Source organism: Dunckerocampus dactyliophorus, chromosome 2 (assembly GCF_027744805.1).
Source record: "Dunckerocampus dactyliophorus isolate RoL2022-P2 chromosome 2, RoL_Ddac_1.1, whole genome shotgun sequence".
Lineage (NCBI taxonomy): Eukaryota > Metazoa > Chordata > Actinopteri > Syngnathiformes > Syngnathidae > Dunckerocampus > Dunckerocampus dactyliophorus.
The window spans coordinates 22,954,603-24,105,000 of NC_072820.1; the positions used below are offsets into that span (position 1 = coordinate 22,954,603).

At 39.8% G+C, this 1,150,398-nt stretch overlaps 20 protein-coding genes and 1 pseudogene across 45 annotated transcripts in view; 9 read left to right on the top strand and 12 right to left on the bottom strand.

The window, feature by feature from the left end:
* The first annotated feature begins 12,031 nt into the window (after positions 1 to 12,031).
* cacnb2b (calcium channel, voltage-dependent, beta 2b) lies at positions 12,032 to 27,781 on the top strand. Its single transcript, XM_054767727.1, has 14 exons — positions 12,032 to 12,400; positions 18,799 to 18,864; positions 18,958 to 19,080; positions 19,162 to 19,301; positions 20,291 to 20,352; positions 20,446 to 20,471; positions 21,427 to 21,507; positions 21,599 to 21,657; positions 21,751 to 21,860; positions 22,018 to 22,026; positions 24,221 to 24,372; positions 24,807 to 24,902; positions 25,384 to 25,557; positions 26,688 to 27,781. Exons 1-14 carry the CDS (start codon positions 12,383 to 12,385, stop codon positions 27,237 to 27,239), a joined length of 1,668 nt encoding a protein of 555 aa, XP_054623702.1. The 5' UTR covers positions 12,032 to 12,382; the 3' UTR covers positions 27,240 to 27,781.
* Positions 27,782 to 31,273: 3,492 nt separating this feature from the next.
* On the bottom strand, positions 31,274 to 53,626 carry mrc1b (mannose receptor, C type 1b). The gene is made up of 31 exons (XM_054767726.1): positions 53,428 to 53,626; positions 51,754 to 52,110; positions 50,087 to 50,257; positions 49,850 to 50,005; positions 48,179 to 48,289; positions 47,950 to 48,087; positions 47,693 to 47,869; positions 47,236 to 47,390; positions 47,024 to 47,137; positions 46,808 to 46,923; positions 46,008 to 46,156; positions 45,733 to 45,932; positions 44,886 to 45,001; positions 43,876 to 43,948; positions 41,291 to 41,444; positions 41,155 to 41,193; positions 40,911 to 41,074; positions 40,778 to 40,839; positions 39,620 to 39,720; positions 39,417 to 39,559; positions 37,931 to 38,036; positions 37,641 to 37,765; positions 37,481 to 37,525; positions 37,273 to 37,375; positions 35,021 to 35,253; positions 34,770 to 34,935; positions 34,527 to 34,691; positions 33,065 to 33,181; positions 32,832 to 32,987; positions 32,722 to 32,751; positions 31,274 to 32,425 (listed from the first exon to the last, which is right to left on the bottom strand). The coding sequence occupies exons 1-31, from the start codon at positions 53,528 to 53,530 to the stop codon at positions 32,178 to 32,180; spliced, it is 4,293 nt and encodes a 1,430-aa protein (XP_054623701.1). The 5' UTR covers positions 53,531 to 53,626; the 3' UTR covers positions 31,274 to 32,177.
* Positions 53,627 to 64,154: 10,528 nt separating this feature from the next.
* On the top strand, positions 64,155 to 96,854 carry si:ch211-106h4.4 (MAM and LDL-receptor class A domain-containing protein 1). Its single transcript, XM_054768918.1, has 47 exons — positions 64,155 to 64,265; positions 64,731 to 64,911; positions 65,022 to 65,147; positions 65,204 to 65,214; positions 65,588 to 65,825; positions 65,900 to 66,198; positions 66,240 to 66,330; positions 66,410 to 66,550; positions 66,646 to 66,777; positions 66,843 to 66,976; positions 67,910 to 68,081; positions 68,151 to 68,270; positions 68,348 to 68,502; positions 68,605 to 68,703; positions 68,848 to 68,938; positions 70,514 to 70,636; positions 73,274 to 73,376; positions 73,448 to 73,565; positions 73,684 to 73,897; positions 74,770 to 74,887; positions 75,617 to 75,749; positions 75,832 to 75,910; positions 75,977 to 76,138; positions 76,271 to 76,396; positions 78,533 to 78,748; positions 78,818 to 78,937; positions 81,717 to 81,878; positions 83,482 to 83,573; positions 83,679 to 83,846; positions 83,982 to 84,185; positions 84,270 to 84,378; positions 86,454 to 86,576; positions 86,691 to 86,790; positions 86,930 to 87,089; positions 88,845 to 88,959; positions 89,032 to 89,175; positions 89,273 to 89,454; positions 90,219 to 90,384; positions 90,901 to 91,128; positions 91,207 to 91,385; positions 92,450 to 92,687; positions 95,617 to 95,776; positions 95,847 to 95,961; positions 96,047 to 96,170; positions 96,254 to 96,350; positions 96,411 to 96,486; positions 96,561 to 96,854. Exons 1-47 carry the CDS (start codon positions 64,155 to 64,157, stop codon positions 96,636 to 96,638), a joined length of 6,633 nt encoding a protein of 2,210 aa, XP_054624893.1. The 3' UTR covers positions 96,639 to 96,854.
* Positions 96,855 to 98,127: 1,273 nt separating this feature from the next.
* Positions 98,128 to 99,782, top strand: LOC129176782 (uncharacterized). Its single transcript, XM_054767178.1, has 4 exons — positions 98,128 to 98,247; positions 98,335 to 98,382; positions 98,846 to 98,958; positions 99,128 to 99,782. The coding sequence occupies exons 1-4, from the start codon at positions 98,211 to 98,213 to the stop codon at positions 99,254 to 99,256; spliced, it is 327 nt and encodes a 108-aa protein (XP_054623153.1). The 5' UTR covers positions 98,128 to 98,210; the 3' UTR covers positions 99,257 to 99,782.
* A 291-nt stretch (positions 99,783 to 100,073) lies between these two features.
* Positions 100,074 to 117,527, top strand: plxdc2a (plexin domain containing 2a). Of its 4 annotated transcripts, none has more exons than XM_054767173.1 (13): positions 100,074 to 100,552; positions 104,032 to 104,282; positions 104,439 to 104,582; positions 104,674 to 104,743; positions 104,876 to 104,998; positions 106,203 to 106,321; positions 106,977 to 107,076; positions 107,183 to 107,278; positions 109,826 to 109,907; positions 110,836 to 110,896; positions 110,956 to 111,187; positions 115,507 to 115,655; positions 116,658 to 117,527. In XM_054767173.1, exons 1-13 carry the CDS (start codon positions 100,390 to 100,392, stop codon positions 116,874 to 116,876), a joined length of 1,809 nt encoding a protein of 602 aa, XP_054623148.1. In that variant the 5' UTR covers positions 100,074 to 100,389; the 3' UTR covers positions 116,877 to 117,527. The 4 variants fall into 4 exon arrangements, with proteins under 4 accessions (XP_054623148.1, XP_054623150.1, XP_054623152.1 ...); XM_054767175.1 differs by having other exon boundaries at positions 115,510 to 115,655; XM_054767176.1 differs by lacking the exon at positions 100,074 to 100,552 and adding an exon at positions 102,132 to 102,416.
* On the bottom strand, positions 112,275 to 144,227 carry myripa (myosin VIIA and Rab interacting protein a). 6 transcript variants are annotated; one of them, XM_054767168.1, is made up of 16 exons: positions 143,979 to 144,227; positions 143,213 to 143,363; positions 140,406 to 140,627; positions 139,078 to 139,214; positions 137,082 to 137,162; positions 135,983 to 136,080; positions 135,543 to 135,623; positions 135,299 to 135,430; positions 134,041 to 134,179; positions 131,488 to 131,984; positions 122,584 to 124,950; positions 119,950 to 120,129; positions 119,710 to 119,871; positions 119,441 to 119,539; positions 119,292 to 119,352; positions 112,275 to 112,937 (listed from the first exon to the last, which is right to left on the bottom strand). In XM_054767168.1, exons 2-16 carry the CDS (start codon positions 143,320 to 143,322, stop codon positions 112,747 to 112,749), a joined length of 4,557 nt encoding a protein of 1,518 aa, XP_054623143.1. In that variant the 5' UTR covers positions 143,323 to 143,363; positions 143,979 to 144,227; the 3' UTR covers positions 112,275 to 112,746. The 6 variants fall into 6 exon arrangements, with proteins under 6 accessions (XP_054623143.1, XP_054623142.1, XP_054623147.1 ...); XM_054767167.1 differs by having other exon boundaries at positions 135,980 to 136,080; XM_054767169.1 differs by having other exon boundaries at positions 112,783 to 112,937; positions 119,254 to 119,352; positions 135,980 to 136,080; positions 143,979 to 144,226.
* A 59,722-nt stretch (positions 144,228 to 203,949) lies between these two features.
* brinp2 (bone morphogenetic protein/retinoic acid inducible neural-specific 2) lies at positions 203,950 to 410,527 on the bottom strand. Its single transcript, XM_054769147.1, has 9 exons — positions 410,028 to 410,527; positions 314,162 to 314,599; positions 280,786 to 280,976; positions 276,247 to 276,428; positions 270,352 to 270,457; positions 235,849 to 236,085; positions 220,540 to 220,762; positions 211,998 to 212,304; positions 203,950 to 210,503 (listed from the first exon to the last, which is right to left on the bottom strand). The coding sequence occupies exons 2-9, from the start codon at positions 314,530 to 314,532 to the stop codon at positions 209,682 to 209,684; spliced, it is 2,439 nt and encodes an 812-aa protein (XP_054625122.1). The 5' UTR covers positions 314,533 to 314,599; positions 410,028 to 410,527; the 3' UTR covers positions 203,950 to 209,681.
* Positions 345,942 to 352,497, bottom strand: LOC129177613 (uncharacterized; annotated as a pseudogene).
* A 27,635-nt stretch (positions 410,528 to 438,162) lies between the features above and the next one.
* Positions 438,163 to 806,999, top strand: astn1 (astrotactin 1). Of its 4 annotated transcripts, none has more exons than XM_054764852.1 (24): positions 438,163 to 438,531; positions 489,524 to 489,705; positions 514,161 to 514,411; positions 514,525 to 514,667; positions 518,022 to 518,171; positions 531,317 to 531,466; positions 540,039 to 540,191; positions 548,675 to 548,842; positions 565,276 to 565,360; positions 566,743 to 566,817; positions 576,522 to 576,659; positions 594,652 to 594,802; positions 611,066 to 611,232; positions 616,284 to 616,478; positions 624,243 to 624,370; positions 650,568 to 650,672; positions 659,137 to 659,325; positions 761,615 to 761,892; positions 764,835 to 764,968; positions 770,132 to 770,283; positions 789,765 to 789,900; positions 794,818 to 794,918; positions 797,892 to 798,075; positions 804,031 to 806,999. In XM_054764852.1, exons 1-24 carry the CDS (start codon positions 438,234 to 438,236, stop codon positions 804,266 to 804,268), a joined length of 3,951 nt encoding a protein of 1,316 aa, XP_054620827.1. In that variant the 5' UTR covers positions 438,163 to 438,233; the 3' UTR covers positions 804,269 to 806,999. The 4 variants fall into 4 exon arrangements, with proteins under 4 accessions (XP_054620827.1, XP_054620836.1, XP_054620844.1 ...); XM_054764861.1 differs by having other exon boundaries at positions 540,042 to 540,191; XM_054764869.1 differs by having other exon boundaries at positions 531,317 to 531,424; positions 540,042 to 540,191.
* Positions 807,000 to 807,624: 625 nt separating this feature from the next.
* On the bottom strand, positions 807,625 to 887,038 carry pappa2 (pappalysin 2). 4 transcript variants are annotated; one of them, XM_054769084.1, is made up of 27 exons: positions 885,764 to 887,038; positions 877,167 to 877,399; positions 875,399 to 875,620; positions 874,701 to 875,299; positions 866,582 to 866,730; positions 863,941 to 864,044; positions 861,433 to 861,586; positions 858,213 to 858,405; positions 855,974 to 856,107; positions 852,222 to 852,404; positions 849,249 to 849,552; positions 847,199 to 847,327; positions 847,031 to 847,116; positions 844,292 to 844,488; positions 843,941 to 844,054; positions 842,696 to 842,831; positions 842,347 to 842,521; positions 841,086 to 841,151; positions 840,901 to 840,997; positions 839,123 to 839,300; positions 834,159 to 834,372; positions 831,928 to 832,096; positions 830,769 to 830,901; positions 828,067 to 828,188; positions 820,911 to 820,982; positions 814,138 to 814,236; positions 807,625 to 808,989 (listed from the first exon to the last, which is right to left on the bottom strand). In XM_054769084.1, exons 1-27 carry the CDS (start codon positions 886,497 to 886,499, stop codon positions 808,885 to 808,887), a joined length of 5,103 nt encoding a protein of 1,700 aa, XP_054625059.1. In that variant the 5' UTR covers positions 886,500 to 887,038; the 3' UTR covers positions 807,625 to 808,884. The 4 variants fall into 4 exon arrangements, with proteins under 4 accessions (XP_054625059.1, XP_054625061.1, XP_054625058.1 ...); XM_054769086.1 differs by having other exon boundaries at positions 842,333 to 842,456; positions 863,905 to 864,044; XM_054769083.1 differs by having other exon boundaries at positions 863,905 to 864,044.
* A 10,972-nt stretch (positions 887,039 to 898,010) lies between these two features.
* cop1 (COP1 E3 ubiquitin ligase) lies at positions 898,011 to 927,879 on the top strand. The gene is made up of 20 exons (XM_054767960.1): positions 898,011 to 898,721; positions 899,362 to 899,421; positions 901,116 to 901,213; positions 903,919 to 903,983; positions 904,070 to 904,189; positions 907,881 to 907,949; positions 908,045 to 908,104; positions 908,981 to 909,060; positions 910,238 to 910,301; positions 910,401 to 910,515; positions 912,097 to 912,232; positions 915,387 to 915,530; positions 917,321 to 917,429; positions 918,701 to 918,782; positions 918,925 to 919,041; positions 920,337 to 920,454; positions 922,527 to 922,651; positions 922,738 to 922,898; positions 924,347 to 924,391; positions 927,353 to 927,879. Exons 1-20 carry the CDS (start codon positions 898,369 to 898,371, stop codon positions 927,368 to 927,370), a joined length of 2,139 nt encoding a protein of 712 aa, XP_054623935.1. The 5' UTR covers positions 898,011 to 898,368; the 3' UTR covers positions 927,371 to 927,879.
* Positions 927,880 to 933,081: 5,202 nt separating this feature from the next.
* On the top strand, positions 933,082 to 976,271 carry xrn1 (5'-3' exoribonuclease 1). 2 transcript variants are annotated; one of them, XM_054767052.1, is made up of 40 exons: positions 933,082 to 933,287; positions 936,509 to 936,741; positions 939,725 to 939,822; positions 941,555 to 941,664; positions 941,895 to 942,005; positions 942,079 to 942,164; positions 943,044 to 943,131; positions 944,414 to 944,582; positions 946,770 to 946,837; positions 947,064 to 947,201; positions 947,275 to 947,444; positions 947,530 to 947,619; positions 947,945 to 948,101; positions 948,544 to 948,663; positions 949,901 to 950,070; positions 950,195 to 950,312; positions 952,742 to 952,837; positions 952,957 to 953,060; positions 953,766 to 953,900; positions 953,991 to 954,153; positions 957,056 to 957,169; positions 957,247 to 957,345; positions 958,914 to 959,029; positions 959,154 to 959,300; positions 959,377 to 959,466; positions 960,485 to 960,620; positions 960,714 to 960,770; positions 962,446 to 962,578; positions 964,746 to 964,815; positions 964,896 to 965,091; positions 965,159 to 965,230; positions 965,327 to 965,410; positions 968,901 to 968,996; positions 969,078 to 969,218; positions 970,448 to 970,577; positions 971,266 to 971,438; positions 971,853 to 971,966; positions 972,060 to 972,165; positions 973,700 to 973,878; positions 975,239 to 976,271. In XM_054767052.1, exons 1-40 carry the CDS (start codon positions 933,213 to 933,215, stop codon positions 975,527 to 975,529), a joined length of 5,043 nt encoding a protein of 1,680 aa, XP_054623027.1. In that variant the 5' UTR covers positions 933,082 to 933,212; the 3' UTR covers positions 975,530 to 976,271. The 2 variants fall into 2 exon arrangements, with proteins under 2 accessions (XP_054623027.1, XP_054623028.1); XM_054767053.1 differs by lacking the exons at positions 933,082 to 933,287; positions 936,509 to 936,741; positions 939,725 to 939,822 and adding exons at positions 939,831 to 941,212; positions 941,340 to 941,482.
* Positions 976,272 to 982,449: 6,178 nt separating this feature from the next.
* On the top strand, positions 982,450 to 990,887 carry LOC129177901 (zinc finger protein 79-like). Of its 2 annotated transcripts, XM_054769509.1 has the most exons (3): positions 982,450 to 982,917; positions 986,640 to 986,745; positions 988,376 to 990,887. In XM_054769509.1, the coding sequence occupies exons 2-3, from the start codon at positions 986,676 to 986,678 to the stop codon at positions 989,329 to 989,331; spliced, it is 1,026 nt and encodes a 341-aa protein (XP_054625484.1). In that variant the 5' UTR covers positions 982,450 to 982,917; positions 986,640 to 986,675; the 3' UTR covers positions 989,332 to 990,887. The 2 variants fall into 2 exon arrangements, with proteins under 2 accessions (XP_054625484.1, XP_054625483.1); XM_054769508.1 differs by lacking the exon at positions 986,640 to 986,745 and having other exon boundaries at positions 988,376 to 990,884.
* Positions 990,888 to 992,851: 1,964 nt separating this feature from the next.
* On the bottom strand, positions 992,852 to 1,035,432 carry cntnap2b (contactin associated protein 2b). Its single transcript, XM_054766791.1, has 25 exons — positions 1,035,131 to 1,035,432; positions 1,028,548 to 1,028,658; positions 1,026,261 to 1,026,454; positions 1,023,418 to 1,023,565; positions 1,021,830 to 1,022,033; positions 1,021,562 to 1,021,746; positions 1,021,222 to 1,021,365; positions 1,018,243 to 1,018,501; positions 1,016,950 to 1,017,099; positions 1,014,902 to 1,015,064; positions 1,014,686 to 1,014,792; positions 1,014,474 to 1,014,593; positions 1,013,778 to 1,013,893; positions 1,012,052 to 1,012,136; positions 1,009,164 to 1,009,320; positions 1,008,089 to 1,008,216; positions 1,007,811 to 1,007,981; positions 1,007,446 to 1,007,664; positions 1,004,411 to 1,004,647; positions 1,004,097 to 1,004,330; positions 1,001,595 to 1,001,728; positions 1,000,958 to 1,001,051; positions 1,000,139 to 1,000,366; positions 999,990 to 1,000,064; positions 992,852 to 996,947 (listed from the first exon to the last, which is right to left on the bottom strand). The coding sequence occupies exons 1-25, from the start codon at positions 1,035,201 to 1,035,203 to the stop codon at positions 996,748 to 996,750; spliced, it is 3,936 nt and encodes a 1,311-aa protein (XP_054622766.1). The 5' UTR covers positions 1,035,204 to 1,035,432; the 3' UTR covers positions 992,852 to 996,747.
* Positions 1,035,433 to 1,041,664: 6,232 nt separating this feature from the next.
* Positions 1,041,665 to 1,048,616, bottom strand: ccr12a (chemokine (C-C motif) receptor 12a). 2 transcript variants are annotated; one of them, XM_054769451.1, is made up of 2 exons: positions 1,048,528 to 1,048,616; positions 1,041,665 to 1,045,017 (listed from the first exon to the last, which is right to left on the bottom strand). In XM_054769451.1, exon 2 carries the CDS (start codon positions 1,045,002 to 1,045,004, stop codon positions 1,043,922 to 1,043,924), a length of 1,083 nt encoding a protein of 360 aa, XP_054625426.1. In that variant the 5' UTR covers positions 1,045,005 to 1,045,017; positions 1,048,528 to 1,048,616; the 3' UTR covers positions 1,041,665 to 1,043,921. The 2 variants fall into 2 exon arrangements, with proteins under 2 accessions (XP_054625426.1, XP_054625425.1); XM_054769450.1 differs by lacking the exon at positions 1,048,528 to 1,048,616 and adding an exon at positions 1,045,120 to 1,045,858.
* A 3,003-nt stretch (positions 1,048,617 to 1,051,619) lies between these two features.
* LOC129177611 (cytochrome c oxidase assembly factor 1 homolog) lies at positions 1,051,620 to 1,058,276 on the bottom strand. 4 transcript variants are annotated; one of them, XM_054768923.1, is made up of 6 exons: positions 1,058,186 to 1,058,200; positions 1,056,543 to 1,056,619; positions 1,055,649 to 1,055,771; positions 1,054,734 to 1,054,885; positions 1,054,589 to 1,054,665; positions 1,051,620 to 1,052,351 (listed from the first exon to the last, which is right to left on the bottom strand). In XM_054768923.1, the coding sequence occupies exons 3-6, from the start codon at positions 1,055,740 to 1,055,742 to the stop codon at positions 1,052,255 to 1,052,257; spliced, it is 420 nt and encodes a 139-aa protein (XP_054624898.1). In that variant the 5' UTR covers positions 1,055,743 to 1,055,771; positions 1,056,543 to 1,056,619; positions 1,058,186 to 1,058,200; the 3' UTR covers positions 1,051,620 to 1,052,254. The 4 variants fall into 4 exon arrangements, with proteins under 4 accessions (XP_054624898.1, XP_054624897.1, XP_054624899.1 ...); XM_054768922.1 differs by lacking the exon at positions 1,058,186 to 1,058,200 and adding an exon at positions 1,058,027 to 1,058,179; XM_054768924.1 differs by lacking the exon at positions 1,056,543 to 1,056,619 and having other exon boundaries at positions 1,058,186 to 1,058,276.
* A 1,563-nt stretch (positions 1,058,277 to 1,059,839) lies between these two features.
* On the bottom strand, positions 1,059,840 to 1,068,976 carry blvra (biliverdin reductase A). Its single transcript, XM_054768920.1, has 7 exons — positions 1,068,789 to 1,068,976; positions 1,067,442 to 1,067,562; positions 1,067,230 to 1,067,349; positions 1,066,804 to 1,066,901; positions 1,065,120 to 1,065,227; positions 1,064,539 to 1,064,707; positions 1,059,840 to 1,062,602 (listed from the first exon to the last, which is right to left on the bottom strand). Exons 2-7 carry the CDS (start codon positions 1,067,558 to 1,067,560, stop codon positions 1,062,347 to 1,062,349), a joined length of 870 nt encoding a protein of 289 aa, XP_054624895.1. The 5' UTR covers positions 1,067,561 to 1,067,562; positions 1,068,789 to 1,068,976; the 3' UTR covers positions 1,059,840 to 1,062,346.
* Positions 1,068,977 to 1,070,055: 1,079 nt separating this feature from the next.
* On the bottom strand, positions 1,070,056 to 1,084,743 carry tgs1 (trimethylguanosine synthase 1). Its single transcript, XM_054769327.1, has 15 exons — positions 1,084,521 to 1,084,743; positions 1,084,335 to 1,084,402; positions 1,081,902 to 1,082,023; positions 1,081,695 to 1,081,779; positions 1,081,233 to 1,081,325; positions 1,080,642 to 1,081,118; positions 1,079,183 to 1,079,306; positions 1,077,283 to 1,077,369; positions 1,077,039 to 1,077,177; positions 1,076,557 to 1,076,860; positions 1,073,362 to 1,073,508; positions 1,073,125 to 1,073,271; positions 1,072,141 to 1,072,357; positions 1,071,662 to 1,071,740; positions 1,070,056 to 1,070,878 (listed from the first exon to the last, which is right to left on the bottom strand). Exons 1-15 carry the CDS (start codon positions 1,084,625 to 1,084,627, stop codon positions 1,070,765 to 1,070,767), a joined length of 2,310 nt encoding a protein of 769 aa, XP_054625302.1. The 5' UTR covers positions 1,084,628 to 1,084,743; the 3' UTR covers positions 1,070,056 to 1,070,764.
* A 258-nt stretch (positions 1,084,744 to 1,085,001) lies between these two features.
* Positions 1,085,002 to 1,100,665, top strand: tmem68 (transmembrane protein 68). Of its 2 annotated transcripts, XR_008569659.1 has the most exons (10): positions 1,085,002 to 1,085,114; positions 1,085,474 to 1,085,630; positions 1,087,823 to 1,087,996; positions 1,088,621 to 1,088,720; positions 1,092,750 to 1,092,917; positions 1,093,473 to 1,093,666; positions 1,094,536 to 1,094,596; positions 1,095,188 to 1,095,327; positions 1,097,478 to 1,097,704; positions 1,097,803 to 1,100,665. XR_008569659.1 is itself a non-coding variant. In XM_054769265.1 (9 exons), exons 2-9 carry the CDS (start codon positions 1,085,571 to 1,085,573, stop codon positions 1,097,580 to 1,097,582), a joined length of 1,002 nt encoding a protein of 333 aa, XP_054625240.1. In that variant the 5' UTR covers positions 1,085,002 to 1,085,114; positions 1,085,474 to 1,085,570; the 3' UTR covers positions 1,097,583 to 1,100,665. The 2 variants fall into 2 exon arrangements, 1 of the variants encoding a protein (XP_054625240.1); XM_054769265.1 differs by having other exon boundaries at positions 1,097,478 to 1,100,665.
* A 2,003-nt stretch (positions 1,100,666 to 1,102,668) lies between these two features.
* On the bottom strand, positions 1,102,669 to 1,131,120 carry xkr4 (XK related 4). 2 transcript variants are annotated; one of them, XR_008569604.1, is made up of 5 exons: positions 1,130,128 to 1,131,120; positions 1,120,670 to 1,120,869; positions 1,117,920 to 1,118,274; positions 1,112,084 to 1,113,207; positions 1,102,669 to 1,102,892 (listed from the first exon to the last, which is right to left on the bottom strand). XR_008569604.1 is itself a non-coding variant. In XM_054768185.1 (4 exons), the coding sequence occupies exons 1-4, from the start codon at positions 1,130,925 to 1,130,927 to the stop codon at positions 1,112,610 to 1,112,612; spliced, it is 1,953 nt and encodes a 650-aa protein (XP_054624160.1). In that variant the 5' UTR covers positions 1,130,928 to 1,131,120; the 3' UTR covers positions 1,103,236 to 1,112,609. The 2 variants fall into 2 exon arrangements, 1 of the variants encoding a protein (XP_054624160.1); XM_054768185.1 differs by lacking the exon at positions 1,102,669 to 1,102,892 and having other exon boundaries at positions 1,103,236 to 1,113,207.
* A 2,145-nt stretch (positions 1,131,121 to 1,133,265) lies between these two features.
* The window catches only part of LOC129177639 (E3 ubiquitin-protein ligase RNF31), a 32,925-nt gene continuing 15,792 nt past the window's right edge, over positions 1,133,266 to 1,150,398 (bottom strand). For all 4 annotated transcript variants that reach the window (XM_054768978.1, XM_054768979.1, XM_054768982.1 and 1 more), the window contains 15 exons: positions 1,149,096 to 1,149,329; positions 1,148,867 to 1,149,022; positions 1,148,607 to 1,148,771; positions 1,148,330 to 1,148,515; positions 1,146,106 to 1,146,312; positions 1,145,819 to 1,145,992; positions 1,144,869 to 1,144,967; positions 1,144,711 to 1,144,800; positions 1,141,913 to 1,142,027; positions 1,138,992 to 1,139,104; positions 1,138,601 to 1,138,711; positions 1,138,396 to 1,138,444; positions 1,136,964 to 1,137,060; positions 1,135,575 to 1,135,740; positions 1,133,266 to 1,134,885 (listed from right to left, as the gene is read on the bottom strand). In XM_054768978.1, the coding sequence (XP_054624953.1) occupies positions 1,134,835 to 1,134,885; positions 1,135,575 to 1,135,740; positions 1,136,964 to 1,137,060; positions 1,138,396 to 1,138,444; positions 1,138,601 to 1,138,711; positions 1,138,992 to 1,139,104; positions 1,141,913 to 1,142,027; positions 1,144,711 to 1,144,800; positions 1,144,869 to 1,144,967; positions 1,145,819 to 1,145,992; positions 1,146,106 to 1,146,312; positions 1,148,330 to 1,148,515; positions 1,148,607 to 1,148,771; positions 1,148,867 to 1,149,022; positions 1,149,096 to 1,149,329 (2,013 nt within the window). In that variant the 3' untranslated portion in view covers positions 1,133,266 to 1,134,834. The remainder of the gene's footprint in view (positions 1,134,886 to 1,135,574; positions 1,135,741 to 1,136,963; positions 1,137,061 to 1,138,395; positions 1,138,445 to 1,138,600; positions 1,138,712 to 1,138,991; positions 1,139,105 to 1,141,912; positions 1,142,028 to 1,144,710; positions 1,144,801 to 1,144,868; positions 1,144,968 to 1,145,818; positions 1,145,993 to 1,146,105; positions 1,146,313 to 1,148,329; positions 1,148,516 to 1,148,606; positions 1,148,772 to 1,148,866; positions 1,149,023 to 1,149,095; positions 1,149,330 to 1,150,398) is intronic.

Genomic DNA, 1,150,398 nt, shown 5'->3' on the forward strand with positions numbered 1-1,150,398 from the left:
CGTTGCGTTGGACCCCGTGTCCAGGAGAGCTGTGCATCTCTTGCCTGTCACTGGGGTGTGGCAAAAGTCTCCGCCAAAAGTCTCCCTCTCTCTTCATGACTCAACATGAGCAGATATTCAACAGCTTCATCCGACAGGCAAAGAGCTAAATGCAGTGCTTTGTGTTTATAGATCCAATTGATTGAGCTTTGAACACCTCCCATGCAGACTTGCCGTTAAATTTGAGCGGATTTATGTTCATGGGCGCCGTCATCTTTGTGTACATCATTTGCCACTGATGTCGATCCAGCTCTGCCTCGGCAGCCGTCATGGTGCCCAAAGTTGCCTGGCCACACAAAAGCTGACACGAACAAAAAATCCTCTCCTCCACCTCCTTTTTCACCTTGACCACGACATCCCTTCTTTAGCACCGCTAGCCTTTGGCTCCTGGCGTCTGGTTGTAGTTCCTTTTGGGACACCAGTGTAACACGCTGTGCACGGCACAACCATCAGCCTGGATCGGTGAAATAACAGGCTTTTATTGCCGTATTGAAAATTCTCATGACTGGCACAATAATTCCTAACATGGGCTACTACTGCAGCCGCAACCCATGCCCAAACTAATTAGAATCAAAGACTTGGAGATCACACTAACCAACATCACTTCCTGTCCGCCACCCTTTTTAGCTCCCCCAAACCTGGAATGCATTTCATGGCAACACATTTGTGGTGGTAAACTCGAATCTTTTTACTTAGTCAAGTTTTCTCGCTAAAGTGAATTGAGTACAGGTCCCTCGCTGCATCGCGGTTCAGCGTTCGCAGACTCGCTGTTTCGCAGATTTTTTTGCAATTTTTTTTTCTTTTTTTTTTTTACAGCGTATGAATGCTGGTACAGACCGAGCCTGGCCCTCTAAGAAGAATTGCATTGTGGGAAGTTGAGTGTTGTAGTTCTGTGCTTTAGCAGGCGGTGGTGTCTCTGTAGTCTCTCTCATCTGTCTGCACCGCCCATTGTCTTCTGCCTCCTGATTGGCTGTAAACCATTGTCAATCAATCTCCTTCGTGCTGTCTCTTGTTGTGGTCATGGCTAGCAAACGAGCTAACCGTGTGAGCTGCTTGCTAACCGCCATTATTGTAAGCAATGGAAGAAACAGAAGAAGCAACCACGTGTGACTCTGAACTCTGTACGGTTGCAAGTTTTCTCCCAGACAAAACGCACAATGTCAACAAAACGTTCTTCACCCCAAAGGCAGAGGAAACAAAAAGTTGGACTACTGTACATGCTGAAGGAATACGGTATAGGAGTCAGAAGAGTGAAATACGTGTTTCCCTTCCTGTGTGAAAGTGGTACGTTTTTGGCTTCTTAAAAAAAAACTGCACTTTTTGGGGAATTTTGACCATCATCCACAATCCTTATGTGAAAAATGAACACATTTCCCTTTTCTGTGCGTTCTAACGAGAGAAAACGAATTGGTATGAGCCAGCCAACATTGCACATCATGGGAAGTACATATTTCGACGATGAAGCCCTCTAAAAAAAGCGTTTTATCGTTTTATATACATGCTGTGATCATGCATGGACAAGTACATTGATGAGAACATTTAACACTTACAGTATCTTGCTGTATTTTGATGATTTAAAACATTACCAAAACTTCTTTCCTTGGTGCATTGATTTGACATAGCCCATAGGAGCTAACGCGACTTCCGTCAGCAACAGCAGCATAGAAACAGCGACGACACTTACAATGTCCGCTCTGATTGGGATGACTGTGTCTTCCAGCACAAGACTTGTGTTCCAGTCCTCAGGTTAAAAAAGCTGACAGCAAACGAGCATCTTGTTGAGTCTTCGCAGCGGAATTGAGAGACAGTAGTATCCACTCTTACGTCTGTCCCGTTGCAGTGGCTAGCGAGGCGTTGTGTTACTATGCCAGATAAATTTAGTTTTTTGTGTTAGTTGCTACAATAACAATATCTGTAGCTTGGTTAATATACGGGTCAATTATGTAAATGGAACACTGTTTTAGGGTTTTTTGGTATGGCTTTAGTGTCAAAATAGGTACCTCCCATGACGTGCATTGTTAGCTGGCTCATACTAACTTGTTTTCTTTCGTTAGAACGCACAAAAAAGGGAAAGAAAAATGTGTTCATGTTCGTATAATGATTGTGGATGTTGGGCAAAATTACAAAAAAAGTGCAGTTTTCCTTTAAGTTTAGCTCGCTAGAGTCCCTGCTGCATAAGACTTGCACTGTCGTGTAAACAATAAATAATAGGGGTGTAAAGGTGACTAAAGGGGTGTTATTTCATGTCTACAGGGCTCTAATAATGTTAAAAAACATATTTAGAAAGTCAGAAACAGGTTTTCTATGCTCTAACAACTAAAATATTCAATTTATTAACATCGAATCCTATATCGTGGAAAATCGAGGTCGAGTCTGGAACCAATTTACCGCTGTACGACAGTACTTATTGTAAGTACTTATTGTACTGTACTTAAATATAATGAGTTATTAAGTTTGGGAATAACAACCTCTCTCCAGTTATCGCCTGCGTCCAATTCATGCCCTGCTTTCTTTACATTTAAGTTAAATAAAGACCTCAGCTATAATCAGTGCATTATTGTTATAAATACAGTGACTGTGCTGTCCTCACAATACGTGTGCTATGTTGCTACACTGCTAGGAAACCAATAAAGGAAACTCCGTACACAAGGCTTACTTTTCTTGTTTTAGTGAAGTTTTCTTTGAAGTGCATGTTTGGTGTGGTCACCGTAACACAGACAAAAAATGCAATCACTATCTATATAAATGTACACGTGAAAAGATAAACACAAGTAGCTAGCCAAAACACATGTGATACATGACTAACTGCGAATAGCACACCATCATTGAGTTTACTATCAAATTCAAAGTAGTAATTCAGGAACATTTGTGACTTCTATTTAAATGCATCGTGCACATAGATACTCACAAAGACGAAAGTTTCCCAAGGCTTACATTTTTTAGAGCAAATACAGTGTGTTTATGAGCTTTTTCAGACCTGTTTCTGCCATAGCTAGCTTATACAGGGTCGGGAAAAATGATCTGACACATTTGTAGGTTAAATAAAAGGCAAATAAAGTAAAGAAACAAGAAAGTGTTTTTATTTTCACAAAGTACATATAATGCCATTCTGTTTCATTATGTTTTAAAAATTAAATCAGTCAAATGGGATCCATTATTGTCCACACACTCAATGCAGATCCAGTAGCTCTGAAGTTGGTAACCCATAACAAGATGGTGTTTGGCGCTGGTACGGGATCATGTCTACCAAGATTGAAGTGCAAACGGAACGCTCGTTGTGTTGCAGTTACAGATTCCTTTGTTTTGATAAACGTTTCCACAATGAAAGCGCGATGCTCACCAGTCCAATTCATGGCAGCAACTGAAAAAGAAACGAAAAACAATGGCATTATAAAGAAACAAAGCAAAACAGCATTATATGAAAAAAATGGCATTATATGTACTTTTCGAAAATAAAAACACTTTTTCGTTTCTTTACTTTATTTGCCTTTAATTTAACAATTTTACAAATGTGTCAGATCATTTTGCCTGACCCTGTACTTCACCAAGAGAGAGAAAAAAGGCCAAAAATTGTCTAATGCCGAAAAGAGCACTCACTCTTGCTATCACTAAAACAATCTTTTTTAGAGAAGATGCCTCGGTTTAACTTTTTAACCATAGATAGATTTTTAACCATTTTTTTACTATCAATTTTGACTTGATTTTAATTTACTTGCCAACTATGAACGTATTTACACTTTTTAAAGCAACCCACAGTCACATGAAACCACTGCCTTTGAGCCAAAGACTTGACAATGACACTGACTTGAAAGTTTTTAAAATAAGGCTTCTGGGTTTAAATGTTTGAATACCCTGTAGACACACCCTGCACAGCTCCTTGGTGGAGATATTTCAAGCCAACAGAGTCTGTTTGTGTCCATTTGATGGATGAGCACAGGCGGCAGCACAGCAACGATATTTGAAGTAAATTACTACATACGTGGGGAAATGTGGTTCTCATTGTGTGAAGGAATGGGAAGGAGATAGCTGGGAAGAGGAGAAAGAAGAGAAAGAAGGCAACAGGGCAGCAGACATTGAGGACACAGATGAGATGGAGGGAGTGTGATGATGCTGTTGTTGGGAGAGGAAAGGGGGGCGTGTCTTTGTAAAAGTGAAGGAGTGGAGGCGCATTTGAATTCAGACTGTGTCTCCTGCAGTGCTAGCCCAATGTTACCTGCTACGGCATGGCAACAGAAGGTGTGTGTGTGTGTGTGTGTGTGTGTGTGTGTGGGTGGGGGGGGCAGGCTTCAGCAACAACAGCATCAGCCACACACACATATAAACACACACACACAGTCACACAGCAGTGACTCAGGTAAGCTGTGACGTCCCACAGAATGAGGACCCTTGAAGGAGGGATGGAAGCAAGCATGGCGAGGGGAGGAGGAGGAAGCGAAGGAGGCGGAGCTACAGAGTCGCGTTTGTGAGGAGGGAGACAAGCACCCCTCCCAAAAAAATATCTCAGATCAATGTGGACTCCCGGGCGAGGGAGAGGATGCGGAGTGACATGGCATGAGACTGCAGAGACACAGGCGGGGACGAATATATTGAAGATACCAGTGGTGCTGGTGGTGGTAGTGAGGTGTGGCTGGAAGATGAATGAAGGAAGGATGGCAGAGCATCAGGACTGCATTTTCCACTTCCTGCTTCTTGTACAGAACTTAGAAACTCACACTTGAGGACAACTTCCCTGTGAGAACCTGTGGAGACACTGACGGCGCCATGAGGACCCCGGTGTGAAAGGACCTGTACCTACCATCCTCACCTGCAGGCCCCTCCTCTTCCTCCAAACGGATGTCTTCATGTATTGCTGTGGGCTGGGAAACTGGCGGAGAGTGCAGTCCACCTATGTAAGTGAGCGCCGCAGCATCACCATGATCCCATAGCAACAGGGCGGGGGCGGGGGCATCGGAGCATCATGCAAGAGTGAAAATGAAGTATGTTCCAGCACAGTATGAACAAACTATATATATATATATATATATATATATATATATATATATACACAGTATATAGTGTATATACTGTATATATATACATACAGACACACACACACACATATTTAATGTTATAAGGCCAGGAACCATATTTGGGAAACATTTCAAGATTCAAGAGTTTTATTGTCATATGCACAGTAAAACAGGCAGTTATACTATGCAATAAAATTCTTATTCTGTTCATTCTCCCAAGAAAAGAAAGAAAACACAAGAAAAAGAATAAGAACATAAGAAACATAAATACCATCATAAGAAACATAAATACCAATAAATTAAGCAACAACAACAGAAGAGACATTAATACAGATAAATAATACAAATAAATGAATAAATAAATAAGTAAATAAATAAAGTGCTATGAGTGTGTGCGTGTGTTGCGTGCGGCGTATGTGAGTGCTTCGTTGAGAAGCCTGATGGCCTGTGGATAAAAGCTGTTCGCCAGTGTTGTGGTCATAACATATATTTTGTATTTTTATTTTTCAAAAATGTATATATATATGACACATTCATATATATATATATACATATACACATACATATGTACTGTACATACCATATGTGTATACCAGGCCACTCCAATGTCTTCATTTTGGTTTCCTTCAGCCATTCAGAGGTGGACTTGCTGGTGTGTTTTGGATCATTGTGCTGCTGCAGAGCCCAAGTTTGTTTTAGCTTGAGGTCACAAACAGTTGGCTAGACATTCTCCTTCAGGATTTTTTGGTAGACAGCAGAATTCATGGTTTCATTTATAACAGCAAGTCTTCCAGGTCCTGAAGCAGCAAAACAGCACCAGTCTATCACACTACCACCACCACATTTTACTGTTGGTATGATGTTCTTTTCCTGAAATGCGGTATTACTTTGGCGCCAGATGTAATGGGACACACACCTTCCAAAAAGTTCAACTTTTGTCTCATCAGACCACAGAGTATTTTCCCAAAGGTCTTGGGGGATCATCAAGATGTTTTCTGGCAAAATTGAGACGAGCCCTTAATGTTCTTTTTGTTCAGCAGTGGTTTTCATCTTGGAACTCTGCTATGCAGGCCGTTTCTGCCCAGTGTCTTTTGTTATGGTGAATTCATGAACACTGACCTTAACTGAGGCAAGTGAGGCCTGCAGTTCTTTGGATGCTGTTGTGGGGTCTTTTGTGACCTCTTGGATGAGTCATCGCTGCGCTCTTGGCGTAATTTTGGTTGGCCAGTCCACCACTGTTCTATGTTTTCCCTGTTTGTGGATAATGGTTGTCACTGTGGTTCGCTGGAGTTCCAAATTTTTAGAAATGGCTTTAATAACCTTTTCCATACTGATATATCTCAATTACTTTCATTCTGGGGGCAAGGGGGAATCACTTTTTCAGGTGAAGTAGGTTTGGAACCAGTAAAACACCACCGATGTTGTACAATTTGCGATTCACTCCTATAAAGTTGTACAAAACTTCCCAATGCCTGCAAGAATGAAAAAGAATTAACTCTGCATGGGTGTTTTGCTTTTTCTTTGGATTTTTGTGGCTTATTTTGTTAGGGTTCCCAAATAATTCCAAAAGAAGTATGTCCTCTTTATTAGAAGTGGTTAACTGCTTTTTCACTTTAGGAATAAAAAAAAAATGTGAGACGACAACATTGGAATTGTAACTTTTCATCAAAGAGTGAATATTTTATGATTTTCACATTGTAGCTGGATGTATAACACTTGTATGCATTACTTCAAAATGCCATTGCAGTGACTCAAGATTTTCTGATGGCCACAGTTTAACCCTGCTACAGATGATTCCTATTTACATCATTTCTGGCTGTTGTATAGCTGGTGTAAATAAATTATAACTGCGTAATTTTGAGCCTGAATTCTGCCCAGCAACAAGTAAAACTGCTAGCGGGCATTTGGATTTGTTTAAAATCCTATTATAGGACAGGTGTCCTCTTAGAGAGGACAGTCCCACTCTTCCACCTGTTTTTCCCTGCTCTGTTGGAATCATTATGCAACCGTCTGTGAGGGCCAGCGCCCGCTGCAGCAGCTCTGACAGTGTAGGATTCCTACACAAGATTACACTTTGAGTTTTGGCAGATTAGTGCGCAGGATGTGGGCCCACCTCAGAGGCCATTTTACGAAAGGAGGTTATAGCATAAAATGCAAAAAGCAGAGTGGGACCTGTGGCGAGAAAAAGGTCACTCTCTGCCGCTCTCTCTCTCCTCCCACATCCATCTTTTGTGCCTTTCCTGTCCTCACTGTCTCCCAGATGTTACTTTTGCCAAGCCTGGCCTCGGGAGTCCCAGGGGAGGGGCATAAGACAGATGTTTGGTAGCGTATTCATACGCCATTTATGAGTCTGACGAGAGGAGATTTTATATTCATGTGGACGTTTTCTTGAGTGTTTTGGGCCATGTGTGATAAGAAGGTGGTGACGTGGGCAGATGCAAAAGCAGTTGCTTGCTATAACTGCAGGACATTAAATGACCATTTGGGAGAAGGAAGAGGAGTAGGCCATGAGTCATGTCCAAAATGCTCAAGAGCAAGAACGTCCCCTGGGTGAGTACGGAGGTTGGTTCCACTCTCTCTTGGATGGAGACAGAGGTCTGCTGGTGCTCTGTTAGCCATATCTGCTTAGGTGCTGCAGAAAGACTTTCAAGGTCCCTGATTGGTGGTGTGAATGGTGGTGACTACCAGAGAAGTATGTCCAATTAACCTGATTGAATTCCAGGTGAAGTCCGTAATCTTGTATGAACTGGAGGGACAAAGTTTTATAGGGGACCTACTACTACTACTACTACCTACTACTTTTCGGGTCTTTGAGTTCTGGACTCCGATAGAGCAGCTACACACGATAACCTGCACAGAAAGCTTTGTAGATCTTTCAGACTCTGCACCTCTTCCTGCACTGTTTCCTGCCTGCCGCCTGTGTAATTTACTCCACCCCCAGCCCTCCTCCAGGTACGCCTCCCGCCAAGCTCACTCCACCCTTATTGGTCACACTCCCAAGCAGTCCCGAGGACTTCCGGACAGCTGCCGAACCCCTTTTGTCCGATTACTTACACAAAATAAACACAGATAGGACACTGATAAATTGTAACTTACAGCTTGCTCTTCTCCATTCCATTCCGTCTGCGGCTAATTCATTCCGGAGTTTTTATGCGGGCCAGATGTGTTTTCTGGCTGCATAGAGGTTGGAGGAGTCAAGTGTGTGTCATCTATGCCAATGCCAAGCTCTCGCTCTCACACACACACACACTAAACAGACTTGTAAGAGGCTTAGGGACAGATGTTTATTTATGTTTGACAGCACATGTGCATGGGAACACGTGCTTAACAAGATCATGTGATCAAACTCCCAACGGATGCCATCCAGAGTGGCTGCACAAGTGTATGTTGGTACACGTTGACAGTCCGGGCTTTTGGCCCAGCGGTCAGCGCTCTCGACTCCCATTCCTAAGGTGGTGGTTAGTTGCCTTTCCAGCCTATCACAGCTCCTGTCAGCAACCTTACGTAAGAACTTCTTTGTACTTGCAGGAAGTGGAGAGTTAGAACTGAGCTCTGCATGTTCTTCTACATCAGGGGTGTCCAAACCTTTTCCACCAAGGGCCACATACTAAAAAAATGAAAGGATGCAAGGGCCACTCTGATATTTTATAAATCCACAAATGTAAATATACACAGAAGTTTAAGAAAAAATTGCATCTCAGGTGTGTGGTATAGGTGAAAAAGCATATTATTAGTATGAAGTCTTAGCTCTTTTTTCCCATTTTTACTGTTGTATTTTTACAAATTTTCAAAATTTTTCATCTTTCTTAATAATATTCTTCATAAATTTTCTTTTTGTCATATTATGACTTTATTAACAACATATTTTGACTTTATTCCCTTAATATTATAACTTTTTTCCTCAACTTAATTTTCCAAAAATGACGACTTTATTTTGCTTTTGTTTGTTTGTCATCGTCGGTGCCTGTCGTGGCGGTAATCCCAAGACCCGTTGGTGGACAAGCTGAAAAGGGAATCCTATCGCCCTTTTTTGGCGCGTGGGACTCCAGAGGCAGTTGGCAGGTGCTGGCAGGCCAAGCGGTTTGAGGCTCTGGCGGTTGCAAAGGCAAAAACTCGTGGGAGGAGTTTGAGGAAGCAATGGAGAACTTCCAGATGGCTTTGAAGAGATTCTGGACCACCATCCACCATCTTTCATCTGTAATATATAACTAGAAAAGCACTTGGAGAGCACAGACCATGGCCAAGCGCAATAGTTTCCCCAATATTGTGATTTACACAATACATATTAGTCCTAAATCTATTTTATCTTAATATTTAGATTGCTAATGTTAGCACGCTTGCACGCTAGCAATGCTAACATACTAATGTTAGCATTCTAACACATAGTATAATAGTGCTAAGTGTTTATATATGGGCCTAGCTATGAAAATGGCTAAAATGCTACTATGCTGATGTTAGCATGCTAGCAATGCTAACAAATAGCATCATAGTTCTAAGTCTTTATATCAGTGTCTACCTATGAAAATGGCTAAAAATTATACTATGCTTATGTTGACATGCTAGCAATACTAACATACTAACATTAGCATGCTAACACCTATATAAACACAAGTGTTTATATATGTGTCTACCCATGAAAATAGCTAAAAATGCTAGCATGCTAAGATTAGCATGTTACGTTGAAATGCTAACACCTAGCATGATAGCGCAATGTACCCAATGAGTTGATCGTTTTGACTTTGGAACGGTCTGAATCGGCTGAGAAATGTGTAAGTAGTTAGAAGTCTTTACATCAAAGGCATTTTGCATTCCGAAAAATGGGAATGTAAAAAAAAAGTGTGAATTCTGGGTATGTGGAAAATGACATGAATGTCCTTAATTACTTTTGGAACGGTCTGAATGTTGAGAAATGTGGACGCAGCTAGAACTCTTTTGCATTTTGCATTCCGGAAGAAAAAATGTGGGAATTTTTGTGCTATGGCTAATAGCATGAATGTCCTGACTTTGTTGAATGAGTTGATGTTGGAATGTGGTGAATCGGTTGACAAATGTGGAAGTAGTAGTAGGTAATAGCAATTTTACAGGAAAGTGTGAATAATTTTTTTTTCAGTATAAATATAGGTAGCCTGAATGACCTGAACGTGTTGAACAATTTAATCTTGGAATGGCATAAATCGGTTGAGAAATGTGGCAGTTGTAGCAGGTAATAATGATTAGTTGTAGAAAAATGGTGAATTTTGGGAAATTTGATCAGTTCTTCCATATCCCATTTCCGACAATTCCTGAAAATGTCATCAAAATCCATCCTGAACTTTTCAAGTTATTTCGAACACAGACAAACAGACAGATAAGCGCCGGCAAAAACATAACAGCTGCGCTTGCGTTTTGCGCTGCGCTTGGCGGAGGTAATAATTAATTCATATTACGACTTTTAAAAAATAACCAAATTTTTCTTTAATATTTGCTACTGAAATTACGTTATTTTTCCTCATAATATTACATTATGCATGTCAAATTACGACTTTTTGTTGTTACATGACAACTTTTTTCTGTTAATACTTTGACTTCATTCTGATAAAATTACAGCTGTTTTTTTTTTGTTTTTTTTAGTTTCTCTTGTTAAATTTTTAAAATGTGCCGTGGGTCAATAAAAACACAAAATGGGCCACCAGCAGCACTTTAGACATCCCTGTTTACCGACATTGTAAATTGAAGGAGCACACTGATCTGGGTTCCTCAGGTGCCTCGCCTACTGATGTGCGACGCTCTACTTTCAGAATTTAGGAATCCACTTTAAAGGTCCCATATTAAATAGTAGAGTGGCGTATCATTTAGCGTATGTCCCGTTTTGTGTATTTTTCAGTCTAAATAAAAAATTCCACAAAAATTTTGCAGACTCCGCATCACTGCAGATCCGCCAGTTGATCTCAAGACCCCAAGGTACTTAAACTCCTCGACTTGGGGCAGGAGCTCATCCCCGACCCAGAGATGGCATGCATTGCAATGTCGATTGTACACTTCCTTTCTCTCAACTTGAACTGCGTACCAGGTGGGACATCAGCAACAGAGCTGTCAGTTTAATCCAGCTGTGTACCGCTTCCATCTAAATACATGTACAGTCGTCCCTTGTTTATCCCGGTTAATTGGTTCCATGCCCGACCGTGTTAAGTGAATTTCTGCAAGGTAGGATTTTATATTAATAAACTGAATTTATTTTAGTGGTTAGAGCATCAAAAACCTTCACTGTAGGGACACACGAGAGGGCCACAGCCTTAAAGATAGCAAGCTAATGAGTTAGCCTCCAATTAATTTATTCTAAACGTAAGAAAGGCTTTCAAACGGAGTGGGGAAGAAGGACAAAGTAAGATGTCAAAAAGGTACCACTTTCACACTGTGCCATTTTTCACTCTGTCATGCCATGGCTCACTACATGCAGTGTTAAGGCAATGTAATGCAAGGTAATGTCTCATGAATGTAACATTACTGACCAAAATACTACATATGACTTGTCTTGTATTTTTTGAGCAATAGCGTGCCGTAATCAACCACAACAGTGATCATTTATTAATTAATTAATATTTGAAAAACCACGATAGAGTGAGGGAGCAATGTTTGACCCAAGAAGTGGCGAGAGACGACTGCATGTGTTGCATCCCTATGCTGTAAGTGGTTGATACTCCAGCATTTTCCCCCATACTGTGATGAATTAGGGAAACAGTAAGGTGACTGTTGCGATAATATTATGGGTGAGGATTAGATAAGAAATGAATCCTTTTTAATTTCATTGCCCTACTCTGGTCTGTAGTCTGGCACTTCCCTGAACACTGCTGTCATTGTAGTGCAGCCAAAACACGCATGTACACCCACAAACACACACGCGCGTGTGCGTGGTGAGTGAGCCGAGGCCGGCCAACACATCGCGCATGCACTGGCGGGCTTATTTAACCGGCGTGCACTGCGCGGTTCTACTCAGTGCTGCTCAGAGGTCAGGATGCGTGCAACAGATGCGCACTGGGGAATAAGCCGTTAATACCCAGAGGACTCAGAGACTTATTAAGAGAAAACCCTCAACCGTGTGTAGAATAACCTTTTTTTTTTAAATAATTGAGAGACTTTTTTCAATTTGTGCACTTTCTTGAAACACTTTGACGCGCATCACTGTGGACTCTTTGTGGAAGTTTCCTGGGCCGAGCCTGGACATATCCAACATGGTGGTCCATGGTGTGTCACCCAAACGCAGGTGCCGCAGCAGCAGCAGCAGCAGCAGCAGGTGAAGCTTAATCTCTGCCGCCTGGACACGCGTGGAATGAAAGCGTGGATTTTTACTAGGGAGCATGCCGCCCAAGAAAAAGGTAAAAACATTCCATGTAATTGTTGTGCCGTGTGTGTACTTGTGTGCGGGACAGGAAGTGTCACAGGACGCACCATCTGTTGCGTTGGGCATTAATCCTTGTGTGGGGCCTTTCCACTTGACTTAACCTGCAGTCGGCGTGCGTGTGCTCATATATCACTATCACTGTCATGAGGATGGAGCAGGAGTTACATAATCTCAAGTGCTGTAGTCTCTAACGATTACATGATGGAAGACTCCAAGAGTTACTGGTTTTCATGTGCAGTTGTCCCTCGCTACATCTCGGTTAGAACATCGCACCCTCACTCTGTCGCGGTTTTTCACGAAGTAATTAATTCATAAATGATCGCTGTTTTGTGGTTGAATATGGCCTATTATGAGTAAAAAAAATATGCACATTTAAGCAAATTGAACTTATTCGTGGCCTAAATTAAGCATTTTTAAGCATAAAAATAGCAAAATGAACTAAATAAAAGAAGTAAAATACAAAAATACAAGGCAGAAGAAGCATTCTAATTGTAAATGTAGTATTAATAGATTGGCCACTAGGTGTAGTTCGGTGTGACAAGGGCCCTGATCCCCAGAAAAGGCATTTATTGCAACTTTAAATTATCTCGCAACAGGCACAATAATAATAACATAATAATCATATTAATAACACGGGCTACTGTTGGGTCCATAACCCAAGACAAGCTAAAACTCAACTCTGAACAGCCAATGACACTTCCTGTCCTCCATATCTGTCCGCCCCCCACTTTTACTGTGTGTCACATTTACTGTGACACACACGAAAAGGAGTTTCATTTATGTCTTAAATGGCTTATTCACACTTATTATATCTATTATATTAGGTAATATGAGTGTAAAGCCATTTAAAGCCACCATTGCAATACATTGACCATTAGTCACCGCAGGAAGCATGCTGAAAAAACAACAAGGAACTGCTAGCGTGTGAGTCTTATTTATGTCTAATATGGCTTATTTTTTCTGATTATATCTACTATATGGTAAATGGTAGACCATATCCACTATAGTGTATAATACAACTGTAAAGGTGACTATATGGGTGTTATTTTGCCAATTGCCACAGCCCCGTGTGGGAGTATTAATAATGAGCAAGGTGAGCCCATCAACATGAACGGGCCATATGCCAAATTTGTTCAAAAGTGGTAGTGGCTCATAAAAGGCAACACAATAAACTTGCCCACCTCAAACTTATGTGCCCGACCCTGTCAACCCATCTGGGAAAAAAAACTACACATCAAGATTCAGAGCCTTTGTTCTGATAGTCAACACTCACTGAAACGTTTGGTCAGCAAAGTAAACACAAACAGAACGACGTAGAATGGTGTGTGTTCACAGGAAGTCATTGCAAAAGTCACACATAAACATGCCACTACCCGTGGCGGCGTAGAGAGCAAATAGCACACATAAGAACACGAGGTGCATTCACAGACATCGGGTCTTTCCTTTTTATTTTTCGCCTAGGCATAGACCTGCGACCCATTTTTGGGTCCCAACCCACCAGTTGAGAATGACCGCTGTAGACATTTTTTTACCTAAACTACAAAGAGAAGGCTTAAACGCAACGCTTTTGTTTTTGCTCCCGTTTTTCATGAGCTGAACTCAATTGGAGAAAGCAAGCAGCCACTGAATAGGCGCATGTCACAACACAGACAGGCGAACTCTTCAAGTCAAGACTCTGTGGTCTACCTGCACCTCAAAGAGAAAGACTCTTTTGAGGACAAAAATGTGCACATTGTGGAAGCCATCTACGTTAAGGTTGAGAAGCTATCTCTGAACAGAGGGGGAGGTCTACGACACCACCTTTCTCCCACATGTAATGCTGTCCTTTCATCCCTTCCTAAAAGATTCTGAAGATTCACCTTGGTGTCAGGTGGGTCCATGACCATAATTACATCTCAATGGAATGTTAACTGGATGGAGGTCTTACTCCATTGTATCCCAATTTGACACCACAAAAGAGAGAAACCATTCCTACTTTAGAGGATAAATACACTGCATCTTGCACCAAGTTGAGAGTAGAGCCGTCCTATCTAGTCTGACTGGTGTTTGTCCCACCTAGTCTGAACTGATGAAGCCTGCCCGGATAAGAGGCGAAACGTCTTCTAAGACAACCTGAACAGTCCGGTTGTGATGGATTAAATGCCCTGTGAATACAGTGACCTGGATGAATGAGAATATTCACAGTCATACAGTCACCACTGACACAGGATGGTCATCTTTTCTCTTATAGAGTTTCCCATGTAACGCTGCTTCTAATGCACAGTGAGTTTGGTCGTATTAAACTACCCCGGTTCTGTGCCACTACGGGAATCTGCATGACAAGGGTTGCACTCAACTGCAACGTCTTTTTCGGACTTTAACAAAAAAAAAAAAACAGGGCCGACATCACTGCTATTCCATGCTTAACACGTTAGCACAAGTTGTTGTTGTGATCACGTGGGCTCTACCTAGCCGCTGCTTGTATTGGACTGCCAATATCGGTGATTTTAGATGCAAGCCGATATAATCCGATTCTTGTTTTTTTGCTGGCCCCGATATCAATATCATGTCAATACATTCCTTTTTGGAACGTTATGTGTAATAGTAGCTTCTTCTTTTGCCTCAGAGTTATAACAATAAATCTGACATGTCTCCCAATTTGCCTTTTATACCGTATATTGCAGCAATAGAACCAATGTTGTAATAATGGTAAGGGGCAAACTGGTCAGCCAGCATTAACAGGACTGATGAGTTCATTGTAAACAACAGTAGAACAAGTGTAACACAGCATGAGTCTCACACCAATACCTGAGGAGCGCAACCAACATTTTTAAGCGCATGCAGAGGTACATACAGTAACTCTGCTGGATGCTGACCACTCAAAATCAATTCACTGCTAAAAACAGACCAGCGCTGTGATTAGAACATGGCATAGCAAAAAGAAGACAGAATTTGCCAGTTGGGGCGGTTTGTGCTGCTGACCCATTGCTTGTGATCTAAGCCTCTTAGTACCTTTCCATCCAGATACCTGCTCTCCTTCCGTCATGTAAATGGAGCAACAGGGTACGTTGAGCTTTCTGGAAAGTTCTAGAAGGGATACCGTATGTGGCATATAGCCATGGCATATAACTCTATTTATAGACTATAAACGTAACATCTCAATTGCACATGCCAAGGCAGTCAGACTTTAAGATAATATTAATGCAGCTATTGTTTGTCTTATCTGAAGACTGCTACGGAGTCCTCGCACCGCTGCCGTCTCTCTCTTTCTCTCTCTCTCCCTTTAAATCCCGGATTGACTGACGCATGCTATCTTAATCTTCTTACTCAGAGACAATCATGACCCAGAGAAGCGACAGAGGTGGTTCATCTGTGACACACATTGATTTTACCTCCCATAAAATGTGTCTATTTATTGCACATATTGATGATCAAGATTTATAGTGAATCGATGCATGCATGTATTTCAGTTTTGCTGCCACTTCCAATATATAACTGGGTTTTAAAGTGTTGGGAAAGCCGACTTTACCCACCACAGCCGTGCCAAAGTTTAAAAGAGCTAAGGGAGCTAATGACGGTAAATTAAGACGAGAGAGGAATGATTTATGTGGCAAATCATTCAAGTGAATGAGCCACAGAATTTTTAGGTTTTTCAGTTAGTTTTTCAGCTAGTTATGATAGCTGCTCCAGCAATTGAAGCATGGAAGAGTGTGTTTTTGAAGCATGACACATCAATTTCCCATTTATGAATGGACATATATGTATATGTCCACAATTACATATATGTGAATATGTAATTGTTTGGTACCAATTTCTGATAATAACACATCCTATAAGCTAATAGGAAGCTTATTCTCAATTTAGCAAGATTTAGCATAAGAATAATGCACTGTAAAATGCAGAAATCATTCATTTCAAATAATATGCCGTAACCATGTTAAAAATTCTACTGTTTTCATGGCAACCTAGTATTGTCAGTGCATCGTTACTAAGGATCTCCAATAATATCGGCGTGCCAGTGAGAAATTGCACAAATCTCTCAGTATGTCCGTGATCAGTCAATTATTTCCAAGTTTTGCCTTCAGCTTGCAATGGCTGTAAAGCACTATTTATGCAAAGGGGGAATAATACCTTCAATACTTCTAATCTCATATCACACCTGAGGAAGAATCACTCAGTCACTCTCAGAGCTATACTGCAAAATAATGACAAGAAGCGATATTTATATGTTGTTTATAACAGGGGTAGGGAACCTATAAACACTATTATAAACACGATAAAGTTCATTTATTTAATTTTTTTTTCGCAGAGGTTTTAAAGTAAAATATTACGAAAATCGGGCCGCACGGTGGCCTAATGGTTAGCATGTTGACCACACAGTCAGGAGATCCGGAAGATTTGGGTTCAAATCTCCATTGGGCATCTCTTTGTGGAGTTTGTAAGTTCTCCCCGTGAGTGTGTGGGTTTTTTCCGGGTACTCCGGTTTCTTGCCACATTCCAAAAACATGCATGTTAGCTTAATTGGAGACTCTTAAATTGTCCATAGGTATGAATGCGAATGGGAATGGTTGTTTGTCTACATGTGCCCTGCAATACTCATACCCACGACCCTCGTGAGCATATGCGGCATAGAAGAAGGATGGCATTACAAAAATCACAGTGTTAAAAACAACATTCAAAATATAACTCTTTCTTATGCATTTTAATCCATTCATCCATTTTCTAACGCAGTGCGGGTGGCCAGAGCGAATGGCAGATGTCCTTCCAATATTTTCCGACACCACGTCAGACACCAAAACTTAATTATTACTGGTTAATGCAGGTCCACTGAGATGTCAAGAAGAACTTCCCTCCTTGCAGCACCAGAAGTTGCATGGTAGTATTTTATTTATTATTGGAGAGCTTCAGTATAACAATATTAATAAAAATAATACATTCACAGATTTATTATATTCTAAAATTGTTGGTCTTGCTTAAAAATGCACACATTTAGTTGTCGTCAATGTTAAAAAATATTATATGGCTCTCAGGGAAATACATTATAAAACATGTGACTTTCATTGCTCTCTTAGCCAAAAAAGCTCCTGACCCCTGGTTTATAATTTCACTGAGTCCAGAGTTTCATGCTTTGCACTTTACTTTGCTCTTCTACAGATGTGTGTGCCACACAGAAATGTGCAGCTTTCCAAATTGTAGTATCGCAATAAGCATTCCAAAACTGGTTACTTTCTAATTTATGTTATTTTTGAACCCACCAACCACCAGTACAAGCCTAGACTTTGCTTTTCAGAGAGGTTGGGTACCAAACAAATGTGGACATTAGCACTCAGTAAGGTCATCAAATCTTACCTTTACGCATTCCCACATAGTATCAGCATTTGGAACCAAATATGAGGTGAAAGAAAAAGAGTAAAAATACAGTAGTAGTCTATCTATGCAGCATGGGACAAAGTTAGAAAGTGCATTCAGGGACTGTCAAACACAGTTTAAACATGCAAAAACTGTGGGATTTGTAATTTTATGTTATTTTTTTAATAAAACAATGGCCCATATTTCCAAAATGTATATCCCTTTACGTGAAAATTGATGTAGTTATCGTTGTAGTTGCGTATCAAATCGTTTATCACAAATAGATTTACATCCCTACTTATTACAGATGTGCGATTAAATGTTATTAATTATGAGTTAACTATGGCCAAAGATGCGGAGAGTTTGTACACCGATTTTGAGCAAATGTAATATAGTGTTTAATTTTTATGTTATCGTAATATGAGTGAAACACAAAGGAAACTCCTGAAGCCCTCAATAGGGCAAGACAAAATTTGGAACCTAACTTTTCCATAAGTATTGTTTGACATTGGAGGAAGAATCTTATTCATTGGCCATATGTACGACACAAGATGGCCACCGTAGCTAGGGGCAAAGTTCAAATCAGTGAATTTTTACACTCAGTCTGGTGCTCCAGGTCTACTGGCAGGCCTCTGATGTCTGCCGCGCCACCAATTAATAACTATACATTACAGTACTATTAATAACACAAGTACACAACAATGGCTTCTGATTGGAGACCTTGAATACCTTCTACAGCTCTGTTTTCTACTTCTACAATGATCACCACGTGATAATCACAAGTGAACAATCTCATCTCTAAAAGTCATCAGCCAGCGCTGCATTGTTGAATAATTCATGGATGTGTGTGTGTGTATGTGTTAGTGGGTGGGTGACATTGGCGTATACTGCGAGAATGCTGTGTTGACCAGATGTCTATGCCAGCCTTAAGTAAACAGCCGTGCCCTGAAGGTACCTTGTTCGGGGGTACTTTTTGACTTTGGTCAGTGTTAATGAAAGCAGAGGAATAATAAATAAACTAAGGTCTCTCTTGTCCTCTATCAGGGAGAGCGTCAGGACTCAGACGCTTTTGAGGAGAGGAATGCCCAGGTTCAGTTGGAGAAAGCAAAGGTAATTTTGTTCCTAGTTGTTCAGGTATTTGCAGTCGTTAATAACAATAACTGAGGACGTCATGTTAGCCAACTGTGGTTGTTGTGTCCTCAGTACAAGGCTGTGGCCTTTGCCGTACGCTGCAACTTCTCCTACATGCCGGCCGATGATGACAACGTACCAGTGCCCGGCCAGGCGGTCACCTTTGAGGCCAGAGACTTCCTCCACGTCAAAGAGGTCTTCAAACACACTGCATTCCGAGTGTGAACCCCACATGTTACAGGTTACATATGGTCTTTTCTTCTCTGGTGATCACAGAAATTCAACAATGAATGGTGGATTGGCCGGCCAGTGAAGGAGGATGGTGTGGTGGGCTTCATCCCCAGTCCAGTCAACCTAGAAACCATCCTGATCCGACGAGAAGTACAGGCCAGGAAGGCTGCCAAGGCCTTAGCCAAGTATGTCAACATGTTTTCCACATGGACAGCGGCATAATATAAGCTTACTATGGATCATTCATTATCTTTCAATCCCTCAATCATTTTATCTTCATTAACTGCAGTAACATGCAAACTACCCCATAAACACACAATCAATGGCTGACGTCGGGCCGAAGCATGTTACAAGGTTGGGCAGACGACTTTTATTGCGGTCCGGCCGACGGAGTTTTGACCGGCGTCACAACCATTGGGCTGACGAACCAAAGAAAAAAAAAAGTATTGTTTTCGACAACCAGCCCATCTCTGTTGTGGATTGTGGGGTTTTGCCGCCTTTTGAATGTATGGATTCACTCTCAGTCCTGCCATGATTACACTGCATTGCCGACACTACTTACCGCAGTTGTACAGAAATGTACAGAAAAACACACGTGATTTTGAACACCACCTGACACCTGTAGGTCTGCCCCATCTCATTACTGTCATTACATTTTACAATACTGCACCAAGTCCATATGTGTTTTGACTATTTTTCTAAAATATTAAAGTGAAGCTGACCGCTGACTGAATTCTCTGTAAGAGTTTTATTTCATGGGATTTACAACAATACTAGCAAATTCCAAATTTAATGACATAAGGTTTGGTAAAAATGTGTTATTGTATTTACCTTAGTTACTTTCTAAAAACATTTTCGGTCCCATAATCTATAATAACATTACCAAAGCATCGTAATGGGAATCGAAATCGGATCAGATCTGAGGCCCGAAAATTGTGTATTGCGTTCTGTGCACATTTAGGTTCTTTTTAGATTCAATTTAGGTATAGGGTCGACTTACATCAAAACTGGACTTACGGTACATCACAGTCTAGGAACGGAACTCGTACGTTACCTGAAGATTGCCTGAGTACGATGTCAAAGAAAACTGGACTGTACAGCTTGGTAGAGCGGTGGGCACATGGAGGGTTACATTCCGTCTGCTGATCAGTCTTTCCTTTTGTCCCGTTCTCAGCAAAGCAGCATCACAAGTGGCTCAAGATATGAACACCAAAAAGTACACGCCTCCTTCACAAGGTCAGAGCGGGTGGACCAGAATGCAAGTTCACACAGTATGTTGGTGATGTCACGGTACCTAACACAGAGTGTGTCTACTGTCTCATGAAACAGCCAACCAGCAGGTGAAAAAGAAGCCGGTAAGTGACTCCTTGCTCACGTTCTTTTTTTCCGCCCCATGGACTGGATAAAATTGACTACAATGTTGGCCTTTTTTTCTACTTTTTTGCTCCTAACATACTGTATAGTACACACTATCGGTCAAACGTTTTAGAACACCCCCATTTTCCAGTTATTGATTGAAATTGAAGTCGTTCAAGTCTGATGAATAGCTTGAAATGGTACAAAGGTAAGTGGTGAAGTGCCAGAGGTTAAAAAAAGGTTACCCAAAACTGAAAAATAATGTGTATGTCAGAATTATGCGAAAAAGGACACAAAATGGGTCAACAATTTAAAGCTGTTCTGCAGAAATGGAGGTTGATCAGTTGGTGCAAGCAATTCCTACAGGTGTTCCATGTTCTTGAGTGCTTACTACCTCCTCTGTCTGCATAAAAACAGTGTTTGGAACACACTGTGGTACTATACCCTCGTGAACATAAGTTGAACAGCATTGTACTGGAGAAAGTAATTTTTTGCTACAAAAATGACAAGAAACAGGGAATTAACAATGGAAGAGAGACAGACCATCTTAACACTTAAAAATGGAGGTTTTTCCTCCAGAGAAATTGGAATGTTCTAAAACCTTTGACAGGTAGTACAAATGGTCATTTATTCAGTATGATATTTTGCAGCACAGCAGCAACAGAACCAATGTTCTAATAGCAGTTGTAATAGCATTGTAAAAAATCCTACACGAGTGTAACAACAATGCACATGCAGAGGTACAGAAGATAAAGCTCGCCTTATGATACTTCAAAGAGACCCCAGTGGTTATCTTCTTTCATTGACCATGCACCCGGAAACTATAGGAGATTAGCGGTTAGCTGAATAGATTTGTTACTTATGGTGCAAATGTGTTTAATGGATGTTTAACTATTTTTTTCCAACTTGTCAAAGTGAGGTGCAATTGAAAATGTATCTTCTTCATCGGTATAGGGCGAGCAGGTTTCCATGTATGACGTTGTGCCTACCATGCGTCCTGTGGTTCTCATGGGACCATCGCTGAAGGGCTTAGAGGTGAGCCTGGTCTCTTTAATTCCCAATTTAATCTGCTTTTTTTTTTTTTTTTTTTAAAGATTGTTTTGCTTGAAACCCTGTTCCATTTCAGGTGACAGACATGATGCAGAAAGCTCTATTTGACTTTTTGAAACATAGATTTGAAGGCAGGTCAGTTCTCAGTTGATGTTCATTGTTCATACCATTCGTGCTAGAATGAAATATATTTTCTAATCACATATTTTGCTTGTTCTCCTTCTACAGGATCACTATCACACGGGTCACAGCAGACATCTCTCTGGCCAAGCGCTCCATACTCAACAACCCTGGAAAAAAAGCCTTAATCGACCGTTCCAACACCCGCTCCAATTTAGGTACCATTCATACAGGCTGACGTTCAACTCATGAATTATGCAGTCACCGGCCACAACATCAAGTACTTGAATGAAAATTACTGTTTTGTTTAAGTATGTAACTTTTTACTTTGCTTTCTTTACATTTTGTCTCCACGGTCGCTCTTTCACCCCCAAGATACTGCTGGTACGTATGACTGCTCCACTCAGGGTTTTATGCTGCCAAATCCGATACCGATCATCCATGAGCGAGACTGATACTGATCACATGGATTAACTGTACATTTTTCAGTTTATTTATGAGTGCTATTGGTCAGGGGCGCCATTAGAGGAGCACGTGTAGGGCCCCAATGACTAGGTTTGTCTTGGGCCCCCCAAATGACTAAATACACCCCTGGACGAGGGAGTAATCAAACACGCTGGCATCGATTGTCGTAGCCTGTGTCAAGTTGTCAACGTGAAACCATTGAGGTTTTACAGACTAGTGTTAATTCTCACTGCAATACGGGACGAAGTGAGTTCCTTGTCGGCTCAATACAGGTGTTGGCAACCCTGCATAACACAGCACACATGCACGTTCATGTCATGTTTGTGTTGTCATGACGCCGCCGCATGGCAACGGGCTTTTGTGATCGGCTTTGAAAGACATTAATCGGCCTATACCGATCACATGGTTTTTACGGAAATCGGCCAATACTAGTCGTGGCCGATCGATCAGAGCATCCCTAATATATAGAGAATATACACAGTGGTGTGAAAAAGTGTTTGCCCCCTTACTGATTTCTTTTTTTTTTTTTTTTTTACATGTTTGCCACACTTAAATGTTTCAGATCATCAAGCTAATTTAAATATACTTGTACTACTTAGTGTTATTTATTATGTATTATTACTGTGATTATCATAGAAAACATGACATGGAATGCAGGAAGTGAACAACAGGTGTTGTACTAGTTGTGGAATGGATGAGGGGTAGGAATAAATAAGCTTTGCTTCTTCCTACTCCTTTTGGACATGTGGAACTGTGAAAGGATGATTCATGAGATGTATTCCATTGTAACCTTCATGTTCTAATAAACTAAACCAAACCAAACCAAAACCAATATTAGTCATTGACAACACAACTGAACACGAAATGGTGTTTTTTAAAGTTAAACCTGTTATTATTAAGGGAGAAAAAACCCAAACCTACATGGCCTTGTGTGAAACAGTGATTATTATTAGGTTAGGGATTATTGCACCTGCTGTGAGGTCATTCAAACCTGCAATAAAAGCCTGTTGTTCCAGTGATCAAGTCTGCCTCACAGAACACTACAGTAACACTACTGACACCTAGAGACCAGTGTAGAATATTACATATCATCACAACATATTTGACTGTGTCTTCTGAATGCCCTATACATTTGAACCTTGGTTAGCATCATTAATTTGTTCCAGATGGTCTGACTCTAACCGAATTGAACGCTAACTGAATACATTTTTCTCATAAGAAATAATGTAAATCCAATTCATTTGTTCCAGAAAGCCAAACATTTGAACACAAAACATGTTTTTATAGTTTTACATGCATAACATGATTAGAAATGCATATAAATACATATAAATGATGAATAAAAGGGATAAATAAACATTTAAGGTTACTTTTACCTTCACTGAAGAAGTGGTTCTTGATGAGACTGTTCCGAAAGACAGCGAGCTCAACACATTCTTCAACACCACCTTCCTGTTTTGCGCGAGTTATTTCTTGAATTCAATAGTGTTTCTCACCTCAATAACCCAAAATGTAGCCAAAGAAAGTTGCAAGTGCCTGCATTTTGATAAAAAAAAAAGGTGAGAAACACTATTGAACTAAAAAAATAACTCATGACAAAACAGGAACTTGGTGGTTGTTGATCTCTGTCTTTGGGAACAGTCACGTTTTCAGTGAAGGTCAAAGTAACCGTAAATGTTCATTTATTCCTTACATTCATCGTTTATATGCATTTATAATTGGTTTTTGTGTGTAAAAGTATAATTTTAAAATGACAAAAATATGTTTTGTGTGAACATTTTTCAGAGCCAACCGCAGCTGACATTAGACACCGATATCTGACTTCCGGTTCCGGTTGCCATTTTGTTAGTAGGCTAAGGATGCTAACAAGGACATTTGTGATAAAAATACATTAAGGCAGTTGGACTCATGCAGTGTATTAATAACACAACAAGACGCTTGCCATATTGTGCCATATGGCACGTTAACTGGGGCAAAACACGCTAATAAAAGCTTCCACTGTTTGTATTTTAGTTAATTATGCTAGAAAATGCTTAGATTTAGGCTACAAACACTTGCAATTTTCAACAAAAAGCATAAATGACCTGCAAGGTGTGTGGTTCTGCTGTTGCAGCCCAGATCCAGGGTGAAGTGGAGCGCATATTTGAACTTGCGCGCAGCCTGCAGTTGGTTGTTCTGGATGCAGACACCGTCAACCACCCTATACAGGTTTCCAAGACCTCCCTGGCTCCGATCCTTGTTTATGTCAAGATATCTTCTCCAAAGGTAAGCTTCAGCTGGGCCAAACTGTGATGAGAAATTTGATGTACTTACCAGTAAAAGACATACTGTACAAACTACTAATGAAAAGTTTAAGAACACCCTGAACCAAACGGGCTACCAAAGCACCCTGCAGCGCCATGTAGATGAACTGGACAGACAAACAAAGTTCTACGTATTTATGGGTGCTCCTGCAACTGAAACAACTTTCTGAAGATTATTTGATTTCCATTGTATAAAGGTCCCATAAATGTGCATCGCAAACCAGCTTAACTCTGGACTCTGGAGACTGTCTTGTGCACCTCATGTGTTTGTTATCTTGCCCACTTAAGACGCGTGCCAGAAAGCACTGCAGAATGCTGTGGTAGCCATTTTGGTTCAGTAGTGTATATTTACAGAAATTCACATCATTACCCCCCCATACCTTCATTTTTGCACAGGTTTTGACCAGGCTGATCAAGACCAGAGGCAAGTCTCAGACCAAACATCTCAATGTTCAGCTCGTGGCTGCAGACAAGCTGGCCCAGTGTCCGCCGGTGAGGACCTCCTAGTGGCTAAATAGGGGCATAGCTCAAACCGGAAGTTCGTAGAGTTGGGTGAAAGAAATACGTTAAAAAAAGACTTTAAGTTTAAGCCAAGCAATAAATATTGAAGCAACTACGTTCAAAAGCTAACCTTACTCCACTACCGAACAGGACGGTCCGGGCTGCAGTGTGAGGTCGACCTTTGAGTTAGCATTGAAAGCTCGTTAAAGAGTTTGTTGTCGACAATAAATCGCATAATTGTTGTAAAATTACATTACTTGTTTTATAGTTTAACATACTGATCCCAGTAGTGATATTAAGTGTTTAAAAACATGTTTCATTTGGCCACAGAGTGTTAGCTAGCTTGTGTCACCCAGACATACAGTATTATTGGGTGGGACCTTAATTAACCATTTAATTAATATACTACTTCATTATTATACATATATTTTTTGATTAATACGAAATGTTATTTTTTTCCTCCACCCTGAAGGAGATGTTTGACGTCATCCTAGACGAGAACCAACTAACGGATGCCTGCGAGCACATTGCAGATTATTTGGAGTCCTACTGGAGAGCCACCCATCCTCCAGAGATGGAGCCCGCCAACGCGCTGGTGGCCCAGCTGGCTGAGAACACTCTGCCCACTGGTCCCACAATCATGCCGGTAGGGGGGGGCCTGTGATGTCATGGTCTCATCCCACTCATCCAGTCTGGTCAGAGAGTCTGTGCCATATCGGGAAAAAGTCATTGTAAAAAAAAAGAACGCAGGGAAGCTTCTTTTTATTGACTACAACATCACCTTTTGTGCTTTTTTGCATTTTTGGTGGTTGGTGTTTTGGTTTCCATTCATTCATTTGTCATTTCATGTCTCTCCATTCGAACCTTCTACTGGAAAGATGCACAAGTGAAATATGCTGGTGAGTGACAAACCATCAAAGTCCACCATAGCAGGGTTGCATCATTTCACTCGTATGTTTGTCTTTGCACGATTCTCATGTCCTGTTGCTACCATACACCGCAGTTCAGTCTTTTTTAAATCAAATGTTAAAGTCCAAGACTTCTATCTTTCAGTATCAGTACAAAAAAATGTGATGGTAATGATAATAGTTTAATTTCTTTTGAACATGCATATATATTACATTGGGATAAATCACATATTACAGTTCGCTATTCCACATGTCCAAAAAGGAGTGGGAAGAAGCTTGATGACACGCAACATTTGGAGATCCACTACATGTTTTTTTTAATGGACTTATATATTATATAACTTATATATATTATAATATTGTATCAAAAATATTTGCATGTTTTTTAATATTATTTAAAAAATATCATTTTAATCCTCATTATTTTGTAATGTCATTAATGTATTTATAAATTTGTATTCATATTTAATACAATATATTGTGATTATTTTTATTTTAAAAACAACAATCCTAATCATTTCCTAATGTGCTTAATGCATTTCCATATTTAGAAATGTGTCTAATGGTATTAAAAAAACAATATTTTTTACACATAATTATTATCTAAAAAATGAAAAATGTATAATGAAAATAAGTGCATCATATATATATTTTTTTTGTAACATATTTGCTCTTTTCAGTGTGGCCTTAATCATTTTAAATACAAATAATATAATATTGTGGGTATTCTTGATAAAGACACTGCTGAGAAATGTATTAAAATAATGCTAATAGTGCTTTTTTCCTCATATTTTGTTATGCATTTCGCCACATTATGATATCGTATAAATGATATTGTGGCTCTTTGTGTTTGCTTTGTGTTTCCCAGGACGAGCAGAAGAACAAGAAGCCAACAGCCCCCAAGAGAAAGGGTTCCCACGACAACCCCCCCACCCAGGACACCCCCTCAGCCCGGGAGCAGGGGGCCCACGAGGGTCAAAGAGAGGACGAGGACGACGAGCACCTCCCGAGGACGGAAGCGAAGAGAGCCCAGCACTCGCGTCATCACCATCACCACCACCACCACCACCACCACCGCAAGACGGAGCCCCAGCGCCAGGCTCCGTCAACAGGACACACCCACAGGCTTCCTCACGGGGTTCTCCCTGAGGAGGAGGAGGAGGCAGTGGAGGAGGATGTCCGCTATAAACACAGAGATCGCCACCATAACCACCACCACCATCGTCATCACCGTGGTAGCAGCCAGCCGCACGGCGAGGAGGACTACGAGCAGGACCACAATGAACACAACCGGCAGCACAGGCCTCAGCATCCGGACCAAAACCCTGCATACAACTACCACCATGGCCACAGCCGAAACAGGGAGAGGATGAAGGTCAGGGAAAGAGACGTGAGGCTGAGGGACTCACACTTCCACTAGTTTCTTCTCCAGCTTTGGCTCCACCTGTGCATATACAGTATGTATGTACTGGATGTGCACTGGTTCCACAGCAAGATGAAAAACATCACTTCTTAGGTTTAACTTCTCACTAACATGGTCATGGTTTTTTTTGCTGTGTCAGCTGAATTTATCGCTCAGGTTGTCCTGAATCCCCACGCATTTACATTTATTGGTGTAGGAACCATATTTGCCAACTTGTTGGTTATAGAAAGTGATCACATTCCTGTTCATGCACCATCTTTGTCGGATTTCCAATTGGATTCAGGTCTGGGCTCTTTTACTAATTTCCTTTTCTTCTGGCGAAGCCATTCTGTTGTTAATGTGGGTGTCACACTAAAAGGTGAAATTAAATAGTCACTCTTATTCTTCTTTTCTTACTTTTGCGTGATTTCTCCCAGCCTACCAATTTGTCACCGTCCCCTAAAAGACATGCATCTTCCAATTATGGGAAATTGTCTGTTTTTCTCTGAAAAACTACACATATTTCTTTCACTTTTAAAATAAAGTAAAGTAAAATTTTACATTTGTTATTTTTCTGTCCAAACACTACAAACATGATTTTTCTTAATTTTTCAGATGATAGAGGTTTTTTAGGGGAGACGAGCATTATAATGTTGACCGAAAATTTTTGTTGTTGTTGTTTTGGGGTTTTTTTGGGGGTGGGGTGGGGGGAGGGGGGGTGTATCAGAACAAAACCCCCACAAAATTAATTAATTTAATAAAATATATTTATACATTTATTTTTAAATTTGATATATTCATTTTACTTTATTTTAATCTAATAAATCAAATTAAAAAATAGGGATGATCCGATCCAACAGCCACTGATCAAAATCGGCCAATTTCCGAGAAAAATCACTTGATGGGCAGATGCCAATAAATGCCTTTCAACGCCGATCACAAAGGCCGATCCCCTCTGGCTCGTACTATTGCAGCACGCAGCCTGTAGCGAGCATCTCCCGCTCACTTTCCTTTCCTTCACACCACGCTGGCGTGCCAAACCCAAAACAATCATGTCTGCCGTGTGGGACTTACCTGACGTTTGTGACAGTGATATAAATTTTGCAAATGCAAATGCATATGTGCGTCAAAAGTCTGCAGCAAATAACCCCCAAAATAATTGAATTATCCTTCGTCGGCGGTGGAAGACACCAGGTTTGCTGGCTGCTCTCTCACGTGGAACCCACCTACGTGCTCCTGGAAGTCCTGCTAGCTCCACCAATGTACTTGATCTCATATTCAACGTCTCCTTAAAGAAGGCGTCTCATTCACCAGTCATATACTGTATGTTCTCTCAAAAGAATATGTTTTCTCTAAGTGAAGGTAATTTTATAGTTCCCTTTTTTGTATCATGTAAACAATAGTCAATTTAAAAAAATGACACACTTGTCATCGGTATCAGAATTGGTATCAGCTGATTTCACTCAAGGATGATCGGTATCAGAGTTGGCAGCATAAAACCCTGACTGGAGCATCCTTTAAAAAACCTTTTGGGGATACATGTTTTTTAATGGACAGCAGCATTATAATAATTTATGAAAAATATTTGCATGATTTTTGATGAGGTTTTATCCAGAAAAGAACCCCACAAACATGATTAATCTTAATTTTTCAGATATCAAAATTGCAACATTTGGCAATACTTTTTTTTGTTGTGGATAGCAGAATTGTAATGATTTATCAAAAATATCGGCAACATTTTTTGCGGGGTTTTTATCTGAAACCAACACCTGTGTATTTACCTTAATTTCCAATTATTTTAATGGTTTATCAAAAATATTTGCATCATTTTTTTGCCAGGGTTATTAAAAAAAAACAGGCAAAAGTAATTCATCTTAATTGTTCAGCTACAAGTGTAGTGATGCTCTCCAGTAATTGTCCTAGGACTTTAATCATATCTAATAAAATGTTTTTATGGAGGCTTTTCTCATTTATTATTTTTACTGTGAAGCATTTCGTGCTCCTAAATCGATTGTTAACTATAAGATATGATGTAAAATGCTTGAATGATTAAACTATTTCATTCCAAAATGGGACCAGAGAAAATGATTGTAGTATTGTACGTTACAATACTTATAATCAGCAATAATATAATCAAATATTCAGCCATCATTATTATATTGCTTATAAAGCTGCTGTATTGAACGTATTCTACTGAGATGTGCGTGATGTCCATTTGAACTCAAGTTACCAAATATGGTACCGAAGTTATTGCCACAGATTTCGGACAACAAATGCAATTTTACTAGAAGGTGAAAATTCAGCATTTCATCATCTGATGTCACTCTGCTCCTGTAAATCTGTCACGTGTGTTAATATCCACGCATCCATTTTCTATGCCACTTGTCCTCAGTAGGGTCACGTGGTGTGTTTATATGAAAACATAGTTATAGTCTATTTTTCTACATGGTTCTCTTACTTTTGTGTGGAAGCATGAATCTTTTGTGTTTCGTGCTGGATACGCTATGCATCTACCTGTGATGAAATATACAGCTTGAGTACAATCTCGATACATTTGTAAGATATTGTCATAGCTGCCTTGTGACTGATTTCAAGGAGAACCAGACAGCTTGTTTGATAGAACGAAGTATATTCAGTGTGTGTTTGCGCTGACTTGACTGGATGAGTTGGCTCTTTTTTGCAGTTAATTATTTGTGTTTTGTACAGCATTTTAAAGTTTGCAAGGATGCTTTAGATCAGGGGTGTCCAAAGTGTGGCTGGTGGCCATTTGCGGACCTCAACTGTCTTTTTATTGGCCCGCAGCACATTGTAAAAATAGAATTTAACAAGAAAACTAAAAAAAAAACACCAACAAACTAACAACACCCAGCAAAAATGTAAAATCGGTGGTAATTTTACAAAAATAAACTCAAAATGTTAAGAGAAAAAAGTTTTAACTTTATATGAATTACATCAGGAAAACTGTGATAATTTTAGTAGTTGAAATATTAAAGAATAAAGATGTTATTTTAAAAAAACAATCATAATATTATGAGAAACAAACAAAACATCAGGAAATTAGGTAGCGGAAAAAGTTCTAATGCTACGAGAATAAAGTGAAAATATGATGGGAATAAAGTCATAATTATATGACCAAATGAAAAAAAGTAGAAATGAAAAAAACAGCTGTAATTTTATGAGAATAAAGTCAAAATATTATGAAAGAAAAGTAGCATTCTAACAAGAAAAAAAAGTTAACATTTTATGAGAATAAACTCGTAGTATTATGAGGGAATTTTAGTTGAAATATTCAATAAAAAATAATTTTAAAAACTCATAATATGAGAAACAACACAAAATAAAATTGTAATTTTTGGTTAATTAGTTTGGGGGAAAAGTTTCTATATTACCAGAAAAAGTTATCGCATTACGAGAATGAAGTCAAACTATTACAAAAAGCAAATTTACAAAGATTATTTAAGAAAAAAGTATTGGAAAATGAAAGACATCCTTGCATCCTTTCCGTTTTTGGTATGTGGACCTCACTGGAAAAAATGTGGGCACCCCTGCTTTAGGTGGTTGAACAATATTAAAATTGAAAAACCCTGAAATGTGTTGCCTTTCATTCATGTTATGCTGCATAAGCAGTTGGGGTGTAACGGTACATGTATACCGTAATAAGATTTTTCAGTACATTCGTACCGCGTCGTACCGAGTTCCCACACGGAATACATCGAGTGAGGGAAAGGAAGTGTAACGCCCTCACTATATAGTCACGTGCCTACTCTGTAAATAAATACTGTGCACTCCAGTTTTTGGTGAGTTATCGATGGAGTCGGGAGAGGATGTGTTGCCACGGTGACCCAGGCCAAATGGAGACATCATAACGCTCCTTTCCTTGATCCAAGGAGGGGTGGACAGTATAAGGATGATTCTAAGCTGAAAGTGAGCAGACATGAGAAGACCCATGAGAAGTTGAGATGTTTGGGACGGCCGCCTGAAATTTGCTCTTTTTGTTTCCATCAATCACACTGTAAAATAAATCTAGGACAGTGAATCTGAAATTGACAGATGTTTGGTGAGTTTTATTTGGCAATGAAAAAAACACGATTGGGTCTACGAGAACGAGACGAGACAAGATTTTAACACTGCTAATGTAACATTGTAACTTTAATTACAATGAAAAAATATAATAAATATATGACAATATATTGCAGTCTACTAATTTAATTTCTATTACGTTACTTTGCATTGCTCCTCACGAGGCTACACTCTTGTGCACTGTATATGTATGCTAGCGGCCTCGCCTCCACCCACCGAGGCAAAGAAATGCTGAAACCAACACACAAGAGTGAATCCTCTTCCTGCTTGTTTGGAGGCGAGTGATGAAGAAAACAGACACGCATGCACATGTCCATATAGCGAGGCTGGCAAAATTACATAAGCGGCGTAGAAGATGGATGGATGGATGGATGGATGGATGGATGGATGGATGGATGGATGGATGGATGGATGGGTGTGTTTTTTTTCTGAACGAGAAATCTTGTCATGCTTTAATCTCGTGTGGCACCTCTAGTTGACATGTATGAAAGAGTTATTCTGTTACTTTTTCAATGACTTTTAACGGAAAAGTAAGATGTAACTATAGTTAATTGGCCCAACACTGGACATCAACCCCCCAAAAAATTCCCTGGTAGAGTTTTATTGCAAACCGTGTACACAAGCAATGAATGGCATGGCGCTGGCATGGTGTTCATTATTTACATCCACATACATGACAATCTTGTCCAAATGGGTTCCAGTGAGACGTCGTAAATAGTTCAGTTCCACAAGGTCGGACGCGGACGACTACACGGAAACAGGCGCTTATTCTTAAATAAGTGACAATATCACATATACAGCAGAAAACAAAGACATGGAGGGTGTGATACGTTTGCCTGAGATGCACGTCCCACTGGGACTCTGCCACCCTCTGGATCACAGAGCAATAATGGGTTCCGGGGTATCCTCCTCCGCCTTCTCTATTAGTTTATTGGTGTCCACCACATCGGGCTGCGTTCGCTCCCGCCCGAAGTAGAGCGGGTTGTCAAAGGTGGGAAGGGACCGCGGGGACTTCTTGTAGAGGAAGAAGGCGAGGACAATCAGAGAGGACGTGAGGGTGATGACCAGCACCACGATCAAGCTGGTGTGTGCACGAGAGCTGGAATTTCCCCCTCCTTGTGGCTCTGCACAGTCAACAATAGTTGAAGTTAGGGTCTGTCAAAGATGGGACAGGAGCGCTCTGCTTTGTTTACGAACCTGCTGCAAAAATTCTAGTCAAAGATCCAGTATATATGATCCAGATCCAGTATATATGTATACAGTATATATGAAAGGAGAGCTTTGCTGCTTTTAGGAATATGTTTCAAAAAAGGCTCTGCCGTATTGAACGATGTAGTGCAAAAATGCTAGATTCATCGAGATTCTTCTAGATGATGGACACTGAAAGGTTAGCGTAAGAAGACAAGGAGGAAGGACTTACGAGATTCTGGGTCGGATTCTTTGGGCATCACTGTTGGAAAAATCATAAATAAACTTCAACATCTTTGTCTTCATGTGGTTGAACATTTTCTAAACTTGATCAAACGCTACCTTTGGGTGTTTCACAGATGTACGCTCGATCGTGCCACCTGAGGCCAGACACCCACGTCCCATCCGAGGTTCTGATCTCTCCGTAGTCTTTTTCTGTCTCTTCCGGAGACCAGTTAGTGTAGTCTACTGTGGTTTTATCCAACCACATCCACGTGCCTGGTAGCAACCGTCCATTAGGTTCACTCTTGTAATAAACTGCTTGCACATTTTGTGTTGTTGTGCAAGTTGTGTACCTTTGTGGGTTTTGTACAAGCCGATCCAGAATGAGCTGTGGCTGTCCTGAAATACTTCGATGTTGCTTTGAATGAACGCTTGCTCCTCCGGGTCTTCAATGCTGGCCAAAAGTCCACCTTGACAACAGGAAGCACGATTGGTTTAGTTGACAACAAGCTCACATTACAGCCACAGCTACGATCAACTGCCTCAACAATGGAGGCATGGAACATGGTCCACTCGACGTCCACTGCCTCCCTCGGGACATGGTCGAAGCTCAGTGGTTATGTATCAGGAAAATAAAAACATAGTGTGAGCGTTACCATTTTTATGCCATTTATTAGCATTACTTCAGTTCATTTTATTGCTACAAATGTACATACATTTTAATTAATTGTACAGTGGTACCTCAGTTTTCATGCGCCCTGGTTTTCATAGGATTTACAGTAGTTTGCGATGAAAAGTATTGCCAAAAATCCTGGATGTCTCCTTGATTATTGTACGGCCAAACAGTGCCCCTAACAAACTAGCCCATTTGCCTCATTCAGAATCGAGTGCCCAAACAAAGCACTCACACCTTGGTGACTCAACCTCTGTGAAGAATGGATATTGGTTGTTTTAGAGTTGGGACACTATAGATACTGTAGATTTCAGCCAAGGAACCCTTAATCATCTTTAATATGTGTGTGTGTGTGTCTGCTTTATTTATTCATTCATTCATAGAATGCACACAGAACGATGAACAACTCCGTTCCTGTCTGTCTCCTTTATTCCTTTATTCTAAAGGACTGTGCACACTGCGCTGATAAGGCATTCATGCGCACTGCGTATTTTTGAGTGTAAGATGAATCTGTTTATTTTTTTTCTTTGAATATGGCTGCAAAAAAAGTTGCTAATGCCAGAACTTGAATAAAGTAGGTGAGAAAAACAAGTGAATTCAAGAAAGAAGTCATACAAAGGTATGCAGGTAGCATCTGTTACACTAGGATTGTAGTGCAAAGGTTCTTAGTTGACACAGATTTCGGGGGGAATGGTTTAAGGGAGAAACATAACAGAAAGTGAAGCATTTCAGTGTGTGTCAGGATGGTTGTACCTGCTGCTGAAGTTTACAATAAAGTTCAAGTGAGCGAGTATATACTGTAGCTCTACCCGTTCATCAACAAGTCTTGAATAAAGGTGAAGTTCATTTATCCATTTCATTCCTCAATTATATGTATTTCGCTTTGTTTTCTGCATGTACAATTATAATTATTTTCGATAAAATGTGTTTTGTGTTCATATTTTTGGGTGTCTGGAACAGATTAATTGGATTTACATTACTGTATTTCGCATGAGAAAAACTGATTGGATTTTTGTATGTTTCGGTTTTGGTCGGCCCATTTGGAATGGATTAATGAGGAATTCGTTCCAATGTAATTGTTTGTACCATGACCCCGAGTGCTTCAAAATAAAATGTATTATTATTATTTTCACGCTTCTTACCATGTCTCACACAGCTTGTGGCCGCGTCCGCCCATTCGATTTCGTCGGTGGCAAACAAATAACAGTGACCCTTAAACGGCAGCCAAGTGTAAGTCTGGTGGTAATCCACTATTGCCTCTTCGGGGCAAACTCCAGGGTAGCTGGAAGACTGTGTTGGCGGCACATCTGCAATTAGATAAATACAGATTGGTGATGTTGAAACAAGATTACAAAGCCCTGCAAAATCACGTCAATGGCTCGCACCTGTTGACTGCAAGCAAACGCTGTTCATAGTCTGATTGCAGAAGGCTGTTTTAAACTGTCCATTCAAGTCCAGGTACACACAAGGTCGGTCCTGACTCGGTTCCCCTTCTGCCCAGCTGGCAAAAGGCATGTGCCAGCCGTCGATGTACCTAAAATAACCCCCAGTCTGACAGCCACATATACATTTTATGCTTTACGTACACTGTCAGCAGCGGTTTACATCTTATTTGTCACTTTTGGTCGCGTCGTACCTCCTTTTTGTTCAGTCCGATCCAAAGAGGGCTTTTGAGATTTAAGGCCAAAAGTTCCACGTAGGCCTGCGTCCACTCATTCCTCAGGCTCGCCAGTTTGGCTTTATCGCCTTCACAGTGCTTCTTGGCCTCGTCCCAAGTGAGAAGCTGAGTCACAGCCTTGATGCTGTCATTTCCCAGTGTCACATAGATGTTGGGAACCGCCGGTTCCGACTGGGACGGGATTCCTGTGTCTGTGAAGGAGCGGAAACTAAAGTGAACATCATGTGGACTTGTGGTTTAACGATATACAGTACAGTCATCCGTCGGCACTTTGCAAGTTGAATTTCATGGCTTCACTTCATCATGTTTTAAAAAAAAAATATTAATGAATAAATCATGCTGTTTTGGGGTTTCATATTAGTAAAAAAAATATGCATATTAAATTATTGTATTTTTGAAGTATAAATGAAGCATTTTCAAGCATAAAAATAGCTAAATTAACTAAAAGACAAATATAAGACATTCAGCAGACGCATTCAAAGACTTGATGTTATGTAGTATTCTACAATGGTCACCAGGTGTCAGTAATGTTACTGCAATGTTCCGTGAGACACACAAGCATCAGATTTGATCGCCCAAACAACTGGCATTTATTGCTGGTTTGAATTATCTCACCACAGGCACAATCATCCCCAACATGGGCTACTATTGCGTCCGTAACCCAGGGCAAGCTAAAACTCAACTCCTGCCATCACTTCTTTTCTGTGCCACCAGAACACATTCACAGCAACACACACAAGTGCGAGTCTTATTTATGTGTTAAATGGCTTATCTTCTCTTATTATACTACACTCTACTACATCTCTAGAGGGCTCTAATAATGTTGAAAAGCACATTTTGAAGGTTGTAACCAGGTTTTACATGCTCTAAACATGCCATTGGCTGGTGACCAGTCCAGAGTGCACCCCGCCTCTCACCCAAAGTCAGATGGGATAGGCTCCTGCATACCCCGCGACCCGAGTGAGAACAAGCGGCATAGAAAATGGATGGATGGATGGATGGATACTTTGCGGAAATTCACTTATCACGGTCAGGTCTGGAAACGCAATAAAGAAGGGATTACTGTATTCATAAGCATTTTTTATTCGAGAATTGTGGTTTATTGGAATTACCTGCTAGCAGTTTGCAGTTTATTGTGTTTCATTTTAAAAATCATCAATCAAATGATCATTTTAGAGCATTAAGAACAGGAAATTTTGGACACCCCCGGTTTACGGAAAAAATCACAAGACCATTCTCTTTTCTTCAGTTTCTTGCCTGGTACAACTAAAGGTGCATTTGCTTGGACAAAAATAATGAAACCATCAAAAATAGTGCATAAGAGTGTCATTTTTTTTGCAGTATGGGGACAGGGGTGTGCAAAGTGCAGCCATGAAGGGGCTTATTTTTTCATTGGCCCACAGTATATTATAAAAGTTTTATTTAACAAGAAAACAAAAAAACAAAACAAAAAAAAAAACAACAGCAGCAACAATGAAAAAAATAAACAGTTATTTTACAAAAATAAAGTAAAAATATTAAGAGAAAAGAGTTATAACCGAATGACAAAAACTTAAAATAATAATAAAATAAAATAAAATAATTACAAAACTAATGTTTTAATATCAGGAAAAATTATTTAATTTCAGCAGCATAAAGTTGAAATATTCACTGATTGATTTATTGATTCATTAATTTATTCACGAGTGAAGCTGAAATACTAAACAAAAAAAGACGTTTGTTTTACAGCGAAAAACAAACTTCTGAACAATTTTTGGAAAATGAGGTTGAGGAAAAAGGTATAATATTACAAAACATTATTTAAGAAGAAAGTTTAAAGAATTTACTACTAATAATGAACAAATGAACACAAATTTGGAAAATTAACAGAAAACATCAAAAATGGTAAAAAGCAAAGACTGAAGTTCATAATAATACTACTATTTTTCACCTATATCACATACTTCTTAGCATATCTACTGTAGTAGTGGTATGCAGTCAGGGCCAGCAAAGCCTTCTGTGCTGGCCTAACCACTACCAGAAGCACTGACCTACATTTACAACTTAAATTATATTAATATATTACATTATATGAATTTATTCCCAACATTCTATTCTATTTTCTTTATTTGGTGGTGTGTTTCTTGGCTGCACTGCTTCCAGTAGTGGAAGGAAGGGCAAAAAAGTTTCCCTGGAGAAAAGGGGAGGGTTGATGGGTATGCTCAACTTACCGAGACTCCTGGTACAGATAAAGCCATTGCTGTCATTGCAAGACTTGATCATCCATTTTCCAATTCCAAGAGTGGGATTGTTGGTCATTATAACACAACTTTCCTGGTGGAGGGCAAGAAGTTAGGATTGTTTTAGTGCTTGGTGTATATCATTAATTACATAAGCAATGATATAATGAAAGCATTTGTTAGAAGTCTAGCAATTTACCTCATTCCATCTTTGATAAAAACTCCCTGGCCGACGTTTGTGTACCTAAAAATGTAAATCATTCAATTCATTATATTCTATAGCTATCTCCAGCCCAGTCCACCATTGTGAAATAGATGTTTAGATTGTCATATTTCATATATACAATAGATGCACTTACAGAATAGACCCAGTTGGTGTAGTGCCTTGGTTTCCCATCGCTCCAAAAAAACGCATCTTGATTCAAACTATTCAAGCCGATCCACAGGTCTGCAGCCACCTCGGCCATTTTGGTGGTCAGGAATGCTGCAAGAAGAAGGATGTCGTTCACTGAATAGCTCTTCTACTTTCATATGGTTTTCTGACCTCGCGATTGCGAAGGTTGACTTTCACACACATTGAGACATTCTTTTTCTGATGTTTTGTATACTTATGTTTATGTAGAGAAACACGAATAACAGTAGCGCAAACCTTGTACACGCCTGGTGGGTATCGAGACGAGATTCCCTCCCATGGTGATGCACTGTTTGCTTGCTTCTTCCCAGGTGGTCTTCCGGTTGCTATTGATGCTGTAACACTATGCATATACCAGAGGAGTACTGTTAAACATCCTGCTTTTGCAGATTTTTCTAAACTTTTCTCCCACAGGGGTGTCCAAACGTCATCCACCGAGGGCCACATGCTTCCACTGGGGGCTATTACATACTGTACATTGATTTAGTATTTTTTTTTAAGATGGTAAAAGCAATCCCAGTGTGGGTAAATATATGCCCACATCTTAGCTTTGTGTTATAAGTGACAAAGCTAATTAGTGTAATATTGAATTATATAATCATTATTTTATTTTTACAATATACAGAGAAACAATACCAAACAAGCTGCAGGATGAAAATGTGCATGCTGCACTTTGGACATCCCTTGCCAAAAGCATCCTTCAGCAAACATCCAAAGGACAGTGGAACTTGCACTTTTTCCAGATGAAAATAATTTTGCCGTCATAAAACCTTCATTAAAAGTTTTGAGAGACATTTTAACATTCGTATCAATTAAGACGTAAAAATGCTCAATTTTCAACATTAATTCATTCATTGTCTATGTCGCTTGGCCTCATTAGAGTCGCAGGGGTGTGTTAGAGAAAATCAAAGTTCGGGCGAGAGACGGGGTAGACCCTGGACTGGGCACCAGCCAATCAGAGGGCACCGATTTTCAACATTAAAGCGTCAAAATAAGTTAACAGCCGTAAGCATTACGATGTTAATAATATGACGTAAAAATGATCAGTTTTTAACATTCGAGTGTAAAAATAATTCAACCGCCTTTAATAATACAATATGAAAATGGTGAGTTTTTAACATTCAAGTATAAAAATAAGTTAATCACTTCAAAACATAAAAACAATACAACACTCCATAAATAATAAGATGTAAAAATGCTCAATTTTCACCATTCAAGTGTCAAAATACGTTCACCGCCGTTAGCGTTAAGACGTACAAATGCCCACTTTTAACATGCAAGTGTAAAAATAAGTCAACCTCTGTTAACAATGATTCAAATAATAATTCAACCGCCTTTAATAATACGATATGAAAATGGTGAGTTTTTAACATTCAAGTGTAAAAATAAGTTAACCACTTCAAAACATAAAAACAATACAACACTGTACTCCACTCCACAAAAGTATTATAGTCATAGTCATGAAAAGCCAAAGAAAAAGCATAGTGCATGCAGAGTCAAACTTTTGATTTTCGCTGAACTGCACTGGGGTGAGGTACCCTCTCATGATTTGATGCATGACGGAGGTTCATCTTTAGGAAGAAGTGTTGCAACAAAGCTCCAGAAAGAAAAAGCAAAACACACCCAGTGTTGTTCTTTTGATGCTTACTAAAGTGAGGAATGCTCAGGTACACAAACATTGTTTAAGAGTAAAGTACGTTGAGGTTCCACTGTTATGACTTACCCTGGAGTCAAATTTGGTCCATTTGATCGGGCAGCCCCCTTTGGGAGGAACTGTCGGGGGGGCAGTGGTGTTGACGGGTACCAACGTTCCACGCTTACAAATAGACTGGTGCTCTTCGCCGCAGTTGGAACCGCGCCACAAGCCTGAGAGAAGAAAAGTTGATTTACGATGCTCGGATTGATATCATTCTCCAAAGGACTCACCCATAAAGTAGGACATGGAGACACACGTCTGATCGTAGGAATTTCGGTCGGGTTGGTTTTCATCCCATCTTTGATATCCCACTGAAGTACCATCCATCCACCTTTGAAGAACACATGCAGTATTGTATTGTATTGTATGTACTTTATTTATCCCACAGCGGGGAAATTTACTTGTTACAGCAGCAAGACAAGTAAAGAGAACAGTGTAAAGAAAGCATAGTGTCTACAACATGGTAGATGATAGAGAGATGTTAGATAGATGATACAGAAGTCAGCTCCGTTGCCCATTTATGATGTCATCAGAAGTTGACTCTCAAAAATGTTAACACAAAACATGTTTTTATATTTTTACATTCTTAAAACAATTTTAAATGCATATAAGTGGAGAATGAAAGGGATAAATGAACATTCTAAGTTACTTTCACCTTCATGGAAGACGGGACTGTTCCCAAAGACAGGAAGCAAGACAGCGTGCGGACACCACTTTCCTGTTTTGCCATGAGTTATTTTCTTGAATTCAATAGTGTTTCTCACCATCTTTATCGAAATGCTGGCACTCGCAACTTTCTTTGGGTTTCATTTTGGGTTATTGAGGTGAGAAACACTGTTGATTAACTCATGGCAAAACAAGAAGGTCGTGACCATGTGGTGTCTCGCTGCCACATCATGTCTCTGGGAACAGTTACATCAAGAATCACGTCTTCAATAAAGGTAAAAGTAACCTTAAATGTTCATTTGTTATCCCTTTCATTCATCATGTAAAGTACAAATACAAATCATTTATGTGTATCGGTGTGCATTTCAAATTGTTTACTGCGTGTAAAACTACAATTATTTGTTTTGTGTTAACATTTTTGGCTTTCTGCAAAGGATTAATTTAAAATCTATTTGGTCAGAGACCTTCTGGAACGAATCAATGATGCTAACCAAGGTACCAATGTACTTGTATCAACAAGTATGTTGCATAATGTGATACTTCAAATGCCACAACTGACATCTTTTGGAGTTAATTCAAAAAACTCAAGACCTCTGTGGTTAATTGCGTTTGTAAACCACACACCCAGTGACTGTAGAATTGGTTGAACAGAGCCGTTAATTGGAGCATTTACCATATCTGCATCACTGTCCCGGTACTGTATTTTGGGCATTTATACTCACCAAAACGAGCCATCAAGGTCCACTGACAAACCAATGTAGTACACCCCATAGCTTCTGGACACCTTTATTAACGCATACAGACAAAAAATCATGTAAGCTTTTATTGTTTGTGATTTAGTGACAGGGTCCATACCTGTTTCCATAAAAAGATGCTTTCGGCTTCACTGCTGATGGACACCAAATCTCCGTGTCTCTGCTGGCAGTAATGGCGAGCGTCTTCCATGGCCATGGAGACTCTGTTTATGTAGTACTGACTCCCTCTCCACTCCAACCAACCATCTGACGTCTGGTTAAACTCTGGGAGGTGCGGGTCAGAAATATTGATCACCTGACCATTACATGTGTATATGCTGGTCTGTAGTAGAGTGTCTACTAACCTACTGCAGTATCATTTGGAGGTGGCTTTGGAGTGACTCCTGGTTTAAAAAGACGTTAAGATTAAAACATTAAAAAGCGTTAGCATAGACATCTTATAGTCTTGCAAACTAAAACCACAATAACAAACAATCTGACCTGCACGGATCTGGCAAAGCCAGTCGTTGTAGCTCTCACAGTGAACGTCATTCCAGGACCCGCTGTCATCGGCTCGATATATCCGGAACTCAGTGCAGGATTCTGAATTCTGAAAATTGTTTGGCTCTCCTTCCTGCCAGTGTTGGAAGTTTACCTGTGGGAAAAAAAAACATGCGAATTTGTGTGAATTCAGTGGAATGTCCAAAGTCAAACGTCCTAAATGTTTAACCAGTTCAACCAACATCAAAAAGCATGTCGCAGTTGGCTAATAACTAGCATGAAAGAAACCAACAAATTACATATTTTACCATTTGTGAAAACATGTCACTTTTTATTTCTTTTTAATAACCAACCACATTGACCACTCTCCAGTATCCATCAAGAAGATGCGTAGTTATACTTTATTTTAGCTTTATTTCGTTTTATTTTACAGGGGAGCCAATTTGAGCCTGGAACGGATTAATTCACTTTACATTATTTGCTATGGGAACATTTGTTATGAAGTTAGATGTTGGAAGTGGTGGTGTTGAAAATCGAACAAGTCATGTCAAATCAAGTCAAATCACGTCACGTCACGTTCATTTTCTATGCCGCTTGCCGCACTAGTGTCACGGGGGTAAGCTGGAGCCTATCCCAGCTGATTTTGGGCAAGAGGCGGAGTACACCCTGGACTGGTCGCCAGCCAATGGCAGGGCACATACAGTGGTATGAAAAAGTGTTTGCCTCTTTCCTGATTTCTTATTTTAGGGTTACAATATAATACAATACAATACAATATATATACAGTATACATATACTGTATATATATATATATATATACATATATATATATATATATATATACTGTATATATATATATATATATACTTTCATTGTAGGGAAAAAAACTATGCCGATGTTGGCCGATATCACATTTTTATGTCAATAAATAATTATCAGTGGCCGAGCAATAAGTGAAATCCAACCAAGCCAACTTCTTTATTTTTTTACAGTGACTACTGTATACATGTTTTAAGGCTGTAAAACCCCTCACCATACACTTTTCTCAGACATGCAATAACATTTTGTCACATTTCTCTCTTGTTTAAACACCTCAAAAAAGTTGAAGCCTTTTTTTTTATTTTAATGATCAACCTACAGGTTGGACAAAAGAAATCATCAAGTCACTCACGCGTATTTCACTTCTGTGACCGTGCCTTTTCGCCTTTCCGCTGTACTGCAGCGTTTTTGTATCCTTGTTAAAACATATTGCTGCAGTACTCCTCCTGTTGCAGAACCGAAGATTCATTTACAAGATAGCAAGCAAGGAGCTAGGATGACACAGGAGACACGGCAGGGCGGCATGAAGGAGATTGATTGACAATAGTTTACAGCCAATCAGGACGCAGAAAACAATGGGCGGTGCAGACAGACCAGCGAAGGACGAGAGAGACACTCAACTTTCTACAATGCAGTTCTTCTTAAATGGCCAGGCTCAGCCTGTAAGAGCGTTCACACGGCATAATAATAAAAAAAGAAGCACTAACGAGGGAAGCGAGGGAACATTCCCTTTTTTCTTGTCATTTTTGTAGCAACAAATTACTTTGTCCAGTACAATGCTGTTCAACTCATATTCATGAGGGTATAGTACCACAGTGTGTTTCAAACACTGTTTTTATGCAGACAGAGGAAGTAGTAAGTACTCCCTCCAGAACTGGGAACACCTGTAGGAATTAGTTGCACCAACTGCCAAGGCTTGAACCTCCGTTGTATAATTCTGAAATAAATATTATTTTTCAGTTTTGGGTAACCTTACCTTTTTTTTAACCTCCGGCACTTCACTTACCTTTGTTCCATTTCAAGCTACTCATTGGTCTTGAACGACTTGAATTTCAATAAATAACTGGAAAAATTGGGGTGTTCTAAAACCTTTGACCGGTAGAGTCTATATGTTATTTTTTTGCATGTTTATCACACTTAAATGTTTCAGATCATCGAACAAATTTAAATATTAGTCAATGACAACACAACTTTTCATTTTCCTATTTTTTTAAAACTGACAAAGTGTACATTTGGAATACAGGAAGTGAACAAATGTATTGCAGTTGATGGGGAACGGATGGGCGTAGGAATAAATAAACTTTGCTTCTTCCTGCCCCTGTTTAGACATGTAGAACTGTGAATTGTATCATGTGTAGTATTCACAAGTGACTTGTATACATGTTCAAAATAAAGTAAACCATGACCATTTCCATTACCATTTAAGTGTGACAAACATGTAAACAAATACGATATCAGGAAGGGGGCAAACACTTTTTCACACCACTGTATACAAACCATTCACACTCACATTCATACCTATCGACAATTTAGATCTGCCAGTTAACCTAGCATGCATGTTTTTGGAATATGGAAGGAAGCCCGACTACCCGGAGAAAACCGACCAAATCAAGCCAAGCCAAGCCAAGCCATATCATAAATAAGTAAATAACTATACATATAAATAAATAAATACTCAAGAACAAATCAAAATCACGCCAAGCCAAGTCATATCAAAATCCGAATCCAAATCCAAGTAATAAAATAAAATAAAATGGCTCACTCACTGAGGTTCCATCACTCCACACATAGCCAGCACTTGGGTCAGCAATATGAAGTCCAATCCAGGCCTTTCCATAGCTGTGACAAATAACATCACAAAATGTCAATCACTACACCAGTCTAAACCTATGGAATGAAAATAATTACATGTTTTTTTAAAATTTGCAAACACAGAGTGCGTATTTACAGCAGTGATGAACATATAACGTGCTTATTTACAGCAGTGATGAACATATAACGTGCCTATTTACATACGTGGGGGGGTTAAAGCCACAATACATAAAACATAGGACAAGTAACAATGTTGTACAAGAGGAAGTGAGGGTTTTGCAATGTTGGGAGGTTTGTCACTAAATGAGACGTGGTCTGTGTACTGGCAAAAACTATTAATCAAATATAATAGTAAAGCAAGCATGATAGTGATAAACAATAGTAGTCACTACATGTGTATAATGATGGATGGATGGATGGATGGATGGATGGATGGATGGATAGATGGATGGATGGATGGATGGATGGATAGATAGATAGATAGATAGATAGATAGATAGATAGATAGATAGATAGATAGATGGATAGATAGATAGATAGATAGATAGATAGATAGATAGATAGATAGATAGATAGATAGATAGATAGATAGATAGATAGATAGATAGATAGATAGATAAATAGATAGATAGATAAATAGATAGATAGATAGATAGATAGATAGATAGATAGATAGATAGATAGATAGATAGATAGATAGATAGATAGATAAATAGATAGATAGATAGATAGATAGATAGATAGATAGATAGAGAGCAAACACACCCCCACCCCACAGCAAAGCCAGACACACGTTGTCCCCTTTCCCATGGTTAACCCTGCACTGGTGTGTTGTGCATCAAAATAAGCATTGGGTTTATAGTATAATTGCGCTTAATCCTAATGATTACATGCTACTTTATTAGTAGTGTGAAATAACGTCCTTTTTTCTTTCATTGCATTATGCTGTTCGAAGGCAGCCTACCGTCCGACAAAGAGCTCAGAGCTACTGTGGATGCTGAGAAGATCTCCTCCAATGGCCATGCAGTAATCTCGGGCCTCATACCAAGTCTTCTCAAAGTCACGGGGCCCTGTGAAGAACTGGAGTGCAGGACACCACACATTACTGATGATACACCAGAGAAAGGCCATGTGTACCAGAGAAAATGTGCTCAAGTGCGAGTGTGAGTGTGCCATAACAGTCAATGAACAGACAAAATAAATGGTAAATAATAGGGGTGTCACGAGAAAGTCAATTCACGAGACGAGACGATACACAAGATTGGGTCGTGGAGAGCGGGACAAGACAAGATTTTATCATGGTTTTAAGAAAAGTACAATAAAAAATCTTGTAAAAACTGTATGACAATATATTGCAATCCACTAAAATAATTTCTACCACGTTACACTCTGCTTCTGTGCGTATGCTAGCGGCCCACCTCCACCCACCGAGACAAACAGACTATATTGGGCTCACTCCGTTCATGACATTGTTCTATGGAACAAATGTGCCATGGTGCTGAAAGCAATGCACAGACTGAACTTCCTGCCTGTTTGGAGGCGAGAAACGAGGAAAACAGATATGCACGCACATGGTAATATATTGTATTGAGGCGGACAAAATGACAGAGTTCATTTTCATTTATTGTGTGATCCATTAATTATTATCGTCCCAGGCCTATTGCCCATGAGTTGTTTTTTTGAATGAGAAATCTTGTCACGTTTTAATCTCGCAAGATCTTGTGAAATGAGATTATGAGACACCCCTAGAAAATAATGAATAAAATAGCCCAAAATAGACACGATTGTTAGGCTGTGACCTCCAGCAGTACCTTGGAGCAGATGTTTCTTGTTCCCACTCGGATCCAACCTTCCGCACACTGTGGGGGGCTAACAGTAGGCGGTGAAGGCGTTAACACAGCCCCTTCAGCCAGATGCTTGCAGATGTATTTCTCCTTGTTGGTGCAGGGCAGAAGATCCCACAGCCCGGCCAAAATACCGGTTGTCATGGCAACACAGCCTTGTGTACTACCTTTAGGGGAGCAGAGTTAGAAGCTGTCCTGTCTCTGCCTCCACTTGGGGATGGAACTAAAAAAAACACACTTACCAGGCATTTCATTGTTCCAGTGTGTAAATCTGACTGCATTGTCGTTGGTCCACACAAACTCATGAGAGTTCTTCTGATTTGAGAGGCCCAGCCAGAAGTACTTCTCAGGTCTCGCTCCCACTAAGCTGACCAAGAATGCGTTGTCCACCCTGGAAATGGTCACACAACATCATAGAGGTCTTGTTGACTCAACAGCACATGTTTTTATCAGTTCCCTGCCACATCCAGCAGATCTAAAAACTTGTTTCTCCATTCAAATACTACTTTCACATTTAATACATTATCGTCTGCAAATAAACAGAATTTCCTGTCATTTCTCATTTTTTTGTGTTTCACCATCTCTCCCTGTCCCTTTTCTGCTGTGTGGGGCAGGGGACTCATTTGCCTTGAAGGTCAGTGTTGGTTGAGCTACTGAGCTGTTGGTGTGAAAATTACGTGTCTTACATTTGCTGTGCTGTTTGCATCAACTCATCAGTGCCATTAATGTTGGCTGAGCAGTTTGCTCCTGGCCGTTATTATGACTGCTGTTGTCAATAAATGAATGAATAAATAAAGAGAGCTAGTGTTTCCTTTTCATTTTCTCAAATCTTCAAATCTTTATTAACGTTAATACACAACCTTCTTACGTATGCAAGTTGTTTTCGCATTTCTGAAAGTACAGCCTTGTTTTTTTCCTGGTACACAAACAAATGCTGCAGTTTTTCTAGCATGAAGTCTACCCAACAGGCAGGTAGCCCACCATCTTATATATAAAACACAAATGCACAAAGGTGATAAACTGCAAGTATCCCATTCCTTACCCATTAGACACATCAGCCAAGTAGGAGTCTGATGTCTTGCAGCCGTCTTTGGCCTCATCAAATGTTTTGGTCTCCGTCCCCACAAAGTAACAGTAGGAGCCATGTCTTTTCCACCCCTGGATCATGGGAAACCACACATATGTAAGGTAAAATGTGCATGTATTCGATGAAGCCCCCATCTTGAGAGCTTGCATATTATATGTAAAGTTGACTCACAGCTTTGCAGCCAATATCCAAATGAATTTCATCTTTCGTGTGCTCTGCGCTGCTTTGCTTCATGCAGACAAAGCCGTGTTTTTCATCACAGGAGCGATCTGCCCAGTTGCCATTCTGTCACATTTCACAAACACAACTGTAACACACTTGCAAGCAGAATTGCCATTGCTGAGTGCCTTTATTCAGCTAATGCTGGTGTTTGGCTGCTTTACCTCGCCCCTCATGAGAACACAGTCCTCGTCATCTGTGGAGATAGTGGGTTCTCCATACTCCCAGCTGGTGAATGTGACGGGAGTGAGGTCACTCCACTCAAACAGGCCCTCTGTCCGCCTGTCGTTCAGGCCGATCCAAAGCTCATCGGTGGAGGCTGTGGACAGTCAACATTTTACCAAGCACTTAGCTTGTTGACAATAAAAATAATTTATTACATTAGCAGTTGCTGGACGCTAAGTTCATTTGACTTCTGAACTTAATTGTTTGTACTTTAAGAATGATCGAGAATGCATGAGAAAGAAGAAAGAAAACATAGCTTGCTTTGAAGTGCCTTGCACTACACAGCAACCAGAGAGCCAATATATTTGCTGTGAAGAACAGTACGGCAAGTGTAGCACGCGTGACTGTCACCACACCAAATTATCTCAAATTATCACAAACATTGCGTTCACTGACCATATCCAAGTTGAGAGATGACAAAACTGTAGTCCTCCACGTTGCGCAAGCTCACAAGCTCACCCTCCTCTTTGCGGCAATCCTTCTGAGCGTCCGTCCACGTCTGTGGGGTTCGGAGGAGGTGGAAGCAGTGGCCGTTGTAGGGAATCCACGGGCTTGAACAGAACCCTTGCTCCACTGAAGACAAGAAAAGAAGAGAAGACACTCAGTGAGAGCATAACAAAAGGGATCACGATATTTAGAGGATGATTCTGTACCCTGCGGAGGGACAGGTGGGGCTCCAGCTTTGTAGCAGATGTAGCCGATTTTCTTTGAACAGGATAACGTTTGCCATTTGTGCTGCCCGGCCGAGTCCAAAAGTGCGCAGTTGTGGCCTGGATTAGGAAGCGGAAATCCTAAAAGGAGAACATCCTACTTGTTAAAACTTCTAACTACACGTATCGCTTCTTTAGAATACTGTATTGCCAAGCTTATCGACCTACTTACCACTACTCCATCTCAGGTATCGCATTGGCATCCCGTCTGACCACTGCCAGCCGTGCTCGGGATTGAGGACCAGCCCGATCCAAAACCTATTTTTCCCATTTCCTAATAGTGCTGTGTGGTGGAAGAGACAAAAGACAGAAAAAGGACAGGGTGAAGAAGAGAGTGTTCCTCTTTTCCAAAAGTGTTCCTTATTTGTACTGCTTAATCCGTGTCGCACAAAGGCAGAACTCACACAAACTCCTTCGAGACATTCCCATAAAAGTAGTACACTAATCCCTCGTTTATTGCAGTTCCAGACCTGACCGTGACAGGTGAATTTACACAAAGTATGATTCCTTATTTATAAATAGAATATTTTTGTTGTTAGAGCATAGAAAACCTGCTTACAACCTCTAAATATGGGTTTTAATATTATTAGAGCTCTCTAGACATGAAATAGCATCCCTATAGACACCTTGACACTCCTATTACCCAACATGACATGATCGGAGAAAATAAGCCATGTAAGACTGAAATAAGACTCGTGCTCATGTGTGTTGCTATGAATGTGTCCCGGACGTGTGCACAGGAACTAACGTTCAGACTTCAATTTTAGCTGGACTACGGCCACAACAGCAGCCCGTGTTATTGATATGATTATTATTATTATGGCCTGCAATAACCTGCAATAAAAGCCTGTTGTTCCAGTGATCAAGTCTGGTGCTTGTGTGTCTCACCAACCATTACAGTGACATTACTGACACTTAGTGGCCAGTGTAGAATACATACAATAATACATTACATCAACGTCTTTGAATGCATCTTTTGAATGCCTTATATATTTGTATTTTAATAGTCAAAATATTATTATACAGCTTTATTCATTGTTTTGTTTGTTTTTCATAATATTACGATGTTTAAAAAATAACCATCCATCCATCCATCTTCTACCGCTTATCCGAGATCGGGTCGCGGGGGCAACAGCCTAAGCAGGGAGGCCCAGATTTTCCTCTCCCCGGCCACTTCGTCCAGCTCCTCCCGGCGGATCCCGAGGCGTTCCCAGGCCAGTTGGGAAACATAGTCTCTCCAACGTGTCCTGGGTCTTCCCCGAGGCCTTCTACCGGTCGGACTTGCCCTGAACACCTCCCCAGATCTTTCTTTAATATTTCAAATTTATGCTATTAAAATGACATGATTTTTCCTCATAATATGACGTTATTCTTGTAAAATTACAACATTTTCTCATTAAATTACAACTTTTTTCTTAATATTTTGACTTTATGACAGCTGATTTTTCTATTTTGCCTGTTGCTGCTGTTTTTCTTGTTAAATTATACTTTCGACACCCCTGCAATAAAGAGATTAGCGATTCATTAATTTCTTATTTTTATTATGCAGCATATATGTGTGTTTGTTTAGTAGTAGCAGTGTAGGCCACAAACAAAATCTTGTTTAGAGCCACAAAGAGCCAAGCAACAATATGGATGTAAGTACTAGTTTGATATTAAACTTTTTATACTTTTTATACTTTTTATACCATTTTTATACCATTTTTATATGACATGGCGGTAAATATGTTTTTTTCGGATTGTTGTTACAATGCAGAACCTTTGGAAAAATAATTTTTTATATGTGCTCTTTGCAGCAGTAAGTTCTGTACCAGCGGCAAAGTTCCACCGGGGGGCGTCTTACCCGAGATGAAAGCCTGCTCGTTGGTATCAGTGACGCTGACAAGATTGGCACCCTGCTGCTTGCAGCTCTCGTCAGCCTGCGGCCAACTAAGCACCGACTGAGCATTGACCTGGTAATACGCTCCTGTCATGTGGTTCTTCTGCCAGTGTTCCGTAGCTGGGCGTGGACACAGAAACAAGACCAAAAACATACTTAGAATTGTCCAAAAAACAAGACAGTGGCATTTTGTGTGCTTACATGAAGTGGGGCAGTATCCCCACTGCTCATGTTCGTATTTGGTCCCAATGGCACACCACAGACGCTTTATGGAGGAGTCAAAGGTAGTACAATCTCCATACCACCGATCTTTATACAGGAAGGGAAACATGCACGGCTTTCCGTATGCATTTCCGTCAATGGTGTAATAAACTGAAACAGAGACAAAAGACATCGATGTGAAATGTAAGCACGCTGCCGCCTTTCTCACACAGAAACCCTGCAAAAATGACCCGAGTCATCACTGCATATCCGGCCTTTCAACACCACAAAAGTGAGTCTCGGGTGTGAAACTTCCCAAGCCCTGTCCTGGAATTCAGGACTGGCTGGCCCAGTTGGCAATACAGTAATCCCTTGTTAAACATAATTAATTGGTTCCAGACTCGACCCTGGTAAGTGAATTTCTGCAAAGTACAATTCATTCTTTATAAATTGAATATTTTCGTAGTTATGGCATAGAAAATCTGTTTACGATCTTCTAAATACATTTTTGTAACATTATTAGAGGCCTGTAAACATGAAATAATGTGCATATAGTCACCTTTACATTCATATTACCCAATATAGTCTAAATAATCAGGAGAAAGAAGACATTTAAGACAATTCATTTAGCCATTTTTATGCTTGAAATCAGAATCTGAAAATTGATAATTTGGGCAAAAAATATACTGCTAAAAAAAATTAAGTGTCACTAAAATGACAATCCTAATGTAGATCTGAGTGCAGTGTAGACACACTTTGCTGAAATATGCATATTTTTGACAACTACTAGGCCATAGTCAACCATGAAAAAGCAATAATTTATTTATAAATTTGTTTTTGAATATAGTTTTGGACATAGTTTTGTGGTAATGGCATTTATATTAAGTTTAGGATTTTTGGGGTATTTTTTTGTAATTTTTTAACCATCTAAATCCCGCCATCGACATCCCGCCTCTGTTATGGCTCTGATGCTATACCCCTGCTGCTGAAAAAACGACTTTGTCCCTCGCCAATCCCTTGTCCTTGCCCAAGTTGTGAAAAAAAGTGCGAATCTATTTTTGGAAAAATATTTTTGAATACAAACACTGAGTAAAAAAAACCCAAAATCATATTATCACATTCCAAATCCTAAAAAATAAGGATATCATTAGCTTTTTCGAGTGAGTCACAGCATCTCTCCATGTCACTGGTGTGTGTGCGTGTGAGTGGCAGGAAAAAAAGTTCTTGACTTGCTTAGGGAGCAGGCGCCACCTGCTGGTTTTGCATGTACAATTCTCTTGACCGTGAATATAAGATGACTGTCGAACTGATTTCCAGAGAAAAAAAATACTGTCTTATATTTGCATGAATGTGCACTTTGCACACTTTATGGACACAAATAAATCTGCTTAGTCTTTTTAACTTCACTAATACTCGTTTCAAATACTGTGCATGTGGAGTCAATAGACGAGAAACGACCACACGCAGCTAGAGAATCCCAGTTCATGATCCAGTATACATTAGATTTATAGTATAGTTGTTCGTCTAACATGGGTCACAATTGTGGCAAAAATGGCATCTCCGTCTTGAATATTTTTGAAACTGGTCAACAAGGCAGCAATTGACCAACTCCAGTCCTTTTATCTAAAGGTGTTACTGAGCAATATCGACCTCAATGTGTGCTTTACCTCTGTGTGTTCTAGAGCACGCGCCATTGGCCGTCCCCATGATGGTGAAGTGGTTATTGGGCCCAGTATTTTTGGAGAGCCTGATCCCTCCGTCCGACGTTAGCTCGATGTAAAGCTGCTGTCCTTTCAGCACCAGCAGCGTACCGTTCCTGCATTCCCACTTCTGGAGGTCGCTCCTGTCATCGCAGTCATACAGGTTGACTTCGCTGCCCACGCTCTTTCCCTGCGCCCCCAGGCACTTCTTGGTGGAGGTGGCGAAAATGCGGTCGCCGGTCGTCCAGCGCACGTCGAAGCAGCGAGACGACTTTTTCAGTAGACAGCTGCCCGTGGCTTTGTTGACAAGTGAGAATGAAGAATCTGTAAAAGGAAGCGAAACAACAACAGGCTATCACATGCATGTACTTCCTGTAGACCTGGGGTGTCCAAACTTTTTCCACGGAAGGCCACATACTGAAAAATGAAAGGATGCAGCGGACACTTTGACATTTGGCAAAGCAACACATGTAGATATGCTCAGAAGTTATATATATATTTGAAGAAAAAAGTGCACTATGCTTTGCGATATAGGTTTTCCCATTTTTGTTTTTTTTTCAAATTTTCCAAATATTTCAACTTTCTTCTAAAATAAATTTCTAAATGTTCTTTCTGTAAAATTATGACTTTATTCCCATAATATTTATATTTATATTTACATACTTTTTCCCAAACATGATTTTCCAAAAACTACAACTTTATTTTGTTTGTTTCTCATAATATTACAAACTTTTAAAAAAATCCTTTCTTTTTATTATCGTAAAATTGTGCCTTTTTTTCCAATAGTAGACAACTTTCTTCTCTTCATATTTTACTTAATTCTTGTAAAATTACAGCTGCTTTTTCTATTTCTGCTGCTTTTTTGTTTTACACTTTCCAACTATTTCAACATTCTTCTTGTAAATTTTCTTCTTATAATCATGACTTTATTCCCATAAAATTTTGACTTTATTCTTTATTCTCGTAACACAACTTTTTCTGCAGCCTAATTAAAACAAAACAACTTTTTTTTTTGTTTGTTTCTCATAATAATATGACTTTAAGAAAAGAAAGCATTTTTCTTTAATATTTTTGAACTTTATGCTACTAAAATGAAATAACATTTTCTTTATAACATTACGTTATTCTTGTAGAATTAAGACTTTTTCTCGTTAGATTACGATTTTTGTTCTTAATATTTTGATACTACTCTTGTAACATAATTGCTGATTTTTCCATTTTTGCTGTTTTAACATTTTTTTAAATTTAGTTTTCACATTAAATTATCGTTTTAGAATGTGCTACGGCCAATAAAAACCCAGCCGCAGGCCGCACTTTGGTCACCTCTGCTGTAGACTGTTTAACAAAACAACACAATAAATTATTTGATGATTCTGAACCACGATTTTTGACAGATTTGGTCGAAACTTTTTACCTAATAACTCACGAAAATCGGCATAATCTTTTTTGTGCATGAAGTTTTTAATTAATCTGGCCTATCAACTAGCGAACTATTGGTAAAAATTGAGGAGGAGTCCATAGTCCCCTCAAGGATAATAACCTCCATCTGTGTACTGGAATACACACACTGCATCGGCATCTACCTGCAACCTCAAGGAAAGTATACATGTGAAAAAGAGAATAGAAATATAAATACCATACCATCAGATGACGAGCACAAACATATGAGTGAGAGGAGCCCAAACGCCGCCAGCGTTATCCATGTGGATGACATTCTCCCGATAAGTCTCAGAGCGGCAGACATCGCCCGTGCGTTGCAAGCGTCGGACTTATGAGCATGAACATGAAAAGGAGGACTTCTTAACAGAACTGACCCTTTCTTCTTCTTTTTTTTTTTGCGGGGCCCGGCTTCATTGAGAAAGTGTCCCCATTCACTTCCTGTCCTGGAGGGAAAAAAAATTGATGTGTAAGACATATGTTAAACGTGATTCATCAGTCGCTATTCGGTGCAGAGTGTGCCCCAGGACCCTCCTCACTGACGCACAGAATTGTGTCCCGTGCGGCGGTTCTGTTGCGTAAATGTTTTTTTCACAAGTTTTTTGCGCATGGTGCAAGGTTTCTGTTGAGCGCACACAGTAACGAGAAAAATACATTCCTTCAGGGCTGCAACTCCCTACATGCAGAGCACACACTGGGCATAGAGCCCCATGATCTATGAGGGGACAGATTTTGCACAGGGGTGCGCATTCTCTGCAAATATACAAAGGATGGGCGTTGTTGCCATGAGGCATAGCGCACCAAGTTGGCTTCATTAGAGTAAGACAATAAAATGGCAAAATTCTGCCACCGATCTGTCACTCCCTGCTGGTGTAATGGTACAGCTGCTGCCATTTAAGGTAGAGGGAGCAAGGACAATCCCACCCTTTTTGTTTAAAAAAATGGTGTTAATTTATTTAAAAATATTTACAGTGAAATCTTTGTTAGCATCTGCCCAGGTTAACTTCAAAAGTTTCTGCCAACATTTTTCCTAGGTCTGCGTATATTTTCCGCTTAGCTTGCAATGTGGTATGTCTTGTCGTGTTATTAATACATAACATGAGTTCAACTGTGTTCTCAATATATTTTTATCACAAACGTCCCTAATAGCATCCTTAGTATGCTAATGAAATGGCAACCAGATGTCAACTAAGGCATCAGTGGTTGACTCTCAAAAATGTTAAACACAAAACATGTCTTTACAGTTTTGCATGCACAAAACAAATCTAAATGTATATAATCAGCGAATGAAAAGGATAAATGAGCATTTTAGGTTACTTTTACGTTCGTTGAAGACACAATGGCGTGTTGACAAAGACACGATGTGGCAGCAAGATAAACACGGACACCACTTTGCTGATTTGTCATGAGTTATTTCTTGAATTCAATAGTGTTTTTCACCTTCTTTATCAAAATGTTGGCTCTTGCAACTTTCTTTGGCTCCATTTTGGGTTACTGAGTTGAGAAACAATATTGAATTCAATAAATAACTCATGGCAAAACAGGAAGGTGGTATTGAAGAAGCATGTGTTGATCTTGCTGCCACATTGCCTCTATGCAAACAGTTAAGTCTTGAAAGAAAAGTAACCTAAAATGGCCAATTATCCCTTTCATTCATCATTTACTGTATATATACTGTATGTGTATGTGTGTGTGTCTAATTATCTAATTATCTAATTATCTAATTGTTTTCTGCATGTCAAACTATAATTGTGAAAGTATAAAAACTGTATATATTTATTTAACTATTTATTCAGTATTTGGGGCCTGAGCACAAAGATCCAGCCTGTGCAAGAGTCCTATTGTAATCATTGTGTTTATTATTATTATTATTATTATTGTTATATATATATGCATTAAAGGGATAGATGACATCCCCATCAGCATTGTAGTCCAATAACAGTGACTTATCCCCCACTTGGTTGCCTAAGTCCAGTTCTAGTCAGATTTCTGTGATGAGGAACATAGTTCAACTTGGTTGCTGGGGACAATTAAGTAAAAAGTTTGGCTTCTCAAAACAATATGCATTCAAAAGTTTAAAACATTTGCATCACAAAAATGCCTTCTTAAAAAACTCGGCGTTATATCTGTCTACCGCCGTATTCCTGTGAACTGTCGCCTGTGCGTTCATGTGAATTGTCACACTCTACGGTGACACAGGTTTGTTACCTTTTTAAGTTTGTCTGCTTTATGCTTATTCACAATATTGTCTTGTCTCCTCATGCCTTGTGTGCTTGTGTGCAGAAGCAGACACCTGAGCTGGGCGGAGCTACTGGTTTCCTGCAGCTATTCATCATTAAGCACCCTTTGTTATCCTCTCAGCTGCTCCTGGCCAGTGCTGGATTATTGCCTCTGTTAGCTACTGCTACCGCATGTGTGTTTCATGTTCTGGACTCACCTCCGTTCAGGTCCTCCAGCTGCCGTTCTGCAGCCCAGTAGCCCGTCCAGCTCCTACAGTAGAAGTAGCCGAAGATTTGTGCCTCTTGAGTACCCACGGTGCTTTTCTTGTTTTTTTGCGCCGTCGCCTTTAGTTGCTGTTTTTGTCTCACTTATTTGGACTAATTATTAAACCATTCTCACTGCTGGAACTCTCCTGTGTCTGCATCCTGGGATTCACCCACATCGCCTTTCCAAGGCGTGACATGAATGTGACGAAGACACTCGCATCTTCTTCCGCTGTGGAACAGATACGTAAACAACATGGCCGCGGTGCTCCGTCGTTGATCCGTTGATCATTTTGAAGATTATTTAAGAATAAAGTTTAAATATTTGAAAATTTTGGGGAAAAAACAGCAAAGAGTGAAGTTCATACTAAAAATAGGTTTTTTCACTTATATCACAAAGCTGAGATGCAATTTTTTCTTGAAATACAGTATATATATAACTACTGTATAACATATCTACAGTGCAAAATATCTATCAAAGTGACCCTTGCTTCCTTTCATTTTTTCAGTATGTGGCCTTTGGCAAAAAACGTTTGGACACCCCTGATTTATCCCATTCATTCATATGGATTGATATGTGCGTTCTGCATGTAAAACTACAGTATAAAAACGTGTTTTGTGTTAGCATTTTCGGCTTTCTGGAACAGATTAATTGTATTTACGTGATTGCTTATGGGAAAAAATGATTTGGTTAGCGTCCGTTTTGGTCAGAGTCGGACCTTCTGGAACGAATTAATGACGCTAACCAAGGTTCCAATGTAGGTAGGTTCTTGCCATGTGCACGTGCCACCTATCTACAAAGTTTCCTGGAAATCGGTGGTGTATTTCTTGTGTAATCCTGCTTACTAGCAAGCCAGCAAATAAAAAAGACAAAGCCTAATGGCAGTCAGTCTATCTAGATCTACAATCTATCTAATCCTCAAATTGCATTTGCCAACATCTCTTCGTATCTTATCAAAGCAACATTTCAATGCTTTGGTTGCTGATAAGAAGAACATGTGCATCCAGAGTGTAGCAACACAATATCCTGTTTTGGGTCATTCAGAAGTTGAGGTTTGCACTCCCAAACATCCATCATAGCATTTTGTATTTTCACTTCCTCACTTTACAGCATAGTGCTGCTGAAATATTACCACTTGTTCCTGCTGTGCTTGTGCATTTTAGTGTGTGTGTGTGTGTGTGTGTGTGTATGTGTGTGCGTGTGTTTGCAGCTCCTAATGCATAAATTAAAAGCAGTTTCTTCTCTTGGCTGTTATCACTGCTTGTGTTCTTTGATACGTGACTGGACCAAGACATGCAAACTTTGATCAGGACTATTCGTGACGTCACTGGTAGCTTTATGGGCCAGATGCTTGTGTGCTGTACGTGACCTGACACGTGATTGTGGCTACTATCCAACTGCAGTACTAAAAAGAAAGGAAGCTGAATGCTTATTGGTCAAATAACACATTAAACCACTACTTTCAGTCATGTGTCGCCATTGGATATAATGGAAACTGATATAGTATACTAGTAATAATTATACCAGTGTAAAATGTAAGTGTAAAAATAGTGTAAAAATAATTTAAGCAGTAAGTAGCAATCCACGAGTCAAGCAAGTGTAAAAAGACGTTAACCACTGTTAATAGTAAAAGGTACAATTAACAAAACAAGCTACCTCTATCTTAACAGTGAGTCTTACTGCTTTGAAAGAAGGTTCTTCTCTTAAAAGGCCTTGCTGAATCTGCTCCTTCATGAAAAGTCAAGAAAAAGCAAAAACAAAGTGAATCTTGTGAGATCTTGAACGTTTCAATGGTGATGATTTTTACGGAAAACGACACACCCATGACAGGTTCCGCTCTAAGGGCTGACACAAATTTATGTTTTAAACGAGGGCTGTCAAAGTTAACGCATTAATAACGAGTTAATGGAAATTAAATTGGAAATTTAACGCCACCATTTTGACCCTCGGCCCACACCGTAGTTTGAGGAAACGCAGTGTTGTAGTTAATGTTGAGTCACAAGCGGGAACAAATATTTAGCAGTAATGGACAGAGAAAAGGGTATTTTCAAGGGCAGGTTTAGCTTGAAAGCCCTGGCAGATGGCTCTCTTGACAAGACCAAAGTTATTTTTATCAAATGCCACTTACTGGACCAAGATGGAGAAACTGCTGGAGCACTTTTTTTTTACTGTCATTTATACATTGTGCCTTGGCATACGAGTGGCCCAACTAACAAATGTTTTTTATTTACTAGCTATCTCTCCTCTGCGAGCTAAAATTTGGGTTACGAGCTGCTAATTACGAGCAGGCATAGTCGAAGGCAGCTATTTGGGGGGCTTGTGTCACAAAAGCTGAAGTGAGGGGGCACACACAAAGTGCTCAATGAGATAGCGGTAAAGGCTCACAAGAGAATTTATTAGCAGTATTATTATTAGTTATTAGCGATTTATTATGCTTGAACTTCTGTGTTTGTCAAAGAGGACAGAAGAAGACTTGAATTTTGCAAAACCCGAGTTGTCATATTTCATACTTCGCGTGAAAAGTGTGACAAAGTGTGCGTAAAAGATGGTTTGTGTGTGTGTGCGCATGTCTCTGTAAAAGCGTGTCTGGAAGTGAATATAAGCTATAGCCTGACTGCATAACAGTATATGGTCCTAGTTCTGGAAAATACTGACTGTTCTGTTCTTTGTAAGTTGCCAATATTTATTTTTCTAACACCCTGTTTTCATTTCACTAAATTGGTGGGGTTTTTGCAAACCTTTATTTGTAACGTTAGTCACAATTATATTTTGTGACATTAATTGCTTGAAGAGAATGATATTTGAGTAATGGACAGTTTACCTTGCCAATATCTGCTTGTGGTACATTGTGTTTGTTTTTTTAAACATTGAAGTCCATTTTGTGTTGAGTTGTTTAACAAAACAGAATGTTAAATAAACAAAAATTTGCATTAAGCAAATGTATTATCCACTGTCATGTTGATAGGTGTATTAAAAACTTTAAAATAATCTTTCAAAGGTACAATTATTATCGAGAAAAACGTATTTTTATCGATGGTTAATTGTGATTAATTACAAGATAACTATGGGCAAAATCATGATGAACTATTTTAATCTATTGTCAGTCCTAGTTTTAACCCTTAAAAAACACTTTTAACCTAGTTTGCTAACATAGCGCCACTCTTTTTTTAATGAAAACAAAGACAATAATAAAATGATATCACACAAATAATAACACACAAATCCTAGGATTGCATTAGTTTAAGGTAAGCTAAATGGGGGGGGGGTCAAAAATTTTATTTTCAATGGGCCATTATGGTTGCAAGGAACAAAAGTGTCAGTTTTTGTTTTTTTATGACAGTCCTCTGGACCTACATTAATTGAACCCATCTAAAATGGCCTGAAAACAAAAAATGAATGACACAAAATGTGAAGTGTTTAAATGTTTACGAGCAAGGGTCATTTGAATGAAGTCACTATCAAAACCTTTTCTGTGCCAAGAAGAAAGTTGCGATGGATGCACTTAAAGGGCCATAAAATCCAGCAACAGGACTGTAACTAACGCCTTCTCACGCCCTGGACTTTACGCCCGGGTCTGCCAATATGGACTTACTTACTTTGTGGTAATAAAGGTTGCACTTAAGGGGCGCAAACTGAAATCAGAAGCTTTTGTTTACTCCTAGTGTCAATGTGTCGCCATCTCTTTGGATGAAACCCTGCGTTGTGATTCTTTACACAATGAGGCGATTGATGGTCCTGCTCTCAGGTAAGATTTCTGCATATACAGTGGTGTGAAAAAGTGTTTGCCCCCTGCCCAATTTCTTATTTTTTTACATGTTTGTCAGATCATCAAAAAAAATGTGTTAATGACAACACAACTGAACAAAATGCAGTTTTTAAATGAAAGTTTTTATTATTACGGGAGAAAAAAATCCAAACCTGCATGGCCCTGTGTGAAAGAGTGATTGCCCCTTCCTCTGGCATAAAAGCAACGCCCCATTTCATAAAAAGAACATCATACCAACAGTAAAATATGGTGGTGGTAGTGTGATGGTCTGGGGCTGTTTTGCTGCTTCAGGACATGGAAGACTTGATGTGATAAATGGAACCATGAATTCTGCTGTCTACCAAAAAATCCTGAAGGAGAATGTCTGGCCATCTGTTTGTGACCTCCCGCTGAAACGAACTTGGGTTCTGCCACAGGACAATGATCCAAAACACACCAGCAAGTCCACCTCTGAATGGCTGAAGAAAAAAATTTTTTGGAGTGGACTAGTTAAAGTCCTGACCTGAATCCTATTGAGATGCTGTGGCATGTCCTTAAAAAGGCGGTTCATGCTGGAAAACCCTCCAATGTGACTGAATTACAACAATTCTGCAAAGATGAATGGGCCAAAATTCCTCCACAGCACTGTAAGAGACTCATTGCAAGTTATCACAAACGCTTGATTGCAGTTGTTGCTGCTAAGGGTGGCCCAACCAGTTATTAGCTTTAGAGGGCAATCACTTTTTCACACAGGGCCATGTAGGTTTGGATTTTATCTCCCTTAATAATAAAAAGTTTCATTTAAAAACTGCATTTTGTGTTCAATTGTGTTGTCATTGACCAATATTTAAATTTCTTTGGTGATCTAAAACATTTAAGTGTGGCAAACATGTAATAGAGCACAACTACATGACAACTATTATTCATCACTATTACGGTTTTCTTCTTCACATTTGATTTGATTTGTACTCTTGTACAAAATTGTTGCTTGTCCTATGTTTTATGTATTGTGTTCTATAACCCCCTCACGTATGTAAGTAAGCACTTTATATATTCATCACTGCTGTGAATACACACTTTTGTCACATAGGCTATCTCTGACTTGTGTATTTTTGCAATAGAACCTTAAAAAGAGTAGAGCGCTCCTGTCATATAGAGGATCTTAGAGTAGCAATGTTGCAGTAGCTCCTTAAAAAGAGCAATGGTCATACACCCTTTTTGTTATGTCTGTGTAATTCCAAAAATGCCTTGCAGTGTATTTTGTCACTGTGTCGATGACTGGACAATGTCTTCCTCCTCGAATGGTGTGCGATTTCAAGGAAGACTGCCAGGACGGATCTAACCAAGTTTTTTGTGGTAAGGTTGCAGATCTTAATCTAATTCTAAAGTGCTCAGCTAGAACACCTACTGCATGTGTTCTCCTCATTTAAGGTTCTTGTGGGTTTGAACATGACTCCTGTGGTTGGAACAGCACCAGCAGCACCGATTACACTTGGAGGCGGCAGTGGGCAAACGTCACCTCGATACCTGGACAGGACCATACCACAGGAAGCCCATGGGGTAAACACGTCAACCAACTGGTTTAGGGACATCTTTCATGTAACATTTACAGCATCTCCACCTGTCAGTAAACATTTTATTACTGTGTACCTTCTTAAGGGACAATGCTATAGAAAGTAAACTTGGATATACACTAGGGATGTCCCGATCCACATTTTTTGGCTTCCGATCTAATCAAATTTTAAAAATAATAATAATAATGAGCGTTTGTTGCAAACATGAATTTGTGGAATTGAATATGGTTATGAAAATAGCTCTTCAAAGCATTAAAAATAATGCAACCAAAGTATTGCTGAATTTGCTTTTTTATTACCCAGCTTGACCAACAATATTGTTTGGCTTTTGTAACAAACTTCTGTGGGTCAGGTCCCTAATTCAATAAAAGATCCAATAAAAAGTCCATGCAATAAAAGATAAAGTGGCCATGCAAAATACTTTTAGGGTAGGACTAATCAGTTGACATGGTTATAGATCATAGAATAGATGTTTGTTTTTAAACAAACTCTCTTTGTGCCCTATGAAATCCGTTTGATTTTTTCCCAAATTCCTTCTTTTTTTTTTACCTTTTCCACTTATTTTACCAGCATAGAGCATGTGCTATTTGGGTTAGTGAATAAAATATCCATGAATGGAATAGAAAAATACTTTTTAATTTTCATTTTAATTTGTTGATGCAATACATCATTGGCCCATTTTGTCCAGTAATTGAGAAAGGGATGTAGCTTAGCTAACTTTTCCAGTCCACATAGTCCACATATTGCTATAAAATCTTCAACAAACTGTAATGGCCATGCTTGTGATTTAGGAAAATGTACTCACAGATGTAGTTCCAATCACTTTATTAATGTAAGATATTTTTATTTTGTTTGCACAATGAGACAAATATGACAAAGAGTGCTATTTTTTTTAAGGCTGAAAGTGTGTTGAGAATGGCAATTGACGGTTGATACGAGCTACGTGCAAGAATAAACGTGCCTCCCGTCTTTTTTCACTCAGAACCTGCACGTCGTCAGTATACATTATAAAATGGCCCTTACATTAAAGCAGTAAAACACAACAAGGTGAAAATATACTCATCCAGCCTGTGTCACGCGCACACACACACACACACACACACACACACACACACACACATACAGCTGCATTAGCACGCTCTGCTAAACTAAGCTAACCCTGCTAGCTTGCATTCCCACTCCGTAACAGAGGAGTTTCCAAGATTTTTCGCAGCCGTTTCGACATGTTTAGTAGTGTTTGTGATGAGATTTCGCCGCGATTGCGTTTTCTTCTTCTTGTGGTGGCAGAAGTCGAGTGGCAACCAGCTTTGAGGCACATTACCGCACCTGCCATGTTGGAGTGTGGCCCAGATTTACGAATGTGATACGGTAACTGGTTCGGCCTGATCTCATGACGGATCGGCAGAAGATCGGATCGGGACATCCCTAATAAACACTCCTGATCAAAATTTTAAGACCAGTTAAAAAATTGCAAAAATTTGAATTGTGCATTGTTGGATCTTAAGGAGGTTATTAAGTAAAGCTTCAAAATGCAAAAAGAAGAAATGAGAGTGAGACATTTTTTTATTAAGCAATTTATTGCAAACAAGCAAAGTGAAATAGGCTGTTTGTCAGCAGATCAAAAGTTTAAGACCATAGCCTTTAAAAGCCCAAATCTTGGCGAAAATGGGGATTCAATATCATTTTCTGTCAGGTATTCACACTGTCATGATCTTTTGATGGCAAAGGTAAAAGCTTTCTCTCTTTAAACGTGGTCAGATTGTGGAGCTGCATAAGCAAGGCCCCTCACAGCGTGCCATTGCTGCTGAGGCTGGACGCAGTACGATAGTCATTTGAAACTTCTTAAAAGATCCTGACGTTTATGGAACAAACACTTCAAGTCTTAGACCAAAAAAAATGTCAACAGCCCTGAGCCGTAGGATTTGATTTGCTGTCCGTCAAGACACAGAATGATTCTCGGCCCAAATGAAAGTTGTCACTGGTGCAGTCCAATAACCATCAGACGGCATCTATGAGAGAAGGGTTTTAAAACCAAAAACCTTTTTCAAAGGCCTCAAACTCCACAAAATTGCCCGCTTGGAATTTGCACGAGAGCACCTAACATGGGACAGGTGGAAGAAAGTTTTACTCTCTAGTGACTGATGGCTTCCAGTGTTACTGGCATAACAAGGAGATCCCACCTGAGATGTTTTCCACACGGCACAGTGGACGGGGTGCCATCATGATATGCTTTCTTTCAATGGAACAATGGGGATTCAGGTTGTGCAGGGGCGTTAAACGGCAGATGGCTATGTGGAGATGTTGCAGGGGGCATCCGTCATGACTGAAGGCCCTCGTCTGTGTGGTAACGACTGGGATTTTCAACAGGACAACACTGCAGTTCACAATGCCCACCTGACAAAAAACTTCTTCCAGTTGAAAAACCTCACTCTTTTGGACCATCCTGCATATTCCCCTGATCTAAATCCAGTTGACAACATTTGGGGATGGATGGTAAGGGACGTTTACAAGAATGGACGTCAATTCCAGACAGCGGATGCCCTCCGTGAAGCCATTTTCACCACCTGGAGCAACATTCCCACTAGCCTCCTGGAAACACTGGCATCAAGCATGTCCAAACCAATTTTTCAGGTGATTAAGAAGAGTGGCACAGCTACTCATTACTGAGTCCCTTTTCTGACGTTTTATTTTTATTTTATTTTATTTTTAATGCTATGGTCTTAAACTTTTGGTCAGCTGATGAGCAGCCTATTTCAGTTTAATGGTTGTTTGTAATAAATTGCTGATGAATTTTTTTTTGTCTCACTTACTTGTACTCACTTGTATTGCTCGATACTTAAACTGTACTCACTTTTGTATGATATGTTCTTGTTTGCTGTGAACAGGACATGTCATGCATATTGATGGAAAGCAAGACTGTGGTTTGATGTCAAAGGCAGTTTTGGAATATTCTGTTGACAGAACGGCTGCTGTGGGATGCCACCTTAGGTACTACTGCGACTTGCATTCCAACAACTGATTAAGCCAGTCGGTTAGAATTTCTCAGTTTCAATGATTGCTCTTTCAGCTTCTGGTACCATATTCATGCAGAAAAGCCCCTCCTAACATCCTCATCCATTCATGTAATCATGGTTAGCGGGACAGCAATGAAGAATGAACTACTGAAAACTCCCGGGAGTTTGACAGATGGATGGCAGAATGCCCAAACTGTTATCGGGAATCGTCCCGGAGGGTACAAGGTTGGTTAAAAAAATCCACACAAAACTAAGCTAAATGTAAGATTTGGAAGTAGTGTCAATAATGTTCCCCTACAGACCTATGGGTGGCAGTAATATGCATTACATACTGATTGACAAATACCAAAAGACAGAAGGACTTACTTTATCCAGTAATCAGGAGGTTGCCTACAACCCCAGCTGTTATTGTCAATGGTTTTTCATCTAACTAGAGAGCCTGGAAAGACCATGTAGCCAGCGACTATAGAAAACCTGATGGTTAATTCGATAATTAATTGTTAATTGGAGCATTTACGGCAAATCAGTTTTCGTTATGCTGGTAAAAATCAGGCAAGGTAAAAAACATTTTCCTACATCTATTGTTTTTTTGGTACTCGAGTGATTTGCTTTCAAGTGATTTGTTTGTAAAGCTACATACTATATCTCTTCCAGCTCCAGTTTTTATTCAGCTGTCCGTTTTGGCATCAGATCGACGTGATGCTAGATGACATCAGTTTTGAGAACTGTGCAGAGGGAGACATCCCTGCCAGCCCACAGCAGCTCTCCTGCGATTTTGAGGAGGACACTTGTTCCTGGTACCACGACTACACTGCCAGCATCCTTTGGGAGCGGAAAAAAGGAGGATTTGGATACTACCCCATGGGCAATGGTTTGTATTGGTCGCAGGCTTAACCAAACAATTGCGATAGATTCATTAAGAGTTTTACCTTATAAATATATATTTTTCAGAAATAACATGTTTTCTCCTGTCTCCCACAGGCTATTATATGCTCATATCAAGCAAAAGTAGTCTCAACATCTCATCTGCAGCGAGACTTGTCGGTTTCGCTGTGGGTCAAGTCATTTGCGTCAGCTTCCGCTACCACATTTATGGCAATAACATTGGTAGGCACCCTTTCCAATATTAATTGGAATCCTCTTAACGCTAGTCCCTATTCCAGCCTATTCAAGGGTGAGAACGCTTCCTGCTAAAAAACAAATGGACTATAATGATATGTCTTTATTATCAGGTTCATTGAGGTTCATTGTAAGGTGTGCTGGTGAAGCAGAGACAATTGTGTGGATGAGGAGTGGCACTCAGGGAAACAAATGGAGATTTGCTGATCTTACATTCTCCGGTGACAAACCAATACAGGTTAATGTGCTTAGAGCATCTATAATAATAACTGTAATGATAATTTATCTAATTAGATATAGCAGGGTGCTCAAGAGAGAGCCCTGGGCTACACCAAGGTTAAGTAAATCATACTTACTATACTCACAGGTCTATGACACACCTCACGACACACATCTAATGTCATTTTGGTCTTTGTGCTGGCCTCCAGTTCATCATAGAAGCAGTGGTGGGCGGCAAGCAAGGCACCATTTCCATAGATGACCTCGTTGTGTACAGCAGAGATAATGGTTCCTGTCCAGCAGAGCGTGAGTGTACCTTCCAGGGGTCCCTCTGTGGTATGCAGCCCATTCTATCTTCAGATGTCAGCTGGAACCGAACAACAGGGGTGTCCCAGCCTTCCAACTCCTCAGGCCCACACACAGATCACACCCTGGAAACAGACCATGGTTAGAACATTGTTGCTTTGTTGTTTTTTCTAAACCTGCTTGTATAAGAAGCAGTAATGTCAGCTCTTGTGTAGGTTATTATCTGAGTGCCCAGTTGTGGCGACAACCGTCGGGGTCCAGAAGTCAAATAGTGACTACGCTGATGGAGTCCACCCCACCTCACGGGGAATGCTTAATGTTCTGGTTCTACATGGAAGGAAGAGCTGTGGGTGAACTCAACGTATACCTTAAAACCTCTGACGCCCTCGTAAAGCTGTGGAGCAGAAGTGGAGATCAGGGAAGCCGCTGGAGGCACGGAAGAGTGTCACTCTTTAACCCCGATACCTCATATCAGGTCCGAATACGTTGTGGCAGCTTACGCCAGCTTGCCATGGTATGATCTGCTAGATCTCACATTTCATCATGCTGCTACAGGTGATATTTGAAGCAGTGGCAGGGGAGGCTCCAAGGAGAGATATCGCCATCGATGACCTGACGGTTCTTAATGGAGCATGTCCTCCAGAAGGTTAGAGCAAGTCACGCCATGCAAACTTTAAACTGCAATAACATAAAGAAGAATATCTATAATGGTGTATGTTCTTTAGGTTTTTGTGATTTTGAAATGGATTTATGTGGCTGGGTGAACAGCCCTCCAGCAGAGTCTGGAGTAGACTGGGACTGGCTTTCTGGGAGCACTGGAAGCTCTCTTGTCCCAGATAGGGACCACTCTACCAAGTCCTCTCTTGGTAACATAATCAATGTATTTTGTGTTTATAAACATAAATTGGGATAAAAAAAAAACATTTTAAAAGAATCATTGTTGTTCTACTTCTGGCTTGAGGCCACTTTGTCTTCTACAGGTCATTTAATTCACGCAGAAGCCAAATAGCTCATCTGGAGAGTGAGTTCATGAAGGCTGTGGACGAAGCTTGTCTGGTGTTCTGGCACTTTGCTGAAGGCTGGACATCAAACAGTAAGACCAACATGTGACAGAATCACATAAACGAGTCATTTTCATGATGAATGTGTTGCTTTCAGATCCTTCAGGTGTTACATTGACGGTATTTGTCAACGAGACCTCTGGACTGCGTCCGGTTTGGACCATGAATGGATATCTCAATGGTACCTGGATCCAATGCAAGGTTGACTACAGTGCATCAGGGCCTCACCAGGTAGTTATGTCAAGGCACTTCACACATGGAGCAGGTCTACAACCATGTGGCTCATACAATAAAGAACACCAATTGAACCCCACATTAACAAGCACTTGGTGACAGAGGCAAGGAAAAAACTCTCTCTGTGGAAGAAACTTTGAACAGATGGCATAGTTTGTCTCAATAGGATTATTGCTGACAATAGTTACTCCTCAAACAAATGTGATAGCAGCGTTGGTATTTGCATTGGCTATCCCTACTTCAGGGGGATGAGAGAGAGAAGGCTAGTCAAGTAAAAGGAAAATTGCACTTTTTTTGGAATTGTGCCCATCATCCACAATCCTTATGTAAGACATGTACACACATCATTCTCTTTTCTGTGCATTCTAAGGATATAAAAACAGATAAAAAGAGACAGCTCATTACTACACATAACGGGATACACCTATGCCGCCTAGAAAAAACGCTATTAAAACACCTCCAACAAGGTTTTATAGTTTTATATACATGCTGTGACCATTATTTATATAGTGCCAGTTCACAACAGAAGTTGTCTCAAGGACTTTACACATTGACCAGGTTTGGAACCATGCTCCTCATACATTAAAGAAAACCAACTGAACCCCACTTGAGCAAGCACTTAGGAAGGAGGCAAGGAAAAACTCCTTCTAAGGAAGAAACCTTAAAAAAAGACTCAGACTTTTGCTGACTAATTACTTACACTACTAAGATAATGAATGTTTTAGCAGTGTTGGCGTTTGCAGCTCTGCAAGCCCCGAGTACCTACTAAAGGGGGGGTAGAGAGATGGATAGGTTAGTAACATGTAAGGACATGTAAACAGGTAGCGGAGTTAGCAACAAACACAGACAGCATATGAATGTGAACATGTTCTGTAATGTAAAGGTTCTGATTAGTTGGTCGCTCGAATAAACTATTGCCCTTCATAACAGATTATCCTGCAAGCCAGCAATCTGCCCTGGGAGGACTCAAGTTTTTCCCTCGATGATGTTCACATTATAACGAACAAGTCTTGTCGGGATACAGTCCCGACGACCACCCCAAATCCTGCCACCACCACCACCGCTACTCCAGACTCTGGCGTGCACTGCACATTTGAACAAGGTCTCCATCAATCATAGACCTTCATAATTCTGCATCCCTACTGAATGTGAACATGTTTCTTTAAAATAGATCTGTGCAACTGGGTCCAGGAGGTCGATGACGATTTTAACTGGACCCTCAGAAGGGGACTTCAAATGGACGAGCCTTGGGACGGACCTCTTTATGATCACACAATAGACAATAACCAAGGTAGGTACAGCTAGGTTCTGAGTGAGGCTTAGTTGATTAATCTGGGATTAATCAGGCTTTGTTTTGCGGTTCCAAAGGTTTTTATTTACTTCTCAGTGGATCTGGATTCAGGGACAAGGAGAGAGCAAGCATCTCTCTTCCCGTCAACAATGGGACATCACAAATCTGTGTTGGATTCTGGTATTACATGATGGGGTCTTCAGTGTCAGCCATTGATCTGTTGGTTGAGACTGTAAGTCACCTGTGACCAACCTTCTATCTGCCTAATACTGTCATATTACAGATGGTCCTTGGTTTATGCCTGTATAAATATTTGGGATTTTTTTGTCAATAGAATTTTTCAAAAACACGGATCTGGACACGGAAAGGGACCCAGAATGCAGAATGGATGAACGCACAAGTCACCATCGACGTAGAGGATGAAATTAGACGGGTACATTTTTGTTCATTTAACTGTCAAGTGTGCACAATGTAACATTATTGACCAATTTGACTATTGCATTTATGACATTTAAATGGGATAACGTATTAAACATACAACCACCACTGAAAAGAATTAATGCATTTGTTTCCTTAGGTGATGTTCACTGGCCACAGAAACAGCAACAGTGAGGGATTCATTGCACTTGATGACATCACAGTGAGCATTGGGGCCTGCAGTAAACACAGTATGTAGACACTGCCTGCTTGGCACAATAATGCTATTTTTTCAGCTATGCAGGAATAGGTTTAACATATAAAAACAACTATACTGTGTCCACAATTATTAGGTAATTTGCATTATTGATTATTAGTTTTATTATTTAACAATAGCAGTGCTCTTGGCCAATCCAAAATGTTAATTAACCTCAAACTTGAATATTTAAGGAAGTGAGAGTGAGGTTTTGGCTTTTGTTGAGAATATCTCTGTGTGCAGAATTATTAGGCAACTCAAAGAAAAAGAAAAATATTCCCATCGCACTATTTTATTTTAATTTTTTTAAGTCTGAATGATAAACAACACAAACTTCACAAATAAATATGTCTGACATTTCCAAAAAATAAATCAGTGACCAAATACAGCCACCCTTCTTTTAAATAACACGGAAAAGTCTTCTATCCATGGAGTCTGTCAGTTTCTTGATCATTTTAACATCAACTTTGTGTGCAGCAGCAACCAAAGCCTCCCAGACACTGTTCAGAGAGGTGTACATTTTTTCTTTACTGTAAATCTTACGTGTAAGGGCCCACCAGTACTGAATAGTGTTTGTTTTTTTTAAAAACCTTTTTGAGGCCTTTACTAGCTAGCCACACAGTGGAGTGCCTGCATACATGACATGGAGCATTGTCCTGCATAAAAGTCATGGTCTTCTTGAAAGATGCACTCAACAAGCTCATCTTTCAATAATTCCAGCCCTTACCGGTACCCCACCTCCACCTTGCTGGCGTCTGAGTTGGAGTAGAGCACTCCAACTCTGCTCATTGCTGATGCAGCCATGGGCCCATCCATCTGGTCCATAAAGAGTCATTCTCATCTCATCAGTCCATAAAACATTTGAAAAAATTGTCTTTAGATATTTCTTGGCCAAGTCATAGCCTTTCAACTTGTGTATCTTGTTCAGTGATTGTCGGGTTTCAGCCTTGCTTACCTTGGCCATGTCTCTGAGCACTGAACACCATGTACCGTACTTCTGGACACTCCAGGCAGATTACAATTCTTGAATATGACAGCACGAGAGGATAATGGGTTCCTGGGAGCTTCATGTTTGATTTTTCTCAAATATTTGGCAGTTAATTTGCATGTTTTTCTCTCTCCACACGTCTGTTGCAAACCTTTTGTGCACTTGCAACAAAACGTTTATTGCTTCTGTGGTCAAGTCGTAATATCTTGGCAATTTCAGCAATATCAAGAGTGCTGCATCCCTATGAAAGATGTTTTACATTTCCTGCTTTTCAGAGTCTGTTAAATCTTTTTTCCCATTTTGCCAGAGGAAAAGAAGCTGCCTAATAATTGTGCACACCTAATAAAGGGTGTTGATCTCCTAAGGCCACACCCTCCCTCAGTACACACATGCACATCACCTGGTATGCTTAAACCCAATAGGCATTCAGGTTTATTCAGCTTGAGGTTGGAAAATATGCATAAAAATGAAAACATGGTCAAAATACTGACTTGCTTAATAATTGTGCACACAGTGTAGAGAGCAACAGAAGAAGTTAAAGAAGTTTACCACAGCTTTGTTTGTTGTTCCTGATGATGTCAGGCCCCGTCTGCGACTTTGAGTCCAGCTGGTGTGGCTTTGAGAGGGATGTCAGCCATGTGGGACAATGGGGACGCAAAAGAGGCACAAAAAACAACTTGGATCACACATATGGAACAGAAAATGGTGAGTGAAATCAGAAAGGCATAAAGAGTGAATATATAATTACCTTTAAGGTAAAAGACCAAATCAAGCCATCAGTTTAGGCCTGACAAATGTTTGTGGTGCCCCCATGAGTTGTGGTCAAAATGTTTGGGAAGACATGCTAGTATAAATGTAATAAAGATACAGTAGATCCATGGCTTTTTGTGAGAGTTATGTTCCGGGACCACCTGTTGGTGAAAAACGAGTGATTGATATGCCCATAAAAATGTCTGAACGCACACAGCTCGCTCCTCCCCCTCCAAACCTTCCTGCTAGCTTGACGTTGACATTCTCCTTCGATTTTGGATCAACATTTGCAATAAAAGTGACTGTTGTATTTATTAGATTAAATTCAGCTCCTTGTTTGAATTGCTATTGTTCAGGTACAACACAATCCATATTTAAACACTAATATAAAAATATCTAAATGTTAAACACATTTAAAGTGTAAAATGTACAGATACTCACTACCAATGAATGATAATGTACAGTAAGCTGATCAGCAGAACAGATGGTATCAGAGTCACGGTCTAGCTTTTAGCCTGGTCGTGTGTCTACATAATCCACACTGCTTGCCTGTTGTAATTCCAGTAATGACGTACCATTATACTTGTATACACAGTTGATCAAAATGTTAAGACCAGTTGAAAAATCGCGAACATTTACATTTTGCATTGTTGGATCTTAAGGAGGTTATTAAGTAGAGCTTCAAAATGCAAAAAGAATAAATGAGAGTGAGACGTTTTTTTTTTATTAAGTAATTTATTGCAAACAAGCATTAAAGTGAAATAGGCTGTTCATCAACTCATTAACAGTTAAAGACCATAGCCTTTAAAAGCCAAAATCTTGGCAAAAATTTGGATTAAATGTCATTTTCTGTCAGGTATTCACACTATGATGATCTTTTGATGGCAAAGGCAAAAAAGCCTTCTCTCTTTGAACGCGGTCGGATTGTTGAGCTGCATATGAAAGGCCTCTCGCAGCGCACCATTGCTGCTGAGGTTGTACACAGTAAGACAGTCATTTGAAACTTCTTCAAAGATCCTGGGGGTTATGGAACACAAAGGTCAAGTGGTAGAACCAAAAAACTTCACTGGTCCTGAGCTGGAGGATCCAATTGGCTGTCTGTCAAGACATGGGAAGATCCTCCGTTCTGGTGCCGAGTGTAGTCCAATAATCATCAGATGGCAAAAGGACGAAAAAGGTTTAAAGAACAAAAGACGACTTAAAAGGCCTCGTCTCCTTCAACACCGTTTGGAATTTGCACAAGAACACCAAACATGGGACACTGAGACCAGTTGACCATGTGATCTTTTTAAAGAGATTAGAAAACTGGGTGGGACTGCAATGTGTCCTACCACAACTATGCAGACGACACTCAGATCTATGTGTCTTACGGCAGATGAACATGGTCCTACAGATTTACTGCATCGCATTGATCAGTGTGTGGGTGCAAAACCAGCTAAACTGAAATCATTGTCTTTGGCCCACAGAAACAAAGACAAAGCCATCTTGAGATGCTTTCTCTAAAACCTAATCATCAGGTTTAGAAATCTAGGGGTAATAATGGACTCAGATCTGAACTTTAACAGCCTTTCAGTTTTGTGTTGCCAAAATCTGTAACAGTCTTCCAGAAGATGTGCAACAATCCTGAACTCTGGCAATGTTCAAATCCAGGCTGAAAACACTTCTATTCAACTGTGCATATGACAACTGAAAGTATTTTATCTGCACTCTTCACTTTTGATTCATTTTACATGTTTTTGTAAATGTAAAAAAAATGTAACCCTGATGGTCCAGATGGCTTCCAAAGTTATTGGCATGACAAGGACATCCCACCTGAGATGTTTTCCACACGGCACAGTGGAGGGGTGCCATGAAGATCTGCGGTGCTTTTTCCTTCAATGGAACAATGGAGCTCCAGGTTGTGCAGGGGCGTCAAATGGCAAATGGCTACGTGGAGATGTTGTAGGGGCCATCTCTCATGACTGAAAGCCCTCGTCTGTGTGATAATGACTGGGTTTTTCAACAGGACAACACTGCAGTTCACAATGCTCACCTGAACTTCTTCCAGAGGAAAAACCTCACTTTTTTGGACCATCCTGCGTGTTCTAAATCCAATTGAAAACATTTGGGGATGGACGGCAAGGGAAGTTTACAAAAATGGACATCAGTTCCAGACAGTGGATGCCCTCTGGGAAGCCATCTTCAGCACCTGGAGCAACATTCCCACTAGCCTCCTGGAAACACTGGCACCAAGAATGAATAATGTTGCCAAAATTAATTAACAAGAATGGCACAGCTACTCATCACAGAGTCCTTTTTTGAACATTTTATTTCTGTTTTTGGGAAATTTCGTTTTTTGTTTTTTACCTATGGTCTTAAACTTTTGATCAGCTGATGAACAGCCTATTTCACTTTAATACTTTTTTGCAATAAATTGCTTACTCAAAACTTTTTTAGTTTCACACCCATTTCTTCTTTTTGCATTTTGAAGCTGTACTTAGAACCTCCTTAAGATCCAACAGTGCAAAATCTAATTTCTTGCCATTGTTGAACTGACCTTTTTTTCAGGAGTGTATTAACGTGTGTTCACCTCAACCTGTGTCTTTTCTACAGGTTACTACATGACTGTCATCAACTCAAATCCCACACAACAGGAAACTGCTCAGCTGCTGTCACCTGACTTCAGCTCACCCACCGAGATGTGTGTTCGCTTCTGGTGAGTCCAGATCTGCTATGGCGCACCTGTAAACATCTAATAGATTTAAATTTAAAATGTATTTATTGTAGGTATCGGCTGCCTGCAGGGTCGGCCAACATGCTATCTGTGCATGTGCGGAGCGGGGAAGTGGGTGATGCCATTTGGCAACGTTCTGGTGCACCCTCTTCAGACTGGGAGGTGGCAGAGGTAACAGTGTTCTGGCCAACAAAGTTCAACGTAAGGCATTTTTCATTAGTCCATACTGTGAACTTCAGTCATTCCTGGTGAACCAACATGTCCTCCCTGTGCCACTTCCCTAATCCAGGTGGTGTTCAGGGCATTCCATGAGCCAGGCATGAATTCCACAGTACAACTCGATGATTTCTCCATAAGGAATGGGGCCTGCTCTCCCTCAGCAAGCTGTGACTTTGATTCTGGACACTGCAACTGGCTCAACATACCCACAGAAAATGGACATGACTGGGTGCTTGCCAATGGGGGTTTCCAGGGTCTACCTGTGACCCAAACCACCCCAGAAGGTAGAGCCAATACACTACGTATATAATAGCAAACATCTGTTTTCCATACTGCTTGTCCTCGTTAGGGTCGGGGGTAAGCTGGTGCCTATCTCAACTGACTTTGGGGGTAATAGGCGAGGTACACCCTGGGTTGGTCACCTGTTAACCACAGGACACATATACACAAACAAACATTCAAATTCACATTCACACATATGGACAATTTAGACCAGGGGTGTCCAAACTTTTTCTATTGGGGGCCACATACTGAAAAAGTATACTGAAAAAGTTGCTCTTTTCTTCCCATGTTCCCTGTTCCAACTTTATTCTTGTAAATTGTCTTCTTGTATTTATTCATTTATTCCCATGATGGCTTTATTCCCATGTAAAATTACTGCAGATTTTTAAATTTTTGCTGTTGTTGATATTTTTTTATGTCTTATATTTTTATGTCTATTATATTTTTAGAATGTGCCACGGGTCAATAAAAACAACAGGGGCCGCACTTTGGACACCCCTGATTTACATTATACAAGTAGCCTAACATGCATGTTTTTGGGATGTGGGAGGAAGCCGGAGAAAACCCACACAAGCAAGGGGAGAACATGCAAACTGCTGCCCATCCCAGCACACTGAATGACAAAATGTTAAGCCAGACAAGAATCATTGCTAGCGGAGGTAGCAAAAACTGGGAATGTGCTAATCGATGATTAATAGCCATCACGCTCTCCTAATTCCTAAGTTACTGTAAGTCCTGAGGTCACCTTCTCCAAATAAAATCTCTGCTCATTGAGTGAGAATCCATCAAATTCCAGTCAAATGTTCATGCACTCAATTCCGTCATAACATGTAAAAAAGGACATATACTACAATTGTTGTGTGTTTGCTTTCAGGTTGGTTCCTGTTGAGCTTATCACACAGAAGCATCAGTGTGGCTCAGATAGCCTCCGAATGGGTCCATCTCAAAGACTCCACAGGCTGCCTCACCCTACGGTACCATGTTGATAGCAGGTCAGCACACATACACACACAGACTCACAACTATATTTTTTTGTGACATTTCAAAGAATGCACTTTACCAGCCTTGTTTCCTCATGGACTTCCTCAAAAAAGTGTGCAGTCACCTGCTTCACTTTGTGTAAGACTACACATACTCTGGGTCAGAGTTCAGTGATACAGGAAATGACCTTTGCAAACACACACACACTCAAAACACCCAAGCTCGAAAGACTAACTGACAATTATCTAACAAAACACTTCTATGGAGAGAAATGTGTGTTTTTTTATTAAATCAAAATGAATTAGAAATGAAAAAAAAAAATTGCAAAAAAAAATTATGTATTACAAATAAAAAAAACAACTTTTTTTTTACCAAAATATTTTAAAATGCTGGTTAGTTTACAAATCCCCCAAAATGTTCTCATGAAACTACAAATTTTGTTTGTAGATTCATGAGAAAGTTTTGTTTGCGTTCCCACTTCAATCTTGTGGGCGGGGCCTCCTCTGAACGATATTAGATGCCCTTTTATTGATGCTTTGAATCTTTAATCTTTGAAAAAAATCTTGTTTCAAAATTTCAATTACATCATTTTTGTTTTAAAATCATTTGTTTTGTTTGCAAATATATATTTTTAAAATTTGAAATCCATTTTTCAATAAAGTTCTTGCTAAAATGCGAGGGCTTGTGCTTCTTTTCTGAGTGTGCTTGGATAAACTGCTCACCAGTGTGATTGAATACAGCAAGCGTGGGACCTTGCATGTCCACATTCGCTCGAGCCTATCGGAGGATGAGCTGATATTCCAAAGCAACAGAAGCAGTGGACACAGCTGGGACATCTTTTCTCACACTCTGGAGCGGAGCAAACCTTTCCAGGTACAGAGAGATAGCTGTAGTCTAATCGTGAGAGGGACTGGATGTGTACATTATAGAGCTGTCACATTGGTATCTTGTTTAGTTGATGATCCAAGCAGAAAGCAGCCATGGAGGCTTTATCGCCATTGATGATATCACTCTCACACCCACTCCATGTCAAGGTACTCTTTGTCCTGTAGTTGTTTATTACTACAAATCAGTGTATTTGAAAGGACCTTGTCTTGCAGTGAATGAAACAAGTTCCGGTTTTGCGGGCTGCACTTTTGAAAATGGCACATGCAGCTGGAAGGATGTCAGTGTTGGTCAGAGTCAGTGGGAGCGCATGGAAGGCAGGACTGCGACTGGGAACACTGGACCTTCTGTTGACCACACACTGGGCACTGAACTTGGTGAGGCCACCTCAAATACTAGCATTCCTTTATTATCGTGAATAAAAGTATGTGTTGATGAAGCATATCAGACACAACCAATCACACAACTTCACACGGCAACACTATTAAGTCACTTTCTGTGTCCTCCAGGTTGGTACATGGCGGTGACCCCTGACATTGGTGAGACCATAAGCTTGGCCACCTTGCAGAGTCCCGTCATGACACAGGCTAGCACTAACTGCACGCTCCACTTCTACTACAACATTTATGGAGAAGGTAACGTCTTCCTGGTCCATACCACCAATTTAGCACTTTCTACTTGGGATCTTTGGCTCCTATTGTTGAGGACATTAAAAGTCCCACTTTTTGAATGATATTCTAACAGTAAAAGAAAAAAACTGTAAAATAGGTTCAGTTTGTCTTCTTATTCAATATATGTTTCTTTCATATACTCCATTTAATACAGGGGTCACCAACGTGGTGCACGCGGGCACCAGGTAGCCCCCCACGACCACATGAGGCACCCGCAGGCCTGCTTTTCATTCAGGTTTTCAATTAATAATGTGAGAACACTAGAAAGAAAAGTATTCTGAAACATAAAATGTGAGTTGTGGATACCAGCATTTTGTGAATGTTTTGGTAAAACAAGCATATTTGACTTGTTTGGGTTGAAATAAGGTACGAAAATCATTTCTACAAAAATGAGTAGCTCTTGGCCATTTTCATTTTCTAAAAGTAGCTCTCACAAGAAAAAACATTGGTGACCCCTGGTCTAATATATTTGTTGTGTCCTTGATGTTACGTTGTTGTACAGTATGTGATATATGGCATCTATTATGTTGGAAGTGCAGAGTTACTGTGTGCAGTATATGTACAACGTAGATAAAGTACAAAACAGCGTAATGTGACTAAACGTCCTGTTTTCTCTGGACCTGTCCTGTTTTCACATCCTGTCCTGGCCGTGCTGTTTTTTGGGGGTTTTTTTTAGAAAGTGATGAAAATGTCCTGGTTTTCATTGTTTTTTATTAGTTTTTTTAATTGAGCACAATTCTGTAACTCTGCTGCATGTGACGTAATCCCTGAGAGGCTGCCGTGTGGGCGGCTTTTTCAGTTGGTGTTGCCAAAAAGTTGCAAAAAGCCAAATAAAAAGCAAAACACGCACATAGTTTAATCCTCTGATGCTTGCCGAAGTGTTTACTTGAAGTCTCATGAAACTGGGGACATCATGCGCAACCGCGGTGGAAGTTCCCAAATATTTTCCCGAGTTTTTTAACTGTCTTCCTTTGGAATTTGTGTCCTTTGTTATAGCTAGTATTTTGTAATATAGCAATTGTCTGTCCATACAGTGGAACCTCGGTTAGCGCACACCCCGGTTTGTGTACATTTTCCGATTAGCGTACAATAGGGCACGCGACTTAATACACTGCGTGAGTCCAATTCTGCTCTTCAAGTATTTTAGCTTTAGCTTGCTAATACATGGAAGTCAACCCCATCGTCTATGATGTCATCAACGGTTGACGCAAAACACATTTTTATAGTTTTACAATTATAGTTTTACGTGCATAAAACAATTCTAAATGCATATAAATGACAAATGAAAGGTATAAATGAACATTTAAGGTTACTTTTACCTTCATTGAGAACGTGATTGTTCCCAAAGCGAGATCAACACGGACACCTCCTTTGTGTTTTATAAAGATTATTATTCTTATTATTTTTTGAATTCAGTAGTGTTACTCATCTTCTTTATTAAAATGCTGGCACTTGGAACTTTCTTTGACTCCATTTTAGGTTATTGAGGTGAGAAACACTATTGAATTCAAGACATAACTCATGGCAAAATAGGAAGGTGGCATCTGTGTTGATCTCGCTGCCACATTGTGTCTTTGGGAACAGTCAAGAATCGCGTCTTCAATGAAGGTAAAAGTAATCTTAAAAGTTCATTTATCCCTTTCATTCATCATTTATATGTAGTCATATGTATTTGGAATTATAATTGTAAAAAATATAAAAATGTGTTTTGTGTGAACATTTTTGGCTTTCTGGAACGGATCAATTGGATTTACATTATTTGTCATGTGAAAAAATGTTTTGGTTATCGTCCGTTTTAGTTAGTCAGATGTTCTGGAACGGATTAATGACGCTAACCAACTTTCCACTATACTTTGAAATTATAAAGCATCTTTGAGTAAACTTTTTTTTACTCAAAGACTATTTTTTATCATTTCTATTTCGATACCGTTACAATCAGTTGTTGATTTTTCGTTAGATTTATTATTATTCTCCATTGCTCTGAGACTTATTCCAAAGTGGTGACAAATATTCTAATATGAGACATTTAAGAAGCACGTGTTTCTAAAGTGTTTGTGAGAATGAAAAAGGTCTATGACCTTTCTTTCTACCTTGTTGCAGACATCCAAGAGTTGAGGGTTCTGCTCGATGAGAGCTCTCGGACCACTGTCCTTTGGTGGCAGTCGGTTGGAGGTGAAGATATGTGGCTACATGGCGAAGTCGAGGTCGGTAGAACCCACCGGGACTTCATCATCCTGTTTGAGGCAACCCGGACCTTCAGCAAGCTGGGCCACATTGCCCTTGACGACATTAACTTCACCAGCTGCTCGCTGCCAGGTAGGAAGGCACAGACACCCGCTGATGTTTCATGCAAGATTTACTCAAACTCTTGTGTTTTTCTTTCAGAGCCTCAACCTGTCTGTCCTGACAATATGTTTACATGCAATAACAGCATATGCGTGGAGAAGAAGCGAGTGTGCGACTTCACCGATGACTGCGGCGACTGGAGTGATGAGATCAACTGTGGTGAGATGTCATAAATGCTTGGAGTCGCTTCGATTAAGTAAACCTACTCTCCAATTAACACCGCTATTAAATTAAGTCTCTACAGGGTCTCTAAACCTATAAAACAACATTGAAATTAACATCTGTGGCTGTAGGCAACATCCCAATGTAGCAATTTTATTAACACCATAAGTTGGCAGTAGCTGCAGTTGAAGTATCATGAGTGGTCAGCATCCAGCAGCTTTATTTACCTCTGCATGCGCTTTAAAATAGTTGTAGGTGTGAAAGTGTTACATTTGCCATACTACTGTTGATAGTGTAGCAGGTAAGTGAACATCCATCATTCCATTTTCTATTCCACTTATCTTGACTAGGGTTGTGGGGAGCTGGAGCCTAGGTTGGGTGTGGTAGTAGAGGTAGTACTTTTGTTTCAGAAGTCAGCCACATCAGCCACATCCTCTGGATGGACTCTGGCACTAGTCCTCACTATTAACTTGACTCTCACCTATGGCTCCAAGTAGTTGTAAGTAAACCGCGTTAGCTCGTGGCCTAAACCACGTGACGGTAGCATGCAGAGGATCTCTGTATGTGGTGGAGTTTGTCTGTTTCTAATCCAATGTGCACGAAGACACCAACAGATTAACAAGAGCAGGTGGAGTTGAGTGCAGACCACACGGCAATATTGACTAAAAACATTTGGAGGGTTCATGTCTGCATGCAGGAGTCAAACCCAAAACAGTGGAACACAAGCGGAGTGCTCAGCATACTAACTATCTGCCATCTGAACGAGCCCCATCACCACCACCTAGAGAAGATGAATGATCCCAGGGAAGAGGGAAGAAATCTGAATGGCAAACCTGGAATGTATGCACAAAGGCCTCTGATGTCTTCACCAAACTTCACCAAAGGTTCAAGAAGATGATCTGAGAATCCTGGAAAAGTTTGTAGTCACAATGTATGACAGGTCCAGTTCGGTTGCTGGTGTTGATGATGCATGCTCAACATGTCAAGCAGCTCTTCTTCAGCATATCAAGCAAGATATATGGAGATATATGGAGTCAGTGAACAGTGTGCCAACCAGAGACCCGAAGGCCTGCAGACTGGGGATGGACAAAGAATGGTGATCGGTGGCAACCCTGCCACCCATTGCACACACTTGTCAGCAGCTGACCAGTGTGGATGCCAAAAGGAATGTTGTGTAAGGTGCACATGCTATCGCTGAGGTCTCACCTGTGCAGCACTCTGCAGTTGTAGATGCCAGAATTAGCTCATCTGTGACTCTCGGAGTGCAGTAGATGCAAAGAAATACATTGACAACTCGGCAAACACAGGCAAGAAGACAGGAGAAGTTCATATTTTAATGTTATGTGAACACAAAGTTAAAGTGTTAAATGTGCAAAGACAATTAAAAACGGACAAACAAGTGCATGTTTCAGGACACTTTCAAGTCATACACAAATTTAGACTTATCAGTCAATTACTTATACCAGGGGTCACCAACGTGGTGCCCACGGGCACCAGGTAGCCCCCCCATGACCACATGAGGTGCCCGCAAGCCTGCTTTTCATTCAGGTTTTCAGTTAATAATGAAAGAACAGTAGAAAGAAATGCATTCTGAAATACAAAATGTGAGTTGTGGACACCAGCATTTTGTTAATGTTCTGGTAAAACAAGCATATTCGCTTTGTTTGGGTTTAAAATAAGCTCTGAAAATAAATGTTACAAAAATGAGTAGCTCTTGGCCATTTTCATTTTGTAAAAGTAGCTCTCACAAGGAAAAACGTTGGTGACCTCTGACTTATACTATCGCACATGTGGCAAACATGTGATCCAAGTGACTCGCAGCTATTTTTCTGATGATGCAGTAACATGGACGCAGAGAAATGTGGGATGTTCCATTGATTTGAAATCCTAAAGGTACATCAGATGTCCCTCAATGAATAGCAGTAAAATGCTTTTTTATAACCTGACATTCATCTTATAAAATCTAACTGCACCCAAGCCTTTTTTCATAGATTCTGCAGAAAATTCTAGATAGCTGCATGTAGGAGGCTTTACAAGTGGAAATTCAGCTTGTGTGTGGTCAGAAACATTTAATTTGACTTAACAGAAGCAGTGATTTAACATCATTCAAATCCAACAATTCTGTCAAATCTTGTGGTGAAAATGGTATTTTACTGTGTGCATACAATGCTATGTCTAGCCACTCTTACAATGACTACTAACTCTTCATTTCTAATGAGTACATTGTATGAACTCACTCTTTATCAAACTGTGTCCCTGTCAACTATTTAATCAGCTATTATGACTTTATTACTATCATTAAGTCTGTTGTATAGTTCTTTAAAGGAGGTATAAACCTTGACTATCATTGCACTCTATGGCTATTTTGCCTTATCACTTTCCTAGATGCTTACAATAGGCAATAAGTACATTTGGAATACAGGAGGTGAACAAATGCATTGCAACGGATGTGAAACGGATGAAGGTTTGGATTAAATAAGCTTTGCTTCCTACTACTCCCTTTTGGACATGTGAAACTGTGAATTGTGTTATCTGATGTGCTCCAGTGTAATTTGTGTGCATGTTAATTAATTACCATTTTTACCATTACCATTTTTATGTCGGAAAGTGGCGACCACCTTGAAATTTTGGCTGGCTAACAGGCTTTTTACGAAAAATTGTCCCTTATGACTATTCATGTTCGTGTTCATTTATGCTTCATAATTCCAGCATTTATGGCATTTACAAGCACAAATCTAACGTTCCCCCTCTGTGCCTGATGATGATGTCAACCTAGAGCTACAAGGCAAGATGCAGCGTTGCAGCTTTGAACAAGGTCTGTGCTCTTGGGCTCAAGACCAATTGGATGAACCCGGAGCGAGATGGACACGACAAAGAGGACAGGACGCCTGGCCTTACGGTGGACCTCCGCGAGATCACACCCTAAACAGTGCTGCAGGTATGAAGTTGTCAAAAAAGGACACTAAACATAATATAAGTAAGGCTAATATTATCACGTTAAAATAATTAAATTAATTAATTAATTAATTAATTAATTAATTAATTGAAAAGAGATATTGGTTTGTATCAGCCAACAATGATATCAGCATGCAAGTAATGACGTGCTCCACACATCAACAAGCTTGCTAGCTCAGTATGGACGCGGTGTGCAAGTATATCCAAAAATTGTGACCTTTGGATTGTAAATATGCGTTTTTCAATGAAAGCACAACTTATACGAGGGGGGAGTAAGGCGTCTTTCTTTAATACTTCTAATCTAATATGTTTACTCCGTGCTGCGCGTATGCATGACGTGCTGAATGAGCCGAGTTTATTGTGTCCCTTATTTTATTCTTCCAGAATTCATACTTTGCACTTTGCTCCTATTCAGATGTTTGTGCCACATATAAATGTGCAGCTTTCCAAATTGTATACAGTAATCTCTTGTTTATCACGATTAATCGGTTCAAGACTCAGCCGTGATTAGTGAATTTTCATAAAGTAGAATTCCTTATTTATAAATCAAATACTTCTGTAGTTAGAGCATAGAAAACTGTTTCCTGCGATTGACTGGCGACCAGTCTAGGCTGTACTCCGCCCTCTCGCCCCTAGTGAGGATAAGCGGCATATAAAATGGATGGATGGATGGAAAACTGTTTACGATACGTTTTTTTCACCATTATAGAGACCTCTATAACACCCCTATAGTTACAGTACCTTTACACTCTTTGCTACCCAGTGTAGTAGACATAATCATAGAATATAAGCCATTTAAAACATAAATGAGAGAAATAATTCAAACCTACAATAAAAGCCTGTTGTTCCGGCGATAAAGTCTGGAGCTTGTGTGCCTCACCGAACATTACAGTCACATTACTAACGCCTAGTGACCTGCGTAGAATATCGCATTTCACCAACATATTTGACTGCGTATTTTTAATGCCTTATATTTGTATTTTTGTTCATTTAGCCATTTTCATGCTTGAAAATGCTTAATTTAGGCAAAAACTACATATTATTGTTTTAAATATTAATTTTCCTTTACTATTAGGCCATATTCAACCACGAAACAGCATGATTTATCAATTAATATATATTTGAAAAACCATGATAGAGTGAAGCAATGAAATTTGATGTGGCGAGGGATGACTGTATTTGCCGGCATTATTTAATGGGATTCTTATTTGTGAATTTATTAAAACTAATCTGTATTACTTGTTGATAGTAAGAGAACGTGTTATTTTATTTGACAATTGTTCATGATTTTTGTAATGAATTTTATTGACACAAAATGTTCAAAATAAATAAGGCACTTTTTCTATAACAGTGAATATTGTAGTACTTTTGTCTTATTTTGCACAGTGTTTATGTGTGAAATGCCTCCAAAGGCATCACAGTAAAGGAAGCATTACATGACATTAGTTGGAGGGAAGAGCTGCTGCCTATATCAGTATCAGTAATGAAGTGCTGGACAATATCGGTATATCGGTATATCGTGAGAAAGCCAGTATCGAGCAGCTTTCAATATAACATTCTGTAATGCGTACCATGTCATTACTCAGGTCACTATATAACTCCTGGGAATCACCTCACTGAGAAGGGGCAGATATCTGAGATTCTCTCCAACACGTTACTTCCCAGCTCAAATTGCACGGTGGGTTCAGGACAAATTTCTGTTCAATGAAAGGAAACATGAGAAAAAAAGCTTCAAGGTACTGTATGCATGGACTTAGTGTGTCTTTGTGTTGTGTCCACACAGATCAGATTCTTCTACTACAGCCTGGGAGACGTCACAGGAAGACTTACGATACAGTACAGGACGCTCCGCTTTGGTGCCAACGACACCATGTTGTGGCTCAGGATGCAAACGGGAAGCTACAGCTGGCAGAGGGTCGACGTCACCTTCTCCTCCTATATAAAGTCCAAGGTGAGTTCTGTATAAGTCTGTGCCTTGCTAATGCTTACGCTCGCTGTAAACATTGGCACATATTGTTGATGTCCGCAAAGGCTTGACTGTTCATTTGTGCAGCTAAGAATGTTTCTGGGGTGCTTCCGTCCCTAGATTGTCTTTCGGTATGAACGAGGTGATGCTCACAGAGAACACGTTGCCCTGGATGACGTGTCCTTCTCCCAGGAGTGTGAATTTGACCCTGCCAACAGCCAACTGCCTGACATAACACCCACCTCAGCCCCGACTACATCCACTCAGGCCCCCACCATGCCAGACACCCCTGTAACCTCCCCCTCACCAACCAACCCATGCCAGGTACTTCATTTATGTCTGGTGACTGCAAATCCTTTACAAAGAAAGTGTGCAATTGTTGGATTGCTTCTTCTCTTTGTGCTGCAGGATGATGAGTTCTTTTGTTGGCGCTCATCTGGTGAACCATGCATTCTGGCTACTCTTAAGTGCAATTATCATCCCGACTGTCCCCAAGGGGAGGACGAGGATGGCTGCGGTGAGCTGCATATTGCACTCTCTTAGCTTTTGTTCTTATTTCAATCGTCAACCTATTCAAAATAAGAGATTAATCAACTAAGACTGTTGTTGGCTGGCAGAGGCTTCACTCCGTTACATAACGACACGTTTTCCACCACAAAAGAGTGAAACTGTTGTTGTCTTGGCATGCCTCTATCTTAAGAGGACAAATACTTTACTTTACTTTACTTTCTTCTTTTTTCTTTTCTTCTCATTATTATGTTGTTATTACATTACTCTTACTTACTATTCTTGTAACGTTAGAACTTATTCCACAATCTAATTTTCCAAAAATACCAACTTTATTTGTTGTTTTGTTTATTTGTTCTCACAATAATTTCACCTTAGAATTTTTTTTTGAGTAACATTTTATGCTACTGAAATGATGTTATTTTTACTCATAATTTTACGGCGGTTATACTTACGGAGTTTTCTTGTCAGATTACAACTTTTTTATCTTAATATTTTGACATTTTTCTTGTTAACTAGTGCTGATATTTCCATTTTTGCTGTTGTTGTTGTTGTTGTTGTTTTTTTCTTGTTAAATTACATTTTTAGAATGCGTCACTGAATTTTTATAATGGCACCCAGGCTGCACTTTGGACAACCCTGCTCTAAAGCAAAACAGTCTTAATTTAGATCAGTAGATTAGTAATCATAGATTGAAGGGATATTATAGAAACAAAAATGGGCTGGGCGCATTTGGGGAAGAATATTGACACGTTTGTCCTTTAAGACACATCCTGACTCCATATACAGGTACCTCTAAGCAGCTCAGCAGCGCTTGCACCTGCTGAGGGAGCTCAGGTCATTCAAGGTCTGTAAGGACACCATCGCGTTGGTTTATAAATCTCAAATAGAATCCATACTTATCTTCAACGTGGCTTCCTGGTACAACTTACGCACAACAAAATATAAAACAAAACTTTCCAGAATAATAAAACAGTCCAGTAAAATAGAGTGGTGTGAAAAAGTGTTTGCCCCTTTCCTGATTTCTTATTTGTTGCAGATCATCAAACAAATGTAAATATTAGTCAATGACAACACAAAAATGCAATTTTTAAATGAAACTTGGTATTATTAAGGGAGAAAAAAAATCAATCCTACATGGCCCTGTGTGAAAAAGTATTTGCCCCCTAAACCTAATAACTGATTGGGCCACCCTTAGCAGTAACAGCTGCAATCAAGCGTTTGCAATAACTTGCAGTGAGTCTCTTACAGCGCTGTGGAGGAATTTTGGCCCACTCATCTTTGCAGAATTGTTGTAATTCAGCCACATTGGAGGGTTTTCGAGCATGAAGCGCCTTTTTAAGGTCATGCCACAGCATCTCAAAAGTATTCAGGCCAGGACTTTGACTACACCACTCCAAAGTCTTCATTTTGTTTTTCTTCTTCCAGTGGTGGACTTGCTGGTGTGTTTTGGATCATTGTCCTGCAGGTCTTTGGATGTTGTTACGGGGTCTTTGTGAGCTCTTGGATGAGTTGCCGCTGCTCTCTTGGGGTCATTTTGGTTTGGAAGGTTCAGCACTGTTCCATGTTTTCGCCATTTGTGGCTAATGGCTCTCACTGTGGTTCGCTGGAGTCCCAAATGTCTTTACAAACTTTACAAACCCACACACCCCCAGCACCAGTCATTCCAGCTGTTACTATCAGGTCATCACTTTAAAGTACCGCTTGCCCGAACAAGTATTTTTAAAAAAATGCTTATATTTGGTGTCAATGTTATTGTTGTTGTGTTATGTCGATATATTTCATATTGTTCTGTCCTGTAAATCGTTACAGCCTGTCAGAGATTCATTTCATCTATCTATCTATCTATCTATCTATCTATCTGATGCAACAAGTGACATGAACGCACTAAAGGATTGAAATCTTGAGTAAAAAAAAACAACATGTCATCAATACAGTGAATCACAGTCAACTGCTGCGGGAAAGAAGCTGCAGTTGTTGTTGACGTCGTCCCTTTTGTTTGGTTTTTGTTCTGGAAAAACGTGTGATTCAGTTGCGTGTCTTGTTCCCAGCATGGTTACTCATGCCTGGCCTCACGCCTTTTAGGTCCGTGCACGTTTGAGAGTGGCCAGTGTGGCTGGACAGACGCAGGCCTAGGGCAGAGGACGTGGTACAGACAGAAAGCAGATGGCAACACGCAACCTCCCAGCGATCACACCACGCAATCAGGTGTGACATCTTTGGGCGTCTTTGTTAGACAACCTGTTGAATGTGCGACAGTTTTTAGATGACACTCTGAGTCACAGGTCCTCAGCTGAGAATGTTTTTTTACTTGCTTCTCAGGCTTCTTCATGATCACCAACTCCAGTCAGACATCCCAGCCGAGTGAGGCCGGACTCCAGAGCCCCCTCCTCCCTCCCTCGTCCCCCTTCTGCCAGATTCAGTACATGTCGTCCATGTTGTTGCAGAAAGTTTGACAGCCAGCTCAACATGTAGGCCTGTCAGTTGCTCAACCCCCACCTCTCCCCTCCCCTTCCCAAATCCAACACCCCCCCACCCCCTTCCTTCTTTCTTCCAAACAGGTTTCACTTCCACATTAGCTCCGAGTGTGCTGGCTCGCTTAGAGTGCTGATGCAGCGAGATGATGGAAGTGAAGCAATCCTGTGGTCACGCAACCGCCGCACCGTCCACCATTGGACGCCTGAATATTTGCCCTTGTGGACGCACCTGCAGCCTCACAAGGTGCCCACTAACAAATTCATACATGTAAACACGGGTGCTCCTTTGAAGAAGGCTTAAAATTCCCGTAAATGCTCCAATTAATGCGTATATTCAATTGAAAATCTAAAATAGTTCAGCAATAGCGGCATGGTGCAGATGTCAAAAAGACAGCAGCAGTTTTAGCAGAACAGGGAAACCGGCAAAAAAAGTGTTGCTAAGTAAAATAAGAATTTTAAAAAAGGTTAATCTAAGTGGAATCTGGAAAAATAGATCTGTGCATACGTCACAGTTTATCATAGCAATTCCCAGATACCCTGTATGTATGCCTCCTAGTGGCTGTGAGCAGCGTAGGGGATGACTTCAAGAAATCTACCTTTGGTAGACAAAGTCCAAAGTTTTGGCGCAGAAAGAAAATAGCTGAATAACAATACAGTTGTCCACTGCCACTTTGCGCTTCACATTTTACTGTTTCACTATATAACGGCTTTTCAAAAATATATTAATTAATAAATCATGCTGTTTTGTGGGTGAATAAGGCCTATTATGAGTCAAAGCATTTGCTTTTTTTTAAGTAAATATTAAATGGACTAAAATACAATTATAAAGCATTCAAAAGACACATTCAGACATTGCTAAAATGTAGTATTCTACACTGATCACTAGGTGTCAGTAATGTTATTGTAATTGTAACATGTGATCCACCTAAGCAAATAACCGCCGGGGTCTAAAAAAACCCGCTGGTTCAAAAACATTGGCATTAACAGCTGTGGCAACTTAATTATGTTTTTTTTTTTTTTTTAGATGAAGATGGCAGTAGCTGCATTTGAAGTACCAACAGTGGTCAGCAACCAGCAGCTTTGTCTACCTCTGCAAGCGTTTTAAAATATTCCTACTCAGCTGCTGGTCATGCGTATTGTTTACAATCAACTCATCAGCACTACTAATGCTGTCTGAGCAGTTTGCTTCTTACCGCTATTACAACATTGGTTGCGTTGTGCAATGTAGTTGTCCATAAATCACCATGGGTTCAGCTTCTCATCCACTCCAAATCAATATTGAAGTTAAAACATTTACTTGTTATATATCATGATCCCTCCAATTATCATCAGTCAGACCTCAGTTTTCCAATGCCCCAGTTTTCATATGATTTGGTTTTCGTCAAACATATTCACTACGATTCTGCCTCGGTTTTCATAAAGCATTGCACGTAACAGCATTGCCCTGCTCTGTATCATTCCGCAAAATCAAGCGCCCAGACAAAGCACCCTGCACGTTGCTGAATCATTGTCCATTTAATTTTTTAATTGAGTATGGCTGCTAAATATCCCGCCATGGTGCCAAAGAAAGTTGTGAGTGCCAGCAATTTGATAAAGAAGGTGAAGAACATTTCTGAATTAAATCTTGCCAGGATGTATGAGAAGTCCGCATCAATGAGTTCCATCCATTCCTCATTTAGAATTATTTGGCGGTGTGTCCTGCATGTAAAACTATAATTATTTTCAATATAATGTATTTTTTGTTAACATTTTTGGGTTTCTGGAAAGGATTAATTCAATTTACGTTATTTCCTACGGGAAAAATTGCCTTTCGGTCTTACCTTTTGGAACTAATTAATGACATGATGGAGTTGGTTGCAGTTTATGTATAACCCCATGCACATATGAGCATTCATTCATTATGCATTGTGCATCACATTGAAAAGGAGTAGGATATTGCATTACAATGTGTGTTTGTTCCGTTTGGGAGTAATTCCTGTGAAAACATTGTTTTTCTCAGGTGTGGTTCAGCAGTTGGACTGAAGCCTACCAGGGAGACGCCACCAATGAAGCTTGTGTTGTCGCTGTGGACGATGTCTCTTTCCTCAACTGTGAGAACTCCTTCCACCCGCCAGGTAAATGAGATTCTCATAGTCGCTGCTTCCAGTTAAAGACATTTGACTCCTGTTTGCCACCTCTCCCTGCAGCTCTCTCTGCCTTGGGGTGCACTTTTGAAGACGACCTAGGCGTTTGGGTGCAGGGGGCCGAGGATGACCTGGACTGGATCAGTTGGTCGGGCCCAACAGACACACCCAACACCGGGCCTGCTGGTGACCACACGACGGGAGAAGGTAATTATGACACTGTAAGATGGGGAGCCTTGCACAATATGCAGAGTCTCTCTTTCCCTCAACATGCTGCATTTCATTGATGCTTGTTTTTCCACAGGAAAATACCTCTTTATCGAGAGCTCCCCTCGAAGCGCCAAGAGTCATGTTGCCCAGCTGAAGTCAGCGTTGCTGCCACCTGCTGGTGAAAATGGGTACTGTTTAACATTCTGGTACCACATGTTTGGAGCCACTGTGGGTTCTTTGAGCATGTTCCTACACACCGCCGTGGGCAAAACACTGGTAAGACACAAAGTAAACTACTACTTTTGCACATGTCTATGCGCATTGTGTTCTTTGTGATACTATTTGTTGTTATGAATCTGAGGTGTTGAATAACAAACACTGTGCAGACATGTCAATCAAAAATTAGGAAATCCAAAGTCATGCGACTATGCATGACTTTGGTCGTGCCTCCTATTGGTTGTGGTCAAAATACTTTGTAAGAAATTGTAGTGTACATGTATTTAGCATTTTAGCATTATTAGACAAACTGTCAATGACTTGAGAACAATTAGTTGCTAAGTCCCGCCTGTTCCCCTGCAAAAACGTTTTGCTTGATGGCGGTCATGTTTTTCAACTAATCTTGCTCGAATTGTGCTTTTCAGTCCCAGAAAGGTGTGTACCAAATATTGTGGTGATTCTGGTAAACGCTCTAACGTGCTTTGTTTAGATGTGTAAGAAATTTAAAGTCAATCCGATTTATCAGGTTTAGTATCAGCGCCACCATGTGGTGTGTTTGTCAGAAAAATAACATCACAGGTACCACGGCAGGGCTGTATGTTTTGACACATTTTCACCCTTTTGTGTGCAGCGTTTCAGGAGGAGAAGCGCTCCATCATGGTGCCATAGACTTTCCCTGTATGATACTTTTATCACAGTTGTGAAATTGCAGTTACAAAACAACTGTGTTCTGTGCAGTTTCGGTGTATGCTGCAGTGTTGCACAAACCTCCTCACATCCTCATTGCGTGGCATGAATCACCCGCCCCTCCGTCCTTCCTGTAGGTGTGGCAAAAATCAGGAAACCAAGGAGATGAGTGGCAGCTAGCACAGAGTCACGTGACCTTGCAGAAGGCCCATCAAGTGATTGTGGAGGCCAGCGTGGGAGGCGAGGCGGGTGACATCGCCGTCGATGACATCTTACTCGTTCCCGGTGCATGCAGTGCCTCTGGTAAAAAAAAACACAAAGATGTTTCACTATTGCTGCGTGAAAATACCATTTTAAGATAGATGGACAATACATACACGCAACAAAAATATCAACGCAACACTTGTTTTTGATCCCATTTTTCATGAGCTGAACTCAAAAGATGTCAAACTTTTTCTATGTATACAAAAGGCTTGTCTCTCTGAAATATTTTTTACAAATTTGTCTAAATCTGTTAGTGAGCATTCATAATTCATCCACTTTACAGGTGTGGCATATTAAGATGCTGATGAGACAGCACGATTACTGAACAGGTGCGCCATAGGCTGGCCACAAAAAAAGTCCACTGTAAAATGTGCAGTTTTCAGACCCCCCGGTCCTCCTCAATACAGTTCAACTGTGCATTTTACAATGGCCTATTATTGTGGCCAACTGAGGGCACACTTGTGCATTAATCAATAATACCATATGCCACACCTGTGAGGCGGATGATTGAGGAATTATATATAGATTATTCATCTTGCCTCCAAATATCTTTAGCAGACGTGTGTGATTTTGAAGAGGGGAGCTGTAACTGGAAACAGGACACCAACGATGACACCGACTGGATTCGACAGTCGGGCCCCACCCTGAACCCCAACACGGGCCCCGACAGCGACCACACCACCAATGCGCCCATCGGCCACTACTACTACCTGCCCTCCTCCAACCACGACACCATTGGCCAGACCGCCGCTATGATGTCACCTTTGTACACCCCGAGTACACGTGAGTCCCTCGGTGTCAAGTAAAAGCTGGATAGAACTGGATATATAATACCTGAAAGAGTCACTTTGCTTCTTTTAGGAAAAGGAGCATGTGTGCAGATTTGGTACCACATGTATGGCAGAGGCATGGGGACATTCAACATTTATCAGCAGAGCCAAGACGGCGACCGGCATCTGATTTTCTCCCAGAGCGGAGACCAGCTCCGGCTGTGGAGGTTGGCACAGGCTTCACTTCTGCCTTCACTTCAGCCATACCGGGTGAGTTGCACGGCATCATCCAAACCCTGGAGTACACCAAACAAGCGGGCCCAGACCGCTTAAGAGATGGTCTCTGTCTGTCTATGCTATACGGTGCTCTTTAAAAGTATATTTCAGAAGCATTTTACTCGGGATGCTCCGATAGATCGGCCACCGATTAATATTGGCTGATTTCCGTAAAAAGCATGTGATCTGCCTAGGATTGACAACACCTGTATTGAGCTGACAAGGAACGCACTTTGTCCCGTATTGCCGCCAGAGTCAACACTAGCCTATAAAACCTCTAATGGTTTCAGTTTGACACAGGCTACACCAATCAATGCCAGTGTGTTTGATCACTCCCTTTTCAAACCTAATGGTGTTCGACTTCTCTTGCTACACACGCTTTGCCTAGCTGTCTGCAGCTAGCTGTCTACCTAGAATTATCTGCCCAGCTTCTCGTCTTCAGCCTCCAAATGTGACCTTTTACCACAGTGACATTTTGTTTTGAAAACAAGTAATGTAGTTAGTTTGGAGCTCGTTACGTCCTTCTGGTACGTACCAACTTTTTCAAGTGTCTATTGTTGTCATTATACTCTGTCTTGTCCTCCAAACACTATTTGTGTGTTGTTGTTTAATGACCATTACCTATTGGCCATGGGCCCTTGGAATTGTCTAATGGCGGCCCTGGCCAATAGCACTCATCGTAAATAAATTAATACAAGTTAATCCATGTGATCGATATCTGCATCGGCTGATCTCAATCATGGATGATCGGTATTGGAATCCGTAGCATAAAACCCTGATCGGAGCGTCCCTACTTTTTACAAAATCTAATCCAGTAGCAGCATATAAAAATAAACCACGTATTCAACCCAGCAGACAGCACTTTGGTGTGGAATATTTGAAAGCTGTCCAATCAAGTACTTACTTTATTTTGTTGGAGTTTGCTGCCTCACACAATGCCCAACAACACAACAACACAATGTCCATCATCTCTGACCTGCAGCAGGACTCAAATGTCCAAGCCAAGTCCTTCATCTGAATATGAAGTTTAGCAGGATGCTACTATCTCTCTGTTTCAGCTCATGGTGGAAGGCGTGAAGGCCGGTCCCACCCTGGAGGGCGACATGGCTTTTGACGATGTCCACCTGTTAGACACGAATTGCCCCCCTCGCGCCACCTGCGACTTTGAGATCAACATGTGCAGCTGGACCAACGTGAGGGGATCATTGGACCAGGGCGACTGGCTCCGAGGCATGGGAGCCTCCCCGAACCCTAACACTGGACCCAGCGTGGATCACACCACAAACACGCCACACGGTTGGTCGTCCTGTTAGAGGCAATGTATTGTTAAAGGTCCCATATTTTTGTATTTCACAGTTTAAAAGTGTTTTTAGTAAGCCCTACTGGGAAAACATGCCATTTTGGGTGTCTGTAGCTTTAATGCTAATGAGCTGTGTTTGCCAACACCCACTGTTGTGCACATTACCCACTGTTAACATATACAGTTGTCTCTTGCCAAATCGCGTTTCAAATTTTGCAGCTTCGCTCTGTCACGGTTTTTCAAAAAAATATAAATTAATTAGTCATGCTTTTTTTCTGCTTGAATACAGCCTATTAAATAAAAATATGCATAGTTAAGCAAACAGTATGTAGTTTTTGCCTAAATGAAGCATTTTCAAGCATAAAAATGGCTAAATTAACTAAAATACAAATAGAAGGCATTCAAAAGGCGCATGCAAAGACGTTAATGAAATGTAGTATTCCACACTGGTCACTAAGCACGAGTTTTAGGCCATATCCACACAAACACAAATATTTTCAAAAACAAACATTTGCCCCTCTCCGGTGTCAAAAAAAAATCTCCATCCACTCGGTGACATTTCAACTATTTCTGTCCCCACACCAATACGCATTCACAGGCTGTCATGCACATGCCAAAACAATGACGGCGCTAAATTCAGAAGCGTCGATGATGTCATTTCCGTAGACGCACAACAACAAACATGGAGAAGGTACATGTGGACTGCACTGATCTGTATAATATATCTGGATAGCTCATTGGCGATGACTTGTGAAGCCACGCGGCCGCCATATTACCACTCACAAGAAACTCAGACTAACCTCACACAACAGGTGTGCTTGAGCTTAGTCATAAGGACTCAGGTATGATCATTTTTTAAAATTCTGTCGATATCATACCATACCTGAGTCATAACGGCTTTACATAGGGGGCCGTGGGGGATATGTAAACAAACAACCGCGACAAGACTACTAAATAATTTGCGGTTGCTTGCAAATATAAAAAAATACGTTGTTTTTTTTTACCCGAATTTCAAATGAACCCCCATATGGAGACAATGTTTAAATATTATTACATATTATATTACATATTATTCCTGTGGTTTTTCTTAAAATGTATTTCTATATCAGAAAAGAGGTTAATTTCTATTTCATAACACAAACAAAAAAAAAATCAGAAAAATGTTAAATGATTTTAAAACTTGTCCAAAGTCACTCTCTTTTATGATTCATATTTTGTACAGATGAGAGCATAGTGAATTGTATGAAAGTAAGAAAAAAAAGTAAAGGATCATGACCATGGATTTTAGTGGAAAAAAGGATGGGATATGCAGTTAAAATTAAAATCTCTTTCTAGAGGAGTAAAACTATGCATTGCTATAGGGGAGTGCTGAGCCAGGGTGCAGAGTAGAATTTTTGTCCCAAAGGCAATGAGAATTGGAAGGGGAAAAAGTACATTTAAAATAGCCAAAGATAGAAAATAACATATCAAATCGTTTTTAAGGGACGAAGGTTGCGTTACTTGAAGGAATTGGAGATTCTCCCCGCTTTTTAATTTAAAATATAGATGTTCTGCGAGCCTCTTCATCTGCTTTGTACACTATGTACGCTGTGCCAATGTAGTCGAGATGTGAGTGGTAAGATGGCGTCTCTTTGGCTTCAGCAGCTTGCACTGCGCCGTGCGACGTATGAGCTATCCAGATATATAATACAGATCAGTGGTGGACTGCTCGCGAAGTAGCGTTACTTTTCAGTAGTTTAATCCACATTTGTCAGCAAAACCTATTGAACATAAAACTGAAAATGTATGAAACATATGTTTATTAAATGACAGAACTCCATCGGCTGTCAGCTATCATTGCTGAAATAATTCTGTGCCTGGGAAATTGCCCTTGTTTAATTGCCTCCACGACAGTAGTTACGTCGCACGAAACGGGCATATATACAGGAAAGATTTCAATGTGCGGGTGAAGAAGCAATCACAAGGTCCTTGCCATGCCAACATTCTCACGCCATTCTTCCGAAATAACGTCATCCTTGTGAAGGTTGTCCCACCAGCGAGAGATCCGATCGGGTCTTTTCCCAAATCGCTGTTGTTGGCAGGAGCGATTGTTGTGTTTGTTGTGCGATGTTTTAGTTTGCAAAAGCAAAACAGCAGCAGCAGCAGCGTCCTCTGAAGCCCATAATGGCTCCTTGTTCGTCAGTGTAAATGGAAAGTAGGAGTGTGTTTACTTTTAAACGCACAAGTCATTTCAGTATGTTTCAATCCAGCAATGTAATGTTTGCCATTGCATTTAATTACACATTACACACATTAAATTATACTCATCCAATGGAGAAATGACGGCACATAATTGTTATGCCATCTGTTGACAACAAGCCAAAAGCTCAGTTTTCGCCATCCACATGCATATACTAAAGCCGGAGATTTCCAAAACCTCAGTTTTCAAGGACAAAAGCCTGCTACCTGTTTGCATGTGGATAAGAGGCCAAAAAGCATATAGATTTTGATTGACTGGGGACCAGTCCGGGATGTATCCCGCCTCTTGCCCGCAGTTAGCTGGGATAGGCTCCAGCATAGTGAGGATAAGCAGCATAGAAGATGGATGGGTGGATCGGATCGGAAACAAAATTACAGGTAGTTAGGCTGTTTTTTGTGTTTTAAAACCAATCTGTCCTGTGGGTGGGCGTATACACGTGGTGGGCTCATCTCACCAAGGGCGGGTCAGAGGCGGTATCATGCCCCCCTTGAGGAAGGCGTCATGCAAAGTGAGCCTTTGAGCACCTCTTCTTTCAAAAGTAGTGGAGAGGATACATTTTCTTCACATTTGGTGCTTATAAACAGGCTCCAGGGACACATTTTACTGTTAGAACATCATTAGAAAGCCCAGATTCCAATTTGACTATTTTACTCTTGTATCACAACAATTCCGCCATCTTCTATCAGGTTACTACCTCTACGTGGACAGCTCAGCGGGTCAGTGGCCTGACGCATCCTTCCTAATCAGCGATGTGCTCCAACCAGGCACGAGAGGGCACTGTCTTGTATTCTGGTACCACATGTTTGGCTCGCACATTGGGACGCTGCGAGTTTACATAAATGACAGGTAGCCGTTGGTCAGCAGTCACGGATGTGTTCATTCATAATGAATTTCAATTATTTGTCTTGTCTTACAGAAAAACACACATCAGTGGTAACGAGGCTGGTGCTGAGAAGTGGGTTGAGATTGGAGACAAGGGAGACAAGTGGCTGAAGGCCAGTGTTTTTGTTGAAGCAGACGAGGCATTCTGGGTAATGCAGATCTTTACATTTACGACATTTAAGAGCTATATCATGAATTCTAACTACCTTCTAAAACTTCACTTTCGTGCACCAGTTTGTGTTTGTGTATCAGAGGGGTGAGGATGCAGGCGGCGACATTGCCCTGGATGATATCAGCATCCTTCGTGGACCGTGCCACCCAGAACCTACCACTGACCCTGCTGTTGATGACAACACCGGTGACTCATAGCACACACTTTTAATTCTTATACTCTTTTTTTTTTATTTTATTTTAAGAGCTCACGTTGTGCTCTTTCTGCAGATATGTTGTTTGTCGGCCTTGCGGTGGGTCTGACTCTCCTCGCAGGAGTCGTCATCATCATCTACCTCTTTATACTGAACAGGAATCACTGTGCAAAGTAGGGGATAATAAAAATACAGCAATAATATGCAGGATTTATATGACTGATGTTTTTCAGAAGGCAGACAGCTACGACAGGCAGAAACATGCTTGATCAGAATGCTGTGTTTGACCTCTATGATTGCCAAATAGATGTAAGCGGGATCATACAATCTCATTGGATTCTGTAGAGGAACAATAATAATAAAAACATGTTTTTTTTTTACAGGGCACACAACATGGAACCGTATCCAACATGTCCATCAAGCTGTATAATGCAACCAGCACACATTCATCCAGCGCCTAGCTCAGAAATCCCTTTATTTTGATTTTTATAGTTGTTTTTAATGTTATCGCAAACATGTGGAATGAAAAGAACATATGTATAATTGATATAATGGACATATGGAAGTATCAAAATATGTTATGCCTTTTTTTCTAATATGCAAATACTGCTACACAGTCAAAGCTCATGACTGAGAACACATTATCACATGTTCTTTTTTTAAAAAATGAAAGAAGATTGAGACAACCCTTGGTGTGTTTTCCTTTATAATGGTGTTAAAATGCATAAAGGTCACATCGATCATACAACATACAGTAATGAGATTCAAAATTATTTTTAAAAACATAATGTTCAGTTTAGATTAGGGGTGGTGGTGGGGAGGGGCACTTGGATATATATTTTTTTATTTAGTAAAAAGCCGAAACAAAGGTTTTATATACAACATATGTACACTAAGTCCCCTATCCGACGTGCGAACACTCGTAGATACGAACACAAGCCGACTGGTCTATATTTTCATGTGTTTTGCCTTATAAGCCCATAATTATTTATATTTAAGTCCATATTTCACATGCTTGACCAGTAGAGGGCACTGTGACACTGCTAATGGGACCAACAGGCGATTAAGACCAGTGGGAGGAGACTGAAGAAAAGCTAAATTGGAGCTGTGCATGCAACCCGGCACAGTTTGTGATTAAAGTTTATGAAGAGTTAATAGCCCTTCTTAATTATACACCACCCACGGAACACGACCTCTTTTGGAAGAGTCTAACGACGACGATTTGTCCTTTTTTCAATATCTCTGCCTCCTCCTCCACCACCAACGACGTATGCTCGACCACTCCTCTTCAAAGGTAAATAACATTTATCATTACGTTTTTGTTTTTTTCATTAATTATCCTCGTTTAATATTACTACTACATCCAAACTCATATTTACATACATACACATATACTGTATATGTATCCACGTACATGTAGTACCTATATCATTGGTAATATTACCTTTTCCCCTACTTAAGAACGATTCGACTAGCGAACGGTCGTCTGGAACCAATTGTGTTCGTTAGTTGGGGACTTAGTGTATTTTTATAGACTAAGCTTTGTATATTAGTAGTTATTAGTATTAGTTATTAGTAGTTATTAGTTCTCTTGGTGTTTTTTTCCCTATTTTTCCATTTTTTTGCTGTTTTTTTTTTGTTCTTTAATTTTATTTCTAAAATGTACACTTTAGACACCCCGGTTCAGTTGAACACTAAGAGATTTCATAATTTAACATTGTTTATTAGTGTGGCTGTAGTTTTCAATGGTATGGGCTGTTACTAATATTTTACTTTATTTATTATTATTTATATTCTTTTATTGACGCTGTAATCAAGCTAAATAAGGGAAGTGTTTTTATCTCAATGGAAAAAACGAGTGTTCTTTCAGGAAAAGGGGCATGAAATTCCTACTCCAAACACTAGATGTCAGTAGTGGCTTAAATGCTTTTTATGGCAGTGCAGTCAAAAACGTGAAGGAGTCAGCATACCGGAAGCGCAGCAGACGGCCACCGCCCCGGTAAAAGCGTGACAGGGCCCCACCTTCGCGAACAATGGGTGTTACCGTTCAAAGCCTGAAGCCCGGCGACGGTATAGATTATTTTATTAATAACATGTATGTTTTCTGCAGTGTGTAGAACGCCATTAACGCTTTTCCCACGGCTTCTCCCTATGTAGATAAAACGTTCGCCAAGAAAGGCCAGCAAGTCAGCGTGCACTACGTCGGTGAGATCCTATTGTTTTCCTCCACTCCACTACTACGCTTATGAAAATAAAAAAATGCTATTTTTAAAGTCAAGATTACGCTATTCGTTTTGGGTCTACTTTTTGAGATTATACTTTTACTTTATTTTGGCGTTATTTTGTTTAGCATTGAGTGGCGGTACCCGAGCTACCGAGATGCCTCTAGGCATTTTCATTTAGGAACTGTATATAATCTCTATATGTATATATCTACATTTAGACTGTGCTGATAATATACAAGCATATTGAATGTGCTTTAGGGTGGATTTTAATGCGTAGTATAAGTAGCTTGCATATTAGCTCAACCACATAATCACCGCCCACCCCCTGAGGCTAACGTTAGCTAGCTGCTGCTAATGCTAGCCGGCTACTACCGCTGCTTGCTTCAGATACAGCAGATAAATATGTAATCTAATCGTTAATTTCGTTGTTTCCACTTGCACAGGGACGCTGACAAACGGCGCTAAATTTGACTCATCCCGGGACCGAGGCCAGCCCTTTAAATTCAAACTGGGTTGTGGTGACGTCATCCGAGGCTGGGATGAGGGGGTCGCTCAGGTAAGAGTAATTCCTTTTTAATGGGAAATAAACACATCACAAAGTATCCAATGGTATATTGTCAATACACTAGTGTACAGTAATAGCACATAGTAACTATTTTGGCCTCTGCTATATGTAAAATCCAATGAATTAGCACCTCCAAAATATATTCTTACACTGCATGCAGATGAGCCTTGGCCAGACGGCCCGTTTGACCTGCACGCCGGATTACGCTTACGGCAGCCGAGGCTTCCCTCCCGTCATCCCAGCCAACGCCACTCTCATCTTTGAAGTGGAACTCCTCGGAATTCTTTGACTTGTTCTTTTTGGGGGTTTTGTAGTTCATCAGAACCTGTCATTCCAACCTCATCTGTCACAAATGAAAATGCTTTGTGTTTACATAATTGGCCATCTTGGATTCCCCTCCTTTTTTTTTCCTCCAATCCAACACATCCCGTCCAATTTTTTTTGATCGGTAATGTAGTGGATTCGTTTTTAATTTGGCTTGTAAATGTTTGACTTGACACTCAGGTGCCCATTGAAGCAGAATGCTTTCCATGCACTGTAACATAGCAACTCACGTGCCATCCAATTAGTGATTAACGCCAAATGTATTTGATGCATTCATATGACAGCTTTGGCACGACGATTAAAACATGTCACCTCATACAAATAGAAATATCAGTGAAGGCCTCTGATTTAATCACCGCTTATTGTGTAGAAGCCGAAAGTGAAGTGTCCTTGTATCACGTCATTGTGCTTTGTAAGCTTTTTTTTCCTCTATCAAACCACTAGAAATAGTCTCTCAGTTGTGTTCTTGCATTAAAAACCAGTACACCACATTTTTGTTGGCCTCTTTTCTTGTCATTAAGAATTTTAGCATAAAACACGCAACTGTTGCTTAGGTAAGAAACCTTTTGATATTTGCCACTGAGGAATGAACTTGTAAGACATGGTTAACTGGTCCCATTTAAAGCAAAGTCATCAAACTTGCTTCTGCTCGAAGGGAATTGTATGGTTAACCTTAACACAACTGCTTAAACTTGGGGGGGGGAATTGCTCTAGTTTTCCTCCGTTCACTTTAACTATAAACTATAAAGCATGTGTGGTTTACAGACATCTACTGGTCAACGTTGGGACTGCAATGAAAAGCACAACCTCTTCTGCCGTCAGGAAGACTTGGAATGTTGAGGATCACTCCGTGTGGGCACCAAAAAGAAAGTAACCAGTTTTCCTGGCTAAACGTGTTGTTGTAATGTATTTTTACAAAACAGTCAAACACTCTCCAAAGATAAATAACAGATTTGCCGTTTAGTGAGAGACTTGGTGTCTTGTTAGTATGTGTCACAATTCCGACGGCCCCTGAAGGCAGCGTGCGACTCTCCTCACCCGGCTTGATAAAGAGACGCTCAGCTGGTCTGAGGCCAGTTTGGAAGTCTGTTTTAACTTATGGTGAAGCTCACAACGCTTCCACCTCTTTCAATTGATTTGCCAAAAAAACTTTGTCAGTCTATTCACGAGGAAATAATGAAGAGGTTTGGTGTCATAAGTGGATTGTTGCTGATTGTTTTGCAGCTTCAGATCAGCTTCGTCAAGCCAGAGTCTGCTTTTGGTAAGTCACACAAATCATCTTTTACATGCAATTTTGAATGCAATTTTGTTCTTTATATTTGCACCATTTCTTCACGCACTGCACATTTAAAAACAACTGGAAACATACACTTTTTCAAAATGCCAGTAACATTATAGAATTTACTGTATGTGTAAGACTTCAATGGGAAATTTAGGGGGAATATAAACCGCTCACAAATATGTGGAAATTCAACATTTTAACTTTTAGTTTACCATTAGTAACTTAAAATATGTACCATAATCAGACACAATATAACAAATTTCTTTTACGTGCTGATTGGTTGGGTGAAGTCACCTAGTTCCACTACCTTATAGTGAGATGTACCGTATGTCATCCATATGGATTGAGATGACCAAATATGGTTCCTCGCTCCCAAAAAAAGCAACAATAAAAGTGAACATGTCACTATAATGCAGCTGTCACGGTCTATTTTTGTACTGTTCCTGACTGTATTAGAGTATATGCACATATATAAACACAGTAGGTCAGTGACAAACAACGCACCTACACACACCAAAAACACCCGTGTGTGCCCGTCAGCCTCACATGCCCGCTGTCTGGTGTGAAGAATGTGGGGGCTGCCTTCACCCTCTCCTGTGAAGAGCAAAGTGAGTCACCAGCATGACGGCCATGAGCAAAGCATGTTTGCCACATGGCCCTTCAAGCACAATGAGGCCTTCGGGGACTGGCTCTCTCTTTTCTCTGCATGTCAGCTACGGAGCTACGGGTTGGCCACCCCTGGCCACTCTCCGGCCACCCCGCTGGCCATCTAGACATTTCAGGTATCAACTTATCGCCACCCTTATGTGAGTAATGGTCTCACCTTGGCCACCCCAATGAAAAATTTCTGTCTCTGCCACAGTCAACACACACACACACAACTTGGTGCACTGATGGAGCATGTAGGAAAGTTTGAAATGCAAGCCCCCTCAAACTGGTTACTAATGCACAAAACACAATATAAATTCTTCGAAGTTGCTTTGTAATAAAAAAAATTACAAATAAAAGTCAGTGTTTTAAACAGAATATTCTAATATTTTCACTAGTGACAACTATCAAATCCCTTTTTCTGAAGGTGTTAAATATTTTTGTATGTATGATGTTATGTGTATCTCATTGATTTGGGAGGGGGGTGTAAAGGCTAAAAATTGTTATACATATATTTAATGACAAATTCTTGTATTATATTATATATTATATATCAGTTATTGCTATCAGCATTTCACCTTTTTCTCATTACATTATGCCACCGGCGAGAAAGTTGGGACAATTTCAAGGAAGTTTTTTTTTTTTTTTTTCATGTGGCATAGAATTCATTGTGGTGCCCCTCATGTTTTGATTATTTCTGCATCTGAGAATGGCTTCTTGGGTATACTCAAAATCCTAAAAAAAAGTGAGCACTCTTGCTTTTTGTTGTGTGTCATAATGTCACAAGAATAGAATAGTTTGAAACTTGATTTGACGAGTCAGTGCATTTAGTTGAGTGGACATGTCCATCACAGCGATTGTGTCCTGGCATATTGAGTAGGACCATTCCAAGGGACCCTGACTGACAGGGGCCCCAGTAAATAGTTAAAATAATTTTGCTTTCTGGTTGTGATTTTTTAAAAGTATAGTCAGAAAACGATAAACAATCTTTTGTATTCTGCAGTAACCATTAAATATCCACATTGACCAAAAGTAAACTTCCATGCTGACTGACCACTCCCCCACTACGACCTTCACTATGCTCTGCAGCTGCAGTGTGTTGCCTGTCAGTCGGCAGTTGCGGCAGAGCAGAGTAAAACAATGCTGCCAGTGCCTAGTGAAATAAAGCCTGGGAGTCAAAAATGGAAAGAGAAAGGTGAGTTAAGAGAGGCAAACAAAAAGGGTGTCAATATGTGACCTGTTTTTATTTTTGTTAGTAGCCTAGCCAGTCTGTGTCATGGAAGTTAACCTGTTAGCTTAATGTCCACAAGGTAAATATTTAGCATGTAATATTAAATCAGTTGTCAATCCCTATTTACCAGATTTAACAACATAACAGTCAGCAGCAGCCATGTCCTTAGTTACGTTTAGAACTACAAATAAACGTTGCTAATTTGAAATTGTCCATCCCTTCATTAAATACAATAATTTAAATATTTTATCTCGGCCAGCGCCTCTCAAAGTCTAGACAGCGTAATAATTACACCTGGACTCGCCTCCAGCCTCCACACTTTATCTTGCACTTAGGACAAACTTGTTTCTTCCATCACACGTTCTGACAAACTGACAGGTAAGTGACCGAGTCTGAATGAGGCTTGAGTGTAATGAGTAGTAATTTAATGAAGATTAAGAAACATTTTACGTCATAGCATCACTGTTTCTTTTACTTTTTAAAAATGTTATCTAATTTTATATGTGTTTGTATTTTAATTTCATTATAAACGTCACACAATTGTCATCTATCTATTTAGATTATTTTAAATGTCACATAATTGTGTTTGGCTGGGAGAACCATTCTAGAGCAACATTTAATCACTTTTCATTTTTTATTTAATTTTAATGTCACATAATTGTTATTATTTCTCCGGGTACTCCGGTTGGAGAGTCTAAATTGTCCATAGGTATGAATGTGAGTGTGAATGGTTGTTTGTCTATATGTGCCCTGCGATTGGCTGGCGACCAGTTTAGGGTGTACCCTGCCTCGCTCCCAAAAGTCAACTGGGATAGGCCCCAGCATACGCCCGCGACCCTAATGAGGCTAAGCGGCATAGAAAATTGATGAATGTCATTATTTCTGTTGGCTGACTCCTCAGTTCTGCAGTATGTTGAGCATTCAATCACTTTTATCTTATTTTTTGTAATTTAATTTAATTTTAAACGTCACATAATTGTCATTATTTTTGTTGGCTAGAAGACCTGTTCTACAGTATGTTCAACATTCCATCACTATTTTATTTTATTTTATTTTATTTTAATTGTCATCGGCCGGGACACCCATGCTACAGAATGTTCAACATTCCATCCATTCCTTCCTATTTTATTTTATTTTATTTTATTTTATTTTATTTTATTTTATTTTATTTTATTTTATTTTATTTATCCTTGGCTGAGACACCCATTCTGTTCAACATTCCATCACTTTTCATTTTTGTTTTATTTTATTTGTTTTTTTTAAATGTAATTCTAAGTGTCACATAATTGTCATTATTTTAGTTTGCTGAGAAAAAACAGGGTCTACTTTTAAAATGACGTTAACCAAAATTCCTAGGTTGATACCTGGTTAAAATTAATTTTGAAGATTGCAAAAAATATTTTTCTTAGCTCTTTTGAGTTAAGGTAAGTTAAGATCTTAATCCGTGTATATTTTTTTTTTATTATTTTGAGAGTTTTACCGTGAAATGTCACTAGTTATTCTCAACATGCACTTTAAAATATGCATGCCTGCAATGAGGTGTTGCTGTAAAACAATATTTTTTATGTTTTCCTGCAAGACTTTGTGTCTGGACTCTCAGATTTGAGGCACCCTGACACGCAGACACAATCTACTGCTGAGAAAACACCACATGGACTCCCCAAGAGGAAGACCAGGGGGAGGAGGTGGCCATCCAGGCCCAGGTCCGATGCCCACGGCTGGACTGCGTCCCAGGATCCCAGAGGCCTCTACAGAGACCAGCACTGGCCTGAGGACTTGGACCCTGACCTGATGTTGGAGGAGGGACATGACAACTCCACGCAGATTGTGGTGAGGCTGCAGAGCACATTAGTTGCTTATTAGTCCCATAAAACAGCAAATAAATTGGAAAAAAAAACTTTCTCCACAAGACTCTTGCATGCATGTGTGTAATTGCTGTCCATAGAAAGTACTTAGAAAGTACGTAACTCCCCATATTTGGGACAGAACATGGATCACGCTTACTACACGTCTAAAATTTTGGGCCTGGAAGAAGCAGGTGGCACAGACGTGTGGGTCAACACAGAGGAGAAGGACGAGGACATGTGGAAAGCTCACGGCTTCCTATCCAGCACGCACCGCCAAGCCGAGGTCAGCCAGTGTGCAAAGATGATATTTGATATATATTTCTTATCTTTAAAATTTGATGTGAGCATTAACGGATCTTTGTCTTTGCTTCCAGAGAGTCAGTCTTTCCTTTGACTTTCCTTTCTATGGTCACGCGCTGAAGGAAGTCACCGTGGCAAGTGGAGGCAAGTCCAGACTACTAAGTCTAAACTACTAACTTTATAAGGAACCATATGTTACCGTATGTTGGTGTTGACGTACACTGCATTGTGCAGAGGTGGCAATATTGTGACTTGTGCATGTTTTTCCCTCCCCAGGCTTTATTTATACTGGAGACATAATCCACCGCATGCTGACAGCCACTCAGTACATCGCTCCTCTCATGGCGAACTTTGACCCCAGCGTCTCCAAGAACTCTTCTGTCTTTTACTTTGACAATGGTGAGAAACTTCCTTGTCTTTTTGTTGTGTGTGCGAAGATAAACAGAGGAGATTTTAATATGGATTCATACATACAGTATATTATTAATTGTACAGTGTATACTGTATACATTAGGGCTGTCAAACTGCGTTAACAGCGGTAACTAATTTATTTCATTAATTTTTTAGTGTAATTAACGCACACGCATCATGCCAAGCCACGGCTCTCTATTACGACGACAGACGGCGGCACAGTGTAGCTCCCCACAGAGTCGCACAGCGTGTGACGCTCTTTTATAACTTTATTCTGACCTGTACACGTCAACAGCAGACCGTGGGATGCATTCAAGAACACTCCGAACATCACAACGTCTTTATTATGTGTGTATGTGCGGTCTAAATAAACAAAAATGCAAAGAAAAACAATAAGTGGGTATTTGTATCACTTACTTTGTAACTCTTAATGCGGAAATACAATTTGCTGCATTTTAGTAGCATTGAATTATGCCAAAAAAATGTACGGAATTAATGAAGTGGATTAGTTACCTCTATTAACGCTCTATTTTTATCTTGCTATAATTACCGGTGGCCAATAATATTTGACAGCCCTAATTGTCCAATATTATTGGCCAACGATAATTAAATATAAATGTGATATCGGCCAACATCAAAAAAACATCACACAGCATATACATCCACACACGCACTAATATACTTGGGAAACAGTTAAGCACCAAAAGCAATGTATTTGATCTTCTCAGATGGCTAAGATAACAACTTTATTGCTCCCACAGTCACATTAAATCATCTATAAAGTACAAAGTAGTAGTAGTAGTAGTTTTAATGTAATAAAATAAGAATATCAAATAAGAACATGAAAGAACATGAAAATCCAAAAATAATTACAAAAAATAATGTACATACAGTTATAATGTACATACAACATACTGTATGTTCTGATTTATCAGAATATAATATTATTTATTGTTTTATGGAAAAGTTAAAAAAAATGTTTCGTAGTCTATATTATATCATTTTATTCTTATAAAAACATCTTTATATATATACACATTAATTTCCCAGTTGAAGCAGGACTGTATTAATTGTTAAACCCACCCTGGATAGGAAGAAATGTAACCAGCTGTTTTCACCTCAGTGCCACCTTGTGGATGTGGTGGTGTATTGGTAAATATTGTGTTACTGCTTTTGTGTTTGTTTGTGTCAGGCACTGCTCTGGTGGTCCAGTGGACCCGCCTCCACCTGCAGGATGACATCCAATCAGGAACGTTCACCTTCCAAGCTGCCCTGCACAGCGACGGACGCATCGTGTTCGCCTACAAAGAGGTTCCTTTGTTTCCTTTACTTTTTAAATTATTTTTATTTTATCTTCTTCTTCTTCTTCTCCTTTCGGCTTTTCCCTTCAGGGGTTGCCACAGCGAATCAATTGCCTCCATCTAACCCTGTCTTCTGCATCCTCTTCTCTCCCACCAACTACCTTCATGTCCTCTTTCACTACATCCATAAACTTCCTCTTTGGTCTTCCTCTGGGCCTCCTGCCTGGCAGTTCAAAACTCAGCATCCTTCTACCTATATATTCCCTATCTCTCCTCTTGACATGTCCAAACCATCTCAGTCTGGCCTCTCTGACTTTATCTCCAAAACCTCCCAGAGAAAACTTCAGCATCTTCATCTCTGCTACCTCCAGCTCTGTCTCCTGTCTTTTCCTCCTTGACACTGTCTCTAGACCAAACAACATCACTGGTCTAACCACAGTTTTGTACACCTTTCCTTTCATTTTAGCTGAAACTCTTCTATCACACATCACACCTGACACTTTTCTCCACTCGTGCCATCCTGCCTGTACACGCTTCTTCACCTCTTTTCCAGACTCTCCATTGCTCTGGACTGTTGACCCTAAGTACTTAAAATCCTCCACCTTCTTGATCTCTTCTCCCTGTAACCTCACTCATATATTTTAATTGGTTGTTTTCTGCTACAGATTCCTATTGACATCAGTGACATCAGCAGTGAGAATCATCCTGTCAAAGTCGGCCTGTCGGACGCTTTTGTGGTGCTTCACAAGATTGAGCAGATCCCCAGTGAGTGGAGCTTACCGTACTATAGCTTTACCACATTTTTATTTTGTTTATTGCTAATTGAGCTGGACCACAATTCGAATGAACAGCATCTTCTGTACCCTGGCAGATGTCCGAAGGAGGACCATCTATGAGTACCACAAAGTGGACATTCTAAAGTCCAAAATCTGCAATTCTACCACTGTAGAGATGCTACCTCTCCCAAGTAAGTCACTGCACTTGGCTAATGCTGCTAAAATGTCATTTTTTTTGTCACTTTTGTTGACAAATACCTCATACCTCAGGGATGGATGCTTGTTATTATTTTTGCTTGTGCAGGTATATGCAAAAAAATGGTATACAGCAGGGGTGTCCAAAGTGTGGCCCGAAAGCCATTTGCGGCCTGCGGCTTTTTTTTTGTTGGCCCGTGGCACATTCGGAAAGTATAATTTAACAACAAAACTGAAAAAAAACTAAAAACAACAGCAAAAACTAACAGCAAAAATGAAAATAAAACAGCAGTAATTTGACAAAAATAAAGTCAAAATATTAAGAGAAAAAAGTTGTAATCTAAAGAGAAAAAGAAATAATAAAAAAAATAAATAATAAAAAAATAATTGCAAAAATGGAAAAGCAGCAGTAATCTTACAAGAATAATGGTGAAATATTAGAGAAAAAAGTTGTAATCTAACGAGAAAAGGCAGTGTCCAAATGGCGGCCTGGGGGTCCATTTGCAGCCCACGGTTGTTTTTTTATTGGCCCACGGCACATTCTAAAAGTATAATTAAACAAGAAAACTGAAAACAAACGGCAATAATGGAAAAATCAGCAGTGATTTTACAAAAATTACATCCAAATATTTAAAAAGTTGTATTCTAATGAGGAAAAAGTCATAATTTTATAAGCATAAAGTCATAGGGAAAATTAGGTTGGGGAAAAGTTATAATGTGAGAATAAAGTCAAAATTATGTGAAGAAAATTTACAAGAACCAACTTGAAATTGATTGAATTGAATGATTGTATACATATATACTTCTACATGTGTTGCTTTACAAAATATCAAAGTGACCCTTGCATCCTTTCATTTTTCGCTATTTGGAAAAAGTTTGGACACCCATGGTATTCAGGAATCCCTTGCCACTTCACACTTACTGTATTCGCATGAAATCATGCTGTTTCGTGGTTGAATACGTCGTACTATTAGTCCAAAAATATGCATATTTTAACAAAGTTTACATATTTTTGGCCTAAACTATGCACTTTCAAGCATGAAAATGGCTAAATGAACTAAAATACAATTATAAAGCATTCAGAAGACCTTTTGATTATATGTAGTATTCTACACTGGTCACTATAGGTATCAGTAATGTTACTGTAACGTTTGGCGAGACACTCAAGCGCCAGACTTGATCACCGGAACAACAGGCTTTTATTGCAGGTTTGAATGATCTCACAACAGACACAAAAGTCTTTCACACAGCTACTGTTGCGGCCGTAACCCAAGTCAGCCCCCCACTGAGCTCCCCTTGCACAGGAACAACAGCAACACACACAAGCATGAGCCTTATTTATGTCTTATATGTCTTATTTACTTTTATTATGTCTTCTATATTGGGTAACATGAGTCTGAAGGTGACTATACGGGTGTTATTTCATGTCTAGACGGCTCTACTAATGTTAAAAACTGTATTTAGTAGGTTGTAAGCAAGTTTTCTATGCTCTCACTACAAAAATATTTGATTTATAAATAAAGAATCCTACTTTGAGGGAATTTATTTACATTAAGAACACAGTTGCACTCACACAGCTATTAACTACCCGACAAGACACACGCCATATTGTAAGCAAACCGAAAAATGCTCACTACAAAAATATTTGATTTATAAATAAAGAATCCTACTTTGAGGGAATTTATTTACATTAAGAACACAGTTGCACTCACACAGTTATTAACTACCCGACAAGACACACGCCATATTGTAAGCAAACCGAAAAATGCACTAAAGCCAAGGCAAAATTCTGGTGGAAATTTTCGGTGTTAACCAAAAAATATGCTAACCGAGCTGTACGCTAACCGAGGTTCCACTGTATAAGAGCTTCACTTTTTTAATTGATCTACTGAAATAAATAATATCCATCCATTTTCCATAAAGTTTGTCCTCATTAGGCTCACAGGTATGCTGGAGCCTATCCCAGCTGACTTTGGGCGAGAGGCGGGGTACACCATGGACTGGTTGCCAGCCAATCCCAGGGCACATACTCTATACACAAAGAACCATTCACATTCACACCTATGGACAATTTAGACCAGTCATTCTCAACTGGCGAGTTGTGACTCAAAAGTGGGTCGCGGGTCTTTGCCTGGGCAAAAAAAATAAAAAATGTAATGACCCGCGTTCTTTTCTATAAGCTCTGTAACAACGTTACAATCAGGAGTAAACGCATGCATGCACTGCAGAGATGCCCAGGCGGCGATTCAAACCGTCAATCTCCATTACAGCCAATACAACCGTTGAGTCTGAGGCCAACATGCTAACCACCCGCCCACCATGTAACCCTATTAAAATAGATATTCTAATTAATTGAGATGCACCTGTACATGCACAATCAATCCAGACAATATTCACCTGCTCAACATGACATGACTGCATGGAAACAGGAGTTCAGAACATTCAGAGGGTTTGTCTTTGGTCTTGGCTTGTCGTGTCATTTTGAGTGTTGAAATGTAAAAAGTAAAAGTTCAGATAAAGAGTGCTACCTGGTTTGTCCTCAGCGTGTCTGCAGTTCTCCAGCTGTGCTCCGTGTGTCACTTCTCAGATTGCCTTCAACTGCAGCTGGTGCTCCCGTCTGCAGAGGTCAGCCGGAAAAGCACACACAGCACGACCTACAGAATGTGTAGCACTGAGGTGCCCAAAATGCAGCCCGCGACTGTTTTTCTACCAGCAAAAATAGAAAAATCAGCTGTAATTTTACAAGGATAAAGTTCAAATATTAAGATAAAAAAGTTGTCATTTAACAAGAAAAAGTTGTAATTTTACAAAAACAGCATTATATTATGAGGAAAAATAACAGCATTTTAGTAGCATAAAGTTGAAGTATTACAGAAGTTTTTTTTTTTTTTAAGTTGAAATATGAGAAACAAAAAAAACAACAGTTGTAATTTTTGGAAAATGAAGTTGCGGAAAAAGTTATAATGTTATGAGAATAAAGTCATAATTACGAGATGAAAATTTACAAGAAAAAAGTTGAAATACCGGTAGTTGTGATTTTACGAGGATAAACTCGTAATAGTATGAGGGAAAATAATGATTAATTATCAATTTTAAATATTAAGGGAAAAATTTATATTTTGTAGAAGTCGTAATATGAAAATACAAAGTAAAGTTGTAATTTTTGGAAAATTAGGTTTGGGGAAAAGTTATAATATGGGAATAAAGTCAAAATATTGTGGGAGTAAAATCCTAATATTATAAGAAGAAAATTTACAAAAATTATTTAAGAAGAAAGTTGAAATATTTGGAAATGTAGAATACAAAACAACAGCAAAAATGGGAAAAACAAGCGCAAAGACTGACAATCATACTAATAATACGCCAAAGCTGAGATGCAGTTTTTTCTTGAACTTCTTAGCATACCTATGTGTACATGTGATGCTTTACAAAATATCCAAGTGGCCCTTACATCCTTTCATTTTTCAGTATGTGGCCCTTGGTGGAAAAAGTTTGGACACCCCTGGTGTAGCAGTCCTTCAAATTTGGATCACAACTTCCATTTGTTTTCCAGATGCTCCAGTGGCTTTGACCGGAAACGGCAGGACTGGGTGGACCAGGGCTGCCAGGAGGAGGTTTGTGTTTGCTGTATTCATTGACTTGCAGTGTAAACATGCCCGTGTTGCTCCTCCAGAGACGAGACCCACGTTGTTTACGAGAACCCGAAGCCACAGATGGAACACCGCGCCTCCTCCTCGCGGCCACGCCCACTCCAGCTGCTGGGACCTCATCCCAGAGGACCTCCAGTGTGACCTCCATCTTTCCCAGCAGGAAGTCCACCACTGAGAACAAGCCGACACACCGTAGCAGCTGCAGCAGCAAGGAAGAGACGTCCACTCCTTGGTCTTCCATCAGCCAACCTGCAGGTCACTTTTCCTCCCAATCTCATCATCAGTCAGAACAACACTCACAGTATTGTATTTTTATTACAAAACATCCTTGTTAGCAGCTTGCTACATGGAAACAGGAAGCAGAAGTCAGCTTGGTTACCCGTCTATGATGTCATCAGCGGGTGACTCTGTAGTTCTTTGCTAACTAACACAGTTACACCACAAGTCAAAACTAAATAAGTTTTTATAGTTTTACAATTTTAGTTTTACATGCATAAAATTATTTTAAATACACATAAATGATGAATGAAAGGGTTATATGAACATTAAAAGTGACTTGTACCTTCATTGAAGACGTAACTGCTGACAAAGACATGAGGTAGCAAAATCAACATGAAAACCACATTCCTGTTTTGCTATGAGTTATTTCTTGAATTCAGTAGTGTTTCTCACCTTCCTTATCAAAATGCTGGCACTTTCATTGGCTCCATTTTGGGTTAATTTTCAGCTGTGATCAAAAGAAAAGCAGAGACTTGAGATGAGAAACAATGAATTCAAGAAATAACTCACGACAAAACAGGAAAGTAATGTCCGTGTTGATCTCATTGCCACAGCATGTCTTTGCCGACGTTTTAGATGAAGGTAAAAGTAACCTTAAATGTTCATTCATCCCTTTCATTCATTCATGTTTTTATATGCATTTTGAACTATTTGTAAACCACTGTAAGGATACTGTATTTAAAACTATAATTGTAAAACTATAAACATATGTTTTGTGTTAACATTTTTGGCTTTGGGGAACAGATTAATTGGATTTACATTATTTGTTATGGAAACATGGATTGGTTAGAGTATGTTTCGGTTAGAGTCAGAGCTTCTGGAATGGATTAATGACACTAACCAAGGTTCCACTGTATTATTATATTAATGTTCAAGATTCAAGAGTTTTATTGTCATATGCACAGTAAAACAGGTAGTTATACTATGCAATGAAATTGTTGTTCTGTTCATTCTCCCAAAAAAAGAAAGAAACACAACAAAATGAATAAGAACATAAGAAACATTAATACCAATAAATTAAGCAACAACAACAGAAGAGACATGAATACCAATGAATGAATGTATGTACTTTATTTATCCCACAGCGGGGAAATTTACTATGAATGAATGAATAAATAAATAAAGAAAGTGTTATGAGTGTGTGCGTGTGTTACGTGTGGCGTGTGTGAGTGCTTCGTTGAGGAGTGTGATGGCCTGTGGGTAAAAGCTGTTCGCCAGTCTTGTCCTGGACTTCAAACTCCTGTAGCGTCTGCCTGACGGTAGGAGTGTGAATAATAAGTGTTGTGGATGTGTGCTGTCCTTGATGAGGTTGTTTGTTCTTCGTAGGACGTGAGATGTATAAATGTCTTGCAGTGAGGGGAGGACTGCCCGAACAATGTTCTGTGAGGTCTTGATCACCAACTGGAGTGCCTTCCTATCACGTGTTGTACAGTTACCGTACCAAACAGTGATGGAGGCGGTAAGGACACTTTCGATAGTGCATCTGTAGAAGTAACTCGGGATTTTGGTGGGCATGCCAAATTTCCTCAGTCTTCTCAGGAAGTCCTCCTTTGGGACTTCTTGATAACTTGTTGGGTGTTGTGAGACCAGGTGAGGTCCTCGCTGATGTGTGTGCCAAGGAACTTGAAGGTTTTCACCCTCTCCACTTCAGTCTCATCAATAAACAGGGGTTTATGCGGCTCCTTTTCCCTTGTTCTTGGGTCGATGATCATCTCTTTAGTGTTATCTGTATTGAGAAGGAGATTGTTATCATGACACCAAGCTATGAGGTACGCCACCTCTCTTCTGTATGACGTTTCAACACCACCAGTGATCAGGCCGATGACTGTAGTGGCATCCGCAAATTTAATGATGCTGGTGTTGTTCTGGGAGGCCACGCAATCGTAGGTGAAGAGCGTGTAGAGGAGCGGACTCAGCACACACCCCTGTGGGGTCCCAGTGCTCACAATTCTTGAGCTGGATGTGCGGTTGTGGACTCTGACTGACTGGGACCTGCCTGTTATAATAATGTTATTAGAATGTACAATCTTCCATATGATAAAAAGTGTATTAACTTAGTAGAAAAATACTGTTTTTATAGTATATGTTTTTATATTATATTATTGTCACAATGTGGACAAACTGACTTAATGAGAAAAAGTGAAATATCCTTGGAAGAATACCTACCCAGCCTACCCAATAGGAACAATACATTTAAAATAAATACGTAATTACAAAATGTTAAAACATATACTGCATTGGATAGCCAATAAATGGTGTCGGCCACCTCCAGCCTTCCGCGTTATCATCACTTACTTGTTGCCATGTTTTCATGTACAGTGTGTCCATTGTGGTCAAGCCCAGCTGGGGGGAGCAGGGAGATGGTGGTGGGTGGTCAAGTCATCAGCTATTTGACAGTCCTCTGTTAGCACATAGCTGAGTGTATACAGTGCCATGTTAAATACTACATAGTATCCTCAATGTATGCGTGCGGTTGGCCTGTGGTGCTTGGTCTTTGGCCTCAGAGGCCACTGTTGGTCGTCTGAGCCACGATGGTGAAGTGCTGCTAGGTGATGGAAATATGTCTTGTTGTGCTTGTTTACAGCAAATGGTGAAAATGTCACATCTATGCAATAATAACTGTTGTTTAAATGTACGCTCTCCTTTGTAGATGACGCCAAATTTGCTGTTTTTTTTGCAATGCCATATGACAACTGCACTTTATGCAATTTAAAGTAATATGTCCATACCAGTTTACAAACCTCAACTTCAGTGCTACACATTTATATATTGCTTTGTCAGAACTGGCAAAGCGAACACGTTGAATGGCAAATGAACAAATGTATCAGTAATTGAGGTGAAATGTACAGTATAAGCAAATTGATGTGAAACAAAGGGGGTAGCATTGAATAAGCTCTGCTTCGTCCTACTCCTTTTGGACATGTTGAATTGTGATATGTGATGTATACTTATATGACAAGAATGTTCAAATAAATCAAGTCATCATCATCATCATTATCATCAAAAATGGCGTTTTACATCAATGAGAAACATGAGTAATGAAATCCTAGAACATTAGATACACCTATATTATCTAAAGCAGGGGTGTCCAAACCTTTCCCACCGAGGGCCACATACGGAAGAATGAAATGATACAAGGGCCACTTTGATATCTTGTAAATATGCTAAAATACATATACTGTATATCAAGAAAAAACTGCATGTCAGCTTTGTGATGTAAATGAAAGAGTGTATTATTAGTATGACCTACGCTCTTTTTTCACATTTTTGCTTTTGTTTTTTTTTTCTAAATATTTCAACTTTATTCTTAAATAATTTTCATCATTTTTTTTTGGTAATATTACTTTATTCCCATAATATTTTTGCTTTATTTCCATTATTATATACCTTTTCCCCAACCTAATTTTCCAAAATTTACAACTTTATTTTATTTTATTTTTTTCTCATAATATTACAACTTGGAAAATAATTTATTTTTTAATATTTCAATTTTATGCTACTAAAATAATATTATTTTTCCTCATAATATTGCGAGTTTATCCTTATAAAGTTGCAAAATTTCTCACATTATAATATGATCTTTTACTTTAAATATTTTCATTTTAAATAGATTAATTGTTATAAAATTACAGCTGTTTTTTCAATTTATGCTGTTTTTGTTTTATTTTCCAACTATTTCAACTTTTTTTGTGTAAATTTTTGGATTAGAATTATAACTTTAGTCCCATAATAGTTTGACTTTATACACCTAACATTATAACTTTTTCCACAACCTAATTTTCCAAATTGTTTCTCATAATATTAAACTTAAAAAAAAGGTCATTTTTCTTTAATATTTAAACTTTATGCTACTAAAATGACATTATTTTTCCTCATAATATTACGCCATAATTCTCGTAAAATTGGGACTTTTTTTCTCACTAGAATAAAACTTTTTTCAGCTAATATTTTGACTTCATTCTTTAAAGTTATTGCTGTTTTTTCATTTTTGCTGTTGTTGTCTTTTTTAGTTTTCTTTTTAAATTCTATTTTTAGAATGTGCCGTGGGCTAATTAAAAAAACACCCGACCGCTGCATGTGGCCCCCGGGCCACACTTTGGACACCACTGATCTAAGGTGAGCCAATAAAATAAAATCAGCCTTTTCAACACTATGGCTAGCCACACGATCTTTGGAATGACTGCCACCTACAGGACTAGAGTGGAACAGTATAATCTGGAACATCATAATTTTGTCTTTTCGGCCTTGGTGGAGATCGTAACAAAACGTTTCTGACGCCTGTCCTCTTTGTATAGCAGACGACGACGACAACATGAGCCAGCGAGAACAGGTTGGGCTGCTGGCGGCCATTGTTACAGTGACGGTGGTCATGGCGGCGGTCGTCCTTGTGTCCGTCTACATGTACAACCACCCCACGTCCAGTGCCAGCCTCTTCTTCATGGAGGTCAGTCATCGGAAAAACTGTGAAAGGTTTTTTTTTTGTGCCAAAATGATATAAATACATTAAACCAATTAAAGATAATTAATCTACTTAACAATTGTCCATTAATTGTAGTGTAAAATATAATCCTAAACTATATTAATAATTATCAATAATAATATAATAATACTATATTAGTAATACAGTAATCCCTCGTTTATTACAGTTAATCGGTTCCAGACCAGATAAGTGAATTTCCGCTAGGTAGGATTCCTTAATTATAAATGGAATATTTTCGTAGTTAGAGAAAACCTGTTTACGACCCTCTAAATACGTTTTTTAACATTATTAGAGCCCTCTAGACATGAAATAATACCCCTATAGTCACAATTCATATACTTGATGAACTTTTTAATTACTTAATGATATTTATATGAATGAATGAATGACTACCTCTTTAATGGCCATTTATGGGACTATGGAGTTCGGATGTGCCAAAATTAAATAAACAGCAATAATTATTCAGTATACTATATATACAAAATAGAGGGTAACATATTGAAAAATGAAAGGATGCAATGGCCACTTTGACATTTTGTAAAGCAACACATTGATATGCTAAGAAGTTATATATAGTTAAAGAAAAACTGCATCTCACTCGCTCGGCTTTGTGATATTGGTGAAAAAGCATATTCGCTCTGCGCTTTTTTTCCCCAGTTTTGCAGTTGTTTTTGTTTTTTAAATATTTCAACTTTCTTTTTAAATAAGCATTGTAAATTTTCTTTTTGTAATATTATGACTTTTACCCATAATATTTTGACTTTATTCCCATTATATTATATCTATATGTTATCATGAATGTGCCTGTTACTACATGGTCACAGCATGTATCTAAAAACATAAAATCTTGTTGGAGGTTTTTGGAGGTGTTTTAATAGCGGGCTTTATAGGCGGAAAAGGTGTGTCCCATTACGTGCATTAATTACCTGCCAGGATTCAATGCAATTTTCACGTACTTGTTCACAGCACCGCCCGGCCCGTTGGCCCACCATGAAGTTCCGACGGGGTTCGGGTCACCCGTCCTACGCCGAGGTGGAGACTCCCGGACAACAGGACAAAGACAGCGTGGCGGTCATCGACCCCAAACAATCTTTTGTCATGTTGATCAGGCGAGAGAGCGACCAAAAGGAAGGATTCATCGTTCCTGACCCGAGGGAGTGCTTCCTCGGCCAGGAGAACTCCTGACCAAGACTACATCTCCTAGAATGCATTGGGACTTTTCTCTCCTTATGCCAAACGTGAGTGTGCAGAGAGGAAATCATTGATGCCTCCATGAGGAAACCGGTGGATTTTTATGCGACTTCATGTTGGTGTTTGCTCGGGAAGCCAGTGGACTGCTTTAACGTGTTTGTCAAGGCAAACACTGCGAGAGAAAAACATCTTGTTTTGACTGTGCTCAGGTTGTTTGCTCATGTTTACGGCAGCGAGAGTCCACGACGCTGCTGCTGCTGCTGCACGGAGGCTATTTTCTCGCCAAGATCGCTGTTATGTGTCAGTGGCCAGAAAATTTCCTTACAAGGCGGAATGTCTTCGCCGGGTGCCATTTCCTCTTTTCAAAAATACAGACTAAATTCCTCAGTGATGCCCCCCGCCATTCATGTGCAGGGCAAATACGGTTCACAAGGTCATGAGCGGCAATCATCCTCATGCTTTCATTCTTTATTTTCTGTACCTCATACAAGCAACAACATATCTATTGATTACGTTGCTGTATAAATACTGTATGTAAACTACTGTATTATAAATGGTCAAGAATATATTATTCATACAATAATGTATCGTTTTGGTAGGATTTGTCTGGCTGCACTGCGATTTTTTTCCCCAGAAAGTTGTCGTTATTAAACCATATGACAATTATAACATTTATAGTATTTTTATGTTGCATGCTAGACTAAACCTGTCACTGACCTACAATAGCAGAAATTAAGGCACGTTTAAAACCGCTCAAGGCACTCCAAAGTTCCTTCAAGATTTGCTCTTCTTGTCTTCTGAAACATAATGAAAAAATATTTAGTTTAAAAGTGTCTTAATTAAAACTAGATGAGATTTTAAAGGTGCAATTATGCAAAACAAGCTAGTGTCATGCAGTACCTCTGTGAGCCTCAAAAGGCAACACCGTGTCACGAAAGATGCTTCAGATGCACTGCAGTGCTACAATTTTCACATTTGGTGTGATTCCCTGTTATTGCTATTGCACAAGATAGCAGTTATCAATAATAACTGTAATGCTTTCAGTGATCTCACTGCTTAAACGACGAGTCCAGGTAGCACCACCTGTTCTCATGCATGAGCAAGCACACTGTAAGCTTTGACTCTGCATTTTTCCAGTTTTGGTTCACTTTTGCAAGGTGGTGGTTATCTTTGATAACTGATGAGAGGAATGACTGCATTAGGTCCACTGTAAAGATGAGGAATGCAAAGAGCACTACATTGGGGAAACTAAGCAAATGCTCCAAAAAAGGCTTTATCAACATCGCAGGGACAATTCTAGTGGTCCTCAATCAGCAGTACATCAACACCTGAAAGCTACCAATCACTCTTTTCAGGACAGCGAGGTAAAGATTTTGGCCAAAGAAAACAGATGGTTTGAAAGAGGAGTAAAGGAAGCCATTTTTGTCAAACAACAGAACCCATCATTGAATCGGAATGGTGGTTTGAGGTTTAATTTGGACCCTGTGTTCAGCAGGTTACTGAGACCAAAACCCACAGCTCTTAGTCTTGCAAATGAGGTGAAGCCAGGGCCGAGCCAGAACAATAGATGCTAACGAGCCAGGATCAGAGTCGTTCATACCCTTTTCAGGGAGCGACACTTCCCCTTTTATCGGAGGTGTTAATAACAGGATAGGATTATACCACTACTCCGCCCAGGCTTAGTGTAACGAACCAATAGGAGGAGGGTGTTGGCACACCAATTCCGCCCACTCTTACGGTATTTAAGGCCTAAGCTACCAGCACTTATTAGTTCGCTGACGAAGCTCTTCGGATGAGGAGCGAAACGTCCGACACTTTCTTCACAGAAGTACAGATGACGCCTCAAGAAGCCTTTTCCTCGATGCATTAGGTCAAGTACAAGTAAAGTATAAAGTACGTCCCGGTTGCACCACTTGTACTCGTGCATGAGCACACACACCGTGGGCTTTGACTCCAGGATTTTTCGAGTTTCGTTTCTATTATGCAAAGTGGGGTTGTCGTTGATAACTGGCGGGAAGAACTATCATGAACACATCCATGTTACACATCTGTGTGTGCACTAGCATGAGTAAGTGCGTCTTAGGTGTGTGGATTTTTTTCCACCTACTTTGTTTCTATTATGCAAGGTGACTGTTATTATTGATAACTGTTGGAAGGAATAATTGCACTGAGTAAACGACATGTCCACGTTATGCTTCTGCATGTGTACTTGTGCATGAGCAAGCACACTCTGGATTTTTTTTCCAATTGTGTTTCTATTATGCAAGGTGGCGGTCATCATTGATAACTGGCAGGAGAAACGATTGTATTGATTAAAAAAACAAAAGCAGTAGGTTGGAGTTGAAGTCGAAAGCAGTGTTACATAAGGCACCTTTAAAAGTGGGAATGAAAGCATCGTTTGCGTTTCACCTCGACGTGGGAGCGCAGGCAGTCGTCTCCTCAGCTGTCTGGATGAGCTCAGGGTGAGAGGCTGGAAAAGACAACGGCGTCTTGTATGAGGGCTATGACATCATGTTGGTTGGCTGCATCGCGTGTGTGTGTGAACGCCAACACGCTACCATGACTGGGACCGTCCTGGTCTTGGCAACGCGGGACTGTGGGTCCACGTTGAGACCGGCACTCTGCAGGGCGGCGATCCTGGCTGAGATGTCATTGACCTGCAACGATATGTACAAATGTGTAGATTTGTACATTGCTCTCAATCAAAATTACAGAATTATTAAGACCATTAAGTGTGCATGCAATTCTAGTTAGCATACATAAACACCATCCTTTTGCCCATATAAGGACATGAAAGTGTATATAAATGAACCTAACAGGGGCTAACCTGTAGCTCAGATTGATGAACTCTAGCGGCGGCCGATGCCACCTGCTCCTCCAGGAAGGACAGCTCCATATTGGACGTGGCGCTGGAGACATCCCTGGCACGCTCCTCCAATTCGCTAAGTTCCGCCTCCACGCCGTAGACTGACCCCGCTGCCACGTACACCTGCAGATGCACAGACCAAATAAATAAATTAACTAAAAAGATCATGAACCACCCCACACTTTAGAAAATAAAACCTACTTTCTCTTCCAGGCTGGAGAAGTGTTGATCCAGTTTCTTTGGGTCAGCATTGGCAGGCAAAAAAGAAGTGGAAGGTCGGCGGCTATCCCGGCCCTCTACCCCCTGTAGGAGCTCCTCGGTGGCATTGAGCACCTTCAGAACCTCAGTGGTGATGCTGCATAGGGACGCTGCTGAGTATTTCTACAACACACACAGTAAATGTAAACTTATACACCCCTGAAACTGCAAGTAAAATTAGAAAAGTAAACTAGTTTACAAATCAGGGCGTCATTACATGCAAGACACGTCAGGGGAAGCATTAGAACTTGTTGCGCATGTGCAAGTTTCCGTGCATGAGTACTGTGAAGGGTAACTAGAGTGTAATAAGTACCCTACTCACGCAAGTGTCTGCGCATGCACTCTGTGATGGGTGACAGCATAGAAAACGGCATAGACCAGTTACCTTCATGAGCAGCATATGTTGTGTTTTTGTGCTGGTATGCTGGTGACTGGTCCACCAGCATAGACCAGCACTGACCAGCATAGAGCAGCACTGACCAGCATATATCAGCATAATTTCCATGCTGGTCTATGCTGTTTTTTTTTTAGCAGCGACTACAATACGGTTGGGTTCAGTTGACCTAGTCTGGTGATGTGTGTCCCTAGATCAGGGGTCACCAACGTTTTTTCTTGTGAGAGCTAAAATGAAAATGGCCAAGAGCTACTAATTTTTGTAGAAATGATTTTCATACCTTATTTCAACCCAAACAGATGAAATATGCTTGTTTTACCAAAACATTCACAAAATGCTGGTATCCACAACTCACATTTTATGTTTCAGAATGCATTTCTTTCTAGTGTTCTCATATTATTAACTGAAAAACTGAATGAAAAGCAGGCGTGCGGGCGCCCTGTGTGGTCGTGGGGGGCTACCTGGTTCCCGCGGGCACTGTGTTGGTGACCCCTGCCCTAGAGCCTGTTTATTAGCACCGAATTTGAGAACAATAGATCATCTCCCTCACTTGTTTGCACCACTTTTGAGAGAAAAGGTGTTCAAGTGGTTGCTTTTGAAGTTGTACCTGAACATGATAGCACATTTGAAACTACCCCGAGCTACATGAGCACGCCTTGTGTATACGCCCACCACTCAACCTCAAAAAATAAATAAATAACACAGCTTTAAAAAGTCTTGCGCTCTGACAGCTATCTGTCAGTCAGCTATAGATGCTGGAGCTGTAAGTTTGATCATTATGTTTTTCTTCAGTGACTCAGACAAACCTAGCATGACTAGTGTTAAATTGTGAGTGTGATGTTAGCATTGTAGATCACATAGCTATGCTAATGTAATCATTCTTAACAGTGACCGTGACTCTGAAGAAAACATCCAAAAACGCCCAACAACGCTCTATTTACATGACCTGCATATTAACCATGCTTTAGCGACATTGTTATTGTAGGAGCTAACACAGAGAATCTACCTTTTCTGGCTTAGTGACACAGCGCCTCGCTCACAGTGCCCAGGACCACTACTGACAGGTAATGGTAGCTATTGGAGATGCTGCTGCTGTTGTAGTGCCTTTGAGTTTGGAAAAGTTAATGCTAGGTTATAAATCATGCCTTGCACATGTATAGTAGCAATAGTTTGTAATTCCACATGCAACCAACTACAAATCCTGACCATTACTTTTCTATCACTGCAGGGTTTGTTAGCGCTCACAATTCTTGGTTGGTTGTGATGCAGTCTCCTCGCCAGATACACAAAGCCTTTCGATCAATGGTGTTGGGATGGAATATTTTCCACTCTATTTTGGGTAAGTAATGCAACATGTTTGTGCCTGTTCATAACAGGAAGATGTCACAAGCAAAAGGCACCCTGCACCTTTTAATTAGTCTCACACACACACACGCACACACACACACACCCCCACACACAGTTTTATCATGAGTCATAACAAGACAGTGTTTTACAAGTCTCCACTCTTTAACCTCAAGTGTCAAGGTAAGAAAGGTCGAGTCAAGTCTGCAGTCATAAGCTTGAAATTTTCAAGTCCTTACAAGTCATAAGCGCTGATCAGTGTCTCCCAAATAAAATGCAATTTTAACATTGTAACAATCTATTACATTTGACAAATGCAATGAATGCATTTTTAAGTGTTTTATTTTTGAGTAAGACTGGTGTGACAAGACTTAGTCACAGAAAAAGAGTGCTGTCATAGCAATGAGGAATTATGTAATCCACACATTCATTGTTTGTTCTTAAAGCTGATATTCAGAACATTAGTAGATACATTTAATGAGGCAGATTCAAAGTATTTTTTCTGGAAATTACATAATAATGATCACATTAGTTAACTACTTTCAATGGGGACACATTTTACTCAACACTGAAAATTTCAAGCGTTTTCAAGTCATCCAACTAAAGTCTGAGTCTAGCCCCGAGTCATTGACACCATAGTCCAAGGTGAGTTGCAAGTCTTTGATAACATTGCCAAGTCGACTCCAAAGTCATGAAAATTGTGACTCGAGTCCAAGTCACATGACTCGAGTCCATACCTCTGCTAGCCTACATTCTAAGCCGGAAGAAGAAGTTAGTAAAGTTAGTAAAGATGTTTCTAGAACAAGAAGGTTTGTGTTGTTAATAAAAAGTCCCCTCACATTTCTGATGTCCTCTGGTGACAGGAATCCCTCCTCGACGTCCTCAATGTCCTCTTTGTCCTCGACTGTTGGACAATCAGGGGACATTTTGCTGTCGACCTGGCCTGTGTCTTTATTATCAGTTAAAGGACTCGATGGACGACTGAGTGAAAGATCAGCACTTTCATGTGCTTTACAATAATCTCCAAAAGTTTGCGCGTTTGGATCTTCAAGCAGGCTCGTGTGGTCCACTTGGACCTCTTTTGCATCTTGTGTCTCGTCTGTCTTTCTGTCCTCATTGTTGGACTTTTCATCCATGCTCCTGTCCATATCGGTCTTTATGTCTTCTTTCTTCTTATTCTCTGTCTTTGCATTGTCTAGCTTCTCCTTGTCTTGTCTGTCAGCAAGTCCTTTGTGCTCCTTGTCTGTCTTTGGGTCCGTGTGTCTGTCCTTCTCCGCCTTCACATCCTCGTTCTTCCTCTCACTTGTCTTTGTGTCTTCTTTCCTTTCATCATCTTTCTTCTTATCCTTGTTCCCGTCCTTGCATGTTTTGGTATTGTCTTTCCTCTCTGTGTTGATTTTTGCATCCTTATGCTTTTCTATGTCTGTCTGCTTGTCCTCATCAACTGTCTTTGAATGCTCTTCCTTCTCAGCATCTGTCTTCATATCCTTGTTCCTTCCTTTACTTGTCTCATCCTCATTCTTCTCCTCTCCCTTTGCAATCTTGTTGCTGTCACTATCCGTCTTGACATTTTCTTTCCACTCCTGTGTCTCGGCATTCTTGTTCCTGTCCTGCTCCATCTTTGGATACTCATTTCTGCTTTGTTCTGTCTTTGTGTCTCCTTTCCTCTCGTCGTCTGTCTTTAGATCGCCCTTTGTCTTCATGTCTGTGTCTGTGTCTTCTTTCCTCTCTTCATTTGCATTTGTATCGTATTCCTTCTCATCGGCCATCCTTGCATCACCATTGCTGTCCTTATCTGTCTTCATGTCCTCATCCCTCTTCTTGGTTGTCTCACTTGTGTCCTTGTTCCACTCCTTGTCTGTCTTTGCATCCTTGCTTTGCTGGTCTAGTTTCTGCATGTCCTCCAGTGTCATCATCAACATGCTGTTGATGATTCTGTCAAACTCGGCGTCTTCGTCCCCACTGGCCGAGGCCATCTCCCACTGTGTCTCAAGACTGTTCTCTCCTCCTCCAAGGATATCCTGTTCCTCCTCCTGTCCTTCTTCTCCTCTTTGGTCTGACATCTTCACCTCTGGCGGATGTTCTTGCCCAATTACTGTCTGCTCTGACCATCTCGCATCCTTGTGTGATGCAAAAACCATCTCATCTTTGTCCTCAAACATCCTGTCATCAGATTCCTCTATGTCTACTTCACCGTGCTGGTCCTGACAATCTTGAACGTTCTCAGTCATTCTTTCTGGAGCATGCTCCTCATTTTGTTTCCTTAAATCAAACATCTCTGCCTCTACGTCTCCCATGGATTCCCAACTTTCCCAACATTCTAGATCCTCAGACAGTTCTTCACTTGCACTCTCCTGTCCTTCTCCTCCCTGCTTCATCTCTGCTTCATCTTCACCAACTCGATCCAGTTCGTCCTCAGTGGAGGAGAACTGGGAAGCACTGACCAGACTGGCCAGGTGGCGTACCTGTGCTGCCTGTGCCGCCTTGTCCTCCTGCAGCCTCCACAGCGTCTCCTCGTGAATCACATCCTCCCGATCCAGCTCATCCTCGGTGGATGAAAATTGGGCGGCGCCGACTTCGGTGGCCAACCTGCACACTTTCACCGCCAGCTCCTCCTCCTCCTCTTCTTCCGCTTCCTTCTTCTCTTCATCTGTGACTCTGTCCAGCTCGTCCTCGGTGGAGGACAACATGCTGGCTTGGACTTCCTCCTCCAGCTGGCAGATTTTGTGGGTTAGTCCTCCTGTCTTTTCCTCGCTCTCCTCTTCCTCCTGACCTTCATCATACCCTCCATCATCTTCACTTCTCCCTGCTCGGTCCAGCTCATCATCAGTGGACGAGAAGTAGGATAGTCTTGACTGTGCTACCAGCTTGTACAACCTGGATTTGACCTCCTCTTCCTCTACCTCCTCTGCTCTCACTCCATCCACAGCCATACTCCCATCTTCCTCTTCTTTATTTCTCATTTCCACCTCCTGTGCTTCATCGTCATCATCATCTTTTGCTTCATCTCTGAGTAAGGAATCTGACACGTGTCCCTCATCTTGGTGCCCATCTATCGTCAACTCCTGGTCCACTTGATGCGTTCCATGTTCAAGGGTGTCACTTTTTTGGTCTAACGGATTAGGAGTGATGGCTTCAGGTGTTAAAGTGTCAGGACTCTCGGCATCAGAGGGAGAACGGGACTGGCCATCCCTCCTGTTGTGATCCTGTTAATGGAGAAGAAAATGGGATTTGATTTAAATGTTACCTCCCATTCCCTCCAGGCACTACAATGATGAAAGTCTTGGGACACATACTGTAGCTGTTACACCCTCAGAAAACTGAAAGTTAAAAAATCTGCTTGCACTTGTCACAACTTCCACTCCTGATTGGTTAATAAATTAATGAAGAGGTGTGTCCCAATACTTTTTGCACATGGCAAAGTTGTATTTATGAAAACACATTTTAGGAGCCAATATTAGTGTATAAATCATATTCTATTATTGCAGGATATTTTCACTTTCCGCTTTTCCGTATCAGGGTTTTGGCTTTGTTTTTACGCTGAATACCCTTCCTGATGCAAGCCTGGCTGAGAATCAAATCCATGCCCTCTGCCATGAAAGGGCAAAAGTAGCATTACACCACCAGGAATAGCCCTTCCTATTAAGTGAGTGAGAGCCCAGTTCAACTAAATCGCCCAGTTTAACTAATCCCAAACATGCTGTACTCAATGTTAGATCTTTACGTAACAATTCATTTTTAATTACTATTTATATTTCCTTTTACAATCTCGATTTTATATTTTTAACTGAGACGTGGCTCGACAAAAACACAGCTAATGCTGTGCTGAGTCCAGTCCAACTCATTTCAACTTTCTGTCTGAAACACGACAAAACCAGAGGGGTGAGGGTGTTTGTGCTATATCCAGGGACAATATAATCATCCAAAAATTATCATTGTGCTTTTTTCTTCTTCTGAGGATGTGTCATTCAAAATGGCGTTAAAACATACTTCCATGCGTTATATTACCATTACGTAAATGAATTACTTTCAGTTGTGTGCACTGATTTTGACTGTTCGGTCATTTCACAGGAATTTCAAGATTCAAGAATTTTATTGTCATATGCACAGTAAAACAGGTAGTTATACTACGCAATGAATTTAATGTGCATGTGGATGTAACTAATGACAGGCATGCTAAAGAACTCATTGCTGTCGTTGAAATGTTTGGTCTAATTCAAAAAGCGGCGTTTACACCTGCATGCATTGAATCTTTGCTGTGGCAATACAGTACATGTCAGTTACTTATTTATGGCTATGACTAGTTTGCGTTCTGTTTATGCATAAATTATGCACTTGGCACGCAATTCGTGACTGAAAATAGTGCACATTGGCACGAAATGACCAGGCTCCCACACGACTTATTTACACCTTGTCAAGTACTGTTTACGTGCACGAAAATAGTCGGCGTGATGCGCATTGCTCCCGCATGGGTGTGCATTGTCACCATCAATTCCCGCATCCGTGAAGCAGTCGTGGCATTATTTGGTCCCGCTGTGTCCCGCTGCGTCCACGCACCAGCAGGCATCACCCCTAGCTTTATTAATTCCTCTATTTACAAGGAACCTACAAAATGTTGAACTCCAGAGAAGAAGCTCATGCAATAAAGAAAGGCAAGTCTACATGTTCTCACAGGGGGTAAGGTGGCTCACGCATAGAGACACGCGACAGGATGGCCTCCCCCCACGCGACGGGGCGGGCTAAGCTAGGCAAAAGGACATCTGACCTGGAGTGCCTCGGACTTGCTCCTGCATTTGTGTGGAAGACGAGTCCCCTCAGCTGTGTATCATTCTTCCTGGTATATTAAACTGCTCTAATTGAGCTATCGTTTCTGAGACTTATTTGGAGGCGTTAACGATAACAAACTAAAAGTGACAAAAACTTTCAATTGGTCCTTTGAGCCGGATCTTGCGCTTCCTGCTCGATCTGCCTATGACACTCGACACTTCCAGCAATTTAAGTGGGCCCAAATAACAAGGTAAGCAGAAAACCTTTCTTTTGAGAGAACTACAGTAATTTCTGCCTGTTCTATTATAGGGCAGATTGCTGGAATTGATGAGAAAAGAAAGCCAAAAACATTCTTACCAAATGTTGCATAATTTAATTGCAATAATTACATTTGAGAGTGTCAGTAGGAGTGATTTCACCCCTTTTTTCATAACAAAATCAAAAAAAAGAATAAAAAGTTTTGAGACTGTTCTAGCCGGATGCCCTAGTTTTGAGACTGTGTTGGCTGGGATGCCCTGTTTTTGAGTCTGTACTGGACAGGAATCCTGATTTCGATACTGTTCTGGTCAGGATAAATACAGGAAGTGCTGTGTCTGCCCAGTTTCGATACTGTTCTGGCTCGGATATCTCTGCTGGTTAGAAAACCTGTATTTGTGGGGTAAGTGAGTCCTTGCGAAGTGACTGTGGTCTGCTGAGGAAAAGCACCATTGCGACTAGTCCACTGAGGTTCATTTGGTCTATCATTCATACATTCTAAACAGTTGTTTTTACGGACCAGAGTTGGGTAGTTTTTCAAACCTGACAGTTTCGAATGCTCATGTGCAATGTTCTTCAGAGTGGTCACGTGACGTTCCTGGGAAGTCTAGTTTTGAACAAGGAAGTTGCGGTAGTGAGATTCAAAAGGTGTTGTGAAAAATGTTTGAAAGACATCCTGCTTCATTGCTGGAAGGATATGAGAAGAAATGTGATTGGCTTAAACAAGTGCAAAAATTGGGAGGAATAAGGCCATTAGATGGTTCTTTGCCAAGTAAATGCCTTTGTGAATTTGTTGAGAGTGCAGCAAGAGACTGCTTGTGCTGAATATGAAGGGGCAGGAAAACTCGCCAAAACTAAGAAAATGAAACAATTGGAAGCCATTCAAGATCTGTTAAAATTCCATCTTCCATTCCATCAATGTGTGTGTGACTGAGCAAGCCACATCCAAGTTTGCAGCTGTCACAGCTGAGAAAAAAAGAAGGGACTGTTTTGTGGTAATGACTTATATGCTCTACAGTCCCAAACATTATCCCCATATGCGAGTGACTGTGCGTTTGGATCAGACACACAGCATGTTATCAACAAATGTTATCAACAATCCACACAAACACGCTCATGATGAGTTGGCTTCACACAAAATGTTGTGCTCTCCTTCCATGCCTAAGAAAACTGATGAGCCAAAGGGGATTCAGGCGCACATTATCCACATTCGATCTGGATCCATTTTGCGTGATATCAATGCGGATCTGACCATCGCCAAGACTCATGTGGGTGAGTTGTCTGCCCTCACTGCCAGAATAAATGCTTTAAAGGAGAAAATTTAAGAGACATTGGCAATCAGAGACCCTGACGCTTCATCTGCCATCTCCAATAACACCACGCCCCTTCCTAGTGACGTACACACAAACGTACACAGCCAAACTGACTCGACAGCGACCTACAGCGAACACTATATTCAAACTGACACAGCTTACTCCTCTGCAGCTGCACTATATGACTTCTTTTGGAAACTAAATGATGACTCGTGGTACGCCCATTAAACACAGACTTCTCATGATGAGACTTGATACTGCTCTCTCATGCCCCAAGAAGGTAGCTATCATTAAATGCACAGGTCACTAAAAGGCTGGCTCTCTGATTGCTGATGGAAACAATGCAGTTGATTTAGCTGCCAAGAAAGTTGCTGGATATGGCGTGGGGGACGACAGCCAACTCAGGTGAATGAAAAATCCACTGATTCATGCTCCAAATTCTCTGTTAAGACTATGCTCTCGCTAAAGGCAAAGGCTGGACCCTACGAGATACAGAGGAGGGTTTCGGCCTGAGTCTCCAAGGACTTGGAAGGGCTTTATCGATCACACTCAGGGAAAGTGGCTGTGCCATCGTCCCTCGTTTTCCTCCTGTGTGAAGAGCTTCATTCAATTGGACACGGTTCAAGTCGCATTCTCACTGACTCAATTAAGGCCATTCAAACAGGGGTTTACTGGCACATGTTTGATAGCGTGACCAGAGCAGACTTGTCTATTCGCTGTATCTGTATCACTTGCTTTTGGCCCTGCATCTTATTCTTTATCACAACTTTTCAAACTTAGTGTTGACCGGCTCCAACCAGCTAAAACCACTGGGTCACACATATAGATGGGATGGCCTCCCCCTTGCCTAAGGAGAGTATCAGAGCTTTTCCCGGAGAAGGACGGGTTGCATGTACTTCATATACAAATAAAAGGTAAGACCACAAATGTTATTCAGCTAAAAAAAAATAACTGTGACTAAGAAGTATTAGGAAACAAAATTTTTAACAAAAGTGAATTATTCGCTTCTTTTTCTTGTTAACTTCTTAGAGCCGTATTCTCCGAGCCGTGTTTTTCAAGGCTTGGAGGTAAACACGTTTCCCTTATTCAAATTCTCCCAACCACACTCGCGTAGGGTGTGAATGAGGGCGGGATTATGTGATTCATTGACAAAGGAGGCGGACTTTGCCATGAAGTAATTTTTTTGGGCCAGACAACACATGGAGTTTTCCATCCATCCATTTTCTATGCCACTTCTCCTCATTAGGGTCGCAGGGGTATGCTGTGGGCCTATCCCAGCTGACTTCGGGCGACAGGCGGGGTACACCCTGCACATATAGACAAACAACCATTCACACTCACATTCATACCTATGGACAATTTAGAGTCGAATATGGGAGGAAACCGGAGTACCCGGAGAAAACCCACGCACGGGGAGAACATGCAAACTCCACACAGAAAATGCCCAAGGGAGAATCAAACCCATGTCTTCCCGATCTTCAGACTGTGACTGTGTTGGCCAACATGCTAACCACTAGACCAACGTGCGGCCCACATGGAGTTTTAATAATATATATATATATATATTTTTTTTTCCTAATATGTCCACTTTCTTTTTAAACAATCTTCGTGATTTTTTTGTAATATTACAAAAAATTTTCCCAAACCTACTTTTCCAAAAATTACCTCTTTATTTTGTTTTGTTTATTTCTTATTTTATGACTTTTAAAAAATTATATATATATATTTTTTGTATTTTAACTTTATGCTACTGAAATGACATTATTTTTCCTCTTAACATTGAGTTTATTCTCTAATTTGTAACTTCTTTTCTAATTAGAATAATATAATAGAATATTTTTCTGCTAATATTTTGACTTTATTCTCGTAAAATTACAGCTGTTTTTTCCATTTCTGCTGTTATTTGAACTTTCTTCTTGTAAATTTTCTTCTCATGATTATGACTTTATTCCCATAAAATTTTGACTTTATTCTTGTAACAATATAACTTTTTACGCAACCTCATTTAAAAAAAATTATAACTTTATTTTGTTTTGTTTGTTTCTCATATGTGCCCTGCGATTGCCTGGCGAGCAGTCCAGGGTATACCCTGCCTTTCGCCCATAGCCAGCTGGGATAGGCTGCAGAATACCCGCCCAACCCTAATGAGGATTAAGCGGCACAGGAAATAATTGAATGAATTTAATGTTTCTCATAATATTACACCTTTAAAAAAGTAGCATCTTTTTTCTTTAAAATGTTATTTTTCATCATTTTTTTTTTTTTTAGTTTTCTTGTTACATCATATTTTTAGAATGTGCTGCTGGGCCAAAGGACCTTAAAAATTATTCTATATATTTTTTTAATAATATACCGGCATTTTGATTGAGCAATGTTTTTATTAAGTTATGGTGGTGGTGTGCAGTCAAGGCCAGCAATTCCAAACTTAAATTGTAGTATTTGTTTCATTAAATTTTTATTAATTTATTCCCAACCGCCTATTATATTGTAGAGCGTTTCTTGGTTGCAGTGCCTCCAGTAGTGTATGTGAATGGCCTTTTTTTGTCCAATCAGATTTTAGCTTCTGTGTTTCCATATCAATGTTAATATGCCCAGGGCCTTCAGAATCAGGAGTGCCAGGAGTGTCAGGAGTGACACATACATACTATTGGCAATGTTGTTTTTTTAGCCAATCAGACTTCTGATTCGACAGCTTGCCAACCCCAGTTCAGAACAAAGAGGCGGACTGGTCGATCAGAGCAAAACTGTTCAACAAGCTACGTTACGGCCACAATGGGTGACTGAGGAGGAAGAAATTGTCTGGTTAGTGGGTGTATTTTACTGAAAATGTTTTATATTTTTGTCATGTTATCAGATAAACATTGATTGTGGACCGCTTCAGATCATGTTGTAGTGTAGACGTTTGGAGTTGTCTGAACTTTTAATCACAGAGCCGTTCAATTTGAGCCCCAACCTAATCCGAAGATAATGGGATTTATATTATTCTTGATAGTGCGGCAATTTTACGGCAGTCACGACTATCTTACTTAGTGTCTTTGAGTTCTCTGCATTCTAAATCCTTATATGGTTCTGACTATATGTCTATGGGGATCGAACATGGGTGACGCTGGTTCAAACCCTGCCATGGCACATATGTTACTATCATTATTGTTTAATTTTTTATACTGACTATCACAGTCTCTGGCCACAAAAAATTTGGCCGGCCCACTGAGGGCCCAGGTACGAAATGCCACCGAGTAATAGGATACATTTGTCCATTTTGATCGAATGTAATCTAGTAAGAATTGAATTAAGTAATTCATGTAAAAAAAAAATAAATCTTGTTTTCTTCTATTATTTCTGGAAAGTAAAAAGAGCTGAAATTACATCTAATAAATTCAATGTGTTTTACTGCAAAGTACTTCTTACTAGCAGAGGTCCAGGAAGAGTTGCCCTTCTTTTACTTCTTTTCTTCCGTGATCTCTTCGCTTTTCCGGCCAAAACCTCACTTGCCGCTCCGCTCTCCTCCGCCTTCATGTTGAAGTTAACGTCGATGACGGTGGTCCGACAGGACAATGGTGGCCGCTTCATCTCAGTGGGTGCCTGCTTCCTAAACACATCCAGTGGGGACTTTTTAAGTTGCCCCTCAGAATCTGAGCGAGCTCTGTTGTCGGGTTCATGCTTGACTTTAGAGCCTGTGAGCTTCCTGTGGAATTCCTGCAGGATGGCTCCCCAGGAGGTGTCCAACTCAGGTTTGGCTTCGTTGTCAGAGTCCATGCCCTCGTAAGCGGACACCGCTCCAGACTCCCTCTCCAGAGCGCTGTAGACCAGACTCTTCCTCTTGGCCAGCAGGCTAGGCCGTGACAACTGGCCGCTCTGCAGGGCGATCCAGTTCCCATCCGGGCTCTTCAGCACTGAGGACACACCTCCATAGGCAGGTGTGTACAGACAAACATGCAGATTAGAACATAAAACAACGGATTTCAACTCCCTCACGGTGAAATGTGAAAGAAAGAACACATCGCACAGGGGTGTCCAAACCTTTCGAACCGAGGGCCACATACTGAAAAGGAAAGGATGCGAACGCCATTTTCATATTTTGTAAATATGCTAAGACGTCTTTTTGATTTTTTAAAATCTTTTTTTGATCTTTTTGTTTTTTTCATGTTGAAAATATTTAATTATTATATATTTCATTGAAATCCCAATTCCAATGACTGCCCCCAAAATATTTTATTTCAAATATTTAATTATCCAACTTTTTTCCTACTTAAAATTACATAATTTTTCTTCATAAAATTACGACTTTTTCTCGTTAGATTACAACTTCTTCCTGCCACAAGATGCAGGGACGGTAACCCAGTGCAGGAAAAAGGGATCCAAACAGAGCTCGTAGCAAAAACACACAAAGAATGCGTCTGTGTAGGCTCTCAGTCGTACAGGAGTTGTCCATCGAGGGAAAGGCTTCTTGAGACGTCATCTGTACTTCTGTGAAGAAGGTGTCGGACGTTTCCCCCCCTAATCCGAAGAGCTTCGTCAGCGAACTAATAAGTGCTGGTACCTTAGGCCTTAAATACAGTAAGAGTGGGCGGAATTGGTGTGCCAACACCCTCCTTCTATTGGTTCCTTACACTAAGCCTGGGCGGAGTAGTGGTATAATCCTCTCCTGCTATTAGCACCTCCGATCAAAGGGAAGTGTCGCTCCCTGAGTTGGGTATGAACGACTCTGATACTGGCTCGTTAGCATCTATTGTTCTGGCTGGCTCCACCTCATTTGCATGACTAAGAGCTGTGGGTTTTGGTCTCAGTAACCTGCTGAACACAGGGTCCAAATTAAACCTCAAACCACCATTCCAATTCAATGATGGGTTCTGTTGTTTGACGAAAATAGCATCCTTTACTCCTCTTTCAAACCATCTGTTCTCTTTGGCCAAAATCTTTACCTCGCTGTCCTGAAAAGAGTGATTGGTTGCTTTAAGGTGTAGATGTACTGCTGATTGAGGACCACGAGAATTGTCCCTTGTGAAACGTCCGACACCTTCTTCACAGAAGTACAGATGACGTCTCAAGAAGCCTTTCCCTCGAAACACACAAAGAAGCACAAGACATTCACAATGCTCCAACAAAGGATGACACTACCAGCTGAACTGAATAAAGCAAACACAAATTAGCGGCAGAACAGGAAAGTACAGGCAGAAGAGAGCAAGGCGGAACAAATCAGGAAGAATTACGAGCATGAAAACTGAGACTAAGGAAATAAACTGTCGCTGTCACGTAGGCAGTCATGCAAGGCGTGACAGTACCCCCCCCTTTGGGAACGGATCCCAGATGTTTCCAAATCCAAAGTCACACAAGGTGTGGGCGGAGGGAGGCAGGTGGTGGGTCACCAGCAGGAGCCCTCTGGGGAACGACCGGGATGGCATGCCCAACGGAATCAGCAGGACCCCTCTAGGTTACGGCCGGGACGGTACAGTATGCCCGGCGGACCCAGCAGGAGCCCTCCGGGGGAAGGCCAAGTCGTCGAGACACCCCTAGGCAACTGAACAAGGGGGAATTTGAGCCAGGCGGCCGCAAGACATGCAGCACTGCTGCAGGAGAGCAGGCGAGCGTCTTGGGCTGGTGTGGAGCCAGTAGAGGAACTGATGGCAGCTCGCGCATGGACTGAGCCGGCACAGGAACTTGAGGTGGAACAGGCTGGTGTGTCAGTGACGCTAGCACAGGAATTGCAGACGGTGGCTGGTGCGTAGGCTGAGCTAGGACAGGAGCTGAAGACAGCGGCTGGCACGTGGGCTGAGCCGGGACAGGAACTGAAGACAGTTCCTGTTTTCTTGTTAAATCATATTTTTAGAATGTGTCACGGGCCAAAATAGCTGTGGGTCGCAAATGGCCCCCAGGCCACACTTTGGACACCCCTGACATAGTATATCATAGTAGCCCCCAGTACTATGCTCCCTAGTGGATATAAAAAGCAACTTGATCTACCAGAGTTTTCAAGACGGTCTACACTTGTCCAAGACGTCACAGCTGAGCCGCTTGATTCCTTAGGTAACGTCTGATGAGCATCTTGAGTGAGACCTTTTGGAATGTTGTCATCCATCAGCGAGAAGGCAGACTGTGACCTCTGCAAAGAAGAGAAGAGTGCAACAGTTGGCCACTTGAGGTCAGAGTCACCATTTAGAGCAGGGGTGCCCATTATGTCAATCACAAGCTACCGGTCAATCACGGAGGTAGTGTGGGTCGAGCGTATGTTATATGTTTTATAGTAAGCGATAGATCAAGTTGACTTGCAACTTGCATGCTGAAAAAGTGTGTGCACACCTGATATACATGTACAACGTATATAAATACTCATATTTATAAATATAGTAAATATATGTAAATATATATATTTGCTACTGTATGCTTATAGTAGACCTTTGGGACTTGGTCATTTTAAAAGTAGCTTGCAGGCTAAAAGAGTGCAATCATCACTGGACTATAAGACACATCAGTCAATGAACTGCTCCGCTAGGAATAATGCATTATGGGAAGAACTTAAAATAGTTGCTGTTTTTTATTTTAAACTTGTATTGGTACTTATCTTGTATATTTTTAGCTACCTTTTGAGTGTTAAGTTGCTGTGTGATGATTTTAGCCTTTTATTTTAGATGACACCGTGAGTCAGACTGTTATATTGAGTAACGACCTCCTGTGATTTCCGATGGGTTGACAAGCTTGTTGTGAGTTCCCTTATAGCTATTGACTCGCGAGCGGCACAATATTTAAACGATTAGTAGTAGTTCTGAAGTGTAGGAGATGTCATGAGATTAAAACATTGCCATAAAGTAGCCGCACCGCGGTATAAAGTACAAAGTATAAAGTGCAGGGTTTAAAGTTTAAAAAAGTACACCGGAAATTACGGTAGTGTTCAAATGAAACAACACTGCTGTTTAAAATAATACATTTCTCTATCCACACAGGTATCACATCATTATAGTTGCACATGTCACAAGGCTGAAGTGTATTAGAAAGTATTCCGCAACAAAAAAATGTTTCATGAACTCAACTCAAATAATTGTAGTGGATGTTGCCAAATAACCAACCACTACCCCACTTTAGTTTAAAAGCAGCACATTAAGTTAAATGATATATAATTTTTGGCATATACAGTAAGTCACACCTGACTAGAAGTGGCAAGACCAGGCAAACTATGAAAAAAGTGCCATTTATGCTTTGGAAAATGCGATGTATGATCTTTCACCCAGAGGCCTTTGAGGTGATTAAAGGTGATGCTGGCCTGGTCGCCACGGTGATGGAGGCCGAGGTGCTCAAGCTCTCTGTCGTGCTCGTACTCGTCCCTCATGTCAGTCAAGGTCTTCCTCCTAGAGATGATCTTACACGATGAAAAACACCAGATTAGAACATCAACTGGTGTTCATGTGAGGTTACAAAGTAATCTCATCACACAACACCAAATATGCGAAAAAAAAAATCTTCTTTTTTACTTTTTGCATGATTGTCTTGGCCAGTTCCTCAATGAGCTCTCCTCTGTGCTCACGCAGGTAGTGTGCTTCATTCTCATTCTCCTGATTAGACGAACACATTACACACAAGCAAACAAACACAAAACATAAACTGATTATCTGCTAAATACATGTTTGAGGTCAAAGGATTGGAGTTACTTCAACAGATTAGAAACAGTGAAAATCTTAATTTACAAAGTGTGGCATGCAGGAGCACAGGATATTATATTACAGAATGTAATATAATCTTTGTCACCAATAACACTAGCATATCTTAGCATATGTTGACCTACATTGGATTGCTTTTAGCATTTTTAATGCACAAAATGTTCCAAAGTGGCTCGCCGCATCCTTCAATTTTTCTGTATTCAGTGGAAAAAGTTTGAACACCCCAGCAATAAGAATGAACAGGAACATACAACCTGACTTGCAATGTCAAACTCAGCGTTGCAAATGGCCTCGTCTATGGCCTCCTCGGCCACCCGAAAGGCCACAGTGAGTGTCTCGGCCATGCTGTGCTCTGCGCACACAAGAATAAACCTGTATTTATACAAATAATACACAAAGTAGTACTGTGGACTGACATGTTATTGCAGTGAACTGTCATTTGAGTGAAGTGGCAAGTTAGTACAGTTACATGGAAGTAAACTGGCAATGAAGTAGTAGACACTGGATTGGCCAATTAGTGACATGACTAGTGACTTGCATGAAAACCACATATGTTAAAATGTATTTCTATGAAAGCCATATCATATTTTTTTATAGGGCTGTCAAAAATAACACGTTAACGGCAGTAACTAATTTAATTCTTTAATTACGTAATTTTTGGTGTGTAATTAACACATGCGCACCATTTACTATTATTTATTATACATTTTGCCCTGCGATTGGCTGGCGACCAGTCCATGGTGTACCCTGCCTCTCGCCTAAAGTCAGTTGAGATAGGCTCCAGCATACCACCGCAACCGTAGTGACGATTAGCGGCATAGAAAATAGATGGACAGACAGATATTTTCAATTTTTCCAATTAGTATTTTTGTCTGATTTAGTCGTATTTTCATTCGCCCTATTGTGTTTTCATTTACCCTTTCTTATTGTTATACATATACAATTTCTTTTATTTTCCCTCTCTCTCGCCAATAAAGCACAACCACAGCGGTATGAGAAAGAGAAGTGTTTGTTAAGTGCAGTTTGTGGTAGTGAATTGATAAATGAATGCAGTGAACTGGTAGGCTGCAGGGAAGGGTCACATCAGTGCAGTTTACTTGCATGATGGCAGTGATCTGGCACATTAGTGTGTAATGTTAGTGTAGAGAAGAATCGGTAGTTAAGTTACCTGGCATGTTAGCGCAGTGTACTGGTATAATTGCAGTGAACTGGCAGATTAGTGCGGATAACCGACGGTTATGTGCAGTGAACTGGCAGGTTAGTACAAAGAATAGACAGGTTAGTCCAGTAAACAGGCGTGAATTGCAGGTGCATGTATTGAATTTCAAGGGCTGAATATTTTGACATGTTCACCTTCAGTTTGTCTGTAGAAGGTGGCATCGCTGCCACAGACGCTGCCTTCATTGCAGATGCTCTCCTCGTAGGTGCTGCCCTCTGCAAGACACACACCAATAGACTTAGCTTGTGCGCAATGGTTGACAGAAAGTACTAAACCAGTGGTGTCCAAAGTGCAACCCGGGGGCCATTTGCGGCCAGCGGCTATTTTTTTTTATTGGTCTGCAGCACATTGTAAAAATATAATTTAACAAGAAAACAAATTCCCCCCCAGCAAAAATGGAAAACTCAGCAGAACAAAAAAAAGTTGTAATGTAACTAGAAGTCGTAATTTGACAAGAATGTAACATAATATTTTTAGAAAAAAATAACGCCATTTTAGTAGCATGAAGTTGACGTATAAAAGAAAAAAAGTTATTTTTGAAAAGTCATAGTATTATGAAAAACAAACAAAATAATGAATAAAGTTGTAATTTTTTTTTAATTAGGTTGCGCAAAAAGTCAAAATATTATGGAATAAAGTCATAATTACGAGAAGAACATTTACAAGAAGAAAGCTCAAAGTTCAGAACAAATGGCAAAAAAAACAAAAAACAGCTAATATTTTACAAGAATAAAATCAAAATATTACGAGAAAAAAGTCTTATTCTAACGAGAAAAAAGTTGCAATTTGACGAGAATACACTTGTAATATCATGAGGAAAAATAATGTCGTTTTGGTAGCAGAGAGTTCAAAAATTAAACAACAAATATTATATTTTCTAAATATATATAATATTATGAAAAACAAACAAAACAGTATAAAGTGAAAATTAGGTTGGGGAAAATGTCATAATATTGTGAGAAGAAAATGTACAAAGATTATGTAACAAAAACCTTAAATATTTCTGGAAAATAAAAAAAAACAAAAGCAAAAATGGGGAAAAAAGAGCAAAAGAGCGCAGTTCATACTAATAATAAGCTTTTCACCTATATCACAAAGCTGAGATGCAGCTCTTTATATAACTTCTTAGAATATCTACATTGTGTTGCTTTCCAAAATATCAACGTGGCCCTTGCTTCCTTTCATTTTTCACTATGTGATCCTCCAGGGGAAAAGGTTTGGACACCCCTGCACTAAAAGTGCAGAGAGATGCTGGATTGAATATGTATTTTACATGCTAACTATTCTGCTACTGGGTTTTTCATTTGAAAAAATGTGACGGAAGTTGTGTTGTATCATGACTGTACCTGTGCCATGAGGAGTGAGCTGAAGCCTCAGGACGGAGGGGAGGGCTGGGGTTGAGGGTGTGGGGGTCAAGAGAAAAAACACGCTGGGTCCAAAGCAGGCAGTCTCCCCTTACAACTGAGCTTTGAGCTCTTTCCACGCCATGTCAATGTTCATGCAACAATGCGCCGTTTGTGGTTACGTAAGTGCATTAGCGAGGCCGGACCTCGTGTGTGGTATTATCGGTCCCCGGGTCACCACAGCGTGCACGTTCGGGTGGGCCCCAAGAAGACCTCCAACAAGCCTTCTGTAATATATACTTACGGTGCATGAATACAAAAGCGCCACACTGTTTGTGCAGTGATTCTCCCTTGTTGCATGAAATGCCATGAGGCTGTTGGTGCTCATGTATATGGACAACATTCCTTCTTTGTCATGCATGTAAAGCGGAACTAAATTTCTCCCTGCGAAAAAAAAATTAGCAAGGTCCTCCATGAGATAATGCAGAGTGGATTTAACAGTTGAACAAATTTCCTCTGCTACGCATTCATGCACAAACGATAGTGTGTGCAAAGGAACAGAAATTTGCTGCATATTCCTTCAGCATTTCCAAAAGCCTTCAACTCTCAGGGATTTATGTCATATATCACATATAACACATTGATTTGCAAACAAAGAAACAAACAATCAGAAGTCTGGCAGCGGTTCGGGTAATCTGCTGAAGTTACGTGAGTTTAATCCCATTTTGCTCCTGTCCGAACTCCCGCCTCCTCTGATATAGCCCCGTGTTCCCATGGAGAAAAATACCTGTGAGCTCTGAAAGAGCGCTGTGCTCCACCAAGTGTCTCCTGTAAATGGTTTTCAGCACTTTGGCGCTGCCGAACCTCTTGAAGCGTCCCTTGACATGGGCGTAGAACCACTCCAGCGATTGCTGCTTTAACAGCCTGCAAGTAACACCGGCATTTGTAAACAATCTGAGACAAAACTTTTATGAGCTGATGACTTTTTGAGGCTCACCTGTGTACTTTTTGGCAAATTCCAGCCTGACTATCCTATTCTTCTTGCTAATGAGTTGTTAGCATTTTCTGGTGTAGCCATTGTACTTTTGTTCATGAAGTCTTCTATGAACAGGATACAATCATCCCCACTTTGAATTTCATGGCTTCATTCTATCACGCTTCCTCAAAAATATAGTAATTAATAAATCACCTTGTTGAATATTATTTGTTATTTGTATTTGTAAAAAAATATCCATATTCAAGCAATTTTTACATATTATAGCATAAAAAGCATAAAAAGCATTTTAGCGTGAAAATGGCTAAATGAACTAAAACACAAATATGTAAGGCATTCGCAAGACACATTCAAAGATGTGATGATATTCTACACTGGTCACTAGGTGTCAGTAATGTTTCTGTAAGGTTCGCTGAGGCACACACGCACCAGACTTGATCGCCGGAACAACAGACTTTTATTGCAGGTTTGAATTATCTCACAACAGGCACAATGATCCCTAATAAAAACACGGGCTACTGTTATGGGCGTTACCCATGCCAGGCTAAAACTCAACTCTGAACCCCCGTCTCTTCCTGTTTGGTCCCCCACACACATTAACAGCAACACACACGAGCACAAATCTTATTTATGTCTAAAAAGGATTATTTTCTGTTATACCTACTACGGAGAGTCAAAACCAGATCTTCCAGAGCTCCTGACTCTGTGGCCAACATGCCACCGTGCGGCCCCTACAAAAATATTCTATTTATAAATAAGGAATCGTACTTTGCGGAAATTCACTTATTCTCACAGTGGGGTCTGGAACCAATTCACCGCGATAAACGAGGGATTACCGTATAGTGATACTTGACTTAAGAAACACACATAAAATGCAAATATGCACAAAATTCATTTACCAACTAAAAAAACGGAGCCGTCTGCTGACTTATTAAAACCGTATTTAAATATCAAAATTGAGCATTATTATCTTTAATATCCTCATTCAATTCTGTGGCATGTTGCAGGCAGTGACATATTCAATCTAATAAATCTTAAATCCACCTCTGACGTCAGCATGAGCCTTGCATCCTTCCTCAAATGCACACCACATCATGCCAGTCATCAGTGCGCCGCCTTACCTGCTCTTCTGGCAGGCGCAGCAGAGCCAGGCTTTGTCGTGCTTGCTGTAGAGCCTGCAGGCCTTGCACACGTTGTACAGGCAGTCGTGACACTGGCGCTTGGGGTTGAGCAGAAAGCTGAAGGGGGCGCAGCAGCGGATGCAGCAGCGCTGGTTGAAGCAACGCTGCCGTGACAGCAGTAGGCAGCGACTGCCCTCCTCGTCCAGCTCCTGCTTCAGTTCGCTGGGGGTGGAAATAGGAAGGCGGGGGAGCGGGGGGGGGATGAGGGAGAGGATGAAAACAAAACACATGCAAGTAAATTTTATTGGGTTAAAGCGAAAACACAAACACACACAACAAAGGAGACACATGATTTAAATGAAATGCTCGCATTCTAGCCCGGGCGTTACTTTACCTTTGAAATAGGAAAACTCATGATATATAACAACCAATATACCTGTACAACGTATATTATATATAATTAGGGCTGGGCGATATGTCGATATTTTAAAAATATCGATATTTACTTTAAGCACGATATCAAAACCACATCGTTGATATCGATATAGACTAGATTTGCACTGTATCTCCTTCATCCCTGCATGCAGGAGGAGGGGGCAGAAGCCTGACGGCTCTAGTCGCAGCGACAGTGACTGCGGTGGAAGAATTAGTGAGCAAGGAATAAGTGCTATAGTAATGTGGAGGTACTTCAAATTCAAAGCATTAAAAAAAACATTTCACCACCTTAAAACTTGGCACAAATTCCAATACGAGGAATGTGTGAAGCTGGGCTCTATCTGCTGCGTTCCTGTTGCGTTCCTCATGAAAGGAAAGGCAAAGTGGTGTGCTACTATATTACTAAGATATGGTCCCCATTGCAAGAGTGGAAAAAGCGGCTTTAAAAACCTGCTGAAACTGATGGACCCGCAATGTCAAGCGTGATTCGCAGTCACAATTATTTAGCACGACAAGCTCTACCACAAGCGTACAAGGAAGTTACACAGACAGTTACTAAGCCTGATGGAGTTGACAGGTTGGTGTTCCTGGCACAGGAACACCATGCTTGTGTCCTAAAAAATACTAGTGTTCAATTGAAAGTATTTTTGAGTTACTGACATTTTAAAATTTCCTCTTAAGCAGGGCACTCCTTCATATTTTGTTTTTGCTTTTTTTATTAGCTGAGGATTTGAGCATAGCTAAAAGGTTTATTATAAAAAAGATTGTATTTGACTTTTTCTATATTTATTTCAAAAAGAGAATGCCATCCATCCATCCATTTTCTACACCGCTTCTCCTCTTGAGGGTCGCGGGGGCATGCTGGAGCCTATCCCAGCTGACTTCAGGCGACAGGCGGTGTACACCCTGGCCTACTTTATTTTAGAGGCTATTTTTAGATACAATTTTTTCATGTGCATCTTGCATGAAGCTTAAAAATTTCCGAAAACATGTTAAGTATTTATTGGCTTTGATTTTGTCTAAGCTTAAAAAAATTGATATTCACCCTGAATATATCAGGATATGAGTTTTGGACCATATCGCCCAGCCTATGTGTAATGTTTCCATATAACAACCAGCACTGGGCGGACTGACACTGTGCTGTGTTTTTTTTTACCTATTTACACTAATAGTTTTTCTTTACAAAAAATATTTTTTGTAACTATATTAAGTTATACCTTTATCTTTGGAACACAGGGGCTTAAGTCCTTCGTCTTCAGCTTGTTTAGACTAACGGCAAAGTGGAATTACTTCTGTGAGTCATTTTGGAGTATAAGACAACAAAATATCAAGAGAATGTCGACTGGGTGAGTCATGCCAGTTTAAATATTCGGAAGTGATGCTGGCGTGTCGGCTTGTCACTTCTGGTCAAGGGACAGTGACGTCATCGTTTTCACTCTGGAATGAATGAATGAATGAAATGGATGTGTTTATTTACAGAGTGTATGTGAACTAATCTTCCATCTTGGCAGTCAAACATATTCATCCATTCATCACAGCATAAAAATATATTTCATGCATTTGACTTGCTGCTCTCCATCTGCTGCTGTCAATTTAAAAAAAAAAACAGTGTCTTTTCCTCTTTATAGAATGACGGCAGTGACAAGCACCTTCCAACTAACAGACGCCGCCACCCCTGCAGGATGAGGCGAATACTGCAGTGCCTCCTGTATGACATTTCTGTCTATTTTATTGTTCTATTAGCACAAATAATGATGTGACAAGTCATAGTGGACAACTGCAACATTATATTATTGGCCACATGCTGACAAACACAAACCGGCAGGCGCCATGATTGAACTCAATAGGCAGGGCTTGCGAGAAGGAAATGTCAGGAAATGTGTAAATTCAGCCATTTTTAGGAAAATGTTTAAAAATGATTGGAATCATACGGGAAATACATTGAGACATTGACAAATGTTACTATTTGTTTCATGTTATCATTATGTCTTTTTATTTTTCAGCATGCCTCCCTTGACTGCACATCAATGCTATTTTTTTTATTTGAATAATGCTATGGAGAGCAAGAGAAAGTGGAATGTAAAAATAGAATGTGTGATTAAAGGCTTGAGCTTAATATACTTGATGCCTGAGGAACATTGACAATAATATGCAGTTGTACTTGTTGGCATTGTTTCTGGGCTCTGCAGGCTACACGTCTTTTGAGGAAGCTTTGTCGGAGCACAACAGGAAGGGACCGTCGCTTCCTGTTAAGACGAGCTCACTTAATCTCCGACAACAGAAAGAGGTCTGGAACGCAAACAATAGTCTGATACGAAGAACAGCAATGGAGGGTAAACATGCTTTTAGTTAGCCATTGTGGTGTCGCTCACCTGAGCCGCTCCTCCTCTTTCTTGCGCAACCTCATGTCGCGCTGCACTACCTGTAGCACATGCTCAGCCTCGTTGTCGCTGAGGCCTGACAGATCCAACTTGCGGCCCATGGCTGACACACACGTGCTGGGCCCACTCAGCCAGCTGTCATCTAACAGGAAAGAGGAATAAACAGTAAAGCATAAAGTATGTCACATACATAATATATTGTATTAGAATTTCAAAAATAATTCATATTTTTGGATTAATGGATACAAAAATAAGTGTATGTTCACATACACATTGTATTACAAATATACACTGATTACAACAACAAAAATATGTCACATACTAAACTATATTAGAATAATAAAAAAAAGAAATTAAAAAACAAAATCATTTAAGTAAAACAAAAATAATTTCACTTTTCACATACAAAAATATATCTTAAATTGGTTAATAAACAATTAAATAAAATGGAAAAGTAACTGTCACACACACCTGGTACGAGAATCAAAAATAAATTAAAATAAAGAAACAATACAACCAATGAATGAATAAATATATAGATAGTTATCTGGTGCATACACATTGTATGAGAAAAATGAAAATACAAAAATAAATGAATTGAAAAAAATGTTTAAAAATGTTTTTAAAAGTTAAAAAATGTAACATAAGAGTGGATAATAACATTGATAATAATTTGTCACATTGTTAACCCAAATCACTACATTTTGGGAAAATATTAACAAACATGAATTCAAAATTTAAATGTATGGTGACTCACCAAGTTGCTGGTCAGAAAATAGTCACCAAGAAGATGGGAAAGTGTTTTTCATGTATTTTAAATAGCCTCTAATGGAAAATCAAAATACAAATCCCAGAAAATGACAAATCGTCGCCCCCGAAAGCATTTGAACACTTATGAGAAAGTACAGTGTGAGTTCAGGACTGCCCTGTTTCCCTAATCCGTTTCCAGAAAAGAAAAAAAGTCAGGATAAGCCTCCTCCACATAAAGTACTTTGCCCAGTAAAGTAGCAGGCATGAGGTGATGATGTAAACTGAAACAAAATAGAAGCCTTAGGAATACACAATAGCCTTTACATAACCACTGGCGTGTTGATCTTCCTCTGAAAAAAACGTTTTAATGGGTTTCTGTAGCAGAAAAACAGCAATATACTGTAATGGCATGGGAGATAAAATCGAGTTTACTTGGTCTACTCCTTTCATAAAATGGGATTAAGGCAGAAAAGAAAAACACCAAAAAAAATGGCAACAAAGATTTGAACACAAATTGTTTTTATAACAGATGAGCTCATTGAACGTACAGGTGGAGAGTCTCAAAAACACGTAAGTCACAGTCAAATCAGCAAGCTTTATACAACTCATTCAGAACGCGTTCAGGTCACCTCCTCCACCTATTTCATATAATTTGCAATTTGATGTAACATATTAATTCATTCCAGTTCTAATAACTCTCAGTCTCTCCATAAAAACCATTGATCGCTCCAGCAAGTAAATAGTTAACGAGTGTCGGGGCTGCTCTTTCACTGACTTTGCAGAAAACACCACCCCGAGTCCTAAGAGACCGATCTGGAATATCTACAGTTCAAATACCTCAAGTCAAGATGTGTATGAAAAGAAGTCAAGTTTATCGAAAATTGTGTTTTTTAGTACAGTAGATGAGGGAATTGCACCAAATGACCAGCAAGTGGAGCCAAACACCAGCCAAGCCACAGATAGCGTTGGAACAATTGCAGACTGGCTCAAAGACCGACCAACAACAGTCTGCATACGTCAATCGACTTGATATCGCCACATACTGAAAATTGAAAGTATGCAAGGGCCATTTTGATATTTTATAAAGCAACACATGTAGATATGCTCAGAAGTTATATAAAATTCAAGAAAAAGCTGCATCTCAGCTTTGTGATATAGGTGAAAAAGCCTATTATTATGTAGTATGAACTTTGCTCTTTTTTATTCCCGGAATATTTTAACTTTTTTCCCCCAACTAATTTTTCCAAAAATGTAAACTTTATTTTGTTATATTACGAGTTTATTCCCGAAAATTTTTGACCTTTTTCCTTGTTAGAATATGACTTTAATCTCTTAATATTTTGACTTTGTTCGTGTAAAATTACTGCAGATTTTTTAATTTTTGCTGTTATTTTGCGGGCCAATGGCTTTCTTCTCTTAATATTTTGACTTCCAGCACATTTTAGCTCATCATCGTCATTTTTGGCAATCAAATTTGTCCCTTAGCAGTAGGGTTGGGCATCATTTAAATTTGAGTGATTCCGCTTCCGATTCCTTGTTTCCATTCTGGTTCCTAATGATTCTCGATTCCGATTCTTTTTGGAGGTAGAGCCATAAAAGTTTGCATGGTTTAAATGAGGGTGCTGACCAAAGTTCTTGGATGATATGTCTGAATGTCTCCATGACTTTTTTAAATTATATGAACTTTTTATGAATTGCTTTACTATGAATTTCAGTATACAAATATTAAAGTATTTAATTTGAACATAAATGTTTTGAAGACTCTTTACATAGGCGTACACATTCACAATTACACATATCCTGTTCTCAAAAAAATCACACCTCACAAAACGCTTGCCATTAAATCTGTCTCCCGCCGTATCCCTGCGCACTGTCGCCTGTGCGTTCATGTGTATGTGGCGAAGATGCTTGCATCTACTTCCGCAACAGAGCGCCACGGCCATCTTTTTTACGTATGTGTTCCACAGTGGAAGACGATGCGAGTGTCTTCGTCACATTCACATGAATGCACCAGCGACAGTGCGCAGGGATACGGCGGAAGACAGATATAACGCCTAGTGTTTTTTTTGATTTTTTTCTAGAAGTCGTTGTCTCCATGTTTACCTCATTGGCATGCTCATTAAAAGCATCAGCATATTCATGAGCTATTTAGCATTGAGCATTCATAGTTCATTGTCGTGGGATGACACCAGGCTGGAGCTATCGTATGCGCAATTCACTGCAGCTAGGATTTATAATGGGAAGACTCCATTCAAGTATGATCCACATGCTTTGATTGATCCAAATTTTTTCTTGCTTATGCAGATTTTGAGGTTTGTGAGTATGCAGTGTTTTGGGCACAGTTTTATAAATGAGGCCCCTGATCTGATTATTTTTCGACAGAACTATTTATTCTATATATTAAGAACTATATATTCATCCAAATGCAGTTAGAGTAACAGTTGCAAAAGTAGTGTAAACTTGATAAGATGCCTTGGGAGGACTTTCTGAACAGAGCAGCATGTTGATGACTGGTTGAGGTGGATCGACCAGCATGGTCTGCTACCAAGGCTGATGTGGTCGCTGACAATCTATGAGGTAGATGCCAGTGACCACCGTGGAAGGAATGGAGAGGTGAAAATAATAAACATCTCCTCAAGTGGCATGGAATCCCATCAAGCGTCACATCAGTAGGGCTGTACATCAGGTCTGGGTCAGTGGCAACTATCCCTATTCCTTGTGGTGGAGGAGCAGGTCTGTGATGATGTTTGGAGAGTCCGCTGATGAGAAGGTCAGACGTGCAGGTGTCACTTTAAGATCAGGACGCAAGTGGGCAGTTGTCTCATCTGTGGCACAGGGTAAATGTTAAATTACACCATCGGGAAACCATGCATGGACTGGGATTCACCCACTTTCATCAAAGGAAAAAAAGCAGCCAAGAGGCAGAGGAAAGCCATACTCCAAGCCGGAATCCCAGTCCTAGACGAGTAAGGGTAAAAGTTGAGGGCTGTGAGGCTTAGTTCACAAGGAGCCTGAACAAAGTGGGACCTACCAAAGCAGAAAATCTCATGGTCCAAATTCAGGAGGCCGGAGCCTTTTCGCATCTCTTTCATGCTCCGATCAATGTATGACACCTTTCCAACACTGACACACCTACACCAGTGGGGACTGAGGGAGGACCCCTTCTGCAGGTTATGTGACAAAAGAGAATCAATGGCACACATACCAGCAGGGTGCAAGACGGCGCTCTGCCACGGGACATACAGCTAGCGTCATGATAAGGTTCTCTGCACTAGCTTTCATCTTGGCGCAAGTGAGACGAAGAAAGAGGCAATCTCTCGTGAGTCCAAAGCTATCCCACCAGTTCATCACAGAGAAGGAGAAACCAAGATCCTCCATGAAGAGCACGAAAGGCCTCTTGCAGGCAGAGGCAGGCAGTTGAGACTTCACTTTTCACAGGTTGTCCAAACATCCCTGGGGCCTGATGTAGTGTTGTGGTTGGAGGATGCCAAGGAGATCATTCTGACAGAGCTGTGTGAAGACAGGTGCGAAGAGGTCTCAGAGAGGAAAGCCGCTAAATACCAGGAACTGGTCCAATCATGTAGGGACAAAGGCTGTCAGACCTAATTGTTCCCAGCAGAGGTTGCATGCAGAGGCTTTTCGGCCCGGTCTGTGAGGAAGGTGCTCACAGCATTGGGGATATCAGGGAGAGAGAGGAAGTCGGCAGCTTTGTCGTTTAAGGTTGGTCACCACCTGACGTCTTCTCCTGGCCCTCGGCTACAGTCCCAGCTACAGTGACTGTAGTGTAGAGAGCATCTCGATGTATTAAATACTGACACGTTAACTGCCTTCCTTTGTTAACACTCAACAAAAATAAACACAACACTTTTGTTTTTTCATGAGCTGAACTCCATCCATCCATTTTCTATGCCACTTATCCTCACTAGGGTCGCGGGCATGCTGAAACCTATCCCAGCTGACTTCGGCTGAGAGCCGGGGTACATCCTGGACTGGTCGCCAGCCAATCGCAGGGCACATATAGACAAACAACCATTCACACTCACATTCATACCTATGGACAATTTAGAGTCACCAAATAACCTAACATGCATGTTTTTGGAATGTGGGAGGAAACCGGAGTACCTGGAGAAAACCCACACACACACGGGAGAACATGCAAACTCCACACAGAAATGCCCAAGGGTGAATCGAACCCAGATCTTCCCGCTCTCCTGACTAAGGTGCTGTACTACAAAGCCTCCAATGTGTTTATTCGAGACTTAAGAAAGGGTTAGAAACGCAGTGGTGAAGAAGGACAAAGTTCATCCAACCATCTTCTTTCGCTTATCCGAGGTCAGGTCGTGGGGGCTTCCCAGCCCAAGCAGGGAAGCCCAGACTTCCCTCACCCCAGCTACTTCGTCCAGCGGATCCTGAGGCGTTCCCAGGCCAACTGAGGGACATGGTCTCTCCAATGTGAGAAGAAGGACAAAGTAAGAAGTCAAAAACTTACTAATGCAACACTGTGTGGACACAATTTTTTTTTCCAAAAAAACAAACAAACAGGAGTGTTTTGCAGAGGGAAAGAGTCCCATAATTTAGGACCCGTGACTGCAAAAGCTCTGTCTACTCATGTTTTTAATCAAGACTTGGTACAGTGTAAGAGACACTGGTCACATGACCTCAGTGCAGGGGTGTACAAAGAGAGCTAATCAGATAAATAAGAGGGGATTAACTCATTTAGGCATTTAAAAACAAGATGTAAAATCTTTAAATGAATCCTTAAAGCAACAGGCAGCCAGTGAAGTGGCGCAAGCACAGGAGTAAAGCGCTCATAGCGTTTTTTACCCGTCAGAAGGCGAGCAGGTGTGTTTTGGACCAGTTGAAGTCTGTGAATGTAAGACTGGTTAAGGCCAAAATAAAAGGAGTTGCAATCGTCCAAACATGAGGAAATCAGCATATGTAAAACTCTTTCAAATTGTTTTCTGGGGAGATATGGCATCACCTTAGCAGAATTATGAGTTGGAAGAAGCTTACTTTAATATATCAAATTTAAAAGAGCTGTAAACAAAAACACCAAGATTTTTAAGGCAGGGGTGGCAAAAAGATGCTATGGGGCCTAGGTCACTGTTGACACCAGTGATGACTGTGTCCCCTGAAATCTCAGTTTTCCTTTCTTTTAACTTCAGAAAATTGATTGACAGCCAGGTTTTTACATTGTGGATACCGTTTTTCAGGGCTATAAAAGAATCAGTTTATAATTTTAAAGGAAGGTATATTTGAACATTGGCGAAACAATGTAAGAAAATTAGCTTTTTAAAAATTGAACCCAGTGGCAGCAAGTACAATAAAAACAAGACAAAAAACAAGAACTGATATAGAACCTTGGGGCACCAAGGGGGAGGTCTTGGATGTAAATGGTCCAAGACTGACACAAGAAAGACCGTTCAGTCACATACGACTGAGACCATTGAAGGACAATGCCTTCAAGTCCTACATAGGTCTATAGGCAGGACAGAAGTATGTTGTGACCAACTGTGTCCAGTATGGCTCAGCCACCACAGTCTGCTATTAAAAACAAATCATACAAAAATTAAAAGTGCAGTTTCTGTACTATGACAGGATTTAAAAGCAGATTTAATTTTTTCAGCAATATTTGTTGAGTTGAGATGCAATTCCAGTTAGGCATAAACCAATTTCTCCAAAACTTTGGGCAAAAATGGGAAATTTGAAATGGGCCTGTAGTTGGACAGGACATACGGCTCTAGGTTGTGCTTTTTAAGGAGAGGTGGCACAACAGCATGATTAAAAGCACTTGGAACACAGCCAGAAGAAATAGAAGCATTTATCACCTTTAGGATAAAAGGGAAGAGCTTCTTGAGACGTCATCTGTACTTCTGTGAAGAAAGTGTCGAACGTTTCGCTCCTCATCCGAAGAGCTTCGTCAGCGATGGACAGATGGACAACTCCTGTACGACTGAGAGCCTACACAGACGCTTTAGGATAAAAGGCCCAACAGTATGAAACACATCTTTGAAGAGTTTTGCAGGAAGACTGTCTACAGGACAGTTAATGGGTCTTAATCTTTGAACTACCTGAGACAGCTCAGACAAAATAGGGGTCTAAAGTCTTAGAGTACAGCTGGGCACACAAAAACATCAGATGGATCTGGCGCTGTGCAAGAAATGGTTACAGAAATCTACAATAAAAAAAAAAAAGCAAAACAGGGAACCACTCCAATGGATTCAGATGGATTTACAATCCTATTTCTACTGTATATAAAAAGAACCTGAGGTCTAACTATTATTAGACATAAGTTTGGACATAAATTGAGTCTTTGCAGACTTGACAGCTTTCTGATAAGAATTTGATTAGCATTCTCTTAAATACCCTGGAGACACTTTGAAATTGTCCTTCTTCCATTGCTGTGGGCGAGGTTTTACAGTGCTGCTCTTGGACTGCCCCAGGCTGTGGGTACTGATGCCCTGCTGAGGCTGGCTTTCCTGCGTCTTTCCTGCAGCACTGGGTCTCCGTGGCCTGGATCTTGGGGGCCCTGTTCTGGTTCTGGGCGCCTTTGTGGGGCCGGTGGCTCTCTGATGATGGGGGCTTGTGCTGGCTGTGTGGGAAGCAGTCCACCACCTTTCATACATTCTCAGTGACAAATACACATACAGCATACACACAGCACATACATTGATGTTTGCCCCCTTCCTGATTTCTTATTTTTTTGCATGTTTGTCACACTTAAATGTTTCAGATCATCAAAAAAATGTAGTTCATGACAACACAACTGAACACAAAATGCAGTTTTTAAATGAAACTTTTTATTATTAAGGGAGAAAAAAATCCCAACCTACATGGCCCTGTGTGAAAAAGTGATTGCCCCCTAAACCTAATAACTGGTTGGGCCACCCTTTGCAGCGATAGCTGCAATCAAGCGTTTGTGATAACTTGTAATGAGTCTCTTACAGAGCTGTGAGCCATTTAGAGATAGTCTTGCTGGTGTATTTTGGATCATTGACTTGCTGCAGAAACCAAGTTTCTTTCAACTTGAGGTCACGAAGAGATGGCCGGACAGTCGCCTTCAGGATTTTTTGGTAGATAGCGGAATTCATGGTTCCATTTTTCACACCAAGTCCATTCCATTCCATTCCATTTTCCTCCGCTCATCCGGGTCCGGGTCGCGGGGGCAGCAGTCTCAGTAGGGAAGCCCAGACTTCCCGGTCCCCGACCACCTCCTCCAGCTCCACCGGGAGGACACCAAGGCGTTCCCAGGCCAGCTGTGAGACATAATCCCTCCAGCGTGTCCTAGGTCTTCCCCGGGGCCTTCTCCCGGCTGGGCATGCCCGAAACACCTCACCAGGGAGGCGTCCGGGAGGCATCCGGACTAGATGCCCGAGCCACCTCAGCTGGCTCCTCTCGATGTGAAGGAGCAGCGGCTCTACTCTGAGCTCCTCCCGGATAACCGAGCTCCTCACCCTGTCTCTTAGGGTGAGTCCCGCTACCCTATGAAGAAAACTCATTTCAGCCGCTTGTATCCGCGATCTCGTTCTTTCGGTCATGACCCAAAGCTCATGACCATAGGTGAGGGTGGGAACATAGATCGAACGGTAAAGTGAGAGCTTTGCCTTCCGGCTCAGCTCTCTCTTCACCACGACGGTCCGGTACAGCGACCGCATTACTGCAGACGCTGCGCCGATCCGCCTATCGACCTCACGCTCCAACCTTCCCTCACTCGTGAACAAGACCCCGAGATACTTGAACTCCTCCACCTGGGGCAGGACCTCATTCCCAACCCGGAGGGAGCAATCCACCCTTTTCCGACTGAGAACCATGGCCTCGGATTTGGAGGTGCTGAGTCTCATCCCAGAAGCTTCACACTCAGATGCAAACCGTCCCAGTAAACGCTGCAGGTCACAGCCCGATGAGGCCATCAGGACCACATCGTCTGCAAATAGCAGAGATGAGATCCTAGTGCCCCCGAACTGGACTCCCTCGACACCTTGGCTGCGCCTAGAAATTCTGTCCATGAAAATTATGAACAGAATCGGTGACAAAGGGCAGCCTTGGCGGAGGCCAACGTTCACCGGAAACAGGCTTGACTTACTACTGGCAATGCAAACCAGGCTCCTGCTCCGGTTGTACAAGAACTGAATGGCACGTGTCCTAGGTCTTCCCCGGCTCTCTGATGATGGGGGCTTGTGCTGGCTGTGTGGGAAGCAGTCCACCACCTTTCATACATTCTCAGTGACAAATACACATACAGCATACACACAGCACATACATTGGTGTTTGCCCCCTTCCTGATTTCTTATTTTTTTGCATTTTTGGACCAAGTCTTCCAGGTCCAAGTCCAACACCAGATTTTACTCTTGGTATGATGTTCTTTGTCTGAAATGCAGTGTTACTTTTACGGCACCTTCCAAAAAGGTCAACTTTCGTCTCATCAGACCCCAGAGTATTTTCCCAAAAGTCTTGGGGATCATCAAGATGTTTTCTGGCAAAACTGAGACAAGCCTTATTGTTCTTATTGTTCAGCAGTGATTTTCTTCTTAGATCTCCTCCGAGTGTCTTTCTTATAGTGGAGTCATGAACACTGATCTTAACTGAGGCAAGTGAGGCCTGCAGTTCTTTGGATGTTGCTGTGGGGTCTTTTGTGACCTCTTGGATGTGTTGTCGGGAAGGTACAGGGGGGAGCAATCACTTTTTCTCACAGGGCCATGTCGGCCATTTTCATTATAATGATGGTAATGTTGGCATTAAGTTCCTAATTATTTACTAATTATTAATACCCATAATTATGGGTGGCCAATAGTATAGATTATAGATTCCCTTTTTTGTTAAATATCGACTTTGACTGCATGTACCATCACGCCTCTGCATCCCAAGGTAACACGACTCACGTATCATAGCCAAACGTGACATCAGCTTTCCTGCTGCTAACTGCTCACTTTCCTTTCCATCTTGATTGACACACACGGCACCACACATTTTGACAGAAAAATATTATGGTAAAAAGCTAATATTGAATGCCCCCAACAAACATTGCATTCACATTTGAAGTAAAGGAGAGTGGGAATGCATGAGCTACAGTACATATCACAACAACATACAGTATATGACAAAATATGTCATTTATTAGGGCTGTGTCGACTTCCTTGTATACTGTAGATCCATCCATCCATTTTCCTCCGCTTATCTGGGTCCGTGTTGCAGTGGCAGCAATCTCAGTAGGGAAGCCCAGCCTTCCCGGTCCCGGGCCACGTCCTCCAGCTCCACCGGGAGGACACCAAGGCGTTCCCAGGCCAGCTGTCAGACATAATCCCTCCAACGTGTCCTAGGTCTGCCCCGGGGCCATCTCCAGACTGGGCATGCCTGGAACACCTCACCAGGGAGGCGTCCGGGAGGCATCCGGACTAGATGCCCGAGCCACCTCAGCTGGCTCCTCTCGATGTGAAGGAGCAGCGTCTCTACTCTGAGCTCCTCCCGGATGACCGAGCTCCTCACCCTGTCTCTTAGGGTGAGTCCAGGTACCCTAGGAAACCCATTTCAGCCACTTCCACAATCTCGTTCTTTCGGTCACAAACCAAAGCTCATGACCATAGGTGAGGGTGGGAACATAGATCAATTGGTAAATTGAGAGCTTTGCCTTCCGGATCAGCTCTCTCTTCACCACGACGGTCCGGTACAGCGACCGCATTACTGCAGACGCTGCGCCGATCCTCCTATCGACCTCACATTCCAACCTTCCCTCACTCGTGAACAAGACCCCGAGATACTTGAACTCCTCCACCTGGGGCAGGACCTCATTCCCAACCCGGAGGGGGCAATCCACCCTTTTCCGACTTGTATAGATCAACTGTGTATATTACACTTTATTAAATACACTCCTGATCAAAATCTTAAGACCAGTTGAAAAAATTGCTCGTATTTGCATTTTGCACATTTGGCTCTTAATGAAGTTTTAAGTAGAGCTACAATATGCAAAAGCAAGAAGGGGGAGTGAGACAAAAAGCATTTTGAAAAAGTAATTTATTGAAAACAATTAAACTGAAATAGGCTGTTTATCAGCTGATCAAAAGTTTAAGACCATCGCTCAAAAAATAACAAAAAACTCTCCAAACCAGAACAAAAAATGTTTTCAGTCGGAGTCAGTAATGAGTAGCTCCACCGTTCTTGTTAATCGCTTCAAAAATGGGTTTGGGCATGCTTGATGCGAGTGTTACCAGGAGGCTAGTGGAACATTACTCCAAGTGGTGAAGATTGGCTTCACGAAGGGCATCAACTGTCTGGAACTGATGGCCATTTTTATAAACTTCCCTTGCCATCCATCCCCAAATGTTCTCTATGGGATTTAAATGAGGGGAACATGCAGGATGGTCCAAAAGAGTGATGTTATTCTCCCTGAAGAAGTCCTTGGTCAAGCGAGCATTGTGAACTGCAGCGTTGTCCTGTTGAAAAATCCAGCTGTTATCACAGAGGGATGCCCGCAGCTGCCGTTTGACGACCCTGCACCACCTGAAGCTCCAGTGTTCTACTGAATGAAAAAGCACCCCAGATCATGATGGACCCCCTCCACTGTACCGCGTAGAAAACATCTCAGGTGGGATCTCCTTGTCATGCCAGTAACGTTGGAAGCCATCTGGACCGTCAAGGTTAAATTTTTTCTCATCAGAGAATACAACTTTTTTCCACCTTTCAATGTCCCATGTTTGATGCCCGGCAAAGTCTAAATGGGCAGTTTTGTGGCATTGAAGGAGACGAGGTCTTTGAATTTGTTTTTTAAACCCTTTTCCCCTTAAGGCACCAGTAAGGGCCTTAATTTGGGTCGAAGACGACCTTGTGTGTTGACGGACAGCCAATCGGATCCTCCGGCTCAGCGCAGGTGTGATTTTTTTGTGTCTACTTGACTTTTTTGTTCCATAATGCTCAGGATTTTTCAAAAAATTTAGAATGACTGATTTACTGCACCCAACCTCAGCAGCAATGGCACGCTGCGAGAGGCCTTGCTTATGCAGTTCAACAATCCGACCACGTTCAAAAAGAGAAAGCTTTAGCCATCAAGAGGGCATCACAGTGTGAATGCCTGACAGAAAATGAAAATTTTGAGCAGATTTTGGCTTTAATAGCCTGTGGTCTTAAACTTTTGATCAGCTGATAAACAACCTATTTCAGTTTAATTCCCCCTTCTTGTTTCTGCATATTGTAGCTCTACTTAAAACCTCATTAAGATCCAAATGTGCAAAATGCAAATTCTAGCAATTTTTCAACTGGTCTTAAGATTTTGATCAGGAGTGTATTTAATAGAGTGCAATATACACAGTTGATCTATACAAGTCGGAAGTCGGAAAAGGGTGGATTGCTCCCTCCGGGTTGGGAAAAGGAAATACTTTATTCTATGCATTATTTTTATCCCTTTTTCTGTCACCAAATTGACTTGGCATCTCCTTTGAAACATTTTACGATAATGCAGAGTGTATATACTCTTGTGCGTTATCTGATTACATTGTAAAGAAGATGATTCAAGTATGCTTTTCCTGTCTGCAGATTGCAGCGGTGTGTGTGAGGTTGGCAAAAGTCTTTGTGACCAATTTACATTTCATGTCTGGCTTTGCCCCCAACAGGAATTACTGTGACCTCGCTCATTGATTGGCTGGAACGTTCAGGCATCCCATAATTAGGATTGGACTTAATCCCCCTGTCTTGTCCCTGTTGAATTTTTCCTGGCGAGAGCTGACCTCTGCCATAGATAAGGCGCACACCTCCCTTGTCTTGCACTTTGCTGGTAGTTCACTGCAAGACGTCTGAGCTGTGCCGATAAAGCTGGCTTTCAAGGGGCCTTTTTGTAGGACTACCTCATTACTTACTGGCTAGTTCTCTCTCACTGTATTAGCACATATGTTATTATATGTTGGGAAATAAAATATTTTCCTAATGCCATTTATAATCAAGGATGGTAGCATGACTGAGCTGTCTCGACTTGCTATATGTATTTGTATGTATGTACTGTATGTCCCAACCCTGGGCTTTCCATCATCAAGTTTGTGACCACCATACACACCTAAGTCACTTTGACAACAATTCACAAGATTTGAGGATGTTTCGGGAGAAAGATGTCATAAAAAGTCTAACAAGAAGATAAGGAAAAACACTAGGCATCGGTGGCTATTTCTCATTACTACAAGGGAGGCTGAACTTCCCCTTGAAGTTGAATAGAATAATTTGACAAAAATGCATTGTGAAACTAAAATATGTAGACTTAAAACTGCATCTCAAGAGCGCTAGAATGTGATTAATCTCGTGAGTATGTTATGCATTAATCTGTTGAATGAGTTTGCTCCATTCCCCCAGCAGTCGCACGGACGCTATGGTAACTCCCCGTTCAAGCTCTAGCTTCACTCCATGGAAGCTCAAAGCGAGAAAGTAAGACTGATTGGATAAACAGGCAAAAACGCGTTATTGAGTTTTCTTCATTCGTTGGTTCATTAAATCAGGTCACAGTTGTGGAAGAGGTAGCTTGCTAGTTAGCCCAGCCACAATGGCAACTAATATCGTGCACACGCTTTTAGGAAAGCCATTTGAAAGCCTTCCAAATGAAAAGACACTAAGAATTAAAGAGCAGGGCAGACCAACACCCCAAATTAATTTATTTCATAATAACATCCCCATCAGCATTGTAGCCCAATAACAGTGACTTAGCCCCCACTTGGTCTCCTAAGTCCAGATCTGGTCAGATTTCCGTGATGAAGAACATAGTTCCACTTAGTTGCTGGGGACAATTAAGTAAAGAGTTTGGCTTCTCAAAACAATATGCATTCAAAAGAGTAAAACATTTGCATCACAAAAATGCCTTCTCAAAAAAATCAGACCTCACAAAACGCTTATCTACTTCCGCGACGGAGAGCCGCGACCATCTTGTTTACATATGTGTTCCACAGCGGAAGAAGATGCGAGTGTCTTCGTCACATTCACATGAACGCACAGGTGACAGTGCGCAGGGATACGGCGGGAGACAGATATAATGCCGAGCGTTTTGTGAGGTTTAGGTTTTTTGAGAAGGCATTGTTGTGATACAAATGTTTTAATCTTTTGAACGCATATCGTTTTGCAGTACCCCACAGTGATGGAGGACATCAATGTGCTCTCCACCACACACCTGGAGAAGAAACTGAGGATGGTTGTGTCCAGCCTCATTCTCTTTACACGGAGGTACAGGCGCTGGTGAGCCTCCCTGATGGTGCTACTCCTCCCCCTCAAATTAGGGCGTTGGATAGGTGCACTCCGAGGAACTTGAGGCTGTCCACTGTCTCCACAGCTGTGCCATCAATGTAGAGAAGGAAGGCAGTGCCAGCCTTGTGGACGTCCATAATCATATCTCTGGTCTTTCTGGAAGGATCAGCTTGTTATCCTTGCACCATAGAGCCATCCATCCAGATCCATCCTCCTCCTTCCTGTCTGGGCTTATTACACTAGAACTGTGGCGGATGTCTGAAAGCCTGTTGGAACAGTGGCCTGAGACAATAAGCTGTTGAAAATGTCACTCAAGATCTTGAGAGATGAAGACCACAGACTTTCATTATATATCCTGGGCTCTCTCTCTAGTCATGTGGACAAATGGAGGCAATGTAGTGCTCATCTTCTTATGACTGGAGATACAGACTGCAGAGGGCTTTGCTTCTCAAGCATTCATTAATGACATTTGAGATTTGATTCCCTCCACAATATCTGTGCTTCTCGTTCTCAGTTCATAATCGATGTAACCATGGGAGATTATATTCTGTCTGTGTCGAGTCAAATAAGGTCCAACGCACTTAGCACGCAGCGTGGGTGGGGCCGTAGGGTACGTTGCCCAAGAAACAACATTTTGAAAGAAAAAAAAAAATCTATCATTTAGACTATATAACTAGCTCCCACATCACTCCACATATTTAGGAGGCAGTTCTTAACCTCTTTTTTAATAATGTGCCGTGTGTCTGTTTGCATAGGCAACAGTTAACTTGGCCTGTTAATTAAGTGATGCCCTCTTTAAACACACTCTTTAAACACTTTTAACACAGCACTTATTATTGCCTAAGTAAAAGAAGTGTAAGAAACAGCCAACTTCAAGAAAGCACTGATTTTCCTCAGCAAGAGAAGCAGAAAATGCAGAAATGAGAGGGCTATTGTTTAAAAAGAATGATCCTTGGTGGCCTGCATTCTCTGCAGCTCGAGGTCTGGGAATCCAGTGTTCCATGTACGTATCATTGTCCTAAAATGTAACCCTACATGGACTGACCTGAGTGCAACAACATTGGATCAGAGAGGAACAATAACTGGGATCGATTTTGCATGCATGCATGTTAGGTTAATTGGGGACTCTAAATTGTCCATAGGTGTGAATGTGAGTGTGAATGGTTGTTTGTCTATATGTGCCCTGCCATTGGCTGGCGTCCAGTCCAGGGTGTACCCCGCCTGCCGCCCGAAGTTAGCTGGGACAGGCTCCAGCATGCCCCCGCGACCCTAAAGAGGAGAAGCGGTATAGAAAATGGATGGATGTGCAAATATAGTGATGTTGATATTGAACTCCTATTGTGGTGGCTCAGTGAAAGCAGATTTGGAGCCAGAGTGCAGATGCCGTAGATATACAATGAACAAAGTTGGACAAAGCAGACGGCATGGGGAATACAGAGTTAAGGGATAGCTTGGATTTTTTGACATGAAGTTGTATGACATCCCCATCAGCAGCGGGGTGCATCAATGGTGACTTTTCCCCCACGGAAGTAGTTCCGGCTAGTTGGTGGGGTCACATAAGAAAAGCATTCTACTTCTCAAAACAATACGCGTTTTCCAACTTATTTTGACTGCTTTCCGAATTAGTATAGCGAGTTCTTCTCTTCTTTCTCTGTCTTTTCTCCAATCATTTTCATTTCTTGTATATCTCTAATGTTTGACAGCAAATGCTAACACAACGTAATACATGAAGTGTATTACGTAGCATACAAAATAAAGGGAACACTAAAATAATACATACCAGATCTGAATTCATGAAATAGTCTTATTAAATAGTTGAATGTGCTGGCAACAAAATCACACAAAAATTATCAAAGGAAATTAAATTTATTAACCCATGGAGGTCTGGGTTTGGAGTCACGCTCAAAATTGAAGTGGAAAAACACACCACCTGTTGTCTATTACATTTGTTCAACAGATTGTGAAAATGATTGTCAATTTGTGTTGCGCAGCACTTTTGACTGAGTGTGACTTGTAACTTGCATGCTGAAAAAGTGTGTGCACCCCTCTTATACATGTACAATGTACATAATCATATTTATAAATATTATAAATATATACAGTATATTGTCTATGTTTATAGTACCAAGTAGATCTTTGGGAATTATTCATTTTAAAAGTAGCTTGCAGGCTGAAAAAGTGTGAGTAACCCTGCCCAACTGCAAAAATATATTATAGTATAATGTTATATTATATTAACAAAGACCCATCTCAAAAAACAACTCAGGTCAAAATAGGTCAAATCTCTTCGTGCAAATTTCGTCTCTAAAAGCACCACAGCGTGTTTAACCCCGCCCCTCTCCCTGCTCAGTGTGGACTCAGCGACGCCGCCACACATCTTGACCAACGACATTCACCTTTAACAGAAAAAAAGACGAGGAAAAATCGAATCGGCTCCCGACTGGCTCCCAATGACGTGAACCGGCTCCTGTCGTGCATTTCAAAGAGCCGATTCGTTCATGACCGACACATCACTGTGAAGAACTGACACAAGTTACAGAGGAGTTTCAGTATTTTCTTCAACTAATTCATACAGATTGCTGTTTTCAATCATTTAACACCTCATTTAGAATTTGTATGGTCAGCTTCCTCTTAGCAGCGTCTGTGCATCAACTTGAAGGCTGTTTTACTTGAAGTTGCACTATGGTTGCACTATGAAGCTCAGCCTAGTTTGCAATGATAAATCTTAGATGAACAGGAACTTCTGCATTCACAGCTCTTCTTGATGAGCTAACACGATTGAGATGTGAAACTTTTCCCTCTGTAGTAATAGTATTTGAATTGCAGTGGCTTTGGTGTCATGTAACTAAAGCCATGAGCTAGAAATAATGTTTTTTTTGGCAGATTACAAAATAATTATATTCGTATTAGTATGTTTTATATGCCAATACTTGAATACACATTTGGAATTACAGTAATCCCTCATTTATCGTGGTTAATTGGTTCCAGACGCGTCCGTGATAAGTGAATTTAGCCCATCTGTGTTGTGACATGTGCCTGCTCAGTGGCTACTTGGTTTCCCCAACATAAAATCATTGTATTCCTCACTGCACTGGACAGCATAGACCTGAATGTTTTTCTGGGTATGGGGTGTCCTGTCTTTGGGGTGTAGAGCCAAACCATTCCTGTCTGGACATGCCTCCTCCTTTACAGGATAAATAGGTAGATTGGATTTTGCACCAAGTTGTCAGACTAGAGCTGTCCTATCTGGTATGAATGGTGTGTGTCCCACCTAGTCTTTGAGCATGAACTTATGAAATCTGCTCGGATAAAAGGCGAAACGTCTTTGGAATCGTACGAAAACCGAAGCAATGTTTCCTATTGGAAATAATGTAAATCCAATTAATTCATTCCACATACCCAAAAATGTTAACACAAACACTTTTAATTTCGGATCATTATTATTTTACATGCAGAAAACAATGTGAAATACATATAAATACATAAAAAATGACATATGGAATGGATACATTACTATTTACGTCACTTCCACATTTAATGAAGACTCATGTTGTTGAGTCCACAGGTATGAATGTGTGTGTGAATGGTTGTTTGTCTATATGTGCCCTGTGCCCTGTGCGACCAGTCCAGGGTGTACCCTGCCTCTCGTCCAAAGTCACCTGGAATAGGCTCCAGCATACCTGCGACACTAGTAAGGATAAGCGGCATAGAAAACGGATGGATAGTTTTTCACCTTCAACTCATCACTCGAAACTTTCTTTGACCTCATGGTGGGTTTTTTGCAAACATACTCAATTTAAAACAAAGCACATGAGCAAGAACGCACTGAATGAAATTAACCTTACAGAGGTTACTACAATACTTGTATAGTTGTACATGCTGCCGCCTTCAGTGGACCTGTAGAACCCTGGCCTGGACATACGGGAGGGTTACATCAGGAATGACACCCAGTTTAGCTGAAATGACATGTTTACACTTGTCATATTTAGGATGAATTGCTCGGTTTTAACCAATCAGAGTGGCGTGGCCTCTGACATGTATTAACCAAAATGCATAGCAGTGTTTCGCTTCCTGCCTTCTTGTTTGCATGCTTCTGGCATTGCCTGAATAGTTAATGAGGCAGCAATGATATGCATTGTTTCTCATAATGTCCATTTTGTATAAACTCTCATGAAGTAGAATTTTCTTTATTAGGGATTAGCGAGCACACTGCTATCTGTATCTGTTCACCCATCTAAATTATCCGTATCACTATCTATACTTTGAGAGGGCGGGGCATAAACCGGAAGTGGACATGGTTTAACAAGAAATGTGTGGGGCTTAAATTGGTATATTATTTTAAGTCTGAAATGGATTGATCAGAAGTTGCTATATGTATTGTTTATTATTCAGCTACATGTGTACTGTGTATGGATGTAAGTGATCTGTAAGAATGTATTTATTATTATTATTATTATTATTATTTTTTAATGATCTGTGTGAAGTTGGTGGTTCATGCAAACAACAATTGATGGCAAACAGGGAAATAATCTGTCAGTCTTGTTCACTGTATTTTTCTCAAAAGCCCCGTGTTCAGTACTACAAGCAAAGTTTGCCAACTTTATATCACCAGCCAAATTATAAGCAAGCAGACTAAAAAAACAACAACCCGGCAGTGACTGACTAAGCCATCATGACTAAAAATAACGATGTAAGTGCCAGAACTTTGTGTGTAATGATGACTGTCCCTGCTGTTGAGGTTTACAATAAAGTTCAAGTGAGCAAGTATACAACTCGTACCGTCCACTCTTGAAAGTTAATTTTTTAACAGATTAGCTCGCTAAATTGCTGCGGTTCATGTTTGTTTTGGTTTTTGTCGAACCATTTCGAACGGATTAATGAGGACAACCGAGCTTTCACCGTACAATCAATAAAATGTACATTTTTATTGCGTGCGCCGCACACTTTAATGACCTCTGTCTGAGTTCTGCTGCTCGATTGGATTGTCTGCCTTTACGTTTTGAAGTCCTTGGACCCTCTGTCCAAAATTGTCTTCAACATGTTTGATACGGCGAGGATCTGCTTTAGAATATCTTGCAATTATAAATGGACAGCGGTGCTTCCACTGCAGAAATGATGAGTATAAGCATTTATGCATGGAGCACAGCAGCAAAACTTCATGGATTATTTATATCTCCTGACATACTGACAGAATGTGCCGGGATGTAATGGGAATTAATGTTCACTGTTCTTCAACACATCAAAAAGCTTACAAGATTAGAGAGACTGCTTGCAGTCATTCTAAACATTGCCATGCATGCAGCAAAACCCCTCAAGCAACTGTTACATTTTAGCCACAAATGTGCTTTGACAGACGCGTGTACGTCTTTATAATTCATTAACAGCTTTCTGTGATGTACACATCAATTTGTGCCCATCTTATGTATTGTTAAAGCTTTTGAAATGACAAGGACATCCCGAATGATTCATCAAGAGACATTTGGGCGTGTGTGTCTCTGCTGATTTGTGTGCTTTCTATTTCCTTTGGTGTGTGTGTGGTGAAAAATTTGCCTTGAACTTATTCCTACAGATGATCCGTCCTCACCCCTCGACCAGGAGTGTCCATTGTGAGGCCTGGGGATCATTTGGTTTCATTTTACGAGAATAAAGTCAAAATTTCAAGAGGAAAAAAAAAGTCGTAATTTTACGAGAATAAACTAAAAATAATGTAATTTTAGCAGCATAGAGAGAAAAATGTCTTCTTTTAAATCTGAATAGTAACAAACAAACAAAAAAGTAAAGATGTATTTTTTGGGAAAATTTGTTTGGGGAAAATTTATAATATGGGAATAAAGTCAAAATATTATGGGAATAAAGTCATAATATTATTAGAGGAAAATTTACGACAATATTGGAAAAACAAACCTGCAATAATTGGAAAAAAAGAGCAAACAGCGAAGTTCTTACTAAAAATAAATTTGTTCACCTATATCGCAAAATGGAGATACAGTTTTTTTCTTGAAATATTTACAGCTGACAACTTTACAAAATATCTAAGTGGCCCTTGTATCCTTTCATTTTTCAGTATGTGGCCCTCGCTGGAAAAAGGATTGGCACCCCTGTTCCATACCGATCTTGCCTTTGCAGCAAGTTCTACTTTTTTTTATGAACAAACATTACTTCTTTCTCCTGATTTGAGAAAAAAACACAGTAATGGTTTCCATCAACCCGGGGTTAATCCAGCTATGAGCACGTTCACATTAAAGGTGGAAGCGGCTGTCTGACTGAAAATGAGTGACATATTTTAGCCATGAAGTGCAAACCATCCAAACTATCATGAAAAATGTTTTCATTTTCAGGGTCTAGAGATTTATGCAAGAGAAAATGCATCAGGAGTCACTCCTGTCTGTGTGTAGCAAAGTGGGCCAGTGTGCTCTTTAAAAGTCTATTTTAGAAGCTTTTTGTGAAATCTGAGTTTGTAAAAATAGCAGAATGTAAAAATAACCAATGTATTCAACCCAGCAGACTGCGTTATGGTTTGGAATATTTGGAATTGGTTACATAATAAACAGGGGTGTCACGAGACGAGACGATACATGAGATTGGGTCCACAACACAAGATGAGACGAGATTTTAACATTAATTTGAAGAAAAGTACACTAACGGTCAAAAGTTTTAGAACACTCCAATTTCTCTGGAGGAAAAACCTACATTTTTAAGTGTTATAATGGTCTGTCTCTCTTCCATTGCTAATTCCCTTTTTTCCATTGTTGATCTAGATGCCCTTAATGCTAAACAGATTTGCAGGGAAAAGTGTAAGATACTCTTCTCCTGTTACATAGATTTTATTTGACTTTATTTAATGTTTATTGTTGAAATTGTAAAGGTAAGATAGTATTTTTCAGAAGACCAGAAAGCAAGGCATTACAGTAGATTCCGGTGTATAAGCCGCACCGGTGTATAAGCAGCAGCCACTAAATTTAGAGGAAAAAACAGATTTGTCCATATGTAAGCCGCACCGAAAATTGCAGGAGGTCATTACTCAACATAACAGTCTGACTCACGGTGTCATCTAAAAAAAAAAACACCAAACCCATCGCACAGCAAGTTAACACTCAAAAGGTATATCTAAAGATGACACCGTGAGTCAGACTGTTATATTCTTATACTGTCATATATAAGACCGCCTGAGATTTCCAATGGGTTGACAAGCTTGTCATGAGTGCACTGACAGCTCGTGATTGGCTCCTGCCAAAAAGAGCGCTAACGTTTCGTGAGCGGCACTATTTAAACGATTAGTAGTACTGTAATAGTAGTTGTGAAGTAGAGGAGATGTCACGCAATTTGAACTTAGCCATAAATTAGCCGCACCGCTGTATAAGCCGCAGGGTTCAAAGGTTAAGAAAAAAGCAGCAGCTTATACACCGGAAATTACGGTATATATGTAGTATGTACAGTATGTATATGTAGTAGCATACAGTATGTAGTATGCAACTAGTGACACAAGTGGTATGTGTTGCCACTTACCTGCTTTCTGTTGCAGTCCCCTTTCTTGGAGTTCCGATGGCCTGGTTGTGTTGTACTTTGTTTTTCTTGTAATTATGACTGCTCCTCTTGTTATTAAACATTATTATTAAAAAGTCAGAAACAGAAAAATACCTGGCTCTGTCCTTTGCTGCCCATTGGACAGCATGGAGGAGGTGGGTGACAGAAGGATGTTGGCGAAACTGCCCTTCACAATAGACAACGCCTCTCACTCCCTGCATGACACTGTGGAGGTCCTGAGCATCTCCTCCAGCAACAGACTGTTACATCCACCGTGCAGGAAGCAGCGCTCCTGCAGGTCATTCCTGCCACCAGCTATAATGCTTTATAACACACAGCTGTGTAATCTTTATATAGTGTCATCTTTCATTCTAGAGTGGAATATGGCTCCTCTGGATGTACTGCAATATACTGTATGTGTTATAATAGTGTTATTATTTTTTTCCCCATTTTTATTTGAATCAATTTATTTGCTGTCCTGTTTATATGTTCAATTTAAATTTCATACTTAAACCCTGGAATTAACCCAATGTGGGATAAATACATTTGATTTTATCCTACCTGAAATAGTTTTCTCCCATCCCCACAATTTTTTTGTCCTAAAGGGGAATTAAGTCTGTACCAGGCCTCCAGGTCTTCATAATTAGTTTTTTTTTTTACACGTGCTGCATGCGGAGTGTAAATTGGAACTATCACACCGCAGACTAGAAATAACTCCCATAAAACAACAGGCAGTGTGTGTTCACGCACAAAAATGGGATCACCACACTGAAGAGAACCTGTTAAGAGGACAAAAAAACAGAATATGACACATTGGGAGGTACAAGAAAGGCTGTTGGAAAATAAATAAAAATAAATGTATATATATATATATATATATGTGTGTGTGTGTGTGTGTGTGTGTGTGTGTGTACTTTCCAATTTCTCTGTTTTAGAACACTCCAATTTCTCTGGAGGAAATACCTACAATGTACAATGGACATGGTCTGTCGCTCTTCCATTGTTAATTCCCTTTTATCTTGCCATTTTTGTAGCAACAAATGACTTTCTCCAGTACAATGCTGTCCAACTGATATTCACGAGGGTGTAGTACCACAGTGTGTTCCAAACACAGTTTATATGCAGACATAGGCGGTAGTAAGTACTCCAGAACTTGGAACACATGTAGGAGTTGCACCAACTGCCAAGGCTTGATCAACCTCCATTTCTGCAGAAAAGCTTTAAATTGTTGACCCATTTCGTGGTCCCTGAAACACCTTTTTGTATAATTCTGAAATACACATAATTTTTTAGTTTTGGGTAACCTTGGTGGAAACATCATACAGAAGAGAGGTGGCGGACCTCATAGCTTGGTGTCGTGATAACAATCTCCTTCTCAATACAGATAAGACCAAAGAGATGATCATTGACCCAAGAACAAGGGAAAAGGAGCCGCATAGACCCCTGTTTATTGATGAGACTGAAGTGGAGAGGGTGAAAACCTTCAAGTTCCTTGGCACACACATCAGCGAGGACCTCACCTGGTCTCACAACACCCAACAAATTATGAAGAAGTCCCAAAGGAGACTGTACTTCCTGAGAAGACTGAGGAAATTTGGCATGTCCACCACAATCCTGAGTTGCTTCTACAGATGCACTATCGAAAGTGTCCTTACCGCCTCCATCACTGTTTGGTACGGTAACTGTACAACACGTGATAGGAAGGCACTCCAGTTGGTGATCAAGACCTCACAGAACATTGTTGGGGCAGCCCTCCCCTCACTGCAAGACATTTATAAAACTAGAGTCCTACGAAGAACACACAACCTCATCAAGGACAGCACACATCCACAACACTTATTATTCACACTCCTACCGTCAGGCAGACGCTACAGGAGTTTGAAGTCCAGGACCACAAGGCTGGCAAACAGCTTTTACCCACAGGCCATCAGGCTCCTAAACGAAGCACTCGCACACGCCGCACGCAACACACGCACACACTCATAGCACTTTATTTATTTATTTATTTGTATTATTTACTTGTATTAATGTCTCTTCTGTTGTTGTTGCTTAATTTATTGGTATATATGTTTATGTGTTTATGTTTCTTATGTTCTTATTCTTTCATTTGTTTTCTTTCTTTTCTTGGGAGAATGAACAGAATAAGATTTTCATTGCATGGTATTACTGCTGTTGTACTATGCACATGACAATAAAACTCTCTTGATCTTGATCTTACCTTTTTTTTTTTTAACTTCTGGTACTTCACCACTTACCTTTGTACCATTTCAAGCTGTTCAACGACGTGAATTTCAAATATAATGATGATAACAAATATAGTTCATAAGAGTTAAATTTAAGAGCTCATATCTAGCAACTTCAGTGGTTTACTCCTAAAAAATTAACTCTTATGAGCTAGTTTGTTGTCATTGTTATATTTGTCCACACAAAGGTACCTTTGGTTGTACCAGGCATTAAATGAACAACAAACTGAAGAAACAAGGGCGGTCTAATCATTTTTTCCATGACTGTACTTAAATGGCTATCCGCTGCTGACATGAATCGGGACGACTACAAATAACACCTGTACGAACTTGAAAAACAGGTGACCGAAGCAGCGCAAGCTATTTCAGAGTGGAAAACGTGGGAACCACAAGGTGAGATGAAAAACCTAAGAACAAGGCTCGAAACTACCAGAGGCTATGTTCACACTGCAGGTCAGTTCAGATTCTTTTGCTCATATATGACCTGTAACGGATTTTTTCATGTCAGTGTGACCAGCACAATTCAGATTCTTTCAAACGCGACTCAGGCCTCATTCGTATGTGGACATAAATCCGATATGTATGCGATGCGGCTGCAGTATGAGCGGTCAGGTTGCATATATCCGACCTATACGTCATAGAAAGGAGTGTATTGCCGTGCTTACCGAGACTTTAAATGCACTCAAGGATGTAGGCAGTCATCGAAAGGTGTGGTTTATTGTGCAAAACTTGCTTAAAGGTACTTACCGATGCAGGCAAAAGTTCTTCTCATCCGAAAATATTTTTATAAGGTGTTAGCCAAGCAGCTCTTGTCAATGTCTCACCACTCCTCCTCGCCACACGCACCTTGGAACAGACGTGGCAGCAAGTTGTCTACAAACTGCCATAGCCAAAATTCTTACTCTCTTTCTTCTTAATCTCCTACACAGAATCCTGTACTCCCGCACAAAATCCTTTAAATTACCACAATGCGTTAAGGAGAGCACGCTAACAATGTGCGGATCGATACTGAAAAATTGACACTTTGATACCAGTTCCTTCATGTTCTAAAGTCAATTCCAAAATCAAAATAATGACACTTATGATACGTCGGCTATATGATTGTGTCCTGATGTTGCATATTAGCTTGGCTATGTTGTAAATCACCCCACTACCTGAATATACTTCAGGCTTTCAAATAAATCAGTAAATTACTTTGATGTCTTGTATTCTTTATGCTATGATTTGGAATACTGTACACAACTTTTTAAGATTTACCAGACACATTAGGTGAAGCGAGTATCGGATCGTAAATGAAATCACTGGTATTACACATCACTAGAGCACACACTGCCGCAATCTTTACTTGTGTAAACACACGGAAATGTGAGTGAGGTCGTGCTTTTGTGCATGCACGTCACTTTCCAGACGCTTTGCGTTCACATAACAAGTCGCATTTGTTTGATAATGTGAACGACCACATAAAAAAAATCAGATTTAAACAAAAAATCTGAATTGTGCATCATACCCTGCAGTGTGAACATTGCCTTAAAGACTAAAACTGAACTGAAGCATAAGAAAACCCAATTTTGCGCCCCACAGATGAGGGAAAAACTGCCTACTGGAGGGAGGTTAGTACAACCACCACTAGTCCCAGTCCGTGCAGTACCTATCTTCAGTGGTTGCAGCCAAGACCACCACAGGTGGACATTTCTAAAAGATCAAGAAAGCATTCTTGAACATACTAATCAACGCAATATACATTGCTTAAGTGAACCTGACTATGCTGTTGAGAGAAAAAAAGCATTTACTATCCCAAAACATCAACCTTAACAAGGGACTCTGAAAGCACATGCATTGTGTGTTTACAAGCTCCTGTAAATAGTTGAAGTGTGAAATAAAACTCAAGAAAATCTACTGGAGTTGAGTTGATAAAGATCGTCCTTGACAATCTTCTCAGCCTTCTCAAGTGCAGGCTGGCTTTGGTCCCGAAGACATTTGGTGGAAAAGGAGCTACGGTGAGTGTTCAATGTATGTGATGGCCCACACATTCACTTCCATTCAGTATTCATATTCCCCCACTTCACCTTTCTGTTCCTTTTGTCTTTTATCCTTTCAATCCATTTCTACTTCACCCACCACTCCCCCACACTCACATTGGCACGGCGAAGTGTTGTGCCCCTACATGCAATTTTGATGTAGTGTGAAATAACTGCTGGTTCGGTTTTGAATACAAATGTTGGAGAAGCGATGGGTGACTCAAGGTCATCTGGTACCATCACTTTCAAAAGTCCTTTCATTATTCATCCAGTAATAAGAAAAGATACTTGGTTTGTAGTAGTGTGTAGTATTGTGTATAATGTGGACTGAATGTGGACTTTCTACTGTTGAATCATCACTACTATGTACATGACACATTCTCTGAACCTGCAGAGATCTTTAGAGGGATCTTCTGTTCTATGTCTACTTGAAATAGTAGTAAGTGAAATGGAAATTCAGTGCTTGTAATTGTTGCATTATTATAGATTATACAGTATTGTTTTTTTCTTCATTGATGATTTCATGCTGGATACTGGGGGGAAAAAAGGACACAAAAACCTGACATTTTAATTGAGTGCCTCTGATATGAATTGTAACGAATAACAATCGTTACCTTTTGTGTCAGCCGCTATCATGTGTGTTAATTAGTGTGGGAAGCGCCTTGAATGCCTTCTGTTTTGCAAAGCAAGAAGCTAGGCTATAGTTATGAGGCCAAATGACGCCACGTCAATAAAACTTTATTACGCTAATTATGTATCGATATCTAAAAATCATGTGGTCTCCAATCATCATGACTGTTATCACTGACATACTGTACATTTTGGTGGTTTTAGAGATGACCAACGGAGATTTGAAACCAGATCTTCCAGATGTCCTGACTGTGTGGCAGACATGCTAACCCACTGGCCACCGTGTGGCCTATTTAAACTTTATTCTACTACAATAATGTTATTTTTCTCATAACATTTGAATGTTACTCTTGTAAAATTACAACTTTTTCTCATTAGATGTTAACTTTTTTTTGTTAATATTTTGACTCTATTCTTGTTAAATTACTGCTAATTTTTTCTGCTAGTTTTTCTTGTTTAATTATATTTTTACATTGTGCCGTGGGCCAAAAAAACCCCAGCCGCAACCCGTAAGTAGCCCCTAGGGTGCACTTTGGACACCCCCACCTTATAGCATTCCATTCACACACACACAGCGCCACCAAGTCATAGAATGATTATAATGAGATTGCTCCTCGCAGGTTACTAATAATAACCAGCACAAAAAACATTACAAAGACTCACAATAATCCAGAAGTCAAACACACAGCACATTTGCTCATCTGTTGTTACATTTGTGTGCGAAATAAAGATGCATGGTATTATTAATGCAAATAATCCTCTCACAAAGAGTTCATGAAATAATCAGAATGACTCAAAATAAGACTGGAAATAGTCCATAAAGTCAGAGAAATTGCAGTCAAATAGCACAATAGAAGTGATAGCACCTCGTAGCACCAATGATCAGATTGAAGGCAGCCTGTCTTCAGGAGGGATAATGGAACACAGTCCAACACACTATGAATGGTTTAGTTTGAGTACACCTTAAAGCAGGGGTGTCAAACTCCATCACACAGGGGGCCAAAACTCAAAGCCTACTTTAGGTTGCGGGCTGAACTGGACATTACCCCCCACTTCCAACTGTCCTCTGAAAAATGATGTCATCATCCATTGACAAGCCTGTTGACATTGTCGGCGCCGATTTGGCAGATCTGCTGCTAACCCTGCCACTTCTATGTGAACGCACTCATGTGAAGATGATAAAATCCTGACTTTACTAATCAAGTTGTTATCCAGTTTCGTAGTACAGTCATCCCTCGTTTATTGCGGTTAATTATATTCCAGACAGTGATAAGTGAATTTCCTCAAAGCATGGACAACCTGTTTATGACTTTTTGTTTATAGCAATCTTAAACATTATAATGGTTAAGATTGTTATATAATAATAATAATAATATACACCTTGTGCCCCACACATAAAACAGTGCCAAACAACACAATATTCATCATTTCTCTGCCTCGAAACACACTCGGTCAAGTGATTGCACCATTAGTACGCTCTTTCTCACCAAGCTCCTTCTTGATGCCCTTGTAGTCCATTCCAGTCTTGTTAAGGACTGAACAAGACTGAATCGCAGAGTGTTTGTGTGACAGATGTTTTTTATGCACATAATAAATTGAGATTAGGAGTACTTTCTTAAAGGGACAGGACTCATTTAATGTTTTTTCCTGGATTTTTCTACACTCTGTCTCTCTGTTAAAATAAACCTAGCATACAAAAGATGTTCCTGTCTTTGTAAACTTACAACATCATATTCTCCTTACTAAACCTTACAAAATATGCATTTTTTTGCGGGATAGCAATCTTTGTGTGTATTTTGTGGCAGCATGAAAACAGCAGTGGAAGCTTATTGGGATGATTTACTCGCCTTGTGAGGGATCTCACAGGCCCAAGTCATTCTTAATTTATATTCTATGTGCGCCCTTGTACACACACGCGCAGTCAAACTTTTCCATCTTCTTAGCTGCCCATGTACATCTCATTGTCAACACCATACCCCCAACTCCATACTGAGTAGTCTTTATCCTGTGTTGAGTTTGTCACTAAAGATGACATTATTGATGGTTCTGTCCTCTGTCTCATTTCTCCACTTCTTCATGTCTGCCAGTAATTTCCTCACGTTATCCTCTGTTGTTTCCTACTGCTGGGATCACATGACCCCGTGCAGTGCAAAGCAGGCCCCTGTGAATAATTCTCTATTGATGGTCATGGTCGATACTTTGCTCTTGATTCAAGCTTGGCAAAGTCGGCTTCCTAAAGATTTTTTTTTCTTCGACCAGCAGTGCATTACTGCAAAATCTCATCAACAGGCAACTGGATTTAATGAGAAAGTAGCATTATAGTGGAGACAGAAGAGAATCAGTGATATGCAGTGGTGTTCTGGTGACTCATTTGGAGTTTTTTTTAATGTTACTATAGGTTGCCCATTAAAATGATAGGAAGAAAAACAAATAATTCACTTTTGCTAAAGAAAAAAAATGTTTTCAAATTTCAATGGATGTTTCAATGCTTGGATAATATAATCCTTCATCTTGACAGTCAAGTTAATTAATTCATTCAATACAGTAAGAAAATATTGTTGCCTTTAATTCGCTGCTCTCAAGAAAGCCCCAAAAACTATAGCTTTTCCAATCTATGGAAGGACGGCAGTGACAAGCAAATTCCATGCTGCACCATCCTGACAGCCATTTGACATTGTCTCTGTACACCGATTTATCAACTCCACAGGCCGATATCTTAATTGTCGTCTGCAAATGTAATGTCACGATGCTGGAGGGGTACGTACAATATGTGTACTGGGCTTACAGTTGAGGGCTCAGCACACAGACATGATGGTGTTCAAAGCTGAGCTGTAATCGATGAACACATCCTGATTAGCTCCCTGGCTTCTCGAGGTGACTGCTGTGTGTAGAGTTGTGATGACGCCATCCTTGGTCGATTGGTTAGTCTTGTATGCAAGTTGTTGTGGGTGCAGGTTTGAGGCAAGGCAGGCCTGGATGTGATGTAGGATGAGACATTTCATGACGACTGATGTTAATACAATGGGTCTGTAGTCACTGATATGAAAGATGGTGAGAAGATAAGACACATATTTATTATGTCACTCTTTCGCCGAGGTTTGGTTGTAAGATGATGGGCTGTTTTCATACAGAATCCATTGGATGCTACCTTCACGCAGCCGTGTTCACAAAACCATTTCATAGTCAGTTTCACCACCTCAGCCGCCCAAGAGGAAATACTCTTCCTTTTCATCGCAGTGTATTGAAGGGAGGCTTCTTGTGAAATGAAGTTCATATTTCTTTTGTTTACTGTAGGGAAACAACAATATGACTTTCCCAGAGTGAATGTTTTCTATTTGAGAGAAGCAATAATCCAACAGGAAATTATTTCATTTTGTATTCCTAGCACATTCATAATGTGCACACATACATGTGATGCTTAACTCGACAAGTGACATTCACATTTCAAAAAAGAAAGTGTAGTGTTTGAACAATGTACAATATCATATGCGTACCTCGAATGTATGAGACTCTACTTGCGTGGGTTCCAACAGCAGCCCGAACAGTAAACAATAGTATATGTATCAGTTGGACTGTTTGGACAAGGCATTAAATCAGATGCAATAAAACTTCACATGCACACACATAGGGTGACCCCGGAAAGATGACCCCACCGGGGCCCTATAGAAACCTAGAGAGCATCCTTTGGCGACTGTCCAGCTGTGGTCTATGTTTTGGAAAAGTGAGGGTCTCTAAGATCCCAGATATGGACGTGGCAGCATTCGCCTAAAGTCCTAATATGTGTTTTGCTCATGTACGAAAGGAGTGCAAGTTTGAGACAATGAGTTGACGTAATGGTTTGCGTATAAGCCTGACTGCTGGCCGGACTCAAGTCAGAAGTGCTTCCGACACCTAGCTGACCGAGCTGACCTAGCGAAAACGTCAACAACCAGTTTCCAATGGAGCTTTTGATGGAGATTTCCTCATCCAGGAACATCAACAGCCAGCTGTACCGCAACACTGAATCTATGCCTTGGTTTGACAACACAGTTAATTAGGCAATAACACAATACGCAACAAATTATAATAAGATACTGCTTTTGTCAGACTTCGGAGTATGATGCGTTGTCACTGTTTATTTTTGTTATTGTATACACTTCTCTTCCTTTCTGTTGTCACTTTACACTCCCTTTACCCCCCACACCCAATCTTTTCCTCCAGACACTCCCTCCTCTTTCCTATCTATGTATTCTGTATGTTCTTCTCCTCAGCTATGGATTTTCTTTCTTTTCCATTACGGTCTCTGTACACCTTCCCCTACCCCCATCCCTTCCTTCTTGCAAGATATGCTTCTAACACATTCGTTATCACCTCAACACATTCTGGTCCCCCCCCCCCCCCACACCCCCCCACCCCCCACACACCCACACCCACACACACGCACCCACCCCCACACACACACATGCATATATCTACTTAACTTTAGATTCCACAGAACTAGTTTAGCTTGGGTATAACCACAATAAAGTTTGTCTCCTGAAATGTGCATAGAGTGGTTCCAGGGAGAAGCCTTCCAAAATGTTTATCTTACTGGCCCTGTGCACAATGCGTTGGTCTTTGGGACATTGAACACATGCGATACAACCTTGTATGACAGTCCGTGTACCAGCCAGTAAGTGTAGATCAGCAACTCCACTTCATTTCACCAGCCATGGTCCTGCTCTTGGTATAACTGGTATTGGAATAGTATTAGTATCGGCATATATGCACGTTCAGGTATTGCAATCAGATCAGAAGTGAAAAAATGTGGATTGATGCAACCTCCCCTCCCCCCTCCCCATTAAAACATAACAACATAACTTAACTAAGATTAATTGAGATCTATCAGTCTGGAAAATGTTATAAAGCCAATTCTAAAGCTTTGGGACTCCAGCAAACCACAGTGAGAGCCATTATCCACAAATGGGGACAACATGGAACAGTGGTGAACCTTCCCAGGAGTGTACGGCCAACCAAAATTACCCCAAGAGTGCAGCGACGACTCATCCAAGAGTTCACACAAGACCCTGCAACAACACCCAATGAACTGCATGCCTCACTTGTTCATGACTCCACCATAAGAAAGACACTGGGCAAAAACGGCCTGCATGGCAGAGTTCCAAGACGAAAACCACCGCTGAATAAATAGAACATTAAGGCTCATCTCAATTTTGCCAGAAAACATCTTGATGATCCCAAGACCTTTGGGAAAATACTCTGTTTGTTTGGACTTTGTGTTGTTGCAGTTTTCTGTGCATTCATTGTGTGTTTCTGTATGCCTAGACAACCTGAGTGCTGAGTAGGGGCATGGCAAGGAGACACACCCGTGGCAGATTGGCAATTGGGCCAATTAGAGCAAGCACGCCTCTGTTACGACGGCAGACAGGTCCATCCAGTGTTGCCAACTTGGCGATTTTGTTGCTAGATCTGGCGACATTCTAACCCCCCTTGATGACATACAGTATTTTCTCAAACGCGACTAGCGACAAATCTAGCGACTTTTTGTGGCGTCGTTGGGGACTTTCCCAGTATGGTAAGCACGTATTGTTCTGCATTTTTGTGTTCTCCCTGAGCAGCGACGGGTGCTGTTGGCAGGTCCGCCCCGGCCAAAGGCAGTCACAAGCCATGATGTGGAGCTCGACGATACTGGAAACAGACATTTACAAACATAGCAACAATCCTGGACTTAACTTTTTCACTGTAAGTCGAAAGTGCCTTGTGGGACTGAAGCTCACACATAGCTTGCCTAAGGAGGAAGCATATGTTTTCTCTTGTCATCTTTACATAATCAAACTTCACACAATGCAACAATTATTTCAGTAATGGTATGGTTAGTACATTTGATATACTATAATCTAAATCATCATCACTGACTTGTCATTAATTCAGGTAATCGTCCAGAGAAACAAATTAGTTTAAAGATATATCGTGTGGGAGTCAATATACACTTAGGTCTTGTCCAATATTCTGTTTATTTACAAGAACCAGTGTTATAAATCTACAACAGTCTTTGCTTTTGGGGAACCTGAAAAATGACAATTCTGGTCTTTTGGGCCAATTATTTGAGCAATTAACATCTGAGCAGTGTTCAGAGAGCATGTTTTCAATGCAAATTTTTGCATTTTTTTTCTACACCTTAAAATGGTGGCCAAACCCGCCTAGGGCATTATAGGAAGAGGATGCCGAATCGGCTCTCCTGTTGTGGTCATAAGCACAGTGGAGCGTCCCCACACAGTCACGCAGAGTCTGACACTCTTTTATAACTTCATTCTGACCTGAACACATCAACAGCAGTATAACAATTCCAACACCATATACTGTATGTATCGCCAACTCACACACGTCTCTAGTCTGTTCACCCTGGGAACGACACTTTCTCATTCTCATTACAAGAACAAGAGATGCATTCAGGGACACTCTGAACATCACAAAAACCGCTTTATAATGCATGCGCGTCTCTGTGTGTAAATAAACAGGAAGATAAAGAAAAACATGAAGTGGATAGTCTTATCAGTCACTTCGTTACTCTTAATTCTATGTACAATTTGAAACCATTACCATTTTGTTTTATAATAATGATAATATTATGTGTTCGATTAATATTAATTATAACAAACATCAGGTTTTCAATTAAATTATTCTAGGGTTTAAGTATACAAGACACAGAGCTAATATAAAAAAAAGAAATGGTTGCTTAAAATAGGACTTTTTTACTTTCTTGAAATTTAGTTTTTGCAGTGTAATCACATCATTTCAATTATAAGCCTACCCCAAGCTAGCAGGTTTGAGCCAAACATGATGTGCAACAACACTGTATACAACTTCTATCCTCAAAGTTCCCCGCACACAATCAAATTTCTCAAGACCTTTGTACAAAGTTTCAAAATAGACGTCATTAAGAGGAGCTGTGCTTCTTGTCTAGTGTGCATCTGCCTGAAGCAGACTGCAAAGATCAAGCCAGGCCAGTTCACATTTCTTTGCTTTTTTTATTTAATTATTTCTTAGACAGCAAGCCTCCTCTCCACTCAATATCTCTGGGTTATGTTGCTGGTGAGTCAATTCCCTGCGTACTTCTCTTTCCTGCCTGTTCCCTTGTTAATGACAACAGCAGCTCGGTGTTTCTATCTTGGTGTAATCCTTTATTTCCATGCAACTCCTCTTTTCCTACATCTCAACTGTTTTATGCTACTTGATTCTCTTCTTTGCTGCTAACATTTCTCTCACATTTCTCTCAAGAAAAGAATATCAAAAATGTCAACCATAAAATGGCCACAAAATACAAAAAACACGAAGCGTATACTAAAGATACTGGAGGCGAACACTGATCAGTGCGCTCAGACGAGTCAAACGTGCACTTAGGTGTGAGGTTTGTCCAGGACTGGTCACTAGACTGGTCTAATGTTAATATGCCCTAAAAAACTCTTAACACATGGAAATGCATCCACTCATGTACTTGTATGCGTATTCTTATCCTCCTCAACGTGCCATGCAAAAGATTCCCCTGGAGAACCCATGCACATTTGAATAGTCTCTGAAGTGTGATGCAATGTGGAGTCCTCGGTATAACGATCCCATTTAAATAATTATGCTCAGGTTGTAATTGTGTTAAACCCTTTATAATGCAGAACATTTAATATTTGACATACTTTATTATAGACAATATTTAGAGCTCTGGTAGTTTTATTAGGCTTTGTCTGTGTGTATTTTTCAGTTTTCAGTGCATTCGGTATCTGGGCCATCAGTGGTGGTCTACCTCTTAATAACACCTCTATTACATCACCATGGGCCGCACTGTGGCCTAGCGGTTAGTATGTTGGCCATACAGTCAGGAGATCTGGAAGATCTGGGTTTGAATCTCTGTTGAGCACCTGTGTGTGGAGTTTTCATGTTCTCCCTGTGTGTAGGCTTTCTCCGGGTTCTACGGCTTCCTCCCAACATTGAGCAGAAATGATTTTCTTGAGCACTCTTGTTAGTTGTTGGGTGTTTTAGCAAACCTTTATAAGCAATGTTAGTCACAATTATATTTCGTGAGATTATTTGCCTGAAGAGAATGATATGTGAGTGATGGACCGTTTACCCTACCAGTGTCTACTTGTTGTGTTTGTTTTTTATACACTGAGGTCCATTTTGTGTTGAACTGTTTAAAGAAACAGAATGTTTAATAAACAAAAAATGTGTTTGCATAAAGCAAACACATTAACCAATCTCGTATTTATAGGTGTATTAAGAATTTTAAAATGATCTTTCAGATTCACACGGTAAAATTAGAAATATATTTGAACTTCCGGGATCAATAACTCCCAAGCGAACGTTTGTTAAGACAGCAAACAGTACCTCTTTCCAACAGTGGTAACACAGACAATGAGATACAACCTATTCTTAACCAAAACAAGCAGTCTTCTGCATTATGACCTACATTGATCTCCATGAGCAGCCAGCAGTGAGACCAGACCAGAGGGACTGTCTACAAATGGCAAAACCAAAAAGAAACAGTTAACGATCATTCAATAATGTCACTTCTGTGAAGTGTAAATAGAATTGCTTTTTGTGGTGGAGTGTAATCTCCGCTCGGGCATCTCTGTGCGGAGTTTGCATGTTGTGGGTGTGTGGGTTTTGTCCAGGTACTCCGGTTTTCTCCCACATTCCAAAAATGAAAAATGCATGTTAGGTTAATTGGCGACACTAAATGGATGTGAGCGCAAATGGTTGTTTATCAATCCAGGGTGTACCCAGCCTCTCGCCCGCAGTCAGCCGGGATAGGCTCCGTCATACCCCTGTGACCCAAATGAGGATAAGCGGCATAGAAAATAGATGGATGGATTTTTTTGCACTTGAAAGATATTTTTTTGTAATTGAAGAAAATGTAATTCTTTTGTATACGTAAAACATGCTGTATTTGTTTCTGAAGCAGGATGTATATTTGTTTGAGTTTGTGAATCACTGGGATTGAGTAAAACATGCTTTGTTTGTTTGTGAGGTTTTGAAATGATTTTAAGTCCATACCATTGCTAATAGTGTTTAAGTCACATAGGCCAGCACTAATTCTGAAGGCCCTGGGTAGATTACATTGACATGACACGTGACAAACACACATAGAAGCTGAAATCTGATGGGACGAAAACAATCAAACATACAGTACACATACACGTAATGAAGATAATACACAGTTGGGAATACATGAATACAATTTAATGGAACAAATACGACTACTACTCTACTACTCTAAGATGTACATAATATGTAAGTGATTACAATAAGATGTAATGAGTTTAGGCCAGCAGAGGACTGGGCTGAGATGTAAATGACTTATTTTCTTTCATTTTTACACCCACTTTGAATGTGTGTTGAGTGAAGTGAGTACACATTGCTGGCGAGTGTGCCCATGCCTCCTGCCTCCTCATCTAGGCGAGTCTGCTTCTTTACCTTTCTCTCACTTGTGAGATGTGGCAGCAGTCAGTCATTCAGCTGCCCACCCAGCGGAGATGCCTGCATGCCAATTTGTTTTGTTTTTCAAATGGAAAGAAGGAGTCTTGAACATTGTGTCAAAGAGGGCTATGGTGGTGTGTAAATAATTCACAGCGAACTCCATCAGAGGACATACCGCTTCTTAGGAGCGACTTGACTTGTGGTATACTAGCTTTTACTTGGACTGACAAGATGGCAATACTGGTTTGCACATACTCAGAAGTGATGTGTGAACATCAGAATGAAAGTTTGAGTAGGCTAACTATGACTATTGTTCAAATCTCAGTGGCACTTACATGGTGGCACAAACACTAAAACCTTGGTAAGGTTCAACCTCTCTACCTCATCTTATAACATGATGTTCGACCCGGGGGAGTGGGTGGGGTTAACTTTTTGACTCGGGCCATAATAAGGCAGAGCCACACTTGCACATTTCTTGATCATATGCAGGGCAGAAACCTAAGATACAGCTGCCGTAAGCGTATCCTCTCGGATTAGTGGGCAAGCCTTGCCTTCTGTCTGAGTGCACTCCAAATAGGATCATAGCGCGTGCCAGTTTGTGTTCATCAGTATGTGGTCAATAATATAATGATGCAGAAACATTTGTTATCGACCATGACTTTCTACAGCCCTTGTAATGTCTAATGTAAGTGTGACATCATTATTCTTGCTAAAATAAACACAAATGTCATATGGGAGGTGCTGCAGTACTCGCCTCATCCTGAAAGGGTGGGGCCGTGTGTGAACTGGATGGTGCTTGTTTCTGTTGTCCTTCCACAGAAAGGAAAAGTACCAGACTTAATTGATGGAATAACAGGCTTTTTATTGCAAATTTGAATTATTTTACAACAGGCACAATAATCCTTAATAAAAACACAGACTGCTCTTGCGGTCATTATGCAAAGCTGAAAGTCAACCCCAAACCGCCGACGTCACTGTGCCATAGGGAACACGTTTATAGTAACACACAAGCATGAGTCTTATTTATTTCTTAAAGGGCTTATTTACTCTTATTCTATTTGCTATATCGGTTAATAGCAGAGTAAAGGTGACTATAGAGGTGTCATTTCATGTCTGGAGGGCTCTAATAATGTTAAAAACTGGATAGGTTTTGTATACTCTAAAAATATTCCATTTATAAATAAGGAATCCTACTTAGTGGAAATTCGCTTATCACAGTCGTGTGTGGAACCAGTTAACCTCAATAAACGAGGGATCACAATCTAACTAACTTTAGACATCACATTCACATACAGTATACAACTATTGGATATCCGGCTTCAGTTACTATGCTCCATCCAAATGAACTACAATTCGCCCTCAAACTTGAGTCCCTCATTCATCATGGAGAGTATAAATCTCTATTATCAGGTTATTTTTCTGATGGTTGTAACTTTCTCCGCTAATTTCCGTTTACTCTGATTGTTGTCTACTGTGTTCTAAGCCTGCTATTGTATATCTTCCTTGTTCCCATGTCTCTTGATCTCAGTTAGACTGCCTGGTAAAATAAAACTTAAAAATATTAAATTAAATCAAATCTGCCTTTGTACAATCACCAACAAAAACAGCACTGTCAGAGCCATTGAAACTGACCTGCGGTGGCCACTCATGCACGTCTTTGTGTGAATGCGGCATGAAGGCCTGACATCCCTCGTGGGACATGGTCTGAAAGCAGAACACCGTGCAGCATGATTGGTGTTTGCCAAAGAATATCACAAGTGGCGGGTTCACCATTGGCACTGGGTTCTTATCAGATGACAGCAATGTTCATACTGAATTCATTATGCACATGTGACAGATGTGACAGGTCTGTAAAGGCCATGCTAACACTGCCTGGAGCATCATCCAGCATCACTGGCTTCTTGTCGGGCCAGTGGCATTCTGGGGTAGCATATCCTTGGAGGAACACACAGACCTCCACATGTCAGCCAGCAGTGTCCTGACAGCTGTTAGGAAGCAATTTCTTCATTTCCAGGAACTTATTTACCCAGGGAGTCTGTGTGCATTTCCATCACTCCTCAAAGTTCCTGAAAATGTATTCAAATCAGGTGTTGCTCACGGTGACAACATAAACACATCATATTCGCTGATTTAGCTTTAATATCCACCTGTTGACCTGTTAGCATTAGTATACAGTAGTACCTCGCATAACATAAACCTCCTTTTACATAAATTCCACTGAACATAAAGAATTTATGTAAAGTTTTTGCTTCGTATTACAGAAAAAATTCAGTGTCAAGTCAGTGCAAGTCTTTTTTTTTTTTTTTTCAATGAACTTTATTAATGCCTCAAGTCGGTGCAAGTTCAGACTAACACTTGGTGACGCCTTCTGTCGCATCACGCTCTCATTGGCTGATTTTCGCGGCACCGCCTCCGCTCTCATCTCAATGGCTGATTATCAGGGCACCGCCTACGCTCTCATCTTATTGGCTGATTATCGGGGCACTGCCTACGCTATACAACACGTACGTGAGTTTGTGTGAGAGACAGGCTTGTCCCTTCAAACTCCTTCCTCTTCGCAGCCCCCCTGTAACTAACTTAAACAATTAAGTTAAGTTACAAATTAAAATTTTGCACACAGCATTATCGTGTAGTACGTGTGCGTTTGTCTGTGAGACCAGCTGACTCTTAGACTCTTGTGTCGCGTTTCGACTCAGGCTAGTCCTCCTCCTTCCTGCCTCCACTTACGCTCCTGATCAAGACATCTCATGAACGGTAGGATTGTTTTTCAGTTTTATTTATTTACAGTAATCTTATTTATTACCTTATTTTATATTGGGATGTTACTGTACTATGTTTATGCTAATGTTTTCTATATTTTCCCACCATATTTGGTGGACTTTGAATATTTTGAAGGGCCAAGGGGTGAGTTTGGGAAGATCTTGGAACGGATTAGGATATTTACATGTATTTTATGCTTCGTATAACATAAAAACCCTATCACATAAAGGTTCTCGGAACGGATTATTTACGTTGTAGGGGCGTCTGCTTTAACTGGCTTTTGGCTAATGAAACTAAATGTAAGAAATTAAATAGAGAATACACTCCTGATCAACATTTTAAGACCAGTTGAAAAATTGCAAGAATTGACATTTTGCACTGTTGGATCTTACAGAGGTTCTAAGTAGAGCTGCTCATCAGCTGATGAAAAGTTTAAGACCACAGCCCTTAAAAGCCAAAAATATTGGCAAAAATGTGGATTCAACATCATTTTCTGTCAGGTATTCACAATGTCATGATCTCTTGATGGCAAAGCAGAAAAGCTTTCTCTCTTTGAATGTAGTTGAATTGTTAAGCTGCATAACCAAGGGCTCTCGCAGTACACCATTGCTGCTGATGTTGGATGCAATAAAACGGTTATTTGAAACTTTTTCAAAGATTCTGAGGGTTATGGCACAAACAAGCCAAGTGGTAGACCTAAAAAAATGAGCCGGAGTATCCGATTGGCTGTGCATCAAGACATGGGATGATCCTCGGCCCAAATGGAAGTTGTTACTGGTGCCAAGTGCATCAGACAGAGAAGGCTTTTAAGAACAAAAAACGTCTTCAAAGGGCTTGTCTCCTTCATTGCCACAAAATTGCCCGTTTGGAATTTGCACGAGAGCATCAAATATGGGACATTGAAAAGTGGAACAAAGTTTTATTGAGAAGAAATAAGAAAAATTGTACCTTGACAGTCCTGGAGGCTTCCAACATTACTGGCATGATAAACAGATCCCGCCTGACATGTTTTCAGTGAAGGGCACAGTGGAGGGGGCGCCATCATTATTTGGGGAGCTACAGTATGGTCGTAAACTTTTGATCAGTTTATGAACAGCCTATTTCACTTTAGTGATTGTTTGCAATAAAGTGCTTACTCAAAAGATTTGTGAATTTGAAAGTTTGTCTCACTCCCATTTCTTCTTTTTGCAATTTAATTTAAGATCCAACAGTGCAAAATGTAATTTTTTGCAATTTTTCAACTGGTCTTAAAATTTTGATCAGGAGTATATCATTGCTGTTCCTGCTTTGTCTACACAACACACAAACATACATTTTGATTAGACAGTTGATGTGTGCATTTGAGCGTTTCTCGGATGATTATCCAAAATGCGGGGATGTTGTGGGCACTGAACAAAGTTGCGAAGCCGTGCATAATTTGCAGGGATTAGTTGAATTTGCGTGAAGTGGCCTGATTGTGACATTGCCAATTCCTGGAAGGTCTGACTGATTGCTTCCAAACCTTGTTCGAGCACACCATCCCCACCATACACGGTGTTGACTGTGCACTGCTTCCCCCTCCTGAGATGTCGGATGGTGGTCTAGAATCTCTTCAAAGACGTCGGATGTCGCTCTCCATGGCTTCTCCAAACTCCTCACATGACCGAGTTTTTGCCTGGAGGCGGAGCGAAACTGCCCTCTCGTTCACCGGGTTAAAGTCCAACGTACAGGCTCGGAGCCGGGGGCAATAAGAATTGCCACTCCTGCCCGTCACCTCTCACTGCTGGCAACACCAGAGTGGAATAAAGTCCAGCCCCTCTTGAGAGGACTGGTTCCAGAGCCCTTGCTATGCGTCAAGGTGAGTCGAACTATATCTAGCCGGAACTTCTCCACCTCACGCACCAGCTTAGGCTCCTACCCCACCAGAGAGGTGATATTCCACGAACCAAGAGCTAGCTTTTGCAGCCGTGGATCGGACTGCCAAGGTTACCTCTCGAGCTACCTCTCTTCTCTCTCCAGTAAAAGCTAAAATAATAATAATAATAACTTTGCTTTTATAATGTTACATTTTGTTAGTTCCCCTAGAGGAGGAGCCTTCGAATGTCTGGACTCTGTAAGCGTCCTTCGTGGGCTACAGACCCTGGGTGTAGACACAGCTTGTATTTGTGTTAGCACATTAGTAAATGCATGGGACTGAGGGATGCACACTGCAGAATGAAAATTCATATAAATTTGCACTAAATTAACTAGTTCCTTGTTATAGGCTAAAAATCTAAGTAAAGACTAAAATTCAAATTTATTCCAATTAATTCCGCCAAACTCCTAAAATAAAAAATCCTGGATTGAAAAAACAATAAAAAACATTTCTGGCACCTCTGTTAAAAGTAAAGATCGATGGATTGTATATTTCAGCGTCATCGTGCAAGTGAAATGTGGCAGCACTAGCTTTGGAAAAGCCAGCATGATACAACTAGCCTCTTTTTGTTATTCCATCCTCTTGTACTCAGGGTCTCACTTCAGTGACAGGATTGCAACCGCAACGGACAGCAACTTCCACTTGGGAATATTTGCATCACAGTGAGCCTGTCTCTTTCTTTCTCTATATCAATTTGTCATGCTTTTATTGTCTTTTTTTCAATCCCACGCTTACGCCAAACAGACCTTTTCTGACACACCTTTCTCTCGGCCATAGATCAAAACAAATGCCACTGTGTGGAACAGAAAGGGAGCTGTAGGGAACAGAACTCTTAAGTGAGAAGGACAGTACTCTAAGTCTGGCAACTTTGAATTCTTTATTCTACTTTATACAACTATCTTTCATTGTCACGATATGAATGTTCATCCTTAAAGGCTTAGTGTCGGAGATTGGTACAAATGCAGCCGATGAATCCCTACTGTTGAATCTTGGACCCCAAAGCAGAGACAGACAATTGAGCAACAACATTTGGATAAAAACAAAACTGTACAAAAGGCCAACAAACAAAAAAAAAACTATGGTGATAAATAGTTGTCCTGACAAAACGAAGAAAAATAAGGGAACACATGAGACGAAAGAAAGGCGTGGAAGAAAGACTGAACAAAAACAGCAAAGCCACATTTACACTTAGATGCATTTTGTCCCCGCAGTGTTACGCATTTTTGAGTGGCAATGAGTAAATCGGTCGTAAACTGATGTGAAATATGTGTAAACTCTGCGGGGCTGGGTTGCCTCCATTGTACTCTTTCTGCATTCTCTTTCTGCAGCTGCCAGATATAGACTTACCTTTCTTTTCTGCAATTAGAGCTTCTTTGGGGTTCAAAATTTTGTAGGTCCCTGGCAAATAGAGGAATTAACAAAGCCAGGTGTGATGCCTGCTGTTGCGTGGTGTCATGCGGGACACAGTGGGACCAAATAATGCCACGACTGCTTCATGGATGCAGGAAGTGGTAGTGACAATGCATATCCATGCAGGAACAATGCGCGTCCTGCGTACTATTGTCATGCACGAGACATATACAGTACTCCTTGTAATCACCCTGAATGAAACAAACACCAAGTATTTTACACTTTCTATGACCACTAAGAAATTACATAGTGTAGCTTTAACTCCACATTCAAATGTGGAACATACTTTTCCATCACAGCTTCCTGAATGAATTAGCAATAGTACAGCACATGCTCTTAGCTTAGCTTTGCCTTATTCTTAGCTTAGTATTTACAGAAACACAAGCATCACATGACAATACATATTCACTCTGTTTGACATACGTTTTGTCTGTACATGTATTCACCTGATTCATGTGCATCCCTTAACAATATACATATACAGTATAATTTGCTCATTCACACATTGTCATGGACGACGAGTCCGCCATTTTCAGTACACAACAGGAACGTCACTCTAACGAGCTCATTAACTTGCGTATTCCCTCTTTCATTCACTCTTTAATATTCACACCTGTTACACTCTAAAGAACTTATTAACTGTTACAACTGCTGTCTCTTACTTATATATGGTTTACCAGTCATCTTACCTGCAAAACAAGGAAATATAGGTTATTCTTGGGCACCTTGGATGTGTATCTGCACAAGTCTCATCAGTACTGACTAAACTTTTTCTTCGTCTTCCACCAGGATGTCAGCTACTGATGCCCGTGGTACCCTCTGCTGGCGGAAACCTATATTACACTAACAGCACAGTAGACATAAACAGTGGCTCTCGTAAAAAGTGACTTTAAACATCAAAATTAAATGGGGGGGGGGTCAACTATTTCCGTGTATTCATCTATATCATAGTACCACATAAATAAGTTGTGCGGGTGCCAATGTGCACCATTTTCTGGAACGAATTGCGTGCCAAGTGCGTAATTTATACGTTTATACAGCTCCCTTTGTCAAGTGTTTTTTTAGCACCAAAGTGAAGGAAATGTGGATTTTTGAAAAGCGACTCCGACTCGCCACGAGTTCGCGAATGCATCTAGACTGGGTTCTGACTGCTGATTGGATGAATAAGACAAGTGACACGTGTGTGCAGTGAGACATGAAAAAGACATCTTGTTGGTAAACCTGCGGTAAGCTATCCATAAGCATAAATACTTCCCTAAAAAGAAAAATCTGTGAAGAAAAGAAAGAGTTTAATTCAGAATGGACATATTGTCTTCCCTCGCTCCATTGTGGTTCGAACATCGCTCCCTCACTCTATTGTGGTTGTACAATAATTGATTAATTAATAAATGATGCCTTTTTCCTGGTTGACTACAGCCTATTATTAGTCAGAAAAAGCATATTTAAGCAAATGTTATTTATTCTTGGCCTAAATTAAGCATTTTCAAGCATAAACATGTTTTAAATTAGCTAAAATACAAGGAAATACAAGACGTTGAACTGCCTACACGGGCCACTAGGTGTCACTAGTAACATGCACCAGACCAGTGGTCACCAACCTTTTTGAGACCTTGCTGCCTGGATAGTGGCAAGGCGTACGGGTGTGTTCAGTGGACAAAATGCGTGCCTGTGGGTTGCTCTCCGGGAGGTGAGGGAACTGATAAGATAATACACTTTTTTTCAAATTTTCTCACGATCCACCCAAGGAGTCCCAAAGATCAACTAGTAGCTCATGGTCAACTCAGAGTAGAACTGCTGCTCCTCCGCATTGAGAGGTCAACGTCCGGAAACACACATGAACATGAGTCTTATTCTCTTAAATGGCTTATTTTCTTTGGTTATATATACTACAGGTATATTGGGTAATATGAATGTAAACGTGACTGTAGGGGTGTTATTTCATATCTACACGGCTGTAATAATGGTACAAATTGTATTTAGAAAGTCATAAACAGGTTTTCTTTGCTGTAACTACCAAAATATTTCCTACTTTGCATAAATTCACTCACAATATTCCTTTGCCTTCACTGCCAATGATGTTGGCTTACCCGTGTGCGTGGCATGTGACGAGAAAATAACAAACAACAAAAAAATGGAACGTTGAAAGACATTTTCAAAACAAGCAGTCAGCTTTTTGTGAAATGTACCCAACTGCAGATGGGTGAAAAAGAGCAATTTCGGAACTACTGTACCACGGAAGGTTGAACAGAGCAAACATACTTTCAAGAAGTGGATAAACGCTCCAAACTCTCCAAATGCTCCAAACTGGCTGCACATGAGATCGTAAGGAGGGGGAAGCCGTTCACAGATGGAGAATACATGAAAGAATCGTTCATAAAAAATATTAGAGCATCTATTCTCCAAATTAAAAATAAACAGGAAACTTTGCAGAAAATCAAAGAAATTCCTATCTCTGCAAAAACAGTCAAGGACAGAACCAATAGAATGGAAAGAATACAAACATCACCGTTGGGCAAATTGATGACATTAATTCAGTGCATTCAAGCATATTCTATTGCCTGTGATGAGTCAAGTGTAAATTGTGAACTTGCATTGTGAACTTTGATGGGGTTTTTTTATGTTAAAGTTGGCTACGTTTTGTTAAAGTTTACACAAATACGAGAATGACTCAAAAACGCCTACACATTTAAAAAAGGTTAAAACTTTTAAAGGTTTATAAGCTGTGTAATGTTTTGCAGCTCCAGATTATTTTTCTTTACTGGAAGAGTAGGCAAAATGGCTCTTTTGATGGTAAAGCCCCCTGGCCCAGTACCTCATGGTGCGGTCCTGTGAGTCATTTTTCCTGGAGGTCTGCCTTTATCTGAGTAACATGTTTAGTTCTTGACCTGTTTTTTTTTGGGTGCCAATATGTTAAATTAAAATAGTGAGTAGTTAGTTCATTTTGCTAAACTTTGTTGTTGTATGTACTTTATTTATCCCACAGCGGGGAAATTTACTAAGGGGATGTTGAGGGGACGTTTTGGTTTGGCCATTCTGGTAGAAGAGAACAGTGAGCATGAGTTCCCCAGTGCATGTGTTCCCTAGTTCTGATGGGAGTGCTTCACTTTAAAACCCACCTTTGCTGAGCTGCTGTTGCTTCTGCGAACCAAAGAGGATTGTGAAGCAGCGAATAGGCTCCCCACAAATCTACACCGGGGCTCCATTCAGAAAAATGCCACAATGTTACCCCAGCCTGTGTCCAGTTGCACTTTCTCTGCCACCTGGTGGTTAGCAACACCTGGAAGGGTCCAAGCCACCTGGGTGCCCTCCATGATTTCTTTCTGAAGTCTTTGACCATCACAAAGTCACACGGCCTCATGGAATGAAGAGGGCCACCTGCTGGCTATGGCAGTGCCGCTGGCACGGTTCGTCTGATTGCAGAGAGTTTAGAGAACTGGTTAGCACAATAAGACAATACATCTTCACATACGGTTTTGGAAGGGAAGGGTTGATGTGAATGTGAAATTCCCACATCAGGTGGTGCCGCAAAGAGTCTCTCATACGGGCTTAAATTGGTCAGGCAGTGCTTTTGTCCAGGGCCATCCCGTCTTTTCACAACACTTAGCCAATTTTTGTTTTAGTGTGCTGTTCTCCCGTTCAATAGCACCCCCACTTGCGGAGTGGTATGCGCAATGATTTTTCACCTCGATGCCCAAGTAATCACTAATTTTCAAATGGCTTCATTCACAAAATGTATGCCATGATCAGTAGAAATTTTGTTTGGGAGTGCCCATCGATGGATAATTTCTGTGAGGAGCGCTTTTGTCACCACTGTTTGGATGCCAGAAACACCTCCAGTCATTTGGAACACATGTCAACCATAACAAGACAATATTTCTTTCCCTCTGATAGTGTGAGTTTGATGAAGTCCATCATTAAATGCTTAAATGGTTGGTTTGGAGGTGGGTGTGCAGCCTGTGATGTGAGGGGTATCACTTTCCCTCTATGTGTGATACACATTATGCATGCTTGACAGTATTTTTGAGCATACGCCGAAAATCCTTTTGTGAACAAGTGAGATGATAACATAGCCAAAATCCCTCCCTTTGACACGTGGTCTTTGCCTTGTGTCAACTTTGCAAAATGTGGAAAGAAATGTTAGGTCCTAACCATACCCCATTGGAAAATTTACAACCACACTGTGACCGTATACGTCGTTCTTCAGATGTAGAGAATGACTGTAGAGCTGTCAAATGGAGAGGTGGTTCAAAAGTGTGCCAAGTGTGTGCGAGATAAGTGTGAGACCCGGGGAGATAAACCACGTGTTTAGCGGCACGCGCATTACCACATTCAACACTGTCAGAGGAGGAAGTGTGTGCAGCACATTTGCAGACGGCGATAGCAGATGGCAACAAAATTTCATCTAGGAGACAAGCAATCAATTCAGCATGCAGTATATGTTTAGTGTCGGATTTGAGAAATTTGCGAAGTCGCCAGAGGGCACCAAAATAACGAACAACACTAAAAGCATACCCTGAGTCTGTGTATATGGTGGCGAATTTGTCAGTTGCCAAGTTGCATGCTTCAGTGGGACCAGTGATGTAACTTTTGAGTGTGCTGTGTGCTGCTAGACAGCCAGCGAACCAATAAAGAAAACTCCGTACACAAGGCTTACTATTATTACGTTAGTGAAGCTTCTGGTGACTTTCATGTATTCGTGCGGTAACTGTAACATACAAAAAATACAATGATTATATAAATGTACATTAGATATGCTAAACACAAGTAGCACATGCGATACATTACTAACAGCTACAGCACGTTTACAAACATCATCAAGTTTACAAATGTTTACAAATTCCAAACCTACATGGCCCTGTGTAAAAAAGTGATTGGCCCCTAAACCTAATAACTGGTTGGGCCACCCTTAGCAGCAACAACTGCAATCAAGCGTTTGCGATAACTTGCATTGAGTCTCTTACAGCGCTGTGGAGGAATTTTGGCCCAATCATATTTGCTGAGTTTTTGTAATTCAGCCACATTGGAGGGATTTTGAGCATGAACCGCTTTTTTATGGTCATCCCACAGCATCTCAATAGGATTCAGGTCAGGACTTTGACTAGGCCATTTTGTTTTTCTTTAGCCATTCAGAGGTGGACGTGCTGGTGTGTTTTGGATCCTTGTCCTGCTACAGAACACAAGTTGGTTTTATTGAGGTCACAAACAGATGGACGGAAATTCTCCTTCAGGATTTTTTGGTAGACAGCAGAATTCATGTTTCCATTTATCACAGCAAGTCTTCCAGGTCCTGAAGCAGCAAAACAGCCCCAGACCATCACACTACCACCACCATGTTTTACTGTTGGTATAATGTGATTTTTCTGAAATTTGGCATTACTTTTACGCCAGATGACACACACCTTCCAAAAAGTTCAACTTTTGTCTCGTCAGACCAGAGTATTTTCCCAATTTTTTTTCCCAATTTTTCTTGGGGATCGAAAGGACAAAAAGGCGATCTTGTCCAAAAGCACAAAATCATGGGTACAAGCAGCCGAAATTTGTTTTCTCCGTAGGGTGGCTGGGCTCTCTATTAGAGATAAGGTAAGAAGCACTGTCATCGGGGAGAAACTCGGAGTACAACCGCTGCTCCTCCGCATTGAGAGGAACCAGATGAGGTGGCTTGGGCATCTGGTCAGGATGCCTCCCGGACGCTTCCCTGGGGAGGTGTTCAGGGCACGTCCAACCGGTAGAAGGCTTCGGGGAAGACCCAGGACTGGCCTAGGAAGGCCTCGGGATCCACTAGGAGGAACTAGACGAAGTGGCTCGGGAGAGGGAAGTCTGGGCACCCCTGCTTAGGCTGCTGCCCGACCCGACCCGACCTCGGATAAGCGGAAGAAGACGGATGGTCTTGGGGATCATCGAGATGTTTTCTGGCAAAATTAAGACCAGCCTTAATGTTCTTTTTGTAAGCAGTGGTTTTCGTCTTGGAACTCCGCCATGCAGGCCATTTTTGCCTAGTGTCTTTCTTATGGTGAAGTCATGAACACTGACCTTAACTGAGGCAATGAACAGAGAGAGTGAACCATCCTCTCAGCCATTAAACCTCTTTGTCCCAGTATGTGGAGGCGGGACTATTAGTGAGTGGATGGACAGAGTACTAGCAGCAAGTTAGCCTTGTGAGCCAACATACGCTAACATAACATGACAACGAGGTATGGCTTGACATGACGCGCATGCATTAATTACACAACATTTTTTTTACGTAATCAAATACAATAGTTACCGCCATTAACGCGCTATTTTTGACAGCCGTAATTGCAATGTGTATCAAAATAACACAATAAACATTTTCAGTGTTATATACATATCACTCAGTCTCTGAAATATCTGAGATAAATTTCAGGAATACCTTTGCAGCGCTGTCTTTTGCCTTTGGAAAAGGCATTGTTCACCACCAAACTGTGTTTGGATGGTTGAGAGAAGTTGCTTTCCGAGGTTGTTTGATACCATCTCTTATTCAGGTATGTGTTCTTGGGCAAAACTGTGAGTGAGTCCATTCCCTTGGCTGAGAAGCAACCCCACACATGAATGATTTCATGATGTTTTACTGTTGGCATGACACAGGACTGATGGTAGTGCTCACCTTTTCTCTCAAGCTTTTTTCCGGATGCCCCAAACAGAAAGGGAATTCCAATACCTGTATCTTTTGCAAAATACCAGTCTGTCCCGGATGGTTTTCCAGGAAAGAGGTGGCTTCTAGGTGTCCTTCTTGACACCAGGCCATCTTACAAAAGTCTTTGCATCAGATGCACTCATGCGTGCCCAATGGTGCCGCCAGGAATTCTGGGCACCATGAAAAACAATCACCTTGGGATTGCTGCAGCTACAAGCACGGCAAAGGTAGTAGTGGACTAAACCATTTCATGTAGCTATGGGGGCATATTAAATATTTAATTGTTACTACCAATTTGGGAGAATGAACAGAACAAGAATTTCACTGCATAGTATAACTACCTGTTTTACTGTGCATATGACAACAAAACTCTTGAATCTTGAATCTTGAATCACATACAAGAGATTGGTTTAATCGTTTACTATATTTAAAAAAAAATCACAACTCGATAGCAAAATTATTTTAGCTATTTACTGGGGTCCCTGTCGGTCATAGGCCCTTGGAATTGTCCTCACTTCCCCCCCTTTATGGCACCTGTGTGCCTGCCTGCTACCATTCCTGAGCAATTGTTGATCCCGTAACGAAATCAACTTTCAGAGACAGTCCACACACTTGATGGACTTTCTTGGGTGGCCTGAAGCCTTCTTCACAACAACTGAACCGCTCACCGCTTGGTTTAAGTGGCATCCTTCTAGCAGCAATATTCTTGCCTGTGAAGCCCTTTTTGGTTATAGTTATGGCTTAATTTATTTAGTACATGCATACAGTTTACATCGAATGCTTCATCTTAATTCCAATTCCACATGTCCGAAAAGTAGTAGGAAGACACAGAGCTTATTTAATCATACCCCCTCTCCATGTCACATCAAATAATAAAACATATGTTCACTTCTTGTATTCAACATGTGCTAATTCACTACTTACTAGGGATGAGCCAGATACTCGATTTAGACCAGTATCCGTTACAGATAATGCATTTTTGCTTAGTACGAGCATGAAAGGAGTACAGCTCGTCATTATTCGTAATCATGAGAAGGAAAATTCTCATTGGGTAACTGGTATTCACTCTTCTCGCTCTGTGATTGGCCAGTCACACAGCGACCGCCCCTCCCTAGACAGCCTTACGACTTTCACATACAAACACAATACAGACAGTCACTCTCTGCTTGCTTGGCTCGACTCCAGCTCGCGTTCTCTATTTCACTGTATTTCGATTTGTATAGTATTCATAGTTAGTTGGTAGACTTGTTTCATTACGTACGCGGTGCATTTGACAAGAGAGAGCTGAAAACGCGTTGCTCACTGCCTCCACTCCGGACGGATTTTTTTAGGTTTTCCTCAGCTCAGCTAATATCTAAAATTACTTGGTAAACTTTTCGTTACATACGCGGTGCATTTGACAAGACAGAGCTGTAAACGGCTAGTGTTGCATCGGTCACGCTGGTGTTTTTTTTTCTTTGCTTGCTTCTAATTTGGCTGGCGATATAAAGTCAGTTGTAAAACTTTGTTCGTCGCGGTGCTTTTGAGAAAACTACTGTGAGCAAGGCTGACAGATTATTTCCCTGTTTGCCATCACTGGATGTTTGCATGAACCACCAACTTCACACAGGTCATTAAAAAATAATGAAATAATACAGCCTTACAGATCACTAACATACAGACACAGCACACATATAGCTGAAAAATAAACAATATAGCAACTTCTGATCAATCCACGTCAATTTCAGACTTGAGTATTTATGTACATTGTACATGTATATCAGGTGCGCACACAATCAAAATGAAGTGAAGTGAACCCGTTATTCATTCACACACTGGTGGTGGTAATCTACATCTGTAGTCACAGCTGCCCTGGGGTAGACTGATGGAAACGTGGTTGGAATCAATTAACCACGTTACGCGAGGGATTAGTGTAGGATGTTTCTAACTTCTGGGCAGTTTGGAATGCAGCATTCGTGATCATGCTTGACAAGAACAATACTGAACACTAAGTTCAACGGGCATTTTTTCACAAGCATGAATCATTGCTATGAATACATTTGGAATATTGAGATTTGAAAGTAATTTGAAATCATAAATGGTATTTATGCAGTACAGTAAGTCCCTCTCTCTCTGTGTCTCTCTCACACACACACAGGTGCACACATGCACACACAGCAGTCCATTTCACCAATTCAACCTCATTAATTCCAAGAGCCTGAATGTTTTAACATCATGAATCACAGTGAGACAAGTGTGCCTTCTCACCTTCTCTCAAACTTCTCTTCCCTCCATCTCTTGCATTTTGTCCCCTCTTAAATCACCCTCTCATTTCTCCTTATTCCTCCTCGTTTCTTTGGGAGGTCCACTAACTTAGTGCCATGCAATCTAAATAGTGCTCTGATGGATTGGCTGTCTTCCACCAGCGAGAAGATTAGCCCAAGGGCAAACCCACTCCTGTTTCCCCAAGTGGCAGGCTGAAGATGAATAAGTGTTTATTAAAGCGATGCAGAGTGGCTTCTTTCCCAACTCATTATGGCTAGAAAAAAAGTACAAGCTAGCCAACATGGCACTCTCTTTGCTTCCTGTCTCCGTCATATGGCACTTTTCTCTTTGCATTCCTCACACTCCTCCAGCAGATAAAGCAACTGCTGGGTAGAATGTGACAATGTGCATTTGTGTTTTTGTTTGCTCACTTAGAAAAGAAATTGTTTTTTCATCATACATAAGCACTGAATTTCATATACAAGAGGACATTTATCTTATCATGAAGAGACAGGAATAAACAGGAATTCATAAATTTCCATGGCAATGCACTATTTACACCAACATTTATGTTTTGGACTTGTATTCTTTCCAATAAAAGTAAGCCATTATGTGCTTTTTGCGGTGCATGTCTGATGCATGGGCTATCTTATATCTGATATCACAACTCTGGAGACCGATGGATGTTGTCAGCAGGTTTAGTAGGGTGACCAAACGTCCTATTTTCACAGAACATGTCCTGTCCTGTCCGTCCTTTTTTTTTTTTTTTTTTACAAAGTACAGTCAAACCTGTCTTAGTGGCCACCTTTATAGAATGGCCACCTGCGTATAGCGGCCACTGAAAAATTTACATGTTATAGACCCTGTGTATAGCAGTGACCTATCCAACGCGGCCAGCGGCCACCCATTTTGTCTCCCTTGGTCAATATCTGACCGCATATAGCGGCCAAATTACCAACTCAAGTAGAAGCTTCATGCACAAAAAAGTTTCGTTTTTCAATCAATGAAGCCGTCGTGTGTAGACTTTAATTACTGAGTCCTAGCTCAGTCACAATCATTCACAAGATCCACACAAACTGTCAGTTGTTCCACATAAAAAAGCCGTCTTCTTTTGAGCTTGCTATTTCCTGGTCAAACATGTAACTTTAAGAGCATTTGCACCAAAACATTACCGCAAAGTAGGCTGGGAACAGGACGTGCTCCCAGCGACGCTACAATACAATACAATACAATACAATACTGTCTGCACGCTAAAACCATGCTAGCATGCATGCGATCGTATGTTTTTAAAAAGCAGCGGGTGCAAAACTGAGTTCAGTTGTACTTAATTGAAGTATTTTATAATGTACTCGCATTATTCATCACACAAAGCCATCAAAGTCCTCATCTTCTGTATTCGACACAAAAAAGCCGTCTTCTTTTCCGTTCGCTACTAGTCTGTTAACTTGTCAGTATTATTCAGCTCCGAAGCAAAGAAGGAAACTTCTCCTGTTGCTTCTGCCAACTTTATTTATTTAACGCGGCCACCAGAGAGCAGCTCAGAACACACACACCTCCAATCTCGTCTCTCCTTCCTGCTTGCCCACAAGGCAAAGGTTAAACAAGCCCCACTACATAGCTGTCCAGCCAATGCCTGTAACAAGTGACATCGTTTATTTCCTGGTGTGCACTGGTCAATACTGTAATGCCGCTTGTTGTGGGGAAGGAGAGACTCACGTCAACGATGCACTTTAATGGCTTTATTAACAGCTGAGAACACTGCAGGACTTTACATCCACGCCAACATAAACACACTTCCCAACTCTCTCCAAACTCACAGCTAGCACTGAGCCTAGCTCTCCTGCTCGGGACGCCCACCGTCACTTCCCGTCACTTCCTGATGAACTAAAGCTGTAATGACACTCTTCCGTATAAAAAGTATGGAGAGTGACCAGGTGTCCACGGCCGTCCCTGGCCACCCCTGGTCACTCTCCGGCCACCCCACTGGCCATCTAGACATTTCAGGTTTCAACTTATTGCCACCCCTATGTGAGTAATGGTCTCACCTTGGCCACCCCAATGAAACATTTCTGGCTTTGCCACTGCTTAGAGGCCAGTTTTTCTAAAACAGTAGGTACATTATTTATAGCATTATTTAATTCCATAGATATTAAAGGTATTTTTGCACCACTGACACTTTAAAACTTCAATAAAATATATGGCATCTATGAGTAAATTCAGCGTATCATTTGAATGTCTCATTGCTGGGTGTCCTGGTTTTTGGAACTCAAACTATGGTCACCCTAGGTTTAATGACATTCATAAGGTGAAACTAAAAATAAGACAGACAATAGAATCAAAATATGCTTATATGCAGCAAAATACCCATTACAGACTGCATCGTGACTATATAAAAGATGAAATATGTCTAAATAATAAGACCACGGACTACTCACGGACCTCGCAAATCGAGGATAATAATTAGCATAATAAAGGGACTCATTTTACAAGCAAATACATACCAGCAATGTAACCTTAAACAAAAGATATGCCATATTTTTCTCCAAAAGGACAATATGAAATGTGTGCCGCCGACACCGTCACTGGCTTTGCTTGACAGATCAAAGTTCTTCAACTGCAGTATCTGACGCGACCAATTGGGGACGCCAAAAACACATAGAAAACAATTAATTGATTAGGGCTTTACACTTACAGCCTTTTGCAGTAACAGAACACATTACTTGATCATGAAAGTGTAGTATCTGCGTGATGATGACCGGATCTCTACCGACCAATGGATTTAGAAGAAAGATTAAGAAGTACATGAGTCTTGTTACTGCATAAATGTTACTGACACTGTTAAATGTAACAGTATCTTTTTACTTGAATCAGTGACATTGTAAAATAAATCCAAGACAGTGAATCGGCAATTGACAGCCGCTTTGGGAGTCAGTTTTTTTTTTTAAGATAATAAAAGATTTCTCACTCACATTGATGACCAGTCCAGGGTGTACCCTAGGCAATATAGATTCAAGAGTTTTATTGTCATATGCACAGTAAAACAGGTAGTTCTGCTATGCAATGAAATTCTTGTTCTGTTCATTCTCCCAAAAAAGAAAGAAAACACAAGAAAATGAATAAGAACATAAGAAACATTGGGCCTCATTCACGAACATCTTCTTAAAAGTCTTCTTAAGAAGTGTACTTAAGAAGGCGCGGGTTGCAAACTGCGCCACATTCACGACACGTTCTTAAGTAGGGATAATCGTTCGCACCGGTGTTCTTAGGTTGATGAATGCCAACTGCGATGCCCGTGCATGTGAGGCCCAATTTGCATAGGTCACCGTCTATTATTTCCTATATAAGGTAAAAAATGTGCCGTGCGCAACAGGCAGCTGGAGGCGGAGATGGCAACGCGCAAGGGCGAGACTGAGAAGCAGCTGGACAACAAACGAAAGAAAAACATCAATTCTACTGAAATAGAGGTGCTTTTACAAGGAGTGACCGAACACAAGACCACCTTATTTTCACGTGTATCCACCGGTCATCAGGCCATCCAAAAAGAGTCGGCATGGAGCACCATTGCAGGAAACATAAATGCCGTTTCCACGGAGAAACGCAACACCGCAGAGGTTAAAAAGAAGTGGTTTGACTTAAAATAAACTAAAAAAAAAAGATTAGATTGCACCGGAGGGATCTGGAGGAAACGGGAGGTGGGCCATCAATCAGAAACCAAACCATTTCGGAAACTCTAGAAAATATTTACACAATCATGATGGAAAAATAAAGTCAAAATACATAGTTTGTGTGTGACAATTTATTTTTTCTGTGGTTACATTTGATTAGACGCTGCCTAATTAATACAGCAGCCCCGTGCTCTGGCTCAAGACGTGGCTGGGGGCGCATGTCGTTATCTGGGGGTGCGCAATAGGCACACCACGTTTCATTGCGATGTTATTCTGATGATCCTGCGCACCTGCAAGAACAGAGAGGGAAGCCTGAAGCCTGAAGCAGGACATCAAATATTCGTCGCTTTCAGCAAATAAATCTAATGGTCCCTTTACATTCTCTCTCTGCGCAGCGCACGTCCAGCCAGGTACTTTTTTTTTTTATGAATTATCGATGGAGTATATTTTTGTTGCTTTGATGATAAATAATTGTTGGGATATTTTATTTGCACTACATTTTTTGGGATCAGGTTGCAAAATCCATCATGAGGGCGATTGCGCATTGAAAGCGCAAGCTTTGCTTGTGCGTAAGAGTCCTCCTGAGCGTTCGTAGAATTTGTTCTTAGATCTAAGAACTGTGAGTTAAGAACACGTTTTGTGAATGCCAAAAATCTTCGTAAGAAGGCTTTAAGAACACATTTGTGCGTAAGGGTTTCGTGAATGAGGCCCATTATTACCAATCAATTAAGCAACAAGAACAGAAGAGACATTAATACCAATAAATAAATAAATAAATAAATAAAGTGCTATGAGTGTGTGCGTGTGTTGCGTGCAGCGTGTGTGAGTGCTTCGTTCAGAAGCCTGATGGCCTGTGGGTAAAAGCTATTTGCCAGCCTTGTGGTCCTGGACTTCAAACTCCTGTAGCGTCTGCCTGATGGTAGGAGTGTGAATAATGAGTGTTGTGGATGTGTGCTGTCCTTGATGAGGTTGTGTGTTCTTCGTAGGACTCTAGTTTAATAAATGTCTTGCAGTGAGGGGAGGGCTGCCCCAACAATGTTCTGTGAGGTCTTGATCACCCGCTGGAGTGCCTTCCTATCACGTGTTGTACAGTTCAGTATAATTAAATTAGTTATTACTATGAACTTTTAAAATGGAAGCGCTCATATTGATTAAAAACTAATATTAATATTAATTGTATGTTAATATTAAAAACATTAAACTTTAAAATAAAATACATCTACTCATCAGAGCTGTCAATTTCTCCTCCTCAGTGGCATAACTTGTTGGCATAACTTGTCGAACAGTTTTGTTCTGATCAACCAATCAGTGGACGGAAAAATGCTGTCACTGTGGGGGGAATCTGAAATCTGATGGGTTAAAAAAAACAAAACAGCCCCGTTGCTAATGATGTTTGCATGGACCAACACTCCTGATTCTGGAGTTTCTGAGCAGTTTACATTGACACGGCAACACATAGAAGCCAAAATCTGATTGGACAAAAAAATCTAACACAGACATACACTACTGCAAACAATGCAGTGCTCCATGGTCTCTGGCTTTCTTTGCCACCACCCTTCCTGTTCCTGGGGGCTACCCCGCAGCTGGGGGCCTTCTCGCGATTCGCTGTGGGTCCCTCGATGGGTTGGGCGCAAGGCTGTTGGTGGGCAGGGTTTGCATGGGGCTCCTTTGCCCGTCAGGGCTGGTGCTGCACGCCGAGGGTAATCTCATAACACACAATGGTCATACACAATCGCATGTCATATTGGCAGCATCCTTAATTTCATACTTAATATTATTAGTACTATTATTGTTATCACCATGATTTTGATCCCTTGAGAGTTGAAGACCTGTCCACTTGTTCTCACTATGTATAAAGCCACAACAATCCTGATTGGCTAAGGGAGAACCCGCCCATTGTTTTCTGTGTTCTGATTGCTGTAGACCAGGGGTGGCCACTACGTTGATCGCAAGCTAGATCGCCAAGGTAGTTTGGATAGATCGTGTAAACGTCACTTTGTAGTTGTCAGATGACATCAGTCAGCTGATATTAAGGTCCCCTCCTGATTCACGCTTGCTCCCCCGCAGCGTTTCAAGCTACACACAAAGATGCAACTTTCATCTTTATTATTGTGATTATGGATGAACTAACTCTGCGGTAAGATGTCTACATCTATAACAAAAGTTATCTGTTCACTTGTCGCGGCTAGTTACGTAGAAAAAAAAGTGTATTGTTTACTGGCTTTGCTTCGTGTCATGAACTCTCCTACAGAAATCTGTGTTTTCTACACTTTCGCTTTGTAAACTATTATTTCATAATTAAATTAAAAATGTGCCCATTGGTGAAACCTTTTCAATATGTTGCCTTGACTTCGGCTGCATTGTCTTTTGCATAATAATTTTAAATTCTTGTATATCGATAATGTTTCCTAGCAAATGCTAACTGGATGTAATACATGAACTGTGTGCCCTAATGAACGTTACATAGCTAATTTGACTGACATATTACCAGTACTCAGGTTATATACACAACTATTTAGGAGTTATGTGCAATTATCGTTATTTCCATATTGAACTGAATTATGATAGCAACTACTTTGATTACCTGTCAACTTTGAAAATGTGAATTTTAAATACTAATCATTAATATTTACAATAGAATTTCAGCGTTTACTGGTTACATTTTGTATATGTTGTTATGTTTTATAGAACCTTTTGACTTGTTCTTGCATGCTGAGAAAGTGCGTGCACTCCTGATATACATGTATAACGTACATAAATACCTACTCATATTTTTTTTAATAAATAAAGTAAATATATATATACTTTCTGTATTTATAGTAGTAGGTAGATCTTTGGGACTTGGTCATTTTAAAAGTAGCTCGCAGGCTAAAAAAGTGTGAGCACCCCTGCTGTAGACCATTGTCAATCAATCTCCTTTGTGCAGTACTACCTGTTTCCTGTTGTATGATCGCGAGCGGCTAGCCATCATACATGCTGAATGAATGAAGGCAGAAGTAATGCAGCTGTAGGGCCTGTAATAGTGTAAATTAATCTTCAGTTAATGAAGGACGACAAGGAGGAATATGTTTTAACAAGGATACAAAAACGCTACAGCCTAATGACACCAGGACAAGCCACGATCAGAGGAGTGACACATAGTCACTTAATTTCTTGTGTCCAATCTTGTGAGTTGATTATTAAAATTCAAACAAAATTTGAACTTTAAGAGTGAAAAGAGAGAAATGTGATAAAATGTTAATTCCTGTCTGAGAAAAGTGTATAAAGTATATGGTGAGGGGTTTTACAGCCTTAAAACATATATAATATCGATCCATCTGTCCATCTTCTTCAGCTTATCCGAGGTCAGGTCGCGGGGGCAGCAGCCTAAGCAGGGAAGCCCAGACTTCCCTCTCCCCAGCTACTTCGTCCAGCTCCTCCCGGTGGATCCCGAGGCTTTCCCAGGCCAGTTGAGAGACATAGTCTCTCGAACGTGTCCTGGGTCTTCCCCGAGGCTTCCTACTGGTTGGACTTGCCCCGAACCGCCACCTCATCTGGCTCCTCTCAGGAGGAGCAGCGGTTCTACTCCGAGCTTCTCCCGGATGACAGTGCTTCTCACCTTATCTCTAAGGGAGAGCCCAGCCACCCTATGAATAAAACTCATTTCGGCTGCTTGTACCCGCGGCTCAGCTCCCACTTAACCACAACGGACCGATGAAGAGTCCGCATCACTGCTGATGCCGCACCAATCCGCATGTCGATCTTCCGTTCCATCCTTCCCTCACTCGTGAACAAGACCCCAAGGTACTTAAACTCCTCCACTTGGGGCAGGATCTCATCCGCAACTCTCAGATGGCAATCGACTTTTTTCGAACGAGAACCATGGACTCGGACTTGGAGGTGCTGATTTTCATCCCAGCCGCTTCACACTCAGCTCCAAACCGATCCAGTGACCGTTGAAGGTCACGGCTTGATGAAGCCAGCAGGACCACATAATCTGCAAAAAGTCGAGACCCAATCTTGCAGCCACCAAACCTGAACCCCTCAACGCCCTGGCTGCGCCTAGAAATTCTGTCCATAAAAGTAATGAACAGAATCAGTGACAAAGAGCAACCCTGGCAGAGTCCAGCACTCACTGGAAACAGTTTAGACAGGGAACGAACCGCATGAATTAGGTGGTCCGGTACCCCATGTTCCCGGAGTACTCCCCAAAGAATTCCTCGAGGAACACGGTTGAATGCCTTCTCCAAATCCACAGAAAACATGTAGACTGGTTGAGCAAACTCCCATGCACCCTCACGGACCCTGCTGAGAGTGCAGAGTTGGTCAGCAGTTCCACGACCATGACGAAAACCACACTTCTCCTCCTGAATCTGTGATTCAACTATCCGGCGGATCCTCCTCTCCAGAACCCCTGAATAAACCTTACCAGGAAGGCTGAGAAGTATGATGCCATGATAGTTGGAACACACTTTCCGGTCCCCCTTCTTAAAAAGGGGGACCGCCACTCCAGTTTGACAATCCAGAGGCACCGCCCCCGATGTCCACGCGACGCTGCAGTGTCATATCAACCAAGACACGCCACAGCATCCAGGGCCTTAAGGAACTCCGTGTCACAATGTGCTAGTGACTACCATTTGTTGTGGTTGTCACTGCGTGGTACCTGCCTTCTTCTGGCTTGTTTCTCCTTTATTGTTGCAGTTACACCTTAAGCGGGCTGGAGGCGGGGACGCTGGGCACACCTGTTGCTAATTACCCGATACTCATTTAAGCCGACTACCCACAGCTGGCAGCCGCTGGTTTATTGTTTCGCCTCTGCTGGCAACACACCCGAGTGCTTCTGCTACCAATCGTTGTTCCATGCCCATTTGGACCTGCCGCCTCCCTGCCGTCCAGCTAACTCCAGAGTTTGTACTTTTCTTCATGGTGTAACTTTCATTTGCCTTTTGTCTCTGTTTTTGCCACAACACCATCGCTTTCTGTTTTTGGAACTACTCTCTCTTGCACTTTTTGTCATTAAAAGTCCTGAATCACCACACGAACTCTAAGCCTCTGCATCTGGGGTCATAACCACACCGAGAATCTGACACTCTGGGCGGGTCTCATCTATCCCCGGGGCCTTGGGGAGTTTTTTAACCACCTCAGCAACCTCAGCCCCAGAGATAGGAGAGCCCACGGCAGAGTCCCCAGGCACTGCTTTCTCATTGGAAGACGTGTCGGTGGGATTGAGGAGGTCTTCGAAGTATTCCTTCCACCGGTCCACAGCATCTCGAGTTGAGGTCAGCAGCACACCATCCCATGCATGTTGACCATGCACTGCTTCCCCCTCCTGAGACGGCGGATGGTGGTCTGGAATCTCTTCCAAGCCATCCGGAAGTTTTTCTACATGGCTTCTCCAAACTCCCCCATTGTCTTTTTGCCTCAGCGATCGCCAGAGCCGCAGACCGCTTGGCCTGCTGATACCCGTCCGCTGCCTCCCGAGCCCCATGGGCCAAAAAGGCCCAATATGACTCCTTTTTCAGATTGACGGCATCCCTCACCACGGCATCCCTCACCACAATGGAGGCACGGAACATGGCCTACTCAAACTCAATGTCCGCCGCCTCCCTCGGAACATGGTCGAAGCGGTGGGATTTGAAACTCCTTCTCACAGGGGTCTCTGCCAGACATTTCCAGCAGACCCTCACAATACGTTTGGGACTGCTAGGTCTGACCGGCATCCTCCCCCACCATCGGAACAAAGTCACCACCAGGTTGTGATCAGTTGACAGCTCCGACCCTCTCTTCACCCGAGTGTCCAAAACATGTGGCCGCAAGTCCGACGACACAACCACAAAGTTGATCGTCGAACTGTGGCCCAGGGTGTCCTGGTGCCAAGTACACATATGAACGCCTTTATGCTTGAACATGGTGTTCGTTATGGACAATCTGTTACGAGCACAGAAGTCCACTAACAAAAGACCGCTCAGGTTCAGATCAGGGGGGGTATTCATCCCAATCACACCTCTCCAGGTCTCACTGTCACTGCCAACGTGAGTGTTGAAGTCTCCCAGTAGAACAAGGGAATCCCCTGAGGGAGCACTCTCTAGCACTCCCTCTAAGGACTCCAAAAAGGGCAGGTATTCTGAACTGCTGTTTAGCGCATAAGCACAAACAACAGTCAGAACCCGTCGCCCCACCCAAAGGCGAAGGGAAACTACCCTCTCGTCCACCGGGTTAAACTCCAACATACAGGCCCTGAGCCGGGGGGCAACAAGAATAGCCACCCCTGCCTGTCGCCTCTCACTGCTGGCAACACCAGAGTGGAATAAAGACCAACCCCTCTCAAGAGGACTTGTTCCAGAGCCCTTGCTTTACGTTGAGGTGAGTCCGACTATATCTAACTTCTCCACCTCACGCACCAGCTCAGGCTCCTTCCCCACCAGAGAGGTGACATTCCACGTGCCAAGAGCTAGCTTCTGCAACCGAGGATTGGACCGCCAAGGCCCTTGTCTTCAGCCACCACCCAGCTCCCTCTGCACCCGTGCCCTTTGGCCCCTCCTATGAGTGGTGAGCTCATGGGAGCATATATAATAATTGTACAAAAATATAGTTGGCTACTTCGTTGACTATTTTGGGAACCTACCCCCCATGATAAACTATCTCCAACTAGGCTCCATAATCAGACCCAAAGTTCTCCAATCAGTTCTCACAGAAACAGGTAATGAAGCGGATGCTCTCACCCTCTGTGACTGCATCTTGGTCCATTCTCTTCCCCTGGGAGTTGTAAATAAGGGAAAAAAATTCATACTGATGCTGAGGTTTTTATTGACATGTAGGTCATATTTGTGCTGTATAATGGATTCTTACACATTTATTACTCATGTCCTCATGTTGAGGATGTAGGGCTGCATACATTAGCCTATTTATTCAGTATACAGTATATTACTCTTTTCAATAAAAAAACATGCATTCATTTAATCAAAGTGTACGCATAACTTTATTGAAGGGAATGCAGTGGCCCCTTGTTTGTCGTGGTTAATTGATTCCAGACCCGACCGCGGTGTTAATAAATTGAATATTTTTAGAAAACCTGTAGAAAAACTGTTTATGGCCGTCTAAAAACATTATTACAGCCCTGTAAACATTAACTCTTTCACTGCCAAAGACGTCTATTAATGTCTTTTGCTTTTTTTGCAGGAGGTACAGATCAAAGTCTTATTCATCTTCTGTGTGAATTTCTGACGTGTAGGCAACATATTTCTGTCCCAGTAGGGAGTAACAGTTCTCTTTTCCTCCAACCGGGAGCGACAGATTGTCTATGAAGAAGACGGATTGTGGGTTGAGAGAGGAAAATGGCGAAACACATGAAGTGACGCGATAGCGAAAGATAGAGTTGACATGGGTGATGTAGGTGACGAAGATACAAATGCAGTTGACAATGGCAGCTGAAGCAACAAGCTAGTGATTAGTGATTAGCAGTTTAGAGTCGGGTGACTCAGAACCCAACCCTGATTCTTCTGATGAGTGGCTGCGTCTGGATCGGTCAGCAGCAGGGATTCATCCCCACATCCAACAGACCCCACTGCCACCATGCTTGAATTTGCTTCTCTGCAGAAAAAGCTTGTTTTCTCTGTTTTTTTGGTCAGAATCAGGTGTTTTTGCTGAAACTGCCCTATGTTGTACCGCCAATATCTAAAGACCCAAAAAGTCTAGAAACAAACTTTTTTTTTCTGATGAAAGAAGAAAGTTTCTTTTCATAGTTTCAATGTTTATGTAGTCCTAAAACTCAATATTCTGTGGGTCTTGAAAGTTCAGCAAAAATGCCCAAAAACTGAACATGGCTGGCAGTCAGTGGGTTAAATAACACCCCGATAGTCACCTTTATACTAAATATAGTAGACGTGATAAGCAGTAATAAGACATAATAACGCACCATTAGCATAATGTGGGTCGATCGCACATAGGATCGACATCCTATCATCCATCCTCACTATTATGTTTGTCACTTGATTGATATACAGGACAGCCAGTCTGGCATGAATCAGCCATACAGAGACGCACACCCCGACAATACCGCTAGCTTTGTTTACAGCACATTGCGCAACGCTTACTTACTGGCTCGTGAGATGGTAATATATTGAGCTAGGTCTCCAATTTATTTATGGTAAACGTCAGAATGGGCTTGAAACTGAGAAGGGAAATAGGACAAAATAAGCAGCCAAAAACATGCCACTTCCACACGGAATAATAGGCCAAAGTCAACCACGAAACAGAAATCATTTCTTAATTAGTTTCTGAAAAACGATACAGCGAGGGAGCAATATTCAAACCGTGATGTAGCGAGTAAATTGTATCTCGTCGTGTGCCTGGCTCCGCTCAGCTCGCTTGCTTACTAACATGGAGGACATGTCTGCTCCATTGTGTGCTACACTCTTAGTGCAGCGGTGTCCCAAGTCTCCGGGAGCCATTTGTGGCCTGCGGCTGTTTTTTTATTGGCCCGTGGCTCAGTTAAAAAAATATAAATGAACAAGAAAACTAAAAAAAAAAAACAACAGCAAAAATGGAAAAATAAGAATAAAGTCAAAATCTGAAGAGAAAAAAGTAATTAATAAGGTATAATTGCAGTCGTAATTTTACAAGAATAATGTCATAATGTTATGAAAAAAATCAGGTTTAGGAGCATAAAGTTGAAATATTAAAGAATTATTTTTTAAAAGGTGTAATTTTAATAATTGTAAACACATGATAAATAATTTTAAAAACTAACTTTAGCATGCTAACACCTAACATAATAGTGGCAAATTAAATTATCGACAGCAATCCCAACTCCACGTTCCTCACTAATATAACAAAAAAGGAAATCATTGATATTGTCAATAAATGTAAAGCAAAAACATCAGCTGATTGTAATGGAATTGAAATGGAAACAAAAAAAAGGTAATTAATGAGATCACACAACCTCTGATGTACATCAGTAATTGGTCATTTCAGACCGGTATGTTTCCAAACAAAATAAAAAAATAGCCAAAGTCGTACCAATTTTCAAAAATGGAGACAAACCACCAACCAGTTTCCTTATAACCACAATTTTCTAAAATCAGGGGCTATTAATAAGCCCACACCAGCTAGCCGCCTCTCCCCTGCAGCAACCCCGGAGTAAAACAAGGTCCAGCCCCTCTTGAGGAGTTTGGTTTCAGAACTCAAACTGTGGGTTGAGGTGAGTCCGATTATGTCTAGTCGGAATGTCTCAACCTCTCGCACAAGTTCAAGCTCCACCCCACCAGAGAAGTGATATTCCATGTCCCAAGAACCAGATTTGGCCGCCGAAGACCAGGTCGCCCAGGCGCCCGCCCTCGAGCATCACCCAAAACACATAGCACCGGACCCTTATGCTTGCCCTCGCAGGTGGTGGGTCTACGGGGGAGACTTTGACTTTAGTCTTGTAAAATGAAAAATGAGGAGTAATTTTACTTTGACTTTAGTCTTGTTAAATTATTTTTTAATTTTACCATGTTTGGTGTTTTTTTTTGTTGTTTTTTTTGGACCAATAAAAAAACAGCTGCGGGCCGGAAATGGCCCTTGAGCCGCACTTTGGACACACCTGGTCTATATATTGTATGCAGCACAAAACTGTACATAACACGTATCAAATGGTGAACTACAACAGCTAGTTAAGTGCAATATAATGCGATAACCAAGACAGTGTCCGACAGGGTTTGCGTAAATTTTCAACGAAAACCAAAACATACACTAACCAGGGCATACGACAATGGAGGTTCCACTGTAATATTTATTCAGTGGGTGATGAAAGCAAGGAAACAGATCCCAAATAGATGTGCCACTTTAGATTTTTACTTAAGCAAGCTGAAAACAGATTGACAGCTGAAAATGACAAACAAAGCTTTCTCTGGAATAGTAATTGAATTAAACAAATAAAAAAAATCTATTTGTGGTGAAATCTCTGGCTGTTCAATGGAAGCTCTCAGAATTACCAAAAGTGCCCTGCAATAAGAAACCTTGAATAAGAATGAGAATTTGCAACCCGTGGAGAACACTGGATGCATCCTATTGAGGCTAAATGAAACCTCTAGTACCATCAAACGTGTTCTCTCAGGTGCTGCCGTCATCTCTCATTGGAGCCTAGCTGAAGAATGACATGACTCGAAACAGTTTGACATCACCAAAGGTGCAATGTGACCAGTATTTATATGTGACAATGAAGAAAAATGTCAATATTAAAAGCAATGCATCACCTGCCAGGAAATCAAACACCAAAACTAAATGTGCTTCTTACAACACTGACTCCATATAAGGCATGAGTTGTTATAAACTTTTTGGACATTTTTATTCATTTTCTTTCAGGGGATGGAGGGGGGCTTTTGCACTTGGTTATCTTAAAAGCAATGTGCACATATCCACATTTTAGGTTAGATGGAGCATTATGTACAGCACTATACCTGCAAACCTTTTTTTGTCACCTCTTCTTTTTTTTGGTTTTTCAAATAAAAAAAAAATGCATAAATTAACATTTAAGCTATTGGAGTATTTGTGTTGCCAATGCATTATTATTATTATTTTTATTTTTTGGTAAAAACACACCACCAAGAACAGAGCATCACGAACAGGCTTCTCGGATGTTCAGCATAGATACAAGTCAAATGTCAGAAAAAAATTCTAAAGAAATGTACAATAGCCCATTTTCCACCACAGGAACTCATTGACCTGGCATTTTGAAATTACTTTTCCACCAACATTACCCGGGTTAAAGAACAAAACAACAACTTTCGTCACAAGGTGAGTATTTTCAGAAGCCCAGGAACTTAAGTATGCTGAAGAATGGCAATTGGTGAAACACACTTGTCGAGTTCCTGTTCATTCGCCATGTTTAATAATAGTGTGGCAGTACAATTGTTTATTTCAGTTTTAAACGATTTTTTCCCCATCATTTGGAATATATAGCCAAAGAAGTAAAGCTGCGAGAATTGGACGAATGACTCTGTTAAGCGTATTTGTAGAGGGAATATTCAGTAGGACTTCGATTCAGTCGGATAATCAAAAAGTCTCTGGAAGAATAGCTGACAGTCTGGTGGATCTAAATGTAAGTAGGTGTATACTTTTGTGAAAAAATACAAAAACAAATTGACAGTCGCAGTGTGTGAACCTAATGCTAATGCTAAGTGACTGATGCTAAAGCTTAATTAACGGGATGTGGATATGTTGCCACTGTGATCGCAACACTGACATTTATTCTTCATGTATTGTTATTTACAGCTGAAATGGACTCGCCTGACCCTCATCCTTTATTTCCATGGCATCAATGTAGAAATATACCACTCCCTATAGGTCATAAGCCTGATTTGAATAAATGACCCTGAACTTTGAGGTGCGGTAGAAGCGCAAACAACATAAAGTACCATTCATTATTTTACCCGGGTAAAAAGATTATTGGTAATAAAAGTTCCTGGGAATCTTGGTGGGAAAAACGGCTAATGACAGTAACAGGGTTCAGGATTAACACAATTTAAACTGCTAAGCATAACATGACATCCTTCAATGCACAATGAATTTGATTCACTCTTCACTCATTCTCCTCTGAATACTTATGAAACCAAAAAATATGCTTAGAAAAGGATGATCTTACTCCATTAGACATTACATTTGTATTGATCTCTCAAGAGTTCCTCCAGACATATCAAAATCACATTTCTCTTTGCAAGTCAGAGGCCTTAGGTGTTTTCCATGAGTCCCTCTGCTGTCATTGAGGTTGCCATAAGCAAGGCAGTTATAGCAAATGTAAGGTTCCAGGCAACTTCAGTACAGCATGTCAACCGAACTCTGTTCTTCAACAGGTCTGGAATCCAACTGATCTTTTGGCTTCTGGTAGTGATAACCCTCATGATACAAATGACTCTGGAAAACCAAGAGACATTGTCAGTAGACTCCTAGTGAGTTATAATGTTTAATAGTAGCCACTCTGCTTCAGCCAAGATTTCCATAAATCCATAAATCTCTTCCATAAGTCAGTCCAGCCTTGAAACCTGTCTTGAGCGCAAAGCTAGCTAGCTGCACAGCTGTGCCAGCTCAGGTTCAGGAGAAGCATTGGGAAGCTTGGAGTTAAACATCTGGAGAGCATCCTTGATGCGTGCCACCTCACCAGCTGACAACTTGAGTCGATGCCGTAGTAGACAAGAAAACAGGTCGAGCGACTGAGGTGCTGGTGGGGATAACCTATTGATCCGATCCCTCATCTCCAACAACATCAAGAAGGCAGCTTCCTGGGTACCCTGTGTATATGGGTAATCTAACTGGAGTATTAGATCCTTTATGCCCTCAGGGTCGAAGTGCATGCTGTATCCAAACACTTTCAATGTGTTGATCTTCATATATCCCAGGTTTGATGTCTGATCCTCCATATCTAAAGGTTCATAGAAGAGAGTTTCATTCACTGTTGGATCATCTGTGACGATACGGCTTCGCAGGTAGATGTGAACGGTTTCAAAAAAGGACTTCCACTGGTTCCCCAGTGACAATGTCCAGTTGTAACATTGTGTAGCCGCCACAGAATCCAATCGAGTTCTCTCCCAGTTGGGGAAGTCAGGCTGGTTCACTGGCATGAACCAACTCTCTGAGTGACTTCCTCCAAAAGGGTTCACATAAATTGCAGGCACGGGTTCCAGTGTTGAATTCTTTGTTGAGCATATCTGGAAAGAAATGCCCATCAGCATGTGGATGAGATTGGATTTATTTTTATTACTCTTAAGCGTAAGCAGCATCCTCTTTCTCCAGGCAGGATTGAACCAGCTTCCAAGGCGTACATCATTGCTGATGTAGATGGCATGGACCTCTATTCGGCTGTCCAACTGCTGAAGCAGGTACTTCACCTGGGAAAATACAATAGACAATTACAATTACAATACAATTTACTTTCAACGTCTACAGGCTGACAGGTAAGGATGAGCATGTAACACACACACACACACACACACTCGTACACACACTGGTTTTCTCATCATGATATGAACCAAGAATGGTGGCACAGCCTGTCATTGAGAAGACAATGGATCTGAAAGCATGTAAAAAACATCATTACATCGTGTTTTTAACATATGGTAGAATGAAAACTCGTCAACAATTATCGGTACTTTGTTATAGTACCGGAAAACAGTGCTGAAAAATTCCACGATGAACCGTTTAGAGCTGATGCTTGACAATAAAAGAGCACTCTTGCTGAATCAAGTCTTATTGATGCACACAGGCCAAAAACTGGTGCATATATTTAATATTTAGTTATGAATGACGACTTCAGTGTAAAATATTTCAGTCAATGCTTAGATAACGTTATACATACACACAATTACATACAGTGATGATTTTGAAAAGCTAGATTTGCATTTGTGGCACTAAGCCTATTTAATAACAGTCTTTTATGTTTTGATTTTGTGAAATATACAGTGGGTACGGAGAGTATTTAGATCCTCTTAAATTTATATTTGTGGAACACACATGTAAACAACATGGCCGCGGCGCTCCGTCACGGAAGAAGATGCTAGCGTCTTCCTCACATACACTTAAATGCAATATGTTATATGTATATGAGCCCTGCAATTGGCTGGCGAACAGTGAGCAAATCAAGCGCTCCCTTTGTCCCACCTGTGATGTGTATAAACATGGCGTTGATTGAGTAGGATTTCTACACTGTTTCAGAGGAAGACATTTCGCGTGTCAGTAGCTCCAAATGTTCTGCTATCATTCTGCGATGAGGAAAAAAAAACAGAGCTTCAACACATCAAACCTTATCAGCCACCTGAAACGCCAGCCTCGCTACGACAACTGGGGCTTGTAACTGCAGTATCACTGCAGTTACTGCAGAGACGAGGGGCAAAAGTCATCTGTCATTTCAACATGGGAATGATGGCGCTGGATGACCAGCCCTTTACCATCGTTGAAGATACTGGCATGAATCGGCTAGTAAACCCCTTGGAGCCATGCTTTGTAATTCTGAGCCACTTCTATTTTTTTCTATTTTGTTAATAATAATGATATCATGATATTTGGTTAGGATAAATCTACAAATACAGTTTGTCATATCCAAATTTGTGAGTCGATCTTACCTCCAGGTGTGCACAAACGACAGCTAAATCCAAATGTAAAAAAGAATACATATAAAACGTTATCACTTATCGGTATCTGTGTTGAAAAGCAGGACGTTATCGGTACCGGCTTGAAAAAACAGTAGTACGTAGTAGTGCAGTGGTAAATATGTATTTAGGCGGAAATTTATCGGGAAAAAGACTGTAAAGCATATTATTTAAACATTTTTGGCCTGGTCCATCTTAGTTTTTAGAACAAATCAAATGAAATGAAGCTCTTGAAACCTCAGCATCCGGCATGTCCAGATCAAAATTCAGATAGTGGTCTAGGGATGAGGCGATGCTAGGTCGACAGGAACCAAGGTGTAGGAGGTTGCCATGGTGACAGGATCCACAGCGGGTAGCGTTGTCAATGGCACAAGCGGAACAGGATGTGGAGGAGGTGCCCACAACGCACGGAATGACACTCTGACAAGTGGGCTGATCCACTGGGCAGCTGCAGCTCTTGACTTCCTCAGAGAAGATTCCCAGGACTCCGTGGTCATTGCAGTAGAGCAGTGACTGAGCCTGACTCAACCAAAAGGCAAGCGACCTGCAAAAGAGACATTCTGTCAGCTAGACTTAAAGGTAAAACACAGCAAGAAAGTGTTATACAGTCGTCCTTCGCCATTTCACACTTCAAATTTTGCGGTTTCACTCTATCGTGGTTTGTGGGCCAATCCCTCTGCAGGGCCTACAAGACGCTGGGCATCACAGGGGCCAGCCAGCAAAGGGCCATCAAATTGGCCATCGACGCAGCAGAAGTGGCGTCGAGGTGGCTGTGGATCAAGAGGGGAGAGGATTGGCATGTAGGGTAGCGGTGCCTGGACAAAAGCTGGGGCCTGATCAACCCCGGCTGGGTCGCCTGGGGGAGGTTTTTTTTTTTAAAGGACCCGAAACGCCTCGTGATCCCAGGGTACATCACTGATGATGTGTCCAGGGGCACCACAAGGTGTAACTAAGAACTAATACTTCAATTCTATGCTACTAAAATAACAATTTTTCCTCATGGATATTGCTTTCTTTATTATCTCAACTTTATGCTGCTAAAATGATGTTATTTTTCCTCATAATTACATTATTCTTGTAAAATTACAGCTGATTTTTCCATTGCTGCTGTTGTTTTGATCTTAATTCTCTTGTTAAATTCTATTTTTAGAATGTGTTGTGGGCCAATAAAAAAAACAGCTGCAGGCTGCAAATGGTCCCCGGGCTGCACACACCCCTGGTATAATTGATCATAGCTATATGATCATTAGATTTGAACCAAATCCAGAGCTACATGGTCATTTTCACAAGGCATATGTTTGCAAGAACACCATATTGCATGTCTCAAAACAAAATGACTACAAGTATAAACCGGATGAAGGTGAAGAAGGAATTAACACACACTTAAATTACTGCTTGCACAGCTGGGAATCATCTCCTTCACAATGTAGCGTGACAGCAAAACAAGAGGAAAGATAGAAGTAGCATTGAAGCATCTCAAGAAGACATTAAAGATATGCTGCCAACATGAAGCCATGATGACTGACAATAAAAGGGAAGGAAAAAGCTGACTTGGAGTAAACCTTCCTCTTGTACTAGGGTCGGCACAGACACCGTTTTAGATTTTAAATGCATTCAAAGTACCATTTCAATTTGCCCCTCTTTAAACAAACAAACAAACAAAAAAAAAATCTAGGGTCCAGGGTAGGACTTTCCCCTATGCGTGCTTTTGTGTTCACTGTTTATATTTCATCTTAAAAACTGTTTCTCTTGCTGTGGTTGGCTACTTTTATTAGTGTGATTGTACACTTATATTTTCATTTTGACATTGTGTATTAACATATTGGGCTTAAAATTCCATTAAAACCTCAGATTAAAAGAGTCAAGCCCGCAGGTCTTTAAAAGACATTACATTTTTCTCCCACCAATAGGAAGGTGGTGTCATGTTTCATTGCCTGTTTGCTTTGCAAGTGGATCCCTCTCCTTTTCTCCTGCACCAAAAGCGCATTCACGACTTTTATTGATGACATATTCTGTTTCGAAACACTGTAAAAGGTGATCCAGACAGGTACAGAGGTGTACAGATCAACTCGGTTTCGATTAAGTGGTGGCAATGCATCATCATGTTGTTTGTTAACCTCTAGAAAGAGAAGAAGAGATGGTGACTTGCGAAGCCATCAAGAAGTGACAAAAACTCAATTATTATCTTGAACTACAATAACAACAAAGCAGCAGTTAAAGGACCTGGACAAACTGACAGCCAGCTACAATGGTTGTGTTTTAAACCTCCTTGATGCATCTGATGCATTTGTGTTGTGGTCTCACATCCACTGAGGGTGCAGAAAAAAAAAAGAGAGTGTTTTTTGAGGAGTTAGGAAGTTTCTTGTGAAACGGCACATTTTTTTATTTAAAATGAGTGCCCTGAAAACCCAACCACTGTAACTTTTGTAAGACAGCTGACCTAGCACATGTCAATCAGCAACACAACAAGCAGTAGAGGCAGCATCCTTCTCAACATCAACCACACAACCTCGCTGAGGCCACCCGAGTGGTCGGCCAGAGGACACCAAGACCAACATATTGTGGTTTCTACTACAATATCTGTCTGTCTGTCTATCTATCTACCTATCTATATATTAGGGATGTCTCCTGTTAACGCCTGATTAAGAGAATAAATACAAGGATATTGGCATAAAAGTGTAATATCGGTCAATATCGGTATTGGGATTTTTCCCTATAATGAAGGCCGATAATAATAATAATATATATATATATATATATATATATATATATATATATATATATATATATATATATATATATATATAGGACTATGAGCTCCCATATTTTCCAAAGCACAAATGATCTCATCAAACCGCCTCTCAAGCGTGTACACAACCGTGGGTGGCTAGCAGCAAAATAGCTCGCTCCTTCCATTCCATCCATCCATTTCTATGCCGCTTATCCTCACTGGTAGGAAAGTAGCAATTCCTGGAAGTAAGCGACGGTAAAATCTGACGCGTGCGCGCTCAATTAGGACAGCCCGTAGAGACGTTTGTGAAAATGCCGGTTTTTCATATGATAATCGGTTTATTTTCATTTGTACATTGTACAAGTTTGTTAGGTAGATTACTTCTTCCTCTTCAATTTCGTAACGGATTTATACTGAGCATTGGACCACCTCGACTCATACGACTGCTTAGAATGTTAAGTCCAACTTTAAGCCTTTCAGAGTCATGGATCAGAGCTTCAGGACAAGATAAAAGGTATGTAGGATATAAATTCACTTAAATATCTATCTGCAGATGAAATGTCATTAATATCTGATGGTGCGAAATATGTTAATGTTGGCCCGGAATTACTGTGTACATGCAATTTGTAGTGTGGCCTGAAAACGAATACAGCGTAAGAGTGCTCGGCATACATTCAAATTCTGACACTTGATTTTCTTCCCTGGACTTTTTGAGATCAAAACATGTAAATGGATACTTTGTTGACTTTTAAAATAAATAAGTATTTGTCAGATGTTTTACAATGTTGTATAGTGTCGTTTACAACCACATTGAGAAGCTAATTGAGAAGACCCCTGTGGGGTCCCAGTGCTCACAATTCTTGAGCTGGATGTGCGGTTGTGGACTCTGACTGACTGGGGTCTGCCTGTGAGAAAGTTAAACACCCAGTTACAGAGGGAGGGAGACAGGCCAAGTATGAGGAGCTTATCTGTGAGTTTGTGGGGGCTGACTGTATTAAAAGCAGAGCTATAGTCTATAAATAGCATTCTGACGTATGTGTCCTGGCCCTGTAGGTGAGAAAGGGCTGTGTGGATGGCAGTGTTGACTGCATCATCCGTGGATGATGATGATTTATTTGTATTAATGTCTCTTCTTTTTGTTGCTGCTTAATTTATTGGTATATATGTTTATGTTTTTTATGTTCTTATTCTTTCTTGTGTTTTCTTTCTTTTCTTGGGAGAATGAACAGAATAAGATTTTCATTGCATGGTATTACAGCTGTTTTACCATGCACATGACAATAAAACTCTCTTGAATCTTGAATCTAATTGCTGATGCTGTATCCATAAGCTTCACAACAGATATGTGTTAAATATGCGGTGCAAAACTCGACAGTTTTTGCACATTTAAATGGTCATTAATTTATATACCTTAAAAGGTACTCAAAGCGCATTGACACTATTACCACATTTGTCTGCTGATGACGCAGCATCAGTAGCAACCGTATCTTGCCCAAGGGTACTTCCACATGGTCACAGGAGGAAGCAAGATCAAACCAGTAACCTTCCGGTTGTGAGATGACCACTCTACCACCTGAGCCATGCCGCCCACAGACACAGGTCTGAGCCATTAACATAAGAGACAGAAATTTAACACGGGGAAGGTTAGATTGACTCCCTTAATGTGCACGTGCATGCTAGCTGGTGACACGCGCATGATGCTTTCATGGAATGTACACAATGCTACTGGACGTAGTACCTTTCACAATGAAAGCAGGTGAGTGAGAATTATTTGGAAATATACACAGATGAAGACATTTGAGAGTAAATGTGGTCAATTTTATCTCCCCGTTTGCAACTCTTTACACACATGATGGATGCGGCCATGCAAGCGCTTCATCATTACACCCGACGCCGCATGATTTATCGGCTCTCGCTCAACTTGTTTTTGTTCTTGTCTTTTTACTGACGATGAGATAAAAATTCAAAAACAAATTCCAATCCATTTTGCAGGCAGTTCAGATGTAAAATGGCATCCGGAGAGATTCTTTCCTGCGGTTAAATTCAGTAAATTGCACACAGCATTGCCTGAAAGCTCCACACCCTGAGGCATGTGTAAATAGACACAAATCAGCCATGATGAAACTAATGGATCTGTGCAGGGGGAATATGGATCTTCTGCTGGCCCTGAGAGCTTGTTGTTGCTGGGAGCAGGGTGAAGGCTCTGAGTGCTGGCTGAGAGACACAAGGAAAGACAGAACGAGGGGAAACAAAGGTGAGAGTGGAGGAGAAATAAAGACAGAAGCTGTGTGGAGGGGCTGAGAGGGTAGATGGACTGATGGGTAGCAGCAAAGGACTGTCAGGGAAATTAAGGATCTCTGTAAACAAGCGTTAGGCTGTCAGTGCAGGAAAAGACTTGATTAGAGCTTGCCACCGTGCCGAGTACCTAGAAACGACACTCTTCATCGGTCCTACACAGTCTCTGCGTCCATTTACACTTTCTGTTTGCTGAATTTCCTTGACACATGCCTTTCCCTGACAGCATGAGGGAAGCTTGTTAAGGGTACTTTACTCACCAATCCATCACTTGTAGAAATAAAGCGAATCAGATGATCATTATTGTTGTATAAAATGATTCGACGGAAAATGCAGTCAACTTTTCACCAATCAGGGTTGGAACATTAACCAGCAACATTTAAAATTTCTGTCCTATACAGCTTTGTGATTGGCTTAAACCAGTGGTTCCGAAAGTTTTTACAGTCGGGTACCCCTTCAGACATTTGACCTGAAGCCATGCACCATCAACTCCCGCACACGTCAGAAATACCAACCTTTTTATATTAACTTGAAATATTGAACATAATTAATTGGTTAATTAATTTCACAGTAATTCTGGGTCAAATGTGTATTTTCCAATCCAATCCAATCCACTTTATTTATTATTTTATAAACAGTTGCACAAAGTAGTAAAACAACTAAGAAGTATTAGTACAAATTAATAGGTAAAAACTAATAAATCAAATAAAAATAAAAAAAAACAACATTTAAAACATCAAAACATTTAAAACAACAATAAAAAGAATAAAATCAATAAAAAAAAGAAATGGGTAAAAATAAAAAAACTAGGGTAAGTAAAACCAATCAAAACTAAAAGATAACAATAAAAGACACATAAGACCAAATGCCAGAAAAGCCAGAAAATAAAAGTGGGTTTTGAGACGAGACTTAGAGCATTCAACTGTGGGTGCCATTTTTACATGAGGGGGGGAAGCGTGTTCCACAGCTTAGGGCCGACTACAGAAAAGCCCGGTCTCCCCTGGTCTTAATTCTCGTCTTAGGCACCACTAGTTGCAACTGGCCTTTGGACCTCAATGTGTGCACTGGAGTGTAAATTTGGACGAGGTCCGAGATGTATTGAGGGGCCAGTCCATTCAACACCTTAAAAACACACAGTAAAATCTTAAAATCAATTCTAAAACGAACAGTCAGCCAGTGCAGGGAGGCTACAATTGTAGTGATGTGCTCCTTTTTTTTGTTTCCTGTTAAAAGCTGTGCCGCAGAGGGAGAGAGTGCATTGTTGCATGGTTATAGATAAGTCATCATCCTACATATCTTTTATTCCAGTCTGATATTGGCCTTCTTCTGTTTAAATTGAGCGTCACTTTTTTTGTACACTCACAATGGCTACGGTTTAAATCTGCATATTAATTTATTACCAAATTGAAGGGGAAAGTTTAACAATCATGATAAAACAGTATCCAAAGTGCAAAAATACATACAGCCAACGATAAAGCCTCATTTTCGAGGGAATTCCCACTCACAGTGACAGGTTTTCACCGCTGCGGAGAATTGGAACACTAGTATAGAAATGAAATCTTCAACATTAAACACTCTTACTGCACAAAATAGTCATCAAACTTACTTACATGTATTTGTTCACATGATGCACACAGAGCAATGAACAACATAGTGTACTGTCCCGTTTCTGCTTTCTGCTCCGTTCTCCTTGCGCCGTAAGGCGTTCAGATGCACTCGTAATTGCGAAAGTTAGGTGCTAATTCTTAATTTTTAATCACGTACCTCCTATTATAATGTGGCTACCCCAAAGGGTATGTGTACCCCACTTTGGGAACCTAGGATTTAAACTCATCCCTACATGGCGTATAGGAAACATTTTGGAGTGGTTATCACGTGAGAGTCATGTGACTATCCCAGGATGTGGCTTCACCAAAATGGCGGTGTGTCAAGTAAGCTAGCACATTTCTAAAAGTGTATTTTGTGCCATGAATTTGCAATCACTTGTAATGTTTTAATATGGTGTCAAATATTACAATACAGCTGTTCTTAGTATATTTTTTCAATGAATTCATAGAAACCAAGCTCAGGAAATGTCGTTATCAGGCAGTCTTAACATTTTTATGGAAGCCCGATGTGACGTATTTGCCACGATAGCAAAAATGCTAATAAGTGTGGGGCTAGCTTCCACAGTCACTTGTCTAGGTTGCTAAATATTAGCATGACACACATAATGTATTTTACTAAATAATGACGGATTTGTCACAATAGCAAAAATTAATAAGGAACTCAATAAATACCACTGTTTCAATCATTTTCAAGCAATATATGTTCCTTGTTAAAGTCAAGAAGAGCGGGCAGAGAGAGAGTGAGAGAGAGGCGGGACAGAGACGTGCTGAAGCTGGACCCACGGCTGTAGATGTGAGTAGACTATATGTATATCTATATGTAGCAGACATGTAATGACATCAGGTTTGAAGAACACACACGAGTCTCAGGATCTGCACATTTATTTCTGTGGAACAATGGCAAGGAGGGTACACTATTAGCAGGCACACACAGCACCATTCCCTGACCTCAGCTGCTCAAACGTCCACCTTATGGCAGCAGACACGCGTTTCTCCCTGTGTGCGTCACTGTGAAGGGCCCCCCTTGCAACAGCAACCGTAACAAAAATAATGCTCCACCAAAAATGTAAATGCAGGTTTTGTTCAAAACAAAACTATTTTAAATCAGCAATTTCACTCAGCTACATATATTCGCTTTTTCCATGTTATTTTGACTGATTTCCAATCGACACCGGATATCTATGTCAGTTTTTTTTGGAAACTTACAGCAAACATATTGTATGTATTGTGACTGGAAGCATACTCAAAGAAATGTGAAGATGATCCATCCATCCACTTTCATGTAGCTGACTATAATAATAATAGAAGTCATCATATTATGTTATGTTATGTAGCAGCTTCACTGGTAATATGGCATTTGGTGATTTGCTGCACACACCATTACTAGCTGATTCTTGATAGTCTGTTCCAAATGTAATACCGTTTGCTTGTAAACAAGGTGCCAATAGTAATCCTTCTCTCTGCGGTGTGCACTACACACATAAAGGTGTTTCATTCTGGCCACTTTGGTTCCCACTTTATAGCAAATATGGCAAGAAGCCAAAGTTGTCTCATAGCAATGTCTGTGACAGGAAAACGATGGAATATACCTGTATAGGGCGAATCAGACACATTCTGTTGTTACAGCCCAGATCATTACAAGCCCGCATCATTTTTGTAGATATTTGTTGACAATAGCTCTCAATTGAACTCTCTCGCGTTGCAGTGGTTGTCATCCACACATGTAAACACTGTGGAACACATACGCAGGCAGCAGCGCGCAGTGATAAAACGGAGAGAAAATAACACTGATTGGGAGGTCTGACTTTTTCATGGAAAACTGTTTTGTCATGCAAATGTATTACTCTTTTGAACGTATATTGTTTTGCAAAGCAAAACACTTTTCTTAAGTGACCCCAACAACTAGCCAGAACTACTTTCCTCAACACCAAAATCTGACCAGAACTCGGCTCACGGGATGAAGTGGAGGGGATGCACTACACTGCTGATGAGGATGTCATTCAACTTCACGTCAAAAAATCCGAACTTTGCATTTAAGGGTTTCCCCAGTGTGCCCAAGTTGAGGGAAGCCTCTAGAGAACTGAAAGTTTTACAAACAACTACTAAAATCACCCAAATGCACATGTCAGCTGTTTGTTCTCACTACCTTTCTCGAGGCAGACTGAAGCGAGGTTGTTTCGGACATCGTTTGCTGAGAGTGAACAACTTCCTGATGATCTTCTGAGCTTTGCCCTGGACCAAGGCCGTGCTGGACTCGAGCTGCGTGTAGCGCTTCTGGAGGGAGACGTCAGCAGACCAGTACTTGGCTATCATGGACACATTCAAGAATTGGTCGGTGGGCAAACGCTTCAGGAAGGCTTTGAATTCATCTGCAACAGAAGCAGGAAAGAGACAATGTGGAATAAGAATCTGATTCATGATGTGCGGAACTATTGATTTTGTTTCTGATCCAATGCGGAGTAAAAGTCAGGCTGGTATCGGCGTTACCGATCAGATACCAATACATTGTGCAAAATCACCCAATGTGTCTAGTAAATTTGAAAAAATAGTGTATTTCTAATCACAACATAAAAAAATAACACACATAAGAGTAATTTATTTCTTTATCTAAAACACTGAAGTATATTGAGGTAGCGGGTATAAAATACACTAAGTCCCCAACTTCCGAACATCCGACATGCGAACATTCGGAGATACGAACCCAAGCTGACTGGTCTATATTTTCATGTATTTTGCCTTTTGGAACTCCATATTGATACTGCTACATGCTTGACCAGTAGAGGGCACTGTGACACTGCTAATGGGACCAACAGGTAGAGGAAGAAGAGGAAGAGGAGAGAGGAAGGCTAAGTTGTAGTTGTATGATACAACCTGGACAGAGGGTGTGATTAAAGTTTATGAAGAGTTAATAGGCCTGCTTAATTCTACACCACCCACAGAACACTACCTCTTTTAGAAGAGTCTAACGACGACGACCATTTGTCCTTTTTTCAATAACTCCTCCTCCTCCACCACAACGATGTATGCTCAACTACTCCTCTTCAAAGGTAAATAACATTTATCATTACGTATTATTATATCATTTTTATTATTGTTTTTTTCATTAATTATCCTCATTTAATATTACTACTGCATCCAAACTCATATTTACATACATACACATATACTGTATATGTATACACGTACATGTAGTACCTATATCATTGGTAATATTACCTTTTCCCCTACTTAAGAACAATACAACTTAAGAACGGTTGTCTGGAACCAATTGTGTTCGTTGGTTGGGGACTTAGTGTATGTGAAAATGGTATGAATGGTATGAATGAATGAACTCAATAATTTTGCCCGCCTCGATATATTTAAATGTGCATGTGTGTCTGTTTTCCTCGTCTCTCGCCTCAGACTCTGTGCATTGCTTACAGTAACTTGCCACATTTGTTTCATAGAGCAACAGCATAAACGGAGTGAGCCCTTTTGTCAGTCATACATTATCTTTGCCTTGGTGGGTGGAGACAGGGCTAGTAACATAAACACAGAGTGCAGAAGAGTGTAACAAAGGAGGAAATACATTTGTAAATTGCAATATGTTGCCATTTTTAAAATATTTTGTCATTGTACTTTTATTAAAAGTAATGTTAAAATCTCGCTTTGTCTTGTAGAACCAATCTTATGTATCATCTCATCTTGTGACACCCCGAATCCAAAGTATGGATATTTTGATTTGTTTTATGAACCAATTGTAAGATGGTTCATAGCATCCCTGGTGTCCCACATAGATAATGGCTGGGGAGCCATTAGAATAGCATGAGAAAAGCGGTTGTTGTTGTTGTGAAATAAAGACAACACCTGTGCCGCGCTCGTGAGTTCATACTCATTTATCTCCCCACATGAGGTTTCCATTAGTCACTATATCATCATTAACAGCACTTTGGTCTTGACAGTGTGACAGTGTACAGTTATAAATAATCATACTTTCAAGTACAAATTACATGACCACCAAAAACAAAGGCTACATTCACACTGTAGGGTATGATGCCCAATTCAGATTTTTTGTTAACATCCGTTTTTTAATGTCAGAGGCGTCAAACTCAATTGCACTGGGAGCCAAGCCGACTTCAGGTCACGGGCCGAATACTTAATGCTATTTACCAAACAGTTCTGAGGGCCATGTGAAATTGTAGCAGGTTTGGCACATATGTTTTATTGGGTTGTTCACATTAAAAATAGAATGTGCGACTTGTAAATGTGAACGCGATATGTCCTGGAATTGACGCGCATGCGCAAAACATGACGTTACACGCATTGTCGCGTGTTTACGGAAGCAAATGTTGCACCACAATGTTTGTACTCTGGCAATTTCAATTCATTCACCATTTTCTGAACCAAATGATTCCATGTAGGAGATTAAGAAGGAAGAGGGCAAGACTTTTGGCTATGGCAGTTTATGGAGAACTTGCTGTGACGGGTGGATGTCGGAGCCAGGAGTTGTGCGTGACTTGGGCCGCTTCACTGACACTTTTTTGAAATAATGTTTGGATGACAAGAAGAACGTTTGCCTATAGTACATGTGTGAGTACCTTTACCCAAGTCTCCAAGCATGCCTTTCGATGACGTATAGGTCAGATATATGCGACCTGACCGTTCAGGCTGCAGTAGATTGGATACATATCACATTTATATGCACATATGAACGAGGCATGAGTCGCATTTGAAAAAATGGAATAGTATTGTTCACACTGATATGAAAAAAATAAGATACAGGTCACATTTGAGCAAAAAATCGGAATTGACCTGCAATTTGAATGTAGCCTATAAGTACAGTTGATGGACCAACGGTTCCAGCATTTAAAGGCATTTATAATTTCAGTGATGGTTCAGTTGGAAAAGGCTTCTTAAAAGATAAGCATGTCTGCTTGGGAAAAGGAAAAGAAAACCTGGGCTACTTGGACAGACACATAAATAAAGTGATTAAAAAGCTGAGTGTGAGACGACACAAGTCAGTTGTCATAGCAACAGCAACAAACTATATTTCTATGATGCACTGGATGTCCACTCTAAAAATACCTCATTACATTCCACATATACGTTGGAAAATATATTACACGCTTTAAATGATTTGAAAGTGAGAATTTAGAATCTACAAGCATCATCGTACTAATGATCTGTACAATCTACAAATACATTCCTGATAATATGGTTGAATATTTTTATTATGATTGCAAAAGGGACCAACAACATAATTTCACTGTTAAAATACAGAGAAGAAAAGTGAGAAGATAGAGAAGCTCAAATCTGAGCTGTTTCACAATTATAACCACTACATCCAATACCTCTGATTAACACTATTTCTACTACGGCTGCAACTAACGATTATTTTTATAATCAATTCATCGGTCGATTAATCAATGAATTGGATTAAAAAAAGCACAATTTTAATTTAAGCTTCTTAGCAGCACTCCCTTTAAGAATGCATGAATGGACTTTTTTCCCTCCCCAAAATCATAGCAAAGATGGCGAGGAAGAGGAATTTCTCCGACACCAAACTTGAAGTAGAGAAGTATAAAAAATCAACTGACAAACATCACAAATCCGAATCAACAAGTCACTGGCACAGACTGCTACATGTGCATCACCAATAAATAAATAAGAAATAACAAATAAATAAACTTTAGGGGCAGGCTTTGTGTTTGGCATTGGCTCTGGGGGGAGGGACAGTGCCTTGTTTGATGGTCAAGTTGTGAAGCACGTACAGTAGCAAGATATGGCCTGCGCTGGACAGGCACAGCCATAGCCATTTGTAGTTTTACTGTGCTGCCACTAGGTTTTGTGTGTACGCATGGTGGTAAGAGATGTGCATAAATGTATGCATTTTCATGCACAACTACAAGTGGATAAATCCCATACTTTGCGTGGGAATGTTCTTCAGGGGTTTACTTCAGAAAGAGGCAAATATGTTGATTGCTCTTTTCAAAGGTTTGGCAAAGGTGATGTGACGATCCTGCGTACACCTAGCTTAGTGTGTTTTTCGGTTTAAATCGAAAATGTATGTCAAAGTTTTGCCTCGATTCGTGTACATTTAGGTTAGCGTAAAATATGGAGCACATCTTGTGTTATTAATGAACTGCGGGAGTCCAACTGTGTTCTTAATGTATTTTTATCATAGAACGTCCTTGGTAGCATCCAGCTTAGCAACAGGAACCAGAAGTCAGCTCCATCGCCCATCTATGATGTCATCAGTGGTCGACACTTTAACTAATACAGTTATGCCAGAAGTCTCAAAAATATTAAAACAAAAATACATTTTTATAATTTTTTTATTGTTGTTTAACATGCAAAAAAACATTTGAAATGCATATAAATAACAAATGAAAGGGATTAACTAACATTTAAGGTTACTTTTACCTTTATTGAAAATGTGATTGTTGACACGATGTGGCAAGCGAGATCAACACGGACAGCGCCTTTGTGTTTTGCTGTGAGTTATTTCTTGAATTCAATAGTGTTTCTCACCTTCTTTATCAAAATGTCAGCACTTGCAACTTTCTTTGCCTCAATTTTGGGTTATTTTGCAGCCATAATCAATAGGGAAAGCAAGACATGGGAAACACTATTGAATTCAAGAAATAACTTATGGCAAAACATGAAAATGATGTCTGTGTTGATCTTGATGCCACATCGTGTATTTGGCAAAAGAAGTCCAGGGCCAAATTTTTGTCCCAGTCCACCACTGACTCTCAGGATCGTTTAAAAAATGTAAAATGACTTAAACCTATGAGAGGCCTTGCTTACGCAACAATCTGACCGTGTTCAAAGAGAGAAAGCTTTTTTGCCTTTGCAATCAAGAGCTCATGGCAGTGTGAATATCTGACAGAAAATGACACTGAGTCGTGTTGCCTTTTGAATGCTGTGGTCTTGAACTTTTGATCTGATGACGATCAGCCTATTTCACTTTAATGCTTGTTTGCAAATACATTGCTTACTCAATTTTTTTGTTTCACTCTCATTTCTTCCTTTTGCATTTTGAAGCTCTACTTAGAACCTCCTTAAGATCCAATAGTGCAAAACAGTGCAAATGAGAAATATGAAGATGAAAATGAAGCTGAGGAGCGAAAATGACAAATAAAAGGCATAGAAGACATTAATGAGCACCTCATTAAATGAGAGGCTTGCTGGTCTTCTCACACTTATGCATACATGTACGAAGACACACACGCACACACACACACACACACACACACGCACGCACACACACAGTGGTGACATTTGATAGGCTGTGTGTGTTCTAATTGATTCTCCAGAGGATCATGTTGACACTTGGCAATGGAGGAAGGTGCTGTCCGGCCAATCAGGCTCACAGCTGGAAGCACACAGCAAACACACTCAGGTCACATGACATAATTTCAAGCCAAAAATTCACCAATGTATGAACAGAAGCTCTGGAAGCCTGGAAGACCAATTAAGCTTTTAGCAAAATATTAACATACACAAATGTGGACTTGATTATTATTAATGATTATTATGATCCTATGATTAACTGTCCTTTGAGATGTATCCATGGTTTTCTGATGTATGATCAGTATGACATAGTATAATATGATGTATATGACCACATACAGTACATGACACAGCATCAGGCACATCAGAATCAGTATCTTTACAGTAACCTTCAGGTTGGGAGAGAACCACTCTCCCTGAGCCATGCTGCCCACTGGCCATAGCACTGCAATGTTTTTTGTTACATGTTTTTAAATAACAAAAATTTACTTATACATAACAAATATTGTATAATATTGTATAATAGAATGTACTGCAATAATGTGGTTTATTAAGTACAGTATAACGTACAGCGCTTCCATTGGGGATGAGACGATTTGAGGATGCTGACGGTACAAAGCATGTGCCTTTCATGGATTGATGTCGGCTGTAGTAGTGCTACGCTCGTGCTGCTTGCCAAGTCAACTACATGCACAACTTCAGCATGTTTAAAGAATACATTTCTATGTAATTTTTATTATTTTTTTTTTAACCACACAGTGGCCTAGTGGTTAGCATGTTGGACACACAGTCAGGAGATCAGAAGATCTGGGCTCGAATCTCCGTTGGGCATTTCTGTGTGGAGTTTGCATGTTCTCCCCATGCGTGTGTGGGTTTTCTCCGGGTTCCTCCGGTTTCCTCCCACATTCCAAAAACATGCATGTTAGGATAATTGGAGACTCTAAATTGTCCATAGGTATGAATGTGAGTGTGAATGGTTGTTTGTCTACAGTATATGCGCCCTGCGATTGACTGGCGACCAGTCCAGGGTGTACCCGAAGTCAGCTGGGACAGGATACCCACGACCCTAGTGAGAATAAGCGGCATAGAAGATGGATGGATGGCTATTTCAGCTTTAAATGCAGATAATTACCGGTGGGTGACCTTGAGTTAGGCATGTGTGGTTTAATGTTGATCAAGGAAGCCCAGTGGGGCGTTTTGAACTGTGTGCGAATGATAAGGACATGCAGAGTTAATGCGTCCAACTTAGTTTCTCTTTTAATTTTAACACTCGACCTTTATTGTGAAAAAAGTAGACTGTCCAAATGTGGTTTTCCCCATTTACCCTGATACCATCATGTTTTTTAATGCACCTGGAGAGAGGCTATGTAGATCATGTAAACATTTAAAAACAACTTTAAATACAAAACAAGTAAAGCTCTCAAACAGTCATATTTGGCTTTGATTGCATCTGATGTACTTTTTGTCCATTATCATTATTGTTAATGTTGTTGTTATGATTGTTCTTATTATTATTCAAGGTCGAGTTGTACAGAGATGTGGTGGGTCATGGGTGAATATTACCTGTACTTTGAGTGCCTTCGAGGTGGAAAAGCGTTCTACAAGTGAAAGACCAGACCTTTTACCTGAAGCCTTCTGCTGTGCCATGTTGAATTAACTAGAGGAAAAAAGAGTCCCCTTATCTCGATGAAGGTCCGTATGCCGGTAGAATGTAGTGACGGGTACAGCTGATGATTTTTAGAGTATTGGTGAAAGGGTGGTGAGATTGGGCAAGCATAGTGTGATTCCTGAGATCTCCCTTGCCCTGGAGAAAAGTCAGGACATATAGATATGATAGATATGTCTTCTTCTCCTTCACTTCCATCATTTCATGACATGGATGACTTTGTCTTTCAAGAGGAGATCCAAAATTGGGTCAGTGTTGCAAAGTCAATTGACCAGGGGCCTCGACTATAAAACTGTGCGTAGAAATCTGGCTAGTCTGCGTACGCCAGAAACCCCAAATGTGCGTACGGACAAAAATATTCAGACATAAAAAAAAGTGGCGTACGCACACATTCAAGCAATTTGTGTTTCACCTGCTGTCCAAATGTGTGCAATTCCACCCCACTTCACGCCCTCTCCACGCCTTCAATTCGCCATAAATGGTCAATGCAAAGTGACTCATGAATGCGGCGTCCATATTTAATGACCCTTGATTGCATTTCGCTCAGTTCTTTTGAATCATGGCTGCGGAGAAGTCGAAGGCGAAGAAGCGGAACTTCACCGAAACTGAGGTGGAAATCTTATTTGGAGAGCTGGAGGCCCGTAAAAACATCATATTTGGAGGACACAGCAGTGGCATAATAAGAGGAAGATGGGTGAGTTTGCTGTCAACAGCGCCTTTGGAACGGGGCGCAGAACTTAAAAAAGTGGTCGGATATCAATTGATGGCACATTTTAGATGAACATACTGTAACTTAGCAAAATCTGTTTCATTTAAAGGTGGATGTAATGACTCAAAACAGGGATGAAGTTATGTCAAAAATTAATTGCTGTAATTCCAGACGGATGTTTTAAAAAAATTCAACTTAATGACGACATTAACACTATCTAACTATTAGGTATATTATCATTATTTTATAAGAACTAATGTGTGTTATTTCAAAGCACAACAAAAGTAAAGCCTATCATTTATGGAAAATTAAAGATAACGTTTACACAAGCGGCCCTGACACTAGCCACACAAATAAAGGCCGTGCATGGTAAATAAATGTTGCTATTGATGACATACTTGATATATGCAACAAATTCTTATTTTTTTGATAAACTGACCAACGACAAGCGAGAAACGGAGCACTAAGGACATATCAGCGCTGTGTCTTGTAAACTTAATCTCTAGAATTATTTAATTGACAACCTGATGTTTGTTATGTTTAATATTAATCAAACACATAATATTATCATGGTTATAAAACAAAATGATGAAGTATTGAAGCACTGTGTTGTGTTTTTCATTTATCCTTTAGTTGGGATACTATACGCTCGTGCGTAATGGTGTTTATGATAAATGACAAATGATATCCATCAGTGTCATGTCAAATAACACACAAATGTTTTAAATCAATAACAACATGATATTTTCATGCAATGATGGATAGATCTTTACTGGCTTCCATTGCATGTTTATTTCTAACAAATGATTTCTTGCTCTCAGTTCATACAGAAACAACCCTGATGGAGTGCTAAAAGGTAATTACGATATTGCATGAATTTTTCACGACATTCATAAATGCCACCTTCAATTTTTAACAAAATAGCTGTAGTTAGGTGAAGTGAAAAGCGAGGACGTAGCAGACGCTGTAATATTTTTTTTAAGTGCATAAGAAATTGGGTCTACTAAAATTCAAGGAAACGGTAAAAAAGCTACAGAACCTATAGTACCTCTCAATAAATACATAATACTGATTGTAACTGTTTTTTAAAAAGTACATGAGACATGGGCCTACTAAAACACAAGGAAGCAGCAAAGAGACTGGGGCAAGAAGAGGGGGGAAAGAGGATGGCTCGAGGGGGCCACAGTCACACACGCACACACACATGCCCAGAAATAAGGGGAATAAGGGAGGGGCTATACTTGGTCATGATTTACCTATGAAATATGACTGTTGACCTCGAGGTCACCACATGATTTCCAGATGTCTGTTTTATGATTTCCAGCCCTTTGATCTCAGTCACGTGGTCGTGATTTTTGACTTATGAAATACGGCCCTATGACATATCGAATGTGACCTTTGACCGTTGCAGTCATAAATCAGGGCTCATAAATAAAATGTGTCTATATGTCTATCTTCTACCTCTCTGCTACACCAACTCATATCTCGAAAAACTCATTGGGACGCTCGTAAGTCAAGGTAGCACTGTACTGTTGAGGGCCTTGTGTTTTTCCTCGTTGTAGTTGTTAGATGTGTGTCTGTTTCACAATGTTTGCACTCTATTTTGAACTTCCTGTGTAGTTCAACATGACCTAGGGGGTATTCTGCGAAAGTGGCTCAACCATCCCAGGCTTTGTGCTCAAGCTGTAGCTCAACGAAACCTAAACTCCCCAAACAGAATTAAACGGTACTGCAACGGTGTTTCTCAACTGACTTTGCCAAGTCCGGTTTTCGGCTCTGTGCTGAGTGCGCGTTCACATAATAGGGGGCGTTTGACGTCACATTATTTTACTTCCGCTCAAACATGTAGCCATCCTGGCTGGTGTATTTTACAAAAAATGACTAAGTAATTATTATGGAGCGTTATGAGGAGTTGCCAAAAGATTATGACTGCTAAAAGCAACACTGTCGTGCCTAGAGAGCGACGGAGGGCCGCTGACAAAAGAATGCTGAGCATCTAATGTGCAAGATAGCACTGATGTATTATACTAACTATGCCCTTGTAGTCTTTTTATTTATCAACACTCAACATTGAACAACTTTGACTTTTTAACACTTATCCATTTAAAAAATAAATAAATTGGAGCAACAACTTCTCGTTGTGACCTCTGACTGTATCTCGTTGTGACCACTAAACCACTAATGCGAGTACTTACACAATGGCTGCTGTAACATTTACAACAACAATGGCTTAATTATTATTTTATATTGCATTTTATTCCTGGTGCTCGTGTGAGCATATCTAGCGTATTCCTTCGGCTGAAAAGCTATCTCTCTTATAGATGGATAATATCATCAGGGAATGAGCTTTTTTTTCAATTTTTTTTCTTCATGTCCCCTTGTGGGCTAATATAGGTCATAAATAAACGGTGATGCCATCTCCAAATTTGCTAAACAGTGAAACAGTGGCACTTTAATAGTTGATTTTAAGACTTAAGCCTGGACATAAACTGGTCGGGACCAGGTTATGAGTTACCATGGTGATACAGTTGCTTTAAAAGAGAGCTACCTTCGCTACAGGCAAGTCCGGCTTTCCACACAACACAGCTTGCAGCTTTGCATAAAACCCCCAAGTAAGAGCACACACAGACATACACACAATGTGTCTACTGACAATCACAGAACAGATGTAGTACCTCGACTGACCTGTGATGATTTGGTGTTGCTATGAGACTGGTCCACAGCGTTCTGATCTCACATACTGATGGTTATGAAGGAACACAGTTTTGATATTGGATGCGTGTGTTTGTCTTGGTTTGTTTTTTGTTTGAGGTAATTGCCCTTAAGTTCGCGCAGCTGTGTGTGTTTTTTTTGTTTGTTTTTGAGGCCGTCATCTCCCCTGGTTGGCTGCAGCAGGGGACCCAGCCCCTTTAAAAGACCTAGAGAGAGAGGGCATTGGGGAAGAGCACCTCCCATCCCTCTCTCCTCCCAACTGGCTGCACGTTTTTGGACTGTTGGACTAGTTTGTTAAAAAACCTGCTATTTATTCTCCTTTTATCATTTTGGAAATAAATTATGTACAGCACAAATAAAGTGTGAATGGTTGTTTGTCTATATGTGCCCTGCCATCGGCTGGTGACCGGTCCAGGGTGTACCTCGCCGCTGGTCAGCTGGGATAGGCTCCAGCATACCCACAACTCTAGTGAGGATAAACGGCATAGAAGATGGATGGATGGGACAAATAAATCGTCCTGGTTGTACCTGAGAAAGTTGGGAACCTCTTCCCATTTATATTAGCTATTGGTCTTTCCAGCCAGGGTATAACGCAATATTACAGTCAAAGAGCAGATGACCGAGTGGTAGAGAGCATTCAGGTCTTCTCTGTGTTGGAAGGAATGTAAACTGCTATGATAATGCTTCTGTTTTTCTGTCACACCACCCCCTTTCATCTGCTGGTACGAAGCTCTGCTGCTTTGTAGGCTGCTATGGTAGCTGGGGCAACAGTCCAAGGCAATGGAGAAGGTTCAAAGCAGTCATATCCACACTTCCAAACCTGCAGGATTTACGAATGCAATAATTTTCTGTTGATCGTGTACTGTTTTGGAAAGATTACATTGCAGCTTCACCGTGAAACGACACATGCTTTGGGTTATTTATAATTCAATCTTAGATTCTATCGCAAGCCAGTACAGCTGCAGCCAAGCAGGGCACTGCCATATTGGCAAAATACTGAACAGCTGTGTGTGTTTTCTTTTCATAGTTTGTTGCTACTGTATATGTTAGTGTGCTGAGATGTCAACTGCCCAGAAAAGCCATATCCCTCTGTCATTTGGTGTAATCCTCCCAGCTATCACCCTCAATATCCTCTGCTGCCAAGACCTCCCCCACATATTTGTTTTTACTCCAACAAAAACCCAGTTGTTCATCGTGCAGACAGGTGGACTTTGAATCACAAAGCTGTTTAACATCACCAATGTACTATCTTCAGAGTAATTGTTGTGGCCCCTTTAAATCAAAGGGGCTAATCAGTGTTCCTTAAAGACTGAGCAAGCAGTTAAGGTGCGGTTTAGATCACAACATGGTCACAACATTATCTATTAACTGACCTTGAAGAATGCTGAAGCTGTATTAGAAGCTGTTCTGTCAGAACAGGATAACCTTAAAACAGTGATCAAACTTTTTCTGCCATGCCCCACAAATTATTTTGGGTGTCTGAGAAGGATAAATAAACCTTGGAAAGCCATACAAGCAGTTGCAGACAACTGTTGTCATGGCGTCATTTGTTCCCACTGGAAGGGAATCCTTTGCAAAATTGGCAAACGATTCCAAGGAATTGAAACACTAGGAGCTGGTTCTCAACAAGAACCGGTTTTCAATTCCCATCAATAATCACTGTGTGGACAACAAATACGCTACTTTTGTGAAACAATGACGTCACAAACCCCACCTCTCTCCACTCTGGAGTTGACGACACTACAGCCTCGTGTTCATTATATAATCTGAATGAAATAAACTAATTAAATGACTCAAACGCTGCAGCAAATCTTTCTCAGCTATTTTACCACTGTCAGACATCTCCATACACCAAACAAATGCTGCACACACTTCTACTTCACTTTATTAGAAAATATAATAGGCAGTATTTAGACTAGTTGTCTAGGACACTCAGGGCTTCTGCGTTGCTAAACCTCATACCAACAGACGCCCAGGGAGGGAGTGTTCTCACCTAAAACAATAACTACTGTCAAACCACATTAGTTAAGAGACGGACAGTTAGACTGTCTGATCAAAGCAATCCAAATCCCTTGCAAGAACACAGCGACCAGTTCAACTCGACCTACAGGTAATCTTAAACATGCTGTACTTAATGTCAAATCTTTAAATAATTCATCCATTTTAATTGATCATTTTATTTCCTTTTACAATCTTGATTTTATGTTTTTAACTGAGACATGGCCGGACAAAAACACAGATGTCCTGATTGAGTCTAGTCCTCCTCATTTCAACGTTGTATCTGAAACACGACAAAACCAGAGGGGTGGGTGTGTGTGTTCCACATTCAGGGACAATATACTCACCCAAAAATTGTCATTTGGGCTTTTTTCTTTGTTTGAGTATGTGTATATATTTGGTCTAACTCAGCATGTGACCGAGCCCACCCACAGCAGAGGTCACACTTTTGATTTGATTATTACTGGGGGTGTTGCTATTTGTTTGTGTTTTGTTTGACCTGTCTGGCACACCCAAACCAGCAGCAGGGTCTGCAGTTCAGGGAAGACTCATTAATGACAGCACAGGGACACAAAGACAAAGTGTTATTAGCCACTTTGAGATGCTTTCTCCAAAACGTAATCATTAGGTTAGAAATCTCGGGTTAATAATGGATTCAGATCTGAACTTTTACAGTCACATTATATCAATAACACCAGCAGCTTTTTACTACCTAAAAAACATTGCCAAAATCAAGGGAATAATGTCTAAACCAGATTGAGAGAGACTAATACATGCCTTTGTCTCCAGCAGGCTAGACTACTGTAATGGGTGCATGCTGCTGCTCGGATCCTGACTAGAACCAGGAAATATGACCATATTAGTCCAGCACTCAGGTCTCTGCACTGGCTGACTGTCGATCAGAGAATAGAAATTAAAACATCTCTGCTTGGGGTTCATGGTCTTACGCCAAAGTACATCTCTGACATGTTAGAGCCACATAAACCATTTGCGGCTCTGAGAAGCTCAGGGAGTGGTCTCCTGCTGGTGCCCACAGTCAGGACTAAACACGGTGAGGCTGCGTTTCAGTTTTATGCTACCAAAATCTGGAGCAGTCTTCCAGAAGATGTGCGACAATCCTCAACTTTAGTAATGTTCAAATGTAGCCTGAAAACACTTCTATTCAGCTGTGCATACGACAACTTAAAGTATTTTATTTTCACTCTTCATATTGAATTTTCTTTTTTAATAGAATGATTTATGGAACTTTATGTAATGATTTTAGAATGATTTTATGTTTTTATGGAATGATTTTATGATATGATTTTACCATTGTTTTCTGTAAAGCACTTTGAATTACCTCGTGTACGAATTGTGCTCTGTAAATAAACTTGCCTTGCCTAAACTTCCCATGTATCCATCTTCTACTGCTTATCCAAGATCGGTTCGCAGGGGTAGCAGCCTAAGCAGGGAAGCCCAGACTTCCCTTTTCCCGGCTATTTCGTCCAGCTCCTCCAGGCGGATCCCGAGGCGTTCCGAGGCCAGTTGAGAGACATAGCCTCTCCAACATGTCCTGGGTCTTCCCCGAGGCCTCCTACCGGTCGGGCGTGTCCTGAACACCTCCCCAGGGAGGCGTCCGGGCGACATCCTCACCAGATGCCCGAGCCACCTCATCTGGCTCCTTTCTTGAACTCCTCCGCTTGGGGCAGGATCTCATCCCGGAGGCGGCACTCCATCCTTTTCTCCACCATGGACTCAGACTTGGAGGTGCTGATTCGAATCCCAGCCGTGAGCTATGTGTGCGTATTTAAATAACAGCAGACTTTGTGTATCTTCAAAAGTGCTCAAACTTTGATGACTGCCTGAATGCATGCCTGTGGGTGTACAGAATATGCCATCTCTCTTTCATTGCATGTGACAAACTGTCTTCCTTTCGTGCTATTTTTAGTCAATGCACTAAAGGCCTCATTTTTAAGACAAACAGCACCAAGTTAATCTCCTGACAAAACCTATAGCATCAGCAGAATGAACACCATAAAATTCTACATCTTTGCTCTTTTCTCTTGAGTTCGTCGCGCCTTTTTTAAAGATTTAATAAGCAAAGAAAAACACTTTGCTGTCAAAAGCAGTGAAATAATTCACGGAAAAGCTGTTTACTGCTATCATGTGACTCACTAAGCAATTTCCAAATAAATGTCAGCGCTGAATCCCATGAGAACTACAGAGAAGTGTTTAAGGAATGTGCCAAAAAGCTGTGTCCAATTAAATCCTGTCCACATCTCCCAAGTTGTGAAGAAGGAAAGTTGCGTGTCGCCAAATGAAGAAAACGGAGAACAAGTAGGTGGTCTGGCTTTGCTTTCCAATTTAGCATGAGATGCTGCAATTGTTTGGCATCGCTACGGCAATTATATCACACACCTGTGTTCCTCTTGCAATGTGATAAACACACGCAGCTTGGTGCAAATCCATTTAACAAGAACAGGATTCCTCAAATAGGTCCATTTAGAAACTAAACATACAAGAACACGATTGGACAAATCTAATGCTCTCAATCATTGTGGCTCAGGAACCACATTTGTAGTTGTTGGCACATTTCACATTATTAACGTTAACCTTCAAAAAAAAGTTTGCTGTGTTACATACTGTATATACTATACATAGGCCAGTGGTGTGCGTGTAGTCAGGGGAGGCTGGTGAAGCAAAGCCTTACCTGTCATGATGATAATATAAAATGTAAAATAAAAAGGCGTATTGATATTTGTCCATTGAAATGTATTATGCAGTCGTCCCTCGCCACATCACTGTGTGAATTTCGTGGCTTGACTCAACAACAAATGTACATATTTTTAACATTTTTCTTTATTTTCTATTTTTCTCATCAGAAATAAATTAAAAAATGTGCAGTTAATCCATGTGATCGGTATTGGCCGATCTCACTCATGGGTGATCGGTGTCGTCGGTATCGGCACCATAAAACCCTGATTGGAGCGTCTTTGTTTAAAATAAAGGAATGACTTGTCTGCAGTCTAAGACTCGTCATGGATGCTTTTAATGCTTTAATTTCTGTTTATATCAATTACTGTACATTGTGTCCTGTCAGTCACTCAAGCACGTACCAGATTCTATGAAGTCTTGGTTGAAAGCGTTCCAGGCATCCTTGCTTTTCTCCAAGTTCTCCTCCATGACCTTGATATCTGCAAAGGGACAGTTGCAGTCTGGGAAGCGAGGGGAGCATCGGCACCAGCAGTCATTGTTGCGGCACAGCAACTCGCCCTCTGAGTTGCACGCCACGTAGCTGAGGGCCGCCTCCACAAAGCGCCCACGCAGAAACTCTGGCAGGACATCCTGCAAGCCTGGAAGAATTCAAAATAAACGGGGACATATGGTGAGATCTTTGTACATTTGCACAACTAAGTGGCCTTCTTACCACATACCTTTATGTTTTACGTCTGTAAGAACAGGGACGATTACTTCGTGAGTGAGGTTTAAGGTGGTGTGGCATAGTGAAATGGGCCAAATAAAACCAGATTTATGAGCAACTAGATTGGGGTGTCCAAACTTTTTCCATCGAGGGCCACATACTGATAAATCAAAGGATGGAAGGGCGACTTTATTATTGTACATCTAAGAAGTTGTATATATTTAAAGAAAAAAACCCAGCCTGCATCTCATATAGTCTGATACAGGTGAAAAAGCGCATTATTACTATGAACTTCTTCTCCTTAAATTACACTTTTTTCTATTTATATTTTTTTCAAATATTTCAACATTTACATTTTATTTTTCTTGTAATGTTATAACTTTATTCCCATAATATTTTGACTTTATTCTCATGACATTACAACTTTTTCCCAATACAATTTTCCATAACTTGCAACTTCATTCTTTGTTTTGTTTCTCATAACATTACGATTTTAAAAACAGATTTCAACTTTTTGCTTCTAAAAGTTATGTTTCAGAATTTTACGACTTTATGCTCGACTTTTTTTTCTTTTTTGCTGTTATTTTCTTGTTTAATTGTACATTTAGAATGTTGATTAAAAAAAACTGCCACACTGTGGGCACCCCTGAAGTAGATGAAGCAATTTCAGCAGCAATTGCTGGTGAATCCTGAGATGCTGAAGCTGAACTGACATGTAGAATGAATGTTTAAATATTCTAGAAAGGATACGCATCTCATTTAGAAAAAAAGGTCCAATCTGTGTGCATTATTTGTAAATGTCCAACTATTTACAGTGAAACAACACATCATGATACAATCAAATCTGAATTCAAATGAGCAAAGCTAAAAGAAAAACAATCATCTGCGTAAGAGTTTTTAATGAAGATTGGCATTCAGAAAGACAAAGTTCCTCAGCTTTTGTTTCCTGCTGCTCATTTTCCTCACCTTTCCAAATTGCTTGTGTGTGTAACCCCCTCCATCCCCGTTCTGCTGAGTGTTTACACACTCTGTACCACACATTTTTACCAATCACACGCGGCTTTAACAGAAAAAAAAGACGAGAAAACAATGACGGCTCGCTGGCTTCAAAGAACCAGCTGCCGTCGTTCACTTCATAAGAGCCGTTTCATTCGCAAGCGACCCATCACGAGTAAATTGTACAACCAGGTTTTAGTTGGGTTACCAAGTCCCAGCTTTTAAATCGTGTATCCTTTTAGCCTTACATGTACAAATGGAAAAGCAGTAAAGCAGAAACATTATTCTGAGAAGGCTGACTTGTTGATGCAGCTTTCTCATTAGTGCAAGTGGTTCTAATGTTGTGGTCAATTAGTGTATGTGAGCTGTAAGTAAGACACAAAAGATCATAAAAGTGCACCTTTGCTATTGCTGGTGTCTTACGTCGTGGGAGTGGCAGCTCCTGCAGCAGCTTTTGTCTGTGCATATACTGTACGTGAGGCTGGAAGACTGCCTAGCATTATATTTTCCACAGTTTATGATGCTATAAGTAGCAACTGCCACCTTGTCTGTCGTCACTATAAAAATAAAACATCTGCTGTTGCAGACTGTCGTGCACAGATTGTTTCCGACCTGCAGACTTTATTACTCAATTTTATTTGATGGCGTTATTCCTGCTGTGCAATGAAGACGTCTCAAAATGAAAGCCTTGCAAAGCACTTTGTAAGCACATTCTTTGGGCTTATTTTGGAAAAACTACAGTTTTAATAGCATACAACGTGAGGATCAAATAGTTGTTACCACTGCATGATTTTATAATGATTTATAGTAAAAATATATGTTGCTGTCACACGGTTCCTTCCTGTCTTATTATTTTGTATTTGTTGCCCTATTCGTTTCTTTTTGTGTTTTCCTCACTTCCGGTGTGGTGTGGAGCAACTAGGCACACCTGCAATTAGCCGTGTTCTTGAACACTGCAGGATTGTCCTCTTCATCTTCTTCCATGCTACTTCGTATTACAGCAAGAACTGAGAGTGCTGGCTTTCTTCCTCGTGCGCCTCCAGTATCTTTTATCATTTTTTGAGGGTGAGAATGATTGTGAGAAAGGTAAGGGGGCAGTCCAGAATGACAACAGGGAGCTGGTTGATGACGTGAACGGAGTTGGGAGCACAGTCGGCAAGTAAAGCATTAGTAAGACACTGTGCTGTCATGGCTTGAGATCCACAGCTCAATATTTTCTTTCATGTACAGTATCTTGTCGCTCGTCTTTGGCACCACTGTTGGGTGAATTTATGTCGATCCTGGCGCAAGAATTCAAACAGTTAAACCGTTAAACAATATTTTTCATGGGGCCCAGAATTCCTGGTGGCACCACTGTTCAGGGCAGAGGGCAGAGGGCAGAGGGCAGAGGGCGTTTTCTTCCTGGATAAGCTTGTAGGTGCGTCCTTCCAAAGACGAATCTGCCTGATTCCAACCTTACTGAGGCACCTCCAGATCACCATCGATCCTCCAACAAATTTCACAGACACTGACTTTTACACCTGTCCAGGTCTCTAACCATCAGATGATGTGTTGGAAAAACCTGGAAATTGGAGATGACCTTACTCCTTTATGGCCCAATGTTTATGGTCTTTTGCAAACTTCACTGATGATAAGTTTTTTGTACCCCTACATGAATTTATCCCTGCCTACAGGAGCCTGTTTCCAACTGTTCCTGCTGTGTACTTCACCCCAGCTGCCATTTGCCATTCTTTTGTTGGTCACTCACTGTCATCAAGTGGTTGCTGAGCGCCATTCCAACGAAGTGACGTCAGCCCGGGCAGTGAAGAGTCGTTTGACTCATGTCGGTCTGCAGGTTTGTTGTCCCCAATGTCTGCTGCTTGACCTTGTTCTTGTGAACCTTTGTCTTTGAAATTAACGAATGGACGCAACCTTATATTCTGGGTTTCCCTGTGCCACTAAAGCCAGAATTTAACCCTTCTTTTCATTACTCCAAAGTTTTCTCTCCAGCTGTTTTGGCATGGTCAAAAGGTAATTTTGATTCCAATGTTTTCCCGCCAACTTGGTCCTATTGCAGAAAAAACAGTGGTGGCCACTGCAGTGGTTGTTATACTTTTCCTCCTTACATAGGATTTGCTTCAGGTGATCACCTAATGAGTATGCTGTTAGGTAGTAACACGTGTGCTTAGGGTGTAATTCAACACACACTGGAATGGAATAGCTGACATACATGCAAAGGTGCTAAATTTAGAAAAAATTGAGGTTTTTTCAATTTTTTCTAGAGTTTATATACGTATTAGGGCTGTCAAAAACAACAGCAATTATAATATTTAATCAGATTAATCATGGTTTTCAAATTAATTAATCATGATTAATCACCATGTCACACTGTTACCTTATATTAGCTTATCGTATTACCTTATCATTTTCCTATCTATTTTAAACTAGCAAAGAGTACCTTTGGAATACAGGAATTGAACCACTTTGATATTTTGTAAAGCAACACATGTGGATATGCTAAGAAGTTATATGTAGTTAAATTCAAATTATTATGAATATTATAAATATATATGATATTATTTTAAAAAATACGGCATCTCAGCTTTGTGATATAGGTGAACAAACCTATTACTTGTATGAATGTCACTCTTTTGATTTTTTTTTAAATTTTCAAAATATTTAAACTTTCTTCTTAAATAATCTTCGGAAATTGTATTTTTTTAATATTATGACTTTATTCCCATAATATAATAACTTCCCCCAACCTACAGTAATTTTGCAAAAATGACAACTTTATCTTCATTTTGTTTGTAAGATTTTTTTCTCATATTACAACTTGACAAAAAACAAACGCATTTATTCTTTCATATATCAACTCTATGTTACTAAAATGACTTGTTTGTTCGCATAATTTTAAGTTTGTTTTTGTAAAATGTGACTTTTTTTCTTGTTAGAATTCTTTTAATATTTTGTCTTTATTCTCATAACAATACAGCACTTTTTTCCATTTCTGCTGTTATTTTTTTTTTTTATTTTCCAAATAGTTCAACTTTCGATATGAATGATTACTTTATTCCCATAATATTTTTTACTTTATTCTCATAACATTTTAGCTTTTTATGCAATTTTTCAAAAATTACAACTTCATTTGTTATTTTGTTTCTCATAATATTATGTCTTTAAAAATGTATTTCTTTAATATTTCAACCTCATGCTGCTAAAATGACATTATTTTTCCTCACAATATTACGTTACTCTTGTAAAATTACACTTTTTTCTTGTAAGATTATATGTTTTTTCTCTTAATATTTTATTAAATTACATTTTTACAATGTGCCAAAAAAAACCCAAAAAACATGCGTGTGCTGCAAATGGCCCCCAGGCCGCACTTCGGACACTATGTATTGTATAATACCTGTTACTATGTGCATACATAATAAAGCTGACTTATTGTTCAGCTACTTCACATATTATTCACATGCTGGAATTATTATGAACAATATCAAAAATACCCGTGCCACTGCTTAAAACTGTTGGAAAGTTGGATTGGATAGGTTATGTCTTAATTAAAATACAAAGTTATGAGCCCAGGCTGTCATACTTGTCTCATAACTCCAAAACCACGGCGTATCAGTGTCTTTGGCAAGCCAAAGTGGAGACTTTCACATGCTTTGCTCAATCAGTCTCCCAGTCCCGTAATGTATTTGTTTTGTCAGAAGGCAACACTCAAATGCCTCGTCATGAATATTCATTTCTCTACTTTGGTACTTACTCGTTCAGTGGCTTGGAAAAAGACATGTAATTAGTCACATTTTCTCCTCCTCTATGCATTGGCAGGTGCATTGAGGTGTGTGTGTGTGTGACTACATATTTGTGTGTGTTTGAGAATCTTTCGTCAGTAGCTTGCTGTGAGTTCTCTACATTTGCTGCTTTGATTCTGCCTTTCAACACTGCTGTGGCAGTCAGAGTTCTCCTATCCGTCAGGCTGTTACAAGTCAGATCAGCGTGCTCAGAACACTGCAAACAGCTGCATATCAAATACCGTGCCATGTAACCAGCTCCATGTTGAAAGACTGATTCAATTCCATTTCTTTATGGCTTGAAGTGTGCCAGAACATCAAATGTTGCTGTATATGATGGTGTTTTAACACTATGAATTATATATTGAAATTCATTAAATAATATATATATATACAATATACATATACAATGTACACTCCTGATGAAAATCTTAAGACCAGTTGAAAAATTGCTAGAATTTGCATTTGGCTCTTAATGAGGTTTTAAGTAGAGCTACAATATGCAGAGTGAGACAAAAAGCACTTTGAAAAAGTAATTTATTGAAAACAACAATTAAACTGAAATAGGCTGTTTATCAGCTGATCAAAAGTTTAAGACCATCGCTCAAAAAAACAAAAAAAAAACTCTCCAAACCAGAATAAAACATTTTTTCAGAAGGACTCAGTAATGAGTAGCTCCACCGTTCTTGTTAATCACTTCAGAAATTGGTTTGGGCATGCTTGATGCAAGTGTTTCCAGGAGGCTAGTGGGAACATTACTCCAAGTGGTGAAGATTGGCTTCACGAAGGGCATCAACTGTCTGGAACTGATGGCCATTTTTATAAACTTCCCTTGCCATCCATCTCCAATGTTCTCTATGGGATTTAAATGAGGGGAACATGCAGGATGGTCCAAAAGAGTGATGTTATTCTCCCTGAAGAAGTCCTTGGTCAAGCGAGCATTGTGAACTGCAGCGTTGTCATGTTGAAAAACCCAGCTGTTACCACACAGACGAGGGCCCTCAGTCATGAGGGATGCCCGTTGCAACATCTGCACGTAAGCAGCAGCCATTTGACGACCCTACACCACCTGAAGCTCCAGTGTTCCATTGAATGAAAAAGCACCCCAGATCATTATGGACCCCCTCCACTGTGCCGCATAGAAAACATCTCAGGTGGGATCTCCTTGTCATGCCAGTAACGTTGGAAGCCATCTGGACCGTCACGGTTAAATTTTTTCTCATCAGAGAATAAAACTTTTCTCTGCCTTTCAATGTCCCATGTTTGATGCTCCCTTGCAAAGTCTAAACGGGCAGTTTTGTGGCGTTGAAGGAGACGAGGTCTTTGAATTTGTTTTTTGTTTTTCAAACCCTTTTCCCGCAGATGCTGTCTGTTGGTTATTGCGCTGCAGTCGGCACCAGTAAGGGCCTTCATTTGGGTTGAAGACCGCCCTGTGTCTTGATGGACAGCCAATTGGATCCTCCGGCTCAGCACAGGTGTCATCATTTCATTACTACTATTACTACTAGTATGTATGACTGTTTCAATGCAGTATTATCATTGTGGTTGTTGATATTATTTTGTCCTTTCCGTCCTTGTCTATCTCTTTTTTGTCCCCCTCTTATCCCAGCACTCCCCCTCTGTTTTCCTTTCTTTTCTTCTCTATCCCTTCCTGCTCCGGTCCGGCCGCTCAAAATTTGCATAACAACCAAACATCAAAGTCAAATAAATTCTGTATAACAGGGGAATTGTATCTCACACTTTTCCCTGCAAATCTGTTGAGCACGTAAGGGCATTTAGATCAACAATACTATCTGCCCTAATGGCTGGACAGGACAAAAAAAAATAAATAAAAAAAAAAACAAAAAAAAAAAACAATTTAAATAGCTCAACGCAGACCTCGGACACGCTGGAGGGATTATATCTCACAGCTGGCCTGGGAATGCTTTGGTGTCCTCCCGGTGTAGCTGGAGGAGATAGCCGTGGACCCGGAAGTCTGGGCTCCCCTACTGAGACTGCTGCCCTCACGACCCGGGCCCGGATAAGCAGAGGAAAATGGATGGATGCATGGATTAAATGTTACATTAAATGTTACAGCCATCTCTTGAACATTTGTACACTTCATACATTAATATTAATGTTATTAAATCTTTGGAGTAGAGGATAGGCTTTTGCATTTTTACGTACTTTTGTGTTTACCCTTTGTCTTGCCCTGTCTTCCTAAGTGCCTTGTTGTTGGGTCCCAGCTTTCCATTGTGGCTTAGCTGTGTATTTTTCTTTCTATTCAGTCTTGTTCCCTGTTTTTTTCCGCTGTGCTTTTTGTTGCTTTTTTGTTGTCGTCGCTTTTGGTCACTGTCACTGTCTTTGCATTTGAGGTCCAACATGTCTTAAAATGACACACACACCCACACACACACACACACACCCACACACACGAACACATACAGCAGGGCTCGGCACTGACCTATCTACTTTATACTATTAAATTCCACAGTTATTCAGATGACACGAGCTACTTAAACTGACTTGTAACTTCTTAGTAATAAACTCAGATAAAAGTGAAATTATAGTTTGTGGTTCTCAGCACCTCAGGGGTTGATGTCTGTAATGTTAAAACTGCTCTAGATGGCTTTACACTCACGCCTAATAGCATAGTTGTACTAGCTTCACTGCTTTGGCTTCGTATAACATTTTTAATTGAATTTTAAATTCACCTCCTCACCTACAGAGTACTACACAGTGATGTGCAGTCAGGGGAGGCAGGTGAGGCAGAGGTGAGGCCTTGTCATGATGAAAAAAAGCAAATTCTAAAATAAAATACATAGTAATACTTTGTATTTGTCCATTGAACTGTATTATTGATGTATTTTCTGTTTGATTCCAATCCTTTTAAACATTTTCTTGAGTAAAAATCACTGAATTTGTACATTTTCTGATCAAATACAGGGCAGAAACCTAAGATGTCGTTGGCGCATCACGGCTTAGTGTGCAGGCCCTGCCTACCCTGCACTCCATGAGTGCACTGAGTTGGACCATGGCACCTGCCAGTTTGTGTTTGTCAACATGTGGCCAATAATATAATGTTGCAGAAACCTTTATTATCCACCATGACTTTCTACAGCCTGTGTAATGTCTTTAATGTAAGTGTGACATGATTATTCGTCCTAATTGAACAACATCCAGAAAAATGTCATACAGGAGGTTCTGCAGTACTCGTTTCCTCCTGAAGGGATGGGGCGTGCGTGAGCTGGAAGGTGCTTGTCACTGCCATCCATCCACAGTGAGGAAAAGCCAGCATTTTTTTCTTTTGTTTGTTTTTGACAGCAGCAGCACCAGCTGGAAAGCAGCAAGTCAAACGCATAAAAGATATTTTTATGCTCTGCTGAATAAAATAATTAATTTCATTGCCAAGATGGAGGATTATACCTCCGAGCTCACCAGAAGGTGATCAAACTTTTACAACAAAAGGAAGATAGATAGATAGATAGATAGATAGATAGATAGATAGACAGACAGACAGACAGACAGACAGACAGACAGATAGATAGATAGATCAGAAGCAGAACTTTGCATTTGAAGTATTTGAAAACAAAAATGTAAACAAATTTTAATTATTCTCTTCTCTTTTTTATTATCCTCTTAATGAGCTACAGTACCATCAACATTAAAAAAAAACTCCAAAGGAGTCAGTGCCTCACCAACCAGGAACCTCACTACACGTCACTCGTACTACATGGCCAGGTACCATTGTACCTTCAAGAGCTTTTGGTGCATTAACAAGCTAGTAGAACCCTGCACTCCCGGAACTTACATTTAAAGTCAAACCTGTCTTAGCAGCTACCTTTATAGAACGGCCACCTGCCTATAGCAGCCAATGAAAAATCCCCCGCAGCAAATTTACATGTTATAGACCCTGTGTATAGCAGTCACCTGTCCAACGCAGCCAGCGGGCACCCATTTTGTCTCTCTTGGTCAATATCTGACCGCATATAGCGGCCAAATTACCGAATCAAGTAGAAGCTTCATGCACGAAAAAGTTTTGTTTTTCAATCAATGAAGCCGTCGTGTGTAGACTTTAATTACTGAGGCCTAGCTCAGTCACAATCATTCACAAGATCCACACAAACTGTCAGTTGTTCCACATAAAAAAGGCGTCTTCTTTTGAGTTTGCTATTTCCTGGTCAAACATGTAACTTTAATAGCATTTGCACCAAAACATTACCGCAAATTAGGCTGGGAACAGGACGTGCTCCCAGCGACGCTACAATAAAAAAAAAACATACGCTAGCATGCATGCGGCAGCGGGAGCAAAACTGAGTTCGGTTGTACTTAATTGAAGTATTTTAGAATGTACTCACGTTATTTTTCATCAATCCTCATCCACAAATCCATCAAAGTCTTCATCTTCTGTATTCAACACAAACAAAGCCGTCTTCTTTTCCGTTCGCTACTAGTCTGTTAACTTGTCAGTGTTATTTAGCTCCGAAGCAAAGAAGGAAACTTCTCCTGTTGCTTCTGCCAACTTTATTTACTGAATGCGGCCACCAGACAGCAGCTCAGAACACACACACATCTCTCAGCATCGTCTCTCCTTCCTGCTTGCCCACAAGGCAAAGGTTAAACAAGCCCCACTACATAGCTGTCCAGCCAATGCCTGTAAGAAATGACACAGTTTATTTCCTGGTGTGCACTGGTCAATACTGTAATGCCGCTTGTTGTGGGGAAGGAGAGACTCACGTCGCCGATGCACTTTAATGGCTTTATTAACAGCGGAGAACACTGCAGGACTTTACATCCACGCCAACATGAACACACTTCCCAACTCTCTCGAAACTCACAGCTAGCACTGAGTCTAGCTCTCCTGCTCAGGACGCCCACCGTCACTTCCCGTCACTTCCTGATGAACTAAAGCTGTAATGACACTCTGCCGTATAAACAGTAAAATATTAAAAACAAGCATAAGACATTACTAGCACAGCTTTGTTCTGTGGGCCGTGGATATATTCTATCAGTTATTATTAAGCCTCTAGCTTCCTTTTAGTAAGTAAAAACCTTGGCTATGATTGCACTACATTGTCATGTAGCCTTACAAAGTACACTTGGAAGAACAAGAGGTGAATAAATGTATTGCAACTGATGTAAAACTGATGAGGGGTAGGATTAAATAAGCTTTGCTTCTTCCTACTCCTTTTTGGACATGCAAAATTATGAATTGTACTATGTGATGTGCTACTGTCTGACTTATGCATGTTCAGGATTAAAACCATGAACCATGATAATAACAAGCCTAGTAGTGCTGTACAACTTTTATCCGCAGTCCGCAGTGCCCTCTACTGGTCAACATTATTATTATTTTTTTCCCCCCTTTTTTCTTTTTTTTTCCTCTACTGGTCAACATTCAAACTGGACGCCAACCTGTCTATAGAGGCCACCTGTCTATAGTGGCCACCTTTGCAGACTCCCTCTAGTGGCCGCTATAGACAAGTTTGACTGTACTTGTGGTTTCAATAATTTTTAAAGGTAGAATTCGAGGTAGCTACCAGCTACCAGGCTCCTCCCTTGTGGAACCATTTTCCTGATTCACCCACTCTTTATTCAAAAGTAAATTTATAACTCCCTCTAATCTGTCTCAATCTCAACCCAACCAGTCGAGACAGACGGCTGCCGCACACAGTGAGTTTTGTTTGAGGTTTCTTCCCTAGAGGGAGTTTTCCTTTGCTTCTGTTGCTATGTTCTTGTTCGTGTGGGCTTCAGTTGGTTCTCTTTAATGTACGAGGAGCGTGGTTCTAAACCTGCTATGTGAGTAAAGTGCCTTGAGATCCATCCATCCATCCATTTTACAGGATGAATATGAGCCCGATTGAGCTTTTCATAGCTTTTCTTGCCATTCAAAGCCACCACAGATTAGGTGGAGCAATATACCAGGCGCCAACATGACTCTTAACGTGGCAAGACTCAAAAAAGGCTGAGCTGAAATGGAGTCATGTCCTTGAACATTTGAATTAGAGCTGAAATGACATTTTCACTGACCTAGCAATCAAGTGACCGTGTGAATATGAATAGTAACATTTTGCACTAAATGAATTACCAGGAACTCTACTCATGCTCAACAATTTCACTGATTTAGTACATTTTCAAACCGCTAGAATAATGCATAAAGTTAACAATAACCTGCTACCCAAAAATGTTATAGAATACTTCTCTACAAGAGACGCTAAAAACCCGCAGCATTTCAGTAGGTGGAATTACATTATGGAACTCAAACAATGCACCAAGATTAAAAAATGAAAAAAACAATGCAAGCAGTTGATGTTTGCAAAATACAAGGCAGAAGAGTCTTGAACTTGTTTTGTTAGGCTTGTCTCTACTTATTATTATTTATTTATTATTATACTGATTATTATATTTATTTGGAAAACAATCTTAATAATTACGTCATCATATTGTTATATTACCTCATCATTATTCTATGCATTAAAAATCACATATGGAATACAGGAAGTGAATACAATGTACTGCACAAGATGTAGAATAGATGGGGGGTAGGATTAAATAATCTTTGCTTCTTCCTACTCCTTTTGGACATGTGGAACTGTGAATTGAATAATGCAATGTATTCCATTGTAACTTGTTCAAATAAAATTAAACCATAACCATAAAAGTTTTCTTGTTAAGTCATATTTTTAAAATGTGCCGTGAGCCAATAACAAAACAGCGGCTGGCTGCAAATGGCCCTGGGCCACACTTTGGTCACCCCTGCATTAATGCATTACGTTATGTGTTGGCTCCAGTGCTCAGTGAAAAAGTAAAAGATAAAGTTTCCTCTTGAAGGCAACCTTGCTGTGGCCATTCACACAAATATGAGTCCCTCACTTCCTATAGCTCTGCAGGAGAGATTGCACTTTTCATTTTGAGCAATTTGAAGCTCTTAGCCCTCCCCCCATGGACACCACTCTTCTGTTATTGCTGCATGTGTGTGTGTGTGTGTGTGTCTTTGGATCTAAATGGGGTTTTAAGCATTTGTTGAAGTGCAGGGTCCAGGCCCCATCTTTGCTTTAGAAGGGTTTTTGGTCGTCTACATCATACAATCACTTTTGAATGTTTGCATTTGGCTGTGACCAGACACTTGATTATGTTAAAAACACACTGTAGCCCTGTCCCAATTCAGGGTCTGTATCCTTCAAGGACCCCAGTCTATGCGGTCAACGGAGGCTGGAGAATGTTCACATGCCTGTTGACATTCTTACGCTTCTTGTGATACTGGACAATTTATTTTGTACTTTTTGAAGTTTGTTACTGATTAGTTGTCTTGTCTTATTTTTTTGTTTTTGTATGAAAGTCTTCGTGTGACAATCAGCTTTATACATTGGCAACATCAACTAATATTATTTTTTAAATACCTTGAATTTCATTTGTAAATAAGAATTTCTTCTACAAATGCTTAATTTTTCTTTATTTAAAATACCCCTTGTCCCGACGATATAGCACTTGATATAGTTGTATAATCCTGTTATAAATGGTTGTACTTGAGAATGTACTTGTAAATATTAAGTGGAATACTTCAATTGGAATAGTAGATTATATTCCTCTACCTTTGTAATTAAGGGAGAGGAAATGAAGCGCAGCGCGGCGGTGGCTCAAAATTGCGACAGTCGAGATCTGGTATTTTAACACAAATTGCCACACCGAGCTTTAGATGTTGTAATGAATAAAAAAGCTATACAGCGCAACCTCGATTAGCATACACCCCAGTCAGCATGTTTTTCGGGTTAACTTCAAAGATTCATGCCAACATTTTTCCAGTTAGCATACAATATGATGCGTGTCTTGTCATGTTATTAATACACCGTGTGATTCCAACTGTTTTCTGTATGTATTTCTATCAAAAAGCGTCCTTGTTACAGCTTGCTAATACAGCCGTCCCTCGCTCCATTGTGTTCTGAACATATGTACTGTATCTATTATGGTTTTTCGAAAATGTATTCATTAATAAATGATTGCTGTTTCATGGTTGACTACAGCCTATTATTAGTAAAAACTAAATACATATTTGAGCAAATATTATGCATTCTTGGCCTAAATTAAGCATTTTCAAGCATTAATGTTATAACTAAATACAAAGACAGTTTAAGGCAATACAAGCCGTTGATGAACTGCCACCAGGTGTTACAAGTAACACGCACCAGGCTTGATCGCCAACGACAGGCTTTTATTGCTCGTTTGAATTATCTCAAAACAGACACAATAATAACATAATAATAATAATCATCATCATAGTCATAACACGGGCTACTGTTGTAACCTCACTTAATCAGTTAAACTCACTTAAAGAAGGAGAGGTTCCGCAGGTCCTTCATACCGACCGCTGTCAGGCTCTACAACACCTGCACCACCTGAAACATGTGTCACTATGTATTCGTTACTTGCGTATCTTGCTTGCTGCTGTAACAAGTGAATTTCCCTGCTGAGGGATGAATAAAGTACAATACAATACAATACAATACAATACAATACAATCCAACTACAACTCAACTCTGAATCCCCGCTGTCACTTCCTGTTTACATGTCCGGAACACATTTATCACACGAGTACAAGTCTTATTCATGTCTTACTATGGCTTACTTTCTCTGATTATTATTACGGCTGTCTTCGACTAAGGATTTTCATAGTCCAATTTGTTTTGTTAGATTTTGTCCATAGTAGACTAATAGCGGACGGTGTTTTTTTTTTTTAATGGCGATCCCGACAAATAATCAGATCTCATTTGCGACTTTTTCCACCTCAAAGAAACAGGCTAAAACACTCACATAAACAAACAAGCACGGTAGGTGTGCAGCAACAGTACCTTAATTTGTTTTTGACACAGAAAGCAAGATGAATGAAACCGAAACACAGTCGCTGTCGGCACACATCAGAAAAGCACAAAGAATAGGTACTGTACAACATGGCTTCGAAAACAGCTTGCCTCATTTCTTGTATTAAAATTCACTGTTGGGATATAAAATGAAGTGGGCGTAACAGCCTTACGTGTTTTAAATGATACGTCATGTTGATTGTTGTCATGTGATATGTAAGAAGCCACTGACAATTTTCAAGTTTCATTGTACTTTCTGGAGTCATCTTTAACCTTTGGATGACTTTTTTTAGTAGCCATTATGAGCTAATAAGTCCATCGATGTTGACGGTTTCCCTAGCTAGCATTCACCTCAGCTCTTCTAGATTGTGCCAATGAAGCAGTTTGATTTTATTAATGGGTGGTAAGTGTAGGTCCTCTGTTAAACATACACGTCATTTATAATTCTTTATTAACACAAATTGGGATGTTTTTGAATCAAAAAAGGTTATTTATAACAAAAATAAAGACATTCTTTGTAAAAAAATGTGTGCTCAGCAGCAGCAGTTCAGAAAGTGCGTGCCATTTATTGTTTTCGCGTACGTAAGCGTAAACACCCACCTGTGCCCATGTGACCCCATGCAAACTAAATACAGTGCTCTCCACCAAACTTACAACCTGTCTAGAATACACAAATGACGTAAGTTTCGCAGTGCACATATGTGTTTTGACCTGGACACGCCGCGCTGGATGATAATGTCACTTCGCGTCACTGCTACTGGACCTTAAACTACCGTCTAGGGGCGTACAACACATCCTGACATTGCATATTGTTCCCATAAATGTCACTTAAAAAGACTTTCAAATAAGGACAGTTAAATATGAATACTGAATGAAGTGAATCAACTGACCAAGAGAAGAAGCAGAGAATCAGCTGTTTTTCACAGGTCCACTACAACTCCCACGACCACCACATACACAGAAGACGATGACGTTACAGACAGCCATACTTTTGAGTAACATTTAACGTCTTCATCATTAAAAGTGGTAAAAAAACAATGCTTTATTGTGTTGATTCAATCAATAGATTACCGTTTAAACGATGTTAATCGATATATGTAGTCAGGAATGGAAACTTGCTGAACACAGATCAGCAGTTGATAGTTGAATCATAGAAATACAGGTCAATGCATCGATGCAGTGAAAGAATCGTTACACCACTACTTAGTAACTATCATTCACAATTACCATTTTAATGCCAAGAAAAGTTATTTTTTTTACTTTAACGCAGATTAATCAGACACCTGACCTGCTCAGCTCCCGAAGCATGTGTAGCAACCTATCTTGCCGCGTGCTTCAATCAAGTGCCATGTACGGTGCTGTAGTGCATTCAAGGTGCGTAGGAAAAAAACATTTTCTAAATAAGAAAATCTAGCAACAAAATAATAGGGGTTACACACGCTAACAGCATTTTTCAACTACCTACATGCACTGACATCAGCACCCCACAAATGCTCATGGCGAACAATGCAGACCCTCAACAGCTTATAACTATGTTTACACTGACATCCCCAGATTGTAGTGTTTACATACTGTACATACATACATTCATAAAAAGGCTTTCTATGCTCTAGCTACAAAAATATTGCATTCATAAATAAGGAATCCAACTTTGTGGAAATTCACTTATCACACTCTGGTCTGGAACAAATTAACCGCGATAAACAAGGGATTACTGCACTTGCTAACAAGATTAAATTAGATTGTACATTATTTATCTCACAACATGGTAATTTAGATGTTACAGCAGCAGAAAGATACAAAGAGCACTGTATACCAAATACCTATACAAGAAAGATAAACAACCTACAATGAAAAATCTACTATAAACATATTAACAATATACAATAAACCTATAACATAAAACCTAGCCAAGTGAGTAAAGTATGAGATGACCAAGTATGTAAGAAAGTACAATGAATGTAGGGACTGAAGGTATTTCACAGTACAGTGATGTTGTAAATGTTGACAGGTGTAAAATATATATACACGTGGTTATTTCAAGGAGCCTTAAAGGTTGTGGGCCTCTTAAAACCTCACTGTTGAGCTTGTAAGGCCATGTTACTTCAAAACTAAACAAAGTTGATACTCATTGACCTGTTTGTTCTCCTTTTTCCAAATGAAAATCAATAAGTGAATTGATAAAGAACCGCACGGTGGTCTAGTGGTTAGCATGTTGGCCAACACAGTAAAAGCCTGGAGATCGGGAAGACCTGGGTTCGATTCTCCCTTGGGCATTTCTGTGTGGACTTTGCATGTTCTCCCCGTGCGTACGTGGGTTTTCTCCGGGTACTCCGGTTTCCTCCCACAAAAACATGCATGTTAGGTTAATTGGCGACTCTAAATTGTCCATAGGTATGAATGTGAGTGTGAACGCTTGTTTGTCTATATGTGCCCTGCCATTGGCTGGCAACCAGTCCAGGGTGTACACCGCCTGTCGCCCGAAGTCAGCTGGGATAGGCTCCAGCATGCCCCCGCGACCCTAAAGAGGAGAAGCGGTATAGAAAATGGATGGATGGATAAAGAAGCAAATCAGTAAGCAGAGTCGAAAATGGAATCAGAATTGTAAAAATCAGATCAATTCTCATCCCTCATATGTGTGTGAGTCTCAATAGTCTCAGTAGACTTGATGGCCTTGGCAATAAAAAAAAAAGTGGTCACACAGACAAGGAGATACAACCTATTTTTTAAATCAAAACCAGCAGTTTTCTGTGCAGTATGACTTACATTAATCTCGATGAGCAGCTAGCAGCGAGACCTGACCGTAGAACCGTCTACAAATACCTATACCGAAAATAAACAGTAAAGGTTCATTAAATAATGTGACTTCTGTGAAATATAGTGACACCAAACTCATCTCACACATTATTTGAATAATCGTGTTTTTTCTTTCTTTCCTGTGTCATCATCAAATATCCAGCTCAATAGCATTCAGCCACATCCTCGTCTCAGGTCCCACATCGAAGAGGCCAGCCTCTGAGGGTGGTTTGTAGAGGGGGCAGATGGTGATAATGTGGTCTGCAGTCTGGTCAGGCTGCCCGCGCATTCATGTTGCAAAGCCCCACTTCCTCAGCGATGCTTTGAAGGGTCCAAACCCAGTTCACGGGTGGTTCAGCAGGGTCCACTGCATCTCCTTTGATGGCAACTCCTGGGTCCTGGATGTAGCGAGGGATAAGTGTGGACCCTGCAAACTCCCACTCTTGCTTCCAGGATGCCCCCAGGTCTTGTACCACCTTGTTATAAGGGCGGAGTTATTTGAGTCTGCTTGGGAGTGACACTGTCGTGGTTGTTTTGGACAGATTGTGCCAGTCATGTCTCAGGGCCTTCCTGGTGAGGGCAAGGGTGGATGCTTCCCGTCGGAGGCACTGGCATGTGGAACATGGGAGTGAGCTTAAGGCAACCAGTTCTGGTCCGAACGGCGCTATTTATATATATTTATTTATTATACCGACATCAACCTTCTTGACATGGGAGCTTCTACACCAAACGGGAGCGCAGTATTCAGCTTCAGAGAAGACTAGGGTTGGGCATCGTTTGAATTTGAACTATTACGATACTGATTCCTCGTTTCGATTCCGGTTCCTAAGGATTGTCAATTCCAATACTTTTAAGAGAAAAGGTCTCTGAAATAATTTTTGGATGAAATGTCTGAACTTCTCCATGATTTGTTTAATGATATGAACTTTTTTTTTTAATCAACATTACTATGAATTTCAAACAGGGCTATTTTCAACCAGTATATAAATATCAAACCATACATCTTGAATATAAATGCTATGAAGTTTCTTTCCACAGGAGTACACTTTAGATGTTTACTTTTGAAAAGCTAATGAAAAAAACATTTCCACATATGCTGTTATGTGTTAGTGTGTGTTGCTGCAGCCACTTAAGAAATATGCACAACTTGTAAAGGATTTGTCTATGAAAAGCACTATTATACTTTGTTTGCTGCCTCATTGTTGGTGTAAGCTATTTTTATGACACCCTTATTTTGTGATAAGTAAACAGGATGTAGCCAACAGAGCTCTTATATTGATGGCCGGAAGTTTGTTGTGTGGTTTGAGTAGGTGTCTTGACTGTTGCTTAACGAGACTAGCCGTGCGCATGAATAAACTTACCTTCTCGAGCTGTAGCTCCCGTCTAGGGCTGCAGCTATCGAATATTTTAGTAATCAAGTATTCTACTCCCACGACCCTAGTGAGGATAAGCGGCATAGAAAATGGATGGATGGATGGAAGTATTCTACTGAAATTTTTTTCGAGTAATTGGAAAGAAAATATTTTTGCTTGGTTAAAGAGCAATTATAACTACATAAGAGAAAATAAAACATTTCACTAAATAATAATGATTGACCGATTCGAGAAAGTCCGACGTAGTGCTTCAAAGACTAGGTATTCTTGTTATTTCCACATCATGAATCCGGAAGTGTTTAATCATTTTGATGCTCCTTTGCATGATATTGTGTTGCAAATGTTGCACTGAGCCAACCGCTCTTTTTTATGATGGTAAGCCAAACTTTTTAGCCGCTTCTTCTGTGTTGGTGTTCGCGGCTATAAGTGAGCATCGAAACTAGGAATCAAAATTTAAAAATGTGAACAATTCTGTGATAATCACAAATTTTGTCCCGATTCGCATCAATGCTCGAGACTCGATTCCCAACCCTAGAGAAGACCTGGGCATGCATGGAGATTCGCAGCACCTAGGCAGAGGCACCCTAACTCGTGCCCGCGAGATGTCGGATTAGTGAGACCCTTGAGGACACTTAAGCCATCACCTCTTCAAGATGTTGTTTGAAGGAGTGTCATTTTGTTTTGATTCTCATAATATTACAGCTTAAAATAATATAATGGATTTTTTTTTTTTTTACATTTCAACTCTATGGTACTAAAATGACATTATTTCAAATGACATGATTTTTGTGCAACCTAATTTTCTAAAAATTACAACTTTAATCGTTGTTTTGTTTTTCATAAAATTATAATATTAATATTATTATGTTTTCCTTATAATATTACGTTATTCTCGTAAAATTGCAACTTTTTCAAGTTATAGAACAGCTTTTTTTCTCTTGTTTCACTTTATTCTTCGAAAATTACTGCAGATTTTTACATATTTGATGTTGGTTTTGTTTTAGTTTTCTTGTTTTCTTGTTTCTCCCCTGAGCTAAGTAGTGCATTGCTTTCTTATTGGATGTCTTCACTTCTTAGGGGTGACATGTATTTTACGCTCTTAAGTGATGTCCTGTACATCATTTTCATTGATTGGGCTGCTGTGTTTTGAACAGCAAGCTTGGTTTGGCTGTAAACAATCAAAAACAAAGGCAACAGTGTGTCAGCGTGTCCACGTTTTGCACCACTCTTGATGTTCACCAGATATTCATAGATGCAAACTATGTCAACTTGCAAATGACAGGGTGGACAGTAGTGTTTCAAGATCTGATTTCAACAGTCTTACAGGCAGTGACTTGACACAGAGAATGCAATGTGCGTGGGTTTTTTTTGGCTTGTTTTGAGTTTTCCTCTTAGCTTTGTTTGATTTGATGATTGTATGCAGAATGCAGGGAGAGACTGCGGGCATAAATATAACCTCCTTAGTGGATTGTAGGCGTCACGCTTTTGGCATACCATTTAAAAAGGCAATATCCCTCTGGCACAAGGACTCACCCTATTTTGTCCATCAACCTCTCTGCTTACATCCTTTCAGCGTTTAAGTACTTTGACGCCAGAAGGGACACATATAAGAAATGATTAAATTCTTTGTCATGCTGCGTTGCTCAAAAGGTTGACAGTGACAGGTAATGTGCAGAGGATGTACTCGGGTTGATTTCTGGACACTAAAACAGAGAGCTTTACAGACCTCTCATCCTCCAGGACATCACACTTGTGATTCTCTGTCCATGCACAGAGTGCTGGTGATTGATGGATTTCCAACAGATATCTACAACTATGTGCAGCGCGCTTTGGGGCAGACATGTCACAAGATTTTATGCCCTCCAAGGTGACCATCAAGCAGCTTGAAGCAATGGTGTCATTTCTGTGTAAAATAAAATGCCTTCAGATTTATGGCTGAATTGTGAAATCCTCAATGCAGTGTGTTCTAGGACTGTCATATTTTCAAACTTAGGTTTGACATTTAAAAAATATTTGAATTTGTAATAGTTTGAATTTCCTGCAATTTCATTTTGTATTACATGATATCAAGGTTAAGACCAACGGCCTATTCATAGTATATTATGTATATATTTTTTATATACAGTATGTACACACAACTATATATGAAATATTTAACCCGTGAACGAGGGAGAGAGGCACGGTACACCCTGGACTGGTCGCCAGCTAATCGCAGGGCACGTATAGACAAACAACCATTCACTCTCACATTCATACCTATGGACTATTTAGAGTCACCAATTAACCTAACATGCATGGAATGGAATTGGAATGTGGGAGGAAGTACCCGGAGAAAACCCACGCACGGGAAGAACATGCAAACCCCACAAATATGCCCAACAGAGCTTCAAACCCAGATCTTCACGATCTCCTGACTGTGTGGCCAACATGCTAACCACTCGGCCACCGTGGACGATCATGTTCTTCAATTTCTCCAGTGTCTTGAACACCATTCAGCCTTTTCCGATGAGTGACGAGTTGCTCAGGATGGGAGTCACCTAGATTACTGATTGGTGATTACTTAATCAAACTTAATCATTGGTGATTAAGTTTATGCATCTCGGGGGTTCCCTGTCTGATACTGTTGTCAGTCGTGTAGAGGCTCTACAGGAAACTGCCCTGTCTCCATTCCTCTTCACTCTGCACACCTCTGCCACCTGCTGAACTTGTCTCATGACTCTGCAGTGGTTGGAAGTGGTACAAGGAGATGGTCAGGAGGTGGAATACAAGACACTGATCGCTGACTTTGTAGAGCGGTTTCCAGGCAACCACCTGCTCCTGAACGTGGACAAGACCAGCAGCTGGTACTGTATTTGACTTCAGGAGGAAGAGGACTCCAGTGGAGCCCATGAATCATCCACAGTCAGGATGTGGCAGTAGTGGCAGAAGCTTAGGTCCTTCAATGTGTGCAGGAAGCTATTGGAGATCTTCCACCAGTTTGTGCTAGCCAGTGCCCTGTACTTTGCAGTGGCTTGTTGGAGGAGCAGCACCAGCGAAAAAGAAATGAGCCGGAAGGACAAACTGATGACTGCTATCGGCACTCAGTTGGAGGCGATTGTGACAGTTAGAAACACAAGCACACTGGACAAAATGCTCCAAATCATGGACAACCCTTCCCCACAGAGGGACAGCGGTGCTCATTCTCCAACAGGCTCCTCCAGTTCAGCTCCCACAGTGAACGGTACAGGACTTCATCCAGTCCACATTCAAATACCTTGTTGATTTGTACAGATGCAAATCTTGTATATCCTATATGTCTTCTATTCTATTGTGTTTTATTCATTTTGGACTGCTTTTTTTATATAATAGGTACTGGATACCTAATTTTCCTCGTTTCTAGTGTCTACTGCGACCGAGCACTTTCCCTCCTGGATCAATAAAGTCTGTCTAAGTCCAAGTCTAAGGAGTGTTCTGCCAGAGAAGACAAACTGCATGAAAACATAAATGCCTCAGATGAATCTGAAGCAAAATCACAGTGGAGACAGTGCATAAGGTGACAGAGAAGTTATCTTACTCAAGTGAAAGCTGCTTCCTTGTCAATAAAGTAAAGTATAATGGATTGATCATCTGTCAATGGTGGAACCCAATAGTAAATGTTTAAGCTTAATGCTGTACTGTGTTCTCAGCAACACAACAATACTGTGACATTCATTTATGGAATACTACCATTGTGAATATGTTATCAATATAGATAATATAGATAAAATATCTATCAACTTCTGATTCCAATGTGCTTTTTGGGCTTTCTGGTGTTCAGGTAAGTTTATTATTTAGTCAAGTTTATTGTGCGCGTTTTGTTTTGTTGTTTTTTGCACATGATGATAAGAGGAAGCCTCGGGAGGAATGGTATCCTCCGAGTCGTCACCTCCATCTGTCAAACAACGTGTGTCTTATCCCTCCTGATAGCAGTGTGGCAATGGAGGAGTCCTGCTTGCTGAAGGAGAGCAGGTACGGTGAGAGAATGGTATTTGCTTCACATATGAACAGAGGAGGTGTTCCAAAAAGGTGAATATTTAGTTCACTGCTTAATTCAATCCAGTGTGTTATTTTGGACACTTTTGGGACACTTACACAAGTTTCCCCGCTTGCGGATAACCATGTCAGATGTCTCTCCATTCATTTCACATTACATTATTGGAGGCAGAGTTCTGCAGATATGACAAGTTTTACAGAACATTTAAAACAGTCAGTTTAGGGTGTAAGGATGGCAAATTGAAGCATGTTCAGAGCCTCAGATGACAAGTTTTTATGTTTCTTTCTTCTCTTGCTCAAACTCTTGAAATCTCCTTCAGAGTCAAGCATAGAGACAGTCACTACTTCGTGTATGCCAGCTCAGGTGGGATGACGTATTTTGAGTGTGGAGACATGGGTGGGTCATAAGATTGAAGAAGCTTATGGGGCCCCATAGACCACAAAAAAGTTTTTGCTGGCGTGGTTGCAGGGCTTGGTGTTGATGGCACAGCCACAGCACTGGCTGTCTGCCTGGCCAGTATGGTGGACATGGTGGACAGGTCAGTAGTTGGATCAGCCGGAGATGATTTGGGAGCCTCGACTGCACATGCTGCGGTAGCCGCTGGTGTGCCGGCACATGAGGATGCCGCATGTCCGGGTGCTCCAGCATTGCTGCCCGGCAATGGCTTAGTGGGGGGTCCGGCCAACTCCACTCCAGAAATGGTGACAGAGACCATGTGTTCCTCTAAAACAGGTGGGACTTGGACAAGGTTTCACTGTGATGCAGATTTTTGCCAAAGAAATCCATACAACAATAATGTTGTGCTTTTGCTCTTAACAGGTAAGACGGCGGCATGACTGGATGCAGTGGCCCTTCTCTCTTCCAATGTGTTTACATGTTTTTGTAAGTCCTGTGTTTTCTTTCACCAAAATACATGTACTGTCGGAAGTTACTGTTAGACATTGGCAGCAGCTCTTTATGAGCTTTTAAACTGAAAGACACCAGGGAACTACAGAAGCTAGGTATCCTCCAGCAGCCCACATCAGCCTTGACCCCCACTACATCGCTTTCACCACAGAGAAAGAGCCGCAAATGGCGTGAGAGAAAGCAGAGGGATCCATGCTAGGCAAACGCTTTTCCATCGGTCATCCTTGCCAATGTTCACTCCTCAAATAACAAAATGACAATGTACACCTTTTTAGAGCCACAAAGGACTGTGAGAGAATGTTGTGTATATACCTGTATACTCTCGGAAACATGGCCCAACGACGACATCCTGGACTTGGCCATTGAGCTACAATAAATAACATGCTAACTTGGGCAGACATGCTATGACTTGAACTTGGCACACTTTATTATTTTGCACAAACTGTTATTTTGCCCAATATTAGATATGACTAGAAACATTTCCTCAATTTGGGTCACCACTTGTGATTAAAAAGTCACGGTGGGTCCCGCAGCTAAACCAGTTGAGAACCACTGCTCTAAACGACCGGGTGATTCAGTTGTGCGTGAAATTAAAAAGAAGAAGACTGTTACTGCCAAGAAAGGTAAAGTAGTGCTGCCCCTCGTCACCTCCAAATTACACTTTTTAAACCAAAAAATATAAGAAAATCACCACCGGCTAGCATATGTAGCCCAATAACGGTTTAATAGAAGGTCTCCCAACATGGAGGAAAACAGCTTTAATATGCTACAAGAAGATCTACAATTGGACACTTTTCACTTTACAGATCACAAACAATTGGATATGGAAAAAGATATTGATCCAGACTCAAATTTTTTCTCTCACATTACAAACGACTGCCGTTATTATACGGAGGAGCAATACAACAACAGTTTCATCAACGACGACAAGTTATCCATCATACACATAAACAGCAGAAGCTTGAACGCAAACTTTACTAATATTAAACAATATTTGAATCAATTCAAAGAACCTTTCAAAGTTATAGCAATCTCAGAAACTTGGATTAATGCTAACAAAGGAATGGACTTCGAGCTGGAAGGATATGAAATGACGTGTGCAAACAGGAACAATGCAAATGGAGGAGGTGTGGCCTTATACGTGGACAAACATTTGAACTACAAAATGGTAAAGAATATGTCATTTGTCATTGATAACATTTTAGAATGTATAACAATTGAAATCTGTAAAGAAAAAAGCAAAAATGTGTTAATAAGTTGTGTGTACAGAACTCCAAAGTCAAAGATTGGAATGTTTGAGGATTGGATTAAGACAACGTTTACAGACATAGGTCAGAAAACTATTTTCATATGTGGAGACTTCAATATTGACCTCTTGAACTCACACAAGTGCAAGGAAACAGATGACTTTATAGATACAATGTATAGCTTGAGTTTATATCCTAAAATCATTAGACCAAGTAGAATAACAGACCACTGTGCCACCCTCATCGATAATATATTCACCAATGACTTTGATAACAACACCATCAGTGGCCTGCTAATTAGTGACATCAGTGATCATCTTCCAGTGTTTACAATCTACAATGAACATTATAAGAAAAAACAGGCGGAGGCAAAAAAGACTTTTCAAAGATTGCGTACAGAGGACAACATCCGTGCCTTCAAGATAGGTCTAGAAGAACAAAGTTGGGAGAGTGTCTACAGTGCAACAGATGTGGACGAGGCATATGACAGCTTCCTTGGTACTTATATGGAGCTCTACGATAAGAACTGTCCCTGGCAAGAAAAGCCCAAGAAGCAAAAGAAAAACCAGCAGCCATGGATGACAAAAGGACTAAAAAACGCCTGTAAGAAGAAGAACACATTATACAGGACATTTATCATTCAACAGACTAAAGAAGCAGAACAAAAGTATAAGACATACAAAAACAAGTTGACAACTATCTTGAGAGTGTGTAAGAGGGAATATTATAGTCACGTACTAAATAAGAACAAAAATAACATGAGAGCAACTTGGGGCATCTTAAATAGTATTATAAAGAACAACGTTAAGAAAGCAGACTATCCTCCCTATTTCATGGTTGGAAACACTTACAGGAATGACATGAATGCGGTAGCTGAAATGTTAAATGAATATTTTGTAAATATTGGACAAAAACTGGAAGAGGAAATTCCAAAACAAGACACAATTGATGAAGGGATTGATATTATCGATAGGAATCTTAATTCTATGTTTCTCACTGCTGTAACCAAAAAGGAGATCACTGACATTGTTAACCATTTTAAGGCAAAAACATCAACTGATTGTCATGGAATCGAAATGGAAACAATTAAAAGGGTCATCAATGAGATCGCAGACCCGTTAACATATATTAGTAACTTATCATTTCAGACTGGAATATTTCCAAGCAAAATGAAAACAGCCAAGGTGGTTCCAATTTTCAAAAAAGGAGACAAACACCAATTTACAAATTATCGACCAGTTTCCTTGTTACCACAATTCTCGAAAATTGTGGAGAAGCTATTTAATAATAGGTTGGACAAATTTATTAATAAGAATGAATTATTGGCAAGTAGTCAATATGGTTACAGAGCCAACATTTCAACTTCTATGGCACTGATGGAAATCACGGAGGAAATCACTACTGCCATAGACAACAGAAGATGCGCAGCTGCAGTATTCATGGATCTGACAAAAGCCTTCGATACAATTAATCACACTATTTTAATTTCAAAATTAGAAAGGTACGGAATTAGAGGTTTAGTCTTAAATTGGGTTAAAAGCTACCTAGCAAAGAGGAAACAATTTGTAAAGCTAGGAGAATATACATCTGGGAGTCTACACAATACGTGTGGAGTACCACAGGGGTCCATACTGGGACCAAAACTGTTTAACTTGTACATTAACGACATTTGCAAAGTAACTAACAACTTAAAATTGGTCTTATTCGCCGATGATACCACTGCTTTCTGTTCTGGTGAAAGCACACAAGAACTCATTAAAAAGGTCAAGGATGAAATGGTCATATTAAAGTCATGGTTTGACAAGAATAGATTATCTCTGAATTTAAGTAAAACTAAAATAATGCTATTTGGTAATAGTAGAAAGGACACGTACGACCAAATACAAATTAATGGAACGGATATTGAAAAAGTGGAAGAATATAAATTCCTTGGGGTTATAATAGATGAAAAAATGAGTTGGAAATCTCATATTAAATATATACAGCAAAAGGTGGCGAGAAATATCTCTATATTGAATAAAGCAAAATATCTTCTTGATCAAAAATCACTCCACACTCTGTACTGTTCCTTAGTATTACCATATCTAACGTATTGTGTGGAGATATGGGGAAATAACTACAAAAGTAATCTTCACTCACTCACTGTACTGCAAAAAAGATCTGTGAGGATAATTCATAATGCCAAGTATAGAGAACATACAAACCCTTTATTTTTAAAATCACAGATATTAAAATTCGCAGATTTAGTACACTTTCAAACCGCTAGAATAATGTATAAAGTTAATAATAACTCGTTACCCAAAAATCTAATCAAGTATTTCTCAATCAGAGAGGAGAAATATGATCTTAGAGGAAAATTAAACCTAAAACATTTATATGCGAGAACAACGCTGAAAACCCATAGCATTTCCGTGTGTGGAATTAAATTATGGAACGGATTGAGTAAAGAACTCAAACAATGTACAGAGATGAGCAAATTCAAAAAACAATACAAGCAGTTGATGTTTGCCAAATACAAGGCAGAAGAGTCCTGATTGTTCTGTCAGGTTTGTTATTTTATTTTATTTTTTTATTTTTTTATTTTTTATTTTATTTTATTTTATTTTTTATTTATTTAATTAAATTTTATTTGTTATTTATTTATTTATTTATTTTTTTTAATAATTTTCTTTGTTGTGTTTAAAAAAAAAAAAAAAAAGCTTTGTTCTTATTTATTTATTTATTTATTTAGTATTGTCATCATATTATCATTATTATGAATGTTCTCTCTTTTTTTGGGGGGACGGTTATCTCACCGTTATCTATTATGTGTTATCCTGACTATCACTGAAAACATGACATGGAATCCAGGAAGTGAACTACATGTACTGTACTAGATGTAGAATGGATGGGGGGTAGGATTAAATAAGCTTTGCTTCTTCCTACTCCTTTTGGACATGTGGAACTGTCAAAAAATGATTCACGAGATGTATTCCATTGTAACCTTCATGTTCAAATAAACTAAACCAAACCAAACCAAACCAAACCAAAACAGATCGTAACAGATGTCTGTGCCGCCCTGCCACCATCAATGAGGGCTTTTCTGCAGAAACCGACAAATGGTGGACACTGGGAGAAGACGTAAGACGTAAAATAAACTCACAGGTTAGCAGTGACAGTGTAATTCCTGTGGTGGCTAATGTCTCATCAATATCACGTTACTAACACCTAGGGACCAGTGTAGAAGACTACTGTAATGCCGCTGCTTGTGGTTCAGGAGAGACTCACGCTGCACTTCAATGGCTTTATTAACAAACAGAGAGCACATATGCAATGAACATTCACACAGGAGCTGCTGTCCGCCCCAACTCCCGCCAGTCACTCGCACTCTCCACACTGCTAACCATGCTAACACTCAGCTAAACACAGTCAGCTATTCATAGCTGACGTCACACACACATCACTTCCCAGGTCCGCACACAAGAAGCCACAGAAATTACACTAAATATCACATATTCTGAATGCCTTTTATTTGCATTTTCGTTCATTTCGCCATTTTTATGCTTGAAAATTCATAAGTTACGACAAGATACGTTCAATTTGCTTAACTATGTATATTTTTTTTATTAATAATAGGCCGTATTCAAACACGAAAATGTGATCGTTTATAAATGAATTTTCAAAAAACTGCAATAGAGTACGGAAAGTTTGCTCGAACCGCGATGTAGCAAGGGATGACTGTACAGACACATACAAAAATGTACCATGAAGTCGAGCAGTTTCATTCGTGATGAGAGAACCACTGGTAGTACAAAAGCAGCAGTGATCTTCAATTCCCATACACATATCAAACATATCACACAAACCCTCAAGGTATACAACAAATAGGCATACAATCAGACATTGAGATCAGAAAAAGTGAGAAGAATGCTGTGTGAGCACATAGGGAATAGAAAATACAAAGACAATGTTCTTTTTCTTGCCTGGAGAGTCAGCAGCAAAGAGCTTTAAAATGTTTGCCACAACATGATGTAACACTCATATTCTTTTCTCTCTTTTATGATTTATCAGTGAGCCTGTGTAGTTGAAGTAGTTTATCATGCTACAATGGGGGGGATGGGAAATCAAAACAGAAAACAAGATAAGGAGGTCGACATTTATTCCAGATACAGTAGAGTAGAAGTAGTTTAATGTAAAATATCTTCAACTCTCATCTAAGAAATTATATATACATCCATAAAAAAATAAACTGCATGCTTGATTTGAATTGACTACGTATGGAAACAGAGTTCAATGATTTTCAATAAATAAACAGTCATGGAAAAAAAATGATTAGAGCACCCTTGTTTTTTCAGTTTCTTGTTCATTGTAATGCCTGGACAAATATACCAGTGTTCACAAAAATAGCTCAATAGTTGAATTTATGAGCTGATATCTAGCCACTTCCATGGATTTCTTGATAATAACCAACATCACTTAACTTCTTACATCTATAACTATGGCATTGTACAGCAAAAAATGTGAACTCTTATGAGCTATCTTTATTGTCAACATTACTGTATATTTGCCCAAAGAAATGCACCTTCAGTACCAGGTATTAAATAAACAAGAGACTGAAAAAACAAGGGTGGTCTAATAATTTCATTCCATGACTGTATGTTCTTTGTTCAATTTAAAGTAGATCTGTGCTACACAATAGGTGGAAAATTCCAAATACATTTAGCATGAACAATGTAACATAAATGCAACACTTCTTTCAAATCAATTAGTAGCATTTAACAAAAAAACATCACTAATGTCTTCTATGTTCTATAGCCACCATCATTTGACTTGAAATGCCTCTGGATTCGTATGGGTTCAGATGATGTATAATAAAACACATACAATGTGTACAGGGTATTTATGACCAAAGACACATTCTTACCAGCTTTTTCAGACAAGTCCAAAAAAATGCAACACGACAAACGACAGCACTCACAAACCAGTCAATAATCAGAAATAACAACTGTGAAATTACAGCTTTACAAATGTAGTGGTGCACCGCATGACTATTATCATCCTATTTTCACGCGGGTGGGTTATTTATCATGGAATATTGATTTTATTCTGCTTCTTTTTATGGATGCTGTTGACAGAAGAAGCCTCAATCCATATGTTTTTTGTCTGTTTTGTTTTGCCACATAAAAAACATAAGAATAAACACATGCGTATTGGGATGAATCTCAAGTATAATGAGAAATTCTAAGTTAAGTAAAAAGTTTAAGTAAAAAGTTTTAAGTTTAAGTAAATATGTAAGTCTCCTTCCCTCCCCAATATGTATACCAATTCAGAGAGTTAAGGGTGTAAATTTAAATTTAAAAAGCAAAAATTTTAAGGGCCATCATATGTTTATATACCCGAAAAGGTTGTGGACCACTGAGATAAGACTATTTACTTTAGTCTGGTTTATTTCGAACAGGCATACATGGTTCCATTGGAGTACATCTTATATTTACGGTTCCATAATTCAACATGTCTGAAAAGGAGAAGGAAGAAGCAGAGTTTATTTAATCCTACCTCCTGTCCATATCACAGCAATCACTAGTGAATTTGTTCACTTCCTGTATTCAATATACATGACTCACAAAGAGCTAGGGATATCCGGGCCCCAGGCGAAACCCCAGGACGAAGACAACGCGCACGCAGCATCCCCCACACAACCTGCTGTCTTCTAACAAGGAGCTGAGCGGCAAAATTTACAAAGCTGTGCGATCCATGCACGGACCAACAAATATGATGGTTCCGTTAGAACTGTCATATTCACACAGTCCTCTTCATCGTGCCACACGTATCTGAAAATCATGAGACCAGGGTGACATCCAACTTTGCATCAACCATCAATATGGCTACTGCAACACTGCAAGGTGCCAACAGATTACTCCCAGAGGGAAGCAGCCACAAGCTAAGAGCACCACAAAGCTCCACCAGTAGGCTGTTTGATCCCTACAGAATAGCCTGTTTAGTAAAATAACAATGTGTAGACCTGTTCTTGATGAAAGCTATACTTAAATTACACCTGTTCACATTTCTTTTACAACAAGCAACACTTGCTAGTAAGATGGAGGCTAATAGGATGACTTACACACGGTATTTAGTTCCAGGTTAGAATAGTACACTTCACAATGAGATAAAAACAAGGTCAGTTGAATAATGTGGATAACAGTATTTTTATATTCCCTTTTGTTGGCATCTTGCAGTGTGGTTGTTGCCAAAAGAAAGTTGAGCAATCATCTGAGCTTTAGCAACAGACAACCCCCAAGCATGCTAGACTGAGAAGCACACTCAATTATTTAAATCACCAGTGCTGCAATACACAAAGCACATCTTGTATTTTCTGCTTTATGAATCATACCAAACAGAAATTATTTTATGGAGTTAAAACCATGCCAAAACCTCTCAAACACACAAAACATGTTTTACTCACGCCCAATGATTGACAAACAAGCTCAGTGTGGTTTGCAAATCATTCACAAACTAATGCATTTTTTTTTTGCACATAAACGTACCTATCAAACAAATACATCCTGCTTCAGAAAAAAAATACAGAATGTTTTACACATACAAAAGAAGATATTTCTTCAATTACAAAAAAATATCCTTCTAGTATACATAAACATTCTTCAAGTACAAAAAACAATATTACAACTATAAAAAAAAACCTGTCACAATCTTACCACTGTGACTTGACTTGCCACTAATCTTCCACCTTGCAGTTCCACACACAAATGCACTCTGTTTTACACAAGAACGCCGGTCAACTTTCTGAGAAATGGCCTGTAATTTGCACACCACAACAGCAGGTGGCAATATTCATTCAATTTAAGTCCGCCAGGATTATTTTAATTTGAATGTTCATATGAGATGCTCTATGATACATAATGAACTGAGTGTGTATGCATAGTTGGGGGTGTGGTTACAGACTCTAACGATCACAAAACAATTCAGGTGCATTGTGAAATGTTTATTGTCCCACAAATTAACGTTCAAAGATATTATTGTCAACATGTTGTGAGAAATAAATATACTGTTATAATAATATACTGTGTAATAGTAATAAATAATAACAATACAGCTCACAGTTTTTCGCTTTTCTACTTGTCTTTGTCTGTTCACGTCAGGGATGTGCAGCTGTCCTTTGATATTTATAATTTATTTAAAAAACAATTTATTATTAAAAAACAACATATACATACCTTATACATACATGCAGTCATGGACCACCCGTGTTTCTTCAGTTTCTTGTTCATTTTAATGCCTGATACAACTAAAGGTACTTTTGTTTGGACAAATATAACAATGACAACAAAAATAGCTCATTACTGTAGAGTATTTTTTTTGGGAGTATAGTTCTATAGCTATTCATGTAAGAAATTAAGTGATTTTGGTTATCAAGAAAACCATGGAAGTTGCTAGATATCAGCTCTTAAATTCAACTCTTATGAGCTATATTTTAAAATGGATCAATAAACTGAAGAAACAAGGGTGGTTTAATCATTTTTTCCATGATTATACATTTAAAGAAAAATCTTTCTGTTTTTATTAGTTATTAGTATCAACATTTTACCATTTTTTAATTACATTTTGGCTTTTTGTGCTATTTTCCACTTTTGCTGGGTTTATGTATATTTTATTTCTGCAATGAGCCCAATTCCACAAACGGCCCCTGTGCCACACTTTGGACATCGATGCGTGTTTGGCAGGAAAGTGTGATGCAGTGAGGCGACGGAGGATTGTGTCCAAGTGCTACCTTGTTGGCTCTTTTGGTCAGGGGCTGAGTTGCATTGTGGAGAGGTTTTTTACAGCTTTCAGATGAAGATGGAGCTCACTCCCAGTCGCCTGTTCAGCGGATTCTTCACCTTTATTGATGGCTTGTATTTAATTAGCAAATAAATGCATGTGGCAAGAAAAACTGATATGCGCACACTTACTGGACAAATATAGCAACAATGTCGCTAAATTGTCAACAGGGATTTCTTCTATGTATGAGGTGTGTTATGAAATGGAACCGGTGATTGCCAGTAATGTTGGTGCTTAGATCGGTGATTAAGGGTGCAGACAAGTCCAAACATCTATATGGGTTAATCTGACAAATCTTTAAGTAAAGTTCATCAAATGTAGAATTACTAGAGCTTTTGCTAGGACATCAACAAGTAGCAAGCAGCTGTTCAACTCCGATGGAAAAAAACCCACACGTCACTCGCTGACGCTGATGCTCGCACACCGCTACTTCTATATTACTGTATTATCAGTCATAGTTGCGATGCCATAGTTTACAGTCTTGATTGGCCTCTGGCTACCCTGGCTTTTCTCCAAACAAGAAACCGTGTTACTTTTTAATCTAGCAAGATCTTGTGTGACAAGATCTATCTCGCAACACCCAGAGTAATAAGTCCTTGTCACACTGATTTCTATGAAGGCACCAACACATCAACAAGACCACAATTCTCTGTCACAAGAAAGTCAATCAATCATAGTTAAAAATTAACAAAGGAAAGCATGCCGGAGTCAGCTGGAATTGAACCCAAGTTCACGATTGCTGAACGTTACTTTCTGTCTTTCGTCGCCTGTCCATTGTTGTGTATGTGATGAAGATGGCTGCGACGCTCGCATCTTCATCCGCTGTTGAGCACATACTTAAACAACATCATCACATACAAAAATTTGAAATTGTGGCGAGAGACAACTGTAAGTGCAGTATTCATTTTATCTTATTATTATTATTATTTTATATGAGCTTGAATTTTAATTGGCTGCACGTTGGTCTAGTGGTTAGCATGTTGGCCAACATAGTAACAGTCTGGAAATCGGGAAGACCTGGGTTCGATTCTCCTTTGGGCACTTCTGTGTTAGGTTAATTGGTGACTCTAAATTGTCCATAGGTGTGAATGTGAGTGTGAATGACTGGTTGTCTATATGTGCCCTGCGAATGGCTGGCGACCAGTCCAGGGTGTACCCCGCCTGTCGCCCGAAGTCAGCTGGGATAGGCTCCCGCATGCCCCCGCGACCCTAATGCGGATAAGTGGTATAGAAAATGGATGGATGAATTTTAATTAATTTTGTTTTTTTATTATTATTTTTTTTATTGCACAAGGTTTATACACACAGCAATAAAACAAAATGAAAATGACAAAATGTAAGCAAGTGAAATATTGCAAGTGTCAACATGTAAAGGTTACGGTGTGAATGAATTATCATTGATAGAAATGGAGAAGGGGTGGTAATAAACAAGCTTTGCTTCTTCCTACTCCTTTTCAGACCGGTTGAATTGTGCTACTGTAACCACATTATGTTTCTTTATGTAACTTGTGAAGCATGTCTGAAACAAATAAAGCACATCATATCATACCATACCATAATCTACAGTACAGTTGATCATGACAGAGTTTAGGTCAACATTGGTCACATCTTCCATCAATAAAGTGTCAGTTTATTCATCCTGAGTGTTATATGTAGCTAAAGGGGTTGGGATAGAGTCCGTGTGGCAGGACACGGTTCATCTCCAGCCTGGTAGGATAGCGAATACCCCATGAGACCAGGCAGTGAGGCAGAACAGACATATGAACTACTGCAGCGTAAAGTAAAGGTTCATCCAGGTCAAACACAGGACACCCTGTGTGTGTGTGTGTGTGTGTGTGTGTGTGTGTGTGTGTGTGTGTGTGTGTGTGTGTGTGAGAGTGTGTGTGCGTTGGTGGATGTAGGTGGAATATTTGTGTGTCTTTCAGTTAGTTATTAGGAAAAATGGTGTGCCTTCAGAGGATTTTTTCTTTAGGGATGCTCCTGTTTGTGTGCTCATTCATTTCAAAAGGACATCCTTGAACAACAACTTAATGCTTGTGCTTTTGGATTGTAACCAGATCCTAAATAGAACATCAAAATGCAAAAATAAGAAACATAACAACGAGATAAAAACAGAGAGCCTGCAATCTCTTGAAAATTGCATTTAAAGGGGTCCTATCCTCCTCATTCCAGAAAATACTCCATAAACATCAAGTTGTGCACAGGTTAAATTTGCATTCTTCTCCTCTTAGCCGACATGCTTCACGACTCTTGTCTGCATCGGGGTCCAAAACCTACAAAATGACAGATTCTCAATTTTTGTCTCCTGCCCCTGTTTTTTTGGCCTGTTGATGTTACTTACTATCTGGGTTTGATTTCCCCTTGGTCTTCCGATTCAGGAGTGTTTGTGATGTGTTTGCGTATGTGTGTGCGCGAGTATGTGAGTCTTACACAATCCTACCTTTTAAGTAGATCTTATTTTCAGGACTGTGCACCAACACGGAGCTCACTGAGTCCAAGCTGTCGTAGTTACTGCAGCCGAGAGGGCCCGTCCTTGTTTCTGTTACCTAGGAAACAGGAAGGACATCTATTTATCAAATAATTCTGAAGCAAATTTGAATATATAAATTTGAATATATAAATTTGAATATACTGTAAGTATGATATATTTCTGTATGAGTGTAGTTTATACGCCAAGCACTTGAAGCCTGACAGATGAGTAAACTACATAACCAGACATTTATCTACGTTTAGACTTCTGTAAATGTAATGAACAAGTGGGTACAGTTATTATTTCAACTGGCTCTTTGTTCGTTTGAAATACATTTTATCACTCGAACATGACTACGTTAACCAACCATCTCACGTAAAATTAGAAATGTGCAATTCCGGCCGTAATTGCGTGTGCTGGCAAAGCTGACGCTGAACTGCAATGCTGCATTCATTTTTGATTCCTGCACCCAAACCCTAACGAGCTAACACTCGATTGAAATTCTGTAGCTAGCATGCACACTGTTAGGATGCATGTACCCTTCGGGACAGCGGTAAGGGTAGGTTCACAACGATGAAACAGGCATAATGCTAATATACTAACCGTAAGCATACTAGCAGTGGTGGCAGGCTGATAATTAACACGCTAGTACCTAGCACAATTACCTTAACACACACAACAAATGCAACAGGGATCACCACACAGGACATCTCAAAGGCACATCCCACTGTATTATGCAGGATGCAGGACAGAGAACAAGTCAGCAACTACATTTCCCTGGCTTGTTTCCTATAAATTAATAGAAGCAATATAATAACAGCAGTTCAAATGTAATATTTAACGGCAAATTAAAGCATTGCAATTGTTAAATGGCTTTAAAATGAGTTTTAATGGTTTCATGCGTTTTCGCTTCACTTAAACATGAAAGCAATGTTTCAAATGTTTTCACTGTAATTGTGAATGTCGTTGATAATACCGACTATAAACTCAATTTATTGTGTCACACACCACACACAGAACCACACGACACACACTTGCAGGCATGCATGAAAACCTGCGTGTGTGTGTGTGTGTGTGTGTGGTGTGGTGGTGGTGGTGGGGGGGGGGGGGGGGGGGGGCAGACGCTTTTTTTTTAATTGGCACAATACATAAAATTTAAATTACATGAGCAGAGCAGAGAAAGTCTATGGCTCTCCAAGTTCACCAAATTCAATTGAATTCAATTCATGTTTTTGCACAACTAGGAAATAATTGCCCTATCCTGTCACCTTTTGGACAGTAAATTACATTCGGTACTGTAACACGGCAAATATATTCTCCTTAAGACAGTGGCCTCACTTGACCCGTTAACGAAGAACAATCCATACAGACGTTAGTGAAACTTTCCAGAAGGCGGACGTTCCACAAACGCATGGTCACCACCGTGTCCATGAAATATTTGCTGCATTTTCATATTGAAGTTTATTTGAATTTGTAATGTTTCAGTCCTGCCTCCCACTCAGTGCCCACAGACATGCAAGGACACAGGTCAAGTACGTCCCACTCAGCGTCGCTTTCTCCTGGGTGACGGCCAGATCAGGCAGAAGATCCCACCATGGCAAGTAGCTTGCACAGCAGTGATCATTACTTGTCAGGGACATGTAAAATAATGTACTGACTCATAAATGTGTGACTTAGTGTTGGCGGGTGTGAAGATGCTCTGGCTGATAAAGAACGTCAAACCTGAATTTTAATTATGTATCGGAAATGCCTTATTTACTGTACTTTTTACACCAAGGACTGCAAGGACTACAGAAAAATGTTATTTTATTCTCTATGTGTGTTTATAAAACAAAAAAATATATTTTGAAAAAGTCCTGGCTATTGTGATTTCTTTTACAGTCAATTTTATTATTATTTTTTTTATTTGCCATGGGCCAACAAAAAATGAGCAGTGGGCAGCAAATGGCCCCCAGGCCGGACACCACCAAATTATGCTAACAAAACATGTTGTTTAAAAATTTAACAATCTCTGTGCTGCCTGCCCGTGTGGGCCTGGTGGTTTTTGGCAGTGGGGGCTCGGACTGGCTATTTGGGGCGGGGCTTTCTGGGCAGTGGAGGTGGGCCCCTGTCCTTTTATGCATTTTCAGTGACAATTACACGCTCACCCACTCGCGCACCTTCATATATATGAAGACACACATACAGAGATACCTGTACACACATACATATGCACACTCACAGTACATACGTACTTCCCCACATTACTCACTCAGATAACCAGGGTGTTATTATGTTGTTGGTTTTATTAAAGTGATATAATTATAGTTTTTACAATGGTGTGCATTACAGTTATTGTCATTCTGTTCACTATCATAGTTAATAATTCCATTACTACTATTGTGTGACTGTTTCAATGCAGTATTGTCATTGTGGTTGTTGATATTATTTTGCCCCTTCCGTCAGGGTCTTTATAGTCGTGACAGACATTTGCTGATGTAGCCGTGTTTGTTTCTGTTTTATTATTGTCACAATTGTTGTTGCTGCTGTTGTCCTTGTCTCTGTCTTTTTTGTCCCCCTCTTATCCCCGCACCCGCCCCTCTGTTTTCTTTTCTCTTCTTCTCTGTCCCCTCCTGCTCCGGTCCGGCCGCTCCAAATTTGCATAATAACAAGCATCCAAGTCAAATAAATTCTGTATAACAGGGGAAGTGTATATCACACTTCTCCATGGCAAGGTAAATCTGTTGAGCACGTGAGGGCATTTAGATCTACAATTCTGTCTGCCTTAAGGGCTAAACAGGACAGGGGAAAAAATAAAAAATAAAATATATATATATATATATATATATATATATATATATATAAATCCAAATTTAAAGATAATTGAAAAAAAATGGCCGATTGACGTACGTGAAGGAGCGTTGTAACATAAATAAACGCTCCTCCGACAAATGAAACTGGCAGAAGAAATGGATTGCATTGGACTTTACACTAGTCATTCTCAACTCGTTGGTTGTAACCGAAAAGTGTGTCGTGGAGCTGTTTTCTGCGGGCCAAGGGTATTTGCCTTGGCAAAAAAAAATAATGTTTACGCAGCCACATAAATGTTGCAAACAGTCCCTAAATATAGGAATAGAGTTTGAGTTGACAGATTTCCACGATATGTGTCGCTACTTGTCATTGAGGGGTGACGGTGGGTCCTGCAGCCAAACCAGTTGAGAACCATTGCTCTTGACCACCTTTGGTGGTACAAGACATGGTGCTACAAAAAAGCATTGTGTGACCCAACGCATGAACTGCTGTGAAAAAATAGACAATAACTATTTGGGTTTACACAACGTCTCACAAAATTTGAATATACTCAACTTTTTACAAGTTGAATATACTCAATTTGTAAAAAGAATGAGTTAGAGCCTTGTGAATATTTTTAGCCAAAATGCATTTTGAAATCATATTCTTACGAATGTGCTTTATGCGACTACTTCTTATGTAGTAGCCTCATCCTCATTTCAGTAAACAGTAAACACTTGTTTATTGTGGTTAAATGTTTCCAGACCCAACTGTGTTAATTTCCGCAAAGTAAGATTCCTTCTTTAGAAATGAAATCTTTTTGTAATTAGAGCATAGGAAACCTGTTTACAACCTTCTAAACACGTTTTTTTTAACATTATTAGACCATAACACCCTATCTTGTATTTGTATTTTAGGTCAATTTGTTAATGTAGCCGTTATTGTGCTTGAAAATGCTTATTTTAGGCAAAAAAATACATAACATTTGCTTAAAAGTGCATTTTTTTTAAACTAATGGGCTGTATTCAACCACAAAACAGCATGATTTATTAATAAATATGTCTTTGAAAAACATTATAGAGTGAAGCCAAGAATTTCAAACCGCAATGCGGCGAGTGACCACTGTAAGTGCAAACTCTGCTACCTGCTCTGTCTGATGTTCTTTTTAAACTTTAGTGCAAACCTTAACACGCCAACAGCAGTGCTCAAGTTCTTTTTAAGTAACAGTTTGGGCACCGTTTAGCATTGGCACCGTTTCAAAAGTACCTATTTGGCACCAGTTTTGGATAAAATGTAAACGGTCTTCTTGTACCATCTCTTGTCTCTCTACCTTTGGAGACACTGAAAGTGCCTGTAACGTTCAAACGGAAGTTCTTTCATATATACTCATCTATTTCCATTATTCATCAGTGTGTTTGTGTGCACTGGCGGGTGCTTTTGCTGAGATGTGCATCCTGGAGCCAGAATTGGCAAGTTGACAGAATCCAATGAGTGTATTTGTCAATGTTCAAGATTTATATGCATAATTATTTTAGTTTAGGCATATGACAGATGGACTATTTTCTTTAAAATAAAAAAACAGGATTTAGATTGAGGTTTTTCATATTAATGAATACATACTATACGTATACTGCAGTCGCTCCTGTACAAAGACTTACTTACTGAAACAAGCACCTTGAAACATTCAAAAACCAAGCAATAAACAGAAAACAGCACCAGCCAAACAACCGTGTTGAACTAACCCAGTTGGTTGATGGGTGCCTGTTGGCAGGTCTGTTGGTCACTCTCTGGGGAAGGCACTGATGTGATAATCCATTTCATTTCTCTCATATTTTCGAGATTAACCGATAAAGTCCCAAAGAGCTCAGACCCATATTAAATGTAATACCTCTTTTTCGAAAACTCCAGACAATTTAAGACTTTTTTTTCGGCCTTGAAAAACGAAAGTTGTATTTCAGACTTTTTAAGGACCAACAAATGCTGAGCTGCACTATAGTTGTTTGCAGAGTAGGTGCCTGACACATCCTGAGTCGGAAATCCGTACACCTCCAAAGTGAAGGTTTTGTACCTAAAAATCGAGTTATGAATACATGTATACCATTGTACACACCTACACACAAAATACATTACAAAATACATTATGTGAGTGTGTTGATAGTTTTCACAAGTGTGATATAAAAATATTGTCCAGCAAACATCTAACCTAAATCTGAATGATTTGTGCACTAAACCCTAGTGGTTTTGATTTCTCAGCTCTTTCTTCTCAACCAGGTGTGGTTCCAACAAGCTCTAAGCCAGGGGTCACCAACGTTTTTCCTTGTGAGAGCTACTTTTACAAAATGAAAATGGCCAAGAGCTGCTCATTTTCGTAACATTTATTTTCAGAGCTTATTTTAAACCCAAACAAAGCGAATATGCTTGTTTTACCAGAACATTAACAAAATGCTGGTGTCCACAACTCACATTTTGTATTTCAGAATGCATTTCTTTCTACTATTCTTTCATTATTAACTGAAAACCTGAATGAAAAGCAGGCTTGCGGGCACCTCATGTGGTCGTGGGGGGCTACCTGGTGCCCGTGGGCACCACGTTGGTGACCCCTGCTCTAAGCCATGCGTGAGAACCTCCTGGCCTCAGCCAGAACATTAAAGATTGGTTGTGGATGGTTCTTTTACCATGACAATGACCTGAAACACACGACCAAGCCAACAAAGGAGTGACACAAGCACAATAAGATCCTGGAGTAACCAAGCCAAAGGCCCCTTCCGATCTGAAGTGCATCAGAATTAGAACCGTACCTGTTTCAAATATACTCCAATCAATCAAATAGTTATTTCACTCAATGAAATACAGTTTTATTTATAACCTTTATTTAATATTGTTTTTTTGCGTACTGTGTCTGTCTTATAATAAATCTACCATTAGAATGATGTACCGCTCATATCTTTGTAAGGGGGGGGGGGCATAATCAGCAGGGGAACAAATACCTATTTCCCCATTGTATGTCCCAAAGAGTGCTTATCTAAAATATTCCTGATCATCATAGATTGAAGTTAAATAGTTTAACGGAGAGTGAGTGTCCATTAAATAGGATACCTTAATAGCTGAAGTGGCAATCTGGAGGTGGTGCAGTCTCCTTAGGGTGCTTTCTCGATCTGTGAAGTATGACGCAGCTAACTGATGGAGCAGCTCCAGAGACACCACGGTGCTGTTGCTGCTGCTTTCTGACTTCTTATTCAGCTTTTGTTTGTCCAAGAAAATGGTCAGAGACTCCTCACCTGAGGAAGAAACAGTAAGTGAGCCTTCTTAAAATAGAAGTAAGAAATAATACATTTGCATTTGTCTTACTCTTTTAACAAATATTTAGAAATGTCCTTTTTAACCTTTTTAACTTTTAAAGCATTTTAGAAAAAACACATCTTACCATTCATGCCAAAGCGACATGCTGAAATTGTTCAAACTGTCTTTTCTTCCCTTCTTCAGATTAGCATGAAATCACTAACACTATCATCATGACGACACATTCTTGTTGTTTTTCAGAATTATTGCAGTGCTGGTGTCCTGTAATTGACAGCTGACCGGTCCAGGGTGTACCCCACCTATAGGTACACTAGATCACTGTGACCCTGAACATGGTCATAAGTCATAGAACATGAATGAATGAATGATTGCAGTGGTAACATGAGATAAGAATTCTTAGCAGTTACCGGAACAAGCAATTAAATCAGCGTGTTTGGTTGAACGAAGGACAAAAATGATACAATACTCCGAATCGACTGAAAGGAAAATCAGGCATTTTAACCATGTAGACTTTTGTTCAAAGTATTCTGCATGTATCTCTAAAAAATAATAGATGAATGTGATGAGTTAAATGTGGTACAGTAATGGTACACTTTCAATGAGTTGAGGCCTTTAATTACGTCTACAGTATCAGTATTGCAGCCACGGAACTCGAAGCAGTCACTTCCAGTGATTGGATGATAGTCAAACATTGAATATGATCACATACACACTCAGTACCTTTGTACAATGTTTGGCAGATCAAAGCAAATAATGGTGCATGTTGTTGAAATTATTTTCTCCAGTTGTGCGAGTGCATGGCGTGTTGCATGAAGACATCAAGTAGTTGAAAACAAGGCGATCAAACAGCAACCTTATCTTCCGCATCAGACATAATGAATTTAGCAGGTGAAAACAGCGCTTCTAACATGTCTATCTGCGTTCTTAGACCAAGTCAGTCTGCATGAATACATTCTTGAATGTGTCATTCATCATTTCGCTTCAATTTTAAAGTAGACAGAAGTCAATAATGAATGATATCAACAGCTTACTTTGCACTTAACAAAGCAAAAACAAAACATAAGCAATCACTCAATCACTACAACTACACACATAACCTGGAACCGGAAGTGAAGCCCTCACCCAAAGGTACATCTCCTTGGTCTTAAGTATTTTATGGGTCACCAAACAGGTCCCCTCAGAATTTACAAAGGAAAAAAAATAATCAAACAGCGGCTCCACCCAGGAGACACAACAGTAACAGCAACCGTCAACACCAAGGTAAGACCAGAGGCTGAGCCAGGCGGACAACCACAACAAGGAGGCCTGGCCAGTTCAATGGTCCCCTCACATCGACATGAGCAGGCTTAGACATCTTAAGACGGCCTATAGTCACTCGTTCCAGCTTACTCCCTGTATCCAAAACAAAGTTCTTCGCCCCAGCCTCCAGCACGCAAAAGGGCCAGTCATGAGGGGTTGCAGCAGGGCCCGATGGCCATAATGGCAGATGAAAACGTACTTGGCCAACCTAAGGTCCTGGGGATGTAGCACTGGTGGAGGCAGTCACGCGATGTTTGCATGGGCACACTCTCACCCACAGTGTCCTGGTGAGCGGCGGTAAAGACAGCCACCCAGGGTGTCACAACCATTAGACAAAACTCCCCAGGGACACACAGAGGCTGATCATGCACTGGCTCAACACACAAGGTCTGGAGATCCTCTTCGGTGGCAGAATGAAGGCTGAGCATAACCCATGGCAATTGGTCAGCCCTCAAAGCGGCCTTTTTGTTCTTGGAGGTTGCCCTTGCGCAATCATTCTGTTCATATTGTAGCCAAGCATCTATAGGATGACTGATGCTGCTGCATATATCAGCTGAGTGGTCTGGGTGATGTTCTTTGTGGGAATACTTAGCAATGCTGTGTTGACATCGTCCGGTATCTGAATATTTGGGGGTGATGATGAAACCACCCACACACTGACCTGTTGTCCTGGCTCCCTCGTGCCGTAGCATGTTTGTACATCTTTGTAGACGAGGTACATTGTGCCTCATCAATCTCCAACTTCAACTACTCATTGCGGCTATTTGAACACTGAGCGAGTAGTTGTTTCTTATGTTTAGTGGAGTTGGGGTTTCAAAGAATCCATTTCTCCCACATTCTCTGCATGCATCCTCTTTTGTTGGGGTCACTACCATAGTAGGAGTCCATTGGTATCATGTTTTCTGCCCTGCTCCAGGAATGTCTTGTTCTTGTTCCAGTGGCCAATTTCTCGCCAGTATCCTGGTTCCCCAACACCTGACGTGAAACTGAGACAGTTTCAAAGCTCATCAGCTAAACAGTTTAACCTTAACCTTAAAAACGAGGTACGTACTGACCAAAGGCCGAGCGACCCATTTACATTTTTAGGCCTTGAAAACCGTCAGTTGTACAAGTATGTCAGACTTTTTAAGGACCTACGGGGACTCTGCAAATGCTGAGCTGCACAGTATTTCTTTGCTGAATAGGTGCCTGACACTTCCTGAGTCGGAAATCCGCACGCCTCCAAAGTGAAGGTTTCGTACCTAAAAATAAAGTTATGAATACATGTACCATTGTACCCATTTACTTCACTATTTACCAACAAAAATGATTAATGAAGTTGAATGTCAGTTCAATAAGACCCAATTATTTTGTACCGCTGCTATCGTCTCTCAAATGCACAAAAACAATGACAACATTTCAGCGCATTAAATTTCACTGACAAGCACAGCTATTACTACTGAGGATTTCACTGCACAACACTTTTGTGGAGACCTGTATCCTCAGTTTGAAATGTGAAAAAAATGTGGAACTCCTATTTTTAAACACAGAAACAAGAATTCACCAGTGTGCCAATATCTTCTGATATGCCATATGACGTTTTTTTGTTATGTAAACTTTCTATCTGTGGAACAAGAATAGCCTCTGACATTTGTAAAGGAGATGAATCTCATGAAAATAAAACATGACTCTGTGAGTACTCAGGTCTTTATGTATCCAAAAAAGCAATTAGTAAAATCAATAATTATGTCAGGATACTACTTATCCTCATGATTTGTTTTGAGGTGAAGTTGTTAATTGTTGGTAATGTCCCCAAACACACAAAACACATGGTCTTGTCTTTAAAGTCAATAAACAAGGTCTCGGTTTCCCGGAAAAACACCATAATGTCTCTAAGGGCAAGGAATGGTGTTTTCTTGAGGGTTAACTAGTGAGCATCCATGACACTCCGCCACCATTAATTCGCTTGTTAGCTTTCATTGTCACTAGTGAACAATGGTAATAAAAGACACAAATAATCTGGAACTAATCAGTGTGTTAGAACAGTCACTGTAACTGCAAATGTTGGGGTAAGGAGTTGATGAAGGTTGGGCTGTACGCCCTTTGAATGAGTCATACACACACAGGAAATAATCTGCAAAAAGCCAACCAATCACAGCTTTTACTATCCGCATCCCCACAATGTGAGGTTAGACGTTTTTGGAGGTGCATGTCACGCATGTCCCACGGAGTGGGAGGAGTAAATTGTAGCGTTATATGACGACTTGTAGGTGCAGGAGGATAACCCGGGATTCACGTGGCAATACCATTTATGAGCTCCCTGTGATGATGGACGGTAGTAATTATACTGAGCTTGATTTTTTTCTAATCTTCTTAAATTGGAAATGAATTGATCATAACCGCCCAGTGGGCTGCCTGTTGCCCATGTCTGCTGGACATTTCCAGTGACTGAACATTATATACTTTGACTTATCTGAGAATTGCAGTCTTGTAAATCTCTGCCTAGCTCTTATCAAACTGATGTTTGAAACTATTTATAGTCTGGATCCATATTCTCCAAGCCCCCATGTACGGAGCATTGAAGTGATGTTATACTAAGTGACGACCAGGGTCGGCAGTGCATCAATACCACCAGGATGTCACTTGGAATGGATGATGCAGGCGTCCACCTTGATTTGTGAGGTGCACAGGATCAATACGGCAGGCGGCTCTGTTTTGTGAGTTACTTCTATCTTCTGAGAGGAGGGAAGAGGGCAAAAAGGAATCCAATCAAGTCAGACATATGCTTAGAAACAGGTCAATGTTATCCCTCTTCTGCTCTGCCCAGTTTTTACAGCAAGTCATGTTCCTTAAGGGTTAGGCTGATTGAATGATAATATAAGAGCTGCAATTAGACGTTGCATGTGTTGCTGTTTCAGACGTGTTGATTCCCAGGACACTGTCCCTGACTCCTACTCCAGATTTTGTCCATATTTTAATGTGATATAGGAATTTCCTGTTCCAAATCAATGCACGCTTTATCATTTGAGTGTAAAAGCTTCTACCGTCTCTCCTTACCTCCTAGGGTAGCAGACGCCAGGAAGTGAGTCCCATACTTCTTGATGAGGTTCTCGTTGATTAGCTGTGAGGTCGGCCGTCGCCCCAGTAACCGCAGGTTGCGTAGAAACTCTGGTGCTAACGGCAACGAAGCTTTGAAGAAGTCTCTCTTTTCTGTCGCAAGGCTGTTTACCTTCCAGTGGCTGAATTCCCTGACAATATAAAAACGTAAAAAGGTGAATGCACACTCAAGTGACACAAAGTTGACACTGGCGTTTTTCAAAGCATGTCTCGTCTTCTGTTAACTTAAGGGTCTAGTTCAGGGGTCGGCAACCTTTAGTATCAAAATAACCATTTTGCCTCCTCTTTCAGTAAAGCAGTAAAGAAAAATGGTCTGGATCCGCAAAACATGATAAGGCTTAAGTTTTCATCGTTTTTAAATTTTACCTGTTACAACAGCAGAGCTCAACTAACAGAAGTGCAGAGTACATATGTAGGCCTTTTGAGTCATTCTCGTGTTTGTGTAAAATTAAAAGAAAATGTAGCCAACTTTAACATTAAAAAAAGCCAATCAGAGTTCACATGTCTGCATATCACTGTGTCTGCTCAATATTGTTTACATCACTCGACTCATCACAGGCAATTCAATATGCTTGCACTGAATGGATGTCATCAATTTGCCTACTGGTGATGTTTGTTGCCATTCTATTGGTCCTGTTCTTGACTGTGTTTGCAGGGAGGAGCATTTCTTACATTTTATGAATAATCAATACCAATAATTTCTTGTTTACTTTTCTTGTTTTTTTTAAATTCGGATAAGAGATGCTATGATATTTTTATGAACGATTCTTCTATTTATTGTCCATCTGTGAATGTCTTGCTCCTCCTCACTCACAAATCTCCAGTGCAGTCACAATGCTAGCAGCTGTAGTTCAGTTTGGAGCCTTCATCCACTCAACCTTCGGTATTAGGTTTGAAATCGCTCCCTTTACGGCCATCTGCATTTGGGTACTTTTTAGAAAAAGGTGAGATGTTTGTTTTGAAAATGTCTTTCAACATTTTCTGTTGATTGTTAATTTCTCGCCACTAATCAAGCACATGGGTGAGTAGACCAGCGTCATTGGCAGTGAAAGCAAAGGAATATGTCCATTCAGAATTAATTGACTGTATATTACCGAGACAACTTTACAAAGACAACAAAGCACATCACATACCACAACAGTAACAACATACAATCAACAGTAACGGGCAGGACAGACAGATCAGTCGAGCCTGCTATTCAGGGCAGCTACGGCTGCAGGCATCAAGCTTTTCCCAAGACGGGCCCTCCTGAACTTAATTGTTCTGTATCTTTGCCCTGAAGTAGTGGGATGAGGAATTCATGCGGTGGGTGGGTGATAACCTGTGCTATGTTGTTGACCAAGCCAAAGATAGACCTCTTGTTTAATTCAGTGAGGTTGGGTGTGGGGAGACCGATGATTTTAGCAGCTGTGTTTGTGACACACAAAAAAATTAGAGGAACACTTTGAAAACACATCAGATCTAAACAGGGGGAAAAATGATCTTGAATATCTTTCCTGATAATAAGTGGGTGATGTATTAGTAAGAAAATGATGCCACATAATTTGATAGAAATGAAAATGATCACCCTATAGAGGGGGGAAATCAAAGACACCCCAAAAATGAAAGTGAAAAAATGATGCAGCACACTGGTCCATTTTGCCAAAATGTCATTGTAGCAACTCAAAATGATTCTCAGTAGTTTGTGTGGCCCCCACGTGCTTGTATGCATGCCTGACAACGTCGGGGCATGCTCCTAATGAGACTACAGATGGTGTCCTGGGGGATCTCCTCCCAGATCTGGACCAGGGCATCACTGTCCAGGGCATACCTGGACGCATGGAGGAGATTCCAGGACACAGGTAGTTACTCCAGGAGAGCTGGACAGGGCCGTAGAAGGTCCTTCAACCCTCAGCAGGATCGGTATCTGCTCCTTTGTGCAAGGAGGAACAGGATGAGCACTGCCAGAGCCCGACAAAATGACCTCCAGCAGGCCACTGGTGTGAATGTTTCTGACCAAACAATCAGAAACAGGCTCCATGAGGGTGGCCTGAGGGCCCGATGTCCTGTAGTGGGCCCTGTGCTCACTGCCCAGCACCGGAGAGCTCGATTGGCATTTGCCATAGACCACCAGAATTGGCAACTACACCACTGGTGCCCTGTGCTCTTCACTGATGAGAGCAAGTTCAACCTGAGCACATGCGACAGACATGAAAGGGTCTGGAGATGGCGTGGAGAACGTTATGCTGCCTGCAACATCATTCAGCATGACCGGTTTGGTGGTGGGTCAGTGACGGTCTGGGCAGGCATATCCCTGGAAGGACGCACAGACCTCTACAGGTTAGATAATGGCACCCTGACTGCTATTAGGTATCGGGATAAAATCCTTGGACCCAGTGTCAGAACCTACGCTGGTGCAGTGGGACCTGGGTTCCTCCTGGTCCACGACAATGCCCGACCTCATGTGGCTAGTGTATGCAGGTAGTTCCTGGAGGATGAAGGAATTGATACCATTGACTGGCCCCCACGTCAACCCAATAGAACACCTCTAGGACATTATGTTTAGGTCCATCCAGCACCGCCAGGCTGCTCCTCAGACGGTCCAGGAGCTCATGGATGCCCTGGTCCAGATCTGGGAGGAGATCCCCCAGGACACCATCCGTAGTCTCATTAGGAGCATGCACCGACGTTGTCAGGCATGCGTACAAGCACGTGGGGGCCACACAAACTACTGCGAATCATTTTGAGTTGCTAGAATGACATTTTGACAAAATGGACCAGTGTGCTGCATCATTTTTTCACTTTCATTTTTGGGGTGTCTTTGATTTCCCCCCTCTATAGGGTGATCATTTTCATTTCTATCAAATTATGTGGCATCATTTTCTTACTAATAAATCACCCACTTATTATCAGGAAAGATATTCAAGAGTTTAGATCTGATGTGTTTTTGAAGAGTTCCTCTAATTTTTTTGAGCAGTATATATATATTTGGCTTTTTTGCCGAAAACCGATATGCCGATATTGTCCAACTCTCAGTTTTCGGTTACGATATCAACCGATACCGATATGTGTAACATCACATATCTATTTCTTGAGTAAAATTGTTCTAAAGTAACAATACTATTAAATGAGTAGAGTTGTTTTGTTGGCTACTCCACCCATCTCTGAGTAGATAATTAATCTATTACATATTTTATATAAGAATACATTTGTGTTTATCATGCCTTGATTGATGTTATTTTTGGAAAGATTTATTTTTAGTTAAGGGGTATTGTTTAAAATACTTGAATTTGCTGATTATTTTGATTGATAACTTTTATGCTGAAATAATCTGTCAGTGTCAGAAAGTTCTCAAATTAGCCAACTGAGAAGATCAAATACATTGTTTTTGGTGCCTAACTTTTTCCCAAGTATATTAGTGCGTGTGTGAATGTATAAACTAGCGGCATTAACTTAAATGTCTTTGTAGAAAGGCGCTTTATGAAGTACATTTAGTTCTATTCACTTACAGCGCAGCCTTGCCACATCCGACATGGTGGCGATGTTGACGTACGCTCAGCAATGCGGCCGACGTAAATGGTCTGTGGGGAGCTACACTGTGCCGCTGTCTGTCGTCATAACAGAGAGCAGTGGCTTGCCATGATTCATATGCGTTAAACACGCTAAAAAATGGAATGTAATTAATGAAATAAATTAGTTACAGCCGTTAACGCGCTATTTTTGACAGTCCTACAAAAAACTAATAAAAGTCTTACAGATCACTTATGCACACACACAGTACACATACTGTATAGCTGAATAATAAACAATAAATATAGCAACTTCTGATCAATCCATGTCCGTTTCAGACTTAACTGTTTGGGTGTTTATGATGGTGAAAGGCTGGGATGAGGGAGGGGTCGAACAGTACTTCTTTCTTCTTATTGACGTAATTTGGAGATGGTTGTCTGTGCACCACTTGGTGAAATTTATGACTGTGTTATATATGCCAATCACGTGTTTTTTACAGAAATTGGCCGATACTGATCCGTGGCCGATCGATTGGAGCATCCCTATAAGCCTTAACAAGAAAATACCTGTAACCCCAGCACTGAACTTTCCATTAACTTAACCTACGCAAGAGAACTGACACTACATAACCTTTCAGGCTAGCTTAGCTCCTTAATAACTTGATGCTACTGATTCACAGCCTATATTCTTTTCGAGCGTCAGGATGTCCCGCAGACCTTATAACCCAATTACCTAAACACTGTGACCAGGACAATCAGACTTCAAGTTGGGAAAATTAGTCACTTTCAAGTTTATCATGTGAGCACTCCTTTCCCGCCATATAGAATAACCCCGAGGTAGGTTCATTTTATGCAAATCACAGCAGAAAAGTACAGCCTCGCTTCATCTGCATAATTTCCTGGCAAAGCTAACTTTTGCCATTAGTACTCACACACACACACACTCTGTGACAAGAACATTATTTGCTTTGGCTCTTTCCATTTATTTCTTCACTCCCTCAACTTCACAAGGAAAACTTTATTAAAGTTTACAGTCCAGTATAGTTTAACTGATAACTTCCATCCGCTTATCCTCATTAGGGTCACGGGGGTATGCTGGAGCCTATCCAACTGATAACTTTGTGATAGAAAAATGTATCCTTTACAGATATTATGTAGGTCATGCTATATGTATTTTTATTACTCTTTGTAGGTTTTAAATTATTATATCGCAACACATTGTGTATTACCTGTAACCTAATTTACTTCACCTCAGACCCTGTAGTCTAGCAGGGGGGTCAAATCTGGGCAATTACATTCAATTGTCTGAGGAAGTACCTTCTTTTGATGTAACTCCTCTCCCTAGACACAGAGGCACCTGGTGGAAGTTGCCTTCTTTTGCGATGCAATTAATTTGCATGTGGTCAGGTATCAGGCCCCGTCCACAAGGGAATGTTCTTGGGATTTCTTTTTTGTCTGGTTGAAAAAAATTTGCATTCGCACTGTGCCTGTAACAACCCATAGTATACCCCCAACCCAGAGTATTCCCGGGGTTAAAGTAGCCGAGGCCAGTTTATACCCCGGGGTATACAACAGACTAGGCCACTTTATTCCCCCTAGGCCAGATTATACACCCTATAAAATATACTTCATATTAATAACCACATACTAAAACTGAACACCAATAACAACACTGATTTATTGGCTAACATTGTCAAGGTTAAATGCAGTGTTCATTTGTGTTCTGCAGATTTATACTACACTGGGCAAGATTATACCTGCTGAAGGTTTAGAGTGCTGTACAACAAAATGATTAATACAGAAGTTTGGTGAAAATATGTTTATTTGGACAATTTGGATCATTTATTCTTATAAAAGTGGAATTTGCTGTTTTCACATAGGGAAGCAATCACTTTTTTTAGTTATTCAATGACTCAAGTCAATCTAAATCAATCGTCCTGTTTTTTTAGATCATACAATTGTAATTCACACAGTGGTATTGTTTGCAATTAATCATTTTGAAGTTGGAAATAATCTGTCCCAAAGGGGCACAAGTGACCGTTGTGTGCTGCTGCCGAAAAGACGACATAACACCTGAATATTTCGACTGGCATGACATCCAGTCGACATTCTCCTGATGGTTTTTTTTTGTCTTATACTCCAAAGTGATTTGTAGAAATAAATCCATTTTGTCATCAGTCAAGACAGGCCGGACAAGCGTAAGACAACTGAGCTTTTGCACATGCGTTCTTTCTTCTTCTATAGTTTGGTGTGTCACATGGTTTTGTCTGCGTGTCTGTTTAGAGCTCCACATGTAGGTGTTTACATTGTTTTCAGCGTGTAATCTGTTCTCGTGTGCATGTGACTATTTACTCAACGGACACTACATTTTTTTGATGAAACTCCTCTCCCTAGACACACAGGTACTTGGTGGAAGTTGGCTTCTTTTGTGATGTAATTCATTTGCATGTGATGAGGTATAAGAGTTTCAGTCAGGAAGCTATTCTTGGCCAGATATCTGCACACAGCTATTGCACTCTGTATGTTATCTGACCACAGAGTGGTGTGAAAAGTGTTTCCTGATTTCTTATTTTTTTGCATGTTTGTCACACTTAAATGTTTCAGATAATCAAACAAATTCAATATTGGGACCAAAACTGTTCAATTTGTATATCAACGACATTTGTAAAGTGACAAAGGACTTAAAGTTGGTATTATTTGCGGATGATACCACTGCCTTTTGTTCTGGTGAAAGCACACAAGAACTCGGTCTAGGATGAAATGGTCATATTTAAAGACATGGTTTGACAGAAACAGATTATCCTTGAACTTAAGTAAAACTAAAATAATGCTCTTTGGAAATTGCAGAAAGGATACGTACGATCAAATACAAATAGATGGAGTGGACATTGAAAAGGGTGAATGAAAATACATTTGAAAATACATTTCTGGGGATCATAAAAGACGAAAAAATGAGTTGGAAATCTCATATCAAAAATCTACAACAAAAGGTGGCGAGAAATACTTCAATATTGAATAAAGCAAAATTTGTTCATGAGCAAAAAACACTCTACACTATTTACTGTTCTTTGGTATTACCATATCTAATGTATTGTGTGGAGATATGGGGCAATAATTATTAAAGCAATCTTTACTCACTCACTGTACTGCAAAGAGCGGTGAGGATAATTCATAGTGCTGCGTATAGAGAACATACAAACTCTTTATTTTTAAAATCACAGATGTTAAAATTTGCTGATTTAGTAAATCTTCAAACTGCTAAAATAATGCATAAAGTTAACAATAACTTGCAACCCAAAAATGTCATACAGTATTTCTCTATAAGAGAACTTGCTTTATTATCCATCCATCCATTTTCTATACCGCTTCTCCTCATTAGGGTCACGGGGGCATACTGGAGCCTATCCCAGCTGTTCTTTGGGCGACAGGCGGGGTACACCCTGGACTGTTTGCCAGCCAATCGCAGGGCACATATAGACAAACAACCATTCACACTCACATTCATACCTATGGACAATTTAGAGTCGCCAATTAACCTCACCTGCATGTTTTTGGAATGTGGGAGAAAACCGGAGTACCCGGAGAAAACCCATGCGCACACGGGGAGAACATGCAAACTCCACACAGAAATGCCCAAGGGAGAATCGAAGTCGATCTCCAGACTGTTACTGTGTTGGCCAACATGCTAACCACTAGACCACCGTGCGGCCCCTTGCTTTATTATGCTTGTTTTAATCTTATTTACAGTATTTATTATTATATTGATTATTATATTTATTGTTCTATTATGCTTGTTTTTATTTCTGATTATTTATTTATTATTACACTGATTATTATATGGAATAATATTACATGGAATGCAGGAAGTGAATAAGATGTACTGCACAAGATGTGGAATAGATGAGGGGTAGGATTAAATAAGCTTTGCTTCTCCCTACTCCTTTTGGACATGTCAAACTGTGAAATGATTCATGAGATGTATTCCATTGTCACCTGCATGTTCAAATCAAATTAAACCAAACCAAACCAAACCTACCAAACCTGTGTGAAAAAGTGAGAGCCATTATCCACAAATTTCAAAAACATGGAACAGTGCTGAACCTTCCCAGGAGTCCCAGGATTGGACTCATCCAATAGGGCACAGGAGACCCCACAACAACATCCAAAGAACTGCAGGCCTCACTTGCCTCAGTTAAGGTCAGTATCCATGACTCCACCATAAGACAGACACTGAGCAAAAACGGCCTGCATGGCAGAGTTCCAAGATGGAAAGCTGAACAAAAACAACATTAAGACTCGTCTCAATTTTGCCAGAACACATCTTGATGATCGTCAAGACCTTTGGGAAAATACTCAACAGGACAAAAGTTGAACTTTTTAGAAGGTGTGTGTCCCATTACATCTGGCGTAAAAGTAACACCATATTTCAGAAAAAGAACATCATACCAACAGTAAAATATGGTGGTGGTTGTGTGATGGTCTGTGGCTGTTTTTCTGCTTCAGTGGAAGACTAGCTGTGATAAGTGGAACCATGAATTAAAAAAAAATTGAATTCAGCAAAAAAAAATTCAGCAAAAATTGAATTCAGCAAAAAATCCTGAAGGAGAATGTCCAGCCATCTGTTTGAGACCTCAAGCTGAAAGGAACTTGGGTTCTGCAGCAGGACAATGATCCAAAACACACCAGCAAGTCCACCTCTGAAGAAAAACAAAACGTACGGCAAAACAAGACTTTGGAGGGACCTAGTCAAAGTCTTGACTTGATTCCTGTTGAGATTCTGTGGTATGAAATTAAAAAGGCGGTTCATGCTCAAAAACCCACCAATGTGGCTGAATTACAACAATTCTGCAAAAATGTGTGCCACAGCGCTGTAAGAGTCTCATTGCAACTTATTGCAAATGCTTGATTGCAGTTGTTTCTGCTAAGGGTGGCCCAACCAGTTATTAAGTTTAGGGGGCAATCACTTTTTCACACAGGGCCATGTAAATTTAGATTTTTTTCCCTCAATAATAAAAAGTTTCATTTAAAAACTGCATTTCGTGTTCAGTTGTGTTGTCATTGACTCATATTTAAATTTGTTTCATGATCTGAAACATTTAAATGTGACAAACATGCAAACAAAAAAAGATATCTGGAAGGGGGCAAACACTTTTTCACACCGTGGTACATACATGTAAAAGTGCAGATGCAATCAGGATTAAAGGTCCTGTCCGACCCGCTCTATGTAGAATGTGGGAATGCCTAAGACACACACCAAAATGTCCTGGCAGCCTCTCAGGGACAGGACGTCAAGACTCAACCATTGCCCCAGACACCAAGCAAGAGACAAAATTTTTTATTGTCTCTCTTTCCCACGGGTCACTCGACCAGTCTATGTTGGTACCACACAATTATAGTCATGTATTATTTGAATGGGAGTTATTGGATAGCTCTAGTCACTTCCAACCACACTGATCTTTGAGTTGATGCCACAGTGAAGTCAACAGTGGACTGTAATTGGTTTGTAGTTTCTTGCTGTATATACTGCGAGTTTTCAAAGAAAGGCTCATTCTGCAAATATTGAACATAAACCATGACAAAGCTTTTCTCAGCAACGCTTGCCTCAGGGATCTTCTGGTCAAATTAGAGCTTCATTAGGAGATTCATTTTCACACAACACACTAATAAATGTCTCCAGCTTGGCCACAGTCCCTTGAGTTATCATTAGGGGAAACATGCAACTTTGTTACTATAAGTATTAAGTGAAAAAAAAGCTCTGGCACCCAATCTCTGTTTTGTTTTTGTTTTGTTTAATTTTTTTAGCAGAGTATAGCCACAATTCCATTAAATGAAGTTGCATTACTCTAGTGAACAATAAGGAAATAGTATTTGTGGTTCTCCAAGACATTTTCAAGCAAAAGCATGATTTTAGTGCTTCTCTGGCAATCCCGGTGACTGATGACAAAATGATTATATGTGATTTGGGGAATGTAATCTTGTGAGACTGCATGCTGCATTCAGGAAAATACTGTTTTACAGTTCTGTTTACCACCTTGCTCAACATACACCGTCGGGCATGACCAATCACAGAAGCTCCTATGTGGCCACGTCTGTCCTGAGACTGACCAATCGTCATGACATGACCTAACCCCCCAACAACCCCTCACCCACCACAACCCTCCGCCACCCACCCCCACAAGCATCTCGTCCATTCTCGTGAAAATCAAATCTACACCTCTCTGAAGGTTTCCACTTCTTCCATTTTCTCTTTCACAGAGTCATTAGAGCAGGAGGATCATAGATGATCAAAGGTCACTCCGTTGCAAATAGTGATGCTTTTGGGCTCGCTATCCCCCAGGTAGTGGAACAGGCGATCCACCCGCCCGACACTTTGTGCACCGCCTCCATGTAAGCAAAGGTGTTTAAGTCTGCAGCTCAGTCTATCAATAACGTCGATGTGGTTAGGCTTCTGACGGCCTAAAGTTGAGATGTTTGACCAATTGCAGACCCATAGAACCTTTTCGTTGCCTCACTTTTCAAGAATTATCGAACAATTATTCAGTGCACGCATAGAAAAAATATTTATAATAGCAAATAATTAACAAAGAACTTACTATAAATTAACAAATTAAAAATTAACAAATTACCTACTATAAAATCACCCAATTCATCATGTTTAATATTTCAATTTAATGAAATATAAAAATGGTTTGCTTTTAAGTGTGCAGCAGTAGGGGGTACATGGCTTCAAGTTAAACGTCTGAAGGGGTCCGTGTGTTATGGTATGGCTGGTGCTGTCAGAAGCTTGACCCCCAGTGTGCAGAGACGAGGCAATGGAGTGCAAAAATAAATGTTCTTTAATTGTTTAAAGCAGGAGCGAACAAAAGGCGACAGAGAAAAAGTTCTGTGATAAAAGTACAGGTAGTCCAGGTAAGTGGACAGTTTAGGTAACAGCACTGATTAGGCGACGAGGTGCATAGGAAGCACAGACAATGGCAATGAACCAGCGCCGCACGTACGACGGCTCTGGCCTTTTAACAGCCGCAAATGACAATTAGCCGCAGCTGTCCGGGCACCAGGCGTGAAGCGGCTGTCTCCGCCACCACGCAGGAAGTACAGCTCTCCAAAATAAAGGCGCAGGACAGGAAGAACTCGCTCCTGTCCTGCGAAACCTAACAACGTGACTGCAAAGAGTTGTTAGAGGGCAGCGGGTTGGCAAGGGGTGCTGAGGCATTGGCAATTTGGACGTGTGCATTCAGGACTTGTCCTTTTTGATACATGGTGAATTATGAAACTGGAAACATGAGACGTACTCCAATGTAACTTAGTATGCATATTGGATACACAGACTACAGGATGAAGAATGTACCTGTGCACGGCACAAGAAATACACGGAGAGAGGGAGTTGAATAAAGGGAGGAGTGGATGACCAAGAACTGAATTTGAATTTGAGGAATGCATCAGTTGTGTGAAACTTAAATATATACTCCTCCATCCTCCATTTGTAATAATTCCCACGTATGTGTCTGTTCATTTGCTTTTGTAATGAATGTGTTGAAGCCTTAAAGGACATCCTGTGTAAACTGCCTCAAAATGTTAATAATTTTTGAAAATGATGTCCATAGGCTTTGATACCTTGAAGTGAAACCAAAATCAGCTCTAAGTGAGGTAGAGGACACGTATCCCAAACTAACGGTTATTCTTACCTGAAGGAGGCAAACTGCCACGATTAGTCAGTCGCTATCACTTGCCTGAGTGAGCATGGCTTTTAGCTTAATGCTTCATCCAGGGAGAATGGCAGCCAGCGGTTGTTCGCTGATGAACAGCTTGATTTTGACTGATGTGTTTGCAGGCTCCTGCACAGTAACTGAGTGGGGCTGAAAGCAAAGATGTGCATCATTTCCTTCTCTCCTGGCTTTGTTTTCCAGGAGTTAACAGTAAGACCGTTAGCTGACTGTTTAGCTAATGATGAAAGATGGCGTTCATTAAACAGTTTTAGCACAACACTGACTGCACCTGCAGCTCTGGCATTTAGTTTAGCTGAAAAAGTTCAAATCTTCTTTCTACAATAGAAAAGATGCTATGGACTATGCAGATTTTCTCCTTGGGGGTTTCTGCTGGCAGCATGTTGGAAAATAACACCTGGACATTTTGAGCTGTCGGGTAAAGATGGCGTTCATGGTGAACATTACAACAAACAATTAATGCCACTGCAGCTCTTAGGAATATCATAATAATAATAATACATTCAATTTATGCTATTTTAGCAAGGGAGTGAAACCTGAAAAGCAATTTGAAAATTAAATGTCCCTAATAATCAGAAATTCACCACTGTCAATTTATATGAATTTACTTTTCTTTTGTAAATCAAATGTAAAGTGAAAGTTTAAGTACAGTTCACTGAAAGTTCCTGCCAATGTGGAAATATATTCAGTGTGTTGTAAAAATTTAGAAAGACGTATTTCAACTGTCCTTGTGAATGCTTGTGAAATAGTCTGTATAGACTGTATGACAACACTAGTCTGTATATATATATATATATATATATATATATATATATATATATATATATAACCTGCAGAGATCTTTACAAGGTCTTCTGTTCCATACATATTGTGAAATAGTGGTAGGTGAAATGGAAATTGCATGTTTGTAATTGTTACATTATTGAGGTATAGTGATGATAAAGTTAATCTTGGATCACGCTTAGTCTTGTCTTCATTGATAATTTAATGCGGGATATTGGGGGAAAAAAAGGAAACAAAAACCTCACTGGAATATCATAGTTTTATTGCGTGGCTCTGATATGAAGTGTAATTGCATCCTGCAAAATTATTTGCAGCATAAAAGTAATTATTGATGTGCTGTTTGCAAAATATGCACACAGTTTCTGCTACGCACATACTATTGACTAAGTATAGGAACTTTGGAAAACGATCCTTTTCCATCACAGGAGTTAGCTAGTGTGTAGTCTGGGAAGAGCCTTGGAGAAGCTAGACTATAGTTAACTATTGTTAGGTAATTTATTGATATCTAAAAATCATGTGGTGTCCAATCATGACTGTTATTACTAACATAAACGGTTTGTAAGTGGCAGGTTGCATTAACTTTACATTGTACAGCTCTCTTTTTACATCTTTTTTTGTGATGTGGCAATGATTGAACATGGGAAAAAAATAAACAAGTTTTGATTGCACCTCCACTTTAAATGTTGACTCCCTTGTCAGGGTTTAAGTCAGCAGTTTTGGGGAATGTGTCATATTTTTGGATACGGGGTCGAGTATAAGTGAAAATAAGTTGGAGGAAAGTTTTGTTGGCAGTTTGCACTTTATTTTTTCCAAGCTGCAGGACATTATGCAAGCCTTATGAGGCCGGAAGGGAAAGCAGACCAGAAACTTTATAATGAGTGCTTTCACCTAAATCAGGTACACTTTCCCATCATAAAAAAATATGTGACCCAAATAGCGCTGGTGGCAATTTGTGGGTGGGAGGGCTGTTTGAGTGCACAAACTTCATTTCACAGCATGGGAACGACACTCGGCTGCTCACAATCAATCCTCCATGCTGATCATCTCTGATAGAAAAGGAATATTTTGTCTCATTCAAAACATTTTGTACGCTCAAATGAAACGTAATGCACAGCCGACCATACTGAAGAAAAAAAATAAGCAGAAAAAGTATTGTTATGACACAATTCAAATGCACAATTAGGACGAAGGCGCTTTAAATACAGTACATGATGCTTGGACATATCCCGATGTGTAAAAACTTATTGACTAGCCATATTTTCGCACCAAAACTTCATTTTTGTATTCACAAATGAAAGAAAACATTGAAAATCATACGTGTGTATGTAGTTAGTGGCTGACACAGCAGCTATAATCTCCAAGCTAGACATAATTAGTGTCCTAATAATACAACACTGCTGTCTAAAATATCACATTTTTCAATCCACACAGGTATCATTACAGCTGCACATTACTTACAGACACATAGTCTCCAAGGCTAGAAGCGCATTAGAAAGTATTGTGCAACATCATTCCATTTGTGTGCCTGTGTCGCAAGCTCAAATCAATTAATTATTGAAGATACATATATTTTTGACATATAAGTTGCACCTCACAATAAATCACAGAACCAGCCAAAGGGAGGGATGTAGTATGTTCAAACACTTGCGTCTCATTGCAGTACCTAATCATGACAGAGAGCTTTTGTGTCACATAAATGTTTAAATTAAAACAAAATTAAATTAAATTTAAAAACTTTAAATTAAAGCGAGAACATAACGCAAATTCCGGCGTATAAACCGCTACTTTTTTCTTAAACTTTGAACCCTGCTGCTTATACAGCGGTGCGGCTAATTTATGGCTAACTTCAAATCTTGTGGCATCTCCTTTACTTCAGAATTACTATTGATTGTTTAAATACTCTGCCGCTTGCAAGTCAGTGAGGAAACGGTAGCTCTTTCTTTAGCAGGAGCCAATCACGAGCTATCACTGCACTCACAACAGGCTTGTCAACCCACTGGAAATCGCAGGAGTGACTCACAGTGTCATCTTACAAACAACACTGAACTCATCACACAGCAACTAAACACTCAAAAGGTATACCTAATAAATATACAAACATGTACCAGCACCTGCAAAATGAAAAAAAAACAAAAATTTTAAAGTTTTCCCATAATGCATTGCGTCTGAGCGGTACATGTTTGTATATTAGTATGTATATATGTATATGTATATGTATATTAGTCTTACCTTTTTAGTTTTAAGTTGCTGTGTGATTTGTTTAGTGTTATTTGTAAGATGACACCATGAGTCACACTGTTATATTATATTTTTCCTCTAAATTTAGCGGGTGCGGCTTATACACCGGAATATTAATTAAAAATCAATGGAGTGTCATTTATTGCGTGTCTTATTAGCATTTTTGCTATTGTGACAATCTGTAAAGTTAGGCTTTCTATTGCAATTTTAAAACTAAAAGCCAATAACGATATTTTCCTAGCTTGTTTTCTATGAATTCATTGACAAAATATAGTAAGAAGAGTTGAGTTGTAATATTAAATAATTATATTAAATAAGGGTTTCAAGAGACACCCAACTCACGTGATGAGACGATACACGAGATTGGGTCCACGGGAACGAGATGGGACGATACTTTAAAAATATGACTGGACAAACAAACTTTTTTATTTAACCAAGTCACAAAACCATGCAGGGGGAATTAAAATGTTTATTGTCCCACAAATTAACGCTAAATTATATTATTGTCTACATTTTTTAAAACCAAATAAACCACTGTTACATAATATCCATCCATTCATCTTCTAAGCCGCCAATGCTCATTAGGGTCACAGGGGTATGCTGGAGCCTATCCCAGCTGACTTTGGGTGAGAGGCGGGGAACATCCTGGACTGGTCGCCAGCCAATCGCAAGGCACATATAGACAAACAACTATTCACACTCACATTCACACCTATGGGCCATTTAGAGTCACCAATTAACCTAACATGCATGTTTTTGGAATGTGGGAGGAAACCGGAGTACCCGGAGAAAACCCACACACGCACGGGGAGAACAATCAAACTCCACACAGAGATGGCCAAGCAGAGATTCAAACCCAGGTCTTCACGATCTCCTGACAGGGTGGCCAACATGCTAACCACTCGGTCACGGTGTGGCCCCTAATACATAATAATAATAAATTATAATAAATCATAATATGTTGTCTTTCAGTCTGTAATGAGGCACAATTGGCGTTTGTAATATTTGGCAATTTGTTATGTCTGTTATTATTGGCCCCTGCGCCACACTTTGGACACCCATGCGTGTTTCCCCACAAGGCAGGTGCTGACAGTGTGGAAATCCTACGCAGCGGATACTTCACCTTTGTATTTGTATTTAATGACCGAATAAATGTATGATGCAAGAAAACTTCCTGTCACTTTTAATGAGCACACCTACTTGCTAAATATAGCTACCATGCAGCTAAACTGTCAACACATCTCCTCTACGTATGAGGTGTGTTATGAAGCGGAGTTATGGTTGGCATATTACGCCTTCATGTCGGACACACACTCCAGGCACCCTCGGTGCTGCTCCGGAGGTCAGGAGAATAGAGTATAATAGTGTAGAGCGGTGGCCGCCATCGTGCTCCGATCAGACTCGGTACTGCCATTACTAATGTTGATGGTGATTAATGGTAATGGTGATTAAGGGTGCAGACAAGTCCGAAAATCTACGTGTTTTGATCTGATAAATCTAGTAACTTTGATAAAATGTACAGTTACCAAAGCTTCTGCTTGGATATTAACACACGTGGCAGCTGTTCAACTTCGATGGATAAACATCCACACGTCACTCGCTGATGCTGGGAACAAGGTAGGTTGGATTGCAGGGTTAAGAGTGTGTGTAACGCACTTAATGTGCACTTCCAAAATTGCCGAGCACACAGCCACTTCCATATTATTATCATTTATGGTAGCAATGCCATAGTTGGCAGTCTGATTGGCTTCTGGCTGAAGTGTTCTTGCGAGACAGCTTTTCTTGAAACGAGAAATTTCTTGCGCCCGACACCCCTAATATTAAAGCATTAAAACTGTTAAATAGATTTAAAAGGAGTTTTCATGGTTAAAAAAAAACTTTTGAAAATGAGCATGCTTATCTGCCATACTGAGGCATAGTCACATGACTGTCACATGACAACCACTCCATAATATTTCCTATATGTCACGTAATGACTTGATGAGGGCAAGTCAAGCACAAAGCTGTACATTCACACTGAGTCACTGAGCAATCCCACTTGGGCTGCTAGCTTGTGGGTTGAATTTGCATTTTTTGCAGAATTTAAGCAGAGCATATCTGTCAGCTCTTTTCAACTTTTGTCATGCTACAGAAAAATTGTGTTTGTTTTGGAGTCCACACCAAAAACAATACACTTCAACTTGTTGTAAGTGGACATGACTGCAGGAAACACAAGAAGACATTCTTTAGTTCCGCAATAAATCTCTGCTCTAATGAGGCCAACAATTAATCCAAAAGATACCAGCGGAGTGTGATTGAAAAAAAGCATCATAAAAAAGTATGTTTAGTTCAAGTAGCTATACATCCTCATTAGGGTCGGAGTTGGAGCTGGAGCCTATCCCAGCTGACTTCAAGAGTGTTTATTCACACTTACGGACAATTTAGTCTACAGTCAACATTTCATGCATGTTTTTGGGGGGTGGAAGGAAGAACACCTTCCAACAAAACACTTCCGGCCTTCACGTTAAAAGCGCTGCACATTACATCGTCTGACTACATTGAACAAAAACAAAACAGTACCTTCCAAAAACATAAAATTAAACACACAAAATTAATACAGACTCACCATTTCCACAAGCCTTGGAGTTTATTTTCCAGAGGTAAGATGATTACATCATTGTTTCATAGGTCAATGAGGTAGCATGAATGGACTTGACATCAAATAAATATGAACACTAGCACTCAAAGCACACATAATGTCATCAAAGCTCACCTTTATGCAGTCACACCCAGTGCCAGCATTTGGGAACAAGGATGAGGTGAAAGAAGAACGGGGAAAATATAAAAAAGTCTATTTGTGACAACTTTCACTTTGTTTTTCCTCGGAGCACACAACTATGGTGTGTTCAAGGACTGCTGGGCATACACGCTTTGTGAAACATAATGAAACAAAAGACATAAACATGCAAAAAATATATGCTTTCTAACATAGTGTATTCATTTCCCCCCCAAAAAATAGCTTAATTTCCAAAATTGGTATGCGTTGACATTGTCTTTCCTGAGCCACCACCATATCGTGGTGGAGGAGTTTATGTGTCCCAATGATCCAAGGAGCTAAGTTGTCGTGGACTTTTATGCCCCTGGTAGGGTTACCCATGAAAGACCCATTGTCCTAGGGGAGGGACCAGAAAAAGAGTGGCTCAACAGACCCCAGCGATGATAAAAAACAAATAACCTAACATTCCCTTGGCTGGGTCTGCACCCATGGGGCCCCTCCGGGCATAGCCCAAAGAAGTAACATGAGTCCCTCCTATGAGTGGTGAGCTCAAAGGGCCTAAGGTGTGGCCAAAGGGGTCGGGTGCAGAGCGAGCTGGGTGGCGGCCGAAAGCGGGAAGCTTGGCGGTCCGATCCTTGGCAGCAGAAGCTAGATCGAGATAGATCTGCTGGGGAAGGAGCCTAAGATGAGGTGGAGAAGTTCCGGCTAGATATACTCTTGATCAAACTCTTAAGACCAGCTGAAAAATTGCTAGAATTTGCATTTTGCACATTTGGATCTTAATGAGGTTTTAAGTAGAGCTACAATATGCAAAAGCAAGAGCACTCTGAAAAAGTAATTTATTGAAAACAATTAAACTCAAATAGGCTGTTTATCAGCTGATCAAAAGTTTAAGACCATCGCTCCAAAAATAACAATAAACTTTCCAAACCAGAACAACCCATTTTCTCAGTAGGAGTCAGTAATGCTCTACCGTTCTTGTTAATCACTTCAAAAATTAATCTGTGCATGCTTGATGCGAGTGTTTCCAGGAGGCTAGTGGGAACATTACTCTAAGTGGTGAAGATTGGCTTCACGAAGAACTGTCTGGAACTGATGGCCATTTTTATAAACTTCCCTTGCCATCCATCCCCAATGTTCTCTACGGGATTTAAATGAGGGGAACATGCAGGATGGTCCAAAAGAGTGATGTTATTCTCCCTGAAGAAGTCCTTGGTCAAGCGAGCATTGTGAACTGCAGCGTTGTCCTGTTGAAAAATCCAGCTGTTACCACACAGACGAGGGCCCTCAGTCATGAGGGATGCCCACTGCAACATCTGCACGTAAGCAGCTGCCGTTTGACGACCCTACACCACTTGAAGCTGCAGAGTTCCACTGAATGAAAAAGCACCCCAGATCATGATGGACCCCCTCCACTGTGCCGGTTAGAAAACATCTCAGGTGGGATCTCCTTGTCATGCCAGTAACGTTGGAAGCCATCTGGACCGTCAAGGTTAAATTTTTTCTCATCAGAGAATAAAACTTTTTTCCACCTTTCAATGTCCCATGTTTGATGCTCCCTGGCAAAGTCTAAACGGGCAGTTTTGTGGCATTGAAGGAGATGGGCCTGTACGTTGGAGTTTAACCCACTCAACAAGAGGGTAGATTACCTCCGCCTTCAGGTGGGGGGACGGGTCCTGAACACCGTGTTCAAGCATAAGGGTGTCCACATGTGCACTTGGCACCAGGACACCCTGGGCCGCAGTTAAATTGCTTATTCAGAAAAAAAATGTCACTCGCTATTGTTTTTTGCATTTTGAAACTTTACTTAGAACTTCCTTAAGATCAAAATGTAAATTTTAAAATTTTTCAACTGGTCTTAAATTTTTTATCAGGAGCATATGTTAATTTAAAAAATCAGCGCTGTTTCGTGTTTGACTACAACATATTATTTGTCAAAAACATGCACATTTATGCAAATGGTATGCATTTTCAAGCATAACATGTTGATCGTGTTCGGAATAAACCATACCATCATATAAACCATAATAAACCATATACCATCATTAATTTAACTGTGACTTTTCAAAAAGGGAATTCATTTTCAAATTCCACTGCTTCTCTGTCTTCTTTTAGAATTCAATAATGACCGGTATTTACACACACTTCTGCGTTTTTGTGTGTCGAGCAGAAAAATGCTGGTATTGACTGATGAGCGTTACAATAAGAAGTGTTTTCTGCACACATTCTACACAGTACTGTAGTATGCTTAACTACTTAACACAGAGAGTGTGTGCTGTGCTAACGTGCTCTCCAACCTGCCTTCCTGTATTACTGTCATACCGCATAATTAAGGATGCCTCACGTTCCCCATTAAATTTCTCTTAGCTATTTTGAGAACACCGCTGTCACCAGTCCTTGTGTAAAGGCGTGTGAGGCTGATGTGTCCTATTTCCGTGTCAAAAAGAGCTATTATTGGTACTTATTCATGTGCCTATATTTTGCATCTAGTTTCCAAGAGTGTTAATGTCATTCATTTGATTGGAAGGCACTTCAGGTGTAGGTTTAGTAAACAAGGGTCTCTCATGTTATAAACCATCATGTGATGAAGATGACTGTCTTGGGCCATTGCTCAGCTTCCTGAATCCTACTTTCAGGAAGCTGCACACATTCATAATATATCAGGGTAAAACTACAGTGGAAGCTCATGGTCTTTCTCTGCAGCCTCCGTCCCGGTCAGTACTATGTCTCCCTGTACTACCATAGCAATCTTTGTACCTGTAGGACAACGACTGCAGGTACAAAACAACAACCAGAGATAACATAATAGAGACGCCTCCACTCTAGTCCATGTAGGACAGGGATGTCCAAGGTGTGGCCCAGGGGCCATTTGCGGCCCACGGCTCTTTTTTATTGGCCCGCAGCAGATAAAATATAATTTATTGGGGTGTTACACTCAGCTCATATAGACAAGACCATACATGATATTGGGTTCACAAAAACAAGACGAGACAATATCTTAACATTACTTTTAAGAAAACTACGATCATAAAATATAGGGGTGGACAAACATAGAGTCACAATGCGGGTACATTTTTAAATGTTTTATAACTCTGCATGCAAGACCTAAATATAATGCTTTTAACCGCTGAACTGTTGAAGTGAAAAAAAATCCTAAAACTAAATTGACAACATTTTAAATGTTCAAATAATTATGACAGTTGTAGCTGCTACTATTAATCCTTTATGTTGATGTGTCGTTATGTAAAGACACATGTAGGTTAATTGGCGTTTCTAAATTGTCCATAGGTATGAATGTGAGTGTGAATGGTTGTTTGTCTATATGTGCCCTGCGATTGACTTGCGACCAGTCCAGGGTGTACCTCGCCTCTCGACCGAAGTCAGCTGAGATAGGCTCCAGCATGCCCCCGTGACCCTAATGAGGAGAAGCGGTATAGAAAATGGATGGATGGATGGATAGTTTTATGTTTACACAAAAAGAACAATTCCCATAATGCTTAAAGTCAGGAGGTAGTACATTTTTGAATTCTGCAGCAGTTGTGTTTTGATTTTTTTCTTAAATGTGTTTGATCAAATGTAGAATTAATACAGCTTCTGCATGGACATTAACACCGTGGCAGCACCCGCCAATGACAAGTGGCTCTGGGAACACCAAAGTAGGTAGAATTGCAAGGTTAATAGTATGTGTGAAGCACTTAATGTGCGGTTCCAATCTTGCCTCGTGCACTGCCACTTCCATATTAGTAGTGATACCATAGCTCACTGTTTGATTGACTTCTGGAAGAAAAAGAAAACGTTTTTCGAGAATAACGTAATATTATTACATTATAACATAGAATAAAGTTGAAATATTAAAGAAAGACATTTTTTTAAGTTGTAATATTATGAAAAATTAGGTGGAAAATAAGGTTGCGAAAAAGTTATAATGTTACAAGAAAAAGTCACAATATCATGGGGATAAAGTAAAAAAGTGGCAAAAATATTAAAAACGGCTGTATTTTTACGAGAATAAAGTCAAAATATTAAGAGAAAAAAGTTGCAATTTTAAGAGTACAAACCCATAGTATTATGAGGAAAAATTTCATTTTAGTAGCATACAGTTGAGTTATTAAGACATATGCATGACTTGAAAATATATGTTCCTTCATCGTTATGTGTATTCAATGAATGATTGCAGCCTAAATCTGAAACTTTTTTTAAAGCCAAAAAAGACAAAAAAATCCTTTTATATGCTCCTATAAAACTCCAAAGTTGAAATGTTTAATTAAAAGCATTTGAAAAAGTGTCATATAAAGGTTCCTCCTAATATCACATTCTCATGCGGAATAATTGTTTTGATGGCAAGTTCATATTTTGACAAAAACTTTCTATGAGAGTGTTCTTATCTCGAGCAATATGAGGTGACCATCTTTGCATGGCGCTTCTGGAGCTTTCCAGGCATGCATTACAGATATATGTGCAGCTGCATTATTTATGACTCTTTCTGCAACAGAGATATTACTTATTGATGTGCAGAGGTATCTTCACATCAGAAAAAAGTTTGCAAAGTTTTAATAGATTGCGCAATTTAAAAATTCACACAGCCGGAGTAAAGCAATGTACTTGAATGCTTATAGTTGTGATGATAGAACATGACCAATTAGCATAATTTCCTCTTTCACATGAAGTGCCTTTTACTTTATGCACCACAGGAATAGCATTTAAAATGAGTTTCTGTTTCTTCATTCTTCTGTAGCTGCTTAATTTGAAATGATTTACATTTAGGGTGCATCTCATCCACAGTCCTGATAGATAATGTATCTTGGTTACATAAGATACGATGGAAAGAAAGTTGGGATGTAAATCTCTTTGTGATGGACAATTCGATTTGAATCTACATACACAGGTTACAATGCGATTAAAAATTTTTAAAAACAGAACAATTCAATCGGATTCGATACAGTGTACAAACGATACAATTCGATTTGACTCTACAGTTAATGTTTATTGATGTAGACATTCATTTTACATTATAAAATAAAGAAGCCGATTCTATAGAAGTGACATTCTTACAGTATTTTATCCCCAAGCATGCTGTAAGGCAGGGTTCAGGCGTAATGATAAAAATAAACACTGAAAGAAAAAAGTAAATAACTACATCAAATTTTATGCAAATGTGTATCAATTTTGGAAATATGGCCATTATTTTATTTTAAAAATAATATATAGTTAGAAATCCCCCAGTTTTGCATATGTTGTTTGTTGCAAGCGGCGACATGTCTCACTTTGCTTGATGGTTCTTGATCGCACCATCTAAGTTTATCCCACGCTGCACAGATAGACTACTATAATGTACTTTTCCCCTTTTTCTTTCACCACTATGTGAAAATGTATCAAGGCAAGATCTGATGACATTATTGAGTGCTAATATGAATATTTGTTTGTTGGATTTGTGCACAACCTCAAGGTAATTCATGCTAGCAAACTACGACGTCCGTCTGCAAAACAAACTCCAGGCTTGTACTGGTGGATGCTGGCTCTGTATTCATTGAGCGCTTTTCATTTGACGTTGTTCCTATCTTAGTTTTACACAATACCTAATATATGATACATTTGATCGCTATAATGTACGCATTGCTACTCTTTACATCCAGTCTTGTATTCAGTCACGGTAAGCTACGGTGAATGTGCCACAATCCTTTCGCCGGCAGCCCAGCCTCTGACGTTGTTTAAGAGACGAACTGTCAACCGGTTGCTAGTCTTGCAGTACCCGGTGAATGTCTCTACATTCGATTAAGGATTTTTGACTGATTCTTATCGATCAAGGAGGCTTCTATCAGTGCAGGCGTATCGCTTGCTTGTCAAACTGGATATCCGGTCGCATTGGTTTATCGTTCACAACCCTAAAAGAAAGACAACGAAATGAGACATGACAGAGTTTGCTTAAGGCTTCCACACTCTTCTGACCATCCAACGCTAAATTAAAGTAGCCAACCCCTGTAAGCAAATTAAAGTCAATTCAATGTATTTATATTTGCATAAGTAGGTCAATGATAGCTCCCCTCATAAATGAAAAGAAAACACAAGTGAACCCCACATGAGCAAACACTTGGCGACAGAGGCAAGGAAAAACTCCCTGTGGGAAGAAACCTTGAACGGAACACTGGCTCTGTGGGGCAGCCATCTGTCTCGACCGGTTGGGTTAAGCTACAGAAACAGAGTAGAGGGACAGATGGTAGCTCAAATGAGAAAATAGGAGAGTCTTTATCTTAGTCCAAGGAACACAGAGACATATCCTTGGTACGTATCAGCGGATCAGGAGAAAGGGGTCAGCTCTAACTAGGCTTTAGCAAAAAGATGAGTTTTGAGTTTACTTTAAAATAAAGAGAGGGTGTCTGCCCCTCCCCTCTGGTTGATTTAGAGGAGCCTGATAACGAAAGGCTCTACCTCCTCTACTTCTAAGAGTTCTCAGAGTCACAAGTAAGTGTAAATTGTGGGAGCACAATGTTCTCATGGGTTGATATGCCACTAGAGCTCTTTAAGATATATTGGTGCCTGACCATGCAGTGCTTTATACGTAAGATGGATAATTGTTAACTCAGTTCTAAATTTTACAGGTAACCAGTGCACTGAGGCTAGTACTGATGAAATCTCATCTTCTGGTTCTGGTTAAAACTCGTGTAGCAGTGTTTTGGACCAACTGAAGAGTCTTTAAAGATTTATTAGGGCAAACTATTAACATGTTACAGTTACAACAATCCAGCCTGGAGGTCACAAAAGCATGAACAAGTTTTTCGGCATCTGGTAGTCGCAGGAAATTTCAGATTTTGTTTTTTTTGTTTCGTGGATGACAAAATGCTGTTCTTGACACTGGTCATATTTGGGAACGAAAGGAAAGATCCCAATCAAAGATAATGCCAACATGACTGTGCTGTTAGGGGTGCGTGCAAGAATGTCTAGGGCAGTTATATAATTTGCAACCTTGTCTCCGAGGTGCTGGGAACCAAGGACTATGATTTTGGTTTTATCTGAGTTTAATTGTGTTTTAAGTTTGAGGTCATCCAGCTCTTGATGTCTTTAAGACATACCTGGAGTTTGGACAGCTGACTAGTTTCATTAGGTTCCATTGATAGAATTTTTTGTCATCTGCATAAAGGTTGACGTTAATGGAGTACTTTCTAATCATTTCTAAGGGGGAGCTATAAAAGTCGTATGTCTTCCCTGCCGTCTGGTCCCCACACCATCACATCCCGGTCCTCCGGCGTGAACCGTGCACATTCCTCCTCCATCTCCTCGAGCGTGACAAGCCATTCACTTTCATTTTGGTTTTTCTGCACATAATCATTATTGTCCAATACGTTGCCAGTACAGTGGATGCCCCGGTTAGTGTAGTGTGTTTTTCACCAGCCCATCTATCCATCCATCCATTTTATTCTGTTTATCTGGGTCCGGATCGCCTAGGCGGCAGTCTCAGTAGGGAGGTTCAGACTTCCCGGTCCCCGGCCACCTTTCACTTCCAGCAGGAGGACACTGAAGAGTTCCCAGGCCAGCTGTGAGACATAATCCCTCCAGTGTTTCCTAGGTCTGCCCCGGGGTTTCCTTCAGGCTGGACATACCCAGAACACCTTAGCAAGAACGCGTCCAGGAGGCATCCAAGGTAGATTCCCAAGCCACCTCAACTGACTCCCCTCGATGCGAAGAAGCAGCGGCTCTACTCTGAGCTCCTCGCAGATGACTGAGCTCCTCACCCTATCTCCACCGTACGGAGGAAACGTATTTCAGACTGCTTGTATCTGCGATCTTGTTTTTTTTGGTCATGAACCAAAGCTCATGACACTAGGTCAGGGTAGGAAAATAAAACTGACAGCTTTGCCTTCTGAGAGCTAAGCGCTCTCATACCACAACGGTCTGGTACAGCGACCACATTACTGAAGACGCTGCGCCGATCTCACACTCCAACCTTCCCTCAGTCGTGAACAAGACCTCAAGATACTTGAACTCCTCCACCTGGAGCCAGACCTCACTCCCAACCGAAAGAGTGCAATCCACCCTTTTCTGACTGAGAACCATGGCGTCAGATTGAATGTACTGTTGAGCTTACAATATTGTGTTTTTAATACATTACATGCATATAACTGTGTTTATAATGTATTTTTATACCAAAACATGCTTGTTAGCAATTTATTCAGTCGTTCTTAGTCAGCTCTGTTGCCGTCTATGATGTCATGAGCAGCTGACTCGGTAGTCAGTTACATCACAAGTCTCTGCTTTTCTCATTGATCTTGGCTGCAAAATAAGCCGCAATGGAGCCAAATAAATTTGCAAGTGCTAGCATTTTGATAAAGAAGGTAAGAAAAACTATTGAATTCTAAAAATAACTCATACCAAAACACAGTGGTGGTTTCCATGTGGATCTCGCTGCCACATCACCATCTTTGTCAACAATTAAGTCTTCAATGAAGGTAAAAGTAACTTTAAATGATAATTTATCCCATTCATTTTTAATGTATATGCATTTCTAATTGTTTTCTGCATGTCAAACTTTAATTGTAAAACTAAAAAAACAAGTGTTTTGGGTTAATTGGAATGGATGAATTGGAATTACATTATCTCTTATGGGAAAAATTTATTTGGTTCAGGTAACCGAGGTTCTACTGTATTTTAAGCAGTGACTGTCCTAGCATTAACTGAACAATACTGTGTTACCTTCCACAATTTTGTTTTACATCTTTAAGTTTAACGAGGGAAAGGCTTCTTGAGACGTCATCTGAAATGAGCACGACTAGTCATGCAAATGAGGTGGAGCCAGGGCCGAGCCAGAACAATAGATGCTAACAAGCCAGTATCAGAGTCGTTCATACCCAACTACAGGGAGCTACACTTCCCTTTGATCGGAGGTGCTAAAGGGAGGAGAGGATTAGACCACCACTCCTCCCAGTCTTAGTGTAAGGAAACAATAGCAGGAGGGTGTTGGCACACCAATTCCGCCCACTCTTACTGTATTTAAGGCCTAGGCTACCAGCACTTGTTAGTTCGCTGACGAAGCTCTTCGGATGAGGAGCGAAATGTCCGACACCTTCTTCACAGAAGTACAGATGACGTATCAAGAAGCCTTTCCCTCGATGGACAACTCCTGTACGACTGAGAGCCTACACAGACGCATCTTTAAGTTTACTTTTTTTGGCATTTTACTCACCTTGTTTGTTTTCCTTGGCAGGCAGTGTAACTTCCAGCACTGAACGGGACTACAAAGCACACCGGGAGACGCTCTTCAATTTGTGTGTGGCTGAATTAGTGTGTGGCTTGAACAGGAAGGCTGAATCGTTATCGATTCATTGGTTGACATTTGTATGTCTTCCCTCAACGCACTTCTGGACGATGACAGTGTCTTCACATTTTTTCACCAGCTCTCTTCAATGTCACGGCCAGTTGTGCTTCCTTGCTGTCGTGATTTCTGCCCATTCAGCTAGCACAGTATGTGATTGACTGTGATTCATGTCTCCCTGTTCCTTTCCTGCGTGTTCTCAGTTCGCCCTCGCCTTATTCACGGTGCAGTTTTATTACACCCCCGCACTGTCGCTTTTTGTCAGCTTTACGTCCATAGCCTTTTGCTATCGCATTCTGTTTACATTTTTGCATTGTTGCATTTCAGTCGACATGACTGTTCTTTGTGCGTTCTGTAATAAATTATTTTCTTCCATTCAACGCTGTCTTCATTGCTGCGTCCAAAGATGAATACATGAACAAGGGGTGTCCAACGTGCAGCCCCCAACTTGTCTTTAATTAGCCCGCAGAAAAAAGACAAAATGTCAAGAGAAGATGCTGTAATGTTGATACTAATAAAATAATAAAACAAAGATATGTCTTTAAATACATATAACACATTAAGCCATGACATAAATGTAGGGTGACCAAACATCTTGCTTTCCCAAGACAGGTACTCTTTTCACATCCTGTCTTGGCTGCCCTTCAATCCATACATCCTCTTTCTTTTATCTGGGGTCTGGTCATGGATGCAGCAGCCTCAGTAAAGACTTCCCCCTCTCTGTCCAGCTCCTCCCAGAGGATCCCAAGGCATTCCCAGGCCAGTTTAGAGACAGTCTCTCCAACGTGTCCTGGGTCTTCCACGAGGCCTCCTATCGGTCGGATATGCCCTGAATACCTCCCCAGGGTTGCCACCTCATCTGGCTCCTCTCAATGTGGAGGAGCAAAAGATCTACTCCAAGTTTCTCCCGGATGACAGTGCTCCAGCCATTCTATGGAGGAAACTGTATATATATATATATATTTTTTTTATTGAGGAAAATGTGCTGCTTTTCATTGTTTTTCATTGGGTCATTAAATTGACCTGTATTAGGGCACTCTGTGACATAATCCCTGATAGGCTGCCGTGTAATGTAATGTAAGATAATGTCTCAATGTTTTGTGTTATTACCGCCGGCTAGTGACCAGAATACTATACACAGTATATTTCATTATGTTTTGACAAATAATAGACCACAGTCTACTACGAAGCAGTGATCATGTATTAATTAATTTCTGGAAAAAAAAAAAAACCAATATAACGAGGGAGTGATAATTTAACTGCAATATTGCGAGGGATGGCTGTGCTAGAAAAATTTCCACGGACATTTTGAATGGGTCTGAGTGAAAGTTTTACCTGGAGGGAGAAAGAAGGCGAAAGACATGTCTGTGTTAGTTTGTCTGACGGAGCAACACAAATGGAATGTATGGGTGAGGCGGTGGCCACATTGAGCTGAGAACTTGTGAGTTCTACCACATTGAAGCAGAATGGGTCTGCTTCTCTGGCCAGGCGCTGTGTTCTTGCATGTTGCTAGAATGTTATATGCACGATATGGCCCGAAGGGTGGTTCTATACTGTAATTATTTTTCGACTTTGTTCATCAATGACATCACCATATAGAATCTTCCTAAATATAAATATAAATAGCTGTTTCCCCCATTGAGACCTATCCAATGACATAACATATGTTGGGGTCCTTTGTACGGCTTGGGCTGAATGAGGGTTCAATTACGGTGCCACGTTTATTAAATCTTCCCATCATCTCCATCCTCCATCTATTTTCTGTAGCGCTGGTCCTCACTAGTGTCACCCCGCCTGTCGCCCGAAGTCAGCTGGGATAGGCTCCAGCATGCCCCCGCGACCCTAATGAGGAGAAGCGGCATAGAAAATGGATGGATGGATAGTTGTGGTAGAAGAAGAACAAACGCTTTGCTTTGCAGGCCCATAATAACAATGTCCTATCTATGCCGAGGAGGCATACTTGAAATGTATTGAAATTATAAGGCATCTTTGAGTAAACTTCCAGTATCATTTGACTATTTCATTGCTGTGCCCTGGTTTTTGGAAATGAAAATATGGTTAACCTAATAAACAACTGCACAACCTTTGTGTTTGTAGGCATGACTCTCTGGGTGGCCATGGTCCAACAAAAAAACTCATCAAACTTCAGCCTGCATTTAGAAAAAGGTGTGAATCATTGCAAATAAGGAATGTTTCCTTTTTTCCAATGGGAGTGATGAATGGCTCTTAACAAAATCATTTGAAATAAGGGGTGGGAATCTATAAAGGAGTACAATTTGGTGATGGTCCAAAATTAGGATTGTTCAAAAGTAAGCCTGTGCTTGACTGGGCAGCTTTCAGCTTCTACATGTCTTCTTTCCTCACGATTGGTCCCTTGAAAAAGCCCTGTGGTTGTTTGCTTCATTTCACCACATCCTTTGTGCTACACGTAAGGTATCTGTCCGAACAACAATGTGGTGGAACTCACAAGTTCTCAGCTCAATGTGGCCACTGCCTCACCCATACGTTCAATTTGTGTTTCTCCGTCAGACAAACTAACACAGACTTGTCTTTCGCCTTCTTTCTCCCTCCAGGTAAAACTTTCACTCAGAAATATGCAGTGTGCTTGAACACCTCATCAGTGAAGGGTGCATTTTGCTTATTAGGAGGGGGAAAGGAGACAGAAGCTGAGTTGTTCTTATTCTGTGTGCCTTCTATGAACAAATAAACCGTACACACACATAATGAAGATGATTAAAGAATTTCCTGACGATAATCTGTCAATTCCAACTCTAAATAAACTACTATCCATTCTTCACACATACTGAGGGCACTGTGTGGCTGTCTGACAACTGAGACAGTGTATAAAAATCGAGGCATTATGGCAATAATTGTTGTCGATGGAATCCTACAAAAACAGAGGGCAACTGTGTGGATGTACGATAATCGAGAAAGAAAGAAAGAAAGAAAGAAAGAAAGAAAGAAAGAAAGAAAGAAAGAAAGAAAGAAAGAAAGGTGTAATTTTTTTAAAGTTATAATATTATGAAAAACAAACAATTAAAATTGTAATTTTTGAAAAATTAGGTTGCGAAAAGTGACAATCTTACAATCATCAGGGTTTACCCTAGGATTTTTTTAAGCTGTGGTGGTGGGCTGCATGGGAGGCGGACTGCTGCCGCCGTGTCGTGCTGGTGCTACGTCACCGAGGCATATTTTTTTTTTTGATATATTTAAATTTATTGTCGGTAATAATGTCAACATTAGGGTCGTTTTGACAGGCTTGAACAACAAATGCATTAACTTTAAATACCTTTCTCTCAGCCTTTTATTCTGCTTTTTATTTGTTATGTGCCAACAGGGCAGACAGGTGATTCCGGGCACGTTTTTTTAGAGTAGAGCAGTAAAATATTTTTATGATATTTGATTTTGATATTTGATATATTATTTCAAATTAAGTGTGGTCAATATATAAATAATAGGCTATATTTATATAGCACAGGCGTGCTCACACTTTTTCAGCCTATGGCCTACTTTTACTATGACCATGTCCCAAAGATCTACAAGTCAACGGATAACTTTTGTTATAGATATAGACATCTTACCGTGCAGTTAGTTTATGCATGATCAGAAGAAGAAAGATGAAAGTCGCATTATACGTGGCATCTGTTCTCCACTTTTTTTTTTTTGCTGCCGAAGATAAAGAGCGACTCAGGAGGGGACTTGATGTCAGCTGACTGATGTCATATGACATCTACAAAGTGTGGTTATGATGTGGGTGACGCGACCCACACTACCTTCGCCATCGGCGTAATGGAAACACCTGATATAGCCTCGACAGTATGTCCATTCACGCAATGTGAAAAAACCTCTAAAAAAACTCATTTCCAAGGTGTGGCAGCTTTTATTTTACCATGGCATTGCACCACGATCCATTACATGTAGTGGTAAAGTAAAGTCATGTCAAAATCTTATGGGGATAAAGTCAAAAACAGCAGAAATGTTAAAAACAGCTGTAATTTTATACAGTAGAATAGAGTAAAAATATTACAAGACAAAAAGTCACAATTTTAAGAGAACGAACCCATAGTATTATGAGGAAAAATAATTTTAGTAATTTTAGTACCATAAAGTTGAAATATTAAAGAGAAAATCATTTTAGGTATATAAATTGGGGAGAAAGTTATCAAATTGTGGGAATAAAGTGATAATATTACAAGAAGAAAATGTTATATTTAAAAAATAAGTTGAAATATTTGGAACATAAAATAAAACTGCAAAAATGGGAAAAAAGCGCAGAGACCGAAGTTCATATTGATAATATACTTTTTCATCTATTTCACAAAGATGCAATTTTTTTCTAGAACTGTATATACGGTAATCCCTCGTTTATCCATTCCAGACCGGACTGTGTTAAATTGATTTCAGCAAAATATTAGTCAATGTTAATACAGTAAATGGAATACTGTCATAGTTACAGCATAGAAAAACTGTTTATGACTTTCTAAATATGGGGTTTAACATTAATAGAGCCCTGTAGACATGAAATAACACCCCAATAGTCACTTTTACACTCCTATTATTCTTCAATTACATCACATTGCTCAGGCTACGTGAGATCACTGCAGGGATTGCCAGGGGACTGCCGGCGCTAGCATAGTGTAACGGATGCCAGGCAGTGTGGTTACACAAGTGCACGTTGGGAAAACCTCACTCCCTCTGCCTTGAGTGGGTTTTCTCTGGTTTCCTCACACATTCCCAAAACATGCATGTTCGGTTAATTGGCAAATCAAAATTGTCCATAGGTATGAATGTGAGTGGTTGTTTGTCTATATCTGTGCCCTGTGATTGGCTGGCGACCAGTCCAAGGTGTACCCTTGTACCCACCTCTCGCCCAAAGTCTGCTGGGATAGGCTCCATCATACCCACGCTACCCTAATGAGGATTAAGCGGCACAGAAAATGAATGAATGACACTCTTAATATTATGAAGAAAAATAATGTCATTTTAAACAGCATAGAGTTGAAATACTAAAGAAACAATATGTAATTTTTAAAGTCATAATATTATGAGAAACAAACAAAATTTAAATTTGTGGAAAAATTAGGTTATATCATAATATTATGGGAATAAAGTCATAATATTACAAGACGAAAATTTAGGAAGATTATTTAAGAAGAAAGCTGAAGTATTTGGAAAATTAAAAAAAGGCAACAGCAAGAAAGAGGAAAAAAGAGCAAAGAGACAAGATCATATTAATAATAGGTTTTTTCACCTATATCACAAAACTATGATGCATTTTTTTCTTGACATGTATACAACTTCTTAGCATAGTGTATCTACATGTGGTGCTTACAAAATATCGAAGTGGCCCTGCATCCTTACATTTTTCAGTATGTGGCCCTCTGGAAAAAGTTTGGACACCCTGTTTTAGGGGCTGCCCTGCCAATCTGCTTTGTGGCCATCATGGCTGGAGCCCGATATGAGGTCCACTCGGTCCGTACAGGTCCTGCCGCAATCTGCTATTTCACATGACTCACTTGGACTCTATTATTTCAAGGAAATACAACTGGTCAGTTCCAATGCCAGAAAAGTACGTATTTGTTTGAAGTTTTGAAGCATTTGGACCAATTGAGCGGTGCTATAAAATATACTGATACAAACATTGTTGCCTCTGCCAAGGAGGTAATGTGTGTGATTGTGTGTGTTTTTATGTTTATGTGGAGGCAGAATTATAAACAATGCTTTTAAAAGGTTGGGAGTAGACACACATGCACACGTGTACAACCCCATTGCTAATAGTGTTTGGGGGGTCTGAAGGCCCTGGGCAAATTACATGGAAATGGCAACACATAGAAGCTTAAATCTAACATACACATACACATAGTGGAAGCAGTGCAGCCAAGAGACATGCTATGGAATGAAGATAATAGATTGTTGGGAATAAATTAATACAATTTCATAGAACAAAAACTAGAATTTAAGTCAGTCAGTGTTTCTGATAGTGTTTAGGCCAACAGAGAGGGCTTTGCTGGACCTGACACACACCACGGGCCCGCACGGTGGTCTAGTGGTTAGCATGTTGGCCACACAGTCAGTCTGGAGATCAGGAAGACCGATGGGCATTTCTGTGTGGAGTTTGCATGTTCTCCCTGTGCGTGCATGGGTTTTCTCTGGGTACCCACCGGGTTCCTCCCACATTCCAGAAACATGCATGTTAGGTTAACTCTAAATTGTCCATGAAAGGTTGTTTGTCTATATGTGCCCTGCGATTGGCTGGCGACCAGTCCAGGGTGTACCACCTGTCACCCAAAGTCGGCTGGGATAGGCTCCAGCATATCCCCACAACCCAAATGAGGAGAAGCGGCATAGAAAATGGATGGATGGATGTTCTGTGATTGGCTAGTAACCAGTTTGGGGTGTACTCCGCATCTCAAGCAAACTCAGCTGGGATAGACTCCAGCTCACAGACCCTAATGAGGACAAGCTCTACAAAAAATGCATAGATGGATACAGAAATATAATAATAACAAATATGTGCTTTGCATCTATGTAGCCAAGTAATGTAAACCACGGAATTACAGTAAAAAAGTACTCTATTGTACTTGTAGCAATAAGATGCTATTCTGGTGTGTAATGCACGGCCCAGACAAGTACTTTTAATACTGACCCTGCAGCTTGAGAAGAAGTGTGGTTGTTTGCTGAGTCGTATGTTTTTTACAGCGCTGTCTGCTCATGCCAATAAAGACGAGCCTGCAGAGACTTTCTCTGCACAACTTTCACACATTGTTTCTTTAACAGGGTTGAACTCTAACAAATAAAACATGTATGCTGTTTCATGATTTAGTGATTTATTATCCCTAATGTAAATAATTTATAAAGCGAACGAGCTTGGGAAGCACTACTTGATGCAGCTTCAAACACAGGGAAGAAAGAATTTCTTGTCTTTCTTTTAACCTATTCCATCTCTAAACTCCACAGAGAAGTATCTTTGTGTCTTCTCAGCACAAAAAGCCCATGCAGACAAGTAGCCCCATCCCCATCTCACCTGTAAATCTTGTATCTGGTAGAAAATCCCTGCTGGAACCTCTCTCGGAACTCTGTGTACTCAGAGCATCTGTGGAAAGGTCCCTTTTCTGACAGCAGCCAGTCCAGCTGCCCTCCACTGTGCCTTGTGCTGAATCCCCATGCTGAGGAGCTGGAGGGAGAGGAGGACGATGACGAGGGGGACGACAGGGAACTGTGGAGAGGTTTGCCCCCGTGCCCCCCAGTGGCCACTTGTTCAGCTCGGATGGGCCACAGCAGCCAAAAGAAGATCCATGGCAAGCATCGAAGCATCAAGGAGGATGCCAACCATTTAGCAGGAGAGGTGAGTCCATGGAAGCACCCCTTTTTTCTCATTGGCCAATGAAATGCCATGGTCCTGGTGGTGATGTACTAAGGCACCGAGGACCCGCATTTCTTCTGACAGTCACCTCCCACTGGCCTGAAAAAGACAACAAAATCATTTGAAATACTTCACAATGCAGATATGTGAACTCTGATGGGCTTTTTTATGTTAAAGTTGGCTACATTTTGTTTTCATTTTACACAAATATATGAACCAATCAAGAAGGCTTACGGAGTTGCGTTTAAATGATTTCAGAGTAGGCCTACACACGCACGCCACACTTCTGTTGGTTGAATTTTGGTTGGTTGAAAAAGCTCAGTGAAAGCAGAGGTGTGGTCTTTACAAAGGCTACAGTTTTCCAAAAGCTCAGTCTTTAAGGAAGAAAACATCTATGGATGCAATCCCAAAACGGAGAAAAACAACTTCTAAGGTTTTTTAAACTTCGAGAACATGACTGAAATCATTAAATCTATGAGGCCCAAGGTAGGATTTTCTGCTTTTGTCTGACGTTTGTTGTTGTCCTATAAGTGAAAATGAAAAAAATAGAAAATGCATAATTCCAAAACATACGTACAAACTTATCAAAGTAAAATGCAGTGAAATGCAACTAGAGTGGAACTTTGGTTTTCGTACACCCCGGCTGTTGTATGTAGTTATTTCTTGATTCCAATTGTGTTTCTCACCATAATAATTCAAAATAGAGCCAAAAAAAGTTGGCACATTGTGTTTTTGAGAACTCTCGCATCAAAAATCACATCTTCAATGCAGGTAAAAGACCAGAACTGACCAGCGTAGACCAGCATGGTCCACCAGCATAGACCAGCACTGATCAGCGTAGACCAGCACTGACCAGCATAGACCAGCACTGACCAGCATAGACCAGCAAGGTCCACCAGCTAAACCAGCACCAAACCAGCATACACCAGCACTGACCAGCATAATTTCCATGCTGGTCTATGCCGTTTTTTTCAGCAGGGACTTTATTCATCTCCAAGAGAAATTCACATTTCCAGCAGCTCTGCAAAAATGTCATAATAAACTGCATCACTTAAAAATGTAACAAACAAGGCAAGATAGGAAGGATAGGAAAAATAAGAAAATACAATAAGAATAAATAAATAAATACGGAACAGATACATAATACTGTAATAGGTCCAGTCGAGTATGTGTATTTTATGGCTCCCCCTCTGTTGTATTGAAAATGTTCATTTATCCCTATCAGATCCCATCATCAAGTATCTCGGGGTGTTGTTCACGAGTGAGGAAAGGTTGGAGCGTGAGGTCGATAGGCGGATCGGTGCAGCGTCTGCAGTAATGCGGTCGCTGTACCGGACCGTCGTGGTGAAGAGAGAGCTGAGCCGGAAGGCAAAGCTCTCAATTTGCCGTTCGATCTATGTTCCCACCCTCACCTATGGTCATGAGCTTTGGGTCATGACCGAAAGAACGAGATCGCGGATACAAGCGGCTGACATGAGTTTTCTTCGTAGGGTAGCGGGACTCACCCTAAGAGACAGGGTGAGGAGCTCGGTTATCCGGGAGGAGCTCAGAGTAGAGCCGCTGCTCCTTCACATCAAGAGGAGCCAGCTAGTCCGGATGCCTCCCGGACGCCTCCCTGGTGAGGTGTTTCGGGCATGCCCAGCCGGGAGAAGGCCCCGGGGAAGACCTAGGACACGCTGGAGGGATTATGTCTCACAGCTGGCCTGGGAACGCCTTGGTGTCCTCCCGGTGGAGCTGGAGGAGGTGGTCGGGGACCGGGAAGTCTGGGCTTCCCTACTGAGACTGCTGCCCCCGCGACCCGGACCCGGGTAAGTGGAGGAAAATGGAATGGAATGGAATGGAGAGCCCATCATTGATATGCATTAAGAATCGTTTTATGCATGTAAAACTATAAAAACGTGTTTTGTGTTAACATTTCAGTCACCTGCTGATGACATCATTGACGGCTGACAAAGCTGACTTGCAGTTCCGGTTGCCATTTTGTAACTTAGCAAGCTAGCTTCTTTGTAAGAAAACTAGGATGTTTTGTGGTAAGAATACATTAAGAACACAGTTGTGCTCACGCTGTGTATTAACCTAACAAGACAACATGCCATATTGTACACTAACTGGAAAATCTATGGAAACCACAGCAAAATTTTGGCGTAGATTTTCGACGTTAACTGAAAAACATGCTAACTGGGGTGGACGCTAACCGAGGTTCCACTGTCCCAACAGAAATGCATTGCATTTAAATGCAAGAAACAGACATATGTGGATAGTTCTACAGTGGTGACATTTAAAGACAATGAAGGGATCCAGTCCTCCCACCTCTCGTCCTCACTGCGTTTGCCTTCAAGTCTTCAAGAGTAAAAGTGATATTTCATTTGTCATTTCCAATTATGTAACATTGTTTTCTGCATGTAAAACTATAATTATTGTCTATAAAATGTATTTTTGGGTGTCTGGAACGGATTCATTTAATTTACATTATTTCCTTTGGGAAGAATTGTCTCACTTTCCGTGTGTTTTGGTTTTCGTCCACCCTTTTGGATCGGATTAATGACAAATGCCAGGCCTGTAGGTCTGTTAAGGACATTGCCTTACCCTTACCCCTCTCCCTCAGCAACCAAATGGCCTGTAATGCTATGGTTGGGTGATCTGGCTCATTTTTCCAGCACAAGGCAGGCAGTGTCATGTTTCATTATCAGTGGGTATTTCGTCCCACACCAAAAGCGCATCCAAATGCACAAATGTGTGACTGCACAAAGTCATAGCAAATATTATTGATTATGAGTCTGACTTGTATGCAGTTTGAAGTTTGCACTTTTGACTCAAGTTGAAAGAGACCGTCTGCGAGGCCCTGACGAGTGCATGTAAACTTCTGATTGCAACAGTCACGTGGTGATAGTTGCCAATAATGCCATCATGCGCTGCCAAAGGAATGATGGGTATTAACACAAACCAAGCGATCGCAAAAGAAATTCTTCCTCTGTGCGTTTATTTTGTCAGTAGAGAAACACACTCCCACATGTTGTTAAAATTGGTGACTGCCTTCAAGTGGAGGTTTGCTGTTTATTTTGCCGTCAATGATAACAGTAATGCTGGCTGGAATGCTAAGAGACAAATGAGCACATCAGACAGGCTATGCAAAGTAGCAGAGAGGATGTTTCAACTGGAATGGGATTTTAAGCATTCCCTCTTTAGCGTGCAAACAAATGAGCAAATTCATTTCAGGTGGATAGTTGCACACATAAACATCAAAGTGCCGCATTTCATTTTCGCTCGCCGCACCCACACATTACTGGAGTTTGGAAAGGGAATTAGAGAAGTCACCTGTCAAATGAAAGCATTTGTGGAACTTGATCTTTCCAGGTGTACTGGAATGTTATGTGGAGTAAAAACCTTTCAAATAAAAAGCTGTTGTTGTATTTTTATGTTGCAAATATCTTGGGAGAGTTGATTGAATGAATAATGTTTTTACTCCGACTAAAATGTAAGTAAACACAAGTTGAATTGCTGACCGAAAAGTACATTTGCACAGGTATGGCACATAATAGATGTACGATGAGCGGTTATAGTAATCCCTCGTTGATCAGGGTGAATTGGTTCTAGAATCGACCATGATAACTGAATTTCCACAAAGTAGGATTCCTTCTCTATAAATGGGATATTTTCGTAGTTATAGCATCGAAAATCTTTTTGTGATCTTCTGAATATGATTTTTAACATCATTAGAGCCCTCTAGTCATGAAATAGCAACCCTATAGTCACCTTTACATTTGTATTACCCTATATAGGAGACATAATCAGACTAAATAAGTCATTTAAGACATAAATAGGACTCGTGCTCGTGTGTGTCGCAATAAATGTCTTCCGGACAGGAAGTGACGCCTGCGTTCAGAGTTGAGTTATAGCTGAATGACGGCCACAACTATTATGGTGATTATTGTTACTATGTTATTATTATTGTGCCTGTTGTGAGATAGTTTAAACCTGCAATAAAAGCAAGTTGTTTCAGTGATCAAGTCTGGTGCTTACTACAGTCACAATTTTACTGCTGCTTCTTAATTTCTTGTATTTGCATTTTAGTTCATTTAGCCATTTTAGTAATGGTCATGGTAATGGTTTAATTTTATTTGAACATGCATACAAGTTACAATGGAATACATCGCATAGTACAATTCACAGTTCCACATGTCCAAAAGGAGTAGGAAGAAACAAAGCTTATTTAATCCTACCCCCCATCCATTTTACATCTGTTGCAGTACATTTGTTCACTTCCTTAATTTCATGTGATCTTTTTAATACATAAAACGGTGATAAGGTAATGTAACAATGTGGTAATATAAATGTCAGGGTTTTTCCACAATCAGAATAATTAATATTCCACCCATCCAATTCTATGCCGCTTATTCTCATTAGGGTCGCGGGAATGCTGGAGCCTATCCCAGCTGACTCTGGGCAAGAGGCGGGGACTGGTCGCCAGCCAATCGCAGGGCACATATAGACAAACAACCATTCACACTCACATTCATACCTATGGACAATTTTAGAGTCACCAATTAACCTAACATGCATGTTTTTGGAATGTGGGAGGAAACCGGAGTAGCAGGAGAAAACCCACACACACACGGGGAGAACATGCAAACTCCACACCGAGATGCCCAACGGAGATTGGAACCCAGATTTTCTCGATCTCCCAACTGTGTGGCCAACATGCTAACCACTCGGCCACCATGCGGCATAAATAATATTATAACAGTAATGTTAGAAATACTAATAATATATAATAATCACTATAATAATCAGTAAATAATAATAATTACAAATAGACATACCAGAACAAGTTCAAGACTCTTTCTTCTTTCTTGCAAACATCAACTGCTTGTATTGTTTCCTGAAATCGCTGGTCTTAGTGCATTGTTTGAGTTCCTTACTGAATCCATTCTATAATTTGATTCCACATTCTGAAATGTTGTGGGTTTTTTATTGTTATGCGTAACAATGCTGGATATAGGCAGAACATACAGTATGTAACATTTGCTTCATTATTCATATTTGTTTACTAATAGTATGCCTTATTCAACCACAAGACAGTATGATTTATTCATTAATATATCTTTGAAAAACCGTGATAGAGTGAAGCCAGGAAATTCGAACCGCAATGTGGAGAGGGACAACTGTATTATTTTTTGCAATTTATTTGATTTATTAATTTTAGTTTTTATATTTTCTGTTCTTTTTTTTAATTATACTGTACTGTGATTGCTTTCTTTCTCTGATATATTATATATCAGTTGCAATGGAAGCAAGGTTTAGGATTAGCATGGGGAAATGAAAATATTGGTGCAGGGTAAAAACATAACAACTCATTTCAAAACTCTTCATATTCATTCTGTCAAAGTGTGCCTGGGGGGTTGTTGTAATCACTATTATGAAAACATTGTTTAAAATTATGGTAACATAACACAAGTTTGTAATACCAAAAACTTAAACGGAAAATGTGTTTTTAGAGAAATGAAGTGTTGCTGACATGTAAAGCCCATTTATTTGTGACATATACATTTTTATTTTAATTGAATTTCAACCCTGAGAAGCAAGGGCAGTGACCATGCAGCGCTGCGGGAGTACTTCATGCATATGGATGCATACAAGCAAGGGGAAGCCTTATCTTGCCCCTTGCTGAGCAGTGTAGAAGTTTATCCGCACCTCAGCAGTGTCCAGTTAGCAGACTAGCAGCTCTTTCGTTGCAATTTAAGCCATAACATGAACCTGGCGGTTGCATTGCGAAACCAATGAAATTGTGAAAACACTGATATGCTGGTTGAAGGGTCGGCTTTTGTCATAGAAGCAAGGAACTCCTGCATAACGGAGCAACGGAACAACTTTTTTTTAAGGTGTTTTAGCCAAAGCAATCCTGCAATTCGAAGGAGTTCACGACTGATCTACTGTTGCCCGGAATGGCAATATAACATAATAGTGAGTCCTGCCATGCAATTCTGCAAGACTGATGTACCACGTGAGGACATGTCATTGCCAGGATGCTATACAATGGAACCTTGGTTTTCAATGAATGTAAAATGTAAGCTTAAATGTTAATTTATCTTTATCATTCGTCATTTATATGCATTTAGAATTGTTTTCTGCATGTAAATCTATAATTGTAAAACTATAAAAACGTGTTTTGTCTTAACATTTTTTAAACTTGTGGTGTAACTGTGTTAGTTAGCAAAGAACTACAGAGTCAACCACTGACGACATCGCAGATGAGCAACAAAGCTGACTTCCGATTTCTGTTTCCATGTATTAGCAAGCTAATAGGATGCTAACAAGAACGTTTTTTGTGATGAAAATACATTAAGAACACAGTTGGACTCATGCAGAGTATTAATAACACGACAAGACATGCTCTATATCGTACGCTACCGGAAAATATACGGAAACCGAGGCAACGTTTTGCTGTAAATTTTCAATGTTAACTGGAGCATGTGAAAACCATAGTGCCACTGTATTTTGCTAAATGTAGGGTATTTATTATTTAGGGCAGTGGTTCTCGACTGGTTTGACTGCGGCACACACCATCACCACTTAATGACAAGTGCTACCCAAATTGCAGACATTTTTCAACTCAAATTTGTCAAACATCTTTAATTATTTCATGAAAGGCAGTGTAGTTTGAATTTGAGGTAGTGCAAAATAACACAATGTGCCAGCACAAAACAAGTTCAATGAACATTTCAGGAAAAATACGTTTTTATCCACAAACTCAAAATTAGTTTAACATGTCGTTGTTATTGTTATTAGTGCTAATGATGGTAACGGTAACTGATAGTATGGTCACGGACACTGGACACAATGAATGGACAGACTACAAGATGGAGGAGAGCTGAGCCAGACAACTTTATATCGAGCTTGGATCATCACATTGCTACAATCATGGGACACGCAAGATCATGCATGATGAAGATTCTGACTTGCAAATAACACTTAGATACACTTAACACTTATAGTCAGCTTTACTAACAGCCCTCTATTTGTGGCATAGATAAACATAAATATGCAGACATTAACCTTATACTGTATGTCAAGGCGTGTCTGTTAACTTGAGAGCTGTACTTTTTCAGTCTTCAGAGAGCATTCTGTATATAGCTTCCCTGCTACAGAAACATTCATGATATCAGGTAACAATAAGCTGTAGTAATAATAAATAAAAGTTGTCATTTATTTTTATGTACTTTTGTGTTGTTTTTTGTTTGTTACTGTTGGTTTAGTGCTTTAAAAATATACTATATTATTTTTTCTTTCTTTTTTAAAATTGTTATTTTCTTTGTATTTTTTTTAATTGGATTTGTCTTCTCAAGTGTTTTGGTTAAATTTCTATATTTTTAAGTGCTGTAAAGCTGGGATTGCGGTGAAGTTGGGGTGGTTTCTTTTCCTTTGTTCAAAAATGAATTATTATTTTAAAAAAAAACGGAAAGTACAATCCAACATGATTCATATTATAGTGGAATTACAACAAATAATTATATTTTCAGAGGTTAAATTGGTATTTTTTAAAGCTGAAAATTACAAAATAAAGTGTGAAAATACAGTCATTCATGATACTAATACTTTAAATAAAAAAATAAATGTTTGAAAAATATTCAATCTAGTTTTTTTAAAATAAACAACTAAAAAAAATAAATAAAACATATTTAAAAATATTTTAATTAAAAAGTATTTTCTAATCTGCTCCCGCTAACGTTTCATCTACTTGCTAGCTCAGCAGACAGATAACAGTTTCTCAACAAAGACTTCAGTTTAGTTCCATTAAAGAGCCTTTATTTTTAAGCACTTTTAAACTAAACATATAGAAATAAAGTATGTCAATTCTAATATATGGTTTCCCTGTGACTTTCAACATAAACAAAATGCATTCAAACAAATGTGCTAGCTCGATGCTACAAGTAATTTACATTGCAAATCTCATATACTGCATGCACTAGTGATTAGCATTAGCGATTTCACATGGCAAATTTGAACACCTCCAAATATGACAATCAAAAAGATAACAAAGATCCACTTAAATGCTTATGCTTATATTCAATAAGCATAAAATATTTACAACACTGTAACACCGCAATCCGTCCCAGAAACGCGATCAGTTCTGCACATGCGCGAGACCTGTGTCACTTCCTCCTTGAGCAAAGTTTTACAACTGCGCTTCTGCGACGTCACGTGTTGTGGTAGTTAATATTTTTTAAAAGTATGAACATAAGTGGTCAATAACCATCCTTCATATATGTAATATATTGGGGGGTTATTATTGACTCTTATTAAAATACTTTGTTAGCATGCGGATGTTTTTATCGTCTTTATTCACCAAGACTGAGCTAAGTAAAATCTTATGTAATGCACGTAGTGCAGACGAAAACGTCATATCCGGTTACGTACAACATACATAAATAATTACAATAAAACAACACATAAAATGCAGTGACATTTGAATGTAAACAACCGTAAGCAGAGCGCAATTATGGATTCGCCTAGAGGATTCAGCTACAGTTTCTTTTTCTAAATGAAGAAATACCATACATCCAAAAATATCTTGCTAGCCAATGGTTTTGTCTGCATTTTTTCAGTGGCAAAATAAAAAAATGTAAATAATTTCTGGAACCAAAAAAAGAGTGCTTATAATTTATCCTCTTGCACCATGGATATGATGTGAGACAAAAAAAGATTGACTATGTTGCTGTGGGGGAGACGGATATTGCTGTCATAAAATAGATCGACGGATGGCGTAGATTACACATGCCTAACATGTGACTGCCAAAAAATAGGCCCACCGGATGTACATGTGTTCTGCACATGCGTAGAACCGATTGCGTTTCGATTGAGTACGGATTGAGTAATGACAACCACAGCATCTCATCGGCAGTAGAATACTAACAAACGTTGATCTTCTTCTGTAACAGCCAGTTTCAACTAGCACTACAGAGCATTGTCACCAACTACTGGAGCCTTAACAGACGACGCCCACTCAACCAACCAGTCGCTGATTTAAGGGAGCATGACTCGTTAATTATTCATTAATCAGATGCAACTCATTCACAGGTTCCTCTAATGTTGTGAAAATTATAATCACTTTGTGGGTACGTTGAGGAAATTTGCAACGTTTGTGGAACAAACACACAGGACTCGGTTAAAGTAGAAAATAAACCACTACGATTTAGACAGACAAGAGAAAGGGGGTGGGGAGAGAACTATTAAAACTCTTGTCAAGACAAATTAGATTTTTGCTATCTCTGAAAGTGGAGTGCTTTAGCAATAAGATTGGAGAAGAAGATTCCACGGAGTAAGAGCTCTGACTGCAAATGCATGGTCACCTTTTGTTCCGTGCCCAGTAAACGGAACAGATAACAAGCCCACGTTTTAGTAGTGCATCAATCTAGAAGACCGCTGAAGAACAGAAAGTTCAGAAGTATAGTAGACAGAGTTATAGAAGTTTCCAAATTAGTAAGATCCTGTGATTAATCCTCAGAGTGTGAAAAGACTGGAAAGAGTGAGCTGTGTTTAAAAAAAAATTCAATATTGATATTTTATCAATCAAATAAGAATGATTTTTGGATTTGTCAAGGGCAAATCTGCTGCTAGCTCCAAAACAGACAAGAGACGCGACTAGTTATTTGAGAATAATAAGAGGTACAATTTAATAAAACTCGCATGCAATCAATACAACCTGAACTGACAGATTCTAGAGAAAATGTCTGACTATTCATGCTGAAATGTCTTAAATGTCTTATTTTCTCTTATGTCTACTATATTGGGTAATATGAGTGTAAAGGTGACTATTAAGGTGTTATTTTATATCTATAGGGCTCTTATAATGTTAAAAAAACATATTTATAATGTCTTAAATAGGTTTCCTATGCCGTAGTTATGAAAATATTTGATGTAGAAATAAGGAATCCGACTTCACAGAATTTCACTTATCACTGTTGGGTCTGGAACCAATTAACCAAGATAAACGACGGATTACTTTATAGGAAACCACATTTGCAAGGGGAAAAGTGATCTCCTCCTTCTGTGAGGGACAGAGACGATGAGGGGCAGACTCACATACCTAGACACCCAAGGCTATTTGAATCAGGTGATAAGCATGTGGAGGACTTGTTTTGGACACAGGAGGCCTCTAGGCTCGAGCAGATAATCATAGCAAATCAGTGTTATATGAATGTGTATCTTAGCAGAAATACATACTGTATATGTATTTATTTATAACTAGGGATGCTCCGATAAGGGTTTTATGTTGCAGATTCTGATACCGATCATCCATGAGTGAAATTGGCTGATACTAATACCGATCACATGGATTAATCCTAATTTTTTTTATTTATTTATGATGAGTGCTATTGGTCAGGGGTGCCGAATAAGGGGGGAAAGTCAGGACAATTCCAAGGTCCCCTGACTGCCGGGGAACCCAAAAAATAGGTAATTACTAATGATATTAGTAATTAATAATTAATAAAAAGACCCCCTTTTTCATAGTGCCCAGGATTCCTGGCTGCACCCCTGCTATTGGCTGTATGACATGAAGAAAAGAACCATAAAATCACCTTACTTTAATCATCCGATTAATTCAATTAGTTTTTGGGTTATTTAATTAGCCTTCCGACTATCACGCACGTACAGGTGAGTGTTGGCCACCATTTTGGCTGTGTCAGCTGCCGTTTGACTGAGGATCACACCGTTAGCCGCGAAAGTTCACCATAGTCCGTTAAGTGTTTGTTCTTCAAATCCTGTATTAAATTAAAGTTTTGTAACGTGCTAGCCCCGCAAGTTAGGTTTCATGGCATGTTTTGGCAGGTAAGTTCCACACGGCAGACATGACTGTTTTTGTTTTGGCACGCCTTCGCAGTGTGAAGGAAAGTGGGAGGAGGAAGCTACCCTAGACACTACACTGCATGCGGTGATCGCTACAGGCTGCAATAGTAAATGTGATCGCCGTTGAAAGGCATTTATTGGCATATGCAAATCACATCATTTTTCACGGAAATCGGCCGTTACTCATCGTTGGCCGATACTGATGGGTGGCCGATCAATCGGAGCATCCCTAATAATAACTAATATTAGTAAAATTAAATGGAATCATGGACACAAAATATTTTATAAGCGTAAACACTAACCATATTTTTCGGACAACCTTATAAAAGAGCAATACTGAGTTGTTAGTACGGAATGTATCAACATCAACATAAAGTCAACTTTGATAATTTCCTGTCAACGTGTACGAACATGTTCGTATGTAAAAAAGAAAAGCTGTACCAAAGCATTGGTAATAAAGACTAACTGGAGAATACAATTTGTCTGGAAACTGCGTGTGAATGCTGAAGAGCTGTACTGGAATGCTGTATGGAAAATGTGGATTAACCAGAAAAGTGGGAATTTTTGGAACATGGAGATGATTTCAATATGTCATTCCTTCCTCCCTTTCTATTGTGATGTAGTTTGGCTGCTTATCTTCCAACATATAATATACTGTAAAATACACTGCTCAAAAAAATTAAAGGAACACTTCGAAAACACATCAGATCTAAACTGGGGGAAAAATGATCTTGAATATCTTTCCTGATAATAAGTGGGTGATGTATTAGTAAGGGGTGTCTTTGATTTCCCCCCTCTATAGGGTGATCATTTTCATTTCTATCAAATTATGTGGCAACATTTTCTTACTAATACATCACCCACTTATTATCAGGAAAGATATTCAAGATCATTTCCTCCCCAGTTTAGATCTGATTTGTTTTTTAAGTGTTCCTTTAATTTTTTGGAGCAGTATAGTTCAGTCCAGTCTACTGCATCTTCCATTGTTCACCTATTTGCATGACTTATTTAAAATGAAGCAATGTTCAATTGAAAACCTTTTTTTTTAGTCTTATGTATTTTGTTACCATGCTAGCAGTGGCGGAAACAGCAATTTTTCATCGGTGTGCCCAAGGTGAGACCATTACTCACAAAGAGGTGGCGATAAGTTGATACCTGAATTGTCTAGATGGCCAGTCGGGTGGCCGGAGAGTGACCAGGGGAGGTCATGGCCACCACTGCTTTTGGACCATCTATTAGAGCAATTAATAGCTGAACAGTATGCCAAGGACATGTTTTCAATGCATTGTTTATAGATTCTGCTCCCCATAATGGCGGCCAAAACCAGTGAAGGACATAATACGGTTTTAACTCTAGACTCCTTGGTTTACATGCCTACTCATGCTGCCACAGAGAGCTTCCATTATTAACAGATTTATGTGCTGAATCACGCTTCAGAATTTAAGTCAAAGTCAACATAGTGAGAAAACTTGACCAGAACCGACGAAAGTAACCATGGAAAACTTACCTACCGCTTGCAGTTCATGCAAGGCGAGGTTTTATTGACAGCTGCTCCACAAGGAAGTTGTCTGCTGCAGTGAAATGCTTCCAAGCGGAAACAGCGGTTAGGCTGAACTAATGTTCTGCACCACAGAGCCTCATTTGTCAAAATTGTCCTCCAGGTGTGGGGAAGGGCACTGGGGTGGCCGGAGAGTGACCAAGGATGGCCACGGCCACCCCTAGCCACCCTGTAGCTCCGCCACTGCATGCTACTAACATTCCTCGTTTCCAGCAAGAGTGTTCAACTCTACATTGAAGGAAGATTTGCCTTTCAAATGAACTTCATTAAATGGTTGTAGAAATAAGTGAAAGCTATAACTGCCGGGCCTCCCTCTCCTCTGCTCTTCTCCTGAGACTCTGCCACTAATTATAGAATGCATAAAACATGCAGTGAATCCCAGCAAGACAATGGCAGGATTTTTTAGCGCTGACATTTAGTGTTGGTTGTTGCATTATTCACACAGCCTTTCCGTATTTACCCTTCTTTCCTGCAAGGATCTAAGCTGTAAAAGGCCTCGCATTGGTGAGAGCATCCTGTTGGAACAGAACAGCAAAATTAACCACTAGCTTCTCAGACATGACAGGGCGTCAAGGGGGGCTCAGGGCTTATGTTTATTGGATTTTTCTCCCCTTTCACTCGACTGTGCAGGCAACAAGTACGTAGCAGCAGAGAAAATAGAAGGAATGAAAGGCTGGAAGACAGACAGAATGCAATATCCCGACATATTTGCTTTGCAACAACTTCCCACTGTGTGGATGACCAAAACCTGAGGTGAACACAGTTAACTGTCTGCCTCATTTGAGTAATGCATTGCCCAGTTCTGCAGGGAGAGCATTGAGTGCCACAAAAACACAACCTTCATTTTTCTGTGTAAGCACCAATTCATGAGCTCCCCCACCATGCACTGTGATTTACACAACGGTCAGTCTGGATCAAATTTTGCACAATTGTGATTTTCTATTTAACAAGACACATGATCCTTTGTGTGTGTGTGTGTGTGTGTGTGTGTGTGTGTGTGTGTGTGTGCATGTGTGCAGCACCTTGCTGCATAGGGAGCAGTCCTTCTGCATTAGAGTCCATTATTCCTCAACCCCAGCTGCTCACTGGTCACCTCCTTGTGTTTAAAACAATCAGCAACATGCATCAGGGCGACCATCTGCATGCTGCTGACTGCTTCTACTTGAATGCAATTGAAGCCCGCAGCAAACCAAAACTGAGGGAATTAGGGGAGATGGAAAGGAAGGATGGTAAAAGTAAGGGGTATATTGGATCAATCGCTCCGTTCAATCGCTCTGATTTATCTCACAGAGAGGGAAATTATCCGACGTTAAAGCGCTGTAACACGCTCTCTAAAACTTGTGTGAAAACTAGAATGTTCTCTTTGACGGACCCTGGCAGCATGGCACTAAAGTGTAATGTTATATTGTTTTACTAACTCACAGCTTTCCATGGTGTAAAAAAACGCAGTTTCTTTTCGCATTTCATCTCCTTCTAAGCGGACTGACTGAGAGAGCGCGGCAGAGTGAGAGCGCTGCTGTGTGTGCGAGGGGGAGGGGCCAGGTACAGGCATCAGGCAGCACAGAGAGACACGCTGGGAGGGAGCGACTGAATTACGGTGCAGCAAAGAAAAGTTATATATCTGGTGCATTTTCACCGATATTGATTAATCTGTGATATGTCATCATCGTCGATATATTGGGCTCGAACGCTCATTGCATATCGCTAATCGCCAACTTTCACGTACCAGCGAACACCGGTTCCTTTTCATAGCACACCTCATACACAGAAGAGATTCGTGTTGACAATTTAGCAACATGGTCGCTATATTTTGCAAGTAAGTGTGCGCATTTAAGTGTTAACTGTGTTCTACGTTGTTCGTTTTTTGAAAGTGAACGGTAAATTAGCAAAAATAGCATTTTGCGGGAAGTACTCGTCGCCGTCCCCGAAAAGAGCGTCCCGGAAGTGACGCTGGAAAAGGCGCAGCTCTCCGCTAAATCCTAGTAAACAAATGCTTGTAGAGCTAGCTTGACGACTTATATTTTTCATCAAAATAGTAGTCATGCCAAAATGTTGTGTTGTCGCTGGCTGTTCAGTGTCCAAGTGACACTGTAAATTTGTTTTCTTTTCCAAAAGACGAAGGTTTAAGACTACAATGAACAAAGCGGCTACAAAGAACGACAGCCAAATGGACGCATCACCTCGCATTCTGTTATTTGCAATGTTCATTTCACATCGTCAGTGATTTGAATAAATACGGCTTAATTCCCTTTTATGCAAGTTCTCTATGTATTTCATCTCCAGATGTTTCTTCCTCCTCGAAAACTATTGACACATTGCTCAAATCTTTGCTAAAATTGCTGTAAAAATCCTCTGTTTAGTACGCCGCCATGTCTGTCAGGGAGGGGGCAAATACTTTTTCACACCACTGTATATGCAGTATACAGGTATATTGGGGATGCTCCGTTTTAATGCTGGCAATTCCGATACCGATCATCCCTGAGTGAAATCAGCCAATACCGATCACATACATTAACTGTAAATTGTTCAATTTAGTTATGATGGGTTCTGTTTCAAGGGGTGCCGTATAAGGGGGGACAGTTAGGACAATTCCAAGGTCTCATGACTCTCAGGGGCCCCAAAAAAAAGGTAATTATTAAAAAATAAAAGAGGGAAAGGGCAACGTAATTCTTTTTTCATGGGGCCCAGAATTCCTGGTTGCATCCCTGCTACTGGCTATATGATATGAAAAATGGAACCATAACATCACCTTCATTGTCGTTCTTACCTCCAGATGTGCACATCTAAATTTAAAAAACAATAGAGCTTAAAAGTTATCAGTTATCGGTATCTGTCTTGAGAAGCAGGAAGTTGTTGGTGAAAAAAAAAAAATTGTGCATCCCTAGAACAAAGTTCATCCAAACAATATTTCATACTAAATCTGCTTTCTAAAAAGGAGGCGGAAGGAAACAAGAAATAAATTGCAAATAAATGCAAAACTTACAAGAAGAAAGCCACAAAACAGTGATGTCAATGTGGAGCATAATGAAGATGAAGTAGGAAGATGTGCAGGAGAGCACGTGCATGCTGTGTGTGTGTGTGCGAGTGAATATTGAATGCATGTGTGCTGCGTTCTTATCGGCGCCATCTCTGGCCGCTCTCCAGTTGGACAAACAAACAGCCATATGGTCAATTAAGGCCCATCAATACAGTACCTCTGTAAACATCTTTACTGCTGATAATAAACAACAGCCTGTCAGCAGCATGCCCACTGAGAACCATGTTATCTAACCTACTGGCAGCAAAGTCAGGACCTTTCAATATGTAGAACACATCCAAAACCTATTTGTGCAACTTTTAGATGGCATTCATTGAATATTTACAAAAAATGCAAGATCCACCAATGTGCTATTTTACTAGATGTAGTTTTATCAGTCACTTTGGACACTCACATGTCCTTGTATGTTCAGTATAATAGGGATGCACAATATATTTTTGAAGCCGATACCGATAACTTCCTGCTTAAGACTGATACAGATACTGATAACTTTTACTTTTTTTTTTTTAACCTAATTTAACTGTTTGTGCACATATGGAGATAAGAATGACTCAAACAAAGTTGGATTTAATAAACTGTACCTGGTACCTCACCAACTATCATGGCATCACAACTCTTAACAAAACATTTTAAAAAGTGCTGGCTCAGAACTACAAACCGTGGCTATAAGGGGTTTACTAGCTGACAAAGGCTGGTATCTTCAACAGTGGTGAAGGTAAATCCAGCGCTATCATTTCCATGATGAAATCACAGATCTCTTTCATCCTTGGGTTGTCTCTGGCAAACCTTTTGCACCTTCCAAACACTGCGGCGATAGGAACTAGCCCCTGGGCAATGCTGACGATTCTCTGGTTTCAGGTGGCTGATAAGGTTTGATGTGTTGAAGCTCTATATTTTTTTTCCCTCATTGTGGATTGTTGTAGGACATTTGGTGTCACTAGCAGGCAAAATGTCTTCCTCTGAAACACTGAAGAAATCCCACTCAATCAACACCATATTTGTTTACAAGTGAGTTTACACACGTCACAGGCAAAAGAAGAGGAGCTCTCGATTTGCTCATAACCCAGATACAGCACAGTACGAGTAAACTCACCTAACTGGAACCTTTTTATTATAATTGGTTATCAGGGCATTAATGTTATTGGATTTATCAGTTTGACGTTGTAATTGCTCATGGCCCCTTTGTTACGACATACAGTTGTGGTCAAAAGTGCTGCAGCGGAATCTCAAATGAATTGCTTGTATCGAGTGCCGATATCGGAGATTTTAGATGCAGGCCGATATAATCCAATACTCGCTTTATTTCTGATATAAGAATATCAGAATTTACCAGATTCAACTGTGTTTAATACATGGAATTGTAACAAATAAGTGTAAATACGTTTGGGCCACCCTGTAGTTTAATGAGTAGAGTTGTTCTCTGTAATAAAATGGAATTAAAAGTTGTGAAGAGATAAAGTGCTAAAGTGCTCCAGTCATGGCTATCTAGAGCATTGGGAGCTTCCTGGTTGTCAGCCACAAATCAAATGACAAATGTGTAAATCAATAGATTTCTCAGGAATTCCAAAGGGTCGTTAAAAGAAATGTGACAATAAAATCTTATGTACAATATATATTTTTTACATTTTCCATAAGCATGCCTTGCCTCATTTAATGATTGAATTTATTCAATCTTAATGCCACTCTCCCTTTTAGCTTTCGTTCCGCTTTCCCCTGCTGCTCCACACCCTCTCCTAGCATCCATTGGTCAGACAATGAAAACACTGCATTGAGTCAAGCAATCCCATCAAATCCCTGCATGCATCCTGCAAAATCTTCTTTATTACTCGCTTGTTCATTCCCCCCACAAACAGGTGCACTTGAAATCATGAGGGAATATGTTGATATTTCACCAGAAAGCAAATTGTGGTAATTGAAAGGGCCGAAGGGGACTGGGCGCTGGAAGTACAAGCACAGCTCTGCAATATTAACTCACCTGGGGCAATGCTGACTTTCTGCATGGGATGTAGTGTATAAAAGATGCTTGTATCAATAAATCATGCGGATGAACAATCTGCTTTCCAGCAGCTATAATGATGATGTTGTGTGGTACTGCTGAAGAACTATCAACGACATACAAATCTTGAGCAGAGAACACCCGACAAGATCCAATTCAAAGCACGCCAGTGGACAGCGAGGAGCTCCTTTCCAAAAGAAGTGCAGCAGATTTTAAAGGAATCATTTTCACATCATGTACTGTGTGACAAAAAAGAAGCCCAGTAGAAGGCAATCACTCAGTCAATCTAGCTACACATTACCAAGACTGGTCCCATTTACACGGTGGAAAAGCAGGGATTGATACACGTTTAATACTTTTGACCCTGAGTATCAGCTTCCAGCTTGCAAACATTTGGCCTCATCTGGACAAATGTACACACAACGAGGGAGCTGCCACTGAAGAGGCTCTCGATCTCCTCTAGAGCTGTGCCTGGTTTTGGGCTCAACCAACAGGAGCTGGCCTGCAGACATAGGGCCATATCATTTTGGCATTAACACAATCGCGGAATTGAAATTATGTGAATGAAATGCTGTCATCGTGAGGACAAGAAACATTTGTGTGGGGAAATAGTTCCCCAGCGGACCGCTCAATCTTCTCACAAACGTTAACCCGCCCCTTCCCGAACTAGACATGTCCAAGCGGCCACTTGAAACATTGGTGAAGGTTGGCGAAAAAACATTGACACCGACCTCTTACAGAGTGTAAGTGTAAGCTGACTGTGTTAGCTTAGTTTAGCAGACATGCTAGTGTGGCTGTGTGTGTGCAACTCAGGCTGTATGAACGTGTTTACACCGTGTTATGTTTTACCGCTTGTTAATCTAAGCGAGCGTTTTACGATGCCCACTGACGCCGTGCAAGTTATGAGTGAAGTAAGGACGGGAGGCACGTTTATTCTTGTACCCAGCTCGTCTTAACCGTCCACAGACATTCTCAACACATATAACACACTTCTGACCTTCAAAATAAGAGTGCTGTGCACCACATTTTTGAAATTGCCTTGGTGACCATGTCAAATACAGGCATTACAATTTGTTGAGGATTTTGTAGCAATGTGTGCAGAGGCTGACATTCGAGTCGAAAAGTTACCCAAGCTAGATTTGTTTCTGAAATATTGGGCAAAATTGATGATGTATTGCATCAATAAACGTAAACAAATTTTCATCTAATTAATTGACATTTTATTAACAAATGCAAAAAGCAGAAACTTTATGGGAGTAATATAAGTGTGAAAGGTACAAAATGGAATTGTACAAAATTAAAACTGAAAAATGGAATTTGGAAAAAAAAAACAGAATTTGGGAATAAAAAACAGATTTCATAGGGCTCTACAGACCTCAGGGCTCTGCACGGAGTGACACTTGCACAAATTTCTGCATTGTCCAGCAAATTGCGTCGCAGTTTGCGTTCTGTTTAGGCAAGTACTGAAAATGGTGCATTGACACAAAATGCCACACTACTACGAGACTTATTTACACCTAAATCAAGTACTGTCTAGTGTACACCATAGCACACGCACAATGTGCTGTTTATGCATTGTCACCACCACTTGCCGCATCCGTGAAGCAGTCACGGCTTATGTGGTCCCGCTTTGTCTAACGTGTCTCCATGCTATGGCAGGCATCACCCCTAGCTTCATTATTCCTCTCTTTGCAAGGGACCTACAAGTTGTTGAACTCCAGAGAAGAAGCTCCCATTGCAGAAAAGAAAAGGTGTCTATTTTATCTCACAGCTGCAGTACTATTGCTACCTGCTGAAGACCAGGAGAGAATGCAGCAAGAAGAAGGCATAACCCTCACGAGAAAAAGGTAAGCACAGTGTGGGTGAAAGAATGGCTGACAAGAAGACATTACTTCAGCATTATGATCCGTTATTAACAGAACTTCACAAGGAAGATCAATCAGCTACAGAAATGACCTGAGAATCCCCCCCGACTTGTTCCAAGAGGTGGTAGAAAAGTTAACCCATTCATGAGACTGTGACACGCTTTGATACGCACCGCCTGCATTGTTTGCGAATAGGTTGCATTGTGTTCACTCTTTCATGCAAGTGGCGTAAAGATTATGCATGCCAGAAAGTTTGAGCATTTCAAAATTTTATTTACGCACAGGCATACAGCCCCGCACCCTTTACACAGAATTCACACCTGTTTACCATAAATGTACTCATTGTCACGCAACATTTTGTACCACCAAAATTTGTCAAGCCGGTTTAAGGCTGAAGGCGCTCAGTCAAGTAAAGTAGCACCATAAAACGTAAACATTTCGAAACGAGCAACTGTGAACCAGTGAAGGGAGGCCAGTATGGGAGTGATGTGCTCAGGATGCTTGGTTTTTTCATCAGGAGACGAGCTGCAGCATTCTGCACAATCTACAGACACTGGAGCCAGCCCTGGTTCGACTCTTTATCCAGTGAATTACAGTAATCTAAGCATGGATTGCTCTTTCAGGGTCACCCGGAAGAACATAGTGTTCCTTAGCCTCAGCTGAAAGAATGTGGCTTCAATGACATAACTGAGCACGTTTACACGCAGTCCAATGTCAACTTATCAGAACCGGAATATTAGCAATATTAGTACAGTCATGTAAACACCAATAAACCTTTTGAAAAAACGGAATATGCTCATATTCCGGTTTTTAAAAACCCGACTATTCCCCTGGGTTAACCCAAATACAGGGTCATGTATACGTGTATTGTGATATCCCAATCGAAAGGAACATTAATTTTTGTGCTGCAGATGTTCTATTCAAAAGGAATCTTGTGTCTTTGGCAGGAAGTACTTGTAAACATGGTGACACGCAAAATCCCACACTTTTGGAGGGAGGAGGAAACAAGCCACCTCGTTAGTGTGGTGAAAGACAGGGACATTATGTCTTTTCTAGACGGTAGAAAGTACTGCAATAGCGAAATCTATCGGAAGGTGAGCAAGAAGTTACGTGAAGCAGGGTTTGAAGGAACGCAACTTTGAAAGTGTCCAGTGAGCTCTGGTGGATGTAGCATGGATATGGATGGCACAGCCTGGCTTTTCATCACACTCTTGCCTTGCATTAGTGAAGAAAGTGAGACAGAATGTTTCCAAGTACTGGTGGTGGGTCAGTACCAGCACCAAAGCGCAAACAAAGGCGTTCAGTATCCGCTGTGCCGGTGTTATTGTTTTTGGCTACAGGAGGAAGAAGCAGAAATGACGTGCATTGCGTTATTTTGTTTTCTGTGTGTCAAGATGTTGTCCGTGCGTTTTTTTTGTTGTTGGTTTTTTTCAAATGTTTATGTTATGTTTATGTTTATTCCAAATGTTCCAGAAACCGGAATATTGACCTTAATCCGAATATTAACTGCATGTAAACGTAGTGACTGACATGTTTGACAAAATTAAACATGCAGATGAACATGGCCCCAAGGTTCTTTATAAAATGGATGCCAAAAAGAGGAAAGAGGACCAACAACAAAAACCACAATTTCTCTTTTATTTTTGTTGACGTTTAGACTTTGTGCTCCCATCCATGACTGTACATCTTGCAGGCATTTCTGCAGAGTATTCTTGCCAGCCTGGCTATCACTCGCAGTTAAAGGCAGATCGACCAGAATGTTTATGAATGAAAGATATGTGCTTTTTAAAAACAGAGCCCAAGGGAAGCATGTATGAGGAGAAAATAACAGGTTCCCTGGAGGACCCCACAATGGAGGGGAGACAAGAAAAGGAGCACCGGGCCAGGCTTCCAGAAAAAAATCCCGTTTGTGATGTAAGACTGAAACTATTATAATGCTGTATCCTTAATGCCTACACATGTCTCCAGATGAGTTCAAAGAGTGCTGTGGTCCAACTGTGTAAAAAGCTGTTAAGTCAAGTCTAAAAGCACAAGGACTGAGTCAGCAGCTAAAGCAGGTGATTAAAAACTTTTAAAAGGGCACTTCCTGTGCTGCACCGTGCTTAAAACCTGAAAGTGACTCAACTTTCATTTAAACTACGATAGGTCAAAAGTTGATCGTAAGCAACCTTCTCTAGACCTTTTCACAAGAACAGCACATTTGGTCTAAAATTTGACAAAACATCGGGGTCAATGTTGTTCCTTTGGGTGAGCGGCTGGTCCACAACATGCTTCAAGGCAGTTGGGAAGTAAGAATTCTCTATTTGAATAATACTGGGCCTGATAGCGAAAAACATTTTGAATAGACAAGCTGGGATCATGTCCATTGGGCATATAGAAGATTTTATCTCTTTAACTACATTTGTCAAATCAGAGAGGGATACCGAATCAAAACACTCAAGGACAATATGGCATTCTCTTGTAGACATTGGCTCGAAAATAGAAGGAGACGATCTAATAGCGGAGATTTTCTCTGTGAAAAATATAATACATTGTGAAAAAAGCCAAGGAGAGCACAATGCTTACATGTGGAGGTGCTCAATATTCAGAGCTCCAGACAAACTTTTTTTTACTAGGAGCACAGTGGCCCCTAACTTAAAATTTCAGGAGATAATTTATGGGCGCACACCGAAACCGACTTGCAAAGTAAATACTGGCACTTCTTCTCATTTTCACTGTGTTACTGATAAATCCTCAAACAATAAATGACAACTGTCTTCTGGAAGGCCTCATTGGTGGCATCATATACATTATAACTCTAACACCGCCCTCTTTCCTTCTTCATTGGTGTCTGTCTGTCTCCTTGCTTCCTCTTTAGGAGTTACTGTGGGTTAGCAAACAACTTAGCTATCAACAACTGGGCTGCAGTGTGGAGCACAAGTTTGCCAGCACCAAAAATATTCAACGGCAAATTAACTGGTAAGGTTGCCAACTTCCGAAAAATAAATAAGGGACACAAAGAAATATTCCACTATTTGACACAAACCTGAATTTCATTTGATGCCTGTTTTAGAGTAATAGTGGGAAGCTCATTGTTTCATAATATATGTTTAGTTAAAAATAACACAACAGAATAAAATAACTATTTAATTATCTTTCTTATAAAAATCTGCCCTGCTTAATATAAAAGAATATAAATGGAGTGTCAGGGTTCCAACGTCAATCACTATTAAAACTACTTTGACAAAAAGAAAGTAGAGGTGAGCAATTTGTGTTTTATGTGACTGCCACCATTTCAATTGTACTTTATTTACAAAGTAAATCTCCACTCAAACAGTATGCTCGTTGTCTTTATGCTACTTTGTGCTTGTCTGTCATTAGATAAAGGCATCATGTCCGAATTGAACAGTTATAATAAATACTAAGAGTTGAAGCAAATATTCTTTGGTGAGCTACTCAACCGATCAGAGGTTGAGCTGCTGGTAGTTCACAAAATGTCTGTTACGATCCCGTCATAGTAGGCCTGTCACAATAAAAAAAAAATTTGCTGGACAATAAGTGCCCTCCTAATTATTTTTTGAGACCATTTTTCATTAATTACATGGCATAACAATGTGAGTACATTGTACCAAGTAGTAGTAGAGTATTTAACATTGTAATTGGAATGTCAAGGGCTTTTAAATAAAATAAATTAGACAAACAATATAATAAACAAACAAAAAAAGACAAAAAAACCCAATGAAAATAAAATGGACTTAGCAAAAATTGTACTTAAATAAAATCAAAATCATAACCAAAAACAATAAAAAATAAACCCTGTCTCTGAGTGTGCACCATTTTTCGCTGTTTTGTTATATTTACTTTTCTGACCAAACGTCTTAGCAAGCGTTGACTGTCGGGTGAAGGCTCCGCTAGTTTTTTTCCCACTTGGGAAAACTGGACAGGATGCTTGTTGGAGATGCGCTATCCTCTTCATCTTCGTCATCTTCGTCAGTGTTCATGCGCTCACCTTGTTAATTAAGTTTAAAACCAAAATATTCCCACAATGGGGCTGTGGCATTTGGCTTAGAAACCATCGCTTTTGTGCCTTCATTCATATATGCCTTTGCTTGCTCACGGTGCTAACTTGTGCTTATGCTAAACTGGGGTCTTACTTATAAAGCTTGCATACGCACAAGATGGGGCTGAAAAGTTGCGTACACCATTTTCCACGCAAAGTACGGTACCTATAAAAAGGTGTGAATGATTTATTTATATTCCATCTATCCTTTTTCTATGCCGCTGATCCTCATTAGGGTATAATGGGGCCTATCCCAGCTGACTTCGGGCGAGAGGCGGGGTACACACTGGACTGGTCGCCAGCCAATCGCAGGGCACATATAGACAAACAACCATTCACACTCACATTCATACCTATGGACAATTTAGAGTCACCAATTAACCTAACATGCATGTTTTTGAACTGTGGGAGGAAACCGGACATTATCTGTATCTTGAGTCTTTTGTTAAAACAGAGCAGCATTTTATTATCTTGAGTCTTAAGAAACATTGGCTGAAAGTTAAACCTCATTTGAAAGCTTTTTCAGCTGTGAATTGAAATGAAAAATGTAATCCCATCCCTTTGCTCTCGTGTGTGCTGACTTTGTATTGCCGCTGATAATGTAAAGCAATACCAGACCGGCAGAGAATTACGACATACTGTAGTTCAATGAAGAAAAATGCATCTTAATAAAAAAGAATGGGGAGGTTATGCAAGTTGGTTCCCAGGGGCAACAGTTGTTCTATTTCAACATCACAATGGCAAATGAGTGTGACGTGCGGGGAGGTCACGACCCTGTCATTCCAGAAATATGCCGCTTATTATAACACCGCTGCCTGTGGTGTGGATGCTAAATCGGCCAGTTGTCATCTGTACAACAGGCAGTGCATGTCGACACGCGTCATTCTCATGTCACAAGAATTTAGCTGTAACCACACAACATTCTCATAATGCATAGAAAAATAGTAAGATTATTACTTGTAGGGAGAACAGGAGAAGCATTAGAAGCATCAGTATCAGAAGATTTTAAATGTGGTCAAATGTGTTTGTGCTGGACTAGAGCTCATCAATCCCTAAGTGATATCATTTGACGTTCAAAGGTTCTGGTTCTTACAGGTTAATCCATATATGCTTCTTGTAGATAATGATTTGACTCAGCACATTGCTATCTCTCAGCCATTTTCACCTTGAGGGGAATCGACGATAAAGCATTTAGTTCCACGGTTTTGTTCTGGAGGCACTGTTACATCAACATGAACGCCCTAGTGGCGTCCTAGATGGAAAGATCATAGTGACAATAGAGACAAGACCCCATTTACCAGAGTAAAAGTAGCACGAGTTCATGTCTGTAGCAAGTCAATGTCTGAGAGAGGATTAAGTCCACTCAAACAGATCATAGCAATCAAGTGGATGATTAAGTTTGACCTACCCTGAGAAGAAGGGATCTTATGGCTCTGTGCTTGCTAACTGCTTACATGACTCAAAATCTCCTATTTAGTTTGTTTAGTAAAAGAACAATGCACAATCATGTTCTATATGAAAGCATAAATTGCTTATTTTGTATATAAAATGCTTCTTATGTGTGTAAAAAAACTTAAATCAACTTGCCTTCCCTAATATAATGGTGAAGGAAACACTCATGTAATCACCAACTGATTTTCATGTAGTTTCATATGATTTGGACGACAACATACTGGTATGTATAAGCCGCTTTTTTTGAATACTGTGGGTTATACAGCCGGGCAGCTAATTTATAGCTAAATTCTAACCTTGTGACATCTCCTTTACTTCAGGACTATGACTAATTGTTTAAATAACAACCTGACAAGTTGACAAGCTCGTCGTGAGTTTTTTCATACCACATGATTGGCTACTGTCAAATAAAGCGCTGCCAGGTCCTCACGGACTCGTGCGTGCCACAATATGCCATTCAATGACGTGGACATGGGCGGCTTATAGTCTAGTCCATTGCGGCTTATATATGTACAAATGGGTTTTTTCCTCAAATTTGAGTGGCTGCGGCTTATACACTGGAGCGGCTTATACACCAGAATTAACGATACATACTGTAATTAATGATAAGGATAAATGAGTGGTAGGTCGCACTGCATTCCAGCTCCCTTTTTGACTGTGACACCAAATAATCAAAGGCTTGGCATTGGTTGTGGGACAACAGGGCACAAGCAGACCCACGCAACATTGCATTTTGCCTGTTTTTGTCATGAGGCATCTGGTGGTATCCGTATCCTTTCTGATGCTTTTCGTACAACTTTTGCCAATGATTTGTGTGCCTTTTTTGCTAGGCCCAGCTGGCGTCTTCCTAGTCAGCCTCGTTGTTTCGTGTCTTGTTTTCTTGTTGCGCCTTGCCATCTTGTTGTCGCTGGTACCTTTTTCAGCCTTTTCTGTTTTCGTTTTTTTTGGCTTGCGGCACAGCCCAAAGATTTAATTTAAATTAAAACTAAAAAAAAAAAAAAGCAACAGCAGCTAATGAAAAAATGAGTAGTGACTTCACAAGAATAAAATCTAACTATTAAAAAAAGTTGTAATTTAATTAAAAAAAGTTGTAATTTTAAAATGAGGAAAAATTATTTTAGTAGCACAAATTTGAAAAATGTAATTATTATTTTTTTTTTATTCGTAATAATATGAAAAAGAAACAAAACAACAAATAAAGGTGTCATTTTTTTTCTCTGTTGTGGAGCTTGTATGTTTGCATGTTTTCCTTGAATTATATCTAACTTCTTGGCATATCTACATGTGTTGCTTTACAAAATATCAAAACGACCCTTGCATCCTTTCATTTTTCAGTATGTGGCCCTCGCCGGAAAAAGTTGGGCACCCCTACCTTATAGTATTATTTACTCGTGGTGCCTATGTTATTCCTTTTGCTGCTGCTAAGCTTAAAAATTGTTTTTCTTCCAATCATATATGAAAAAGTCCTTTCGTCACCTTCAGCCACACGTTTGAACAATATAATGCTGCTCGGTATACTTGGTTTCGGTTGAAAGAACACGATATGATCACACCAGTGGTTCCTTGATTGGTCCTAAGTTGACATGAGGCTTTTCCACTTTGAAATAAAGCAACAACACCAAATGATAACAAACAAATAATCATATTTAACTACATTCAAATGTTGTGACACTGTGGAACATTTGATTGAGTAGCGCCGATGAACAACCAAAGTGTAAAAATCTGCTATTTAGGAATGGAAATGAAAAAAGCAGCTGCCAAGTATATTGCAGATTCATACAATGTCTCAAATTTACTGTAAACCTTTTGTCACATGACTGTTCTATTCATGCCTCAACGCAGGAAGATGGATGGTGAGAAATAAAGTTTAAAAGAAAAAAATCGATAGAAATGCATCAGCCAACATATCCCGCCAATCGCTATTTTGAAACGCACTGAAATGCCAACACTTATTGATGTTTTAATCCGAAGTACAGCATGGGTGCGTATGTGCGTTTGATTTTTTTTCAAATCAGTGAGGCTTGTCCTTTTTAGAGTTCCCCACATCTCAAATAATGAGTTTAATGGAGCATTACCCCACAATCTAGGTCAGCAAAATCAATACATTGAGTTCCCTCCTCATAAAGTGTCTTTTCAGCCCCTTCATGTGGCCTGAAAACACATTAGCTAGTACTTTAGATAACAATCTGTACTTTCTGCTTCAGCAAAATACACACTTTAGGGGTAAAGCTTGCAACATACACTCCAGTGGTGAAAATAAGCATTTGATAATTTTGCAAGTTTATTCTCATACAAAGATATGAACAGTCCATCATTTTTGTTATGGGTGCACGATAATTATTGGACCGCTAATTATTGGGTCAATATGATGAATTATGACGTCATACGATAAATCCCATAACATTAAAAATAGCTCCGATAACCGAAAAAAAACTCTCCAGTGAGGGGTCGTGTGGGACTTCTTTAACTTGGTGTCACTACGTAATACGGACCGGAAACGCAATCGGTTCTGCGCATGCGCAAGACCTACGTCACTACCTTCTTTGGCACAATTTTACGACAGCGCCTCTGCGACGTCACGTGCTGTGGTAGTTATTATTTTTTAAATGTATGAATATAACTGGTCAATAACCATACTTCATATATGTAATATATCGGGGGTTTATTTTATTAATGACTCTTACTTCGTTACCATTCGGATGTTTGTATCGTCTTATGACATACACCAAGTCTGAACTATGTAAAAACATAAGCAATGCACGTAGCGCAGACGTAAATCCATAAATAAATGCAATAAAACACATAAAGTGCGGTGATATTTGAATGCAAACGACCATAAGCAGAGTGCAATGATGGATTAAAGTAGAGGATTCAGCTATTTTTTTTTCTAAACGGAGAAATACCATCCATCCAAACATATCTTCCTAGCAAATGCTTTTGTGTGTATTTTTTCAGTGGTGAAAAAAACTTTAAATAATTTATGGAACCAAGAAAAGACAGCTTATAAATTATCCACTTGCACCATAGATATAATATAAGAAAAAACAAGATTGATTATGTTGTAAGTTCTCAAATCTTAACAACATGTCTGGGAGTGGGTGGGGTGACGTATATGGCTTCCGTAAAATAGATTGACAGATGGCGTAGATTACACATGCCTAACATGTGACTGACGAAAAACAGGTCGACCGAATGTAGATGTGCTCTGCACATACGTAGAACCGATTGTTTTTCCGGCACGTATTGTGTAAAGACACTTATCAGCCACCTGAAATGACAGCATCGCTACGATGGTGTTTTAAAAGCCTACAAAGATTCCAGTGCTGACAATAATTAATAATGTTATAGAAATAGTAATAATGTTAAAAACCTTATTTAGAAAGTCATACATGGTTTCTATGCTCTAACTACGAATATATTCCATTGACAGTATTAACATTGAATCCTATATCGTGGAAATTAATTTATCGCGGTCCTGTCTGGAACCAATTAACCGCGATAAACAACTAAACAAGGGATGGCTGTCTTTGATTAGGACAAATCGACAGGTATAGCTTGTCTGATACGCCTTTGACTCTCTTACTTCCAGGTGTGAACAAATTACAGTGAAATCTAAATTTTAAAAAATTGTTATAAATAAGTACAGTCGTCCTTCCCTGTATCACATTTCGAATATCACTCCCTCACTATATTGTGGTTTATTTAAAAAAGATAAGAGCATTTATGTGTAGTATTCGGGTCACTAAGCATCAGTAATGTTATGAGACATGATTTTAGATTACATCACCTTTCACACTGCATGGAGACTTCCTACTGAGCCAGCAGAGCCAATCCGACATCCCATGGCTGAGACAGACATGCCATGGCTGAGATCGAGTGAAAAAAAGGTTCTCTCATTCCATGTGGAAGTGGTACGTTTTTGGCTTCTTTGTCCTTCTTCCCCACTCCGTTTGAAACACTTTCTTAAGTTTAGAATAAGTAAATTGGAGAGGCTAATTAGTTAGCTCAGTAGCTTGCTATGCTAGCAGTGGCCGTCTGTCATGTCCATGCAGTGATTCTGTAGTCCAAACAAAGAATAATAGGAGTGTAAAAGTGACTATTGCGGTATTATTTAATGTCTACAGGGCTCTAATGATGTTAAAACCCGTATTTAGAAAGTCAAAAACAGGTTTTCTATGCTCTAACTCCGAATTAATATCGAATCCTACTTCATGAAAATTCACTTATCGTGGTCGAGTCTGGAATGAAGGATTACTGCAATCGGTTATCATATCGGTATCATCTTGACAAGCACAATGTTACCGGTATCGGTTTGAAAAAAAATATTGTGCATCCCTAATTTTTACAGTATATTTATTTGAACAGAGATGGATGGAATGTAAAAAAATAACAATTTGTAGTGAGTGAAATAGGTATTTGATCACAAAACAAAAGGTGAAAAGTAGTGTTGTGAACGACAAGCCGATATCCATTTGACAAGCGAGAGATACAGCTGCATCGATTGCATCCTTCTGGATTGATAAGAATCAGCCATACTGTAAATCGATCGATCGAGATTAATCAGTTGTAGAGCCATGCACCAGGTATCGCAAGACGAGCAACCGGTTGACAGTGCATCTCTTAAACAACGCGAGAGTCTGGGCTGCCGGTGAAAGGATGCATGCTCTGAAGACAAGAAGATATGTAAATAGTAGTAGGGCGAACATTATGTGATCTAATTTATCTTAATTATTATGTATTGTGTAAAACTAAGACAGGAATAAGATGAAATTAACGGTGATCGCAACAAACATAAACATGCAAGACTGTGGGAATTCTAACTGTATATTATTTTTTGAATAAAATAATGGCCAAAATTTCCACAATTTATATCCATCTACGCCGCTTCTTCTCATTAGGGTCGCGGGGGTATGCTGGAGCCTATCCTAGCTGACTTCGGGCGACAGGAGGGGTACACCCTGGACTGGTCGCCAGCCAATCACAGGGCACATATAGACAAACAAACATTCACACCTATGGACAATTTTAGAGTCTCCAATTAACTTAACATGCATGTTTTTGGAATGTGGGAGGAAACCGGAGTACCAGGAGAAAACCCACACACGCACGGGGAGAACATGCAAACTACACACAGAGATGCCCAACGGAGATTTGAACCCGGGTCTTCCCGATCTCCTGACTGTGACTGTGTGGCCAACATGCTAACCACTAGTCCACCGTGCGGCACAATTTATATCCATGTACATAAAATTAAATGTAGTTAGTTATTTATTTGATTTTTTTTTTCATCATTGGGCCTGAAAGTTTCTTGCTCGGCAGTTGGAGACCCCTGCCTTATTTATTATGATATTATGTGCTCTTTTAGACATTTGAAAATACTGTAAGAATGCCACTCTTAAAGAATTTGCTTCTTTATTCTATAATATACGATTAATGTCTACATCAACAAATGTAACCATAGAAATGCATGGTATCAAATTGTATGATTTCTACACAATATAGAATTGCATCAAATCGTTCTGTTTTTAAAATATAGCGTTTTTGAGTATCGTAACCCGCGCATCAAGATGCGTAGAGAATTGTCTATCGCAAAGAGATTTACAACCCTAGTGACAAGTGGTACCTCGGGTTTTGGTGTTAATTTCTTATAAAAGGTCTGACAAAAACTGATGTACAAAAACCAAATCAATTTTATTATTTATTAGTTTATTCTGTCATCAGAAAGAAAGCCAATGTGTATCTTAAAAAAATACTAGATGTATTTTTCTGATAATTATTAATAAAAATGAAGTAACTGCCAGTCATAGTACAGTATAAATCAGTCAGATCACCTTCACTTTAGTACTTAATAGTGTAAATGTTTGACATAAAATTAAATAAGGATTAACTGGGGAAAAAAAAAAACTATTCTGAAATGTTAAACAGTGGCCAGTGTGTGTTATTTGCATTCTGAAGAGAAGCTTCGGCCAGATGGTGCTTGTTTGCTGTGCTTAAATAAAGGTGACTGGGGCGTAAAGAGCAAATACAATGTGTGATACCAGTTAAGGCCTTGTTTACATTACATACATCCAGCAAAAAACATATGCACACATGCATGCACACACCTTCACTTCTAGAAAAGCTGCATCTAATGCACAAAATGAATAAAAAATAATTGCATTCATTGCATTCATAATTAATTCAATCTTACCACTTTTCAGACTTTTATGGCTGTTGGGCAGGCAGTTGTAGTTGGTCCTCCTCACCATCCGCAACAAGACAACATTTTGACAACAATAGCATCACAAAGAGAAGGTTTTCAAAGCCATCACGTTATATACTGACATACAGTATTTAATGTAGGAAGCCCGCTCGTCATCACACTCCTTTTCATATAGGACAATAAAAAACTTGTCGAAAACAACAGTTTCCTTGTACAGTACTCCTAAAATAATAACATTCCAAGACAATATTGATATAAATACAATATTCCAAAATAATAGTAATCCATATCATAGTAGTCCGAGATCATATTCATCCATATGAATGAATGAAAGATACATCGTGAGATGCACTGGGACACATCATCAGTGATGTTCCTGAGTTCATCGGACGTTTTGGGTCTTTCAACATCATACGCCCTCACTCAGGTGACCCAGCCTAGGGTTGATCATTCCCTGGCTTGTGTCCCAGTCGCATGAGCCCACAGATCGCTCCTCCTGATCCACAGCCACCTGGAGGTTCTCTCTGCTGCCTCCATGGTGGACTTGATGGCTTTCCGTTTTGCAGCCCCGGTGATGCCAAGTAGTGTGAAAACCTTGCACAATGAGCGACCAGCAAAGCCCCTGCACCCTACTTCAATGGGCTCGCATCGTGCCTTCCACCCTGCTCTTAGGCATTGCTCAACCAGCTCCTGGTACTTTGACCGCTTCCGCTCGTTTGCCTCCTCTATACGATCCTCCCAGGGAACTGTCAGTTCTAACAGAAGCACCTGCCTTGAAGAGACTGATGCTAGCACGATGTCTGGCCTCAGGGAAGTTGTTGTAATGTGGTCTGGGAACTTGAGCTGCTTGCCTAGGTCAACTCGGAGATCCCAGTCCACTGCTGAGGTGAGATAGCCAGCTGGTTTGGGCTGTGGTAGTCGTTGCTCTCCAGCCCTGACAAAGGCAATGTTCCTCTTGCCAAGCTGTTGCTTGTGGCTGATGTTTTTGGCCATGGCCTTGAAGATGGTTTCAGCAACAGTCTTCAGCACCTGGTCGTGCCTCCAATGGTAATGACCCTCCCCGAGGGCTTTTGAACAGCTGCTTAGGATGTGCTCCAGAGAGCCTTTCCTGGACCACAGGGCACATGCTGGAGAGTCACCCATGCCGCAGAGATGGAGATTGGCTGGGCTGGGCAGGACATCATAAACAGCATGGACCATGAACCCGATGCGCTGGGGTTCTGCCTTCCAGATCTCAGACCAGGTCACCTTCCTCTCCAGCACTCCCTCCCACTTTGTCCATGCTCCCTGCTGCTGCATGCCCACCATCCTGCTGGTCCGTTCCTCCTCGACGCCTGCCCGCACCTCCTTCAGGACTAGCTGTCGTTTGTCCTTTCCATGTGCCTTTTCATAGCAAGGTTGAGGAATCGCACCCAGCCCAGATCGACCCATTGCCACCGTGCCCACCAGAGCCCTGTGTCTCAGCCGGGACTCAGCCACCACCAGACCATCTTGAGCCCTCCATTTCCTGCCAGTTCGCACCACGATGCCCGCTGATGCTACTTTAGAGTCCTTGGAGTCGCGATAGAGCAAGGCTTCTTTTGTGCGAGAGACCCTGAACTCCTCATCACGGCTGCTGAAAGGGAGCTGTAGTTTGTTGGTCCTCCCATACAGTGCTGCATTGCATAGGCTGCGTGGGAAGCCCATCCATCTACGGAAGTAAGTGCTGATCCTCCTCTCCAGGGTCTCTACAGTCGACAAGGGCACCTCATACACCAACAGAGGCCAAAGTACCCGGGGTAGAACGCCATGCTGGTAAATCCACGCCTTAAACCTGCCTGGTAAGCCAGACTTTTCTACCGCCGACAGCCACGTCTCAAGCTCCTTGATGGTGATTTGGATTGATGCAGAATCCCTGAGACTACAGTCGAAGATTTGGTTTCTGGTTTCTCGGTGATAGATGGGATTGCTGTGCCATCCGCGAAGAAGCGAAGAAGCCACTTTTCCCTTCTTCAACACCATTGCCCTGGATTTAATTGGTTTGAAGCTCATTCTTGCCCAGGATATGAGCTTTTCCAGGCCCTGGAGTATCCATCTCCCACCAGGCACAGATGTCGTGGTGACGGTGAGATCGTCTATAAAGGCTCTGATGGGTGGTTGCCGAATGCCAGACTTGGACAGACGACCTCTGCACTCCCTTTCGGCTACCTTGACTACCATGTTCATGGCCAGGGCAAAAAGGTAACTGGGATCGTGCACCCAGTTATAGTGCCCTTTTCGAGCCTGTGCCAGTCAGATGTTGTGCTCCCAGAAGTGACTCTGTGTCTGAAGTTCCCGTAGTAATTCAGAATGTGGTCCTTGATCTTCCTGGGTACATGGTGACGGTCCAGGGTAGTCTCAACAAGCTTCGAAGGCATTGGCCAGGTCAAGCCAGAGCACGGCGAGGTCTCCCTTGCCCTCCCGCGTCTCCCTGATAAGCTGTGTTCTAGGCATCCTGACACACCAGGGATACCACCTTTCTGTGCAGTATCAATGTAGGCATTCTTGAGGAGAAAGTCTGTCAACCTTCTGGAAAGGATGCTGAAGAAGATCTTCCCCTCAACGCTAAGAAGCGAGATGGTTCTGAATTGCTCCAGCTTGGTGGAATTCTCTTATTTGGGTATCCAGACACCCTCCGCAAGCCTCCACTGATCCGCCACAGCTCCTATGCGCCAAATCACACGCAGGGTCTTCCAGAGGATCCTAAGGAGTCCAGGGCAGCGCTTGTTCACCATGTACGATACTCCACTGGGTCCTGGAGCTGATCTGGATCTGGCAGCAGTAACCACATCCTGGATTTCCTTCCAGGTGGGCTCGCAGGTGTTGAAGTCGACAGTGGGAGATGGTATGTCCAATAAGGCACTGAGGGGCCCTAGGTCTAGCTCTCTTTCAGGGTCACTCAAGTTGTTTTTCAGGAAGTAGTCTACCTCCTCCTTGGAGCAGGCTAGATGCCCACTGCGCTTCTGCCCCAAAAGCTGTTTGATGAATCCAAATAGATCAGCTATGAAAGCAGTTCGCTTCCTGGCTCTCTCTATCCTGCGTCTCCTGTGCCATTCGGCTCTACGCAGGGTAGTGAGTTTCCTCCTGATGATGTTTCGGAGCTCAGCCAGTGGCGGTTTCTCCTCCTCAGATGCTGCCTTATACTGTCTTGCCAGGGACCGAAGCTCCTGCCGCAGTTGATGGATCTTCTCTGCCCTACGGTTCATGGTGTAGTTGGGTCTGGTTGACTTGCACTCTTCCGCACCAAACCTCTCTGTTCCGTAGGTGACAATGATGGTGGTTATGGTCTGAAGCCGTCTGTCGACATCCCCTTTTGCTGTTGATTTGGTGACGTCCTCATCGAATTGGTGCCACACTTTGTGTTGGTTAGCTGGAGGCCACTTGATACGAGGCTGCTGAACTACTATGCTGGGAGCTGGAGAGCTTGGCACTTGGAGGTTCTGGGCTCTGTGGGGTGTCTCCCGGCCGGGCTCCTCCGTCGTCTCACCAGGACTGGGTCCTGTGCGCTGTGTTGCACTCTCCTGGGCCAAGCATTACATTCGGCCTTGATGGATTTTTAGGCCGCGCATGTTCTTGCAAACCTTGCCACAAATGCATCTTTCGGTTGTCGCCGTCGATAAGCCGTTTGCCAAAGTCGTCAACGTTGTGTCCGTCCTGTTAGGGAAATCATCCTCCCCCCCTCTTGGGTTCCCCTGGGGGTATTTCTCAGTAAATATAATATAATAGTATTCCAAAATAATAGTCATCTAAACAACAGTTTTCCAAGATAATAGTCATCCAAAACATGGCATTCCAAGATGCTATTTTCCTGAATAATGATATTCCAAGATAATAGACACCCAAATAACACTTTGCCAAGATAGTATTCCTCCAAATAACAATATACCAATACAGTATTCATCCGAATAACAGCATTCCAAGATAGCATTCATCCGCATAACAGTGTTCCAAGATCATACTTATCCAGATAACCGTATCCCAAGACAGTATTCATCCAAATAACAGTATTCCAAAATCATAGTAATCCGGATAACAGTATTGCAAAAAACAGTCATCCAAATAACAGTATTCCAAAATCATAGTCATCCAAATAACAGTATTACGAGACAGTATTCATCCAACTAACAGTATTCCAAGATAATTCATCCAAATAATTGTATTCCAACATAATAGTGTTTGGACCGACCCTTTTACAGGGCAAAAGTCCCCCCAGATTATTTGATTCTAACAGTTGTGAATTGAGTCTAGGAGTCTCAAGGACAGTTTACAATTTAATTCAAACAGGAATAGATACAAGCAACTACAATGCCAGTGCTGTAGAGAGTGTTTAGCGACTAACAAAGGTTTAGCGAAGTCCAATCAATATCAGACGAGGAACTTTCTTTCCTTTCCATTCCGCTTTAATTTATAACTTCTGTCAGAGTGGTAAAATGGGTGTAAACGTCCCTTTTTTTAGTTGTTTGGGATATTAAGTGGCATATCTAGAAACTATGTGTGTGTGTGCACAGATAAAAACAGTAGGGCGCATCTTTTCCAGATGAAAGGTCTTCTGTGTGTTATATCTCTGTGGTAGATAAGCACATTGCTATACTTTGTCTAAAACAAAGTGGAAAATATTCCATTCCTAAAAGTAGCCATCCAAATAATGGTATTCCAACATAACAGTCATGCAAATATAATTACAAAACAAGCAAAGTGGGGCGTCCAGGAGCTAGGCACAGCTCAGCCATTTGTGAGATGTTCATAGACGTCATTTAAACATTTTTCAACTCAAAATTAAGCAGACATTTTTCAGACATTTTTAGACATTGCTCATCATGTTCTATCATGGCCAAAAAATTCACATTTGCTTCTGTATGACAACGTCTGACGTAAATATTTAGACGGTGGCAGACGAAATCATTCATCAGCAGGATGGGACAGGGCCTTCATAAGTGTCTGAACATTCTAGAAGAAACCAATGTTAATCAATTTACAAATGACACACTAGTTTACTTATGTCCACAATTGTTTAATCCAAAATGATTAAGAAAATCATCATCAATCAGTTACATACATTTCCAGACAGCCAATCAGCATATAGCACAAACATTTCAACATGACTATCATTAATTGAAATAAGTAAAGAAATTACCAATACATACATACCAATTACCTATACACTGCAAACAGTATACAGCTGGAGCATATATGGATTTAACAAAAAGCAATCCATACAAGTGATCCTAAAATCCTAACCAATAGAGGCGGGGTACACCCTGGATTGTTCGCCAGTCAATCGCAGGGCACATATGGAGAAACTAACATTCACACTCACATTCATACCTATGGACAATTTAGAGTCACCAATTAAGCTAACATGCATGTTTTTGGAATGTGGGAGGAAACCGAAGTACCCGGAGAAAACCGATGCATGCACGGGGAGAACATGCAACCTGCACACAGAGATGCCCAACGGAGATTCGAATCCAGATCTTCCCAATCTCCAGACTTTGTGGCCAACATGCTAACCAATCGGCCACCGTGTGGACGCTTTTTAGCATATGGCATTAAAATATGGTATTGAGTACAGCTGTGAACGATAAACCGAGTCAAAAAGTCAATGTGTACAAATGAGCCAATAAAAAAAAAAAGTCCATATGTTTGATATGAGCTACAGCACTACCATGACCAAGCTCACATGCTCAGAATGTTGCTTCCTGATCTTGCAAGATGTCCTGTATGATATGTTGTTGTACATAGAATGTTAGTTATTCAATATTCTTTGCTGCGGGAACTCGATTATCAGCACACTGCAGTTCAGGCCCCCGTAGACAGCCGTAAATATCAAACATGTTTGATTTTCTCAAGCGCTTCTCATGAATTTCCCGCTGTGGTTGTGATTGAATCTGGTCTGCAAATGTCTCTGAAATGTTAGAACCAACTTTTCATATGCTTGTTGACCTTCTTGCTGTCTTTAGGTCACTTCAAGTATCCAGAACCTTTTTTCCTCATTTGAAGTCACAACAGTGTTTCTTTTCACACCACAATGGTGCTGAAATCTGAATATGAAAGCAGACACTTTTTTTTCAAACATAGTATGAAGACCTGCAAATGTGTTACATTATGCTGGTTTGTGACACGCTTCAGTCAAAATACCAAGAATGATCAAAAATTCTAGCACAGTGAAAACCTTCTATCAACAACCCTGTTCAGAGCAGGCTGTTACGAGTGGCCTGTCCAATGCAAATGAGCCACTGCTTTTCAACTGCAGGTCGTGGCAACATGAGCAGACTTTGCATTACCATGGCAACAACTGAGCACAGCTCCTGGGAAAGCATGGCCGCCAGGGAAAGAGACACACAGGAAGAGGAGATTCTCTGATTCATCACTACAAAAGGTTGGTAATGAATGGATAGTTATTTATGAACTTTTGCAACTTTGTGATTATTTTTTTCCTTGGCACGTTGCAGGATATTCTGTTTTTCTAGTGCCTGCTACCACCCATCCATCCATTTTCTATGCCGCTTATCCTCATTAGGGTTGCGGGGCTATGCTAGAGCCTATCCCAGCTGACTTCGGGCGAGAGGCGGGATACACCCTGGACTAGTCGCCAGCCAATGCCTGCTACCATGTAACGCTATAAAGTGTGTTTGTTTATGTGCCAGTTATCAGAAGCTAACACTAAGTTTATGTCATTTCAATAAATGCAAGTAAAGTTGTAGGTAGGGTGGATGTTTACCCCACACTTAATATTACCTAAGTAACTTACACACTACAAATCAAAGCAGGACATAAAACCCACTTTCCGTAACATAAAACCATAACATTGATTGAACATTGAACATGCCGAGTAGCACGAGCTGAAGGTGAGCAATAGCATCTGCAAATTCCTGACCCAGCGCCAGCAGATAGTTAGGGCGGGCAGTCGGACATCGAAGCCCATCGCAATGAGCACGGGGTCCCCCCAGGGCTGAGCCCTTTGCTCTTTAGCTTGCTGACGCATGACTGCACTGCCACATTCACCACAAACCGCATAATTCAACTCACAGATAACACGACTGTAGATCATCAGGGATGACAACGAGACTGCATACGGGACTGAGGGGCAACAACTGACAGCCTGGTGTTGGCCCCACAACCTTTTCCTGAGTGTGAGCTCAGTAAAAGACTTCCCGCACGTCGCCTCAATCTGCATTCCTCGGTGTGCCCCTGAAGCAGGACTGTCCAAACTTTTTCCACCGGATGCGAGGACAACTTATATTTTGTAAACCAAACCAAGCAGTTACATACAGCTAAGACGTTATAAACATTTAGAGCTTTGTGTTGGAGGTGACAAAACATACTGTATTTCCTGCTAATTTTTTCTCCTTTTTTAAAAATAAATTTACAAATGTTTCTCCTTTCTTTTTGGACATTTCTTTGTCCAAAAATGACTTTTTTGTTAATTTTTGAAATGTATGATTTTAAAATTAAGATTTTTTTCCTCATTCCTCAAGCTTACAACTGTTTTCTCTTAATATTATGACTTTATCTGTATAAAATCTGCTATTTGTTTCCATTGTTTGTTGTTTTATTTAGTTTTAATGAAAAAAAAACTACTTTTTTTTTTTTAGAATGTGCTCAGGTTCTAACCAAAAAATGCCATGGGCCACCAAATTATTGCTCTTTTTTCATTTTTGCTGTTGTTTTATTTTGTTTTCCTTTTTTAAATTAAATTTAATTAAATTTTCTATTTTTTTAGAGTAAATGGCCCACGGTCCATGCTTTGGACACCCTTGCCTCAATGGGACTGCTTGCAACTGGCTCAAGATTGCATTTTTTTTAACCCAAAAAATATAAGAACACCACCAGCTAGCATATGTTGCCAACTGGGGCATGTCTTGAGCAGAAGAAGGGTGGGATAAATTGTCTGCAACACGTGCGAAAGTTGGCGCCCTCTTGGCAGCCATGTAACTGAAAGTGACAAATTACTACATAAAATAACTATCATATGTATGACAGATTAGTGTTAATGTTAACGTAGATGCTCCGAAAAATAACTTTACATGGACTTAATCCTCATGTCATCCTCATGAACTGTTAAGAGTTAGCATGAGCAAAATGGCGTAAACACAAAACATAATCTAATTGAATTTGATTCCCCTTAGCTCCTGTATGTTCTACCCTGAACAAAATGCTATAGTGTCACCCGCTAATAATATTAACTTTAACATAAGTTTTAAATAGATCAATTTAAACTGAACTGAATTTAATAATTACAACAGTCACTTTCATTGCAAATGTTGATCAGAAATCAGAGGATAACGTCAACATCAAGCTAGCAGGAGGGTTTGGAGGGTGTCAAAAATACACATTTTTCAATTACTGACAGTTTTTTGACATTCAATGGTGGCCTTGGAACGTAACCCCTTTGAAAAACAGTGTTTTTTATTGGGTATAGGCCTGTCACGATAATCAATAAATCAATTAATAAAAATGAAGTCAATCATTTTGTTATAATTTTGGCCTCGATATATTGATGTGCATGCATGTTTTGTTTTCCTCCTCTCTCTACAAAACGGACTGGATGACAAGGTTTCACTCTGTGCATCTGTTTGAACACCTGGGCGCGTTGTTTCTATATTGGAATGAACGGAGTGAGTGAACTCGCCTGTCAGTCATTCAGTCTCTTTGTCCCAGTGGGTGAAAGTGGGGTTCTAGCAAGTGTGCTCTCACTACCTGTGTGTGTCGTGTGCTACACCTTGGAATACTTTCTTCGTACTCATTTTAGACAAGTATCCATTACAGATCATGCATTTTTGCCGAGTACGAGCATGAAATGATTAGAGCTCGTCATTATCCGTAATCTTAATGAAGGAAAATCCTCATTGGATAACTACTTATGTATTCACTCCTCATGCTCTGTGTCCATTTTGTTTTCATTATGTTGTTTGCTTGTTTGTTTAATTTATTTTATTTAAAAGCTCTTGACATTCCAGTTACTTTTGAGAAATTAAAGTTGCTTTTGATATGGTGTACTCACATTTTTATGCCATATATTATTGTTACATTAATGAAAAAAATTGTCCCAAAATAATGTTGACAATAAAATCGATTATCGGCAATAATTTGTGGGACGATTATTGTCGAGCAAAATGTGTTGTTGGGACAGGCCTAACTGGGCTGAAGATGCTCAATGGCCAGGGTACAACACTCAAAGGGTCAGTGTACAACATGGACTCTCCGGTCTACAGATTGCGAATGCATGCTTGAATAAACACCATTAATCATCCATTCATTGTCTATCCCACTTAACCTGTACAAGGTCAAGAGGTATTGGAGCCTATTCCAGTGGACTACACCCTTGCCAGTCAGTCATAGGACGCTTCAATAACTGAACTTTGGTTAAAAGTTGTTCCTACAAAGACTGTAGCTTGTATGTGCACAGCATGCATACACTTCTTCATCTTTTCCCAATGACTTTGTAAAAAATTGGTCAAAAGTTGTCAGTCTCACGCATGTGAGGGGAAGGAATAAAATGTTCGCCTTCACTAATCCCTGTCTTCTCATTTAGGCAGCTTTATGACTGAGTTTTTTTTCTCACCCTCCTACAAAGCAAACATTGAAAATCCTCTCCTGGCTCTTTAGGATTGCTGAAGCCATTTCATGAATCATTTTCCCAGAGTGCTATGATTGTGAAGTGGCTGTGTACATGTGCTTTCATTCCACTCTAATAGCACTGAGATGGAATAAAGTGAGTGGAAATGAGATGAGGAAATAGATCTCAGCTCAGTGATGGCCTTGCAGACTCTCTGCCAGCATGCTTACGTAGAATGCAGAGTAATAGCACTCCCCCAGCATTTATGCGTAAAATGCAGAATCATTCCACTTTCTTCCAAAATTCTTACGGAAAGCAGAATCACAACACTTTTTGCTAGCATTCTTACATGCAATGCAGAATCATAACACTCTCTGTCAACATTCTTACATAGAACACAAAATTATTACACAGAATACAGAATTATAACACTCTCTGCCAACATTCCTCTGTACAATACAGAATCATTACACTCTCTGCCAGCGTTCTTACATAGAATGCTGATATTCCTGTCCATCAGGGGGCACTGTAGACTTCAAGTAACAGACTGATTCTCAAACACCAGACTGGACTCCTATAGAGCAGCTACACACAAGAAATCTCTCTAGATCTTCCAGACTCTGCACCTCTCCCTGCAGTGTTTCCTGCCCCCCACCCAAATGGTCTGTGTAATTTACTCCAGCCCCTGCCCTCCTCCAGGTACGCCTCCCGCCGAGCCCACTCCACCCTGATTGGTCACACTTCCAAGCGCTCCCGAGGACTTCCGGACAGCTGCTGATCCCCTTTTGTCCGATTACTTACACAAAATAAACACAGTTAGGACACTGATAAATTGTTACTTACAGCTTGCTCTTCTGACTCTTCAACACGACCAAGTACCGTTGGAAAGGCGTCGGACTTCAGCAACAGTTTGACGGATAGTCCAGCTTTGTATTGGCCCATGTTCACAAAATAGTCCCGTGTAAAGTGCCGTTGACAGATGAGCGTATTTTTCTCTTGCTGGCCGGGAATCAGCAACTCCAACCACTTCTGCCTGATGCTTTTCTCTTTAGGCACACCCGTAAAAACGTTTCCCTGGAGCCATTGCTCGTCGTGCTAACACCGTGAACAGAGCAAAGCAGAGCGGGGGTGCTGGGCATGCGAATATAAGGAAGTCCGGGTTGCATTGACGTCAATGAAACTCGGTGTTTAAAAAAACCAAACTACGTAAAACACAGCGTGCGTCTCTCAACTGGCCTGGGAACGCTTCGGGATCCACCGAGAGGAGCTGGACCAAGTAGCTAGGAAGAAGGAAATCTGGGCTTCCCTGCTTTGGCTGCTGCCCCCGCGACCCGACCTCGGATAAGCGGAAGAAGGTGGATGGAATTACGACTGTTTCTTATAAGATTACAACATTTTCTCTGAATATTTTCACTTTGTTCTTGTAAAACTCCTGCAGATTTTTCAATTGTTTGGATTTTTTTAGTTTTTAGAATGTGCTGCCAGCCAATAAAAAACACACTTAGGACACCCCTGCTGTACGAGGTTAACTGGCCAAATATCTGTGGCACTATTTGCTATCTGCATAGCAAGTTGGTTTGGACCTTATCTGAGGACTTTAACTAGTCTTTAAAATGTGCAAACTCCTCTGTTGCCCTGAGGTCTACACACCACAACACATGTGTAACCGAATGAAATGTATCCTACTTCCATGGACTGTAAATATTGGACTGAGAATTGATATAAAACTATATAATGTAAATAAACAGATAAAATAAAAGGTAAGATTTCCTTCCAGTTTTGATGACTGTTGTGTAAAGCTAGGTACCTGCATCACTGAAGTGAATCTAAATGCATTTTAGATGCTTCATAGGCCCTGGTGTGCTCTATTTCTAGCTTCGACAAGCGTTGGCATTAAAAGATAATGTGCAGGTGCTTTGGATGCTAAAGCTTGAGGTGGAGTGTCGACAGAGCTGGACGGACATGCAGGAAAAAAAACAACCAAAAAACAGTTAAACCGCCTCAAAACGTGTCACCTTTCTCAACTTAGGCAGAACATAAAAATATAAAGGCATATAAACGATGATGTAATTATTTCAATTACAGCCAAGGGGATACTCACCTCTCTTAGTTTAGGCACAAGACTGAGAAGCTGGAGGCGCAGTGCCCCTGGCAGCGCTACCATGCCAACTCCAATTATGCACCCTGCACGCCTACAAAACAGCACACTCCCACACGAAAATGCAGCCAGCAGCTAACAGAAACAAACACTTGACTGTTCTTGATGCTCGCTGGGAGATGGGGACATGGGAAGAGAGTGGCTCTGTGAGAAAAGGCTAACGGTAAACGAAATAGAAATAGAAGCTACGACAAGCAGCAACTGGAAATGCACTGGTGGTGACAATAAAATGAGCCCAAATCGAGAGTTTTTGGTGACAAAACATCAAAATGAGGGCTGTAAATCTATTCAAATATTCAGTGAACATCATTTGTTTATTCACTTCATATATTCATCACTGAAAATATACAACAGAATGTTCTTTGTTTGACACTCATCAGCACATTGACACACTGCATACGTAAATCTTGCAGAAGATATTTATCCACTATGACTATTATGCAGCAGATATCTTAATGCAGGGATATTCCCAGTAAAAACTGATATTCAGAAAGCTATGTGTCCAGACTTCATCCTGCACTGTTATTCTATGACTCTCATGTCACTAATTCCAAACTTTAATTTCACAAGCTGTCTTACATAGCCTACATTATTAAGTTATTTAATCATTGTAATTTCATTGCTACAAGTCTGCACATTATTTGCGTAAGGACCTCAGTAGAGATGCTCAATATACTGATATTGTCCAGCACATTTCATTATAATTATTATAATTACATTTTATTATAGTTATTATAATGACAGCTCTAAAATGTGTGCAAAATAGGACAAATTGTGCAATATGCAATTTAAGTCATAGAAAAAGTACCATATTTATTTTTAAAATTTTGTTTTAACAAAAAAAATCATGAGCAACAGTCAGCTAACATAATATGTTTTTGATTAAGGACCTAAGTAGAGATGCTCGATATACTGATATTGTCCAGCACTTTATCACATCAACTGATACCAATATAGTCAGCAGCACTGTGTAGTGAACACACACCGTCTTTCTGTGATACCACAGGATGCATTTGACTAGGCATGGGCCAGAATTAGATTCTGACAGTATGAGCAAAAATATCATGGTTTCACGGTATTACTATTACAGCTCTAAAACGTATTTTGAAATATCTTCAGAAAAGAAGAGATTAAAAAAATTCTATTTAACAGTGCATTTTTAAACAATATAATAGAACATGGGAAGTGGAAGATATGAATGTATTTAAAATAAATACCAAAAAAAAAGTCTAAATAAGTAATAAATAAAATGCAGTTCTTAATGCTGTCTACGGTGGGTAATGCTGCAACTCATGTCACAAAACCATGAATATTTTCTTACTAAAAAAACAAAGCAAAATGTAATAATAAATATTGATAATAATAAAAGTAATAATATTAATAATAATAAATAGTCAGTGGCTGAAAAAAGGTCACAACATAAATAATAATAAAAAACGTGTAAAGTTACGAATGTTATTGTGTGAGTTTTTATTCATTTGCTTGCGTCAGGAAGTTTCACTTAAGTTATATTTAAGTTGCTGACTTTTAGCAACACAGTTCATACCCGTGGATTCAGCACATTGAAGCCCAGTTGCAACTGCGAGGAATAACAAAGCACATGACAAAGTACAGTGTTCCCTCGTTTATCATGGGGGATAGGTTCCCAAAATAGTCCACAATAAGTGAAATCCGCATAATTGTTTTACAATTATTATACATATTTTAAGACTGTAAAACCCCTCACCATACACTTTATACACTTTTCTCAGACAGGCAATAACATTTGATCACATTTCTCTCTTGTTTAAACACTCTCAAAAAGTTCAAACCTTTGTCTGAATTTTCATGATCAACCTTAATGATCAACACAACAAATTATTAAGTCACTCACGCATATTTCACTCATGTGACCGTGCCTTTTCGTCGCCATTCCGCTGTACTGTAGCGTTTTTGTATCCTTGTTAAAACATATTGCTGCAGATGAACCGAAGATTCATTTACAAGCTAGTAAGCTAGCAAGCAAGCAAGCTCGCGATGACACATGAGACATGGCAGGACACCACGAAGGAGATTGATTGACAATGGTCTACAGCCAATCAGGATGTAGAAAACAACGGGCGGCACAGATAGACAAGAGAGGAAAGAGATAGACATTCAACTTCCCACAATGCAATTCTTCTTAAAGGGCCAGGCATGGCCTGTAATAACGTTCCTACGCTGTAATGAAAAAAAAAAAAGCACGAAAAAATCAAAACAGCAAGTCTGCAAAAGGTGAACCGCGATAAAGCAATGGAACACTGTATTTCCACATGGTGGCCACGCTGGACCTCCACTTTCTCTCATACCGTAGAACGGTGGGACGCACAATTTTATTAGTTTTGAAACCGTGACTTTTTCATACCACGGTATATCTTGAAACCCATAACCAGCCCATGCCTACATTTGACAAATAAATTGTTTGTGCAAAATAAAACAAATAGTGCAATACGAATAAAATGGATGGGTGGATGGATGGATGGAAAAATATGACAGAGCGAAGCCGCGAAATTGAAAGCATAGTGTGGCGAGCCATTACTGTAGACTAGAAGTATAAAAGGAAGACACCTTACTCCCCCCTTGCATAACCAGCACTTTTATTGTAAATTGCATATTTACAATTTAAAATCCAAAGGCCAAACTTGGACATAATTCCACACTGGGGACATGCTGAGTTTGTTGCTGAATTGAACGCATCATGACTCGTGAGCAGATATCATTATTAGCAGGAAAACCTATACCGATATTAAGTGATATCTCACTCTTATTAGTGATAGGAATTTCGTCACTTTTTTCAAAGAGCTCTTTCAGCTCCCAAATGGCTCCACAGATTTGTTTTGTTGCTTAAATTGATTGTTTACCCAAATACATCTAAAATGAATTTATAATGGTAATGGTGAACATGCATACAAGTTACACTGGAGCACATCACATTCACAGTTCCACATATCCAAAAAGGGGTAAGAAGAAGCAAATCTTATTTAATCCTACTCCTCAATAATGCATAAGTACAATTATAACAAATGTTAACAGCGGTAAGTACTTTATTTCATTGATTACATTAAGCTTTTTAGGGGAATTAATGCATGTGCATTATGGCAACCCACACCTTTCTGTTATGCCCACAGAGGGAGGCACGATGTGGCGTCCCCACAGAGTCACACAGTGTCTGACACTCTTATAACTTTATCCTGACCTGAACACATCAACAGCAGTGCAATTCGAACACTCTATATGTATCTCCAACCCACAAACATGTCTCTCTGTTGTTCTTCGGAACAACACTTTCTCATTTGTGCATTCACGTACACTCCCAAATACGAACATCAGAACATCTTTATTATGAGTTTATTCATTAGGAGTTTAATACAGCCTCATATAAAATCAGAGCTCCGGCATAGTGTCGGTATTGGCAGATACCCAAATTCAGGTATCGTGATCAGATTGGAAGTGGAAAAGTTGTAATGCATAAAGTTACCATCCATGTGCAGTCTTCAATATTTCATTGGTCATTTATATGTAGTTCACTTTGTTTTCTGCATGTAAACCTATTAATTATTCTCCATAAAATGTCTTTTGTTTCATATTTTTGGTTATCTGGAATGTTGAATTGGATTGACATTGTTTTCCATGGGAAACATTGATTTGGTCTTGGTATGTTTCGCTTTTTGCCGAACCTCCCGGAACAAATGAATGGGAAAAACTGAGGTTCCACTGTATTTATTTGTTTTTACATAATAATATATCCCATTTTTACTTTCATATATTAATATATATTGTGCTACGTATGATGACGTCCCTAAAAATACGTATGATCATTTTTGAGATCGTGGTATGATACTTGACGACTTCTATCTGGTTGGCTGCCACTACTAATAGGGAAATGTCTTTAGAAAGGATGTTAAATATTGCAGGTAGCCTTTAGCAAAGTAGGAGAATAATTCATTGGGATCGTCACTTCCAGGGGAGATGGGCATCAGCACTAAAACTTGGATCATCAGGGAGCCTTTCCAGCACAGGACTGCTGACAAAGCTTCCACCACAAACACAGCAAGACTTGCAATTTAGCCCCACTTCTGACTGCATATGCTTTTTGAATATCACACATAGTATAATATTCTAGAAGCATGTACAGCTTTATACAGGCTTTCCACTATGCCCATTACGGTGTTCGCAAAGGTAGTGTTGGTCATGTGTCACCTACATCATAACCATCACTTCGTAGATGTCATATGACATTAGTCAGTTGACATTAAGCCCCCCACTGATTCGCTCTCGTAAAAAAAGCGTAGAACAGACGTCGGCAGCCACACACAGATAATGCAACTTCCATCCATCTATCCATTTTCTATACCGCTTCTCCTCATTAGGGTCGCGGGGGCATGCTGGAGCCTATCCCAGCTGACTTCAGGCGACGGGCTAACTGGACGTAATACATGATGAACGCTACGTAGCTATTTTCACTGACATTTTACTCAGTTTATGTACAAAACTAATGAGGAATTATGTGTAATTATCCTTAATGCCATATTGATTTTAATTGTGAATTAGATTTTATACCTGCTATATGTTTTATAGTAACAGGTAGATTATTCTGATTGTGTGCACCCCTGATATACATGTACAATGTACATAAATACTCATATTTATAAATGCACTAAATATATACATTCTATATGTTTATAGTAGAAGGTAGATCTTTGGGACAAAGTACCCCACATGCTGAAAAAGTGTGAGCCCCCGTGTACTACATAGATACGCACATGTATAGCCTATTATTTAATATATTGACCACAATTAATTAGAAATAAAATATCTATCAAATATCATAAACATGTTGCACTACATTTTATTTTGAAGAAGGTGCACCAGAATCACCTGCCTTCCCTGTTGGCACTTGACAGATAAGGAGTGGAAGAAAAGGCAGAGAGAAAGGCATTCAAAGTTAATTGATGCATTTGTTGTTTAAGCCTGTGGAAACGACCCTAAGGTTTAAAAAAAATAAAAATAAAAAAATCCTGCCACAGCGACGTAGCAGCAGCACGACACAGCGGCGGCAGTGCGCCTCCCATGCAGCCCACAACCACAGCTTCAAAAAATCCCAGGAGAAACTTTGTTTATTGTCCAATACAGTTGTCCCCCGCCATTTCTCTCATCAAATTTCGCTGCTTACTCTATCAAGGTTTTTCAAAAATATATTAATTAATGCATCATTGTTATGTTTGAGCACTGATTTTTATGTTTGGTCTTTCTGTGTTTGTATGTAGGAAGCAAAAGGCCCCGCCCTCTCTGGAGCAGATACATGTGTGCAGGTGCGCTTTGCTCTCTCTCTGCTCTGATCGTCTCCACCTCCTCGTCATGCTCCAGGTCATTTAGCTGCTTCTTGCTAGCTGCACAGGGTGTCCTGTTTTCAGGTTTGCTTTGTTTAGGATTTTAGTTGTGTTTTTTTTCTCATTTATTGTCTTGTATTGTATTGTACTTTATTTATCCCACAGCAAGGAAAATCACTTGTTACAGCAGCGAGCAAGATACGCAAGTAAAGAATACATAGTGACTACAACATGGTTCAGGTGGTGCAGGTGTTGTAGAGCCTGATAGCGGTCGGTATGAAGGACCTGCGGAACCTCTCCTTCTTACACCGTGGGTGTAACAGTCTGCTGCTGAAGGAGCTGCCCAGGGAAACAACAGTGTCATGAAGCGGGTGAGAGGTGTTGTCCATGATGGATGTCAGCTTAGCCAACATACCTTCTCTCCCCCACTTCCTCCACGGAGTCCAGAGGACCGTCCAGGACAGAGCTCGCTCTCCTGATCAGCCTATTGATCCTGCTCCTGTCCCTGTCTGTGCTGCCCCCTCTCCAGCAGGGGGCAGTACCACTTTAGTACCGCTTTAGGGGTAGCTGTAAGATGACAGGAAGATGGCCCTGTATAGGTTTGGCCTGTTCACCTCACCGTCCTTGTGTTTGTTTGGGCCAGTGCATCAGGACCTTTTCTTTGGGCACGGGAGTGTTTTTTAAAATCTCTTTTTTAGTTTTAATAATAATAATATTGAATAATTTAAGAATAACTAATAAACTTTGATGAATTGACTTTCCCGCCTCCTGTGTCTTGTGTTCTTAAATATGTTATGTTCCCCTAGGTCATAACAATCAGGCTGTTTTGTGGTTGAATACGTCAAGAAATATGCAGATCACGCAAATGTTATTTTTTTTTTTTGCCTAAATTACAAATTTTCAACCATAAAAATGACTACATGAACTAAAATGCAACATAAAAGGCATTCAAAAGATGCATTCAAAAATGTTGATGAAATGTTGTATTCAACACTGGTCACTAGGTGTCAGTAATGTTACTGTAAAGTTTGGTAAGACACCCAAGCACGAGACGTCATCGCCAGAAACACCGGCTTTTATTGCAAGAATAACCTCAAAATAAGCACAATAATCCCTAATAAAAACACAGACTATTTTTGCGTCTGTTACCCACTCAAAGCTGAAACTCAACTCTGAACCCCCAACGTCACTTCCTGTCTGCCTCTTTCAGGTCTTGTAGGGAACACATTTATAGTAACACACATGAGCAGGATCGTATTCATGTCTTGAATGGCTTATTTACCCTTACCATGTCTACTATATTGGGTAATAAGAATGTAAAGGTAACAATAGGGGTGTCATTTCATGTCTAGAGGGCTCGAACTCTGAAAATATTCCATTTATAAATAAGAAATCCTATGTTGTAGAAATGATCTTATCACGGTCAGGTCTGGAATCAATTAACCGCAATGAATGAGGAATCACTGTATGCTATTTGGGAAAATAAAAATACCTGACTTTCAGTTGGATTCAGAATGTTTTCAATGATTTGTGATAGTGCTTGTTCTTCAGCATCTTCTGGTATTTTACTTATCGTGTGTTAAGGAATCAAATACCCTAGAGCTGCAAAAAGTGCATATAAAGTCATGACAGCACTAGCACTATATATTGATTTATATCATATTATGATGTGATATATTGATTTGACGTAGCGTCTGTTGTAAAAGCATTTGCAGGACAACTGCTTAGTCGTGACCGCTGTTTATTATATGAGGGAAAGCTTTACTCCATTCCTCCATTATATGTCGTGTGAGGTGACCAGTGTGCCACAGTAAATTTGAAAGTATGGATTTTTAATGTATCTTAGTGGAGAGCTTCTGAAAGTCTGCCAAGACATAGTCTTGGCCAGGGAATGAATACAATCTGAGTGTGTGTCTCATCTGTTACTGTATCACAGCACATTGATAGCATTGCTAACTTATGCACAAATCCTATTTCAATAAATAATATAATATAAATACCACAATTTCATAGCATCTGACTTATCACAGCTATGGAAGACTTCTGGTCAACCCATAACCCATCAGCTGAAAGCTGGTTACCTCGTTGAAGTGATAAAAAAATGAGCCTACAGTATTTCAACATTCAGAATGTAAAACAAACATTAAAAATGATCTCTTATGGGAAACTTTATGTCTCTCATCATGTATTGAAATGTTTCCTCTAGGTTTACAGCTTTGAGGGAGCAGGGCGCACATGCACACGGGCGCATACCAATGCGGAATTTGACTAACAACGCTAGCCTTTACCTGTATGTAATGTGTACATACAGGTAAGTGATGTGCAAATGTAAATACAGTAAGCCTAGAACACATTACCACTTCATTCGATGTGCAACACATTGGACGCACTTCACTCTTGAATGCGACGTCAGAAAATGCATGATCCTTGATATACATTCAACAGGACCCTATTTGAGGTTGTAAAAGCGATTTATTTTCTTTAGCTTTTCTTCCTGGTTCTTTAGAGCGTAGGCAGTAATCACATAATTTAAAAGGTTTTCAAAATGTATTAAAAAATATGAGAAATATATTTGGTTACAGCACTGGACCCTTTCATCAGTGAGAAAGATTACCAAGAAAAGAGGCCATAATGAAAGTACAAAGAGTCTATATAGCAGTTGCCGCACTCTTGCCGTTAAGTTTGTGTGAGACAGACTGGCTCAAACTGGTTCTAACTATGCTGATAGCGTGTCTGTTTACTGTCTTCTTCTCTCAGTACTTTTCCATGGGTTATCTGCAAGTGTTGTGCAACTTTAATTGTATGCAACTCTAAAACGTGAGTGAGTGTGTGTGTGTCAAGAAGGCCTGCTATGACAAGCTGTTAGACTATAAATGCACTGAGTTAATAAACTGAATTTAAAGGTGAAATAATAATATTGAACGAGGTCTATTAGGTACACTAGAATGTAATTTCGGTTCGGTTCAGTTTCTTGAAGTACTCGGTTTGGTTAAGGAAAAAATTATTTAAATGCTTTTATTTTTAAAAAAAAAACACACAAACAGAACTTTTTAAAAATAAATAAACAAAAGCACTCCATTTGGGTGATATTTCAAATAAATTTGACTCTGAGTTTTTTAAATGGAAAAATAATAAAATAAACAGTTGTATTTAAACAATTGCTCAAACACTGTGGCAAAATGTAATGGACAATTACAGTTAAATAGCTCTCTGTTGCACGTGAAGTCCAACCATCTATCGTAAGTGAAATAGCGGACACATGTGATAGCTCGTTGACGACATCACTTTTAGCGTTTTCATAAAGTGCTGGTATAATTTTCTGGCTAAAGTGAGGACGTGATGGTATTTCGTAGCGAGGTTCAAGAACGTTAATCATATACAGTCATGGAAAACCACCCTTATTTCTTCAGTTTCTTCATCAATTTTAATGCCTGGTAAAACTAAAGGTACATCTTTAGTTTTTGAAGTCTTTGAAAAAGACTTTTCAAAGACTGCGTACAGAGGACAGCATCTGTGCCTTCAGGAAAGGCCTAGAAGAACAAAGTTGGGAGAGTGTCTACAGTGCAAAAGATGTGGATGAAGCATATGACAACTTTTTAGGTACTTACATGGAGCGTTATGATAAGCACTGTTCCTGGCAAGAAAAGCCCAAGAAGCAAAAGAGAAACAACCAGCCATGGATGACAAAAGGACTAAAAAACGCTTGTAAAAAGAAGAACACATTATACAGGACATCCATCGTTCAACAACCTAAAGAAGCAGAACAAAAGTACAAGACTTACAAAAATAAGATGACAACTATCTTGAGAGTGTGTAAGAGGGAATATTATAGTCATGTACTTGATAAGAACAGAAATAACATGAGAGCAACTTGGAGCATCTTAAATAGTATTACAAAGAACAACATTAAGAAAGTAGACTACCCTCACTATTTCATGGTTGGAAACACTTACAGGAATGACATGAAAGAGGTAGTTGAAATGTTCAACGATTATTTTGAAGAAATTCCAAAACAAGACATAATGGACGAATGGAATGATATCATTGATAGGAATCTTAATTCCATGTTTCTCACTGTTGTAACTAAAAAGGACATCACTGACATTGTCAAACATTATAAGGCAAAAACATCAATTGATTGTCATGGAATCGAAATGGAAACAATTAAAAGGGTCATCAATGAGATTGTAGACCCGTTAACATATATTAGTAATTTATCATTTCAGACTGGAACATTTCCTAGCAAAAGGAAAACAGCCAAGGTGGTTCCAATTTTTAAAAAAGGACACAAACATCAATTTACAAATTATCGACCAGTTTCCATGTTACCTCAATTTTCTAAAATCATGGAGAAGTTATTTAATAATAGGTTGGACAAATTTATTAATAAAGAATTAATTACTAGCAGGCAGTCAATATGGTTACAGAGCCAACATTTCAACTTCTATGGCACTGATCGAAATCACGGAGGAAATCACCACTGCTATAGTCAACAGAAGATGCACAGCTGCAGTATTTATGGATCTGACAAAAGCTTTCTATACAATTAATCACAATATTTTAATTTCAAAATTAGAAAGGTACGGAATCAGAGGATTAGTTTTGAATTGGGTTAAAAGCTACCTAGCAAAGAGGAAACAATTTGTACTGTTCAATTTGTATATAAGTGACATTTGTAAAGTAACAAAGGACTTAAAGTTGGTATTATTTGCGGATGATACCACCGCCTTTTGTTCTGGCGAAAGCACACAAGAACTCATTAAAAAGGTCAAGGATGAAATGGTCATATTAAAATCATGGTTTGACAGGAACAGATTATCCCTGAATTTAAGTAAAACTAAAATAATGCTATTTGGAAATAGCGAGAACTACGCTGAAAACCCACAGCATTTCCGTATGTGGAATTAAATTATGGAACGGATTGAGTAAAGAAGTCAAACAATGCACAGAGATGAGCAAATTCAAAAAACAATACAAGCAGTTGATGTTTGCTAAATACAAGGCAGAAGAGTCTTGATCATCACAATGATTGTTTTGTCAGGCTCGTTTTTTTGTTTTTTATATACATACTGTATATACATATATATATATATATATTTTGTCTTCTTACTGTTATTTATTATTTATTATTACTCTGATTATTATAGAAAATATGAGCTGGAATGCAGGAAGTGAACAACAGATACTGTAGTAGATGTGGAATAGATGGGGGGTAGGATTAAATAAGCTTTGCTTCTTCCTACTCCTTTTGCACATGTGGAACTGTGAAAGGATGATTCATGAGATGTATTCCATTGTAACCTTCATGTTCTAATAAACTAAACCAAACCAAACCAAACCAAAACCATCTGTTTGGACAAATATAATGATGATGATAGCGCATAAGAGTTGAATTTAAGAGCTGATATCTAGCAACTTCCATGGGTTTCTCAATAATAACCAAAATTGTTTAAGTTCTTACATGAATAGCTGCAGCATTGTACTGCCAAAAAATTTTAATCTTACAAGCTAATCTTGTTGACATTGTTATATTTGTCCAAACAAAGGTAACTTTAGTTGTATCAGGCATTAAAATGAACAAGAAACTGAAGAAACAAGGGTGGTCTAATCATGTTTTCCATGACTGTACTTAACGCCAGCGCTCTCAACAAGTGAATATGGACGTAACGTCGTGGTTATAAAAACTCCAATATCATGTGTTACTAATTTGGCCTGGTCACAGTTACTTGCTAGAGGTTGTTTACATGCTGAAGTTATCGGTGTGTGGACTAAGGTGGTTCTCTTTCTTGTAGATGTAACATTCACTGCCGGATTATGCTGCTTCAGGTGCGCGTTAGTGTTTAGTCTTTCCTGCAGCATACCCGATATCGGTGGAACAATGTTGACACACAACTTGGGATTTATCCACTTGCCTTTGTCTATCCGTAATTTTAACAGCGAAGCCAAAGTGTTCCCAAACAGGAGACCGTAGTGAGATGGGAGGGTCACTAGGGTCACGGAGGTATGCTGGAGCCTATCCCAGCTAACTTCGGGCGAGAAATAATGGCACGGCACATATAGACAAACAACCATTCGCACTCACATTCATACCTATGGACAATTTAGAGTCTCCAGTTAACCTAACATGCATGTTTTTAGAATGTGGGAGGAAACCGGAGTACCCAAAGAAAACCACACGCACGAGGAGAAGAAGCTGACAAAACAAACCCCATCATCACGTCCACTAAGGTGCGTTACATGCCAACTGAAAAGCGAAGTCATAGTGTCTATATCCACTGAACAACAAGCATTTCACTCGAGGTTTAGTAGCGCGCTCTGTCTTGCAAGGTAAACTTCCACACCGTGAATATATATGCACTCCCAAACAAAATCTGAACAATAGAGATGCTCGATATTGGCTTTCTTACAGATATCCACTAAACTGATATAGTCCATTACCAATATCAAAACTGGCAGCAGCTCTCCCCTCAAACTAATGCCATGTAATGAACACATTCTGCTTCTTTTATTGTGATTCCACTGGATGCGTTTCACAAATGAAGACAAATACTGCACTATGGCATTGCAAGTTATAGAAAGAGTGTCATATTTGTCTCAACACAATACTCATTTCTAAAACCATGACCGATAACATGTCCTACTATCAACAGCAATGATACAGTTTCAAAAGATGCCCATTTCTATGTGGCACAAACATTCGGATTTGAACTAAGTAAAGTGCAAAGTATGAAACTCTGGACTAATAAAATCAGTGAAATTATAAACTGTGTAATGGGGGGAAGTTTTTTTCAGTGTCGCCGATCATCACTTCTTGTCCTCATTTTGCTGCACATCGCTTTGTGTGACTCTGAGTCTTCTGCAGGTGTTGATATTAGAGTACTGATGACGACACCTTACTCGGGCTGAACAATTTTAGGATATTAGGGAAAAAAATTCTACCGTGTTTTATATAAGTCAAACTTTTTTATAGTTTGGCTGGTCCTGTGACTTATAATCAGGTGCAACACATATATATATAGACTTAATGTGCTGTGGGGTGCGGTGGTAGTTGATTACTTCATTTGAGCTTGTTGTGACGCCGTTAGACACACTAATTGAATGATACAGAGCATACAATACGCTTTTTGTTACAGAATACTTTCTAATACGCTTCTTCCTTGGAGACTTGTGTCTGTAAGTGATGTGCAACTATAATGATATGATACCTGTGTGGATTGAGAAATGTGGTATTTTAGACTGCAGTGTTGTTTAATTAGGGCACTAATTATGTGTAGGCTGGGGATGCAGTTGCTGTGTCAGCCACTGATTTACTAAATACATCTGTTTGATTTTCATTCATACAAAAACAAAGTTTTGGTTTTAAAATATGTTTTAATATCCCATAATGTAGAAATGTTTGAAACATTTCTACATTATGGGATACATCCCGGCATCATGACATGTATTAAAAGTGTCTTCTTCCAAAACATTGACATTTATTAAACAGTTATTGTTTTTTTTGTTGTTATTTTATTGACATACTGAGCTAGCACGCTTGTTGTAGCTTGTTGTGTAGTTTGATGAGGTCTCAGTCTCGGACTGATAGCAATGTCGGCCAAAAAAATGATTTTTATGCATTTTTATGCCAATATCTGTCAATATTATTGGACACCTCTACTTATAACACAGTTATTTGGATTTTGGGCTGGTGGATTGTAACCAGATTGTAAGGTTTTGATACTTAACTTCTGCATCAAGATGTTAAAAAGAAGTAACGGGAGCAAGATATAAATCCAATTTATTAAAAGGTGAATTTAAACTCATTAAACTAGTTTTTAAGAGGCTAAATCTGTGCTAAAAGTCTGTCTTTTATGTCATTTTCTGTCAATCTTTGACCTCCCGATGGCAAAGACAAAAAAAGGAACCTGTGACAAGCCAGCAATGTCCAACGGGATTGTCTGTGCATACAAAGGCCTTTCCTCCACCCAAACTAAGACTCTTACCATAAGACGGATTTAAAGATGGAGTGTGAGCTTTTGCAGGGGTTTTAAATTTGTGTAATCAAATTATGGAACGGACTGAGTAAGGAATTCAAACAAAGCACCGAGATGAGTGATTTCAAGAACCAGTACAAGCAGTTGATGTTTGCAAAATACAAGGAAGATGAGTCTTGAATTTGTTGTTATATCTATTTGTATTTATGATTACATTACAATTATATTACCATATTGTTACATTACCTTATCACTTTTCTATGTATTAAAATGATCACATATGAAATACAGAAAGTGAGTAAATGTACTGCAAAAGATGTGAAACGGATGGGGGGTAGGATTAAACAAGCCTTGCTTCTTCCTACACCTTTTGGACATGTGGAACTGTGAATTGCATTATGTGATGTATTCCATTGTAACTTGTATGCATGTTCAAATGAAATTAAACCATTACCATATCAATCGTTGTCCCTGGCAACATCTCCACTTCGCCATAAATGTCTGTTTTCAATAAATTAACCCCGCCTTGACATGTTTTTCAGGGGTGTATTTACTACTCTGAGTGTGTGCAGGTATGAGTTTTTCAGAAAACATATAAATATATCTGCATTGTAATAAAAGCAAGTTTGGCAAACAAGATGCATGGTGCCACATGCAAAACAGTCAAATCACTGGTGCATGTCTGCCGTATGCCTTGCAGCACAATCTCTTCTGTCTTTTGTAAGCAGGACTTCTTGTACAACACATGGCACAGTTTGCTGCAAGCCAAATTTGACAGATAGGAAAACAATGTGCAAAAACAATAAGTCATTCCATATTTGACTCGTGTTCACACTTCTCTCTCTCTCTCCATCTGTTCACCCTGAGACTGAAGGATGAACTGCTCTATGTTGCATCAAATTTACACAGTAAACCAACTGCACTGTATCAAGTACATGCTGCACACGTTTCACTATCCATAAAAACACACTTACTTATGTACATTCACAAAATGTACCCTATTTTGGTATTCATAAATGAATCAAAATAGACTGAAAATCAGGGGTCTTCAAACTCAGTACACCTGTTTCGCATGAAGAATTCATGTCTTGTCATTTTAGTGTTGGCACCATGATTGTGGTTAGTGTTCTGAAATTCATACGGGTGTAGCTACAGACTCCAAGCTAGACATAATTAATGTCCTAATGAAACAACAAAGCTGTCTAAAATACCACATTTCTCAATCCACATAGGTATCATAACATTATAGTTGCACATCATTTACAGACAGAATGTGTAAGTATTCTGTCAAAAAAAGCGTGCCTTATTGTCAGGTCTGATTTATATATATACAGTCAAACCTGTCTATAGCGGCCACTAAAGGGAAACGGCAAAAGTGGCCGCTGTAGGCAGGTGGTCGTTATAGACAGGTTGGCGGCCATTTTGAATCTGTGCGCGCACATATTAACATGTCTGTGATTAGAAGCTTGTTGTGTTTGCAGATACATATAATTATACTGTTACATGTTGACCAGTAGAGGGCACTGTGAGACTGCGGATAAAAGTTGTAAAGTTATTCTACACCACCCACAGGACAAAGCTGTGCTACTATATATACGGCAGCTGTGCTACTATATATACGGCAGTGTCATTACAGCTTTAGTTCATCAGGAAGTGACGGTGCGACGTCACGAGCAAGAGAGCTAGGCTCAGTGCTAACTGTGAGTGTCGAGAGAGTTGGGAAGTGTGTTTATGTTGGCGTGGATGTAAAGTCCTGCAGTGTTCTCCGCTGTTAATAAAGCCATTAAAGTGCATCGGCGACGTGAGTCTCTTCTTCCCCACAACAAGCGGCATTACAGTATTGACCAGTGCACATTGTCTCACACCAGGAAATAAACGGTGTCACTGTCTGCAACACGCTCCAAAGAAGACAGGTTTTTTTTATGTCGAACAACTGACAGTTTGCATGGATCTTGTGAATGATTGTGACTGAGCTACGACTCAGTAATTAAAGTCTACACACGAGGGTTTCATTGATTAAAAAAAAGAAACTTTTTCGTGCATGAAGCTTCTGCTTGAGTTGGTATTTTGGTCGCTATATGCGGTCAGATATTGACCAAGGGATACAAAATGGGTGGCCGCTGGCCGCATTAGACAGGTGACCGCTATACACAGGGTCTATAACACGTAAATTTGCTGTGGGGGATAGGCAGGTGGCCGTTCTATACAGGTGGCCGCTAAGACAGGTTTGACTGTATATACTACCAATTCTAAACTAATTAGTTCCTACTCAGTTTAGAATTAGTAGAATATTTTAGTCTGACAAACACACAGCGTTGTTTCCTCAAAATACACCCAAAAGCTTATAATTGTCTCGGAAGACCCCAAGAAGGCCACAAGCTATCATACTATAAAATTAACAAGTCATATATTTTTATATGCTGCGATTGGCTGCCGACCAGTACAGGGTGTACGCCGCCTCTCGCCCGAAGTCAGCTGGGTTGGGCTCCTGCATACCCCCGAAACCCTGGTGAGGATAAGCAGCATAGAAAATGGATGGATGGATATTTTATATGATATATTAATTTCATTTAGTTTTTAGCCTTTTTCAGTACAGACTCATATTACCTGAAGTGCAGCAAGACAATGTAGTCGAACCTTGCACAGGTCCAGGTACTAATCCAGAACCGTCCCTCCCATCAGTAATCAGGGGTTTCATTTAAAAAGGTTGTGTACACACAAAACAGGGCCTGAAAGTAGCGTTCGTCAATTTATATCTTGCCAATTTTGCAAGTTATAAAAAAAAAAAATTGCAAGAGAGTAAACGTAAACACATGCAAACCCTTGAGCTGTCGTTGCCACATATTGGAGGCAGTGAGAACTGGAGACTCAAATGTGGACGTGATAAATAGGGTTGCACCGATCCACAAATGTAAAATATTTCCACACAGCTATATAATCACAATATATAATATTTTACATTTAAATTATATTAGAACCATTTTAAAACAGTTTTCAGGTTACAAAGCCAAGCTCCCTGATTGGCTGCTGATTTATGCAAAATCTATTGGTTTTTCTGGTTTTCGGATGTTTTCGCTCATTATGTAGTTCGTCTGAGTAGAATAGGTATTGTTCTCTCCCTAGACTTTTAATAATTTATTTGCTAATTTCCTGTTCATAGCTGCTTATTCTCTGCTGTAATGCGGTTCCAACAAGACTTCTGTTAAAGCGTGCCAAGCACTTATTCTTTTGGTATTGCTACTTTACATTCAAGTTAACTTAGCGGTTAGCATGGCTTCTGTGTCTTATTTTAGTGATTCCTTGTCGTCTTTTAGTGATAATGATACTTGTAAGAGATTTAGTTTTTATTTTCTGCCTTGGAGGTGAGAATTAGTGACTTAAAAAAGTCCCTCTGCACTATGGAAAAACATACTTTAGCTTTGCACACTCCATTACATTTTGCAGCCAGCCAGCAGCTAGACGGCGCAAATACCAACTGGATTGGATTAGGATTAGGTGGCATCGGCAAATTCCAATGCATGAATTACTGATACCGATAGTGGATCGGAGCTGCCCTATCCCTAGTGATAAATGAAGTCACATGACTCACACACACGCACATACAATGATTAACTTAACAAAATGTAACAAAACTAACCTACTGGTGCTCTTATACAATCAGTCCAACACTTTTACCTATACATCCTTTTTTTTTACCAAGTACATACGTATTGTTCCAGGGTGTAGTAAAAGTCAGCTGGGATAGGCTCCAGTTTATCAATGAACCTAACAAGAACAAGCACTATTGAAAATGGATGTTTAGTATTACTTTTTCTCTTTGTATGTGTGTGAAAGGAAAGAAAGCAGCATGGTCTCTTGATAAAACGCAAAGCAGGAAGTCATGAAAGGCGTTGGGGTTTTATCTATGAGCTGGAAACAATCTCTATGACCTTTCTGTCTTTGCTAATTTCACACAATGGCCTAACCTTTAAGCAAGTCTCTCACACGCATGGCTAGTTAAGGATCTTTTACACCACAATATCCACCCTGACGAAAAAGAAATCTCTAATGAGCTCCCGCATTCGAACCAAGAAACCCTTCTTCTGTTTACAGAATGTTGGCTTTAAAATTAGCGTTTTTGTTCAGTTTTGTAAATTTTAATCAGTACACACAGTGTAATTTTTTTTTTTTTTTAACAAAACAATGTCCTATTCATGTGTCTAACAAAATGAAAATTGGTGATGATGAAAATACAAAATGTGTATCAGAGACAATGAAAGGTAGCTTTGTGTTGTTTAAAAGGCAACACAAAGCATCTTTGTGTTGGAGAAATCCTCATGTCATGAGAAAAAAAAAACAATTAAAAGCAGTCATTTTCCAACCTACCTCAAAGTTTCAATGTTTTCAATGTTGTATTGTTGCAAGACAACTTGATTTAGCACAGCATCTTACACTGCAGCACACACTTGAACCTGAAAACCATGCAATTTGGGAATCAAGCCTGATTTCATCTAAAAACAAAAAAATCCATGTTTCCATTTTCCAGGATGTCAGTGATGACATCACCCGCCCTATAAAAACAGGAAATACTCGGGGAATAAAATACTGTATTTTCTGGACTACAAATCAAGACTTTTTTCATATTGTGGCTGGTCCTGCAACTGATATATCAATAAAATAGATATAATTTAATTTAATGTTAATTCAGTTAATTTGAGTTAAAGTGGGGTCATGGTTGGTTTTTTGGTGACAGTAATTCATTGAGTTGAGCTTGTCATACAATTAGGCACACAAATTTAATGATACAAAGGATGCAGCGGTAGTTCCCTCTCACTGTGCCCGGACTACTGTGTCATTGTGCGGGGAACTCGCACCGGAAGTGTTGCTCTAACCGCTAGTTGTTTATACAAGGGGCCGTCAATAAATTACTATTGCGTTAAAGAGAGTTTGTTAAAAAAATGCCATATATTGTAAATCACACCACAAATCGATCTATAACCATGTGAAATTATTAGTCTTACCCTCAAAGTATTTTGCACGGCCATTTTTTTCCAATTTTAGCTTTTATTCGATGGACTTTTATTGGATTAGGGACCTGACCTGAGGTTTGTTACAAAAGGTTTTCTTCTTAAAAGCCTTCTCTCCCAGATTCTGTCTGATGGTTATTGGGCTGCACTCAGCACCAGTAACAACCCCCATTTGGGCAGAGGATCGTCCTGTGTCTTGACGGACAGCCAATCGGATCCTCCGGCTCAGGGCCAGTGTGACATTTTTTATGTGTACCACTTGACTTTTTTGTTCTATATCCCTCAGGATCTTTGAATGGCTGTCTTACTGCATCCAACCTCAGCAGCCATGGTGCACTGCGAGAGGCCTTGCTTATGCCGCTCAATAATCCAACCACGTTCAAAGATAGAAAGCTTTTTTACCTTTGCCATCAAGACAGTGACCATGACAGTGTGAATACCTGACATAAAATGACATTATCCACATCTGTGCCAAGATTTTGGCTTTTATAAACTTTTGATCAGCTGATGAACACCCTATTTCATTTTAATGCGTGTTTGCAATAAATTGCTTACTCATTTCTTGTCTCACTCGTATTCTTTTTTTTTGTATTGTGAAGTTCTGCTTAGAATCTCCTTAATATTCAACACTGCAAAATGTAAATTTTTGCCATTTTTCAACTGGTCTTAAAATTTTGTTCAGGAGTGTACTTCGGCTGCTGCACCAACCCCTCACACTAGAACTGTCCTATCTAGTCTTGAGCATGAACGGATGCTCGGATGAGTGGCCAATCGTCTTCTAAGACAAACTGAACAGTCCAGCTGCGATGCATTCATGACCTGAGAATAAAAATGACCTGGATGAATGGGAATATTCACAGGCACATCCACATTTTTCTTTAAGAGTTTGCATTAAAATATTCCCAACAAGCTGGTCATTTGATTCTCCCCTTTAGAGCAACAGAATGGAGGCTTAAGGATGAGTACAAACTGAGCCTTTCCCTGCACGGCTTCATTTAATTGGACTAATCTGCTCTGTCCTGCCCGTGAGCGCGTTAAGCCCGTTGTCGACTCAAAGAGGCCTCTCACTTCAGATAAATGAAAGGGAAAAACAACATCCCAAAACTGGAGCCGGATTTAGCCTTAAACAAAGATGTGTGAATTCTATTAAGATGCGCAAGAAGACGCTTGCCAGAGTCGTTTCATCGCGTTTCTGGTTTTGAATCCTTGCATCACAGATGTGTGCCCATCAGCAGATGATGCGTCTTCCACCAAACCAACAAACACTTTCGCCTCTTCAAACTTTTCCCCACAAAGGACAAATGAGAGTTGAGGTGACAAGAGGATGGGCCTATTTGTGCTTTATTAGCTCCAACATTTTGCCAGGCGTCTGGCTGAAATATGTGCACTACTGCAAAGCTCGTGTGAGGGAGCGTTTGATATACTTGGCCCTAAATTTAGCTGCAGGAACTCCTGTCACCACTCTTACAGTGTTCTTACTTTGTCTATATCGGTGGCAACATAAAATGAGCTGCGTAAATCATGTAGCACTTTTAGGGAGGTATCATATGCAGCCATAAATTGGCATGATAGACACAAGGGCCAGCTACTCGACCCTGGGAACTGGTTGCACACATTTATGTATAGCCTTTAATATTTATCATCTTTACTTAATACACAGTTTAAACACCAATGGACCATGTAACGGTAACAAACACATCACATTCAGCCCAGTAGACTATTCCTTATATTCTTGTCTGTATCTTTTTAATACTGAAAAAAAAAATACGGTTTCAGCACTTTCACATACACCCGAATTTCAAAAGAAAATCTACTGAAAGTCCATTTCACTATTTTTTTAAGCTTCTAAGGCTTCTAAAGAGTGTTTTCAGACGTTTACAACTGTTAAAGATGGATCAATATCTCATCATAGTCGTATATAAGTTCCCCTACATCCCATTTGGATATATCTGTATCTATGATATCATATATACTGTATCTGAGCTCTCCAAAGTTCGGCATAGGTGTCATTTGTGGCCCACAGTTTGGTCCGCGACATATTCTACACACAACAATGTGTGTTTTACCTTGTATGTCTTTGATTTTCATGCATCATGCCGTGACTGACATGAAAAATTATCACCAGGATATATTTTGTACATTTTCAAGTGTGTTAAAGCCCTCAAAAACGTGATTTAGTGGCTAGAATAGTAATAATAATAACTATAAAAATGGGCCCAGAAATTTTTAATGGGCTTGCCTGTTGCCTACCTCTGCCCCAGCCCTGAAGGTAGGGTTCCTAATAAAATTTCAACTTTGGTCGTCAAATGCATCGCCATGGTTATACAGAATGTTACCAAAGGGCTCTTCTCTGCATCAAGACCTTTCCAGTGATATAACGTGTTGGGTTTCTTCGAACGGGATAGGCTCAAGGAGGGTGTTCCTCATCAAGTAGCCTGTTTTCAACTTTGTTTGTCAATTACGTCACAGTTACACAAAATGTTACATATTATAAATAGCACACTACCTATGATCAAGACCTTTCCAGTGATATAACATGAAGGGGTTATTTGCACCATTTGCGGCAGAATAAGATCTGATAATATATTTTTAAGTATAAGGAATAACAGGATGGGGCTGCTGCGCTTTGCTTTGCAGACCCATACTATGCTCATGTTAGCCTGCTAGCAATGCTAACATGCAAATGTAAGCATGCTAACACCTAGCATGATAGTGCTAAATCTTTAGAAAAGTGTCTACCTATGGATTTCTACTATGCTAATGTTAACATGCTAGCAATGCTAACATGGTAATGTTAGCATGCTAACACCTAGCATGATAGTGATAAGTGTTTATATACTGTATGTGTCTAACCATGAAAATAGCTAAAAATGCTAGTATGCTAACATTAGCATGCTAGCAATGCTAACATGCTAACGTTAGCATGATAACACCAAGCATGATAGCGCAATGTACCGGGAAGGCTAAATGTCCCGAATGAGATGAGAATTTTGACTTTGTAACGGTCTGAATCGGTTGAGAAATGTGAAAGTAGAACACTTTATATCAAAGGCATTTTGCATTCATAAAAATGTGAATGTCAAGAAAAGTGGGAATTCTTGGTATGTGGAAAATGGCATGAATGTCCTTAATTAGTTGAATGCTTTGATGTTGAAACTGTCAGAATTGGTTGAGAATTGTGGACGTATCTAGAACTCTTTAGATCAAAGGCATTTTGCTTTCCCAAAGAAAAAAATGTGGGAATTTTTGTGCTGTGTCTAATAGCATGAATGTCCTGACTTTGTTGACTGAGTTGATGTTGGAATGAAGTGAATCGGTTGAGAAATGTTGAAGTAGGAGTAGGTAATAGCAGTTTTACGAAAAACAATACAATAGAATAGAATACAATGGAATGGAATACATTAGAATAGAAATTTATTGCAAATAGTTACAACAAAATTGTCATGTAATGGGGCCACTCTGCACCACATAATCGTAAGTAAATGAAATAACAAGTAGCAATAACAAATGAATAACAGTGGGATGCGAATAAAAGATTACAATTTAAAATACAATTTAAAAATGTGAAAAACAATTTAAAAGTATAATGTGCAGGTGAGTGTAGTTTGCAAAGTTATGTGGAAAAGTTATGCCAGTCCGTCTCTGTGTGTGTGTGTGTGTGTGTGAGTCCGTTGGTGTTGGCAGTACGGATTGTCCAAGGAAGGCAGCTGTTTGTCAGCCTGCTGGTGCGGGACTTGATCGACCTGAAGCGTCTCCAAGAGGGCAACAGGTCGAACAGTGAGTGTGCGGGGTGTATGGGGTCTCCTGTGATGGCCTTTATTCTCCTCAGGCAGCAGGATGTGGACAGGTGTTCCAGGGTGGGCAGAGGACAGCCAATGATCTTCTGGGCAGTTTTATAACCCTCTTCACCACGTTCTTGCACTCTGCTGTGGAGCCTGTCGAGCCACACGTGAGTACACTCTCTACCAATGAGCGATATAAGGTCAGCAGAAGATTCTGGTCCAGATTTTTCTTCCTGAGGACAGGGCAGGAAGTGAAGCTGCTGCTGAGCCTTCTTGCCCAGAGCCTTGATGTTGGGGGTCCAGGAATGGTCGGCAGAGATGTGCGTGTCCAGAAACTTAAAGGTGGAGACAGCTTCCACCTGTGCACCGTTTATGAGGAGACGGGTGTGAGCCTCTCTGTGCTTCCTGAAGTCCAGTAGAGTTCTTCTGTCTTTTGGACGTTCAGGCACAAGTTTTTGTGCAAACACCAGGTTGACAGCCTTTCCACCTTGTCCCTGTATGTTGTCTCATCCCCCTTGTGGATGAGTCCCACCACAGCGGTGTCAACCGCATACTTAATAATGCTGTTGTGGGGTGGGTTGGAGAACAGCCATGGGTGTACTGGGCGTACAGTAGGGGGCTCAGTACACAGCCTTGTGGTGAACCTGTGCTTAGTGTGAGTGTGGAAGAGTGGGAGGGGCCTAGTTTCACAGATTGTTGATGGTTTGACAGGAAGTGTTTTATCCAGTTGTAGGTGGGCACGGGTGTCTGTAGTTGGAGCTGTTTTTTTTGTAGAATGTCCGGGATGATTGTGTTGTACGCAGAGCTGAAGTCCATGAAGAGCATCCTCACTTAGCTCCCCTTGTTCTCCAGATGGTTCAGTGCGATGTGAAGTGTAAGGGCAATGGCATCCTCCGTGGAGCGGTTTGCCTTGTAGGCAAACTGGTAAGGGGCGACAGAGGGGGGGAGGCAGTCTCTGATGTGTTGTGCTACTGATCGCTCCAGGCACTTCATGATTACGAATATCACGGCGATGGGTCTGCAACCGTTGGGGACATGTAAGGTTGGTTTATTGGGGATGGGGATGATGGTGGAGGCCTTTAGGCAGGTAGGAACGGTGGCGTGCATCAGGGAGAGGTTAAAAAGTTTTGTGAGGATACCTGACAGTTGATCTGCATATGTTTCAACACCGCTGTTGGGATGCCGTCCGTTCCCGCAGCCTTCCTAGATTTCACCACCCTGAGGTTCTTCCTCACCTCATGCTCCTGGAGGAAAAGAGGTGAGGTGCTGGAATAGGGGAGGGGGGGCGGTGACTGCGGGGGTGTGTGTGTGAAACGGTGGTCTCAAATGGGGCAAAGAAGTTATTTAGCTCCTCTGCCAGGTCGTTGCTGTTAATGGTGGAAGAGGGGGGGAGGGGCTTTCCCTCTGTAGTTGGTTAGGGCCTGGATGCCCGTCCACAGCTGTTGCGGGTTGTTGTCCTGGAAGTATCAATCCACCTTCCACCTGTACAAGTTCTTAGCCTGCCTAATTCCCCTCCTTAGGTCAGCTATGGCGGTGTATAGAGAGTGTGTGAGAGGATGTGTTTTTCCTCCCTGACCCCCTCTACACAGCACTTGATGTAGAAGAGGACAGACTCTGTGTATTTGTCAGGGTCTTGAGCCTCAAAAATGCTCCAATCTGTGCAGGCAAAGCAGTCCTGCAACTGGGCGAGGGCATCTTAAGGCCAGGCTTTGATGGTCTGACGGGCTAATTTTGTTTGCCTCTGCAGGGGGGTGTAGGCTGGGAAGAGGAACAGGGAGAGGTGGTCTGATTGTCCGAGGTGGGGGAAGGGAGTAGGCATGCTTGATGTTTGTGTGTTGCACATTTACGTGCTGGTGGAAATTATGGAGAGCAGACTTGAGGCTAGCCGGGTTAAAATCCCCGGCAATGATGTGAGTGCCGTCCGCATGAGCTTTCTGCTGCTTTGTCGCGCTAACGTTAGCATTTGGATAGATGTGAAAGTGTCAATTTTGGGAAATTTGTTTTTTTTTTCAGTATAAATAAAGGTTTGCCTGAACGTCCTGAACATGTTAAACAGTTTGATGTTGGAATGGCGCAGCATTTGGCAAAGGTAAAAAGTTGCATTCCAAGAACAAAAAAATCGCAATTTTACGAGAATAAATTCATGATATTATGAGAAAAAACAATAAAATCTTAGTAGTGTAGGGTTGAAATATTAAAGAAAACACAGGTTAACGACAGAAAAAAATTTAAAAAAGGATCAAACAGCGACATTCATACTAATAATCACTTTTTACCTATATGACAAAGCTCAGAGATGCAGATTTTCTTGAAATGTGTATAACTTTTTAGCATATCCATATGTGTTGTTTTGCAAAATATCAAAGCGGCCCTTGCCGAATGCTGGTTCTAGCAACTCATACAGTGGTTTAAACAGGTATATCAATATCATAAGGTTCTCCATAGCATTTCAATTCAGGGTGTGTTTGCATTACTAGCAAAAAAACCTGAGTTTACACCACAAAAATAATAATGACTGTATGTACTTTTTGTGGACTAGTTGGATGAAAAATGTGTTTAGTTTTTTAATTAGTTGGAGTAGCAATTCAATCTGCTCTGTTGGTGTGGTGCAAAAGTTGTGAGCTGTGTTATTGTGTAAGAATGCACCATGCTGACTGGACTATCGGATGAACGAGTAAAACAAAAAAACAAGCACAATAATGATGGATGACAATAAGCAGTGCCCACTTGTGCTCAAATGTACACTGCATGTGTATATTTTCCCGACTGAATAACATACTTCACTCTGTTTTCCGTGGTTTTGTGTGTGCCATAATGAAAAAGTGGCGCATTACGCATTAGTGCCTACTTCTGAAAACATATTAAGATTGTAATTGCATTTATGAATAATAGGCTTCTTTAACACCTGAAAGGACTTTTATAACGTCTCACTCAGTCACACACACCTTCAGACATGACTGATGGAAGGAAAGTACCGTTACCCACAGCATCGGCTTGCCCAACATCCAACATTAAGCAACAACCATTTCAAGATGCAATGCTTTATCTAGCAGATAAAATCTGTCAACAAGCAACAAAAATGGTTCCATTCATATAAGTCATATTAATCATTTTTTTAATGGTAAGAACAATCAGGAAGATATTAATCTGTTGTCCAAATCAAATTAACATTTTTCTCCTCATCCACTAGTTCTACTGTATGCATGTTATCTTAGTATGACAATAAAAACACTATTGGCTGTTACTGTAGATCAGGGGTGTCCAAACATATTTCACCCAGGGCCACATAGTGAAAAATGAAAGGATGCAAGGGCCTCTTTGATGTTTTTATGTAGATATGCATGTAGATAAGATAAGAAGTTGTACATGTTTTAAAAAATTGCATCTCAGCTTTGTGACATGCGTGAAAATGTGTATTATTTGTATGAATTTCGCTTTTTCTCTTTATTTCCCCATTTTTCCTCTTGTTTATTTTACATTTTCCAAATATTTCAACTTTCTCCTTAAATGCTGTTTGAAATTTGTCTTTTCGCAATAATAGGACTTTATTTCCTTTATTTATTATGACAATCTAATCTTCCAAAAATTACAACTTTATTTTGTTTTGTTTGTTTCTCATAATATTATGACTTTCAAAAAAGAATATATTCTTTTATATTTAAAATCTATGCTACTAAAATGACATTATTTTTCTCATAACATTACTTATTTATTATCATAAAATAGTGACTTTTTTCTCGTTAGAATATGACTTTTTCGTAATTTTGGACTTTATTCTTATAACATAACAGCTGTTATATGTATTAGAGTTTTATTCTCATAAAATTCCAACTTTTTCATGTGAGATTACAATCTTTTTCTCAATATTGTGACTTTATTCTTGTAAAATTACTGCTGATTTTTCTATTTTTGCTGATGTTGGGTTTTTTTTGTAGTTTTCTGGGTAAATTATATTTTTAGAATGTGCCATGGAGCAATAAAAAATGGCTGCAATTGGCACCCTGCTGTAGATGATCAAACTTACATATTGATGTCATTGATGGAATGTGAAACTTCCTTGTCATTCGTTAAAAATAATCTGAAATTGGACTGAAAACTGCCCATTATGAAAATGCCGTTACATAAGAAATGAAGAAAGCAACATCTGATTATCACCAGCTGGTGATAACACATGAATATGAATAAAGCACCACTTTTTATGTTGTTTGGTATTACAAATGAGAGATCCATAAAGTCTAACTTCCTGTCATGACATTTTCCTGTCACTTCTTTTGGGTGAATTTCTGACAAACCCTTTTGGTCAACTTGAAATTTGGAGGCGATATATGGTTTCTATTGGCTTTGTAACGACGTGTCAGTCATCAGGATCAGACGTTGCATTCAGGACACAGCCAGTGTCACAGTGTGTACTTCTTCACATCCGTTGTACACAGATGAAACACGATCGCTGTAACTTTAGCTTAGCTGAGCTCACTCAGTCAACTGCGAAATGGGGTGAAGCATACGAAACAGCGTGGGCGTGTCACTGTCACTTTCAATGAGCGCTCTGTATTAATACACCAAAAGCCGGCATTAAAATATTCATCACAGGAAGCCAATATCACAACATTAAATGTGCACATATGACATACAGTGGTGGCAGTGAAAAGATGGGGTGCAGAGAGGGAAAACACAGGAATGATATCATCATAATAATGTGCAGAAGTTGAAGTAGTAGCAGTAGTTGTAGTAGTAGTAGTCAGAAACCCAAATATATTGTGGTTTCTTTATTTTACTAGGGGTGTCAGACGAGATGATAGGGGATATTGGGTTCACAAGAACGAGACAAGATCAATATTTTAACAATCATTTTAACTAAGAAAGCTAAAATGACAAAATATAGGACTGGACAAACAGACATTTTTTTTTTATTTAACTGAGTCACAAAACAATGCATTTTGAAATGTTTTCTAACTTCGCATGCATGACCTAAGCCTGATGCTTTTAACTGTTGATCTTTTTTCCACAAATTGAAACAAAAGCTATTAACAAAACTATAAAAGTTACATAGACACATAAAAAAATAGATAGCAGATTGCAGTAAATTAGTTTCATGCTTACGCTAAAAGAGCTACAGTTCCAATGATGACTCCCAGACTCAAGGGGGAGAACTTCAACGGGGAAAACTTCTAGTTTGTAGTTTGGATTTGAAACATATCTTTTGTGACACCAGTCCTGGAACTTTTCTGACACATCTTGTAGTACAGAAATTAGTCTACATAATCAGCGATTTAAGTCCACACATTCTGCACAATTGGATCAGAAATTGATGAGTGGTGTCTGCTATTTAATCCTATGCGAGAATCGTGTATCCATTGAGTTAATGAATGCACCTCGAAGCTAGCGGTGGGTGGATAATGAGAGTGTTGTGTTGCAGATCGCGACAGAGAAACATGTTACTAGACCTAATTTTTGTCTCCCAAATAAGGCACCATTAGCTAGTTAGTTTTCTTGGTCTGATTACTACCGTTTATTTTGGGTCTGGTGCCATTTTCATATGTCGATGCAGGGATAGCAAAAACCAAAACCCACTGCAACCCTTGTAAAATGATCCATTTTCTCCAGCAATCTGTGTCACACGACCGTCTCAATTCAGATTGGATTGTTATCTGGCGTTCCACCCCTGATAATCTGTAGTACATCACACACATGACCAAGCATTACTTCAAGAATCGAGAAAAAAGATAAGCAAGTGACCAAGAAGGAGATAACTCTAATCCCAAAGTGGCGCTTAGTGGAAAGAAGTGCCCACTGAGTAATGACAAAGTAATGAAGGGCCTAAGGCCAAAGCATGGTGAAATAAAGCAAAGAGATAGAAGGAGTCAAAGAGCATATATGAAGACTGAGAGGAAAAGTGGTGGTAGAGATATGGAGGGTGCAAGAAGTGTGAAAGAGCAAAAAGCAAAAGATAAGACCACATAACTCATGTGGCAAAGACAAGCAGAAGACTTACAACCTGCCCTATGTCGACATCTCTGCTGCATCATTTCAGTCATAACATGTTAGTGTTATGTTATAATGTTATGTTATATATTCCTAATAAAAATGTTAAGACCAGTTGAAAATCGCAAGAATTTACATTTTGCACTGTTGGATCTTAAGGAGGTTCTAAGTAGAGCTTCAAAATGCAAAATGAAGAAATGGGAGTAAGATGTTAAAAATTCGATTAAGAAGTTTATTGCAAACAAGCATTAAAGTGAAATAGGCTGTTCATCAAAAGTTAAAGACCATAGCCTTTACAAGCCAAAATGTGGATTCAGTGTCATTTCCTGTCATGTATTCATACTATCATGATCTCTTGACGGCAAAGGCAAAAAAGATTTCTCTCTTTGAACGTGGTCAGATTATTGAGCTGCACAAGCAAGGGCTCTCACAGCGAGCCATTGCTGCAGAGGTTGGACGCAGTAAGACAGTCATTTGAAACCTCTTCAAAGATCCTGAGGGTTATGGAACAAAAAAGTCAAGCAGTAGACCCCAGAAATTCCACCAGCCCTGAGCCAGAGGATCCCATTGGCCGTCAAGACCAAATGAAGGTTGTTATTGGTACTGAGTGCAGTCCAATAACCATCAGACAGCATCTGCGAGAGGAGGGTTTGAAGAAGAAAAAACGTCTTCAAAGGCCTCATCGTCTTCAAAGCCACAAAATTGCCCGTTTGGATTTTGCAGGAGAGCACCAAATATGGGACATTGAAAGGTGGAAGAACCTTTTATTTTCCATTGAGAAAAAAATTTAACTTGAAGGTCCTGATGACTTCCAACGTTACTGGCATGACAAGAAGATCCCACCTGAGGTTTTTTCCACACAACACAGTGGAGGGGGCACCATAATGATCTCTGTGCTTTTTCCTTCAATGGAACAATGGAGCTTCAGGTTATGCAGGGCCGTCAAACGACAGCTGGCTATCTGGAGATGTTGCAGGGGGCTTCCCTCATGACAGAAGGCCCTCGTCTGTGTGGTAATGACTGGCTTTTTCAACAGGACAACGCTGCAGTTCACAATGCTAGCCTGATAAAGGACTGGTTCCAGAGAAATAACCTCCCTCTTTTGGACCACTCTGCATGTTCCCCTGATGTAAATACAATTGAGAACATTTTGGGATGAATGGCAAGGGAAGTTTACAAAAATGGATTTCAATTGCAGACAGTGGATGTCCTCCATGAATCCATCTTCACCACCTGTAGCAACATTCCCACTGGTGTCCTGGAAACACTGGCATCCACTGGCATCCAGCATGCCCAAACCAGTTTTTGAGGTAATTAACAATAATGGCACAGCTAGTCAGTATTGAGTCTTTTTTTGAACATTTAATTTCTATTTTAGGAGGGTTTCAGTTTTTTTTAGCTCAGGTCTTAAACTTTTGATCAGCCGATGAACAGCCTATTTCAGTTTAATGGTTGTTTGCAATAAATTGCTTACTCAAAAATGTTTTTGTCACTCCCTTTTCTTCTTCTTTCATTTTGAAGCTCTACTTAGAACCTCCGTAAGCGCCAACAATGCAAAATGTAAATTCTTGCAATTTTTTAACTGGTCTTAACTTTTTGATCAGGAATGTATTATAAGTAACAAACGTCATGACTTTTTGTATGACAAATAAAAAGCAAAACCGTATTTCCATGTCAATTTACATCAATATAATATTCAGATGCTCCCATAGTGTTAATGCATGTGGGAAATATGAAACGATTGTACATAACTTCCTCCTCCTGCTATTCCCAGCTGATCGGGACTGAGATGGGTAAATAATCCTGTTGTGAGAGAGCTGCCAAGTTAAGGTATTTTGAGAGCGCTCCTACCACGAGGATTGATATTTAATGCATAGGCGCTGATGGACAGGAGGGAAAGTTGAAGTTGACAAGCTGCTGGCAGAATGCAAAGCCGTCAAAACATTCTCATGGAGGCTGAGACAAATCCCATGAGGACTGACAGCGGGATTTTGGCAAAAAGGTGAGAGGACTCACAAAGACTGGTGAGAAATGTGAAGGTGACTGAAAGGAGATTTCTCTGGAAAAAAAAAAAAAATTGTCATTCTTCTATTTCATTCCTAGAGCCACAATGAAGCTGAACACAACAGGTGAACAACACACGAACACATGATGCAGATACGCACATGTGCACCCCAAATGCAACTGTAGAGAAGCGATCACATTACAGTCACCTACATGTTTGTGTATGTGTGTGTTTGTGCCTCCCCCAAATCTGCAAACCTAGGGGAAACGCTGCAGTGAGCGTTTACCTTGAAACAAAGATGCTCATGGTAGATTGAAGCCGACATAAACACTACCTTTGATGTATGCCTCAAGGCCTAAACAAGACAAATAATAAATGTTCATCAATCAATATGGGAAGTTAAGTCAGAATGTGGATGACAATGACCCTGTACAAAGTTTTGTACTGGCAAACTATGTAGAAAAAACAATGACACTTGATTATCCATCCATCCATTTTCTATACCACTTCTCCTCTTTAGGGTCGCGGGGGCACGCTGGAGTCTATTCCAGCTGACTTCGGGCGACAGGCGGGGTACACACTGGACTGGTCGCCAGCCAATCGCAGGGCACATACAGACAAACAACCATTCCCACTCACATTCATACCTATGGACAATTTAGAGTCTCCAATTAACCTAACCTGAAAGTTTTTGGAATGTGGGAGGAAACCGGAGTACCCGAAGAAAACCCACACACACACAGGGAGAACATGCAAACTCCAAGACAGTAAGTGGCACAAAATATGACAGGAAGAACAGTATTTTTTTGTTTTTTAAAATCCCAAATATTAGAATGTTTTAATTGTTTTAAATTTGCTTTTGTTTTTTTACTAAATACACATAATTCATCAGTAAATATCTTATTTAATAAACCATGCTGTTTCGTTGTTGAATTGCAGCACTTCGTCACAAAATATGCATATTAAACCAAATGTTACATATGCTTTGCCTAAATTAAGCATTTTCAAGCATAAAAATGGCTAAATGAAGAAAAATACATATATGTTCTGTGAGAAAGACCAGCACCAGTCTTAATTGCCAGAACAACAGGTTTTTATTGCAATTTTGAATTATCTCACAACATGCCCAAAAATCACTAATAAAAATCCCAAACAAAAACACTGCAACTATTGTTGCGTCCATAATCCAAGGCAAACTGAAACTCAACTCTGAGCCCCTGACGTCACTTCCTGTCCGTCACTCACTCTGCTCTCCTGAAGGAACACATTTATAACAACACACAAAAGCACTAATCATATTTATGTCTTCCATGGCTTATTTTCTCTTATTGTGTCTATTATATTGGGTAATACGAGTGTAAACGTTATTATAAGAGTGCTATGTGTATAATGTTAAAAAATGTGTTTAGAAAGTCATAAACTGGTTTTCTATGCTCTAACTACAAAAATGTGCAATAATTACAAATATTTTTTGAAGTTTTCTTGGAACATGAAGTGTGTTACTGCAATGTTAGTGTTTTAAAACCTACATGGCTCTGTGTGAAAAAGTGATTGCCCCCTAAACCTAATAATTGGTTGGGCAAACCTTAGCAGCAACATCTGCAATCAAGTGTTTCTGATACCTTGCAATGAGTCTCTCGCAGCGCTCTGGAGGAATTTTGACCCACTCATCTTTGCAGAATTCTTGTAATTCAGCCACAATGGAGGATTTTTGAGCATGAACCGCCGTTTTAAGGTCATGCCACAGCATATCAATAGGATTCAGGTCAGGACTTTGACTAGGCCACTACAAAGTCTTCATTTTGTTTTTCTTCAGCCATTCAGAGGTGGACTTGCTGGTGTGTTTTAAGATCATTGTTCTGCTGCAGAACCCAAGTTCATTTCAGCTTGAGGTCACAAACAGATGGCCGGACATTCTCATTCAGGATTTTTGGTAGACAGCAGAATTCATGGTTCCATTTATCACAGCAAGTCTTCTGGTCCTGAAGCAGCAAAACAGCCCCAGACCATCACACTACCAACACTATATTTTCTTGTTGGTATGATGTTCTTTTCCTGAAATGTGGCGTTACTTTTATGCCAGATGTAATGGGACGCACACTTTCCAAAAAGTTAAACTTTTCTCTCGTCAGACCACAGAGTATTTTCCCAAAGGTCTTAGCGATCATCAAGATGTTTCCTGGCAAAATTGAGATGAGCCCTTAATGTTCTTTTTGTTCAGCAGTGGTTTTCATCTTGGAACTCTGCTATGCAGGCCATTTTTGCACAGTGTCTCTCTTATGGAGGGGTGTCATGAACACTGACCATAACTGAGGCAAGTGTGGCCTGCAGTTCTTTGAATGTTTTTGTGGGGTCTTTTGTGACCTCTTGGATGAGTCGTCGCTGCACTCTTGGGGTTATTTTGGTTGTCCGGTCACTCCTGGGAAGGTTCCCCTCTGTTCCATGTTTTCGCCATTTGTAGATAATTGCTCTCACTGTGGTTCGCTGGACTCCCAAAACTTTAAAAATGGCTTTAAAAACTTTTCCAGGCTGATAGATCTCAATTAATCTCAGTTAAGTTATTTTTTAAGGGGGGAGTGGGAGGGGGTGTCAATCACTTTTCCACACAGGGCCATGTAGGTTTGGATTTTTTTTCTCCCTTTATAATTAAAAGTTTCATTTAAAAACTTCATTTCAGTGTTCAGTTGTGTTGTCAATTACTAATATTTGAATTTGTTTGATGATCTCAAACATTTAAGTGTGACAAACATGCAAAAAAAATAAAAAATCTGACACTTTTTCACATCACTGTAGATCAGGGTGCCCATTACATCGATCGCGAGCTACAGGTCGATCGCAAAGGTAGTGTGGGTCGATCGCATAAACGTCACTTTGTAGATGTCATATTGCATCAGTCAGCTGACATTAAGCTCCCCTCCTGATTTGCTGTTGCTCGCCCACAGCAAAGATTAAGTGGTGAACAGACTTCTCAAGGAGATGCAACTTTCATCTTTATTATTCCGATTACGGATAAACTGAATCAGCGGTAAGATGACTATATATATTAAAAAAAAGTTATCCGTTCACTTCTAGCAGCTAGTTATGTGAAAAAAGTTAATTTTTATTGGCTTTGCTTCACATCCTGAACTCCACTACAGTTTTACACAATTTTTTGAAACTATTATTTAATGATTAACTGGAAAATGCGCCCATTGTTGAAACCTTTTTGATATGTTGCCTTGACATAGACTGAATTGTCTTTTGCACAATCCTTTTCATTTCATGTTTATCTGTAATGTTTGATAGCAAATGCTAACTGTACGTAATACATGACTGAATGAACAAAATGAACTTTGTGTGAAATGAATGCTGTGTAGCTATTTTGACTGGCATATTACCCGTACTCAGGTTATGTACACAACTATTGAGGAATTTTTGTATGTGTAATTATCTTTATTACCATGTTGAATTCAATTGTGAATAACTAAATGATCCAAAGTACTATTATTAGTATTTTGAATACTAGTAAACTTTGAAACTGTGAATGAGAAATACTAATCATTAGTATTTAGAAAAGTAGTTACCGGCTACATTTTAGATATATGTTTCATAGTAAGAGAGAGTATGTCGACTTTCATGCTGAAAAAGTGTGTGCACCCCTTGTGTACATGTACAATGTACATAAATACTCAAATGTATAAATATAGTAAATACATATCTTTTCTATGTTTATAATAGGAGGTAGATCTTTAGGAAAACAGAAAATAACTTTCAATTTTGCTTACTCTGTCATGCTATGTCACAATTTTGGTCCGCCTTTCAGGAGACTGACCCTGAAATGCAAACAATAACAGACTTGCAGGAAGCATGAATCACTTTTGACACGCAGGTTGGCTGTAAATTACAGGTTTGTTGCCTAATTATTATTTTTTGAGTCGAAAACTATTGAATTCATGGTCATTCATGAGGGGATTGAAAGAGCAACATTTAATTAAACCATTAGATGTTGCGCCTTCAATCCCCTCATCAATATAAATCCTGTCTATTGTGCTCACATGTTATTCTCATGACTTGTGTCAAAGACGTTCATCTTAACTTCAGCAATTCCCCGTTGGATCACTTACCCTGCAGCATTTTGTTTGATAGTCTGCAGACATTTTCAAAAAGCTGACTATGTTGGAAGGTTTGATCAATAGGTAATCTCTGACCGGGACTGCTCAAGAGAGGTCACTGGACACCCGGCCAGCACCAAGAGCAGATTGATGATGGTGAGCATCCATCTTGAAGTGCAGGAAGCAATCCGAGGAACATAAGGGCACCAAGGTTCATCATATGCTGCAATGAGGTGTGTGTTATCAAATGTCATCCCTTCTCTGACAGACAGCAAGCATTCCTGAAGTAGTTTCCCCATAAGTGTAATGTTTTTCCATGGATGAACACATTATTGCCAACTAGGTTGCAATCCCTTCCAACCACAAGCAAGGTCAAATCATCCTGATCACTGGAGGCTTGCATATGAAGATGGAGTTGTTGTAAAGAAACTCTTTCTAGAAGGCTTCCCATCAGTGGACCTTACTACAACATTATTCATCACACCTCCATACGCTTCCACGTACACAATTTTCCTGTATTAACCACATAAATATATAATACAAATAAATAAATAATATAATCAAATAATATATAAGATAATATATAATAATAGAAACAACAAAAGTAAATATTGTAAAAACATGTATACTACCAACAATGATGATCATCTGAACCAGAATCTTACAATTGCTAATGGATAAAAACACATCTGGTCTTAAAGAGAAAGTTCAGATTTTTTGACATGAAGGTGTATGACATCAGCAGTGTTGTGCATCAACAGTCACTTTCCCCCCCACTTCGTCCTGTGAGCTGAGTTCTGGTCGCTTTTTTGTGTTTAAGAAAGTAGTTCCAGCTAGCTGTTGGGGTCCCATAAGTAAAGCAATCTGCTTCTCAAAACAATATGCGTTAAAAAGAATCATACATTTGCATCACAAAACCATCCTCCCCCAAAAAAAGTCAGACCTTTCATTCTATCGGCACTATTTCTTCTCCATTGGTATCACTATCTTCAGCTGTCAACTGCACATTTCCCTCTCCTGCTTCACAGTGTTTACTGCTACGATAGTGAAAGTAAACACACCTGACTACGAAACAAGTGATGGCGACATTCCTTTTAGAATAAAGCCAACAGATACCTACAGTGGTGTGAAAGTGTTTGCCCCCTTCTGGATTAATAATTTTTTTGCATGTTTGTCACACTAAAATGTTTCAAATCATCAAACAAATAAAAATATTACTCAATGTCAACACAACTGAACACAAAATGCAGTTTTTAAATGAAACATTTTATTATTAAGGGAGAAGAGAGAGCCATTATTCACAAATGGTGAAAACATGGAACAGTGGTGAACCTGCCCAGGAGTGGCCGGCCAACCAAAATCAGCGACGACTCATCCAAGAGGTAACAAAAGACCCCAAAACAATATCCAAAAAACTGCAGGCCTCACTTGCCTCAGTTAAGGTCAGTGTTCATGACTCCACCAATGGCCTGCATGGCAGAGTTCCAAGATGAAAATCAGTGCTAGAAAAAAAGAACATTGAGACTCGTCTCAATTTTGCCAGAAAAATCCTGATGGTCCCCAAGACCTTTGGGAAAATACTATGTGGTCCGATGAGACAAAAGTTGAACTTTTTGGAAGGTGTGTCATTTTTATTTCAGAAAAATAACATCATACCAACAGTAAAAAGTGGGCAAAGTGTGATGGTCTGGGGCTGTTTTGCTGCTTCAAGACCTGGAAGACTTGCTGTGATAAATGGAACCATGAGTTCTGCAGTCTACCATAAAATCCTGAAGGAGAATGTCCGGCCATCTGTTTGTGACCTCAAGTCCTGACCTAAATCCTATTGAGATGCTGCGGCATGATCTTAAAAAGGTAGTTCATGCTAGAAAACCATCCAATGTGGCTGAATTATAACAATTCTACAAAGTTGAGAGGACCAAAATTCATCCACAACGCTGTAAGAAACTCACTGCAGGTTATCACAAATGCTTGATTGCAGTTGTACCTGCTAAGGGTGGCCCAAAAAGTTATTAGGATTTTCCACACAGGGCCATGTAGATCTGGATTTTTTTTTTTTTACCTTAATAATAAACCTTTTTATTTAAAAACTGCATTTTGTTTTCAGTTGTGCTGGCAATGACTAATATTTAAACATTTACGTGTGACAAACATGCAAAAAAATAAAAAATCAGGACAGGGGCAAGCATGTTTTCACACCATTGTATATGAACAGGAATACACGGATGCCAAACTTTTTTGGATAGAGTTAGAATAGGCAAAGAGAGAGAGGAGGAACTGATAAATGCTGAAGCTGTGAGTAGACTATACCTATATTCACATTTTTCCATCTTATTTTTTGACTGCTTTCCAAATGAGTGTAGCTAGTTGTTACCTGGAAAAGCAGATCTCTTCAAAACATGTTTCTTTCCACTGCTGACCTTGACTCGAGATGTTGTGAACTGGTGCAATGAATACTTCGAAGACCTCCTTAATCCCACCAACACGTCTTCCAATGAGGAAGCAGTCACTGGGGACTCCATGGTGGGCTCTCCTATCTCTGGGGCTGAGGTTGCCGAGGTTGTCGAAAAGCTCCTCGATGGCAGGGCCCCGGGGGTGGATGAGATCCTTCCGGAGTTCCTTAAGGCCCTGGATGCTGTGGACGGGTCTTGGTTGACACAACTCTGCAGCATCGAATGGACATTGAGGGTGGTGCCTCTGATTTGGCAGACCGGGGTGGTGGTCCCCCTTTTTAAAAAGGGGGACCGGAGAGTGTTTTCCAATTATTGTGGCATCACACTTCTCAGCCTTCCTGGTAAGATATATTCAGGGGTTCTGGAGAGGAGGATCCGCCGGATAGCTGAATCTTGAGGAGGAGCAGTGTGGTTTTCGTCCTGGTTGTGGAACTGTTGACTTAGCTGTACACTCTTGGCATGGTACTTGAGGGTGCATGGGAGTTTGCCCAACCAGTCTACATGTGTTTTGTGGACATGGAGAAGACATTCAACCGTGCTCCTCAAGGAATTCTGTTGGGAATACTCCGGGAATATGGGAGGCTGTGTATGAGCGGTGTCAGAATTTGGTTCGCATTGCCGACAATAAGTCGGACCCGTTTCCAGTGAGGGTTGGACTCCGCCAGGCCTGCACTTTGTCACCGATTAATTTAATTACTTTTATGGACTTGGTGAAGCCAGGACATTGAGGGGTTCTGGTTTGGTGGCTGCAGGATTAGGTCTCAACATTTTACAGATGATGTTGTCCTGCTGGCTTCATTGAGCCATGACCTTCAACTCTCACTGGATCGGTTCGCAGCCGAGGATGGGAATCAGCACCTCCAAGTCTGACTCCCTGGTCATCTCAGGGTCGGGGATGAGATCCTGCCCCAAGTGGAGAAGTTTAAGTACCTCGTGGTCTTGTTCACAAGTGAGGGAAGGATGGAACGTAATGCACGTAATGGGACACACCGATGCTACCTTAAAAGCCCCCTATTAAAACACCACCAAAAACCTCCAACAACGTTTTATGGTTTTATATACATGCTGTGACCATGCAGTAACGGGTACATTCATGATAACTAAGTTAACGCATAGGGAAGTTTCCTTTAACGGCATTATTTTTTTTACGCTCGATTAACATGTGCACCTCCTGTTTGACCCTCACCGTATTTTGAGGGAACGCAGAGGTGACTGTGGGGCTACAAGCAGGAGCAAATATTGAGCAGAAATGGACGAAGAAAAGGGTATTTTGTTTGGAAAAATTTAGCTTCAAAGCCCTGGCAGATGGTTATCACAAGACCAAGGTTATTTGTATCTACTGTCGATGTGATTTGAGTTGTCAAGGAGTATGTGAAGTTACTGGAGGTATTTTTATACAGTGGTATCTTGGCATGCGAGTGTCCCAACCAACATGTGTTTTTAGATGCAAGCAGTCTCTCGGCTGATTTTTTACTTTGACCTGAAAGCTAAAATTTGGGTTACAAGCTGCTATTTACTGGCAGGCATGGCCATGGACAGCTATTTGGGGGCTTGTGAAAGTGAAAATTTGCAATAAAATGATGCAATTTTCCCTTTGTGAAATAATGAGGGTAGTCTGCTTTCTTAGTACCATACCTGATAATACTGCTCTAATGTTGTTTTTGTTCTTGTCTAGTAATTGTCTGTAATAGTCTTTCTTACACACTCTCAAAATGTTTGTTAACTTATTTTTATATATCTTACACGTTTTTTCTGCTTCTTTATTTTTTTTGAATTATAAATCTCCTATATAATGAGTTTGTCTTCTTGCATTTTGCAATCCTTTTGTCATTCACGGTTGATCCCTGATCTTTTGCTTGTTAGATAGTTCTCTCAGTGGACAGCGTTTATCGTAAAACTTCATATAAATGTTAAGAAAGTTTTCATGTCTCATCTACATGGAAAATATTGTGCATCAAAGTTTAATGGCTGAAACTCCCAGTCATGGAGAGAAAATGCACTACCGACTAACAATGTTCAACAACGACTGCTTTCTACTTTCCAATGACTTGTAAGAAACCATTTTGCACAGAACAGGCCAGTATGTTGTGAGACTTCACGGTATGATGAAAGACAATGGTGGTGGGGGAATTCAGTTAACTACAGACATTTCAATTTTACCACCATTAGTTTCTGGAGATTTTAATTAAGCATAAGCCATGAATTTCAATTTGCACCCAATGTCTTTGCTGTCTTTACAATCTATGGACTCAGACGGTACACTGCAGTGACAAATAGCAATCTGGGAATATGCAAGCAGCGCATTATGGTGCTTTGCTGTCAGAATAAACATGTAATGCAGCCTTTAACGCATGGCTGCTTCCTCAACAGGAAATATTTTTCTTACTCTTCCTCATTTGATTATGCTTTGCAGAGAAATAGGATTGAATGCTTTCATTAAGTATTATAGACCATGTGATTCTACAGTATTGAAGTTGTAAAGGTGACCAGACACTTGCATATGTACAGAATATGTATGATTTATTGTACTTTAAGTGCATTATCAATTTGACTATCCCGTCTCTGCTCTTCTATTGCATATGTCAAATCAAGCAATGACTTTCTTAGTCACCATGTACCCTGATTTGTTACTATTTGACACAAACCTAAATTTAATTTGATGCCTGTTTTACAGTAATAAGAATACAGGGAATAAATTGTTCAATAATATATTTTTTAGTTCAAAATAACACACAATTAACAAAATAAAACAACAATTGAATTATTTTTGTTATATATACAGTATCTGTCCTGTATAAACAGTATAAATTCAGAGTTCAGGGTTATATAGCACAGGGGTATCCAACTTGCAGCACTATTAAAGCTACTTTGACAAAAAGAAATGAGAGGTGAGCTATTTGTGTTTTATGTGACTGCCAACATTAAATTTAATTGTATTTATTTACAAAGCACATCTCCACAAAGTGTGCATATTTGTCATTAAATACAGGTGTCATGTTTGAAAAGAACACTTATAAAAATATTAAGAGGTGAAGCAAATATTCTTTGGTGAACTCCTAAACATCAGCTGGTGAGCTACTGCTAGCATACAAGCTACCTGTTGGAGACCTCTGTGATAGCATCACTATCTTAAAGCTGGACACAGTGTTTATTTTAAACAACTTAGACACACAACTAGTGTTTTCAAGACACACCATATGTATTATAATGATAACAAGAAGGCAAGATTGTTAAGTGACCCTTTAAAAAAGTGTGTTAGCAGAACGTGATAGCCACTTGTAGCTCGCCCGTGGGACAAAAACGAACTAGCTAGCTACCGCTATAGAGGCAAAATGTGTAAACAAAGATGCCACAAAGTCGAATGAGATTGACATGTGAGCAATCACACACACTGGCTGAGCCTGTGACCAGCTGTCGTCAATTGATTACACATTTTACGGACTATTCTTCAATAGACACCAAGGAACAAAGTGAACATCAACACAAGATGCGTACGTTTATCTGGTCACACATACGCAAGTGCCAAAAGGGCAGACAGGCGATTCCCATGCATGTTTATCAAAATAAAGCACTTTGAAACACTTTTATGATATTTTAAATTGTTTTCAAACTAATTGTGGTCAATAATAAGTTGTGTATTTATCTGTACAGTATATGCAGTATATCCATTCATACAAAACATTACTTAACATTGTTTTCAAAAAAATCATTTTTTAGGTGCGTTGGCTTTTATTTTGTAGTGGCGGGCCACCACGATCAATTACATGTACACTAGTGGAAACCCCACTAGTGTACACGTCTACACTCACGCACCGATATGAATCCAAATCTCCTTTTAATGCCAATATCAGCCAATAATATCAGACATCCCTATCTTCATGCACTTCCATTCAATCTCTCTATTCCAGTTGAATCAGTAGACCTTCCACAACATATGACCCTTCCTATCTACTCCTTGAGTAATGACGCTCACCCTGCAGGACCCTTATCATCCCCTGCCCTTCTCTCTCAGTGACCAATTAAAGAAGTGTGGCAGCAGCGGCATGGGCCCCGCTGGTACCAGTGATTGGACAAGCTCCAAACGTCTCTCAGCCCATGGGATGAGATGGCAGCTTGTGCGTACACAATTGTACGCATGCACAATAAATCATCTCCTCAGCCAGCAGAGCCTCTTGGACGGAGGCAATCAAGACATAAATGGTGATTCTGAGATCATCCCTGGGTGGGCTGAGATGCTCTATGAATGGAATCAGGTATGATTTATCATTGGTGTGTGTGGGTTTGTGTGCGCGTGCGTGTGCATGTGTGCGTGTGTGTGTGTGCGTGTGTAACAGTCAGAGGGCCAAAGCCGAGTGCAATCACACTGAGAAAAACTGATTTACACCTCCAGACACACCTGTGACACTAAAGCTGCTTGTTGTTTGAGAGCAATTCTATGAAACTCTGCCCTAATATGTCAAACCAATCAAAAAGCGAAAATGCAAGAGATCCAGAAAAGATAGTAGTTGTGTAAGTAAGAGTACCATGTAGCTGTTGTCTTACACAGTGGAGTGCAAAACACGATACAAGCGTTTTATGATGCCTGCTGACGCGCAAGTTCCTAATGAAATAAGGACGAGAGGCACGCTTGTTCTTTCTCCCAGCTCGTCCTACAACAGACATTCTCAACACACATAACACACTTCTGGCCTCCAAAATAACAGAGTTCTTTGCCACATACGATTTAATTGTGTAAAAAAAAATAAGGGTGACATTGGTGACTACGTCTTCCTTAACCACAAGCAAGGGCATTACAGTTTGTTGAGGATTTTGTGTGTGCAGAGGATGACATCCCATTAGAAAAGTTAGCCAAGCTACATCTATTTCTGAAATGCTGGGCAAAACTGGCCAATGATGTATTGCATCAATAAATGTAAGGATTTTTGCATTTATACGTTTTATTTACTACAAGTATCACAAAATTACACACTTTATGCTGCTAAAATAACTGTACCGGATAAAAAAAAAACAATATTTAAAAAATTAAAATGGAAAAAAAGGAATTTGGAAAAAAACAAAGTGGAATTTGGGAAAAAATAAAACGGATTTCATCGGGTCCTACAAGCCGCTACAGCAGGAAGACGCCGGACTGCTTCTGACCAAGCACCAGCTCAACGGGCACGGCATCAAGGTCCTCCTTAGGAGCCGACCTCCCCGCATGACCCAAGGCAAATAGTTTTCGTCCGAGAGCGCAGCACGCAACGCCGCCTTAAGCGACCAGTGAAAGTGCACACACAAGCCATTAGCCACAAACCACGCCCCCATCTTGACTGCTGACTTTGTGTTGTCTGTGTATGCAGAGATCCCTGTTTGTACTTCGCTATCTTCTTGTTAGCCTTTTTACAGCAACGTTCTCCTGTTGTAGCGCCGTCCACCACCATTTCCTTACCTTTTGTACTTCCAGTTTTTTATTGTGTCTTTTTGGTATATCCACTGCCTTTGTGTGCGTTTTGTTAATAAACCTTGTAAAGCAGCTTCTTTGGGATCCAGAATGAATCGGCATCATCACGTAACATTGTACGTTACCTATCACGGCAGACTTCATGTTTATAGTGTCAGAAGACTGGGTACACAGGGCAAGGATTTCCTTTACAGTTTAGATGTTGAAAGGCAGCACCAAGATACAAAAAAACAAAACTGGTACATCTTTCAAAGGTTTTTCAGATTTTTGCACTGCTATATCCTGTATCCACCTCTAGGGATGAAAACATTATCTCATATTTCCGCCCGCTCTAGCTGCTCTGTTACTCTCAGAGGATTCTTGCCACCACACACGTATCAACTCCAGATAAAATGCCTATTTATTACATTTGACATTTGAAAGGTTAGAGTTGTTTCACCTTCCTGACACCACATGGAAAGTTTCCAATCAAACTTGTGTCAGCCAAACGGCAGCAAGCGTGAAGAAATTATCAGCCACATATTTCATCTACCCTAAATGATGTGTAGTACAGCACAATTAATAGTACAATGAATTGGTGAATGTTACATTTTCCAACAACAGCTGTAGTATTGTGTAGTTTGGAAATAATTTTAAATGTTTAAAATAAAATTTCAAATCCTAAAAATACCAGCAACTACATTTGAATTATTTATAATTATTATTGTTTATTTTCATTTAATTTGCAGAATACATATATAAAATAAAGTATATATTATTGATATTGTATATGTGTTAATTAATTAAATGTACATATATAAGATAACATATTTATAGATATCATTATAAAATAGAACATAAATATATAAAACCAGTGTTTCATTTCTGTCTCTACATGGTCACATTTACAATTTATCATCTGTTCTGTATCATGCGTGGAGGAGCGATCGCATTCATGAAATGACATGTTTTTACTTTGATTTGCGGATTATTTGGGAGTCTTTCTATTGCTTTCTATTTTGAAAATTCCAAATGCATAAAAGTAGCATTTATTGCACAAGGGCTTTTTGACAGGAATTTCTATTTCAACAAAATTTAAAAAAAATTTAATTATATATTTCCCCAAATTATAAAGCACTCAAAATTATGAACTTTGTGTTAGGGTTGGTTTTCCATTTAAAATTAGTTTATAAAATAATAATGACTGCCAAAACTGAATCATAAAGACAATGTCATCGCACTAACAATGTCAGTAAACACTGACTCACCTCTCCAGACCCAGTGGGCTTTGACACGTCCACCATCGGTACACAACAAAACAAGCAGAGTTGAGAGTTTGGAAGTCAAATCCCATGGGAAACACTGACGTGGACTGTAAATATCTATTTTGGGTCATTGTTGTCTCATTTAAGAGGGCAAAAACCGACTCATTAATTCTGGTCTAACTTATTATTTTCATGTCAAAACAAGGTGTATCGATTTCCCACATGGTACACATTAAAAGTGAGGGACAGGAAGTGTCTCTGGCGTCAAGCGTCTACTCTGTGTACAGTGCAGTCCAGCTTTGTCAAGCAGGCTAGCGATAGCGGCAATGAGAAGCCAGAGCTTGAAAAGACTCTCTGGTGGTTAGTTTCCTGTTTGAGATCACTACGTAAACGGACAAAGACAAGTGGATTAGGGAACGGGACTACAAGCTGGAACTATTAATACTACATGTCAACCAATAAAATAAAATAATCATTCACACTCTTCAGAAACTTACTGTTACGCCTGACTGCATCTTTGTACTTTACACTCTCTAAACTATTATGCAGTATTTTATTTCTAGGGGTGCAACAATACATGTATCGGTATTGAACCGTTCGATCGGTCTTGGTTCGATACATGCTACGAATTAAACGAGACTAACCCAAGTCGCAAATGTCACTCGGAAAATGTTACACGACATCAGTGAGCTGTTACTACCTACCGAACTGATGATGGGTTAGCATTCCAGCCTAATAATACCATAATAATGAGGTCTGAGCTTTCATTGTGGCGACAAAACCTTCTCATGGGAGCTGCAGTGATGTGTCCTTACAGCTTGGCACGTAGGTTATTATCACATCTTCCCAGATGTTCTTGGCAGCGTCTCCTGGGCTGATTCAGCTTCCTGATAGCTTTTTAATAAGTGCACCCCACTGTTCCACTTCATTCCACTTTGCAGAACCTTGCTCCATCTGGCTTGAATGTAACCCATGTTTAGATGTAAAATCTATTCCAGGGGCATTGCAATATCTTGCTGATTTTTGAAGTCAAGGTGAAGTCAGACGGTCTGCCCTCAATCTATTAAACATGAACTCCAAGTCAAGTGGACTCTTTGTCCTCTCTTCAGCTGCAGTTGGAACTCAGACGGAAAGTGTAGATAAACCCTTTCGCTTGCATGGCACATGTGTACCTGTTAGTGCTTTGGGAAACTCCTTTTAAAAAATGTAAATCAATAGGATGTTTACATAAAATAATCTATCACCTATACCGCCCCGTCTTCTGAGACACACCTGCAGCAGCTTCCCAATGAGTGGTGTTGAAAAGCACAAACTGACAAATACTGTTGATTGATTTCAGTTAAGTATTTAAAACAAACTGGGTCAGTATCTGCACATGCAATTGGCTGCTGGACTTGCGTGTCCACAAGGAAGTGTTCGGAGTCCACTGCTGCCACACTGCTGCTGCACAGCATCCACCTCCAACCACATCATGAAGTATGCAGATGATACAACAGTGACCTGTCTGACAGAGGAGACGTCGACAACCTGATCCTGAATCTCATGAAGACCAACAAACTGATCGAACACTCCAGGAGGAAACAGTCCAGCTACTCACTAATCATCAGTGATTGCGCACCACTTTTTATTGAGGCACCTTCAAGAATGCGCTGGCAAGATTATAGGGATGTCTCTTCCATGCATCCAGGACATTAAACACAAACACCATCTCAGCAGAGCCCATAAGACTCCACTCACCCCTCTCATGGACTGTTGCACTTGCTGCTCTGTGGCTGGAGGTTCTGCAGCATCGAAACTAGGACAGCAGCTTCTGTAATAATCACGTTCCCTAAACCATGAGACTGAACACTTCATAACCCACAGCCACCACAATTATCCAAAAACTGTTTGTAAAGCTTTACAGTAGGGCTGTAACTAACGATTATTATTTTAGTCGATTAATCTGATGATTGTTGTTTCGATTAATCGAGTACTTGGTTAGGCACTGGACGGACCAAATCAATGTAAAGCAAACACAAATAGTTAGTGGTTTGGTTCGCAACATATCAGAAAAGAGGCAAAACACAAAGATAATCTGTCTCCTGTCATGGATATCTAAGAAAATTAAAAAATATTCACATTTGAGAGGCTAAAATAAGAAGATATTTACATTTTTAAATAAAAAATGATTAATGGAATACCAAAATAGTTGATTTGGGATAATCGATTCATCATCGATTAATTAATCAATTATTTACTGTAGTCGAGCGTTTAAATGTCCATACATCGGTGTGATTTGGATAATTGGCGATGACGCCTTTGCAAGAAGTGTGTAAAAAACATGACAAGCAAAACAAATATGTATAGAAATTCGGGTTGTAAATCTCTTTGTGATGGAGGATTTAATACACATGTAGATATACAAGTTACGATTCGATTAAAAAAAGTATATATTTTAAAACAGAACGACTTGATACAGTGTACAAACAATACAATTCAATATGATTCTATGGTTACATTTCTTGATATAGACATTAATCTTGCATTCTAAAATAAAGAAGCCAATTCTATAAAAGTGGCCTTCTCACAGTATTTTCAAACGTCTAAAAAAGCACATCATATACCCAAGCATCCCCCAACTGCCGGGCCAACTTTCAGGCGCAATGATTTAAAAATCATTTTTAAAAAATCATTTGTAAATAACTACATCAAATTTTATGTAAACACAAATCAATTTTGAAAATATTGATCATTATTTTATTCAAACAATAATACAGTTAGAAACTTCAGCATATTCTGACCAACATAAAAAATCTGCCATTATTCACAAATAAATAATAAAGACTTCTGAATTCAAGCTAAAATACTGAGCATGGAATCTCTGACAAAATAATATTTTTGATGTATAGCAAAGTCAAAAACAGCTTTCATACAAAATATAAATTTCTGTACCAGCGGCTCTCATACAAGCATGATGCTTGCAGACTTTAGTATATTATGAATAACCTAAAAAACTAGGCTGCCCTTATTCACAATTGCAGTGTCAGTTCAGTGTCACCCGATTTGGGTGGAAAATTAGTTATCACCTGCTCGATGGTTCTCTGGTTGGCAGCAACTTCAGCTGGCTGTTTTTCCTCTTCGTTTGCGTGCTATGTTGTTTCACATGTCTGTCGTGCTCCCAAAATATTTTAAGCTTGTATGACAAAGCTTGCATATTGTCTGGCTCTTGTCCAGCTCATTTTTACCTTCAACTACGTGAAAGCCAAAGTGCTTCCGGATGCTCGCTTTAAATCCAGCGGATGCAGGTCGGAGTTTACTTTCAGCCATTCTGGTAGCGTCTTACACTTAGGTACACAACAATAACCTGTCCTAGCAGCTCTTCCACTTTCTTTTATTTCCGTTTTTTTGTTACTAAAGCATCGATTATTGACATTTATAAATCAATTAATAATTGTCAACACATCTATAGATTAGATAGATTATTAGATAGATTATTTCCCCCACCCCTAGTTTGATTAGTAAATAGTTGCATCCAGACGGAAACGAATAACTGAGTGAAAACAATATACAATACACAAGGCACACCTACGTGTGGCGCTGTGAACAGATTCACTTGATATGCAGATAGACCTGGACTCAATATACGCGGTCCGGGTCCAGAGGAAGGCCCAACGTATCGCCGTCGACCCCACCCGCCCAGGAAATGGAAATGGTTTGTTCCACTTCCTTTGGGGAAACGTTAGAGAAACATGAAAACTCTGACCTCCAGTTTTTATCTAAGAGCTGTCCAATCCATTTCCCCCTGCACATACAACAGACTCACTATGTGCAATAAAGAACTGAGTTTTGCACTGGACTGCACTTTACACTCATCCTACTGCTCATGTGCACGAATACACATTTATATCTTCTCATTATGTTTTTATTTTATCTGTACATAGTGTGCTTTTTTTATACAAAGCTGGGAGTCACTAATCGTAATTTCGCTGTGTGGAAACACAATGACAATGAAGATTTTTTTCTTTTTGATACGCACACGGAACCACTTGACACAGCAAATCAGAAGAAGAAAGAAAAGATGCGCATTAAGTCCGTCATCTTCAGCTTTTCAGGGCTCGTGGAATTACATGTGCGTCATTTTGGGAGTTTAAGACAAGAAAATACTGGGAGAATGTCGGCATGTCGGTGAGTCTTGACACTCAAAATATATGTCGTCAAAGCTCACTTCTTCGCGTATTTAAGAGTTAAACTGCATGCTGAGTACGACTAATTCATACATGTCGTTCGGTATGCACTAATATTGAAAGTCCTCCCTGCCTCTCATGCCCCCCCGACAGTTCACCGCGCCCCACTATTTGAGAAGTACTGGTGTATAGTGTTGTAAATAAAATAGCACTACATGATGAATGTCCACAGGGAACATCATGACGCGTTCACACTGCTAACCAGGGACATTTTTTTCATCTCTACCTAAAGCTGGAGGAAGATGCAGGTGGCATCTCCTTAAGAGGAGACAGTGGCTTTTATGTGCAAAAGAAAGAGAACAAGCACTAAGTGTTTCTAACTTTCATGTTTCTCACTAAAACATTCCTTTTCTTTCCTGGCCTTCAAGAAAAAAAACACTAAAGCCAGGCACTGCTTCAACGTGTACAAAGACCTGTGCCAACGCTACAGTGGAATTGCTACTTCAGGACTTTATTGAACTGCTTCCGCACTTCAGCTACCAAAACTATATGATGATGACGAGAAGGTTGTATATTAATCATCACAGCACACACACGCACGCACGCCTGCACGCCCGCATCATGGCCTATTAATGTGCTCAGCGTATGTGTGCGTGTGTGTGTGTGTGGGTTGATGGGATTGAGCTGATGATTGATACACTGATACAAACAAGCCCAGTTGACTGTACTGCACAAACTTTCATAATAGAAAGCAATTAAAAGACGTTCATGAATGAGGTCGCTTCTCCACATGCGATTCAGAGAACAGGTGATAAATTGTAATCGAGTTTGATTAATACAATTAGTGTCATATTGTGTAATTATCTCTCGTTTATCGCGGTTAATCCGTTTCGAGATAGGTGAATTTCTGCAAAGTAGGATGTCTTATTTATAAATGGAATATTTTCGTAGTTAGAGCAGACACCTTGCTTACAACCTTCTAAATATGATTTTTAAGCTTATTAGAGCCCTTTAAACGTGATATAACACCCCTCTGGTTACCGTTACACTTATATTACCCAGTATAGTAGACATAATAACAGAAAATAGGACATAAATAAGACATAATATCAGGGATGTCGCGATCCGATCTTCAGGATGGGGATCGGCTGCTGCTGTATTTTTAAGATCGGATAATATCGGCTTCCGCCCCGAGATTGGGCCGATCCAGTTGCGTATAGCGTTCGTAACTTTGTGCCACACAACAACGTGGTAGGTGTGCTAATGCGCCTTAAAGCCGGTTGCCACTCGAACAAGAAAACACAACACCACTATGCAGACATGTCCGCAGTGTACCATGGTGAAGTTTGTTTCAGTTGGATGTTGAATATTTGGCTCCGTAGCTACAGCAGTAGTTCCCCCTCACTGTGCCCAGACTGCTGTGTCATGGTGCCAGGAGCTTGCACAGGAAGTGCTACTGTGCAGTGGCAGAACTACTGTACTTGCCGGCCAATGGTGGCCAACTTATTGCCACCCCTATGTGAGTAATGAATGAAAAATTTCTGGCTCCGCCACTGACGGGAAGTGCTGCTCTGATTGCTTATACTAGGGGCTGTGAATAAATTACTATTGCGTTGAAGAGAGTTTGTTAAAAAACAGTTATATATTCTAAATCACACCACAAATTGATGTACATCCATGTCAAATGATTTGTCCTACCCTAAAAGTATATTGCACACCCATTTTTTCCAATACCGTATATTCTGGTGTGTATAAGCCGCACCCACTAAATTTAAAGGAAAAACAAGATTTGTACCTATAAAAGCCGCACATGTGTATAAGCCACACGTGTCCACGTCATAAAATGACATATTATGGTGCGCACAAGTCGGTGAGGACTAGTCAATTCTTTATTTGACAGGACCCAATCATGAGCTATGAAAAAACTCACGGCCATTACTCAATATAACAGTCTGACTCACGTTGTCATCTTACAAACATTAAACTCATCACACAGCAACTTAACACTCTAAGGATATACCTCAAAAATATAGAAACATATACAAATACAAGTTTAAAATGATAAAAAAAAACAACATTTTAAAATTTTCCGATATTGCATTTCATTTGAGAAACCATTTCATAGAAAGCATAGAAAATGATGGATGGCGCTGCAATGCTGTCTCTGTCCGCCAGAGGGAGCCAGAGGACCCACAGCACAAAGGCCAGAGGGAGTTGACGTCATTGCAGCGACCCAATGAAAGCGTTGCTCACATGCAATGCCTTCATTTTGAGTGTTAAGTTGCTGTGTGATGAATTTAGTGTTGTTAGTGAAGTGTTCTTTGACAGATGACATCATGAATCTGACTGTTATATATGGTGGTATATATAATGATGTCCTGCGATTTCCAATGGATTGACAAGCTCTTTGTGAGTACACTGATAGTTCGTGATTGGCTCCTGCCAAAGAAAGAGCTACCGTTTCCTCACTGATTTGCAAGAGGCACAGTATTTAAACAGTTAGTAGTAGTTCTTAAATAAAGTGAGATGTCACAAGATTAGAATTTAGCCATAAATTAGTTGCACTGCTGTATAAGGGTTCAAAGTTTAAGAAAAAAGTAGCGGCTTATACACCGGGATTTACGATAAACGAACACATATAAAGAATATACATTTGTTATTATTATTTTTTACATAACAAAAACAATTTTAGCAACCAAAAAAATCGGAAGAGCCATTTGGGAGCCGGAAGAGACAAAATTCCCATCACTACTCAAACTGCGGCGTGCTCCACACGGCAACCAGCTTGCTAGCTCCGTATGTCCGTGGGGAGGAATTATTGCCAAGATTGGACTTTGGATTGTAAATGTGCAATTTGAAATGAAAGCGCTGGTTAAGCGAGGGGTGAGTTAGGCGTCTTCTAATGTAATATATCACACCTCAAGATGAATCACTCTGACTCACACGCAGCTTTTAGCAAAATAATGACAAGAAGCGACCAGCATATATAACCACGTGTCGCGGGTTCGATCCCCCCGTGATCATGTCGAAGTATCCTTGGGCAAGATACAGAACCCCCAGTTGCTCCTGATGCTGCGTCATCAGTAGGTAAATGTGCTAACAGTGTCAAAGCGCTTTGAATGCCTTTTAGGAGGAAAAGTGCTATATAAGTCAAAGACCATTTACCATATGGATTCTGTTTGTTATTTAATTCCAATTACGGATGGGCAATATGGGCTAAAATCCATATTGCAATATACAATGCAGTCTCATCCGATATATTTTTGACATATACATTACAATAAAAGTTATATATATGTTCAATTTCCTATATTCAGACAAACGTTTTAAGGTATGTTGGGTGTAGATTTACCTTGACATTTTTCAACTGTCATCAACATTTCAAAACATATTTTTCTTGTGTTTTATCATGCCAAGCATTATTTGGATATAGTATTCATAACACAGTAGAGGAGGACACGTGATCTCAGGGGGAGTCTTCACACTGTGTGTGTGTGTGAGACATTAATGAGAATATTAATGAGAGAACATCAGCCAATGCAAACTAGTGACTTGTTGTGCTTGATAGAGTGGTGAGGGATATATTCCTACAATACACAAGAAAATACAAAACATATAACAACAACAACACTACAATACAAAGGACTGTTGAACAAAAACATTTTCACCACCGTAACCATAACACTATGTCAACTTTCTGTTTATTATGAATTTATGTATTCTCATTTTATTTACTCATTATTTTTTTTTTTTACAATACTTATTGTTAGTTTCTTTTTCCTTCATCGCTGAAAGAGCTGTCATTTTTTTTTGTCATTATTTCATAATTTGTTTGATTTTCGGGCCATCGGGCTTGGGATGTCTCGTTTTAAGGGCATCTGCCATAAAAACTAAGCCAGATAAAATCATGCAAAATGAGGAAAAAGGAAAAAAAAACATTTATTATTATTAAATCTTGTTATTTTATCTTATTTTCTATGTGTCTATTCATTTTTTTAAATTCTTATTTTATCAACTGTTATTGTTCACTTATGCATTCTATTGCATTTTCTCAACTTCTTAAAAAAATGTTTTCCTTTTTCCTTCATCACTGAGTAAACTATTGCTATTCCTAGTGGAAATTTGGTAACAAGTGACAAATCCTCAGTCATAGACTCATAGAAGAAATGGTATCTGCTTCTTCCTACTCCATTTCGGACATATTGAATTGTGTAATCCTATACATGTTCCATATGTGTTCCTTATCAACATGTTATAAACAAATAGAACATGTGAGGTATTAAAGTTTAGACTGGGTGTACTTGTTAAAAATACTGACATTAATAAATTGGTGACCACTCATGTACATCATGCTGCAATCGTTAAACATGTTTTAGGACTACAAATAACCACAAGGCAAGGCACAGGCACGATAATAAAGACATAGTTGTGTCTTTCACTTCATTATTGATTTTTATTGCACTTTACGTTGGACAGCATTCTTTTTACTTCAGCAAAAATCAGTGTGCTGTCCTTTCTTTAAGTGCTTCTATGTTCCACTGTAAGTGGAACTTGAGTGGGCATCCAGGATGACTGTCACAACACACACGCATAAAAAAATGCACGCAGAGCTAAATAGTATATGGAAACATGTGCATCTTTCTGCAATATTGTCTGCAGGCATACATGAATTTTACCTCCAAATCTCCACGGCATTTTTACATATGCACATATATAATCTTCAACCATAACAAATACATCAATCACAACCTTTTTGTGAATATTAATATTTGACAGAGAACTGATATCACATTGTATGACAAATAAGCAACTTATAACCTTAACAGCATGCAAATGTTCACTTTGTCTCCCTTTTTCACTCTGACCAGCAACCCATTTTAAGCACTTGTGCGTTCATATCAATAAACGCCTTCAACCATGCAACACTAGCCATCACTCACTCCTAGACTTCATAGTCATGGACAAAATGAAGTCATCTCAACGTGGAGTTATCAATGATTCTACTTTTGAAGTCTTTCCTTGCCTCGAAAAGACACATCACTTTTTCCAGTCTCTCAATAAAGCCTTTATTCTTTCATCAAGTAGAACATTTTAAGGTTTGGTTATGGTTAGTAGGTTAGCAGACTCCATCCACCTGATGCAAAAACACACCCTTTAAAACCTGCCGCTATTGTTGCTGCAATGTGCGCATAAAGCCGGACAAGTGCGCGGTGCGTAACAATGCGTGACATGGCCAAACATACACCTTGGTTAATGTATAAACATGTATACTGGCTGTGCTTATTGTTAAAAGGTGCATAGCAGGACTCACGCAGGTTGTGAAGGTCCTCCAGTCCAAGCGTTGATGTTGGTGAGGAGATCAGGAGCGGGGAAAAAAAATAGCTTGTTGTCCTCCTAGATCCTGTTTGGACTGCACTCGCTGACTATTCTGACAAATAAAGTCATTTTTATTCTTATTATGTCCTCGGCACACTTTAATAATTGTGTTTTTTTAGAGATGAGGTTCTGGTCGAATCCACGGTGAAAAGAACAATCCAGTAGTTTGCAAAAGTCATCAAGTTTTGTAATGTGGAGATGGAAAATAATCCAAGGAATCTTCTCTGCTGACTTTGTCCATCAACATGCTTCTTTACGGAGAAATTCCACCTGTCCTTTTCTCATTTTTCATTGTTGCCTCTTTGGTGACGTCATCACGATGATGATTGATAGGTCAAGTGGGGTTCTTTTTGTCCAAAATTCATTAAAAAAACGTCCCTTTTCCTCCACATCTGTCCTCCCTTCTGCTTCTCTTCTTTGCCTTTTCCTCCTCTCCTCACAGCATCACCGCCTCTTCTGACCACGCCCCCTCATCGCCCTCATTGGCTTATATTTGCATCACCGCCTGGTCTGACCACGCCCTTTATTTTTATATTTGCATACTAGGAAGAAGGAACACAACAATAATAGTCCACACATTATTATTACACGCAATATAGACACACTATTATTATGCAACACAATATTATTGCTCAAAAAATAAACGTACCGTTGTCACACAGCACAACACATGAAATACACACAATAGTATTACACACAAAAATACATAATTAATACACAGTATTATCACACAACACAACATATTAAACATTTTATTATTACACACAATAGCATTACACACAGAATACATATTTTTTACACAACACATGAAATACACATAATAATATTACACACAAAGTGCACACATAATTATTACCTAACATATTATTATGACACACTAAATACTCATTATCACACAACACATTACACATTTTTATTATTAGACACAATACTATTAGACACAAAATGCAATTATTACATAACACATTATTATTGTACACAGAATACACACGTAATTATGACAAAACATTATTATTAAAAACAAATACACATTATTATTACAAAACACAATATATTACACACATTATTGTTACAATAGCACTACACAAAACCACACACATTATTATTACTCAGAGCAATATTATTACACAACACATTATTATGACACACAAATACACACATTGGACGAGTCTTCAACGTTCACCTCCGGCATGCATCCCGAGGAAGGACGAGGATGTCGAGTCAGAATGGGCCGTATTCTGTGCCTCCATTGCTGAAGTGGCTGATTGGTGGTCACAAGGCAGTCGGTGGCAGGCGTGGCAGCAACACCCAAACTTGATGGTGGACACCAGTGGTTGGGGGGGAAGTCTTAGATGGTTTGTGGAGTTCCTGAAGCAACTGGTACCTTGGCATTGGTCAAAGTACCAACTCAGGTGTGGGAGGAGTTCAGTGAGGCCACAGAGCATGATTTTCAGTGGGCTAGTTGCCAGAGGTTCTGGCAAACCATCCGACGCTTTGGAAAGAGGAACCAGTGCCATGTCCACACTGAGGCCTACTGACATCAACTGAGGCTATAATTGAGTGATGGAAGGAATACTTTAAGGCCCTTCTCAATCCCACTGACACACCTTCCATAGAGAAAGCAAACACTGAAAAAAAAACTTGCAGAGCTTCAGGGGTGGATGAGTTTTGCCCTGAATTCATTAAGGTTATGGATGTTGCCTGTCTTTGTTGACACATGTCTTCAACACTGCATGGAAATCGGGAACAGTACCTTTGGCAGACCGGGGTGATGGACCCCCTTTTTTAGAAGGATGACCGGAAGATGTGTTCCAACTACAGGTGTGTTACAGTTGTCAGCCTCCAGGGGAAAGTCTATTGCAGAGTGCTGGAGAGAAGGATACGACTGTTTGTCAAACCTCAGCTACAGGAGGCGCAATGTGGTCCAGCTCTACAATCTTGCAAGGGTGCTGGAGGGTGCATGGGAGTTTTGCCCAACCATTCCATATGTCCTGTTGGGGACACGGGGTTTGTGGCATGCAACTATATGCCATTTGGCCCTTGTACAACTGGAGCAGGAGCCTGGTTCACATTGCCAGCACTCAGTCGAGCCTCTTTAACTGGATGATCCAGTACACCACTATCTGTATTGTATCTGTTCACCCATCTAAATGATCTGTACTCGAAGTGGGCGGGGAATAAACTGGAAGTGGGCGTGGTTTAATCAGAAATGGGTGGGAGCTTAAATCAGTACATTATTTTAAGTCTAAAATTGACATGGTTTGACCAGAAATTGCTATATTTATATTTGATTTATTTATTTACAGAACAGCCTCAAAATTGAGATTCAGATTACGTTTTTGATCACAGTAAAAGAACGACCACAAAACATATTTTTTATGACGTTTTTTAAGTTTTGTATTGATCTGTGTAAAGTTGGTGATTCATGCAAACATCCAGTGTTAGCAAACAGGGAAATAATCTGTCAGTCTTCACTGTATTTTGTGCCCGTGACCAACGCAACACGAGCCGTTTACAGCTCTGTCTTGTCAAATGCACCGCCTACGTAATGAAACCAGTCGACCCACTAACTTTAAATATCATACAACGAATAAGCAGCAGCGATCCCTTATTCAAGCACCGCGAGCGAGCATTGAGTGAGCGCCCGCACGCAAGGAGCAGCAAATTCAGACATTGTGAGCGCGAGGAGAGTGCTCTTTATGCGCAATGAGTATGTTTTTACGCGTGCAAATTAATGTAACGCCAAGCGAGCCTGTCTAGGGAGGGGCGGTCGCTGTGTGTGACTGGCCAAGATCACAGAGCATGAAGAGTGAATACATAAGTAGTTACCCAATGAGGATTTTCCTTAATCACGAATAGGGATAAGGACGAGCTGTACTACTTTCATGCTCGTACTCGGCAAAAATGCATTATTCGTGACGGATACTCCTCATCCCTACTCTTAACAGTGAACACTGACCTCGCCAAGGCAACTCACCGGTTATTTATTTTTATGAACAGAATTTGTAGGCGCAACCAATGTGTTTAGGCCGTCCTCAGGCTCTCATCTCTGCTATTTGTGGATGATGTGGTCCTGATGGCCTCAACAAGCTGTGCCCTTCGGCATTTAACAGGACAGTATGCAGCTGAGTGTGAAGCTTCTGGGATGAGACTCAACACCTCCAAATCTGAGACTATGGTTCTCAGCCGGGAAAAGGTGAACTGCATCCCTTGCGCCGGGGGTAGGCTCTTTCTCCAGGTGGAGGAGTTCAAGTGTCTTGGGATGTTGTTCACGAGCAAGTGGAAGATAGAACTGTGACATTGGAGCAGCATCAGCAGTGAAGTGGTCGCTGTACCAGACCATTGTGGGGAAGAAAGACCTGAGCCGGAAGGTAAAACTCTTGATTTTTTGGACGATCTACGTTGTTACACTCATACAGTATATGGTCATGAACTTTGAGTTGTGATCAAAAGACCAAGATTGCAGATACAAGTGGCCAAAATGTGTTTTCTCCGTAGGGTGGATGGACTCACCCTAAGGGATAGGTTGAGGAGCTCGGTCATCCGTGAGGACCTCAGAGTAGAACCGCTGCTCCACCATATTGATAGGAGCAAGTTGAGGTGGCGAGGGCATCTCGTCCGGATGCCTCATGGACACTCCCCTGGTGAGGTGTCCAGACCGAGGACATGCTAGAGGGATCATGTCTCACAGCTGGCGTTTGTACTCCTCGGTGCCCCTAGGTGGAACTGAAAGAGGTGTCTGGAGACCTAGAAGTCTGGGCTTCCCTACTGAGACTGCTGCACGCCGCCCGGCCCAGATAAGTAGAAGAAAATGGAAAATGGTTACACAAAAATTGTTACACTAAATATTATAGCGTTAGTGGCCTAGTGGTTAGCATGTTGGCCACACAGTCAGGAGATCTAGAAGATGTGAATGTGAATGGTTGTTTGGCTGCAACCAGTCCAGGGTATACCCCGCCTCTCGCCCGAAGTCAGCTGGTGAAGCCTATCCCCGCGACACTAATGAAGATTAAGCGGTAAAGAAAATGAATTAATGAATTATAGATTAAGAGATTTACAAAACCAATAAGAATATTCCCATTTACATGCTAATCGGCATATTATTAATAATAAAGACAAAACAAATGTATAGATTTTTTTGAGCAAAAATGACAAAATGCTTGTCTTTGTTACATTTAGTTACATTGTATGCGAATGAAAAGCATTATTTCTATGCATATTATTAACAATTGCACAAAATGATATACAATCATTCTCTCACCGCTTTACACTTCGACTTTCACGGCTTCACTCTATCACGTTTTTTTCAAGTATATTAATTTTGACTATGGCCTATTAGTCACAAAAATACTTTTTTTTAAAATCACGTTTATGGCATAATTTAAGCATTTTAAGCATAAAAATGTCTAAATAAAGTAAAACACATTCAGAAGATGCATTCAAAGTACATATCCTTGAAGATATGTAGTATTCTACATTGGTCACTAGGTGTCAGTAATGTTACTGTAATGTTGGGTGAGACACACAACTACCAGGCCTGAATGCCGGAACAACATGCTTGTATTGCAGGTTTGAATTATCCCACAATAGGCACAATAATCACCAACATGATGCTAAACGCAACACTAAACCTGCGACGTCACTTCCTGTCCACCCCCCACTCAGCTTCCCAGCACATCCATCCATTTTCTATGCCGCTTTTCCTCATTAGGAGCTGCTGGAGCCTAACCCAGCTGACTTTGGGCGACAGGCGGGGTACACCCAGGACTTGTCGCCAGCCAATCGCAGGGCACATGTGGACACCGACCATTCACACTCACATTCACACCTATGGACAATAGAGTCGTCAATTAACCTAACATGTATGTTTTTGGAATGTGGGAGGAAACCGGAGTACCCGGAGAAAACCCACGCACGGGGAGAACATGCAAACATGCGAACATGCACAACGGAGATTCGAACCCAGATCTTCCCGATCTCCTGACTGTGACCACTAACTAGGTGGCTATATTGGTGGCTATATTGGGTAATAGGAGTGTAAAGGTGACTCTAGGGTTGTTACTTTATGTCTAGATGGCTCTTAAACGTCTTATAACGTAAAAAAAAAACCATATTTACAAGTTTGTAAACAGGTTTTCTATGCTTTAACTACAAAATATTCCATTTACAACCCCGCCTGTCGCCCGAAGTCAGCTGGGATAGGCTCCAGCATGCCCCCGCGACCCTGGTGAGGAAGAAGCGGTATAGAAAATGGATGGATGGATATTCCATTTACAAATAAGGAACCCAACTTTGTGAAACTTCATTTACCGTGTGTCTGGAACTGATGAATCGCGATAAATGAGGGATGACTGAGCCAATTAAAGTCTAGGGCTGTACGTGCAGAAAAAACACAAGAAACACACGGGTGTAGACATGCTAATTTTTGAGCCGTAGACTGGCCGCAGATCAGCCGCAGAGGTTCTTTGTCATGTCAAACAAACTCACTTACTTTTTTTTCAGGTTGCAAGACAAGCTTACGCACTTCGTACGTCTTTGTCCGTCGTCTGGTTTGGGCAAAATGTAAATTTTGTCACATGTCGCACTTGCAAACTCCTAGGTGTGATGTGCGCCACTCGTGCACCCCACATATGTAATTAGTGCGGCCAATGTACGTTAGATGTTTGGTACGTCCTCCATGTGTGTCGAGATCTTACTCCTTCATCTTCACCACAACTATGTTGTCCATGAACAAAAAAAAAACAAAAACGAAGCAATTTGGCGAATGCCAAAAATCATACGGCCCAAAAATCGTACGTCCAGTTGTGACCTAGGCTTAACCGCGATAAACAAGCGACGAGCGTAATCCATAATATTGAAGTATTTAAGGATATCTATCATTATCTTTGTTTCTTCCTCACCCCGCAAATGTGAACCTTTACCGCCTCCATTTCACGTCATGCTGCACCCAAATAAATCCCACAATCCTTTGCCATGTGAGCAGTGAGCATGCTCAATAACCACTCTATATTCCACCATTACGTCTTTATATGAGCTAATATTGAGCTTGATACAGGCATATGCCATGGGTTTTGAAATTTTCATTTGTAATTGTCCACTGAAAGAGGTGTTTTTTTATATTTACTATATTCTGTTCATATAGGAAGTTTGTGTGCATGGAAAGATGGTGATGGAGACGAGGCAGAAGGATAGAGAAAGACGAGGAAGAGGAGCAAGTGGGATGAAAGTGTAGTGAAAGATGAAGGCGAGTGTGGCAGAAAAAGAATAAAAGAGTGTGAGACGGTCATGATGTGTATGAGGCCAAAGGGACAGGCTGGATGATGAAAAACCCAAATCCTTGTTTTTTGTTTCTTTTCGCTGTACTTTCAACAAACATGTCTAATGTACTTTCATCCTGAAATGTCCTCTCCTGAGCAGAGGCATCTTTTCTTCTTCTGCTTTCTGTCCTGCTGGTGAGGCTGTGATGAATAAGTAAGTGGGTGCAGGGAGGAGATTGGAGTGTGCGTAGAATCTGCTGCCTTGGGCCGTTGGGAGGGAAATAAGTACAAGCAGCAAATGAGAAGCTGGGATATTGCTGGGTATCTTTGTGGCGCAACCACACGTGGTCGCAGGAGAAGGCAGACTAAAATCACATGGAAGCTCCTCAGAGAGTCTTTGATTGATGGCGACGCTTGAGGGAGTATTTCAATATGAACGTGGTTAACTCTGAGCCACATGAGGCATTCATCAGCAGCTGCCATGCAGGAGTGAGATGCTGACTAAATAGTCTTTGATTTGTAAATGCCACCAGGGGAACCTCTCCACAGACACAGCTTTACCTATTTCTACCTCATTCCAGCCTCTCATCCATAAATACCCAACATTCACACACATCACCACCACAGAGTATTTCACAGGTATGAAGGATCTTTAAATGCTCTATATCAGGGGTCACCAACGTGGTGCCCGCGGGCACCAGGTAGCCCCCCACGACCACATGAGGCGCCCTCAAGCCTGCATTCCATTCAGCTTTTCAGTTAATAATGTGAGAACACTAAAAAGAAATGCATTCTGAAATACAAAATGTGAGTTGTGGATACCAGCATGTTCTTAATGTTCTGGTAAAACAAGCATATTCGGTTTGTTTGGGTTGAAATAAGCTATACAAATAATTGTTACAAAAATGAGTAGCTCTTGGCCATTTTCATTTTGTAAAAGTAGCTCTCACAAGAAAAAACGTTGGTGACCCCTGATCTATATTCATTATAAGTCAACGAAGAAGCTCTACCCAGCACCTACTCTTTTTTTATGTCATGGTCTGCATCTTAATTTGGTCACTTCCTGTTTTTCTCTGGCATTTCCTGTCTTTGGCAACTTTGTCTAGAGCAATGAGCCAAGTGGATGTAATACAAAAAAAAAACAATTATTATGAACAAAATTATGAATTAAAATGCATAAAAGTTGTTGTTTGGCCCAAGTAAAATAACTGCCGTTCATGCCTGTCACTCGCAGCTGAGGGCTGTTGGTATTCACATACATGTCGTAGAGCGTACACACACGCATAAGAGAGATCCATTTTTAAACTTTGCCAAATTGCCATCACTAGCTGACAACAAACATAACTAGTGTGTTACACGAGGCTAATTTAATTGGTAGGACTAATTTGTAGGACAATTATCGACCAAATATTTTATCTGGTCGATTATTGTTCCGCAAATTATTGTCAATAACTGATATTATTGACAACATTTTTTTAGACATTTTTTTCATTAATTATATGGCATAAAAATGTGAGTACCTCGTATCAAAAGCAATAAACTTAAATTTTTCAAGAGTATTTAACATTGTAAATGAGTCAAGAGCTTTTAAAATAAAACGATAAAAAATAGACCCTGTCTCTTTAAAGAAAAAAAAACACTCCAATAAAAAGCACACACAACAATTAATACAATAAATACAATGGAGTATCAAATCTATGTGAACAAAATTGCACTTGAATAAATCATGAACATCGGGTATTAATCCTTAACAGGAAGGCTTAACATATACCGAATGATGCTGTGATTGTGCACCATTTTGCACTATTTTGTTTAAATTTACTTTGCCTACCAAACACCTCAGTCAGCGTTGACTGTCGGGACGAAGGCTCCGCTGCCTGCGGCACCTCCATTGGTAGTTTTTTTGCCTGTTGGGAAAACTGTCGGTGTCAGTGTTCATGCGCTCACCTTGTTCATACTCTTTAAAACCAAAACATTCCAACACTGGGGCTGCAGCATTAGCCTGAGAAACCATCGCTTGTGTGTCTTCATTCATGTTAGCGTATGCTTGCTCACGAGGCTAACTTGCTGCTAGCCAATGTAGCCCCACCTCCAAGTACTGGGACAAAGAGGGCAGGAGAGGACAGGAGGGTTCACTCTCTGTATTCATTCCACTCTCGCAGACAGCTGCAGAGTGAACCCTCTTGTCACCCAGCCTGTGGTAAAGACAGAGAGATACAGGCAGATTTCATGCGTATGGATAAATTATCTAAAATACAAATATAAGGCATTCAGAAGATGCATTCAAAGACATTACCAGTGTAAGTTAGTATTCTACACTGGTCACTAGGTGTCAGCAATGTTACTGTAATGTTCAATGAGACACACAAGCACCAGACTTGATTGCCGGAATGACAGGCTTTTATTGCAGGTTTGAATGATCTCACAACAGCCACAATAATCCCTAACACGGGCTATTGCTGCAGCCAAGCTAAAACTCAACTTTGAACACTCCACGTTACTTCCTGTCGGCGCCCCCACTCATGTCACCTGGCACTGAAACACATTTACAACTACACACACTTATTTATGTCTGAAATGTCTCATTTTATCCTATTATGTCTACTATATTGGGTAAGAGGAGTGTAATGGTGACTACAGGGGTGTTATTTCATGTCTAGAGGGTTGTAATAATGTAAAAAAAAAAACATATTTTCTATGCACTACAGGTTTTCTATGCTCTATAAAAAAGTATAAATATTCCATTCATAAATTTGCGGAAATTCACTTCTGGAGCCAATTAACGACAATAAACCAGGGATTACTGTGATAATAAATACTACAAATATGAAAAAATATACATTTCACAGAGATAATTATCATTTTACATCTAGAAAACAATGCAAAATCCTGGCAAGATTGAATTCAATAGTGTTTTTCACGTTATATCAAAATGCTGGCACTCCTAACTTTAATTTGGCCCCATGGCAGGTTATTTAGTAGTCACACTCAATAAAAAACATACACAGACGGTGAGTCAGCAACACGTAGGATGCTTTGTTTTGGCACTCAGTTTTGCGGAACAACAAAATACAGAGCATACAGACTAATTAGTTCTGTGCAATATTGTCCAAAAACCCAGTGTAAAGGCAAAGACAACATTTTAGGAAACATTTTAGACTAAAAACAAATAATGTGAAAACTGGGGTATACAAAAAACTGATTTTGTCCAGGGTGTACCTCACCTTTCATGAAAAAACAGCTGGGATAGACGCTTGATGGCAAAAGCTATGGAAAGGTTCCAGCATCTTTTTTCACCTCTTCGGTGTGCCACAAACTAAGCTGAGCGACCTCCTCTTTGCCACGGATTAGCTCCTCCTGTTCTCGTTCTTCTTGATTTATTATGTTTGTTGGAGCTGTTGAGAGTTTCTAGTAAAACATGTTTACTTTACTGACTGCCTCATTTCCCCGTTAACTTCACGGCCATAACCATAGTTACTATTTTATACCTTTCCAATTATTGCCACTCCACACACTCTTCTTTTTATTGGTCTTTCAAAGTGACCAGCAGAGATGAAGTTATTTATATGGAGTGACTTCAGAAGAACAGTCCAGGCTTGTTTGGCAGAGCAATAAACAAATAGATTCCTGCAGCAAAATGGTGCAACGAGAGAGAGATCAGTCCACATCAGTTGGGTATTGGGTAGATTCTTGGGCTTGTTCGGGATCACATCAGCAGACAAAGGAACGTAAATATATCCTTTTTCAGAAACTAGCATGCTGTTTTTGTAAGTACTTGCAACCACAGCGTGTACAAACACACTGTTACATGATCCCAATATGCCTTGTGAGCCTTCACACTCCACTTTGTTTGCGTACGATTCAGCTAAACTCAACATTTCATCGCCAAATAACAGTTCTTAATGTCGTTTATATGATTATGAAAGTCCTTTCATCACGATGCGCTTCCACCTCCTTGCTTTCCAAATAAATGAGGGATTAAAGCAGACACATCCAGGAGAAAGATAATGACTACATTTCACCCAAATCCTTTAGTGTGTATGGATTGATACTAAAAAGTGCAACAACCACTCATTCACTCTTCCTGATCTCTCATTTTTATTATGGATTGACTTTGTAAATTCTTTATTCAGCAGGGAGCGTGTTTTAGCATACAATACATAGACTCTCATATATTTATCTAATACACTTCATTCCATGGATGCTAAGCTCAGTCGGGAATAACTCAACAAGAACTGCTAATGGTTTATTTCAGGGGTGTCCAAAGTGCACCCTTGGGGGCATTTGCCGCCTGTGGCTGTTTTTTCATTGGCCTTCAGCACATTCTAAAAATATAATTAACAAGAAAACTAAAAAAAAAACATCAGCAGCAAAAATGGGGAAAACCAGCAGTAATTTTACAAGAAGAAATGTAAAGACAAAAAGCTCTATTCTTATTCTTATGAGAAACAAACCAAACAAAGAATAAAGTTGTAATTTTTGGAAAATGAGGATGGGGAAAAGTTATAACATTATGGGAATAAAGTGAAATTATTACAAGAAGAAAATATACAAGACAATTTTTAAATATTTAGAAAATTATGTATATAAAAAAGCAACAGCAAAAATATTATGAGAAGATAGTCGTATTCTAATGAGAAAAAAGGAACAATTTTACAAAAATAAACTTGTAATTTTTGAAGAAAAATAATGTCATTTTAGTACTAACTGTAATTTTTTTTAAATTTGGTTGTGGTGAAGGTAGTACTACTAGTATTAGGTCAAAAGGTTATGGGAATAAAGTCATAATTATGAGAAGAAAATTTACAAGAGGAAAGTTGAAAAGAAAGTTTGAATTAAAAAAAACTGCAGAACTGGAAAAAAAAACAGGTGTAATTTTACGAGAATAAAGTCAAAACTAAGAAAAAAAAGTCATAATCTCGAATGAAGAACAAAAATGAAATTTTATGAGAATAAACTCATAACATTATGGAAAGAAATAATGCCATTTTAATAGCATTTCACCTGTATCACAAAGCTGAAATGCAGCTCTTTGTTGAAATATGTATACATACTGTACCTTCTTTGCAGATCTACATGTGCTGCTTTCCAAAACATCATAGTGGCCCTTGCATCCTTTCAACCCTATTTTATTTGTTTCAAACATGGTTAACAACGTTACAAAGAAGTACATCACATGTTTACACGGCTCAACATGTCCGAAAAGGAGTAGGAAGAAGCAGAGTTTATTTCCTCCTCCTCCGCCATGTTTAGTTCTGCTTCCAACACTCCCATCATATCATACGGTCACACCTCCACCGTTACACCACTACTCACACTGACAGCCATATCCTATTTGCTTTATGTTAAAATAAAAGCGACAATACCAGCAGCTGGAATTGCAAAACCCCCACCAGAGTAACATATGAGAACCGCCAATCGCTATCCAAAGCTGGTCATCAGTAATATTGAACATGTCCAAAGTTTGGAATGGCTACCACTATCTGACAATATCTAGATGAGTCTGTAAACCAGCGGAAAAAAAATATTAAAAAGTCCAAAAAACATACGACTTTGTTTTTCAGACAGCATCGTCAAACTGCGCAGTGGGAAAAAGCCTTAACGTATCAGTTCAAGGTTGAACCCCGCATGCACAGGCAGAGGCTGAGTTGGCCAAAAAAGGAAACAGCAATACAGTGTACAGCAGTAAAATGTGTGAAGAGAGAGTGAGAAACAATATAGTATCAACCTGCCACAGTGTTCATGGAAATCAGCTGCACGTGTGTCTCTTTGCTAAACATATTGAAGGAAGACACAGTTGGTGGAACAAAATAAAAAATAAAAGACAAACGGAAGCGACAACAAAGTTACCAAGAAGCGACTACTTTGGTTGATCCAAATCGCTGCTCAGATTTATTTACAAGCTTTGGTTTCATTTTTATTTGGTCGTACATTTCCTTCAAAAGTAACGTTTTTACAAGCATACACTGCCAACCTCACTCTCTCTTTTGTTTCCTATCTTCTGCAATATACTCTCAATGTCAGAGCAGCAAGGCAAAGACAATTATGGTATATAAATATGTAAATATGGTCTCACCAGCTCAGTGTAATGACATTTTCTGCCCTCATTTGGCTAATCCCCAAGACACCTCCAAATTAGAAAGCTTAATGACAAGCAATAACACACAGATGGTCAAACTCTGGGGGCACGCTGGCTCTTCTGATCCTGGCCTGACTCCTTGCAGCATCACTCTTGTTGCCAACAACACACACACACGCACACACACACACTCCAAGAACACGTATGAGAATGACACGTGTCACCCCATGCAAACAGGCAAGCTGGTACTGGGAAGCAAGCTAGCATGATGCAGAACACAGAGACATGCACGACCTGGCCTAGCCAGATGCCACTCATGCCCATGGGGGTGATCACGCTCGTAACTAGAAGGTCAGGTCTTAGCAGGCCACGTTGCCTAGGCGCTTCCTTCAGTGTGTTTTCACTGTGTGTGTCTCGGGGTTTAGCTTGGTGTCTCAGGTAATGTGCCCATCCAGGCTTTGGAGCAGCTGCTGTCCATCCATCTTCTAAAGCTGACAGCCCGTGGCCACCTCTCACGAGACAAGGAGAGTCAACACAAGGAAAAGTGTGGCATTGATTGTATGTGTGGATGTGAAAGGACCAGAGACAAGTGGAGAGCAAGATGCTCTGGCTGCTTTCCGACAGTAATGAGTTCACCCCAGCTATTTGTTCCTCCTGCCTCTAATAGATGCTAAATGTCTCATCTGGGACCAATCAAGTTTTTCACAGCAGACAAAAGTGTTTTTTTCACATGAAGTCAAATGTCAGAGAGTATGCTGGAAAATGCTTGGAGGTACAACCTGACTGATTTGATATGTTGACAATTCATTCATCAATGGTGGATTTCTTCTTCAGGGTTGAGGGTGTCTAGGTGCAGTTCATGTGTGACACTAACACAGGCACGGGCAAACTACGGTCCGTGCTCCATATAGGGCCCCTTAAGCTTTTTAATCCGACCTGCCAAACTTTGGTTCAGTGCTTTCCAGTGATATACATGTTGCAATGGTAATCCACAGGACTGTGTCACAGCAGCCCCCAGAAGTGAGGCTTTAATACAAAGCAGAGTGGGGTTTGTTTACAAAGGAGCGTGAGCCTGTGTGACAAATAGGGACGAAGAAGTCAGGGTCCATGGTTCTCACCCACAAGAGGATGGCGTGCCATCTCCGGGTCTGGGATGAGATCCTGCCCCAAGTGAAGGCTTTTAAGTACCTTGGGGTCTTGTTCAAGAGCGAGGGAAGGACGGAACGTGAGATCGACAGGTGCATTGGTGAGGCATCTGCAGTGATGCGGTCTCTCTAACAGTCCGACGTAGTGCAGAGGGAGCTGAGCCGGGAAAGCAAGGCAAGGAAAAGCTCTCAATTTACGTTCAATCTACATTCCTATTCTCACCTGTGGCCATGATGTTTGGACGACATGCGGCCTGAAAAGAGTTTCCTCCATAGGGTGACTGGGCTGTCCCTTAGGAATAGATTATAAAGCTCTTTCATAGGGAGAAACTCACAAATTGAGAGGAGCCACATGATGTACAGTAACTCGAGCATCTGATTATGATGCTTCCTGGAGATGCTGATGGAGAAGTTCAGTCCACGTCCAACTGGTAGGAGGCCTCGGGGAAGACCTAGGACAAGTCTCAGCTGGCTTGGGAATGTCTCAGGATCCGTTGGGAGGAGCTAGATGAAACTGAAAGAAACTTCATATTTTAGCAGACATTTGAGTTTTCTTACTGTTTTATGTTTTTGTACTATGTCGGTTCTGTTGGCCATCATCAATGATGCCAGCCACCCTCTGCACCCCGCAGAGAATTCTGTTCAGTGACAGGCTGCTCCTCGCCAGGACCAAAAGCAACGCATAAAAACTCCTTTGTTCCCGGTGCCATCAAACTGTATAACTCCTCACTAGGAGGGAGGGGGAGTGGGAGGGAAGAGACGTGAAGATGGACGATGGAAGGGGACAGGAAAAATGCATAATACTTTGGCTTTGACTGTTTGCCTTTACAATAATCAAACTCCTTTTTGTTTTTATTTGTTTACTCTGTATGCCGCAGTCTTGTATCCTGTATACAGGTACTAGGGATGACGGACACTCGTTATAAACAAGTATCCGTTAGGGATAATGCATTTTTGCAAAATACGAGCATGAAACGAGTACATCTCGTCATTATCCGTAATCGTAATGAAAGAAAATCCTCATTATCGATTCACTCTTTGCGCTCTGTGATAGGCCAGTCACACACGGGGACCACCCCGAGACACACTTTGTGGGCTGGAGCCACAGAGGAGTTGATCGGTGCCTCATTCACGTACACGGTGCAATTGGCAAGTTGAAAACAGCTCGTGTGGCGTAGCCCACTGCCTCCACTTTATTAGGTTTTCCTCAGCTCGCCTCTATTTCAGTTTGTATATAAAGTTACTTGGTAAACTTGTTTCATAAAGTATGCGGTGCATTTGACAAGACTGTGCTGTGCAGGCTTGTGTTGCGTCAGTCACTTATGCAACTCAATTGGAGTATCATGACCGCGCCTTGTTTAAAGGGATAGTTCGGATTGTTTTGACATGAAGTTGGATAAGATCCTCATCAGCAGTGTAGTGAATCAACAGTGACTTCCCCCAACTTCGTCCCTTGAGGTGGTGGTCTCCCTTTTCAAGAATAGGGGGATCTCAATCCTCAGCCTCCCTGGGAAAGTCTATTCCAGGGTGCTGGAGAGAAGAGTATGACCTTTGTCGAACCTCGGCTACAGCAGGTGCAATGTGGTCGCAGAAGAGTGGACCAGCTCTACACCTTTACAAGGATAAAAGGGAGTTTGCCCAACCAGTCTACATGTGCTTTGTGGACTTGGAAAAGGCATTCGACCATGTCCTTCGCGGTGTCCTGTCAGGGGTGCTCCGGGAGTACGGGATTGGTACGTGCCATCCGGCCCTTGTATGGCTGGAGCAGAAGCCTGGTTCGCATTGCCAGTAGTTCCAGTGAACATTGGCCTCCGCCAAAGCTGCCCTTTGTCACGATTCTGTTCATAATTTTTATAGACAGAATTTCTAGTGGACCTAATCTCAAGCATCATCTCGTCTTTTGAGTTGGGTGGATGGCTGGCATGGCTCAGGTGGATGGCTGGAATGGCTACCCCAACCTGAAGGGTGCGGGTTTGATCCTCTGTCTTCCCGTGATTTTGTCGAAGTGTCCTTGGGCAAGATACTGAACACCCTGTTGCTCCTGATGCTGTGTCATCAGTCGTGAAAGTAAGTCAGACATGAAATACGACCCCTATAGACACCTTTACACTGGTACTATCCAATATAGTAGACAAAATAAGAAAAACTAAAACAAAGAAGACATGAATAAGACATAATATCACACGGGGCCACGCTGTGGCCTAATGGTTAGCATGTTGGCCACACAGTCAGGAGATCAGGAAGACCTGTGTTCGAATCTCCATTGGGCATCTCTTTGTGGAGTTGCATGTTCTCCCCGTGCGTGGGTTTTCTCCGGGTACTCTGGTTTCCTCCCACATTCCAAAAAACATGCATGTTAGGTTAATTGCCGATAGGTATGAATGTGAGTGTGAATAATTGTTTGTCTATACGTGCCCTGCGATTGCCTGGTGACCAGTCCAGGGTGTACCCCACCTTTCACCCAAAGTCAGCTCCAGCATACCCGCGACCACGGCATAAGCGGCATAGAAGATGGATGGATATACTCACACATTAGAATTGGGTGAGTTCTTTGTTGTTCCTTTTTTTCCCTCAGGTTTCTGTGTAGCACCTCTTGCTATGGCTATTGTCATGTCTGAATGCCTTCCATGTGTATTTTAGTTGATTTAGCCATTTTTATGCTTGAAAATGCCTAATTAAGGCCAAAAATCAGTAAAATTCGCTTAAATATGCATTTTTTTACTATGGTGACTAGCGCAAGCGTGTTTCATCACCTTCGTACCAGCAGTCTGCAAAGTAGCAATTCCCAATTATCAGCTGCGGCAGGAAGACACAGAGTTGTTCCTTGTCAGTGCTTCTGTATTCCTTTGCACAGCTCCCGTTGTCCTGGCATTGGGAGAGCAACTCTCTCTGCTACTTACTGTACAGCATTTTACCATTTTTTAAAGGTCTAACGCAGTGGTTTTCAACCTTTTTTCACTGAATTATTGTCTTTTCAGTTATTGTCTTTTCATCCCTAAAAGGATGAAAATGCTGTAGCATCACTGTGTGATTTATTACTGTCCAAAACGGTGCTCATCTATGGTGTTCTTCTTTAAAACATTTGGAAGTAAAAATGCACTCAGGATCGTATTTAAGAAAGTACCCTTTTTGAGAATCAGTGAGCTAAGTCAGCGGTGTCCAAACTGGCCCTGGGGCATTTACTGTTTTTTGACTGTTTTTTGTTTTTTTCTAAAAACGCAGTAAAAAAAAAAATGCAAAAATGGAAAAACGAGCAGTACTTTTACAAGAATAAAGCCAAAATATTAGGTGAATAAAGTCATAATATTAAAAAAAAAGACTTAACTATGTCATTTTTTTGAAGTTGTAATATTATTAGAAACAAAACCAATCAAATAAAGTTTCAATTTTGAGAAAATTAGGTTGTGAAAAAGTGAAAATATTACAGTAATAAAATCCAAATATTATGACAATAAAGACAATATAAAAAAAGTTCAATAACAAAGTTGAAATCTTTGTAAAAATAAAAAAAAATGTAAAAAAAGTGTAATGTGAGGAGAAAAAGTCCATACTAATAATACGCTCCGTCACTGATCACACAAAGCTGAGATGCAGGCTGTTTTTTTTCTTCAAATGTAAACAATGTATCAGCATATCTTTGCTAAAGACTAGCAAAGGCTGTGAGCTTGATAACACTTTTTCTTTTTGTTTTGTGTTTCATTGCACATAGTTGGAAATTTGCAAATAATACACACATTCAGATTGGATCTTTTGAGATGGGTCTATAATGACTTGCTTTTCTATAGCATTTCTTCCTGGTTTCTTGGATCGCGTTAAAAAAAATTAAAGCTCCCTGTAATTTTCCATGAGTCTTATCTAAGTGTTGTGCAACTATGCTGTGTGAGTGTATGTCCTAAAGGCCCCATGAGAAGTTATTAGACTGACAATGCACTGAGCTATTTAGACCGTATAATATCTATCAGATCTTTGTTTTTTCATCAAGCCAGACTTGAAATGGTTCCTGGTTCATAATGGATTCACTTATTTGAGCTTGAAAACGTGGTAAATGGTAGAGTGCATGCTTAACTGCTTAACACTGCTTTCATTTAAGCACTTTCAGCAGCATTTAGATTGGACCTTTTGAGATGGGTCTGTAATTACCTGCTTTTCTTTAGCATTTCTTCCTGGTTTCTTGGGCCGCATTGCAATCGGAAAAGTAGCCAATCATCACACAATTCTGAAGGTGTTCAAACTGAATTAAAAAAATAAGAGCAATACATTTGGTTAGCACTGCTGGACTCCAAGCATCAATAAGGACGATCGAGGAAAAATCCCAGAATTAAAGTACACAAAGCGTTAAAGCAGTTGCTGCACGCCTCTAGAAAGTGAATCGTGATGGAAAAAAATTAAAGCTCCGTGTAATTTTCCATGAGTCTTATCTAAGTGTTGCACAGCTATGATTGTGCTATGTGAGTGTGTGTTGTAAAGGCCCCTATGAGAAGTTATTAAACTGACCTTGCACCGAGCTACTGGACTGTATAATATCTATCAGAGCTTTGTTTTTGACCAAACCAGACTTGAAATTGTTCCTGGCTCATAATGGATTCACTTGTTTGAGCTTGAAAATGCGGTAAGCGGTAGAGTGCATGCTTAACTGCTTACCACTGCTTTCATTTAAGCACTTTCAGCAGCATTTGAAGACAACCAATACCATCCAATACACATCCACATGCATGTATATTTATGTGAGGCTTGTTGAGTTGGATGAAAAGATCAACATCATGTGGGCATACCTAAAGTGGTGTATGACGTGAGGACATGAAGAGACTGCAATTGTAACTGCAGGATGATTGGAGGTCTGAGAGCATGATGACAAAGGCCTTTTCTGGGCTGTAATCAACGGTGCAGCCCACGCAGAGGCTGATGGGTGAGCAAGCTGAAAAGATGAATCTGTCTGGTCCTGATCACAAAACAAGTCTTCCAGCGGGCCCAAGCCTTGCCAGTTTGGCAAAAGGAAGACTGTGAAGATGAAACAGTGAGATCTTTCTCTTGATCACAGCCCTCGGTCTACCCTCCCCGCCATCCTCACACCTGCTCGTCACATCCTTGATATATGCTTTTTTCTTGCACTCGCTCACTATGTCTCTCAACTTTCACTCAGTGTCTTTCTTCTGATTCCCCCTCCACACATTTTCACTGCTTTTGATTACCGCCAACGACCCAGAACTCATGCATTGGAATTTCATCTCAGCCTAGCAATCACGTTCACGTTTCCTGCATGCATTTGATGGCTGGTGTTCATCTTTCTGAACACACACAAGTTGTTAAAGACTTTTGCTGGTCCTTTTATCAAAACTATTCATCCTGCAAGACTGCTTGCTCATTTCCATCCTATGCCCTAGCAAGGACAAAACAATACCACAATGGAAGTTGTGGTACGCAAGACATTTTTTATTCATTTTTAAAAAGTTCCGTGTGTTTAAAGAATGCAGAAAAAAATCTTAATTTGATCATTTCCTGCTTTCTGTCTGACATTTCCAGTTTTCTGCTTTATTGCAAGCTACTTGTTGGCGGATCAACAAGGCAGGTAAACAAAATTGGTAATTAACATGATTCATAAGACCCATGTCTACACCAGGAAGACCCCAGAGTATTCCTCATGGTTTCCCATGCTAACATCTATTCTGTGCCACTACTTCACGGGTGTCCAAAGGGTGGCCCACGGCTGTTTTGGTTATTTTGTTATTGGCACATGGCACATTCTAAAAATCAGCAGTAAATTTACAAGAATAAAGTCAAAATATTAGATAAAAAGTTAGAATCTAAAAAGAAAAAGTCTTAATTTTACGAGAAAAGTCATAATTGTACAGAATAATGTAAGGTTATCTTAGTAGCATAAAATTGTAATATTAGGTAGACATTTTTTTAAGTCGTAGTATTAGAATTATACAAAACAAAGAATAAAGTTGTAATTTTTGGAAAATTATGAATCATTAACATTATTAGAGCCCTCTAGACATGAAATAACACCCCATAGTAATCTCTACACTCATATTACCCAATATAGTACAAATATTAAAAGAAAATAAGACATACTGTAAGACATAATATGAACACACACATGCATAAGTGCTGCCAGATACGCTTATTATAAGCAAATTTGGGCTTTTTTTTGGTTAAAACTGTTTTTTTGCGCTTGTTTCCAGAAAGCTAGCCTCTTGTTTCTCTCGTGGAGCACATACCCCTAGCCTACGCTTTGTTTCATTTTAAACGCTTACTCCACGCTTATATAATAATAATAATAATAAAAATAATAATAATAATAACTTGTATAATTACACACAACAACCTGTGAGAATACTAGGAGTGACATGAGACAACCAACTCATGAGACGAGACGATACACAAGATTGGGACCATGAGAACGAGACAAAACAAGATTTTAATACACATCTAAAAAAAATAAAATTAAAAACTATGACTGAACAAATTTTTTTTTTTGTTTAACCACGTCACAAAACAATTTTGAAATGTTTATTGTCCTATAATGGATGCTAAACAATATTATTGTCAACATTTTTTGAGACCAAAGAAAACACTAATGTTATGATGATATATAATAATATGTCGTAATATATCATAATAAAGCAATATTTCTTTTAATATGCCATTTTATTTAGGCAATTTGAACTATTCATCAAACTTTTGCAGCATTTCTTGAAATGCTGGCTTAACTGTATTAAAGAGCACCATTTCTTTTGAGATGTATTCAACTATACTCCCATTTTGAAATGTCATGTCTGTTTACTTTTCCGATCAAATGTCTCAGTCAGTGTTGACTGTCGGTGGATAGTTTTTTCCTAAATGTGAAAATTGGGTCAAGTGGATATGTTTAGGTGGCCAAGTTTGTTTTGTTTACGTTGCCAACACTTTCGGACTAATTCGGCATACTGGCTCGTTAGTGTTGATGTTCTTACCTTGCTCATTATTAACTCATTCAATACCAAAGTCATATTTATGCGTTTTTATAAATGCCAACGCCCGATCCCAAATACGCATTTATACATCTTTTATGTTTTTTTGCACGAGAGGCAAAACGATGCACACCAATAGATGTCACTGTCACTTCAGTTTTAAGCCATAAATACGCCCACAAGGTGGCAGAAGTGCATTTGATAAGAGCTCTGCATGACTCATTTGCATGTATTAACTCCACAGCGAGGAGGAAGTGGAAGAGCAGGGAGGAGTGTAGCGTGCAGAAGGTTACGCATTGTCGGGAAATTTTAACGCATGCACACGGACACACACATGCACACACACACACATGTGCACACACATGCACACACACATAGTATAGTTCCAAATGTGAAAATCGTAAATAGCTTATGGTGTTACATTTGTAAATAAATTGTTATTTTGATGTAAAAGAACCCTTTTTTGTGTTGTTTATGTTGTGGTGCCATTGTTTAGATATCTGAGCTGTCACAAAAGCAAAAATAATGGTTTCAAACTGAAAGTGATGCTTGAAATGTATCTTTTCACAAACAGCTGTTTTTCTCCCTTTTCTTGTTGGGAAATTATATTTTACTGAAACTTACCTATGTTCTTCTGCTGATTACTAAAGAATGTAAAAAGGTAGAAACAAACTTCTTTTCCTGATGAAAGATCATAGTCAAATCTTTCTTTTGGTAGGTTCCATGTTTATATAGCCATAGAACACAATATCCTGTGTGCCTTGAAAAATCAGTCAAAATCGTCTAAAATGGCCAGTACTGAAGGAGTTGTCATTTGAAAAATGGCTGGGATTGAATGAGTTAACATTCCCACAAGGGGGCTGTGGCATTTGGCTTTTTAATCATCTTTTTTCCTCCTAATCTCTCCTACATTACCTCACATTGCTCCTCACCAGGCTCCATTCTTTTGCTGTGTGTATGCTAGCGACTTGTTCGATGATGATGATGATGCTACATTAGATCTCGGGCCTTCTGTCTTTGAATGCATGAGTACAGTATGTCTTCTGAATGGTAATGGTAATGGTTTGGTTTATTTTGAACATGCAAACAAGTTACATTTGAGTACATCTCATATTGCACAATTCAAAATTCCAAAAAGGAGTAGCAAGAAGCAAGGCTTATTTAATCGTACCACCCATCCATTTGATATCAATTGCTAATACATGTTAACTTCCTGTATTCAACATGTACCATTTACCAACTCTGAATAACATAATGAGAATGCTAAGGCATTATAACTAGGGACGAGTCAGACACTTGTCTAAAACGAGTATCCGTGACAGATAATGCATTTTTGCACAGTATTAGCATGAAACGAGTGATGAAGGAAAATCCTCAATGAGTAACTACTTAATATTCGCTCTTCTTCACGCTCAGCGACCGCCCCTCAGACAGACTCGCTACAGCCAGAGGGAGAAGCCATGCCTCTCACTCTCTCACATACAGAAACAATACAGACAGTGACTCTCTGCTTGCTTGGCTTGACTCCACCTCACGTTCTCTATTTAGCTCTATTTCAGTTTGTATGATATTGAAAGTTTTCGAAAAAACATCAGACCTCACAAATCGCTTTGCGTTACTTTCTTTCGGTTCGTGTCAATGTGCGCTATCGCCTGTCCATTGTTGCGTATGTGATGAAGATGACTGCGACGCTCTTCATCCGCTGTGGAACGCACGATGACACAAGATGGCTGTGACGCGAGCCAACACATACACAATGGACAGGCGATAGCGTGCCTTGACACGAACAGAGAGAAAGTATCGCAGAGCAATTTGTGAGGTCTGATTTTTTCCAGGAGGCATTTTTTTAATGCAACTATATTACTCTTTTGAACGCATATTTTTTTGAGAACCAAAACTCTTTACTTAAGTGGCCCCAGCAACTACGTTCCTCATCACCAAAATCCGACCAGAACTGGGCTCACAGGACCCAGTGGGGCGTAAGTCACTGTTGATGCACTACACTGCTGATGGGGATGTCATACAACTTCATGTCAAAAAATCTGAACTATCCCTTTAAATTCATGGATAATCTGTTCTTATCAAACTATCCTTTTTGTATAGTCATTTCACGTAGTAGTACCGTCTGCAAATAAAACTACTTTTAGGTTCTTTGTGACTTTACAGATGTCAGTTATATATAGGTTGACCAGATTTGGTCCCAATATTGACACCTGGGGTACGCCACGAGAATAACGCAGATGTATATTCTCCTAGCTTCACAAATTGCTTCCTGTTTGCTCCGAGGTTTTTAACCGAGTTCAAAATTAACCCTCTGTTTCCATACCGTTCAAGTTTATTAATTAAGATATTGTGATTAATTGTATGGAATGCTTTTGTTAAATCCATAAATACTGCACCTGTGCATTCTCTGTGGTATATAGTGTCGGTAATTTCCTGGGTTATTTTGATTAGTGTCATGGAAGTTGAAATGTTATCTCTGTATCCTTATTGGCTGTCTGCGAGTAATTTGTTCTTATTTATAAATTTGCCCAACCTGCTGTTAAACAGCTTTTCAATGATTCTGGCAATAAAGAAACCGTTTGTGAATTGATGTTTGTATCCAGTTTTGAAAATTGCTACTACTTTAGCTATTTTCATTTTATTTGAAAATACGCGCCCTCCATAATTATTGGCACCCCTGGTTAAGATGTGTTCTTTAGCTTCTAATAATTTATTTTTTTTTTCTAAAAAATATAGGACCACAATGAAAAAAAGAAGAAAATCAAAACTTTAATTCAAGTGCATTTCAAGAAAATAAAAAAATCACACATTAAGAAATAATTATTTTACATCAAATCATGTGAGCCACAATTATTAGCACCAGTGATGTTAATACTTTGTACAACTCCCTTTTGCCAACAAAATGGCACCTAATTTTCTCCTATAATGTTTCACAAGATGGGAGAACACAGGAAGAGGGATCTTCAACCGTTCCTCTTTGCACAGTCTCTCTAAATCATCCAGCAACCTGGGTCCTTTCCTCTTCAGCTCACTTCACAGGTTTTCAATGGGGTTGAGGTCTGGGGATTGAGATGGCCATGGTAGCTTGATTGTGTGTCTGGTGAACCATTTCTGTGTAGATTTGGCCATATTCAAAGTCATTATCTGGGTGTAAGACCCAGTGATGACCCATCTTCAGCTTTGGGCAGAGGCCACCAGATTTTGCTTTAAAATATCCTGGTATTTCAAAGCGTTCATGATGCCATGCACCCTAACAAGGTTCCCAGGGCCTTTGGAAGAGAAACAGGCCCACAGCAGCATTACCGACCCTTCCCCATACTTCACAGTGGGCATGAGGTGCTTTTCTGCATACTCCTCTTTTGCGTTACGCCAGACCCACTTAAGAGTGTTTGTTGCCAAAAAGCTCTATCTTGGTCTCATCTGACCAAAGCACACGGTCCTACTTGAAGCTTAGCGAACTGCACACGTTTACGTTTATGATTGGGAGTGAGAAGAGGATTTTCCGTGCATGCCTCCCAAACAGTTTTTCGGCATGTAGATAGCGCCTGATGGTTGTTTTGGAGACTTTGTGACCTCAAGATGCTACCATTTGTTGCAATTCAAAACAGTGAGCTTTGGAGCATTTTTTAGTTCTCTTACCATCCTCCTCACTGGCATGGTGGCAAAATAAAATTGCGTCCTCGTCCAGGGCAGTTCACCACAGTTCCAGTGGTTTTAAACTTGATAATGATTTCTCTGACAGTAGATATGGGCAGGTGCAGGTGAGTGGCTATTTTCTTGTAGCCATTGCCTGACTTGTGAAGATCGCGGCATATCTGCCATACTTGAATGGTGTGTTCTTTTTCTTTCCCATGTTGAAGAGTGGATAAGAGAAATGGCTTCTGTGTCACGTCATACTTAGACCCCAAAGAAACAGGAAGTGATGAATTACGAATTAAATGTTCCTCGATACTCTGATCAGCTTTGTAAACTAGTGTGGAAATGACAGAAATACTTCAATTACATTTATTTCCTAGGAATTGTTAGGGGTGCCGATAATTGTTGGATAGGTCATTTTATGAAAAATTATTATGTCTTAGTCTGGGATTTTTTTTTTTTTATTTTCTTAAAATTCACTTGAGATGAAGGTTAAATTTTTCTCAGATTTTCATTATGGTCCTATATTTTTTAGAAAAAAAATAAAAATATTAGAAGCTAAAGAACAAATCTTAACCACAGGTGCCAATAATAATGGAGGGCGCTATACCAGTTGAAAATGATAAGTTGCTGATGTACATCAGTGTTCCTGCCACCTTATTAATGAACATTCCAATCAGTTTATGTTGATTTACATTTGTTGACAATATCAATTATCAATTATTTCCTCACACTATTGAGGAACATGGAGCTGGGATTCCTGTCGTTACTTTCATTCCTTTCCTCCACTGACAAAGACTTTGGGATTCTTTCTCCTAGACTTGTTCCAATATTTACCAAGTAGATATTGAACCTTTCAACTAATATTATTTTGGGCATTTCCATCTATAAAATATTGAAGGTAATCTGCTTTCTTGGAACCAATCCTGGGATGCCCCAAGTTGCTCTAATATTGTTTTTATTCTTGTCTAATAGTTGACTATGATATTCTTTCTTATACACTCTTAAAATGTTTGTCAGCTTGTTTTTATATGTCTTGTCCATATTTTCTGCTTCTTTAGTTTTTTTGTACTATAAATCTCCTATATAAGTTTTTTCTTCTTCTTCTTCTTCTTCCAGGCATTTTGCAGTCTCCTTGTTATTCATGGCTGATTTCTGTTCTTTTGCTGATTAGTCAACTCTCTTAATGGACAGTGCTCGTCATAGAACTTCATGTAGACATTTTGAACGTTTTCATACACTTCATCCACATCATTTTCACTATTCACCCTTCCAACTTTGTTCTTCCAGATCATCCTTGATAGCCTTTATAGATGTATTTTAGTTCATTTAGCCATTTTTATGCTTGAAAGTGCAATTTGTGTACAATTGTGTACAATTTGCTTAAAAATGCATATTTTTGACTTATAATAGACCGTAGTCAACTATTTTCTTGATTTTCTCCACAGCTCTGCGTGTCATATTTTTTTGCACTTTTGGGGATTTCCGAAATTACAATAGGCTTTTCTGTTTTTATATATCTGTTAAATAAATCGGGAAATAAACATTCCCGACTGTTATGTCTGTGTTGGGGTCAAAAGCCTATCCAAGCCGTCACATTAAGAGTTAGCTTTTTTCTGAATTCATTCATTAGATTTTGTATCAGTGGAGATCCAAATAGCTGCAAATTCTGTTGTGTGTCATAAAAATCACATTAACCACACCGATATCATTGACTCATTGACCGCTACTGTTGGCATGCCAAGGCATCTACTCAGTAGTGATGGTTCGTTCGTGAAACGGGCCGGCCGGGACAAAGAGTAGTTTTGTAAATATTTGAAGATTTGGGTTTGTTGGATTGTTTGAGAATTGAGACAAATATGGTATAAAAGTCAGTCTCATGTGATTACATATAAATGTGCTTTCTTGAGGTCAACATGAATAATGAATGTAAGATAGCTGATTCCCGTCCTCTCCAGTCACTGTACGCTTTATTAATATTTAATTGTGTGCACTGTAGCTGTTTTTAGGAAGCCTCCGTCCCAAATGTTTTCTGGTTTAGACTTTATTCCTGCTGGACTGACAGAGGAGAGAAATGGAAGTTAATGAGAGCACAGAGCTTAAATATTCAATGTGGTGATACAAAAACACAATCATCTTTTCTTATGGATTTTCATCCAAATCCAAATGGCAACAAAACTGTCACAGGATTTAAAGTGTCTAAGCTCCATGCAATTTTTAGTCTTAATCCAATTTCAGTGAAGATTTGCTATGTATTTGTGTTGTTGCTAAGGCACAACACTGGAAAAAGAAGTCCAGCCACAGTCAAAAAATAATACAAATAATAAAATAAAATAACAAAAATTCCATTGGACAAACAAACTTACCATTTCGACACAAAGATCGAAATCTTTGTGTTAGGATTATTCAATTCCAATATGATTACAATCAGTAATCCAACAGGATTACAATTCCAATATGATCTCCATGGTGTGCATATATACTGTATATATATATAGGTGAAAGAAAAAGGGTAAAATACATAAAATAGTCCATCTGTGTGAGTTTCTCTTGGAGATGAATAAAATATCTATCTGTGCAGTGTGTGAGAGTGGGAGAAAGTGCGTTCAAGGAGTGTCAAACAAGTCGTTGCTCGCATTAAACATTCGAAAACAGGGGGATTTCTAACTGTATATTATTTATGAATAAAATCATGGCCCATGTTTCCTAAATTTATATTCCTTTACATCAAATTTGATGTAGTTATTGTTGTAGTTGCGTATTGAATCGTTTACCACAAAGAGATTTACATCCCTACTTATTATAGATATAACAACTTTTTTCATCTGCAATTAAATATGATCAATTATGAGTTAACAATGGAAAAAATGTGATTAATCCTGATTAAATATTTTAATCAACTGACAGCCCATATATATATATATATATATATATATATATATATATATATATATATATATATATATATATATATATATATATATATATATATACACACACACAGTATATATGATCAATTATGAGTTTTTATATATATATATATATATATATATATATATATATATATATATATATATATATAAAAAACTTATGCCAATAGTTGGCTATTATTCAGCCATTTGTGCACTTCTTTGATCTGTTCCTGTTGATCAGCATTTAACCCCTGGGGTGTTCAATACATTGATATGTGATCATGTGGTATTGCAGTGTACAAACCTTTATACTCATACAGAACCATTGAATGATGCAGGGCCAATTTAATATGATTCACTTTTTTCATTAAAACACTAAAACTATTAAAAATATGTGCTAAATTGTTATATATAATATATTCAAGATTCAAGATTCAAGAGTTTTATTGTCATATGCACAGTAAAACAGGCAGTTATACCATGCAATGAAATTCTTATTCTGTTCATTCTCCCAAGAAAAGAAAGAAAACACAAGAAAAAGAATAAGAACATAAGAAACATAAATACCATCATAAGAAACATAAATACCAATAAATTAAGCAACAACAACAGAAGAGCCGTTAATACAGATAAATAATACAAATAAATGAATAAATAAATAAGTAAATAAATAAAGTGCTATGAGTGTGTGCGTGTGTTGCGTGCGGCGTGTGTGAGTGCTTCCTTGAGAAGCCTGATGGCCTGTGGGTAAAAGCTTATTTACATTATTTTCATATTAAATGGTAAAACCACTCTAGTGAAGTCTTGTTAACTGTTAAATATATTTTAATAACAATTATTTAAGATGATAACAATACTCCAGGCTACCTACAGTATGTTAAGATGTTAAATATATTTGATTAATTATTATTGCTAGTATCTTTTTTTCACACATTCAATATTTCAACTTTTCGTCTTTTCAATGTGACATGTAACTGATAATGTTAGATTTAAATTATAGAATATTTTAGGGACATAAAAATGGACCTGGCGGGGACTCTTCCCTGTATTGGAGAGTGTGAAAAAAGGAGCGTTTGTTTCGTTCACCGTGAGAGCTCGCTGCAGCATCCATCACTCCTCCGCATCCGGCTAGCTTCTCTACCAGGAAACATTCGTGATGGCGCGGACAGAACCGGTACCGAGATCCCTGCTGCTGGCCTGGCTGTTTGTCGGTGTCCTGTGGACCGGTGTCCAGCGTGTGAACGGCGACGAGGACCAGAATCAGGACACGGACTGTAAGATGAAGAGCGTGACCGTGTCTGCGCTGCCTTTCCTGCGTGAGAACGACCTGAGCATCATGCACAGTCCTTCCGCCTCCGAAGCCAAGCTTCTCTTCTCCGTCACCAACGACTTCCCTGGGAATGTCGTCGTGGTGGACGACCTGGAAAACACCGAACTCCCCTTCTTCGTCCTCGGTGAGTTCTTCTCACCCACATGTGTGTTCCTGGATGAAGCCTTGTAGCTCAGGCCTGCTAATTACTACCATAACATCATTACAATTCATATATTATCAATACAAGAAACAACAAAAAGACCATCATACAATAACATCGTGACAATCAAATTATAATACAATAAAATACCACACAATTATACAACAACATAATTACAATGAACTCATATAGCTTTATAATATAATAATTCAACATTATTGTCATTGGAATACATTAAAAGGTTTACAAACAATAAAATAAACAGCACATTAAGTCATCTAACATATTTGTTAATAGTGACCGTAAATACACAAGTTTTTAGAATGTAGATCACTGTGAATCATATTTATTTACAACCATACCAATATCAGTGTATGTTATAAATTACTGCATATTTTGCAGATAGGTATCATTTCCAGTAGTTATTAGACAGAAATACTTTTGTCTGAAACAGGGTTGTCCAAATTGCGGCCTGGGGGGCATTTGCACCCCATGGCTGATTTTTTTTATTGGTTCTTGGCACATTCTAAAAATACAATTAAACAAGTAAACTTAAAAAAAAATAACAGTAAAAATGTTACAATAAAGACAAAATATTAGGAAAGCCAACTCATAATATGAAGCATAAAATTAATGGAAAAAAGTCTTAATAAGAGAAACAAACCAAACAACCATCAAGTTAATATTTTTGGACATTGTGGTTGGGGAAAAAGTTCTAATATTTTGATAATTAAAAAAATAGTCACAATATTCTGAGAATAAAGTCACAGTAGTACGACAAAAAAATGTACAGGAAGAAAGTATGTTTTTTAAAAAACAAAACAAAAAACAGCAAAAAAGTGTAACGTAAGGCGAAAAAGTTCATGCTAATGATACACTTTGTTATCGATAACACAAAGCTAAGATGCAGGCTGTTTTTTTCCTGAAATATAAAAAAACCCTTCTCTGCATATCTACATGGGCTGGTCAAAAATATGTGAAAGTGGCCCCCGCATCTTTTGATTTTTCAGTATGGAGTATAATAAGTTTGCACTCCCTTGGTCTTCAATGATGATACTTTTTAGCATGCTGCTATATTGTCTTTATTTAGTTTTTTAAGGGCAATAAACTATTGTGGTGACATCATTAAAGTCTATAAAATGAATTTTACTGTTGCTTCTGTGGTTGCTGAGGATGGTAGATAAGTTAAGATGGTAACTTAGCAGAAAAACTTTACCAGCTGCTGTCCATGGTGCTGAATTGTAGGCCTTGTCCACACGAACACCAAGCTGTGTGTGTTGTGTGCTGCAGACAGATTTCTGTGTGTTTTTGAATGACTTAGTTCATTTGGCTTGTGGCAGCAATCAGGCGTTTGTTCCTGTATTAAAATCAACACATACACTTGGAAGAAGACGTTATATGTGTCTGATGTCACTTATCGGTACCAGGTTTGGACATTTTAATGTTCACATGGCCAGGATGACATCACAGTTTGTTCATATACATTCTCAATTCCCGATTCTGATATCAACCGATACCGATATGTGTCACATCACATATCTTTTTCTTGAGTAAAATTGTTGTAAAGTAACAATACTCTTAAATGAGGACAGTTGTTTTGTTGGCTACACCACCCATCTCGGAGTAGATAATGCTACTAAAAAAGAATACTACAAATGAAATAAGAATACATTTGTGTTTACATGAATGTGCTGATTATTGCTTTGATTGATACTGTAGCTTTCATGTTCTTATATACAGTATATATATATACTTTTGTACTGTATGTTTTTTCGGCACTATTTTGCGCTCTATAGCTGATGCAATGTGAATGACTACTGTGTTGGATCAATAATCTTATTTTAGCCATCAATAATCTTGTATTAGCAATCTGAGAAGATCAAATACATTGTTTTTGGTGCCTAACTCTTACCTAAGTACAGTATATTACTGCATGTGTGAATGTATAAACGAGAGGCATTCACTTAAATTTCTTTGTAGAAATGTGTTTTATGAAGTACATTTCCTTGTATTCACTTACAGCGCAGCCTTGCCATATCCAATATGGCGGCGACGCTGACGTACGGCTCATGCTATTTTTGCATGTTTGTCACACTTAAATGTTTCAGCTCATCAAACAAATTTAAATATTAGTCAATGACAACACAACTGAACACAAAATGCAGGTTCTAAATGAAACATTTTTTATTAAGGAAGAAAAAACATGGCCAACATGGCCCTGTGTGAAAAGGTGATTGCCACCCCGTTAAAACATAACTGAGATTAATTGAGATCTATCAGTCTGGAAAAGTTTATAAAGCCATTTCTGAATGGCTTTGGGACTCCAGTGAACCACAGTGAGAGCCATTATCCACAAATGCAGAAAACACGGAACAGTGGTGAACCTTCCCAGGAGTGGCCGAAAATGCCCAACCAAGAGCGCATCGATGACCCGTCCAAGGGGTCACAAAAGACCCCACAACAACGTCCAAAGAACTGCAAGCCACACTTGCCTCAGTTAAGGTCAGTGTTCATGACTCCACCATAAGAAAGACACCGGGCAAAAACAGCCTGCATGGCAGAGTTCCAAGACGAAAACTACTGCTGAACAAAAAGAACATTAGGGCTCATCTCAATTTTGCCAGAAAATATCTTGATGATCCCCAAGACCTTTGGGAAAATAGTCTGTGGTCTGACGAGAGAAAAGTTGAACTTTTTGGAAGGTGTGTGTCCCATTACATCTGGCGTAAAAGTAACGCCTCATTGCAGAAAAAGAACATTGCACTAACAATAAAGTATGGTGGTGGTAGTGTGATGTTGTGGGGCTGTTTTGCTGATTCGGGACCTGGAAGAGTTGCACAACCCAAACAATCTTGTGTAATAAAAAAGTAAATTGAGCAATACTCTGCATTATTTAAGAAAAGAAAAAAAAGAAAAAAGAATAAGAATAAACAAATAAATACGGAACAGATGACTTTTCAAATTTGTAGTGCAATAATACATAAGGTAATTTTCACATTCCTTATTTTCACATCTACAGTAACTGTCAAAGTTTTTACTTTCATACCAACGTAATCCGTGTACACTTTATACATTCACATTCAAATATGTATTGTTTTATCTGTACAAACCACTGTATGAGCTGCTGGTACCAGCATTATTCAATCATGAATAAAGACACTAACAGACCTGCCAACCTTGAAGAAATGTAAATATAATATAGTTTAGTAAATGACATTTGTGCTACACCAGTGTCAATTTAAGACCATGATCAATGTAACATCACACATCTTTTAGTAGTATATTGTATATTACAAAAAAAACATCATTCATGTCTTCTATCTGCTATATTCACCACTATTTGAGCTGAAATAGATCTGCGTTCATATGGGTTAAAATGCGGGAGACATTTTAAAGGCGGTCTTATGGTAGGTGATCATTTTTCATTTCAGAACTTGCCATAGCTAAGAAGGAAGTCAAGAAGCGAAAAGTAATTCACCTTTCATCCTGTACTGCTGGCTCAAGGTGGTAATTTTCAATCTCAGTAGCTTTTTCCTATGCTTCGTCAATTCATCACACAATTAATTATACACAAACAATAAAAATACGACAAAAACACCACGTTAACTTTAAGATATGCCATTTAATTAATGCAAAATACTATCAGAGTTTTTAAGTGGTACTCAAACTCGTCAATCATTCCGTGCCTGGGCCCACTTCACATCCAAAGCACAATGCAATTGAATCCTGTGAGCACAGTGAATCGTGCCCAAGCATGGTAAACTTTCTCTCTTTTGGCACGATTGGAAGAGGTAGTCTAGGACCCTGCACCATTCCATGCACACGCAGATGCATGCACACAACATAGCGGTGTCATACAATGACTGTAATATGATTCTTCACGAGAAGATAACAATAACAACACAATTCATAACAGTAATAAAATACAAAGACTTTAAATAATCCAAAAGTGAAGTCCACAGCACGTTCACTCACAACATTCATGTGTGTAGTAAAGACACATCAATTAATGTGCGCATTTCTCTCATAAAAAGGAATGACAGCAGCAACCATGTAGTCCTGAAGTTTAGGACTAATTTCAGCTTTCCTGACCACGCATATTGACCACAAGAACAGGACTGCTGGCTAATCCTTTTGGCTTGAAATGGGTTTAACAATAGGTACAGATTTGTTGAAGTAAAATAGTTATGACTGCTGCAAGCCTCTAGCAGCCAAGCTAACCAACGCTAACTGTAGAAGTTCAAAGCGATTGCCTAGCAAAGTGATGCTTCGCAGCAAAAAGAAGCAAAAAACAGTTGGCACAGCACGTCCCAGCCCAGTGAAAGAATCCGAGGACACAGATGACTCCAGTGTAACTTGGCAAAGAGAGATGATGATGGACAAGGTTATTTGGGAGCTAATAAATATGAATGTGCACGATGCATAGAAGAGAAAGCCAACACAGGATCTGATAGACGCCCTATGTAGAAAAGGGTAGAATTATAATGTATGGTGAAGATCAAGCAACAACAATATTTAATAGAGGAACAAAATAAGAAATTACATCTAGGTAGTAACGTCACAGGGCGGATAAAGCCACCACAAGTTCTCATAGAGGAAAAAAAAAACCTCAAGTTAGTAACAGGGTTTCCCCAAGGATTTTTTGAAGCTGTGGTGGTGGGCTACATGGGAGGTGGACTGCAGCTGCTGCATCGCTGTGGCAAGAATTTTTTATTTTTTATATTTTCCCACTTTACTGTCGGTAATAATGTCAACATTAGGGTCGTTTTCACAGGCTTGAACAACAAATGCATTAATTCACTTTAAATGCCTTTTTCACACTTTTTCAGCATGTGGGCTACTTTGTCCCAAAGGTCTACCTCCTATGAACATGACAATATATATATTTTTACGTTTTATTTATAAATGTGATTATTTATGTACATTGTACATTTATATCAGGGGTGCACAACAACAAATGATCTACCTGTTACTATAAAACAACCAGTCGATCGTGAAAAAAATGTATTATCATATCAGTGCCCTCACCTCCCAGAGAGCGACCAACAGGAAAGCATTTTGTCCACTGAACACGCTCGTACACCTTGCTGCTATTCAGGCAGCAACCCGTGAGCCCCAGCAAGCAGCCCTGTCCCCAAAACCCGGCTGGGATACACATAGTACACCGGCTCGCTTCGTACACTGAATGCCCCCCCCCCCCCCCCCCCCCCCCCCCCCGCGAGAGAGGGAGGGAGTGACAGAGCGCTGCAGCGATGTGCTTGTGTGCACAACAGTAATTATTGCACGTTAATAGGGTTCAAAGTCTGCCTTTGCTACCTCAAGGTTAAGCCACAAATATAACTCCATAGACGCGTACCTCCGCCGCTCGTTAAGCGCTGTTGTAGCTCATTGACCAGCCCCTCTCTCCTCAATCTGCATCGCTCATCCACTACACTTAGCCAACAAACCAAACAGTTGTGGTTTGCACATGAAGCCGACGTCACAAGCCCAGCCTGACCAAGAGCCACAAAAGTAGGGGTATGCGGGTACCCAAAGTGGGCTCAGGGGCCATCTATGGCTCGTGGCTCATTTGTCGTTGTATCACTGCAGAAACAAAATAAAATTAAAAAAACAGCAAAAATACAGTCAAAGGCACAATGAGAAAAGACTGAATGAAATGTTGAAACCAACAAACAATAACACAAAGCATATATTGTGTATATATATATATATACTCCTGATCAAAATCTTAAGACCAGTTGAAAAATAAAATTGCTAGAATTTGCATTTTGCACATTTGGATCTTAATGAGGTTTTAAGTAGAGCTACAATATGCAAAAACAAGAAGGAGGAGTGAAACAAAAAACATTTTGAAAAGTAATTTATTGAAAACAACAATTAAACTGAAATAGGTTGTTTATCAGCTGATCAAAAGTTTAAGACCACAGGCTATAAAAGCCAAAATCTGCTCAAAATTGTCATTTTCTGTCAGGCATTCACACTGTCATGCCCTCCTGATGGCTAAAGCTAAGGAGCTTTCTCTTTTTGAACGTGGTCGGATTGTCGAACTGCATAAGCAAGGCCTCTCGCAGCGCGCCATTGCTGCTGAGGTTGGGAGCAGTAAGACGGTCATTCTCAATTTTTTGAAAGAGCCTGAGCATTATGGAACAAAAAAGTCAAGTGGTAGACCCCAAAAAATCACACCTGCGCTCACTTGTCTCACTCCCCCTTCTTGCTTTTGCACATTGTAGATCTACTTAAACCCTCATTAAGACCCAAATGTGCAAAATGCTAATTCTAGCAATTTTTCAACTGGTCTCAAGATTTTAAAAGGTTGGTGACCACTGCTATAAAACATATGGCATATATAAACTCTAACCGGTAAACTTGCAAATACTATACTAAATGCTAATGATTAGTATTACACATTCACATTTTCAAAGTTTACAGGTCATAAAAATAGTTGCTATCATTCAGTAATTCAGAATTCAAAATTAAAATGCTTTCAGCAATGGGCACATTTTCCAATTCATTGTGAAATAGTAGTTTAACAAACAAACTTGGAAACACATTGCTATAAGTAGAGTTCATGACGCGAAGCACAGCCATGAAACAGTTGAGTTTTTGTTACCCGTGACAAGTGAACGGATAACTTTTGTTATAGATATAGGCAACTTAGCGCCGAGTTAGTTTATTTGTAATCGGAATAATACAAATGAAAGTTGCTTTTTCTGTGTGTGGCTGCCGACATCTGTTCTCCACTTTTTGAATGCTGCCTCCGTGGCACAAGAACGGATCAGGAGGGGGCTTAATGTCAGCTGACTGATGTCATATGACATCTACAAAGTGACGGTTATGATGTCGGTGACACGATCGTCGTAATGGTCACCCCTGATATAGCATAGATGTCCATTCATACACTGTATTACTCAATATTGTTTTCACGTAAAAAAAACAACAAAACAACTAATTTCCAAGGCGTGGCGGCTGTTATCGGTCCATTACATGTAGCGGAAACCCAGAGCAAGGTCACAGAGCAGATCAAGCAACAAGTTATCATAGAGGAATAAAAGAAGAAATTAAAAAATCAAGACAGTAACATCACAGAGAGGATCAAATGACAACAGCATTTTATAGAGCAGCCATCACCAAATGGTAATGGTAATGGTTTAATTCATTTTGAACATGCATACAAGTTACACCAGAGTACATCACACAGCACAGTTCACAGTTCCACATGTCCAAAGAGGAGTAAGAAGAAGCAAAGCTTATTTAATCCTAGCCCTCATCCGTTTCTCATCAGTTGCAATTCATTTGTTCACCTCCTGTTTTCCAAATGTAGTCTTTGCCAATTGTGAATACATAAGAAAGTGATAACGCAATATAACAATGTGGTGCAATGACAGTCAAGATATATACTTACTGCAAAGAAATTATATAGCAGACTTAATGATAATAACAACAGATAATAACTGATAAAAGGGTTAATAGCTGACAGAACACTTTAATAATGAGTGAGTGCAGACAATGTACTCACCAAAAATGAAGAGTTAGTGGTCAGTGTCAGAGTGATTAGACTTGAACTTTATAAACATCAACTGCTTGTACTGTTTTTTAAAATCGCTCATTTTAGTTCCTTGTTTGAGTTCCTAACTCAATCTGTTCCATAATTTTATTCCACATACTGAATTGCTGAAGGTTTTTAGCTTTGTCCGTGCATGTAAGTGTTTAAAGTTTAATTTTTCCCTAAGGTGATATTTCTCCTCTCTTGTTGAGAATAATTGTTTTATGTTTTTGGGTAACAGGTTATTGTTTACTTTATGCATAATTTTAGCTGTTTGAAAGTTTACAAGGTCAGCAAATTTTAATAATTGTGATTTTTGGAATATACGATTTGTATGTGCTCTACATCATTACTTCAGTTATTACGGTTATGTGACAGCAAACATGGTGATGAGCCAATTAAATTGTTTAGTGAATGAGAGAACCATGGCTTTCTGAAAAAGTAAGAAAATTTGAAGAAAGCAAACATTTAAAAGTGAATGGTTCATTCTTCCAGAATCCAGCGCAAATCCGCTGTGTCTCATATGCCCGGAACTGTAGCCCTGGTCAAAAGTACAAATGACAAAACACAAATCATCCGAGGGAAAGTATCCACCCATGTGTGATGTGAGAGCATGGAAAATAACTGCGCTTAGAGCCCAGTATGAAAAAGTTACCAAAGTCATAACATTCATTTATGTGAAAATGATTGTATGCATATTGGAGCAAAATCAAAAAAGTCACACCTTTTATTATTTACGTGAAATTTGGTCCAGTTTTCTTTTAAATGCAATTTAGGTGCCAGAGTAATTGTGCTGTATTGAAACAATAGCGTGATGTGCAGGCTTTAATTAAGTTTCATATTCATATGAGCTATTCTGCTTGATGCAATTTTAGGCAAAATGAGGTTTGGACCTTCGTTGTGAAAAAAAGACCCCAGTTATAGAGGAACATAAGAAGGCAATAAGGAGCTAAAGAAGACAATTAAAAATCTGGACAAGAAGTAGGAGGCATATGCTGATAAATGCCTTTCAACGGCGGTCACAAAAGCCGATCACCTGTGGCTCGTACTATTGTAGCATGCAGTCTGTGGCAAGCGTCCCCCGCCTGCCCACTTTCTTTCACACTGAGCAGTTGTGCTACACCCAAAACAAACATGCCTGCTATGTGGAACTTACCTGCCGTTTTTGAGAGTGATATGAATTGAAAAAGTAAGTCAAATATGTTTTAGTTTAAGTGAAGGTGATTTTATGGTTCCATTTTTGATATCATAAACCAGTAGCAGGTGTGCAACTGGAATTCTGATTCAAGACATCATTGGGAAAATAAAAAACTCATAAAGAAGGATGCGTATGATGGAATAAAGCCATTAATATTTAACAACAACGGCATTACAACACACAGAAACAAGCATGCCAATTTCAACAGTATATTTAATTCATTGATAAATGTAATAAGTTATTTTGTAATTTACTGTATAGCCTGTGTTTGCAAAGCAGGTTTTGAGGACATAGCCAAGCCAACGAATGAAGCAGCAGCAACTTATTGGTCCATATACCGGTACACATAGCGGTGTGGCTGGCTATATTACTGCTTGTTGATTTACTTTCCAGAGATGGAGCTGCTGCCCACATGGTTTTATTAAGCTGTCTCGCTCAGAAGGATCAAGGCAAAAAAAAAGTCATCTGTATCTGTATGCGGGCTCACAGAGCCCAGTGGAGGCTAAACAAACAGCTGGAAACAATATATATATATATATATATATATATATATATATATATATATACTTTAGCTTTAAGATTACCATCTGGTAATATATGGCACAGCATGGACATGCTGCCTTTGAGAGTTTGTGAAGTAAATCAAAAGAAAAGATTGAGGATTGTCATTATTTTGTGCACACAAGTATATGGAAAATTTTAAAAAGCATGAAGGAAAAACTGGCCAGAATACGTGCAGCCTCATTTCAAAGATGCATGCAGCGCGGCATTCCCATGTCGAAAGCAGCAGAGCAGTTTGTTCGTTTCGCCTTCTAATGCCCTGATTTCATCAGGCTGGAAAAAGCAATATATCTTAATTTTCTTCTGTCATCACACGCTGCCCTCGATCTGTCAATTTGTCAACCTTGGAGAGTTTTCACAAGAACAACAGCAGTTCAAACGCAATGCAGCGCTCAAGCACACAATAGCTGCAGCTTCACTTATTGACGTGTGGATGTTCATGGGCAAGCATTGCCTGCCTTTGTTTTCATATACAAAACCAAATGCAAAATACATAGATTAAGGGCGTTACGGTACATGCCTGTAATTGGATTTTTCAGTACAGAACATTTGGTTCTGTAGCGGTTTCCCACACATTAAAAGTGAGGGACAGGAAGTGTTTATGGCGTCTCGTATTTACTTGGTTAAAAAAAAACAACAAAAAGTGCAGACTTTGGCTGAGGACAAACCAGAACTGGAGAATCCTCTTCTGTGGTTAAAGACGTCTTGGCAAAATACATAAACGGACGAAGACAAGTGGATAAGATGAAAGCAGTGTGCAGTCATTGATCAGTAGAGATGGGTAAAAAAATGATATAATCATTCATGAGTTTAGTTTTGATCACTTACTGTACACTAGGGCTGGGCGATATATTGATATTTACTTTAAGCACAATATCAAAAACAACCATATTGTTCATATTGATATAGACTGGAATTGCGCTGTATTTCCCTCATCCATGAATGCAGCAGGAGGGAGGAAGCATGGACCAGAAGCCAGGCGGCTCGGTTGAAGCGATAGCGTCTGCGGTGGAAGAATTAGTCAGCAAGGAAAATGCAATGGCTCGGTAATTTGGAGGTACTTTGAATTCAGAGCATTAAAAAAATATTTTTCACAACCTTACGACTTGGCACAAATTCCAATAGGAGGAATGTGTGAAGCTGTGAGCTGGCTGCACAACTCCTGCCACAACACAAAGCTCACTTGCTGGCTTTTTTTCCCTGTTGTGTTCCGAGTAAAGGGAAAAACAAATTAGTGTGCTATTATAAAGAGGTGTCCTATCACATTGCTGAAGATATGATCTCCGTTGCAACTGGAAAAGAACTGATTCAAAAGCCTGCTGAAAACAATGGACTTGCGATGTCCAGCAAGCTTTGCAATCACAGTTATTTAGCATGACAAATTTGACCATATATATACAGGAGGTCAGACAGACAGTTGCTAAGCCCGATGCAGTTGACAGGTTGGTGTTCCTGGCACAAAATAAGGACATGCTTTTGTCTTCTAAAAATGTTTCCCTAAAAAATACTACTGTTCAATTTAAAGCATGTTTGAGTTGCTGACATTTAAAAATTTCCTCTTAAACCGGGCACTCCTTCATATTTTGTTTTTTTGTGCTTATGTTATTAGCTGAGCATCTGAGCATAGCTGAAGGGTTGTTATAAAAAAGATTATATAACTTTTTCTGTATTTCTTTCAAAAGAGAATGGCCTACATTATTTTATCGACTATTTTTAGATAAAATCTTTTCAATTTGTATCTTGCATGAAGCTTTGAAAAATTTCAAAAAACATACATACATTGGGACATATATCGTATATCGATATTCAACCTAAATATATTGGGATCGCCCAGCCCTACTGTACACAAATTAAAACCTTGACCTTAAAGCTGATGTATGTACCAAATTGTGATGGAGGTATACCGTTACACTTTTACCACTCAGTATCTTTCTTTGACAGTAAATCAGCAGTCGTACATCGACGCATCGATTTATATTTCTACGATCCAACTACATTGATGTGTGTTTAGCAAGTTTCCATTCTGGACGGCATATATCCATTTAACATTGTTTAAAAAGGTAATCAATTGATTGAATGGATACTATGGTATTGGTAATGGTAATTTTAATGGTTTAATTCATCTTGAACATGCACACAAATTACACTGCACATCACATAGCACACTTCACAGTTCCACATGTCCAAAAAGGAGTAGGAAAAAGCAAAGCTTATTTAATCCTACCCCCCATCCATTTCACATCAGTTGTAATACACTTGTTCAATGTACAACCGACTTAATGATGGTAATAATAGCTGATAAAATAACACAGGCATATTTTGACATTTTGTACTCACCAAAAATGAAGAGTTAATAGTGTAAGACTGGTTAGACATAGCATTGTACGTGCACAGTGGTTCAGGTTTCTTCTTCCTTGTACTTTATAAACATCAACTGCTTGTACTGTGTCTTGAAATCACTCATTTTAGTGCATTGTTTCAGTTCCTTTCTCAATCCGTTCCATAACTTGATTCCACACACAGAAATGCTGAAGGTTTTTAGTGTTGTTCGTGCATATAAGTGTGTTGTGTAAAATATTTCTACTCTCTGTTTGAGAAGAATTTTTTAAACGTTTTTGGGTAGAGTGTTATTTTTTGCTTTATGCATAATTTTAGCTGTCTGGAAGTTTATCAGAACATCAAATTTTAATTATTGTGATTTTAGGAATAAAGGGTTTGTACGTTCCCTGTAAGCGGCATTATGGATTATCCTAAGTGACCTTTTTTGTAGCACGGTTAGTGAGTGCAGTGTACTTTTATAGTTATTACCCCATATCTCCCCACAATAAGTTCGATACGGTAATATCAAAGAGCAGTAGAGAGTATGGAGTGATTTTTGGTCTACAACAAATTTTTCTTTATTCAGTATTTCTTGCCACTTTATGTTGTATATTTTTAATGTGAGATTTCCAGTTCATATTATTACCTATTACGACCCAGAGAAATGTATTTTCATTGACACTGTCAATGTCTACACCGTCAATTTGTATGTGCGTATGTGTATCCTTTTTACACTTACCAAATAGCATTATTTTACTTTTACTTAGGTTTAGGGAAATAAAGCATTGGATTTAAGCATGCCAGGCTTAATATGGGTGTGTGTTTTTTAAACACTTAATGATAAAGACTCGATGAAGACGGAAAAGAAATTCAGTCAGTGTCTGTGACGTCACCATCTTCCGGGTATGTGGTGGTCATGGGATTTTTTTTTTTCTTCTTTTGGTCAGTTAAATCACTTCATTCAGTATTCATATTTAACTCATCTGTCTTTATTTGAAACTTCTTTTGACTGACATTTATGGGGACAATATGCAACGTAAGGACGTTTTGTATGCCTGGTAGTTTACGGTCGAGTAACAGTGAGGCTTAATGACATCATCATTCAGCGCGGCGTGTCCAGGTCAAAACATATGCTTATGTACGCGGAAGCAATAAATGGCGCACACTTGCTTTGGCGGGCGAGGATGGAGAAGAGAGGAAAGGCTGGGAAGCCGTAATTTTTGTTGACCGTTTATTCATTTTGTCACAGATTTAAACTCACGTTTTGTATGTATTCTTTTGCATTACCAAATTTTCTTACACTGCTGCAAAGTATCTGTTTGCTCTCCCAGTTTGGTCTCATCATTATCAAAACTTATTATCATAAACCCACCACACCACGGTATCCTGTTCGGTGTCTTTGTTAAGCTCGTTATCAAGACGGAGGACCCATCAAGGTACAAACGGCATAAAGGATGCCACATTACTTGCTAGTTGCTGCAACATTCTTTTAAATGGCTGCTCTGATCAGGAGGATTATCAACACAAAAAAAGCCCCTGCTGCCATCGGATGAGAAAGTTTCAACACCTAATTGAAGACACCATACCGCATTCATTTGCTGAGGAATTTGCATAATGTCCCTCACCTTTGGGTGCAAAGTGCAGGTTTGGATTGCACTATTTAAAGTAAATAATTCATCATGGCAAGCTATACCAACGTCTGTTCATCCCTATTTTGTATTGCATTTTAAACTAATTTTTTGTAGTATTGCATTTTAAACTAATTTTTTGTAGCCATTGATCATTTATTCTTAAATATGTCAGCATTATTAATAATTTATACCTGATTCCCTTACAAAAAACAACAGGATTCTAGGAAACATCACCTGCACTGTCCGGTATTCAGGTATTTATTTTACAGTCACACTGGTACATATCGGCAACCACGAATCCTGATATGAATCGAATTGTTATTAAAACGAATCGTTACACCCCTAGTGCAGATGCAGATAGTAAATATGCTGCATTGAAGATGGATGCATCTCTTTGATAAACCCCCACGCTACCACATGAGCTACCCCCCCACAGTACTTCATTAAGTCTTTTGTTTTTGTGAAGAATCTCAGTGGAAATACGTTTGACTGTGTTGCCAACCTTTATTCATTTTTAGTTGTCTCTCTTCCATGTCAGGAAGTGTGTGTGTGTGTGTGTGTGTGTGTGGTTTTTTTTAAGTCTTCTATATGTAGATTGTATTTTGATGTTTGCCACATCACAGTCCCCTTTTGGCCTCTCAAGACTTTGTTATGTCAGTCTTGCCTTCTGAATTGAGGGAAGATCCGTAAGGAGCCAAAATAATATTTTATTTGTTTTGGCTCTGACTTCAAATAAGTGAAGCTATCTTTTAGGAGTGACGAAATGTCACTGTTGCGATATTTAACGATAGATTATTGATATGACCTCCCTGCGTAAATTTGACGTTAATGATATAATATGCATGGTGACGCGTGCTATGTTTGACCCCGGATGCCGGGAACATTCTACGGTAAGTTTGAATGCTTATGTGGGTTCTCTATTGTTATTGAAGTTACCTACTGAGTGTTGAATCAGAGCAACTGTACTTGCTTGATTTTAAACTTCTTGTTTCACTTCTCGTCCGAGTCCTTGTGCAAGTGCTCTGATTCAATTCCCCAGATATAACATGTACTGAAAACCCTTACCCACGCTTTTTTTTCTAATAATTTTTTAAATTTGTGGATAAAAACGTATTGTTGCTGAACTGATCAGGAAACTTGTTTCGTGCTGGCACACAGTGTTATTTTGCATTACCTCAAATTCAGACTGCACTTGAATGGCTTTTCATTAAAGGGTGTAACTGGCTCAAAATGACTCCCCTAGAACTTAGCAAAGGCTCCTGCGCATGTCTGCAGCTTACATGCTTGTAGCAGGAAGAGGCCGGGATATCATAACTGCAACACGTTCAAAAGCGGTGTGATCGCTACGTCACAAAATCCTGGAGAGACTGATCATTATGGCATCTTATGGGTTTCATGAAGGTAGGAGCAGCTGTTCTAGCAAATTTAAAACATGCAAAGAAATCAAAGCTGTAATTTGACTTTGGATGCATTGTTCCATGTTGTAAATGAAGCAACATTGTAGAAAACGTTTCACAGCAAGCCTGTTTTCCCAGATTCTAGCTGCTGTAGGCACAAACAAAAGACTTGTGCATTTTTGTTGAGCGTAGTACTGCTAGTACATTCATAAAAGTGTCTGATCACATGATGGTTTGGTAGTTTCTGGAATTTCATACTCTTTAGATAAAAGTGAGATTTTTGTCAAGACCATGTCAAGACGGGCCTCAGGCTGAAACATGGCCAATGGTGGGCAGCAGTGAACGTGACTTGTACATCAGTCCTATACTAAAATATTCATGTGAGATCAAGTTTTCAACTTTTCGCAGTTTTGTTGCCTGAGGAGATTAACACAATAAATCAAGCAAGTAATAAAAATAAAGCCTGTATTTATGATCAAATATTTTAGTACAGATATTTTAGTGGGATGGGAGGTTATGAAAATAATTTACTGTAAATAAACTGTAATAAACAATAACGACAGTGTACAGTGATAGACAACCATGATTTATCCCACAGTTTGTGTTTTTGTTTTTCATATCACTGTGTACCATAAAACGTCTATGTGACAGAGACATTTCTGGGCAAAGACAATGTTATTAACTTAATGGTTTATAATATATGTTATTTTCATCTATAATGTACAGTATATCTACTAAAAGTGTAATGCTACGCCATCATCCGTTTTAAAGTAATGGTTTATTTTGGGTACAGTATGGAAACAAAATGCATAACATTAAACTGCTTACATTTTGTGTAAACAACTTTAATGATTTAAACAATTATTTTAATTTTAAAATAAAATGAAATGTGTGGAAAATCGGTACATCCTGTACTGAACCGATGCTTCCGTACTACAGTATATTCACCTTTACACTCGTATTACCCTATATAGTAGATACAATACAAGAAAATAAGCCATTTAAGACATCAATAAGACTTGTGCTTGTGGCCGTTGCGGTAAATGTGTTCTGGTGCTAGAGGATATGAGTGTGTGGGCTGACAGGAAGTGACATTGGATGTTCAGAGTTGACTTTAGTTTGGCGTGTGTTACAGCCGCAACAGTTTGGTTTGGTTTGGTTTAATTTTATTTGAACATGCATGCAGGTTACAATGGAATACATCTCATGAATCATTTCACAGTTCCACATGTCCAAAAGGAGTAGGAAGAAGTAAAGCTTATTTAATCCTACTCCTCATCCGTTCCACATCTTGGGCAGTACATATTATTCACTTCCTGCATGCCATGTAATATTATTCCATATAATAATCAGTGTAACATCCATCCATCCATCCATCCATTTTCTATACCGCTTCATCCTCATTAGAGTCGCGGGGGCATGCTGGAGCCTATCCCAGCTGACTTCGGGCGACAGGCGGGGTACACCCTGGACTGGTCGCCAGCCAATCGCAGGGCACATATAGACAAACAACCATTCACACTCACATTCATACCTATGGGCAATTTAGAGTCGCCAATTAACCTCACCTGCATGTTTTTGGGAATGTGGGAGGAAGCCGGAGTGCCCGGAGAAAACCCACGTGCACACGGGGAGAACATGCAAACTCCACACAGAAATACCCCAAGGGAGAATCGAACCCAGGTCTTCCCGATCTCCAGGCGGTTATCAGTGTAACAATAAATAAAAAATAAAAAATAAAAACAAGCATGACAGAACAATAAGTATAATAATCAAGACTCTTCTGCCTTATATTTAGCATCATCAACTACTTGTTTTTCAAATTCGCTCATCTTGGTACACTGTTTAAGTTCCTTGCTCAGTCCATTCCATAATTGAATTCCGCATACTGAAATGCTGTGGGTTTTTAGTGTTGTTCTCGCATTTAAGTGTTTTAAGTTAAATTCTCCTTTAAGATCATATTTCATATTGAAGTATTTCTCACCACCTTTTGTTGTATGTTTTTGATATGAGATTTCCAACTCATTTTTTCGTCAGAAATTTCGTCAGAAATTTATTTTCTTTCACTCTTTCAATATCCTCACCGTCAATTTGTATTTGTTCGTACGTATCCTTTCTGGTATTTCCAAATAGCATTATTGTAGTTTTACTTCAAGGATAATCTGTTTTTATCAAGGTCTTTAATATAACCATTTCATCCGCAGTGGTATCATCCACAAATAATTCCAACTTTAAGTCCTTTGTCACTTTACAAATGTCATTGATATACGAATTGAACAGTTTTGGTCCCTATATTGACCCTTGGGGTACACCACACATGATATTTAAACTCACAGATGTGTATTCTCCTAGCTTTACAAATTGATTCCTGTTTGCTAGCTAACTTTGCACTAGGTAACACCAGTCCAGGGTGCACCCCGCCTGTCGCCCGAAGTCAGCTGGGATAGGCTCCTGCACTGCATACCCCCTCGACCCTAATGAGGAGAAGCGGCATAGAAAATAGATGGATGGAATGTATTCTTCTTCTTACAGGCGTTTTTGAGTCCTTTTGTCATCCATGGCTGGTATAGAAAGTGGTCATATGCTTCGTCCACATCTTTTGCACTGTAGACACTCTCGCATCTTTGTTCTTCTACTGTAGATCTTTCCTAAAAGCGCTGACGCTATCCTCTGTGTGCAGTCTTTGAAAAGACTTTCTAGTCTTTTAGTCTTTTATTATAATGATCGCTGATGTCACTGATTAACATGCCACTAGTTGTAGCTCATGTTAGGGATTTAGTTAGTGAGTTATTGTGCCTGTTTGTGTGATCATTCAAACATGCAATTAAAAGCCTGTTGTCAGGTCTGGTGCTTATGTGTCTCACAGAACATCACAGTAACATTACTGACACCTAGTGACCAGTGTAGAATACTACATATCATCAGAACATCTTTGAATGCGTCTTCTGAATGCCTTATATTTGTATTTTAGTTCATTTAACCATTGTTATGCTTGGAAATGCTTAATTTAGGCAAAGAATACATATATTTTGTTTAAATATGCATATTTTGACTAATAATTGGACATATTCAACCACAAAACAGCATGATTTATTAATAAAATATATATTTTTTTAGTCGTGATAGAGTGAAGCTGCAAAATAGCGAGGGACGTCTGTACATGTACCGTTACACCCCTACTGCTGACATGTAGACTGTTAACAGGTTGTTGTTAAGGAAGATGACACTCACACGCTGACAGCGCTAAAGATGTATTGGCCTGCTTGTGGTTTCTGTCGTCAATTTGCCATCGCTGTTGTCGTTGTTTGTGTTAGATTTCCAAGGCTTTTCTGTTTGGATGTGCCGTGTGCGCTAACAGATGCAATCGTCTTGGCTCAGAGGAAGAAGACAGACGACCTGTCTTTTCAACTCAAGCTGAGAAATTGCTTTTTTCTTTCAAATTTGCACTTTCTACTCCAGTAGCTTCCACCAGAGCAAGGCCTTTCTCTCCGGCACTGTCAGGAGAGGAAACGTTTAAATGCCACTTTTAAGGCCGACAATGTACTCAGATGCCCCCAGTGCACCGTCTAATATTGCTGGAGGCAGCTAAAACTGAATTATTGTCATAGATGTAATTATCATCAAACACAAGAAGGCACTTATAAGTCCCTTGCAGAGTTCTAATAATATGACACAATCTCCTTGCGTTATTTCTGGACACGATGCCAACACTGCTTGCTTTATTTACAAGACCATCATGTTTAATTAATGTGCCAACAATTTAGAAGCACAAGCTGCTTAATTACTGCAGGAATGAAATTTTAATAAAGCTAACAGAAGAACTCGACACGCAATCAAGCCATTAAATAGATGAAGGTAATCCAGCAAGACTGCAGTCACATTAGAAACAGGCCAGGCACCACAACGCCAGCGAGCAACAAGGTCAAGTAGAATGAAAGTTGCGTTCAAACTTGCCATGAAAAGTTGTGGCTATATTCTATATTCAGGAATAAAAAACTGAACTTGACACGTTTTTGTCCTCTAATTTAACAAAATTTCATTCAAGAAATAAAGCACAACTTTGATTTATTGAAGTTTTATTTGCTTTTATAGTTTTGCAAATTATCACATCCTATCAGGAGAATTATTGCTGGCCATGATTTATATTTTATTAAAAACTCTTCATCCCAACACCATGTTTCTCAAAAAAAAAAAAAAAAAAAGTCAATGTTCCCAGGTCAACTGCGAGACACAATCCCCCCAGCGTGCCCTAGGTATGCCCCGGGGCCTCCTCTCAGTTGGACATGCCTGGAACACCGCACCAGGGAGGCATGCACAAGGCATCCAGACTCGATGACCTAGCCAACTCAACTGGCTCCTCTCATCCCCATCCGCACTGTCATACATCAACAGACACTTACCCCCCCACTTCGTCCCGTGAGGCAAGTTCTGGTCAGATTTCGGTGATGAGGAACGTAGTTCCGGTTAGTTGGTGGAGCCACTTAAGTAAATAGTTTGGCTTCTCAAAACAATATGTGTTCAAAAGAGTAATACATTTACTTGACAAAAATGCCTTCCCGAAAAAATGAGACCTTCCTTCAGCAAAAAATAAAAATAAGAACATTGAACTCCACACAACTTTGTCTAGTTGCATCACCATTGTATATTCACATCACATCATCAAAATTTTTCCATGCTAAATGTACTTTTTAAGGCAGTGTATGTATTTTTTCCATTTCTGTATTTTCAAATATTACTTCTCAAATCTACTTTACAATTATTTCATTGTTGCTGTTAATTTCTTCCTTTGTCTTCTATACTCCACTCGAAACCACTGGATGGATTCCTCATGCTTGCATGCACATTTCAGTCAATTAAACGTTGAGTCATTGTGTATAAATATGATCTTCATTCTCTTTGACATTCCCCTTAATAAGCAATGAGGACACCAGCAGTCTGAACATCTGATTTTTATTTATAAAACTAATTAGTCATCCTGATTGGCTCTAATTGGCTGAGATTGGGACAGCCATTCAGCTTCATGAGGTCAGTGACATGTAAAGGCCAGTCAGCACTGCTGGTCAGATAATAGCGTTTGAATGTTAATCAGTGCAAGCACATATTAGTGGACGCATTTATTGAGGTAGAAACACAAGTCATTTAATTCCATCTTAAAGACACTCTGTCAGTATCATCTAGAGAGAATGCCTACATTAGAATGCCTACATTACTTTTAGTCAAGTAGACACAAACAGTATGTAAATGTAGATGTAAGAAAAACTTAGGCCTCTTACAAACAATTCTTAGACATAGGAGTGGGGGATACTGCAAATTTTTGTAACAAAACAGGCCAGCATTGCTGGATTTGTAGTACCACTCGAAATGTAATAAAAGCAAATAAACACAATAAACACAGGACAAATTAAAGAAACATGAAAAAGGGAACAATTTAACAATATATACAAAACAACAGTGTAAGACAATGTAACAATATCAAGAAAATATAATTACAGTAGTCTCTCGCCACTTTGCGCTTCAGATTTTGTGGCTTCACTCTATCCCGTTAAAAAAAAAAAAAAAAATATATATATATATATATATATATATAAATTTTTTAATATTAATTAATAAATCATGCTGTTCTGGTTGAATACAACCTATTAGTAATCAATAAATATGCATATTTAAGCAAATTGTATGTATATTTTGCCTAAATTTGGTATTTCAAGCATAAAAATGGTTAAATGAACTAAAATAAGAGGTATACAGAAGACACATTCAAAGATGTTGCGATGATATGTAGTATTCTACACTCGTCAGTAGGTCACTTTCTTTTTAAATGACAGATGTGATATTTCTTCTAAAAATTACCTACTATTATGTGTGACTGTTTCAATGCAGTATTGTCATTGTGATCATTATCATAGTTCATCATTTCATGACTGCTATTATGTGTGACTGTTTCAATGCGGTATTGTCATTGTGATCACTATCATAGTTCATCATTTCATGACTGCTATTATGTGTGACTGTTTCAATGCAGTATTGTCATTGTGATCATTATCATAGTTCATCATTTCATGACTGCTATTATGTGTGACTGTTTCAATGCGGTATTGTCATTGTGATCACTATCATAGTTCATCATTTCATGACTGCTATTATGTGTGACTGTTTCAATGCAGTATTGTCATTGTGATCATTATCATAGTTCATCATTTCATGACTGCTATTATGTGTGACTGTTTCAATGCGGTATTGTCATTGTGATCACTATCATAGTTCATCATTTCATGACTGCTATTATGTGTGACTGTTTCAATGCGGTATTGTCATTGTGATCACTATCATAGTTCATCATTTCATGACTGCTATTATGTGTGACTGTTTCAATGCAGTATTGTCATTGTGATCATTATCATAGTTCATCATTTCATGACTGCTATTATGTGTGACTGTTTCAATGCGGTATTGTCATTGTGATCACTATCATAGTTCATCATTTCATGACTGCTATTATGTGTGATTGTCATTGACAGCATTGTCATTGTGGTTGTTGATATTGTTTTGTCCTTTGTCCTTAGGTCCTTGTTCGTCTTTATAGTTGTCACAGACATTTATTTGCTGATGTTGTTCTGTATGTTTCTGTTGTTCTGTTCTTGTTGTCACAATTGTTGTTGCTGCTGCTGTTGTCCTTGTCTCTTGTCTCTCTTTTTTTTTGTCCCCGTCTCATCCCCCCCCCCTTTCCTTTTCTCTTCTTCTCTGTCCCCTCCTGCTCCGGTCCGGTCGCTCCAAATTTGCTTAATAACAAGCATCAAAGTCAAATAAATTTTGTATAACAGGGGAAGTGTACTTCTCCCTGGCAGAGTAAATCTGTTGAGCACTTGACGGCATTTAGATCTACAATTCTATCTGCTTTAAAGGCTGGACAGGACAGGGGTAAAAAAAACAAACAAAAAAAACCCTTTAGGTTCATTTCTGTGAAGGTTGTCCTCAAAGCAATTTGGGGGAAATTTTTTGGTCATGGCCAGCATGTAGAGAAAGTAGGGTATCAGAGGGGTTGCAAGTGTGTCGTACTTATGGAGCAAGTGATTCGTGACACTCGCCCTCTGTAAGAAAATTGGTAGCCTTTAGAGAGTGAGTGCGGTGTGCAACTCGTGCATGCTAGGTGCGCTTCATGTAAGGCTGTAGTATGTTTCACTCGCATGTGTGTGGGCATTGTACGAGGCTCGTGCAGCCCACTCACTTTGACTGCAAGATGGGCGTACTGGCTTCCTTCAGCTATATTGACCATTTTCCAAAACCCAGCATCTTGGTCCCTCTGTGCATCATCTTCAACATCATCATGACTACGCCCTTAAGGTTTCTACATCATCTCTTGTTGGTCGAGGAGGAAGAAGACAGTGAAGCTCTTGTGTTAGTGCTCATCAGGAAGCGACTCGAGCGACAGATTAGGCGCTGGCAGAAGGCTCCATCTTTGCTCCCGTCTTTAACTTCCTGGGTGCAATCCTGAAAAATGTGTATTTTTTTATTGCAAACTGCAAACAGTAGAACAGAACAGTACATACAGAATCACATGTAAATATAAAAATGCAGAATATGATGGAAACACGAACGAAAAGAAAAAAAAAACAAGTATAAAGATGCCCACGGGATAACATTTGAAAAGAAAAAAAGAAAAAATCTAAATGAAAAACAACATATCACTTAAGTTTGTCTTTCAGATGAATTGTTTTTATAACAATTCTCCAATGTATGAACGGCTGTTATTGCCTTTCTGTTTTTAAGTATGCAGACCTGGTTGTTGCATTACATGCCATATTTATATTCATACTGTATTTCAGAAATTGGTGGCATCAAAACAACCCAGTCTAGGTGAAACACATCAAATAAAATGAGAAATGCATTTATATACTACTCACCATTTACTACAGAGCCTTTGGAACAGTGCTCAAAGCAAAGCAGTGGTCTCAAATGGAAGAACACCAAATATCTATCATCTGGAGGGAAAAAAGTGTTATTTCAGTTATTTCACCATCTTCATCATAATCACTAGGATCATCTAGATATCTTAAAAATTTAATTGGTTTAACCAATAAACACTTTCTAAATTTAGAAAGACAACATTAACTTTCCCAACTTTATCAAGTGCTGTGCTCTAATTAATAAACAAAGAACATGCAACAACCATAACATTAAAACCTGTTCAATATTCATTCGCTAGTGGCATTAGCATTTACTAATCAGTGTCGCACGATGTTACCGGTGAATAAAAACCTCGGGTCAGTCAAAATAGTGTGTCTAACGTGACTACCTCTTACTCTAACCAACATATTACAAAATTTTATTAATTTTGCTGTGCTGGGAGAGCTCAAAGTGCCAAATAGGGTTAGCATAGTTAACACTAGCGAGTCATAGCTAACCTGGACTTTGACTTAATCAAAGTTGCTTGATGTTAGCGGCAGGTATAAACCTTGGCTCAGTCAAAATAGTGACTGACATAACTGCGACTGACAAATGAAGATTTTATTACCTTTGTGGTGTTGAGGGCTGTCCAGGTGCACACTGATTCCAATGATACAAAAGAAAAGACATCCTCTGCCAAAACCTTTCTGTCCGAAAGCTTCTCCCAGTGGGTGGAGTTTTCAGTGAGTTTCAGAACATAATTATGTCCTTTGTTCTTAACCTGATTGAGATTCAAACTTTTGACATCCCTCAAGATTATAAGAACTCTACATGACTGACACATGTTTAGAGGAGGGATATTAATCAGTTGTGTCATGTACAGTATACAAACTTTGCATTGCACATTGCGCCCCCATTTTCCATTTTTTCAGTGTGTGACACAGCACTATGGAAACATAGACTTGTGACACAATGAGGAGATGCTTGAGAAGGAGAGCAGAATTCAATATTTAGATTCTGAACTGAAACTTCCAAGCAACCTATAGAATTTTGACAGGCGCCTCTCCCGGAAAAGCGAGGCGGGACAGGCTCCAGCTCACAAGCTATGTTTAAAAAGCTATTTGACCATTCACAGAGTGACATGCAGTTTGCATGTGAGACAAATTCAGGTTGTTTAATTTGGTTGCAGACAGAAAATCCCAAAACAAGTCACCGCTTTGGGTTTGACATTCTGGGCTGTTGTTTCTCAGTGTTCACAAGTGATGCAAATGAGATACAAACATACCTTATTATTTCCTTGGGGGAAATGAAGGCGACACGGGAGCTTTTATCACAAGCTCGTTTGGGAAAAGGCAAGCGCCATAAAATACAACATTTGTTAATTAAGGATGTGTTATTTTGTTGTTTGTTTTCTAAAAAAAAAAAAAAAAGGCTCAATATACAACAAATGTGACAACTTTTCGAATAATGAGCAGGCTAATAATGATTAACAAAATCAACAAACCAATCAAAACTACTCTGTCAAAACAGCACTTCTACTCCTAGTGGTTCCACAAATAAAACCTTTAAACCTACGTGGGTGTAATCCATTGTTGTTTCGTAATTCCCACTCAAGCACAAGTTGTTGTCCACCAGTCTCACATTAGCCCCTTTTGCACCGCAGGAACTTTACCTCAGAACTGTGCAAGCCCAAAGACATTCCTGCTCTAAGCCCAACGGCATCCAAGTACTATCTAAGTGCTCAGGGACCTTTGGGTGGGGTTTGCAACCTTGCTTTGTCCAGACACAAAACACAATGGATCAGGCTTTTAGTTCCTTGAACTACAATTACCAAGAAGTAAAAGTTCCTGAATATTTGGTGGAAAAAGGACTAAAGCAAGGGGGTCCAAAGTGCGACCTGGGGACCATTAACGGCATTTCGGCGTGGAAAAAACTAAAAAAAAAAAAAAACAGTACAAATTGAAAATTATGAGGGAAAAATTAGGTTGCAGGAAAGGTTATGTTTGAGTATAAAGTCAAAATATGTGAATAAAGTCATAATTACGAGAAGAAAATTTACAATAAGAAAGTTGAACTAGTTGGAAAATAAATAAAAAAAAACCCAGCAGAAATGAAAAAACAGTTGTAATTTTACAAGGATAAAGTCAAAATCCATCCATCCATTTTCTATGCCGCTTCTCCTCTTGAGGGTCGCGGGTATGCTGGAGCCTTCGGGCGACAGGCGGGGTACACCCTGGACTGGTCGCCAGCCAATCGCAGGGCACAACAACAACAACCATTCACACTCACATTCATACCTATGGACAATTTAGAGTCACCAATTAACCTAACATGCATGTTTTTGGAATGTGGGAGGAAACCGGAGTACCCGGAGAAAACCCCCGCACGCACGGGGAGAACATGCAAACTCCACACAGAGATGCCCATATCTTCCAAGCAGAGATACATAAATATAACTACAATATTTGTCACATGGGTGCAATGGAAGTGTTGTTTTAGTTTGGAAATGTAAACAATCCCAAAGTCTAAATGTCATAACAATGATAATCGTACAACATTTCAGACTGAGAGTTGTCAACTCTCTGGGTGCAACATTTCAAAGTAATCAAGTTACAAAGCAGAAAAGTGACCATACCCTGTTGGTCTGACTGGTCAAGTTTTGCACTCTTCTTGAAATTTATCCAAAGACGTTACAAACTTCGGCGTCCAAAGCAGAAAGCTAGCCGGCGTGCTTGCATTCTCGTATTCAGTAATAGCAAGTTATGGAGCAAGCGCCACAATCCTTTTGCCGGCAGCCTAGGCTCTTGCGTTGTTTATAAGTCACCCTGTCAACCGACGACTTCCCTCGTGATAACCGGTGCATGTTTCCACAATCGATTAATCTAAAGATTTATGGCTGATTATTATCGATATAGGAGGCTTCTACCGGCGCAGCCGAATCATTCACTCCTCAAACCGGATATCTGGCCGCATAGGTTTATCTTTCACAACCATTGTTACAAGTCATTTGCATTATGTCTACATATTGGGTAATGCGAGTTTAAAGGTGACTATGGGGTGCTATTTCATGTCTAAATGGCTCTAATAATGTTAAAAAACATATTTAGAAGGTCGTAAACAGGTTTTCAATGCTCTAACTACGAAAATATTCCATTTGTAAATAAGGAATCCTACTTTGCGGAAATCAATTAACCGTGATAAACATGGGATTACTGTAGTGGCACAGAATAGGGTACTAAGAGAAATCATGACAACATGACGAAACAAAAAACATTTACAGTATGAGTAAAGATACAGCCATCATTTCACCTCTGTGTTAAATATCCCTCTTTTCATCAAACAAAAAAAAATGCTATCATAGATTTGGATTATAGGAAGATTTAGCATTTATTTTTACATAAATCGCTTTGTTAAATGTGGGCCAAGCTTTGTCGTTCTTTTCAAGATTACAAATGTGACTTGGACGGAGTGGGTGTTATTTTTGTATGGGGTATTAGTGTTTAAGCATCTTGTCATGCAGTCTTTGTTCTGGCCAACACAAATGTGGCAATAACCCAACAAACTCCCAGCACTAGCTTGTTAACAATTTGCTGTGTGACTGAGCTGTGCATACCATGCCATTGTTGACGAAACATGTTTAGATATGGTGGGTCTGTGCATTTCCTTGATATAGATTACTATGAGCCTGGATTAGCTCTTACACAATTGATCACAAGCTTCATTTCAATTTGCTACTGCAAATACTTTCAGTGACATTATAAAACTGTGTAGTAAACATTTGAAATGACAGGTTGTAGGAGCGAATACTATCCTTCCCTTTTTTCTGTCATTTTGGGAGATTTAGTCCATGTTCACGCATACAGTACACGTATATTTCCAAAAACATATTTTTCTATGTTTTTTGGCCTTTCATCCCCATCCAAAGTATTTCTTTGATCAGGAACAGAAGTACAGTGGTCAAAAAGTAATTTATTAAAAAAATATATTTTTAAGGCAATTCAATATTTGTGGATTTGTAGTCCAAAAATAGTTTTGAAATTAAATATTACATTTTGTATTAATATTTTAATTAATTATTGTTTATTTATAATATATATTGGTCCCCACGTGCTTGTACGCATGCCTGACAACGTCGGGGCATGCTTCTAATGAGACTACGAATGGTGTCCTGGGGGATCTCCTCCCAGATCTGGACCAGGGCCACACAAACTACTGAGAATCATTTTGAGTTGCTACAATTGCTACATTTTGTCAAAATGTAACAGTCTGCTGCATCATTTTTTCACTTTCATTTTTGGGGTGTCTGTGATTTCCCCCCCTCTATAGGGTGATCATTTTCATTTCTATCAAATTATGTGGCATCATTTTGTTACTAATATTAATTTATTAGAATTATTAGAATTTTAAAATAAAGATAACTACATTTTATTTATATAGTGCCAATTCACAGCAGAACTGATCTCAAGGCACTTTCCACATGGGGCAGCAAGTCTACAACCACGCTTCTCATACATTTAAGACAAGGTTCTCAAACTCAATTTCACTGGGGGCCAGTGGAGGTAGAGTCTGGGTTTTTATTATTAATTATTGTATTAGTAGATCACGGCTTTTCAGTTATGGCCGGGTTACGATCTGGGACGACCAGCCAATGGTGAAAAAACGCAAGTAAGTGATACCCATAAAATACAGCAATAAAAAGGTGTATTTTTGACACATCGCTCGCTCCTCCCTTCCAAACCAACCTTCAAATAAGTTTGATGATAATTTTTACGTAATTGCAATAAAAGTGCAATAAAAGTTACTTTAATTATTAGATTAGATTCATTAGATTCAGAAAAAAACTGCCTGTTTTTGATTAAAAGAAATAAATATAAACATGTTTTTTGACCAAAAATCTACAAATTTGCGAGGCTGTGAATGCTGAATCGTGAATGTGTGGGGATTCATTGTACCTTCATTGGTTATTCAACAGCGAACTACAGTGTGTTCCATTTGATGGCATTTCAAATACAATGGAACCTCGGTTAGCGTACACCCTGGTTAGCGTATTTTTTGGTTTAAGTTGAAAATGAATGCAAACATTTTGCCTTGGGTCACGTACATTTCCCAGTTACCGTACAATATAACGCACATCTTGTGGTGTTTTTAATCCACTGCCCGAGTCCAACTTTGTTTGTAACATATTTTTATCAACAAACGTCCCTGTTAGCAGCGTGTTAGCATGGTTTGAGTCGTACCTTCTAGAATGGATTAATGATGATAAGCTACTTAAGAATGGTTCAAAGCATTAACCCTTTACAATTATATTGTTCTGGAAATTTGCATAGATATAAGGATGACAAGAATTTGCTCACTTCCCTAGTAATTGTGCACAGGCAGCATGTATAAACCCAGTGTTTTCTCGAAACCTTACATTCACTCAGGATACAAATATTTTAAATATTGAAAATTTAAATGCAACTTATCGTTGAAACTGTAACTCCAATCATGTCAAAACGTTGTTTGTTTCCTCAAATAAACTGCCTACATCTTCTGCACTCTTCTAAATTAAACAGAAATTAGAAGCCGGAAGGCACAATCTGTAATTGTGACACTTAGGTAGTTGATAAGTTATAAGTTAAGATGAAAACATAGTCTGAGATGTAAGGCGAAATGGACTCATTTAAAATGCAAAAGCAACGGCTGGGAAACAATTTCTATGTAACAAGCTGACGCAGATCCATTTAGGGCACAGTGTGTTCCATAGTCTCTCTTATTACAGTCTGTCAGATGGAGAGAATGAAGACCTGCATTTGCCTACTGCAGCCTGTCAGTGCAGTTATTGAAAATCACCTTCAATTTGCTGCAGATTGTGAGGTGCAAGACACCGTGTTCTGTTTGATATGACACCCAATCCCTCTTCTCCATTTGAAAGCATGGGCGAATCAGGGAGTATATAGCAAAATGGTATTACTAACACCTTCATCAAACTTGGACTGCTCTCAGTGCTTATCTGATGGTAGGAACAGTCACAGAAAGAAAATTGTGCTTCCCAAATCCCATTATAGCAGGGTTTAAACGCTTTGCTATTTCTCATATACAGCCTGAATGATTTCTTTGCTGTCTTCAATAAAACATCTCATCTAATATCAATGATGTCAAATGAAGCACACGCCTGTTTTGCTATTAAGGTCACTCCTGTTTTGTAAAATCACTCTGTTTATTTTAGAAATGAACCTTATGGAAGTGTGCTTCCTTGTTTTTACTGTGTCATGTATCTTTCACCTTCCAACGCTTAACAGCCATAAACAAGAAAATTATCTTATAAATATATATAGTGATTAGGGGTGCAATGATCCAGAAAAGTAATGGTTTGGTTTGATTTGATACTTTTTTGCGGTGGGTTGATATTTTTTTGATACAAAAAATAACTTTTCATCCCTTTTTTAACTTGTATTTTATTGAAATGACAAACATTTGTTTCAACTTAAAAGTACTGCTTTTAAATGCAGTGAATATCTCGCAGCTATACCTGTCTCATTTTTGCTGTGCACACAGACATGTTAGAACCAACAAAAACAGCACCTGGTAAAAAAAATAATAAAATAAATAACAAATAATTCACAATTCAATTCAACATGGCAATGAAGATAATTAAATTTAATGCACCAATAGTTGTGTTCATAGAGCCAATAGTAATTTCAGTCAAACTATAATTTGCTATTAAACATGACCATTATGAAATAAAACAAAACAATTATCCAAATGACAATACAGCCGAAGTCAAGGCAACACATACATAAGCCATAAAAATATGTTTTCATTCAATTATAAAATAATAGCAACTACAAAAGCACTTGGAGCGCGCAGACCTCGGCCAGGCACAATAGTTCCCCCCATATTGTGATTTACACAATAAATATTAGTCCTACATTTATGTTATCTACATATTTATGTGTTGACCATGAAAACATACCATTAGCAATGGATTCATAATGACGTCATTATTAGTTCAGTAGTTATTCACAAAAATCACATTTTCCGTAATGGCGGTTTTCTTCTCGATCTAGCTCCATAGCTTTTGAAGATACAACAAATCTGCTGGCACACTCAAGATTCCACAGTGTCTTGGCTATATACTATATAATGGTGTTTGTTGCATGTTTATAGCTTCGTTTGTTGTCTTCCTAGGATGAAAATTCCAAAGGTCTCCTCGTTTTTCACATTCTGGATCGTAGTATCCAGAATGATTCCATTATCTGGATAAGTCTGATATTTTGTATAACTTGTTGGAAATTTGTCTAGTATTGTTTTTTCCCAAGTGCTCTGACCATTTTTTGTGGAACTATATGCAACAATTGCCGAAAATAGTCCTATCTCGCAATGTTAAAGAATCCTTTAAAAATCACTGCCTTGTCAAACTTATTGGTGTTCGATTTTTTTTCCGTCTTTCTGTACCTGCTTTGCCTAGCTGTCACTGACGGCAGCTAGCTATAATTATCCGCCTAGCTTCTGGTCTTTGGACTCCAAATGTGACTTTTTACCACAGTAACTTTTTGTTTTTAAAACAAACAAGCAATGCGGTTAGCTCGGAGCGTGATTTTCTCCCACTGGAAAGTGGGTATCACGTTCATGGGTACATACAGACTTTTCTTCACCAATTCACATTTGGTGATTCACACCAAAATAATAATCCTACATTTTTTGGATCAGTCTTTGATATGTTGTAAAACCTGTTGTCCCCTGGCCATTTTTTTGTGGAGTTGTATGCACAAATGCTGAAAATTGTCCTATGTCACAAATGTTAAAGAATCCTAAAAAAAAAATTCCTGGATCCAGACGGTGATCAGGATCACCCCCAAAATTTTATCAGTTCTTCCATATCCCATTTCCAAAAATTCCTGAAAATTTCACAAAATCCATTCAGAACTTTCCCAGTTATTTTGAACACAAATAAACAGAAAAACAGCGGCAAAAACTTAACCTACGCGCTGCGCTTGCCCTGCGCTTGGCAGAGGTTATTATGTCTTGTCCTCAAAACACTTTGTGTGTCATTGTTGAATTAACATAAACACATAGTGTGCCCAGCCTTTTGATGGTGATACTATGACAGGGGTCTCCTAGCTTGCCAGCTGATTTTGAATAGCTCAGAAAGGGTCAAAGAATATTTCCTTCAGATCTTAGTATTTTGTTATTATAAATGTTGAATTCAGACATTATGCCTTTATATAATGACAAATGACCATAAAATTGCATAAAGACCATAGCCACACTGAGTGGAGATCTGCTTGGTAAATAAAGTAGTAATTCTGTTTTTATTTTTTTGCTTTAAGTTAAGCAGGGCAGATTTATATTTAGTTAAGATAGTTATTTGTATTATTTTATTCTGTTAATTTAGTTTTGTCTTCAACTAAAAAATATATTATTGATCAATTAATTTCTCATGTATTCGTATGACTCCAAAACATCAAATTAAATTCAAGTTTGTGTCAAATAGTACAAAAACATTTTACAAAAATAAAGAAAAAAAAGTTTATCTTTTTATAATTACCTATTTGTCAGGAGCCCTTGGAATTGTCTGGCAATAGCACTCATCATAAATAAATTGGAAAATCTAAAATTAATCCACATGATCGGTATTGTCCGATCTTACTCATGGATGATCGGTATCGGAATTGGCAGGATAAAACCCTGATGGGAGCATTCTTAATAAAAACGTGTTTAGTGTTAATACTTTTTAGCTTTTTGCAATGAATTAATTGGATTTACATTACTTCTTAATGGAAAAAATTATCCTGTTATCTACAGATTAATGACGATACTGCCAGGGTACCACTGTACTTTGGAACTTGCAAAAGCCACTCAGACAAGACTGTCCTATCTAGTCAGTCAAGTAACTGACTAGATAACTGAGGCGTGCTTGGAGAAGAGGTGAACCGTCGAAGACAACCTGAACAGTATTGCAGAGAATACGACGGCCTGGATGATGACAACATTCACAGGCCAGCTCGATGAAAGTCTCAAAAATGATTTTGACACTTGAAATAGTCACGAATGGAGTGCAAGCAAAACTTATTGACCTGCTTTACCGTGCCTCTACAGTCTATGACTGGGTGTGGGAGCTGAACCCCGCCCGGACAAAATCGTTGGGGAAGCGTCATGACACTGCACTGGAGATGTGGCACACTTTTGATGCACAGTGTTTATGTTTTCTTCATTGCTGAAATCACAAAACCCTAGAGATTTGCTCCAGAAAGTTTTTGTCCTGAGTCTCTGTTTAAACTTGTAAGTATACTCCAGTGGCAGGATAACTGATTTGCCAACAAGGCAAAAGGAAGGAAGAGAAAAGCTTTGCTGCAGGCTTGAGCCGAGCTTCAATCAACTTCCTGGAAGCTAGTTGACATGCGGGGTGTAGAGGTCCTTGCAAAGTTATTGAACTTCTCTCCATGCATTTTCCTTTTTCACCAGCAGCATTTTATCTTACACAGCTAGCTCATTCTTTCTTCCTATGCCCTTTCTCTTTCCAAAGCACAGGCCCGAGGTTTGAACAAGCTCACTGTTCAGATTAGGTTCTGCTGGTGTGCATGGCCAATGAACCAGAGCCGCCTGGCGGTCATGGCAGCACAACTGGGTTGCAGCTACATCCCACCAAGTGGCTGGACGATAATTTCATTGTTGTGCATCCTGCGTGACCCAGATAAAGCCCAACTTGTCAGGCGCTCGTCACGCCAAACATCGGCAGTCCCAGTATAAGCCTGTTATGCTGGATAGAATACAGCACCGGCCGAACCACTCCCGCCTCACGGGGTATTAGTCCTAATTTACCAGCCTGATTACAGAGGCTGCATTTAACGCACTGCATCAATTCTTTACACACTTTACGCACTTAGATTCTTTATGCACTGGCATTAAAGCATCCAATTACCCACTTAAAAACTTTTTATACAATATAGCTAGAAACTTGGCAGATAGAAGGTGACAAATCCTTACCTTTTCTAAACCTTTAATGTTGAAGTGCCCCTTTTGGCTGCTGTTGGCGAGTACTCTTCACTCAAGTACTCTAAGAGAGAGATGATGTCAAACGTATGTCTACATAGAGGTACATTTTCAGTGGACAAAGAATGCAAGTTCAACAGGACTTTTTAAGAGGCTGTTTACTTGCAAAGTTTGGTGATGCAGTTCTCATACTTGATCTAGTATCTCACAAAGGTGCGTATACCCCTCACATTTCAGACTGCTAGATTATTACATTTGGATATAGCAGCAGTCAATGAGACAACACACATCCGTTATTGTATACTGTAAATACAGTCAAACCTCGGTTTTTGAACACCCCAGTTTTTTTTTATTCAGTTTGATTCGCCAAAATTTTGCTCCATTTTTTGTACCCTGTCTTGGTTAAAATAAACTAGTCAGTTTGCCCTGTACTGTATCATTCTACCAAATCGAGTGTCCAATCAAATGTCCATGCATAATTTTTTTTGAGTGCGACTTCTAAGCAAGAGGTTTGTGATGTCATTGTGCCACCATTTTGAACAGGGAAAGTAAAATTCAATTAAATTGGCACTTTCATGGCACTTTACACATGAAGGTCACAAATGAAAACAGAGAACCAATTGAGACCCCACATGAGCAAGCACTTGGCGACGGAGGCAAGGAAAACTACCTCTGGGGAAGAAAGCTTGGACAGAACCCAGACTCTGTGGAGCGGCCATTTGTCTCGACCGGTTGGGTTGAGATATAAAAATAAATGGAAAAAATAGAGTATATGGATAGATGGTAGATCAAGCCAGAAGTGTTAGTCTTAGTCCAAGGAACACAGAGGAGTGTTTCTGATACATATCAGTGTATCAGGTAGGGGTATTACGGTTCACATGGATGTATTGAACCGTTTCGGTTCTGCATTATGTGGTTTGGTCCACTTGCGTACCATTTCGGTTATATTTTATGATATTTTTCTCATTAAATTTATTACTAGAGTGATCTAAGCGCTTCGCATGGAACTGAAGTCCTGTGAGCGAGTTTCCGCACAGATGCCTCTGAGTGTCGGACACAACAGACTGAGGGGTTGGAACGCTAGTAGCTTGCAGGCGTGACAAATGGCATTATGGCAAATGCAAGCTAGAAGCCTGAGTTGGAAGACCCTCCAATCTCACTACGGTCTCCTGTTTGGGAACACTTTGGCTTCATTGTTGAAATTACGGCTGGACCGGGCCAAAGCAGTAACACATGATATTGGAGTTTTTATAGCCACGAGATTACGTCCATTTTGAGAGCGCTGGCTTTCAAGCACAGCCATGGAAAAAATTATTAGACTACCCTTGTTTCTTCAGTTTCTTGTTCATTTTAATGCCTGATACAACTAAAGGTACCTTCGTTTGGACAAATATAACAATGACAACAAAAATAGCTTATAAAAGTTACATATTTTGGCAGTACAATGTAAGGACTGAAGCGATTTTGGTTATTATCAAGAAAACCATGGGAGTTGCTAGATATGAGCTCTTAAAATCAACTCTTATGAGCTATATTTGTTATCATTATATTTGTCCAAACAAATGTTCCTTTAGTTGTACCAGGCATTAAAATAGATCAATAAACAAACTGAAGAAGCAAGGGTGGTCTAATCATTTTTTGACTGTGTATGATTCAAGTTGTTGAACCTTGCTACGAAATACCATCACATCCTCACTTTGCCAGAAAATTATACCAGCACTTTATGAAAAAGCTAAAAGTGATGTCGTTAACAAGCTATCACATGTGTCTGCTATTTCACTTACGACAGATGGTTGGACTTCACGTGCAACAGAGAGCTCAACTGTAACTGTCTATTACATTTAAATGTAATAGACAATGTTTAAACATTTTTTTTAAATACAACTGTTTATTTTATTACTATTTTTCTATTTTAAAAAACTCAGGGTCTAATTTTATTTGAAAAATCACCCAAATGGGTCACTTTTACTTAAAAAAAAGTTCTGTTTGCATTTTTTAAAAATAAAATCATTTTTAGTCATTTTTTTCTTCCTTTTTTGTACCGAAAATTAACCGAACCGAGCACTTCAAGAAACTGAACCGAAACAAAATTACATTTAAGTGTACCGTTACAACCCTTGTATCAGGGGTCAGTTCTAACTATATGCTATAGCAAAGAGATGACTTTTGAGTTTACTTTTAAATAGAGAGAGGGTGTCTGTCCCCTCTTGAGTAGGTGAGATAGTTCCATAACAGAGGAGCCTGATAACTAAATGCTCTACCTACCATTCTACTTCTAAATATTCTGGGAGTGGCAAATAATTTTAAATTTTTGGAGCAAAGTGTTTTACTGGGTTGATAGGGTTCTAGGAGCTCTTTAAGATATACTGGTGCTGACCGTATTGTGTTTTATATGTCAGAAGGAGAATTTTAAACTCAATTCTAAATTTGACAGGTAACCAGTGCAGTGAGGCTAATACAGGTGAGACATATGATCTCTTCTTCGAGTTCCGGTTAAGATTCGTGGGGCAGCATTTTGGAATAACTGAAGGGTCTTAAGAGGTCATAAGAGCATGAACCATTTTTTCTGCATTTGGTAGTGGCAGAAAATTTTTGGATTGTCTTGGAAATTGTAAATGGAAAAATGCTACTTTGACACATATTTGGGAACTAAAATAAAGGTCCTGACAGAAGATGACACCAAGATTTCTGACATTATTGTGGGGGGTGAGTGCAAGACCATTGAGGGCAGTAATATAATTTGCAATCTTGTCTCTGAGGTGCTGGGAACCAAGGACTATGATTTCAGTTTTATCTGAGTTTAATAGCAAAAACTTTGAGGTCATCCATTTCTTTATGTCGTTAAGTCATGCCTGGAGTTTGGGCAGCTGACTAGATTGGTTAGGTTTCATTAATGAGTACATTTGTGTGTCATCTGCATACCTAAGGGGGCCATATAAAGGCTGAACAATACAGGTCCTACCACAGAACTGTGGGGTGCCATGACTGACCTTCTTCTATAGACGAGTATCCGGCTCATCCCAAGTAGCCACCTGTATTTAAACGAACCCAAGCACCAGCCATTCTCATTGATTGATTACATACAGTAGAGTGGCAGCACGGGTGCTACATTATGAAATTATACGACTATATCAACCAGCTGCATAATAAAAAAATACATTTCCAGTGGAAGCCAAGTCTTTTTCATTCAACAGCGCCAGTGGATAATTCTACTGAGGTTGTTTATGCCCTGCTGGACATGCAAAATAGTTTTAGGACAGGACTAATCATTCGACATGGTTATAGATCAATATGTGGTGTGACAAACTCTCTTCAGCACAATGGTAATTTATTGACGGCCCCTAGTATAAACAACCAGCGGTTAGCGCAGCACTGTGGCAGAGCCAGAAATTTTTCACTGGGGTGGCCAAGGTAGGACCACTACTCACATAGCGGTGGCAATACGATACCTGAAATGTGTAGATGGCCAGTAGCTCCGCCACTGCGTGCGAGCTCCCCGCACAATGACACAGCAGTCCGGGCACAGTGAGGGGGAAGTACCGCTGTAGCTATGCAGCTGAATATCCAATGTCTATCGTGAAACTAAGTTTACCACGGTACACCGCGGACATGTCTGCATGGTGGTGTTGCATTTTCTTCTTCTTGCGGGTGGCGGGAGTCGAGTGGCAACCAGCTTTGAGGCGCATTACCGCACCTACCATGTTGGAGTGTGGCCCAGAGTTACGAACGTGATACGGCAACCGGAATGGCCCGATCTCATGGCGGAAGCCGATATAGATCTTCAAAATACAGAGGATCAGCAATCCGATCCCAATCCTGAAGATTGGATGTTGAACCCAGCCTACGGTAAACAGTGCAGAATAGTACGTGTAACATAAATAACAGTGGACGACCAGAAAAGTCAGTCATCGCCATCATCTTGGGAACTAAAACCACTAAAGTTTTCCTGTTATGTGTCAGAATTGAACAACGTCATAATTGGTTCGTCACACACGTCGCCGATCTCTCTCTCGGTCTCTCTCTCTCTCTCTCTCTCGCTGAAATGCATTCTCTCATGTCCAGTTGTTCTCAGTGTGACAGAATATTAACCTTTCTTGTTAACAGTCCTAGTGAGACACAGGTCAAATGTCAAAGGTATCTCATCCATATTTATGATGTCATCTGGTCCAATGGAATTCTCGACTGTATTTGTTTGAGTGTATATCCGGACGTTTGTAACTTTTTCCTTGTAATTGGAGGGGAGTTGTTGACACAAAGTTGTGCGTGCCCTGATGGACAGTCCTTTTCGTCTCATGAATCTGAGACACCACGATGGTTCACCTATAAAATCTTCAATCTCCTGTTTGATGGCGATTGCTTTGGCTTTTAGTCGGATCTGCACAGTGGAAACACCTTGGCCGTCTGTTCTCTGTGTATTTATTCAGTCTTCAAGCATGACTCTAGTTCAGGCCATCTGCTTTTCTTACCTCTGAAAGTTTTTACTGTCTTTTTGCTTTGCGTCAGCTTTTTATGTTGATGTCGCCAATGTCTTACCATACAATTAGTTTATGTTAAGCATACGCAAAGCAGCCCTGTTTACTACTCTGAGAGCCAAATCGATCGCCTTTAACTTGATCATATGTGTTTCGTTGTGTGTTTTCAATGATGGAAGAGCACCTGCATCTGATCCCCCGGCGGATGCAGGTATGTGTAATGCGATCGGTGCACAAATTCCAATACGTACCCTCTTTTTTACAAAACTAACTATAAAATGTGGTGTGCTCTTGCTTATGATGGACTAACTTAGTAATAGCGTTTTCCAAAATACATACTTACATGATTAGTAGTAGTTCTGAAGTATCGGAGCTGTCACAAGATTAGAACATGACCACACCAAGCATCATGGGAAATGTAGTGTTTTGGCATAAATTAGCCGCACCGATGGATAAGCCACAAGGTTCAATTTTGAGAATAAAGTAGCGGCTTATGCACTGGAATTTATGGTAGTTGCTACAAATGTAACTGAGGACTTTTTGTGTACAGGGGTATATATATATGCATCTTACCACTGACGTATTTTAATTTGGATAATAAAGATGAAAAATGCAGTTTTTCATCACACTTGAGACTTCGTCTTCCGCCAGTCACGACAGGAGCTGCTGATTGCTTCCCCCTGCGGGGAGTTAATCTTGGCTGCGGAGGAGCAACAGTGAATCAAGAGGGGACTTTGATGTCAACTCACTGATGTTATGTGACATTTGTGATTTGGGTTACAGTATCGTTTGATTCAGAGTGGTATCCAACTGTATCGAACGGTTCAATACAGACACATGTTTCGTTACACCCCTAATTTTGAATGTTTTGAACGTCAGAGAAGTAATGCTAACATTACTTTCCCTAGTAACTAATTACTAATCCAATTACTTTTTTGGGAAAGTAACGAGTAAGTTCTTTTTTAAAATAATTTTTTCCAACATTGGTTGCAAGCCACAGAAAACGAAATGTATGTAATGTTTGACACAGAAGTGCTTAAAGGCTTCAATTCCCCACACGTTTATTAGTATTACTTAGTGACACATTGGGAAGCAAGTACATGAGAGGATATCTATATTAATATAAAAAGCCAGTCAAAACATGTCAGATAATATTTACTTTTGGAGAAAAGACATAATACAAGTGCAGAATAACTAAGTGTCAGTGTGGTGGGAGGTAGGAGTGGGCAGAGATCGATGTTATATAATGTGTATTTCGACACACTACGCCTCGCCAACACTGCTTAGCAAAGCACATGTTCTCATCATGAAGTGTTTGATACCAAATTATGTTTTTAATGCTTTTACCTTACTCTTCTTATTTCATCTCACTGGAGTGTTTGCTTTTGTGTGTGTAATGATGTAGAAGGACTACACAAAAAGAAGGATTAGTCATTTTCTTTCCATCAAATCCATAATTGTCTTTCTTCATGTACTTAAAAACATAGAACACTTTATACGATGATGACACGGTAGAGTAGTTTCTCAGGCACTGCTGAAGTCCTTGCATGCTAAATGTAGTTTTTGGAACGTCAGTCAGCAGGGTCACCTTGATGCTGTTCTCTCAGCTGCAAAGCTTTTTTTCATACCTTAAATGGACTTCAAGCCCATTTCTAACTTGACCTGATGAAACACTGGCAAAGTGGCAGTGTTAGCTCTTAGAAATAATTCAAGCAATTTTTTGCCTCTTTTTGCAAAGGATGGGTTTTAAGTAAAGCTAATAGTTGCCACTTTTTTATCAACTTCTTGAGCTCATGAACTCAGGACATAGTTGTTCCTCGCCTCTTTTTCCTTTGCGGCTTCACTCTATGACGTTTTTTCAAAATATATCCATAATATATATCAAAATATATTTATTACGGCTGTCAAATGATTACAGTTTTTAACTAGATTAGTTTCCAAATTAGTTAATCATGATTAATCAGTATTTACAACTACAGTAATCCCTTGCCACTTTGCACTTCGAATTTCATGGTTTCATTCTATCACGGTTTTTAAAAATATTTTTAATTAATTAATCATGCTGTTTCGGGGTTGAATACAGCCTAATATTATTCAAAACATATGCACACTTAAGCAAATGTTAAGTATTTTGCCTATATGAAGTATTTTCATGCATAAAAATGGCTAAATAAACTAAAATACAAATATAAGGCATTCAGAAGATGAATTTAAATACATTGGAAATGTAGTATTCTACTGTGGTTGCTAGGTGTCAGTAGTGTTCGTGAGACACACAAGCACCAGAGTGATGGTCATGGTTAACACGTCTCTTCAACATGCCGTGCAAGTCTTGAACAGTACCTCCACTCTCTTCGTAACTGCACTATCTGTGATGATCTGGCATCTTCCTTCTGGGGCCGTTGTACCACTAAAAGCACGACTAATTGCAGAGTAGCCGCAGGTGTGCCGTGTTGTTCAGCACATCATACTTCCTGTGCGGAAACTAGTTCATGTTGGTCATTTTTTCCATCTTTTTCGACTCAAACTTTCCATCGAGAAAGCCGTTATGTTCCCTTAGGCGTCTTCCATATTTATCAAATTGGTTCTGCCGCCAGATAACGAACATACGAACATACAATCATTTCTGTCATATCTCTTGGACTTTTAAACCACTCCCCCTGCAACCTCTGTTAAGTAAGAACCTTTACATTTCAGTCCTATGGTAACAGACATTACCTTTGTACTTTCCTGTGACTTCTTTCCTGAATTAAATTGTGTTTCTCACTTTCTTTATCAAAGTTCTGCCACTTGCAACTTTTTTTTGCAGCTGTAATAAAAAAAGCACACAGCACACTCAGAAATACACAGTGCACTTGAATGCCTCATCAGTGCAGTGAGCACAGTGCTTATTAGGAGGGAAAAAACGACAGAAACAGAGTTGTTCATCGTTCTGTGTGTGTTCTATGAACAAGTAAACCACAAAGACACATAATAAATAATAATAATAAATAATAATAATAATAAATAATCATAATAAAGATGATTAAAGGATTCCCTGGATTCTGTCTATAGTGTCCCAACTGTAAAAGAACCACTATCCATTCTTCACAGAGTCACCAATGCATTCCAAGGAAAGATGCGTGGGAAAACGGAAACTGCTTTGTTAGACGCACATTTTGTCAGTACGATAACTGAGACATATTGTATTTTTGGCAATAATTCTAGTCAAAAAAGAAATCCTACGAAAACTGGGGCATACGAAAACTAATATAAAAATATTGAGGACGACATGAAGCAATACAGTGTGACCAAAAGAGTACTGGCAGTTAACAAAAATATTAATTAAAAACATAATTATCACTACAGTCAAGGACCTCCTGTGTGTGTGTGATCTAACAGAAAGTTTTGCTGCTTAACATTCAAAGTTATGTGTATGAGTGAGTAAAAATGCACTCTAAATACTGCATTAATTATAAATTATCTAGTGACTCAACTAAAAAGTCCTGCGGGAGCATAACACATGAATAAATACCAGCAAGATATTAATGAGGCAAAATGCTCAATCTAGAAACAATCCCTTGCAGTTGCTGAATGGCAAATGCTTTGGTGACATGGGGCTAACATCAGTCCTTTTACGTCACTGTTTGCAGTCCCACTTATATTTGTTTGCCTCCTTGTTATTTTTTCAGTTTTTGGAATGTTCGTGAACTCCACTGATGCATTCCATCTGCTCTGACTGTGTTGTTGTTGTTGTTGGGATTCGTCTGTGTAATCACATTTACAGAAACTCAGCAGGGTGTAGACGTTGCTCAAGTGGAATTTCTCATCTCAGTCAGCCGGGTCAGTCTGCTTGAATCTCATCACACTGAATCCTCCATGCATTGCACAGCAGCTGCTTCCACAATCTCCTATCATCTCACCTTCGAGTGGTCCATGGTCCCTGTCCTCTTTGTACAGCATCCTATATGGTACTCCATTCTGAAAGCACTGCATTTATCAAACAACCATTACCATTTGTATTAAGCTTTAGATAAGAAGACTGGATTTAAACTTAATGGTTCATTTGAGAGCCAAATACAGCAACGCCGCAGTTTTTGCATAATTGGTTTTTCAACAAAAATTGGAGCCACATTTTTGCCCCGGGGTTTTGTATACTGTCTTGGTTATCGTACGATAATGCATGTCACAAACTAGTTTATTTGCCCTGTAATGTATCATTCTGTACTGTACGCTAGAACATAAAGAAGCCTTCAGCCTCTGTGCATAGCGTGACGTGCACCTCCAAAAAAAAATCATTGAGCCCCAGCGACGCTGACTATTGGCTGTGATTGGTTGGCTTGTAGAACACCATTTCCTGTCTCTGGGGTAGTACGCATACAATTTCTATAAGACACTAACGTATCAAACTTAGCCATGTTTGAAAGCTAACCCTTTCAACGGTACAACTATCATTCCTTTATATATCTAATCCACAAGTAGCACAACTGTCTGTTAAAGGAAAACTGCACTTTTTTAAAATTTTACCCATCATCCACAATCTGTATGTGTGGTCTTTGAGTTTGGAAAAGTTAATGCTCGATGTAGGCGTTCGTTTCTATGTTGCTATGCGGTTGCTATGCGGCCAGGAAGGAAGTTCTGGTGTTGCTTAAAAGGACCAAAATACGGCAAAATACTGTACATGTTATCATAAATGTACCTGCTACTGCGTGGTTGCAGCATGTATATAAAACGTTGTTGGAGGTTTGTGGAGGTGTTTTAATAGCGGCCTTTATAGGTGCCTTCCATTACGTGCAGTAATGAGCTGTCTCTGTGTTTATATCTTTAGAACGCACAGAAAAGAGAAAGACGTGTGTTCATAAATAGCACTGAATGTCTATGCTCAGTTTCAGGTGGGTGGGGTTTACACTGCATTTACAGGTGAAAACAACATGAAAACCAGAGAGCTGAATGTGAGAGAAGATGGAAAATCAATCAGAACCATCGCAGAAACACTGGTCATAACCAGTACAGCCAGTTGGAATGTTCTGAAGAATAAATAAACCACTGGATTATTAACGTTGAACTGACAAGAAAGACCCTGGTCAAGCTGGAATTTGCCAAAAAAGTACAGCGATGAGCCTCAAAAATCATTCAGTCAATAAAACTGTTCCAATACTGTACTTCTGGAAGGCAATGTATGTACATCAGAGTCTTTACTTTCATACCATCATCCATGTACACCTTGTGCATACTCAAATATTTTTTTCCTATTGCCTTTTCTTTCTCAGATTCATTGCTTAATTCTCATCGTTTTCAGACAAGTTTTGCTGTAATCTTTGTCCACTTCTGTATGCCTGCATCCACATCTTATCCTCCATCTCCACCATCACCCTGCCAAAGCTGCTTCTTGCTCCAGTCCTCTCTATCCAAAAGATAGGACCGAAAGAAGTTTTAACAAGAGGGGGAAGCTTCTCCCTCACACTGCATGAGGATGTGATTGGAATAATGTCGGTGTTAACCCTCTCATAGCCTCACGAATGCACGCTCTTACATGAACTCTGCTGTTAGAAATCTCACCATCTCCATGGATACTCCACCATCTCTTTTTCGCTCTCCCACCATATACAGTATGTTAGATGTCTGCTTTTCACGGGGTTTACGCGCCGGGACCAACAGCGAATGGCGAAAAACTGCGAGTAATTGGTACTAGTGGTGCCTTTTCCAACTAGCAAACTTTTGAATTATTTTTTCTAATGGTCGATTAATCTGAACCAAATTTTTTTTAATGACATCATAGACAGGCGATAGAGCTGACTTCCAGTTCCTCTTTCCATGTACTAGCAAGCTAAAAGGCTGCTAACAAGGACATTTTGTGAAAAAAATACATTAAAGGGATAGTTTGGATGTTTTGACTTGAAGTGGTATGACATCCCCATCAGCAGTGTACTACAGCAACAGCGACTTACCCCCCCAACTGGTCGTGAGTTCAGTTCCGGTCAGTGAGCCGTTTAAGTAAGGAGTTTGGCTTCTCAAAACAATATGCGTTCAAAAGAGTAATACATTTGCATCACATAAATGCCTCCTCAAAAAAAATGTACCTCACAAAAATGCTTGATGTTATATTTGTCTCCCGCCGTATCCCTGCGCACTGTCGCCTGTGCATTCATCTGTATGCGATGAAGACGCTCGCGGTAGTGCCACTCTTCTTCCGCGATGGAGCCCCGCGGCCATCTTGTTTACGTATGTGTTCCACAGAAGAAGAAGATGCAAGCGTCTAGGTCTGTAACCAATTAACCACAATAAACGAGGGATGATTGTAAATCTCAAATGATTCTATATTTTGACAGTTTTTCAGATCGGCCAGATTTGAGCATTGTTTTCACAATCCTAGCACTATTGTTAAAACCAGACACAATTGCGAAACAATGCACAGACAAAACTGCAGATTTTAATTGTGAGAGGTTGTACTGTCCTTCAGCATTAAAGGAACCTTGAACAGCCTGCTGACATTGAAGCCACAGTTATTAATGCAAGACATTTACAGCACAGTGCAAACAAAGTGCTTGACAAATGACAAAAGTACAAGAATGAAATGAAGGAGAAACACTAAGCTGGAGCCTGAAAGGTCCCAGCGGGCCTGTAGGAATCTGCTTCAGCTGCAGCTTAACATTCTTTTCCAGAAGCACTCCCCTGTAAAAGAAATGATTTAATCCCATAAATAACACTTACTGTGATATTATTGCTTGAAACCCAACAGAACCTTCCCACTGGGTGCTAAAATGTGAAAGTGTTTACTGAGCAGCTTTGCTATTTTAATGTATTTTATCATCAAATGTTCATCTTGCCACACAAGCGGAAACATCACTGTCCTTTCTAGTCCCTTCTGAGGATTCTCTCCTTCTATCAGTTGTGCTTGAATAAACAAACAAAGTTGCTTCTGACTGAGTCAAATATTTTTTTGTTAAATTTGTCAAACAAGCCAGCTATTTTATAATGTAATATACACACAAGAGAAAACAGTACCAGTTCTACAAGTCTTGATACGCGCTGGCATTGTGGTGTTGATGCTCGACTCCAGGATGCGCAGTGAATGGACCCAAGTGCGGGTAAATGTTAATTTTTATAATAAATGCTGCTTTGCAGTGGCCCGATCCACAACGGAGCAAAACAAAGACAATAGACAATGTAAGACAAACTAAGGCACGCGCACCTGAACTAAATAGGAGAATAACTAAAATTAGCAGCAGGTGCGGGAAAACAGAGAAGCAAAGCATGGGAACACAGGACAGAGCAGAAACAGAAGTAAATACAAAATAAGGGCATGAAAACCGGAGCCAAGGCCTCAAAAGGTAACATAAATGAGCTGTCACGCAGGCGAGTTCACAGAGGGTGACAAGTCTATTACACTAAGTGCCCTGTCAATCAATTAGTCAATGCTAAAATCTGATTTACTTCCCCAAAGAATCTTTTTGTTCTTGAACTTTGCTTTGTAAAGCATCTTGTAGAGGCTGCTTGAATTTACTTGTAAAGCAATTTTAATGTTGGATGGGGGGATGGCGCTCTCACTCTAATTTCTCTTTCTTATGCTCCATCATCGTTTTTTCTTAGTTTCTTTAAAGGGGCTCTATCCTGCTCATTTCAGGGGCTTTTACAATGATATCAGATCCCAGTGGAACACCATAGTAAGCTTCTTTTCATAAAATACTCCAAATATCTTAAGTTATGAACAGGGTAAATCTGCATTCTCCCAACACTTTGATTCTGTTCCCAGATTCCCTCAAGTGGTTCTGCATTAATAGTCATTAATGGCAAACAGTAAAAATTAGATATTGGTTATAATTGGATGAATATTGAAGAACTAAGCAAAACAGCTGTCCGTGAAGTGAGGAGAGCAGACTACCAGTGACCATGAAGTAGGTCTTTAGCTCCATTAAAACAAAAAAATCTACCCATTGCTTCCTAACTTCAGTTTAGATATACAATTCTTTTATACCAAAAAACACTGTCTGGCTGCCATTTTCGTGAGAAACCCACAAATAGTACTAAGCCGTGTTTGCCTGTTACTGTGTGTCACTACTCGATCCGTACTGGAAACTTGATAAGTTCTGCGCATGTGTGAGCCCTACGTCACTTCCTTCATTCGCAATGTTTAATAAGGGCTTTTGCGACGTCACACGCCGTGATACTTGAATACTTGAATGTGTTTTCCTCCCTTTTTCTTAAATGGGAAAAGGTAGAAACAAACATTTTGTCTAATGAGAAATGAGTCTAATCTTTCTTTTGGTCATATTTGACTTGTTGGCTCGCTCATTCATTCATTCCTCCACTCAGCTGGGCAGAGGAGAAGCCGTGAAGCCGCTGACTCCGCTCTGTCTCCGAGGAATGAATTAATGAATGAGCGAGCGAACGAGTCAAGGTGGTGAGGTGTTGGACGTACTGCCCAGCCGAGGTCCCGCCCTCGAGACCCACCGTGATTGGTTCGTTCAGCTCCGCACACGACAAGTGTCATTCATATTAAACTTGCGGGCCACACGAATATTAATCTTTCATATTAAGAAGGGGGCCGCAAACTATCATCCCGGGGGCCGCGAGTCTGAGACCCCTGGTGTAGGCTGCATATGCTACCACTCATTGATTTGTGACTCACTAAGGCATTAATAAATTGATAGAAAACAAAAAAAGTTGGTTCCATTCCCAGTGTCACAGTGCCCTCTACTGGTCAAGCTGCAAACTTACCTGCAAATGCAAACACGACAGCCTCCATCTCCATCTCCCCTCGCCAAGAAGACAGTTCTGTCTCAAGGTATGTTGACGTATTACGACTTGTACGTAACTTACAAATAAGGTGTGTGAACATGCGTCAACGATCGCATAACTTATTGCCCGCAGATGCGGGACGTATGAATCATACGTTGGCATACGTGGAAAAGTTTTATGCATGCACAAAATTTTTGGATGACTTAGACGTACTACCACGTACGCCAGCGTATTGGCCAAATTTTTCATACATTGGCGTAAGTTGGCTAAATCGTCAAGGTGTGACAGGCGTTGGGCATAAATTGTGAACAACGGCAGCATGCTATGCGTTCGTTGATATAAGTTGTCTATAAGTTAGAGAAACGTTCTATATAAGTTACTAATACGTCATGTTTACGTCAAACTCGTTATGAATACGCTACGTATACGCCCAAAATTGAAAAAAAAAACGTCTGCAGTTCAACGTATGCCATCAAAATGATCACGTCATGCGCTGCCTAAATCGTCAAGGTGTGACAGGGCCCTCAGGTAACTCATCAGCTAAATCTTATTACACATACACATTTGTGGTATTTTGTTTGTAGACAGAGTCTAATCTTTATAAGGTATAAGGAAGACTTTGCCAGTTATCGGTATCATCATCGGTGATTCTGATGCTTGAATGACTATCGCCCTGTAGCACTCACTCCTATTGTTATGAAGTGCTTTGAAAGAATAGTCATGACCCACATCAAAAAGAGCATCCCGGCGGCAACTGTGGACCCTCTACAGTTTGCATATCGCCAGAACCGGTCCACGGATGATGCAGTCAACACTGCCATCCACACAGCTCTTTCTCACCTACAGGGCCAGGACACATATGTCAGAATGCTATTTATAGACAATAGCTCTGCTTTTAATACAGTCAGCCCCCACAAACTCACAAATAAGCTCCTCACACTTGGCCTGTCACCCTCCCTCTGTAACTGGGTGTTTAACTTTCTCACAGGCAGGCCCCAGTCAGTCAGAGTCCACAATCGCACATCCAGCTCAAGAATTGTGAGCACTGGGACCCCACAGGGGTGTGTGCTGAGTCCGCTCCTCTACACGCTCTTCACCTATGACTGCGTGGCCTCCCAGAACAACACCAGCATCATTAAATTTGCGGATGACACTACAGTCATCGGACTGATCACTGGTGGTGTTGAAACGTCATACAGAAGAGAGGTGGCGGACCTCATAGCTTGGTGTCATGATAACAATCTCCATCTCAAGACAGATAAGGCCAAAGAGATGATCATTGACCCAAGAACAAGAGAAAAGGAGCCGCATAGACCCCTGTTTATTGAGGAGACTGAGGTGGAGAGGGTGAAAACCTTCAAGTTCCTTGGCACACACATCAGCGAGGACCTCACCTGGTCTCACAACACCCAACAAATTTTGAAGAAGATCCAAAGGAGACTGTACTTCCTGAGAAGACTGAGGAAATTTGTCACATCAACCAAAGTCCTGAGTTGCTTCTACAGATGCACTATCGAAAGTGTCCTTACCGCCTCCATCACTGTTTGGTACGGTAACTGTACAACACGTGATAGGAAGGCACTCCAGCGGGTGATCAAGACCTCACAGAACATTGTTGGGGCAGCCCTCCCTTCACTGCAAGACATTTATAAAACTGGAGTCCTACACAGAACAAACAACCTCATCAAGGACAGCACACATCCACAACACTCAGTGTTTTACAAGCACTGATTTTCAAGCGCAATCATATCTAAGGTGCATCAAGCTGTTGCATGGCATAGACTTTGATCAACTATGGAGTAGACAGTCAGTATAGCTTCAGCGTATCCTTTCATCAACAGCTGAACTACACATGTTCAATTGGACGTGGTGGTATAAAGTATAGAACTAGCAGAACATAGAACATGCATCATGAATACATACAGTGATCTGTTGGTAAGGTCTACATCTGAATTTGTCTACCAAATAAATGATCTTTTCTGGACAAATTAAGTTAAATAATTTCCTGCGGCACACCTGATGATCTGTCACAGCATGCTGGTGGGGAATCACTGGCCTATATAAAGCCACAAATATGCCAGTCCGATAGTGTCTTGACATATGAGTCTCACAAGTAACAAGTTTTTGAGATAGGAGCCGTCCCTCTGCAAATTTTTTGTTTTGAATTGGGGCTGCGTTCATGCAACGTGTGTGCATGACGTGATGAATGAGCCCGGTCTATAATTTCACTGATTGTGTTGGTCCAGAGTTTCATACTCTGTGCAGCTTTGTGCAGCTTTCCAAATTGTATAGTTGCCAGCATTATTTAATTTGATTCTTATTTGTTAATTGAATTTAATTTAAGATAGTAGGAGAACATGTTATTTTAGTTGACTATTGGTAATGATGTTTTAAATGACTTGAGAACACAGTGTTAAATAAATATGGCACTTTTTTTTCTAACTTGTATTGCATTTTGCAGTTTTTGTCGTATTTTGCACAAACAGTGTCCAAATGAACACAAGTGATGACACTGCGAGACGCAAGCTAACATGAGAATATGGTCCAAATTGTACGAGCATCGGGGCATTTAGAGGATACAAAATCCTCCGCTTTCAATCTTTCAAATACAGTAATTTCAATTAGTTATACAGACTGAGCTTTGCTTTTAAATGTTTTCTTTGACTGATTTTGCTTTAGAAATGGAAATGTGGTGTATGCAAAAAATCCAAAAGCAGAAATGCATCTTCTTCAGTCGGTGCGTGAAGGTGAAACTTTGATTTATTTTAGAGGTCTGCCTGCACTCTGTGTGATCCCTTTGAATTGATGACTTGCTGTCACTGCACTGACTGCTCTTGACGTACGAGCTTGCTGCATCTTTGCACGTTTATACAATATATCTCATAAAGCCTTGTCATGCATTTCTAATGCTTTTTATTTCTGCGACATACATCAGGAATATGTCCAAGAGTTTGCCAAGACATTTACTATGCGCAGCCGATATCGATCACATGGATTAACTGTACATTTTTCAAAATTATTTATGAGTGCTATATGTCAGGGCCGCCGTTAGACAATTCCAAGCGCATCCTGGCAAATAGGTAATTATTAGAAAAACATTTGGGTGGAATTTTTTTTTTTGTTTTTTTGTCTTTATTTGTGTGTAAGTATTTTTGACACTAACCTGAATTTACTTTGATGCATGTTTTGAAGTAATACAAATACATGGGGAATAAATAGTTCAATAATAATTTCTTTTTTAGTTCAAGACAACATTAACAGAATAAAATAATACAAATCAATACAAAAAAATATTGTTAAAAAGAAATCTGTCTTGCTTAACTTAAAATAATAAATTCAGTATGCAGGTTGCAGGGATATCCAACTTTCATCACTAGTAGAGCTGTCAACTATTTGTGTTTTATTTATGACTGGCACCATTTAAACTCTACACTACTTTTTTTTTACCAAGCAGATCTCCACTCAGTGTGGCCATCGTCTTGATGCTATTTTGTGCTTATTTGTCATTACATAAAGGCATGATGTCTGAATTCAACAGTTATAATTAAAAAGTACTAAGAGTTGAATCAAATATTCTTTGACCTTTTGTGAGCGTCAGCTTCAAAATCAGCTGGTGAGCTAGGAGACCCCTGTGATAGTATCACCATCATAAGGCTGGACGCACTGTTATGTTTTTAATGTTCATTCATTCATGCAACAACCACATACACATAGTGTTTTGAGGATAAAACATGATTACTCTAATGACAACAACAGAGCTACATTTTTCAATGACACTTGAAAAAGTTAGTACATACCCCATGAACGTGAGATCCACTTCCATGTGGGACAAAAACGAGCTCCGCACTAACTGCATTGCTTGTTTGTTTTAAAAACAAAAAGTCACTGTTGTAAAAAGTCACATTTGGAATCCGAAGACGAAAAGCTAGGCAGATCATTCTGGCTAGCTGGCTGGTTAGTTGCCGCCAGTGACAACTAGGCAAAGCGTGTAAAGAAAGAAGCAAGAAAAGTCGAACACCAATAGGTTTTCAAGGGAGTGATCAAACATGCTGCCATCAATTGGCATAGCCTGTGTCAAGCTGTCAAACTGAAACCATTGAGGTTCTACAGACTAGTGTTGATTTTCACGGCAATATGGGACCAAGTGCGTCCCTTGTCGGCTCAATACAGATGTTGGTAACCCTAAGTGACACAGCAGACATGCACATTCATGTCATGTTTTTCATTGTAATGTCGCCGCCGTATGGCGATCGGTTTTTGCGATCGGCTTTGAAAGGCATTCAAGAGGCATATGCCAATCACGTTTCTTTTTTGGAAAGAATCTGTCAACCAAGCTAAAAGATACCACACAAGTCTAAAAATCGATTTGTCTAACAATAGTCTCTATAATAGTGTTACATTTGTATCACACTTTAAATCCTATTATTATAAGCAATCATAAATCCAAATTAAGAGTTACAAAGTGAGTGATAAGAATATCCACTTTATGTTTTTCTTTATCTTCCTGTTTATTTACACACACACACACACACACACACACACACACACACACACACACACACACACACATTATAAAGCTGTATTTGTGACGTTCAGAGTGTCCCTGAGTGTATCTCGCATTCTTATAATGAGAATGAGGAAGAGTCGTTCCCAGGATGAACGGACTAGAGGCGTGTGTGAGTTGGAGATACATACAGTATATGGTGTGGATTTGTACTGCTGTTGATGTGTTCAGATCAAAATGAAGTTATAAAAGAGTGTCAGACTCTGTGTGACTGTGTGGGAACGCTTCACTGTGCTTCCGTCTGCCGTCATAACAGAGGCGTTCTTGCTCTGGTGCGCATGTGTTAATTACGCAAAAAACTTTAACATAATTAAATAAATTTGTCACCACCGTTAAAACGTTATTTTTGACAGACCTCTTTGTCTCACAGGTTCACGCCCTCTTGTAAACAAACCCCCACTCTGCTTTGTATAAAAACCTCGTCTTCTCTGAGATGCTGTGATGCAGTCCATTGGACTACCGTAGTGATGCATATCACTGGTAAACACAGAACGTCTAGTTTGAGATACGGAAACTTCTAGTTTTATTTCTCCGGCGACAGCTACGGTGTTAAAGGGTTTTAATAAAATCATTAGGAAAAGTTGGGTGGGTTTGATAAAAAAGCTGTTTATTTAACTACCATCATCACTGAAAAAAAGCATGTTCAGTTGGTTTCACAATGTTGTCAATTCTTGCACCAACCTTTTCTCTTTTCTTTTTCCTGTGCCCTTAGAGATTTCTGGGAACTCGGAGGACATACCTTTGGTGCGATGGAGGCAGCAGTGGCTAGAGAACGGTACTCTGCTCTTTCATATTCACCATCAGGATGGCAGCGTCAACCTTCCAGAACCAACTGACGATCCAGCAAACAGTTCTGCCAAGGAGGAGATCCGCATCCTGCATATCTCCGTCATGGTAAAATGTTGTTTCATATATCAAGCAAAGCAATTTTCATGGAATTGTTCATTACTAAACTACAAATAGAAGATTGTTTGACGGTTATTGCAGATGTGGATGCTTGTTCAGTGCTTATACAGTGATACTTAAGGGATACTTGAACCGTTTCAATATGAATTATCTTCTGTTTTTCTAAAATTGTTTTGGTTGAGCTTTTAGCTGACGTTCTTCTGGTTAGGTGGATGTATGGCATGTGTATAGTGATACAAGTGTGGCACAGCAAGTGTGGCATAGCAGTTCCCCTCAAGCACGGGTCCTCTACAAGAGGCCTGGGATCTTGAGGTTTCTGGGCAGGATCTTAGCTGTTCCCACTATTGCGCTCTTCTGGACGGAGATATCAGATGATGTTCCTGGTAGCCGCTAGAGCCATTCACCCAGTTTGGGGCTTACTGCCCCCAGTGCACCGATGACCACTGGCACCACTGTTGCCTTCACACCCCACATTTTCACTCGCTCTTCCTTTAGCCCTTGGTACTTCTTCAGCTTTTCATGTTCCTTCTTCCGGATATTGCTATCGGGATTGCTACATCTATCACCAGTATGTTAAGCTGGTTGGCCACCACCAGTTTGTCAGTCTGGCTCTGGAAGCCCCACAGGATCTTAGCCTGGTTCTTCTCAACCACCTTTGGTGGTGTCTGCCATCTTCATTCTGGGACCTCCAGTCCATATTTGGTACAGACATTCAATATGTATATAAAAAAAGACATTTTAATGACTTTTTAAACATTTGTTTCAAGTCAAAAGTACAGTTTTTAAGCGAAATGTATGTACTGTAGTGCAGCTATAAGTGCTGTACATACTTAGACGCTAGAACCATATAAAACAAAAACAGCACCTTCTAAAAAAAATAATAGAAATAAATAGTAATAAATAATATGTCACAATTCAACATAGCAATAAAGATAATTACACATAATTCATCAATAGTTGTGTTCATAGATTCAATGGTATGTCAATCAAACAACACAGCGTTCATTGTTCTGTACTTCATGTACACATCCAGGTTTGCTATTACACATTACAGTTATAAAATAAACCAATACAATTATCCAAATGACAATACAGCCAAAGTCAAGACAACACATACAAAACTTAAACTATAATTGTTTTTTTTTAAATTCAATACAAAATAATAGCAACAATAAAAAGTAAGTGTAGGAAAACACATTTTTGTAATGGAGTTCAGGGCACAAACGGCAATTAACTTTTTTTAATAAAGGTTTTGCATGAGATTAGCAAACTGCAAATGCAATGAGGACTTTTATTGTATCTATATGCATCCTACCACTGACCACTTATTTTATGTGGAATTTGGATAAAGATGGAAAATGCCTGTCTTTTATGATCAGTGTGGTGAAAAGATTCCAATTGCAGAGCTTCCTATTGAGCAATGTTTTTCCATACAATACATATGTTTAGACAGTGTTATATATTCACTGACATTATACATGTTTTCTTGTCGGTAGGAGCTATTTTTCATTGCAATAATATTGACACCTCAAAAGAGTCTCACTGTGTCCCCGGTGCCTGAATTGTTCATGTTGGAACGTTTTGAGAGCATGGTGTGAAATCTATCCTGTTGTTTTGCCAGCTGCCCTGGAGTATGAACCCATACCACATGGGTATGAACCCACATCTCACGGAGTATATAACAAAAGGGTTGGGGTGCTTGGATTAAAACATCTGACTTTGTATGACTTGTCCACCGTTCAGAGACACATCATTTATATACTTACATATTTCACAATGTAGATTTGTAGCAGCCTGCAATGTATCAAAGCTTATCTTTTATGTCTGCACAGTAGGAAATGAATCTTTAGATGGCACAGCTTCTTGCTCTTGCCCAAAGAAATGTATATTTATTAGATCTTAGATATGCCACATCTACTCCCAGTGCCCTTTTCCAGCCCAAAGACACTGCCGTCGTGCTTTGATGGATGATCTATATTTCCACACATTGAAAGCAAATTATAGCTGCATATAAAAATGATTAGTCAGCTGGAAGAGAATTTTGCCAGCAGCTACATCTCCTTAAGAAAGACTTGTTGACCTTGAGATGAATAGCCGTCTTTAAGTATCACTGGAAGGTTTTGTATTGCGAACAATTTTGGATGATGACAACAGTTTAACAGTGTGGCTGAGCTATATATACACACACACATTTATATATATATATAAACTCTTCCCTCACCAATCTCCCCTGGTAGGGTGAGTGGCTGTTCATCTCAAGCTCGGGTCCTCTACCAGAGGTGTGGGAGCTTGAGGGTCCTGCACAGTATCTTAGCTGTTCCTAGGACTGCACTCTTTGGGACGGAGATGTCTGATGTTTCTCCTGGTATCTGCTGGAGCCACTTCTCCAGTGTGGGGGACACGGCCCCCAGTGCTCCTATGACCACAGGCAACACTGTTGTGTTCACCTTCCAGGCTCTCTCCAGCTCGTCCTTGAGCCCTTGGTATTTCTCTAGTTTCTCGTGTTCCTTTTTCCTGATATTGCCGTCATTGGGGATGGCTACATCGATCACAATGGCTGTCCTCTGCTGCTTATCCATGATCATGATGTCCAGTTGGTTGGCCACAAACATCTTATCGGTCTGTATTCGGAAGTCCCACAGGATCTTAGCCCTGTCATTTTCCACCACCTTGTTTCCCATTGAGATCTAGGGGTCTCCAGTCCATATTCTGCACAGATGTTTCTGTACACTATACCGGCTACTTGGTTATGGCGTTCCATGTATTCTTTTCCTGCCAGTATCTTACACCCCGCTATTAGGTGCTGGACTGTTTCAGGGGCCTCTTTGCACAGCCTGCACCTGGGATCCTGTCTGGTTTGGTAGATCCGGGCCTCTATTGCTCTGGTGCTTAAGGCCTGCTCCTGTGCTGCCATGATTACCGCCCCTGGGTTGTCCTTTGGTCCAGCCCTCTCTAACCATTGGTAGGACTTGTTCATATCCGCCACTTCAGCTATCTGTCGGTGGTACATCCCATGCAGGGGTTTTTCCTCTCATGGTGGTTTCTCCAACTCCTTCTTTTCCAGTTTCCACTGCCTGAGACATTCACTGTATTCATGGAGCTTGGATGTTTCGTCTTGGATAGTGGTCCTGATACTCACTAATTCTCAGCCTCCCCCTTTGTGCTTAGCGTATAGCCTCAGGATACTGGATTTGGGGTGGAACCCTCCGTGCATGGTGAGCAGCTTCTGTGTTTTAACATCTGTGGTCTGAACTTCTTCCTTTTCCAGCTTATTATCCCAGCAGGTTATCTGATCACTGGCATGGCATAGCTGTTAATTGCCCGGATGTTGTTCTTGCCATTGAGCTGACTTCTTAGGACTTGCCTTACATGTTGCAGATACTTGACCGTTGCAGCTATCCTTGTGGCCTCTTCATGGTTACCATTTGCCTGTGGTATTCCAAGGTACTTGTAGCTCTCCTTAACATCTACTATTCTGCCCTCTGGGAGTGCAACACCCTCTGTATGGACTACCTTCCCTCTCTTTGTTACCATTCGGCCACATTTCTCCAGTCCGGATGACATTCCGATGTCCCCGCTGTAGGTCCTGGTGGTGTTGATCAGTGAGTCATGTAGAGGTGGTGGTGTTGATGGAACCAAGTCAAAGGATGGAACCAAGTCAAAGGAGCATATATATACACACTTGGAGGCCCTTGTCAATCCCATTAATATACCTTCCATAGAGCAAGCAGAGTCTGAGGAAACCTCAAGGCTTTGGATGTTGAGGGACTGTCTTGGCTGGCACAAAATCTGCAACACTGCGTGGACGTCGGGAACAGTACCTCTGGATTGGCAGACTGCTGTGGTGGTCCCCCTTTTCAAGATGGGTGACCGGAGGTTGTGTTCTACCTGTAGCCACTCTATGGTATGTAGTAAAGCAGTGGAATCGCACAACAATTCCTCTGGTATTTGCGTACATTCATGTTCAATGGCTGCTCTCAATTCAGCTTCTATGTGTTGCCATATCCATGTAATCTGCCTAGGGCCTTCAGAATCAGGAGCGCTGGCCCATGTCACTTAAACACAATGAGCAATGGGGCTGTTTCTTTAACCAGTTCTTTAACCAGTTTCTTTAATCAGATTTCAGATTCACATCACAGGGCCAGCTAGCAGACATACAGTAATGTCAGCATTGTTCCATCCTCTGATTGTTGTTCTTGTTCTTGTTTTTTTACTGAATAAGACACCCATACTGTTCATGAATAAAGGATTGGGGTTTACAATATAAAATATATGAAGTATAAAACATTGTCTATAAGTAAATGAATGCCCCTTGTTTACCGAATTGACATGTTTTGCAATAAAGCACACATGATTATTATTATTCTGATTACCGTAATGACCCATATATCACTAGAAAGCGCAGACTCTCGCAGAGTCTTGCTTCGATTTCAAACACTGCAAGATGGGATTTGTAAATAGCATTGCAAACCCCATTGCTTGTTACAGCTTCCATGTTAAAAGTTAAAAATAAAAATAATTGGGCCGTATTTGGCCCAGGTCTGATGTTAAGACAGAAATGCTCACAACTCACTCTCTCTTTCCCCCTCTGCCCGCAACACTTTCCCTCCCACCCTAATAGAAACATGTATCATGATCCCTGTGAAGTAAATCCATGAATTTGAGTCAAGAAACAAGCAAGTTGAATTGACACAGGCACACAGGGATCCAAACAATTTTTTTCATTGAACTCCAGTTGCACTAAAAAGGTCAACTTGACCTGAGGTTGTATAACAGTTGTTCATGCACAAAATGTTTTACAAAATTCATTTAGTGGGAAATGCAACCCTTCAATGTCCCCCATAATTCTTAAAGTGTCTGAGCACGCACATAAACAACCTGAGCATTCCTTAGACCTCTGTGAGCGCCATCAGACATGCACACTGTAGTATATCACCTGTCTAAAATCTGAGAACTGAGGTAGGTCCAACTTCCATTCAGTCATATTTTATTTATGTGTGGGTTCAAACAGATGGCAAGGTGTATTTCATAATGTAGCTCTCTTTATTGTCAACCTCAGACAACACAAGCCGTGGAACTCTCTCATACAATTAACGATCTGAATCTTGTTGAAAACACCTAGTTTATAATTTCATTTTCCATTTCTTTTCTTGTTTATCATTTATTTAGTTAATTATGCATACTTCAATTGCCTTATTTGACTTTCACTTTCTGTTTTGCAGCAGCCTGTTCTGGCACTATTTCATCCTGGAAATTTACTTGAAATTTATGCCAAATTTGTTGTATATGTTTACTTTTGTCTACATAAAAGAGTATTTTTTTGTTTTAAATCAACCGACCTTCCGTTCCCTTCGGCAACACAAACTCTGCATAACGCTTCCTGTATCTGGTATATCCGGCCATCAAAATAAAAAGCACACTGTCAGTGCACACTTTTCACTCTGAAAAATGGCTTGCTTCCTTTGCCATAATACGGGCTGCCTCATTATATATACACTAACCTGCAAAACAGCGGCATATACTACATAATGTGGTGTTAATTAATTGATTGGCTGCATAGGTAAATAGGCGCGAACAGGTTCTTATTATTGTGTTATATGTTGTTATTGCTTATTGTTGCCAGTCACTCACTGAGTTGCATTGCGAAATGGTACAGAATAAATTGTTATGTGTTTATTTAATTTACTGTTTAGGTTGGATTTTATTTTGTACGCTGCATGGATTTTCTGTGTGCTGAGAATGCAGAAGGAACATTGCACCCCGTACCCCTGACAGAAAGCCCCACTTCCAGTAGATGGAACGATGTCCAGATAAGGAGTAAGTTCTGGTATTGTCACATCATTTGTTGTTTTTTAGAACTCTGTTAGTCTACTAGTGGAGCCGCTTTCTCATTCAAACTGCAGATACTATAAGTCCTTGAGCAGTTTGTTAATACTTCACGACACATGCTGCCATATAAATAACATATAGAAAATACGATTTTGTATATATATGTATAAACCTCTTGTATATGAAAGTATCATTAAATTACTTTTGTTGTGATCCCGTGCTATACAGAAAATAAAATACCACACCAGTGCCCCAGCCCGCCCTGCCCTGCCCCGCCTCTCTAATATAATGGTAGGGAAAAGACAGGTTTCATGTGTAAATGAGATTGCCAGCGTGTCAGTTCTGTTTCTTACCTCTTTGAATTTTTTCTCTAATCTAAGACGTTTGCTCTTTTCCTTCCCTTTTAATCCGTATTCCATCGACCTCAGGTCTGTCTTTGTGTTTGCTAATTCGTCATCCTGAAAGACCTGCAGTCCTGCCAGCAGGGTCTTTTGATAAAGGTGTGTGTAGAGAAGGATTAGTATGCAAAAATGAGCAGACGGTGACAACAGATGGAAGCGGTCAGACCCCTCTGTCGCCTGCCACATGGTCGGAGGCCCTGACCTATAAATCCAAATTCATGTTGCGTTCAAGCTCCTGGTGGATGCAAAAATATTCTACAAAGGCTGTTTCATGGGTATTTTAGCTGAAGCCCCTCCTGTCACACACTTTTCTCACTGTCTGCATTTGGATGCTGGCAGGCGGCAGCAGAGGTTGTTCATGGTTGTTCCAACGCATTGTCCGGAACAACAGACGCAGCATTTTCTTTGGGTTAAGTGCAGCTTTGACTTACAATGTGTCAAGTGTATTCTCCATGTAGGTCATGTAAGAAAAATGGAAGCATACAAAGCATACAGCTTCTTTCCTGTATTCTTGCTGAGATTGACTCGCTGTGGTGACCCCTGACAAAAAAAAAAAATGTAATGCACGACTGTCCACACTTTGAAGTGTGCAGTAAGAATATCTATTTGATATTCTTCAGCTTTTCCTGACTTCATTACCAAAACCAGTGCAGTGCAAGTCAAACTATACTATGCAGCAAAGCCTTCTCTTCTGGCCTAAGCACGATCAGCAGCACTGACAATTCTAGTATTTGTTCCATGAAATAGAATAAATTTATTCCCAACAATCTTTCTATCTTCATTTGGTAAATTTTTTCTTGGGTGCACTGCTTGGGTCCACCTCCAGTAGTGTATGTGCATGTTAGATTTATTTATTTTTTTACCCAGTCAGATTTCAGCTTCTATGTGATGCTGTATCAATGTAATCTGACCAGGGCCTTCACAATCAGGACTGCTGGCCTATGTCACATACATACTGTTAGCAATGGAGCTGTTTTTTATTTAGCAAATCAATATTTCAGATTCACCTCACAAGGCGAGCAAGCGGGCGTACAGTCAGGTCAGCATTTTTCTGTCCTCTGAAAGCCTATCCTAACAGTTAGCAGTGCCCTTGAATGTATCATCACATTAACAGCACAGCGCATAATTGATCCTGTTCCGACACAAAGAAAGGTTTTCAGCTTTATATGAACAAATAAGTGAGTTTATGTCTGTTTTATATATAGGTCACACATAGGTCCACTTATTTCAGACCAGTGATTACAAGTGAGTGGGGTCATGTTATTAGATAAATATTTATTCAGAACTTCTCCAGATTGCGTTGTAGTGTAGTGGTGTGTAGTTTGGAGTAGTTTACAGATTGTGTATTGGAAGATAAATGGTTGACTGATTTCTGGAGTGATAATGCTATTCATCCCCATTTCTGTTTTGTAAATTATTGATGGTTTGTGTAATTGTGACCTGATAGTGTTGGTTTTACTGCGTGGGTGGATTGGGTTGCTTAAGTCTCCACTGAAGGCCCAAGTATGAAATGCACCGCCGATCACTGGTGGTTATATATTTAACTTTGGGTTGTAGCTGACAAAGCGCATCGTTAGCAATTGTTAATTTGGTGTTGCTGCGGGCTGCAAATGTCCCCCGTGTAGCACTTTGGACACACTTGATGTAATGCTTATGTTTTCCAGATGCTTCAAGCCTACAGACAATTCCTTTGCGCCATATTTTAAAATGATGGTGTTTGGTCATTGGACAATGGAATCATGTGATTGATGGGGGTTTACTGATAGAATTTTAACAAAAGGCTGCACTTTGCACCTTGGCTCTGTTCTATCATCAGCATGTTAAAATGATTGATTGCTGATAATAAAATGAATTCCAGGAGTAAAAATAGACAAGATATCTTGTCAATATCAAGACATCTTATGCAGTGGAGCACTTCATAATTTTAGCATCTTATCTGAATGAAATGTGCAGCATGTTGGATTAGTGGTTAGCATGTTTGCCTCACAGTCAGGAAATCAAATCAGAACATCTCTGCGTGGCGTTAGCATGTTCTTCCCGTGCCTGTTTTCTCTGACTTTCTTCCACATTCAGTGTATAGTGCAAATTGTCCATAGGTGTGAATGCTTGTTTTTATATACAGGTATGTGCCTTGTGATTGGCTGGGGACCAGTCCGAATAAACAAAACCTAAATAAACTATTTATGTTAATTCATCCATCTGTCCATTTTCTATGCTGCTTATCCTAATTAATGTCACGCGGTTATGCTGGAGCATATACCAGCTGACTTTGGGCTAGAGGAGGGGTACACCCAGGACTGGTCACCAGCCAATCGCAGGGCACATATAGACAAACAACCATTCACACTCACATTCATACCTATGGACCATTTAGAGTCGCCAATTAACCTAACATGCATGTTTTTGGAATGCGGGAGGAAACCGGAGTACCCAGAGAAAACCCACGCACGCACGGGGAGAGATTTAGGTTAATGTTCCTTTAAATACATTATACACTGTGATGTTGGGTGGTTGGTTTGAACCCCAAACACAGACATTTAGGAAAACAAAGTATGGGCCAAGAGGGACAAAGAGGAGAAAATTTACCTAAGCACAGGGAAGCAGGGATGGAACAACAAGGGAAGGCGGGAGGACGCAGCAAAAATTAATAATTGTTAACCAAACCAGAGAGGTGTCGGCGCAATAGTAGACAATACGTAGCCGTCGTAGACAACTGTACAGGAAGCAGCTGAGACAAGGAGTAGTTCTCTCAGTGCTCGTGGCGAATGCGACTGCACGTGACGTCACATGCAACCCAGCAATTGTTTCTCTGAATATGCAAAAGTGTTTCTATTTTTCCAAGTCTACACTCACTCAAACATATCAGGCTGACACCAAAGCATCTGATCTTGAACTTTATTTCCTGACATCCATCATGCGCAGAGACAGAAGCAGTAATTTAAACAGTTTCCCTGTCCTAAACTATTTCTAATAAACCAGACCCCCCAAAAAAAAACCAAAAACCTTTTCGGATACACTAGCAACACAATTTTTCGGTTACATTTGAGCCCAAGATGTACTTTTGAATCTCATCAATTTTCAACCCGTATTTTTGTGTCCTTGTCATAAAGTTCCAAGTCCCTTTTCCAGCAAGGTGACCATGTTGTTGCCTCTGGCGATGGCTGGCCATCCATAATACATGACCAACCTTGTACCAACACCAGGTGAGAGACTTGGCGGTTCAAACAACCCAACCTCAACTCAGACCTGACGTGACAGACAATTAATCCCATGCGTCTGTAATGTTAAAGGAAAACTGCACTTAAAAAAAAAAAGGCCATCATCCACAATCCTTATGAGAAACATGAAAACATATTTATTTCCCTTTTCTGTGCATTCTAAAGAGAGAAAACGAGTTAGCATGACGGAACTAACAATGGACGTCATGGGACCTACCTATTTAGACGATAAACCCCTCTAAAAAAACCTCTAACAACGTTTTATCGTTTTATATACACGCTGTGATCATGCATTAACAGGTACATTTGTGATAAGATCTAATACTTACAGAATTTTACCCTATTCTGATCATTTTAAACATTCCCGGAACTTCTTTCCTAGGCGCATTGATTTCACAAAAGTAACGCTACCTCCGTCAACAACAGCAGCTTAGAACAGCATAAAAACAGTTGTTTCTTTGCTCTTACTAATCGTGGCAGACTTCGCAAGAGCCGCTGCCGCCACCGACGACTACTTTTGGAGAAATGTGGAACCAGAACCTTATCTTTTAACCTGAATATATGGAAGATGAGATACAGGTTATCAGGTAAGACGCCCCCTTTGCGCTAGTGCTAAATGTTTCGTGCATAACACTATAATGAAAACACTCACTTACAATGTCCTCTCTCATTGGGATGGCTGTGTCTTTCAGCACAAGACTCGTGCTCCCCGTTGAGCTGGTAAACTCGACATAGTCCTCAGGTAAAAAATGCTGACAGCAAACAAGCATCTTGAGTCTTCGTAGCGAGGTTGAGAGCCAGTAGTTGTCACTTTTCAGGCTGTCCCGTTGCAGTGGCTTGAGACGTTGTGAGTGACGCTGAGACTAGGGAGGCGTTGTGTTACTCCACCAGGTAAATGTAGTTCTTCGTGTTAGCTGCTACAGTAACAACATCACTGTAGTTTGGTTAATATACGGGTCAATTATGTAAATGAAACATTGTTGGCTTTTTTTTTTTCCTTTATTGTCAAAATAGGTGATTCCCATGACATCCATTGTTAGCTCTGTCACGCTAACTCTGTTTTGTCTCAACATAAATATGTGTTCATGTTCCACATAAGGATTGTGGATGATGGACAAAATGAAAAAAAAGTGCAGTTTTCCTTTAAAGTATTTCTGTAATCTTATAAATTATCATGTGATTTATGTCTGACTCCACACTGGTTGGAATTTGCTGTTCTTTGCCCCCATCTGCTCAGTTAAGGCAACAAATACCCTGCCTGTTTGTTTTCATCACGAGTAGATATGTTTGATACTTTGTAGTACGGGTGTAACTGTACGCTATAATCAGGATTCAGTATGCATGTTTTAAGGTCATGGTTATGCTAGCTTTGGATCAGGAAACAAAATGCAAAACATAAAACTGGTTAGCTTTTGTGTAAACAGTGTTAATTGTTTTTTTTTTTAATGAAACTGTAATTCTCTACTAAATAAAATCCACTTGTCCTGAAGCACAAATGTCTCTTGCTTCTTATGGGTTAACAACAAAAAACCACACATAAATCATCATTATTATGTCAGTGATGGTATCTGAGCTTTCAGCTACTGGAGGCAGCGTTGGCAGACGTACCACAATGATCATATTTGTATGATAATTTCACCCCCTGTACGATCAGTAATTCCAAAAATCCCATAATGTGGGATCATTTGAGCCATTCGATACATGGCTATTAGCAAACACAAACCAGATACATCCTGCACTGCTCCTGATGTTGTGCATTGTCTCACGTGCCTCGTTCCCGCTAGTCAACACACGGCAGAGCACGTGTGACACATGACGTAGCATGACTGACGCACGACATAGCACGAATGACATACAACTTAGCACGGGTGATGCACGAGTAATGCACGTGGTAGCACGAGTGATGTACGCCGTAGCATGAATGCCGCACAAAGTACCACAAGTGATGCACGACGTAGCACAAATGACATACAATGTAGCACGAGTGACGCACGACGGGGCACGAATGACATACAAGTATTTATTTATTTTAATTGACTTATTTTATTTGAACCCTTTATTCCTAAAATCACAGATATTAAAATTTGCAGGTCTGGTAAACTTTCAAATAGCTAAATTATGCAAAAAGCAAACAATAACTTGTTACCCAAAAAACATCATACAATTCTTTTCAACAAGAGAGGAGAAATATGACCTTTGGGAAAAATTAAACTTAAAACACTTACATGCCAGAACAACGATAAAAACCTTCATCATTGTGGAATGACATTATGGAACACATTGAGTAAAGAACTCAAACAATGCACTAAAATGAGTAATTTCAACAAATAGCACAAGCAGTTGATGTTTACAAAGTACAAGGAAAAAGAGTCCTGAACGACTGTGCACAGACGGTGCTATGTTAGACCACTCTTGCACTTACTCTTCATTTTGTAGGGCTTCTTAAAGTATGTTGTTTGTACTCATCCGTCTATGTTTCTGTCAACTATTAACCTTTTTATCAGTTATAATTATATAGTTATTCTTCTTATTATGACTGTTATATAATTTATTTACAGTCATTTATATACAGTCATTGTTGTATTACATTGTTATACTGCCTTATCGTTTTCCTATGTATTTTAAAATTGACAAAATGTACATTTGGAATACAAGAAGTGAACAAATGTATTAGTAATTGATGTGAAACAGAGAGGGTAGGATTAAATAAGCTTTGCTTCTTCCAACTTCTTTTTGGACATGTGGAATTGTGAATTGTACCGCGTGATGTATTCCAATGTAAATGTATGCATGTTCAAAATAATAATAAAACCATTATCATTACCATATTTGTATTTATTTTATTCATTTTTATTTATTTTATATACATCCGTCTGCTTGGTACACCACTTTTCCTCATTTGGGTGACGGGTAAGCTGGAGCCTCATTATCATCATCATCATATTATTATTGTTATTAACTATATTTTATTTCCTTTCTTCTTCAGTTTTCTTGCATATTTATTGCATACATTTATTTGTATTTTACTTATTTTTATTGATTTAAATTGTTATTTAAATACTTAAAAAGTAAATACATTAAGTAAATAATAAAAATAAATGCATAAATATATATATATATATATATATAAACTAAATATATAAAATACAATATGCAGGAAAACTGAAAAAGAAAGCAAATCAATAAAAATAAAGTTTTTGGATATGATGGTTTATTGCGCAAGATAAGTGACAATTTGTAAAAATATTTTTTTTCATTTTTAGCAATAAATGTCTACTCAGACAAAAGAGAGACCCTGAGGACATCCCTTTATAACAATCTTTAGTTTTAGTGAAGGACAAAATTATTACAATTGCAGTAAGTTTTTATGGAGTGAAGTTTTCCTCGAGATCAATACAGGAGCAACACACACACACACACACACAAGCACACCCACACACACACACACACACACACACACACAGCAGTGACAAGCATGGTTTGCCATGAAAGGAATGGTCATTGTGACACAGCTCATGTGATATTGATATTGATGTTGCAAACATTCCCTCCTAAAACGGCTGTTGGTTGCATTGATGGCGTAAAGCTTAAATCAATGTGACCCCGATCGTTCGTAAAGCAGCAGCTCCAATCCCTGCTGGCAGCAGCTCTGCTTTTAAAAAAAACATCCGACCGAAACATGCCAATCCATAGCCTCTCCACATTTCTCTATGCGCTGCGAGCAAGGCCGTGTTAACTTTTTTATAGTCTTGCTGCAGACATCGCACCATGACTTCAACTATCCCTTGTTTAATAGTGCTGTGGATTTGTATAACAGCACAGAAACATGTTTTTACGTCACAGTTCGGTACGTATCTCTGTTTTAATGTCACAGACACTTTCTGTCGCTCACATTTAATGTGTAATATGTGGGTAATTGGTGCGAAGGTTCTGTACTGAAAGGTCTGATTACAAATACACATTGTGTTTGACCAAATCACCATCATCTGACACTTATGTCACTTATTTTTTTTTCCAGTTGAGGGGGCAGATAAAGCGCATGGTTATACAATCTCTTCTCTGTTTCAGTGACCCGACTGGAAAATTGAGGTCAAATAACAGATAAAAATGACAAACTGAAGAAGGATCAAGGGTGGACAGACAATGGCCAACCACAATGAAATATTTATAATAAGTCGACTTCAATTCATTTGTAATTAATGTAATAGGAACATTTAGCGCTTGTGCTCTGTTGCACACTGGTTGGATTTGTCTCTTTGTTGGACTATTTTGGAGCTATATGAGCTATTTTTGGTGGTTCATCATATAAAATGGCAAGATGGGATCATATTAAAGCAATTGTATAACACTTGTGCGTGTCATAGGTGTCATATGCACTGACCGAGCATGCCAGGACCTGGCCTACCTCTACTTAGCGTCCCAGGGTAAGGAAAGTGTACCAAACTTGAACACAGATAACAACACTCACCCAAGCCAAACCAACAGGACTTTATGCCAAGTGGCCCCAAGCACGACAAGATTGCTGAGTGCACGCATGGGTAAACTATGGGCCGTTAAGCTTTTTAATCTGGCCTGCCAAAATGTTTTTTCATAAAAAGCTTCAGCACCAAAGCTATCGCCAATGAAAGGATTTACAATAATATTTTTAAAATACCGCAAGTCATGAACCATTTGGACTAGCTAAATAATTGATGGTTTCTGGAGCTCTCCAGTGACATACATGTCATTATGGTAACGCCACAGCAGGTCACAGAAGATGAGGCTTTGAAACAAAGCAGAGTGGGGGTTTGTTTGCAAAGGAGTTCTGCAGAAAAGTAATATTGTAATACCCCTTTGGTTTTTGGTGTTGGCACATCTTTCTCGTGTTTTTGTTTGATTGCCATAAGGAAGTCAATACAAAGCCAATTCAAGGATATACTGTATATGTAGCCCAGCCAAATCGTGCAATTGTAAAACTGTCGAACCCATTGTGGCCTGCGAGTTACCAAGTCTGCCCACCCTTGGGCGAGTGTGAGTACATGCTTAGTCCATGTTCTGTATTGTGTGTCAGTGAGCATCACTTCCGCTCTGTTAGGTTTGAAGCAGTCTGTGACTTATGAAGCAGAAAATAAATGGAAGTTGCTCAGGAAATGAAAGGCTATATGCTGCTTGGCTGCTTTAGTGTCCTTTTCTAAATGTGAAAGGTATCAACCTGGCCCCATACTGACAGAGAGAAAATGAGCTTTGGACTCGAGATGAATGTAATTTGTTGGACAGAAAGCATTGAAAGAAAGTAAAACGAGCAGAATGTAAGTAATGCAAGTAAAAGTAGGTTTAAGTCGAGTTATGCGTCTGTACATGAATAATACAATATAAAAATTTGATTTTTGTTTCTAAAAATACAATTTTTGTTTCTAAAAATACATTTAACAGTGATTTCAGGTTCATCAGATATGGGACATTGTTGTGTCTGTCATATCTGAACCACTTCCCCAATGGTAATTGAATATCCTGCCTTGGCTTGACTCGCTATTATTTGCCTTGCAATCTACCGTATATTCCTAATTTTTCTCAAGTATTTGGAGAAACATGATGAATTGCTGCTACACATTCTATGCTACCAAATGCATTAGTCACACCTGAACAAGTACAAAAATGAGTTTTGCAGAATCTCTGGAAATGAAAGCAACTTGAAACCAGCTTAACATTTGTGCAGTGTAAGGCTTATAATATGAAAATATATGCATGAACCAGCCAAGTGTTTAGAAGATATTTGAGACTTGCAGATACAGAAAAAATGGTTGTTTTAACATTTAAATGTATTTGTGCAACTAAGATTGTAATTACTTTATCGGCATTAGCATTAGGATTTATTAGCATTGCTGTTGAGAAGAGAAAGATCAAATGGTCAAACTTGTGGGCAAGGGAGGCAAATGTGTGAGCTTTATCATCAGCACAACATATAACGTCCGTAAGCGTGGCCAGATACATCCAACAAAAGCAAAAGTCCCATAGAAGTTGGCAAAACCAAGAAAGCTCTGCAAATGCTTCTTAGATGTAGGAGTGGGCCAGTCAAACACTGCCTATATCTTGGCAGGGTCAGGTATAAGTTGGCCCTTCTTCCCAATAAACCCCAGGAAAGACACGGAAGAAGAATGAAAGGAACATTTTTGAGGTTTGACAAGTAACTTGTTCTCCAACAGTCGCTGAAGAACAAGATGGACATGATGATGGTGCAGTTTAATGAAAGTCTGCGCTTATCCAGTAACTCTGCCCAACTAGAGAGAACCAGCTTCTGAGAGACACAAAGCAGAAGAAGCAGTGGAAAGCACAAACAAGCAAAACAAGAGATCCACTAATAATACTGAAAAATAGGATAGTGATAACAGATGTCACAGCACAGAGTGACACAATTCCCTTATTGATTCCGCTTAGTGCCAATGACGACGCCACGCATGTGGTGCCCAAGCGGCACAAAAGCTCGGAAGTTGAGTTACTTTTCATAAAAGAGGATGACAACAAGGCAATTTACAGTATTTGGACAGTTCATCAAAGGGAGGAAATACTGCCAATATGCAGAAACATTTGCACACACAGCAGGCGATAACTTTGAATGTCATGTTTTTGATACGCTCTGGAGTGTATCTCAACCCAGCAGCATAGCAACGTTAGCATGTCTTCTGATGGCAGATACTGCAGGTAAGTAACACTGCCTACCATGTTAGCACCATTTGTCTTTTTGTAATACCTGCTATTATTCCGTCAGTACATTTCCATGCACTGAATTAGTGAGATTACTGAAATAATTTGGTTTCTCCATTTTTCACACCCCAGTGTAAAGTCCCTGACCTAGAGGCATTGTGCTTCACTTCCGGTGTGAAGACGGCAGGCAAGCATGAGATACGGCCACATACAAACTCAGTATTTTTGTGCAATATTTTGGAGATTAAAGGGTTTTTTTTTTACATGAAGTTGTATGACATCCCCATCAGCATTGTAGTCCAATAACAGTGACTTACCCCCCGCTTTGTCTCCTAAGTCCATTTCTGGTCAGATTTCTGTTATGAAGAACATAGTTCCGCTTAGTTGCTGGAGACAATTAAGGAAGGCAGGAATACGGCAGGAGACAAATATATAATGCCAAAGGTTTTGTGAAGTCAGATTTTTTTGGAGTAAGTGCTTTTGTGATGCAAATGTATTAATCTTTTGAATGCATGTTGTTTTGAGAAGCCAAACAATTTACTTAATTGTCCCCAGCAACTAAGCGGAACTATGTTCTTCATCACAGAAATCTGACCAGAACTGGACTTAGGAGACCAAGTGGGAGGTAAGTCACTGTTAATAGACTACAATGCTGATGGGGATGTTATACAACTTCATGTCAAAAAATCTGAACTATCCCTTTAACAACTGTGTTAGAAGAACTCGCAGAAGAATATGCGAGTCTCTTCATCACATACAAACGAATGGAGAGGCGACAGTGCGGCGGTAGACAAATATAACGCCTAGCGGTTTGTGAGGTCTGATTTTCTGAGGAAGCATGATGCTAATGTATTTTGCTTTTTTGAACGCATATTTTGAGAAGCCAAACTCTTTACTTAAATGACCCAGCAGCTAAGCGGAACTATGTTGCTCGAACGGAAATCCGACCAGAACTGGACTCGCGGGACCAAGTGGGGTGTAAGTCACTGTTGATGTAGTGCACTGCTGATGGGGATGTCATACAACTACATGTCAAAATATCCGAACGATCCCTTTTAGACATCACTGGTTTGTGAGGTCATGTTACTTCTAAACTAAACAAAGTTCGTTCTGATCAACCTGTGGGTTCTACTTAATCTTCAAAATGAGAATCTATAAAGATCACTACAGTGAATCGAAAATGGGATTGTAATCGTAAAAATCTTACCAGTTCACATCCCAATTGTGATAAGGGACCAAAACACCCAATGAATTTGAGGCACACAACTGATGATGTATCGAAAGTTGGCCTCAATCTGTGGTCACTACTGGGAAAGAAAGACAAGAAATGTACTGAAATTTCAGTGATTGGAATAATAAGTCCTAATTATGAATCAATCAGTTCTCTTGGGTACAAACCTGACAACCTCATGACTTACATAATACAAAATGTGTAAATAATTGTATCATTAATTGTAATTTATGTAATACAAGTCCCATTATGAAAGCTGTGACTTTCACATGTATTCATGGTTAAAATCAGCCCTGGCTCATGAAGTCTGCCAATAATATTACTCATTCTTCATGTTTAAATTCATTGAATTGTGTGTACTTTAACCTAACATGAAGCAATGCAGGTATGTGTGGGTTTTTTTCCTAGTAAAATATTGAATGGTAGTGGTCTGCTGTTTGACATTACAGCCAATAGAACAAGTAATAATTTCCTGTTTGTCTTGTTGCTGTTAGAGAGTCTCTGAAAAGAAGAACAGTGGAACCTAAGTGACAAGTTCATAGCTCAGCTCTCATATCATGGCTGCTCTGTCACATTGAGGAAAGCCATGTCTTCTGTCTTCTATTCAGTACTTCCATGACAGGAGTGTAAATCATAAGGAGCCCTGCTACCATTACAACGTCATCCTTATCTGTTAGAAAGTCGATTATGAGGCCGAAGTACTGGCATGGTTTGATGTGTGGTTGAGTTTTATTGGCTCTATTAGCAGATATGAACCACTTAGTCTTGACTGTGATTCCAAGTTATGCCAAGACATTAAAGTGTTTTTCCACATCTTCTTTAGACCTTGCTATTCATTAATGCTGATGTTGTTTGATGGGAAGAAGCACATTTGTTGGTTTTGGTTTACAACTATTTCAAATATTTTACATTTTGATGTCATTATGTCTGAATCTTGGATGACATTTACTACGTTCTCATTATGATACTGTGTGTATTTGGAATTAAAGTGCTCAGAAATCGAATCCTAAAATTCTAAATCTGTGGATAATTATATGCGTGCAGACGATATTTCATAGTAATATTTGTGTGTGTGTGTGCGTGTATGTCTGTGCGTGTTTGTGTGTACAGTCGCCCCTTGTTTATTGCAGTAAATTGGTTTCAGACCCGACCGTGATAAGTGAATTTCCTCGAAGTAGGGTTCCTTTTTTATAAATGGAATATTTCGTAGTTAGAGCATCGAAAACCTGTTTATCCATCCATATTCTATGCCGCTTATCCTCTTGGGTGGCGCGTATGCAGGAGCCTATCCGAGCTGCCTTTGTGCGAGAAGCGGGGTATACCAGTCGCCAGTCAATCGGCAGGGTACATATAGACAAACAACCATTCACACTCACATTCATACCTATAGGCAATTCAGTCGGCAATTGCATATTTTTGTAACGTGGGAGGAGAAAACCAACAAATGCACAGGGAGAACATGCAAACTCCACACAGAGATGATGCCTAAACAGAGATTCAAACAGGAATTGATGTCAGGGGTTCAGAGTTGAGTTTAAGCTTGTTGTGGGAAATGGTCGCAACAGTAACCCATGCTATTACAGTTATTATTATTAATAATATATTATTAAGGTGCCTGTTGTGAGATAACTTAAAACTGCATTAAAAGCCAGTTGTTCAAGTCTGGTGCTTCCGCGGTAGTCTCACCGAACAATTACTGACACCTAGTGACCAATGTAGAATATTACATTCACTAGTTGGTGGTCTTAATGGTTTATACTGTATTTGTGTTTTAGTTCATTTAGCCATTTTTATTTTTGAAAATACTTAATTTAGGCAAAAAAGCAAAATTTGCTGAAATATACATATTATTTTACTAATAATAGGCTGTAGTCAACCATGAAAAAGCATGATCTACGAATGAATGTAGTGAGGGATTACTGTACTTCACATACAAGTGTGAAAAACGGAGAGAAACAACTATGTGTCTGTGATTGTCATGGGGGTTGGTCACTGCTGTTTCTGAAGTTCTGAGAAATGTTAGAAAAATTCTAAATAAATTACTGTATTTAAGTTTTACTCATGAAGTTTTATGACTTTCAAAGTGCTTTGAATTGAATGATTATAAAGGAAATGACTGGAGATCTGCGTTCTCAAATTTCCATTCAGGACAATGTACGGTATATATCAATCTAACATTGTTTAAAAGGTAATCAATTGATTGAATCGATACTAGGAAATGAAGCATTGGATTTAAGCAGGGCAGGCTTTATATGGATATGCTTTTTTTTAGCACTTTTAATGATAAAGACAGTCTGCCTGTTGGTGACGTCATTGTCTTCTGGATATGCAGTGGTCATGGAAGTTGTAGTTGACCTGTGAAATACAGCTGATTTGCTTGTTCTTGTTTTGGTCAGTTCATTCACTTTATTCAGTATTCGTATTTAACTCATCTGGCCTTATTTGAAACTCCTTTTCAGTGACTTTTATGGGGACAATATGCAAAACAAGGATGCTTTGTACACCTCTCTACTTCCAGTAGCAGTGACACTTAGTGATGTCATCATCCAACGTGGCGTGTCCAGGTCAAAACACATAAGCAGCAATGTTACTAATACAATCCCGGTATTTTAGTGATGCAAAAATATATACAAATGTCACAGCCTAAGTTATGATAAATTTTGTAGTACAGTTGTACTTGTCAAGGTCCGTGGGTCGATCACAGCTTTTGTCTTGACTCAATTGTAAAGCAATGGGAACCAAAGGCACTATTTTCTGGTAAGAATTTTGCTTTAACTTCTTTGATGCTTGGCGTAGAGAAGTGAGTGAGGTATCAAATTAATGTTTTATCAGAGAGAATTAATCTCAGACTTGATTTTACGTATTTCAAAATTGTGTAACATTCCTAAAATATATGCACTGCAAAACTTCTGTCAGTGTATTCTTGCTAGTCGCTGCACCGTTCTTTCAAATGGCTGCTCTGATCAGGAGGATTATTAGCACAAAAAAGCCCCTTCTTCCATCAGTTTGTACAGGTGAGAATGTTTCAACACCTAATTGAAGATACCATACCACATTCATTTGCTGAGGAATTTGCATAATGTCCCTCACTGGGTGCAAAGTGCAGGTTTGGATTGCACTATTTAAAGTAAATAATTCATCATGGCAAGCTATACCACCCTCTGTTCATCCTGATTTTGTATTATCTTTTAACTATTTTTTTGTACTCATTGATCATTTATTCTTATGTATGTCAGCGTTTTTAATAATGTACTGTATGCCTGATTCCCTTACAAATAATAAGGGGAATCTAGGAAACTTCACCTGCAGTGTCCAGTATCTAGGTATTTATTTCACAATCACAATGGTTGAATTTTTGGCTAAAAAGTTTAATTATTAAAAATTATTATAAATGATTAATGAAATTAATTAATGAATAAATGATTCTGAAAGACTGATTTTAAACCATATTTTTCAATGACTTTGTTTACCTTTGTTTATCCCTTTTGTTTATCCATAACCTTAACCTTAACCATAACCTAATCCAATGACAATTGTTTATTGATGTATTTTTAAGAAAAATTCCATTGTTTATTTCGTTCAATGACGTAAAAACGGGGAGTGAAGCTCTTGATCTCTTTCCATCTGATAACGCAATGCAGAAAAGCAAGTCTGGACTTGATTTGATTTGAACAAGACTCACGATATACAAGTAATTCCTTCAAAGTACGCTTGTGCTGGTCGTGTTGACATTTTCATAACTTTGCAGATGGAATGATGTGAGTATTACATCAGGCACAGTGATTTGGTCAATTGTACTCTCAGCACTGTGGTTTTTTAGTCCAAGTGATCGTCTTGACTTCATGCTATCTTGCCATAACTTCCTGATCAGCCCCATCAAGGAAAATAACCAGAAATAACCGGAAATTGACTTATTCCATCAAGTCGCAACTGACTTTCCACATGGAGTATGGGTCTAGAACCACACTTCTATTACGGATCAACTGCCAGTCTCCATTTATTTTTGACCGTGTCATTTATCTTGACATTTTTCATATTCCACCTTTTTCTGTCTTTTGTGTGCCCTCTATTGACCTTCACAGCAGAATGGACACGACTAATCTGCCATTTTTTTATGTGAGCTGCTGTAGGTCTCTCGGATCCAAGAAGTGGCTCATATGTCACTAAAATCAGAGTGAAAGGGAGGCAAAATAAAAGTGACCAAGCGGCCTGACCTAGTCATCTGCTATCAGTGCCTGCTGTAATACATGGCAACAGATATTCGTCACAGTTGACTTCTGTCTTGTTTCCTCTGGCTGTGAACTTTTTTTCATCACGTGCAACTTTTACACTTCAGTGTTGTCGACGTGTACGCATGCTGTACTCATTGAGCAACAGAAGCCAGAGAAAAATACCACTTTTAGCAATTAATCTCGGTGATTATGTTTCCATGCACACAATATTGTGTTTATGACTGATATTGTTTTTAATATTGTCTGTTTGCATCCACAAGAAATACAAATATTTTCAGCATACAGTAATCATTCATCACGGTAAATTGGTTCCAGACCAGACTGTGTGAATTTACGTGAAGTAGGATTCCTTATTTGTAAATGACATATTTTTGTAGCCAGAGCACAGAAAACCTGTGACCTCCTAAATACGGTTTACCTCATATTACCCAATATAGTAGACATAATAACAGAAAATAAGCCATATAAGACAAACCATAATTTTTGGTGTATAAGCCATTATTTTTGTCTTAAATGTTGAGCCCTGGGGCTTATACAGCGGTATGGCTAATTCGTGACCAAGTTCTAATCTTGTGACATCTCCTATACTTCAGAACTACGACTAAAAGTTTAAATACAGTGCCGCGCTCGAGTCAGTGAGGAAACGGTAGCTTTCTTTGGCAGGAGCCAATCACAAGCTGCCTTTGTGTGAGAGGCGGGGTATACCAGTCGCCAGTCAATCGGCAGGGCACATATAGACAAACAACCATTCACACTCACATTCATACCTATGGACAATTCAGAGTCGGCAATTGCATATTTTTGTAACGTGGGAGGAGAAAACCAACAAATGCACAGGGAGAACATGCAAACTCCACACAGAGATGATGCCCAAACAGAGATTCAAACAGGAATTGATGTCAGGGGTTCAGAGTTGAGTTTTAGCTTGTTGTGGGAAATGGTCGCAACAGTAACCCATGCTATTACAGTTATTATTATTAATAATATGTTATTAGGGTGCCTGTTGTGAGATAACTTAAACTTCGGCGGTAGTCTCACCGAACAATTACTGACACCTAGTGACCAATGTAGAATATTACATTGACAAGTTTATTTATATTTTACTTCATTTAACCATTTTTATGCTTAATTTAGGCAACAAACACATGTGCTTAAATATGCACATTTTTTACTAATAATAAGCTGTAGTCAAACACAAAACAGCGCTGATTTATTAATATATTTTGAAAAACCATGATAGAGTGAACCTGTGAAATTTTAAGCGAAGTGGTGATGGATTACTGTGTTTACAATATTGTTGTGAAATAGATCACTTTTGTGTTGTTTTTTTACACTAAAAAGATAAAATTTTGCCTTTATGTAATATTTTGTTGTCTCATTTGCTTATGAAAAGCATTATTAGTATACACTAATCCCTCATTTATCGCGGTTAATTGGTTTTAGACCCAACCCCGATGAGTGAATTTTTGCGAAGTAGGATTCCTTCTTTATAGATGGGTGTGTGGCAGACAGGAAGTGACTTTGGGGATTCAGAATTGAGTTTTTTGTGGTTTACGGCCACAACAGTAGCTCCTGTTATTTTGATGATGATGGTGATTATTATTATGGGCATGCGTGCAATACAGGGCACCAATTCACTGCTGCTTTGCAGCTGCATGCAGAGCCCATCTTATTATTGCTCATACCTTTTCTTTATATATGATATTATTGTTGTGCCTGTTGTGAGATATTTTAAACCTGTAATAATAGCCTGTTGTTCCAGCAATCAAGTCTACTGTTTGTGTCACCGAACAATTACCGACACCTCATAACCAATGTAGAATACTACATTCACAATTTGAATGCATCTTCTGAATGCCGTTTAAAAGTATTGTAGTTCATTTAACTATTTTTATGCTTGAAAATGCTTAATTTAGGCAAAGAAATAGGTACTTTGCTGAAATCTGCATTTTGAAATTAATAATAGGCCGTATTCAACCACAAAACAGTATGATTTATTAATATACGTTTGAAAAAACGTCATAGAGTGAAGCTGCAAAATATTAACCGCAATGTGGCGAGCGACAGCTGTACATTTGAATAATTGTACGGACAAAGGCGTCTTCTTGAAGTTTGTCACATAATGCTATAAAAATACAGTGCAACCTTGGTTAGCATACGCCCCAGTTAGCGTGTTTTTAAAAGCAACAGTAAAAGCTACAGTAAAAAAACAGTAAAAAAAACCAAAAAAACAACAGTATGACCTCCAACAGTAGGTCCTTTGCCAGCAGTAGCTCACTAGCTGATGTTGAGTAGTTCAACAAAGAATATTTGCTTCACCTCTTAGTATTTGTATAAGTGTTATATTCAAACATGACACCTGTATTTAATAACAAATGAGCACACTGAGTGGAGATGTGCTTTGTAAACTTTGCCATTAAATTAAAAGTTTTGCAATGTTCTCGGTTCATGTTTTGCAAGTTGCTGAAAAAAAGTTAATAAGTTAAAAAAAAATGCTACTTGTTATTTTAAAACAAAAAAAGACGCAGCAGCGGCGCAACACAGCGGTGGCAGTCCGCCCTCCCATGCAGCCCACCACCACAGCTTAAGAAAAATCCTAGGGTAAACTTTGGTATGTGTATTTGCATGTATATTAGTGTGTGCTTTTCAGTATCCGCATAATATGTGTGATACAGTTACATTGTGTGTTCCACTTGTTTTATTTTTGGTTGCACCATGATTGAGGTAGGCATTTGGTTTGATTGTTTGGATTTTGTTGGATATCCAAACGGGCATCCTTAATATTGTCAGATTTGTATCTTCACTCCTGTGTTTCTTCTTTTGTCTCTAAATACAACGCTTTCTCCCTCAGGGTGGGATGATTGCCCTCCTGCTATCCATCCTTTGCCTGGTCCTGATCCTTTACACTCGCCGACGCTGGTGTAAGCGCCGCCGCATCCCTCAGCCTCAGAAGAGTGCTAGTGCCGAAGCAGCTAATGAGATCCATTACATTCCCTCCGTGCTGATGGGAGGCCAGGCCCGAGAGAGCTTGAGGAACTCCCGGGGTCAGGGTCCAAATTCCAGCGGGACTCTCAGCATCCGAGAGACGCCAATTCTGGATGGGTACGAGTCGGACTGGAACGCATGATCACACGTACTAAGATATTTAGGGTATTTTAATGTGATTTGTGTCATCCACAATGACTTAACACTCTTGAATGTCATGACATCTGCAGGTACGAGTATGACATCACAGACCTTCGCCACCATCTGCAACGAGAGTGCATGAATGGAGGCGAGGAATTTGCCAGTCAAGTCAGCCGAACCCTGGACTCCCTGCAGGGCTGCAATGACAAGAATAATATGGATCTCACTCCTGGTGAGTGGCTTTCTTTTGTCTTAACCCATAAGAATCCAAGACCATTTCAAGTCAAACGATGATGGATATAGCAGAGACGACATTAATTATATTTTTGAAAAATGTTATTAATGTTGTGATGTGAAAGATGTGCCATGTTACGTATATGTTACATTGTTTATGCTACATGTGGTCTTAACTTGACTTACGGATGTACTTTAAATTGAACAAAGAACATATATTCATTGGAAATTATTGAAACATGAGATTTATTTTCTTATTAGCAGCCTGATACCGATATTTCCCATTTATTATGATTTATCTGTGTCCATCTCGGCTGTGCACGTACTGTATATATACACCACTTTAGGTCAACTCTTGTCTAACAATACATTCCAGATCACTGCTCAACCTCTTTTTTGTATGTTGAGAATTTTTACCATACAAATAATTGAAATACAAATAAAAGTACGGTGGAACATTGGTTAGGGTGTTTTTTTGGGTTAACGTGAATGTTTGCATACATTTTCCGATTAGCACAGTATGGCACACGCCTTGTCGTGTTATTAATACAATGTCCAACTGTGTTCTTTGTTGACTCTATGGTTTTTGCTAACTAACACAGTTACACCACAAGTCTCAAAAATGGTAACACAAAACACGTTTTTATCACAAAATATATTTTTATAGTTTTGCAATTATAGGTTTGCATGGAAAAAATAATTTTACATGCAAATAACTGGCAAGTTAAAGGGATAGATGAATGTTTAAAGTTACTTTTACGAGAGGTGTGGACTCTCAATTTTAATGACTTTGGATTTGTCTTGACAATATCAGCAAAGACTTGCAACTCGACTTGAACTTAGACATTTATGACTCAGGACTCATCTCAGACTTTAGTCTGACGACTTGAAAATACTTGACATCTTCAGTGAGTGAGAGTAAAATGTTTCCCCATTCCAAGTATTCAACTAACTTCACCATTGCTATTTCATTTTCATCAAAACAAAACATTTTCTCACAGAATCTGCGTCATTGAATTGCATCTATTAACGTCCAATCAGTTTTAAGGACAAACAAAGGTGTGGCTTACATTTCTGTGAGTGCCAGACTGCTGGAGAGTGATAGAAAGTTATTCACATGCACACACACACACACACACACACACACACACACACACACACACACACACACACAGACGCACACACAAAATTAATAAGATAAAATTAATATATCTTGAGCAATGTCTTCAGAAGTTTATCTGTTGTTGTACTGCTTTGAACTGACGAGATCAGCACTTTTTTTGCTGATCTTATTTTATTTCAAAAATAAAACAATGGCACTCGCAACTTTCTTTGGCTCCATTTTAGGTTATTTTGCAGCCGTGATCAAAAGAAAAGCAGATCCTTTACGTATTACGAACATTTTTGGCTTTCTGAAAAAGTATGACTTGGATTTACATTATTTATTATGAGAAAAATAGATTCAGTTAGAGAACGTGTTGTTTAGAGTCTGACCTTCTGGAATGGATTAATGACGCCAAGATTCCACTGTATAACATCTGCAGGTAATTTTTTTTAAGCACCATATCGGCATTCTTAACTGTTATACAAGTGTAAATGTAAGTGGATCATTGATTGTACATCTGAATGTAGTGAATTTCCCCGCTGTGGGATAAATAAAGTAAAGTACAACATGTCAATGATCAAACAATAAAACAGCCTTCGATTTTTTAAATAGTCCTTAATTTCAGTGGTAAATGACGAGGGCGTAATGCGAAAAATGCGGCACATCAGCACCTTTCACAGTGTCAGTTGTTATCATTCATATTTGTCACACAAGTGTAAAAAGATAGTAAAACGCACACTGTTGTTTTTCATATTTGTTGGACCCCCACAGAGTTTACTGTTTTGATGTTGATGTCAGCATTCTTGTCAGCGCTACCACCAAGGCAGCAACGTCTGATCTCAATAAGTGACATGTCATTACAAGGTTTACAGCCAATAGAAACCAGAGCCCACCAACTGTCAAATTGGACAGTTGCTTTATCAGATCAAATTCACCCTAAAGAAGTGACAGTAAGTTAGACTCTGTCATAAGCAAGGAGTCATTGTGTGTGGTGGAAATCATTCCAGTGTAAAACCAACCAAAGGACTAACATACATCTTTCAATCATATGAAACAAAGTTGTTTAACTCATTTTTGTACTGTTTGGTCTTCATGTTTGGTGAATTTTAATGCTAGAGGAATCATACTTGCATTGCACCCTTCCGAGTGGCTAACGTTAGCTTCATGCTAGGTGATGTTTGCGATGTAAATATGAAGATTTTATGGAATTCGTAACACATGCTGATCTTGAGTGTTAGCTTGTTTTTGACATTTGTCCATTTAAAAGTTCAGTTTTATTCGTTCATACACAAACGCTGAAACAGCACTTTTAAAAAATTGCAATGGCCAGCGTTTTATGACAAAAAGCTACATTTTCATTTGCATTTGCATGACGAAAGGACAAAACGCAAAGAAAAACTTTTTTAAATATCTGTTCTTTTGGATGTATTCTTAAACGTAGACGTTTTGAAAATCTATGTCAGGGGAATTAAAACCATTTTTGGTGTGAGCTTCAGCTAGAAATTATGTGAAAAGAACTACCTTGACTTTAAAGTTCCGAATAATGAAAGAACTGGTGATACATACATAGAGACGATGGACTGAAGATGGGAACAAGGAGGTAAAATGTTCTGATTCGGTGCCTGAAAGTGTAGAGAATAATGCATGTCAGGTGGACAGATGTTAGAAACCTCTAAAGGACTAACTTTTCTTGATGAAAGATATGGGTGCATATAAATGAAGGAATAAAATGATAAATGGACATTGAACATCACGTTTACCTTCATTAAAGACTCTTGGCGAGGAGCGGTGGGGGAGGAGGGCATGCAACAGCCACACAGATGCCACTTCTGTACTTTGCTTCAACTTTTTTCTTGAATTCGGTAGTTTCCCACCTTATTTGTCAAAGTGCTGGCGCTTGTGTTACTGTATATCCAAGAATGCACGGACGATGACTGTGTGCTCACACAGCTTTGCTGACACTAACTAATGCGATCACACGCATGCACGAGACAAGGCTTTGCGGCACAACTATTGTGACACCGCAACCCCACGGCAGTATACTACAATTTGCAACTTTTTTTGGCTTCATGGCGGGTTATTTTGCAGCCGTACTGAATTTAAAAAGCAGACTGTCCGGAGGCAGAATTTAACGCTCAAGTTCCGCAGTGCGCTTGACAGTTTCATGAAGCGTATATACTATATATTGATTGATGATGGTATTTTGTGTATCCTTGTTTTCTAGCATTTGTTATTTCTCCTCTGCAGTGATTGACAACACCAAGTTGGCCCTGATGAACAAATACAAAGACAACATCATTGCCACGAGTCCGATTGACAGTAACCACCAGCAGAACACCTTGCTTCCCCACAACACCTCCACCAGCCAGCGCAAACGTCTCTCCAGCAACACTCGCGGTGAGTCACTCGCTCCCACTGATGTCGCCTTTTCACAGAGAGAGGAAAATATCTGCAATCTCACACCAGCATTCCACCACAAGCTATGTGCTATACTACCGCATTTTCTCACTGTAATTGTGGAGGGCTTTACTTTGGCTTGTCTCTGTGTTTGATCCTACTAGGAAGCATCCTGTGGCTCTTTTAAAACCTTGAATAAATAAATACAGCTCGGTAGCTTGCTCATGCTTAAAGCGGTGGCCATCTCTTATATCGCTGTAGAGATCCTATAGCCTGCACATAAGAGGTTACACAATGTGGCGTAAACAAAGATAGTCATAGTGAGGATGGAGGATACTCATGTCGATGCCAAGCGATCGAGCCACATTTTGTTCGAGATGCTACAACAAAAATGAACCTTCCCAATGCTAACCTTAGTTATTATAGTTATTAAGTTATTATAGCTTATCATGTCAACTATTGTATATTAGGTAACACAAATATAAAGGTGACTATAAGGGTGTTATTTCATATCTATATGGCTCTAATAATGTACAAAAAATGTAGGTCAACAGGTTTTCTATGCTCAATGAAAATATTCAATTTATTCATCGTGAATCCTACTTCGTGGAATCAATTAGTGCGGAAACAATTCACTGTAGGGGCCGTCCCCTGGACTCCTCCTCCCGGAGTGTCCTGACAGCTCTGCCACACACGCCGTTCCGGCCATTCCCCGGAGGGGTTCTGCTGACTTCGCAGGTCCTGCCGTCCCGGCCATACCCCAGAAGGGTCTTGCTGGCTTCGCTGAGCCTATCGTCCCAGCTGCTTTCTGGGCCTACCATCCTGGCCGTCCCCCGGAAGAATCCTGCTGGTTTGCTGTGCTTGCCGTCTCCCAGAAAGATCATATTAGCTTCGCTGGGCCTGCCGTCCCCGGGCATATTGTCCTGGCCATCCCCCAGATAGGTCCTGCTGGCTCCGCAAGGCATTTTGTCCTGGCCGTCCCCCAGAGGGGACTCCTGGCTTTGCTGGGCCTGCCGTACGGGCCCTCCCCGGAAGGATCCTGCTGGTTTTGCCCGGCCTGCCGTCCCCCAGAAGGATCCTATTGGCTTCGCTGGACATATGGTCCCGGACCCCCTTTTTAACTCTGGACTTCGGGACGTCTGGGTACTGTCACGCTCTGTACTTCTTCTGGCGTGTCAGTTTTTCTCCTTTATGCATTAGTTACGTTTTCATGCCTTTACTTTGTATTGCTTCCGTTTTCCTCTGTTCTGTTTTCTGCCACTTACGTTTCTTGATTTCACACATTTTCAGCTCATTTAGGTTGTCATTATTTAGTTGGCGTCTGTTCTCTGTTGGTGCATAGATAGATAGATAGATGGATAGATAGATTTCTGCATTGCAAGTAAGTAAAATACTTTTTACCTGATCTTGGGTCCTGTCTGAGGTCATCACCTAAGTTGCCGTGTGATGAATTTACTGATGTTAGTAAATGTTAGTAAAGTTTTTAGTAAGATGACACCGTGAGTCAGACTGTTATGACGTTATATATAATGACCTCCTGCGATTTCCAATGGGTTGACAAGCTTGCTGTGTGTGCATTGATAGTTCATGATTGGCTCCTGTCAAATAGAGAGCTGCTTGGTCCTCGTGCGTGCCACAATATTGCCATTTTACAACGTGGACACCCATTCATCCATCAATTTTCGATGTCGCTTATCCTCACTAGGGTCGCGGGGGTATGCTGGAGCCTATTCCAGCTGACTTGGGGGGAGAGGCTGGGTACACCCTGGACTGGTCGCCAGTCAATTGCAGAGTCACCAATTAACGTAACATGACATGGACACGTGCGTCGGCTTATGTATGTACAAATCTGTTTTTTCCTCTAAATTTAGTGGGTGTGGCTTACACACCTGATACGGCTTATACACTGGAATTTGCGGTATTTAGAAGATTGCAAACAGGTTTTCTTTGCTTAACTACGAAAACATTCCACTTATATATAAGGAATCCTACTGCATGGAAATTAATTTATCACGGTTAGATCTGGAACCAACTAACTGCTATAAACAAGGGATTACAGTATTTCTGTAACAGTTATCCTTGTGGTTTGGTTGTAAGTCACAGTGTTTGAGAAGAAAGGTGATTAAGTTGAGGAAGCATTGTCATCATCGCAACACCACTGGGTTGACATCACTCCTCTTTTAAGTTTATAGGATGTGCTTGTAACCGCTCAGCATACTGAGCTGTGCTTTAACATTACACATTGCGCACATTTGTATTGCATTATTCACATTATATATGCATATGCATTATTTGCCGTGATAGATTTCATCATCCTTTACTTTAAAGTATTGCCTCTATGAGTCATGTCTTGCTGAGTCATCTGTTTACATAAAGAAGAGTCACTCAATGGTGGAGGTATCTATGTATACTACTACTACAAATAATAGAACACAACACTTCATTTTGGAGGCAAACCTAGATAGCAAATGCAATTCTGGCCTAATCATTCCTTTACATGAAACGTCTTGTGCAAATGTCACTCATCAGTCAGCTTGTTCACATCCAAGCTAGAAGTCATATTCTCTTCTACCTAGTTGTAAATTTGTATTTATTGTGTATGTCAAGAAAATATAGTTTGTTATTGCACATATAAAATGTTTTGTGTCCATTATTCCATTTGATTTGACTGATTAGTTACAATTATTCACTAACCTACATACTGCTAAGATACACATTAACACCACTGACTTGCTATGACTATCTGCCCGAAGCTAGAGGCCTCCGTGCTTCAGCGTGCTCATAACTTATACAAAACTTACCCATAACTTATTCAAAGTACACCAGCGTATTGGCCACATTTTTCATACGTTGGCGCATGCTGGCTAAATCATAAAGGTGTGACAGGGCCTTTACATGCAAGTTTGTTTTTTTTATTGTACCTCTCATTCTCAAATAACCTCTCTCTTCTCTCATCTATTTTGGAGCTAGCAGTCTCTGTCCCTCCCAGGAGAAGGACATCACCTCTCCCTTCGCATTTGTGGTTACCTATATGAACATTTAGCATGAATAGCATACATTTTCTCTAAAAGCCGTATGTTCAGGTTGTACTGATTTGTCTCCTTACATAAAGTTTTTTTTTTATTTTTATTGTACCTATCATTCTCAAATAACCTCTCTCTTCTGTCATCCATTTTGGAGCTAGCAGCAGATTTCCCTTGACAGTGTGGAGCAAGCTTTTTAACCGGCCCGCCCAACTTTTTTATTAAAACCCTTTAACACCAAAGGTGTCACCGTAAACAGGATTTGTGATGCTATTTTTAAATGGCCATTAGCATTGAACCATTTTTTCACAATGAAAATCATTCCAATGTTTTCTGATACTAGAGGTTCAATAAGGACAATAATGGATCCCATTTGACTGATTTAATTTTTAAAACATAATGAAACAGAATGGCATTATATGTACTTTTCGAAAATAAAAACACTTTCTTGTTTCTTTACTTTATTTGCCTTTTATTTAATCTACAAATCTGTCAGATCATTTTGCCTGACCCTGTACAATAGAGGGGCTACGTTCATACTGCAGGGTATAATGCCCAATTCAGATTTTTTTGTTAACATCCAATCTTGTATGTGGTCGTTCACATTACCAAAAAATGCAACTTATCAATGTGAACACAATGTTTCCGAGAAGTGACGTGCATGCGCAAAAGCACAAAGTCACATGCATTGTCGTGTGTATACGGAAGTAAACATTGCCTCAATTTGTGCCCTCTTTGGTAAATTTGTGGCAATTTCATAGATTTTGTGCAACAGGAGTCAACATTTTCTGAACCAAATGATTCCGCGTACGAGATTAAGAAGGAAGAGGGCAAGACTTTGGCTTCAGCAGTTCATGGAGAACATGCTTTGATATCTGTTCTGAGAATCATGCGTGTGGATGTCGGAGCAAGGAGTGGCGGGTGACGCGAGCCACTTCACTGGCACCTTTAAATAATTTTTGGACGACATGAAGAACTTTTGTCTACATCTCTGAGTACTTTTGTCCAAGTCCTGCATGGCAAAACACGCCTTTTGATGACGTAGAGGTTGGAAATATGTAACCTCAGCATTCAGACTTCAGTAGATCGGACACATAGCAGATTTACATCTACGTACGAACAAGGTTTGAGTTGCATTTCAATTCTTACCTCATTTTCTTTTTTCATTTTTAATTTATGTTATTTATTTTTCTGATCTCATTTTCATGTTCACACCTGGTCATAAATAGATACCAGGTGTGTACTACCAAGTGAATTGTCTGCTGTGTAAGCTTGAAAAATCTCACCACACAAGCCACAGATTCCATGCACTGTTAAATTGATGACATGGTGATGGTAATTTGGTGTTAACTGTCTACAAGTTTTAGAGTCATCTCCCCGTTAATTAACACCCTCAGGAAATGCTTGCTTTAATGAATTTATTTTTTTGCTATTCTCTAACAAGTACAGGACTGTCAGCGCCTTGAATCATAGTTTTTGTGTTGGAGGCCGTCACCTGGCAGAGTCCTTTCTGTTTGAAGTGTGCCAGGCTTCACTGTGTGCATGCGTGGGTGCGCTCTGGAAGCACTGGCTTCTTCTCACAGGCTAAATTGTAAAGTTTAAAGTTGTAAAGTGTTGAAACAGTGACTCTGTTCAACCTTTGCTTCCCTGGTAAGATGTCAAATTTATGGAATGTTATAGAAGGACTGTCACTCAATGACTGCTGGGATAGGCTCCAGCTCTCTGCAGTCCTGTCAGGACAAGCTAGATCAATTATGAATTCATGGACAGTGTAACAATTGTCACAATTCCAGAGACAAAGTTATTTAGTAAGAGCACTGATTCATTTTAGTGTATATCACTGAGTTTTCCTTAAATTGGCCTTACATCCTGACGTACATGCTCCTACGTGCCGGCTACGTACAAAAATGGGGAAAATCGCAAGAGACACGCACGTGGCCCGCACGGATTTTCAAACCCAATTTTCAAAGCTCGTAGGAAGAAAATTGGGATGCACACAATCTGCGTGCACACAGGAAAACCTTGCATGCAGCCAGGTCACAAGGGCAAGGCAGAGGAGGAGTGTGTGAACCTTACATGTGTCGCAAGTTTAAAAAAGTACATTGTGTACATTGCCTGGCCACGGCAGCGGCTCCTCCTGTGGCGGGCGACTCCTCCAGTACACTCTGGTTCTCCCGACCTCCGTTGACACACGGCGGCTGCTCACATAGCGTATCCGGCATTAATGCACCTTGCCGGGCCATGGCGGGCGGCTTCTCCTGGCCAACACTCTGGTTCTCCTGACCTTAGTGGACGCACGGCAGCTGCTCACATAGTATATCTGACATTAATGCGCCTTGCCCGCCCACGGTGGGCGCCTCTTCCCATAGTACACTCTGGTTCTCCCAGTCACGATAGCCGTAGGTGCCGTTGGAAGCCAGTACGCCCATCTTACAATCGAAGTGAGTGGGCTGCACGAGCCTCGTATGATGCCCACATGTTCCCAGTGAGTGAAACGTACGACAGCGATCGTCTCACGATCTAAAAGCTACCAACGAAGGGCGAGCGACAAGCGGTGGGTCTCACAAATCACTTGCTCTATAAGTATGACACACTTCCATCCCCTCTACTTCCTCTACGTGCTGGCCATGCTGAGCCCGTGTGTGGTAACACGTGCGTTGGGATTTAAGGCCTGCTTCATTAAGATTCATAATATTTATTTATATATCAAATTTGACTTCACTGATGTTTTTTTTCAGTATTTTCAGTAACTGCCCCACACCCCTGCATACATGAACGCATACATATACTCTACTATACTATAAAAATAAGTGATTTTAAATTATATTAGAAAATTCTTGCCATGGGTTGACATGCATACAGGAAAAGTAGCATTTTATATATTATGTTGCAGTTTGTGTAATTTCCTCATGTTTTTATGATTATTTAATTTGTTATTTCCTGTTTAGGTGACATCATATAACTCAGCCTATATTGCCGCACTAAACCCTGAAAATTCTACTGTTGATAAAGTAACATGAATAAATATGAATTAAAATGATCCAATATACAGTGGTGTGCAAAAGTGCTTGGCCCCTTCCTGATTTCTTATTATTTGTCACAGAGATGTTTCAGATGATCAAGCAAAATTAAATATTAGTCAATGACAACACAACTGAACAGCAGTTTTTAAATGAAACTTTTAATTATTAAGGGAAAAAAAATCTAAACCAACATGGCTGTGTGAAAAAGTGATTGCTGAATCCTTTTGAGATGCTGTGGCATGACCTTAAAAAGGCCCTCGAAAACCCTCCAGTGTGACATACATTCTGCAAAGATGACTGGGCCGAAATTCTTATTACAGCCCTCTCGACATGAAATAACATCCCTATAGTCACATTCAGATGTCACAGTCACATTTCAGAGATGAGTTTCAGCTTTGAGTGGGCAACAGATGCAAAAATAGCCTGTGTTTTTATTAGGACTTATTTTATTTGATGCAGGATAATTCAAACCTGCAATGGAAGCCTGTTGTTCCGGTGATCAAGCCTGGTGCTTGCGTCTCTGACCGAACATTACAGAAACATTACTGACACCTAGTGACCATTGTAGAATACTACGTATCACAATGTGTCTGTCCTCCTGATTGCCTTATACAGTCAAACTTGTCTATAGCGGCCACTAGAGGGAGTCTGCAAAAGTGGCCGCTATAGACAGGTGGCCTCTATAGTCAGGTTGGCGTCCAGTTTGAATGTTGACCAGTAGAGGAAAAAAAAGAAGAAAAAGGGGAAACAAATTATAATAATGTTGACCAATAGAGGGCACTGCGGACTGCGGATAAAAGTTGTACAGCACTACTAGGCTTGTTATTATCATGGTTCATGGTTCATGGTTTTAATCCTGAACATGCATGAGTCAAACAGTAGCACATGACATAGTACAATTCACAATTTTGCATGTCCAAAAAGGAGTAGGAAGAAGCAAAACTTATTTAATCCTACCCCTCATCAGTTTCACATCAGTTGCAATACATTTATTCACCTCTTGTTCTTCCAAGTGTACTTTGTAGGTCTACATGACAATGTAGTGCAATCATAGCCAAGGTTTTTACTTACTAAAAGGAAGCTAGAGGCTTAATAATAACTGATAGAATATATCCACGGCCCACAGAACAAAGCTGTGCTAGTAATGTCTTACGCTTGTTTTTAATATTTTACTTTTTATACGGCAGAGTGTCATTACAGCTTTAGTTCGACGGGAAGTGACGGTGGGAGTCCCGAGCAGGAGAGCTAGACTCAGTGCTAGCTGTGAGTTTCGAAAGAGTTGGGAAGTGTGTTTATGTTGGCGTGGATGTAAAGTCCTGCAGTGTTCTCCTCTGTTAATAAAGCCATTAAAGTGCATCGGCGACGTGAGTCTCTCCTTCCCCACAACAAGCGGCATTACACTATTGACCAGTGCACACCAGGAAATAAACTGTGTCATTTCTTACAGGCATTGGCTGGACAGCTATGTAGTGGGGCTTGTTAAACCTTTGCCTTGTGGGCAAGCAGGAAGGAGAGACGATGCTGAGAGATGTGTGTGTGTTCTGAGCTGCTGTCTGGTGGCCGCATTCAGTAAATAAAGTTGGCAGAAGCAACAGGAGAAGTTTCCTTCTTTGCTTCGGAGCTGAATAACACTGACAAGTTAACAGACTAGTAGCGAACGGAAAAGAAGATGGCTTTTTTGTGTCGAATACAGAAGATGAGGACTTTGATGGATTTGTGGATGAGGATTGATGAAAAATAACGTGAGTACATTCTAAAATACTTCAATTAAGTACAACCGAACTCAGTTTTGCTCCCGCTGCCGCATGCATGCTAGCGTATGTTTTTTTTTATTGTAGCGTCGCTGGGAGCATGTCCTATTCCCAGCCTAATTTGCGGTAATGTTTTGGTGCAAATGCTCTTAAAGTTACATGTTTGACCAGGAAATAGCAAGCTCAAAAGAAGACGGCTTTTTTATGTGGAACAACTGACAGTTTGTGTGGATCTTGTAAATGATTGTGACTGAGCTAGGACTCAGTAATTAAAGTCTACACACGACGGCTTCATTGATTGAAAAACTAAACTTTTTCATGCATGAAGCTTCTACTTGAGTTGGTAATTTGGCCGCTATATGCGGTGAGATATTGACCAAGGGAGACAAAATGGGTGGCCGCTGGCTGCGTTGGACAGGTGACTGCTATACACAGGGTCTATAACATGTAAATTTGCTGCGGGGGATTTTTCAGTGGCTGCTATAGGCAGGTGGCCGTTCTATAAAGGTGGCCGTTAAGACAGGTTTGACTGTATTTGTATTTTAGTTCATTTAGCCGTTTTGTTGGTAAAAAATGCTTAATTTTTAAACAATTTCAATATGCAGATTTTTTTTCATTAAGAAGAGGCTGTATTCAACCACAAAATTAATATATTTTTTTGAAAAAAACGCGGTAGAGTGAAGTGACGACTGTAAAGAGAAAACATGTGTTTTGTATCGTTTTATCAGTAATATTTACATTGTGCAGTCAAATGTTCACTGTGTAATGTCAGCACATTAGCCTCGTGATGAAGCTGCAGTCATAAAAACATCCCTCTTTGTTGTCAAAGTGAATATACTGCCAGCACTTTTTGTCGTCTCCCATTGTTCCAGAAGGATCTTCTCAACTTAAATCAAACTGTGTCTTGGTTGGGGATTTTTAAAGCTTTTGTCACGAGGTAACATAAGCTTGAGTTTTATTTGGTGTCACATTTATCTCACTGAGACAGCAAATCATTGCTGCTTTGATGGATCCCCCCCTCACCCTGTCAATGGCAATTCATTGTAAGTATGTCGTGAATGCCTCTTTCAGTTGAAATGTGTTATGGAAATACTGGAAGAGCAGTTTGATCATCATAATACAAGTTAGAAGGTCATAGTTTACTTTGACGCTATATGCTTGGTCCTGCCAGGAGAAAAAACATTTGCTGGATCACACTAATGCAACCTCAGCAACATCCAAATGGGATGAATATTCATTACAACACACTGGCTTATACAGTATTTACGCTTGAACTTGTACTTGCTTTTGGAATATTATATTCACAAAGTCACTGTGGTGACATGTTGTATAAACAGGAAATACGGTGCTACCTCAGTTTTTGTTATTACGGTTCTCAATTGAGTATTACAGCATGACAGTTGAGCTCTTATACATCAAGTGTTGTTGATGTTTTGGATACCATTGCTCCTGTCAAGGTTAGAATGGTTAAAAGTAAGCAAAAGGCACCATGGAGAAAAGAAGAGTCACAGAAAAGGGAGTGAAGGGAGTGAAATGCCGCAAGTCAGCTCCAGGCTCATTATGAGGTTTACAAAGAAAAGCTATGTGTTTTCAACCAAACCTTGCGTAGAACAAGGGGAAATTATTTTTTTGAAATCATCACCAACTGTAGTAACAACTCTTGTGTACTGTTTGCTACATTGAACACATTTACAAACCCTCCAGTTTCACTGCCCTTAACTCATTTCTACATCGATGTGCAGTGAGTTTGCAGCATTATTTCACGACAAAGTTCAAGGTATAAAAATTTAGTCATTTCCACAACACCAATAACTTTTCTGCAGCCAACTAGATATCTTGAGATGACACATTTCATACCTGTCACTGACGAAACAGTCGGAGAGATCATCTGCATCTCAACGTGTTGCCTTGATGTGTTGTCCACTAGATTTCTAAAGTTTGTGCTGAGCAGTTTTCCACCACAACTCACTCATCTAGTTAACATGTCACTTCAGACTGGAACATTTCCAAAGGCCCTAAAAACTGCTGTCATTAAGCCTCGCCTGAAGAAGAGCCGTCTTGATGCCACAGGACTGAACACCTATCGGCCCATATCAAACCTGCCATTCTTGGAAAACATCTTTAAAAATGTTGTATACGAACAGCTTCCTGACTTTCTCCTCTCTAACAATGTGTTTGATACTTTGCAATCAGGCTTTTGGCCCCACCACAGCACTGACCCAGCTCTGATCAATGTGACAAATTATATCTGTCTGAACACAGATGCAGGCAAAGTCTCACTTTTAGTTCTGCTGGACCTGAGAGCTGCCTTTGACCATGTGATCCTATTACAGACACAGTTGACCATGTGATCCTATTACAGAGGTTAGAAAACTCGGTCGGAATCTCTGGTACTGCTCTAAATTGGTTCAAGTCCTATCTGGAGGACAGGAAGTACTTTGTTGGAATTGGTAACTGTGTCTCAGAGCAAATGGCTATGACCTGTAGGGTTCCCCAGGGGTCAATCCTTGGACCCCTATTGTTCAATCTGTACATGCCTCCTTTCGGCCAACTAATACGCAGCTGCAATGTGTCCTACCACAACTATGCAGACGATACTCAAATCTACGTGTCACTGACGGCTGGTGAACATGGTCCTGCAGATTTACTTTGTCACTGCATAAAACAGATCAGTGTGTGGATGTAAAACAACTTTCTCCAGCTAAACTCAGAAAAAACTAAAATCATTGTCTTTGCCCACAGAAACAAAGAGAAGTGTTATCAGTCACCTTGAGACTCTTTCTCTAAAACCTAATCATCAAGTTAGAAATCCATCCATTCATACATTTTCTATGCCGCTTCTCCTCATTGGGGGCCTGGAACCTATCCCAGATGACTTCGGGCGACAGGCGGGGTACACCCTGGACTGGTCGCCAGCCAATCGCAGAGGTTAGAAATCTCGGGGTAATAATTTACTCAGATCTGAATTTTAACAGCTACATTAAATCAATAACATCATCAGGTTTTTACCACCTAAAAACATTGACAAAATCAAGGGAATAGTGTCTAAACCAGATTGAGAGAGACTAATTCATGCGTTTGTCTCCAGCAGTCTAGACTACTGTAACGGCCTTCTCACCGGGCTCTCTAAACTAGCAGTAAAACAGCTGCAGTACATATAGAATGGTGCTGCTCGAGTACTGACTAGAACCACGAAATATGAGTACATTAGCCCAGTACTCAGGTCTCTGAACTGGCTTCTTGTCAATCAGAGAATAGACTTTAAAACAGCTCTTCTTGTGTACAAGTCTTTTCATGGTCTTGCGCCAGTACATCCCTGACATGTTAGAGCCACATAAACCATCTTGAGCTCTGAGAAGCTCAGGGAGTGGTCACCTGCGGGTGCCCAGAGTCAGGACTAAACACGGTGAGGCTGCGTTTCAGTTTTATGTTGCCAAAATCTGGAACAATCTTCCAGAAGATGTGCGACAATCCTCAACTTTGGCAATTTTCAAATCCAAGATGAAAACACTTTTATTAAACTGTGCATACGAAAACTGAAAATATTTTATCTGCACTCTTCATTTTTAACCTTTTGTGTTTTATGGAATTATTTATGGAACTTTATGTAATGTTTTTAGAATGATTTTATGTTTTGATGGATTGATTTGATTAAGTGATTTTACCCTTCTTTCCTGTAAAGCACTTTGAATTACCTTGTGTATGAATTGTGCTCTATAAATGAACTTGCCTCGCCTTGTCCCTCACCGCTTCACACGATGAGTTTCTCAGCTTCGCTCTATCACGGTTTATCAAAATATATTAATACATGTTGCCATGTTGTTTCGTGGTTGAATACGGCCCATTCATAGTTAAAAAGTATGCATATTTAAGCAAATTGCATGTATTTAAGCATAAAAATGGATAAATGAACTAAAATACAAGGCCTTCAGAAGACACATTCAAAGATGTTATGATTATATGTAGTATTCTACACTGGTCACTAGGGGTCAATAATGTTACTCTCATGTTCGGTGAGACAAACACGCACCAGACTTGACCGCTGGAACAATAAGGCTTTTATTGCAGGTTTGAATGATCTCACAACAGGCACAATAATGGGCTACTGTTGCGGCCGTAACCCATGCCAAGCTACAACTTAACTCTGAACCCCTTAACCTCACTTCCTGTCCGTCCCCCGCTCAGCTCCCCTAGCACAGGAACACATTTACAGCAACACACCAGTCTAGCACTTGTCTAATTTATGTCTTAAATGTCCACTGACTAACTAAATACATGCGTTACATTGATGAGACAATAGCAACCACAGGAAGTACGCTGTCAGTGCTAGCGTGTGAGCCAATGTTGTTACGTGTTATTAATGTCTACTCTATGTCTACTATATTGGGTAATAGGAGAGTAAAGTTAGCTATAAGTGTGTTATTTCATGTTTCGAGGGATCTAATGTTCAAAAAAGCATATTTAGAAGGTCATGAACAGACTTTCTATCCTCTAACTATGAAAACATTGAATTCATAAAAAAAAAGGAATCCTACTTTCCGTATAATCACTTTTCACGGTCGGGTCTGGAACCAATTAACCGCGCTAAATGAGGGATTACTGTATGTACAATTGTTTGTATTGCCATGTTGAATCGAATTGTGAAAATTGATTTTATTATTTTTACAAGGTGCTGTTTTAGGTCTAACTTCTACATATGCACAGCAAAAAATGAGTCAGGTATCGCTGCGCCACATACATTTCATTTAAAAACTACTTTTGAGTTAATTTCACTAAAATAAAGTTTAAAAAGACAAGGGAAACGTGTTTTTTGTACAGTATTGAAAAAGTATTGAACCGTGACACTAAAATAACCAACTTAACCTTGCATTTTCTATATCCTTTCATCCCTAGAAAACTGGGTGTTCAAAAACCAAGGTTTGACTGTACTATATTCACAATGCCATTGTGGTGAAGTGTTCTATAAGTATGCATATTTTAGAGAATATAATTGTCAGTATTGTCACAACAGTCTTGGAAATCTTAATGTTAAAAATGTAATTTTCCGTTTCTGTCTTTCACTTGACTTCTGAATGCAAGTGTTTGACTAGCAGTGACTGCAGTTGAGTTGGAAGTGAAGTTTCACTGATGGCTCATTCAGATGCAAGAAGCTGCTGCAGCGCTGCATGCTTGCACCCTCTGGGCTACAGCAGTTTTAACTGTATTTCTGTCCATATCTTCACCTTGTGAGGGAGACTTTTCAAGATGAGTTTGAAAACTCCACCTGCGGCTTCAGCGTTCTCTCGCAAACTTGAGAAGAAATCAGGACTATTTTTTCATGTGAGGTTTACTTTGTGTGAATCCAACAGCGGGTTCAACCTTCTTGAACCCAGACGGAGACTCTGGCACCGAGGCCGACAGCGAGCCTCAGCTGGCCTTTTACACTGACCCGAACCGCAGTCGCCGCCGGAGTCGAGGTATGAGAAACGGTAACGCCAACAGCGCATGGGGCTCAGGGGGTAAGGAGGAGTTCCACTTCAATTTCTCTCGCTGTTTGATGGTGTTTCCACCTCCACGACGCATGCCAAGTATGCTGAATGGTGGTTGTGGAGCTGCTTGGCTGCAGTGTTGTGTGCTTGTGATGAATAAATACATCACTGGTTTCCGATGTTTTGGTTGTGAGCATGCACCATTGATCTCATTGCATCAGCACACGCTGTTGTTCAGTAAAATTAAACATGACAAGATCAGTGCTTTCATATTTGAAAACACATTGCATCTTGAGACACCACATTTGGAAATAATATCACACATGAATATTATTTCTATCAGGGTTTTTCAAATGCAAGTGGTGCAGCATGCTTTTTCTGTCAGCATGCCGTTTTCTTGCAACTTTGATGTACGGTAATGAGGTGTAGAAATGAAGGGAGAAAAATAAATATGATAAGACTCTTAAAATAATAGCTGCTGTCAGAAGATACAAGCCTTTACGACGGTTCCAAGCCAATTATTCTCGCATAACGTGTCACAAACACGGCAACACTTCTAGAAGTACAGCCAACACCTTAAATTAAAGCAGGCTTTAAGGATGGAATAAACACCTCACAGCATGGCTTTTCCTACATCCTACATCCAATCTTCCTTGAAAAAATATATGGTGGATTAAAAACAGTGCAATCTACGTTGTGTAAAAAATTCAACACAAAAGTGAGGAAAGAAAGTCCTTAATAAACACTGACTTGGAGCAGAAGGGTGAGTAGAGAGAACTCGACAACTAAAGATGCTGCTTTCACAAAAAGGAAAAACAAAAATGGCGCCGTGGAATAACCACGATAACAAACGATAACAAAAATGAAAAAATGAAAACTACTGGGGTCTCCCTGCTATGATAAGCCGGGGCGGAGCAATCAGGAGGACAGGTCAAGTGACAACAAATAGTACCATGAGAAGAACACGAGAAGAACAGAATCCAATGCTATAGTAGAGTCATCCCTCACCACATCACGGTCCAAATTTTGCGGCTTTACTATATCACCGTTTTCTATCAGGTTTTTTCAGAAATATCTTATTCATAATCAATTTTGGTTATAATGTTGTTCAGAAGAAATGTTGCTGTTTTGTGGTTGAATACGGCCTATTAGTAAAAAAAAAATGCATAGCTAAGCAAATTGTAGATATTTTTTTCCTAAATAAAGCATTTCCAAGCATAAAAATGGCTAAATGTACTGAAATACAAATACAGTGGTGCCTTGGTTAGTGTCGTTTATTCGTTTCAGAAGGTCCAACTCAAACACTCAAACACTAACGAAGGCAAGTTTTCCTATGGAAAATAATGTAAATACAATTAATCCGTTTCAGACACTAAACAATTTTAACACAAAACACATTTTATAGACAGTATTATAGTGTATGGTGTTACATGCAGATGACAAATTAATGGACAACTGTAATGGAATTTTTAACATAACTTTTACCTAGTTTTGCAAAGTGAGAGGGGGAGGAGAGGAGATTATGCTTGGAGGGCAATTCTCCTTTACAGCACTCATGTGGCACAAACAATTTATGCAGAGAGGTCTGTTAACGACTTTTTAATATGCTTAAGTTTTACATTAAAAAAACAGGGCCACAAACATGACATGGAACATGACATTTTTACCTGTAGTGGACACCCTTGGCAACCAACAACCAGAAAGGGGAGGGATGGAGGAGTTTGGAGGCACAATTGTCTGCACTTTCAAACCCGCCATGCGTAACAGCACTGTGTATGCCTGTTCTGTTTTGTTTGGTTTTTTTTTTTATTTATTTATTTTTGAATCAGCAACAGCTTCCCTTAAAGGGGACCTATTATGCTTTTCCTCTTTTCTGACCTATAAATGTTGTTACAATGTTGTATTTTTGTGTTAAACGATGCCAACGCTTCAGATAATGAGGTTTGCATTTGGAAGTGAGACCTGAAAGCAGTTTTGAACGGCTCTGCACGCTGTGTTTTACTGTTTTTTTTTTCCACCGACTTCGATTGACGTCAATGCAACCCGGATTTCCTTATATGGGCATACCCAAGCAAACACTGTAGGCCTGCCCTACCCCCACTCTGCTCTGTTTACCATGTTAGCACGTGTGACTCCAGGGAAACGTTTGTTCGGGTGTGCCTAAAGAGGCAAGCATCAGGCAGATATGGTTGGAGTTGCTGATTCTCAGCCAGCAAGAGAAGAATATGCTCATCTGTCAACGGCATTTCACATGCGACTGTTTTGTGATCATGGGCCAATACGAAGCTGGACTAGCCGCCTACTTGGTCGTGTTGAAGAGTCAGGAGAGCAAGCTGTAAGTAAAAATGTATCATTGCCGTAACTGTTTATTTTGTGTGAGTAATCGGACAAAAGGAGTTCGGCAGCTGTCCGGAAGTCTTTGGGAGCGTTTGGGAGGGTGACCAATCACAGTGGAGTGGGCTCGGTGGGAGGCGTACCTGGAGGAGGGCTGGGGGTGGAGTAAATTACACAGACCGTTTGGGTGGGAGGCAGGAAAAACTGCAGGAAGAGGTGCAGAGTCTGTAAGGTCTAAAGCTTCCTGAGTGGGTTATCATGTGTAACTACTCTACAGGAGTCCAGAACTCAATACAAAGGCCTGAAAATTTGTAAAAAAGGTCCCCTTTAAATTTACCAACAGGCTCACTTGTGGCAGGTGTTTTCTTTGTTAGATCTGAACGCAGCAGCCTTTCTTCTGAAACAGTGTCTCCTGCTGGCTCCCGCTAGAAGAATGTTGCTGTCATTCGCAACCTACTTTGAACTCATAGCGGCTTATTTCGAGTTTGTCACAATCAATGAAAAAATGCACAGACAGGGGTCATCAACGCCGATGGTCAATTGTTGTCGTTACATGTATGTGCCTTACACGCTGCCGTAGTAACGTGTTAACTAATTATTGCAAGATTTCATCTTGGGAGCGTGATCCAAGATGGCTGCGTAAACAAACCAGGCACAAATACAGTTTGCCATATTGCACACCGTCCAGGCCTTTTAATGCAAACCAAGGCAAAATTTTAGCATACATTTTGGATGTTAACCGGAAAACGCGCTAACCGGGTCCGACGTTAACCGAGTCACCACTGTATAAGGCATTCAGAAGACACATTCAAATTCTTATGTTATGTAGTATTCTACACTGGTCACTCGCTGTCAGTAATGTGACTGTAATGTTCGGCCAGACACAAGATGCACAAGACGAATAGGCTTTTTTCATCTTTGAATTATCTCACAACAGGCACATAAATAATAATAATAATAACAATTAGAATATTAACACAGTCTACATGTTGCGGCCGAAACCCACGCCAAGCTAAAACTCAACTCTGAATCCCCTACGTCACTTCCTGTTCTCCACCTTTCTGGAACACCTATACTTCAACACACACAAGCACCATTTTTTTTACGTCTTAAATGTTGTATTTTCTACGATATTGAGTGGAAAGGTGACTATAGAGGTTATTTCATGTCTCAAGAGCTCTAATGCTAAATTCTTTATTTGGAAGGTCGTAAACAGGTTTTCTAAGCTCTAAGAAAATATAAAATTTATAAATAAGGTGTCCTACTTCACTTATCACGATCAGGGTTTGGAACCAATTATTTAAATAATTATTGGAACTGTACCGTCAGTAACAAAGAGTACTTCTGGTACAAAGAAATACAGTACAGTCCTGCGTCTAGGTAAGTGATCTGGGGACAAAAATGTGACATTGTTAATATCAACTAGATTGGCATATGACAATAACGTTGGGTAAATCTTGTCTTAACCTCTAACAACGGTAACTACTACTAAGTAACTTCTAGCAATTTGCAGTTTTTGTTTAATTTTAAAAATCACTAAAAGTGTTTACACAAAAAGTAAGCAGATTTAGGTTTTTCATTTTGTTCTGTTACGGCACCCAAAATGAACCCTAATGACCTTAAAACCGATGTACGAATCGAACCATGATGATGTCGTACCAGAACATCGCCAACGGGAATAATGCAATTTTATAAGGTTGGAGTTTTTGAGATTCTAAAATGCATGAATGTGTGATGAAAACGGCAAAATGAGACACAGTTATATTGTCTAATCACAAATGTTAAATTGGGAACAATGGAAAAATACCTCAGGCAGTGTTTGAAATGTTTGCTCAAATCTCATGAAGCACCACAGAAATACTACACATACATTTGCAATAAAGTGGAGGGGTTTTAATTCAAGGTTATTCTGTTTGTGTGTGTGTGTATTTTGCAAGGTCACATTTAACACTATGGTACTGCACTCCTGAGTAAAAGAGATAGAGAAATATTCTTACCTCCTTTGCCTGAGGGAGTGAAAAGAGAAAAAAAAATCAAGTGAGGGACAGAGTGCAAAATAACCTCTAACACGTATTTCACTTGGAGTCATGATTCTTTTGTACGCTCCACATTGCTGCTCAGACCCAGCAGACGTGTTTCAGTGCCACCAAAACTAGTCTCAACCTCCCAAATGCTTGATGTTTTAATAAAATGTTCAATTCATTGTTATGTGCAGCAAGCCCATGTTTTTGTTTTATTTGTAACATGACTGTACCTTTTTACGGACTGTTATTCAGTGGTGGTTTTTTTTGCATGTTTGTCACGCTTAGATGTTTCAGATACTCAAAGAAATTTGAATATTAGTCAATGACAACACAAATAAACACAAAATGCAGTTTTTAAATGTAACTTTTTATTATATTAAGGGAAGAAAAAAATCCCAACCTACCTGGCCCTGTATGAAAAAGTAATTTCCCCCCCTGTTAAAACATAACAGATTGAGATCTATCAGTCTGGAAAAAGTTATAAAGCCATTTTTAAGCCTTGGGACTCCAGCGAACCACAGTGAGAGCTATTGTCCACAAATGGCAAAAACATTGAAACCTGGTGAACCTTCCCAGGAGTGGTCAGCCATCCAAATACCCCAAGAGAGCAGCGACGACTCATCCAAGAGGTCAGAAAAGGCCCCACAACAACATCCAAAGAACTGCAGGCCTCACTTGTCTCAGTTAAGGTCAGTGTTTACTCCACCATAAGAAAGACACTGGGCAAAAACGGAGTTCCAAGAGTTCCAAGACAAAAGCACTGCTGAACAAAAATAAAATTAAGGCCCGTCTCAATTTTGCCAGAAAACATCTTGGCGATCCCCAAGACCTTTGGGGAAATACTCTGTGGTCTGACAAGACAAAAGTTAAACTTTTTGGAAGGTGTGTCCCATTACATATGGAGTAAAAGTAACACCACATTTCAGAAAAATAACATACCAACAGTAAAGTGTGGTGGTGGTAGTGTGATTGTCAGGGGCCGTTTTGCTGCTTCAGGACCTGGGAGACTTGCTGTGATTAATGGAACCATGAATTCTGCTGTCTACCAAAATCATGAAGGAGAATGTCCGGCCATCTGTTTGTGATCTCAAGCTGAAACCAACTGGGGTTCTGCAGCATGACAATAATACAAAACACACCAGCAAGTCCACCTCTGAATGGCTGAAAAAAAACACAATTAAGACTTTGGAGTGGCCTAGTCAAAGTCCTGACCTGAATTCTATTGAGATACTGTGGCATGACCTTAAAAAAGCGGTTCATGCTCAAAAACCCTCCAATGTGGCTGAATTACAACAATTCTGCAAAGATCAGTGGGCCAAAATTCTTCCAAAGCGCTGTAAGAGACTCATTGCAAGTCATCGCAAACGCTTGATTGCAGTTCCTGCTGCTAAGGGTGGCCCAACCGGTTATTAGGTTTAAGGGGCAATGCCTTTTCCCTTAATAATAATAAAAAGTTTCATTTAAAAACTGCATTTTGTGTTCAGTTGTGTTGTCAGCCTAATAGTTAAATTTGTTTGATGATCTGACACATTTAAGTATGACAAACAGGCACAAAAAAGAAATCAGGAAGGGGGCAAACAGTTTTTCACACCACTGTACGTTATATGACTTGGTGACAGTGGTGACTGTGTGACTGCCGTAGGCTTCCGTCAGTCGGTGACGACTATGAATGCTGGGAATTAGTCACTTTTTGGGCCATGGTGGTATGACGGCTACAACAGGTTCTGCTGTGGCTGTAGAGCCCATTGTTTGAGTAGCATTCCCTACCACCCCCGGTGCGGGTGTGGCTGGTTGGTTGTAAGATCATTTTGCATGTGTGTGCTTTTGGTCTGGCTCCCTTCTCTTCAGCAAGGCTCAGCAAAGCTCTGCAACCTCTCCTCACCTTCCCTGAGTCGTCTCTGGAGTGTACCACTCCACCTACTGCGACTGGTGTCTGTGTCCAAGGCCTTCATATCACACCTACAGACGCCCTTTCGTTGGCCAACAGATCTTTTGCCAGAGCAAGCTCTCCGTAGAGGATGTCTTTTGGTGTGCGTGCATCCGCCATCCGGCGGACATGTCTGAGCCAACAGAGTTTGTGCTGTCTTAGCAGTGTGTACATGGTGGGCAGGCCAGTACATTTGGCATTTTGTCGCTCCCACTGATGAGGTGAAATCTGTTTAGTTCCCACTCCTGTTTGGCATATGTTGTCCATGCTTCGCTGCCGTACAGGAGTGTACTTATGATGCAGACGTTTTCACACTGGCATTTTTGTGTAATTGTTATTGTAGGCTTCACCCTTCAATTTTAATATAGACTTCTCCCTTTAGAGGTTTTCCTCCCAAAGGTAGCAAAAGCTGTTTTCTGAATGGTTTCGCAGAAGTGGTCCAGTTTCTCAGAGGCACAGTTGGGTGGTGGTCTGCAGAGAAAGCATCTTCAAAGAGTTTGTAAACTCCTCAGCTTTACCAGGATCCCCCATGTTTATGGGGTTGATGCGTGGCATCCCCTCTTTCTTTGTGCGAGAAAACTTCTTCAGATTGAGTATGATCTTTCTGCACGCTAGTGAGTGTTCAGTATAACAGTCTGCACTGTGGTATGAGCGATTGACAAGCAGTCTTGAGGCTTGTTTGATGATTCTTATGATCTAAGCTTGTGCCAGTGCTTGGAGCGTGGGTGCCGCCATGAGACTCTGTGTTGCAGCTTTGTCTTGAAATACTGTAGGTGTTGGTAACACAGAAACCGCAGTAGAAGCAGAGTTTCAACAGGAACTGTTCTCATTAATCTTGCCAACACCCAAGTCTCCAAGAAGGTCAGGAGTCATGGTCAGCATGCACTCTAGCATTGACGTCACCTAGTAGGATTAGGTCTTCATTTTCAGGAATGTTATTGATTATATCGCTGAGGTTTGAGCAGAACTCATCCTTAGCCTTATTTGTGGAGGTCATAGTTGGTGCATAGGCACTGACAAGGGTGATGGAGTCATCAGAGGTTTGGAGGTTGAGAGTTGTTTAGTAGTAATACAAAACCCCATCTCACCAGCTTCAACCATGCTTAGTAGGGAGTTTCTGACTGCTGCTTCATTTTCTCTGTGGTCCTGTGTGTTTTTTCCTTCCCAGAAGGTGTAGTCTCTCTTTCTCCAGGAGAGTGATGTCCACCTGTACTCAAAGGAACTTGTCATTCATGAAGGAAGTCTTTTTCTGTGTCTTTGATGTCTTGAAGGTCAGCAATGTCGTCATTGTATGAACATTCCAGGATCCAAGTTTTAGAACAGATTCCATGTGTTTTGTTTCTTCTGTCCTTGCCTGGTGCAATAGTTGCAAACTGCTTGTTGGTGTTAACCTAATCTCCATGCACCCAATGAAAAAGGCAGGCTGTGGCGCCTAACTGCCAAGATTGGCACGGGCAGTGGCTAGTCCAGTGGTCCCTCCCACCATCAAAAGCGGACCCTGGCTCCAGCTCTATGCCAGGTACGCACTTGGTTTATAACCAGTAGATTGTGGCTTTCTGTGTTGGTTCACCGCAGTGAAGCAAAACTGAAGTGTCCTCTCCAGAGTGCAAGTGAGGGAACCAACTGTTGCCCAGGCAGTAGGCTTCCCTCTCTCCTTACTGGTGATGGATCTAAAGGATCGACAAAACAGATATGTTGTGGCCTCCCCAAGCCTTTCTCAAGATCAGGTGTCCCGCAAGGTAGTGAACGTTTGGAATCAAGGTTTCCCTTACCTTAGGTGAGCTGCCTTCCCAGACTGAAGAGCCTCACTTTCCCCAAGCAACTGGTTTTAAGGCGCCACATATTCGCTTTCGCCCCTTATCCCCTCAAGTAGTTGCATTGGACTTTGGAGCTAAGCCATCGAGAAGGCCAGGATTTAGACTTGGTTGTCAGGGCCTTTTTGAGATGGGGAGTATTTTTTTAGACAGTGGGAGCTTATCCCTACTCTCACCCCCGGCAATGACAAACTTTGGAACCATCTAGAGGAAGTAAAATTTGTATGTGAACCTGTGGAAGGATCATTACTTTTGTTTATGTGCCTATGTTATATGTTATATTACTTTATGGGACTATGTCACGTTATATGACTTTACGTAATTTTGGTTTATGTTATCTGGCTTTATGTCTGTTCTGGGATTTGACTTCGTGTGACTGTTATATTTATGTGAATATGTTGCATGTGTGATGATGATGTCATGGATATAAGATGAGTTCATCAGGCCATATGTTAATGTATGTTTGTTTTTCTGCCCCACTTCTTCCTTGTGTTTGTTCTCAGTAGCAGGTTCCCCACGGAGCCCCATCAGTAAAACCACACTGACTCTAATCAGTGTGATCAGCTGTGTGATCAGCCTAGTTTACTGCTCTCACCTGTCCTGCAGCCTGTCAGTACGTGTCATCCTACACGTGCCAGAGCACCTCATCGCTGACGGTAAGGCTTTCACACCAAACCTCTGAACAGGGATCACCTCTGTGCGTACACACATAACCCTTTTTCCACTACAGCGCACTTTGTGACCGTGAACTGACTCTAAACCACTTTCACTTTCCATGTTCTTGTGGAGCCGAGTCAGTACCTCATAGGTGTTGCATCACCCATCAGGAAACAACAAAAGGGAGCTCAGCAATTAATTCACATATTTATTTGGTCCAATGTAAAGGTTGAAAAAAGTTTCTGGGAGTGCTGCAGCTTTCATTTTTGGAGATTGCTAATATTCTAGGAGATTTTGGCAACTCTTAGCCAAACATCGAAACACTTCCAACTACTTGTATTATTGTGTGTATTATTCAATGAAAGACACAGCACCAGACCTCTGTCCCGCTGTCCAAAATAAACTACTTCTCTCCACCAATATGTGATAGCATGCTAGAATTAATCAGAAAAAGCATAATTTAAACCAGGTGTCTTCAACGAGTAGCTGGTAAGGTACCAGCTGATTCTGATTAGCTCACCAAAAAGGTCAAATAGTATTTGCTTCAACTCTTAGTATTTGCATAACTGTTTGATTCAGACACCTCTATTTAATGACAAATGACAAAATAACATAAAGGCAATGACAACACTGGCAGGACTTTAACAGTCTCAAGGATGTGCAGGTTTTTTTAATGTGTTGGTGCAAAAACGTGAGGAAAAAGTTGCAACAAATGTTGTGTTATGTGATTTCCCTCTGTGTAATTCTAATAGGGACATTTGTTGAATAACAAGTAATTAAATAACAAATATAAAGAAGAAAAATATTGAGAAAGCCATCTTACCAACAGGATTTATTCAGTCACACAAAGTACACCTGTATTCTTGTAAGAAAAAGACTAAAAATGATATCTCAGCCTTCACATGAGAAAAAAAAAATCAACAAAAAGTACAATATATCCAAGCTTAATTTCTCATATTGAAAAGGTTTTTGCCTATAAAGGTCATTTTCAATATATTCTTTATTGATAAAACCAGTACTTATCTACAGTGTGTTCTATTTTTGTACGTGACCAAGTCACACAATTGTGAGTGTGAATGGTTGTTTGTCTATATGTGCCCTGTGATTGGCAGGTGACCATTCGAGGGTGCAGGGTTTCCGCTACATGTAATTGATCTATATATTATATATCTATATATTATTGAACAATCAATTTCCCATGACTTTGATAATAACACAACTAGTGGTCTGCTTTTCAACGACATCTGTGACCATCCTACAGTGGTTACAATTTACAACAAACATTATAATTAAAGACGGAGGCCAAAATGACTTTTCAAAGAATACGCACAGCGGACAGTGTCAACGCTTTCAGGGAAGATCTAAAAGAACAAAGATGGGAGTGTGTACAGTGCAAAAGATGTGGCTGAAGCATATGAACACTTTGTAAACACTTATTATACGTGTATGAAGCTTTATGATAAGAACTGTCCATGGCGAGAAATGTCCAAGAAGCAAAAGAAAAATAATCAGCCATGGATGACAAAAGGACTAAAAAAATGCATGTAAGAAGAATACATTATACAGGAAATGTATCATTCAACAAACTAAAGAAACTGACAAAAACATATAAGACATATAAAAATGCGTTGACAACAATCTTGAGTGTGTGTAAGAAGGAATATTATATAGTAGTTAATTATTAGATAAGAATAAAGATAACATAAGAGCAACTTGGGGCATATTAAACTAGGGATCACCAATACAGTGCCCGCGGGCACCAGGTAGCCCCCCCCACGACCACATGAGGCGCCCGCAAGCCTGCTTTTCATTCAGGTTTTCAGTTAATAATGTGAGAACAGTAGAAAGAAAAGTATTCTGAAACATAAAATGTGAGTTGTGGATACCAGAATTTTGTGAATGTTTTGGTAAAACAAGCATATTTGATTCGTTTGGGTTGAAAAAAAAGGTATGAAAATCATTCTACAAAAATGAGTAGCTCTTGGCCATTTTCATTTTCTAAAAGTAGCTCTCGCAAGAAAAAACGTTGATGACCCCTGTATTAAACAGTATTATAAGGAACTGCACTAAGAAAGCAGACTGCCCTAATTCTTTTTTTTTTGGAAACACCAATAATGATGGAATGAAGGAATGAAGGAATCCTAATCCCTATTTAATGACAAATGACAAAATAACATAAAGGCAATGACAACACTGGCAGGACTTTAACAGTCTCAAGGATGTGCAGGTTTTTTTAATGTGTTGGTGCAAAAACGTGAGGAAAATGTTGCAACAAATGTTGTGTTATGCGATTTCCCTCTGTGTAATTCTAATAGGGACATTTGTTGAATAACAAGTAATTAAATAACAAAAATAAAGAAGAAAAATATTGAGAAAGCCATCTTACCAACAGGCTTTATTCAGTCACACAAAGTACACCTGTATTCTTGTAAGAAAAAGACTAAAAATGATATCTCAGCCGTCACATGAGAAAAAAAAAATCAACAAAAACTACTAATTCCATGTTTCTCACTGATGTAACAAAAAAGGATATCACTGATGTTGTCAGTAATTGTAAAGCAAAAACATCAACTGATTGTAATGGAATTGAAATGGAAATAATAAAAAAGGGTTATTGCTGAGATTGAAGAACCGCTGACATACATCAGTAACTTATCATTTCAAACTGGAAAAAAGTCCTAACAAAAGGAAAATAGCTAAAGTAGTTACAATTTTTAAAAATGGAGACAAACATCAATTTACAAATTACTGACGAGTTTCTTTATTACCCCATTTTTCTAAAATTATCGAGAAGCCTTTCAATAACAGGTTGGACAAATGTCTTAATAATAATTACTTGCAGATAGTCAGTATGGATACAGAGCTAACGTTTCAACCAACGCGATAGACCACAGAAAGTGTGCAGCTGCAGTATTTATGGATCTCACAAAAGCCTTTGATACAATTACGACATCCTAAGTACAAAATTAGAAAGGTACAGAATCAGAGGATTAGTTTTAAATTAGGTTAAAAGCTACTTAGCTAACAAGAAGCAATATGTAAAGCTAGGAGAATACACATCTGGAAGGTTAAATATCAGATGTGGAGTACCCCAGGGGTCAACACTGGGACCAAAACTGTTCAACTTGTATATCAATGACATCTGTAAAGTGCCAAAAGATTTAGAGCTGGTAATATTTTTGGATGATAGGAGTGCCTTTTGTTCTGGGGAAAGCACACGAGAGCTAAATAAAAATGTCACAGATGAAACCGCCATATTAAAAAGATGGTTTGATAAAAACAGATTATCCTTGAACTTAAAACGTAAAACTAAAATAATGCTAATTGGTAATAGCAAAACCAGACACGTACGACCAAATACAAATAGACGGAGTGGAAATTGAAAGGGTGAATGAAAATACATTTCTGAGGATCATATTATATGAAAAAATGAGCTGGAAATCTCATATCAAAAATATACAACATAAGGTGGCAAGAAATACTTCAATATTAAATAAAGAAACATTTGTTCTTGATCAAAAGTCACTCAAAGTTCACTTTGAGTTATGTTAGACTTACGCCAACCTGGACTTGAAAAGGCTGACAAGATCGTAGAGGATCAACTCGACTCAAGTAGATTTTCTTGAGTTTTATTTCGCACTTCAACCATTTACAGGAGCACAGGTTAGGTTGGTATGATAACCATGAATCAAAGAGGAATAACATCAAATTAATATTCAAGACTAAACAGTTGTTAAATTGGGAACAACAATAGTTGTTACATACCAGTGGTCTTTCAGGTTTTCTCTGGCTACAATCATTTCAATAGTTGTGTCAATGACAATTATTAGTCTTTTCAATAACATTCGAGTAGTACCTTTCATTGTCTACTACATTTACCAATTACTTTGTACAACCACCCAGCATCATATAATTCATGTCATAGTTAGGTCACATCAAACAAGTGTAATTTGCCATCATCATTTGTATCAGGGATTTGAAATACATGCACTTTTAGCATCATAATCGTCATAAGAGTTGTCATACTTCTTGATGAACACACGTTGAATCATGTACAGTCACGTGATGCTTATTTTTAACAATATATTCTAAAATAAGCCAAATTCGACGAACACTCTGACCAGCAAGCTTTTGGAGTCAGATGAGAACCGGGGGGAACATATCTAGCTCGGCCTTGTTAAAGGAAAAGGAAAAAATAAAAATCTATCAGGAACTGACCCTGAGACTCTGAGTGTTTTCTACAGCAGTAACTAACCAAGTCACTAAACGAGTGCTGGTAGAACAGAATAGAATGAGTAGGAGTTGGTGATTTCTGGCTTTGCTTTGATTTGTCAGGGAGAGAAAAGGTAAATACCAGGTCAGGTACCTCCTCCCTGTGTTTGTAGTTTGAGACAACACAACACGTGCACTGTCAAACATCAGATCACACTGAGGCCAGGTCACAAAGACCCCCACAGGGAGTCCTGCATCACCTCTTGTGTTTCCTATTTTGTTTGAACTTCCTGCTGCACAACACGTGTGCTGAAATATAAAATGATGAAGAAAGTGCAGGACTACTTGATGTATTACTTGCTCGTATGCAAGTTTTAGCGGTCACATGAGCTAGCTGGCAGATGTGATGCATGATAGAGCGACCGGCCTCACTCATCTATCATCTGTGGTCTGATTTGATTGTGCGAGCTGCTGCTTTCCAGGTTATACACTCGCCCGCCAGGGAGACATTAAAATTCAAGAGACTTGTCCGAGAAGGGGAACTTTTAAAGGAGAGATGAAAGATAGCGAATTCGCCTGTTGAATTACAAAACCACGATCGATTTAGAATGTTTCCATAAATGTCTCCACAATCTTCTCAGGCTTGATTTGATGTCACGCTGAATCAAATGATGAATCTAAGCTATTCATGCTAGCAGCTGGCCCCACAAATACCATGAAGACAAAATGACTTTCTTTAAAGTTCACACAGAGATAAGTCAATGTAGTTTGTGATAACAATATTTCCTCCTATTCAGGCACACAACACACACAACAAACTTTTATTCCTGATTAACCTGGAAATAGCGTCAAATAGAGGGTGAAGGAATTGATTTAATAGTCTTGTGAATCAGGGGTGTCCAAAGTTTCAGTGAGGGTAGCATACATTAAAAGGGGAGAGGCACTTTGATGCATTTTGTATTTTTAAGATGCTAAAACCAATCCAATGTAGGCAGTGCCGTGTGGTGAGGTTCATGGCTGGTGACTCACCGACTCCTCCTGAGTTTCTTTTATGTTAATAAAGGTTGCTCATTAAGAGGATAACAAGAAAAAGAAGAGGATAATTCAAATTACAAACATTTGGGGTCTTACCTTTTGTCTGTATATGAATTCAGGATATACAGTCGTCCATCTCCAATTTGCGGTTCAAATTTTGCAGCTTCACTCTATTATTAGTATATATATACTGTATATATGCAAATTATCTTATTATGTTTACTATATTGGGTAATACGGGTGTAAAAGGGACTATGGGGCGTTAGTTCATGTCTAGAGGGCTCTGATAATGTTAAAAACTGTATTTAGAAGGTCGAAAACAGATTTTCTATGCTCTAACTACAAAAATATCCCACTGATAATTAAGGAATCCTACTTTGCGGAAAGACACTTATCGCTGTTGGGTCTGGAACCAATTAACTGCGATAAACGAGAGACTCTATTAATTACTGTATAATGCTCCATCTTGGCAGTCAAATTAATTAATTCATTCAGCAGAGCATAAAAATATACTTAATGCATTTGACTTGCCGTTCCCCAGCTGGCACTGCTGCTCTCAGAAAAAACAAAACAAAACAAACAAACAAACAAACAAACAAACAAAAAAAATGCTGGCTTTCCCTCGCTTTGAAAGGACGGCAGTGACAAGCAGTTTCAAGATCACCCATGCCTTGCCCCTTAGGATGAGGAGAGTACTGCAGTGGCTCCTCATATGACATTTCCGTATATTTTATGGTCCAATTATCAAGAATAATGATGTCATGCTTACATTAAAGACATTATACTGTAAATTGTCATGGAGCATAATACATTTTTTGCAACATTATATTATTGGCCACATGCTGATAAATAGAAATAGGCAGGCGCCATGATCCAACTCATTGTGCACTCACTGAGTGCACTTAAACGGTATGCTGGACTTGCGCACCAAGCCGAGAGGAGAGACTCGCTGCACCTTCATTTTAGGTTTCTGCCCTGTATTTGATCAGGAAATGTGCAAATTCAGCCATTTTACTTCCAAGAAAATGTCAATGATTGTAAATATACAGAAAATACATTTGTAATACAGTTCAGTGAACGAATATGAATATTTATTTCACTTTATTTCATTTATTTTTGCTACACATCACTGAGAGTAGGTCAATATGTGTTAAGCTATCCGAACAAAACATCCACATGTTAGCTTTGTAATTAGTATAATATCAAATGATATAGCATATCTCATTAATAATAACAATAATAATGTTATTTCTACAATATGCCGAGGCCCAATATGAGTGAATCTGCAGCCTTTGGTTGTAACTTGGAGGCTTGGTACTTGCAGTCATTCTCATTCTTGCAGTCACGTGATTCTGTATTGGATGATTACTTATTTTCTTCTTTCAGACTTCTTTATGGCCAACAAAAGCAATCAATATACTGGGATTAGACACATTCCGTCTTGTGTTACTATTTATTGTCAATATGTAATTCAATACCATCTGCAAGCATAGACTTCTATTTGAAAAACATGCAGCCTCATTAATCAGCTATTCAGCAGGAAAGCCAAAGTATCTGGGAAAAAAAAAAAAAAAAGTTTCAGCAATCATTTAAAATAACAGCTATCAAAATAATGGCAGCTATTATTGCGTAAATAACTGGAATTTAACATGTCCAAAGTGTGTGCATTCATCCATTTTCTATAGTGCTTGTCCTCTATCTCAGCTGACTATGGGTGAGAGGCAGGGTATACTCTGGACTTGTCGACAGCAAATCATAGGGCACATAAAAGAGCCATTCCACTAGGTTAAACTGATGTGACCGGATATCCGGTTTGGAAAACAAGCGATACGGTTGCACCGGTAGAACCCTCCTGGATCGATAAGAATCAGCCGTAAATCCTTAGATTCATTGATTGCAGAGACATGTACCGGGTATCGCAAGACTAGCAATTGGTTGACAATCAGTCTCTTAAACAACAAGAGATTCTGGGCTGCGGTGAAAGGATTGTCATGCATGCTCTGTAGCTCAGCATGACTGAATACAATAATGGATGTAAATAGTGGCATTGCACACATTGGGTATTGTGTAAAACTAAGACAGGAACAGCATCAAACTAAAAGCATTCAAAGAATACAGAACCACCTTTCACCAGTACAAGCCTGGAGTTTGTTTTACAGAGAGAAGATTATGCATTGCTGTTTCTAGCATGAATTAACTTGAACTTAAGGTTGTGCACAAATCCAACAAAAAAATACCATATTCACATTAGAACTCAATAACCATCAAATCTTACCTTCATGCATTCTTGTATAGTGTCACGGTGTAATTCTTTAACACAAATTAGGCAGTCTGTGAATCAAAATAGACAAACAAAAACAAAGACATTCTATGTAAAAATGTGTGCTCAGCAGCACACGTGGGCAACCCCCATGTAGTCAAAATGGTGCAATCTTGATCACATGACATTTTTATATGATTTGACTGTGAGACTGGTAGCCGACTCAGACTCCTCCGAATTGAATCATTGAATATTCGACTATTCTAAGATACTTCTAATATATACACTAACTTCTCGACCATTTTTATTACACTCCTGTCAGTGTTGAACAAATGTCTTCTTTCACTTTTCTTCACTTCTTAACCCTTTTTTAGATTTCTTGAAATCCTGTGCTTTTTGGGGTTGAGGTTACAAAAAAACACAGTGATAACCAATTCATTGACTCACAAGCTGATGAAATGAAAAATCATAAACTTTAAAACATTGCCACAACTTTGTGAAAGATCTGCCGCCAAATCAAGCATTTTAGGCAGCAACAATAAAAAAAAAAAACTTGCGAAATCCTGGAGGGACTGATTTGAACACATTTAAAGAGTCACTGTGGATTCTTATCGGTTAAAGTCATGGAGGAGGTCATAAAGTTGTATTAATGGTTTGGCATCGCCTGCCAGCTCCTCACACGTGGTCATCTGGTTGTCAACTGTATGAATAACAACACAAGACTGAGTCACCAACATGTGGGATTTTTTACTCTTTATTTATTGTTTTTGGTCTCACTCCCATTTCTTCTTTTTGCATTTTGAAGCTCTACTTAGAACCACCTTAAGATCCAACTGTGCAAAACGGAAATTCTTTCAATTTTTCAGCTTAGTCTTAAAAGTTTCATCAGGAGTGTGTTTTTGGATTTTCTTGTCGAAGCTATCTGCTATGTTTCTTCTGTGTAGTCTTTATGTGATGTGCCTCCTCCGTTCTCAGGGTCAAGGTTCATTTTGCTCCAGGGAAGCCAATTGGATGCCTCTGACTGGCTGAACCCAGCACAGATCTTACTGTACCACCAACAGAACGCAAGCGGACCGTGGGTGAAGGAACTGTGTGGACGACGCCTGCTGGACCCCTGTGAGCACCAGTGTGACCAAGAGACAGGTCAGCTGTTACATATACTCAGAGTTAACCTCATCTCTCCTACACAAAAAACATTTTTTCACTGGAAAAACAGTTAATGAAAAGAAGTTGATTTTGATGGATTGATGTACAGTAGATCCCCACTATTTGCGGGGGTTACGGATCCTTGACCACCCGCAAATTGATCCGGCCAGAAAAGTATCTCTTTTTGAAATATGGCAGAGCCTTGTAGCCCCCGGTAGTGCAATTGCAATTATTTACAGTAGCCTCTATTTGTTCGAAGGTTTTGGTTTTTTTTCCATTGGATCTCTCAACATACTCTGTAAGTCAAGAAGATGATAGCTTTTTGTATTTTACAACCACCAAACACATACACTACTGACAAAAAAATTTGGGATATCGGGCTTTCAGGATGAAGCTAAAATGTACTTTAACCTTGAGGTGAACTTTATTTGATCTTCTCTAAACTTTTAAATGCATATGTCCAACTGTTCAATGTTTCGAAATATCAATATACAGTGGAACCTTGGTTAGCGTCATAAATTTGTTTCAGAAGGTCTGACTAACCGAAATGTACTCTAACCAAATACATTTCTCCCATAAGAACTAATCAACCTAAATCCAATTAATTAGTCCCAGAAAGCCAGAAATGTTAACATAAAATAATGTTTATCGTTTTACAATTATAGGTTTACATGCAGAAAACAATTCCAAATGCACATAAATGATGAATGAAAGCGATAAATTTACATTTTAGATTACTTTTGCCTTCATTGAAGATGTGATTGTCACCACTATGCCACCACGTCACCATTGTGCCTCAGCCCACAGGTTATACAGTTAAAAAAAAAGTAAATTACAGCAGTAATTGCTCAAAAATGAAACATACTTTGTTGTTATTATTATATTCATTACATCACCGATCAAGAGTCTGAAACATGTTATTTCACTGCTAAAATGTGAAGTGAATTGTGAACTAGGACCATATTCGGCATTTGTACATATAACTCCACAAAAAATGGTCAGAGCACTTGGAAAGGTGTGAATCACAATATGAGGGAACTATGGCGCTTGGCAGAGGTCTGTGCCCTCCGAATGCTTTTATTTGTGTGCGAGGGTCAGTGCGTTGTATGCTTATTGTTCAAGTTCCTCCTAAACTAAAAGTGCTACGTCGTGTCCGCGTGCTCCCAAATCCGCACTGAGGCGGTACTCACCTCGTACGGATACCCAAATTTTGCCCACGTTTTTGCAAGTTGACAGCACACACTTGCAAGTACAGCGGGTTGGGACTGCTGCTTAAGCAAAGAACTACAGAGTCAGCGATTACATCATAGACGAGCGACAGACCTTACTTACGCTTCCTGTTTCCATGTTTTAGCAAGCTAACAGGCTGCTAACAAGGATGTTTTGTGATAAAAATACACATAAGAACACGCAGTGTATTAATAACAAGACAAGACGCCCGCCATGTTGTACGTTAACTGGATAATGTACGCAAACAGAGGCAAAATTTTGGCATACATTTTTTGTGTGAACCGAAAAACATAGGAACCGAGGTTTCATTTTATTGAACTACGGTCATCCTTTGTTAATTGGTTCCAGACTCAACTGCGATAAATTCATTTCCGCGATATATATATTTCCGCGTGTTAATAAATAGCGACCAGTCCAGGGTGTAACCTGCCTCTCGCCCAAAGTCAGCTGAGATAGGCTCCATCATACCCTCGCAACCCGAGTGAGTATAAGCAGCATAGACAATAGATGGATGGATGGATGGATGGATGGATGTTAATAAATATACTATTCTCATCGTTAGAGCATAGAAAGCCTGTTCATGACTTTCTAGATATGTTTTTTTAAACATTATTAGAGCCCGAGACATGAAATAACACCCATATAGTCACCTTTACACTTATATTATTTTTTGTTTACAGCACATTGCTCAACTCTTATGCTGCAGGGACTCCAGATGGCCGCTATCTAGCAAGCTAACAAGCAAGCAAGCAAGTGGGCTAACCAGTTAGCCTCAAATTTATTTCTTCTAAACTTAAGAAGCCAAAAACTATATATTATCACTATAATAAGTCATAAACTACAGCAGCAAACCACCGAATAGAGTACACAGTGCAATGCACTTGAATCTGCGGAGAGTGGGGGGTTTACTTGTGACGGAGTTTTACATGTCAATCACAGTGCCCTATCAACCATGACTGGGAAAGTAACTGGTAGGTACTGCAAAGAGTGTAGACTACTTCGGAGCCAGTGGTGCTACAAACACGCTTGGTTACAAAAAAAAGGAAAAGTCAGGATCTTGGCTGTCAATTTTTTTGTTTCTTCTAATTCAAAGGTATTAGATTAAACACAATCTCATTACATCGGATGGCTTCTATGTCTAATGTGCTATATTCATGTTTTTTTTCAGACTTCCTATTTCTGTACCTGAAGTATCATGGTAAATGCAGTCCTTCTAGCTGAAAACAATAAGTAATGTACAGTACATTCGTAATTTACAATCTTATATGTCTAGGAGTGACTACACATTAGCATAAATGAACATTTAACAACAGCTGTGAATTAATTAACTAAACATGGAAATGAAATCAGCTGTTAACAGACAATACAACAGAAGCTATAACATACACAGTTTTACATTTCATCCACTTGTTCTTTCACCCTATCCCCTTATTGAGATTGTCATTATCGTGAGCCATTTATCGCCAATCGTATCATATCTTAAGATACGCTGAGATTCCCAGCCCCTACACAACTTGCTCTCTAACAAGGGAGCGAATGGTAAAATTGACCAAGGTGTGTGATCCATGACTGGATCAACAAATGTCCTGGTTCAATTAGCAATGCTATTTAAACATCTTCATTCAAAGCTTCAATGAGGTTTTAACATAGATTTTCACCTACTCAAACAGACCAGTACCTACTCTTTGCTTCTCATCACCCACTAGAACGCACGCTAGGGGTTATCAGAACCATCAAGGGCAGAGAAGCGAAGATCCCTGCCACTGACAACGGACGACAGAAGGAGCAGACACACATCAGGAAGGCTCTGTCTAGTAACGCTTTTCCACTGTGCCTGGTTCGAAGCTAGTTTGGAGCTGGTTCCATTGTCCATTGTGGTTTTCCATTGTCATGGTTCCACAGTTGATTCAAACCGAAGCTGTCTTTTTTGGTTCAACTCTGGCTCCAAAAGCTTGCTGGGCCAAGTCAGCAAACCATTTGCGGGGTCGGTGGGGTTATCTAAAAAAAAGTCTGCCTCCATCTTTATTACATTGAATTGCAAACTCTAACAATGCAAAACACTCCGAAAACATGGACACCAGAGGAAACCCGTTGTTTCTTATCCATTTGGACATCCGAAGAAGTGCAGAAGAAATTTGAATTGGCTACACAAACCCAACCAATACTGAAATGCGTCAGACGCAAGATGGCTGCTGCGTGTTTTGTTCAGTCTTTCAAACAAACTTAAGAAATTAAAGAAGGACTTTAATTTCCTTCCAAAAGAAAGACCTAAAGAAAGACCAAAAGAAAGACCTAAACAGGGAGGTGCTGAGTCACTTCAGAGGCAACATGGTTCCTCAAACTCAATCCAGCCCCATCACCAAAGTTTGCTACAGTGGAAAAGGGGTATAAGTGTGGGTATCCTAACTGGCCGTTTGTCAGATCCACCAGGAGTAAAAAGACCACTACACCCGAGCCAGAAGGTAGAAACAGAAGATGAAAAGTGGTAGTTCCGTATGTGGATGGTTTATCAGAAAAACTCAGAAGGATTTTCTACAAACGTAACATATGCGTGCACTTCAAACGCACCAACACCCTCAGGCAAAAGTTTGTTCAATCCAAGGACAAAATCCCGAGAAGCAAACTCAGCAGTGCAATGACCGGTACATTGGAGAGACCAAACAACCCTTATACTTGTACAAACACATGGCACAGCATAGGAGAGCAGTTTCTTAGGGCCATTCAAGCATTGTGGATTACCATGACCCGGATGACTGAGAATCTGGGCATACAACAGTTTGACAACGGTGCATTAAAAAGAGAAGGAGAAAGTCAAAATAAGTTCACCTGTAAAGGTTGTGGTGCATTTTAGGTTCATGCTGAAATTTCACCCGAAAACCGAATATTCCTATGAGTTGTGTATAACAAAATAATAAAAGTAATTGTAAGACTGAATTTGGAATGATTTGGCCAGAGCTGAACCTAATTTAGATCCAGTTTTGATCTACTCCCCAATGAGCTAATCTCAGGTGCTAACATTAACTGCATGGCAGTAGTGGTTAGCATTGCTGCCTTTCAACAGTGAGATTTAATTCAGTCTTCAACCGTTCAGAAGACTAAAAGTGTGTGGATTTCATAGGCTGCCTTTATGGGTGTTCTACGGACAGTACTGCAGTTTCCTCTATAACCAAAAAGCCTCAGCCATTCTGTTGTCCGAGTTACTAACACCTGATGCCCACTGATTGTCTGGAGTTTATTAAAGGTAAATAATACATACAGGATTATAAAGTACCTTTACATCAAATAAGTTAACCACTGCAAAATGTAAACTCAATCTTGTTCTCTCAACGGTTGATCACAAGCTTGCTATTGGCGAGTGCAAACACGAAGCAGTTGATGACAGTGATAAACAACGCTACATGAGGACAAGGTGTTTTAACCTTGTCACAATAAGTTCAGTCCAAAAGTTCAACATCTGTGATTTGCAAGCTATATTTTTACACAAAATATCATTGCAGCGTTCATATTTTGAAGCACCACCCCCATGGCTGAATGTGGTGAGCACATCAAAGTCTGTCCGCTAGAGCTGGGTGTGACACACTGATTTATTGATTTTTGATCATTAAAAATTGTGTACAACTTGTTGAATTGTACACCTTATGTTTGTATCTAAAAAGTTATTTTGTCTTGAAGTATCGCAGACCTGGACTTCAGTACTTGGATGTAACCAGAACATTGAATTTAATTATTTGACTGGTTAGCGTCATGATAAGTAAACTGCACACTTTGATGTTGATCTGCCTCTTTACTAGTAGGTAGACAACTAAAAAACAAAGATGTTCACCAGGTGGCAATGCGGCCGGCTGGACCTGCAGTCATCAGTGTAGAGGATGAAGATGAAAAAGGAGTGGTGATAAGACACAGCCCTGCAGGGATGTGGTGGAGGTGTGGAGGATGTCAGAGTATAGCCCATTAACAAACACCCTTTGTGAACGGTCAGTTAAAAAGTCCGTAATCCACAAGGTGAGCTGGTGATCCAAATGGAATCGGGTTACTAACCTTTCAGCAAGGAGGTGTGGCTGCATGGTGTTGAACACTGATGAAAAGTCCGCAAACATAAGCCTAGCAATGGAATTTGGGGTTTCCAGGAGTGCATGAATGGCCTCCAGTATGAATATTTTGGCATCATCAACTCGTCTACCGGCCCTGTATGCAAACTGCACTGGGTCCATAAGGCGTCATCGCCAACAGACTTGGTGAGGAAGTTTTTAACAGTCCTCTCTATTGCTTTCATCACCAAGGACGTCAGGGCCACAGGCCTTAAGTCGTTTAGCACCTTGACGGAGCCCTTCTTAGGGTCACGGATGATTGTGGAATGTTTCCACTTCTGGGGCACTGTGCTGCAGTTCACTGAGGTCTGGAACAGATGCTGGAATATCTCCACCAACTGCTCAGCACAGTGCTTAAGGGTCCACATGGAGATGTTGTTGGGTCCAGTGGAAGTGTTGGGTTTTGTCCTCCCGAGAGCTCTCACCACCTCTTCCCTGCTAAAGTGGAATTCCCAGGATGGAGTCAAGAGATGATGGTGTTTAGTTCTGAGCTGCTGTCTTTTTCAAACCTTGTGAAGAATGAGTTGATGTCATTAGGTAGAAACATTGTGCTACAGCCATCAACTTGGATGTGTTTACCATGGATGTCATTCAATTTACAGCTGCCATGTTCTTCAGATCCTGCCAGGCAGAGCGGAGGATCCCTTGTGAAAAGGAGGCCTCCACCTTGTTTTTATATTTCAGCTTGGCTTTTTTAATTGCACGCCTAACCTCTCGGTTAACCTCCTTCTTTTTCTCCGCTGAATCAGTATAGAAAATCCTTTTCTTCTTGTTGACTAACTGCTTTGGTTCTTTTGTGACCCAGGGTTTATTGTTAGTGAATACTGTAATGGTTTTGGTTGGAATAATACTGTTAAAAAAGAAATAGATGCAGTCTGACTGTGTCTATCTGTTAGTCAATGTTATTTGAGGCCAGTGAACGCTAGCTTCCATGCTAGTCTCCCACAACAGTCTCCCACAACAGAAGACAAACTCCACACAGTCATTGACACAGGCACAAATAATCCAAGATATAGGGGCATATGTGCTACTGCCACATCGCTTAAAAACATATATTTTAAAACCACATAAAAACACACAACACATAAAAACGGGTGCTCATTTGTGCCACCGGTCACAGTGACCTGGAAGACTTCTGAATGCCTTATACTGTATTTGTATTTTAATTCATTAAGCAATTTTTATGCTTGAAAATGCTTAACTTTGGCAAAAATATGTAAAATCTGCTTAAATGTGCATATATTTTGAATGATAATAGGCCATATTCAACTATTCATCTAAGGCCTGCAGAAAGAGCAGCAGAGCAAATACAATCTAAGATTCAATTGCAAAACAATTTAATGATTTAAAACATTGTGCAGGGCCTGCTAGGTTTTGGACACACAGCGCTGACATAAAGAAATGTGAAATGTTGTACAACACAATTGATTTGAAATATAGACAAAAACTACAGAAGTCTACATCAATACTTGTCTTGATTTGCAGTTGTGATTTAGGAGCCTAACTCTCTGTTGCATCCTATTTGTGTGACCTTTGTATGACTGAGGAAAGCTACAACTCAAAGTTGATCATGTCATGAGAATATGTTATACTTGTACACGTAGCCAAAACCTACTCTTCCAAATTCCAAGCCAGCAATTTGAATTCTGTTTTCATATTTAGCACATTTTCCCAATGTGTATGTGTGATAATACCACTGCGTAAGTCTGCCTGCTTGCCGGCATGGCTGTGTGCACATGTGCAGGAGCTGCAGGGAGATTGCCGAGCTGCTATAGATAGCTTAAGTCCAATCCTCTTTTCTGCTAGAAAAGATACTGATGAGAGCTGAGATGGGCTGTGGAAACATCTGTGCTGTTTCTGCAAGACCTTGAAAGATGCTTGAACACATAACTAGGCTGTTATGCTTCAGCATTCTGGCAAAAATGTCATTCAACATTTTTTTTTTGCTGAGAATTGAGATTGCAATTCGCTGGAATGTTTTTTTTTCATGAAAACCAAGTCATTTAAGTAATCACAAAGTTCAATATAAAATTCAAGACTATTTTCATCCGTTTATTCCCCTACTTCTTCTTATTCGGCCTCATGTTTTTGTCCGCTAAATCCTCCCACGTTTCTCAACCGATTCAAAATGTTCAGCTCAATCAGGACACGTTGGCTATCTATGGGGATTTATTTTTTTTAAATCACACATTTACTGTAATTTCATATTTTCTGTGACAATTTTCCGTTTGAAAATTAATGGGCAATTTATCTGGCAACCCCAACTGATGGAGAATCAGTTAGCACTTTCCATTACTGTAATATTCTGCTTATTATACAGGGTGACATGGCTCAGGAGGTCGCGAGGTTGTTCCCAACTCGATGGTTGCTGGTTCGATCTTGAATTCCGCTGTAATCATTTAACTTATTTATACATTTTGACATTCAGTCTGGACTTTTACTTTCCAACATTTCAAATTTTGCCATTTTTAGTCTTCTGAAAATGAATGGACAAATGAAATGGTGCCCCCATTTGCATGTTCCTTTCACTGTTACATTCCACTTATTCTACAGAGTGACGTGGCTTAGGTGGTAGATTGGTCATCTCCCAACCCAATGGCTGCTGGTTCGATCCTCAGTCCTCATGTAATCATTCATCAATCATAAATCAATCATTTATACATTTCAACAATCATTCTCCACTTTTTTCATTGCAACATTTCAAATTCCTCCTTTTTTGTACGCTATCTACTGCAAATGCTACCTAAAAACCTAAAAACCTAAAAACAGGTTGGTGTAACACGACAGTACCTGTTGTCATCATAAAGTAGTGAGGAAACACTTCAAAAATACAGACAACTCCGGACTGAGTGCACCTGAATATAAGCCGCACACCAAATTTAAAAATAAAAAAAAAATTACATATGTAGGCCTGACTTGTCTGTGTCTATGTTGTCGCATGTTACAATGTAACGTGATTTATTGTACACAAAGACAGGGTAAACAATCCTAAAATCCTACAAGTGCAATCTTAACTGCACTTTGTCTTCCCAGCGTCAGCTCTGATGAGTGAGATGTGAGATGTGATGATGTTTTTTTTTCAACAGCTATGGTAAAAGTGGTCCAAGTAGTCCAAGCAGAAGCTATAGTAATTCTACATATGGACCAAACTTACTAAAGATTTGTCAGATCAAAACACGGTCGCTGCATAAGACTTTAACACTTGATATTAGCATCCAGTAGTCCAGTTCACTATTTCCTGAATCTGCACTCAAGGCATCATGGAAACTGTATTTCTTTTAGGCATAAATTAGGTGCATCATGGTTTAAGCCACAGGGTTCAAAGCATGCGAAAAAATTGTGTCTTATTGTCTGAAAGTTACAGTATGTACCCCTAAGCAATAACCATAAAAAAGTCTAAGAATTAACAACAGATTGCGTTTTGTATTATTTGTGTGAATGCAAATCTACGCATAAATTATGTGCCGTTTTTTTTCTATTTAATATTCTTAATATTCTTATTCCGCTGTTTTGTCCTCTAACTACTCCTTTATTTTTCAACCGATTCAAAACATTCAACCATCAAATTGCTAGCTCCATCAGGAATATTTAGCTATCTATTCAAATTTTTAAAAAATACAATTCTACATTTTCCGAGATTTTTTTCCAATTGAAAATGAATGGGGGGATTTTTCAAAGTTCCATATTTCTCATATTTCTCAATTGATTCGGACCGCGACAGAATGCTCAAATCATTGGCTTTTTTTTTCATAATTAGAGACCTATAACACTTACTGCTATCATGTCAGGTATCGTTCATACGTCCGTTTAAAATTTTGGCACAGCTTCGCCTCTTCTGCTTTGACACTTGCACTTTTCCTGCACATTTCTGTTTTTTCCCCACTTCGTCCCTTATTCAGCTCACACATTCACAGGCAGTTTCTCCAGAAATTGCAGATCCTCTAGTTATTTTTGTTATTAAAAGCTGCCTTGGTCAAACAATGACTTCTCTGTGTGACTTCTCTTGTTGCAGCACACAGTTTGCCAATGAAATCCTCTTTTAATAATAGTTGTCTGCACGGTGGCCGAGTGGTTAGCATGTTGGCCACACAGTTAGGATATCGGTAAGACCTGGGTTAGAATCTCCGCTTGGACATCTCTGTGCGGAGTTTGCGTGCGGGAGTTTTCTCCGGGTACTCCGGTTTCCTCCCACGTTCCAAAAACACGCATGTTAGGTTAATTGGCGACTCTAAATTGTCCATAGGTATGAATGTGAGCAATGATCAGAACAGTGATCTCGTAGCTTGTGGAGTGTAAAAGTGACTATGGGGGTGTTTTTGATGTCTACAGGTTTCTAACAATGTTTAAAACCGTATTTCAAAAGTCATAAACAGGTTTTCTATGCTCTAACTACGAAAACATTCCATTTATTAATACCAAATCCGACTTTGCGGAAATTCCCTTATCGCGGCCAGCTCTGGAACCAATTAGCAGTGATAAACGATAGACGGCTGTAGTAATAATTAATAACGCTCCATATGAACATCATGATTCGCCCCTACATCATTAAGTGGCCAATGTGGCCAACAATGCAAAGTTATGGTGGGACATATTCTTCGGCTTTGCTGAAGGTTAAATGGTCATTTGCAAACTCACAGCGCTTTGGGCAAATACATTTTGTCTTGCGCCACTCTTCATCCGAGTGTTGAAGATGATTTGAGAAGCATCATTACAGCCTCCAGTTATCATATTTTGTGAGCATGAGCTCAGAAAACAGACAAAAACCTCCCAGATTAATACATTTTCAACTGTCTCGAGCACCATGTTTTATACTTTCAGTGAAGGTAGGGCTCATTAAACACAGGTTGTGATCAAAAGTGTAAAACTTTACTTTGCAAAAGTATATCAACAATCAGCCGGTGATATACAGTGCCCTCCAGACGTATTGGAAAAGTGAGGTCATTTGTTTGTTTTGTTTTTTTTGCTCGACACTGAAGACTTTTGGGTTTGACATCAAAAGACGAACATGAGACAGGAGAGCAACACAGATGAGCCTAAACAATTGTGAGACTGGACTGGTGAATCTTTGAGACTCATATCTGTACTTTTTGGCAAATTGCAGCCTGGCCTTCCTATTCTTCTTGCTAATTAGTGGTTTGTGTCTTCTGGTGAAGCCATTGTACTTTTGTTCATTAAGTGTTTTATGGAGTAGATAGTGATACCTTCACTCCTGCCCTCTGCAGGTTGTTACTGATGTCACTACCAGTTGTTATAGGCTTTACAGCCTTCGTTCTTTACAGCTCTCACAATGTTTCTGTCATCACCTGCTGATGCTTTCCTTGGAATGCCTGTTCCATGTCAGCTCACCTGTGTGTTCTCTCTTCTTTAGGGCATTCCAGATGGTTGTGCTGGCTATGACCAATGTTTGTGCAATGTTTTGCAATCTTTTCTCAGTTTTTCACGCACAGACAGCTCCCTGGTTTTCATGTTGTTGTCATCTCTAAACAGGCAAATCCTATCCTACCCAATCTGAAACTGAGCGTAGACATTCAGTGCTATTTATTGATTGAATAAGTAATGTAATAGGACACACCTGGGCAACAAAATACACCTGTCAGTCATATGTGTCAATACTTTTGTTCACATGAAAAATGAATGTGCTCAAACAAAACGTGCTACCTTAAGATACTGTAGCACAACTTAGAAGTTGTGCATTCGATCCAGATGTAAATACCAGAAAATAATGGTCTGATATTCATATTTTGAGGTCAAACCCAAATGTTTTCAGTCTACAGCAAACATAAAGGAATGAGAAAAAGTTTAAATGTTGATGTGAAGAACACAAACCTGATATGCAGGCTGTTTTTTCTTGAAATTTATTTAACATCTTGGCTGTCAAAGTTAACGATTAGCACAATTAACGTGCGCACGTCCTGTTTGACCATCCGGCTCCATTGTAGTTTGAGGAAATGCAGTGGTGTGGCAGCTACAAGCGGGAAAAAAATATTAAAGATTCAAAGCCCTGGCAGATGGCTTTCTCGACAAGACCAAAGTTATTTGCATCTGCTGTCGTTGTGATTTGAGTTGTCATGGGCTATGTGGTGCTGAAATAGAGAGGTGCGCAAATACTGGTGCACTGCAGGTATTTTTTATTGTTATTCATACAATGCTACGTTGGCATACATGACTCAACTAACATTTTTTTTTAGATGCAAGCCATCTCTGCGCTGCTATTTTGCTATGAAATGCAAGCTAAAATGTGTAAATGTGCTACGTGCTCCTAGTTACGGGCACGCATAGCTGGGGACAGCTATTTGGGGCTTCTGTCAGAAGTGAGAAAGGGCACATAACACTCTGACATTCTCGCTATTAGCGTTATTATTATTCAGTAGCAATTTATTAGCGGTTGTGCTTGAACTGCTGTTGTTGTCAAAGATAACAAAGTAAAAGTTGCTTACTGAGGAGAAGCGACATCGAAAATGGATGGATGGATGGATGGATGTTGAAAGAGCCGCTGTGTCATACTTCCACATCGTTTAAGTGGCCAGACTATGAACAGTGTGATAAAGTGTATGTAAAAGCCTATCCTGTGATCTCCTAACCATAGTACAGAGACTGAACAGGCATACGATGTTGTTGTCTTGTTGCACAAACTTTACTGGCCCCAATAACATCCAGAGCCCTGAGAGTGTGGCTGCACTGCAGCGGTGGAGACGGGAGAGGCAAGAGAGACGGCCACCTCGTGCTAAAGCACAGAACTACAACACCCAACTTCCCACATTGCAATTCCTCTTAAGGACCAGGCTTGACCTGTAACAATAAGCTATAGCCTGGCTGCACTACAGCCTAGGTTCACAAAGTTGGGTATGTGTACCCCCACGGGTGGGTATGTCAATTATAACAGGGGGTACATGAATAAAAATGAAAAACAATCAGCGCCTACCACTCACAATTACAAGTGCGCCTGAGCAGAGCAGAAAGGAGACACAGCACGAAGTTGGTGATTGCTCTGTGTGCATCATACGAACAACTAAGTAAGTTTCATGATTATTTTATGAATTAAGAGAGTTTAATCTTGACATTTAATTTACAGGATATTGGTGAAAACCAAAATATAAAATGAACTATAAAATTAATGAACCAGTCATCTTCAATATTTCAAGTTAATGAATATATAAAATGCGTATGTTTTTTGAGTGTGCAGGAGCAGGGGGTAAATTGCTTCAAGTCAAATGTCTGAAGCGGTATGCAACTGTAAAACGTTTGGGAACCATTGCACTACAGTATATGGGCACAGTCCTAGTTCTGTAAACTACTGACTGTTCTTGAGCACTTTATTTTTTGTAAATTGTAAATATTGCTTTTTCTCACACCCTGCTATCATTTCCCGTAGTTGTTGGGTGTTTTTGCAAAACATTATTTGTATGTTAGTCACAATTTTATTGAGTGAGATGATTTTCTTGAAGAGAATGACATATGAGTGATGGACAGTTTACGCTACCAGTGTCCACTTGTTGTACATTATGTTTGTTTTTCATACATTGAGCTTCATTTTGCGTTTGAGCTGTTTGAAACCCCAATGCGATTACAAATACAAAATGCGATTAATTTTCATTAAATATTTTAGTTGACTGACAGCCCTACTTCTTATCACATTGGATAGGTTTGAGCCTTTATTACTAAATGAAACAGCAGCTTTTCATTTTTCAGTAGGCGTCCCATTGGCTGGCAGTCAGTCCAGGGTGTGCCCCGCCTCCCGTCCAAAGCCAGCTGGAATAGGCTCCAGCATACCCCTGCAACCCTAATGATGATTAAGCGGCATAGAAAATGATTTGAATGAATAAGTATGCATCCATCGATGGGAAAAGTTTGACCACTTCTGATCTACACTGACTAATTGTGTTTGTTTTTGAGTGTCTTCTATTCTGTTCTTACCAAATAACATTATTTTAATTTTGCATAACTTCAGTAATAGTCTTTTTTTATCAAACCATCTTTTTGATGTTTTAATTTCTGCAGAGTCTGTTGTCACTAGCCCGCGTCTTCTGTCCTGAACAAAATGGCAGCAGTCCATCCATCCATGCATTTTCCTCCACTTATTCGGGTCCGGGTCACGGGGGCACACCTCTCAGTAGGGAAGCCTATACTTCCCTGTCTCTGGCCACTTCCTCCAGCTCCACCGGGAGGACACCAAGGCATTCTCAGGCCAGCTGTGAGACATAATCCTGCCAGTATGTCCTAGGTCTGCCCCGAGGCCTTATCCCGGCTGGGCATGCCCAGAACACCTCACCAGGGAGGCGATCCGAGAGGCATCTCGACTAGATACCCGAGCCACCTTAACTGGCTTCCCTTGATGTGAAGGAGCAGTGGCTCTATTCTAAGCCCTTTCCGGATGACCAAGCTCCTCACCCTATCTCTTAGGGTGAGTCCAGCCACCCTATGGAGGAAACTCATTTCAGCCACTTGTAAACACGACCTCGGTCTTTCGATCACGACCCAAAGCTCATGACCATAGGTGGGAAGGTAGATCGACCGGTAAATTGAGAGCTATGCCTTCTGGCTCAGTTCTCTTTTCACCACGACCGTCTGGTACAGTGACCGTATTACTGCGGAGGCTGCGCCGATCTGCCTATCAACCTCACGCACCAAACCTTCCCTCACTCGTGAACAAGTCCCTGAGATACTTGAATTCCTTCACCTGGGGCAGGACCTCATTCCCAACCCGGAGTGAGCAATCCACCCTTTTCCGTCTGAGAACCATGGCCTTGGATTTGGAGGTACTGAGTCTCATCCCAGAAGATTCGCACTCAAATGCAAACCATCCCAGTAAACGCACCCGATGAGGCCACCAGGACCACATCGTCTGCAAATAGCAGAGACTAGATTGAAGGCCCCCAAACTGGCCTTTGCTGCGCCTCAAAATTCTGTCCAATTATGAACAGAATCGATGACAAAGGGTGGTCACGTTCACCGGAAACAGGCTCGACTTACTGCTGACAATGCGAACCAAGCTCCTGCTCCGGTTGTACAAGGCCCGAATGGTACGTTGTAGCACGACACCGGTCCAGTACTTCCACAGCACCCACCACAGAACACCGCATGGGACACGGTCGAATGCCTTTTCCAAGTCCACAAAGCACATGTAGATTGGTTGGGGAAACTCCCATGTACCCTCCAGTACCTTTGCAAGTGTGTAGAGCTGGCCTTTCGTCCGCAACCCGGACGAAAATCACATTGCACCTCCTGTAGCCGAGGTTCAACTGACTGTCGTACCCTTCTCTCCAGCACCCTAGAAAACACTTTCCCAGACAGGTGTCAGAGTTTGATTTGCATTTCCGGCAATGGGCGGGTGCCTCTGAAATGGCAGACCGGGGTGGTGGTCCCCCTTTTTAAGTAGGGGGACCGGAGGGTATGTTCCAATTATTGTGGGATCACACTTCTCAGCCTCCCTGGTAAGATATAATCAGGGGTTCTGGAGAGGAGGATCCGCCATATAGTTGAATCTTGAATCTTGCGGAGGAGCAGTGTGTATTTTGTCCTGGTTGTGGAACTGTTGACTAGCTCTACACTCTTGGCATAGTCCTCGAGGGTGCATGGGAGTTTGCCCAACCAGTCTACATGTGTTTTGTGGACGTGGAGAAAACATTCAACCGTGTTCCTCAAGGAATTCTGTAGGGAATACTCCGGGAATATGGGAGGCTGTGTATGAGCGGTGTCAAAGTTTGGTTCACATTGCCGGCAATAAGGGGGACCCGTTTCCAGTGTGGATTGGACTCTGCCAGGGCTGCCCTTTGACACCGATTCTGGTCATATCTTTTATGGACAGAATTTCTAGGCGCAGCCAAGGCATTGAGGGGTTCCGGTTTGGTGGCTGCAGGATTGGGTTTCTGCTTTTTGCAGATGATGTGGTCCTGCTAGCTTCATCGAGCCGTAACCTTCAACTCTCACTTGATCGGTTCGCAGCTGAGTGTGAAGCAGCTGGGATGAGAATCAGTAACTCCAAGTCCGAGTCCATGGTTCTTGCTCGGAAAAGGGTGGAGTGCCATCTCCGGGTCAGGGATGAGATCCTGCCCCAAGTGGAGTAGTTTAAGTACCTCGGGGTCTTGTTCACGAGTGAGGGAATGTTGGAACGCGAGATCGACAGACAGATTGGTGCGGCGTCTGCAGTGATGTGGACTCGCATCGCATTGCATCGGTCCGTTGTGGTGAAGAGAATGAGCCGAAAGTCAAAGCTCTTAATTTTCCGGTCGATCAACGTTCCTACCCTCACCTATGGTCATGAGCTTTGGGTAGTGAACGAAAAGACAAGATTGTGGGTCAAGCCGCCAAAATGAGTTTTCTCCGTAGGGTGGCCGGGCTCTCCCTTCGAGATAAGGTAAGAAGCACTGTCATCCGGGAGAAGTTCGAAGTAGAACCGCTGCTCCTCCGCATTGAGAGGAGCCATATGAGGTGGCTTGGGCATCTGGTCAGGACTCCCTCCCTCTGTAAATCAGTAGTCGTTCAATCACAATCACTTTCAATCAGTGGTCGAGCATCAATCACTTAAGACAATGAACTACTGCACTTTCACTGTGCTTTATTTGGGTTTAATTCCTCCTTTAGTGACAATGTGCTATACTATATATTGCAAGGTTTGAAGTTCTGCATCAGTAGGGTGGATTTTCATCACTTGTACATGTCCTCTGTGTGGGTAAAAAAATTTACAAACCGTCCACTTGAGTTAATTGAAGATCCTCAATTGCCAATATGTATGCATTTCCTTTTGGTGGAAAAAAAGCTGATCATCAATTAATAAAAGAATCAACAGCCGTTTGGCTGAAGAGGGTGGGACATCTACTTTTTATATTTGCAAGTTATATGAAGGGTTTGTTATCATTTGTAGGCGTGATGTGTTAATACACTTTATCAAAATGAAAAAAAAAACAAAAAAAACTGTACAGTCACACAGTAGGTACTAAAAAAAGTAAACCAGACAATGCAAGAAACAGTTTTTAAAATGAGATATAAAAGGTAAACACAAAAGTACCTTAACAACACATCGACAGAACTGCATCGATTCCTTTCTCTGGTCATGCCACACAGGTTGTTCATGGGCAGACTTCTTTGACTGAATGACTGCACTTCTTTTGACAGGAGAATGCCTTTGCCTCAATGGATACATGAAGGACCCGGTCCACCAGCACCTTTGCATCCGGAGTGAGTGGGGGCCCAATCAGGGGTAGGTTAACATTGCCACCTACTTTTGGTTCCTTATTGCTCATTATCAGTCAAAAGAAAAGAAGCCAATAAATCGGGAGAGTGGGGAGGTTAATAATAACAAAGAATTCAGTACAAATAAAAATAATCAGAAATGGTAGATCTTGTCAGAATGTAACATCCTTTTACAATTTGGCACCAGAAGCAATAACGTCATCTTAAACTATTGGCCGTGATTTGGATATTCAAATAAAAAAACATTTTAAAAAACATAGCAGCCGGTCATCTACAATTGTAATTCTCTTTAATTGACGCAAAAAAAAAAATAATTAGCTGAGAATTAGCTGTTATTTTTATTTATTTGTTTTTTTAATGTAATCCATGTTATTACATTATAGTATGACCTGTATGAGTTTAAAACGTGACAAGATTTCTCATTCAGAAAGAAACAGTTTTGTGATAAATCAACGAGTAAAGCACATGGAGAGCGCCGACCTCCGCCAAGCACCATAGTTCCCCCCATATTGTGATTTACACCATAAATATTAGTTCTACATTTATTTTATCTACATATTTAGATTGTTAATGTTGAACCTTAGATTGCTAACATCTAGCATAATTGTAGTAAATGTTTATACTGTATAAGTGTCTAGCTATGAAAATGGCTAAAAATGCTACTCTGCTAATGTTAGCATGCTAACACGTAGCATAATAGTGCTAAGTGTTTATACACATACACATATATGTGTCTAGCTACTGACAGCGCTCTGTGCTGAAAGCTCAGTCTATCTGCAATCGACTACTCTGGCTAATGTTGCATTGTCAAGCACAGAGCTACTGAGCTCTGCCTCCCACATTCATACCATCCAGCTGAAAGAAGCTACATGCAGGCTTGCTCATTGAAACATGGCTAATGGCTTTCCTGATATTGAAGATCCTCCACCATCCTTCATATCTGGTGTTTGGGAGCACTTTGGATTTCATGTCAAGTATGGTCTTATATGGTGCTAAGTGTATGCAGAAGAACTGTACTTTTAAGGTGAGAAAAACGTTGGCAATTTCAATAAAAATTCTAATTAAAAAATGCAATGTAATGTATTTTTTGTATCGAAAAAGTATTGAACCGTAACGTAAATGTATCGAACAGAGCCGAAACGTGAATTGTGTGTATCGTTGCAACCCTACCTATTACTGACCCTGCAGATCCATATTTCTTACTCCAATCTTACATGGAAATGTATTTGTTTGTAATTTAACAAGCTGAGTTAGTTGGTTTTACTACCAATTGAAAGTTTAACATTTGTATCATTCAAAACAAAGAAATCTTAACGTAATCCAAAAGTCTTTGCAACCACTCCATTTCTCACTTTTTCCTGTCCTCTGATCATTCTTTTATTATCACAGTCCTTGGCCTTACACCATCTTCCAGCGTGGTTTTGATCTTGTGATGGGAGAGCAACCCTCTGATCGCATTTTCAGGTAAGGCGCATATAAGAAATGGGATTGATACTTTTTTCACTTGGTTATTGTGCCACACCAGATGGGGTAAACAGTTGTCTATTGGGTTGAATGAGGTTCTAGCCAAAAGTTCAACATTCAGAGTTGTTTGTTTGCTGGGGCTAAGGCATCTACGCTAACCAAATGTAACTATTTACATTTGCCGGACCTTTGTCTATGAAACAGAACCATTTTTTCCTGACTTTTACTGTATCTGATGTTGTAATACTTTGAGGCTTCCGTTCATTTTTGTGTTTGTGACTGGTCCAACATTGGTGTTAACCAAGCCTACAATTGTATTTTGGAATGCTGTATATTAAAATCTCATCAAACTAAGCTTTCCAGTGACATATGACACGCCTAGGCATGCAAACGAGGCAGCAAAAACCCCCAGCTTCTTCACTGAAGCAGTAGACAGGCCACCGGTGGAACAGCAAGGGGTTAATTGTTGCTACCCAACTATCCTTGGAGGGGTTATTGCGGCACCTCAACCTTCATTCATCTCAAACTGTACAAGCCTCAGTTAGCATGCCAAATGTCCATGCAGCAGGAGAATGATCCCATGCTAACTAGTAAGTCTAAAAGACAATGGCCGGTATATAAAAAAAATGAAGTTCAGTCCATATTTCAGTTCAATTCAAATGTGGTGCCAGGACCTTGTTCAAATATTGCTGTTGAAAGGTGGCTCAACGAGCGACTGAATCATAAGGTGGCGCTGTTAAAGGAATAGCGGTAATGTACCACCTCATAAGGATCATGTTGTTTACAGTAGGGATAGTCAAACGGGAGTTTGGGGACCACCATAAACCGCTTTCAAAACAAAGGCTTTTTTTTGACTCGCCCAGTCTTGTTATTGTTCATTTTCTCTAAGCTTGAACATTTCTTACTTGGAAATTAAAATTTGTTTAATTTCTATCTGAAGGATTTAAATATTCAAAATGAATTAATGGGCTTGTGGATTATAAGGCAGTCCCTGGGAAATGTTCCCAAATGTTTAAGAATCCCTGATTTACAGTGAGGATATGACCTGAGAACTCAATCCTTGTGTTTCACAGCCATTTTGATTAGTACCTCCACTGTCTCAAAACTTGTTTTGAAAGTCATTTCTAGAAACCCGCTCCTGTAGACAGACACAAAAATAGTGTGATAATGTAATAATAATAATAAAAATAATAATGAGCATACCACACATTCATATGTGGAAATGAAATGATTTAGTTTGAACATTTAGCACATTGACCAACACATTGATAAGAACATATGCAATCAAATTTCAAACACATAAGAATCCTCTTCAGCCACGCATAAGGACAATCACATTGTGTGCTTGAATTAAGGAGTAAATCTAAATCAGTGGTACAGCCATTCCTCACCAAATTGTGGCGTGGATTTTGCGGATTTACTCTATCACAGTTTTTCAAAATATATTAATGAATAAATAATGCTGTTTTGGGTTGAATACGGCCTATTATTAGTAAAAAAAAATATGCATTTTCAAGCTAATTTTACACATTTTTTTGCCTAAATTAAGCATTTCCAAGCATAAAGAGGCATTAAGAAGACATTAAAATTGTAATAGTATTCTACACTGGTGTACAACACTAGTAATGTTACTTTAATGTTCTGTGAAACATACAAGCGCCAGGCTTGATCGACGAAAAAACAGGCTTGTATTGCAGGTTTGAAAGATCTCACAACAGTCACAATAATAATAACATCCATCCACCCATTCATTTTCTATGCCGCTTTGCCTCACTAAGGTAGCTGGGGTATGCTTGAGCCTATCCCAATAATCATAATAATGTCACAGGCTACTGTTGCGGTGGTAACCCATGCAAGCTGACGTGCAGTTCCTACTCTCCACACATCCAGAACACATTTATTGCAACACACACAAACACGAGTTTTATTTGTGTCTTATGGGTTATTTTCTCTGATTATATCTACTAGGTTAATAGGAGGTATTATTAGGTAATAGGAGAACAGGTGACTATGGCGGTGTTATTTCATGTCTAGAGGGTGCTAATGTTAAAAACTACATTTAGAAGGTCACAAACAGGTTTTCTATGTTCGAACTATGAAAATATCTCCTGTATAAAGAAGGAATACTACTTTGCAGAAATTCAGTTATCATAGTTGGGTCTGGAAGCAATTAACTAACATTATAAGAGAGGGATTACTGTATTGAGAATACAATTAGATACACTAGAATGCTTGTAAGATTAGATTAGATCCAAGATGGTGCTGCAGATGGTAGCCTCGGTCTAGTTGTGTGCGTGTTTTTTAACATTAAGTGTGAAGTTTGTGCCTGTGAATATTCTCATTGTTGGGACTATTCAGATTTTCTTACAATCTGAATCCTTCATTAATTTTCTATGCCGCTTGTCCTTACTAGGATAGCGGGTGTATGCTGGAGCCTATCCCAGTTGTCTTTGTTAAAGAGGCCGGGTATACCCTGGACTAGAGAATCTGAAGCACAATCTGAACAGTCCAGTTGCAGTTGACACTTTTTAGGTTAGTGCACCTCTTTGCTGGTCACATACTGCATAGAGCAACTAAAAACATTAGCCCGTTATCTCCACAACTTTTTTCTCTTGTGTTTACTGAACCGGAGATGTTTACAGAGATTTTAGTCAGTGCAGCAGCCGATCTCCATGGAGCTTTCCAAAGGAGACAACTTTGGAGAAAACACGTTTGTGAACTCGTGAAGTTGAGGAACTGCGCTCCCGTCTGTCCATCTTGCCAACTTTGGCCCTCAAGATTGATGAATTGCTGCAACCCAGACTTTTACTGAACTTACTGACACCGTAACATCTTATATCAGTTTATGTAAGGACGTGTGTACAGACAAAAACATCCAATACAAAAACAAACCATGGTTTACAGCAGAACCAGGCAGCTTCGTTCAGCCAAGGAGGATGTTTACAGGAGGGGGGACTGTACCCTGTATAGGCAGGCCAGAAATATTTTAAACAAGGGCATCTGAGCTGCAAAGAAGGGCTGCTCTGAAAAACTGAAAGAAGAAAGAAAGAAAATTGATTTCTTCGACCCAGCAACTATGTGGAAAGGCTTGCAAACCATTATTGACTACAGAAAACAACCGCCCTCCCCGGCCAGGGGTAAGCAAAAGGCTGACTGACGACATGAACGGGTATTTGTGCTTTTACATACATACACTTTTTACCCTGGCTGTTAAACTATTGAACACTTACTTTCACTTAGACCAACACTTACTCCATTAACACATACAGGCCAGCAATTTGTGATTCTTGACAAGGTCCATATTCTCTTATGATTAAGAAAATCAGCCTGCAGAGCTGCATATTATTCCCAAGCTGACAATTAAAGTAGTGTTTAAGTGGCTGTTAACTTGTGCTGTGGTCCCCTTACTTACGTCAATGGCAATCACAGGGAATTTAGGTGCTGCAACCGCTTACGTGGTTCAACATGACGTTGTCAAAATAAATGTTCGCAGCCTCGCACGCTATTGACATGACAGCTTACATGACCTGTTTCAGAAAACAGTTTAGTTCACAAACGATTTGGGAAAGAGCTGAGAGCATATATTTCAACAAATAAGTGTGCACTGACACTTAAGAGTAAACCACATACCGGTGGCAAGCTGCCAATAAAGCTGCTAACTTAGCATTTATTTGTTCTTTTGCAACCATAAAAAAGCTTTTCAATGTGGTAAAAACTGTGCTGTATCTTTTTATGTTTGACTTGAACTCATCAAGTCCTTAAGTGACATATTGGAAACATTTTGGAGTGGTCGTCACGTGATAGTCATGCAACAGTCATGCAACTTTCCCAGGATATGGCTTCCCCAAAATCGCAGTGCGTAGAACTAGCTCATTTACAAAAGCCTTATTTTTTTGCATGAACAATAGGGTTTTAATGATTCGTTTTAATAACAATTGGATTGGTATCAAGATTTGTGGTTGCCAATATGATTCAAGGACGATATTGGTTCATTTAAAACGATACGTTTTGAAACGATTCAGTAACTTTGTAGCCAAAAATTCCACCAGTGTGACTGTGAAATAAATACCGGGATACTGCACAGTGCAGGTGAAGTTTCCTAGATTTCTGTTGGTTTTTTTGTAAGCGAATCAGGTATAAATTATTATTAATGCTGACATACTTAAGACTAAGTTATCATTGAGTACAAAAAAATTCTTAAAATGCAATACAAAATCAGGATGAACAGAGGGTGGTATAGCTTGCCATGGTTAATTATTTACTTTAAATAGTGCAATCCAAACCTAGACTTTGCACACAAAGATGAGGAACATTGTGCAAATTCCTCAGCAAATGAATGTGGTATGGTATCTTCAATTACAGTAGGTGTTGAAACTTTCTCACCTGTACGGGCCGATGGCAGCAGGGACTTTTTTGTGTTGATAATCATCCTGATCAGAGCATCCATTTGAAAGAATGGTGCCGCAAGAATACATAAGTGCACATACTGGATGTGTTTTGACCTGGACACGCCATGCCGGATGATGACATCGCTAAGTATCGCTGCCGCTGGATTGTAAACTAAATCCCCATAAATGTCACTTAAAAAGGGTTTCAAATAAAGACAGATGAGTTAAATATGAATACTGAATGAAGTGAATCAACTGACCAAAAGAAGAAGAAGGGAATCAACTGTATATCATAGGTCTACTACAACTCCCATGACCACCGCATATCCGGAAGACGATGACATCACAGACAGGCAGACTGAATCGAGTAACGTTTATTTGTCAATAAAAGTGCTAAAAAAAAAAATTCAAAAACAACATACTTCCTTATAAAACCTGCCTGCTTAAATCCAATGCTTTATTTCCAAGTATCGATTCAATCGAATGCCGTTTACCTTTTAAATGATCTTAGATTGATATATGTCGTCCTTGAATCTTGAATCTTGAATCTTGAATCTTGGAATGGAAACTTGCTGAACACAGATCTATGTAGCTGGATCATAGGAATATAAATCGATCGTTGAGGTAAACAGTCTCATACATCACACGTCATCAGAGTGACGGTAAACATTGTTACTTGCCAACAAATGTGGGCTAGACTGTGACAAAAAACTGCAGATTTGTCACAGTGATGTAGTTCATGACTCTTTTTCTCCAAATGGTTCTCTTTCTTTTTCTTCTTTTCTCATTTTTTCATCTCATTTGTATTCTTTTCTTCACACTCTAAAGGACCTCAAAGAGGCAGCTAGGGTACAGCTGATACACACAGTATCTTTTTTTTTTTCTTTTTACCTGCTTTCTACTTTTATTGTAATTACCTATTTTTTTCTGCTTTCCTCCCATTTTTTGTTTTGTTTTCCTCTTTTTTTCAGTTTTTTCCCTGCAAGAGTGCATTGGGAATATTGTTGTGGTGGTGGGGATTTGGACAGGTCAAGGGGAATTGTTGAATGTTATGAATTATAACATATATTCTATAATAAATAATAATAATTATATAAATTAAACCAAATACACAACTAGAAGAGGAATGAAAAAGAAAACAATACAAAGCACACATATCTCTGATCATTGAAAAATGTCCACAATTCAATTTGTAAGCTGGAACTTGTGCAGTTCATTTGGAAGAAGACTGTCTTTTTTTCTGAAATGTGTGCTTAATAGTGTGTTTGTAAGCCCCAACACTTCAATCCTGATTAACTTGACTTGGAAACAAATGGAGCAATTGAGTGGTTGATCATTAAACGTTCATTTACTCAAGGTTTAATCTTTCAGTTCGTAAACAATCCTTTAGTCAAGTGCCGTTCCCGTATCCTTAATTTATTTATGTATGAGTTTCGTGTGTATTTGCTTAGTCAGTGATAAGTAGATCAACAAAACACTTAGCAGCTTTTAAAATCTAACACTACAAGTATCATTCTTCTACTGCTAAAATTCAATGAACAAGTGTCTCATCCAGGAGTAAAGAATTCACAGTTTCACACCTACAATAACCATCAAAGTTTTTACATTCATAGCTACTGTGGTGTGAAAGTGTTTGCCCCCTTCCTGATTTCTCTTTTTTTTTGTCAGACTTTAATGTTTCAGATCATCAAACAAATTGAAATGTGAGTCAGTGACTACACAACTGAACACAAATTGCAGTAAGAAAGAAAGAAAGGAGGAAAGAGAGAAAGAAAAAGAAAGAAAGAAGGAAAGAAAGAAAAAATCCAAACCTACATGGCCCTGTGTGAAAAAGTGATTGCCAAAAAACATCTTGATGATCCCCAAGACCTTTTGGAAAATACTCTGTGTTCTGATGAGACAAAAGTTTACCTGTATAAGTTTTTGGAAGGTGTGCGTCCCATTACATCTGGTGTAAAAGTAACACTATATTTCAGAAAAAGAACATCATTCCAACAGTGAATTATGGTGGTGGTAGTGTGATGGTCTGGGGCTGCTTTGCTGCTTCACGACCTGGAAGACTTGTTGTGATAAATGGAACCATGAATTCTGCTGTCTACCAAAAAAATCCTGAAGTAGAATGTCCGGCCATCTGTGACATCAAGCTGAAACAAACTCGGGTTCTGCAGCAGGACAATGATCCAAAACACACACCAGCAAGTCCACCTTGGAATGACTGAAGAAAAAACAAATGACGATTTTTGGAGTGGCCTAGTCAAAGTCCTGACCTGAATCCTATTGAGATGCTGTGGCATGACCTTAAAGAGGCGGTTCATGCTGGAAATGGCAGGCCAAGTTTATTTCTAGGGCACAATTTGTACACAAGGTAATTCAAAGAAGGGTAAAATCACTAAATAAAACCATTCCATAAAACATAAAAACATTCTAGATTCATTACATAAATCATTCCATGAAACCAAAATGTTAAAATGAATGAAAAATGAAGAGTGCAGATAACACACTTTCAGTTGTCAAATGGAGAGTTCAGTAGAAGCGTTTTCAGATTTTGGCAGCATAAAACTGAAACGCAGCCTCACCGTGTTTAGTCCTGACTCTGGGCACTCGCAGGAGACCCCTCCCTGAGCTTCTCAGAACCCGAGATGGTTTATGTGGCTCTAACATGTCAGAGATGTACTTTGGCAAAAGACCATGAATAGACTTGTACACAAGCAGAGCTGTTTTAAAGTCTATTCTCTGAGCGACAGGGAGCCAGTGCAGAGACCTGAGTGCTGGACTATTATGGTTATATTTCCTGGTTCTAGTCATGACTCGTGCAGCAGCATTCTGGATGTACTGCAGCTGTTTTACAGCTCGTTTAGAGAGCTCAGTGAGAAGGCCGTTACAGTAGTCCATCTTGGAGACAAAGGCATCAATTAGTCTCTCTAAATCTGGCTTAGACAATATTCCCTTGATTTTGGCAATGTTTTTGAGTTGGTAAAAAGCTGATGCTATTGATTTAATGTGGCTGTTAAAGTTCATGTGTGAGTCCATTATTACCACTAGATTTGTAGGTTTTAGATAAAGGTGGCTAATAGCACTTTGTTTCTGTGGGCCAAAGACAATGATTTCAGTTTTAGTCTGTGTTGAGCTGGATAAAGTTCTTTGGCATCCACACACTGATTTCTTTGATGCAGTGACTAAGCATGTTAACCTGCCGTCAGTGACATGTCGATCTGAGTGTCATCTGCATAGTTGTGGTAGGACACATTGCAGCTGCATATTAGCTGGCCTAAAGGCAGCATATACAGATTGAACAATCGGGGTCCCAGGATTGATGCATGGGGAACTCCACAGGTCATAGCCATTTGGTCTGAGACACAGTTACCAATTCCAGGACTTCCTGTCCTCCAGATAGGACTTGACCCCGGTTAGAGCAGTACCAGAGATTCCTACCCAGTTTTCTAACCTCTATAATAAGATCACATGGTCAACTGTGTCAAAAGCAGTGCTCAGGTGTAGAAGAACTAAAAGTGAGACTTTGCTTGCATCTGTGTTCAGACGAATGTCATTTTTCACCTTGATCAGAGCTGTGTCAGTGCTGTCATTTGGCCTAAAGCCTGATTGGAAAGTATCAAACACATTGTTAGAGAGGAGAAAGTCAGGAAGCTGTTCGTATACAACATTTTTAAAGATGTTTTCCAAGAATGGCAGGTTTGATATGGGCCGATAGGTGTTCAGTACTGTGGCATAAAGACTGCTCTTCTTCAGAAGAGGCTTAATGACAGCAGCTTCTAGGGCCTTTGGAAATGTTCCAGTCTGAAGTGACATGTTAACTAGATGAGTGAGTTGTGGTGGCAAACTGCTCAGCACAGACTTTAGAAATCTAGTGGGTAACTCATCAAGGCAGCACGTTGACGGACCCAGACTGCAGATGATCTCTCCGACTGTTTCGTCAGTGACAGGTGTGAAATGTGTTAGCTCGAGGTGTCTAGCTGGCTGTAGAATAGTTATTTCTGTTATGTAAATAATTACATTGTTTAAACATTGAACTTTGTCATGACAAAATATTGCAACTCATTGCACTTACAAGGTAGATGTAGAAATGAGTTGTAAGGGCAGTGGAACTGGAGGGTTTGTTAATCTGTTAACTGTAGCAAACAGTACACAAGAGTTGTTACTACAGTTGGTAATGATTTCAGAAAAAAATAACTCTCCCTTATTCTACACAAGTTTTGGTTGAAAGCATCTAGCTTTTCTTTGTAAACCTCATAATGAACCCGGAGCTTTGACTTGCACCATTTCCGTTCTCTGGCACTCTTTTTTTTATGCCGTGACAGACTTTTCTTTTTTCCATGGCGCCACATTGAAGAAACCTTCAACGTGGCTGAATTACAACAATTCTGCAAAGATGAATGGGCCAAAATCCATCCACAGTGCTGCAAATTATCACAAACGCTTGATTGCAGTTGTTGCTGCTAAGGGTGGCCCAACCAGTTATTAGGTTTAGGGAGCAATCACTTTTTCACACATGGCCACATAGGTTTTTTCTCCCTTAGTAATAAAAAGTTTCATTTAGTGGTCAGTTGTGTTGTCACTGACTAATATTAACATTTGTTTGATGATCTGAAACATTTAAGTGTGACAAACATGCAAAAAAAAAAAGAAATCAGTAAGGGGCAAACACTTTTTCACACCACTGTACATCATCCTGGTACACCTTCTATATGCACACAACTACGAATTATTCTATTTGTTTTTTGCAAGCCTGGGGTTTAAGAGGTTAAAGGGGTTTCATTACTTTCTCCCAGCTTTGCATGCAATCCATAACTCAGTTCATCCATTTTTTTTTTTTTTTTGTGAGGGATCTTGCATTTGTTAGAAATACACCTGGGAGTGGTAGCTTGTTTGTTTTTTTTCTGAGCCTCACTAGTGCACCAGCTCTGCGCTGCCACTGCTTCCTTTTGTGTAGGACGATCCACTGTGATCCTGGAGTCCTGGTTATCTCAGCTGGTATGTTGTATGAGTGGATAAACTTGGATGTGTTCACTCTTAAATCAAAGCTTTTCCAGATAGTCGTACCTCAATTTCATTGTACAATTTGTGCAGTAACAATAATATTGTATTCTATTTAGTTCTTTGTGGCATGAGCTTCAGACCTTCTACAAATACAAGAAAGAATATATGCAGTCATTTGTTTCCATACAAATGACGGTGTCAGTGACATAATCTTGCTGTTGGGTTGACATTTGACTGACATACAGGTATTTAACATGTTTTTCTTTGTCTTCTTCTGACAATAGAACCAGTAATGTTATTTGCAATTGCTGTCTTTTTCAGATTCACATACACGTTAGGAGAAGGGATGTGGCTGCCTTTGAGTAAAAGCTTTGTCATCCCCCCAGCAGAGCTGGCCATCAACCCTTCTGCCAAATGCAAGACTGACATGACCGTCATGGAGGATGCCGTGGATGTGCGGTGAGATATGAAATATAATGCTCCACTTTTTCAATCTACCTGACCATAATTGTGCCAGAATGCCAGAATGACCTACTGGCTGACTGGTAGTGACGATAAAATCCAAAGTGGCAGACAGGAGTCTGTTGCTACTGATTTGCATCAAAACAATGGCGCTAGGTAATGATGTCATGCATGTGTCAGTAGTCACAGAGACGTGGAACATAATCAGAAACCCTTTCATGATGACCTTACCGGTACAATTACCGCTTGAAGTCTAGTATGTTGTTATTGTTATTATGTTTTTAACTTGTAATTTCTGTTATAGAACTGTTCTTGGGATGTTATCACTGGACAGAATTGTTGTTTTTGATTGCTTGATTGGTAATAAGTTGTTTTTCCTTTTCTACTTCCTCCCTCCCTTTTTGGTGTATATTAGTGCATTTTTTTCCTTTTTATTTCAGTATGTTTGTTTTGTTATTTAATTTTTTGTAAGATGATGGGTGGGGGGAGGCAAAGGGGTTGTGAGGACGGGTAAACACTATTGGAACATGTAATGAGGAGACACACACTTCCATCCATCCATTTTCTATACCGCTTCTTCCTCATTAGGGTCGCGGGGGTATGCTGGAGCCTATCCCAGCTGACTTTGGGCGACAGGCGGGGTAGACCCTGGACTGGTCGCCAGCCAATCGCAGGAGACACACACTTGATTTTTATTATTATTATTATTATTATATTGTATGTGTTAAGAACAAGTGAGAAAAACAGTTAACTCAAACAATACAAGCTATTGCAATGCATAGAAAATATTTGAAGAAAAAATTCTGCAGCTTTTAAACAATCTCTGTACTGATATTGCCTTTCTACAGGAAACACATTTGAATACTGAACATTTAAAATGCTTAAAAAAGGGATGGGTTGGGGAAATAATTGGCTCTGGGATGTCCTCAAATGATGGTGTTGCAATACTGTTTAACAAAAAAAACTAGTATAAGAGGGCTGAATACATTTATTAATCCTTTGATAGGTAATATTGTTATAATATTGTTATGTTTTTTGTTCCTAAGGCAATAGTAGAAAACGTACATGCTAAAATCGACACAATTATTTCTGATCATGGTCCAATTCAAGGTGATGCAAGTCTTTTGCCAGTAAATATTCACTCTAGACAATGCCAAATTAATATTTATCTATTAGAAAGTGATGAAAGTAAATTACAAAAGAAAAAAAAAACATTTCAGATTTTATAGAAAACCATTATGATTTAGTCTCTGATGTTTCCACAATATGGCAGCAGTGTATCAGTGTTGTATCAGACGCAAACTTATTAGAATGGCAAGTTTAAAGGATAAAAAACAACATGCTGAGGAAAGTAAAGTATCAAATGAAATTAAACAAATGCAGGACAAAAATAGAATCAGGATACATGGATCAAGCTTGTAGGTAAATCATGGAACATGATAGTATAATAATTTATAAGGTTGACTATAAAATTAATAGAGCAAAATTCCAATTTCATGAACATGACAAACAAGCAAAAGGAAGCAGATGACTAGAAATCTTATAACTAATATTAAGCTTTCCAATGGTAATATTTCTGCTGACACAGAGCAAATTAGTAAAATGTCTAGATTTTTTTAATGAAAATTTATACAAACCTGTGAGTGACAGTGGCATAGAAGTCATGCAGACATATCTGAAAGAAATTCAACATCCATCATTATTAGGGGCTGACAAATAAAAAGCACTGGAGGAACGTATAAAGTAGAAGAAATAATAAAAAAAAATAATAATTAATTTGCTAAAAATAAGTCGCCTGGCCCAGATAATTATAATGCAGAGTTTTATTAGATATTCAGTGATGATTTGTCTCCTCTGTTATTACAAATTTAGCAATAATTATTTGATAAACAATCCTTTTCTCCAACGTTTGTCATATCACATTAATACATAAAAAAGATAAGGACCCATTTGCAGTAATTATTGGTCTATATCCTTAGTTAATACGGACAATAGGATCTTGTCAAAAATACTAGCTACAAGATAATCAAGTGTTATTGAAAAAAATAATTAATACCAATCAAACTGGCTTTATGCAAGGCAGACATTCATCAGATAACACATGCTGTCATGATCTGTGGAGCTGTCGAGTGCCTGACCCCCAGTATGCAGAGACAGACAGCGGTGGAAAAATAAATATCTTTTAATTAAGCAGGGAAAAACAGAAAGCGACAAAGGTGAAAAAAGGCTCTGTGATAAAACATACACTCACTTGTAGTCCAAGGCAGTATCGACAGGTCAGAGTAACGTTTATGTGACAGCACGGGCGAAGAGACAGGTACAATGAACCAGCGCCGTACCTGAGATGAGGCTGGGCTTTTAAACACCACTAATTGCAAATGCTGCCAGCTGCACAACAAACCACCGCAGGAAATGCAGCACACCAAAATAAGAGCGCAGGACAGGAAGTGCTCCCTCCTGTCCTGCGGAAATTATTAAATGCAGGGGTGTCAAACTCAATCACACAGTGGCCCAAAACTCAAAGCCTAGGCAAGGCCAGATAAGTAAAGAGTAAAATCACTCAATAAAATAATTCTAAAATCATTACATAAACCATTCCATAAAAAAAGCAGAATGAAGAGTGCATAAACATATTTTCAGTTGTCAAATATGAGAGCCTGGATTTGAACATTGCAAAAGTTGAGGATGGTCGTGCAGCTTCTGGAAGACTGTTCCAGATTTTGGCAGCATAAAACTGAAACGCATCCTCACCCTGTTTAGTCCTGTGTCTGGGCACCCGCAGGAGGCCCCTCCCTGAGCTTCTCAAAGCCCGAGACGGTTTATGTGGCTCTAACATGTCAGAGATGTACTTTGGCACAAGACCATGAATAGACTTGTACACAAGCAGGGTTGTTTTAAAGTCTATTCTCTGAGCGACAGGGAGCCAGTGCAGAGACCAGAGTGCTGGACTATTATGGTTATATTTCCTGGTTCTGGTCAGGACTCGTGCAGCAGCATTCTGGAGTACTGCAGCTGTTTTACAGTTTGTTTAGAGAGCCCGGTGTGAAGGGCTTTACAGTAGTGTACTTTTAGTTGTGGACTGAACTCCCCCTGACCTCCAACTTTGTAGAAATTTGCAACACTTGTATACCTCTGCATATTGAAAGTATTAAAAACCTTCCTTTTAACCAACATAATTGGTGAATGTGGCACACTCATATGCATCATCAGTACACACACAGAGATGCTCGTTTGAAGTTGCGAGCATGACAGGACATGGCCCAATAATCCAGGCTGAAAAAAAATGTAATTATCATGGTCAGATTTTGAGAAAATATCTCATTAGTACTGACGACTAGATAAGTAAGCAGCCTATGTTATGAACAGCCAAGGCCGTGAGACAGGAATCCAAAAATGCAGAGTCGAATAAGTGAAACAGAAAAAGTCTTTAATACAAAAATGGACAACAAAAGGGTACCAAAAACAACACAAGAAACAAAGTACAACAAAAATACATCCGGACCTAGTCGCGGGAAATAGTAACAAAAAACACTGCTTGCAAGGTGAGCTGAGCAGGGAAAAATACGGACAAGTAACGAAAAGAGCTGCTAACAAAAAACTAGCAGAAAGTACCAAAAATACAGCTACTGCTGAAGACGTCAAGCAGGCAGGTAGGTACTTACAGGGAAGCCGAGCGAGGGTCAGAAAGCCAAAACACAATGCACAAGGACAAGCCGGAAGGAGCTGAACAGGGTGTAGCAAAGGGACAATCTGGCACTGGATATGACTAAGCACACAGCTTAAATAGCACAACTAATCAGGCACAGGTGAAGATGATCAGCTCATCAGGGTGCTCAGGAGTGTGCTGCAACAGAGAAGCAGTAGAAGGCAGTACCGCAGCACACAATCCTGACAGCCTACACATCTTTTTTCTCGGTTCCTCGTGCACACAGTCCCAGGATTAGAATATACCAATATGATGCACCGCTGTGGTGGCATTTTCAGGTTGGGACAAAATGCGCATGACTGGTGAATGTGCCTTTATGTGGACATACATTTTTTTACAACTTCACTCCTGTGGATGGACATTTTTTTTTTTTTTACATTGGAGTGGGGGAAATGTGCATATTTTATTGTGTCCATTCATTCCTGCTTAAAATTTCTACTTTCCGATAGTCTGCGGATATACAACTATGGTTGTTTTGGTGTAGTTGTTCGTTTCAATAAAGTTATTGTTGATTGACCACCTCTTCGTCATTCTCTTAATGGCCAGGCAAAAGCTCCAGTATTTTATATCAACACAAAAACATCACAATCCGTGTGACGTGTAACCCGAAAGATTTTGCACCTGTGGAATCGGTAGATTACGCATTTCCCTCATGCGACTCTTGCGTGCCACAATGTGTGTGGACATGTGTGGTTTATAGTCCGGTGCGGCTTATATATGTAAAAATCAGTTTTTCTCTCTAAATTTAGTAGTTGCGGCTTAAACACTGGTGCGTCTTATACACCGTGAATTACTGTGTTTGGAATTAAACCATCTGTGAACCAACCTTTCTGGTATAACCCTAACATCTTAATAAAAATGTTGTCAAATGGAATACATGGAAGATAGAGGTATCACTACAGTAGACTCACATTATTCATAAGAACTCCTTAAAACAATCAGTGAATTACAGGTATTTGATCAATATAATATGGCCATAAGAATTTTTTTTTTTTAATTACATCTCCCTAAAACATGCAGTAAAAAAATGTATAACCATCAAACGTATGATTTATACCAATCACAAACTGGAGGATACACTTTTTAATCAAGATGTAATTAAGACAAATGTAGTTACAAGGTTTTATAGACTAATAAATGAACATCATACTAGGAATGCAAATAATACATGTATTAAGAAATGGATCACTGATGTAAATATTTTAGAAAATCATATATCATGGAATATTTGGAAAAATGCCAAACAGCCCTTTAGATGTGTTAAAAACAGGCTGTGACAATTTAAAATTCTAAATAGATTGTATTTTTTACACCTTCTCTGTTGTTTAAAATGGGCACAGTAGATACCAAGTTATACATGAAGTACCAGGCAGTTAAGGGAACGCTTATGCATTTATTGTGGGAATGGCAGAGAATAAAATAATTGTGATCTAGACCAACAAGAGAAAAATCGTAATGGCACCACAAATCTGTATTCTTGATTATATGCATCAATTGTGCAACATGCCATTAAAGAATACCAATGCATTTTGTCCATATGCATTTATAACAAAAACAATTCTATTTAAAAAATGATAGATGCTGCCACAATGACTGGTATACTTATGCTATTTAGATGATATCACAAGAAAGAACAATATGCTTGAAAAAACAATTCTATTTAAAAAATGATAGATGCTGTCACAATGACTGGGATACTTATGCTATTTAGATGATATCACAATGAAGAACTGCATTTAGATTAGATAATGATGAGTCTGATTATTTACAAATATGGGATCCATTATATGAATTTATCCTAACTATTCAACTAACTTGGAGTTACTTAAACTGCAAGTTTTCTTCCTTATGTACTCTACCGGTCAAAACTTTTAGAACACCCCAATTTTTCCAGTTATTTATTGAAATTCAAGTTGTTCAAGTCCAATGAATAGCTTGAAATGGTACAAAGGTAAGTGGTGAAATGCCAGAGGTTAAACAAAAAGGTAAGGTTACCCAAAACTGAAAAATAATGTGTATTTCAGAATTATACAAAAAGGCTTCTTTCAGGGACCACAAAATAGGTCAACAATTTAAAGCTGTTCTGCAGAAATGGACGTTGATCAAACCTTGGCAGTTGGTGCAATTAATTCCTACATGTGTTCCAAGTTCTGGAGTACTTACTACCTCCTCTGTCTGCATAAAAGCAGCGTTCGGAACACACTGTGGTACTATACCCTCGTGGGCATCAGTTGAACAGCATTGTACTGGAGAAAGTAATTTGTTGCTACAAAAATGGCAAGAAAAAAGGGAATTAACAATGAAAGAGAGAAAAAAAATCAAAAAGTTTTTCTTCCAGAGAAATTGGAGTATTGTAAAACTTTTGACCGGTAATGTAAATTGTATGATTTTAAAATACAGAACTGAGGAATAGTGGCTGCGCTGCACTGTGGTCCTCGGGAGGGGTTGCTGGGCTTGTGCGGTGCAGTGCATGCACGGGCCATTATGACTGTTGTTATGGATAAAGGGGCCCTATTATACTCGTTTTCGGGCCTTCGCATCAAGTTCTGGACTCCTATAGAGCAGCTACACATGATAACTCACACAGAAAGCTAGATCTCCCAGACTGTGCTCCCCTTCCTCCAGTGTTTTCTTGGGTTTCCTGCCTCCCGCCCAAACGGTCTTTGTAATTTACTCCACCCCCAGCCCTCTTCCAGGTACGCCTCCTGCCGAGCCCACTCAGCTGTGATTAGTCACATTCCCTCCGCTCGCTGTATACACACTTTATAATGCTACACACACTTACTTACTTACACAAAATAAACAGTTACGACACTGATAAATTGTTACTTACAGCTTGCTCTTCTGACTCTTCAACACGACCAAGTAACTTTGGAAAGGCGTTGGACTTCATAAAAGTTTGGCAGATAGTCCAGTTTCATTTTGGCTCATGTTCACAAAACCGTCCTGTGTGAAGTGCTGCTGATAGATGAGCATATGTTTCTCTTGTTGGTCGCAACTCCATCCACTTCTGCTTGATGTTTGCCTCTTTAGACACACTCAAACAAACATTTCCTGGGGGCCATATGTGCTAAAACGGTGAATAGAGCAGAGCAAACCAGAGCAGGTGGAGGGCAGGCCTACAGCTTTTGCCTGGCCATGCCCATATAAGAAAGTCCGGGTTGCATTGACGTCAGTGACTCTGTGTTGTAACATCTGTAAAACACAGTGTGCAGAGCCTTTCAAAACTGTTTTCAGGTCTCATTTCCAAATGTGCAAACCTCATTATGTGACGTGTTGGCATCGTTTAACATGAGAATTCAACATTGTAACAACATTTATAGGTCAGAAAAGAAGAAAAGCATAATAGCTCATGTTTAATGATATTATTGGTAGTAGTGATGGTCATAGTGATGGTTGCGGGTGGTGATGATAGAAATCATCAGGGCCTTTAGATGGGTGGTGGGAGGTGAGCGAACAAAAAAGGGAACCCGCCTTCCACCTATCCGAGCATTCATGGATGACATGACCACGCTGACCACTACTGCAACATGCACCAGGCGACTACTTGGAGCTGCAGCAGAACATTAGATGGGCATGGATGAAAATATAGCCAAATAAGTTACAAAACATCTCAATAGTCAAGGGAGAGCTGAAAAATGTGAGGTTCTGCATTGATGACGACCCAATACCGATGGTGTCAGAGCATGACTCTGTGGTGGCCTCAGCCATCTTCTATGCTGTGGGCTGCTGGAGAGGGGGCAGCACGGACAGGGACAGGAGCAGGATCAATAGACTGATCAGGAGAGCGAGCTCTGTCCTGGACGGTCCTCTGGACTCCGTGGAGGAAGTGGGGGAGAGAAGGATGTTGGCTAAGCTGACATCCATCATGGACAACACCTCTCACCCGCTACATGACACTGTGGTTTCCCTTAGCAGCTCCTTCAGCAGCAGACTGTTAGACCCACGGTGTAAGAAGGAGAGGTTCCGCAGGTCTTTCATACCGACCGCTGTCAGGCTCTACAACACCTGCACCACCTGAACCATGTTGTAGTCACTATGTATTCTTTACACTGTATTCTTAACTTGCGTATCTTGCTTGCTGCTGTAACAAGTGAATTTCCTCGCTGTGGGTTAAATAAAGTACAAATACAATACAACCCGTCAAAAGCCTGGGAAGATGGTACAATGCAAGTCTCAGGGACAAAGACCAGGTGCAGGTACCAAGGCAGGTCATCACCACCACCAGTCTAGACACCATCAACAAGACAATGCTGCCAGGGAAGCTCAAACTCTGGTGCCTACATTTTGGACTTCTCCCTAGGGTAATGTGGCCACTCACGATCTACGTGGTCCCAAGAACAACAGTGGAGAAGATGGAGGGAAACATGACTTTGTACTGTATGTGAAGAAGTGGCTGAGTCCTTGAACTACCTATCATGAGCCTCACTGAAGAATACAAGTCATCTAAAGTGAGACTACAGATGACATTTAAGGACTCCAGAGATCAGACCGTCAGCAATGCTGTACCACCTCTGTTAACGGGAAGGAAATGGACACCATACGCCACAGTACAGCACGCTACGTCAGCCATGAAGCATGACATTGTGGGACATGTCTAGCTGGGAAGAGGAGGATTTGGCGTTGCAGTGAATAAACCAACTTAACACAAAGCCTCAGCTTCACAAAGGAGGAAAATGGTAGTAGAGGAGGTGTACCGATAGGAGGAGGCTGAAAGAAGCGCAAAGGCTGTCTCTCTTACCAAGCAGGGACAATGGATGAGGTGGAAGGCATGGAGAAGAGAAAGCTCACCTGGAGGCAGCTCTGGGAAATGGAACCAAGAAACATCAGCTGCATCATGAGAGCTACATATGATGTGCTCCCATCCCAAAAACACCTTCAACAGTGGTATGGCGAGGACCCAACTTGCACCCTCTGCCCAAATTCTGCGATTCTCAAACACATCTTAACCAGTTGTAGGACCAGCCTCACACAAGGCCTCTACACCTGGAGGCACAATCAGGTCCTCAAGAGTCTGGCAACAGCCCCTGAGAGCAAGAGGGACACCATCAACTCCTTGCCCTTGAGAGCTGCCAATTCCATCTCTGTGCCAGCATTTGTTTGAGAGGGACAGAAACAGCCTAACCACCCAACTACCAAACCAGAAACTGGACAGCTTGCCATGGCCCGGGATTGGAAAATGGTAGCTGATGTTGGCAAGCAACTAATCTTTCCCCCAGAGATTGCAACCACCACCCTCAGGCCAGACGTGGTGCCATTGTCCCCTTCACGAAAGATGGTCTACTATGTACAACATAGAGCTCACGGTCCCATGGGAGGATTCCACCTAGAGGCCTACAAATGAAGGAAAGTGCGCAACACATACCTGACAGCAGATGCACAACAACGAGGATGGAAGGCCAAGGTCTATCCAGCTGAAGTAGGATGCAGAGGTTTTGTGGCTTCCTCTATCGTCACGCTTATGAGAGATCTTGCCATTCATGGACAGTTTTTGTGACAGACAAAATGATCAGAAGTGGCCGAAAGAAGCAGCCAGTGGCTATAGGTCAAGCGCAAGGACACTTGCTGGGCTCAAAGCCGAGGGGGACACACACCTGGGGCAGCAAAGTGGTGTAGCGTTTAGCATGCTTGCCTCACAGACATCTGGGGCCGTATTTACAAAGCAGCCCAAGGCTCAAAAGAGAACTTAGTGACATCACTCTTAGAGAAATCTTAGAATTCCTTGGATTCTAAGATTTTTCTTAGAATTTTTACTTGCTAAGATACAAGTTATTCACAACATGTCTTAAGTCTTAAGAGAGCTCCTAAGGCGGCAAAATGTTAGGAGTAGTGGAGTAGTGAGAAGGACTTTTAAGAAGCCTAAGAGTGGAGTAAACCGACAAAATGGCAGAGAGATGGAGAGAAAGGAGAGATATTGTCTGTACGCTCAATGACAGTGATGTAATAACACGCTACCGGCTGGATTGTGCAGGGATAATATTTGTGATGGACCTCGTCGGGGATGAGGTTACTAGTGCCACCCAGCGTAGTAACACTATTAACACCTGAGATGAAAGTCATCACAACATTGCAATACCTAGTCACAGGTAGTCTTCAGAAACATATTCTGATGCACTAACTTGAACACAGTATTCATCAGTGTTTTTTCCTGGAGTCACTTTGTGTTTCGGGCCTTACAACAGACACTCTCATCCAGGTGATCCAACCGAGGCTGATCAGACCTTGGCCTGTGTCCAAGTGGCATTCTACTGCCACCACTGCTCTCCCCTCTTCAACCAGAGCCATCTGGATGTTTTCTCTGCAGCCTCTGCATTGTTGTTATTGGCTCTTCCACGGTTGAGCTTAGGATAGCAGGTGAGCTGCTGGCAGCAGGCGTTAGTGACACTGGGGGCTCTTGGCACTGTGGGTTGCCTCCGGGCCTGGCTCCTCCTGTGTCTGACCAGAACTAACTTCTGTGCGTCATTGTTTCCTCCGTCAAGCATTTCATCCTTCCTTTATGTATTTTTAAACCCCTCTCATTTTTGCGGGTCTTCCCGCAGATATACTGTATTGTCGTCGTCGTTATTCCATTGTCCTGGGTCGTCATTGTTAGGTCCGTCCTGACGGGGTGCTCATCCTCCCCCCAACAATGCAACAGTGATGACTTGGGTCTGTCACAACCCTCTATCAGCAGCGTGACCAGTCAGACCATTAATCAGCCACAGGAATGGCTGACAGCTGAGTCTGTATCCACCATTAATATCAAATACATTAAGTAGTAAAATTACCAGCATGGACAGCAAACATAACAATAAGCATATCAATATAATGGGCATGTGAATGAGGTACGTTCAAACATTTTGAAGCTCAGTCATAATTAATTTAATTTTGCTGAGTTTCACCATTATACATTTCTTAATGCAGTCCAAGTTATATGATCAGTTGATTTACTGTCCATTCATTACGAGGAGGCACATTTTTTCTTTCTCTTTTTGTCTTTCCCCCTTTTTGTAACAACTAATCACAGCTCTTAGAAGACTGTGTCATACCTAGCAACGGGGTCAACCACACCTCCTCGCTAAGATAAACGTTTCTGTCCCCTCCTTGCTCAGAGTTGCTCTGAGGAACTTCCTCAATCACTCTTAAGCTAAGACTCCTTTGTAGGAATTTTTAACAGCTTCCCGAGGGCACTTTCAGGGCACCATTGTGAATACGGGCCCTGGATTCTAATCTCTGTCGGAACATCTCTGACGGTTGCATGTTCTCCCCTCGCTTGCGTGGGTTTTCTCCGCGTACTCCGTACACTGTGCATGTTAGAATGCTTTAAAAATAGAAAGTAATAAAATTTTGCATGAATGTATTGGATCTGTTACCCTCCTAAAATGGATACAGTTGAAAACGAGAGTATTCTCCACAATGTTGGTTCTCTTCAGTTGGAATCTGCCTTTTTTTTTTTTTAAGTGATTTTAAAGCTGATTTATGTTTTAGTATTTGGAGGAACACACTTGCATATACAATTTGGTCTCATCTGTGCTTAATGGCTCACAGCATTCTGAATGACCCAGAGATGGAGCATGACTGTTGCTGTCAGCATGTCCTTGCACAATGTGTGAACAGGATTAGTTTAAGCAGAAGAGGTGGGATCATGTAATTAGCAGTGAGAATTGACTTTTAAGTGCATGCTGGAACATGCTCGGTAAACAAATTATCGTGCACAACCATGTCCAATTTGCAGATTGTTATTTGCCCTGTGAAAATTATGCCATGTATCATTAGTTGTGCTCAAACGAATAGCCTCACATAATTTTATTATAATTAGTATTGAAGGAACAATAGCATTTGCTGTTCTGAGATGTTTGGGTAGTGTGACATGGCTAATGCATTCATGTTTACTGAATTTATGATCAACAAAATGTGAAAAATATAAAAGTCTGCAGAAGCGGTTGATGTGTCTTTATGGATGTAAAGATTGGTGTGGAGGAGCTATTTAACTAGGATACATTTACTGGATCATTGTCAGAGGAACGGGCATTTTTGTCAGATATTTATTTGCATTTGGAATACTGCAAGGCTTTCAAGGCGAGTTGCATTCATGTGTATGTTTGCGACTGGTCTAACATTAGTAAATAATTATTCATTTGAATCTCAGCAAAATAAGCTTTCTAATGACGTATATTTTCTCAGCAACCGCCAAAACCACACACCACAGGCCCATGGGCCAAAAAGGTCCAATAGGTTCTTGCTGGACAGTATCTCTCACTGCCAATGTCTGTGATTAGCGCCATGGGAGTTGTAACTCCTTCTGATGGGGACTCCGCCAGATGTTTCCAGCAGACCCTCACAATTTGTTTGGGCTTGCCAGGTCTGACCGCCGTTCTCCCCACCATCAGCGCCAACTCCCCACCAGGTGGTGATTGCTTGACTGCTCCGCCCCTTTCTTCACCCGAATGTCCAATACATATGAAAGCAAGTCCAACAACACGACCACAAAATTGATCATTGAACTGTGGCCCTGGATGTCTGGTGCCAAGTCCACATTTGGACTCCCTAATGCTTGAACACGGTGTTTGTTATGAACAATCTGCGACGAGCCCAGATGTCCGATAACAAAACACCGCTTGGGTCCTGATCAGAGGACCAATTCTCCCATTCACGCCTCTCTAGGTCTCACTGTTGCTCACTCTCAACTTCTGTTTGGCACATAATTGCAAACAACAGTGGGGACCCATCCCCCACCCAAAGTCGGAGAGAGACCGCCCTCTCATTCACTCCAATGTACAGGCAACAAGTAATACTAGCCAAGCCTACCACCTCTCACCGCTGGCAATGCCAGTGGAAGAGAGTTCAACCCCTCTCGAGAGAATTGGATCCACAGCCACTGTTGAGTGTCGAGGTAGTTTGACTATATCTAGCCAGAACTTCTAAACGTCACGCACCAGCTCAGGCTGCTTCTACTTACCCTGAGCTAGATTCTGCAACCAAGGATCGGACCGCCAAAGTTCCCACTTTTGGCTGCCACCCATCTAACAAGAGCACCAGACCCCTTTGACCCCTCCCATGAGTTCGGGCTTTGCCTGCTCGAGCCCCCCCTCCACCAGGCAGTCACCATCGACCTGGCTCCAGAGAGAAGCAACAGTGACCGGCAAATGAGACAGTGTGATGTTAATTTTTTCAAGCACACATGGGATTATAATGCATGTTAAAACCTCTGAACAGGTGATATTTAAACCAAAGGTCCCTGAGGTTGAAATATTTGTCTATTGTGTGGCTTTCAAAAGTGAACTGGACTGCGCCCACCTCTACATTAGCAATTGTAACACCCAAATAATTTAGTATTTACACTTGCAGTATATTTCATCACACACAGGAACACTGCTTAATAGGTCCCATGTGACTGAAGTGACAACAAAGCAAATGGCAATTACAACGGGGAAAAAATGGTTTCTAAGATAACATCATATTTACTGTGGGAAAAAAAAATGCAACGCAGTGTCTTTTCTCACAGGAATACCAGTAAAAGCCGTCTTTCTCTCTCCGTTTGAATTTGATTGAGATACATAAAGTATTTGATCCCATAACAACCAGCAAGCATTCTGACCCTCACAGAGCAGTTACCTGTCCATAGAACACACAAGTGACTCCTGTCCCTTTAGCTCCATGCAAGATTTCACCTGGTAGGGCAAGGATGATTGTGAGAAAGGTGAGGGAGCAGCCCACAATGACATGGGAAGAGCTGGTTGATGACATCAAGGGAGTTGAGAGCACAGTCAGCAAGAAAAGAGACTCAGAGACTGCTTCCAGACAACAGACTGGGAAGCGCTCTGTAGTCCCCATGGCAGTGACGTTGACAGCATGACACACTGCATCACAGACTATATAAACTTCTGTGTGGAGAACACTATGCCCTCCAAGTCGGTGCGGTGATTTCCCAAAAACAAATCCTGGATGACCTCTGAGATTAAGGCCCTGCTGAATAAGAAGAAGAGGGTCTTCAACTCGGGGGACAAGGAGGAGCTGTGCAGAGTCCAGAGGGAACTCCGGCATAAGATCAGGAAGGGGAAGGACTGCTACAGGAGGAAACTGGAGAAGCGGCTGAAGGAGAATAATGCCAGGGAAGTCTGGAGAGGCCTGCAGACCATCACAGGCCATGGTAAAAGAGTGGGGAGAGACCAAGACAGTGGGGACAAGATCTGGGCAGATGAACTCAATTTGTTTTTCAACAGATTTGAGTCTGCCCCCCCTCCGTCCCCTACCCACTCACCACTCTTCACCCCCACATCCCCATCCCAGCCATCCTCTACCACCCTCTCCATAACTGATGATCAGGTGAGTAGTCAGCTGAAGAAGATCAAGGCAAGGAAGGCCCCGGGACCGGACGGCATCAGCCCTAGAATCCTCAAGGACTGTGCTGACCAACTCTGTGGAGTTCTCAGGCACTTGTTCAATCTCAGCCTGAACCTGGAGAAAGTCCCGGCCCTGTGGAAGACCTCCTGTGTGGTCCCGATACCAAAGATACCGCGTCCCAAGGAGCCTAACCACTTCAGGCCTGTTGCCTTGACCTCTCACCTGATGAAGACCATGGAGAGGATTATCCTGCAGCACCTGCAACCCCTGGTGGGCACTCAGCTGGACCCCCTGCAGTTTGCTTACCGGCCTCGGATCGGAGTGGACGACGCAGTGATCTCCCTGCTGCACAGATCACTGCTACACCTGGAGGACAGCGGGAGCGCTGTGAGGGTCATGTTTTTTTTACTTCTCCAGTGCCTTTAACACCATCCAGCCGTCACTACTCAGAGTAAAGATGGAGAGTGTGGGAGTAGACCAACACCTGACTGCATGGGTTATAGACTACCTCACCAACAGACCACAGTATGTGAGGCTCCGTCACTGTGTGTCTGACATGGTACTCTGCAGCACAGGTGCCCCTCAGGGTACAGTGCTCTCCCCTTTCCTCTTCACCCTCTACACCTCGGACTTCACACACAACTCCACACAGTGTCACATCCAGAAGTTCTCCGATGACACAGCCATCGTTGGTTGTGTTTCAGAGGGGAACGATCTGGAATACAGGACGGTCATCAGAGACTTTGTCAGCTGGAGTGAGCTTAACCAGCTGCAACTCAACACCAGCAAGACAAAGGAGATGATAATTGACTTTCAGAGGAAAACATCTCATTTCACACCGGTGAACATCCAGGGAGCGGACATAGAGTTGGTAGACAGCTACAATTTCCTGGATGTTCACCTTAACAACAAACTGGACTGGTCCGTCAACACCCACGCCCTCTACAAGAAGGGCCAAAGTCGCCTCCACCTGCTGAGGAGACTGAGGTCCTTTGGTGTGTGCAGGACTCTTTTACGGACCTTTTATGACTCTGTGGTGGCCTCAGCCATCTTCTATGCTGTGGGCTGCTGGAGAGGGGGCAGCACGGACAGGGACAGGAGCAGGATCAATAGGCTGATCAGAAGAGCGAGCTCTGTCCTGGACGGTCCTCTGGACTCCGTGGAGGAAGTGGGGGAGAAAAGGATGTTGGCTAAGCTGACATCCATCATGAACAACACCTCTCACCCACTACATGACACTGTGGTTTCCCTTAGCAGCTCCTTCAGCAGAAGACTCTTACACCCACGGTGTAAGAAGGAGAGGTTCCGCAGGTCCTTCATACCGACCGCTGTCAGGCTCTACAACACCTGCACCACTTGAACCATGTTGTAGTCAATATGTATTCTTTACACTGTATTCTTTACTTGCGTATCTTGCTTGCTGCTGTAACAAGTGAATTTACCCACTGTGGGATAAATAAAGTACAAATACAAATACAAAAACATTAGTAAGACACTTGCTGTAATGGACTGAGATCCTGCAGTCCCCACAAGGTACCCTTGCTCAAGAAGACACATGTCCAGACCCGTCTGAATCTTTCACATGAAAACACCTGAATGACTCACACAAGGCATGGGATAATGTGATGTGGTAACATGACACCAAAATTAAGCTCTTTGCATGCATCAATTGGACTGGGAATGTTTGGAGGCAGAGAAATGGTGAATATGAGTCAAACAACACCATTGTGACTGTCAATCAAGGGGGTGGAAACATTCTGCTTTGGGGATGTTTCTCTGAGCAAAATCCCTCCTGAGATGTGTGCAATCTTGGTGAGCAGCTACAAGAAACATCTGACCGCTGTGCTTGCCAACAAGGTTTTATACAGTAACTACTAAACCACCTTTTGTATTGCCATCAAATACTTGTTTCACTCAATCCAATACTACTTTATTTAATGTCTTTATTCTGTTTTTTCAACATTCTGTCTCTTTCTGTTATAATACTGAATCAAATAAATACATAATTTAGTGAGATTCACATAGACAAAAGCATTGCTCAGCCTACAGCATCAAACTGACTTTGTACTATTTTTTGGTCAATTTATGATCATGCTGTCTTGCAACATACAATTTTTTCCGAATAATTTATTCATATTCATCTTTCACCAAGACAAACTGCAGCATTATCCAAATAAACTTAATATCTTAATCAGATTTAACAAGAATGTATTGTGCTAATTAAATGCTTGACTTCTGTTCTGCATCTGTTACCCTGAGGATGAAAATTCTTGGACTGCTCTCTCATTCACGCTTCATAATATTTATACTGACAGATTTTAATAATATGAAGATATATCTCTCACGCACAGTCAAATGTAAGTGAGATAAATGAGGAGATATTACATTTTATAACCTGAAAACACTGAATTATTAAAATTAGAATGTTTTTGTCACATTATGACAAAAAAAAACTTATAGGAATCAAGTTGTACTATTATGGCAGTAAGGTCAGGGTGAGGACACGGGTATATATTTTAAGAAAAAAAACTGCATAACAGCTTTGTGATATAGGTGGAAAAAAGTGTATTATCAGTATGAACTTTGGTCTTTGCTGTTTCTTTCCATTTTTGCTGTTGTTTTTTTTTTTAATTACCAAATATTTGAAATTTCTTCAATAATCTTCATAAATTTTCGTCTTGTAATACTTTGACCCAACTTAATTTTCCATTTTATTTATTTTGTTTTGTTTGTTTTTCATATTATTACGACTTTAAAAAAACAACTCTGCTGCCAAATTTACATTATTTTTCCTCAAAATACAAGTATGAATTTATTCTTGTAAAATTGCGATATTTATTTCTCCTGTTAGAATATGACTTTGTTTATTTTTTTCAGCCGCAAGCCACACTTTGGACACCCCTGGGTTAGGGACAAATGCTATGTAGACCCTGTAATGTAGACAAATGTACAGTCATGGGAAAAAAAAATTGTTAGACCACCCTTGTTTCTTCAGTTTATTGATCCATTTTAGCTAAAGTTACATTTGTTTGGACAAATATAATGATGACAACAAATATAGCTCATAAGAGTTTAATTTAAGAGCTGATATCTCGCAAATTCCATGGTTTTCTTGATAATAACAAAAATCACATAAGTTCTTACATTAATAGCTATAGCATTGTACTGCCAAAAAATGTAACTCTTATGAGCTAATTTTGTTGTTCATTCAAACAAAGGTACCTTTAGTTGTATCAGGCATTAAAATGAACAAGAAACGGAAGAAACAAGGGTGGTCTAATCATGTTTTCCATGACTGTAGACCCTAATCCTCACAACCAACGCTTTAACCCTAACGTACCTTGTGCCTTCATTGCAAAGCTATTCAATCAATACACAGGCTCATCCTACATTTTAAACAAGGTATAGAGAGCTCTGGTGTGTTGTTGAATGTGAGCAGAAACAGGATAAAAGTACCAAAAACTTACTCATAAGAGAGGGTGAAATAAACTAAAGTACAAAAGACTAGGAATAAAAACTGAGCATGGAAGCTAGTAACTAACATAACGGTAGTGAGGAAGTAGTGACAGACAGGAGAACTCAGGTCTACAAAAGAGAGGGACCATGAGAAATACTTTGGTGTCTTCCATGTGTGGACGCAAAGCTTAAAAATGGTGATGAGGAAGTGACCGAGTGTGTTGCTATGCAGACTATGACATAGCAGAAAGCTCAGTCCTCCTTGTTTGCTTGAATGTGGTATGATTACTTTATGGTAGATTCTGGGTTTACTCTTCTTCTTTTAACAATGAGGCTTCTTTTAGAATCTGAAAAACCCAAGCCTTGTTGGCCGTTTTAGTTTGTTTGATTAAAACAAGTTTAAATTATTACCACGTGGCAAGGTACAACTTGAGGACCATTTGAGTTATTCCCCAAAAAAGTTATCAAATATTTAATGATGATTTTTCTTGCTGTTGTTTACAGAGAAGAATTGATGATCAGTTCGTCCTTTGACTCTTTGGAGGTGCTTTTGGATTCCTTTGGACCTGTCAGAGACTGTACTAAAGACAACGGAGGTTGTAGCCGCAATTTCCGCTGCATCTCTGATAGAAAGCTGGACTCCACAGGATGTGTGGTAAGTCATGTTTGCTGTGTACTCAATCAAGCACACACATCAAGAATGCCGTTTTTCGTCTCAACTCATCTTGTGTATAGGAACATCCAGTTAGACATTCTGAAGGGGGAACATTCCATTTATTCCATAAGACCACAGCCCTTTCAAGTGAGATGATGATGGATATACCACATACATTAGTGATGTTTTTTTTTTTTTGTGAACTACTACTTAATGATGCCAAAGATGTGTGATGTTACATATATTTTACATTATACATGCAAGAAATATATGAATAATTGCATTGTAATATTTGACACCCTATTAAATCATTGCAATCGTTAAATTGATGTAAAGGGTTATTGACATGATTTATCAACTTTGCTTAAATATGTTCTATATTGTTTGTAATTATGTTCCACGTTGTTTGTTTTATAAAAGTGATTGGTACATTTTCAAATATTACGTTTATTGTTCATGGTGGGGGCCATGATGAACTGCCGTCACAGAAAAGGGGCGTTTCCAAAGTGATATCAGTGCAGTCAAACTTCAAAAGTAAACAAACGTCGTGGTATAGGAGACAGAGGATGTTTACAGTGATCATAGCGGATATTTGAGCAATGTGTCAATAGTTTGAGGAGGAAGAAAGATCTGGAGATGAGAACTTGCAGAACAGGGAATGAAGCCGTATTTATTCCAACCATCGACGACGAAACCAGCGTGTCAGATGCAGAGGTGTCAGATGACAAAGACATGGAAATGAAAATTGTTAGGCTTTAAAACATGGAATGGTAAGTTTAAATTACCTTGGAGTTGGTTATCCTTCAATTATTCAATTATTGGTTTAAATTGATCTGCCTTTTTTATTGTGTATTTCGTCGCCATCGCCGCCCCACCCACCACCGTTAAAATATCACTGTGAAAATATGTTTTATAACATGTACAATGCTTTTAATGCTTGTCACTATGGTGGCATTGTGTTTAGAATACAAAATGTAAATACAGTAAGACATGATGTTCTCTGTTCTGTGGCAACTTTGACGTCGTTCTTCTTCTCGTTTTTCCTGTGTAGCATAGCATGAGGAATATCATCCTAGCATCCAAAATGTGTTCATATTGTACTTTCAAGCCAAATGATACTTGTAAAGGTGTTCCTTCAAAGCCGTCTTCCGTGAAATGAACATTGCAAAGAACAGAAGGCGAGGTGAGCGTCCATTGTCTCTCGTTCTCTGTAGTTACATCTTTCATTGTAGTCTTAAACCTTTGTTTTTTACAAAAGAAAACAAACTTACAGTATCACTCGGACACCATGAACAGCACGCAGCAACAGAACGATTTGGCATGACTATTTTGATTAAAAATATACCGAACCAAGTCGATGAGCTACCTCGACAAGCGTTTGTTTACTCTGCTTTCGCTGAGAGCTTCAACTGTGCTGACATCACGTAGGAAACGCCCCTTTTCTGCAACGGTTGCAGAAAAGGGCTTCTTTGTGAAGGGCTTCTTTGTGAAAAAATTATAATATAAGAATAAAGTCAAATTATTATGGGAATAAAGTCATTACACTAAATGATACAAAATGTATGAAGATTACTGAAGAAGAATTCTAAAATAAAAAAAAAAACACAGCAAAAATAGGGGAAAAAAGAGCAGACAGAAATTCACACTAATAATACACTTTTTCACATATATAAAAAGCTGAGATGCAGTTTTTTTTTCAAATATATATAATTTCTTATAATATCTAATGTGGCCCTTGCATCCTTTCATTTTTCAATATGTGGTCCTTCTTGGAAAAACTTCGGACACCCATGCTTTAGATTAAGTAATAACTTCATAAGAGACACGTCACTTCCTGTTGTATGGAAAGGACGCTCACGGAAAAGCTCTGTCCACTATTACCGGAGTTTTAAACTTTTGCGACCTTGGTGAATACAGTTCGTGATCGCAACTTGTGATTACAACTTTGCAAGTGAGTGCTGAGACTTCTGCCTCAATTCGGACCACAATCAGGTGGAGCCGACAGCCGTTTGATTAAAATCGGTTTGATTAAAATCACAGATATTAAAATTTGCAGATTTAGTACACTTTCAAACCGCTAGAATAATGTATAAAGTTAATAACAACTCGTTACCCAAAAACCTATTAAAGTATTTCTCTATCAGAGAGGAGAAATATGATCTTAGAGGAAAATTAAACCTAAAACATTTATACGCGAGAACAACGCTGAAAACCCACAGCATTTCAGTGTGTGGAATTAAATTATGGAACGGATTGAGTAAAGAACTCAAACAATGTACAGAGATGAGCAAATTCAAAAAACAATACAAGCAGTTGATGTTTGCTAAATACAAGGCAGAAGAGTCCTGATTGTTCTGTCAGGTTTGTTATTTTTTTTTGTTTAGAAAAAAAAGCTTTGTTCTTTATTTATTTATTTATTTGGTATTGGTATTATTATTATTATTATTATTATTAATGTATATATATTTTGTATTTATTATATATATATATATATATATATATATATATATATATATATATATATATATATATATATATATATATTATATTTATTTATTTATTTTTTTTTGGAGGGGGCGTGTCTTACCGTTATCTATTATGTATTATCCTGACTATCACAGAAAACATGACATAGAATGCAGGAAGTGAACTACATGTACTGTACTAGATGTAGAATGGATGAGGGGTAGGATTAAATAAGCTTTGCTTCTTCCTACTCCTTTTGGACATGTGGAACTTTGAAATAATGATAATGATTCATGAGATGTATTCCATTGTAACCTTCATGTTCAAATAAACTAAACCAAAAATAATGATCAATACATGAAATATGTTGCTTGATGTTGAAAGTGGTATACATACTCTTGAAGTGAATCATTGATCATTGACGATTGGTGTTGACGTATTATTGATGCATATAGTAAAAACATCCATCAGTCCATTTTCTATACCGCTTGTCCTCACTAGGGTCACGGGTATGCTGGAGCCTATCCCAGTAAACTCTGGATTGGTCGCCAGCTAATCGCAGAGCACATATAGACAATCAACCATTCACACTGATTGGCAATTTAGATACTCCATTTAACCTACCATGCATATTTGTGTAATGTGAGAGGAAGTTCGAGTATCCGGAGAGAACCCATGCACGCATGGGGAGAACATGCAATCTCCACAATCTCCTGACTGTGAGGCCAACTTGCTAACTAGTAATGCTACCATGCGGCCCCTTAGTAAAATCAGCTGTAGTACTGTAATTATAATCAGGTTATAGTCATAAACAAGCTTGCTTTCGGATGCTTTCACTTTCTAGCATGTTACACAAACTGTAGCAAACTGTGGCATCTATCCCTGTGACAGACACACACTAGTATGACTGCACTATATTATTGTGTGAATCTAAAAAAAGGAAACCAGTCAGTAGCTGGTGAGATTGGAACTGTGGAATATTGTTAAATTCATGGGCAACAACTCTGGTGGACATTCCTGCAGTCTGCATGCTAATGCGACTAATGCGACATCTGTGGCATTGTGACTGCATGAAAAAATTGTTTGTTTTTATACCAGATGCCCTTCCTCGCGCAGTCGTCCCAGCCTTGCCACGGGCACTGGACATCTCCATCGGCTGGGTGTAGCACTACACCACCAATGCACATATGGAACCATGAAGTAAAGGGGAAAAAAAAATGCTTAATGAAGCAGAATATGTTTTATATTTTAGAATCTTCAAAGTTGCCACCTTTTTTCTTTGATGACAGCTTTGCACATTCTTGGCATTCTCTCAATCATCTTCATGAGGTAAGCCAGTTGGAATGGTTTAAAAGAACAGGTGTTCCTTGTCAATACCTACTTTCTGGAATTCCTCGCCTTTTTAAATTGTGTTGTGCAGAGGCAGGATTAGTTTTAAGGTTGATGACAGTCAATCACAATGTCAGTGACTATAAAATGTATTTTAAATAATTTGACATAAATTATATGACACAGTGGATGAAGTAACTCTGCATAATACACCAGACATGGACAATGTAGCTTTGCTCTTTCTCAGCAATAAACATAACATATGAAAATAATAACAGATTGTTTAAATTGTCACTTCTCTTCTGTTCACTTGTCGGGATGACTCACCTCCAGATGGCGCTTCCAGTTAGTTGTTTTTTTAGCACAGATATTTGCGCCACAAAGTGTATACAGTTGAAATCAGAAATTGGTATACACTGTGTAAAAACATATATATATATACTGTCTATATATATATATTTTTTTTTTTCTCACTATCTGAAATTAAATCAAAGTAAACTTTTCCTGATTTAGGTCAGTTCGGATTACCAAAATTATTTATATTTGGTAAATTTTACAACTATGAGAGAGACAATATTTTAGAGAGGTTTTTTTAATGACTTTCTTCAAAAATCTAGATACAGAAAGATCACGGTCTTTAAACCCACATGATGATTGCATGGCTTTGGAAGCTTCTGATTCTGGTTGACTGGCAACATTTCAGTTAGTTGGAGGCATATCTGTGTATATATTTTAAGACCACACTTCAAAGACACGGTTTTCTTGTTTGATAGTATTGGAAGATCAAAAGAAATCAGCCAAAATATCAGGAGAAGCATTGTGGAGCTCCAAGTCTGGTTCATTTGGTGCAGTTTCAAGATGCTTGAAGGTGCCAGTTCATGTGTTCAATTTTCTGCCAGCATAAACATGGGAATGTCCAGCCATCATATCATTCAGGAAAGGACCAGGTTCTGTGTCTCAGAGATGAACATGTTTTGGTCCGAAATGTGCGAATCAAGCTAAAGACCTTGTGAAGATGATAGCTGAAGCTGGTAAGAGTGTGTCATTGCCCACAGTCAAACTAATTCTGTACCGACAAGGGCTAAAAGCCCACTCTGCCAGGAAGAAGCCATTAATCCAAAAGCAACATTAAAAAGTCAGAGTACAGTGTGCAAATGTACACAGAGACCTTACTTTTTGACATGTCCTGTGGTCTGATTAAACTAAAGTTGGAACTTTTTGGCCATAATGACCATTGTTACATTTGGAGGAAAAAGCAGCATGCTTGTAAACCTGAGAACACCATCCCAACTGTGAAGTATGGGGGTGGCAGCATCATGTTGGGTTGTTGTGCTGCAGGAGGAACTTGTGCACTTGATACAATAGATGCTATCATGAAGAAAGAACATTATGTGGAAATATTGATATATATTTCAAGCCATCAGCCAGGAAGTCGGAGCTTGGCCACAAATGGGTCTTCCAAATGGAGAATGACCCTAAACATACCACCATAATTTTCACTCAATTTTGGACTTTATTCTGATAACTTGAAAATAATAGAGATTTTCAGTGAATATGTTGGGGAAAATGTGCCCCTACCCAAAGTATTCAAATAACGTGATCGTTGTTTTCATTTTCAGTAAGACAACAAATTGTTCCTTTGAATCTGCTTCATTGAATGCATGTATTAATGTACAATCAGGCTGAAGAACAAACAACGACTGTGTGGATTACATAAATTCTGAATGAGCACTCTTTCTGAGACTAAGTCTTGTCACACTGGTCTTATTTTATTAAAAAGAAAAAAGCAAATCAAAATGCATTCATTGTATTTGTCAAATTGAATAGTTACATTTTTAAAATGGCATTTTATTTGGTCCTTATGACTTGTAAAGACTTAAAAATTTCAAGCCCATGGTTCCGGACATGACTCGACCTGTCTTGTTGTGACTTGAGAATTGACTCGGTACTTGAGATTAAAGACTTGATACTTACCTGAGACTTGCGAATCACTGACTTGCTCCCGCCTCTGGGTTCCACCCGCCATGTCTTTTGTGAGACGCAGAAAAGGTGTGTGCATGTGAAGCATTGAGGAGTGATGGTATGGGGGTGCTTTGCTGGGGACAGTCCAGCATGGCTACCACAGTATTCTGCAGCAACATGTGCTTTGTGGGACCATCAATTGTTTTTCAACAGGACAATGACTGCAAACACACCTTCAGGCTATGTAAAGTCTACATATACAAGAAAGTCAGTAATGGAGAGCTGTGTCACATAGCCTCCACAGTCAACTGATCTAAACTTACATGGTTTGAGATGAGTAGCCAGCAAGACTCATGAAATGCAATTTCAAGTGGCTACCTCGTGAAGATGACTGAGAGAATGCCAAGACTGCAGAGCTGCCATCAAAGAAAAAGTTTGATGAATCTAAAATGGAAAATATGTTTTGCTTCATTTAACACTTTGTTTAATACTAGGGATGAGCAATATGGCCTAAAATGTACATTGCAATATACATTGCAGCCTCTTGCGATAACGGTATATACTGTATCATGATGTATTATTTGGCATGTAAATTATAATAAAAGCGCAATGCGTCATTTACGGTTTTCAAGATTCAAGAGATTCAAGAGATTTTATTGTCATATGCACAGGAAAACAGGTAGTTCTGCTATGCAATTAAATTCTTGTTCTGTTCATTCTCCCAAAAAAAGAAAGAAAAACACACGAAAGAATAAGAACATCAGAAACATAAATACCAATAAATTAAGCAACAACAACAGAAGAGACATTAATACAGATAAATAATAAATAAATATATAGTGCTATGAGTGTGTGCGTGTGTTGCGTGCGGCGTGTGTGAGTGCTTCATTGAGAAGCCTGATGGCCTGTGGGTAAAAGCTGTTTGCCAGCCTTGTGGTCCTGGACTTCAAACTCCTGTAGCGTCTGCCTGACAGTAGGAGTGTGAATAATGAGTGTTGTGGATGTGTGCTGTCCTTGATGAGGTTGTGTGTTCTTCGTAGGACTCTAGATTTATACATGTCTTGTAGTGAGGGGAGGGCTGCCCCAACAATGTTCTGTGAGGTCTTGATCACCCGCTGGAGTGCCTTCCTATCACGTGTTGTACAGTTACCGTACCAAACAGTGATGGAGGCGGTATAACCTATAGGAACAACTCAGGATTTTGGTGGACATGCCAAATTTCCTCAGTCTTCTCAGGAAGTACAGTCTCCTTTGGGGCTTCTTGATAATTTGTTGGGTGTTGTGAGACCAAGGGAGGTCATCGCTGATGTTTGTGCCAAGGAACATGAAGGTTTTCACCATCTCCACCTCAGTCTCATCAATAAACAGGGGTCTATGCCGCTCCTTTACACCACCAGTGATCAGGCCGATGACTGTAGTGTCATCCGCAAATTTAATGATGCTGGTGTTGTTGTTGGAGGCCACGTAATCGTAGGTAAAGAGCGTGTAGAGGAGTGGACTCAGCACACACCCCTGTGGGGTCCCAGTGCTCACAAATCTTGAGCTGGATGTGCGATTGTGGACTCTGACTGACTGGGGCCTGCCTGTTAGAAAGTTAAACACCCAGTTACAGAGGGAGGGTGACAGGCCAAGTGTGAGGAGCTTATCTGAGAGTATGTGGGGGCTGACTGTGTTAAATACAGAGCTATAGTCTATAAATAGCATTCTGACATATGTGTCCTGACGTGTGCTAGTGTAGTTACTCTGTGATGTTGTATTATTCTCTCTATAGATTCTTAGTCACGCTTTGTATGTTTGCTCGCGTGACAGTTTGGTTATTTTACCGTTTTGTGCATTAGTTCCGGTTTCAGGCTCTTATTTTGTACCAATAGCGGTTTTGTTCCATTCTGCTTTTGGTCTCGTTTACTTTTCTGTTGCTGCTAATTTGGGTTGTTATTATTTAGTTCAGCCGGTGGCGTCTTGAGTTTGTTGGAGCATTGTCACTGTTACTGCTCATTGTTGGATCCCTGCCACTGCACAGCAGTTATCATTAAAAATATATGATAACAGCAGTTATTAACAAGTATACATTTTACCTGCATCTGGATCCTGCTCTCTACAAGCTCTCTAAAGTAACTGTCAAAATACCAATGGGTTTCTGATTGTTCATGTGGGTGCATTGGATGTCAGAAAGCCTGAAACCTTAAAAAAACGACTTTAATGAGAGTCTTGATGAAGTGGCAATAGAAACTTTCATCGGTAGACCACTCCCAACACACATGGCTATCCAAAGTCTTTCAGTGCAGAAGACTGCACTTTATTGAAAATTTCAACCTCTTCTGGCAAAGAGAGGATGTGTTTAAAGGAAGAGGCCCACACCTGAACAGAGGTGGACTGAGACGACTGTCTGATAACCTCCTCCACGTTTTGAGGCATCACAATGGGCCTGAACCGGATCCTGTGCTGCCACCGAAAGATGAGAAGAGCAAGAGAATAACTCTTGCCTCGCCACCCAAGGACCCAGGAAAGGATTCAGCCACAGCAACCACAGCCTGTCCTCCAGAATCCAGAACTCCGGTTTAAGGTGCAGCAACTCCACCCTCACCTTCACCACAGGCCTCACCACAGGCCTTGGACCCACCTGCTGCATTTACACCCTCCACAGATGCTTCACTACTGTTCCTGAAATAATTTCCCATTTGGAATTTGCACGAGAGCATCAAACATGGGACACTGAAAGGTAGAACAAAGTTTTATTCTCTGATGAGAAAAAAATTAACCTTGACGTTGCTGATGACTTCCAACATTCATGACAATGAGATACCACCTGAGATGTTTTTCACACGGCACAGTGGAGGGGACACCATCATCATCTGGGGTGCTTTTTCCTTCAATGGAACAATGGAGCTTCAGGTTGTGCATGTGCGTCAAACGGCAGATGGCTACATGGAGATGTTTTCTATTATGAAATGCGTCAGTTATCATTAAGATTGCATTCTATGACTTGCCAATTGTGTGTGCATGCAAACGTGCCATACCTTAGACCATCTTTTCCGATTGTTCCAAAAAAGGGTATCCTGGGTGCGGATCAGTAAGCTCACACAAACCAAACGTTCCGGACATTAGCGACTTCAGGAAAGGTTCAGTTTTATTGTCTAAGTGGGAGCACACCCTTAGAAAAAAACACTCGTCTTCCTTCCACTACATTTCTCTTAGTCTTGTTATCTGATGAATACAACCACAGCACTATATGTTGGACATCTATATGGACAAATGTATCGACAGTATATGATGGACAACTGAAGTCAGAAGGTAAACATTAGAAAGTGTTTGCAATTCTTCTATTTCATGTCATTTTGAAGTTTGGTGATGTCACCCCAGCTGACTTGTCTTCATTTACAAAATCTGCCTGAAAGCCATCCCCAGGTGCAACAGCTGCTGCTTTGGTCTGACAGCCTCTAATTACGCACAGATTGCATGCACAAATTGAATGAAACCCTCAGCGCATATTTGCCCTGTGGTTTTTATTTATGTAGACAAAAACACTGAATGTACACAGTTATTAGTTCCAGATGTAGATGAAAAGAGACAGGTAATGTAATGGTAATGGTTATGGTTTAATTTTATTAGAACATGCATACAAGTTACAATGGAGTACATCACATAATTCAATTCACAGTTCCACATGTTCAAAAGGAGTAGGAAGAAGCAAAGCTTATTTAATCCTACCCCCCATCCGTTCCACATCTTTTGCAGTAGATGTATTCACTTCCTGTATTCCATTCCTGATTTTTTAATACAGTAGTACCTCGCATAACATAAACCTCCTTTTACATAAATTCCACTGAACATAAAGAATTTATGTAGTTTTTGCATCGTATAACAGAAGAAATTCCATATAACATAAAGCGTCAAGTCAGTGCAAGTCTTTTTTTTTTCAATCAACTTTATTAATGCCTCAAGTCGGTGCAAGCTTAGACTAACACTTGGTGACGCCTTCTGACGCATCACGTTCTCATTGGCTGATTTTCGGGGCACCGCCTCCGCTCTCATCTCATTTGCTGATTATCGGGGCACCGTCTACGCTCTCATCTCATTGGCTGATTATCAGGGCACCGCCTACGCTCTCATCTCAATGGCTGACTTATACAGCACGTATGTGAGTTTGTGTGAGAGACAGGCTTGTCCCTTCAAACTCCTTCCTCTTCGTAGTCCCCCTGAAACTAACTTAAACAATTAAGTTAAGTTAAAAATTAAAATTTTGCACACAGCATTATCGTGTAGTGCATGTGCCTTTGTCTGTGAGACCAGCTGACTCTTAGACTCTTTGAGTCGCATTTCGACTCGGGCTAGTCATCCTCCTCCTTCCTGCCTCCACTTACGCTCCTGATCAAGACATCTCGTGAACGGTAGGATTGTTTTTCAGTTTCATTTATTTACAGTAATCTTATTTATTACCTTATTTTATATTGGAATGTTACTGTACTATGTTTATGCTAATGTTTTCTTATATTTTCCCACCATATTTGGTGGACTTTGAATATTTTGAAGTGCCAAAGAGGTGAGTTTGGGAAGATCTTGGAACGGATTAGGCTATTTACATGTATTTTATGCTTCGTATAACATAAAAATCCTATAACAAAGGTTCTCGGAACGGATTATTTACGTTGTAAGGGCGTCTACTGTATATAGAAGAATGATAAGGTAATGTAACAATATGATAATGTAATAAGATATTGTCACAATAAATGGAAATCATATATAATAATCAATGTAATAATAATAATAATAATAATAATAAATAGACAAGCGTAACAAAACAAGTTCAAGACTCCTCTTCCTTGTATTTTGCAAACATCAACTGTTCTTATTGTTTCTTGAATTCGGTCATCTTGGTGCATTGTTTGAGTTCCTTTCTCAGTCTGTTCCATAATTTGATTCCACATACTAAAATGCTGTGCGTATTTAATGTTGTTCTTGCATGTAAGTGTTTCAAGTTTAGTTTTTCCCTAAGATCATAGTTCTCCTTTCTTGCAGAAAAGTATTGTATGACATTTTTGGGTAATAGGTTATTATTAGCTTGATGCATTATTTTTGCTGTTTGAAAATGTGCTAAATCAGCAAATTTTAATGTTTGTGATTTTAAAAATAAGGGATTTGTATGTTCTCTATACACTGCATTATGCATCATCCTCACTGATCTTTTTTGCAGTAGATTTAGCAAGTGAAGATTGAAGCTTTTATAGTAATTATCCCATATTTCCACACAATAAGTTAGATATTGTAATACCAGAAAACAGTAAAGAGTGATCTTTGATCAAGAACAAATTTTGCTTTATTCGATATTGAAGTATTTCTCGCCACCTTATGTTGTATATTTTTGATGTGAGATTTCCAGCTCATTTTTTTCATCCATTATGATAGCCAGAAATGTATTTTCGTTCACCCTTTCAACGTTAACTCCATCTATTTGTGTTTGGTCGTACATGTCCTTTCTGCTATTACCAAATAGCATTATTTTAGTTTTACTTTCTTTACTTTTTAGTTTTACTACTTAAGTTCAAGTATAATCATTTTTTATCAAACCATCTTCTTATTTTTTTTAATTAGCTCTTGTGTGCTTTCCCCAGAACAAAAGGCAGTAGTATCATCTGCAAATAATACCAACTTTAAGTCTTTCGTCACATTACATATGTCATTGATATACAACTTGAACAGTTTTGGTCCTAATATTGACGCCTGGGGTACTCCACATGTTATATTTAAACTTAGATATTGCTTCCTGTTTGCTAGGTAGCTTTTAACCCAATTCAAAACGAATGCTCTGATTCCCTATCTTTTGTTTTTAGGATGTTGTGATTAATTGTATCAAAGGCTTTTGTGAGATCTATAAATACTGCACACTTTCTGTGGTCTGTAGCGTTGGTAATTTCCTCCGTAATGCTAATTAGTGCCTTAGAGGTTGAAATGTTCGCTCTGTATCCGTACTGACTATCTGCGAGTAATTCATTCTTATTAATAAATTTGTCCAACCTGTTGTTGAATATCTTCAGTAATTTGTAAATTGATGTTTGTCTCAATTTTTACAAATTTGAACTACTTCAGCTATTTTCATTTCTTTAAGAAATTTTCCAGTCTGAAATGATGAATTACTGATGTATGTCAACATTTCTAAGATCTCAGTGATAACCCTTTTTATTGTTTACATTTTGATTCCACTACAATCAGCTGATGTTTTTGCTTTACAATAATTGACAGAGTCAATTTTTTCAGTGATTTTCCTTTTTTGTTACATCAATGAGAAAAATGGAATTATGATTCAGGTCTGTTGTTTCATTCCTTTCCTCCATTGTCCAGAATTTTGGAATTTCTTCTTCCAATTTTGGTCCAATATTTACAAAGTGTAGTTTTTAAACATTTAAATGTTTTCTTTTCCTCTGGGTGTCCCTAAAGTCTTGACACGTGGGCAAAAATGCATATTGTGAACATTTTATTCCATTCAGATTTTAACAAATACATCATCAATATGATTTCCAGCATTTGTGATGCAAAGGTCGATGCGCTTTGCAAGACGCCTGTTAACTTGATGCAATAATGCCATTTTTTTTGTATTTTGATTATTTTGTGACATAATTAATCATCTATTTTTTTTTTAAAGTATGGAAATAAACAGCAGTTATTAAAAAAAAAACATTTAATTTCCATTTAATGAAAAAAACAATTGACTAATTTTGGTCTTATTATACTCTAGTCTTAGTCAAAAGTGAAATTACGATTTATAGCCAGATTAAATGCAATAAGTAAGAGCAAGTGAAAGTGACTGAATTTTGGAGATCTTTTTACTGGAAGAGGTTGGTATTCTTGTGCAACACAAGTAAAACAGCATGAATATTTCTTGTAAGCATGTATTTGAATATAAATGATTTATCAAAAATGCAAGACAGAAATTTTATTTCTGAAGTAGACTGTTGAGTTTCAACTTAATATGCAGTTTGTCGAAATTTAAGCCATGAACTGATGATTGAATACAATCAAACAGCATAGATGTTGATAGATATTATTATTACACTTGTAGATGCAGTCTATGAGCTCAATGTATTTTCAGTCTAATAGCTTCTCATAGCAGGCCTTCTTCACAAGCAGACACACTCACATAGCACAGCTAGAGTTGCACGACACTCATAGATTAATGAACACATGGAGAAGTACTGAGAGAACAAGCTAGTAAATAGGCAAGCCATCAGCATAGTTTGAAGCAGTTCCAGTAACAGAAATTTAACTTTCACTTTCCAGGCACAAAAACTTGGGTTTTACTTTATAGAGGGGCATGGCAACTACTATGTACTACGTACTACTATGTACGACTTTGTGTACTTTCATTCCGGGCTCTCTTTGTCCATCTTCCTTGTCGACGCAGAGTTCAGCGCTGTAACCAATTGTATTGCTGTTATTGTTTTATACAATTTGAAAACCTTGTAAATTGTGTGATCATTGACTACTTATCCGATAACATTGGGGTCCAACGAACCACGAAGAAAGCCTAAAGAGAAGCAATCGCCTTTGCAAGTTAATTTGGCACTACAACTGAGATCTCAGCAAGATTAGATACCTGAAGTACCAATTTTGAGCTACTTATAGAATTTGACTAACTGTGTCCTAAAATGTCATACATACAAGCCATCTTTTATAGATAGAAGTTGGAAATTACACAAAGAAATCACGAACAGATCAGGACACCTGACACCAGGACACCTACTGCTGATCAACAAAAATACACCATGGAACATTTTCTTGAATAATTTCCTGTTTCGTCATTTGAGTTCACAATAATCTCTGGACAGTATCATGCAGGTTGCTGCTGCAAAAGCAGTTCCTGCCATTTTGGAATGCAATTCCACTAGGGCCACAAAAAGCTATCTTGACTGGTATCACATTATGAGAAATGAAGTAATGTTGAGTGGAGTCAATACCTGGTGGAGATAACCCTAGCCCTAAGGAAGAGTTGGAACACATCAGATTGTCACTACTGATGCTTTCCCCCCCAGGTCATTTGATTTATGTGAGCTCTGTGCCTTAGATTTGAAAAGAAGCCGTAGTGGATTCTTTCAATTGGGGAGAACAAACACAGTGCTTGTGAACAAACATGGTGTTCTCAGGCAGCTACAAGAAAAGTGGTGTGAAGTGTGAGCTAGAAAGGATTATGGCAAATTATGGAATGACTCAACATGATCATCCAACTGCACAAAGGTCAATGCAGCACCAACAACAGATCCTGGATCTCCTCTTTACTGCAGTCCTTCTAATTGTTAACATGCAGCGTCTGCGTTGGGGTAGAATTCCTGCCATGTAATTCTGGTGGCAGTGTTATCCGGTAAGCCAACTAGGTGAGCAACCATGACAACTTAGATTGTTAGCTTCCTTTGTTGTTAGTCAACATCGGTTACCACAAAGAGATGGCAACCTGTCTGTACCCAAAGCTCATGACCATAGGTGAGGTTCGTAGGACCTATCACACCCAAAACAAGAATTGTACGTCTCCCATTTTAACTGGGATTTACAGTATTTTTGATATGGCAACTGTGTACCCTTTATAAATACACTCCTGATCGAAATCTTAGGACCAGTTGAAAAATGGCTAGAATTTGCATTTTGCACATTTGGATCTTCATGAGGTTTTAAGTAGAGCTACAATATGCAAAAGCAGGATGGGGGAGTGAGACAAAAAGAAAAAAAAAGGAGTTTGTAATTTAAAAAAAAAAAAAAAAGAAATACGTTGTTTATCACCTGATCAAAAGTTTAGGACTCTCCAAACCAGAACAAAAAATGTTCTCAGAAGGACTCAGTAATGAGTAGCTCCACCATTCTTGTTAATCACTTCAAAAATGGGTTTGGGCATGCTTGATGCGAGTGTTTCCAGGAGGCTAGTGGGAACATTGCTGCAAGTGGTGAAGATAGCTTCACGAAGGGCATCAACTGTCTGCCATTTTTATAAACTTCCCTTGCCATCCATCCCCAAATGTTCTCTATGGGATTTAAATGAGGGGAACATGCAGGATGGTCCAAAAGAGTGATGTTATTCTCCCTGAAGAAGTCCTTGGTCAAGCAAGCATTGTGAACTGCAGTGTTGTCCTGTTAAAAAAATCCAGCTGTTACCACACAGACGAGGGCCCTCAGTCATGAGGGAGGCCTGCTGCAACATCTGCAGCAACTGCCGTTTGACGACCCTGCACCACCTGAAGCTCCAGTGTTCCACTGAATGAAAAAGCACCCCAGATCACGATGGACCCCCCCTCCACTGTGCCGGGTAGAAAACATCTCAGGTGGGATCTCCTTGTCATGCCAGTAACGTTGGAAGCCATCTGGACCGTCACGGTTAAATTTTTTTCTCATCAGAGAATAAATAAAACATTTCTCCACTTTTCAATGTCCCATGTTTGATGCCCGGCAAAGTCTAAACAGGCAGTTTTGTGGTCTTTGAATTCGTTTTTTGTTTGATTTTTTTAGGTCTACAACTTGACTTTTTTGTTCCATAATGCTCAGGATCTTTCAAAAAAGCTTAGAATGACTGTCTTACTGCGCCCAACCTCAGCAGCAATGGCACACTGCGAGAGGCCTTGCTTATGCAGTTCGACAATCCGACCACATTCAAAAAGAGAAAGCTTCTTAGCTTTAGCCATCAGGAGGGCATGACAGTGTGAATGACAGAAAATGACAATTTTGAGCAGATTTTGGCTTTTATAGCCCGTGGTCCTAAACTTTTGATCAGGTGATAAACAACCTATTTCAGTTTTTTTGTTTTTGTTTAAATTACAAGCTCCAAATTGTTTTTGTCTCACTCCCCCTTCTTGTTTTTGCATATTGTAGCTCTACTTAAACCTGATTCGGATCCAAATGTGCAAAATGCAAATTCTATCAATTTTTCAACTGGTCCTAAGATTTCGATCAGGAGTGTATCAAACCATAGTTGTCCTTGTCAATGTCACCGTAGCCCTTGTTGTAAAATTACTTGTCAAAAGGACACACAATAGTCTTTAAGCCTCTTTAGTATTTCTCTGGAATGTGTATTCCCGCTATGGTTATGGATTCTCCCAATTTATTGTAAGCCTTCATCCACCCATCCATTTTTTATACCGCTCCTCATTAGGGTTGCGGGTGAGCTGAAGTTATCTAACTGAAAAGGCGGGATACACTCTGAAGTACACCCTGAACTGGTCAGCAGTCGATGGCGGTTTATTGTCAACCTCCCTATTTTTTTAATGCTGCAAAGATGTGTGCAATAAGTTAAAGATGTGTGGATGTTTGAGGAAACAGCTTCGCAGGCAGCGCTTACACAGGCCACACGACTGGCACAGATGTTATCGAGTCTGTTCATCCAAACCACCTGGGATTGCTGATCATTTGACAACTTTTTACATTTCGTCTCACGCATCTGTTTAAAAAAAAAAACAAAAAACAAAAAACATTACCCTAATGAGTTTGTTTCTGATTTCTGGTTTAATGGTTTCGAAAACAATTCTCTTGTTACAGTGCCCCCCAGGGTTGAGTCCCATGAAGGATGGCAGTGGGTGTTACGATCACCACATTGGCATCGATTGCTCTGACGGCTTCAATGGAGGTTGTGAGCAGCTGTGTCTCCAGCAGCTGGCTCCTTTGGAGGATGACCCAACCCTTTATAACATCCAGATGTTCTGTGGGTAAGTACATATTATTTTATTGCTTTAACTATTGTACAGGAGGTCCTCAGGTTACAAAGAGTTCCATCCTCAGAGGCTTTGGAAGATTAATTTAATATCAGTCAGAAGACATACCTACATTAACACCTATCACTCACTGTACACAGAACACAGACATGTAAAATACAATAATACAAACACCAAATGCATATATGCAACTAAATGAAACAGTAATAAAAATAGCGTGAACAATTCCTTACCCACATCTCTTGTAAAATGTCAACATGCTGCTTTGTCATCTCCACCAGGAGCTTCTTTTAAGTAACTTAAAAAACATATTTAGAAACAGGTTTTCTATGCTCTAACTGCAAAAATATCCCAATTATAAATAAACACTAAATACAATACAAATGAAACTAATAAAACGAGTGAACAATCTGTTATCTTCTTGTAATTTCAACGTGTTGCTTTATCATCCCTACCAGCAGTTTCATCTTCAAACTTAACTTTATGCAAATTGCCTCTTACCCATACCGGCCATAAACACTTCACTTTCGCTCCCTTCCCCCTTTTTATGTTTCAAGGTTTCAAACAATCCTTTAGCCCTATATCGAATCAGCATACGCCTCCCTGGGATACAACATTGATTGTGGTCTTCCAGCCAAAACACCAGCAACCTTTCCATCGCAGTAATGAGAGCACTCTGCTTCATAGGAGCAGATCCTTTCACATGCTCAAGGATGCCGTTTTCATCCGGCCAATGTTGGTGGCTGTTTCTCTTCTCTTTGAGCTTTTTATGATGCTCATTTTTACTTCTACAGTGATGGCTTTCCTTTTCTTTGGCGCCTAGCAACCGAAAGAGTCTGCCTTATTCTTTATGTTTGATCATCATGATATTACATTAAAGTAATCCCTTGCCACTTTGACCTTCAAATTCCACAGCTTCACTTTATTGCGGTGTTGCAAAAAATATATTAATAATAAATCACTGGTGTTTCGTGCTATTGTTAGTTTAAAACAATATGCATAATTAAGAAAATGTTATGTATTTTTTGCACAGATTCATCATTTTCAGACATAAAAATGGCTAAGTGAAGTAAAATACAAATACAAGGCATAGGAAGATGCATTCAAAGACCTTTCGGGATGTCCCGATCCACATTTTTTGGCCTCCAATCCAATTCGATTTTTTTTTTGTAGTCTTGCCGATCCGATACTGACCTTTTTTTTGTTTGTTTGTTTGTTTTAAATAATAATAAGCTTTTGTTACAAACATGAATTTGTGGAATTAAATATGGTTATGAAAATACCCCTTCAAAGCATTAAGAATAATGCAACCAAAGTATTGCTAAATTTACTTTTTTATTACACAGCATGACCAACAATATTGTTTGGCTTTTGTAACAAACCTCTGTGAGTCCCTAATCCAATAAAAGTCCATCCAATTAAAGATAAAATTGGAAAAAAAATGGGCATGTAAAATACTTTTTTTCCGTTTAAATTTTTTAGAATTCATTTAGAATTCATTCATTACCTTTTCCACTTATATTCCGAGCATAGAGTGTGTGGTTTTTGGGTTAGTGAATGAAATGCAAAAATCCTTCTATTTGAGCTATCAGCGTACCAAAGGGTTTGTTACATGATAACCGAGATAGTGTATAAGAACCAAGTCAACATTTTGGCAAAAATCTTTGGTGAAAACCGAATCGTACAAAGACGAGGGCATTGGAAAACAGAGGCTTGACTGTTTCTGTACATAGGGAAACAGTCAAACCTCTATTTCTCTACAGAAATAGGTAGGGGAATGGATAGAAGAGAGTGCGGGAGGAGGAGGATGAGAACAGGATACAACGCTCACACTTCATGTCATGGTAACCAGAAGCGCGGAAGATGAGGAAGAGGAACAATTCGACATGTGCTTCAGAAAAGAAAGTGATATTTGTCTTAAAGATATCAAAAATAAAGATAGAATACAATGGACCAAACAAATAAATCACATTTAAATTAAAAAAACCTTAGAGCAGGGGTGTCCAAAGTGCAGCCAGCAGGGCAAATTCTATATAGTCGTCCCTCGCTACATCGTGCCCGCACTCAATCAAAAACAAATGGTCAATGTTTCGTGGTTGAATATGGTCTAATATTAATGAAAAATATATCTATTTTTAAGCAAATTGTACATATTCATGGCCTAAGAGGAGCATTTTCAACACCTTGGTGTTTTGCTATGAGTTATTTCTTGAATTAAGTAGTGTTTCTCACCTTGTTTCTCACGCTGGCACTTGCAACTTTCCTCAGTTCCATTGTGGGTAATTTTGCAGCGGTAATCAATAAAAAAAGCAGAGACTTGTGGTGTAACTGTGTCAGTTAGCAAGGAACTACACAGTCAACCGGTGATGACATCATATACGGGCGACAGAGCTGACTTCCAGTTAATGTTTCCATGTAGTAGCAAGGTAATAGGATACTAACAAGGACGTTTTGCACTATAAATACATTAAGAACACAGCTGGACTCACGCAGGTTATTAATAACACAACAAGGCGCATGCCTTATTGTACACGCGAAAATGTACGCAAATCGGAACAAAATTCTGCCATTCTGTGTAAACCCAAAAATATGCAGTCCAGGGCATACGCTAACCAAGGTTTTAGCATATTTCATTAAAAAAAAAGAATAAAGAAAAGTGAATAATCTTAAAATTGTGCCACAAGCTTTCATTTTTTCTCTTTGTGGCCCCTGGTGGAAACAGGTTGCACACCCCTGCCTTAGGCTATATTCACACTGCAGGTCAATTCCTATTCAGTCGTGTTCATATGTAACCTGCATCTGATTTTTTCATGCCAGTGTGAACAGTACAATTTAGATTTTTTCAAAAGTGAATCAGGCTTTGTTCGTACAGTATGTAGATATAAATCCGATATGTATCCGATGCTACTACAATCTGAACGGTCAGTTTGCATATATCTGACCAATACGTCATGGAAAGGTGTGGTTTACCATGCGAGACTTAGATAAAGGCAGTCACACATGTAGGCCACCCACATGCTCCTCAGAAATTGCCACAAACACGTTAAGGAGAACACACACTGCAGTAATCTTTACTTCCGTAAACACACAAAAATGCATGTGACGTCGTGTTGCTGCTGCTGTGCATGCACGTCATTTCCCGGGCGCTTTGCATTCTCATTAAAATGTCAATTTTTTTTGTTAGTGTGAACGACCACATAAAAAAATGGATTTTAACAAAAAGTATGAATTGGACATCATACCCTGCAGTGTGAACATAGCCTTTGAGAGGTTTGTACTGTTTCAACAACACACACAAACAAATTTAATCAAATGAATGTGATGATATCATCATGCTTCACACTGACACTACCCACACAACTTTGTCACATACTCCTAGCCAGGTGTGAATACACATCACTCCCAATATCTATGTTATATCTCCATTTTATCACTCCCACTTACACTCCCACTGCACTTTGGATTAAAGCCTACACCAAAGACAAATTGGTATAATTCAGATGCATGAGGGTTGCATTTTCAAGGGTGTATAACATATAATAATTCCACTCATACTATGAAGAAGAACCACATTTAGCAGACCGTAGCAAAGTACAGCACGTAGGCCACATCTGCCCCTTTATCTGTCCTTGAGTGGCCCACATAAGGTTCATGGAAATTGGAAAATGAAATTCCAACACGTTTTCTCCACCTTTACCTTCAGAGTTTTGAACGAAAGTTTGGCTGTTAAGCATTTACATCAGTGGTGTCCAAAGTGTGGCCCGGGGGCCATTTGCGGCCCGCAGTACATTCTTAACATAGCTTAAGAAGGAAACCAAAAAAAAAAAAACACACACTCGTAGTAATTTTACAACAATAAAGTCAAAATAGTCATTGAAAAAGGTTGTAATCTAACAAGAAAAGTGGTCATTTTACAAGAATAACGTAATACTAAGATTAAATACAACATCATTTTAGGAGCATGAAGATGCAATATTAATGAAAGAAGACTTTATCGTAACATCAGAAGCAAATAAAACAAATAATATATATACATATGTATATATTTTTTAAAGTTTTTAATTTATGAAATAATAAAAAAAAAACAGCAAAAGTTCGGGGGGGAAGCAAAGTTCATACTAATAATAGGCTTTTTCGCCTATATCATAAAGCTGAAATGTAGTTTTTTTTATGTATACAGTATAAAGTATAATTTCTTAGCATATCTACATGTGCTGCTTTACAGAATATCAAAGTGGCCCTTTTGTTTTTGTGGCATCCTTTCATTTTTCAATCTGTGGCCCTTGCTGGAAAAAGTTTGGACACTCCTGATTGTATATTCTATATTATTTTATGCATATTATTAAGTATTTATTTAATGAAGTCAGAGATAAACTGTGTGTTCAGTGCGCAGAGAGTAGATGGTCCTAGATGTCATGTGACAGTCATGTGCCTGTCCCAGGAAATGGCTTCCTTAGAATGGCAATGTGTCATTTCCAAAAGCTTATTTTTTGCCATGAAAGCTCATTTAAAATCTGTTTAACAATTGCAATGCTTTAATCAGGTGTCAAATATTACAATTCAACTACAAATGTTGCTATCGGGCGTTAAAACATGCTAATAAGACACTCAATAAATGTCACTCTTTTAATGGTTTTCAATCAATATTTGTTCTTTACTTCCGTTCAAATAAAAGAAGTGTCAAGTTAATATATTTAGCATGAAGATTCTAACATTTATGTAACATCACACATCTTTCTCCATTTATTGTATTTCTTTGAATGATAGCATTTGTAAATGACTGTGAAAGGAATGTGTGCAAACAATCAGAGCAGCTGTGTATCTTCTTTCCTTCAATTTTGTATTCTTTGTCACATGAAGTATGGCCCTTTTTATTGCATTTTATCACATGCGCTGTACTTCAATATGTTTTATTTGAACCATTCTGAATAATAAATAAGAATGTTCCTCGTAGTATTACTTCAGTAGATGTAGTTCTTATTCACGAATAAGCCCACATTTTTCCTGCAAATGAACATTTGTTGTGTTTGGTCTGTCCGACCTAGATGTATTGAGGATTACAAGCGGGGGCCAGACGGTAGATCTTGTCTGCCATTATCTGAGTCCTGCACAGAGGGGATCGACTGTGGGGAGGCTGCAGACATTCCGGCAAACCAGACGGTGTTTGGAGACCTCTTCTACGGCTACAACAACCATACCAAAGAAAGCACCTCTGGACAAATCCTCAAGGCCACGTTCAGGTAAACTGCTACTGATGATTTTAATTTTGTTATTATTAAAATCATGTTTTATTTTATTTATTTTTATTATGTTTATATTTTTACATGTGTTTATGATTTGTATTATTTGCTTTTATTTTTATATTTCATTTTTATTAAATTAATATCTTTTTTAACCATTTGGTATTTTTATTTTTTGTGAGTAACAAGAAGAACATGAATGGGAATACTAAAATGGGATAAAGGATACAGGAGGTGGACAAGGAAGGAGTACAGCACTCTCACTTCTTGGTACGGTACCAAATAGAGCGGAAGAGAAGAAAAACAATCCAGAATATTTCTGCTGCAGCCACAAATTGAAAAGTGGCTGCATGCGTGCCTCATTGCGCCACCCTGCGCCGGAAGTGAAGGAATCTGGAAACACGAGGCACGGTAAGGTAAAAAAAAAAAACTATCACAGGGAGGAAGAAGGTATAAAGGAGATCCAGCCGGGTGCATCCAGGCAAAAATAGCCAAAGACAATCAGAAGGAAAGCAAATGAACCGGAGACACCATGCCGCTGCCTCAGAGCTTTAAAGCACCACTAATTACTAATTTGGCACAGCTGTGCTCCGCTACGGCGCCTACTGAAGTCAATGGGAAGAAACTAAACACAACAGAGGAAGCGAAGTTCGCAAAATAAAAGCGCACAACAGAAAATGTGTGAAAACTACAAATAAACTAACCTTTTCATGACCTCTATAGGGTGACATCATGTCACAGAAGAATACTGTGTTCTTTCATGTTTGTATGAGAGTTGATGTATTTCAGTGTGCTTAGCTGTCATAGGCACAATTATTTCCTCAAGAAGCCAGAAGGTCAGCAAAGTCATCTGATATGTCGAGAAAGATTTTTAGCGGCTTCCAGTCTGCCTGCAGGCAGGCAAGCCACCCTCCAAGGGACCACCAGAAGAGTTGCAGAGAAAGCAATTGAGAGCTGAAACAGAAACGTTGATATCATCAAGAATGTAAATCTCCAATGCTCTGATCTCATTTGAAAGTGCTTGAGAAAAGAACACTTTGAAGAGTGCCAAATGCTTCCTTTGCACACGAGGTGATGAAAGAGTTGGGTAGACACTTTTAGGAGGCGTGCCTACTGCACGCTCCAATTATAAGAGATAGAAATAGTGCAAGGTTCACAATATTCCGGTAAATAACTGAGATAACAGCAGTACAAATATGTACACTATACACTTAACAGAGGTGGGAGTAAATGAACGTTTTGCAAGTCTCAAGTCTTTAATCCGAAGTCCAAGTCAAGTCTCAAGTCAAGACAAGACAGGTCGAATTATGTCCGAAATCATAGGCTTGAAATTTCAGTCCTTTCAAGTCATAAGCACTGTTTAGTGCCCACTAAACAAAATGTCATTTTCACTTTGTAACAATCTATTAATCAGGCAGATTTAAAGGGAAAATATGGAAATTACATCACAATCACTTTAGTTGAATGCTTTCAATGGGCACACATTTTACTCAACATATTCACTGAAAACACCAAGTATTTTCAAGTCAACAGACTAAAGTCTGAGTCAAGTCCCGAGTCAATGATGTCAAACTCCACGTTGAGTTGCAAATCTTTAATGATATTTTCAAGTCAAGTCGAGTCGAGTCCACACCTGTGACGTATACATTAGTTAAATACAGTACATTAAAATAAAAAAAATTAAAAATATACTTTATATACAATATTCTTGAACGCACGTCATGTCCATGAACTTAATGTTACCTCGTCAATGCTATGATCTGTTACCTCATGATGCAACAACAAGGTAGCAGCGAGGATGAATAAGGCCTTAAATAAACAGTAGATTGGGTCACACATGGTGGCAAAATACAAAGAAGGTAAAAAAAACAAAAAACCAGAGCGATGCAAAAAACTAAAGTTTATTTTTTTTATTGTTTTAAGTTGTAAAACCATGAAAAACAAACAAAACTACAAATAAAATTGTATTTTGGGGAAAATTTGATGGTGGAAAAAGTTATGTTATGAGAATGAAGTCAAATATTATGGGAGTATAGTCAAGAAGAAAAAGTACGACAATGAAGCTGAAATAGTTGGGAAATTAAAAAAAAAACAGTAGAATGAAAAAAAACAGCTGTAATTTTATGAGAATACAGTCAAAATATTAAGAGAAAACTCATATTCTAATGAGAAAAAAGCCTTAATTTTATGGGCATAAACTGGTAATATGAGGAAAATTCATTCATTGTTTTAGTAGCACAGAGTTGAGTCATAATTATATGAGAAACAAGAAAAACAAAGTAAAATTGTATTTTTTGAAAAATAAGGTTGGGGAAAAATTATAATGTGGGAATAAATGTAATATTATGGTAATAAAGTCATAGCATTACAAGGGGAACACTTATGAAGATTGTTGATGAAGAAAGCTGAAATATTTTTGGGAACATTAAAAAAAACAGCAAACATGGGGGGAAAAAAAGAGCAAAGTTGATCCTAACAATAGGGTTTTTCACCTATATCACAAAGCTTATATGCAGTTTTTTCATGAAATATGTATAACTTATTAGCATATCTAAAGGTATTGCTTTACAAAATATCAAAGTGACCCTTGCATCCTTTCGTTTTTCAGTAAAAAAGTAGAAAAAAATTGGACGCCTGTGGGCTAGGGAGTGTCCCTACATTACACTAACCCATAAGAGGACAAGAAGGCACACAAATTGGACTAAATAATCAACAGAAATGACAGACACACAGGCCTTGGTTAACATACACCCCAGTTAACGTGTTTTTGAGTTTACGTTGAAAGTTTATGCTGCAATTTTCTGGTTAAGGTACAATTTGGCTTGCCTCTTGTCGAGTTACACTGTTTGTAACATATTTTTAGCACAAAGCGTCCTTGTTAGCATCTAGCTGCGTTGCCTGTCTGACGTCATCAGTCGTTGTGTAGCTCATTTACACAGTTACACCAGACGTCTGTCCTTTCCTTATTAATCACCGCTGCAAAATCACCCACAATGGAACCAAAGAAAGTTGTAAGTGCCAGCATTTTGATCAAGAAGGTGAGAAACACTTTAATTCAATAAATAACTCAGCCATCACGAAACCTCATTGCCGTGTTTGGCAAGAATCACGTCTGTAGGTAAAAGTAACCTTATATATGCATTTGTCTTTCTCATTCATCATTCATTTGCTTTTAGCATAGTTAACAATCAAAAAATATTTTTTTGTGTTAACATTTTTGGCTGTCCCGAACGGATGAATTGGATTTGCATTATTTCTTATGGGAAATATGGATTCAAGTTACCGTAGGATTCGGTTAGAGTCGGACCTTCTGAAACGCATTAATGAAGCTAACAAATGTTCCACTGTATATGGAAGTAGTGGAGTACCATCTGGCCTAAAGTCGCCTCTAATGGATTAAAGAGAAGCAAGGAATACATGCACAAATCTAGCATCTGAAACAATGAACAGACACCCTCCTGGTGTTGCTGCTGTGCAAAAGAACTCCACTAATTACAAAAATAGTTTAAATACTTCTTTTCTCCATTGTATATTCTCACTTTAATCTTTAAGAGGCATGGCTGAGGTGACAGAGTGGTCGTCTCCCAACCTGAAAGTTGCTGGTTCAATCCTCTGTCGTCCTGTGACCATGTTGAAATATCCTTGGGCAAGATACTGAACCAGCAGTTGCTGCTGATGCTACATCATCAGAAGACAAATGTGTCAAAGCGCTTTGAGTAGTAGTTCAATGTAGAAAAGCACTATAGAAGTGAAAGTCCATTTCGTTCCAATTTTAGATGTGCAAATTGTGTTTGTTAAGGTATGAATCTATGAAGCTTTGTTTGAGACAGACAGATGGTTCAGTGTTTTCCCAATTTAAGACTGGAGAACCCCACGTGAATGTGGTTATTGCTTACTCCAAATACAGTATCCCTCGTTTATCACGGTTAAGTGACAGTGGGTATTCAGAGTTCAGTTTTAGCTTGTCGTGGGTTACGGCCACAACAGCAACTATTATTATTATTCTGTTTTTATTATTGTGCCTGTTGTGAGATCATTTTAACTTGCAATAAATGCATGTTGTTCCCGCGATCAAGTCTGATGCTTTTGACACCTAGTGACCAATGTAGAATACCACATTTACAATTCCAATATGTCTTCTTAATGGCTTATACAGTTGAACCTCGGTTAGCGCCCGCCCCGGTTAGTGTGTTTTATTGATTAACTATGCAAATTGACCCAACAATTTTGCCTCGGTTGCTGTGCATTCTCCATTTTGCGTACAACATTGCCAGTGTCTAGGCGCGTTATTAATACACTGAGTCCAACTGTATGGTTAATGTATTTTTTTAAATCAGAAAATGTCTTTCCTTGTTAGCATCCTGTAGCTAACAAAATGGCAGCTGGAAGTCAGCTACGTTACTCGTCTATGATGTCATCAGCATTTGACTCTTAAAAATGTGGAAACATGTTTTTACACTATTACAGTTATATTTTTAATGCATAAAATAATTCTAAATGCATGTAAATGGTGAATGAAAGGGATAAATGAAAATTTAAGGTTACCTTTATCTTCACTAAGGACATGACTGTTCTCAAAGACACAATGTGGCAGAGAGACGCCACACAAACACCATCTTTTGTTTTGCTAGGAGTTATTTCTTGAATTCAATAAAGGTGTTTCTCACTTTCTTTATCAAGATCGCGGTTACAGGAGGCCAAAATAGAGTTCCTCCGTAGGGTGGTTGGGCTGTCCCTCAGCGATAAGGTGAAAAGCACTGCCATCCAGGAGAAACTCACAGTAGAGCCGCTGCTCCTCTGCATTGAGAGGAGCTAGATGAGGTGGCTCGGGCATCTGGTCCGACTGGCAGGACCCAGGATACGATGGAGAGACGATGTCTCTAAACTGGCCTGGGAACGCCTCGGGATCCACTGGTAGGAGCTGAACAAAGTAGCAGGGGAAAGGGACATCTGGGATTTTCTGCTTAGGCTGCTGCCCCTGTGACCCGACCTCGGATAAGCGGAATAAGATGGATGGGTGGACTAAGTTTCCACTTGTATTTAGTCATTTATATGCGTGGAAATGCTTAATTTAGGCAAAAAAATGCATAACATTTACTTAAATATGCATATTTTTTATCAATACTAGGCTGTATTCAACCATGAAACAGCTTTGTAATAGAGTGTAATAGAAAAATGTAATAGAGTGAAATTTGAAACGTGATATGGTAAAATCCAATTTTGTTATTTGATGTGGCCTTGATGTTTAAAGTGTTCCTGAAAAAAGGGACAGAAGCACATATAGCAGATTGTATGACACTTTTACAGACAAAATAAGACAAATAATTCCACATGGACTGTTAGAATTATAATCTTAAACTAGTGTGCGTGTATCAAATATATGATCTGGCCCCTCGACCAATTTTGTTAACTCAATGCGACCCGAGAGTCAGAAAGTTTGCCTACCCCTGCTGTATTGCCTTAATTGGGTTAAAGTCATGGATCCCTTGTGTCTTATTCAGACTATTGCCTTGACGTGGAACAGAATATGTTTGTGGGTTATATAAATGCTAAATTTTTACATGGCCATTCGTCTTAAAATGTCTGAGTAGGGAAACAAATGTAGCAAAATATATAAATTGCATGTCCCGTCAAGGTCAGTGGTAACAAAGCTTTGTGTCCTTATTAGAGTCGACTGTTAGCCCTTGAGAGACATTGTTTGAGAAAGGGGACAGATGGAAGCATAGCAAGAAAACCTCTCAGTGATGTTTGCTGGCATCTCTTCAAAGACCAGTACCCTTGTTATGTTGCATTCTGGAGTGGCGCTAAACATCTGTCTTCATCATTCACTTATCATCAAAAGATGATATGAATATTTTTTTAATCATGATACAACTTTTCAAAGGTGGCAATGCACGGGCGTACAATTGAATATACAGGTGGACCAGAAGTAAGTATAGTGGATCTTAGCTTTTCACGGTTAATTGGTTCCAACCTGACCGTGATGTGATAACTGAATTTCCTTGTGATTCCTTATTCATAAATGGAATATTTATGTACTTAGTTTTTTTTAACATTATTAGAGTCCTCTCGACATGAAGTAACACCCCTATTGGTCACCTTTCCACTCCTATTGTATAGTACAAATAATAACAGAAAGTAAGACACAAATAAGGCACAATATAGGCTCACACGTTAGCATTGGGAGAGTCACATAACTGAGTACTTCCTGCAGTGGCTACTGTCTCAATAATGTAGCAGTAGTGACAGTAGTGTAGTCTACGGAACATTGTAGAATAGGGGTGTCAAGAAAGCAAGATGAGACAAGATTTTAATATTACTTTTCTTAAAAGTACAACGAAAAAAAATATTTAAAAAATATGAAAATATATTGCAATCTACTAATTAAATTTCTGCCATGTTACACTGTTCTGCACTTCTGTGTGTATACTAGCAGCCACGCCTCCACCCATCAAGCTACAGAGACTGTATGACTAACAAAAGGGCTCGCTCCATTCATGCCGTTGTTCTATGGAACAAACGCGCCAAGGTGCTGAGACCAATGCCCATAGTGAACTCTACCAGGAAAACAGATACACATGCACATGGCAATATATTAAGGCTGGCAAAATTATCATGTTTGTTTTAATTTTACTGTGTGATTATTTAATCTATTTATTATCATCCCAGGCCTGGAGCCCACAAGGTATCTTTTTTTTTTTTTTTACACAGTAACTGTTACTACAGTAACTGAAAATGACCCAGGTTGGTATTAAAATAAAAATAAATACATACAAATTTGGTTATCTTGAATAAATGTTTAAATAAATCACATTTTACAAAATCCCTGCACGTTGTTGTTAGAGTGAACCTGACTAGCGTTGTAAAACTGATGGAGGCGATCAAATGATTGGGTTCAACCAAGAGTCATCTTGGCAAGAAACCGTCTTCAGAGAAAAGATGAGTCATGTTGCAGCAAATATTTGAACATAATGACAAATGACTGTGCTAAATTTAATACTTGTCGAGAAATGAAAAGCTTTTGCATAATTGGTGCTCTGTATTGATTTCCTGTTAATTCTGTGCCAAAGATATTTCTTGAAAAACACAAAAATTAATTTAATGGAGTCTTGCTGTTTATGCAACAGCGTGGTGGGATTGTGACAGCATGTTTGCTTCTCTGCCTGGAGGTTCTGGGTTCAAATCAGCTTGGATGTCTCTGTGTGGCATGTGTGGGTTTTCTTCTGGTACCCCTATTGTCTTAGCCTTTTTGTGATTTTTGTTTATTCATATTAGACTGGTGTGATCAGTTTTGAGGAGACGTTGGCAATGGTTCACACTGATTTCAGGTAGCTGTTCAAAATTGTAAAATACCATTTTACCTGCAGTTCCACGGTCTGCACTTTTAAAAGGTGAATGGATGTTAATCATTGATGATACTACTCTAACCTGGTGCAAATAATGTGTGGTTCCTCAGGGATCGGTGCTTGGACTCATTCTATTCACTCAGTTCAGTTCCAATCGGCACCCCACATCAAAACCAGACCTCTGCAATAACCAGCATTGCTTAGATATACTGTATAACCAGACTATTCGCCTCTACTTTTTTGTTTCCTCCAGATCTGACTGGGCTATTCCAATTCACTCATTCATTATTATGAATTGAAATTTACATTATATCTCATTACTGAGCTTTTTTTTTTTAATTCACACCCCTAAATCCTGTCATCTGCCTTGTGATACCTTCTCTCTAAAAAGGACCACCTCTCTTTTCTCTTTAACCAGACAGAAGAACTTTGCTCGAAGCATTGAGCAGCAACTCCCAGATGGCATGGTGGTGGCGTCTGTGCCAACAGAGGTGGAGTGTCATGAGGAACTTTTGGACCCTGTGCCAGATCCTGAATACCTCACAGGTAAAAACACTTGTATTTCTGGTAAACTGGCTTTTACTCTTATTTTCTGACTATAGGCCTGTACTGTAAAGATAGTCGTAACAGAGAGAGGCAGAGTTATGGCACTGCGCAGAGATGTAGTGTTCCAGAGTAACTCGGAGTGTTCGGTGCCTTGCTCAAGGGCAACTTGGTGGTACATAGGAAGTCATCTGGTGTCCCAAACAACGAAGTACAAAGTCAGGTTTTGTATTGTGATGTTATTATGCAACCTACAGTACAGGCCAAAAGTTTGGACACACAATACAGCCCCATAGTGCCAACCCCATTAATAAGGCAAGAAATTCCACCAAGTAGCTTTTTTTTTTAACTGCACTGCTCAGTCTGGAGTTCTTCCGACTAAGCAACGTAAGGAAGCTTCATCCTAGTAACCATTTTAATAATGGAGTGAAAATATGTAAACAGTGGAACTTTCAGTTACCATGTGCAACCTCGAAAATGGATGCCAAAATATTTCCTCGGCTAGCGTACAATATGGCGACCGTCTTGTCGCGTTATTAATACACTGCATGAGTCCAACTGTATTAATGTATTTTTTAATCACAAAACTCACGCCACTTCCTGTTGACCGGAAAAGACGTTCATGGCAAGAGCTCTGCTTTTGCTACCTTCCTGCCCACACGTGATCACAAGACTAGAATAGTGTGCTGACATCTCCAACTTCAACTTGGACTGCTTAGCAACAATGCCGAGGAAAAAAACAATTTGATTCAGATGCGGAGACCTCGGGTCCAGATAGCCCGGAAAGGCCACCCCTGGAAAGAAAGATACCACCAACAGAGCCGTTAAAAGCCTTGGAGCCACCCAAGATGCAAGAGGACGGGGCGCCATTTATGTTGTCTCAGCTGTTGACCCAGGCGCTCTCTCTCTATCTCTCTCATACTCTATATATACAGTGTTCCCTCGTTTATCGCAGGGGATAGATTTCCAAAATAGCCCACGATAAGTAAAATCCGCCAGTAGCCAACTTTGTTTACAATTATTATATATGTTTTAAGGCTGTAAAACCCCTCACCATACACTTTGTACACTTTTCTTAGACAGACATGACTCCGGGAGAGGCAGATAGTGTGCTGCTGCAGCTGGCTATACACTCGCCGCTCAGAACAATATGTGCTTTCACTTTCACGTCTCCAAATACTAGAAAAATCTCCCAACGACGTCAGGAAAAGTCTTTACATTTGTTGCTAGTTGCTTTTAAGAAAATAGGTTACCAAGAGGGTTTGGAAAGTCGCCAGATTTAGCGAGTTGGCTAAGTTGGCAACACAGGGCTGCACATGAGATGGGAAGAATCATTCATAAAAATACCAGAGCATCTGTTCTCCGAATTAAAAAATAAACAGGAAATTATTCCGAAAATTAAAGAGTGCCTCTCTTTGCAAAGACAGTCGAGGACAGGACCAATAGAATGGTCATTGATGACACTCAGCGCAAGCATAAATGGTATTGAGCAAACAACACTGATGTGCAGAAATGTGAGCGTTGATGGACTTTTTTATCCTAAAGTTGGCTACATTTTGTTTTAATTTTACACAAATATGGAAACCTCTCAGTAAGACTTACAGAGTTATGTGTTGATATTATTTCAGAGTAGGCCTACACATGTAGGCACACTTCTGTTTATTACTATATTTTGTGGTTGTAACAGGGAACATTTTAAAAGATTACAATTTTTACAAGTTTATAAGCAGTGTAATGTTTTGCCGCTCCTGACTATTTTTTTTACTGGAAGAGGAGCCAAAATGGCTCTTTTGATCGTAAAGCTTGATCGTAGCTTCTTCTTCTTCTGTTGTTTATTGGCGGTTAGCAAGCAGCTCACAGAGTTAGATAGTATGCTAGCAGCTATGGACCACAGCAGGAAATGGCACAAAGGAGATTGATTGACAATGGTCTACAAGCCAATCAGGAAGCAAAACACAATGAGCGGGTTAGCCAATAAGGAGTGTATTTAGCCAGCTATTGCCTGCTGTGGGCTCCTTACAGGCATGTAAACATACTGAGACGAGGTGGAGTCTTTAACTGTCACATGAGTATAAAACACCCTCTACTAGTAGCAGTAGTAAATACAATAACAGACACATACAACAGAGCACCAATAGATAACTTTAACACACCACTAGGATGCAGAACACAATGAACTTAAAAAAAAATTGCACTTAAAAAAATCCACAAAACAGCAAATTTAAAAGGTCTGCAAAAACAGATTGGAACTCTACAACAACATACGTTTCTTTGAAAATTTCTCTGAGATTCATGAGGAGGTTAAACACCTGAGAGAGGAAAATAGACAACTGCAAATAAATCAAGGCATTACAGGATAGTAATGCGTCCTTGAGTGTCACCCTAAAGAAGATAAAGACGCAAAAGAAAAAAATAATTGAGCAAATGAAGATGAATGGATCTGATGGATCAGAATGCACGAATGAACGATGTGACGGCGCTCAGAATTAAACCCAGGTCGTATGCCAGGGCAGCCTGGAACAAAGAAGAACCAGATGAAAAATATGTCCCTTCAACGATTCAACAAATTGCCAACTTTCTACATTCAAAGGAGGTAGATGTAGATATCCACACCATCAATGCGTGCATCCCACTGTATGGCAGAAACAACACCACACCCATCATCATCGTTATGTTCACCAATAGGAAATTCAAAACTGCACTGCTGAAACAGGGAGAGAAGCTGAAAGGAACAAACGTCTACATGAAGCTGAAAGGAACAAACGTCTACATGAATGAGCATCCGACAAAATGCAACGCTGACACCGCCAAGAAAGCACGTGACTTGAGGAAGCAGGGAAAGATTCGGGGCACTTGGTCAGCAGTGCGGGTGTTCTGCCAGACCCAGTGGGCTTGTCACAGGTGGTGATGGATGGATGGCACAGAGACGTCAGACTCTTGGGAAGGGAATAGAGGGGGTTTTGACCACCATCAAAACCACTGTGTTTCCTCTTGATTGGGGGAGGGCCAGTACCGAAGTCCAGGGCGATGTGCAACCATGGCCGGGGTGGGATAGGTAGGGTTTGCAACAGTCCTGCCGGAGGGCGATGAGAGCTTTTCCACGGGCATAGACGGAGCAAGCAGCAACAAACTCCTTGACGTCCACGCTTAATGATGACCACCAGAATCTTTGAGTGATGATGAAGTGGGTAGGACTCATGCCCGGATGACTCACAATCTTAGATTCGTGCCACCATTGCAGCACCTCGGACCTCAGTTTGGCAGGGACGACAGCTTCTCGGAGGGACACTCCTCAGGTATTGTTGTGCTTTCAGCTGCAAATGCATTTAAGTTTCATAACCCCTTTTACAAGTGATGAGTTTTTGTGATCAACGTATATTGATAATTGTTTTTTTATGGAAATCGACCGATACTAACCGGTGGCTGATCGATCGATCGGTCGGAGCATCCCTACTTATGTTTTACATGTCTTATTTTCTCATATTATGTATACTATACTGGGTAATACGAGTGTAAAGGTAATTATAGGGGTGTTATTTCATGTTTAGAGTGTCATGCTCCGCAGGACAGGATGGGTGACTTACTGTCTAGTACTTTTATTTTGTATGGTGTGCTTTGTGCCGGGTGTATGTGCAGTTGCTTGCAATCACTATCAGTTGGGTTTATAAGTCCAGCGTCGTTGCTTGGACGGTGCTGGTTCATTTTCGCATTGTTTATAGTCACCCTTACACTCCTATTATTCTTTGTTTACACCACATTGCACAACACTAATGCGCAGGCTACGGGATCACTGAGACGGTCACTGCTCATAGCATATAGCAAGCTACCGAGCGAAGTAGTTAGCTTCCAATTTATTTGTTCTAAACTTAAGAAAGTGTTTCAAGCTGAGTGGGGAAGAAGGACAAAGTAAGAAGCCAAAAACTTCTACATGGAATCTGAGAACTTTTTAAAACTCTTATAATGTCGGACGTGCCATGGCTGACTCCATGCACTGTTAAGGTAATGTAATGTAAGGTAATGTCTCATCAATGTAACATCACTGATGCCTAGTGACCAGAATACTACATATAGCTTGTCTTTCAATATTTGTTTTAACTAATAATAGTCCATAGTCAACCACCAAGCAGCAATCATTTATTAATTACATTTTGAAAAACAGAGATAGCTTGAGGAAATGATGTTTGAACTGTGGAGGACTGCATTAAATTTATAAATAATGAATTCTACTTCACTTATCACGGTCAGGTCTGGAACCAATTAACCATAATAAACAAGGGATAACTGTACAGTGTAGCTGGACATTCAACATTTCTCTGCCACCAAACGCATCCAGTTCATTTGATACCAAAGAGATGTTGTTGTTTTTGAATGGTGAATGAGCTGAATGTTTTGTTGCTGGAATGGCTTGAATTGTGGTGCAGAACAAGATATTTACTAATTTCAGAAAGGCTTTGAAATTTCCCACTTTGGCACTTTTGCTGCGTTGGAAGTTGGGAGAAAGGAAGGCACTTGCCCCAAGCTTTTTATATTGAAGATGTTTCTCCATAAGCGACACGCTGTTCTACCACCTTGTCAGAAATGATCCAAGTGTCATGCAAATGCTTCATGGAAGCTGACAAGCATTCCCTCCATGAATGCACCCAGCACAGCCTCAGGCATAACAAATGTGTTATTTGAGTTCATAGCCTGGACATTTACTGCTTTTTGTTCAAACACAATACTGTACATTATAAAATGCTTGTTGGCAATGAAGAGGGATTAGTACACTTATTACTTGTATTAGTTTTTTTGTTTAGTAAGTTTTTTTACACTTCAACCTACAGTATGACTTTTAATTGTCTGCAACAGAAAGTCAAAGCTAAAAATCGATAATGCAGTACGGACTTAATAAAGGTGAACTCACGCATGGCCATTAGAACCCCGGCTGGTTGCCCATGCTGAGGTGTGAGCTTCTGACTAAACAAAATTATTGTTGTTATTAAATTATTTTTGTTATTCCACCCAGCTAAACCACAAACATCATTGACTGTACATGTACAAGGTGCATGATATTGTTATGGATTTTATCGGGATTACTAATTTTCCGGGAGTGTCATGGATAGCATCTCTGCAGAATCTGTGCAAAATTTAAAGCTATTTTTTCCTAAAGAATATTACGAGTCTTAAGCCACTCAACAGTTGAGGCTTGATCAGAGGCTTGATCATACATACTGTATTTGTGATGCTTCTCCAGTGACCCTTAACTTATGTAGTTTGGCTTCTACATAAAGTTGTTGTGAGAACAGGTTGCAAGGAGGCATTGTCAGCATACAAGCTGCGGGACATTAACAATCTAAGCCTGTTTACACAGATGCTCTTAACATACACTTAATCTTGGATGAAACTGGGACATCATCCATGAGATGTCCCCCAGGCCATTATCTTACGTTACCTTGCATCCGTTCTCTCGGCCGCCATCTTACCTTGCCTTGCATCCGTTCTCTTGGACCACCATCTTACCTTACCTTGCATCTGTTCTCTTGGCCTCCCCATTTCTCCAGAGTCCTAACACAACTGTCCACCATAATGCTAACCCACCTCAGCAAGCTGGCAACCCGCTGTTTCCACTCAGCTCCTGGCGTACTTTCAGTATTATAATTTTAACCTGCAGTTAATTGAGTCAGGTTCCTGTCCATCGGGTACACAGACGTGCACTGTGGCTTTGTAAGAAAGTGGAACGTCTGTTTAGCCACAATGAGCGCACACCGCCACCCAATCTCATGTTGATTAGGCCAGGTTGGGTTGCTCTGGTCAGTGTATTTGTCACAATGTCAGCAGTCCTTGTTCCAGCTCTCTCTGGCCCCCATAGAGGTAAAATCATTCATCTTTCTATTCATCTCTAGGTTTTAAAGCCATTCATCACGAGGCCAGAGACCTGCATCAATTATTCCGAAGGGGAAAAGAGTGAGGAAAGGGAAGCTTTTGAAAGGCAAATACATTTTGATTTAATTGGAAAGCAAGCATGCTCTAGGCTGCTAAGCAGATTTCCCCAAAGATGGTGCATGAGAGATTGCTGATCAGTACAGGAACGTTAGAAAGAAAAGGAAACAAAAAGGAAACAATGGAGAGGAGAAGAATGGACAACGTACAATTACAGTCTAAGGAACAAAGACAGGAAGCACAAAAGCCCCAACCAGTCAATGTTGATGGTCAGCACTGGATGAGGGGATTGTTTGGAAGGGAAAGGGACATGGCAAAAAAACATCAACAAAAAATGACTTCACACCTACTTTAGTGATTGTTCCTGCCTTTTCAGAGCAGAACACCACCCAGTGTCAAAAGCAAGGAAGTAAGTACAATCATTGTTCAAGCTGGGTGTTCTGATGCAGGCTGTATTTTATTTTTAGAATTTAGACACCCCTGATTTAGAAACAACAGTGCTAATATCTGTACACCTAGACTGGACTAAATTGTTCAACTGAGCCCTGAACGCTTTTGTAATCAACTTTGTAATCATTCACTCAGAAAACTGATTTTGTTTAGCTCAGATAAATGGTTCCTGCATTCAAGTGCACATTTGCACACAAGGGACCAGGCATCCATTGATAAAACCTCTGCAGAAAGTTTTGAATTGCAGTCTGTGCTCTCAGTAATCACATACAATATTCTGCTGAAAATATACACTAATCAACCTTGGATAGAAGGTGCAACGGTACACCAGCATCCCAGTTTGGTACGCACCTCACACGGTTCATTTTGGCTACAGTAAGTGATGATAATGCAGAACATAAAACTGCTTAGCTTTTGCATAAACAATTTAATGATTTTTTTCAAATGAAACAAAAACTGTTGACAGGTAATTCTCCAATAAATAAAATTGTCAAATACAAATGCAAATAATAAATGAATATGAAATAATATATTTGACATGGTTTTGTTTTAGTAAAGTACAAGGATGCATACAAGTGGAATAAGAATCGGAAGAGTGTGAGTGATTATTTGTTGTAGTAAAGACATGTTTGTTATTGGTTGAAGTGTAGTATTCAAGTGCTTATGACACCAAACAATGTTTCAAAAAACAATTAAAAAATACAAGAGTTCACTTCACACGCCAGTAAACAACTATAAAATCTGAGTGAAATTAAGTTGTGATTATCTTTTTTTTATTATTATTTTTGAGCTGGACACTGGCAGCAGACCGGCGGCCTAGGTTCTTTGTCATGTCACACAAACTCTACAGGCACTTCCGTTTCTTTTCAGGTTGCAAGACAATGTTAAGCTACGGTAAAAAGATGGTTTGATAAAAGTAGATTATTCTTGAACATAAGTAAAACTAAAACAATGCTATATGGTAATACCAAAAAGGATACGCAGGCCGAAATACAAATTGACGGTCTGGACATTGAATGGGTGAACGAAAATAAATCTTTGGGGATCATAATAGATGAAAAAATGAGCTGGAAATCTCATGTTAAAAATATGTAACATAAGGTGGCGATAAATACCTCAGTAATGAATAAAGCAAAATTTGTCCTTGACCAAAAATCACTCCATACTCTATACTGCTCTCTCGAAATGTTCTGCAAAAAAGATGAGTTAAGATAATCCATCATGCCACGTATAGAAAACATACAAATATTTCATTTCGAAAATCACAAATATTACAATTTGCTGATTTAGCACATTTTCTAACAGCTAGAATTATGCATAAAGCGAACAATAACATATTACCCAAAAATGTCATACAATACTTTTCTACAAGAGGATAAATATCATACGGACACGGGGTAGGATTAAATGAGCTTGGCTTCTTCCTACTCCTTTAGGAAGTGTGAAATTGTGAATTGTATTATGTGATGTATTCCATTGTAACTTGTATGCATGTTCAAAGACAATTAAACCATTACCATTACCATAAGCACTTCATACGTCTTTGTGTGTCGTCCGTACGGCCAACGTGTGTCTTTCGTACATTTTGGTGGTTTCAGATTTGGGCAAAATGTCAATTTTTTGTGTGCCGCGCTGCGAACTCTGTAAGTGTGTCTTGCCCCACACATGCACCCCACATAAGTAACTAGTGCAGCCAATGTACGTTCAGATATTTCTTACGTTCTCCATGCGTGTCAAGTAAGTCGGTCATGTGTTGCGTACGGTGAGAGTGCATAAATCGCACGGAAACTTGGGTATGCCTACAGGTTTGTTTTATGGTTTATTGTATCTGTATTTGTATTTATCAATGTATATTTGTTTTTTTCCTCAGTTTGCTGTGTCTCTATTGTAATATATATGTAAATATTAATCACGTGTCTACAATTCCATTAACTGCCCTCTACTCACACACTAAATGGTAAATAAAATGGCCTTCACATGTAGAAAAACATAAACCATGATTGCCCATGATTTCTGCATTGCCTCGAGGCAGCTGCGGCTCAAACCTCCAACCGTCAGGTTGGTTTCTCCTTGTCTTTGACTGGATTTTAAGGAAAAACACAGCAAAAGCACAGCAGAATCTGCAATATAGTGGACCCCATGGGAAAGTTGGAACATCCTTTGGTTGCAGATGACCTGACCCTTATATCTAACAGTCATCAGCACATGTAAACAAAGACCTCCAATTAGCAATAATGTCTGCACTAATAGGTATCAATATTAACAAGGAAAATGTCAAAATTTAAAATTGTACATACCCGGGCAGTATGTCTGGAATTGGGAAAACAAGAGCAGCAAGGACACAGCTCAACAACTATATATTTCCCAACACACTCAAATCAGGCTGTGTCGCTTCAATGTGAGGCACTGCATCTGTATCATGTAGAAACATGGAACACCACCAAGAATACTATTAAGAAAGTACAGACTTTCATCAATAGCTGCCTCAGAAGGTTTCTACAGATGATGGCCAGACATTATCACACAGAACTGTGGCAAACCAACCGGTTGCCCGTACAAAAATATTTGATTGGTCGCACATTACCAAAGCCACTTACCAGGGTCTTACACGGAATCCTGAAAGTCAAAGAAAGCCAGGACGAAAAAACACATGGCAACATGACCTAGGAGCTAACATCAGACGGATTGTCTACACCTGGAAACTGCTTGAGAGACTTACCCAGGTTGAGGACGGTGCTGGACTGCAATTGACGGCCTAGACCACAGTAGAGGCAAATAACTTCATTAATGTTAACATCTAAGACGCTTAAATACTGCGGATATTGTCGTTTTTTTTTTTAGTCTGTCATTACTTGAAATAATATATAAATTTGGTCTCTTTTTTTTTACTTCATTTATACTGTTTTGCATTCATGTATTTTCTGTTTATTATTGTGTTTTATATGTGTGTGTGGGTGTTTTATATTTATTTGTAGTTTGCCATGGGGTAAAAATGCATTAAATCATACTACAGCAGTTGGCTACTTATGACAGTTTGTCACCACCCCAAAACTACACTCAGCGTAATAAACACATTGTCGAAAGACGTGTGTGTCACTCAAAACCACGCAATATCTTTGTATACTTATTTTTCTGGGTTTAAATATGCATGGCTAAAAAGTATCTGAATTCTATAAAACCCGCTGTTGGATGAAGCTAAAGCCATTTTCTATTACAATTTCATTTGACATTTATGCTGAAAGGTTAAAAGACTGAAATGCCTATTGTTCCAAAGTTAGCTTCTGTCCATTAATAAAACATGCTTCTTGGTCCAGATTGCTATGTAGGGAATCATGAATCATGAATGACATTGCAATCAGTGCATTCCAATATGGACTTCCTTGATTAGAATTAAATTGATCACAGAGTGCCAAGGAGATGAAGCTCCTTATTTATTGTTCTTGTCTTAATGATAGTAGGCAGAATTGTCTTTGTCAAGGCCATGATCCTCGGCTCTGTATTAGATTGCCCTGATCTTGTCATATTTAACCTGACCTCCTACGGGTTCTGCACATTTTTTCTCAGCATACTCCCAATGGCATGAACCTTCACACGTGTCAGCACAGAGATGGCACATAATCTATATTTTATGAGGCCTTCATATAATTGGTCACACTATGTGAAGGTCATACCTTAAAGGTCCCATGTGTTTCCTCTGAATATTTTCAAGACAAAATTCTCCAAAAATATCCCACTGTTCAGTCAAGCATTCCTTCTCTTGGATGTGAGTGTTGTCTGTCTTCGTCAGCCCTCTGATTGACTGGTTCTGATCTGTTCAGGTTGAACCTCACCTGCTGTCCTATTAGAGTAATCAACAGTGGTATGTACCTACCAGTGACACATTCATATACTGTATCACGGTAGAACCTGCGAGATCAAGCAACTTTAGTCAAACCCTGGAAAGACTCACTTTGCTGTCCCAAAAACAAACCTGCCAATACTGTTTCTTTCAAGACCACATTTAAATAGTCAGTAGGCCAATCAAATAATAAGTCTAAAAAAAGCATGAAAATGTTTTTTTTGTTTTTTTTGCATCGAAAACATATCAAACCATAACACTATAGTGTGAATCAAACCATTAATTTTCTGTATCATTGCACCCCATGAAAATTGCTGCTAAAAATGTATTTGAATATTTTCTCTCTTTAGACCAGATTTAAGTAACTCTGGATGAATAAATGATTTATTGTTATTGTTATTTAAACTTGGACTTAGACAGACTTGATTGATCCTGAAGTCAATCAACAGCTCTTTGGTCTTGTCCACATTCAGGAACAGGTGGTTTGCCTGGGACCACTCTACAAAGTCAGCGATCACTGTTCTGTAGTCCACCTTCTGCCCATCTCTGATACACCCAACCACTGCAGAGTCAGAGTACTTCTGCAGGTAGCAGGACCCAGAACTGTACTGGCAATCAGAGGTGTACAGAGTGAACAGGAATAGAGACAGGACGGTCCCCTGCGGTGCTCCTACACTACTGACCACAGTGTCAGATAGGTAGCTCCCCGACCGCACAAACTGGGGCCTGTCAGACAAGTAATCCAATCCAATCCACTTTATTTATATAGCACATTTTATAAACACTGTTTCCAAAGTGCTGCACAGACTAGCAAAACCAGAATGTAAATGTAAATAATAAGTAAAAATTACGACAATAAAAACTAAAAAATCAAATAGAAACAAAGAAATGTACTACAATAAAATATTTAAAACAAGAAATCGAAACAATAAAAGCCAAAAGTCCAAGAAGTAGGTAAAAAATAAATAAGTAAATTTAATTTAAAAAACTAAAATAAATAGAACCAATAAAAACTTAAAAAATAATAAAAGACACAGAGGACCACACGACTCACGCCGAGTTAAAAGACACAGAATAAAAGTGGGTTTTAAGACGAGACTTAAAGCTTTCAATTGTGGGGGCCGTTTTTACATGAGGGGGGAGAGTGTTCCACAGCTTTGGGCCGACAACAGAAAAGGCCCGGTCTCCCCTGGTCTTAAGTCTGGTCTTAGGCACCACCAGTTGGAGCTGGCCTTTGGACCTCAAAGTGCGCGCTGGAGTGTAAATTTGGATGAGGTCCGAGATGTACTGAGGGGCCAGCCCATTCAAGACCTTAAAAACAAACAATAAAATCTTAAAATCAATTCTAAAACGCACAGGCAACCAGTGCAGGGAAGCTAAAATTAGGGTAATATGCTCCCTCTTTTTGGTTGCTGTTAAAAGCCGTGCTGCAGAGTTCTGGACTAACTGTAAGCGAGAGAGTATTTTTTGGCTTATTCCAAAGTAAAGGGCATTTCAGTAGTCCAGACATGACGAGATAAAAGCGTGCATGGCTTGTTCGAAATGTTGCAATGATAAAAATGATTTGACTTTGGATAAAAGCCGAAGATGATAAAAACAAGATTTTACAACGGCATTAATTTGTTTATTAAGTTTAAAATCACTATCAATGATGACGCCAAGGCTGGTGGCTGTGGGACTGACATGGTTTTTCATGGGACCCAAGTCCAAGTGGGGGTCATTATTATTAAGGATGATAACTTCTGTCTTCCCCTCATTGAGCTTTAAAAAATTTTGAGCCAACCAGACCTTGACGTCACTAAAGCACTCAAGAAGGGGAGTCAGGCGGGCATGGTCATTTCTTGTAATTGGTAAATAGATCTGGCAGTCATCTGTATAAAAGTGATAGGAGATGCCATGCTTTCTAAAAATTGTGCTAAGTGGGATTAGGTACAGAACAAATACGATGGGCCCCAGGATTGATCCCTGGGGGACTCCACATTCAAGGGGGGCAGTAGATAAGGTGGAGTCACCAAGTCCCACAGTAAGGCATCTCCCTGACAAGTAAGACCTAAACCAATCAAGGGCAGTCCCCCTGACATCCACACAGTTTTCCAAGCGAGATAAAAGAATAGTGTGGTCCACTGTGTCAAAGGCAGCAGTCAGGTCTAAAAGCACTAAAATGGCTGAACCACCAGTATCAGTCATTAAAAACAGGTCATTAAAAACCTTTAAAAGTGCAGACTCAGTGCTATGAAAGGCCCTGTAACCTGACTGGAAGGTGTCTAAAATCCCATTTTCATCTAAAAAAGGCTGCATCTGTACAAGAACACTTATTTCTAAAATCTTTGAGATAAAAGGTAGTTTAGAAATGGGCCGATAATTTGATAAAATCGAAGGATCAAGACCTGTTTTTTTAAGCAAAGGTTCAACAGCAGCCTTTTTACAAAAGGAAGGAACAATACCAGAGGACAGGCTGCTGTTGATGATATTGCACACATAGGGGCCAATAGTTGCCCACACCTCCCTAAAAAAGCGAGGGGGGACTGGGTCAATGGGAGAGGAAGAAGGCTTAAGACCATCAACTACCTTGGTAATGAAGGCCAGCGACACAGGTTCAAACTGATTAAAAACTTTAGAGCACTGTGTCACTGTAGACAAATTAAAAGAGGGGGGTGATATATTAGCTCGTATAGACGCAACTATTACTATTATTAAAAAAGTGCAGGAAATGTTCACAAGTGTCAGATGAGACTTCCAGTGTCGTGGATGGACTGGGGTTTAAAACAGAGTCAATAGTTTTAAAAAGAACACGTGGGTTGTTCATATTTTTTGATATCACATCTGAGAGGTATTTTGTTTTCTCAGCCTTCACTATCTTTTGATAACGCCTCCAACTGGCTTTGAGGGTTTCAGAGGAACCTTGCAGACCATCTTTCTTCCACCTGCGCTTGGCCTTTCGGCATTCGTGGCGTGCTTCTCGTGTGACATCGTTGAGCCACACATCCTGTTTAGTTTTAGAGCGCATGGTTTTACGCGGGGCTAGACTGTCCAGGACATCAGCACAGGTAGAAGAAAAGCAGTTCATTAGCTGCTGAGTATCAAGAGCAGTGTCTGGAGCCATTGCAACCCGAGATGCTGTGGCGAACAGAGAGGCAAAGGCAGAGTCCGTGTCAGGCTTGATGAAACGGCCAAGGCGAGCAGGAGCAGGCAGGGTGGCACTGCAGTGCAAATCAAAGTCAAACATGACCGGACTGTGGTCAGAAAACACTGCATCCCCTACAGAGACATTATCAACAGCCAGTCCATGAGACAATACAAGGTCCAAAGTGTGTCCGTATATATGTGTAGCTCCTGTAACATTTTGTACTAAATTAAAAGCCTCCACCAACTCTAAAAAGTCTTTTGCCATAGGCGTAGAAGGGCAGCAGACATGAATATTAAAATCACCCACAATTAACATTCTGTCAAACTTTACCAACATTGCAGCGATAAAGTCAGAAAAATCCCGGATAAAGTCATTGTTGTGTTTGGGTGGTCTGTAAATGACCGCGCACAACAGCGGCTCAGACTGTCGCAGTTCGAAGCAGCTCACCTCAAATGAGGAGAAAGACACCATGGACAATGGCTTATGGTGTAAGGAAAAATAGGAGCGATGCCTCCTCCACGGCCGGTAGTTCTTGGCGTGTTAATGAAGGTACAATCGGGAGGCAACAGCTCAGAGAAGGAAGTGGACTCACCGGCATGAATCCAGGTCTCAGTGACGAATAATAAATCCAAAGAATGCTCCTTAAAGAGGTCCTGGAGGATAAAAGTCTTATTTGAAACTGACCTCGCATTCAACAGTGCACACTTTGTTGAAACCCGAAGAGCCGCTAAAGCTGCTGAAGCTGCCCGGTTCAGCGGCCGGAGGTTGCCGGGGTTCACGCCGCCAGAAGCAACAGGAGAGTGGCGAGGGCGCAGCGCACAGCGCTCGTCGCGCCACCCAACGATGGGCACCAGCCAGGCCCCAACGGAGGTGAGAAAACGCCGAGAGATGAAGCGGCGAAAACAATCCTCAATGTCCCTCGGAACATTATGTGGGAGCCTTGCCGCCTCGGGAGAAAGCGCCAGCGAAGTTTTGAGCTTCACCAGTCTTCCACCTCATGCGCCCCGGCGTCTACGTTTCCTGGGAAGCGACGGCTCCGCCCGAAGCAGAAAGTCTGGTACGTCAGACAGGTACGACGGACGCGGTTTATTTGGCCCCCATTGCTCTTGTCTCGCACCAGCGGCTACAGTGTCTAGGATTTCAAATAGTTCTTGACGGTCATACACCAACAGAGAGTCGATGGTCCTCATAACAAATGCAAAAATAACAATAAAACCGATCACAGTAAACTGAGGGAAGCGGCGAGCCAGACACACCGGCGCCATCTTGAACATTGAACAATCAGCAATTCAGGAGACAGTGGATGAGCTGACACCCATCCTGAGCAGCTTCTCACTCATCAGAACCGGCTGGATGGTGCTACAGGTAGTGGAGAAATCAAAGAACATGATCCTCACAGTGCCCTTTCTACCATCCAGGTGAGAGTGAGCACGATGTGGCTGGTAGTTGACAGCATCTCCAGGGGTGGCCAACCAGTCAGAGATCAAGAGCCACCTTTTTTTACTGTGTTACTGCAAAGAGCCACATCATACACATGAACATCATTCCCTCCTCACACACATACCTTTGCTCATCGAGATTTATGTGACGGCGAAGTTCAGTCCCTTTCGGAAATTCCATATCTATGTTGGCGTGGAGTGAGCTGAAGTGTTGCTGAAGATTTGAAGCTTTGAAATGTGATAAAGACGCCTGACAGAAAAGACAAAGTACTGTAGCTTGCCGTTGCGCGCAACAACTCTTGGATCTTCCTTGTGAATTTCTGTTCATAGACTTCATAATATCCAAAGTGTTGTCTTCTTGTCACCAGTTCCCTCTCCCACACTGTCCGTGCCTCTTTTTGTAGTTTACCTCCTTCCTGCTCTTTGTGCATTCTCTTTATGCAGCTGGCACCTGTCTAAATTTGATTTGAATGCATATTGCACATCATCTGTTAATCCCATAGACCTCATTTCACTTCTGGAATATTGCTGTCCATCAGTAATTTGAATGAAATAGATCCAAACACCCAATGATTTATAAATGAAAATGATGATGGGAGGGTTCTCGAGGAAACCACACTTCCTCCTTCTTCTCCAGTCTCTGGTTTCAGTAATGAAATGTGTAAAAAGAGGGTAAATCTTTCAACATTCGAGCACACATATAACATGAAATATGCCTTTCAATGTTATTTTTCATGGTGAAAAGAAGATTGTGCAGTGGTGACAAGCACTTTTAACCAATGATTTCCAACTGGTGGGTTTTGACCCAAACGTTGGTTACAGACCTATTTTTAGTGGGTCACGGGGTCTTTGTCTGGGCACGTTATTGCCGGTGTCATTCGCTTGCGATGCCACTACGAGGTGTGTGCCATGTTTCTGGGCGACTTTGTCAAGCTTGAGCTGCAGGGAAGGATGGGGGAAAAAAACACAGTGAGAATTTTGAATTGAAAAATGTCCGCCTGTGGGTCACAGACAAACCAGTTGAGAACCACTGCTCTAAATTTACTACTACTACTTTAGTAACGTGTGAAAGTTTAGTAGTTTGGCTGCACTTTTAGTATCATTTTCTTTCTTGACCGTAATTATCAATTATGATTACGGGGAACATCTGTGTTCTTTTGTTGAGTTTGCATTACAACAAGTACACGTTTGTGCAGCACCTGGAATAGCAATATGATGCAACGGAGGACACATACTTCATGATGAAATACTTTTATGATGATCTGTAGGACAAGTCTCTTTATCATCAGCTCTTGGTCTGAGGTGTTGATCTTCAGAGGTTGACGAAGGGTATCTGCAGCCCATCATTCCACCAGCTCCATCATCACTTTGTCTTCTCGTCTCCCCTGGGAGACAACTTGTGTTGCTGACGTAGTTGATTTGTTTGTTAAAAAGGCTTTGATGCAAACACAGCCTCAAACCAGGCCTGCTGTGTTTTCACCAGTAAGTTTAGTTTCCCTATGAAAAATCCAGAACAAACAGTGTCACTGTGTGCAAGTTTTGCATCACCCCTAATGTTCAGCAGGGATTTCATGTATTTCTTACACTCACTGAATGAATGAATGATATTCAAACCATTGAGGAAAGTAGAACCTGGCGTTATTCTCAGATTAATAGAACAAATGCTGGCATTTGAGGATAAAATTTGTAAACCTTCTAGTAAACAACACTCTGGCAAAATCCAAATTAAGCATTGACTGTACAAAGGAGAACAATTTAAAACAAGGCAACTCACAGGCAATCTCCTTTATAGCTGAAAACAGTGTGGGTCCTTTTAGATGAAGTCAAACTAAAGTCTAAACAATGAAATGTTGTCACGATGATTCGCTCTTCAGGATAAACCCCCAAAAAGCAAACGGTTAGCTAACCATAAATAATGGCAGCTTATTGTTTTGCATTGTCAAACACCGTCTATATAGTGCAACTTGTTACAAGCATAGATAATACACTAGCCTACATTACATTGGAATACATCACATATTACAATTCACAGTTCCGTATGTCCAAAAGGAGTAGGAAGAAACAAAGCTTATTTAACCCTAGCCCCATCCGTTTTACATCAGTTGCAATACATTTGTTCACTTCCTGTATTCCAAATGCACTCTTTCCTGGTTGAAATACACAGGAAAATGATTAAGGTAAAGTAATAATGTGGTAAAATAGTAGTCAAACTGCATGTCATCGTAACTACTTCATATGGCAATCATAATAAATAATAGGTACAGAACATAATTGGATAATGGGTGAGCACAGACAATAAGCTCACAAGAATGAAGCATTAGTAGTTAGTGTAGTAGTGTTTCGACATAGTATTGTATGTACACAGTGTTTTAGGACTTTGCAAACATCAACTGCTTGTATTGTTTCTTGAAATCGCTCATGTTAGCGCACTGTTTGAGTTCCGTGCTCCAACCGTTCCATAATTTGATTCACATACTAAAATGCTGAAGGTTTTTAGCGTTGTTCTCACATGTAGGTGTTTTAAGTTTATTTTTTTTCCCTGGAGGTCATATTTCTCCCCCCTTGTTGAAAAGAATTGTATTTTTTGACATTTTTGGGTAGAAGTTAATTGTTTGCTTCATGGATAATTTGAGCTGTTTGAAAATTAGCTAGATCACCAAATTTTAATAATTGTGATTTTAGAAATACTCGTATGTTCTGGTAGAGGATTTGTATGTTCTGTGAAAAAAAAAAGAGTAGTTGCTCTACATAAAGAATGTTGTAGTCTATAACATTGCAAACACCCTGAAAGTTAGCAGCAGCACAGTGGCCAAAACCATACAGCGCTTTAACAGGACACACACTTGACACTCAGAACAGGTCTTGCCAAGTCAACAAGGGAACACTTGTGTTTGTTAGCATATCGCCATTCAACTGATGTATTCAAAGATGCATGCATGTTGCTTCCCGGCTGGGGGAAAGGTCCAGGGCTTAACATACAGTAAATGGAAAGGGTCCCAACTCTCACAAGTCCCAAATAGCCACTTACACAACTCCTAGTGCTGTACAGGGATGTACTGTATTTGGAAAAAATAAAAGGAAAAACAGCAGGTCAACAGAAAATGTCTAAATGAAAACAGTCCAACAGCTATGCGGCCGGATGGGAGTCTATTAGAGCAACATCCACGAAGCTGTCAATCCTTGGGGTGTTCCTTCATTCCTTTTTCATTTCAACCGGACCTCAAATACCAACTGGAACACACTTATTAATTGCACACCCACAGTGGTTCTAAATCATTTTTTATTTTACTCCTCAAATGATAATTAATTGGGTGTGTTTCCCACCATTCCATGTGGTAAATGTCAAGTAATTAGCTGACGACATAGAACAGGATAATTAATACAGTTTTTGGTCACAGCATGGTACCAAGGGAGAAGACTAAGATAGATGGTTATGAGGTGACACTGACATACCGTAGATGGGCATGCTGGTTATCATAATACTGATAATGTCAGTGCTTCAGTTGATTTGGAACATGCTCAACAAATTTACACTGAAGCACATCGCATTTTTACAGAATTCAACATGTCTGAAAAGTAGCAGGAAGAAGCAGATCTCATTTGAATGCATGAATGGCTTTCACTGTGAAGCGCTTTGGGTGTCTAGTAGTAGTAGTAGTATATATTATATTTAACATGTTACTGTATATCGTTTGTTTTTTTTTAATGCACCAGTGGTTCAGATGACAATGTACTTGTCCTTAATACAGAGATTTTCCTTTCCTCATCATTTTAATCTTTTGGACGCAATTGGAATAGGAAAATCTGTGAATGAAATGAAACTGGTGTCGGTGGTGGGTATTTAGCACATGCACCACGGCCTGGTGAAGTTCGATTGTTTGCTTCCTCTCCTTATGTGGGCAGTTTTGGAAACCAGTAGACTGAGACTTTGGAGGCAGACAGAGTGGCAGTGATTCATAGTTCAACCCAAAGTCCCTTTCTCCCCAAGTCCCTCATAATTAAAGTTGAAGCATATGGCCTCGTGACCACACAAGCTCAGAGGTATCTGCAGAACTTTTTTTGGCATGCCGTTTTAAATTGCTGACAAAAACGGTCCCCCTCGCCTTCCTTCGGCGCTGCGGAAATGGAAAACGTGTCACCTTGAGTGCTTACAAGCCACATCTGCCAGCCTCATTATCAAGTTTGTAGCCATGTTGCTTATGTGAGTATCAGGACGACTAATGAGATTCATGTGGATATTTTTGCATAGAAAAAGTTAGTGAGCACACCTGCCATGCTCACATGCAAAATTGCTTACATGGACAACGATAATTCAACTACAGTTTTGACCCTATTCTAAATAAGATTGTCCATCATCACTATGTACAATAAGGATTTCATAGAGAATATGATATTTAAATATGATACTTAAAAAAGTTAACCCAAAGCACGTTTTTATAGTTTTACAGTTTGAAATGCATATAAATGATGAATGGAATGGATACATGAACATTTAAGGTTACGTTTACCTTCTTTGTTGACTTAATTGTTGCCAAAGGCACGATGTGGCAGCAAGATCAAAAAGGACTCCATCTTCATGTTTTGTCATGAGTTATTTCTTGAATTCAGTAGTGTTTCTCACTTCAAGTTTCTGCTTTTCTTTTGATCACTGGAAGGTTAGCGGTTCGATCCTCGCTCCCTCCACCCAGTCACTGTTGTTGTGTCCCTGGGCAAGACATTTCAAACACCTTTCCTCCAGTGCTGCCCACACTGGTGTATGAATGTGAATGAATGTTTGGTGGTGGTCGGAGAGGCTGTAGCTGCGAATTGGCAGCAACCTTTCCGACAGGCTACAGATATAGGTTACTGCCACCAGTGTGTGACTGAGGAATGAATAAATAATGGGTTCACTTCATTGTAAAGTGCATTGGGTACCTTGAAAAGTGCTATGTAAAATGTAACCCATTATTATTATTAGTTGCAAGTGCCATCATTTTAATAAAGAGGGTGAGAAACACTATTGAATTAAAAAAAATAACTTATAGGAAAATGCAAAGGTGGTGCTCATAGGGATCTCGCTGCCACATTGAAAGTAAAAGTAACCTTAAATGTTCATTTATCCCTTTCATTCATCTTTTATATGCATTTAAAAATTTGTATGCATGTAAAACTATAATAACATATTTTGTGTTAACAATTTGAGACTTATGGTGTAACTGTGAGCAAAGAACTACAGTCGCCAGCTGAGTACAGCATAGACTCGCAACGGAGCTGACTTACGGTTGCCGTTTCCATGTATTATAAGCAAGTAAATACGATGCTAGCAAGGACATTTTTTGATAAAAATACATTAAGAACACAGTTGCACTCACTCAGTGTATTAATAACGCGACAAGGAGTGTGCCATATTGTATGCTAACCAGAAAATGCACACCAACTGAGGCACAATTTTGGCTTGAATTTTTGCCGTTAACTGAAAAACACGCTAACTGGGGTGTTCGCTAACTGAGGTTCCACCGTACTAGTATGTGTCCTGTTGTTAACTGGCGACCAGTTCAGAGGAAAAAAAAACATAAATACTATAATTGCTCATTAACTGTCACCATAGTCTGTGAAGGGAATTTAGTCATTCCTTAGGCTCTTCTGTGTGATATTAATATTAAAAATGTAGCCAATACGGCCTATATACTAGTGACACATTTCACTGCAAAGCCCAAAATAATAGATTACTTCTATACTAGTATCAATTTAGATGTCAATGACATCTAAATTGCTGTATAGTTGCCCCACGTTTATAGCGGTTAATTGGTTCCAGACCTGACTGCGATTAATTAATTTCCGTGATATAGATTCAATGTTAATAAATTGAATATTTTCATAGTTAAAACATAGAAAACCTGTTTTTGATTTTCTAAATATGTTTTTTAACATTATTAGATCATTGTATACATGAAGTAACACGCCTATAGCTAACCTTTACACTCCAAAAAAAAGAGAGACAAGAGACAAGGACAACAGCAGCAACAACAACAATTGTGACAACAAGAACAGAACAACAGAAACATACAGAACGACATCAGCAAATAAATGTCTGTGACAACTATAAAGACGAACAAGGACATAAGGACAAAGGACAAAACAATATCAACAACCACAATGACAATGCTGTCAATGACAATCACACATAATAGCAGTCATGAATTGATGAACTATGATAGTGATCACAATGACAATACTGCATTGAAACAGTCACACATAATAGTCATGAAATGATGAACTATGGTAGTCATCACAATGACAATACTGCATTGAAACAGTCACACATAATTGTAGTAATGAAATGATAATCTATGGTAGTGAACAGAATGATAATTACTGTAATGTATGTATGTATGTATGTATGTATGTACTTTATTTATCCCACAGCGAGGAAATTTACTTGTTACAGCAGCAAGCAAGCAAGACAAGTAAAGAGAACAGTGTAAGGAATACATATTGACTACAACATTGTTCAGGTGGTGCAGGTGTTGTAGAGCCTGATAGCGGTCAGTATGAAGGACCTGCGGAACCTCTCCTTCTTACACCGTGGGTGTAACAGTCTGCTGCTGAAGGAGCTGCTAACACCCACAGTGTCATGTAGCGGGTGAGAGGTGTTGTCCATGATGGATGTCAGCTTAGCCAACATCCTTCTCTCCCCCACTTCCTCCACGGAGTCCAGAGGACCGTCCAGGACAGAGCTCGCTCTCCTGATCAGCCTATTGATCCTGCTCCTGTCCCTGTCCGTGCTGCCCCCTCTCCAGCAGCCCACAGCATAGAAGATGGCTGAGGCCACCACAGAGTCATAAAAGGTCCGTAAAAGAGTCCTGCACACACCAAACAAAACACCGAATGGAGCAGAAACGGAAGCCATATCAAAATAAGGGCATGAAACAGGAAATAAGACATAAAAGGGAAAATAAACAAAACTGTCACACGGACTAACTCACAGATCATGACAATTATGTTGTTACTTGGTAATGTGATGTTTAGTCATGCACATATAAGCATACGGTCTGTGCATGCAAATGAATCTTTCACAACATGCTTGAAACTAACACAGAGGGAAAGCACAGAGGAAAGAATCTTTGTTTCCTGATCATATAACTTTGTATTACCTCATGCATGTATTCATCATCGTACAGTACGTACTTTGATGTGTTTGAGTCATTGTGGTTGTATTAGCGCACACATTTGACATTTTATGAATTCAGCCTGCTTCCATAGAATCCCCTGGCACTGTCTGCATGAAGAGAGATTACCAACTTGGATGTTTGCAAAGTGAAGTGCCGTCAAATTAATCATTGTGTCAAACAATGAGAGCAGAACGCCCCAGGGCTAAAAGGGAGACAAGGCCTTTCAGGGAGAAGAATATCCTGTGGTACTGTATGTGTTTTAGCCGTGTTGTTCGTTTTAACTGCCAGGGATGAGGTTGGCCATGGGAAGGTTAAGTAATGGTGTGTTCTTTCCGTGCCGGGGTATCTATCAGTCGTTCCAAGGCGCTATTTCCCTGAGGAAGGTACAAATGAATGGAGCTGAAGGTGAAGACAATGCTGGAACATAATTCATCAATTTCCTAGCTGATGTCAGGCCCTCGCCAAATGTTGCATTTTCACTTCACCATTGTCGAGGACCTGTTACTCTTCTTCACGCATACATTTAATGTTCAAACAGGAAAGTGTTTCTCTTTGGTTGTGCAGTTACAAAAGGTCTTTGTATATATTCACACTAGTACCATTCGTACCGTGATGGACTTGTGATCATTCATACTGATCATTTGTGTTACAACCAGTTTACTTGTCCCATCACTTCCATCACATGAAGTAACTCACACGTCTTTATCACGCACACGAATGTAGTTGCAAAGTGAGCAACTTCTGTTGTGTGTTTGAATTTTGGATTATTTGGGATATTTTGTATTGTTTTCTAATATGAAATGTGTTGGTCTCTACAAAAATGCTGACAGTCAGTAACCATAACTCTCGTAGACTAGGTGTTCCCTTCCTGTGTAGTAGTAAACAATGGCGACTAAAGTGGCATTCAGACCATTGCTGGAGCTGTAACTCATCAATGTGGAACATCAGTCACTTTTATTATGTGAATGTTGAGAAGTGGTTGTTTCCCAAACTGATGATTGCTGTTTCACTCTTCCATCCCGCTATAATTTTTCAACATATACATTTAAAATCCCACCGTTTTGTCTGCAGTCTCCCCCCACAATTCTCAGACGATGAAAACTGTTCCATTGTCAGAATCCTTAGGTCCATCTTGGATATCTATCAGGACTTTTTAAAAAATTCCCACATTCACAGTTTTTTGGACAATTTCCCTTTGAAAACGAATTGGCAATGGGCCTACCAGTGGAAACCATATCACACCTAACATGTTTTAACTTTTTTTGCATGGAGGTGTGGGTCAGGTGGTGGTGTGGTCATCTGCCAACCTGGTGTTTTGGAGTTTAGTCCCCCTGTGACCTTTTCCCATCCTTAAAAAGGGATAGTTCAGATTTTTTAAAATTAAGTTGTATGACATCCCCATCAGCATTGTAGTCCATTAATTGATTTACCCCCCACTCCATCTCCTCAGTCCAGTTCTTGTCAGATTTATGTGATGAAGAACTTAGCTTAGCTGAAGCTTAGTTGCTGGGGAGAATTAAGTAGAGTTCAAAAGATTAACATATTCGCATCACAAAAATGCCTTCTCAAAAAAAATCAAACCTCATAAAACGCTCTGCGTTATATTTGGCTCTCACCGTATCCTTGCGCACTGTTGCCTGTGCGTTCATGTGTATGTGACGAAGACACTCCCATTGTCTTCCGCTGTGGAACATATACATAAACAAGATGGCCACAGTGCTCCATCGCGGAAGTAGATGCGAGTAGAAGTAGATGAGTATGACATCTGTGCTTGTCATACATTGTCCATAACGAACACCATGGTCAAGCATAAGGGTGTCCATATCTGCATTTGTCACCAAGACACCCGGGGCCACAATGATTGACTTCATGGTCGTGTTGTTGGACTTGCGCCCACATGTTTTGGACACTCGGGTAAAGAGAGGGGCAGAGCTGCCAACCGATCACCACGTGGTGGTGAATTGGCTCTGACGGTGGGGGAGGAGGCCAGTCACACCTGGAAGACTCAAATGCATTGTGAGGGTCTGCTGGGAACGTCTGGCAGAGTATCCTGTCAGAAGGCGTTTCAACTCCCAGTAGCAGGCCTCAGGGAAGACCCAGGACACATTGGAAAGTCTCTCAACTGGCCTGGGAACGCCTCCGGATCCGCCGGGAGGAGCCGGACAAAGCTGCCCCTGTGACCTGATCTTGGATAAGCGGAAGATGGATGGATGGATGCCAGCAGACTATACAAATATAAAAATGAATTATCACTTCAATACATATCGCCATATCATCTATAATCGATCGCAATAACTGGCGATGTGCAAACGGGCTGAAATTGACATCCGATCGTGTTTTATTTACACCAGACCTGAAGAAAATGTGTTTCCCCTGTTTATTCAATGTGTTTGCAATGTACAGTAGTTGGTTATAGCTGCAAACCAAATAGTCTTTGTGTCATGCCTCTTAAAGTGACTGGTACCCCTTTCAGGAGAATCAACTAGATATAAATCAGATGTATCCGATGCTACTGCAGTTTGAATGTTCCGGCCGCCTATATCCTGACTAGACGTCATCAAAAGGCATGTTTTGCTGTGCGAGATTTTGGGGTAAGGTACTCATAGATGTACTTTTTGTCATCTGAAAATTATTTTAAACACCTGTGTGAGTGAAATGGCTCCCGTCAATGTCCCACCACTACTGGCTCTGACATCCACCCATGTGTTTCTCAGAACAGAAGTCTCAAACTGCCAGAGCCAAAATTCTTGCCATCTTTTTTCTTAATCACCTATATTGTGTTTTGTGTTAACATTTTTGAGACATAACTGTGTTAGTACAGAGTCATCCGCTGATGATATCATAGATGGGCGACAGCGCTTACTTCTAGTATTTGTTTCCATAGACTAGCAAGCTAATAAGATGCTAACAAGGACATTTTGTGACAAAGATACATTAAGAACACAGCTGGACTCACGCAATGAATGAATAGCACGACATGCATCATATTGTACACAAACCGGAAAATGTATGCAAACCGAGGCAACGTTTTTTGGTAAATATTTGACGTTAATTATGGGGCGTATGCAAAACCGGGATTCCACTGTATGTTTTTATTTTTTTGTCAGTTTGGGTAGAAACTCATGTGTTTAGAGTTCATTTTAAATGTCCAATTTATCTCTATATGTTTCATGTGTTTCAATGTGTTTTTTTTTTCAAGTGGGTGTATTGATAGTCCGCCAAATACATAGCAACCTACTTTAGACCATCTCATTTTTTACCTCACTAAATAAAGACATCTGCTGTGTGTTTCTGGGAAGGATGAGCTGCAGTTTATGCTTTCTTTGATCGTAAGCCAAGAAACTTAACACGCATCTCTCATCTGTCATCTTGTCTACATGAAACGTTATCCCCAATTCTACAGGTCAAGTCAACTTGACTGTGTATAAGCCAAGTTTCATCTTGGACTCATTTGTGACATCCAATCAACTGTGGAGATTTTGCACTTAAATGATAAATTTTCTGCAAAATTTTGCATTTGAAGTTATTAAGTACCATGCACCATTGTCCACATTAGGCATGAGTAAGTGCACGACTATCTGTATCTGTTCAGCCATCTAAATGATCTGTATCTGTATCTGTACTTGAAATGGGCGGGGCATAAACCGGAAGCAGTCTTGGTTTAACCGGAAATGGCCTTAAATTGGTACATTATTTTAAGTCTGAAATTGACATGGATTGATCAGAAGTTGCTATCTTTATTGTTTAGTATTTAGCTGTAATGTGTACTGTGTGTGTAAGTGATCTGTAAGACTTTATTATGTAATTATTTTATTGTGTATTCATTTGTAATGATCTGTGTGAAGTTGGTTATTCATGCAAACATCCAGTGATGGCAGACAGGGAAATATATAGGGCGTATATATTACAACAGTAATTGCTAAAAAATTAAACATATTTTGTTGTTATTATTATAGTATATTAATTACATGGCAGAACAAGAGTCTCAAACATGTTATTTCACGACTAAAATGTGAAATAAAAAGGAGGGAATTGTGAGATAGGACCATTTTCGGCATTTGTGCATATAACTCCACAAAAAATGGGCAGAGCACTTGGAAAGGTGTGAATCGCAATATGGGGGGTGAACTATGGCGCTTGGCGGAGGTCTTCGCTCTCCGTGTGCTTTTTGTGTGTGTGTGTGTGCGCGCAGTCAGTGCGATGGCTCATCCAGAGTCCACATCATACCGAGGACAGCATCAGTATTAATAAACATGTATGTCACATGTCATTGCAGGCATGGTGAACTACAGCGAGGTGTCTGGCTACCCTCTTGTACAACGCTGGAGTCTTCGCTCCGTGCTTTACCATGTTAAACTCAATCAGTGGGTCTTATCTCAAGGTAGGTCTTGTCACAAGGTAAACCACTTTCAGCTTTTGACAATGAAGTATGGTTGGTTAAAATTGAAATTACCGTTTTTCTTTGGAGATTTATGTTCTGGATTGTCATTCTGTCCGTGCCTCCTTTTTTGTACAGTTTCACTCTTTGAATGTCCACTCTGTCTATTTGTATTTGATCGTACATATCCTTTCTGCCATTTCCAAATAGCATTATTTTAGTTTAACTTAAGTTCAAGGATAATCTGTTTTTACCAAACCATGTCTTTTTTATGACCATATAGTTATTATCCCATATCTCCACACTATAAGTTAGATATGGTAATACCAGAGAACCATAAAGAGTGTGAAGTGACTTTTGATCAAGAACAAAATTTGCTTTATTCAGTGTTGAAGTATTTCTCGCCACCTTATGTTGTATATTTTTTGATGTGAGATTTCCAGCTCATTTTTTCATCTGTTATGGTCCCCAGAAATTTATGTTCGTTCACCATTTCAATGTCCACTCCATCTATTTGTATTTGGTTGTACGTGTCCTTTCTGCTATCACCAAATAGCATTATTTCAGTTTCACTTAAGTTCAAGGATAATCTGTTTTTATCACACCATCTTTTTAATATGACCATTCCATCCCTGACTTTTTCAATTAGCTCTTGTGTGCTTTCCCCAGAACAAAAGGCAGTAGTATCATCCGCAAATAAGTCTTTCGTTACTGCCCAAAGTGCGGCTCGGGGCCATCTGCGGCCCGTGCCTCATTTGTCATTGCATCACTGCAGAAACAAAATAAAATTTGAAAAACAGCAAAAATTATAAAAATACAGCAAAAGGGACGATGAGAAAAAGCTGAAATGTTTAAACCAACAACCAATAATAACACAAAGCATATATTGTGTGTGTGTATATACACACACACACACACACACACACACACACACACACACACACACACACACACACACACACACACACCCACACACACACACAGTATATGACCAGGGATCTTGGTCTCAAAAAGGTTGGTGACCACTGATGTAGAGTATATCTAAACTAAAACTGGGCCACATGGGGGTGGGAAAAAAACACAATTTGTCACTTGAACTCTGAAGTTTAAATTCAGCCTAGTTTTTTTTTAGCTGGAGGAAAGTAACACAATAATCCGCCTGCTGTAGCCACATTTCTAGCACTACACACTCAGACCAGATAGGAAGTTGATTATCACTGATATTCAATATTTCTCCATGCATATTTCCTGCTGAGCATCTAAATAATAGGGACTCAATATAAGCAGAGGGACACAAAAAAGGATTACAGTATTTGCCAGTGTAACTTGATAGCTTAGAATCTCACTGAAATGTAATTATGGTTGCCTGCATATGAAAAGACTATTCTGTAAAAACAACATGTTTTTCTCTTGGTATTGCACAGTACATTGAGATGAACAGATTGCTAGAACCATGCATGAAAAGCTAAAATGACGCCACCAAAAACAAATGTATGTTATTTTATCTTTTTTTAAATTTCACTGACTGCCTGTTATATCAGAGATTTGTGTCACAGCAAGACCAATGTATTCTGACCGCATATGCCATATTTCACAGGCTGTAGATACAGAGGTGTAAAAAAGTGTTTGCCACCTTACTGATTTTTTTATTCATGTTTGTCCCACTTAAATGTTTCAGATCATCGAACAAATGTAAATATTAGTCATTGACAACACAACTGAACACAAAATGCAGTTTTGAAATAAAACTTAATTGTTAAGGAAGAAAAAACATCCAAAACTGCATGGCCTTGTGTGAAAAAGTGTTTGCCCCTTAAACTTAATAACTGGTTGGGCCACCTTTAGCAGGAACAACTGCAAACAACTCTTTGTGATCTTTGCAGTGAGTCTCTTAAAGCGCTGTGGAGGAATTTTGGCCCACTCATCTATGTAGAATTGTTGTAATTCAGCCACATTGGAGGGTTTTCAAGCATGAACCACCTTTTTAAGGTCATGCCACAGCATCTCAATAGAATTCAGGTCAGGACTTTGACAAGGTCACTGCACAGTGTCCATTTTGTTTTTCTTCATCCATTCAGAGGTGAACTTGCTGGTGTGTTTTGGATCATTGTCCTGCTGCAGAACCCAAGTTCCTTTCAGCTTGAGGTCACAAACAGATGGCGGGACATTCTCCTTCAGGATTTTTTGGTAGACAGCAGAATTCATGGTTCCATTTATCACAGCAAGTCTTCCAGGTCCTGAATCAGCAAAGCAGCCCCGGACAATCACACTACCACCACCATATTTTACTGTTGGTATTAGGTTCTCTTTCTGAAAAGCAGCGTTACTTTTACACTGAATGTACCGGTAATGGGACACCTTACAAAAATGTCAACTTTTGTTTTGTCAGACCACATAGTATTTTCCCAAAAGGTCTTGGGGACCAGCAATATGTTTTCTGGCAAAAATGAGACGAGCCTTAGTGTTATTTTTGTTCAGCAGTGGTTTTCTTCTTGGAACTCTGCCATGCATGTCGCTTTCACACTTTTTCACACAGGGCTATGTTTCATTTAAAAACTGCATTTTGTGTTTAGTTGTGTTGTCATTGACTGACATTAAATGTGTTTGATGATCTGAAACATAGTAAAGCATTATTTTATCCTGGCTCCTGGTATATTTACATGGATCGCACCAAACATTGTCAGGATGATTTGTTTTTTTATGAAAATAGGGAAAATAATTATTTGATCCCCTACAGATTTTATATTTAGTCCCTTAAAAAGATATGACCAGTCCATCATTTTTAAGGTAGATTTATTTTAACAGAAATAGTATGTAAAAGAATAACATGAACTAAAGGTTATTAATGAATTAGTTTCAGATTGAGTGGAATAAGTATTTGCAAGCAATGCAAAAGGTGATTTACAGTAGTAGTTGGCGTGTTCGATATTATTTTCCCTTTAGATTCAGTTTGTTACCTCAGGGAATTTTCAATCTAATAGCTTCTCATAGAAGGATGTCTTGACACTCACACACACACACACACACACACACACACACACACACACACACACACACACTCGCACAGCACAATTAGAGTTGCACAAAACTCCCAGATAACCCGTGGATAAGTACTGAGAGGAGAAGTTAAAACAGACGCACTATCAGCGTAGTTAGAACCAGTTCGAGACTCTCTCACACAAACTTCCACTTTCCAGAAACACAAGCTTAAGTTTCACTTTCTAGAGGGGCGTAGCAACTTCTATATGGTCTGTACTTTCATTCTGGGCTGTTTCCTTGATCTTCCTCATTGATGATAGAGTGCAGCGCTGTAACCAAATATGTTGCTCTTAGTTTTTAATACAAGTCCACTGCAGTCTTGTGTAGTATCTGATCTTGTTGATGGTTTTGTAGTCCATTCCAGTGTTGTATAGGTCTACAATCTTGGAGGATCTCAATCCATTACAGCAAAGTGCCTTACTAATGCTTTTCTTGCTGACTGTGCTCCCACGTCCCTTGACATCAACCAGCTCCTCCCTTGTCATTGTGGGCTGCTCCTTCACCTTTGTCACACTCATCCTTAACCCACCAGGTGAAATCTTATATAGAGCTCCAGAGAAAGGGTGATTGACTTTATCTTGGATTTCCTCGATTTATCATTGATTGGTCTACAATCTTGTTGATTGACTTGTCATTTTGTTGGTCTTGTAGTCCATTCCAGTCTTGTGAAGGTTTACAATGTTATGTTTGTTTTTTTTTTAGTTGAGTCCGGTCTTGTGTAGGTTGAGTCCAGTCTTGTGTAGGTCTACAATCTTGATGATGAGTTTGTAGTCCATTCCAGTCTTGTGGAGGTCTACAATCTTGAGGTCACCTCTTTGGTCTTGCTAATGGTGGTGAAGAGGTTTGAATGGAAGAGAGCATTTGTGTTACAGGTGTCTTTTATCCACAGAATGAGTTGAGATTAGCATTCTTTCTTAAACAGGACAGGATCCTTGGTGTGTTTCATGGCCATACAACCGCACTGTGAGTCAGAATGTTTGCATGTTGGTAGGGGGAATCACATACTTCTGTCCTTAAATACAAATTAATGTATAACCTTCATGTCATCTTTGTTTTGTGGAATTTTTTCACATTTTCTCTCTGTTATAATAAAGCTACCATAAAAATGACACTGTTCAGATTTTATTATATCAAATATTATATTCCCCACAGTATGTGTATTTTTGCCACTGTATGACATAAGTTGTTTCAGGATAGCTTCCAGTAGCTTTCATCCTGGTATTAATGTACTGTATTTAGACTGGTGATGCAGGAGCTTGTACGTACATCCGCCGAGGGCACAGTTGTTTTTTTTCTTCAGTCTCCACCCGACCTCTCCTTTCCTGCCATTTCCCTCTTTAGCTCGTCATATTTCAAAAGCCACCAGAGGGTTGAAGCTTACAGGGGTTTTACATCTGAAAGCAAAGGACTCATTGCTCATCCACGTAACGATATATGTCTCTCACTTGAGTGAGCCCCTAATTTATTTTTAGAGGGGAAATAAGAGCAGACGGTGTGTGAGAGCTGGGTTATTAATACTACTTCTCCTGGAAATGATCATGATAAACCACTATGGCTTTATGATTTCTATTATTTGCTGCAGTGATTCTCGTGTGCACATGGCAATATTGGATCTCTGCTCAGTGACATAAGTTTTCACCCTTTTTTACACCATCATAACCATCTTTTCTTCCCATTATTGTGAGCGATTCTCACAATAAAGTTTTGATTCTCACAATAAAAGGCACATTCTGTTCTTTTTGGGTACAGAAGGGAACAAAATAGAAAACAAATTATTTTAAAAATGAAACACAACTGCTAACTGCTAGTAGGTAACACGGTGACACTTTCTGCTTAAGTGTGGGTGGACGAAAAACTTAATTACAACAATTTTCGCAATTCAAACAATTTAAAACAAAGACAGATTCAACCAAGGGAGCATGTAGCAAAACCAAAGCTTCAATCTTTTGATGTGTAAAGACTGTTCTACACTGGACCATGCAGACCAAAGATAAATCAGTCAATCAATCAATATTTATTTGTATAGCGCCTTACCAACAGCCAAAACAGTTTACAAAGTGCTTTACACAATGCAACAAATCACAGTCATAAAAACAGGATAAAATACATGTATACAACAGCACAGACAACATAATTCTAAGACCCAGACTATGTGTCAAAAGCTAGTTTGAATAGGTGTGTCTTTAGCTGTGATTTAAAAACTGATCATTCAGTTATAAAGCGTAGATCAGGTGGAAGACAGTTCCAGAGCCTGGGAGCAGACACAGCAAATGAGCAATCTCCCAATTTCTTATATCAGAACCAGGGAACCACGAGAGTTATCTGCTCGGAGGAGCGCAGTGACCTGGCTGATAAACAGTCAGCAGGTCGGTTGGGTAGGACGAAGCAAGACCGTTAATGGCATTGAACACAAAGAGAAACACCTTAAAATCCACCCTGGATCGAACTGGCAGTCAGTGTAGAGAGAAGAGAATGGGGGTAATATGGGCATGTTTTGAGGCGTTGGGAGAGTAGCCGAGCAGCAGCATTTTGTAACAGTTAAGTTTACGGAGAAGAGATTGATTTAGTCCAATATAGATGGCATTGCAGTTGTCGATCCTGGAACTGATGAAGGCATGAATGGCTTTTTCAAGGTCTGCACGGGACAGAAAAGATTTGACTTTTGACAGGAGCCTAAACTGGAAGAAACTTGCTTTCGCAACAGCATTCACCTGTTTGTCACATTTCAGGCTGGAATAAAAAAAAAAACACCCAAGTTCCTAGTGGCTGGACTGAATTGTGGTGTCATGGGACCAAAGATGGGTGTGCTATGGGGAGGGTCAGGGCAGGATAGAACATATTCAGTCTTACCCTCATTTAAATGGAGGAAGTTTTGTCATGAAGGCAACTATGAAGAGGGTCCGTTCTGTCATTTGGGAGCACAGGTAAGTATAGCTGAATGTCAACTGTGTAGAGATGGAAACTGATGTGGTTGGAAATTATTTGTCCTAGTGGCAGCATGTACAGAGAAAACAGAAGTGATCAAAGGATTGTTCCATGTGGTACACCTGTGAAGAGAGGGGATGCAGTGGAGAAGTCATTGAGCATAACTGTTTGTGAGTCCTGTTTGTGAGGTATGAAGAGAACCATTCAAGCACTGCACCACAAAGTCCAACACAGTGCTCAAGGCGGAAGATAAGAACAGCATGATCCACGGTGTCCAGAGGCGGCTGTAAGGTCTAATAACACCAGCGCTGCCGAGTTCTTGGTGTCGAGGGCTGTAAGGATGTCATTTTGTGGCGGGCCCTGAAACCTTGGATTTAATCACCTTGATTTACGTTGTCCAGTCCAACCAGATCTTGCTGTATAAGCTGATAAGATGCTGTCACACAGGAAGAATATATCCAGGTAAGTCTGCAGTTTGACATGTCCACCTCTCCTGCCATGTCTTCTGCAGCGTTTACTGCCAAGCAATGGACAGACAGTGCGCCTCAGTAAAGCTGGTATAGATGTCCACATAGGCGATGGTATACAGTGTAAGGATTTCCATTCACAGGATTTATTGATGCAGTGCATATTTGTAGAAGCGTGGCGCGGTCATAGACAATATCCCACAACACATTCAAAGCAACATTTAGCAAGCAGAGGAACAAGCAGCAGACCAAACACAGCACTGCCATCTTGAATTGGCTGAGGATGTGAAATCAACCATTTGCTGTTGCTCCAATCGGGTGGTCATACATCTCAGTCAGACAGGAACAAATATAGAAGATTCAAGAGTTTTATTGTCATTTGCACAGTAAAACAGGTAGTTATACTATGCAATGAAAATCTTGTTCTGTTCAATCCCCCAAAAAAAGAAAGAAAACACAAGAAAAAGAAAAAGAACAAAAGACACATTAATACCAATAAATAAAGCAACAAGAACAGAAGAGACATTAATATCAATCAATCAATCAATCAATAAGTAAATGAAGTGATATGAGTGTGTGTGAGTGTTGCTCTGAATGGTCACCTTCCTCCTGAAGTCAGTCACCAATTCTTTGGTCTTGTCCACATTCAGGAGCAGGTGGTTTGCCCGGGACCACCACAAAGTCAGCGATCACTGGCTTGTACTCCGCCTCCTGTCCATCTCTGATACACCCAACCACTGCAGAGTCATCAGAGAGCTTCTGCAGGTGGCGGGACCCAGAGCTGTACTGGAAATAAGGGGTGTACAGAGTGAACAGGAATGGAAACGGGACAGTCCTCTGCGGTGCTCCTACACTACTAACCACAGAGCTCAGACGTGGAGCTCCCCAGCCGTACACGCTGGGGCTGTCAGACAAATAATCGGTAATCCAGTAGACAATGGACGAGCTGACGCCCATCCTGAGAAGCTTCTCACTCATCAGAAAGGGCTCAATGGTGTTAAAGGCACTGACAAAATCAAAGAACATTATCCCACCATCCAGTTGAGAGTGAGCAGGATGTAGTAGGTAGATGACAGCATCATCCACACCAACATGAGGTTGATATGCAAACTGTAGAGGGTCCAGGTAAGGGGCCACCAGGGGTCTCAGCTGAGCCAGCACGAGTCTTTCTAGGACATTCATGACGTGTGATGTCAGGGCAACCGGTCTAAAGTTGTTGAGGTCAGATGGAATGGGCTTCTTGGGCACCGGCACAATGCAGGATGATTTTCATAGTACCAGTATCAGGTTGGAGATGAAGTGCAGGATCCCAGTCAGCTGAGCAGCACAAGGTGGTTATTATGGTCAGCACCTGCTGACTTGCCCCGTTTGACTCTCTCCAGCTGCCTTTTCATTTGGCCAGGTATCAGAGTAATGGGGCTGGTTTCCTCAGTGGGGATGGGAGTGGGAGGATGGGAAACAGTGGTGCACTGTATGCATTCTATGTATTAGCATACAGTAGGTCCAGAGTTTTATTGTCCTTGGTTGAGCAAAGCACACATTGGTGGAAAGTGGGTAAGTGTGGGAAAAGTGTCCAAGGTTACGTGAATAAATCCCAATTTGTTGGCTGTGGCCAGCACATAGAGGAAGTAGGGTATCAGAGGGTTTACAAGTGTGTCGTACTTAAGGAGCAAGGGATTTGTGACACCCACGTACTTGCCGCTCACCCTCCGTTGGGAGCTTTTAGTTGTTTGTCCCTCCAACAACTAAAAACTAAAAGGACTACGGGACTTTGAGTCTGTGGCTCTCAGTGTATGGAACTCTTATCCTCTTTCCTTGAGAACTGCAACCTCTGTCCATGTTTTTTAAAATAATCTAAAAACATTTAAATATCTAACTGCTGATATTGACTGATGATACTGTATTATAATGTCATGTTGACATTTTTATTGTGTATTTGAAGCTGTGAAGCATTTTGTGACTCGTCTGTGAAAGTGCTGTGAAAATAAATTTGTATTCATTGAATGAATCCAATAATTGTCCTATTTTCTTTGCAGCCTTTAGTGCAGCCATCCATTCCCTCGATGGGGCAACACAGCGGAGCGACTTTGAAGTCATCCTGAAGGAGTTTGGGAACCACTACGTACAGGAGGCCATGTACGGATTCCAAGAGTCCTGTACCATTTGGTACCCCAACAAACAGGTTCAGAGACAACTGTGGCTAGAATACCAGGACATCAGTAAAGGTAGGCTCCAACACATAAAGTAACATATACAGTAACATCTTTTGTGGATGATCATCAAGGAACACCAGCTGTATCTGCAGTGGACTGTGGTATTGCTGGACTGTGGTATTGTTGTAGATGCGTCTAGTGTGTGCTTTCAAGTGTCAGGGTGAACTGGAATATTTTGCACAATGGTCAAAGACCACATTTCCATACACACAATATTGTGGTTGAGGTTGATATTGTCCATAACATCCACAAGCAATAAGAATATTCCCAATCACATGTTAAGCAAAAACAAACGTTTTTCACACCAAAATGACAAAATCAAAAAATATCTTTGTTACATTTTGTTATGTCATATGCCAATGAAAAACATTTTGTATATAGTCGTCCCTCGTTTATTGTGGTTAATCAGTTCCAGACCCAATTGTGATTTGTAAATTTCCAAAGTGGAATTCCTTATTTATAAATTGTGACATTCTTAATACAATTTTAAACATGAAATACACTCATATTAGCCAATAAAGTAGACATGCTGTAAGAGAAAATGAGAGACAATATGGACTCACGCACACGTCAATGTCGCCAGACCCACGTATTATAAGTGACTTTGGGCTGCTTTTTTTTGGAAAGTAGCTTGCAAATTCCCAAGTTCCCTGTTGTTTTGGACTTGTATTCAGAGAGCTAGTCGCTTGTTTCTCCCACGAGACCTGGCGACACTGACACACATACCCCTAGCTTATGGCTTGTTTCATTTGATAGGCGTACTACATGTGTATAGTAATTACAAAAAATAATTACACACACGGACAGTTCTTAGACACAACCATCCTGTGAAAATACTACATCTTGTTTGATGATAATGCTGCCACGTAGTCATAGCCAGGCCTAAGTCTTTGAATGCGTGTGTACAGTATGTCTTCTGAATTGATTCCATTTGTATTTTAGTTAATCTGGCCATTTTTATACCCGCACATGCTTAATTTACACCAAATATATGTAAAATTATGCAAAATATACATATTTTTGACTAATAGGCATAATTTTTTAATAGGCCGTAGTCAACAGCGAAACAGCGAGGAACCGCAGTATGATTTCTTAATGAATATATTTGGAAATATTTTTTTCAAGTGTCTGAGCATATTGTTCAATTTGTATATCAACGACATTTGTAAAGTGACAAAGGACTTAAAGTTGTTATTATTTGCGGATGATACCACTGCCTTTTGTTCTGGGGAAAGCACAAAAGAACTAATTCAAAAGGTCAAGGATGAAATGGTCATATTAAAGACATGGGTTGATAAAAACAGATTTTAATTGAACTTAAGTAAAAGTAAAACAATGCCATTTGGAAATAGCAGAAAGGATACGTACGATCAAATACAAATAGAAGGAGTGAACATTGAAAGACTGAAAGAAAATACATTTCTGGGAATCATAATAGGTGAAATATACAACAAAAGGTGGCGAGAAATACTTCAATATTGAATAAGGCAAAATGTGTTCTTTATCAAAAATCACTCCACGTTATTTACTGTTCTTTGGTATCATAATGCCGCGTATAGAGAACATACAAACCCTTTATTTGTTAAATCACAGATATTAAAATTTGCTGATTTAGTAAATTTTCAAACTGCTAAAATAATGCATAAAGTTAACAATAAATTGTTACCCAAAAACGTCATACAGTATTTCTCTATAAGAGAGGAGAAATATGACCTTAGAGAAAAATTAAAAGTAAAACACTTATATGCGAGAACAATGCTGAAAACCGGACAGCATTTCAGTATGCGGAGTTAAATTATGGAACGGACTGAGAAAGGAACTCAAACAAGAGTGTAACCCGCCCTGCTTCACACTTCACGCTCTGGGGCTCAAACACAGGGGCTCAATGGGAGACGAGAGCGCTGACCACACAGCCAGAAGCCCGGACTGTTGACCGCGTGTTTCAGCGCAGCTCTCAAGGCAGAGGGAGTGAGGTTTACCAACGTACTCTTGCGCAGCCTTACAGGCTGGCATCCGTTACACGAGCGAATTAAAAAAACAATACAAGCGGTTGATGTTTTATAAAATGAAGTATTCAAGTGCCGCGTTGTGTTTTTCTTATATCTTTTAGGCGGGATACAATACCAATACAGTGGTGTTTATGATAAATGACAAATGAAATCCGTATTGCATATTTATTTCTAACAGATGATTTCACTTCACCACTTAAAATGTGCGTCACCTTTTTGCCATGTCTCCATAAAGTGTGTACGCCAACTACAAAGGTGGCATAGTGGTGCGCACACTCATGTCAAGTTGTTTTTATAGGTTCAATCATTTGCGTGGAAAACGGCATACGCAACTTTTCAGCCCCATTTAGTGCGAACACAAGCTTTCTAAGTAAAGCCCCTGAGCATTCCTTGGACCTCTATTTGTTGTATATGATTACTTTTGTCTAAATAAAACAATTGAATCAAAAAAATGAAAATCATAAAACAGTAAAAACAGCCATTATCTAGTCTCTTCGGCAACACTCGGAAAACTCGGAAAACTTCCTGTATCCAGTAAATCCGGCCATCAAACTAAAAGCACGCTAGTACTACATACACGGTTAAGCCACACATGACATTCACTCCACAGTTACTACTTTAGCTTTTTATCAACAACTATAATCAGGTATTTAATAACTGCAATATCAAAAATGTCACAATATTTACTTTATTTTGCTTAATGAAAAAAATATTGTGTGCATGGAAACATGGTGGACCATATATACCTCACATGAACCCAAATTATGTTCCATATACAATCCACTCATGTTGCTGCTCTACATTTTTGCTGTGAAACATTTTTTTTTTATTTCACTTGCTTTGCTTTGGTATATAATATTGCAAAGATTGTTTATTACATTGGTACATTTATTGTTGTCAAGAAAGGGACAAGATAGCCAAGACTTACCCTGCAGAAATATTTGAAGTTAAAGTAGAGTGCATATATTTTGTTGTCATTGGCATGCTTGTCATTACACTTTTGCCTGTTTGCAGTTGGTAAGACTACATTTTGCAGTTTCCAAAACATACTTGCATTTGGAGTGAAATTGATTGTGAGTGTGAGCGGTTTCAGCATCTCTGCTTGTTTTTAGTTCGTAAGCATTGGGGATGTCCCGATCCACATATTTTGGCTTCCGATCCGATCGTGATCCTTTTTGTTACAAACATGAATTTGCGGAATTGAATATGGTTATGAAAATAACTCGTCAAAACACTCAAAATAATGCAATCAAAGTATTCCTGAATTTACTTTTGGTTGCACCTCAATGTTTGGCTTTGGTCAAAAAACCTCTGTGAGTCAGGTCCCTAATCCAATAAAAGATGAAATTGGGAAAAATGGGCATGCAAAATACTTTTAGGGTAGTACTAATCATTTGACATGGTCAAGATCAATTTGTGGTGTGATTTAGAATATATGACTTTTTTTTTTTTTTAACAAATTCTCTTTGGGGCAATAGTAATTTATTGACGGCCCCTAGTGTACAGTTAGAGCAGCACTTCCCGTGCAAGCAGTGGCATAGCGAGGAATTTTGCATTGGGGTGGCCAAGGTGAGACCATTACTCACATCGGGGCGGCGATAAGTTGATACCTAGATGGCTTGATGGCTTGTGGGGTGGCCGGAGAGTGACCAAGGGTGTCCACGACCATCACGTAGCTCTGCAATTGAGCTCCCCGCACAATGACACAGCAGTCCGGGCACAGTGAGGGGAAACTACCGCTGTAGCTACGGAGCCGAATATTCAACGTCCAACGTGAAACTAACTTCACCACGGTACACTGCGGACATGTCTGCATGGTGATGTGGTGCTTTCTATATTTTGTGGGTGGCGGAAGTCAAGTGGCAAACAGCTTTGAAGCGCATTACTGCACCTACCATGTCAGTGTGTGACCCACAGTTACGAACATGATACGGCAACCGAATCGACCCGAACTCGTGGCGGAAGCCAATATTATCCGATCTTCCAAATACAGCGGATAGGCAGCCAATCCCGAAGGTAATGCCTGGTAAGCATTAAGTAATTTCCCTGTCCTTCCTGTTGCTTCACCTTCTTGACACCACACTTTTCACAGATGGTTCCAGTGTGAACAGCCATCATTTATGTACACTTGCATTCATTTTTCCAAGGATAATATGGTTGCACTGCTCTGTTTTGTTTGCTTTGATGGATAAAAAAGGGTAATCATAACATAATAACCTTTAGGTAACAATAGTCACTGTTTTTATACTTTGTTTTAGTGTGAATGAGTAAAAGTATATTAGAAGACAGCTAAGAAGTACAGCTAAAGCAAACATAAAACTAACTATTGGAGGTGGAAAACAGCTAAGAAGCTATGAAAAGGAACATGATATCAGGACAACAGCTAACCTAGATACAATTGAAAGCATCAAACACACAGGTAGGAAAACTAATGAACCAGCAAAAAGCAGAAGTAGCTGAACCCTAATTACACATCTAAGACAGGTGGGCTCCACAGCTCCCTCTAACCATCCATCCTTTTTCTATGCCGCTTATCCTCACTCGGGTAACTCGGGTCGCGGGTATGCTGGAGACTATCCCAGCTGACTTCGGGGGAGAGGCAGGGTACACCCTGGATTGGTCGCCAGCCAGTTGCAGGGCACATATAAACAAGGAGAAAACCGGGGGGAAAACGCAAACTCCACACAGAGATGCCCAACGGATATTCAAACCCAGGTCTTCCCGATCTCCTGCCTGTGTGGCCAAGATGCTAACCACTTGGCCCTCCCTCTCACCAGAAAAAGTAATTCAGGCATTCAGTCCAGACAGGAAACAGACCTAATAAAATAAAAGCAACACAACAACACACATAATGTCAGAAAACAGATGACCCAAACAAAAGTCCAAACTACAACTGATCACTGCGATGGTACAGACACCAAACTTTAAGTCACAGATTCACCAGAAACCAAAGTGACACAAAGCTAGTAACACATCCAATCAATATTAAACATGTTTAGCTATTATACAACAATGTGGTGTGAAGCATATCATGATATGCGCTTTTTTGGTTAAAAACAATAAATACAAAAACTTGGGTTAAAAATAACTTCAGTCATTCTACAAATTTTACAAGCATGTAAATAATTAGAATGTTATATGTTTCACATAATGAACCTTGATTGTTAAAGCCCCGTCTGATCAGATTTAGAGAAATTGTAAAATGTTCCAGTTGCGCTGGACGATCTGTCTGAGGAAAATAAGTCGTTTTCAGTGGGAAAGGCTTGAAACCAGAGTCATATTTCTTAATCCCCTCCTGGCATCTTGCAAACGTCCTGGCCTTTTGGAGGGAATAATGAGCTCGCTAGAGAGTTTGATGATCCATGTCCTCACCCCTTCCTCCAAATATGAGGCCTGCCTGACTGCAGCCTCCTTTTCTATTCCGTGACGGGCAGGCTGATCATTTCATTCCTTTTAGCTTTTGAGGATGCCAGTGCCTTCTTGTGTGTATTATTATACTTTATATACTGTATAGATAAAATTCATTCAGGAGTGGTGGTTTTTTTTTTAGTTACAGGAAACTGTAGACTGCGTCAATGAAAAAAAACAACACAGAATGTTGGTGTATTCATCTCATTGTGAGTGTCGATGTAGAGCTCTGAAGTATCTGGGTTATGTGATTTCATATCTCTCATTCACATTTCACAAACGTGGAAGAGGTCCTGAAGAATGTAACTGGGACGCTCTGGTGAATTCCCATGAATACACCTTCTTAACTACTTCGAATTCTAGGACTTTTCATACCCAAAGTTAATGTAAAGCTGTCCTTGAACCATTTGGAGTAGAGGCATGGCTGTGGGGTCTTTTGGAAGCTAACAATCAGATTTTTTGCGACTGGCGATGACTAGTTTTAATACGCTACATTAATGTACTACATCATGCTTTGAATTTCATGGCTTCACGCTATCAAGTTTTTCAAAAATATATTAATCAATAAATCATGCTGTTTTGTGGTTGCATACGGCCTATTAGTAAAAAAAAAAACAACCCTATTTAAGCAAATTGTATGTATTTTCTTTGCCTAAATTAAGCATTTTCAAGCATAAAAATTGCTAAATTAACTAAAATACAAATATAAGGCATTCAGATGACTAGGCCTGTCACAATAATCAATGCTGTGCTGTGTGCTTCACGATCGCATAATTTCTTTGTGCCTGTTGTGTATAAAACACAATGTGACGTCAATTTCAGTCATTTTGTGACATGAAAAAGTTTGTGACAAAGACAATTAAATAATACAAAACCGTGGAACTTACGTTTCAGGGATTCCCGAAGTATAACACCTCATTGTGCATCAAACACATTTTGCTGCATCCAAAACATGTATTTTGACCAGACTCAGACAAAATGTTACACCTCATTAAACGTAAACAGCGCACAGAACGTTACTAAAAGTGAATCAAGGAAGTGTATATGCAAATGAGCCGACGTCTGCATTGACACACAATGTGAATTTGAGAGTATTTCTCCATTTTTTTTCTCCCCAATATTCAGACAATAACGAAAGTGACACTGACTCAAAATCAGAAATATTGTGTTTGATTGTGACTGATTGTGCTATTGTAGTAGTATTGTATTATCTACTATCTTGTCAATGCTAAGTGTGAGTCTATTTAATCTCTTATTTATGTCTAATAACAGTTTCAGGAGCACACAAGATAAAATCAATACAAAAACACTATGCAGCAGCCATGATTGTAAATGTAAAGTTACAAACAACAGTAGGTCGTGTTAAACGCTAAATAATCCCTTTTCAACAGAGAACTGCTACATTCCATCTAATATGACTGCTGTGTTGGAGCTGGTTCACCACAATATTATAATATTGAAACTCCATCCAGGGTTGCCATGACGATGGCTGGTTGGTACATTCCTGTCATGTCTGACAGCTTGTGACCTCACAGATACCAAACCATTTTTTTCCTGCTGGAAAATTGCAGCAAATATTTTTTTCATCGTGTCAGTGGGGTGTGTGTCAGGGCAGCTTATTCTGCATTATAACCTTTTTAATGGTGGTGAGTGTCTCTTGAAAGATTATTGGCAGAAATTGAAGTACAGTGATACCTCGTTTTTGTGATTAATCCCTTAGACGAAGACCAAATAAATTTATATCATGCTATAGAGAATAATTATAGTTTTACCCCTGTGACCCGAGTGAAGGCAAGCAGTATACAAATTTAAGGAATGAAAAAGTTCTAATCTAATGAGAAAAACTCATACATAATAAATATGAGGAAAAATAACATCATTGTAGTATCATAAAGTTTAAATATTAAATAAAGCTATTCCATTTTTTAAGGTGTAACATTATGGATAACAAACAAAACAAAAAATAATGTTGTAATTTTTAGAAAATTAGGTTGATGAAAAAGTTATAATATTACAAGAATAAAGTCAAAAGTCAGTTGAGAAATTGCTAGAATTTGCATTTTGCACATTTGGATATTAATAAGGATTTAAGTAGAACTACAATATGCAAAAACAAGGAGGGGGAGTGAGACAGAAAGCACTGTGTAATGTATTGAAAACAACAATTAAACTGAAATAGTTTTTCAGCTGATCAAAAGTTTAAGACCATCGCTCAAAAAATAACAAAAAACTCCCCAAACCAGAACAAAAAATGTTCTCAGTAGGAGTCAGTAATGAGTAGCTCCACCGATCTTGTTAATCACTTCAGAAATTGGTTTGGGCATGCTTGATGCGAGTGTTTCCAGGAGGCTAGTGGGAACATTGCTGCAAGTGGTGAAGATTGGCTTCACGAAGGGCATCAACTGTCTGGAACTGATGGCCATTTTTATAAACTTCCCTTGCCATCCATCCCCAAAATGTTCTCTATGGGATTTAAATGAGGGGAACATGCAGGATGGTCCAAAAGAGTGATGTTATTCTCCCTGAAGAAGTCCTTGGTCAGGCGAGCATTGTGAACTGCAGCGTTGTCCTGTTGAAAAACCCAGCTGTTACCACACAGACGAGGGCCCTCAGTCATGAGGGATGCCCGCTGCAACATCTGCACGTAAGCAGCAGCCATTTGACGACCCTGCACCACCTGAAGCTCCAGTGTTCCACCAAATGAAAAAGCACCCCAGATCATGATGGACCCCCTCCACTGTGGCAGGTAGAAAAGATCTCAGGTGCGATCTCCTTGTCATGCCAGTAACGTTGGAAGCCATCTGGACCATCAAGGTTAATTTTTTCTCATCAGAGAATAAAACTTTGTTCCGCCTTTCAATGTCCCATATTTGATGCTCCCTGGCAAAGTCTAAACGGGCAGTTTTGTGGCGTTGAAGGAGACGAGGTCTTTGAATTCGTTTTTTGTTTTTTAAACCCTTTTCCTGCAGAATGCCGTCTGATGGTTATTGCGCTGCAGTCGGCACCAGTAAGGGTCAAAGACCACCCTGTCTTGGTGGACAGCCAATCGGATCCTCCAGCTCAGCGCAGGTGTGATTTTTTTTTGCTATCCCAGCTAACTTGGGCGACACCCGGACTACACCCTGGACTGGTCGCCAGCCAATCGCAGGGCACATATAGACAAACAACCATTCACTCTCACATTCATACCTATGGACAATTTAGAGTCTCCAATTAACGTTTTTGGAAGATGCAAACTCCACACAAAAATACCCATCGGAGAGTCGAACCCAGGTCTTCCCAATGGGACTGTGACTGTGTGGCCAACATGCTAACCACTAGACCACCGTGTGGCCCCTCATTAAGATCCAAAACTGCAAAATGCAAATTCTAGCAATCTTTCAACTGGTCTTAAGATTTTGATCACGAGTGTATTTATTGGTTATTATTCAGCTATATGTGTACTGTGTCTGTGTGTGACTGATCTAAGATTTTATTATTTAATTATTTTTTCATGATCTGTGTGAAGTTGGTGATTCATGCAAACATCCAGTGATGGCAAACAGGGAAATAATCTGTCAGCCTTGTTCACTGTAATTTTCTCAAAAGCACCGTGTTCAATACTCCGAGCAAAGTTTTGTGACTTACTTTATATCACCAGCCAAATTAGAAGCAAGCAGATGGGAAAAAAAACATACAAAAAACAGCCAGCAACCAACGCAACACAAGTCGTTTACAGCTCTGTCTTGTCAAATGCACCGCGTATGCAACAAAACAAGTTTACCAAGTAACTTTAGATATGAGCTGAGGAATACCTAAAAAAAAAAAAAACGTCCCGAGTGGAGGCAGTGACCCACGCGACACAAGCCGTTTTTAACTTTGTCTTGTCAAATGCACCGCGTACATAACGAAACGAGTCTACCAAATAACTTCAAATATCATACAAACCAAAACAGCGAATAGAGAACGTGAGCTGGAGTCAAGCCAAGCAAGCAGAGAGCCACTGTCTGTATTGTGTCTGTGTGTGAAAGAGTGACAGACATTGTTCCTCTCTCTGGCTGTAGTGAGTCTATCTAGGGAGGGGCGGTTGCTGTATGTCACTGGCCAATCACAGACCCTGAAGAGTAGTTATCTAATGAGGATTTCCCTTCATCACGATTATGTATAATGACAAGCTGTACTCTAAAATGAGTATCCGACTCTTCCCTAATTATTAGTAGAACAATATTGAAGGACAAATTATATGTAGTGTTCTGGTCTCTAGACATCAGTAATGTTAAATTGTTATATTACATTGTTGTTCACACTGCATGGAGTCAGAGGCATGGCCGACATGATAGAGTGGGAAAAAAAAAAGTTATTGGCTTTTTACTTTGTCCTCCTTCCCCACTCTGTTTGAAACAATTAAAGTTTAGAATAAGTAAATTGGAGATGCTAACTAGTTAGCTTAGTAGCTTGCTGTGTTAGCTATTATGCCCCTGCTGTGATCCTGTAGCCCAGTGTTGCCAACTTGTCGGTAGATCTGGTGACATTCCAACCCCACTTGACATATTTTCTTAAAAACGACAAGCAACAAATCTAGCAAATTTTTCTGGTGTTGCTGGGGATTTTTTTGGTATTTGGGGACTCAAAAGTGGAAGCACTTAATGTTCTGCATTTTGCCTTCTCACTGAGCAACAGCGGGTGCCGTTGACAGGTCCGCCTTGCCCAAAAGGCAGTCACAAGCTGGTAGTATATAGCTTCCGTGCCACGATGCCGCAGACTCACCCCGTTTTAAGCCCCGGTCACACCGCCTGAACTTTGCTCTAGCGTCCCTGGAGCGGTGAAAAAAATCATCGCCGCTTGTAACTGCGCACAAAATGGGGAAAAAAAATAGAAAACACGGGCGTTGTCCTAGCGGTGCACCGCTGAAGCCACCGTTGCTTTAGTGTTGGTTTAACAGTAACAAACGTTGGTTTAGCGGTGACGCGAGCGTTGATAGAGCGGCGTTCTGCGCCTGCGGGCTGGTGGCATCCTCATTGTTCTGTGGGTGGTGTCGAATAAACAAGCCTACTAGTTATTTATGACTTTAATCGCCAGGTCTGCTCGCATGCATCATACAGCTCCACACTCACGCAACTGTTGGTCCCATTCGCAGTCCCACAGTGCCCTCTACTGGTCAACATGTAGCAGTATAAATATAATGTGTCTGCAAATACTACACTCATTAAGTGCTGGAAGGCTCATTCCACAGCTCCACCATCAGCTTGTCATATCCATGGTCGTACAGTTTTACTGTAACTTTGAGCAAATTCAATATAACTGAGGTCTGCACTCAACGGCTATTCCAAATGGGCTCCTGGCCCATTTCTCCCCGTATTAATAGCAGGGAGAAATTATGCTCCGCCTCCGACACCTCCATACCAACGGCAAACCAAAGTTCATCACCGCAATGATGTATATAAGTAATAAGTAATAAGTTTTTGCAACGTTTTTGCAACGTTTAATCACCGCCCGGGCAAAGCTGGTGAAGCAGCAGTGGTCCAGCGTTCAAGATTTCTGCGTTGGCGTAGCGGACCCAAAGCGTCCACGAACTTCCGTCTAGCGGCGCCAAACTTTGACTGGGCGTTGTTGGAGCGGTGATTAACTTTGCCGTAGCGGAAAATTGTCCACTCCTCACCGCTGGCAATATTTTGTGCAGCTCAAAACTTTCGGAGCGGTAGGAGGGACCATCAGCGGTGGCGAGCGTATACGGCGTTGCCTTAACGGGGGCCAACTTCTGTTAAACGGTGGTGCGCGGTCGCGAGCGGTGATGAATTTTTTTCACCGTTCCAGGGACGCTACAGCAAAGTTCGAAATTTGAAACGCAAATGTTTCTTAATCTTCGGTAAGCCTGGATAAAAAGGTTTGTTTATATTTTGTTAGTCTACTGCTACTCTTCATTAGTAAAATTAAGTGGATTACCTTACAATTGTTTGAGTTCATGTAAGTAATTGATAAGCCCACTGTATTGCTATATTTATTGTCAAGCTCAGTTGCTATTTTATTATACATACATATATTATTACATTTATGGCATTAGCATGTGTTAATGTGAGCCATAGAATAAGCACAGCATAATCTGTTATTCACTGTGTAATTGTGCTAATTTAAAAAAGTTCTTATTTGGCAATGTGTGATGGGAGAACTTTGAGAGGTGCTGTCCAAGATAAAATATTAAAATTATGTTCAGTACTACGAGCAAAGTTTTCCAAATGACTTTATATCACCAGCCAAATTAGAAGCAAAGGTCGCTGTGTGCGACTGGCCAATCACAGAGCGTGAAGAGTGAATACATACTGTAAGTAGTTACCCAATGAGGCTTGTCCTTCATCACGATTATTAATAATGACAAGCTGTACTCAATTCATGCTCGTACTCGGCAAAAATGCATTATCTCGTTTTAGATGAGTATCCCTACTAGTAATGTTAAAAACTGGATTTAGAACACCATATACACGTTTTCTGTGCTCCAACTATGAAAATTATTCTATTTATTAATATTGAATCCTACTTTGCGGAAAGTCACTTATTGCGGTCGGGTCTGGAACCAATTAAACGCAAAACAAGGAACACATGCAAAGTCAAAATATTGTGGAAATTAAATTTAATTATTACAAGAAGGAAAATTTGAGGTTTAAGAAGGAAGTTTCAATATTTGGAAAAAAAAACAAAAATAGGAAAAAAAATACCAAAGAGCAAAGTTCATCCTAATCATATTTAAAGTGGCCCTTGCATCCTTTCATTTTTTGGCATGACCATTGCTGAAAAAAGTCTGGACACAACATGGAACAGATTGCAACAACAAATACATTATAAAACACAAAACAAAGACCCATCTCAAGTTGACAAAAAAGTCCAAGGTCAGTGTGTGTGTGTGTGTGTTATTTGTGAAGTGAATATGGCATTCTGAAACACAAAGTGCTTTTGCTGCTAATTTTTCCTCACTTTTCCAGCTTGCTTGTGTGTAACCCCTCCTTCCCGCTTCTGCTTAACATCCACACATCCACACACACACAGCACCACACATTTTCACCAATCACAAGCGACTTTATGGCAAAGACGGCACTTCAAAGAGCTGGCTCTAAGAGCTGTTTCTGTTTTTTCAAACGGCACATCACTATTGAACATCACTATTGATTTATCACTGTCCAAAACATACTACTGCCATACTACATTGGATATTCCATAAACACTACACAGTTCCGGTTTGAATTATTACAGTTGTTACAGACAGTCAGGTGGAGATCCCAAAATGCACAGCCAGACACAGTTCAGGTCAAAAATACAGTCTTTAATGTAAGTGGAGCAGGAACCAAGTAACAAAAGAAATACAAAAGTCTAGAGTCCAAACTGAGGTAGAAAGGCGCAACTAAGGCAGCAAAACAAAAGGCACAGTGGAAAAAGGCAAAAAGTCACTAGTGAGCAGGACGGCGTCACATAAGGCAAGGAGGACGTGGAATAGGCTCTAAACATACACAGCAGCCTTAAGTTCAAAAGAACAGCAACAAACTAACTAGCGCTTCACAGGCAGCATGCAGACCAGTAGTAACAATCCCACATCCTCCTCTTGCAGCCAGGTGGCTTAAGAGCTCTTGATGGCAGAGTGTCTACAGGTGTGCCTTGTGGCGCCGCCCACTCAGGGAGTGAAGGAATCCAAAAGGGAACACAGAGGTCAAAAGGTGACAACACTAAATGAAGCATAACCATAACAAACCCTAACAACAATACTGTAATGTCATCCATCAGAAGTGGGGGTCTGTGGGTAGTAGTTTGAAAACACAGTTTGTCATGAAAACATTTGAAATCTTTACAACTCAGCAGCTCAGTCTGTGATTTGCAGACATTGGTAAAAAATGTTTTAATTTGTGAGAAAACCTGAGAATTTGTGTGTTTTCTCTCTGAAAACGGGACTATTTTTTTTTTTACATAAAACACATCTCATTCACCCTAAGTTGGTAATAATTTATAAATACGTGATAATGACACATAAAACGTACAGCATGCATGTGTTAAGAGCAGTTGTAGCTCTCACCTGATGACCAGGCTAATGGCTAGACTGACTCTGAATACATCTGTTCATGGTTCATCTTACATAATCAATCATTAGGGGTGAGTACCTATACATTTATTAATACATGTTCCATTCTTTGAAGCTCTACTGTACTACTTTAACTCCAAATGTGAACCACTATACTGGTTTCTGTATGTGGAGGAGCGCACAGTACTGCCAGGAATGAAATGTAATGACCTGAACAGCAGCTGTACACCCTGATATCATTGTTGTATCTGTCACATTTGAAGAATATGCCAAAGCTCATTCATTGTGGCCAGTCACTGTGTTTGACCACGTTGCCTGGTTTCAGTGCTTAATAGCACTTTTTTTTTTTTTTCTGCACAAGACTCTGATTTGAGTTTGCTATTGTCACACACGACCTGAATTACTACGCCAGAAATCACCACCGCCAGCAGCAAGACACCACTGGTCCGGTCTTACGATATAGTGGTGATACCAACGTATAAGTGTGAATGTGTTTCATTTAACACATAATCTAATGTTTTAACAGATGAACAACCTAATTGATTAAACAATGCACAAATACAGATCTACAGAGAAACAATGACTGTAGTATTTAAAAGATAACAAAAAATAATACACACCGTAATTTATGGAAATGACAATATCCGAAATTCACAGAAGCTGATGTTACATAATTAAAGCCATCAGTTATTCCCTCATCACAAAATACACTCATTATGTTTACATGCACGACTAAAATGAATTAATTGTGTGAACTGGGCTGAAAGCATCTTTTTAAAAGGCACGTAAACACCTCCATTAGATGGTGTTACCCAGGAAGAGTATGTGATTGTAAAGCAGATTGATGTTGCATGTATAGACTTTGATGGATGATCAGAGTGATCCTTCTACACATGCACCACCTCCTTGGAGAACTAATGGTGCAGCATTAATAACATTACATTCCCCTGTCATATTTGTGTGCATTTGACTCTTGCTTAAACAAATAATGACTTTGCAAAGGCATCTGAGGCTGACATTTTGTATTTTGTTGAATTCCAGACCAAATTCAAATTCCTTTTGTGTTGAAACATATGGGAATGGTGTGTGTGCAGTCAACATATTGCATTCACGAGGGACACAGTCGCAGTGAGAGACAGTAGTGGGGGTAGGATGTTAGAAAATGAAAATGTGTGACTGAACCAAGCCAAAAACACAAGGTTGCATCACAGAAACAGGATAAAGACTAAAGTATCAGCCGAAGCTGGGACTCAAGCTGTCAAGCTACGTGTTATCACAGGCATTGTGTTGACAGGAGGTCCACACAGTTCCAAAAAACTGTGACAACTATACTATACTATACTTTGCAAACTATGCTCGTTTTATCAAAGTCTTAACTGCAAAATACATCATATATCCTCTAAAATGAAGCGCTGAATCCAAAACTACATGAAGCCTGATCAAAATCAAACAGTTGCAACAAACATCACAAATTTGTACAATTCATATTACCAGATGTTTGTCTAACCAACATGGCAGATACTGTATATACAGATTAATCTGAAGCTTGTTGTTTCGATTAACTAATTAAGTAATCAGTTAGGCCCTAGATGACCAAATCACCATGAACCAAACACAAACAGTTAGTGGTTTGGTCTCCAACATATCAGAAAATGTTGATCACTGTTTTCCAAAGTCCAAAGTCAAAAGCTGACATGCAAATATCTCATTCTGCCTAAAACACAGAGATAATAGATCTGCTTTCATGGATGACTCGGGAAATTAAAAATATTCACATTTGAGAGGCTGAATTCAGAGGAAATGTACATTTTTTAATCAACAAACAGTTTATAAAATACCAAAATAGTTGTTGATTAATTGCATAATCAAATAATCATCGATTCATTGATTGATTGCTATAGCTCTAATGATACACATCTACAGTATATACTGTCCGTTGGAACCCTGATATCAGTGTTTTCACAATTTCATTGACTATTCAGTGCATCGGTCATCATTAAGCTTGGATGTATCGTAATTGGACGACCCTTTTTTACGCAAAGATGTTGATTGGCAATTTGACAGGCTAAAGCAGTTGTCTACTGGGTCGAGTGAGGGGTCAATCAAAAAGATCAATAATATGCGAAAAATATGTGCATCTGATGAAAATGATGAAAGTGTGTAATAGTGGTCAGTGTGACTTTATGGATGTAAGGTTTGGTGTGGAATAACTTATTACATTTACTAGAGGATTTTTGTCTGTCTTTTATCTGCTGTTGGGATGCGGTGAGGCTTCCCTTCATGTGTATGTTTGCCACTGGTCCAACATTTGTTTTTACTGAGTTATAATTTATAATTGGTTCCGGGAATGGTGTATATCATTCAAATTTCAACATACAAAGGTTTGCAGCGACGTACAACAAGCCTACGCAAACTGGGGGAGGATTAAAATCCCGGCTTCCTCATGAATAAACTGTAGTTGACGATAATGGGATTTAAAAAATGGTGGCATTGAACAAAATTTGCATTAACTGAAAACAAAAATATCAGGTTAAAAAAAAAAAGACCCTGAGTGTAGTGTCAACAGCTGCCAATGAAGAATAACACTTGACTAGACACTGCATTGATGACTGGGTGTTGCATCTTATTACTTTTCTTCACAGTTTTAATTTGATTGTCTGGTTCCAGCAAAGAAGAAAATTGAAAATTAATCTGCTGGGCTACACACACTGGCTGGATTTGTATTTATATGGAGGTATTTATACCATCTGCGATGCTCAGATGTCAGCTGTTTCGCGGCTGCACACCAAACGTAACTACAGTACTATAATTTCTTAATTTTACTATGCTTCATGTTGCTGTAACACTGGCGATGTCTTTGAAGCGTTCGTCAATCAAGATTATGCATATTTAGTTCTTTAAAGGGACAGCCCAGAGACTTCCACAGGACTGTGAAAGGACCAACACAATCACAGGACTGCAATCCACAAGTCCACGGCCAAACCAACTGAAACCAGAATCACAATTTCTTGTCGTGGTACATGTGTTAGCATTCCTGTATTGCAGTATTTGTAACTCACCAAACAACATTTCTGCTCTTGCTGTGGAAAGACTAGTGTGGAAAAACATACCGAAAAAGTTCAAATAAAATGTTCCAAACGTCAGAAGAAGGACACATGGCAAAGTCACAATAGCGGGCTACAAACTGCGACGCATAATGACAATGGTGTCATCAGGTTTTAGGATTTCCACAGCTGGGTCGCCTGAGGTATATAACAAAAAAGCAGGGGAAAAGGACACACCCCTGGGGGACGCCAATGCTGATGGTTCGGGAACTAGATATGGTGCTCCCCGTGTTAGTGAGGAAGCTGTTGATCCACTGACAGGTGGAGGGGGCACAGAGAGTTGGGTCAGCTTCTGTAGGAGGATGTCTGGGACTATAATGTTGAATGCAGAACTAAAGTCCACAAACAGGATCCTGGCATATGTCCCTGCAGAGTCAAGGTGTTTCAGGATTTAGTGCAGCCCCATGTTCACTGCATCCACGACACACGTGTTTGGCCGGTAAGCAAACTGCAGGGGATCCAGCAGTGGGCCTGTAATGCCTTTCAGGTGGGCCGACGCCAGTCTCTCAAAAGATTTCATGACCACAGACGTCAGGGCCACTGGTCCGTAGTCATTCAATCCTGTGATTGGGCGGGGTGGGGGGGTTGGGAACCAGAACAACAGTGGACAGTGTCGGGCAGGAGAGGACTTCACACAGCTCCAATGATAGGTTGAAGATCTGTGTGAAGATGGGTGTCAGCGGTTCCATGCAGGCTTTCAGGCAGGACAGTGATACCCCGATAGGTCCTGTGACCTTCCTTGTCTTCATCCTTTAAAAAGGCTGACAGACATCCTTTTCACAGATCCTTAGTGCAGGCTGAGTGTTTCTCAGAGATGTTGCAGGGGGCATCCCTCATGACTGAAGGCCCTCGTCTGTGTGGTAATGGCTGGGTTTTTCAACAGGACAACACTGCAGTTCATAATGCCGGTCTGACAAAGAACTTCTTCCAGAAGAATAACCTCACTCTTCTGGATCATCCTGCTTGTTTCCCAGATGCAAATCCGATTGCGAACATTTGGGAATGGATGGCAAGGGACATTTACAAAAATGGACATCAGTTCCTGACAATGGATGCCCTCCGTGGAGCCTTCACCACCTGGAGCTACATTCCCATTAGCTTCACAGTCAGTAGATCGGATCGTGGGTTCCAATCTCTGTTTGGGTATGGGTTTTCTCTGGTAATCTAGTTTCCACATTCCAAAAAGTTCATTGTAAATTGTGTAAACTGTGCATTTGCATTTGCATTAAACTCAGACCAGCTTCCGTACTCAATGACACCATGTTGGAGAACTCCACCATCCAAGTAAACCCACACTGGTTCATCTGTAATTCTGAATAGGACATAACATGCACGTATGGGTGAATTTTTCAACATCTCCATCTGTAAATGTCTCTGCATTTCATCCTGACTTTCTATTTCTAAAAATTGCTTTGACCTCATTTTCCAACCTCTCCTGAAGTCACTTGTCGGCTCTTTACCAGTATGTAGGTGTGATTACCCTGCTGGCAGTATACAAAAAAATACCTGTCTTATTTATTCTCTTAGGGCATGTCATTTGAGGAAAGACGCTGCAGAGAGAGTCTTGCTTGGGGGGTTAGAGAGCAGAGGAGAGGAGGCAATGAGGAAGAGCAGTAAAGACATGGGAGTAATTATTCTGAACTGGCTCTCACCTCAGCGGTCTGTCTTCCCAAACACACGTCACACACACCTAAGATTAGCATACCTGTCCTGCTGGCTCACCAGCAGGGAATTATGCAACACTCTCTTGCAACAGTCGTGTAACACACTTATTAAACACTTTTACTCTGTGATTAACAAAGCATCCAATTTTAATTACAGATATGTTTTGTTTGGCCACCACTTTTTATGTGGCTCCATTCCTATACAGTAGACAGTTTTTATTTTATCAACCACTTTTTTTTTGTTTTATTTTATCCACACCAAGACCATAATAGTAAGTTAGTAATAGTAATAATGTTCCCTGCTTCACCAATAACGTGAGGTAGAATACCTGATGAACTCCACAGTAAACGTGAAGTGCACGCTGCCATTTCAAATATCATATATTTGATTAATACGAATAATAGAATGGGGTAGCAATTGTATTAATTAAATGACACATCTTTATCATGTGTGTGATTGTTCTCATGAGTGACAAAGCATGATTTGCGTTTTGACTTTGTAAAGTCTTACTATATAATTCTGGTATGAAAGGTGGCAGTTATTGAGAACAGCAGGGGAGCAACTGCATTACAGTCTTTCTATGGCACATCAGCTCCCCTGCACATGCGTGTGCATCTCCAATTATTCCAGGTTTTTTTTTAATTTACTCAATAATGTGAAACAAACTGGAAAGATGGAGTTTTCTGCTTTTGTTGAGAAACAAACTACAGTCGTCCCTCACCACTTTGTGGTTTGAATTTCATGGCTTCACGTATATTAATTTGTTAATGAATAAATCACGTGTTTCGTGGTTGACTACAGCCTATTATTATTAAAAAATATATATATGCATATTGAGCAAATGTTGCTTCTTTTGCCTAAATTAAGCATTTTCTAGCATAAAAATGGCTAAACAAAAATACAAATATAAGTCATTCAGAAGATGAATTCAAAGAAACTGTGAATGATGTGTAGTATTCTGCACTTGTTGTTAGGTGTTAGTAATGTTCCTGTAATGTTCGGTGAGAAACACACACACCAGGCTTGATCGCTAGAACAACAGGTTTTTATTGCAGGTTTGATTTATCTCACAACACACAAAATAGCCCCTCATAAAAAACACAAGCTACTGTTAAAGCCTTAACCCATGCCAAGCTAAAACTTAACTTCCTTTCCACCTGCCACTCACCTTCAGTAGGGAACACATTTCTAGCAACACAAACAAGCACAAGTTTTATTTATGTCTTAAAGGGCTTATTATCTCATATTATGTCTACCATATTGGGTAATATGAGTGTAAAGATGACAATAGGGGTGTTATTTCATGTTGAAAGGGCTCTAATAATGGTAAAAACCGTATTTAGAAGCTCGTAAACAGGTTTTCTATGCTCTAACTATGAAAATATTCCATTTAATTCCCGAAAATGTACTTATCAAGATCGAGTTTGTAACCAATTACATAAATGAGGGATTTCTATCATGAAAAAAAGCAATATTTGATAAAGACATTTTTGAAGATACAATAATGCCTCATATATTGCGGTTAATAGCTTCCAGACCCGTGATAAGTGAATTTCACGTGTGGAGCACGACACACATACAGAGTCCGCAAGTGTGATGTACTAAAAAAATTGACATTTCGCCCAAACCTGACACAAGGAATCCTACTTCACTGAAATTCACTTACCACAGTCGGGTCTGGAACCAATTAAACGAGGGATTACTGTATTGACCCCTGTTGGACAACACAAGCAATGTCCAAGCATGAAGATGTACGTTCTTGCAATTTGACAAAATATTTAGTCTGTGATGCATCTACACAGCCACAAAACTAATTGCGATTTGAAACAAGCATCTGCTTGACTTTAATGCTAAGCCACCATATTAAGAAGATTAATATCAGCATGTTAAGATTATTTTTGTGATTCTTATCACAACAGATGGTCATCATCAAATCTGAACCATGAAGCGTGTTAAATCAGAGACCCCACACTCAAACCTGCATTTTACAGTCATTACAGTCAACACAAGGAGAGGCAGATACAAAAAGTTCCCCCTTTGATTAGCCTTGTAAATTATTTCAACATTCTCCTACTTTCCGATTTTAACCAAATTCAGGACCAAAAACTGAATGAAGAAAAAAGTGACTCAAATCCTTATTTGAAATGACTAGAGTGCAAGCTTCTCTTTCTGGTCCACTTCAATTCAAATCGCATTCAAGCACTTTCTTTAATGATTCACCAAGTGAGTGTAGGACCATCCATCCATCTTCTTGTGCTTATCCAAGGTCGGCTCGAGGGGGCAGCAGCCGAAGCAGGGAAGCCCAGACTTCCCTCTTCCCGGCTACTTCGTCCAGCTCCTCCCAGCGGCTCTCGAGGCGTTCCCAGACCAGTTGAGAGACATAATCCAACCTGTCCTTTGTCTTCTCTGAGGCCTCCTACCAGTCGGACGTGCATCCGAGAGGCATCCTGGCCAGATGCCTGAGCCACCTCATCTGGCTCCTCTCAGTGTGGAGGATCAGCAGTTGTACTGCGAGTTTCTCTCGGAAGACAGTGCTTCTCACCTTATCTCGGACCGCTTATGTTGTTATGTTATGTTTTAGTAATTTAAAAGAGAGTATGTGTTTTTCTCACAATTAAAACAGTTTCTAGATGTCTGCATCATATGCTTCAGTCAGAATACCCCAAGGATCAAGAATTATTGCAAACTTAAAACTCTCTGTAAACAGTTCTGTTTAGAGCAGCTGTTTTGGTCAGATGACCTGTCTTATGCAAATGAACCGCATTCCCCTTTTGAGGCTGTGTTTGTGTAGTCTCAAGGGAGAAAAATGAGGATGAAATCCTGGAAGGTCTGGAATCAGCCTTCTCAGTGTATTCATTTGTCTAATAAAGAGTCCTCAAGCGGCTGTCAAATTCAGATTCACCATCTTAGATTTATTTTGCAGTGTGGTTGATAGAAGCAAAAATGTACAATCTCCAGAACATGGTGCATCATGGTTAAGCTCCAGAAGCTCTGCCCCTCTCTTGCGTCTCTCTTGGGTTTTCTTTGATCTCCCCATTTGGCTTGGGGTCCCATGGCGCCGCGTCCTGTCCTGGTTTGTAGTCCTCTGAATCTGGTGTCTTATCTTAGAATACATATCCTAGTTTTATGTCTGACTGCATAATGTGTGAGGCTTTTAGCATGAACATTTGGGCTCACGGTTAACTATTAATGTAGTAGTAACTCTGTTTACAATTGTATCCCATGTGTCCTATGTAATAGCTAGCATGCAGAAATATGGTGGGAAAATTCAATATATTATTTATTCCAAGTGTATTACACTGTACCATGCAAATATTTGCCGAATACATTCCTTCAAGTCCCATATAGGAAAAGTTATTACAGGCCGGCTGTGTTAGCTATGTTAGTGCCTGCTACCATGTAACACTATATGGTGTATTTATTTATAGAACACTAAGTTTATGGCATGTCAGTACATCCAAGTTAAGGAAAGTTGTAGGCAGTTGCAAGTAAGTCGCAGGGTGGATGTTTGCCTTATATGTAATGTGACGGAGTTACATACACAGTGCAAATTGTTCCCGTTTGCCAAATTAAAGCAGGACCTAAAAGACAATTTCCTTCAGGAGAGCAAGAACACTAACACTGACTGCAAATGAGCGAGTGAGATGGAAGGTTCGATATTTTATTAATCTCCAGGAGAAATTCACATGCGGAGGATGCACTATGGAGTAGTCTCACTGGTTCACAACGGTCAGGAGCTTAAGCTCATTCTCTCAGTTTTTACATGAAAAGGGTTGATAAAACAGTGACGCATATGACAAAGTCTTAGCATTAACGTTAGCATTATTGTAGTAATGCTGACAACTTTGCATGAGGTTATTGTTATTATTACATTGTCAGCTGCATACGGCATTACGAACCAAGCAACCGGTCACAATAATGAAATTGGAAACAAACCAACAGATGTAAGCAACAGTAATCACTACAGTAATATCGGGGTTAAGTGGTTCCAGTCCCGACCGTGATAAGTGAATTTTCGTGAAGTATGATTTCTTATTTATAAATGAAATATTTTCTTTGTTAATTTTCATAGTAAACCTGTTTATCGAGGGAAAGGCTTCTTGAGACGTCATCTGTACTTCTGTGAAGAAGGTGTCGGACGTTTCGCTCCTCATCCGAAGAGCTTTGTCAGCGAACTAATAAGTGCTGGTAGGCCTTAAATACAGTAAGAGTGGGTGGAATTGGTGTGCTAACACCCTCCTCCTATTGGTTCCTTACACTAAGATTGGGCGGAGTTGTGGTCTAATCCTCTCCTGCCATTAGCACCTCCGATCAAAGGGAAGTGTAGCTCCCTGTAGTTGGGTATGAACGACTCTGATACTGGCTCGTTAGCATCTATTGTTCTGGCTCCACGTCATTTGCATGACTAAGAGCTGTGGGTTTTGGTCTCAGTAACCAAACCAAGGGAGCTACACTTCCCTTTGATCTGAGGTGCTAATGGCAGGAGAGGATTAGACCAATTCAAATACACAGTAGCGTAAAGAGCATATTTGGGAGGCTATATAGGCTAAATTAACTTAACAAGCAAGCAAGTTCACCAAGCTCACTTTACATCACTGAATCCATTGAATTCTTCATCCTCTGTGTCGCTAGCCTAGAATGCCTTCTCAACAGCCCTCTGGCTGTCAATAGTAATGTTCACTCCTTGGTTCATGACAGTCAGTATGAATTAACATTTAAAAACATGTTACATAATATATACATATTTGTTTTATATTTAAAGTATAAGTCACACCTGACTCTTAAGTCACAAGACCAGTCAAATCATTAAAAATATGCAAGTTATAGTCCGCAAAATACAGTACTATAACATCTGACCGCACCGGATCATTATGATCCTGTGTAAATTTGAGACAGTTAAAACATGTACACCTAATTCTTGTTTTCCAAAGTCACTGAAGATGCACGTTGTGTAATCAATCATTCCATCCTGCAAAAACAATGGCTCAAATAAATCATTAAAGGAATACAATGGATATTCGTTCCCATGATGACTGTATGTAAACTTCAGTATTAAAGTCTGTTACAGTGGCCTAGAGTGTGTGTGTGTGTGTGTGTGTGTTGCTATATGAAGTGCTAAATGAAGTCACATGGCAGCCATGAGTGTTTGAGTGCTGGATGAAGCCTTTTGCACTTTCCAGGGCGGGTCATTGATGTTCCAAATAGATCATTTTATTGAGGCATCACCCTGACAAAGGGCCGTAATCCTGTGAAACTGTCAACATCACGCTCATCTCACGCACACGCCCACTGCCACATTTAAATGCACATTCTGCCGAGATGTCACTGAAACTGCGTAGCATTGTATTTTCTATGTTTATTTTTTTTCCCCAAGTGTGTGAGGCAGAAAAAACACGTGCATCTGCATGAAGTTACTGCTGCTTTCCATTCATTGGATGCTTTAATGGGAATATATACAGTATATACAGTATATATTATTATTATTATTTTTTTTTTTATGTGTGATACTCAATGATTTGCTTTGTCAACAAGCAGAGGCAGTTCTGGCTTCCGAAGCTGATATTGTGCCAGCCGACAGTGCTTATTCTGTAAATGTTAAAGAACTAATATTATACATGTATCTGGTAACAATGTAATTACTAACTACTTATCACAACACAATACAAATGAATGTTAACTATTGTGATATTGTTGTGAATATGTCACTTTCTTGGCTTTGCTGTGCGTCCATGGCTGTGTTTTGATGAGTCTGGTTGCCGGGAAGCGTCCTTGGCATGGCGTCACGGCCAAGATGGCGGCGGTTCAGAAAACTCGCTCGGGGGGCGTTTGATGATTGCAACTTCGTTTCACTCTTGTTTTATAGTTGTTTACTGGCGGATGGCAGCAGTGTGACAAAAACGTTTTATTACATGAGTACTTTCATTTTGTTTTTGCTTTTTTCATACATTTTTTTTATGTCACCACCACTTTTAACTACACAAACATTGGCATTAGCACACTCATTGTGCATGCAGTGGGATAATAGAGGAATATTTGACATGTTTATTTTTAAATGGATACAAACCAGACACTTATTAATCCTGTACATTTAAGACTATGAGTTGGAATATTGCAAAATCACCTCTCTTTTTCCCCTGAAGCTGACTTTATTGGATAATGGCTATTGTCAAAGCCCTGCAGAAAACTCTACAAATGGGGCTTTTAATAGCATGAGAAAATCCATGACTAAACGACCCTTCTTCCCAGGAGTGCCATGCAAAGCCTAAAATTGCAGCCATAATTTGTTCCTCATCAAGTGATTGCAGCTTTACAGCCTCCTGCTGATGTTGGCTCTCACCACACGTCTTCATTTTAAGATACCCAGCACTGCAGTGATATGCAGTGAGGTTCATGTCTGGTGAGGCACTGACACCTTTGGACTTTTTTTAAATGTTGATACAGGTCGCTCATTAAGAGGATAACATTAAAAAGAAGAGAATATTTCACTTCTGTTGAACACGTTGTTTTCAAATACAGGAACCACAGCGGAACCTTCGTTAGTGTTATTAATCTGTTCCAGAAGGGGCGACTCTAACCAAAACGTACTCGAACCAAATACATTTTTCCCATAAGAAATATTGTAAATCAACAATGGTGGCTTCAGTGAAGGTGAAAGCAACCTTAAATGTTCATTTATCTCTTTCATTCATCTTTTTATATGGATTTAGAATTGTTTTATGCATGTTAAATTGTATTTGTAAAACTATAAAAATGTGTTTTGTGCTATATTTTTTTAGACTTGTGGCATAACTGTGTTAGTTAGCAAAGGACTACTGATGACATGATAGACGGGTCACGGTGCTAACTTGTGCTTCCCCTTTCCATGTATGCCATATTTTCCATGTCCCTCGCCACATTGCGGTTGATTATGGTTCACTTGATCATGGTTTTTCATAAATATATTAATTAATAAACCATGCTGTTTTGTGGTTGAATATAGCCTATTATTAGTCAAAAATATGCATACATTTGTTTTCCTAAATTAAGCATTTTCAAGCATAGAAAAACTTAAATAAACTTAAATAAAAATATAAGGCATTCAGAAGACTCATTCTCAAACGTGATGCTATGTTTCTACACTGGTCACGCGGTGTCGGTGGCGTCAGTAATGTTGCTGTAATGTTCAGTGAGACACACAAGCACCACACTTGATTTCTGGAACAAAAAGCTTTTAATTGCAGTTTGAATTATCTCACAACAGGCATAATAATAATAACATAGTAATCATAGAAATATAACACAGGCTGCTGTTGCACCCATAATCCACTCCAAGCTAAAACTCTGAACCCCCGACATTACTTCCTGTCCTCCACAAGTTTATAGCAACACACACAAGCATAGGTCTTTAGGTCTAAATGGCTTATTTTCTCTTATTTTCTCTCTTATTTTCTCTTATGTCTACTATATTAGGTAATATGAGTGCATGAGTGACCATATGGGCGTTATTTCATGTCTATTTCATGCAAAAATACATTTAAAAAGTTGTAAACAGGTTTTTCTACTTATGAAATATAAAATAATCTTACTTTGTGGAAATTCACTTATCACGGTCGGGTCTCAAAGCAATTAACCGCGATAAATGAGGGATTGTTGTATTAGCAAGTTAATAGGCTGCTAACAGGAACATGTTGTAATAAAAAATAGATTAAGAACACAGTTGGACTCACGCAGTGTATTAATAACTTCAAAAGATGCGCGCCATATTGTACGCTAACTGGAAAATGTACACAAACCAATGCAGTTTTGGAATAATTCTTGTATGTTAATCGAAAAAACACACAATTCACCGAAAACCGAGGTTCCACTGTAGTACTTTTCTAAGTCTCATTTATTTTTTTGGAAAACATGTGTGGTCTTACCTTTTATCTGTATATGAAGTACATGCTATCCTTCTCCAGGAAAAGCTGTGATACTTTATTATAAAAGTTTGCTCACCTTCTGTTTAGTCTGAAAGTCCAGTGTGGATACATTTTTGGGCTTGGATATATAATCCTCCAATCAATCAAATTGATTCTTTCATGCAGCAGAGCATAAAAATAGATTTTATTGCATTTGACATGTTGCTAAATCTAGCTCTAGCAGGTGCTGCTGTTTGTGTATTTCAATTAGGTTAAAAAAAAAAAACACTGGCTTTTCGAACATGGGATGATGGGTGTGGATGAGTGGCACAACAGTGGGCTTCAAGATCTGGTCACAGTATCTCTATGAATTCAAAATCTCACCTGTGTTTGTTGCAGCATGATATTATGCGGCCCTATGTTGCAAGGGTCTGTACAGAATTCCTGAAAGCTGAAAACATCCCAGTTCTTACTTGGCAAACATACTCACAGGACATGTCACCCACTAAGCATGTACAGTAAAATAACACATTTTGGAGTGGCCTTTTATTGTGGCCAGCCTAAGGCACACCTGTGCATTAATCATGCTGTCTAGTCAACAACTTGAGATGACATCCTTGTGAGGTGGGTGTATTATGAATGTGTATTTGTGCACATACTTTAGAAAAAGTTTTACATCTTAGAGTTCAGCTTATGAAAAATGGAAACAAAAACAAGTGTTGTTTTTATTTTTGTTGAGTGTAAAAAAAAAAAAAAAAGCACAGTCTGTGGTGGTTATTCAGAGTATATCCCTGATGTGTGTTATTTTATAGCCACCGTGTTATTTGTTTACACGGTATGGTAGCATACAACTGCTTCTTTGCCCTCTGCTCTCAACCAGCACTTGGAAAGAAAAGTCAGCTTGTTAGTGAGTAGGCTGTGCATTGTGCTCATGTTGGTATGTATGAGATGCTCAAGTGTTATGTCACCATACCTTACTACATGGGAAAATGCTAGGTATTATACAGGATATACACAAGTGCTGGCTTAAAGTACTTGCATATAATGTGTGTATTTCTGAATGCAGAAGTTGAACAGCAACGGGTTAAAGGTCTTTCTCCTGAATTTGCTCATCAAATTTTAATATTAAACAGCAAGTACTGGCGTCATGCTCCACATCGTGGTTCAAAAATTGCTCTGTCACTCCGATTTTTTTCTAATATTTATTATGTATTACATGATCACTCTTTTGTGGTTGGCTATGGCCTATTATTAGTCAAAAAATATTGAAAGACAAGTCATAAGTAGTATCTACACTGGTCACTAATGTTACATTATTGAGACATTACCTTACATGACATTAACTTGCACTGCATGGAGTCAGCCATGGATGCAGAGTGGAAGATTTTTTTTTTCTCATTCTGTGTAGAAGTGGTATGTTTTTTTATTCTTACTTTGTCCTTCTTCCCCACTCTGTTGAAACCCTTTCTTAAGTTTACAATCAATAAATTGGAGGCTAACTAGTTAGCTCGGTAGCTTGCTATGCCTAAAGCGGCAGTCGACTCTTATGTCCCTGCAGTGATCTCATAGCCTGGAGATAAAAGTTGTGCAATGTGGTGCAAATAAAGTTAGCAGTAGTACAGCAGTGTCCAATATTTTACAGATGTACTGGTATGCCAGATGCATGTCAGACTGGCTGTCCTGTATATTAATCAAGTGCCAACTGTCATCATGCGGATGGATGATAGATTGACGTCAGTCTTTTATTTAACGCCATGCGATCGACCCACATCAAATTCGAGATACTAGAACAACGAGGAACTTTCCCCATGCTAAAGCGTGAGTTATGTTTGATTATCTCTTATCATGTCTACTATATTAGGTAATACAAGTGTAAAGCTGACAATAATAATAATAATAATAATAATAATAATGGCAATAATAATAATAACAATGTATTTAGAAGGTCATAAACACATTTTCTATGCTCTAACTACAAAATTATTCCATTTATTAATAATGAATCATACTTTGCAGAAATTCATGGGCATGTCTGGAACCAATTAATCACGATAAAGGCGAGACAACTGTACAGATAACAACAACCCGCAAATAGCAAATAATAGAGAAGCGCATAAAAATATCTACTTTGGACACTAACAAAGCCGAGATTATTCTGCTACATGTAAACTATAATGTACTAAATACGAAAACATTGGTACATTACGAATGTACTAAAGGTACTCAACACTAATGAATGATCGTTTATCGTTTATCATTTATCGCGGTTAATTGGTTCCAGAGCTGACAGTGAAAAGTCAATTTCCGCTTTTTTTTTTTTTTTTACATGTTTCATGCTCGTACTTGGCAAAATGTATTATCCGTAGAAAAATAGGGATGAGCTCATCCCTATTTTCAACACTTGTATATTTCTGCATATTGAAAGTATTAAAAACCTTAAAACCTTTAACCAACATAATTGGTGTAGCACACTCATATGCATCATCAGTGCACATACACAGTTGCTTGTTTGAAGTTGCGAGCATGACAGCACATGCCTCAATAATCCAGGCTCAAAAAATAGTAGTTAGTATGGTCAGATTTTGAGAAAATGTCTCATTAGCACTGATGAATAGATAAGTAAGCAGCCTACACATCTTTTATCCCGGTCTTTTACCATTATAATGGACCCCTGTGGTAGCGTTTTCAGGTTGCGCATGACAGCTTTTGAATGTGGCCTTATGTGGACATACATTTTTTTAAACTTCACTCGTGTGGATGGACATTTTTTTTATATGGGAGTGGGGGAAATGTGCATTATTTTGTGTGTGTTCATTCCTGTTTGAAATATCTACTTTCCCGTCCACCTGCGGACATATGACTATGGTTGTTTTGGCATGGTTGTTCGTTTCAATGTATGGGCAAAAGCTACAATATTTTATATCAACACAGAAACATCACAATCCATGAGAAGAGTTTGCAGCTGTGGAATGGGTGGATTACGCATTTCCTAGCATTTTTTGCTGTTTTGAAATTATCAATTTTGACTGTCCTATGCCTCATTAAGGTGTTATTTTGTACAGGCAGTGTGTAATAGTTAATGTGCTGCTATTTTCAGTCATGTACAGTTAGATTATGTTGACTTTTGGTCTGAATCTGGCACCCTTATTAAGAATGATTGTGAATCTTGTGCTATATAGAATATTTCTTTTCTACTTTTAAAATTATAATGCTAGAGGAGTAGTTTATAGAAACGCTTAATCATACAGATTGCTGTAAGCACTTTGTTTGGTAAGGTTCTTGAGGCGGGCCAACTCAGTGCTATTTTCCAAACAGTCCCGCTGGCTGGATGAAATTGCCCCTGGGCCCGAGTTTGACATGTATGCCTTACATTTGTATTTTAGCTCATTTGGCCTGGAAATGCTTAACTTGGGCAAAAAATGCATACAATTTGCTTAAAAATGCATTTTTAAAATTAACAATAGGCCGTAGTCAACCACTAAACAGTGATGATTGATTTATTAATGCATTTTTGAAAAACCATGATTGAGGTAAGCCGCAAAATTGAAGTGTCGAGGGATTACTGTGTATAAGCGTCACTTTTGCTTTGCTTCACTTAATTATGGTGCATTCAAGGACCGACTCAATTCTTCAAAAAAAAACATCAGTGAAGCCTAAAAGCAAACAAAAACTCGTGGGCTTTTTTAACAGGAGTACATGTATGCTGTACATTTTACCTGGATTATCACATATTTTTAAATTACTACCCACTTAGCGTGAATGAAATGTGTTGTCTGCTGAAAAAGTGGCAACTTTTAGAGGAAAACATTTTTACCAAAAATCTGCTCATTTGCAGGGTCGCAAATCTGTTTTTGAAGGAGTTTAGATAAGTCACCAACAAGCTTGGTGCATTAATTATGTCACCACAAAGTACACTAGGTCCCCGAGGTCCGAACACTCGGAGATACAAACACAAGCCGACTGGTCTATTTTTTCATGTGTTTTGCCCGATAAACCCATATTTATACTGCTACATGCTTGACCAGCAGAGGGCACTGTGACACTGCTAATGGGACCAACAAGAGAAAGGGGGGGGGGGCAGCAAAAGCTACATTGCTTTGGACATTGGACAGAGCGTGTGATTAAAGTTTATGAAGAGTTAATAGGCCTGCTTAATTCTACACCACCCACAGAACACTACCTCTTTTAGAAGAGTCTAACGACGACGACCATTTGTCCTTTTTTTCAATAACTCCTCCTCCTCCACCACCAACGACGGCCACTCCTCTTCAAAGGTAAATAAAATTTAATTACATATTATTATATCACTTTTATTATTGTTTTTTCATTAATTATCCTTGTTTAATATTACTACTGCATCCAAACTCATATTTACATACATACACATATACTGTATATGTATACACGTACATGTAGTACCTATATCATTGGTAATATTACCTTTTCCCCTACTTAAGAACAATTTGACTTAAGAACGGTCGTCTGGAACCAGTTGTGTTCGTTAGTTGGGGACTTAGTGTACTTCAAGCTTGCAGATCATAGCCAGTGACATATACTTGTAGAGATATACTGACTATTTCCATATAGTGTACAAAAACTAAACATTTGAATATGAATTTCAAATGAATAAAATAATTCAGTGGACTGAAAATCAGCTCTTATCCTCTCCTTCCTTATTTTGCTCCAATCAATTGTTCCCTCCAACCCTCATTTGCCTACATTTGCATGTTAGCTCACATTGATCTGACTGAGCCTGGAGATCCAGCTGTGATCATGGATTTCTCACCGTCTTTTCCAACCTGAAGTCGTTGATTCTCAGGTTCCTCCCGTCTTCAACCTGCATTCTTCCCTCGCTTGCTGCCTCATTTACATACCCCAGGTGTGTTAGCGCCGCTGATGGCCATACGCTTTTTCTCCTCAACGTGTAGCAGTGAATGTTGCAAAGAAGCACTCATCCTGCTGCTTCTTTTCTTCTATCCCTGGGGCTTTTTCTAATCTGCCTCTCCTCTGTCTCTGCTTTACAGCCTCTTCCTGTTTCCTTCCTCGACTTTTCTATCCATATGTTGCCATTTCCCATGTGACCGTGTTATCAGGCCCTTTTGGAGCCTGCTTGTATCAATCCACTGTTCCTGCTTGTGGTGGGAAGAAGAACTCACTCACAACAGCGAATCTTTACCTGGAGGCATTACATCTCTTCCTCCCCATCTCCATTCCATCTCAGCTCCCTTCCCAGCCTTGTTGTAACCTCCACACTCTCAGCATCCTCCCACCTGCCTGTCCACTAACCATTACCTTTGTATGTTGGAAAAGCAGAGGTCTGAGACCGAAGTGCACCATGATCCCTTCTTTGTTCAGGTATGCAGGTTTATACTATTTCAACACATGTGTGCAGTCGGCTAGAAAACTCACAATAAAAGAGCCTGTGACCGTAAAATAAGCAAAGATAAAGATTAAGAAATGTATTAAGAAGGGGTTGCAAGGGATGATAGTGCCAAGGAGAATCCAGAGCCCGCTAGACATGAAATAACACCCCATAGTCATCTTTACACTCTTATTAACTAATATATTAGACGTAATAAGAACAAATAAAATCTATAAGACTTGTGCACGCGTGTGCCTGTAAATGTGTTCCGATACTAGGGGAGCTGAGTGGGAGGTGGACAGGAAGTGACATCGGGGGTTCAGAGTTGAGTTTTAGCTTGGCGTGGGTTTACGGCCGCAACAGTAGCCCATTTTAAGGATTGCTGTGCCTGTTTTGAGATAATTCAAACCTGCTATAAAAGCCTGTCGTTCCGGAGATCAAGTCTGATGCTTGTGCGTCTTAACTTGGCGTTCTTGCGGGGATGAGCAGGTGTATTTAAGAGAAGAAAATCAAGTAAAGGATTGCATGAGTGAGGGAATAATAAAAAAGGATTAGAGCTGACAAAAGAAAAAAGTAGAAAATGAGAGTGCTGTTTGACAGAAGTGTAAAATGAATCATTTGAAGTGAAGATAAAAGCAAATTGTAACTGGAGAGATCTGTAGGGAAAAGGAAAAGAAACATATTGCAAGGAAGACACAAGACATGAAAAGGGAAAAGGATGTCCAGCAGAAAAGAGGAGTTTAAAGAGGGAGCTGGGGGCAGTGAAAGCATAAGCAGTGTGCGTATAAAAAAAACATAAGTAGGCCAGTAGACATTTGTGCAAAATTGATTAGCATTGAAACAGACACAGTAGGCTGGAAGGCTGCTATTTATCAGAACATGTCTCACATTGGCTGGCACATTGACACACCCAAAGGCATTGAAACGCAGAAAAAACAGACCCACAGATGGGAGAGACATTCCTGCAGCAGCAGCAGAAGTGAAATAGACATGGGACAAGCGGAGGACGGATAAGGGAAGTGATTGTCACGAGGCAAAGGGTGGAGCTTGGTTCACACATCCACAGGCTGTGCTGTGCTTTGTCGCACTGCTTGGTGAAAGGAGAAAAGGTTTCCCTCGCCTGTCTTTGCCCAGAGATGTTGTTGTATTATCTCTTTGTGCTATCCCTGGGGTGTGCCCCTGCATTAATAAGCAGTACACCGCTAGACGGCTTCATCCCAGGCACAGCAGTACGCAAACCAGCTTCAACTATGAATACACAAGTTGAAGCTTTTTTTTTGTATGACATACTAATTAAACAATGCATGCATATGCTTTGTTCACCAGCATCTTACATGGCATATTCATCATTATTTTTGCACTACTACATTATTTTTTGCGCTACAATTTTTTTTTTAACCTTTTGTAGCGCTGACATAGATAGTGCTGGGGTGTCCAAAGTGTGGCCCGCCGTCTATTTCAGTATGTGGAATTAAATTATGAAACAGACTGGGTAAGCAACTCAAACAATGCACCAAGATGAGCGAATTCAAAAAACAATACAAGCAATTGATGTTTGCAAAATACAAGGCAGAAGAGTATTTAACTTGTTTTGTTATTCTTGGCCTATTTATTTATTATTATACTGATTATTATATTTATTGTGAAAAAATCTTAATAATTACATCATCATATTGTTACATTACCTTATAAATATTCTGTGTATTAAAAAATCACTTGTGGAATACAGGACATGAATAAATGTACTGCACAAGATGTGGAACGGATGGGGGGTAGGATTAAATAAGCTTTGCTTCTTCCTACTCCTTTTGGACATGTGGAACTGTGAATTGAATCATGTGATGTATTCCATTGTAACTGGCATGCATGTTCAAATAAAAGTAAACCATTACTATGAGAAGAAAATTTACAAAGATTGTCTAAGAAAAAAGTTAAAATATTTGGAAAATTAAAAAAAAAATGGGGAAGAAAGCAAAGAGTGAAGGTTATACTAATCATGGGCTTTTCTGAACCTACATCAAAAAGCTGAGATGTTTATCTTTTCTTGAAATATATAACTTTTTTAACATATCTGCATGTGTTGTACTGCCCCTTGGATCCTATCATATTTTAGTATGTGGTCCTCAGTGGAAAAAGCTTGGACACCCTGAGATAGTGTATTCCTCAAAACGTCAACAGGACTAAAGAATGTGTTTTAAACTTGAGAACAGTGGAATTGAGGGGAGGCAGGTGAGGCAGAGCTTTTAAAAAAAGAATAATGTTAATAATAATATTACTATTTGTCCATTGAACTGTATTCTAAATGTATTTTCTATATGATTCCAATTGGTTTAACATTTTGTGAAGTAAAAGTGGGTGAATTTGCACATTTCCTGATCAAATAAAGGGCAGAAACCTAAGATCAGGATGCCACCATGAGCGTCTCCTCTCAGTTTAGTGCGCAAGCCCTGCCTACCGTCTCAGTGCACTCAGTGAGTGCACTGAGTTGGATCACGGTGCTTGCCAGTTTGTGTTTGTCAGCATCTCGCCATTAATATAATGTCACAGAAATAATTATACGCCTTTCTCCAGCCTGCGTAATGTCATTAATGTAAGTGTGATGTCATTATTTTTGCTAATCCCAAAGCAAAATACACATACAAGAGGTACTTGCAGTATTGTTGCATCCTGAAAGGGCCAGGCATGTGGATGGTGGAAGGTGCTTGTCCCTGCCGTCCTTCTGTAGAGAAGACAAACCATTGCTGTTTATTTTAATTTATTGTTCTGGACACTATAAAATGTATATAAAACTATAAAAACAAGTGTAACACTTGTTTTTATTTTAGTTAAGTTGTTTTTTTTTTCCTACACTGAGGGGAATTTTAGGATAATAATTTGTTTGCATACACATGATGGACAAATACTTGCACATCAGACACTCTCCCAAAGGAAATATGCAGTGAAGTGTATTCTGTAGCATTACACTATAATGCCAAGCATTTGTGTTTTTTAAACAGGAGAAAAGTGCAAACATTTGTGTAATTTATGTTGATTTATGTCCCATCTCTTGGCCTGCACGAGCATCTCTGCATATTCATGATGACATTGATCATTAATGGATGGTACATTTGACAATGGTGAAATTGTAGCTTGGTGGAGAAATGTTGGTCGGTTCTAGTACTCTGCACCGCACCCCCTTGGCCACTTCTACACATGAAATTGTGCACAACAGCAAAGTTCACTTAAGCAAAAGGAATTCGAATTGTTATGTAAGATTAACTTTTTCACAAAAAAATGATATTCTCTGTTTTAAAACATGGCTGAAGCTACTTTGCATGCAACAGACGTTTACCCAAGTCAGCTAGAAAGCAGTTGTTACTAGTTCTTTGATTGTTAAACCCAGAGTACTTGAAATGAGCATCTTGTGGCTTCTTTAGCCAAATTACATTCTCATCACTCTGATTTCTAAAGAATAGGGTGTCCCGATCCCATCTTCAGCATCGGAATCCGCTGCCAATTTGCTGTATTTGAAGATTGCACAATATCAAGTTTAAGATGTGCAGGTGTACCTAATGTTGTGGCCAGTCCAGTCAATGCACGTTACTGTTACCACTGTCTGTGTACTGCCAACTGAAAATTAGCAAAATTGTTATATTGTAGGTAGCACGCCTGTTTTATGGTGACTTCACGGAATGAAACAAAAATACATTTCAAGGAAAATAGCAGTCATGCTACCCCAATTGAGTTGCATAAGTGACTGACGCAACATAAGCCTGCACAGCGCTGTCTTGTCAAATGTGCCGCGTACTTTCCCAAACAAGTTTACCAAGTAAGTTTAGATACAAACCGAATTGCAGGCGAGCTGAGAAAAACCTAATAAAGCGGAGGCAACACCACACAAGCCATTTTCAACTTGCCAATTGCACTGTGTCCGTGAATGAGACACTGCTCAGCTCCTATGTGGCTCCAGCCTGCACAGTGTGTCTCAGGAGGGGCTGTCGCTGTGTGTGACTGGCCAATCACATAGAAGAGTGAATACATAATGAGGATTTTCTTTCATCACGATTACGGATAATGAAGAGATGTACTCGTTTCATGCTCGTATTCGACAAAAATGCATTATCCGTAACAGATACTCGTTTAGGCTCTGTGAAAAAACATATTTAGAAGGTCGTAATCAGGTTTTCTATGCTTTAATTATGAAAATATTCAATTTATAAATACAGAATCCTGGACATATAGTACCGAAAATACCGTCTGTAGTTTGTTTAATAAAAGAACAATGTATAAATTAGGACTGTCAAATGATTACACTTTTAATCAGATTAATCACAGTTTTCAAATTATGAAACTATGCAGGTATGTGTGAAATATGCCCATTTTTACTGTATTTTATGGACAGAAAAATTAAATGACAGGACAGGATTATATATATTGTATGTAACAGCTCCATGTGAACTGCAAATTTAAGTCAAGCTGAAACAAAGCCTGACAATAGTAACAGAACATTCAAATCACACTTTTACTGTGTTTTTATGAGCAATGAGGGCTTGCGTTCAACGATACCACGTTTTTATTTACTATAATTGAGTACCGGTGGTGGCATGTTGGTCAACACAGTAACAGTCTAGAGATCGGAAAGACCTGGGTTCGATTCTCCCTTGGGCATTTCTGTGTGGAGTTTGCATGTTCTCCCCGTGCGTGCGTGGGTTTTCTCCGGGTACTCCGGTTTCCTCCCACAGCATGTCATTCTCCCTCATCCAAAAACATGCACGTTAGGTTAATTGGCGACTCTAAAGCTTTGAGAGATGGCGTAACACACCTTGTTTTTGATGTTCAACTAACAGTGTGTGTCTAAAAACGTGAGTAACCTAGTTATTTCTTGTTCATTCAATGCTATACGCTGTTTGCACCGTGATATTGTATCATGTTCCCTAAGCATCCAGCCGTCGAGCTGTTCACTAACTACTGAGCTAAGGTAGCCTCGTTAGCATTGCCACTAATTAATTATATTGTTAGCATGCTACTGCTGATAGCTGAGATGTTATGTTGCTGTGCATTTGCGTTTACTGTATGTCTAGGGAGGGGCGGTCGCTCTGTGTGACTGGCCAATCACAGAGCGTGAGGAGTGAATACATAATGAAGATTTTCCGTCATCACCATTACGGATAATGATGACCTTTACTCGTTCCATGGTCGTACTTGGCAAAAATGCATTATCCTTAACGGATACTCCTCTACGAGTATCCGTCATTCCTAGCTTTGAGTGTTTGTGATAAGAATATCTACTTATTGTTCTTTGTCTTTCTGTTTATTTAGACCACACATAATAAATGTGTTGTTTTGATGTTGTTTTTGTTCAGAGTGTCCATGAATGCAACTTGTGGTCGTCTAGTGACAATGAAGAAGTCTCGTGACAAACGGACTAGCGATACATATTCGGTGTTGGAATTGCACTGGTGTTGATGAGTTCAGGTCAGAGTAAAGTTATGTAAGACCAACAGACTGTGTGACTCTGTGGGGACACTGTGGACACATAAGAGAGCCATTAGCCATAATCAGACCTAATCAAAATCAGACCAAAAAAGACCAGTTGAAAAATTGCAAGAATTTTCATTTTGTACATTTGGATCTTGATGAGGATTTAAGTAGAGCTACAATATGCAAAATAAAGAAGGGGGAGTGAGACAAAAAACATTTGGAACTTGTAATTCAAACAAAAAAACAACTGAAATAGGTTGTTTATCACATGATCAAAAGTTTAAGACCACAGGCTATAAAAGCCGAAATCTGCTCAAAATTGTCATTTTCTGTCAGGCATTCACACTGTCATGCCCTCCTGATGGCTAAAACTAAGAAGCTTTCTCGATTTGAATGTGGTCGGATTGTTGAGCTGCATAAGCAAGGCCTCCTACAGTCACCTACAGTGGTGTAAAAAAGTCTTTGCCCTCTTCCTGATTTTTTTTTTTTTTGCTTGTTTGTCACACTTAAATGTTTCAGATCATCAAACAAGTTTAAATATTAGTCAATGGCCACACAACTGAACACAAAATGCAGTTTTCAAGTGAAACTTTATTAAGGGAGGGAAAAAAAATCCAAACCTACATTACCCTGTGTGAAAAAATTATTGCCTCGTTGGGCCACACTTTTCAGCAACAACTGCAATCAAGCGTTTGTGATAACTTGCAATGAGTCTTACAGCGCTGTGGAGGAATTTTGTCCCACTCATCTTTGCAGAATTGTTGTAATTCAGTCACATTGGAGGGTTTTCGAGCATGAGCTGCCTTTTTAAGGTCATGCCACAGCATCTCAATAGTCTTCATTTTGTTTTTCTTCAGCCATTCAGAGGTGGACTTGGTGTGTTTTGGATCATTGTACTGCTGCAGAACCCAAGTTCTTTTCAGGTTGCGGTCACGAATAGATGGCCGGACATTCTCCATCGGGATTTTTTGGTAGACAGTAGAATTCATGGTTCCATTTATCGCAGCAAGTCTTCCAGGCCCTGAAGCAGCAAAACCGTCCCAGACCAACACACTACCACCACCATATTTTACTGTTGGTGTGATGTCTTTTTCTGAAATGTGGTGTTACTTAACAGGACACACACCTTCCAAAAAGTTAAACTTGTGTCGCGTCAGACCACAGTATTTTACCGAAGGTCTTGGGCATCAAGATGTTTTTGTTCAGCAGTGGTTTTCATCTTGTAACTCTGCCATGCAGGCCGTTTTTGCCCTGAGTCATGAACACCGACCTTAACTGAGGCAAGCGAGGCTTGCAGTTCTTTTAATGTTGCTCGGAGGTCTTTTGTGACCTTTTGGATGAGTGGTTGCTTGCGCTCATTCTAATGCTGTGTAAATGAGAAAAAAATCCCAAAGAAATTAAAAATTGTGCACCCTATTCATGTTCTTAAAAACGACTGACAGTATTGTCATAACCGGGAAATAGAATGCTTCAAATAAGTCCTTGAGGGCCCAAAAATTAGTGTATGGAAGCATGCTTCCAATGTCATTTATTCTTTGCATTATATCCAACCTTAGCCGTCTTAATGCCTTCGTCCTTTCAAATTCATATCAACAACAGGAGGGGACATTGGTTCCATCATGACATACAATTGTGGCTCTAATGAAATGATCTTTCATCATTCCCTACACACATCTGTGTTAGATCAGTCAGATCATCTTCCATATGGATTTGTGCAGTAATGAGACACATTTCCTTAGATGAATGCGTAGGCGGACTAATTACATAAAGCCTGTTAATTGGACGCATATTGTCATGGCTAATGGTTATAGCATCATAAAGGCTGATGAGGCTGGGTCTGCTCTGAGGTAGCACATGAAGTACCACAGGAGAAAGTAGGAAATGGAAGATAGGTCCTCAGTTCCTCTTCTTTAGTACTTTAGTTCCTGATACATCAGCCCCCAATAATCATTTTGCATTAAACTCTCCAAAGTGCTTCCTGCCACCTTTGCTTCCATGCACACCAGGGGGAATTTCATCAGCCCCTTCTGCTTAATTACCCCAGTGACGCTGTCAATCTTGTGTAATTACAACTCAATTCACAACATTTTGTCTCTGAAGAGCAGGTTCTGAATTGAGACGTAAAACTTCACGTTACTTCCATGACCTCTGGAGCTCCCTCGGTATAAATAAGGCAGATGTTGTTGTTGTTCTCCGAGGGGAACATTTGACATCCACATTTACATATGCTCAGCCATTAATGGCACATGCATTGTCTATTAACTTGTATAAATAGGCATAGTAAGCAATACGCGTGTCTTTTCCAGCCATACGCTGTAAATGAAATGCGTTACCAACCTCCTTCATCATTGTAATGCATGGTTATTAACTTGACTACAAATGTGTTTTCTCCTCCACTTTATTCAGAAATATTTCACTTCAAGAAATAAACTAACAGTACTTGTCATACAGTAAAACATAAATATACAGTGTGAGCCAAAAGTAGGAACAGTGTAACCTTGGTTAGCGTCATTAACCTGTTCCAGAAGATCCAGCTCCCACCAAACAGTACTCTAACCACATCAATTTTTCCACGAGAAATTACAGTATGGTATGTAAATACAAATACAGTAGTCCGTCGTCACTTCACAGCTTGGGTGTTGCAGCTTCACTTTATCATGGTTTTTCAAAAATATATTCATCATATTGTTCATGTTGTTTTGTGTGTTTTTTTAAAGCATATTGAAGCAAATTTTATGTTTGTTTATTACATATTCAAAAACACTGTGAATGTTATGTGATATATGCAATTCTACACTGGTCACTAGGTGTCAGTAATGAGTGAGACACCCAAAAGCCAGACTTGATTGCCGGTATGAATTATCTCACAACAGGCACAATAATCCCTAACAAAAATTCCTAATCACAACACGGGATACTGTTGCTGCAGTAACCCATGCCACACTAAAACTCGTAAAACGTAACTTCCTGTCCACCTGCCCCAGGAAACACATTTATAGCAACACACACAAGCATTATTTAGTCTTATCATGTCTGCTATATTGGGCAATAGGAGGTATAGTGTAAGGTAATAGTGTAAAGGTGACTATAGGGGTGTTACTTCATGTCTAGAGGGCTCTAATAATAAATAAAAATGTTTTTCGAAGGTCATAAATAGGTTTTCTATGCTCTATTTATAAATGAGGAATCTAACGTCGCAGAAATTCACTTATCACGGCCGGGTCTGAAAACAATTAACTGCGATAACTGCGAGGGATTATTGTAACCTGTCCGTTCACCCAAAAATCTTAAAGGCATGATTGTTTACAAAGATGGCTATGACGCAGCAAGTTCTACACAGACACCTTTGTGTTTTGCCATGAGTTATTTTTTTTTTAATTCAATCGTGTTTCTCACTTTATCAAAATGATGGCACTTGCAACTTTCTTTAGCTCCACTGTGGGTTATTTTGCAGCCATGACCAATAAAAAAAGGAGAAACTTCAGGTGTAACTGGGTTAGTTAGCAAAGAGCTAGTCCATTTTGTTAGCATGCTAGCACGATGCTCAGAAGGACTTGTGGTGATGAAAATACGAACTCAGTTGGACTCACGCAGTGTATTAATAACAGGACAAGATGCGCACCATATCATATGATATCCCGGAAATGTACACAAACCAAGGCAACATTTTGCTGTACATTTTCAACGAAAAACACACTACCCGCGGTGTATGCTACCCAAGGTTTCGCTGTATACAGTTTTTCAATTAACTTATTTACACTGCTCAAAAAATAAAGGGTATTAAACAAATCCTTGACCTCGATGAATGAAATAGTGGAATGAAAACAAAAGAACATAAGAAGGAAATCTAAATCTTTAACCCATGGAGGTCTGGTTTCAGAATCATTGCCAATCATGCTCCATGGTGTTGGGTTCTGAGCACAGGAACCCACTTGTGGACGTCCTCATACCACTCTTACACAGTCTGCTTCTGGCGTTGGTGGCCTGCTGGAGGTCATTTTGTAGACTCCTGTTCCTCCTTGCACAAAGAAGCAGATAGCGGTCTTGCTGCTGGGTCCTTGTGTACTGGCTTTTCTCCTAGTATCTCCTCCATGCTCTTGACACGCTGGGAGACCAGCAACAATGTTTTTGCCACAGCATGCATTGATGTGAGTTGCACTACCGGAGCAACTTTTGTGGATTGCAGACACTACCTCATGCTACCTCTAGTGAACACTGGCAAAATGCACAAGTCAGCAAAAATCATCCAGACAGGACGAAGTCAGGGAAATGGTCTGTGTCCACCACATGCAGAAGCATTCTTTATGGGGCTTAACTTGACCTTTAACTCATAGCCATCTGTTTGTGCGACTGACTTGAACATACATTAGAATCATTATGTTCTTTTATTTTTTCTTCTTTTTTATTACTGTTGAGGTACACCCATGGATGTATTCCATAATATTGAAGTATTTAAGGAGCCTCAAACTAGGGTAATCATTCTAATTTAATTCCATTTGTGTTGTGCCAAACAATCTCAGGATGCTTTTCATACAGAACAAGTCAAGTAGCACGCACCTTATCATCATGTAGACAGTAATGTGTGGTCAGGGGAGGCAGGTGAGGCACAGCCTCATTTTTCATGATTTAAAATAATAATAAGAATAGACATATTAATGATAAGAAAGTAAATATTAAGATTTGTTCATTGAACTGTATTACAAATGTATTTTCTATATGATTCCAATCGCTTTTGACATTTGCTTAATGCGGAGGTGCTGCAGTACTCTCCTAAAAATTCTCCTGAAGGGGCGGCGGCGTGCGTAAACTGGAAGGTGCTTGTCACTGCCTTCCTTCCATCAAGAGGAAAAGTCAGTGTTTTTTTTTTTTTTTTTTTTTTTTACAGCAGCAGCATCAGCTAGAGAGCAGCAAGTGAAATGCATGAAATATATGTATATGTTATGCTGAATGAATGAATGTATTTGACTGCCAAGACGGAGATTTATGCATCCAAGCTCACCAGAAGGTGATCAGACATTTACAACAATGTGTTATAGAATTATTTTTAAATATTTTTTTAACCAAAGTGAATAATTTTCTTCTTTTTTTTGTAATCGTGTCAATGAGCAACCAGTATTAACATAAAAAACTGCCTCACCAGCCATGAACCTCACTGCACACCACTGTTATCACCATATACACACAGTAGTTCCACTCAAAACAGGCATCGTCGATGAAATTGTACTTTATTCATCAATACCATCCAGACGTATGTGGTAGTAGTACAACTGCATTGCCATAGATCACTAAGAGCAAACAGAAAAATAATTAAGAACATATTATTAAAAATTAATGCCATCACTGATCCACAGATGTGCACTCAAATTACAAACTGTAAAATTGCTTTTAATTGGCCATCTATTGAAGATTTCCACTCTATTTTGTCATTTCCTATGGGAGCTGTATACATTGGAGTGCAACTGGACAGTATATGCATATTTCTGTATATGCATGCTCTTAGAGTAGTACTTGCCTTGCAAACCTCCTCGACCTTAAGCGGGTTGCTCTGCATGCATATGCAATTTATTGCAATAATCACACCAACCAATGTTCCAGCTTGATCTCATGTTAAATTCATGAATAGATTGGAAAGTAATGTTCACCATGACATTATTATACCAGCTGAGTAAAGCAGGGGCAGGCCTGGCTTCACATTTGCTATTGATTAAATGTATAATGACTATTGTCATATGATCAGTCAGTAATTTACATGCCAATTTATTACACAGCATATTACCACATAGTTAAGATATGTTGTACAACTATCCTTTTCTAGGTTAAATGAGTTACAACTAGGCTATCAAATATGCTGAGTAATTATTGAAAAATTATGACGTGCCTGCTTGGGAAGCAATAGTGGTCTTGAATGTTGAGGCTGCTTGTTGCATAGCACTGCAGCCCATCTTGTTACATGTTTTATTACTTGCGATTCATTTCAGTACCAATGTCCAAACCTCCTCCCCTTCCACACACACACGCATGTTCACACGTTTTTATAGTTTTACATGCAGAAAACAATTCTAAATGCATATAAATACATATAAATAATGAATGAAAGGGATAAATGAACATTTAAGGTTTCTTTTACCTTCACCCAAGACATGATTCTTGAGGTGACTGTTCCCAAAGACACGATGTGGCAGCAAGAGCAATACCTTCCTCTTCAACACCACCTTCCTGTTTTGCTATTTTGTTAAATAGTGTTTCTTTCCGTAATGGGGCCAAAGCAAGTTGCAAGCACCAGCATTTTGATAAATGTGAGGAACACCATTGAGTTCAAGAAATAACATATGACAAAACAGGAAGGTGGTGTTGAAGAGAAATGTGTTGTTCTCGCTGCCACATTGTGTCTTTGGGAATAGTCGCATCTTCAGCAAGGTAAACATCACCTTAAATGTTCATTTCTGTTTAATTTGTCATTTATAGGAATTTAGAATTGTTTTATGCATGTGAACATATACGGTAATTGTACAGTAATCCCTACATAAATAAAGAATAAATGCTCATCTTATTGTGGATGCTGTACAATTGTAAATAGTTGAGATGAAGTGTTTGATGTGGTGATGTTTGATATGGGAGACAACTTTGACCCTTTGAACAGTTCCACAAAACTGCTATCACTATAAAAACATGTTTGGTGGTAACATTTTTGAGAGTGAACCGCTGATGACAACATAGACAGGCGACATAGCTGTCTTCCGGTTCGGGTTGCCATTTTGTTAGCAAGCTAAGGATGCTAACAGGGGTGTTTTGTGATAAAAATACATTAACAATGTTGGACTCATGCAGTTTAATAACACGTCATTGCGCTATTGTACGCAAAGCAAGGCAAAATTGTGGTGTAAATATTCGACGTTAACTGAAAAACACACTAACTGGGCCGGACACTAACCGAGGTTCCACTGTATACATTTATTATTGCAGTATGCATTATGCACACACTGTATATATTAATTTTTGTATAATGCATAGGAAACAGTTTAAAGTAAAATTAAACTATTCAAAGTTTTTATGAAGAATTTCAGTACATTTTTTTAATAACTTACATTTTTAAACTGTGATTGATGTATGACAAGTTAGTAAGTGGCTATTTTCAGCTCATTCATTTTTCTCACTGTGTTTCGGGGCTGTGAAACCCATGTTAGCATGGTGCACAGACACGTCCTATTTTTATTACAGTTCTATTTGTCATGCACTGCAGGACAGGAATCATTACACATTGAATCATTCCTGTTCTGCACTCTTATTTTGGTGTATTTCCTGCTAGGTGTAAGATGTGGCAGTGTGTCACAGCTGATGGTAATTAACAATCAGTGGCTTTATTAGACCAGTGGTGTCAATCTGCCTTCGCTGGTTTGTTGCCTTTGTTTGGTTCTCCTCTATACTGTGAGCAAGACTTGTTATCTTACCTGTTGCAATTTCCATGTACTTAGTGGTTTGTGTTTTCACAGGGCCTTTTTCCTTAACATTTTGTTCTCCTTTTGCCTGCACAACTGTGAGCAGCTGCACCTATTTGTGCCTAATGAAAACCTTTTATTTGCGCGAAGCCTCTGTCTTTGCATACCGGGGGTCAAGCATTCGACAGCTCCAGGCCAGATCTTAACACTATGTTTTTAATATACATATAGACATTTTTTTTCATATAATTTTCCTATTTGTGCGGTATTGTGAAAATGTTCTTATATGGGATTTTTTTTTTTTTTTTTTTGCAGTAAAGTTGTTTTGCATGGACGTTATCTGAAGACTGCATAGTTTTTTATGTGAGGGAAATTCAAAATGTGGATGCTACTGTCAAAACTTGGGGGATGTGTCATCACCTTATGGAATGTTTACAATGAAAACACAAGCCAAATAAAATGATAAATGAATATTTATGTACTATATTTCAGAATACTTCCCACCAATAGAGTACATATTGATGGGATGCGTACAAATTATTCTGATCCAAATCTTGACTTGTTTCCTTGATAGAAACGAGTTAACAACCGATTTACTTCTAAAATGTATATCCATCCATCAATCCACTGAACCCGATCTCCTGACTGTGTAACCAACATCCTAACCACTAGGCCACCGTGCGGCCCTAACATGTATATAATAAGCTTAATAACTTTCTTTTAAGTGGCTCTTTGAGTGGGATGGTGCATGTGCCATGTGCCTGAGTGTGTTTGCAGGTGTGCCAAGTTGACTGGGAGGGCACAATGACCAGGAAGTGGGGGTGTGGATAGGACCCACCACCTAACGCACTCGTGTTTTGCTCTTGTGTGGGGAGCTGGGAAATAATCTTGCTCATGGGTGGTTTGCCTCATCTGGTGTAGTCATTGTACTTTTGTTCATGAAGCCTTTTATGAAGAGTAGATAGTGATACATTCACTCCTGCCCTCTGCAGGTTGTTGCTCTTTAGGCTCTTTCTTTACAGCTCATCAACAGCTTGCGGTTTTTTATGTTGTTTTCACATCCACTGTAAATACAGTCAGCACAGGAAAAAACAATCATACCAATCTGAAACTGAGCATTGGCATTCAGTGCTATTTATTGATTGAATATCTCTGACAATTGGTTTGAATGTGAGTCACATTTACACCAGCCTTCAATTTCACATTTTGAGAGAAAAGCTAGAGTAAATGCTTTGCTGACAGTGTGACTTAACAAGTTATGAATTACAATGCAGCCTGTTTTTCACTTTTGTCTGACATGGTGTGTATAAACGAATGGATCCCGATTAAACAAAAAACGCATCATCAAACAATCATATTAGTGGAGTAAAAGCACGAAACTACATTAAACAGACTCCTGCTGGGTCAAACACCGCAGAAGTATCTTATAGCCTCTCTTACCAGCTGTGCAGTGTTCTTTTTTTATTATTAAATATTCATGTTGATTATGTGTAGCATATGAATATAGAAGGATTTTCAATGTAAGGAGATGAGGATATGAATCTGGGTTATGTCTTTCATTCCACAACAAGCTTTCGGCAAAGAAAGGTCTTATCGTTGAACATGTATGAGTGTTTCCACTAGGTTTGGGGGGGAGATAGCTGACTGTGATCACTTCTCTACAGTTATATTTGGGGCGGACATGTGCAGCATGTATGTATGTGTCTGTATATGTGTGTGTGCTGATAATTGCTTTTGGATTACTGGAATATTATACTGTGTACATTATTCCATATATTATTGTGTATTTTATTTCAATTGTTTCAAATAAAGTTGGCTAAACTTGAGCAGAAAGTATAGCTTACAATACAATACTTACTAAGTATGGAGCAACAAGGCAGTCCAGGAAGATTCCGGAGAAACAATTGTCAAATGTAACATCCAAAACCTACCTGTAACGAAGGGTGAAAAAAAAACACTGAACATACAAAAACAAGAAACAAGAAAGAGTATGGAAGGAAAGTAGGATGTATAGTAATCTCTTGTTTGTGACTGAAATCTTGACTGAATTTCCACAAAGCAGGATTATTCATTTATATAAATGGAATATTTTCATAGTTTACACTCACCTTTAAACTCCTATTACTCAATATAGTTGGCATAATAAGAGAAAATAAGACATACAGTTAATAAAACAATAATACAGACTCACACATGTTAGCACTGGAAGAGTTCCTTGTTGTTTTTTTTCCTTTTTATTTGCAGTTTCTGTACAGTATTTCCTGTGATGGCTCATCAATCTCATCAATGTAACATTAGATTCAAGATTCAAGATTCAAGAGAGTTTTATTGTCATGTGCATAGTACAACAGCAGTTATACTATGCAATGAAAATCTTATTCTGTTCATTCTCCCAAGAAAAGAAAGAAAACAAATGAAAGAATAAGAACATAAGAAACATAAACACATAAACATATATACCAATAAATTAAGCAACAACAACAGAAGAGACATTAATACAAGTAAATAATACAAATAAATAAATAAATAAAGTGCTATGAGTGTGTGCGTGTGTTGCGTGCGGCGTGTGCGAGTGCTTCGTTGAGGAGCCTGATGGCCTGTGGGTAAAAGCTGTTTGCCAGCCTTGTGGTCCTGGACTTCAAACTCCTGTAGCGTCTGCCTGACGGTAGGAGTGTGAATAATGAGTGTTGTGGATGTGTGCTGTCCTTGATGAGGTTGTGTGTTCTGCGTAGGACTCTAGATTTATAAATGTCTTGCAGTGAGGGGAGGGCTGCCCCAACAATGTTCTGTGAGGTCTTGATCACCCGCTGGAGTGCCTTCCTATCACGTGTTGTACAGTTACCGTACCAAACAGTGATGGAGGCGGTAAGGACACTTTCGATAGTGCATCTGTAGAAGCAACTCAGGATTGTGGTGGACATGCCAAATTTCCTCAGTCTTCTCAGGAAGTACAGTCTCCTTTGGGACTTCTTCAGAATTTGTTGGGTGTTGTGAGACCAGGTGAGGTCCTCGCTGATGTGTGTGCCAAGGAACTTGAAGGTTTTCACCCTCTCCACCTCAGTCTCATCAATAAACAGGGGTCTATGCGGCTCCTTTTCCCTTGTTCTTGGGTCGATGATCATCTCTTTAGTCTTATCTGTATTGAGAAGGAGATTGTTATCACGACACCAAGCTATGAGGTCCGCCACCTCTCTTCTGTATGATGTTTCAACACCACCAGTGATCAGTCCGATGACTGTAGTGTCATCTGCAAATTTAATGATGCTGGTGTTGTTCTGGGAGGCCACGCAATCGTAGGTGAAGAGCGTGTAGGGGCCTGCCTGTGAGAAAGTTAAACACCCAGTTACAGAGGGAGGGAGACAGGCCAAGTGTGAGGAGCTTATTTGTGAGTTTGTGGGGGCTGACTGTATTAAAAGCAGAGCTATAGTCTATAAATAGCATTCTGACGTATGTGTCCTGGCCCTGTAGGTGAGAAAGGGCTGTGTGGATGGCAGTGTTGACTGCATCATCCGTGGACCGGTTCTGGCGATATGCAAACTGTAGAGGGTCCACGGTTGCCGCCGGGATGCTCTTTTTGATGTGGGTCATGACTAAGCTTTCAAAGCACTTCATAACAATAGGAGTGAGTGCTATAGGGCGATAGTCATTCAAGCAGGTCACGTTGCTCTTCTTGGGTACGGGCACTATGGTGGTGGACTTAAAGCAGGTCGGTACAGATGCTTGTGCAAGCGACAGGTTAAATATGTCAGCAAGCACATCAGCTAGCTCTGATGAGCAAACCCGAAGTGCACGTCCTGAGATGTTGTCTGGCCCTGCTGCTTTTCGTGGGTTTGTTTTGTTTAGAACCCTGCGCACATCAGCTGATGTCACCATGAGAGGTGAGTCCTGTGTGCTCCCCAGGTTCAGCCACCCTCTCTGCTCATCAGGAGTTTGGGTGTCAAAGCGGGCATAGAACTCATTCAGCTCATCTGGAAGTGTGGTTTGGCTGGACGTGGCTACGCTACTCTGCTGTCGATAGTCTGTGATGTGCTGGAGCCCCGCCCACATGCGCCGAGGGTCTGAGGTGGAATAGTAGCCCTCCAGCTTCTGTCTGTACTGTCTTTTGGCCTCTCGTATGGACCTCCTCAGGTCATATCTGGCCTTTTTGTAGTCATCAGCGGTGCCCATGACAAATGCAGTCGAACGAGCACGTAGCTTAGCCCTTACATCACAGTTCATCCACTGTTTTTGGTTAGGGTATTTTCTGTAATACTTGGTGGTGGTAACAGTCTCTATACATGTGCTAATGTAGCCAGTAACAGCAGAAGCATATTCATCCAAATCAACAGTACAATCTTCCCTCCCCGCTGCAGTTTTAAACACATCCCAGTTTGTGCAGCCAAAGCAGTCCTGAAGTACTTGATCAGTTTCTTCATTCCATACTTTAACTGCTGTACGTACAGGGGGAGCTTTTTTAAGAAGTTGTCTGTATGTTGGATAAAGGAATATAGAGATGTGGTCAGCCTTTCCAAAGTGGGGTCTTGGAACAGCCTTCAAAGCACCTTTCATGTTGCAGTAGACTTGGTCCAGGATGTTATTTTCCCTTGTGGGAAAGCTCACATGCTGGTAATATTTGGTAATATTACTGACACCTAGTGACCATTGTAGAATACTACATATCAACGTATTTGAATGCGTCTTCCGACTAGTCCAGGGTGTACCCCGCCTGTCGCCCGAAGTCAGCTTGGATAGGCTCAAGCATACCCTCGCAACCCTATTGAGGAGAAGCGGCATAGAAAAATGATGGATGGTTGGATGAATGCATCTATGTGCTCTATGAGCAAACTACAACTCGGCTTATTGGCTCAGTGACGTGGGCGAGCGAGCGGGAGCGGGTTGAGGAGATAGAGACTGGTCAATGCGTTACAATAATCAGCCCTATCGAGCCGCAGCTCTTAGGTGTTTTTGGAGGTACATGTCTATGGAGTTATACTGTATTTGTGCCTTCATTTTGAGGTAGCAAAGGCAGATTTTGAGCCATATGAACGTGCAGTAACTACTTTTGTGTGCTTAGGCACACAAAATCGCCCGGCAAAGACTCAACGATCGACTAGTAGATCGCAATCGACAGGTTGGTGACCCCTGATCTAGGACATCACTGATCAGATCAAGTTGCGTGCAAACAGAGCAGAGGACAGGAAACGCCAGGCAGAAAAGATGAAGTGACTAAATTAAGAGTTAGTGTGCTTATTTCATATTATTCTTTGCTTTGCTGAATATGATGCAGAAAAAAAAACATTTCAAGCATCAGTTTGAAGCAATTAAGGTATTTCCTCCCGAGCCCTATTATTCCTGCCAAGAGTCTCTGGTCCATTTACGTGTTCATCCCTCGCCGCCTCCTTCCTCCCTCCCTTTGCACCTCCAGCACTGTAATTGAGAGCAGCTCTAATCAGTGGTGGGACTCGTTTGGTAAGTGACAGCATCGATCGTCTGGGATTGAAGAGTTCGTACTAATAGTGACTGCTTTCGGCAGTGGACTCCTGTCAGGGTGTGAGGGGTTTTTATAACGAGGATGGATGCATGAGGAGGGGAGAGGCAAGGCTTGTGTCGCCGCTTGTTTGGAAATGACCATTTTCGTCAAAAAACGCCATGGGTCACCATGGAGCCCTAACTGGTCCATCCCCGGCTGAGCCAAGCATGATGTGGAGAAATACAATTACCTAGATATCAGAATTGCATTTCAAGGTTTCCAAGGTGGGAGCTTTGTGATATTACGTAGGTTATGATGTATGTTTAGTTGTGTTTCATGTATGACATGGGTGTGCCTGGGGGCCATTTGAGGCTTGTGGCTATTTCTTATTGGCCCGTGATACATTCTAAATATACAATACTTAATAAAACAAAAAAAAAACTGAATAATCAGGATTAGTTCACTAGTACACTACAGTACTGACTGAGGGGGGGGGGCGCTAGTAGCTTGCAGGCGTGAGAAATGGCATCATGGCAAATGCAAGCGAGAAGCCTGAGCTGGAAGACCCTCCAATCTCACTACGGTCTCCTGTTTGAAAATTCTGTTGAAATTATGGATGTACAAAGGCAAGTGGATAAATCCAACGTTGTGTGTCGACATTGTTCCGATATCGGGTATGCTGCAGGAAACACGTCTAACATGTTAGCACACTTAAAACGGCATCATCCGGGAGTGAATGTTACATCTACAAGAAAGAAAACCAGCTTAGTGCAAACACCGATAACTTCAGCATATAAACAACCCCTAGCAAGCAACTGTGACCAGGCCAAATTAGTAACACATGATATTGGAGTTTTTATAACCACGACATTACGTCCATATTCACTTGTTGAGAGCGCTGGCTTTAAGTACAATCATGGAAAAAATGATTAGACCACCCTTGTTTCTTTGGTTTCTTGTTTATTTTAATGCCTGATACAACTAAAAGTACCTTTGTTTGGACAAATATAACAATGACAATAAATATAGCTCATAAGAGTTACATTTTTTGGCAGCCATTCGTGTAAGAACTTAAGCAATTTTGGTTATTATCAAGAAAACCATGGAAGTTGCTAGATATCAGCTCTTACATTAAACTCTTACGAGTTATATTTGTTATCATCATTATATTTGTCCAAACAAATGTACCTTTAGTTGTACCAGGCATTAAAATGGATCAATAAACTGAAGAAAGAAGGGTGGTCCAATCATTTTTTCCATGACTGTATATGATTAAATTTATTGAACCTCGCTACGAAATACCATCACATCCTCACTTTAGCCAGAAAATTATACCAGCACTTTATGAAAAAGCCAAAAGTGATGTCGTTAACGAACTATCACGCTTCTGCTATTTCACTTACGACAGATGGTTGGACTTCACGTGCAACAGAGAGCTATTGAATTGTAACTGTCTATTACATTTGGCCACAATGCTTGAATGCAACAGTTTATTTTATTATTATTATTCTATTTAAAAAAAAACTCAAGTACAGTAATTTAAAAAAAGTTCTATTTAATTTTTTTTTTTTTTTATGAAAGCATTTTAAGTCTTTTTTGCTGCCTTTTTTGTGCCAAATATTAACCGAACCGAGCACTTCAAGAAACTGAACCGAACCGAAATGACATTTTAGTGTACCGTTACACCCATTATACAGTATATACAGTCATGAAAAAAATGATGAGACCACCCTTGTTTCTTCAGTTTCTAGCTCATTTCAATGCCTGATACAACTAAAGGTATCTTGTAGGTAGCTTGGCTTAAGAAAGGAATATTGACAACATAATCAATACAGTCTCTTAAATGCAATATTTCTTTGACAGACGTTGGGTGCAGCTTTCCCCTTGAAAATCAAATTCAGCCTGAAAATAGCAAGCCGTCATCCTCAGCAGGGGTGTCATCTTGTAAGTTTCCTCGCTTATTAGTTTTGTCAAGACAGGTGGGAATGGGGCCAGGAAGTGCTGCAAACTACTTCACTACCAAATCAGGAGTGAGCGCTTTTATTTTTAGCTCTTTGTTTAGCACCACTGTTAATTGCACTTGATTGAATTGTGCAAGAAACCAATATTTGTTTGGGTATGAAGCTGAGGATGAATCTGCTGCTGCTGGGTTGCAGTGAAATGTGATGACATTTGTGACACCCTGTTGTGATTGTGGTGTACTTGAGATACTTGTCTTGACACTTTATCGAGTAAGCTGATAGCGTCTGCATGTGACAGATGCACAAATATTATTTTATGTTGAGGAGAAAGCCCTCAGCAGAAAGCGTCTATACGTCTATACAAACCAAAAGCCTTCAGGGTAGTAAAGAATCTACGAGTACCACTGACATTAGGTCAGGCAGGAAGAGGCTTTTCAAGTTCTGGATTCTCCTTGGTACTAGCCAAAGGCTGGACTACACTGTATTTGTTTACCGAGCAAATGCGTGACGCCATAAACCTTTCCTGTCCCTCTCTTTTAATGTGCACCGTGTGGGAAATTGGTACGCCTTTGTAGCCAACTGCAGGTGCCAAACTGAAAAATCCTTTTAGGAATACATACAGCATAGGGGTGTCCAAAGTGTGGCCCGGGGGCCATTTGTAGCCCACGGCATATACTAAAAATAAAATTAAAGACTGCCTGTATCAGAACATTACAATAAAAAAAAGTGATGAGAAGAAAGTTTACACCACAGCTGACCAACATTGACAGCATTGATCATGCATCCATTTTCTATGCCGCTTGTCCTCACTCGGGTCACATGTATATAAAAAACCTTTTTACGACCTTAAATACAGTTTTTTTTAAAACATTATTAGATCAGTCTAGACATGAAATAATACCTCTATAGTTACCTTTACACTCATATTAGCCAATATAGTAGACACAATAACGGACTAGAAAAGTACTCGGACAGCGCTGACCTCCGCTAAGCGCCATAGTTCCCACCACATTGTGATTTACACCATAAATATTAGTCGTACATTTATTTTATCTCTAACGTTAGCATGCTGGCAATGCTAACATGCTAATGTTAGCATGCTAACTCCTAGAATAGTAATGGTAAGTGTCTTGCTATGCAAATGGGTAAAAATGCTACTTGGTAAATGTTGGCATTTTTGCAATGCTAACGTGCTAACATTAGTAGTAGTAGTAGTAGTAGTACTTTATTAATCCCACAGCAGGGAAATTCATCTGTTACAGCAGCAAGCAAGATACACAAGTATGTACACAAGTAAAGAATGCATAGTCATAGACAATGCATGCAATGCATAGACATAGTGAAATACAAAATGGTTCAGGTGTTGTAGAGCCTGATAGCGGTCGGTATGAAGGACCTGCGGAACCTCTCCTTCTTACACCGTGGGTGTAACAGTCTGCTGCTGAAGGAGCTGCCCAGGGAAACAACAGTGTCATGAAGCGGGTGAGAGGTGTTGTTCATGATGGATGTCAGCTTAGCCAACATCCTTCTTTCCCCCACTTCCTCCACGGAGTCCAGAGGACCGTCCAGGACAGAGCTCGCCCTCCTGATCAGCCTATTGATCCTGCTCCTGTCCCTGTCCGTGCTGCCCCCTCTCCAGCAGCCCACAGCATAGAAGATGGCTGAGGCCACCACAGAGTCATAAAAGGTCCGTAAAAGAGTCCTGCACACACCAAAGGACCTCAGTCTCCTCAGCAGGTGGAGGCGACTCTGGCCCTTCTTGTAGAGGGCGTGGGTGTTGACGGACCAGTCCAGTTTGTTGTTAAGGTGAACACCCAGGAATTTGTAGCTGTCTACCAACTCTATGTCCGCTCCCTGGATGTTCACCGGTGTGAAGTGGGATGTTTTCCTCTGGAAGTTAATGATCATCTCCTTTGTCTTGCTGGTGTTGAGTTGCAGCTGGTTAAGCTCACTCCAGCTGACAAAGTCCCTGATGACCGTCCTGTATTCCAGATCATTCCCCTCCGAAACACAACCAACGATGGCTGTGTCATCGGAGAACTTCTGGATGTGACACTGTGTGGAGTTGTGTGTGAAGTCCGAGGTGTAGAGGGTGAAGAGGAAAGGGGAGAGCACCGTACCCTGAGGGGCACCTGTGCTGCAGAGTACCATGTCAGACACACAGTGACGGAGCCTCACATACTGTGGTCTGTTGGTGAGCATGCTAACATCTAGCATGATAGTGCTAAGTCTTTATATAAGCGTCTACCCTTGAAAATAGCTAAAAACGCTATTATGCTAATGTTAGCATGTTAACAATGCTGTTGGAATGGCTTGAATTTGTTAAGAAATGAGGTAGTACTTGTAGTAGCTGGTAGTTTTAGGGACAAGGGTGAATTTTGGGGAAATTTTGTATTTTGGATCACCCCCAAAAGTGAATCAGTTTTTCCATATCCCATATCCGACAATACCTGAAAATGTCATCCAAATCCATTAAAACTTTTCAAGTTATTTTGAACACAAGCAGTCAAAAGCATAACCACCACGCTGCATTTGCGCTGCGCTTGGCGGAGGGAAAAGTAAGCCATTTAATACATAAATAAAAGTTGGGCTTGTGTTGCTTGGAGAGATGAGTGGTGGCGGACAGGAAGTGACAGAGTTAAGTTTTAGTTCTACTGTTGCTGGTTAACGTCCCAGTAGCCCATGTTGTTGTATATTATTGTGAAGAAGATTACAGTAACATTACTGACACCTAGTGACCAGTGTAGAATACTACATTCCACAGTTTGAATGTCTTATGAATACTTTATATTTGCATTTTAGTTAATGTAACAATTTTTATGCTTGAAAATGCTCAATTTTGGCAAAAAAAGTAAGTCACCTTTGCTTAAATATGCATATTTTTTAAATTAATAATAGGCCATCAGTTACAATTCTATTTAGTTCAGGCGCATGCTTAATCCATTGTTGGAACATCATCCATTCATTCATTCATCCATTCATTCATTGTCTATGTTACTGCGCTTTGTTGCTATCCTGCCGGTGCACTGCAGCAAATATTATTAAAATATACTTTTACCTACTTTTGGGTCCTCATCTCTCGCATCTTCTGGTCGCCGCCACGGCACCACAATGCACAAAGGTGACAATAATATCTTCTTTAGCCTTTTTTGTACTGTTTTTTGCAAAACTTTTGCAAGATAACGCAAAACTTTCAGAGAGAACGCAAAACTGTTTTGCGTTTCCTCTCAAAACTGTTTGCGAGATAACGCAAAAGAGACTGCGGTAAAGTTAGAAACAGATTCACATATTCAAACTTCCAGGATCAATAACTCCCTAGTGAATGGTTGTAACGCAGCAGACCATACCTCTTTCCAACCGTGGCAACACAGACAAACAGCCACAACCCAGTTTTCATCAAAACAAGCCGTCTTCTGTGCAGTCTGACTTATGTTGATTTCTATGAGAAGCCTGCAGCGAGACCGGAGTGCAGGGATCGTCTACAAATGTCTTCTTCTTCTGTATTATGGCGGTTGGCATCAATGTTGACAACTCCTCAATAAGACAAGCAGCTATTGGCTGTTCTGAAAGGTGATAGATGACATCATTGGCTACAAATATATATATACAAAGCAACAAGTGTGTGAAAATGGACTTTTACATAATTTAGGGCAATTTTTATTAGGTTGTTAATAAATTCACTTCTGTAAGGTGTAGAACCACAAAACAGTTTGGCGAGGTAATGCAAAACTTTTGCGAGCTCTCGCAAAAGTTCCTTTATTTTTTTTGTATATATTTTCATTTTTTTGAAACATTGGAACATTGTTTTTTCTCCATGTCCCCTATGGGGCTCCCTAGGTTATGATATGTAAAAAAAAAAACATTTCAGTTATTTGCCCAATAAAAAACACTTTACTTTTATAATACTTTTGAAATATTAATATATAATATTAAAAATATGATTTTTGTCCTTTTTATGACGGGTGGTCTAATAAATCTAATAATTTTATTACATCTTTAATGTACAAAGTTTGTTAAAATGGCCCCGCATCCTTCAGTTTGCCACCACACCTGCTATAGCCTTAATGTTTGTACACAGTGTGGATAAAAAGTATCGGGGTAGTCATAGTCAAATTTGAATGAGGAAAAAAAGTGTTTGTGTCTTTGTGTTAATGTGCATGAAGATTTTACAGTGTCAGAACGTGTTTACTTGCAGCCTAAAACCACATGAATGACTCTTCATTAGAACTCCATCCCATCAGCGCAAAACACAATCCTACTACTTGTTGCCGTTTCTCACCTCAGTGTTTTGTTTATCCAGTTGTTTTTTTGGATTCCCTATCTGTCTCACATGTGCTGCACTATAATGGAAGAAGTGATTAGCACGTTTAAGTGGCACAGGAGACAAGCAGAGCCTCAGGGTGAATTGTTCCGCCATAATTTCTTTGTTAATTGCTTCTCTGGGGAAACGTGAGTTTAGAGGAAGCCCCGGGGTAACTCAGTCTGCAACACTCACATACTGGCCTGTTTTCACTCGTCATTGTATTATTCCCGCTTCCTACTTTTGTTCTAATATTGCAAACATGCCTGTTGATCCCAACCTTCCCGCTCCAATCGCCACCTTTTCCGCCTGCCATGCATCACTTCTTTTTCACACGTTTTCATTTCTTTCTGCTCATTTCTTTCACTTCCCTCTTTTTTGCACGTACCAGCTGTGAGCGTATCCTATCACCTTGACAGCACTGTGCATGAAAGGACAAGCACATTCCCGCATCATTGATTTATGACATACAGCGGACATACACTAAGCATGCAATACAGTGTCCTGACAGGAACACATGACCTATAATTGGAAATAATTCATATACTGTGTATCTATAGAATAATCCCTAAAATGTGTTCATAAATCATCCACAGGGGGCCACTGTGTCAGAGTAGAAGAAAAGTTTAGGTGTGTACAATAATCCTTCACCATGTTGATTTGGAATTCCACGGCTTCACTCTATCACTTCAAAAATATATTAATAAACCATGCTATGGTTTGGGTTTAAATATGGACTATTATTATGCAAATTGTATGGATTTTTCATCTAAGTTAAGCATCTTCTAGCATAAAAGTGGGTAAATTAAGTAAAATACTGTACAAATAAGGCATTCAAAGGACTCATCCAAAGACGTTGTGATGATATGTAGTGTTCTACACAGGTCACTCGGTGCCAGTAATGTTACTGTAATGTACGGTGAGACACACAAGCACCAGACTTGAGCACCAGAAAAAGGCTTTTATTACAGTTTTACAATCCCTAACAAAGGCTACATTTTCATCCGTAACCCATGACAAGCTAAGACTGACCTCTCAAACCCTGATGTCCTTTGTTCTCAAAAATGAATATATATATATATATATATATATATATATATATATATATATATATATATATATATTTTTTTTTTTTTTTTTTTTTTTTTTTTTAATACAAAAATAATTTACAAATTAAAAATGTAAAAAATACAGTCTCCAATTAACCTAGCATTTTTAGGCTTTGGGTGGAAGCCAGAGTACCCATGCACGGGGAGGACATGCAAACTCCATTCAGAGATGTCCCAACAGAGATTCAAATCCATTTCTCCTGACTGTGCTGCCAACATGCTAACCACTAGGACACCATGCAACACACTTAAAACATTGATAACGCTATTGCTTCTTTAATAACGGCTGCAATTTTTGAAAAGCTGCCATGAAATCATGCATTTTGGGCCTCAACAATCACAAAAAAATCCTGCAGGAACTGACTAGCACATAATGTGTTAATGTTTCTCATCATTTACACACTTGGTGGTGTTATTCTGCACCAAAATTCTTGTATTTATTATAAAAAAAAACATTCCAACATCAAAACTTTCAAGCTAACAAAGATACCATTGGACGGCGCATCATTTGTGACGCTTTCTATTTTGCTGCAGAATCATCCATCCATCCATCCATCCATTTTCTATGCCGCTTCTCCTCACCAGGGTCGCGGGGGTATGCTGGAGCCCATCCCAGCTGACTTTGGGCGACAGGCGGGGTACACCCTGGACTCGTCGCCAGCCAATCGCAGGGCACATATAGACAAACAACCATTCACACTCACATTCATACCTATGGACCATTTAGAGCCTCCAATTAACCTAACATGCATGTTTTTGGAATGTGGGAGGAAACCGGAGTACCTGGAGAAAACCTACACACGCACGGGGAGAACATGCAAACTCCACACAGAAATGCCCAAGGGAGAATCGAGCCCAGGTCTTCCCGATCTCCAGACTGTTACTGTGTGGCCAACGCTGCAGAATCATTTTCTTAATATTTCTTAATATGCTGTTCTTTCAGGATCAAACATATAACCACAGCCCTTTTGATGATGATGATCAGCATACAAGTAGTTTATGATTGGTGCCAAGTGGTCTTCCATCAGTTTTCTATGCCGCTTAATCCTGATCGGTCTTAACATTAAAAATCCAGTCATGCACCTGTAAGCAATAGCTTGTCGCACATTTGGCACAACTTCATTATGTTTAATGCAGTTTTTGAAGCCTGCTTACAAACAAGCACGTGAGCAGATCTTTTCCCCACTTACTTTTTAGAATTGTAGGAGGAACGTGGGATGAAACCATGCTACTTATTTAAGGAATCTTAGACATTATCTTAATAACCATATTGGAATATTTGCAATGATTAAAATTCCCCAATGTACAAGCACTTGAGGGACTCCCATTTAAATGGAAGAAAGCAAACAGTGTGTGTAGCCATCTGCCTTAATTACTTCAATGAAAGCAGTACTTAACAAATCAATTGCCCATCTGTTGTGAGTGTTGTCGCGGCAGCTTTTTCACAAAATATCAAGAAACACAGTTGTCGTCTTTGTCTGTCATTTTCATTTAGTATTTGCAAATAGTCTCAGTAATGCATCCAGCATCACCACTCAAGTGACATTGTCCTTTTATACGGCTTCAGAGGTCAAAATAACACATTTGTTAAATTAAATATCAATAGCTAAACCATAGACTTCCCTGTCATGGTCAAGCCATTTGTTTCAAGCAAATGATTGGCGAACATGATGTTTGACGTTTGTCATGTCAAGTCTACAAGCAAATGGTCATACCTTTAAAAAAAAAAACATTTATCTATTGGATTAACAAAGGATAGAAAAAAGGGGCCGCACGGTGGTCTAGTGGTTAGCATGCTGGCCAACACAGGAACAGCCTGGAGATCGGGAAGACCTGGGTTCCACTCACCCTTGGGCATTTCTGTGTGGAGTTTGCATGTTCTCCCTGTGTGCGCGTGGGTTTTCTCCGGGTACTCCGGTTTCCTCCCACATTCCAAAAACATGCATGTTAGGTTAATTGGCGACTCTAAATTGTCCATAGGTATGAATGTGAGTGTGAATGGTTGTTTGTGTATATGTGCCCTGCGATTGGCTGGCGACCAGTCCAGGGTGTACACCCCCTGTCGCCCGAGGTCATCTGGGATAGGCTCCAGCATGCCCCTGCGACCCTAATGAGAAGAAGCGGTATAGAAAATGGATGGATGGATAGAAAAAAGAAACAACACACCCAGCTCCACCCCAGTCCAGCTCCACAACACCTGAAGAGACAAAAATCCACATAAAACAATTAAAAAGAGAAGACACATAAATACACCACCAAAAAATACAAACAAAAGCAATTATAAAAACGACAATGATAATAATGATGATAACAACAAACACAACAATTATAATTGTTTTCCTTTTTTTCTGCCTTTTTGTCCCTTTCTCCCCTTCAAAGCATCAAACCAACAGTAACAAGGAAAACCAAAAAAAACTAAATACAAATAAATTACAATAGTCTTACAAACCTTGTCATTACGACTACCGCCTGCAAACGTTAACAGTAGTCACAATGGCTTACACTTTGCATCTCACAAGCCCAGCAAGCTCTCCAGAGCACCACACTGCAGCCATCATTCATTCATTTTTTTAATGTATTATTCATACAATTCCACATACATAAGGAAGAAAACGTACATTCAAAGTCTATTTAATAGTTAAAATAAATTCATATAATAGATCCCATATTTCTAAATACTCAAACTCACTATTATCCAATCTAAATGTTGGTTTTTTTTACTGATATCATCTCCATAGCATGTCATTGTGACAGCATCTATCCATTTTTTCAGTATTATTGTTTTTGTTAAATTGCATATTGGCAAAAATGCAGTGCTATTCTTTGATGACACGTTACTAAATTGATCCAGATCTCCAAGAATACAGGTTTGTGGCGCATTGGGATGTTTATATTTATGAATGAAATTGCCTCTGTTGTTATTCTAGACCACAATTCTTTTCTTCTCTGACATTCCCACAATAGATGCATAAGGCTTTCCCTCAGCTGCCTGGCACTTCATGCATAACTTTATATCCACTGTGCCCATTTTAAACAACTGAGAAGGTGTAAAATACAATCTATTTAGAATTTTAAATTGAACCAACCTATTTTTACACAGCCTACTGTATTTTTAACACATCTAAAGGGCTGCTTGGCATTTTTCCAAATATAATTCCGATACATATGGTATACTATGATCCTATATGATCATACTGTACATATAAGAAAATTAACTTATTTGTGGACATTCAAATGTTTACATTACCATAGATATCCTAGTCTTTCCATGACAGCCCATCTGGCTCCTCCTCCTTACTGGACTTCTGTTGCCTGAGGCTTAGCAGGTCGTCCCTGGGGTCTATCTTCTTTTTGTTTCCTCCTGAATAGTGCATGTGACGCTCACTAGTCCTTGGCCCCCTTTTTTCGCTTTGTGTTTAGCCTAAGGTTGCTGGACTTGGGCTGGAACCCAAAAAAACATACATTGTAAGGAGCTTTCTTATCTTGATATCAGTGGCTTGCATCTCTTCCAGTGGCCAGGGGATTATGCCAGTCTGATCACTACTACTTTGCTGTGGTAGAGGATCACTAACATCTACTCAGCAGCTAGCCAAAGGCATTGGCAGATGGCCGATGTCATTGGTGACACGAGCAGATGCTAATGGCAGTTGCAGAGAGCCTAGCATCAGACATTGACACCACCATTAACGTCGCCGCCCACCAAAGAAAGCTGTCACCTTTATCAAAGCTGGGGAAAACCCCAGGCTCGGACAAAACTAACAACAGGATTTATCTATCGAGCCTATGATATGTATATGGCAGTTGCAGGTTGACCCGGGGAAGCGGCTGATATTTCCACAACACAACCTCACTTCGTCCAGACATGATCATCAGCTCTGACGCTTAAAACACCCGAGGAATTGACCTGGGAAGAGCAAATGGATGAAGCCAACGAGAAGAGGAACTAGCAGAAGAGTGCAGGTTCAAAGGCTAGAAAACTTTCTTGCAGCCCATAGAGGTCGGCTGCAGAGGATTTGCAAGACGCTCACTCTGAAAGGTCCTTACTCATCTGGTCATCACAGGAGCAGAGAGGAGAGCCATCAAATCAGCAAGTGAAGCCTCAAAGAAAACTACTAGATGGCTTTGGTTGAAAAGAGCAGTTACGTGGGTAGCTGCTGGTATGCTAGTTGGGGCTTGATCAGCCCTGGCTGTGTCACATGGGCGAGGGTGTATGTTTTGAGACACCACAAACACTACATGACCCCAGGTCACCCCTAGTGATCTGTTCTGGTGCATCCTGGAGATGTTTCCTGAATAATAACACTGGTAGGGCATAGATGTTAATGGCCTGGATCTTATATCTGAATGACATACTGATGTTGTTGGTGTTTATCCTTGTGTGGTGAATCAGGGAGTTGATGCCACACAGGTTCTTGGCATAGCGCTTGATGTCATCCATGTAGAGGAGGTGGCTGATTGTTGCTCCATTTTGGAAGCGATACCTGAAGTGACTGTTAGTTATGATCTGACTTTCAAGTTTATGCACAACAGCAGTGGGACAGAGCATCTTTTTATACCACATTTGATACTCACCTGTGCAACTCGCTTGGTGTTAGCCTCCAGAGTTGTCTTCCAAAGCCTCATTGAGTTCTTGGTGAAGGTTTTTAGCGTCCTGAGGTTTTGAAGAAACATTTTCACCTCAATCTCCATTCATGCCCTTTCCCTGGGGTTACTACCGCAGTGGCACTCCATCAATACTGTGTTTTCCCCAAAACCCCAGTTCAGCTGAAACACAAACACATATATTAGTGCACATAGGATCTTTAAATGCATGCACCCACAAATACTAAATGAGATGTAAAGGTCTATTTTATGCAAACTGCACAAATGCAAAATGTTTTCCTCGTTGTCAAATGTTTTCATAAGTGCACTTTGTACTCAATCCCATGACTTCTGCAGAAAACCAGCAAGAGGAGTGTTACTAAGTAAGGGTGACAGGATAGAAATATGATTGGAAAGAGGATGAAAGGAAATTTTATTTCAGAAGTCCTCATGTATAATACAGTTAATACAGTGTGTGTGTGTGTTTGTGTGTGTGTGTGAGTGAGAGAGAGAGTGTGTGGTGTCAATCATACACATGCAATTGCACAAATGCACACCCATTCCACTAATGAGGTAAGGCAAGACAGTCCCTGGCCTCAAACACACAAATAACACATATTTATATAAATATATACTATATGCTGCTGATGCCACCAAAGCTGTCAAGTAGGTCAGTTAACGCTTTGCCTGTCTATCCTCCATCAGAGGGACAGCTTCAGCATCATTATTAATACCGTATAATGTAGGTGTGTGCGTGCATGTATCTGTGTGCGTGCACCGATGCTTGAAGATGATTAACGAGTGAGTGGGCTCGTGCATGCCAGTTTTAGGCACAATCATTACTGTAACAGTGTTCTTATACGCTGTTTTTAACACAAAGTGGAAAGTTGCTATCAAACTCAATGAAATATATATTTCTCTTTGAGAAATTATTTGTAGGTATGTGAGTGTGAGTGTGAGTGTGTTTGTGTGTGTGTGCGTGTGCATGCGTGTGAATGAAAATGACAGTGGTAAAAGAGAAATGGTAGAGTAAGCAGGGAGTTCTTGCATAATGGTGAGATGGTAGAAAGTTGAACATAGGAGTTCACTCTAAGTGGGGGGAAGGAAAAATAACACTTTATGGGAAAGTAAAGTTTTTAAAAGCCACAGAATGATATATACTGTATATAATCATATGTATAACATACAGTCATCCCTTCTTTATCGCGGTTAATTGCCTCCAGATCTGGCCATGATTTACCTGACTGTGAGTTTCCACGAAGTAGGATTTATAAATGGAATATTTTCATAGTTAGAGCATCGAAAACCTGTTTACGACCTTCTAAAGACGGGTGCCTTCTAGACATGAAATAACACCCCATAATCACCTTTATACTTTTATTACCCAAAAGAGTAGCCATAATAAGAGTAAATAAGCCATTTCATACAAATAAGACTCGTGCTCCTGTGTGTTGCTATAAATGTGTTCCCTGCGGAGAAGAGTGAGTTGAGTTTAAACTCGCCGTGGGTTACGGCCATAGCAGTAGCCTGTGTTTTATTAGGGATTTTTATTAGGGATCGTTGTGCCTTTTGTGAGATCATTCAAATCTGCCAGAAAAGCCCGTTGTTCCGGTGATCAAGTCGGATGCTTGTTTGTCTGACCGAACATTACATTGACATTACTGACACCTAGTGATCAGTGTAGAATACTACGTCAATGTCTTTGAATGTGTATTCCGAATGCCTTATGTTTGTATTTTAGTTCATTTAGCCATTTTTATGATTGAAAATGCTCAATTTAGGCAAAAAATACATAAAATTAGCTTAAATATGTGTTTGTTTTGACTAATCATAGGCCAGCATGATTTATTATTAATATATTTTGGAAAAACCATGATAGAGTGACGCCGCAAAATTTTTTAAATTTCCTTCGTCATCCATGAAAGCAGACCTAATATCTTTGTGTTTTAGGCAAAACAAGATATTCCCACATATCAGCTTTGATTTTGGGCCTAACCCATTTATTAATAGAAACAAGCTTTAGATTAATCGACAAAGAAAATGATTGAAAATGAATGCCCTACATTTGATCATTTCTCAGTAAATAAGGCCTGGGATTACATAAAAACAAATTATTATTATAATATTATGTTAATTAAGGATTCTGAATGAATTTTAGACCAGCAACAGTTAATTGATGAATCAATTATGGATTGATTATCCAAATAATCAACAGCTATTTTGATTAATCATTTTTTCATATAAAAATGTAGATATCTGATTTAAGCCTCTCAAATATGATTTTTTTTTAAATTTCCTTAATCATCTATGAAAGCTTACCTATTATCTTTGTCTTTTAGGCAAAACAAGATATTCACACACATCAACTTTGAGTTCCGAAAACAGTGATGGACATGTTTGCTTCTTTTCTGATATGTTGCAAACCAAACCACTCACTGTTTGTGTTTGGTTCATCTTGATTCGGTCCATTTAGGGCCTAATCGATTACTCAATTAATCGAAACAACAAGTTTAAGATTAATCGGCCAAGAAAATAACCGTAAGTTGCAGCCCTAAAATCAATTGTTTGACCCTGCACCAAAGGACTTGTTGAGTTAGAAGTGGGACAGTGTAATGGATTATTTGGCAGGTTTGGGTCAGCGACAACCTGACTGATGTTAAGTATTAATACAGAGCAGACCATCCTATCTTTTACCTTCCACTTGTTCTCGATGTGTAGCTTCATGTCCCAACTCAGTCGACCTCGTCTTGAGCTCATCATCATCTCACATCGAAATGGTTTCTGTCTCAACCCCTCACATTTACAATTTCCAGCCACAGTGCTGTGGAAATGCATCTAAAGTTGCCCCCTCGCTCTCTCTACTTCATCTCTCCTCTGTCTGTCCAATCCATCTGTCCACACCAGTATGTCTAAAAGGCTTTAGCTGGCGTGCTGTGCCACGGCAAGGATAATCACTGTCTGGAGATATGTCTGAGATAACAGCTATCGTCACTCTCTTCTGGCCTAGCTGCTACCAGTGTGTGTGTGTGTGTGTGTGTGTGTGTGTGTGTGTGTGTGTGAGATAACCCCACAGTCTCTTGGCCCTGTCCATACCATCTGCACTGTACAGCTGATAAGTGACCACAAGGACATTCCCACAAGTAGACACCTTGAAAAATAGATTTGCTGGAATGGTTGGACATGCAGAATTTGCTAAAGAGGCCGTTTGGTATAAATACATTCAGATAAAAATATTTACTGATATTTGGAAGCATATGACACCACACGAGGCTCATACCAAATGTGCTGCCAGTTGGAGCGTAGTTGTTAAGCCTGGTTATATTATTTATACTATTTTGCTCTTTTCCGTCATTCGGCTGGCGGTGCTTTTAGTGCTTTCCTACGTGAGTACCAATCCTCCTCTTCGTCACGTTCAAATTGTTTGACTCATAAAAAGCCCACAGAATTAAGTGATGTTTGCTATTCACCCAGAAGAAGCCCGAACCATTAGTGCTTAACACTTAAAGTGTCACTATGGATTCATATGGCTTCAAATAACATAATATCAATGTATCATCATAACTGTCTATGATGCAATGACGTGGTTTAAAAACTGTCACAAATATCATCTGAGAAAAAAATCACAATGCATCACTTCAAATTTAATTCTAGTTTCTTATTTTTCTTATCGCTCATGTGCCTTGATTGTTATATTTTGTGATTATTTGTCCAACTCTCAATTACCAATATGTGTAACATATCTCATGTCATGGAATTAACACCGCAGCCACGGGTGGCTGCCTTTCAAGCAGCTGTGTTTGTTTATTCAAGCACATTTTTACGTTCCATGAGAGCTATGTCCGCATTGGTTTGATTCCCTGTTTACCCATTGACATCGAGCCGGCAAAGGAGGTGGGCTTGCACTTTATGTGAACAAACTGCGGTGTCATCCTGGCCATGTGAACATTAAAATGTTATAGGGAAAAAACGCGCCGATAATATCGGTGGGATGATATTATCAGACATCCCTTTCATATATGTTTAAAGAGATAGTTGGGATTTTTTTACATCACGTTGTATGACATCCCCATCAGCATTGTAGTCCAATAATAGCGACTTACCCCCCACTTGGTCTCCTAAGTCCAGTTCTAGTCAGATTTCTGTGGTGAAGAACATAGTTCCGCTTAGTTGCTGGGGACAATTAAGTAAAAACTTTGGCTTCTGATTTTTTTGAGAAGGCATTTTTGTGATGCTAATGTATTAATCTTTTGAACGCATATTGTTTTGAGAAGCCAAAGTTTTTACTTAATCGTCCCCAGCAACTAAGTGGAACTATGTTCTTCATCCCTTAAAGCTTTCGGACTACTGTGACCCACCGCGAAATGTTATATAATATATTATATTCTTGAACAATATATAACATATTTAAGCAAAGTTGATAAATCATGTCAGGGACCCTTTAAGTCTGGTTTATGATCTGAAACATTTAGGTGTGACAAACATGCAAAAACAAAGAAATAATAGCTGCATTTTGTGTTGACTAGGGTCCTTGGTGTTATGCTGAGTAAATAAGTATTAATTTGTGATGATGCTGATTTATGTCTGAAATGTAAATGAGTACACAGCAATTAGGCAGTGAGAACGACAAAACAACAAAGTTGCAAGTGCAGTAAATCTCCACTATTGCTGTCACAAGCACACTTTTATAACCAAGTTCTACTCTGCACACTAACAAGCCTAAACAATGTGATGAATCATGCGGTACACTTTTCGCTGTCAAATTAACAATATTTCCTGATGCCCCAATTGTACCTGTACCACACAGGGAGGCTGTAGTGCTGAGTTATTATTGTACTATATTTAGTAGGACAGCTCCTGCGACAGAGCGGCGGTAAAAAGACAAAATAACCAAAGCACACAAAAAAATAGTACAGAACAGTTTGGCTTTTTTTCTCAAAGCAGTTTATCAGTGCAGGGACAGCGTCAGCTCACACTAAGGCACTAAGAATTCCCTATTCAAATGAGCCTGATCTTATTTTATTCACACAAGCATTTGCTTTTTTTTAACAATTCTGTGTGACAATAAACAATTTGAGTGTGTACCCCAATGCATGTTCAATGATTTGTAGGTAGTAATGTGTTCTGAATACATTTGAAGACCTGTCTTCTTGTGGAGGCGTTCCAGGCGACGACGTAGAGTTTTAAGTTCAGGATTGAAAGAAGGTGCAGATCTGGAGAAGGAAACTGTGCCTGTGTGAGAGTTTTCAGTGGAGCCCAGGAGTCAAATGCCAAATGAAGAGTGGAATTGCAGTGGTCAACCAGCTCATTTACAGAGAGAGTATGACAATTGGTTATTGGTGAGGCAATAAGTTGAGTTTAGTGGTATTGATGTTCTTGATGTTGCAGAAGGATACTGCACGCTCACACAATCTTTGTGTGAGCGTGTGAGCCTTTGGCCCGGTTTCCGTTAAGGATGCAATATTGAGATTACCGTCAGTTATGTATTCAGAAAGGAACATGGCTTTGTTGGAGAGTGATCTGACGTTGAAGAGTGACAGTTTCAGAGTAGCTTGGCCAGCTATGGGAGACCGTGGCACTGGAGTGGCCAGCAGATCACTAAGGTTGACTGGACCTTCGTGAATCCAGGGACCTGTCTGAGGGAATAGCAGTGTCATAAATAAAGTTTCTCCAGCATCCACGGTAGATGTATTTTGGTAGACGGAGAACGTCCTGGTGAACATGAGGCCCAACTAGAAGCTCGAACGAAGAGCACCGTCAACGGACTGAGCGATCACAGCAGTTGAGAGCAGAAATGCCCAGAGAAACAACTTGTAGATCCTTATTGTGGAAAACCAGATGAGGATTGTCACGTACCCACCTGGAGTAGAGATCCGGGGCGTTGAGGGACAACAGTAGAAGCTGGTATGCTAACAGTTAGCTCTGATAGCGAATGTGTATGTTCCTTTAACCAGAAAGGCACATGGTCACTGTGGTAATTTAAACTTCAATTTAGCACAGTTACAAGCAGATTGATATATAAAATGGCAGATAAAACTAAACTAAAATTAAAAATATTGTGACACCAGGGAGTGGCGGCCACAACACGCCAGCGTTCACTCCATTGGAAGGAAGAATTTTATTGCCTTGATAAAATAAATTAAATCATTACCATTACCATCATGAACCAACTCCTCCCTTGTCATTGTGTTAATGTTGAAACCATATTTAGAAGATCATCAGAAAACATGTTTTATACACCCTAAACTACGAAAATATTCCAATTAACTGCAATAAACAAGGGATTACTGTATAGGTATTTACAGCAGTGGTGCAAAAGTATACTGTATGTCACAACTGTAGGGAGATCTGTGAAGTAGGGCTGCAACTAACAGTTATTTTCTTAGTTAAAGGTTAATCGGTTAGGCCCTTGATGATATGAAGGAAACACAAACAGTGGTTTGGTCCGCAGCATATCAGAAAAGAGCTGGAGCCTTTCCCAGCTGACTTTGGGCGAGAGGCAGGGTGCACCCTGGACTGGTCGCCAGCCAGCCAAATACATAAATAAAATAGACTCTCACACACAGTCACACACACTGTTAGCCAAGGGGTCGGCAACCGTTACTATCAGAGCCTTTTTCATCCTTGCCCACTGAAGGAAAATTGTCTAAAGCCGCAAAACATAACATCTTATAATCTTTTAAAAGCATGAATCTTTCTTAATTTACCTGTTACAACAGAACACAACAAACAGTAAAGTGTGCAGTACGGTGTGCATGTGTAACGGATGCCAACTGGTGGGGTTTTGGTAGTACGTTGGTTAAACCTCACTACCTGACACCTCAAAAAATGTGCATCACAGTGCTGTGGCAGCCTGTTCCTTTTAGCTCGCTGGCTAACGCTGCTCGATTTAACTATCAGTCAGTGGATTATGTAGTCTCCGGTTTAAGCCTGGCCTATGCAGGGCTGTAATTCATGGATGACCCATGTTACAAATTTAGATCTCCTTTGAAATAAATGACTACTTTTCAGCAAATGGGTACTTGTTTTGACGATCTGAAAATCAGCCAGCATCGTTGGCAGAGAAAACAAAGGAATATGTCCATGCAGAATTAAAAACTCTATTTTCTTCTGAGATGTTTCTTTTTTGGGGGAATATATTAATGGTTAACATACCATGGGGGGAAAGACATCTCTGTCATGTCCCAAAGAGACAGGCAAACACTGGCTTCCCCTCCCTTCACCAGTAAGAGCTCAGCCATGATGCATTCACGGTCTTACAGAAAGTCAGATATGTTTAACTCTTTTCAAAAATGTGCATTTTCTCTACTTGTGTCACAACTGGTGCGTGGATGTGCAGGTGTGGATCCCAGTATGCAGATGCAAGACACGTCCAGGTAAGAAGTAAAGCTGTTACTTGATACTTTTGTACAGCAACAAAAAACAACGGCGGCGCACGAATGTCCAAAGCACCGCGACAAACGTTGACTAGTACAAATAAGGAGCTAGCTACCTGAGAGACAGGCGGACCACTGGGCAAGCAAGTAGGAAGGCTAGTACCACATAAGAAGGAGATAAAGGCGAATGACTTGGGAGTCAGCAAACAGGCGTCGTGCAGAGTAGTGTCCAAAACAGCGGAATACTCCTACGCCTTCCTGCAGCAGCTGCGGCGAATAAATGCACGTGCTGATGGGAAGCAGCTGTGCTCCTCCAGTGGCTCCGCCCACCTCAGGAATGCCAGCCCCTGGAAGACAGAGCAAAACTTGAGCAGTAACGAGCCCATAACAAAGTTCAAAAGGTCAGGCGATAAGAAAGCTGACATGTCACAGCCGAGCGTGACAGTATTCACCCCCCCCCCCAATTCAATGAACGCCACCGGGCGGACACCCTGGTTTGTCAGGGAATTCACGGTAAAACTCAGAAAGAAGGGTGGGGTCAAGGATGAGCGACCGACGAACCCACGAACGGTCCTCAGGGCCATAACCCTCCCAGTCGATAAGATACTGCACACCCCTGCCCCGTTTTCTGGCATTCAATATGGTCTTGGCTGTAAAGGCAGGGTGTCCATCAACCAAGCGAGGAGGGGGGGGAGGCGCTGGCGGCGGACAAAGGTCGCTGGCTGTAACTGGCTTCAGACGAGACACGTGAAACACCGGGTGTGTCTTGAGGGCCGGGGGAATCTTGAGTCTAGCAGAGACCGGACCCACCATACATACCACCTCGTATGGTCCAACAAATCTGGGGGCCAACTTCTTAGACTCGACGGCCAGCGGCAGGTCCCGAGATGATAACCATACTCTCTGACCAGGTTGGTAATTAGGTGCCGGCTTGCAGTGACGATCTGCTATTCTCTGATTACGCCTTGCAGTGCGTGATAGAGCAGCCCGTGTGTCACGCCAGACCCGATGGACCCGATGAAGAAAGGAGGTCACCGACGACACCAAAGATTCTGCCTCCTGGGAGGGGAATAGTGGGGGCTGGAAACCATGGGCCACATGGAATGGTGAGAGACCGGTAGAAGAGCACACCAAGGTATTATGGGCGTACTCAACCCAAGGGAGATAATGAGACCATGACGTGGGATGCTGGTGGCACACGCATCTTAGGGCTGATTCCGGGTCCTGATTGGCCCTCTTCGTCTGTCCATTGGACTGCGGGTGATACCCTGACGACATACTAGCAGAGGCCCCCAAGGACTTACAAAAGGCCTTCCAGGTGCCCGAGGAGAACTGAGGACCTCTGTCCGACACCACATCCAGGGGTATGACGTGGAGACGAACAACGTGTTGGTTCAGGAGCTTGGCCGTCTCCAGAGAAGAAGGAAGTCTGCGGAGAGGGACAAAGTGTGTAAATTTGGAAAATCTGTCCACGATGGTAAGAATGGTGGTGAACCCCCTAGAGGCAGGCAGACCCGTCACGAAGTCCATTGCGATGTGCGACCAGGGGCGGAGGGGGATGGGCAGCGGCTGGAGCAAGCCTGCCGGCGGCTGATTTGAAGGCTTGTTCCTGGCACACACGGAGCAGGCAGCCACAAAACTTCTTTTGTCGGCATGGAGTGAAGGCCACCAGAGGCGCTGGGAGAGGAGAGAGGCTGTGTGTCTAGTTCCAGGATGGCAGGCGATATTGGAGCAATGGGCCCAGGTCAATACCTCTGACCAGAGGGACGGGGGACAAAGAGACGCCCCTGCGGGCAGCCTGCTGGGGGAGTTGTGTCCTTTGTGTTCCGTTGTGTCCTCTCCCCCACTCTGTTTTCCACCCTCCACTGTAGGCCACCCAGGATGCGGGAATGGGGGACAATAGTTTCCTGAAGGTTCTCCTCACCAGGGGGCGCAAACATTCTGGAGAGCGCATCGGGTTTGCCGTTGCGTGACCCGGGACGGTAGGTCAGAGTGAAGTCAAACCTCGTGAGGAACAGTGCCCACCGAGCCTGGCGCAGGTTGAGACGTTGAGCCGAGCGGATGTATGCCAGGTTCCTATGATCCGTGAAGATCCGTGAAGGGTTGAGCCGCTCCCTCCAGCCAGTGCCTCCACTCCTGTAGGGCGAGAACCACTGCCAACAGCTACCGATTGCCAACATCATAATTTCGTTCAGCAGGCGAGAGGCGCCTGGAGAAAAAGGCGCAGGGATGTAGCATCTGGTCCGGACTTGTGCGCTGAGAGAGCACGGCTCCAACCCCGGTGTCGGATGCATCAACCTCGACAACGAAAGGGAGAGATGGGTTAGGTTGAGCCAAAACGGGTGCAGAGGTGCAGATTCTAAATTACATTATAATTATAATTATTATTTCACTTCATTACCCATTTTTTGCTTAATTTAGTCCAAAAATAGGTATAATTTTCTTAAATATGCATATATTGGACTAATAATAGGCCGTAGTCAACCGTGAAACATCGAGGAATCGCGATATGATTTTTACTTACAACACTTGGAAAAAACGTGATACAGTGAAGCTGAGAAAGTTGAACTCGAACTGGTGAGTGTCAACTGTATAAGGTCACCCCTCGCTATATTGCAGTTTGCATATGGCTCCCTCACTATATCAAACACAAAAACAAATATTATAAATGATTGCTGTTTTGTGGTTGCCTATTAAATTTACATTTTTTAAATTTTAAGTTTATTAAATATATATATAAAATATTAAAAGGCAAGTTATATGTAGTATTCTGGTCACTAATCATCAGTAATGTTATGAGACATGATGTTAGATTACATTACCTTACACACTGCATGGAGACTGGCTACTGAGGCAGCAGGCAGATAAAATGAAAAAGGTTCTCCTCCCATTGCCTGTGGAAGTGGTGAGTTTGGGGCTTCTTCGTCCTTCCCCATTCTGAAAGCCTTTGTAAAGTGTAGAATAAGTAAATTGGAGAGGCTAACTTGTTAGTTTGGTAGCTTGCTACGCTCTCTTATGTCCCTGCACTGATCCCGTACCCAGCGCAATGTGATGTAAACAAAGAATAAAAGGAGTGAAAACATGTCTTGAGGGCTGTAATGATGTTAAAATCCGTATTTAGAAAGTCACAAACAGGTTTTCTGTGCTCTAACTACAAAGATATTAGTTTATTAATATTGAATCCTGAATCTGGTACGAATTAACTGCGATAAATGAGGGATGACTACTGTATATCAACAGCAGTAAACAAACTTGTCAACGTTAACATTATTTCATAGGTATTATATACTGAATGTATTTTTGTATTGAGCTCACAGTAAGTGGTTCAGTCGCAGTGTTACCACAACATGAGATATCCAGGATGGAAAACATAGTAGAACAAGTCTAGTTTTCCAAGTCTGACATTGTGGGCTTGCTTCCAAGGAGCCAAACTAATCAGGAGTGAATGAATTGAGTTGTTAATTTTCAGCAAAAATGTGATTACCCCATTGTGCATCTGGTCACTGCTTTTCAGTAGCTGAGCCCACATGAGATGTGTGAGCTCCTTCTGTTGAGGGACTCAGAGGTAAACACTTTTAAGACTCTCCAAAGCTGTCATAAGAAATAAAAACCAACAAAGAAATCACATACGGCTGCTTATTGTATGCCTGATTATGAAAACGTGACTAATGGAATGTTTGCTTGGACTAAGGGATTTGACTTCAACTTCTTCACATTTTCAGGTGAACAATGAAAGAACACATAGTTTACCCTTAGAAGTGAACATTAGCAAGCTAATATTTCTTTTCAAATGAAACTAATCACTCTGACTTGCAGTTTACCAGCTTTGCACAAATTAACAGTAACAAAGACTAAATTAGCACAGTGTCAGGCGACAGGAGCTGTTTGAGCATAATTTCAGCAGAAGTAGCCTCCCTGGGGAGCAGTGTTTTCTCATTGCTTTGATTCTGCTACACAGTTGGAGATTTGATGGTAAAGCCTATAGCATGTCAACAGCCCTCAGCAAGCCTCTGCTGCTGAGCCTAAATAATGAGAAGTAATTTCAGCACACCATGGATTAAAGCCCTACTCCCCTGTGACCGCACTCAACTTTTCACACTTCGATCAGTGAACTATTACATGATGCTTACAAGAACTGAACATGCTCTGCACATGGGGGGGGGGGGGGGGGGGGGGGGGGGGGGGGGGGGGCACCCCCCACTTTCCTAAGGAGGTTAACTTTGCCACTATGCGCTTCGAAGTTCGCGGTTTCGCTCTCACGGTTTCTCAAAAATGTATTAATGAATAAATCCCTTTGTGGTTGAATACGTCTTATTGGTCAAAAATATGCATATTTCAGCTTTTATGGAGGGTTTGCCTAAATTAAGTATTTTCAAGCATATGAAGTAAAATACAAATATGGTCAACAGTCACATTCCATACATCATAGGGCCATATTTCATAGGTCATATGTCATAAATCACATCCACGTGACTGATATCAAAGGACCGGAGATCATAAAACGGACATCTGGAACAAATGAGTTGACCTTGACGTCAAAAGTTATATTTCATAGGTCATATTTAATAATTCATAAATCACAACCACGTGACAGCCCCCCCCCATTTTTCTGGGCACATGCGTGTTTCTGCGTGTGTGTGACTGTGTCCCCCTCGTCCCCTCCTTTTCCTCCTCTTCGTGCCTCAGTCTCTTTGCTTCTTCCTTGTGTTTTAGTAGGCCCAACTTCTCATGTACTTTTAAAAAACAATGACATTCAATATTATATATTTATTGACCGGTACTAGGTTCAGCCTCTCTAGCTTTACCGCTTTTCACTTCACCTAACCTATTTTATTAAAAAGGGAAGGTGGCCTCTGATCTAAAAAAAAAGTTTCTTTTGGGCTCAATTATGTATGAAATAATCAGTTCCATTTCTTTCTTTACATTTGTTCTTGCTCCTTCTTCACTTTGTGGATAGACCCATGACTTATCTGATTGAAAAAAATTGTACACACAAACAACATTAAAAAAAACCTTCAAAGTGGGGGATTCAATTATGGAACGGATTGAGCAAAGAACTCAAACAATGTACTAATGTAAGGCATTTCAAGATACAGTAAAAGCTGTTGATGTTTACAAGTATTAGTACATTTTATTTATTCAATAAAATATTTGACTGTTTGAGAGCTTTACTCGTTTGTATTTAATGTTATTTTCAAATGTTTACATGATCTACATAGCCTCTCTCCAGGTACATTAAAAGACATGACGATATCAGGGTCAATGGGAAAAACTACATTTGGACAAAGCATAGAAACACTACACTTGGACAATCTACTTTTTTCCAGGTCAAAATGTTTTATGAGTGAAAAAGTGTTTGCCCACTTCCTGATTTGTTATTTTTTTTCTTTGTCACACTTAAATGTTTCAGATCATCAAACAAATTTAAATATTCGTCAATAACAACACAACTGAACACAAAATATATTTTTAAATGAAACTTTTTATTATTAAGGAAAAAAAAAAAATCCAAACCGACATGACCCTGTGTGAACAAGTGATTGCTCTAAACCTAATACCTGGTTGGGCCACCCTTAGCAGCACGTACAGCATGTAGCCACATTGGCATTTGCACAGATGCTTCCATAATTACATTCCACATGCAAACCACAGGAGTAGAAGTTTATTTCACATTTGTCTGGCAACTTTATTGAACACAAAACTCATAATATAAAATATGTTCCATGTTAAAATGTAACTTGTTGATTATCAAGATTATGCTTTGGAGTGTCGTCACTTTTATGGATTGCGGTATTCCGACACAACTCTCCAAACTCTTTTTCCTTCTGCCGTGATGCTGTCAGCTGTGTAATAATCCTGTGTGTCTGGCTGATTGTCCTTGTCTTGTTGAATTGCCTCCATGACTCTCATCTCCTCCACCATCCCCTTGGTGGCCCCACAGTAGTTATGAAGAACAAAGCAGGTATACAACATAACGAAGGGAAGGTCTTGCAGATTAACATCCATTGCCCTTCTCAAGGCACCAAATCGTGCTTTGAGTCTGCCGAAAGCACATCAATAACCATTCAAGCTTTACACAAGGATAGTTGAAAATACTGTTCCCCAACAGTGCTTCTTCCATACATACCACCAGTGCTTCTCCCATTTCCATTCTCTTCTCTGTATGAGGTGTGTTATGAAACAGAACAGGTGCTTGAAAGCTGGCACTGAGCCAAATGCAATGAGCGTCAATAGAGCCACTCAGCGATTAAGGGTGTAGACAAGTCCGAACATCTACATGGGTTGATTTGACAGACCTTTATGTAAAGTTGATCAACTATAGAATTAGTACAGCTTCTACTTGGACATCAGCAAGTAGCAAGCAGCTGTTTTAAGCCCCGGTCACACCGTCCGAACTTTGCTGTAGCGTCCCTGGAGCGGTGAAAAAAATCATCACCGCTCGTAACCGCGCACAAAATGGGAAAAAAAAAATAGAAAACACGGGCGTTGTCCTAGCGGTGCACCGCTGAAGCCGCCGTTGCTTTAGTGTTGGTTTAACGGTAGTGAACGTTGGTTGAGCGGTGACGCGAGCGTTGATAGAGCGGCGTTCTGCGCATGCGGGCTGGTGGCATCCTCATTGTTCTGTGGGTGGTGTCGAATAAACAAGCCTACTAGTTATTTATGACTTTAATCGCCAGGTCTGCTCGCATGCATCATACAGCTCCACACTCACACAACTGTTGTCCCATTCGCAGTCCCACAGTGCCCTCTACTGGTCAACATGTAGCAGTATAAATATAATGTGTCTGCAAATACGACACTCATGAAGTGCTGGAAGGCTCATTCCACAGCTCCACCATCAGCTTGTCATATCCATGGTAGTACAGTTTTACTGTAACTTTGAGCAAATTCAATATAACTAAGGTCTGCACTCAACGGCTATTCCAAAATGAACAGAATAAGATTTTCATTGCATAGTATAACTGCTGTTGTACTATGCACATGACAATAAAACTCTCTTGAATGGCTTGAATGGCTTGAAATGGGCTCCTAGCCCATTTCTCCCCGTATTAATAGCGGGAAGAAATTATGCTCCGCCTCCGACACCTCCATACCAACGGCAAACCAAAGTTCATCACCGCAATGGATCGCTGCTTCATCGCTGCTTCAACGCCTGACACCGTTCCAGCAATCCCGTGTCTGCTTGTAAAGCGCTTACAGCCGCTCCAACTAAGTTTTTGCAACGTTTAATCACTGCCCGGGCAAAGCTGGCAAAGCAGCAGTGGTCCAGCGTTCAAGATTTCTGCATCGGCGTAGTGGACCCAAGCGTCCACGAACTTCCGTCTAGCGGCGCCAAACTTTGACTGGGCGTTGTTGGAGCGGTGATTAACTTTGCCGTAGCGGAAAATTGTCCACTCCTCACCGCTGGCAATATTTTGTGCAGCTCAAAACTTTCGGAGCGGTAGGAGGGATCATCAGCGGTGGCGAGCGTATACGGCGTTGCCTTAACGGGGGCCAACTTCTGTTAAACGGTGGTGCGCGGTTACGAGCGGTGATGAATTTTTTTCACCGTTCCAGGGACGCTACAGCAAAGTTCGAGCGGTGTGACCGGGGCTTTAACTCCGATGGAAAAAACAGCCACATATCACACTGATGCTGATGCTGTAAACACAAAGGTAGGCTGGGTTGCAAGGTGTGCCAATAATGCCTTGCACACTGCTACTTCTATATGACTGTATTATCATTCATATTAGTCATGCCATGGTTCAGTCTGGTAGGCTTCTGGCTGCCCTGTTCTCACGATACAGGTTTTCTTCAAATGACAAATCTCATCACGTTTTAACCTTATGAGATCTCATCACACGAGATCCCCTCATGAACATTTAATGTCACTTTAACCTTGATTGCAGAACTTTGTTGACAAAGACAGCGATGAGGCAGACAGGAGGAGAGATCCACACGGACACCACTTTTGTATTTTGCTATGAGTTATTTCTTGAATTCAATAAAGTTTCTCAAACTGTTTATCAAAATGCTGGCACTTTCAACTTTCTTTGGCTATATTGTGACTTATTTTTCAGCCATGATCAATAAGAAAAGCAGTGGCTAACTGTGTCAGTGAGCAGAACAACAGAGTTAACCACTGATGCCGGACAACGACTTCCGGCTTCCATTATAAGAGCATGCTAAAGTTCTGTCATAAAAATACATTACAAATACAGTTGGACTCATGCAGTGTATTAATAACTCGACCAGATGCGCACCATATTGTATCCTGGAAATGTACACAAACCGAAGCAAAATTTTGGGGTACATTTTTGTCTTAAACCTAAAAATACACTAACTAGGGTGTACGCTAACCGAGGTTCCACTGGATAGTGTTCTTTTATTAAACTAACTAAATGTCCTGGTCGTATGTGTCTTATTTAGATGGCAGCATGTCACTTCTCTCTGTACATGGTCTTGTGTGCAATTTATCAAAAGTTTCTGTATCGCATGTGGAGGAGTCATCGCATTCAAATGTAACGGCAGAGAATTGAGTGTGAGTTGTCACAATGCATGTGCGTGTTTGTGTCAATGTCCCCTCACCTGCCACCCCAAGTCATAAATAAAGGTGGAAGAGGGACAAATCGGTGATTGATCAATGAATCCTGTTCAATGTGAGAGCTTCTCTTGATTTTGATGGGGCAGAAGTTCCACGTGTGTTTAGACGTCTTACAGTTTTCAATTTAAACTTTGACAGTTTCCTCAGCTCGTTTGAGGGTTGGAGCGGTGTTGATGCCACAATGAAGGTCAGAGCTGTGTCCGATAAAAAGTACAGGCATAAAACTTCCTCTCCCCCGCGGTCTCCGTGTAATTGCAGTGTGAGGAAAATGCCAGCTGCCAGTCTCATTGACAGAGATAAGGACCAAGCCCTAAACACACCTGCTTACCCACGGCAGAATAACAGTCAGCGAGGAAATTATGGAGATTACAAAACTGAGCAAAGCTTTCAGATGATAATATTCCGACTCCAAGCTGGCGGGTCCCACAGAAACTATAACCAGGTGTTTTTTTTTTTTCTTCCTACAGCACATGCATGAGCACACAGGTTGCCAAGTCCTGTTGGACAACACTTTTGTAATAGATTTTGAACTAAAGGCATCTAATATCTTCTTACCAACAGCCTCACAAGGTGAAATTGATCTTTGTCTGTGTTTAAAAAAAAAGGAAAAAGAGCCCGCCCCCAGTGTAGTCATCGACCTTTACAGTCCTTACCTTTTATTAGTGACTTTTTCCCTCCCCTGTGTGTGTGTGGGTGTGTGTGTGTTCCTCGAAAATTCAGTGGATAGCCTCAAAGCCTTAAGGAGAGCAATTTGTGGAGCATTCACTATGGTCCAAGGTGATAGCACTCCAAGTTGCACTCAGATAGGAAGAAAATGCTGTTTTTTAATAAAAAAAAAAAATCGAGCAAGGACCTTCAGGCTGTGTCAAAGTAATCCGCCTGCAAAAATATCATCAACATAAATATGATGTCGCTCCCATTTCCAAGTCTCATGAGAGGAAAAGTTATACTTGTGTTGGCTGACAAATATTCTTTTATTCATATTTTGCCTTCATTTAAAGTCATTCTGGGTGATACGGGTACATTGCATAGAATGTCACGTTCGGAAAATCAGACCATACACCTCATCTTTCTAACATTTACCTGACATTTACTTTATTGATGGACATCATTTCAGTCCCACTCGTGCAGACAGAGAAACATTATCTATTGACTTTGGAATTCAAAGTCAAAATGTCCAATTTAACCCATAAGAAGCCAGAGCCATTTAAAGTCAAATGATGGTGATAGAGCACATAGAAGACATGAGTGATTATTTATTTGTAAAATACTACTAATTGACGTGAAAGATGTGTTACATATGGAGTCGTCCGTCGGCACTTCGACTTTCGCAGCTTCACTCTATCACTTTTTTCCAAACGTATTCATTAAAATACATATCACAGTTCCTCGCTGTTTTGCGGTTGACTACAGCCTACAATTAGCAGAAAATATCCATGTGACTAATAGGGGTGTTACTTCAAGTCTAAGGGGCTCTAATAATGTTAGAAATCATATTTAGAAGGTCGTAAACAGGTTTTCTGTGCTTGAACTCTGAAAATATTCTATTTATAATTAAGGAACTTCTTGGGAGCTCACTTATCACGGTTGGGTCTAGACCCGATTGACATCGATAAACAAAGAACAACTGTATGTTTACATTGTTCATGCTAAATGCATTCTTTAAGTAACATTTTTGTGAAGTGCAAATGTACTTTGAATCAACAAAGAATATATCTTCATTGAAGATCATGGAAAGAGTGATATTTATTGAGTGTTTTTTATCCTAAAAGCCCAATAATGATATTATCCTAGCTTGTTTTCTATTAATTCACTTAAGAAATATTGTAATAATAATTTCATTGCAATACACAACACCCTATTAAAGAATTACAATTGTTATTATGGTTCAATACAAATAAAGCCTTCTTTTATGACTATCAACACAAAGCAGCCTGGCGCTCTTCAACTTGTATTTTCTTACCTCCATTCTATTTAATGGAACAGTTGTGTCACATTTGCAGTACAACAGGACTGAACAGTTCATGGTTTACAAAAACTTCGGCTAAAACTTCTTCAACAGTAGCTGGGACTTCATTCCACCAAAGATCCGTAGACATGCAGGCAGCAGAAGCACTGAAAGCAGAAGAGGGTAAAGAGAACGGGGCTTAAGCATAAGCTAAATGCTAACCCCTTCAAGCCAGCCATTCCAAGTCTCTTTGTAGCCACTGTTCTACGTTTTCAGTTGTGGAAAATGGCTCTCACTGTGGTTCGCTGGAGTCCCAAAGCTTTATAAATGGCTTTATAACCTTTTCCACACAGATACAGCTCAATTAATCTCAGTTAAGTTACGTTTTAACAGGGGGCAATTAATTTTTCACATAGGGCCATGTTGGTTTGGATTTTTTTCCTCCCTTAATAATAAAAAGTTTCATTTAAAAACTGCATTATGTGCTCAGTTGTGTTGTCATTGACTAATATTTTAATTTGTTTGATGATCTGGAACATTTAAGTGTGACAAACATGCAAAAAAATAAGAAATCAGGAAGGGGGGAAACACTTTTTCACACAATTGTAGAAAATAACATTAAAATGAAATTAACTTCTTGAGGGGACTTTTTTGCTGATCTCTTAGTGTAGGAGGAGCACTTGAAATGAACATGCCGAGGATAATGCTAGTGGCATAAAAACACAGCATAGAGTCATATTCCTGCTATACTGAAATAAAGGTGAACATGAAATGTATATGGGAGCAATAAAGCAGAGTCTAAAGTTTTATGACATGCTCAAGTTCCTGCTGTGTAAAAAAAAGTTAGTACAATGAACAGGTCATCAGTTAAAGAAGGCTGTTATGGCACCAGTGATTTAAGATAAATTAACATCCTAGTTTTAAGGTTGTATTGTATGAGACCTTTAGCCTGACCATGTGGGCTCTGGGCTATTATTGAGATAAGCAGACAACAAGTAACAGTTACAGTAACAGTTTCCTAAGTGCCCTATATACAGTAATAATTAGCATGCAGAAATATGGGGGAAAAAATCAATATATCCATTTTATCAAGTGTATTATATGTTAGCATGAAAGCTTTTGACCAATATATACCTTCAATTTATTTTTAAATAATCAATCCACAATCTATTGAATCTACTCTATACATTTACTTGACATTACTTCCTAGTTTAAAGTACAGTCGAACCTCTGTTAGCATGCAACATTTTGTCTTGGTTTACGTACATTTTCCGGTTAGTGTACAATAAGGCTTAGCTTCTAAAAAAGCAGCTACCTTGCTGATTCCATAGTCACACTAGAGGTGGAATCTGCTAGAATGCTGTCGGAATGAAAATTCCTAGTTTATTCCTGGATATTCGAAGTGCATTCAAAAAATTCTGACTGCATTCTGAGTGCATTCCAAATATTAGGGCGCAGTCTTGTTGCCGTCCTGAATGTTTTGCGTATGCTAAACACTTGTGGTGGATTCTTAGTAGAAAAATATCGAACGGCATTCAAAAGGTATTCTAACTGTACTAAAGATTTTAAGTATTTCAACAGCATTCCAAAACATTGTGATTGCATTTGGAGAAAAAAAACAAAAAACAGCCAGCTGCCGCTGAAATGTCACTATGAAGTTTTGCCTTATTCACATCACTTCATACGCCAGGGAAAAAAGGAGCCAATTTAACTCCACCAGCGGCCGCCGGCAGAGGTGCTGATACTCACCACTGATGCATCGCCAATTCACATCACGTCATACCACCAAGGAAAAAAGGAGCCAATCTTACGACATTCTTATGAATTTCTTCGAATGTGGAGCGAATTTTGAAACTTTTTCATTCTGGCTGGTTCTGTTTGATTCATGCTGATTCGTGCTTAGTGTGATGGGGGCTCAAGTTACAAAATGGCAACCGGAACCGAAAGTCTGCTATGTAGCCGGTCCATGATTCATCAGCGGTTGACTCTCAAAATATTAACACAAAACGCATTTTCATAGTTTTACATGCATAAAAGAATTCTAAATGCATGAAAAGGATGAATAGACATTTAAGGTTACGTTTCACTGAAGACATGATTCTTGATGTGTGTGTTCCCAAAGACACGATGTGGCAGCGAGACACCATCTTCCTGTTTTGTTATTTCTTGAATTCAGATCAATAGTGTTTTTTTACCTCCATTATCTAAATGCTGAAACATTCTGTGGCTCTGATTCGGGTTATTGTGGTGAGAAACACTATCGAATTCAATAAATAATCCATGGCAAAACAGGAAGGTGTTGATCGTGCTTCCACGTTGTGTCTTTGGGAACAGTCACATCAAGAATCATCATCAATCATGTATATGTATTTATATTTGAAATTGTTTACTAAATAAAACTATAAAAATGTGTTTTGTGTTAACATTTTTGGCTTTCTGGAACGGATTAGTTGGATTTATTTAGAGTTGGACCTTCTGGAAAGAATTAATTATGTCTTTTTTTTTTTTTGACTTAATGATGCTAACCAAGGTTCCACTGTAGTAGAGAGACAATCTGTTGGTAGCTCCAAAATACATTAGACAAGACAGATCACTTGCACATATACACGGTACACATATAGCTGAATAGTAACCAATAAATATAGCAACTTTTGATCAATCCATGTCAATTTCAGACTTAAAATAATGTACCGATGTAGGCCCCACCCATTTCCAGTTAAACTACCTACTTCCTGTTTATGCCCCGCCGACAGCTATGAATGCAGATCATTTAGAAAGGTGAACAGATACAGATACTAGGGATGAGTCTTGCCGATCTGATTCGATCCGGTACCGATCGTTTTTTCTGTTTGTCTGTTTTTTCAATGATAATAAGCTTTTGTTACAAACATGAATTTGTGGAATTGAATATGGTTATGAAAATACCTCTTCAAAGCATTAAAAATAATGCAACGAAAGTATTGCTAAATTAACTTTTTTATGATTATTTATTTTAGGATTTTAACATTTTCTATGCATTAAGAGTTCCAAATTAACAGAAAATTAAATCAAGCTAAAAGATAGCACACATGTCTGGAAATCAATTTACCTGACACTAGTTTCTTTAATAGTAGCAGAACATTTGAATCTCACTGCAATGAGGGGTTGCATTCAAAGACACCACAGATTTGAATTCACATGTTTTGGGTTTATTTTCTGGGATTTCTGAGCATACTTAAATGTAGAAAAATACCTCTGCATGAAGAGTTGCAGAGTAAGTGATAGGACTGTCCACTTTTTCTTTGTCTGTCTGTTTATTTAGACCACATATACATGCATGATAAAGTCTTTGTTGTGATCTTTGGAGTGTCCATGAATGCATCTTGTGGTAGTCAAGTAACAATGAGGAAGTGTCGTTCCAGACTGGAGACATGTTTGTTTGTGAGCTGGAGATACATATATGGCGTTGGAGTTGCACTGCTGTTGAGAGGCCTGGCTTGCCATGATGCGTTTGCGTTAATTATGCAAAAAAAAATTAACGTGATTAATTAAATAAATTAGTTACCGCTGTTTTTGACAGCCCTAATTATAAGGCATCTTGGGTAAATTTCAAATATCATTTGAGTACCTTGAGTACTGGGCCAACCGTCCTAGTTGTTGGTAATCAAAATATGTTCACCCTGTGCCTGGGTCTCTCGGTAGTCCTTTAATGGTGATGAACATTGCATCAAAAGTGCAATCTGAAGATGAGGTGGCAAAGTTAACAACACAACGACACTCCCGTTTGTTTGCCCTTTTAGGAGACTTTAATAGACCACACATCAGCAGAAACAATTTGCCAAGATCTATTATTCGTCTACAGCCTGTTAATGAATTCACTTCTAGATAGATAGGTGTGCCATTTTTAATTTGAAAGATATAAAGTTTCTCAGGTTTTGCATTGTTGATTTTGCAGTTTTGTAAATTGGAAATGTTGTTGTGTATCAGGTAAATGCTCGAGGTCTGGACGTGCAGACTGGCCTCCCAGGAGAGGAAGATTGAAGATGCTGCAGACGCTGCTGCTAAAACACTTCAGACATGTCTTGATTAAAAGTGCTGCAATAATAAACAGTTGAGTGGACAGTAAAGAATGCCATCTTCTTCAACCCAGTATAAAAATAAGAAAAGGTTCAGGGTTTCCCACAGGTCTGCTGCTTAATTGTGGTGCTGGGTTCCATCATCTGTTTTGCATAATTGATCATAGGGATGGCTGAAATGGCCTAAAATCCATATTACGATGTGCATATGTTGCAACCTCTTCCGATAATGATATACAGTATATCACAATATATTCTTTGGCATATAAATGATAACAAAACACCATGAAAATGGCCTATAAAGGCTCGTATTACGTTAACGTATACAGTGTTCCCTTGTTTATCACGGGGGATAGGTTCCCAAAAAGGCCGGTAATAAGTCAAATCCACAAAGTAGCCAACTTTATTTGTTTACACTTATCATATATGTTTTAAGGGTGTAAAACCCCTCACAATACACTTCATACACTTTTCTCAGACAGGCAATAATATTTTCTGACGTTTTAAACACTCTCAAAGTTCCAATTTTCTTTTAATTTTAATGATTAATCTACTAGATTGGACACAATAAGTTATTCAGTGACTCACCATATTCACTGCTCTGATCGTGCTTCTGCTCTCGTCCTCCTCCTTGTCCGACCCCTTGAACCAAAGATTCATTTATTCGGTTTAGCTTCTTCTGTTGTTTATCGGCGGTTAGCAAGCAGCTCACGCAGTTAGCTAGTTTGCAAGCTACGGCACGAAGGGGATCGACTGACAATGGTCTACAGCCAATCAATGCAGGACACAATGGGCGGGTTCTCCCTTAGCCAATAAGGACTCTTGTGGCTCTATATTTGGCCGGCTATTGTCTGCTGTAGGTTCCGAATATGCTCATACAGGCACGTAAACACACAGAAGAGGTGGAGCTGCACATGTCTTCAACATGAGTATACAACACCCTCTACTGGTAGCAGTAGTAAATACAATAACAACCATACAACAGAGCACCGATAGATCGCTCTAATACACCACAAGGACGCAAAACAAAATGGCCCGGTCATATGCTGTTTAAAAAAGATTCTAAATTGCACTTAAAAAAAAACAGCAAAGCAGCGAATCCGCGAAAGGTAAACTGAGATGTAGCGAGGGAACACTGTATAACGTATTGCATAATTTCCATCCATTTAGGACATGTGCGGTCACAGTGTTGTGTATTTGTTGTTTTTCCCGCCACACTCTTTAATCCCTTTTTAATCTATTTACTAATTTCATGTCATTGCTGCTTGCTCACCGCTGTCATGCGGTCCAGCTAGACTTGTGTTAAAGTGTACCTTCGCTGTGTTACTGTCAAGCTAGCTTAGTGGTTAGCATGGCTTCTCTGTCTCCATTTACTGTCTCTTGCTCAGTGTGTATGTAGTTTATTTTCCGCCATGGAAGGGAGGTTTGGTACCTTAGAGGTAGAACTTGTTGCTCTCAGTTTTGCAGGACACCGCAGGATTCCATCAAAATGCATTATCACGACGTCTATCATAATCTCTATCACAGGCCAAATTATAGTGTTTCTCTATCGTTACTTTTCGTGTCACATGCATTTATTTGCGCAGGGAGGGCCTTATATTCCTTCTGTTTTGCTTCTAACACACACCAGCTGCAGAACAAGAAGCTAGGCTATAGTTATGGGGCCAAATGATTCCACATGAATAAAACCTTATTAATTTAATTTTTTTTTTTTTAACTGTGTGGTGTCCAATCATCACAACTTTTACTATTGGCATGTTTTGGTAAGTGCACGGTTGTATTTGCCACTTGTGACGGACTGGCTCCGTCTTCACCTGCAGGTGAAACACATACACACACACATGGCACCACATACTGTACATACATACACGTCTACTCCGGTTCCTGCGTAACAGCCTATCAACCCGGCGGCGCATAGAGGGTGCACACTCTGTGTTTCTGCCTGTCTCATCTTACATCCATAGCACGAATTTCCGGTTCCAACAAAAAAAGATAAGCATTCAAACTTACCGTAGCATGTTTGCGACATCCGGACTCAAACATTGCACACGTCACCAGACACCTTAGAAGGTATTGTCGCCCGTGCACTCCCACAACATCACTGCCGGCAGCGGTTGTTTTTTTTTCATTTTCTATGTTAAACGGCAAAGTACATGTTTATTGCGTCTACGATGATATTTAGTTGGATATACTGTATATTTGTTACATTTTTGCAAATTGTGGTTGCAGCAGAATAATGTGTTTATTTTGTGTTATTTTGTTAATTGAGGGTTTTGTGGGGGGTTTTTCATGCCCTGATGGGAGGGGCCTGGGGTTTGTGAGGAGGCCTTTTCCAGCCATTCGGGGAAGGACTAGGATGGACAGTTGATGAGAGTGGAGTAGGTTGGAACGGCATTGAACTGCATTACACTACATAAGGTTGTGTTGAGCCTGAAACACAGTAAATGAAGTACTGCTTTTTCCTTCAATGGAACAACGGAGCTTGAGGTTGTGCAGGGGCGTCAAACTGTAGGTGGTTATAGGGAGATGTTGCAGGGGGCATCCCTCATGACTGAAAGCCTTCTCGTCTGTGTGGTAATGACTGGGTGTTTCAACAGGACAACGCTGTAGTTCACAATGCCCGCCTGACAAAGAGCTTCTTCCAGAGGAATAAGCACACTCTTTTAATGGTTAATACTGTAAAAATACATTTTGTAGGCAGACATCCGCTGATGTGGATGGACATATTTTTAACACTTGGGTGGAGAAAATGTGCCTTTTTGAAAATATCTGTGTTCGTGTGGACATGACCTAAATGTATGCAAAGCGAGCAAGAAATCATCATTATTCCCGTGAAAGCCAGGCACTCACGCCTTGATGTGTTGCTCTTCTAATGACTAATCCCGGAACAAATGAAGGCTTTTCAGTTGATTATATGGTTAAAAAAAAAAAAGGCAAAAATGTTAACACAAAACCCAATTATAGTTTTACATAGAGAAAATAATTCAAAATGCATGTAAATGACGAATGAAAGGGATAAATGAACATTGAAGGTTACTTTTACCTTCAGTGAAGACGTGATTGTTGACAAAGACACAATGTGGCAGCGAGATCAACACGGACATCACCTTTGTGTTTTGTTATGAGATCAGACTAAATTAGATATTTTATTTGTCTACTTTAGTCATGCCTTTTATTCATCATTTATGCATATTTATATGCATTTGGAATGGTTTTCTGCATGTACAACTATACAGTAATCCCCCGTTTATCGGAGTTAATTGGTTCCATACCAAACCGTGATAAGTGAATTTTCCACGAAGTAAGATTCCTTATTTATAAATAGAATATATCCGTAGTTTGAGTGTAGAAAACCTGTTAACGACCTTCTAAATAAGTTTTTTAACATTATTAAAGCTATTTATACATCAAATAACACCCCTATAATCACCTTTATACTCTTATTACCCAATATAGTAGTCACAATAAGAGTAAATAAGCCATTCAAGACATAAATGAGATTGTTCCAGTGCTAGAATAGTTGAGTGAGGAACGGACAGGAAGCGACGTCGGGGACTGAGAGTTGAGTTTCAGCTTGGCCTGGTTTATCGCCGCAACAGTAGTCAGGGGGTTACTGGGGGTTTTAATTAGGGATTATTGTGCCTATTGTGCGATAATTCAAACCTGCGACAAAAGCCTGGTGCTCTTCCGAGTGCCTTATATTTGTATTTTAATTCATTTAGCTATTTTTGAACAGCAGTTTACTTTTTTCTCTCATTTTGTCCCTCAAAAGACTTGATCCCTTGATTGCCTTCAAACCAAATATTTTAATACACATTTCTCATCTGGCTGCTTTCCAATTTGCTAAGCTACTGGTTGCTTTGATTTGACATTGGGCTCCTGATGGCACGCAATAACTATGTAATTAGGTTAAAGCTTATTAATATACAGTATAATGTTCATCTCAGGCTAACACAGTACAAATGTTAGGTGTGCATTCTCCTGTCAATGTGACGAACAGAGCATGCACAAAGCTTGGTGTCATTAAAGACACCTTGGGTTGTGCTGGTGATGCACCAGCAGCACCTAGTGGTACCAATGACTTAGGTTGCAGTTGAAGGAACCACTCGTACTCTCCATTGAGGAGCTGGGAGAAGTGCATTGGCAACAGTGGAGTCGAGTCGAAAATGTTGTGTAAAAGCCTCCACGATACAGAAGGCTTGAATATCATTTATCATGCGGAATGACTTCATGTAGTGCTTCCTGAACCTTTTTTGGGGGGTGAAATGACAATGCAATACACAGGCATCTGTTCCTACGAAGGTGATGTAGGTGGAGTTTTAGTGTACGTCAAAATGTATTCGTATACTGAATGATCCGTAAATGATTGCTTAAGTCACTTACACTGTACACACAACACATGAAAGACATAAAATATAGTCATAAAAAGTAAATTCCTTACTTTTGTCTTTGAGTTTATCTTGCACACTGGAAGGGGCGTTGCAAGGGAGGGAGAGACAGGCTTATTGGGAAGAGGTAGCGTCAATAATGAGAACATTGCACTGCTTAGTAATTACGATCCCTTTCTTAGGAGAAGATTCTTTCACATGTTGAAAAATACCATCTTTATTACTTTACCATCTTCATCCACTTTCTGAATATTTTATCATGCCTAATTTCCAGAGATGCTCGATACTGGCGTTCTTACCGATATCCAATATGCCAATATTGTCCAGCACTTCATTACCCATACCGATACTGGCAGCACATCTTCCCTCATAATGTGCAATGAATGCATGAACAGATGATGCTTCTTTTAATGTGGTACTACTGAATTCATTTTACAAATAAACACTCTTTATACAAAATAAGGTAAATACTGCAATATCCAAGTTATAGCAAAAGTGACATATCTATTTTAAACATTTTGTCTCAACAAAATCATGACCAATTCAAGGACGACAACCGTCTTCCGCCTCACAGACTTCATTAAACTGGTTGTTTTCCTGGCACTACAGTGCATCTCCGCACAGTCACGATTCAGCATTCACAACCCTGCAAATTTGCAGATTTTTTGTCTTTTTTTTGTTTGTTTTTCTCCGAATATAGACCTTTTTTCTGCAGAAAACACATCTCTTTCACCTTAAGTAGGTAATAATTTATAAACACAAGATAGTTTAGGTAAAATATACAGCAGACATGAACCACTGTTTAAAAAAGCCATGTCTTTTGATTCACTGATAATGTTTTTGTTTTTAGATGTTTTTATTTTTATGTCGAGATTTCACAGAAAAGTGAAACTTACTGTTTATATAACTTCTACACCGTGACTCTCATTCCATCGGTTCATGGATCATCTTACATTATCATCCATTAGTGGCGAATATATAATATCCAAACTTTTTCCAGCGAGGGCCACACACTGACAAATGCAAGGATACAACGGCCACTTTGATATTGTGTAAAGCAACATATGTAGATATGCTACAATGTTATATATATATATATTTCAAGAAAAAACTGCATCGCAGCTGTGTGATATATTATTACGTTATTATTACTTTAAAAGAAAATAACGTATTTTTTCTTTACTATTTCAACTTTAAGCTACTAAAACAATATTATTTTGCTCATAATGTTACGTTATTCTCATAAAATTATAATTTTCTTGTTAGATTACAACTTTTTTCTCTTCATATGTTCATTATTGTAAAATTACTGGTGATTTTTTTCATTGTTGCTGTTGTTTCTTTTTTTAGTTTTCTTCTTAAATTATATTTTTAAAATGTGCTGCCGGCAAATAAAATAACAGCCGCAGGCCACAAATGTGCCCCGGGCTACACTTTGGACACCCCTAGCCTGACCAAATCAATATGAACCAATCACAAACGGTTAGTGGTTTGGTCTGCAACATATCAGAAAAGAGGCACAAATGTTGATCACTGTTTTCTAAAGTCAAAGCTGGTGTGTGTGAATATCTTCATTTGCCTAAAACACAAAGATAATACTGTATGCCTGTGAATATTCTCATTCGTCCAGATCATTGTTTTCTCAGGGCATTGAATCGATCGCAGCTGGACTGTTCCATAGAAGACAGTTCGCCTCTCATCCGAGCAGGCTTCATCAGTTCATGCTCAATGACTAGGTGGGACAAACAGTAGTCTGACTAGGTAGGACAGCTCTAGTCTGATACAAATATAATAGTTCTGCTTTCATGCATGACTAAGGAAATAAAAAATATTCACATTTAAGATCCTGAAATCAGAGAATATTTACATTGTTATATTGAAAAACGATTAAGCGAACACCAAAATAGTTTTCAATTAATTGGATAGTCGATTAATCATCGATTCCTCAATTGCAGCTGTAATGATACACACCTATTTACCAAGTCTGGAAAATGTATGGAGTTTTGAAATGTCAAATCCGTAGGAACCCTGCATTTCGTTTGAGGTTAAAAATACAGGAAAGCAAGCTTTTGTTCAACACATGCTTGAATACCTTCTCAAAAACGGATTAAAGCGAGCCTGCTGTAGGATCCCTTGCCATGTTTTTCCATATCCTAACCATAGAAATGTGAAAGCATTTTATAAATAGGAGAATTGACAAACTGGTGTTCTTTTACTGGAGAGTGTGGGAGGAAGGCATGAATGGAGAGCTATTATGTGAATGCGTGATACAGCAAGCCCAAATACCATGACACACACACACACATAGAAAGCCATGCCCATAGTGGGAGTCCTGCAGTTTAAGGAAGATTATTATAAATTGCTCTTCATCAATATCATAAATTGCTTTCCACACCAGGCTTATGCTGTGGAAAATATATCCAAATATGAACAGTGACCGCATGCTTCATCTTTACACCAGCAGGAATGGAGGAGCATTTCTTTATCAGCAACAGAGCTGCTTATCTACCACCCAAAGCACACACCCGGCATTCCTTTGAGAGAAAAAAAATCATTGACCAAAAGGGGGAATGCTTATTTTATCACTTTTGCTTTCCTTTTCGATTCAACCTTCTTATCAAATAGATAGAATACTGGTAATTCTCTGTCAACATAGATTAATAGCTTGTAGACTTTATAGTCCATCCAATTTGTTATCAGTTTATTCCAGTGCAGAAGCACCGATAAAAAGCACCGATAGATGATACCTGTATGTACATCATGCTGGTACAGTAAAGTGGAGATTCCCTGGCCAGAAACTTTCAAGAAAATCGTAATGCAAACACTGAATATGAAATCATTAGTGTTGGGAGTAACAGCATTTAAAAAAAAATTTCCAGCAGCAAGTATTTGTATTGTATTTGTACTTTATTCATCCCACAGCGGGGAAATTCACTTGTTACAGCAGCAAGCAAGATACGCAAGATAAGTAATGTGATGAATTTCTTTTTTGAACGTTACACCACCGTTATAACATTATGGTTATTCATTATTATGCACTGAAACCATCTGGGTGTGGCTTCAGTTGCCATTGTTCACTACTACTACACAAGAAGCTCAATAGCTGGTCAACATGGGTTTTCTCAGGAAAACACTGCCCCTAGTGCAATTTCTTTTACATATTTATAGCTTTTTCAAAAAAGAAACGCAACAATTTCAACTTTTACTTTCAACTAACTATGTGTATGAAGGAGTAATTCCGTTCTTGAATATGTGCCTGAATGTCATTGGTTTGGCCTTTCTCCTGCGTGGAATATATAGTGGAAACTTGGTTAGTGACATACAGTGGTGCCTTGATTAACGCAATTATGTTCTGGTCTAACTCAAACCAAAATGGACTCTATCCAAAGCAAATTTTCCCATAGAAAATAATATAAATCCAGTTAATACGTTCCAGACACCCACAAATCTTTAGCACAAAACACATTTGATAGACAATAATAATAGTTTACATGTAGAAAATGATGCAAAAATAATTACAAATGACAAATGAATGGACAATTCATTGGACATTGAATGGACAACACTTTTATTGGATAAAAGTATGAAGTATAGGTATGTATACTTCAGTATGTATAGGAGACTTTTGAACACATTTAAAGTGTTGTTATACGTTCAAGCTCTCCTGTAACGAACACTGCCGAATTCAAGCAGTACTAAAGACAGCTAATCAATGCCAATCTGCTTTGCCTTCAAATGCATGCGTTTGTTCTAATGTAAGTGCCACATCTCATTTTTATGCGCCAGCGGGATGCAAGTGAAGACTAAATGAAGAATGATCAGCATTGATTAGTTGGAAGTAAGGAGCTACTTTAGTAAGCATTGTCCACTTATATTCCAGCTTAAAGTCATTCTCTTTGGTTTGTCAGGTGTGCTGCAGAAATATATTTGACTTGAGCCTCTTGCTCAAACACACACACACACACACACACACACACAGGGGTCAAGACGTCGAAGGTGTGGAGTGGGATTCTTGATGCGACTGGGCCCTCAATCAGACCTCATTTAGCGACATAGCCCTCTGATTGGCGAGAGCGTATGTGTGGATTGGTCCCAGTGGCCTCGTTGCAAGGTCCTGTGCCGCATGTTCAAGAGCTCAAGGACACATCATTCAGGATGCATTACACACATCTAGCATACACACACGCACACGTGTGGCTATCCCTTTGGTTCTTCTCTCATCCATCTCTTTATTAGCTGGGAGACAATTGTATGTTTTGCTTTGTGTTAGTGCTGTGCACGGCAAATGAAGGTTATAATAGGCAATCTGTATTATTTGCTGTGTTGGAGCTCCTGTTGGCCTCAGAGGGTCTTTTTTGTTTTTTTGATGCGCATTCAAGATGCTATAAACTTTGTGACTTTAATGCCCCCTAGTGGTGGGACGAAAAAAGACACCCAGGAGGTCTAATCTGAGATTAAAAAACCTTTCACCCCACTAAAATTCTGTGATTTATTGCCTAAAACACTGAAAAATTCATACTTAAAGTGAATGTAAAGCTGTCCTTGAACTATTAGATGTAGAGTTGTTTGGGTTCTTTCGAAAGAACAAGGAGTTTGAATAGAGTAAAATGTGCTTTCAAAACTAGTTTGAAGGTATTGACTGGAAAACACAATGGCACAAGACCTTGAGTCTTTACCTAATCCCATTTCAATATGGACAATGACACTACAAAACAAGTATTTGACACAGTTTTTCTTAGTTAGGAAAATCCGCTTAAAAAAAATACAGCCGGCCATCACAAAATGGCACAATTTGTGACATTGATTAAAGGAAAAAAGAAGACTGTATTATTAAGGCTGTCAAATAATAATTTTTGTTATCAGATTAATCACGGTTTTTCAAATTAATTAATCATGGTTAATCACCATTTGCAACTATGTCTAAAATATGCCAATTTTTGCTGCATTTTATTGAAAGAAAAATAAATGACAGGACAGAATTACATATACTGTGTTTGTGTGTATTTACAGCTCCAGATGAACTGATCATTTAAATCAAGCTATAACATAGAACATGTCTGAAATCGTATTCACCGAACAGTAGTTTCTTTAATTGTAGCATGACATTTGAATCATGCTTTAACCATGTTATTATGAGCAATGAGGACTTGCGTTCAAAGACACCATGTCATTTAAGTTGAATTCCCATGTTTTGAGTGTATTTTCTGGGGTTTCCGAGCATACTTAAATTCAGCAATTTGTACTTCTGCATTAAGAATTACGAAGTGAGTGATCAGAATATTCACGTATTGTTTTTCTTTGTATTTCTATTTATTTAGACCACACACACACAGACAATGAAAACATTGTTGTGATGTTCGCAGTGTCCATGAATGCATCTTGTGGTCATCAAGTGACAACAAGGAAGGGTTGTTCCAATGACAAAAGGACTATAGACGTGTTTGTGAGTTGGAGATACATACAGTATGTGGTGTTGGAATTGCACTGCTGTTATGCCTGTCACGATAACACATTTTGCTGGTCGATAATTGTGCTCCAAATTATCGTCAATAATTGATTTTATCGAAAAACATTTTTTAAGACCATTTTTTCAATAATTGTCATGAGAGCTGTACAACACATTTGAACCACTAGATAGTACTCAAGTATAATGTACGGTGTACCTGTGTGAGACATTAGCTTGACACTTAAAGTTGCCTATACATATGTTTTTGCAATGTAGCCAGCGAAACTGGTTGTGAGAGCGCACCATTTTGCACTGTTTTGTTTATATTTGCCGACCAAACGCCTCAGTAAGCTTTACTGTCGGGACGAAGGCTCCGCTGCCCGAGGCATCTACATTGGTAGTTTTTTTCCCATTTGAGAAAACTGTGTCAATCGTCTGAGTTCATGCGCTCACTGTGTTCATTCTGTTTAAAACAGAAATGTTCCTACATTGTGGTTGTCGGCTGTGAGGCTGAATGAAATGAGGGCCCACTCTCTGTGTTAATTCCATAAAAGAACCAATGCGCACAGACAGATGCAGAGTGAACCCGCTTGTCATCCAGCCTGTATGGCACAGAGAGACATGCACATGTCAATTTATCGAGGGCATAGCAATTATCGACCTGTTTTTTTTAAGCATTCGATTAATCGATTTATTGATTATCGTGACAGGCCTAACAGCTGTTGATGCGTTCAGGTCAGAATTAAGTTATAAAAGAGCGTCAGATTCTGTGTGACTCTCTGGGGACGCTACACTGTGCCTCCGTCTGTCATCATAACAGAGGCGTGACTTGCCATGACGCATATGCATTAATTACACTCAACAATTTAAGGTAATTAATGACAAATCAGTGTTTGACTGCCCTATTTATTATACAGTCGTTCCTTGTTTCGTGGTTAATTGGTTCCAGACCAGAACGCGATAAGTGAATTTCCGCAAAGTAGGATTCAATATTAATAAATGGATAAATGTAGACATGAAATAACACCCAAATAATCACCTTTACACGCCTATTATTCTTTCTTTGCAACACATTGAAAGGCTACAGAAAAAGTGTGAAAGGCTACGGGATCACTGCAGGAACATAACAGACGGCCGCCACTAGCATAGCAAGCTACTGAGCTAACTAGTTAGCCGCTCCAATTTACAAATGAAGTGGGGAGAGGAGTGCAATGAGAGGAGAACCTTTTTTTTCCATTCGATCTCAGCCATAGCATGTCTGCTTGGCCCTGCTGGCTCAGTAGCCAGTCTCCATGCAGTGTGAAAGGTAATGTAATCTAACATCATGTCTCATAACATTACTGATGCCTAATGACCAGAATACTACATATAACTTGCATTTAGATATTTTTGACTAATAATAGGCCATAGTCAACCACGAAACAGCGATCATTTATTCATTAATTTTTTTCTGAAAAAGCGCAATATAGTGAGGGTGCGATATTTGAACCGTGATATAGCGAGGGAAGACTGTACATGAATGTGACAAACTTTTGATACTTTTTTGTCAAATGTTTTCCAGCAAGGGCCACATACTGCAAAACGAAAAGATGCAAGGGCCACTTTGATCTTTTGTATATACAAGTACTAAGAAGTTCTATGTATTCCAAGAATGGTAAAAAAAAAAAAAAGCCTGATGCTTGTCATTATTGCCTTTAACAAACCTCCCTTTGTCTGTGCTTTCTTAACGTCACGACTCAGTCTATATGCCTCATTATAACTTTTTACCACAACCTAATTTTCCAAAAATTACAACTTTATTCATTGTTTTGTTTCTCATACTATGACTTTTTAAAAAACAGTCTTTTTTTCTTTAATACTTCAACTCTATGCTACTGAAGCGCCATTTTTCCCCCCTCATATTACCAGTTTAGTCTCGTAAAATTATGACTTTTTGTCATTAATATCTTTATAAAATAAAATTACTGCTGTTTTTTTTTTCCATTTTTACTGTTGTTGTATTTCATAAATATTTTAAGAATGTGCCGAGAGCCAACAACAACAAAAAAAAACAGCCGTGGACTGCACTTTGGACTCATGCATTAGTGTTTTCTCTTACTGCTTGCTTGTTTTCCTAATTTGTCCATTTAAAGTATGTGTGGTTTGAACTGTCTTGTATTTTACTAAAATTGCTTTTAGCTGACGTCCTTGTGGGTACATTGATGTGTAGTATGTGTGTGTGGATGCAAGCATTGCACAGCAGTTACCGTAGCAACAGAAATTACACCATGTAGCAACAGTACCAATTCAACCATACCCCCTGTACTGGGGTGCGTAGGGTTTTAAAAGGTGAAGATACAAATGATGCTCCTGAGGTTGGAGCCAAAGTTGCAGCTCCTCCATGTTGTGCTGTGTGCTTGTAGACAGCTTGTCTGGTTGCTTGTGAAATGTGTACTCAAATGTAATCAGCTTATTCTTCAGAATCTTGCCTTTGGTGTGAAGCAGTAATTGTCAGCAGCTTGGAAGTACAATTCAGTAAAATGTTGTGTCTGGAGAAATCCTTTCAGTTTGTCCAGCAAGTCAAGGCAAAAGCAGAAAAGTTGTGATATCTTCTGTGTATGTTCTGTCAGTGATGTCTGTGTTGCTAGTTAGTAGTACTCATGTGTTCAAAATGGAAATTTTATGTTTTTGTCCACATAAATACTGTAGCATATTTCGCAAAAGCTTCAAGAGCTTTGCGACTTGACTTGACCTCTGCGACTGTTCATCTTCTTATTATCTTGCTTAAGTTTCTTCAGCTTTTCACCATGTTGCCCGAGTGTGTGTCCTGTTGTACATTTAGATCCACCTTGTCGGATATTCTTTCACAGGCTTGTTGTTGTTGTTTCGTTTCGCAAAGAATACCTTCGGCAAATACGCCTAAAAATGTTTGTTCATATTCTAATTTATTGAGCAGCACCTGTGTGTGTATGTGGGGTTGTGTGCGTGTGTGCATATATATATATATATATATATATATATATATACACATACATACTGTATATATATATACATACATATATATATATATACATACATACTGTATATATATATACATACATACTGTATATATATATATATATATATATATATATATATATATACGCTCCTGATCAGAATCTTAAGACCAGTTGAAAAATTGCTACAATTTGCATTTTGCACATTTGGATCTTAATGAGGCTTTAAGTAGAGCTACAATATGCAAAAACAAGAAGCGGGAGTGAGACAAAAAAACAGTTGGAACTTGTAATTTAAACAAAACAAAAAAACTAAAATAGGTTGTTTATCAGGCCGCACGGTGGTCTAGTGGTTAGCATGTTGGCCACACAGTCACAGTCAGGAGATCGGGAAGACCTGGGTTCGAATCTCCATTGGGCATTTCTGTTTGCATGTTCTCCCCGTGCGTGCGTGGGTTTTCTCCAGGTACTCCGGTTTCCTCCCACATTCCAAAAACATGCATGTTAGGTTAATTGGCGACTCTAAATAGTCCATAGGTATGAATGTGAGTGTGAATGGTTGTTTGTCTATATGTGCCCTGCGATTGCCTCGCGACCAGTCCACGGTGTACCCCAACTGTCGCCCGAAGTCAGCTGGGATAGGCTCCAGCATACCCCCGCGACCCTAATGAGGAGAAGCGGTATAGAAAATGGATGGATGGATGGATGGAGGTTGTTTATCACCTGATCAAAAGGTTGAGACCACAGGCTATAAAAGCCAAAACCTGCTCATTTTCTGGAAGGCATTCACACTGTCATGCCCTCCTGATGGCTAAAGCTAAGAAGCTCTCTCTTTTTGAACGTGGTCGGATTGTCAAGCTGCATAAGCAAGGCCTTTCGCAGCGTGACATTGCTGCTGAGGTTGGGCGCGTAAGACAGTCATTCTAAATTTTTTGACAGATTCTGAGCTTTATGCAACAAAAAAGTCAATGGTATCCAATAGGCTGTCCATCAAGACACAGGGCGATCTTGTGTGCGCTTTCATGGCCGTTTTGTTGGATGGCGGGAGCATGCCTCCGTTGGGGTCATCGGGCGGTGCTATATTGAGCTTCTTAATGCGCTTGGCTCTTCTCTCTTCAAGGCTCCTGCGGTTTTCGGGGCACCTCAACTTATTGTGGTTGTGCCTGCAGAAATGCCACAGTGCGTATCCAGACAGGGATTTGGCAACCTGCACAGTAAAGATTCGAGGCAGACTGGCAGTGTGGCTGCCTGGAGGGACTATGAAGTTTGTGGCTAGCACTTGTTGTGAAATGTTTTCCTGAAGAAATGTCTCAGAATCTAGGCAGCCGGTAGCTTTTCCTGGTGCTCCGCTTCGTGTTTTCACATGGGGCCCCTTGCAGCACCCTCTTCATGCCACATTGGCATAGCAAAGTGGACATCTTCTGAATCTTGTTGACAACATATTAGTGATAGAAGCATTGAAAACATGTCACCATAGGAGAAACAAACAATCACATAGCAAACTAACAACTCCTAAGTTAGGAAATCATGTAAATATGGAAAATACAGTCATGGAAACAATTATTAGAGCACCCTTGTTTCTTCAGTTTCTTGTTCATTTTAATGCCTGATACAACTAAAGGTACCTTTGTTTGGACAAATATAACAATGACAACAAAAATAGCTCATAAAAGTTACATTTTTTTGGCAGTACAATGCTATAGCTATTCATGTAAGAATTTAAGTGATTTTGGTTATCATCAAGAAAACCATGGAAGTTGCTCGATATCAGCTCTTAAATTCAACTCATGAGCTACATTTGTTATCGTCATTATATTTGTCCAAACAAATGTACCTTTATTTGTACCAGTCATTAAAATGGATCAATAAACTGAAGGAACATGGGTGGTCTAATCGTTTATTCCATGACTGTATATCAGCAAAGCTCAAAAAAAAAAAAAAATTCATAGCAAACGAGACAGCATCTGAGTTGCTGCTTGTAGACAGCCGAGTAGCCAGACCTGAACTGTCTTCTTTCTCTGAAATTTCAAACAAAAACAACAAATGAGACATGATGAAATGCAATAGTGAAGCACACCGAAAACATTACTTTGACAAGGCCATTAAGGTGAACGAAATTCAGAAGTTCATGTCAATTCTTCATACTGAATTTTTCATAACTTTGCTCTCAGAGCCTCCCTCCTTCGACGGCCACCCTCTCGATCAAAGAGCTGCTTCTCTTTTTTTTCAAACTCTTTTTTTGTAGTTTCCTCCTTGATCAAGGAAAACTCCCGTGCTTCTGCAATGTCAATCTAAAAACCTGATGAACATGACAAATGATGAGGTTATCAGCATATAATGTATGTTATGGTGTATGTTACATTAAACCCCCACATCTCCAGGCATTGACATTGTCCATTAACTTTTGCTAAATCACATTGCTAAGGGTATGAAAATGGGATGATCCGATGTTGAACAACAAAGTGGTTATCAATTCACCTACACACAGTACAGGCCAAATGTTTGGACACTGACTTCTGATTGCAAACAATTAGGAACGGTAGGCAGTGTTGGCAGTTTCATTGTCACCCTCTTTCTTTTAACATAATACAGATTGTAGGGTTAGTTCAGAGGTCAACCAATGTAAAGTGAAATCCTGCAAAAGTTCACACACAGACATTTGTTACCCAATTTGCAGCTCGAATAAGCTGGATATATGCTGTGGCCTTTTCTACAGATATCAGCTAATGAGCGGGCAGCATGTTTTTGCTGTAGAGAACATACTCCATGGACCCATTAATACCACTTACAGGACCAGACTGATTAATTGAAATGAAGGGATAATGTACATGTACAGCACAGGCCAAAAGTTTAGACACCTTCTCATTCAATGCGTTTTCTTTATTTTCATGACTAGATTCTCACTGAAGGCATCAAATCTATGAATGAACACGTGTGGAACACAGGTGTGCCTTGTCAGTCAGGGTTACTTTGTGGAATGTCTTGCCTTATTAATGGGGTTGGAACCATGGGGTTGTGTTGTGTGTGTCAAACTTTTGGCCTGTACTGTATGTGGTTACAGTATTCTAAGAAGCCGTTATATTGTCATTCAGCAGTATTGCACTATTGTGATACAGGGTTACATCATTTCGAAATTACGCTTTAAAAATCAAATACACCATTAAAACAACAATCACCCAAGCAATGTTATTGTTCTCAATTCTCAAAACCTGCACGCATGTATACAGGCAAACTTGAAATGGTGGACTGTTAACAAGTAAACAGAAGTCTTTTTGTCAATTCCTTTGTGGCCTCTCTATGAACAACATCGCTGATATTGTGGTTCCAGAAACTTTTATGCGCACGTGGAAGTAGATCGAGGACGAGCTTGAAAAATGTGGCCAAGATGGAGGTTCCAATGAACCCGACTGAACCCCGAGTTGTTTAGCACTACACATGTGCAACCCGCTCGCAGTGGAAATAAATCCATTACCAAGAGATGGGGTACATTTCAAGCTAATACAGTTATTTTGGTGACAGAAATAAACGTGTTAAAACATTCCTCGCACATTGTCTGGTTTTGAGTTATGAGCATTTGTCATGGGAATTGTAATCAAACTATAGTGCGCTCTTCATTCAAAGTTCGATTACTACAGCGATTAATCGTCCTCTTTACGATGTCAATTATGCTGCGACGTGAACGCGCCGTCCTGTCGCGTTTGGCCCGACGGATATGTGATTTACATGAAAGTCTTCAGGTAAAGACTCAGCTTTGTCAGGTAAAGACTCAGAGAAACAGCACTCTTTCAAGGACAAAAAAGTACATTCTCTGGACAGAGAAGACATGGTTTGTGGGGGAGTGAGTGACTTTGACCATTTAGGTGAAAGAAAAGAGGAACCATCTCTAAACAGATCGGGAGGTCTACGAAACTACCTCTCCCCCACATACTACAATGTTGTTATGTCATCCCTGCCTAAAAGATTCACTCATTTAGCCTCGAACAAACAAACAAGGCATAGCCAACCTTTCATGGCGTCGTTCCAGGCGTGTTCATGACCATTGTGACATCTGAATTGAATGCTAACAACTGTCGTTGACTGGCAGACACTCCACTCCATTGTATCGACACTTTTTTGCATCACAAAGAAGTGAAACCATTCTTGTCTGAATGTGCCTCTGCCTTTAGAACATACATGTCAAACTTAGAGACCTCAACAAACAAAGTTCTTTCAACGATCTGGGTAATCAAGTCATTTTTCCGGTACCAACTATTCCTTTGGTGCTCTTAGACCACAAGCGGCCACTGTGTTATATAGAGCATGAATTACACTACCATTCTTTTATAGGGTTCCAGATTTAGACCAAACAACAATAATTTAGCAGTACATGACTAGAAATTACACCACTTTAACTATTACACCTTATCCGTACAAAATAACATCTTAAAGAGGCATAAGACAGTCAAAAGTGATCATTTACCTACAACAAACCATGCTGGGAAACATGCAATCCGCCCATTCCACGGATGCAAATTCTTCAGGGTTACATGGCGCATGGATTGTCATGTTTTTGTGTTGATATAAAATACTGTAGCTTTTGTCCAGACGTTTAGAGGCTGATGAGAACATTAAAACGAGCATCTGTGTGTGTGCGCTGATGATGCATGTGCTACATTCACCAATTGTGTTGTTTGGAAGGACAAGAAGGTTTTTAAGACTTTTAATATGCAGAAATATATAGTTGTTGAAAATGTCACAATAAATAATAAAAAAGACTGTGACCTAAAGTCGGCTTTGAATTTTAGCCCCCTGTGCAATTGAGTTTGACACCCAGAAGACGATAAATACTTTGGATTCTGCATCAACTGCTCAGACTAGTGCTGTCCTACCTAGTCAGACTAGTGTTTGTCCCACCTAGTCATTGAGCATAACTGATTAACCTTGCTCGGATAAATTCAATGCCCTGAGAAGAAAACTACCGTAAGCTTGTAAACGCGAAAAGGTTTGTCTCTGCACACAAGCTTAAACATGGCAGGTTAATAGAAACAATACCATTGTGTTCTGCCAATCAGTATTTAGCACAGACTGGCCCACAAAAGTTCCTGGAACTTCTCAAAAAGAGCCTATATGGAAGGAGGACAAATTTTGGTCTCTGGGGAATTTTTGGTGGAAATTCAACATGTTTTTGTCAAACCCCAGGGAATTATAAAAGTTCCTGATGTGGAAAAGGGTCTCATATGAAGAATATAAATTACTTTGTCGCATTTCTATTGGATGTTGGCATCCCGTTGACTTATTAAGATGCAGTGAAGAAATGTGACAGCATTCGTAATATTTGATTGTTTTATTGTAGGAAGAGATCCTTCTCTTCCTCTGTTCACGTTTGTTGCATGAAGAAGTATTTGGCCCAAATGTTTACACTGCAGCTTGTGAATTCTTCTTGTGATGTAGAAAAGCTAAAAGTCTCCAAACGGGAGGTATGGGAATGTGGGAGTGCATTACTGCGTTGTAGCTGCTATAAAAGAAAGAAATATTCTCTCAGTTCAGCTTGGCTCATTCCCGTGGTCCCTTGTCTCATTTCAGAGATCAGGCAGCCTCACCATATCTGTCTCTAGTTGAAATTAAAAAGCTTTTAGGCTGGTTTTCATGGTATTAACATCATTTTATTGTCACTTTCATGGCTCCCACTCCTGCAGCTACTGTATAGTATGTTTGAAATGTTTACGTGTTATTATAAACTAACCTCATGCAGAAATACTGTAGATCACAAAATTTACATCTTCTGTCCACTCAGGTAACTCACCTTCTGAGGAATCAGAGGAGCATGACAAAGAGCCCAGAACTTTGACCTATCCAGCGTACATTGCCAGTCTGCTGGACACAGGAGCCAAACGGATGGCAGCAGGAGTCCGGATGGACTGCACCAGCCAGGGTCAGTGTCCTCGTTCCTGCCATCTCTGCCACATGAGCCCAAGGGCGACCCAAGGTCGACAGCAGTCCGAGCCTGTCCTCTTGCAAATCACCAAGGCGGCACCCATCTATGAGTTGGTGTCCAACAACGAGACTTACCAGGTGTGCTGAAAGTTATTCTTTGCAATTACAAACAATAATTATGTCCAATCCTAACGTTCACTGATAATACAATTTGCAGATGATATTTCACAAAAGCGGTACTCGTGGGCCACAATGGGTTCCAGGCATCTTGCTTACTGCATTCTTTAAGTCAGGGGCATAAAACTCATTTTCAAAGTGGGCCACATCGAAGCTATGATCACTCTCAGAGGGCCACCTGTAACTGTGAAACCATATAAATGTATAATAACCTCAAGATATTATGATACATTTGATTCTTACCATTTTCACTTTATATTATATTAACAAAAACTCACATTGAAAGACGTCAGGCTGCCAGGCCGAAATTTGAGTACAGTATACAAATATTGTATAAATTCTTTTAAATAGGATTTGACAACATAAAAGACTTGCAATTCAAAAGTGACAAGATTTTTTTTATTTTTTTAAACAATTATCTGCTCCAGCTCTCTGTCTATTTTTTATCTGTTTTTATATCGTTAGAATGTACAGAAAAGAGAGACATTTGTTCATGTCTCACATAAGGATTGTGGATGACGGGCAAAATTCCCAAAAAAGTGCAGTCTTCCTTTAAACCTGGAGGAGAATGCCATCGTCCAGCTAGCAGGAGGGTTTGGAGGAGGAGCAAGCCAAGTGTCAAAAACAGCCATTTTTATGGGCATATCATCCATCCATTTTCTCTGCCACCTGTCCTCAATAGGGTTGTAGCTTTGGGCGAGAGGAAGGGTGCACCGTGGGCTGGTCGATGGGCGTATCAATTACTCAAAAATGTGTGTCATTTGCTGGTGGGCAGGTAACGGGTATCTACTGTAATGGCAAATCAGCTCAAAAACTTGAATTTTACAGGTTTTTACCAAATAAGGAACCCAGAAAAATTACATGAATAAAAGATTTTGGATTTACAAAGAGTATGTAAAATTTGGGCCACTATTTGGGCCCTTATTTTACTACTTACTGGGATTCAGATGATGACCCTAACCCTAATCCTCCCCTAGCACTGGAACACATTTACAGCAACACAAATGAGTACAAGTCTTATTCATGTCTTATTTTCTGTTATTGTGTCTACTATATTGTGTAATAGGAGTGTAAAGGTGATTACAGATATGCTATTTCATATCTAGAGGGCTCTACTAATGTTAAAAACCGCATTTAGACGGTGATAAACAGATTTTCTATGCTCTAACTAAGAAAATCTTCCATTGTAAATAAGGATTCCAACTTAGTGGAAATTCAGGTACTTCAGGTCTGGAACCAATTAACCGCAATAAATGAGGGATTACTGTACTACTTAAATGTAATGATGTAGTAATGGAGTACATGTGTCAATGATCCTCCTGCTCTCCAATCTAATCAAACATGTTACAGAAAGCAGGAGTCTTCTTTCATCTTTGACTGTGCTAACATCCCGCCATGCCATGTCAATACTGCAGGTCAATACTGCTGCTACTCCTCTAGCAGAAGTGCATGCCAATATGGTGCAATGTTCCCTTCTGGGCTGTCAGCATGCAGCAAGTGGTATTGACAGTACTTGGCGTGTGAGGGGAGAACAATGAATGTGAAGATGTTCATATTGAACATAAAAAAAAAACTGCCGAAAGAAGACCATCATGAATCATTTAGTGGTGCATTAGGGACAGCCGTTTTTTTCATTTGCTTTTACATGTATTTCATATAATACAGAGCAGATTGTCATGTTGTTCATGAAATTACTCCGTAAGAGCCCAGGGCCATTTGTGCTTAAAAGAAATGAGTACTAAGTAATACTTTCAAATAATTATTTACCTCAATCAAATATACTGTACATTCATTTATAACTTTAAGTTATGTAAATCAACGGATCATTTAAAATGACAAATACGGGACCTTTTCTAAAAAGAATACTGGCGAATTTTCTTATATCCTTGCGTGTGAAAATGCAGTATGGTCGTTTCTCACCACTTTGCACTTCGAATTTCACGGCTTCATTCTATCATCTTTTTAAAAAATAAATTAATTAATCAAGTATCTGTTTTGTGGTCGACTACGGCCTATGATTAGTAAAAAAACCAACAAAATATTTAAGCAAATTTGACCTATCATTGACCTAAATGAAACACTTTCAAGCATATAAATTGCTTAATGAAGGAAAATACAAATATAAGGCATTCAGAAGACGCATTCAAAGATGTGATATGTAGTATTCTACAGTGGTCACCAGGTGTCAGTAATGTTACATTGATGAGACAATAGCCACTGCAGAAAGTACTCTGTCCAGAAAAAAAAAAGCAAGGAACTCTCTCTGTGCTAATATGTGAGTCTATGTCTTATTTGTGTCGCATATGTCTTATTTTTATGTTATTATGTCTACTATATTGGGTAATATGAGTATAAAGGTGACTATAGGGGTTTTATTGTATGTTGAAAATATTTCATTTATAAATAAGAAATTCGACTTTGTGGAAATGTACCTATTACGGTCAGGTCTGGAATCAATTAACTGCGATAAACGAAGGATTACTGTAGTTGTATATAGGTATTTTATATATTTATATAGCTTTTGTATATACAGTACATAGGGTATTTATATTGCATTTCAGATCTTTTGGTATTTATTTGTCATTTTTTAGGCATATAAATTGGTTGACAGGTTATCTTCCAAATGAGACAACAGTAAAAACAATGCCATTCGATATCATTTGTAAGCATATGTAAATGGTTGAATGAGGGGGGTGCCATATAAATCTCACCTTGGGTGCCACATTGTAATTTAACATCACACATATTTCACATCAATTAGTAGTATTTTACAAACAACACCATTAATGTCTCCTATATCCACCATCATTTGACTTGAAGTACTTGTGGATTCTTATAGGTTAACATTTTGTATTGTAAAGTATGTTGTGCTATGTGTAATAGTCGTATCTTTTTTTCCACAGGCCCTCCAGGAGGCAATGATGAGCATGTTGTGGTGTTCGGGGAAGGGTAATGTCATTGATGACTGGTGTCGGTGTGACTCCAGTGCCTTTGGTGCCGACGGACTTCCTACTTGTGCACCTCTTCCTCAACCAATGTATGCAAGTAATGCATGGATGCATACAGTATGTAGATATGATATTAGAAACTATACTTTGGGGGAAACGTAAAAGCGAAAAATAAGAGAGAAATAATAAACTTGCAAAAAAAGAAGTAGAACAAACCAACATAAAACAATTAACAAAATAATAACTATTATTTCTCTCTTTCTCTCATGTTGTGTAGATAGTTTAATGAACTATTGATAAATGTAAATAATATATACATGTATGTATATATGATATTCTAATTAAGAAATTTGATAAAAGAAACAGTAACTTGGGATGAAAGCAAAAGAAGAGAGAAGTAATAAACTTGTAAAAAAGATGTAAAAAAAAAAAAAACAATTATAACAACCCAACATAAAACAAACAACAAATGATAATAATTCTTTCTCTCATGTTATGTGGATAGTTTAGTGAAGTATTGATAAGTGTAAATCTATAAATTTCAATGAAGGCTGATATACCTGTATGCGTTTGCTTATGAGCTAGGTTTTTTTCTATTAATATATTATTTGTTATTAAGTTGATCCAGTGGGTGATGTTGCATGCTTTTTTGTTTTGCCAGTTTTGAAAAATTACTTTCTTAGCGATAGTTAAAGAGATGAGGAGGGGGTTATGATATTTCTTAGAAAGGTGTACCTCTGTCGCATCTCCTAGAACACACAGCGATGGATTTAATGGGATCTCACAGCCTAAGATGGTTGATAGGTTGTCAGTTACCAATAACCAGAAGGAAGTACGGGTGTGCAGATCCATGTGGCATGCAAATAATTATCTGTGCAATCCAAAGTGCATTGTGAACAAGTGTCTGTTTGATAGTTCGATTTTGTCCAATCGAGTTTGTGTTAAATTAAATCTGTGAAGAGTTTTATATTGTATTAGTTGTACTTTTTCTGCATATGTCTGTCCAGAAGTCGGGGTTGGGAGATATACCTAAATTGTTTTCCCATTTGGTGGACAATAGTGTTATCTGACATTTTGAAGTTATTATTTGATAAAGTTTGGATGTTATGTTTCTATTGCTCTTGATTTTCAAAATGTTATCTATTAACGAAGAAGGTAGTAGTGTAGATATAGTTTTAGATTGAATTGTGTGTTTGATTTGTTGATAGTGGAGAGATTTTTCTCTCCCAATCCTGTTTTTCTGGATTAATGTCTGAAATTATATGAATGTGTTATTTTCAAACAAGTGGTGAAGGTGAGTGATTCCCTTTTGGTGCCAAAGTGGAAAATAAATCGTGGAATTCTGCAGTTTAAAGTCGTAGTTGTGCCATATGAGTGTGAATTTACATGGTGTTATTGAAGAATCAGTGAACCACCAGGCTGTCAGAGTCATGGATATGGTGATGGATTTGAAATAATTACATTTTTTGATTGACTGGATACAAAGGGGAGATCTGCAATGGATGTCCCGGCATTGACTCTGTTCTAAAGGTAACCATGCATTGTTGTATTGTTTGTTAATCCAAAAAAACAGGTATTGTAGTTGGGTTGCCAAAAAGTAGTGAATAAAATCTAGTGCTTCTAGACCTCCATGTTGTTTGCTATTTTGTAGGGTTGAGAGAAAGATATGAGGTTTTTTGTTTTTCCAATAAAACTGAGTGGTTATGGTATTAAGTGATTTGAACCAGTTATCAGTGGGAGCGGTAGGTATCATAGTAAACAAGTAATTTGAGGTAAGATTTTCATTTTTACTGCAGCAATTTGTCCAGTTAGTTGTATTGGAAGATTTTTCCAGCCTCTGAGAGTGTCCTCTATTTTCTTGAGTAATGGGGTGCAGTTCAAATGAAAGAGCTCTGACAGCCTGGAGGAAATGCTAATGCCCAAGTATTTTATATTGCCTGTGTTGGAGGGGAAAGGATGCTTGGGCTGCGGGGTCCCATGAGTCTTGGGTTAGTGGGAGTAATGTAGATTTTGACTAGTTTATTGTGTTATTGGAAAGACTTGAGAAACTGTTGATAACTGAGAACGATTCTTGCATTGATGTTTATGGGTTTTCCAAGTGCAATAATAAATCATCGGCATACAGACAAAATTTATATTGTTTTTTTTCCATCTTGGATTCCCTTGATATTATTATTGTTCTGTATTGTTGTTGCAAGTGGTTCAATGAATAAAGCAAAAAGGGACGGAGAGGGCATCCCTCTCTGGCTCCCTGGTGCAGTTTGAAACCAGGTGAGGTGATCCCGTTGGTGGTTACTGTGGCTCTAGGTAAAGTGTATTGTGTCTGTATGCAATGGATGAACGAATCTCCAAAACCAAACCTACGGAGAGTGTGGAAGAGAAATTGCCAATTTACTTCATCAAATGCTTTTTCTGCTTCTAAAGAGAGAATGACAGGTGTTCTTTTGTCCAGTTGTGCTATGTTTATTAAATTGAAGAGTTTACGGAGGTTATTGGATGAGTATCTATTTTTTTATGACGCCAGTTTGGTCTGGGTGAATGAGTGATGGGATAGCTGTCTGTAGCCGGGTTGCAAGTGTTTGGGTTATAATTTTGAGGCCTGTGTTTATCAATGAAAGTGAACAATAATTAGCTGGTTGGGTTAGGTCTTTATTAGGTTTTGGTATGACTGTGATAATGATGGTGCTCATGTATGGTGGTATTATGGAAGTTGTTTTGATTTCTGCAATTACTCTTAATAGTAGCAGTGATATGACGTCCCAAAATTTTTTATAAAACTCTGCTGGTAATCCATCTAGTCCTGGTGATTTGTTGTTTGGCATTTTTTTAGAGATTTGTATTTATTTGTATTTATTTATTGTATTTAATTTGCGGTCTGTGGTGTGTCTAACGTGTGCCTGATCAGATGAGGGTGTTGGAAGGTCGAGTCGGTCTAAGAATGTTTATATTTCTACGGTTTTGGGGGTACAGATAGAGAAGTATAAATCAGTGTAATATTGTTTAAAGATTTTATTGATTTTTATATGTTGTAATACCTCATTTATTCTGTATTGCTGAGATTGTTGCCGTTTCTTTTTTATGTTGCAGTAGGTTGGCTAATAGTTTAGAGGATTTGTTACTATACTGGAATTGTTCGTGTTTTAGTTGTTGAATTATAAAGTCTGTTTTTTTTTTGTTTAAAATGTTTTCAATTTGAGTTTTAACTTGTTTTCATTCCTGTAGTGTCTGTTCCTCTGGGTTACTCCTGTATTGATTGCTTAAATGATGAACGTTACGTTCCAATTTGTTCTCCAGTTCCAGTTGTTTTCTTTTCTTGTGTGATGAGTATGATATTATTATGCCTCGGATGACTGCTTTCCCATAAAAGTGATTAAGAGATTTCCGGAGAGTCGTTCATCTCCAGAAAAGATGCCCATTCTCTCCCTATAAGCGTGTTGAAATCTGTGTCTTCCAGGAGAGATGTATTAAGTCGCCTTCTTAAATGTGGCTTGTTTATTTTGGTTTGGTTAGATGTTGATCACTAATTATTATAGGATATATAGTGTTTTCTATTATATGCTGGGTGAGTGAGTTGCTTACAAAAAATAAATCCAGCCTGGAGGATGTTTGATGGCGGGGGGAAGTGTGTGTATATTCTAGTTGAGTGGGGTTCATTCTCCAATTATCGCTAAAGCCATAACTTTGCATAAACTGTTTAATTATTTCTGATGAGTGTGTATGTTTTGTGTTACCAGATGAGTTTGAACGGTCCAGTGTGGAGTTGACAACTGCATTGAAGTTGCCAGCTAAAATAATGTTTATTTTGTCATGTAATATTGCAAAGAGAGTATGAAAGAAAATTGGGTCATTAATATTTGGTCCATAAATACTAGAAAAAGTAAATAGTGTGTTATTAATTGTTACATTCATAATGACAAATCTTCCTTCAGGATCAGTGAGTGTTGCGTGAATTAAATGTTTTTTATTGACTGAAATGGCTACTCCTCATTGTTTGCTTTTCTATGTTGCAGAGAATATTTTGTCATATAGTCTAAGTTGTAATTGTTGAGATTCAAATGGGGTTATGTGAGTTTCTTGTAAAAAGCATATATCAGCCTTCAGTGTTGCTAAATTATTAATTTCTTTAATTCTTTTTGACAAAGTGTGAAAGCCACACACATTCCAGGTTACTATTTTGAAAGTATACATGCTAACCATGTGTTTTGGGATCTGTAATGTGCAAACAAGACAAATGTTACAATTTGGGGACGGTGGAGGGGGGCTACAACACAAAATACAATAGGAACAGTGATCTCATAAGACAAAGACAAGTGGATTATGAAAAATACAGCATATTGATACATTGGCTACAAGACTGGTTCAGTGAAAGAGAGGTGAGATTAGGAGTTGCGGTTTGAATGTCTCCATTGCATTGCAGATATGTAAATCAAAAGAGCCAGGGTGTTATTTTGCTGTCTTTGAAAATCTGTCCTTTAATGTATAGTTTGTCAACAAGCAAAGATGGGCGTATATTTCTTGTTCTGTGTTCTTTCATGATTGGACATGATTGGACTTTCCTTTGTTCGTTTATTTCCTTGGGGTATTGTTCATTAAGTCCGAAGTTGGTGCCTTTGAGTTCTTTTCCTTTGCTTTTGACCAGTAGTTTGTGCTGACAATGTTCAAATTTTGCAACGACGGGGCAATGTGATGCACTTTGGTTCTTCCCAAAGTGGTGAACGCGGTGGAAGGTAATATTGTGCAGTGTTTCAGGTGGAATCTTGGGTTGAGTTTTCGTGATGTGTTTTATCACGGTTTTGGGGTTCATTATTTGTTTCTGGCAGTCTGGACAAAATCAGATTGTCGCGCATGGAGTGTGTTTGTAGATCCAGAACAGTTTCTTTCACAGTTTGTTTTTGGCAGTGATTATTTTCATTTGGTCTGAGAGCGACTGCGCTGAGGAGTGAAGTTCCTTGTTTGCCTTTTTCACCGTTATTATGTGTTCATGAACGAATTCTGTTCATCCTCGGAGTCATATATAATTGTCGCATAAAGAGAGCGCCCTCTCGCGGCTTTCCGCAATGCAGTAGTTGAGTTCTCGGGGAGGTTGAAGATATCAGGTCTCAGGGATACAAAACTGCAAGTGCTTCGGCAGGAGCTTCTAACTTGTTGTTTTTTGTGCAAGATACTGTATGTCACCTCTCAGTGTGTCATGAAAGCAGTTTGCTGATGTTTTTCACACTGTCTGTGTGTGTTGCTTTTATCCCTGTTGCCAGACTGAAACTGTCTTACACCTATGAGCCCAGCAGTTCATTGGTCATCATGGAATGGAACCACACAGAGCCACCAATTGGTGTCCGGATCATTGATTATCTCCTCAGCCAGGAGAAGGTGACAGAGAGAACGGACCACTCCAAAGTTGAGACAGGTATTTTTATATCGGACAGCACACGTCATTGTGACGCATCTCAATCCAAAATGAACTCCCATTCCACCAAGCATGATTCTCATCCTTCCTCTTCCCAGATTGTGTTTATTGTTGGGGTGAGAATCTCTGGCCGCCTCACAATTCGATGCGATTACGATTCAGAGGCCTGCGATGCGATGATAAAACGATTATCGATGCATCTCGATGCATCTTGTGATCAATAGTTTGTCAATGTGTTATTTTTCTATACATAATTTCTTTTTACTTACCGTGTACTACTAAAACAAAGCATATTTGCAGTGATCCACAATTAAAATAAACATGAAACAGATTAATTTCCCGGAGCTATTTGACATTTCTAAAAAATAATATAGAGTTATAAAGAAAACAACAGTAGCATGGAAAGTCATTGGTGCCAGAGTAAACATATTGGGTAAGTTTACATGAATTTAAACGGACATTTCTGTAAGTTTATCTTCAGTACTAGCAAGATCCGGTACTAGCAAGAGTACTCGATCAACACCGGCCGCTTTTCCTCCTCTGAACGAATCTGACAGCCAATCAAAAACGAGGGAGACTCGTACAATTCGCTCTGGATGTGAACGCGTCACTCACCAGTGTAGCTGGTCACAGCCGCTCGTCGCCACCCATGTGCAGGGTTTGCTATGTGTTGGCAATGAGTCTTCGCTAATTGCAGTTGTTTGCCGCCTCCCGTGTGCGGCGCCCATTACACTTAGGTGCACCACCATAAACTATCCACTTCCGCTTTCCGTCTTTTTGTTCCAATTTTTTTGTTCCGACAGCATCGATTACTGAGATTTATGAATGATTTATGAATCGATTAATAATCGTCAATGTCCACATTGTGACGATTATTTCCCCCATCCCTAGCTTATTTGCGCATTGTCACCGACAGACGTCATGCACTTGGAATGTATTTGCACCGGAATATAATCTAATAATTACAACAGTCAATTTTATTGTAAATGTTGAGCCGAAATCAAAGGACAACTTCAATACAAATCTGGTAGGAAGATTTGGAGCGGGAAGAACGAGAACTCCAATTGTATATAAATACCCTGTACATGTAAACAATGAATGAAAGGGATAAATGATATTTAAGGCTACTTTTACCTTCAGTGAATAGGTGATTCTTGAGGTGACTGAAAACAGGAAGGTGGTGGTTGATGAATATGAAGATGCAGATAAAAGCAAGCTTAAATATTAATTTATCCCTTTCATTCACCATTTATATGCATTTAGAATTGTTTTCTGCATGTGAAACTATAAAAACACGTTTTGTGTTAACTTTGAGAGTCAACTGCTGACGACAACGTAGAAGGGTGACATAATGTAGTCTCATCTGGTTCCGGTTGCCGTTTTGTTTAGCTTGCTAATAGGATGCTAAAAAGGAAGGATGTTTTGTCCTAAAAATAGATTTAAACACAGTTGGACTCACGCAGTGTATTAATAATAGGGATGAGCCGGATACTTGTTTTAGACGAGTACCCGTAACGGATAATGCATTTTGGCTGAGTACGAGCATGTAATGAGTACAGCGTGTCATAGTCCGTACTCGTGCTAAAGTAAAATCCTCATTGGGTAACTACTTATGTATTCACTCTTCATGGTCTGTAATTGGCCAGTCACACACAGCGACCGCCACTCCCTAGACAGACTTTCTGCCAGCTGCACAGAAAGAATCCATGCCTCACTGACGTACACGGTGCAATTGGCAAGTTGGTCACTGCCTCCACTCCGGACGGGTTTTATTAGGTTTTCCTCAGCCCTTTGGTAAACTTGTTTAATAACGTATGCGGTGCATTTTACAAGACAGAGCTACTATATGCAGGCTCATGTTGCGTCAGTCACTTATGCAACAACTCAATTGGGGTAGCTTTTTTGTCTTATTGCATGAAGTCATCATACAACAGGCGAGCTACCTGTTTTGTGAATTTTCAGTTGGCAGTGCACAGACAGTGGTAACGTGCATTGACTGGCCACAGCATTAGGTACACCTGCACAGTACAAGAGCTGCATCAAACATTCTGCTTGTATTGCTATCATACTGAAAAGTGACAATTGTTACTACATTATATAGATATAAGAGTGGTAAAATATGATACCCCGCTCAATAGGTTGCAGTATGCACGGTGTATTTATTTATTTATTTATTTATTTATTTATTTTGCACGGTGTATTTGACAAAACAGACCAAAACAATAGCTTGTGTTGTGTCAGTCACTGCCTGTGTTTTTTTTTGTCTGTTTGTTTATAATTTGGCTGGTGATATAAAGTCAGTTGAAAAACTTTGCTTGTAGTATTAAACGCGGTGCTTTTGAGAAAAATGCCGTGAACAAGGCTGACAGATTATTTCCTTCTTTGCCATCAATGGATGTTTGCATGAATCACCAACTTGACACAGATAATTAAATAATAAATTCTTACAGGTCACTTACACACATACACATATGGCTGAATAATAAACAATAAATATAGCAACTTCTGATCAATCCATGTCAATTTCAGACTTAAAATAATGTACCAATTTAAGCCCCACCCATTTCTGGTTAAACCACACCCCCTTCCGGTTTATGTCCCACCCACTCCCGAGTACAGATACGCATACAGGTAATTTAGATGGGTGAACAGATAGAGGTACAGACAGTGGTGTACTAGCTCATCCCTAATTAATAAAACGACAAGACGAGCGCCATATTGTACGCTAACCGGAGAATGCACCGAGGCATAATTGTGGCGTAAATTTCTGATTAACAGAAAAACCGGGGCAGATGCTAATCGAGGTTCCACTTTATCATTTGCACCTGACTATTGGTCACAGGACCAGCCAAACTATGAAAAACAAGTGACTTATACTCCGGAAAATACAGTCATTTTTCAGTCGGTTTACTACCACTTTCGTTGACACAGGCGCCGTAATGATACAGAGTTTTGGTACAGTGGTCGGTGGTCACTGATGTTGTTCCCTGTCTTATCAAAATCAGTAGCCTATTGAATTGTTTATCATTTTGGTTTGCTTGAGCTTTTAGCTGACGTTCTTGCGGTTACGTGGATGTATCGTATGCGTACAATAGTCATGAAGCAACACAATACAGCTGCACTGCCCCCTGAAGTGGGGTCTGAGACTTTTAAAAGGTTCAAAAGAGAAAAGCATAGTGTGCATTAACACAGCAGAAGCAGCAAGAGTGCTGATAGCTTTATCATCATTAGAATGAACTTCTGTACATTTGGCTGAGCTTGTATAACAAGCGCAGTTTATTTTACACGTAATGACACGATCCATAATGGAGACATGTTCGCCAAAGGGAATCATTGTTTGTTGTCGCCTAATGAGAGAATTAACGATCTGAGTGAAAATGCAGGGACCCACTTATCAATAATTTCTTTATTGGTGCCTAAAAATGAGCTCAACTTCTTCATGTTATCGATCAAAGATGACCAATTTACAAGGTCCAGGGGTCTCATCGATAAAGCTTGTGTACACACAAAATGTTGTTTATGCCTTTTTTCATGCAAAGTATATGATCTATGAAAACAGCTTGATGTGAGAATGCGCACACCGGTACGCCACCGTTCTAGCTGGCGTACGCACTATTTGGAGACATGGCAAAAAGCAACACGCATTTTAAGTGGTGAAGTGAAATCATATGTCCGAAATAAACATGCAGTGGAAGCCAATAAAGATTTATCCATCATTGCATTAAAGCATCATGCCATTATTGACTTAGAACAGGGATGTCAAACTCGTGCCATGGAGGGCCGAGACACTGCAGGTTTTCTTTCCAGCCGGTCACTAAAGCAGGTGATTTTAATGATCAACACCTTCAGTTTGAGGGAAGGAGCTCATCAATTAAATCACCTGCTGAAGAAACTGGTTGGAGAGAAAACCTGCAGCGTCTCGGCCCTCCAGGGCACGAGTTTGACACATGTGACTTAGAACATTTTTGGAAAGTGTTGTTATTTTACATGACACTGACGGATATCATTTGTCAATTATCATAAAACACCACTACTCACAAGTGTAGTATCCGGACTAAAAGATACATGAAAAACACAATGTAGTGCTTTAATATTTCATCATTTTATTTTAGAATCATGAAAATATTGTCTTTTTGATTAATATTAATCATAATAAACATCAAGTTGGCAATTAAATAATTCTATAGTGTTTAAGTTTACAAGCCACAGAGCTAATTTCTAAGAAACATAAGACAGTTCTTTTTTTTTAAGTGTTTTAAAGTTTTGCCTTGGTTCGCCTTGCTCCATTCACAGCGATGACAGCAGACGTGCTGTCACTCAATTTTTGGTTATGCTGCTGCGATGTCTTCTACTTTTTCCAGTTTTTCCACCTCCATTTTCATGAAAGTCCACTTCTTCGTCCTTGTCATCTTCCCACCAGCTGTGATTCCGAATGACAGCGGCCACTGTAGCATTGCAATCAAGCCTGTTTAAATATGAACGGCACATTCATGACTCACTTTGCATTGACCTTCTATGGTGAGGTGAAATTGTGGAAAGGGCATGACTTGAAGCAGTCTTGCGTACGCACACTGCTACGCAATGTGGAAGTTGCCACTTTTTATAACTCTGAATATTTTTGTCCGTGTGTACATTTTGGGTCTCTGGCGTATGCCAAGCACATTTGTATATATGAGGCCCCTGGTCAGTTAGCATTGGGCATTGATTGGGCACCTGAGCACACAGTTTCAAGTTGGTGCTGGGCCACAGAAGTATATCATGCTTCACCACCGAGCAGAGTGTTAATGCGATTCAGAAAAGCCACGCACACATTGCTTTTGATGCAGTCTTTGGGTCTTTATTGATTTTGACTTTTGCTTTGCGATGCTTCCAAAAAAATCAACTTGAAGTCATTTCAACTTCACATGTGGATGAAAGTCAGTGTAATTGCTGGCAGGTGTGTACTGTTATTAACCTGTTAAGCCCTGGACCATGTTGCTAGAAAAAACAAACAAACTGCGGAACCTTGGTTAGCCTCATTAATCCGTTCCAGAAGGTCCGACTCTAACTGAAACGTTCTCAAACCCAGTCAGTTGTTCCCATAAGAAATAATGTCAATCCAATTTTAAAAAAAGCCACAAACATTAACACAAAACACGTTTTTAGAATTTTTACAATTCTAGTTTTACATGCGAAAACAATTCTGAATGCATATAAATGATGAATGAAAGGGATAAATAAAACTGTAAGGTTACTTTTACCTTTACTGATCACGTGACTCTTAATACAAACACAAATTGGCAGCAAGATCAAAACAGACACAACTTTCGTTTTGCCATGAGTTATAATTTAGTTGTATTTCAGTACTTTCTCATTTCAAGCCTCTGCTTTTCTTCTGATCACGACTTTCAAATAAAACAAAATGCAGCCAAAGAAAGTTGCAAGTGGCAGCATTTTGATAAAGAAGGTAAGAAACAATATTGAATTCAACAAATAACTATGGTAAAACAGAAAGGTGGTGTCCGCGATCGCGCTGTCACACCATGTCTTTGAAAACAGTCATGTCTTCAGTGAAGGTAAAAGTAACCTTAAATGTTCATTTATCCCTTTCATTCATCATTGATATGCAGTTAGAATGTTTTGTGCATGTAAAACTATAACTGTAAAATTATAAAAACGTGTATTGTGTTAATATTTTTGAGACTTGTGGTGTAACTGTTCGTTAGCAAAGAACTCCAGAGTCAACAGCTGATGACATCATGGACGGGCAATGGAGCTGACTCCCGGTTCTTGTTTCCATGTTGCTAATAAAGACGTTTTGTGATAAAAATACATTAACAACACAGTTGCACTCACGCAGTGTATTAACGCGTCAAGACATGCGTCATATTGTACTCTGACCGGAAAATGTATGCAAAGTGAGGCAAAATTTTGACTTAAATTTTTGACGTTAAGTGAAAAACATGCTAACCGGGGCTAACGCTAGCCGTGGTTCCTTTGTAAATGATATTGTAGTGTGCATGCATAAGGTGTACGTACATGTTAGTGTGAAAGTACAGACTACCAGTTACCATAGCAACACATACACAACCCAGCAGCCGCCAGTACTGGGGTCCTGCACTTCTTAAAAGGTTATAATCCATCAGAAGAGTTGAAGCTGTTCCAGCTGCAAAGGCTGATATTGAACCCAATGGATTAAGAATGTGATGTCACTGACGTTCATATGCGCCTAAAAGCAGATCCAATTCTTGTTAAAACTCATTGAAGATGTACGTTATATTATCATTCCACCCTGGAAAACAACAGAATGAAAAGAATGTACGTACACTTCTAACCAACATGGTATGTCCGTGCTTGCATCCAATGCTTGATGCAGTGAGAACTCAGCTCTTTGTCTTTAGGACATGATTGATGATCATTTTGGTGAACACACCCTGATGTGAACATTGAGGCAGATGTGGCAAGTGGTGTATGATCAGAGAGAGCGAAGGGCTCAACAGACCACCAAGGAGAGAGGTGATTGACAGGAAAGGAATCAAATACAGGTGCAGATTAGAAAAGGCCTGAAAGTAGACTGAACAGTATGGTTTTCATTTCGACTGTCTTTCATTCCGCATAATCACACTCATCTACATTTCCCCACAAGCCCACCTTAGCCGCCTCTTATTCCTGTTCTTTCTCTTCCCCCCAGTGCTTTCTATTACATGTATTTGTAATCGATTTTTAGGTACAGAATCTTTGGTTTGGTTTGGTACAGAGGCATACCCATTTCCCACATGAATAAGACTATTTGAAAAAAGCTCATTTTTCTATGCGTTTTTGGCCACCACAGCAAGGTTTTTGTCCTTAAAATGGAGCGATTTGAAAACTCCGGTGAAAGTGGAGATTTTCAAAAACTCCAGCTTCAGTGTTCGTGTGTGGACATATAGTATAAAACTGAGCTTTTTGGTTTGTGTCATTAGAAATGTCTTATTTTATAAGTCTTATTTAACAAGAGAACATGAAGTCATTGACTTACTTGTGTTAATTTCTTTTCGTGGCTGTGTTTCATTATATACGAGAGGTGGGACTAAGTCGGTATTTTGCAGGTCTCAAGTAAGTCTCAGGTAGACGTAAAAGTCCAAGTTAAGTCATGTCAAGGAAGGTTTACTCAACACACTCACTGTCAAGCTCAAGTATTTTCAAGTCATCAGACTAAAGTCCGAGTCACGTCCTGAGTCATTGATGTCAAAGTTCAAGTCGGTTTGTATATCTTTGATGATATTGTCAAGTCGAGTCCAATATCATAAATAAATGCACCAGAGAAAAAAGGCTTACCAGAGGCAAACGGAAACAAGCAAGCAGCATGGAGCTAAAGGTAGCAAAATATAAACTCCAAGACGACAAAACAGCAAGTGAGGAATCGTAGAACACATCAAGGGAACACTGCAAATACTGTGACGCCATCCCATGGAATACTAGAAGTTTATTGCTATGCTAATGGCTGAGTAGAAATAGCTGGCAGCGGTGGCTCCGTCTTTCCCAGTATTTTTTAATTAGTTATCTGTGAGTGTTGTGCAACTGTGATTGTGCTATGTGAGTGTGTGTGTCAAGAAGGCATTCTATGAAAGACTATTAGACGGAATCTATAGGTATGATAAAAAAAATCTTAACACTATGCTGGCTTAAAAGCTCAGGCGCTTTTACGAGTGACAAAGAGGAAAAGATCGTGGCTGACTGACGTGGCTGGACTCACTATTAGATGTGAAGAGCTCAATCATCTGGTTGGAGTAGAGTCACTGCTCCTCCACATTGAAGGGAGCCAGTTGGGTTGGCTCGGGCATCTATTTTGTATGCCCCCTAAGATGGCTCTTTCACTTTGAGTGTACTTCTGCAAAGAAAATGAAGAAACCCCAAATACAGATTCTCGGAATGCGCTCTCTAACCTCTTCTTTCACATTTGGGGTCAATGAGTCATTTGCTGTGATTAATCTCACACATTTTGGTGCAAGGTGGAATCCTGCCTGAGCATGCTCGTATGCCCAATAATCACAAGTCAGAATTTGACTTCCACTTTCCTCTAAGAGCTTTGACATTCCATGCCTCATTAGCCACTGTTTCTGGCTAAGGTTCAATGCACTAAACATGCAATGGTTTCTGCCCTCAAGCACCCTTGAAGGGCTTGTTTCATTGACCTAATTCACCATGAAATATACTACAGTAGCTTATTGCTCCCTGTTACAGTGCTGCAGCGAGTGTTTAATTGTATTACAGAATCAAAGACTGCCTGAAATCCCATGTAGAGCATCATCAATCCCCAGGTCCCAACAATGTCACATACACATGCTGTTATCGTGTATAAGCCATCGCAACCAGCGCTTAATGACAGTCAAAGCTCACACATCTTAGGCTTTTTGAGTGAGAGAAGAGCAAGGAAGGGTCTTTGCGGCCAGCGCCAGATTCTCTCAGCATGGCTCGGGACTGGAAAATGCTGGTCAACCTCGGCCTAAAGAGCTCATCCTTTGGTCTGCTTCTAAACGATGTCTCTGTCATTATGAAGCTGTTCCTTGTGAGGATGCAGTGGATGAGCTCCAGTAGACAAATAAGTTTAATTATTCCAACCTGCAGGGAGTTGCTGAAAACCAAGGCTACACCAAGGGTTTATTCACACTAGACCAGGGGTCTCAAACTCGCGGACTGCAGGACCATACGGTGCGGCCCCCAACTTGACACGAAAGTCTATTGTAAGTGCGGCCAGGGCACCCTGAGCATTTTGTTTTAATATTTTGTATATTGTGGTGAATTTGAGTCCCACAAGAGATGGTCAAAGGCACTTCCACTTGCTGAAAGGAAAACTGCATTAAAAAAAAAAAAGTTCATTAGCCACAATCCTTATGTGAGACCTGAACACACGTCTTTCCCTTTTCTGTGTGTTCTAGATAGTGGAAAAACTGCCAGCACGAGGCAACTAACAATGCACTTACAGGGAATTCTTCTATTTTGCCTCTAAAGCCCTCTAAAAAAACCTCAAACAATGCTCTGTGAAGAACCCCCCTGTCCCGTTAGGATGGCGCGCTGCTTGCGCTCTCTTGCCAAGGGGGTGGAGGCGCGCGCTGGAAGCGTTTCACAGGAACACTTTCACTTTCACGTACTATTCCCTGCACGCCCACAAACTTCTCCCCGTGTCCGGACACTTTGTTCCCCATGTGTGGACATTCAAGGGTGCACACACTAGTGTCCACACAACGTACATTTGTCTCACATTACACATCACGACACACACATGAAAGACTCACCTCCTTGGACCCCGTGGCTCAAAACTCACCACCACCAGTATCGACTGAGCCATCATAATTTTTTTTTTGGACAGTTTTTGAACGAACCTGTGACCTGCATATTAATCAAACTATAGCGACATTGTTATTGTAGGAACTAACATCGAAGAACTACTTTTCTGACATAGTGACACAACGCCTTGCTCACAGTGCCTAGATGGACTGTGTATATACTGTAGTTGTGATTTCAAGCACTATGTGCTCCATGTATCACAATCAATGTGGTGACTTACTCGTTGGACGGCTGTCTTTTCCAGTTGACTTTGGGTAGGTGGGTGGGAAAAAGTTTCCACTACCACTGCAGGGTGTGTTAGCATCAACAATTCTTTGTTGGTTGTGATGCAGTCTCTTGGAGCAGTGTCCTCCTCGCCAGAAACACAAAGCCTTTCCATCGATGGTAACAATGTGTGCCACTCAGTGCAGCAGAAACACTCAATTTCTGTTGGCTTGCTTTGGCAAGATCCACATTTACACCACCAAGTCACGCCGGTCCTGACTCTCTCAGCCCCCTTCTGCTCCGACATTTACCATCTCTTCTTGCCACGTTCAGCTTATAAAACCTGTAACTCAGGGGTGTTCAAACTTTTTCCAGCGAGGGCCACATACTGAAAAATGAACGGATTTTTATATTTTGTAAACCAAGACATGTAGATATGCTGAGAGGTTATATGTGTTTCAAGAAAAAAACTGCATCTCAGCTTTGTCATATAGCTCAAAAAGCCTATTATTAGTATGAACTTCAGCCTTTGCTCTTTTTTCCCATTTTTTTTTTATTTTATGACTTTATTTGCATAATATTTTGACTTTATTCTCATAAGATTATAACTTGTTCTGCAACGTAATTTTCCAAAAATGACAACTATTCATTGTTCGTTAAGTATTTGTTGTTGTTTTTTTTATAATATCACTTTATCACTTAAAAAAAAAAAACATCTTTCTTTAATATTTCAACTTTATGCTACTAAAATTACATATTTTTTCTCATAATATTACAACCTTATCCTCGTAACATTACAACTGTTTCACTTTAGATTACAATTTATTTCTCTTAATATTTAGACTTGACTCTTGTAAAATTACTGCAGATTCTTCCAATTTTTCTGTGTTTTGTTTTTTTAGTTTTCTTGTTTAATTATATATACACAACTACAGGGAGCTACACTTCTCTTCTGATCGGAGGTGCTAATGGTAGGAGAGGATTAGACCACAACTCCTCCCAGTCTTAGTGTAAGGAACCAATAGGAGGAGGGTGTTGGCACACCAATTCCACCCACTCTTACTGTATTTAAGGCCTAGGCTACCAGCACTTGTTAGTTCGCTGACGAAGCTCTTCGGATGAGGAGCGAAACGTCCGACACCTTCTTCACAGAAGTACAGATGACGTCTCAAGAAGCCTTTCTCTCGTTATATATGCACAAATTATAATCTTGTCTATATGTATAAATAAAGGTTAACATGAGATGTACAGGTAAAAGTACTGTGTAAATCATTTTCAATCTTACTGGCTGAGAACAGTTTAAACAAAGGGTTGATGGTGGAGCTGTTGGCTGTTAGGACACACGATCCAGTTCTCAGCATGAGTGCTGTGTTTTCTGACAAATTCTGTTTGGGTTGTGTTTCACTTACTATGCAAGGAAAAAGACACTTGGATCAACCCACGCAGAGCTCTTTGGTTTGTGTAATTCCACTTGTCTGCGTAGTGTAACTGATGGACAGCCTAAACACACCAGACACACTTTGAAATGCCATCAGTGTGGACTCAGAAGAAGAGAGAATACAAAGCGGCCATGAAAAGGAGGGAGAACAGAGAAGTTGAGGAAAACAAATGACTTGTAAAGCATACAGTATATAAATCACATGCTGAGGAGGTAAGACAGGCATGTACCCATTTTTTGCTGCCTCTAAGCAATCGACTGATATACCTGTAGTCACCTTTTTCATTCTTGCGTTCTTTTATTGATGTATTTGGGAAAGCTGTCTCACAGCAACTGCTATCAATTGGCCAGGGCCGATTCAATCAAATTAGAAAACACGTAATCAACCCCTTTTTTGGACGCTGGCGCAGACAGGAGAATGGTGGATGTTGTACAAAAGCAATATGAAATGCAAAAACAAAATAAGTGTCGAGAACAAGTGTGTATGTCCTGTTTATCTAAAGTGGACTCATTTCCAGATAGCACAAAAATGTCCTGTAGCTTGCGCTTACCTTTATGTGCAGTTCATAAATATAATATGCAAAATATGAATTAAAAAAATGTCAGATGCAAATGGCTGACAAACACACACATTGCATACACACTCATCAATTATATTGCAGCTTACGTATTTCACTCAGGGTGTTGTCCCAAAGTGTGTACTTACTGTCAGCTTTTAAGAAGTTTAGCTAGGTTGCGCAAGTGTAACAGTAAGATTTTGAAGAGTGTGAATGATTATTTTATTTGTAGTAAAGTAAGATTTCTTATTGGTTGAAGTGTAGTATTAATAGTTGTATTGTAGTCCTGTTCCCCATCTCTACTGAACAATGGCGGCACACTGCTTTCATCATGTCCACTTGTCTTTGTCCCTTTTCCTATTTCACCGGGTAGGCAAGTGTTCCCAAACAGGAAGAGGCTTTTCAAGCACTGGCTTCTCCTTGGCACTGTCACTAGCCAAATACTGGAGTGCACCGCATTAGTAGACACCATAAACACTTCCTGTCTCTCACTTAATGTGTACCGTGCAGGAAATCGGTATGCCACTGCACCAAAAATCCAATTACAAATATGTGTACTGTTACATCCCTACTAATAAGATATGAGGAAAATTTAAGAAAATTGTTACCACAAAGTCAGCACCAAAGGGAAACAAAAATAAATCAATCTACAGTCATGGAAAAAATGATTGGACCACCCTTGTTTCTTCAGTTTCTTGTTTATTTTAATGCATGGTACAACTAAAGGTACCTTTATTTGGACAAATATTACGACGCCAACAGAAATAGCTCATAAGAGTTGACATTTTTGGCAGTACAATCCCATAGCTATCGATGTAAGACATTGAGTGATTTTGGTTATTGTCAAGAAAACCATGGAAATGGCTAGATAAAACTCTTGTATTCAACTCTGATGAGCTATGTGTCGTCGTCATTATATTTGTCCAAACAAGTGTACCTTTAGTTGTGCCAGGCATTAAAATGAACAAGAAACTGAAGAAACAAAAACTGACTTCTGTATTTTTTTCTGAAATCAGTAGTTTTGCGATGACATTCTTCTAGTTACGAGGTCATGTCTTTACTGATGTGGAACAGTTACCATTTGCAACGCAGATACAGCCCAGCAGCCTAAAGTACCGAGGTCTTGCGCTTTTAAAAGGTTCAACCACCCATCCTTTCCACTAAGAAGTGATGAAAAACAGAATGACTTAAAGAGCCAAAACATTCGCATTCACACACACCTGCACAACTTGAAAAGGTGAGAGATGGCGTAGCTCACATCAATCTCCTGGCAGTCTTTGATTTTCCAACCAATCACACTTGAAGAATGTGGAGGTTAAACATCTCCAGCTGAAGGACAAGTAAAAGACTGGTGTGTGCATATTGGTAACATTCCGCTGAAGATATGAAAATACAAACGATGCTTCCCGGTATGTTTAAATGTATACTTATTACATTCAGAATATAAGCAGAGCATATTTTAAAAAGGCCATTTAATAGCTTTAGTCTCCTTCATCCAGTTCCCATTTTCTTCAAGTACACATGGAACCTTTCATATCTGGCAACAGGTGCTTGGAAATGCTTTTCTATTCTTTGTAGTGCTTCAAGAATAAATAGTCTCACTCATAAAAGACTTCTCTACCAAAATATATTAAATATCTTTCAGAAGTGCTTATTTTTTTTTACCTTTTATGCCACCAGGCATTTTTATCTTACACACTTTGCTTATCTTAAGTACACAATATACAGAAATCTGAGCTATATGACTTCAAATATAGATAAATAATCTACCAACAAAACAAATCAAATATCGTGGCTCTGAAATTTTCAATACAGGTAGCTCTGTGCCAAGAACAATATATTTAAAATACAGTAGACCCCTGTTTTGCGCACGGGTTACTCCCAAGACCACCAGCCAATGGCAAAAAGTGCAAATAATTGATACGGCCATAAAAAATGTCTATTTGTGAAACACGTCTCGCTCGCCCCCCTCTAAACCCTCCTATTAGCTTGATGTTGGCGTTCTCCTCCTTTATTTGTAATAAAAGTGACTGTTGGACAGTAATCCATCGTTTACACTCACACGTGCTCACACTTTTTCAGCTATACAAAACATAGCATCCATCCATCCATTTTCTATACCGCTTCATCCTCACTAGGGTCGCGGGGGCATGCTGGAGCCTATCCCAGCCGACTTCGGGCGACAGGCGGGGTACACCCTGGACCGGTCGCCAGCCAATCGCAGGGCACATACAGACAAACAACCATTCACACTCACATTCATACCTATGGACAATTTAGAGTCGCCAATTAACCTCACCTGCATGTTTTTGGGAATGTGGGAGGAAGCCGGAGTGCCCGGAGAAAACCCACGCGCACACGGGGAGAACATGCAAACTCCACACAGAAATGCCCAGGGGAGAATCGAACCCAGGTCTTCCCGATCTCCAGGCTGTTCCTGTATTGGCCAAGGTGCTAACCACTAGACCACCGTGCGGCCCCACAAAACATAGCATAGAAAATAAAATCAAACTGGTAAACTTTGCAACTACTATACTAAATACCAGTGATTAGTATTTCACATACAGTTTCAAAGTTGACAGGTCATCAAAATAGTTGATATCATTCAGTAATTCACCAATCATTCAGTAATTCGCAATTCAAATCAAAATGGCAGTTAAGATAATTACACATAATTCCTCAGTAGTTGTGTACATTAAGTGAAAGTATGTATGTCAGTGAAAAATATTTACACAGCGTTCATTATACATTTACTTATAACGTCCAGTTAGCATTTGCTATAAAATACTATACGTTTCTACATACAGTAACTGGTCGCTTCAAGTGAATAGATAACTTTTGTTATAGATATAGGCATCTTACCGCGCAGTTTGTTTATCCATATCCGAAGAATAAAGATGAAAGTTGCATTATCCGTGTGTGGCTGCCGACATCTGCTCTCCACTTTTTTCTCCACTTTTTTTTTTTTTTTGCCGCCGAAGCAAATGAGCAAATCAGGAGGGGGCTTAATGTCAGCAGACTGACTACAAAGTGGATGGTTATGATGTAGCTGACACACGACCCACGCTACCTTGGCAATCGCCATAATGGGCACCCGTGATGAAGCACATATGTCCATTCATAAAATATATTAACATTGTTTTCACATTAAAAAATTAAAAAAAAAAAAAACACACAACCCATTTCTCATTTCCAAGGTGTAGCAACTTTTATTTAACTGTGGCGTTGCACCACAATCCATTACATGCAGCGGAAACTTACATTTATATTTATAATTTATAAATGCAATATTTTTGTTGTTAGGGCATTGGAAAAAAAACTCCCTCTGGCTTCATCTTCTTCTCTTGTGAAAAGTCATTAGGCGTGATGCCATGACGCTCGCTCTGATGATAGCGTCATCATAAATACAGCTAAATGCCACTTATATATATTTTTTCATCTTCCTGACACATTTTTGACTGATGCGACAGTACATAGAAATACAAAGTGGTTGCAATCCAGGGGTTGTTCTTGTAATCCAGAGGACATGAAGACATAAAAGAGAACACACTGGGATTTGCGATGACAAAATCGTCAGATGAATATGCAGGAATCAAGAGAAATCAAAGTATCCGCGTCGTTTTCAAGTCTTGAGCTTTATCCATGGACTGTGAAATATTGCCTACTTAAATCATCTGCGGTGCATCAACCTACAAAACAGTTTTATGTTTCTGTGTGTGATTTTTATTCCCTGGTCTTGAGTCTTGTCTATCAGTGCCATGGCAGCACATTGTGTTCACTGTATTACACATCTCCTTTGATTGGAAAACACATTGGAGGTGAAAAAATGTGTACTCTGTGTTCCTCCGGCCACCCACATTAAGCTATCTACTCGGCATGATAGTGCACAGTGGCGTTCCTTAAATGCCTTTAATGGGCTGCTCACTGCAATCCAGCTGCTTCAGATTGAAGAATAACGGTACTGACAACAGAAATCCCACACATGTAAATCACACAAATCAAGTTTTTATAGTTTTACGATTATAGTTTTATTTACATGCAGGAAACACTTCAAAATATTAACATATTAATGATGAATCAAAGGGGTAAATGAACATCTATGGTGACTTTTACCTTCCTTGAAGATGTGATTGTTGATGTGATTGTTCCCAAAGACATGATGTGGCAGCAAGATCTACACCTTCCTCTGAAATGCCACCTTTAATTTTTGCTATGAGTTAGTTTATGAATTCAATAGTGTTACTGACAAGAAATAACTCATAGCAAAACAGGAAGGTGGTGTTGAAGAGGAAGGTATTGATCTCACTGCCAGGTTGTGTGTTTGGGAACAATGGCGTCTTCAAATGAAGGTAAAAGTAACTTTAAATGTAGGTTCATCCCATTTATATCCTTGTAGAATTATTTTATCCATGTAAAACTATAATTGTAAATCTATAAAAAAATGTTTTGTGTTAACATTTTTGAGAGTAAAGCGCTGATGACAGACGGGCGACGTAGCTGATTTTGTTAGCAAGCTAAGGATGCTAACAAGGACATATTGTGATAAAAATCCATTAAGAACACAGTCGGACTCACACACTGTATTAATAACACAACAAGACGTGCGCCATATCGTATGTTAACTGGAAAATGTACGCACACCGAGGCAAAATTGTGGCGTAAAACAGAAAACACGCAAAATGGGGCGGATGCCAACCGAGGTTTCACTGTATTACAAATTGTTATATTTTATTTATATATTATATGTTTAATACAGGTTTACATATAATATATGTTGAATATATTTTCGAAAAACCACAATAGAGTGAAGCCACAAAATGTGAAGCGCAAAGTGGTGAGGAATTACTGTATAAGAAGCTTCTATCCATACAGAGGAAGTATACTTTAAATGTACTGAAATTCTAAGGGATATTTGAGTACATTTCTAGTATCATTTGAGTATCTCATTGTTCTGCTTTTTGATCATCAAAATATGGTCACCCACATTACCGTAAACAGTATTATCCCAGTATTATAGTATTATTTTAGATTTTCAGTTGATTTTGACATTGCTTCTTGGAAAAGCTGATGGTTCTGTTTGTCATTTTAAGCAGTAAATTTGTAAATACACGCTGTTGTTGCCATACTTGTGTAAACTTGTAAACTGTGCTGCACAATTTCCCGTGGAGAGATCAATTTACCTTTCTTAAAAAACATTTAACAGTGCCTCCTTTCTCCATTTTCACGACACATTGTGTCAACACAGGAGTAATTAACATGCTAATCGGTGTCGTTTCGCAAAGTCACTTTTCACCCCAAATACTGTTCCGCTACTTCCACTCTTGTCAGTTTGAACTTTGTGCAAACACATCTCTCTGACAGCTGCTCAACTTTTTCTTTTCCCTGTTGGCTCTCACTAAAATGTATTTAGCAGCTATTTGCCAGGGAAGACATATCTGACCACCTGTGAGCACCATCAGCTCATTTCACTTACGTTTGCACACACTTGGCTTCTCCAAGCAAACACACAACTTGTTGAATGTTGTTGACGCACGTTGAAGCAGCTGGGAAAACATTGACATTTGCATGTTCCACCATCAACTTCAAAACATTCCTGAAGATGAGAGGGTGGTGGTGGTGGTGCTGGGGGGTTCGGGGGGGTCCTAATGGAATAAATGTGTTGCTTCAGATGTCAAGAAACCAAGGTGACTTGTGCAGTTTCGATTGGACAAACAAAAATGTCATGCACATTAAATACAAAGTAGATTTTCAGTAGAAATTGCACGTGAATGTTGGATTACCCAAGAAATGTGTTGACGACCACTCTATGACCTAAGTCATGCCACCATACATAGAATAAGCAGAATGTTACATGTAATGTTAAATTTACAATGAATTTCCACCAATGAATTGTCCATTACAAATGGGAAAAATGTCACAGAAAAGATAGAATTATGGAAAATGTGGGAATTTTTAGAAAACTTGCGATAGACAGCCCACTCCAGCTCCTGAGCCATGTCACGCTGTAGAATAACCAGAATGTTAAAGTAATGGGAAATGATTTTCCACCAGTGGGGGGGAGCCACATAAATTACCCTTTAATTTTTAATGGGAAAATTGTCACAGAAAATAGTCCTGAGAGATAACCAGCGTTTCCTGAGTGTGCTGCACATTTTCATGTTGCATTGCTTTGAATTGGTTGAGAAATGTGGGAGGAGCTAGTGGGCAAAAAAATGAGGTGGAATAAGAAGAATAAGACGTAGGGGAATAAATCAATGAAAAATGGCCTTGACTACATCTCAACATTCACACAACTAGAGAAGGCAATTTGTGTTGAAATTGAGGGCAAATGCTGAAGAGCTGAATCTGAATTGAAATGATGTGCAGAAAACGTACAATTGCAGGAAAAGTGAGACTGTTTGGAATGTGAAAAACCTCAAGTTCGTTTCAGCTTGAAGTCACAAACAGAACACACCTTCTCCTTCAGGATTTTTTTGGTAGACAGCAGAATTTATAGTTCCATTTATTACAGCAAGTCTTCCCGGTCCTGACTTCTTGATTGACAACAGGTGTGGCAGTCATCAGGCCTTGGTGTGGCTAGAGTACTTCAAATCAGGTGTGATAAACCACAGTTAAGTTCTATTGTAACGGGGTGGGGTGGGGCTAGGCTTATCATGATAACAAATTTTGCTGGATGATAATTGTCCTACAGATTATTGTAGATAATCGATATTGACAACATTTTATGAGACCATTATTTCATTTATTATATATCATAATAATGTGAATGCAGTGTATCAAAAGCAATAAACTTTAATTTCTCAAGTGTATTTAACATTGTAATTGGAATATCAAGAGCTCTTAAATAAAATCAATTGTAATTGGAATGTCAAGAGCTTTTAAATAAAATCAATTAAACAAACAACATAATAAATTAAACAAAAAAAGACAAAAAAAACCCAATGCAAATAAAATGGACTCTCAGTCTCTTTTAGCAAAAACTGCACTTAAATAAACATCACAATCATTACCAAAAATAATAAAAAATAGACCCAGTCTCTGTTACAAAAAAAACACTGCAACAAAAACCACACACAACAATAAAAACAAATAAAATGGAGTATCAAGTCTATGTACTTTAAAAAATAATGAACATCGAGTATTATTCCAAGTAAACAAAGAACAACACGTAAACAAAAAAAAGTGCAGACGAGCCACAGGCCATATGCACTCAATCCACTTAATTTGCCAGATTCCGAGCAAGGAACACCAACATGTTGACCTTGTGTGGTTTAAGGCAGGATCTCTCTGGAGTAGCAATGTTGCCAGGCGTGCTAAACATTCTCTCAGAGCTGATGCTTGTTGTACAAGGAATTGCTGTTTGTGACATGTCCTGTACATTCTCCCAGGCAATTCTTGCTGTCTGTCAAACATTTCCAACATTTCCCGAAATGTTGCCTTTTCAACCGTATTGAAAGGTTGCATTTCTTTTGCAATAGAGCGAGCAACACTGCAACACTGGTGTGCACCATTTTGCGCAGTTTTGTTCATTTTGCCAACCAAAAGCCTCAGTAAGCGTTGCCTGTCGGAATGAAGACAACGCTGCACCTCCATCGGTAGTTTTTTTCCCTGTTGGGAAAGCTGAACAGGTTGCGTTTGAGGTGCGCATGCAAATATTTCTTCTCTTCCTCGTTACTACTTTTGAACAAATGCGACATATCGGTTGGCGTTCATGCGCTCACCTTGGTTCTTTTCTCCCTTAATAATAAAAAGGTTCATTTAAAAACTGCATTTTGTGTTAAGTTGTGTTGTTATTGACTAATATTTTAATTTCTTTGATGATCTGAAACATTTAAGTGTGACAAACAAGCAAAAAAAGAGAAGAAATCAGGAAGGTGGCTAACACTTTTCCACACCACTGTACAGTACATAGGATGTCGCTGAACCACTTAATGGGTTTGATTATGTCACTCACTGCCTGTCTCTCTGTGCTTCAGAATCACTTTTGAGCTTCGTGGATGACATCTGGTCTGGTGCCAGGTCTCCATGCGTGATGTTAGGAGACATTCCCAACCTCCTGTCCTCTTCTGTCAGCATGATCGTTCGCTGCCTGGAGCCTGACACCACATATATGTAAGATAGTCTCTTTTTCTACTTCAAATATCTGGCAGTTGTTTGATACTACTGCATCCTAAATGTGTTATACCAGGGTATAACAACAGACCAACTCAATAAACGGAATTCAATTGTACACGGAGAATGTACATGAATAAAGGATTTTGAATTTACAATTTGAACTGTGAGCTGTAAAACATTGAATATCAAGAGTATGCAAATGTCCCTCTTTGCTTACTTCTCAGTTGACCTCATCCACATTTTGCAATCAAACAAAAACGTAGCAAAACTGCGACAAACACGTGAAAAATGGTTAAAAAAACATCAAAATGTCAGATAAAATGTCACTTGTTGAACCAAGTGTACAACATTTTGTACACGCTGCCATTTTGGGAAAGCCATATTCTGGGATTGTCACATGACTGTCACATGACAACCACTGAAAGTGAATTTTCACAAAGTAGGATTCTTTATTTATAGATGAAATAATATTCATAGTTAGATCATAGAAAACCTGTTTATGACCTTTTAAATATGTTTTTTTTAAACATTATTAGAGACCTTGAGACATGAAATAACACCCCGATAATTACTTTTACATTCATATTACCCAATATAGTAGACATTATAATAACAGAAAATAAGAGATATTAGACATCAATGAAACATAACATAGACTCACATGTTCGCAGTGGGAGAGTTCCTTGTTTTTTGTGTTTTATTTTCTGGATAGTATACTTTCTGTGGTGGCTATTGTCTCATCATCTATCCATCCATCGATCTTACGCTTATCCGAGGCAGCAGCCTAAGCCTAAGCATTGTCTCATCAATGTAATGTAATGGTTGAATGACAGCACGTCAGGATGGCTGTAAATTAGTCATCTGTTTTATTTGAAATAGACACCGGGCACTGTCTTACAAGTAGATGCTCAAAACAGCATCAACAGTTCAAAACTGTCTACAATAGTGCTCTTCTTCTATGGGCTCATTTCCTAAAAGCGAGCTCCAACCCAGCATGCAGAATGTCACTGCCCTCTATAGCACACACCCTTAACAGCAGCTCACATCTACACAATACACCCCTAGCTACACTTACATCACTGACACCTAGTGACCATTATACAATACTACAGATGAAGTCCTTAAATGTGTCGTCTGAATGCCTTATATTTGTATTTTTGTTCTTTCAGCCATTTTCATGCTTGAAAACGCTTAATTTACGCCAAGAATGCGTACAATATGCTTAAATATGCTTTTTTTTTTTTACTAATAATAGGCCATAATCAAACAGCAACAATTTACTTAATTGCGTCACCATTAATGTACTTATTTTTGAAAAACCGTGATAGAGTGGCAAGGGACGAACGTATGTCACTTAGCGACTTGATGAGTGCAAGTCAAGCCCAAAGCTGTATGGCATCTTCTGGCTTCATGTCACTGACTTTATCATGCTATTGCAAGCCATGACTTTGAGGTCACGGGTCATAGGGTGCAAATTTTTTGGTTTTGTAATCCCTTTTAGCAAAGCAGATTAGATCAATTTGCATTCAACTGGAATGGGAAAAAATGACTGACAATGATCTTTTAATGTTCAATTCCCATAACGTCTTATAGTAATTGTGTATAAATATCAGTACGACTTTATCAACAGACAATTGTTAATGAGTCATAAAAAGTTTATAGATTCCATGTGGCGGTTCATGACATGTCATGAAGGAGATGTATGCATTCATCTGCACACAAGCTCACGCTTAGCTGCCGGGACTGAAGCATTACAAAGACTCAAGAGGAAATGAAGTAGAAATGAGACTTGAGGAAAAGATCAAGAGAGAGATAAACAAAAGAGAAGATGAGCAGCAGACAAGAAATGGTTTGATGTATGGCGTCTGCAGTGCGACACAAGCTAAAACGTTCATCCCAACAGAAGGACTCCTGCATGCTCTGTTCTATCAAGCCAAAGCCCTGTCTCTCTCCTAATATCTTATAGTGGCAGCTTCCTTCCAGCCACTGGCATCTTGTCAGAGAACATTTTGGTGTGAGAGGAACTGTATGTACAGTATGTGCATACATTATGTCATCATGTGAGGCGTACCTTTGTATTTGCTCCAAACAGATCAGGTTCTGAGGTTGGAAATGTGATGAAATCTCTTGTTCAAAACAAAGTTATTCTTTTTCAAGTCTGGTTTCAGTCAAGATCCCTGCAGGCAATATCTGCAGACTGAGGATAACGCAAATGGTATTTATCTACCGTGTGTGCCTCGTTCTCAGCTGCAGTGCATGAAACGCACGCTGCAGCCACTGGGTGGGGATATTCATTCAGAGAAATGTTGGCATTTAGTTGGCCGGAGTAGGAATGCAGGTTCTTATTACACAAGTTGAATTCCCTTCAAGAAGAAATAGAACACATTCTCACGCAGGCATGTGCAAACTATGGCCTATTCTGCCCTGCCCAACCTTTCCCAATATTTAAAAAATATCTTTAACACAGACGCTGTTGCCAATTTGCAGTGCTATTTTTAAGCCGTGAAATGTTTGCTCATTTCAAAATAATTTCTGAAACTAGAGGTTCTGTGCTTTCCAGTTATGTACGTGACATTACTGCGTCACAGCAGCGCTGACAAGGCTTTGATACAAAAGAGAGTGGGGGGGTTGTTTATAAAGCAGCCAGAGCCTGATATTTAATCAGACATGTTGGGGCTTGGCAGCACGGTGGTCTAGTGGTTAGCACATTGGCCAACACAATAACAGTCTGGAGATCGGGAAGACCTGGGTTTGATTCTCCCTTGGGCATTTCTGTGTGGAGTTTGCATGTTCTCCCCGTGCGTGTGTGGGTTTTCTCCGGGTACTCTGGCTTCCTCCCACATTCCAAAAACATGCATGTTAGGTTAATTGGAGACTCTAAATTGTCCATAGGTATGAATGTGAGTGTGAATGGTTGTTTGTCTATATGTGCCCTGCGATTGGCTGGCGACCAGTCCAGGGTATACCCCGCCTGTCGCCCGAATAACAGCTGGGATAGGCTCCAGCATGCCCCGCGACCCTAATGAGGAAGAAGCGATATAGAAAATGGATGGATGGATGTTGGGGCTATCCACACAGAAACGTTTTCAGGTCAAAACGGCAAAGTATTTTATCGTTTCAGCCTCTCGTCCACATGGGAACGCCGTGACCTGAAACAGTACTTTTTCCAAACAAGCTAGCATAACACCTGAATATTTCGACAGTTGACATTCTCCTGATATTTTGTTGTCTTATACTTCATAATGACTCGCAGAAGTAATTCCACTTCTTGTAAGCGGAAGACGACAGCCTTATGCGCATTCGTTGTTTCTTCTTCCATGGTTTGGAGTATCACGTGGTTCCGTCTGCATGCCTGTTAACTGCGCCGCTTGTAGGTGTGCCTTGTGTATTACATCATTTTCACTCGGTGATGCGTTCCCGTCTGGATGCAACTATATATTAATCCGGCAGAGTGTGGACGCAACTTTTTTTTCAACCTGCCAAAAACAGAAATCCCAAGAACGTTCCCGTGTAGACAGGGCCTTGGGTTTCTTTTACCATTGGTTTTCATGTTTACTTTTACTTTACTTTTACTTTACGTTTCATGTAACTCTAACACACTCTTTGATGTTCAATGTTTTATATTTCGTACTTGAAACTGTGAATCCCAAATTCTTCATCCGTGTACATTCTGGGTGTCTTATTCAGTATAAATCTGTAAAATTCTGTTTTTTGAGTTGGTTTGTTATACCCCGGTATAACACTTTAACAACATGCCATATGCATCATATATAAATACTGTACCAGGAATGCTCCGATCACTCGGCCACTTTGAGCAATAAATAGTTCATTCAAAATAATCTCACTCCCATTTCTACGTTTTGCATTTTGAAGCTCTACTTAGAACGCCCTTAAGACCAAACAGCGCAAAATGTAAATTCTTCAACTGGTACATTTTTCAACTGGTCTTAAATTTTTTATCAGGAGTGTATTTGAGATTCTGGGGTTTTTTTTTAGAGTGAAATCTTTTTTTTTTTGCAGTTTAATTTTTTTCCACTTTTCAGATCTTTTTTTTCAAGTTCAAATATTTTCTTTTTGCATGGGGTGCATGCCATCAAATGAGAGGGATGTGGAATTATGACAAACAGCTTAACAAAATGGCTGTGGACTTTCCCCTAGCACATTGCCTTCAGGGAACGTAGGAACTGAAACATTTCAACTTAACTCTTTATGTAGGCTACATGTCGTTGAAATGATGAGTTTTAAACATGTGAGTGTGCATGGTGTGTTGAAAAAAGACATCAAATTGTTGAAAACACAGCATAACAAACAGCGGTGACTGTACAATATTGAATCTGAAAAAATAGACTCTCAAACATCAAAATATATGAATGTGAAAAATGAAAATAAATAATTTATTCAGAATTCTGTGATTGGCTGGCGCCCAGCCTCTCACCCAAAGTCAGCTGGGATAGGCTCCAGCGTACCCACCGCGACCTTAATTAGGATAAGCGGCATAGAAAATGTATGGATGGATTGTTTAGAATTAACAGAGTGAATTATTATGTTTAACCTGAAAAAAAATTAGCATTTATTTTTATCAAAATTTGATTTTCAGTTTCAAACTGTATTTTTTCAAGTACAAAGCTTTTGGCCCTAGTATAGCTGCATAACTGGTCTGCTTCTGGCCCTGAATTTTAGCTCACAAATCAAAAACTTTGCCTAGCCATGTTCTAGGCTGTAGTAGTGCATGTGGAAGAAAGGTTTCAGACACTGAGTGGAGATATTAACACAGAGAAATGCTGGCATGTGCGTTCAGTGATTGGGAAGGCAGGTTCTCATCACAGAATGTGGTCGACAAACTGAATTAGTATAGCCTACATGGTCTTCTATAACTAAATATTACAATGTTTTTGTGTGTGTGTGTCTATGTAGGTTTCGGCTGTGGGCAGTAGACAACACTGGACGCCGCTCCACTCCAAGTGAGGTCACCATCAAAACTCCATGCCCGACTGTGGATGATGTCAAGGCACAAGGTGAGCGAAGAAGCACAGGCGAAGGGATGAATCAACAGTTTGGTTCGCAAGTGATGTGTTTTCAGAAAAAGCCCCTTCTCATTATGGGATTTATTGGGTAAAAAAAGTCATGCCTGTGAAGCTGTCATTGAACCACTCCTTTGAAAGCTAACAAACAGAATTTTTTCGCCCAACAGTCAGAACGTGGCTAAGTGGCTAACACTTACAAATAGGAGTTTGAAAAAAAGAAGGGTTTTTTTTTTAGATTGGCCTATATTTTATTTAGAAACATGTGCCTTTAGAATAGCTAGTTTGGATGTATGGACTTGGATGTAAGTTAGCATTGGCGTTCCAAAGGTGCTCCATTTGGAAACCCTTGGTTACATTTGTTCAGTCTTTGTTCAGTCAACTTCATGCAAACTAAATTCCATGGCTTCCTGACACTTACTGACACTTAACTTGTTTTTCAACATGTTTTGTCATGATTGTTTGGAAAATAAAAAAAGAGAAACTCAAAAGGCGCATCGTTGATGCACGGTTCACATTTTCTGTTGCTTCGTTACACAGGAGTTTCTTGCCTTTATGATGAAAGTCCACCCATCAACCAACATATTGATGTTTCATAATTTGATGTGATGTTTCACTCCCATAAATTACTTAAACACTTAGTTTCGACCAAAGAGGTTTGGTTCGTAAATACAGTAGATCCTTGGTTAGCGTCATTAATTCGTTCCAGAAGGTCGGACTCTTAACTGAAACGTACTGTAACCAAATCCATTTTTCCCACAAGAAATAATCCAAATAATCCTTTCAAGATAGCCAAAAATGTCAACACAAAACACGGTTTTATACTTTTATAATTATATTTACATGCAGGAAATACTTTAAAATGCATGTAAATACAGTACATTAATGAGTAAATGAATGAAAGCGCTAAATGAACCTTTAAAGTTACTGTCCTTTTACCTTCACTGGAGATGTGTTTGTTGCCAAAGACACGATGTGGCAACAAGACCAACATGGACACCACTTTTGTGTTTTGCCATGAGTTATTTCATGAATTCAATGGTGTTCCTCACCTTAAGTCTCTGCTTTCTTTTGATCACGGCTGCAAAATAACCCTAAATGGAACCAAGGAAAGTTGCAACTGCCAGCATTTTGATAAAGAAGGTGAGAATTCCAGAAATAACTCATAGCAAAACAGGAAGGTGGTGTCCGTGTTGATCTCCCTACCACATCATGTCTTTGGCAACAATCACATATTTAATAAAGGTAAAAGTAACCTTAAATGTGCATTTGTCCCTTTCATTCACCATTTATATGCATTTTGAAGTGTTTTATGCATGTAAAACTACAATTGTAACAGACAGACTATAAAAACATGCTTTGTGTTGACATTTTTGAGACTTGTGGTGTAACTGTGTTAGTTAGCAAAGAACTACAGTCAACCGCTGATGACATCATAGATGGATGACAGAGCTGACCTCTGCTTCCTGCCTCCATGTATTAGCAAGCTAATAGGATGCAAACAAGAACGTTTTGTGTGAGAAAAATATATTAAGAAGACAGATGGACTCACATAGTGTATTAATAAAACAACAAGATAGGCGCCATATTGTACGCTGACCGGAAAATGGACACAAATGAGCCAAAATGTTGGTGTACATTTTTTACGTTAACTGAAAAACATGCTAACCGAGGTTTGACTGTACCAGACTTGCTTGAGTAGTTGCGCGTAGCGAGGACAACGTCACTTTTGTTGCCGTTTGTTAACTCCCCATTCAGTGTGCAAGACAACCAGAGGGATAAAGTAAGGACTTGTTCTCTCTTTATTATGACTGTTTCATTCAATAATTATTGTATTTAATCTTATCATCGTGCTTTATATCCTTCATGTGTTCTGTATACAGCTTGTCTTAAGTATTCATTTAACTGTCATTTAGGTATAAGATCCAGATTACACTAAAAATCACCTAACAGTGAGTCGTGGACGTACACCAAGGACTGCTTGTATTTATATTTACTACAACATTGACACGGTGGATGAGTGGTTAGCATGTTGGTCACACAGTCAGGAGATGGGGAAAACCTGGGTTTGAATCTCCGCTTGGGTTTGCGGTTTCCTCCCACATTCCAAAAACATGCATGTTAGGTTAATTGGCGACTCTAAATTGTCCATAGGTATGAATGTGAGTGTGAATGTGAATGGTTGTTTGTCTATATGTGCCCTGCGATTGACATGACTTGGCTCCCAAGGTGAGTTGCATTTATGTTTATGCTTGCGACTGACCAAGCCTGCAGTTACCGTATGTTTGTATTCTGGAATCATGCATATCATTCAAATCTCAACAAAATAAGCTTCTGAGCGACATATAACATGTCTAGCACACAAATAGGGGACGGCGGAAAATAATACAGAAGGACAAAAGGGTTAAAAATTCATTTTCTATTGGGCAGCTGTATTTCAGTGTGGGTTCAACAGTGGATTCAAGTGTGATTAATCAGTCTGAGAGTCTTTTGCTCCAGAAAAAACAGGGATATGGGGGAAGTTCTTCGTGTTCTGTGGCCGATTTACAAGACAAACATCTTCTTTGCTGATTATAAATGATGTTAGCACATGGTTTAACAGTTAGCCTACTGCTGATTTGTTCATTGAAATGAGCTGCTGCATTATGCACCAATGACTGAATTATGCGCCATTCAAGCCATGCTGTTGTCAGTTTTATTGCCTGGAAATGGTGTGTTGTGAAATACAAATCCGACTTTGGACTGCGTTTGTATTTGTCTTGAACAGACTATTGGCATCCAAAACATGTGGATACATCTCTATTGTGGCCCGTGATGAAAAGCACCATTTACAATGTGACGGCCCAAGAGACTGAAGTGTCTGCAAAAGTCCCGTCACTGTCTGACAGTTGTTTTTGCCATCAAAACAGTTTGAAGTCCATCAGTGTTGCCTGAAGCTGATGATGCATATTGTTTGTGCCCTTCCAGAAATAGCCGATAAAATTTACAACCTGTTCAATGGCTACACCAGTGGGAAGGAGCAGCAGACGGCGTACAACACTCTGATGGACTTGGGCGCCCCAACACTGCATCGGGTGCTCTACCACTACAATCAGCGTTACGAGAGCTTTGGAGAGTTCACCTGGAGGTGTGAGGATGAACTAGGACCAAGGTGCTGTCTTTGTTTACTTCCTACTTTGAAAACACAGTGGTTGTATTTACAAAAGCTTTTTAGCAGTGGCTGGCCTTCAGTGGGGACCTAATCGGCCAGATTTTTTCTTGGCAGACACTGTGGGGGCTGGCAGTATTAAAAAAAAATAATGCTAATAATATATATTGCATACGTTGCCATTTACCCTCACTAGGATTCAAACCACAGTCCCCTGTGCTAAGTGCCAATATCGTTACCCACTACACCAATCAGCCGCTTAAAAAACAATCTCTTGCATTATACATAAGTGGCAGATTGTAAGTTCCTTAGTGGCTGAACTGCAGCATTAATAGTTGCAGCTTGTAGTTGAACAATGCCAGCTCACTGCTTATGTCTTATTTACTTGTCTTGATCTATTTATATCAGAGGACCCCTTTTAATATTTATCTTTTTTTTTAAAGGCTAAAAAAAGGTAAAAAGTTATACTTGTATTTAAAGACAACTCTTTGTCATTTTATGTTGGAACATTATTTGTCCTTAGAATACAACTTTTTTCTTTTAATATTTTGACTTTATTCCCGTAAAATTACAGCTGTTTTTTTTTTTTATTTCTGCTGTTGCTTGTTTTAATTTTCCAGCTAATTCAACTTTCTTCTTGTAAATTTTTTTCTCGAAATTATGATTTCATTCCCATAATATTTTGACTTTATTCCAATAATATTAGAACTTTTTCCCCAACCTTTTTTTCTTTTATATTTCAACTTGCTACTAAAAGGACATTTTTCCTCATAATATTGCAATATTATTCTTGTAAAATTATGTCTTTTTCTTGTTAGATTACAAGTTTTTTCTCTTAATAGTTTGACTTTATTGTAAAATTACTGATGATTTTTGCAGTTTTTAATTTCCTTGTTAAATTCTATTTTTAGAATGTGCTGCAGTCCAATAAGAAACCAGCCGCGGGACACAAATGGCCACCGTGCCGCACTTTGGACACCCCAGACATAGACAGCTTGTCGACATAAACATGGCCGCCCTAAATGGGTTTCATTGTACGCATACAAATAATGGTTTTGATCAGCATCAAAACATTTATTTATTGGGAATATGCTGCTTAGCAGGAATAAACTGAAATATTCTTATTGCTTGTGGATGCAAAAAGATCATATCAACCTTAAGTGCAATATTGTGTACATGGAAAGATGGTGCTAGAGTAGTATGAAATCTCCGAATTCTACTGATGTGTCGCCAACGAAACGGTGCTTTGAAATGAACGACGGCAGATGTTGTACTTCCAGATTCCAAAGTGCTGTCTTTGTTTGTTTCAATTGGAAAATTTTTTGAAAGTTTATTGAAAGTTTGTTTTTTTAACCTTTGTGATCACCACCAAGGTCATTTGGTAAAGCTCCTACAGGGACGGGCCCCAGCTTTCCGTCCAAACAAGCAGCATATAAAATTGTACCTTCATGTTTTATAAGCAGAGACATGTGTGTCATATAAAACCTAAATGGCAGTTTGTGGTACACACTTTTATTTTCGCAGGCGAAACTGATTAGTCAAAGCTCCCCTCATTCCTACCGTTTCTCTGTCTGTGGATTCCCCATGTAAATGGAAGGTAGTTGTTAATAGCTTCACATTGGAAAGCATTTAAAGTGTTCCGTTAAAGTACACATAAGTTAGCACAATTAGTACAGTCCATACAAGTGAATGTGTGGCTACAACAGAATAGAGTACAAAGATGTCTTTTTTCCACCGGGTAAAAGGAAAATGTGACTTACCTACAGAATGCGTGCAGTTCAGTGTGAGAAAAGAGTATTTATCATAAAGCTGTGCTAAGGAACGTTTACAGACATAATGCTCTGTTACTTTGTCTGAGTGAACTAAAAAACATTTAAACATTTAAAGTGTTTTTTATCTGAATGCAAAAAGCCAACAACACTCTGCCAACACACAACACAAACAGAGATGCACTTACTGTAGCTAACTCACGGTGCCATCAAAACCAACACAAACCAACACAAATGGAACACACAACACAACTACATTGACTATGCGGGTGTCAAAATAACACTTACACACTAACATACATGCAAAACTATACACACATCTACAACCCACAAGGCATGCCTTTTATATAGTGGAACCTTGGTTAGCGTAAAACATGTTTTATTTAGTGTTACAATTCTACTTTTACAAGCAGAAAACCATTCAAAGTACTTATAAATGACAAATGAAAGGGATATTTTAACATTTAAGGTTACTTTTACCTTTATTGAAGATGTGATTCTTGACATGACTGCAAACAGGAAGGTGGTGGTGGTTGATCTCGCTGCCACATTGTGTCTTAGGGAACAGTCATGTCTTCAGTGAAGGTAAAAGTAACCTTAAATGTTCATGTATCCCTTCTATTCATCATTTATATGCATGTAAAATTGTTTTATACATGTAAAACTATATTTGTAAAACTATAAAAACGTGTTTTGTGTTTTTGAGAGTCAACCGCTGATGACATCATAGACAGACGACGTAACTTCTGGTCACATAGATGGACTCACGCAGTGTATTAACAATACGACAACACGCATGCCATGTTGGACACTAACAGGAGAATGCACGCAAACCAAGGCAAAATTCTGGTGTAAATTTTTTTTTAACCGAAAAACTTGCTAACCAGGGCGGATGCTAACCAAGGTTCCACTGTGTATAATAGTATGTTAAAAATTTTAAGGTAATTAATTAAATTAATTAACCTTTAAGTGGTAGCTTTGACAGACCTAATAATAATATCATAATAATTGTATAATAATTTAATTTTACAGTAATTTCCATTTCGTGTTTCAAATTTAGTGGTTTCATTCTATCATGGTTTTTCAAAAATATATTAATAAATTATGCTGTTTTGTGGTTGAATACAGCCTATTATTGTTTTTTTAAAAATTGCATATTTAAGAAAATTTGACAAATTTTTGGCCTAAATTAAGCATTTTCACGCATAAAAGGCATTCAGAAGACACATTCAAAGACGATATGTAGTGTTCTACACTGGTCACTAGGTGTCAGTAATGTTACTGTAATGTTGGGTGAGACACACAAGCACCAGACTTGATCACCAGAACAACAGGTTTTTATTGCAGGTTTGAATGATCTCACAAAAGGCACAATAATCCCTAACATGGGCTGCTGTGTGCAGCGGGAACCCATGCCAAACTAAAACTCAACTCTAAACTCTTGCCGTCACTTCCTGTCTGCCCTCCAACTTTGCTCCCCTAGAACCAGAACATATTTACAGCAACACACATGAGCATGAGCCTTATTTATGTCTTGAATGTCTTATTTTGTCTTATTATGTCTACGATATTGGGTAATAGGAGTGTATAGGTGACTCTAGGGGTGTCATTTTGTGTCTAGAGGGCTCTAATAATGTTAAAAACTGCATTTACAAACAGGTTTTCTATGCTCTAACCATGAAAATATTCCATTTTTAAATAAGGAACCCCACTTTATGGAAATTCACTTGTACGGTCGTGTCTGGAACCAATTAACCACGATAAATGAGGGATTACTGAAATAATAATAATAAATAAATGAAATATAATTGTAATAATAATAATCTAATATTCATCTAATGAATATGATTGGTTTGTGACTTATTTTTACCTTACACGTTTGGCGTTTGGAAGAAAATGTTTTCCATCCAGTGTACGTGAAAAAGTGTAGACGGTAAACAACAGAGCAGATGGACACTTGAGCACACCGTAGGAAAAACTGAATACATAACAAGTCATGCACACAGACGCGCACACACACACACGCACGCACACAGTCTCATGTTGCCAAAGCAGCTAGAAATGTTAAGAAAACCTTCTAACTTCTTTGTCACAAACAATGAGGACTAAGTAGATTTTCATGAGCTTGTCAAGATGCTGATAAAAAAGAAACCATGTGGGCTTTGAATCAGCATCAACTCCAACTATGCAATACCGGGAAACTAATGAATGACTTGGCTACTGCCAAAGATATTTGGACATTCCTGTTTTTAGAAACATACTGACTCACACTGAGCAGACTCTTTGGCCTTCCTTGTTTTTCTGCTTGATGTTTGAAGTCACAGTAGAACTCACCAAAGGTTTGACACGTCTTCTTGCGGGGGCCAGACCTTGTCATCACTACAGGCGTACCCGTGATTTAAAACGCACCACTTGGCTGCTTACTCAGAAATTTAAGATGCTTTGGCAAGACAGGGAGAATATCTTTTCTGCTCACTCTGTCAGTCCTGACCATGTCCTCGGTTAGGCCCATTGGAGCTGCAGAAGATACTAAAATATGAAATCTATATTTTTCCATGTGCTTTTCAGGTTTTGAAGTGCTGCCATGTTAGCTTTGGAGTTTCTCAGGACATCTTCATCACGGTTTATGGCATTTTATCGATGAGCAAAAGGACAAGTTCAGAAAGATCGGCCTTTCAGACTTTTAGGAAAGGCATCTGGCAAAACAATCCCAAATGCAAAAGCCGAAAGCCGACAAAACATATGATCAACATTGACTGAAGACCATGGTGATTGGTAAATGGTTATGAGATCTGTCAACATCCCGTTTATGACCACCAAAACCCCCCGGAGAGTTTGGAGGACAAGTATGATAAATGTCTGACAAAATGTAAACCTGTACCGCCTCCATTCCGCACAATGCAAACAAATCCCACAATCCTTTGCCAGCTGAGTACTGAGCATGTGCAATAACCACTTCATATTCCACCATTTACGTTTTTATGAGACCCAGTATTATTGTAACAACCACCAAGGCCCCATCCCCTTACTATTTATTTGATGGGAAATAACTACGCTTTAATATGTTTTGATGTACCAATCCTTTGTTTATGGCGGTTAATTAGTTCCAGACCCGACCGTGACTAGTGAATTTCCACAAAGTAGGATTCCTTATTTCTAAATGGAATATGTTTGTAGTTAGAGCATAGAAAACCTGTTTACCACCTTCTAAATGCGTTTTTTAACATTAGAGCCCTCTATACATGAAACAACTTTACACTCCTATTACCCAATATAGTAGACATACCAGGAGAAAATAAGTCATATAAGACATAAATAACACTTGTGCGTGTTGCTGTATGTGTTACGGTGCTAGAGGAAGCTCAGTGAGTGGCGGACAGGAAGTGACGCTGGGGGTCAAAGTTGAGTTTTAGCTTGACGTGGGTGACGGCCGCAATAAAAGCCTCTTGTTCCGGCAATCAAGTTTGGTGCATCATTCTATAACCAATTTCTAAAAATATATTCATAAATGAGTCATGCTGTTTTGTGGTTAAATACGGCCTATTATTAGTACAAAATATGCATATTTAAGCAAAATGTAACTATTTTTTGCCTAAATTAAGCATTTTCAAGAATACTACACATCATCACATCTTTATGATTGCCTTATATTTTTATTTTACTTCATTTAGTCACTTTTATGCCTGAAAATGCTTAATTTAAAAAATTGAAAAATACATACATTTTATTTAAATATGCATATTTGTGACTAATAATAGGCCGTATTTAACCACGAAACAGCATCATTGACTTATTAATACATTTATATATACTGAATATAACAGGCACAATCCCTGACACGGGATGTTTGTCTCACCGAACATTAATGACACCTAGTGGCCAGTGTAGAATACTACATATCGTCATGTTTTTGAATACATCTTCTGAATGCCTTTGATTTTTATTTCACTTCATGTAGCCATGTTCATGCTTGAAAATGCTTAATTTAGGCAAAAAATAAGAAGTAAAATGTGCTTAAATATGCATATTTTTTTGACTAATAACAGGCCATATTCAACCACTAAACAGCATGATTTATTAATTCTTATTAGCAAAATGGCCCCGGATTTAAGAGGTTCATTGGAATTACACAAGTGATAGAGAGCGTGGTGAAATGTGGTTTATTTAGCCGTGTGCTGTGTTTCAACAGGAAGGCTGGCCTCATCCTCTCCCAGCTAAATGAACTGTCCCCGTGGTGTAAAGGTCTTCTCCAGGAGCCCAAGATCGGCCTTCGCAGGATGTCTCTCAAGTTCCTTTCTTGTCGCTACACTGACACCAAGACCTTTGGGATAAACTGGGCTGACATGGGCCAGGACGTACACAAAGCTTGTGATGAGCAGATGCTCACTGTCATGTACAACGACTACGGTGAGCCTAAGGAGTTCTGATGGGATTTCACCCAGAATATTATGGTATAGTACAGCAAAGTCAATGTTTCTTACCTTGGTGTCACTGATTGGAACCTTGCAGCTTTATTTGTCTTGACTGTGCTTTTCTAAATAGAGGCCATTTATATACTTGTTTTACAGCTAAGTACAACACTTCTTCATGTATTTGATGTAGCCGTGCCATTGACACGAATGTGATGTCCATGACTTGTTGTATGCTTTCTCAAGTGCTTCACCATTACCCTATCAAGGTGTTATACTTGTATGAGTATACAGACAACACTACATCATGCACAATATATAGTAGACAAAAAACAAGTAAAGTCATCATTTTCCAGCGGGCTGTCCTGAGCAAGCTTTCTTCAACAATGAAGAATTATTGGGGCTCTTTAGTGGTTAAATAATGAAATATTTGGCATGCTCTTGGAATAACAATGAATGATTTTAATACCTTCATGACACCCATGATGCTCTCACTGGCCTCCATTTAGCGTCAAACCTGCATGGATGCGCTGACATGAGTGCAACGCTTGTTAGGTGGTGTTATGCTGAAAAATGCGGGGAAACAGTGGGGAAAAATAAGTAGCATTAGATGGAGTGAAATAAGTATTTGATCCCAATAAAAAGGTGCTTTAGTAGTTGGTGGAGAAAGCCTGGATGGCAAGCACAGAGGTCAGATGTTTGGTTGCACACAACTCAGGAGAAATTTGGGCCAGAGAAACATCCCCACCTCCATTTTGGTGTCATATAAGCACATCACATTTCTCCCAAGGCTTGTGTGAATTATCATTACAACAAAGTGTCTTACTAATGCTTGTCTTGCTGACCGTGCTCCCAACTCCCTTGACGTAATCAACCAGCTCCTCCCTCATCATTCTGGCCTGCTCCCTCACCTTTTCTCACAATCATCCTTACCCCACCAGGTGAAATCTTGCATGGCGCTCCAGAGCCAGGGTGACTGAGGCCAGTCAGCTCTTTGGTCTTGCCCATGGTATTGGAGTGGTTTCAGTGGAAAAGAATGTTTGTGTGACAGATGTCTTTTATGCAGGTGAGTTGAGATTAAGACTACTTTCTTGAAGGAACAGGACTCATTTGTGTGTTTCATGGACACATAACCGCGCTGTGGACATCAGAATGTTTGCTGGTTGCTAGGGGAATAAATACTTATTTCAGTTACACATTCTTTTCTAACCTTTGTTTTTTTTCTGCCTTTTTTAATATTCTGCCACTCTGTTAAAATCAATCTACCATAAAATGATGTACTGTTCATATCTTTGTAAGGGGGGGAAACTTAATAAATCAGCAGGTGATCAAACACGTATTTCCCCCACTGCTCATCAAAGGCATGCACACGTTTGCGGTTCCCTTTCAATTCAGAATAAAATTCCAATTCTGTTTTTTGGTATTAAAATTCTATGGATACAGCAAATGTGAGTAAATGTTAGCAGAAACAAAGCCAGTGTGATGTTTACACGGAAAATTGACTTGGCATGTGGTGATGATGCGTACAGATGGCATGGAATGGGGGATTGTTGGACAATACGTAGCGCAGTAACATTTTACATCTAACCCCTTTAGCAATTTTTTATGAAGTTGTAACAGATGTAGACTTAATACTAAAAAAGTGATGATTCTGTACTAGTTTTACATGAGCTTTGTCTTGATCACTTTCTTTTGCGTTCTTTTATTTGGTGTTATGTAATTCTACTACTATAGAGTAATTTGGTGTCAAAGAAATGTACAGTTCTGGTCAGACGTTTACGTTTATTTTGCTACCTAATGCTTTAGTTTATTCTCTTTGCAGGATGAAATGATTTTTAAAAACACAAGTGAGCATGTATGTATCCTTTTTGAAATTCGACAAAAAGGAAAATTAATTAAGAATTGTGCCCCAGTTCTTGTTTTTAGAAATCAGTGAAGATGTACATGTATTATCATTCCATCCTGCAAAAAGAACAGTTCAAATCAATCATTAAGGGTGATGATGACTGTATGTAAACTTGTGACCTCACCTGTATATCCTTAACAAAGTTCATTTCAAGTTGATAGTAAACTCAATGCTTGTAGATACAGTATGTGTATAGGCAGTGTTTCATACATGCGTTGTATCGCCGCACAGTATTCCCTTCTGTATGTAAAATACATGTACAGGTGATATCACTGAAAAAATGTGCTTGAATTGATCATCTACTGTAGCTGATAAACTGTATTGTAATATTTGCTGTGGCGTCAGTCTTTGGAGTTCCACTCAAGAAACACATACTGTAATATTTTCAACTACTGTATGTCCAAGGTAACAATCTGCATGGTCCTGCCTATAAATGTATGTGGCTTTTTCACTTTGCTACTTCAACAATAAAGATGTGAAATATGTACTGCTCTCCACTTCAAAATTAAACTTAAAATTAATACAAATTTGAAAAATTAATCCAATTTCTATTAAGTTTATTTTTCCTAATATACTCGTATGTACACGTGTATGTAAAAATTGTTTACAATTGTACATTTTCAAGATCTTGTAGACAAATGCTTGTAATCTTAATAGTATGCATAGAAAAATTGCGTCACTGGAGGGCACGACAGTGAGAATGCCTGACAGAAAATGAGAATTTAATTTCTGCCAATCCAGAGGCCCCGCCCCTGATGTCCACGCGATGCTGCAGAGTCCTGTCATCCAAGACACGCCCACAGCACCCAGGGCCTTAAGGATAATAGGTTAATTGATTCATTGTGTATTTTTGTGTAATTCACGGTCAAAGTGTACAATTTTTAATTAACCAAATAAACCAAACTGCTTTGACTTTTAGCTCCGCTTTGGGGTCCAATATTACCAGCATGTAACTGTAAAAGCTATTTCTTTTCTATAGCTTTTCTTCCCGTTTCTTGGGAGAAGTAGTCAAGGATCACACATTTTAAAATGTTTTCAAATTGTACCAAAAAATATATTTGGTTGCAGCGCTAGACCCTAACATCGACAAGGAACATGACATGAAAGTACACAGCCTATATAGCAGTTGACGCGCAACTCTAGAAAGTGAAAGTCAGGTCTGTGTAGACGTGAGTGTTAGAGTGGGAACAATGCATCTATTGTGTGTCTGCAAGTATTTTTCCATCAGTCATATGTAAGTGTTGCGCAACTCTGCTATGTGAGTGTGTGTGTCAAGAAGGCCTTTTATGAGAAGCTTCGACTGAAAATGCACCGGGCTAATAGTCTGAATGAAAAGGTGTAATCATAATATATAATATCAACATTTATACAAGATTTGCTATGTTTGTACTGGTACCTTATTTTAAACGGCAAAGATTGCCACATTTTTCCAACTTCAAAAGTCTAAGAAGAGAACCCAGAATATTTTAGAGCCTTTATTCATATTTGTTAATGCGATACACATTTGCACAGTGTCATTAGTCTTGACAAATAATGAGCCAGTGATTGTGAATATGACAATAATATGTTGTTTATTGTGAATACTACATTACATGACTAGTTAGAAGTGTTAGGTCTGAACAGCTACTAGTTTGAACGAGACATTTACATGTCTATAGCTAATGAGCTCATCAAATAATTGCTCGACTCAGCTAAAACCAAAACCTGATAAATAGTAAAGAAATCAACAAGTTAAAACGGGGGTGTCCAAGCGTCTTCCACCGAGGGCCACATACGGAAAAATGAAAGGATGCAAGGGCCACTTTGATATTTTGTAAGCAACACAGAAGTTATATACCGTCATTTCTGGTGTATTAGACGCACGGGTGTTTAAGCCGCACCCACTACATTTAGAGTGAAAAACAGATTTGTACATATACAGTATAAGCTGCACTGGACTATAGGCCGCACATGTGGCGCGCCCGAGTCCGCAAGGATCAGGCAGCTCTTGTGAAAAAACTCACAACGAGCTCGTCAACCAATCGGAAATCGCAGGAGGTCATTAGCCAATGGCAGCCATTGGCCAATGAACTGTTCTGCTGGTGAAATGTATTATGGGGAAGAAGTTAAAACAGTTGGGGTTTTTTCCATTTTAAACTCATATTGGTACTTGTCTTGTATATTTCTTAGGTATACCTTTTGAGTGTTAAGTTGCTGTGTGATGAGTTTACTGTTCTTGGTAAGATGACACTGTGAGTCAGATTGTTATATTGATTCACGATGGATTGACAAGCTTGTTCTGAGTTCCCTTATAGCTCATGATTGGCTATTTTTAGAATGTGCAGCAGGCAAATAAAAAACAGCCGCGGGCCGCAAATAGCCCCCAGGCTGCACTTTGGACACCCTTGAGTTAACATATTATGTCTGTATGGTAGCTTACAACATTTGTATGGTATTTGAAAGTATGTCTTAGTAGTATAGTATAGTATGAAAGTATTGCTGCACCGCACATCACTTTTGAGAATGTTATTGAGGAGTTAAAAACGTATTTAACAAATCACGTACATACAGTGTTCCCACATATGTATTCCCACGTGCTTAACCACTGTCACCTTTTTCCATAAGAATGTCCTCAAATTTAAACACATTGAACTCATAATCTGAGGTTTTTGTTTGTTTATATTACTTCTGCATATTACTTGTCCTTATTTTACAAAACTTGAGTTCTTTTTTTAAAGTTGATCTTATCTTATCCTCCCACCACCGGGTGCTTGACTTTGTTCCTGTTCTCCTCAGCATCCAGATCAAGACACGTGCACTCATCTTGATTGCAGTCAGCCCCAAATTGAATAACCTGTCCAGGAAGAAGCATAACTTTCACTTTGGCTTCTGAAAATGACAACACAACACAACATTACATTTTTGGTATAAAATAATCTCTCGCCACTTTGCCCTTCAAATTTTGCGGTCTATATATATATATATATATAGATATATATATAGATAGATAGATAGATAGATGGATAGATGGATAGATAGATAGATAGATACTATATACTATCTGTGTTTATATTAGTAGCCCACAGGCTGAAAAAGTGTGAGCACACCTGTGCTATATAGATACATGTATAACCTATTATTTACATATTGACCACAATTAATTTGAAATAAAATATCTATCAAATATCATAAAAACGTTTCACTACACTTTATTTTGAAAAACATGCACCGGAATGACCTGTCTGCACTTGACAGATAAGAGAGAGAGAGAGAGAGAAAGGCATTTAAAGTTAATTAATGCATTTGTTGTTCAAGCCTGTGAAAATGACCCTATTGTTGACATTATTATCAACAGTAAATTTAAATATTTAAAAAAAAATCCTGCCACAGCGATGCAGCAGCGGCACGACACAGCGGCAGCAGTCCGCCTCCCACGTAGCCTACCACCACAGCTTCAAAAAAATCCTAGGGGAAACCCTGTGCACTCTATCCTTTTCCAGGAAAAGTTCTGATACTTTGTTGTAAAAGTCTGGCAACCTTCTGGTGAGCTTGGATATATAAACCTCCATGTTGGCAGTCACATACATTCATTCATTCAGCAGAGTATAAAAATATCTGTAATGCATTTGACTTGCTGCTAAACAGCTAGTGCTGCTGCTGTCAAAAAATAAAAAATAAAAAACCCACTGGCTTTTCATCTCTATGGCAGGACGGTCGCGAGACGGCACGGCCCCGCCCCTTCAGGATGAGGCAAGTACTGCAGCACCTCCCTTATGACAAGTATGACACAGTTCTGTGTATTTTAGCTAGAATAGTGATGTCACACTTACATTAAAAACATTACACATGCTGTAGAAAGTCATGGTGTATAATAATAGTTTGCAACATTATATTACTGGCCACATGCTGACAAACACAAACTGGCAGGCGCCATGATCCAACTCAGTGCACTCAGTGAGTACTAAGCTGAGAGGAGACACTCGTGGCTGTGTTTGATCAGGACATGTACAAAATTCAGCAATTTTTACTTCAGAAAATGTTAAACGATTGGAATCATAAAGCAAATACATTTAGAACACATTTCAGTGGACAAATATTAATATTTTATGTTATCATAATTTGTTTGTTTATTTTTCATCATCCTGACCGCACATCACTGTTTATTATCATTAATGTATTTTCCTAAAGTGACAGAAAAATGTTGTTACTCAACCTGACATGTCATATAGCATTTCTGTGAACTTTACACACAGAATATATGAAAAAATACAGTATTATACACATTTGTGCTGATGTAGTCATGCATTTTTTGAACCCTCACTGGTGTATATGGATCATGTGCCTGCGTCTCCTACCTGTGATTTGCTAAAAAGTAGCGTTTAGTGTCACCTTTGAAGTCTTGATGTATATCCTCTTAGTTTCAGAGCGAGAGGGCCAATAAAGCACACGGTGTCAAATGGTTCAGCAGCAAGAAACCTTGAGGGTTTCAGAAAGGATCTGGGTGGAGGTGATCGGATGAACACGTTAATAATAACTAATGATGGATTAGATGTTATATAGCGCTTTTCAAGGCCCTCAAAGCACTTCACAACGATGTGAACACATTATTCTTTCACTCCTCAGTCACACATTGGTGGTGGTAATCTACATCTGTAGACACAGCTGCCCTGGTGTAGCTTGGCGGAAACATGGCGGCCAATTCACGCCTCTCAGACCACCATCAGACAACAACAGTGACTGGGTGGAAGGTAGTGAGGATCAAACCGCCAACCTTCTAGTTTCTACGTCCTGAGCCACTGCCACCCCACATTAAGCAAAACAAAATAGTGGGGCCAAACATGAAAGTGGGCAATCACCACAGATTGTAAAACAAACTCTGGTGCCCTGCGAAGCAGCCTCTTGCAAGACATCTCAACATTTGGGAAGCAGTGAGAGGAAACCCAAGAGAGGAGGGAGGAAGGATGTAAGAAGGTAAGGAAAGGAGCGAGAAGAGGAGTGGGTGGTAGACACTGGTTGGCCTTCACTGCTCATTGCATTCTGTTTTTATTGGCCCGCGGCACATTGTAAAATATATAATTTAACAAGCAAACTAAAAAAAACAGCAGTAATTTTACAAGAATAAAGTCAAAATATTAAGATAAAAATTTGTAATTTTAAGATATTAACTTAATATGACAAAAAATAAAATTTTAGTGGCATAAACTTGAAATTAAAAAAGTCGTAATATTATGAAAAACAAAACAATGAATACAATTGTAATTTTGAAATGATGTTGCAAAATAAAGTAAAGAAAAAAAAAAGTATATGCGTTTCGTACCATCTTGCAGCTAAGCCTAGAAGGCAAGATCTTCATTTTGTCTCCACGCCTTACAGAGTTTCTCCTTCAGAATGACTACATCGACACATCAGTGCAGAAAGGGGGGGGTGCCAGGAGTGTCCGGATGCTTGGAACATGTAGGAGAATGGACCCGTAGGTATTAGTGAGGTCCAACCAGCCAGATCGCCCCTTGACTCTATGGTTTCTCAGATGAGCCTCGGACCCCGTTTCATACACTGGTTCCCTGCTCCTCCAGCTGATGAGTTCCCCTCGATTGTCCCATCTGTCATTTTTATACTTGTTTTGCTCAAACCATTGGCGCCAATCTCTCCAAAGATAACTTTCTCCTGAATTCCTAGACGAAGCTTGTGACGCCAGCAGATGATAGCCGGCTCCTTCGCTGACCCGATAACACTTACTGTAGTTGTTGACATAAACAAAACATTCTTTTCTTCCGCCTACTTCAGGGCTTAAGCCAATGTCTATCTGTTTTGACTACATTCTGGACCATATCTGGATGCTGACCCTGGCTGGTGCAAGCTGTGGCAAACAGCATTTCTGTTTAACCTTTGACACACTTAAACAGATGTTCATCTACTCAGCTAATTATTTAATACAGCATTATTTATATAAACTACTTGTAATAATTCACTAAGTTACTAGATTCATTGATTAAACAGAAAAAGGCACTCAATAATAATTCAATCAACAAACATCAATGCAAACAGTTATTCTAAAATCTACTTGTAATAATTACAATATTTACCCACTCAGTAAATACATTTTTTCCTACACTAGGCGTCAGTAATGTTACATTGGCGAGACATGACATTAGATTAGATTACCTTAACACTGCTTGAAGTCAGACACGGTGGTACATTTTTGGCTTCAACTTTGTCCTTCTTCCCCCTTTCCTTTTGAAACATTAAGTTTAGAATAAATAAATTGGAGGCTTACTAGTTAGCTTGGTAGCATGCTATGTTTAAAGCGGCGGCCGTCTCGTGTCCCATCGGTGATCCCGTAGACTGTGCATTACAGTTGAGCAATGTGTCTAAAGAGTGTAAACAATTTTTTTAAAATTGTAATTTAACAAGAAAACGTAATTTTAAAAAAATAAGGTCGTAATATTATGAAGAAAAATAATGTCATTTTAGTAGCATAAAGTTGATATATGAAACAAAAATGCTATTTTTTTTTAAGTTGTAAAAAGTTTGAAAGTCGTATGAGAAGCAAACAAAACAACAAAGTTGTAATTTTTTAAGGAAAATTAGGTTGCAGAAATAGTCATAATGTTGCTAGAATAAAGTCAACATTAGAAGAAAAAAATGTAGTTGAAAACGACGTATTTTAACAAGAAAACAAATGTTTTACGAGAATAAACTATATTAAAATTTCTTAAAAGTCGTAACATGAGAAACAAAACAAAATAAAGTTGTCATTTTTGGAAAATTAGGTTGGGGAAAAAAACTTTAATATTATGGGAATAAAGTCATAATATTACAAGAAGAAACTTTACAAAGATTATTTAAGAAGAAAGTTTAAATATTTGGAAAATTAAAAAAAAAGTTGCAAAGAAAGAACTTCATACTAGTAAAAAGGTTTTTCACCTATATCACAAAGCTGAGATAGGGTTTTTTCTTGAACTAGATGTAACTTCTTGGCACATTACAAAATATCAATGCGGCCCTTGCATCCTTTCATTTTTCAGTATGTGGCCCTCGCTGGAGAACGGTTGGACACCTCTACCAGGATACCAGTACATGGTGACAGGTTGGTTTAATTAACTTTTATAAATAAAACATCAGCTCACACGGAGCGGAATGACACACTAAAAGGCGACAAAAAAGGCTCGGAGGTACACCTAAATCAAACCTAAAACTCACCACGGAAGGTGGAAAACAGGAACATGAAAGAAAGGAGACAGGAAAACAGCAGCGATGCTGTGGAATGCATTAAACACACAGTTAAGCATAGTCCAAGGAAAACTACTAATCCAACAACTAGCAGAAGCCCCATCTGATCTGAATAGAACCCTAATTCCAAATCATAGACAGGTGTTCTCCCCAGCTCCCTCTAAGCAAAGCTATGGTAATGCATTCAGTCCAATCAGGAAACAGACCTAACAAAATGATGGCAAACGGAAAAACAACAAACAAAAAGTCCAAACACGACACTGCAGCCACAAACACATCCAAACAAACAGTCAACACCCTTTTGGTTTGTCAATTACTGCTAATAAAACGGTAAAACTTTGACTTCCTGCAGTGACAGAGGTGAGAAAACTCTGAGGTGGTGAAAAGCTGCTTATTTGCTATTCGAGCTGCAAAGCCGGAGGGCAGAAGTGCAGCGAGACGAAATAGACTATGTTTTTAACAGGAGAGAGGGGGAAATAGAGGCGATCTGTGTTTGCTTTCAGGAAGTCTCCTGCATGGAAGCACAGCACTGATGCCAGAGATACAATTCTCCGACTATAAACAGGAAGAATCTGGCTCTCCATCCAGTCAACAAAATCCACCTTAATTACAAGATGCAAGCCATGTCACCGATTAATAAGGTGCGCTTTGGAGAATATTACTAGAAAGTACTGTATATTTGTATTCATGTTACAGAGCAAAGGTGAATTGGAGTACCATTTTTTGTTGCAATATGATAGCTGTTATGTTTAGTATACATCGAAATGTTTACCTTTTTGGAGGATATAGTAGATGGGCAGCAATCACCTCCGTCATACTGGCAGTAGGCCCGGTTGTTGATGGTGTCGCACCAGCCATCCCCACCAAAAGGCTGCACACAAGTCACAAAGAAGAAATACTGCTATTTGTTACCATTGTACAAGTTAATCTGGTAAAATTAATTTATATATAAACATGTCAAAAGTGCAGCCCATGGCTGTTTTTTTTTTCATTCTAAAAATATAATTTAAAAAGAAAACCAAAAAAAGCAAAACTAGAAAAATCTGCAAGAATTTTACAAAAGTAAAGGCAAAATATTAAGAAAAAAAGTTGTAATATGAGGAAAAACAATGTCATTTTAGGAGCATGAAGTTAAAATATTATTTTTTTTTAATCATAATATTATTAAATAAAAACAAGACAATAAAGTTGTCATTTTTGGGGAAAAAAAGGGCGACGAGCGGTGGACCAAAATGATTGCTTTGGAGGTGTCGTGAAGAAAATTCAGATGACACCCATGATGGATACGGTATATCTCCAGCAGATGGCGGAGCAGAAGGAGTGCAGCAGAGGAGTAATGAAGTAAACCAGACAAGGATGGTGTGACAGTTGCAGGACAAGCCAGGCTCGTGTAGACCAGATGAAGATCGGGCTTGTCCACACAAGCACAAGAATGATAGCAATCATTAATAAACTAGTGGATAAGATAACTCCCACGAGAGGTCAGTTAGACAGAACAACAGTGCCATAAAAACCATAAAAACAAAAGTTGCAGGTGAACAGCGGCAGCAAGTCGCGCCTGCATCCGCTCAACCGCAATGTGAACGCAAAGCATCCGGGAAGTGACATGCATGTGTAAAAGCATGACATCACACGCATTGCTGTGTGTCTACGGACGTAAAGGTTGCTGCAGTTTGTGCACATTACAGTATATCACAAAGCTGAGATGCAGTTTTTTTTTATATAGGCCTATATATAACTTCTTAGTATATCTACACTACAAAATATCAAGCAACCTTCACAGACATCAGTCAAAAAATAATCTTTGTATGTGGACAAGGTAATAGATGACTTCATAGACACAATGTATTGTTTGAGTCTATAACCTAAAATCACTAGACCAAGCAGAATAACAAACCACTGTGCCACCCTTATTGATAATATATTCACTAATGACTTAGTGGTCTGCTAATCAACAACATCAGTGACTATATTCCAGTGTTTACTATTTACAACAAATATTACAACAACAACAAAAAAGATGGAGGACAATAAGACTTTCCAAAGACTACGTACAGAGGACAGCGTCAATGCTTTCAAGAAAGATCGAGAAGAACAAAGCTGGGAGAGTGTGTACAGTGCAAATGTTGTGGATGAGGCATACAAAACATTCTAAATACCTATATGAAGCTCTATGATAAGAACTGTCCCTTGAGAGAAATGTCCAATAAGCAAAAGAAACATAATCAGCCATGAATGACAAAAGGACTAAAAATTGTCTGTAAGAAGAAAAATACAGTACATTCAATCATTCAACTAACTAACGAAGCAGAAAAAAACATAGAAGACATTTAAAAATAAGATGACAACAATTTTGGGAGTGTGTAAGAAAGATTATGTCTATTTATATTGATTATTATTTATTGATTATTATTCTGATTATATATGATTATCACATTACATTGCCTTATCATTTTCCTATGTATGAACTGTTAAATACCACATATGAAATACAGGAAGTGAATCAATGTATTGGAATTGATGTGATACGGATGGGGGGGTAGGATTAAATTAGCTTTACTTCTTCCTACTCCTTTTGGATATGTGAAAATGCAAATTGTACTATGTGATGTATTCCATTGTAATTTGGACGCATGTTCAAATAAATTTAACCATTGCCATTACCATTACAATTGGTGGAAAAAGTTTGAACACCCCTGGGCTAAATGATTGAATCTTTTAGGAAAGGACAGCATTATACAGTATGTGGGGGAGCGATGGTTCAGAGATCGTTTCTCAACCCTGACATAGATGGCTTCCCTCACTCCCCTTTCGAACCATCTGTCTTCTCTGTCCAGAATAAGTACATTTTTGTCCTCAAAAGAGTTGCTATCGTTTCATCCAATAAAACCATTTTTAGATTAGTGTGTAGGCAAAAATTAATTTCCTGAGTGGGTAAATAATTATTACAAGTAGATTTTAGAATAACTGTTCACATTGATGTCTATTGATTGAATTATTGTTGAGTGCCTTAAAATAAGTACAGTATAGCTATAACTGTTTAATCAATTAGTCTAATAACTTAGTGAATGATTTCAAGTAGTTTATAGAAATAATGCTTTATTAAATTATTAGCTGAGTAGATGCCAACTGTTTGTGTTAAAGGTTAAACAGAAATAGTGGGGTGCTCACACATAGTGTACAAACATCTTGCACCAGCAAGAGTCAGCAAACAGATATGGTGCAGAATGTAGGCAAAACAACTCCGCAGTATCACCGGTTGGCGCCACCCTTCCTCGTCAAGGAATCCAGGAGAAAGTTAACGATGGAGAGACTGCCGCCAATGGTCTGAGCAAAACAAGTATAAAACGACAGATGGGACTATCAATCGTGACTCTCTCTCATCAGCTGGAGGAGCAGGGAACCGGTGCATGAGACTGGGTCCAAGGCTTCGTAGACTGCGGAAGATATTCTGTCTGACTTATTTTTCAGTTATTCTGTCTGACTTATTTTTCAGTACATTCTGTAAATCTAATTTGGTGTGTGAGTCTTCTTTCCTTCTTATAACTGGAGATTAACAAACACGTAAGGGGGAAGTGAAATTGGCTTAATTAATTTTCCAAAGTGGTCCTTTGACCTTTAGTAGGTTGTGGAGAATTTCATCTCCAACAGTGCTGCATTCATAAAAAATAGTAATATTGAATTTTACACTCCAAATTCAAGAATATTTTTCATGCTATTCAGTACCATGTAAAACCAAGCCAGTACATAGTGAACCTAGTGAGGATAAGCGGCATAGAAGATGGATGGATGGAAGTTGAAGTGGAAGTGGATGTGGACGTGGATGTGGACAAGCCAGAACCTGGACCTGCCCATGCACCTGTTCAAGAACATGGGCCTGCCAATGCTCCTGGTCCAGGGCCAGGACCCGGACAAAGACCAAGGCCAAGACCTAGACTGAGAGAAAAATCGATGCAAAGAAACAGAATTCCAGATGAAATTCATGCCACTGTCATGGATAATGGGCCGAATTCATGAGACAAGCAGGACAAAGAGTGACCAACCTGAGCAGATACACAGTGGGATCAATTATTTGATGATTTAAAGAGGACAACAGGTATGAGCAACTCCATTATACAAATACTTTACAGAATAGTAGGTTTAATGTACTTTTAGCATTTTTTGTAGAGTTGTAAGGCCGCATGTTGTGGCAGGAAGACCGCCTTTATTTAACCAACACCAAGAGGCCTTCATTGTCCAAATGGTGGTGCAAAACAATGCAATAAAACTGTATGAAATCCAGCAACGGATAATCCAAGACGACAACAATTTCAGAGGACTCAACAATGTAAGCCTCACCACCATTGTTCGTGTGCTGAAGAAAAACAGGATCAGCACGAAGCAAGTCTACAGAGTTCCCTTTGGTAGGAACTCTCTCAGAGTGACAGCAATTTGAATCTGTGCAAGCAAGTACCGGTATATGAAATTACTCTTTACTGTAACAATAATATGTCAAAAAACAATGAGAGAAGAGTGTCCTACTTGTACTGTACTACTGTGTGGTCGTTTTGGAAACAAAGTTCAAATTTTGACAAAGCGCTTTTGACACAAGTGTGCAATGCTTCGCAAAGTGTGTCCTAATGAAGAAAATAAGGATGCAGTGTTTTGGGAAATGTGTATTATTTTTCAGGAACAGCGTCTTCTCAAAAAAGTGTAATGTAACGTAAGCTAGTAACGTGATCAGACCAGGCCACTCTCTGTGATCCTTGCAGGCTGTCATTCTGACATTCACAGGCTCTGAATAGATTGTTCACTCAACCAGTTTGTGCGTACATAGCTCTAAATCCAGTAAGCTGGCATGTACACTAGTAGTATACGTATATGTATATTAAGTAGTCCGTTCCTAGCCTACCTGCAAATAGCAAAAATCTGTGAGTAATTGAGACACTCATACAAATGTCTATTTTAATCAAGCCTGGGCTATGCTGCTATGACCAGGCTCTACTGTACATAACACTAATTTACCTAAAGAAGCACTTTTTTATTTGCAAAGAACTAGCTTGACATTGACACCCTTACGCGTAACCCCCACTCATGAAACCCACAAGGCATGCTGGGTAACTTGCTTGCATGCCTTGTGGGTTATAAATTAGTATAACATATTGTTTTGCTTGTATATGGGCGTGTAAGCGGTCGATAACCGCATAGTTTTTGTGGTAATTACATTGTGTGTTCCACATGTTTTGTGTTATTTTTGGTTGGAGGGTTGAGCGTTTGGGTTGATAAGATCCTGTTGGCTTATGGTTGTTTGTGTGAGTAAAAGAGTAAATAATAATCTGATTCATTGAATATAAAGCAATCAGGCAAGCTGAGGTATAAAATGATAAAAAAGAAATGCTTTGTGAATATGTGGGGATCCACAGTACTGTGCCCTGTGTGTGTTTTTTTTTTATATGTTCATGAAATCTCTGAACCAACATTAACTTTTAATGATACTGTTTTTCTTCAGTGGACTAGCCCATTAATCACAACTGTAGGAAAAAAAAGCCTGCAGATATTCTGGCAGCAAAGTGGCAATTTATAAAGACCTTTTGTCGAATTGCACAGTGGCCTATGCCTTGGATGACATTTACACTAATTAACAATGATTTACAGTTTTAAATAAAAGGAAGTAAGTCAGAGAGGGTTATGGTGTCTGGATAAGCTCTGGCATGGAGGATAAGAAACACACACGGTTATAATTTCTTATTTGTTTGTCTGTTGTAATTTGTGTTGTTATGGAAGAGCAAGTTTTAGGCAATTGCAACATTCACAGCAAGATGGAAGGAAAAAGTTTGCTGGCACGTAAGAACATGTTTGATCAACAGTTTGTGTTCCAGTGGTAGTTCCAGGATTCTCTCAAGCAAAGAAATGAAAGCTAAATGAAAGCTGGGGATTTGAGATGGACATAAATAACAGGTTGGATTAGAAAAGTGGTCACCACAGATTTCAGTGTCTGACACAAAGTAAAAGATCAACAACCAAAAAAATTATCTATTTGTAGATGTGTTCTTGATAAAGTGCCCACCAGAGGTATTGGAACCGTGAGGTCAATTCTTTCATTTTTGTTATAGTCTGAAAACATTTGGGTTTGACATCAAGAGATGAATATGAGACCAGAGAGCAATGGTTCAGCTGTTATTTCCAGGTATTTACATCTGGACAACTCAGATTGCACTTTTTGTTTGACACCACCTCATTTCTCATGTGAGCAAAAGTATTGTAACATGTGACTGACAGATGTGTTTGGTTGCCCAGGTGTGTTCCATTACATTACTTATTAAATCAATAAATAACACTGAATGTCTATGTCCAGCTTCAGATTGGGTAGGATAGGTGGTGCCTGTGTAGATTGCATTAAAGCCTAGGTCACAACCAGACGTACGAATTTGCCGTTCCCCAAATGTCTGGATTTTTTTTTTGTTCCTGGAGAACATTGTTGTGGTGACCATGAAGGAGTAAGAGCTCGGCATGCATGGAGGATGTACAAAATATCTAAACGTGTGTTTCTGCAGTATTATGTGTGTGGGGTGCACGTGTGGCACACAACACACACAGGGGTCCGCAAGTGCGGCGTATAAAGAAATTTATAGTTTGCCCAACCTGAGACCAGAAAAATGTACGAAAGACATACGTTGGCCGTATGGACGACCCACAAAGACGTCCAAAGTGCGTAAGTTTGTCTTGCAATGTGAAAAAAACGGAAAAAAAAAAAACGTTTGACATGACAAAGAACCTCTGCAGCCAGTCTGCGGCTAGTCTACAGCTCAAAAATCAGCACATCACAAGCACTCCCTCCGAGTGTTTCTTGCGTTTTTTTTGCACGTAGACCAGCCGTAGGAGCCGTACGACCGATTGTGACCTAGGCTTTAGAGGAGAAAACATGAAAACCAGACATTTGTCTATGGGTGGAAAATAAGGAATTGTGAATGTGAGAGAATAAGCAAAAGTGGCCTAAAAGTACAGATTAGTTTTCAGCATATTTCAAATAAAAATAAGTGCACAATTTTTTTTTTCCCAAATTAAATACAATTATTTATTTTCATTTTTCACTTTCATATATTTTGATATTTGAAAATCCGCTTTTTCAGATTCAAATGTAATTTTCTACAGTTCCATTTTTTTCTTTTTCCATTTCGAGATCTTTCTTTTTCAGGTTCAAACATTTTTCTTTTCATTTGTAGACTTTTGGCCTGGAGTTTGCATCAGGGGCGTTTCATCAGCTGAGAAGGGTGTGCAATCATGACAGACACCTTAACAAATGGACTGTAGACCTTCACATGCCATGTAGGAATAAAAACAATAGGCTACAGGTCGTAATGATGACTTCTAAATGTGTGAGTGTGCATGGTGTGTTGAATGAAGACATGAAATAGTTGAAAACATGGCAAAGGCTAACGAACAGTGGTGAAAGCTTATTTTCCATGTCTTAATGAATGTGGAAGCGTGGATAAAAGTACAGGAACATAAATCTAGGAGGTGCAAATATATTAACATTTTCACAAAATGAGTTGGTTTGATTCTTACCTCACATGACTGGATGCAATAAATGCTTTCAGGCGCTGGGTACCACTTCATCATCCCTGTGCAGACAATGGTCTGGAAATCAAAGCAAAAAATTATACAAGTTGAGCAATTCTGCGACAAGAATGTCATGTTTTTATTTACAGCAAAACAGGAGAAGCTAATGGTGTAATACAAAAAAATTTCATGACCAATAGCAAGACAACAGCATCATCAAGGACACGTTAGAGACTAGAAAGCTGGTTTTACTTGATGTGGAAGAAGATTGCTTTGGAAACTGCTAAATATTCACATTTCCATTTCAAAACCAGCATGAAAAATTCAAGTGGTGGAAAGTGTGAATGTAACACAGGTCCAGTTTTACAGTTCAGTTTTTTATGCTTCATTTTAAAAAACGAGAAGTAACACGATTCTTTATTGAGCGTAAGAATTTGGAAGGTGTTCAGCAGAAAGCAGACACGGTAAGTCGATCCACAGTGATCACGAGGCGATGTCAGAGATATGCTGTAAGACAGTGATTCCCAACCATGAGTACGTGTACCACTAGGGGTACACGTACCCCAAATTGTAGGGCGTACGTGGAAACATTTAATTTCCAAGGTGACGTAAAATGAATGATGAAGTAAATATTCTTAGTCATTTCATATTAAGCCAGACAATAAAATGGAACGTGTGCGCTACACCTAGTTTCCACAGGGAGACTAAAGTATAACCTGTGGCACTGCGGCAAAATCATAACAATTGTATTACGTTCTACTTTTGGACAATTATCAACACGTATGAGTGAGGGGGTACTCATGGTATGACAAAATAGCTCTGGGAGTAGACAAGACATAAAAGGTTGGGAAACACTGCTGTAAGTAACCAAACCTCCATCCCACTATTTGACCTTGGCAAGGTCAGATTCTCTGGCTGGCTAACCGACCACTCGAAAGCAAAAAAAGCAAAAAGCGGATCAGCGTTGACAGGACTCACTTAGAAGCTATTCATGAGATACGATACGTGTAACATGACACAACATTCGAGCAAAACATGGCTGTACTACAAGTTTGTTCATGGTGTTTGTCTCTCCTTAACCTTTTACAGGCTAGGCTTGATAAGCTGGCTTGTAAAAGACAAATATATATATATGACATATTTGAGTGTGCATGTACAGGGTGTTGTTTTTTTGATATTGTTACATTGTCTTATATTGTTGTACAGTAATCACTTGTTTATCAAGTTTAAATGGTTCCTGACCCAAAAGTGAATTTAGATTTCTTATTTATAAATCAGAAATTTCAGTAATTAGAGCATTAAAAAACTGTTTACAACCTCTAACATTATTAGAGCCCTCTAAACATGAAATAACACCCCTATAGCCTCCTTTATACTCCTACTACCCAATAGAGTAGACCTAATAAAAGAAAATAAGACATAATGTAGACTCACACATGTCAGCATTGTTCATTTTTTTTACTTCCTGTTCTGTAGAGTACTTCCTTGTGGTAGCTATTGTCTCATCAATGTAAGATTACTGACACCTGGTGATCAGTGTAGAATACTACATATCATCACAACATCTTTGAATGCTTCTACTGATTGCCTTATACTTGTATTTTAGTTCATTTAGCCATTTTTATGCTTAAAATTATTAATTTAGGCAAAAAATGAATAACATTTGCTTAAACATGCATATTTTTAGACTTACAATAGGCACGACACTCAACAATGACATTGCATGATTTATAAATTAATATATTTTTTAAAAAACACAAACCCGCAAAATTCAAAGCACTTTTTGGCAAGGGATTACTGTATTTATATACTGTTAACATATGAAAATATTGTTTTGTTTGCTGAAAATATTTGTCTTCTGCTTTCATTAAAATCCTGATATAATATCCTGATATATATCCACTGTATAAATTACACATACAGTATTTCACTATTGTATTTGTAATGATTGTGCTTCACAATAGTGACGTCTACATGTCTATTTCTGATATTGTCACGTGTGGTTCGGAGAGTCCTTGAACTACAGGGGGCTGCAGTGGAGCACCAGTTCATCTTCATTGATGAGGTTGGATTCAACCTCACAAAAAGACGACAGAGGGGAACAAATATCATTGGCCAGCGTGCCATTGTTGAAGTCCCTAGCCAGTGCGGCGGGAGAATCCCAATGTGTGGAGCAATTACCCACCACGGCGTCATCCATCACCATGCTACCATTGACCCCTACAACACTGCCCATCTGATCACATTCCTGGACACCCAACACATCCATTCCACCAGATCAGATAGATTGCCCAGAGCAGCTCAGGTATGTTGTAATTTGGGACAAGGTCAGTTTCCACCTGGCTGCTCTGGTTTGTAACTGTTTCACCGGCCACCCATGCTTTTTAGTTGTTGTTTTTATCTCCCTCCATATTCTCCATTCCTCAAGCCTACTGAGGATTTTTTTTTCTGCCTGGAGATGGAAAGTGTATGACTGAAATCCACATACACACATACCCTTGCTCCAAGCTATGAAAGACGCATGTGGCGAAATAGCAGTCGATGCTTTTCATGGCTGGATTCGCCATGCTAGGCGATATTTCCCCTGCTTATATTTTAGCATCAGGTCAAGAAATGACCTGATCTACCTCTCGCATCCAAAATCATACATGTTTTGTATGTGAGCGGTGGATCAGGTCGTTTGGAAGATTGTTTGTCTTTTCCCCTTATGGGAACAAAGTCAGTGGGCTTCATTGGCTTTTGTTTGACGTGGACAACTGAACATATTTCATGTTCAGTTGTAGTGGTGACAATGTCTCCTACCACAGGGAGGGATGTGGATCAAATAATTAACATAACTGACAAAATAATTAACATGGTTGGTGGAATAATTAACATTTTTGTTGAAGTGGACAATGTTTATCATTATGTTGATCCAGTTTGTCCCTGTGTAAAGCTAAAAATGTGTGACTTTTGTGTGAATGTCCAAAATCTTTCATCCAGGATCAGAACTTTTTGGAAATATTTAGTTAATCCTCTTATTCTGCTTGCTCTGACTAAATACATAAAAAGCACTGACTTTATTGGCACGCATTTTCTAAGGTGTCTTTTGTGAAGCTGTATCTTAATTATCTTAATCATAATTAATCTGTCATATAATCATGTTTTATTTACTTTTAGGTTTTATGATCATTTATATGATCAAAGGGGGAAAATGTGATGTAAATCTTATATATTAGCATTAGGTCAATTGATTTGAACAAATACAGTATTTCTGTTCATATGCATTAATGTCAAACTGATTTGCTGGCAGAACAAACTATGCTTTGTTGTGATTTATTTGCTCATGGCTTGAGCCCTCCAAAAACAATTTCTCCAATGATGTTTTCATGTCAACAGGTTCTGATTAACCCGGAATACGTCACCTGATAAAGTCCTGATCATTTGTATAACTGTGCTTCTGTCCTGTCCTGTCCTGTCCTGTCCTCTGAAGGGGCACTTGCGGAATAAATACCCAAAAAGGCAGATCTGTCGTTGAGCAGTTTATTTCTTCTCTCCACCAGTGCAAACAGAATGTTTCCACCACATCTCTGAGTATAAAAACAATATTTCTATAACACACTTAAAGTATGTATGTACTGTCTGTAGTAAGTGTAACACTGAACAAAAAAAATGTGTTTTCCATTCTTCATAGTGTTTTACATTAAGCACATCAGTGTTCAACTGGTTCTTATACAGTAAATGTCTTTTCATATGATGGTTTGTGTGTGTCATTTGAACACAAAACACCATTTTGAGAAGAGATAACTTTGTTTTGAATGTAAAGTTCAAAAGACGTTTCATTTTGCAAGAGAATTGAGGGGTTTTGCCCATTGTGTGTGTGTTTTTGGATTTGTGTGTAGAGTTCTGGGAATAGGAGACATGCTTTCAGAAAATGCGTGTAAACAATTGAGAAAAACTGTAATATAGCAGTAGAGACAGAGCCTCATTGCCTCCGGTACTGGGGTGTTAGGGCACATGTAAAAGGTTTTTAACGACTAAAATAGGATGAAAGCTGTTTTGTGTTATGCTGGTCAGAACATTGTAGGTGAATTATGAAGAGGTAAATTAACTTCTTCGTATCTGACCTAGTGATGTTTTATACCTGTTTGTGTGTGTCATCTGTTACATAAACTAGATTTGTCTGTTTTAAAGGTGGACTGTGATTTAATGTTCCTCTCCCATCCATACAGATGGCTCTACCTGGAGAGGCACCTTGTTGTTCTGAACACCAGCTGTTCCAGTCAGTGCATTATTTATTGTGATTTATTAGTTCTTTGGCATTTGTCAGGGGATCGGCTTTCATGGCAGTCCAGATTGGTTACGTGGTAACAGGGAAACAAAACAGACACTTTGCACAGCCTGCCAATGGTTTACGACTTTCACCAGTTGATCCGGACAACATCCTATTAGTCGATGAACATGATTGGTAGCGCAAAATAGGAACATGTACGGCTCAATTTTTATTGGCTCCCCGGAAATTTTCAATGCATTAAATGAAACATTATGAAGGAGGATTAGAAAAGTTGAAATATTTAGCGTTTTACCAAGATATCACATTAACCAATAATTATTGAAATATATGTAACAATTTAAAATATGGAGCACTTTTAGTAAACACATAACAATAATGGGGAAAAAACCCAAAAAAGGCATATTTTAAGGAGCAGGAGGATGAAATGTTGAGGTTGCTAACACAGGGGTGTCCAAACATTTTCCAGCGAGAGCCACATACTTAAAAACTTTGATATTTTATAAAGCAACACATGTAGATATGCTAAGAAGTGATATATATTTAAAGAAAAAAACTGCATCTCAGCTTTGAGATATAGGTGAAAATGTCTATTATTAGTATGAACTTTGCTCTTTGCTCTTTTTTCCCCCTCATTTTTGCTGTTTATTTTTTTAATTTCCAAATATTTAAATTTTCTTCTTGTGAATTTTCTTCTCCTCATACTATCATTTTATTCCCATAATAGTTTGACGTTATTCCCATAATATTCTAACTTGTTTCCCCAACCTAATTTTCCCCAAATTACAGCTTTATTTTGTTTCATTTGTTTCTCATACTATTATGACTTTTTTTAAAATAACATATTTTTTAATATTTCAACTCTATGATACTAAAATTACATTATTTTTCCTCATATAAAAAATGTATTCTTGTAAAATTCAGACTTTTTTCTGTTTTTAGAATACTTTTTTTTCTCTTAATATTCCGACCTTATTCTTGTCAAATTACAGCTGTTTTTTTCTGCTGTTTTTTTTTTTTATTTTCAACTATTTAAAGTTTCTTCTTATACATTTTCTCCTCATAATATTATGACTGTATTCCCATAATATTTGACTTCAGTCCCATAATACTACAGTAGTGTGAAAAAGTGTTAGAAATGGCTTTATAACCTTTTCTAGACTGATAGATCTCAGTTAATCACAGTCATGTTTTAATCACTTTTTCACACAGGGCCATGTAAAGTATTTTTTTTTCTCCCTTAATAATAAAAAGTGTAAAAAAACTGCATTTTCAAATCAGGAAACACTTTTGCACACCACTGTATATGTGATTTTCCCCAAATTACAGTTTATTTTTTAATTTTTTTTGAACGCAACATGTTTTGAGTGGCCTCACCGACTAACTGGAACTATGTTCCTCATCACCAAAATCCGACCAGAACTCGGCTCTTGGGAAAAAAGTGGGCGGTACGTCACTGTTGATGCACTACACTGTTGATGGGGATGTCATACAACTTCATGTCAAAAATATAAACTATCTATCCCTTTCAGGCAAAATGAGGTTCAGACCTTCAGTGTGAAAAAAAATTGCATTAACGGACCTTACTCAGTTTTAATTGAAGACCCCTGCTTTATGATATCTTGTTGTGGCGTGATCTGCTCTGTGACGTTACTGTCTTGATTTTTTATTTTCTTCTTTGTTCCTCTATGAAATCTTGTTGTTGCTTCATGTAACTTTCAAGACCCCTGACATTATGTCCAGATCTGGAATTGTCTTCTTTTTTTTGTCTTCTTTTTTTGAAGTTGTGGTCTTGATTTTTTATTTTCCTTTTTCGTTCCTAGTGGTTCCCAAACTTTTTGCAGCCGCGTACCCCTTCAGACATTTGACCTGAAGCCATGAACCCCCTATTCCTGCACACTTACTAACTTGAAATACTCAACATAATTAATTGGTTAATAAATGGTATTGTAATTCCGGGTCAAAAATGTGTATTTTGCGTTTAACGATCATGATAAAACTGTATCTGAAGTACAAAAATAAATAAAAACCAATTTATAAATAAAGACATAAATAATTTATAATAAATACAGCCTAATTTTCGGGGGAATCCCCACTCACAGTGAGAGGTTTTTATTGCTGCGCCATGCGGGGATTGGAAAACTAATATAAATGAAATCTTCAAGATTAAACACTCTTAATGCACAAAATGATCATCAAACTTGTGTTGATGTGATGCACATAGAGCAATGCACAACTTCATGTTCTGTCTCCTTTCTGCTCCGTTCTCCTTGCTCCTTCAGACACACTCGTAATTGTGAGTGCTAAACGCTAATTGTTTTAGATTTTTATTCACGTAGCCCCTATGACAATTGGTGTACCCCTGGGAGTACACGTACCCCACTTTGGGAACCCAGACTCAAGGAGAACTTGTTGATTGATCCACTCTGTGTTGTTACTGTCTTGATTTTTATTTTCCTATTTTGTTCGTCTGCGAGATCTTGTTGTTCCTTGGGCTTCACCCTTCATTTTGAGTGTATCCTCGATATCATGCTGTGTTAGTGTATATAATATCTCCCATTTTAGCATTCTCTTCCACTCATCATAGTCATTCATATTTATTAGCTCCCGAATGACCTTGCCAATCTTCTCCCTTTCTCATGTTATCTGTGGACTTTGGATTCTTCCACTGGGTCAGGACATCCTAGGGCGTGTGGCGAGTGTCTCTTTTTGCTTTGCGTCATCATGTTCCTAAGCAACCGCTTTCAATTTTGGCGGTTAGCATCAGCGGTTGGCTCGCTAGCCTCAATCGTAATATATAAATATGGAAGGGGAAACACTGATTGTGAGTCACATTTTTTGCAGAACGGTGCAGCACTACTATACTGTATGTTATTCATATCGTAATCTCACCTGTACTTTCATAGGGAGCATCCAGTGTTTTAAAGAGCCAACTGTAGTGCCATTGGGTAAAATCACTGGGTCATGAAGAGGCATATCTGGGGTCAAAAGGCAAGTAGGGTAGCAAACAGCACCTGCATGGAAGAGATATGAATATTTAATATGAATATATAAATATCTAAAAAGGTAATTCTTTCTTCAATTTGCAGTTGAGGACAAAAGTGACCACATACCAATTGTTATCATAAGGACTAACATTGAGAGGAAGCCACCAACTTATACTGTTCTGGGTAGGGGCAAATCGGTTGAGTGCAACTCTTGACTGATTAATTCACTGATTGAGGAGCATGTCTGGACACATTTGTCTATATACAGCAGTGTCTATTCTGTTCTATAGTGTCTATTCTTGTGAGTTGCCCTTAACCTCTCAAACCCTGGGCTTGAAAAAGACATATCCAAAATAAATCATATTGTAGTGTGCATATACAAGGTGTACATAGATAAAGTTGGCATGAAAGTAAAGACTATGATGGTTATTGTAGATGTGAAAATGTATAGAACTTTACTAGGGCTGTGAAATGATTAAAATTTTTATCAGATTAATCACGGTTGTCAAATTAATTAATGATGATTAATCAGAATGTCACACTATGTTACCTTATATTACCTTATAATATTACCTTATAATGTTCCTATGTATTTTAAACTAGCAAAGAGTACATTTGGAATACAGGAAGTAAACAAATGTATTGCAATTGATGTGAAACGGATGGGGGGTAGTATTAAATAAGATTTGCTTCTTCCTACTCCTTTTTGGACATGTGGAACTGTGAAAATTGTACTGTATGATGTATTCCAATGTAATTTGTACGCATGTTCAAAATAAATTAAACAATTAGCATTACATGTCTGAAACATGCCCATTTTTACTGTATTTTATTGAAGGAAAAATAAATGACAGGGTAGGATTATAATTGTATATACTTGTACGTATTGGCAGTGCCAAATTAACTTAAAATTTAAATCAAGTTAAGAGATGGCACATATGTCTGAAAATCTATTTACCTAGCACTGGTTTCTTTAACACCAGAATATTTGAATCAGACTTTTAACTGTGTTATTATGAGCAATGAGGAGTTGCGTTCAAAAACACCACGCCATTGAAGATGCATTCACATGTTTTGAGTGAAGTTTCTGGGATTTCCGAGCACACTTAAATGCAGCAAATTGTACTTCTTCATTAAGAGTTACAAAGTGAGTGATAAGAAAATCAACTTATTGATTTTCATTGCGTTTCTGTTTATTTAGACCACCCATACACACATAATAACAACGTTGTTGTGTTGTTCGGAGTGTCAGTGAACGCATCTCGCGGTCTGTCTCGTGACAATGAATGGACTAGAGACGTGTTTGTTTGGAGTAGGAGATACACATATGGTGTTGGATTGCACTGCTGTTGATGTGTTCAGCTAAGAATAAAGTTATAAAAGAGCGTCAGACACTGTGTGAGTCTGTGGGGAGATTCACTGTGCCGCCGTCTGTCGTCATAACCATAACCATAACCATAACCATAACCTTGATGCGTGTGCGTTAATTACACAAAATTATTTAACTTAATTAATCAAATATATTAGTTACCGCCGTTAACGAGATATTTCTGACAGCCCTAATCTTTACTATTGTATGAGAATAATTGTAGGGTGACCAAACTTCCTGTTTTTTCAAGACATGTCCTATTTTCACATCCTGTCCTGACCATCCTGTTTTTCATTGTGCCATTAAATTGGCCAGAATTAGGACACTTTTTTAAATTAGTGTTGCCAAAAAGCTGCAAAAAGACAAACAAAAAGCAAAATACATGCACAAAGTTAATCCCTTGAAAAGTGGGGACGTCATGCACAACAGCGGCTGAAATTCTCAAGTTTTTGCTACTTTACAGGTCAGACCTTTCCTGAACATATTGGTTACATTCAAAACTTGACATTTGACCTCAAGTTAAAATTTTGGAATAATGTTTGTGGTTTTTTAACATTTTTGATCATTCTTCCTTTTGAATTTGTGTCTTTGGTAATAGATAATATTTTATAATTAACAATTTTCTATCCATACAGAGGAGATATTCTTTAAATGTATTGAAATTATAAGGCATCTTCAAGTAAACTTCCAGTATCCAGTATCTCATTGCCAGGCCAAAAGGTTTTCGGTAATCAAAATCTGGTCATCCTAGTAAATGTAGATGCTTGTTCAGTGAGTTTCAGTGGTACTTTTGGAAAGGCTAAGCATTAGCTTTCCAACGCCGTCAATTTTGTTCAATTAGTGTTTTGGTTTATTAAATTAGTAATGACATATGCTGCTCTATGACTGATTGCTTGATTTCCACATTTGTCCATTTAAGTGATTGTGGTTTGAACTGTGTTCTGTTTTTCGAAAATTGGTTTGTTTGATCTTTTAGCTGCTGTTACGTGGATGTATAAAATCTGCAGGTATCAAACTTATATTTATACAAGTGTTGTGTAGCAGTTACCATCATAACACAAATACAACCACTCTGCCCCTTGTACTAAAGCTGTCTAGTAACAGCCATTTGTTGTGTGTCTGCAAAATACTAAGCTGGAAAACATTTTTCTTGCTCCCAAAAGGCAAAGCAATGTTAACATGGCTGTTTGTATGATACACTTTCCCCCAAAAAAGTTTGTGATGTTAATTGTACTCACCAACATGCATGCCCTCAGCGCAGCTGTACTCTACAAAGTTGAGATGAGAGGGAGCAGTGCAGGATCCATGAAGGTTGGAACACATGGTCAACTGTGCTGTCCATTGACCATCCTTAGAGCACTGAATCACACGCTGAAAGCCAGCAAAGTAAACCACAAACTTCAGTACAAGTAATCCCTTGTTTATGGCTGTTAATTGGTTCTAGACCTGGCCGTGATAAGTGAATTTCCACCAAGTAGGATTCCTTATTTATAAATTGATTATATTTTAGTTAGACCGTAGAATGTTAGCTTACAACCTTCTAAATATAGTTTTTAACAATATGAGAGCCCTCTAACACCCATGAACTAACACCCCTATTGTCAACTTTACACTGATATTCCCCAATATAGTAGACATAATAAGAGTAAATAAGCCATTTAAGACATACAGTAAATAAGGCTTGTGTTTGTGTGTGTTGCTATAGATGTGTTCCCCAGGGCAGCAGAGTGAGTGGCGGACAGGAAGTGACGTCGAGGGTTCAGAGTTGACTTTCAGCTTGCCGTGGGTTACAGCCGCAACAGTAGCCCGTATTTTTATTCGGGACTTTTATAAGAGATTAACTGTTGTTAGACCTGCAATAAAAGCCTGTTATTCCGGCGATCAAGCCTGCCGCTTCTGACACCCACTGACTAGCGTAGAATACTTGGTCTATGTCTTTGAATGAGTCTTTTGAATGCCTTATATTTGTATGTTATGCTTGAAAATGCTTAATTTAGGAAAAAAATATGTAACATTTGCTTAAAAATGCGTATATTTTGACTAAAAACCGCATTAAACCATGAAACAGCAGGATTTATTAATTAATAACCACGATAGCGTGACGCTGCAAAATGCGAACCATGAAGTGGCGAGGGAAGACTGTACAGTCATTGTTTTACTTCATGAACAAACTGGAATAGCACTCCAGGAAGCACTGACCTCCTTCAAGGTTTAAGTTGAAGGTTTAAGTGAAAAAAATTCCGCACCAGATTTTGAACTCCAACTGCTAAGATTAACGGGACAACAGCCTTTGCAGAACTTGAATATTCTTTCACAGAATGACATGAAATGCTACTCGCTATACTGTACACAGTACTATCCAGAAAAAATAGATGTGCTTTGCTGTGGAAATCATACATTTTCTGCTGCATCTGGGCACTGCAGGGTACAGAGGCTGTTGTAGTAGAAGCCATTGGTGCACAAATACATGCCCTGGAAAACATCAGGTAAAGCTGGACAAGATACAGGCTCGCACGAGGCATCCTCCCACTGCCCTCCCTCTTGGCACTCCAGCTTGAAGTATTTCCTAAAAACAACAGGAATACGTGACAAATGTGCGCAATATCAAATTGTTTCTTCCTTCAACAACGATTGATTTATGGTTGGTCAGAACCAATCCAGACATTTTGTGTCAGATAGCCCAATTGCATAAACAATTAACATATTTGGTTTTGGATTTCCGTATTTCCTCTGGTTTATAATCAGCCTTAAATTTTGTAAAACTAAGGCTTAAATAACGATTTAGATAAATAATTAATTATTCCTTACTTTGAGCCATAAATCGTTGTTGGTTCCAGTTCATGTCCAACCACTGGTTTTGTCAGTTTCTATTCATGCTCTTGGCTGATGTTTATGCCGAATGTGGCTTTGGATTCCGAGCCAGTGGTGAAAGAGACATGGGCAGTATTTGCACGGGGGGGGTCAGTGGGGGTCGAGAGCGTCAAAGACGCTCCTTTCTTTTTTTTTTGGTGCAGCTCAGTAAACTAGTCGTAGTGCACATGTTTCATTTTATTGTCTGGCTTCATATGAAATGACTGAGAATATTTATATTGCCTGGCAAAAAGGTAAGTAAGCACAGGACATAAAACTATTTATGGGGTTCTTTATGCTGGAATTTAAATGTATGTGGTCGACTCCTATTTACATAAAATATCCCAAGTAAGTTGTCCGAGTATACTCTCTGTTTACAAAGACAGTGTTCCTGCTAACAAAAATAGTGAAGATTCCTCTCTCAGAAATCCAATATGAGGCGACACAAAAAGAAGTATAATAATAAAATAAAATACAATAAAATATTTATAAAATAACTGCAGCGGCTCTTTCCCCTATCCCAGGGGTCTGCAGCATCAAAAGAGCCATTTTGCCTCCTCTTCCAGTAAATAAAAATGGTCTTGAGCCACAAAACAACAAGAAGTGCGGGTGTAGGCCTACTTTGAAAGAATTTAAACACTGAACTATGTATGATTTTTTGTTCTCGTATTTGTGTAAAATTAAAAAGAAAACGTAGCCAAGTTAAACATAAAAAAGCCCACTAGAGTTCACATATCTGCATCGCAGTACTGTCTGCTCAATATTGTTTATATCACTTGAGTCATCGCAGGCAATTCAAAATGCTTGCACTGAATTAATGTCATCAGTTTTCCTATTGGTGATGCTTGTTCCCATTCTATTGGTCCTGTCCTTGACTGCCTTTGCAGGGAGGGGCTCTTTTTTAATTTTACGAATAATTTCTTATTTTGTTTAATTCGGAGCATAGATGCTGTGATATTTTTATGAACAATTCTTTCATAATTTCTCCATCAGTGAACGGCTTGCTCCTCCTTACGCTTTCCAGTGCAGTCACAATGCTAGCAGCTGTACTTGAGTTTGGAGCCTTCATCCACATCCAGCTAGAAAGGGACCCTACCTCCGTTACTTGAAATAACCATTGGGCAACTGAAGGGCAAACTAGCTATACACTCAGTGTGTCGCGGAAGTGCACTGACGGCTTGTGACTGCTTTGGGGCAGGGTGGACCTCTCAGCAGCACCCGCTGAGAACAGAAACTGCAGAACAATACGTGCATTCACTTTTAAGTCCCCAAATACCAGAAAACTGTCTGACGACACCAGAAAAAGTCGCTAGCTTTGTCGCGAGTTGCTAGTGTGCAACACTGCACACCACTGTCCAAAATCAATGCAATGTATTGCTGCAATGTAGGCACTATTTTTTTCCCACTGGGCTACTTCTACTTAACATCTTGGAAATTAAATGTTTCCACGTACTCCCTGCAATTTGCTCACTTACTACAAGGGGTGTTTGGAAATCACTGCTCTTGGCTGTCCTATCCCTGGCAATCTGTTCCCATCACACAGATTGCTTGCTGGTTGGTAGGGGATCAAATACTTATTTCACTCAATCGAATACAAATGTATTTAGAACCTTTATGTAATGTGTATTTCTGGATTTCTTCTTCTGGATTTCTGCTATAAAATGATGGATTGTTCATATCTTTGTAAGGGGGTATGAATGATCTTGCAAAATACCAAACTTACATAATCAAGATCAAATAATAGCTTGACCCCATACCAAAAGTACCAAACCACTTACCTTGGTGTCTTCTTTTTGAAGCTTCCTAATACATAGAAGCCTGGATTGCATTTGTAGCGGCAGAGGGAGCCAACATCGTGGCTTGAGGCCAGGCACTTTGCCGTTAGCAGCTTTGCATTGAGGATGTTTGGGAGCTCCGAGCACTCGATCTTACAGTAAGCTTCTGGAAAAGACCACAGACCGTCCTCCAAACATACCAACCTGTCACTGTCGCCTGAGGAGAAGTAAAAACCGGAGAAAAAAGGAGTGAAAGAAAGATGGAAAGCGTTAGTTTACATTCCCTCCCTGACACGCCAACACTTTACATGTTGCAAAATAATGGTTGTTTTTCTAACTTTGCTTTGATCCAAGAATTAGAAATACTGGTCAGAATTACAAATTGTGACTCCATCCAAATACTCACTCAGTAAAACTGAAAGTCTTCCTAGAATATTATCCTACAATATTATTTGGTTATTATATTTAAAGGCAATAATCTAAACTCATTGCCAAAATATTTTTGGATCTAATGGTACACATAGTAAAGTAATAGTAACCACCAAGTAATCATCTTCTTTGAAACAGAGACTTCACCCTCCACAGGTGTGTCACTATGGTGCTGTATCAACTTGGGTATGTTCAACAACAGAATCTCCAACCACACAATGACCATGTTTCTATGCACACTATATTCATGTATGGAGCAGAATATATTCATATTGTGAAAATTTGACACGTAAACACCTTTTTTCATTTGTTATTAACAGGGCAACTGGGGCCCCTGGCATATGCCTGTATCAACTCCAATATTAGGGGAAAAGAGTCATTTCAGGCTAACTGAAAGGTGTGTGACTTCTCTGATTATTAGTATTTGTTATCATTGTTTACTTATGTGTTGTTGCCACCCAATGTTGACACTTCTGTAGTTGTTTAGTTGCATGGTGGGCGCATGCAGGTCGTTACAAGTGTTCAGCAAAAGTAAACACAGTGCTATGGGTCACTTGTAACTGCACAGTAAAAAACAACTGCTGCCAGGTCTGCTTATTATAAGCCACTTAGGATTGTAAATTTTGTGAGTAGCGGTCTTGTTTTTGACCGTGTAATTACTTATTTGGGCTTGCTTTTCTCCCAGCTCCCCACAATAGAGCAAACTGCAAGTCTGGTAGATTGTCCTTTTCCACACGCATTTCTCCACCAAACACACTCAGACACGTGGCGCATGTGCCGTTCCTCTCAAGGAGCCGTTCAAAATGGTAAAAGGGCTTTGACTTGTTGGACTTTCTTGCCCAAGGACACATATTCTGCCGAGAATTTACACTTACTTGCCACTCATAGAATTTTTAGAAGTAGAATGGGGAGTATAGCCTTTAGTTATCAGGCTCCTCTGTTGTGGAACCATCTCCCCTACTCAATCCGGGGGTCAGACACCCTCTCTCTATTTAAGAGACAACTCAAAACCTACCTCTTTGCTTGCTAAAGAATATAGTTAGAACTGAGCCCTGATACGCTGATATGTATCAGAGACACTCCTCTATGTTCCTTGGACTAAGACTAAGACTTCTGGCTTGATCTACCATCTATCCCTCTACTCTATTTTATATCTTAACCCAACCGGTCGAGACAGACGGCTGCCCCACAGAGACTGAGTTCTGTTCAAGAGGAAGTTTTTCCTTGCCTCCGTCGCCAAGTGCTTGCTCATGTGGGATTTCAGTGGTTCTCTGATTTCATTTATGAATGTGACCTTCTTAGTGCCGTGAGATAACTGCTGTTGTGATTTGGCGCTATATGAATTGAATTGAATTGAATGGAATGGAATGTGTATGACTGTTTGATGGTGGTCAGAAAGGCCACGAATTGGCACCCACGCTTCCGTCAGTCCACTCCAGGGCAGCTGTTGCTACATTTGTCGATTACCACTAGTGTGTGACTGAGGAGTGAATGAATAATGGGTTCACTTCACTGTGAAGTGCTTTGGGTACCTTGTAAAAAGGCTCTATATAAAATCAATCCATTATTATTATTATTATTATCTTGTTCGAGCTAGCGTGGATAGCTGTTTAACAGTTCAAAGACAAACATCAAGGTAACATTGCAAACATAGTTACCGACATGAAGTCAGGGCAATGAAGAATTTTGGCTGAAATTATTTATTTACTTCACTAATTAAAAGCCATGCCCGTGTCAAGACTAGTTGCACTTTTAGCTACTGCTTTGAGATCAGGTGGTTGACTTGGCAATTGGAGAACATTCCAGATTTATAAAGTCTGGACTTGCTTTTTGCAGTAACTCACAGTAAGGCAAATAAAGTGGATGATGTCAAAAACCTTTTCGTGCAGAAGAAAAATGTAATTAAACCTCAACAAAAGTAAAACATAATGTGCAGAAGGTCAGTATATCGTTAAAACCGAAAATCAAGAGACACCTGTACGAATGTAAATGAAAGAGGGTTGAGATGCAAACCACTACTGATACTCAAGAACAGAAAGAACATATTATACATTGGCCAAATACACCGAGTCTTCTGAATTCAGATACATAAAATGGCCTGAGCTGCCACAGATTTGAAGCCAACATTTAGCAACAATGCTAACCATTGAGAACCTGTGCCCTCATTCCTGTCTCAGTCTTTGTATTTAGTTTATAAACTTCTGCATGTCTTTCTTTTTCTTTTCTTTTATTGTCCTTGCCTGCCCTTGTGACACTTGTGTGTCACTGTTCACTGTATGTTTTTATTTTCTTTATTATTCAAATTGATCAACACCAAAAACCTTATAAGAATGTGTGTATTTTTCTTAACCCATTTTAACCCCGATATTTTTATGGGTCTTAATGGAAATGATGGGAGTTATAGACTTATAACTGAGCCTTGAGGCATGCCACAGCTAAGGGGTCAGTGAAGTGTAAGAACAGACTTTTTCTTCCTTGCTCTGGCAACTGCTCTCAGTACACAACCTCCCTCACTCTCTCTAGAACTCAGCACGGTCCTGTCCAGGACCTGTCCAGTTCAGGGCTCTGCCCCTTCTTGCGCAGTGTGAGGTAGACCCACACTCTTTCGAATGAAAATGCCTCAATTTGGCTTCCATGACTCTCTTACTCTCCCGGTGCTCATTCTGTGCCCAGTCAGCATCGCCAACTGTGCAGTATCCCCTGGAGGTGTGGGTTCAAATCCCACTTCTGACACCTGTGTAATGTTGGCAGAATAACAAGGAGGCAGGGTGACTGTGAACAAGTGAGCCTTTTATCAACATCCACAAAACAGTGCTGGGTTTCTTACAGATAGATGCAAGCCACATGTAAACACATCAACACTTCCTCAAACTGCAGCCCATACCCTGAATAGCAGCTCAGAACTACATAATACTTCCATAGCTACACAATGAACACAGAAGGACCACTCAGCGAGTCAAGATACGAACCACTTGAAGGCAGTGCCTTTAAGGCCAAAACACACTTCAAGACGCAACTATAGAATGTTGTGATCCCCGGTATCTAAAAGCACAAGGGCAGCAACAAAAGATCTAAAAGCACAAGGGCAGCAGAGTTAACCAAATCTACAATTTAAGGATTATTAAAAATCAGTCAAAGAGAACTCTCAGTGCTATAGCATGATTTCAAATCCAACTGAGCTGGAAGAAAGAAAATAACCAAATAATACTCGGGGTGTCCTGATACAATATTGATATATATACCAATATTGGATATCGGTCTGATATCAGCAAAAAAAATCTGATTATATCAGCCTGCATCTAAAATCTCGGCTATAGGCACCCCAATACAGGCAGTCCATTCCAGGTTCCACTCCAGCACTTCTATCCATCAGCACCCGGACAGAACCCAGCAAGGAGCAGGAGCAATGTTGAAGTTCAAAAAAGGCATCTCAGCAGAGTGCAAAACTCGCCATGCACAATTCCACCACGGTGGCACAGAACCAGGGAATCAAAACGACCAGCATCAAAGCGCATCCGAACCGGCAACACAAAAAACAAAATGAGAACCCTCACAAGACCGCACAAGCAAAAAAATAATCCTCCGGCTCCCCTCAAACAACCATTGCCATCCAAAACATTTGCATGCAAGCGTGAGAGTGAGAGTTACAAAGCTGCTGTTGCCGACTATTGTTCTCTGCTTGAGTAATATGAATGCTTGCTAGTTTGTAGGGGATCCAATTATTATTTCACTAAATTTAATACAAATTCATTTATGACCTTTATTTAATGCATTTTTCTGAAAAGTTGATTAAAATGATGGACTGTTTTCTATCTTTGTAAGAGGGCAAACTTGCATAATACTTACTTTCCCATCTCATTTTCCCCACTCATACCCAGCAATCATGAGGACAGTGAATGTTGGGTACGAGTTGAATCAAAAGTGATCATAAACCAGTCTAATCTTAAAAAATAATTTATTTAGACTTGAGGGCACAAATAGAATCCAAATCTGATACAATTGTACTTTGTAGTGGCTATGTGAAACACACCATGCTTTGGCTAATGATGACGGACTCTGAACGTGGACTCAAAAACCACAGATTGTATTATTTCTGCACAATCTGTTTTCAGATCAGAAAAACTGGTCATACTGCTGACTCCACAGTGACATTTGAGCATTCCCTGTGGCTCCTGTGGATTGCATGTGTTCATTCTGATGACTTCAAGTATGTATAGAATCTTCAAAGCAGAAAACAAGACAAATAAGTAAGTAAACCCTGAATTAAATTTGTATTATTAAAGAGTGTAGGTCCGAGGAAATCATTCCTTGGTAGCAGCAAGGCAATATAGCTGAAAGTTACTCCGGTAAGAGCTGACTGTAAATGTCCTCATGCTTAAATCAGACAGAGACATTTAGGGTTATGTGTACAATAATTGGAACAAACCTTTATAGCGCTTTTCTTTTCTATATCATATTTAACTTTAAAATGAATAATACGATTCATGATCTGTATTCAAACAAAACACCAGACAAAACGAAACCCGTTGGTGGTTTACCTTGAAGTATGGCTGGCGACCCACAAGTGAAGGAGCACTGTTTGCCAAAGGTGGTTCCCCAGGGGCAGCTGAATATGGCATGGTAGACATGAGACTGATCAGGCAGGCCACAGTCTACCGGCTGACAGCTGACTTCACGATCCCATAAACCATGAAAACACTCCATCTCCGTCTGTCTCTGGAAGACGAGAGAGGAATAGAATAATCATATTACTCGCCACACAATAAAAGTTGTCATTTAATGTTATAATATGTCAGAGATCATGTGACAAACATAAACGCTGTCTCTACAGCTCCAAAAATCTTAACCAAGGGGTTGTTCCATCTGATAAATCCTCACATTATCCTGTTATTCAAAATCAATAACAAATCAAATAACAAATAACAAAATAACTAAATCAAAATGTTTCTGGACTCATATCAAATTGTTGACCTGCAGAATGGACTGAATACAGAAATAATATTTTCTAAATCCATGTTTTTGGCATCTTCTAGTTCTTGTGTGACTGTACAGTAATCCCTGTCCTAATCCAGTCACAGCTTCACTAATTAATAAATGATGGTCATGGACTATGGACTATTATTAGTCAAAAATATGCAAGTTTAGAAAAATTATGGCCTAAATTAAGCATTTTCAAGAATGAAAATGTCAAAATTAACTAAAATATGAATATGTGACATTTCAGAAAGGCATTGACACGTTATCTGTAGTACACCCCACTGGTCACTAGGTGTCAGTAATGTTACTTTAACGACCTGTTGATGTTGTAATGTTGATGTTCTAAATTCTGATGTTCATGAACGCACCTTGCTGTTAATGTTACTGGTGGATAAGGAGGAAGAGTTGTTGTGGGAGAGAGAGCGAGGTGGAGTGTGCTAGCTGAACTGTGTTCTTTGTTGGAACTGAGCATTCCTATTGGCCAGGTTGTAATGTTGGCAAAAAAAACTTTAAAAGAACGTCAGACTCTGTGTCATAAGAACGCTGCATTAATGACTGCAAGAAGTCCCAGAAGTAAAAAAAGAAACAATAACAAAAAACTCTCCCAATGCTAGCAGGTGTGAGTCTACATTATGTCATATCTTCGCTTGTTATGTCTGCTATATTGGGTAATAGGAGTGTAAAGTTGACTACAGGGGTGTTATTTCATGTCTAGAGGGCTCTAATAATGTTAAAAACTGTATTTAGACGTTTTAGAGGTTAGAGGTTTTCTATTCTCTATGAAAATATTCCATTTATAAATAAGGAATCCTACTTTGTGGAAATTCACTTATCACGGTCGTGTCTGCAACCAATTAACCGCGATAAACAGGGGATGAGTGTACAGTTACTTTTATCCATTTTGACATAGTGTATCAACACAGCCTAAAATCCATCCACCTCAAAGGTGTGGCCTACCAAGATGCTGATTACACAGCATGAATATTGCACAGGTGTGTCTGCAACTGACCACAATAACATTTTATTTGGAAACACTAAACAGTGCTTATGACTTGTAAGGACTCAAAAACTTCAAGCCTATGACTTTGGACTTGACTCGACAACGTGACTTGGACTTGTATGTCTTTACTTGAGAGATGACTCGAAACTTGAGATTAAACACTTGAGCCTTACTTGAGACTTGCAAAACACTGACATGCTCCTACGTTTGCAATTTACTGCACATCCAGCTGAAGGGCAGCGATTTACACTAAAATGGAATTTATATTACTATATTACTATTTTCTACCCAGTAAGAGAATAGCTCACTGTAAAACAAATAAGACATTAGTCATTGTACCTGGTGTGGTGGGATTTCCCTCCCGTTGATGATGGTGATACTGAAACCACGGTGACACTGAACGGAGCAGTGCGATGACTCCCCTCCTCCTGCACACCTGCAAAAATATTTTTGTATTTCTATTTTATTTGTTTGCATGTTTTGTATGTTACTAATGCATTTATGTTTCATTAAAAAGAGCTTACCTGACAAAGGCATGATCAATTTGAGGAGGATGGCAGCTGTCCATCTGACATGTTTGCCTCAAACACCTAGTGAAAGGACACAGGACAGAATTAGAAGAGAGACATAAAGCAACTACCGGTAAGAATCTACGCTTCTCTATCCTTGATATTTAACCCCCTTCAAATTCCAGAACAAAAAAGTCATACGCAAAGTAAAAGCTGTCCTTGAACCATTTGGAGTAGAGTAGACTTGGTTTTGGCTCATTTGAAAGAAACACTCTGGACTTTTCTCCCCAAGAGTCAGAATGTGTATAAGTGATACTTACATGGACAAGTCGAAATTTGAATACATTGGAAAAGAAGGGGTTTTTTTAGGTTGTTCTATATTTGATTCAAAAACATGTTCCTTCAAAATGACTAGTTTGGAGGTATAGACTGGAAACCAAATGCGTCCACAGCTTGAATACTACAAAACTGGAGAATTTTACACAAGCTTTTCTCAAGTTAGGATCAAGGGTACCAAAGGTGCTCCATTTGGAGAGCCTTGCTTACCCTTGGTCAGAGTCTTCACTAACTCCATGCAAAAAAAACTCCATGGCTTCCTGACATTGTATCTTGTCTTTCAACACTGCTCTGTCAAGATTGTTTGGAAAATAAAGACAGAAAAGTGCAGTTCATGTTTTCCATTGCTTCGTTACGCAGGACTTCCTTGCTTTAATGACAAAAATGATAAAAGTTCACCCATCAACCAGTATATCAGTGTTTTCACAATTTCATTGGCTATTCACTGCGTTAGCCATCATTAAGATTGGATGTAATTGGTCCGAGCAATGTACGTAAGTTGATTGGCTACTGTGCCACAGCAGACAGGGTAAACAGTTGTCTATTGTGTTGAGTGAGGTGCCAGTCAGATATTTACATTTAGTGGACCATTGCCAACATAACAGAACCATTTGGTCGAACTTTTATCTACTGTTTGACTACCGTGAAGCTTCCAGGGAGATGTACATTCATGTTTATGTTTCCAACTGGTCTACCATTTGTGTTTACCAAGCCTGCAGTTATAATTGTATCCTGTAATGCTTTATATCATTCAAATTTCAACAAACTAAGATTTCCAATTATGTATAACACGCCTAATCATGCAAACAGATTATTTTCATGAAAATAGATGGCCCGCCGGCAGCAAGGGGCCACAGTCAATGATATTCATATTGTATGTGTATTTATATAGTGCATTGTAAGTAGGTAGCTGTGGGAGAGCCCACCCTCTGATGCGCACCCGGTCTTGGCGAAGGTGCTGAAGTGGCAGGAGGTCCTCAAGGCCACGCCACTGATTGCCACAGAGGGGGAGGAGAAGAGGAGGATAACAGATGCTGTCAGGAAGAAGGGCTGGGAGAGGTCATGGGTCACGTTAACCATCAAGGGGTTCCGATGGCATGAGAGGTTATGTGTGCCTGAGAGATGGAGTGAGTAAAGATAATGCGTATCTTTGCTATGAAACAATGCTGTGAAACAACTTTTCTTGCTGCTGTAGCTTTATTTGTAATGCAACAATAGCATTGCCCCTAAAAGCACAGCAATTAAAAAATACAAATGAGTACATAATAAGTTAATTAAAGCCAAAGTACCTAATGAGTGATTCTTTCCAGTAGTATCCAAAAGCACGATGGTAGCTGTCCTGTGACAGTGTTCCCCAGTCCATGATCCATCTGAAGCCAGATACACGATAACAGAGGCAGCCACTCCAGAATTGACAAATCCCACCTAAAATATAAGTGGAAATATTACAAATAGGATTTTTGGATTATTTACCATATACTGTATTATTTATGGGTACGTCACACTATTTTTCATAGTTTGGCTGGCCCTGCAACTTATAGTCGTAACTTAATACGAGGCTTTTAAATGAAAGTGATTTATTGAGTTGAGCTTGTTGTGACGCAGTTAGGCACAAAATTGAATGATACAGAGCATACCAGACTCTTTTTGTTCCGGAATACTTTCAAATATGATTTTGCCATGGAGACTGTGTCTGTGTAATGTTTCCAGGAGGCTAGTGGGAATGTTACTACAGGTGTTGAAGATGGCTTTCACGGAGGGCATCCACTGTCTGGAAGTGATGTCCATTATTGTAAACTTCTCTTGCCATCCATACCCAAATATTCTCAATTGGATTTAGGGGAACACACAGGATGGTCCAAAACAGTGTAGTTATTCCTCTCGAATAAATTTTTTGTCAGGCGGGCATTGTGAACGGCAGCGTTGAAAAACACAGTCATTACCACACAGACAAGGGCTTTCAGTCATGAAGGATGGCCCCTGCAACATCTCCACATAGGCAGCTGCCATTTAGTACCCTGCACAACCTGAAGCTCCCTTGTTCCATTAAAGGAAAAAGCGCCCCCTCCACGGTGGGATCTCCTTGTCATGCCAGTAACGTTGACAGCCATCAGACATTTTTTCTCATCAGAGAATAAAACTTTCTTCCACCTGTCAATGTCCCATGTTTGGTGCACATTGCAAATTCCAAACAGCCACTTTTGTGGTGTTAAAGGAAACCATGCCTCTGAAGAAGTTTTTTCTTCTGTGATCAGCACATGAACAGCCTATTTCACTGTAGTGCTTGTTTGCAATAAATTGGTTACTCAAAACTTTGTCTCGCTCCCATTTCTTCTGTTTGCATTTTGAATCTTGACTTAGAACCTCCCTTAGAGTCCAACAGTGCAAAATGTAAATTTTGCAATTTTTCAATTGGTCTTCAAATTTTAATCAGGAGTGTATTCTGTATTTATTTATGAAATCTAAAATGTTTCTGTCAGTATTTAGTCTTGTCAACACGTGTTAATACACATACAGTAGATGCACACACTTACCTTAAGCCAGAATGGATGTTCCAGGTCATTACTTATGTCTGAATTAGCTGTGCAAGGGAACCATGCATCAGTGGGCAGTTTTTCACTCACATCCATGTACTGGTACCTACAGAGCTTTATATAGAACATATGTGAGTGTAGAATTTGGCTCAGGCATTGTCTCCAATCAGCAGAAAAATATTTCCCAAGGTAAATAAGTGTGCAGGAAATATAACAAAAGTAAGGCATAGCACAAAAACGAAAGACAAAAATGTGACAAGCATTTCCAGTACGTAATCTTTGGTTCCGTAAAAAGGTGAAGTTACTATCATCTTGAGTCACTTTCTCAGCCTTGTGGTTTATACGTCCTACCTTTTTAAATGATGGTTCGCCAGTGGCCGCATTGGCAGGACAGTGTTCGGGGTCTTGATGAGAAGCTGTAGCACTAGATGCCCACTGGTCTGTGTAACCCAGAGGTGTGAAATACCCACAGTCCTGCACACTGGAGACGCGTTCAAACTCCTCGCACAGACCGTCCCCTTCAAAAACATAACACTGGCTAGGTTCACCTATTGGAAAAAGATCATAGGAAAAGAGGATTTATTAAAGAATACAAATCCAGATTTTGAAATCTGGCAGAACATTTCATCCAAAACTGTTTGTCAGTGAAGCAAATCTGAATAAATCTTGACTGTGTTTTCATTGGTCACTGTTGATGTTAGCCACGTTAGTAGTCCCATATCAGACTTTCTTTGCTGTCAACAAACACAAAATATCTCAAAGATATTAACTTAATTTCCAATTTGGCTGGATCCAACTCATACGGACCACAAAGACCCAACAATGATCCGTCCTGCTGGCTTGACATTGGCAATAAAAGTGATGACTGTAGTTACAGCAGTCCCTTGTTTATTCCGGTTAATTGGTTCCAGACCAGACCGTGATAAGTGAGTGTCAAGTTGGAAAAGGATAAGTAGGATTCCTTCTTTATAAATGTAATATGTTTGTAGTTATGGCATAGAAAACCTGTTTACGATCTTCTAAATACATTTTTTAACAATATTAGAGCCCTATAAACATGAAATAACACCCATATACTCACCTTTACATTCGTATTCACCAATATAGTAGACATGATCAGAGAAAATAAGCTATTTAAGACATAAATAAAACTCATGCTCGTGTGCGTCACAGTAACTGTGTTGTGGATGTGTGGAGGAAGGGAAGTGACATCGGGTTTAGAGTTGGGTTTTAACTTGTCGTGGGTTACGGCTGCAACAGTAGCCCATGTTATTATTATGATTATTATCTTATTGGTGTTCCTGTTGCGAAATCATTTAAACCTGCAATAAAAGACTGATGTTCCAGCAATCAAGTCTGGAGCTTGTCTCACCAAACAATTACTGACAATGTAGAATACTACATTCACAATTTGAATGTGTCATCTTAATGGCATCTTGGTGTCCTTGTCTTTTAATATGTAGTTATGCCCCAACAGTTCTGTTTGGGCCGTGGTGATGGTAGTGTGTGTTTAGTAGGTGTGTCTTAGAATAGTTAACTATTCGACGATTCGATTCGGAGGAATCTTGCAGTCGATTCATATGAAAATGTCATGTGATCAAGATTGTACCATTCTGACTACATAGGGGTGCCTATGGCTGCTGCATCCATTTTTACATAGATTATAAATATAGTTATAAATAGCCTACGTTAATACAAATTCAGCCTAATTTATGTTCAAAGAATCAAAAATGATATGTGTGTTTAACAGAAGACCTATACTTGCAAGATGGCGACGCATACACATAGCAAAGCCCAGTCTCCCTTCCATATTTGCAGTTTTGTAGTTATTATTTTGCTGATGTTGGGTCTGGTTTAACATATTATACTTGACAAGAGCTTTTGAATACTGGATTTCACAGCACCAACGTTTTTATCTAAAAAAAAAAACAAAATGGCAAGACTATTCTGCGTCTCTATCCATCCATCCATCCATCTTCTTCCTCTTATCCGAGGTCGGGTCACGGGGTCAGCAGCCTAAGCAGGGAAGCCCAGACTTCCCTCTCTCCAGCTACTTCGTCCAGCTTCTCCAGCAGATCCCGAGGTGTTCCCCGGCCAGTTGAGAGACAGTCTCTCCAACGTGTCCTGGGTCTTCCCCGAGGCCTCCTACCGGTTGGACATGCCCTGAACACCTCCCCTGGGAGGCGTCCGTGGGGCATCCTGACCAGATGCCCAAGCCACCCCATCTGGCTCCTCTCAATGTGGAGGAGCAGCGGTTCTACTCCGAGCTTCGCCCGGATGACAGTGTTTCTCACCTTATCTCTAAGGGAGAGCCCAGCCACGCTACAGGGAAAACTCATTTCGACCGCTTGTACCCGCGATCTTGTCCTTTCGGTCACTACCCAAAGCTCATGACCATAGGTGAGGATATGAACGTAGATTGACCGGTAAATTGAGAGCTTTGCCTTTCGGCTCAGCTCCCTCTTCACCACAACGAACCAATGCAGAGTCCGCATCACTGCAGACACCACACCAATCCGCCTGTCGATCTCGCATTCCATCCTTCCTTCACTCGTGAACAAAACCCAGAGAACTCCTCCATTTGGGGCAGGATCTCATCCCCAACTCGGAGATGGCTCTCGACCCTTTTCCGAGCTGAACAATGGACTGGGACCTGGAGATGCTGATTCTTTTCCCAGCCTCTTCACACTCAGCTGTGAAATGATCCAGTGAGAGTTGAAGGTCACAGCTTGATGAAGCCAGCAGGACCACATCATCTGCAAAAAGCAGAGATCCAATCCTGCAGCCACCAAACCGGGACCTCTCAACACCCTGACTGCACCTAGAAATTCTGTCCATAAAAGTAATGAACAGAATCAGTGACAAAGGCAGCCCTGCCTGTCTGACTTTTTGCCTGCTTGGCCTGCCGAATACCCATTAGCTGCCTCCGGAGTCCCATGAGCCAAAAGCTTTTATTCAGCAAAATGCAACTTCCAGTGGAAGTAGAGGCTGCCGTTTTTTTGTCCAATAAATCTAATATATTTTTGGAGAGTGAAATTAGCTATTTTTGGACATACTGAAACTGACAGTCCATAAGTACATGAGACTCACCAAGGCAGCTGAAGCCCTTTTCTTTGAGGCACTTTTTAGAACAGCCGTCTGCATCCAGCAGATTACCATCGTCACACTCCTCTGCCCTACAGAGACCAGACAAGAGTCATCACCTTCATCTTTCTATAACGGACATTTACATGGTAGTCATCTGTTAAGTGCACATACCCTTGAATGACGCCATCCCCACAGTAGGGCTGACCATGAGTGTAAAAGAGAGATGGCGAGGGATTGCTGAGATGACCTTCTGTCTCAATCTGGATCATGTACTCATACTTTTCTCCCCTCTTTACAGTTCTGGTGAGAAGAAAATTGACTTTTGCTTAGATTTGTTGCTTTAGATTTCCTTTGTTAACTGTAGCTCAATTCCGCAGTTTTTGTATATTTGGCAATAACCAATGTATGTTTGTTAAGTAGACTCCATAGAATTCTTACAAACATATTAGTGTGTCATGATTGAGCAGACATTTTCTTAATACAGTTGTGTACTATATACAATGCCTGCATAAGGCATGTCACAGGTCGGCCATGACAAAAACAAGGGGAGACCGGCGTATAGGCCAATCAAAACCATATTTATTGTAAAATACATCAAATTAAACCCAGGATAATAACAATGAGGTGATAGCATGTTAATGTGTTTTGTGTATGAAGTGTATTACTGGGTGGATGTGAATGTGGGAATATGTCTGAGTGCAAAACCAGAAAGAACAAAAATGGTTACCTGGAGGAGCAGAGTGAGAAAGAGTGTTAGTAGCGCCCTGCTTTTATAAGTGAGCCCAGCTGACTCCAATTATAGTGGCCGCGAAAACACAATGGACTAGCACCAGCAGATGACATGGCACCCCAAACCATCACTGACTCTGGACAGTGGACCTCAAGCAACGTCGATTCTGTGCCTTTCCTCTCTTCCTCCAGACTCTGCAACCTTGATTTCCAAAGTGATCTAATGGTTTGGGGTTCCATGTCATTCTGTTGGTGTTGTTCCACTGTGTTTTCTGAGGTCTACCAGCCTTCTACCAGGAAGTTTTAGAGCACTTCATGCTTCCCGCTGCTGACCAACTTTATGGAGATGCAGATATCATTTTCCAACAGGACACCTGCATACATTCCCCAAGGGGGAAAAAAAACAGAACTTCTTTATTTAAGAAAAATGAGATCGTATATAATGATGTGTGGGATTTTGTTGGGGCATTGATCAAAGTCAGGATGCGGCACGTTTAAACTTGCTTTTACCTTCACTGAAGACATGACTGTTAACAAAGACATGATGTGGCAGCGAGCTCAACACGGACACAACCTTCCTGCTTTGCCAGAAGTTATTTCTTGACTATCAATAGTGTTTCTCCCTTCAAGTATGCTTTTCTTTTGATCACGGCTGCAAAATAACCCAAACTGGAGCCAAAGAAAATTGAAAGTGCCAGCATTTTGATGAAAAAGCTGAGAAACACACACTGAATTCATTCAAATACTCAAAACACAAAGGTGTTGTCCGTGTTGATCTCGCTGCCACATCATGTCTTTGGAAACAGTTATGTTTTTAATGAAGGTAAAAGTAACATTAAATGTTCATTTATCCCTTTCATTCCTCATTTATATGCATTTTGAATAGTTTTCATCATGACAAACTACAATTGTCGGTATGTACTGCCTGAGCTGCTGTGTTGCCGCCTGTCTGCTCTCTGTTGCAGGGCACTTGCTGGACGTTCCGGGGCAAGCCACCTCTTCGCACAAGAGAACAATCAATTTTAGGCCTTCTTATGCCATGCTGCCACACTCACTAGTCGCCAGACCTTTGCAACTTTTACGCCTGCTTCCAATATTACCTTCCCTTGTATTGCTATTCTATGCGTTACTGGCTTGTTGGCCGAACCTTTCTTTTGGACCATCATGAGTAGACTTTGTTAGCATTGTCTGTTCTCGTTTTTCTTCTCCCTTTGTTGATCATTTCTGTGCCTTTATGTTATACATATACATACATACTGCATTGTTATGAGCGAGCCAGCAAGCAGATAACAGCTGCTAGATAGTGCATAATAACACATCACATTTAACGCCGGTAACGGTGTTGTAATGTTTGAAACAGTAATTCATTAGATTACCCACTACTGGAAAACACGAACACCGTTGGTTTGTGTTGAACGCTATATTCACCTTACAGTTGTGGTCATCATAGGGATATGGCATCAGACATGAATAATAATCACGTAATCGTCACCTGTCCGTGAACGCCTGCTGCATCTGAGGCGATTGTGATTTGCTGGTGAAAGGTGGCTGCCTGTGAATCCGATACAGCAAAGGTCGACAGCCGGAGCACAACGGACTGCCAGGGCCGGAAGACAACATTGCGGCATCAATCTCCATCTTCTCGTCAAAGGTGCACAGCTTGATGGCACCGATGGAAACATTGTGGGTGTCGAGGCGCAGAGTGAAGGGCATGTCGCAGAAGACGTGCTGGGGTCCAAGGTTTATGCTTTCACCTATGTCTGTAATCAGCTCAATGTCAGCTATGGCTGGATTACCTGAGAGGAGGTCAAAGAATAGAGCAGGGGTCTTCAATTAAAATTGAGTAAGGTCCATTTATGCAATTTTTTTGACGCCGAAGGTCTGAACATCATTTTGCCTTAAATTGCATCAAACAGACGAGCTCATATGAATAGCAAATGTAACGAAACCCTGCACATCACCCTACAACACAATTATTTTGGCACCTAAATTACATTTAAAAAAAAAACGGACCAAACTGAAAACTGTACAAACAATGAATGAATACAAGAGGCTTATTTTCAAGTTAAATAAAACTACACCAGTTTCTCTGAAAAAATAATATGAAATAATAACAATAATTTAATTTATTAAGTGTTTCTTTAACAGAGAAGCTGCAACAGTACACCCTCTTCAAGTTTAGGATTTTCTTGTTATTGTTGTAGCTGACATTGGGATTTGCCACACAATTCGTCTTTTTGTTTAACTTTTTTTTGTAATTTAACCTTTATTTAACCAGATAAATCCCATTGAGATCAGGATCTCATTTACAAGGGTGACCTGGTCAGTGACACACGTCATAATAAATACAACATTCAAGAAAGCCTAAGGCAATAAATTACAAACAATAAACAATTAAAAACAAGCATTGCTCATAGGTTTCTCGCTGCCTAGTGTGTAAAATAAAACGAAAAGCTTTGACTGAGACCAGTTCTAACATTTTCAGTTCAGTCCGTATAGTGTCCCAAGCGGTGGGGGCAGCATAACAAAAGCTCTTTCCCCCAATTCAGTTCTGACTCTGGGCACATTTAGATGGTGAATTGTGCAACACCATAAGGCATAGGTGCGCCTTTATTTCTGAGTGACCTTTACTCATCTGGCCTTCTTAAGCATGGCGGCAGAAGACACTCGATGCCAGATTGTACTCTCATGCTTGCCACGTCCTACGAACAGTCCGGCTTTGTGTGTTTGCCTTTGCTTCCTGTCCTAGTTTTCTGGCTTTTACCTGTGTTCAGTTGTGTGCACCTGCTCCTACGTATTGTTCCAGTGGTGTCCTCAGTTCTGCTAATGGTAACTATTTCCTGCTTGAGTTTTTTTCCAGCAGCGTTCTTAGTTCTTAGCATCATACTGTTTTTTCCCTGCTAACCATTGTTGCAGCAGATTTGCAGCACACATTTTTACGGGTGTGACCATATCTCTTTTTTTGTACTCTTGTACTATATCTTTTTGTACCGGAACTCTTGATCTGAAACATTGAAGTGTGACAAACATGCAAGAAAAGAAATCAGGAAGGGGACAAACACAACTGTATTTCAACTTTCTTCATAAATAATCTTCGTAAATTTATATCTCATTATGTTAGGAGTTTATTCTCGTAAAATTGTGACTTTTTTTCTTTTATAATTTTGACTTTATTCATGTAAATTTGTTTCATTTTCTCTTTTATTATTTTTCCAGCTATTTCAGCTTTCTTCTTTTTCTTTTCATAATATAATGACTTTTTTAAAAAGTATTTTTGTAATAGTTCAACTTTATGCTACTAAAGCTACGTTATTTTTTTCTCATAATACTACGTTATTCTCATAAAATGAAGACTTTTCCTTGTTAGATTGCAACTTTTTACTCTTCATATTTTGACTTTATTCTTATAAAATTACTGTTGATTTTTTTCATTTTTGCTGTTTTTTTTTTTTTTTGTTCAATTAAATTTTTAGGATGTGCCGCAGGCCAATAAAACAACAGCCGCAGTCCACAAATGGCCACTGGGCCACACTTTGGACACCCATGGGTTATGGTGTGGTGAAGTTTCCAATTCCAAATCTGCTTGTTCAGCAATTCTTTGTAGTGTTATTGTTGCCAACTGCTGATGACTTTATCCCATCAGATTCCATCATTCTTTCATTGTATATTGTGTACATCAGTTGTGGTCGAGATAATGTGAGCTTTAATATTTGTCCTCCATCGAACTTGATGTACATTTCACAGTTTGCACACCAAGTGACTTGAATTTTCTCCTGCTTTTTCAAGTTTTGTGTTTTCTTGGCAATGGCGATTTTGTGTTTGGTCACATGTTAATTTATGTCATTGGTTCTCAATTATTTTCTGTCTTGCCCCCTGTATGGGACAGAAATGTTTTTGTGACCCCCACCCGATTTGAAATGCTTTTGAAAAACTGATAATATGTATTTATTTATCTGTACTAAACTGATTGAACTCAAACTGAAATGGACAAAATGCAACAAAACAGAACAGTGAAGCATACAAGCGCATTCATGAGTAAAATTGTATGCTGAGTATGACAAATTCCTACATGTTGGCAGGTCTGCACTAATATAGAAAGTTCTCCCTGCCTCTCACGCCACCCCTGACAGTTAAGCGCGTCCCCCTACCCCCCGGGGGTACTCACCCCCACTATTTGAGAAGCACTGATTTATGTAGACATTTGTTCCTGTGAGCTTGCTTCTCTGCTTCAGCTGGTTTGGAATTTTTTATGATGATGTGGTGATGTTGCCAATTTTTAAATTTTTAATCTATACCACGTGGGAATTTACTACGCTTGTGTACCGTTCCACCCCTAAAAAAAAGGCAAGTCATTTGGAGCCAAGGAGAGATAGCGCCTATAAGAGGTGTGTCCCAAGACTTTTGTTGCTATAGTGTGCCGTTGTACGATTACTGTTATTACTTTTAGTACTATTATAGTACTTACTTATTGAGATGTATGTGACCCAGAGGGTAAGAGTGAGTGGGACCAGAGGGTAGAGGAACCTCAGTGTGAGGGTGCAGCCCTCTGGTTGAGGACATGGTGACGTCACATTGGTGTCATAAAGGCTAAGCTCAGGACTCCACGCTTGGAGACTCGGTTCACACAACTGCTCCACATCAGGTTGGCCTAAAGTTGGAAAACACCACACAGAATACAGATACTTAAGCTTGATCATTCCATTGACTCTCCTGACTGGGAAAATTAGAAAAATAATTTTTATACCGCAATGCTATACAGTGGAACCTTGGTTAGCTTCATTAATCCGTTCCAGAAGGTCCGACTCAAACTGAAACATACTCTAACTGAATCTATTTTTCCCTTAAGAAATAATGTAAATCCAATGAATCCGTTCCGGAACGCCAAAAATGTTGACACAAAATATGTTTTATAGTTTTACAATTATGGTTTTACATGCAGAAAACATTTGTAAACCTATAAAAATGATGACGGAAAGGGATAATTGAACAATTAAGGTTACTTTTACCTTCATTGAAGATGTGTTGCCAAAGACACGATGTGGCAGCAAGATCAACATCTTCCTCTTCAACAACTTCAAATGTTTTGCCATGAGTCATTTCTTGAATTCAATAGTGTTTCTCACCTTCTTTATGAAAATGCTGGCACTTGCAACTTTCTTGCGACTGGCTCCATTTTGGGTTATTGAGGTGACAAAGACTATTCTGTCTTTGTCTTTGTCTTTGGTCACATCAAGACTCACGTTTTCAGTGAAGGTAAAAGTAACCTTAAATTTTCATTTATCCCTTTCATTTTTAATTTGTATGTATTTATATACATTTAGAAAGTCAAAGTGTAATTGTAAAACTTAAAAAATGTGTTTTGTGTGAACATTTTTGGCTTTCTGGATTCATTGTATTTACATTGTTTCTTATAGGCAGAATTGATTCGGTTAGCGTCCATTTCGGTTAGAGTGGGATCTTCTGGAATGAATTAATGACGCTAACCGAGGTTTCACTGTATAATTTAACCCCATGTCTTGCTTTTAACTTCAACTGTGATGGTGGTGTTTTTTGGAGACACCTAGTGGCCGCAATAATTCATTAAGTTGAGCTTGTGACACAGAAATGTACGTAGTATTTCAGACAGCAGTGTTTTAGACAAGTATGGCAACAGGCTTATTTACCACAGAGATGTCTCACTTGGAGCAGATGCTGTTTTTATCAGTGCACACACACACACAGTTTTGAGATATTCCACCTTTTTAATCTCTGTCTGAGGAGCAATTAGCTGTCCAGCCTAGACTGGACCCTAACATCCCAACAACTAAAGTTTACACCCATTGCAACACCTCTCTGACAGACGTCATAAAAGAAAGAGGAGTTCCTCTTCCGAGATTGATTGGCAGCTATTCACTCTCTCCAGAGCTGGCATTACAATTGTTTGTAGCTGCTCCTGTTTGAATTAAATTTGAAACTGTTACAATAAAAGAATCTGGGAAGATTCGATAAATAAATAAATATATTTGCCCTTTTATTGTATTATATGTATATATATACAGTATATATATATATATATATATATATATATATATATATATATACTGTATACTGTATGTATATATATATTATATATATATATATATATATATATATATATATATATATATATAATATATTATCCATCCATCCATCTTCTATGCCGCTTCTCCTCATTAGGGTCGCGGGGGCATGCTGGAGCCTATCCCAGCTGACTTCGGACGAGAGGCGGGGTACACCCTGGACTGGTCGCCAGCCATTCTCTCACATTCATACCTACGGACAATTTAGAGTCGCCAATTAACCTAACATGCATGTTTTTGGAATGTGGGAGGAGCTAAATGAACTAAAATGCAAATATAAGGCATTCAGAAGACGCATTCAAAGACATTGTGATGATATGTAGTATTCTACACTGGTCACTAGGTGTTAGTAATGTAACTGTAATGTTTGGCAAGACAAGCACCAGACTTGATTGCCAGAAGCACAGGCTTTTATTTCAGGTTTGAATTATCTGATGACAGGCACAATAATCCCTAACGCAGGCTATTCTTGGAGCCGGAACCCATGAGAAGCTAAAACTCAACTCTGAACCCCCAACGTCGCTTCCTGTCTGAACTCCACTCAGCTCCCGTAGAACCAGAACACATTTACAGCAACAAGCACAAGCACAAGTCTTATTTATGTCTTAAATGTCTGATTTTCTCTTATTATGTCTCCTATATTCGATAATAGGAGTGTAAAAGTGACTATAGGGCTGTTATTTCATGTCGAGAGGGCTCTAATAATGTTAAAACCCGTATTTAAAAAGTCATAAACAGGTTTTCTATGCTCTAACTACAAAATTATTAAATTTAGAAACGAGGAGTCCTACTTTGCGGAAATTCACTTATCACGGTTGGGTCTGGAACCAATTAATCGCAACAAAAAAGGGATTACTGTAAAACAAAGCCTTGTATTTAAATATGTAGTCTTTTTTTTAGCCTTTTTATAAAATTTTAAAAATGTACATAAAAATATCCCAGTGCCCCCCCATTTCCTGTCGTTTTTTTTCCTGCCCTTTTGTTGTTGGCTTGTTTGTGTTTTTCTTTTTTTCTCCTATCTTGTTCCATTCCAACAATACAACATCTCCAGAAATTCATGTTTGGAATAGTTAAGACCATGTGTTTAAAAGAAGTACAAACTTTTTGTCATGTGTTAATGATAGAGGGTTTGAGTAACACCCATGCATTACTCAGAGGAGACACTTTGTCTAATGATCAGGGTTCATACTTTGTATAAAATACGGCATGAAAAGGTTTACGTCAAACCAAAAGCAATTATTGTTAATGATTTTCTGCTTTTTATGCATTCAGCAGCCAATAGCAATGCACGCACCTCAAATTTACATGAAAAAATGTACCAATGTTTGTTATTGTGGATTGTTGTAATGTGCTGCTCTGAGAGGACAATTATAAGCTCCAAAACACAACATTCTTTTCCTGCCAAAAACGAATCCAAATCAATGAGCGGAATCAGTGGAAAAGAAAAATAATAAAACAGTAATTTGCTTACAGAAATGTTTCCATGTTTAGGTCAATGAATTGAAGTACAGTGTGGAAAACATGTACAATCGTCTCTTGTTTATCGCAGTTAATTGGTTCCAGACTCAACCACTGTAAGTGAATTTCCGCGAAGTAGGATTCAATATTGATAAACTGAATATTTCCGTAGTTAGAGCATAGAAAACCTGTTTATGACTTTCTAAATATGGTCTTCAGCATTAGCCCTATAGACACGAAATAACACACCTACAGTATTACGGGATCACAAGATGGCTGCCGCTTTAAACATAGCATGCTATCAAGCCAACTAGTTAGCCTCCTATTTATTTATTCCAAACTTAAGAAAGGGTTTCAAATGGAGTGGGGAAGAAGGACAAACTAAGAAGCCAAAAACCTACCACCTGTCACACAAACACTCTACCATTCACACCTCTCCACCACCATGGGCAAGACCAAAGAGCTGTCAAAGGACCCTCAGGGACAAGGTTGTTTGATTGTTAAATGGATGAAATTTAACTTTTTTTCACATCAGTTGCTTTGCATCCTCTTTATTCCACAAGGTGTGGTCAGCATATGTATGTGCAAAGCTACTCCTGTGAAACACAAAAACGCTATCCACAGAACAAACAGATAAACAGACTCATTAGGTTTGACTGACCAATAGCTTCGTCGGGTGCCCAGTAGCCAGACGTGTCACAGACGCGGGTTGAGGTCGCCTCGTAGGCGTATTGGTGAAAAACACCGTCCTTCTCGCATTCCTTACAGCTGACCCCAGACACATGGGAGGGGGAGCTAGCAAAAGAGAAAAACATACCATTGTCTCAAACTTCGAATTCCACAACACCAGAAATGCTTGCTATTTAGAAATGTGTCATCAACCATGGATGAGCATTTTGTTTGTTGTTTATTAGCTCTTCTTTCTGCCCATTGTGTTGGTAAAATGATGTAACCACATACATGTACACCAGGGGTCTCAAACTCAAGGTCTGCACATCCTGGAAATCTTACATGAATATTTTACATATAATATATAAACTCCTGATCAACATTTTAAGACCTATTGAAAAATTGCAAGAATTTACATTTTGCATTTTTGGATCTTAAGGAGGTTCTAAGTAGAGCTTCAAAATACAAAAAGAAAAAATGGGAGTAAGTAAGTAAACTTGAGGAAGCAATTTATTGCAAACATGCGCTAAAGTGAAATAGGCTGTTCATCAGCTGATCAAAAGTTTAATACCATTGTTCAAAAAATAACAAAACAACTCTCCAAATCAGAACAAAAAATGTTCTCAGTCGGACCCAGTAATGAGTAGCTCCACCGTTCTTGTTAATCACTTCAAAAATTCGTTTGGGCATGCTTGATGCGAGTGTTTAGTTTAATTGGTGTTTACAATAAATGACTTTTTCAAAGTGCTTTTTGTCTCACACCCCCTTCTTGCTTTTGCATATTGTAGTTCTACTTAAAACCTCATTAAGATCCAAATGTGCAAAATGCAAATTCTAGCAAATATAGTGTATGTGTGTGTGTGTGTGTGTGTGTGTGTGTGTGTGTGTGTGTGTGTGTGTGGGTGTGTGTTGGCGTGTGTGTGTGTGTGTGTGTGTGTGTGTATCGGCAAAAAAGCCAATATCGGTCATATGTATATACATATATTAAAAAATTATTAGACCACCTTGTTTCTTCAGTTTCTTGTTCATTCATATATTCTCTTACAGTTGTTGTCCTGTCATTAGTATTGCTATATTTCCCTTCACTGTAGTTTAGTTTGTATACTTGCTTGCATGTGTACATGGTATTAATTGCTATGACAAATGCATTTATGGCAGAAGCGCTCCAATTGTTCGTCTCAATGAAATAATGACTGGTCTCCTGCATTCTACCATTGCTATACTGTCAGGACATGAGCAAAAGAATAAACTGATTAGTGGATAGTCCAAATGGAGAATACAATTTTTTCCAAATTATTAAACATAGAATTATGTGTATGGATAAAGGGCAAAATTTGTTTAATACATAATACATCATTTATTTATTTTTTTAATTAAAACATTTTTAAGAAACAACAATATGCAATTGGTCATTGATGGAATAAAGATTTTTTCTGTTCCATATTTGTATTTGTGTTTTTTATGCTTTATGTTATGTATAATATTTGCATAACATAATCCATATTGGATGTATGAATGTCTTCCAACATTTCAGTGCACTGTTAATTTTCATGTCAGTAATACTTCATTGGTGTAGCTTTTGTCTCTAGCTTGAAAATACATTCTCCATCATAATCAATACAGTTGCATTTGATTTAGGTTTGACCAATGAAACATTCTACTAGTTTATTTAAATGATTTCTAAATTAGCTGGCATGCTGAGTGTTGTTTTTTCTAATTAAAGCATCATTTTCAATGGTTTATTACAAAATGCACCAAATTGTTACATTTTGTTCCCCCAGAAAAGTGAAGCATCTGCATTTGTTTATAACTTTTGCAAAATGTAACAAGTTATTACAAAATGCTGCAACATTTATTACAAAATGCATTCCAGAATTTTCTTACAAAATGCGTCTGTAATGACGTGAACATTTATTACATACTGCACCATTATTACATATTGTGGCACTACAGGGTGGGGCTAAAGACACTGCTGTTAGGACAATTCTCTGTCAGCCAATTGAACAATCTGTATTACGATGGAATATACATTAATGACGTATATAATAATGTGCATTTACAAAATATGCTCAACTGTACCGTGTTCTTTCTCTTCTTTGTTTAATGGAGTGACAAATAAAGCATTTCAGTTATTCTACTGACTAGTTATTGCTAGTAAACAGCAATAATGAAAGTATCGGATTTTGTTTGTATAGTTTTAATTAGAATAGAATTTGATGTTAGGAGCATACCTTTGATATAGTGATCCTCTTAATGGTGCCAGCCAATAAATAGAAACAGAATCTGGACCCTGGTCGGTCACTATTGGTGCCATAGGGACGGAACCAGGTAGATGTTCTGTCAGCCAGTTCTGATAGACCAAGTCGAGATAACAGTGCATCCTGGCAACTTGGTTGGGAGTGAAACGATTGGTGCAGTTGTCATCTACGAAAGGAAACGTAAAGAATCATTGATCAGGTCATCATTGTAGATTAGGTTCCAATTCCAGATCATTTGCTTCATCCCATAGCTCAATCGCCTAGGCTAAGCCTACTTTAGGTTTTGGGCCAAACTGGACATTATCCCCCACCATACCCCCAACTTTGCATCTTTCTTAGTATTTATCCTGAAATTTTCAACACTGGTATATTTCTGCATATTGAAAGTATGAAAAACCTTAAAACCTTCTTGTCCTTTTAACCAATATAATCAGTGAACGAAGCACACTCCTATGTATCATCGGCGCACACACACAGATGCTTGTTTGAAGTTATGAAAATGATAGGACATGCCCCAATAATCCAGGCTCAAAAAGTTGTAGCTAGTATGGTAAAACTTTGAGAAAATGTCTTATTAGCACTGATGACTAAATAAGTAAGCAGCCCACACACCTTTCATCCCTGTTCCCCGCGCACACAATGCCGGGGTTGGAACATATCAATATAATGCACCTTTGTGGTTGCGTTTTCAGGTTGGGCCAAAATACGCATGACAGCTGGTGAATGTGTTTTTATGCGGACATACATTTTTTTAAAACTTCACTCGTGTGGATGGACATCAGAGTGGGGGAAATGTGCATCTTTTCGTGCCCTTTCATTCCTGCTTGAAATGTCTACTTTCCGATAGTCCGCAGATGCACAACTATGTTTTTTTGGTTTGGTTCTTCATTTCAATAAAGTGATTGTTGATCGACCACCTCTTTGACATTCTCTCTATGTCCAGGCAAAAGCTACAGTATTTTATATCAACACAAAAACATCAGAATCTGTGAGATGTGTAACCCGGAAGAGTTTGCAGCTGTGGAATGGGCAGATTACGCATCCTAGCATGCTTTTGTGTAGTGAAAATGATAACTGTTGACTGTCTTATGCCTCTTTAAGGTGTTATTTTGTACAGAAAGTGTGTTATAGTTAAAGTGCTGCCGTTTTTAGTCATGTACAGTTAAGTTTAGGGATGTCCGATATTGGCTTTTTTGCCTATAACCGATATTGTCCAACTCTCAATTTCCAATTCCAAAATCAACCGATACCGATATATGTAACATCACATATCTTTTTCTTGAGTAAAACTGTTCTAAAGTAACAATACTCTTAAATGAGTACAGTTGTTTTGTTGACTAATCCACCCATTTCTGAGTATATAATTCATGTATTACATATTTTACATAACAATACATTTGTGTTTCTTGTGCCTTGATTTATGTTATTTTTGGACATATTTAATTTATTTTGAGATGAAGGGGTATTGTTTAAAAAAACATGGATTTGTTGATTATTATTTTGATTGATAACGTTCATGTTCTCATTCTAGTCAGCATTCAAGCTTCTCTCTCTTCATATACATAACCTAACCTAACATGCATGTTTTTGGAATATGGGTGGGAATACCCGGACAAAAGCCACGCACGCACAGGGAGAACATGCAAACTCCACACAGAGATGCCCAACAGAGATTGGAACCCAGAGCTCCCCGATCTCCTGATTATGTGGCCAACATGCTAACTACTAGGCCACCGTGTGGCCTTCAGGCCAATTAACCTAACCTGTGTTAGGTTAACTGGAGACTCTAAATTGTCCATAGGTATGAATGTGAGTGTGAATGGTTATTTGTCTATATGTGCCCTGCGATTGGCTGGTGACCAGTCCAGGGTGTACCCTGCCTCTTGCCCGAAGTCAGCTGGGACAGGCTCCAGCATACCCACGACCCTAGTGAGGATAAGCGGCATAGAAAATGGACGGATAGATTGATGGATGGATATATATGTATATGTGTGTATGTATATATATGTATATATATGTATATATGTATATAGTATACTATATATATATGGATATATGTATATGTATATATATATGTCTATATGTATGTATATATGTATGTACTGTGTATGTTGTTTTTGCACTACTTTGTGCTCTATAGTTGATGTAATGTGAATTACTACTGTGTGGGATCAATAAAGTTCTTATCTTAGCCATCTGAGAGGATCACATACATTGTTTTCAGTGCCTAACTGTTTCCAAAGTGTATTAGTGTGTGTGTGAATGTATAAACAAGAGGCATTAACTTAAATTTCTTTTTAGAAAGGCGCTTTATGAAAGTAATTACATTTATTTGTATTCACTTAGAGCGCAGCCTTGCCACATCAAATATGACAAGGACGTATGTGGTTTTGACAACAGCACTTCCTGTTTCCCAGCATGCTTTGCTATACTGTTGTTGTAAATGGCTGCTAAGTTACATGTTTAGAGCTCACATAGTTGTTGATTATTCAGCATTATTCGGTGGTATTGTCTTGTTTGTTGTTATCTACCTATTATGTTGCTGTGTGATCTTTTTTTTAGTGCTTTTTTAAACACACCATGAGTAAGAAAGGTATGTGGAATGGTACCCGCCCTGATTTCTATGGAGCTGGTAAGTTTATTCTGAGCTCTGTTGTTACTCTACTTGCTAAATAAAGACTTGCTTCTTCCTCACAGGCATGTGAACGGCTCAGTAACTTCATGATTCAACAATACTGCAATTTTGCTATGTTGGTGTTAAAAGCTTTCTATCGGCTTTCATTGTAGAAAAAAAAACAATATCGATGTTAGTCGATATCACATCATGCCAATATCGGGCCGATAATTATTGGTGGCTGATATTATCGGACATCCCTACTTAAGTTATTTTCATTTTTGGTCTGAAGCTGGGACCCTTATTACGAATGGTTGTGAATTTCGTGCTATATACAATATTGTTTTAAAATTAAAATGCCAGAGGAGTAGTTTATACCTGAGAAGTCGCTTAATTACACAGATCGCTGTAAGCACTTTGTCAAATAAGGTCCGTGAGGCAGGCCAACTCAGTGCTATTTTCTAAACAGTTCCGCAGGTCAGATGAAATTGCAGTATGGGCCAGATTTGGGCCCCGGGCTTGAGTTTGACTCGTGTATCATAGTTGGTTGGTCTTACTTATTTTCACAAATGTGCTCACCTGTGTAACTCATGTAGTTGTTATAAGGGGTGTCCTGGTACATGGTGATGCCACATGTGTCATTAACAGCTCCAGGATCATGGCAGGTTTTGGACTTGGGTATTGGTGCAGTGTCAGCACACAGATCTCCTGTTTCCATGGATGGGGTGGTCTCCTACAGTGGGGGAAATAAGTAGTATCTGCTGATTTTGTAAGTTTACCCTCATGTTTTTGTAAGTTTAACCCCCGAGTTTACCCCGATGAACAATTCATTGTTTTGGTGCTAGGTTTCTTTAACTGAAAGAGACAGAATATCGGCAAAACAAATCCAAGAAAAAGCGTTAAAAAAAGATTACAAATTCATCTATATTTCAATGAATGAAATACCTAGCAAATCAATGTCGCATGGCAACTGGAAGTTTCAGATTTTCGATGTCCGTGAATGGTTGATGATGTCAAGGAAGTTGGGAGCACAGTTAGCAAGAAAAGCATTGATAAGACACTTTGTTGTAATAGATTGAGCTCCTGCGATGCCCGCAAGGTCCCATGTACAGATTCATCAATGCTTGCAGATGTCAGTATGTTATAAATTACCAAAAAACTAGGCTGCTTTTATTCACAGCTGCAGTGTCAATGAAATGACATTGTGATGGGACATTGTATCTGGGTTCCAAAGTGTGCAACATGGTACAAAAGCCCTGCTTCTCCACAACCGAATATGGCCACAAATGTGTGTGTGTGCATGTATATGTATATATGTGTGTGTGTGTATATGTATACAGTCAAACCTGTCTTAGCGGCCACCTTTATAGAACGGCCACCTGCCTATAGCAGCCACTGAAAAATCCCCTGCAGCAAATTTACTTGTTATAGACCCTGTGTATAGTAGTCACCTGTCCAACGCGGCCAGCGGCCACCTATTTTGTCTCCCTTGGTCAATATCTGACCGCATATAGCGGCCAAATTACTGACTCAAGTAGAAGCTTCATGCATGAAAAAGTTTAGTTTTTCAATCAATGAAGCCGTCGTGTGTAGACTTTAATTACCGAGTCCTAGCTCAGTCACAATCATTCACAAGATCCACACAAACTGTCAGTTGTTCCACATAAAAAAGCTGTCTTCTTTTGAGCTTGCTATTTCCTGGTCAAACATGTAACTTTAAGAGCATTTGCACCAAAACATTACCGCAAAGTAGACTGGGAACAGGACGTGCTCCCAGCGACGCTACAATAAATAAAAAAACATACGCTAGCATGCATGCGGCAGCGGGAGCAAAACTGAGTTTGGTTGTACTTAACTGAAGCATTTTAGAATGTACTCACGTTATTTTTCATCAATCCTCATCCACAAATCCATCAAAGTCCTCATCTTCTGTATTCGACACAAAAAAGCCGTCTTCTTTTCCGTTCACTACTAGTCTGTTAACTTGTCAGTGTTATTCAGCTCCGAAGCAAAGAAGGAATCTCTCAGCATCGTCTCTCCTTCCTGCTTGCCCACAAGGCAAAGGTTAAACAAGCCCCACTACATACGTAGCTGTCCAGCCAATGCCTGTAACAAGTGACACCGTTTATTTCCTGGTGTGTACTGGTCAATACTCTAATGCCGCTTGTTGTGGGGAAGGAGAGACTCACGTCGCCGATGCACTTTAATGGCTTTATTAACAGCGGAGAACACTGCAGGACTTTACATCCACGCCAACATAAACACACTTCCCAACTCTCTCCACACTCACAGCTAGGACTGAGCCTAGCTCTCCTGCTCGGGACGCCCACCGTCACTTCCCGTCACTTCCTGATGAACTAAAGCTGTAATGACACTCTGCCGTATAAAAAGTAAAATATAAAAAACAAGCGTAAGACATTACTAGCACAGCTTTGTTCTGTGGGTCGTGGATATATTCTATCAGTTATTATTAAGCCTCTAGCTTCCTTTTAGTGAGTAAAAACCTTGGCTGTGATTGCACTACATTGTCATGTAGACCTACAAAGTACACTTGGAGGAACAAGAGGTGAATAAATGTATTGCAACTGATGTGAAACTGATGAGGGGTAGGATTAAATAAGCTTTGCTTCTTCCTACTCCTTTTTGGACATGCACAATTGTGAATTGTACTATGTGACGTGCTGCTGTCTGACTCATGCATGTTCAAGATTAAAACCATGAACCATGAACCATGATAATAACAAGCCTAGTAGTGCTGTACAACTTTTATCCGCAGTCCGCAGTGCCCTCTACTGGTCAACATTATTATTATTTTTTTCCCTTTTTTTTCCTCTACTGGTCAACATTCAAACTGGACGCCAACCTGTCTATAGAGGCCACCTGTCTATAGCGGCCACTTTTGCAGACTCCCTCTAGTGGCCGCTATAGACAAGTTTGACTGTATATATATATATATATATATATATACCGGTATATATAATATATATATATATATATAATATATATATAATATATATACAGTATACTGTATGTAGAGAGAGAGAAGTATACTTGACATGGGTCATCGCAGGAGTCTCGTTCACTCACTCCCTTGAAGACATGGTACAGTCCAAATATATGGCCCATTTCATGAATCATCGTGTTGTGGTGACCACTTGTGCCGAAATAGGATGGGTTCAGTACCATTCCACCTGAGGAAAAGAGCTAAATCAGAATCATGTGTTTAATATCAGTATTAAACTCACAAAAACAGGCAGTCCTTTCCAATTGCACATTCAACCTCATCAACTAATTTTTTGATGGCATTACATAATACATTTCCTTTCCATCCCTACAGTCATGTTAGTCATCTGATTCTTACAATGGCTTTCCAATGCCACCATACTTCGTCATAAATACGTAAAGAACAGTACAGTGGCAAAGGGCAGAGCCCACCCAATATGTCTGTGTTTTGTTTTTGGGTTGCTTTGGGTCCTTTTCTAGTGGAAAATGGTGTAATGATTGTGAGAGGATAGTGACAAAATGCCAGGAAAATCACTGTCATCTTGTTCTACAAAAAAAATAACAAAAAACTCTCCAAACCAGAAGCAATCATCCTACATATCTTTTATTCCATTATGATGTCGGCATCCTCCAGTTTGAATGGATTGAATTTTTTTGTCCACTCACGATGGCTATGGTTTAAGTCTGCATATTAATTTAATACCAAATTGAAGGGGAAAGTTGAATAATCATGATAAAGCAGTACCCGAAGTACAAATATACATGCAACCAACAGTAAAGCCCCATTTTTGGGGGAATCCCCACTCACAGAAATAGGTTTTCACCACTGCGCCGTGCGAGGATTGGAACACCAATATAAATAAAATCTTCAAGGTTAAAAACTCTTAATGGTCAAAACAGTCTTCAAACTTACTTATTTGTTCATATAATGCACACATAGCAATGAACAACTTCGTGCTCTGTCTCCTTTCTGCATTCTGCTCCATTCTCCTTGCGCCGAGAGGCCTTAAGGCACACTCGTAATTGTCAGTGTTGGGTGCTAATTGTTTTTCATTTTTAGTCACGTATCCCTTATGACAATTGGTGTACCCCAGGGGGTACGCGCACCCCACTTTGGGAACCTAGGATATAAACAATTTCCACAAAACCCAATGGAAATGTGTGGCATTGGGCCAAAGAAGATTGCATTCAACGTTGGCACCACCAGGTTTTAAGGTGCCAGTCATCAAAGCCATGCCCGTCCATACCCGAGACACAGTCAACCAGATGATACCCTTTGTCCAAAACAAATGTCAAATAGCACTGAAACAAATTCAGGAAGTGACCTATGTATAGCTTCAAGGTGTTGACTTGATCACATGTACCAATTATCATCTGACCTTGTGGAGCCGAGTTATTAACGTTTACAGTTTTGTTCAACGTTCAAAGCAACATTAGAATCAAAACATCAAAGTTTGTCGCAATGCCCCGCCTACATGGGCCAGCCTAAAATCCTTCACAATCTAACACCGCCCATTTGTCTGTTGTCCGTTGATCATCCATTGGGCTCATTTAATCAAAGTCCCTCGGAGGAGTTTGTCAAAATACAACCCCTGGTTTTCGCCCCAAAATCGCCACCGCCAACCAAAATGGCCAATTTCCTGTTCGTTTGGGAATATGGGTTCTTGAGACTTTTTTGTGCGACCTGTCATGATTGATGTCTCCACCAAATTTTGTGACGATCCATGATACTGTTGGCAGGGGCTAATTTAAAAAAAAAAATTTAAAGTGGGTGCCACTGAGTGAATTTTGGGACCCCTGGAATATCACATTTTTCGCCAGACCTGACGCACTTGTAAATTTTGGTGAGTTAAAAAAAAATAAATAATAATAATAAACAGCAGTTTCAATACGGCCTTCGCCCCTTGGTGCTCAAATCCTAATAATAATAAACATAGCAATTTCAATAGGGCCTTCGCACCGCTCGATGCTCTTATCAATTTGTCTTTTTATGTATTTCAAGGGTAAGACCAAGTGTTCCCAAAGAGAAGACCACGGAGGAGACTTTAGGCTCTGGCTTGTCATTCGCTGGCTATCGTTAGCCATGACTCCTGCTAGCCAAAGGCTATTTGTTTACCAAGTAGACTCATGACTCCACAGGCACTTCCCATCCCTAAGTTAATATGTACCGTGGAGAAAATCAGTACACTAGTGTTCAGAACCAAAGTTTTATAAAAATCGGACTATAAATACAGGCCGCACGGTGGATGAGTGGTTAGTACACAGTCACACAGGCCACACAGTCAGGAGATCAGGAAGATCTGGGTTCGAATCTCCGCTGGACATTTATGCGTGGTGTTTGCATGTTCGCCCCGTGCGTGGGTTTTCTCCGGTTTCCTCCCACATTTGAAAAATACGCATGTTAGATTAATTGCCGACTATAAAATTGTCCATAGGTACCAAGCGTGGATGATTGTTTGTCTATATGTGCCCTGCGATTGGCTGGCGATCAGTCCCTGCCTCTTGCCCGAAGTCAGCTGGGGTAGGCTCCAGCATACCCCAGCGACCCTAATGAGGATAAGCGGCATAGAAAATAGATGGATGGATTATAAATGCATGTACGGTTACACACCTGGTTGGTAAGACTTTGCTAACATGTCAGTTAGCATTGACACTGAACACAAACAAAAAGCATGATTGTGACAAAAACATACTGTAACTTCTTTGGCGGAGGTCATTGAATTACCTTGGTGTGTAAGAGCTTCCTTTGCCCATGGCCAGGTTGCAGCTCCTGCTAGCTCTTCTCGAACAGAGTTGCTGGCAAAGAAAACATTCAGAGTGTCTGTGCCACTCAGATGAAGCTCCTCCTTCAATTCTTTCACACTCATGTAGGCCCTGTATGAGTGAAACATTCGGGAAAAAAAAGTTACTTCTGACTTTAGATTAATTAGAATCAAACAGACCAAGCAAGAAACTGATTCTTATGCAAAGCCTCGTTTACACTTGCACGCACTTTGTCCCCACAGTGGTACGCAATTTTGCGTGCCAATGGCATGCCAATGAGTAAATTGGTCGTTAATATGTGTGAAGTATGTGTGAACTGTGCAGGACCGCATGCCAGTGGGCAAAGAAAATTTTGAAACGTTTAAAATTTATGGCACGTGTGGTGCCAGGAAGAAGGAGTCGTAGGCGGAGTTATTGGAACAGCAACTGGCAACATTTATTTCCCTGCTCCTCTCGAGCTTACAACCTGACAGAGCGAAATGCACATGTCTCTCTACTGCAAAGACAAGGGTCCCTCAACCATAAGGGCCCAGGTGAAACTGCAACTGACATAAAGTTCCTAAGGGTGAATTATGTCCAACATGCGCCACACAAGCCCCCCCAGAATTCACCCATACGCAAAATCAGCATAGGTAGGAGGCACTACCACCCGACCCCGACGCGTACGCCGTGGGGAGGCGGCAGGTGCGGAAGGTCGGGGGGAAGAGACTCGCAGCGGCCCCAAGGCGGAGGGGGAAGGAACCGACGAATCCGTTAACTCCACCCGACGCCGACCAGGGGGACGACCCCGGCGGGGAGGTACTGCAACCTCCGACGGCAGAAAAGGGTCCAAACACGCAGGTTTAACTCTGTCCAGTGAGACAGTTTCCCTCCGGCCCCCAATGTCCAACACTAAACATTTGTCCCTGTGCTCCAGAATCCTATACGGGCCGTCGTAAGGTGGCCGCAAGGGCCCGCGATGCGCATCGTGCCGGAGAAAAACGAATTTCGCCGAACGCAAGGAAGCCGGAACGCACACATCGGGCACGCAGTGCCGCGAGGTCGGGACCGGGGCAAACCTGCCGGCAAACTCCAACAGGTCAGCCCTTTGACTCGCGGCCGACCATGGAACGGTCGCTTCAGACACAAAATCTGCGGGGACACGCAACACCTGGCCGTAAACCAACTCTGCGGAAGACGCCCGCAGATCTTCCTTGGGTGCACACCTGAGACCTAGCAGCACCCATGGAAGCCGATCTACCCAGTCCCCGTCACATAAAGACGCACGAAGTGAAGCTTTCATGGAACGGTGAAAACGTTCGCACAGCCCATTCGCCTGCGGGTGATAAGCGGTGGTGCGGTGCAGTTTAACTCCCAAGCTGCCGGCAACAGCGCCCCAAAGCTCGGACGTAAACTGCACGCCTCTGTCTGACGAAAGGTCAGAAGGTGTTCCAAAACGTGCCACCCACGTACCAATAAATGCCCGCGCTACGTCCGCCGTGGACGTGGACGACAGTGGAACGGCCTCGGGCCAACGTGTGGTCCTATCAACCATAGTGAGCAGATGCGTGAACCCCTGTGACTCGGGCAGCGGCCCAACCAAGTCAATATTGACGTGGTCGAAACGGCGCTCAGGTACCTGAAAGGTTTCGAGGGGCATCTTGATGTGGCACTGCACCTTGGCTCGTTGGCAAGCAACGCAGGTATCGGACCACGCCAGCACGTCCTTCTTGAGACCACGCCACACGAACTTTTGGGACACCAGTCTTGCGGACGGTTTACGACCCTGGTGGGAAAGACCATGTACCGCATCGAACACCTTGCGCCGCCAGCGTGCAGGGACTAAAGGGCGAGCAACACCGGAAGAAACGTCGCACCATAAAACGGCACCCGAGTCGCCAACTGGAACACGCTGCACGTGAAGGCCAGAGGTTGCAGAACGGAGAGCACGCACGCTGTCATCATGCTCTTGATCCCGTGCCATGGCGGCATAGTCCAAACCAAGCTGGACCGTGCTGGCGATCGCCCTGGACAGACAGTCAGCCACTACGTTGGCCTTCCCCGAGACGTGTCTGATGTCGGTGGTAAACTCCGAAATATACGAAAGTTGTCGCTGTTGCCGCGCAGACCACGGTTCCGCCGTGCGCGACATCGAGAACGAGAGGGGTTTGTGATCCGTGTACGCGGTGAAGTCACGGCCCTCCAAAAGAAAACGGAAATGACGCACCGCTAACCAAAGGGCCAATAACTCTCTATCGAAAGCGCTCACGAGGCGCCAATTGGCGACTAAAAAAGGCAAGTGGCTGCCAGGCGCCGTCAACCCACTGCTCAAGGACCGCCCCCACTGCGTAATCAGACGCGTCGGCAGTGAGGGCCACGGGTGCGTCGGGCCGAGGATGTGCCAGCAACGCCGCCTGTCCGAGTGCAGCTTTGGTAGCCTCGAACGCCGCCAACCTGTCCGCCGACCATTCAATGACCTGGCTGGGAGACGTACCTCTGAGTGCTTCGTACAGTGGGCGCATGACGTGCGCCGCGTGACGTATGAAACGGTGGTAGTAAGCCACCATCCCCAAAAATTCCCTGAGTCCCCGCGCCAACCGTGGACGTGCGAAACCGGTGACGGCCTCTACTTTGGAGGGGAGTGGAACCACGCCGTCTTTGTCCACGAGATGGCCGAGGAACTGTACAGACTCGACCCCAAAAACGCACTTCGCGGGGTTCACGATAAGACCGTGGGCGTTCAGTCTCTCAAACAAGTCCCTCAGGTGCTGTAAGTGTTCCTGAACGCCCTCGCTGGCAACAAGAATGTCGTCCAGGTAGACGAACACGGACGGCATGTCCCGTAGAACTGAGTCCATTAACCGCTGGAAAGACTGCGCAGCGTTTTTCAACCCGAACGGCATCCTCAAAAACTCAAAAAGTCCGAACGGCGTAATGACGGCCGTTTTGGGAACATCGGTGGGGTGAACAGGCACTTGATGATAGCCGCGCACCAGGTCGATCTTGGAGAACACGACGCAACCGGCGAGGTGCGCCGAAAAGTCCTGCACGTGAGGCACAGGGTATCGGTCGGGCGTGGTGACGTCGTTAAGACGACGATAATCCCCGCACGGCCTCCACCCTCCGTCGTGCTTGGGCACAATGTGTAGCGGAGACGACCAGGGGCTGCTGGAGCGTCTAACAATCCCCAGCCGCTCCATGTTCTCGAACTCGGCCCGAGCCACAGACAGTTTAGCCGGATCGAGGCGACGCGCGCGGGCATGCACTGGTGCGCCAGAAGTGACAATGCGGTGAACGACACCGTGTTTAGCGGAGACGGCGGAGAAGGTAGGGCGGGTGAGGTCTGGGTACTCACGTAACAACCGGCAAAACACATTGTCCTCCGCGAGCGAGTTGGAAAGGCAAATAAGTCCGGCCGCACCCCTGACCCCGGGAATGGAAAGGAATGTCCGAGCGTCCACCAAGCGTCCATTAACAACGTCCACCAGCAGGTTGTGCGCACAAAGGAAGTCCGCCCCAAGGAGGGGAAAGGCGACGTCCGCGACGACAAACTCCCACACGAACCGTTGACTGCCAAAACGCAAATCCAAAGTCTTTAATCCATACGTCCGTATAGGCGTATCATCCGCTGAACGGAGTGCTGGACCGGGTGAAGCATCAGCCTGCTCCCCAGGCGCTGCCGGTATCACGCTCCTCTGCGCGCCGGTGTCGCACAGAAACTTGCGACCGGAGAGAGAATCCACCACAAAAAGCAGCTGGTTGGGAGTGCCCGCCACCCCGGCCACTACAGGGGGCGGGCACCGGCGTTTCCCGCCGCTGAGTAAGTGCATGGCGGCCGGCATGCCCTCGCCTTGGCCCCGAAGCGGGCGTGGTAAAAACACCAGCCTTCTCGATGGTCGCGCTCCCGTCGACTCCCCCGCTGGTCGGCTGATGCGCGCATCTCGCGCGCAGGGGCCAGGTACTCGGAAGGTGCTTGCACCGGCGCCACTTGCTCGTGCGCCGTATGAGGGGTCGCAGTAAAATAGGCTTCTGCCTCCTCTGCGAGAGCGCGCGGGTCCGAGACGTCGGAGTTGCCGAGGGCGGTGCGCACTTGCACGGGGAGTTGTCGCAGGAACAGCTCTCTGAAGAGCGAACCCGGCTCCTCGTCGCCCAAGAGGTTCAGCATATGGTCCATTAGTTGAGTCGGTGAGCGTCCGCCAAGGCCGCTAATGTCCAGTAGCCGACGGGCCCGCTCACGCCGGGACAGGCTGTGCACTCTGAGTAGGTGTCCCTTCAGCGCGCCGAATTTATCCCGGGCCGGCGGCGAGGTGATGAAGCGGACCACCTGGGACGCGGTCCTGCTGTTTAGCGCCGTAACGACATGCCAGAACTTCTTCTCGTCGTCTTCAATGCCGCGAAGACCGAACTGCGCCTCGGCCTGCGCAAACCACGCTTCAGGTGCCGACTCCCAGTACTCTGGCAACTTAAGTGTGGCGTTGTCCGCCATTGTGTTCGCCGTGGTCCCGGAGACTACAGGTCCACTGTCGGGGTCACCAATGTGGTGCCAGGAAGAAGGAGTCGTAGGCGGAGTTATTGGAACAGCAACTGGCAACATTTATTTCCCTGCTCCTCTCGAGCTTACAACCTGACAGAGCGAAATGCACATGTCTCTCTACTGCAAAGACAAGGGTCCCTCAACCATAAGGGCCCAGGTGAAACTGCAACTGACATAAAGTTCCTAAGGGTGAATTATGTCCAACATGCACCACACACGCATAATTTCTGTGAACTAGTCATGATTGCAGCGTGAACGCACTGTAACCGATGTGCAAACAATGCGGAGGGTGGTATTAAAGTGTGCCTCTGCGTGTCACATTGAGCAATTTTTCTAGTTTGCACCTTAAAATTTTGCCTTACCTGTCTTTATTGCATGAACTTCTTGTATATCACATGCAAATAGAGGAATTAATGAAGCTAGGGGTGATGCCTGCTGTTGCATGGCAGCAGCAGGGCCAAATAATGCCACGACGGATGCTTCATGGATACGGGAAGTGGTGGTGACAATGTATACCCATGCAGGAATCATGCACTGGATGTAAACACTACTTGACAAGGTGTAAATAAGATGTGCAGGAGAGTGGTAAGTTCGAGCCAAAGCACACCATTTCAGTCACAAATTGAGTGCCAAGTGCGCAATTTGCGCGTAAACAGATTGCAAACAGTGTGTGGACTAGTCTTCACGCTTTTAAAAAATAAATAAATAAATAAATGACACATATTGCCACGACAAATTGCGTGACAATGCAAAGGCAAAATGTGTGCAAGTTTAAATGCCTCTTACAGTATATTAAGGGCTTGGGGGCGGGCTGACAACCACGGTGCTGACACATAAAAACAACTATACACACTCAAAGGGTACTTTGAGTCTTCAGTAAACTTCACATTCAAGTTTTGGACTACAGGAGGAAGCTGGAATAGCAGAAAGAAAATGAGGGCACAGGGAGAATGTACAAACTCCACACTGAAAGTCCCAAGTCAAGTTGACGTAGGATGCTAACTTCTTTCTGTGAGGATACACAGACATTGACATATTAGAAAACAGACCAAATTCTGAGTTTCCTCAATTGAGATGCTTTGCCAAACATTCACTGCAGCTACCTTCGGTTGCTGCTTGTGGATAGTGGCTTTTCAAAAAGTTATCAATGTAAAATATTGGATATTGGTTTCGTCCCTGTCGTGGAACACTGGACCAGCTCTAAATCCTTGCAAGGGTACTGGAGGCTACATGGGAGTGTGGCCAACCGGTCTACATGTGCTTTGTGGACTTGGAAAAGGCATTTGACCATGTCCCTCGCCATGTCCTGTGGAGGGTGCTCTGGAAGTACAGGATTGGTGGCACGCTTCTACATGCCATTCAGTCCTTGTACAACCGGAGCAGGAGCCTGGTCCGCATTGCTAGCAGTAAGTCAAGCCTGTTTATGGTGAATGTTGGCCTCCACCAAGGCTGCCCTTTGTCACCGATTCTGTTTCATGCACAGAATTTCTAGGCGCAGCCAAGGCATCAAGGGAGTCCAGTTTGGGGGCCTTATGATTTCGTCTCTGCTATTTGCAAACGATGTGGTCCTGATGGCCTCATCGAGCTGTGACCTTCAACGTTAACTGGGGTGGTTTGCAGCTGAGTGTGAAGCTTCTGGGATGAGACTTAAGACCTCCAAATCCAAGGCCATGGTTCTTAGTTGGAAAAGGATGGATCGCACTCCGGGTTGGGAGTGAGGTCTTGTCCCAGGTGGAGGAGTTCAACTATTTTGGGGTCTTGTTCATGAGTGAGGGAAGGTGGCGCGTGAGTTCGACAGGTGGATCGGCGCAGCGTCTGCAGTAATGTGGTTGCTGTAGTGGATCATTGTGGTGAAGAGAGAGCTGAGCCAGAAGGCAAAGTTTTCAATTTACCAGTTGATCTTTGTTCCTACCCTCACGGTCATGAGCTTTGGGTCATGACCAAAACAATGAGATTGCGGATACAAGCAGCAGAAATGAGTTTCCTCCGTAGGGTGGCTGGACTCACCCTAAAAGATAGGATGAGGAGCTCGGCCATCTAGGAGGGTCTGAGAGTAGAGTAGAAGAGAGTAGTAGTGCTCTTTCACATCAAGAGGAGCCAGTTGAGGTGGTATGCCCAGCCGGGAGAAGGCTCAGAGGGGGACCTAGGACACGCTGGAGGGATTATGTCTCACAGCTGGCCTGGGAACGCCTTGAGTCCTCCCGGTGGAACTGGAAGAGGTGGCTGGGGACCAGGGAGTCTGGACTTCCCTACTGTGACTGCTGCCCCTGTGACCCAGACCCGGATAAGCGGAAGAAAATGGATTGATGGATGGATGGATGGAATGTAAAGTCACCTGACATCATACGCCAAATGAGTTTCTGTAACCTTGTTCTGCTTCCTAATCAAACACTGGAAAGTTTGCGGCGACAATTTGGATAAAGTGTCAAGTCTTTCAAAACTCATGGAGAGGGGTCATGAAAGCAATTGGAAACTCTGCATGAACCCGTCCGTCAGACCAAAAAGAAGACAGCAGGCAGCTGCTGCACTTGTTAAGTAAAACAAAGTAAAAGTGTGTACCTTGGCTTCTTATCCTACAATCCTTTCTTCAGAGAGTTTTTTTCTAAAACTTGTGTCATGCATTGGTATCACAAACCATGTCAAGACACTTCTGGAGTAGTGACCCCTGGGGTGCATTATGAGCAAAGCTGAAGTCAAAGATAGGTTGTGCCCCACCGCATCCAGCAATCTGCCGGTTTATTTTTTTTGTGTATATTTGTGTGAATGCTGAGAGGCATGCAAAATTCTACAACATTTTTCATCTATTTATTCTGCAAAAAATTTAAAATTTGCAGTAACTTTACAAGAATCAAGTGAAAATATTAAGATAAAAAAGTTGGAATCTAACGAGAAAAAGTTAAAATTTTACAGGAATTATGTAATATTATGGAAGTACAGGATTGGTGGCAATGTCATTTTAGTAGCATAAAATTGAAATATTAAAGAAAAAATATGTATTTTTTTAATGTAATACTATGAGAACCATACTAAACAGTACTAAATAATGTTGTAATTTTGTTAAAGATTAGGTTGGGGAAAAAGTTATAATATTATGGGAATAAAGTCAAAATAGTACAAGAATAAAATATAAAAAGATTATTTAAGAAGAAACTTGAAAAAGGAATTTGAAATATAAAACAAAAAAGCAGCAAAAATGGAGAAAAATGAGCGAAGTTCATACTAATAATATGCTAAGTTAAGATGCAGTTTTTTCTTGAAATCTTAGCATATGAAAGTGGCCCTTGCATCCTTTCATTTTTCAGTATGTGGTCCTCACTGTAAAAATTTTGGACACCCCTGGGGTACAAACTGTACACAGATGGTGGAAGTGGTTGGTATCCTTACGCCCAAGATGGAAAAACTCACAAAAATCGCTGAAATAACCGGAAAGTGTCAAAAGTGGTAATACAGAAAAAAATTGTGAACAAATGTTTGTCCACGGCTGAAGGTAAGTGACTGTAGGTATACGCTTACTGAAACATACAATATCTAAATCAATAAATGCAACAGCTGACATTTTTGCCCTCACCTGTCAGCGGACTCTGGATCAAAGCAGGTCTGGAGGACATCTGTCACCTCTGGGTCACAGCAGTCTCCGTCGTCGTAGTCATAGTGCACACTGTTACATTCCATGTTACAAAATCCATCCTGCTTCTTCCAGTTGGAGCAGTGTCCCAGCCTCAGGCAGTCCCCTCCATCGTGGCCCGTCTTTGGGTGGTCACACTCCGGATCACACTGCCGGTTCCCAATTTTCCCAATTCGACAGTTACTTAGCACAAACCGCTGCCGAAGGCTAGAGTTTCTGACTGTGTACACACTCAGGTCTAGGGTGATATTGTAAGGACTAAAGGCATCCATCAGGGCCTGGTGCTGGAGGTGAATCTGGTCTTGTGACACAGTTGGATTTCCTCCATCATCATTGCAAAGGTTGACAATCCTATAGCGGACACGTTTGTGAGAGCGGAGGTGCCAATAATTGTTATAGCCAGAAATGATGTCAGTGTTATCACAAGGCGTGAGACCGCAGGGTGGCGGCAAGAAGGAGGAGACAAGTTCTGGATCAGGGACTGGAGTGGTAACGATAGCTGGGTGAAAGCCAACTTTGTATGGAGTCCACATCTGTTCTACCTGCAAAAACATATTTACTTAATAATCCAGTCAACTCCAACAGATTATGTTGTTATTAAAGGAGAATGAGAGCTGAGATCTTCAGAGACCAAAAGTTACATTTGCAAAGTCAGCCCACAAGGCCAGAAGAGGACTGGTTTGTTGGAGCGGTCGCATCAGTAGGTCCTCATGAGAGAGGGCATAGTCCCACAACACCACACCTCCTAGTAGACCTCGAAAGCCTTGCCCCTGCTCTGATTGGTTACTGCCCATGAAGAAGCTTCTACAGGTCTTCATAAAGGGGCTATAGAGATCCCCCAGCTGGAGACTGCTTTCTGCCACCTGAAAGGGAAATAATTGCAAAGACAGAATAGAAGTAGAAATTCCTGTTTTCAAAGTAAATATCTTCATTTGACAAAAGTGCGGACTTGGTACTTTGATCATAATGTGCATTTTGAAAGTTATTAATTACTTAATTATACAAAGTTTTAATCTGACACTGTTATCTTTGCTGTGTGATATTAGCAATGGTAAACTCTTTGCTGCACTTGTGTTAATATAATACTAAATTGCCAGTACTGTTAATAAAGGTTTTATGACAACAACCGTTTGATCATACTAAGTCAGCCATCATCAAATGGCAGTGATGGCCCTTTACAGACCAGTGACCAATTAATGGGAATTAAAATACCAACATATAATTATGCTCGTGGACAGATCGCAGGGCAGTTTGCGAGCGTAATTACTTCAGTTATTACACTTACGTCACTCAAAAATGAGCCAATGAAGTAGTTTGTTACTTTCTGAGTGAATGAGAGAACCGTGGCTTGCTCAAAAGTAAGAAAAGTTGACAGAGAAAACCGAACATTTAAAAGTGAATGGACAAACAATATGTGTTCATTCTTCCAGAATCCAGTGCCAAACCGCTGTGTCTCCTATGCGCTGAAACTCTAGTACTGGTCAGAAGTGCAAATTTGAAGCAACAACATTACAAAACACACATAATTCGAGGGGAAGTATCCACCCAAGTCTGATGTGTGAGCACGGAAAAAAAGTCAGACCTCACAGTTGCTCGGCGTTATTTTCTCTCTCTTCGCGTCACTGTACGCTGTGGCCAGCTGTCAGTTGGTGCATCACCCATTTCACCTGTTTCACAGTGTTTACTGCTGGGATGGTGAAAGTAAACATGTCTCTGAAACAAGTGATGCCGACATTCCTTTTAAGACAAACCAAAAGGGATGCCAAATTATGAGGTGGAATACATACAATACACTTAGCTGACAATATTAATAATAACATTCATCATTTAATGTTATGTTATGTAGGGGCTTCACTGGTAATATGACGTTTGCTGATTAACTGCACACAGCGTTACTAGCTGATTCTTGCTAGCCTGTTCTGAGTGTAATACCATTGTTACCGTTGTTACAGGCCAGACAATTACAAGTCTGCACCATTTTTTAGATATTTTCTTTTGTGACAATACCACTCTAGCCTAGCTTTCACTTTAACTCAATTGCATTGTAGCGGTTGTCATCCACGCATGTAAACACTATGAAACACATAGGCAGGCGGCAGGTGATACGAAGGGAGAAAATATATCGCAGAGCGATTGTGAGGTCTGACTTTTTTGCGGTTTTGTGATGCTCTTATGAACGCATATAGTTTAAAATGCTTTATTTAAGTGACCGCACCAACTACTTTCTTCAACACCAAATGCCGACCAGAACTCAGCTCACAGGACGAAGTGGGGGAAAAGTCGCTGTTGATGCACTAAATTGCTGATGGGGATGTCATACAACTGAATGTCAAAAAATCCCAGCTATCCCTTTAACAGTGCTGTTAAAGGCAAAGATATAAATGTTTATCATGTTGTAAAAGCACACACCTTAGCTCCATCAACATAGAGGGTCATGTTATGACTGTTGTAAGTAGCAATCAGGTGAGTCCAAGTATTGGCTCTGTACTGCTGGTGGCTGAAGACAGTGGTGGGTTTCAAGGCTCGGTCAGTGCGAAGCGTGAAGTAGAACCGTGCGTCCTTGGTGCCGAAAGAGTCCATAGTGCGAATACCTACTGACCATCCCTTCTCACTCAGAGAATGGGAGCAGTTGTCATACACACCTAAAGCACAGAGAGCACAAACATACCATTGTGTCAAGCAAATGTTGGAAAAGATACATCGCAACATCGATGGAAAGAAGCTGAAGAAATAGAATGGATAAATATAATGTAGATACACATTTTCCAAATATTTCCGGTTATGTATGCACAAGAGAGGCGCCTTGGCAGAGAGAATAGACAGAGCCGCAGAGAAGACAACAGAGGTATTTTCCATGTGCTCTTGCAACAGACAGACATCTGCTGCACAGATGTCAAACTGTGGGACAACAAGAGGTCAGGGAACCCCTTCCCTCTCCGCAAAGCTGTCTGCGGGCGTGTGTGAAAGGGAGGAAAAACAAAATGCAAAAACATCCTCAAGAAGATGAGTAACTTCGACTATTTCGATCCTTTTGTAAAAAGTAGTGGTGAAAGCTGCACGGGAGTGTGGCTTCACAAAAATCAAAAGCAGAAATACACTACAAATCAAATGTTGTTTTCGTGCTCGCCAGTTTTTGTATGGTTCCTTTTTCCACAAAAATTTTTGCAAAAATGTACAACTACCATCTTGGTTTTTGTACAATATTGCACATACGAAACTAGTTCATCTGCCCTTTCCTGTATCATTCCGCTAAATGAAATGCCCAGACAAAGCATCCTATTCATTACACATAGGAGACTCACTGTCCTTGCATTTTTTTTATTGAGTGCAACTGCTAACCATGGGGTCAAAGAAAGTTACGAGTGCCAGCAATTTGATGAACAAGGATGTACGGGAAGTCCGCATCAACAATAAGTTCCATCCATTCCTCATTTCTAATTATTTAGTATTGTTTTTTCAGTGCAATACTATATTCTCTAGGGGTGAAACGATTCCTTTTTATAACAACTAGATTCGTATCACAATTCGTGGTTGCCGATATGATTCAAGGATGATATTGGTTCATTTAGAGCAATACGATCCGAAATGATTCAGTAACTTTAAATCGATTCTGTAACTTTTTAGCCAAAAATTCAACCAGTGTGACTGTGAAATAAATACCTGGATAACGGACCGTGCAGGTGACGTTCCCTAGATTCCCACTGTTTTTTGTAAAGGAATCAGTTATAAATGATTAGTAATGCTGACATGCTTAAGAATAAATTACCAATGAATGCAAAAAATTAGTTAAAAATATAATACAAAATCAGGATGAACAGAGGGTGGTAGAGCTTGCTATGATGAATTATTTACTTTAAATAGTGCAATCCAAACGTGCACTTTGCACCCAATGAGGGACATAATACAATTTCCTCAGCAAGTGAATGTGGTATGGTATCTTCAATTAAGTGTTGAAACTTTCTCGCCTGTACAGCCGATGGAAGTAGGGGCCTTTTTTTGGACTGATAATCCTCCTGATCAGAGCAGCTATTTGAAGGAACGGTGCAGCAACTAGAAAGAATACACTGACGGACATTTTGCAGTAACATGTGTTAGGAATGTTTCAAAATTTTGAAATATGTAAAATCAAGTCTGTGATTAATTCTGTCTGATAAAACATGACTTGAACTTTAATTTGATACCTCATTCCCTCCTCTACCCCATGAATTAAAGAAGTTCAAGCAAATTTCATACCAGAAAATAGTGCCTTTGGTTCCCATTGATTCGACATTGAGTCAAGACAAATTGATGCAAACTGATGCACGGACCTTGGCAAGTACAACCGTACTCCAAAATATATCATAACTTAGACTGTAACATTTGTTTTAAAAGTCAACAGAGTAGCCATACATTTTTTTTGGTAATCAAATAGTCCAGGGAAGAAAATCAAGTGTAATAATGCAGCTGCAGCATGCTGTATTCATTTCCACGCCACACTACTAATTGCATGTACGGAGTACTTCCGGGCCAAAATTAACATATTTCACAGCATCAGATTTGAAGGAAATTTCTTCTGTAGACAGATATTAAAGTAAAATTATATCCTACATACCTCTTATCTTGTCTTGAAGTGCCAATCCATGAGTTGAGAAAGGCTTAAAGTTGGACTTAACTTTTCTGTATGCGAATGAAAATACACTCGATCATATGAAAAAATTGCAGACTCTCCTCATTAAGCGCACACGCACAGTGTTAGATTTTTGCATCACTAAAATACAGGAATTGTCTTTGTAACAGTCCTACTTATGTGTTTTGACCTGGACACGTCACATTGGATGATGACATCACTAAGCATCACTGCTACTGGACCGTACCATCCAGAGGCGTACAAAACATCCCGATTTTGTATGTTGTCCCCATAAATGTCACTGAAAAGGAGTTTCAATTAAGGCCAGATAATTAAATATGAATACTGAATCAAGTGAATGAACTGACCAAAAGAAGAAGTGAATCAACTGTATTTCACAGGTCAACTACAACTCCCATGACCACCACATACCCGGAAGACAATGATGTCACCGACAGGTAGACTGAAACATTTAATGTCTTTATCATTAAAAGTGCTAAAAAAAAAAGCACATCCATGTAAAGCCAGCCATGTTAAATCTAATGCTTATGTAGCTGAATTGTAGGAATATAAATCGATATATCGATGCAGTGAATGAATCCTTACACCCATACTATTATCGATAATATGTATATAGATTTTTTAAATTGCAGTCGACCCACACCACTTCCCGCTTTAACTTTTGTTGCTTCACCCTATCGCGATTGACTATGACCTATTATTGGTCAGAAATATACATATTTATGCACATTTTACATGTTTTTGGCCTAAATTAAATATTTACAAGTATAAAAATGGATAAATGAACTAAAATACAAATATAAAGCATTCACAAGACATACTGTACTCACACACTCAAAGGCAAAGGCCTGGGCACACGTATCTAATGTAACATTATCATCATCACTGAACAGGTTGCAGTATTTCCACAGGTTAGTGGTTGTGTGTATAAACTGTGCGTGTGTGGGTGTGTGTGTGTGTGTGTGGGTGTGTGTGTGTAATTATAATGTACTATAATGTACAAGTACATAAGTATTTATTAAATATACGCATGTAGTAAGTATATCAAATTAAACAAACCGTAGGCTAGGTGTGCGTGTGTGTGAGTCTATATTATGTCTTATTTATGTCTTAAATGTCTTATTTAGTTTTATTATGTCTACTATATTAGGTAATAGAAGTGTAAATGTGACTATAGGGGTATTATTCCATGTCTAGAGGGCTCTATTAATGTTAAAAACATATTTAGAAGTTCGTAAACAGGTTTTCTAGGTTCTAACTGTGAAAATATTCCATTTATAAATAAGGAATCCTACTTTGCAGAAATTCACTTATCACGGCGGGGTCTCACCGTGACAACCAAGGGACAGCTAATTGGATTTATATTATTTCCTGTGGGAAAAACTGCCTCAATTCACCATTCTAATAAGTGGTTGCGCACCCTTAGCAGCAACAACTACAATCAAGCGTTTGCGATAACTTCCAATGAGTCTCCGACAGCACTGTGGAGGAATTTTGGCCCACTCATCTTTTCAGAACTGTTGTAATTCAGCCACACTGAGCATGCCACATGAACCGCCTTTTTAAGGTCATGCCACAGCATCTCAATAAGATTCAGGTCAGGAATTAGACTAGACCAATGCAAAGTATTCATTTTGTTTTTCTTGAGCCATTCAGAGGTGGACTTGCTGGTGTGTTTTGGATCATTGTCCTGCTTCCCAAGTTCGTTCAGCTTGAGGTCTCAAACAGATGGCCGGACATTCTCCTTCAGGATATTTTGGTAGACAGCAGAAATCATTGTTCCATTTATCACAGCAAGTCTTGTAGGTAATGAAGCAGCAAAACAGCACCAGACCATCACACTACCACCACCATATTTTTTATTGTTGGAATGATGTTCTTTTTCTGAAATGTGGCGTTACTTTTAAGCCAGTTGTAATGGGACACACACCGTCCAAAAAATTTAACCTTTTTCACATCAGACCACAGAGGATTTTCCCAAAGGTCTTGGGGATCATCAAGATTTTTCTGGCAAAATTGAAACGAGTCTTAATGTTCTTTCTGTTGAGCAGTGGTTTTCGTCTTGGAACACTGCCAGGCAGTCAGTTTTTTTCCAGTGTCCTTCTTATGGTGGAGTCATGAACACTGAACTTAACTGAGGCAAGTGAGGCCTGCAGTTCGTTGGATGTTGTGGGGTCTTGTGTGACTTATTGGATGAGTCGTCGTCGTGCTCTTGGGGTAATTTTGGTTGGCCAACCACTCCTGCGAAGGTTCACCACTATTCCATGTTTTCTCCATTTGTGGATAATGGCTTTCACTGTGATTCGCTTCAGTCCCAAAGCTTTTGAAATGGCTTTATAACCTTTTCCAGACTCATAGATCTCAATTAATTTCTCAATTAAATTATGTTTTAACAGGGGGACAATCACTTTATCACACATTTTTTTTCTCCCTTAATAATAAAAAGTTTCATTTAAAAACTGCATTTTGTGTTCAGTTGTGTTGTCATTGACTGTTCAGTTATGTTGTCATTGACTAATATTTAAGTTTGTTTGATGATCTGAAACATTTAAGTGTAACAAAAAAATAACAAAGCAAACACATTTTCACACCACTGTAAATATGCTAGCAAATGGCAGCTCCATTTTCTCTGTAAAAAGCCTCCGGCTGTTAAACAGCTTTGTTTGCTGCACGGTCTACAGTGGAGTGCTTGGCATGGCAACCAGCATACCAGGGGTCACAACTTGTTGTTTGTGAAATATCTGTTGATATTCTGCATATAGTACAGTGACCAAATGCCCTGTTTTCCCAGGACATGTCTGTTTGCACATCCAGTCCTGGCCATCCTGTTTTTTTCAGTTTTTTTCATTGTTTTCCATTGGGCCATTAAATTGACTGGCATTTGGGCACTCTACAGCACTGTGTGGGCGGCTTTTTGAATTAGTATTGCCAAAAAGCGAAAGAAAAAGTAAAACAATTGCAGGGAGTTAATCCTTTGATGCTTGCCCAGTTGAATTCTCGTTAAACTGGGGACATCATGCACAATGGCAGTTCAAATTCTGAAGTTCTTGTGACTTTACAGGGCAGTTTTTGGTGAAAATATTAGTTAAGTTCCAAAAATGAAAATGCGTTTGACCTCAAGTTCCTGTATCGTTCTTTTTTTGGAATCATTTTAGTGCCGGTTTTACAACGTTCTCCCTTTGGAATTTGTGTCTTTGGGTATAGATAGTATTTTGTAATAAAACGATGTTCTATCCATACAAAGGAGGCATACTACAATGTATTGAGTATAAACGTTATGGGGTGGGTTATGAGCAAATCAAGCGTTCCTTTTCTCTTAAACTCACTTGTAAACAAACATGGCATAGATCAAGTGGGATTTCATCACTATTTCAGGGGAAGACATTTTGAGAGCAAGAATAATTGGGGTGAAACAAAAAACGTTTTGAGTGAGCAATTTATTGCAAACAAGCATTCAAGTGAAATAGGCTGTTCATCAGCTGATCAAAAGACCATAGCTCAAAATGACCAGAACCCCCTCTGAAACAGAAATAAAATGTTCAGAAAAGGCTTCAGTAATGAGTAGCTGCACCATTCTTGTAAATCACCTCAAAAATTGTTTTGGGCATGCTTGATGTCAGTGTTTCCAGATGTTGTTGCTCCAGGTGATGAAGATGGCTTCAAAGGTTTTGGTATCCACTGTCTAGAACTGATGTCTATTTTTGTAAACTTCCCTTGCCATCCATCTGCAAATGTTCTCAATTTTATTTAGATCAGGAGAACACAAAGGACAGTTCAAAAGAGTGAGCTTATTCCTCTGGAAGAAGTCTTTTGACAAGCCAGCATTGTGAACTGCAGCATTGTCCTGTTGAAAAACCCAGTCATTACCACACAGATGAGGGCCTTCAGTCATGAGGGATTCCCCTGCAACATCACAATATAGCCATCTACTGTTTGACGCCCCTGCACAACCTCAAGCTTCATTGTTCCATTAAAGGAAAAAGCACCCCAGATCATGATGGCGCACCCTCCACTGTGCCATGTGGAAAACATCTCAGGTGGGATCTCCTTCTCATGCCAGTAACGTTGAAAGCAATCAGGACCGTCAAGGTTACATTTTTTTCTCATCAGAGAATAAAACTTTCTTCCACCTTTCAATGTCCCATATTTGGTTTTCTTGTGCAAATTCCAAACGGGCAATTTTGTGGCTATCACAAAAGAAGACTCAGGCACAAGTGAGACCTGCCTGGACTCCGTAAGTTATGTTTGTTTAATTTCATGTTCTCAGCACAGTTTTGGGTGTAAATGTTAGCATGCTGGCTTGCTATTGTGGAATGAATGAAAGCCTCACTATCCACCCCTTCGCATTTGTTTGTACGGCAGCAAACTAGTTTCATTGTAAACCTATAGTCATGTAAGAAGAAACATTTATTGTGCAACTGTGTTCTGGTTTGATATGTTCTTACAGTATCTTTCTGTCAGAAAACAATTGGGTTGACATGGGTCATCCTCCTCCCCCCGCTACGAGCTCCCCACAAACTCTAAGCCTGCAATGTTCAATCTTTATGTTAAAATGTTTTGCATGTTGCACCTTCATTTTTAAATTTGTGCACCTTTAGGTTTATATGTTTGCCTGTAAATAATGTGCAGTGTCAAGGATGAGTGAGTTGTGTGTTTTGATTAAAAAATGGTCAACGCTTGAAATTTCTTGTTATTTGCTGATCTGAGGCGTAACCCCATGACAATAATGACAAGGCTCCCCAGGACAATGGAAAATGGAACTGGTTATCGGAGTCAGGTCACAGGCAACATGGTTCCACCCCGTTTTAACTTAATCCAGCACCAACACCAAAGTTCACTACAGTGGAAAACAGGTATTACTGCGTCCAACCTCAGTAGCAATGGCGCACTGCAAAAGGCCTTGCCTATGCAGGGCAACAATCCGACCAAGTTCAAAAAGAGAAAGCTTTTTAGCCTTTGCCATCAAGAGATCATGACAGTGTGAATAACAGACAGAAAATGACACTGAATCCACATTTTTCCCAGGATTTTGGCTTTTAAAGGCCATGGTCTTTAACTTTTGATGTAGCTTATTTCACTTTAATGCTCATTTGCAATAAATTACTTACTCCATTTTTTTTGTCTCACTCCCATTTCTTCTGTTTGCATTTAGAAGCTCTGCTTAGAACCTCCATAAGTTCCAACAGTGAAAATGTGAATTATTGGAATTTTTCAACTAGTCTGAAAATTTTGATCAAGAGTGTATTTAGTACACATGATCATGTTGAAGCCTCCTGCAGTGATTGCAAAAGGTTATTCCTTCTCCAATAACTTCACAAAATGTCAGCAAACTACATTATGCACCATGTTTTTCTCACATGTTTTCATTGGATGCCTGTGGTCAGTGTGTCGTTTACTACCGCAGGAACATTGTTTTTGGTTTGAGCTCAAAATATTTGCTTTCTCAAGGTCAATCTTTTTTTGTAAATATGCTGAAAGTGGAGACTAAAACAACAGCCTGCTAAAAGTAAGCATGTATACACTTACCACACACTTTATTAGGCCACTTGTAGATGGTAATATGCCATCACGTCTGGATTAGCCTTGAAAAATAGACTTACTAATGCAGAATAATAATAATATGAATGAATAATAATAATAATAAATAAAATATAACATACAAATAATTATATCTATTATAAATTCATTCTATATATTTCTATATATCCTATAATCAATAAAATAAATACCGGTAATAATAACAACAATAGAAACATTTCCACAGAAACTTTGAATGGGCCTGTCTGTTTCTTGCCTCTGGCTTGGTGTTTGTTGTGTCCTTGCAGGTTGTTAGTATGTTATATACACGGTATCGCCTGAAGGGTGGGTTCCTAATTAAGTGGTCGTTTTCAACTTTGTTCCTCAAGGACGTCACCACTGTTGCAAACAATGTTACCAAAAAAAGAGAGACAAAAAAGCAATCACTCGTACTAGTTGTCATACTTGTATACAGAAATTTGTACTAATAATATGCTTTTTCACCTATATCACAAAGCTGAGATGCAGTTTTTTTCTTGAAATATATGCAGTATAACTTCTTAGCATATGTAAATTCTTAGCACATGTTTGGACACCCCATCTTAGCATATTTTGTTATATGTATTTATATATATTTTTTGTAATTATAACTTCTATATTTATATTATATATATATGTGTATGTATATATAATAAGATATTATTTTTGTATTTCAATTCAAATGTGACAAATATCAAAGTGGCCCTCACACTCTTCAATCGTTCTATTTCTGTTTAAAGTTACAAATGACGTATTTGGATGAATGGAAGTGAGTGAAGGAAGAAAAGCGCCGGTGTGGATGGTGTTTCGTGTCTTGACTCACCGGCAATGACTGCGGGGTTACTCTGCCCACCTTCTGGATGGACCCACAGCTCCAGGCTGAACTTAGCCCTCGGCAGCTCCACCTGCACACTCGTCTTGAGCCTAATCTTCTCTTGGCGGCCGCTGAAGTGCAGGACCGTCATCCAGGAGGGGGGCACCCTCGGCACGGGTTTACCCCACCAAGACGTGCTGTCGGCACCCCGGCTTGTGGTGGGACCCCCATCTTCCACCTCCCTGGAGAAGTCCTCCTCCAGGCCACTGGAAGAAGGATGTTCTCCATGGTTGTGAGAAAGAACCTGTGCTCCACTAGAATGATTGTGTCTGCGGGTGGACGTGGAGTTGTCCTGGTCTTCATGAGTCACATGGACGCTTCGGGCAAACCTGGAGGCGGGAAATAAATCAGACGTTCTCTGTTTTCCTAGCAAGTCTTCTGAAGCACCCCGAGATACCGTCTTGAATATGCAACCCCCGTCGCACCCAGCAGGAGCGCTGAAGGAGGTGTGGAGCTTTCTCCGACTCATTGTCGGAATGGCCACTGGGTGTTGCTGTAGAGCCGGAAAGGGTGAGCTGAAGTGCCGGGGGAACCTCCAAGACAGCGAGCAGGGTTCACCTGCTTGGCGGGAAAGCTCACTGTCTGCACGGCCCGCCAAGGCGCGTTTGTACCGACTCAGTGCACCACACTTGAGCAGCATTGTGTTGGAAAAAACCAAGATAGCCAGCAGGCTCACCGATAACATCTTTTTTTATATGTGTAACAGATAAAAATATTAAAAATATATATTAAAAAATGTCTTAATTATAGCTTCTGACTTTTCCCCTTGGTGTAATTTTCAATGATACAAACATAAAAATATCCAAACATTTTCTCATTAAATTGAATAAAATCAGTTTCACTGATGTCCATTCATGTTTACTTGTTGGGGGGAAAAATACTTTTTCATTTGTTGTCACAAGGAGTCAACTTGACGAAGAAGTTTGTTGTTTGTTTGTTGCAAATAGTGATTTCCTTCTTTCAGTGTTATTTAGTGCTGACTAATGAATCGATTGGCGTACAGATCATACTAGCCTAGTGAGCACAAAATGTCCAATTGTCTTTTTTTACCTGACCTTTGTGATGTTTAAGGCATCCCTTTTCCAAAATCCGACAGCAAGGTGAACCTTATGAATGGAAAAAAAATGCGAAATGATGCAAAGTGTGAATCAAAAGTCCGTTTAGCCTATTCAAGTCCTTTTAAGTCCATTCAAGTCCTTTCATGTCCATGCGTCTTGTCCTGTTGCTTGTGCAGCTTCTCCACGGTCCATGCAGTCCTGATGTCTTCCTTCATCTCTCTCTCTTTCACTGGGGAGTCCCAGTCCTGACATCATTGCTGCTAAAGAGGCCGTCCTACCTTTGCCTCATCATGTTCTTTTACAAGGACATCCTCCACGCTCTCCTGCCAGCAGTGCATTCCCCTGACATCTGCAGGGAAGACGCAAGTGCTCATAAAGTCTATTTGTCTCTTTTTATCAATTTGACTTCAACCTACGTTCAGGGCACTTTCCGTCATTATTTGCTTACTGTGTTTGTATTCTATTTCGCTTTTATGAATTGCTTGCTGACTACAATTCACAATTAGTATATATAATATACGAGTTGTCCCCGCGTTGGCAAAAATGCACATATTGTACAATGAAAAGGATTAATTAAATTTTTAATTTTAATTTATCTTTAATTTATATTTTATTATTTTTAATGTAATTTATTAATTGTAATATATTTTTATATTATGGATATAGTATGTAAAATATTTAGTTTTAATTACTTTTCAAATAATTATTTCATGTATTATTTATTTATTGTTAATTAATTAAATTCAAATTTTGTATAAGGTATAATATATGCGTATATTATATGTCCAGACTTTAGAGACACCCTGTGTATATAATATACAGAGAGAACATATAAATTCCATTCCATTTTCTTCCACTTATCTGGGTCCGGGTCGCGGGGGCAACAGTCTCTGTAGGGAAGCTCAGATTTCTCGGTCCCGACCCACTTCTTCCAGCTGCGCTGGGAGGACACCAAGGCATTCCCAGGCCGTCTGTGAGACATAATCCTTCCAGCATGTCCTAAGTCTGCCCCGGGGCCTTCGACCAGCTGGGCATGCCCGTAACACCTTACCAGAGAGGTGTCCAGGAAACATCCGGACTAGATGCCTGAGCCACCTCAACTGGATCCTCTCAATTTGAAAGAGCAGCGGCTCTACTCTAAGCCCCTCCCGGATGGCAGACTTCTTCACCCATCTCTTAGGGTGAATCCAGCCACCCTACGGAGGAAACTCATTTCGGCTGCTTGTATCCACAACATCCTTTTTCGACCATAGGTGAGGGTGAGAACATAGATTGACCGGTAAATTGAGAGCTTTGCCTTCTGGCTCAGCTCTCTCTTCACCGCATTACTGCAGACACTGCACCGATCCGCCTGACGACCTCGCGCGCCAACCTTCCCTCACTCATGAACAAGAAGCCAAGATACTTGAACTCCATCACCTGGGGCAAGACCTCGCTCCCAACACGGAAGGTGCAATCCACCCTTTTCTGACTGAGAACCATGGCCTCAGATTTGGAGGTGCTGCGTCTCACCCCAGAAGCTTCACACTCAATTGCAAACCGCCCCAGTAAACGCTGAAGGTCAGGACCATATCGTCTGCGAATTGCATAGACGAGATCCTAAGACCCTCAAACTGGACCCCCTTGATGCCTTGGCTTACTGCTGGCAGTGCGAACCAGACTTATGCTCTGTCTGTACAAGGACTGAATGACACGTAGTAGTGCGCCATCAATCCCGTACTTCCGTACCACCCCTCACAGGACAGCGTGAGGGACAAGGTCGAATGCCTTTTCCAAGTCCACAAAGTACATGTGTATACTACTGTGTATACTCTTATGTATCCTCCAGTACCCTTGCAAGGGTGTAGAGCTGGTCCAGTGTTCCGCAACCACATTGTACCTCCTGAAGCTGAGTTTGACAGTTGTGCCCTTCTCTCCCGCACTCTGCAATAAACTTTCTCAGGGAGGCTGAGGAGTGTGATCTCCCTATAGTTACAAAACACCCTCCGGTCACCCTTTTTAAAAAGGGGGACCGCCACCCTGGTTCGCCAATCCAGGCATACTATACCCCACTTCCACACAATGTTGAAGAGACGTGTCGACCAAGACAACCCACAAAATCCAGAGCCTTGAGGAACTCAGGGCTAAACTGGTCCACCCCCGGAGCTTTGCCACTGTGGAGTGTTTTTGTCTACCTCAGATACCTCAGCCACGGTGATGGATCTGTCCACGCTTGTGTCCTCAGACTCTGCTTCCTCGATGGAAGGTATGTCAGTGGGATTGAGAAGGGCCTCAAAGTATTTTTTCCACCGCTCGACTATATCGTCAGTCGCAGGCCCCACTCCCCACTGTAAACAGTGTGGACCGGGCACTGCTTCTCCCTTCTGAGACGTTGAATGGTTTGCCAGAACCTCATCGAGGCCGACCAAAAATCGTGCTCCATGGCCTCACCGAACTCCTCCCAGAGTTTTTGCCTCAACAACTGCCGCTGTTTTTGACTTTGACAAACTATTGATCACAAAAAAAGATGCATCGAGATGCATCGATAATTGTTTTATCATCTTATCGCAGGAATCAAAATTGCACCGAATCATGAGGTGGCCAAAGATTGCCACCCCTAGTGCCAAGTCTGTCTGGCATCGTCCCCCGCCATCTAATCCAACTCATCACAAGGTGGTGATCAGTTAACAGAAGTGACCCACTCGTTGACTTCAACACAGAGGCACCGGCTAATAATCAGCCCACACCAGCTTGTCGCCTTTCCCCTGCGACAACTCCAGAGTAGAACAAGGTCCAGCCCTTCTTAAGGAGCTAGGTTCCAGAACCCAAACTTTGGGTTTAAGGTGAGTCCAATTATGTCTAGTCGGAATGTCTCAACCTCTCGCAAAAACTCCAGCTCCTTTCCCATCAGAGAAGTGACATTCCATGTCCCAAGAATTTGTTTTGGCCGCCAAAGAGGTCACCCAGGCACCCGCCCTCGACTGCCACCTAATACGCACTGCATCATAACCGAAGACCAGGTCACCCAGGTGCCGGCCCTCGACCGCCAATTATTATGCACTGCATTGTATGTACCCTTATGCTTGTCCCTGCAGGTGGTGGGTTTACGGGGGCGAAGATCCCGTGTGGCTTCTTTGGGTTGGGCCACACGGGTGAAAGCCAGACCACCAGGTGCTTGCCTGTGAGCCCCTCCCCGGGGACTGTCTCCAGGGTGATGCCACGTCCATGTCCGGGCGAGGTGTTGTCCCTCATTTCAGTGTTTCTTATAGGGTCTTCTTACTCTTTGTCTGGCCTGTCACCTCGGACCTTGGGAGACTCTACCAGGGGCAAATAGCCCCGGACAACATACAGTAGCTCCTGGGACATCCCTCCACCACATAAGGTGGTGAGATAATAATATATAAATAAATATTTTCTTTTTAATGTAATTTAATAATTATAATATGCAGTATTATATACAAACAATTATATAATATTTACAGCATATAATATAAAAAGTTTAGTTTCAAATTTAGCTGTAATAAATAATTATTTAATTGATTATGTCTTTATTAAATTTGACTTTTTGTCAGTAATTTATTAATTTAATCATTTTATTCATATTATTATACAGTGGAACCTCGGTTTTCATACGCCCCGTTTTTTTTTTATAGGATTTAGTTTTCAACAAAGTTTATTGTGAAAAATATGTCAGGATTTTGTACACTGTCTCAGTTATCATACGGCTCAAGAGTGCGCCGAACAAAGCAGCCACGTGTTGGTAAAGAACGGATAGTTGTACTTTTAGAGTTGGGACACTAAAGGCAGATTCTGCCCATGTCTGTTGTCAAGTCTGTTACAAAAGGATTGTAAAATAAATGTTCCTAGTTTGTTTGGTTTGTTTCTTTTGGTTTAGTTTATTTGAACATGAAGGTTACAATGGAATACATCTCATGAATCATTCTTTGATTCATGAGAATCATGATTCTTTGGTTGCAGGGGGAACGGTTTAAGGGAGACACGGGACAGATAGTGACTTAATGATATACCTGCTGCTGAAGTTTACAGTATTGAAATGAACAAGTTTACCGCTCTAAGAGTCCACTCTTTAAAGTTAACTGACTATCGCCATCTCCAAACAAGAATCTCCCATAAAAGTAAAAGTGACATTAAATGTTCATTTATCCATTTCATTACTCATTTACTGTATATATATTTTTCTTTGTTTTCTGCATATTATTTTCTGTAAAATGTGTTTTGTGTTAATATTTTTGTGTATCTGGAATAGATGGATTGGATTTGCATTATTTCTTATGATAAAAATGTATTAGTTTTTTTTTGTCCAACCTTTTGGAACAGGTTAATAACATTATAATAGATTTTGTATGTATTATTATTTTTAATGTTTACAATTATTTTATCATAATTTTTTATCATTAAATTATTATATTATAAATTATAATAATTACAATTATTTATTATTTATAAATTTAAAAAAAAACTCATAGTAATTAAAATAATTCTCCAAAAATGGCAACTTTTTTTTTGTTTTTGTTTATTTCTCATAACATTACAACATTTTGCTTTAATTTTCTTTTATATTTCAACTCTATATACTAAATTGACATTCTTTGTTTATCATAATATTAGTTTCTTCTCATGAAAATTGTTTTCTTGTTAGAATACAACTTTTTTCTCTTAATATTTAGGTTTTATTCTTGTAAAATTAAAGCTGTTTTTTCCATTTCTGTTGTTGTTTTTAAAATTTTCCAACTAATTCAACTTTCTTCTTGTAATTTTTCCTCTCGCAATTATGACTTAATTCCCATAATATTTTGCCTTTATTCTTGTAGTATTATAACTTTTTCCATAACCTGATTTTCCTTCTAAAATTACTTCTGATTTTTTCATTTGCTGTTTTTTTAGTTTTCTTGTTAAACTATATTTTTAGAATATGCTGCAGGCCAATAAAAAAACAGCTGCAAATGGCCCTCAGGCCTCACTTTAGACACCCCTGGTGTATGTATGGATATTATATGTGTACATTATATGTCCAAACTCTAGGGGCACCCTGTATTTGTTTAGTGTAAGCGCTCATACTTTTAAACTTTCCACATGTAAGTATTTGAATTAAAAAACAAGTCCTACCAGGTGGCAAGAATTGTTACTGTTCACCTTCTCGCTCTCTTTCACACACACACACACAAACACACACACACACACACACACACACACACATTAATGTTTGCATAATTTCTCTCCCTTGTCTTTCTTTTTGTCCTCCTACTGTATCTATCCTTCATTCTCTGGCCCCCTCACTGCTACCACACAAACATCTGTCTTGCACATGAAAACTCTTTTTATGTGCAAGGCAAAACACACATGCAGACATGGTGAATGCAATGACTCATAGAATAGATTATTGCAATCCACTCCAGACTTGACTCTTGAGTCGTACTGAAATATCACTGAATTCCATATGAACCACCTTAAACCATATAAAACCTTGCTTATTTAATAACTGTCAGAATGTTCTAGAGGAAAACACTTTTAGTATGTGATTTGATGACTCCTGGATGAATCCTGGTGTGTGGAAACAGTTTTTTTAACACCAAAACTTTATTTTGGTATTCACAAATGAATGAAAATAAACTGAAAATCATACGTGTGTATTTAGTTAGTGAGTGGCTGACATAGCAGCTACAGTCTCCAAGCTAGACATAATTAGTGCCCTCACTAAACAACACTGCTGTCTAAAATACCACATTTCTCAATCCACACAGGTATCATATCATTATAGTTGCACATTACTTACAGACACAGTCTTGAACACACACACACAGTATTAGAAAGTATTCTGTAAAAAAAAGCATCCAGTATGCTTTGTATCATTCAATTTGTGTGCCTAAAAGTGTCACAAGCTCAACTCAACTTATTGCGACCACTAGGTGTCACAAAAAAAACACCCACCACCCCACTTTAACTTAATAGGCAGCACATGTTCAGTTATATATTATATACAGCATACAACAGCATACATTATATACTGTATATATTTTGATATATAAATTGCACAGGACTATAAGTCGCAAGACCAGCCAAACCATGAAAACATTTTTACTTATACTCTGGAAAATATGGTATGTAATGCTGGATGCAGTTTAATGATTTTGCAAAGTACTGTGAATCATATAAAACAGGGATTTATCGTGGTTAATTGGTTCCACACCCGATCGTAATAAGTGGCTTTCCACAAAGTAGGATTGCTTATTTATAAATGGAATATTTTTGTAGTTAGATGATAGAAAACCTGTTTACCACCTTCTAAATATATTTTTAACATTATTAATGCCCTCCAGACATGAAATAACGCCCCTACAGTCACCTTTAGACCATCCATCCATCTTCTATGCCGCTTACCCTCACTAGGGTCGCGGGCATGCTGGAGCCTATCCCAGCTGACCCAGGCGGGGTACATCTTGGATTGGTCACCAGCCAATCGCAGGGCACATATAGACAAACAACCATTCACACTCACATTCATACCTATGGACAATTTAGAGTCACCAATTAACCTAACATGCATGTTTTTGGAATGTGGAAGGAAACATATACACATACACATATACTGTATATATGCATATATACATATCTATATACAGTATATCCTGTATAGTCAGTGCCACCAAAGCCTTCTCTGCTGGCATAAACACTACCAGAAGCACTATGATCTACATTTACAACTTGGCCGCATTGCTTCCTGTACTGTATGTGTATGTTAGATTTTTTTGTCAAATGAGATTTCAGCATCTGTGTGTTGCCATGTCAGTTGTATCTGCACAGGGCTTTCAGATTCAGTAGTGCTGGCTGATGTCACATAAACACTGTACAATCTTAGATTTGCCTCACAGGGCCAGCTAGCAGTCATTCAGTAACATCAGCATTTTTCCATCCTCTGATTGGTTGATGTGTGAAAGCCCATGTCGACTGTAACACTCAAACTTACCAGTGCGCTTGAACGCATCATATCACACATGGTCACTTAGGTCACTTACATACTCACTGAAGGTTTGTGTACAAAATGCACGGCCCGCCGCTAAGTGTTTGCCCCCTTCCTAATTTTTTATTTTTTTACATGTTTGTCACACTTAAATGTTTGAGATCATCAAACTAACGAGGGAAAGGCTTCTTGAGACGTCAGCTGTACTTCTGTGAAGAAAGAGCTTCGTCAGCGAACTAATAAGTGCTGGTAGCCTAGGCCTTAAATACAGTAAGAGTGGGCGGAATTGGTGTGCCAACACCCTCCTTCTATTGGTTCCTTACACTAAGCCTGGGTGGAGTAGTGGTATAATGCTCTCCGGCTATTAACACCTCCGATAAAAGGGAAATGTCGCTCCCTGAGTTGGGTATGAACGACTCTGATATTGGCTCGTTAGCATCTATTTTTCTGGCTCGGCCCTGGCTTCACCTCATTTGCAAGACTAAGAGCTGTGGGTTTTGGTCTCAGTAACCTGCTGAACACAGGGTCCAAATTAAACCTCAAACCACCATTCCGATTCAATGATGGGTTCTGTTGTTTGACAAAAATAGCTTCCTTTACTCCTCTTTCAAACCATCTGTTTTCTTTGGCCAAAATCTTTACATCGCTGTCCTGAAAAGAGTGATTGGTTGCTTTCAGGTGTAGATGTACTGCTGATTGAGGCCCACTAGAATTGTCCCTGCGATGTGGATAAAGCCTTTTTTGGAGCATTTGCTTAGTTTCCCCAATGTAGTGCTCTTTGCATTCCTCGTCTTTACAGTGGATGGAATAGACCACATTGCTCTGTTTTTGGTTTGGAGCCTTGTCTTTGGGATGTACTAATTTTTGTCTCAGGGTATTTACTGGTTTGAAAAAGGTAGGAATTTTGTGTTGCCATAAGATCCTCTGGAGTTTTTCGGAGACCCCAGCTACATAAGGGACTATCACTCCTCTCCTTTTTGCTTTTGGGTTTCTTTCCCTACTCTCTTCTCTTGACATTTGTTAAAAGCCCACCGCGGGTACCCACAGGTTGAGAGCGCTCTCTGGACATGTTGTGTCTCCTTTTTTCTTTCCCTCAGCACTGGTTGGTATTTGTGTTGGAGGGTCCTAATAACCCCTAGTTTATGTTGTAGTGGATGGTTTGATTCAAAAAGCAGGTATTGGTCAGTGTGTGTGGCCTTTCTAAAGACCTCTGTAAGTAGCTGTCTGTCCTCTCCTATAATTACCTTGCAGTCTAAGAAGGCTAGTTGGTTCTCTTTAGTGTCCTCGCGAGTAAATTTGATATTGGTGTCCACCGCATTGATGTGATCTGTGAAAGACTGAATTTCTTGTTTTTTGATTATGACAAAGGTGTCATCCACGTATCTAAACCAGTGCCTTGGTTTTGTCCCTGAGAAGGATGTGAGAGCCTGTTTCTCCATCTCTTCCATGTACAGATTCGCCACTATGGGTGAGACTGGTGAGCCCATAGCACAACCATGAATTTGTCTGTAAAATTTCCCTCTAAACTGAAAATATGTAGTGTTAAGGCAAATTTCCAATAATTGGCAGATGTGGTCAGCGCTAAGTTTTGTTCTCCGATGCAGAGTTGAGTTGACAGTGAAAGAACATCAACAAAATAATGCAAATACAGTGGATTCTCATTTTCCACAGGTATTACGTTCCGGCACCAACAGCAGATGTCAAGAAACTGTGAGTTTAGCAGACACCTTGGTTAGCATGTTGTTACACTCCTATTACCAACTATGTTCGACATAATAAGAATAAATAATGTACAATAAGACATAAATAAGACATAATACAAACTCTCACTTTAGCAATGGTAGAGTTATTTGTTCTTTTTTTACTTTCTGTTCTGTAGAGAACTTCCTGCAGTGGCTGTCGTCTCATAAGTGTAACATTACTGACACCCAGTGATCAGTTTAGAATACTACATATCATCAAAACGTCTGAATGCGTCCTCTGAATGCCTTATATTTGTATTTTACTTAATTTAGTTATTTTTATTCTTGAAAAAGCTTAATAAAAATATGTATAAAATATTTGCTTCATTATGCATATTTTTGGACTAATAATAGGTCATATTCAACCACAAATGTATTAATTCATGTATTTTTGATAACCGTGGTAGAGTGAAGCTGCAAAATTTGAAGTGCAACGTGGTGAGGGATGACTGTAATTATAAATTATTACCGTCGGTGAATGAGATGTGTCTTCTGCAGGAAAAAAACAGCCCATTTTCTGAGAAAAAAAATATAATAATGACAAATTTTTTAAACTAAAAATCTGTAAATTTTCAGGGACTGATTGTGTAATCGTGAATGTGTGTGGGGATAAACTGTATTCCCGTTTATGACATTTTTTTTTTTTTAGCCAAAGTCAATAGTTGCAACATAAGTAAAGAAAAGCCAAAACTACTACTGGCTCTCATTCAATCCTTCAAAGTCCTCCTGTATCCAAAAACGTATTACTTGATGTTATAATCAATATAACAATATAAATATAACAGCCCTACAGCTTATATTTGGACTTGTGGTCTTATTTCCCATATTAAGTGTGCCCACAATGGAACATACTGTATGAAGTTGTTCCACAAAGAAAAACATGGAGGGCTCTTACACGGGGAGGTCAAATGGAAAAGTAAGTAACGGCTGGATAAAGTATAAATACGTGTATAAATACATGTACAAATACATGAAAGCAGTCTGCAGGTGGATGCTTAATGGACAAGACAAGGTTTTTCTTGGCTGAGTCGTGGATGTAACTTACTGCATTGTTTATGTTGAGGTAAAATCTTTTTTTGAAGATAAAGAGCATGACATGTTATTTATCTAGTGGACTGAAAGGTTATACAAATACTTCTGACATAATATATTTGTATTATACAGTACCATGGTAAGGGGCCGCACGGTGGTCTAGTGGTTAGCATGTTGGCCACACGGTCACAGTCTGGAGAACAGGAAGACCTGGGTTCAATTCTCCCTACGGCATTTCTGTGTGGAGTTTGCATGTTCTCCCCGTGCATTTTCTCCAGGTACTCCGGTTTCCTCCCACATTCCAAAAACACGTTGCATGACTTTAAATTGTCCATAGGTATCAATGTGAGTGTGAATGTGCCTATATGTGCCCTGTCCAGGGTGTAACCCGCCTGTCGCCTGAAGTCAGCTGGGATAGGCTCCAGCACACGACCCTAATGACGAGAAGTGGCATCGAAATTGGATGGATGGAGTACCATTGTAAGGCTCTAAAGCTCTCTGAATATTCTGGATCTTCCGGTCCAACATCAGCATAAACGTCCTGTACGGCCTTCAAAATAAAAGAAGCAAGCCAGTTCAATAACACGGTTGCACCACAGTACTGTGGCTTCCTACTCTTCCCCCCTCATTTTCCTTATTTTTCTGGAACATTTCCGTTTTACGGGCCGCACGGTGGTCTAGTGGTTAGCACTTTGGCCAATACAGGAACAGCCTGGAGATCGGGAAGACCTGGGTTCGATTCTCCTCTGGGCATTTCTGTGTGGAGTTTGCATGTTCTCCCCGTGTGTGCGTGGGTTTTCTCCGGGTACTCCGGCTTCCTCCCACATTCCCAAAAACATGCAGGTGAGGTTAATTGGCGACTCTAAATTGTCCATAGGTGTGAATGGTTGTTTGTCTATATGTGCCCTGCGATTGGCTGGTGACCAGTCCAGGGTGTACCCCGCCTGTCGCCCGAAGTCAGCTGGGATAGGCTCCAGCATGCCCCCGTGACCCTAATGAGGAAGAAGCGGTATAGAAAATGGATGGATGGATTTCTGTTTTACAGTGGTATAGTGTGGCCTCCTTTTGATGCAGTGAAAACCCAGGTTAATGTTGCACGGATTTTGGAAGCATGATTAAAATAAGTTGTATAAAATCTAATAATCATAAGTTGTATAAAATCTAATAGCGCTAAATTGCGCAAGGGAGTCTGATTTGATGTAAACACACATTGATTGCCTTCCAAATTGCTGATAAAAGTTTATTTTTAAAAACCTGTTTATGTGAATTAATCATAGTTTTTATTGTTTTTTATGTAAAAGAACCTCATATGTTATTCTAAGTACCATTTAGAGCAAGCTATTAAATTATTTCAAATACTGTTGGTACTGCGCGTGATACTCCTAGCCACTAGAGGGCGGCCGGTAGCCAGCCAAGCGGACATGACGTACCTGCGCAAACAAGGAAACTTGAGCTAACCCTCTTTGTAGCTAAAAGCGGCTAGCCGGCTAACATCTGCACAACGCAGTTGCTGTTATTTGTGTGTTTCAATGCTGAGGTATTTCCTTTTCTTTTACACTTATTTCAAGTCGACTTCCGGGAACGAAGCGGCGAGCACCACCAACAAGTTGCTTGTAACAGTCTCAGTGATGTTCCAGTCTTGTCAGGATGTTAGCATCTGAAGCAGTCAGCTAACTAACCGGACAGCCTGCTCAAGTAGCCAACCTGTGATGATTTGATGAGGATTTGGGGAGATTTTTGGGAGTTTTCAGTGGGATTCGCATCATGTCTAATAACCGGTCCCAGCACATCTCTGGCGGTGCGAGTTCTGTGCCCAGCACAAGTAGCAGCAGCATCAGCGGCATAGGAGGCACCATGAGCCCTGGTGGTGGAAGCAACGGCGTCGCAAGCAATGGTAACAACTCTCCAAATGTTGTACCTTCCCGGACCCTGTCAGCGGCAGGAGACGGCGGCTTGCCGGTGCCGAACTTGGTCGCCATGTCGTCGTCCCGTGGTGGCTTCGCCTCACTCAGCAGACCCTCCGCGTCCTCCGGCAGCAGGAAGAAGTCCCTCCACCAAGCACCTCTCTACAACGGCCTGCTGAATTCATACGAGGACAAGAGCAACGATTTTGTCTGGTTCGTGTCTGACAATAACACACAACAGTGTTGTACACTTGTAGAGTCTAAAGATATCTCAATACTTTTAAGCGTCTTGAAAGAAGACTCCGTCTCATAGACCATGAATGTCCCACAGCTGATTTTTTTAAAATTGGCTCTCAGCATGTGATTTCATTATTAAGATATACAGTATTACAGTGGAATCCGCTTATGTTGACAACCAATCTATGTATACGAACTCATCAGGCCCCGATCCGTCGTGGTCTTCTTGTTAAGCTTGGATATTGTTTACATATTAAACCATGTCAACAAAATCCTTTCTCATCACGCCTGTTTCTCATGGCTAGTTTCTGCTATTTCGACAACCGCTTATGTCAGCCAGTCCAATAAGTGTTGACATAAATGGGTTCAACTGTATATCATTTCATTTTCCTGATGCAGCCATGCATTATTTAATTGCTCTGTGTCACACTGACACATATTTGTAAGAACTTTGGCTACCAAATCAATCAAAAATGAGTATTGCTTCCTTTACAAATGAGATTTCTGACTGCTTCTGTATTGAATCTCATTAGCTTCAGCAGATGTACCAAATGAACTGTCCAAAAAGAGTAGATGAATGAATGTTTGCATAACTGTTTGCGTTTACTTTTCCCAGCCCCATTTGCTTCGAAATGATAGAAGAGGCACACATGACCAAGTGTGGGCACAGTTTTTGGTAAGTGAGTCGTCCTATGTATTCCCACACTCACACGCAGCACACTTGGCTTGAAGGTAGTCGACTGTTCCCAGTTTCTTCTACAAATTATGACAAAAAGTGGTTTAATCAGTAGTTGTTTTGATGTTCAGTGCCTCTCAAGAAGTATTGGAACATTGAGGCAATTCCTTTATTATTGCTGGAGACTGAAAGTCTTTGCAGGGTTCTTATGTAAGTATGGAAAAGTAGGGAATTTGTTTTAATAAATTTCCAGGTCTGGAAAAGCTAATATGTTTGTGTGAGAGCACATAGTGGGCGGGGCATCCTGGAAAACATTTGGGAAGATTGACAAGTTGAATGGCCGGCCCTCTGATCTTCTCCTCCAAGCCTTTATATGAGCTACATTGCCTAACTATGGTCTCCTGGAAATTATATGGTGACATAATGGCATACAACTACAGAATAATGAAAACAAACCATTAATTCCATCATTTATTTACATGATACTATGGCTGCAACTAGCCATTACTTTCTTAGTCGATCCATCTGAAGCTTGTTTCGGTTAGTAATCGGTTAGGCCCTAGACAGATCAAATTAACAAGAACCAAACACAAACAGTTAGTGGTTTAGTCCACAACATGTCAGAAAAGAGGCAAAAATTTCCATTACTGTTTTCCAAAGTCAAAGCTGACGTGTGTGAATATGTTGTTTTACCTAAAGGGGACCTATTATACAAATTCTTGGGCTGTTGTATTGAGTTCTCGAATTCTATAGAATAGCTACACACGATAACCCACTCAGAAAGCTTTGTAGATCTTCCAGACTCTGCGCCTCTTCCTGCAGTGTTCCCTGCCTCCTGCCCGAATGGTCTGTGTAAAAAAACTCCAAGGCACTCTCTTATACTGTTCCAATGCCTGTATTATTTTATTGCATGCCTTAATGGACATCAACCAACCCCAACGCGTTTCAGCCATCCGGCCTTCATTAGGAGGGTAAACAAAACCTGGTCTGTGTAATTTAGTCCGCCCCCGGCCCTCCTCCAGGTATGCCTCCCACCGAGCCCACTCTGCTGTAATTGGTCTCACTCCCAAGTGCTCCCGAGGACTTCCAAACAGCTGCCAAACCCTTTTCGTCCAATTACTTACACAAAATAAACACAGTTACAACAAATAAATAATGTAAATATATATTTGTAAAATATAAATATAAAGTGTTACTGACCGCTTGCTCTTCTGACTCTTCAACACGACAAAGTAATGTTGCAAATACATTGGACTTCAGCAACAGTTTGGCAGATAATCCAGTTTTGTATTGGCCCATGTTCACAAAACAGTCCCATGTGAAGTGCCGTTGACAGATGAGAATATTTTTCTCTTGCTGGCCCGGAATCAGCAACTCCAACCACTTCTGCCTGATACTTGCCTCTTTAGGCACACCCGAACAAACATTGAAACAAGAACAGACCCTATTATAAGGAAGTCCGGGTTGCATTGACGTCAGTGGAGCTCGGTGTTAAAAAAAAAAACAGCATGAAGAGCCGTCCAAAACTGCTTTCAGGGCTCGCTTCCAAATGCGCAAACCCCATTATCTGATGTGTTGGCATCGTTTAACACGAGAATAAATAAATACCATTTATTATTATTATTATTATTATTATTATTACTATTACATTTGTCCCTATTACATTTAACGCTTTACTCTCCTTCCCCTTGCAGCTTCAAATGCATCCGCCAGAGTCTGGAGGACAGCAACAGGTGTCCCAAGTGCAACTACATTGTTGATAATGTGGATCAACTTTACCCAAACTTTCTTGGTAGGTGAAGACAGAAATGTGATTTACAGTCAGTAAGTTCTCATCTACTCCTTGGACAGTGGAACCTTGAAGGCACTGATTCGCAACTGGTGGGCCGTGACCCAAAAGTGGGGCGCTGGTCTTTGCCTGAGCAAAAAATAAATAAATTATGTAATGATCCGATGTCGGCGAATGCACGTCGCATTCATGTCTGTGCTTTTCACTTGCTACTCCGACACGAGGTGCTTGCCTAACCGTTGCAAACAGTCACTTTTTAAATATAAGATATTTAAGAAGTTTGAGTTGAAAAAATTCCATAATTTGCGTTAGTGCTTGTCTGTGAGGGGTGAAGGTGGATCCCGCAGTCGAGAACCACTGCTCAAAAGTCTAACACGATCCATTCTGGAACAGCTCCGCTCCTCTACTGGATTCCCAAAAGAATTTGTCATCTTGTAAATAGCGATCATCGTCTACAGGCTCATAAACATTCTTTAACAAGCATTTTAACATCTTGAAAGGTTACACAAGTGGAAGCTAATAAGGGGTGTAAACATGCGCCACAATCACAGTTCAGTACTTACCTCGGCCACAGTTCGGTTCGTTTTGAGTACAGTAAGGGAACAAAGTGCAAAACAGCTTAGCTTTTGTATATGAATTGTGTGCAGCTACCGGTAATTGTCGTATAAGTACAAGTCTCAATTCTGTAAAACGAAAATCATAGATAAAGCTTACAGAAAATTGAAAGATTTGGGGGCCACTTTGATACATGATTTACACTAAAGATGCTTAAAGTTATTCAGTATACTGTAGGTCAGTATATGCTAAAGTATCTGAAGAAAATACCAACATCTTACCGTTTATGTCGAGGACCAATAAAAAATGAGAAACGGCCCCCGGGTTTCACTTGGACACCCCTGGTTGACAATGTTTCTTTTATTCTCGTCTCGTCAAACGTTCTTTTCTTAACAACCCTTGCTGACTCTGGTCTTTCACTTGTAAGTGTTGGGGGAAAAAAATCATAGTAAAGAGGGCAAGGAAGAGGAATTTCTCTGACATTGAAATTTAAGTAGAGAAGTATAAACAGTATCAACTGACAAACATTACTGCAAATCAACGAGGTACTGGCACAGACTGCTACATGTGCATCACCAATAAATAAATAAGAAATGGCAAACTTTAGGGGCCGACTTTGGGATTGGCATAGGCTCGTCTGCTCTGGGGGGGGAGGGGCGGTGCCTTGTTTGATGGTCAAGTTGTGAAGCTCGTAGCAACTATGGTATGGCCTGTGCTGGACAGGCACAGCCATAGCTATTTGTAGTTTCACTCTCCTGCTAGTAGAATTTGTGTGTACACTAAGTAGCACAGAAGTACGCATTCCCACGCAAAGTATGGGATTTATCCACTTGTACTTGTGTGGAGGAAAATGCGCACATACAGACCTGATCGAAATCTTAAGACGAGTTGAAAAATTGCTAGAATTTGCATTTTGCACATTTGGATCTTAATGAGATTTTAAGTAGAGCTACAATATGCAAAAGCAAGAAGCGGGATTGAGACAAAAAACATTTGAAACCTGTAATTTAAACAAACAAAAAAAATGAAATAGGTTGTTTATCACCCAATCAAAAGTTTAAGACCACAGGCTATTAAAGCCAAAATCTGCTAAAAATGTTCATTTTCTGTCAGGCATTCACACTGTCATGCCCTCCTGATGGCTAAAGCGAAGAAGCATTCTCTTTTTGAACGTGGTCGGATTGTCGAGCTGCATAAGCAAGGCCTCTCGCAGCGTGCCATTGCTGCTGAGGTTGGGCGCAGTAAAATTTTTTGAAAGAGCATTTTCCTACACACAAGTACAAGTGGATGAATCCCGTACTTTGCGTGGGAATGTTCTTACGCAGGCTCTATGCACACATCTCTGCAGTGGTTTGCTTCGCAAGATATCAGAAAGAGGCAAAAATGGCGATTGCTCTTTTCCAAAGTCAAAGCTGATGTGTGTGACTATTTGATTTAATAAGATAGATAATAGATCTGTTTTCATGGATGAGTAAGGAAGTTAAAAAGTAGTCACATTTGGGAGACTGAAATCAGGATAAGGATTTACAGTAGTAATGTCATGTTTATTTCTGTTTAGAGGACTCTAATGTAAAAAACGTAATTAGAAGGTCATACACAGGTTTCTATGTTTTAACGAGGAAATTATTCGATTTATCAATAACTAATCCTACTCCTGCTTGTACAATGTTAGTCTTATTTTTTTTTTCTCCTCCAGTTTTTGAGTTCGAAAATGGCATTGGATTGTTGAGGTTCCCTTCTGAGGTTCTATTGTATTTCTATGTTAAAAACAGAAGACTAATGTAAGCCGCCCTGTTTCGCACCTGCCCGCACCGGGGCTCGAACACTGAACCTTCGTAATGGGAGGCGAGGGCGCTGACCACGCGACTAAAAGCCCAGGCTGTCGGCCACGTGTTCAGCGCAGCTCTTGAGGCAGAGGGAGTGAGGTTTACCAATGTACACTCGCACAGCCCCACAGGCTGGCATCCGTTACACTAAGGCAGTGATGTATTTTTGTATTTACTTTACCTGGCACAGATGTGTAAGATGAGGCAGGCCAAAAAGAAGTTGAAGGTACTAGACTGCTGCTAGGTTGTTGTCTGGTCGTGTGTTGTTTACTCATCAAAGTTTTCTTCTTCGTCGCCACCTGTTCCGTCCAACCTGAACTGGAGCAGTAAACGAACTGATTCTTAAACAGAAGCAAAGATGTGAAGAGAAGAGACTAAAATTGGATCATCCTGTAAGTATATGACATTCACAGCTGTCTCCATTTTCACGAGGTTCACAGGCAAGTTGTGTTGCTGATCAAAGTCTGTCACCCAACAGAATGGATCCAGGTGGCAGGTTTTCCAGGATGTGTTGAGTCCTGACCAAGAGAACTTGGACCTGGCAAATGTCAATCTCATGCTGGAGCTACTGGTTCAGAAGAAGAAGCAGCTGGAAGCGGTAAGCAAGGGTGATCAAATATGCCTTGATTTTTGTCAAGTCATGTTGCTTTTTAGGGCTTCATTGTCTTTAGAAATATTCTAGGTGTGTTACACATGCAACGTAGCCAAGTCACACTGACTGGAATGTAATCCTCTCCTCCTCTGCTATTATTCGCATGTATTTACATCTGGATTTGATGCATGACTTTGAAGATTGCACTTTTTGTTTGAACACACCCATTTTTTTATGTGAGGAAAAAGTATTGGACCATGTGACTGAGAGGTCACGATTACATTGCTTATTCAATCAATAAATATCACTAATTGTCTGCGCTCAATTTCAGATTGGGTAGGATAGGTTTTGCTTGTGTAGACTGCATTTAGAGGTAAAACCAACATCCAACAGCCATGGACAGCTCTCTGGTTTTCATGTTGAGCCTATCCTACCCAATCGGAAAATGAGCATAGGCATTCAGTGCTATTTATTCAGTGTTGCTCTCTGATCTCATATTCACCTTTTGATGTCAAACCCCCAAATGTTTTCAGTCTACAGCAAAAAATAGAATTTTCCAATACTTCCGGAAGGCAGAAATAACGTCTTTTATGCGTTAGAAAAATCAAAAATAAACAAGAAAATAATAGCTCTTTTTCTTACTGGACAAACAAATACAAAAAAAGTAGTAATATTAGCTACATAAGCAAATCCAGCTTTAACAATAATAGCTCTCACAAACCTTTCAGTATATAGTAGTCCCTTGTCACATTGCGGTTCAAATTTCGCGGGTTCACTTTATCTCAGTTTTTCAAAAAACGATTAATTAATAAATTGTGCTGTTTTGTGGTTGACTATATCCTATTATTAGTATAAAACAAGTATAACAAATGCACATTTAAGCAAATGTGACATATTTGCCTTTTGATTAAGCATTTTCAAGCATACAAATGGCAAAATTAACTCAAATATAAGGCATTTAAAAGACTCATTCAAAGACGTTATGAAGATACTTCGTGTTCTACACTGGTCAGTAGATGTCAGTAATGTTACTGTAATGTTTGGTGAGACACACAAGCACCAGACTTGATCACTGGCACAACAGGCTTTATATTACATGTTTGAATTACCTCAGGAACAATGATCCCTAATAAAAACACTGGCTATGGTTGCAGTTGACTCCGAACACTCAACGTCACTTTCTGTCCATCCTGCCACTCAGAACACATTTCAAGCATCACACACGAGCATGAGTCTTTATTTATGTTTTAAATTGCTTACTTACTCGTATGTCTACTATATTGTTTAATACCAGTGTATCGATGACCATAAACTCAACTAAGGACATCACTTCCTGTCCGCCCCCCATTCACCTCCCCTAGCACCAGAACACGTTTACAATAATACACACGAGCATGAGTCTTATGTCCTAATATATCGGGTAATACGAGTGTAAAGAGTGTTATTTCATGTCTAGAGGGTTGTAATAATGTTAAAAAACGTATTTAGAATGTTGTAAACAGGTTCTCTGTGCTCTTAACTAAAATGTATTTCATTTATAAATTAGGAATTTTACTTCACCGAACATGGCATTACGGTAATGATGTCACATGTCGCACCGTGCTCTAATGCTGGTCAGTTTTATGGCCCAATGAAAACTAGGACATTTTCATCACTTTCTAAAAATAAAAAAAAAACTCAAGACGGTCAGGGCAGGATGTGAAAACAGGACCAGTCTTGGAAAACAGAACATTTGGTCACTCCAGTATAGATATAAATTGACTATTGATATGTTTCTGTCATTTCTCTCAGAATTCAACTTTGTCCCTTATTACCATGAGAATGAATAATAGTCTGTAAAATGTGGAGTCAATTGATGACAGCTTGTCACATGCTAAGCCTATTGATGCCAGCATGTGTGATTGCTCACCTTTCAGTATCATTGCCGTTCAACATAACTGGCGTCTTTCTTTTCACTCTATCTTGCTGGCGGCAGCTAAGTTTTCCACCTAGCCTCTGGTCTTTAGACTCCAAATGTGACTTTTTTGCAACAGTGACATTTTATCTTTAAAACATACAAGTAATGCGGTTCATTCAGAGCTCGTGTTTTTCACGGGGAAGTCACAAGTGGCTGTCGTGTTCATGGGTAAGTCACTAAGCAACCTTGCTTTCTTGTTATTATTATTATTATGTCTTGTCTTCAAAATACTAGTTGCGTGTCCAAGTTGTAGAGCAGTGGTCACCAAACTTTTTGGGACCAACATCCCTTGTCTCGGCCGTGAACCTGCTCAAGATCTACCAACCCGACAAATATGCTGAAATTATATACATTATAACACAATATATGCTTTGTGTTGTTATTTGTTGTTGGTTTCAACATTTCACCATTTTCTTATTGAGTCTTTTGCTGTATTTTTATCGTTTTTGTTGTTTTTTTAAATTTTATTTAGTTTCTGCAGTGATGCAATGACAAATGAGCCACGGCCGCAGATGGCCCCTGAGCCGCTTATACCTACTTTTGTGGCTCTTGGTCTGGGTTGGGGTTGTGGAATCACAACTATTTGTCTTGTTAGCTCAGTTGGTAGTGAGGGCGGGGGTAGGTCGGTGTGCTAATGTACCTCCGGCTGGGTTTTGGGCACTGGGCTCTTTGCTGGGGCTTGTGGGTTGCTGCCTGGATAGGCAAGGCGTACGGGCGTGTTCAGTGGACAAAATGCGTGCCTGGTGGTCTGAGGTGAGGGCACTGATATGATAATACATTTTTTTCAAAATGTTCTCGCGATCGACCAGCAAAGTCCAAAAGATCGACGAGTAGCTCACGATCGACGGGTTGGCGACCCCTGTTGTAGAGTGTCCAGCTTTGGGATAGTGATGCTATCACAGAGGTCAGATAGTTAGTTTGGCGCAAGCTACCACTAGCTTGCCAGTTGATGTTGAGTAGCTCACCAAAGAATATTTGCTTCAATTCAGACCTTATGCTGGTATATAATGACAAATGAGTGCACTGTTTGAGTGGAGATTTGCTTTGTAAATAAAGTACAATTTAAATGTTTCCGATTTACATAAAATACAAATAGCTCACATCTTCTTTTTTTTGTCAAAAGAGCTTTAATAGTGCTGGAAGTTGGATACACCTAAACTGTCATAAACCGGACACTGAATTATTATTATTTTGCAGGATTTTTTTTTAATCACTGCTTCTGAAAGTTCTCCACAACACGGTTTGGCCCTGCCTATGGACTGGTGGTTGGGGACCCCTGGTTTAAATCAAACTATGTTTCAACTCAACATATACTGACAACGATTAAGCTCTTAGTATAATGACAGGCAGATGGTTTCTGTTCTACAGTAAATATTGAAGGAGTAATAAAACATGACATGGTATGACTGTTGAAATCGCATGATGTGGTTTCATTTTAAGGTGTATATGATGCCACCAAAGAGGCCTTCTGGAAGCAAGGGACAGAAACAGGGGGGCGAAGACAGTTGCCATTTACTGTTTGAATATTTATCAGTAATACAGTGTAAATGAGATGAAATGTGAATATTTACTTAGCAAGTCGATTTTGGTGCACGCCGCAAAATTTTCTGGTTGCGCTCCTAAAATTTTCAGTTAGGGGCCACTGTGCTCCTAGTAAAAAACTTAGTCTGGAGCCCTGATTGAGGTGTTCGAATTTTGTCACAAGTGTCAGATTCTATGTTATTTCTTTGTGTCCACTAGGAATCCCAAGCAGCTCAGAGACAGATCCTCATGGAGTTTCTGAATGAAGCCAGGAGAAACAAAAGAGAGGTACCATTGCTTAGAAATGCCACACACATAAACCGTATGTCATGAATTTGTTAAAAGAAATAAAGCATTTGTTTTCTCTTTCCGGTGGTTGACAGCAACTGGAGCAGCTACAGAAGGAGCTTAACTTCCTTGAGGATGACATTAAGCGTGTTGAGGTAACGTGATAAACAACCTACTCAAACCGAGCCTGACAATGTTTCCCCGAGGTTTGCAGCTTTTGCGGGTGGGGCAGGTGGTTGATAATTGATACACTGATGCAAACATGTGTTCGACTGTATTGCAGTCATTTCTCCACGGTTACATTTCACAAACTTTCATAGTAGAAAGACTCCAAATTGGTCCACAAAGTTACAATAGAATAATTTAATTACAGTCGTCCCTCGTTTATCGCTGTTAATCGTTTCCAGACCCAACTGTGAATTTCCGCTAAGTAGGATTCAATATTAATAAATACAATATTTTCAGTTGGAGCATAGAAAACCTGTGTATGACTTTCTAAATATGTTTTTTTTTGCCAATATTATAGCCCACCCATAGTCACATTTACACTCCTGTTATTATTTGTTGACATCACATTGCGCAACACTGATGTGCAGGCTACGAGACCCTAAAGAGGAGAAGCGGTATAGAAAATGGATGGATGGATATATAGAAAATAAAATAAAATTGACCTTCTTGGGCAGGGGTGTCAAACTCGTGCCATGGAGGGCCAAGACACTGCAGGTTTTCTTTCCAGCCAGTCACTAAAGCAGGTGATTTTAATGATCAACACCTTCAGTTTGAGGGAAGGAGCTCATCAATAAAATCACCTGCTGAAGAAACTGGTTGGAGAGAAAACCTGCAGCTTGTCGGCCCTCCAGGGCACGAGTTTGACACATTTGTTCTAGGGAATGCCTTTGGTGGTGCAGGGCATCCCCCAAAATATATGATAATGGTAGAGGAAACATCGTCTTCTATTAAATAAATGATTATGGCTCACATGAAACGCTCATCCTCAAGTCATGTTATTTGATTTATGTGTATCTTTCAAGGAAATGAGTGGGATGTACTCTCCAAAGATGGAGGCAGAGTGCACCGTGCCCAATGTGGAGGCTCCCTCACCTTCACGCAGGTACATCATGCATGACATCAACTGTTTTATGTAGATTACTAACATCCATAGTACTCACCTATGATGAAATGTAGATGAAGTTTAGACTATACAGTGGTGTGAAAAGTGTTTGGGCCCCTTCCTGATTTCTTATTGTCTTGCATGTTTGTCACACTTAAATGTTTCAGATCATCAAACTAATTTAAATATTAGTCATATGACAACACAACTGAACACAAAATGCAATTTTTAAATGAAACTTTTTTTTTATTATTAAGGGAGAAAATAATTCAAACATACATGGTCCTCTATGAAAAAGTGATTGCACCACTGCCGAACAAAAAGAACATTAAGGCTCATCTGAATTTTGGTGGAAAACATCATGACGATCCCCAAGACTTTTAGGAAAATACTCTGTGGTCTGACAAGACAAAGTTTAACTTTTTGGAAGGTGTGTGTCCCATTGCATCTGGTGTAAAAGAAACGCTGCATTTCAGAAAAAAAACCATCATACCAACAGTAAAATATGGTGGTGGTAGTGTGATGGTCTGGGGTGGTTTTGCTGCTTCCGGACAATCACTTTTTCACACAGGGCTCTGTAGGTTTGGATTTTTATTCTCCCTAAGTAAGTTTCATTTTAAAAACTGCATTTTGTGTTCAGTTGTGTTGTCATTGACTGTATTTCAATTTGTTTGATCTGAAACATTTAAATATGACAAACATGCAAAAAAAAACAAACACTTTTTCACACCACTGTATGTGAATGCTACACCAGGATCAAGCAGTGTAACCCTGAGAACATATTATGATAATCAATAATCTTCACTGACTACCATGACCAAACACAAGATAATATAAGATAAGATATGCCTTTATTATTTGTCAAAGTAGGATTGCTTATTTATGAATGGAATATTTTCGTATTCTGAGCATAGCAAACCTGGTCACGACCTTCCTAAATACAATTAACATTATTACAGCCCTCCAGTCATGAAATAATAGTCACCTTTACACTTGTATAGTTGACATAATAAGAGATATTTGTGAATGCATATAAAATTTTGCACCATTTTTCATTTCTGCTTCTTATTATTCTTAATCTACCTAATTTTTTGTCCACTAACTCCTCCTTCATTTCTCAACCAATTCAAACCAATCCGGTAATGATATCTTTTTCTTTTTTTTACTTTGTGTGTAGCTGTAGTAGTATCATTGAATCGCCAGACTATAATCCACCTCATGGATTTGGTGGAACAGCCCAGGTAAATAATAATAAACACCTGCACTTTTATTCAGTTCTACTTGTCGTCATATCCTGCAGAATTGTTGAAACCTGACTCAACTCCTCTCTGTAAATGCAGGGGAAAAGGCAGACCTGGTACAACAGCACGTTAGCATCAAGGAGAAAGAGGTTGACTGCTCATTTTGAAGATTTGGAGCAGTGCTACTTCTCCAACAAAATGTCACGCATCTCAGGTCAGTCACGGCACGTGCACGGCAAATTTTACTGAAGAGGTGCGATCACAAGGGAGTCAGTTTCGAGTGTGTTGTTTTTACGTACTTTCTGTTACGTTTGTTTTTAAATTGATTTATTTATTTTTAGCACCTTTCAGGGGATCCATCTAATGCACACTTTGAATGTGGACAGGCATCACGTGGTTTATGAAATTTGATCTCAGTCAATCCATCATGCAGTCCCTGAATTAGGAGGCAGCTAATCATGGTATTATCAGAAGTTATCCGAGATGAAGAAAGAACAAAAAGTGATAGTTTCTTTATTGCTCAATCATGTCAGTGTTAAAGTTGCATATGGGTAAAGTTCTTGGTAAATTAATACTTTGTAGTCCAGGGTAGTTTTTAGTGTTTTTACGTACCCTTTTAATATCTCACCAAAAAAAGTGTTTATTTTTTTTCTCTTTTGTTTTTTTCTTTCCAGTACAACCTCGCATGTGTGACAGTACAGCTGTACAACACATTGGGCATAAAATCATCCGAAAAGCGAAAATTAGAGTAGGGATTTTTTTTTTTTTTTTTACTTACTATGAAAATGTCATGCATAATAAACCCTTCTTATAACATAGAATGCAAATATAAAATGTGTAATTCAAAAAACTTGTGTATAAATGTAGCAAACAACACAGATAAATTTAGTGAAATATTTATTACATCATATCTCACTTCACGCTTCAAAAAATTTTTTTAGCACAAAACACATTTATATAGTTTTATAATTATAGTTTTACATGCATACAACGATTCTACATACATATAAATGACAAATGAAAGGGATAAATTGACATTTCAGGTTACTTTTACCTTTACTGAAGACGTGATTCTTGATGTGAGTGTTCCCAAAGACACGATGTGGCAGCAAGGCACCACACGGACCCAGTCTTCCTGTTTTGTCATGAGCTATTTCTTTAATTCAATAGTTTTTCTCTTATCAAAATGCTGGTACTTGCAAATTTCTTTGACTCCATTTTGGAATACAGTATTTCAGTGAGAAACTCTATTGAATTCAAGAAATGAGTCATGTCAAAACAAAGATGGTGGTGGTTGATGTCGCTACCACATCGTGTCTTTGAGTCAGTCACATCAAGAATCACGTGTTCATGCTTTGATTGATGGATGACAAGTTTTTTCCACCAATAGGAAGGTGGTGTTATGCTTCATTGCCGGTTTACTTTCACTTTGACAGCGCTTACAAATGAGAAATAGCATAACGACACTGACAAAATCAGACTGAACATTATATATGCATCATAAATCTGCTTTTACTTGACCCATTTTCACCAATTAAATAATCGCATGCAGTGTGAAGTCTGCAAAGGGATGGTATGTGTGGCTCATCATCATGCTATGCTACCTATTATGCTGTGCTCACATTTTCTGCATCCCTGAGGTCAAAGACTTTTCAAAGTTAAGCACAAAGTCACCAAATTAATATTTGTATGTCTGGCCATAGGCAGTTACAATCCAACTCTTGGTACATTCTACATATTACACATTTTCCCCGACATTACATGAACTGCATTAGCTCCATATGTGGTGTTTCAGAGGAAGGCAGGAACTTGAACCAGCTGGATGACTTCATGGAGTGTCTCTCCAAGTTCACGCGCTACAATTCTGTGAGACCCCTGGCCACTCTGTCCTACGCCAGTGACCTCTACAATGGCTCCAGTATTGTCTCCAGGTATGATGAGATGTACAGTAGGGAAAGTAAGTATTTGATCTCCTGCTGATTTTGCAAATGAAAATGAAAAATACGCTGACGGGGCATACGCCAAGCAAGGTTCCACTGTATTAGATTAAGTATTTTGTATTTTGTATTATTTTCATGCCAGTAGACAAGGTGGTTTAGTAGTTGGTCTTGTTGGCAAGCACAGAGGGCTGCACACATCTCAGGAGGGATTTTGCTCAGAGAAACATCGCCAAAGCACAATGTTCCCTCCTCCATGTTTGACAGTATGGATATTGTTGTTGGACTCATGTTTACTATATGTATGCCTCTAAACACATCCAGTCCACTTGATGCCTGCAAAGAGCTCCATTTTGGTGTCATGATTCTTGCTGACGGTGCTCCCAACTCTCTTGACAACATTAATCAGCTTCTCCCTTGTAATTCTGGGATGGTCCCTCACCTTTCTCACAATCATCCTTACCCCACCAGGTCAAATCAAATGAAATGAAACTTTCTTTATAAAGCGCTTTTCCTGCATATAAAATGCAGCACAAAGTGCCTTACAGAGTTAAAAACAATGCCCCTGACAAGCCCCTCCCCCACACCCAAACCACACACACTTGCCCACAGAATTAAAGTATTAAAATATTAAATATGGCTGAGCACAAAGGAGCCAGGTGAGGAAACACTATCATGGGGGCTATCTGCTATAATGTAATCAGCTATAATAAAAATAGGATAAAGATAAAAAATAAAAAGGATCCAATTAGAATATACAATAGTGTGGGGAAAAATTGTTTGCCCCCTTTCTGGTTTCTTATTTTTTTCCCATGTTTATCACACTAAGATCATGAAACAAATTTAAATATTAGTCAATGACAACACAACTGAACACAAAATGCAGTTTTTAAATGAAATTTTTTATTATGAATTGAGAAAAAAAATCCAAACCTACATGGCCCTGGGTGAAAAAGTGATAACTCCCTAAACCTAATAACTGGTTTGGCCACCCTTAGCAGCAACAACTGCAACCAGGCGTTGCGATAACGTGCAGTGAGTCTCTCACAGCGCTGCGGAGGAATTTTGCCCGCTCATCTTTGCAGAATTGTTGTCATTCAGCCACATTGGAGGGTTTTTGAGCATGAACCGCCTTTTTAAGGTAATGCCATAGCATCTCGATAGGATTCAGGTCAGGACTTTGACTAGGCCACTCCAAAGTCTTCATTTTGTTTTTCTTTAGCCATTCAGAGGTGGACTTGCTGGTGTGTTTTGGATCATTGTTCTGCAGCAGAACCCAAGGTGGTTGCAGCTTGAGGTCACGAACAGTTGGCCGGACAATCTCCTTCAGGATTTTTTGGTAGACAGCAGAATTCATGGCTCCATTTATCACAGCAAGTATTCCAGGTAGGAAGCAGCAAAATCGCTCCAGACCATCACACTACCACCACCATATTTTACTGTTGGCATCATGTTCTTTTTGTGAAATGCTGCATTACTTCTACGCCAGATGTAATGGGACACACACCTTCCAAAAAGTTAAACTTTTGTCTCGTCAGACCACAGAGTATTTTCCCAAATGTCTTTGGGATCATCAAGATGTTTTTTGGCAAAATTGAGACGAGCCTTAATGTTCTTTTTGTTCAGCAGTGGTTTTCGTCTTGGAGCTGTGCTATTCAGGCAATTTTTGTCCAGTGTCTTTCTTATGGTGGAGTGATGAACACTGAACTTAACTGAGGCAAGTGAGACCTGCAGTTCTTTGGATGTTGTTGTGGGGTCTTTTGTGACTTCTTGAATGAGTCATCGCTAGGCTCTTGGGGTAATTTTGGTTGGCTGGCCACTCCTGGGAAGGTTCACCATTGTTCCATGTTTTCACCATTGGTGAATAATGGCTCTCACTATGGTTTGTTGGAGTCCCAAATAGAAATGGCTTTATAACCTTTTACTGACTGATAGATCTCTATTAATCTCAGTTTAGTTATGTTATGGGGCAATCACTTTTTGACACAGTGCCATGTATGTTTGGATTTTTTTCTTCCATCAGTCCATCTTCTATACTGCTTATCCTCACTAGGGTCATGAGTATGCTGGAGCCTATCCCAGCTGACCCAGGCGGGGTACATCTTGGATTGGTCGCCAGCCAATCGCAGGGCACATATAGACAAACAACCATTCACACTCACATTCATACCTATGGACAATTTAGAGTTGCCAATTAACCTAACATGCATGTTTTTGAAATGTGGGAGGAAACCAGAGTACCCACGCAGCGCACGGGAAGACCATGCAAACTCCACACAGAGATGCCCAATAGAGATTCAAACTCAGATCTTCCCAATCTCCTGACTGTGTGGCCAACATGCTAACCACTAGGCCTCTGTGCGGCCGGATATGTTTCTTTATTAATAAAAAAAAGTTTCATTTAAAAAATGCATGCATTTTGTCTTTAGTTGTGTTGTCATTGACTGATATAAAAATTAGTTTGATGATCTGAAACATTTAAGTGTGGTAAACATGCAAAAAAAAAAGACATCAGGAAAGGGGCAAACATTTTTTATTTTTTCACACCACTGTAAATAGAATTAGAGTAATACGTTTCTCAATTTTATCAATGATTGCACAATGTAGTCCATTACAATCTTGCACAGGTCTACAATCTTTGTCCCTGAGGTCAGCTCTTTGGTCTTGCCCATGGTAGTGGAAAGTTTTGAGTGGAAGAGAGTGTTTGTGTGACAGGTGTCTTTAATCCACATCAGGAGTTGAGATTAAGAGTACTTTCTTACATTGACAGGACTTGTTTGTGTTTCATGGACACATAACTCTGTGGGACAGTTTGCTGGTTGGTAATACATACTTCACTCAATCAGATAAAAATTAATGTATGATTTCAGTTTGTGTTTTTTCTGTATTTATTTTTACATTTTTATCCTTGTTCAAATTAATCTACCATCAAAATGATGTCTGGTTCATATCAATAACTTACACAATCAACAGGGGATCAAATACAAATTTCCCCCCTCTTTGTGTTTGCTATTTTGCCCTCCAAGTTATGCAACCATGTTCAACAGCATGTTAAAGAATACTTTCATTGCAGTTCTTTTTTAAATTTTTTTTTTTACATGCTCTTATTGTGAAATGGAGAGGTATGTGTCACTATTTTTCTCATCAGCATCGAGTTTGATCGGGATTGTGACTACTTTGCCATTGCTGGTGTGACCAAGAAGATCAAGGTGTTTGAGTATGGCACTGTGATCCAAGATGCAGTGGACATTCACTATCCTGTCAATGAAATGACATGCAATTCCAAAATCAGGTAAGAATTCCCCAAAATAAAGCCTTTTTTTTTTTAAAGGACGACTGCACTTTTTTGGGGGAATTTTGCTCATCATCCACAGTCCTTATGTGAAACACGAACACATATTTACTTCCCTTTTCTGTGCATTCTAAAGCAAGAGAACGAGTTAGCATGAGGGAGCTAACGATGCACGTAATGTGACGCACCTATATTGGCTATAAATCACTCTGAAAAACCTCAAACAATGTTTTATTGTTTTATATACATGCTGTGAATATGCATTGACAGGTACATTGGTGTAATACTTACAGTATTTTGCCGTATTTTGATCATTTTAAACATTACTGAAACTTCTTTCCTGGGGGCATTGATTTCACATAGCCCATAGGAACTAACGCTATGTCTGCCAACAACAGTGTGTCTGTTTACTATTACTAATCATGGCAGACTTCATGAGAGCTGCCGTCACTGATGACGACTACTTTTGGACAAATGAGAATCCATAACCTTATCTTTTGAGCCTGAATATACGAGGATATGCTACAGGTTATCAGGTAAGACACCCCCTACCCCCAGGATGAGAATAATTTTGCTGGGTGCTGCTGTCATTGGGATGCAGACTGATGGAATGGCTGTCTCTTTTAGCACTTTTGCTCTCCGTTGAGCTGGTAAATTTAGCATAGTCCTCAGGTAAAAAAAAAAAAAAAAAATCTTTTTGTCGGTTCTAAATTGAGAACCAGCATCCACTGCTTCAGTCTGTCCTGATGTTTAGTTTTTAGCGTGTGGAATCTCAAAGTTGACCAACTTATTTCCACAACCTTCTACAATACATGTGCGAGGCATGATTTATAACCTAGCGTTAACTTTTCCAAACAACACAGCAGCAGTTTCAGGAGGTGGTGTTCCCGCTCGGCAGTTGCTTGAGACGATGAGATGGGACACCAGGTGTTGCCAATGAGCTCTGGAGGTGTCGTGGGCCTATCATTGAAACACCTATGAAGGAGGGAGCCCACTTGATGACCCCAGTGAAGTTTGAAACACACCCCCCACCCACGATGTCGCCATACATGACCACACCTTAGATAACAAAATCAGGCGTATTGTATCTTGACATCTTTGGAAATCCCGAGCTTAATTTTAGACAATAATACGTTGCTGAGCACCTCCCCCTTCCTTTCCTTGCCTCAATGAGGTGGTGTGGGTGAGATTGAGCGACCACCCGGTCTGGCGGGGCAGTGGTTGAACCCAGGTCGGTTTCTCACTGCCAAGCCCATGCTCTGTGGGCCTATCATCGAAACGCCAATGAAGGAGGGTGCCCACCTGACGACCCCAAGGAAGTTTAAAACCCACACCCCACCCACAACGTCGCCATACATTACCACAGGTTCGAGATGACTGATGCATACATTAACATTCATGCCCCATTTTCATTTGGGGATTGATGCACCTAGTCCTAAAACAGGATTTACTATGCCAGAAAAATATAGTTCTTGTTAGCTGCTACAATAACAATGTTGCAGTAGCTTGGTTCATATACAGATCTGTTATATAAATGGAACAGTGTTGGAGTTTTTGGCGTTTTTTTTTAATTTTTTTTTTTAGTCAAAATAGGCGAGTCCTGTTACGTGCATTCTGCTCCCACATGCTAACTTGTTTTCTCTCTTAAGAACATACAGAAAAGGGAAAAAGATGTGTGGTCATGTCTCACATAAGGATTGTGGATGATGTGGCAAAAGTGCAATAAATGTGATTCGGTGAGATTGCCATTGTTACCACTGGAAAAAAAATCCTATCCTCATTCATTGCAGCTGTATCAGCTGGAGCAGCTATCACAAGAACCTCCTGGCGAGCAGTGACTATGAGGGTACTGTCATATTATGGGATGGATTTACCGGCCATCGGTCCAAAGTGTACCAGGTACTTGCATTGTTCCATTATTCAGGTGTTTTGTGCTGTGTAGGGCTAACCACAAACTTTCCACTTTAAAAAGTTAGTCACTAAATGTTGGAAAGCCATAGTCGAACGTACTTAACACATTAACAATAAGCAACTTATGATTCCGCCTTGCACGCTTCAACAAGCCTGAAAAGAAATGGGAAGAAGCACGGCTCATTCAGTCCAACCCCTTCTCCTTATCTCAGTAATGAATCACTCATATCAAATTACTGTTTGCTTCCTGTGTTTAGGTAATAACATGATAAATGAATAAGGGCAGGAATATATCATAACTTATTCAATAATACAGAAGGAATGCAGGAGCAATGCTCACAGAAACATAGAATTAATTAGTGAGACGAGTACAGTGGAACCTCGGTTAATGAATTAATTCATCTGTTCCAAAAGGTCACTGCAATGTACAAAAACCCTAGACGTTTTTTCCGTAGGAAATAATGTAAATACAATTAATTACTTTCAGACACCTGAAAATATGAACACAAAACACTTGGAGAATAATGACAGTTTTATGTGCATAAAACGAAATGCAACACATATAAATGAGGAATGAAATGGATAAGGGTGACTCTCCTGAATGCATTACTGCCGACGCCGCGCCAATCCGTCTGTTGACCTCACGCTGCAAACTTCCCTCACTCTTGAACAAGACCCCGAGATACTGCTCCACCTGGAACAAGACCTCGCTACCAACCCGGAGGGTGCAATTTTCCGACTGAGAACCATGGCCTCGGATTTTAACGTGCTGAGTCTCATCCTAGAAGCTAAACATTTGGCTGCAAACGGCCCCAGTAAACGCTGAAGGTCACAGCCTCATGAGGCCATCAGGAACACATAGTCTACAAAGAGAAGAGATCTTAAGGCCCGCAAAATTTGTCATGCACAAGTTTCCCGTGGTGGCACAGAACCGTGTTTAAAGAATCTGAATCGGATCGGAAGTGAAAAAGTTGTATCAGGACACCCATCTTCCATCTATTTGTCCGATTGCATGATGACAGTAACCTTTGGCTTCTTCTGGCCCACCATTTAATTTCATGTACAGTATGTTGTGGAGTTTGCGGTCCAAGTATGTTGACTTTTGCCCTCCTCCTTTAAGTCACATGCTTACTGGCTATGTTGGTCTGTTTTGATTTTGTTTCAACATTTGCCATTGGTGAATTTTATGACGACGTCCCGTGTGATGGTGATATTTCTTCCGTAAAGAATCATAAAGGGTTCTGTTGTTGTATTTGCAGGAACATGAAAAAAGGTGCTGGAGTGTTGACTTTAATCTGATGGACCCCAAATTGTTAGCATCTGGTTCTGATGATGCAAAAGGTAACTAAAGAATAATCTTACCAGTGTTTGAGAAGCTACACAGACACTTACCAGTGTTCCCATTTTTTTTAACTTGTTTTACACGTTACTTTTACATGTGATGATATCTTATAATGATATCTTGTGTGCTTTTGATTATCAGTGAAGTTATGGTCAACCAATCTGGACAATTCTGTGGCTAGCATTGAAGCGAAGGCTAATGTTTGCTGTGTGAAATTCAGTCCAACCTCCCGGTATCATCTAGCCTTTGGTTGTGCAGGTAAGATTTTTGTTGCCAAATTGTCAGCATGTTTACAGTAATTGGAATGCAGTAGGTGAAGTCATTGTGTACCACTGGAGGGGAAAAGGTAAAAGGTACATGTTTATGTACTGTATGTATGGATGTATGTATGTATGTATATATGTGTGTGTGTGCGTGCGTGTGTAAGAAATGTATTATGTCTAGTAACATTTGCTATTAAACATTACAGATATACAAGAAATGAAAATGATTATGCAAAAGGAAAAGCAACATATTAAAAAGGTTTCAGCAATGGGCACGTTTTCCATCAATTGACTTTTTTTTTTTTTTTTTTACACGGCTAGCTGCTACAAGTGAACGGATAACTTTTGTTATAGATATAGGCATCTTACCGCTGAGTAAGTTTATTCATCCTAATAATAAAGATGAATTGCATTTCCGTGTGGTGCTTGAGTCACCTGTTCACCACTTAATCTTTGCCATGGAGAAGCAACAGTGAATCGGGGGAGCTTAAGCTCAGCTGACTGACATCTACAAAGTGATGTTTATGACGTGGGTAGGACATGTAATCGACCCACACTACCGGTTGATCACGATTGACGTGATTGGCACCCCTGCTCTTGTGGAATGAATGTCAGCTGGTGGTCTACATCTGGCCCCTGGAAGAAAATGACTAAATTCAGGATAGCATCCTAGGCTGTGAATTAAAATTTAATTAAATCATGGGTACTGGCGGGAGTGGCACTAAATCTATTTTGTTGTGAAAATCAAACACCGCCCCACATTAGCGCTAATTTCCTTTAACTTCAATGGCCTCATTTTGCACGCAAGCACAGATCAGAGGAAATACAGTCTTTAGATAGCCAGCAATATTAGTGACAATATTATTTGTAGGGAATAAAATATTATTTCAACATCAGTATGAATGAAACCCCTGATTATCGTTCGTGGGGCGGTTCTGGATCGGTAACATTGGACCTGTGCAAGACGTGACTCTAGTGTCCTGCCACAATGCAGTTAATGAGTCCGAGGTTTGCTGAACTAAGCTACAAACACCAGGTTTTCAAGTAGCCTCTGCTCCAAAATCAACCCCTTCAACTGAAAATGTCCTCTGGACAAAAGTTTTATGGTCTGAATAGACAAGATTGAGTTATTTGTCAACAATGACAATAAGTATGTTTGGAGGATTCAAGGCTGAGGCTTTCCAACATAAGAACACTGTGCCAATTGTCAACCATGGTGGTAGTAACCTCACACGAAGCATTAAATAAGAAGCATTAACGATAACAATAACAATGTTCTCCTTTTTACAGACCACTGCGTCCACTACTATGACCTCCGCAACACTAAGCAGCCAATCATGGTCTTCAAAGGCCACAGGAAAGCCGTTTCATATGCTAAATTTGTTAATGGAGAGGAAATCGTTTCTGCGTAAGTCTGCTCATGTTATATTGATAAGGATTCTGTATGTTTTATTATTGTGTGAATGCTGAGAAGCATTCACGCATGGTGACATGGCTCAGGAGGTAGAGTGGTTGTTTCACAACCTGGTGGTTGCTGGTTCGATCTTCGATACCACTGTAATCATTCAACTTTTTGTACATTTCAACATTCAGTGTAATTTTTACTTTCCAACATTTCAAATGTTGCCGTTTTTATTCAGCTAAAAATGGATGAACAAATTAAATGACACCCCTCACTGGTGGAAAATCATTTTACAATTTCCGTTGCTGTAACATTCCACTTTTCCTACATGGTGACATGCAGGTGGTATATTGGTTGTCTCACAACCTGATGATTGCTGGTTCGATCCTCAGTCCTTGTGTAATGGTTCAGCATATTTATACATTTAACAAGCATTTAACAATCATTCTCCATTTTTACATTCCAACATTTTGAATTAAATACTACATCAAAGTGTTCAGCTCATTCTGGACATGTAGGCTATTTATCAAGACTTGTCTCAAAATTCCCACATTTTCCATAATTTAATATTTTCTGTGACATATTTCCTATTGAAAATGAATGAACTATTTCTATGTCGCCCCCTATTGATGAGAATTAATTTTATGGTACATTTATTCTGCTTATTCTGTTCCCGGTGGCATGGCTCAGGTCGTAGAGTGGTCATTTCCCAACCCAATGGTTTTCGTTTTTCTCCTCAGTTGGTGAATAGATTTCAAAATATTTGGAGAATTTTTCAACATTCATTCTATAAATCAGTTTAGCTTCAGAATTTAGGAATTCACACTCAATTTCTACTGAAATTGCAACATCTATTTATTATGTGTTTCATGTTATGTCACCCAAAATATAAGCGAGACATCTTTTCCCGTGAGTTGCATGGGGCAATTCTGCCAACAATGAAAATCCTCCGGTATGACATGCCCATGACCAACAAACACACAGTGTTATGTTGCAGTACCTCAAATTCAAACTATACTTTAATGTCTTTTCATTTAATAAGAGACATTTTGATCAATTTGGCTTGAAAAATTAACCCCAATTTGGGTGATTGTGGGTCTCACCACCAAACCAGTTGAGAATCACTGATGTAGTGGATCCAGTTTTCCTACCACACTGTCCACACCTTTTATACACATATGTAATAGACACCTTCCTGACAAAGCTGTGTGTAAATTGATCCTTTTTTTTTGTGACAAAGGTAGTCTCTCGTTTATCGCGGTTAATTGGTTGCAGACCCAACCGTGATAAGTGAATTTTTACAAAGTAGCATAGAAAACGTGCTTATAACCTTCTAAATATGTTTTTTTGGGGTTTTTTTTACCATTATTAGAGCCTTGGGGAAATGGAATAACATCCCCTGTAGTCACCTTTACACTCATATTACCTAATATAAAGTTCCTTGTTGTGGTATCTCGAAAATAATCAGGGTCAATTGCATGGCATTAAAAAAAAAAAGCCTATCATCCATGCTCACTATGACATATCTGTTTACACCACCATGCTCAATTCTTACACGCAGTCTACAGGATCGCCGCAGGGACACAAGACAGCCACCGCTTTAAGCATAGCAAGCTACCGACCTAACTAGTTAGCCTCCAAAGTATTTATTCAGAACTTAAGAAAGGGTTTGAAACAAAGTGGGGAAGAAGGACAATGTAAGAAGCCACAAACGTACCATTTCCACACAGAATGGGAGGAGACCTTTTTTTCCTCTATGCATCCATGGCTGACACCATACACTGCAAGGTAAGGCAATGTCATGTAAGGTAATGTGACATTACTGACACCTTGGTGGCCAGTGTAGAATACTACCTATAACTTGTCTTTCAATATTTTTTGACTAATAGTTAACCACGAAACAGCAATCATTTATGAATAAATTTTTGAAAAACCGTGCTAGAGTGAGGAAGCAATGTAGGAACTGCAAAGTGGCAAGGGACAACTGCAAACTTATTGTTTGTTGTGTTTTTTTTCCACAGTGTAATGCAGTCATTACGTCAATTCCTAACGTGCCGTTTGTGTGTATTGCATGTCAGGTCAACAGACAGTCAGCTGAAGCTGTGGAACGTCAACAAACCTCATTGCCTGCGTTCCTTCAAGGGTCATATCAACGAAAAGAACTTTGTAGGCCTGGCTTCTAACGGAGACTATGTTGCCTGTGGTAAACATTCTCTTTCTGACGTGTGGCGTTTTCTGGATTTGCTCAGATGAAAAGCTTAAATACTATATTTGTATTTTTGTGTACAGGCAGTGAGAACAATTCCCTCTACCTGTACTACAAAGGACTTTCCAAGACACTTTTAACCTTCAAGTTCGACACGGTGAAGAGTGTGCTAGACAAGGACAAGAAGGAAGATGACACCAATGAGTTTGTCAGTGCTGTCTGCTGGAGAGCCCTGCCAGATGGCGTGAGTTATTATGATTATGATTATGTCAATGCTGAAGATCATTGCATTATCCTTGTAGTCTTATGCTGTTTGCTGGAATACACCTCTAAAGGTGGAAATGCAGCATGTCATACGAGAATGCCATAAATAAACACAGCGCCTAGGTCACGCTCTCAGTTCACACACTCAACGGACGTTTTACACTTGTTACACAAAATTACTTAAAATTTAAGGTCATTTGATGATCATCTTATTAGACCGCCAACATTTTTGGGACCTTTTACTTACGTAACCAGTTGTTAGATTTGCAGTTCTTTTTGTACAGTGTTAATCATTTATGAGGAGTGCGTACGTAACTCCATTTGCTGAGACATTAATACGGCTTGTATACGTATATGGCCATTCAGCCAAAAAGTAGCAGGATATGTTACTTTTCAAAGTCCAAAGTCTGGCCTGTTTATATTGGTGAAAATATAATTTTAAGAAGAAAACTTTTTTTAAAAAACAAAAAAAAAAACAGGAAAAATTGAAAAATCACCAGTAATTTCACAAGAATAAAGCCAAAATATTCAGAGGAAAAGGTTATAATCTAACAAGAAAAAGTCGTAATTTTACGAGAATAACGTCATAATATTATGAGGAAAAATAACGTCATTTTAGTAGCATAAAGTTAAAATATTGAAGAAAGACTTTTTTTTAAGTGGTAATATTATGAGAAACAAAACAACAAATTTGGAAAATTCGGTTGCGGAAAAAGTTATATTAGGGAAATGAAATCAAAATATCATGGGAACAAAGTCATAATTATGAGAAAAGTTATAGTTATAGTTTGAAAGTTTTTCAAAAAAACAACAGCAGAAACAGGAAAAAAACAGCTGTAATTTCACAAGAATAAAGTCAAAATATTAAGAGAAAAAAGTTGTATTCTAACGAGAAAAAAAGTGACAATTTTACGAGAATAAACTCGTAATATGATGAGGAAAAATAATGCCATTTTAGTAGCAAGGAGTTGAAATATTAAAGAAAAAAGATGTTATTTTTTTTTAAGCTGTAATGTCAGCAACAAATAACGCAAAAGTTGTCCTTTTTTGAAAATAAAGTTGGGGAAAAGTATTTAAAAGTATGTAAATATTATGCGAACAAAGTGCAAATATTATAGGGAATGAAGTCATATTACAAGAAGAAAGTAAGAAAATTGGGGGCAAAAGCAGCAAAAGGGGGGGGGCAAGTTCATACTAATAATTTATCGCAAAAATGAGATGCATTTTTTAAAATAATTCTATAACTTCTTAACATACACGTGTGTTGCTTTACAAAGTTAGTGGCCCTTGCATCCTTTGATTTTTCAGTATGTGACCCTTGCTGGAAAGAGTTTGGACAGCCCTGTGTGACACTAATGCTTTCTCTCTGATAGAAAAGTTCATGTTTTGCACTTTAAAAAAAGGAAGTTTTCTCTTTTTTTTTTTTAGGAGTCAAATGTGCTGATTGCTGCTAACAGTCAAGGAACAATTAAGGTTAGTGTACATCTTTACTATGGAGGATCAAATGGGACAGAATAAAATTAAGGAATTTGTTTTTAAAACATGACTAGAATGTGCCATTAATTAAATAAAATTGGAATTTGCTTAATTTGGAATGGAATACATCACAAAGTGCAATTTGCAGTTCCACATGTACAAAAGGGGGTAGGAAGAAGCAAAGCTTATTTAATCCTACCCACCATCCGTTTCACATCAATTGCAATACATTTATTCATTTCCTGTGTTTCATATGTGGTCTTTTTAATACATAGAAAAGTGATAAGGTAATGTACAATGTGATATTTTATAATTGTCGAGGTTTTTCCACAATCATAATAAGTTATAATCACATATAATAATCGGTAAAATAAAAAAATTATAATAATCAGTACAAATAGACATAACAGAACAAGTTCAAGACTCTTCTTTGTTGTATTTTGCAAACATCAACTGCTTGTATTGTTTTTTGAAATTGCTCATCTTGGTTCTTTAGTTGGGTTCCTTACCCAATCCGTTCCATAATTAAATTGCACATACTAAAATACGGTGGGTTTTTAGCGTTTAAGCGTATTTTAACATATAAGTGTTTTAAGTTTATTTTTTCCCTGAGATCATATTTCTCCTCTCTTGTAGAAAATTATTGTATGGCATTTTTGGGTATCAGGTTATTGTTTTCTTTATGCATACTTTTAGCTGTTTGAAAATTTACTAAATAAGCGAATTTTAATGTTTGTGATTTTAGATTTTTTATACGTGGTATTATGGATAATCCTAACTGATCTTTTTTGCAGTACATTTAGCAAGCGAAGATTGCTTTTATAGTTATTTACCCCATATCTCTACACAATAAGTTAAATATGATAATGCCAGAAAACAGTAAAGAGTGTGAAGTGATTTTCGATCAAAAACTAATTTTGCTTTATTCAATATTGAAGTATTTCTCGCCACCTTATGTTGTATATTTTTGATGTGAGATTTCATTTTTTCATCTATTACGATCCCCAAAGATTTATTTTTGTTCACCCTTTCAATATCCACACCATCAGTTTGTATTTTCGCATGCGCATACTTCCTGCTATTACCAAATAGCAGTACATTGTTTCCTCGTTTATCGTGGGGGATAGTTTCCCAAAATAGCCCGCAATAAGCGATGTCCGTGAAGTAGCCAACTTCATTTTTTTTACAATTATTATATATGTTTTAAGGCTGTAAAACCCCTCCCCATACACTGTATACACTTTTCTCAGACAGGCAATAACAATTTCTCACATTTCTCTCTTGTTTAAACACTCAAAAAAGTTGAAACCTTTGTTCGGATTTTAATGATCAACACAAGAAATTATTAATTATATTATTAATTATTATTATATGAAGTCACTCACGCATATTTCACTCCCGTGGCCGCTCTGCTGTACTGTAGCGTTTTTGTATCCTTGTTAAAACATATTGCTGCAGACGAACCGATTCATTTACAAGCTAGCAAGCAAGCTAGTGATGACAAAGGCGACATGGCAGGACAGCATGAAGGAGAGTGATTGACAGTGGTCTACAGCCAATCAGGATGCAGAAAACCATGGGCGGTGCAGACAGAGAGAGAGAGGGAAGAGATAGACACTCAACTTCCCACAATGCAATTCTTCTTAAAGGGCCAGGCTCGGCCTGTAACGGTGTTCATACGCTGGAATAAAAAAAAAAGAAGCACATATAAAGAATCCGCGAAAGGTAACCTGCGATAGAGCAACGCAACACTGTATTTTAGTTTTACTTGGGTTCAAGGATAATCTATTTTTATCAAACCATCTTTTTAGTATAGCCATTTCGTCAGTGACTTTTTTAAATTAGCTCTTGTGTGCTTTCTCCGGAACAAAAGGCAGTAGTATTGTCTGTGAATAGTACTAACTTTAAGTCCTTCGTCACTTTACAAATGTCATTAATATGCAAGTTGAATAGCTTTGGTCCCAGTATTGACCCTCTCTGGACCTCTGGATTCTTCAATTAAGGCTGCCGTAAATGCAGCTTGCTGTGTTGGAATGATGTTCATTCTTGTCGCAGCAGAAACTGCTTTTGGTGATTAAAGAATGTTGTGAGGAATAAATGCTTCAGTTTCAGCGTGGACAGTGTGACTGACTTTTGACAGTATTTGATACAGGGGTTGTATTATCTCTGGAAGAAGCAATAGGATCACGACAGGCAGATACCACTACTGAAACATTTACTAGTTCAGTACAAGGTGCAGATGGTATATTGCATAAATCATTTGTCTGTATCAGTTTCACTGCTATCACTGAACCCCTGAAAACTAGTCGATGGGTACCGCCTGTCTTCTTTCACTGTTAAAACAGGAAATCTTCAGGATTTTTATGAGCTTCTCTGTATATGCTGGCAATGGTGGAAAAGTTTGCTTTAATTGAGAGATGGTACCTTGTGAAGAAGACACTTAACATGTATGCTCCTTAGTTTGTTGTTATCATCCACAGGCTTTATCATTTTTTCACCTGCTTTGCGTTCTGTGATCATTGGGATATTAATTTTGCCATAGAATAACACAAGTTGGAGAAGGAATTTATTTTTTATTTTTTATAAAGCTGAGCAACTTTTAAATGGTATTCACTTTTTGAGCCTGCCGAATTCGGCAACGTTGCAAATTTTCAAACGCACGGTGGCCCACCTAAACATGGTCAAAATTAATTAATATTTTAAAGGTAGTGTTTTCTAATCAATTGGAAACTTTTTAGACTAGGGACATGAAAAATATTGACGAAAGGGGGGTTTCATGCACCCAACCCCTTAAAAAGGTATGAGTAGTCTATTTTGATGGTAGCTTTATTTAAACAGAGACAGACATAATGAACAAAATAACATTACATAAAGTGCCGTTTTAAAGAGACGTTATTTAAAAAAAAAAAGACCATGGCAAAGTGAATTTTCCATTATTTCTGTTTCCATTCTTTTCAGGTACTTGAGCTCGTCTGAAGACTCGCTGGGTCATGTGTTGAAGACCATCATGGTCCAGGCAGAGGTGCTGTACATGGAAATGACACAATGAATCTTTAATGAGCAATAAATGTTCAACACTTTCTGCCAGGCTTCTGTTTAAAAGAACAGCTGGCATTTTACAGCAAAAAAACAAAAATAGACACAATTCCTTGTTATCTCCTACAGCAGGGGTGTCCAAACTCCAGTCAGGGGCTTTTGTTTTATTGGTGGCATATTTTATAAACAGCAAATTAAAGTGAACAATTGCAAACGATATGCTCTGTCTTGTATGAAAGCTGTCGGCTAAGTTAAGAAAAGGGGGAAAATATCATAGAAATGGTTTTCTCTACGCGGCCCTCATGAGAAAAGTTTGGACACCCCATCCCACAGTGATGCATCTCTTCATGGTTGTCAGATATTTTAGCTTTTTTTTTTTTTTTTTTTTTTTACTAAATGTACATCCAACAAATTGCTATCTTGTCATTTTCCTGGGCCAAAGTACAGGACTAACATGCAAAAACCTGCAACTTTTATCTCAGCCTCGACGTTTGACTGCCTTGTATTTTTATTTTCATTTTATTTCCAAAATGGAGGAAAGCAATGTTGTATAAATCTAACTTGAATTCCATAGTGTCAACTGTTATTGTCAGCTGTCAGTGTACAAGATGAGGAAAGGCTATGTGTGCACTAACACGGGGTTTTTAAAAGGGCATGTTTCTATCTTTTGGCTTTCGTCCCCACTGCAGAGCTGCAACAATTCGATTATCATCGGTCAACAACTATTTTGGTATGTGATTAATCGTTTTTTGATTTAAAAATGTAAATATCCTCTGATTTCAGCCTCTCAAATGTGATATTTTGTAATTGTCCGTAGTCATCCATGAAAGCAGACCGATTAAACACTCGTGGATGTCGACAACCTGTTTAACAAATGAAGAAGGGTAGAAGGGGCAACAGGAAAGCTTTGCCACAGCACCAAAGATCCTTTGTGTTTGGTGTTAGACTTCTCAGACGTTCTTTCGTCCCCCTTTCCACAACTAACGAAATGCACCATTTACATTTTGCGCCAATGGAGGAAAACCACATCAACACACTACCGTAGGTTGAAATATCCTTTATTGTTATTGGTTATCCTTATATCTCTAGGCAAAGTCAAAGTACATGTCCAAAATGGCCAGTTTCGTTTGTCGACACGAGTCAGCCAATCTGAGGGATGTCGACCTTCAGGTTCCACTGCACTGAAGTTGTTGACGTACGTCATTGTACATGTTATAGAACTTTATATTGATGATGCCACCATGATATTTTTCAGCCTTCTGGTTGGACTAAGTGAACATGACTAGCAAAGAATGTTTTGTTTTGGTTTTTTTTTTAATATCCGTGTTGGTGTGGACATGGCCTTAACGTATGACACCTGAGGTTGAAACATTGGTCTTTCTTTGTTTGTCATCATTTGTCTTATGTAATGAAGGAGTGGGTAAACATGCCACAAGGACAGTAGCAGTGCAATCATTCTTGTTGGAGTTTGAAAGCGCTAATCCCAATTGCAAGTCACAAAAACTTAGTAGTTTTTGTAAATCGTCATCATGTTAACACGCAGATAAAGCCCGATAAGATCTATTTTATGATGAATGGAAAGAGACAGGTGTTTTCTATTTGTATAACTGAATAAATTATTTAAAAAACTACTTTGTCGTACCACCTCATTGGTGAAAAAAAATGATCTTTTTTGATTGACGTGTTTATAATTTTTCTAATGCTTTCCAACTTTATCCATCGTGTTTAAAATGTTTCCTTTCACCAAATGCTTTTCTGTTACTGTATATCAGTCTTGTATAAAGTACACAAAAGCCATACTTGAGTAAAAGTAAAGATACCTTTCAGGATAATGACTATAGTAAAAGTCAAAGTTTCTTGTCTGAAAATGGTAAAAGTCTTAAGAACAGCATTTTCCAGACTATAAGTTGCATTAGTCTGTAAAGGCTATTGCTTCTCTTTAGCCTTTATTCCTGGTTCTTTGAACCGCATTGCTATTGAAGAAGTAGTCAATGATCACACAATTTAAAAGGATTTCAAATTGTATTGAAAAATAAGAGCAATATATTTGTTTACAACGCTGGTCCATCATCACTGAGCAAGCTCGAGGAATGAGCCCAGAATGAAAGTACACACAGTCTGTATAGCAGTTGCCACACTCCTCTAGAAAGTGAAGTTAAATTTTCAAGATTCAAGAGTTTTATTGTCATGTGCATGGTAAAACAGCAGTTATACTATGCAATGAAAATCTTATTCTGTTCATTCTCCCAAGAAAAGAAAGAAAACACAAGAAAGAATAACAACATAAGAAACATAAACACATAAACATATATACCAATAAATTAAGCAACAACAACAGAAGAGACATTAATACAAATAAATAAATAAAGTGCTATGAGTGTGTGCGTGTGTTGCGTGCGGCGTGTGTGAGTGCTTCATTGAGAAGCCTGATGGCCTGTGGGTAAAAGCTGTTTGCCAGCCTTGTGGTCCTGGACTTCAAACTCCTGTAGCGTCTGCCTGACGGTAGGAGTGTGAATAATGAGTGTTGTGGATGTGTGCTGTCCTTGATGAGGTTGTGTGTTCTGCGTAGGACTCTAGTTTTATAGATGTCTTGCAGTGAGGGGAGGGCTGCCCCAACAATGTTCTGTGAGGTCTTGATCACCCACTGGAGTGCCTTCCTATCACGTGTTGTACAGTTACCGTACCAAACAGTGATGGAGGCGGTAAGGACACTTTCGATAGTGCATCTGTAGAAGCCACTCAGGATTGTGGTGGACAGGCCAAATTTCCTCAGTCTTCTCAGGAAGTACAGTCTCCTTTGGGACTTCTTCATAATTTGTTGGGTGTTGTGAGACCAGGTGAGGTCTCTTTGCTCGCCGGGTATTCAGCTCACCAGGCCCGCAGGCTGCTGCGTTCTCCCGGCGCAGAAGAAAGGCAAAGTCTGAGAGGCTAAATGAAAGTTCATGGTGAACCCTGCCGATGTTCAAAAGTGTCTCTCTGTTGTAATGTACTGCGTGAGTGTGTTGAATGTCCAAACTGAACAATAAAATAGCAAAAAATAGAAAAAAACGGGAGAGTGTTACAGAGACGTCTGCCACGGAGGGCGCCATTTTTGCAGGAGTGAGAGTTAAGGTTGTGTGAGTGAAAACAATGCATCTGTTGTCTGTCTCCCAGTATTTTTCCATCTGTCATATGTATGGGTTGTGCAACTCTGATTGTTCTAGGGAGAGTGACAAGTCCAACAAGTCAAAAAAGGTGTCATGAAGCAGAAAAAAAAACATACTGTATAGGTGCTACTGGACTCGACAGAAACCAAGCCAGAGAGAGAGGCCAATGTTTACACCAACAAGGACACAAATTTAAGCTACGCATGCTGAAATTCATCAAATTGCTTTAAGTGGCTACAATAAAAACTTACCTGATTAGTAACTGTCAGAATGTTCCCGGAAGAAGACACGTTTAATATATGACATGGCGCCTGACACATCCCGCTGTGTAGACATGTATTAAACAACCGTAGTTTAACATCAAAACATGTATTCACAAATGAATGAAAATAGACTGAAATTCACATGTGTGTATTTAGTCAGTGGCTGACACAGCAGCTACATTCTCCAAGCTAGACAGAGTGTCCTAATGAAACAACACTGCTGTCTAAAATACCACATTTCTCAATCCACACAGGCGTCATATTGTTATAGTTGCACATTACTTACAGACATGTAGTCTCCAAGGCAGAAGCGTATGAGAAAGTGTTCCGGGACAAAATATGTCCGGTATGCTCTGTATCATTAAATTTGTGTGCCTAACTGCGTCACAAGAAGCTCAACTCAATTAATTATTATAGCCAAAAACCAACCACCACCCCACTTTAACCTAATGGCACCAATTTTTAATCTACAGTATATATGTATTAGTGACACCTGACTAAGTCGCAAGACCAGTGAAATTATGAAAAAGTGAGACTTGTACTCACAAAAACAAAACATATGATAACTACAAATGTAGAAAGTACAAGTAATAGTGTTTTAAAATTCTATACACAACACCTCATAATGACAACCTGAACAAATTGTTTGGAAATGTTGGCACTAAAATAAACATAGGCAGAAATCACATGTACATAAGTATTCACAGCCTGTGCCATGAAGCTGAAAATGTGCATTCTGTTTCCACTGATCATCCTTGAGATGTTTCTACCGCTTCACCAGAGACCACGTGTTATAAATTCAGTTGATCGGACATGATCTGGAAAGGAACACACCTGTCAATATAAGGTCCCCCAGTGCATGTCAGTGCTCAAAGCAATCATCAAGTCAAAGGAATCACTTGGCACAAATCTGGGAAATTTGACAAATATTTCTGCCTCATTGAAGGGCCAATGAGCACAGTGGTCTCCATCATCACTAAATGGAAGAAATTCAGAACCACTAGGACTCTTCCTTGTGCTGGCTGGACATCTAAACTGAGGGTGGAGAGAGAACCTTCCAGAAGGACGAGCATCTCTGCAGCAGTCGACCAATCAGGCTTGGATGGTAAATTGGCCAGATGGAGGCCACTCCTTAGTAAAGCATCCCTTGTGGAGTTTACCAAAAGGCACCAGAGGGACTCTCAGACCATGTGAAACTAAATTTTCTTCACTGATGAGACACAGACTGAAGTCCTAAAAACACAGCCAAGATATCAAAGCGTGTCTTCAGGACAACTCTGTGAACGTAAGACAACTCTGAACGTCCTTGAGTGGACAACCAGAACTCAGACCTGAATCCCATTGAACATCTGTGGAGGGATGTGAAACTGTACTAACCAGAGGGCGCTGGGTGATAGTGTCCAAAGACAGGAAAGTGTCAAGCTTGTGGATCATATTCAAAAAGACTGGAGTTACTGCAAAAGGTGCTTCAACAAAGCATTGAGCAATGGCTGTGAATACTTATGCGCGTCATTTCTTGTTTGTTTTTAAATATGTTTTGCAAACATTCAAAAAAAGCTGTTTTGTGTAGAATTTTGAAATGATGGGTGAATAGGCCAAGGCTTTGGAGCTTGTTGAGTACTCCAGGAAGTATTTAGTGAGGTATGTATTTAGGTGAGTGGTGTCATTGATGACATTAGAAGCCTTGTTTTGGCAGAGTGTTTCAGATAGCACTTCCTCAACTGGCAAAGTGCTTCACTCACAAAGATGCTCCCATATCTGAAAGTCACCTTCTTACTTACAGTATAATTTGTGAGCGGTCGGTCAATGTAAAAGCTGGCCCTAACAGAAATGATAAATATTGGATTTAGAAAGATTAAAATTGGTATGGAAAGCCTGATGTAACAAATTGGTAAAAATGCTAATAAGACACTCAATAAATGTCACTGTTTCAATGTGTTTCAATGTATGTATGTTCTTTGTTCAATTCAAAGCACATTTGAGCGACACAACGTGAAACAATGTAACATAACACCTTTCCCATCGATTAGTAGTATTTAAAAAAAAAACAACTTAACTTTCTATGTGCTACAATATATTCTCCATCATTTGACCGTAAATGTGGTTCATAAGGGTTAATTACAAGGTTATGCTATATTCATAATTCATTAAAATGTAAATTTCCCCACTAAGTGTATATAAGTAAAGTGTGTTTTAAAAACTACAAGCTAAACTTCCGTGAAGGGGAACTAAAGAGAATGACAACACGACCGGAAGTATTTAGTAGACGCACCACGGGCAATTCTGTGCAAACGAAACCTAGTCCCGCTAAACATAGAAATATATTCTCCCAGTTTTTGCTTGACCGCATAGACATTGGGCTTTGCGGCGAACATGGGGGTCCCCAAGTTTTATCGATGGATTTCAGAGCGCTACCCTTGTCTAAGTGAAGTTGTCAAGGAACATCAGGTAAGAAAGAAGTGTTAGCTTAGCAATGCTAGCTTACGTGACTATTCTCTAAACCCGACAAGTTTTCATTCACGGAGATAACTTTAAACTGCAATAAATACAATACAGTACAATAGAATAGTTGCATGTTCATGTAGCGACTCACATTTGAATCAACTACTGAACAACCGCCACCAATTACGGAAGGACATTTATTTAATTAGTGTGCATATTTCAATTGGAATGGTGAACGGGTTTTCAATATTTTTTCTTCAAACATTTGTTCTTCTAGAATATTTTGCTTCTAATTGACAACAAAATGTAAACGAAACAGCCCAAAACCAAGACCCACTCAAGTTTTCTACTACTATTGCATGTTGTGTTGTTTGGTCGTTAGTAAATTTCAAATTTACATTTATACTACAGTATATGCCCCACCGTAGGTTAACATTAAAATTGTTCATATGTGATGAATGATTAATTTTTTAAATATTTATTATTATTCATTTATTTTCCTGTGCAGGATGTATTGCACAGCTTGAGAAACTGTTTCATCATCTTTTTGTGTGAATGAGTTTGCCTGTCAAAAGGCAAGGAACTATGCGTATACCCACCTGTATACTACTAAGCCAATACCTATAAGTTAACACCCCAAAAAATAACTGAACAAAGTTGTCACTATGAGTTCTCTAACAATAGAAACTAACTAAAAAAACATGTTTTCTGGCAAAATAAAGCCTTTGACACTCATACTTTTACAATTATTGTATGGAAGGGGTTTGGAAACGTTTTTTTTTTTTTAAACCTTAAAGGCATATATTTTACCTATCTAAAGGTTGGATTAACACATATAGACTATGTGATTGTAAAGCATATTCATGTTGCATGTACATCCAGACATAAATGAATTTCCGCCAAGTAATAGTCCTTATTTATAAATTGAATAGTTAGAATGGAATTTGTAGTTAGAGCACCTCTGATTACAATTTTAACATTATTGGATTAATGTAGTAGGCATAATAACAGAAAATAAGGCATACAAGACATAACAGACTCAGACGTTAGCAGTGGGAGAGTTCCCTGTTGTTTTGTCTTAACGGCGTACTTGCTGGTGGCTATTTTCTCATCAATGTAGCAGTACTGACACCTAGTGACCATTGTAGAATACTACATGTCATATTTTTGAATGCATCTTCTGAATGCCTTATCTTTTAATTTGAGTTCATTTAGCCGTTTTATGCTTAATTTATGCTTAATTTAGGCCAAGAATGCGTGAAATTTGCATTTGCTTAAATATGTGTACTTTTTTACTAATAATGGGCCGTAGTCTATCACGAAGCAGCGATAATTTATTAATTTATTTTTAAAAACCTGTGATTGAGTGAAGCTGTGAAATTTGAACTGCAGGGAGTGGCGAGGGACGACTTTATAGCCTGATGGACAGATCATCAAAGTGGTCTTTCTATGCATGCACCAATTGGAAATTTGCAAATTCGTCATACCGGTAAAATGTACAGCATACAAGTACCACTGTTTAAAAAAAAAAAAAAAAAAAAAAAAGCCCACAATTTTTTATATGTTTATGTTTTTATGCTTTCCCTATATTTTTTGCTCAAGCATTCAGATTTTGTACTTTGTTCGGCAGTCCTGGAATGCACTATACTTGTGTGCTGAAAAGTTAAATTCAGCTAATAAATCCACCAAATAGAAGACAAATTGCAGGGCTCCAGACAAACTTATTTTACTAGCTGCACAGTAAAATAAGCCCGTAACTTAAAATTTTATGAGCGTAAGCAGAAAATTTAGCGGTGCACATTGAAATTGACTTGCAAAGTAAATACAGTATATTCACATTTCCTCTCATTTTCACTCTACAATAAATGGCAACTGTTTTCTTTAACCTGTTTTTGTCCCTATCTTCTGGAAGGCTTCATTGGTGGCATCATATTCATTATATACAGTATGTACAGTAATCCCCTTATTATACTATTTTTTTTATTAATTATATGGCAAAATAGTGAATACATCGTATCAAAAGCAATACTTTTTTACAATTTCTTAAGCGTATTTAACATTGTAATTGGGATGTCAAGAGCTTTTAAATAAACAGACAAAATAAATAAAAAGACAAAAAAAAACCCTAAATGAAAATAGAATGGACTCTGGTGGTCTCTTTTAGCAAAAATTGCACGTAATATATATATATCTATCTCATCCACTTGACAGCCATTGTTGCTTCCCCGTGGGACAAAAGTGAGCTCCAAACGAACCGCATTGCTTGTTTGTTTTAAAGACAAAATGTCACTGTCACAAAAAAAGTCACATTTGGAGTCCGTGGACCAGAGGCTAGGCAGATAACTTTAGCCAGCTAAGCTAGCTGCCGCCAGAGAGACAGTGGAGCCAGGTAAAATGTGCAAACATAGATGATAGAAATGTTGAACTGCAATGAGATTGAAATGTGAGCGAAGGCTTAGACTGTGACAAGCGGTCGTCAATTGGCTCCACATTTTACACACAATTTTTTTTTTGTCATTGTCATCGTGAAAACAAAGTGTGTCCCTTGTCAACTCAATACGGGACGCGTACTTCTGCTTTGGCCTTGGTCTCCTCTGATCGTTGATGTTCTCTCTCAGATTCTTTTGTAAATCCAGAATAGTATTTTGTTGCATTTTACTTTTCCATACTAAGATTACAGCTTTTGAATGGTCGTGGGTTTAATGAGCTGGAAGCCCAAATTATGTAAAAATAAACAAATAAATACTTGAAATCGTTTAAATTGTGGGCCCTGAATCTATAATCTATGAAAGTTGAACTTTTTGAATGGAATTATGGAAATTAAACAACTTTTCCATGACATTCAAATTTTTTGGAAAGGGTCTGTATATGCTTCTATTGGTCTCCACTCTGCTGCTCGAGTGTTGTACCTGAGTAGACTCCGCCTACTCCTTCATTTAAAGTCTGTTCCCCGACCACCCTTGGTTTCTAGGGCTGTACACTCTTTAGCACTTACCTCTTTCCCCTTGGTTTAAGGAGAATTGGGACACCACTTGAACTGGTGAACGTGCAAAACCTAGGGGTGACGGGTAGAATTGGGATTCAGCCTAAATCCACTTTAGTGCATCTAAGGCATATGAGGGAAATACTATACTTCCTATTGGCATTGACCATGGAGTATAGGCACATTTTTAAGTTTGGGAAGCATTTTTTATGTATTACTAATGATACTGTTCGGTTGACTTCAGATTCCAGAATTCGACAATCTCTATCTGGACATGAATGGGATCATCCATCAGTGCTCCCACCCAAACGACGAGGATGTTCACTTTCGCATCTCTGAAGAGAAGATTTTTGCAGACATTTTTCATTACCTGGAGGTGCTTTTCAGGATCATCAAGCCTCGTAAGGTCTTCTTCATGGCTGTTGATGGTGTGGCGCCACGGGCAAAGATGAACCAGCAGAGAGGACGGAGGTTCAGGTAGAAGCAGGACCTAAATACACATTCTCAGTCTGATTCTGGATCCAATTAAACCTGGGACATTGTGTTGTTCTTTAGCCTGCCTTTTAAATACAGGGAATCCCCACATATTCACTATTCAGTAGTAAAATTGGCATCCACACTGTGCCAGATTAGTAAATCGTTCCAAATGGGAACGAATCACTGGGAGAAAACGAAGTAATATACAAGGCACACTTAGGTGTGGCACTGTAAACAGACGAAACCACGTGACACACCAAACTATAGAAGAACTTGCTGTAACAAGTGAATTTCCCTGCTGTGGGATTAATAAAGTACAATACAATACAATACAAAGAAGAAAGAATGCATGCACATAGGTCCGTCGTCTTCCGGTTTGCAAGGGTCATCTAGACTTACGATAGAGTAGAAGTACGTTTATTAGTCATTTTGGAGAAAAAGACAACAAAATATCAGGAGACTGTCATGTCATGTCCATCGAAATATTCAGATATTATGTTGGCTTGTCGTCAAAGTTCACCTCTGGTCACATGACGGCAACGGGTCGGTGACATAATCGTTTCTGAAAAAGAGCGGTTTGGCTGTCTACACGACAACGACAAGCCGGCGTCCAAAAAAATACTGTTTCAGTGCACCCAGAAGACCATTTCTGCGTGGATGAGTGGCTGGAAAATAAAAATACTAAAATACCTTGCCCATCTGAAAAAGTTTCTGTGTGCTTTAGGCACACTTTGCCTAACTTGGTGTTCCCAGCGTCAGTGAGTGACGTGTGATTTTTTTGTTTGTCAGAGTTGAACAGCTGTTTGCTACTTGTTGCTGTCCAAGCAGAAGCTGTAGTAATTCTACATTTGATCAATTTCACAGAGACTTATCAGATCAACCCACATAGATGTTTGGAGTTGTCTGCACCCTTAATCACCGAACGGTTCTATTGACGCTCATTGCATTTAGCTACCGACCATCAAGCACCGGCGTACATAGAAGAGATCCGTGTTGGCAATGTAGCCACATGATATATATGTATTATTATTATTATTATTATTATTATTATTATTATTATTATTATTATTATTATTATTATAACCACGCTTCTCGCCCAAAGTCAGCTGGGACCCTAATGAAGATAAGCAGCATAGAAAATGGATGGATGGATTATTATTATACAAAGTATATAAACATAACAGTGGTGACAATAATATGTTTGAGCGTCAATTTGTGGGACAAAATACATTAAACATTCCAAAATGCATCAGCATTGTTTTGTGACTCGGTAAAAAAAACATTTGTTTGTCCTGTCATATTTTTCATTGTACTTAATTAATGTTAAAGTCTAGTACTGTTCTCGTGGACCCAATCTCGTGCATCGTCGAGTCTCGTGAGTTGAGTGACTCGTGACACCCTTACTATTCAGCATTCGCAACACCACACATTTGTGGATTTTTGTAATACATATCTCTTTCACAATGCAACCAAAAGTAACACAACATTATATTACTTTATAATGCGCAAAGCATGCTGGAAAGCCCACGCGCACATTTCCCAAATAGGAAGTTACCAAGCATGCCTTTATTTCGATACCCACATATGCTGTGTGGTGTTGTGTTACTTGTTGTTTATTCGGTTACACTGTGAGTCAGGGAGGCGTTTAGGTTGATGACCTCCTGTTTGAGGTGACTCATTGGAGTTATTCTGCGAAGCGAGTTTAGTGGGTTGGCGAGCTGTGTTGATTTGAAAGCCGGACTTGCGTGTTCAGCGAAGGTAGCGCTCTTTTAAAGCAGCTGTATCACCATAGTAACTTAGGCTAAACTCATAACCTGGTCGGGACCATTAGGTGGTACAGTAAATGTCACGCAGTTCTTGCATGAGTACTCACATCAACACTGCCATCTAGTGGTCAAAATGACATACAAGACATAAGTTATTATATATTTTGATTATTTATTTGATTATATATTTTTTTATTAAGTTATTATATATTATATATATTTATAATATATTATAAATTATAGTTAGTCTAAAAAAATTGGTGTTAACCCATTACATGCTCAGCATTATTCTGCCAGCAGTCCTTCCTCGTTTTATTGGTGGCGACAGTGTTGCGTTTAGCAGTCATAATCTTTTGAGAACTCCTCATAACACTTCAGAATAATTACGTACTCCTTTGTTGTAAAATACACTGACTGGGATTGCTTCACTTTTCAGCAGAAGTAGAATAATATGACGTCAAACGCCCCCTTTCATGTGAATGCGCACTTAGCACAAAGCCAAAAACCGGACATGACAATGTAAGTTGACAACCACCGTCGCGGGACCAATTAAGTCTGATTGCGGATGTTAGGGTTTGTCGTGTTGCATCTTGGGCACAAAGCCTGGGTTTGTTGAGCCACTTTCGCCGTATACCCCCATGCTCTCTCAATCATTGCTGTGTGTGACCAAGCCAGAAGTGCTCTTTGGCATCCATCCATCCATTTTCCATGCCACTTATCCTCAGTGCTCTTTGACATATTTGTGCTATTTGTTGCTCAGCCGTTTTGTTTTATGAATGACTGCTGATTGCCTTGTGTGGCATGTTTACTTTTCATAGAAAGGTGTACTCACTCTGACCGTTTTCTGGTGAGTCTTTTGTGTTTTCCTTTTTGTATTTTTGAGCATTTTGCTTCACTAGTTGTTTACATCCTGGTTTTGGATGATTGTTTTTTGTTCCATCCCCAGTTTTTGTGGGACTTGTTTTTTGTTATTCCTGGAATTTGTCCTTGGACCAATCAGTGCATGATTTTTCTCTGTCTGGTATTTTTGCTTTCTTAAACTTTATTCGTCCCAACCTACCCTAGACACCTTTATGACGTATCACTGGTCAGCATAAACGGGTTCCATTGTATAAACCATATTTTTTGTGTTGAAGCAGCCACTACCAGTTCAGAAGTGTATGTGTTGATTAATGACATGTGATTTTGTTTAATCCTGTGTGATTGTGTGAATCAAGGTCAGCTAAAGAAGCAGAAGATAAGATCAAAAAAGCTTTGGATAAAGGAGAAGTCTTACCCACAGAAGCTCGCTTTGATTCAAACTGCATCACTCCAGGTAGGTGGTATGGTAAAAGATCACAAGTTAATCATGTTAAATAGTCAATGAAGAATTAGTGTTATTTATTTATTTATTTATTTATTTATTTATTTATCAATCAATCAATCAATCAATCAATCAATCAATCACATTAGTGTGCAGGGGCCTGTTGCACAAAAGTAGGATTCAGACATCCAGGATAAATGACTGAGCTGAGCTCAACCAACCCAAAACAATAGCCATCTAGGATTAATTGGTTGCACATAGCCCAAACCAGGATGAGTAGACACGAATGAATCAAGCCAGGTGAAACCAATCCCCGATCAGTATGTGGCTTCCTTAAATAGACCCCGCTATCAGCGATGAAAACTTGAAAATTTTTCGACTTTCTGGGATCACGTCGCAAGACGTGTGTCACATGACACGTGCAAAGCACAAACTTTCACACGCGCGATAATCACCCTATCGCGCAGGTTCCATTGAAAATGAATGGAGTCGAGGCGATGTCGCCGATGTGGCACCCATAAAAGAAAGTGCTTGCTCTGGTGCGCATAAATTAATTACACAAAAAAATGTAACATAATTAATTACATAAATGAGTTACCGCCCTGAACGTGTTATTTTTGACAGCGCTAATATATACAGTGTGTATGTACAGTGTGTGTGTGTGTATATATATATATATATATATATATATATATATATACACACACACACACACACACACACACACATAATATTTGTCCATTTAACTGCATTATAAATGTATTTTATGTATGATTTCAATCATTTTTAACATTTTCTTTAGTTTAAAAAAAAAAAAAAAAAAAAGCTGAATTTGTACATTTCCTAATCAGTTATATGGCAGGAACCTAAGATGATCTCTGCTTCGTGCACAAGCCCAGCCTACCGTCTTGAATACACTCAGTTGGATCATGGCCAGCACTTGGCACTTTCTGTTTGTCAGCATGTGGCCAATAATATAATTTTGTTGAACATTTATTATACACTATGACTTTCTACAGCCTGTATAATGTATTTAATGTATGTGTGACATCATTAGTCTTGCTAATCAACAAAATAACAGAAATGTCATACATGGAGGCGCTGCAGTACTCTTCTCATCCTGAAAGAGTGGGGATTAGCGTGAGCTGGAAGGCTCTTGTCACTGCCTTCCATAGAGAGGATAAGGCAGCGAGTTTTTTGTTTTGATTTGTTTTTTTTTTACAGCAGCAGCACCAACTGGAGAGCAGCAAGTCAAATGTGTTAATTATATTATATGATATTTTTTTGACTGCCAAGTTGTAGGATTGTATTTCGCAGCTCACCAGAAGGTGATCAGACTTTTACAACAAAGTATCAGAACATTTCCTGTAGACGGATAGGGTTCTTTATATACAGATAAAAGGTAAGAACCCAAATGTTTTTCAGTTAATAAAAAATAAATAAATTGCTGATTTTGGTACAATTGTACATGGTACTTTTTTTAAACTAAAGTGACTTATTCTCTTTTTCTTTTTCTTTCTCTTAATGAGCGACCTATATTAACATTTTTAAAAATACTCAGTGCCTCACCAGCCATGAACCTCACAGCACGTCACTGAATACCACTGGAATGTGTATGGTATTTATCTTTGTTAAACAACAATGGAAAAACACAACTAGATAAAAATGCAAGGTAATTAAAAAAAAAAAAAAAGGGGGGTTATAAGTTGGTAGCAGTTGTTAGCTGTCACTCCTTTCCTTCCAGGGACTGAATTCATGGTGAGACTCCAGGACCAGCTCAAGTATTTTGTCCACAACAAGCTCTCTACTGACAAGCTGTGGCAGAATGTCAAAATCTACCTGTCAGGTCATGAGGTGTGTACGTTTGGGAGGAGGCGGTGAACTGTGGAAAGGGGGGGGTTGGAAAACATTTCTCTCCCCCAGTGGGGGCATGACAGACCATAATTGAGAACCACTGATGTAAATAAACACTATATCCATGTGCTAATCACAATTTGTAAAGAAACATACTTTACAATGTAGGTTGATCCATTTGTGGTGGAACTATCTGAGCAAACAATCAATGAATATCTCTGTCTTTTCAGACCCCTGGGGAGGGAGAGCATAAGATCATGGAGTTTATACGCTCGGAAATTGCAAAGCCAGGTCATGATCCCAACACCCGACACTGCTTATATGGCTTGGATGCTGACCTGGTATGATTTAATGTGGTTGTGTACCAATGTGTGAATCATCTCTGGATTCTCATCTTGTTTGCCTGCTTTCTAGATCATGTTGGGTTTGACTAGCCATGAGCCAAATTTTTCTCTGCTCAGAGAAGAGGTGCGCTTTGGAGGAAAGAAATCCCAGAAAAGGTTTGAATTGCTGGCATGCGCAGGATTTTTAAAGTATACTGTATATGTTTTAATTAACCAGTATTATATGTCAGACAATAACTATATCCCTATCCAGGTACTTGAAGCTTCTCATAATACTTCAGTTTTGATGATTTTGAAGGTCTGAAAGGTTATCGAATTTAAGATTAAGTGGTTGAAATTGCTGACTTGTTTTCTTTCACAACAAATAGCTAAAGCATCTGACTGAATAGTGCTTGTTAAATGTATCATTTTGTTAAGTGGCTCAGAATTACATTTTTATAAGTATTACACCACCAGCAAGTTACCATAAGTGGTTTAAAAGATGGGATTGAAAAAAATCTTCCACAAAGTGGAAGCTGTGGATAATATTTGTATAATCTAGAAAAATTGCCTTGGAAATTATGATGGATATGCCACCTGAACCTCTGGCCTATCATGTGAAACCAACTTGGCTTTGCCTTTAAATCTTTTTCTTTCGCTGGAGTTGCTAGCAATGCTAAGAGCTATCATGATAACAATCTAATGTTGGATATCTAAAATGCTAGCATGCCAAGTGCCAACGGTTAGCATGCCAGCATCTGGTTAGATAGCAAATACCGAAAGTACAAGGACAGTTTTATAGTGTCCCCACATCATGTCATGTCGGTATTTACATTTAGACATGAGTAAAATAGCTAAAATGCTAACATATACAGTATGTATAATATGTGTAATAAAATACTTTTATAATATGTATAACAGTTAGCACACATTTGACAAGACAGAACTAAGTACCAAAGTAATTACTTAGTATCGTAATTTACCACAACTTTGAAGGGCTGGAAGAGTTTATTCTCCAAAGTGCTTGATATATTGAACCGGGACTCTTTCATCCAGGATCACCGCTCCAGAGGAGACTACCTTTCATTTGCTTCACTTGTCTCTGATGAGGGAATACATTGACTACGAGTTTTCAGCGCTTAAGGTTAGATACACTCCTGATCGATATTTTAAGATAAGTTGAAAAGTTACAAGAATTTACGTTTTTGCACTGTTGGATCTCAAGGAGGTTCTAAGTAGACCTTCAGAAGGCAAAAAGAAGAAATGGGAATGAGACAACAAAAAAATTTACTAAGCAATTTATTGCAAACAACCATTGAACTGAAATAGGCTGTTCATCAGCTGATGAAAAGTTTAAGACTAGGTCTGTCACAATGACAAATTTTGCTGGACGATAATTTTGGACAAATTATTGTCGATAATCGATATTATTGACAACATTTTTTTTTGACAATTTTTTCATTATATGGCAAAATAATGAGTACATCGTATCAAAAGCAATACAATTTGATATTTCATGAGTATTTAACATTGTAATTGGAATGTTGAGCTTTTAAATAAATTAAACAATGTTATAAATTAAACAAAAAAGACCTCAATGAAAATAAAATGGACTCTCAGTCTCTTTTAGCAAAAATTGCACTTAAATACAAATCACAATAACAATCCAAAACAATACAAAATACGCTCTGTTTCTGTTAAGGAAAAAAACACCAATAAAAATCGCACACACACATGCAGTTACGTAGTGTACTGTTAAACTAATGTAGGGGTTCATACTTGATCTGGACCACATATCTGTAGTGGCGGAGTAAAATGCTGATGTCCTTCAACATGTCTTCTTTCACTCGATTATACAGTTCAGGCATTGATATATGTGACATATACGTTCTTCCAGGCAATTCATACTGTCTGTCAAACATTTTTAACATTTCCCGAAATGTTGGCTTTTCAGCCATTTTGAACCATCAACCAGCCACCTTTAACCATGTCAAATGATTAGTCCTAGCCTAAAAGTATTTTGCACGCCCATTTCCAATTTTATTTTTTATTGGATGGACTTTTATTTTATAGGGACCTGACTCACAGAGGTTTGTTACAAAAGCTAAACAAAATTGTTGGTCATGCTGTGTAATAAAGTAAGTAAATTAAGCAATACTTTGCTTGCATTATTTTAAATGATTTGAAGAGCTATTTTCATAACCATATTAAATTCCACAAATTCATGTTTGTAACAAAAGCTTATTACGTATTTTAAAAAAAAAGGATCGGATGTTCAAGACTATTAAAAAAAAAAAAAAAAAAAATCGTATCAAAAGCCAAAAAATGTAGATCGGGCCATCCCTACTTAGAGTCTCCTTAATATCCAACAGTGCAAATGTAAATTCTTGCAATTTTTCAATTGGTCTTAACATTTTGATTGTTAGACTCCAATGGGCTCAGATTACGACTTGGAAGGAATAATAGATGACTGGATTCTGATGAGCTTCCTTGTGGGGAACGACTTCATCCCCCATCTTCCACATCTCCACATCAGCCACGATGCTCTGCCGTTGCTGTATAAGACTTACATCAGCGTGCTGCCCGGCCTTCGTGGTGAGAAAGACACACTTAAGCAATGATTGTAAAACTTCACATTGTGTTCACTTATTTAGCAATATTGACTCACAAGTATGCCGTATTTGCTGTTTAGTTTGAGGGTGTCAAACTCAAATCCTTAAGGAAAAACTGTTGTTCTGGCAATCAAGTCTGGTGCTTGTGTGTCTCACTGAACATTACTGACACCTAGTGACTAGTGTAGAATACAACATACCATCACAACATCTTTGAATGCGTCTTCTGAATGGCTGTTTGTATTTTACTTTGTCGTCATTTCTTTGCTTCAAAATGTTTGTTATGCAAAAAAAAAATTTTTTGTGAAAGTGAAGCCGCAAAATTCAAACCGCGATGTGGCGTGGGATTACTGTACATTCCACCTTGTTTTAGATCCTTTATGTCTATATTTAAAAAGAAAAGGCTTCTTTAACTGTGTCCTTATCCTTCTCGGTATATTTGATTTGCATTATTTTTTATTACATTTTGAGTATTTATTTGAATTTATGTCAAAATGTTAAGACATTTTATCATTACTGTACATGTTGTTTTGAATGAAAAGGCCATTTTGCTTTGAATATCTGGTAATCGGATTATGACGTGTGGCATGACAGTCTCCTAGCTAATGGACCTTTGACTAAATAAAAAAATGTTTTTGTGGACCTTTACAAATTGTATTTCAGTAGCCGGGGTCTGTCATTCACAAATGTATCAATATCAGAGTCAGAAGTGTCCATTTGTGAGGTTCTTGACGGACAGGATTCTTGTTTTTTCTTGATTCGTTTTCAGTTGGTTGGCCAGGAATTTGTCTACTTGGTTGTCATGTTGAAGGAGGAAGTCATCGAGTCATTATCCCAGAAGGAAGCCTCTCTTGGATCTGGCTAGCTGAAGACAAGCAGTCCAAGAGCCTAACTAATATGAACTTGTTTGCGCAGATGTGTTCAACGTAGCGGTGGTACCTAAGTTTTCCTAGGATTTGGTTTTCCACAAAAATGACTGCCAAAAATATGTTTTGGTTATTGTATGGACAAACATTGCTTCTAACAAGCTAGTCCGCTTGACCTGTACTATACTGTATCATTCAGCGGAGTTGAGTGCCAAAACAAAGAGACCCATGCTTTGGTGACTCACTCTTATTGTGTTATTTATCTCAATAGGAAACCGGAACTGGAAGTCATTCTCCCTGAGGTCCACCGCCCCTTCTATAACGCCATCAGCGGGTGACGGTTTCAAGCATAAAGATGGCTCAATGAACTAAAATACAAATATAAGGAATTCGGAAGACCCCTTCAAAGACGTTGTGATGATATGTAGTATTCTGCACTGGTCACTCGGTGTCATTGATGTTACTGTAATGTTGGGTGAGACTCACAAGCACCAGACCTGATTGTCAGAACAACAGGCTTTTATTGCAGGTTTGAATAATCTCACAGCACAAACAATAATCCCTAACACAAGATACTGTTGCAGTCATAACCCATGCCAGGCTAAAACTCAACTCTGAACACTCGACATCACTTCCTGTCTGCCTCCCACTCAGCCCCCTCAGCACCAGAACACATTTACAACAACACACACATACATGTGTGTGTCTGAGTTATGTCTTATTTGTCTTATTTTCACTTAATATATCTACTATATTTGGTAATAGGAATTTTATGGTGACTGTAGGCGGTGTTTATTTCATGACTAGAGGGCTCTTATAATGTTAAAATTGTATTTAGAAGGTCGTAAACAAGTTTTCTATGCTGTAACTACAAAAATATTCCATATATAAATAAGGAATCCTATTTCACGGAAATTCACTCATCATGGGCAGGTCTGGAACCCTTTAACCGTGATAAATGACAGATTACTGTACAGTGACGTTTTGAAGCAGTGCATCATTCGTTCCCTTTGGAAAGTGGACCGTGGGGCAGTTTTTCCTTTTTGGGTGTGGAATTCACCAATGGTGCTTGCATAAAATATTGACACATTGGGCACAGTTTCGACATACTCAAAGAGAGAGAGTATTTGTTGGCCCAGTCAAACAAGCACAAAAAAGACAAATATGACTTATATTTGAAGGAATGTACCGTTATTACTAGGTGTATACTCACATCCAAATCTGTCCCGATGACATACAGTTCTACAGCTATGAGTCAAATGTAATGTACCTATTAGTGTCTCATGTTAACAGATTTTTTTCAGGTTATCTGAACGAGAATGGCCACCTTAACGTTGGAAACTTTGAGAAATACTTGGAGAAACTTTCTGAGGTATGTCATGCATCAAAATGCATAAACTTAAACCCTTAAATAATCAATATCTATTGCATTCATTCAAAAGGAATGAGATTGGCGAGTGCTGTCATGGTCGTCATTCTGCCAAGAACAGGGCTATAACACCAAATCCTTGGCCGCCATACATAAGCTTCCTGAAGGGCCTTTCTAACCCACCTTACACTCACAGGGTCTCTAAGTACCTTTCTTTACATCCATTCAGTTTGATCGGGAACACTTCAGTGAGGTTTTCGTGGACTTGAAGTGGTTTGAGAGTAAAGTTGGTAACAAGTACCTGAATGAAGCAGCTGGCCAAGCAGCAGAGAAGGAAGCTGCCAACAAACACAACAACAAGGAGGAGGTAAGAACACTTGTGTTTTCCTATATAATTCAACACTGTAAACTTTAATGACACCACGTCTGTGCATCTTCAGAATGCTTCCATCACTCTGGCAGCTCTGACCTCATCAGATAAGGTCTTAGGAAGTGGGAAAGGAGTTGTGGTAGAAGATGAGGAGGAAGAAGATGACATATTTGAAACAGAGTTCAGACAGTACAAGCGCACGTACTATATGACCAAGATGGGGGTGGATGTGGTGTCTGAGTGAGTTCTTTGCCACATGCACGCACAACATGCATGAGAAACAGCTTACTGCCGAAGTCCAATTACATATGTTCATTCTTTGCAGTGATTTTCTAGCCAAGCAGGCCAAATGTTACGTGGAAGGTATCCAGTGGATTCTACACTACTATTACCATGGGGTTAAGTCCTGGAGCTGGTGAGAACTTACCCTTGTCCTAACTAACACGTCCTGTTTATTATTATGATCTATTACTTACGCTGTCGTGCTCCTCAAGAGGATGGGTTAAATGCAGAGACCAATTTCACCCTATTTTTTCCTTCTTTTCCCTTTTTTCTTCTTCCTCCGTCCTTCCAGTTCCTTCTTCCTCCTTCCTTTTTCCTCTCCTTCCTTCCTTTCTTCTTATTTATTTTTCTTACTTTCTTCGTCTTCTTTATTTTTTCTTCTTATTCTTTCTGCTTTGTGATGTTTTTTTTTTTCAAACCACTTCGCTCATGAACGCCTTATATCTGTGCCTCTCCAGGTTTTACCCCTACCACTATGCACCCTTCCTGTCAGACATCAAAAATATATCAGAGTTGAAGCTGAACTTTCAGCTTGGAAAACCCTTCATGCCCTTCCAACAGCTGTTAGCAGTCTTGCCTGCTGCCAGTATGGAGCTACTGCCTGAATGTTACAGGGTAAAACACACACCTTGTGTACTCTTTCACACACGCTGTATCAAATTATTTGGAGTGCAGACATTACTTGGGCTGTTTTTGGTGCAGATCCGGGTTAAGGAATGTTCACCCTGAAGAAAAACTGCTTTGTGTTGCAGTCACTTGTACTTATAATACACATTACTACCACCTACAGGATTGTTGTGGAATGGTAGTACCCAGCATGCCCTGATGTTTCAAAGAAGTCACGCTAACACATTCTGCTCAAGAGTTCTTCATTTTCTATATTTGTACTTTCTCTTCCATCAATTAGTTCGCAGTGCCCTTCTTGTTAAAATGACTAAGTGACATGATCTTATGGCTTCATACAGTATGATTGCCACTTTTAGCCAACTAACTAATTGTGAGTACACCTTGCTGCAGTGCAACTTTGGTTTATTTATACTGCTTATTTATGTTTTAGCACCTGATGACCAGTGAATTGTCACCCATTATTGAATATTACCCAGTTGACTTCAAAACTGACCTCAATGGCAAGCAGCAGGAGTGGGAGGCCATTGTGCTCATTCCCTTCATCGATGAGGTATGCACTTACTTGCTGCAGTAAAGTCAATGCTAATCAATGAAGCTAATGTACACTTTTTGGTTGAAGGTTTAAATACACTCAGATTTATTTGAGCCGTTCTTTTTTCAGAATGGAATGATGATACAACCTACATCTTCAGTGATTTTGACTTTGGACAAAAAATGTTTTTTTTTTTCATAAAATAGGATTTTTTTTTTTCTTTTTTTTTTCAGAAAGCTCATCTCATTCATCATAAGGCGGTAATAATTTATAAATACTGGTAAAATGTAAGGCCATACATGTACCACTGTTAAAAAGGGAACGTTTTGGAACTGAATGTAATATAATAATTACAACTTTTATTGCAAATGTTCTGAAATCAGAGGAGAACATCAAGCTAGCAGCAGGGTTTGGCACAGGACATTTTTATGGGCGTCTCAATTACTCATATTTTTTCACCAGTGGCCCTGGAACGTAACCACCGGGATCTACTGTATGCATATAAGGGCTGCAACTTACGATTATTTTCTTCGTCAGTTAATCTAAGCTTTTTGTTTCGAGTTTGAGTAATCGGTTAGGCTCTAAAAGTAAAGGAAATTTAAAATAATACTCATTTGAGAGGCTGAAATCAGAGGATATAAATATTTGTAAATCAAAAAACAGTTAAATACCAGAGTAGTTGTAGATTAATTGGATAATCTATTATTCATCGATTCATTGAATAATTGTTGCAGCTCTAATTCATATTTGGTTAAATGTCCTTTACCACCACTCCGACCAGACGCTTTTTGTAGCTATCCATAAGGTTCTGGCATAATTTTGTTGGGATATAAACACTTCTCTTCGTCATTTAAATTGGTTAGAGGTTCTTGCGTGCACCTGGCATTTAAGCAAAGTTCACAGATTGTTGGGTTGAGGTCCGGGGCTTTGGGAAGTTCATGCCAGAAGCTTAATATTAGCCTGCATTATCCATTGTAAAACCAGATTTGATGTGTTTGGGACCATTATCCTGTTGGAACATTCAATCAGCTGTCTAAATGTCACTTTGGGGCGACGTTTGTGTTCTCTAAATAAATTCCAAACTGCACCCAATTCTTGTTTCAAAAATCATTGCCGATGTACTTTGTGTTGTCATTCCATCCTGGATAACGAACACTTGAAACAAATCATTAAGGGCTCCAAATTACCGTAACAAGACATTTAGCCCATGAGTGTACCCTCACTTATCTTTTACATTTGATATTTTTTTGAACAGAGGCACCTGCTGGCAGCCATGGATACCTGCAATCATAAGTTAACAAAAGAAGAGAGGGACAGAAATCATCATACAGAATGTGCCGTCTACACGTATGACCCAGAGAAAGACTTCACATACGCCTCCACCCTGCCTCAGCTCTTCCCAAACATCACCCACTGTCATGCCAGGTAGACAAACACACACTCGCCTCTATATAGAAAGATAGATCCAGAAAGATATAGAAAGATAGGCAGATTGTGACCCTGTTGTTCATCTGTGTTCACTGTATGTTCATGTGTTTGGATTTCATAGTAAAGAAAACATTCCAATGGATGCCTGGCACGTTCCACTAAACCACATTGGCAAAAGTGTGGATCGCTCAGCCCTATATTTCTGTGGCTTCCCCACGCTGCATCACATCAAACACAAGGTATGGACGTCACTACCCTCACATGCATGGATCCCTTTTGTTATTGGACTGGATGGCAATCATAATATCCCCTTGTGGGACTAATAAAGTCATATTTTATTTTAATTGCAATCCTTAGTCAGGGGTGTAACGGTATGCCATCATTGTGGTTTGGTACCTACCGTGGTTGTAAAGGAACAAAATGCAAAACCTACATGTCAAATCGGTACTATTGAAAAGGTTCTGAACAAAAAAGGAAAACAAAATAAAACAACAATGCCTTTTTATTTTTACCAAATTTTGTGACATGTAAGTTGAACAGTATCGTCATATAAATACGTCAATAATATAAATAAAATAATTAAGTCATAAATAAATTCATCAATGTGAACAAAATCAACAACAAAATGTGTTCAAAATGTGCCAAAAAGTCCAGATTTTACAGTATTTTAAAGGAAAACTGCACTTTTTTTAAAATTTTGGCCATCATTCACAATCCCTACGTGCGACATGAACACGTCTTTCCCCTTTCTGTGCATTCTAAAGAAAGAAAAACAGCTAGTATGAGGCAGCTAACAATGCACATAATGTGACGCACCTATTCAGCCTATAAAGCCCTCTAAAAAAAAACCTCCAACCTGTTCCGTTTACATAACGTGACTTTCATATTAACCAAGTTATAGCAGCATTGTTATTGTAGGAGCTAACGCCGAAATACAACATTTCTGGCATAGTGACACAGCGCCTCAAGCCACTACCAAGAGGTAAAGTAAGCTAATGGAGTTGCTGCATCGCCTTTGAATTTGAATTTAATTTACCAGCTCAATGGGGAGCACAAGTCTTGTGCTGAAAAATCAGTCGGCATCCCAATGAAAGTTGACGTTGCGACTGTTTCGTTTCAGTTCTTTTGTCAATGAAGCGTTTAGCACTAGTGCTACATGATAACACTGTGAGAATGGCTTAGTGCAGGGGTCGCCAGCCTGTCGGTCGTGAGCTACTAGTCGATCTTTGGGACTTTGCCGGTCGATCGCAAGAACATAAAAAAAAAAAAGTGTTATCATATCAGTGCCCTCACCTCCCGGAGAGCGACTAACAGGCATGCATTTTGTCCACTGAACACGCCCGTACGCCTCGCCGCTATCCAGGCAGCAACCTGCGAGCCCCAGCAAGGAGCCCAGTCCCCAAAACCCGGCTGGAGGTACACTAGTGCACCGGCTCACCTCGTACACCGACTCAACCCCCGGCGCTAGCAAAAAGGTAGAGCGAGAGAGGTTTGGAGTGACAGTGCGCTGCAACAATGTGCTTGCACACACAACACTAATTATTGCATGTTAATAGGGCTCAAAGTTTGCCTTTGCTACCTCAGCGTTAAGGCGCAAATATAACTGCTTGTGCACACCCCAAAAAATTTTTGAGCCGCTACGACGCCGCTTGTTAAGGGCTGACTGTTCTAGCTCATTGACCAGCCCCTCTGTGCTCAATCTGCATCGCTCATCCACTACACTGAGCAAACAAGCCAAATAGTTATGGTTTGCTCATGAAACCGACGCCACAAAAGTAGGGGCGTAGGGGTGCCCAAAGTGCGGCTCAGGGGCCATATGCGGGCCGTGGCTCATTTGTCATTGCATCACTGCAAAACAAAATAAAATTTAAAAAAAACACAAAAATGATTTTAAAAAATACAGCAAAAGGCACAATGAGAAAAAGCTGAAATGTTGAAACCAACAACCAATAATAACACAAAGCATATATTGTGCGTGCGTGTGTGCGTGCGGGGGTGTGTGTGTGTCACACTTGTTTGGGGGTGGGGCTGGGGTGACCACTATCACTATAGCTGGATCTGCTTAGCACCCAGCAACTTTGTTCTCTGCCTGGAGGGAGTAAAAGTAAAACGTAGTCATCGGTGGTGGCTGTCACAAAGTCTGCCATGCATGATTTGTGTTCACAGACGCTCTCTCTATGCTGCTGTTGTTGACAGAAGTAGCGCCCGTTACTATGGACTCTGTGAAATCATATTACTATTTCAAAAAGTTGTAGCTTGAAAATGGTTAGAGATAAAGGCATACTGTAAATGACAAAAATAATCAGAATGACCCAAAATTTGTGATGGGAGTAAATGTACTCCTTTAATTTGCATATTATGATGTCACCAGGCTCAGAAATTGTCAGATCCCTGCGATACCCAACAAGCACAAGCTCATCAAAATGTCTGATCCACTCGTGATACTCTTCCTCATCTCTCAAGCAAATGATTATAAAGTAGTGGAAATGTGTTTGGTGGTACTTCCTATCAAATGATTATTGTGAATATAGAACACAGAACAATATAGACCATAGACTCAATTTATATACTGTACTCTACAGTATGTATACATAAAATATAGTTAATAAAATAAATAAAGAGCATTTTTTTTGTATTTATTCTCCCTCATGGCCTCACTCATTCTTAGTTTAATATGAAGAAGAGTGGGGTGGTGGTGTTCCAGCAGAGTAGCAGAGGTGAGAACATGATGTTGGACATCCTCCCTGGTGAGCAAAAAGAAATGGTAAGCTCCTTCTTTATCTTGCTTCATATACTACCAGTCAAACATTTGGATACACTTCCCTTCATTTATAGTATTTATAGTATGTACATCTTCACTGTGACATGTCCTACATCTTCTAGCTTTGCGATCATGTTGCTGAACAAGTACTGGGGAAGTCCGTGTTTGTCAACTGGCCACATCTGGAGGAAGCTCGCATCGTTGCTGTGTCAGATGGAGAAACCAAGTAAGGGGTAGTTGATATACATTAAATATCTGCAGATTCAGTGTTTTACATGCAGAAAATGGAACCAGTGTACAGTACATTAATCTCTTGTTTCTCGTTGTTAATTGGTTGCAAACCCCACCGCAGAGTAGGTTTCCTTATTTATAAATGGAATATTCTCATAGCTAGAGTATAGAAAACCTGTTTACGACCTTCTAAATAGTTTTTTTTTAACTAGACATGAAATAATTTTACTTCATTTAGCCATTTTTATGCTTGAAAATGCATAATTATGCTACTTTTTACCAATAATAGGCCCTAATCAACAACAAACAACATGATTTATTAATATATTTTTGAAAACCCGTGATAGAGTGAAGGCACAAAATTTGAAGAGCAAGGGATTACTGTAATCATTACTAATTAAAATGAACCCATAAGAAGCCATATACAGCTTTGAGCTTGACTTGAACTCAAGTCTTTAAAACATTTTGGAGTGGTTGTCATATGAGCTTTTTTTGTTATGAAACCTCATTTTAAATAATTAATTTAATAGGGTCAAATATTACGATTCACACATGTTCTATGTGTTCCACTTGCTCTTTTCTATATTCGCCATCATTTGACTTCAAGTACACATGACTCTGGCTTCTTTTGGGATAAACTGGGTTGAGACTGTACAAGACAGAATTTTATTGCAGTCAAATACTTTTTTCTGTTTGACAGGTTTTCTCTGCATGAGCCACAAGGTGACCAAAGAGTCTACGACAGACCGTCCACACCTCCACCCATCAAAGTCACTTTCCTCTCGGACAAGGAACAGCGGGAATGGGAGAAAGAAGTCCAAGGAATCACTGAACAGTAAGCATTCATTTTATTGCAGCTCCATTTTTTAACTTAGCATAAAACTTAATAATAAAATATACTGTATATATGTATTTTTTTGCATAGTTTTCTGAAGAGGAAAGGCATCATAGTGAATGAAACAGCAGTGGTTTTATACGGACAGCTGCTAACAGGAAGGAAATACATCCCTAAAGCCAGCGGTGTGGTGGAGCTGGAGAAACAGTGGGCAAAACAGGTCATTCCTTTTGCCTACCAGACTGTGGTCAAGGTACAGTACATTGAGAACACTTGCAGAATTGCATAAAAACTAAATTTAAAGTATTTCTTCTTTTACATTTTACAAGAATATGTATATTATTTTTGATGAGATTGGAGACTCCCTGAATGTTCTAAATTTGTGTTCTTGGTGTTGTTTTAAGCATATTAATGCTACTGGAAGAAGCTGTGCCACAGCAGATGTCTGCAGGAATGTAGCTCCATATCCCAAAGCTGACATGTCTTTGTCCTTTGTGGTGCACTCACACTAGGCCAATCCTACCATGCAGGGACCCACTTAAGACCAAAAGCACAGCGCAGTTTGCTGGTGTGAGCAAAGTCATACACATGAAAGCACAGCATACGTCTCCTCTTTTGGGACAATTGGAAGAGGTGGTCTAGGGCCCGGCATGATTCCATGCACATGCATGCAAGCACACAATGTAGCGAGTCCGAGGGGAGTGTCACGAGAAACCCAACTCACAAGACGAGACAATGCACAAGATTGGGCTCATGAGAAAAACTAAAACATTAGTGTCAATAAAAGTACTATGAAAAAATATGACCGGACAAACAGACTTTTTTTCTTAAACCAAGTCACAAAACAATGCAGGTGCGTTTTGAAATGTCTAACGCTCAGATATTATTCTAAAAAAATGTTGAGACCACTGTTATAATATATGATAATAATAATAATAATAATAATAATACAACTCACTGTTTTTCTCTTGTTTACTTTGTCTATTCCCGTCAGGACTGTCCTTTGATGTTTATAATTTGAAAAAAAAAGTATTCATAATAAAACAACATACATATAAATACATTTTCATACATTATACATTTAAAGACAAATCTATGTATTTTTATTAGGGCTGCCAAATTAGTAAAAAATTGAATCTGATAAGTCACAGTTTTAAAATTAATTAATCATGACTAATCACCTATTTGCAACTATGTTGGAAGTGTGCCAATTTTAATGTATTTAATGAAGACAAAGATAAATGACAGGACAGGATTATATATATTTGTATGTATTAACAGCTCCAAATGAACTGAATATGTCAACCAAGCTAAAAGATACCACACAAGTCTAAAAATCTATTTGTCTAACAGTAGTCTGTTTAATAGTAGCAGAACATTTGAATCACATTTTAAACCATGTTATTATGAGCAATAAGGGGTTGCGTTCAAAGACATCACGTAATTTAAGGTACATTTACTTGTTTTCAGTGTATTGTCCAGCATACTTAAATGTAGCAAATGGTACATCAGAATTATGAGTTACAAAGTGAGTGAGAATATCCACTTCATGTTTTTCTTTATCTTCCTGTTTATTTTTACACACACACACACACATACACACACACACACACACATGCATAATAAAGCCGTTTTTGTGATGTTCGGAGTGCCTCTGAATGCATGTCACGCTCTTGTAATGAGAATGAGTAAGTGTCGTTCCCAAGATGAACGATCTAAAGATGTGTGTGAGTTCGAGATACATACACTATATGGGGTTGGAATTGTACTGCTGCTGATGTGCTCAGCTCAGAATAAAGTTATAAAAGAGCGTTAGACTGTGTGGGGACGCTCCACTGTAATTCCGTCTTCTGTCATAACAGAGGCGTGCTTGTTGTGAATGTGTTAATGACACAAAAACATTTAACGTAATTAATGAAATAAATTAGTTACTGCAGTTAACGCGTTATTTTTGACAACCGTGGTTTTTATTAGTTATGAGTATCACCATTTTAGCTTTTTCTATTTACATTATGCCTTTTTGCTCAATTTTTGTACTTTTTCTTTATTTTATTGCTGCAATGAGCCACGTTCCACAGATGTTCCCTGCGCCACACTTTGGACACCCATGCATGTTTTGCCAGGAAGGCGTGGTGCAGAGAGGTGACAGAGGATTTTTTCCAAGCTCTACCTTCTTGGCTCCAAAAATCGAACTATTTTATAATATATATTATATATGTTATGTGTATTTTACTTAATTTTTAGGCTTAAAAATGCTTAATTTAGCCCAAAAAAAGCTTAAATTTGCATGTTTTTGACTACTAATAGGCCATATTCAACCAGAAAACAGCATGACTTATTGATGAGTGTATTTTTTTTAAAAACCGTGATAGCATAAAGCTGTAAAATGTGACGTGCAAAAAGGTGAGGGATTTCTGTAATAAAGACATGTCATTTAATTAGTGCAATCCCTCCTCTCACAAGTAATTTATGACAGCAACCACCTTCCACAAAATAATCAGACTGACTCTAAATAAGACTGGAATTAATGCACAAATTCAGATAAATCAGTATTTCCTATATATAATAATTTATTTCTGCTGGTGTGCCACAAATAGGTTTGGCACTACCTGTTTGCCCTCCCTCAAACACTTCTAACGCCTCTGGTCTGTTATGTAAATTCTGCAAATTTGACGATTACGTCTTTTCCCCATCCTCGCAATCCCCCATGCCACAACTGGAAATTACATTAATACAGCAGAATAGAAGTGAGGGTACAAATGAACGTGACGTAACATGAATGGTCAGTGTGAACGCGGGCCAGCAGGAGCCAGGAGAGGGAGAGGGAAATTGAACACAGGTCCGTCATGGTGTGAATGGTCAAGTACGGGTACGCCCCAAGGCTGCAAAGTAGTTGAGACTCAACAACTGCAACTTTTCCGGTTGCAGCCAATGAATGCACATTATTTTGCCTGAGTTGCTTGAAGACAGCATTTGTCAACATGGTCATCTGAATTTGTTGCGATTGATGGATTATTATTCCCATCCCTGGTGAACCTTGATAGTTCTTTATTGGTAACTAAGCATATAAATTGTAATTTTGCTCAAGCGTGAGATTCATGATGTCAACATTGTGATCATAATGTGATAATAAACCCTGTCCTCACTGTTTCTAGGACATCAAGGCCTTCTATTCATCTTTGACCAGCTTTAAGAGCTTGGAAGACCTCTTTCCTCCTCAAAGTACTGTATTCATGGTGGGGAACCCCTACTATGCTGCCGTGGGAGAGGTCTGCTTACTACAGCGTGCGTCACATCCAAATTGGTCACTAGATTGCCACCACACACATGCATTCCTTCTTTACAGGTGCAAGATTCCAGTGATGTCATCAAAGATGGCCGTGTACGTGTGGTTTTCAACGTGCCACATGAGCCCCAACTAGAAGTCTTAATCCAGAACCAGAATGTAAGACACAAACACATGCACACACAGTACAGTTAGAAATGGTCTGTTGTAAATAAGTGCAGAGACGTGTCTGAGACTTGTTTGCTGCAGAAGCATGATACAGAACTCATTACCATCTTCGGCAGGAGCAAGCACACCCTGTTCTTTGTAGCTATCTCTCACACACACACACACACACACACACACACACACACAAACACACACATGTAGTTTCATTATGAGTCACCTTCCTTTCTCCTGTGAGAGCCAGATCATACCAGTAAACCAACAAATAGCTAACAGGAAGTTCCTGATCATTGCAGCGTTTCCTCTAGGATTTCTTGAAGCTGTTGGTGGTGGGCTTCATGGGAGGCGGACTGCCGCTGTGTCATGCTTGTGCTGTCGCTGTGGTAGTAATTAAAAAATATATTTTTTTTATTTACTGTCAGCAATATTGTCAACATTAGGGTCGTTTTCATAGGCTTGAACAAGAAATGCTTTAACTTTAAATACCTTTCTCTCGGCTTTGTCTTCCTCTCCTTGTCTGTCAAGTGCCAACAGGGCAGACTGCAGATTACAATGCACATTTTTCAAATTAAAGTGTAGTGAAATGTTTTTATGATATTTGATATTTTATTTCAAACTAATTGTGGTCAATATGTAAAAAATAGGCTATGCATGTGTCTATATAGCACAGAGGTGCTCACACTTTTTCAGCCTGTGAGCTACTTTTAATATGACCATGTCCCAAAGATCTACCGCCTACTATAAACAGAGAGAATATATATATTTAGTATATTTACAAATATGAGTATTTATGTACATTGTACATGTATGTCAGGGGCGCAACAATCAAAATGATCTACCTGTTACTATAAAATATAGCATACACTACCGGTCAAAGGTTTTAGAACACCTCAGTTTCTCTGTAGGAAAAAACAAAAATTTTTAAGTGTTAAGATGGCCTGTCTTGCTTCCATTTTTAATTGCCTTTTTCTTGAGGTTGTGAGTATTCCAGAAAAGTTGGAACACCTGTAGGAATTAGTAGCAGTAAAACTGGACTCTTATGACTGATGTCATACGACATCTACAAAGTGATGGTTATGATGTAGGTGACAGTCGACCCACACTACCTTCGCGATCGCCGTAACGGGCACTCCTGATATCGCATATATGTTCATTCACTGAGTGTATTACTTAACATTGTTTTCACGTTAGAAATATATATATAAAATTTCTAAGGTGTGGCGGCTTTTATTTTACTGTGGCGCTGCGCAAAGATCCATTATGTCTACCGGGAACCCTGCATTGGGCTCATTGGCCTCCACAGAAGGCTTGTGAGGAAGAGGAATTCCGTTTCACTTTAGAGACTTCTTCTTTTCTACCTCTGGTGAGGTGGCTGACCATTCTCTTCAGCACTGGCATTGCAACTGCTTGTATTCAAACGTACTTTTCAACTCGGTTATTTCACAGTTGAAAGAATGAAAGAACCCGGGGGAGTTATGCCCTGCTAAAAGGGTGGGACAGAACAATAAAAATAGAGTTTGAAAGTTACTGTTTCTGAATATCCTGCCTTTTGTATTTTATAGAAATATTGTGTGAAGTACAGCCCTGGATATGTTGTGGCATCCCGTCTTGGCATGACGAGCTACCTTGTGTCCCGCTTTTCTGGAAGCATCTTCATTGGCAGAGGTTCTAAAAAGAAGTAAGTATTAAGTCTTTTCTCACAAACGCTTTCCTGAAGAAACGTTGATTGCTGCTAAATAAGTCTGCTTGTGCTATGTATTGCTCTTCATTGGCTCTCTTCTCTTTCTTCGTGGTGCTTTTAGCCCCTGTGGGGAGCAAAAAGCAAATGTTGGCCTCAACCTGAAGTTCAACAAGAAAAATGAGGAGGTTCCCGGATACACAAAGAGAACTGAGAAGGAATGGCTCTACTCTGCTGCCGTGGAGGACCTTTTGGCTGAATACTTGGACAGGTGAAGACAAAAAGAATGCTGTCATTTTTTTTAATTGGGTTTGAATCATTGACGTTTTATTTGTAATGGTTGACAGATTTTCAGAGGTGTTTGACACAGTTTCCAGAAACTCTCATGACGACATCTTCTATGAAGACGACATCTGGCCCGGAGAGGACCAGAATGGGTAAATGCATACCTGTGTGTTCAAACTTACTTATATTGACCAAAATACTCCAGCGTTTCCCCGAGGTTTACAGTGGCGTGTGGGAGACGTAATTGTCGATTTTTGCATGATTGACCATGATGTATTAGCAAAAAGTGAGTTTAAAAAACACGAAAAACAAAAATTGAAACAATGAGGCCAATTCCTTTATTTTTGCTGTAGATTGTAGACTCAAAACATTTGGGTTTGACATCAAACGATGAATATGAGACCAGAGAGTAACACTTCAGCTGGTATTTACATCTGATTCAGATGCAAAATGTAGACTATAGCAGCTTTTGTTTGAACCCACCGATTTTTCATGTGAGCAGAAGTATTGGAACATGTGGCTGACAGTAGGTCAGTCATTAACGTCACACCTTTCAAGCAACTGTAGACACCCAATTGTAGATGACAGCAAAATATTTGAGAAGAATAGGAAAAAAATACCTATAAGTCGTTTGCTTAACATACACCGATAAACAAAGATGTCATGCATGCATCAACAATCCATCAAATACGCTACTTATTCATGCACCAATAAGTCCACAATTGATTTTCACTGCCTTAAAACCAGATGTAAAGAAATGACTCCTTGCGAGTGTAGAAGGAAGTGTGGAGCAACAGATAGTTTGAAAGGTCAACTTCGGTGATTTTGGGAGAAGTCTTTCTTCTAAAGAGTGTATACATCCACTTCCTTCACATTCAGCTATTTATAATGATATGTGGCCTATGTATTCAGCTCAAAACCTTTACAATATCACCAAGAGTCCAACATCTGTGCAGCTGGTGGTAACGGAACAATGGCCACATTGGAGTATTTGCCCCCCAAGTGAAAACCGGAAGTTAGGCAGACCTAGGGTCACGTGGTTGTAACCCAGCAATCACATAATAAATAGTTCATTAATTTTTAGCCATGACTGCACCTAAATCATGCATGTTACCATCCATACTTTCACCGTGTTTAATTTCTTGGTCATTGTTAATGGATGATCCACAGGGCCGAAAAGGTAGCTGAAATCACTGCATGGTTGAAAAGTCACCCTGTCAGCTCCATCAGCAGGGCATCATGTGACTTGCAAGTGCTGGACACTGCTATCGTGGAGAAAATTGAGGAGGCTGTGGAGAAATCCAAGGTGATAAGACACCGAGCCTACTCATATACTATAAGTACACTGTGTTGGCCTTCCTTGAACACATTTTCTCTGCTTGTGTTCTCTCTCTCACAGGTGAAGAAGGGTATCAAGAAAGTTCGTGTCACTGTCAAGCCACATCTCCTCTTTAGGGTTAGTACTTTTTCTTTATACAGTATGAATGTGAAGTCTGCTTTGTCTGTTGTACATTTCCACCCACAATTTTCATATATTTGTCCTTTTGGGCCACATCAACAGGAGAGCTTTTATTTCTTCATGTGAAAATATTTCATTTTGTTAAACCATCCATTCAGATGCTTGGTCACAAAAGGTGCTATGATGGGTTTTATTTTTAATGTTGATGGCTAGTGGGATATTTGACAAAGTCACTTCTGCCTTTTTCCTTTGACTTTGTTCTCGCCAGCATGTACAGAGGTCAGAAGTTGACATACACTCATCACAGGCTTGAAAGATGAATGATTTATTTGAACGGTTCTTTCCCCAGGGTGGAATGATAATACAACATATGTCTTCAGTGGTTTTTAAAAACAAGAACTGGGTGCACAATTTTGAATTTATTATGGATTTTCACTAAAACTGCCAACTTCAACTCTTTTGGATTCTGTGATCTCTTCAAGGAATCATTTGGTTGAGAAAATATTGACTCCCGTTGCACAAAATCCTTGAAATTGCCACAAACAGAACGCTAGCAATGTGCGGATCGATACTGAAATACCGATACTTTGATACCAGCTCCTTCATGTTCTAAAGTCGATTCTGAAATCAAAATAGCGATACGTCAGCTATATTATTGTGTCCTGACGTATATTAGCTTGGCTATATTGTAAATCACCCCACTACCTCAATATACTTCAGGGTTTAAAGTAAATCAATAAATTACTATGATGTCTTGTATTCTTTATGCTATGATTTTAAATACTGCACACTACTTTTTTAAATTTTACCAGACACATTAGGTGAGTTTGCACATAGAATTGAATCGGCATCACCATTACCAGCCTAAATTTTTACCCAGTATCAGATCGTTTTAATTAAATCAAATTAAATCAATGGTATCTCACATCACTAGAGCACATACTGCTGCAATGTCTACTTTCGTAAACACGCGAAAATGCGAGCGATGTCGTGCTTTTGCGCATGCACGTCACTTTCCAGACGCTTTGCGTTCACATTAACAAGTCGCATTTGTTTGGAAATGTGAATGACCACATAAAAAATGAACGTTGCCTTTGTTAATGGCTAGAGATGTGTATGTGTACATGCAGTATGAAATATGTGAACATGGTCATAGTTCAAACTTGAAGGAAATTTGAACTGTGTTTCTGTCAGAAATTAAAGAAAAATAACTAGACATAAAATATCAGACACACAAGTCTTATCAATATAATATTACAATATCAACTTAACAACAATATCTTAGCAACTTAACAACAACATCAACTGGATAACAGAGCACATGTCCTGGGTAACAGAAGATTTTTGTTATTCAGGGAGAACAAAAAAAGCTATTAACAAGCCAAAATATAGCTAGCTAAAACATAACTCAGCCTTCATCACATCAGTGATAGATTTCACATAGGAAAGGCATTTTTTGATTTACCGTATACATAACCTTGAGCTGTGTGGAGTATTTTATGAAAATAAACTTACTATAGTGCCTTACTGGAATCCAATATCATTTTAATGAGCAAGATGGAATGTCTTTAAGGGCCGAAAATATGACATTCATTCTAATGAGTGTTTGGTAACTTGGATGTCTGTTTTTTTTGTTGTTGTTGTTGTTGTTTGTTTTTTTCTCCATGCATAGCCTTTGGAGCAGCAACAAGGGGTGGTCCCAGACCCTGATGCAGAGTATCGCCTGTTTGACCGAGTCATCAATGTCAGGGAGAGCTTCACTGTCCCGCTGGGTCTCAGAGGAACCATCATTGGCATTAAAGGAGGTGACATACAATTTAAAATTGCTTTATTTGATTTGTGGAGAGCAATTTAAAAATGTGCCCTTTTCAGTGGCACCTGGGTTAGTGTCATTAATTCGTTCCAGAAGGTCCGACAGTAACAGAATCCATTTTTCCCATTAGATGATTTAAAAGTTTTAAATACACCTATTAACATGAGACTGGATCATATGTTTGCTTTATGCAATTATTATTAAACATTCTGTTTTTGTTTTTTTTTTAAAACAGATCAACACAAAATGGAGCTCAACGTATTAAAAAACAAACACACTGTAGAAGTAGACAATAATAAGGTATACTGTTCATCACTCAAATCTCTTCAAGCAAATCTCACAAAATATAATAAAAAGTTTGCAAAAAACTCCCCCAACTAAGTGAAATGTTAGAAAAATAAATATTGACAACTTACCATTCAAAATACCCTTTTCTGTGCCCATTTCTGTGCAATATTTGTTCCTGCTTGTGGCACCACATCAACTGCCACATCGCTGTGTTTCCTCAAACTACGCTGTGCGCCGAGGGTCAAACAGAACTTGCACACGTTAATCGTGTGTCAAAAAATATAGTGCCATGAAAGGACATTTCTGTTAACACGTTAACTTTGACAGCCCTAATAGTTTTACATGTGGAAAACAATTCGAAATGCATACAATTAATTAAATAGATAAATGAACATTAAAGTTTACTTTTACCTTGATTCTTGATTCTTGACTTGACTGTCACCAAAGACACACTGTGGCACCGAGACACCACACTTCCTGTTTTGCAATGAGTTATTTCTTGAATTCAACCATCTCAATACTGCAACCAAAAATGGAGCCAAAGAAAGTTGCAAGTGTCCGCATTATGATAAAGAAGGTGAGAAACACTGTTGAATTCAAGAAATAAGTCTTGCTGCCACATTAAACCTTAAATGTTAATTTATTCCTCACTTTTGTCATTTACTGTTAATTCCGGTATATAAATCGCACCCACTAAATTTAGAGGGAAAAACATATTTGTAATGGAAGATTTTTACTCTCGAGTGTATGTGCGCAACATGTCTACATTCCGGTACAGTAGGTGGCGGTATGCAGCTAAACGTTGGTTGCGACCCGCCATAAACAAAAAGAAGAAGAAGACCACATCTACATCCGGGCGCCTATATTTCGGTCAGTTTTACAAGGCTGTATAGCAACTTTATAATCTTCAAGAGGACACGGCATTTTTTATGTTTTGTTTTGTATGTTTTTTGTATATGTATTTCTATTTATTGATATATAGTATACGTGAGCAGATATGACATACGCCTATGGCGCTACGTACATTGCGTAAGTTTTATTAGGGTCACTTGGGAAATTGCTGGATATTACACACTATTTCTGATGGAGTTAGCGCTCTGGATTTCATAAGAACCACAGTACAGTGGCACCTTTGTGGCCACCTTTGAGTCATCATAGTGCGTGGAGCCCTCCGGCAGATGCAGGTATGTGTCAACGTGATCGCTGGGAAAATTCCAATACGTCCCCTCTTTTTTTTTTTTTTTTTTTTTATTCAACATAATAGGCTTTGCAATCTTAGTGGTATATTTTTTTATTTTAGTATAATATTTTAGTATTGTTGTTGCTCACTGTAAACTGGAGTGTGTACATTTAAAGGTACAGGGTTCTTAGCAAACACCGAGAATGGTGGTTTCTCTGTGTTTTTTGGTTAATTCCTAAACTGTATTTGCCTGGAGATGTCACAAGATTAGAATTTAGCCAAATTTTTGCCGCACCGATGTATAAGCCGGAGGGTTCAAAGTCTGAGGAAAAAGTAGTGGCTTGAACACCGGAAATCACGGTACATGCATTTATAATTGTTTACTGCATGTAAACCTATAAAAATGTGTTTTGTGTTAACATTTTTGAGAGGCGATGTAGCTGACTCATGGCTTCTGTTGCCATTTTGTTAGTAATCTATGCTAACAAGGTCATTTTGTTATAAAAATACATTAAGAACACCGTTGGACTCAACCAGTGTATTAACACCACAAGATGCGCCATATTGTACACTAACCTGAAAATGTACGCAAACCGAGGCAAAATGTTGACGTTAACCTAAAATAACCCCAACCGGGGTTCCACTGTATCAGGATGAAGTCAGTAACTCACACGTGTGTTTGCTCTTTCAGCGGAGCGCGAGGATGAGGTTCTCTATGAAGTACTGTTTGATGAAGAATTTGCTGGAGGCCTTAACATCAGGTATTCAGAGCCACATCAGCAGCGTTAGAGATGCAGTCAACATAGAACATCTAAGACAGAAATATATGTCATCTCCTCAGGTGCACATCACCTCGTTGTTACCGCCTCCCGCCATGTGCTCTGATCAACCTCTCCCACGGTGGCCGAATGGATCCCACGTCCCACAAACTGACCGCCATTGTCAAACCTCAGCCCGCCGCTGCCGCCAACTTCAACTCACACCATCACCTGGGCAACCTCAACCACTCACCGCGGTCACCCTTTATAGCTACACAAGTAAGAGATATTATGGTCTTTCCATTGATTTAGTAATAAGAATATGTCCATTCAACCTTATATTCAGCATAACAGACACAGTGGGGTCAAAGGCAACAGCTCTACGTCCAAGGCACCCTTCCAGAAACAACAGACCAAGGTGAACTTTTTGCCCTGATTTTGCATTAATGCAGTATACAAAGAAGACTGTGTGCGCACACATTTTACATGGGCTTTACTTTTTCTCCACGTGCAGAGTAAAGAGGCGTACACAAATGTGTGGCAGTCTCTGCAGAAGTCTGCCCCTCCTCATCAACCTCCTGCTCACTGGCAAAATAATGTAAGTTTTCTATTCTTAGTTACATTATGGGACTATTCACATTTTCAAGTGGATGCTGTGGGTTATTGTATTACCCTCTACAACAGTGGTTCCCAAACTTGAATTGATTTTTTGGAAAAGGAAGCATGTCCCTTCATGAATGTATGCACACATACCAGGACATGTGCCAGGCCGGCTATATCTGTTGACTCATGTCATTGATGCACCACGAAATAGCGTTGTTTGACCAAAGCATGATCTGTATAGTTTTTCTGGCTCAAAAAAAATCCCATGTCTTATTTTTTAAATGAGCGTGCTTGCTTTGTAAATGTCTGAGCAACAGTGAAGGTTTCATTAAGTCGAGGGAAGGACTTTTGCACAATGCCCACCAGTACAGTGGTTAACATGGCTGACCGACAAACAGCCACAGGTGTCAATCATGGAGATTCATGTACTGTACGTCGATGCGACAACAGGGAGACTTGCTGTGTAACGAATTTCCTCACAGATAGAGGGGAGCCTTCACATTTGTGGCAATGGAGGAAAGACCCCCCACTGCATTTCTAGTTTTTATTCACATACCCTGTTTGACAATCAACTAAAACCATGAAAGCTGTGGACTTTTAACTATTGTAGCGGAACAGATGTCCACATTCCCTGCAACATGTAGACAGCATGCAACTGCAAGTCATGTTAAAGGTAGGGCTTTATCACAGTTTTCAAACTAATTAATCACGGTTAATCACCATTTGCAACTATGTATGAAATATGCCAATTTTTTAAATGTATTTTATTAATGGTAAATGACAGGACAAAATCTATTTGCCTAACACTATTCTCTTTAATGGTAGCAGAACTTTTGAATCACACCTTAACTGTGCTTTTATGAGCTATGAGGTGTTCGAAGACATCACGTGATTTATTTAAGTTGAATTCAGATGTTTTCAGTTTTGAGTCTTTCTGTTTATTTATTCCACACATACCATACATGCATAATAATAATACACTAAGTCCCCAACTAACGAACACAATTGGTTCCAGACGACCGTTCTTAAGTCGAAACAAAATTAATATTACCAGTGATATAGATACTACATGTACGTGTATACATATACAGTATATGTGTATGTATGTAAATATGAGTTTGGATGCAGTAGTAATATTAAACGAGGATAATTAATTTAAAAAAACAATAATAATGATATAATAATACGTAATGATAAATGTTGTTTACCTTTGAAGAGGAGTGGTCGAGCATACGTCGTTGTGGTGGAGGAGGAGGAGATATTGGGGAAAAAAATGACAAATGGTCGTCATTGTTAGACTCTTCTAAAAGAGGTAGTGTTCTGTAGGTGGTGTATAATTAAGCAGGCCTATTAACTCTTCATAAACTTTAATCACACGCTCGTCCGGGTTGTATCATCCAGCTAAAACCTAGCTTTCCTAGCTTTACCGGAAGCTTTCTCTGCCCAGTCTGTTGGTCTCATTAGCTCTAAGGCTGCAGTCCCATTAGCAGTGTCACAGTGCCCTTTACTGGTCAAGCATGTACAGTAGCAGTATACATACTGATTCCTAAGCACTACAAGGCAAAATAAAATAAAATATAAACCAGTCGGCTTGTGTTCGTATCGGCGGGTGTTCGTAAGTTGGGGACCTAGTGTAATATGAAAAAAAAATGTGGTGGTATCCGGAGTTGGTCGTGTTCAGGAATGCACCTTACGGTAGTTTGGTGAGAATCAGAGAGTGGTTGAAGGATGGACAAAGAGACATGTTTGCGAGTTAGAGATACATATACAGTAATCCCTCGTTTATCACGGTTAATTGTTTCCACACCCGACAGTGATAAGTGAATTTCCTTGTTCATATAATTTCCTTAACATAGGATTCATTATATACAGTATAAATCAAATATTTTTGTAGTGAGACTTTAGGTAACATGTTTGTGACCTTCTAAATATGTTTTTAATAATATTAGAGCCTTGTAGACATGAAATAACACCCCTTTACACTCATATTACTCAATGTAGTAGACATAGTACGAATAAGAGAAAATAAGATGTTTAAGACTTAAATAAGACTCGTGTGCATTGCTAAATGTGTTCCGATGCTAGGGGAGGCAGACAGGAAGTGACGTCGGAAGTTCAGAATTTAGTTTTAGCTTGGCTTAGCCCCTGTTTTGCAGGGTTGTGAGATAATTCAACCTGCAATAAAAGCTTTTTGTGCCAGAAATCAGGTCTGGTGCTTGTGTGCTCAACCGACATTACAGCAGTGCTTCTCAAATAGTGGGGCGGGCCCCCCTGGAGAGGTGAAAACATTTCTGTCCCCTGGGCGGGCATGACAGAAAATAATTGAGAACCACTGCATTACGGTCACATGACTGACACCTAGTAACCGGTGTGGAATACTACATATGATTACGTCTTTGAACGCATTTGTATTTCAGTTTAGCAATTTTTGTGCTTGAAAATGCACAAAATTTAGGCAAAAAACATTTTGTGACTAATAATAGGACGTTTTCAACCACAAAACGGCATGCTTTATTAATTAATATAATTTTAAAAAACACGATACTGAAGCCGTGAAATTCAAAGCGCAAAGTGGCAAGGGAAAACTCTATGATGTTGGAATTGCACTGCTGTTAATGTGTTCAGGTCAGAATAAAGTTGCAAAAGAGTGTTAGACTCTGTGCAGACGCTACACTGTGCCTCCGTCTGCCATCATAACAGAGAGGTGTGGCTTGCCATGATGCATATGCTTTAATTATGCAAAACATTTTAATGCAATCTATTAAACAAATTAGTTAGCGCGTTATGTTTGATAGCCCATTGTATCTCTTTGGGACAACCTATTTGTGCATACATACTGTACACAGTGTTCCCTCATTTATTGTGGGGGGTAGGTTCCCAAAATAGCCTGCAATAAGTGAAATGCGCAACTAGTAGCCAACTTTATTTGTTTGCAATGTTTATATATGTTTTAAGGCTGTAAAAGCCCTCAATACACTTCATACACTTTTCTTAGACAGGCATTAACATTTTCTCACATTTCTCTCATGCATGTACTGTATGTATGCTGAGTCAGGCCCGATTTGTTTTTAAATCTTTTCCTGTTTTAAAAGCTAAATAAATAAAGCTCTCTTGTTTAAACACTCTCAAAGTTAAAATTTCGTTTGAATTTTAATGATCCATGTCTTGGACACAAGAAATCATTAAGTGACTCACCGTATTCACTCCTCTGACGTTCCTCGTCCCGGCGCCGTTCAGCTGTAGCATTTTTGCATACACATTAAAACATATTACTCCTGTTGTAGTATTTTACTTCTCCTCGCTGTCCTCCATAAACCGAAGATTAATTTACAGTATGCCATAATGGCACCCTATTGGTCATACAACTGTGATCGCTAGCAAACAGGAAACATGGCAGTGCTGCACGAAGGAACCGCAATGTAGGGAGGGAACACTGTATATACAAAGTACAATGCGTTCATGCTATATTTGTGTGTATTTTGCAGGCCTCCATTACTCCCATCAGATTGTTGAAGAAAAATGAAGATGCCATCTCCCTTTTACCTCAGCAGAACACAGTCAACAAGATACACAGTTCTAAAGTGGGTCAGACACACTTGACTTTTTAGTGTCCAGGTGTTCTGCAAACTATTAGGTTTCTGAACATGTTATGTGTTTCTTAGACATCAGCGGAGTTTGAGGACCTCATAGCCAGCTTAAAGATCTCGAAGGAGAGGCAGGAGACTCCAAACCTTCCGTCTACCCCTGCACAAACTTCTACCACTCAATCAGATGGGCCATTGTCTCCACAGTCCTTTGCCATGGTGAGTGGTGGTCCCTCATCTAGACTATATTTTTATTTTGTTGTTTTATTCTGGAAATATCATAAATGTAATCTACAACTCTGGGCGGCCATAATTTATCTGTTTTGTTTTTCTCTTCTTGAAACAGAACAGCCTGTTTGTGTTTACAATAAATACATGTCTTCATAATCAGATATTTTTTGTACGGAACATTTGTTTCGGTGCTCAGGCGTACCGATTTCCCACACAGTACACATTAGGTGAGGGGCAGGAAGTGTTTATGGCATCTCCTCGGTAAATAAGTCTCCAGTTTGGGAACACTTGGCCTTCCCAGTGACCTTCCCGGTGAAATACTTAAACAAAGACAAGAGAATAAAATGAAGCAGTAAGCATCGGCACCGATTTCCTTAATTTTGGGGTATCGGTGATCAGCTGATCCTTACATATGAAAGCAATCTTCTCCACCTATCTTATTTACCTTCACAAAGGGTTGAAAGTCAGCCACAGCCACCTTTTGCTCTGCCAGACTGACAGCTAGCAATCGAGCCTAAAGCTAAAGCTAGCAGGATCAAAGAGCCAGGAAGCGGCCCACTATTAGCGCTTATGAGCAGTGAAAAGAGCAAAATTACTGTAACCAAGGGTTTTAGGATGCCCGCTGATGTTGTGGAAGTTTGGTGTAAATAAAGGAAGGGGGCCACAGCTGCAGGAGGCACATTCAGTCGTGTACACAGCTCGTCTCTTTAGCAACAGTCAAGAGACCTTCTCAACACACAAGCGTTGTAGCAATGTTGGCCTTTCAGGTGGCTCGTAAAGTTTGATGTGTTGAAGCTTGTTGTTTTTTCCCTCATTGTGGAATGTTTGCAGAATATTTGGAGCATTTAGCGACATGTCTTCCTCTGAAACAGTGAGAAGTTCCACACGACCAACGCTATGTTTCTTGATGATCAAATGAGCTCAGGGGAAGTTACCACAGGCATTTTCCAGCACGTCACATAAAAGAAGCACTTGATTTGTTCACGCTAACACACACTACAGCACCGTTCGGGTAATCGGTAAACCTCCTTGGTTATTGGAACACTGGTTTTGATGTTATCGGATTTATTGGTATGACGTCATAATTCCTCATGTCTGCCCCATACATGGTGATGATAGCGTATCGTTACACCCCTACTTGGCACCAGTGAAAGTTTTACTGTTCAACAGGCTCGCATAATTGACTAAGATCATGTTTCAACTCTCTGTTGTTGTAGAAGGGCACTAGGGTGTTGAAGGAGATGCTGAAGATTGACAGCACTGGATCAGGAAGCACTTGCCCTCAAGAGGCAGGCACACTCTGCGAAGGCCAGAAGCAAAACATAAGGAGAAAGTCTAAAAAACTAGGTACTGTATTTTTATTACCCCACTTGATATGACATAACTGTTTAATCATCGTTACCTTAAAATCCTTTTCATACTGTAGTAAAAATGTAACTTCATAATACCGTAAAGCACCGTGTATAAACCGCACTTTTTTTCAACTGGTAAGAAGCAAAAAAAACGGGGTGCGGTTTATACACGATGACAGGTCTGTGACCAGACGCAGAAATTGACTACAAGCCCATTTTAGAATAGTCCTCTGTGGGTCAGACAGTTGCTTTGACTTTAGCGCCCTCTGCTGTACAGTTGCTGAAAATGCTTGCGTATGCAATTGTGTATCAAAACATCTCTGAAAATTGCAAATTTCTTTATTTTGATTTTTTTATTACTATTATTATTAATCTGTGCTTAGGCATAATATTAAAGATCCAGATGCCGAAGTTCAGATTTCTCCTTTATTCTTCTTTTTGAAATTGATTAGTACCTTTACGCATGTTGATTTGAAATGAAAGAGTTGGCAAGCATTTATGAACTAAAAAAAAAATTTTCCCCGCCATGAGCCTGGAAATGGGTGTGCGGTTAATACACGGGTGCGGTTTATACACAGTGCTTTATGGTACATAAAAACAGGTGCATGCTGTTTTAGACCACCGCTACATGTCAAGTTGACAAATGTACAATTTAGTGGAACCTGCGTTTTTTTTTCTTTCAGCGGCAATGATGAACATTCCCCATGGAGATCCAGCTGAATCATCTCCTCATGTGCCTGTCACCTCCGTAAACCAGCCCAACACTCTCATGGCCAGTAAAGTCTCAGAGCTGGCCTGTGTGTGTGTCGCTTTAGACATGGCGCCACCAGAGTTCAGCTTTATGCGCAACAGACAGGTAACAGTGCAACATGTTGCTCATACTTGGAAAAGCTCTTGCATCATTTAGTGCGCAAACACGCCTTAGAACCAGAAATGTACTCAGCCACCCCAACATGTCTCTAGTTTGAAAATCAGATGCTCGTCCACTGACAGCCAGCCTTTGCCTCTGCAATAAATACGCATAATATAAATTGTGTTTTTTTTTATCTCTTACTGTACCCAAAATGAACCCAACCGTCACCTTAAAACGGAAGTATGTACCGAATCATTATCATGGTGTACAGGTTACACCCTTACTAATATATAATGTGGAGATGGGAAGTGGGATACATTGTGGTCATCTAGGGCTCTGTGTTTGTAGTTGTCAGCTGTTGTATTAGATTGCAAGTGTATGATGTGTGTGTTTACACGTGTGCGTGTGTGTGCACAGGGTGTGGTGTTGTGTCAAGTCAAGCTGTCCAACGGTTTGATTGTTCACGGCCCGCAGTGTCAATCAGAAAACGACGCCAAGGAAAAAGCTGCCTTCTTTGCTGTACAAAGACTGGTATCACACTCCTTTTTTTTGAGTGTGTGCGTGTGTAGAGCTTTTATATGTTGCAAATGAGAAGTAATGTAGTGGAACCTTTTATGCTTTTAGAATTCACTGGGGTCAGGCTTCCCTCTTCAAACGCCTCAGTACCGTGGAGTTGGACACATGCAAGCTCCGCCCATCAGAGCAATGCCTCCTGTCTTCAACCAGCCAGGTCAGGAACTGAATCCTCACACAGGTCTTCTTATTAAGCGCATGTCCACATACACATTCCTATGAAGACACTTAGAAGCAGTTAAAAGGAGGAAAGATGATGATCAATGCTGTTTGAATCAGCTCCCTCACCAAGAAAGTTGGAGCATATCCCTTGGAGCCGTCCGTCATGTTTTGAAAGACTTCAGGCTTCAGACAAAGCAATCATTCCACTAGATTTGCATTAGCCCCACCCACTGACTTTGGGTGACTTTGACAAATCAAATAAATTCATGAAGCGCTGCAACAGAGGTCCATGAAATAATTAAGTAAACAATTATGTTTTTACATTAAATGAAGTGGTATTTTAATTAATTTATGGCACATATAATAACATATTTAGGTATTTAAAACCAGTTTTAATAAATTAATGACACATTTAAGTAGGCCTGTCACGACAAATTTTGCTGGACGATAATTGTCCTACAATTTATTGTCGATAATCGATGTTCTTGACAATGTTTTTTGAGACCATTTTATCATTAATTATATGGCATAATGATGTGAGTACATCATATCAAAAGCAATAAACTTTTTCAAGAGTATTTAACATTGTAATTGGAATGTCAAGAACTTTTTAATAAAATTGCAGACGCTCTTGTAATAGCATTATTAATGTAAGCTATTACACCTTATTGTATTTCCACTGTTAGACAGGATGTGCGCCTCTCTTATTGTGAAGGCCGGAAACGTGATGAAAATGTGTTTTGACTATGACTAATTGAGATAGCTATCGAGTGCCTCCTTGAAGCCGTGGCTGTCCCTATTTCACACACAACTTGCACAAAGTCAGCAGCCAACCTAAAATGCTGGGTTACATCAACAAGCACTAAAGCACAACTCACAGCCAGAGTGGCACACACACACACTAAGCTAACCCGGCTAGCTTATACTGGCTATTGTTATACATGCGCTCATGCTCACTTTCAGTGGCTAGTAAGAATATTAAAGTTTTTTCGCAGACTTAGCAGATGTTTCCAGTTGCCACCTCAACATGTTTAGTTCAAGGGAGGGCTGGTTAGTGTTTGTGAGGATATGCCGCTGTGAATGAGTGGTCCGCTGTGGAAATATTTCCACACACTCTTCCCGAGTGAGCTCACCGCACCATGGGAGAGCAGAACGGGCACAATGAGGGGGAAATACTGCTGTTGCTACGGAGCAGAATATCCAATGTCCAACATGAAAGTAACTTCACCAACGTGCAGAGTAAATCCTTTATCATCCTGCCGCGCATGCACATATTTATTTCATTAATGGATGACACATTTAATAACACATTTATGTATTTAATTCCAATTTTATTTAATTATTGACGCATTTAAGTAATTATCCGTCATCATGGAGGACTGTTGGTGCAGCCTTAACAACACCAAGCATGTTTACACCAACAAGGACACACACTAAAGCGCCACAAGATGACATAAGTTGATATTTTATATATAATAAAACACTACCTGTTTAATAAGTGTCAGTTTTTCCCCCACTGCTCCCTGTAGGTGGCTTGCTGATGCCCCCACAGGGTTGTGGTCCTGCCCCGCTGTGGGGAATGCCTCTTCCTCCCCACCTCCACCACCAGAACCAAGCCTTCTACGGAGCAGCAGGAGTGTTTCCTGTGCGGCCACAGCCTGTGACCACACTGCCCGTTGGCTCACACAACCAGTTTATCCCCTTACAGGTCTGCATACATGTTATCATAATCATGATAATACTACATTTTATTTATGAAGCGCGTCTCAAGATTCGTACATGTCAGTGTTTAGCTCCAAAGTCCAACAGTAATCATTAAGGAATGCTGCTCGACCTCCACTTTGACAAAGAAAATCATTTCAATGATCATATACACTCTTAATTGTTCAAGTGTAAAAATAGTGTTACCACTCTTTTTCAGGATGGAATGATAATACAACATAATTTTTTAAAAGAATTGAGGGCACAGTTTTGTATTTATAGATAGATACTTTATTCATCTCCAAGAGAAGAATAGTAGTTTCTTACTGTAGTTTCTTCTGTACCCGCTTAAATGCTTGAGCGTCACCGTGTGTGAAGCTCTTCTTCTTCAGGTTCAGAAGGTCTTTGATGTCACTTGCAGAGTTTGATGTAGTCCGTGCTGCAGGCGACCATTTCTTCCATATTGTCATTGTGGGGCTCCTGCAATGCATCCCAGTCAGTGGTCTCGAAGCAGTCATTTAGAGCCTGTTCAGCCTCAGGGGACCACTTCCTGAATGAGCATTTGGTTATTGGTAATTTCCTCACTTTTGGTGTATAATGACGTGTGAGCAGGACCAAGTGCAAGACCTCTCCAGTGCAGGCAGGGCGATGACACTGCGTCTTTGATGTTTGCATACATCAGGTCTATAGTCCTGTTGCCTCTGGTGTTACAGTCCACATACTGGTAGAAGGCAGCCGGTGTTTTGTCGAGAATCACATGACTGAAGTCCCCGGCGATCAAGATGAGAGCCTCAGGTTGATGTGTCTGTAGTTTATCTGTCGTGCAGTGAATGACGTCACACACAGCCTCTGCCTCAGCTATGCTCAGATTAGGTAGACGTCTTGGATGTCCTCCACGGAAAGGAGAATCGCCAGGCACGTGACCTTCCACTCCCCCAACTATCCATCACGTACCCGATGGTGACCATTCCGTCAGGGCAGACAGGTTCCCCTGAACCCGAGCTTCTCGTCGAGAATATCTTGTTATATATAATATCTTGAGCAGTTGCTCAATTCCATGATTTGGATTTGGAGAGCAGTGCAGAGAGATGCTCTTAAAAATATGAGACAGGACTAAAACAAGACCTACAGTAGAAGCAAAGCAGGGAAGATAAGGGAGAGGAGAGAGGAAAGATGTGACCGCCTTCATTGAGAGCCAGCAGAGAAACAAATATTTTATACATATTATTAAATAGTATTCAACCATAATAACAAAGAATATAGAAGAGAAAAAAATGACACTCAGTTTCAATGTTTAGAGTGAAAAAAACATTTTCTCCATGCTGTCCTCACCATCGCACATAATGTTTGCTACTGAATGTTGACAGGTGACCAAGAAGCGTGTGTTGGCCAACAAGAAGAAGCAGGACACACAAGAGTTTTACAGCGCCGCTCAGACCGTGGCCAAGAACCAAAGAGCCCAGGACACGCCCTCTGGCCAATCACAAGCTCACAACATCAGAGAGAACGAACCAACTTCTAAGTCCACGCCGGAGCCCCATACGCCCCCCCGGCAAAACAAACCGGCAGCAGCAGGCCACACCCCTGGCTCCACCTCCAAAAGGAAACACAGAAAGCTGGCCGTCACCTTTGAGTCGGGTAAAGTCTCCGAGCAGTGAGCTCCTGAAGCATCGCTTCTGCTGCATATTGCAGTTTTACACTGCCTCAGTAGATGGTATTGCAGTATTACTACTACAGTATGTCAAAATCATTGATTTCAACAACACAACTTTGGATTGGTGATAACTTCAATGTCTACTTCAGCAGGAGTGTCCTGACTTTTACCACATACAGAAAAATACTTAAATTCACTATAATTTGTATCACATACACTAAAAGCACTCCTGTGTAGGTGAAGATATGCTGAATATATTTTAGTTATTACTAGTGATATTTTCTTCAGCCAATATTTCAACTTTTTCTCTTCTCAGTGTAATCGTAATCTCCATTTTATGTGTCAAATATTCCCTGCCGAGCAATAAAAAACTAGTGGTGTGCTACAAACGGCCTCCCAGCCACACTTTGGACACCCGTGCTTGAACGTGTCAGCTTGTTGGAAAAGAAGGCTGTAAATTTAATGATGCATCCTCCTTGCCAATGCTTCAAACTTCATTATTAACTTTTATATTCAACAGTATAAATCATTTATAATATATTTATTTAATCATAAAATTTACAGTCCAAGCGCGCTGCCCTTTCAAGGTGCGTTGAATATTGGCTATATCGGGGGTGTCCAAAGTCATTTTGCAGCCTGCAGCTCAATTTTTATTGGCCTTGGAAACATTGTAAAAATAAAATTAAACAACATTTGGGGAGAAAAAAGAAAAAACAACTTTTTTTTTTTTTTTTTTTTTTTTTTTTTTTTTTTTACAAAAGGTTGGTGACGTCATGTGAACGTGGTTTTTAGGATCTTCAGTTGAGGTGAAATGTGCAGACTCAGAAATGCATGCAATTTTTAAGGGTGTGTTCATGAATTAAATATTCATGCAAGGCATAGGATTACAGTAATTGTTCTGTCATTTGCTTTACGCCCATGATTCACTTTTCAGTTTTTACAGTCTTTTATTTGCTTGAGCGGTGACCTTTTTATACTTTTTAATGCAATTTAGTGAAAATTTGGAATTGAAAAGTTGAGCTGTAAACGTTTGACTGCAGAAGAGCAGTGCAAGCTCACTCATGGACTTATTTCATGCTTTTTTTTTTCTTCTATTCTGACATTTTACAGTTGATTTTAATAGGTGATGTTGAAAAAAGTAGTTTTCTTTCCAGAAGCATCTTCTCACCTTTTTGAACCGTCAGTATGTGATGATTTTCCTCACTTTAGTTTCTTTTTTGTGGAAACAAAAATGAAAGATTACTTTGAATTGTAATAATTGCATAATTGATTTGCCAGCGTAAAGGACATGTGATGGATTCCCCAACATAATGTTTATGATAGTGGTAGTTGTGTTTTAGGGAATAAAATAAGCCTCCTTGCTGACAAGCTTCCATGTTTTTACTTGTGTTTGATGTGTGTACAAATCTTTGTAAATGCAGTCAGACCAACAGTCATTATGTGACTTGAGATTGTGTTAATCAACATTTTATGATTAAATGCTCACAAAGGTTTGATGCTTTTGGAAAAATACTGTATACTTAGTCTGAGTTTTGTGGATTGTATGTTTTGATCGTTTAAATGTGTGGACATATTTACCAAATTAAACTTTTCAGTCAATCGATCTCTGGAGATTTTTATGGATGCTTTTTACAGACACTCACCGTCTTTCATGAAGCAAACACCAATAGTTTTGTTAAGATATTTTAATGATGTTTTGATGGACATGCATACCTTAAGATTTAACTATTTCTATGGCATATGAAATAAATATTTATGCTGAACCATGAAGGCTAAAGTTTCCAGCGAGGGCCACATACTGAAAATGAAAGGGTGCAGCGGCTGCTTTGATATTTTGAAAAGCAACATTTTTTGTCCTCATTTTGCTGTTTTTTCTTTTTTAGTTGACAAATGCTTCTATTTCTTCTTAAATAATGTTCATAAATTTTCTTTTGGTAATATTATGGCTTTATTTCTACAGTATTGTAACTTTTTTCCCCAACTTAATTTTCCAAACATTACAACTGTTTAGTCTGGTTTAATAGTTTAACTTTTAATAGTTTTTTTCTTGAATAGTTCAACTATGCTGCTGAAATGACATTGTTCTTCATAACAGTACAGGTTTATTCTTGTAAAGTTACAATTTATTTCTCAACTTTTTTCTCTTAATATTTTGACTTTATTGTCTTAAAATTACAGCTGGTTTTTTTTTTACATTTCTGTTGTTTTTTTTACCTTTAACCTTTTTCTTATACATTTTCTTCTCAGTTAAAACCCATATTTTGACTTTATTCTTATAAAATTTTAACTTTTTCTACAACCCAATTATTTCCCCCAAATTCGAACTTTGTTTCTCATAATATTACATCTTTTATATATATATATATATATATTCATATTTCAAGCTCAAAATATGACATTATTTATGTAAAATTATGACTTTTTCTCATTATATTACAACCTTTTCCTGTAAAAAGTTTGACTTTATTCTTGTAAAATTACTGCTGTTTTTTTTGCTTTTTTTTTTTTTTCTTGTTAAATTATACTTTTAGACTATACCCTGAGCCACAAAATGGCCCTGGGGCCGCACTTTGGGCACCCCTGAACTAAGGTATTGTTTATGATAGCTCCTGTGCATATTCATTACTTTTTATTATTTAGTTATTGTCTTATTCATTTCTCCTATATTATTTTGTCTGTATTATTTAAATATTGAACAATCTTTCAAGATTCAAGAGTATTTGCTGTCATATGTAGACACAACAAAATTTATTATGACACTCTTAGTTTTGTAAGGAACATTAGAAGAATAAGACATTTAATATAAACAACATAACTTCACATAGCACATATAAATAATACAGTTAAAGAAAGCAACGCTGCTAACTGCTGCATTACCCACCACCAGGGGGCGCCTCATAGTGGTAACAATACAAAAGTTTCTAAAACAACGGCCCGTTTTTACTGTCAGTTACCACTTTTATATCAGTTTACTACGCAGGCCACCGCAATAATGGTCATTGCAGAACTATTCAGACATTGTCCATATATTGTTCGTATCATATACAAAATATGATAATTGTACAGTCATAGAAAAAATTATTAGACCACCTTTGTTTCTTCAGTTTCTTGTTCATTTTAATACCTGATACAACTAAAGGTACCTTTCTTTGGACATATATAACAATGACAACAAATAGCCCATCAGAGTATACATTTTTGGCAGTACAATGCTGTATCAATTCATGTAAGAACTTAAGTGATTTTGGTTATTATCAAGCAAAGCATTTCTAAGGCTAGCTTAGATTGCTAGCAGCTAACAAAGAGACAGGGAAGTTATCAACACATCCTTTAGCAGAGCTCAATTGTGAGTGTAAAGTGTTGTGATTGTGTGAAAATGTGTAAAATACAATTGCCAAGAGCCTTGGTGAATCAGCGAATAACTACGGCTGTAGAAGAAATATTTGTTGTGTTCAAAAGAACGGTAGCAGAGTTGGCGGAGGAACATCCTGCAGATGCCAGTAAGGAACATCTTCCCCCTGGGCAGCTGGAATGGAGCTCCAAGATGCAGGAGAAGGAGCCACAGCCCCCCATGTTAAAGGAGGAGGAATACAGCATCAGTCAGGAGGGAGAGCATCTTCAAGGACTGCAGGAGTTCCCAGTGATTGGTGTCCCTGTGAAAAAGGAAGTCGATGAAGATGAAGGTCAAAGTGAGGAGGAGAGGTGGAGCCTTCAAGCAGTAGCTCAACTTAATATGTCAGCAAAAGATCTAGTCTCAAATCTTTCATCCGGGCCGTCAGACACGTGTACCGAAAAGTGCAGACGGTCCTCAGACATGAAGGTCAAGGCCTTGGGCATCAGCGGCACAACAGCGTCAAGCAGCTGGAGACCAAGTGCGCGTGAAGTCACACTCCAGTTGTACAAGTACAGGATAGGGGTCGCGTGAAAGGTCAGCATGCGTGTGTCTGTTAGGACGTGCACAAATAATCACAGTACCATCAGGGGTACAATTTAAAGTCATGGCCATAATTACCATCAAATCTCTCCTTAACAAATTTGCTGGGCAAACACATGACAAAACAAATGTGTGTTGCAGGTCGGTGGTCGTCCCTCACAATTCCAGCTGAAAGCAGCCGACTTTGGAAAGGTTAGCTGACCGAGCCACCAATAGCACACTGTGAGGCGCATGAGAGATCTCTTTTGGGGTGAAGTACTTCAGAGGCCTTTATGACAGAATTAGCAGCACCAGAATCTACAAGAAACTCAACCTCTTTACCATTAATAATGAGAGTTGTGGTGGGGAAATCAAGGTAGGCAGTATTCCTCAATAATGTGTAAGGATTAATGTCGTCTTTGTAGGAGTCGGTGTCCTTTCTAGAGAATGTGTCAATCAAATGTGTCATCAAATGTGTGTGTCTGTACATCGCCAACTGACGAGTGAGGGCCGGCCAGCGATATGGGGTATTCACTATAAAAGTAATCTTCACTCGCTAAATCTACTGAAAAAAAGATCAGTTTGGTTAATCCATCATGCCGCATATTGAGAACACACAAATCCTCTATTTCTAAAATCACAAACATTAAAATTTGCTGATCTAGTACATTTTCAAACAGCTAAAATTATGCATAAAGCAAACAATAACCTGCTACCAAAAAATGTGATACAATGCTTTTCAACAAGAGAAAAATGATCTCAGGGAAAAACTCAACTTAAAACACGAGAACAACGCTGAAAACCCACAGCATTTCAGTATGTGGAATCAAATTATGGAACGGATTGAGTAAGGAACTTAAAGCACCAAGATGAGCAATTTCAATAAACAATACAAGCAGTTGATGTTTGCAAAATACAAGGAAAGAGTTAAAGAGTCTTGAAACGCTGCGTACAAAATGCTATGTCTAACCACTACAACACTCATTACTCTTGTGAGTTCATTGTCAGCACTCATCCATTATTCCAACTATGTTATGTTATGTCTATTTATATTGATTATTTATTTATTATTACACTGATTGATATAAATGATGATTTATAAATGATTTATTATGATTGTGGAAAAACCTTGACAATTATATTACCATATTGTTACATTACCTTATCATTTTCCTATGTATTAACTGGTAAAGACTCCAAATGAAATACAGTAGGTGAGGGTGGGGTGTTGGATTTGCTTCTTCCTACTCCTTTTGAACATGTGAAAATGCGAATTGTACTATGTGAGGTATTTAATTGTAACTTGTATGCATGTTCAAATAAGTTAAACCATTATCATTACCACAACCAAAGCAGGTGGATGAGGAAGAAAAGAGTAGCAGACGCAATTTCTGTACATTGTCTCCTCAGGCCTATTTGAGAAATTCAGAAGGATTTTTAACAGCACAACATACCGGTACACTTCAAATCTGGTAACGCTTCGAGACAGAAGTTTGTACACCCCAAAGACAGGACATCCCACACCCAGAAGCACTGAGCAGGTGCCTGTCACAACACAGACGAGCTAACTCTTCAGGTCAAGACTGCAGTCTACCGGGGTAACTCAAACTGTTATTGGAATGCAGCCTGGATATGACGCGTACGCCTGTGGTGAATCTGTGTTTGTGATACGTGCATTGCGTAAGTATTTGCATAGGGTCAATTTTGATGAATAAAGACGATAGAAACATCCACGTGCTGGCGACGGAGGGACTGATTGGGACCGAAGTAGGCTGTCAAGGCTGGTGACAGTACGCGACGAAATTCAAATCTGCTTTTGAACTGGCGGTTTGGCATAATCTGAATAGTGAATGGATCAGAATGATAGGTACTGAGGCGGATGATGAGATGGACGACATGGACATAGGTAGTTGAGCATCAGTGGTAGGAGGAAGGAAAGGCGGTGGGAGCAAGGGGGGTGATTTCCATTTCATAGGGTGGACAGAGAGCGCCTTACTAACAATTAAAGATGAGACACTACCCACGGGAGTAATGGATGGTTTTATAAGTCTTAGCATAAGGCCATTTGTACCTCCTCCCCTCAGATGTTATAAATGTCAGCAGTATGGACATATTGCCATTGTATATACAAGTAAAAGCAAAGAGGTGTGGAACATGCTTATGATGAATGTGACATAAATGTTGAGGTCAAGTGCTGTAACTGGGGGGGAGGGCCATACTGCATTATGGTGGGTGCTCAGTCAGAAAACAGGCAGCTGAAATTCGGCAGCTGACCACTGAGCATAAGGTGTTGTGAGAGTAAGGCTTTTAAGGAAGTGTCAGGAAGAATGGGATAGAGAACCAAAACGTTGGCACTTGTATTAAAAAAGAGAGACCAAGTTAGAAGGACCAGCAGAAATAGAAGAGAAGACATCATATTGGGAATGGGACTTGGACACACAGGACTTAACAGTATACTTAGAATTATAGGGAAGCATGCAACTGGCTTTTGTAATTATTGTAATGTATCTGAGAGTATCATGTCTTAATTTAATGCAGACAGCTCCAACAGCTTCAAGTGTGTTGGAAGATAACTTTAAGCAGGAGAAGATAAGATTCAGTGTTGCTCATATTTTACAACTAGAGGACATGTTCATCACAGATATACATTTCATTTCTAAGGAAAACGGGACTTATAAATCCACACAATTACACAGTAGGTCAGTCTGTCCCACACTCCTATTCAGAAGGTGGCGGTAATGCACACCTAAAAGCTGCTTGCCAACCGCCAATAAACAATAGAAGAAGAAGAATTATTCGTTGTAGAAGTAGAAGAAGACATGATTGACAAGTATTTTAATAAGTCATTAGAAAAGAACCCTCAATAAAAATTGCATATATGAAATGTGGTTTTTGACCCTTTAAGTTCATAAATACAGATAAAATAAATATCACGTCAAGTAACGTCGCAGAAGCTTTGTCGTAAACATTTGGTCGTGAAGGAAGTGACGTGTTCTTACGCATGTGAAAAACGGATCGTGGAGTGACTGACAGCAACTAAAGGATTGAAAAAAATTATCAAGAAGACGAGATTGTTTTCGTCTTTGTTTTCTTTGCCGTACATGTTCGGCGTAAGTGAGCAGACGTCGTTAATTACTGCTAAGACAAAACTTGTGTCCGCGTCGCTTTGACGGTTATAAGGCTATCTTAGCTTGCTAGCTGCTAACATAAAGCCTCCTAAGTTATCAACACGGCGTTAAGAAGAGATCGAGTGCGAGCGTAAAGTATTGTGATTTGTGTGAGAATGTGTAAAGTACAATTGCTGAGAGCCTTGGTGAATCAGCGATTAACTGCGGCTGTCGAAGAAATATTTGTAGTGTTCGAAAGAACCATAGCAGAGTTGGAGGAGGAACTTTCTCGAACAAAAGAGGAGAACGAGCATCAACGTCAACTACTGGACGCTGTTTTCAAGAAGCCTCAAGTTGTGATACACAAACCAGGTTTGGCTGATTCTTACTCTCACGTGTTTCCTATTTTTGATCATCACCATTATTCCTTAACCTGCTGGGCTCCCCTTGATTTACTACCCTGTGTTCCGAGCGGACAAAAAAGCCCTCTTAAAAACGCCTACAAAAACATACATTCATATTTTTTTACCCTTTTTCTCAGATCTTTCCGGAAACTTCAGTCCTAATCAAAAATAGCAAATATGTAATCATTTTTAAATTGTTATTTTAGCCCTTTAAATGCCCATTTGATTAAATGATGTCACCGTTTTTTATTTTGAAAAATACACATACAATGAGTTATTTTCCATATAGTAAGTGTTGGCAAGCTCGGGAAATATTTTAAAGATCAGGCCCATATGTACAGAAGATGAATCATACAATTTAGTGTGATACTTTTTTTTAAATTATTGTTGCAATGTCAGATTCTTAATGTTAGAGTAACGTCATAGTATTATGAGGAAAGTAATGACATCTTGGTACCATAAAGTTGAAATATTAAAGAAAAAAGACATATTTTTTTTTTAAGTCGCAATATTATGAGAAGGTGTAATTTTTTTTGGAAAATTAGGCTGAGGAAAAAATATATATTACAAGAATGTCAAAAGTCCAAATATTATGGCAATAAAGTCATAATTACGAGAAGAAAATTTACAAGAAGAACAGTGAAATATTTGGAGAAAAAAAAACAAAACACCACCACCAGCACAAATGGAAAAAAAACAGCTGTAATTTTATGAGAATAAAATCTAAATATTAAGAGAAAAAAGTCATATTATCACGAGAAAAAAAGCCCCCATTTTACAAGAATAAACTAGTAATATTAAGAGGAAGACTTGAAATATGAAAGAAAATTCATAATAAAAAAAGTCATAATATTATGAGAAACAAACAAAATAAAAATAATAGTAATTTTGAGGAAATTGTGGAAAAGGTTATACTTTTAGGAGAATAAAGTCAAAATATTATGGGAATAAAACCATAGTATTACAAAAAGAAAAGTGTATCAAGATTAAGAAGGAAGTTGAGATATTTGGTAAAATGCAGCAAATATGGGGAAAAACATTCCTACATTATAGCGATCTAATTTATCTTATTTCTTATGTATTGTGTAAAACTAAGACATGAGTAACAGTCAAAAACGTCAAAACTTAGCTTTATGCATTCCCACATAGTATCAGCATTTGACACTAAATATGAGGTGAAAGAAAAATGGTAAAAATACAGTAGTAGTCTATCTGTGCGGCATGAGAGAAAGTTAGCACACGCACAGTGGACATGCATCAAGTGAGACGGATGTAACAGAGAGAATCTGGCCACTTTTCAAAATAAAACATAAAAAAAATGAAATAATGGAAATAATAATGGTACCAAATGACCCGCTGCCCGGTGGTTGGGGACCACTGATGTACACAACAAACACAGATAATGACTTCATGTAATATGAAGTGATGTCTTTACATAATCACGGTAGTAAGATCAAAGTCAATGTTTTTGAATGTCGTAGAAAGATTTAAGACTTTGCAAACTGTCTGCTTGCACAAATAAATCAATATTTATGCTTCCCCCTGCTTTGCACTGTAATGTTGGCATTTTTTACGGGCTGGGCGGATGTGTGCAAAGAACCTTGGTATATGACGGGCCACAATGGATGGTCTGAATGCAGACTTCCATTCAGTGGAGAAGGAGGACGCATTTGTTGGCTGCATTTGGAGGAGCCTTCACAGACTTTCTAAGTTTGACAGCCTTCGTGTGGAGCGATGACGTCATGCAGCCCACAAATGTGGCCTAGTAGGCTGCCAAACACGCGCAGGAAATAATACGGAAGTGGATGCCGATCGGCACTCCTGTTTCATTTCTAGACTTCCATTATTAACAGATTTATGTGCTGAATCACACTTCAGAATTGAAGTCAAAGTCAACATAATGAGAAAACTTGACTGGAAGCGACCAAAGTAATCATGGAAAACTTACCTACTGCTTGCAGTTCATGCAGTACGTGGTTTTATTGACAGCCCCTCCACACAGGAAGTTGCGCACTGCAGTGAAATGCGTCCAAGTGGAAACGGCGGTTAGTCTGAAGTAATGTTCTACACCACAGAGCCGCGTTTGTCAAAACTGTCCCCCAGCCGTGGGGTTGGCCACTGGGGTGGCCGGAGAGTGACCGAGGGTCGCCACGGCCACCCCGTAGCTCCGCCACAGTTTGGACATCCCTGCCGTAACCAGTTGGATCATACTTGGTAAAACAGGAGTAATCTGGAGCAGAAATTATAATCGGAGCTCTACCAAGAGCAACTAGAGGATACTCAGCACCGATGTTGAAACAATAACAAGCATTAGTACTGCAATTTACTTTTCCCACTGGTTCTCTATAATGGGAAATATGTTGGTAGATGGAACTTCCCAATTATTAAGATAATGGAAGTAAATTCATCTGTTTGTCTTAATTGTGGATCATTACAAATATGCTTTGTTTTAGTAGTACACAGTGAGTAAAAATAAATTATATATAGAAAAAATTCAGCATAAAAAAATTGACAAACTATTGATCACAGTCGAGGCAGCCGGAAGCAGAGGAGAGTGGGGCCATGGTGGGTGCAGTAGCTGAAAACAGAGTGGGTAGAGGGCCAGTACAGGGCTAAAAGTGCACGATTCTGTTTATGGCTGGCAGTGGTGGAGTAATTGTAATGAGGACAGGGACTTACACGCAAGAGTGTAGAAAAGGCGTAGCGTTAGTGACCACAAGTAGCAACAGAGCAGAATGGGAAGCGAGACTTATAGATAGGGGCCCGGAAGAAGGGCCCACTGCAGAGAATACTCTTCTGGGATTTGTAGCGGGTCAAAGGCAGGAAAAACGTTGAATGCCAGGAGATGGACTAGCCATCTAGCCAGTCACAATAAACCTAACAAAACAAGTGTATAAAAAGCCTCTAATGAATGAATATGTGTGGGTATGAGCGATTAAACATCACATTTAACCCGCTGGTGGAGCAGTAAAGAAGAGATGAAAATATTAGTTGGTGTGTCCCCTTCCAGGGACCCAGCCTATGCAGTCGATGAAGGCTGGGTCCTTATGAGAGTCCTCCAGCCGCAGCTAGATCGATGTGAAATGGGATGGTCTAGCCTTCAGACCACTTCTTGGTTGTGTCGCGTGTTCACAACCACTTGCTTCTTGCGATACACCATCAAGTCCGCGAAGTAGAGAAAAAAAGATGGACAGACCTAACAAAATCTGAAATAAAGGAGTCACAATTGTTTTTCTATTTATTTTGGTGTTACGTGTCGCTGGAAAGAGAATAGCAGCAATCTCTCAGCAGATTTATCTCAAATTTAGAAAGAAACCTTGGATTTTTTTATACCATAATATTAACCACGGGATTACTTCTAGCAAGTTAGCCCATTTGTACAGCACTTTGGTTGATGTGTTTTTATTTTAAATTGCCTTTTATGTAGATTTTAGCATTATTTGTGTACAAGTTATATATATTTTTATTTATCGTTATTATATTAATCATTCATTTATATCTTAACTGGTGGCTTCAGCCATTCTCTTTATAGAGGTTCTCATTTGTAATTAGAAGTTTGTGAATGATTGCTTTGCCCTATTAGTGTGCGTTTGTATAAAAGGCTTAGTAGCATCTTGACAGTTAAGTAGCTTTGCAAGCATCCATCCAACCATATCATCCTAGCAAATGCCTTTGTGTGTATTTTTTCAGTGGCGAAAAAAACGCTGATGACATCAGTGATGTTCTATGGTGGTACCACATGTCTGGCTGTCCTGGAGCGACACGATGACATCATGCAGCCCACAAATGCACACTAGTAGGCGGCTGCAGATCCCGGATTTTGACACAGCCAGAGCCTCTGACCCCACTACAATTTTGACAACGCTCGTCACCACGCACAAAATGTGGAAAAAAAAATAGAAAACACGGGCGTTGTCCTAGCGGTGCACCGCTGAAGCCGCTGTTGATTTAGCCTTGATTTAACGGTAGTGAATGTTGGTTTAGCGGTGACGCGAGCGGTGATAGAGCGGCGTTCTGCGCATGCGGATGCGGATCAGTTATCCATGTATTGTACAAAACACATAACACTGCATTGCTTCAGTGTGAATTTGAATAAACTCCAACGTTGTATTGTATTTTACATTGGAAGCTTAGGTTAGCTTCAGTGTATATAGAGATCGTTTCACTGTGTGAAAATACAGACAGCCGTCAGATAAGTTAGTTGCATACACAAGCATTTTCAGCAACTGTACAGCAGAGGGCACTAAAGTCAAAGCAACTGTCTGACCCACAAACGGCTATTCTAAAATGGACTTCTTGTCAATTTCTCCCCGTACCGAGTCTGGTCACAGACCTGTCATCGTGTACAAACCACACCCCGATATTTTGCTTCTTACCAGTGGAAAAAAGTGCGGTTTATACACGGTGCTTTACGGTAACTGAAAACCTAAAGAATGTAAATGACAACAGCTATCATACAGTGTGTCACTTTATTCACCTACATAATTTATATTGAATACATCAACTGTTGGCAGGCTTATTTATACTGGAGCCTGATATTAGCCTGATATATCCCTAGTGACCTCATCGGAAAAAAATTCAATTCAATATTTTGTACTTTTGATTAGGAGTGAAGTTGATAGAAAGATTTGCCCCCCCAAAAAAGGAATCTGTTATTTCTAGGGATGTCCGATATTGGCTTTTTTGCCGATATCCGATATTGTCCAACTCTCAATTTCCGATACCAATATCAGCCGATGCCGGTGTAACATCCACATATCTCCTGTCATGGAATGAACACATATCTGTTGTGAAGCTAATGGATACAACATCAGCAGTTAGCTTCTCAACATGACTGTAAAGAACACTGTACAACATTGGAGAACATCTGAGAAATACTTGCTATGAGGCTTAGGCTGTGACATTTGTTTTAAAAGTCAACAGAGTATCCATTTACATGTTTTTTGATCATCAAAAAGTCCAGGGAAGAAACTCAAGTGGCATAATTTTCATGTAGGCCAGCGCTCTTCGTGCACAGCAAGCCGTATTCGTTTCCACGCCACACTACAAATTGCATGTACACAGTAATTCTGGGTCAAAATCAACATATTTTGCACCAGCAGATTTAAATGATTTACATGATATATCCTACATACTTTTTATCCTGTCCTGAAGCTCTGATCCATGATTTTGAAAGGCTTAAACTCAGACTTTAACATTCAAAGCCGTCCTATGAGTCGAGGTGGTCCAACACTCCAACAAAAATGAAGAGGCAGAAGTTTTCTTTGTCTTCTGCTCATGAGGATAGTGTTGTTTTAAAAAAGAAGTGATATCCTGGTCCTGGAGGCACTTAAATAAGATGCTTTGTTACACATGTTGTTGTCATTACTAGAAGATCTTATTCATATTTGACTTTTCTAAAGCATATGTATGTCTTCATGTGTCAGACGCCAGTGAAGAACATCTTCCCCCTGAGCAGGAGGCGAGGAGCTCCAGGGTGGAGCAGCAGGAGACACAGCCCCCCGACATTAAAGAGGAAGAGGAGGATCACAGCATCAGTCAAGAGGGAGAGAATCTTGAAGGACTGGAAGAGTTCCCAGTGATTGTTGTCTCTGTGAAGAGTGAAGACGATGAAGACAAAGGTCAAAGTGAGGAGGACAGAAAGGTGGAGCCTCCAAGCAGTAGCTCAGCTCAACACATGACAGCAGAAGCTGATGGGGACCACTGTGGAGGATCACAAGCAGAAAGCCTCTTAGCTCCACTATCAGACAGTGACGACACGTCGCACTCTCCTGACACCGACGATGAAGACTCTGAAGCTGATATGACATGTCAAACTGACAACACACACTTTAAATGCTCTCATTGTGACAAAACTTTTAATCACCTTTGTTATCTGAAAATACACATGAGGTATCACACAGGTGAGAAACCATTTGTGTGCTCAGTGTGTGGCAAAAGATTCACAGAGAAAAAAGTTTTGACAATACACGCAAGAATACACACTGGTGAGAAACCATTCATCTGCTCAGTTTGTGGTAAAAGATTTACAGAGAAAGGAAGTTTGACAAAACACACAAGAATACACACTGGAGAGAAACCTTTTACCTGTTCAGTATGTGGTAAAGGTTTTGCACATAATCAAAATTTGACAATACACATGAGAAATCACACAGGAGAGAAACCATTCGTGTGCTCAGTGTGTGGCAATAGATTCATACAGAAAGGAAATTTGAAAGCACACATAAGAATACACACAGGGGAGAAACCATTCACATGCTCAGTCTGTGGTAAAAGTTTTACACAGAAAGTAAATTTGACAAAGCACACAAAAACACACACAGGGAGAAACCATTCGAGTGCTCAGTTTGCCGTAAAAGATTCACAGCGAAAAGAAGACTGAAACAACACACAAGCAGTGTTGCCACAATTACCTTGAAAAAGTAATGTGATTACTGATGATCTTATTCTGAAACTAATTAGATTACAAGTTACTCTATCGTTTCATTCAGCAGCTGCTGACAACATCCGTCACTGCTGCAACATAGAAAGGACAACTTATTTAGCCAATCCTGTTCTTTTTAACAGTAATGTCAACAATGTATTTCCTGACATTGGAGGTTCAATTTAAACATTATTTCCTCAAAGAAATATATCTTTTCGAAATTTACAAACAAATTTAATTACAGTCTTTGTTGACTTCACTTAGTGGTGGGGGACACTTATAGCTCTTTGCTTTTCCCCCTGTTCTGTTGAGTTGCATCTACCGCAGGGGTCTCAAACTCGTGGCCCATGGGCCATTTGTGGCCCGCCGGGTGATATTTTGCGGCCTGCGACTAGACATGGAGGAGTAGTGTAAATGCGATAAAAAAAATATTGCTTTTTGGTATGATTCTACTTTATAGCATTGATCTACTTGAGAGACATGAGCTCAAAATAGCTTTACTGTTTTTCAGACACTGAAACTAAAATCCTGTTTACACTTATGTTGCTAAAACATCCTCATTCTTTTTGTACCATTGCTGCTTGTAGTCTGGTTAAAATATGCTGCAAAAATTCCACACCTTTTGTATCGCGTGTCTTCATTAGGGTCACGAGTAAGCTGGAGCCTATCCCAGCTGAATGCAGCAAAATACAAACTATGAAATGTATTTATTTTTTTGTTTCACCCTATCACTGTATCGAGATATTATCATTATCGGGAGCCGTGCATCGCGTATCGTACCATATTGTGGGGTACCCTGAGATTCCCAGCCCTATTCCCAATACTTCATGCGGCCCAGCCAGAATCAGACCCTATCTCCAGCGGCCCTCAGGTAAATTGAATTTGAGACCCTGATCTACTGTGTACTTGCACATGGTGTACCTTGTGGTGACCACTAGGTGGAAGTGTCGACTTGTTTTTTGAGGACTTTTTTTTTCTTGGTGACAAGTTTTTCCTTTTAGAGTAAAGTGTTTTGTTCCACTTACCTGATGCCTCAGTGTGCTTTTTCCTCCAAAGTAACGTGTTACCAGCATCACCGCACACAAGCATACTCTCTGGAGAGAAACCCTTTGCCTGTTAAGTGTGTGGTAAAGGTTTTCCACGAAAGCAAGAATAACACACAAGAAGCGACGCTGAGAGAGACCCTTTTCTTGCTCAGTGTGTGGTGAAAGTTTTGTAGAAAAAAAGATTTGAAAGTACACATGAGAATACAGACTGAAAACATTAAGTCACGTGAGGTCGTACATACACAGGGCTTGATGGAAACTGTCTATTGTGTCAATAGATGGTAATCACATGAGGCGTGGATGTTGAGAGTGGTGTGGGGGGGCAGTGAGATCCCGACCTGGGACCAAAAACTGCCCCGCCGGACCAGGTCATCACTCAGCCTCCCCCTTCCCCCCACACCCTATCCTTTGGTAGGGACAGGAAGGGCGTGGGTTTCAAATTTCATTAGGGTCGTCAGGTGGGCACGCTCCTTCATTGGTGTTTTGATGAAAGGCCCACTGACAGGTCCGTGACACCTCCAGAGAGCTCACCGGCAACACCTGGGGTCCCAGGTGCGCTCCTCTGCTTTGAGCCCAGCAATGGTACTTGAGCCATAGACGCTGGCTGCTTCTTTCGGCCGCGTCAGAGACAGATCTTATTGTCTGTTGCAGAGCCTGTCCATGAATGCCAAGGTCTTTCATAAGTAGCGGAAGCCAAAAACCTCTGCATCCTACTTCAGCTGGATAGACCTTGGCCTTCCATCCTCGTTGTGCATCTGCTGCCAGGTCTGTGTAGCGCAGTTTCTTTCGTTCATAGGTCTGGTCTCACGGGACCGTGAGCTCTATGATGTAAACCACCTTTAGTGAAGGGGGCCATAGCATCAAGTCTGGCCTGAGGGTGGTGGTTGCAATCTCTGGGGGAAAGATTAGTAGCTTGTCAATATCAACTAGCATCTTCCAATCCCGAGCCATGGCTAGCTGTCCAGCTTCTGGTTTGGTAGGGGGTGGTTAAGAAGACACTGGCAAGAAAGTATTAAGTTGCAGTGTGTGATGATTCTGTTTTGAGTACCAGTTTAAGAATCACAAGTGTGCTTTTGAGAACAGCCGCAGTAACTGACACTGCAGGACTTGAAAGAAGCTGTCAAGACTCTGACTTTCTGAACATCACCTCATATAACATGTGTAATCTCATTGTTGTGTGGGTGTGTGTAACACAATTTTGTTTATATGCATCTACCACTTAATTTTAGCCTTGTATAAAATTATTCATAACACAGTCCATAAAAGCAGTTACTTCATGTGATAGTGCATTAAAAAGAGAGTCTGAAACTCCCACCATCCATCAAGGTTCATCTTGTACCATGTCTCCAAGATCAAGCCTGTTTCCTCCAGTCCTTCAGTGGTGCCTCTTCCTCCTCCTCCTTCACACATGATCAATGGCCAGCCATCTTATATACAGTTAGGGCCCTGCTTGGTTCCAAGAGGGAGAGGTGAGAGGGGTAGGGGCCTGAGGATGGGTCGTGGGTCTCCTGCTCCTGTATCCTTGATCCATCCATGGTAAGCCAGGTGGCCCGCCAGGGGGCGTATTGTCATGCACATGTCTGCCTCCTCTTGCAGTTATCTTTCCTCTTTCAGCGCCCTGTCTTGGTGGTCCGGTGCGCGTGGTTGCTACTCGTTAGCCCAGCCTTCTTTTGTGACGTTTTGCCAGTTGGTTCCAACCGTGAACCTTATATAAGTACAGTATTGTATTTTTTACCTTTTCTTCCACTACCTTGTTCCATCGATGTCAGTACTAATCCCAATCCTATTGTACACCATTCTTGGTTGTACTTTGTTTTTCCCTTGTGTATCTTTTTCACAGCGACTTTTTGTTATTTGTATTTTTGCCTTTTTGCACACCTGTGCTCCCTTGGTTTAAAAAAAAAAACATTTCAACTTGATTTTGAGTCTCTGCTTTGGAGTCCAAATTCTAAGCCTCTCGCCTTGTGACCAACAGTTTGTACTTTTAAGTACACCGTTTAGGTACTTCCTGTTGATGTGACTTGTGTTGCACTTAGTAGAATGAAAGAAAAGCAGCATGACACAGGATGAATGCCAAGTCAGATATAAAAAGAAGAATCAGGCAAAGCTTTGTACATTGAACATGAAGTACAGTAATACTAATACACATTGTGAAGCATGCTGTTACATCACAATGAAATACAAAGAAATACAATCAAACGCCAGAAAGTAAGACATCGCTTGTATGGAAACTTTTCCACAAACGTCCACGGAAAGTAAACATGTTGTTCATTCAGACCTTTTCAAAGTAAAGTTCTAGCACACCTTCATATGAAATACTCACGTTTTCATCCTCACATTCAATTTAAAAGAGTGTGTGTGTGTGTGTGTGTGAATGTTGTGTTTTGTTACAACTGTCAGGACACTGATGATGAAAAATGAAATTAGTGCTGTTTTGTTTTTTTTTTTCATTATGAGACACTTGTGTAGGCACAAAAAAAATAAAAGTATTACCGGTACATTACACACAAACGTGTATCAGACTTCAGTCATGTATGAAAAAAGGCAAATTATTCCGTGAGCTCAAATATAGTACATAAAATAATGAAACAGATAAATATATAAAAATAAACAAACTTAAGAATGAATGAACAAACAGTTTAATTACGACACTACCGGTCAAACGTTTTAGAACGCCCCAATTTTTCCGGTTATTGATTGAAATTGAAGTCGTTCAAGTCCAGTGAATACCTTGAAATGGTACAAAGGTAAGTGGTGAAGTGCCAGAGGTTTAAAAAAAAGGTAAGGTTACCCAAACCTGACAAATAATGTGAATTTCAGAATTATACAAGAAGGCCTGTTTCAGGGACCACAAAATGGGTCAACAATTTAAAAGTGTTCTGCAGAAATGGATGTTGATCAAGCCTTGGCAGTTGGTGCAACTAATTCCTACAGGTGTTCCAAGTTCTGGAGTACTTAGTACCTCCTCTGTCTGCATATAAATAGTGTTGGGAACACACTGGGGTACTATAGCCTCATGAACATCATTTGAACAGCCTTGAACTGGAGAAAGTCATTTGTTGCTACAAAAATGGCAAGAAAAAGGGAATTAACAATGGAAGAGAGACAGACCATCTTAACACTTAACCATGTAGGTTTTTCCTTCTGAGTGTTCTAAAACTTTTGATCGGTAGTTTACATAAAATAAACTAAGTTAAAAATACACAAATATATACAGAATAAATGAACAAATAGATCAATAAATGTACAAAATAAATAAATAATGAATAAATACAGTATAAACAAACAAATATATAAAAAATATATTAAAAAATAAACATAGATAATAAATATATAAAATAAATAAATGAACAAATAGATCATAAAGACATATACAAAATTTACAAATAATCTAAAAAAATAAACAAAATTAAAAAACAAACAAATATCTAAAAATAAAAAGAAATATTGAATAAATATATGAACAAACAATTAATATATAAAATAAAAACACAATGAATACTAAAAGAAATAAATGAATAAAGTGCTAAATTAAAAAAATAAAATATCTTTAAAAATCAATGAACAATACTGTAGATAATATATGAAATAAATAATCTAGTTTCTCTAAATGCTTATTGCAAGAAAGTGTACAGATAATTAACCCATAAGAAACCATTTCAAGTCAAATGATGGTGTATATAGCACATAAAAGACATTTGTGATGGGTTTTTTCTCAAATACTACTGTACTAATAGACTACTATTACTGCTAAATAAAGTCCTCCACTTGGGGCAGGATCTCACTCCCGACCCACAGATGGCACTCCACCCTTTTCCGGGCGAGAACCCTGGACTTGGACTTGGAAGTGCTGATTCTCATCCCGGCCACTTCACACTCGGCTGCGAACCGATCCAGTGAAGAGTTTAAGGTCACGGCTCGTTGAGGCCAGCAGGACCACATCAACTACAAAAAGCAGAAACCCCATCCTGCAGCCACCAAACCGAAGCCTTCAACACCCTTGCTGTGCCTCAAAATTCTGTCCATAAAAATAATTTAACAGAATCGGTGACAAAGGGCAGCCGTGACGAGTCCAACCTTCACTGGAAACGTGAACCGACTTATTGTCGGCAATGCGAACCAAACTCTGACACCGCTCATACAGGGAACGGCCTGAATTAGCTGGTCCAATACCCCATACTCCCAGACTATTCCCCACAGAATTCCTTGAGTAACACGGTCGAATGCCTTCTCCAAGTCCACAAAACACATGTAGACTGGTTGGGCAAACTCCCATGCACCCTCAAGGACCGTGCTGATAGTGTAGGGCTGGTCCACAATTCCACAAAAACCAGAGTGCTCTTCCTGAATCCGAGATTCAACTATCCGGTGGATCCTCCTCTCCAGAACCCCTGAATAGACCTGACCAGGAAGGCTGAGGAGTGTGATACCATGATAGCTTGAACAAAGCCTCCAGTCCCCCTTCTTGAAAATTGGGACCACCACCCCACTCTACCAATCCAAAGTCACCGCCCTCGATGTCCACGTGATGCTGCAGAGTCGTGTCAACCAAGACACGCTCACAGTATCCAGGGCCCTGCCACGAGGAGCTTTTTGACCACCTCTCCAACCACAGTCCCAAAGAGAGAAGAACCCACCACGGAGTCCCCAGTCCGAATCCGTGGGATTGAGGAGATCTTCAAAGTATTCCTTCTACCGGTCCACAACATCTCGAGTCGAGGTCAGCAGCACACCATCCCCACCATACATGGTGTTGACCATGCACTGCTTCCCCTTCCTGAGACGGCAGATGATGAACTGAGCTGCTGTTTGTCGCATAAGCACAAACAACAGTCACGACCCGTCCCCCTGCCCAAAGGCGGATGGAAACTACCCTCTCGTTCACCGGGTTAAACTCCAAAGTACAGACTCTGAGCCAGGGGAGCAATAAGAATTTCCACCCCTGCCCGTCGCCTCTCATTGCTGGCCACGTCAGAGTGGAATGAAGTCCAACCCCTCTCGAAAGGCTGCATCGAGGTGAGTCTGACAATAGAGATAGTCTCCACCTTGCACACCAGCTCAGGCTCCTTCCCACCAGAGAGGTGACGTTCCACGTGCCAAGAGCTAGCTTCTGCAGCCAAGAATCTGACCGCCAAGGTTCCCGCCTTCAGCTGCCACCCAGCTCGCTCTGCACTCGACCCCTTTGGCCCCTCCCATGGGTGGTGAGCTCATGGGAGGATCGCGGGTATAACCGGCCAAAATTTGTTTTCTCCATAGGGTGGCTGGGCTCTCCCTTAGAGATAAGGTGAGAAACACTGTCATCCGGGAGAGAGTAGAACCTCTGCTCCACCGCATTGAGAGGAGCCAGATGAGGTGGCTCGGGCATCTGGTCAGGGTGCCTCCCGAACACCTCCCTGGGGAGGTGATCAGGGCACGTTCGACCGGGAGGTGGCGTCGGGTAAGACAAAGGACATGTTGGGAGAGGCTGTGTCTCTCAACTGGCCTGGGAATGCCCCGGGATCCACCGGGAGGAGCTGGACGAAGTAGCTGGAGGGAGGGAAGTCTGAGCTTCCCTGCTTCCCCGCAACACGATCTCAAATAAGCTGAAGAAAATGGATGGATGGATGGATACTACTGATAGATGAAGAGTGTCTGATGTTACACATATGTTACATTCTTCATGCTAAATGTATTCTGAACGTCATACTTTGTCTAGTACAAATGTACTTTAAACTGCACCAAAAACAATTTGAAGGCTAAAAGCCTGTTAGTGATTTTTTCCTAGCTTGTTTTCTATGAATTCATTGAAGAAATATAGTTAAGAAGAGTTGAATTCGACAGCCTATTAAAGCATTACAATTGTTAAATGGATTTAAAATGATCTTTCATGGCAAACAATAAGTTTTCGCTTACCTAACACACTGACATTTTGGGGATAGTCACATGACAACCATTCCAAAATGTTTCCTATATGTCACTTAGGGACTTGAGTTCAAGCCAAGCACAAAGCTGTATAGGACACTTTTGAAGTGTCAACATGGATTCTTGTGGGTTAAAAATATGATGGGACTGTAAGTAAACAAAAAATGAATATAATCTATTGCATACATGTCATCATTCACACATCCATGACACTTTCACCATCTTTTTCTCCCAGGTGTGTGTAAATAGTTAAAATAAATAAATTTCTGATGTTGTAATGTGTTCATGTCCATAAAGTTTTGATACAAACAAGCAGTCCTACAGCTTCCAGTATTTGTGTCTATCTTTAGAAAACTACATGGAGTAGAGTACAGTCCAGTACTACTACGGTACATCCTACAGTCGGGAGTCAATCATTGTCAGGGATTCAGATGAACCACTCTTTCTTGCTCTCGTCGATGCTTTCGGTGAAAGCAGGGTCGTTGACAATGATGGCGGCATCGGCGCAGTCCGCCGACTCTGCCCCCTTGGCCTCGTTGGTGTGGTAGGACCCTTTGTGTCTGAACATGTGGCGAATGACCAACACCATGATGCACAACGCCGCGAAAATCACTACAGCAACCACGCCTGGAAAACAAACATTCACTTAGGAAGCTGGGAAATCTCCAAATGTACAAAGTGTGCATGCATGATGCTGGTATCAAAGTACCTAAAGGCCCTTCACACCTTGACGATTTAGCCAGCTTACGCCAATGTATGAAAACTTTGGCCAATACGCTGGCGTATGTCGAATAAGTAATGGGTAAGTTTTGTATAAGTTAAGAGCATGCTGAAGCACGCCGGCATATGTCGTAGTACATCTAAGTCGACCTAAAATTTTGTGCATGCATAAAACTTTTCGACGTATGTCAACATATGATTCATACGTCCTGCATACGCGGGCAATAAGTTATGCGATCGTTGACGCCGGTTCACACACGTAATTTGTAAGTTACACACAAGTCGTAATACGTCAAGGTAATATCAAGCATACCAAAGACGTTTGTTCAACCTATGATTAACGTGCTTTGAACCTATGTGTAACTTATATCGAACGTACCTCTAAGGCACTTGACATATTTAGACGTATTTGACGCGTTCCAAACGACCCCAGAACTTAATTGAATGTGCTGCTAACGTTGACCTACCGTATGATGGCATGTTGGCAGCGTTTAGGGGAATTGGGGTACAAAAATGGGGTTCGCAGGAGGAACCCATCAGAACTCCTCAAGAATCCATGGTGAGCAGATGTGCATGTTGTTGTGTTGTTTATAGTCCATGTTTATACTGCTACATGTTGACCCCTGGGAATGGAACTAACATTTTTTATTTTTTTTGCTCTTTGGCAGATAGAAACAATGCACGTTTTAATCAAGCATTATTGATCACGTCAACATAAAGTGCATAGGAGTATTTACATTCAAAAAGAATGGAGAGATACAGCATGTTGCTGTCCAAGTTAGCGTTTGCTGGAAAAAATAGAACTATTTACAAATGAGTATAAAAGACAGCCGTGAAAAACATGATCATCCGTCATAATGACACCACACCCCAGCAATGAAGGATAATAAACATATTCCTTCAAGTGTTATTGCGCACTTTAATAATACTCAAACAACTTTGGGGAATGGACCTAACAGGAGGGGAAGAGGCGTTACAACCTGCGTCATCTCCATCAGAGTGAGAGTGGGAGGGGGAGGCTGTGGGTGGTGATGGATCCCTCTGTCACTGCCCTGATACTTCTTGGCAGCGGTCTTGGAAATTTTCTTCGGCATGATGGTGATGTTGACACTGCGATGTCTGGTGAGGTGAGTCATCAAGTGGCAGCCTTTTTATAGGCTACGGCATACGCTGCCGTGCAGTTTGCATAAGTTGTGAACGCCGGCAACACGCTACGCATTCGTTGGTATACGTTGTCTATAACTTATAGGAACAGTCTATATAAGTTACTAATACGTCATGTATACGTCAAACTCGTTATGAATGCGCTATGTACCTGTATACGCCCAAAATGGAAAAAAACGTCCACAGTTCAACGTATGCCATCAAAATGATCACGTCGGGCATGCGCTGGCTAAATCGTCAAGGTGTGACAGGGCCTTTAGATTACATAGAATACATAGGCGGACGAATACGCAGGTGGAAGAATACGTAGGGGGAAGATTACGTAGAATATGAAGGTGGAAGAATATATGGACAGAAAAATACGTACACTACGTAAGCGGAAGAATACGTAGGTATAAGAATACGTAGGCAGATGAATATGTACAATATGTAGGCAGGTACAATAAGTAGAATACATAGACAAAAGAATATGCAGGTGGAAGAATAATTAGGCGGAAGATTACGTAGAACAGGGGTCTCCAACTTCTTTCTTGTGAGAACTACTTTTACAAAATTAAAATGGCCGAGAGCAACACATTTTTATGTATTTTATTTTTATTGCTTATTTCAACCCAAACAAATTGAAGATGCTTGTTTTTGAATTCACATTTTGTATTAAGACAACAACAAAAATTGGCCATCTGCATTTTGTATTTGAAAATCCATTTCTTTCTAGTGAACCTCACATTAACTAAAAACCTAAAAGAAAACAAGGCTCGCGGGCACCACATGTGGTCGTGGGGGACTACTTGGTGCGTGTGAGCACTGCTTTGGTGACTCCTGCTCCAGCATACCCCTGCGACCCTAATTAGGATAAGCAGCATACAAAATGGATGGATGGATGAAATAAATTTGCTTTGTCAGCTATAATACAAAAGCTAAGTTTTGTTCAGATAGCTTAGCATACATTGCCCTACATCTAGTATTTAGTATAGAGCAGTTAAAGCAATTTAAATTGGGTAAAGTCCGTTTATGCAGTTTTTTTCACAGCGAAGGTCCAAACCTTATTTTGCCTTAAATTGCATCAAACAGAGTAGCTCATATGAATAAATGTAATAAAAGTTAAATAAAACTGCACTGGTTTGTCTGAAAAAATAATATGAAGTGTCTCTTTAACAGAAAAGCTGCAACAGTACACGCTCTTAAATTTTCAGATTTTCTTATTGTTGCAGTTGACAGTGGGATTTGCCTGAATTTGTCACACAATTCCACTTCCACCAGCGCTACAGTTTCAGGGCATATGAGACACAGCAGTTTGGTACTGGATTCTGGAGGAATGAACATATGTAAATGTTCGGTTAAATGTTCGGTTTTCTCTATCAACTCTTCTTATTTGTGAGCAAGCCATAGTCTTCATTCACTCGACAAGTAAACAAACTATTTCATTGGCTCATTTTGAGTGACGTCATCACATTTGCTATCACGTAACCGTAATAACTGAAGTAATTACGCCCACAAACCTCCACTGTGATCAGTCCCTGAGCATGATTATATGTTATTATTATATTTCCCATTCACTTTAATTGGTCACAGGGCCGTAAAGGGCCACCACTGAGTCCGTATCCAGACTGACATCCGTCATTTGGTGATGGCTGGCACAGAGTATTTAGCATTTAGTATACAGTATTTAGTATAAGTCAAGAAGAAGAAGCAATGACAGCATGTCCAAGTAATGCTCTAAATGATTCAGAGGGGACCTAAAGAGAGAAGAGGGTGGGCAATTGGAACAGATGTGATGACCTTTACCTCCAATAACTGCAGAGTTGCGGTTGACGGCATGACTGCTGGATGTGTCCTCACTGAAGGTGAAGACGGCTCCAGCTGAAAGTCAACATTAAAAGCTCTCAACTCAGTATTCTACATGTGCTTTCAACCACATGATGTACAGCCCCTACCCGTTTCTACATGCCAGGGGTCGCTCTCTGCCAGCGGGGAGATAGTGAGGGGAGAGGCTCCGCAATTGGATGGGACCAGGATGCCATGGGTGCTGATGGGCGCGGTCTGGCCAGAGCGTAGTGCAGCTTTAAGCGGTGCCACACCATTCAACTCAACCCTTGACAGGCAGCCCACAAAGCCCGGAGTGTTGTAGCGCTCGATCAGGATGGGATCTATCTGTCCCGTTTCTACAAGTACCACCAACACAACACCCAGGAAAATACATTTCACACACGTTGAGGCCCACCCTTGCAGGGAAACGTTATTAAGAAAAAACTGACTGATTACTCAAAGGAATTGCAGTGAAATTTTACGAAGTAATGTTAAGCCAGCATACACACACGTTTCTTCATTGAAAAGCATTGAAATCGTACAACTGCTCTGCCAGAGAACAACAAAACACTGCAGGAGGGATCAGTGTTGCCAACTATGTGACTTTGTTTCTATTTATAGGGTTTAATCACACCCCTCTAGATAGCCTTTTTCAAAAAAGCAACAGGTGAAGAGACTTGGAGATTCTGACATGGAAGCACATCTACAAGCACTCATAAGCGTTTCTGTCTTGTTTGTATAGAGAGAGAAGAAAACTTCATTTGTCGCTCTAAACATATTTGTTTTGCTTTTATATTTTTTACTCCATCTCTGCAAATACGTCATAACCAATTATGCAAATTTGACAGTTACATCATTACATCAACACCACCTCCCTCCCCTGGTAACCCACCTCACTAAAAATAGACTGAAGTCCTGTGGGAAACATAGCAGAGTTACATACTTACCAAAGACCTTTCCAAGAAAGAGACTTTTAATCAAGTTGAATTCAAAGTCGGAGGTGGGAGGCAGAGTGTATGTGGACACTGGGTAGTGGTCCAGCTGCAAACATGGAAAGTGACATGAAGGGTTTATGGAAGACGACATGTGCTCGGTGGTACTATTGTTAGCAAACAACTGTGTGATGCATGACTGGTTTGCAGGCGATAGTCATAAAATCATCATCAAATCATGCATGCAGCTTTGTTTTCCAGAATAAGTACATAATTTAAAAGTCCAGTGCCTCAAACATAGTCCCAACAAACAACACAATCATGGACTGCTTGTAACAACACCAGAAAGATGTCAGTCGTATTTTACAGTTCCCAACAGTGTACACTTAGCAGATTCTACTGACCAAACCAAGTAATGCACATACAACGCATGCAGACACACATATACACAATGGAAGATTTTCCGTTTATGTTAAAAAATGTCCACCAAAATTTAGCCTCGGTTTGCGTACATTTCTCGGTTAGCGTACAATATGCCATGCCTCTGTACGTTTTGGTTAGAGTACCTGTTGAACGAATTAATGACGCTAACCAAGGTTCCACTGTACAATTGTGGCTGTTTACTGGAGGCATAGTGATGTTCTACACCTACCTGTAATCGTATCTCTCGTAGATTTCGTGTTAAGTTAACAGTGTGAGGTTGTCCGTTAGCCATGTTGCGGTGGTCAATATTTACTGTGAAAGGTTCTGTGAGACCTCCGAGTCTGTAGCGGATCTGGAGAGTGCCTGGAGAGACACAGACAGACATTTTACCACAGCAAGTTATTGCACAGAAACAGATGATAAAGCTAGAAATGAAAAATTGTATGTGAATGCTGCAAATGGCTATTATCATACCCTAGCAACCCCCCACCCTCATCTTTCCCAAATGTTGCCATTTTTTGACACACAGTTTGAGCTTCAGATTTAAAATTATCTCATGTTTAACAAAAACAAAGTTATTGACTTACGGTTTTATTTCATGCGTGCGCCTAATAACACACATGGATGATTTGAAAAAAAACATTCTGATGTTCCATGAGATCCATGTAAGTGGGAGCTGATTTTAAAGATGGTGTGCATGTCATTGTACATTTAATATCTCACTATATTAATGAACATATGAGTTACTACGCACGACCAAGCTACACAGGCAGTCCCATTATAATGTGTTTGTGAGCAAGGATGAACAGGGACAAATCTAAAAGAAAGAAAAAAGGTAGCGCTAAATCTGTGGCAGTCTAAATTTATCAATGTCCGGGTGGGTGGGTGTCATGTGAGTTCCACACAGATGTGTTACAACGGGGATTGCCTGATTGTGGGGCTAAAATACTAACCACTTAGCCACCATGCAGCTAACATCTATTCTTGTCGGCATGTTACTTATGCTGGTTATTCCTTTTCAACAAGCAGGAAGACAATTTTATGGATGGAACTTTTTTATTTAAAAACAGTGCGATTCTATCTAAGATTCACTTAATTTAGGAAAACCTGTTGTTGGATTTCGGTCCTGCTTATTTCTTGGTATAGAAATCTTAATTTAGGATTGGTTACCAAGTCAAATTTACTTGCTGCATGTACAGATAATTTCACTAGTTTTAAGTACCGTAAAGCACCGTATATAAACTGCACCCGTGTATTAACCGCAACCCCACTTTCAGGCTCATGGCGAGGGGGAAAAAATTTTTTAGTTCATAAATGCTTGCCAACTCTTTCATCTCAAATCAACATGCGTAAAGGTACTAAGCAATTTCAAAAAGAAGAATAAAGGCGAAATCTGAACTTCGGCATCTAGATCTTTAATATTATGGCTAAGCACAGATTAACAATAATAATAATAATAATAAAAAATCAAAATAAAGAAATTTGCAATTTTCAGAGATGTTTTGATATCTTATCTTTCACTGCTTCTCTTTTTCTCTATTATTATTTTATTGCATTGCTTCAATGTGAATTTGAATAAACTCCAACGTTGTATTGTATTTTACATTGGAAGCTTAGGTTAGCTTCAGTGTATATAGAGATCGTTTCACTGTGTGAAAATACAGACAGCCGTCAGATAAGTTAGTTGCATACACAAGCATTTTCAGCAACTGTACAGCAGAGGGCGGTAAAGTCAAAGCAACTGTCTGACCCAGAGACGGCTATTCTAAAAATGGGCTTCTCGTCAATTTCTGCATCTGCTCACAGACCTGTCATCGTGTATAAACCGCACCCCGATTTTTTGCTTCTTACCAGTGGAAAAAAGTGAGGTTTATACACGGTGCTTTACGGTAAGTTTTTTCCCAAATCTTGTCTTTTTATCTTATATTTGCCAAGCCCTTTTTTGCAGTGCACATAGTGTATCCGACATTAATGCACCTTACCCGGCCACGGCGGGCGGCTCTTCCCTCTGTACACCACAATAGCCGTAGGTGCCGTAGGAACCCAGTACGCCCATCTTGCAATTGAAGTGAGCGGGCTTTAGGAGCCTCGTACTATGCCCACACACGGTACGTTCTCAGTGATTGAAACATACCACAGCCTTACATGAAGCACACCTAGCTTGCACGAGTCGCACTCCGCACTCACGATTTAAAAGCTACCAACGGAGAGTGAGCGGTAAGCACATGTGCGTCACGAATCACTTGCTCCCTAAGTACGACACACTTGCAACCCCTCTGATACCCTACTTCCTCTACGTGCTGGCCACGGCCAACAAATTTCCCAAAAATTGCGGCGCCAGAGTGTGTGGTAACATGTCGAGATGTAACTCCCGCTTCACTTATGGTTGCTGATCCCACGTATTAGCAAGCTAATAGGATGCTAACAAGGAATTTTTGTGATAAAAATACATTAAGAACATATTATATTAAGAACATATTTTATGCAGTGTATTAATAATACGATAAGAGGCGCGCCACATTGTACGCTAACTGAGAAATGTACACAAATTCAGGCAAAATTTTGGTGCACATTTTCTGCGTTAATCGAATAACATGCTGGCCGGTGTGTACGCTAACCGAGGTCCCACAGTAACTGGATTTGCCTTATTTGTTATTGGAAAATTGGATTTGGTTAGAGTTTCGGTTCTGGAATGGATTAATGACCCTAACAGAGGTTCACTGACTCTTACCATTGTGTCTCAACACCACAGCCAGGTAGTCCTGAGTCCTGGAGCTGATGTAGACCAGAATGCTCGGAGCGCTGGAAGTGCTGAAGCTGAAGACAAGCTCCTCGTGAGTCAGGTTGGCCTCAATGGGAACACCTACACCTGAAAGGCTTTTTCCCTCCTGCACCACAGAGGGTGCTGCCTCCGGCAAGAAGTCATAACGCACTAAGGTCCCCGTCTCAAAGTACGCACCCACGTCTATCAGTACAAAAACAGCAACAGAGAAAGGGTCCGTCCTTGGCTCTTATCTCACTTGAAGTCCTGTTATGATGTCATACCTTCAGTGCAAAAGGGTCCATCATACGCAGTGAGCGAGCAGTCGCAAGAGTATCTGTTGTACTGCTCCACACATTTGCCTCCATTCTTGCACTGCGTTCCATAGCTCTGGCAGTGGCCCTGGCAACCGGGATTTACCCCTGGAGTCCCTGTAGCCTTCTCCTCCAGGTTCAAAGTGAATCCATTTATCTTCAGAGCTCGCATGCAGCCCAGAAAACCTCTCTGGCCTCCCGAGGCACCTGGTGGGAGAACCCACAGGACTGAATTATTGTATCGCACTAAAGACAGAGGATATACGAAAATGTCGTTGTTATATACATATATATATATACACACACAGTATATATATATATATATATATATATATCCATCCATCCATTTTCCGCTTATCCTCATTAGGGTCACGGGGGTATACTGGAGCCTATCCCAGCTAACTTCAGGCGAGAGGCAGGGTACACCCTGGACTGGTCGCCAGCCAATCGCAGGGCACATATAGACAAACAACCATTCACACTCACATTCATACCTATGGACAATTTAGAGTCGCCAATTAACCAATTAACATGTATGTTTTTGGAATGTGGGAGGAAACCGGAGTACCTGGAGAACATGCAAACTCCACACATACACACACACACACACACACACACACACACACACACACACACACACACACACACACACACACACATATATATATATATATATATATACACAGTCAAACCTGTCTTAGCGGCCACCTTTATAGAAGGGCCACCTGCCTATAGCAGCCACTGAAAAATCCCCCCCAGCAAATTTACATGTTATAGACCCTGTGTATAGCAGTCACCTGTCCAACGCAGCCAGCGGCCACCCATTTTGTCTCCCTTGGTCAATATCTGACTGCATATAGCGGCCAAATTACCAACTCAAGTAGAAACTTCATGCACAAAAAAGTTTTGTTTTTCAATCAATGAAGGCGTCGTGTGTAGACTTTAATTACTGAGTCCTAGCTCAGTCACAATCATTCACAAGATCCACACAAACTGTCAGTTCCTCCACATAAAAAAGCCCTCTTCTTTTGAGCTTGCTATTTCCTGGTCAAACATGTAACTTTAAGAGCATTTGCACCAAAACATTACCGCAAAGTAGGCTGGGAACAGGACGTGCTCCCAGCGACGCTACAATAACAAAAAAAACAAACATATGCTAGCATGCATGCGGCAGCGGGAGCAAAACCGCGGATGAGGGGTAGGATTAAATAAGCTTTGCTTCTTCCTACTCCTTTTTGGACATGCAAAATTGTGAATTGTACGATGTGATGTGCTACTGTTTGACTCATGCATGTTCAGGATTAAAACCATGAACCATGATAATAACAAGCCTAGTAGTGCTGTACAACTTTTATCAGCAGTCCGCAGTGCCCTCTACTGGTCAACATTATTATTATTATTATTTTTTTCCCTTTTTTTTCTTTTTTTTCCTCTACTGGTCAACATTCAAACTGGACGCCAACCTGTCTATAGAGGCCACCTGTCTATAGCGGCCACTTTTGCAGACTCCCTCTAGTGGCCGCTATAGACAAGTTTGACTGTATATATACATATACTGTATATATATTTTTTTCATTACATATACAGTATATATATATATATATATCCTCCTAATTGCTACAATTTGCATTTTGCACATTTGGATCTTAATGAGGTTTTAAGTAGAGCTACAATATGCAAAAGCAAGAAGGGGGAGTGAGACAAAAAGCATTTTGAAAAAGTAATTTATTGAAAACAACAATTAAACTGAAATAGGATGTTTATCAGCTAATCAAAAGTTTAAGACCACAGGGTATAAAAGCCAAAATCTGTTCAAAATTGTCATTTTCTGGAAGGCATTCACACTGTCATGCCCTCCTGATGGCGAAAGCTAAGAAGCTCTCTCTTTTTAAACGTGGTCGGATTGTCAAGCTGCATAAGCAAGGCCTCTTGCAGCGTGTTATTGACTTCCATTGCATGTTTATTTCTAACAAATGATTTTACCTCACCACTTAAAAGGTGGGTTGCCTTTTTGCCATGTCTCCAAAAATTGCGTACACCAACTCAGGTGCCGTAGCGGTGCACACATTCTCATGTCAAGCTGTGTTTTTATAGGTACCATACTTGGCGTGGAAAACTGCATATGCAACTTTTTGACCCCATTTTGTGCATACACAAGCTTTATAAGTGAGACCCCTGGTCTGCCACGGAAGAAGACGTAGCAGGAAAGATCAGTGTTGCCAACTTAGCGAGTATTCCGAACCCTCCATATTCTGTGTTTTTATTTTTTTACAGTGACTCGCAACAAATCTAGCAACTCTTTCTGGACTTATTGGACACTTTTGGACATGCTAACATTAAAGCACATATCAGTCTTCTAGGGATTACATTTTTGACTCCCACAGCATTCATAAAAATGCATTATGACCATTTATACAAATTAGATGATGACGCCGTCAAACATAACCCCACCCCAACAACCCACAAACAGATAACACTCCAGTGGGAAACACTGCAAGCACAGAGCTCAGACATTTAAGGCTTGCACACATCTTCGAAGGCATTGTGTTCTTTACATATACTCTTGTCTCATCTCGTGAACCCAATTTCGTGCATCTTCTCGTCTCGTGAGTTTGGTGTCTCCTGACACCGGTACACATTGATTACCAAATCAGATACAGGTGTGCTCACACAAAAGTGAAAGTGCAGCACGTGGTGCAAAACAGGAAACATAACTCCACAAGTAAAGCACTGAACAGGAAATTAAGCCAGAACAAAGGAAAACCAAACCTAGAAGCCCACATATCTTTGTAACAAGTAAACTTACAAAATCAGCAGGGGATCGAATACTTAATTCCCTCCACTACATATGTACAAGTGTTTGAACTGATGCTCTTGAAATCTGAAGTTGTTGAGAAAGAGCTCCATAAGAATTTACCAACTTTTGTAAAGAATAAAGTATAAATAAATAAATAAATGCAGCCTTAACATATGAAGTAGTGAAAGACAAAACACGTGTTTCTCACCAATATACAGGTTGCTGTACAACTCCAGCTTGGTGTGGCCCTGTGGGGGGGTCAGCCGGACCTCTCGGTACTGTCCATCGAGCTGCAGCACCACCTCTTTGACGTTCTTCTCCGCCTCCACGCGATGCCACTGGTCATCATTTAGCGGCACTGGTGAGCGGACAACAAGCTCCATTCTCTCGCTGCCCACGTCAAAGGAGAAAGACACCATGGAGCCTCCTGAAACACCAGGATGGCCATCAAACATGTCATCTTCCACTTCAGAATCAATCACACACAATCAGGATGTTCCAGGTGAGGACATGCAACAGTTTCAAATTCCACATACACGAATCACTCAGTTTATGGAGCATGCTCAGACACACCTCTTAGTTCAATGCGAAGAATGTCAGAGGTTCCTGAGTTTTCCAGAAAGACGCCATGACTGGAGGAGGTCTTAAAGTAGAAGGCAATGTCAGTGCTAGTTTCGCCTCTAATGGAAGAGAAGTGAAGGTAGGACGCAGGACTGGAGAAAGATGCAGCATTCCAGTAGTTTCCTTTCAAAAAACAAAAGCAGATCAAAATGATGTTTTAGGATGATTTTATCATTTAACATTCAACATTCCATCATCCCTCAAAGAGTCTTGCTGAATTTGTGACTCACGGTCCCCCTGGCATCTGAGTGGTCCCACTGTCAGCTTGGCATCAGATCCAGCTCTGCTGGTGTCACCAACCATAACCTGCCTGACTGGCAAATGGTCCTTGTACACCAACAATCCTGCGTCCTCTCTCCTGCACACACACAAACACACAAAACACGCAAACTGTTAACAAGCATGACTTGTAGCCACAAGTCAAAGTACTACTATTTTATAAATCATAGTGTAAAAAACAAACATAAATGCAAGCAAACTGCATGTCTTGGAATAAAACACACATTGGGCAAACAGGAAGGGAATTTAACAGAAGAAAAACGGAACATAGGACAGAATGTGAGAAGGAAACAGCAAAGGCGTGCCCACAAGAAACCAAACACAAAGCAGAGTTCATGGTTTGCTCTGTTAAAATCCACCATAATTATAAGCAGGGAGTCAAGTAACCCGAAGCACTTCACAGTGAAGTGAACCCATTATTCATTCACTCCTCAGTAACTGGGGTAGACTGACAGAAACGTGGCTACCAATTTGCACCGATGGCCTCTCCAACCACCACCAAACATTCATTCACATTCATACACCAATGTGGGCAGCACTGGAGGCAAGGTGGGTGTTGCCCAGGGACACAACAACAGTGACTCGGTAGAGGGAGCGAGTATCAAACCCCCAACTGGTTTCTGGACAACATGCTCTACCACCTGAGCCACTGTCGTCCCATTCTGCAATTCTGCAATGTGATGATCCGAGTTCAATATAAAGTTGTCTGGTACAGTTCTCCTCCATCTAGTAGTCTGTCCATTCATTATGTCCCGTGTCCACTGCCATACTGTCAATACATGCAATGTCAATCTGCTTTACAATCACATAGTCTACAAGTGGTATCATCTGAGTGATATTATTTCATGATATTAGTGGCATCAAGGAAGTACTGTGGCATAGGCTGGAAATGAAAATGAAATCAGCTTATTGGGCTTTGTATCTAATGCAAATGATGTATATTTGTTGTTACTTTTTAACATTTTTTCACAGGAGTAAATAAAATGTCCACAATGTTCACAATAAATGTTGGGACAGTCCACTCACCAGGCAAGCGAATCGGCATCACAATTGCAGTAGTGTTTGCGGTCAGTACAGTTGTGTTCAATTCCACATGCACACTTCTGTATGCCTGGACCTGAACCCCCCCAGTAAGAATGTTTCTCATTGGCTTGTCCTACCCACCAAGTAAACGCTTCACCGTCTGCAAAATAACACAAATCCAACACAAAGAATTAAAATCACATTTCAATGTTTCCCCTACCCTGACATAGTCGTAGGAGAAACACTGAAATGTAATTTATACTTTTCATATAGAACATGTCTATCATTGTTATTTCATGATACAAAACAAAGAGTCTTATCTTATTTATTTTATTTACATGACAGCATGCCATTTCTGCCTATACATCACAGGTATCCAAAATTGTCCCACCAAGGGCCACATACTGAAAAAGGGCCATTTTAATATTTTACAATATGCAACAAGTTATATTTCTTAAAAAAAAAATCAAAATCCACATAGGTGAAAAAGCCTATTATTAGTATCAACTTTGCTCTTTGCTCTTTTTTTCCCCCATTTTTGCTGTTTGTTTTTAAATTTTCCAAATATTTCAACTTTGTTAAATAATCTTTATGCATTTTCTCCTCCCAATATTATGACTTTATTCCCATATTAGTTTGACCTTATTCCCATTATAACTTTTTCTTCAACTTCATTTTCTAAAAATTACAATTCTATTTAGTTTTGTCTGTTTCTTATAATATTACGACTTTAAAAAAAAAATTGACATTTTTCTTTAATATTTAAACCCTACGCTAGTAAAATGACATTATTTTTCCTCATAATTTTCAAGTTTATTCTTATAAAATTGCGTCTTTTTCTCATTAAAATGCAACTTTTTTTGCTTAATATTTTTTACTTTATGCTCATACAAAACTTTTAAACTTTTCCAAATATTTCAACTTTTTTCTTGTAAAATATCTTCTTATAATCGTGACTTTATTCCCATAATATTCTGACTTTATTATCGTAACTTTTTCCGCAACCTAATTTTTAGGATCTTATGATACTTGCTATCAGGGTAGTTTGAGGAAAGAGCTGCAGTCTGCAGCAGTATCACTTGATATCTCTATTTTAAATGTAGCGCTGGACAACAGTGGTATGAAAGCCAAGAAAGTCAATATCGAGAATCTCCTGTGTAAAGTGAATTAATTCAAAGACTTAAACAGTCGCCATCATAAAACCTTCATTAATAGCACAGGCAATGTTTAGTAACTGTTAGTAACATAGTAACATAGTAACATATTAACTTTCAGACCGGTCACACAAGTGTAAAACAACGTTTACTTGTACAGTAAAATTAAAATAAAATAAAACTACTCACCTTTTGAAGACGCCTGACAGGTGAATGTGTGTGCAGAGTGATACTGTCATCTAATGTTTTATAGGTATTGCTCATATAGTGAAAAATTTGTATATTTACATTAGGATCTGCTTGATAAAATTTGTGCATGATACATGCAATACAGTATGTAATTGATACGGGTATCAGGATTTCTCAAGATTAAAACGTTCGCATTCAGAAAAAAAATATCCTGTCGGCACTAGGCCTGGGATGATAATAAACAAAATGAATTAATCACACAATAAATGAAAATTAACTTGATAATTTTGCCGGTCTTAAAATATTGCCATGTGCAGGCGTGCCTGTTTTCCTCATCTCTCGCCTACAAACAGGCAGGAAGTGCTATTTGTCACTATTTGTTTCAGCACCTTGGCGCATTTGTTCCACAGAACAACGACATAAAAAGAGTGAGCCCTTTTGTCAGTCAGTCAGTCTCTTTGTCTCGGTGGGTGAAGTCGTGGCCATTTGCATACACACAGAGTGCAGAAGATTGTGAGTAGAAATGAAATTAGTGGATTGCAATATATTGTCATATAGTTTTATATTTTTTCATTGTAATGTTAAAAACTAACAGTCCTCTGTTGCATGTGTCTGTTATTGTATTTATTACTGCTACCAGTAGTGGGTATTATATACTCGTGAGAGTTGAAGACGTGTCCAGACGTGTCCAGTTGAGGAGTTCCTTGAGGTATTGGGGGACATGTCCGTGAATGCACTGATGGGTGAGGAGGGAGACCTTGTATTAAATTCTAACGGGAGAGATTTCAGAACAGGGGCGGACAAGCTTTTCTGCATCCGCCAGGGTGAGTGGTGGACGAAGTTTGGTGATGTTCCTGAGGTGGTAAAAGGAGGTCTTGCATATATATTTGATGTGGGTGTCAAAGGTGAGTTGCGGATCAATTTTAACACCCAAATTGGCGTGGAAAGGGGGATGTTTTGGCCAGAAAAAGTGATACAGGTGATAGTGGAAGAGCGGAGCTGATGTGATGTACAAATTAATATGGCTTCTATTTTGGAACTGCTCAGCTGAGGAAAATTGAGCTTCATCCACGCCTCTATCTCCTGCAGACAGGCGGTCTGTGCAGATGTTGATGGGGAAGCAAAAGAAGTGGGGGTTGTTCTTAGATATACAGTAATTGTGTTTCATCTGCACATTATCTGTTCTTTGTATTGTGTAGCAGAGCAATCACATTCGTTGAATGACACATCTCTATTTTGACTTAGTGGATTATTTTGAAGTCTTTCTATTGCTTACTATTATATAAATTTGTAAATTGTTACTATGGAGGAGCAATTGCAATACAATCTGACTGTAAAGGAGCGATTGCACTATAGTTTCAATTAAGCTGCATGCGTGTCCGCATGTCTATACCCCCCACCCCTAAAAGCATCAGAATTAACTTGGATTGACAGTAAATATTTTTTACCTCATTAATTTTTCATGCCACTTATCCTGTTCAGTGTCACAGGTGATGGCGTCATCTTTACCTTTTATGACATTTTTGATGCAAAGAAATAGAATTTTACCTGGGGTGTTGAGCAGACGTGACATTCTGCAGGCGTAGGCCACGTATTGTTCACACTTTTCAGCACTGCTGGTGACCGAAAACAACTGAAATAAAATACAAGCAACAAAAATGTACTTTTCATTTGAACATCCTACTTTAACAGTAAAGCAATGTATTTTCACTTTCTTGTTCCAGCATTTTTTTTCATGATTGATCATATTTAATCGTTCAGTTGAACAATACGTGACTTTAACTTAATAAATTATACACACTCATCACGTTACAAATCATTCACACTCTTCAAACTCTGACTGTCGCAATTGTCTGCGTCCTTGTACTTTCATAAAAATAAACCTCAAGCATTATTTATTTCATATTTATTTAATCTCAATGCAAAGGAGAAGCGATTCTACTCCGAGTTTCTCCCGGATTACAGTGCTTCTGACCTTATCTCAAAGGGAGAGCCCAGCCACGCTACGGAAAAAACTTGTCCTTTCGGTCACTACCCAAAGCTCATGACCCCACAGTAGGTGAGGGTAGGAACGTAGATCAACCGGTAAATTGAAAGCTTCGCCTTTCGGCTCAGTTCTCTCTTCAACACAAAGGACCGATGCAGAGTCCACATCACTGCAGAAGCTGCACCAATTCGCCTGTCAATCTTGCATTTTGTTCGTCCCTCACTTGTGAACAAGACCCCGAGGTACTTAAACTCCTCCACTTGGGGTAGGTCCTCATCCCCAACCCGGAGATGGCACTCCACCCTTTTCCGGGCAAGAACCATGGCCTCGGACTTGGAGGCGCTGATTCTATTCCCAGCCGCTTCATACTCGGTTGCAAACCGATCGAGTTCTCAATGAAGCTAGCAGGACCACATCAACTGCAAAAAGCAGAGACCCAATCCTGCAGCCACCAAACCGGAGCCCCTGAACAATCTTGCTGCGTCTAGAAATTCTAGTCCACAAAAGTAATGAAGAGAATCGGTGACAAAGGGCAGGACTGGCAGAGTCCAACACTCACTGGAAACGGGTCAGACTTATTGCGGCAATTTGAACCAAACTCTGACACCGGTCATACAGGGAACAAGCAGCCTGAATTAGGTTGTCTGATACTGCTTCCTCCTCCTGAGATGACGGATGGTGGTCCAGAATCTCTCCTCTCCAAACTCCTCCCATGTCCGGGTTTTTGCCTCAGCGACTGCCAGAGCCGCAAACCTCTTGGCCTGCTGGTACCTGTCAGCTAACTTCAAAGTCCCATCCCTCACCACTGGTGTCCACCAACAGGTTCTGGGATTACCGCCATGAAAGGCACTGACCACCTTACGGCCCCAGCTCCGATCAATGTATAAATGTTATGTTCTGTTAATGTTCTGGGTATCCTATTTATTTTGTTGTTCTGGCTTTCTTTTTTTGTTTCAGTGCCTGTTTTCCTGTGCAGGCCAGTAGTGTTGCTATTAAAAAAATAATTTTATTATATCAAAATTGTCAAATACAAAGGAAAACAGTGTTCCTGATACTGAAATGGTTTTAATGAATAATTTCTGAGGTTTTGCTCGACAGAGACCAAGATTTGTTTTGGGTGGGCTAAGCACACTTTTAAACACCTTTGGTGCTAATCAATGCCATTGTTTTATCCAGACATGGTGTTTCTTTAAACTATCACTGGACATGTTTCATCTCCAAGAGACAACAAGGTAAATATTGTTGTATTCATAAAGCATATGTTATATTATATCAAGGTGTTTGTACCTGTTCATGGGTCACATTGTAAGTGATCTGCAGCATAACCTTCTCCTCCCTGTCAGCAGTGGTGACTGATGTCTGTGGAGCAAGGTTGTTCTTCACTGTGGTCCAAACCTTTTCCTCTGAAACAAAAGATACTTTATACAGTGACTGTAGATATTGAACAGTTGGAGCTGTAACATAACAAAGTACAACAGAGATGAGCCCAAGGACTTGGGGACCTGTGAAAACAAATCTCACTTTGGGATTTACCACTTTCTTCTACATAGTCGACATAGTCAACCGGAACGTGATCGCTCCTCTGCAGCACACATACACATGGACAAGCTACTGTACGTGTTGCTGACTCACTGGCCATACATTTTGTATTGATTGTGACTGCTAAATAATCCGTAATGGGGCCAAAGAAAGTTGCAAGTGGAAGCAAAAACTAATAGAAATACTATTGAATTCAGTCTCACCAGGATGTATGGTAAGTCCACATTAACAATAAGTTACAATTTTTTACTTAGTTTTCTGCATGTAAAACTCTAATTATTGTCAATAACATTTGTTTTTGTTCATATTTCTGGGTGTGAAACTGATTTATTGGATTTACATGATTTCCTTGGGGAGAAATTGCCTCGGTTTTCGTCTGACATTTTGGAACAAATCTATAACTGAAAATTGGACTTTTGACAGCGACTGGACTGGACTGCTCACCTGTCATGTCACACATAACTTTGAAGGGCTGGATAGGGCCACTGCCATCAGGGTCAATCCAGTAACTCCCAGAGGTCTTACCCTGGTGCTTATAGTCCTCACATGACTGCTGAAATGTGGCTATAGAGGAGACACAGCTCAGCAGTCAAAGAACAGATACAGGCCGTGTGTGTGTACAGTATGTGCGTGTGTGTGCGCGTGTGTCTACTTACAAGTATGGCAAGTAGCGCCGGTGTATCCAGTACCAGTACAGTTGCAGCTGAATGCATCCCATGTCTGAGAACATCGGGAACCATGCTCACAGTAGTTGGGAACACACCTGACGTGACACACAGGTGAAAAATAAGTGAAACACATCGAAATCATACAGATGTTAGTCTTTCTAAGCACTTTATAAAACATTACTTACTACCCAACGACTTGGTTACCTGTCAACAATAGCACACATATCCAGGCTAACATTTTCAAAACTTCCGATGAGACCTTGTTCCACAGCCCTGAGATCAGCCAGATGGTCATCGATGTGGATCATCTGCATGCAGCCCTGGAAGGGGCGCTGGATTGTGTGTGCGGTCGTATGTGGGAAGTAACCTTGAAAACAATATGGTGGTTAAGTGGATTAGCACTTTCACTTGCCTCACACACTGTGCATCAAGGATGATAAGAGCACTACAGTATAATAAAGTATATGTTACAGCAATCACCAGAAACTAGCGCACAGTGTCCCAAATTTTTCCAGTGAGGACCACATACTGAAAAATGAATGGATGCAATGGCCACTTTTATATTTTGTAAAGTAGATGTGATAAGAATTTATGCAGTAGATTTAAAATGATATAATTATAAAATTATATTTAAAAAAAAACGCATCTCAGCTTTGTGATGTAGGTGAAAAAGTGTACCATTAGTATGAACTTCGCTCTTTGCTCTTTTTCCCCCCATTTTTGCTTTTTAAAAAAATGTAATTTCCATATAGAGTATTTCCGCACGGTGGCCTCGTGGTTACATGTTGGCCTCACAGTCAGGAGATGGTGGATTTGTATCTCCGTTTGAACATCTCTGTGTGGAGTTTGCATGTTCTCCTCATGTATGCGGGGAAACTTCTTTTTTCTTTAATATTTCAACATTATGATAGTATAATGATGTTATTTTTCCTCGTTTAAATACAACTTTTTCTTGTTAGATTACAACTTTTTTCTTTTAATGTTTTGACTTTATTCTTGTTACTGCTGATTTTTCAATTTTTGCTATTGTTTTTTTTTTTTTGTTTTTTTTTTTTAGTTTTCTTGTTAAATTCTCTTTTTAAAAGGTGTCGTGGGCCATTAAAAAAACAACCACGGGGCGCAAATGGCCTAGTCGCAGCACTTTTGACACCTCTGAACTACTTGGTCAACACAGTATGGCAAGTCTACACTAAAACAAATAAAATAAATAAAAACTGTCATGTTTTGCGTGCTGCTTTGCTGCCCTCTATTGGTCATGTGTTGCAGCACACCTTGGAAGACTGCAGGTGAGACGCATTAGACACAGCTCATTACCGCCTGCACTTTATAAACTGCAGTCAGACAGACACACAATCGTTGCCAGATTGTTGCCAACTCCTCGCTGGCACCGGCCTCTCACAGCAGTATCTCTCTGTGTAGTATAGTTATTTCTTCCCTAGCCTTTTTTTGCTAGTACCCTGCTAGGCTTCCTCCTGCAGTGGTGAGTGATTTTCTGTTTTATGTCTTTTTTCTGCTCGTTTTCTCGGCAGTGATTTTTTGTTGTACTTTGTGTATTTTTCAGCCTTCCTTTTCGGCTGCTCTTTTTGTTAAATTATAGTTACCTCGTGAGTCATTCCGGGAGATAGTTTTGTGTTACATTTCCCACCTTAAGTTGTACTTTGTATTTTTGTATTTTTGTATTACACCTTGTGTAACAAATATTGTTTCACAAAGACCTTGGCTCACGCATTTTGGGATCCAGAATCCGGTTGCCGCCGATTATTAACAAAAACAACAATAAACACATGTCACTCACCAAATATGAGTAATTTCCTTGACACAAAAGGTTTGTTTATGCCGTATTTTCCGGACTATAAGCTGCACTTTTTTTTCATAGTTTGGATGGTGCTGCGACTTATTGTCAGGCAACTTGTGTATCAAGATGTATATGTCATTTAAATCATTGAACTCATACTGATTGACATGAGCCAAGGAGTGAACGTCACCGTCAACGGCCGCTAGAGGGCACTCTAGGCTTTCATTAAATGGATTCCGTGACGATCATGGCGAACTTGCATTAAGGTAGCTTGCTTGTTGGACTGCTGGCTTCTTATGTTAATTTAGCCTCCCAGATATGTTCTTTATGCTATTGTGTGGCTGAATAACTGTCCTTTCCAGATTTAAATTTTCTTTGAGTTGAATTTTGTGAAACAAATGCAAATTATAGTCCAGTGCAACTTATGTTTTTTTTCCTCTTGAGGTGGTGGTAGTACCTCCAAAGTAGTATGTTCCTCCTGTCATGATCTGGACTGGGATAGCTGTTCTGACTGTGGATGACTCGTCTCCATCTACTGTCAACATGGCGTAGTTCTCCAAAGCATTCAGGTGGACACTGTGCCACTGGCCATCATTCAGACTAGAACCTGAAAGACATAATACCACCTGAGTTTGCTGAAAAGGCTGTAGCAGCTCAAACAAGGGCACTATGCACACTAGAGTTGTGTACAACAAACTGACGCGGCCGGATATCCGGTTTGACAAGCGAGAGAAACTGTTGCACCGTTAGAAGCCTCCTGCATCGATAAGAATCAGCCATTAATCCTTAGATTAATTGATTGTAGAAACATCCACCAGGTATCGCAAGAATAGCAACCGGTTGACAATACCATCTCTTAAACATCGGGAAAGCCTGGGCTGCTGGCGAAAGGATTGCTCCGTGTCTTACTGTGACTGAATACAAGAATGGATGTAAATAGTTGTAATGCGTACATTATAGCAATCTAATTAATCATATATTATGTATTGTGTAAAACTAAGACAGGAACATTGTCAAATTAAAAAGCACTCAATGGAGACAGTGCCACCATCCCCCAGTACGAGCCTGGACTTCGTTTTGCTGAGATAAGATTATACTGTACGTTGCTGTTTGCTAGCATGAATTAATTTGAGGTTGTGCACAAACAAATATTCACATTAGCACTCAGTAGCGTCATCAAATCTTACCTTTATGCATTCCCAGATAGTGTCAGCATTCGGGACCAAATACGAGGCGAAAGAAATATGAGGAAAATGCTGTAAGTTAGATGGTGCGTTCAAGGACCATCGAACAAGGTGAGAAAGGTCGCCAGTCGCAACAAACAACAATGCAAATCTGTGGGATTTCTAACTGTATATTATTTATTGAATGAAATAACGGCCCATATTTGGGAAATTGATATCCATTTACATAAAAGTTGGTAAAGATATTTTACATTTTTTTCATCATTATGCTTGAAAGTTTGGGCGGTTGAGGACCCCTGCCTTACAGCATGCTTGAGGATATGATGTGCTCTCTTACACATTTGAAAATATAAGAACGCTTTTACTCTATAATGCAAGATTAATGTCTACATTAACAAACAATCAAATTGAATCGTATCGTACTGTTTGTACACTGTATTGAATCGTTCTGTTTCTAAAAGATAGCGCTTTTTAATTGCGTCGTAATCTATGTCTCTAGATTCAAATCGAACGGTCTATCACCAAGACATTTGCATCCCTAATGCAGACTTATGGGCTGAGCTCACCTGAGGAGATGTCAATATGTGTGTTCTTCTTTTGTGTCACGTTCATATACACCGTGATCTTGCCCTCTGTCATCCCCACCTCCACCCAGCCATCGGCCAGCGCCGTGAAAAGCAGAAGTCCATTTGGGTTCCACGTCCTGAAAGATAGACTGACAGACAGGGTGTCACTGTCAGTCTGACCAGGCAGCCGCAGAAAGGAGGAGGAATTGAAGAAGACGGGGAAGGAGTTGGACTCGGCACATGAAAATGTTAGGTTGCGCTGTAGTGAAGAGACAAGAGGAGGGAGGAGAGAGGAGATCCAAGGGTTAAATAGGGTAGCGCCAACCCTTCACCATTCAAGGACAACTTCCATCCATCCGTTTTCTATGCCGCTTATCCTAATTAGGGTCGCGGAGTCTATCTCAGCTGACTTTGGGCAAGAGGCGGGGTACACCCTGGACTGATCAAAGACTGATCCAGATAATGGAATAATTACAGTATCTCTGCATGCAGAGGTTGTGTTTTTTCCGCCATTTATCTGTCTGTCTGTTACTGAACTGAAGTGTTACTGAACTACTGAACAAATATTGATATCATTATGAATCCGATTGCTAATGGTATGTTTTCACGGTCAAGGAATCTATATGTAGATAAAATAAATGTATGGGGGGAAATACGGCGCTTGGCAGAGGTCTGCGCTCTCCAAGTACTTTTCTAGTCATTAATGAGTTATACACTCAACAAAAATATAAACACTACACTTTAGTTTTCCAAGAAGTTAGCAAGGCTCCCTGAAAGTTTGCTATCCAGAGGAACCAGACCTGAAGTATACCTGGATGACTGGATAACTTCCTGGTAGCATGGCTAACTTACCGGTAGCCTTGCTAACTGTCACTGCTCAATACGTACCCAGAACACAATCTGTTCAACCGGGTTCTACGCATGTGCAGAACTCGTCTACATCTGGTCAGCCTCTTTTTCGGCAGTCACATGTTATTCATGTGTAATCTACGCCATCCGTCGATCTATTTTACGGCAGCAAGCGTCCCCCCTTCACTCCCAAAAACGTTATTAAGATAGATAAAAATTTGAAAAATAACAATCAATTTTTCTTATATCATACCCATAGTGCAAGTGGACAATTTATAAGGCCTCTTTTCTTTCTTCCATGTATTATTTTACATTTTTTTTTGCCACTGAAAAAATACACACAAACGCATTTGCTAGGAAGATATGTTTGGATGGATTCCATTTCCCCGTTTAGAAAAAAAAATGAAAAAGTTAAGTTAAAAGGCTAACTTACTGGTAGCCTTGCTGACTTCCTGGTAGCCGTGATAAAGGTTTGTTTGTCTGGCTAACTTCCTGGTAACATGGCTAACTTCCCGTTAGCTTTGCTAACTACCCGTTAGCCTTGCTAACTTTTTGTCGCCTGGCTAACTTCAATGTAGCGTAGCTAACTTCCTGGTAGTGTAGCTAACTTCTTGGTAGCTTGGCTAACTTCCTGGTAGCCTTGCTAACTACCTGTTAACCTTTCTAACTTCTTGGTAGCCTCGCTAACTTCCTGGTAGCCTAACTAACTTCAATGTAGCCTTACTAAATTCGTGGTAGCATGGCTAACTTACTGGTAGCCTTGCTGACCACTTGGTTGCCTGGCTAATTTTCTGGTAGCCATGCTAATGTTTTGTTTGCCTGGCTAACTTCCTGGTATCATGGCTAACTTCCTGTTAGCTTCGTTAACTACCTGTTAGCTTCGCTAACTTCTTGGTAGCCTGGCTAACTTCCATGTAGCATCGCTAACTTCCTGGTAGTCTTGGTAACTACATTACCTGTCAGCCGTGCTAACTTTTTGGTGGCTTGGCTAACTTCTATGTAGCGTAGCTAACTTCGTGGTAGCCTTGTTGTCATTACGCAATCTGTACCGGAAATACAGTCGGTTCTACACATGTGCAGAACGCGTCTACATCATGTATTGGGCAAGCCGATTTGTTCTACTACGCATGTGAAAGCTACATCATCTAGCGTAACCGTCAGGCACCAAGATTTCTATACGCATGTGCGATAGACGTGAACCCCCCCACCCTCTGTGCTACGTACTTTGCGTAAGTTTTACGTAGCTGAATCTTGGTGAATAAAGACGATAGAAACATCTGCATGCTAACAAAGTCTTTAAATTAAGAGTCACTTAAAGTAATAAAAAACTATTACATAAATGAAGTATGGTTATTAACCAGTTATGTTCATATATTTAAAAAATAATAACTACCACAGCGCATGCGCAGAACCGATCCTGCTTCTGGTACGGATTGCATAATGACACTTGTAACTACATGGTAGCCTCGCTGGTGGTCTAGTTAACTTCCATACAGCGTAGCTAACTTCCTGCCAGCCTGGCTATCTTCTGTTTTAATGCTGAACGTACAGCATTTCCTTCATGCAAATTTTGGGGGGTTTGTGTACGTTTGTGGCATGTGCAGCATTTTTCTTTTGCATTTCTTTTTGATCCTGCAGCATTTTTGTGATAGCAGCATTTTAAATATCCAGCATTTTCCCAATGCATGTGTTTGATGGTGTTTGTGCGTTTTGGTTTAGGATCATGTTTGGAGCGTTACGACGTTGCTGCGTGTTTGTCCATGTCGGCCACCGTATTTACCCGACCCAAAATGAACATAACCACCCATCCATCTGTTTTCTATGCCACTTATCGTCATTAGGGTGGCGGGGGTATGCTGGAGCCTATCACAGCTGACTTATGGGTAAGAAGCGGGGTACACCCTGGACTGGTCGCCAGCCAATCGCAGGGCACATATAGACAAACAACCATTCACACTCACATTCATACCTATGGACAATTCAGAGTCATGAACTTAACCATGACCTTAAAAACAACGAACATACCGAACTGTGACAACGACATACCATTCCACCCCGTGTAATGGGGTAAATATAAGGTAAAAAAAAAACAATGTCCTCCAGGTTAACAAGAAGAGACGGTTGTCTTACGAAGCTGGACGTGTCCACTTTCCCCCTGCGGACCAAGTTTGTGATGTTGTCACCATTGTAGGTGATCCCCTCCATGCAGCCCACAAAGTTCTCTCCACCCCCTGAGGTTGATTTTGCTGATGGAGGCAATCCCCCGAAGCTAATCTGCAGGAACACAGCATTGAGGACAACAGTGATACCAAAACATTCAGTCTTGTGTACAGTAGTATACTGCAAGTATTTAACACTGATGCATTCACTTGTTCATGACTTGCATTCTGCAGAGACGCCATTAACGGTTGTCTGGAGCTACTCTTCCAGTACAAAAATGGCGCGAGGAGAGAAGATTGAGTTGCTTTACCTCATAGTCCAAGTCCAGGTGGCCAAACTCTCCATTGGTCCTGAAATTATGAACATGATGATCCAGAGTGAAGTTGACGTTCCTTCGGTAACGCTGTATGACGACAGAGTGCCAGTGGTCATCATCAAGTAAACTTCCACTGGTCACAGACGTATGACCCTGGATAGAGCCATACTGGTTACTGCCTGGGAGGGCAGACGAATGTTTACAGGTCAAAAGTACGAGACACTGTTCCTGTCCCTGAAAGCACCATGTGCGCCACGCCTACCAAGGTTGATGCTTAGCTGAAGTCTTGCCCTTCGAAGCTCCAGAGAAATATAGTCCCCTTGTTGTCCCTCTCCGTGGAGTAGCACGCCATCTCCAACTGTGGTTCTAAACTTGAGAGCGATGACATCCTTGACAATCTTCATCTTTTTGCTTCTGAAGCGGTAGGAGATGATTCCATGGCCATCAAAACTCATCACATCAGCCCCTAAAAGGTTGGAAAAGTACAGCAGATATGAACTTGGACCAGTCGACAAAGCAAGCTTATGGCTGTATTGGACTTCTGGTATCATGTTCCGTACGTTCTATTTTTAGTTCCTGTGTGTTTCTTCCTCTAGTTGCATCTCATTCTGTTGTTTCCCTGCATCACACCACGTACACTCACACAGTTGGAGCAAATCACTTCAACGACATGCACCGCTGTTACCTTTAATCTGAAATATATTTTACAAACATACTGATAGATCCAAGATGGCGCCGCAGACGGCCGCCTCGGTGTTTAGCTCTCTTGTGCTTTTGGTGTTTTTGTCTATTTGTTCTGTTTTTGTGAGCCCTCGTTGCTCAAATACTCTCGAGAAGAATTATAAACATTGGGCAGTCCCCTGCTGGAGCTTTTTCGCCATTTTTCACCGCCATTTTTCATCAATGCATCACAGGACAGGAACAGACTACAAAGGACCATCAAATCTGCAGAAAAAAATGCAGATACTGTCCTGGTTTATTAATCACATACCCACTTACTTGAATTGAACTGTTAATGTTAATGACTGTTAATTACTCTTTATTGATTTATTTATTTATTAAGCGTTTGTGTATATGGTCAGTGAGAGCTAATTTTCACCGAAGTCAAATTCCTTGTTTATGTGGCCATATTGAATATGTGCCACCCAAGTGTCTTACCGGAAGTAACGGTGTGCCTAACTACATCACAGGCCCATGTCAATGAATTATTGCAGCCCCTAGGTGTCGCCAAAAAAACAACCACCGCTCCATTTTAGTTTAAAAGCCTTCAGTTAAGTTAAATTATATACCGTCATGAAAAAAAAAAAAAATATATTACACCAGCCTTGTTTCTTCAGTTTCTTGTTCATTTTATTGCCTGGTACATCTAGGTACATTTGTTTGAACAAATATAACAATGACAACAAAAATAGGTAAATTTTTTGGCAGTACAATGCCACAGCCATTGATGTAAGTGATTTTGGTTACTATCAAGAAAACCATGGAAATGGCTAGATATCAGCACGTAAATGTAACACTTGTGAGCCATTTTTGTTGTCGTCATTCTATTTGTCTAAACAAATGTACCTTTACCTTTACCTGTACTAGGCATTGAAATCAATATGTAATATGTAAGACGCACCTGACTATAGGTCATAGGACCAACCAAACTATGAAAAAAGTGCGAAGTTACTTCACTTTTTATGTTCCATCATATGCCTATGTCCTTACCAAAGCAAACCATGCAGATAAAGCTGATGTGTGGACTCAAGAAAAGTGATCACTGACAAATGACAGTACGGACAGAAGCGCTTCAAAATCAGGTTTGCACTGTGCACATCAGCCTAAGAAGGTTAATGAACACCACTCACAGTATGAGCAGCCGTAGAGCTCCAGACGTACTCCGACATGTCCCCCTCCGCTTTTTTTAAGTGGGACAAAGCGGATGTAGCGGGCCAGGATGGTGTGCTGCAGCTGGTAACGAACCACACCGTCACTGTTCACGTTACCCTCAAACGTCTGGAAGAAGACAGAAACAGAGGCAGGCGAAAATTTATTTTTACTTTACTTTAGTAGCGCAGTTCATTGTGTTTAATTGGTTCCACAGCCGACCGTGATATGTGAATTCCCACAAGGTAGGATTCCTTATTTATTTAGTGATGGCATAAAAAACCTGTTTACAAATGTGGGTTTTAACATTATTAGAGCCCTCTAGACATGAAATAACCAATAATCCAGTAATACCTCAAATAGTACTCAAGAAGTTTTGATACTTACATACTGTATATATATAATTTAATCATTTACTAGGAAGTACTGGAAAATGACACAGATAACGTAAAGTACAATGATGAACAACTTTCAGTATAAATATTTGAGAAAAACATGCAACTACAGATGTGACATACAAGCAAGTAAGAACAAAAGTTGTAACTAACATGTCATTTAAGTATGTAGAAGAAGAAATAAAAAATTAACAAATATAAATATTTAATTGAAAAAAATTAAATATTCAAAGATTATGTGGTGCTGCACGGTGGCCTAGTGGTTAGCATGTTGGCCACGCAGTCAGGAGATCTGGAAGATGTAGTTTGGATTTCTGTTCAGGCATCTCTGTGTGCTCTGTGTGGAATTTGCATGTTCTCGCCGTGCATGAACAATGAATAAAATTTGTCTAGCCTCTTAAAATTTTTCTCCTTGTGTTATATGAAAAATGGGATGCAATTGAACAATGTAGCATTGATGCATATTCCCATGATTACCAAGGTCCATGTATTAATACTGAACTGTGTTTTTTAAACGACTTCATTTAAAATGCTAAAATGATTTAAGTAACAAATGACACACATCAGTGGCGGATACGTCTTCATGAACAACAGAATCTACAAGGTAGGTTTCGGTGAGGCAACCAGTCCAGGGTGTACCCTGCCTCTAGCCCAGAGTCAGCTGGGATAGGCTCCAGCATACCCCCACAACACGAGTGAGGACAAGCAGCATAGAAAATGGATGGATGGACTATTTCTATTGAAGGTTCATGCAGTATTAATGATAGCAGAATAAGGTATAAAAATAAAGAATAAATGAGGAATAGTAGTATGAGCTGCTGCACTTTTGCTTGCAGGCCCATAATAAGAGAAAATAAGACATTTAAAACATAAAACAAAAACTTGCTGTAAATGTGTTCCAGTGCTAGGCGGGCTGAGTGGGGGGCAGACAGGAAATAATGTCGGGGGTTCAGAGTTAAGTTTTCGCTTGGTGTGGGTTAAGGCTGCAACAGTACTGTGACTGTTGTGAGATCATTCAAACCTGCAACAAAAGCCTGTTGTTCTTGTTACTCATACTCGTATGTGTCGCAGTAGATGTGTGCCGTGTGGAGGACAGGAAGTTAGTTTGTCATGGGTTACAGCGGCAATAGTAAGTAGCCTGTGTTATTATTATGATTATTATCATTACAAATATCGTATTATTATTATTGTGCCTGTTGTGAGATAATTTAAACCTGCAATAAAAGTCTGTTCAAGGTGATGAAGGTGTTTGTCTCACCAAACAATTACTGACACCTAGTGACCAATGTAGAATACTACATTCACAATTTCAACGCTTTATGGTTTATATTTGTATTTTAGTCCATTTAGCCATTTTTATGCTTGAAAATGTTTAAGTTAGGCAACATATACAGTACATACAATTTGCTTAAATATGCATTTTTGACTAATAATAAGCAGTACCGTAAAGCACCGTGTATAAACTGCACCCGTGTATTAACCGCACCCCCATTTTCAGGCTCACGGCGGGGAAAAAAATTTTTTTAGTTCATAAATGCTTGCCAACTCTTTCATCTCAAATCAACATGCGTAAAGGTACTAAGCAATTTCAAAAAGAAGAATAAAGAAGAAATCTGAACTTCGGCATCTAGATCTTTAATATTATGGCTAAGCACAGATTAATAATGATAATAATAATAATAACAAATCAAAATAAAGAAATTTGCAATTTTCAGAGATGTTTTGATATCTTATCTTTCACTGCTTCTCTTTTTCTCTATTATTATTTTATTGCATTGCTTCAGTGTGAATTTGAATAAACTCCAACGTTGTATTGTATTTTACATTGGAAGCTTAGGTTAGCTTCAGCGTATATAGAGATCGTTTCACTGTGTGAAAATACAGACAGCCGTCAGATAAGTTAGTTGCATACACAAGCATTTTCAGCAACTGTACAGCAGAGGGCGCTAAAGTCAAAGCAACTGTCTGATCCACAGACGGCTATTCTAAAATGGACTTCTCGTCAATTTCTGCGTCTGGTCACAGACCTGTCATCGTGTATAAACCGCACCCCGATTTTTTGCTTCTTATCAGTGGAAAAAAAGTGCGGTTTATACACGGTGCTTTACGGTATTCAACCACGAAACAGCTTGATTCATTAATTAATATATGTTTTAAAACTGCTAGATAGACTGAAGCCGCAAAATTGTAACCGCAATGCGGCGAGGGATGACTGTACTGTTGAACAGGTTTGGAAAATCCGCTGTTTAAAAATCTAAAACCCCACAAAACTTTGTTTCTGACATTTTCCCGGATGTGAAAAAAGGCATCAATGTGAAACACCACTAGCAATTGTATTCCTATGCTGACCAGTCCAGGTAATGCAAAAATAACGCATATGCTGCAAAACTTCAATGGAAAAAAAATAATTTCAATAAATTGTTCCTTACCCAGATGTTCCCATCCTGGAGATAAGGCCTCCAGTTTTTCTGTGTGTCACTGTAAAGAAGTTGGTATTTGCTGGTCCAGTCAGAGCTACTGTAGCGGCCCTGTGTCGCTATGGCAACAACCTGCTTTCTAGCACCCAAGTCCACCTGTAACCACTGGTAACGGTCTGTGTCTGATGGAGACCAGCCTCCAGCACCTGGTTTTAGAGGAAAAAATAATGTGCAAGCAATAGTAATCACTTAAAGGAAAACTGCACTGTTTTTGGAATTTTGCCCATCATCCACAATCCTTATGTGAAACATGACCATACATGTCTTTCTCTTTTCTGTGCATTCTAAAGAGAGAAAAACAGCTAGAATGTGGGAGCTAACAATGCACGTAACTGGACACACCTATTTCAACTATAAAGCCCTAAAAAAAAAAACCTCCAAAAAACACCAACAATGTTATATTTACATAACTGACCCTGTAGTGTATACTGTATAAACCAAGCTACAGCAACATTGTTATAGTAGCAGCTAACACAAAGAAGTATTTCTCTGGCGTAGTGATTCAGCGCCTCACGCTACTACAGAGAGGTAACGGGCTCTCTCTAAAACAATGCGATAGGACACCAATCTGTACTTAATGGAAAACCAGAACAAACTCATGAACAACTATGAATAGACAACCAAATTATCGTAAAGTATGAGCCAACATTCCATGTTTTATTTGTACACGGCTAGATGGACTGTGTATGTAACTGTGATATCAAGCACTATGTGCTCCATGTATCACAATCAATATCATGGTGACTTACTCCATGGACAGTTGTCCGTGTGGTCCAGCTGGCCTGGGGCATCTTTTCCAGTTTATTTTGGCTAAAAGTTTGTACCACTGTAGGGTTTGTTAGCGCTAACAATTCTTCCTTCATTGTAATGCAATCTCTTGGAGCAATGTCCTCCTCGCCATATACACGAAGCCTTTCCATCGATGGTAACAATGTATGCCACTCACTTCAGCAGAAAAACTTCATCTGTCGACATGGCTTGGCAAGCTCCAGATGTACACAACCACATCATGGTGTCCTGACTCTGTTGCTCCCGTCTGCTCCGATGCTTCACTTTCTCTTCTTGCCCGCTCAGCTTCTAAAACCTGTAGCTCATCCTCCGTACATTCAGGCTCAAAAAGATAAGGTTCTGGATCCTCATTTGTCCAAAAGTAGTCGTCGTCTGCGGCTCTCACAAAGTCTGATATGATTAGTAGTTGCAAACAGACACATGCTTGACATGCTGCTGTTGTTGATGGACGTAGCACTAGTTCCTATTTACGGGCTGTGTGAAATCAATGCGCCCAGGAAAGAAGTTCCAGTAATGTTTATAATGATCAAAATACGGCAAAATACTGGAAGTATTGCATGTTATCATGAATGTACCTGTTCTTGCACGCTCACTGCATGTACGTATATACTGTACATGTATGAATATACAATGATAAAATGTTGGAGATTTTTTTAGAGGGCTTTATAGTCGAAATAGGTGGGTCCCATTTTGTGCATTGTTAGCTCACTCATGCTGTTTATCTCTCTTTAGAACGCACAGAAAAGGGAAAGACGTGTGTTCATGTTTCACATAAGGATTGTGGATGATGGGCAAAATTCCAAAAAAGTTGCAGTTTTCCTTTAAAGTACAAGAGAACTTTCAGTTTGAGAACCATTACGTGATTAAGGGATGCTAGCAAACAATAAACCAAAAAACAAAGTTCAGAATGATGTAGCTTAGGAGTGTCCAAACTCAATAGCTCAGTAGCGCCCCCAGAGAGTGAGACAAAATTAGCGCCCATTACCAGGGTGTTCTGACTCACAGCAAATCATAAAAATAACGAGCGAAACTATGCTGCAAGACACACAGGTAGTTGGACATTCTTGTTTGTATGGGCCATTTTGGGGTATTTTTGGGATTTGGGCAGTTTTTGGCCCAAATACTTCATAATGTTCCAGTGTTTCAGTTTTTTTCTAGAACATGGGTGTCCAAACTTTCCCCACCGAGGGCCACATACTGACAAATTAAAGAATGCAGATTGCAGGATTGCATGTTTTAAACCAAACCAGATTTTTTTTGCTCGTTTTTCCTTTCCGGATTGCACGTTGGACACCACTGTTCTAGAATATGCCAAAGGCCAATAAAAAAAAAACTGTGGGTGGCATATGGCCCTCGGGCCGCACTTTGGACACCCCTGATGAAACAGAACGCTCATGACTGAAAGCAGTGAGGCTTTGAATATTGATGATGCTATAAATAGGACTCAAACCTTGGTTGCGATTAAGCTTGGCATAACCGGCTCCGTAGCTTTGAGCGTACACCGATGAGCTGGTGAAGGAGCTGTAGGGAAGAGGCGTGGCCAGAATGTCCTCACACCGCCCTGAAAAGAACACAAAAAGTTGATGTTTTTGCACACATGTAAAAACGTACTTTATTGTCTGATTTAGAGAAGTCCCTAGCTTGAGGGGGTTTGGGTTGTCATGTATGAATAATGAGCTCTTTAAACGCTAATTCATCATCTTCGAGTCTAACCTCGGTTGTGCTACCTTTGCTGTCTATACGTCTGTCATTCTATTTGTAGGACTGAGGGTGCTTTATTTGTGCGTCACACTAATATGTGCACACATGCAATTTTAGCCGACTGTACAGTAATCCCTCATTTATCGTGATTAATCAATTTCAGATTAGAGCATAGAAAACCTTTTTACGACCTTCTAAATACGGCTCGAGACGTGAAACCCCTATAGTCACTTTTACCCAATGTAGGAGACATAAGAGAAAATAAGACTTAAAAAACATGAAGAAAATATAATATAGATGCACACATGTTAGCATTGTGAGAGTTCCTTGCTCTTTTTTTACTTCCTGTTTTGTACAAAAAAAAAAATAAATAAAATAATAAAAAAAATAATAATAATAATAATAAAAAAAATATGTAAAATGGGCTGTATTTTTTTTTACTAGTAATAGGCCGTATCAAACCACAAAACTTTAGTAGATTTAGTAGTTCATATATTTTTGAAAAACCGTGATAGAATGAAGCCGCAACATTCGAAGTAGCAAGGGATTACTGCAATCACTCCTCTACAGTTATATTTCACAAACTTTCATAATAGAAAGCACCAGAAAGACTCCAAAACAATCCAAAAAGTCAAAATAAAGGTGTGTCAGTTTTTTTCAGTTGCTTTTCTATTGTATTCCATTTATATTTTTGTAACTGCATGTTCTCTTTTTGTACAATTGAAGGACAGGTATGTTCTCCCCACACCAAGAGACCCTATTTGTCGATGTGGTCCGTGAGAGCTACACCACCTCAATCACTTTTTCCGTATCGCTTACAAAACTATCTATTTCTACAGAGTTTTTCAACTGGATTTCCTGAACCCCATTAAGAAATTCTTCCCATGCTGTTGGAAGGTATATGAATGCCGACCTGACACAAGGATACATCTGCAAGCCATGAGACATACAATAGGGTGGCCTCCCCCCTGCGCGAGGGGAAGCTAGGACGCCATGTAAAAAGGACATCTGACCAGAAGTGCCTCGGACTTGCTCCTGCCCCCGGTGAACAAGAGTCCCCCAGCTGTGTATCATTCTTCCTGGTACATTAAACTGTTCAAACTGAGCTATCGTTTCCGAGACTTATGTGGAAGCATTAACGATGAAGAACCAAAAAGCGACAGAACTTTCACACCATAGTCAGGTATGCAAATTTTACAATCCCATCCCTGCAACCCACCGTGCCACAAACAGATTGCAGTCCTTTGGGAAACGCTGAATGCAATCACTCCATGTGCAATACAAAACCGATGATAAATGTAAATGTGTAATAAGTACAGTATGTGCATGATAAGGGTATTTAGTTTAATCAATTCATCTCCAATAATTTATTTAAAATATTGTAATGGAGCATATTCTTCCAGTATAGCATTCAGTAGTAGGGGCTTATTTTTGTATGCCTCTCTCAAATATAATTGGTGGTCATTTCTGATGGGGGAGGTGTCACAGACCTTTTGTGTGTGTGCATGTGGCAGGCGTGATGCATTGTAAAGGGCTCCTAATATGCATAACAAAACCCCAAGCTGGGCACACACTTTAAAAAGAGACAACAAAGATGATCAGCAAGATCGGAAACATGACATCAAAACTGAGTCCACAGTATGGTTTTACCAAATCAAATATCTGCTCTATATTAAGAAGCCCATCAAAAGTTAGGATCGGCCGTAGACTTTACTTATTTCAGGCCCACTACCGCATCACAGCCTCTATTCTATCATTTGCTTCTTAGTACAGTACTCCCTCATTTATCAAGGTCAATTGGTTCCATACCCGACCGTGAATTTTTGCAAAGTAGGACTCTTATAAATTGAATATTTTCAATAAATTGAATATTTTCTTAGTTCGAGCATTGGAAACCTGTTTACAACCTTCTAAATACAGTTAACATTATTAGAGCCCTCTCGACATGAAGAAATAACCCTATAGTCACCTTGACACTCGTATTACCTAATGAAGTAGACATAACAGAGAATAAGACAGATACAAATAAGACATAACAGACTCACATGTTAGCTGATTTTTTTGTGGGGAATGATTTTCTGTGGTGGCTATTGCCTCATCAATGTAATGTAATGGTGGCTGAATTACATCACGTCAGGATGGCTATAAATAAGTCAGCCTTTTTATTTGAAATAGACACAAGGCACTGTCTTACAGGCAGATGTCATTTCAACAACACGTCAGTAGGGTAAAACTAACCTGTCTCATGACGGTCTGAACCCAGCTCACGTTCCCTATTAGTGGGTGAATAATGAACCCTTGGTGCATTCTGCTTCGCAATGATAGGAAGAGCCGACATTGAAGGATCAAACACAGCATGAACACTTCAACACTTCCTGTGCCTCAGCCCACAAGACGGTTAAAAAATGTAAACTACAACAGTAATTGCTCAAAAATAAAACATGTATTGTTGTTTTATTTTATTCATTACATCGCAGACCAAGAGTTGGTCTGTTATTTCGCTACTAATATGTGGTCAGAGCCCTTTGAAAGGTGTGAATCACAATATGGGAGGAAATATAGCACTTGGCGGAAGTCTGCGTTCTCTGCATGCTTTTATTTGTGTGTGTGTGTGCGTGGGGATGGGCGGTCAGTGCGTTGTTCGCTCATTGGCAGCAGAGCACACGCGTCACATGTATCTGTAGCTTTGACGCAGCCCGCACGCAGCGAAAATTCCTCCTACACTAAAAGTGCTATGTCGTATCTGCGTGCTCCCAAATCCGCACTGAGGCTGTTCTCAAAACGTACAGATCCCCAAATTTTGCCCATGTTTTTGCAAGCAGACGGCACACACTCGCAGGGTTTAGACCGCTGCTTTACTCTGCCACCACATGTGGCACATGTGGTCCAGCTCAAATATGACCCCCTACATTATTTTAACAATACACTCGATAACTGCGTGTGTGGTTTTTATTGGAGTGTTTTTTTTTCTTTAAAGAGACAGAGTCTATTTTTTATTTTTGGTTCTGTATGTGATTTTTAAGTGCAATTTTTTATAAAAGGGACTGAGAATACATTTTATTTTCAATTAGTTTTTTTGTCTTTTTTTGTTTGTTTAATTTGATGTTTGTTTGTTGTTTAATTTATTTAAAAGATCTTGACATTCCAATTAAAATTTAAAATACTCCTGAGATATTAAAGTTTATTGCTTTTGATACAATGTATTCAAGCTTGTCAACCCATTGGAAACCGCAGGAGGTCACTACTCAATATAACAATCTGACACACGGTGTCATCTTACAATGGACGCTGAACTCAACACATAACTTAACACTCAAAAGGTAGCTAAGAAATATAAAATACAAGTACCAATACAAGTTTAAAATAAAAAAAATAATTTTAACGTTTTCCCATAATGTATTTTGTCCAAGCAAAGCATTTCATTAGTGCCTGCCACGGTCAGAGAAGTGAATAATTTCTTGTGTCCAACCTAGTAGATCGATCGATTAAAATTCAAACAAAATTTGAACTTTGAGAGTTGAGAGAATGCCTGTGTGAGAAAAGTATATAAAGTGCATTGAGAGGCGTTTTACAGCCTTGAAACATACAGTCAAACTTGTCTATAGCGGCCACTAGAGGGAGTCTGCAAAAGTGGCCGTTATAGACAAGTGGCCTCTATAAACAGGTTGGCATCCAGTTTGAATGTTGACCAGTAGAGGAAAAAAAAAGAAAAAAAAGGGGAAAAAAATTAATAATAATGTTGACCAGTAGAGGGCACTGCGGACTGCGGATAAAAGTTGTACAGCACTACTAGGCTTGTTATTATCATGGTTCATGGTTCATGGTTTTAATCCTGAACAAACAGTAGCACATCACATAGTACAATTCACAATTTTGCATGTCCAAAAAGGAGTAGGAAGAAGCAAAGCTTATTTAATCCTACCCCTCATCAGTTTCACATCAGTTGCAATACATTTATTCACCTCTTGTTCTTCCAAGTGTACTTTGTAGGTCTACATGACAATGTAGTGCAATCATAGCCAAGGTTTTTACTTACTAAAAGGAAGCTAGAGGCTTAATAATAACTGATAGAATATATCCACGACCCACAGAACAAAGCTGTGCTTGTAATGTCTTACGCTTGTTTTTAATATTTTACTTTTTATACGGCAGAGTGTCATTACAGCTTTAGTTCATCAGGAAGTGACGGGAAGTGACGGTGGGCGTCCCAAGCAGGAGAGCTAGGCTCAGTGCTAGCTGTGAGTTTCGAGAGAGTTGGGAAGTGTGTTTAAGTTGGCGTGGATGTAAAGTCTTGCAGTGTTCTCTGCTGTTAATAAAGCCATTAAAGTGCATCGGCGACGTGAGTCTCTCCTTCCCCACAACAAGCGGCATTACAGTATTGACCAGTGCACACCAGGAAATAAACGGTGTCATTTCTTACAGGCATTGGCTGGACAGCTATGTAGTGGGGCTTGTTTAACCTTTGCCTTGTGGGCAAGCAGGAAGGAGAGACGATGCTGAGAGATGTGTGTGTCTTCCGAGCTGCTGTCTGGTGGCCGCATTCAGTAAATAAAGTTGGCAGAAGAAACAGGAAAGGTTTCCTTCTTTGCTTCGGAGCTGAATAACACTGACAAGTTAACAGACTAGTAGCGAACGGAAAAGAAGACGGCTTTTTTTGTGTTGAATACAGAAGATGAGGACTTTGATGGATTTGTGGATGAGGATTGATCAAAAATAACGTAAGTACATTCTAAAATACTTCAATTAAGTACAACCGAACGCAGTTTTGCTCCCACTGTCGCATGCATGCTAGCGTATGTTTTTTTTTTTTATTGTAGCGTCGTTGGGAGCACGTCCTGTTCCCAGTCTACTTTGCGGTCATGTTTTGGTGCAAATGCTCTTAAAGTTACATGTTTGACCAGGAAATAGCAAGCTAAAAAGAAGACGGCTTTTTATGTGGAACAACTGACAGTTTGTGTGGATCTTGTGAATGATTGTGACTGAGCTCGGCACAGTGGCCTAGTGGTTAGTATGTTGGCCACACAGTCAGCCCAAGCCCTGGGCGTTGTAGCGATGCTGGCTTTTCAGGTGGCTGATAACGTTTGATTTGTTGAAGCTCAATGTTTTTTTCCCCTCATCACGAATTGTTTGCAGAACATTTGGAGCATTTGGCGAAATTTCTTCCTCTGAAACAGTGAAAAGTCCCGCACCATCAATGCCATGTTTGTTTGTTTGCAGCACGTCACAGAAAAGGAGCGTTTGATTTGCTCACACTAACCCACCTACAGTACAGTACGGGTAATCTCACGTCAGTGAAGCTTTTTTTAATGTTATCAGATTTATCGGTATGTTGTCATAATTCCTCATATCAGACTGCTAATTATCATACACGCCTAAATAAAATATTTGCAGAGATGTGAGGTTTAGTGAGATACTGTAGGCCTGTACTGTATGTTTGTCTCATTCACTTCAAACAGATTTTCAGACATGTTGAATTGTGCAAGTGCAAACGTGATGTACTACTATGTAAAATCTTTTGCGTGTTCCAAATAAACTACACCACTCCCGTTTGATAATTGTTTTTAACCTTTTGTTTTTTTTAAAAAAAGCTAAGCAGTTTGTTTTGTATTTAGTATTCAATGAATCTGCTACATTTTAATACATTTGTTGTGAATCTATGAATGTAAGTGAAGTGTGGATGCATTGCGTCTGTGGTCTTTGGTGCACTGGCAGCACAAACTTCCTGATGTGCTTCCAAGAAATGCACAACACCTTTTTTTTTTTCATCACACTGCTTTGCTCTGTCAGCTTTACACTTTCGTCCACCGCTGCACAGTCCGACTGATGTCTACTGTGAGGTGGGCCTGCACAACAGATCCCATAGAAGAAATATATGGAAAACATTGTTTACCAAGATAATGTTCAGATCTGATGAACAAAATGTTTCCGATGTGGTATACACTGCTGTTTCTAATGGTTCAAATTATTTAACCCCTTGGGATCAAATACTTATTTTCCTCACTGTATATATTGAAAATGTGTGTGCGTGTATGTGCTTACAAATATCCAGCATAACACTGTTATTTAAAAGTGAGCAGGAGTGCTTTGATTGGATCACGCCCAAATACGGTATGCAGCAGCACTTAATGTTTTCACCGGTGTGTGTACCTGTGACGGTAGCTGCGTTGAAAAAATAACTATAAATAATCTAAAAATATATAAATAACCATCATAATAATAAAGTCAAAGGATCCCTTTTTTGTTTATCATCACTGTTAGACTCCAATAAAAACACAGCTAATTAGCTACCGTTGCAAGCATTTTGTTCGGTGTGTGTGTTTAAGATGACTTACGTGAAACAGAGGATGCAGCCTTGCAGGTGGTGATGATGATGCTACACAGGACTGGCAACAGCACAGAAGACATCTTTGTCGGATGGACCTAAGAACTCACAATGCTGATATTTTCCTTGTGTCATCCGGTGATGTTTTTTTTTTGTCTTGTCCGGTGATAATAGGTCTATTTTTGTATAGTTCCGACACAATGGTAATAATTTGTGTTGTTCGGTGACACAGCAGAAGCTAGGTCTTTCTTCCCACCACTGAAAGGACCAACCAACTTCCACCCTGATGGTGTTATGTATTCTAAACAATGTTCTATTCATAAAAATGAACCTAGCAGGGCGGTAATGTGTCTTTGTGCTCCCTCTTGGAAAGTAAACCAACGCTGCAGTTTTCCTTAAATTCCATACAGGATCTTTCCACCTTATATATAAAGTACTGTACCGATACACCCCCCCCTCATCACTGCTACATTGGTACAGTCCACCTCGCATCCCAAACAGATGGGCCAACATGGACCCTTGGGAACAACACAACCATAAAAGGTTCTTACAAGGTAATAAAAATAATACAAATAAAAATAATCACAATCTTGCCAATGCCACACATATTTTTAAAAATATAAATAGGCATTGGAAGGCATTGTTTTAATGCTTGGTTCTGTAAACATAAAGAATACAATGAAAAAGACCTTTATAGGCAAATGTACACTCTATCACCCCTAAACCGTTTTAATTACACTTATTCAAAGGATAATACCTAGAAATGAAGCATGGATATACTTTAGGCAGTGTACAGCTGGTATAGAAAGTGTCATTTCGATAGTAATGTCCCTTGAGAGTAATTGCATTGTCTAGTCTTCTGCATCAGTGATTTTTAACTGTGAGAGTTTTTCTTGTGTGTATATATATATACATATTGTCACGGTGCGGTTGGGTGCCGGTCTGGGAACTCCCAATGCAGAGGCTGGAGGCAGGTAGGTGAGCACTGAATTTATTCTGTCCCAGAACTCACAACGAAAAGCGATGGTGACAAAACAGATACACCATGAAAAAATGAAACACAAATAATGCCGGTTGGAGGCAGAGTCTGCTGAGCGCTAGCAAGAGACTGGAAACAATACGAGGCTGAGAGACACACACGGCTGGAACGTGGTGTAGCGAAGGAATAATCCGGCGTTCTCCAGCTGTCCGTAGTCAGTTTAAGTAGTGGCGTCAGCACTCAATTACAGGTGCGTTCAGCAGCTCCGCCTCCAGCCCGGAACTAAGGATCTGGACAGAAAACACAGAAAAGGCACGGGAGACGAGGGCAACGAGAGAGAGCCCTGTGAAACGTGACAGTATTTCCCCCCCTTAACAAAGGGCGCCACCTGGCGGCCTACCTGGCTTCTCCGGGAAGCGACTGTAAAACTCTGATAGTAATTGGGGATCCAGAATGAGGGCACGAGAGATCCACGAACGGTCCTCGGGGCCGTAACCCTCCCAGTCGACCAAGTACTGAAAACCCCTGCCCCTTCTTCTCACATCCAGAATGGCCTTGACCGTGAATGCGGGATGGCCGTCGATGAGCCTGGGAGGAGGAGGAGGCACCTCCGGAGGGCTTAGGTTGCTGACACTGACTGGTTTGATGAGGGACACATGGAAAGTAGGATGAATTCTGAGGGAGTCCGGGAGCCTCAGCATGACGGCCGAGGGACTGATGACCCGTTCCACAGGGTAAGGACCGATGTACTTGGGTTGTAGTTTCTTGGAGTCCGTGTGCAGGGGTAGATCGCGAGTAGATAGCCACACCCTCTGTCCAGTCTTGTACTCAGGGGCCACCGACCGATGTTGATTGGCCAAACGCTGGTTACGCTCGGCCGTACGTGCCAGTGCTGTCCGGGTATTCCGCCAGGCTAGGCGGGCGCGGCGCAGGTTGGCTGACACGGAAGGGACCGCCGACTCCGCCTCCAGTGAAGGGAAAGCTGGAGGTTGGTACCCGTAGGCCCCGTGGAAAGGTGAGAGGCCTGTGGCTGAGCTGACCAGGGTGTTGCGCGCATACTCAATCCACGGCAGATTGAAGGACCATGAGGCTGGCTGCTGGTGGCAGACGCAGCGGATGGCGGATTCCAAATCTTGGTTAGCTCTTTCTGACTGGCCGTTAGTTTGTGGGTGGTAGCCGGAGGACAAGCTCGCTGACGCACCCAAGGCCCTGCAGAAGGCCTTCCAAACTGCCGAAGAGAATTGTGGTCCCCTGTCCGAGACCACGTCGCAGGGAATACCGTGAAGCCGGAAGACGTCTTTGACCAAAAGTTGAGCTGTCTCCAGTGCCGAGGGGAGCTTGGGGAGGGCAACAAAATGGGCCATTTTGGAAAAACGATCCACGATGGTAAGAATGACCGTGTTGCCATTGGATGGTGGGAGACCAGTCACAAAGTCCAGTGCCACATGGGACCACGGTCGGGAGGGGATGGGCAGGGGGCGCAGCAGCCCCGCTGGGGCTTGATGGGACGGCTTATTCCGGGCACAACTCGCACAGGCGGCCACAAACTCCTTGACGTCCGAGCGGAGGGAAGGCCACCAGAACCGCTGAGACAGGAGGAAGATTGTGCGTGATACTCCCGGGTGGCACGCCAGCTTGGATTCGTGAGCCCAACGTAGAACCTCCGGGCGCAGCTCTGCGACCACAAACAGGCGACCAGCGGGGCAGTCCCCCGGAGGAGAGGAGTCCTTGGTTGCCTCCGCCACTCGCTTCTCCACGTCCCACTGTAGGCCTCCCAGGATGCGGGACTGAGGAAGGATGGTCTCTAGTTGAGGTAAGTCCACAGGTGGGGAATGCATCCTGGAGAGTGCGTCCGGCTTGCCGTTCTGGGATCCAGGGCGGAACGTTAGCGTGAAGTCAAACCTGGCCAAATAAAGTGCCCAGCGCGCCTGCCTGGGATTAAGTCTCCGGGCAGATCGGAGGTAGGCCAAGTTTTTATGATCTGTGTGTACAACAAAAGGGACCTCCGAGCCCTCCAGCCAGTGCCTCCACTCCTGCAGCGCCAAGACGACCGCCAACAGCTCCCTGTTGCCAATATCGTAATTACGTTCTGCTTGGGTCAGGCGGCGTGAGAAGAAGGCGCAGGGGTGCAGCTCGTGATCGATGGTGGAGCGCTGGGAGAGGACGGCCCCGACGCCGGTATCGGAAGCGTCGACCTCGACAACAAAAGGAGAGTGAGGGTTAGGGTGAGCAAGAACCGGAGCAGAGGTGAAACAGGACTTAAGCTTCTCAAAGGCGGAGTTAGCGTCTGGGGTCCACATAAACTGAACTTTAGTAGATGTGAGCCTGGTCAAAGGTTCTGCAACCCGACTGAAATTCCGAATGAAACGACGGTAAAAATTTGCGAAGCCCAGAAACCTTTGAAGGTGCTTACGTGATGTAGGAGTGGGCCAGTCAACCACTGCCTGGATTTTGGCAGGATCGGGTCGGAGTTGCCCCTTCTCCACAATGAACCCCAGAAAAGAAACTGATGAAGAGTGAAAAGTGCACTTCTCCGCCTTAACAAAAAGCTTGTTCTCGAGAAGTCTTTGGAGGACTAACCGAACCTGCTGCATGTGTTCTTCGAGAGAAGTGGAAAAAATTAAAATGTCATCTAAATACGCAAAAACAAAACGTCCAAGCATATCACGGAGGACATGGTTTATGAGACCCTGGAAAACTGCGGGAGCATTCGTGAGGCCAAAAGGCATAACTAAATATTCAAAATGACCCAATGGTGTGTTAAAGGCGGTCTTCCACTCATCCCCCTCGCGGATACGGACGAGGTGGTAAGCATTGCGGAGGTCAAGCTTGGTGAAAAAATTTGCAGAATGCAGAGAGTTAAATGCGGAATCTAATAAAGGAAGTGGATATTTGTTCTTAACTGTGATATTATTAAGTGCGCGATAATCAATGCAGGGGCGGAGTGACTTGTCCTTCTTTTCAACGAAAAAAAACCCAGCGGCAAGTGGTGAGGAGGAGGGGCGGATAAGACCGGAGGCAAGTGAGGAGGAGATGTAATCTTCAAGTGCCTCTCTCTCAGGTTTAGAAACATTGTACAGGCGTGAGGAAGGGAGAACCGCACCCGGGTGGAGATTAATACAGCAATCATAAGGGCGGTGGGGGGGGAGTGATGTGGCTTTATCCTTACTGAAAACCTCTGAGATCATGATACATGTTAGGAACCAAGGTGAGGTCGATACTTTCCTGCGAGGTGGCGCGAGCGGCCGCGGACCGAGGCCACACCCCCTTGCAACAGTGCGTGTGGCAAAACACGCTCCAACCAACAATGGCAGGTCTGGCCCAATCTATGTGCGGATTGTGTCTGCCTAACCATGTAAGCCCCAGCACCACGGGAGCAGAGCGCGAGGGGATGACAAAAAATGTCATAATTTCACGGTGATTACCAGCCAGACGGAGAGAGAGGGGGCGTGTCTTGTGAGTGACATTAGCCAGGTGACGCCCATCCAGGGAACGAACCACTTTAGCTGTTGCTAGCGGAACTACAGGTATAGCGGAATTAGCAACGAAAAGTTCATCAATAAAACAATCGTCCGAGCCCGAGTCGATAAAAGCATTGATATCGACATTGATATCAGACCATGCGAGTGTACCTGGCAGCTGCAATCGGGTGGCCGCTGGGGCAGCAGGAGGCGGCTGCGTAGTCCGTGAGTCCATCGGCGAACTAGGATGAAACGAGGGGGAGGTCTGGAAGCGTTGGTGGCCAGGTCGAATGGGGCAGAGGGAGATGGTGTGGTCCGCTTGTCCGCAGTAGATGCAGAGGTGAAGCCGCATGCGCCGCCTCCTCTCTGCTGGGGTGAGACGGTGCCCACCGAGCTGCATGGGCTCCTCCGGCGCCAGCAACGGCGTGGTTCCCGTGGTGGATGGCGGCCGGTGGTAGAGAGGGCGCTCTTCAAAAAGGCTCCGGTCGTAACCTGGTGCTGCTCGACGGGACAGGCGGTCCTGCTCCCGGTGGTCCAAACGCTTCTCTATTCGCACGGCCAGAGCGATCAGTTCGTCGAGATTCCCCGGAGTCTCCAGAGGGATCATGTGGTCCCTTATCCGCTCAGCGAGTCCGTCAGCGAACACATCCAAGAGCGCGGAGGGGTTCCAGTCGCTCTCCGCCGCGAGCGCACGGAACTCGATTGCGTAATCCGCTACGCTGCGGCGACCCTGGCGCAGCCTCAGGAGGGTCCGGGCCGCCTCGCGGCCCGGTTGATTCCGCTGGAATATCTGCTCCAGGGATTTGGCAAACGCGGAGAAGGAAGAACAGATGGCCGATCGCCGGCTCCATTCCGCCGTCGCCCAGGCCGCCGCCTTGCCGGTGAGATGCGACGTGGCGAAGGCTACGCGAGCGCGCTCCGAGTGGAAAGCGGCCGCTTGCAGCTCGAAATGCAACTCGCATTGGGTCAGGAAGGTGCGCACGTCACCAGAGTCCCCGGAGAATCGCTCTGGCCTGGAAAGCTGGGGGCACACGACCGTCGAGCTGGACTCGGGGGCAGGAAGGGGCGCAGGATCCGGAGCGGCGTCAGCGGCTTGTGGTGGAGTGAGAGCCGGGTGACCCTGGAGGGCGGACAGCACAGCGTTGAGCTGCGACTCAAGTGCGGCCATACGAGCGTCTTGTCGCTCGGCCAACCCCTGCACACTGGCTCCAAGTGCACCGAACTGCTCCTCTTGCTTAGTGAGGCGCATCGCTTGGAGACGAAGTGATTTCTTAAGGGGGTCCGTGTCACCAGGTTCCATATTCTGGCCGGATTATTCTGTCACGGTGCGGTTGGGTGCCGGTCTGGGAACTCCCAATGCAGAGGCTGGAGGCAGGTAGGTGAGCACTGAATTTATTCTGTCCCAGAACTCACAACGAAAAGCGATGGTGACAAAACAGATACACCATGAAAAAATGAAACACAAATAATGCCGGTTGGAGGCAGAGTCTGCTGAGCGCTAGCAAGAGACTGGAAACAATACGAGGCTGAGAGACACACACGGCTGGAACGTGGTGTAGCGAAGGAATAATCCGGCGTTCTCCAGCTGTCCGTAGTCAGTTTAAGTAGTGGCGTCGGCACTCAATTACAGGTGCGTTCAGCAGCTCCGCCTCCAGCCCGGAACTAAGGATCTGGACAGAAAACACAGAAAAGGCACGGGAGACGAGGGCAACGAGAGAGAGCCCTGTGAAACGTGACACATATACATATATATATATATATATATATATATATATATGTATATGTATGTATGTATGTATGTATAATGTGTATTATATATATATATATATATAATGTATATATTTGTTTAGTAAGATTTTTAGTCTTTTCCTTACAAAAATACAAGTGCACTTTGTCGTGGCTGACTGAATAAAGCCTATTTGTGTGTGCCATGTTGGTAAGATGGTTTTCTCAGTCTTTTGCTTCTTTATATTTGTTCATCCATAACTTACAAAAGAAGATGCATGTAAATTTGTTCTCATCCCTGAAACGTACAGCATCAAAAAAAAAAATTAAACCACTTACAATGAAGTCGTTTTCATACAAACACAAGGTTTATTTGTGATGCCATTTTAAAGTTAATGCAGTTCACTTTAAAGCACTCTGCTTGTCAATGACACTCGCAGAAAAACAAAATCAAGCAGCTTTACAGTTAATGCAGACTTCTAGCAACAGTTCATTCTTCTAATAATGTCTTTGTGTAACAATGCCTCACAATGTCTAAAATGTGTATATTTGATTATATTTTATGATATTACCTAAGACAAGCGTGTGTGAGTTTTTCAAACTGTATAAAAGGCAAGAAAAAAAAAACCTCAAGGAAACTGTCTCAAGGCACATGCTCAATCGTCCAAGGGAGAATAAACTGCCACACAAAATGTTTCAGAAAACATATAGCGCAATACAAAGGGCAGACATATTGTATGGCTTGACCCACTCACTAGCGCCTCCTGGAGAGTGAGGCAATATTCCCATCTGCCACCTGGGTTGTTGTGATTGACAGCAAATCCAGGGCACATGTTCATCCTGACAGAATACACAAAAATCATCCAAAACCTATGCTGAAAGATGCACACATTGCTGGCCATTTTGTATGCCATTTTATATGGATTTGGGCCTTTTTTTGTTTTAGATGTGGCCCAAATACAGTAGATCCCCATAAGTCATTGACAAACCCATAAAAATGTCTATTTTTGACACACGGCTTGCTCCACTCCCTCCAAACCCCATTCGCCTTCAATTTCAGATCAACATATAATTAGATTCAGCTCCAGACCCCCCAACCCTTTCTCTCTTCAGTTGCCATTGTTCACTCGTGACACAAACCAGGTTTACGCCCTAAACATTGCCTGACACACCTACACAAATAATTGTAATTTTATACATTTAATTTTTTTATTTTTTTCAATTATTGTTTTTTATTATTGAACACAGAAAACTTACAGGTACTCACCACTAATGACTGATAATGTAAAATGATTTATGAACAGCTGGGAGTCACTATGTAGAAGTAAAATAAGCTTTAATTTGGCACCTTGTCACACAACTATGTTGCGTTCAAGGACAGAGGTACAAAATGTGGAATTTGCAACGCTTGAGGAAAAAAACAGTGGAGCATAAACATGTAAGAATTGTGAGCTCTTTTTTGGTGGTACATGTATCAGGGGCGGATCTAGCTTTTTTGAAAAGGGGGGGTGTGGCCGAGGCCGTAGGCCGAAGTGCTGTAAATGGAGCGGGGGTTCGGGGGAACCTCCCCCAGAATTTTTTTTTAAATTAGACCTCATTTCCTGCAATCCTGTGATATCTGAGGCCAATTTTATGTCCTTAATTTCAAGAGTTTCTTGTTATTTTTATCCTTGGAATATATCGTTTAAGCCAAAACATTCTATTTATAAAATTACCAGTACTAGGAGAAACCCATTTTAGCTCAATTTCCTGAAATATTTTCCAATTTGAAGCAGCTGTAAATTCCGAGGAATTGAGTATAATTTTATGTCACTGGGGGTGGCTTTTCTGGTTCATTTTCATTGAGAATAGACAACAGTTTTCCTCATAGTCACGATGCCAGAACCTTTATTTTGCACCTCCACCTGAATAGCCATGTACAGCACATGTTCAATGTCCAATGTAAATTATCAGCCTGACAGTGGGTTCAGGAATAGCATGTGTCTCGGTTGCATTCTGGCATATGCGTCCACCATGCGCCCATAATTCAGATGCATGTCAGATGCATGTCCCTATGGACATACATCAGAATCAGGCCAGATCAGCTCTGGGGTCAGTTGACTGACTGTGGCCTGGGGTGATGTGTCTTGGTACTAGTAGCAGTACTAATAAATCAACGTGTACCGGTTTAGACATACATGTACCTTCACTGGGACTGGGTGACTGGAATCCAGGATGGTTTATCATTTTATTAGCCCCTCTAAATCCGTGCCTGTGTATGCTGTACATTTTGGCTGTTTTACGACCTAATTATAAATTAGTAGCGCCACAGGGCAATTTAGATGTGTTTTCTGTGGAAAAAAACAGGCTATTTACATTTTTTTTTGCCCAAAATCTGCAAATTTGCAGGTAGGAATCACGAATCTGCTGTACACGTGTTCATAATACATGAAAATCACCAAAGAACGTATGCTGGAAGACATACAGGCAGTTGGCCATTTTGGTTTGTTGGGGCTATTTTTCTTGGATGTGGGCCAATTTTTTGTTTTCTGGATGGCCAAAATAATCCTTCATAATGTCTAATGTGGGTTGTGTTTCTTTTATTTCAGTAATTTGAGTAGCGGACTGCATTTTGGACACCCCTGGCGTAGGTTTATCTAGTACTCATTATCAGAATGAGGCGTCCTCTGTGATGTGGATCTGGTGCTGTGGCTGCTGAGACTGAAGCGTCTCCTCAAACAAGGGATTTTCTTAGCAAGCATCCTTTTAAAGTGGCTCTGGAACTTCTTCCCCACAAAGGTGTAGAAGACTGGACTGATACAGCAGTACAGGTAGGCTAAATTACGCGTTACAAACATCGCATAGTCCAGCTTATTAGAGTTGGCGCACTCCACTTCTGAACTGGTGCTCTGTATGGCTTGGAGGAGGATGACCACGTTGTAGGGGGTCCAACATATGAAGAAGGTGAAGATGATGACGAATATGAGCTTGATGGCACGGCATTTCTCTTTCATGCGAGTGGACAGGATGCGGATGGTGATGCTAATGTAGCAGTATGTCACCATGAAGAGAGGGAGGAGGAAGAACATGAGGAACTGTTGGTAGTAGCTGACCAGGCGCCAGAAGGCCATGGTTGCCGCCGAGAACCCGGACTCCTCACACATCAGTCCATTGAACTGACTCTCAAACACGTTCTGGAAAACCAGCTCTTTCACGCTGGCGAGAATACTAATACACCAAACCACCACAGAAGAAACCACCGCATAGCTCCTCTTCCTGCTCCTGGCAGCCGCCACGGCATGAACCACCGCGAGGTAGCGATCAAACGTCATGAGCGTGAGGAAGAGGATGGAGCTGTAGAAGCCAATGAAATAGGCACTGCTCACAATCTTACACAGTGCAGTACCAAAAATCCACTCAGACTGATGATATGTGGCCCAGAAAGGGAGACTGGAGGCGAAGAGGATGTTGGAAAGGACCAGGTTAAGCAGGAAGATGTTTGTCACTGTGTTGAGCTTCTCATACTTGAAGATGATGTAGAGGACCAGGCCGTTGCCCAGGTAACTCAGGATGAAGTTGACGTAGCAGAACACCGGGTTGAATTCGGAACCAAAGTTAACGACAGACGACTTGTCGCAGAGTTTAACACTTTCGCTCTGAACGTAGCTCGGGTCGTACGTCACGTCAAGGTTATTCAGAAGCTCCTGGAGGAGATAATATTGATCTTCATTTGTATCCATGGCTGGGATTGTCCTGCAGAACACAAGAAACAATAATAATACTCATAATCATTGATTTGATTCATGTAGCACCTTTCTAGAACACAATGCTCACAAATGCTGCATCTTACATTACCTATTACTTGGCCCTGCACCCGCTCGGGCTCGAAGCTGGGCCAACCGATCCCCACTGAAAGAGTTAAGCAGTGCTAGCCAGCAAGCTAAAAGCCCAAGGTGGCAACTCATTGCCAGGGAGTGCAGTTTACCAACGTACTTTTGCACAGCCGTCCCGCTACGGCCGTTCAGTGTTTCCCACATGCCTGCAATCTATCTGTGGTGTCGGTGGGTTGGAGTATGATGTAATCACGCAATCATTGAATTTGCAGAATTGGCCATAAGAAATGCGCAACACATGAGGAAAAAACATGAAAAGAAAAACAAATGAGTTTAGAAATACAAATGGACGTTCTTCTCTCGCTTGTTACTGTTGGTTTTTTATTGCCACAAACAAAACAGAGCCAAATTAGTCTTTTAATGTCACAAACAAGATGGAGAGCATTTTGTTCCCCTACTGTAACCAAAACGAACCGTGGCCTTAAAAAAGTACCGAACCATTATGATGGCGCACTCGGAGAAGAAAAGAAGAGATTTCTAATCTGCATTTGGCAACGTGTAGCTCCCAGTGTTGACATGGTAAGTATCCTGCATGTTAAGGGAAGTGTGTGTTACGTGCGTATTACGGTTAGTCACTCCAAAGAGAGAAGTGAAAATGCTGACTGCTGCACTTTGTGTCCTGACTCTCCCATCGAGTGTGCAATACCACTGTTCCCAAAATGGTGCAAAGACTTATTACGTAAGATGGACCGTGCTTGGATATTTACTACATTTATTTTGTTATTATTTATTCATTTTGGGTAAAGTAAGAAGAGAAAATGCTAAACATCAAATACTTAGCTTACCTTTAATGATTTTTTAAATGGAATTTTAAAAACTGCGAACTGCTGGCAGCTAATTCTCTAATAAATAAAATATTACATCCATCCATCCATTTTCTATACCGCTTCATCCTCATTAGGGTCGTTGGGGTATGCTGGAGCCTATCCCAGCTGACTTCGGGCGACAGGTGGGGTATACCCTGGACTGGTCGCCAGCCAATGGCAGGGCACATATAGACAAACAACCATTCACACTCACATTCATACCTATGGACAATTTAGAGTCGCCAATTAACCTAACATGCATGTTTTTGGGAATGTGGGAGGAAGCCGGAGTGCCCGGAGAAAACCCACGCGCACACGGGGAGAACATGCAAACTCCACACAGAAATGCCCAGGGGAGAATCGAACGCAGGTCTTCCCGATCTCCAGGCTGTTCCTGTATTGGCCAACGTGCTAACCACTAGACCACCGTGCGGCCCAAAATATTACATATAAAAACATTTTTAAAAAACACTCAAATAAAAAAAAAATAAAAAATATATAATAGTAACAAATTAATACAAATGGAAGGATGGGGGCCACTTAGATACATTTTGTACATGAAATGTGCCATAAACAATCCAATGAAGGTCAATATGTGCTAAACCAGGGATGGGAAGGAAGTGCGACCCAAGGGCCATTTTCGGCCCGCGGCTGTTTTTTTATTTGCCTGCTTTTAACAAGGGGGAAAAAAGGGGGAAAAAAATCAGAGGTAATTTTACAAGAAAATAGTCAAAATATATTAAGACAAAAAAAGCTGTAATCTAATGCGAAAAAGTCATCATTTTACAAGAATACCATCGTAATATTATGAGAAAAAAATAATTTCATTTTAGTAGCATAAAGTTGAGATATTAAAGAAAAATGATGTTATTTATTCAAAGTTGTAATATTTTGGGAAACAAACATAAACAAAATTGTAATTTTTAGAAAATGAGGTTGGGGAAAAAGTTATAAAATTATGGGAATAAAGTCAAAATATCACCAGAAGAAAATTTACAAGAAGAATAAAAAAACAACAACAAAAAATCACCAAAAAAACAGCTGTAATTTTATGAGAATAAAATCCAAATATTAAGAGAAAAAAGTTGTATTCGAACAAGGAAAAATGTTACAATTCTACAAGAATAAACTTGTAATGTTATGAGGAAAAGATAGTAGTAGTGTCCCCTGAAAGCCCACAAAGACGTCCGCGCCACCAAAAAAGCTGCCTGCTGCGGCGTCCTCAACTGAAGACACCGGCCCCCGTCGGCCAGAAAAACACTCAGCGCCATGGTTTCTGTTTTGCTAATTGTAGTGTTGTCATGATATTTAGTAATGGAAGTGGAGCCAACAAACCAAGTTTTGTTTACAGTCACAGTGTTTACATTTGCAGTGTTTATTGTGTGCAGTGACAAACATCTGTCTATCTATCTGATCTGGTTAAGATCAAATCTCCAGGTACACCCTGTCAAATCCAACTTTTTCTGAGTTGTTCTTACCTCCACGAGTGCACAAATTACAGTTAAATATAAATTTAAACAATAATAGATCTAAAAAGTTAGTGGTTATCAGTTTCAGTCTTGAGAAGCAGGAAGTTATCGGTATTGGTTACAGCTTGAAATGTTTTTTTATTGTGCATTCCTAGAATAAAGTCAAAATATGATGGGAATAAAGTCATAATATTATGAGAACATTTATATATTATCTATTTTGCTAGCACACATTGTGATATCATAAAGTATTATCCATAAAGACTATACCTTTGGCACATTACAGTCTTTACAGTTGTTATATTCCATCCATCCATCCATCCATTTTCTATACCGCTTCATCCTCATTAGGGTCGCGGGGGCATGCTGGAGCCTATCCCAGCTGACTTCGGGCGACAGGCGGGGTACACCCTGGACTGGTCGCCAGCCAATCGCAGGGCACATATAGACAAACAACCATTCACACTCACATTCATACCTATGGACAATTTAGAGTCGCCAATTAACCTCACCTGCATGTTTTTGGGAATGTGGGAGGAAGCCGGAGTACCCGGAGAAAACCCACGCGCACACGGGGAGAACATGCAAACTCCACACAGAAATGCCCAGGGGAGAATCGAACCCAGGTCTTCCCGATCTCCAGGCTGTTATATTATTATATTATTATTATATTATTATGTTGTTATATTATATAGTGAAACTCAATAAAGGTGTGTACTTTTGTAACATTCCTCAGCTTGGCTGACGAATATGTGCATCCTGTATACTGTACATATTTTACTTCCGACAGATAACAGATAAGTTTTCTCTTGCATTTGCGTGCGTCTCTGATTCAATGTTTTAGTAGCATTGTGAAACATCTACAAGTGCTATCTTTTCATGAGATTTTTTATGTGGAAACATCATCTCAGACAGTCACTTCTCTCGTCTGTACAATTTTTGAAGGTATGACTAAAGGTTTGATTAAATTAGGTTACTATCTGCCTGCTAAACATCAATTCAAAATTACATTTTCACAACCCTAGCCCTTGTTAAACAGACTATTTCAAACAAGTATATTCACTTTTAAATATTTACACGCCTGATAAAACTCACCAAAGCAGCTCTGTATGGAAGGCAGGGAAGACTTTTCAAAAAGTCAGTCTGATACCCACAGGGGACGCGCGCACACTGATACCTATGTGGTGTGTGTGTGTGTGTGTGTGTGTGTGTGAATGTGACATAATGGTGACTTACCATGTATTCATTTGAAGCCACAGACTGCAATTTTACTCGATGTGTTGTTTTAAATTCAAGTGGGATGGTTTTTTTGTGACACCTAGTGGCTGCAATAATTTATTTTGTATATACAGTATTATAATAACATATAAATTATATATTACTAATAAATATTATATATTTTTTTTATTATTATGTGCCTGTGACACAGTTAGGTACACAAATGGAGCATACTGGATGGTTTTTGTTCCGGAGAACCTCCTAATACGCTTCTTCCTTGGAGACTATTTGTCTGTAAGTAATGTGCAACGATAATGATATGATACCTATGTGGATTGATAAATGTGCTATTTTAGACAGCAGTGTTGTTTAATGAGGACACTAATTATGTCTAGCTTGGAGATTGTAAGATTGTGTCAACAACTAACTAAATTCACATGTATGATTTTCAGTCTATTTTTATTCATTTGTGAATACAAAAATGAAGTTTGGGTGTTAAAATACGTTTGTACACACCGTGATGCGTCCAGGTGTAATGTCACGTATTAAAAGTACCTTCTTCCAGAACATTCTGGCATTAAACAGGTAAAGTTTATTGTATCCATACACTTAAAAAAGCAACTTATTTCCACTTGTGTAACTTTAGTTTGTGTCCTTGTTGGTGTAAACCAGAGCGTGACCAATATGGGATTTTTGGGGCCGATACCGATATTGGGGGCTAAAAGAAAGCCGATATCTGACATAACGGCTTATAACCGATACAGTATATCATTACTTTTAGGCGTTGCCACAAATTAGTAGCGTTCTTTGCTTTGCTGGTGCTGGAGCCCTGGCTAGAGTGCACACTCACATGTTGCATCTTACATAACGCCTCCACACTTTAGTCTTCCCTTTGTTATGAACGGCCAAGGCCGTGAGACAGGAATCCAAAATGCAGAGTCGAATAAGTGAAACAGAAAAAGTCTTTAATACAAAAAGGGATAACAAAAGGGTATCAAAAACAACACAAGAAACAAAGTACAACAAAAATACATCCGGACCTAGTCGCGGGAAATGGTAACAAAAAACACTGCTTGCAAGGTGAGCTGAGCAGGGAAAAATACAGACAAGTAACGAAAAGAGCTGCTAACAAAAAACTAGCAGAAGTACCAAAAATACAGCTACTGCTGAAGACGTCAAGCAGGCAGGTAGGTACTTACAGGTGAGCCGAGCGAGGGTCAGAAAGCCAAAACACAATGCACAAGAACAAGCTGGAAGGAGCTGAACAGGGTGTAGCAAAGGGACAATCTGGCACTGGATGTGAGTAAGCACACAGCTTAAATAGAACAACTAATCAGGCACAGGTGAAGATGATCAGCAATCAGGGTGCTCAGGAGTGTGCTGCAACAGAGAAGCAGTAGAAGGCAGTACCGCAGCACACAATCCTGACACCCTTCAGCCTGTAAAATGAAAATATATACATTTCGTGCATTTTGGTAATTAGCCTGGAATTTGATGCTATAGTTGAGCATTTTTAAATAAAAACAAGTGGCTGCATTGTGCTGAAAGTGATAATACATAGGCTAATGTCAGGTGTTTTTCAGCTAATACATGATGTGTTTACAAAAGGCTTAGCGCATAGAAAATGGATGGATGGATATTCACAAAAACATCTTACCAATATCAGTCACATTTACTAGCTATTGAAAAGTTCTATCTGCAGCCACTGAGTATTTTGCAAACAAGTGAAAAACAAATGCTGAAGCAAACATTAAAAAGTTGACTACAAACAAAATAAATAATCAAAACATGCATCACGTTACTAGACTTAATACAAGGGACTAAACTACATTTTATGTTAGGTAGCTGCTTTCAAAAAATGCAATATATCAAATGACAACTAAATACATGACTCTGAACAATGTCAAAATGATTTGCACATGAATTCACAGTTGCATCTCTTTTTATCGCACAGGGATGCAACTTATGTGACGTTAAAGCGCTATAATGCGCTCTCTAAAACTTGTGTGAACACTAGAATGTTCTCCTTGTTTTACTAAGTCACAGCTTTCCATGTTGTCAAAAAAATGCAGTTCCTTTTCACGTTTCTCAGCGGACTGACTGAGACAGCGCCGCAGAGTGAGAGCGCTGCTGTGCGTGATATCGAGTACATTTTCACCGTGATATGTCACAATCGGCCCAATATACAGTATCGCCCCGCCGATATATGGTCGGGCACAAATACACACCTATTTTTTTGGCAATCGGAACGACTTCATAAAAGATTTTGATCTTTTATGTAGTCGTTCCGATTTTAACAAAAGAAAATCCAAATTGGGCATCATACCCTGCAGTGTGAACATAACCTATGTCAATAAGAATTCCATTAAAAATAATCAGATTTACACCAAAAACCTCACCTAGCTTGACGCTAACATCAGCCAGTCTGAACGCTGCAAGTCCTCCCGTGCTAAAACTCACTGGACATGAAGACTAAACAGTCCAAAATAAGCATTTATGATGATGAATCTTGTCTGACCTTTGTTGTTTTCTCTTCATAACCTTTTTTCATATGAATGATACATACTGTACCCCTTTTTATCTTAGTCCATTGTGTGCTGTTACGCTGAAATCATTTCCATTACAAAAATGACGGTTTTCCAGGTGACCCATCAAAGTCTAACTTCCTGTCATGACATCTTACCCAGTACATTTCTGATCAAGCTATTGGCTACTTTGAAATTTGGTGGTGAGATCTGTTTTTTATTGGCTCAATGTTGACTCAAGGCCCGAGGTTCCCAAAGTGGGGTACACGTACACCTAGGGGCATGCAGTTTGCCGTTGAGGGTTCGTCAATAAAAATTAAAAACGGCTTGACTTCATTAGCGCTGAACACTGAGATTTACAAAATGCGCTCGAATGCCTCATGTGAACAGCCAAAGCAGGTTAAGTAGTACAGTGCAGAAGAAAGGTGACAGCATTAAGTTCGATGTTTTAATATAATATATTATTACAGTATATCAGCCCATTAATGTGGCTGAGCCCCAATACATTTTTGAAAAAGGTGATGAATGGGTGATATTACATTTACAGTACTTAACAGCTTGACTTTGTGCATGTCACAGGTGCAAATATACACACATTTCATATCCAAATAATACACGGAGTGAAAATATATTAAATTGCATGATGCTTACCAGACTTTAATAACACACAAATTAGGTAATCGATCAATGTCAGGGTCATCAACAGCAAAATGTGAAAATACATCATGAATAAAGAAATGACATATAAAAGCAGTCATATCTGGAAACCACAGGTGTGTTAGATTGAGAAGCTGTGTGGTATGACTACATGCATGAGGTTACAGTACTATGTTGTGTGTGTTCTGTGCGTGCCAGGAAGTGGAAATTGTGGTTAATGAAGTCAGTCAGAATGCGTGTTTTTGTCCGGATACGAAGGGGCTCATTTTGTCCCACATTTCTTGCTGTTACGAGATTGAAAAAAGATGCTCAGGTTTAAAAAAAGAAAGGTGAGCTAAAGAATCAGCAATCATAATAAACATCAACTTATTTTCCACAGTCGTTGCTGCAGGATGAATTCCAGGTTTTCATATAAATACATGTTAATCTGTGTAGTCTGCCCACACTGGTGATGGAGCATTCATCAGGTTGATGGTCTGTCCTTCTTTCAGCCTCAGAACAGCCATCTTAACACTCCAACTGCAGGGATGAACACCAACATAAAAGTTGAACACAAACTCACATGTCTGGCTCAGGCAGTGGTGTCCAAAGTGCAGCCGGGCGCCAATTGTGGTCCACAGTTCTTTTTTTATTGTCCCCATGACATATTGTAGAAATATAGTAATCCCTGGTTTATCGTGAAGACCTGAAAGTGTGAAGTGGCTTTCCGCAAAGTAGGATTCCTTATTTATGAGTGGAATATTTCGAGCATAGAAAACCTGTTTACAACCTTCTAAATACGTTTTTTAACAGTATTAGAGGCTTCCGGACGTAAAATAGCACCCCTTATAGTCACCTTTACACACGTATTACCAAACATAGTAATAATGGATTAAATTTTATATAGCATGTTTCAAGGAACCCAAAGCACTTCACAGTGAAGTGAACCCATCATTCATTCACTCCTCAGTCACACACTGATGGTGGTAATCTACATCTGTATTCACAGCTGCCCACGGGTAGACTAACGGAAACGTGATTGAAAATTGGCGCCAACTGCCTCTCCGACCACCACCAAACATTCATTCACATTCATACACCAGTGTGTGCATCACTGGAGGCAAGGTGGGTGAAGTGTCTTGCCCAGGGACACACCAACAGTGACTGACTGGGTGGAGGGAGGGAGGATTGAACCACCAACCTTCCACTTTCTGGACGACTTGCTCTACCTCCTGAGCCAATGCCACCAAAAGTAGACAAAATAATCCGTTTAAGACATAAATAAGACTCATGATCGTGTACGTTACTATAAATGTGTTCCCTACGGGGCCTGAAAGAGGGGCGGACAGGAAGCGACGTCCAGGGTTCAGAGTTGAGTTTCAGCTTTTGGGTGGGTAATGGTTGCAAAAGTAGCCCGTGGTTTTATTAGGAATTATTTTTATTGAGGATTATTGTGCCTGTTGTGAGATCACTCAAAACTGCAATAAAAGCTTGTTGTTCCAGCGATCAAGTCTGGTGCTTGTGTGTCTCACCCAACATTACAGTCACATTACTGACACTTAGTGACCAGTCTAGAATATTACATATCATCGTCTTTGATGCGTCTTTTCACTGCCTTATATTTAGCCATTTTAATGCTTGAAAATGCTTAATTTAGGCAAAAAATACGTTAACATTTGCTTAAATATGCATAGTTTTTTTTAAAAATAAGAATAAGCCGAAACACTAAACAGCATAATTTATTAATTACAGTAATATATATATATATATTTTAAATAGCGTGACAGAGGGAAACTGCAAAATTTGAAGCACAAAGTGGCGACGACAACTGTAAAATCAAACATGGCCTGCACTTGAACGTTACGGAGGAGGGTCTGGGCTGCAAAGAAAACATCAACTAACCAAAATACGGAAATGACCCAAACTCCTAAAAATTCACCTCCAGAGCAAAATGGCTGTCTTCCTGTGTGTCTTTCAGCGCAGGTTATTTGATGAATTTCATGCATCTTGTCATGGACGTGTGCATGTGTCAAAGGGACATCCTGGTGATGCTAAAGCAGTGGAACTTTAGTTAGCGTCATTCATTCGTTCCAAAAAGGTCTGACTCTAAACGGACGCTCACCGAATTAACCTCCCCCTATAAGAACTAATGTAACTCCAATTACTCTGTTCCACAAAGCCCAAAATATTTACACAAAAGACGTTTTTATAGTTTTACAATTATTGTTTTACATGCAGAAAACAATTATAAATACATATAAACAATGTTCCCCCTAATTTATTAAGTATCTGAGCATACACAACCAAAGCATTCCTTGGACCTCTGAGCAGCATGAATTAATTAATGAAATTTCTTTTCCACATGACTACCATGGACATAAAAGAATAATATAACTTCAGACTTATCGGAGCTTCGGTATCTGCTTCATTTCTGCCGAATAAACAAAGGAATGGCCCACGTGAGCCCCTGTAAATGGGGGTACATACATACATGGGATTCTTTTGTGATAGTCCACAGTTCAGTCACACCTTAAAGGTTTTATTTCAAAACTTTTGCAATGATTTACAGAGTGAAAATCAAAAACTATTTCTGTACCTAGTTGTATTTTTCCTACTGCATTTCTGTATGCATTAGCCCTTTGCACTGGTTAAATTCTTCTAACAGAGAAAGCACTCATTGAGACAACAATAATTAATCAATGCAACAGTGTGTGTCTCTGTAAATGACATTAAATACTTTAGAATCATAATATTAAAATACTTAACAGTGTACTGACCTGTTGGTTTTGTGGTCTCTGATTGAAGTTGTATATAAATATCCTCCAGTTTTTGAGCCGGTCACAGGGATCTTGATCTGCAAAAACAGGGAAGTTCTATGTATAAAAGTCTGTAAAGGTAAAATATCAGTAAATTACAATGTACCTGTGCTGTTTGTTGATCCATTCGATTGTCTCTGTCTGTCAGATGGATGTTGTGAACCTTTAAAGGCGGCGCGCCCAAACTTTCCATGGCAACCGTACACGCCTCCAACTTCTGCAGAGCCAGTTTGTGGTAGTCTGACTCCGCAAATTTCTCTTATTTCACACAAAACACAAATGAGAAGCCTTGTGAAAGCAAAGTATTTTCCTTCCTTACAAAAAAACAGTAAAAAAGTTAAAGTACGATTTTTTAAAATGTGTTTTCTTGTATGAACATCAATACTACATGCAATCATATTCATTCACTCATCTTTTAATAGGTACCAGCATCAGCCCTACACATTAACTGGGATAAACGAGGGATTACTGTAAATGAATTAACCACCACCTTAAAGAATAAAAAAGCCACTTTGAGGACTTGCAGTTGAATGAGGTGTCCAGCTAGCGTTCCTTTCCTTTGGATTTGGCGCCCTCAGCAGGAAGTACAAGGTATAGACCAAAGTATTCAGCCATTCAAATTCCACACCAACGTATACGGTCTGCTGTATTATCCTGACATTTTTTAAGAGTTTTATTGTCATTTGCACAGTAAAACAGGTAACTTTATGCTTTACTACAACACATTTATGCATTATTACCAACTTACAGTCAATAAACTGGCTTTTCTGAAAAAAAAAAACTGCCTATAACCTATTTTGGAGAGGTACAAATCGGCAGGTTTTCCACACAAATAAAAAAAATCTTTGATCAAAAATCTGGAAATGCGCAGGAACCCACTGTAATTGTGTGAATTTGGTGGATGAGACAGCCATGTAAAAAGGTAAACAGCCAACCTTGCAATCAAGCTCTTTCCACTTATTCCTTACATTATTTGGCACGTTATCATCAGTAAGCATATCTTTGAGTACAGTCTACTTACTCTGCATCAGATAGTACATGGTGCTGACCCCTCCTCCTGTCAGTAAGGTGGTGAAAATGGTGAGCTGTTGCAATTTACTGGTGGGAACCCCCATCTTGCATGTACCGCACCTGTCTACTCACACTGACGAAAAGCACAGGACGGTTGCAGGATCAATTGTCGTGATTATTTGTGTCATATCACTGTGTGCCACAATCCATGTTAGGGTAGCATCAAGTTATGAAACTTTTAGGTACTTCAAATAAAAACTAAACCAACTTTCCATTAAAGTTAAGTTAAATATTGCAGTGTTCCTTATAGGCAAATCAACCCAAATTTCAATAGCATCAACACCAGCGGAGTGTCGGTATGGGACCGATACTATCGTGATGAGATTGCTGTTTTTCAGCCCTCTTCTATGTTAATTTTACCAAATATCTGTATTTTTTGTTGTGTTGTTCAAATTATGTATTGGTATACACTAGGTCCCCAACTTACAAACACAATTGGTTCCAGGCGACCGTTGTTAAGTCGAATTGTTCTTAAGTCGGATAAAAGGTAATATTACCAATTATATAGGTACTACATGTACGTGTATACATATACAGTACATATCATATCATACATATCAAAATTAGGGAATAAGTCCTTGGACACAAGAGAGAGTGAGCCTGGAGAAAACAATATATAGGCCTGTCACGATAAAACATATTCATTTCATTGTCTTTGTCTTTTTCATGTCACAAAATGACGATGCACAAACGTCTGAAATTGACATCAGATCGTCGTGTTTTATACGCAACAGGCACGAAGAAAGTATTTGATCGTGCAGCACACGACACACACAGCTAACAAGTTGTGCCCTCGCTAGTGCACAGCAAAGAGACTGGATGACTGACGGGAGAGTTCACTCACTCCATTCATTCCGCTATAGAACCAATGCGCCCGGGTGTTGAGGCAGATGCACGGAGTGAACCCTCGTGTCATCCAGCCTGTTTGGCAGAGAGAGAGAGAGGAGGAAAACAAACATGCATACATATGTCAATTTATCGAGGCCGACAAAATTATTGAGTTTATTTGTATTTATCGTGCGGTTAACTGCTTCATTGATTATCGTGACAGGATTAATAATATACATCAAATAAATGCAAATATATAATACAGGGTTTCTGTATATATAAGGAATAGGGAGCCTGGATATACAATGTACACAAATAATATACAGACATAGTTTTTTAAAAAGTGAACATTTTAAACAGATTCATACATCCAATATTTTCTATGCCGCTTATCTGCTTTAGGGTCGCGGGGGTATGCTGGAGCCTATCCCAGTTGACTTTGGGCGAGAGGTGGGGTACACTCTGGACTGGTCGCCAGCCAATCGCAGGGCACATATAGACAAAAAAATAATTCACGCTCACATTCTTACCTATGGACAATTAACCTAACATGCATGTTTTTGGAATGTAGGAGGAAATCGAAGTACCCAGAGAAAAAACACACACGCACAGGAAGAACGTGCAAACCACTCGTTCACCGTGTGGCCGACACAAATTCATAAATTAAAGATCATTTAACCTTTAAAATTCGAAAATATTTTAATACTTATTAAAAAAAAGATAAAACTGATAATATAAATAAAATATACAGTACTTAAATTAATAAATCAAATTAAAATATGTATAAATTATGACTTTTATAGTATATATTAAACACCTGTATATAATAAAAGGGAATACTTGTATTATTTTGTTGATATTGTTCCTCTGTCTTATATTATTGTATTAAATGTTAAATTGTTATATTGACAAAATGTTTTGTTTGCTTAAAGTCTTGGTCCTGTGTATTATTCTGATTATAATTATGAACAACAAATTAAAAGCAAAATTACAATATCATTAAATGATCTTGAATATATTCAATTAAAAATGTATCGCTAATATTGATACTGTCTTTACTTGGTATCGGATCGATAACATATTTTGTAGTATCGTAACTTCCTGTTAATATTGCCGGCTGACACAACCAACCAGTCGCTCACGTTCTTCTTCTTTGGATTGGTTGGCCTGCGCTATCACAGTAGTTCCTGAAGCCATTGGCTGCCGACATAAAGTAGCGATGGTGCTCATTGGAAACGTAGTTGGTAAAAGTATCTACAAAGGTACTACGGTAAACCGTTATATTTTCAAGGACCATATTATTGCCATTAAACTGAGATCAAAGACTGCAGTGTTCAGTATAGGCCAGTCTACTAGCTACAACTAGATTAACAGCTAGCTTGAGCTAGCCTGACGTGGACAATATCATACTTGTATAAATAGAATTGCCCTTGAACATTTCCTTATACTGTACAGACTATTACTGTATTATAAGCTATACTAACACCATACATTACTTACCATATTGACACACACCTTCCAAATTGTTTTAGAAGCGAAAAAAACCTTCTGGATAACTAGATATGGCCGAAACGGAAATAATATTCTTTGTTTCCCTCACTAGTTTCTGCATTTCGCTAATCCACTAACTGTTCAATGTGACATATGAACAGACGTTACCTGCATTCCTCACGAGGACGAATCCGCTTCCGTAAACGTCACATTTGGCAAGCAAGCGCTCCATTCTTTCACCGCAGTGTGCCGGTCGGTGTCAGGGGGACGGGTACTATTTTTAAATATACAGCAATAACATATTTATGTAACCTATAGTTGTATAAATATTACTTTACGATATATTCTAAAATTATATGTATATATAATATATTAACTGAATACAGTTAATATACTGTATATAGTATAAACATTTCCTTCTTTTTAATGAAATATATTCTATTGAATATGTTTTTATTTCTAATGTCCATCCATCCATTTTCTATGCCACTTATTCGCATATTTATAATATATATGACATACAGTATTGTTAATTACATTTAAAAAATATTTAATTCTTATTTTTATTATACTTGGAACAAAACTGACAAAACATTTCAACTGGGGTTGAATACACGTATCTATTGAGCCAAAAAGGGCTGTTTCTAAGCAATGTTATCTATGCAATTCATCCCAATGTGGGTGTGGTTGTGCTCTAACTGAACTCCCTACAAAGGAAGACAAAAAAACACCCTGTGAAATATTAAATGAATTTGTAATATTAGTATTCGTAGTGAATTAGTATTTCTTCAGTCATCTTTGTATCTTTGAAAATGAAATGACTATACTAAAAAGATGGTTTGATAAAAACAGATTATCCCTGAACCTAAGTAAAACTAAGATAATGCTATAATAGCAGAAAGGATACTTAGGCGCAAACAGAACTTGATGGAGTGCACATACTGTATGTCATATGAAGTAGTTATGTTGACAAGAACAGACTACTATTTTATGACATTATTACATTACCTTACTATTTTTCCATGTATTTTAAACCAGCAAGAGTGCATTTGGGATACAGGAAGTGAACAAATGTATTGCAATTGATTTAAAAACGGATGGGGGGTAGGATTAAATAAGCTTTGGTGCTTACTACTCCTTTTGGACATGTGGAACTGTGAATTAGTAGTATGTGATGTATTCCAATGTAACTTGTTCGCATGTTCAAATTAATTAAACCATAATTATAACCAAATGAAGCTAACACTTGTGAGATATGTACTGTAATTGTTTTCTGGACAATTTTCTTTTTGTTTTTGCATTTGATTGGGTGTTTAAAATAATAAAACCGGACATCGCCCTCCCTGAAAGTTGATGCTGTGTAGGGTTTGGCGCTTCAGGCCCTTCTAAATGAAGTGAACTACACCGACATTAACATATTATTAAATGCATACAATTATACAGTCCTTTCATCCATAAGAAGCCATGGTGACACTTTAAATGTGTTAAAAAGTGTTCTATACAACTTTGCGCTTGACTTGAACTGTATAGAACTATATAGAAAACATTTTGGAGTGGTTGTCATGTGTCACATTGTGACTATCCCAAAACGGCAGTGTGTTAGGTAAGCTAGGTGACATGTTTATGTGGTAGAGCCATTATTTGACTTTAAATGGCTCTGGCTTCTTATGGAGTAAAAAGACAACAAATTTGAAGAATGACACTATTTTGTAAGAATTACTGTTAGTAACACACACATTTTGAATGTCATTCAATATAACACACGTTTATGTGTTCATAGTGGATCTGTTCCCCTGGTGAGGTTAATCATGGCAAAGAACGATTACAGATGATGGATAGGAGTCAGGTCAGTTTATTAAATACATCATGTTTCATGTCATGTCAAGTATTTCACTGCTTTGTGGCACATGTGTTCCTGTAACAGCTGTACTCCAGTAGTACTTAGTCCACATCCTATGCTATTAAAATGTTTGGCAGCACATCACTGCATAATAAAAAGACTATGTTTCAAGTAAGATGAACAGAAGAGCAGAATGCTGCTGATAGCATGTTGGTTATTAGAGCTATTGTTCAAGCATGTAAAAACCTCCAAATATCTGTCATAGCTGCAATTGTACACACACCTTTGAGTTGTCCTGTATTCCTCATTACCACATTATCATTTCATAGTCACTGTAAAATAAATAATGATGTCTCTGGGTTGTTTTCCACTGTATATATATGAAGACAATGCACATACAGGTAAGTACTGCAACTATAAAGCTGATGCACATTGTTAAAAATGAACTGTGCCTCCAATGTTACTTCCATCGCTAAATATACTGTGTACACTGTACTTCATTCCTGAGTGTGTAAATTTTGAGTGTAGTGCTGTACAGGGGTGAGCGCATCGATTCAAATATCAACAATATTTGTACGCATGGTAGTATCCGTATAGGATTGATACAAGCATGATGAGAGTGGTATTTTTAGGGCTGGCTGCAACAATTCATATATCGATCATATTGATACCAATGGTAGCATAAGCATACTATGGAGACTTGCGTAGTGAGATTGACATTTTTCAGGGATTGGCAGCTGGATCCAAACATCCATATTTTCAATATCAATGGTAGCATCTGTATTGGATCAATACAAGCATATTGAGATTGATATTTTTCAGGGATGGCCGGATCCCTCCAAATATGAATATTGATACCCATGGTAGTATCAGTGTTGGATTGAGACAAGCGTGATGAGATTGATGTTTTTCTGTGGTGGGTGGATCCATCCAAATTTCTATAGTGTCGATACCAGTGGTGTGCAGTCAGGACCTTCTCTGCTGACCTAACCGATACCAGAAGCACTGACGTAAATTTCAAACCTAAATTGTAGTATTTGTTTCATTCATTATACTAATTTATTCCCAACATTCTATTATCTTCATTTTGTAACATGTTTCTTCGCTGCACTGCTTTCCAGTAGTGTACTGTACGTATGTGTATACTAAGAGCTTTTTTTCCCAATCATATTTCAGTTTCTGTGTGTTTCCATATCAAAGTAATCTGCCCAGCGCCTTCAGAATCAAGAGTGTTGCTCCCTTTTACATACACACTATTAGCAATAGAGCTGTTTTTTTAGCCAGTCAGACTTCTGATTCGCTTCTCAGGGCCAGCTTATAGACTCCCAACCCTGATTGGTTGATCACAGCAAAGCTGTTCAACATAGGATCGATACTAGCGTGATGTGATTGATATTTTTCATATTTTTCAGAAGTGGGCACATCAATCTAAATATGGATAATGGGTGACGGGACAGACAAAGAATGATTCAGGACACCCTACGAGAAAAGACAAAAGAAATCTGTTTTTTGGGACATTGATTGTCACTTCTCCAGTGGGGAAGGAGCCTAAGCTTGTGCGAGAGGTTGAGAAATTCCGACTAGATATCGTCAAACTCACCTCGACCCACAGTTTGCTTTCTGGAACCGAACTCCTTGAAAGGGGCTGGACCTAGTTCTACTCTGGAGTTGTTGCAGGGGAGAGGTGGCAAGCTGGGCAGAGGCCCAACGCAGCTCTAAGTACCCAGCCTCCTTGGGGTGCATCAGAAGGGTGCTGGAGGGCATCCCTGCTGGTGATTCTGTAGTTCTACTGGAAGACTGGGCCATGACAATGTGACCTGGAGGGGGGTGAATGGGAGGCTTCCCCAGTCTAAATTGGACTTGTGTGCTAACCACAGTTTGTCCAAAACAAACAAGTGTTTGTTCACCATTACAGGCAAAATCACAAAATGCATCACTATCATCAATACCGGCCATGTATTTACCCAGTGTTTTCCAGTATTGCCCACTCCTTGTGCTGGATGAAATCGATCATGTTGTTGTACACTTACTGGAAATGACAAAGGCATTATTTACCCGCTTCTTCTTCTTCTATCCTTTTTAATGGTGAATTGCAACCACTGAACGGAGTGCAATCCCTAACATCGCCTCATAAAATAAATGCCACCTTTTTTATGTTCTCCTTTTTGTGTGATAGTCCGTTCCCTTCTACTATAGCCAAATGGCGACTATCGACGGTGGTAAGGGTGCATCACTGCACACGACATGCGGGTACTGACAGTATACTTCATTTTGTCTTACTTGTCAGTTTGAATGTACTTAAGGACTGAAAAGATTAAGTGTGGAAGTACACCCATGGAGACACAGGTAGTGTGTATACTCTATGTGTTCCAGTGTTTCTACTAGTGTTCCTTTGGTTTATTATCAATTTACTGACACAAGATGAATTCATATGCATATGTAAAGACTTCAAGTATGAATATTGTAAACTGTAAACTGGTCGAACCTGCTTATTTCTGGCACAGTTGTTGTATTCTCTCTGCAAGTTGCAAGCAGTGCAGGATCCTCTTTTTCTCTTTCTGGAGATCCTCTGGAGTCACTTGGCCAGTGAGCTTCGAGGAGAAATGGATCAGGTCCTGCATGAAGAGGCCGACTGACCCTCTGGGCGATGGAGGGATTTGCGTCAGCGTGCCAGAATCAAAGCGAAAGTTGATATTCTTCGCTCTTCGGAGGTCCGGTCCTCGTTCTTCCGTCCATGTCAACGTTCTAGGGCACAGATTAAAATTTTGATGAAATGCATTATTTAGCACACTAGCTGAGCGCTACTCGCTCGTCTAGTCTTTAGTCCCGTCCGAGCGGTAACAGGGACCAGGCAACGTATGCAGATCAATGGCTGCTTTGAGGATATAACTAAAATGGAAAAAGTTAAGAATAAACATACCCATTTCTCTTTTCCCTCATCTCGTGAGGGCCGAAGCTGTCAACCCTTCACTTGAGACTGACCAATAAAAAGGCTTGTAGCATTGTTCAGAGGAGGAACCGCCCACAAGAGTGAAGTTGAAACGATGGGTGTCTTAAAATAGTCGACTATCCGACGATTTGATTCGAAAGAGTTTGATTCGACTATCAATCCCGCAGTCTATATGAAAATGTCATGTGATCAAGGTTGTACCGTTCTGACGACACTGGGGTGCCCACGGCTGCTGCTGAGCATACATTTTTACACAGAAAGTCTTTGTTTTTGTTATAAATAGCCTATTTTCATTCAAATTCAACCACATTTGTTTTAACAAATAACTGAAAATGATGTGCATGTTTAACAGAAGACCTATACTTACTCACAATGGTGGAGCGTACACACAGCGGAGCCCAGCGTCTCTTCCAGATTTGCAGGTTTGTAGTTATTATTTTGCTCATATCAAGTCTGGTTTCTTGAAAAGCTCAACAAGAACTTTTAGATATTGAAGTCTGGATATTGGATTTCACAGTGCCAACATTTTTATTACTGTTCTTCGACTCATCCCTGAGATGTCCAGACTACCAGAGTCTACACACACCACTGAGCCGGGCGGAAGTGCTCGCAAGCAGCGTCAAGAACGTAAACAAAGGCGAGGAAGGCGCGGAGGAATACGAGTTCAAGCCAACACCACACAGACTCCCCTCATCGAGCGTTTTCCTTGCTAATGTGCGGTCTTTGGTGAATAAAATCCACAGCACTCACAGTAAAAGACATAAAGTACCAGACAATGCTATTGAGCTCGCCGACCACCACACACGAGCAGACAAAACAGCAACTGAAAACTGGCAAGATCAAAGGCAGAGGAATGCACATTTATGTGAACTGCTTTCTGTGTCACTAAATAAATAAAGATACTGTTGTTGCACACCTACCATGTTTATTTGTTTATCTGAGTGTTTTATCCTTTTTCTTCAAGGTGGAAAAAGTCGCAAATAAGATCTGTTTATTTGTAGGGATTGCCATTAACGGTGCTCTTAAAAATTGATTTTTTTAATTGCCTTTTAGTCGACTCTGGACAAAATCTAATAAATCTGATTCAGCAATGAAAATTCTTAATCAAAGACAGTCCTAGTTGAAAACCAAGCAAATAAGAAACGCAACCAAAACTGAAAGCGGGCTGCACAATGGCCTAGTGGTTAGCATGTTGTCCAGTCAGGAGATCGGGAAGATCTGGGATCAAATCTTCGTTTGGGCATCTCTGTGTGGCGTTTGCATGTTCTCCCCGTGCATGGGTATTCTGCAGGCACTCCAGCCTACTCCCGACCCCAGTGAGGACAAGTGACATAGGAAATGGATGGATTTAAACACAAGCAGCATTTTAAAGTTGCGTGCTACTGCTGAGATGCGCTCGCTTTGACAGTCATGGGTCATCTTACATAATCATGCATTAGTGGTGAGCACCTATATACTCTAACATAATGTAAACCTGGATTATGTCGCAAGTGAACAATCACAATTGAAGAGAGAAGGGGAGGGTTCTGGAGCTGAATCTAACGTAATCATTACAACAGAATGTCATGGTCAAGCTAGCAGAAGATTTTGGAGGGGGCATCCAGCCATATGCTAAAAATAGACATTTTCATGGGTGTATCAATTACTCATGGGTTTTTCGGCATTCGCTGGTGGTCCCCATATGGGACCTACGCAGAAAACAGTTATCTACTGTACCATGAAAGCACTCACTTGTTATCAGCAGTTCGTAGTTTGGCGGTCATCTTGCTGTAGTTTTTACTAGAGTCCTCCTCCATGGTTGCTTCGGTTACAGAAAGCTCCCCAAACAATTCAACCAACCAGGTGAGGCGAGCAATACCACTGAATGCCATGAAACCAGATCCAGGCTTCAGAACACCACCTAGTAAAAAAAAACCCAACAAAACAGACCAAAACATATTGCAATTTGGATCATGTCAATCCATCCATCTACTGTATGAACTTGGAATGACAAGCCACATTCACAGACAGTCCCTTTATAATGTGTTTATGAGCAAGGGCCAACAGGTAGGGCCAAATTTATTGGTCCAGGTTTATTCATGACAGGCATGAATAACATACAGTTTGAATGCTTTTCAACATTCACACAATAACATGTTCTTGTCAATAAAACCATCTGGACGGACTTGGACTAGCTATACATGCCATTCAACCAAGCCATGCCAACTACAAGCATGAATGTGGCATTAGGAAATAGCGACATTAAGCAGAAGAGTCAGCCCTGCTATAAAACTATGAAACATATATAGGTACTGCAGTACCAAAGCACAAACCTGTAAAATGAAGAGTTCCCTCCTGCAGGATGTTTCCTTGGATCTCTCTCTTCAGCTGCCTATAGTCTTCGGACATAAGCTCGATGTGTTCCTCATGAAGAACCACACCTAACACACAACGTTGACATCATCGTAGCTCATTAATAAGGCCGTGTACGTTTGAGAAAAGCCTTTCCGACAGAAAATCGAAATAAATTCAACATCAGACAAAGGAACATATCTCAGCATTTCTTGTCATCAACAAAATGAAAACAATCGTTGCTTAATTCAACTTTTCAAACTGTTGAAAAAAATGTCAAAATGTCTCCTTACGATTAGTACATAGAACATGCAGGACATGGCAGGGGTTGCCAAAATCCAGCCTGGGGGTTATTTGTGGCCCGTAGCTCTTTTTTTTATTGGCCCGCAGCATACTGTAAAAATAAAATTTAACAAAAAAGAGCAAGAAGATGTAATGCAACCAGAAAAAGTTGAAATGTGGATACAAGTAAAATAAAAAGTTGAAATGTGGATACAAGTAAAATAATGATCAATAGGGGTGCAATGGTACACCAACATCATGCTTCAGTACGTACCTCGGTTTTAAGGTCATGCTTGGATTCATTTCGGGGGAAAAAATGCAGAACATAAAACTACTTAGCTTTTATGTAAAGCTTTAATCATTTTTAAAATGCAACACAAAAAACTGCAAATTGCTAGCAGGTAATTTTCCAATAAATACAATTTTCAAATAAAAAATACAAACACAGATAAACCGTATAGCATACAGAAAAATTAAAGGAATTAAAGATACTAAAACCAATCCAATGTAGGTCAAAACATACACATTTTTATTTTTGTGTTATGGGTGACCATGCAAATTAGTGTAAGACCTACTAATATACCTCAATAATTTATTTATTTAATTTTAAAGCTGTTGAGGGCCAAAAGTGGCACCCAGGCCACACTTTGGATACCCCTGCTTTACAAGGTTTCTTTTTAGTAAAGTACAAGGATGGAGACAAGTGCAGCAGAGTTTCAATGTGAGTGTGAATGATTATTTTATTTGTTATAAAAGTTTCTTTTTGGCAGAAGTGTAGTATTAACAGTTGCAACTTGCAGTCCCGTTCCCAATCTTTGCTGAAGAATGGCGGCAAACTGCTTTCATCTTATCAATTTATCTTTGTCACTTTACGTATTTCACCAGTAAGGCAAGTGTTCCCAAACAGGAAGAGGCTTTTCAAGATCTATTTTCACTTTGGCACTATCGCTAGCCAAAGACTGGACTGCACCTTATTTGTTTACTGAGTAGACACCATAAACACTTCCTGTCCCTCACTTAATGTGTATCGTGTGGGAAATCGTTATTCCTCTGTACCAAATGGGAACCTCCGCTTACAAACACATGTACTACTACACCACGACTAATTCTAATACGCCTTGTCACCTCTAACACAAAGCTGACACAAAGCTTTGGCGTTTTTACTAAATGAAAAAAATATATGCTGCCTTCAGTGGAAAAAGTTTGTCGACACCCTTGGTGTATGACAAAAAAAATAGCCATGACATCTTCATGAAGTAAAAATGGAAGAAAATATAAAGTTGATCAGGGTATACTTTTAACAAGACTAACACCCCTTTGTTAGTCGATAATGAATAAAATAATAATAAAATAATACAACTTTCTCCTTGTATCATACTTCACCTTTTTCGTCAGCCAAATTCCAGAGGTCCACAGCAGCCTTGTAGTTGAGCGTCATGGGATACTCTACACACACATGTTTCCCTGCCTGCAGGTACCTTCTGATGGGACAGAAAATAAGAACTGACCTACACGATGTATAGTACATTTTGCATATAAAAGAGTAACATTGGTTTTGTACCTTACAGTGCAGTAGTGGAAAACATGTATTATGAAGTACAAAGTGACATTGTGGTTACTGTACGTAGTACTGGATAAAACATTGATCAAAAACACAGGTTCCAGGGGTTCAGAGAGTGTCGGAATATAAAAAAATTTAACATTTTTACGCTCTCTCGCTCTGTGACACTAAACCGAGCAAAAACTTCTGTGCATGTCTTTGTAAGAGTTAGGGTAGCACGTTGAGCAGTGGAGTCTGTGTGACACTACCTGACATTGTCCTCATGTGAGAAATTCTCAGTGCAGATGAACGCCACTTGAATGTCATTTCTGTTCAGAGCCTCCTCTGTTGAAATCTGACTAACTCCTTGTTGACTGCCCAGGCTTCTCCTGTTGACAAAATGTTGGCGACGTGACTATATGTGTATATGTAGAATTATTTGCAGCACCAGTGTGTGTGTGTGTGTGTGTGTGTGCGTTACCTGGATATGAATCCTCTGACAATGAGTTTCTCAGCACAGCTGCCTTGCAGTGGAGCCAACATATCTCTGATCCTCACCCAACCTGCCGTTCCAATGCCCACTACCACTACGCCAAACATTACTGTGACAAAAAAAAAAGACTGTCAAGAATAACTGATCATTTATCAAGTTTCTTTGAAGAGCGGTACAACCAGTTCAGCTAAAAACAAAACAATGTGGACTATAGTTTGCATCAGTCAATTATTGCGTCCTGAAGAGGAAAAAAAACATATATGAGTCGCACTGGACTGTAAGTCGCATTTATTTAGACATTTTGATTTACAAAATTCAACACCAAGAATAAATATCAAGTTACTCAACTACATGGTAGTACACAAAAGAGGAAGCTGAACAGGCATCCGCTATGTTAATGTAACACATTTACAGCTATTCATTCTTGATCACTGAGAATCTACACAGTTACATAAATCAACTTATACAATACAGTAGGAATGTCCCGATCCTCTTTATTTTGAAGATCGGATAATATCGGCTTCCGCCACAAGATCGGGCCGGTTGCCGTATAACATTCGTAATTCTGAGCCACACTCCAACATGGTAGGTGCAGTAATGCGCCTCAAAGGTGGTTGCCACTCGACTCCCGCCACTCACAAGAAGAAGAAAAGGCAACACGACAGTGCAGACATGTCCACGGTGCACCAAGGTGAACTTAGTTTCACTTTGGTAGTTGGCTACTCAGCTCTGTAGCTACGCCGTTACAGAGTGTGAATGGAAGCTACCAGGGTTAGTTTAGTTTAGCAGTGCAGCTGTGTGTTTGTGTGCGCGCAATGTATACAAGTAAATTTATACTGTTAGGTTAAGCAGGAGAGTCTGTTAAAGACAACATATTTCTATTCTGTGAAATTAAGCAGGACATAGAGTTCTATTTAAGGTCTTTTGTCAGTTATTTTCGTTGTTTATCACAAAAAATAAACGACCACACGTGCATTTGATTAAATTTAGGTTCCAGTCCAAATAATATAAAATTGCATATAGTATATATATAATCGTAAGAGTAAAAAAAAAAGTATAAAATAAAAACCACACAAAAATAAAAAAGACGAGAAATAAAATAAATAAATCAGCATGACACCGGCAGGTGTGAAGACAGTCGGGATCGATATCCCTTTTTTCTTTTCTATGAAAAGTAAACACAAATGAGAACAATTCATTCATTAACTGCCACCTCGTTGATAAAATTACAAAAATGAATCGTTATTGAAACTCAACATTTTATCACTAGACATGTAGCGTCTACTTCAACACAACACTTCTCTTTTAGTGATGGTGCAGTGACTGTGTTCTCACCTCTTTTTACGTCTCCTCTGTAACCGCACCGGAAGTAGATGTTTATAACCTTGGTTTATATTGACCACGAAATTGTATGATGCTATAACTACTTGCTAAAGCGAAAGCTAGTAGCTTGTGTGTTTCGTAGATGTGTACAGCGAAGACGCAACCTTAACAACTATTCTCCGTTCAACCACACTGTACCACACTGTGTGTTATATAACAGCCGGAGGGAAGGGTCGATCCTAATAGCCATCGTGTCGATACCAAATGTAGTATCAGAATCAGCTCTGTTGGCCTAGTGTGCTTACACAAACAAGGAATTAGACTTCGCTTTGAGCTCTCACTGTACAAATACACGGACACTTAAGATATAAATAATTAAAGAGTATTGAGATGTGCCAAAGGATAATATAATGACAGTGCAATTCAAGTAAGTGGGTGTGTGATCATTAAACCGGGGCATTATGTGCATTTATACAAAAGACAGTATTTACATGAGAAAAAACAGGTTTCAAGTTAATTTTTTGGGGGGTCAACATGTGTTCAAGTGTGTCAGAGTGACGGCCTGGGGGAAGAAACTGTGCCTGACTGAATAATTGCGGTGTAGAAATGGATCAGCAGCTCCTGGGGCAGATTGAACTTCCTAGGATGTACAATCGCTGCTAGGCCTTTTTACATACAGTGTCTATGTGGAAGGACAACACTCGAGAACCAGTTGGGCACTTCACAAAGCTCCAGTGAACGGTTGAAGATCTGAGTGAAGATGGGAGTCAGTTGGTCAGCGCAGACTCCCAGGCAGGAGGGGGACACACCATCAGGTCCTGGAGCCTTTTGATCTTTTGTCTCTGAAACATCTGATGCACATCCTCTTCATAGATCTTCAGCGCTTCAGTATCGGGTCGATACATGCATGATGAGATAGACGTTTTTCACTTTTTTTTTTTTTTTAAAGGTGTGGTTTAGCTGTTGTGTTGATATTGTTTCGTATTGTTTATGCACACATAAACACAGGAGTTGCATTGATTTAACTAAACAAATAATAGGGGTTCTAGACGTTCTGACTTGGCCCAAAACATGCAAGTTACATATTCTAACTGTTTTTTGACAATAAATATTTCCCATTTATTTGTAATTTAATTGAGCGTCAAAACAGACTTGTTTCAATTTGCACACTTTTAGAACTTTTTTTTCATGTTCGTGTTATTGTCGTATATTGTATACCGTGTGTGTGTACAGTGTGGGAAATAATTAGCTGATTATGTAAGTTCAACTCACTTCCAAAAACAGCACATTCTTTTTGGTATGTTTATTTTAACAGAGGCAGACAGAATATTAAAAAGCAACATCAAATAAGGGATAGAACATTTATTTGTATGTGACTGAGTGAAATTAGTATTTGACCAGTGAGTCCCGTCCCGTTAAGGAAGTACTCTTAATCATGTGGATAAAAAGACACCTGTCACACAAACACTCTTCCATTCAAACCTCACCACCACGATGGGCAGGACCAAAGACCTGACCTCAAGATTATAGACCTGTACAAGACTGGAATGGCCAACAGTGAGAACGAGAGCACTGTTAATGCAATCATTGATAAATCTAAGAAATAGAAGGTAACAGTCAATCACTCTCTGTGATGTTGTCACATGATATCAAAATGGAGCTCCTTGCATGCATCAAGTGGACTGGACGTGTTTGGACGCAGCAAAATGGTGAATATGAGCCCAACGACACCGTCCCTACTGTCAAACATGGAGGTAGAAACATTCTGCTTTAATAATAATTAAAAATTGCACTACTGAATACAACAAGACATTGAAAAGTAAAAAAATATATATGGCTAAAAAGCGTGTTGACTTGCACAGGACAAGCCTTCACTAATTTACGAAGTAGAAAAAATAAGTTACTATGATGACTTTATGAAGTTCTCCAGTAGGAAAAACATGAGTAAAACAGGAGCATGTTCATTTCGTGAACATTTCCTGCAGTTTTCAGGCGTCTGACTTGATCAAGCTGCCAAAGTAAGCAGTGATGGTCTTCAGTTTGTTGTTGAGGAAGTTCTGCTCCACCTCCACCTTCCCTCCTGGACCTGCCAGTGAAGCCACCTAGGAAGACATTTTATTAGCAAATAAAATTGTGTTTTGTCCTTCAACAAAATCTTTGACATTTTCACAGCAGACTGTTAGTCTCTCTCTCCGAGTATGATGCAATGCAAGAATAAAAAACATGTTCATACCGCTATGCAAGTGTTCATCAAAATGCTGACTTATGTCAGGAATTTTGGATGTCGTGTGTCGTGTTTTACGCATATAGTACAGGTCAGTGTTTCCCATATGTAAATTTATGTGTACTGATAAATTTGGACCACTATGATAGATTTGACGCTGACTTAAAAAAAATGGTGCTACCTGCTACCCTCGCTCATAAAGACATTATTAGGGATGAACCGCTTTAGACGAGTATCCGTTACGGATAATGCAGTTTTGCATAGTATCAGCATGAAAGTACAGATGAGTACAGAGATTACCGTGTTAGTAATGTTACTGTAATGTTGGGTGAGACACATAAGCACCAGACTTGATCGCCGGAACAACAGGCTTTTATTACAGATTTGAATGTTCTCACAACAGGCACGATAATCCCTAACATGGGCGACTGTTTTTATCCTGTGTCTCAATCTGATTATAAAATCATCAAATGAAAGCCAAATTCCCAAACTCAATGAATGATGTTGAAATATTTCAAGTATATATATCAGTATCAGCAATACTGTCCTTGTATTTACTTGGTATCAAAATTTGCAGTATCACCCACCTTAAACTGTATGCTAGGATGTTTTTTCAAGAAGCAAATGTAAAGAGAATAATGCAATTGTTGAATGTTCTGACCTGATCCATGTCTGCGTTGCGAGGCAGGAAGTACACAATGCTGTCTGTTATTTGCTTGGCCAGATGGAAAATCTTAAACGTTTCTCCTGTTAAGGATGAAATACAATAGTACTTTGAAAATTGTTTAGCGTGTATGAAGTATTAAATAAGAAATTGTACTGGCAAATTCAAATGGTTATTTTTAATCCCATAAGAAGCCATGGAGACACTTTAATGTGTTAAAAAGTGTCCTATGCAGCTTTGCGCTTGACTTGAATTCATCAAGTCCCTAAGTGACAAACAGTAAAGGAAACATTTTGGATCGCTTTTCGTGTAACTATCCCAGTATATTTCCCAAATTGGCAGTGTGTCTGGTACCGAAAGCTTATTTTTACCATGAAAGCTAATTTTAAAGCCTTTTAACAATTGTACTGTTTCAATGGGGTAACAAATATGAAACATTTGCTTCCAGGCAGCACTAAACAAGCGTCAAAGGATATCCATCTGGCTCCATCATGGTCTTGAGGTCAAAGACGTCAGCAGTCAGGTAGTCTGGACCTCCCCATGGAGGTGACAGGAAGACGACGTCACCACGCAGACGAGGCGCTAGCTGGAGGAAGTCTCCTTGCAGGTACTCAATTTGATGGCCGACGCCGTAAACGGCAGCATTGTGGCGCGCCAGGTCCAGACGTACCGGGTCTATATCGATAGCAAGGACTGAGGGTGGGACACAGGACAGGAGATATATAAGAACAAACCCACTCTCTCTCTCTCTCTCTCTCTCTCTCCTGTCTGTTATGGAGATATTGTACAAGGTGTCTGAAAAATGCATATATTTATTTACAGTCATTACTCCTTCATCACAGTTAACTGGTTCCAGACCCGACTGTGATTAGTGAATTTCCTTGTTTATAAATTTAATATTTTCATAGTTAGAGCATAGAAAACCTGTTTATGACCTAAAAACAGTTTTAAACATTACACTGGTCTACACATTTTCAAAAGATTTCTGCTTCTGAGATAAAACATATCACCCATGGTCAATTTTGGGCTACTGAACAAGAATATGATCATCAAAAATCTTATTATACAGTGGTGCGGCTAATTCATGGCTATGTTCTAATCTGATGACATCTCCTTTACTTCAGAACTACTACTAATCGTTTAAATACTGTGCTGCTCGCGAGTCAGTGAGGAAATGGTAGCTCTATCTTTGGCAGGAGCAAACCATGAGCTGTAAGTGAACTCACAACTAGCTTGTCAACCCATTGGAAATCACAAAAGGTCATGACTCAATATAACAGTCTGACTCACGATGTCATCTTACAAAGAAGACTAAAATCCTCACACAGCAACTGAACTAGTCAGTTCATCAATGTATTAAAAATAATTGTGGTGTCACAACTATTGTTTGTCAGTACACCTAATGTCACACCACATCATCAATATCTTTATAAACATACAGACTTCCAGCAGCGTTTTACCTCTCTTCCCAGTGAGTGCAAACTGGATGGCGTTTCCTCCAACGCCACAGAAGGCATCAATGACCAGCTGAGTGCGGGAAAAGCTGCAGTCCACTCGGAGGGCGATGTGCTCTGCAATCTTCTCTGGTGTCACCGAGAACCAGCCCTCTGGATGCAGGCATGCATACATACAAGCTTTAAGAGAACCAGAGCTTCTTTCCTTCTTGTTTACAAACCATCCATACAATCCATACTGACCTCGGTCCAGTCTGATTCCCTCGTCAAAGCGAGAGAAGAGTCTGTAGCGCTGAGCCCAGTATTTGGCCAGGCCCGGATCTGCTGCCATGTCTGCTGGTACCTGCTGCTTTCTGGCTTGCTTGCCCTTCTTCCTTGATCGCTTTGCATCTTTCACATGCACAACACACACCTTTCAGCTCACATCATATTATCAAAACCTCCAGCAAAATCATCAGTAAAAAGTCCAACCCTGACGCCTTCCAAGGCCAGCTTAAAAGGAAAACTGCACTTTTAAAAAAAAATTTTGCCCATCATCCACAATCCGTATGTGAGACATGGACTCATATGTCTCTCTTTTCCGTGCGTTCTAAAGCTATACAAACAGCTAAAAAGACAGAGCTAAGAATGCACATAATGGGAAACACATTCTGCCTATAAAGCCTTCTGAAAAAAAAATTATAATTGAGAGAACACCAAGGGTTTGCAGCGCTATCAAACAAGCTACTTTGAGCTACTTTCAGGAATCTAAAATATAAGACATATTTACAGTTAATTCACACTTTTTTGTTAAGTACATAATTCCATGTGTTCATTCATAGTTTTGATGCCTTCAGTGAGAATCTAGTCATTAAATAAAACACATTGAATGAGTAGGTTTGTCCAAAATTTTGGCCTGTACTGTATATATACACAGTAAGCATACTATATAAGCGCAGAGTAAGCATATCAAATGAAACAAACCATAGGCTAGGCCTATGTGTGTCAGTGTTGCCATGGCTCACCAGAGAAACAAGCTACCGGCTCTCTGAAAACTAAGCCAAAACAACAAAGAAGTCCAAGGAAGTTAGGAATTGCAAGCCACTTTACAAAAAAACAAGCCCATAATCGCTTATATTAAGCAGACCTGGCAACACTGATGTGTTAGTGTGTCTATATTATGTCTTATTTTATTTTATGTCGACTGTAATGAGTAACAGGAGGGTAAAGGTCACTATAGGGGTGTTATTTCATGTCTAGGGGGCTCTAATAATGTTAAAAACTGTATTTAGTAGGTTGTAAACAGGTTTTCTATGCTACAAAAATTTTCCATTATATATAAGGAATCCTACTTTGCAGAAATTCACTTATCACAGTTGGGTCTGTAACCAATTAACCGTGCCTGCCATGATAACAAATTTTGCTGGACGATAACTGTCCTACAAATTATTGTCAATAATTGATATTATTGACAACATGTTTAACAGTATTTTGTCATTAATTATATGGCAAAAGAATGAGTACCTTGTATGAAAAGCAATAAACTTGAATGTCAAGAGATTTTAAATAAATTAAACAAACATAATAAATTAAACAAACAAAAAAAGCCTCAAAAACCTCAATGAAAATAAAACGAACTCAGTCGCTTTTAGCAAAAATTGCACTTAAAAAAAAAATCACAATCATTACCCAAAACAATAAAAAATAGACCCTGTCTCTCTTAAGAAAAAAACACACTACAATAAATACCACACACACACGTGCACGCAGTTATGTAGTGTATTGTTAAACTAATGTAGGGCGTCACATTTCAGCTGGATCACATATCTGTAGTGGCGGAGTAAAATGCAATGTTTTTGATGTCCTCCAACATGTCGTCTTTCGGTCGGTTATATGCATCAGGGATTGCTGTTTGTGACATGAACATGTACTTACTCCCGGGCAAAATACTGTCTGGCAAACATTTCTAACATTTCCCAGAATGTTGGCTTTTCAACTCTATTGAAAGGTTGCATTTATTTTGCATGTAGCGAATGACAGGGTCTGTGAGAGTGCACCATTTTGCGCTGTTTCATTTTATATTTACTTTGCAGATCAAATGCCTCAGTAAACGCTGACTGTCAGGACGAAGGCTCTGCTGCGCCTCGACACTGGGGCTGTGGCATTCGGCTTAGAAACTATCACTTTTGTGCCTTCATTCATATTAGCGTTTGCTTGCTAACTTGCTGCTAGCACTGTGTCTGTGTATACACTCACTAGTAGCCAGGCCTTCACGTACTGGGACAATGGCTGACAGGAGGGTTCACTCTCTGCGTTCATTCCACGATAGAACCAATGTGCACAGACACATGTAGAGTGAACCCTCTTGTCGTCCAGCCTGTGTGGTACAGAGAGACAAGGAAAACAAACAGGCGTACATGCACATGTCAATTTATTGAGGCTGGCAAAATTATCTACTTCGTTTTTTTTATCGTGTAATTAATCAATTTATCAATTATCGTGGCAGGCCTAGTGATAAATGCCTGTACTGTATTCATGTTGTGGACCTCCTCCTTTAAAGCCTGGTCTTAAAGGGATAGTTCTGATTTTTTGACATGAAGCTGTATGACATCCCCATCAGCCATGTAGTCCAGCAACAGCGACTTACCCCTCCACTTCCAAGTCCAGTTCTGATGCTGATGAAGAACATAGTTCCGCTTAGTTGATGGGGACATTTAAGTAAAGAGTTTGGCTTCTCAAAACAATATGCATTTAAAAGAGTAGTACAGTAGTACGTTTACATCACAAAAATGCCTTCTCAAAAAAATCTGACCTCACAACGCTCTGCGTTACATTTGTCTTCCGCTGTATACCTGCGCACTGTCGCCTGTTCATTCATGTGTATGTGATGAACACACTCACGGTAATGCCACTCTTTTTCCGCGACGGAGTGCCGCGGACATCTTGTTTACACATGTTCCACAGCTGAAGAAGATGCAAGTGTCTTCATCACATACACATGAATGCACAAGCGACAGCTTTTGAGAAGGCATTTTTGTTGCAAATGTATTGTATTTTGAACACATGTTGTTTTGAGACGCTAAACTCTTTACTTCAATGTCCCCAACAACTAAGCGGGACTACGTTCTTCATCACCAAAATCCGACCAGAACTGGACTTAGAAGACCAAGTGTGGGGTAGGTCGCTGTTGCTGGACTTACACTGTTGATGGAGATGCCATACAACTTCATGTCAAAAAATCCGAACTATCCCTTTAAAAGTGAATGTATAACAAATAGGGATGTAACAGTACATGTACCTGTATTCGTAATCATATTTTTCCACAGAAGTGGTCTTTCCAGTACTACAGTATATACTGTAATGGCCAACTTGGCCAAGTGTCGAAATACTATTATGGCCTTTGGCCATAAAATGAACTTTAGGTAAGACGTTTAAAATTGAAATGGACAATGTACTCACCACCATTGGCTGCAGGTCTGTCAGGCAGGAGAAAGTCTGGGATTTCCACACACTCTAACCTCCTTGCTTCCCCAACACGAGGGAGGAGACAGGTTTCAGCGCCCGTCTCCTTCTCAGGGCCCAGCAGAGCAGGACTTTCCTCTTCTATGGAGCTTTGACTTCCAATCCTCTGTTTCATACTCTTATCATCTTCTGGAAATGGAGGCATCTCTTTACAGTGTGGTATGCTTCCTCCGTTTATCTCCTCCGGATCACGTGGACTCAACTGTGTCTCACTCTGAATCTTTGCAAGGAAGCTATGGACCTGCGAAATCAACCACCATGGGCAAGACCAAAGAGCTGTCAAAAACGTTTCTAAGTACTAAGCCACGTTTTGCTCGGGGATCAAATACGTACTTATTTCATATTTGTTCACATCTTTGTAAGCAGGTTAACTTAGAAAGTCATCAGGGGATCAGATGAGTCCATGTGCACATACGTACCTTACGGAGGGTGGTGCTGCACTGTGGCTGTGTGACCTCTTCATTCTCTGTGAATCTGATGTGTTTGTTGGTGCCAGTCCTCTTTGAGCACCAACGCTTCTGACCTGAAATGTCTTTAAAGTTGAACACACTGTCAAACCTGAGACACAAGGAAAATTAATTAGGTGATGATGGAATGTGATTGACTGCAATAAATACACGTAAAAATATCACAATGTAATCATCAGGATGTAGTCAGACTCACCGTGATTGTGGATTGTGTTTGAGTCCAAGTTTCTTCCATGCTTCATCACATGATAGATGAGGGATCTCCTCCATATCAAGCTCATGACTGCAGGAAACAAGATAAGAAGTCACATACTGTAGATACATGATACAAGTCTCATAAATGCTCTATATAGTGCCCTCCAGAAGTATTGGAACTGTGCGGTCAATTCCTTTATTTTTGTAAGAGACTGGAGAAAACATTTGGGTTTCACATCAAAGACAAATACGAGAAACAAGACTGACAGCTCAGCTTTTATTTCCAGGTACCGTAAATTCCAGTGTATAAGCCGCTACTTTTTTCTTAAACGTTGAACCCTGCGGCTTAGAGATGGATAATATCGGTTTCCACCACAAGATTAGGCCGATCCGAACGTTCGTAATTTTGGGTCACACTCAAATGTGGTAGGCGCTGTAATGCGCCTCAAAGCTGGTTGCCACTCTGCTCTCGCCACCCGCAAGAGGAAGCAAAAGCAACATGCAGACATGTGATGAAATTAGTTTCACGTTGGACGTTGGGTATTCGGCTCCGTAGCGACAGCGGCAGTTCCCCCTCACTGTGCCCGAACTGATGTGTCGTGGCGGAATCTCATCTCAAAACCTTGGAAATTCCTCTGTTACGGAGTGTGAATGGCAGCTAGCGGTTAGCTTAATTTAGCAGAGCGTCTCGTGCTTGCGTGTGTGTGTGTCCGTGACTCAAGCTGGATGAGTATTTATCGCTTTAATGTAAGGACCTTTTTACAAGGCCCACAGATGATGTGCAGGTTCTGAGTGAAAAAGGACGAGAGGCACGTTCGCTGTTGCCAACTTTTCAGGAACAAAAGTTCTGGCTGTCCTAGGAGTCGCTAGTTGATGTCATAGTCTAATTTGCATATCATTTGCATATGGTATTGTAAAACGCCGTAGGAAAAAAGCATAAACTCATAGGAGAGAAAAAAAGTGAGTAAAAACACCTTAATTACGTTTAGAACTACAAATAAACTTGATTCTCGGTTTGTTAATTTAAAATTGTCCAACATTTCATCAAAATAAAATAACTTTTAATATTTTATCTCGGCCAGCGCCTCAGTTCTCCCATCACACGTTGGCAATTCAGAACTTTTTTAAATTAGCACAATTGAACGGCAAGTAACAAGATTATGCTGTGTTTATTCTATGGCTCGCATTAACATGACAGATGTGGTTCGTGAGTAGCACACTCTTCTGGTTAATATATAAAATAGCAAGTCATTTGCACCTGCCGCTGCTCAGTGAGAACAACAAAATGCAGAACAATACGTGCTTTCACCATATTAGAAAGCTCCCTAACGACGTCAGAAAAAGTTGCTAGATTTGTTGCAAGTCGCTTTTGAGATTGCGCTGAAGAAAGTTTGTTTAAAACAAAAAAAAGTCATATTGTAAATCATACTGCAAATTGATCTATTGCCATGTCAAATGATTAGTCCTACCCTAAAAGTATTTTGCACATGTATTTTTTTTTTCAATTTTATCTTTTATTGGATTAGGGACCTGACCTCACAGATGTTTGATACAAAAGCCAAACAATATTGTTGGTCATGTTTTGTAACAAAAAAGTTAATTCAGCAATACTTTGCTTGCATTATTTTTAATGCTTTGACAAGCTATTTTCATAATCATATTCAATTCCACAAATTCATGTTTGTAATAATAGCTTATTATATAAGAAACCAGATCGGATCAGCAAGACTATAAAAAAAATCAGATGGAATCGAAAGCCAAAAAAATGTGAATCGGGGCATCCCTAATTAGTAGTGTACATTTGGGTAAGTTTTGCTTTATGTGGGTGTATGTGTTTAAGCTATTCGAGAGGAAAAAAACAGAAAAAAACAGTAACCGCAAATCACAGATGATTAACTCACCTGCGTTTTACTTTGCCGAGTCTTCTTGAGGGATTTTTATCATCATCACCATCATCTTCACCATTTGATATTCCATTTGTTGAAGATAAGGGTTTGTTGAAGCTGCCAACAGCCTGATGGGAATCTGAATCAAAGGTGTGGTCAATGTACACGACCCCATAATCTAACATGTCAAACATACTGAATGACTGATATGAATATGACATCAACGATATTAATCAACTGAGGATCGACCCAGCAGCCATCAGATTGAGAGATGCCAACTCTCTGACCTGAGCCATGCCACCGTGAGAAAAATGTCACATAAAACTGTGAATTTTGGAAAATGTGGGGGGTTGGTTGGTTCGTACATTATAGCAATCTAATTTATCTTATTTATTATGTATTGTGTAAAACTAAGACATGAATAACTACAAATTAAAAGTATAAAATGAATGCCGACTCACCATCCACCAGTTCAAGTTCCAGCCAAGTTTTTCCGGAAAGATTATTACATCGCTGTTAAACGTGTATGGTAAAAAGGCAGTGCACTAGCATGAATTCACTTGAGACAAATGTGCACATTAGCACTCAATAAGTCATCAAAACTTACCTTTATGCATTCTCACATAGTATCAGCATTTGACACCAAATATGAGGTGAAAGAAAAATGGTAAAAATAAAGTAGTAGTCTATCTGTGCGGCATGAGATAAAGTTCGCACATGCACAATGGACAAGCGTCAGGTGAGATGGATGTAACAGAGAAAATCCGGCCACTTTTCAAAATAAAATATAAAAAAAAATAATGGAAATTATTTTTTCTTTCTGTGCGGCCCGGTACCAAATGACCCACGGCCCGGTAGGTAAAAATAGCACAAAAGGCACAATGATATAATATGTCATATAATATAATAACAGAATAATAATAGAATAAAATAGAATAGAATAGAATATCGTATCATATCATATCATATCATATCATATAGACCGCAGAGTCTTGACCTGATCAGCAAGCTGTTTTTAAAAAAATATATATAAACTACGTCATCGTCATACGTCTTCATTTCTACATGGGATGGTTTAAACATGTAAAAGTGTCCCCCGCATCATTTGATTTTTCAGTATGTGGCCCTCGGTAGAAAAAGTTTGGACTCCTCTGCTGTAAATTGAATTACGGTGCATATAAATCATCAGAGCATTAAAGATTTAACAAAACAGATGCTGTGTGACAGGAACTGTCAAACTTCATTGAAAAACACATTTCTTTGAGTATTTTCTACCACATAATCTTAAAAACTTGATAATTGATAATGAATTGTCTTCTATACTCCTCCCAACATTGCGGATGTGGATATTTGACATTTAAATAAAGTATAAATATGACAAAACAATAGTGTGTTGCGGACAAGGAACACAGATTTTTGAAGCAATCACATGAACGAATGGAGTAAAAAAAAAACACTTAATTCCAGCTATTACCTGTATGTTGTGTTGCATCCTGCTGTGAGGGAACATCGGATTTCTTGCCACGGGTCCCCGCATCAGAGGGCTCCTTAGACTTGGGTTGTTCTGAAATGTCAGCCATATTTGTTTCCAAGTCAGCTGATGTGTTCCCAGTTGACTCTAAAGAGCAGTTCTGTTCAAGGAGATGGTTTAACCCTTCCATTCCATTCATCTTCTCATTCCTTCGAACTGCATCCATCTCCTCCGGCGCTGCTTCTTCTCCCCTGGTGTTCTTCTCACAAGACAGGTCAGCTGTCCAGCCTTGCGCTGCCCAGTATGAGTATTGCTCCCAGTAGAAATAGTACGTGTTTGCAGCGTGTTGATCCCAGGCAGCCTTTGTGTCTGGGTTGTCCCACGGAGCAGTCACAGTTTGGGAACCTTCTGAAGACTGCAGGTCGTGCTCAGCATGTTTCTCCAGCCAGCTGCTCCACAACAGACTTTCCCCTTGTTGAGCTGCAGGGCATACAGAAGAAAAAGACAATGGTTGGAAACATTGGCAGCTTATTCTATTGTGATATTATGTAGGATTTTATTGTACAAGTGTGTCTGCAAGTGTGTATATTTTACCCCAGTATGCCTGCCAGCCAGCATCATGAGCAGTCTGGCTCTCCAAAACTTCATTCGCTGTCGTCAGTCCTTCTTCCACACCATCTGTAATATCTGTGCGAACAATAACATTAAAAATAATTTTGTGTACTTACAGTAGGTAAATCAGTGTTCACATGCCCACCATACATGTAACAGCAGTATTTAGGTAAGGCAGATAAGGGAAAAAGGTTTCTGCCGTGAAAGCACACCCAACATTGATGCAGCAAATTGTGCAGACTGTGTGGAATTTACGTTTGACAAATTTACCAATACATGGCCATTCACTGTGATACTCGTCCTTGTGTTACATAAATGTGTTAATATCAGCGTAAATTGGCCAGCTTTTGGCCAATTACAGATTATTCACTCATGGCTATAATCCTCCAATTAATTGCTCCGGCCCCTATTTGACCCTTGCATGATTTTAACATATGTTATTACCTTTGTTGGTAAACTGTAAGTCTTCCTCCTCGTCTTGGAGAGACTCAGTCAGATATGTAACAGGCCTTTTGGTGGATCGCTTCTCCTGTCACATGAAGAAAATATGGCAATTAGACAACCACTTTTATGTTCAGCCTTTCATGTCAATATTATGGGACCTGTAAAGTGGTACTCTTGTCAGTTAGCAGTTATATAGTTGTACAGTACCTCTTTACGCTGGCTGGAGGAGCTGGCAAAGGCAAGAGGCAGACCCATGCTAGCCATGAGCTGAGCCTCTTCATCTAACAACTCATCTTCCTCATAGACATCCTCTTCTTCTTGGTCTGGTTCTGCGGACAAAGGAATTATAGTATAGCATTTGTAAAATGCAAACATAGTTTTCAGGCACTCTTTGGTTGTGTCTCAAATGGAATAATTCCATCAGTACACTTTCATAAGTATACTGTGCTGCCTAGTTTCCAAAAGTGGGGTACGCACACCTAGGGGTACACCAATTGTCACAGAGGGTACTTGAATAAAAATGAAAAACGCCTCACACCCACAATTACGAGTGCACATAAACGCCTCACACTGCAAGGAGAAAGGCAACAGCGACAAGCTCAAATCGTGGTCAGTGGTTAACCACGGTATTGGCCACAACAATGGGCTGCTTCTGCCGTGGCTAACTGTTTGAATAGTGCCCAGAACAATACTACTTAAAAAAAAACAAAAAAACACAACGATTACATTCACAGAATAAAGATAATAATAAAATGCCGTAAGTATAAGCATAGGTAAAGCATAAGTAAAGTAATACAATGAAGTAAATACGCGTAAAAAAAAAAAAGGTGGCCCGTCACTATTTTGGCAACTACAGTAGACGCCCCTACAACGTAAATAATCCGTTCCGAGAACCTATATGTTATAGGGTTTTTATGTTATATGAAGCGTAAAATACATGTAAATAGCCTAATCCGTTCCAAGATCTTCCCAAACTCACCTCTTTGGCACTTCAAAATATTCTAAGTCCACCAAATATGGTGGGAAAATATAAGAAAACATTAGCATAAACATAGTACAGTAACATTCCAATCTAAAATAAGGTAATAAATAAGATTACTGTACATGAATAAAACTGAAAAACAAAAACAATCCTACCGTTCACGAAATGTCTTGATCAGGAGCGCAAGTGGAGGCAGGAAGGAGGAAGATGACTAGCCTGAGTCGAAACGCGACTCAAAGAGTCTAAGAGTCAGCTGGTCTCACAGACAAACGCACACGCACTACACGATAATGCTGTGTGCAAAATTTTAATTTGTAACTTAACTTAATTGTTTAAGTTAGTTTCAGGGGGACTACGAAGAGGAAGGAGTTTGAAGGGACAAGCCTGTCTCTCACACAAACTCACATACGTGCTGTATAAGTCAGCCATTGAGATGAGAGCGTAGGCGGTGCCCCGATAATCAGCCAATGAGATGAGAACGGAGGCGGTGCCCCGATAATCAGCCAATGAGAGCGTGATGCGTCAGAAGGAGTCTGAACTTTCACCGACTTGAGGCATTAATAAAGTTGATTGAAAAAAAAAAGACTTGCACTGACTTGACGCTTTATGTTATATGAAATTTCTTCTGTAATACGATGCAAAAACTTTATATAAATTCTTTATGTTCAGTGGAATTTATGTAAAAGGAGGTTTATGTTATGCGGTACTACTGTATTTAAAATGTGAAGTGCCCCCTGGTGGTGTCCAATGTCGTGGCTAATGCAGTGCTCAATAGAGTGGCAAGATTGAGGCGCCCCCTAGAGGTGGCCAATGCCGTGGTCAATACAGTGGTTAAAGGGTCACTGACAGGATTTATCAACTTTGCTTAAATATGTTCTATATTGTTTGTATTGTTTGTATCTTGTTTTTTTATCAAACATCCCCTAATGGTGGCCAATGCCATAGCCGACGCAGTGGTTAACCACTGGCCACGATTTTGACCTTGGTGTCTCTCAATAACAGAGCAGAAAGGAGACAGAGCATGACGTTGTTAATTGGTTAGTGTGCGTCATATGAACAAATAAGTAAGTTTGATTATTATTTTGTGCAATAAAGGGATAGTTTGGACTTTTTGACATGAAGTTGTACAACATCCCCATCAGCAGTGTAGTACATCAACGTTGACTTACACCCCCCCCCCCCAACTTGGTCCCACAAGATTTCCGTGACGAGGAACGTAGTTCGGCATAGTTGCTAGCCCCAATTAAGTAAAGAGTTTGGCTTCTCAAAACAATATGTGTTCAAAACAGTTATACATTTGCATCACAAAAATGCTGCCTCGAAAAAAATCAGACCTTGCCATTATATTTGTCTCCGGCCGTATCCCTGCGCGCTGTCGCCTGTCCATTCTTGTGTGTGTGATGAATACGCTCTCATCTTCTGCTGCTGTGGAAGACACGTAACAAGATGGCTATGGCGCTTCGTCGCGGAAGAAGATTCAAGCGTCTTCATCACATACACAAGAATGGACAGGCTATATCAGTGTAATACACTTGTGCACTCATAGTAGCGCCAGTTGAGACTCAACCTTTCGATTTATTATATTTATAAAATACCCAGTGAAGCGTGATAGACTATTTGAACAGTTAATAAAATAAAACAAACAGCGAATAACTTACCTTGACCTGCAGTTTCTGTTTGGTGAAAGGAGAACAGCCTTTTATCTGAGCGATAGAGTTCTCGGTCCCTAAGAGGAAGCAAAACAAAAAACAAGCCATTTAACACCAGCACCAACGTCTACTCCTACAGTACAATACTTTAAAATATATATATTCGTCGACATTCGATATAAAATAAGTACTCACTCCACAAAGACTCTCGAGCAGCAGCAGTGGATACCTTCTTCAGATGAATGCCTTTTGCTGAATAAGATGTCCGCCACAACCGTCACACGACTCTTTTCCAGCATCATGACGGACTGTCCCTAAATTTAGTCTAAAAACATAAATGTACAAGAAATAATGTGTGTAATAATGTACGAAATGTGCTGAAGTAGTTAACCATCACTGCCACTACCGCATGCGATGACGAGACTTCCGCATTGCGAAAGCAACACGGATGTTTCGAGAAACGGAATTTCAAAATAAAATCATTTTTATCACTACTGTTTAACGCCACTCATCTTTGAGAAAGTATACACCTTTTCGAAATTCATTGACGTCAAAAAATGACTGATTGTTTTTAAAGTCAAGCGTATAAACAATTATATTATATTTATGCATTGTGTATCATTGAGCGGAAATGGCTATTCTCACAACAAAATTAACCGGAACTACTATTGTGTTACACTGAAAGCACCCCGGCCGGAATCACCAAGGTGGCATTTGCTAGCTAAAAGTTAGAGCAAGAAAAACAGTGGATTTAAATGAATAAATCTGCACAGAGAGTCTCCATCTATGGTAATTGTTTGTATTGTTTCTATTAGTCTTGGTTATGGTAACAACTAGCGCTTGTTTTACTGTAACGGAGTATGTTTTTTTATCAGTGTGCAGTCGACTGCCCACCATTTATGTTGATAATATTCAGATCAATATTACAGTAATATGTTATTATGTTTTTAATCGTCTCTTTTTTCCATAGCTCGGGTCTAACATTCTTACTAGCTAGCACCAAGTAATCATGTCAGACATCTCTTGTGATGTGTTCAATACTAGATTTCGTGACGTCACAGCGTGGCTAATCATGAAACATGACATCAGTTGTACTTTCTCGAAAGTCATATCGTTCCCTTATTCAATGATTATCTCCATTCATCTAGTTCACCTGGTGTGATCCACCCCTAAAGAGACATCTTGGCTGCTTCTATCAGGCGGTGTATCGACTGCTACATCTTTAGTGACTGAGAGGAAGGAAGGATGCCAGATGCTGGAAATCAGTCGTGCGTGGTGGGAGCAGAGGACATGTTCACCTTCTTTGTATGAAATTTTCCTCTTGTCTTTCTACGAATCGGAACTTATACCCAAATTATAGCTAAATTAACTCCAGGTCACTCACACTGTACACAAAACATATGAATGACGTATAAATTAAAGTAATAAAAAAATAATTACATTAATGAAATGAAACTGTAATAGAAAAAGAGAGCAACTCCTTACTTTTATCCTTGTGGTTGTCTTGCACACTGGGAGGGGTGTTACAGAGGGCGAGACAGTCTTATGGGCATAATGAGAGCACTGCACTGCTTGATTATCACTGTCCATTTCATAAGAGCAGATTATTTCACATGTTCAAAGTTACCATCTTTATTCTTAATGATTCGAGCGGTTTACACCAGGCATGTTTCACTTTCCTTTTCTTTGACGCAGTGCCATCACAAGAGTCTGCCACACGTTAAGGAGACATTATGAAGGGAAAAAAGTTAACTAAATTTAACTTTCTGCCTTTCCTCCATGTAGTGATACATGACTCTATATTCTATATTCGTCTATATCAACGTAATCTCCTGCCGTGCACACTTTTTTTGTGTACATTATTAATGATTTGTGGCAGTGCTTACATAACCACAAAACGTCATAACACGAGGAACACCTGTACACTACTGGTCATCATATGTATACTTTGGAGAAAATTAAATTATATGATTAAAGAATGATTGCTCTTATACAAAAAGGCAAATTGATCAGAATTTTTAGGCTGTCACACCACACTTGGGATCGTTTGCCAGATATGAAATAACTATTTTACTATTTTACACAAATACATATCGACCAAAATGACCCAAACGCCTATTTAAATAGATAAATGTAGCTAGTATTACATATATTAGATGTGTTGAATTGTACATCTGGAATATTACAGCTTCAAGGTGGTGTAGGGGTTAGCAGGTCTGCCTGGGTTCAAATCTCTCCCTGTGGGGGTTGCACATTCTGTTGCACACTCTGTGGCTCTAAAAACAAATGACTATTTGTTCAATGGAAGATTAATTAAGATGGTTTATTTACTACTACAATAATCCCTTGTTTATCGCGGTTATTTGGTTCCATACCTGACAATGTGAATTTCTGCTAAATTCCTTCTTTATTTCCTTCTTTCCTTCCTTATCAATTGAATATTTTTGTAGTTGGAGCATAGAAAACCTGTTTATGACCTTCAAAATACGGCTTGTAACCTCTAGCCATGAAATAACACCTTGTCACCTTTACACTCATATTACCCAATATGGTAGACACAGTAAAAGAAAAGAAGCCATTTAATACATAAATAAGACTTGTGCTCGTGTGTGTTGCTGTAAATGTGTTCCGGTGCTAGGGCATGGTTTGGCGTGCGTTAGGGCCTCAACAATAGCCCGTCTTAGGGATTATTGTGCCTGTTGTGAGAGCATTCAAACCTGCAATAAAAGTCTGCTGTTCCGGCCATCAAGTCTGGTACTTGCTTTTCTCACCATTTATATTTTAGTTAATTAAGCAATTTTTATGCTTGAAAATTCAAAATGTAGGCAAAAGTACATAAACTACGTACTGTATTTATGTATATATTTTTTTTACTAATAATAGGCCATATTCAACCACGAAACAGCATGATTTGTTAATTCTTGAAAAACCGAGATAGAGTGAAGCCACAAAATGTGAAGCGTGACGTGAGGGATTACTGTATTGTTTTTGCATTGTTTTGACATTGCAATATTGCGATGGGACTAATTAACCCAAATTTGACCAATCCCCTTCAAAAATGCACAAGCTCGCAACTTTATCCAATCACTCCAACTACTCTGCAATTTTTCCCCAATGTAACACATTTTCTACATTGAAATGTGCCCCTGAGTAATGCTCAAATGCATGCATCAACTGCCCAACCAATCAAATATGGCCATGTATCGGCACTCCTTGTTTACTTTGACGGAGATGCCAACATGTGGGATAACGTCTCTCGTTTACCTCCAAAGCAATATCTTGCGACAGAAATGGAAGTGGAAAAACAACCAAACTTCCATCCCAATTTTGAGGGAAAAGCTCACACGCAATCAGGCACTTACGGCCGCAACTGTCTCAAACATGACCTGGGTAGACTGGGTAAGACGTAATACACATTTATTTGTCCCGTGTTGAAGCAACTAACTTTTGTAATTCAAAATCATCCTTCAATACTTGATGTCTGTCTTTACTCACAGGTGTGTGTCTTTCATGTGTGGGAAGAATGGGTGGGCCTTGGCCAGTTGGAGGACTACCTGAGTGTTTTGGAGTACTTATTGTGGGTCGTTACCCCTCTAGCTATTGTCTTCATCCTGCCATTCCTCATCGTCATCCTCCTTTACCTCTCCATTCTTTTTCTTCATGTCTACAAGGTAAGCAAAAATCAAAGTTATAATGAATGTTATATAAAACATAAATAATCAACATATATTTGTATGTGTGTGTGGTGTGTGTAAATGTAGTCGTTACAAATAGGTGTCGTAGAGCAAGTGTCGGCATGCATCTTAACTTTGCTTCTTAACACACCGTATTGCTCTTTTCAGTGAGACAAAAAGAAAGTTTATTTTTTATTTCTAAACATATTTGTTTTGCTTTTCATGTTTTTTTTTTTACTCAACAATTACATGCACATGCATCATGGCAACTTGTGCACATGAGAAGATGTAATTCACCACCCATATAGTGCCTATACAGTATACATTCAGTAGATACATTATATTCCAGTTGTCTGGTCATTACACATCACAGGTTATATTTACTACACAAATATAAAAGAAATGGTTTTCGTCCCAATAATTGTGTCACAAAGCCGTTGAATATTGTGCAAGCATTTTATCATAAACTGAGCTAATTTAGTGTGATTTTTTCATAACGTGTATTGGTATTCATTTATTTTACTGGTATATGTTATCAGTTTGTGGCATCCCAGCTGTTGAAGTTGTGCAGTTTAGCATGCTACAGGTTCCTGTAAAGTAACTTGTGATTTATTGCAACAGAGAAAGAACCAGTTGAGGGAGGCGTACTGCAACAACCTGTGGGATGGAGCAAGGAAGACACTGGCCACCCTGTGGGATGGCCATGGATCCATATGGCACGGTAGGACACCACAAATATGGAAGAGGGTAAATTGGTGAAATATTACTGAAGTAGAGAAGTAGACTGTTTAACAACCCATTTAGTGGGATTAGGTTGAATATTCATGCTCAATGTGAACACTTAGACATTTTTGTAGTGGTGTCACAGGGTTTTGCTGAGGATTTTTTGAAGCTGTGGTGGTGGGCTGCATGGGAGGGCGGACTGCCGCTGCTGCGTCTGCAATTAAAAACAAATTATTTCAAATAATTGCTTTGACTCATTTATTAACTTGTTTAACTTTTTTTCAACAATCAGCACAACATGAACCGAGAACACTGCAAAGTTTTATGTGACTGGTAATACAATATTCTGTACTATTTGACAAAAGCTAAATTTAGTTTGATGCCTATTTTAGAGTAATACAAATACATGGGTTTAATAATATAATATTATTATTTAAAAATAACACAATGAGCAAAATAATGTTAATATTTTTGTTATAGAAATGTGTCCTGTATGAAAGAGCATAAATTCAGAGTTCAGGGTTATATAGCACAGGTGTATCCAACTTGAAGCACTATTAAAGTTACTTTGACAAAAAGAAAGAGGTGGGCTATTTGTGTTTTATGTGACTGCCAACATTTAAATTTATTTCAATGTCTTTACAAAGTGTGCTCATTTGTCATTAAATACAGGTGTCATGTTTGAATAGAACACTAAGAGATGAAGCAAATATTCTTTGGTCAACTACTTAACTGCTAGCAAACAAGCTACCTGTTGGAGACCCCTGTCATAGCGTCACTATCTTAACTCTGGACACACTAGATGTTGATGTTGAACAACTTCGACGCACAACACATTTTTTGAAGACGAGCCATAAGTATCATAATCACGACAAGAGAGCAAGATTGTTAAGTGACACTTTAAAGAAGATAAGTCAGAATGTACCCCATGAACGTGATAACCACTTGTAGCTCGCCCGTGGGACAAAAACGAGGTAGAGGGCGGCATGGCTCATGTGGTAGAGCGGTCATCTCTGAACCTGAAGGTTGTCAGTTCAATCCTCCGTCCTTTCGTGATCTTGTCGAAGTGCATCAGTAGGTAAATATGCGTCATCAGTGTCAAAGCGCTTTGAGCACCTTGGAGGTGGAAAAGCGCTATACAGGTGAAAGACCATTTACCATTTAGCAATCTGCTGGCAGTGAGAGCCAGGCAAAATGTGTAAATAAAGTCGAATGAGATTGAAAGCGTGAGTGGTCACACACGCTGGCATAGATAGCATTTGACAAGCTGTCGATAATTGATTTTACATTTTACAGACTATTTTTCATTCTCTCGATAACAAAAAACAAAGTGAATGTCAACACATGACCGGTCGCATACTTTTATCTGTTCACACATATTGCTAAAAGGGCAGACAGGCGACTCCGGTGCATGTTTATCAAAATAAAGAGCAGTGGAACATGTAATATTTTTATGATATTTTATGATATTTTAAATTGTTTTCAAGCTAATTTTGGTCAATGTGTGCGTAAATAATAAGCTATACATGTATCTATATAGCATATATATCCATTCATACAATATATTAACATTTTTTCAAGTTAAAAAAAAACCAACTCATTTTTAAAGGTGTGGCGGCTTAAATTTTTTAATTTTGTCGTGGCGCTGCTATATTTTGCCGTGGCATATTTTAACAGTCTTTCACACCTATGTACAAATTATACCCTACAATTAACACCCAAATTGAATTGTCAATATATGCTAAACTATCTGAATGAAACATCCACATTTTAGCTTTGTGTTGTAGCTGACAAAGCAGATTAGGATAATTATTTTAGTATATGTCAATAATTCATGGTGTTTATGTTAATATACTATATTTAATTTACATTATTTACTAGCGGTGTCATTTGACACTCAGTTCCTGAGACAAGATAATACACAACATTGGGTCTACCAGAAATGAAATAAGACAAGATTTTAATGTTACTTTTAAGAAAAGTACAATGATAAAATATATGACTGCACAAACAGACTTTTTTGTTTAAGTGAGTCACAAATCAATGCAGGTGCATTTTGAAATGTTTATTGTCCCCCAAATTATTGATGATAAACAATATTATTGTCAACATTATTTTGAGACCAAAGTAACCACTAATGTGATGAAAATATGTAACAATAAAAATAATAATCCAGCGTCAGTGTCAGTGAGTGATGTGTGGTTGTTTCTTTCCATCCGAGTTGAACAGCTGTCGCCAAGCAGAAGCTGTACTAATTCTACATTTAATCAAAGTTACTGAAGATTTGTCAGATCAAAACACACAGCTGTTCGCACTTGTCTGCACCCTTAATTACGCAGCGGTTCTATTTACGCTTGTTATATTTGGCTGAGCGCACATTTCAAGCAACTGCGATCACCGCTTCCGCTTCATAACACACCTCATACATAGAAGAGATACGTGTTGACAGTTTAGCGACATGGTTGCTATATTTAGCAAGTAGGGGTGCGCATTAAAAGTGAAAGTCTAAGTGTTTCTTGCTTGACGTATCCACCGCGCGCGCTTCCGATTGTACATAAGTATCGCCGTGCAATGCCGCTCTGAAAGCTGCATAAACCCCTCCACAATGCAGGGCAGCCCCGGCAGCGACAGAGCCAAGAAGGCAGAGCTTGGACACACTTGGACACAGTGAAAGATGATATTAAAGGAAATATAAAATAAAGGCCTTATTATAACATGTTATTATTTATTATTATATATTATCATAACAGGTGGGTTATATGGTTTAAAAAAATGTTGACAATAATATAATTCAGCGTCAGTTTGTGGCACAATAAACATTGTTGCATTGTTTTGTGCCTTGGTTAAATAAAAATGTTTGTCCAGTCATATTTTTTCATTGTACTTTTCTTAAAACGAATGTTAATATCATCTCGTTCTTGTGAACTCAATCTCGTACATCGTCTCGTTGGGTGTCTCAGGACACCGCTAATAATAATAATAATAATATATCGTAGTAATGCAATATTTCCTTTTAATACTGTATGTCATCTTTCACGGTTGTAACGTGTTAGATTGGGCGTTTGAGACATGTATTTTGTCACAGTTAAGTCGTATTGTCTGTCAAACGTGCAGCGTTTTTCAAAATGCTGGTTGTTCAACTGTATTAAAGAGCAGCATTTCTGTTGCGATGCAGCAAAGTACACCATTTTGCACTGTTCGCTTTGTATTTCCTTTGTCGACCAAATGTCTCAGTGAGTGTTGACTGTCGGGACGAAGGTTCTGCATCTCGATGATAGTTTTTTCCCAGATGGAAAAACTGTCAGGTGGATATGTTTTCAATGGGCAAGTTTGTTGCATTGCCTTTATTTTTGCCACAGCTTTTGAACAAATTTGGCATAAGGGGTCATCCGTGTTGATGGGCTCACCTTGGTCGTTCGGTTTGAAGCCGAAATATTCCCACACTGTGCCTGTGTCCTTTGGCTTTGCAATCATCTTTTTCCCTCCTAATTTCTACTGTTACCTTGCATTGCTCCTCACGGGGCTAAGCTCGTCTGCAGGTGTAGCAGTCCCGCCACCCCCCACAGAGACAAAGACACTATATGACTGACGAGGGCTCACTCCATTCATACTCATGTTCTATGGAACAAACGCGCTTAGGGGCTTAAACCAATGCACAGAGTGAACTCTATTCCTGCCTGTTTGGAGACAAGACATGAAGAAAGCAGACACGCATGCACATGGCAATATATCAAGGCCGGCAAAATTATTAAGTTCATTTTCATTTATTGATTATTGTCCCAGGTCTAGTGCACTTGAGACTTTTTTTCAGAACGAGATATCTCGCTTGAGATCTCGTTACACCCCTATTATTTACATTATATTGTTATGCCGAGGCTGCATTTTGAAACAATCCATGTACCATAACGCCCCTATTCTGTATGTAGACATTAGCACTATTACTCTTGTCCAAAATGTGGGAACTGTGAAGGTTTCTTCTTGCTTACTATATGTTCTTCAACAACCTGTGCATTTGTTTGCGCTCCAGGCTACGAGATCCATGGGATGGAGAACATCCCCGCCAATGGGCCAGCACTGATTGTGTACTATCACGGAGCCATTCCCATAGATTACTACTACTTCTTGGCCAGTGTTATTATCCAGAAAGGGAGAACCTGTCACTCTGTAGCTGACCACTTCCTCTTCAAAATACCAGGTACGTAATCCGCCTGACAAATGTCTGACTATACTGTGTAAGAATTTCATGTTTTAATTCTCATTTGTTTTCAGTGGATTTTACATGCAGGCGTACAGATGCGCTTTCCCCTAGTTAATCATGAATCATCCTGTTTATCATCACTCACTTTTAATTGTGTGTAATAATGATTGTCTGTCAAAAATGTAATATTCTTTGTTGTAACTCTGTTAAGCTTGTTCAAAATAAACTAAAACAAGACCGTTCACTGATAATTTTAAGAAAAAATACTCTCACTGTATTCCCATTGCATTCCCATTCTATCTATATCAGCGCTCAAACTCTTCCTACGTGAAAGCCACTGGAGATAGTTGTCAAAGTATATGTAATATTAATATAAAACACCCATGGCATGTGGGCTATCACACTAACACTGAACTCTGATGTCAAGCAGGAGGTCACCAAATATGGTTGCAGATATATGGTTGTATACAATACAATTTTTACATTGAGCATTCCAGAATAAAATATCATAGAATATCACAGATGTTTTTTTTTTTTTTTTGCTTCCTGCAGGGTTCAAGTTATTGTTGGAGGTGTTCAGTGTGATGCACGGTCCTCAAGAGGAGTGTGTGCAGGCTCTGAGGAACGGCCATCTGTTGGGGATCTCTCCAGGAGGTGTGCGAGAGGCTCTGTTCAGTGACGAGACGTATCCTCTTCTCTGGGGCAAACGCAAAGGCTTTGCCCAGGTCGCCATTGACTCTAAAGTGGTACGTAATTGTTAATTTTTTGTGTATCTGAGTCACGAAAACTGTTCAAATAGGATTTGAATCCAATTTCAGGCCTAATTTATGACAGCATTTGCTATAAATTATGCAAAAATTCACAATAGTGATTTGAAGACTTGACCAGTCTATAATTTTTTATGATAGGTTATTTTAATAGAGAGTAAATATCAACAAAAATCCAGAAAATTGCTTGTAATATTGTGTTGCATCAAATAATGTGTGTAAGAATTGAAGAAAATTTGGACTTTCAATACAAATGTTCTGGCAAAATAAAACAAACAAATGCATTTAGCAAGAAAGATGAGGAACCAAATATGTTGTTAGTGTATGAAAGGCTTTATCAGCCAGTGCAGCCTTAAGACCATGTACAGTGGTACATCAGTTAACGTCCGCCCCGGGTAGCCCGTTTTTTGCGTAACACCCAAAATTCTTGCTAACATTTTGCCTTGCCTTGCGTTTGCCCGCTTGTTTAGCGTCCAAAATACCGTCCAGTTTGTTTACGCTGCCATCTCGGATCATGCGTCGAAGACTAAATGTCATGATATTTGCACATCATCGCGCAATGCATTGTGTTTCGTGGGCACAATTTTAAAGCAACAGCGTTTGTTTATATCAAATTTCCTGCGCTACAGTTACACGACGTAACAAAATACACGGACTGCACAAAAGAGAAAGACGATGCACCGTACCGAGACAAGGGTGCAAGACCTCCAATATATTATATTGTGTATATATATGTATATATGCTCATGTGTGTTGCAATAAATGTGTTGAAGAAAAGAGTGCTTGGACGAGACAAGGACTACTACTTTACTGAATTCTTTTTTTCTATGCTTCCCTCCCTATTTCAGACCATAATTCCGATGTTTACACAAAATATCCGAGAAGGCTTCAGATCTCTGGGAACACTGAGTAAGTGTTGATTACATGTGTTTGGCTTACTTTATGGAAAGTGCAACACCATGGAAACCGTTTAAGTCGACACCCCTTTGGAGTGGCTGACTCACGTCGACCTAAGCGGTTGTCGACATAACCGCAACCAAAACTATCCATTGCTTGCACGTTTACTTGACTGAGACTGACTGAGATATAAGGAGAATGGCTGATAAACAATTTTTGTTTGTTGACATGGTTGTCTCTATTTCTGCATATTTTATTTGAGATTATTGTGTTTTCATATGATATTTTCTACTCTTTTCCGAACAGAGCTGCTGTGGTAATGTTGTAGTATGTCCCTGACTACAATTTAGAAATTGTGAAGGTTACTTTGCACTGAACAGGACGTGGCTGTGTTCAGGTTTTAATGCTGTGTAGCTAGACAGTAGTTATGTTGCTGTTTACTGATAATGATGACGTTAACAATACATTTTGTAATAATAATAATAATTTAAACGGGTTCCCCATGCGCTGAATGTTGGTGAAAGGAAATAGGCGGGAAAGAACTGTGCTTTTGTTAAAAGTTAAGAATGTGCTTAAAAAAATGTGTGTTTTGATTTTTTTCAGGATTTTTCCGTTGGTTGTACGAGAGGTTTCGTCTTCCTGTAGCTCCAGTTTATGGGGGATTCCCGGTCAAGTTCCGGACTTTCCTAGGTGATCCAATCCCATATGACCCCAACATAACTGCTACCGAGCTGGCAGAAAAAGTAAGCTCACTTCTACCACTTATTGAATAAGGAAAGATGCTACACCTGGTATATTTTGGTCGGGGGTTAATTTGGCTTGCTACAGCGGTTCTAGCTATGGGCCTCATGGGAAATTGCACATGGCAGCATTCTTTCAGGGGGCGATGCAAGGATGGGTGCAGGGGGAAGAGAATCATTTATTTGTGCGCTTCAGGTCAGGTGGGCACCCTCTTCAGGCGGCATACTGGCGCCTCCATACTGCTCACATAAAGTGGATCAAGTGAGTCATGAGGGGGGTGAGTTCTAAAGAGAAACACAGTAGACCAGAGGTGTCCGTATTTATTTGTTGCAGTTAAATGAGATGGTAATGATGTAGTTAGTGCATGTGTATTCCTTGTTTGCAGTTAAATGAGATAGTAATTGTGTTGGAGCCAGAGGGAACCCCCCTCTTGTGGATTGTATTGTATATTTCTTACCTACCTTTTGAGTGTTAAGTTAATGTGTGATGATTTTAGCGTATGTTTTCTAAGATGACACTGTGAGTCAGACTGTTAGATTGAGTAATAACGTCCCGCGATTTTGGATGGGTTGACAAAATCGTCCTGAGTTTTCTCATAGCTAATGATTGGTTCCTGTCAAGTAAAGACCTACCTGGTCTTCACCGACTCGTGCGCACCACAATATGCCATTTTATGATGTGGACATGTGCGGCTTATAGTTGGGTGCGGCTTACATATGTACAAATCTGTTTTTCCTCTCTAAATTTAGTGGGTGCAGTTTAAACACCGGTGCGTCTGATACACCGAAAATTACGGTAATTATGTTGTAGTTACTGCCCGTGTATTCCTTGTTTGCAGTTAAATGAGATACAGGGTTTCCTCTACATGGAATTGATCGTGGCGCAGCGCCACAACAAAATAAAAGCCGCCACACCTTAAAAAATTGTCTTTTTTTTTTATGTGAAAACAATTTTAAGTAATATATTGTGTAAATGGATATATATGTTATATAGATACATATGTAGCTTATTATTTATGCACATATTGACCACAGGTAGTTTGAAAACAATTTCAAATCTCAAAAATTTTTCACTGTGCTTTATTTTGATAAGCATGCACAGGAATCGCCTGTCTGCCCAGTTGGCACTTGCGCATGTGTGACCGGAGAAAAGTATGCGACACGTCTTGTGTTGACGTTCACTATGGAGATTGACGACAGCTCGTCACAGGCTAAGCCAGCGCGTGATCGCTCACGTTTCAATCTCATTCCACTTTCTGGCGTGTTTGTTTCCACATTTTGCCTGGCTGTGTTCATTATAATACTTATGGCTTGTCCTCAACACACTAGATGTGTGTCTTAAGTTGTTGAAAATAAACACATAGTGTGTCCAGCTTTAGGATAGTGATGCTACCACAGGGGTCTTAACAGGTAGCTCGTTTGCTAGCAGTAGCAGTAGTTCTATTCAAACATGGCACCTGTATTTAATGACAGATGAGCACACTGAGTAGGGATGCTTTATAAAAAAAGTACAATTTAAATGTTGGCAGTTGGCACATAAAACACAAATGGCTCACTCGTTTTTGTCAAATTAGCTTTAATCGTGCTGCAAGTTGGATACACCAGTGCTGTCATAACCGTGGACTCTGAATTCATACTCTTTATTTAGAACACATTTCTATAACAAAAATATTTAAATTGTTATAATTGTGTTATGAACTAAAAAGTACATTATTGAACGATTAATGTGCCATGTATTTGTATTACTCTCAAACAGTCATCAAATTAAATTTAGGTTTGCGTCAATTGGTACAAAATGGTGTACTTTTGTACTAGTCACATAGTACTATTGGACTAATTAGGTCAGATAACGAAAGGCAGCTCGACGTTTTAGACGTACTTTAAGTGCTCTCAGCAATTTTGCCATCTCGGTTCATGTTCTGCTGGTTGTTGAAAAAAGTCAAATAAGCCATATCATAAGTTATAAAAAATAATTTGTCATAGAAAAAAATTATAAAAAAATAAATTGCAGACGCAGCAGCAGCACGACACCGTGGCGGCAGTTCCATGCAGCCCACCACCACAGCTTCAAAAAAATCCTAGGGCAAACCCTGAGATAGTAATGAGGTGGTAATGATGCTGAGGTTTTTACGCCACATATTTCTTTGTTGCAGGTAAAACAGGCTGTCCAGTGTCTGATAGACAAGCACCAGCAGATTCCAGGGAACATCCTGAGAGCCCTTCTGGAGAGATTTCACACCAAATACAAAGACCAGTAGCAGCTCCATATCAACCATAGCAACTATATTTTTCAGCAATGTCATTTTGCAAGAAATGAATGAGAACAACAGGCTACTTTTGATGTCAATGTGAACTAAAAATGTGTCCTGACCTTTTAAAAGTGAGCCAAGGAGAGGGAACATGCATGTCATGTCTTTTATGCGGTGTACTTAACCAGTCCACACTTATAAAAGATGTTCTTTTTCCCCCCACACGTAGTGTGACGCCAGAGAACGCCAGAGAACAACTTGAATGAAGACTTCAACATTCTGAACGTAAACTGCACCAACGTTTGGAAGAATTGAATCCTAGTCCATCATTCCTGCATCCTCCGTGCTTTATTTGAAGGATTTTTAAACCTTTTAACGATCATTTTTGTCCAGATTGTGGTTTTGAGATGTCATTTATTACAAATAAGTATTTGCTCCTCTGATGATTTTGTTTAAGAAGTTTAACTTCTGGGAAGTTTAACTTCCTCGAAAGAGCGCTCTTGTAGTTGCTCACCAGGGTTGGAGGCAAGGAGGGATTTGGGTTTCCACCTCCATGTTTGACAGTAGGGATGGTGTTGTTGGACTCAGTCACCATTTCTCTGCCTTCAAACACGTCCAGTCCACTTGATGCATGCAAAGAGCTCCGTGTTGGTGTCATGTGACCACACCTCATCACACCCTCCCAAGCCTTGTGTGAATCGTTCAGGTGTCGCGTGTCAGATTTCAGGCTTGTAGTCCATTCCAGTCTTGTGCAGGTCTACAATCTTGTACCCGAGGTCAGCCCTTTGGTCTTCTGTGTTTTGGTCTTGCCCGTGGTGGTGGAGAGGTTCGGATGGAAATGTGTTTGTGTGACAGGTGTCTTTTTATCCACATTCCTCGCCGTTTTAATTTCGCAGCTTCACTTTATCACGGTTTTTCAAAAATAGATTTCGAAATCTTGCTATTTCGTGGTTGAATATGGCCTATTATTAGTCCAAAAATATGAATAAGCAAAGTTTTTGGCCCAAATTAAGCATCTTCTAACATAAAAATGGCTAAATGAAGTAAAATACAAATGTCAGGCATTCAGAAGACGCACTCAAGACATGTGATATGTGGTATTCTACACTGGTCACTAGGTGTCAGTAATGTTACATTAATGAGACAATAGCCACTGCAGGAAGTACTGTACAGAACAGGAAGTAAGAACAAGGAATTCTCCCAATGCTAGTGTGTGTGTCTGTTATGTCTCATTTATGTTTTATGTCTTATTTTATATGTTATTATATTGAGTAATAGTGTAAAGGTGACTTTAGGGGTGTTATTTCTTGTCTAGAGGGCTCTAATGTTAAAAAAAAACAGGTTTTCTATTCTCTAACTGTGAAAATATTTGATTTATAAAAAAGGAATCACGGAAAATCACTTATGGTCGGATCTGGAACAGATTAACCGCAATAAACGAGGGATTAAATGCTTTCTTAAATGGACGGAACTAAAATAAAAACCGGTGTGTGGGCTTCACGAGGCTTGCTGAAGGTAGGGGATCAAATACTTATTTCATGCAAATACTGATTAATTTATAACCTTAATTTAATGGGGGGTTTTCTACATCCAGTCTGTCTCTGGATAAAGCTACCAGAAAAATGAGGGACTGTTCATATATTTGTATGTATATACTTATTAAAAGGTGAAAGATTTTGCATAAAATGATTTTTTTCTTTTTAAATGTCCTGTCAACTCGGTTTGTTTTTCGAGGTTTGTGTTATTGTGAAGATGTGTTGTTGAACTGGAGATATTTTGTGTGTGTATTGTTGCCTTTTTGTATTTATAAATGGAGTCTACATATCGCTGATCTTAGGTGGATTTGAGGTTCGACGAACATCATTGAAACCAGTGAATCTCATTAGGCGGGTCTTAACAACCCCAAAATGTAATAACCCGATGTTTGTGAACGCACAGCGCGTTCTTGTCTGTGCTGTTCACTTGCTACGCCGCCACGAGGTGTGTGCAATGTTTGCGGGTGACTTTGTCAAGCTTGAGTGGGACGGGAAAGATATTAAGTGGGGACTTAAAGGGGACCTGTTATGCTTTCCCTTTTTTCCTGACTTATAAATGATGTATTCTCGTGTTAAACGACGCCAACGCGTCAGATAATGAGGTTTGCGCTTTTGGAAGTAAGTCCTGAAAGCAGTTTTGGACGACTCTGCACACAGAGTTCCATTGACGTCAGTGCAACGCAGACTTTCTTATATGGGCATGTCCAGGTAAACGTAGGCCTGCCCTCCCCCTCTGCTTCGCTCTGCTCTGTTTACTATGTTAGCATGTATGGCTCCCAGGACATGTTCGGGTGTTCCTAAAGAGGCAAGCATCAGGCAGAAGTGGTTGGAGTTGCTGACTCCCGGCCAGCAAGAGAAAAATATTCTCATCTGTCAACGGCACGTCACACGGGACTGTTTCATGAACATGGGCCAATACGAAGCTGGATTATCCGCCAAACTGTTACTGAAGTCAGATGCCTTTCTAACGTTACTTGGTTGCGTTGAGTTAAAACAGCAAGCTGTAAGCAACCATTTATCAGTGTCCTGTTTATTTTGTGTAAGTAATCGGACAAAAGGGGTTTGGCAGCTGTCTGGAAGTCCTTAGGAGCGCTTGGGAGTGTGACCAATCACAGCGGAGTGGGCTTGCCAGCAGGTGTACCTGGAGAAAAGTAAATTACACAGACCGTTTGGCCGGGAGACACGAAACACTGCAGGAAGAGGTGCAGAGTCTGGAAGATCTCGAAAGCTTTCTGTGCGGGTTATCGTGTGTAGCTGCTCTATGGGAGTCCAGAACTCAATACAAAGGCCCGAAAATGAGTATAATAGGTCACCTTTAACGTACCGTCCCATGCGACACTCAGCTGCAGATACGGTATCTGCTGGAGAAGAGCTCACCCAAACAGTCCCTTTAAATATAAGCTATTTGAAACAGAGTTGAAAAATGTCTGCAATTTGGGTCGCCGCTTGTCATTAAGGGGTGATGGGTCCTGCAGCCAAACCAGTTGACAACCACTGGTCTAAAACTGTGCACTTTTAAATGTTGAATTCGATTTGAATAAAAGTATTTTTTTTAAAGACGTTTCATTTGAATTTCTTGTTGCTGTGCATGCGGTCAAACTGTGTATTGCTTATACACGAGCTCAAGATGGAACCTTTGGATGTTATCAATTGCAGTCAGGTAAAAACACTTGTTGCTGGGTTCTTTAGAACAGAAAAGTGTCATGGTCAAGTGCTTTGCAGTCCCAACCAGTATTCAGTGCAGGTCCCAGTTGATGGGGTTGTTTGGGCCTGTTCTAAGGGGTGTTCACGTCACAATCCAGTATGTGGGTCATGGGCCGTACTGCTCCACAGCTGCATTTGTCTTCTGTGTAGGAGTTGCATTTTTTCATCAGTGCTTTGCACTTCCCCTACTTCACTCATAGTCATGGTTGGTATTCAGGGAGGTGTGATTCCTCTGTCCATCCATTCATGGGCTCGGGTGAAGAGTTTGAGCCATTCATCTTTGCCTGATGGTGGCCGGAGATGGATCTCCTCATGTATTGGGAAGGTGGGGGTGCAAAGGGCAGGGATGTCCAAAGTTTTATCAGCGAGGGCCACATGCTCAAAAATGAAAGGATGCAAGGGCCACTCTGACATATAGTAGATGTGCTAAGAAGTTACACATACTGTCATACTTTCCTTTTTAAATAATCTTTGTAAATGTTCTTTTTATAATATTATGACTATTCCTATAATGTTTCTTCTCCAACCAAATTTTCCCAAAATGACAACTTTATTTTGTTTTGTTTGTTTCTTATATTACGACTTTTAAAATATATATATTTTTTTATATTTCGACTCTGTGACTAAAATGACATTACTTTTCCTAATAATATAACAAGTTTATTCAAGTTTATTTATTTTTTCTAGTTGGAATACAGTTTTTTTCTCTTAATATTTTCACTGTATTCACGTATAAATACTGCTGTTTTCGTTTCTGCTGGGGGGGTTTTCATTGTTTGCTAAATACAAGAAAGAAGAGTCATGAAATAGTTTTGTTATGCTTGAAAAAAATCTTAATAATTACATCATCATATTGTTACATTACCTTATAATTATTCTGTGTATTGAAAAATCACATATGGAATACAGGACATGAATAAATGTACTGCATAAGATGTGAAACGGATGAGGGGTAGGATTAAATAAGCTTTGCTTCTTCCTACTCCTTTTGAACATGTGGAACTGTGAATTGAATTATGTGATGTGCTCCATTGTAACCTGCATGCATGTTCAAATAAAATGAAACCATTACCATTAATATTTCCACATTATGCTGCTAAAAAGGAGTTATTTCTCCTCACAATATTACGTTACTTTTGTAAAATTACGACTTTTTCTTACTTTTCCTCTTAATATTTTGACTTTATTCTTGTAAAGCGACTGCTGATTTTTCTATTTTTTTCTGTTGGTGTTTTTAAAGTTTTCTTGTTAAATTCTATTTTTAGAATTTGCCGTTGGCCAATAAAAAAAATAAATTAAAAAAACAGCATTGGGCCACAAATGGCCCCCAGGCAGCACTTTGGATCATTGAGAGCTGCGTTGACCAGTTCGGTATGATGGTATTGGTTCCCTGCGATTGGCTGGCGACCAGTCCAGGGTGTACCCCGCCTGTCGCCCGAAGTCAGCTGGAATAGGCTCCAGCATGCCCCCGCGACCCTAATGAGGAAGAAGCAATATAGAAAATGGATGGATGGATGGTATTGGTTCCAGCTTTGACATATTCTGCGGTGGAAAAGCGCGGGGCTAATAGACTGGTCAGCGCCCTATTTTGGGATCATGAAATATTTATGAAGAATTTGTGAAGCGTTATCATATGCACTGTCCATTGAGAGAATTGTCTAATAAGCAAAAGAAGAGAATTCAACCATGGATGACAAAGTGGCTCCAAAATGCTTGTAAGAAGAGAAACGCATTACATAGGAGATTTATGATACAAAAAACTAAAGAAGCAGGAAATAAGTATAAAGACGTACAAAAACAAGTTAACAAATATTTTAAGAGTGTGCAAGAGAAAATATTCGAGTACTCTATGAGACAAGAATAAAAATAACATGAGAGCAACATGGGGCATCTTAAACAGTATTATTAGGAGTCGCACTTTTTCAACTGGTCTTAAGATTTTGATCAGGAGTGCATGAAAAAATGGGACAGTTACATACAAAACTGTGCACAGTGACGATGTCAGATAAGATGCGACGTGCCCGTGACCCTGTGTAGATACCTCTACCTCTTTTTTTCTTTCTTCTTCCAGTTTGTTTGTCTAAAAATGTAAAGAAAAAGAACAATTTTAAGAAAAGTATAATGAAAAAATATGACACAAAACCGTGAAATGCTTATTAGCCCACAATTTGGCGCAAAACAATATCATTGTTTACCATTTTTTTGAGACCAAATAAACCACAGTTATGATAATATATGTGGGGTGTGGGGGTATTTTTAAGTTGTTTAAGTTTGCTTTTGTACCCTGCATGCCTCAGTGTTCCCGTCTTTGCAAAACAGCTGGAAATGTAAATTTCTCTCGGAGATAAAGTATCTGTCTAATCTCAAACCTGATGTAAAACAAGCAATGAAATGAAGGAAGAATGCATTATTAACAAGGCAGAAAATGGACCACAGTGTACTTTATTCAATGAATTTTGGTAGCTTGTGTTGCATTAGATTCAAATAAAAATGTACAAAAAAATTCCTTATATACAAAAAAATGTTTTGATCCTCTTTATCACTGGATTCTTTTTTTGTTTTTTTTACAGTGATTTTTTTTCTTCATCCATTGGAACACATTTGAAAAAACGTTTGGACATTTGTTGCACTTTCATCACACAATACCATTTTGATGTTTTTTTTTGCAAAAATACACCACATACAGCACATGTATTGTTTTTTATATGCTCATAGTTATATCATCATGGCATCCAAAGACGCCTGTCACAGTCACAACTCAGGAAGAGATCTTTTAGTTTTTTTAAAACATGTACACTTTGCATATGTTTATTTACACTTTTGAAGTCCACCTCTGTGGTGTCATCCAGCTGAGGATCTTATTCAACCTGATAAACCACTTCACACACTAAATGATTCCATCCAAAATAATGAAAGGATGCGGGCGCCCTTGGATATGATTCACTTTTCTTGATATCATTTTGTGTTAAAAGCAGTCCAATGTAGATTAAATATGCTAAGCTGTTAAATATATTTGAATAATCGTAATATCAACATGATTGTTTTTCAGAGTGTAACACGACTTGTACTATTCCTAATAGGGTTTTTCGGTTCGGTACGGAGGTGTATTTTCCCACACGGTACACATTCAGTGTAAAATACGTAAACGGACAAGTGCCGCAATTGTTCAGGAGAGATGGGGAACAGGAATAAAAGTGGCCCTGAATGAAGTACACGTTTAAAACCGAGGTACCAAACAGCGATGATGGCGTACTGTTACACCAGGGGTGTTCCAAACTTTTTCCATCGAGGGCCACATACTGAAAAATCAAAGGATGGCTGGGCCACTTGGATAGTTTACATTTTGTACACCAACATATGTAGTTATGCTAAGAAGTTATGTATATGTCACCAAAAAACGGCCTACATCTCACCCTTGTGCTGCTATAGGTGAAAAAGCGCCCGGGGCACATTGTCAAAATATAACTGAACAAAAAAACTAGAACCAGAACAAAGTCAAACAACAAAAAAAAGTTACAATCTTAGAAGAATCCAGTTGTAATATTATGAGGAAAAATAGTGTCATTTATGTAGCATAGAGTGGAAATATTCAAAAAATGGTTTTTTTTAATTATTTTTTTGTGCTATTATAAGAAACCAAACAAAATAAAGTAATTTATGGAAAATTAGGTTGGGGGGAAAAGTTGTAATATTACATGAATAAATTCATAATAATACGAGAAGAAATTTCACAAAGATTAGTTTAGAAAAAAAATTTAAATACTTCAAAAATTTAAAAAAATAAGAGCAAAAATGGGGAAAAAAAGAGCAAAAAGTGAAGTTCTGACTAATAATACGCTTTTTCACCTATATCACAAAGCTGAGATGCAGGGTTTAAATATATATATATATATATATATATATATATATATATATATATATATATATATATATATATATATATATATATATAACGTTTTAGCATAACATACATTTCAGCACGTGGCCCTCACTGGAAAAAGTTTGGACACCCCTGATATAAAGTGTTTGTTCTTAATTACACTTTTTTTGCTCATTTTTCCATTTTTACTGTTATTTTTTCCCCAATATGTCAACAGTTGCATTTTCTTGTATGAATGAATGTTAGGACTTTATACTAGAATATTTTAACTGAACTCTCCAAATATTATAATTTTTTTCCCAACCTAATTTTCCTACAATTGCAACTTTATTCTTTGTTTTTTTGGTCATGACTTTAGAAAATAACACATTTTTCTTTAATATTATTTTTATTTCCCCATAATCTTTTGAATTTATTCTTGTAAATGACAACTTTTCTTCTCATAAAACTTAATTCTTGTCAAATTTGTGCTGTTTCTTTTCCATTTTTGCTGTTTTTTCCCCCATGTCCTTGATTAATTGTTTTTTAAGAATTTGGCACAGGCCAATAAAAAAAGAGGCTGCACCCATCATCATTTTCCTTACTTGTGGCCATTGTTGGAGATGCTGACATATTTCATATTTATTTGGCTTAACAGTCTAATCGATTGATTATCCAGTTGCTTTGTGTTGTGCTTTTGAAAATAAATCCAGTGCATTGTACTTATACTGCGTATAAAACAACGACCACTTTGTGCAAAGGTTGTAAAAAGAAGCATTACAGTGTAGTGACGCACCCGTCATCTCATGTGCTTTTGCTACGCCTTTCTCCATTTTGTCTGTACAAAGCGTTCAAAATCAATCGGGCTCTTGCTAAGAGGAATGGCATCAACATGAAAGAAGACATTTATCATGTAATCCATGAATGTCATTGAATGCACTGCAGTAACATGAACTAAAAGGCCATCAAGTATATAAAATAGTATTCAACAATTAAAAATGCAGTGAAATAAGAAACATAGTTAAAAAAATAAAGGCAATATAGAAATAATAAAATGTATGAAAATGGTAATTTAAGGTGATATTTATCTTTGTCATTGATTCATGGATCATTTTAACACATTATTTCACATTTTAATTAATTAATTCACATATATATATATATATATATATATATAAAATTGTCTTTATATTTATATCATTCCTGCAAAAAAAGCAGACTTGAGTTAGAGTGCACTGTTGTGTTGAATTGACCAGTTTGGTTTGCACTGTGAAGTTATACTTATACTTATATACCCATCTTCTGTGAGCTCTAGTAATTTGGGCGTACATTGCTGCCCTCTACTGGTCTGACATCAGGCTCGCATGGACAGGGTATAGACATAAATTCCAATAATTGGGGTATGGATAGTGGGGTATACCAACCAAGTATGTGCAAAGAGTGAGCATAAATTATACAGGTTGTTCCTACAGTCTGGACATATCATATACATCATTTATACAACAAGAGTTTCATTTCATTAGTAATTAAAATTTAATTAATTAAAACACACAACAAAAAATAAAAACAGAGACAAAGGTGGTGCTGTTTCAGGGACGGGGAGCTATTTGGAATAAGCGACCTCATCAGGGCACTTTTCAGTCACACAAGCAGACCACTCTGGTTCCTCGGTACGTGGACCCATGGGGCTCACGCAGTTTGATGCGTGATGTGACCAAAATCGGTTCGGTTGAGCGTTTCGCTTTTTGACGTTTTTCCAGTTGCGTGGATGTATTGCGTGTGTATATAGATAGTTAGCAGTTACCATAGCAACCATGTACTGTACTGTTCAGTACATACTGTACAGCACTGTCCCCCTGTACTGGGGTCCAACCTTATCCAACGATAAAAGCTTACTTGCATTGATTCAGCTCCTTTAAACTTACTAAAATTAACACCTGCACGGTATTTCCCCCCCCCCAAATGTGAACAAATCCACAATAGAGCAACCTCCAGGAATTAACATGCGAATTGTGAGGGTCTCTAAATTTCACAAGGTCAGTTAGCCACCAAAGCATGAAGGAGCACGGAGCAGATATACAGTACTAGCCTGTCAGACTGCGCATCCGGCGATGACGAGATCTGATATCAGAATCGAGCGCACATTCACACGTTGTAAAGCTACTGTGCAAAAGTCTTAGGCCACCTCTTTGCAGTTTCCACCGCAGCTAAAAATACTAAACCACTTTACACCACACTTGGTGATATTATACAGTCTATATATCATTATACAGTCTAATAACTCAGCACATTGTCAGTCTAATACTGTAACTCACAGGGACCTTCAGGACACACACACTCACATAGCACAATCAATTGGGCAACACTTAGATATTACTGGGGTGTCTTAGAATAGTGGACTATTCGACAATTCAATTCGTAGGAGTCTGATTCAACTATCAATTTCGTGCTTGAATCATATAAAAATACCATGTGATCAAGATTGTACCATTCTGACTACATGGGGGTAGTCACTGCTGTTTCTCAGCACACATTTTTACAAAGAATGTCTTTGTTTTTGTTATAACTAGCCTATAGTAGCCTATTTTGATTCAAAACAGCCTAATTTGTGTTAAATAAAGAATTAAAATTGACGTGTATGTTTAACAGAGGCCCTATACTAAGCACGCATTAATAAAAATCACCCGCTTCAAGTGGTACAATCCAAAGGAGCACCAGCTTTGAATGCTAGCAAGTCAGTCAACATCTACGGACCTATTGGCTCATGATGGCTAGTAAAAAAAATCATCCCAAGTGTGGAAGTATTTTTAAAAGGTTAGAGATGACTCCAGAAAGTGAAAGTGAAATGCAACTTGCGTCATATGACACGACCAAAACCAAAAAAAAAAGCAAGGCTGTTATGCCCACTTGATTTTATATCCCTACAGTGCATTTTAATGCAAGAAATGAGGCTGCTAGTTCAGAGTGTTGGCAAGTTGTTGTTTTTCAAGCCATGTCATTCCTATTCTATTCTATGAGCACTTTTGTGATGTGTGCCGACAGCGACTGTTTCAGTTTCGTGCGTCATGCTTTCTGTGTCACTAATATAATAACCTGCTGCTATTGCACACCTACCGTGCTTATTTGTTTATCTGAGTGTTTTAACCTGTCTGAGGTGGAAAGAGTCGCAAATTACATCTGTTCATTTGTCATTTTTGATACCATTTGAAAACCTCTTCAGTTGTGTGATCATTGACTACTTTTCTGATAGCAACATAGTCCAAAGAACCAGGAACAAAAGGCGTGGCATTGATGGAAGTGTCAACATTGTAGCATCTGTCTGTTTGCGTCCTCCGTCAAGCAGGAACTACAAACACATCTAATGGCAACCTAAGACGCGTGCACAGTACTTTACACACACACAAACACAATGACTTGTAGTATCTCTACTGATCTCAAAAAGTACAAAAATGCTGCATGTCAGAGTACTGTACATCCTGCTTGGTTCCATTTGGCGGAGATGGCTGCTTGTTGGTCTCCTCTTCATCCTTGACTCCTTTCCTTGTCAGTTCTCATGTTTATTGTGGACATAAAATGTGGATTTCTGTCCAACTTGACAAATCTACTTTTGCCTTTTTGAACCCATAAGAATCCATTTCAAGTCATGATGGTGGATACGGCACAGACCAAGTGGAACACATACAGAGTGGGATGGAAGCAACTGGACTCTTCTAGTCTCTCTGTTTACGTCTCTGGTGAGTGTGTCACAATCAGGTTTGTCTGACTGGGGGCAAAACAGCTTGTAAGTGGCCTCTCCTCCGGTGGAATGAGACAATCTTTGGGGGAGAGACGTTAAGCAGACTATAGGTGATGACTAACCTTTCTTGTTGTCGTGATTGTTGTTTCTGTTTGAGATGCAAATTAACTGCTGACTCAAGGCCCAAAGAAACTGCTCTCCAATGTTGTGCTATGTGTTTGTATAAGGGTTGTTTGGTCTCTCCAATGTACAGGTCATTGCGCTCCTCACGACACTGCACTGCAGAAACAACAATGCTGAGTTTGCTTCTCAGGATTTTGTCCTTGGGTGAACCAGTTTTTGTCTGAGGGTGTTGGTGGGTTCGAAGTGCACAGGTATGGTATGTTTGGTGTAAATTATTCAGAGTTTCTCTGATAAACCAGCCACCTACGGGACCACTACTTTTCGTCTCCTGTTTTTAACCCTCAGGCTCGGGCTTAGTGGTCTTTCTTCTCCTAATGGATCTGACAAAAACCCAGTTAGGATACCCACACTTATACAGAGTCCAGTTGCCTCCATTTAAGGGATAATCTACACAGATATCAGTGGTGTTTTCTTTGTAAAATACTACTAATTGATGTGAAAGATGTGTGACGTTACAAATATGTTACAGTCTTCATGCTAACTGGTCACTCATTTGTGGCGTACTTTAAATTGAACAAAGAACAAATATTCATTGAAAATCATTGAAAGAGTGACATTTATTGAGTGTTTTATTAGCATTTTTGCCATCGTGAGAAATACGTCATAGCAATTTCAAGGCTAAAAGCCTGATAAAGTTAGCTTGTTTTCTATGAATTCATTGAAGAAATCTAAGAGTTGAACTGTAATATTTGACGACCTATTTAAAGCATCGCAATTGTTAAATGGATTTAAAAGGAGCTTTCCTGACAAAAATAAGGTTTAGCTTACCTGGCGGACTGCCATTTTGGGCATATGCTGGGATAGTCACATGACTGTCACACAGTGTTGCCAGATGAGAAATGACACTATCATACCAGAAACTTAAAATGATCGTACTTTGAGGAAAATTATCGTTCATACCTAATTTGACTTTGCTCAGGGCCATCTGTTCAGTAAAACATGACCACACACTATATATACTATACAGTATTTATGATGTAGTGATGTTTTACCAGTGATGTGTGGTCAGGGGGGGCAGGTGAGGCAGAGCAATAAAAAAACAAATGATAACACAAAATAAATGTTAATATGTTGATTGAAGTGCATTATAAATGTATTTTCTGTATGATTCCAATCATTTTCAACATTTTCTGAAGCAAAAATTGCTGAATTTGCACATCCAAATACAGCACAGAAACCTAAGAAGAGGCTGCCACGGGCGTCACCTCTCAACTTAGTACTGTCTGAGTGCACTGAGTTGGATCGTGGCACCTGCCAATTTGTGGTTGTCAGCATGTGGCTAATAATATCATGTTGCAGAAATATTTATTATACACCATGAAATGACAGCATGTGTAATGCCTTTAATGTGTGACGTCATTATTCTTGCTAATCCCACAATAAAATACATAGAAATGTCATACAGGAGGCGCTGCAGTACTAGCTTCATCCTGAAGGGGTGCGTGAGCTGGAAGGTGCTTGTCACTGCCATCCTTCCATAGAAAGAAAATGCCAGTGTTTTGGTTTTTTTTTTTGACAGCAGCAGCACTAGCTGGAGAGCAGCAAGTCAAATGCATTAAATATTTTATGCTCTGCTGAATGAATGAATGCATGAATTTACTGCCAAGATGGAAAATTATATATACAAGGTCACCAGAAGGTGACAGACTTTAACAACAAAGTATCAGAACTTTTCCTGGAGAAGGACTGAATGTACTTCATATGCAAATAAAAGGTAAGAACACAAATATTTTCCCGGTAATAAAAACAATAAATAAATGGGACTAAGAAGTATTTGAAAATATTTTCGACCAAATGTGAATTATTCTCCTGTTTTTCTTGTTTTAACTTAAAAAAAACGTAACGTAAAAAAAAAAAACCTTCCCAAACTCACCGGCCATGACTGCACATGACTAGGTTTTATACCTTTAAATTAGGGGTGTCCAAAGTGTGGCCCGCAGCTGTTTTTTTTTTTTTTTTAAATTGGCCCCATGTCACATTCTAAGAATATCATTTAACAACAAAATTTAAAAAAATACAAAAACAGCAAAGTGGAAAAATCCGCAGTAATTTTACAAGAAGAAAGTCAAAATGTAAAAAGTTGTAATCTAACGAGAAAAAATTTATGGGCAAGCATTGTAATATTATGAGGAAAAATATCATCATTTTAGTATCACAAAGTTGAAATATTAAAGAAAAAGGGCATTTTTTTTTTTTAGCCAACTATTATAAGAAACAAAATAACACATAAAGCTATTTATTTATGAAACATAAGTTTGCGGAAAAGTAATAAGTATAATATAATATAATATAATATAATATAATATAATATTTAGTTTAAATAGTTGGGGGAAAAACAAATGCAAAAAACAGCTGTAATTTTACGAGAATAAAGTAAAAATAAGTGATACTCTAACGAGAAAAAAATCATAATATTTTACAATAAATTCGTAATATTATGAGGAAAAATAATGTAATTTTAGTAGCGTAGAGATTATATTAAAGAACAAATATGTTATTTTTAAAAAAGGTGTAATATTATGAGAAACAAACAAAACTAAATAAAGTTGTCATTAAAGAGTTATGTTATGGGAATTAAAGTCAAAATATTATGGGAATAAAGTCATAATATTACAAAAAGAAAATGTACAAAGTCTATAGAAAAAAGTTGAAATATTTGGAAAATTTAAAAAAAGAAAAAAATTGAGAAAAAAGAGCTAAGTTCATGCTATTAATACACTTTTTCACCTACTGTATATCACAATGCTGAGATGCATTGTTTTCCCTTGAAATATATATAACTTCTTAGCATAGCTACATGTGTTGCTTTACAAAATATCAACGTGCCCCTTTCATCCTATCATTTTTCAGTACGTGGCCCTCGCTGGAGAAAGGTTTGGACACCCCTGCTTTAACAAAAATAACAGCACTGTTGGAAAAAAGCTGCCCCTGGCAAACAGCGCCCCCACCTGTTTGGTGTGCAGAATGAGCCGTTGCACTGAATATCCGTCACATTTAACCATCTTCTTAGTCATCATATATCAAGGTCCTGTATCATATATATTTTAAGAATAAATCTATTAATTCTCCTTCCTTAACACACCTTCTTTTTTATGCCCCCGCCGCGATGCACTCATCGTCCATTGTTGTTTACGTTTTGCGTTTGTGTGCTACATAGTGCGTTGATTGGCTGTAAAGAACACAACAGCAGGTGCAGTGCATGTTGTATCCTGTTTGTGTTTGCTAATAGCCATGTATTTCAGGACTCAAATGATCCTACATTATGACAGTTTTGAAATTACTGATTGCACAGATGGTGAAATTATCATACAAATACGATAATTATCGTCTGGCAACATAGCTGTCACATGACAACCACTGCAAAATGTTTCCTATACTGTACGTCACTTAGGGACTTGATGAGTTCAAGTCGAGCACAAAGCTGTACAGCACACATTTAAAGTGTTGGTCAGCATGGATTCTTATGGGTTAAAACCGTTAGATGCTGCTTTACCTTCTTCCTTTTGGACCAGAATGATCTTTACACGTGTGAAGAGACTACCAGGCCATCTGGAGCTCCAAATCCTCAGAAGTGAGACAACATTTCCAAGGAATGTTTTTGGCACTAAGAACACGAGGTCATCAGAACTTGGGGACACCTGCACAGTCGACACAGGTGACTGTTTGAAGTTTATAACGCAGGGATTATTTACTCATCACTGTCATGCAATGAGGTGGAATTCAAGTGTCATTTCGGACAAAGTTCATACTTGTCTGGAAGGATGTGTTCATATGTTTTGGATGTTCGATCCTGAACACATCAGCCTCTTAGGGTTGCATTTTGACACACTGTGCTGACATGTGGCTTGAATCACACAGGGCTTCCCTGACGAGACTTAAAAAAAATGAAGAGATGTTGAATGATCTTCACCTGTCCTTAGATCAGTGAGCAGGCCAACATTCTCCTTGATGGCCACTGAGTTGACAAGAAGGAAGTGAGTGAAGATGAGACTGCTAGAAAGGTATTATATTGCTGGATACTATAATGTGGTTTCATATTCCAACCTCTCCTGTACCATAGCGTCATCTTTATACTGCAGTCGTGGGGTCAAGGAGCAGTCTATAGCCAGGATGGCCTTACGTATACTGCGATCCAGAACGTGGCGCTCCCAGGCCGGGTAGCGGTTCCTACAAAGATCGATCTTGATGACGGTCTCCTCCAGGCGTGGAGCGCGAGACGACGGTGTGGACGGCACGGTGTGTCGTACCTGAAACACCGGCATGCACCCATCCCTTTCTGAGTGTTTGCAGTCGCGCTCCAGTGTGGTGGTGGCACCCCCCAGGTTGGAACGCAGGGAGTTGGTGGCGCCCTCGGACGGCAGTGTGGAGAACTGCGCAGCGGAGTCCAGGTCCAGGCGCTGGCAGCTTGGCGAGTGTCCGAAACGTGGCCCGTTGGGGTGGAAAAAGGCGTAGTACATGAGCAGGAAAACCACACCGGTGAGGAAGCTGCTGAAGATGACGCAAAGCGCTGGTACGGCAAAGGAGTCAGTGGGGTGAGGTGAGCGGTAAATGTACCACAAAGCACTGAGAGCTGCGTTCTCCACCAGTATCACCAGGTAGTAGATGAACAGACGACACCTGCATGACCATGGAAAACAAACACAACAATCAGTCATGTTAGCCTGCATCCTCGTGTACGTCACACATCTTCATGATACAGCTTGTACTTTCAGTATGCAGGAAAACTCAATGCAGCATCAGCAACTAGGGGGGTTCAGTATCTGGCCAAACGATACTTCGACATGGTCACGGGGGGACGGAGGATCGAACCAGCAACCTTCAGGTTGAGAAAAGCAATGTGATGATTGCTTTCCATGGCAACAAATTGTATTTATGAAGGAGCCATTCAGTTACTAATTCAATTACTTTTTTGGGAAACTGATAACGATAACGGGCCGCATGGTGGTCTCGTGGTTAGCATGTTGGCCACACAGTCACAGTCAGGAGATCGGGAAGACCTGGATTAAAATCTCCGTTGGGCATTTCTGTGTGGAGTTTGCATGTTCTCCCCGTGCGTGTGGGGGTTTTCTCCAGGTACTCCGGTTTCCTCCCACATTCCAAAAACATGCATGTTAGGTTATTTGGTGACTCTAAATTGTCCATAGGTATGAATGTGAGTGTGAATGGTTGTTTGTGTATATGTGCCCTGCCATTGGCTGGTGACCAGTCCAGGGTGTACCCCGTCTGTCGCCCGTAGTCAGCTGGGATAGGCTCCAGGATACCCCTGCGACCCTAATGAGGAGAAGCGGCATAGAAAATGGATGGATAACAATAACTAATTACTTTATTAAAGTAACTTGCCCAACACTGACCATGAATGGATTGACAAATGCCCTAGGTGAATTATGAATTATGCTATTTAAACATCCTCTCCATCTTTATTATGACATGTTTTGCAGAGCTGCTGGAAATGTGAATTTCTCTTGGAGATCAATAAAGAATCTATCATGATGTTCACATTTTGACATCATAATAACTAAACGAAAAAACTAAGTAACTAATAGTGCCTCATTTTGGTATGAAATGAATCCTAATTGTTTATTATTAATACATAAATATTAAACAATATAAAAATATAATATGTTTATATTTATTTTATATTATAAGTATTAAAAAAAATTAAGCAATATTCATTTAGTGGCACTGGAATGAGGCAAAAATGAGGTCTAGTAACTCGCACATACGTTTCTCTGTCACGGCCCACACTAGCAACATAACACTTCCTCATCATCCACCACTAATGGGGGGGTGTCAAGGGAAAATTCTCTGCTGCCTTCACAACAGACCAGAGACAAGTTGTTTGAGAACAATGACAGGTAAAATTGAATAAAAACGTGCATGTGTGAGATGTACTGTAGTTACACATAGGCCTCTCTTGGCACGTTAGATAGCGTGACCAGAGCAGACTTGTCTACTCGCTGTATCTATCTCTCTCTCTATCACTTGCTTGGCCTTCATCTTATCCTTTATCACAACCTTTGGCACACTTAGTAGCGATCGGCTCCAACAAGCCATATTTTCCTGACAGCCGGAATTCTGAATATCAACATTTCAACACAAGAATGATGTTACACTAACTACATTTTGATCAATGAATACATGACTCTTGCATGTGAGATGAACTAGCAAACACTGTTGTAACGCTAGAGCAGGGGTCACCAACATTTTTTCTTGTTAGTTAGAGCTACTCATTTTTGAAACATTTTCATAGCTTATTTCAACCCAAACAAACTGAATATGCTTGTTTTACCAGAACATTAACAAACTGCTGGTATCCACAACTCACATTTTGTATTTCAGAATGCATTTATTTCCAGTTTTCTCACATTATCAACTGAAAACCTGAACCTTATGTGGTCGTGGGGGGCTCCCTGGTGCACACGGGCACCATGTTGGTGACTCCTGTGCTAGAGTAACTAGAGTAAATTGTGTATCAATTAATTGTGAGGATGTTGTGAGGGATGCACTTTTAAAGTATTGTAAAATCATGCCATTTTTTGCACACAATTTCAAATTGTGTGTTACTTAGTTATCACTTTATTTATATTATTCAAGTATTTAATTTACTGCCAAAATCCACATGCATAAAAACCATAATCAGCCCGCATAAAGACCAGTCTCCTTACACTCTATGAATTTGCTGCCGACCATGGGATTGGTCAGAACGCATCCGCATAGGGCGGGTCCTCATGGCGGCAGAAAATGGTCAAAAACTTAGGATCGAGATGTCAGAGAAAAAAGAGGTAAGTTGAGGAACAGATAAATATTTAAAATCTGAATGTATTGAACAACCTGGGGATAATTGTGATGGTTTACTGACTTACTATGAGGGAGAAAGAATGCCATGATGACCTGTCCTACTGTGTCTAGGATTGGCTCTGACCTGGAGACAGTACGCATTTAAAGTAATGGTAAGGGTAATGGTATAATTAATCTTGAACATGCACACAAATGACACTGGAGCACATCACATAACACAATTCCCAATTCCGCATGGCCAAGGAGTAGGAAGAAGCAAAGCTTATCTAATCCTACCCCTCATCCATTTCACATCAGTTGCAAAACATTTGTTCAATGTACAACTGACTTAATGATGGTAATAAATTAATAAGAGACACACTTTGATGATGAGTGAGTACAGACAATGTACTCACCAGAAATGATGTTAGTTGTCAATGTAAGACTGGTTAGACATAGCATTGTATATGCACAGTGGTTCAGGTGAGTACTTGTCCTTTATAAACATCAACTGCTTGTACTGTTTCTTGAAATCGCTCATTTTAGTGCATTGTTTCAGTTCCTTTCTCAATCCGTTCCACAACTTGATTCCACACACAGAAATGCTGAAGGTTTTTAGTGTTGTCCGTGCATATAAATGTTTTAGGTTGAATTTTTCCCTAATATCATCTTTCTCCTCCTTTTGAAGTGACCAATCAGAAAGAAGGGGACAGGGTTGCGGGTCATCTATAAATTCCCCTCCCGCAGAGTGCCAAAACTCAGCAACTCCAAGTGCACAGGGAGAGATCGTGCGTGCACGGCCAGTAACTGCACGCAAGGTGGGAGCGGCAGTGAGCGGTTATTCAGAGAGCGCGAGGAGAGTGGTCTTTTATACGCGCTGTTTATGGTTTTTATGCGCATGGATTTTGGCACTGATCTTACCCCATAGTTTTCCTAGTACTAGTACAGGCACCGTTTCAAAAGTACTGGTAGTGGATAATATGTTAACAATACCCAACCTGAGTGGCCAATGAACTTAGAGTGTCATCAGCAGGTTGCAGAAAGACACACTCTATGGTTTTCTGTTAAAATGTATTGATCCATTCATGGATTAAACATCCTTGTCAGTTTTATCCTTCAGTTTACTTGTTAGAGTTGTGTAAAAAGTACTGAAACATTGAACGCACATGTGCATTCAAAGCTTTAGACGAGGTAAAATGAAGTTCACCTGTAAAGGTTATACAGTAGGAGGTTGTAGAAGGTTATACAAAAAGGTTATACAAAAGAAATTGGTACAAACCTGTGTCTGTCAACATGGTGTGGCTATTAGGGGCACGTGGATCAATCCAAGTACCAAAAGTATCAATACCAACGGTAGTATCAGTAGAGTGGATCCCAGCATAGCATTCACAGACACCGCAAATTTGCAGATTTTTGATCCAGGAATAATTTGACAATCTTATTTACTCAGAAAATACGCTACTTTTCTGCAAAAAGCACATCTCGTTCACCCCAAGTGGGTAATAATTTATAACTACGTGATAATACAGCTAAAATGTACAGCATACATGTACCACTGTTAAAAAAGGCCAAAGCACTCTTTTTATTCTTCACTGATAATGCCCATCCATCCATCTTCTATGCCACTTATCTCACTAGGGTCGTGGATATGCTGGAGCCTATCCCAGCTGACTTCGGGCGAGAGGCGGTGTACACTCTTCACTGAAAGTGTTTTTTTGTTAAACTTAAGATTTCACACTTTGTTCAGCAGTCCTTGAACACACCATGGTTACTGTGAGACACAAAAGTGAAACTTATATATAACGTCTATATCGTGACTCTCATTCCATGTGTTCATGGATCTTACGTACATTATCATTCATTAGTGGTGAGTACCTATACATTTTATACTTTAAATGTGTTTAATAAAAAAAGAACAATTATAATAATAAATATATACAGTATACATACAGGATATATAAAATATAAAATAAAAAAATTTAATTGAGAGTGTTTAATAAGTGTCTGAGACATATTTAGGGCTTAAACCTGGATTGTGTCGCGAGTGAACAATGGCAATTGAAGAGAGAAGGGGTGGGTTCTGGAGTTGGAGTCTAATCTAATAATTACAACTGTCACTTATATTGCAGATGTTGATTCGAAATTGGGGAACGTCAACGTCAAGCTAGCAGGAGGGTTTGGAGGGGGAGTCAAAAATAGACATCTTTATGGGCCTATCAGTTACTTTCAATTATTTTCGCCATTTGCTGGCAGTCCCGAAACAGAACCCCACAAAAAGTGGGGATCTACTGTACACTTGTTCAACATTTTCACAGTAAAAAAAAATCAAATTTTTCTTGACTTAGATTTGAAGATTTTGTGTGATTTTAGAATTCATGTGTTAATAATACACCATGTCAAAATGGAACAAAAACAATTGGACGGTCACACATGAGTTGTATGGAAAAAAAAGGAAACCAACTAAAGCAAGAAGCAAACAAATCTTCCCCAGGATCCCTGAGGTTTAAAAAAAAAAGCCTGAAATCAAAGCAGCTGTGTAAGCTCCGCCTCACCTTGTGCGTCCCTCCTTAACATTGAACCAGGAAAATATGTAGATAATGCCCACCACCATGTCAAACACAATCTCCTCCCACTTGCTGATGCAGAAGTCGGTCTCACAGTGGACGATCCAAAAGGTCATGATGCACCAGTGCAGCACGATGAAGATGCCAAAGTAGAGTTGGAACACAGACGCGAACAAGGCAAACGTGATGACCCGCGCTGCAATGGTGAAGAAGTGCCAGCAGAACTGAATGATGACAGCCAGGTAGCTGATGGGCTTCTTGTCGTCCCGAGACTCTCGCAGGGCCTTCTGGTAGGAGGCCAGTGCCCAGGCCAAGGAGACCAGGGAGGCTGCTGCTGTCATACCTGAGACACAAATGTGCCACATTATCCAATCGGATTTCATTTTTATGTGTTGCCACGTCCATGTAGTCTGCCCACGGCCTTCAGAATCAGGAGTGCTGGCCCATGTCACATACACACTATTAGCAAACAGATTTCAGATTCGCCTCACAGGGCCAGCTAGTAGACCCACAGTGATGTCAGCACTGGTTTATGTCTGAAAGCCTACTCCCTAACGCTCAAAGTTACCAGTGCAGCCCTATTCCGACACAAAGAAAAGAGGTAGGCATGGAGTTGTTCATTGTTCTGTGTGTTATATGAACAAATAAGTGAGTTTATATATGCAGTCTTTCCATTGGCTGTTTTCCAGACGAGTGCTTTTGACTGGTGAGTGTGATGTATTTTATTTCATTTTTGATGTTTTTGTCTTGTTATGAAATAAATATTGATTGTGAACCTCGTCAGATGATGATGTTATTCATCCCTCATTCTGTAATGCCACGCACTGTTATGTTGCCTTTTTGTAAATAATTGATGGTTTGTATAATTGTGATATGGTAGTGAGGATGGAGTCGACACTGAAGACCCAGGTAGAAGATGGTAGACACTGGCCCGGCTCACTATCTGCTATGTGTCCCCCCCTTAAACTGATCCCTAAAAATATTTTGGGATAAACTCATAATATTACGAGAAGGTAGAGTCACAAGAAAAAAGTTGACATATTTGTCAATTTGTTCTTTTAAATGCAAAAATGAGCAAAAAAAATGTAATGTAAAGAGAAAAAGTTCATAATAATAATTGTCATCTATAATGCAAAGCTTCAGATGGAGGCTGCTTTTTCTTTAATATAACGTTTTAGCAGATCTACAAGTGATCTGCAAGTGGCCCTCGAATCCTTTGATTTTTCAGTATGTGGCCCTCGGTGGAAAAAGTTTAGACACCCCAGGTGTATAGTAACCCTACTCTAAAAGAACCACTGTCCATTCGTCACAGAGACTGCACCAATAGGGTTGGGCATCGGTTCAATTTTGAGTGATTCCAGTTCCAATTCCTTGTGTCAAGTCCGGTTCCTAACGATTCTCGATTACGATTCTTTTCAGAGGTACGGTCATTAAAGTTTGCATGGTTTAAATGAGGGCGCTAACCAAAGTTCTTAGATGAAATGTCTGAATGTGTCTATGATTTTTAAAAATTATAAGAACCTTATATGAATTACTTTACTATGAATTTCTCAAAGGGCTATTATCAACCAGTATATAAATATCAAACCATTGAACTTGAACATAAATGTTTTGAAGCCTCTTTACATAGGAGTATACGTTCACAAATGATTTTAATTTTTTGAAAACCTCATGAAAAAACAACTACATATATGTTGTTGTTTATGTGTTGGAAACTTATTTGTATTTCTACTTTATTTATCCCACAGCGGGGAAATTCACTTTATGTTTTTTATAATATATTTACATTATGATGCAGAATAGACAAAGTGTAACTTAACCATGTTACTGAGTTCCTACTAACCCGCGTGCAGAATATCAAACAAGTACGGTAAATGGAGTAACACTTAATGAGGGGTTTGGTCAATTTCCTAGCTAAAGCTAGCATTAACATCAGGTCGTTTGTCTATGAAAAAGTACACAGCGTTACGTTAGCTGGATATTTGAGCTGGCTACCGTATTAAGTATAATGTATTAAGTCCAAAGTATAATTTGTTTGCTGCTAATGTTGGCAAAAGATCGACGTAATTTATTGTTTTACTTACCTGACTGGTTGGAAGAAGTCTGGCGTAGAGGGTCAAAAACAGGGCATTATGTACACCGCGAATCCGGAGGTGTTTAATAATTTTAGTGGTACGCCCTCCTTTGCATATGACGGCGTTGCAAATGTTACACGGCTCCAACCGTTCAAACTTTCGAGCGCTGCCGCACACTGTCCATCCATCCATCTATTATCTCTTCCGCTTGTAACTCGTGTCGCGGGGGTATGCTGGAGCCTATCCGTTGCACACTGTCCATGGTTGAAATGGATGAACACAAACGCTTCCTGACGCTTCTTCTTCTTTGGTGTTTGCCGGATTATTCTTTGTTGGTGTTATGCGGCCATCTTTTCCGGTCGGCGGACTGGTCAATCACCAAAAGTAGGAACTGAAATTTTAAAAAAATCAACGACTCCGGGAGAATCGGAATGTTAGTCCCGGTTGCCATAGATGCTCGATGCCCAACCCTAGTCACCAACGCGTGGATGCTTTGTTTAGGTACTCCATTCTGTGGAATGATACGTGGGCAAACGGACTGTACGGCCACACATAACAATAAACACACACACACACACACACACACACACACACACACACACACACACAAGTACCATATACAGTACAGTTCCCATTCAGTGTGTGTGTGTGTATATGTTGTACCTTGCACAGCCTGCAGTTTGTGAGTCTGTATGATGATGCACAGTTGCAGCACCAGCTGAGGAGCGCTCTCCAGAAAGGTGGCCAGCAGATGTAGCATGCTCACGTCTGCAAACTCATAGATCATTCTCCAGTAGTAACGCCACCTCTCCGTCTCAGCACTCTGACGACTACGAATGCCCAGGTAGATGGTATTGAGATACCTGCCAACAAACAACAGAAAAATGGCAAAGGAGTGAGGAATTATCATGAGAATACTACTGAATGACCAGCACAGCTAAAATAGCTGCAGGAGGGGGATTTTACATAAGAAAATTTTCTAATATCACTTTATTTGTTTCAGTCTTCATTTAGTTTTTCTTCAGCCATTCAGAGGTAGCATGTTTTGGATCACTGTCCTGCTGCAGAACCCAAGTTCGTTTCAGCTTGAGGTCACGAACAGATGGCCAGACATTCTCTTTCAGGATTATTTGGTAGACAGCAGAATTCATGGTTCCGTTTATCACAGCAAGTCTAATGTTCTTTTTCTGAAATGTGGCATTACTTTAACACCAGATGTAATACAACACACACCTTCCAAAAAGTTTAAGTATTTTCTCCAAGGTCTTGGGAATCATCAAGATGTTTTTTGGCAAAATTGAGACGAGCCTTGATGTTCTTATTGTTCAGCAGTGGTTTTTGTCTTCAAACTCTGCCATGCAGTCCGTTTTTGCTCAGTTTCTTTCTTATGGTGGAGTCATGAACACTGACCTTGAGGCAAGTGAGGTCTGCAGTTCTTTGGATGTGGTTGTGAGGTCTCTGATCTCTTGGATGAGTTGTCGCTGCGATCTTGGGGTAATTTTGGTTGACCGACCACTCGTGGGAAGTTTCACCACTGTTCCATGTTTTTGCCATTTGTGGATAATGGCTCTCATTGTGGTTTGCTGGAGTCCCAAAGCTATAGAAATGGCTTTATAACCTTTTCCAGACTGACAGATCAATTAATCTCAGTTAAGTTATTTTTTAACGATTTAAACGTTTAATAAAAAGTTTCATTTAAAAACTGCATTTTGTGTTTAGTTGTGTTGTCACTGACTAATTTAAATTTGTTTGATGATCTGAAACATTTAAGTGTAACAAACGTGCAAAAAAAAAAAGAAATCAGGAAAGGGACATTAATGCATATACATAATATTAATATATTGAAGCAAACTTAGCACTTCAGGCACATAAGCTTGCTTATAGGTAGAGGATATTTAATTACACTGAACACGCAGTGAGCTTGTCATGCAGTAAATGAACAGAGGGTCACTCGACAGAACACTAACTACAATCATGGTGCCAATTAGGGATGTCCTGATCCACATTTTTTGCCTTCCGATTTGATCAGATTTTTTTTATAGTCTTGCTGATCCGATCTGGTATCAATCTTTTTTTGTTTTTTGATTGTTTTTTTAAATAATAATAATAAGCTTTTGTTACAAACATGAATTTGTGGAATTGGATATGGTTCTGAAAATAGCCCTTCAAAGCATTAAAAATAATGCAACCAAAGTATTGCTGAAGTTACTTTTTTATTGCACAGCATGACCAACAATATTGTTGGGCTTTTGTAACAAACCTCTGTGAGTCAGGTCCCTAATCCAATATCATTTGACATGGTTATAGATCAATTTGTGGTTTGATTTATAAAATGACATTTTTTTTAACACATCCCTCTTAGCGCCCCATGAAATCGGTTTTATTTTTTCCCCCAAATTCCTTTTTTTCCGTTAAAATTTTTTAGAATTCAGTTTTTTATCGTTTCCACTTATTTTACCAGCATAGAGTGTGTACTATTTGGGTTACATACTGCTACAAAATCTTCAACAAAGTGTAATGCCCGTGCTTGTGATTAAGGAACATGTTGTCACAAATGTAATTCCAATCGCGTTATATATATTTTAATAACACCCTTCTTTTGTTTACGCAATTAGACAAATGTGAAGCTGAAATCAGAGGGCATTTAAATTTTTATAAAAAATAAATAAACAATTATTCAAATACCAAAATAGCTGTTGATTAATTGAATAATTGATGAATCATTGATTCACAATTTTTGCAGCTCAGAGACGCTGTGTAAGAGAAAGTGCTGCCAGGTTTCAGCAAGGAGTAGGAAAGAGAAGCCCATCTTCTGAAGAATTATTAATGTTGTAAAGAACCGTTCATGTTTTGAACTGTTTGGATTGGATCAGTTGACACAACTTAGACACAAAAAACTAGCGACAAATCTTGCAACTTTCTCTGGTCTATTGGACACTTTTGAAGACATGGAAGCACGTTATCAAAGTTTGTGGAATGTAACTGTGGATAAAACACAGCTTGATTGCAGATAAGATGTGATGGCTTTGCGCTGATTGATCGACACAACAAAATAAACACAACACTTTTGTTATTGCTCCCATCTTCCATGAGCTGAACTCAAAGATGTAAAACTTCTTCCATGTACACAAAATGTGTATTCCTCACTAGGCCTGTAAATAAAATCTAATTTGATAATTTTGCCAGCCTTGATAAATTGATTAGATTTGATTAGACCACCATTGTTTCTTTAGTTTCTTGTTCATTTGAAGGTGTGGTACAACTAAAAGGTACATTTGTTGGGACAAATATAATGATGACAACAGAAATAGCGATACATTTTTTGGCAGTAGAATGCCATAGCTACTGATGTAAGAACTTAAATGATTTTGCTTATTACCAAGAAAACCATGGAAATGGCTAGATATCAGATCTTAAATTAAACTCTTATGAGCTATTTTTGTTGTCATCCAAACAAATGTACCTTTAGTTGTACCAGGCATTAAAATTAACAAGAAACTGAAGAAACAAGGATGGTCTAATCATGTTTTCCATGACTGTACACAATTCCTGGTTCTTGCATTGCCAGCATATTCACCAGACATGTCACCCATTGACCATGTTTGGGACGCTCTGGATCAGCGTATATGCCAGTATGTTCCACTTCCTGACAATATCCAGCAACTTCACACAGCCATTGAGGAGTGGACCACACGTTATTAATTGATTAATCTGAAGCTTGTTGTTTCGATTAATCAAGTAATCGTTACAGAGTCAGCAAACCGTGGCTTTTCATCCTCCTTTTTGTTGCTCCCTTTCCCAAGAGATTTTTTAAAGTTGGGGAAATGCACATATTTGAGAGTTTAAAATATCCAACTCTCCGTAAGGCCGTGAATACATCCTGGCTGAATTCTAAGTGGTGATTGGATGACTGCGATAAATGGAGGGAAAGATGGTGTAGGCCTGCCTGCCTGCGTGTGGTCAGCTACTAGAGAGACATCTGAGATAATCATGTACAAAATTAAGAAAGTTTTAATATTAGTAGTTAGTATAGTTTTGCAGCTTCAGACTATTCTTCTTTAGAGGAGGAGGTGGCAAAATGGCTCTATTGATAGTAAAGGTTGCCAATCCCTTCCCTAGACGGACCAAATCAATATGAACCAAACACTTAGTAGTACATTTCAGAAAAGAGGCAAAAATGTCCATTACTGTTCTCCAAAGTCAAAGCTGATGTGTTAGAATATGTTGTTTACTAAGACATCTGCTCACTAACACATTTAGACAGATTAGTAAACAATATTTGAGAGACATATAACTTTTGTACAGAAAAAAAGTTTTACATCTTGGAGTTCAGCTCATGAAAGACAGACTCAAAAACAATAAATGTTGCATTGATATTTTTGAGCGTAGTCGGTGACCCACTGATTTCTTTCCATATTGAAATATCACAGTTTGCAGTACTTGGACTCCTTTGAACATTTATCGTTCAGACTCTCTGGTCCCACCTTTCCTATTCTTGCCATCATCCACTCCAGCCAAAAGCCAAAGCTGTCATTTCACTCTGATGTTTCTTTGACCACTTCTTTTCTTCCCACTCACAGCTTCACACACATTCTGAATTTGGTCCCTTAACATAACCAGCTGCCTACCACCATTCCAACACTTGTCTCAGTACACTATGTCCCTCATATTCACCACAGGGATGAAATACTCTACCTGTCTTCTTGATCCTGATTGGCCAGCGTTATGTGCTGTGTCCACCAGGTTGTTTTGCTTCCAATGGCCCGGGGCCCGCTCCCATTGCTGCGGCATCCTTCACCATCGCCGAAAACACCGGCCCCCGTCGGCCAGCAAACCACTCCGAGCTACGGTTCATACCTTCTGAGCCGCCTCTATTTTTTTTAATCTTTTGCTAATAGTAGTGATGTCATGATACTTGGCAAGGATAAATCTACAGTTACAGTTTGTCAAATTCAACTTTGCTTGAGTCGTTCTTAACACCAGGTATGCACAATCTACTATGTGTGTAGTTAGTTAGTTAGTTACATTTAAATAAAAAAAAAATAATAGATATAAAAAGTTCCCAGCTATCGGTATTGGTATCGGTCTTGAGAAGCAGTAAGTGGTATTGGCTTGAAGAATTATTGTGCATCCCTAATTTTTATGCTTGAAAATGCTTAATTTAGGCAAAAAAAATACACCAAATTTGCTTAAATATGCATATTTCTTTACTCATAATAGTCCGTATTCAACAACAAAACAGCATGATGTATTAATTTATAAATATTTTTTTTTCTTTAATTATTTATTAAAGAATAAACATTTAAGTTGAAATAATAAAGTTGAATAATTTATGAATAAACAATTTGTGTTTGTGTTCTTTAATCAATTAATATATTATATTGACTATATTGCATCTTATGCTTCACTGCTATTCAAAATGTATAGAAAAAAAGATAATCACAGTTTTCAAGATAGACACTGTACATAGACAGCTAGATACTATAGATACAGTTTATAAAGGTACTGCAGATGCTTTCCTCCTGTGTTAGTGTCATGGAGACAAGAATATGAATAATGTAAGACTTGGATAAACCTTACACACACACACACACACACACACACACACACACACACACTCTGAAATATTTATTCCAGTTGGGGTTTCCTGGTGGAGTTACGTTACTGTGTAGGTGTCCAAAGTGCAGCCCGAGCGCCATTTGCGGCACGCAACTTGTTTTTTTATTGGCCCGCAACATATTCTACACAACAAATTAAACTCAGAGTTTCCCCTAGGATTTTCTGAAGCTGTGATTGTGGGCTGCATGGGACTGCTGTGGCTGTGTTGTGCCGCTACTGGGGCTGCATTTTTAAAAATGATGACAAATAACAATTTTTATGATTTATTTATTAACTTATTAACAAATAGCAGAACTTGAACCGAGAAGAGTAATACAAATACATGGAAAATGAATTGTTCAATAATATATTTTTAGTTCAAAATAACACAATTAACAAAATAAAGTAATTTTTATATTTTTGTTATAGAAATCCGTCCTGTAAAAACAGTATAAATTGAGAGTCTAGAGTTATAATAGCATGGGTGTATCCAACTTGCAGCACTATTAAAACTACTTTTGACAAAAAGAAAGGAGAGGTGAGCTATTTGTGTTTTATGTCACTGCCAACATTTAAATTGTACTTTATTTACAAAGTACATCTCCACTCAGTGTGCTCATTTTCATTAAATACAGGCGTCATGTTTCAATAGAACGCTTATAAAAATACTAAGACGTGAAGCACTCAACATCAGCTGGTGAGCTAAAGCTAGCTTAAAAGCTACCTTGGAGACCCATGTGATAGAATCACTAATTTAAAGCTGGATACACGACGTGTTTATGTTAAACAACTTACACACACAACTAGTGGTTTGAAGACAAACCACAAATATTATAATGATAACAAGAGAGCAAGATTAAGTGATGCTTTAAAAAAGTAAGTTAGCATGAACGTGATAGCCACTTGGAGTTCGCCCATGGGACAAAAACAAGCTAGCTAGCTCCCTCTCTAGGCAGGCAAAATGTGTAAACAAAAGATTCCAGAAAGTGGAATGAGACTTACATATTTAAACAATTAGCAGTAGTAGTTCTGAAGTATAGGCGATGCCACGAGATTAAGAACATGACCACACCAAGCACCATGGAAAATGTAGTTTTTAGCCACATATTAGCCGCACCAGTGTATAAGCCGCAGGGTTCAAGGTCTGACAAAAAAGTAGCAGCTTATACACCGGAATTTACGGTATATGCTCTTTGATGATATGACACCTCCAGTCCTGATGAATATGTTTCACCAGGATACACATGCTCACAAGATTTGCAAGGTTTGGGTAACTAGCCGGAATAAGAACTACAACGACAGTAAATAACAATAATCATATCAATACCAATAGTAAACTACACACCTGCGGGCGGAGCGTCACGCCGGATATTTAAGGAATTTCACCTCCATTAGGCTGCTATATTTGTCCCTTGTGGACTTTGCGTAAAGTTGCATTAACTGGGCCCTCGCACCACTATGCAACTCGGGGTTTCACGCTGTTCCCTATCCACACTGTTTACATCTGCTGATATAGTTGTACGGTGGAAGGGATACGGCTCAATTACACAGACACAACTCCTGTTGAGGATGCATAGTCCAGAGTCCTGAGAGAAAACTCCTCAGTGACGAGGCCCCAGGGGTGGATGACATTCACCCTCAATACTTTTACATGTTGTGGGACTGTCAGGGTTGATGGAAATTTTGGCTCAGCTCTCTAAAAAGAGATGGCTCTTTCGACTTTTGACCACAAATGTATGAATGTTGAAGAACCATATGGTTTGCAAGTACAGATGCTTGATATTAGCATTCTTACCAATATCCGATATTGTCCAGCACTTCATAACTGATACCAATATCAATCGATACAGCTCAAACTACTATGGTGTAATGAACACATGATGCTTCCTCTATTGGATACATTTCACAATTAAATACTGTTTGTGCAAAATAAGACAAATACTGCAATATGCAATACAAGTTATAGAAAAAGCGCCAGAACGCTGCGTGTGACCCCGAATGATTCTTCCGGAGATGTGATGTTAAGATGCTTTACTCCCTCCCTCACATAACCAGCGCTTTATGTCATGACATCTTAGAATTTAGTTTTGGTTTCCCTTAGTTTTCACGTCATTGTTTTGTGCTCTTCATTTGGTTCTCTCTTTCCTGTTTGGCGCAAGGTGCAGCTGCTCTGTGCTCGCAGTGGTACCCGTTTCTCATTAGTCGTCAGTGCCGCTATTTAGGTGTAACGGCATTACGCACTAAACGTAAAACGTAACACATTACAAGGGGTGTCTTAGAATGGTTGACTGTTCGACTATTTGATTCGGAGGACTGTGATTTGACGATCAATCTCGCCGTTGAATCATTTGAAAATGTCACGTGATCAAGATTGTACCATTCTGACTACATGGGGGTGCCCAGGGATGCTACTGAGCATACATTTTCACATAGTATGTCTTTGTTTTTGTTACAGCCTATTTTGATACAAATCCAGCTTCATTTGTGTTATTAAAGAATTGAAAATGATGTGTGCTTTTAACAGGAGTCCTATACTTATGCAAGATGGTGGCGCGTACAGACAGCGAAGCCCAGTGTCTCTTCCAGATATGCAGTTCTGTAGTTATTATTTTGCTCATGTCGGGTCCGGTTTAACATCTTACACTCGACAATAGCTTTTGGATATTGGATTTCGCAGTGCCAGCGTTTTTATCACCGATCTTCGACTTGTCTCGGAGAGCTCCACAGTACAGAGTCTACACACACCACCCAGCCAGGCGGAAGTGCTCGCAAGCAGTGTAAAACAAGGGTGAGGAGGAATACAAGCCAACACCAAAAGAGCATATTTATTATCATCATTATATTTGTCCAAACAAATGTGCCTTTAGTTGTACCAGGCATTAAAATGGATCAATAAACGGAAGAAAAAAGGATGGTCTAATCATTTTTTCCATGACTGTATATTTAAATATATCACATATTTAAATTATACATTTATTTATTTTGTAGAAAGGTTTTTAAATGAAATTAAAAAGTGAGAGATATATAAAGCTTTCTTTTTAAATACAAAGTTTTGTGCTATTATTGGTTGCTGGTGTCAACATTTCAGCTTTTTCTCATTGTGCCTTTTGCTCTGTTTTTACCATTTTTGCCATTTTAAAAAATTTTATTTTGGTTCTGCAGTGATGCAAAGACAAATGAGCCATGGTCCACAAATGGCCCGTGGGCCGCATTCTGGGCACTCCTACTTTTGTGGATCTTCGTCGGGGTCGGGCTTGTGGCGCCGGCTCTATGAGAGAACTACAACTCTTTTTGGCTTGTTGGCTCAGCGTTGTGGGCGAGCAATGGTGGTTGAGGGCAGAGGGGCCGACTTACACCAGTCAGTCCTAATGACCAGCGTTTTTGAGGTGTGCATCAATGGAATTTAATTTGTGCTTTAATTTTGAGGCAGCAAGGGCAGATTTTGAACCACATTAACGTGTAATAATTACTGTTGTGTGAGCAGGAACATCGCTGCGCTCTGTCTCTCTCTCTCTCCCTGTCGCTCAACCTGTGAACGCTGCGAGCCGAGGCGAGCCGGTGCACGTGTGTGCGCTCATGGTACCTGCGGTCGGGTTTCGGGGACTGGACCCCTGGCTGGAGCTTGCGGGTTGCGTGCCAGGAGAGCGGCAAGGCGTACGGGCGTGGTCAGTGGTCAAAATGCATGCCTGTTGGTCACTCTCCGGGAGGGGAGGGCACTGATGTAAAAATACATTTTTTTCTAATATTCTCGTGATCGACTGGCAAAGACCCAAAGATCGACCAGTAGCTCGCGATCAACGGGTTGGTGACCTCTGATATAAAACTTTTAAACGTGGTCGCATGTGTTGCTATGGTGACTGCAACACAATGCTTGTATCAATACTGTATACACATGCTGTACAGCAACAATGTTAGCTCAAAGCCCACACAAACTAATTTTATTTAAAAAACGCCACAGCAGTAACACAAATGTACTTTAAATTGAACAAAGAACTTATAATCATTGAAAGTCATTGAAGCAGTGACATTAATTGAGTGTCTTAGTAGCATTTTTGCTACTGTGACAGATACGTCATAGCAATTTTAAGGCTAAACACCTGACTTATATTTTCTAGCTTGTTTTCTAGGAATTCATTGAAGAAATATAGTAAGAACAGTTTAAGTGTAATATTTGACACCCTATTAAAGCATTAGAATTGTTAAATGGATTTAAAATGATATTTCATGGCGAAAAATAAGCTTTTGTAAATGACCTAGCTTACCTGACACTGCCATTTTAGGGAAGCCATGACCTGTGATAGTCACATGACTGTCACGTGACACCCGCTCCAAAACGTTTCCTATTGTCAATTAGGGACTTAAGTTCAAGTCAAGCACAAAGCTGTATAGGTCACTTTTGACCACGTGTATGGGTTTTAATGTGGATGGCGCCAATCGGAGCAGGTTGTACTGATTATTGATGATGATTGGTAGTACACATGAACAGCAAACAGCAATAAAAGACTAATACTTGTAGGTCTTACCTCCATATCTGTCCCAGTTGGAGGATGTGGATGAGGGCCTGAGAGAAGCACACACAGAAGGAGAATGAGGTGGATGGTTTACGGGTTCGGGTGGGCATGGCGGTGCTGGTCGTGCTGGTGGTGTTGGTGTTCCTGCTGGCGGTGGATGCTTGTCTCTGTGGGGTGACAGGGTGGTGCTGAGGGCTCACGTCTCCGCTCAGCAGCTTATTCCCGTCCATGTGCGGACCGTCGGCGGGTTCCGCTGCGTCCTCTGGGGCGAAGTCGTGAACAAACCACCGGAAACTGAAGAGCTGCACGGAGAAGGAGCCCAGTACGACGAAGACTAGCGTCAGGCCAAACCACCAGTAGTCCCGGTGCAGGTAGTAGTCCACCGACAGCCACACGTCGGTGCCCACGTCCGCCACGTACACGAGCATGGCGGTGAGGATCCATAAGCAGTCCCACACTGGGTTCTGGTGCGGTTCCTGGCCCAGACCCACACATGCCGACCTGGAACCTCCTCCTCCGCCGCCGCGGCCGCAGCATCGCGACTCCCCGTTGGCGAACTCCGCGTCCCCGGTCCCCGTGCCGTCTGCCTGGACGCTCGGGTGGAGCCCCTGGATGGAACCGGAGTGGTCAGAGTTCTGCAGAGGAGTGAAGGCCACGTCGCTCTTGTTCATCTTCAGGACGCCATCAGACTTGGCCGCCATGATGACAAGACTGTGCTGCCTCACCGACACCCTGATGTGTCTCCTCCTCCTTTCTGAGCAGAACCAGAACCGATACACTGCTGCCTGCTCATCACACAAGCACACAACCATCTACACTTCACATGTTCTCGTAATCATTCCGCTAACATCCAAACTCAAAGTCCGTTTTGTGTCTGGAAGTCGGCACGCTCAGGTTCTGGTTCTGAGGCTTTGTCACAAGAACACATCCATCCTAAGTATGGACAAAAGAAGGAAGGATGCCGCCATCATCATCTTCAATGGCAGCGACTGAGAACTATGACATCATCTCTATGACGTAATCTCTTCCCGCCTTCTTGGCTGCTCTGGCGGTCTAAAGTGTGGCTCTCGGGCCATTTGAGGCAGGCAAATCATTTTTTATTAGCCCAAAAATACCATTTTAAAAAGAAAACTAAATATTGGATTGAAAAAGCTTTTTTTCCACTTCAGCTGTTGTTTTTTTTTTTTTTTAATTTTCCAACTATTTCAACTTTCTTCTTGCAAACATTTGAACTTCCTTCTTAATATTCATAAATTTTGTTTTTGTAATATTCTGACTTTATTCTCCATTCTTTATTCCACAACCTTATTTTCCAACAATTACGACTTTGTTGTTTCTCATAATATTCTTACTTTAAAAAAAAAATAGCTTTTTTCTTTAATATTTCAATTTTATATTGCGTTATTCTCATAAAATTACAACCTTTTCTCATTAGCTCACAACTTTTTTCCATCCATCCATTTTCTATATCATTTGTCCTTACTTGGGTCACGGATATGCTGGAGCCTATCCCAGCAGTCTTCAGGTGAGATGCAGCGTACACCCTGGACTGGTCACCAACCAATCGCAGATTACAGCTTTTTTTCCTCTTAATATTCAGACTTTATTCTTATAAAATTACTGCAGATGTTTCCATTTCCATTGTTGCTGATTTTTTTTTCATTTGTTAAATTATATTTTTAAAATGTGCCGCAGACCAATAATAAAAAAAAAAAAAACAGCTGAGGGCCACAAATAGGCCCTGGGCGGCACTTTGGACACCTGATGTAATGTAAAGAGAAAAGTTTGAAATAATGACATTAATAACATTACTTTATAACATTGTTTCATTAAATATCCGACGTTAATTGTGTTAAAAAGCATCGTTTATATAGCACGCATTTAAAGTCTTATGAGTTTATTTTCACTAACTTAGAGAAGATGAGTTTGTTGTAGTTGCAGGTTTCTTGGTGTGGAATGAGAGTCTCCAGCAATGTAGGTAAAAATGTAAAATACGATGTGATTTTTTCCCCATATAATTGTAACGTAATTCATACCAGGCTGACACGGCATCATCAACTTTGGCTGAGTAGCTTCTCAATGCTTCAACTCGACTAGCTCCGCGATGACTGCTTACTTGTAGTACAATTTTTTGAAATTCGTATATTTGTAAAACATTTTTTAATGGGCTACAAGAGTGTTAAAATGTCCAATTGTGGTCATTTAGTGTACATTAAAATAGACAAATAAAAACATCAGCCAAGCAGGTACTATAGCTGCACCATGGACAGCGTCACTCACCACTACACTTCTCCGCACTCACTGTTGTACAGTGACTATATACTAATATGGCGTAAACTAAGCAGCTGGTACCAGCTTGTACTTTTACTTTATTCTTCAAAAGAAGGTGGATACTTTTACCACAATACATTTGCAATGGGCATTGTTCCGGCAGCCAATGACTGCAAAAAATTATGATGCCACGCACCAATCAATAAACAGAAGAGGGTGTATGATTGGTTGTTTGCGTCAGGCGCCAATATAAGCAGAACGTTAGGGCGTTGCCACGTGGCTCGCAACATTTTCTGGTTCTCGTTCTCTTTTTTTTTTTTAATTGAATTGATTGAAGTAGTTGCTAACATTTAATTTGTTTTGTTGTGTTCTAAACAGGCTGGCAAATAAAGCTAAAACACAATTTTTTATTTGTTATGTATCAGTTATGAAAGCTTCTAAAGCAAGTTCAACTTGACTGCTCTTTCACAACAATTTTTTAAAAAGATGCAATAAGTTACACTCATACTATTTGTTTTACCAGTTAAAACACAAATATGAGATGTAACCTGTTTTGTTGATGGTTGCACTGGAAAATGTCCAACTTTCATTGTAAAGCATATGTATTTTAAAGGTTTATAAACTTGCAGTCCTTTTTTTCTGGACATTTGTGAAAATAAATGTAACTGCGAGTACAACCTTGGTGAGGTTGAATAAATCAATCACACACATTGATGTGAGATAAATGAATGCCATTATGTTCAGTCAACACATATTTTTTAACATTTTACTTAAGACGAGATGATTTTCCAATCCAAAATGAAATAATTTAATCTCCTTTTCATATTCTTTCCCAACAAAGAAGTACCTGTATCAAAAATGTAAAACACTTACAGTATCTGGAAGGTTGGAGGGCATTAATGCAAATTCATGTGGGTCATAAATCATCAATGAATTATGTGTCTGTAAATCCATTCTCATCAAATATGCACAAATACAAACATGCACCTGCATGCAATATTACAATATCTTGTTCAACATTTTTACAACGCATTGTACATGACAGTGTGCACCAAATGATGGATGTCGTATTGTGACAATTCCATTAATGAGATCATTCAAAAACTGACACAACAAAGACTTTACTGCTCACCATGTCTGCTACTTCCTTTGTATTACTTCATGGTGGCTGCAGAATAGTAACTTATTAGTGCTTCCCCATGTTAGGGCGATAGTAAGCTACGATAGTAATAAGTAGGGCTGTAACAGTACATGTATTACTAATCACATGTTCATTCAGTGTGGTACAGAGACTTACCAATTTCCCCACATTAAGTGAGTGACAGGTGTATGGCGTATACTTGGTAAACAAATACTGTGCAGTCCGGTCTTTGGCTAGCGATAGTGCCAAAAAGAAGCCAAAGCTTGAAAAGCCTCTTACGTGGTTGAAGTCTCCTGTTTGGGAACATTTGGCCTCCCCGATGAAATATGTAATACAAAGTCAAGTGGACAAGATGAAAGCACCACCATTGTTCAGTAAAGATGGGGAACGGGACTCCAAGCTGCAACTATTAAAACAGTCATCGTTTGTTTATCACCGTTATTGGTTCCAGACCTGACTGTGTACATTTAAGTAGGAAGCAGAATTCCTTATTGATGAATGGAATATTTTTGTACTTGGAGCATAGAAAAACTGTTTAAGACCTTCTCCATACAGTTTCTGACATTATTAGAGATCTCTAGACATTAAATAACACCCCTATAGTCACCTTTGCTAGATAGACACGTTAGCATTGGTGGAGTTCCTTATTGATGTTCCGTTTTTTACTTCCCGTTTCTATACAGTACTTCCTGCAGTGGCTATTGTCTCATCAATGTAACATGTGACACCTACTGACCAGGGTAGAATATTACATTTCATCACAACATATCTTTGACTGCATCTTTGGAATGCCTTATATTTGTATTTTAGTTCATTTAGCATTTTTTTAATGCTTGAAAATGCTTAATTAAGGCAAAAATACATATAATTTGCTTAAATATGCATATTTTTTTGACTAATAATAGTTCATAGCCAAATACGAAGCAGCGATGATTTATTAATTCATATATTTTTGAAAAAGCGTAATAAGAGTGAAGCCACAAAATTCTCAGCATGAGAGGCGAGGGATGACTGTATACACTTCAACCAATAAGGAACTTTACCACAAATAAAATAATCATTCTCACCCTTCAAACTCTTAGCAGTTAACCTTGTCTGCATCCTTGCACTTTAATAAAAAGAAAGCTTGTCAATTACTATATATTATTTTATCTTTATTTTTGTATTTATTGAGTTGGATTTATTGGACAATTACCCGCTAGCAGTTTTTTTAAATTTCATTTTCGAAATTCCTTGACTGTACCCAAAATAATGGTTGGATAATTTTGTGAGCAGTGTCTACATGAGGCATTTCTACTGTAATGTAGTCATTTCTTGCGTGGGACCTTGTCACCCAAGGGAACTTCATCCATCAGTTTCTGCAGATTAGTCACAGAAAGATGTTAGTGGAAAAACACACGCATGCACGCACGCACACACACACACACACACACAGTGCAGTATTCACAGCGCTTTACTTTTTCCACATTTTATTATGTTACAGCCTTATAGCCTTAAAGTGAATTTAATTCCTTTTTTCCCCAAAATATTGTACACACAACATCCCATAATAACATAAAAAACGTTTTGAAATGTTTTCAAATGTATTCAAAATAAAAAAGTAAAAAATGACATGCATAAGCATTCACAGCCATTGCTCAATACTTTGTTGCTGCATCTTTGGCAGCAATTCCACTCAGTCTTTTTGAATATAATCCACAAACTTGGCACACCTACGTTTGGACGCATTCACCCATGGACATTCACAAAGTTGTCCTGAAGACACTGCTTTGATATCATGGCTGCGTGTTTCAACTAAACTTACAACAGGCGGAGACTCAATTGTTAGCTTCATGGAAACAGCTTTGAATACTTACTGTATGTACATGATAGTTTTTAACATTTTTAATACATTTTCAAAACTCACACAATATCAGGCATTGTGTGTCGAATTTTGAGGAAAGCAATTTATTCAATTTTGGAATAAGGCTGTAAGATAAAATGTGAAAAAAGTGAAGGGCCGTGAATAATTTTTGTATCCATTGTAAACGCTCTTCCATACAGTTACCTCGAGGAGTCTGCTGTAGTAGATGAACCCATCCTCTCCGTCCTTGCGGGTGTCGTCTACCTTGTATCTCCTGCAGGCCAGCAGCAGTTCATTGGAGCTATACAGGTGTGCTGGGTCGATGGAGTAGCTGTTGATCAAGCTGACCAGGTATTCTCTGTAATGCTTCCTGGATAGCGGCACAAAAAGTAGACCATAAAACAGGCTGCAACTTTTCATACGGTAACAATACAGACAGTAGAAATTGGTCTCATTCACATCAGTTAAGATTTCACTTGAAATTTCATTTTTGCGTCTTACAGCAACTATGGTGCGTTCAAGGACGGCTGAACAAAGTCTGAAATCTCAACACTTGACGAAGAAACATTATCAGTCAAGTATAAATGCATAAACTTGTACATAAACTTTTTTTTTTTAAACAATGCAGCATGTATACAGTACATTTTACCTGTACAGTAATCACTTGCCACTTTAATAATATAATATTCTACACTGGTCACTATATGTCAGTAATGTTACTGTAATGTTGACTGAGACACACAAGCACCAGGCATTATAGCCGGAACGACAGGCTTTTGTTTTCCAGTTTTGAATGATATCACAACAGGCACAATAACCCCTAACACGGACTACTGTTGTGGCTGTCACCCACGCCGAGCTAAAACTCAACTATGAATACCTGACGTCACTTCCTGTCCACCACCCCATTCAGTTCCCCTAGCACCGGAACAAATTTACAGCAACACACATAAGCACAATGCTAACATGTGTGAGTCTATGTCTTATTTTCTCTTATTATGCCTACTACACTATATTGGGTAATACGAGTGTAAAGGTGACTGTGTTACTTCATGCCTAGAGGGCTCTAATAATGTTAAAAAACGTCTTTAGTAGACCATAAATAGGTTTTCTATGCTCCAAGTACAAAAATATTCTACTTATAAATAAGGAATCCTACTTTGCGGAAATTCACTTAGCACGGTTGGGTCTGGAACCAATTACCCGTGATAAACTAGGGATTAATGTATTTACAAATTATTACCGCCATATGGTAAAGGCCGCGAATGCTTATGTACATGTGATTTATAACTTTTTTTAATAAAATTTTTTATAAAATTTAAAAAAAAATTACATTTGCAAACATTTCAATGTTTTTTTTCCATGTTGTCATTACAGGGTGTTGTGTGTAGAATTTTGAGGAAAAAAATGAATTTATTCCATTTTGAAATAAGGCTGCAACATAACAAAATGTGTAAAAAGTGAAGCGCTGTGAATACTTTCCGGATGAACTGCACATCATGACAAAGCGCCTGCACTGAGGGGCTAAGAAGACACAAGCCATGGCCTCTGTGAGCACAGAAAATAACACGGAATGAAGTGAAGGCTTCATACTCGCAGAGTCCAGCGTGTCCCGGTTGGGTCTGTGCTCCGCAAGCCGAGTCAGGTTGCTGGCCTCCGTCATCCTTCTGCTCGATTACCCCACAAAGCCCTTGGAGAGATCGGGACCAGAGGATTGAAAGTGTGTGAACTATGCGGCCACTGCAAGCATGATGCTGATTCATGTCTTATTGAAACTGGTATACAAATGTTCAGTTATACTGAACATCACTCATCTGTTACAGAAGTATTTGGTCAACGACACACGGTAGTTTTATGATTTGACCTTTGCGCACCACCACAATTGGTTTTAAGGTGAAATAAAATAATGAAGATGTGACTGAAGTGGAGACTTTTAGCTTCAATTCAAGAGCTTTCATAAAAAATGTGACATTTACCATAAATCCACACATAACTGGTCATATCAGTGATAACAGTCATGATGATTTGACACCACATGATTTTTTTAGATATCAATACATACTGTAACTTAATGTTTTGACATGGAGCCATTTGACCCCATAACTACAATCAAGCTTCTTGCTTTGCAAAACAGAAGGTGTTCAAAGCGCTTCCCACGCTAATTAACGTGTGTGATGGCGGAGGACACAAAAGGTAATAACGATTGTCATTGGATTTCCTGTACTTAGTCAATATTATGTGTGTAGCAGAAATTGCGTTTTTATTTTGCAAACAGCACATCAGCAAAAATGGAAAAAACAGCAGTAACAAATATGTTTCAATTAGGCTGAAATATTAGGACAATAAAGTCATATTACAAGAAAGTCACAATTTTATGGTGACAAAGTTTATATGTTTGGAGAATAAAGTCACGATATTATGAGAATAAAGTTGTAATTTCACGAGAATAAAGTTGAAATATTAGGAGAATAAAGTCATAGTATTATGAGAAAAAAAAGTTGTACCTTTATAAGAATAAAGTTGTAATGAGGAAAATACATATAATTGAAAAATAAATATTAAAAAAATGTAAAATAACAGTTATTAAAATTAATGATGAGATATTAAGGATATCTATCTTTATATTATGTGAAACAAAAAAAAAAACAGAATAAAGTTGCAATTCTGTGAATATGAGGTTGAGAAAAAGCTATAATATTACGACAATAAAGTCAAAATATTATGGGAATAAAGTCAGAACATTTGAAGAAAATATAAATGTTGAAAAAAAATACAAAAAAAGTGTAATGAAGGAGAAAAAGTTCATACTAATAATACGCTTTTTCACAAAGTTGAGATGCAGGCTGTTATTTCTTTCAATACATACAGTACAACTTCTTAGTATATCTACCTGGGTTGGTATACAACGTAAAATATCAAAGTGGCTCCTCCATCCTTTAATTTTTCAGTATGTGGCCCACGATGGAAAAAGTCTGGCCACCCCTGGTGTACGGTATGTAAACAAAGTAACGTTCTGATGTCCTACCTGTCTGTGTTCCGGGAGGAGGATCAGTATTGAACGCAACCCCATTGTTCTGGCATTTGCAGAGAAAAGAGGAAGCATTTAAAACACTAAAATCTCTGGATAGAATTTACATACTTCATGGAGGTATTGTCATGATGGTAGTCATTTCTACCAGATGTTATCTCTCTTACAGACAAACTAACAGAAAATACTAGAAATCAGGTACCTCCAGTAAAGCTTGGAGTCTCGAAGGCTCCCAATCTCTCAAGTAGAAGAGACAGTCTCTGGGGTGATGGGCATGGAGTCCAGATACGGTGCACTCATCCACAGCACAAGTCTAGTGGGAAGCCAGAAAAGCAGAATAGCTTTACTAACAACTAAGAACATTTAGGAAAACCAATTACATAACACTACATAAAGTAGTTTTTTTTTTTTTTTTAAATCTTCATGAGGTATGATATCAGGGATGGCTAAAATATGTAGCTAGAGGTAACACACGAATTGGTGGTAGTACAGTGGTAGCACAGTTTTAGTGGTATAGCAATAAAGAAGGGAGCAATAATGGGAAGAACTGAATACACTTTATGACCATCAAATGATTGGGTAAGTTAGCATACTGTGTGAAAAGGGTTGTTGCAACCACTGCAGAACTGGTAGCGACACTGAGAGCAGCAGAAGTGCATGCAGCCTCCTTTGGACAGCGCGTACTGGAAGCGACAGTTAGGGCAGGCTGGAAGAGAAGAAGGTGAAACAGGTAGGAGGACATTAGCAGGAAACATTTAGGGCAGGGGCGTCCAAGCTTTTACCAAAAACAAATCTAAAGATGCAGGTGCCCCATTTACATTTTATAAACCACCCTGTAGAAATATGCAAAGATGTTTTTTGATATTTAAAGAAAAAAAAAAAAACAGCCTGCATCTCAGCTTTGTGTTATCGGTGACAAAGCACATTATTAGTATGAACATTTTTGCAATTTTTTTTCTTTTTACAAATATTGTAACTTTCTTCTCACATTTTTTTTTTGGTTAATACATGTATTATGACTTCATTCTCATAATATTTAGACCTCATCATTGTAATAGTATTACTTTTACCCAACCAAATTTCCCAAAAATTGCAACCTTAAGTTTTTTTCGTTCCTCATTTTACAAATTTTTTTCATAAATTTTTTTCTTCTGCTCTTTTTTTTCCCCCCTTTTGTGTTTTTCTTTAAGCTTTCTTGCTAAAATCGTATTTTTAGAATGTTCCGAGGGTCAATTAAAAGACAGCAATGGGGCGTAAAATGGCCCCTGTACCGCACTTTGGACACTCCTGATTTATCTTAACCTGACCGGGAGGACCCCAAGGCGTTCCCAGGCCAGCTGTGAGACATAATCTCCCAAGCGTGTCCTAGGTCTGCCCTGGGGCCTTCTCCCGGCTGAGCATGCCCGGAACACCTCACCAAGGAGGCATCCGGACTAGATGCCTGAGCCATCTCAACTTGCTCCTCTCGATGTGAAGGAGCAGCGGCTCTACTCTGAGCTCCTCCCAGATCTTCACCACGATGGTCCGGTACAGTGACCACATTACTGCAGACGCTGCGCCGATCCGCCTATCGATCTCACGCTCCAACCTTCCCTCACCCGTGAACAAGACCCCGAGATACTTGAACTCCTCCATCTAGGGCAGGACCTCATTCCCAACCCGGAGGGAGCAATCCACCCTTTTCCGACTGAGAACCATGGCCTCGGATTTGGAGGTGCTGAGTCTCATCCCAGAAGCAAACGCTGAAGTTCACAGCCATCCATCAGGACCACATCTTTTGCAAATAGCAGAGACGTGATGCTACTGCCACCAAACTGGACTCTCTCAACGCCTTGGCTGCGCCTAGAAATTCTGTCCATGAAAATTATGAACAGAATTGGTGACAAAGGGCAGCCTTGGTGGAGGCCAACATTCACCGGAAACAGACTCTACTTACTGCTGGCAATGAGAACCAGGCTCCTGCTCCGGTTGTACAAGGACCGAATGGCACGTAGTAGTGCCACCAATCCCAGACGCCCGGAGCACCCTCCACAGGACACTGCGAGGGTCACGGTCCACAAAGCACATGTAGACCGGTAGGGCAAACTCCCAAGTACCCTCCAGTACCCTTGCAAGGGTGTAGAGATGGTCCAGTGTTCCGGGACCAGGACCTCCTGGCCACCTCCTGTAGCTGAGGTTCATACCCTTCTCTCCAGCACCCTGGTAGAGTTTACCAGGGAGGCTGAGGAGTGTGATCCCCTGTAGTTGGGACACACCCTCCGGTCACCCTTCTTGAGAAGGGGGACCACCACCCCGGTCTGCCAATTCAGAGTTACTGTTCCCGACTTCCACGCAATGTTGAAGATACGTGTCAGCAACGACAGTCCCTCAACATTCAGAGCCTTGGAGAATTCAGGGCGAAACTCGTCTACCCCCGGAGCTCTGCCACTGGGGAGCATTTTGACTACCCCAGATACCTCAGCCACGGTGATGGAACTGTCCGCGTTTGTGTCCTCAGTCTCTGCTTCCTCTATGGAAGGTATGTCAGTGGGATTGAGAAGGGCCTCAAAGTATTCCTTCCACCGTCCGACTATATCCTCAGTCGAGGTCAGTAAGCCCCGGTCCCCACTGTAAACAGTGTGGACCGGGCATGCTTCCCCTTTCTGAGGTGCCGGACGGTTTGCCAGAACCTCTTCGAGGCCAACCGAAAGTCGTGCTCCATGGCCTCACCGAACTCCTCCCACACTGGAGTTTTTACCTCGACCACCGCCGAAGCCGCGTGCCGCTCAGCCTGCCGGTACCTCTCAGGTGCTTTAGGAGTCCCACAAGCCACACATGCTCGATAGAACTTCTTCAGCTTGACGGCAGCCCTGACCTGTGGTGTCTATCATCGGGTTTGGGGCTTGCCGCGATGACTGGCACCGACCACCTTGCGTCCGCAGCTCCGTTCGGCTGCCTCAGCAATGGAGGCAGGAAATAGGACCCATTCGGACTCAATATCCTCATCCTCCCGGGATGCAGGCAAAGCTCTGCTGGAGGTGAGAGTTGAAGACTCGACGAACAGAACACTCTGCCAAACGTTGCCAGCACACCCTCACTACACGTTTGGGTCCCCCAGGTCTGTCCGGCATACTCCCCCGCCATCTAATCCAACTCATCACCAGGTGGTGATCAGTTGACAGCTCAGCCCCTCTCTTCGCCCATGTGTTTTGGTACTTTTGATACTTTCTAATAGGAGTGATACTTAATTTGTCCACTAGACGTAGCCAAAGAGGGGACACTAGCTAGGGCCAAAAAGAAGTCGACTAATAGATGAAACAAGTGTTGCCTTTATATTTTTAAATCCTTAAATTACTTTGGTTTATAGAAAATAAAATTAAAATGAATTCACATGAGCTTCTTTTTCTTTAGACCAAATGTACATGAGGTAGCTTCAACTAAAGGTCAGCATGAGTTATGGCCAACTGCAAAGATGTGTGAAAGACAGAGGTATTACAACAAAGCGTGTTTGTGTGTGTGTGTGTGTCACACTCACTAATGCCATTGTCTCGTAAGTAGCCAGCCAGGCCCTGTTTCTGATACTCCGGATCGTTCTCTCTCTTCCAGGACTGGAATTGTTCACAGGATAAACCTGCATGCTGAGATTCCCACTGCACACACGTAAACATGATATGAAGTGGTGCATATGGACTGGTTCAAATATGATACATACTGTGTATGGATGTGATATGGAGTGGTGCAAATATGATGATACACAATCCATGGCATGCTATGGAGTGGTGCAAAATGATTATATACGGCATGTAAACATCATCTGGAGCGGTGCAAATATGACAATACATGACATGTAAACATGATTTGGAGTATTGCAAATATGATACATGCTGTTTATAAACATGATATGGAGTGGTGTAAATGATGACACATGACATGAAAGCATGGATACAGAGTGATGCAAATATAATACATACTGTAAATGAACAACATATGGAGCAGCCCAAATATGATACATGGCATGTAAACTTGATATGTAGTGGTGCAAATATGATGATACGGTACATGGCATGTAAACCTGATTTGGAGTGGGCAAATATGATACAGTCAAACTTGTCTATAGCGGCCACTAGAGGGAGTCTGCAAAAGTGGCCGCTATAGACAGGTGGCCTCTATAGACAGGTTGGCGTCCAGTTTGAATGTTGACCAGTAGAGGAAAAAAAAAAGAAAAAAAAGGGGAAATAATAATAATAATAATAATAATAATAATGCTGACCAGTAGTGGGCACTGCGGACCGCGGATAAAAGTTGTACAGCACTACTAGGCTTGTTATTATCATGGTTCATGGTTTTAATTCATCCTGAACATGCACGAGTCAAACAGTAGCACATCACATAGTACAATTCACAATTTTGCATGTCCAAAAAGGAGTAGGAAGAAGCAGAGCTTATTTAATCCTACCCCTCATCAGTTTCACATCAGTTGCAATTCATTTATTCACCTCTTGTTCTTCCAAGTGTACTTTGTAGGTCTACATGACAATGTAGTGCAATCATAGCCAGGGTTTTTACTTACTAAAAGGAATCTAGAGGCTTAATAATAACTGATAGAATATATCCACGACCCACAGAACAAAGCTGTTCTAGTAATGTCTTACGCTTGTTTTTAATATTTTACTTTTTATACGGCAGAGTGTCATTACAGCTTTAGTTCATCAGGAAGTGACGAGAAGTGATGGTGGGCGTCCCGAGCAGGACAGCTAGGCTCAGTGCTAGCTGTGAGTTTCGAGAGAGTTGGGAAGTGTGTTTATGTTGGCGTGGATGTAAAGTCCTGCAGTGTTCTCCGCTGTTAATAAAGCCATTAAAGTGCATCGGCGACGTGAGTCTCTCCTTCCCCACAACAAGCAGCATTACAGTATTGACACACATTGTGCACATTGTCTCACACCAGGAAATAAACGGTGTCACTTGTTACAGGCATTGCCTGGACAGCTATGTAGTGGGGCTTGTTTAACCTTTGCCTTGTGGGCAAGCAGGAAGGAGAGACGATGCTGAGAGATGTGTGTGTGTTCTGAGCTGCTGTCTGGTGGCCGCGTTCAATAAATAAAGTTGGCAGAAGAAACAGGAGAAGTTTCCTTCTTTGCTTCGAAGCTGAATAACACTGACAAGTTAACAGACTAGTAGCGAACGGAAAAGAAGACGGCTTTTTTTGTGTCGAATACAGAAGATGAGGACTTTGATGGATTTGTGGATGAGGATTGATCAAAAATAACGTGAGTACATTCTAAAATACTTCAATTAAGTACAACCGAACTCAGTTTTGCTCCCGCTGCCGCATGCATGCTAGTGTATGTTTTTTTTTATTGTAGCGTCGCTGGGAGCACGTCCTGTTCCAAGCCTCCTTTGCGGTAATGTTTTGGTGCAAATGCTTTTAAAGTTGCATGTTTGACCAGGAAATAGCAAGCTCAAAAGAAGACGGCTTTTTTATGTGGAACAACTGACAGTTTGTGTGGATCTTGTGAATGATTGTGACTGAGCTAGGACTCAGTAATTAAAGTCTACATACGACGGCTTCATTGATTGAAAAACAAAACTTTTTCGTGCATGAAGCTTCTACTTGAGTCGGTAATTTGGCCGCTAAATACGGTCAGATATTGACCAAGGGAGACAAAACGGGTGGCTGCTGGCCGCGTTGGACAGGTGACTGCTATACACAGGGTCTATAACATGTAAATTTGCTGCGGGGGATTTTCCAGTGGCTGCTATAGGCAGGTGGCCGTTCTATAAAAGGTGGCCGCTAACACAGGTTTGACTGTACATACTGTAGATGACCATAATATGGAGTGGCATGAATATGATACATGATATGGAGTGGTGCAAATACGATCATACATGATACGTGACATGTACTGTCAGCATGATATGGAGTGGTGCAAATACGATCATACATGACATGTAAACATGATTTTGAGTGGTGCAAATATGATGCATACTCTAGATGAACATGATACGGAGTGATGTAAATATGATGATAAAGGAAATGTAAACATAAAATGGAGTGGTGCAAACGTGAAGCTACATGACATGCAAACTTGATCTGAAGTTCTGCAAAATTATGATACATGACATGTAAACATGATTTTGAGTGGTAGTGCAAATACGATGATGCATGATACATGACATGTAAGCATGAATACGAAGTAGTGCAAATATGATACAGACTGTATATTAACATTTTGCTTGATATTACATGTTCATAAATAATGCAGATATTACTGGTGACTCGTTACAAACTCAACGAAAAAAACCCAACTGATAACGCTGATGTATAATACTTACAGGCTTTTTACACTGGGCACAGAAACTGTTGCGACACTGAAAACAGGTGACTTTAAGTTGGTCTCCGTCATAGATGAACCCATATGAGCACTGTAAACAGATGGTCATCCATTTAGTTTTGATGACTATTAGTGCAAAATGATTCCTTAAGAACTTACATGGCAGCACCACAGGAACTTGGGGTCCTTGATAAGAGCCTGCTCTGTCAGCTTCTTATGGAAGAGCTCATAAACCTCTGGCTCCAGACATTCCCTCAGCTGAAACATTTAGATGTACAAAAACTGCCAGTCAATTAGAAAATGTCAGTCTTTCAATGAAACCACCTCCTACAACACACACGCACGCACGCACGCACGCACGCACGCACGCACGCACGGACACACACACACAACCAACCAAACGTATTTTAGAGCCAACATAGATTTAAAATTTTGTTGAGCGTTTCCAAGCAGTAGCTTCTTCCTTGGTCGGCATCCATGGTAATGTAAAAATGATCCTAAACAATTTCCAATTTCTTCTTCCACACCTTGGCTAAGCGTTGAAACATACAACTAAATTGTTTGAGCTGATCTTGGAATGTGCAGTTGTGGTAAAAATGGTTTTGTATAAATCTACAATTTTCTTGAGTTCCTTGGAGTTTCCCATTGTTTTGACTATCGGTTGAGCCAACGAGTGCTGCCAAAAAAAATCACTTTGTATTGCCAAAGAGACAGTCAATCATGATCATTAACAAGAAGTTAATATGGCTGGGCCTTGTCAAGTTAAAAGACCTTCTAGAACCTTGAACACCAATGATTTAGGTGAATGTATGTACTGTATATATTTGACATATGCATAATTATGATAATGAATAACCAAGAAAAACCCCAAATAAATTCAAACTTGTGCACTTCTTATTTTTAAAAGTCATTAAATATGTGCATTTGTAAATATGAATATTCCAACCCGGAAAAAATGTTAAGGGCTCAAAATTTAGACTGATGACTGTAAGTTACTTTTGACCCGAACTGTGCATACCTGTTAACATTTGCGTTAGGAAAAAAAAGGGACATTTTCCAGCAAATAAGGGAAACTCTGGTCTTCCACCAGACCAAGAAAAATGTCCTACCTGGATGTCCAGGGTGGAGAAGTAGCTGTTGAGGTGCTCAGGGTCATTGATGTCAGGCTCCCAGCAGACTGGACATACCATGTCTCTGATATGTTTGTCCCTTACAACGATGGTGAAGTGCTGTTGAAAACAACCACAACACACAGAACACTGGCAAGATGTCAGGGACTGCATCTGAAAAGAGGACAGAGAATATCTATTTAGAAGACCACTATAAGAAGCATATGCATTTATGTTATCAGTGAAGAGTTTTTGGATAAATCTGCAGACGAACAAACAAGCATTACCTTGCTGTGGGGAAAGACAGAGAGGCAGATGGGGCATTCTTTGGCAAGGACTCTTTTGATGAACTCCCTGTCATGAGACTCCCGTACGGCCTGTACTACATCATCCAGGGAGTATGGGGCGTTATGCTCCAGAAGCAGAGATAGTGCCAGCTCACAGCGGCCCCAGCTTGGAAGATTGTACACCGCTAGTAACCTCCGACATATGCGCTGAAAGTGGACGATCGGTTAAGTACAAGGACACAAGACAAATACCGTTATTCCATTACCAAGAAACAAGACGGACTTTTCATCTAAAAGTTGGTAAAGTGCTGCAAGCATAAAACACCCGTGTTCCATTAATCCCTTGTCGTTAAGCTTAGTTCCTTGAGATCCGACTGACATACTGTACATGTTAGACCAGTGGCAAACATGAATGGAAGTCTCACAGTATTCCAACAGCAGATAAAATGATTCTGTTAATGTTGCCAATGGTACCAATAAATGTAAATAGTTATTCCACACCAAGCCTAACATCATAAAGACACACTGACCACTGCTTAACACTTCTGATGCTCTTATTTTCCACATATTTTTGATCATAAATTTGGTTAGCATGAATGCATTAAGTTAGACTGTGCTACCATAAAAACGCTCATCTTTTAACGTTATGATTGGCAACTCAATCAGAAAATGTGGGACTGGCCAGTGTGGGAACAGCAGATAACCTCGGCAACATAGGCATAAATATGTACACATCTGTGTGATTTTCCAAACAGAGAAAAAATGCAAATGATTCATAGGGATGTGTATTTGGATAGACCTAACACAGTAATATTCTAAACTTTTTAAAAATGCAAACATTGGTCACTTGTCAGCTTGATCAAAGGTACAGTGGAACCTTGGTTAGCCTCCGCCCCTGTTAGCGTGTTTTTCGGTTAGCATAAAAAATTGGTGCCACAATTTTGCCTTGGTTTGCATACATTTTCCCGTTAGCGTACAACATATACTGTACATATCTAACTTATTGTGTGGAGATATGGGGCAATAATTATAAAAGCAATCTTCACTCACTCAATGTGCTGCAAAAAAGATCGGTGAAGATAATTCATAATGCCACGTACTGTATAGAGAACATACAAACCCTTTATTTTAAAATCACATTGCTGATTTAGTAAATTTAAAACTGCTAAAATAACGCATGAAGTTAACAATAACTTGTTACCCAAGAACGTCATACAGTATTTCTCTATAAGAGAGAAGAAGTTTGATCTTAGAGAAAAATGAAACTTAAAACATTTACCGGCACTGTATATGCTGGTACAATGCTGAAAACAGCATTTCTGTATGCGGAATTAAATTATTGAAATGGACTGAGCAAAAAACTCAAACAATGTACCAAACAAACAAAGACGAGCGAATTCAAAAAACAACACAAGCAGTTGATGTTTGCTAAATATACTGTAAGGCAGAAGAGTCTTGAACTTGCTTTATTATGCTTGCCTTTTTTATTTATTATTATTATTATTTTTTATTTATTATTATATTAATTTTTATTATTTATTTATTATTACACTGATTATTATATGGAATAATATCATATGGAATACAGGAAGTGAATAATATATACCGGTACTGCACAAGATGGAACGGATGAGGGGTAGGATTATATAAGCTTTGCTTCTTCCTACTCCTTTTGGACGTGTGGAACTGTAAATTGTTTTCTGCATGTAAAATTAAAATTGCAAAACTATAAAAACATCCTTTGTCTTAACATTTTTGGCTTTCCGGAACGCATTAATTGGTTTTTCATTATTTCTTGTGGGAAAAATTGATTCGGTTAGCGTCCGTTTCAGAAAGTGTCAGACCTTCTGGAATGAATTAATGACGCTAACCAAGGTTCCACTGAATATTGCTTTGTAACATTTTGTTTTTCGTTGCAACATTTGCACCAATATTGCTTATAATATTGTACGAGTCTCATGCTAATGCTAATTGCTAGCGCGTATATGGGATTTCCAATGTAAATTAGCATCGCGCTAGCACATTTGTTTAAATACTTTATGTTGAATGTAAGTAAGTCATAATTGATATGCTTTATGCTGGGGGGGACTGTTGGCTGGGCATTTTGGCTAGCGCTGCTCGGCTCTCATTTAGTGGGGATCATGTGGACGCAGGTTCGAGCCCTGTAAAGAATTGTGCAAAGAATACAAACAAGAAGTGTTTGTATGTTAACGAGCTTTGCTACCTGTTTGTCAGGGTGGTGTATGTCAACGGCAGGCTCAGGTTTGTCGCTCCAAATACGCTCATGAAAGGGTTCCAGCAAAGGGCGCTGCAACAGAGCAAGTGCTCCTCTCACATCTCCACCACTTTGACTCACGACCTCATGACAATGAGCCTCATCACTGAAGCCCTGTGAGCACAGCATCTCTACCTGGGAAATCAGGTCAAAACAGACATCACACCAGCTGCAGCCTTGTACGTGAAGGGCAGAGGGTTTTCTGGAAAAGTGAACAACTCGTGACCTTGGCTAGTCTGTCTCGCAGAGCTTGTCGAGCAGCTCTCTCAGTGTTGCCCCCTGCGATCAGCCAGGCATGCTTGGCTTCTGCTCTGGACAGTTGGAGCACACCTTTGCTTTTGAAATCAGTCACTTTTCCTGAAGCTTCAGTGGGGCCTTCAAACAACCTGTTCTGTGTTGAGAGGATGATTAAATGTAACTATTGGTTGTGAGTCATCGTCCAACAGATCCAACAGACCGCAATGAACGTGAGCTTGTCTCACATACAGACTGATGAGACAACATAGCTGCCAATGTGATGATCTTGTCCAATTGCAGAGGCAGCTCCGACTTCATCCATCTGCACGGAAGAATGCTGCAATCTCCAGCTACCCTCATGCAGGTATACACCTCCTCTGGACTGATGCCATTCTTCTCCCCATCCTGACATTGACAGAAGGAGTAAATACTAGAATACAAGCAGCAAGAAGAGCAAAAAGAAACAAACAGGACTTACCCTAATCAGCTGTATAAGTTTTAGCCCTTCCTCCTTCAGCCGCCTCTGCCTACAGGAGTTCAGGTCTTCTTGGGCAGACTCTTTGGGCTTGACTGGCAGAGCAGGGACGCGTCTGACTGGGTAGGGAGGGCGGAGCTTCGCCGGCAGAGGTGCAGGCTCTGGACGGGCCAAGTCGCACATCTCACACATGGTAGCAGGTGAGTAGTTCAGGTACGTGCAGAACTGACACACCCACTGGTCAGAGGGGCACATAATGGCGAGACAGTGAAAAAAACTGATAGCATTCTTAAAATAGTCTGTGCATACAGTGGGGAAATAAGTAGTTGATCTCCTGCTGATTTTTCTAAGTCAGGGGAGTCCAAAGTGTGGCCCAGGGAAAAATCAATAATAATTTGACAAGAATAAAGTCAAAATATTAAGTGAAAAAAAACTTTTAATCTAGTGAGAAAAAGTAATAATTTTATGAGCATAATGTTGCAATACTATGAGGAATAATAGTGTCATTTCAGTAGCATAAACTTAAAATATTAAAGAAAGACATTTTTTAAGTTGTAATATTATGAGAAAACAAACAAAACAAGGAATAATGTTGTAATTTGTGAAGAATTTGGTTGGGGAAAAACAAGAATAAAGTCAATATATTATGGGAATAAAATCTTAATTACAAAAAGAAAGTTGAAATAGTAATTTTAAAAACCCAGCAAAAATGGAAAAAAACAGCTGTAATTTCAGCGGAATTTCAGAAATTAAGTTGAAATACGAAGAGAAAAAAAATTTTATTCTAATGAGAAAAAAAGTCATAATTTTACAAGAATAAACTCATAATATTATAAGGAAAATGTCATTTTAGTAGGATTGAGTTTAAATATTAAAGAAAAAAAATATTATTTTTAAAAAGTTGTAATATAATGAGAAACCAACAAAACAAGGAATAAAGTTGTACATTTTGGAAAATTAGGCTGGGGAAAAAGTCATAATATTACGAGAATAAAGTCCATATATTATGGGAATAAAGTCAGAATTACAAAAACAAAATCTACTACAAGAAAGTTGAAATATTTGGAAAATGAAAAAAAAAACAAAAAACAGCAGAAATGGGGAAAAGAGCAAAGACCAAAGTTTACTGATAATATTCTTTTTCATGTACGTCACAAAGCTACGTCACTTTTTTTTCTTGAAATATAACTTCTTTGCATATACTTATACAGTTTCCTTTGCAGTTTTATACTATATTATCAAAGTGGCCCTTGAATCCTTTCATTTTTTTAGTAAGTTGCCCTGAGTGGTAAAGGTTTGGACAACC

Excerpts from the sequence above, each read along its gene's own strand:
- cacnb2b (XM_054767727.1), top strand. Across the intron at positions 19,302-20,290 it reads GCTGCCAAGGCCTTAGCCAA|CAAAGCAGCATCACAAGTGG; the intron begins GTATGTCAACAT and ends TCCCGTTCTCAG. Across the intron at positions 20,353-20,445 it reads GTACACGCCTCCTTCACAAG|CCAACCAGCAGGTGAAAAAG; the intron begins GTCAGAGCGGGT and ends CTCATGAAACAG.
- mrc1b (XM_054767726.1), bottom strand. The coding sequence starts at position 53,530 with ATGTCTGCCGCTCTGAGACTTATCGGGAGAATGTCATCCACATGGATA. Across the intron at positions 45,002-45,732 it reads CAAGAAACATCTGCTCCAAG|TTCTTCACAGGGCCCCGTGA; the intron begins GTACTGCTGGAG and ends CCTGCACTCCAG. Across the intron at positions 34,692-34,769 it reads CGTTTGCTTGCAGTCAACAG|ATGTGCCGCCAACACAGTCT; the intron begins GTGCGAGCCATT and ends ATCTAATTGCAG.
- si:ch211-106h4.4 (XM_054768918.1), top strand. The coding sequence starts at position 64,155 with ATGGTTAGCGGGACAGCAATGAAGAATGAACTACTGAAAACTCCCGGG. Across the intron at positions 76,397-78,532 it reads CTACAACATTTATGGAGAAG|ACATCCAAGAGTTGAGGGTT; the intron begins GTAACGTCTTCC and ends ACCTTGTTGCAG. Across the intron at positions 83,847-83,981 it reads CCTCCTATATAAAGTCCAAG|ATTGTCTTTCGGTATGAACG; the intron begins GTGAGTTCTGTA and ends TTCCGTCCCTAG.
- LOC129176782 (XM_054767178.1), top strand. The coding sequence starts at position 98,211 with ATGGGTGTTACCGTTCAAAGCCTGAAGCCCGGCGACG. Across the intron at positions 98,383-98,845 it reads AGTCAGCGTGCACTACGTCG|GGACGCTGACAAACGGCGCT; the intron begins GTGAGATCCTAT and ends CCACTTGCACAG. Across the intron at positions 98,959-99,127 it reads GGGATGAGGGGGTCGCTCAG|ATGAGCCTTGGCCAGACGGC; the intron begins GTAAGAGTAATT and ends CACTGCATGCAG.
- plxdc2a (XM_054767173.1), top strand. The coding sequence starts at position 100,390 with ATGGTGAAGCTCACAACGCTTCCACCTCTTTCAATTGATTTGCCAAAA. Across the intron at positions 104,583-104,673 it reads GCACGCACCGCCAAGCCGAG|AGAGTCAGTCTTTCCTTTGA; the intron begins GTCAGCCAGTGT and ends CTTTGCTTCCAG. Across the intron at positions 104,999-106,202 it reads TGTCTTTTACTTTGACAATG|GCACTGCTCTGGTGGTCCAG; the intron begins GTGAGAAACTTC and ends TGTTTGTGTCAG.
- myripa (XM_054767167.1), bottom strand. The coding sequence starts at position 143,322 with ATGGGCCGCAAGTTGGATCTGTCAGGCCTCAGCGACAACGAGGCTGAG. Across the intron at positions 139,215-140,405 it reads TGCGCCTGCCAGAAGAGCAG|GCTGTTAAAGCAGCAATCGC; the intron begins GTAAGGCGGCGC and ends TGTTACTTGCAG. Across the intron at positions 135,431-135,542 it reads CCAAGACAATCATGCAAAAA|ATCATCTCTAGGAGGAAGAC; the intron begins GTAAAAAAGAAG and ends TCATCGTGTAAG.
- brinp2 (XM_054769147.1), bottom strand. The coding sequence starts at position 314,532 with ATGGCATTTCATTGGCCAATGAGAAAAAAGGGGTGCTTCCATGGACTC. Across the intron at positions 280,977-314,161 it reads ACCAGATACAAGATTTACAG|GGAATTCAGCCACTGGAAGG; the intron begins GTGAGATGGGGA and ends TTATATTGTCAG. Across the intron at positions 212,305-220,539 it reads TTCAGTCTGCCTCGAGAAAG|GTCGCTTGCCTTTTGGTTGA; the intron begins GTAGTGAGAACA and ends TCTCTTTTGCAG.
- astn1 (XM_054764852.1), top strand. The coding sequence starts at position 438,234 with ATGGCGCGGACAGAACCGGTACCGAGATCCCTGCTGCTGGCCTGGCTG. Across the intron at positions 438,532-489,523 it reads ACTCCCCTTCTTCGTCCTCG|AGATTTCTGGGAACTCGGAG; the intron begins GTGAGTTCTTCT and ends CTGTGCCCTTAG. Across the intron at positions 489,706-514,160 it reads TCCTGCATATCTCCGTCATG|GGTGGGATGATTGCCCTCCT; the intron begins GTAAAATGTTGT and ends TTTCTCCCTCAG.
- pappa2 (XM_054769083.1), bottom strand. The coding sequence starts at position 886,499 with ATGTTATCGGTGAGCCTGCTGGCTATCTTGGTTTTTTCCAACACAATG. Across the intron at positions 858,406-861,432 it reads CAACTACATGAGTTACACAG|ATGACAACTGCACCAATCGT; the intron begins GTGAGCACATTT and ends TTCCTTTCGTAG. Across the intron at positions 842,522-842,695 it reads TGGAAAGAATCACTCATTAG|GCACACATAACCTCTCATGC; the intron begins GTACTTTGGCTT and ends TCCATCTCTCAG.
- cop1 (XM_054767960.1), top strand. The coding sequence starts at position 898,369 with ATGTCTAATAACCGGTCCCAGCACATCTCTGGCGGTGCGAGTTCTGTG. Across the intron at positions 910,302-910,400 it reads GATTTGGTGGAACAGCCCAG|GGGAAAAGGCAGACCTGGTA; the intron begins GTAAATAATAAT and ends CTGTAAATGCAG. Across the intron at positions 922,899-924,346 it reads GGAGAGCCCTGCCAGATGGC|GAGTCAAATGTGCTGATTGC; the intron begins GTGAGTTATTAT and ends TTTTTTTTTTAG.
- xrn1 (XM_054767052.1), top strand. The coding sequence starts at position 933,213 with ATGGGGGTCCCCAAGTTTTATCGATGGATTTCAGAGCGCTACCCTTGT. Across the intron at positions 941,665-941,894 it reads TCTACCTGTCAGGTCATGAG|ACCCCTGGGGAGGGAGAGCA; the intron begins GTGTGTACGTTT and ends CTGTCTTTTCAG. Across the intron at positions 957,170-957,246 it reads ACTATGCTGCCGTGGGAGAG|GTGCAAGATTCCAGTGATGT; the intron begins GTCTGCTTACTA and ends CCTTCTTTACAG.
- LOC129177901 (XM_054769508.1), top strand. The coding sequence starts at position 982,722 with ATGTGTAAAGTACAATTGCTGAGAGCCTTGGTGAATCAGCGATTAACT. Across the intron at positions 982,918-988,375 it reads AGTTGTGATACACAAACCAG|ACGCCAGTGAAGAACATCTT; the intron begins GTTTGGCTGATT and ends TTCATGTGTCAG.
- cntnap2b (XM_054766791.1), bottom strand. The coding sequence starts at position 1,035,203 with ATGTCTTCTGTGCTGTTGCCAGTCCTGTGTAGCATCATCATCACCACC. Across the intron at positions 1,026,455-1,028,547 it reads CAAGCTTAATCGCAACCAAG|GTGCTGGAGGCTGGTCTCCA; the intron begins GTTTGAGTCCTA and ends CTCTAAAACCAG. Across the intron at positions 1,007,982-1,008,088 it reads ACTCAGATGCCAGGGGGACC|GAAACTACTGGAATGCTGCA; the intron begins GTGAGTCACAAA and ends GTTTTTTGAAAG.
- ccr12a (XM_054769450.1), bottom strand. The coding sequence starts at position 1,045,301 with ATGTGGGAAACACTGAACGGCCGTAGCGGGACGGCTGTGCAAAAGTAC. Across the intron at positions 1,045,018-1,045,119 it reads GGTGCAGGGCCAAGTAATAG|GACAATCCCAGCCATGGATA; the intron begins GTAATGTAAGAT and ends TGTGTTCTGCAG.
- LOC129177611 (XM_054768924.1), bottom strand. The coding sequence starts at position 1,055,742 with ATGGGGGTTCCCACCAGTAAATTGCAACAGCTCACCATTTTCACCACC. Across the intron at positions 1,054,886-1,055,648 it reads CATGTACTATCTGATGCAGA|AGAAATTTGCGGAGTCAGAC; the intron begins GTAAGTAGACTG and ends GTGTGAAATAAG. Across the intron at positions 1,052,352-1,054,588 it reads AGAGACCACAAAACCAACAG|TTGGAGTGTTAAGATGGCTG; the intron begins GTCAGTACACTG and ends TCATCCCTGCAG.
- blvra (XM_054768920.1), bottom strand. The coding sequence starts at position 1,067,560 with ATGTTTGGCGTAGTGGTAGTGGGCATTGGAACGGCAGGTTGGGTGAGG. Across the intron at positions 1,065,228-1,066,803 it reads GAATTTGGCTGACGAAAAAG|GTGTGGTTCTTCATGAGGAA; the intron begins GTGAAGTATGAT and ends GTTGTGTGTTAG. Across the intron at positions 1,062,603-1,064,538 it reads CTACGAACTGCTGATAACAA|AACGTTGACATGGACGGAAG; the intron begins GTGAGTGCTTTC and ends TCTGTGCCCTAG.
- tgs1 (XM_054769327.1), bottom strand. The coding sequence starts at position 1,084,627 with ATGATGCTGGAAAAGAGTCGTGTGACGGTTGTGGCGGACATCTTATTC. Across the intron at positions 1,079,307-1,080,641 it reads GGATGCAACACAACATACAG|ATTCCCATCAGGCTGTTGGC; the intron begins GTAATAGCTGGA and ends CCTTTGATTCAG. Across the intron at positions 1,073,509-1,076,556 it reads CAGACCTGCAGCCAATGGTG|ATGCAAAGCGATCAAGGAAG; the intron begins GTGAGTACATTG and ends TGCATGTGAAAG.
- tmem68 (XM_054769265.1), top strand. The coding sequence starts at position 1,085,571 with ATGCCAGATGCTGGAAATCAGTCGTGCGTGGTGGGAGCAGAGGACATG. Across the intron at positions 1,088,721-1,092,749 it reads CCATGGATCCATATGGCACG|GCTACGAGATCCATGGGATG; the intron begins GTAGGACACCAC and ends TTTGCGCTCCAG. Across the intron at positions 1,093,667-1,094,535 it reads TCGCCATTGACTCTAAAGTG|ACCATAATTCCGATGTTTAC; the intron begins GTACGTAATTGT and ends TCCCTATTTCAG.
- xkr4 (XM_054768185.1), bottom strand. The coding sequence starts at position 1,130,927 with ATGGTTGTGTGCTTGTGTGATGAGCAGGCAGCAGTGTATCGGTTCTGG. Across the intron at positions 1,120,870-1,130,127 it reads CAACTGGGACAGATATGGAG|GTATCTCAATACCATCTACC; the intron begins GTAAGACCTACA and ends GTTTGTTGGCAG. Across the intron at positions 1,113,208-1,117,919 it reads GTTAAGGAGGGACGCACAAG|GTGTCGTCTGTTCATCTACT; the intron begins GTGAGGCGGAGC and ends ATGGTCATGCAG.